This window comes from Bos javanicus, chromosome 29 (genome assembly GCF_032452875.1).
Source record: "Bos javanicus breed banteng chromosome 29, ARS-OSU_banteng_1.0, whole genome shotgun sequence".
Taxonomy (NCBI): Eukaryota; Metazoa; Chordata; class Mammalia; order Artiodactyla; family Bovidae; genus Bos; species Bos javanicus.
In genome coordinates this window covers 47,565,530-48,699,705 of record NC_083896.1, presented here as the reverse complement: position 1 = coordinate 48,699,705, position 1,134,176 = coordinate 47,565,530, and the positions used below count along the sequence as shown (strand labels likewise).

At 54.0% G+C, this 1,134,176-nt stretch overlaps 8 protein-coding genes, 2 long non-coding RNA genes and 2 pseudogenes across 43 annotated transcripts in view; 5 read left to right on the top strand and 7 right to left on the bottom strand.

Moving 5' to 3' along the window:
• Positions 1-19,366, bottom strand: part of NADSYN1 (NAD synthetase 1) — a 27,989-nt gene extending 8,623 nt beyond the window's left edge. Inside the window, exons 1-11 of one of the 5 annotated variants that reach the window (XM_061407332.1) lie at positions 19,123-19,366; positions 18,048-18,108; positions 15,852-15,968; positions 11,989-12,042; positions 11,479-11,568; positions 9,171-9,222; positions 6,614-6,702; positions 6,332-6,449; positions 5,437-5,568; positions 1,116-1,190; positions 137-285 (exon numbers count right to left, since the gene is read on the bottom strand). In XM_061407332.1, coding sequence (XP_061263316.1) covers positions 137-285; positions 1,116-1,190; positions 5,437-5,568; positions 6,332-6,449; positions 6,614-6,702; positions 9,171-9,222; positions 11,479-11,568; positions 11,989-12,042; positions 15,852-15,968; positions 18,048-18,108; positions 19,123-19,207 — 1,022 coding nt within the window. In that variant the 5' untranslated portion in view covers positions 19,208-19,366. Of the gene's footprint in view, positions 1-136; positions 286-1,115; positions 1,191-5,436; positions 5,569-6,331; positions 6,450-6,613; positions 6,703-6,976; positions 8,779-9,170; positions 9,223-11,478; positions 11,569-11,988; positions 12,043-15,851; positions 15,969-18,047; positions 18,109-19,122 lie in introns of those variants that run through there. The other 4 variants (XM_061407328.1, XM_061407329.1, XM_061407331.1 and 1 more) reach the window with 4 other exon arrangements.
• A 4,520-nt stretch (positions 19,367-23,886) lies between these two features.
• Positions 23,887-43,587, top strand: DHCR7 (7-dehydrocholesterol reductase). Of its 6 annotated transcripts, XM_061407317.1 has the most exons (10): positions 23,978-23,992; positions 25,816-25,992; positions 29,973-30,101; positions 32,367-32,470; positions 33,020-33,242; positions 34,643-34,733; positions 35,410-35,623; positions 37,471-37,675; positions 38,480-38,611; positions 41,885-43,587. In XM_061407317.1, the coding sequence occupies exons 4-10, from the start codon at positions 32,373-32,375 to the stop codon at positions 42,347-42,349; spliced, it is 1,428 nt and encodes a 475-aa protein (XP_061263301.1). In that variant the 5' UTR covers positions 23,978-23,992; positions 25,816-25,992; positions 29,973-30,101; positions 32,367-32,372; the 3' UTR covers positions 42,350-43,587. The 6 variants fall into 6 exon arrangements, with proteins under 6 accessions (XP_061263299.1, XP_061263300.1, XP_061263298.1 ...); XM_061407315.1 differs by lacking the exon at positions 25,816-25,992 and having other exon boundaries at positions 23,887-23,992; XM_061407316.1 differs by lacking the exon at positions 25,816-25,992 and having other exon boundaries at positions 23,887-23,992; positions 32,252-32,470.
• Positions 43,588-48,710: 5,123 nt separating this feature from the next.
• On the bottom strand, positions 48,711-49,721 carry LOC133241593 (uncharacterized). Its single transcript, XR_009734638.1, has 2 exons — positions 49,418-49,721; positions 48,711-48,939 (listed from the first exon to the last, which is right to left on the bottom strand). It is a non-coding gene; the product is annotated as an uncharacterized LOC133241593 (long non-coding RNA).
• Positions 49,722-59,521: 9,800 nt separating this feature from the next.
• Positions 59,522-96,654, top strand: LOC133241591 (uncharacterized). Of its 7 annotated transcripts, XM_061407321.1 has the most exons (11): positions 59,522-59,595; positions 59,830-59,939; positions 64,904-65,036; positions 69,957-70,085; positions 71,059-71,145; positions 72,020-72,130; positions 78,594-78,678; positions 81,919-82,080; positions 85,019-85,207; positions 87,220-87,401; positions 96,350-96,654. In XM_061407321.1, exons 3-11 carry the CDS (start codon positions 64,923-64,925, stop codon positions 96,491-96,493), a joined length of 1,203 nt encoding a protein of 400 aa, XP_061263305.1. In that variant the 5' UTR covers positions 59,522-59,595; positions 59,830-59,939; positions 64,904-64,922; the 3' UTR covers positions 96,494-96,654. The 7 variants fall into 7 exon arrangements, with proteins under 7 accessions (XP_061263305.1, XP_061263307.1, XP_061263308.1 ...); XM_061407324.1 differs by lacking the exon at positions 59,522-59,595 and having other exon boundaries at positions 59,602-59,939; positions 70,052-70,085; XM_061407322.1 differs by lacking the exon at positions 59,522-59,595 and having other exon boundaries at positions 59,602-59,939; positions 72,044-72,130.
• An 88,533-nt stretch (positions 96,655-185,187) lies between these two features.
• SHANK2 (SH3 and multiple ankyrin repeat domains 2) lies at positions 185,188-746,139 on the top strand. Of its 5 annotated transcripts, XM_061407333.1 has the most exons (26): positions 185,188-185,633; positions 218,023-218,123; positions 276,132-276,350; positions 293,227-293,430; positions 299,226-299,297; positions 301,236-301,344; positions 315,536-315,687; positions 316,584-316,751; positions 331,767-331,883; positions 343,409-343,486; positions 397,579-397,645; positions 398,055-398,225; positions 448,000-448,315; positions 459,158-459,327; positions 465,730-465,843; positions 544,043-544,118; positions 584,832-584,914; positions 586,531-586,655; positions 720,496-720,631; positions 721,219-721,299; positions 722,868-722,888; positions 728,184-728,314; positions 729,865-729,976; positions 730,744-730,764; positions 732,168-734,571; positions 742,296-746,139. In XM_061407333.1, the coding sequence occupies exons 3-26, from the start codon at positions 276,144-276,146 to the stop codon at positions 742,864-742,866; spliced, it is 5,706 nt and encodes a 1,901-aa protein (XP_061263317.1). In that variant the 5' UTR covers positions 185,188-185,633; positions 218,023-218,123; positions 276,132-276,143; the 3' UTR covers positions 742,867-746,139. The 5 variants fall into 5 exon arrangements, with proteins under 5 accessions (XP_061263317.1, XP_061263319.1, XP_061263318.1 ...); XM_061407334.1 differs by lacking the exon at positions 722,868-722,888 and having other exon boundaries at positions 185,189-185,633; XM_061407335.1 differs by lacking the exons at positions 721,219-721,299; positions 722,868-722,888.
• A 1,819-nt stretch (positions 746,140-747,958) lies between these two features.
• LOC133241595 (uncharacterized) lies at positions 747,959-751,571 on the bottom strand. The gene is made up of 3 exons (XR_009734639.1): positions 750,337-751,571; positions 748,649-748,802; positions 747,959-748,521 (listed from the first exon to the last, which is right to left on the bottom strand). It is a non-coding gene; the product is annotated as an uncharacterized LOC133241595 (long non-coding RNA).
• Positions 751,572-765,628: 14,057 nt separating this feature from the next.
• On the bottom strand, positions 765,629-792,583 carry CTTN (cortactin). 6 transcript variants are annotated; one of them, XM_061407307.1, is made up of 18 exons: positions 792,475-792,582; positions 788,547-788,643; positions 786,474-786,560; positions 786,267-786,340; positions 784,312-784,441; positions 781,849-781,959; positions 780,886-780,940; positions 779,957-780,067; positions 777,490-777,600; positions 776,842-776,952; positions 775,994-776,104; positions 774,031-774,086; positions 772,097-772,166; positions 771,327-771,475; positions 769,718-769,807; positions 768,155-768,296; positions 767,406-767,477; positions 765,629-766,659 (listed from the first exon to the last, which is right to left on the bottom strand). In XM_061407307.1, the coding sequence occupies exons 3-18, from the start codon at positions 786,558-786,560 to the stop codon at positions 766,523-766,525; spliced, it is 1,617 nt and encodes a 538-aa protein (XP_061263291.1). In that variant the 5' UTR covers positions 788,547-788,643; positions 792,475-792,582; the 3' UTR covers positions 765,629-766,522. The 6 variants fall into 6 exon arrangements, with proteins under 6 accessions (XP_061263291.1, XP_061263292.1, XP_061263295.1 ...); XM_061407308.1 differs by lacking the exon at positions 792,475-792,582 and adding an exon at positions 792,294-792,394; XM_061407311.1 differs by lacking the exon at positions 779,957-780,067 and having other exon boundaries at positions 792,475-792,583.
• A 13,105-nt stretch (positions 792,584-805,688) lies between these two features.
• PPFIA1 (PTPRF interacting protein alpha 1) lies at positions 805,689-882,143 on the bottom strand. 6 transcript variants are annotated; one of them, XM_061407306.1, is made up of 32 exons: positions 881,996-882,143; positions 880,527-880,790; positions 851,138-851,239; positions 850,508-850,672; positions 849,756-849,830; positions 849,282-849,383; positions 848,838-849,059; positions 847,033-847,179; positions 845,554-845,688; positions 844,675-844,749; positions 844,324-844,407; positions 841,556-841,687; positions 840,324-840,386; positions 839,295-839,374; positions 836,980-837,115; positions 834,062-834,285; positions 832,104-832,335; positions 829,948-829,977; positions 826,945-827,096; positions 826,083-826,255; positions 825,654-825,747; positions 820,516-820,597; positions 820,124-820,324; positions 818,548-818,610; positions 818,029-818,055; positions 813,628-813,803; positions 813,441-813,538; positions 811,382-811,557; positions 810,797-810,865; positions 809,747-809,912; positions 807,810-807,876; positions 805,689-807,081 (listed from the first exon to the last, which is right to left on the bottom strand). In XM_061407306.1, exons 2-31 carry the CDS (start codon positions 880,788-880,790, stop codon positions 807,818-807,820), a joined length of 3,804 nt encoding a protein of 1,267 aa, XP_061263290.1. In that variant the 5' UTR covers positions 881,996-882,143; the 3' UTR covers positions 805,689-807,081; positions 807,810-807,817. The 6 variants fall into 6 exon arrangements, with proteins under 6 accessions (XP_061263290.1, XP_061263286.1, XP_061263284.1 ...); XM_061407302.1 differs by lacking the exons at positions 807,810-807,876; positions 844,675-844,749; positions 849,282-849,383; ... (3 more) ...; positions 880,527-880,790; positions 881,996-882,143 and having other exon boundaries at positions 848,838-849,111; XM_061407300.1 differs by lacking the exons at positions 818,029-818,055; positions 844,675-844,749; positions 849,282-849,383; ... (3 more) ...; positions 880,527-880,790; positions 881,996-882,143 and having other exon boundaries at positions 848,838-849,109.
• Positions 882,144-887,977: 5,834 nt separating this feature from the next.
• LOC133241587 (adenylosuccinate lyase-like) lies at positions 887,978-890,508 on the top strand (annotated as a pseudogene).
• Positions 890,509-926,917: 36,409 nt separating this feature from the next.
• FADD (Fas associated via death domain) lies at positions 926,918-929,428 on the bottom strand. The gene is made up of 2 exons (XM_061407299.1): positions 928,997-929,428; positions 926,918-927,436 (listed from the first exon to the last, which is right to left on the bottom strand). Exons 1-2 carry the CDS (start codon positions 929,280-929,282, stop codon positions 927,093-927,095), a joined length of 630 nt encoding a protein of 209 aa, XP_061263283.1. The 5' UTR covers positions 929,283-929,428; the 3' UTR covers positions 926,918-927,092.
• Positions 929,429-943,890: 14,462 nt separating this feature from the next.
• ANO1 (anoctamin 1) lies at positions 943,891-1,133,158 on the bottom strand. 5 transcript variants are annotated; one of them, XM_061407293.1, is made up of 27 exons: positions 1,133,038-1,133,158; positions 1,039,417-1,039,589; positions 1,033,102-1,033,434; positions 1,016,041-1,016,139; positions 1,015,118-1,015,269; positions 1,013,541-1,013,595; positions 1,010,503-1,010,554; positions 1,008,080-1,008,145; positions 1,007,541-1,007,596; positions 1,003,960-1,004,001; positions 998,003-998,067; positions 997,068-997,202; positions 992,461-992,621; positions 978,038-978,120; positions 974,981-975,052; positions 972,647-972,724; positions 971,644-971,718; positions 968,213-968,414; positions 967,950-968,061; positions 966,792-966,849; positions 965,023-965,123; positions 963,928-964,073; positions 961,186-961,338; positions 954,351-954,403; positions 952,341-952,525; positions 947,589-947,694; positions 943,891-945,721 (listed from the first exon to the last, which is right to left on the bottom strand). In XM_061407293.1, exons 1-27 carry the CDS (start codon positions 1,133,069-1,133,071, stop codon positions 945,458-945,460), a joined length of 3,111 nt encoding a protein of 1,036 aa, XP_061263277.1. In that variant the 5' UTR covers positions 1,133,072-1,133,158; the 3' UTR covers positions 943,891-945,457. The 5 variants fall into 5 exon arrangements, with proteins under 5 accessions (XP_061263277.1, XP_061263281.1, XP_061263278.1 ...); XM_061407297.1 differs by lacking the exon at positions 1,133,038-1,133,158 and adding an exon at positions 1,039,986-1,040,002; XM_061407294.1 differs by lacking the exons at positions 1,008,080-1,008,145; positions 1,133,038-1,133,158.
• Positions 1,130,973-1,131,090, top strand: LOC133241876 (5S ribosomal RNA; annotated as a pseudogene).
• Positions 1,133,159-1,134,176: the final 1,018 nt, after the last annotated feature.

Genomic DNA, 1,134,176 nt, shown 5'->3' with positions numbered 1-1,134,176 from the left:
CTCCAGGCAAGAAGGCGTGGGTTGCCATGCCCTTCCCCAGGGGATCTTCCCGACCCCGGTCTCCCGCATTGCAGATGGATTCTTTACCATCTGCAGACCCTTCTTTACCCCCTCCCCTGCACACCAACAGCCCCACCTGATCTCCTCGGCGGGACTGTGGTATTTCCACTCGATGGGCTCAGACACGGGCTCCAGCAGGTCTTCATGGCAGGAGAGGGCGAAATCCACCTTCACTCGGGGGTAGGGGCTCACCCTGCTGGCCTGGGAAGGACACTCCCTGAGGGCCTGAACCCAAACAGGCCCCCGGGATGACTGTAGGGGGGATGCTACACAGTTCAGAATCCCTACACAGCTCAGGGACCCTTCACAGCCACCAGGATGGCCAGGACACAGATGGATGTAGCACACGCTGGTGGGATGTGGGGAAGTGGAGCCCTCACACAGCGCTGGGGGGATGCGAGACAGAGCAGTGACTGAGGACGGTCTGGCAGGACCTCCCACAATTAAACAGAGCATCACCACAGGACCAGGGCAGTCCCAGGTAGATAACAGAAGACACACAAGCATGTCCACACAGACGCCTGGCACATGCCACAGCAGCACCGACCCTCACAGCCAGAGCAGAAATGGTCCAAATGTCCCCTGGCAGGCGAATGGACGCACAGCGTGTGGGGTACCCGGGCAGTGGGGTATTACTCAGCCATACAGAGGGATGAAGAACTAACTCAGGCCTCAGCACGGATGAACCAAAACACTATCCTCAGGGAAAGAAGGCAGTTGCAAAAGGCCACATATTATACGATCCCATTTATACGAAACGTCCAGAATTGGCCAATCCATAGGGTCAGCACAGACCATGGTTGCCAGGGGCCCTGGGGGAGGTGGACGGGGAGTGACTGACAACTCATGGGTGCAGGTTTCTTCAGGTGAAAAGAACATTCGGACACTGATGGTGGTGATGCTGCTCAACTCCACAGACACAGTAAAGACCACTGCATCTTGTGCTGAGATCAGTGAATTATAGGCTATGGGAATGACATTTCAATGAAGCTATTGTTAAAAAAAATGTCTCCGTCTTTGATGAGCATCCTATGGGTGTGTTTATAATCGCTTACCGCCAGGTTTCGAGATGAAATCTCCGCCCTGTAGCTTCTGATGTCCTCCAAATCCAACGTGGCAGTGAGCACTTCCTAGAGAAGGGAGTTTCCAAGAAAAATCATGATTTCCTATTTTTTTCCCTCACGCACCTGTTTTCATAAGTATGCCACATTATACACAATGAGTCCCGCCTTCTAAGGCAGGGACTAGGGGCCTGGGGAGAGGGGAGCACCCATGGTGCGGCCCACCCAAAGCCCTTCCCTCTTGTCATTGCCACCAGAACGTCTACTGAATTGACACACTTGCTGATAAGACACAACAAATGTCTGCTGGGAGCTTTTGAGCAAGCTTCTTAAAAAGATACAGGGAGAGCAAGGGCCCTCTTTCTGCCTTTGAATGTGGTTGTATGAAGATGGGATGGCTGGAGCTGCTGCAGCCGTCCTGTGACCATGAGGCAACTGACACTGACGCCTACACAGAGGAAGGCCCAGCTGGAGAATGAAAGAGGGATGCAGCCAGAGCCCCAGCAATCATCACACAAAGGTCGCAGCCCAGATGTGCCACATGTGTTCTAGGACACGACGCTTCATTGCCTTTGAGTCCAGATGAGACGGAGGTTCTGCCACGTGCAACCAATAGCAGAAAATAGAAAAGTTTTAATTCAGAGATACGACTCCTTTCTTTATGAAAAGAATCCAAACCAGATCATACTACTAGGCTATCGTCTCATACGTGCAGGTGCGGGACAGCAGGAACTACTTCTGAGGGGGACCCGGTGTGGCCGGGCGTCTGCTCCTGCTGCTGGCCATGGGCAGCCGTCTATGCCAACACCGAGCCTAACCCAAGATAGAAACGTCTGTGAGGAGACAGAGAACAAAGAACTCCCACGTCCACTCATTCTTCTGTCATTTCCCAAGTACTGTTCAGCGAAGCCACCAGGCTGCTCCTGACAAAGCCACAGAAATTGGAAAGACCCCAGAGGAGTGAGTCCTTCCTGAGAGGAAGGCCCCAGTCCACTTTTCCTGGAAGTAGGTTAGCTTCACACAAAGGCGGGATCGAGGCCATGAGAAGCATGTGCCCTCGAGAAGGCCCACAGACCAAAGAGGTGGCAGAACTGAAGGGCACTGCCCCCACCCCAAGGCAGTGATGCCACCTCCATCAGGAACAGTCAAATCAGAGAACTCTGGCTCAAGGGCCCCCCGGGGGGGTGTGGGGCAACGGCGCCCAGGTTATACTGTGGCAAACAATCACCCGGGTGCTTGCTGAAATGGGGGCTCCTGGGGGGCCTGGAACCTGCAGCCACCTGCACACCTGCTCATCCAGGTGCAGGTGCTCCCCGAAACTCACTCCAGTCTCCCGGCACCAGGTGCCTGCGGCCCAGACGTCTGGCCGAGAGTCCTGGCCAAGCGGGCCTGCACCGAGGCATGTCCAGAGCAGACGAGCACTGGCCGTCTGCATGGACTTCATCTTCGCCTCCAGAGGCCTTCTGTCTTAATCAAGGTTACTGCTGAACAGCGGGAGGCCTTTGGGACCCTGCCACCTGGAAGGCAAGGTCTGGGGACCATGTTCATTCCCACCAGGAAGGCAGGATCAGGGTCCCCATGGTCTGGGGACCGTCTGCAGGGAGGTAGCTTCTTCCAGCTGCACACTGCCGAACCCTGGGCTTCGCTCTGAGCAAGAAATACCATGAATTTGTTCCAAGGTTCCTTTCCTCAGTCCATTCTGAAACCGAAGTTTGATTTCATAACCACCTCTTTGCTGACAACCTCGGTGAGACCGCACAGGTACGTGAAACGGTGAAGTCACAGACATTGCATCAGAGGGCTCCGGAGAAATTCTTATTCAGAGACACCCACTTGTCTTGCTCTGGCAGAGAAAGCCCTTTTTTTCTCCTGCTACTACCTGCTTCTGTGAACAAGCATTTCCAACACTTGTTTCCAAAAACCCCAAAAAGACAAGATGAGAGATACCGTGAGAAGCCTGTACTGGCCGCCTGAGCCCAGTCACAGCGGCTCTTTCTGGCAGAACTGAAAGTTACTTTGTGCTGCGTTTGCAGATTTGGAGTTGATTCCTATTTGGGGGCAATAGGAGTCGATTCCCATTTGGGGCAATAACAGTCATTTTCTTTCTTGGAGGCCTAAAAAACTTTCGAGAGCCACACAATTCTCTTTGCTGTTGTTCAGTCACCAAGTCGTGTCCAACTCTTTGCGATCCCATGGACTGCAGGACGCCAGGCTTCCATGTCCTTCACCATCTCCCGGAATTTGCTCAAACTCAGGTCCATTGTGTCGGTGATGCTATCTAACCATATCATCTTCTGTCGTCCCCTTCTCCTCCTGCCCTCAATCTTTCCCAGCGTCAGGGTCTTTTCCAGTGAGTTGGCTCTTCACATCAGGTGGCCAAAATAGCTTCAGCTTCAGCTTCAGTCTTTCCAACGAATACTCAGGGTTGATTTCCTTTAGGATTGACTGGTTTAATCTCCTTGCTGTCCAAGGGACTCTCAAGAATCTTCTCCAGCACCACAATTTGAAAGCATCAATTCTTTGGCACTCAGCCTTCCTTATGGTCCAGCTCTCACTATGACCCATCTGTCTTGGGTGGCCCTGCAGGCCATGGTTCATAGCTTCATTGAGTTATGGAAGCCCCTCCACCATGACAAGGCTGTGATCCATGAAGGGGACACAATTCTTTACAAGGACCTTTTCATCTTGTCTTATTCTCTCTGTGAAGGAAACTAACATCCAATCACATGGGAAGGCTCTACACCCATGTTAACATGTGTCTTTAGAAGCAGACGGCTGTGGTTTTCATACTTGTGGCCCCAGTGAAGTCATGATCCCATGGGGGGACGTGTCCCCCATCCCCCGGGCTGGTCATCAGTTCAGTGAGGCCAGAGGAGCCCCCAGAATGGGGCCTCCCCATCGAGGAGGGCGGGGTAGGTCTCCAGTCCTGCTTCCGGAACGCGGGGCAGTCGGGGGAGGCAGGGCCCACAGCTAGCATGTTGTTGCTATTCAGCCGCTCAGTCGTGTCTGACTCTTTGTGACCCCGTGGACTGCAGCACACCAGGCCTTCCTGTCCTTCACCATCTCCCGGAGCTTGCTCAAACTCATGTTCATTGAGTCGGTGATGCCATCCAACCATCTCATCCTCTGTCATCCCCTTCTCCACCTGCCTTCAATCCCTCCCAGCATCAGGGTCTTTTCTAATGAGTCAGCTCTTCGCATCAGGTGGCCAAAGGATTGGAGCTTCAGCTTCAGTATCAGTCCTTCCAATGAATATTCAGGACTGATTTCCTTTAGGATGGACTGGTTGGATCTCTTTGCAGTCCAGGGACTCTCAAGAGTCTTCTCCAACACTACAGTTAGAAAGCATCATTCCTCGGCTCTCAACTTTCTTTATAGTCCAACTCTCACATTCATACATGACCACAGGAAAAACCATAGCTTTGACTAGGTGGAACTTTGTTGGCAAAGCGATGTCTCTGCTTTTTAATAAGCTGTCTAGGTTGGTCATAGCTTTTCTTCCAAGGAGCAAGCATCTTTTAATTTCATGGCTTCACTCACCATCTGCAGTGATTTTGAAGCCCCCAAAATAAATTCTCTCACTGTTTCCATTTCTTCCCCTTCTATTTGTGATGAAGTGATGGGACCGGATGCCATGATCTTAGTTTTCTGAATGTTGAGTTTTAAGCCAACCTTTTCACCCTCCTCTTTCACTTCCATCAACAGGCTCCTTAGTTCCTCTTCACTTTCTGCCATAAGGGTGGTGTCATCTGCGTATCTGAGGTTATTGATATTTCTCCCGGCAATCTTGATTCCAGCTTGTGTTGCTTTGACCTCTGGGGAAAACCCTCCAAGGGCCCACCTGCAAGGCTCTTTCTTGTTCTGCTCCTCCCAAATGACCCCCTTATTGCTGGACAACGTGCAGTGTCTGCTTATTCCTGGGACCAGCTCCAGCTCCCCCCGAGCCATGGGATTCTTCCCACAAGCCCATCCCATTTTCCCTGGAGCCAGGGGCCACCCACCCTTTGGTCACTACCAAGCCCCCTCCTTCCGCAGCTCCGGGCCTCTCCTTCAGCTCCTGCAGCCTCGCGGGGACCTCCAGGGCATGCAGGGCTGATACCCCGCCATGAATCCATCCATCCGGTGCGCTGTGTGGGGGTGTCCCCATAACCTCGGGGTAGGAAACCCTCACCCCACCAAGGAGGTGAAGAGGAAGCAATCAAAACCAGAAGGATCCCTCCCAGGGAGGGCACATCCAGTCCCGGGTTACGGGGAGAGCAGAGAACACAGGCTCTGAATGAGAGACCCTCCCGCCATTGCTCGGGCTGGCTCGTACCACATCATCCAGAGAGAACTGGGACCCCTGGGCAAAGATGCTGCCGTTCATGGCTATGAGAGCACAGCCGTCGTAGTACAGCCGGTCCCCATCGCAGCCCTTCTGATTGGCCAGCAAGTAGATCCCGCCGTTCTGGAAAACAGCGGACAGCAGTGGTCAGCTCTGATCCATCACCTACCTACACCCTCTGCTGGCCCAAACATGAGAAGCTTTAGGCCTCCAGCCCTGCAACTCTGCTGTACTAATAGTCAGTGCCCCAGCTTCAGCCAATAAAACACACGCCTCCAGGGAAGGCCCCACAGCTATGACGCCCTCGGCCTCGCGAGGCAGCAGGCGTCACACAGAGCGTCTACTCTCACCCCCAACAACCCTCCAAGGCAAGCGCTGCCACCTGCCCCAGAAGGGAGGAGAGACGGAACTTTGGAGAAGACAACTCCCTGGATTAGGAAGCTGAGATTCTGCCCCCGGAAAGAGCAGACACAGCCCCTGGGGTCATGCTGCCCACAAGAGCGGCAGACTCGTGGGCATTCCCCATGCCTGGCTGTGGTGCAACGGGGTCCTGATCCCCGGTCACTTGTCCCGAGACCACTGTGATGGCTGAGAGCCCCGGAGCCGCACGGCTGGGGTGTGAGGCCAGGGGCCACTTGACGGTCACATGCTGGGTGCCCTGCTCCAGAGAGCGGAGGTGGGAACAGTGCCCGCCTCACAGGGTGCTTCCCGCCATTAAATGAGGTCATGGACGTGGGGCCTGGGAGAGGGAGCCACAGGGCCGGTCGGCCATGGCCGGACCCAGGAGGAGCGCCGAGCAGCCTCATGCTCAGGCCTTGCCCTGCACTGGGTGCCGGGTCCCACATGCATGAGACAGACACACGCCAGCATCCCCGCCGCCGCCTACCTTGGTGGTAGCCATGGTCACCAGGTCCACCCGGGCGTGGGCTTTGCGCAGCACGTGATGGCTACCCGAGGCGTTGGTGAAGATCTCCACGCCGTCCAGGCCCATGTCCACGTGTGGGCTGCGGGCGGAGGGGTCGGAGAGAAGAGACTCGTGTCCCCAGCCCGCCCACCCAGCCCCACAGCTCCTGGGGTGTCTTCCCTGCCCTGGGCTGAGACGCAAGATGGCTGCAAACCCCCAGCCCCCCAGGCCCCGCAAGGATGGGGATCAGGGGGCAGGGCTGACCTGTGGGGCGTCCAGAGCTCCTCACAGACCTCACTCCCGATACAGGTGTCCCATGTGGAGAGGACGGCATCCCCAAAGGGCACAGTTTCCTGGGGGGCGGTAACCAGAGCTCGTGAGGGCCCCTGGCTCTCCTGTCTGGGCCACGTGCTGAGCCAGGACTCCAGAGGCCACACGTGGGACTCGCAGGAAGGCTGCCATTTTGTTTCAAGCCCTAACGAATACCCACTTCCCCCCACTCCCCCCCGCCCCAACCCCCGCCGGGAGCAGTCCCAGCCCAGGGCCAGCGGGTGTCTCCCCTGCGGACCGAAGAGCCCCAGCCACACCCTTCACCCGCCCAAGAACCCAGCTCTGAGCTGCCATGACCTTGACTGTGGCTGTAACCAACTGTGACTCAGCTCCTGAAGCTTCTGGGGCCCAGTGGGCCGCCAGCATCCACCATGTCGGCTCCCGGATGCTCTCCCGACATCGTCTGTGCTCGGGTGGTCCCGTGCCCACGCCAGAAACGACCCAACTGAGCCTGACAAAGTTCCCTCCAGCTGACAGGTCACCCAGCTCCCGCGCGGCAGGGCTGGGGCAGGATGCAGGCTCCTGTTTCTCCAAGAGCCTCATTCATGGCCCCTTGAGGGGTGGGGCTGCTGGGAAGGGGGTGAGTGGAGATGGAGCTGCCCCCTGAGGGCGCTGCTCGGGTCTGAGGTGTCTCCGGGTTGAACGTGTGCTGAGAGGGTCATGCGGGCATGGAATCCACCTTGGCTACGTCTCTCGGGGACCAAGTTTCAGCTGTGCTCCTATTTCACTTGCTCAAGAGAACTCAACCCTGGAGGCCTGGGATCTTGTTCAGATTCCCTGATGACTGTGTGTGTGAGCTCAACTCCTTCCATCTCCAAGGGCAGGAGCCGGGGGAAGCCCGCCTTTTTCTGTTCTGAGGCCTCGGCTCATGAACACAGGGCTCACCCTGGACCCTGGGCCACTTGTCCACGGACCACCACATCCCCTGCCCTTGAAACCCTGACCACGGGGGGCAGGGCTAGAATCTTGACCCCATCCTCCTGGGACAAGACCAGGGCTCAGGGCAACAAACAAAACACCCAGGATGGCACCCAGGGACGGGCCCCCAACCTGCACTGTCCAGGCTACAGCTGTCACAGGGCTGGCTTGCTCTGCCTCTTGAAAATGGCCGTGGATTTTAGTCCATGTGTGCCCAGGGCCAATTCCCGCAACTTGTTCCCAACCAAAGACAGCAAACAGCACCCTTCCACCTGCAGATGATCCCACGTGGGCTTAGGGGGTCACCTGGTGGGACGTTTAGGATGTGAAAGGGTCCTAGAAGAGTGAAACGGAATGAGTGTCGTGGCAGGAGGATTGCTGCTGAAATGACTGTTTCACACACACACGTGTTCTGGATCACCGTGACTTCACATTGTTCTCGTTGCTGCAACTCAAGGTCAGAAAAGCCTCCAGGCCACTTGGGAGACGCGCAGACCTGACCGACAGTCCCCTCCCCCAGTCTCAGCCGCACCCACCCAGACTGCCACGCGGGTGGCAGAGACCCAAGAGGGCTGGGGACACCGTGTCCCCGGAGTTCATATCCTGAAGCCCTGACCGCCAGCATCTCAGACATGACTGTGTTTGGAGATGAGGTCTTCAAAGAGGTGATTAAGTAAAATGAGGGCACCAGGCTGGGACCTAATCCCACAGGACTGGGGTCCTTGTAAGAAGAGATCAGGACACAGACACTCACAGGGACGACCCTGTGGGGACACGGGGAGGAGATGGCCGTCCACATGCCCAGGAGAGCGGCCTCAGGAGGACCAGTCCTGCCCACACCAGGGTCTGGGATTCCAGCCTCCAGGCCTGGAGAGAATGAAAGTCTGCTGTCTGAATCCCTAGGCTGCGGAATTGGTTATGGAAGCCTGAACAAGTTAATGCACCTGGCAACCAGAATGGAAACTCAGGTAGGAGCCAGAGATACCAGGGGCCCCTCAAAACATTCCCTGTGAGCCCCTGGCTCCCAAGCCCCCACTGGAAGTAGATAGCACAGGGTTCCAGCAGGTTCCAGGATGAAGGGATGGACAAGGACCCCCTGGATAAGGCTGCAAGGTCAAAGCTCTTCACACCTGGACAGCCAGGTACCAAAGACAAGACAAGACAGATTTCTGATGCTGAGTTTTCACAGAATAAACAGGAGCCAAGTAAAGTCTTCCATGAGTTTTACAATCAGAAATCCCCCAAACTCGGCTTCTTGGGCAGCCCCGCGGCTGGAGCCCCAGCCCAGCAGGGAACAGCTGGCCAGGGTGGTGCAGGAAGCCCCCTCCCAAGCTCCACCGAGCCCATCCCACGGTGTGAGCCGGAAGAGAGGAGGGACATCATGTAGGGACAAGGAGGCGCCCACTGCCCCATGCTCCTGGGCCCCTCCCCGCTTGTGACAGAAATCACCCCCCGTCTGTGTTTTCCTTACATGGGACACAGTGATGCCGTGACTCTGTCCCCAAGGGTCCTGCCCCCACGGCCCACTCCAGAGGAACAGTCTGACAGACGAGTTTTCTTCCCCAAGACTCACCTGCTTCGTCAGGTCCTGTAACATCCGGGGGAGAAAATACTCCTCTGTTTGCCTAGAAAGGAAACCACCACAGACCTGAGTAGGACCATCTCAGGGAAAACGCAAATGGCATCCAGAGGCAGAGTAAAGCTCAGACTGAGAGTGCGGAGCCTGTGAGCTGGCAAAGGAGCTGTCGAGTTTTGACACTCGCTGTTGCAACCACTTTAAGTCAAAAAGGGAAGAGCAAGGTGACTGCATGAGGCTTCTGAGCAAGGCGACTGCATGAGGCTTCCGGGACATGGAACACCGAGGCACTCGGGGGCTCCCTCACTGGCCCTGCTTGCCCCACGCTTTCATTACGCCCTCTGAGAGGCACGTCAGGGGGACTGTCCAAGAAGGAGACACATTTCCCCACAGAGAAATGCGGCTGGAATTTCTGATCAAAGTTCTTCAACCAGAAAGATCGCACTGCATGAAGCCAGCATGCAGAGACAAGCCTGTATCATCACTGAAGCAATCAGTCACGTTCCGAATTGTGAAAGATGGCTAGAGAGTTTAATACACAACTTCTGTACAAGCCATCCCAGAAAGTGAAAGTGTTAGTCGCTCAGCCCTGTCCGACTTTTTGCAACTCCATGGGCTGTAGCCCACCAGGCTCCTGCGTCCATGGAATTCTCCAGGCATGAATACTGGAGTGGATTGCCATTCCCTTCTCCAGGGGATCTTCCCAACGCAGGGATCGAACCCAGGTCTCCTGCATTGGCAGGTGGATTCTTTACCGTCTGAGCCCCCAGGGAAGCCCAAGCCACTCCAAGGTCTACCCTAAAAGGCAGAATTCGAATACTAGATGGTTTCCAAAGCTGACCTCAAGTGGGCTGTTACCAGATGTACCATGAAGACACTGAATTGACTGGATTTCTTTTTGCTTTCTCAGAATTCACAAGAACCTCCTGGGAGATTTCAGTGACTTTTATTCCAGTAAATTTTTTGATAAAGTTTCTTTTTAATGTGGACCATTTTTAAAGTCTTTACTTAATTTGTTACAATATGGCTTCTGTTTTATGGTTTGATTTTTCAGCCCTGAGGTATGTGGGATCTTAGATCCCCAACTAAGGATAGAACCCACGTCCCCTGCACTGGGAGATGCAATCTTAACCACTGGGCCACCAGGGAAATCCCTTAACTAAAATTCAAAAGCAGAGACATTGAGGGGATGATGCCGTCTCGCGCTCACTAGTGAAGGGAGCAGACACTGCAGACGCCCTCTGAGCCCTGAGCTGCCTTGGCATCCCACGTTGAGCACTCAGTTCACCGTTGGTAGGTTTGTTCACGGTGATGTTGCTGTATCACAATCCGTTTTCAAGGCACAGCCGCCCAAGGTTTCTCCCTTCGTCGTCACCTCCCCCTTCAATTCACACATGAAGAAGAATGTATACGGGGCCCCCCTGGTGCCTCAGTGGTAAAGAATCTGTCTGCCAATGCAGAAGACACGGGTTTGATCCCTGATCCGGGAAGATCACACATGCTGTGGAGCAGCTAAACCCGTGCTCCACAACCACGGAGCCTGTGCTCTGGAGCCCATGTGCTGCAAACACTGAGGCCGTGTGCCCCAGAACCCACGCTCTGCAGCAGGAGAAGCCGGCACAGAGAGAAGCCCACCCACATCGCAACTCGAGAGTAGCCCCTGCTCGCCACAAATAGAGAAGAGACCACATAGCAACAAAGACCCAAGGATAAATACACACAATGTTTGAAAAAGAATGTATCTAGACGTATAACTGAATCATTTTGCTGCTCAGAAGGAATTAACACAACGCTGTAAATCAACTACATGTCAATAAAACGTTTAAAAATCACGTTAAAGATTCCGTCGGCAACAGCAGCGACAGTGGAAAAAAACAGCTCTAACTGTAAGAAGAACAGGACGATTCTGTCCCAGGGGACGCCTGGCAACGTCTGGGGACATTGTAGACTGACAGGGATGCAGATGTGTCCGCCAGCGGAGGCCAGGGATGCTACTGCACGCTCTTCCACGCACAGGACGCCCCCACAACAAGACCGAGCCGGCCTCAAGGCAACAGGCCTGGAGTAGAGAAACCTGATCTGTAGGATCACGTGTAGAAAGACGGATGACGGGTGACTGATGACTGAGATTTTATGTGGTGTCTGATAAACTAGCTACAAATTAATCAGCAGCATCAGGCAGCCGTCACTAGACGACAGGCCCCGTGTGGGCAGGGACGCTGGCCCGAATCTGTCTGTCTCCCCCACGCATCCTAGGAGCGGCCACCATCTGGGCTCCTGGACCACGGCGCGGGCAGTGACTCACCGGCTCCTGGACCACGGCGTGAACCAGCGCAGCTCTCGGTAGTTGCCCTCATTCGCCAAGGCCATCTTGGGTCTGATGAGCAGGATCTTCCTACAGACAGGGGAACAAGGCCGCTCCTGAGATGAACACGCCCCACGTGACATGGAGCAGCCACCAGCCCGTCCACCCTGACCGTCAATGGGGACAGAGCAGCTAAGACCTGGAGGGTGGGCACTTGCCGGCAACTGATGCCCAGGGTCTGCGAGGCAGACCTTATTACAAGGTCGCCCTCCCAGGACTGACCTTCTGACCACAGAGCTGTGTGTCCCCAAACTCCACCCATCGTCCCTGTACCTGATGTCTGAAGGTGTCAGTGGTGACAGAGCCCAGGAGAAGCAGGGCCACCCAAGACACCTGCCTGCCTGGTACCCCACCGCCATGAAGGTAGTTCCAGAAGAAGCCACGGCCCCTGGGGACCAAGCCCCGAGTCTGGGGGAAAAGGGGGTCGTGCTGCTCCCAGCGGTCACCCACCTGTTGAGGAATATCACCCTGCAGTTATAGCGGACGTTTCGGTGCATCACGGGCCTGCGGAGAGAGGGCACGCACGTCTGCAAAGAGCAGAGCCCCACGTCTGCTTTAACATGAAGTTTCTCCGGGTCCTCTATGGGAATCAGAAGGCTCCTCTGTGGTTTCTCAAATAAAAGTGAACAACAAACCCGAGTGTTTCTGCCACGGCACAGACTCTAAATGGCAGAGTCTTCTAAATCCAGCAAAAGTCCCTCCCACTCAGGGCTTGTCCTCTCCTTCCAGAAGGTTCTCAGACCATTGAGTGGCCGCCTCCCTCCCTCTGCTCACATCCCTGCTGCCATGTCACCTGTCCATCCCCTGCTGGCCTCAGGGACTTACCCCAGCATGTCCCCAGTTCTCTGCCACAGCATCTCTCCTGACTGAGCTCCCCCACCAAGAAGGCAGGGCAGGGGGACCGGCCCAGGGAGCCAGGGCAGGGGCAGGGGGTGGAGGGCGCTGGACAGATCTGCTCGCCTCTTTGTCTGGACCCCTCAGGACAAACACCCTCCCTGATCACCTGCAACCTTCCTCCTCTGCAGCGGAGGGGCCAGTGCTCCGGAGGCCAGGGCACTCTGCTGGCCTCCGGCTGGGGCAGCACCAGGCGGGGATGGCAGAGTCCAGCTCGGGGCGACAGTGCAGGAGCTCAGGGCGGAAGGCATCAGGCACCCGAGGAGGAGGGCCTTAAGGATTGATCATGAAATAAAAAACAATAAGGCCCAGGCCCAGGGACAAGAGAAAAGAGGGCCGGGGTGCGCGATGACAGCACCCGTAAGCAGTGCGGGCTGTCGAGTCAGGCGGCCGGGCTCCAATCATGACAGCACCCGTAAGCAGTGCGGGCTGTCGAGCCAGGCGGCCGGGCTCCATCCCGCTTCACACTGGCTGAGCCGAGCGGCCCCGGTTCCTCCTCTCGGAGTATTTTAAAGGGCAGGATGCAGGCAGGCTGCCTAGGCCGGGGCTCGGCACAGGGATGCTGCCAGCCAGCACTCCCACGTTACAGTTTCCATTCCTCCCGGGCCAAACCAAAACCTCACTGCATTCACATTCATACAGAAACGTGTTCAGGGCAGGAGGTGAACATCTTTTAAACGAAAAAGAAACCTTCAGTGAATATCTGACTTCCAGCGTGAGTAAGCCTCTCAGACAAAAACAAACGAAAAGCATGACAAGAAAGATTTTAAGCTCAAAACGTAAAATTAAATAGCAAACAACAGACAAGGAAATGTATTTTTATCATATATGGGGACAGCTTGATATCTGTCATGTGTAAAGAACTCTTAATAAATCAGACACAAACACTTCAATTGCTGGCAAAAGAACAAGCAAGAGTGTGTTACAGATGCCGAAAAAACAAATAGGAAAGTCCTATTTCATAAATCATGACAACAAAGAAATATGATAGCTTTGTTAAAAAAAGTTATTGCTTACTCTAAGATTTTCTCTGTCTTGTTTTTTTAAGGTTTCTTGATTGTGAGCTGGCCCCCTGTGAGCAGTGCTAAGGGTAACAAGCCTCTAGGCACAGAAAGCCGGGAGGAGACTCAGCATCTTTCTCTTGAATAAGACACTTCTAGATGGTGAGAATCAGTGGCATCATGGCATAGCCGTTACTTTGTTCAGTGGCACTTATACTGCGACCCCAAGGACTGCAGCCCGCCAGGCTTCTCTGTCCATGAACTTCTCCAGGCAGGAATACTGGAGTCGGTTGTCATGCGAATTCTTAGTTTCAGTGTGAGGGATCTAGTTTCCTCACCAGGAATGAAACCTGGCCCCCGCTGTATTGGGAGTGCGGAATCTTAGCCACTGGGCCACTAGGAAAATCCCAGAAAAACACTTTAAAATATGATTGTTAATATTTTAAGGGCAAAAACGTAGAAAAATTAAAGTCAGATTACAAATTCAAGGCCAGAGGAGGAAAATAGGCCAAGAGAACAAACAAAAAGACAAGGGGAAAACAAGAAAGAAAGAAAACACGGTGACCAGAACACTTAATAGAGTGGCAGGAATCCGTCCATGTGGTGGGCTGAGTGAAGACCCCCACTGATGGCCCCGTCCTGATTCCCGGGACCCGAGGACGTGTCACCTCACATGGCAAAAGGGACCCGCTGACATCATTAAGCTACAGATCCTGAGACAAGAGATTACCCCAGACTCCCCAGGGCTCTCATCGGGACCACAGGGGTCCTTATACGAGGGAGAAGGGCGCTCGGAAGACATGAGACAAAGGGGGCAGGGGCTGCAGTGATGTGACCTCTGGCTGTGAGGATGGAGGGAGCGGCCTGAGCTGAGGACTGCGTGCCAGCCTGGATGCTGGACTTTACAGGAAAACCGATTCTCCTCCAAGAGCCTCCAGAAGCAACCAGCCCCACTGACCCATTTAGACTCGTGACCTCCAGAACCACAAGACAGCAAGGTTGTGTGGTTCTGTGTTTTGTGTTTGTGGTAAGCTGTCACAACAGCACAATAGGAAGCAAACATGGCCCACATATCAAGAAGTATAATAAATGTGAGCAAACTGGGCTAAAAATCCCTCTATTCACTGCTTAAAAGAGATCCTGCTACACAGATGTCACAGCAGGTGGGAGTGTAGAATACACACAAGGCTGAGGAAAAAGAAGCAAACCCGGCTACATTCACACCACGTAACACAGAATAGAGACGCAAACAGAGGCAACAACGCCCATCAGTGGGCTTGGTTACACAAAGCTGGTCACAGACACACTCTGGAGTAGGATACTCCTGGGCCAGAGTCCTACCCACGGGACCTGCGCTCGGGGAATCTACACCACAGGGACCTACAGGCAGACCTCATTTTACTGCAGCTTGCTTTACTGTGCTTCGCAGACATTGTATTTTTTACAAATTGAAGGTCTGTGGCAACCCTGCGCTGAACACGTCTATTGATGCCATTTCCCAACAGCTGTCGCTCACTTCCAGTCTCTCGGTCACATTTTGATAATTCTCATGATACTTCAAGCCCTCCACCAGCAAAAAGATGATAGCTCGTTGGAGGCTGAGAGGATAGGGTTCTATAGCAATAAAGGTTTTTAAAGTAAGGTATGGATGCACATTTTTAGATAGAACGGTAAAATGTAAACGTAACTTTTATATGTACAGGAAACCTCCTCCCTCAAATTGGTGTGACTTGCTTTCTTTCTGTATTTGGCTTTACTGCAGTGGCTTCTCAGAGGTCTGCCTGTAGGCCTTGGCCCTACATGTGCAACTGCACCATATGGAGCTACACTGTATATACCTACCCCGGAGCCTACACTCACGTGTCCACACCCTCTGGAACCAGATGGCTTGCATGTCAATGTGCAATGACATGCGTGCACACGTGCTCAGTCAGTCACTCAGCCGTGTCCAACTCTTTGCGACCCCATGGACTGTAGCGCACAGGCTCCTCTGTCCATGGGGATTTTCCAGGCAAGAACACTGGAATGGGTTGCCGTGCCCTCCTCCAGGGGATCTTCCCGACCCAGGGATGGAACCCATGTCTCTTATGTCTCCTGCACTGGCAGGTGGTCCTCTCCCACGAGCGCTACCTGGGAAGCCCAGAGTGACAGGGAACCATCCCCAAACTTACTACTAAGTAAGGAAAATGCTGTACATGAGGCTGGGGGACCCTGAGCTCCAACTGTGCAAAGCGTGTTCCCACGTGCACAGCAGTGCTTGGAAAAACATAAAAAATCTCCCCAAAGCTGCCTTCACCTGGGGAGTTTGCAGCCTGCAGGGCCAGGCAGGGAGCAGACGCCACATCCCCGATGTAGGGACGGCTTCCGACACAGCAGGCCCTGGAACGGGCCCTTCTTCCATGCCCACACCGCACTTACATCCCCACGTCGCAGATGATATCCTGAGTGACCGGAGACTCCAAAAGGGCCGCCAGGACCTGGAGCGAATGCAGGAGGGTGTCCGACTCGTAATAATGATCCCAACAGCCGTAGCCACTGCAGAGGGAGGGCCAGAACAGTGAGTACCCGGGACACAGCAGGTGGGCGTGGGGTAGGGATGGGGCAGGGGCCTGGGGCCGGGCCAGGGTGACTGCGCGAGGGTGTGCCTCTGGCACCAGTATCTTTATAAAGCCTCCCAGGAGTGTCTATTGTACAACCAGAGTTAGACTCACTGCTACAAAAAAGAAGAAAAGAGATGCACTGTATTGGAAATTAATGGACTGGGCTCCATCTGTCCCTCCTAGTTCTCAGTTACTAAGAAATTGTCTGTTGTGTCAAAAACTGTCTGCTCTCGGATTCTTTTCAACCTTCAACGTGGCCCAAATTACACTAATCTACAAGAAAAGGATGCAAAAGAAACAAAGCTGGATCCAGAGAAGAACATTCTTCGGGCAAAGGGGCCGTGAATAACCATTCAAGTGCCACTTACACGGCTACATGACTTCCTTGCGATTTACTTGAGCTTACACCAGGCTGAATGGTGTCCCCAAAAGAGACGTGTCTATGTTGAAACCTCCAGAACTTATGGCGTGCGTGTGCATGCTTGGTCGTGTCAAACTCTTTGCAACCCCATGGACTGTCGCCCACCAGGCTCCTCTATCCATGGGATTCTCCAGGCAAGAATACTGGAACAGGCTGCAATTTCCTTCTCCAGGTGATCCTCCTGATCCAGGGACTGAACTTGCGTGTCCTGCACTGGCAGGCAGGTTCTTTACCGATGAGCCACCTGGGAAGCCCTTAGAACCTGTGGATGTGACCTCATTTGGAAAAAGTGTCTTTAGAGATGTGAGTAAGTGAAAGATCTGGAGATGAGATGATCCTGGCCTATCCGGGTGGGACCTAAATCCAATAAGAAGCGTCCTTACATGAAGGAAAGCAGCGGAGAAGAGGGAGGGGCGGCTGGAGGGGTGCACTCATGAGATGGGAGTGGGGAGTCAGGAGCTGGAAGAGGCAGGAAGGACCCTCCCCTGGAGCCTCGGAGGAAGCAGGATCCTGCCCACACCTTGATTTTGGACTTCAGGCCTCCTAAACTGTGAGAGAATGAATTTCTTCTGTTTTAAATCATCCAGTTTGTGAAACCATAGTATAACAGCCCCCGAAAAACACTAATACAATGCTCAGTGAGGTCCTGACATGGGTCGACTGGGTTGAGGGTAATTTTTCAGTGCGGGGGTCCCAGTAATGAAATGTAGAGTATTTGTAAACTACTTTTATCATTATTATTTTTTTAATACTTATCTATTTATATATTTGACTGTGTAGGGTCTTAGTTGCGGCATGTGCGATCTTTCGTTGCAGCTTGCAGGCTCTGGAGCAAGTGGGCTCAGTAGCTGTGGCACAGGCTTAGTTGCCCTGAGGCATGTGGGATCTTAGTTCCCCTGAGGCATGTGGGATCATAGTTCCGCAACCAAGGATCGAACCCACATTCCCTGCCTTGGAGGGCAGATTCTTAACCACTGGACCACCAGGGAAGTCCCTGTAAACTACTTTTAAACCTTCAAAAAGTCCTTCGCACTCATTGCATAGCAGAAGTGATGTTAAAATGCCAAGCAAACTTTGCTGCCACAAACACTAACCTTTGCCATTCTTAATGCCTAGAGGAGCATTCCTCCGGGCCTCTGGTTCTGATAAGGAAGAGAGCCTGGTTCTTAGATGAAAATGAGGTCAGGGAGATGCCCTGTGTGGGATCCAGACCTGGAATGTCCTTTCCTCTCCAAGGATAAACTCCTGCTCAGCGGTTGTCACTCCCTCAGCTCCTAGGCCACATGTGAGACCAAACACCAGTGCAAGGCGAGAAACCCAGCCAGCTCTGATATCGGCCTGGACTGGGAAAAGTCAGCCTCTCGACGAGCTCCTGTGTTACTCAGTGTAGGAATCCAGGATCACCCAGGCCGGCTGGCCTGCCCTTGTTGAAGGGCATCAAGCAGGCCCACTCACGGGGCTTCTGTCTCCTAGGTGGGCCTGCGTGTCCAATTCTCAACCCCGGCCTCTCCTTCCTTGCCCTTTCAGCTGAGGGCAGCTGATATAGAGGCCTCTGCCTGCCCACCCTGGGGTGTCTATGTGCTCTGCTCTCACCAGATTTCCAGTTCTGGTCCAAGCCTGTATCTTGCTCCTCTGTGTTTGGCAATTTCAATACCTACATGCACAGAGAGAGAGAGAAAGAGAGGCAATTTCAGCACCTACAGCCTCCACAGGAGGCAGATCCAACCTTCTGCTGCCGCTGGTGTCATAAAAAGCCAAAGGGCATCTCCCAGCCCCTGCTGACACCGCAGGAAATGAGACAGAGGTGGGGCCTGCACCAAGGAGAGCAGGGGTGGGGCTGGGGGAGTTACACACTGGGAGTTCATTAACAGTCAGACAGAGAGGACCCTGAGCAGGGAGAAGGCAGGACCTGAAGGCACCGGTGACAGGTACCATCTGCCTCTGGGTTTGAGCAGCAGCTTCCAGATGCAGCAGCCTGGGGAGGAGAGGCCAGCCTAGTGGACACACAATTCTGGCCACCCGAGATGACCTCTCATCAACTAGATTTGCTCTGAGCTCTGACGAGGTGAGAGCAGGTTGACAATGAAAAAAATAAAAGGAAGAAGGTCCAAGGCACACGGCTGATATGACGCCCTCACCTGAATCACCCTGTTTATACTGTGGTTGGTGGCCCTGCCGCCGGACGCAGCTGAGGACGGCCAGCCTGCAGACCGCCCAGGGCAGCCCACTGCAGCTGTAGAGGTCAACGGTGCAAACTTCCACTCTCAAAGGTGAGCTGGTGCAGGTGATAACTGTTCACGGACCCCGTCACACACACACAACGAGCACACTGGTCTCTAAGCTGGTGGCCTCACCCTGTTCCACTTCCCTCTCTGGACCGGGTTCAGCTCTATAAATGCCACACCGGACCCCAAAGGTACCTGAGGACCGGCTCACCAGCCTGCTCATCTCCACCTCCAGGGCCAGACTTCTCTTACCACGGGTACATACCACATGCCCCAGGCACTGTAACCCACCCGCACCCCGACCTCACTCAGGATCCCTATATCAGGATCCCTATATCCATGGCCGCAAGTTTCTCCAGAGCAAGGCTGCGTATGCGTCACAGCAAACCTGGGCGACCAGAACTGACCTTCGCCTGTCCACCCCACGCCGACCCTAGACTCACTTTTTAAAATCCTTAGCAAATTGCCCTCAAAGTCCAGGGCCCACTGGTTGAGCGCACAGGTGGCCACGGTCACCTTTCGCCCCATCCTGGCTGCAGACGCCTGGGCAAAAAGGCCGGCCGGATAGTGGGGCTTTGTTGTCCTAGGGAGAGAGGTGGCCGCGGCTCGGGTCCTTCCGGGTTGTCCCGCTACGTCAGTCCAATGGACAGGACCGCAAAGCTGCGGCGTCTCGCCCCGCCCCCTGACGGCCCCGCCCCTCAGGGCTGGACTTCAGAGGCGACGGCGACAGGCCACACCCCCTGACCGCCCCGCCCCGTCCTGAGTCGCCCCGCCCCGCTGGCGAAGCGAGGCCGGGCCAGGACCTACGAGCTGGCGACGACGGGCCTCGCCCCCGATCGCCCCGTCCCCGCCCCGCCCCGCCCTCGAAGCTCCTCGCCGCGCCTGCGCGGGTGGAGGCCCGCCGAGCGGCCTGGGGCCCGAGAGGATCCACCGGCGGTACCTTTGCTGGCGCTCCCGCGCCGACCCAGACCCAAGGTGGGACCGTCTTCGGGTTCTGGAGCGCAGGTGGAGGGGCCAGCCGGCCCGCGTGCCCCCATCCCTCCATTTAAATCCACACCTCCCCGCAAACTGCATCTTAACAGGCCTGTACGAGTCCCCCGCCCCACATCACGTTACGTTGCTTTCGTTATTGCTGCACTTCGGCACTGCGCAAGCACACTTTCATCGGTTCATCACGACGGGCATTTAAGTAAACAGCCCCGTGCCAGCGCACACGCGCTTGTTTCCGTTCCTATATTCATCTCCTTGGATGGCACCTGCAGTTTCTTTGCACCTACGGTTGCCAGTTTCCCCTGGGGCTGCAGCTACCTGCGTCTCCCCAGACGCCTGACCTGGGTTATGCATATGTGCAACTTTACTAAATGTTGCCCAATTTCTTCTCTGTGGTGTTTGAACCTGTTCACTCCCAGTAGTTTTTCAGGTTTTGTTTCCACATTTCACCCTTTAGTCCCCCTAGGGTAGGAATTCATTTTTCCCTCTTATGAATAATCAGCTGGCTGGCCATCTTTGATAGAATAGGCACCCTTTTCTCCCGGTTTGCAATGCTGCCTCTCCTATACATACACATTTTTACATTTGAAGCAAACTTGTTTCCTATTTATAAACTAAGACTTGTTCATGGTAGATAATTTGGAAATTTCAGAAAAGAACGAAAATGTTTATATGTTCATTCATTTAATTCTAACTTTGACCCTTTGGGGGATAGTTTTCTTTGCCAGAAACACCTCAATCCTTTTCAGTTAACTCAAATCTCTCCTGCCAACCATGGCTGCAGATGGTGACTGCAGCCATGAAATTAAAAGACACTTTCTCCTTGGAAGAAAAGCTATGACCAACCTAGACAGCATATTAAAAAGCAGAGATGTTACTTTGCCAACAAAGTTCCATCTAGTCAAAGCTATGTTTTTTCCAGTAGTCATGCATGGATGTGAGAGTTGGAGTATAAAGAAAACTGAGGGCTGAAGAACTGATGCTTTTGAACTGTGGTGTTGGAGAAGACTCTTGAGAGTCCCTTGGACTGCAAGATCAAACCAGTCAATCCTAAAGGAAATCAGTCCTGAATATTCATGGGAAGGACTGATGCTGAAATTGAAACTCCAATACTTTGGCCACCTGATGTGAAGAACTGACTCATTAGAAAAGACCCTGATGCTGGGAAAGATTGAAGGCAGGAGGAGAAGGGGATGATGGAGGATGAGATAGTTGGATGGCATCACCATGTTCAATGGACTTGAGTTTGAGCAAGCTCTGAGAGTTGGTGATGGACAGGGAAGCCTGACGTGCTACAGTTCATGGGGTCGCAAGGAGTTGGACACGACTGAGCAACTGAACTGAATCATGGCCGATTCTAGGCCTTAGCCAGGGATGGAGCAAATCCTACAATGTCTGGTTGGAGTGGACACTAAGCCCATTCTCTCATAAAGATGTGAGCATGTTATTTGATAAAGAGTCGGTTTGGAGGGGTTCCTATTGGCCAATTATGGGACAATTTGTATATCCAAAGATAATGATTTTTTTAAAAAAAGGTAAATGACAGTTCCTCAATGAGCAAAACATTTATTAGCCCATACTGAGAAAGAATTAAATAAGAAAGGGAAATTCTTTACAGAAAAAATGCCAACTAATCAATCCTGAAAGGAGGATGAAGTTAGATCACCCTTTTGCATCAAGAAGTTTGATTCGGGCAAGAGTCATCATTAAATGCTAGATAATTGGACCGAAGGTTATTTGGGAGCAGTGTATTTACACAGTCTCAAAGTATCACTCCACAGCTTACTCATTAATCATGAAAGGAAAGTGGAGACTTTTGGCAGAAACCACATGAACCACAGGATCAAACTCACCATCGACAGAGGGACAAAGTGACGTCATGCTGCCCCCTGCTATGATGTATGACGTCTACGTAGTATATTATCCTGCCCCACAATGGACTTCCCTGGTGGTCCAGTGGTTCAGACCCTGCAGGGAGCACAGGTTCCATCCCTAGTTGGGGAGCTAAGATCGCACATGCTATTCACCGTGGCTGCGGAAAAAAAAGGACAAGGAAAACAGCCAAACCAAACCAAGAGACTCGCTGTGAAGAAAAGCCAGCCTGGACTCTTCAAAACGGCCAAGGACCAAGAAGATACAATAAAACAAGACAGAAAGCAGTGCTGGGGCAGAGGTCTAGATTAAGGGAGGCTGAGGAACCAAGAGAACTAAATGCACAGCGTGGTTCCCCAGTTGGATCCTGGATTTTTTAATGAGCTATAAAGGATATATGGGCTTCCCTGATAGCTCAGTTGGTGAAGAATCCGCCTGCAATACAGGAGACTCTGGTTTGATTCCTGGGTCAGGAAGATCCGCTGGAGAATGGATAGGCTACCCACTCCAGTATTCTTCAGCTTCCCTTGTGGCTCAGCTGGTAAAGAATCTGCCTGCAACGTGGGAGACCTGGATTCCATCTCTGGGTTGGGAAGATCCCCTGGAGAAGGGAAAGGCTACCCACTCCAGTATTCTGGCGTAAAGAATTCCATGCACTGTACAGTTCATGGGCTCGCAAAGAGTTGGACATGACTGAGCAACTTTCACTTTTTCATAAAGGATATGATTGGGACAATTGGAGGAAACTGAATGTGAGTAGTATATCAGACAATAGCATTGAATGAATATGAAATTCCCAGAGTATGGCCACTTTATTTTGATAATGTAGGAGAATGTCCTTGTTATTAGGAGATGAAATATTCAGGAAAGAGGTATCATCTATAGCTAATTAGTGTTTCAGGAAAAATACACACAGCTACAGGAAGGCAGAGAGAAATTGAATGTGGCAAACTTGACAGCTGCTGAATCTAGGTATGTGGGTGTTCACTTTACTATTCATTCAACGGCTTTGCATGTTTGACATCCTCAAAATAAAAAACTGCAGAGGGAACAAATGTTTCCATGAGGTACACAGAAACGCCCATGCAGACCCCTCTGGCAGAAAGGCTGATGCCCAGATGTTGCAAGTGGAGCCGCCCCCTGCCACCAGATGCTGTCTGGGTTCCACAGCCACCCAGGTCAAGTAGCCTGTGTAGCATGATTGAGGGAGGCAGCGGTATATGAGAGAGGGTTGGCCGTTCCTGCTGTCAACAGAAATAATAAACCAATCTATAATAGGAATGCTGCTGCTGCTGCTAAGTCACTTCAGTCATGTCCGATTCTGTGCGACCATAGACGGCAGCCCACCAGGCTCCCCCATCCCTGAGATTCTCCAGGCAAGAGCACTGGAGTGGGTGTAAGAGGAGACCTTGAGTCTTTGAAGTTTGCTGCTGGCAGCTAGCAGATTGCTGTTCTGAGACTAGCTGGTGGTCCTTGAGGGTGATACAGTTCAGAAAACTCAAGTTCTCAGTGACGCAGGAACATGTCTGAAACCCTGTCCACAGTGGTCATCCAGATCCATTTCAAATGCCTGAACCGTAGTTCCCCCATTTCGATTTTTTTAAATGGCCTTCTTTGTTTTGAATGGTTAGGCCACAGACGGGTTGTTTTGGTGAGCCTACAGTTCGCGCCCTCCGCGCCCCCCCCCCCCCCATTCCCCATTCAAATTCTCCCTCTGGCCAACTCTGCTACTTCCTGTCCTCGAGGCTCTGCACAGCTGATCGGTGCCCTGAACTCCCTCTCTGGCCCCCTTCCAGGCGAGCCCTCACCTTCCAGCCGAGAGCTCTCCCTGACACCCCGAATAAAAATGCACCCTGCACCGTCCTGCTTCTGTCTCCTCCACACCGGTTTTCACCATATTCCTCACTGACTGTTTGTTTACTGATCCCGCTCCCCCCGCACCGCCACCCCACCCCACCGTGCACCCCAAGGGCAGCGATCTTGTCTGTTTCGTGAGTTGATGTGGACCCGGCAGTCCATACACGATTGGCTCAGTGTGTGCTGAGCGCCTTTGAAGCCCCACTGGCAGAAGAGGAAACAGGCTGGGGAGCTCAGCGGCCCGCCCACGACCGCGGCTGGGGACGCGCCCCCCAGGCTGGGCCGCGCTCCCGGGGCCCCTGGGCGCCGCGCTCCCGGGGCCCCTGGGTGTCACCCCCGCCGGCAGGCGGCGCGCTGGGCAGGTCCTCCGCTGTCAGTCTAGCGCCCTGTGGCTGCCGAGAGGAGCGCGCGGTGGCCCGGAATCAGCCCACGGGGTGGGGCGAGGCGCCGCGGCCAATCGCCGGGCCCGAGGGGCGCCGGGTCGCACGGGGCCCGTCTGCGATTGGCCGCCTGTCTCTACACCTCATCATGGGGACTGGGCGGCGATCGGCTCAGACCGCGCGGGTCAGAGCTGGCGCGGAGCCGGGTGCGCAGGTGAGCAGGCCCGCCGCGCCGGTGTGGGCCGCGCGCAGGTGGGTCCGCGCAGGGGGCGGGTGGACAGATCGGGGGGCGCGCGCAGGCCGGGGGGTGGGCTGGGCGTGGAGGGCGGCGGGTGCTCCGCGTAGGAGCAGAAGCATGGGCAGGGGGGCGCGTGCGTGAGGGCGAGCAAAGTCTGGAGGTCCGGGGGCTTCGGGGATGCTCGTCCCTTGGCGGTGGTCGGGAGCTCCCTGGGCGAGCCGAGACGGGGCGGAGCCAGGTGAGTGCCTCTTGGGCCGGGGGGACGGCTTCCTTCCTCGGGTGCCCCGCGCGAGTGGGTGCAGTTTCCTGTTGAGGAAACATGGACCATCTGTCTGCTCACTGAGAAGGGGGGAGCCCGGAGCAGCGGACTCTGAATTGCTAGGAATAGACTAATTGCAGGGGGGCTGGGGGGTGGGGGTCGGGGCCCCGGCCGGCAGTGCAGGAAGTTGCTCACAAAAGACCAAACGCGCCCTCCTTCTCTTCCAGCGTTCCCCACTAACTTAACTGATGGAGTACTATTGCCTCTTTCTTGAACATTTTATAATTTTACGGAAAAGGTTTTTAAGGGTAGGAATTGCTCAGGTGAGATTTCAGACAAGAAGAGAAAGGAGGGAGGAAAACTGAAAAGGTGGAGATCGTGTTTATCAAAAGTGGTGTTTCCTGAATGTCGGGCGCTGTGCTGAATGTCCGGTGCTCTGAACTAAATTCTCAGAACACTGCGTTCTGGACATCACCCCATCTTACAGATGAGAAGACTGAGGCTCCCCAGAGGTGCAGTGACATGTGGAGAGTCGTGTACTTAGCGACACAGCCAGGGTTCAAACCCAGAGATACTGGCGACAGACTGGTTTGGAGGGAGGAGTCCTCAGGGCAACGGCTACATTTACTGGCAGCGTGGGGGGTGGGTGGGCAGGTGAACAATCCCAGGTGCCTTGAAGGCCCCCAGGAAGACTGGCAGGAACAGGCCTGAGGGGGTGGAGTTACCCCACTGGCAGGACACTCTCCACTGAAAAACCAGGATGGTTTCCCAGGAGAAAACCCAGAAACAAACATGCAGTTACTTCTTATAATAATTCTCATAAAAATCCTTCTGTATACCTACTGTTTAAAAAAAAAAGTTACGGATTAATGTAGTAGATTAAGAAAGTAGGTTAAGACTAAGATTAGAAAAAGCCAAGAAATGAAGTTGCAAAAGAATTTGGAGGTAAACTAATTTGGGGGGAAAAAAGGAGGTTGGGTGTGTATCTAGTGACAAGTAGCTTGCTGACAATCTGGAGAATAAGCAGCCAAGTTCAGGGACTCCTGGGGCTGGACTGAGGGGATTTGCACTTTTTTAAGAAATCATTTTGTTTATTTGTTTCTGGCTCTGCTGGGTCTGTGCAGCTTTGGGGGCTCTCTCTGGTGGCAGCGAGCAGCGGCTGCTCTGTGGTTGCAGTGCGCAGTCTTCTCATCGCGGCAGCTTCTCGTGTGGTGGAGCATGGGCTCGAGGGTGCTTGGGCTCAGCAGATGCGCACCATCAACATCCGACACAGGCCTAGTTGCTCCGAGGCATGCGGGATTGTCCTGGATCAGGGACTGAACCCACACCTCCTGCCATGGCTGGCAGACTTTGTTTTTACCACTGAGCCACCAGGGAAGCGCCTGAACTTGGATGCTTGACTTCTAAACGTGATTGTGTTTAGGGAGCATGTTTTTCATTGAAAAACAGAAACCCTTGCATCTGCAGTCAAAGCTGCAGTTTACCCTTTAGAATTAGAGAGTTAGAATTAGGACTTGGTGTTTCTGGAATTTCCTTCCAGGGCTCTTGCCTATTTCTGGAGGCCCCAGAAGGGCCTCAGGCGTGGGTTGCTCTGCCCCAACCAGGACCTCGACCCTCTACACAGCAGCCGGACCAGAGCGCTCCAGGGCCAAGCTCTGGGAAGGGCCAAGAGCCATCTCTGCATTCGGCAGCTGAGGCTTGTGAATTGCACGTACAGGTGAGGGCATGACTACCCCACCCAAAGTGGGTGGGAGGGTGTAAAACTGCAGGTAAACTCAGCTATCACCCCACACATCGCTGCCCCCTGCCTTGAGGACCGATGACCTCCCTGCCTCCAGAGAGAGCCACAAATGTTCCCAGAACTGTGGATTTAAGGACTCCCAAGAGCTATTTCAACAGCTCTTTTTATTGTTGTTAAATTATTTTATAATACAAGTACATGTCTACTAGAAAAATCAGGAAAAGGGGCTGGGGCCCCCACGTGGAAGGCCCACAGTGTTGAGGATTTTGGTGTGTGGCTTTAAAACATAGTATTTAATTTGACTGTGCCCAGTGCTAGTTGCGGCAGGTGGGATCTAGTTCCCTGACCGGGGGTTGAACCTGGGCCCCCTGCCTTGGGAGTACAGAGTCTTAGCCACTGGATCAGAGTGACTTTTTGAATCGCTTCTTAGGGAAAGACTGTCTTGCAGCTTGCCCTCATGCTGGTACCTACCAGGGAAGCTTCTTCCGTGTTAACCTCGTTCTTTGTAACAGCTGCTGAGTATTCTCTGTACCGGGGCGCGTTGTTCGTCTCCTATTGATAGTCCTTTTGTCAGCTCCAATATGTTGCAAGTGCTCCAGAATGGAAGTGCATGCATCTGCCTTTTCACACAGCCATCTGTTTATGTCCCGGGATAAATTCCGACAGGTAGCAACGGAGCCAACCCGCAAGTCTACCTGGCCTCTGGAACTGTCCTCCAGTTGAAGAGCAGCTGCCTAGCCCTCACTGGGCCTGAATTCTATCATCCCTTTAAGTACAAGTTAGGGCACATCTGTCTTTTTATGTGTCTCCTACTCCTTAGACAGACACATTTCTAAACCAGAACCTCTGCTGTTCCAGTAATGTTCCAGCTGCTTCTCTATGTGTGTTAGGATAGTACCTAGCCCAGCACTCACAAAGTGACTGTTCTCATCGCTGCTCTGAATTTTTGATTTTATTACTATTTTTGTTTTGGCTGTGCTGGGTCTTCGTTCTCAGCTTGTGGCAAGCGTGGGTGCACTCTGTTGCGGTGCGTGAGCTTCTCGTTTCGGGGCTCCTCATCGTGGAGCGTGGCCTCAATGGCTGTGTTGCAGGGGCTGTGTTCCTCTGTGGCATGTGGGCTCCTCTGGGACCAGGAATCAAACCGGTGTCCCTGCATTGCGAGGCGGACGCTTAACCACTGGACCTCCAGGGAAGCCCCACTACTCTGAATTTTACTCCTCCGCCTCCCAAGTGGGTCACAGGAGGTGGTGTGCCCCACAGACCCAGCTCCGTCCCCGGAGGTCTGTGCTAGCTACTTTCTCCACTTTCCTTGCCTCAGCTTCCCCATCTGTAAAACTGGGCCCGATGACGGCAATCTCGAGAGTGGGCTGGGAATTCTCTGGGTTCACAGGTGCTGGCAGCTTGGTAGCTGCTCAGCGAATAGTGGCCCCTGTGACTGCCTGTGTCACCCAGGGACGGCCCCCACAGTATCTTGTGCTTCCCTAATAACTTGCTGCTCCCCCAGCAAGAATCAGAGCCTGCTTCCCCTCCCCTGGAAAGGTGGTGGGCTTCCGACTCAGTGTAGCCAACAGAACGCTCTGGGAGTGATGTTACGTGCCTTCCCAGGAAGAAGAGGTAGCTTGGGCACCTCCTCCCTCCGCCCTGAGGCCTCCATGCTGGGAGGAAACCCAGGCTCACCCACATCATCACATCCCAGGCTGGAGCTAAGCAAGCCAGCCTCCCCAGGTCCCTGACCCACAGGAACACTGAAAGAGGGCAAAGGATGGTTTGGTTTGGTTTGGACCACACCGCTCATGGGATCTTAGTCCCCTAATCAGGGACCGAACCCAAGCCCTCAGCAGTGAAAGTGCAGAGTCCTAACCACTGGACGGCCAGGGAATTCCCGAAAGACTATTGTTTTCAGCCTCTGTGCTGAGAAGAGATGAGTTGCGTGGAAGGCAGCAGGATGGTTCAGGGTTGGGCATTGCAGGGGCATCCGCCTTAGACCTCTGCCAGGCTGAGCTTCACCCCGACACCCTGCGTGAGCCCACCTTCCTGAGGCCTGGGTGGTGCTGACGGCGGTCTTGGCAGTGGCTGCCTCTCTGGGAAGAAGTTTGATGGGGCTTGGGAGGGCCTTTGAGCACCTGGCCCCAGGACCTCGTTTACCCCACAGAGTGGGTTACTTTGTAGATGAGGAAACTGAGGCCAGTGAGTAGAAGTAGCTGCTCACGGTCACCCACTTTGAGTTCCAAGTGGGGACGTGTTGGCAGCAGACCTGATCCTGCAGGGAACTCACAGCCTTGCCAGTGGCATCTGGGCCGCCTGGGCATCACCGTGCCATCCCATCTTTGCCATGCTTCTGCACCTCTGATGCTTCTCCAAACACCAAATCCTCAAGATGCCAAAAGGGCTGGCACAGGACTTAGGTCATCTGTTGCATGGGTCCCGGGCTGTTGGTGGTGGTGTTCTCAGCTAGGAACGCTGAAGGCACTCACCTGGCCTGCTTAACTGTGAGAAGCCCCATAGACACTGCTCCCACTGGGACCATGTGGTGGCCAGACCGGCCTTGCAGTTCTCATGATTGCAGGACACCATCAGCAGAAGCCATTAGGGAAGGTTGAGGAACAAGGTTGATTACTCACAGGTCCTGTGGGTACTTGCCTGCCTGCATCCACTCAGCCAGACTGTGTGTGGAAAGAGGATGAGTGTGTGGGCCTAGAGCCCTGCCTTTATCAGGGCGTGAGAGTGGAGTGTCTAGAGTTTCATGGGCTCACTCTTTTTAAAAAAATATTTGTTTTTAAATGGAAGATAAGAGCTTTACACTAGTGTTGATTTCTGCCACACATCAATATGAATCAGCCATAGGCATACATATGTCTGCTACTTCCCATCTCCATGAACCTATCTGCAGGGCAGCAATGGAAACACTAGTCACGCATGGATGTGAGGGTTGGACCATAAAGAAGGCTGAGCACCAAAGAATTGATGCTTTTGAATTGTGATGCTGGAGAAGACTCTTGAGAGTCCATTGGACTGCAAGGAGATCAAATCACTCAATCCTAAAGGAAATCAACCCTGAATATTCATTGGAAGGCCTGACACTGAAGTTGAAGCTCCAATACTTTGGCTACCCAATGCCAAGAGCCGACTCGTTGGAAAAGACCCTGATGTTGGAAAGACTGAGGGCAGAAGGAAAGGGGGTGACAGAAGATGAGATGATTGGATGCATCATTGATTCACTGGACATGAGTTTGGACAAACTCTGGGAGATGGTGAAGGACAGGGAAGCCCGGCGGGCTGCAGTCCACGGGGTCACCTGTGGAACTCAAAATGCGGCCCGGGGAGCTGACCAGGGTGCCGAAAAGCCCCATGCACTTCCTTGGCTCCTCCCTGAGTGTCTGTGGGGGCTTTGAAGCCCCAAGACACTCAGGAAGGTCACTGGGCCCAGTAAGTCTGCAGAGAACCAGGCTCCAAGCCCAGATCACTGTCTGTGATGCCCTGTATTCACGGCACTCACTTGTTCCAGGAACGCCTAGGGAGAAGATGCATGTTTCGGGGAAGGGGTGGGCGTGGGGGTGGAGTGGGCAGCGTGGGACTTGATCCAGGTCGATGGTGTAGACATTCCAGGCGCGTGTGCACTGCCTAGTGTGAGTCTGCAAAGAGGCCAGCTTGGGCTGTTCATCAGTCCACCGTGTTAAGGCTCATCTCCAGGGCAACTCCTCCAGGAAGCACCCTCCATCCAGCTCTACCCATTGTTTATAAGTGCTTCCTCTTTGGCAGACATCGTGTGTGCCAGGCAGAGAAGCTAAAGATAAGATTACCTTATCGTGGAGATCCCCACACAGAGGCCTCTTGCACTTTCAAACCCTGGGTGCTGAGCCGCACCTTTCGCTTGGTTACCAGGTGGGACTTGAGAAAATTATCATTTCTGATCCTTATCTCCCTGAGTCTTTTCGTCACCTTTGTGTGCCCTGCAGGACTCCGTTCAGCGAGTTGAAAAGGATCTCGCAGGCCTGTGGAGCATAGGAGTCTAGAGAGTTGAAAGGGGGCAGTTCAAGAAGGAAAACCTACATTCTGCAGTGGAGCCGCTTGGAAAGAGGTTGGAGGTAAGCACCTCTCAGGGCTGCTGCTTGCTTTCAAAGGCAGCTGGTCCATCAGCGCTCAGTGTCCACTCCTGCCTGATACTTAGGAAAAAAAGTTAGTTACTTCCTGGACACCACCCTCTCCCCTATTTTCAGCCGTCTACTGCTAAGGGTGTCCCTTCCACATTTATTAAAAATTCAATGCTTATGACAGAGGTGCATGGATGGTTCAGTGGTAGAATTCTCACCTGCCACGTGGGAGGGACACGTTCATTTCCTGGCCCATGCAGCCACAGCGTTCCCTTTTGGGGCTTCTCTGGTAGCTCAGGTGGTAAAGAACCTACTTGAGACACAGGAGACCCGGGTTTGACCCTTGGGTCAGGTGGATCCCTTGGAGAAGGGAATGGCTGTCCACTCCGGTATTCTTGCCTGGGAAATCTACGGTCCATGGGGTGGCAGAGAGTCAGACATGACTGAGCAGCTCACACACACGTGACAGAGAGGTCAATGAAGGCCATTATAAGCTTAAAATAATTATGTGGGCTTGTTTTAATCCTTAGAAAACATGCTTTTGTGTCCAAAGTTAGCTCCTAGCCTATACTTTTCTGGCCCTTTTGCAGTTTTCCAGCATGTTAATCAGAGCAACTGCCATGTACCAGGCTCAGTATTCTGTGTTTTGGGCTGTAAAGATGAGTGGCCCTCTGTCCATAAAGAACTCTTTGGTCTGCCTTGTACGTCATAAATGCTCCATAAAATAACGTGTGAAAATAAAGTGATGTGCTGCAGTTTTCATCATTGAAAAATTTTAAGTGAATGTACAGTTGTATTAAAGCGACTCATCTCCACATTTAGAATAAAACCAGCATTAAAAGACTTACATATAAAAAATAAACAGCTCCCTATGTCATCTTAGAGTCTCACTTCCCAGAAGCAAGTACTTTTTCATTCTCTAAGCTACTTTTGTGTTGTTTTTCACTTGCTTATTTCTAAATGATTTCCTTCTAGCACCCTCAACTTTACACATCTTTTTTTTTTCTGTCTGGCAAAATTATTATTTACTGATAAGCCACGTAATGTACTATAATTATGGTTTGGTATTTTTCCCCTTATATGGCTTTTTACTTATTTATTTATTTGGAGTTAATGGTTGCCTCCCTTTTTCCATGTGCTAAGGTTTCTGTGTACCTGTCACTAATTGCTTTTCCTGCATGTTATATCGGAGCCATCATAGTTATCAGTAATTTTTGTATACTCTCCAACACAACAAAATGTGCTGTTTTCATTCCCTGCTCCCCCCGCCCCTGGCCCAAAGCCATTCACCTTGTGCCACAGTGGGCTGGTTACCGTCTGGTCCAGTGCCCAGCTATTATCTTGGGATTTCCTCTTGTCCTTTAACTGGCCTTTTCTTTAGCAGCTTACGTTTCCCTCCAAATTTTTAAAGTTTTCCATCTTGGCTTCTAGAACCAGCTTGCTACTAGCATGATTCTTAATCCTGGATTTTTTTCCTGAAAGCATTGAAGATCATCTTTTTTTTTTTTCTCACGCCTGATATTCTGAAACGTCACCATTGTGAATTCACTCTGGAAGGGGGCTGTCACTACTTCCTTCATGTTATGACCACGGGCTGGCTTGTCTCTTGGTACAAGATGAATGGCTCTGGGTGGGACGGAGGAATGGAAATATTGTGCTGGAATATGTAGAGCAGTTATTAATGTGTATGACAGCTCATTAGAGCATTCAGAAAAAAAAAGTAGTGGTAGATGCTTAGAAATCTTAGTGAATGGAAAAAGTCAGGCAACCATTAACTCCAGGAAAAATAGAAAGTCATACTGTGGAGGGAGCATTTTATGAGACCTGAATAAGGAGACCTGTAAAGCGTGTTCTAAACAGAGAAGTAGCAGGTATCGTGAATAAGATAAATCACATTCATGGAGGGATAGAGACCTCTTGTGTGCCTGCAGCCCCAGGTGTGATGGGAGCGTGCCGGTGAGGAGGGGCAGGAGCATGTGGTGGGAGGCTTCTGAGCCACAGGTGTTTGGGTTTCTGTAACAAGAAGGATGTTCTGCTGTTGTTGGAAAATGAACTGAGATGAGAGCAGAAGCAGGGCTGGGCGGGAGGCTATTGCAGGTTCCAGGAGTGGGAGTCCCTGCCTGGAATCATCCATCCACGACCAGGTGGAGAGTCGGTGAATGAAGGAGTCCAGCCCCGTGGGGGCCTGAGAATGACAGCAGGGAGTTGCAGTGACCATTTGTCGGGGGATGATCTCAGCCTGACGTCTCCTTCCCTCAGGGCCCAATGGCTGCGAAGTCCCAGCCCAGCGCCCCTAAAACCAAGAGCACCAGCGGCCTCACCAACGGCCAGGCTGCAGCCCAAGGCCAGTGGGGCCGAGCCTGGTAAGCGTCCCGTCCGTCTTCCCAGCTGGAAAGTAAAGAGGGCTCTCAGATTTCAGGAACCTGTGAAAGCGATTCTTTATCAGTAGGACTGTCATTAGTAGCTGTTTGCCAACTTAGAAAGTTAGGAACCCGAAGAAGAATCTCCTGTAAAAGTTGATGTCAGGGGCAGCGGGCATCCTGGTTTTGCCCTTAGTGTGTAAGACACGGGGTCTTGGATCTCAGGCCACAGAGTGATGGGGACTTGGTGAGTGTCCCAGATGGCCCAGAACTGGAAGCTTCCGGACCCGTGGGGTGTGGAAGCCCGTCTGTGCTTGTGTCCTGGGCCCTGGGCTTTTTGGGGTGTCCATGGGCTTGTCGGCCTTCAGACTGCTCAAAGCAGAGCAGGCGAGCGGGGTGCCTTGCCTCGGCAGTGGGGGCCTTGGCCCTGCGAGCCGACAGCCTTCTCTCGGGAGGTGCTGGCTGGCGTGCCCGTGGGGCTCGGCGCCCCGCGTGCAAGGTCAGGGGGCCGGGCAGCCCCCCGTGACCTGCTGCCGTCCGTCGGCCCCGCAGGGAGGTGGACTGGTTTTCCCTGGCGAGCGTCATCTTCCTGCTGCTGTTTGCGCCCTTCATCGTGTACTACTTCATCATGGCCTGCGACCAGTACGGCTGCTCCCTGACAGTGCCCGTGGCGGACCTCGCCACTGGGCGGGCTCGGCTCGCTGACATCTGGGCCAGGACGCCGCCCGTGACCGCAAAGGCGGCCCAGATCTACACAGCATGGGTCACGCTCCAGGTGAGCCCTCCCGGCCGCGCGGCGGGGGCTCCCCTCCTCGGGGTGGGATGGCGTCCGGCTCACACGGACATCCTTGTTCCCGGGACCCAGCCGGGCCTCACCCACCGCCTTGGCATCTCGGTGTCCGGCTCGCCTTCCACTGAGCCTCCGTGCTGAGCAGGGAGCAGCGCCCGCTTGGGAGGGCGTGAGGGCGTGGCTCACCCCCGGGAAGCCCTGTGCACTATGGGAAGCGTGTCCTAGGGTTTCCCAGCTCCTAAGAGCTGCTCTTGGTCTTGGCAAAACCAAGGCCATGTCCCCAGAGATGGTCACACAGGCCTGGCCAGTGGTGGGGGGTGGGGTGGGCCTTGGCTCTGCTGTGACCTCACTAGCTTCCCAACCAGAAGGAGTTCATCAGAAGGCTGTCTGCACCATGAACTCGGTGAACAGACAGTATGTAATATCTGAACAGACAGTGTTTAATATCTGAATATTAATAATGATGTTATCATTATCCTAGGAAATGGTGCAGGGAGATGCCCCCTGCCCCCCACCCCCAACCCCCAGGGTTTCCTGCCCTGGATGAAGGCTCTGACCTCTGCTAGCTGTCTCTCCCCACAATCCCAGCTTTCGGGCTTCAGCTTCCCTCTCATTTCAGGCCTGTTGGTCCTTTTGAGTAAAAGGTGATTTGGAGCCGTGAGAGTCACAGTAGCCTAAAGGCAGAAATAGCCCACGTGTGCATGGACAGACGTGGGCACACACGTAGTGTGACCCAACAACAGGGCAGTGTTGTTCTCGTGGAAAGGAGTGAGGGTCTGACACAGGCTGCAACCCGGGCGCCTTGAGAACTTGATGTTCAGTGAGAGAAGTCGGCTACAAAGGGCGTGTCCTGTCTGATTCTGTTTATATGCAAAGTCCAGGGCAGGCCGATCCAAAGAGACAGAAAGTGCATGGGAGGTTGTCAGAAGCTGGCGGGGAGGGGCCGCTGGGAGGGACTGCCGGGGTGGGGGGGGGGGGGCTCCTTTTCCGGATGATAAGAATGTTCTGGAATTAGCCACTGGGGATGGGGGCACAAGCTTGGGAATACGCTGCACACTTTCAGTGAGTACTTTTCAAGGGTGAACTGTATGGAATGTAAGCTAGTGGGCTCTCCCAAAGGGAGTGGCTGAGCCCTGTGGGGAGACGGCGTGGGTGTTCTGAGTGGTGGTGACGAGTTTCCTATTCAGGGCTCCCTTCAAAGCCCGCGGTCGGCGTTCCCAGAACCGTAAGCTCCTCTGGAAGAAGTAACCAGCCACAGTCATGGCTTCTCCCATTCGTGTGGCATCTGCCCGTTCATCGTCTCAAGTGATGGGCACGGCCGTGTCGAGGCACAGCCAGGCCCCGCAGCCCCCGGGGAAACTGGCTGAAACATCTCTGCATTGCAGGTGCTTCTGTACATGCTGCTTCCTGACTTCTGCCACAAGTTTCTTCCGGGCTACGTGGGGGGCGTTCAGGAGGGCGCCGTGACTCCCGCAGGTAACCCGGGGTCCGCCCCCGCTCACCCGCGTGCCGCCTTTCCCTGTCCGTTCCTCTTACAGGGCCTGACCCCACACCCACCCCACCAACACACATACACACACAGCTTCCAGGGACGGCCGCCAGAGGTGAGGTCAGAAATCACATTCCCAATCAGGGAATGAAATAGCCCCCGCTCCCTGCTGGTTGTGTGGCTGGGCTTACGGAGCATCTCCCCAGCAGGGACACTTGGAGTCCCCCAGGGGCACCGCAGGGGCCCAAGCTTTGACTTACAGGGCCTTAGGGCCGACTGGTCCATTCATTCCCCGCAGTCACTGAGACCCCGGCCCAACCCAAAGAGAGCTCTTGGCTACCCTCCCCCCACCCCCAGCCCCACGAGGTGCCATAGGGGACCCTCGTCCCTTCTGCTGTGGCTCCAGCTTCCAGCAAACCGCAGGCTGATGACAGCCTCAGGCCGGTTATAGATGTCCTGCGCCCTCTCTTCCCCTCAGCCAGAGTGAGCGGTTAGTCCTCAGCTCACAGTGTGAGGTGTGCTGCTGGCGTGTTGACCCTGAGGGCCTGAGTGAGTGGCAGGAGCCACTGACTGGCTCTGGGGGCTGGGGTCTGGGGACCCCAGAAAGGAGCCAGGAGCAGTCACAGTGGGCAGACGGCCCCGCCTCGCGTCTCCCCTCCGCAGGAGCCGTCAACAAGTATGAGATCAACGGCCTGCAGGCCTGGCTCCTCACGCACCTCCTGTGGTTCGCCAACGCCCACCTCCTCGGCTGGTTCTCCCCCACCATCATTTTCGACAACTGGATCCCGCTGCTCTGGTGTGCCAACATCCTGGGCTACACCGTCTCCACCTTCGCCATGGTCAAGGGCTACCTCTTCCCCACTGACGCCCGGGAATGGTACGTCCTCAGTGGTCGCCTGAGCCCTAGGTGGCAGGTCAGAGCCTTTTTCTAGTAAGTTGGGCTAGGACTTTGCAAAAGTCTGAGGATTGAGCATCATTGAGCAGGAGCTCAAGGGACCGTGATGGACTCTGAGGAGCATTTGTATTGAATGGGTACCTTCTCCTACTTGGGGAGGATGCAGTTGAAGGTGGCCAAGTCTATCTTCAGTGGCTGAGTTATCTCCAGCAGGGCCATAGGGAAGGAGGAGGGCGGGAGAGGCAACTCCTTCTTGCTGTGAAACGTCAGTGCGGCCTAAAGCAGTCTTAGTAAGAAGTCTTGTTATCTCAGTGGCTTTAATGTAATAGCTTCCCAGGGAGAGCCCTACTGATTGGTGTCCATTCTCATGGAGCCTTGAGTGAGATAGTTAGCAACCATCCAACTACCCATCTCTTCATACATCCATATATCCAATTCTTCATTCATTCATCTACCACCCATCCATCCATTTATCCATCCGTCCATCCAACACATCCACTCATTCACCCGTCTACCCATCCAACCACCCATCCATTCATCCACTCTCTACCCATCCAATCACTCATCCATCTGTCCATCCAACCATCCACTCATCCACCCATGTACCCATCTACCCATCCAACCACCCATCCATCTACCCATCCAACACATCCATCCAACCATCCACTCATCCAACCATCCACCCACCCAGCCACCATCCATCTATCCGTCTATCCCACATCCCCCATCCCTCCCTCCCCATCTCCCTGTATCCATCCATTGACCCATGTCCCCACCCAGCCATCCATCCACCCAGCCATCCATTCATCTATCCATGCATCTACTTATCCTCACATCTCTCCCTCCCCGCCTCCTTCCATGGACGCATTCATCAAGAGATGTTTGTTGGGTCCCTCCTGCAGACAAGTGTAGGCAGTGGGGCTTTAGGTGTGAACAAGATTCTAGTTCTCAGATTGCATTTTAGTTTTGGTTCCAGATGAAAGCAAAGTGCTTCCTTTAACTGTTAGCCCTGGGCTCTTAGGAAGCGTGTTTGGATTCTGGCACTTTGAGCTTGTGTGATGATCGAATGACGAGGCTGGCCTTCTATGCCTCGTGGAAATCATTGTCTCTGCTTTATAGTCACACTCCCTGTTGTAGACTTTGTATATTTTGCTTCTTTCTACTTATCCTAGTTGAGGGAAATGGACATGAAAATACGCTTCCCTAGCTAACACGGAAATCCCCGTGTATATGTAGCAGGCGGTAGTGTGAGTCCCCAGCTGGGTTATCCTGGCTGATTCTCTGTCACGCCTGTGGTCAGGTGATGAGGGCAACAAAACATGTAAAATTTGCCCAGCAAGGCATGGGTGTGGGCCCTGGAGCCGGGCACCTGGCTCTGAGGCTGGCGCTGTTTTTCACGTCTGCCTTGGCATCGTTTATAACCTCACTTGCCTACGGGGGCCCGAATGGTCTATGAGTCCTTGAGAAGAAAATCTCTGTCCAGTCGAGCCAGTTGGGCAGCTCACCTCCGGGGAAGCTGGACGTGGGAGGAGGATCCTGGGCACCTGCCCAGGTACAGTCTCCCCACCTTCGTTAGGACAGAGTGAGCATCTCAGCTCAAGGCCGGGCTGAATGCCAAGTGAGGTATCACGGCTGTCGGGGAGGGGGCCAGAGGCTCCCGCGGTCTCTGCGTGCTGGGTCCTTGCAGCTCACGGCAGGCCTCCCCCGGGTCTTCTCTCCTGGGCCTGCAGTACCCAGGCCGGGCTGCGCACCTGTGTCCAAGCCAGCCAAGGAGGCTGCTTGTGAGAGGCACTCGTTGACAGCATGCATCTGTTGTTTGTGTTTTCAAGCAAATTCACGGGCAATTTCTTTTACAACTACATGATGGGCGTTGAGTTTAACCCCCGAATTGGGAAGTGGTTTGACTTCAAGCTCTTCTTCAATGGACGCCCCGGGATCGTCGCCTGGACCCTCATCAACCTGTCCTTTGCAGCCAAGCAGCAGGAGCTCTACGGCCACGTGACCAACTCCATGGTCTTGGTCAACGTCCTGCAGGTAGCCTGTCTGTGGCCTGGGTCGGGGGCTGTGAGCTCGGACACCGACTGGGTGCTGGGGAAACCCGAAAGCCAGATTGCTTTCAAAAGACAGTAAGAAATATTAGTCGCTCAATCAGGTCTGACTCTTGGAGACCCCGTGGACTGTATAGCCCACCAGGGTCCTCTAGCCATGGACTTCTCCAGGCAAGAATACTGGACTGGGTAGACATGCCCTCCTGCAGGGCTCTTCCCAACCCAGGGATTGAATGAACCCTGGTCTCCTGCACTGCAGTCAGCTTCTTTACCATCTGAGCCACCAGGGAAGTCTCTTGAAAGACTGTAGAGGGGGGTCGGCACCCTTCGCATGTGTCTGGGAGGCTAGCTGCAGAGTGGGAGGCGAAGGAGTTGTGTCCTCACCTATCAGGAGCGGCACTGGCCCTGGGGACTCGTGTGGCCCATGGCGAACTCCAGTTTGCCCCTCAGGCGTGTCAGTGGTCCTGGCAACACGGCTCTGATGGCCGTGGAAGGACCCTGTCCCAGTCCCCCACCCCCAGAGCCATCTCTCTGCTCCCAGCTCCACGGCTCTGGGCATTGGCGTCCAGGACGTTGCTGGGCACCCCTCTTCTGGGCCACGTGTCATCTCAGACTGCAGACAGGGACTCCCTCCCCCACTTAGCCCCTGATGGCCCAGGCCCGGCAGGAAGCGCAGCAGCTGCCCCACGGTGCCTGTCACCAGGGGAGCTCAGGGCCACCCAGGGACCCCGTCCCGTCCTGGAGCGTGGTCTGTGCCTGTGGTCAGTATACGACCGCTCCTGTGTTTCAGGCCATCTACGTGCTGGACTTCTTCTGGAACGAAACCTGGTACCTGAAAACCATCGACATCTGCCACGACCACTTTGGGTGGTACCTGGGCTGGGGGGACTGCGTCTGGCTGCCATACCTGTACACGCTGCAGGTGAGTGGGCCAGGGAGCCCCCCATGATGCTCGCCCCCCCTGCCCAGCAGGAGCTTCGGTGGCCAGGTCCCCAGGCATGCCCAGCACTGCCCTCAGAGCAGACAAGCTGAGCACGTGCCAAGCCTTGTCCAAGTGTCTGGATTTTTCAGGTGGTATGGGGGGGCACCAGAACCTGGAGAAGGGAGGCTGGTGCCCTTTTAGGGAAAAGAGAAGGCTTAGTGTTATGAGTCAGCACAGACTGCTGTAAAAAATATCTCAGACCCGGCGACTTGAACAACAGGATTCACTGTCTCCAGGAACAGGATTCACTGGGATTCCTGGAGGGTGGACTCACAGGCCCGGGTGTGGGCAGGGCTGGTCCTCCTGAGGCCCCCTCCTGGGAGTGCAGACGGCCGTCCCCTCCCCGTGTCCTCACAGGGTCGTCCCTCTGTGTGTGTCTGTGCCCTGACCTCCTCTTCTTATAAGGACACCAGTCCTGTGGGTCTAGGGCCCACCCTCGTGACCTCATTTTACTGTAATCACCTCTTTAAAGGCCTGGCTCTAAATACCACCACCTGCTGAGGTCCTGGGCTCAGGACTGCAACATACGAATGTGGGGGACACAACTCAGCCCCTAAGACTCTGAGAAGAGGATGATTCAGAGTAGACTGTGGGTCTAAAGAAAGATCAGGGTGGATGTGAGATCAGGGTGGATGAAGGTAGCTATTGATATTCATATTTATTCCGATCTTAACACTGAAAGGATAAGAGGCCTGCTGTCCAGGCATTTTTTCCCTTTAAGGGTCTGAGTGTTCACACGTGAGTGGAGGACACGCTGGGGGGCCCTGCCCTGCCCTCTCGGAGCTCATGGCTGGGCAGGGAAGGGTCCTGACGCAGGCAGCCCAGGGCGGGGAGGGGGTGCTTGACAGGAAGTGGGGTGCTGACAGCTGAGAGAGGGCCAAGGAGGCTCCCTCAGCCTGGGCATGGGGATCAGCCAGAGCATCTTGGGGGAGCCACAGCCAAACCAAGAGCAGAATGAAAGAGTCTGGGGGTAAGAACGCTGCCAGGCTAGAGGCTGGGGGTGACCAGCCTAGAGGCTGGGCTCTGACGAGTCCAGTGCCAGGCAGGAGTCCTGGAAGAGGGGAGCGTTCCAGGGGAGAGGAGGGTGGAGGCTGGCCGGGACCACAGGCTCCGGGAGAGGTTCCCTCGCGTGCATCACAAGAGTCGAGCGTAGAAATCTGCCCGGGGAGCCAGAGGGACCTGGCTTTGTGCCTCTCTTGGGCCACCAGCCAGGGGACGGGGCCTTGAGCATCTCTGGAAAATCAGGGCAGACTCACCTTGGTTAGGGCTGGGCTGATGACTCGAGCTGGGCTGGGCAGCTCTGCCCCGGTACCCGCCGTGTCCTCTGTGCCACAGGAACCACCTCGCGGAGGAGGGTGGGTGGTTCTGAGGCTGTTGCTTCACTTCAGTCATGTCTCTTTGTGACCTCACAGACTGTAGCCGACCAGGCTCCTCTGTCCGTGAGGTTTCTCCAGGCAAGAAGACTGGAGTGGGTTGCCATTTCCTTTTCCAGGGGATCTTCCCGACTCAGGGATGGAACCCGCATCTTTTACATTTCCTGCATTGGTAGGCAAGTTCAATACCACTGAGCCACCCGGGAAGCTCTCTGAGGCTGTTGGGGGATGTCCAGCCCTCCACACCATTCCCAGCTCACAGAGAAGAGCCCTTCTTTCCTCTGCGTGGTGTGCGGGCTCCTGTGTAAGGAGGTTGCGTGAAGAGCCCGGCCGCATGCTGCCTGCTCGTGGCGTGAGCCCAAGTGAGGAGGTGTGGGGTGGAAGAGAACAGGTTCCTGGGCACGTGTGTGGTTCACGGCAGCCCAGATGGCCTGCTTTAACAGGCTGTGCGAGAGTGGAGGGAACCAAGGTGGACAGACCCTGTAGGCTGGCCAGGATGAGCATGTGTGAGGCGGTGGGCGGTCAGCAAGTCCTGCCGTGACGGCAGGGCTACTGTTACCTGGCTGACACCCCTGCGGCATCCCGCAGCAAGAGTGGGGAAGCAGGAAGGTCCCAGCAGAGCCGGCAGGGTGGAGGGGAAAGAGCCCTGGGCTGGAGGCTGGAAGTTCCAGCCTCCGGTCCCCACTCTGGGTCCTCTGCACAGACCCTCTGGACCCGTTTCTCCACTTGGTGGTTGCAAGCTCTCTGGTTCCCTCTACTGTGAGCACCATTTTCCAGGGATGCAAACTGATAGCAGTAGATCATATACACACACACACACGCACACACACACGTATGTGTCTGTTAATTTGATTGTGATTGTGGTCCCGTCAAGTCCAAACTCTTCAGGGCAGCTGGTAGCAGCCTGGAGGTCCTGGGACGAGTTGCTACTGCAGCTGGGTCTGACAGCCGTCCGCTGGTGGAATTCACTCTTGTTCCTGAGTCTTTTAGTCTTAGTGTCTTCAGCTGATTAGATGAGGCCCACCTGCCTTGTGGAGGGTGATCAGCTTCATTCAGTCTAATTGGAAACGTTAATCACATCTTAAAAATACCTTTGTAGCAAGTAGACTACTGGTCCCATGGCCTAGCCAAGGGGGCACAAAAATTAACTATCCTATTCAAATGGTACTTTTAATATTATGCTGTGTGTGTTAATTGCTCAGTTGTGTCCAGCTCTTTGCAACCCCATAGACTGTAGTCCACCAGGCTCCTCTGTCCTGGGGATTCTCCAGGCAAGAATACTGGAGTGGGTTGCCATTTCCTCCTCCAGAGGATCTTCCCGACCCAGGGATCGAACGTGGGTCACTTTCATGGCAGGCGGATCCTTTACCATCTGAGCAGGTGGATCCTTTACCATCTGAGCCATGATTGGAAGTCCCATATGCTATATATTTTACGTTTATACTGTATGTGATGTGTGTGTGTAGATAGAGGCAGATAACTAGCTAGGTGTGCGCCTTCCAACTCGCTTCAGTCGTGTCTGACTCTTTGCGACCCCATGGACTGCACCCCGCCAGCCTCTGTCCGTGGGGTTCTCCAGGCAAGAATACTGGAATGGTCGCCAGGCCCTCCTCCAGGGGACCTTCCCGACCCAGGGGTGGGGCCTGCGTCATTTGCACACGTACTGGTTTGATCCCCTCCGAGGCGGGTGCTTCTCTTCACAGGAGAGGAAACCCAGGCAGGGCCAGGTGGGCAGCTGGTCAGGGGCGCAGCTGGGGTGTGAAGCTGGGCCGTGCTCCTGGGCCCGTGGTCCGCCCACCGCGTGGACAGCGCCACCCCGACCTCTCTCCTCGCCCCGCAGGGCCTGTACCTGGTGTACCACCCCGTGCAGCTGCCCACCCACTACGCGCTGGGCGTCCTGCTCCTGGGCCTGCTCGGCTACTACATCTTCCGGATGACCAACCACCAGAAGGACCTCTTCCGCCGCACGGACGGGCGCTGCCTGATCTGGGGCAGGAAGCCCAAGGCCATCGAGTGCTCCTACACGTCAGCCGACGGGCAGAAACACCACAGCAAGCTGCTGGTCTCGGGCTTCTGGGGCGTGGCCCGCCACTTCAACTACACGGGTGACCTGATGGGCAGCCTGGCGTACTGCCTGGCCTGCGGCGGCGGCCACCTCCTGCCCTACTTCTACATCATCTTCATGGCCATCCTGCTGACCCACCGCTGCCTCCGGGACGAGCACCGCTGTGCCAACAAGTACGGCCGCGACTGGGAGCGCTACACGGCCGCCGTGCCGTACCGCCTGCTCCCTGGCATCTTCTAGAGGGGCCCCGTGCCAGGAGGAGCCCCCGCGGGGCGGTGAAGAGCGCGGGTCCCAGCCCCGCCCTCCAGGAGCCTCCGCATCCTCATCTGTTAAATGGAGCTCTTGCCCCGAGCACAATCCCCAGGGTTCACACCAGCTGCCTTCTCACCAGCAGAAACACCTGTGTGCAGCGCTGGGCGAGAGGATGACCTGGTCCACCTGCAGATGACTCATCTCCTCTCTGTCTGCGGTCCAGACAGTGGGTGTCTGACATCGAAGGGGACGTCCTCCAGCCCCCTGGCCAGTCCTGCCCTTAGCTCTTGCTAAATACAGTAGCAGTGGCCCGCCAGCTCTGCGGGTTGTCGCTGCACTGGCTTCAGCTCCAGGTGCTGCCTGCATTGCCTGCTTGGCGGTGGTGAGCTGCGGCCTTCAGATTTTCTCCTTTGCGCCCGCACTGCGTTAACACATTTTTCTGTAGAGGGTGCTGAGGGACACTGCACAATGAAGAGCCAGCTTCTGGTTCTGGTTCTTTACAGACTCTGCTCAGGTGACCCAGAGACCTTGGCCACCACCAAGGGGGTCTTCACCCAAGCGTTCTCCAAGGAGACCTGAACCCCGGCCTCGGGAGGGGACTCCTTTCTTAGCATGGCCGGCTCCTCAACCCACAGGTATTCTTGACTTTTAGATGTTACTGGCCTGATAGAGTTAATAATCCTTTATTCAGGTGTACTTGGGAGATATCGTGAGTTCAGTTCCTGACCACCCCGATAAAGCAAACACAGTAAGTCCCTGACATATGAACAAGTTGTCATCTGAGAAGGCGTTTGTAAAGTCCAATTTGTTCGTTAAGTCTAACAGAGTTAGTGCAGGTACCCAGCTGGCACAGTTGGCTGTTTAGTACTGTGCTGTAATAGTTTTATAGTACTTTTCCTACAAATAAAACATTTTTAATCTCACAGGACATAACTTGAAAAGTAGAGTGGCACAGTAAAACAGCTGGCGTACCGGGGCTGGCGTCGGGCGAACAGGCAAGAACACCGGGGCTGGTGTCGAGCGAACAGGCAGAAGACTTACTGACTGGAGGCGGGGAGGGGAGGTGGGAGATGGCAGAGCGGAACGATGGCCAGCGGCAGCAGACGGAGGGCCAGCTGCAGGGCCACGCCTAACGTTGACAGGACACATGTTTGCATCTTTGAAAGTTCTCAACTTAAGGTTCCTGTGCAGAGGACTTCTGTGTCACAATAAAGCAAGTCTCATGAGCTTTTTGGCTTTGTGGTGCATGTAATTTATGTTTACACGATTCTGTACTCTTAGGTATGAAATAGCATTGTCCTAAAGGACAGTGTACATACCTTGATTAAAAAATGCTTTATTGCTAAAAAACGCCGAAATGATGACCATAGTCATATCAAAGGCCACTGATCACAGATCACTGTTAACAAATGTACCGGAAGTTTTGAAGTACGGCCATAGACGCCAGAATGTGACACAGGGACACGAGTGAGCAGAAGCTGTTGGAGGAATGGCACCAGGAGGGTTGCTGGACACAGGGTTGCCAGACACCTTCGATTTGTACAAAAGCTCCATATAAACCTCCCCTGTTCAGACTTCTGCGTGGTTTGTCTCCCACTGGTACCTGGCCGTAGACAAAGGCCTGGGGTCAGCCTCGTAGCTTTGGGTACCCATCCTGGGATTCAGGGGGAGGGACCCCCGCTTCCGCCACCGTCGGCCCTCTGCTGGGGCTGTTCTTGTGCTGGGTGTGAGAATCCATTCCATTTGCCAAAGGGAGAAACTCCATTTGGACTGCCTGCCCCCAGCAAGAGAATGGAGAAACCAGAAAGATGGTGCTAGTCTTGCTTCACGTCTGGAGGAACTGAGGACTGGGGTGAGCTGGGAGCCCCACGTTCTGAGCAGGGAGGGCAGGTGCAGGACAACGTGTCCCCTGCTCAAGTTAGAATCGGTTAAGCAAAGCCAGGCAGACTCTGGAATAGCCAGGAAAGATCACAACTTCACTGTGGCTCGGTTGCTAAGTTGTGTCTGACTCTGTGACCCCATGGACTGCAGCACGCCAGGCTGCCCTGTCCTTCACTATCTCCTGGAGTTTGCTCAAACTCATGTCCGTTGACTCAGTGGTGCCATTCAACCATCTCATCCTGTGCTATCCCCTTTTCCTGCCCTCAATCTTTCTTAGCATCAGGGCCTTTTCCAGTGAGTCGGCTCTTCACACGGGTGGCCAAAGGATTGCAGCTTTAGCTTCGGCATCAGTCCTTCCAATGAATATTTAGGATTGATTTCTTTTAGAGTTGACCGGTTTGATCTCTTTGCTGTCCAAGGGACTCTCAACAGTCTTCTCCAGCACTGCATTTCAAAAGCATCAATTCATCAGTGCTCAGCCGTCATCATGTGAGCCGTCCAGCTCTCACATCCGTAGACAACTGCTGGAAAAACCACAGCTTTGACTATACAGACCTTTTTTTCCAAAGTGACGTCTCTGCTTTTTAATCGCTGTCTAGGTTCGTCATAGCTTTTCTTCCAAGGACCAAGCATCTTTTAAAAAACTTCATGGCTTCTGTCACCATCTGCAGTGATTTTGGAGCCCAGGAAAATAAAATCTGCCACTGTTTCTATTGTTTCCCCATCTATTTGCCATGAAGTGAAGGGAGTGGATGCCACGATCTTGGTTTTTTGAGTGTTGAGTTTTAAGCCAGCTTTTCCACTCTCCTCTTTCACCCTCATCAAGAGTCTGGGCCAACATAGAGCCATGGTTTTCCTGTACTGGTGCCCCACCCCTGCCCACTGGCGCTCAAGGGTCAAAGGGGGTCCTGGGCATCTCACCAGCCACACGAGGCACTCGAGGACCAGCCAGAGCGCTGGGCCCCTCAGGATGGCCCTGAGTACAGTGGGCCCCGCCGTTTCCTCCCAGACCTCGGGCGAATTCATAAGGAGGCTGGAGGGTGGCGTCTGTGAGCCAGATCCTGTCTTCCCCGTTCAACAGCTGCGTGACCGCCAGCAGGCGACTTGCCTCTGTGTGTTCTTGTTTGAAAAATAAGGGTGATGATTCTTCTGCCTTCTGAGGTGGATTTTGCAGGACAGCTCTAGGTTCAAACCTTAGATCGGCCTATGTATCACTTGGCCAAGTCTCGTGTGTTTGTGTCAGCGTCTTGGAGCTGGGCTGCAGTTCGATCTGTTTTGCCCAGCACGCTCAGCCAACACAGTGAAGCCGGGCACCTTGTGCAACAGGGCAGGTGTGTCTGCCTTTGCTCACCTCTTCTGCATGTGGGTGAAACCCAGCAGCCCTCTCTGGGCAAGGAACGAGGAGCCTGGAGTGCCACCCCTGTGCATGGTGAGGCTGGTGTGGGCAGTGGGGGAAAGGGTGGTTCCCACACCAGAGACACGCCGCCCACGGGATGGGCTTGGTTTCACTACTGTTTCTGGGGAGAGTTATTCCAGGAAGGTATTCCCCTAGGTCTTGGAACTCCCTTGTCTGGATGTGGTTGTTTTTTCATTGGTGAGAAGCCAGGCCAGGCAGTGACACAGCCAGCTTCTCTGGGTGAGAGGCTGAGTTGAGTAGAATGTATGAAATCAAGACATAAGTTCACACCACATGCTTCTTTTCTAGAAGGAGCAGGTCATTCTCACCTCATGGGAGAGACCGCAGTGACTGGGGGGCCAGGAGGGGATGACATTCGTTTCCAGAAATTCAGTGCCCTGCATTGGTTCGTCATCAATGATCCATGGGCAGACCTGGCCATGCCACCCAGTTCCTTGTCCCAGAATATGGGCAGCGGTTGGAGGTTTGTGCAGGACCAGTATGCTCACCTGGACAAACAGGGAGGCTCAAGAAATCTCTCAGTAACCTCATCTGTCGTTAGTGCCAAGTCGCTTCAGTCGTGTCTGACCCTGTGCGAGCCCATGGACCAGCCCACCAGGCTCCTCTGCCCATGGAGTTCTTCAGGTAAGAATACTGGAGCGGGTTGCCATACCATTCTCCAGGGGATCTTCCCAACTCAGGGACTGACCCAGGTCTCTTGCATTGCAGGTAGATTCTTTACCATCTGAGCCACCAGGGAAGCCCACTGACATAAATTACCAACTTATCTTGCTTACCTGTCTCCCCCGCTGGAATACAAGCCCAGTGAGGGTAAATTTCTGATTATTTTGTGCCCTGATGTATCCCTAGCCCCAGAACACCATCTGCCACAAGTCAGAAGCTGACTCTTACAGCTTCTACTGTGCTCCAGCCGCCGTCATGGAAACCTTACACCCTGTGACCCTCACAATAACCCTGCAGCTAAATACTACTGTCATCCCCATTTTACAGTTAGTGAAACTGAGGCACAGATGGGCAGTGAGACCTGCCCAGGTTGCAGGCTGATGCACGGCAGAGCTGGGGCCCAAACGCCATCTGGCGCCAGTCTGTGCCCTTTACCACCTCCCTCTGGAGCTTTCTCTCGTCTTGCTCCAGGTGTTAAATAACTAGACAGGCTGTGTCACGGAGCAGGGAAGGCCCACAGGCAAAGCTCTCCACCAGCACTTTGCAGACTATGGGCTGCAAACCACTCTTGGGTCATAAAGTCATCGCTAGGAAGAGGCAAGGTTATGTATTATCCACAGCTGTGCTGTAAGTGACTCCTACACTGAGTGGCTTAAACCAGCAGTAGACATCATCTCACCCAGTTTCTGAGGCTCATGAGTTCAGAAGGAGCGTAGCCGGGTGGTTCTGGGTCAAGGTTTCTCACAGGGTGGCAGGCGAGGTGTTGGCCAGGACGGCATCAGGGAAAGCTCGGCTGGGGCTGGAGGACTGCTTGCAAGGCAGCTCCAAGTGTGTTTGGCAATCAATGCTGGCTTCGGGCTTTCCTGGTAGCTCAGCTGGTAAAGAATCTGCCCACAGTGCAGGAGACCCCAGTTCGATCCCTGGGTTTGGGAAGATCACCTGGAGAAGGGTGTGGCAACCCACTCCAGTATTCTTGCCTGGAGAATGCCTATGGACAGAGGAGCCTGGCGGGCTGCAGTCCATAGGGTCGCAAAGAGTCGGACATGACTGAGTGACTAATGTATGTGTGCGTGTTGGCTGGGGGCCTCAGCTTGTCACCGTGGGCTTCTCCACAGGCTGCTCAAGGGTCCTCCCAACATAGCGACCCCCATAGTGGCTGATCCCCTTCACACAACGTCCTTACGCCGACCTCAGAAGCCCTGCACCCCCACCTCTGTGATATTCCCCTGGTGACACGAGGCAGTGCCTTTCAGTGTGGGAGGGGCTACACAGAGGTGTTGCCAGCAGCCAGAGGTGCCATCTTGGAGCCAGGCTGCTATAGGTTACTTGACAATAAAGAAACTTGCAGAGGTCCCTGGAGGTCACTAATGCTGGCAGGTCTGATGGTGGCAGAGGTGAGAGCGTGTCACCCTCCACCGACTGCACCTCCCGCTGGGGTCCAGGGCTGTCTGTGGCCTGTAGCTGCTGCCCAGATCTGCCTTCTGCCTGGCACCTGGATGGTTCTCAACACCTGGCACTCAACGAACAGCACTGAGCAGCCAAGGGACGTTGAGAACGCAGGCAGGTGACAAGGCATCTGACGGTCAAGGGGGAAAGCAGGGGCTTTTCAATAAGAATGGTTTTGTTTTATTTTTTTAAATTTGTTAGTTTACTTTTGATTGTGCTGGGTCTTCCTTTTGTGCGAGGGCTTTCTCTAACTGCAGTGAGCGGGAGGCTCCTCTTTGTTGTGGTGGGCGGGCTTCTCATTGCGCTGGCTCTCTTGTTGCCAAGCATGGGCTCTAGGCCATGTGGGCTTCAGTAAGTCTCAGCACACAGGCTCAGTCGTGGCTCCCAGGCTCTAGAGTGTGGTCTCAGTAATTGTGGTGCATAGGCTCAGCTGCTCCATGGCATGTGGGATCTTTCTGGACCAGGGGTTGAACCCGTGTCCCCTGCACTGGCAGGCAGATTCCTCTCCACTGAGCCACCAATGAAGTTCCTAAAAGTTGTCTTAATTAAAAAATAATAAGTGCAAACTTGGGTCAGGTGAATACCCAAATGGAGGAAAATGAATCTTGACTCGAGCTCACATCATATTGTCGGGGGACTGTGTAATTTCCCCGGTTCTGTCTTGCCACAGCAAAAATTTGAAGTGGCGGACCAGTGTTACAGCTCAGTTAAACATTAGACCAGTGTTAGGACTGCCCTTGTAGCTCAGTCGGTAAAGAATCTGCCTGCAGTGCAGAAGGCCCAGGTTCGATCCCTGAGTTGGGAAGATCCCCTGGAGAAGGAAATGGCAACCCACTCCAGTATCTTTGCCTGGAAAATCTCATGGGCAGAGGAGCCTGGTGGGCTGCAGTCCACGGGGTTGCAAAGAGTTGGGCACAACTGAGCAATTAACACTTACAGCTCGGTGACAACTTAGTTTTATCTGGCAAGCAAAGGAAAATACATCCTTGAGGTGTGAGGGTGGGCCAACCCTAATGATGGGAAGAGAAGAGGGAGTCTCAACTTTGGGTCCTCTTTCTATATGTTTTTTTCTCCTCCCTCCGAGCCTGCCCTATGCAGATTGGGCTAGCCAAGAAAGGGGCATAAACGATATTTTCCACGTTCAGCTGTAGCTTTATATATCCCTGTTGAACTGGACAGAGACAAAATGGGTTAGACAATTGATAATACATGGAGCAATCATAAGCAGCATCAATATGGTAATAACAGGGATTAGTAGGGGCGATGAGCCAACTCCAAATTCCCCCTCACCAGGAGAAGGATCCCCCAAAAAGAGATTGTAATCACTCCCAAGAACTCTCCAGCTTGTTCTTTGAGATCCTACAGGATCTGAATGTTTTTCTTGAGGACTGTGAGACTTTCTTTAACTTAGCTGGAGGTATTTACCCAGAAGCAACACATCTCATTCAAGATGGCTCAAGTCCTCCTTGTTCAGGGATCAGGAGATCTATCCCCTGTCTATTTTGGAGTACAACCTCTGCCAAGCTGTGTTGCCTCATTAGAGCTATCCTGAGAGAGCTTATCCCCAGAAACTTGATTTTGGGGATGTTCATTAGAATGGCACTCATTGGTAGTCCTGAATAGGTATCTGAGATCTCTCAGGGACTCACAGGTGTATCGAGTATCCTCTTCTGTTTTCTTCCACGGCTTGACTCATGAGTAGTGAATCCAGGAGTCGTGTCCTGGTACCTTGACTGCTGTGGGGGTAGGAAGTATTACAGGGTAGGGGCCCTTCCATGCGGACTGGAGTTGAGCCTTTGGGGACTCATCTTTCCAGACCTTAATTAGGACTTGAGTCCCTGGAGCATATAGTGGTGGCTCTTTAGAATCTTTTGGGTCCTGGTTGACACCCCACAATCATATATCCTGTTGGAGTTGCCCAATGGCCATGGTATAAGACTGGAGGGTCTGAGCCTCTGGATCTAGGAAGAGGTCACTGACATAAACAAAAGGTCTCCCATATAGCATCTCATAAGGACTAAGACCAACCTGTTCTTTAGGGGCAATGCGGGTGCGGAGGAGAGCTATCGGTAAAGCCTCCTTCCATCCCAGGGAGGTCTCCTGGGTTATCTTTTTTATCGCTGATTTTAAGAATTTATTGGCTCTTTCTACTTTTCCTGAAGATTGAGGCCTCCAGGCACAATAGATAATAAGTAATGCCCAATGCTTTCGAGACCCCTTGGGTGACCTTAGAAGGAAATGATGTCCCATTGTCACTTTGGAATGACCTGGGCAGACCAAATCTCAGAATAATTTCATGGAGCAGTTTTTTTTGTTTTTTTTTTTTAACCACCTTCTCAACCTTCTCAGACCAAGTGGGAAAGCCTTCAATTCATTCTGTGTAACGTATCTATCATGACTAATAGGTATTTATACGCTAGAGAAACTGGCATCTGGGTGAAGTCCATCTGCCAGTCCTCTCCTGGGTAGGCCCCATGCTGTTGGATGGGCTGGGCCAGCTGGGGGCTTCAAGCTCCTTGGGGGTTGTTTAATTGGCAAGTGGGACAAGACAAGACTACTTGCCTTATAGTAATTTGGAGGCCTGTTCCTCTGAAGGACCTTTCTAGTCATCTTTGGAGGGCCTTTTCTCCTAAATGAGTAGTGGCATGTAAGGAGTTAACCAGCTTCCATTGGAGGTTTCCAGGCAGAAAAAGGAGTCCCTCCTTTTGGAACCACCCAGTATGATCCTCTTGAAAGCCCTCACTCTTAGCTTTAAGAGTCTCACCTTCAGTGTATGAAGGAGTTTCTGGCAAAGTAGTCTGTGGCACTAAGGTGGCAATCCCTATTAGGTCATGGTTCTGTAATGCTGCTCTCCTAGCTGCCTGATCATCTGCTTGGTTCCCTCGTGCCACTTCCGTGCTCCCTTTTTGGTGTCCTTTACAGTGGGAGACTGAAACCTCAGCGGGCAGGTGGACCGCCTCCAAGAGCCTAAGGATTTGATCACCATCCTTAATTGGGGACCCTCGGGTGGTCAAGTGGTCTTTCTTTCCAGATAGCAGCATGTGCATGTAGCACCGGAAAGGTATACTTGGAGTCAGTGTAATGCCTACTCTTTTTCAACTTTTGCCATCTCTAAAATTCAAGTCAGGGCTATGAGCTCAGCCAATTGGGATGAAGCACCTGGCGTCAAAGGTTTAGCCTCTGTGGTCTCAAAATTGGAGACTACTGCATATCTGGCTGTTCTTTTTCCATCCAAGACAAAGCTGCTTCCATCAGTGTGCCAGATTTCCTCAGGATTGGTCAGAGGATCTTCCGACAATCCCTCTCGGGGTTTTGTCCAGTGTCCCAAGGTTTCTAGGCAAGAGTGCATGGGGAGAGAGCCCTTGTGGGTACGCAGGAGGGTGGCTGGGTTAAGAATCTCACAAGGAGATATAGTCAGGATTTTCCATCAGCACTACTTGATACCTGAGGATCCTTTGATCAGACATCCATAAATGGTCTCTCCCATTCAGGAGTTGTTTCACTTGGTGGCTGGTAAAAATACTTTGCCCCAAAAGAGAGTTTTAATGCATCTTCTGTCAGGACTGCAATAGCTGCAAGATTTTGAAGGCAGGGAGGCCAGCCTTGGGTAGTTGGATCGAGTCTTTTGGATAAGTTAGCTACAGGCTGGGGCTCAGGTTCCAACCTTTGAGCTAACACTCTGAAGGCTATTCGTTCCTTTTTGTGGACATAAAGTTGGAATTTTTTTGGGGGGAGGGGTCTGGCAACCTCAAGGCAAGTGCTTGAGTTAAGGCTTGTTTTAGTGGAGCCTCTGCCTTCTTTTGAGTTCTCCACATCAATGGAGTTGAAGCATCCTGTCCCTTTAAACTTTCCTAAAAAGGAAAGGGCTTTTAAAGAAAGCCCTTTAAAAGGGCTGGGCAATTAGCCCATAGATGGGTATCCAGATTCTACAATTCCTAGTTAGCCCCAGAAAAGCTTGCAATTGTTTTTGAGTCATGGGGGAGGGTAATTGGAGGACTCCTTGTACTCGATCAGAGGACAGCCTCCTGGACCCATGAGTATTCTGAACTCCCAGGTAAGTGACCTTTGTCTCGACCATCTCTGCTAAAAACTTTGGAACCTGAATTGCATGTTGTTAGGCATTTTTCTCACTGGGAGAGTAGATTAGTAGGTCATCTACATATTGTAATATTTTCCCATTAGGTCCCAGGTCCAGATCTAGGAGATCCTGGCTAATAGCATGCCCAAACAGTGGGACTGTCTCTGAACCCCTGAGGTAATACTGTCCAAGTCATCTGTTGGTGTTTTTCTCCTGGGGCCTCCCACTCAAAGGCAAAAAGATATTGGGATTCTTTAGCCAGTGGTATGCAAAAGAATGTATCTTTGAGATCCAGGACTATAAACCACTTGACACTGGGAGGGATTTCTCCCAAGATTACATAGGGATTGGGTACTGTGGAATGGAGGGGGACTACAGATTTATGATCCAGAGATCTCGAAACATTCACCAGGTCCTGTCCTGTTTCTTTACAGGGAGGATCAGTGTGTTACACAGCAAATTTGTGGGGACCAACAGCCCATAGGCAAGGAGTTTATTTATTAGAGGCTGTAGTCCTTCCAAAAGCGGAGACATTACTTTGCCAACAAAGGTCCATCTAGTCAGGGCTATGGTTTTTCCTGTGGTCATGTATGGATGTGAGAGTTGCACTGTGAGGAAGGCTGAGCGCCGAAGAATTGATGCTTTTGAACTGTGGTGTTGGAGAAGACTCTTGAGAGTCCCTTGGACTGCAAGGAGATCCAACCAGTCCATTCTGAAGGAGATCAGCCCTGGGATTTCTTTGGAAGGAATGATGCTAAAGCTGAAACTCCAGTGCTTTGGCCACCTCATGCAAAGAGTTGACTCATTGGAAAAGACTCTGATGGTGGGAGGGATTGGGGGCAGGAGGAGAAGGGGACGACAGAGGATGAGATGGCTGGATGGCATCACTGACTCGATGGACGTGAGTCTGAGTGAACTCCAGGAGCTGGTGATGGACAGGGAGGCCTGGCGCGCTGCGATTCATGGGGTCGCAAAGAGTCGGACACGACTGAGTGACTGAACTGAACTGATGCCTATGTCAGAAGCTTTCTCTATCTCCTTTATACTTTAATAAAACTGTATTACACAAAAGCTCTGAGCGATCAAGCCTCGTCTCTGGCCTCGGATTGAATTCTTCTCCTCCGGAGGCCAAGAATCCTGGCGTCTTTTCATGGTTCAGCAACAACCTTTTAGGGCTCTAGGGCTGAAAAGCTTCCCATCACAAGGATGGTCCCCAGTTTAGGGAGTATATCTCTCCCCAGTAAGGGAGTAGGACACTCAGGGACCACCAGTTTCCAAATATGGGAAATATTTGTCCATCCCAGCAGCAAAGAAGTTCTCGAGTGAATCTTTTTGTAATTGTTTTTCCTGTAGCACCCAAAATGGTACAGGTTTGGGAAGAGAAGGCTCTGGAGTAGGAGGTCAGGACAGAGTAGGTAGCCTCTGTGTCAACCAAGAAATTCTCAGACCTACCTGCCACATCCATTTGCACCCTTGTCTCCAGCCCCGTGATGGTTATCTGTGACAGGCAGGCTGGCTGGAGCGGGCGGCTTCAGTCCTGTTGAACCATCGTGAGGGAAGGCTTGGTGCTTGATCTTGAGGCTCTTGGGTACTAAGGTAGAGTGCCGCCCAATGTCCCAACTGATGGCATTTGTAGCAAGCCATTTTAGGAGACTTGCCATGGTTTGGACACTCATCACAGTTTGGACACTCTTTGGCCCAATATCCCACTTGTCTACAGATTAGGCATTTGCCACGTGCCTTGTCCTTTAAGGACTCGGAGTTTGCCATAGGCTTCCCTTGAAGGCAGCCAGCATCTGGGAATGCCTTGTCTCTTTCCTTCTCTTCCCTTTCTGGGCCTTGGCCTCCCTCTCCCGTTCTCTGTAATAAAAAGTACTGGTGGCCGTCTGGACCATCTCATCTAAAGAGGCAGCAACTTTATGCTTGAAACTTTATGCTGACGTCTAACACACATTGGAACAGGAATTTGTCCTTTGAAATCACCTGTCCCTCATAAAAGTCTAAGTCCAAATTGGTAAACTTTTGGAGGGCCTCTTCTAGACTTTCCAGAAAGGCAATGGGGTTCTCATTGGATTCCTGAGTTATTGCTGAGACTGGGCACAGTCCCAAAACTAATAGACTTCCTGCTATTTTCATGGGTGGACTTCCTTAGGGGTGAACCTTTCTGAAGCTTATCGTACCCGGTACTGTTGCAACCTGAGAGCCAGGTGTTCCCAGGTCAGGGTGCAGATCCCCAGGCAGGTTGAGGCGTGATAACCTCCTGGAGATCGAATCCCCGGGCAGATTGAGGCATGTTGGCCTCCTGAGAATTGGGTCTCTGGGCAGGTAAAGGCATGTTGACCTCCTGGAACCCCTGGACTGGTGGATCCCTAAGCAGGTTGAGGCATGACAACTTCAAGGGGACCAGATCCCTAGGCAGGTCAAGGCAGATCGACCACCTAGGACCCCAGGCTGGAGGATCCCCAAGTAGGCTGAGGCATGACAACCTCCTGGGGACTGGATAACTAGGCAGGTCAAGGCAGGTTGACCTCCCGGGATGCCCAGGCTGGAGTTGGGCATCCCCAAGGTCTCCAGTATGACTAGTGCTGGGTAGGATTAGGGGTTGTAATCTTAAGCCATTGCTGATTTGTCCACTGTGGATGGGAATAGATACCATGATTTAAAGCAATCCAAGTCTGTGCCCTGAAACTGAGAACCTGGTGAAACAGCCACAAGCCTTATCCTCTTATTGCTCCGATGGAATGTAAGTCACTGATTTCTTCCCCTGGTCCTTCATAAGAGCAGTTCAGGGTGTTTTCAATGGTAAACATTTCATTGTCATAGACCCACTTTAAGTGATAACAGAAAGGATGACAAAGGAGTGGGTTATCTGTTCCTGTTAGGGACATTCAGTTCAGTTCAGTTGCTCAGTCACGTCCAAAACTTTGCGACCCCATGGACTGCAGCATGCCAGGCCTCCCTGTCCATTGCCAACTCCTGGAGTTTACTCAAGCTCATGTCCATTGAGTTGGTGATGCCATCCAGCCATCTCATCCTCTGTCGTCCCCTTCTCCTCCTTGCCTTCAATCTTTCCCAGAATCAGGGTCTTTTCAAGTGAGTCAGTTCTTCACAGTAGGTGGCCAAAGTATTGGAGTTTCAGCTTCTGCATCAGTCCTTCCAATGAATATTCAGGACTGATTACCTTTAGGATGGACTGGTTGGATCTCCTTGCAGTCCAAGGGAGTCTCAAGAGTCTTCTCCAACACCACAGTTCAAAAGCATCAATTCTTCCGCACTCGGCTTTCTTTATAGTCCAACTCTCACATCCATACTGGAAAAACCATTTAGAGTATTTTAATAGTACTGGGTGGAGTGATGTTGCCTACAAGGGAGCAGGGTCCTGGTTGTAGGAGTTAGTAAGTAGCTTAAGAACAAAAGGATAAGAGGCAACAGACCAGTTGCTCCATAAAAGTGGAGTGGAGATTTGATCCAGGGGTATGTTTGTAGCTTTAGGAGAAAGGTGGTAAGGGTTTGGACCCAAACGGCCTGCAGGCCTAACTCCCAGTGGCAAACATTGTCCCTGGAAGCCCAGTTGCCCTTGAAGGGATGCCACCAACAAATGGACTTCTAGCAGGCATTATGTGTCTGTCACCTACCCTAGTGGGTCTGCTGAGAATTGTTATTGTTGCACATGTAGGAAACATGGAAGATGAAGGCCTGAATATCTAGTGGGATTGGATTTTCCTCCCAAGGGCCAGCTATTTTCTGATTGTCCCTCCAGAAGATTGTAAAGGCAACATTGTGGGCCCAGATGGGGCTCAGGAAAAGAGCATGAAACGGGCCAAGAGGGCAGGGCACAACTTTTGAAAGAATAATGTAGCCCAAGGGCATGATATAAACCAATTAAAATCAAATGGGTCCAAGATGGCAGACAAGTAAAATTCAACTAAACCTGGATCCTCAATCTGCAGCTAAATGACATACCCAGAGGTGCCGTGACAGTTCCAAGGCACCATCAAAAGACCAAGGAGTGGGTGGCTCCCCAACTGTTGTAATGATCCTCCAGTTCATTAGCATATGAAATCACCCAGCCTGTGAAAAACTAACCACACCACATTTCATGGCCACTGCACTCGCCCTCTGCTATGGCCCACACCCTGTGCAGTGTGCTGCTTTCTGAATCTAAATGAATCAACTTCCTGCCTATCACTGTGTCTCTCACTGAATTTTTTTGCAATGAGACATCAAGAACCTGAGCTTCATTAGGTCCTGAAACCAGGCACTACGGGTTTTGGCCAGCCTCAAGTCCCGCTTGGATATGACTGAGTGACTAAGCATAGCATAGAGTCACTGCCACATAGGTTTGAGTCCCAATCTTAGGTAAACAGTTTCAAACACAACTTTAAGACCTGCCCAATATTTTGTAAGCAGTGGCATAGATGGAGAGAGGAGTTGAAGGACAGAAGGAAAAAGCAGTGGAAGAATGTGCCAAGGAATCCCCTTCGTAACCTGCTGGAAAATCTGCTAAATACCTGACCTGTGCTCACAGTTTTCATTGGCCTGATCCTTGGCACAAAGAAGATTAAGGCCAGAAGAACCCCCAGCTGCTTGGGCAACAGGATCGAGGGCACAGTGGATAGTGGAGCCTTCAGGTGACACTGGGGAGTAGCCCCTGCCAGAGCCACCTAATTGTACCCACTGCCACCTGCCTGTTTGCAGGGGGTTCAGGAAGCAATAAATGAGAGAATGTAAAGGAATTAAGATTTTGTTAGCCATATGTCCTTCCAGCCGTAGGCGCGAGGACCTCCTACCTTAACCGGAGGTCTCCTGGAAGCTGAGACTGAGCTGCATGAGCTTTCTACTGAGTTTGTTTTCGCTGTCCTGGTTTCCAGCACACTGGGCTTCTTGTCATTTCCACTGTGCTGGGTTTTCTTTGCGTTCAGCTTCCACTGAGCTTTCACCAAGTTGGGCTTCTGCTGTGCTTGGCCTCTGCCTTGCAGGGGCTGAGCCAAGGTTGTTTCAGCCAGGTTAAATCCGAGTCACGGCACCAGAGATGGCGGGGGAGTGTGTAACTTCCTCCGCTCTGTCTCACCACGGCAAAAATTTGAAGCGGCGGACCAGTGTTACAGCTCGGTTACTGCTCAGTTTTATCTGGCGAGCAAAGGAAAATACATCCTCGAAGTGTGACGGTAGGCGGCCCAAAAGACAAAGGGAAGAGGGAGGCTCAGTTTTGGCTCCTTTTGTTTTAATATGTTTTTCCTCCTCCTCCCCCCTGAGCCTGCCCTATGAAAACTGGGCTAGCCAATAAGCGGGTGTGTTTATTCCACCTGAAGTTCTCACTCCGGTCCGTGGACTTTCTTTTGTTCCGTTTTCAGGGGATTTTCCCTTTCTTTGTCTTTTAGCCACCACCATTTGGGACTCCTTTTTTCCTATCCTAACTACCTAACAATATACAAAAAATTGAGATGTAAAAGGTAAATCAATAAAATCTTCTTTAAAAATAAAAGAGGTGGGGGGACATCCCTGGTGGTCAATGGCTAAAGTTCTATGTTCCCAATGCAGGGGGCTTGGGTTCAAACTCTGGTCAGGAAACCAGATCCCGCAAGCTGCAAGTACGAAACATCCTGTGTACTGCAACTAAGATTCAGGGCAGTCAAATGAATACATAGTCTTTTAAAAATAAATTAAACAATGAAGGAGAATCGTCTTGGTTAGGCAAAGATTTCTTTAAAAAGGACAGTGAAGCAGGAAAAAGAAAAGACTGCATTTCAACGAAATTAAATTAAATGTTCCCACTTCATCAAAAGGGAACATTCAGAGAGTGAAGGGGTAATTCACAAGGACGGAAAGGTAGTGCAGTGGTGCTCCCTCCACTGGAGGACTCACGGACAGAATGTGGTTAGATGGCATCACTGACTCAATGGGCATGAATGTGAACAAACCAGGCGGTGGTGGGGGACAGAGCCCATGGGGTCGCAAGAGGGAGACAGGACTTAGCGACTGAACAGCTGCAGCAACAAGCCACTAAGACAGTGACTGGCAAGCTGATTTTTGTCAAGGAGGAAGAATCTTGAGAAAAGGACCAATACCCATATGAAAAGTGCTCAGCATCCTTACTGTCAGGAAGGTGCAGGTGAAACCACCACCTGGGTGGGGCAGTGAAGATGAAACGGCCCAGAAGCCGACCTGTTGGTAAGGATGTCAGTCTCAGGCAGTCTGCCCCGGATGGGAGTGCAGACTGGGACGGCCCCTTCAGGGAGGAGTCTGGCAGCGTCTCAAAGCCCAACACCTGGTCCACTCAGAGTAACTCCCCTCGCCAGGCTGGCCTCCAGGGACCAAGCGTCTGTGCTCACAGTGGCACTGCTCATAAACAGGAAGGAACCGAAAGCCTGTGGGCAGCAGAGTGAGTGACCCAGGTAACCCCCGCCCCCAGGCTACAGTGCACGGGAGACTCGTGTGCATGGTGCGGAGCGAAGGAAGCCCGACCCGGGGGAGACACTTGCAGCAATTCCAAGGTCAGGCCGGCCGCGTCATTGCACCAGGACACAGACGGTGGTTACCTCGAAGGCTGGCAGGGGTGTGGCCAAAGTGGAGGGCACGGGGCGGCCCTCCTGGGGACTAGGAACACCTGAGTCTCCATCCGGTTGCACAGGGACAGCGAACATCAAGGTCACCCCGGTGTGCCCGTAGACGCATGCGCTCCGTTACCTGGACATCATGTCTTTCCACAAAGAAAGAAAGGAGTCAGGCAGCTCCTCTGCATGGACACACAGAGGAAGGGCTGGTGCAGAGTCCCTGAGTGTGGAGAGCTAGGCTGTCCAGCGGCCTCCGGGAGGAAAGCGCCAGGCGGGCAGGGGGCAGCTGTGCTGCAGATGTTGGCAGAGACCCTCTGAGTGCAGAGGGAGGTGGTAGAGGGACAGATGCCCTGAGCAGACGGACAAGAGGGAGCCACGGAGCCCCCACACTGAACGGCGGCCAGCATTCATCACACACCTGAATTTAGAAGTCCATCCCTTGCAGCCACTCACTGGCCCCTCACTTGACTAGGTGGGTCTGTGCATCCTCCATGAGGTGTTCATGGAGACAGCGTTAGGAGCGGATCATGGACTCAGGAAAGCAGGGCTGTTACAGCTTACCCCAGTGGGCCCCCGTGTTTGCACCCCGCATGCCAGAGGCTGCACCGTGATCCTCTGAGCAGACTGGTTCCAGGAGTCCCATCACCCCTGGCTTGTGGGACCCCACCCGCTGGGATGGGAGGTCTGAAGCCACCCTGCTCTCTGCCTCACCGGATACGCGCCCTTTCAGTCAAGGTGCTGGGATGTCCTGCCCCCAGAGGGGACCACGCTGCTTCTGCCTCTGCCTCGTCCAGGCCAGGACACCTGCCTCTGCCAGCCCGTTGCCTTCCTGCCCAAGGCTGAAGGCAGCTCTGCCTAACAGTCAACTCTCCTCCAGTGCCCGGAGCTCACATCCCAGGGGCAGGCCTCAGGGGTCTGGCAAGGGCCTGCATCTCCATTCTTCTGCAGCAGGGCCTATTCCTGGAGGGCCCCACACGCCAGAACAACCACAAGAGTGGATACAGGAAAAGCAGAAAGGAGGTTGTAAACACTGGACGGCAAGCCGGGACCTGGCAGGCTGGAGCTGATGTCAGGGCAGGACCCTGAGGTCACAGCTGTGTCACAGCACAGTGTGATTGTTCTGCATCATGGTGGCCCCAGGCCACCAAGACAAGGCCACCCCATGGCCAGCATCCTTGGTGAAGCAGGCAGAGAGGTTTGTCATCTCCTTGAGGGGCTTGTGTGTTTGCAAATGTCATGTTCACGAAGTTTCAGTTAACCAGATAGCTCAGTTTTATGGAGGGTCTTTTCTTCAGTGGACGGGGCAGGGGGGTCGTTAGTGGGCTGCACTGTTTGTGATGGTCATTCAGCTCTTTGTTTCGGCACCTCTGGTTTGGCCTAGATGCTTTCACTGTTTAATTAGAGGACTTTGAAATCTTTTTTCTAACAGAAAGAGAAATGTTGCTGAACGAGACTGATGGTTCAGCACTGAATAAACGAGAACCCTTCCCCTGAGAACCAGGCCTGCACCTGCCACGTGTCTTCCCTGGGAACTTGGAGGTAAGAAGGGACTGGTTGCTTTCCAAGAAGCAAGATGTGCTTGGGAATTTCAAATTTCTTGCTGACTAAGGTGTGTATAGTTAAGGCTATGGTCTTTCCAGTAGTCATGTACTGATGTGAGAGCTGGACCATAATGAAGGAAGAACACTGAAGAAATGATGCTTTCGAACTGTGGTGTTGGAGAAGACTCATAAGAGTCCCTTGGACTGCAAGGAGATCAAACCAATCAATCTTAAAGGAAATCTACCCTGAATACTCATTAGAAGGACTGATGCTGAAGCTGAAGCTCCAATCCTTTGGCCACCTGATGCCAAGAACTGACTCATTGGAAAAGACCCTGATGCTGGGAAAGATTGAGGGCAGGGGGAGAATAGGGCAGCAGAGGATGAGATGGTTTGATGGACATGAACTTAGTTATGCAAGCTCTGGGAGATGAGAGACTGGGAGGCCTGGCGTGCGCAGTCCATGGGGTCACAAAGATTTGGACACGACTTAGCAACTGAACACCACCACCAACAAAAATGAATGGCTTCATGTTTTCTCTTTTCCAAAAAAGAAAAAAATTTAAAAATTTTGTGTTTGTCTACACTAGGTCTTTGCTTTGGCGGGTGGGCTTCTCACTGCAGTGGCTTCTCTTGCTGTGGCGCACACGTTCGCGGGCAGGTGGGCACAGTGGCTGTGGCGTGAGGGCTTAGTTGCCCCACGGCCTGTGGCATCTTCCCAGACGTGGGATCGAGCCCATGTCTCCTGCATTGGTAGGCAGATTCTTAACCAATAGTCCACCAGGCAATTCCTCATCAAGCTTTCTCTTGATGCTTCCTTTAATCTTCTTCCTTCAGATATATATATAAAAGACTTCTAAGTAGGGATTTAACCAAATTACATCTAAAACGGTCTGGAATTCAATTCTCAAAGTCTCAGGTATTCCCCAATTTTTGTGAGTCTGGGCACCTGAGCAGACTCCCAGGCCCCAGAGTCAGGGGCTCCTGGCAAAACACACAGCAAAGCAGCCTGGGTTCCTTTTCATGTATCCAAACAGCTCCACGCAGTCACGTTTAAATTAAGATTCTATGAAGGAGAAGGGTCCATTTGGGGCTGCTTATGGCTGCTGGTAAATGAAAATACGTCAGCATTTTCTTCCAAATGTGTATTTGAAATTCACAAGCATTTGCATTTCTCATCAGTGACACAAGCCAGGGGGACACAGGTGAAGAAATCTTTAGTGGAGGTCTAAGGACTTCAGGGAGCAGAGCCTTGACTTAACAGCAGGTGCAAAACCAGACCCAGATTTCCTCTCCCTTCCTGTGGGACCTGACCAGGTGAGGTGGACTGTTCATTGCTGTTGTTCTCTCTGGAGGATGAATTTGGCCTCCAACACTATCGGGATACAGGTGACTGAGGAGAGGGCACCCATGATAAATTTCAGTCTAGCGGACAGGGAAGCTGTGTTGAATGGGTGAAACTTTGGTCCAGGTGGTGGGCTTGGTGTGGAAGCTGAAAAAGAGTGAGATGCCATTTTGGGTGGAAAATGCTGGTAACTGGCATGACTATTGTCCAAACTGAAAATATGGATGCTCTCCAAGATTGAAAACATCAAGCATCTTTTCTGACCAGAAATAATGCCTGGCACACAGTAGCTCTGCAATAATCTTTGGAACGAACTGATGAAAAATCAAATCCACAGAGGAAACGTCTTTCCAAGCTAACCAGAGTCCATTTTGCAGGTGTCACCATGAACCGGTGCACCCAGGAGTGGGCAGATGTTTTCCAGAAAAAGCCAACTAGGAAATCCTTTAGGCTTTGCGGGTCAGACGGCCTCAGTCACAACCATTCGATGCTGCTGCTGTAGTAAGAAAGGACCAGAGACAGTATGTAGACAAATGGGTGTGGCTGTGTGCCAATAAAACTTTAAGAAAACAGACGGAAGCTGGAAGGGGCCCACGGGCCATGCGTGTGACCCTCTGTATGAGATGGACTCATCACCTCTACAGGATAGAGACAGCGCCTGTGTATTCTTTCAGGACCCAGAACTGGATATTTAAGTTAAGTACAAATGTGTTAGAATTGCCCCTCCCAAAGGGAGCCGTCCTACACTGCTGGAGAGAAGGCAAGCTGGTGCAACCGCTGTGGAAAACAGCACAGAGGTTCCTCAGAAAACTGAAAAAAAAAGTCACTGTGTGATCCAGCAACACATTCCTGGGCATTTCTCCAGACAAAACTCTAGTTTGAAAGGATACAAGGCTCCCAGTGTCCACAGCAGCGCTATTTACAATAGCTAAGACATGGAAGCAACCTAAGTGTCCATCGACCCGTGAATGGGTGAAGAAGATGTGGTGCACACACACACAACGCAATACGACTCAGCCATGCAAAAGAGCAAGACAATGCCATTTGCAGCTGCAAGGCCATTTGCATCCTGCCATTTGCAGGATGGACCTGGAGATGACCAGACTAAGCGAAGTAAGTCAGATAGAGAAAGACAGTACCATGTGATAGCACTTATATGTGGAATCTAAAATACCACACAAATGAACGAGTCTGTGAAACAGAGACAGACTCACAGACGCAGAGAGCAGACTTGCGGCTGCCGAGGGCAGGAGTGGGGAGGGCTGGAGTGGAGTTTGGGGTTAGCAGATGCAAACGGTGGCACTTAGAATGGATAAACAGCACCGTCCTGCTGGGCAGCCCAGGGAACTGTAGTCACTACCCTGTGATAAGCCGCAATGGCTAAGAATGTGTAACTGAATCACATTGCTGCACAGCAGAAATAAAACATAGTAAATCAACTACAATTTTAAAAAGAGAAGAAGAAAAACTGCCTCTCCCTTTCCTTCTTGTACTTGAAATTTTTTTAATGTTGTCAAATTACTCTGCATTGTGTTAGAGGTCAGTTGAAGGGCTGAAAGCCTTTCTTGGCTCCAGAAGGAAGAACGTGTGCAATCTTTCCTAACTTGGATCTGAGAGCTGTGGTCTAGTGAGCGGCCACCAGGGGGCAGCCAGGACACACAGGAGACGACAGCTTTGCAGGAAGAAGCAGAGTAGAGCCCAGCATCTTGAAGGGCGGCACCGTCCCAGGTCGCATTGTGTGCACTCTTGGGCTGCAAGACCTGGGATCCAGGATGGAAAACGCTGCACCAGAAGCCTTCTTCTGCTGCCACCCTCTGCAGACAGTTTGCTGATATGCATTAACATGCATGCATGCTGCTGCTGCTGCTAAGTCGTGTCTGACTCTGTGCGACCCCATAGACAGCAACCCACCAGGCTCCTCTGTCCACAGGATTCTCCAGGCAAGAATACTGGAGTGGGTTGCCATTTCCTCCTCCAACTTGTGCATACAAATACTTAATTCTAAATATGTAAATGTGATGTCCTCCGGACTAGACCAAGAAGCCTGGGATCCTAGGACAGCAAGCCAATATTGCTTTGGGCCTCATTACTTAAATAATTAACCTCAACGTTTGTTTAGGGGAGAGGTCAAGTGCTGTGAGGGGCACGTGGCAGTGCCGAGCCTCACCTGGATGTTGTTGTTGTTTAGGCGCTAAGTCATGTCTGACTCTTTTGTGACCCCATGGGCTGTAGCCCCCCAGGCTCCTTTGTCCATGAAATTTTTCAGACAGTTATACTGGAGTGGGTTGCCATCTCCTTCTCCAGGGGATCCTCCTGACCCAGGGACTGAACCCATGTCTCCTGCATTGTCAGGTGAATTCTTTACCACTGAGGCATGGATGTATATCATCACAAAATAGAACAAAGAGAAAAAGAATACTCCCCCCTCTCTTGTCAGTCTGAGGGTGCAGCTCCTCGTCCAAGTCCTCCCAGGCTGACTTAGAACGTTGCCTCCTATGCACAGCCCTTATCACATTGGATTAAAGTGATTTTTAAATAGCTTTATTTAATTTCACTGTGCTGTTGCCGTGTGGGCTTTTTTCTAGTTGCAGTGATTGGGGGGCTACTCTCTAGCTGCAGCTCACAGGCTTCCATTGCGGTGGCATCTCTTGTCATGAAGCAGCAGGCTCTAGGGTGCATGGGCTTCGATAGTCACAGTGAGTGGGCTCAGTGGTTGCAGTTCCCGAGCTCCAGAGCACAGGCTCAATAGTTTAGTTGCTCCTCAGCACGTGGGGTCTTCCTGGATCAGGGGTTGAATTCGCGTCTCCTGCACTGGCAGGCAGGTTCTTTACCACTGAGCCACCAGGGAAGCTCCAGTTCCTTCTCCTAATGGTCTGAACCTTTCCCTTCCAATCTCCATGACACCCTTTGTAGATTTTTGCTTCTCTGTGTTGATACTGAATATTTAGACTCACAAGTGACTCCTGGCTCCATGAGAATTTGGGGTAAAGCAGGAGAGTGCCCCTTGAGGGACTCCTCTGTCCTGGGTTCAGCAGCCCTACCCCCTTCTCCAGTGACCAGCAGGCTCAGGGAGTCGGCCAGTTGGAGGCAAATCCCTCCCCACTCTGAACCAGTTTTAGGTTGAGATTTCCTTCTTTATTCTTCTCATGTTTTCCAAACTTGCCAAAACCTGGAAGAAGCTGTCTAGAAGCCAAGTGGAGGGGAGGGATTGATTTTGACCTGGGGCCAGGAGGTGCAGGAGGCCTCCCAGGAGAGGGGTTGGGGGTCTGGCCGTGACACCAGCATGCAGACCACCAGGGCCACTGAACCTCCCGGGGCCCCCTGGCCAAACCCCCGGCTGGGCGAACGGTGAAGGGAGTGCTTCAGGAGACCCCAGTGAAGCAGGTCATGGGCTGCACCCGGCAAAAGCCACACGGCTCCAGGGCAGCCAGCGCAGGTGGTCATCTGAGACCCCGGCCACTCCAGCAAACTGCCCAGTGCATCCAGATGCAGCTCACCCCGCAGGCAGGCCCAACTCTGGGTGCCCAGAGCTGAGATCCTACCTGGCACTGCAGCTGCTCCTCAGGTTGGCACCTTGCAAACAGTACAAACAGCCGCACCCTCTGTCTTCCCTGCAGCTGGCTCACACGCGGCGCCATGAATGTGCCCCTTATCTGTGACTACGGCTCGGGCTTCAGCAAGGTGGGCTTCGCGGGGACAGAGGCACCCCTGGCCGTGTTCCCAACCATCCTCGGGAAACTCCGCCACGAGGTGAGTGCCAGGCGTCCTCCCTGGGGGCCGCAGCCCCTCCCCAGCTAAGATTCAAAGGGCCTTGAGCCTTGTCTTAAGACATCCCACCAAGAGGACCTGGCTCAAGATCGCTACACATTGCTTCATCTTTTGCTTTGTGTTGCTTTGCTCAAGCTGCTGGGACAAAGGCCCACAGCCGGGGCAGCTTAAACACCAGACAATTACTCTCTCCAGGCGTGGAGGCTGGAATCCCAGACCCAGCTGTGGGCAGGGCCGGTCCTCCTGAGGCCCCCTCCTGGGTGTGCAGACAGCCGTCTCCTCCCTGTGTCCTCACAGGGTCGTCCCTCTGTGTGTCTGTGTCCTGACCTCCTCTTCTTATAAGGACACCAGTCCTGTGGGTCTAGGGCCCACCCTCGTGACCTCATTTTACTGTAATCACCTCTTTAAGGGCCTGGCTCCCGATACAGCCACACCCTGAGGTCAGGGCTTCAGCACAGAGTTTTCTGGGAGGGACGCAGTTCAACTGATAACATGCTTTAAGCAGTGATGAAAGTGTGCTTTCTTGGGGGAGGGGAAGGAAGCACCAGCCTTGCCCTGTCTGAGCCCCTTCTCTCTGAGGCCATCCCCTCCCTCCTTCTGTGTCTCCTGGCTGCCCCTCCAGCCGCGTCCCCTGGAGCCAGATGGGCTCGTCCTGTGCATCCAAGAAGCAGAGAGAGGAAGGGGGGGGGTAGGGGGGGCGGGGGGGGGCGGGCGCAGGAAGAGGCAGGGCTGCCAGAGTCAGAGGCAGGGGGACCTGTCGGGTGTGCGGGTTTCCTTGGGGCCTGAGCCACCCGACCTCCCGGAAGAGCCGCCCAAGCTCCCCATGTCTAGCCTTTGTTGCTAGTGGTGGCAGCTGACTTCCGGTCCCGTGGGCTTGGGAGTCTGGGGTGGTGCGAACACTGGAGATAAGAAAAGGCTGCAAGAGCCCTGCTTAATCCACTTACTGCGGCTCAGCTGGGTGAGAGAGGGGTCCCGACACCCCTCCAGGCTGCCCTCCCAACGCACAGCTGCAGGCAGAGCTCCGGCCACCGTGACAGCCACCGGTCAAGGCCAGGAAGGAGCAGACTGTCTGTTGGCCCCTGCCCTCCTTCCGCCGTGTCCCCAGAAGCACCAGCTTGGCCAGGGGCCTCCCCTGGCTCCTGCCTCCCAACGGTTTGGGACCTTTGAGCCCTCTCTGCTGTCCACTCTCTCTCGGAAACTAAACTGTCTCTGAATAATTCCCCACCAGCCTCAAGAGGATGGAAAAGCATTTGCCTCCCCCCTCGCCCACCCTGCTTTGTAGGGGTTTATCTACTCAACAGTTGGGAGGGGGGAGTGGGAGTTAGCTGGGGGTGCGTGGCGGAGGGAGGCTTATACTTCATCTGTTGTAGCTGCTGCTGGGTTAGTGCCCTGGGGAGGCTGTGACGAGGGCTGCTGTCTTGGTGCCGAGACAGCGTAACTTCGGATCCTCCTGGTTCTGGAGCCGCAGGTCCAGAATCAAGGTGTTGTCGACGGAAGCAAAGAGACAAACCAGCACAGCCTCAAAGCTGAGAATTCTGTTTTGTTCGGTAGACTTACGGAGGGACTTCGGTCCAGTAGACAGGCTCTCAGGTCGCTCTGAGGATCTGCTCTGCAGGGTAAGGGAGGAACCAGGGGATATAGGGGTTTTTGTGATGAAAACCAGGTAGTCGATACATTACAAGATTGCTCTTAGTTAAGGAAAAGCACATATCTCAAGTCAATAAATTTAGCGGTCTTCTCTATACGGGAAGAGGCAAGAGTCTGGGCTCGTTGGAATCATTCCTTTGATATGCACTTCGACCGTCTGGTGAAGAACCCGCCTGCCAATTCAGAGATGCAGGTTTGATCCCTGGGTCGGGAAGATCCCCTGGAGAAGGAATAGGTTGCCCACTCCAGTATTCTTGGACTTCCCTGGTGGCTCAGACAGTAAAGAATCCACCGGCAATGCAGGAGACCTGGGTTCAATCCCTGGGTTGGGAAGATCCCCTGGAGAAAGTAATGGCAACCCACTCCAGCAATCTTGTCTGGAGAATCCCATGGACAGGGAGCCTGGTGGGGTACAGTTCATGAGGTTGCAAAGAGTTGGACACAACTGAGCGACTAGCGCTTTCAGCTGTCTGGGGCCGGCATCTGCTTTTCTCCATCCCGAGTCCCCTGTGGGTGCACAGTCGGGGGGCTTGTTGGCCGCGACACCCTCTGTTTACTTATACAACAGGTGACAGCGTGTTGCAGGACCACATTTTCCAGGGTCTGGGGGAGGGTCCTCCCGGCGTCTTCCCACTTCCGGTGGCATTCACGGCCTGAGGCTGGATCTCTGCGGCGTGTGGCTCCGTCATCACGTGGCTTCTCTCTCCTCCTTCCCCTTCTCTGCTCACTCTCCCTTCCCTTCTCATAAGGACACTTGCCACTGGGTCTCCCTGCCCTAAATCCAGCCGCATTCCAGATCCCTAAATGAGTCACATCGGCAAAGACCCTGTTCCCAAGCAAGGTCGCGCTCATGTGGGTTCTGGGGCCTACACGTGGACCTATCTCAGGAACTGCCATTCAAACCTCTGCTCTGCTCTGATGCTGGAGCTGGGGCTCCTCTACCAGCCGGCCTCTGAGAGGTTGTGCAAGTAGGAGGCACCAAAGCCACTCGGAAGGCGGCAGGAGGGGCAGGCTGCCTGCTTTCCCACACTGTTCAGCCCACTACCCCCCAGCAGCAGGCAGCCCTCATCCTCCCCTCCATCCAAGGATCGCCCTGCGGCCCCAGGAGAGCCCCTCCCAGCCCTGAGGGACCTCCTCTGAGCCTTTGTTCTGCAAACCCACTGCCGGGTTCTTCCCACAGTCAGGCGGCCTCCAGGGGGTCCTACTCTCTGCCTTTCTTGCGCTTTCAGACTCCCAGCGCGGTGTAACCGCCTCCCTGTACTCCGTCCCTCTGTTTGAAGCCCTCAATGTGACATCTCTTGCCCCAACAGGTGTGATCATTTGTCCTGCAAGGTCAAACTTAACACTGAACCTAAAGCGGTGGGAAAGGGGGTTCAAGAGGGAGGGGTTATAACTAACGCTGATTCATGTTGATGTATGGCAAAAACCATCACAATATTGTAATTATCCTCTAACTAAAAGAAAGAAATAAAGAAATAGCCTAAATCCTAAAAAAAAAAAAAAAAATTAATGTTGGCCCACAGAACAACATGCTACAGCCCCAGGGAGGGTGTAATACCTGTTCACTCTACAAAGAGGTTCAATGAGAAACAGTGCAGGTTACATACCTGGGGAGGCACAAGATTACTGCAAAAAAGTTCAAATTCCTCACCAAAATGGCACCGTGTGACCAAGACGAATGATCAGGCAGCAAACCCTCTATCGGAACCGCAGCCTACTGGGTTCTCAGTCTTCGTGTTCTGTAAGGCATCTTGGTGCCACCTGTCCGGGCTTCGGGCAAGTCCCTGGTGAAGCTTCTGCCTCCAAGAGGGGTCGGCACATGGCAGGATGCTCCGCATGGGCTCATTTCCATCTGTGCCAACCACACCATGGTCCCTCCCGGGCCCTTCTGTGTGGCAGCAGGAGGGCAGGGAGACCCCTCGTGGGGGACCTCTGGCCATGGAGGGGTGGGACAGGCTCTGCCCAGAGTCACGCAACCACTGTAACCAAAGCAGCCGTCAGACCCGAGCTCCATCCACATTGAACCAGGACAAGGCTGCCTCTTCCTCATTCCCACAGGCACCCCTGGTTCCTCTCCCTTCTCATGAAGGTTGGGCTGAGCTGAAATCTGCCCCTTGTGTCAGCGGATACTTTCGGTTTATAAAATGTTTTCCGAGCCACAGACTTACTAGACTTCATCCCTGGCAACACTGTGGCCGGCCACTGTCACACCAGCCAGAGAAGGAAGCGGAGCTCAGACAGAGCAGACTCCATGCGTGAGGCGCACGGCCTCTTCCACCTAAAATACAAATTCCTGAGATGGAAGAGCTCTGTGCGGAGGAGCTGTGGTGCTCCCTGAGGGGCCTTTCTCTGAAATCCGCTGCAGCAGGGCAGCCTGGCACCACCAGGCCGTTGGATCACCAGCATCATTGCCGCATGCACCATCGCAGCCTGGCACCATGCAGCATGGCCCGCGTGCACCAGCACACCACCGCAGCCCCCTGCCTCCACACCAGCACCAGCCTGCCCCGGGACACCAGGGCCGTGCTGCCCACAGATGACTCGTAGCCAACAACGGAGCACGGCAGGGACAGCCAGGCAGACCCACTTCTGGGAGACACGAATGAATGAATGACCCTGATGAATGACTTTGGCTCAAGGACTCCTCCAGGTCGCCCATCCAGCCTGCTGTCCTGGCCTCAGAATCGGACGACAGCCTGTGTCTCTCCTCATCTGCGTGTTCCCGAATAAAATCCTTGTACTGTTCATCTCCTCTTGGTGTCTGGTTCTTGGTGGACTCAGATTAACACAGAGCTGACTCTCAGATTGTTTCCAAATGATGGAATGCATGGTTTAACCTGCATGAAAGTAGATTTGTCTTCCCCCAAATAACGGATTATATTAAATTGGAGACTCGCCCTGCTTACTTTCCAAAGCAAAGATAGAAGCCAGTGTGTCCGCCCCCACCCCCACCTCCAGAGCTCCTTCCTTCCCACCCCTCTCTCTGTGGCCTTAGTCTCCTCACCTACAAAGCGGACAAGAGCCCGTCCCAGCAGGGGTTCCTGGGTGCACCTTCTGCTTGCTGGTCATCTGCTGAAACCCCTTAGCAGCATTTTGACACAGTGTGGGGGTCTGAGGGGGCCACCAGCAGCAGTGCTGTGACCCGGAGTGGTCCCGGCATCACGCTGGGGCTCCCCGCCGTCCACTGTGCACCCACAGACCCAAGTCAAGGGAGATGCTGCTGAGGGCAGACGTGGCCTGGCCTGTGTGTTTCAGAAGCTGTTGGTGGGAATGGAGGAGGAAGACTGGTTCATTGGAAATGAGGTTCCGAAAAACCAAGGGAAACTCAACCTCTTATACCCCGTCTCTAGGGCTGCCATCACCAACTGGGACGACATGGAGAAGGTAGGCGGCGGCTGCTGTTGGGTGGGCTGTGCTCAAGGGCCCCCACCAATGCCTGGGGTGGCCTGCTGCCCGGCACCTCAGAAGGGACGTACAGACAACATCCAGGGCTCTCCCGGCATCTCCCGGCTCTGGGTCTCTGGAGATGCTACATCGCAGTACTCACCATACAGGTCTTAGAACCACAGACCTGGGCCTGAATCCCGTCTCCATCACGCATGACCTGCATCATTTTGGACCCGTAATTTGGCTCTCTAGTCCTCAGTTTCCTAATCTGTAGGAAAGGGATATAACTTTTCCTACCATGTAACACTGATGTGAGAATTAAAGGAGACAATGGATTAAAAAAAAATCTGAAACATGCTCCACACTTATTAAGATGACTGTTATCTTAAAAACAAATAAACACCTCACCCCTCACCCTCCACCAAATGACAAATGTTGGTGAGAATGAGGAGTCAGAAATTTGGAATTCTCAGACACTCTTGGTGGGAATGTAAAACAGTGCAGTCACTATAGGGAACAATACGGTGATTCCCCAAAATCATGCTAGAATCACCGCGAACGTGAGCGTGCTAGTCACCCAGTCGTGTCCGACTCTTTGAGACCCTGTGGACTGTAGCCCACCTGGCTCCTCTGTCCATGGAATTCTCCAGGCAAGAGTACTGGAGTGGGTTTCCATTCCCTTCTCCAGGAAACCTTCCCAACCCAAGGATCGAACCCAGGGTATCCTGTAGATCAATCAGTCTCCAGAAGATTTTTGCTGTCTGAGCCACCAGGGAAGCAATCCCCCTTCACAGTGAATCCCCAAAGACTTGGAAGCAAGGCCAGGAAGAGATATTTGTACACGTGTGTTCATAGCAGTAAGATTCACAGCAGCTAAAAGGTAGACATGATCTAAGTGTCCTTCAGTGAATGACTGGACGCACGCAACGTGGCCCTTCCACACAGTGGAATTGTATCTGGTCTTTAACAGGAAGGAAATCCTGACACAGCTACAACGGGGGTGAACCTTGAGGACAGGATGCTCAGTGAAATGGGGCAGTCACAGAAGGACAGTAACGTACGACGCCACTTCTATGAGGACCGAGGGTCATCCAATTCATGGAGACAGAGAGTGGGAGGTTGGGGACCAGGGGCTGGGGGAGGGGATGGAGAGTTAGTGTTTACTGGGACAGAGTGTCAGTTCGGGGAGATAGAAAGTTCTGGAGATGGACGGAGGCGATGGTTGTGCGACAGTGTTCATGCACTTACTGCCCTGGACTGCACAGCTGGAAGAAGCTTACAGTGGTGAAGTTTGCACTCCGTGTATCTTTGTTATTGTTGTTCAGTCGCTCAGTCGTGTCTGACTCTTTGTGACCCCATGGATTGCAGCACACCAGGCCTCCCTGTCCCTCACTATCTCCCAGAGTTTGCCCAAGTTCATGCCCATTGAGTCGGCGATGCCATCCAACCATGTCCAGTGCAGTATGGATGGGATGGACACAGCTGCCTTGAACCACTCTCTCAGTAGCTGAGGGCTCTGTATGTAGTTGAACAGGATCACATTGCCGTGGACGATGCGTTAACTATCCAAGGCTTAAGGTCATCCCGACACGGAGTGGCTGGAAACAGGGATGGTCACCGGTTACCTCCCACAGTTTCCGTGGGCCAGGAACTCGGGGGCAGCTTAGCTGGGTGGTTCTGGCTTGATTCTCATGGGGTTGCAGGCAGGTGTTGGCTGGGGCTGCAGCGTCCGAAGGCTCAACTAGAGCCGGAGGACCCATTTCTGAGATGCTGCTCTGCAGGGCCAGCAAGCGGGCCCCTCTCGACGTGGCCTCTCTGTGGGGCCTCCCTGCGGTCCTCACGGCCCGAGGCTGGCCTCCTCCTGGGTGGGAAATGGTAGGGGCCGGGGTGGGGGCTGCGGGGCGCTGACAGTCGCCCCCCTCTCTCGTCAGATCTGGCACTATTCCTTCTACCAGATGCTCCACGTCGCCCCAGAGCAGCACCCTCTGCTGATGGCAGAGCCGCCCTTGAACTCCATATCCAGTAAAGAGAGACTGTCACAGGTAAGAGGCCAGGAGGGGAGCTCGGGGGTCAGGGAGCAGGCTGGTGGAGGGCGGCAGGGGCCCCTCCCCAACCTTGGGAGAGACAGAGACGCCAGCGAGACCTGACCCTTTCGGTATCAGCAAGAGTGACAGCTTCCACCAGAGGGCTCACAAACCATCGAGCACAGGTAAGCTGTTGAAGCTGGATGGTTTCATCTGGACCTGCAGCCACGCTACGTGCAGGGCGCTTATGTGCCCCTTTGGGCAGGCAGGGAAACTGGGGCTTCCAGGAGCCGAGGCAGTCGTTGGCTGAGGTTGCACAGCGAGTGGCCTGTGGACACACCCAACCCCCGGGATCTGTGTTTGCAGTGTGTTCTCAGCATTGATGCCCGGTGTGTCCGGCCTGCGGGTCTAAGCCTGACTTAAAAGCTCCAGGGCCTCCTCCACCTCTAGGCCTCACCCCTGGCTTGCCCCGCAACCCCAAGGAGTGGGTGATGTGTGCTGGTTGGATTGCCTCAGCTTGAACTGGGTTGAACTGGGTGACGGAGCCCGTCAAGGCTGGTGGGGAAGGGGATGCACCCCCAGTGCAGATGGCAGAGCCCTCCTCAGGGCTGGTATGGGGTCCAGGTGGGGCAAGAGCCGCAACGGCTGCCTAGTGAGGACGTCAGCGAGCTAATGAAGCAAGCAGCCAGGTTCTGCCACCTGGCTCGGACTCCTGGAGCCCAGCGGCGCTTCCTGCGGTGAGTGGTGACCCAGCAGGCATGCCCAGCGGCCGGAGGCACCACCTGCCCAGGGAGGAGGTTCCCTCCGCGGCCCAGAAACAGAGCAGCATCCACCGCAGCACAGATGTGAGCCCTGCCTCATTTAACACAGGGCTCGGGGGCTCCCACGAGTCCTCCCCTGCACGTGGGCAGTGGGCCATGCTAGGCACGTGGACTTGGCATAAGCCTCAGTCCTGCCACAGCAGACAGCAGCTTTGAGAATGCCCAGTGCCCGAAGGGGCCCATGTGAGCTGGAGAGAGAAGAGAGAGACAGAAGCATCCTTCCTCCGAGGGAACGCACTGCTCCAGACAGTCTTGTTCAGGGCTCCCCAGGGAAGCAGAACCAGGAGGAGATAGACATTCAGTGGAGGAGACCCACAGAGTCAAGGGATTTAGACCTGTCCCTCCTGAAGGAAACCAACCCTGAATATCCACTGGAAGGACTGATGCTGAAGCTGAAGCTCCAATCCTTGGCCACCTGATGCGAAGAGCCAACTCATTGGAAAAGACCCTGATGCCGGGAAAGATTGAGGGCAGGAGGAGAAGGGGGCGACAGAGGATGAGATAGTTGGATGGCATCACCAACTCAATGGGCAAGAGTTTGACCAAACTCTGGGAGATGGTGATGTACAGGGAAGCCTGGTGTGCTGCAGTCCCTGGGGTTGCAAAGAATTGAACATGACTGAGCAACTGAATGACAACAAGGAGAAATACGTATTATTGTAAAGAGTCAATGAGGATCATGGGAGCCGGCAAGTCCCAGCATCTGCAGCCAGCAGGATGGACCCCAGGACAGCCAGTGGTCTAAGTCAGTCGAAAACCACAAAAAAACTGATGTCCCAGGATTTCCTGAGGGCTCAGTGGTAAAAATCTGCCTGCCAACGAGGGAGACACCGGTTCGATCCCTGATCTGGGAAGATTCCGCATGCCTCGGGCAACGAAGCCCGTGTGCTGCAACTACTGAGCTTGTGCTCCAGAGCTCGGGAGTCGCGCTTACTGAGGCTGCAAACCCTGGAGCCTGGGCTCCACAGCAAGAGAAGCCACAGTAACAAGAAGCTTGTGCTGGCTGCAACTAGAAAACACCCGAGCAGCAACAAAGACCCAGCACAGCCAAAAATAAATAAAATAATAATAAGGAATATATTAGGAAATAAAAAGACCCGATGTCCCAGCTCAAAGGCAGTCAGGCAGGAGGAATGCCCTCTCCTTCAGGGAAGTTCAGGTCTTCTGTTGTAGTCAGCCCTTCAGCTGATTAGATGAGAGCCACCTTCCCTGGTGGCTCAGGCGGTAAAGAATCTGACTGCAGTGAAGGAGACCTGGGTTTGATCCCTGGGTCGGAAAGATCCCCTGGAGAAGGGAATGACTACCCATTCCAGTATTCTGGCCTGGAGAATCCCATGGACTGAGGAGCCTGGCGGGCTACAGTCCATGGGGTCACAAAGAGTCCAACGTGCCTGAATGAGTAACACTTTCACTTTTACGACACTCATTTTGGGAAAAGCAATCTGCTTTGCTCAGTCTGTGGGTGGCGCTAGTGGTAAAGAGCCTGCCTGCCAATGTAGGAGACTTAAGAGACACAGGTCCAGTACCTGGGTGGGGAAGATCCCCTGGAGAAGGAAATGGCAACCCACTCCAGTATTCTTGCTTGGAGAATCTCATGGACAGAGGAGCCTGGCGGGCCGCAGTCCATGGGGCTGCAAGAGTCGGCCACGACTGAGCGACTGAGCACAGCACTTAGCACATGAACTTAATTGCCAGTCTCATCCAGAAACACCCTCAGACACACCCAGACCCATGTTTGACCCAATGTCTGGCCCCCCTGTGCCCAGGCAAGTTGACCAGCCTCACACTAACTGCAGTGCCGGCCACAAGGCCTGGCTCGGGCACTTCCCCACCACCCCCAGGCCTGCTCCCTGCCCTTCTGCCACGACTGACTGTCTCTGAGTTCACTCCCTAATTGTATCAGGATCCCAGCAGGAAACCAAAGGACGCCCACATGGGGTAGCGTTGGTGAGAGTTTATTGAAGAGCCAACAGACATGGGTGAGCCCAAGTCTCAGAACAGGCACAGGAGAGGCTCAGGGCTCTGGGCTGGCAATGAGCTGACACACCCGCCGGGGCTGAGTGGGCAGCCGGAGGGCACGAGCAGCCAGAGGGGCCAGGAGGGAGGGGGCACCAGCAGCCAGAGGGGCCAGGAGGGAGGGGGCACGAGCAGCCAGAGGGGCCAGGAGGGAGGGCGTGGGCACGCCAGCGGCCCAGTGCCTTCTCCCACCTCCTCGTCTCCCCTTCGGGACTCCCACGGGCAGATCCCCGTGGGTCACCCCGGGCAGGGGACCTGGGAGCGCAGCCCAGGATGGAGCAGTGCTGAAGGGCGGGGGCTTCTGCAGACAAACCTGGGCAGCCGGCCGTGGCGGCTGCACTGGGGCCCAGAATGCCCCCTCCCTGCGGACAGGGGGCTTCACACCTGCAGCTCTGCGCCAAGCTCCCCGTCCTGCCCCAGCCTTCCAGCCGGTCCCCTCCCTGCCTTTGGCCCTCCGTCCAGAAGCTGATACAACCGGGTCTCCTCCTGGAGACAAGCAGGCTGAGGATTGCGGGGCTGGTTCTCCTCTGAGAATAAATGTGTATCTGAAGAGGATTTCTGGGGGCCAGGTCCCAGGAGAGAAACCAGTGTGGGGTCAGCCCAGCACACAGGGAAGGGCGTGGGCTGGCATTGAGGCCCCCAAGTGCTGGCCCCGTGACCTCGGGTGGGTGACTGGTCCTCGCGGTGTCCTGGTGCCCCCTCAGAGGATGATAACGGTATCACCCGGGGGCGCCATGGAAATGAGATGAGTTAACTCTGTGAAGCGCTTGTCCCAATGCTTAGCACCATCAAGCACTCACTAAATGCTGGTTCTTGTCCCTAAGCCTCTGTTTTCTCATCTATGAAATGGGAGCTTGACCTCAGGTTCCCTGAAGACCCTTCCAAGCTCTTGCCAGGCCAGGGGGAGTGGAGCTGGTTTTTTCTTGGTGTTTTTAAGGGGAAGGGTCTCTAGCTGAATCGTAAAAGCTGCCCTCCCACCTCCACTAGGATCCAAATTCCAGGATCCAGTTGTGGGGGGAGCCCAAGAATGGCACAGACTCACAGGCTAATCTTCGTGCAGACGTGTGTTCTCACCTCTCGTGGTAAATCATCAAGCCCCCAAACCCTGCTCTGTAATAATCCCCTTAGAGGGTAGCACGCTCTGTGAGTCACACACTCAGTGGTGTGTGTTCCATGTATAATGCTGTTTAAAAAGGCTGTCTTGACCTGGCTTGGGGTCTTGGCTAGAGATGTGTAATGCTGTTTAAAAAGGCTGTCTTGACCTGGCTTGGGGTCTTGGCTAGAGATGTATAATGCTGTTTAAAAAGGCTGTCTTGACCTGGCTTGGGGTCTTGGCTAGAGATGTATAATGCTGTTTAAAAAGGCTGTCTTGACCTGGCTTGGGGTCTTGGCTAGAGGCTGGTTAATTTCCCTCTTGGGCAGCGGGTTAAGCCCACACCCCAACCCTCTGACTGTGGTCCTGTCACACACCCCAGGGCCCTATGCTGCTGCGTCGCTTCAGTCGTGTCCAACTCTGCGACCCCATAGACAGCAGCCCACCAGGCTCCCCCGTCCCTGGGATTCTCCAGGCAAGAACACCGGAGTGGGTTGCCATTTCCTTCTCCAATGCATGAAAGGGAAAAGTGAAAGTGAAGTCGCTCAGTGGTGTCCGACTCTTAGCGACCCCATGGACTGCAGCCCACCAGGCTCCTCCGTCCATGGGATTTTCCAGGCAAGAGTCCTGGAGTGCTATATACCTGCCCTAATTGCTTCAGAGCCGGATACAAGACCGTTAAGGTCTGCTTCTATGCACAGGAGCCCATGACCTTAGCCAAACGAGCTGACCCAAAGGATCCCTTGCAACCTGGCAGACCACCCCGCAGGCCACCGGTGCTCTGTCCCCGACAGCTCCCGCTCACCCTGTTCCTGGTGTACTCCCGTCCCACCCCCACGGCGCAGCCTGGTGCTTGTCCCTGGTTTGGAGCTGCACGTGACGAAGCCTGCCTGCCATCCATCCGAGTGACACCACGGTGAGTCCCGCCATCAGAAGAACCGATACAATTTCCCTGCTGGGCCAGCGGTTAAGAATCCTCTTGCCAACGCAACCACAGGCTCAATGGGGACACAGCTTCGATCCCCGGTCCGAGAATATTCCACATGCCGTGGGGCAGCTAAGCCCGTTCACCACAGCTACTGAGCCCGTGTGCCTGCAGCCCGGGCTCTGCAACAAGAGAAGCCACCGCCACGAAACTAGAGAGGAGCCCCCGCACCCAGACCAAAGCCAGCGTGCAGCAAACCAGCCCAGCCAAAAAAAGAAAAAAGAAAAAACCAAAAGGAAAAGATTTAGGAAGGACTTGAGGGAACTTAAAAAAAAAAAGAACCCGTAGTCCTGTGGACACAGTGTCACCATCTTGCTGGGAAATTGTTCACTCACCCCACCAGGGCCACAGAGGCGGTGCCCGGCGTGCTCTGCAGCCTGTGCCCCACTCCTGCCACCTGTTCCCTCACGTTCTTGCCCGCTGGGCGCTCATGTGGATGGGGTTGGGGGGATCCTACGTCACACCCATCAGGGGGCCGCCACCGTGGGCCATAAACACGAGGCTCTGCCTCCTCTGTGCGTTCCTTCTCCCCGTACATGGCACCCAGGAGAGATTTCCTGACCAAGCCATGTCTGGACTAAGTGCCTGGCCTGTTAGTTGACACACAATAGCCATTAGCTTTCATTGCTCCATCGTGATGAAACAAGCGAGTTGTCCCAAGTCCAAGTGTCGGAATTTCGATGACGTCTGGAGACGGGAGGCCCTGGGACCTGGCCTTTGCTGTGGTGCTTGCGCTGGGACACACCTCTCCTCCAGCAAAGAAACTATACAACACCAAAAATAGCTGCGTGCATGTGCACTGGGGACAAATTTCGGACCAAAAGATACAAAGAGACTGAAAAACTCAACTGCCACTTCTGAAGAGCTTGCAAAAAAAAAAAAAAAACTGACAGAAAGTGGGTAGTGCTGGCAGAAGCAGGGCCCTGCGGGTGCCCCCTGCCCTCAGCACCACGGAGGGGCGGGCAAGCCACCTACACCACTCCTCTGCTCACCCCTGGACATACCCTGAGCCTCCCCCGCGTAAGGACGCAGCTCATCCCCACTCAGGGGCAGCCAGGCACCTGCTGCTTGTTCTTGCCACGCCCCCTTCACAACAGGGACCCCGATCGAGCCTTGCCTGAATGTCTTGTCTGGCCTCTGATCGATTTCTACTGACTGGGGAAGGCCAGTACCCTGGTCGGCATGGGTCTGCCCACCCTCGGAGAGAGGAAAGAAGGGTGTACTCAGTGGAGGGACAGGCAATGGCTTCTCAGAAGCTTTGGCAGTCTGTGTTTTCCCCACCGTGAGGAAACGGTGGCTTACAAGATGGCGTGATGCCCTCTAGCAGGCCCTGAGACAGCACAGAAGGCGCTCACCCTTTGGTACCTGGGAAGGGTGTGGCCCGTTCTGTAGACGGGGAGACAGGGTGTCACAGAGGTCGTCAGGGCAGGGCTGGGATGAAGAGGGGCGTTCCTGACCCCGCTGTCTGGATCCCTCTGGGGGAGTCATGTTCCTCTGGCCAGAGGGATTCGTGTGCGCACGGAATTTAGGCAAACCGCCCCCTGACTGCTTCCACGCCTCTCGCAGATCCTGTTTGAGACCTTCAGTGTGCCTGCCTTATATTTAGCCAACCAAGGAGTCCTTTCTCTCTATGCTTCTGGCCACACCGCTGGTGAGTGGCCCCGAGGAATCCCGCCCCTGAGAGCCCAAGCCCACACCCAGCCCATCCCTTTGGCTGCCCACTCCCTTTCACCAAATAAGAAAAGAAAAGAAAAATGCATAAAAGCCACTTACGAGCCCTTTTCATCCCTCCTGGTTGAACTCCCGCCCGCCTCCTGCACTGAGCACTTTTTTCCTGAGCATCTTTACTGAGGTATGATTGGCATGTACTGAACTGCAGTGCGCACAGCTGGATACACCTTGAGGTGTGAATACACTCTGAACCCACCCCCAAGTCAAGAGGACGGACTTGTCCATCACCCCCAAACACTCCCCTCCCCCACCACACGCTGCCTCCTCCGGGTGTCTGTCCCCACACGTGGGTCTACATCTTCTGCAGTTTCGTAGAAGTGTCATTATGCAGTGGGTACCCTTTCCTGTACAGCTTTTTACACTCAACGGGATTATCTGGAGACTCATTCGCGTTGTGGTTTGTATCAACGGTTCATCCCGTGCTGCTGCTGAGTAATGCTCCTTTGGGTGAGTGCCCACACTTCATCCATTCACCCAGGAATGGCCATCTGGGATGTTTCCAGTTGGGGACCCTTATCGATAAACTTTCTGTGGACATTTGTATACAGGTGTCCATCTGTGTACATTTGCACGGACACTTGTTTTCATTTCATTTGGGCAAATACCTGGAAGGGAGGTGACTGTGCTATATGGTAGGTGGACGTTTAACTTTTTAAAAACTCGGCCGGGCTAGTTGCAGCGTGGTGTTCCGCGGGCCATTCTGTGTGGTCCCACATAGCTGTTGTGAGGCGCCTGGTTCCTCCAGGGCCCTTGATGGGGTCAATCTGTCATTTCTGCTTTTGAACAGGTGTGCAGCGGTATCTCATTGTGGTTTTAACCGGCATTTCCCTGAAGACCAATCAGATTGAGCATTTTTCATGTGTTTATTTACCATCCGTAGATCTACTTCAAACTGTTCAATTTTGCCCAATTTTTTATTGAGTTGTTTATCTTTGAGCTTTATGAATTCTTTTTGTATTCTGGGTACAAGTCTTTTATCAGACAGAAGTTTTGCAACAAGAGTTGACTCATTGGAAAAGACTCCGATGCTGGGAGGGATTGGGGGCAGGAGGAGAAGGGGACGACAGAGGATGAGATGGCTGGATGGCATCACTGACTCGATGGACGTGAGTCTGAGTGAACTCCGGGAGTTGGTGATGGACAGGGAGGCCTGGCGTGCTGCGATTCATGGGGTCACAAAGAGTCGGACACGACTGAGCGACTGATCTGATCTGATCTGATCTGATTCCCAGTTTATGACTTTTCACCCTCTTCAATGTGTATTTTGAAGAGCAGAAGCTTTTAACTTCAATGAAGATCAATTTATCAATTTAGTTTCTGTGGATCTTATTTTCAGTGTCATATCTAAGAAATACACACTGAGCCCAAAAAGTTTTCTGCTGTTTTCTTCTAGAGACTTTGTCATTTAGTTTTCCATTTAGATCCATTTCAAATAAATTTTGTATATGGTATGAAGTATGAGTGAGGTTTTGTGTGTATGTGGAGGTCTCATCTTCTCCACAGTATTTGTTTAAAGACCATGCTTTCTTCACTGGATTGCCTTTGCCCATTTTTTGAGAACCAGCTGTCTGTGTGTGGGGGTCTGTTTCTGTGTTCTCTGTCCTACTTCATCAGTCTATTCGTGTGTGCTAAGTCACTTCGGTCGTGTCTGACTGTCTGCGACCCCTTGGACTGTAGCCCGCCAGGCTCCTCTGTCCATTGGGTTTCCCAGGCAAGAATACTGGAGCGGGCTGCCATTCCTCCTCCAGATCTGTTTGTGTAGCTGTAGGATAATACTACATTCTCTTGATTACTGTAGCTCTGAAAGGGTGAGTCACTCAGTCATGTCTGACTCTTTGTGACCCTGTGGACTGTAGCCCGCCAGGCTCCTCTGTCCACGGAACTCTTCAGGGAAGAACACTGGAGTGGGTTGCCTTTTCCTAGCTTATGAAGTCTTAAAATAAGAACATGCTGGTGCCACGCCCTTGCCGTCGTTCAGTTGCTAAGTCATGTCGTACTCTTCGGGACCCTGTGCACTACAGCATGCCAGGATTCCCTGTCCTTCACTGTCTTCCATAGTTTGCTCAAACTTATGTCCATTGAGTTGGTGATGCCATCCAACCATCTCATCCTCTGTCCTCCCCTTCTCTTTTCTTCTCCTCACTCTTTAGCAGCATCAGAGTCTTTTCCAGTGAGTTGGCTCTTATGATCAGGTGGCCAAAGTATTGGAACTTCAGCTTCAGCATCAGTCCTTCTAATGAATATTCAGGACTTATTTCCTTTAGGACTGACTGGTTTGATCTTCCTGCAGCCCAAGGGACTGCCAAGACTTCTCCAACACCACAATTCAAAAGCATCAATTCTTAGGTGCTCAGCCTTCTTTATGGTCCAGCTCTCACATCCATACATGACTACTGGAAAAACCACAGCTTTGACTGTACAGACCTTTGCCAGCAAAGTGATGTTTCTGCTTTTCAATACACTGTCTAAGTCTGTCATAGTTTTTCTTCCAAAGAGCAAGCGTCTTTTAATTTCATGGCTGCAGTCACCATCCACAATGATTTTGGAGCCCAAGAAAATTAAATCTGTCGCTGTTTCCACTTTTCCCCCATCTGTTTGTCATGAAGTGATAGAATCAGACGCCATGATCGTCGTGTTTCGAATGTTGAGTTTTAAGCCAGTTTTTTTCCTCTTTGACCCTCCTCAAGGGGCTTTTTAGTTCTACTTTGCTTTCTGTCTTTAGAATGGTATCATCTGCATATCTGAGGTTGTTGGTATTTCTCCCAGCATTCTTGATTCCAGCTTGTGATTTATCTAACCGGGCGTTTCACATGATGTACTCTGCAATAAGTTAATTAAGCCGGGAGACAATATACAGCCTTGAGATGGTCCACTGCAGAAGGGAATGGCAAACCCCGTGAACAGTTATGAAAAGACTAACACCTGAACGTCTGATTTAATTAGAAAACCTGCAGACTTCCTCTCCAGCACATTCAGCCATTGGTCTGACCCAGATCGGCACCATCCTAGCACACTCTCCTGCAGGGAAAGAAAGTTTTCTCCTCAGATCCCTTGTTTTCCCATCCGGTTATCTGCTCCTCTGCCGTGTCTTCAAGCAGACTTGACAACTGATAAGCAATGCCCTGGACCTGACATGATGCCCGTGTGTTTTCTCACCCAGGAATGACAATCGAATCTGGAGAAGGAATGACATACTTTGTGCCCATCATTGACGGCTGCCCTTTGCATCAGTCGACCTTCCACATGGACATCGCAGGCCAAGACCTAACCTTGTACTTCCTGCATCTGCTGTCAGAAAGCGGGCACTCATTTGTGAGCACAGGTGGGACGTTGCTCCTCTCAGCCAGGTGGACCAGTCTTCGGGCCATAATGGCCTCCTTAGCTTCCTGCACCCACAGCCCTCAATTTGTAAAGCAAAGGCTACTTTCTCATCATTCTAGCTCTAAAAGGCAATGCCATCTGTGTTTAGGGACATTTAGTGTGTTGATGATGGCAACAAGGATGATGGTGGAGATGAGGATACGATGGTGATGGAGGCGGTCATGTGGGTGTGATGGAGATGACGGTGGTGGTCATGATGATGGTGGTGGTGAAGGCGATGGTGATGGTGGTGAGGGGATGGTGACGCTGACGCTGATGAGCTAAGCTTTACAGAGCACTTACCCTGTGTAAGAGGGTACTTACTCCCTACTGGAGAAGGCAATGGCACCCCACTCCAGTACTCTTGCCTGGAAAATCCCATGGACGGAGGAGCCTGGTGGGCTGCAGTCCATGGGGTTGCGAAGAGTCGGACACGACTGAGCAACTTCACTTTCACTTTACCCTGTGAAAGGCACCAGGCTAAGGAAACAGTCTGCATACATTCTCTCACTGCTTTATGCTTCAATACCCTGAGTAGAAACAGTTACCTCCACTGCAAGAGGAATAGGTTTAGGAAAGTTAGATGACTCAACTTCCCATGACTCGTAGGTATAACTGCTGGGAAGGGAACCCAAGGACTCCGGACAGGGAGGTGCCTGTCCACTCTTCATCCACTTCCTGGACTAAGTCCCAGCCTGTAGACCCTACCTGACACCCGTTCCCAACAAGCCTCTAACCCACCTTGCGGTTTCTGGTCTTCTCAGGCCAGAGGTCTATGTCCAAACCGTGTAAAGTATGGAACCCAGAAGAACAGTGGGTCAATTAGAGGAAAGCACGGGGCAGTGGTAAGGATCGGCTGGGATAGTCTCATACCTGTTACTGACACCTCAGACTTAGCAAAGTCACATATGCATTATTTCATCTCATCCTTACAGCGATGCTGTGAGGGATGATCAGTCCCACTCTTGAAGACAAGGAGAGGGAAGGTTAAGAGGATAATGAGCTTGAAAGTGAAGTGAAAGTTGCTCAGTCGTGTCTAACTCTTTGCGACCTCATGGACTATACAGCCCATGGCATTCTGGCCATGAATACTGGAGTATTCCGGGGGAAGACCTTCCCCCAGGGGTCTTCCAAACCCAGTGATCAAACCCAGGTCTCCTGGATTGCAGGTGGATTATTTACTAGCTGAGCTACAAGGGAAGCCCAAGAATACTGGAGTGGGTAATCTACCCCTTCTCCAGAGGATCTTCCCAATCTAGGAATCAAACTAGGGTCTCCTTCATTGTGGGCAGATTCTTTACCAACTGAGCTATCAGGGAAGCTTGGCACTTGGTAAATGACAGAGGTGGAAGAGGTAATTTGAACCTATACTTGTCTCACCAAAGCCCAAACCAGGCAAAGAAGGGGAAACTATAAGGTGTTACCCCGGAGGCAAGGAAAGAGAAGGGTGTGACCAACAGCATTAGTTGTTGGAGGGAAAGAAGTCAAGAAAAAGTCTGCTTTCAACTCTCACTTCTCCCACTTCCGCCATTGCCAAGTGACGGATTCATCATCCTGGTTTAGGCAAAGTGACAAGGTAGAGGTCAGATGTCCATGGGCTGAAGGACCAGCAGGATTTCCAGGTGAGCAGGCGCAGGGAGAGCCCTCTGGCCCAATCTCAAAAGCGATGGTGGATGAAAAATAGAAGTCTAACACCAGGAGATGTAGCTGAGTCTGAAACCTGTTGTCAGCAGTCCAGAAGGTGGGATGTTTCTGGAATAGGGGGCTTCCGTTGTCTTGGGCAGTTCTCCAGAGGAGGGGGCAGTTGTGAACTGTTCGGAGGCAATATTTGTAGCAGGTAGGGATACGAGCACCATCACCTCCCAGATTAATAGATAATAAAATTGAACTTGATTATCCAGCCCCCCAAGCACAGAGCATATAAAATGAAGACACTTCTCAAACATTTGCATTTTAGTTCGGAACATCCCCAGTCCACCCTTCTTAAGCACAGACCCGGCCCCAACACACGTTACAGATCAGCAGGCACTCGAGTGTTGTTGTCTAGTCACTAAGTCGTGTCCATTTCTTTGAGACCGCATGCACTGTAGCCCACAAGGCTCCTCTGTCCATGGGATTTCCCAGGAAAGAATACTGGAGTGGGTGGCCATTCCCTTCTCCAAAGAATCTTCCCAACCTAGGGATAGAACCTGAGTCTCCTGCATTGCAGGAAAAATCTTTACACTGAGCTATGTGAAGTCGGGTACTAGAATATGAGATGAAAATAGAAATTGCCTCTGCAATGGTTCTGTTGCAGGAAAGCGGACCCCTTCCAGGGCCCGAAACTGGGCTCTTGTCTAACACTCGGAAATGAATCGTCCGAGGAGACACATCTGCTGACAAAGCAAGAGATTTTATTGGGAAAGGGCGCCCGGTGGAGAGCAGTAGGGTAAGGGAACCCAGGAGAACAGCTTTGCCGCATGACTTGCAGTCTCGGGTTTTATGGTGATGGGATTAGTTTCCGGGTTGTCCTTAGCCAATCATTCTGACTCTGAGTCTTTCCTGGTGGTGCACACCTTGTTAAGCCGAGATGGATGCCAGAGAGAAGGATTCTGGGAGGTGGTCGGACAGGTGGTGTCTCCTTTTGACCTTTCCTGAACTCTTCTGGTTGATGGAGGCTTATTAGTTCCCTGTTCCTTACCAGGACCTCCTGTCGTAAAACAGCTCATGCAAATGGTTACTGTGGTAACCAGGCCTGGTAGCCTGGCCAGGGTGGGCGTTTTCAATCGGTGTGCTTCCCCTAACAGTTCTGTCTGGTCCCCACACCTGCAAGGAGCTGAAGCTTTAGAAGGAGGCTCCTGGAGAAACAAATCCTTTCGTGAACTCAACTCACAGCCAGACCCTTTTTGTTTCTTCCACAGCTGACCGGGAGTGTGCACGGGACCTGAAAGAGAAAAATTGTTTTGTGGCTTTGGACTTTGAAAAAGAGAAGGCAGAAGCCAACTCTCCCTCCTACCCGCAAAAGTGTCAGCTGCCTGACGGCCAGGAGATAGACCTTGGGAGGGAGAGGTTTTTCTGCCCCGAAGCGCTTTTCCAGCCAGACCTCATAGGTGAGTCCGTGGAGGGGGACAGACAGATGAGCACGTCGCAAGGCAGGAGATGGGTTGCCAAGAGGGCATTCTATTTTGAGTAGCAAATAATAGCAAGCTGACACCTCATTTCAAAAGGTCCCCTGATATCAACCGTCACTTGTTAAGCACCAAAACACAGTTTACCACTATTTAGGAAAGTCTCCAGGACTTCCTTGGTGGCTCAGCAGGTAAAGAATCCACTTGCCAATACAGGGGACCGGGGTTCGATCCCTGGGTCGGGACGATCCCCTGGAGAAGGAAATGGCAACCCACTCCGGTATTCTTGCCTGGGAAATTCCATGAACAGGGGAGCCTGGTGGGCTACAGTCCATGGGGGTCACAAAAGAGTTGGACATGACTTAGCAACTAAACAGCAATTAACAACATACCGTCATGTTGCTGACCATTTCAGCCTTCCCCAGATCTCACATTATTTCATCTTACAGATGAAGAGACCTACTAGAAAGTGTTAGCTCGTCCATCAGATGTGATGAGATACTGCCCTGGACAGCAAGCCTTTTTCATTATTTATTATTTATACTCTACTTACTTACAAAATACTTTAGAATATAGATTTGAGACAAAGCAAAGAAGCAAAACCCATGGAATTTGAAGGAAACTTTAAAAATCTGGCTGATCTAGAGATTTTAAATGAAGGTTGAGCTGACAAAGCTCTCTGGCAGACATGGGAGAACAGGAAAAAAAAGTGATGAGTTATAAAATTCCCTTTGATTGGGAAAATGAAGTCTGCAAAGTAGTCAAGGAAAGCCAGCTCTTGCCTGAAATCAAAACTTAAAGATAACTGGTTACATTCATAAGGGACAAAGCGGAATAACAGAGAAGTAAACCTCCCCAGAATTAGTACCTAGCAAGGACCCAGCGTTTTTATCTAGTACAGGTGAGCCGGGTTCTGTGTTCTCTGATGGGTTGTGTAGGGGGTAAAGGTTTAAAACATGGCACATGCCTCCAGATATTAAGGGGAAATGAAGAAGCCGTTGGATGAAGTTTCACCTGCAGTATGAAAGTTCTCTTCCGAGTCTAGGTAGACTGCAGCTTTGCGGGCACAACTGTGACTTTGACGGTAGCTGCTGGTGCACACGTCTACACGGCTCCTGTGAATTCGACTTTTCGGTCCTTATCCCAGGGTCACACGTCGGTACCGTCACAGCTGAGGCCACAGTAATAGGCACCCGCCATCCCTCCCAGCACCTCACACTCTCAGACAGACGGGACCACAGCGCACACATCCTTTAGGTCTGGTCTCATTGCATCAGAGGCCATATAGGCGAGGGCTGAGTCCAGAGAGGAAGGACCAGGATAACTCTGCAAGGCCACCGGAGCAAGAGCCTGCAGCTACAGAAGTCCTTTCGTAAGGCGATCAATGCCGACGCACTGAAAACGGGTAACTCACAGACAAACAGAGCAAACACGGACACCAAGGGGGCGGCGTGGGCTGGGAGACTGGGACTGACGTTTACACGCTGCTGACGCGCGTGTAAAGCAGACGACGCGTGGGAGCCTGCGTACAGCTCAGAGAACTCCGTGCTCCTCGGTGACCTACATGGAACGGAAATCCAACAAAGAGGAGACGTGTGTGTGCGCATAGCGGATTCACTTTGCTGAACGGCAGAGACGGACAAACACCGTCGTAGAGAAACCATACCCAATAGAAATGAATCTAAAGAATTTTTAAAAATTAAAAATTAATAACTGTCGGTGACATTTCAATGCAAGGTCTTCCAGGTGAGCGAGGAGAATTGACGTGTACTTCTCCAGTCGTGAGTGGTGGGCCCCACGGCTGCGCTGGGCTTTCATGTACTTTGCTGTGTTGAACCCGTAAGGGCCTCGCGGTCAGCGGTGCTGTTTGTCCACTGCACTCGAGCTGCCTGAGACTCGGGGGCCCCTGTGTCCCTGGTCCCTGCCGGGGAAGGGAGGAGCCCAGGGGTGCAGCCATCCCCTAAGTCTCTTCCTTGTTCCGTCCGTCCTGGCAGAGCGGAACAATCTGGGCATTCACATTAAGGCCTTCGAGTGCATCAGCTCCTGCAACCCCGCCTTCTGGAAGATCCTTTTTGGCCACATCATCCTGTCGGGAGGTACGGGCACCTGCTCTGGCTTGAGGTCCCGGCTGCAGAAAGAAACATCCACCCTGGTCTCCCCGAAGATTAATGTGAAGGTAGGCTTCCTACACCCACCCTCTGGGGCTCAGCGATTTATTCCACAGATGTTCCTGGAATGCCTCTGAGGTGCCAGGCGCTTGCAGAAGCCTCAGTTAACAGAAAGCGACGAAACTCCGGGAGCTTACATTCTAGTGTGTGGGGGCAGTGATGAGGACTAAGAAATATAGATCATATGTACGGAGGTGATATGCTGGGAAGGGCTATGAGGCTCAGGGTGGGGAGACAGAAAGGAAGAAGGGGAGAGAGGTCAGGGCAGGGGCACTCCTGGAAAGGCCGTGTTGAGTGAATACTTGAAGGAGGAGAGGGGAGCAGCTGGATATGTGGGGAAGAGCATTCAGGCCCAGGGAACAGCCCACACAGCGGCCCAGAGGCTGGTTTCTTAAGGAAATGCTGAGAAAGGTTGGCTGGGCTGAGAGAGGGAGCGGGGTAAACAGGGTCAGAGAAGCCACGCGAGACTTTACCGTGAGGGAGACTGGAAACCAGCAGGAGCTTTGGGTAGGGCCGTGACAACATCAGGCCAGGCTCTGGAGGGGCCAGGCTGCTGCGCGGGGAGTGGGCTATGTGGCTGCAGCTGGGAGGTGATGCTGGGGTCCAGGTGAGGCATGCTGGTGGCTCGGGGTCAGCAGCACGGAGGGTGTGGGGAGGTGGCCAGATTTTGAGCTCACACTCAAGGCAAAGGCAGTAAGATTTTGGGGGAGACGTGAAGTAGTGGTGAGACAGAGGAACCCTGGGCGGGTCCTGAAGTTCTAGCCTGAACACTGGGGAGATGGAGACACTGTGGCAGAGATGGTCGAGGTCACCAGAGGGGTAGTCAGGGGAAGTCTGAAGTGGCGCTTTGGACGCATCCACTTGGGATCTCTCCTCTCTGTCGGGGAGCAGAATTCAGGAGGGATTGAGCTCAGAGGTGGGAGGAGGCTGGGCTCCAGCTCCACACTGGAGACTTCATCAGAGGCGGGGTACCTAGAGACCAGGGGCAGGGGTGCAGCCCCCTCGGTCCGTCGGGAGAGGCTGGAGGAACAGGGGTGCCCCCAGGAACCGGAGCTCCAGAGTGCAGGCAGGAAAGGACGAGAGTGGGCAGCCCTGCTGGTAGCAGAAAGCCGGACTAGAACTCCTGCCACGTTGGCAGGTGGGGCAAGCTGACGACCAGCCCCTGGGGGCCTGGGATTCAGCATCTTTTGTCCGGTGAGACAGACCACCTGGAGGGCCTTTAAAGCCGATGTCTGGAGGGGACTTGAAGGACTTTTGCTGCAAAGAAGCACAGAAAAGCCGGGCAACAGCTGGGACGAAAGATCGGGAGTTTTGCGGTTGTGGTGGCGGTGGTTTTAAGACAGGAGAGCTACCTAACTGATCTGCAAGGAGAGGAAGCTGACGGTGCAGAGAGAGGTTGACGCAAAGGCTCGCCCCACTTCCCCCGCCCCTACCCCCACTTCCCGGGTCCAGGTCTGCAAAAAGCAGGCCGGCTTCCATGCACCTCGGGCTTTAGTAAGCCAGGGACCCTCCCCTGCCTGACCCTCCACCCCTGCCAGGGGGCTTCCTGCCATGCTCTCACCACCATGTAAATTTTACTTGTTTACTTTCAAATTCACAGCCTTTATTTTTTAAGAGCAGTCTTAGGTTTACAGGAAAACCGAAGAGAAAGTGAGTTCCCACTTATTCCTCCCTGTGCACCCAGTCGCCCCGTGAGCCTACCCGTTGTTTTCTTCTGGTGCATTGGTTACAGCCGATGAACCAACTGTTGTCAGCTGACGTCTGGAGTTGACGTTATGCTTCACCCCTGGTGTTGTGCGTCTGATGGGCTCTGAGGAATGTAGAAGGTCGTGCACCCGCAGACACCCTGTCCTGTAGAGGACGTGATTCCACATTCTCGGTGGCTGTCACATGATAGTTCATGTTATAACGCCCTGGGCGCTGCCCACTGCTCCCCACCTCCCCCGTCCCCGAGCAACGACGGATGATTTTAATGTCTGCATAGATTTGCCTTTTCCAGAACACCATGGAGCTGGAATCAAGTTGTTGGAAGCTCGTGTGGTTGGAATCACAGAGCCTGTAGCTTTTTCACGTGGGCTTCTTTCTGACTCCATTTTCCAACCTTTTCTTTCTTTTTTCCCCCCTGTTTATAAAAGTAGTTCTGGAAGCAATGCTTATGCACTGGGTTTTTTCTGCTTCTGTTAGGTCCATACCACTTCTGTCCTTTATTGTACCCATCTTCGCATGAAATGTTCCTTTGGTATTGAGAGGGTAACAGGCAGGAAGGCCAGGGGTCTCCAATGGAGGAAATAGGCTGCAAGTGTCAGACATTTTTTAATCTCTCTCTTAAGCTGCTGCTGCTGCTGCTAAGTCACTTCAGTCATGTCCGACTCTGTGCAACCCCATAGATGGCAGCCCACCAGGCTCCCCCATCCCTGGGATTCTCCAGGCAAGAATACTGGGGTGGGTTGCCATTTCCTTCTCCAATGCATGAAAGTGGAAAGTGAAAGTGAAGTCGCTCAGTCGTATCCAACTCCTAGGAACCCCATGGACTGCAGCCCACCAGGCTCCTCCGTCCATGGGATTTTCCAGGCAAGAGTACTGGAGTGGGGTGCCATTGCCTTCTCCGCTCTCTTAAGCAGCAGGAGGAAACAAACCAGTTTACATTTCCCCGCCTTGTCTCTGCAAGTTTAAGAAGAGGTTTCTCTTAAAATTCTGCGTTGCCAGAAAGGCACCTGGCTCCACCTGAACTTAACCCCTCTCAAACCTTGAGCTAACCAATGCCTTTTTCTTATGGAAATGTTTGTCTTAAGCTATGTTAATGTACTTATGCATTTACCCCAGACTCTGTCTTCAAGTAGGTTCCGCCTAAAGGCTCAGAACTGACTTGACAAACCAGTATGTTATACTCACACATTGTTCTCCTAATCTATGTTAGTGAAACTATGTATTTGTATGGAAATCTGCCTTTGATTGCATTTTATGGCCCAGGCTGACTCACCTGGTGCCAAGGGTCTCAAAATGCATCTTGTGGGTGAGGGGCCCAGTGCCATCCTCTGTTTTGAGACATTTCCTTTCTTTAATTAGCAGACTGCTAGTAGCATATTCAAAAGCAGAGACATTTCTTTGCCAACAAAGGTCCGTCTAGTCAAGGCTATGGTTTTTCCTGTGGTCATGTATGGATGTGAGAGTTGGACTGTGAAGAAGGCTGAGTGCCGAAGAATTGATGCTTTTGAACTGTGGTGTTGGAGAAGACTCTTGAGAGTCCCTTGGACTGCAAGGAGATCCAACCAGTCCATTCTAAAGGAGATCAGCCCTGGGATTTCTTTGGAAGGAATGATGCTGAAGCTGAAACTCCAATACTTTGGCCACCTCATGCGAAGAGTTGACTCATTGGAAAAGACTCTGATGCTGGGAGGAATTGGGGGCAGGAGGAGAAGGGGACGACAGAGGATGAGATGGCTGGATGGCATCACCGACTCAATGGATGTGAGTCTGAGTGAATTCTGGGAGTTGGTGATGGACAGGGAGGCCTGGCGTGCTGCGATTCATGGGGTCGCAAAGAGTCAGACATGACTGAGCGACTGAACTGAACTGACCTGAGTAGCTATATAACATCCAGCTAAAGATTAGCAGGGGGTACTCTTTCTGCCCCCTTCTGATGCCTATGTCAGAAGCTTTCTCTATCTCCTTTATACTTTAATTAAATTTTATTGCACAAAAGCGCTGAGCGATCAAGCCTCATCTCTAGCCCTGGATTGAATTATTCTCTTCCAGAGGCCAAGAATCCTGGCATCTTTCGTGGTTCAGCAACAACCTTTCAGTATCTCTAATTTTCTTGAAGAGATCTCTAGTTTTTCCCATTCTAGTGTTTTCCTCTATTTCTTTGCATTGATCATTGAGGAAGGCTTTCTGATCTCTATTTGCTATTCTTTGGAACTTTGCATTCAAATGGGTATATCTTTCCTTTTCTCCTTTGGCTTTAGCTTCTCTTCTTTTCTCAGCTATTTGTAAGGCCTCTTCAGACAACCATTTTGCATTTCTTTTTCTTGGAGATGGTCTTGATCACTGCCCCCTGCACAATGTCACAAACCTCTGTCCACAGTTCTTAAAGAGATGGGGATACCAGACCACCTGATGTGCCTCTGGAGAAATCTGTATGCAGGTCAAGAAGCAGCAGTTAGAACTGGACATGAAACAATGGACTGCTTCAAAATCGGGAAAGGAGTATGTCAAGGCTGTATATTGTCATCTATATTTAACTTATATGCAGAGTACATCACGTGAAATGCCACGCTAGATGGAGCTCAAGCTGGAATCAAGATTGCAGGGAGAAATATCAATAATATCAAATACACAGATGACACCACCCTTATGGAAGAAAGCAAAGAACTAAAGAGCCTCTTGATGAAAGTGAAAAGAGGAGAGTGAAAAAGTTGGCTTAAAACTCAACATTCAGAAAACTAAGATCATGGCATCTGGTCCCATCACTTCATGGCAAATACATGGGGAAACAATGGAAACAGTGACAGACTTTATTTTGGGGGGCTCCAAAATTACTGCAGATGGTGACTGCAGCCACGAAATTAAAAGATGCTTGCTCCTTGGAAGAAAAGCTATGACCAACCTAGACATCTCTTTGCCCACAAAGGTTCATCTAGTCAAAGCTATGGTTTTTCCAGTAGTCATGTATGGATATGAGAGTTGGAAGCACATTAGAAGCAGAGACATCTCTTTGCCCACAAAGGTTCACCTAGTCAAAGCTATGGGTTTTCCAGTAGTCATGTATGGATATGAGAGTTGGACTGTAAAGAAAGCTGAGCGCCAAAGAATTGATGCTTTTGAACTGTGGTGTTGGAGAAGACTCTTGCGAGTCCCTTGGACTGCAAGGATATCAAACCAGTTCCATCCTAAAGGAAATCAGTACTGAATATTCATTGGAAGGACTGATGTTGAAGCTGAAACTCCAATACGTTGGCCACCTGATGCAAAGAAATGACTCATTTGAGAAGACCCTAATACTGGGAAAGATTGAAGGTGGGAGGAAGGATGACAAAGGATGAGATGGTTGGTTGGCATCACCAACTCAACGGACATAAGTTTGGGTAGGCTCCGGGAGTTAGTGAAGGACAGGGAAGCCTGGAGTGCTGCAGTCCCTGGGGTCACAAAGAGTCGGACATGACTGAGTGACTTAACTGAACTGATACACTGGGTTTGGAGTTTCAGTCCCAATTTGTGCCATGAAGAAGCATCTTCCTATCTCTCCCTCTAATTGTAAGGAACCAGCTCAGCATGAGCTCAGGCTGGGTGGCTGGGGGTTGGAGGGATGGGGCCACCCACGTGCTCTTGGTTAAATAGGGGCCTTCTTCATCCCTCAGAGACTGAGGACTGAGGCTTGTCCCCCAAGCACAGCAGTGCTCCTTGCTCTGGGTGGTCTCTATGCCTCCTCCTCCAGAGCTATTGGGGCAACAGGGAAGACTCAGGAATTTCATGGAAAGGTAAATGGATCAGGTATTGTATAATCAATACAGGCCTCCCTTCCAAAGTCAGCAGCCCTCTTGTATATACATTATACGTAAAACTCCATTCAGTTCAGTTCAGTTCAGTCGCTCAGTCATGTCCGACTCGTTGCGACCCCGTGCATCGCAGCACGCCAGGCCTCCCTGTCCATCACCAACTCCCGGAGATCACCCAAACTCAGGTGCATCGAGTTGGTGATGCCACCCAGCCATCTCTTCCTCTGTTGTCCCCTTCTCCTCCTGCCCCGAATCCCCCCCCAGCATCAAGGGCTTTTCCAGTGAGTCAACTCTTCGCATGAGGTGGCCAAAGTATTGGAGTTTCAGCCTCAGCATCAGTCCTTCCAATGTATGCCCCGGACTGGTCTCCTTTAGGATGGACTCCATTATTATTATACAAATCCATGTAATACTGGAAAATTAATCCCATCCCTTCCTTCTTAAGACTGGAACCCTCATCAGAAAATAGGATCCGCCAGGGCACACATTTATATTAAAGAACAGTGCCCCAGCCTTTGTGCTTCCTAAGGCTGCCGTCTTCTTTATACAGTTTCGTATGATGCTACATAAATATAGGTGATGTTGGAAAATTGTTACTGACCTGCTTCCTCACCTCCCAAGGCTGCAGCCTCCTTCTACCATCTCACATGAGATAAGACATTTACATAAGTATTAGAAAGCTCTTACCCTTCACGGCTTCTCACTCTGAAGTCCTCTGCTCTCCTTGAGAATACATTTCCACTGCTCCTCCTCTTGACCCTCCGAATTCTTACCTGTGAAAACCTTGCATTAAACCAGGAAGTGAAAATGTTAGTGACTCAGTCATGTCCAACTGTTTGCCACCCCGTGGACTGTAGCCTGCCAGGCTCCTCTGTCCATGGGATTCTCCAGGCAAGAATACTAGAGTGGGTTTCCATTCCCTCCCTGGAGAATGGGATCTCCCCGACCCAGGATCAAACCCCAGTCTCCTACATTGCAGGCAGAATCTTTACCATCTGAGCCCCTGGGGAAAACCCTAAACCAGAAAGGAAGGCAAGCTTAGCCAGAATGGAAAACAAATGGAAATGTGTACGTCTCTCTGTGTTTCTTGACCACCATTGCAAAGAGCGCCCCTTACTCTGTCATGCACTGGCTTTGCCTACCAGCCTGTGGCTGGACTGAGGTTTGAACCAAACTCTCCCATCCCCACTTCTTCTGAGCCCTCAAGTTACCCCTCAGCCCCCCACCCCGAAAACTTCTCCATATGAAGCTTGAAGACATCACCCTTTTTCTGTAACTTTATTAAAACTTAGCTCTGTCTCTGCCCAAGTTCTCTCCCATCTAGACATCTCTGGAAGAGAAGGGGATGTGGGTTCACCTTTAGTCATCAACAGAGCTCATTATATTGCCCCCTAAAGAACAGAAGGATGCTCTCCCTAAAACAGACTCATCTCCCTTCAGAGAACAGCTGGTTTCCATGGGGCCAACGTTTAAAATAATAGCTTCTCCTGACAACCTAAATCTTGCTATAACAATGTTTGTGTGCCGTGATTTCCTCTTATTTCTTTAGGAGAATTTTTCCCCCTTAGAATCCATTTCCAGATGGGTATTTCTTGAGCCAGAAATATATGCACTGGTAAGGCTTTTGGAACTTATGACCAAGGTGCCCCTGAGAATAGCAAGCCTCTAGTCCTGTCAACGCCAGGGAGACAGTGTTTCACTGACGCTGTTCCTTCAGCATCAGTTCAGTTCAGTTCAGTTCAATTGCTCAGTCATGTCTGACTCTTTGCAACCCCATGGACTGCAGCACGCCAGGCCTCCCTGTCCGTCACCAACTCCCGGAGCCTACCCAAACTCATGTCCATTGAGTTGGTGATGCCATCCAGACATCTCATCCTCTGTCGTCCCCTTCTCTTCCTGCCCTCAATCTTTCCCAGCATCAGGGTCTTTTCAAATGAGTCAGCTCTTCGCATCAGGTGGCCAAAGTATTGGAGTTTCAGCCTCAACATCAGTCCTTCCAATGGGGTCCATCATTTTTAAAACTTTTTCCCAAGTGGGTAGATGAAAAATAACTGCTTTAATTTTGTTTCTTTAATGACTAATGACGGTGAGTCTTTGGCAGGTTTCCTAGTTGTCTGTAGTTTTCTCTTTTTCTTTTTTTAAATTGAAGAACAGTTGTGTTCATTTCTGCTATTCACCAAAGTGATTAAGTGATACACATGGATTCATTTTTTAATGTTCTATCCATTATGGTTTATCTCAGGATATTGAATATAGTTCCCTGTGCTATATACCTTCTTGTTTATCTTCTTTTATATTTTTGTAATCACTTATTCCAACCTTCTGGCCATTTTTTTCTGCTGGGGGCTTTGCTCTCTTTTGAATGAACAGACCTCATTTTGTGGACACCTCTGCCTGGTTTTGTTTGTTTGTTTACACAGGACATAGATGGGGCCTGTGGCTCATCCAGGGTGGCAGCTTATTGATGGAAAAAAAGTCAGAACACAGGGTCCCAGGCACCTGTGACCAGCTCTTTTCTCTGCCTGATGCCTGACCCTGAATGTGCTCCTTGTTTTTCTTTCCCCTTAACATTTTAGCAGTTTTTCTTGTCTTAACCAATAGTAGCAGATGGTTTCCAAGCCAAGCATGGTTCTATGGCAATAGAGTCAGCAAGCTTCCCCATGACTGAATCTGATAACTCATCTTCCCTCATTCCCACTTCCAACTGGACCGTGGGTATCTGAAAGCCTCCTTCTAAATCCCTTTGCCCTGCAGTAGTGTTCACCTCGCTGTTTAGGAGAATAAACGTGTTGTACTATGACGTATCTAAGAGCCTTAAGGAAAGTCAGTGAACATGTGAGGATGACGCCATCTGGCCTTGAGCAAGTGAACTGTCCTTCCGAGCCTCAGTGATGCCACCTGGCAAGTGGGTGTGGAGACGTTTACCTGCTCAATCCAGGGGTGACGTGACTTGGATAAGAAACACCACTATCTGCCACATGGGTGGCCAATGTCAGCGTAAAAGTAAGAGCAGAGCGAAAACCAGAGAAAGTCTTGGTGTGATGCCTCAGGCGGTGGATGAGATCTTCTTCACGTGGTCTGATTGCTTGGATTTTTTTTTTTTTTTTGCTTAGTTGTATTTTTTCTACAAAATAACGTGTGCCTTTTGCATAGTCTTAATATACACATCAAGTGTGTCATGCATTTTAGAGTGAATCCAAGAGTCAGCTGTGAGTCCTTGGTGTTCTTATTCCTTTTATCCTATAATTTTAAGCTACAAGCAGCGGGATGAGGGCCACGGAGCATCTTTAAAGGTTGGAATAGACTATACTTCCTGGGGGGCCAGGGGGCAATGACTGCCTGTGAAGTTCGCTCAGGGATTGGCATTTTGACCCCAGTTTGTTAGGATTTTGATCCAGGTTTCTCTCCCTCTCTCCCCTCTGACCCTCCCTCCTGCCTCACCCTCCTCCACCCCTGTGCAGGCGTCCACCTGTCCGTATTCCATGTACGGCGCGTGGGTAGGTGGCTCCATGCTGTGCTCGCTCTCCACCTTCAAGGACATGTGGGTCACCATAGAGGAATACAGGGAGATGGGCTTCTCCGTCGTCGGCAGGAGGACCCTCTGATTCGTGGCTGTCTGGACCACATCACCTGTCTCACCAGCTCCAGGCTGAACCTCAGCTTGACTGAACTGATCAGAGCTCACAACAAACTCAAATGTGGGCATGGCCTTTCCTCCCCCAGACTTCGATTAAAAGGGTCAATAAAGAATAGACAGCCTCTTTGAGCAAGGCTTGCAGCATTTTGGGAAATGCTCACAGGGCTCTCTCTGCATCAGAGCAGAGTAATGAGCGGAGGGGATCTCTGGCAACTGTGTATCTGTCAGTGTGGCTAAGCTGTGCTGAAGAAACAAACATCCCCCAAGACTCAGTGCCACAGAACAAAAGTCTGTTTCTCATCCGTGCTGCAAGTCCATTGAAGGTCCCAGGGACTCGCTCCTGCTTCACCCTCACCCCCGGAATCAGGCTGACAGCTGACACCATCTGGAACATTGTCTTGCCCTGTGAGTGCACATATGGGTGCCCTGGAGGAACTTTCCCTGGTGGCAAAGGTACACGCGGCACATCTATCCACAATTAATTGTCCAGAGCAAGTCACATGGCCCCAGACCACTATGGGGGCTGGGGAGGGCCCCCTGACATGAACTTGACCTCCAACATGGCAGGAACAACATGGATGCTCTGGTTCCTGAAAGCACAGTTAAGTTCATGAAAGCATATCCTTCATGTATTTATTCCTCACTTATTCCACATGCTGCTGCTGCTGCTGCTAAGTCACTTCAGTCGTGTCCGACTCTTGTGCGACCCCATAGACGGCAGCTCACCAGGCTCCCCCGTCCCTGGGATTCTCTAGGCAAGAGCACTGGGGTGGGTTGCCATGTCTTCCTCCAGGGAGGGATAAGACCTGCATCTCTTCTGTCTCCTGTGCTGGCAGGTGGGTTCTTTACCACTGGTGCCACCTGGAAAGCCAAGAATCATATACTTCTTACTTATGTTTGTTAATCCCATCTGTATAGTACCGCCAGTCTTTGCTCTGTGTATTGTCTTATGTTCTAGAGTGTAGGATTTTTATTCCTTTAAAACTGTGCACATAGTATGTATATGGTAAATTTAAATATCTATATTTAAAAAAAGAACATGCGAAAGCTATTGGTCATTGCTGAAGAGAGATATTACAGACTTTGCTTTTCAAGAAATAAGTCTGTGAGATTGGCTTATTTGAGCTGATTTCGTGGTGCAGGAGCCAAAGTTGAGAGAGAGGTTCACGAACTTGAGCAAGGTCATTTGACAGGGATGGATTTAAATAGGTAAAGAACCCCAAGTAGGGGCACTGGAGATCAGGGGCAGAGAATGAGGAAAGAAAGTCAGCACGAGCATCCGGAAGTAGTTCCCACCTAGAGGCCCAAGCCCCCCTGCATCCATTAGCAGCTGTGAAGAGATACCCAACACCTAAGGTAAGAGAAACCCAACTAAGACTGTAGGTGTTGCAAGAGGGCATCAGAGGGCAAACACACTGAAACCATACTCACAGAAAACTAGTCAGTCTAATCACACTAGGACCACAGCCTTGTCTAACTCAATGAAACTAAGCCATGCCCGTGGGGCAACCCAAGACGGGCGGGTCATGGTGGAGAAATTTGACAGAATGTGGTCCACTGGAGAAAGGAATGGCAAACCACTTCAGTATTCTTGCCTTGAGAACCCCATGAACAGTATGAAAAGGCAAAATGATAGGATACTGAAGGAGAAACTCCCCAGGTCAGTAGGTGCCCAATATGCTACTGGAGATCAGTGGGGAAATAACTCCAGAAAGAATGAAGGGATGGAGCCAAAGCAAAAACAATACCCAGCTGTGGATGTGACTGGTGATAGAAGCAAGGTCCGATGCTGTAAAGAGCAATACTGCATAGGAACCTGGAATGTCAGGTCCATGAATCAAGGCAAATTGGAAGTGGTCAAACAAGAGATGGCAAGAGTGAATGTCGACATTCTAGGAATCAGTGAACTGAAATGGACTGGAATGGGTGAATTTAACTCAGATGACCATTATATCTACTACTGCGGGCAGGAATCCCTTAGAAGAAATGGAGTAGCCATCATGGTCAACAAAAGAGTCCGAAATGCAGTACTTGGATGCAATCTCAAAAACGACAGAATGATCTCTGTTCATTTCCAAGGCAAACCATTCAATATCACAGTAATCCAAGTCTATGCCCCAACCAGTAACACTGAAGAAGCTGAAGTTGAACGGTTCTATGAAGACCTACAAGACCTTTTAGAACTAACACCCAAAAAAGATGTCCTTTTCATTATAGGGGACTGGAATGCAAAAGTAGGAAGTCAAGAAACACCTGGAGTAACAGGCAAATTTGGCCTTGGAATACAGAATGAAGCAGGGCAAAAACTAATAGAGTTTTGCCAAGAAAATGCACTGGTCATAACAAACACCCTCTTCCAACAACACAAGAGAAGACTCTATACATGGACATCACCAGATGGTCAACACTGAAATCAGACTGATTATATTCTTTGTAGCCAAAGATGGAGAAGCTCTATACAGTCAGCAAAAACAAGACCAGGAGCTGACTGTGGCTCAGACCATGAACTCCTTATTGCCCAATTCAGACTTAAATTGAAGAAAGTAGGGAAAACCACTAGACCATTCAGGTATGACCTAAATCAAATCCCTATCCCTTATGATTATACAGTGGAAGTGAGAAATAGATTTAAGGGCCTAGATCTGATAGATAGAGTGCCTGATGAACTATGGAATGACGTTCGTGACATTGTACAGGAGACAGGGATCAGGACCATCCCCATGGAAAAGAAATGCAAAAAAGCAAAATGGCTGTCTGGGGAGGCCTTACAAATAGCTGTGAAAAGAAGAGAAGTGAAAAGCAAAGGAGAAAAGGAAAGATATAAACATCTGAATGCAGAGTTCCAAAGAATAGCAAGAAGAGATAAGAAAGCCTTCTTCAGTGATCAATGCAAAGAAAGAGAGGAAAACAACAGAATGGGAAAGACTAGGGATCTCTTCAAGAAAATCAGAGATACCAAAGGAACATTTCATGCAAAGATGGGCTCAATAAAGGACAGAAATGGTATGGACCTAACAGAAGCAGAAGATACTAAGAAGAGATGGCAGGAATACACAGAAGAACTGTACAAAAAGATCTTCACGACCCAGATAATCACAATGGTGTGATCACTGACCTAGAGCCAGACATCCTGGGATGTGAAGTCAAGTGGGCCTTAGAAAGCATCACTACGAACAAAGCTAGTGGAGGTGATGGAATTCCAGTTGAGCTATTCCAAATCCTGAAAGATGATGCTGTGAAAGTGCTGCATTCAATATGCCAGCACATTTGGAAAACTCAGCAGTGGCCACAGGACTGGAAAAGGTCAGTTTTCATTCCAATTCCAAAGAAAGGCAATGCCAAAGAATGCTCAAACTACCCCACAATTGCACTCATCTCACATGCTAGTAAAGTAATGCTCAAAATTCTCCCAGCCAGGTTTCAGCAATATGTGAACCGTGAACTTCCTGATGTTCAAGCTGGTTTTAGAAAAGGCAGAGGAACCAGAGATCAAATTGCCAACATCCTCTGGATCATGGAAAAAGCAAGAGAGTTCCAGAAAAACATCTATTTCTGCTTAATTGACTATGCCAAAGCCTTTGACTGTGTGCATCACAATAAACTGTGGGAAATTCTGAAAGAGATGGGAATACCAGACCACCTGATCTGCCTCTTGAGAAATGTGTATGCAGGTAAGGAAGCAACAGTTAGAACTGGACATGGAACAACAGACTGGTTCCAAATAGGAAAAGGAGTTCGTCAAGGCTGTATATTGTCACCCTGTTTATTTAATTTATATGCAGAGTACATCATGAGAAACGCTGGACTGGAAGAAACACAAGCTGGAATCAAGATTTCCAGGAGAAATATCAATAACTCAGATATGCAGATGACACCACCCTTAATGGCAGAAAATGAAGAGGAACTAAAAAGCCTCTTGATGAAAGTGAAAGAGGAGAGTGAAAAAGTTGGCTTAAAGCTCAACATTCAGAAAACGAAGATCATGGCATCCGGTCCCATCACTTCGTGGGAAATAGATGGGGAAACAGTGGAAACAGTGTCAGACTTTATTTTTCTGGGCTCCAAAATCACTGCAGATGGTGACTGCAGCCATGAAATTAAAAGACGCTTACTCCTTGGAAGGAAAGTTATGACCAACCTAGATAGCATATTGAAAAGCAGAGACATTACTTTGCCAACAAAGGTTCGTCTAGTCAAGGCTATGGTTTTTCTAGTGGTCATGTATGGATGTGAGAGTTGGACTGTGAAGAAGGCTGAGCGCCGAAGAATTGATGCTTTTGAACTGTGGTGTTGGAGAAGACTCTTGAGAGTCCCTTAGACTGCAAGGAGATCCAACCAGTCCATTCTGAAGGAGATCAGCCCTGGGATTTCTTTGGAAGGAATGATGCTAAAGCTGAAACTCCAGTACTTTGGCCACCTCATGCGAAGAGTTGACTCATTGGAAAAGACTCTGATGCTGGGAGGGATTGGGGGCAGGAGGAGAAGGGGACGACAGAGGATGAGATGGCTGGATGGCATCGCTGACTCGATGGACATGAGTCTGAGTGAACTCTAGGAGTTGGTTATGGAGAGGGAGGCCTGGCATGCTGTGATTCACAGGGTCGCAAAGAGTCGGACATGACTGAGCAACTGATCTGATCTGATCTGATCTGCATCCTCCTCTCCCCCGGCCCCTGGCAACCCTTCACCTGCTCTCTGTCCCTATGGAGACGCCCTCATTCATTTCGTAAACGTGGAGGTGCACAGTACTGGCCTTCTCTATGTGGCTTCTTTCACGGGCTGTATCTCCAAGCTGCATCTGCGTTGCAGCCTGTGTCTGTAAATTCCTGCCTTTTTGTCGCTGAGTGAGTCCCAAGGTGTGGCTGGGCTGCATTTTGCTTTTCCTCATCCTTTGACTCTGACAACTTCCGTGTAGACACGTAAGCACTACCCCCTCCTCCCTCCCTCCTGCCTAGATTGGAGCTGACCTTGGGAGCCCTGGGTTGAGGGAGGCTGGGTCCTGGAATCCCAGCTCAGAGAAGAGGCACTGAGACTCTCAGATGATCAATAAACAGACTCATCTTGTGTTGGGTTAAGCTGCCAAGACCAAGGGTCATCTGTTGAAGCAGCTGGCGTTTCCCTAAACGGTATGTACGTGGAGGGCGCAAGTAGGGGCAGAGGTTTCATCCTTTGATGCCTGAAGCCAGCCAGCCCTCAGTTTTTCAGTTTAATGACATAATAAATCACACACCCTTTTTTGTTATAATTAAGTCTCAACTGAATCTTTCTTTATCTCTTGGGAGCCAAAAATAAGTGGGCATGATGCAATCTACAATAAACAATTAGAAAATAAGATTGAGAAAGGACAACAAATGCTGTAAAATACCTAGAGAAGAAAAGTAAATGAACAAGAAACGTATGAGACTTACATTAAGAAAACCATAAGCTTCTACTGACTTACTAAAGAAGACGCCAGTACAGGGAGGAAATAACATGCTCGAGGGTAAGAAACGATATATAAAATGTCAGTTCTCCCCAGTTCACCTAGAGATCAGTGCAACCTTAATCAAATCCCAGTGATATTTGAGTGGAATTTGACAAGATGATCCAAGTGTCATTCAGAAGAGAAAATACCAAGGACCGCCCCAACAGGCTCCCACTTGGGGAGTCCAGAGCCGCCCCCTTCACAACAGCCAGCAGCACACCCGGGCCATGGCCCAGCCACGCCTGAGTCTTGGTGCTTCTCAGAGAGCCACTGCCCAGCACCCTGGGATGTGGTCCTGGCTGGTCGAGGTCCCCAGGATACAGAGCACAGCATGTCAGGACAGGACTGATACATTCGTGGTGCAGCCCTTTCTCCCTCTGGGTCTTCCTTTGGGGTGGTTGGGATGAAGTTTACACCTACCCTCTCCTGCAAGTATGGGCATATGACCAGAGCCTGGCTGACCAGTCCCAGTGGAATGTCACCCAGGCCGGGTCAGTGAGACTCAATTCCAGGACATTAGCTGTTGGATAGCAGCTCCCATTGGGAGGGAGCTGCCGTCTTAGATAGAAGCCTAGAGCTGCCGACTGCAAGCTGCCATGATGGAGAGCCCGCATGAGAACCACGCCATTGCAGAACATCCTGGGGTGCGGAGAGGAGAAGGGAAGGGTGGACGAGGGAGAGAGAGAGAGAGAAAGGGAAACAGAGGAGATTCTGACGCCTCACAGCACGGCTTCAACCAACCAAGCCTGAAATCTATCACAGAGTCATCATTTGGGAAGCCAGTATATCTTAATTTTATTTAATCTAGTCTGTTGTTAAAGATGATTTTTCAGAACAGAAGAGGTCTGGGAACCAACCTTAGGTGTTGTGGATAAATATATAAAAATAAAATCCTTTTCCTTGTCAGTGTATTTGGGACGGGATTTTGCACTGGGATTTAGACTTGGATAATCTTTTCCATGGAGAAGGCAATGGTACCCCACTCCAGTACTCTTGCCTGGAAAATCCCATGGATGGAGGAGCCTGGTAGGCTGCAGTCCATGGGGTCGCTAAGAGTCGGACACGACTGAGCGACTTCACTTTCACTTTTCACTTTCATGCATTGGAGAAGGAAATGGCAACCCAATCCAGTGTTCTTGCCTGGAGAATCCCAGGGTCGGGGGAGCCTGGTGGGCTGACATCTATGGGGTCACACAAAGTTGGACACGACTGAAGTAACTTAGCAGCTTAGCAGCAGCAATCTTTTCCAAGGAGAAAAAGGTGATGACAGAGGATGAGATGGTTGGACATCACCAACCATCACCAACTCAATGGACCTGAGTTCGAGCAAGCTCCAGGAGATGGTGATGGACAGGGAAGCCTAGTGTGCTGCAATCCATGGGGTCACAGAGTCAGACGAGACTGAGCGACTGAACAACAACGATTTTTCCAAATACCTGGCTTTAGAACATACTTCCTCCTGGGGGTATATTATCTACTCACTCTCTTGTTTTCTCATTCACCCCAAAGCCTCTTTCTACCTGGAGTGGGGTGGGGAGGGCTGAAGTCAGGAGGTCCTCTAAAGTCTCTGTTCTTCCATCTGAGAAACGGGGTGTCACACAGCTGGCAGGTTTGGTGGGGTTTTATTTTCCTGGGGAAAGGGCCTTGGTGCCTGCTGGTAGGGCTTTCAGTCTTGACATCGTCACCGCCAGGGCTGTGAGCCCAGGCAGACTGTCTAGCAATGCCACCTGCAGTAGAAGGCCTCCGGCGGCTCTCTCTCCAGTCCCCACGCTTCAGCCTCCAGAACAGGTACAGGCTGTGGATATGGGAGCATCCTCACCCCCTAGTCTTTCCTCCCTCTGTTCTCATCATACAGCCAGCGATTATAGCAGGTGTCAAGCTGCATGCTCGGGATAGAGAAAAGCATTGACCTTGCTCTCCAAACTCCCCAAATAGCCAAAAGAGGCTTCCAGTGCAGGTTGGAGGGGAGGTGATGCTGGTGGGATGCTTAGAGAGAAGATTCCCATCTTGTGTTCCACGGGACAGAAGCAAAACCCTCCCTGCAGTTGTGAACAGAGGGCGTGTCTGACTGGAGAGGTGGAAAGTCCATTCAGGGAGGGTGAGCCAAGGGGAACTTATGGCTTCACACACAGAAATCCGGCTTGCCTGGGGAGTGTAGCTGTCCGCATTCAGCAAGTGATTTACATTAACTACTAGAGAATGAGTTTCTCCTATTAAATACACAACAATTAGTGATCCTAATAGTCCATTACGACTTAATTGGATGCTGAAAATGGCTTTGTTAAAAGCCAATTGAGAGATTGGGGTAAATAACTGTAAACTCAGCCCCCAGATGACTCTCCTGCCCCTGGAGAGTTTGGTCTCTGCCTTTGGCTGGATTCCCAATCTGAGCCCAAGGTGTCGCGTGCCCTGGGCAGCTCTTCGGAGCTCAGATTAGGGGGCTGTTTATGCTCCAGTCTGGACAACAGCAGCGAGGGAAGACGGTTCAGCTAGGGCTGTCCCGTCACTCCCAGGGCTTCCCGACTGGTGGTTATTTCAAGCGAGCCCTCCCAGCTCACTCAGGGTGACACTGTCACCCTGGGAGCCGTCCCTGGGCCAGCCCAGCCTGTATCTGTGCACTTGGTGCTGGATGCTCAGGGGTGAAGAGTCCAGGCTAGAGGTGACCCAAGGGTACTCCTTCTTGTTCTTTATTTTCATCCATCTGCCCAGCCAGTCAGCTCTTCATCCATCCATTCCCTTCATCCATCGCTCCCTCCCTCCCCTCCTCCATCTGTCCATCCATCCACTCCTTCAACCATCCATCCATCCATTTACCCACCCATCCATCCCTCCCTCACTCATTTGTTAAATACTGAGGTCACACCTCATAAGTGTACAAGTTTGCGGTGAAACACTCGGATTTGAAGTCTGGTTCAAACAAGCTGTATGACCTTATGCAAGTTACTAACTTTATAGCACAGTTTCTTCTGCTGTAAAGTGGAGAAGACAATAGAATTGCTGTGGATCCAAAGAACTGACCCATATAAGGGGTCTAGAAAACTGCCTTCTGGGTAAAAAGTGTTCAGTAAATTTTTTGAGCACTTGTTTTATTTTTTTCTGTCTTTTTTCAGCCTTTTTTTTTTTAACTGAAGTGAAATTCACATAAAGATTTGACAATTTTAAAGTATACAATTCAGTAACATTTGGTACATTAAAAATGTACAGTTACCACCCCTATTTAGTTCCAAAACATTTTCATCACCCCGAAAGAAAATCCTGGGCTCACTGAACAGCTGCTCCTCATTTCTTTCTCCCCCAGGTAATCACCAGTCCGTGTTCTGTCTCTATTTATGTAGCTCTTCTGGATATTTCACACAATGGAACCGTATGATATGTAGTCTTTGATGAATGAATTCTTTCACTGAGCATGATATTTTAAAGTTTGCTTATGATATAGCATTTATTAATAGTTTGTTATATTTTATTGCCAAAGAACATTCTATGTATGAATAAAACAATTTTTGAGGAATTACTTGGCAGTCCTGTGGTTAAGACTTTGCCCCTCAATGCAGGGGGCGTGGGTTTGATCCCTAGTCAGAGAGCTAAGATTCCCAAGATCCCACATGCCTCACGTTGAACACTTGTTTCATTATCGTTATTATTAAATATTCACCAAGAGTTACTGTAAACCAGATTTAAAGAGAGGTTTTAAAGAGAAGTCCAGAAAAAGTTCTGGAGTTCAAAGGTTTCACAGAGCTGGTAGCATGCTAAGGAATTATATAATACTCAAGTTTGCTCAGGCTTTGGAAGACAAGGAGCTTGACTTGGAAATGTGGTAGTTAAATGCTTTTGGAGAAACCTTTTTGCCGCTTTGAAATAAAGATAATACTGTGATCTTATTCTTATGTTTTATTTCTGTTCAAGTCATTGTTAAAACTCAGTGCTTTTTAAATGCAAATTATGACACTGCATTAAACTAAAAACTTCTCGATGAGAAGACTGGTTTAACATACTGGTATTCTTAATCACCAACATTTTAGTGAGCAAAGCAACTTGCTGTTTCTGTATCTCCATAAAGAGACAGACCCAGATGACCTTCCAGATGTCTTCTAACTCTGGACAAAGTTGGGGTGCATGTTATATTTTCCAGCACCAAAGCTCACTGATTTATAGAAAATGTTGAAATCTGTGACTAGGTGTCCCTTGAGAAAAAGCCATAATGTCAGGGGAAAATGGATAATTTAAAATTAAAAGCTAAGCTGTGGAGCAGTTGAACCCACTTGGTAAGTATTAAGTTTGCTCTCTGCGCCTCTCACCAGGTGGACCGACTGCCAGGCTCAGCAGTCAGGGACGGGGACAGGGCGGGATGGAGAGCTGGTCTACCTGGAGCAGGCTGCAGGCACAGGGCGCAGTGCGTCATCACAGTCAGCGTGACTTGCAGCCTCAGGCTCATAGCGCCATTTTGGCTCACCCTATGTGGGATGGAAGCCTGAACTTTGAAGGAAAAGTCTACATAATGCAAAGCAGACACCATTGGCTTCTCCTTTCACACAACTCCCTCCTTTCTGAAGGAGAATGGCATGATGGAGAAAGAGGAACTTCGAGGTCATGGCTAAGCTGTGACCTGTGACATCAGGCAGGTCACATGATCATCCTGAACTTCCCTTGACCCAGCACCATCCTTTCTGACCATCTGCTCAGTCTCTGTTTCTATCCTTATCTCTGTGTCTGCCTCATTCATCTCTTACACTGGGGAACGGAATGGCAGACCACTCCAGTGCTTTTGCCTCAAGAACCCTATGAACAGTATGCTGTGACATACTTAGACAGCATATTAGAAACCAGAGACATCACTTTACCAACAAAGGTCTGTCTAGTCAAACCTATGGTTTTCCCAGTGGTCAAGTATGGATGTGAGAGTTGGACCATGAAGAAGGCTGAGCACCAAGGAATTGATGCTTTTGAACTGTGGAGCTGGAGAAGACCCTTCAGAGTCCCTTGGATAGCAAGGACATCAAACCAGGCAATTCTAAAGGAAATCAACTCTGAATGTTCATTGGAAGGACTGTTGCTGAAACCAAAGCTCCAATAAACTGGCCCCCTGATGTGAAGAGCTGACTCATTGGAAAAGATCCTGATGCTAAGAAAGATTGAGGGCAGGAGGAGAAGGGGGTGACAGAGGATGAGATGATTGGATGGCATCACCGACTCAATGAACATGAGTTTAAGCAAGCTCTGGGAGATGGAAGGACAGGGAAGCCTGGTGTGCTGCGGTCCATGGGGTTGCAAAGAGCTGGACACAGCCTAGCGACTGAACAACAACCGCATCTCTGTCTCTATGAGCAGAGCTGTTACAAAAATGAGTAAGAAACGGCATACACAAATGATAAAGCTGTCTGTAAGCATAAGGCATTGGCATAAACCAGGCCTTCTCAAGCTGAAAGTGCATCACAATCCCCTGGAGGTCTTTCTGGTGACGGCCATTCTGGCAGGTGTGAGGTGATATCTCGTGGTTTCAATTTGCATTTCTCCGATACAAACTCTTCTCTGATGTTGAGCAACTTTCCATGTACCTGTTGGCCATCAGTATGTCTTCTTTGGGAAAATGTCTATTCAGGTCTTCTGCCTATTTTTTAATCGACTTTTTAAAATATTGAGCTCTATGAGCTGTGTGTATATTTTGAATATTAACCCCTTATCTGTCATATCATTTGCAAACGTTGTCTCCCATTCCATAGGCTGTCTTTTGAGTTGTCGAAGGGTTTCTTTGCTGTGCAAAAGATTTTCACTTTAATTAGGTCCCATTTGTGTTATTTTTGCTTTAATTTCTTTTGCCTTAGGATATGGGACCAAAAAGATATTGTTACATTTTATGTCAAAGACTGTCCTACCTATGTTTTCTAGGAGTTTTGTGGTTTTGGGTTTTATGTGTGCATGCACGCTAAGCTGCTTCAGTCGTGTCCAGCTCTTTGTGACCCCGTGGACTGTAGCCCGCCAGGCTCCTCTGTCCATGGGATTCTCCAGGCAAGGACACTGGGCTAGGTTGCCATGTCCTCCTCCAGGGGGTCTTGCAGATCCAGGGATGGAACCTGCGTCTCTTACCTCTGCTGCGTTGGCTAGCGCTTCTTCACCACTAGCGCCATCTGGCAAGCCCTTCACGTCTTCACTAGGCCTTTAATTCACTTTGAGTTGAGTTTTGAATATCGAAAAGGCCAAAAATAACAAATGTTGGAGTGGTGTGGAAATGGGGGAACCCCGTACACTGCTGGTAGGACTGTAAGTTGGTGCACCACTGTGGGAAATAGTATGAAGATTCTTCAAAAAACGAAAAATAGAACTGCCGTATGATCTCACGATTCCACTCCTGGGCATTTACTTGAAGAAAATGAAAACACCGATTTGGAAAGATACGTGACCCTCAATGTTCATAGCAGAATTATTTACAATAGCCAAGACCTGGAAGCAACCTAGGTGTCTGTCAACAGAAGAAGGGATATACAATGGAATGCTCCTTGGTTGTAAAAAGGAAAGAAATATTGCCATTTGCAACAGTGTGACTGGACCTAGAGAATATTGTGCTTAGTGAAATACGTCAAGGAAGACAAATGCTGTATGTTATCACTTATATGTGGAATCTAGAAAGTAAAATGAATGTATGTAACAAAACAAACACACGCACACATGCAGGGAACAAGCGAGTGGTCACATCTCTCCCCTCTCCTCCCATCCCCAGCCTCTCTCTTCCTGAGTAAACTTAGAGAAAATCTTTTTAAAAATTTTTTAATTTATTTATTTTAATTGGAGGCTAATTGCTTTACAAAATTGTAGTGTTTTTTGCCATACATCGACATGAATCAGCCATGGGTGTACATCGGTTCCCCATCCTCATTCCAAACATCTTTTCTGATCATAAGGCAGTAAGATTAGGTGTCAACTACAGGAGAAAGAAACTATTAAAAATTCCAACATATGGAGGCTAAACAACACATTTCTGAATAACCAACAAATCGCAGAAGAAATAAAAAAAGAAATAAAAATATGCATAGAAACAAATGAAAATGAAAACACAACAACCCAAAACCTATGGGACACTGTAAAAGCAGTGCTAAGGGGGAGGTTCATAGCAATACAGGCTTACCTCAGGAAACAAGAAAAAAGTCAAATAAATAACCTAACTCTACACCTACAGCAACTAGAAAAGGAAGAAATGAAGAACCTCAAGGTTAGTAGAAGGAAAGAAATCATGAAAATTAGGGCAGAAATAAACGCAAAAGAAACAAAAGAGACCATAGCAAAAATCAACAAATCTAAAAGCTGGTTCTTTGAGAAAATAAATGAAATAGACAAACCATTAGCCAGACTCATCAAGAAACAAAGGGAGAAAAATCAAATCAACAAAATTAGAAATCAAAATGGAGAGATCACAACAGACAACACAGAAATGCAAAGGATCTACTATCAGCAATATATGCCAATAGAATGGACAACTTGGAAGAAATGGACAAATCCTTAGAGAAATTCTTTTATCTGCCCTCATGGACATTTTATGCGGCCTTCTTTAGGAAGGTTGTGAGCAGGAGGGTGGGCGTCCAGGAGGGGGCACTCTGTGGAAAGATGCATAAACTCATTTCTCCAAAAACAAATACAAAACGATAACCCTGACTCTGCTCTCTTTAAGGCACAGACAAGTTCAGAAATCCAGACTCAATGATCATAGCCTCACGGTACTGCCTGCTTTGCTCTAGGAAAGATTTCGCTCTGATTCTGAACTCGTAAGAACTAGTGGAACTGTTGCACCTTAAAGCTACCGACCTGGGGTTTGTCTCCTACAGTAAATGGATGGGGAGCTGTATTGTCTGGGAAATAGAGAGAGATGCAGAGTGCAGAGCAGGGTGGTGAAGACCGCCCTCCATCTTAACCCTCCCTTAGCATCCTCCTGGTTGCACTTCCCACACTCCCTTGCAGTGTGTGGTGCAGCTGTGATGTGTGCGCGACCCATGGATACATCTCCATCCAGCTGAAAGTGCTCGTAAGGCAAAGGCTCTGCCACCACCGCTGGATGTCCTTGCAGGTGAGCACAGGTGTGTAGCTTTCCTGTTGGCAGCTTCCCAACCCAGGCGGTTTCTGGGAGTTTTCTGATGGCAACAGTGTGGCCTGACTCTAAAGCTCAAAGGATGTCGCAGCAGCAGCTTCCCAGCCAGGCAGGTAGCTTCCAGTGAGCAAGGAGCCACTTGCTTGGCCCAGTTATGTTTCCAGAGTCATTCCTGAGGCCACAGCTCAGAATCTGTTTCCTCAGCATCTCCTATGACCCCAGTGCCCTGATACCCCATGATGATCTCCTTTCGACTAAAATCAGCTGGAGGGCATCCTGTTCCCTGCAAGAGCCCCAGTACATACAACACGGGAGTGTGCTTTCTGGGGAGAAGGTCCATTGTTTTCCTCAGCTTCTCAGTGGGGCTATGACCCAAGGGAGGGTGGGAACATTCCCCGTTGGTGGTCTGCAGGACATGCCCCCGGGTCAGAGCAGATGCCCCAAAACATTGGCGGGGAGTCAAATCACCGTGAGCTTGGCATCTAAAGGACTGCTCTGAAAAGCACTACTAATTTGCATGCTGCCCATCTGGAGTTTCAGATCCTGGGTCTAATTAATATATTGCTCACCTGCAGCCATTTTCACTCTCAATTCCATTCAACAAATTCAATGGCTTGTTTAATAAACACTCACTGAGTAAGACATGAGACACAGATTTGATTCCTGGGTCGGGAAAATCCCCTGGAGGAGGGCATGGCAACCTGCTCCAGTACTCTTGCCTGGAAAATCCCATGGACAGCGGAGCCCGGTGGGCTACAGTCCACGGGGTCGTGTAAGAGTTGGACACGACTGCGTGACTGAGCCTGCGTGTGTGAGCTGCATTTCCCCAGATCCTTTGCTTGGAGCTGGGCAAATAGATTGTTGTTGCTTAGTTGCCAAGTTCTGTCCAACTCTTTGTGACCCCATGGACTGCAGCACGCCAGGCTTCCCTGTCCTTCATTATCTCTTGGAGTTTGCTCAAACTCATGGGTATTAACGTTGGTGATGCCATTCAACCATCTGTCTCATCCTCTGTCGTCCCCTTCTCCTCCTGCCTTAAATCTTTACTAGCATCACGGTCTTTTCTAATGAGTCAGTTCTTCACGTCAAGTGGCTAAAGTATTGGAGCTTCAGCTTCAGTCCTCCCAACAAATAGGGTTGATTTCCTTAAGGATCGACTGATTTGATTCCCTTGCAGGCCAAGGAACTCTCAAGAGTCTTCTCCAGCACCACAGTTCGAAAGCACCGATTCTTCGGATGCACTTGCCATACTTTCAGGGGACCTCCACCACCGTATAAGGAGGAGAAGCCCCAGAAAGCGAACCCTTGCCATTAGGGTCACAAGAAACAAGCACCCGCTGGCGAGAGAGCACCCAGGACAAGGCAACAGACACCCCGCGTCCTGCGAGCGCCTGCCGGGGGCGGACGGCGGACCGGCCACAGACCCTGCCCCTCCCACTGGGGGAGGAGTCTGTGTGTCATGTGACCAATGTGGGCCAATGAGCGGTGGGCAACCGCAAAGGGGACGCAGGCAGGAGCTTGAGCAGCACACGTGCAGCGGGCTTGCCCTTAGAAACGCTGCAGCCGCCACCTGGTAACTGCTGGACACACCTGGGACGATGGGCGATGCAAGGCCTAGGGACCCCCTAACTCCTGCTGACCACCAGCCCGTCAGCTGCCGACTGTCACCTGCAGAGGTGAACCACCTGACCGCCTCTGGCCGCAGACAGTGAGGAGTCGAGTCCAGCCCAAGTCACCGGGGCACTTGGGTGCGTGTGCTAAGTCGTTTCAGTTGTGTCCAATTCTTTGCGACCCCTGGACTGTAGCCCACCAGGCTTCTCTGCCCATGGACTTTCTACATGGCAAGAATACTGGAGTGGGTTGCCATGCCCTTTTCCAGGGGATCTTCCCAACCCAGGGATTGAACCTGGGTCTCCCTCATTGCAGGCAGATTCTTTACCGTCTGAGTCACCAGAGAAGCCCAGAATCTGAGTATTTTTCCAAAGACAGAGGCCACTCAGGAACATTTTCCCTTGAGGAGGGGCTGATTAGAACCAGGGCTTAGCCAGCTCCCTGAGAGACAGATTCATAAATGAGGCAGATTTCAAGAGAATTCACTGCAGGCACCAGCTCATAGTCCTCCCTGGCACCTCCCACCACTTCCTGCAAGATGGAAACCCCACCCTCCCCGCATGGAGCAGGGTGGGGGTGCTGTGTGTGGGAAGGAGGGATGCACAATTCATCCACCTTCTCCCTGGGGGACCAAGACCAGGGCGAAAACCAGCTCTCAAGGCGAGAAGGCCGGCCACCCAGAGTCGCTGTGAAGGGCACCGTGCCTGTGTTGGGGACCGAACCACGTCCCCTGCGGTCTCCCCCTCCTCGTCACCCCACGCACGCAGCCCCCCATCTCCTGGCCTGTGCATCAGTTCGAGGTGCTGACTCGCTCCCGGCTGGCTCACTGTCCGTCGCTGGCTGAGTTTCTGCCCAGCTCAGCAAGGCCCAGCAGCAGCAGCAGGACCTTGGGCTGGTGGAAATGCAGATTCCCAGCCGCCCCAACCCAGACTCGGGATGCCTGGGCAGCGGCCGGGCCTGGAGTTAGCAGCACCCAGGTCTCTGCCCAAGTCAGGGCCAGGCTGGGCTTCCCAGGGGGCTCAGTGGTAAAGAACCCGCCTGCCAACACAGGAGACTTGAGACGTGGGTTCGATCCCTGGGTTGGGCAGATCCCTTGGAGAAAGAAATGGTAACCCACTCCAATGTTCTTGCCTGGAGAATCCTATGGACAGAGGAGCCTGGCGTGCTACGGAGCCTGGGGTCATACAGGGTTGGACACGACTGAAGTGACTTGGCAGGCACACAGGGCCTGGGACGCCATTCAGAACTGACCAGCAGGTGTCGCCCTGACACCAGGCTGCAGGTTGGGCCGTCCAGCAGCTCTCGGCCAAGCTGCTGAAGATCCGTGGGCAATCACCTTTGACCAGGCCCTGACCAGGAGCAGGAGGGCGCGTGTGAGTGGGTGTATCCGTGTGTCTGTGCCTTTGGTGAGTGAAGTCGCTCAGTCGTTTCCGACTCTGCGATCCCGTGGACTGTAGCCTACCAGGCTCCTCCGTCCATGGGATTTTCCAGACAAGAGTACTGGAGTGGGTTGCCATGTCCTTCTCCAGGGGATCTTCCCAACCCAGGGGTTGAACCCAGGCCTCCCGCATTGCAGGCAGATGCTTTACCGTCTGAGCCACCAGGGACAAGGAGGGGTGAACTCCGCAAGTACGTCCCTGACAAACATCTCAAATCAGACCCGGAGTGGGAGGTGGGGCGCAGCTCTCTGGCCTTGCCCACCCAAGTGAATGCCAGTCACCCTGGGGGAGGCCTCGTGGGGACCCGCTTTCCCCGGGGGGCCGTGGCTGCCCCATCACAGCGAGGGTGCGGCCTGGCCGAGGAGGGCTCGGGGAGCCTGCAGCCTCGGTGAACGCCAGTCCCGGTCACCCTGGTGGGGCGGGGGCGCATTTCATTTGGCAGACTCCCTGAGCGCCCATCGGGCAGCAAGCACAGGCTCATTCAGAGCTGGAGAGACGCTGCCGCCCCTGAGCTGGGGCCCTGAGGGGCGTGAGGGAACCAGGAGCGAAGCCGCGCGGAGCCCCCTCCTGCCTCTGAGGCCCGGGTCCCTCCCGACACTGCCTGGCGCGGACACAGTGCCCCTCCCCAGTCGCTGGTCCTCCCCGCCAAGGTCGGGGTGCTGGGGCCATTCCCGGGCCCCCTATGTCTCTGGCTAGGACCCCCATCCATTACAGAGAGCGAGCCTGGCCAGGCTTCCCTTTCAGAACCACTTTCCCGGCAGGAGGATGGATGGGGGGCAGGGCCAAGGTGGTGGGGGTGGGGAGTCAGCATCCGGAGGAGAAGGCCTATGAGCCGGCGGGGGTGCGCGTCCTGGCTGGCGGAGCTGTCGAGCGTCTGGAGATCACAGGAAGCTCATCAGCGACTTGGACCAGCGCTGCTCCTGGAGTCTTCCCTGAAACATGGAGAGGGGCTGCTTATTTCACTGAAGAAGCTTGACCTAGTTCATTCTCTGGCAGGAAATTCCAAGGACAGAGACCCTTGGGAGGGAGGGTGAACACCTCCCACCGCCCCATCAAGGCATCTTCTTGCTGTGTCTGGCCCTGGCCCGACACTGCCCTAGGGAACCTGTCCCAGCCTCCGGTGGCTAGTTGATGAGGGTGGTGGGCAGGAGCCACGAGGAGGGCTCGTCCCTGCCCGGAAGGCGACCAGGGAACCATTTGAGGCCATCCAAGTGCAAGGCCTGGGCCACACCAGTGCCTGTGCTACCCCAGGGGTCTTAGCCCCCTTAATCAGTAGAAATCGACTAGAGCCAGACAAGAAACTCAGGCAAGGCTTTACTGGGGCCCTGTTGCAGCAGGGGGGTGCGGGAACAGAAACAGGTTCCCTTGGCCCCTCCCCCGAGGGGGCTGAGCTGCTTCCTGATACGAGGTGAGGATAGGGGCGTGTCGGGGAGCTGGCCAGAGGGTGGCTTGGTGGTCTGCCCGCCCTTTTGTGGTGCCGACTGCGGGGGCTTGCACGGCGCCCTGCTCTCGCTTCCAGCTCTTCAAAAGTGGCAGTTGGGCTTTGGGTCTCTTTGTGTCTTTTTGTCCAGAATTTGCCCCAATTGCACATAACTAACCCTGGTGGCTCAGATGGTAAAGAATCCACCTGCCAATGCAGGAGACGCGAGTTTGATCCCTGGGTTGAGTGGATCCCCTGGAGAAGGGAAGGACAACCCACTCCAGCATTCTTGCCTAGGAAAGCCCATGGACAGAGGAGCCTGGCAGGCTACCATTCCTGGCGTCGCAGAGTCAGACATGACTGAGCGACTGAACAAGCAAATGAAAAGCACATGCTAGTTATTTTTAGCCCCTCAGAGCTTCTCTGTGGGCTTCCCTGGGGGCTCAGACAGTAAAGAAACCGCCTGCAGTGTGGGAGACCTGGGTTCGATCCCTGGGTTGGGAAGATCCTCTGCAGGAGGGCACGGCAACCCTCTCTAGTATTCTTGCCTGGAGAATCCCCTTGGACAGAGGAGCTGGAGGGCTACGGTCCATGGGGTCACAGAGAGCCGGACACGACTGAGTGGCTAAGCACAGAGTTTCTTTGTACCGTGTTGCTCGAGGAGACATTTGTCCAGGCACAAACACTGCAGCGAAGGGTCCCCGGTCCCAGGCTGCTCACCTGGAGTGCAGATCCCGCCCGACCACTGTGTCGCGCGTCAGGTGCGGTCCACATAGAGCTGAATGCTGAGAGGACGTGAGAGTCCTAGCATCGTAGGCGGGAAGCAGAGCACTGGGCCCAGCCGTCCTGCATTTGACCTGTAGCTTCACACACTGGCAACCGGGTGTCTGGCATCCCAGCCCCTCTGGGGCTCAGTTCTCCCGTCTGCAGGCTAGGGACAATGTCAGGCCCCTGGAGACTCACAATCCAGCCTGTGACATGCCTGGAAGGGCGCCCCCACTAAGGGCTCCGTGCCTCCCAGAATCGAAGGGATGAGCCAGCAGAATCTCCAGGAACGAAAGAGGAAGCAGAGGCCCAGGAGAGGCGGCCGGGCGGCCGGGTGGACAGAGAGAGACGGCGGCTCAGAGGCCACGCTCGGCCCCGCTGCTGGGCAGCACGGCAGGGCCCGGACTGAGCTGCTGGACCCACGGCCTCACTGGTGACCTGGGAACCGCGGGAAGGCCCTGCAGAGCTGTTGGGAGTGGGAGTCACGTACGGAATGTGCGCCTGGCCCAGCGGTGACGCTGGGTCCCCAACATCACTCAGGCACTAAGGACATGGGCACAGACGCCCCAGCCCCTTCTCACGGTCCAGCAGCCGCAGGCAGCTCAGAGCCAGACGGTGCTGGGTGCTTCTGAGCAGCCACTCCGGGTCAGGGGTCCGCGGGGCTCTGAAAGCTGGGCGGGCGTCCAGCTGCTCCACTGACTGGGGAACAGGCTCACCTCCACCTGAGAGAGCTCAAGAACTTTCCAGATGGCTTGACGGCTTCCTTGGGCCCTCCAAGGGGACCTGCGGGCCATGGACTGAGCTTCATCCTAAAGGACCAGGGTTTTGTTACGGGAAGGGGCGTGCACACCCACCCCTGCAGTCTCCTTCCACTCGACAGGCTACAGGCAGAGCCCACCTGAGGCGCTGTGTGGGCCCACAGCCCTTGACCGAGCAGCTGGGTGTCTTGAGCAGGGCCCCACACACCCCGATCAGCTTAGGAAGCAACTTCGTGGCTGTTGGCTCAGGTGGCGATGTGGGGACAGGTGTTGGAGGTGAACAAGTGTAGAAATCACGGCAGACGGGTGGTCTCTGCGAGCTCACCCAGCTGGTCTGTGGACGAGGAGAGCCTGTGAGGAGCAGTGGAGCCTGAGGCTGCCCTCGAATCGGGTTTCCACCTCTCGGCGCTCCAGGTTCAGCTTGGATTCCCCTAACAGAGCCCTGCACGCAGCACACAGCTGAGCTCTGAGCTCACAACACCTGTGAAACAGCATCCCAGGGGCTCACCTCCCCTCCATGCAAGCCGGCATCCTCTGGCGGTCAGCACGGGGCTCTCTGTCCCCCTGCGCAGGTGGCCTCACTTTCTGCTCTGTGACCCTGTTCTCCAAACCAATGTAGTGATGCCTCTGATGGAGGGCTAGATTGGGAGAATAGATGGATTAGCTAGCTAGCTAGCTTGAGAGAGAGACAGATTGGATGGATGGAGGACTGGATGGATGGATGGGTGGGTAGGTGGGTGGATAGATGGGTGGGTGAATCGATGGATGGGTGGATGGATTGATAGATGGATGGATGGGTGGATGGATGGATGGATGGATGGATGGATAGGTGGGTTGGTGGGTGGGTGGATGAATGGAGGGTTGGATAGATGTATGGGTGAATAGATGGGTGGATGGGTGGATGGATGGATGGGTGGATAGGTGGGTGGGTGGATGATGGATAATGGATGGCTGGATAGATGGGTGGGTGGATGGATGGATTAGATAGAAAAATAGGAAGATAGAAAAATAGATAGGAAAATATTGATAGATTATAGATCGAAAGGCAGACAAGCAGATAGATTGACAGATGAGCAGGCAGGCATGCAGGCAAGCATCATGAAGATCACCCAGCCCCCTCAGTGCGGGCTGCCCCTCCCACCCCGGCCCCAGGGCCCCTCCTGTCTTTTCTGCAGACTCGGGATGTTCTCATCGCCTTTCCTCTGGTGCGAGGCTTCTCTGTATGGGTGTGACGATGAGGCCCGTGGTGGAAAGTAATACAGGGCAATTATCCTCACTAATGACGCCCTTTATCAAGCTCAGACTGAGAGGTCACAGTAAGAGGCTAAGCAGGAAGCCCTCTTCCAGGAAGCCTCTGTGGCTGCAGCCCGACCCAGAGTCCATGCTGACCACGGCCAGGGATGGACACCCCACTCCAGGCTCCCCGAGTCCTCGTGCCCTGGCTCTGCTGCTGGCCGGCTGTGTGTCTCGGGGCCAGTGGATCAACCTCTCTGACCCTCATTCCTCCCGGCACTGGCTGTGCTCCCCCGGTGTGCTGTCAGGAACCAAAGGAAGCAAGCGCTCTGCAAGTTGTGCTGCTGCTGTTACTGAGTCGCTTCAGTCATGTCCGACTGTGAACCCACGGACTGTGGGCCTCCAGGCTCCTCTGTCCACGGGATTCTCCAGGCAAGAATACTGGAGTGGGTTGCCATGCCCTCCTCCAGGGGATCTTCCCCATCCAGGGATAGAACCCCGGTCTCCTGAGTCTCCTGCATTGGCAGGCAACTTCTTTACCAATAGTGCAATTTGGCACATTAAGAGATATTGGTTATTACTGCTCTGCTGCGCTCTTCAGTGATGTCCCGAGACCAGTTGTAAGAACAGTGATGACGACAATAAGGTCTGATGCTGGTGGTGACAGTGACAACATGGCAACAACCCCGCTATCCCCCGATTGCCGATCGTACCGCGTCGGGGAGGTGCTCTGCCAAGCGCTTCCTGTGCGTGACTTCAGGTTATCCCCTGGGGAGGGAGTGACGTGGCCCCGTCTTTGGGATGGGAAAAGCAGATCTCCAGGAGGTGAATATGTAGATGACTGCGGGTCTCCAGACCCCGGCTCTAGAGGACACAGACCCTGGACAGTGTGGGGACAGTCTGGCTCTCTTGAGTTGGTCCCTCATTCAGATCCTTAGATCAGTGCGTTCTAGAAGTGACTCCCATGAGTCTTCCCATCCCAAGCCTTAGGATCTGCCTCTGAGAGGAGAGCAGAAAGGACTGGCCCAGTTGGGTCTGGAGTCTCCCCCAGAAGGGGGACCCCACTCAGGCCACCCGTCACAGCGCTGGGAGACTCCTAGCCTCGCAGGTCCATCCTGATGGGGCTTCCTCTGTTTCAAGGTGGAGGAGGGTGCAGTGCTGAGTGAGGTCACCGTGATTAATTGGTGAGCCCGGCTCGTCCTAGAACCGAAGAGGAAACGGGTCACTCTCAGAGGACCCAGGTGAAAGCGTGCACACGTCACCTCCGAGTCTGCACATGTCCCTAGCCAAGGGGAGAAACTCCTGGAAGGAGTCGAGAAGCAGGGGGCTTTGAGGGAATGTCGACCTAAAACCACAGGAGGGTGGCAGGTGGCAGGTGTGGGTACGAGTGGCATCACAGTCAGAATATTCTCTTTAGCTTCCTCTGTGCACAGGCGTCCCCGTCTCGAGTAAGACCTGTCGTTGTTGCTGTTCACTTGTTCAGCTGTGTCTGACTCTTTGTGATCCCGTAGACGGAGGAGGACCAGGCTCCTCTGTCCATGGGATTCTCCAAGCAAGAACACTGGGGTGAGTTGCCATGCCCTCCTCCAGGGGATCTTTCCAGCCCAGGGATCAAACCCACCTTTCTCACATGCCCTGCATTGGCAGGCCGGTTCTGTACTGCTAGCACCACGACGGCTTAGTCTGAACATGTTTATAGATCCAAATTCATAGAGAGACTCACGTATATGTAGATTCAGAAGAAGTTTGAAATAAATGCTTGCATGAGACCCTTCAGCTGTTGCCAAGGTGACATGGAGGTGGAGGGAGAGCTCTGGGCTTGTTCTTGAAAAGAGGTGTAATCCCAACTAAACCAAACCAAAGCGGAAAAAAAGAGATTACGTTTTGTCTTGCATAAGAGAAAGGTCCAGTCATCAGTTCTGGGTATTAGTTAAGTTCAGGCAGATTTGTTGTGTAACAAAGCGTCCCCAAACTCAACCACCCCCACTGTGTTATTGCTCATGAGGCTGTACATCCACTGGACAGTACGCCCTTGGCTGAGGCCATTAGACTGGGGACTGGTGGTCCAGGATGTCCTAAGTCACGTGGAGGCCAGGTGGCTCTGGCGGTCAGTTGGAGCTGAAGGCCAGCAAGATGATGGGGGTGACTGGGCCATGTGTCTCTCACTGCCTCGCAGGCAGCCCAAGGGCAGGTCCACCTGCTCATATCCATACATAGACTCGTATCCAGCCTATGTAAAGAACTCCCGTGGGCGTGCTACATACGGGTCTACACACAACCACCTTCCCGGTCTCGGCTTGGGTCACATTTTCCACTGTTGCATTGACCCAGGCAGGTCAGGTGGCCCAGCCAGCCGAGATTCAAGTGGGTATATGAAGGGACTTGACTTATTGGGAGGACTCTAAAGTCACAGAGGTGGGAAAGATGTGTGGCCATGTGTGCAATCTCCCAACTGGGCTTCAGGTTGGGCTGGATCCAGGAACTCAAGCAGCATCTCTGCTTCTTGCCTCTCAGGCTGGCTCTCCCGGTGGCTTGGCAAGCTGGCCACCAACAAGGGCAGCTCTGGACCCTACCTTCCCAGCTCAGGTCCGTGAGGATGAAAGATTCACCAGGTTCCAGGTCCTGGACTTGCCTGACCCTGGCTCTGAGCCATGGGCCTGCCTCCAAGCAGACTCTGTGTTAGAGGAATGTGATGCTCTGATGGCCTCTCTCAGGGACCAGACGGGAAGTGACATCTGCTCAAGCACGTGGACAGAGGAGAAGGGCAGAGTTTTCTTTTCTGACCAAGAAAACCAAGGGCCAACACCAGGAGCCTGGGGATGCTCAGCGGGCAGCTGAAACTTACCTCTGGGCAGTGCTGGACGCCAGTGAAGTGTCTGTTCGTGTGTTTTGCCCACTTTTATTCCGGTTGTTTGTCTTTCTATTGAGTTCTTTTGGGGCTCCCCAGGTGGTGCTAGTGGTAAAGAACCCACCTGCCAATGCAAAGGAGGTAAGAGACACAGGTTCCATCCCTGGGTCGGGAAGATCCCCTGGGGGAGGGCATGGCAACCCACTCCAGTATTCTTACCTGGAGAATCCCATGGACAGAGGAGCCTGGCGGGCTACAGTCCATGAGGTCACAAAGAGTCAGGTACAACTGAAGTGACTTAGCACGCACACAGGAGTTCTTCATATAGGCTGGATACGAGTCTATGGTGAGATACGTATTTTGTGAATATTTTTTGACATTTGTGGGCGTTCCTTTCATTTTCTTTTTTTAAGGTGTTGTTTTAATTTTTATTTTTAAGTGACTTTATTTATTTGCTTATTTATTTTTATTTTTTGATCGCGTTGGGCCTCCGCTGCTGCGAGGGCTTTTCTCTAGTTGCAGTGAGCGCAGCTTCTCTGTGGTTGTGGTGGGCGGGCTTCTCATCGCGGTGGCTTCTCTTGCTGCAGAGCTTGGGCTCCAGAGCACAGGCTCAGTAGTTGTTGCACACGGGCTTAGCTACTCCACAGCATGTGGGATCTTCCTGGACCAGGGATCAAACCCGAGTCCCCTGCATTGGCAGGTGGATTCTGGGAAGACCAACTTTTGTGTATAAATGTGCAGTAAATGATGAGTTTCATTTCTTCCCAATAGATCACCAGTTATCCTGGGATATCCAGGTGACCTGTGGCCACAATGGAATTAAATTAGAACTTAACAACTGGGAGAACAGTAGAAAAACTCAAGTGTTTGAAAGTTAAGCAACTCATTTCTAAATAACCCATGGATCAAAGGAGAAATGACAAGGGAAATTAGAGAAGGAAAGAGACGGCCCTGATCGCCAGGACAAAGCTGGGACTCGGCACCTCCTGTCCCCATCCCTCCGTCCACACAAACTCCCGCAGTCTCCTTGACACAGAGGTGAGTGACGCACCTTCCAGAAAGCACAGCAGGCCTCCGAGAAGCGGAGCTGCAATGCAGCGGCTGGTATTTGAGAGAAGCATATGGAGGTGAACTTCATTTTCTCGTAAGCCTTCTAATTTTTAAAATTCGAATCATGCATCCACCCATCCACTCAACAAATAGACATTGAGAACCTTTCTCGGGCACCAAGAAATCACAGCCATCACAGTCCTTGTTCACAGGGAGCTTCCAAGTGAGGGACACAGACAAAAATAAATCACCAGGTAAATAAAGAGCTGACTCACCAGGAAAGACCCTGATGCTGAAAAAGATTGAAGGCCAAAGGAGAAGGGGGCAGCAGAAGATGAGGTGGTTAGACAGTATCACTGACTCAGTGGATGTGAATTTGTGCAAACTGCAGGAGATAGTGAAGGACAGGGAGGACTGGCGTGCTGCAGGCCACAGGGTCTCACAGAGTCAGACACGACTTAGTGACTGAACAGCAGCAACAGATAAAGTAACTGCAAGCTTGCTGCCTTCTGTTAAGGAAGCTTGGACCTCCTTGCCAGGGAGCAGGGAGACAGGGCCGGCCAATATCCCCACGACTTTCAGTTGAGCCTGTAAAAATACTGGTTCCCCTCTCCACCTAATATTTCAGAGGACTTACTGTCTCTCCACAGATACCAAGAGCACAGACACCAGGGATTTCTTCCAAGCCTGCAGTGGGGGGACCACTCTCTCCCTCCCAACCCAGGGGCTGGTTCAGGGCCCCCTTGGGGCTTCCCATCCATCTATTTCTGCCTTAGATAATAAGCCTGTTGCCCAGGGCCTGGCTCTGGGGAGATGCTCAGTCACTGGTGAATGTCAGTGAATCCACTCCCCATCCTCGGGTCTGGGTCACCAAGGAACAGAGTGGGAGACCAGGAAGAGCAGCCCACGGCAGGGGTCAGTGGCCGAGGCGTGGACTGGGCGCGTCTGAGCTAGAGCAAATCCTTAATGCCTTCAGACTCCAGCAAAGCTGAGGCCTCGGGACTGGGCTTCCCAGGTGGCGCTAGTGGTAAAGAACCCGCCTGCCAATGCAGGAGACGCAAGAGACGAGGGTTCTATCGCTGGGTCAGGAAGAGCCTCTGGAGAAGGGCATGGCAACCTACCCCAGTATCCTTGCCTGGAGAACCCCATGGACAGAGGAGCCTGGTGGGCTACAGTCCATGGGGTCACAAAGAGTTGGACAGGACTAAAGTGAATGAGCATGCCAGGACTGGAGGGAATTTAGAGGCCATTTGATCTGAGCTCTCAGCCAAAATGTGGGAGGCCTTTATCATGCTCCCGAGTGGCCATCCAAGCACCCCTCAATCACCTCTGCCAGGGCCCACTCTCTGACCCCCAGGTCAGCCACACCATCCTGGGAGAGGTGACAGGGAGCCCAAACCTAAGGAAACAAAGTATTCCAGGTGGGGTAGATGCTTCATTAGACAATCAACAGTAGGGATAAAGTACTTTATAGTTTTCCGAGCATGCCTATAACTTTATCAGAGAATTCTACATTTTCTGTGTCACTCAATGGATGACTCAAAAAAGTCAACCCATGTCTTTCTCCTAGGGTCCTGGGATGAAACTCTATCTCGAGTCTGGTCCTGAGGGTCTGGTGAATTCGGGACATATCCTGGGCTCCTTGCATGGATTTGGACCAAGGCTTGAGTTGGAAGTCGAGGCAGGAACCCCCTCAAACCCAAGGGCCCAGGTGGACGATCTGGGCCAGCAAGTAGGCTCATGCACCACCTATTTTGAGAAATGGGGCATCAAAAATAGAAAGGCCTTAATTCCACAGCCTGAGAGTCTCATCGAGCGAGCTGGTAATAAGGGAAGACAATAAGTCCCAATCCTGTGACACTTCCACAATGGAATCTTTTTCTCAATATCTTGGAATCTTTGAGAAAAAAAAATTGGCTAAATTGTCTTTAAAGGCAGGACAAAAGTTGTCAGCAATTTGGGGGCAGAATAACCTGGCAAAGGCATGAAGGATGGCCCTGTCCACCCTTCTGTGGTGAGGCTGCCGTGCATCCGTCCCAGGGAGCCTCGTGCCCTGCACTGACGTGGCAGCCTGGAATATGCAGCAGGATGTTGGGGGAAATTCTGGTGGAAACAACTGAGGCCAGATGTTTCTACTCGTGCTTGGTCAATACTGGCCCAAACCCGGCCGAGCATCTCTTTAAAGATAAGTGACAAATATTAAAGAAGGAGGAGGAGGGGGAAGGGTAGGACGGGAAGAAAGAGCCCACAAGCTCTAGAATTCAGGGAGTTTGAGTGACTGTTTTTTCTCATCTCAGACAATTCCTGGGAGACTTAGTTTTGGCTGAGCTGAAACGTACACAGAGTTAATACTGAATGAAAGATGTTTGCCAAGATCTATGAGAATAAGAGACATCCTTTATCCTTTTTTCCTGATTTCTGAGAGCACCATCTGGGTGGAGATCGGTTCTGGAGACCCCTCGCCAGGACACGCAGAGGATGCCAATCAGTGTTTGTGAAATATTTATCGAATAGGGGCTTTGGGCAAAGCATTGTGACGGAGGCTCCCTGGGTTTTCGGCAGCTCACATTCCAAGGGAAGGAAAGACTGGTAGGTCCAGCGAGCCGTGTGCCGTGGTGGGAAGAAAGGGAGTTAGCAGCTTGAAAGAAAGCCGGTCGTGAAGGGGAAGACAGGCAGAGGCTGCCCTCAGCAGAGAGGAGGCTGGGGGTTTCGCTGGCGGGGACGGGGTGGAGGGGCTGTCAGGCGGGGGCACACCGAGGGAGGAGGAGCAACAGAAGGCAAGCTGGGCAGCAGTCACAGGACGCGTGCCATTCCCTGGAGTTATTCAAAGAGGTGCTCGCTCGTGCCAAAGCTGAGCCTGGCCTACAGATTAAAACATGTTGCAAAAGGAAAGAACATGGCCGGGAACACCGCAGCACACGTCTTCACCAAATCTGCAGGGCGGGGGTGCAGTGAGACTCTGAAAGCACTGCCTCAGTCCCTGCAGACGGAACGGGGACCCCTCTCCCCACCAGGCCCCCATCCCTGGCCTCGAGAGCAAAGATCCAGAGTAAATCAAATGGCTGGAGGGATCCCAGAAGAGAGGGTGTAGGAAAAATGGAGCTAAAAGGGCACCCTGATGGCCTTGGTGCCGGGGAAGATTGGTGGAGAGGCTGCTGGAGTGCGGGAGGACTTAGCCACGAGGAGATATGATTTAAAAAAAACAACCCAAGCAACTTACAGGTAAAAAAGGCAAGTATTAACTCCAGGAAAAACTAAAAGTTATGTAAGAAAAAAGAAAAACCAGTTACGCTTGACTCAAAAGCAAATGACAATCACCTAGTTGCAATAATGAAAATGCAGAATAGCGATTGGTCCAAAATTTGGGCCACAGCCACGTTGAGGGACTGGGAGAGGAAGCGGTAACTTAAAGAGAGGCGAGTACCCCAGCATTCTGTAATACTGCCTAAAGCTGTTGAATCTAGAGACTGTGATGAAAGCAATGTATTTCTTTAAGAGCATAGATGATGTAAGTATTCAATACTTAGAGACTTAACTAAGAGTTGAAAGCCAACGCCTTTGAGAAGTTGGGGGTGGAGGTGGGGACAGCTGTTTACAAGCCCTTCAGCAATGTTTGACACGCTGCGTGTGTAGTAAGTCACTCCACTCGTGTCTGCCTTTGTGACACTGTGGACCCTAACCCGCTAGGCCCTGCAGTCCATGGCATGCTCCAGGCATGAGTACTGGAGTGTGTTGCCTTGCCCTCCTGCAGGAATATTTGACATATGTATCCTCTTAAATGTATATCTGCACACACACACACACTCTCTCACACACACATACATGCATGTTCTACTTACAGAAATATAAAAAGGAGGAATGAAAAAGAACAAGCCCCTGCCTTCTAGGAGGGGGAGAGTATGACAAGGCACTTAGAAGCTGGCAAGGGCATCTCTGGAAGAGCCCGGATCTTCTCATCTAAAGTGGTCATGACATTTTAAATCCTCATTTTTGCCTTTAAACTTTCCAAAACCATGAAGGAAACCTTGCTGCCCCGGGGGGCAGGTGCCCCTGAGACCCAGGAGTCGCTGGAGATCTGGGTTCACGATTTTGTCCTCACCTTGCCTTCTTAGCCGAGAAGCCAGGGTCCAGCCCCTTTGACTTCTGCCCGTGTCCCATGCTTGCTGCCAGGGGCTGGTGGGCACTGTCATAGCAGTCGACGGGATGCATTTGATCATCTTCCTGAGAGCCGGCAGGCTCACCTGGACAGCATCACAGTCTCCCTGCTCATGGGAGGGGAGACCGTGGATGTGCAGGGTGGGGCCGAGCACTGCTGGGACTCACCGTAGCAGGGGCTGGGGACTCCGAACCCCAGGAGGATTTGGGGCCAGGCAAGGACCCGTGACCCCTGCGCTGGCTCAAACACAGGTAATGACGTGGAATCCCCACTGAAGACATTTACAGGGAACGCAGCCCTTGGCCAAGGCTTCCCTGGTGGCCCAGACGCTAAAGAATCTGCCTGCCAATGCAGGAGACTCAGGCCTGACCCCTGGGTCAGGAGGATCCCCTGGAGAAGGAAGTGGCCACCCACTCCAGTATTCTTGCCTGGAGAACCCCAGGGACAGAGGAGCCTGACAGGCTACAGCCCGCGGGGTCGCAGGGAGCCGGGCAGGACTGAGGACTGTGCTTTCACGTTCACTAGCCCTTGGCCCCGCTCTCATTCTTCAACACCGTATCTCCCACCCGCCCGTTTCACTTTTCCAGAAAGTCTAACCCTGCTCCTGGTTCAAAGGCAGCACCACTGACTCACGGCTCTCCTGGGAGGTAGTGATGGGACCAGAGCTGGCATTTGGCAGCCACTCAGACACGAGCGACTCCCAACTCAGGATCTTAGCAAACCCCCGGGGGCCCCAGTCTCCACCGTGAAGTGAGAAGAGAACCCAGCTCCCGAGGTTTGGGCTGTGACTCTGCAAAGCAGGAGCTCGGAGATCACAGGCCTCCAGAGAAGCCCCTGCCGGAGGCCCAGCCAGCCACGCCTTCCCCGGTGGCCAGCTGCCTTTCCACTCTCTCTTCCTCACAGTTTCTCTTGCCCTCTTTTTTTTTCTCTCTCTCTCTCTAAGATAAACCTCGATGTGACAGCGAATTCTCAGAGGCAAACGCACAAACAAAAATCACACGTTTCCAAACACCACGTTTCAGCTGGGGGCACGCACGACCATGTTTTCCAACACGTTTCTCTCCCAAGGACATGGCAGCTTAAAGAGCAGAGACTCTGGGCCCCGAGCCGGCAGGGCACGCCTCCTGCCGAGACTCTTAATAGCTGTGAGCCCCGGAGTGCTGTGTTCAAAGCCGCAGTGACTCAACAGTTGGAGGGAGGGGCGGGCAAGGGAGGAGGGGACGGAGCAGGATGGGAACCCGGGGCTGGGGGGTGGTGGCAGGGCGATGGTGAGGTGGCACCCTGGTCTGGAGCCTACAGGACAAGGGCACCCTTTTGGACGCCCCCCGGTCTGGAGCGGGCTCCGCCATCTGCAGCCTCTGGGAGGACGCTCACCCTGGGGAGTCATGCTGTCTGCATCCTCTGGAGCTAGTTCCCCTCTGTCCTTGGGGCTTTGCTTTGGTGCTGGTCTCTTTCTCCTAGGACAGGTGGTCTGTGGCCGCTTGGATCTGTTTTCCCAAGAAAGCAGCAAGTCCCCAGGGGTGGTGGTGATAAGGACCAGCCCCAGAAGAGCTATTTCTTCCAGCCCTTCTCTGCTCCAGGTCAGAGGAGTCTGTGATCACCTCCCTAGAGGGGTCTAGTCTCGCTGGCTCCTCTGCCCCACCTCCCATCGTCTCCTGAATGCCCCCTGCCCCCATTGCAGCTGCCCTTCTCGTCAATGGACCAAAACCACCCTTGTCACGCCACCAACCGCTGCATCTGGGCAAATCCAGGAGCCAACCCTCAACTCGCCTTCCCTCCAGCACTTGACGCGCGGATCGTTCCTTCTGGAAACACTTAGCTTTTGTGTCTTCTAAGGCGCCATGGTCTCCTGCATCAGGAAAAATAGGCAAAGACTTTAAATGGGCAAAAAACAATCACCAAAACTCCCCACCAATTTCCTGAGTGGCCTGTCGGCTGCACCTGTCCGTTTGGTTTTTTTTCCCCCTATTTTTCCTAGAGCTCTTTTACAAGTTGCACAAAACTGTTGTGGAAAACAGAATAATGAAAATGATTCGCAGGCATGGAAATGCAAATTAGTTGCTGCTGCTGGAATGAAATTGGTTTTCGCCCTGTAGACAGAACTGCCAGGAATATATGTAAGTTTGTCTGTGGAAGCCTTACGTCCTCTATAATGCTCTTTAAATTCTCCTGGCTGTAACATCTGACTGATGTCTTTGTTAATTAGTAAGTCAGAGAAAACCTTGGGGGTTCATTTTATACTCAAATGAGCGTCCTGATTCTGTGTTTTGTTTATTCTCTACTCATACCTTCCTGGCTAGTCCTTCTCCTTCTTCAGGGACCCCTCCTCTTCTTCCCATCTTTACCTGTGGCCCTAGGGTTGCGCTTGGGTCTCTGTTCTTATCTATTAGCTCTCCCCACCCCCTCCCAGTGATGCTGTCCAGCCACTGACTTAGCATCCAGAGATGTTAGAGGCCCTCAGATTTCAGCTCCCCCAGCCCTGCCCTCTTCCACGGGCCCCAGACTATCAAATAGCGTCCCCCACGTGGCCATTTGGCCACCTAACAGGCTCCATCAAACTGGCCACCATCACCTCTTCCTAGTCTCCGACATCTGTCACTCCCAGCCCCACCTACCCTCTGATTCTCAGCCAGAGGGGTCTCTGTGGCTCCACCCACCTCCCCAGCCTCCCTGCCTCAGTCCCCCCATTACTCACTGCTCTTCACACTTCCGGCCTTGGCACTGGCCCAAACTGTTTGTCTAAAGAAACTGTTCCTCTGGACATGTCCTGCCCTGCGTTATCTGCCTGGTGAATTTCTCACTTTCTTCAGATGTCAGCTCAAACGTCCCCTAGTCCCAGACTTTTCTTCACCTTCCTCTGAACACAGCATCACCTACCACCTACCAGCCCTTTCCCCGGTTAACCTTTCTTCAGGGCATTTGGCGAATCTCACGTAATCTGACATCCTAATGTGCTTTTTCTTGCCATCTCGTCCAGTAGAAGACAAATACTTTTGTCTGTTTTGCTCATCACTGCAGACTAAGAATCTAGACACATACTTGGTACATAATAGCTTCTCAATAAATAGTTGTTGGGTGATTGATGACTTTCTGTACAAGGCAGTGCCCTTACGGGTGGGTGTGCACATAACAGGCATAGATGGGGACTTAGAAGATGAAATGAACACTGCAAGCAAAGGAAGGCGTGTGAGCAAGGCACACAAGCAGGCAAAGTCCACCACTGATCTCCCGTGCACTTGTCTGTCTGCGTGTGTCCTGTTTCAGTTCAATTCAACGTGTCTTTCGAGGGTCTCCCACGTGCCAGGCACCGTTCTGAGGCTGAGATCTAGAGATGAGTAAACCCTGATCCCAACCCTTGGGAAACAGCGCACTGAGAGGTCAGGGTGTGCAGACAGCTGATAGCCAAGGAGCCGTTGCTCTCGCGGGGCACCAGGCCAAGAAGCGGGGAGGCACAGGGCCCATTCACCCTGAGGAGGTCAGGACAGTCTTCCCAGGAACACGCAACTGGAGTTTTGAAAGATGGACAAGTCTGCGAGTGGAGTGGACAAAGTATATGTAAGCAACTGTCTAAAAATATTAAGTCGTCTTATGGGACTATTGATATGTATTGAGAAGAATGATATCAGTCAGGGTAACCAAGGTTATGCTGAAGTAACAAGCACCCCCTAAGTCCCAGGGGTTTAAACAGCGCCAGATGGTTTCTTTGCTCAGGCGGCATGTCAATCATGCGTCAGCAGGGATCGGGAACAACGAGCAGAGAGCCTGTTTGTTGTAGCCACTCGGGGCCCTGGGCTCGGAAGCAGCTGTGTTCTCAAACCCCGCCAGCTGCCGTGCAGATGGAAAGAGCCCTGGAGAGTCTCAGGCCCGCACTGCAAATGCTTGACCTACTTCTATGCACAGTTCATTGGTCGGACCTGTTCCATGCCTCCCAGTCCCCATAGAGAAGACAGGACCGCAGCTCTGCAAGCCGAGGGGAGAGGACCCACACGTGAGTGTGCACAGGCAGACTCTGGGGGTGCCCGGGACCCACACTTAGTCTCCTCTTTACAGCAGAAGCCCAGTGGGGTGGGGTGGCCTCCAGCCCAGCTCAAACGCTGTGTTTCCCAGCTCCCTTCCCTCCAGCTACAGCCACATGAACAAGATGCGATGTTCTGGGGGAGCTTCTGGGAAAGGGGCTACAAGGGCTGGACCCAGCCAGTCCCTTCTCTCCTCCTTCCTGGGCCACACGAAGGGGACAGGTCGCCTAAAACACACGACCACCAGCAGGAGGACAAACTGCACACAAGGCCTGAGCAGCTCGCCAGAAAGCATCCTGGTCGCACTCCACCCCTCGATGGTCTGCCTGGCACTTCTCGGGACGTGGGGAGAATAGATCCCTTCCTCGTTAAGCCCGGGCTTATAAACCGGATCTCTGATCCAGCACCCGGAGATTCTGACTCATGGCTCTGGGGTTGGTCCAGGAGCCTTCTTCCCTAATAAGCTCCCAAGTGAGTGAGGAGTGCGTGGTACTGCTGACAGTGGGCCACACTTTGAGATGCAAACTAATGGATGGGGGAGGAGCAGGGGATGAGCCTGAGGCAGAAGAGGGAAGCTCAGCCTGGTCCTGGAAAAATCGTGTAATTCCTGGTTATAAAGCAATTAACCCACGAGCCCTCCCGGGGCGGGGGACCAAGTGTTGCTCATCACCGTGCTCAATCACCACATCAGTCTTTTCTTCCTCAGCCCCCTCCCATGCCCATGACCGCGCTAGCCCCCCTTGCATGTGTGTCTGATGAACAGATGACGCTGTTCCCTCTGCAGCCCATTTTTTAAAGCTTTGTTTGTTCTTGGCTGCACCACGTAGCCTATGGGATCTTAGTTCCCATTAGTTCTCGCTTCTCATGGACTGACCCCAGGTCCTCGGCAGCGGGACAGCGTGGAGTCCTAATCACTGGACCCCCAGGGGGTTCTCCTCTGCGGTCCCCTTTTGAATCCCACCTTGGCCCGCCACTGAGTCCTGTGCCCGGAGGTGGGGCCTGCATTTGGCCTTGGAGCAAACGCCCAGGTGATGCCCGTACGGCTGGTCCACAGACCATGCCTGTAGTAGCGGGGGCCAGGGTGTCCCCTCCCCACAGGTCAGCATACAGACCGGGGCTGAGCCCAGTGTGTGCCAGTCAGGGGCTGGCAGGGGGGAGCATGGTAGCCCCTCCGTGTGCCCCCCAGGCCAAGGCGCGCCGTCTGGAAAGCCCCAGCAGCCTCGGCTCCCTCTCCCCTGGCTGCAGCCGACAGCATCGTACGCTCACGGCAGTTCCTGAAGTTCATGTCTCAAAGCCAGACACCCAGGGCCTCCTTGTTCCTTCTTTAAATCCCAGTGCCGCCACCCCCACCCCCGCCCCCTGTGCCCTTCGTGGGGCCCAGATTAGGAGGCTGCAGAGGAGGGAGCCTTCCAGATATGCGGCAATGTCTGCCAGAATCGCTCGTGTGAACTGGACTTTTCAGCCCCAGCTCCCGGGATGGGAAATAGCACAGACAGGGGGAAAGGTCCGGACCCCGGGAGAGTGAAGACACGGGTGGGGCGGGAGGCCAGGACGGGGCGTGAGGTGGGACCCGTGGGCACCCCTCCGTGGCAGCCGTGTGGCCCTGAGTCTGCCTCTCAGGGCCGCTCCGCACACAGCCCTGCTGCGTCTGATCGCTTCCATCACGCGTGGCCTGGAATTCCTCATCTGACAATCAACTGCACCCCATGGTCCGCCCCCCGCCTCCTCATTGCCAGAGCTGCCCCAGCCCCCAGCACAGGAGTCTTGGCACGTGTTAGGGCCCAAGAAATGTTTCTTGAGTGGACTGATGAAAGAACAGCAGAACTGAGGCCTGAACGGACCCGCCTGGCCAGGTTCACATCGGGAACTCGTCTGGCAGCTTTAAAATCCGCGGCAGTGAGGACTCTTGGGGGCATGACCGTCTATGTGTTTTGTGACTTATTCTCAGAACCAGCATCACAGAGGCCCATTAGCGATCACAGTAAATCAACCTCAATCTTGCTCCGGGACAACCCCAGAGTGCTCGCTGCGGGCACTCCTTTCAAGACTGCTGTATCAGCTTTGCAGAACAATGAAGCACAGGAGATGCTTCCCCGGAGATGCTGACCAGCCTCCCGAAATGCGGTCCCCGAGGCCCACAGTCACCGTCAGCAATCTTGTCTGAGCCACTGGCTCTGCGACCTCCAGACAGAGCCCACAGGCAGGGGGCGCCTCTGACCCAGGCACCTTCGGCTTTGTTCTCCATGTGGCTGGAGGTCACCACGTGGCCTCCACCAGGTCCGACCCTCCACGTGCCACTTTGGGAGGGAGAGTCTTTTCCAGGCAGCCCAGTCCAGGAAATGGTCTTCCTCCCTGGGTGATGCAGTAAGACGTCACGTGAAGCGTCCGTGTCTGTCTGGGGGAAGCAGACTAGCAGGTTGAGGCTTGTCGAGCAAATGTGTTCTCCGCTCTGGCCGCAGTGGACAGAGGGGAGTGCATAACGGACCTGGGCTGAGCGGCGCTCTGAGGGACGGGGCTGGGTTGGTGGGGGAAGGATCCGAGGCACCCGCTGAGATACAGGCTCTTTGGGATGCGAAAATGAGCCGTAATGAGCCAGAAGGGTGTTTATGCTTCCTACTGGACTCCCTGTGGTGAGGTGCGTGAGAGTGCTGGCAATTTCATTATTGAGACACCATTGGTTCTGGAACATGGCTGTGGGTGCGCATATGTTCCTTGTTGCTGTCGAAATGGCCTGACCTAATATTCTCGGAGCGAATGCAACAGGCGTTGAGGGATGCATCGGGTAATAGCCAGTGATGGTCAGCAGAGCCCCTGCAAAGTGCAGGCCCAGTGAGGATGTGGGAGATGAACTCCCGAGGAAGCCAAGGTTCAGAAAAAAGCACAGGGCAGCCGGGCACCCTGGCATCCCAGACAAGCCACCACTGCACTTGTAGAAGTGTGTCCTGAATATTGCATGGAACATATTTATGCTGTAAAAAATGGTTGTCTGGGGATTTCCTGGCAGGCCAGTGGTTAGGACTTGGTGCTTTCTGGGCTCTAGGTTCAATCCCTGGTCAGAGAACTAAGATCCCGCAAGCTATGAGGGGTGGCCAAAAGTAATAATAATGATAAAATCAAAATGGTCATTTGTCAGACAGTCCAATGTACCAGGGGTCCTGTATTTTAGCTGGCAAACCTACCTGGGAAGCAAAGCTCCTCACGTGGGCTCTTAAACGGACTGCAGCATGCTGGGATGCCAGCACACCAGGACCCCAGGGACTGCAGCAGGCCAGGCTTCCCCGTCCCCCACCGCCTCCCTGAGCTTGCTCAGACTCACGTCCATTGAGTCAGTGATGTCACCCACCCATCTCATCCTCTGTTGCCCCCTTCTCCTCCTGCCCTCAGTCTTTCTCAGCATCAGGGTCTTTTCCAGTGAGTCGACTCTTTGCATCCAGTGGCCAGAGTATCAGGTAACCAAATCCTCTTAAATGGTTTGACATATTGTTTCTGATAGACATTTCTTGTTTCTGAAAATGTTAACCTCTTGACAGAAAGCAGATTAATAAGTAGGCTAACAAGCTATTATTTAGCAAGCTGGCTTCTGCAGCTGCACTCCTGCCCACACCGCTCTCACAGGTCCTCCAGACCGTGCAGGTGGCCCAGGAGCACACACACACAGCACATGTCTTAACCATCCTGCCGGGCGTTCTCATCCCATTTTAAGAATAACCACTATCGGCTCAGAGATTGGCAAGACTTACCCAAGCTCACACAGTGCATTAGTCAAGGTGCTTTGGTTACAAGCAAGAAAAGCAATGGCAAACCTAGACAGTGTATTAAAAAGCAGAGACACCATTTACCGACAAAGGTCCATCCTGTCAAAGCTATGGATTTTCCAGGAGTCATGTATGGATGTGAGAGTTGGACCATAAAGAAGGCTGAACACTGAAGAACTGATGCTTTCAAACTGTGGTGTGGAGAAGACTCGAGAGTCCCTCGGACTGCAAGGAGATCCAACCAGTCCATCCTAAAGGGAATCAGTCCTGATATTCATTGGAAGGACTGATGCTGAAGCTGAAGCCCAGGTACTTTGGCCACCTGATGTGAGGAGTCGACTCATTGGAAAAGACCCTGATGCTGGGAAAGATGGAGGGCAGGAGGAGAAGGGGGCGACAGAGGATGAGATGGTCGGATGGTATCACCGATTCAGTGGACAGGAGTTTGATCAAACTTGGGTAGATAGTGGAGGACACGGCAGCCTGGTGTGCTGTAGTTTGTGGGGTCATAGAGTCAGACACGACTTCTTCAACAAAAGGGAAAAATGGATATGACAAATATACACAGAACAGAAATGGATTAGAAAAATGAGACCCAGCACACAACGCTGGTAGGAGGAAGGGAATACGCGGCTCCAAAGGTGTGCAGACAGAGTTTCAGAACAGGTCAGGCGAGGTGACCGCGGTCAAGACCCTGAGGGCCGGATGTCCCAGCCAGGATGCCTGCAGACTGGCCCAGATCGGAATAGTCACGCCTGACTGGCCAAGTAATTCAGAGCAGGCACATCTGGTTGGCTGGGAAGTTCAGGGGAAGTCTATCAGGTTGGCTGAGAAGTTTAGGACAGTTCCATCTGATTGGCCACATGATTCTGAGCAGATGCAACTGATTGGCTAAGTAGCTCATAGGCAGAACATATGATTGGCTGGATCAGAACACCTTCCCACGCCCGGAGCCCAGGAAGCCTGGTAAAGCCAAGTTCTGGTGCTTTGAGCTTTAGTCATAGTGTTCTCAGAGGGACAGTAGTCTTGAATCAAGATCTTATTTCCCTGTCCAGGGATTGAACCTAGCCTCCAGTCCACCAGGGGCTAGAGGCTAGAAGCAAAGTTCCCTGAGTCTTACTCTGTCTGAAACCAAGAATGTTTCAAGGAGGCAAAAAACTGTAAAACAGATACAAAGTTTATTATTAGAGATGAAGTACAATATATGGAAGAGCACACAGAGAAACAGTTTTATTTATTTATGTCAGAGGCACAGGAGAGATACTCACCAAAAGAGGAGCGCAGGTGTCCTGAGTAAGGAGCACAGCACAGAGGTGATTTACATCACCTTTTATAGGACAGTCCTCCGGGTCTTTTCCTACGTATGGCCAATTAACTTTTTCTTTCTCCACACCTGACTGGTCTTAGACCCTCCCCAAGATGCATGCACAGCTGTTTTCTAAGATGGTTCCCTCCGCAGAAGTCTATGGGTGCGTGTCCACACTTATCATGGGGTGGGGCCCCCTCCCTTTTCGACCCCCAAGAAGCCTTCCTGCGCATGTGCAGGCAGGGAAGTCTTCCTTGACCTCAGGAGTGCGTGGTTCATCTCTGTACTTCAGCAGAGCTCAGCTTTTGCTGTGTCCTTGGTGGGGCCTGTCCTCCCCACCAAGACCCAGGAGGGCAGGAGAGGAGAAAATCCACGCCAACGAATACCTTCCCCACTCGGCTGGTGCGCTGTCGGCTGGGAACTGCCTGAACCCGGGCAGCCTGCGTCCGAAGCCCTGTCCTCTCCATTCCACCTGCTGCCTCTCTGCAAAGCTGGCTGCGGGGAGGGCACACGAGCCACAGGTTGTCTCACTCTGTAACTGCCCCCAGGCCACACAGCCAGAGCTCAGCAGCCTGTGGGATGAACAAACCGGCCACCACATCGCGGATCTCAGACGGCGGTGCTGTCCCGGGTTCCCAGCCCTCCTGTCCGTGTTTATTATCCTTGCAAACTGCACGGACACCACAGCGGCCACAGGTCCTGGTTTGCCAACACCCCCCCGGCTTTACGGGCTTCCCTGATGGGCTCAGCTGGTAAAGCATCTGCCTGCAATGTGGAAGACTTGGGTTCGATCCCTGGGTTGGGAAGATCCCCGGGAGAAGGGAAAAGCTGCCCACTCCAGTATTCTGCTTGGAGAATTCCATGGACGGTATAGTCCATGGGGTTGCAAAGAGCTGGGCTGAGCGGCTTTCACTTTCACTTTCCCTGCTTTGTACCTGATGCCCCGTGATTACTGGTAACACCCGCCTCCTCAAAACCATCCAGCGAGGATGACAGAGGGTCCCCCCGCTGGGGAGGCTCCTCCGAGGACAGCTGGGGAGGCCGCCCCCGGTGGTGTGATCCACCATGTGCATCTCGTGTGCGTGCTGCTCGGGCTTATTTTTGCCGTTTGTATATCCAGTATTTCCTCGTTGTTTCTCCCAGAAACATCAACTGAGATGAAGGAGAGAGACGTCCGGCCTCTGGCTCATGTCTTCTCAGCTGCAAGCTTGTAACCTGGGGTTTCCCCGTGGGGCTCTGCGTACTGCGACGCTGATTGGAAGCATCCTCTGGCGGCCCATGGTGAGGCAGAGCAGGTTTTGGGACTCCAAGTTCTGGGTTCTGTTTAGGGTCTGGAACAGGGAGGTTTTGCAGTGTCTGCTCTTAAAGTCAGTAGACTGTCTGTGCTCAGCAGATGACCCACCCCCCAGCTCACCATGCTGGCTCTCAGAAGGCAGCCGGTATCCCAGACACACCCCTCACCCTACCCCACCCCGCCCTCCTTCCCACCCTGGCCAGCAGCCCCTGCTCAGCCTGAGCTCTGCGACAGGCATGTGGGAGACTGGGAGAGCCAGCTGACCAGGGTGGACGTCTCAGGGCAGTCAGAGCGACTGAGGGCGGGTGCTGCAGCGGCACAGAGAAACCGGCACCGGCCTAGAGTGACCCTGCGCCCACCCCACTGTGGAGGCCAGGTCCTCACCTCTCTGTGCATGATCGACTGCAAGCTCTGGGCTGCTAATCATGCCAGGTTCAGTTCAGTTCAGTCACTCAGTCGTGTCCGACTCTGCGACCCCATGGACTGCAGCATGAGCCACCCCCAACCTGGGCTGCATTAACAGGAGTGTTATGTCACAGCCTAAGGGAGGTGAAGTGCAGCTGGGCTGCAGGCTTATAGTCCCAGACTCTGCGGAGTACAGCGCTCACCTCCCAGCACCAAACTCTGGATGCGAGGCGGCATGTTAGTAATAGACCCAGGAATATAGACACACTAAACATTTTCTGATATTGACCTTAAATAGGCCATTACACTGAAATTTATTTAATTCTGATGCAAAGTTTTACTTCTTTCTGTAGTTGCTAAATTGAGATTTTCCCCCTACCTAAAAGTTCGATAACTTAGATATTACAAGCATAACTCTGCAAATAATGTCATTAAATATCTCCCTTTATTATAATATTATCTTTTGTGGCTTTTCTTCTTCTTCCAACTAGGATTTTTAATTTTTCAACTACAAATGTATTGTTTTTCATTGAAAATAATAGCTGCTCTTCATGGAAACAAGTATATGCTTACTGCTAACCCCATTTACTGATTTCTTTTCTCAAGCGTGGCTAATTTTGCAAGTGCTTTTCATTATCTCTCAAGATGGCCTCGTGGTTTTATTTTTTAAGCTGTTAATATGTGGAGCTGTCTTGATATGTGTTAATCATCTCTCAAATTCTTGGATTAGCCCTACTTGGTTACGTTGAATTAATTCTTTATAAAGAAACAGAAGAGATCCGGGCAAAGTGGTGAACCGGGAGAAGGGTCGCTTCCGGGGAGCGTGAAGCGGTGCAGTGTGGGAAGTGAGAAGGGTCGCTTCCGGGGAGCGTGAAGCGGTGCAGTGTGGGAAGTGGTGCTGGTCATGGAGGATGGGTGGTCCTGTCCTGCACACCCCAGAGGGCTGAGCTATCGGTTGGATGTTCGTTTCTCTGAAGCAACAGTTTCCTCAGACAGAGCTCTTCCTGGGTGCCTGGCTCCAGGGGGACCGCCGTGCGCACGTTATCTTTCGAAGGCTGGCAGCCTCCTGCGTTGCGGGTCTTGGAGCGCAGTTTCCGACATTTGTCCACCTTGTGCAGTCGGCACCCGTCATGGGGTCTCGCTTGGGCCTTGTCGTGCTCAGAACCAGCAGGGCTTCTCCGCGTGGAGCATCTCCAGTGCTGAAGTGGCTGGTCACTCACTGAGCAGCGCCTGGGTCTGTGCCACTCGCCCTCCACGCATCCGCAGTTACAGTCCCCGGGGTGGCCAAGGAGGCGTCCTGCTTCACGAGCATCCAGCGGGGCCACAGAGGGAGGGGGCTGGGGAAGGGAGAGCTCCCAGCTGGAGGGAGTGTGCCCTTGGGCCTGCAGGCGGCTTCTCAGAGTCACTTTCATGTGGGGACCCTCTGAGACGCTTCCAGAGAATGCAAAGAGAACCCCCAGGCAGGAGCTCGGTGGCACTGACCCTCCCTGAGACCTGCCCACACATCATTCCTCTGGAGTGATGGAGGGGGGGCTGGCTAATAGGCCCGGCACAGAGGCCAGCAGCCAGCAGGGCCAGCGGGGGCGCCCTGGTTTCTGGGGAGCAGGCCGGCCAGCAGGAGATAATTAGCATCTGGGTCCTGCTCAGTGCGCTTGGCACAGCCAGGGCTGGCAGTGCCCATCATCCTCTCTCAGACCAGCTCGGTGGAGACGGGTGGGGTGCTCCTGGAGTCCACTCTGAGCTCTCGGCACCAGCCTGGGGCTAAGGGCGTCCTGCTGGGGTGCTTTTAGCCCTGGGAGCCAATGGCTGTGTCGGAGATGAGGATGGAAGCAGAGGAGAAACCTGTTTGGGGACAACTCGAAAGGTCCAAACCCTAGGCTCCTTGATCCCTACTGTCAAAAAAAAGTCACAGCCTAAAAGTTGAGAGTTATGTTTTCTTTGCAGAAATTTTGAGGACTTAAGCCCGGGAGGCAGCATCTCAAGTGACCCTGAGAGGACTGCTCCAAGGAGACAATGAGGGAGGAGCCAGGTTACGTAGAAGTTTCGCCACAAAGGGCGGGTAGTTTGAACATCAAGAGATTATTGCTAATTACAGGAAACCAGGGGCTTCCCTGATAGCTCAGTTGGTAAAGAATCCACCTGCAATGCAGGAGACCCCAGTTCAATACCTGGGTCAGGAAGATCCGCTAGAGAAGGGATAGGCTACCCACTCCAGTATTCTTAGGCTTCCCTTATGACTCAGTTGGTAAATAATCTGCCTGCAATGCAGGAGACCTGGGCTCAATCTCTGGGTTGGGAAGATCTGGAGAAGGGAAAGGCTGCCCACTCCAGTATTCTGGCCTGGGTCGCAAAAAGTCGGACACGACTGAGCGACTTTCACTTTCCCAGGAAACCAGACATCCCAAGTTAAGGAATTGAGTGCTTTTCTATGTATGTGAGAGCTTCCCAGGTGGCACTAACAGTAAAGAACCCAACCGTCAATGCAGGAAACATGACAGACATGAGTTTGATCCCTAGGTTGGAAAGATCTCCTGAAGGAGGGCATGGCAATCCACTCCAGTATTCTTGCCTCGAGAATCCCCATGGACAGAGGAGCCTGGTGGGCCACAGTCCGTAGGGTCGCACAGAGTCAGACACGACTGAAGCAACTTAGCACGCACATACACTATATATGGGAAGATGCAAGTGTCTGGGTTCACTGACATCGTGCCTTTCAAATGCATCTCAGCTATCTGGGGCCAGCATCATGCGTTTTTCACACCCAGAGTGCCTCAGTGCTCACCGTAGGGAGTGGCTGCAACTTGATGGCTGAATGCCCTGGAAGGCTGGTATCAACAGTGACTCTGACATCCTCGTGTACTGATATGGCAGAAAGTATTCCATTTCTCACACTGCCCTCCATCCAGCACTACGCTGACCTAGTCCTCATGGCCAGCCAGCCAGCTCAGCTCAAGTTTACTGAACGCTCGCTGTGTGTGGCCACTGGTCCTGGTGCCCGAAGGACCAGCTCCTCTCTTTCTCCCAGTAGCCCCTGTATAGAAATTCTTGACCCCACTTACTGCAGAGAGGGAACTGAGGTTTGGAGAATTTGTAACTTGCAGAATGGGGAAGGTGGAGCCCAGGTCTGACTGCAGATCCTGGCTCCCCATTACCAGCACTCAGTTGCTCCCAGATCTGAGAGCAGTCCCTATGTAAGGAAAGGCCATTTGCAGCAGAAAGAGCCAGAGTGAGCAGAGATGCACTGGCCTTTCCTGGGCCTGGCAGTGCCCAGCTCACCAGGTGGGGTTGGCCTGGTGCATTGGCCCATGGCCATTCCAGCTGCCTTCTGGGGAGCCAGCCTGTATTACAGAAGCTGGGAAATTGCAAACTACATTCCCCAGGTTCTTCTCCCTTGTGAGGCAGGAGGCAGGCGGGCTCCAGTCTGAGCAGCTTGTTTCTCCCCTGTGGACAGATGCTCCAAAATAGCAGAAGTGAAGAGAGAGGACCTGAGCCTGCCCAGATAAGAGACAAAAGACCACATATTCCTCATTCTTTAGGTCCAGGAGACCTTCCCGACTACCTGTGCAGAAAGGCTCCTTGAAGGTCAAAAAGGGAGTGATGTCAACTACCCATAGGCCTCTTCACTAGAGTCCACCTTGGCTAAGAGCTGCATGCGTGCACACAGGCGAGGACCCTGAGATGAACCAAATATGGAGCAGAGCCAGATAAAGCAGATGACTGGACAGAGGAGACCTGGAAGAAACGCCCCAAATAAGTGATCCAAACCACCTCGAGGGCACAACTCTGCACTGAGACCGCCTCTGTGCCTATCCACACATACTCTTTTCTTCCTGGTAAAGACTTTACTGGGCTTCCCTGGTGGTTCAGATGGTAAAGGATTCCCCTGCAATGCGGGAGACCTGGGTTTGATCCTTGGGTTGGGAAGACCCCCTGGAGAAGGAAGTGACTACCCACTCCAGTGTTCTTGCCTGAAGAATCCCATGGACAGAGGAGCCTGGTGGGCTACAGTACATAGGGTTGCAAAGAGTCAGACACGACTGAGCAACTAAGCACAGAGACTTTACTTGTCTCACTACTTTTTGCCTCTTTGTAGAAATTCATTTTCTGCGAAGGTGATGGGCCAGGGCCTTTTCGCTGACCACTGTCCCTGGGGGTCTACAGGCCGGGATTTAGCACTCTTACTGTCATGGCCTGACTTCATTCTCTGGCCGGGAAAATGAAACCCTGCTTCACGCTGCTGCAGGTTGAGGCCACCCGAGATCATGTGCAGCTGGGGTTCTGAATGAAAACTTTGCTGAAAGCAAATTCGCAGTCTCCAGTTACAGCCGTGTGTGAGCCATGAACGGCCTGTGTTCCTGCTGATGGACGCAGCGTGGAGCTGTGGGTGCTGTGGCCTGGCCGCTGGTTTCATGGCTGCTAAGGGGTGGCTGTGCAGACGGCAGCAGCCGACCCTCACATCCCAGTCCCAGGGGACATTCGAGAAATCAGCAGTTCCAAGGGCAGCGTCCTGACTGGGCTCTTCCAGACAGGCTCGCCTGGAGGCCCAGCCTGGGACTGTGACTCCAGCCGGACCAGGATCCTTTGTCTTAAAACCTAAATCGAGAGTGGTATTTGTTTCCTGCAACGGAAACTTAACTGAATCCTCTGGGGATTTTTCTAGCAACCTGAGACACAGAGAAGAAGCCAAGTTTGAAACTGTGTCCTTTTTTGAAAAAATAATATTTTTACTTAATTTATTTATTTGGCGGCCCCAGGTCTTAGTTGCAGCATGAATGATCTTTAGCTGCAGCTTGCCAACTCTTAGCTGCTACATGTGGGGTCTAGTTCCCTGACCAGGGATCAAACCCGGCCCCCTCCCCGCACCCCCTGCATCGAGAGCTGGGCATCTTAGCCACTGGACCCCCAAGGACGTCCTGAAAGTGTGTCCATTTTATAGATTAGGGTCCCCAGGCAAAAGAGGCTAATCAACCCGGAATCCCTCGTGGTGCTAAGACTATTCATGGGCTCTTAACTCCAGGCCAGGAGGGTGCAGTGCAGACTAGACTGAAAGGAAAACCTGCCATCAGTGTTTGGACCCCTGCCTGACTTGGATCCCAAAGTACTGCTTCCCAGAGGAGCTTCGCTGGCAACTCTGAGCCTAGCTGTCAGTGTGATCCCATTGTCGAGCTCGCAGGTATCAGGATTCATGTCGCTTGCAAGAAACAATACAAATGCGGCAGGACAAAAAGCGATTGTTTTGGGTTGATTATGCAACTTACAATCCGTTATAATAGATGCATATAATATGCAAATGTATGCACACACTTCCGAATGTGAGACTGCCTAATCTCTTACCTCACCCTTAGAAATCTCTTTGGCAAAATGCAGTGTCGGCATCGGGGTCTGTTTGGACATCAATTGAGCTCAAATAAGGAGATTAGAGAAAAGGGAACTGCCGGCCTGTCTTTTTCCATCTCATTTCACGGTAATTTCGTGGATCCATCTTCAGGATCAAGGCAGGATGCTCTTAATGCCTTTAATGCAGGTTAAGAGCCTACAAAAGCTCTAGGTGGTCCCATTTGCTGCTGCAGCCACAGCCATGGTGGAAATGACCAGTGACCAGGGTCCCATCAGGCCTGACCCCTGCTCAGAGCCCTGCAGGGCAAGAAGCTCATGGAGAAGGGAGCCCTCCTCTCCTCTCAGCTTCAGCGGGCATCCAGGGTGGGGGGTGAGGGGCAGCATAGGGGATGCCTGGCATCATGGCTGGATGGGGAGGCCCAGGATGGGGACTGAATTGGGTGCTGCCCCGTCCTCCAGTATGTGGGCTGGAAAGAGGCAGCTTTCCCTGCCCCCGTTCCCAGGGCCCCCATCCCCAGGGCCCCTGGTGCAGCCTAAGTCAGTGGGGGAGGGGACTAGGATCTGCCCCCCTCACCCCGCTGTGGTCCTGCCGCCCACTGCCCAGCACCCAGGACAGTCCTGGGGCCTCACCTACCACCCCTTGCACAAGAGCACTTCCCAGGGGGGCCCAAGACAGGATTGGTGGGAGAGCTGGCCGGTCCTTCTGCAGGTGGGGAACCAGGTCAGAGCTGAATAGCAGGCAGGCATGAAGCGTGTCCCTGACTCTGGGTCCCCCGGCCACAGTGCCTGTCTGTTCCTTCCCAGAGATTCTACCCTCCCTCTCCCTCAATCTCCCTTCCCCCACCCAAGCTCCAGTGTGAAGCCTGACCCCCCTTTCCTGGCTAGTCCTGGCACACTTGCTATTTTCCGCTAACTTCTGTGCCCACTCCCCACTACTGACTGAAAAAAAAAGCACAGCCTAAACACATAGAGTTATGTTCTATTTGACCGACAGATCTGAGGACTTAAGCCCCAGACATAGCATCTCAAATAATTCTGAGGGGCTCCTCTGATGAGTTGTGGGGGAAACCAGAATATGTAGGGCTTTTTGCAACAAAAGATGGTTCTTAGTGAGAGTTGGACCATAAAGAAGGCTGAGCCCCGAAGAACTAATGCTTTTGAACTATGATGCTAGAGAAGACTCTTGAGAGTCCCTTGGACTGCAAGGAGATGAAACCAGTCAATCCTAAAGGAAATCAACCCTGAATGTTCATTGGAAGGACTGATGCTGAAGCTGAAGCTCCGATACTTAGGCCACTTGATGCAAAGAGCTGACTCATAGGAAAAGACCCTGATGCTGGGCAAGATTGAAGGCAGGAGGAGAAGGGGACGACAGAGGATGAGATGGTTAGATGGCATCACCAACTCAATGGACATGCGTTTGGGTAGGCTCAGGGAGTTGGTGATAGGGAGGCCTGGTGTGCTGCGGTCCATGGGGTTGCAAAGAGTGGAACATGACTTAGCAACTGAACAATAGACACCTCAAGTTAAGGAATTTAGTGCTTTTCTCTGAATGGGAAGATGCAAGAGTCTGAGCTCACTGAAATGATTCCTTTGATACGCAGTTTATCTCTCTGGGGCCAGTTTCCTGTGCTTTCTCATCCTGAGTTTCCTTAGGGTTCACCTTCCAGCCAGGCGGGTGATGGCTTGATGGCTACCACATGTTTTATTTCGGAGAAGGCAATGGCACCCCACTCCAGTACTCTTGCCTGGAGAATCCCATGGATGGAGGAGCCTGGTGGGCTGCAGTCCATGGGGTCGCTAAGAGTTGGACACAACTGAGCGACTTCACTTTTACTTTTCACCTTCCTGCGTTGGAGAAGGAAATGGCAACCTACTCCAGTGTTCTTGCCTGGAGAATCCCAGGGACGGGGGAGCCTGGTGGGCTGCCGTCTATGGGGTCGCACAGAGTCGGACACGACTGAAGTGACTTAGCAGTAGCAGCAGCAGCACACGCTTTATTTACTGACATAGCAGCAACATTTTTCACTCACACCACCTATCCCGGGAACTCCCTGCCAGCCTCAGAGCCCGGGGCTCCCCTTCGAGTCCCAACTCCAAACATCTTCAGGCCTCTGTTTCCTCACCTTGAGCACAGAGAGATTAATCCTACACCCAGGAGATGATAGGAGAGGGGAAACTGGAGGAGCTTTACAAAGGGTGTGACGATTCAGTTCTGCCGGATGAATGAATGAGTCCTAGAGAGCGACCGTCCAGCCCGGGGCCTGTAGACAACAGAGCTGTGTGCTTCCAGAGGGCTCGATCCCTGGGTCGGGAAGGTCCCCTGGAGAAGGGAATGGCTATCCACTCCAGTTTTCTTGCCTGCAGAATCCCATTGACAGAGGAGCCTGGGGAGCTTACAGTCCGTGGGATCACAAAGAGTCAGACATGAGTGAGTGACTAATTCACAAACACACACACAAAGTTGCTAGGAGGGTAGATCTCATATTAAGTGTCCTTGTCACAAGTGACAACTCAGAGCAGGGGAAGCTTCAGAGGCGATGGATGAGTTTCGTCGCGTAGATTGTGGCGATGGGTTCCCAGGTGTATATCTTAAAGCTCATCAAGTTGTTAATTTATGTACAGCTCTTTGTATTTCAAAAATACTTATTTTTATTAAACATTTTTTAGAAGAGATGCTGCTAGAGGAATCCCGCAGCTCCCGCCTGGCACACGGCAGGCGCTCGTGAAAAGCTGGGAACAGCTTGTCTCTTCAGATACGCCCTGGGAGATGGTGATGGGGGAAGAGGGGAAGGAGGGGTCTCAGCCCGGCAGGGCTTGCTTGCCCAGCACCTGGAGGCCAGGCAGGTTGGGGTTGATTTAAAGGAAATGAAGACATGTGATCTCTTCACGCTTCTGGGCTGAGACCTGGATCTGCTGTAAAGAGATAGAGACCCAGGTCAAAACAAAGGGGTGTGTGTTCGCTCCTTGATACACCTGGACAGTGTCTGATGGAAGCTGATCCAGCCACGGAAGTCAGAAGTCCTTGAAAACACCCAACAGGAGAATCGAAATTCATGGTCCATTCTCGGACCCCTGGCCGTGGGCCCTCTCTTGGATGGTTCTGCTGTCAGGAGGCTCTGAGCTGGGGACCCAGGACCTGGCATGGGGGCCTCTGTGTGGGACCCACAGGTGGGGGGCTGGGCCTGAGGGCTGGGAGCAGAAGCAGAACCCGAAGCTGCCCGCGGTCAACGCTGCCGGCCGGAGAGCACCCGGCAAGCTCAGCAGGGCAGCTAATTACACCCGGCAGAAGCACATGGCCCCGATTGATGGCCCCGGAGCCTTATTCGACAGCCGTCAACGGCGTCAGACGCGTCCAGTCTGTGTGGCCTGGCTCCCGTGTGGCCTGGCTCCCGTGACAGCCGGATAGAAGCTGGGTGACCGCGAGGTCAGTGTGCTTCTTCCAGCCCTGTCGCAGGGTGAGTGCGCGTGTCAGACTTGTAGTTCCTTCCAGGCCGTTTGTAACGGGCCCAGCAGCCAGTCTGTGGATGCCTGCCACGTGGCCAAAGTCTCACTGGAAACTGTTGACACAGAGGCAAGAGATGGCCTGGTCACCCCCTGGTGGCCACACTGGACCAGCGGGACAGTCGCTGGGCCCTGTGCAGCCGACCCTCAGCTGACAAGTCCTGGTCCTCAGATGGCCTGCGACGGGGCTGCTGATGACGCACACTTAGTGCACAGCCTGGCTCTAGAGACTTCAGTATCCAGGAGACAGCGGATCCGCGTTGAAGATGGGGAAACTGAGGCAGAGGGGTGAGTGGCTTTCCCCAGATCAGCTGGAGAGAGTGGACGGTTCTCATTGCAAACCCTTTTCTCCCCATGTCACCATGCACTTTGACCTCAGCCTGGATGAGACCCTTGTCTGCCCCCAGCCAGGCTCCACCCACCAGCTGCCTGTAATCGTGCACAAGAGCCTCCGTGCACACGCTGCTTGTTACGTGTTTTTGTTGTTGTTTTTTGTTTTTTTAAGTTCTTGGTTGCATCAGGTCTTGGTTGCAGTGTGTGGGGGCTTCTCCCTAGTTGTGGTGATGGGCTTGGTTGCCTGTGGCACATGGGACCTTAGTTCCCCAACTGGAGATGGAACCCGGGTCCCCTGCATTGGAAGGCAGAGTCTTAACCCCTGGGCCACCGGGGAAGTCCCGCTTGTCATGTATTATGGGTGGGATATTTGTGTCCCCAAATTCATATGGTGAAGCCCTAACTCCTGAGCGGCTATTTGGAGTTGGGGAAGTAATAAGGTTAAGTGAGGTTGTAAGGCTGGGGCCCTGACCCGATGGGTAAGTGTCTTTATCCCACACTCTCTGGCTCACTGTCTTTCTCTCTCTGCCCGTGCATGCTCAGAGGAAAGGCCGTGTGAGGCCGCGGTGAGAAGGCGTGGTCTACAAGCTGGGAAGACAGCTCCCATCAGATATACTTGATCCCTGAGTTCCAGCCTCAGGATTGAAAACAGCATATGTCTGTTGCTTAAGCCCGCAAGTCTATGATACTTTTGATACTTTGTAACGGCAGCTGACCTAAGACATGAGGCTTTGAATAACCATCTCATTTACGCACCTTATAAGCAAAGGGTCACTGAGGCTGAGAGGGTAGGGGACCCCCTGCATGTGGGGGGCTTTGGTGCTTTCTGAGAAGGCAGGTGCAGGCACAATGGACCCCAGCTCCCCAACCCTGGATTCTGTTACTGTTCCCCAGCATGACCATTCACAACACCGAGGCTCAGGCGTCCTGGGGGTTTTGCACCTCTCCTCATGTGTCTTGCCTTGTGATCATTTCCCACAGAAGAAGAGAGCGCAGGGCTGGGGAAGCAGCGGTGAACAAAAGCATCACCCCGCGGCCCTTGTGGAGCTCAGAGCTCCAGTGCAGAGAGGGGCTCAGAGACCCCAGTCATGTGCGTCGAGGATTAAAGCCCTGCCGGCTTGTACCGAGCACTCAGGCTTATAATTAACACTATTATCATTAGCATTTATTGCATCTTTCTTAACATATGTTGAGGGGCATTTTTGGAATATTAATGTTTACTGAACATTTACGCTCCTAGAAGCAGGCTTTGGGAATTTAGTAGAGAGACTTTTTCTTCCTGCAGTGCCTGTTCCAGGGCTGGGTAAGCAGCTGCAGACGTGCTGTGATTTCAGAGCATTGGAGACCTAGTGGTTTCCTCCCTTGATGGCCAGAGCTGTGATAAATGGCAAGGCGGGGGGAGGCAATGGCTCGGACAGACCCCAGGCTCCCTCCCAGCCCAGAGCTGGACGAAGCTGTATCCCTCCCTCGCTCACAGGTGAGGATGCAGGATTCTGGGCTCCCAGCTCTCCACTCCCTGTGAAACTGGAGAAAGTTACTCCAGCTTTGCTCATGCTTCCGTTTTGATGAAAGAGGACTTTTGTGTGCTGACTCTGATTCCCTTGGAATTTGTTGGGGACAGAAGAAGGGATGTCAAACACTCTCCTCAAAGTAGAAGGGGCAGGAGTTTTTTCTTTGTTTGTTTTCAGGTTTACCAGATGGCAAAATCAACCCTGTCAGTCCTGGGTTGGGTCAGGGTCCTGGCTGGGCTTCCCAGAATGTAGGAAGAAGGTCTCAGGCTGGTGTGGGCTGGCAAAGAAGGAGCAGAGTTGTAGCATCAGCCAGTGAAGTGAAAAGCCGTTCAGTTGCGTCCGACTCTTTGTGGCCCCATGGATATACAGTCCATGGGATTCTCCAGGCCAGAATGCTGGAGTGGGTTGCCGTTCCCTTCTCTGCCAAGCAGCAAGAAAAAAACACAGCCTGAAAAGACAGAGCAACCATCAGAGCAAGACTCAGATATGACACAGATGTTAGAATTTGCTGACGGGGGAGTTAAAACAATTGTGATTAATACATGAAGGTTCTGATGGAAAAAGTAGATAGTACCTGGGTAATGTCAGCTGAAAACAGATGGGTCATGTCAGCAGAGAGATGGAAACTCTAAGAACCAATCAAAAGGAGACACTGGAAACAAAACCCATGGCAACAAAAATGAAGAATGTCTCCAGCGGGCTCGTCAGGAGCTGTAAGGCAGCAGAGGAAAGAATCTGAACTTGGAGAAAGGGCAAGAGAACCTTATAAAATGAAACTCAGAGAGAAAAAAGAAATGTGAAGAGACAGAGTATGTAAGAGTATGTGTGCGTGCTCAGCCGTGGCTGACTCTGTGCGACCCCATGGACTGTGGCCCGCCAGGCTTCTCCATCCATGGGATTTTTCAGACAAGAACACTGGAGTGGGCTTCCATTCCCCTCTCCAGGGGATCTTTCCAACCCAGGGATTGAACGCGCGTCTCTCACGTCTCCTGCACTGACAGGCAGCTTCTTTATCACTAGAGCCGCCTGGGAAGCCCACGTGACCCAGGAAGTGTATCTTGGGTGTTTCTCCAACTGATTCAAAAACTTATGTGCACGCAAAAGTCTGCATTTGAAAGTTTACAACTCTACTCATTATCACCCAAAACTGGAAGAAGCCAAAGTATTCTTAATAGAGGAATGGATAAAGGAACTGATATACGTCAGTACAGAAGAACACTATCTGGCAATAAAAAGGAATAATCTACAGAGCCACAAACAGACACAGAGGAATCTTATGTGCATATTGCTGAGGGAAGGACAGATCTAGAAAGATGGAAAAAATGATCTTCTGTATAACAAAAGAAACTGCCAACAGAGTAGAAATTCAGCCCATAGAATGGGAGAAAGTATTTGCAAGCCATGTAGCTGAGAGGAAGTTAATACCCCTAATTTATAAGGAATTCCTACAACTAAATAGCAAGAAACAAACAATAACTAAACCAATTCAGTAAGGAGGTTGTGGTACATACACACAATGGAATCCTACTCAGCTATATAGAAGAATGCGTTTGAGTCAGTTCTAACGAGATGGATGAAACTGCAGCCTGTTATACAGAGCGAAGTAAGTCAGAAGCAGAAACACCAATGCAGTGTATCAATGCATATAAATGGAATTTAGAAAGACAGTAATAACAACCCTGTATGCAAGACAGCAAAAGAGACACAGATGTAAAGAACAGACTTTTGGACTCTGTGGGAGAGGGCGCGGGTGGGACAGTTTAAGAGAGTGGCAGCGGAACATGTATATTACCGTATGTAAAATAGATGACAAAGCGAGTTCGATGCATGCAGCAGGGCACTCAGAGCTGGTGCTCTGGAGCAATCCAGAGGGATGGGGTGGGGAGGAAGGTGGGAGGGGAGTTCAGGATGAGGGACCCATGGCTGATTCATGTCAATGTATGGCAAAACCCACCACAATATTGTAAAGTAATTAGCCTCCAATTAAAATAAATAAATTAATTAAAAAGAAATAAAACATTAATAAACCAGTTCAAAACTTAAATACTTAAATAGACATTTCTCCAAAGAAGACGTATAAATGGCCAACATACATGTGAAAAGACACTCGACTTCACTAATTATCAGGGAAGGGGAAATCAAAACTGCAATGACTTATTACCGCTAAGACAGCTATTATCAAAAGAAAGGTAAGTGTTAGTGAAGGTATGGAGAACCGCAGCCTTCTGCACTGCTGGTGGGAATGTGAAATGGTGCAATGGCTGAGGGAAACATTATGGAGCTTCCACAGAATTCTCTAAAAACAAGATTGCCGAATGATCCGGCAATCTCACTTCTGGATATCTACCCAAAGTGTTAAAATCAGGATCTTGGGGAGATCTTTGTTCGTCCACGTTTACTGCAGCATTATTCACAGAATAATACTACCTAAATAAACTACCTAAGTGTGCGTCAGCTAACGAATGGATAAAGAAGGTGCGGTTTACGCCTGCAGCGGAATATTACTCAGCCATGAAAAGGAAGGAAATCCTGCTGTGACAACAATCTAGATGATGCTTGAGAACACTTTGCTAAGTGAAATGAGTTGGTTTTAGACGAACAACACCCTTATTATCCTACTTTTATGAGTTCTCTAAAATAATCAAACTCAGTGATAGAGGGCAAATTTGTGTCACTGGGGTGGAGGGGAGGGGCAAACGGGGACACGTCTAAGAGGCGTAAAGTTTCGGTTAAACAAGATAAGTCCTGGGCGTCTGCTGTACGACACTGTACCGCCCGTCAAGGATGCTATATCCTGCATGTGAGACTCTGTTAGTGGGTAGACCTCTGGCCATTTGTTCTAGAGAGATTTTTTTAAAGGAAGAAAACATCCATCGTACATCAATGTGGTGGATTTTTTAAAAAGGAATCCTTAAATTCTCTACAATTTTTGCTCCTTTCTTGACCCAGCTACAGAGTGCCTGAATGGCAGTGCAGATCCACGGTTTCTGGAGTGGGCAGTGGTTCAAGTCCAGTGGCATCTGGATGGCAGGGTCAGAGGGCTTCTGCCCATCCGGGGTGCTGTTGGGTGGAGGCCAGTTCCCAGGGAAATTCTGGTGATTCACACTGAGGACTGTGGCTCCAGGCCAGCCGTCCACATTCCGGAAGCATCTTCTCAAAGTGCAAACCGAGGGCACGTTTAGGAGGGCTTGCAGGCAGCCTGGGGACGAGAAGGAGCCTCCAGACCCCTCGGGGGGGTCAGCTTTCTCCCCATTCCCTTTCACATCCCACGTGTAGAATGGAATGTCAGGAAGTGAGGGGGCCTGGTGTCCAGAAGCCGGGGACCCGCCTGAAGACCACGAGCCCAGGGAGACACGTCCCAGCGAGCAGCTCCTGGGTGCCTGGCACTGGGCTGGGTGCAGGCTGCAATAAAGATGGTATACTTCACGAAATAAACCCAAAACCTGGAATGCCCCTTGTTGAGCACCTGTTTTCTTCCTGACTGTCCCTTTTTTTCCTTCTGCTGCCCAGCTCGGCTTGCAGAGTCCCATTTTCGCAACCAGGGATTGAACCGAGGCCATGGCAGGAAGGGCACTGACTCCTAGCCACTGGCCAAGCAGGGAGCTCCCTCGATGGTCTCTACACACAGAGCTTGGCTCTGTCAAAATGTCACTGAGTGTTTATGTTCCCATAATGAAAGCCCGAGGCCAGAACCTTCCAGAACAAGCACAGGGTCCCACGGCGGGTCAGTGCATGCCCCTCCTCCAGACCCCAGGCTGGTAGGCTGTTTCCACCACGCCTTCTGCAGCCCGGGGCCCGCCACCGGGGGCAATTCTGCCCCCCAGGGGACAATGGCAATTATCTAGAGACATCTTTGATTGTCAGCATTGGGGGGTGTCACTCGGGTCTGGTGGGTCAAGGCCAGGGATGCTGCTGAATATCCCAGTGCACAGGACGGCCTTCACCCCAGAGAACAACCCGGCCCCGGATGCCAGGAGGGCAGAGTTTGAGAAACCACTTTGCAGTTTAACCCCCACCTAGCAGCCATCTCTAAAGGTTTGAGGATGAACAGTATTTAAAAAGGGAAAAGTTGGTCAGACTAGACAACAATTCTCCCAGCAACATCCAGCCTGGGACTCAGAGCAGCTGTTTCTGGCATTGCTCAAGGGGCCTCTCCCTGCGTGGGCAGCGTGGCCAAGACCAGCTTCTCTGGCCAGAGTGGGTCTGGAGAGTGGAGTCGAGTCTTCCTGGGAGCATCCCTCAGTGAGCCGCCGATTTGGCAAGTTGAATGGTAACCCCCCCACCAAATACCCATGTCCTTGATGCTTTCCAACTGTGGTCCCAGAAAAGACTCGAGAGTTCCTTGGACAGCAAGAAGATCAAAACAGTCCATCCTAAAGGAAATCAACCCTGAATGTTCATTGGAAGGACTAATGCTGAAGCTGAAACTCTGATACTTTGGCTACATGCTGCAAAGAGCGGACTCATCAGAAAAGACCCTGATGCTGGGAAAGATTGAAGGCAGGAGGAGAAGGGGATGACAGAGGATGAGATGGTTGGATGGCATCACTGACTCGATGGACATGAGTTTGAGCAAACTCTGGGAGATGGTGAAGGACAGGGGAGCCTGGCGTGCTGCAGTCCATGGGATTGCACAGAATCGGACACAACTTAGGAACTGAGCAACAATAGCAACTCACCCTTGAACCTGCCAATGTGACCTTGTGTGGGGAAAGGGTCTTTGCAGATGTGATGAAGTTAAAGGTCTTGAGATGCGATCACTCCGCATCACTTGTATGTGTGTGCTCAGTCACTCAGTCCAACTCCTTTGCAACCCCATGGACTACAGAAGGCCAGGTTCCTCTGTCCATGGGCTTTCCCAGGCAAGAATACTGGAGTGAGTTGCCATTTCCTCTTCCCCACCCAGGGATCTAAGCTGCCTCTTTGGCATCTCTCGCACTGGCAGGCAGATTCTTTACCACTGCACCACCTGAGTGGGCCCTGAAAGCCATGACCGGCATCCTAACAAGAGACAGGGAAGAAGACACAGACCCACAGGGAGGGGAGGAGGCTGAGTGAAGACAGAGGCAGAGCCTGGAGGGATGCAGCCGTGAGCCCGGGATACCTGCAGCCCCAGAGGCTGGAAGATGCGGGAATGACCCTCCTGTGGAGTCTCCAAAGGAACCACGGCCCCAGGACTCCCTGAGCCCAGACGTCTAGTCTCTAAAACTAAGGCAGGATGAATTTGTGATGGTTTAAGCCCCCAGTGTGTGGGAAGATGTTATGATAGCCTCAGAACACTTGTGAGACAGTCCTTGCCTTTTGGCTTCAAGTGGTTCAGGGAAACTGCCCGAGGATAGCAAGCATTCAGAGACACCTGTGAGCGTTTTTGTCTAGGATCTCAGGTCCCGGACCAGCGGGGGTTCTCAAGCGCCATTCAAAACCAGCTGCCACTGGAATGAACAGACTGTCTCAAAACGAAAAAGGCTGTGCGTGAAGTGCCTTCTCTGCTCTGCTAGGTCAGGTCCACGATAATCTGATGGAGACATACTGTACTCTCCGCGTGCACGGTTCTTACCAGCCTTGCATTTAGCACCTTTTCACAGAGCCCAGCAGCCTTGCGTTGTCAGGCAGGGCGGGAACGCGGTGTCTCCACCCCATGGATGGGAAATCGACACCTGGGGACCAAGAAGCAGGAGACTAAGCTCAAAGCGATTTGAAGCCAGTGGCTCAGGCGGCTGGAAGCTGAGAGCCAGCCGAGCACTGGAGGGCAGTCACTGTGTCTCCACGTCTTCTTCCCTGTGTTTCTCCCGGCTCCACTCTGCGCCTCTTCTCAACATAATCCTGGGACTGTGCGTCCCTCCCTGGGCACGTGACGGCACCCTGGCATGTGTTCTTATAGCCAGGACTCAGGGCCAGCACGTCTTAGAAGGGCCGCACCTTGGTCATTGCTGACTTGAAATTCTCAATAATTTATCTTTGAACGTGTGTTTGGTAACTGAAGTCCGATGTCAGAGGGGAGCCCGTGTGTGACAAAGGAGAAGTGGGCAACATGCCTGCCCACCGTTCCGTGTTGTCTCCTCTTTCACAGCATCTGTGACGGCCCAGGAGAGCAGGATCCTGGTGCACCCGGAGTGAGGCACAGGTGATGAGCAAGAAGTGTAATTGTGTTACATCTGGAGATGGGTAAGTGCAGCTGAAGAATTGATGCTTTCCAACTGTGGTGCTGGAGAAGACTCTTGAGAGTCCCCTGAACAGCAAGGAGATCCAGCCAGTCAATCCTAAAGGAAATCAATGCTGCACATTCATTGGAAGGACTGATGCTAAAGCTGAAGCTCCAAGACTCTTGCCACCTGATGCAAAGAGCCGACTCATTGGAAAAGACGCTGATGCTGGGAAAGATTGAAGGCAGGAGGAGAAGGGGATGACAGAGGATGAGATGGTCGGGTGGCATCACCGACTCAGTGGACCTGAATTTGAGCAAGCTCCAGGAGATAGTGGAGGACAGAGGAGCCTGGCGTGCTGCAGTCCATGGGGTTTCAGAGTCAGACACAACTTAGTGACTGAACAACAAGAACGCTTTCTTAAAACCTTTGTGATGCCTTGGAAAGTCTACCACAACTTTAAGGAGTTGTACATCCACTTGTCTGTTTAATCTCCGTCTCCCCAGAGACTGAGGGGGCAACTGAGAGTTGACGGGGGCAGAGGCAGACTCCTCTGGATCACCGCTGAGTCCACAGAGTGAAGAGTGGTGCCCTGGGACCGGGAAGAAGTCCATTCTGGAACATGACAAGCATGGCGAGATTAAGACCCTCAGTAAAGGTCACACCAAGGGCTACACCCCGGCCTCCTGCCCAGCAGTCCAGCGTGTTTTCTCTCTGACCACCCTCCCCTCTTTGGCCTAAGATCAGGAAGGACTTTCGGGACTCCCTGGCACCAAGTGTCCACGTGGCCTGACGCTGTGGACTCACCCCAGTGGACCAGCCCCCCAGAGCAGCACCTGAATGGGCGGCTTTCCTTAACCCAGCCTCTACCTTCTCGGTGATCCCACCAGTCAGCCTATTCTTACTCCAAATAAGCATGTCAGGCCTCCATCCTGGGGGGCATCAGGGTATCTGACTTGGTCGGGGGCAGGGAGCCTATTTACAGAGGCTGGATCTCAACCCCACCCCCCCGGGGGGTGTTTGAGGGTCTTCTGAAATTGACTTTGTAGCAGAAAGTCGCCTGGAGCTGCTGTAGACTCACAGGCCAACGCAGGGCATAAGCATGGAGTAATCTGGTCCTCCAATAATGCTCGTTTAGAAATTAGTCCATAATGATCAAAAATTATTCATTTGCTGGCTAACCGGCCAGCATCAAGGGGGAAGAGCGCTGATTTCAGCAAACTGCTTATTATGCAGAGTGAACAGCGGGGGTCTGAGGCCCCCCTGGTTCCCCGCCAGGAGCAGGCCTCCACTCCTCTGCCCCCGCTGCCCTGCTCTGGTTCCCAGCATCCCCCGGTCACCCTGAGGGCCCTTCTGTGAGCAGCTGCGGCAGGCTGGGGTGGGCAAGGGAGTGCCTGCCCTCTGCTACCTCCACGTGCAGGCTGCCCGGGAGTTCCTGCTGGGTTACATAACCCTGACCTGGGAGAGGGAGGGCTGGGCCTGACCCTGCCACTCAGCGCTGGGCCCCAAGCCTGCAGGAGTCCCCAGGGCCACTGCAAGCTCCAGGGGGAAGACAGCTCTGGCTGTCCTGCCCGCAGAGCAGGCAACCGAGAGCTTGGTTTGGTTAAAGAAAAACCTAAGTATGAGTGGAACTCTCAGGTATCTATGTTTAAACCTCAAGGAATACGGGGTCTCGGTGAAGATTCCAGGGGTGTGGCGGGCACACGTGCGGGTTTGGGGGCAGAGAGAGTGGGGTGTGAACCGAGGACTCGTGCACCCTAGCTCCACCCACCCTGCAGATGGGAAGACTGAGGCTCAGGGGCAGCTCACAGGACGGCACTGCACTGACTTGTGGGCTCTCTACTTCCTGGAGGCTATTTCCAGGGCTCCCTCTGTGATCTTGAAAGGCCGGAGCTGGCCCACCTCACCTCCTCCCAAAAAGCCAGAAGGAAAGGCTGACGGCTCAAAATATGCATGCGAATCCTTCGATGCCCCGCCCTCAAGACTTGGGACCGAATTTCATGCCCTGAATAACAGTTGTCTGAGCAACTCGCGTCTAATGAGCAGAATGTAGCAGATGAGAGGCTGCGTGACTTCTGGGGCCAGAGGCTAGGTCCTGAGAGGCAGTCCAGCTTCTGTGGCTCTCATCCCTGCTTGGGACCCAGCTGCCAGGCTGTGGGGAAGCCCGGACTCCGTGGAGAAGACAGATTGGCATCACACACCAACCACATGAGCAAGGACGCCTCCGAGAAAAGCCAGGGTAGCTACCGGCTGGCTGCAACACACAAAGGACCCCAGTGAGCCTGGTCACCCCTGCTGATGCTCAGAAGAGAAAAATAAACGACGCTGTGGTTTGCAGACTCTACTTTCTGGGGTGGCTTCTTGCTCAGTAACAGATTCCTAGAACAAGGTTCTGACGAGGGGTTCAAGACCCTGCAGCCCGTGGGGGAGGGGCAGACACACAAGAGGGGCACCATTCAACGGCCCCCTCTTACGCTATGACCCTGGGCGCTGAGTCGACCATCCAAAGGCCCCGTTGGCTTCATGCTCACCCTGTTCCAGATTTTCATATGTGCTGTGTCCTTCAAAGTCTTATTGAAAAGGATGCCACATTTTAAAAATGCATTTACCACCCAACCCACAAGTGGGGAGCAGCAGCTCCTGTGAACTTGGCTGACTTCCGTTCTCCCCTGGGTGCGTCCAAACCCCTCGCCAAGCTTGCTCCATCACTTTGCTTCTCAAGGGGCCTGAGACGTGTGTGTTTCCAGGATAGCTCTTCCGCCCCGCACCCCCGCGTCCTATCCCCAACTGGCATCCCTTTCATTTCCTTGCGGTTTCCTGATCCCTCCTTTTTCCTCCATGGAGCAAAGACATTCTGAATGGGTCTCGGCACTGATGTCCTGCATCTGAGGCTGTGGGGGCCTCCATTCTGGGGTCCACGCTGGTAGGAGAACCATCCTGTTTTCTCCACTGTCCCCTAAGTGACTGGTTTGGTAGACTCTGAAGCCACAGCCTCTCTGTCTGCTGGGTTTGCCGGAGAATCCTCTGTCTAGGAGGCAGGAAAGACTGGCCCCACTTAGAGGAACAGAGTCTCTCATCCCGGGCTCGGGCTGTGGCGGCCTGGGCCCTCCCTTCTGGGGCTGGGTCTGTCTTAGCTCTCCTGACTGGCCCGAGCTGGCCCCCAGCAAAGAGGACTGCCCTGGACACACCCGTGAGGGGCAGGTATTTCCTGGGGACGCAGCCCCCTCCCCTACAGCCCTGAGGCCCCTCCCCACAGCCCCTGTGCTGCCCGAAGCCCCCAGGATGGCCCCCCCGTGCGGTTTCTCCTAGTCTCATGTCCCTCGAGGCACGGGTGTCCTCTTCTGGGTCTAATTTAACGAATCAGTACAACCCGAGCAGCTCAGAAACACCAGGAACCGTCCTCTCACAGCTGTGAGCACAAGTCCGGAACCGCTGGGAGCTGGCCCGGCTCCCGGAGGCTCCCGGAGGTCTTGCACCTGTCCCTGCCTCGTCCAGCTTCCGGGGCTGGCCGGCGACCCTCGGCATTCCTGGACACGCAGACCCGCGGCTCCAGTCTCTGCCGCCATGCCCACCGTGGCTCCCTCTGTGTCTCCGCGTCGTCCCCAGTTCCCATGAGGACACCCGTCATTGGATCTGGGCCCCCCCCAAATCCAGGACCATCTCATCTTGAGATCCTGAGCTTTATTACATCTGCAAAGATTCCGTTTTCAATGAGGTCACATTTGCTCGTACCAAGGTGAGGACTTGGGAGGGGGTGACGTTCGACCTCCTACAGCACGCTTTGTGCCTCCACGTTCTCCCTCCTACCTTTTCCTCCTTTCTTGTTCTTTTTTTAAAATTGAAGTGTCGTTGATTTGCAGTGTTGTGTCAGCACAATCACTTAACTACGCGCACATGTGTCTTCTTCTCCAGGTTCTTCTCCGTTAGAAGTTACCACACGCTGCTGGCCACGTTCCCTGTGCTGCTCAGTAGGTCCTTGTTGTTCATTCTGTATCCAGTTCCATTTTACTTTTTAAAAAGGTATTTACTGATTTATTCATTATTTTTGGCTGCTTCCGAGCTTAGCTTCGGCACACAGGATCTCCGAGGCTGCACATGGCCTTCTCCCTGGTTGCGGTGTGTGGGTTGTGTTCTCAGTTGCCCCTCATCATGTGGGATCTTAGTTCCCCGACCAGGGATCAAACCCAAGTTCCCTGCATTGGAAGGCGGGTTCTTAATCCCTGGACCACCAGGGAAGCCCCCCTATTCCGCTTTTTGACAGAGAACTAGGGTATGAATTTTTGATCACTGCTCATCAAAAGCGGTGTGACTGTTCTGAATGCCTTATCAGTGACATCCGTCCAATAGAAAAACGGGCCTTAGTCTTCAGTGCTGGCTTCAGGCACATAGACCTCGCCCTGCTTGGTTCCAGCGGGACGGCCCTCCCGGAGTGCAGACACAGCGCTGGTTCTCTGGACGCTCACGACCGGCCTCCTGGGAACAGCACACCTGGGCACGGCTGCGTTCACAGGGGCCCATCGCCCTGCGTTTACTCAACATCTGGCTGTGTCAAGCTCTGGACAGGATTCTGGGGTTCCGAAGAGAGAAAGATGCAACATTTCTGGTTTTAAAGGCGGAGGAAGGGCCCATTAGCCAAGAAATGGGGCCGGCTGCCTCTAGAAGCTGGAAGAGACGAGGAACCCCAGAGAGACCCTCGCCAGACTTCCGAGTTCCAGAACTGCAGGACATAAATCCGTGCGGCTTGGAGCCACCTGACTCTGTGGCCATGTGTTGCGGCGGCCGTGGGAACTAGGACCAACCAGGGCTGGGTTTGAGAAATTCCTGGCATAGCCCAGAGGGGTGGTGTGACCCCCTCCCAGGACAAGAATGAGAAAATCTTTATGTGTGTGAAGGATATCAGTTGCATGAAGCTTTGTGAGCAGAAACACAGTTTGTTTTTTTCTTTCGGTAGGGATGGCATCACTAACTAGATGGACATGAGTCTGGGTGAACCCTGGGAGTTGGAGATGGACAGGGAGGCCCGGCGTACTGCGATTCATGGGGTCGCAAAGAGTTGGACACGACTGAGCGACTGAACTGAACTGAACTGAGGGATGTTACAGATGTGTGTAGAGTCTGAATAGACGAAGGGGAGGACCAAGCCACTTATAAACCAGGGGGCTCCCAGCGCTTTGTGAATCCAGGGCTGGGGATCCACCAACCACGCCATCACTCCCGGGAGGCTGTGCGCCTGGGGCTGCCCGAGGGAGGCTGCAGGACTGCAGGTGCCTTCTGCCTCTGGCTGCATCTCCCGGCAACACATCTCCTTCTGTCTACGGCAGGTCCTTCCCATGACGCAGTTGGTACGGTCTTCGGACTTCTGGGCTTTGGCAGAACCAGTGACACTGTACCCCTCTCTGCGACACCCACTGGGCCAGCCAGTGTTTCCTCCTTGGAGGTCAGAGTCTGAGCTTCTAGGGGCAGCTGTTCCCCGTTTCCACCTTCCCCTGTTGGAACAGCCTCAGAGTCCTCACGGGGCCCCCATCAACCGGATCTAAAGAGCTCGACCCCCAGGCAGCATCCCGCCACCTACTTCTTGAGCAAATTCTGCTCAAACGACTGCGAGGTTTCTGCCTCCTGACTGGACCTCTGTCGTTGTTGTTCGGTCGCTAAGTCGTGTCTGACTCTGCGACCCCATGGACTGCAGCACACCAGGCTTCCCTGTCTTTCACTTTCTCCCAGAGTTTAGTCTGACTCATGTCCGTTGAATCAGTGATGCCATCCAACCACCTCATCCTCTGCCACCCTCTTCTCCTTTTGCCTTCACTCTTTCCCGGCATCATGGCCTTTTCCAAAGAGTAGACTCTTCTCATCAGGTGGCCAAAGGATTGCAGCTTCAGCTTCAGCGTCAGTCCTTCCAGTGAACACACAGGGTTGGGCCCCTCACAGCGTGCCGTGTGTCATAACAGAGTCACAAGTGCGTGTTTAGGGAGAGCTATGGAGGAAGTGATTTACCCTGTTGGGCTCCCTGGAGGAGGGGGTTTCAGGATCCATGGGCAGAGGAGAGCTCTTTGGGGTAGGCCTTTTATCCTGGCATCTCTTGGCATCTAACACACAGCCTCCAGACCAGAGCTGCACTCCTCTGTCGAGGTTGCCCTGGAAACTCCCCAGCTGCCACCATCAGCGGTCACTGACAGAGGGGGGCTGAGCTCATCACCTTGGCAAATGGAGACATTCTGAAAGGCTGAGAGCAGAGACCTGACATATCCTTAGAAATGTTCTTCATGTTCCTTAAGAAAAAGCAGTTTCTGGGAAAACCACTGGTGCAGATAAATTCCAAACCGTTGCTCACACCTCCTGCCTGCGCTGAACTTGCACTGTGGGCGCCTGTCTCATTGTCCTGCAGGGAGCTGTCCCCGCCCCTCTCCCCGCCCCAGGGTCATCAGAATGGCCCGGCCCCCTCCCTCCCGCCAGGGTGAGCAGACATCCACAGTCTCGGGGGTTTCGCTGATATCATTTGGAGAGCTGGGGCCACTAACTTGGCTGACCAGAAAGAGCTTGAGATGATGTTGTTCTGTCCTTCTCTGGCCCCTAGAAACTTGAGCTTATGCAACATGTTCTTTTTCGGTGGAAAAAAGAAAAATCTTCATTGATCACCGTCTGGCAGAACAGGCAGAAACGTGAAATACAACATTTTTCACATTTTTGTCTGGGCCGTGTGGACACTTCAGCCCCCTTGTTTTCTGGTTTGCCTGCTGTGATGAACAGCTCAGATCTCGTATTCCTTGGTCTGCACTCCAAGAAACGGTTTTGGGTTTGTCCCATCCTGGCTGGCTCATCTGGGGGGGCCCCGTGCACCCACACTTCACCTGTACATTTTCTGTTTGGGGGTACTACAGCTGCTGTGACAATAACCACAAAGTGAGAGGCTTGAAACCACAGGACTGGATTCCCTCATGGCCTGGAAGCCAGAAGTGTGAAGTCAAGGTGTGGACAGGGCTGCCTCCTTCCGGGGGCTCTGAGGGGGTCCCTTCCAGGCTCCCCCCAGATGCCGCCGAGGGCCAGCATTCCTCGGCTTGTGGCCGCCTCCCTGCCGTCTCTGCCTGTCCTCACATCACCTTCTCCTTTCTCCTCTCTAAGGACACTGGCCACTGACTGAGGGTCCACCCTAATCCAGGTGGATGCGCGTCATTGTACGTCTGTCCAAAACCACGGAACGTGCAACACCAGGTGGGCCCTCAGGTGAGCCGGGGGCTTTGGTGATGACACCGTGTCACTGTAGGCTCAGCCATTGTTGCTGTTCTTCAGGCGCTGAGTCACGCCCGACTCTGTGTGACCCATGAACTGCAGCCTGCCAGGCCCTCTGTCCTCCATTATCTCCCGGAGTTTGTTCAGATTCATATCCATTGAGTCAGTGATGCTATCTAACCATCTTATCCTCTGCCACCTCTTTCTCCTTTGGCTTTCAATCTTTCCCAGCATCAGGCTCTTTTCCAGTGAGTCAGCTCTTCACATCAGGTGGCCAAAGGATTGGAGTTTCAGCTTCAGCATCAGTCCTTCTGATGAATATTCAGGGTTGATTTCCTTTAGGATGGACTGGTTGATCTCCTTTCTGTCCAAGGGACTCTCGGAAGTCTTCTCTGGCACCACATTTTGAAAGCCTCCTTTCTCCATCGCTCTGTGCCTCGGGTTGGGGGGTGTTGATAGTGGGGGGCTCTGTGTGGTTTTTACGGGGACAGAGGGTATACAGGATAGGAAAATTCTGTGCTTTCTGCTCAAGTTTGCTGTGAACCTAAAATGAAATAGGCAAAGAGGATTACAGATAAAGATTTTTAAAAACAGAGTGCATGCCAAATCTGAATTTCAGATAAGGAACAAATGATTTTTTAGTGTAAGTGTATTACCTGCCGTATTTGGGACACATAATCTACCTGCTGGCAAGCTTACTTGGGAGAGGGATAGGAGAAGAGGCTGCACACTCGGAGGAGGGGCACCATCTCCTGGTGGACCGTGGGCTTCCCGTCTCCAGGGTGGCCACCCACCTTGCTGTCTGCTTCTCCCAGATGGAGGGACGAGGTCACAGCCCTGGACCTGACCTTAACACAGTGTCGGAGGTCTGTGGAGTCTGCGGAGGTGGGGAGGTCTGCGGAGTCCCACTCCAGCGACCTCAGTGGATGCGGATGGTGTGCCCCAGCCTGGCGTCGGTGTCACCCGCTCAGCTGGAGGGGTCCCCGGGACAGGTTTCCAGAAGCAGCTGGCCCGAATTTCCGCCTTTCATCATCCGTTCCGGCACCACTGAAGTCTTGGGGGATTCCTCTGCAGGCACTGAGCGCTCGATTTGGCTTTCATCGCTATGTCGACAATTTATTTATCTATTTTTATTTTATATTGGACTATAGCTGATGAACAATGCTGTGTTAGTTTTGGGTGGACAGCAGAATGACTCATTTACACATGTCCATACAGCTATTCTTTTTCAAATTCTCTTCGCAGCTAGGTTATTGCAGAGTACTGAGCAGAGTTCCCTGTGCTGTACGTTTTGGTTCTCTATTTTATTTTATATATATATATATATATATATTTAAAACATTGTGATGGTTAATTTCAATATTATGTTTGTTTCAGGTGTACAGCAAAGTGATCCAATTATATATATATATATATACACACACATATATAAATATATATGAAAAAGTGAAAGTCGCTCAGTCGTGTCCGACTCTTTGCAACCCCATGGACTATACAGTCCATGGAATTCTCCAGGCCAGAATACTGGAGTGGGTTGCCTTTCACTTCTCCAGGGAATCTTCCCAAGCCAGGGATCGAATCCAGGTCTCCTGCACTGCAGGTGGATTCTTTACTAGCTGGGCTGTCAGGGGAGCCCTATCCATCTATTTATCTGTATCAGATTAAATTCCACTATAGGTTATTACAAGACACTGAATATAATTCCATGTGCTCTACAGTAAATCCTTGCTGCTTATCTATTTTACGTATAGCAGTTTGTATCCGTTAATTCCCTACTCCTAATTTGCCCCTCCCTTCCTCTCCATTTGGTAAATTTGTTTTCTATGTCTGTGAATCTGTTTTGCATAGGGATTCATTTGTATTTTTTTTCACTTTTTATTTTTCAGGGAAGTTTTTTTCATAGCTGTGTGTGCATATCAATCCCTAACTCCTAATCTCTCCTGCTTCACCCTTTCCTCTCCACTGATAACTGTAAGTTTGTTCTCTAAATCTTTGAGTCTGTTTCTGCTTTGTAAATAAATTCATTTGTATCTTTTTTTTTTTTAGATTCTACAAGGGATCATATGATATTTGTCTTTCTGTGTCTGACTTGAATTTCACTTAGTATGATCATCTCCAGGTCCATCCCGGTTGGTGCAAATGGCAATATTTCCTTCTTTATAACTGTGATAACAATTTAAACTGGACATTTTTTGAATCTCACTATCTGGTTTCTTTCAGATCCAGCCTTTAAAAATCCTGTACGAATCCCCCTGTGTTGAGAGCTGGGCTTTGAAGACCAGATGTGCCTGGCTGCCGTGATGGTGGCTGGCCAGCCTACTGAGTGACTGCCCCGTCTTGCTTGTCAAGAGCTCAAGGAGCAGCTGGACTGACCACCAAGTGAGTGGAATGAGCCTGGCCAGGCTCAGGCCTGTGGCTGTGCCTGGACAGGACGTGGGGCACAAGGGCCGTGTCATCCCGAGGGCTACCCAGCCAGGCCCCTTCCTTGGCTGCATCCCAGAGGCCATGGACCAAGTTTGCACACTTTCTGCTGCAGCAGCACAGAGCATCTGGGAAGCAGCTGTCGGGCTGGACCTGACCTCCAGCTGCGTGTGGAGCACTGCTCCCATCACAAGTCTGCTTTCAGTAACAAGTATCTGGGGTTCCTGCCGTTTCAGTGACAGAAGGCATGGAGGGTGCTTTAAGGCTGATGTCTACGGGAGAATGGTTCACAGAAGGGAAGATGGCATGATACACGTACCAGAGACGAGATGATCAAACCTACCCATGCTCAGAGAATGCAAATGTGAGCTGGGAATGCCTGCTACACCCAGCAGATCTGTAAGGGTTAGAGGGTGGCTGATGCCCAGCGCTGGGGAGGTGGTGGGGAGGCAGAACCCTCCAGAGCGCCCACCGTGGGGGCAGACCCAGAACACACCAGGCTGGAAAGGATGCACAGGACTCTGGGTCGGCGGCCCAGCAGTCAGGCTGGAGGAGGTGCACACGAGAGAAACTCTCCCTGCAGCCTCCCCAGCAGGGCTCACACCAGGGACCCGCGCAGCCCCGCCTGTGGGAGGGAGGCCGTGGGCCAGCCTGGCATCGCCGTCAGTGCTAGGTCAGAACATCGTGATGTGGAAAATGGACACAGCTCCTCGGCACAGGTGTGCCCACAGCAACGTGGAGACAGCTCGTAACAGCGGTGCGTGCCCCTCACACCTGTTAGGACGGCCACTGTCAGAAGGACAGGGGGTGACAGGTGTCAGCCAGCGTGTGGAGAAATCAGAAACTTGTGCACTGTTGGTGGGGATGGAAATTGGTCTAGGCTTCCCTGGTGGCTCACATGGTAAATAATCCACCTGCCAGTGCAGGAGACCAGGGTTTGATCCCTGATTTGGGAAGATCCCCTGGAGAGGAAAATGGCAACCCACTCCGGTATTCTTGCCTGGAGAACCCCGTGGACAGAGGAGCTGGCGGGCTACAGTTCATGGCATCACCAAGAGTCGGATGCAACCGAGTAAATGACACTTTCAGTTTAACAGACACTGTGGAGAAGAGTGTGGTAGTTTTTCCAAAAATTAAAAATGGAGCTACCACAGGATCCAGCCATCCCACCCGTGGGCAGGGCCCAGGGAGGACCCCACAGCCTTGCTTGGCCTGAGAAAGCCCCCAGGTGACAGGCTGCCCCTGGGCTGCTGTGTGCTGCTGGTGAGGGGAGGGCTGGGGTCTGGGGAAGGGCTGGCTTGTAGAACTTACTGATTCCCCACCACAGGTAACTTCAGGGACTTCGGTGTCTCCCCAGAGAATCAAGACCAACAGGGTGGCTATATGTACACACGAAGGCATGAATTATAAGGAACTGGCCCCCGTGACTATGGCTGCTCAGAAGGGCAGACCCCAGAGAAACAAGGGTGCAATTTCCAGTCTGAGTCCAAGTTCAAAGGCAGGAGAAGACCAATGTCCCAGCTCTGAGACAGTTAGGAAGAAAGAGTGTGTGCTCCCTTCCTCAGCCTTTTGTTCAAATCAGCGCCTCCCTCAACTGATTGGACCTGGCCCACCCACTTCAGGGCGAATGATGTTCCGGCCTCAGTCTGCTGATCCACATGCCAGTCTTGTCCAGAAACGCTCTCCCAGACAGACACTCATGTCTGACCCAATATTCGGGGCCCCCGTGGCCCAACTGAGCGGACACATAAACTCGACCCTCACACACACTGGACCACAGCGCTGGGAAGAACAGCGTCCAGCTGACCCTTGAGCTGGCGCCAAGCTGCCCAGGCACACGGCAGCCAGGCCCCATCCCTGTGCCCTCTGGCCCGGCTCCTGCTTCCCTCTAGGTTTCCCAGGCTCCGTGCATTCCTGAACAGACCTCTTGGTCCAGTGGGGTCTTTCTCACAGAGCCCGTCCAGCATCTCCGAACAATCCTGCCCTGTTTTATTGTTTGCAGTAAACAAGCTGGATTATGAAGAACAACGTCCTTCTTCCTGATTCTTGCCCCACACAACCCACCCAACCAGCCAGGCCTGTTCCTCACGACACTGGCCCTGAGAAGCTGGCCTCTGCCTCCCCGCAGGGCTGACAGGCCTGCAGCTGCCCCTCCTTCTGCGGGGCTTTTGAGGTCATGAGATTCCTTAAGAAAGCTAGTTTCGGGGGGGAGGGTAAATTAGGAGTTTAAGATTAACAGATACATACTACTATATATAAAATAGACAAATATTAGTAACAAGGACCTTCTGTAAAACAGAAGAAACTTAATAATTTCTAATAACCTATAATGGAAAAGAATCTGACAAAGAATATATATATATATATATATATAGTAGCCACGCGTTCCGGGAAACAAACTCACTCAGAAGGACAATGCAGATGGTGGAGTGCAGTTTATTACACCGGCGGCAGAGTCTCCTCTTAGCCGAGGACCCCGACCAGCATTTGTGAAAATCTTTTATATCCCATGTGTTCGTGTCTGAACCCACCACTCCAAATTCCTTGAGACTTACATAAACCAAGGAAAATACAATCCCAATAACCCCATCATTCACGTGCTATGTGCTCAAATAGTCGAACAACTAGCCAATAATCAATAAACCTGAGGTTACACTTCAATGGGTACAGAAAAATTTATGGCCTGTCTGGAGGAAGGGGTGATTAGTGTATGGTTTCTCTTAGGTGATGAGTAACCTAGATACGCTCTTCAAGGTTCCCCTGTCTGGAGGGGGTCTTATCCTTCAGTTGTTGTTTTCATAGGCACTAAACACAGAGTTCAGAGTCATTGGAAAGGTGGCCGAGCACAATCAGCATGAACAGGCCTAAGATGGAGTCCAGGCCCTATGAATTCCTTCTTCATGTATATGTAATATATATGCTGTGTATATATGGGCTGCCCTAGTGGCGCATTTGGCAAAGAATCTGCCTGCAATACAGGAGACCTAGGTTCCATCCCTGGGTTGGGAAGATCCCCTGGAGAAGGGAATGGCAATCCACTCCAGTATTCTTGCCTGGAGAGGCCCATGGACAGAGGAGCCTGGTGGGCTACAGTCCGTGGGGTTGCAAAGAGTCGGACACGACTGCGTGACTAACGCTTTTATTTTTCATGTACGTGTGTGTTTAACTGAATCATTTTGCTGCACAAACCGAAACTAAGACAACATTCCAAAGCAACCATACTTCGCTAAAAGAAAGGGAGAGCGAGAGAAAGAAAGAGAAACAAAGAAAGAAAGAAGGCCAGTTTCGTTCCACCCTCACTGAGCAGGTGTATTCAGCACCCAGCACTAGGGACACCTCTGAGCCAGACAATAAAAGCCAGTACTGAGGATTCAGAAGCGACCGAGATGCGGATACTCCCTCAGTCTAACAGGGGAGAGACCTCTGCCGGAGAAGGTGGAGGAATGCGGGGTGTGTGGTCCCCAGGAATGTCACCCAGCCTTGGAACATCAAGGCAGGCTGCCCAGAGGGACACCTGTCCCAAAAGAGTCCTGAGGACCCCATGGGGTTGGAATTGCCCAGGGTCAGTGGGAAGGGCATCTTCAGCAGAGGCAACACTGTCAGTAAAGACGGGATCACCTAGGGTGTGTGTGGTTCTCCTGGAATGCAGTGGGCAAGGCTGGAGGGCCGTGAGCCTCAGCGGGGCCCAGAGCTGGTGCCAGGCCACTGCCTGCCTCTGTTCCGGGAGGCCCAGGATTCATCCTGCAGACAGTGGAGGCCTCACGGTAAGTCTGGGGCATGGTCAGAAGCATGGGCTTCTCTCTTGACTTTAAAGGACCAGAAATCGCCTCCTTGTTCCCAAAGGACCACAGGTCTGGGTGGGGGGGAAATCCTGGAATTCCCTGGGGCCCACTGCCGCCCTGGCTGCCTTCTTGAAGATGCTCTCGGTTGCTGCCACGTCTTGTAGGGAAAGCTGACCTCGGGGGGCGATCAGCAGGTGCCTGGGGTCCAGAGGACACACAGCTCTTGGCACCCTCTGGGACAGAAGGTGCCACGGATTGTCCCAGCGGGGAGAGCGGCCCTACCCCCACCCAGCGCTGGATTCTGAAAGGCCCCAGGACGGTGTGGGGACAAAGGTGTGGTGTCTGGCTGCACCGCAGCCTCCTCCCGTCTCCCCAGCGAACAAAGAGCTGATTGAACACTCTGGCTTCCTGCTTCCCAAGCCCTCTCCTATTTATCTTCCTCAGGGTGCAATTGAATAGGGGAAAGGGAGGGCCCAGCGGGGGTAAAGCTGTGATTACTGGGTCTAAACTACAGAAATGTGCCCGGTGAGTAATCCTGAACGGGTCCCGCCAGGCACAGAGCCCAGACTCCAGGGCAGCCCTCGAGAGGGGGCCTCTGATCAGACCTTCAAGCTGCTTCAATTTTCTTGAGTGTTTTTGTGGCTGAAGCCCAGTGAACAATCATCTTTGCCAATTAATCTATCTCTGCCTTAAATCATATCAGAATCATTATTTCCTGTTGGGAGTCAGACTGAAGGTCAGGCCTCAAGGTCATCTCAAGGTCATTGCTGCGTTCAGATGAAGGGACGGCCAGTCTGCTTCCGGGGCTTCTCCTCTGCCCCCATGGGCCTGGGACCATCGCCTAAAGAGTCCTAGGTCGTTTTTACTGGGTCTGCTGGTTTCTGTAGGACTGGAGTCCATTGAAAATGTCTTTTCCATGGATGCTTTATTGAGTTCCTCCCCTGGTGGCAGAAGTCAGCACCCTACGCCTGAGACATGGAGCCATTCGGTCTCAGGACCTTATTTCCTGCTAAGCAAAGCTGGGAGGTAAAGGTCATCACCCCCCGGATTTTCAGAGCAGAGACAGGCACAGAGAGGTGAAGCCAAATGCCTAACATCACACAGCCGGCCAGTGGCTGCACTGGGTTCTCATTACTTTCCAACCTTATTGGTGAGGATAATGTACCATAAACTGCCCCAGCTTAATGTACAACTTGGTGGGTTTTGACAAATCTGCACACCAGGGTTTTCACCTCAGCACGACTGGCATTTGGGACTGGACTGTTCCTTATTGTGGGGGGAGGAGGGTCTGTCCTACACGTTACAGGATGGTTAGCAGTGTCCCTGGAGGCCTCTGTCTGGGAGACACCTGTCCCCAGATGTGACGACAGAACCGTTTCCAGACAGTGCCACACAAGGGGCCACCACGTCCCCACGTGAGGATCACGAGTGTGCTGTGCACACCCGTGAAACCAGCGCTGAAATCACAACTGTGCCCGCGGCCAGTGCCCCCTAAAGCCCCGTCCCCACCTTGTGGTCCCCTCTTCCCAGGTAGCCGCCACCCAGGCAACTGCCTGTCACCTGCTGCTATAGATTTTTCTAGTATTTTCTAGACTTTTGTATAAATGGAATCAGACAGGATGGATTTTTTTCTTTTGATTCTGAGCTTCATTATTTTCAAACTGCCTATAGCCTCACCCCTCTGTATTCCTGAGTTGTCTCCGAGGTGTGGAGAGACCATGCTTGGCTTACCCGTTCACCTGCTGGTGGATGTCTGGGTAGCTTCCAGCTTTCGGCTTTTACAAATTGAGCCGTGGTAAACATTTACGCACACGCCTTTGTATAGACACGTGCCTTTGTTTCTCCTGAGAAAGTGCCTTGGGTGGAGTGGCTGAGTCATACGGAGTGGGTGTGTTTATTTTCTTTTTTAAAATGCTATTTCATTATGGGTTTTTTTGGGGGGGAGTGGGTGCCGTGTCGGGTCTAAACTTTAGTGGTGGCATGTGGGACTTAGTTCCCTGACCAGGGTTTGAACTCGGGAAGCCTGCATGGGAACGTGGAGTCTTAGCCACTGGATCACCAGGGAAGTCCTCAGAGGGGTGTGTTTAAAGTTTCAAGAAGCTGCTACCCTGTTTCCAAGGCGGCCACAGCTCTGACTCCAAGCTCCTCATCTTCCGTCCCTTTGCTCCTCACTCATGAGTCTCCAGGAGAAGGCAGACCTGGTGGGTGGGATTCCTGCGGACCTGGAGACCCGCAGGGGATCATGGATCAAGAAGAGGAGACTGAAAAGCCTGGTGAAAGACACCACAGACACCCTCCACTCGATCGGCCAGTGCAGACCCCAATCGGAACCTGCCCCGAGCTGGACCCACGCCTTATTCCACAGGTCTTACCTCTACATCCTCGGTGGTGACATTGCCTCCCTGAGAGCCTGGGGCTTCCCCCGACCCCAAGGCAGGCCCTGTTCCTTGGGTGAATTAGCCATTTTCAATCACTTGAAACTCTTTTCAAATCGGGAAATACGCTCCACTGAAAACACACACGCCTGTCGTCGTGGGAACCTACTTCTCGCTTGTCAAGTTCACATGACCGTCTCACATATTGATCGTGTCTGATTCTACTTGACTTTTTCCCTTTGGTTGCTTCCATGAGCAATATATTTGGATCACAGAGATGAAGACATAGTAAACTTCCAGAGAACCTAATGTGTCAAGTTACTTTTCTTTCCATTCACATGGCATCATCTCTTAACTGCAAATTCCACTAAGTGGAAAAAATTTTTAAGCTACAAGGTAAGCCTGGAAGTGCTGGAGAACTGACCAGTCCTTATGAATTTTTTTCCTTTCTTTAAAATCCTTTACAAACGATTTCAAAATGGATCTAATGACACAATAGATAATCCTGCATTCTTGCATTAAATGAGATTTAATTTTTCAAAGATAAATATAAACCTTTCAACTCGGTAAACAGGTAAGGGTACAAAGAGTTTTCTTATTTCTAGAAATGTGGGGATTAACTTTTGATCCTTAATTTTAATGAGAAACAGATTAGTTCTGTGTAGGACATTAAGAATTAGTCCAGGGTATAATATTATTTTAAACCATAAGTTCTTTCACTCAGAGATTCTGGTGAAACTTTAGCTTTTTAGCTAGATGGTGAATCAGAGTCATTTGAAAATATGGCTACTATGGAAAATGTCTAGAATGACACCAAGAAATTATGATCTCTGATAAGTGAGACTGGGGGTCAGACCAGGGGAAAAACTGATTTTTTAAATTGTATATCCCTTTCATAATGCTTGGAATATTTTTTTTTACCATCTGTACAATAGATTTATAATTTAAAAAGAATGCAGAACATGAGTTCTGAGACATCACCTGTAATTTCCAATATTAACAGGCAAATATTGTTCATCTTTTAAAATTTATTTTCGCAGGTGACTTTTTATGCACTTAAGTAGGTATACATGCGTGTGAAGTTGTGAAAAAACACATAATAGCAAACGTTTTCAAACACCATGTTTCAAGCTACAGCAGATGGAAGATGTCTTTCTGTGTTAGCAAATCCATCTTGTTTAATGCTGATCTGGACGGTCAGTCTGTGATCCAGACAAGGGCTCAAGATCTTCTCCCATTCTAAGTGTATCAGCCAGTTTTTTGCCACAGAAACAAGCAGCCCTGAACTCTCCGTGGCTGTCTGCCCTGAAGTGTGTGTTTCTTATTCACTGGAGCATGGGGGGTGGCCTTGGCTCCTCCAGGCCTCCTGGGTTCTGCTGGGCTGGGTCCAGGCTGTGGGTCGGATGAGGCTCAGGTTAGCTCCCCTCATTCTGGCACTGAGGCTGCGGGAGCAGCACGTGTGGGGTCTGTTCTCCTGTAGACATCAAGAAGGTGGCAGGCCGGCGGGCACCCAGGCTGCACTTCTGCCGTCAGCCCCATCACCCACTGGACAAAGTAGAACAAATCAAGAGGGTGGGGAGGGGTGCTCCCCCTGCAGAGGAAGGGCAGGGTGGGTGGCAGTAGCTGTTCACGGAGCAAAAAGACAACCCAGCACACACATGGGAAGAAAGGAAAAGGAAGCTGGGGTTCGTTCCATATTGGTTTTTGGGCTTGAAAAGTGAGCATGTTAGTGAGTAGAATATAATTTGTGCTAATAATAATACCATCATGGATAGCTAAGAATAAGTCACCTTTTGAGCACTTATTATGAGCATTTTACTTGAATTATTCCAATTTTCACCCAACCAGATAAAATAGTCATCATTATTACTCCCATTTGAAAGATAAGAAAACTGAGGCTTAGAAGATTAATTTAGTTGTCCAAAGCCACGTTCCTGGTAGGTAACAAACGCAGCTCTGTTTGGCTCCAAGACAAGCTCTTCGACGCTATACATTCTGAGGCCACTGTTTGAGAAGCATGTGCATGCCTGTGAGTTTAATATTCTCTTTCTTACTGATACAGGAGGGGAGTATATTGCCTGCTCCCAGGGAGAGGAAATGACCCCCATCAGAAAAATCCACTGAGTGTTGGATGCCATGAATGAAGCCTCAGTGCCTAAGGTTGTTCCTGCATTTCTGTATAAGACATGGCCTCACCGTAAGTACCGCTGAGGCTGGTCTATGCTGTTCCCTGTTCTCCTGCCTTTCCTGAACACATCCCAGAGGACACGACATTTCCCAGCCCCCTTCAGGTGGGACACGGCGATGTGACCAACGTTCCTTAGTCGACAAGGAACACGCATCGGCAGACGCAGAGGCGGTGGGGGCTGGTGGGGACTCTCTCCCTTTAGAGGCACGTGAAGGACAGCTCTTCTGGAAAGCCACCCAGACCCACAGTGGCGATGGGGAAGCACCCTGTGATTGTGTGAAGCCAGCTGGGGTTGGGGCGTCTGTTATCACAGCATAACTCAGCCTGCGCCAGCTGATGCACGTCCCTCCTGGCTGCCCCCAGCACCACATTTCTCTCCTCTTTTGAAGGCTTGATCTCCGACCAGGTCATTTAAAAGAAATATTTCTTCATCTATTATGTCAATAAAAAAGATACGAGCCTACCCTGCCATCTTCTTTCTCTCTGATCTAAACCCAGCTCCCTGCTGGCAGCCCTGTGTCTGTCTGCACTGGTGCAGGATGGAGTCCCCACGGTAGAAAGCTCAGCAGGGGCCCCCACCCCACACTGGATCGCTGGACGGGGCGGGTAGCTGTCCCTGAAGCCTGTCTGGCCCCACAGGTGGGCCCCTTTGTGCAGCTAACAGGTCTCAGACTCCCATTTCTAGCCACGTCTTAGAATTGGGGTAATGATGCCCCCAGCTTTCAGGGGCCACCAGACTGTCTGTCAAGCCTCAGCAACCCAATGAGCCCCCAGCTTTCCTCGTGCAATGACCATCAGCACTTCTCCACAGTGTGCTGGGGGGGCTCTTTCACAGCCGTTTCAATAGTTATTAATCCCACAACCCAGGGAGACATGTCAAAAATAAAGCAACTAAGAGCTGAAATTAAATCTTTGGAAGCAAGTCAGGGTTCCACGTGGGACGGTATTTCAGCCCCATGTCGTGGCCAGTGGGTAGAACACAGCCTCTCCTTTGCCTTCGCACGACAGGACCCACCTCTCACCCCGGAGACGGCATCCACCCTCCATCTTCCCCTAGGGTTCAGCCTGGGGAATCTTAAGCCAGACAAAAGCCAGCTCCATCTCACTGCTTCAATTTTTTCCAACCGTGCCTTCCGCTTAATTTGCTATTTTTTCACAACGCACGTGGCAACAAAAACCCGTCACCTTGCAAGCTCTCATTATGGAATCAAAAATAAAACCGAATAAAAGAATTCAGGTATGGAGTCTATATTCAGTGGTTCTGAAAAGCAGAACCGTGGCAAATTCCACATTTGCCTTTGCGTCTTTTGTCCATCTTCACTTAGGTTCAAAGCTCCTCTTTCTTTCGCGTCTCTTTTGGCGGCAAAATGCAGTCCTCTCCCGGCCTGTGCTGCTCTTAATGTAAACTCTGCAGCTTTCACGCTAAAAGGCACTCAGGGAATCCGTGGGAAGGAGTTAAGTGGAAGACACTGGTTATAACTCTTTGTAATGTGCCTTCCGTAATTAAGTTATTACTGGACCAATTAACCTTCATGCCAGGGCCTATCTGTGAAAAGACTCGTGGAGGGAGCGCATTAATCATTCGTAATGAAGCAGGCTTGGGAGGACCTCTGGGTGGTCCAAGGGTCGGCTGAAACCCCTATTTGTTCTCGGAGAGTACGGCCCTCGGAGGGTTAGGAAGCCCATCTGCGTTCCTTGCTCACTCCTCCAGTCCACACGCGGAGGCCCCCTACAGAATCCAAACTGGGCCCATTTCACTTCTACCAGACCCCGTGCAGCGGTCAAGGGGGCTCCCCCAGAGACAGTCCAATGTGTTCCTGCAGGGGGATTGACCAGGCTCCAGAGGGATGTGCCCTGGTGCACCTCAGACCTCCAGGAGCCACCAGGGAGACTGTTTTAGTCCAGTGGATGAATGGGGACATGAACACTTTCCACCAGGGCGGGCACAGTCATGCGCTGTCTTTCAGACAGAATCCAGGTTGAAATGGGCCTGCGTGAGGTGGGCAGCCAGCTACACTCACTGCGGCCGAAAAGGAAGCACCCGGCATGATCGTCCAGCAGCCGTCGAGAAAGACCACGGCTCCCAGAACGTGAGACCGTGGCTTCCCGGGGCTGGGAGAACAGAGGGAACTGCAGTCAACATCCTGAGATAAACTGTAAAGGAAAAGAATATGAAAAGTAACATGTATGTGTATAACTGAATCACTCTGCTGTAAGCAGAAATTAACACAACACTGTCAATCAACCATTGCTGTTGTTCAGCCGCTGGGTGGGCAGACCCAGTTCTGCTTGGCAGAGACCTTGGCAAGAAGTGTAAGGGGAGATTTTACTACTGTTAAAAAAAGTCATTTACTTAAAACATTTTTTCTTTCATTTTTTGGAATTGAAAAAAAATTTCACTGAAATATAGTTGACTGCTAAAGCTGAAGCTCCAATCCTTTGGCCACCTGATGCTAAGAGCTGACTCATTGGCAAAGACCCTGATGCTGGGAAAGACTGAGGGCTGGAGGAGAAAGCGTGACAGAGGATGAGATGGTTGGATGGCATCACTGACTCACGGGCATGAGTTTCAGCAAACTCTGGGAGATAGTGATGGACAGAGAAGCCTGGCGTGCTGCAGTCCGTGGGGTTGCAAAGAGTCGGACATGACTGAGTGGCTGTATTGCTATAGAATAGGACCTTGCTGTTTATCCACCCTATATAAGGTAGTTTTTTGCATCTGCTAACCCCAACCTCCCACTCCTTCCCTTAATTTTAATTGAAATGTAATTTAGGTGTCTATTCATTTTACTATTGTTAGCAAGCCAAATCTGTGTTCTCAGAATTCTGAAACATGCTTCCCAGTCAGTCCTCAACGTCCCCATATGTTCCACCCTAGATTCTTGAGTTTGAAAGTGGACCCTGAAGACAATGCTGTAGGGATTGTTGACCCGATGTCAAGGACAGTTCTTTGTGCTGAACCCAAATTACAAGAGTGAGACAAAGCCTAATTGTACTTCCACCAGCCATCTCATCAGTGACTCGATGGCAGCCCTAGAGCTTCCTTCCACTTCTAGATCAAGTATCTTTAATTCTCTCCAATGGTCTTCATTACGACAGCAGCTAGCGTTGAAAGAGCTCTGTCTTTGTGGCAGGCTCTGTCTTTGTGGCAGGCTCTGTCTTAGCTGCCTCCTGTGCACAATTTCATTTACCCTCGTAAAATGCCGTGAAACACACACTAACACCTACCGTAGTCGACACAAGAGCTGTGGGGCTCAGCAAGCATAAGTGAGCCCCAACCCCAGCCCGACCCGCCCACCAGGCATCCCCTCTCTTAAAGGGGGCTTCTGTTCTCTGTCTCTGAGACTCCTGAAATGTACACTTCCACTGACCCTTCTTGTCAAATATGTAACAACCACACAATTTCACGTTGTCGATGGGTGTGGATGGGGTGGTTTGAGGTCCCCAAAGGTGCAGGTCACAATTAGCACCAGCTGCTACTGTCCACAATGCAAATCAGAGAAGTTCTGGAATCAAGGAAGTTTGTGTAGCCCACCTTCCTCCCCACCCAGCTTCTCCTCCCCAACTCCGCTGCACCCACGCCCCCCTCCCTGGCTCCTATTTCTCCTCCTTCCCCTTCTGTGACTCCTCCTCTCAAACTCAGGCCTCCCCCATGCTCAGAGATGCGCCTGGACCAGGGAGTTGGGGGATACATTCCGACAGGGCGAGATGGTTTCCACCTGAGAGGTACTTTGTATCTTTCTTGTCTGCCTTGACAAAAATCTGCTGCTCTATTACTCTATCATTTTGATTGCTGTTGTTGAATTGCTAAGTCTGCTAAGTCTGTCCGACTCTTTGCAACCCCGTGGACTGCAGCTCACCACTCGTTCATTATCTCCCCGAGTTTGCTCAAACTCATGTCCATTGAGTCAGTGATGCTATCTAACCATCTCATCCTCTGTCGCCCCCTTCTCCTCCTGCCTTCAATCTTTCCCAGCATCAGGGTCTTTGCCAATGAGTCAGTTCTTTGCATCAGGTGGCCAAAGTTTTGGAGCTACAGCTTTAGCATCAGTTCTTCCAATAAATATTTAAGGTTGATTTCCTTTAGGATTGACTGGTTTGATTATTTTAATAATTAACAATAATAACAACAATGCATCAATGTTAAAAAACAGTGTAACATAACATAACAAAGATAATAATGCAATAGTAATGATAATTACATGATCACTAATGCAAATCTCTGTTCGCAGCCCTGTGCAGCTCCACGTTTCCACCTCCCTGGGGAACATCGGGTCAATTCAGAACAGTGCAATGGGGTAAGGGCATGTATCTCCTTTCAGGCTCCCTCCAGCCTCCAAGCTTCCACCATTTCTCCATTCCCACACTGAAGGTCAAATTTTGGAAACTGAAAGTGTTGGTCACTCTATCATGTCCAGCTCTTTGCGATCCTGTGGACCGTAGCCCACTAGGCTCTTCTGTCCATGGGATTCTCCAGGCAAGAACACTGGAGTGGGTTGTCATTCCCTTCTCCAGGGGATCTTCCTGACCCAGGGGTCAAACCTGGGTGTCCTGCACTGCAGGCAGGTTCTCTCCTGTCTGGGCCATTATCACCCATGTTTTTGGAGGAATTTGACAATCTAAGAAATGAGGTCTCAGAGCCCACCACGGAGCAGTGTTCCCCAGAGGAGAGGCTCCCCTGGAGAGTGTGAGATGATTCTTGGGGTGCCCAGACTCCCTGGCTGCCCCTGACACCCAGTCACGAGCACTGCAGTGGCCCAGGCTTGTCTGGCACAGTAGGTTGCTGGGGTGGGGGCCTGCCCTGAGCGGGGGTGGTGTGGTTTCCAGTCCCCTGGGCAGCAGACCAGCAGGAGGAACTCAGACATCTCAGCTGGGACTCTGGGGCTCCCCTGACTCCAGCCTGTGAGCCCCGGACATGGGCCCCAATCGGAGGCCCCCGCACCCAGCCCCTCCCAAGTGGGTGAGATGGGGGTCGAGTAGCTGGCATCTTGTTTTCCTAAAACCCTGCAGATCCTACCCACATCATCTTGTGTGCACGCCGCAGTCCAGAGACAGAAAGTTCAATCCGTTAATAAAATGGTTCCGTATTCTGCTTCCTTTGTCCTAAGCATGGACCCTGGGAGAAATTAGAACATCCGGACCCTCCAATCCAGGCTGTCAGCGGAGACAGCATCCATCTCTTGCGCAGAAAGTCAAACAATTCACCGCTGACATTTTCTTTTGACTTTTATGTTACCTCTTCCCTCTAGAATTAATTTCTTTGACTCTGACCTGGGAAGGGCGGAGGGAGAAGGCTTTGTTACAAGCGGGAAATCTACCAAGTGACTCCAGTTACTGCCCAGCCGGTGGCGGCAGGCCAGATTCTTCGCTGAAGCCATCACTCACTTATCTGAAAGTGTTTTACTCTTTTAAATATGATTGCCTTCAGAGTACTGGATGCCTGGAAGTGATCTATCAGCTCTGCACACTTGTGAAACTTCAACTGTCATGGGGTTTGCTTTCTGGACACAAGAAACCCAATGGTGCAGTCAACAGGAACACTTCCTGGATGGCCCCACCCATCTGGAGCCCCTGAGCCAAGGTGGCCTGTGCTCTTTGTCGGGGCATGTCCCCTCTCCGTGATGGATCGGGATTTGGAGATGTTTATGGGTGTAGGGGAGCCCTGTAAGCTACAGCACCTCAAACGCTAGTCCCTCGTAACAGCTCCGTCACGCTTCTTAGAGACCCGGTGGTGGAGGAGGCCACCCGGAGGACGTGGCTGCTGGTGGACCATGAGCTAGTCCCAGGCAGCTGGCTGTCCCTCACCCATCTCCTGTCCCTGAATGTGTCCTCTGCCCACCTGGGCCCGCAGTGGGAGCCACATTCAAGGGTGCGGCCTTGAGAGACGAGAGTGGTGTTGAGACCACCGGCCAGTGCGCGTGACTGAGCCCTGAGCTCCATATAAACCTCAGGATTTGGCAGGTGGTCATGAAGACACGCGGGTTTCTCGTACGCGTCTGTATGTACGTTTCCTGCTAATGCCTCCTGCCTGTCTGGAGCGGCTGCCTCTTCCTTTCGTCTCTCCTGGCCCTCCGTGCAGGGGGCCAGAGTGTGAACCAACCCCTAGCCACAAACTCCAACCCCCAACCCCCGAAAACATGCCCTGGGGACAGGAAACGCCACGCACCCCCAGGATTTCTAGCCCAGGGAGGGACCTAGAGTCTGTTTGCCATCAAGTTTCTCTGAAGGGAGAGGCCTGAGAGCCAGGCTCTGGAGGAGATGGGGACAGAGGCTTAGGTCTCTGAGAACCTCACGAGGTGCCTAGAGCTGACCCAGGAGGTCTGGGAGCCTCCAGGAGTTACAGCAGGGGAGCAATCCCATCAAGCCTTGGGGGGTGGTGAGGTGCAGGGCTGGAGGAGGCTCAGAGCCAGCGCAGGTGACGGAGGTCAGGGTTCAGGCACCTGCTGAGCTGGGCAGGCACGCTGGATGCAGGGCAGGTGAAGGAGAATGTGAGGGACTTGGAGATGTGAGGGGCTGGGGTGGGAGACCAGGGCTCCCAGGGGCCTCCAGGTCCCCTGCCTGGAGCGCTAAATCTGCTACCAACATCCATTCAGTAGCATTTTCCATTTCTGTTGGGTAAATTCGTGTTGTTCAATCACTAAGTTGTGTCAGACACTTGTGACCCCATGGACTGCAGCACACCAGGCTTCCCTGTCCTTCACCGTCTCCCAGAGTTTCTCAAACTCATATCCATTGAGTCGGTGATGCCATCCAACCATCTCATCCTGTCATCCCCTTCTCCTCCTGTCTTCAATCTTTCCCAGCATAAGGGTATTTTCCAATGAGTCAGTTCATCGCATCAGGTGGCCTAGGTATTGGAGCTTCAGCTTCAGCATCAGTCCTTCCAATGAATATTCAGGACTAATTTCCTTTAGGAGTGACTGGTTTGAGCTCCTTGCTGTCCAAGGGACTCTTAAGACTTCTCCAGCACCACAGTTCGAAAACATCAGTTCTTGGTGTTCAGCCTTCTTTATGGTCCAACTCTCACATCCATACATGACCACTGGAAAAACCACAGCTTCGACTATATGGACCTGGATCGAATATATTAAGTATATGTTTAATTTCAGGAGGAGTTGCCCAACTATTGTCCAAAGAGCTTGTTTGCTTTTACGTAGCCATCAACAGTGTGTGAGAGTTCCAGCCGTCCCATGTCTTCAGCACTATTTTCTTTTTATTCATTGTAGTAGGTGTGTAGTTTCAGTCTGTCTTTCTGTAATGATTAATGAGATTGAGCATCTTTTCATGGGCTCACTTGCCCTCTGAGTATCCTCATCTTTTGCCCCTGTTTTCCTTAGGCAGCCTGTTTGATTATTCCTGAGACTTTCAAGCTCTTATTTCAAGTATTCCGGATCCAAAATCCTTTGGCACATCTGTGACTTTCAGGACTTTTCTCCCAGTCTATGTCTTACTTTTCATTCTCTTTATAGCATGTTTTTCAAAGAGCAAAATTTAAAAACTTTGATGAAGTCCAGTGTATCCATTTTCTTTTCTTTTATGGATCATGCTTTTGTTGTCATAAGTAAAAACCCTTTGCCTGCCTCAAGACAGAAGAGACTTTCTCCTAGCTTTTCCTCTAAAAGCTGTTTAGTTTTATCTTGTATATTGAGCCCCAATTCTGAGATCATTTTTATAAGGTGTGAAGTTCCCTTTCCCCCCAGATGGATGTTCAATTCTTTCAGCTCTATTTGTTGAGAAGACCTGTCCTTTTCTGTCATTTATCCATTTTTCAATTAGTGTTTTTAAAGATTTCTATTCCTTTCTAAACAGACATTTAGTCTGTGAAGAATCTGTGTTTACAGTATGTAGACAGGATGGGAAACATGGCTGTGTATGTTCATGCTTGTGTCTGACTCTTTGTGACCCCTGGACGGTAGCCCACCAGGCTCCTCTGTCCATGGAATTCTCCAGGCAAGAATGCTGGAGTGGGTTGTCATTTCCTTTTCGAGAGGATCTTCCCGACCCAGGGATGGAATCTGTGTCTCTTGCATCTCCTGCAATGGGAGGCAGATTCCTTACCACCAGTGCCACCTGGGAAGCCAGGAGATAAGGCTAAGTCCACCCAGTTAGTAAGCGTGGAGTTTGGTCTGGTTTAACAGTCTCTGTTCTTAATTTCCGGGAGAAATATCAATAACCTCAGATACGCAGATGACACCACCCTTATGGCAGAAAGTGAAGAGGAACTAAAAAGCCTCTTGATGAAAGTGATAGTGGAGGGTGAAAAAGTTAGCTTAAAGCTCAACATTCAGAAAACGAAGATCATTGCATCCGGTCCCATCACTTCATGGGAAATAGATGGGGAAACAGTGGAAACAGTGTCAGACTTTATCTTTTTGGGCTCCAAAATCACTGCAGATGGTGACTGCAGCCATGAAATTAAAAGATGCTTACTCCTTGGAAGGAAACTTATGACCAACCTAGGTAGCATATTGAAAAGCAGAGACATTACTTTGCCAACAAAGGTTCGTCTAGTCAAGGCTATGGTTTTTCCTGTGGTCATGTATGGATGTGAGAATTGGACTGTGAAGAAGGCTGAGCGCCGAAGAATTGATGCTTTTCATCTGTGGTGTTGGAGAAGACTCTTGAGAGTCCCTTGGACTGCAAGGAGATCCAGCCAGTCCATTCTGAAGGAGATCAGCCCTGGGATTTCTTTGGAAGGAATGATGCTGAAGCTGAAACTCCAGTACTTTGGCCACCTCATGCAAAGAGTTGACTCATTGGAAAAGACTCTGCTGCTGGGAGGGATTGGGGGCAGGAGGAGAAGGGGACGACAGAGGATGAGATGGCTGGATGGCATCACTGACTCGATGGACAAGAGTCTGAGTGAACTCTGGGAGTTGGTGATGGACAGGGAGGCCTGGAGTGCTGCAGTTCATGGGGTTGCAAAGAGTCGGACACGACTGAGTGACTGAACTGAACTGAACTGAACTGTTCTTAACCACAACCCTATACCTGTCCTTTATTTATTTTAGTTTTTTTTCATTCTCTTCAGACAATTTTTCGTTTTCCGCCCTCTGAGTCTCACAAAGTTCTCATTATATTTGTCTTGGTACTTATTTTTCCCTTTAGTTCTGTTGATTCCAAGAATGTCATTGGTTTCTATTTCCAACTGCCTATTGTTCATAAACAGAAAAGTTACTCGTTACCTATCGTCCCCTTACTAAACTCTTTCATGAGCTTTCAGTTTATTTCCTTAGATTTTCCATCTAGAAAATCATATCACCTCCCCAAATGGTAAGTTTCCCTCCCTTTTCAAATAGGCATATTTGTTATTGCATTTCCTTATCCCATCTCATTGGCTAGCACTCCTAGAGAAATACTAAGTGCTGGTAATGTTAGCAAGCTCTCGTACCTTATTCCTGAATCAAATGAAAATGATTCAGTTTTTAACACTGAACATCACCCTGGCTTTAGCTTGGTATTTAAAATAGGACAATATCAAAGCAGTCTCAAACAATTCATTTTTGTTGACTAAGAAGTTTGGTTTGATCAAACGTATCTCCTAATAGATTTCCTTAGAGTGAAACCTTCCAGCCGTATGGGAATAAACCTCACTTGGTTATAGTGTGTTGTTTCTCCAGAACCCTGCTGTATTCCACCTGTAGATAATTTTAAAAGGTTTTGCCTAAGTTGCCTGCTTGCTGAGCAAACCCCAAGAGCCTCTGAGCTGGTTATAAGGGGGACCTTCCGACAGGCTTCATTTCCCAGTAACAGCCTCCGGCAGCTCCTGCTATCATGCATGGAACCGGTTCCCTCCCTCCTTCAAGGGACCTTCCCTAGTCTCAGGTCATGCTGCCTCCAGGCTGATCTCAACTGTCCCTTTGGGCTTCACCTTCAGGGACACCTCACAGGATCACAGACAGCATTCACTTTATTTGGGGTTTCCCAGAAAGCTTTGTCTGGGAGGACTCAGATGAGAGATGCTGTATTTGAGAGTGGGTACCTGGAATCAGTAGTGAGGGGATCAAGATAGGGAGACACAGAAAAAGAAACCCCCAGATAAAGGAGTTTTGTTGTGGTCTCTGCCGTAAGCATGGGAGGCCCCAACAGCACCTCTTAGAGGCCTCAGCGTCCCCAGCAGGACTGGTCACTCTCCGGGGAACACAGAGACTCTCCATTTCCAACCTCCCAGGATGGTTCCTGGAAGGCTGAGCACTGCCCCCTCCAGCCCCGGGCAGTAACTCCTGCAAGCTTCAGGCTGCACTGGTGCCCGCAGGAGGCCCGGCAAATGTGCTACAGCAAAAAGCAAGAAGACGCGGGCCTGGAGGAAGGCCTTCGTCCCCTTGCCCGTGGCTCCCCCATCCTCCAGTCCAGCAGGAAAAGCTTCTGACCAGCCTCTCTCACCATCACAGGTCCCAAGGGGAGCAGCCAACTCCTCCTGGGTGCCTGCCACGTGAGCAACCCCGACTCTCTGTTCAGACATCAGTCCCAGTAGGCTTTTCAAAACAAGTCCATGGAAAATAACTTTGTGGAAAATTAAAGGAGAGTAATGAAACTCCTAGTTGAAATACAGAGGGTTGCACGGGAGGCATGTCGGTTGCGAGTTAAGGGATGTGTAAGATCTGGGTGTGTTCTCATAGCATCAGGTTGTGGGACCCAGCCAGAAACTGTCATGAAATTACAAAGAAATGGACGAGTGGTCCAATATTTGATGTGGGGGGAACATGAGGGAAGTAGATCTCTTGTTATTGTGGAAAACACAGGGGAAAAAATTGTAGAAGAGTGGGAGTCTGGCAAGGATGGGGGAATGGGGAAAACTTGCTGGCTGGAGTGCCTGCCTTTACCTGGCTCTGACTTCGTCTTCTCTGATGAGAACCATAACTTCTTGCCCCCTAGTTTAAGCTGGAGAGCTCAGCTAGTTCCTTCTCACCTGGGCAGCCTAAGACCTCTTCTCTGAAGAAGGATGCTGGCCTGCAACATCCCAAAGCCAGGAACTTCTCCAAGCGAGGGACAGACCAGGCCTGCCGCTGAATGCATCTGGGTTAATCAAAGCCACAAAATATTTATAATGTTTTTCCCCGGACAGAGGAGCTGGGTGATTTCGCATCTCTTCACGGTACGATGCCCCAGTTTCTAGTTCTCTGTAAAGCAGTTACTCTTTCTGGGAAATCCTGGCCTGCCTCGTGCTCAGGGGCACAACATAGAAATACAGTGACTGATAGCCAGATGCTTCATGTTTTACAGGGAAAAAAGGAACGTTCAGAGGTGGAAAATGTCACGTCTTCCATTCACACGTCATCAGACGTGCTGGGGGTGGGGGTGGGGTCCAGGAAAAGGCAGCTTCCAGAAACAAAAACAGACAGTCCCAGAAGAAAAAGAATGACTTCCCTTTTCCTACCTGAGATGGAGCTCAGGCACTCTGAGACGTGACCACGCTGGGTCCACCAGGAAGAAGACCGCCTCCATCTAGGATGTCTAGGGGGCAAACTACTGGCAGCCCCGGCTCTCCAGGGCTGAGGGTGCCCCCTACGTGTTCTCGGGGCACTGATGAGTGAGGAAAGAGACCACTGCATGGGTTTTGGATCCCCAGTCTTCTCACAAGAGAAGCCTGGAAGGACGTTGTCTCATCGGTGCATGGCTGAACTGGATACTGAAATGGACACAGAGAAACTGGGACGGAAGCAGGGTACTGTCCTTAAAATGCCAAAAGATGCAGCTCGCACAGAGCTCTGTTGTCAAGCCACAAACAGATCAGAGGGACTGGAGGGGATGGCCGACAGGTGTCCAGTGGGGTGGACAGGTTGGTGGAGGCCTGGGCCCCCAGGGAAGTGGACAGGCTGGTGGAGGCCTGGGCCCCCAGGGAAGTGGACAGGCCGGTGGAGGCCTGGGCCCCCAGGGAAGTGGACAGGCCGGTGGAGGCCTGGGCCCCCCGGAAAGTGTTTCTTAAACACAGACAGGTTCTGGCATTGGCCCCCTCCGTGATAACAGCCACTTCCTCTGTCATCTGCAGGGTGGTTCTAGAAATCTGGGCAGGAATTTGATTGGGGGGAGTGATATGGTAGGGACTTGAGTTACAGTTGTAGGGCAAAATTGCCATTTAAAAATTTATTTTATGTTGAAGGGTTTCCCAGGTGGTGCTAGTGGTAAAGAACTCGCCTACCAGTCCAGGAGACTCAGGAGACACAGGTTTGATCCCTAGGTCTGGAAGATGCCTTTGAGTAGGAAATGGCGACCCACTCTAGTATTTTGGCCTGGGAAATCCCGCTGGCAGAGGAGCTTGGTGGGCTGCAGTCCATGGGGCCTGCAGAGAGTCAACACGACTGAGCAACCAAGCGCCCAGAGCTGATTAAGCTGTGCTAGTTGCAGGGGTACATGAAAATGATACGGTCCTACGTATACATGGATCCACTCTTTTTCAAATTCTTTCTGCATAGAATTATTACAGAATACTTAGCAGAGTTCCCTGTGCTACACAGTAGGTCCTTGTTGGTTATCTATTTTAAATACAGCGGTAGCAAAAGAGACACTGATGTATAGAACAGTCTTATGGACTCTGTGGGAGAGGGAGAGGGTGGGAAGATTTGGGAGAGTGGCATTGAAACATGTAAAATATCATGTAGGAAACAAGTTGCCAGTCCAGGTTCGATGCATGATGCTGGATGCTTGGGGCTGGTGCACTGGGACGGCCCAGAGGGAGGGTATCGGGAGGGAGGAGGGAGGAGGGTTCGGGATGGGGAACACATGTATACCTGTGGCGGATTCATTTTGATATTTGGCAAAACTAATACAATTATGTAAAGTTTAAAAATAAAATAAAATTAGAAAAAAAATTTGATTATAGACACACACACACACACAAATAAATAAATACAGTGGTGGCAAACATCAGTAACGTGTTTTATTTGGGATGGCGGGGGATGGGTGGAAGAGAGCCCTCTCCCCACCCCCTCACTCCCTGTAACTTCCCAGAAGACCCACCACAGAGGAACCCAGAGAACAGGAGAAGGTTCTGCCGACCAACTGCCCCCCACCCCACGACAATCCCCTGCTTCCAGGCAGAAGACACTCCACTGGCAGGATCCTGCCAGGCCTTCATTCTTCCGGTTTGAAGGAGTATTATTATTGGATTGATTGCCTCCTTTATTCATTCAGCAAATATTTTATTAGATCTCATGCTTAAGGGAGCAGAGGAGAGAAAGGAGTTTGCATCCGTCAGCTGCCCTAAAGGACTTCCAGTATTTTACCCCCATGTGTCCTGAACTTATCAGGCCCTAAACACAACTTTTTTTTTAATCTAAGTGCTTTTAAAGACTTCTTTGAAATGTGGGACAATTACGCAAGCAGGAAAAAAAAAGATATCTAGAGCAAATATTTAACTTTGCCTTTGGTATGTTGAAGTCACTGGCCCATGCAGATCTCTCAGGCATGTCCTATAAAATTGACTTAAAAAATATATATATTTATACACACACGTATATATTCTTCATTGGGAGACGTGGATTGAGGTTTTGTATAGGGGAAGGCTTGCTGAACGTCACAGCCCGGACGGACCCTGGTGTTTGCCAACCACCCACCCCCTCTCCCCACAAACGTCCACACTTTGGCGGGCGGAAATGCTTTCCCTTGGCAGAATACTGGCAATCTCAGGACTCAGAAACCTCCCTAGCGTCCTCAGAGACAGGTGGAGTGACCAGTGAATTATCAGGGTCTTGAGAAAAGTTTTGAGCCGGTGGCTCGGACCCCCAGGTTGGGAGGAGTAAAGCCACCTTCCCAGCTCGGAGCCGGGAGCTGGGGGGCAGGGGCTTAGGACATCCGTCTTGGGGTTTTGGCAAACCTAGCGCTGCCGGGGTCCTGGATAATAACAGGATTCCCCAGAGGGTGCCTGCTGTGAGCCGCGGGCTTTAATTCCCCTACCCGGGATGGCTGGGAGGGCCGCGGGCCGAGACGCGGGTCGGCCCGCCCAGCACGGAGGCGCCCATCCAGGCGGACGGCGGCGCGCTGCCCAGGCACAAAGTTTGCATCTGCCCCGCAAACCCTCGGAGGTGCGAGCGGCTCTGCATTTCCGAGCCCTGTAAACAGAAAACGCTCCCGGGCCGGAGCCGGCCGCGCAGAAGGAACCGGGCTTTACAAAATCCTGGGACGTTCAGGTCCGCTGGGTTTCACCGGTTGGGGGGGCGGCGAGCCACGCAGCCCGGGGCGGGGCGGGGCGGCGGGCGGAGGCGGCCCCGGGCGCCCGCCGGCCCCGGGTTGCTACAACAGACCCCGCACGCCGCGGCCGAGTCGCCACCGCGGGCTGCAGCTGGACAGGGCCAGGTGGGGCGGGGTCGACCGGCCTCCGCGGGGCGGGAGGAGACCCCGGGCGAGGGGCGCACGTGAGTCCCGGGCCGCGCGCGTCCTTTGGCGCCAAGGGGACCCCTCCCCCACCCTGGCTGGCCCCGACCGCTCGCGGCCGGCCGGGGGAAGGGCTGTCCGGCCGCCCCTGCCCGGAGCCCCCAGCCCGGCCGCCGCGCGGGGCGGGGCCGCGGCGTCCCCCCACCCCCTCACCACCCGGACACCTGAGCAGCGGCGGCGGCGGCGGCCGCGGCGGCTCCCGCGCTCCGGCCAGCCTGGGCTCGGCGTAGCTCCGGAGCCCGCGGCCGAGCCCAGAGAGCGCAGACGCCCGCCCTTCCCTGGGGGCTCCGACCCGCCCGGACTCCCGAAGCCGCGCCCCGAGCCAGGTGAGGCGGAGGCGGCGGGGGGTGGGGTGGGGGCATCGCGGGGCGCTGCGGTTGCAGGGTGGGGGTGGCGGGGGGCACCGTGTGTGGCCGGGAAGGACAGTGGCTGGTCCCTCAGGAGCCCGGCCGTGCGGATCAGCTGCCCTGTGGGTGCTTCTGGCGTCCAGGAGCACCAACCACTGGGTAAGCGCGGTCCTGACTCACAGAGGCTGAGGGTGGGGGGTTGGGAAAGGGTCCTTCGAGTCCTGGTGGGACTCACTTCTCTATAGAGACATCCCCACCCAGCCGCCCCCACTGTTTCGTTCGGGACTAGGGGTCGATTTAAACTGCTTTAGAAGCGGCGTGGGGCAGAGCGCAGGAGCACCCTCTTCGTCCCCCGCGCCCATGAACCCCCTTCACCTCTAGCGCCTCCCCTTGGGGCTCCGCAGATGGACCTACCTCCGCCTCTTGCCCGGGGTCTCCTTGCCCTAGGTCGCCGCCCACTGGCGCGGGTATCTGGGCCCGCATGCCTGGCGGTGGAACTGGCACGGGGCCGCCAGAGGGCGCGCGGGGGGCGGGGACCCGTGCCGCGGTCGCAAGGTCCCCGGAGACCCTGCCTCGGCTACCCCGGCCCCGCACCGGCTCCCAGAGCCCCGATCCAGGTGCGCGCGGCTGGAGCAGCGGGCTCGGCGAGGCCGGGGCCGGCGCATCTGGCGCAGGCCCGGGAGTCGTGGATGGACCCTCGGGTCCCCGGGGTCGAGCAGAGCCCCCGCCAGATGCCCGGCCTCTGCCCGCCGCGCGCCCCAGCCGGGTTGGGGGGCCCGACTGAGGCAGGTGAGTGGCCCCCCTTGCTCCGCCGCCGCCGCCCGTGAATTATGCAGGAGGCTGGCACCGGCGCGCTCGAGTTGCTCAAGTTTCCCTGGCAACTTTCGCCCGGGCATCCCTCCCCGGCTGCCGGGCAGCTCCGCCCGCGCAGCGCCGTGGCCTTGGCGCCTCCGCAAGGTGTCCGGGCCGCGGGGGGCGCCTGGAGATCGCTACCGCGCACTCGCCGCCTGAGCTGGGGCCGCTGGATTTTGCGAGCAGGTATGATTCGGGTGGAGGGCCTCGCCGCCTCTGATCGGAGGGTGGGGGGCCGAGGTGGACCTGGCTCCGTGTTCGGAAGGTGCCGGGGACAGGGTGGACCTCGCCGCTGGAATTCGGAGGGTGCTGGACCGCGGCGCGCCTCCTCCCGCGCGTAGGTGCGCCCACACGGCACGGGATGGGAGGGTGGGCGCGTTGGCGAGGTCAGTGTTTCCGTGGGGCTGGGGGTGTCCGAAGGGGGCGAGGCCGCTGCTGGTGACAGTGGGCTTTCCAGGCGGAGCTTTTAAAGCGACCCTGGGCGGCTGGATCTGAGAAGTCGCTTGGGCCCCCGGATGGGAGCTCAGCCCGGGGTACCTGGGGGCCCCGGTGGGCAGCGGCTATGGGCATGGTCCCAGGGATCCTCAGAGATTTCCCGAAAATAAAGCGGTTCCCGTGTGGAAGTTCGAGGTAGTAAATTGGATAGTTTCATGACCTCTTTTTGTTTGAAACTCAAGTTCCAACGTTAATGAGGTCAATCCGCTAATTAAATTAAGCTCCAAGAAGCAGGGAGGTAATTTCGGAAGTCGTCCGCGGAGGGATGGCGGCTCGGTCTCTGCCTGGGACTTGCCCTCGGCTCGGCCAGCTCGGCCTACCCGGCCGCAGGGAGAGCCCGTGGGTGCTGGGTCCGGGCTCCATGCCAGTGTCCTGGTGGCCGCGGTCAGGAATCCTTGGTGACCACCTGTTCCGTGCCTGGGGGCTTCGGGATGTCCTGAAGAGCCCCCGGAAGTGGCTGCTTTTGGAGACCTGAGTTTTCAAACCACTTGTCCGCGATAACAAGGGTGCTATTTGATAAAAAGGTTGAACGTCTGTGTGCCTGGAACTTTGTACCCACTGAGGGCTAAATCGTGTCTGACTCTGTGACCCCATGGCCTGCAGCACACCAGGCTTCTCTGTCCTCCACTGTCTTCTGGGGGTGTGTGTGTGTGTGTTGCTCAGTCGTGTCTGACTCTTTGCAACCCCATGGCTATAGCCGGCCAGGATCCTCTGTCCATGGGGATTCTCCAGGCAAGAATACTATCTTCTGGAGTTTGCTCAAATTCCTGTCCCATTGAGTCGGTGATGTTATCTAACCATCTCATCCTCTGCCGCTGCCTTGCCCTAAGGGGGATTTATAAGTGGTAGCACGGACCTTTGCCCAGGAAGTCACAGAATCCTTAAGGAGGCCAGAGGACGACCCTGTCTTAATAGGAATTAGGCCGCTTTGCAAGTGGCTGGATGTAAAACTCCTGGTGCGCAGTCTTCTCCTGGAAGCCAGTTCCATTATTGTGCTGGGGAATTTCTGCTTTTCCAAGAAGAAAAAATTGAGTGGAAAGCTGGTGCTTCTTTGGGCTCCTTTGGAAGAGGCTGTAATTCTTCTGGAATCAAAAGGAGTCCTTGACGAATAAAGTGATTTTGCCTATAAAGGTGCTTCCCTGTGGGCAATGTTGACAGCACTTGGCCGCTCCCAACGAAGTGGATCCCTTTGGGGGGTGGGGGAGGGGAGGGAATCTTTCTGCCTCCTGGCTCCCAGCACAATTGCTTTAGAAAGCCCTATTCATATGCAGGTGTGTTTCCCTGTGGTTTTCCCTCTTTAGTTTTTCTGAAGTGCTTGGGGCTGTGAGGACAGCCCCCTTACTGGCATCTAGGGGTCACCTCGGGCAGGCGATTTGGTCCAGGCCTCTGGGGGACCCCTATGTAGGAGAAGCCCTGGACCATGGGGTCAGGTGTGAGGCATGCCACCAGGAGGAGGAGGAAGGCATTCCAAGATAGCGCTGCATTTTGTATTTCATCAGTGATGAAAAAGAGAGAAGAAAAAGCTTGAAATAAGAGAAAGGTGCGGGGAGTTAACCAATGTGCAGGAAAACAGTAGTCACACTGATTTTTATAGGAAAATAATTCTTTGTCTTACGCCCTCTATTTCCAGATGGTAGAGTCCTGGTGTCCTTGTCACCTCGGGTGAGTGCAGGAGGCTTTTCCAAAGTGGGGCTCAGTTTGGGAGGTGCTGAGGGAATTGTGGGGTGCCTTCACTGTGGATCTCAGGTCCTGGTTGCTGAACTCAGTTCCCCAGGCTTCCAGCTTCTGCCTGGTAAACCCGAGGCCCAGCTTGGCAACATGCTTGCAGACCTGGGCTCGGTAGTTGCTCCTGGAGTCAGGGGTGGGGGAGTGTGTGGCTGGAGAAGCTTGGAGAAAAACGTACAAGCACAGACTCCCTGCGCCTCACGCTGTCCCAAGCCCCAGGGAGGGAACATTTAGGATCTTCCAAGTCACCCCCGGGGCCATTTTATTGAATCCTCTGCATTGTGGGTAAGACTAGATTGAGGAGGAAAACACCCCAAACAAAGGCCTGATCGTTTTTGTCTTGGAAGCCCCCTCATCCTCACCTGGGACTGACTGGGTGAAGGGCTCAGAGTCAGGCCCGGGGACCCTTGTGATCTGGCCTTGACCTGCCCACCCGAATAAAGGACTGGGCATTCATTCACAGGTGATCTAGGTTATACTGGATTTTCTCTGTGTCTTGCAAACATGAGCCCATCAAATAGTCATCTGGGGCCCAGAGCTGGGGGCAGGGGGCCGCCCCGGAGGTTCCAGGCTGGAGGGGAGATGTGAGGGGTGACAGTTAGTGCTGGTAGCACAGGAGCTGTGATGCAGGTGGCCGTCGGGTGCTATAGGGCACCGAGAGCGTCCCCAGCCCAATCTGGGAAAGGAAGAAATCGCAGAAAACCTGGCTGAGGCCTGGGGTGTCAGATCATGGCTGTGATGCCCTGGGAGCTATCAGGAATGCTCTGGTTCTCACTCTGGCCACTCTAAGTTTCTCCCCTTCTGCCCAGCATGGCGCTGTACCTTGCTGTAGATGACCTCATCCAAGTTTCCTGAAACTCCAGGAAGAGAAGGACTTCCTGGTGGTCCAGTGGATAAGACTCCGCTCTGCATTGAAGGGGATGCCGGTTCAGTCCCTGGTCAGTCCCTGGTCGGGGAGCTAAGATCCCGCGTGCCTCGGGGCCAAAAATCTGAAACATAAAGCAGAAACAGTGTTGTTGTCGTTGTTCAGTGGCTCAGTCCTGTCCCACCCCGTGGACCGCAGCCCGCCAGGCTTCCCTGCCCTGCACTGTCTCCCAGAGTCTGCTCAAACTCGTGTCCCTCGAGATGGCCATCCAACCATCTCATCCTCTGTCGCCCCTTCTCCTCTTGCCCTCAATCTTACCCAGCCTCAGGGTCTTTTCCAGTGAGCTGGCTCTTCCCATCAGGTGGCCTAAGTATTACAACTTCCGCTTCAACATTGTAACCAATTCAATACAGTTTTTTAAAAAAATGGTCCACGTCAAACAAAACAAAGCAAAACGAAACGTCCATAAAGAGATTGGTGCAATCGGTTATTCCCATTTTACGGATCAGGAGCCTGAAGCCCAGAGGACTGAAGCCTCTTGCCCCAGACCACACAGCAAGGGAATATGGGAGCTGGGGTCGCACCAGGCAGCCTGGAAGAGCCCAGCCCTGAGCCCCCACACCGCACACGTCACCCAGTGGGAAGACTCATCCCGTTAGAAGTTTATTTCTCTTGTTACTATGGTGTGAGAAAAACTGTAGCCAGCAAGTGAAAACCAGAGTTTCTGATCACACTTCCTGATGTGATAGACCTTTTTTTTTCTTTGAAAGCAGATACAAGAAATGCTTTGAAAGGGCTCAAAATGTTACTGTCACTGGCTCCCGTGGTTATTCTCAAGTGGGTCTCTGGTGGCAAGGATACATCCAGCACAGGCCTGGCCACCACTGAACAGGCTTCCAGTCTTGATGGAAGGGGAAGGGGAGCCCGCGTCCCCACCGGGCAGGCCTGAGCCGGCCTGGGGCTCGGGGCCAGTGCACTGGGTCAGAGCTGACGGATGTGCCCCGGGATGGGCCAGCTGAGGCTCCTGTCACCTTCTGGGGGGGTCGGTAGAGGCAGAAGCCAGTGCAGGGAGGGGCGGGACAGGGCTTGAAAACGGTCCTGGGGAGGTTTCCGGAGTGCTTCCTTTGACTCTCGGGACTGAATGAAGCCACGGGCTCCAGAGGTCAAAGCTGCCGAGTGCCTCCGTTCCTTCCTTCCTCTCCTTCCCACCTCTCTCTACACCTTTGTACCATCCATCCTTCCTTCCCCCTCCCTCCCACTTTCTTTCCTTCTTTCTTGTCTTTTTTCTTAGGTATATAGTCATCTTTATTTTTTTTATTTTTTTTTTATAGTCATCTTTATTATGATTCATGAGCCCGTTAGAAACCGACACACACAAATCCCTTCATTAAGCCATCGAGATTCTGCTTTCCACTCATTGAGAATCCACGATTTCCTTGAGAATGCAGCGGGGCTGGAGGAAAGGCCAACATCCGAGTGTCCCTATGACACTCCTCCTCTGTCCCTGCCTCGTCGGGGGCCTGAAGGGGTCTCAGGGCATCCCAGGTCGCCACGCTACGATGTCGTCACACACCTGCCCACACTCAGGTGTCTCCTGGCATTCCTTACACGTCAGTGGGCACCTGGTCACAGAACACTCTGTTTCTCTGCTGTCTCTTGCTGGGCAGGTCCAGGGTTATATGTTGTACCCAAACTTAACGCTGTTGGATTGTCCAGATTTATCTTCCAGAAAGAGTGTGTTACTCACTTTGGCCAGCTCTCCCTGCAAATAAAGCATGCCAGAGCATTGCGTGTTTTTGTTTTTGAAGAGTTTTTGATGTGGACTATTTTTAAAGTCTTTATTGACTGTGATGCTCTTTTACGTGTGTTGGTGTTTTGGCCAAGAGGCATGTAGGGTCTTAGCCTCCCGACCAGAGGTCTAACTCGCACCCGCTGTGCTGGAGGGTGGACTCTTTGCCACTGGGCCGCCAGGAAAGTGCCCCCACTGCGTTTTCAAGTCAGCTTCTAAAGTTGTGCTTCGTAGGTTTAAATATTTGCCCAGGATGTAGAGCTTGGTCTGGGGAGTGAACACTGACATTTGGAAAGGAACTGTTCCTGACTTTAACCGTATCTACTGCAGCCTAAAGTGTGACTTGATACCCACCTTTTCTTGACAGGTAACTGAGGGCCTATAGGGGATGCTCTTTGCTCCTCTCCTTTCCTGGATTTATACCCCCTGCTTCCCGAGGCGTTTTACCCTGATGTCGTAGACTTTTATCTTTGTTGTTCAGTCGCTAACTTGTGTCCAACTCTCTGCAACCCCATGGACTCAGCATGCCAGGCTTCCCTGTCCTCTATTCCCCAGAGTTTGCTCAGATTCATGTCCATTGAGTAAAGGATGTTATCTGACTGTCTCATCCTATGCAACCCTCTTCTCCTTTTGCCTTCAATCTTTCCCAGCATCAGGATTTTTTCCAGTGAGTCGGCTCTTTGCATCAGGTGGCCAAAGTATTGGAGCTTCAGCTTCAGCATCCATCCTTCCAATGAATATTCAAGGTTGACTTCCTTTAAGACTGACAGGTTTGATCTTCCTATTGTCCTAGGGACTCCCAAGAGTCCTCTCCAGCTTATGGGTCTTCATGCTTGTCGGTTTCTTATTAACTGATCAAGCATAGTTCTCTGCAAGGAAAATATCCATACATTGACTTTAAAATTCTCCTGTGACCTCAAGCTGCTAGGTATTAAAGAAAAAAATCCCTTTTGGATTGAGAAAGCCCTGCGATCAAGCAGTGTAAGTACATTACAGATTTTTAGAAATGGAAAATATTGCTGGAAATGCCTCTCTTAGCGATCAGGAGGTGGGTGTTTCAGGTGTTTGAATTAAAGCCTTTGTTTGGGGTTCGGGAGTCTGCTCCCCGCAAGATTCAGAGAGGGCTGGAAGGCTTTTGGTAGGTAAAAGATGGGAGGGGCTGCTGGGGAAAGGGATGTGTCCCAGGCCCTTCTGTGACAGAGTGATTTCGGGGAAGACTGATTCTCTTTAGACTGGGCCCCTTGAAAAGGGTTTTACTTTGCAGCCCCCGCAGGGGAGGAGAAGGGGGTGGGTAAGATTCAGCCCAGACCTCTGGGTTCTGGCAGGTGGTTCCCTGCTGTGGATGGGATGTCTTGCCCCAACTGCTCACTCAGGGCTCCTTCCAGGGCTGCGCAGGAGAGAGAGAGGCAGGGCCTGTTGTCCTGGCCGGGCGGGGAGCGGCTCCCCCCGGGACCCTTCCCGGGGCTCTCGGGCCTGTGGCGTGGCTTGGGCCTGGCGAAGGGGAGGACGGAGCCGCGGGACCATGGCTCTCCAGATTGAGTCCCGGGAGGGGCCCAGGTAGAGGGTCACACCTGCTGGGGCCTGGCTTGAAGGAGGGAAATGAGCCCTGGAACCTTCCTGGAAATTCTGGGCCCCCTGCCCTGTGGAGGAGGCAGGCTGGGTGAGTGGTGAAGGGGTGCTTCTGCCCGCTTGACCGTGCCCCTCAAAGCCCAGGGCACAGCGGCTCGTTTCTCAGGATTTTCTTGATCCCCGCCCCCATCACCCTGGACAGGGGTCTGGCAAACACTGGTGTTGGCCTGTGCTGCATGGGGGACCCGTCACCAGGCAGGCAGTTCCCCAGGAAAGGACCAGGTCTTGCTTCTCTGTTGCCCAGGGATGGGAGGGCACTGGTTCAGAGTAGCCCTTGTCACATGGCTGGATGGCATCAGTGGGTCCAGACTTCCCCTCCCACGCGGATGTCCAGCGCCCAGGCAGGCCACTGGCCCGCTCTTTCTTGGCCTCACCCTGAGGGTTCAGACCCGGGGACAGTCTGGCCGCTCCCTGCCACCGCCTCCAGGATGCCGGGTCATGGCAGGTGGCACGTGGATTTACCTCCGCCTGGATGACTGCCGGGGTGTTCACAAAGCTGGCGCCCGGGGAAGGGGGGTGGGGCAAACCTTCAGCTGTGGTTAAATGGTTTTGTTGTTGAACGCGGAGTCCAGGTGAAGCTGGGGGTGGAATTCCTGAAGACGGCTGTGGCGAGCCTGGTGTGTGTGGTTAATGATTCTCCAGACATGGGGTGGTAATTGGCACGCTCTGGGTTTCCAAGGGTTTCAAGGCTTCTTGGCTTTCCTGCAGGGAAATGGTCCAGAACTGCGTGGGGGCCGCCTGTGTGGGTGTGTCCTGATCCTTCGGGGTCCTTCTGGGCGTGTCCCGGGCCGGTGAGTGACGGCAGGGGTGTCTGGATTCTGCGGTCTCTCCATCAGCCTGTTTCTGGTGAGGGTCTTTGGGTTGAGGGGGGTGGACACCCACTCAGACCAGGCTCAGGGGCGTATTAGGGGATCCAGGCAGTCACTGCCACTGCCGGGCCAGACGGGCTCCCAGAGTCATCTTTCCCTCCGTCTCTCTTTCTCGTGGCCCATCTTGATGACTTTACGTCCTGAAAATCAGGGATATATGTGTACCTGTGGCCGATTCACGTTGAGGTTTGACAGCAAACAACAAAATTCTGTAAAGCAATTATCCTTCAATAAAAAATAAAAAAAAAATCAGGGTGACAGCGAGCGTGTGGGCCCACAGGCTTCACCGTGTGGACGCTCCCCGTCTGTGATGCAGTCCCGAGAGGGGGCACTTGTGTCCTCATGCACATTCTCCGGGGGAGTAAACCAAGGCGGAGGGAGCCAGCCTGGCTGCCAGGACCTGCGCCAGGCAGCCGTCCACCCCACGGTGCAGAATTAGGGACCCTCCCTTCCCTCCACTCTACGCATGGACATCACCACATGGTCAGTACCAAAGTCAGATTGATTATATTCTTTGTAGCCGGAAATGGAGAAGCTGTATACAGTCAGCAAAAACAAGACCTGGAGCTGACTATGGCTCATATCGTCAGCTCTTTATTGCAAAATTCAGGCTCAAAATGAAGAAAATAAAGAAAACCCCTAGGCCATTCAGCTATGACCTGAATCAAATCCCTTATGATCGTACAGTGCAGGTGATGGATAGATTCAAGGGACTAGATCTGGTGGACAGAGTGCCTGAACAGCTGTGGATAGAGGTTTGTGACATTGTACAGGAGGTGGTGACCAAAACCATCCCCAAGAAAAAGAAATGCAAGAATGCAAAGTGGTTGTCTGAGGAGGCCTTCAAATAGCTAAGAAAAGAAGCGCAGTGAAAAAGCAAAGGAGAAAGGGAAAGATACACCCAAGTGAATGCAGAGTTCCAGAGAATAGCAAGGAGCGATAAGAAAGCCTTCTTAAGTGACCAGTGCAAAGAAATAGAGGAAAACGATAGAATGGGGAAGACTAGAGATTTCTTTAAGAAAACTGGAGATACCAAGGGAACATTTCATGCAAAGATGGGCACAATAAAGGACAGAAATGGTATGGACCTAACAGAAGCAGAAGATATTAAGAAGAGGTGGCAAGAATACACAGAAGAGCTATACAAAAAAGCTCTTAATGACCCAGATAACCATAAAAGTGTGATCACTCACCTAGAGGGAGACATCCTGGAATGTGAAGTCACTCGGGCCTTAGGAAGCATCACTACAAACAAAAGGCTAGTGGAGGTGATGGAATTCCAGCTGAGCTATTTCTAATCTTAAAAACTGATGCTGTGAAAGTGCTGCACTCATTATACCAGCGAATTTGGAAAACTCAGCAGTGGCCACAGGATTGTGAAAGGTTGTTGTTGAATCACGCGAATACACCGGGATTCTTGGCCCCCGGAGGAGAAGAATTCAATCCGGGGCCAGAGACGAGGCTTGATCGCTCAGAGCTTTTGTGTAATAAAGTTTTATTAAAGTATAAAGGAGATAGAAAAAGCTTCTGACATAGGCATCAGAAGGGGGCAGAAAGAGTACCCCCTTGCTAGTGTTAACAATGAAGTTATATAATCCAAAGAACATCTGGAGGTTGTAAAGACCTCATCAGACTTACTCCCATAATTTACATTTTAAGATAACACTGTCCTCAGGCAAGATACATCCTTGTAAAGACCAGGTCTACTCCCATAATTAACATTTTAAGATAACAGAAGGTTGAATCCAAAGACACTCCTTAGGCAAGATACATTATTGTTATATAATCCTAAGGAATGTGGAGAAAGAAAAAAAGTTTGTCCTTTCTTCCTCCTTGAGAATTTCAGACCTCTCTCTCCTTGGGGACCCCTAGACTCCCTATCAACCTCCCTAGGAACTGACTCTCTCAATTGGAAAAGGTCAGTTTTCATTCCAGTCCCAAAGAAAGGCAATGCCAAAGAATGCTCAAACTACCGCACAGTTGCACTCATCTCACACGATAGTAAAGTGATGCTCAAAATCTTACAGTCGAGGCTTCAACACCATGTGAACCGAAAACTTCCAGATGTACAAGCTGGATTTAGAAAAGACAGAGGAACCAGAGATCAAATTGCCAACATATGCTGAACCATAGAAAAAGCAAGGGAATTCCAAAAAAAAATCTACTTCTGCTTCATTGACTATGTTAAAGCCTTTGACTGTGGATCACAACAAACTGTGAAATATTCTTAATGAGATGAGAATATCAGATCACATTACCTGCTTCCTGAGAAATCTGTAGGCAGGACAAGAAGCAACAGTTAAAACTGGACATGGAACAACAGACTGGTTTCAAATTGGAAAAGGAGTACGACAGGCTATATATTGTCACCCTACTTATGTAACTTATATGTAGAGTGCATCATGCAAAATGCTGGGACGGATGAATCACAAGCTGGAATCAGGATTGCCAGGAGAAATACCAATAACCTTAAATACGCAGATGATACCACTTTAATGGCAGAAAATGAAGAGGAACTAAAGAGCCTCTTGATGAAGGCAAAAGGAGAGTAAAAAAGCTGGTTTAAAACTCAACATTCAAAAAACTATGATCATGGCATCTGGTCCCATCATGTCATGGCAAGCAGATGGGGGAAATTACTGGAAAATGATGGAAACTGTCAGATTTCATTTTCTTGGGCTCCAAAATCAATGTGGACATTGCAACCATGGAATTAAAAGATGCTTGCTCCTTGGAAGAAAAGCTGTGACAAACCTAGACAGTGTATTAAAAAGCAGAGACATCACTTCCTGACAAAGGTCTGTGCAGTCAATGCTACGATTCTTCCAGTAGTCATGTATGGATGTGAGAGCTGGACCGTAAAGAAGGCTGAGCACTGAAAAATCGATGCTTTAGAACTGTGGTGCTGTAGAAGACTCTTGAGAGCCCCTTGGACTGCAAGGAGATCAAACCAGTCAATCTTAAAGGAAATCAGTCCTGAATGTTCATTGGAAGGTCTGGTGCTGAAGCTGAAGTTGCAGTCCTTTGGCCACCAGATGTGAAGAGCTTACTCTTTGGAAAAGACCCTGATGCTGGAACGGTGAGGGCAAGAGGAGAAGGGGTGACAGGGGGTGAAATGGTTGGATGGCTTCACTGACTCAGTGGACATGAGTTTGAGCAAGCTCTGGGAGATAACGAAGGACAGCGGGCGTGCTGCAGTCCCTGGGGTCACAAAGAGTCAGACATGACTCAGCGACTGAATGACAACAGCCCTTCCCACCCCCTGTCATCTTAGGGATGATGGCCAAGCTTCCCTTTCTGCTCCTTGCAGGATGAATGCAGCAGGGTAGCACAGGGCTGCTCAAACTTTAGGTCTGAGGATCCTACTCCCCTCTTTGAAGAGTTCTAGGGACCCCTGAGAGCCTTTTGTTTATGTGGGTTGTATCTATGGATATGTATCCTATTAGCAGGGCTTCCTAGGTGGTGCTAGTGGTAAGGAACCTGCCTGCCCGTGCAGGAGATGTAAGAGATGCAGGTTCATTCCCTGGGTTGGGAAGATCTCCTGGAGGAGGGTATGTCAACCCACTCCAGTATTCTTGCCTGGAGAATCCCATGGACAGAGGAGCCTGTGGGCTACAGTCTATAGAGTCGCAAAGAGCTGGACACGACATAAGCGACTTACATGCACACACACATACTGTTAGAAGTTTAAAAAGATAATTTAAAAATATTTAACAGTGCATTTAAAAATGACAATAGCTAAACCCATATATGTTAATGTAATTAACGTCTTTTTATGAAAAACAAAAACAACAGCTGTTTTGCAAAACAAGCTAAGACAGTGAAAAGTGTGGCATTGGTCCAGGAGGTCATCAGCAGTCCCCACCCCACGGGACGGGCCTGCTGGTGGTGGGATGTGGGCTCAGCCAGGCCAGAGCTGCTTCGATCCACAGCGGGGGTTGTGTGTGACTCTTTTTCGACCCTATGGATAGCCTCATGCCAGGCTCCTCTGTCCATGGCATTCTCCAGGCAAGAATACTGCAGTGGGTTGCCACTTCCTCCTCCCAGGGATCTTCCCGACCCAGGGATTGAACGCACGTCTCCTGCATTACTTCTGAGCCACCCGGAAAGCTAGATGATGTGGCGGTGACAGTGGGGAGCCAGGCAGTTCCTTAGGTGAGAAGACTGTGTCTTGATCCCGGAGGGGGACCACGTGCAGAGGGACGGGTGGACAGAGGCGGCTGGGGGCCGGGGCAGCCCCGTGGAGGGAGGCAGACTTCATCTGAGAGGAAAGGTCTTCCCACACTTCTTCCTTTCCAGCCTGGGTGCTTCTGTTTCACTGTCTTGCCCAGGCGCCCTGGCTGGAACCCTCGGGACACCGTTGAAAGGAGGTGGTGAGAAGGCGCGCCGGGCCTGGCCCCTGGTCTCAGGAAGCCTCCAGCCGTTCACCATCACGTGTGGCGTGCGGATGCCCTCTGTCAGGCTGAAGGGGTTCTCTTTTCCTTGCTGAGCGTTTACGTCGCGAAGTGGCTCTGTGTTTGTCAAGAGCCTTTTCTGTATCTCTTGGCAGGATCAGCTGCATTTTGTCCTTTATTCTATTAATATGGTGTCTTACATTAATTGATTTTTCGATATTAAACCAATTTTGCATTCTTGGGATAAATCCCACTTGATCATGGTTTATAATCCTTTTTGTAAGCTGCCAGATTCAGTTGACTAGAATTTTGCTGAGCTTTTTTGTGTGTATGTACATAAGAGCTATGGGTCTGTAGTTGTCTTGGGATGGTATCACGGTAATATCGGCCTTATAAAATTGTTGGGGTGTATTCTCTTCTATTTTTTGGAAGAATTTGCAATGAGTTGGTATTCTTTTTTCTTAAATTGAAGTATAGTTGATTTATGACACTGTAAATTTAATTTCTGCTGTACCTCAAAGTGATTGAGTTATACACATGTATAAATCCTTTTTTGGTGTTTTCCCATGTATATATGTATAGTCTATCACAGGATATTGAATATAGCTCCCTGTGCCGTACAATACACGTGTAGATGTATCATGCTCAGTTGTGTCTCTTTGCGACCCCACGGACTGTGGCCTGAAGGGCTCCTCTGTCCATGGGATTTCCCAGGCAAGATTATTGGAACAGGTTGCCATTTCCTCCTCCAGGGGATCTTCCCGACCCAGGCATCAAACTCCACTCTCTGTGTCTCCGGCGTTGGCCGGGGGATTCTTTACCGCTGAGCCACCTGGGAGAACCTTGTGTTTTGTCCAGTCTACGTATAATAGTTTGCGTCTGCTAAGCCAAGCTCCGAGCTCCATTCCCCTCCCTCTACACTGCCCCCGGCCACCGCAAGTCTGCGCTTCGTGTCTGTGAGGCTGTTTTTGTGTCATAGACAGGTTCATTTGTGCTGTGTTTTCCATTCCACATGGAAGTGGTATCATACGATACTCGTCTTGCTCTGCCTTCACTTGGTGTGATAACCTCCAGGTCCATCCGTGTTTCTGCACACGGCGTTGCGTCGTTCTTTTTAGTAGCTGAGCAATATTCTATTGTATAGTGCACCACACCTTCCGTCTGTTCCTCTGTCGATGGACACTTAGGTTGCATCCGTGTCTTGGCTGTTAAGAATAGTGCTGGTCTGATAGGAGGAACCTGTATGTTCTTCAGAAATTAATTCTTTAAATGTTTGGTAGAATTCACCAGTGAGACTGCCTGGGCCGGAGCTTCGCTTTGTGTGAAGTTTTGACTTTGGTAACTGGCTCCCTGCCTGGTCTGCGTGTGCCCAGGCCTTCTTTTTCTTCTTGAGTCCCGGTGGTTGGTTGCATTTCACTGAAATCTGTCTGATTGCTCTCAGCATCTAATCCATTGTCCTTCCGTCGCCCATAGCGCTCCCTTGTCTTCCTCTGTGTTCCCTCGAGGCTGGTAAAAGTGTCCCCCCTTCATTTCTGAGTTTGGTGATTTGAGCGTTTCCCCGTCCTGATCATTCTAAATGAACAGTTTCTCAACTTTATTGACTTTTTCAAAGAACCAACTTTGGTCTCATGTTTTGCTCTGTTTTTCTATGTTCGTTTTCATTACTTTCCACCTTCGCCTTTATGATCGCCTCCTTTCTGCTCTCTCAGTGTTAGCTGTAGCCGGAGGAGACAGACGGTGAGAAGAGGGTTGGCAGAGAGGCACCTCCGTGGCCCAGTGGGAAGGAGAGCCTGTTGAGGGGGTTGGGATGGAGGGTGGGTACGGTGAGCCTCCCGGAGGAGCCGCATTTGAGCCTGACTTGAAGGCAGGGAAGGAAGCTGTAAGTGAGAAGTAAGGAATTGGATGGAAATCGATGTGGAAAGCACTTTTTTGCACTTAACATTTTTAAGTTGTGCTAAGATGTATGTAACATACAATTTACCATCTTAACCACGTTAAGACGCTCGCTCACCATCTCCTCCCCCAGCCCCTGGACCCCACCATCCTGTGGTGCTGGAGAAGACTCGAGAGTCCCTTGGACTGCAAGGAGATCAAACCAGTCCATCCTGAAGGAAATCAGTCCTGAATAGTCATTGAAAGGACTGATACTGAAGCTGAAGCTCCAATCCTTTGGCCACGTGATGCGAAGAGCCAACTCATTGGAAAAGACCCTGATGCTGGGAAAGATTGAAGGCAGGAGGAGAAGGGGACGACAGAGGATGAGACGGGTGGATGGCATCACTGACTCAATGGACATGAGTTTGAGAAGCTCCAGGAGATGGTGAAGGATGGGGAAGCCTGGTGTACTGCAGTCCATGGGGTCACAAAGAGTCAGACATGACTGAGCGACTGACCTGACTCACTGACTGAGCCATGTTAGGCCCACAACTCAGTGGCATTAAGAGCACTCACACTGTCATACGACCATCACACCATCCATCTCCAGAGCCTTCCATCGTCCATCTACACTTTGTCCCCATAAACACTCACTGCCAGTCTCCTCCCCCAGCCCCTGGCCCCCACCATCCTGCTCTCTGTCTCTGTGGATTTGATGACTGTAGTCCTCATGTAAGTAAAAACATACAGTACCTCCTTCTGTGTCTGGCTTATTTCACTGGGCATAGTGTCCTCCAGGTTCATTCATGCTGTGGCTTGTGTCCGAATTTCCTTCCTTATTAAGGCTTAATCGGAGAAGGCAATGGCACCCCACTCCAGTACTCTTGCTTGGAAAATCCCATGGACGGAGGAGCCTGTTAGGCTGCAATCCATGGGGTTGCGAAGAGTTGGACACGACTGAGCGACTTCACTTTCACTTTTCACTTTCATGCATTGGAGAAGGAAATGGCAGTCCACTCCAGTGTTCTTGCCTGGAGAATCCCAGGGACGGGGGAGCCTGGTGGGCTGCCGTCTATGGGGTCGCACAGAGTCGGACACGACTGAAGTGACTTAGCATAGCATAGCATATTAAGGCTTAATAATCCCTGGTGGCTCAGTGGTGAAGAATCCACTTGCCGAGGAGACTTGGGTTTTGTCTTGGATGGGAAAGATCCCCAGGAGAAGGGAATAGCCACCCACTCCAGTATTCCTGCCTGGGAAATCCCATGGACAGAAGAGCCTGGCGGGCTACAGTCCATGGGGTTGCAGAAGAGTCAGACGGGACTGAGCGACTGAACACCACCACCACCTTCCGTTGTGTGGATGGGCCACATTTTGTGTATCTGTTCATCCGTCCATGGACACTCCGTTGTATCCACCTTTTGGCTGTTGCAAGTGATGCTGCCAGGAATGTGGGTATTCCAGCCCCTCCTTTCAGAAGTCACGTTTTAAAGCAGTGAGCAGCCCAAGGCCCATCTGGTCTCAGGATGGCAAAGCCAAGACTCTCACCACTCTCCTTAGCCAAACTACTTTCCTACAGGAAGAGGCCCATCTTTCCTCCTGAGTGTCTCCACAAGGCAGGGGTGACCTCACATGCTGGAGAAATTCCACGTCCAGTGTTCCCACCCCCAGGGAGGAAAGGCGCTTCTGCCTGGGAATCTGGGTCTCCCCTCTGAGGGTCCATCCAGGGCTAGGACAGGACCGAGGAGGGCACCGGGCTGGAGAGTGGCCTCCTGCATGATATCGCTGATTCACTCCACTGGTCAGTTGCCAAGTTGTGTCCAACTCTCTGTGACCCCATGGACTGCAGCACGCCAGGCTTCCCTGTCCTTCACCATCTACCGGAGTTTGCTCAAACTCATGTCCGTTGAGTCAGCGATGCCATCCAGCCATCTCATCCTCTGTTGCCCCTTTCTCCTTCTGCCCTCAATCTTTCCCAGCATCAGGGTCTTTTCCAGTGAGTTTGCTCTTCTTATCAGGTGGCCAAAGGATTGGAGCTTCAGCTTCAGCATCAGTCCTTCCAATGGATTTTCAGGGTTGACTTCTTTCAGAATGGACTGGTTGGATCTCCTTGCAGTCCAAGAGACTCTCAAGAGTCTTCTCCAGCACCACAGTTCAAAAGCATCAATTCCTCAGCACTAAGCCTTCTTGATGGTCCAGCTCTCACATGTGTATATGACCATTGGAAAAACCATGGCCTTGACTGAACGGATTCATTCACTGACTGCCTTCTGATGTCCCAGGATTTCTGTTCCGAGTCATTCCGAGCCCATTGCCATGAGGCATCTGCTCTCTTGTGATCATTTCCGTGTTTTGCTGTGCACTCGTGTGTTATTTCTTCCATCAGGACTTAGCCCTTGTGTCTGGTACCCGTGTGGATCCAGTTTGTCCGTCTCAGCACCGGAGGACCCGCCCCCTGGCCTGCTGGCTCGGCCCCTCCCGCTCTGTCATGGCTCCGGCTCGAGAGTCGTCTGGGGATTGCTTTTCTGTCGATGTGGCTCCAAGTCCACCAAGAATGTTTACAGTCCCCCGAAGGAAGCTTTGATGCTCGGCGATACGATCTCCTCTAGACCGCACGCAGCCACGTTGCAAAGCATTCCCTTTTGTGGTTGAGAAAAGGAGTCCGTTCAGAGGGATGGGTCAGCTCAGGGCTCCCCATCGGGGAGGATCAAGCTTAGACAGGCCGGACCCGCGGGCTCAGCCAGTCCAAGGTGATGCCGGACCGCTGAGCCAGTGCCTTACGTTGTGCGTACGGGACTGTTGCCTTCTGGGCGAGACACCCAGGTTGGCGCCGATCAGCTGTGTTCGTTCAGTATGGTGGTGCCAGCCCCACGGAGCTATTGAGCCCTTGAAACGTGGCTAGTGCCGCAAGTTGAAATGTCAGTGTTTAACATGTCTTGAATTCCGGAAAATATATTATAAATATTCATTTCAACTGGTTTTCTTCTTTTTTCTGTTTGAAACATGGCTACTTGGGAATTGAAAATTACATTTGTGGCTTCAATTCTGTAGCTGTCCCTCACTGCGGGCTGGGATCGGCTTCCTTATTTCTTCGTCCCCTGCCCCCGCCCCCGCCCCAAGTCCCTCCTGCTTCCACCTGGCATCCCTCCGTGTTGTTCTCAGATGGAGCCCCCTTTCTGCAGAGGTGATTCCTGGGTTCAGTAGTAGGACTTCATTGGAGGAACAGGGAGAGAGGTGAGAACTTCTCTTTTGTCAGCTTTCTACTCCAGGGTGGGCTCAATCCCACCTCTCAGAGAAACTGGGGGCAGAGGGGACCCCAGAACTAACCAGGGTGGATCAGGGTTCCAGAATGCTGGTGCTGGGGGCCCAGGTCCAGCCTTTGGGAGAACACTGGGCCTCAGAAAGGAGACGGGACCTAGACAAGTCCCAGTAGGTTTCCTGCGGGACCCCGACCCCCAGGGCTGAGCGGCTTCCCCTAAACCCTGAGGCCCGTGTGGGTTAGTGTAGACACTCCACCCAGACCAGGCCCAGTGAAATAACTTTTGGGGTTTATTCTCAAAAAACCCCAAAACACCTGGATTCTTACCGGAAGTGCCTGGGAGTAGTAGCATCGTTATCTAACATTCGTTGCTGCCCCTGGACAGAACAGGATTATTATTATGTAACATTCACTGCTGCCCCTGGACACACGGACAGTTTTCTGGCCTCCACTGGAGTGTCTGCACAGCGCTCAGGCCACCGGGGTGTGCAGTCACCTGAAACGCACAGATTCCCCAGTGAAACGTGACCCGTGCTTGGCTGTGGGGTCAGTGACCTGTGGGAAGGAGGGGTGCTTTGGGGCTTTCCCAGAAGACAGGAAATACCTCCAGGGTAACGGACCACTCAGCCAGTGCCATGATGCTCCATGTCTTGAGGCAAAAATGATTTCTTTACCAGGCTTACTTAATTTCATCGTAATAAACAATGCCATCACATAGAATAGAATAAGATAAAATAATAAAAAAGTTATGTATATCTTTGTGGGTAGCTTGATTATTATTATTTGCATTTTATTGCATTATTGTGGGTAGCTTATTATTATTTGCATTTTATTGCCAGCTTTTGTCAGAATACATGTCGTTGCCTACCTGTGCCAGGCACTTCCATGCCTGTGATCTCGTGGCGTCTTCACAGTCCACCCTGGGGGTGGAGGAAGTATTTTTATACCCATTTTACAGAAGGGGAAACTGAGGCCCAGAGAGGTGCAGTGACTGGGGTTTTGAGCCCAGCAGGTGCCTCTGTGCTTTGACCAGGACAGCCTCAGAGCTGGAGGGATGTGAGCGTTTTGTCCTGCGTCTCTCCCCCAGTGTCTGGCCATCCTGATGTCTCTGCTGACCACTTACTGTGAAGTCTGCCCAGCGCCTCTGTGTTTGGGTAGCCCCGTCCCCCGACCTCTGGGAGGAGGGACGAGGATGAAGGCAGGTTCAGCTTGAGCATCCTTCTGACTCCAGCCGTCCCAGAGCCTGGACGGTGCCTTTGTCTTGGCAGGAATGTGTGTGTGTAGTGATCAGAGCATCCTCCTCCAAGGCTGTGGTCGGGGGTGTCCAGCGTCCGTGTGGGGAGTATCGCAGCCCAGGATGGAGCAGGGCTCCCGTGATTTTATGTCTCTGTTCCTGCTCCTGAGTCTTTGCAGCTTTGGGGAGTATTTGACTGGCCCCCCCATGCATGCTCTGGTGTCCTCCAAGCAGGTGGTGCCTGTGCTCTGACACGTGACTGCTGTGTGACCTTGGGCCAGCCAGCTGACCTCTCTGGGCCTCAGTTTCTTCTTCCTGAAAATGGGGTAATGACATATCTCTGGCGACGTTGACCATTAAATGAAACCCCCTACATAAAGTTGAGACTGTTGTTACTGACCAGGGTTCTTGGCCTTCTTAATCAATAGAAATTGATCAGAGGCCACACAGGGTCTTTACTGGGGCCCCTGCTGCAGCAGGGGGAGCAGGAACAACCGGCAGGTTCCCTTGCTTCTTCGCTGAGGGGGAAGGAGCTAGTTGCTCACATGAGGTGAGGGTAGGTGTGTCCGGGGTCACACGGGTGGCTTAGGTGGTCTGCCTGCCCATTCGGTGGTGTTGAGTGTGGGGCTTGCCCAGTGCCCTGCTCTTGCTCCCTGCTCTTCAGAAGTGGCAGTTGGGTTTTTTGGTCTCTTTGTATCTTTCGTGCAGGATTTGCCCCAACTGCCCGTGCAGTGCTGTTTTCAGTTCCCGATGGTTTTTTGCTGGAGTAGAGGTGCGTCCAGGTGTGGGCACGGTGGCAAAGGGCGCCAGGTCCCAGCCCATCTCATGGAGATCCACCTGCGTGTGCCGTGAGGTGCTCACATCACCGTCGTTGGCAACACCTGTCTGCTCGAGCTGTTCCGATTGGACCCGGGCCACGTGCGGGTCGAGTCAGTGAACTCCCTTCCGCTCTCCTGCTGGCACCTCCTGTGCAGGCCCCGTTGTGGATTCCTGCCCCGTCTGGTCTCTGCACAGGTTCTGGTCTGAGCTGTGAGCGCATTGGGTTTATGGGGGGCTCAGGGTGACAGTGTGGGGGCAGGGACCCAGCAACCTCTCTGGGTACCAGTTGCCCCTGCAGGGGTCCTCGAAAGCCTTGGGGACACACCTGAGCTCCTCTGCTCCGTTGTGCATTAGGGAGGTCCCCTGGGGGGCTCCCAGCAGGGCTGACACCCCCCCACCCCCCAGGATCTCCAGGGAGAGGTGGGGACTGTTCCAAGTGGGTCTTTTTGGCAATGCTTTTGGTTCATTTGAAACTTTATCCTGCAGTTGTTTATTGAAGAGGGAGGGGAGGGCCTGGAAGGTGGGGGTGGAGTATGTATTAAATCAGTGATCCTGGTAGGAGCCCTTTCTGGAAAGCCTGCACTGTGGCAGGGCAGGTAGGGCCTTTGGTGTTGGACAAGCCACAGCTCCGTTCTGCTTTGTGGCCGCTGCCTGCGTGAACCACCTGTGTGACCTTGGGCGTCACCTGCTCCTCCACCGTGTGGGGCTGGTCACCCCGACCTGATCAGTAACAATTAGATGGCAGTCTGTCAGCTACCAACCTGCGTAACAAAAGCCTGCAGAACGTAGGGTAAAATGAGAACTGCTCATTTCAGGGCCAGAGAGTAAACATTTTTTGCTTTATGTTGTAAAGTCTCTCTACAAAGCAACAGCAGTCATGGGCATTTTGCGAACAAATGGTCATGGCTGTGCCCCAATAAAACTTTATTTAGAGCAACAAGCCGTGGGCCGCATTTGGCCCATGCGCAGCAGTTTGCCAGCCCCTGGTTTATTTATCTCACCATTTGAGCAGGAGGGGGATGGGTGCTTCTTGTGGTCACTGAGTTCAGCCGTGGTCGGCTGGTGAGCAGGCGTCACTCACGTCGCTAGGGTGGGCTAGTTGTTGGCTGGGGGTGGGTGGTAACGGCGTCATCCAGCTCTCGCCGCCCCCCTCTGGCAGGCCAGCCTGGCCTGGTCCCTGGGAGGTCTCAGGGTCCCTGAGAACAGCAAGAGGGAGCAAGCGCCCGTGCGTCCCTTTGCTCTGGCCCGTTTGGCTGAAGCGAGTAGACTGGCCAAGGCCAGGGCACTAGGAGGCGCGTGCCCTGGGTGGGTTAGGGGCAGCCCTGTCTGCATCTAGTCCCCCCGCTGCTGGTCGCCATCACACTCACGAGCGAGGGCCCAGCTGGGGTTTCACGCTTTCAGGGGTCACGGGCTCTGTGGTTCAGCTGGCGGGCGTAATTAATACTTTAACTTCGCTCCTGAGTGATCTCACGTGGTAGCTGTTATGAGGCTCGTTTGCACCTGCACTTCTGCCCTCTCTGTCATGGAGCCAGAGCAGAAGCAGAGTTGAGAGTGTTCTCCGGAGGTCAGGGACCCACAGGGTCTTCTTTTGTGATGAGCGATTTTCAGAGGGAGCGGAGGGGCCATGGCAGAAAGGCAGGAGTGGGAGCTCTGGTCCAGGCGGGGCTGCTCAGCAGCTCTGGGAGCCCGGCCTCAGTTTTCTCGTCGGGAGAATGGGTAGATCAGGTGAAGTCACGTTCTTGCCTCCCCAGACTTTTAAGCCGTGGCACAGACAGTACAGTGGCGAGGCGCTGTCCACACTCTGGCACTCCCGGAGGGTCGCGGGAAGGTCAGCCTCAGAAAGGTGCTGGGACAGAAGCTGATGGAGGTGTTTTCCTGCTTTCCTCCTCATCCCTGAGAATGTTGGCATTTGGCCTTGTTTTCAGGTTTTCTCTCCTCCCTTTCTCCATGAAGTGGACTCCGAACCCTTGTGCGCTTTTGCGAATGAGGTTCTTTATTATTGAGGTGAGATCACATAAAACCAACCATTTAAAAGTGTACAGCTCAGTGGCATTTAGCACAAAAAGTCCTGGTTCCGTCACCCACGAACAGTCCCATCCTTGCAGCCCCAGCAGCCGCCCTTCTGCTTTCTTCCGTCTTTGCGGACTGCCCTGCTCTGGACATTGCATGTAAGCGGCTGGTTCGACGGGAGGGCGTTTGTGTCTGGCTTCTCTCAGTGATTAGAACGTTTCCAGTGTTCGTCTACCTCGTGGCCGCGTCAGGGCGGCGTCCCTCTTAACGCCTGAATTCTCTTCCCTTGTGTGGGTGGAGCACGTTTCCTCTGTTCTTCTGTCTCGGCTTCCCTACTGGCTCAGTGGTAAAGAATCTGCCTGCCAGTGCAGGAGACGCAAGAGATGTGGGTTCGATCCCTGGGTCAGGAAGATCCCCTGGAGCAGGAAGTGGCAACCCACTCCAGTGTTCTTGCCTGGAGAATCCTATGGACAGAGGGGCTTGGTGGGCGACAGTCCACAGGGTCTCAGAGTCAGACATGACTGAGCGCCACCGCCCACCACCAGCTTCTGTTGGTGGACTGTGGGTTGTTTCCACTTTTTGACTGTTCTGCATGATTCTGCTAGGAGCGTTCATTCTCATTCAGTTCAGTTCAGTTCAGTTGCTCATTCGTGTCCGACTCTGCGACCCCATGAACCACAGCACGCCAGGCCTCCCTGTCCATCACCAACTCCCGGAGTCTACCCAAACCCATGTCCATCGAGTCGGTGATGCCATCCAACCATCTCATCCTTTGTCGTCCCCTTCTCCTCCTGCCTTCAATCCCTCCCAGTATCAGGGTCTTTACAAATGAGTCAGCTCTTCGCATGAGGTGGCCCAAGTACTGGAGTTTCAGCTTCAGCATCAGTCCTTCCAAAGAACACCCAGGGCTGATCTCCTTTAGGATGGACTGGTTGGATCTCCTTGCAGTCCAAGGGACTCTCAAGAGTCTTCTCCAACACCACAGTTCAAAAGCATCAATTCTTCTGCACTCAGCTTTCGTTATAGTCCAGCTCTCACATCCATACATCCATGTGTCTTTTTCAGTTTTAGTTTTATCAGAATATACGCCGAGGAGTGGTATTGCTGGGTTCATTCCTGTACTGGTTGGGTTTTTTGGTAAATATTTATTTATTGATTGATTGGTTTGTAATACTGGCTTGATTTCCGTCGTACTTTGACATGAATTAACGTAGGTTTACATTTGTGCCCTCCCTCTTGAATCTGCCTCCCACCTCCCGCCTCCTCCCACGCGCTAGGTTGTTCCAGCCCCCGCTGCAGTTCCCTGAGCGCATGCGCTGGTGTGATGCATCCGTGCTGCTGCCTTCACTCACCTCGCCCTCTCCCTCTTCTCCCCACCCTTGCCCACAAGTTTGTCCTCTTATGTCCGCATCTCCACTGCTGCTCTGCGAACAGATTCGTCAGGACCATCCTTCTAGAGCCCCTGTAGATGTGTTGATAACCGATATTTGTTTTCCTCTTTCTGACTTGACTCTGTATAACAGTCTCTGGGTTCATCCACCTCATTAGAACTGACTCAAGTGCATTCCTTTTTATGACTGAGTAGTGTTGCATTGTATGTATACACCACAGCTTCTTTATCCATCCATGTTCCCTTAGGATGGACTGGTTGGATCTCCTTGCAGTCCATGGGACTCTCAAGAGTCTTCTCCAACACCACAGTTCAAAGCCATCCATTCTTTAGCGCTCAGCTTTCTCTATGGTCCAACTCTCACATCCATCCATCCGTCTGTCTTTTTCAGTTTTGATTTCTTCAGAGTATACGCCTAGAAGTGGTATTGCTGGGTCCATTCCTGTACTTTAGTTTTTGATGAAACAGCTTCTGTTCACCTTTGGCAGAACCAGGTTCCTCCCTCTTGAAAGGACCTGCAGTCACGGGGCCATTCCTGCCTTTTCTGGATCAGAGAGAGGTGGTGACGTGTGCTCTGATGGGGCCCTCAGGGGAAGCCTTCTGTGCCTGCTCTGTTAATCTCCAGGGCTAGGGTGACCCTCATGCATTCCCATCTCACACAGTTAGCTGGGACACGGTCAGGGGTGGCTGTAGAGTAGAGCTGCAGACCAGGCAGCTGGATTCCAGGAACTGTGCTCATGTGGAGGGTGTCCCTGGGGATGGGGCACAGGCTGGTGCCTCCTGACTCCCAGCCCAGGACACCGGGCCACTCTGTGCCCGGGGTGAGTCCTCAGGGTTACAGAGCTGTTTCAGGACGCTTCATAATTACGATTTCCATCTCCCCAGGAATGATGAGCACTTCTAAAAATAGCTGCAGAATGCTGAAGGCTAACCTTTTAAAACAGTTCAATAGTTATTCTCCAGCGGGGACAGGGAGGATTGCTGTAAAGTGGGCGCTTTTAAAATTTCCTAGAACCCAGTCGCTGCTCGCTTTTTTCCCCCCAGCAATTTGAGATGTAGTTTGCGTACCATGCAGTCCACATGAAGGGTAGAATGCTCAGCCGTTACCCCAGGTAATTCTGGGACATTTCTGTCCCCCTTGAAACAAACCCTGTACCTGTGAACAGCCCGCCCCCGACTCCCATCCCCACCTTCCCGGCCTCGGCAGCCTCCTGTCTGCTTTCTGTCTCCCTGCGTGTGCCTGCTCCCAGCGTTTCATGTAAATGGAACCGTTGTGACTGACTTCCTTCACTCAGCGTCCTGTTTTCAGGGTTCATCCGGTGTGTGGTGTGTCAGAGTGTCGGGACTGAGTGCGGCTCCGTGGTGTGGCCGGATCACGTTTTATTCATGTACTCGTGGGTTGCTGGATGTACAGATTGCTTCCACTTTTTGGCTGTGAGGAAGAGAGCTGCTATGAAGATTAGGGGTCAGGTTTTGTGGTGGTCATATGTGCCTTTTGTTAAGCTTAAAATTTTTTAAAAATTCATTTTTGGTTGCACTGGGTCTTCATTGCTACGAGGGCGTTTCTCTGGTTGCGGCGAGCAGGGCCACTCTGGGCTGCTGTGCTCGGGCTTCTCACTGCCGTGGGTTATCTTGTTGCAGAGCATGGGCTCCGGAGCACCTGGCCTTATTCGTTGCTCGGGGGCATGTGGAATCTTCCCAGACCAGGGATCAAACCCATGTCCCCTGTATTGGCAGGTGGATCCTTAAGTACTGGGCCACCAGGGAAGTCCCGGACCTAATGTTTTATCAAGTTTGGGTGCACGCCTTGAAATACAATCATGTATCTTCGGTCACAGGCAGCTTTGTGTAACTTCATTTGTTCTGTTTTACACGACGTACTTTATAAAATAAAAAGAACCTCTTTATTTTAGCAATAATTGCAGTTGTAAGAAAGAATCCAGAGCCATCCTGCGTACCCTCTACCCTGTCTGCCCCACACGTCGTATCCTGCAGAACCAAGTGACGACATTTAGTAGGACGCTGACAATGTCATGGTCAGGGTACAAGCGTCGCCATCAGCACCAGCGTCTCTCACAGACTCCCTCCTGCCTCACCTGCTTTTCAGCCCCTGGCAACCCCTAATCTGTCTTCCATCTCCATAATTTTATTCCAGTAGTTATGCAGAAATGGAATTATGCAGTCAATCAGCTCTCTGGAGTTGGCCCCTCTGTCATCAGATCTGTAGAGGGGCTTCCCTGGTGGTTCCCCGGCGTAGGAGGTGGCTCCACCCCAGTATTCTTGCCTGGAGAACCCCATGGACAGAGGAGCCTGGCAGGCCAGAGTCCATGGGGTCACAAAGAGTTGGACATGACTGAGCGACGGACACTTTCGCTTCTACTTTTCAAGCATTAATGTTGTGGGTTTTGTGTGAACGTTGGTCTTCATTTCTCTGGGATAAATGCCCACACGTGCCGTCTCTGGGTTGCACAGTAGCTGCGTGTTTAGATTTTTAAGAAAGCGCTGCAATTCCTGCATGCTGTTTCATTTTATATTCCCATCGGCACCGTGAGAGCTTGTCCAGCTTCTCCCCAGCGTTGGGTGTTACTGTGTCCTGCGTTGGCTGGGCTGGTGTAGGGACGTCTCCCTGAGGTCTTCGCTTGCCTCGTCTTAGTGGCTGATGGTGTTTTGAACATCGTCTCGTGTGCCCCTTTGCCATCTGGCTGCCCTCCTTTGTATAATGTCTCTGCATGTCTTTTCTCCCTGACTTAATTGGATGGTCTTTTTTTTTTTTTTTTTAAATCCTGTTAAGTTTTGAGAGCTCTTTATACTCTGGACACCAGTCCTCTGTTGAATGTGCGCTTTGCAGGCATTTTCTCCCAGTCTGTGATTTGTATCTGTATCCTCTTTTTCACAGAACGAAAGGTTTTGAGTTTTTTGAGGTCTGATTTATCAGCTTTTCTGTGTGTGGCTCGTGCTTTTGACATCCTTTCGGCATTCCTAACCCTGGAGCCTAGAGATTGTCTCCTATGAGAATTTTTTCCCCCCAAAGTGGTATAGTTTTGCATTTTACATCTAAGTCCATGATTCATCCTTTTAAGAACTTTTTAAATTTTATTCAAAAAGTTTTAAAATTTATTGTTTACTTATTTTTAATTTTTTACACTGCACCGCACAGCGTGTGAGATCTTATTCCCCAGCCAGGGATTGAACTGATGCCCCCTGCATTGGGGGCTTGGCGTCTTAACCACTGCACCGCCAGGGAAGTCCCCCGTGATCTGTTTTGAGTTGACTTATTTTAATTGAAGTCTTGCTGATTGACAATGCTGAGTTAGTTTCCGGTGTCCAGCACAGTGGCTCAGTTATGCATTGCTGTTGTTTAGACGCTAAGTCGTGTCCCAACTCTTTTGCGACCCCATGGACTGAAGCTGGCCAGGCTCCTCTGTCCATGAGATTTCCCAGGCAAGAATACTGGAACGTGTTGCCATTTTCTTCTCCAGGGGATCTTCCTGACCCAGGGATCGAACCTGTGTCTCCTGCCTTGGCAGGCGGATTCTTTACCACTGAGCCGCCAGGGAAGCCCTCAGTTATACATAGGTGGATAAGATGGATATATATCTATTCTTGTTTAAGTTCTTTTCTGTTGTAGGTTATTAAAAATATTGAATACAGTTCTTTGTGCTATACAATATGCTTCTGTTGTTCATCTATTTTGCTATATAATAGTGTTACCTATCTCCCCTGGAGAAGGAAATGGCACCCCACTCCAGTACTCTTGCCTGGAGAACCCCGGGGACAGAGGAGCCTGGCGGGCTACAGTCCATGGGGTGGTAAGAGTTGGACACGCCTGAGTGACTAAACCAGTGTGTCTATTAGTCCTAAACTCCTATTTATCCTCTCCGCCGCCCCTTCCGCCTTGGGAACCAAGGTTTGTTTTCTGTCTGTGAGTCTGTTTCTGTTTGTGGATAAGTTCCTTTTGTCATTCTTTGAGATTCCACACTTATGTAAGTGCTCATCCATTCTCTACTGATGGACATTTAGGTTGCGTCCGCGTCTTGCCTACTGTGAATAGCGCGTCTGTGAACTGGGTGGTGGCGCGTGTATCTTTCTGAATAAGTTTCGTCTGTGTATACGCCCAGGAGTGGGATTGCTGGGTCATTCTGTAAGGCTCGGGTTGGTGGTGGTAGTTCAGTCACTAAGTCGTGTCCAACTCTTGCAACCCCATGGACTGTAGCCCGTCAGGCTCCTCTGTCCATTGGATTCTCCAGGCAAGAATACTGGCGTGGGTTGCCATTCCCTTCTCCAGGGGAACTTCCCGACCCAGGGATTGAACCTTGGTCTCCTGCACTGTAGGCAGATTCTTTACTGTCTGAGGGCTTCCCTGGTGGCTCAGCTGGTAAAGAATCTGCCTGCAATGCGGGAGACCTGGGTTCGATCCCTGGGTTGGGAAGATCCCCTGGAGAAGGGAATGGCTACCCACTCCAGTATTCTAACCTAGAGAATTCCATGGACTGTATAGTCCATGGGGTCACAAAGAGTCGACTCGACTGAGTGACTTGCACTTACTGTCTGAGCCACCGGGGAAGCCTAAGCCCTTAGATGTTCTTTTATTTTTCACTGATTTCCGTAGACTTCAGCATACAAGTTTTGTTACATTCACACCTAAGTAGTTTTTTGAGAAGTTAAAAATGGTATTGGATTATACATTTGGTTGTCCACATGTTCATTGCTAGTATAGGAGGATACAGTTGACTTTTATATGTTGATGCTGTATTTTGTGACCTTGTTCAACTCATTATTTGTAGGAAGTGTTGTCTTGGAGTGGAGAGGGCAATGGCACCCCACTCCAGTACTCTTGCCTGGCAAATCCCATGGACGGAGGAGCCTGGTGGGCTGCAGTCCATGGGGTCGCTAGGAGTCGGACACAACTGAGCGACTTCACTTTCACTTTTCACTTTCATGCATTGGAGAAGGAAATGGCAACCCACTCCAGTGTTCTTGCCTGGAGAATCCCAGGGACAGGGGAGCCTGGTGGGCTGCTGTCTATGGGGTCACACAGAGTTGGACCTGAGTGAAGTGACTTAGCAGCAGCAGCAGCAGCAGTTGTCTTGGAGATTCCTTGTAATTTTCTACAGTCTTGTCATCTGCAAATAGGGGCAGTTTTATTTCTATCTTCCTGATCAGGGGGCTTCTCTGGTGGCTCAGACAGTAAAGGATTGCAGGAGACCCGAGTTCGATACCTGGGTCGAGAAGATCCCCTGGAGTAGGAAACGGGCTACCCACTCCAGTACTCTTGTCAGGAGAATCCCATGGACAGAGGAGCCTGGTGGGCTACAGTCCACAGTGTTGAGGAGTCGGGCACGACTGAGTGACTAACACTTTCACTTTCCTGGTCTGTATGCTTTGTATCTTCTTTTCTTGCCTCTTCTATTACCTGGAACGTCTACTGCTGTGTTGAGTGAAAACGGTTAGAGCAGACATCCTTGTTCCTGGTCACAGAAGGAAAGCGTTTTGTCTTTCCCTATTTGGAATAACTGATTACATGAAGTTTTGCAGATGCTCTTGATCAGGTTGAAGAATTTCCCTTCTTCCTTTTTTGTGGGGGGAGAATTTGTCACAGATGTTGAATTGTGTCAAGTGCTTTTTCTGCATTGATTGCTTTGACTGTGTAATTTTCCTTCTTTAACTTATTGGTATAGCATATCACATAAGTTAATTAAAAAAAAAAAAAATCGAACCAGCCCAGCATTCCAGAAATAAACCTTACTTGTCTTGATCTATAATTCTTCTCTTATACAGTAATTGCTTAACTCTTATTTGTTAATATTTTGTTAAAGATTTTTTTCCCATCTATATTTGACGGATATGGGCCTGTGATTTTCTCTTCGTATAGTTTTAGTATCAGTATCATGCTGCTAAGTAGCTTCAGTCGTGTCTGAATCTGTGTGACCCCATAGACAGTAGCCCACCAGGCATCTCTGTCCCTGGGGTTCTCCAGGCAAGAACACTGGAGTAGGTTGCCATTTCCTTCTCCAATGCATGAAAGTGAAAAGTGAAAGTGAAGTCGCTCAGTCATGTCCGTCTCTTATACTATACAGTATCTTCCAGAAAACAAAATCCAATTGATTTTATGGAACCAATATGATCATACTGGATTCTGTTTTCTGGAAGATATTGTATAGTGTATACTCAGTTATTCAGTTGTGTCTGACTCTTTGCAGCCTCATGGACTGCAGCCCGCCAGGCTCTTCTGTCCACTTGAGTTTTCCAGCAATAATACTGGAATGGGTTGCCATTTCCTACTCCAGATATTGTATAGAATTGATCCTAATTCTCTGAACATTTCCCGGAATTCTCTGGTGAAACTATCTGGGTGTGGAGATTTCCTCTTTCTTACAAAAGCATGTGTTTTATAATGAGGAACTCAATCTTCTTAATAGCTGTAGGGCTTCTCCGATTACCTATTTCATACAGAATGAGTTGTAACCGTTTGCATTTCTTGAAGAATTGGTTTCTTTCGTTTGTATCGTCTAACTTAAGCGTGTGGAGCTGTTTATCCTTTGGGTGCCTGCAGGCTCTATAATAATATCCTCCATTACATTCCTGGAATTGGTAATTTGAGCCTTTTCTGTCTGTTTTGGTTAGTTTTGTCAATTTTATTGACTTTTACAAAGAGCCAGCTCATCATTTCATTGATTTTCTCTATTGTTTTTTTGGTTTTGTTTTTATTTATCTTCACTGTTTTGATTATTTCCTTCCTTCCTTCAAACCTTTGCTTTGGATTTATTTTCCTCACCTTTTCCTAGCTTCCTGAGATGGGAACTTAGACTTTGATATTCAATTACTCTTTTTTTTTTTTTTCCTGCTCTGTATTTTCTTTAAAAAAACAAATTTACTGGAGCATTGTTGATATTTAGTCTCTCAGTCATGTCTGACTCTTCACGACCCCATGGACTGTAGCCCACCAGACTCCTCTGTCCATGGGATTCTCCAGGCAAGAGTACTGGAGTGGGTTGCCATTCCCTTCTGCAGGGGAGCTTCCCGACTCCAGGATTAAACCTCTGTCTCCTGCACTGGCAGTAGGTTCTTTGCCCCTGAGTCAGCAGGGAAGCCCTTCTGCTGGAGTGTAGTTGACTTAAAACATTGTGTTAGTTTCTGTTGTACAGCAGCATGACTTTCTGATGGTGTGAAAGTGACGTATTTGGTAGAGACTCTTCTTTGAATCTTGACTTTTGATCTTTCTGGGCCTGTGACACGTGGAACCATCCTCTGTAGTGGGCGGGAGCAGTGAGCCGCGGCTCCCGCCAGCCACGTGGTCACGGGTGAGCGGCCAACGCGCAACCGCTCTGCACCCGGACGACCGTTCTGGTTTTCACTTTCAGGACAGTTTTCGGTAAATGTAGTGAGATAGTCAGCAAGTCGTCATAAAGTAGGCTTCATGTTAGATCATTCGGTGCAGCCATAGGCTAATGAAAGTGTTCTGACAATGCTGAAAGGAGGTGAGACTGACCTGTGATGTCCAGTTGGGTGTATTATGTGCATTTTCGAGTTATGATATTTTCTACTTATGATGGGTTTACCCAGATGTCACCCCATCATATATCAGGGAAGATCTGTGTTTCCTTGTTGTGATTTTCTGTTCCGTTTTTCAGTGAGGTTTTCTGTTTTCACGTGTTTTCAGGGTGTTCACGTGTCGAGGCATTTTTGGTTTTGCCGCTTCAGACTCAGATTCAGCGCTGACATCCCTGTCCCCTGAGCGTTGCCAGCCGCCGGCTGTGCTTCACCCATCTGAGATCTCCTGGTTTGGGGGATTATGAGTGATTTTCAGTGGAAATGTGCACAGCTGCGCGTTCTGTCGTGCGCTGCGGGCCTCGCTGAGCCTGCTGCTTTAGCCTGTTTGTCTGGACGTCACAGGGAAGCTGTGCTGCCTCGTTACTGCCTGCAGACGGCCAGGGTCCTCGGTTGACCCCCGCTGACACCCCAGTGGGGAGGGCCCTTGTTGCTGGTGGGGGAGGGGACCTGCTCCCACGTGGCCTCCACGGATACGAGGTGGGCATGGCCTCACTTGCTGGCGACGGGGAGGGTCCCGACTCTCTGTCAGCCCTCTTCTGACCTCGTTCACTGAGATGGGGGCGTGCCGTGTGTGTGCGGAAATCCAGGCTCCGTGTGGTGTCTGCGTTGATACTGTGGAACTGGAGGAGGATGCGTGCCTGCTTGGCGGGGAAGAAAGTTCCAGCTCCATGGCTTGGTTTATCTGCCCCCTCCCTCCCCGTGGAGGTTTGAGTGCCTGTGACGGCCACGCGAGGGGAAGTCCAGGCTCCCCCCTTGGCCTCTGCTCCTGGGACTCAGGGTGGGGGCCGCAGTTCTTCTGTGACATCCAGGTGGAGTAGTGGAGTGATTGTCTGAATTTTTTTTTTTTCCTGTTTCGCTGCCATTTTCCTGGTTTTTTTCTGGAGAGAGTAGTCATTCTTTGCAGCTTTTTTTTTTTCGTGCTTCTACTGATGTTTCAGCTGAAGCTCCAGTCGTTTGGCCACCTGATGTGAAGAGCTGATTCTCTGGAAAAGGCCCTGATGCTGGGAAAGACTGAGGGTAGGAGGAGAAGGGGGCAACAGAGGATGAGATGGTTGGGTGGCATCACTGACTCAATAGACATGAGTTTGAGCAAGCTCCAGGAGGTAGTGGAGGACAGGGGAGCCTGGCGTGCTGCAGTCAGTGGGGTCGCAAAGAGTCAGACACGACTGAACGACTGAAGGACAGCAACTGGTGTTTCTGGCTCTCCGGCTTCTTAGCTGCCAATCTGGGATAAGAGGCAAAAACCCAGCTCAGAGAAGCGAACGCTGTGCCATTCCCTGCAGCCCTGGGCCCCGACCGGCCTGCCTTCTCTCCACCCCCTGCAGCCCTGGGCCCCGACTGGCCTGCTTTCTCTCCACCGCCTGCACCCCTGGGCCCCGACCGGCCTGCCTTCTCTCCACCCCTCAGAGTCTTCGGTTTGTTTCTTGTGCAGCATCCTGGGGTTTCCGTTGCACGTCTTGGGAGGAGTGGGGGAAAGTGTGTCTATGCCATCTTTCAGGAAGCAGAAACGCAGCCACTGGTTTTCGGCTCGCAGGCATCAGAGCGCTTGCAGTTCTGACCTCCGTGTCCTCGTGGAGCCTCTGTCTGACCGCGCCCTGGTTGTCTCTCACAGCTCTGGACATGTCTCCTGTCTCCTTGCCTTGACCCATCGGAGCACGGTTGGTTCTGGTTCCGAGAAGCCTTCCTGCGGGGCCCAGTCTGCCAGCGCCTCTGGTGAGTTAGAACATCTTCAGTGCTGTGGTGTGGACTGCCTCCCCACTTTGGCACCTCGGCCAGAGGATGGCAGTTCCTCATGGCCAGGGCCCCAGTGCCTGAGTCAGAGTTGCGGGGGGATTGTCCTGGTGCTGGAAGTACACACCTGCCCTTGTTGCCCAGTTAGTGTGACCTTGGGGGGACTCACCGGGACTGCGGCTTTTCATCTCTGCTCCGAGATGTCCTGGCTGGGAGGGTGGATGGTGGAGGAGGTGTGACGGGCGCCCTGCCTCCGCTGTTTCCTGGACCAGGAGATGCGGGCTTGTGTCCAGCGCGGGGACCACAGAGGGAAGCCCACAACCTGAGGTTCGGCAGAGCTGAGACGTGCTCTGAGCTTGCAGTCTGACGCCCATTGCTGGTTGCATGTTGACCATCTCCTGTGTGCCCTCTCTGGTGTTGTTTATCTGTAATATGTGCTTATAATCAGTGTTTTCAGAGTGTGGCCTGGATACTGGGCTTCACCACGGCCGACCTCGTGAGGCAGGGGCACTGACCGCCATCCTTGGGTGAGGGCCTGGGCCCCCATCGGTGAGACCCCCTGCTCCCTGCCTCGCTGGTCCTGAGAGGCTCCGCCTAGTCCTGGCTCTGCACACCCCGAGCTTTCTCTGCTGTCACACTCGGCCGCCCAGCCTGGGGACCAGAAAGGCAGGTCTGTGAGGTCCGCTCCTGCTCGGACATATTTTTCAGACTTGAAAAAATGTATCGCCTATCCAAGGAGACGTTTTAGACCCTTGTTCCAAATTGTCCACCCCAGCGAGATTTTAATACATGGACGTGCTGTGTATCTGTTTATGTTCTGCTTGTATATCGCTGCTTTCTGCTTAAGAACACTGAGACCCATTGCATCTTCTCAGATTCCGATGAGAAGGAGAAGAACGTCCTAGGCTTACAAATAGCCCAGGCAGGAGCGGAGTGTCAGGGCCACTGCCCCAGCCCTGGTCACCTTCAGCTTGTGGGGGGTGGGTGCTGCTACCCCTGGCTTCTCAGGCCTCCAGTCCTGCCTGAGATCCAGTTCAGCCCCTCTCCCTGTCCTTGTGCAAGCCTTCCGGAAAGGTCGTTGTCCCCCCGTATGCCCCGAGTTGCTTCTCTGGCCCCTGCTCCCGCCCTCCCCTGGGTGCACGTGGGCACTGTCCTGGCAGGAGGGTGGTGATGGGGCTCCGGGAGGACCAGCCCTGCTCTTCCAGCCAAGAAGGCAGAGCCTGCAGTCCCCTTGTCCTCTGTCTGTCCAAGAAGCTGCATGCAGTTCCCTTGTGGGGAAGCCCCTGGCGCCAATTCCCCACGGCTGCTCACTCGCGTGGCTCCGCAGAGAGCTGACAGGTGGGTGCACACCGTGGGTGGCTCAAGCAGAGGCTGTGGCCGCCCTTTCCTCTAGCAGCGGAGCAGGCTCGGAGAAGGAGGTGTCCAGGCTGGCGGGAAGGTCCCACACTTGGGTGAGCTGCGTGGCCTTGTCCCCACCCTCGGGCTCCGGACCTGGGCCTTGCTTAGGTTTGTTATGGTGGCAGCCGGGGCAGGGCACTGAGCCCACCAGCAGCATGTTTCTGCGTTTTTGGGGTGCTGTCTGCCCCAGGCCGGGTTGGGGGCTTGTCAGCTCATGACCAGGTCGAACCTCCCTGGGCCTGGGTTTGTACCAAGGCCCGCTCACCTCCTCCTGCCTCCTTTCTGAGAAAAGGCCCCTTGATCACTCGACCCGAGCGTTTGCCTGTCCCCGGCCTGGCGTTGGGAACCCTGCATCAGGGCTGGGCCTCCAGCTGCTTCTTAGGGAACTCCTCTCCGTTGGCCCCAAGTGGTGGGGGCTGTGGTCTCAGAATCCGTCTCTGTGGCCATGGTCACTGATGTGCCAGGGGAAGAGAGGAAGAACGGCTGGATCGGGCGACCCTTTAGGCCCGGAGTGGACACGCTGTCAGCTTGCTCTGCCGGCCAGGGTGCCTTTCCCACGCAACGTTGGTCATCTCCAGGACAGGGGGCCTCGGGGGGCCGGGTGTTCACAGAGAGATGAGCCCCAGGGCAGCCTCCCAAGGCCTCTCAGCTGGAGAAGGATGGTGGTCCTGTGCTGTGGATGGAGGGGGGCAGTTTCCGTCTCTCAGGGGTCAGTCTTCGTGAACCCAGGAAGTGCTACGTCCTGAGTGGGTTGGGGGAACGGAGGCAGAATTCTCCATCAGGCCCGGGTTTTTCTGCGCGCTTCATCTCCCTCTCAGCTGTTTTTCCTGCATCCTCCGGTGTCCCGCGAAGGGACCCTGCCCTTCAGCGACCTCCGGATGTCCTAGAGGCCGCTGTTCATCGTGGACGCCCCTGCGTGGGCGCCCCACGACCCCATCCTGGCCACCATGTCCCCTTGCAGTGGAGACGGTCATCACGTAGCAAAGCGGTGTGGATTCTGAGTTTCAGGCCTTTGGAAGCGATCCCCTCCTGCTGCCATTCGGAAAAACATGGAAAATGACCCTCGGGTGGTAATTTAGGGAGCAGCCAGAATGTCACGTGATGGGTGGCAGAGGGTTTCACTTTAGAGTAATGGAGTTAATGCACAGTTAGTTCACGTGATGCCTCTAACCGTCTCCTCCTCTGTCGTGCGTCCCCTTCTCTATCTGCCCTCAGCCTTTCCCAGCATCAGGGTCTTTTCAAGTCAGTGAATTCTCACCCATGAGTCACAGCGCTCGCTTGGACGAATGCAGAGATTCCGTTTTCATGAAGCTGTTCTCAGTCACTAACTTGTGTCTGACGCTTTGCGACCCCACGGACACCAGGCTTCTCTGTCCTTCACCATGAACCCTAAGGGTCCTGTGATGTACGGATTACTCAGGATTATCTCACTGGGCCTTTAATCCGTCACAAGAGGCCTTACGACAGGCAGGTCTGAGCAGAGGAGACCCGTGAAGGCAGGGGCTGGGGGACGCAGCCATGAGCTGGGATACCTGGAGCCTCTGGAGGCCGGAAGAGGCCGGAAGGCCCCTCCCCGAGAGCCTTTGGAGGGAGCCAGCTCTGCGACGCCTGGATTTCCGTCCCGTGAACCTGTTTCCAGACTTTCAGCCTCCAGGATTGGGAGACGATACGTTTGTGCTGCTCTGAGCGGCCCAGCCTGGGGCCCTTTGTCACAGCAGACCCTGGACGGTCATCTACCGCATGAATCCTGATTTCACTGTGGTCGGGAGACAGGGTCATATTTCAGTGAAGAGGAAGGGAAGTGGGGCCTTGTGTGTGGCTAGGGCTAAGGATTTGAACAGGCTTACCTTGATGGCTAGCTGGTCACCACGGGAAGATGTGATGCCCTTTCCTCAGGTCACCGTGGCCCAGATGAGATCTTGGGGAGCGGGCTTGGCACTGGCGTGGGCAGGACTTCCATCACCCTGTCACTGTCTGCAGAACGCGCCCCCCCAGGTAAACTGCTGGGAGAGGCGTTTGGTTCAGTTGAGTTCAGTTCAGTTCCTCTGTCGTCACCTTCTTCTGTCTTCAGTCTTTCCCAGCGTCAGGGTCTTTTCCAATGAGTCGGCTCTTCGCATCAGGTGGCCAAAGTATTGGAGCTTCAGCTTCAGCTTCAGTCCTTCCAGTGAATATTCAGGACTGATTTCCTTTAGGAAAGCCCTGAGCACCCCTGCTCTCGGCCAGACTGAGCCTGAGTCCGCACGCCGGGCGCACACTGCTGAGCTCCACAGAAGTGCCCCGAGTGTTCCACACATTCAGAGTGTCCCCCACGAACGTCCACTTTCAGCGCTTCCATTGCTTCCGAGGCCTGGAGGTCAAGTGGGCACCCCAAGCCCTGCCCACACTCCTCCTGCCTTTGGTCTTTCTGGGTGGTTACATTCTGCTCCGGCCGCCCCAGGACCTGCACGTCTTACCAGGGCAGAGGGAGCAAGGAGGCCTGAGGGGTCAGGGAACCTGCCAGGCCATGCTCACCCCTCATGGCAGCATGCGGCTCCACACTTCCATGGGCATGTTTCCTGTGCCCAGTGGCTCCACCCCAGATGCACGGTTCTCACGTTTGCTCTGTGCGGCTCCCCTCCTGGTTCCCGACCCCTTGACTGTCTGGAGACCCCACCTCCCAGGAGGGTTCCCCGTCTCCACCCTTGCACGCTCTCTGAGACCATGCCCCCGGCTCCCAGGGCCTGCACAGGACGCAGCTGCACCCTCGGGCGTCTTGGGGCCACTGTGGGAACGAGCCCAGCACCCCTGGGTTTCCTTCTGCTCCTCTGCCCCCCGCTTCCTCCAAACACGTTAGACCTGGTCGCCCACTGAGAGAGGTGGGGAGGGAAACATCCCCCCGAGTCGGGAGGGGGACCCGAAGAGCTGATGCCGGAATGACCTCGGGCTTCACAGAGCCCCGGGGTTGGAGTGTGACGTCGAGAAGGCCGAATGGGTCCAGGTGGACCGGAGTCCCCACGGGAGCTGCTGGTCTCCTCTGAGGACCGAGATGGAGGCCATGAGGTCTCGGGAAAGCCGTGCTGGTCGCTGTGCTCATCATGTAGATCCTCCCAGATCTCTCAGCTGAGGACCATGTTGTCATCTCGGCAGGCGGAGCCCTTCCCCTGGGCTGTGTGTGCGTGCCGGCCGCGTCTACCACAGCCCCTGCACGCAGCACCTGGGCCAACTCACCGATGCTCCCCGCAGGGGTGAGGATGATCGAGGATGAAGAAGAACTGGGTTTGTTGACCCAAATGGGTCATCCCAGTCCTAGGAAAAGGGCTGTGTTATTTAGTTTTTGACTTGGAACCTGAGCCAAAGAATGAGAACTCTTGGGCGTCTTGTTGAAATCGCAGGTTCTAAGGCCTCCTCCAGTTCAACAGGAATCTGCCTTGTTAGCTTACTAACCAAGTGATTCTGCTACGGGCCCCCCTGAGAACTCTGATTTAATGTTGAGTTGTGCTGTGCTTAGTTGAGCCATCGTGTCTGACTCTTTGGGATCCATGGACTGTAACATTGGGTTAAGACCATTAAAACTCTGCCAAAACCATCAGGCTATGACCAGCTCCTGGGATGACAGCGTGGCTTTGCAGCCACATGTGTGCTTTATCTCTGAGCCTCCTGGCAGCCAGGGGGAAAAGGGAAAGCTGGGCTAGCAGAGCTCTCTTTTCTAGTATGAGTTCACCTGGAGAACAGGTTTTCTCAGTGCTCTTGTCTAGGAGGAACGTTCTCAAGTGGTGTCTTCAGTTGGCATTTGACCAGGAACGCCCCAGTAGTTTTCATATACTGTTTGACTTCAGTGAAAGCTGAGGACATAACAAAACCTTTTCTTAATTATTATTTTGGCTGTGATGGGTCTTCATTGTGGTGTGTGGCCTTGCAGCATGCAGGGAGCTTAGTTCCCTGACCAGGGATCAAACCCATGTCCCCTGTATTGCATGGAATATTCTCAATTGCTGCACCATCAGAGAAATCCCATAATGAAAACCTTTTTGAGATGGACACTATGCTGAGAGGTTCAAGTGTATTATAGTCTTGTATTTTGAAGTGATTCAGGCATAGAATTCATGGAACTGTGCCAAGGACAAGGCTTTTTGCAAAAGAGAATCGAAGAAAAGAGATAAAAGAGAGTTGAATGATTCTATAGCATGTGACTCCATTTTATATGAAATGTCCCCAAAAGGCAAATTTGTAGAGATAGAAAGTCATGAGTGGTTGCCAGGGGTGGTGGGGCTGGGGGTTTGGGAGGTGATGGCTGAGAATTATGGTGTTCTTGAGACTGTGTAACTGTTTTAGTGTGGACAGAGGTGATGGTCTACCCAACTCCATGATCACAGGAAAGCCCGCTGAATTGTATTTTCCTGAGAAAACTGTATGCAGGCCAAGAAACAGCAAAACTGGACATGGAACAATGGACTGGCTCCAAATCGGGAAAGGAGTACGTCAGGCTGCATATTGTTACCCTGCTTATTTAACTTATATGTAGAGTACATCATGTGAAATGCCAGGCTGGACGAAGCACAAGCTGGAATCAAGATTGCCGGGAGAAGTATCAATAATCTCGGATATGTAGATGACACCATCCTTATGGCAGAAAGTGACGAAGAACTGAAGAGCCTCTTGATGAAGGTGAAAGAGGAGAGTGAAAAAGCTGTTTTAAAAGTCAACATTCAAGAAATGAAGGTCATGGCGTCTGGTCCCATCACTTCATGGCAAATAGGTGGGGAAACAATGGAAATCGTGACAGACTTTATTTTCTTGGGCTCCCAAATCACTGCGGATGGTGACTGCAGCCATGAAATTAAAAGACACCTGCTCCTTGGAAGAAAAGCTATGACAAACCTAGACAGCCTGTTACTTTGCGGACAGAGGTCTGTCCAGTCAAAGCTGCGGTTTTTTCCAGTAGTCACGTGTGGTTGTGAGAGTTGGACCATAAAGAAGGCTGAGTGCCGAGGAATTGATGCTTTTGAACTGTGGTGTTGCAGAAGACTCTTGAGAGTCCTTTGGACTGCAGGGAGATCCAACCAGTCAATCCTAAAGGAAATCCGTCCTGAATATTCATTAGAGGGACTGATGCTGATGCTGAAGCTCCAATACTTTGGCCACCTGATGTGAAGAGCTGACTCATTGGAAAAGACCCTGATGCTGGGAAGATTAAAGGCGGGAGGAGAAGGGGACGACAGAGGATGAGATTGCTGGATGGCATCGCTGATTGAATGGACATGAGTTTGAACAAACTCAGGGAGACAGTGAAGAACAGGGAAGCCTGGCATGCTGCAGTCCATGGGGTCACAAAGAGTCGGACACGACTGAGTGACTGAATAGCAAGTGAGTTGTATGGCATGTGGATTAGATCTTCACCAAGCTGTTTTCAAAAAAGAATTGGTGACGTGTTTGCGTGTTACACTGAGTCCAAGATTGTGTGCTGGAGAGTTGGAAAGAGACGCTTTGTCCTGATGGAGCCCCGCTCAGCTTCCTTGGGGGCAGGGAGGCCTCCAGGCCTGCAGTCTCCTGGGAGGCCTCTAAACCCTGGCGCCTGAGCAGCGGGCCAGCCCTCAGGTTAGCGGGGCTCCCGCCCTGGCCCCAGGGTGTGTGTCGTGTGTCTGAGGATCCCAGGCACTGATTATGTGCTCTCACACGTTGCTGTCTCTGTTCCCTGAGATATTTTTACCTCCAGGCCCGAGGCTGCTGAGCGAGATCTTTGGCGCAGGGCTTGCCCGCATTGAGGTGTGGAGGGTGGTTTCTCTGAGCCAAGCAGGCTGTGTGTCCTGGCTTCTCCCAGCAGAAGCTGGGTCTGTCCTCTGAGCCCATGCCGAGCGAGCGGAAGTAACCCGATGGAGTGAGTTAGTATCTGGTCTCAGGGTGGGGCTGGATTTACTGAGGTTCATAGAGACAGCTTCCTGGTAAGAAAGAAGTTAGATGAGAGTGAGAGTAAAGTAGTGTTCATGTGACTGTAAATGTATGTGTATCTCACGTCAGTGTTCTTGCCTGGAAAATCCCTCCCATGGACAGAGGAGCCTGGTGAGAGTGAATGCAAGTAAAGTGGTGTTCATGTGACTGTAAATGTATGTGTATCCCTCTGCAGTGTTCTTGCCTGGAGAATCCCTCCCATGGACAGAGGAGCCTGGTGAGCTACAGTCCATGGGGTCGCAAAAGAGTCAGATATGCTTAGCAACGAAACCACAGAGCACCAATAACAATCTGTTTCAGAAGAAAAAAGTCATGTAGCCACATCAGGAATTTTCTAGGTTTGGTGACACCGGGGCTTAACCACACATTCACAGGGGGATGGTTTTTGTGAACCAGCTCCAAGGGGCTGTGTTGGGGGAATCCGATTGCGAGCCTGGTTTCTGGAACTCCCTGCTGTTCTACAGCCCCGGGATGCACCCAGCAGAGGGTCTCACACAAGCCCCAGCTGGGCAGGGGCTGATGCCAGCCTGTGGTCCAGTTCTCCTGGAAGGGTCAGCTGCCGTGAGGCTTTAGAACTGCGGGGGGTCACCAACTCGTTGACTAAACCTTTTCTTGGAAGGAACAAGGGAGAAGGCAGAATGTAGCTCACCAGAACAAACACATCAGCCTTCCGCCAAATGAGGTTTTCCCTCTCTCGGACAGTTGGAAATAAAACTCAGGGTGTTTGCATGGATGCAAATTGTCCCCTTTTCTTTCTTTTTTCTTTTTTCTGTTGACATTTTTATTCTATTACAAATTGTTGCCTGTTTGCCTAGGTAGTGAGCCGGTCTCTGTAATTTTGCTGTGGTCCCGTAGCCATGGATGGAAAAATAGGGCAATTTACCTGTCTGTCAGAAAAGCACAGCCGGGGATGGAAGGAAGGGCTGCTGTTCCACGTTCTCTAAATATTTACGCTCCTGTTCCTCTTTTGTATTTATTCCTTCCACCCGAATGGCAGGTACACAGTCGCCTTCCAGCGCTCATTCTCCCTGGATGTTTTTAGAGAGAGCGGTTCCACTAATCAGAGCTCTTTCATAGTCACGAAGTGGATTCAAGTAATATTTAATCCAGCGACTAGGATGTTGGAATGTAGTTCAGGCCCATTGGGTATTTTTTTTTTTTTTTTGCACATCCTTTTATTTTTTTGGAATATAATTGGTCTACCGTGTTGAGTTACTTTCTGGTGTACAGTGGAGTGAATCAGCCATGTGTGTGTATGGACCCCCTCCTTCTTTGGCCTCCCTCCCACCCCTCCTTCTCACCCATCTAGGTCATCACAGCACCGGACTGAGCTCCGTGCTCTTCACTGTACTGCAGCTTCCTGCCAGCTGTCTGTTTTATACCTGGTAACTTATACATGCCAGTCCTAATCTCCCAACTCATCCCACCGTCCCTTTCCCCTGCTGTGTCCACAAGTTCATTCTCTACATCTGTGTCTCTATTCCTGCCCTGGAACTAGGTTCATCCGTACCATTATTCTGGATTCCACGAATATGCATTATGATATTTGTTTTTCTCTTCCTGACTAATTTCACTCTGTATGATAGAGTCTAGGTCCATCCACGTCTCTACAGACGACCGGAATTTCATTCCTTTTTTATCGCCGACTAACATTCCACTGTATATATGTACCGCATCTTTATCCATCATCTGCTGATTCATCTAGGTCGTTTCCACGTCTTGGCCATTGTGAATAGGGCTGCTGTGAACACAGGCGTGCGTGTATCTTTCTGAATGAAAGTTTTCTCTGGATATCTGCTCAGGAGTGAAATTGCTGGATCATATGATACTTCTGTTTTTAGAGGAATCTAAATTGCTGGGTCATGCGGTAACTTAACTGTGGTTTTTGAGGACTCTCTGCACTGTTCTCTGTGGTGGCTGCATCTCTTTGCATCCTCACCAGCAGTGGAGGGGGCGCCCTTTCCGAGATGATGTCTCTGTGGCATCTGTATCCTGCACCCCTTGCCCAGGACTGGCTCTGTGGCAGCGTCCAGGGAGGGAACTAGTCCGTGTGACGGGAAGCACGCCCCCGGGCTTGCTTCTGTGTCTCTGGTCAGGCCGCGGCTGAGGGGTCCAGGTGAAACCTGGGTGGGGCTTGCCCTAAAAGTGCAGCAGTGGCTGGCGGGGGACAGACGCCCAGTGTGTGTCTGTGATGCACACGTGTGTCTGGAGTCCCGGGCAGCACTGTGTCCTCGTCTTCACGTGGGGAGCCCGTCACCTGAGAACTTGTCCATGGGAACCGGGTCCCTGCCCGCACAGGCTCACATTACCTGGGAGTTGGCAGTTGTTCTGGGCAGTGCAGACGGGAAGCGAGTCGGATCCCGTTACCTGCCTTGGGGGTGGGGGGAGGCATTGTTCCTGCAGCCACCTCGAGCCAGGAAACATGCCCGCAAGCCAGGGTGCTTGCCCTGGTCCTCTGGTTACTCTGGGAGCAGGCTTCTCCAGATTTCCTCTCTGTGGTATTTGATTCTTTTTTTAGATTTACCTGTTTTACTTCTATGCAGGTGACCTACCTGCTGGTACAGGTATCAGATTCCCCACCTCTCTCTTGCAGCTCTGCTCGTGAGAGCTACAGTCGCTTACAGAACCGGCTGTTCGGGGGCCCTCAGACCACCCGCAAGTTCAGTGATTCTCTAGAAGGACTCCCAGGACTCAGCCAAGCTGATGTAGTCACACTTCGTTACAGAGAGAGGACACAGGTGAAATCAGCTGATGCAAAGGGTCATGGGCCAGGGTACAGGGGGACCAGGCGCCAGCTCCCAGCTGTCCTGTCCCAGAGGACTCTTGCAAACGACACTTGATTCTTCCAGAAGCCCTGTGTGACAGCACACGTGAGCTGCTGCCAATCAGGAATCCTCCCCGGGGAGCATTAGGGAGTCCTGGGGTTTTACTGGGGGTCGGTCACAGAGGCATGGTGGACCACCTGCAGGCTGAGCTTAGTCTCCAGCCCCTCCGTCAAGCCCGGGGCCCTCCCCATAAACCATGTTGTTAGTATAAATGACCTGTTGTGGCTCATGGCCTCATATAAACACAGTTTCTCAGGAGGACATTTCAAGGGCTCAGAGGTGCCCTCCCAGGAGTCCCATCAAGGGTCTGGACAATCCTGACAGCAGGGTTCACCCGTCACTGCACAGCAGTATTTCACAGAGTGGACTCTGGATCCAGCATCACATCTTGGTTCTGCCATGGCTTGGCTCTCTGGTTTAGGTACTTGTTCTACCTCTTTATGTCTCTGTTTCCTTATTGGTAAGATGGGGGCGATACTGGATAAGCACAGGGGCAAAGAGCTTGAGGACTGAATGGCAACTGATGAAAGAGAGTGACTGTTGCAGCCACGCCGCTGCCACTGTGATTGCCTACGGAGGAGGGCAGGCTGCAGGTCCTCAAGGAGTTAAGCAGACCCAGCGGTTCCACTCGCAGGCACGTACCCAGGAGGCATGAACACATGTTCAAACGTGTCTGCCCAGGAGGCACGGACACGTGTGAGTCTTCACAGTAGCATTACTTCCAGTAGATCCTAAGTGTCAGAAACACTGACGTCACCCACAGACGAATGGATAATAAACACACGTGGTCCATCCGTCCGAGGGAATATCATTCATCCATGGAAAGGCGTGAAGCCCTGACACTCGCTGCAACATGGATGAACCTCAGGAACGTTATGCCAAGTGAAAGAAGCCAGACGTAAGAGGTCTCATACTGTGCGATTCCACTTATGTGACGTGCCCTGAGTGAGACAGTGGGGTGCACGGTGGGGAGGGGCAGGGTCGGCTGGGGTGGGATTTGGAGGAGGAAGGAATGGGGAGTGAATGTGATGGGCTTGGGGGTCTCCATTTGGCAGATAGAAATGGCCTGGAATTACACACTGGTGATGCTCGTACAAAGCAGCTGAAAACCACTGAGCTGTCCTCTTTAAATGGTGAATTTTATTTCCATACAAAAATTGCTAAAATGAACCCCAAATGCCACCACACACCTAGGAGAATGGCCCAGCTGGAGTGACAGTGTCAGATACGGGCAGGGTGTGGAGCAGCGGGAGCTCACTGTCGTGGCTGCTGCAGAAGACAGTTCGACAGCTTCTCACAAAACTAAACACAGTCTTACCGTGTGTTCCAGCCATCGTGTTCCTGGGCATTAAGTCAAAGTCGAAAACTTAATCCACACGAAAACCTGAACACAGATTTTACTTATAATTGCCAAAAATTGGAAGCTGTGAGGTGCCCTTCAGTAGGTGGGTGGATGAACCGTGGTCCATCCAGATGATGAAATATTATTCAGCACTAGGGAGAAGTGAGCTGTCACACCACGGGAAGACATGGAGGAGCCTTAAATGCTGTGACAGTGTGAAAGAAGCCAGGCTGCAAAGGCTGCCCACTGTGTGTGCGTGTGTGTGCGTGTGTGTGCGTGTGTGTGCGTGTGTGCGTGCATGTGCGTGCGTGCATGTGTGTGTGCGTGCATGTGTGAGTGTGTGTACGCGTGTGCGTGAGTGTGTGTACGCGTGTGCGTGCGTGCATGTGTGCGCCTGTGCGTGTGCGTGCGCGTGTGTGCGCATGTGTGTGTACGTGTGTGTGTGTGTGTGGGTGCTCAGTCTTGCCTGACTCTCTGGCCTCATGGACTGCAGCCTGCTAGGCTTCTGTGGGTCGCCATTTCCTACTCCAGGGGATCTTTCCAACCCAGAGCTCAAACCTGAGTCTTGCGTCTCCTGCATGGCCGGGCTGATTCTTTACCGCTGTGCCACCAGGGAAGCCCGCAGTGTACAGCTCCAACTGCATACAATTCTGGAAAAAGCAGAACTGTGGAGACAGTGAAGACATCACTGGCTGCCAGGGGTGGGAGTGTGGAGAGGGGTGAGTAGAGAGAGCATGGAGGGCTTTTCAGGGCAGGAAATCCTCTCCGTGATGCTGCAGTGGTGGATACATTAAACATCTGTCCGAACTCACGGAAGATACAAGACCAAGGGTGAGCCTTGGTTTAAGCTGTGGACTCTGGGTGATGACGGCGTGCCCTCTAGGTTCATCAGTAGCCAGGGGGCCGCTCTGGTGGGGACGTCGACAGTGGGGGAGCTGTACCTCCCGGGGGGGCGGGTAGGAGGTACACGGGAAGTCTCTGTCCCTTCTTGGTAAGTTTGTTGTGAACCTGAAACTGCTAAAAAAAAAAAAAAAGACAAATGAGAAAAAAAAAACAACAACGGCACGCCTTGAGGAAGAATAATCTGTTTTGCAGTGAGATGCCATTCTCTCTGTGGGGAGGGGGAGGGGCCTCCCCCCCAGACTTCTGCTGTTTTCTCGCATCCTTGGTGCCTGCGACACCGTTCCTGATAACACGGTTATGGGCAGCCCTCGCCCGAGGTCTGCTCCTCTTGGATGGGGTCACTGGCTGTCTCTTCCAGCCACAGGGCGTTGGAGTCCTGCCCGGCAAGGCGTGACGTCCTGCCGGGGTCGCCAGTGAGCCGACCCACTTTGGAGGCATCCTTGGAGGTCTGGCACTGGGGACCCTCGCTGGCAGTCACGCTGTGTGCCCCTCCCACCCAAGGCTGTGCTGCCTGCAGGCTGTTGCCCAGAAGCCATGCAGAGGAGCCGGGTCACCTGTTGCTGCTCGGGGCCTCCTCCTTCCATGGAGCACCTCTTAACAGGGCAGGACCTCCAGGGGGAAAGGATGGCGTGAACTGCCGTGCCCCTGGCTGGGGGCGTCCGCAGGCCGGCTGCTGCCTGTCCTTCCACTCCAGTCCATTCAGTCCGGGCACCAGGCTTCCACCCGCACATGCGGGCCACTTTGACTCAGGGACAGCAGTTTGTTGCTGAGGCTCTTGTATGTGGATAAGAGCTCGTTTTCGTCAACTATTTACATTTATTTGAGTCTGACTTCTGTGCTGGCCTTTCTGCTTTGGCCAGAAACAGAAATTGCAGTTTACAAAGCGACTCTGCAGAGATTGTCTGATGAACTCAGACGATTGTCTGAACTCAGGAAAACAAGAACTACAGCTTCGTGTGACAGGTGACGGGGGGAAGGTTCAGAGCGGTTGAGGGGCTTTCTCAAGGTCACACAGCAAGTGGCGGTACCGAGGCCGGTCCCCGAGCGTGACGCACAGGGAGCGTGGGCCCCGTGTCGGCTGTGCGGTCCCCGAACGTGACGCACAGGGAGCGTGGGCCCCGTGTCGCTGTGCCGTCCCCGAACGTGACGCACAGGGAGCGTGGGCCCCGTGTCGCTGTGCCATCCCCGAGCGTGACGCACAGGGAGCGTGGGCCCCGTGTCGCTGTGCCGTCCCCAAGCGTGACGCACAGGGAGCGTGGGCCCCGTGTCGCTGTGCCGTCCCCGAGCGTGACCCACAGGGAGCGTGGGCCCCGTGTCGCTGTGCCGTCCCCGATCGTGATGCACAGGGAGCGTGGGCCCCGTGTCGCTGTGGTGGGGTGGGCAGGTGGCTGAGGCAGAGCAGTAGGGTGGAATTCGGGGAAGTGGTACGTAATCGCCAGTGCTGGTGTGATGTCACAGACAGCTGTGCCCGGCAGGATGAGCCTGCCCCGGGGCCTTTGGGTGTGGACCCGAGAGCACAGCTGCACACTCCAGGGCTGCCTCTCCCCAAGCGGAATTTCACGCGAGCTCTTTGCCGGCAGAAGTGCCATCACCTCGGGCGGTGCACCCTGAGGGGCTAGGATGCTGCCTCCAGACAGCTGAGGTTCATATCAAAGGAGTGATTTCAATGAGCCCAAACTCTTGCATCTTCCCATGCAGGGAAAACCGCTAAATCCATTAACTTGAGCTAATCTTCTGATGTTCCAACTACCTGATTTTGTTGCAACAACTCCTGTATGACCTGGCTCTCCCTTACCTTTTCAGAGCAGTCCCTCAGTGATCTAAGAGGCTGTTTTTCCGGACTTAAGTTCTCAGAAAGTCCACCAAATAAAGCATAATTTTCAACTTTGAGCTTGTGCGTTTTCAGGGGACAGCTGGCTTTCCTTGTTGGCAAGCAGTCTGCCCCTAAAAAGTTCCTACTTTTTCCCCAGCAAAGGTTTCCCATGAAGCAAAGACAACCTTCAGTTATTTGTGATTTTAGAATCAATATTCAGTTTATTCAAGGTACATACCCTAAGACTTAGCTTTCCTAAAGCTCATGAATTTGATTTACAGCTGTTACTCTATTTATGAATCGAGGTGATTTTATAATCCCTTAAGAAGAATGAGACTTTGGCACTTCCCCGTGGTTCAGTGTTAAGATTCGCCTTCAGTGCAGAGGGCACAGCTTTGATCCCTGGTTGGGAGCTCAGATTCCACGTGCTGTGGGGTGCAGCCAAAAAAAAAAAAAAGAGTGGGCCTTTGATAACAGTGGGATCTCACTTACAAACTCAAATGCCCATGGATTTTAACAAAAATTCTGTTTCAGGGATGAAAGTCATTCTTTCATTACTTTGATTAGTAAAGTGTAACCTAATTATACTGAAAATTGGGAAACTCACATTCTCTGAAACATTCTAGACATTCTTGAACTTTCTTTTAAATTATACTTTGGGTGCAAAGTCTTATGACTAAACCTGCCATTCTGTTGCCGATTTTGACTGGGATGATGAGTATAAACAGGTCCAGTTTCACTTTTCACTTTCATGCATTGGAGAAGGAAATGGCAACCCACTCCAGTGTTCTTGCCTGGAGAATCCCAGGGATAAGGGAGCCTGGTGGACTGCCGTCTATGGGGTCGCACAGAGTCCTACAGGACTGAAGTGACTTAGCAGCAGCAGTAGCAGGGTGTAAAAGTGAAACCTTGTTTCACTTTAAGATGATTTAAGACGTTACCAGAAAACCCAGATGAATTTAAAATGTTAAGAAAAACCCAAACAAATCTTGGCCAACCCAGCGTGATACTGGTTAGGTGCTTTTGGTATCTTTTTTCTCGTCACACATATGTTTAAGACTTCTTGGGGTTACAGGGCACTGACCCCCAGACCAGCCCGGCAGTGTGGCCCTTTCGTCTCAGGCCCAGGGTTGACCATCACCAGGGCGTCTGGCTGGGACCAGGCCCTTGTAGCTTTGTCTAGTCTTGCCCGACTCTGAGGCCTGGACCCTGCAGCCCAGCAGCCCAGGGCCTACTTAAGTGCGGAAGGTGGGGAATTGTGAACACTTTGAATCCTCCGTCCTAGCTCCTAAGGAAGTTTGTGTCTACTCCCTCAGTTGCTTGCTGCTATTTTGTATTTTTTTTTTGCGGGGGCTCTCTTAAGTCTCTGATTGAAGCCAATGGCACCGCACACCTGGAAAATCCCATGGACAGAGGAGCCTGGTGGGCTGCAGTCCATGGGGTCGCTAAGAGTCGGACATGACTGAGCGACTTCACTTTCACTTTTCACTTTCCTGCATTGGAGAAGGAAATGGCAACCCACTCCAGTGTTCTTGCCTGGAGAGTCTCAGGGACAGGGGAGCCTGGTGGGCTGCCATCTATGGGGTCGCACAGAGTCTGACACGACTGAAGCGACTTAGCAGAAGCAGAAGCCTCTGATTACTTCCAACCTGGCTCTGAAGACACTTGATCACCATTTCTTCAGGTCCTTCACACCTGTGTGTAACTTACAGCTTTACCAGGCCTGGGTTCTGCATTCTTCTGCGTCTCTCTGGCCGGGCCTCTCCTTGGCATCAGCCCCCTCCCACCCTCATCTGCTCTTTGGATCCAGCAGTTAGGTTGTGTTTACTGGCTTGATTCTGGTTTTCCTTTTTGAATAAGATTTGAATTTAAAAAATAGAGGTAATTAAAAGACAACCAGGGAGTGAGCAGCTTTGGGGCCTGAGATCCCAACAGCAGAGGTGGTTTGTGGGTAGCTGAAGGTGGAGGGTTGGGGCTGCAGGGTCCCCAAGTGGACTCCCAGCCCTGACCGCCCGGCGCCGTGCTGGAGTCAGGGCCCACGCCGACTCCCACGGTGCCTGCTTCTTAGGGCGCTTGAGGCACCTGCGGACAGGCCTCAGATGCAGCCTCGGGGGCCACCTGGGGAAGCTTTGCCTGTGAATTGTCTGGCCACCCACCCTTCCCATTCCTCCACCCTGGAGTTGCTGGGGATCTGTTTCCTGTTTTAAGGCTTTGGGGTTCTCTCTGTGTGGTGATGTCCCTGTAACACAGAAACGGTGCTGCCCTTTGATCTGGTCACTCCAGGGACAGTGCTGTCATAGGCTGGGCTGTGTCACCCAGATTCACGCATTAGTGTCCTAACCCCCGTGTCCAGAAAGTGTTCAGTTGCCAACTCATGTCCGACTCTTTTTGACCCCATGGACTATAGTCCGTCAGGCTCCTCTGTCCATGGGATTCTCCAGGCAAGAATACTGGAGTGGGTTGCCATTCTCTTCTCCAGGGGATCTTCCTGACCCAGGGATTGAACCCAGGTCTCCCTCTTTGTAGGGGGATTCTTTGCCATCTGAGCCACCAGGGAAGCACCCCCATCTCCAAATCCAGAATGTGACTGTATTTGGAGCTGGGCTTTTAAAGAGGTGGGTAATTCAGGTAAAACAGGATCACTTGGGTGGGCCCTCATCCAGTGTGACTCCTGTCCTCATAAGCAGGGGGATTTGGAGACAGACGTGCCCACGGGGAGAAGCCAGGTAAGCGTGGAGACGGCCCTCCACGGGCCGAGGGGAGGGACCTCGGCCCCTTCCCTGGCAGGTCCCACGTGGAGCCTGACACAGCGATCTTGGGCGTACAGCCCCGAAGCGGAGAGACAGGAAATGTCCGTTGTTACCCCATCTGCGGTGCTTTGTCTCGGCAGCCCCAGCAAACTCCTGCAGGTGCCGAGGGGTCCAGAAGGGGACGGGGACCTCCAGGCAGAGAGCTCACTGAACAGGACATCCAGGGGGATGCTGGCGCCCAGCTGGACCGGGACTCTGGGCCTGATGGCCAGGCGCTGCCCTTTGACCTTGGAGAAATGGCAGGTATTCCCTGGCTCAGTTCTCCCATATGATGGTGATCCTGGTCCCTCTGCGGTGTGGGGTCAGGAGGAGTCTCACTGCAGGTCTGGCTCTGGGGGATGGACTCGCTCTGTGGACGGTAGGTAAACCCAGGGAATGGGCATCTCTTTCTGGCAAAAAATAAATAATAATAATAAAGTCGTTGGACTTGGGATTGCTGCAGGGCTGTGTGAAGCAGCGTTGGGATCTGTGCACTGGAATGCTGGGGGGAATCCGCTCCCTCCCGTGAGATTCACCGTCATGTCCGATCCCAGCGGCTTGTGTGACTTGGACGTTAAGCGTGTCTGGCTTTGCACAGCCTCTGCTCTCGTGTTCTCTCTCAGCATCACCTAATGAGGCCGCCTCAAGAAGGATTTTATTCTTCCCTTTCTCTCTTCCTAATACTTTCCAAACAACCAGGCTCCGTTCTCTAGGCTTTTTAAGGTAGTAAGGAGAGTGAGGGCTTCCCACTAGCATTAAAGAACTCGCCTGCCAATGCAGGAGACGTAAGAGACTCGGGTTCGATCCTTGGGTCAGAAAGATGCCCTGCAGGAGGAAGTGGCAACTCACTCCAGTATTCTTGCTGGAGAATCCCGTGGACAGAGGAGCCTGGCGGGCTGCAGTCCATGGGGTTGCAAAGAGTCAGACACGACTGAAGTGACTTAGCACGCATGCAAAGAAGAGTGAACTACACGGCTTTTGTTTGAAGTGGATGTTTGCCTTTGGCGGAGCCTGTTCCCCCGCTGGAGGTGTGATATTTTGGAGGAGGTGCCCTACTTTTTCCTCGGGTGCCCCGCACATGACTTAATTAGGCAGGCTTGATTGCCTTCTCTGGGTCTCACTTCTTCTGTCACCTTTATGAGCCGATAGCCTCCTGATGGCTCGATAAAAACTCCCAAGAAAAAGAAAGCCTTAATGAGTATAGATTTCCTTGCAATTTGCATTTGTAAGTGAACATTCTAGGTAATGACTGAAGACGGAAAGTGTAAAAGTGGATTGATTAAGTAATTTTCCTGATCAAGGCGAGGCTCTTCCATTTCAGCTGGTGCAGCCAGTCCCATTAACCCTTGCCTTGAGTTTCCCTTTATTTATGACATCTTCGCGAAGGTTCGGGTTCCAGGGGCCAGCTTGGGAGGTCACAGCATTGTGTTGTTCCATTCAGGGGCACTGGGTTCCAGCCAGTGGCTGGAGTGAGAGTTCCTGTAGGTGGTTCTCGGTACTTTTGCCTTAAGCATCTTTGCTCTACTTTCTTCCTACAAGTAATGGGCCGTAGGGCAAATGTGCTGTAAAAGATAAAAGAGGGACGTTAGAAAGGACATAGTGAAACAGGAGAAATGAGTAATAGGAAAGGCTTTATTGTGACATACAAAACATTTGAAGAAGAGCTGACTCATTGGAAAAGGCCCTGATGCTGGGAAAGACTGAGGGCAGGAGGAGAAGGGGACGCCAGAGGATGAGATGGGTGGATGGCATCACCGACTCGATGGACGTGAGTCTGAGCAAACTCCAGGAGATGGTGGAAGACAGGAAGGCCTGGTGTGCTGCAGTCCGTGGGGTCACAAAGAGTGGGACACGACTGAGCGACTGAACAGCAGCCACAGGTGTGTGTAGGTTCACGGCAGTGCTGCACGAATGGTGGATTTTATCACTTGGGTTTTACCTGAACTCCTGTCTTCCAGGTCGTTGTAGCTACAGTTTCTTGGCTTGTTGATCTGTCTCCTCATTTGGCACCGCACTGTTCCTTTTCTCTAAATGGCTTCCTTTGTTAGGAGACGTGTGTCTGCGTGCACGCTCAGTCACTAGGCTGTGTCCAACTCTTTGCGACCCCATGGGGTCTCTGAAGAGATGGTTCAGGTGAAGTGGGGTCACGTGGGTGGTCATATGTAATAGGACTGGTGTCCCTATAAGAAGAGGAGGTCGGGACACAGACACACACAGAGGGACAACCCCGTGAGGGGAGGAGACGGCCGTCTGCACGCCCAGGAGAGAGGCCCCAGGAGGACCAGCCCCGCCCACACCTGGGTCTGGGATTCCAGCCTCCAGGACCAGGAGGAAATGGTCTGTTGTTTGAGGCGCCCAGGCTGTGGGCGGCTGTGTTACGGCCGGAGCAGTCTCACACGAGAATGGAGCCAACTGGGATGAAATACACAGCTTCACTTCACCTGCAATTAAATCGCGATTACTCAGTGAGTACCAGCGGTGCTGAGCATGTGGCATACATTTTAAAAAAATTCTTGCCTTCTCCAGTACCATCAGGGCTGGCCCCCCACCTTACAGTTGAAGATGGTATGGCTGGTTGTCTCTGGCCACCTGGCCGAGGCTGGGGAGGTCAGCTCTGTCCAGCTTGAAGGCCGGAGCTGTCTCCCTGTCCTTGGGTGTCTCCTGTCCCGTGTTCTGTCAAGTACTGCAGGCATGTCTGGCTGTCTGGACATCCACGTTGGAGAGGGGAGATACCTTGAGGGGCTGTCTCACCCCTGCCGCCGGGGAGGGTGGTGGCCGCGCTTGGTCTAAAACCATCGACCACCTGCGAGTTCCACTATCCCAGCGTCGGACAGCGGCCACGCATCATCCGTTCCCCGGAGAGGTGGCTCAGACTTCCCTTGTCCCCGCTGACATCCTGGCTCCTGGGGCTCCCTCACTGAGTCCAGACCCCCACCCCCAGGGCGTGGTTGTTGATTAAATGCTAGGGGCACACAGCCTTCAAGAGTGTGACTGTGGGTGCCTGCCTGTGGTGTTGACGAGGCTTTTCTCTAATATAAGGAAGGGGCCATTGGCCGGCTCGGGCCAGAGCCTGGACTGGAGAAACAGCAGCGGCGGGTGGTGCTGACCCAGCTTTGCTGGCCGCATCCCTTCTCCGCGCGCGCCTGTCGGCCCCACCCGGACCACATCTGCTGTCCCGGGGCTTATGGTCGACCACTTGCAGCGTCTTGGCAGACGAGGTCTGTGCTGGGCGGGGACAGAGAGCCGCCCTGCTGGACAGGCCTGGCCCTTCCCCGTCCTGCTCGAGGCTCTGCTTTCCGCTTTCTTGTCTTTATGACCAGGCAGCCAGCCCCTCCCCCGGGCTCTGGGCATTGCAGTCTGTGCAGTGGAGGAACTGCGGGCCTATCCTGCTTCGCGCATCTCCCCCGAGAAGCAGAGGCCCAGCAATCAGGGATTCAGAAGGGCGATCGGGGCTCAGAGTCTGCATCTCAGTTGTGCGGTGCTGGGCACGTAACTCGCCCTCCCTGGGCACCAGCGGGCTCAGCGTTAAGACGGGCGCTGCTGCGTCTGCGGGCTTTGTCACTTATGTGCACACTCACAGCCCACCTGTGATGCCAGGCACTGGGTTAACGCTGCTGAATGGGGGGTGGGATTCGTCAGTGGCAGTGGGGGCTGGATGATGCCTGGCAAACCCTGGGAACCATCGGGGCATCTGGCAGGAGACGGGAACGCCAAGGTCAGGAGGAGGCTCGGGAGCAGGAACCAGAACAAGGTGGTGGGGAGGGTGGATGGCTGACGGCCGCCTCTGTCACCCACCCCGAGCGTCTTGTGCACGGGACCGGAGACCTCGTCCACGTCTGCTCGTCTGTGGTGACTGGTCCTGGTCTTAGCAGGCATGCCCCATGGTTGGCAGCTTCCGGGGGCTCAGTGCCCCGTGGTGTGGCAGTTTCTGGGGTCTCAGCCTTCAGGTGGGATCTGTGCTCCGAGAACCCCCGCCTGCCTTGACCCACCAGTTGATGGAGTAAAGCCGTGACCCCCCTCCTGCTAGAGAGAAGCTCAGGGTCCTCAGGAGACCGAATGGACCCGAACTCCGCCTGGTGACATTGTCCAGCCACAGTCTCTGAGAGTGGGCAGGGCTCTGATGGGGGAACAGACGACCCCCTGGGCACCGGCACTGTGCCTGCAGGCCCCGAGCCCAGCCCCTCCGGACCCCTGAGTGCCGTGCTCTCCGCGGCTCTACCTGGTTGCCGAGGCAGTTCATGCGACCACGGTTCTCTCTCTCTCAGTTACTTACGGGCCTGTGCTTTCTCATGCGTCAGCCGTGACAGCTGTTTTTCCCCGTTGCCTTGCACAGACGCCTCCCTCCCTGGAGGACCCATGCGGGTCCTGGTTGGAAAGCCTCAGCCTGCAGGGGCGGGGAGCAGGGATGTGTCTCGGGAGGGCGGTGGAGAGCTGTGGGGGCTTTTCTGGGCCTTCCTGATGGTTCAGGATGGGGAGGGAGTCCGGGGGCCCGGCACGGGGAGGGGTGCTCTGCTCCTGTTCTGAAGATGCTTCGATGCAGCTCCTACCCCTCTGCTGGTGGTCCCTGTGGCAGCTTACGGAGGTGACGTGATGTCCGTCGAAGCCTTGGTGTGTTCTCTGAATGCACACGGGTTGAAGGCCATGCCCAGCACTGCCCAGCAGTTAGCAGACTTGACCCTCCTCCCTTGAAGCGAATTCCAGTCCAGCCAAGAAGTAGACTTAGAATGTTCTCAGGTCATCTGCTGCTGCTGGAGAAACAACCCCGAAACTTCGGGACTTAACAGCTGTTCTTCTTGCTCGTGACCCTCTGGGCTGGGCTTTCGGGCAAGGATGAGCTGGTGGTACTCTCGCCCCTCCAGAATGTGGTCCCTGTGTTGCGGGGGGCTCTCCGGGGCTCGGGTCAGTGGACTTCTCACGTGGGAGCTGGCTTCCTGGAGGTGGGTTGTTCCAACAAGTAAAGACGGGAGCCACAGCTCTCAAGTGCTCCGCCGAGGAGCAGGTTGCGGTCATTAGGCTGGGCCCGGGCCCCGTGGGCCTGGTGTCCTTCTTGAGGACATCTGGGCCCAGACGCAGTGGGGAGGGGGTGTGAGGAGGCGGGAGGATGAGCCCCGCCACCCGTTATCTGCACTTCCCTTCCAGAGTTTGCTGTAGTCTGGCTGTGAGGTCCTTGCACTGCTCCCGGTCATGTTGTTACGTTGTTAGCCCTTCTCTCTTGTTTTCCACCTCTTTGCCTCCTGGAGATTCCCTCAGTTTTATCCCCCTGGTCTTCTGTGATCCTACTTAGAAAGTTTTTTTTGATTATTTATTTTTAATTGAAGGATAATTGCTGTACAATACTGTATTGGTTTCTGCCACACGTTATGAATTGGCCACAGGCTTACATATGTCGCCTCCCCGTTGAGCCTCCCTTCCACCCCCACCACATCCCACCCCTCTAGGTCGTCACAGAGCCCCGACGTGAGCTCCCCGAGTCATACAGCACATTCCCACTGGCTGGCTGTTGTACATGGGGGGATGTGCGTGTTTCCACGCTGTTCTCTCCATTCATCCTACCCTCTCCTTCCCCCGCCTCCCCCGGTCCACAAGTCTTCTCTGTGTCTGTGTCTCTGTTGCTGCCCTGCAGATAGGTTCATCAGTATCATCTTAATAGAGCCCATATTTACGCATAATATATATTATTTTTCTCTTTCTGACTTACTTCACTCTGTATAGTAGACTCTAGGTTCATATACCTCGTTAGCACTGACTCAAATGCACCCCTTTTTATGGCTGAGAAATACCCATTGCATATATGTACCACAGCTCCTTTATCCGTTCATCTGTCGCTGGACGTCTATGTTGCTTCCATGTCCTAGCTATTCGTAGCAGGGCTGCAGTGAACACTGGGATACGTGTGTCTTAGTCAGTTAGGTTTTTCTCAGAGTATATGCCCGGTAGTGGGATTGTTGGGTCATGCGGTCGTCTAAGAATTCCTGGTTTTTTAAGGAATCTCCACATTTTCTCCCATAGTGGCTGTGTCAATTTACATTCTCACCAGCAGTGCAAGAGGGTTCCCTTTTCTCTACACCCTCTCCGGCATTTATTGTTTGTAGATTTTCTGAAGGTGGCCATTCTGATCGGTGTGAAGTGATCTCTCAGTGTAGTTTTGATTTTCGTTTCTCTGCTAATGAGTGACGTTGAGAACCTTTTCCTGTGTCTGTTAGCCATCTGCGTGTCTTCTTTGGAGGCACGTCTCTTTAGGTCTTCTGCCCACTCTTTGATTCACTGTTCATTTTTCTGATATTGAGCTGCCTGAGCTGCTCATATATTTTGGAGATTAATCCTTTGCCAGTCGTTCCGTTTGTTATTAATTTCTCCCATTCCGAGGGTTGTCTTTTCACCTTATTTAGCTTCCTTTGGTGTGCAAAAGCTTTTAAGTGTAATTAGATACCATTTGTTTATTTTTGTTTTTATTGCCATTATTCTAGGAGGTGGGTCATAGACGATCTTTCTGGTACTTATGTCAGAGAATGTTCTGCCTATGTTTTCCTCTAGGAGTTTTATAGTTTCTTACATTTAGGTCTTTAATCCATTTTGAGTTTATCTTTGTGTATAGTATTAACAAGTGTTCTAATTTCATTCTTTTACATGTAACTGTCTAGTTTTCCCAGCATCACTTACTGAACAGACCATCTTTTCTCCACTGTGTATTCTTGCCTCCTTTGTCAAAGATAAGGTGCCCATAGATGTGTGGGTTTATCTCTGGGCTTTCTGTCTTGTTCCATTGGTCTCTATTTCTGGTTTTGTGCTGGTGCCATACTTTACTGAGGACTGTAGCTTTAGAGTATTGTCTGAAGTTGGGAAGGTTGATTCTTGCAGCTACATTCTTCTTTCTCAAGATTGCTTTGGCTATTCAGGGTCTTTTGTTTTTCCATATGAATTGTGAAATCTTTTGTTCTAGTTCTGTGAAAAATGCCATTGGTAATTTGATAGGGATTGCATTGAATCTGTAGATTGCATTTGGCAGTATAGTCATTTTCACAGTATCGATTCTTCCAACCCAGGAACTGAGTTCACGAGCTGCAACAGGAGAAGCCGTTGCAACGGGAGGCCCATGCATCGCAACTAGAGAGTCGACCCGACTTGCTGCAGCTAGAGAAAGCCCCCGCGTAGCGATGAAGACCCAGTGCACCTGAACATAAATTAAAAAACTAAAAAAAAAATTACAGGTGCCCAGGCTCCCCCACTCATGAGCCTGGGGTGGGGCCAGGCCTTGGTTTTTCTTTTTCCAGCTCTCAGGTGGTCTGAGTGTGTAGTCATGGAATACCTCTCCATCTGTTTATGTCATCTTTGATTTCATCAGTGTCTTATAGCTTCTGCATTTCGTATAGTTTCTCTTTTGTCTCCTTAGGTACGTTTATTCCATTTTATTCTTTCTGTTGCAGTGATGAAACAGAGTTTGTTTATAAATAGAGATTGAGTCCTTAATTTCTCTTTCTGATTTTTCATTGTTAGTGTATAGGATGCAAGTGACTTCTGTGTATTGATTTTATATCCAGAGACTTTATTAAATTCACTGATTAGTTCTAGTAATTTCCTGATAGCATCTTTAGGGTTTTCTGTGTATAGTATCATGTCATCTGCAAACACTGAGAGTTTTACTTCTTCTTTTCTGATCTGTATTTTAAAATTTCTTTTTCTTCTCTGATTGCCATGGCTAGAACTTCCAAACTATGTTGAATAATAATGGCAAGAGTGGGCACCCTTGTCTTGTTCCTGATCTTAGAAGAAATGCTTTCAGCTTTTCACTGTTAGAATAATGTTTGCTGTGGGTTTCCCCATGGACTATATAGTCTACATGATTCTCCAGGCCAGAATACTGGAGTGGGTAGCCATTTCCTTCTTCAGGGGATCTTCCCAACCCAGGGGTTGAACCCAGGTCTCCCACATTGCAGGCGGATTCTTTACCAGCTGAGCCACCAGGGAAGCCCAAGAATACTGGAGTGGGTAGCCTGTCCCTTCTCCAGGGGATCTTCCCAACCCAGGAATTGAACCAGGGTTGCAGGTGGATTTTTTACCAGCTGAGCTACCAGAGAAGCCGTCTTATTGTATATGGCCTTTAGTATGTTGGGGTGGGTTTCTTCTCTGCCCATTATTGGAAGAGTTTTTTTTCTTCATAAATGGGTGCTGAATTTTGTTGAAAACTTTTTCTGCATCTGTTGAGATTATATGGTTTTTTATCTTTCAGTTTGTTAGCATGGTGTATTACATTGATTGATTTGCATATATTGAAGAATTCTTGTATCCCTGGTATCAACAGGAATATAAGAATATAAGAACAGGTGTGCAAGAATTCTTATATCAACCTGATGATGGTGTATAATCTTTCCAGCGTGTTGTTGGATTCTGTTTGGTAGAATTATGTGGAGGATTTTTGCATCTATAGTCACCAGTGATACTGGCCTGTAATTTTTTTGTGATTTCTTTATATGGTTTTGATATCAGGGTGATGGTGGCCTTGTAGAATGAGTTTGAAAGTGTTCCTTCCTCTGCAGTTTTTTTGGAAGGGTTTCAGAAGCATAGGCATTCAGATCAGTCGCTCAGTCGTGTCCAACTCTTTGCGACCCCATGAATCGCAGCACGCCAGGCCTCCCTGTCCGTCACCAACTCCCAGAGTTCACTCAGACTCACGTCCATCGAGTCAGTGATGCCATCCAGCCATCTCATCCTCTGTCGTCCCCTTCTCCTCCTGCCCCCAATCCCTCCCAGCATCAGAGTCTTTTCCAATGAGTCAACTCTTTTCATGAGGTGGCCAAGGTACTGGAGTTTCAGCTTTAGCATCATTCCTTCCAAAGAACACCCAGGACTGATCTCCTTCAGAATGGACTGGTTGGATCTCCTTGCAGTCCAAGGGACTCTCAAGAGTCTTCTCCAACACCACAGTTCAAAAGCATCAATTCTTCAGTGCTCAGCCTTCTTCACAGTCCAGCTCTCACATCCATACATGACCACAGGAAAAACCATAGTCTTGACTAGACGGACCTTTGTTGGCAAAGTAATGTCTCTGCTTTTCAATATGCTATCTAGGTTGGTCATAACTTTCCTTCCAAGGAGTAAGCGTCTTTTAATTTCATGGCTGCAGTCACCATCTGCAGTGATTTTGGAGCCCCAAAAAATAAAGTCTGACACTGTTTCCACTGTTTCCCTATCTATTTCCCATGAAGTGATGGGACCGGATGCCATGATCTTTGTTTTCTGAATGTTGAGCTTTAAGCCAACTTTTTCACTCTCCACTTTCACTTTCATCAAGAGGCTTTTGAGTTCCTCTTCACTTACTGCCATAAGGGTGGTGTCATCTGCGTATCTGAGGTTATTGATATTTCTCCTGGCAATCTTGATTCCAGCTTGTGCTTCTTCCAGTCCAGCGTTTCTCATGATGTACTCTGCATATAAGTTCAATAAGCAGGGTGACAATATACAGCCTTGACGAACTCCTTTTCCTATTTGGAACCAGTCTGTTGTTCCATGTCCAGTTCTAACTGTTGCTTCCTGACCTGCATACAGATTTCTCAAGAGGCAGGTCAGGTGGTCTGGTATTTCCATCTCTTTCAGAAGTTTCCACAGTTTATTGTGATCCACACAGTCAAAGGCTTTAGCACTTCTCTAAATGTTTGATAAAATTTGCCTGTAAAGCCATCTGGCCCTAGGCTTTTGTTTTGTGGGAGATTTTTGATCACAGTTTCAATTTCAGGGCTTGTGTTTGGCTTGTTCATAACTTCTGTTTCTTCTGGGTTCCATCTTGGAAGGCGGAACTTCTCTAAGACTCTGTCCATTTCTTCCAGGTCATCCGTTTCCTTGGCATAGATTGCTGGTAATAGTGTCTTATGATCCTTGGTGTTTCTGCATTGTCTGTTGTATCCTCTCCTTTTTCATTTCTAATTTTGTTGATTTGATTCTTCTTTTTTTCTTGATAAATCTGGCTAATAGTTTGTCAATTTTGTTTATCTTCTTGAACCAACTTTTAGTTTTATTAGTCTTTACTCTTGTTTCCTTCATTTCCTCATCTTTATGATTCTTTTCTTCTAACTTTGGGTTTTTTTTGCTCTTCTTTTTCCAGTTGTTTTAGGTGTAAAGTTAGGGTGTCTGTTAGTTATTTTTCTTGTTTCTTGAGGTAGGATTGTATTGTTATAAACTTCCCTGTTAGAACTGCTTTTGCGACCTCCCATAGGTTTTGAGTGATTGTGTTTTTATTGTCATTTGTTTCTAGGAATTTTTTTATTTCCCTCTTTATTTCTTCAGCAACCTGTTGGTTATTTAGAACTGTATTTAATCTTCATGTGTTTCTGTTTTTTACAGTTTTTTTTTTTCCTGTAATTGCTATCTGGTCTTAGAGAGGTATAGTCAAGAAAGATGCTTGACACAACTTCAGTTGTCTTAAATTTACTGAGGCTTGATTTGTGACTCAAGATGTGGTCCGTCCTGGAGAATGTTCCTTGCGCACTTGAGAAGAAAGTGTGTTCTTCCCTATTTGGTTGGAACGTCCTGAAGATGCCAGTTAGGTCTGCCTGGTCTACTGTGGCATTTAAGGTCTGTGTTTCCTTCTTTTCTGTTTTGTTATCTGTCTGTTGGTGTAGGTGGAGTGTTAAAGTCCTCTTACTATTGTTTTACTCTCAGTTTCCCGTTTTATTTCTGTTTATGTCTGTTAGTATATGCTTCGGAGAAGGCGATGGCACCCCACTCCAGTACTCTTGCCTGGCAAACCCCATGGATGGAGGAGCCTGGTGGGCTGCAGGCCATGGGGTCACTAAGAGTCAGACATGACTGAACAACTTCACTTTCACTTTTCACTTTCATGCATTGGAGAAGGAGATGGCAACCCACTCCAGAGTTCTTGCCTGGAGAATCTCAGGGACGGGGGAGTCTGGTAGGCCGCCGTCTATGGGGTTGCACAGAGTGGGACACGACTGAAGCGACTCAGCAGCAGCAGCAGCAGTGTATGCCTAGCGTACTGGAGTGCCCCTGCGTGGGTGCACAATTGTCATGTCCTCCTCTTGGATTGGCCCCTTGTTCATTGTGTAGTGCCCTTCCTTATCTCTGTAATCTTTATTTTACGGTCCATTTCGTGTGTTGTGAGAATTGCTACTCTGGCTTTCTTTCAGTTTCCATTTGTATGAAATACCTTTTTTCATTCTCTCACTTTCACTCTGTACATGTCTCTAGGTCTGAAGTGCGTCTCTTGTAGACAGCCTATGTATGGATCTTGTTTTTTGTATCTATTCAACCAGTCTGTGTCTTTTGGTTAGCGCGTTTAATCCATTTACATTTAAAGTAATTATTGATATATATTTTCCTATTGGCATTTTCTTAATTGTTTTGGGTTTGTTTTTGTAAGTCTTTTCCTTCTCTTGTGTTTAACATTTGTTGTAAAGCTGGTTTGGTGGTGCTAAATACGCTTTTAATATTTGCTTGTCTGTAAAGCTTTTGATTTCTCCATCAGTTTTGAATGAGATCCTTGCCAGGTAGCATAATCTTGGTTGTAGATTTTTCCCTTTCAGGACTTTAACCATATCCTGCCCTTCCTTCTGGCCTGCAGAGTTTCTGCTGAAAGATCAGCTGTTAATTCTATGGGTTTTTCCTTGTATGTTAATTGTTTGTTGTTTCCCTTATTTCCCATTAAATAAATGTTCTTTATTTGTGTTCAATCTGTGTTAATTTGATTTGTGTGTGTATTGGTGTGTTTCTCTTTGGGTTTATCATTTCCTTTCCCATGTTAGGGAAGGTTTTGACTATAATCTCTTCAAAATGTTTCTCAGACCCTTTCTTTTTGTCTTATTCAGGGATCCCTATAATTCAAATGTTGGTGCATTTAATATTGTCCCAGAGGTCACTAAGACTATCCTCAGTTCTTTTCATTCTTTTTCCTTTATTCTGCTCTTCAGCAGTTATTTCCACCATTCTATCTTCCAGCTTACTTATCCATTCTTCTGGTTCAGTTATCCTGCTACTGGTTCCTTCCAGGGTATTTTTAATTTCAGTAATTATGTTGTTCATCTCTGTTTATTCTTTATTTCTTTTGGGTCCTTGTTAAATGTAGTCATTGATTCTTTCATTATCTCCGTTCTGTTTTCAAGGTTTTGGATCATCTTTACTATCGTTACTCTGAATTCTCTGTCAGGCAGTTTGCGCATTTCCTCTGTTTATTTGGTCTTGTGAGTTTCTACCTTGTTCCTTCGTTTGGGCGGCATTTTCGTCTTTTCCTTTTTTCTGACTTACTGTGTTTCAGGCCTCGTTTGCCGGTCTTTAGTGTTGTCTTCCTTTTTCCTTTCGGCTTCTTCCCTCAGTGGGTGTGGTTAGTTCAGTGGTTTATGTACCCTTCGTGCTGGGAGGGCCTTGTGCCTGCATTCTGGTGGGAGGAGGTGAACTTCTTTCTTTCTGACGGGCAGGGCTGTGTGAGGCGGTATGTTTTGGGGTGTGGTGGGAATCCTGTCTTCTGATGACTGAGTTTGTGTTTCTGTCTTGCTTGTTGTTTGAGTGATGTGACTGCACTGGGTGCTACTGGCAGTTGGTTGATGCCTGGTCTTGGATACAGGTAGAGGCCTTCCTCACAAATTAATACTCCCTGGGGTTGGGAGTTCTCTGACAGTCTAGGGCCCTGGGCTCAGCGCTCCCACTCCCAAGGCTCAGGCCTGATAACCTGGCTGGTGACCAAGATTCCACGAGCCTTTTGTTATGGCGATAAACGGGATTAAAACAAACACACAGAAACAGACATGAAACAAAACAAGAAACAAAAATGTACCCTGACAAATGGTAAATACAAAATCAGACAGATAATAACAAAACCAAAGGAGCACACACACACGCACGCATACACACACAGGAAACCGAAGGAGTCCCAAGAAAAGAAAGTGCAAGAGAGTGGCCTGGTGAGCAAAGGGAACCAAAAATGACGTCGATCAATTAAAATGAAGACACAAACCAGAAAATCAGGCCAAAGAAGACTGCCAGCTGCAGAATAAAGCCAAGAAACAAACTAACAAACACCCGAGATGAAGAAGAGGAAAACAATAGAAAAGCGAAGTTAAATAGAAGTATACAAAAAGATCTCTATATAGTAAAGAATAACTACAGCAGGAAAAGTCCAATAAGAAAAAGAACAAAAACCCAAAAAATATTCAAGAAAAAAACCCATAGAACTGCAAAAAGCCAGTGTAGAGGTGCTCAGTTGCTCAGTCGTGTCCGACTTTTTGTGACACCATGGACTGTTACCCACCAGGCTCCTCTGTCTATGGGATTTTTCTGGCAAAAGTTCTCAAAAGCTTAGAGTTAATAATTATAATGAAATCAACAATCACAGCAACAGAGAAAAGAGAAAAAAAAAATCCAGAACCAACTACAGAAGATTCTAATCAAAATGTAAGAATGATAATAACTGTTCTTCTCAGATCTCAGCGATCAGCAGCCTTTCCCTTGCTGTGAGTCACAGACCACCGCTGCCTCCCTAGGAGGCCCTCCATCACTAGGCTGGTCCCTGGGCCTTCTGTGGGGACAGCTCAGGCTCTACTCTGGCCCTACCCGCCGCGTGTTCTTTCCTCAGTGTCCAAAGCTGCCAGAACTAGGACCTTTGCTCCTGCAGGAACTCTCATAGTCCTGTGAATTGCTTCGTAGACAGTCTGCCTAGCTGATGGTGTGAATTTGATCTGCAGCCTGTACAGCTGGCAGAAAGGCTTTCGACCCTCTTCCTTAGCCACACTGCCGCTGGACTTCATTTGTGGCTTTACCCCCACCTCTGTGTGGGGGCCATCCACAGGGGTTTGCTCCTGAGGCTGTGCTGGAGGATGTGGGTCTGCCCCAGTAAGAACCAGGTGTGGAGACGGCACAGCTGCCTCAGCTGCAGGGGCCCTGGCAGTGCCACGTATGAAGGGGAGCTGGTGGCCACTTACACTGGAGATACGGCACTGTTCCAGCTTTTAGCAGCTCTGCCCCAGTGAGGAGTGAGCATGGAGGTGGCCGGCTGCGTGGATCATGGGCACCCTGGTGGCGCGTGCAGGGACACCAGTGGGCTCGGGCGTCTGAGCTATGGCTCTGGTTGTCTTTCTCCAGCCTCTGGCAGCGTTCAGAGGGCCTTCCTGACTGGTCTTCCTCTGTTGCTCGGTGCAGCAGGCACTCCAAGGCCCCCCAGCTGGGGTCCTTCTCTGTTATGCAGCATATCAGGCACTCAAATGGCCATCCTCTCTGGGGTCTTTCTCTGTTCTCAGCTGCCAGTGCCAGGGGATTCCAGGGGAGGGAAAGGCTGCAGTGATGGCTTCACTGACTCAGCAGTATCGCCTGGCCTCCATGGCTGCTGGCCTTTCGTCCACCGTGATCTCCCTCGTGTCTCCTCAGGCCATCTCCCTGCAGTCAGGAGCCGACAGCTCCCAGCCACAGTGTGCTCCAGGGGACTTGCATCCCTGTCCAGGGTGTGTAAGGCTGTGGCCAGGATTGTCTGTGTGGTTCTCACTCCATTCAGACGATCACAGATCAGCTGTGGCACTCCCCAGCAGCCTCAGATGCTTGCCCTGTGTCCCAAACAGTTGCCCCATTGCGGGGATCTGACCCCTGCTTCAGTTCCCCCACCTGTGGGCACAGGTCCAGCCCTGCTCACTCTCGTCTGTTTTCCTCTCCTTCCTTTTGCGAGGATCTGTATATCCCTTGCTGGTGGTCAGGGACTCCTGCCTGTCTCAGACCTCCCGCATCTGAGGGTGTGACCCTGATGCACCCGTGCGGAGAGGTGTGCCCTGCCCGTGGGGAGAGGTGTGCCCTGCCCGTGGGGAGAGGTGCGCCCCGCCCGTGGGGAGAGGTGAGCCTCACGTCCACCCGCTTCTCTGCCGCTTTGCCTTCTCTTGTGATCTTACTTTTAATTAGCTCGGAGTCAGTCCGTCTTTGGCTGTTTATTTAAGGTGGATTATTGGTGATGTGATGGGAAAGGTGGTAGATGGTGGGCCATCCCACGTGGAGGGTCAGAGGAGGGGAGGGGCCATGTCACTGGGGAATCCCGACATCTGGAAATGAACCTCTTCTCTTGGGTTCATTAAGTTCCTCAGAGACATCTTGAGTTCAGGGTCCCAGTGAGGGGAAGGGGCCATGGTGGGGGGCAGAAATCCTGCTGTTGCACCCTGTTCCCTGCATGGTCCCACCCCTGCACATTCAGGGTCTTCCTCCAGAATGTCCACTTTCTTTTATGCAATGGGGATAAGGACAGTCAGCCAGCTGCCCAGTGGGAGGACTGGACCCGGGGGTCTGGCTGCTACTGGACAGCCTTTGCACTGGTCTTCCTGCCTTCGGCCCACTGTGAGAAGCCCTTGGGTCACTTCTGAGCCCTCCTGGAATTCCGTGCTGCAAGCTGGTACCGGATCACCCCTGGTGCCAGCCACGCTTGCCAGCCTTTGGTCAGCAAGGAGTGTCTAGTTTGCTGTTGTAGCTGCTCCTTTTCTGTCTGTCTTTGTGTTCCTGTGTGTTAAAAACAAAATCACTTTCCTTTTTTTGTGGGGTTTCCAGGGGAAGCAGGGGTGTGGCCAGTCTGCCCTGTAGGAGTGGAGGTTTGCTCTGTAATGAGGAGTAACTGGGTGGCCAGGACAGGGCTGTGACGAGGGGTCCTCTGGAAGGAAGGAGGGGCTGTGTGATGATCCATCCTCACCTCCCACCCTCAGGATTTCTCTTTTTTTAAATTTTCTCCTTTTTGAATTGAGGGACAGTTGGTTTGCAATGCTGTGCTAATTTCTGTTGTACAGAAAAGTGGTTCAGTTATACACATGTATACATTCTTTTCAGAATTGGTTTCCACTGTGGTTTATTGACAGGACGCTGACTAGCGCTCCCTGTGTTATGTGGTAGGACTGGGTTGCCTATCCGTGGGCCGTCTATCCGTTCTGCCTGTAGCACTTTGCGTCTGCTAATCCCGCACTCCCACTGCTTCCCTCTACCCCCCACCACACCCCCTTGGCGACCCGGGATTTTTCTCCAGCACTCTACTGACGTGTCACGGGTGGTGACTAGGGATTGTACCAAGCCCACTGGGTTGTAGTTCCAGCACTTTCCAGAGGCTTGAACTCCTGGGCTGCAGTTCGTTTGATCCATGCTGGCGTGTGGGCAGGTGTGGTGTGGTTTATTTCTGCGGGCTGATGGGCTTCTTCAGACGTGCCGTCGCAGGGCTTTTCCGGAAGGCCTGTATCTATTTCAGGTAGGCCCCGGGTGCTGTTTTGTTTGTTTTTCTGACTTGGACTTGAGCTGTGGGCTCGTAGGAAGCGTTGTTAGACAGCCTAGGGTGGGAACTTGATGTTTTCTTGCCTTTCTTCAGCTCCCATCCTGGCAGGAAACTCAATTTTAACTGCCCAGACCATCAATTAGCCAAACTTGTCACCTCCTCCATGTTTTTGTGTGGAAACCACTTCCTCTGTTCTCTTTACTTCCACTCTTTACCTGTTGATCAAAAGTACCAGTAGGCAGCATCCGTTTAAATAAAACAAAGAACGTCCCACACCCTGTGGCTTGAGGGGTGGGGGTGTGGTGGGCCAACCTGATGGGGGTACTTCTGGGAAAAGCATCCCCAGAGCCAATTGCTTCTGTGTCACGTTTTCCTGCAAAATGGAAATAATGACATTTGTTCCCAGGAACGTCAGCTGAGCTCCCTGTCATCCCCACATTGCAGGGGAGGCCCCGTGCTACTGGGTCCCTAACCAGAGACCAGAGCAGAGACTGGTGACAGCCTTCACCTCGGGGCTGTCCTCTAGTGGCTGCCTCTTGTTTTCTGAAGTCTTCTCTCAGCACTGAGTTGTCCTTTTGAGTGTGTGAGTCTTTCACACACTGTCAGGTTTTCCCCAAAGCACATCGTATTTTTGGTCAATGTTATAAATGGTATCGTCCTTAAGGTTCAGTTTCCAGTTGTTCCCTGCCACCATGTAGAAACACAGTGGGTTGTTTTTTTTTTTTTTTTTTTAATATTTATTCACTTTTGGCCGCACCAGGTCGTAGCTGTGGCGTGTAGAATTGACTTCCCTGACTAGGGGTCGAACCCCTGTTCCCTGCATTGAAGGTGCAGAGTTTTAGCTACTGGACCACCAGGGAAGCCCCCACAATGGATCGTTTTATATTCATCTTATATCCGCTAATTTTCCTTAAATCACTTACTAGTTCTAGTAGTTTTTTTTGAGGATTCTGATGAATTTTGTGCAAGGACAATGATGTTGTCTGCAAATAAAGGCAGTTTTATTTCTTCCCTTCATATCAGGATGTGTTTTACTCATTTTTCTTCTTATCAAGCAGAGGCTGTGAAGTTGGACTTCTCTATTTTGTCCATGATCTTTGGAGGACTTTTTTCAGTCTTTCACTGTGAAGTGAGGTGTTTGCTGTGGGCTTTGCTGAGATGCCTTTTGTGTTTCTTTCTGGCCCTAGTTTGCTGAGAGTTCTTGTCATGAATCAATGTTGGGTTTTGTCGAATCCTTTTTGTGCAGCTGTTGAATTGATCTTACGGTTTTTATTTTTAGTTTGCTAATATGGTGAACTTCATTGATTGGTCTTTCAAATGCTAAATCAACCTTGCGTTCCTGAAATAAATCACCCTTGGTTATGAAGTATTATATATTTGATTTCCCACAGTTTTGCTTAGAATTTTTGCATCTACGTTTGTGAAGGCTGTCAATCTGCTTTCTGTTTAGTGTCAGGGTAGTAATACTGACCTCATAGAATAATTTGGGAAGCATTCTTCTTGTCAGTTTTCTGGGAAAAAAATGTAACTTAACTTCTCTAGTTTTCTTTTGATTAACATTAAACTGGTATGTTTTCTCCTAGCTTCTTTTCCTCTGTTTTTGTCTTGATTTTTAACGTGCATTTATTATCAACAGCTTAGAGTTGGATCATATTTAGTGTGAAGATGGTAACCGTTTGATTTCAATCTGTCATCTTGCTATTTGTGTTTTTCTTGTCCTGTCTGTTTTTTATTCTCCTCTTTCTGCCTTCATTTAGATTGGTAGATCGTCTAGTCAAGGCTATGGTTTTTCCTGTGGTCATGTATGGATGTGAGAGTTGGACTGTAAAGAAGGCTGAGCGCCGAAGAATTGATGCTTTTGAACTGTGGTGTTGGAGAAAACTCTTGAGAGTCCCTTGGATTGCAAGGAGATCCAACCAGTCCATTCTGAAGGAGATCAGCCCTGGGGTTTCTTTGGAAGGAATGATGCTAAAGCTGAAACTCCAGTACTTTGGCCACCTCATGTGAAGAGTTGACTCATTGGAAAAGACTCTGATGCTGGGAGGGATTGGGGGCAGGAGGAGAAGGGGACGACAGAGGATGAGATGGCTGGATGGCATCACTGACTCGATGGACGTGAGTCTGAATGAACTCTGGGAGTTGGTTATGGACAGGGAGGCCTGGCGTGCTGCGGTTCATGGGGTCGCAAAGAGTCGGACACGACTGAGTGACTGATCTGATCTGATCATTCTGTATCATTTCCTTTGTTGCCGTATTAGCTATAACTCTTTGTTCTCTTATTTTAGTGGTTCTTGGGGTTTCTCACATACGTCTTTGCCTTCTTAGTCTCTTCAGTGATACTGTACCAGCTCATGTAGAGTGTAAGTACCTTACGATGATGTGCTGCCTTTTCCCCTTTTCAGCTCTTGTGCTTCTGTTGTCATATATTTTTTCCTACATATTTAAAAACTCCTAAATATGTATGTTTATAAATAAATACATATTTATAAATACATATGTTTCAGTTCAGTTCAGTCGCTCAGTCGTGTCCGACTCTTTGTGACCCCATGAATCGCAGCACGCCAGGCCTCCCTGTCCATTACCAACTCCTAGAGTTCACTCAAACTCACGTCTATCGAGTTGGTGATGCCATCCAGCCATCTCATCCTGTCATCCCCTTCTCCTCCTGCCCCCAATCCCTCCCAGCATCAGGGTCTTTTCCAATGAGTCAGCTCTTTGCATGAGGTGGCCAAAGTACTGGAGTTTCAGCTTTAGCATCATTCCCTCCAAAGAAATCCCAGGGCTGATCTCCTTTAGAACGGACTGGTTGGATCTCCTTGCAGTCCAAGGGACTCTCAAGAGTCTGCTCCAACACCACAGTTCAAAAGCATCAATTTAAAGAGGTTTAAATAAGAGAAACTTGTGTATCTATCCATGTGATTGCCATTTCCTATTGTTTCCATTCTTTTGTGTAATTTCATTTTTTTTTCTGGTATCATTTCTTTTTGTCTGAAATTTCTCTTTGAACGTCTCTTGCAAGGAAGACTTGACTTCTTTCAGCTTTTATATATGTCTGAAGAGTCTTCATTTTGTCTTCATTTTTGAAAGATGTTTTCCCTGTTTCAGTGATTCTCGTTTGGTTTTTTGGGAAGATGCTTTAAAAGCATTGCTCCACTGTCCACTCATTTGCATTGTTTCCAACCAGGAATCTGCTGTCAATCTTAAGTTTGTTTTCTGAATATAATATGTGTTTGTTTATTTTTCTTTCTCCGTTTTTATGATTTTTCTCATTATCTTTGGTTTTGATTTGTTATGATGTGCCTTGGTGTAGTCTTCTTTATGGTTCTTATGCTTGGGTTTCATTGAGCGTCTTGGGTCTGTGGGTTTATAGTTTTCATCAAATGAGTATTATTTTTGGCCAAAATTTCAAATAATTTCTTGTACTCTTTGTTATCAGGAACTCTAGTTCTATATGTATTAAGCCGACGGAAGTTTCATAGCTTCCTGATAATCTGTTCTCTTCTAATAATTTGTTATTTTCTTTGTGTTGCTTTTCTACAATATCTTCGATTTCATCATCTTTTTATCTGTTGTCCATTTTGCTGTGAATCTTATCCGGTGTATTTTTCATTTCAGATATTGTCATTTTCATCTTTGAACACTTGGTTTAGTTTTTTTTTTTTAATCTTTCATGTCTCTGCTTGCCTTTTTGAACATGAAGAAATCAGTTAATATAATTTTTAATGCTTTTTCTGCTAATTATAACATCTGACTCAGTCTTGTTTAGTTGTGATTGGTTGGTTGTATTCCTCATTATGGTTTGTACTTTCCTGCTCCTTTGCATACCTGATCATTTTTTATTGTTTCATTAATATAGTAATATTTTTATTGCTAAGGTTTGTAAACTGAGGATTTTTCTTGTTGAGTCTGTATTTTTGAATTTGTGTAAATATTCTTGAACTTTGTTCTATTGAGTTCTTTGTTAGTATTCAGTTAAATTGTTTAAAGACAGTTGATCCTTTCAGGTCTTGCTTCCTGTACTTGCTCTTCGGGTGATAGCAGCATTCAGTCTGGGCCTGGGTATTTCCCGCTGTTGAGGCCAGTCCTCTGTGTTCCAGTCTGTCCTCTCCTGTTCTCTGTCCTCCCGAGGCGGTTGTCTCCTTGGCCCCCCTGGGCTCTCAGCCTGTTGCCTCCGCTCAGGGAACTCGCCCAGCATCACTTGGTCCCTTCTCAGACCGTGGCCCAGACACTGTGAGTGCAGGAGGCTGAGAGCAGCTCCAGGACTCAACTGGTCTGTTTCCTGGCTCTCTAGCATCATGGTCCTGCATGTTTGAAAACCATTTATCATATATTTTGAGCACATTTCGGTGGTTTCAGGCAGGAGGCTAAACCCAGCACCTGTTGCTCTATCTGCCTGGAAGTGGAGGTTTCTCTCTCTCTCTCTATTCTGCCTCTTCTGCCCCTGTGTTGAGTTCCTGCCTCCACCTCCCTCCGTCTGGCCTGGATTCTGTTTCTCCCCACTTGTGTGCCTTCCCCCTTGCTCTGTTGTCACATTCCCTCTCACTGCTCCAGCATCTGCATGACCACCATTGTCAGCCTGGGCTTCCTGGTCACCCCACCTCTGAGGCTCAAGGGTAAGAGGTTTTATATTTTCTGGAGAGAACTGTGCTGCCTCAGTTGTGTTGATTGCAGGTCCCCCTACAGTCCCAGGGAGAAGGAGTCCCACTCGAGTACTCTTGCCTTGAGAATTCTGTGGACAGAGGAGCCTGGTGGGCTGCTGTCCATGGGGTCGCACAGAGTCAGACACTACTGAAGCGACTTAGCATGCATGCATGCATTGGAGAAGGAAATGGCAACCCACTCCAGTATTCTTGCCTGGAGAATCCCAGGGACGGAGGAGCCTGGTGGGCTGCCGTCTGTGGGGTCGTACAGAGTTGAACACAACTGAAGTGACTTAGCAGCAGCAGCAGCAGCTACAGTCCTGGACCCCATGACTGTTTATTATTTTTCAAACTTGTCCTCAGTTGGACTAGGTGCTAAAGAAGCAGCAATACAAATAGCAGGTTCCGTCCTGGCTGTCCTGGTGACAAAGAATTGGTGACAAAAAATACACGGGTTTACAAAGACCAAGGTGTTAATTTCAGCCAGGGAAGCATGTGCTGTGTTTGTGTGTGTGTTGTAGCTTGAGAAAGGGCAGTCAGGGAGGGCGTTTCCGAGTGACTGGGAGTGGGAGCAGGGAAGGGTGTGTTCCAGGCGGAGGGAACAGCAGCTGTAAAGGTGGATGCACTCACTGCATCCTTGCCCAGGGGCTCCAGCGTTGAGACCCAATCTGTGCAGGCCCCCAAAGCCTGTCTCCCTTCTGCGTGTTTCCGTCTCTGTCATTTTGTTAGCTAGTGGCTTCCAAGGGCCTTTTGTTTTTTGGCTGCAAGGCATGCGGAACTTCTTTGACCAGGCATTGAACCCGTGTCCCCTGTATCAGAAGCACAGAGTCTTAACCACTGGATCACCAGGGAAGTCCAAGGGACTTTATATAAATGCCAGTGTGATGATCTATTACTATGACTGTCTCCTTATTCTGAAGAGGTTACAGGGTGTGCGATTTTGGGTGTGCAGTTTGCCCAAAGAGGAATCAGTTGAGAAGAGTTTTGAATGGTGCTACTTCCTTGAGTGTAAATCCTTGGCATATTAGTTTTCTGTGGCTGTTGGAGTAAATGACCGTGAGGTGGTGGCTTAAAGCAACAAAAATTTATTCTCTTGACAATTCTGAGGTCATAGTCCAAAATCAAGGGGTCATCAACTTGCGTTCCAGGGGAGGATCCTTCCTCACCTCTTTCGCTCCTGGTGGTGACTGGTAACCTTGACTTGACCTTGACCTGTGGACACATCCCTCCAACCTCTGCCTCCATCATCACCTGGCCGTCTTCCTGCTTCTCCTGCCTGTGGTCTGCATCTTCCCATGGCTTTCTTGTAAGGACACCAGTAATGGATTTCAGAGCCACTCTCTTCCCAGGAGCTTCCCTAGTGGCTCAGACGGTAAAGAATCTGCTTGCAAGGCAGGAGACATGGGTTCGCTCCCTGGGTAAGGAAGATCCCCTGGAGAAGGAAATGGCTACCCACTCCGGTATTCTTGCCTGGAGAATCCCATGGACAGAGGAGCCTGGAGGCTACAGTCTATGGGGTTGCAAAGACTCGGACATGACTGAGCAGCTGATACATACACTTTCTGTTTCCTCTTGGCTTGGGGGTGTGAAGTAGCCGTTCTCGGGGGTGTTGGCCTGGCTGATCAGGGGAGAGGATCCCACAGTAGTCCCTCTTTGTGCGGCAGCCAAGCGGTCCTGGGGGATGACTCACTCCCGAGCATCAGGAAGCGGTACAAACGCTGAGACCAGCACAGCAGTCAGCCTGCTCGGTGGCATTTGGGACATTCATCTTCACTCCGCTCAGAAAGCTCAGATCACAGCGGGCCCGCCCACCCGTGGTCCCAGCTGGACGGAGAAACAGATCTCGAATTCTGGAATTGATTTCTTCCCTCTGCCACTCTTTTGAAAACAAAAAACAAAAAACTGTGTCCTCCATGAGTGTTGAGAATGATTTTCCTTTTATCGTTAGTGAAGTTGACAAAAGTCCAAATGCTTAAAAGACTAATGAAGTAGATTTATAAAACACTGCCAAGCAAGTTACCACCACTCCTCCCACGTGGGAGCGACTGTGTGGCGTTGGGTGGGGACGGCATGCTCACTTCTCAGCCCAGGAGGCCGTGCGACTGGGAAGCGCAGCCCTTACAAGCGTCTTTGGAGAGTCCCGAGTCCGTGTGTGCGTGCATTTTCCATCACGTTCTCCCTCTGCACAGGCTCTGGGAGGCTTGTGGAGGGGCCACTGTGCCCGATGCCCGCCTCTTCCCACCTCATCCCAGGACAGCCTCCTGTTCCCAAATCTCAGCCGTGCGAGGTCAGACCCTGACCTGCAGAGCTGCGCGTTGCCCTAGTGTGAACTGGGGAGTTTTCTGGAAGGCAGCCTGGCTTCATTCTCTCATGGGGGAGCCCACGGAGAAACACACACGCGCTGATAACACAGCTCGTCTGCTTGTAAGAACCCTTTCCGAGGAAGCTATTCGAAGTATGGGGGAAGATGCTTAAAAGGCGGTTTCTTTTTCTTAATATATGTAATTTATTGAAGTATAGTTGACTTAGAGTGTTTCAGGTGTGCAACAAGGCGATTCAGTAACGCATATACACGTGTATTATTTTCCGATTATTATCCGTTATAGGTTATTACAAGATATTGACTGCAGTCCCTGTGGTCTACAGTAAACCTCTGTTGCTTGTTGTGTATCTATTTGCTTAAAATTAGAAGTCTAGCGTTCTATGCATACTAAGTCAAACAAGTGAAATGAAAATGTCATAAATTTTTAATTAGGTAAAAATTCATAAATTTTCTAAAATATATATATTATGCATACTATAATATGTATGTATAGTATGTATGTATAATATAGTATGTGTGTATGCATACTATAATGTATATATATACACACAAAAGCTTTTCTACCATGCTTGATAAGGCTTGAGAAAGAAAGAAAAAGAAAAGAGATGGAGAAATGGGGAAACATAAACTGAATGAAATGAGCTCTGAACACGAAATAGAAAAAGTGAAACAAACGAGATACAAGTGAAAGATCGTCATATAATCCAGTTGTTTTTAAACATGGCTGCTCAGTAGAAACGTATCTGGAGCTCTGAGGGCGGGGGGAAGCAATAGCTTGGCATTTGTATTTTTCAGAAAGTTCCAGGATGATTGTGGTCTGCATCTGGCTTTTTAAAAGGCGGTTTCTTTTAAACGAAGTCCCAGGAGAAGCCGTGCTTGTGGGCCCCGTCTGTGTTCCCGCTGTTGGCGCCTCTCCTGGGCGTCCTCCCGTCCTGGGCACGAGGTCAGGCAGGAAGCTGGCGGGTGGGGATGGCGGCTGCCAAGGTGCTTGGTGAGCTCCCTTTGCTCCGGGGGCTGGTGAGCGCTGGGCTGGAAGTGCTGAGCGCCCTTGGCCCCCTCTGCTGACTCAGGCACCGCGTCCCACAGGCATCGAGCGGGTGACGCTCGTGTCCTGTTGGAACCTCGAGCGCTCGTGGGGGTCCTCTCCTCCCGCCCGCTCCTGCAGCCCAGAAACCGGCCGTGGGCCTGGGGGTGCAGGAGCTCTGGAGCAGAGGTGGGCCTTCCCAGATGGTGTGAACTGAACATTTGTGGTCATCAGTTGAAGCCCTCACCCCCAGTGTGGCCGTGTTTGGAGATGGGGCCTCCCTGGATGTCATTAAGGTTAAATGAGGTCACTAGGGTGGAGCCCTGATCCTATAGGATTAGTGTCCTCCCCTGGGTTGGGGAGATTCCCCTGGAGAAGGAAATGGCACCCCACTCCAGTATTCTTGCCTGGAGAATCCCACGGACAGAGGAGCCTGGCGGGCTACAGTCCATGGGGTCGCAAGAGTTGGGCACAACTTAGCAAGTAAACCAGCACCACCAAGAAGAGACCCAGAGCACCCCCTCTCTGCGTGGGAGGACGTGGGAGGAGACAGCATCCGCAGCCAAGAGCAGGGTCCTCACCAGGGAGGGAGCGCACCAGCTGAACCCTGGGCTGTGGCTGGGCACCTGTTTTCCCGCAGCCCCTGTGACTTTATGCACAGGGCCAGTCCCCACTCCCGGAAGAAGCAGCTGCTCCCCCCTTGTTCCTGGGGGTCTCCGAGCTTTTACACCTTGACTCTGCTGAGAGCTCAGTGTGAGAAGTGGCCCACACGCCACCTCCCAGCAGGCCTGTCTTATTATTTGGGGGCTGGAGCAGGACTCCAGATGGAGTTCGACAAGCGTCGTCCTTCCTATTTAAAAATCATAAATCAAACTGGCAAGCTGTTAGATAAAATATGTTTTTTCCTTCTGCTTTTCACACATTAACCTTCACAGTGACATAAATTTAAAAGTGTCGACATTTACCCTTTTATATGACTGATAGCTGGCAATATACCAATGTGACCAGAGTTAATTATTATTTGTACACTTGGGTACTATGTTGATGCCCAATGATATTCAGATAAGTTATAAACATCATTTGTTAATTACTATATATTCCATAAAATGTATTCGTCTTCCCTTCTGTTTAGCAAAATTACTATGCATGTTGTTACAATCCAGGTTTTTTTTTACATAATTTATGTTCCATTGAGAGTGATCATCTGAATAATTAAGACTTGAATATGTTCACAGTGTACAGAACCTGGATGGATTTTCATAAAAGTGTAAATTAACATAAATTTCAGCATTGAGCTTTTTTTTCAAAAGGTTGCAGACATAAAAGCTCCTAAAATGTCTAATCACCCACTCGGAGGCAAAATACATATTAAAATTAATGACCATGGTAATTTCAAATCACGGTACTTTAACCGGATGTATTTAAATCCAGATTTCTGAAAATTTAATGTTGTCGAATCTTTTTACGAACCTAAAATGAGTCAGTCCTGCCACTCGGATGGCGTGTCTTTTACTCGCAGCACGTGAGATCTAGTTCCCTGCATGCATGTGCGAGCTCAGCTGTATTTGACTCTTTGTGATCCCATGGACTGTAGCCGCCTAGGCTCCTCCGACCATGGGATTTCCTAGGCAAGAATCCTGGAGTGGGTTGCCACTCCCTTCTCCAGGGGAATCCTCCCAACCCAGGGATCGAACCCAGTCTCTTGTGTCTCCTGCATTGGCAGGTGGACTCTTACCGCTGCTGCCACCTGGGAAGCCTCTGTCGTGTCCAGACTTATGTAGACCCACGTTTTGGATGCACGTGGATTCTTTAATATCGTCAGCTGTTCCTCGGAGGCCCCTGCACTGTTGTGGCTGTCGCGTCCCCGTGGGGCGGGGATGGAGAGGAAGTCAGGAGTCACGCCCGCAGCACTGTGGGTGCTGCCTGACTGTGCTCGCACTGCTTCCCCGCCATCTGGAGAGACGTGGCTTGTGGACCTGTCTCTTACCTAAGCACGTCCCCTGCTCATGTTCTCTGCAAGCTCAGACGTCCTGTCCGTCAGTCCATCCGTCTGTGCGGCACTGGAGGGTGTGGAAGAGCCGTCCTCCCGTGGAGGTCAGCAGAGGACGAAGGGAAGGTGGTTATCCGCCAGGGGTCACTGAGATGCTCCGTGACCTGGCCTGGGTCCTGAAAACTGGGAGGGTGGGTTGTTTGGTCAGCCAGAGGACAGTGTTGCAGGGGGGTGCTCACAACGAGGGGTCTCTGCTCTCGGGAAAAAGCTGGATGACATCCTAAGACATGCATTAGATTCTCCACCCTGGTTGGGCATGTGTACCTCCTGGGGGTACCTGAGGGTAAGTGATTCCAGCATCCCAGGACAGCCTCCTGTTCCCAAATCTCAGTGAGGCTGGGAACCCCTGGGACAGGCTGAGTGTAGGGGTTCCAAGGAGGAGCTCTGTCAGCTGGGTGATCTCTCTGTGGGGTTCCACCAGGCTATGCTGAGGTGAGTTGCACCGAACTTCTGGGCATGGTGTTTGGACCTCTTTCTCCTGGCTGTGGGGGACATGGAAGGCCCTTGGGCTGTTGGACAGACGTGTCCACTTAGTGGGGGGCATCCCCAGAGAGTGTGCGGGACCAGCTCACACTGGGAGGGTGGCTTGGTGGCTTTAAACCCCTGGAGGGGAAGGTATTTCTTTAAGATCCTTTCCTGGGAAAACAGAAGAAAATGGAAACCACGGTTGCAGGTTCCCTCAGCCTGGGTCGATAGGAATTAAACAAAACCCATCCTCAGCTTAAACACTGTCATTACGGGGGATCGCAGGACCGGGCTAGCTGCAGCCCCACCCAGGCCGCAGCCATGGCCGTCCCCCAGCAGGTGACCACAAAGCTTCCCGCAGGCAGGGACTTGGCGCCTGGACAGAGTACCTCCCCCAACCCCAGGCAGCGCCTGATGCCTGGTGCAGAAAGCTGTTGGGAGCCCCCACGCTGGATCTGAAAAACTGAATGCCTTTCTGTAACAGACTCAGCTGGCTTTTAAGATCTCAGGGACACTTCGTCTCCCCGGGATGTCTCAGCTCCGCAGCCTTGTTTGATGTGCCCGGTTCCCAGATTCACTGCCTTGACTGCCACTGGTAACCTAGAGTTTGGCTTCCCTGGTGGCTCAGACGGTAAAGAATCTGCCTGCAATGCAAGAGACGCAAGAGACTCAGGTTCAACCCCTGGGTCAGGGAGATCCCCTGGAGGAGGAAATGGCAGCTCACTCCAGTATTCTTGCCTGGAGAATCCCATGGACAGAGAAACCTGTTGGGCTACGGTCCATGGGGTCATAAAGTGTCAGACACGATTGACCGAACTAACCCACAACCCATAGATTAGGAGGGGCCTCTGTCAGCCCTTCAAGCCAGAGCTTGCAGTTGAGCTGGAGCAGCCTTCCGCCAGCCTTCTGTCCAGGGACTCTGCTGTGGTTTGTCCAGACCGAGTGGACAGCTGGGAGGTGGGCCAGGCTGGAGGCAGCTGTTGAGTCTGTTTCATGCCAACACCTTGAGCCAAGCCAGACGCGGCTCACATACAAAGAGAAGGCTGGTTAATAGCGAGAGGGCACATACCGTGAACTGGATTCTAAGAGCTCGCAGGCCCGTGGGGGTGCTTTGTCTGGGTGAGTGTCGCCTCCCAGGGGAGCCCCAGCGTGCGGCTGCACTCCCATGGGGTTCCAGCAGGGGGAGCAAGGAGGGAGGTGCCCTGGCTGGGACCTCAGGCCCCTCACCTGCCTCACAGCCTGGTGGCCAGAACTCCCTGGGGGACCCACACCAGCCACAGGAGCCTGGGGGCTGCAGGGCACCCAGAGTCTGGAGACCACCAGCCATGCAGGCCACAGAGGCTGCTTGGATGTTGCCTTTTGTGTTTGATCCCAAATACTCTTCAGAACCGGAGGAACTAGATGGGACTAGAGACCTTTGTCCTGACTTTCAGACCTTGACCCAGGAGAAACTGCCCAGGAGGCTGGCCTGAGGCGGAAATGGCCCAGGAGTTAAAGAGGACCTTGCTTATCCGAGCAGGACCAGGGCGGATCCCTCTGTGCTTTCAGCCCCAGGTCCTCTCAACCTAGGGTGCTGCGAAAAAGAGAATGTCACACCGGAATGTTAAACATGTTTTAATTTATACGGGTGAAAATTTCATACGTTTTTGTGAGTAATATTTTCATAATATATTTGTTTATCCTGGGCTTCCCCGATGACTCACTGGTAAAGAAACTGCCTGCCAATGCAGGAGACCCAGGTTCGACCCCTGAGTCAGGAAGATCCCCTGGAGAAGGAAATTGCAACCCACTCCAGCATTCTTGCCTGGAGAGTTTCAGGGACAGAGGAGCCTGACGAGCTACAGTCCATGGGGTTGCAAAAGAGTCAGACGTGACTTAGCGATGAAAAAAATGATACTGTTTGAATGGTGGTGGTGGTGGTTTATTTGCTAAGACATGTTCGACTCTTGTGACCCATGGACTGTAGCCCACCAGGCTCCTCTGTCCCTGGAATTCTCCAGGCAAGAATACTGGAGTGGGTTGCCATTTTCTTCTCTACAGTGTTTGAATGTCTGTTAATATTTAATAATATTATGTATAAATAGCGTATGTAATGTATTTTATATAAACGTTAGTATGTTTTACATAATACATTTTAATAATATATATTATGTGTATGTAGCATTCTGCCCTCTGTCTTCCCTGACGAATAGGAGGGTGCTTGGTTCCCCAGGAAGGAGGTGATAAGACCATCACAGGCAGATGTCATAGTCCTTAATTTTTTTTAAGTTTTTATTTTTAATTAGAAACATTTTTATAAACATGAAAAAGTAGAAAAACATAGTAACAGTTCTGTTGTGGTTGTTCAGTCACTAAGTCCCGTCTGACTCTTGGGGAACCGGGGGCGGCAGCACGCCAGCCTCCTCTGTCCTCCACAGTGTCTCGGAATTTGCTCAGATCCACGCCCTTTGAGTCGGTGGAGCCATCTAACCATCTCATCTTCCGCTGCCCCCTTCTCCTCCTGCCCTCTATCTTTCCCAGCATCAGGTCTTTTCTAATGAGCCGGCTCTGCATCAGGTGGCCAAAGTATTAGAGCTTCAGCTTCAGCGTCAGTCCTTCCAGTGAATACTCAGGGTTAATTTCCTTTAGGATGGACTGGATTGATCTCCTTAACTGTCCAAGGGACTCTCGAGTCTTCCAGCACCACAGTTCGAAAGCATCAATTCTTCAGAGCTCAGTTTTCTTTACGGCCCCCCTTTCACATCTGTTGATGACTACTGGGAAAACCGTAACTTTGGCTGTATGCACCTGTGTTGGCAAAGTGATGTCTCTGCTTTTAATATGCTGTGTAGGTTTTTGGTCAGCTGAGCCTTGGCCCCCAAAGATACCAGGCTGTAATCTCTGGACCCCACGAATGGGACCTTATAGTAAGCCCCCTGCGTACCAAGGAGTTTCTGTTCTGAGAACACGTTTGTAAGTCTGATTTGTTTGTCGTTCCAGCACAGTTAGCCTTGATACCCAGCTCAAACAATCAGTATACAGTCCTGTACTACAATAGGTTTATAACAGTCTTCACACAAATAATACATTAACAAAAAAATAAGGAAAATATTTTTAATCGTAACAGTACAGTGCCTTGAAAAGTACAGCGGTAGAGTACAACAGCTGGCACAGGGGCTGGCATTGGGTGAGCAGGGAAGAAGAGTTTCTGACTCAAGGAGGGAGAGGAGGTGGGAGGTGGTGGAGCTGAAGGGTGGTCAGAACAGGAGACGGAGGGCGAGCTGCACTTTGATCACACCTGACGCTGCCAGACTGCACGGCGCATCTGTGGGTGTTTGCGCCCTGAAGGTCTGAATGGAGGGGACTTACCATATTATGGCAGAGGGGGCTTTGTGGGTGATGAAGTTCAGGATCTTGGGGTGGGGAGGATGTTTTGGACGATGTCGGGTGGCGCTGACTGTAGTCTCAGGGGTCCTCATTAGAGGAAGGCAGAGGGGGCTTGGCAGGTACCGGCGGGAGAAGGCAAGGGGACAGCAACGCAGAGACTGTGTGCGGAGGAGTAGGGGCGCCCCAGAATCTGAGAAAGGGGAGCGGACTCTTCCCTGAACCTCTAGGACGAGCCAGCTCTGACCACACCTCGGCATTGGCCCTGTGTGGCTCTCCTGGGACTTCTGCCTCTAGAACTGTGGGAGAATGCCTTTCTGTTGTTTTTTCCCAGTAATCTGTGCTCATTTGTTACAGCAGCACCAAACCCGCGTCTGTCGAGCGTCCCAGATTCGAGTAAGAGATCCTGTGTTTTTCCTTCTAGACGTTGATCGTTTTGCTTTTCAAGCTTCAGTCTTCAGCGCGTGCGGCGTTGGCGCGTGTGTGGGGAGGCGGGCGCCGTTTCTTACGCTTTGCGTGTGGACGGCCCACGATGTCAGCATCGTGCGTTTACCGGTTCTTTTCCTTCCAGCACGCGGACACACGTTGCATCCCCATGTTTGCAAGGCCCATCCCGAGTTCTCCGCGCTTCCCGTTGATCTGTGTCTGTCTCTGTAGCAAACTCATCCTGATCTCGCATTGTAACTGTTCAGGAGGATTTGGCATCTCTTTGTTTCCAAAGTTAGTCCTGGTATTTTTAAAAAAACTATTTTTTGACCGTGCTGCAAGGCATGTGGGATCTTTGTTCCCTTATCAGGGATTGAACCTGCGCCCCCTGCATTGGAAGGGTGGAGTCTTAACCACTGGACCGCCAGGCAAGTCCCTGTCCTGGTTATTTTTGCTTCTTTCTCCTCTTCTGCAAACTTTACGACCAGAATAAGTTCTGTGAACTTGTGACATGCAGTCCTGCCGGGGTTTCTGTTGGAAGCTGCCTCACATCTGTGTGTTGTGGAGAACTATTATCTTTAAGATATTAAACTCGAGCTTCCACGGTTATGGTGGATCTCTCCATTCATCTGGTCTTCCTATGAAGACCTGTGTCTTTCTTTCCTGTTTTGTTGTTCTGAATAATGTCCTACTAATTTTCTCCATAAAGGTCTAGCATAGGTTGCTTTAGATACTTTTTCTTATATGTCTTTGGCTCTTGTTGGGACTCTGATCGCATTTTTAATATTTTTAAATTATTTATTGTAAATGTAGCAACTTAGTTAACTTTGTGTATTAATTAATTTCTTATCTAGCACTTGCTGAGTGTTTTCAGGGGTTTAAATAATTTATTTCCAAGAGCTTGTGGCTTTTGCATGCAGAGAAACCGAGTATCTGAAAAATAGTTCTCTCCCCTCACCTTTTTAACTCTGAAACAGTGTATCCACGTATCTGTTGGCTTGTGTGTTTGTTACATTGATGGCTGCTACAGGATTGGGGCAGATTCACTGTTCCAGTTAGGGAAATGCTCCTTTATTTTGATCTTCTAGATGTTTGGGGTCTGACTGAAGGGGTTTCCTTTCCTAGCCCCCTGACATCCGCCCTGTGGCTGTCAGAGTCCAGGCCTCTGGTCCCCGAGGACACATGGGCCTATCTAACAGCAGCTTGGGTTTGAGAAGCGCTGGGCGGGGCCGCCTCCCAGCAGAGGAGGTCGTGACCTGTTAGTCCTCATGTCCTGATCAATCCCAGGGCCCGCTTTTCTTCAGAGTGAATGGATTCTTGCTTCTGCGAAAGTGTTAGAGGAGTGAGCCACGTGTTTCATGATGAGGTTAGGAGCGGGGGGCACACTGCTTGGTCAGAATCTCTTCATTTATGCTGGAAGAAAACCAAAATATGGGCCTATGATAAAAAAAAAAAAAAACAGGCCTTCTGTAGAATCACGTGGCCCTTTTTACATTGGGAAAGACCCTGATGCTGGAAAAGATTGAAGGCAAAAGGAGAAGGGGGACAGAGGATGAGATGGTTGGATGGCATCACAGACTCAGTAGACATGGTTTGAGCAAACTCTGGGAGATGGTGGAGAACAGAGGAGCCTGGCGTGCTGCAGTCCATGGGGTCGCAGAGTTGGACATGGCTGAACAGCATTTGCAGCAGAAGCTCAGATGGGAGCCCCCTGCAGCCCAAACTGGAAACCCAGCTGGCTCTCTCCAGGAGGCGGGGAGCTGGAAGCCGTGGGGACCCCGCTCCTATAGTCCAAGGAGCATAGGCTCCTGAGGGAATTCTGCTGCGTGGAAGGGAAGTGGGTCCATTGTGTGAACCTTCCAAATCCCAGCCTTTCTGTTAACGCACCCAGAATGCCTCTCGATACCTCGCACGCCAGTAACCACACAGAACACACCAGGAAGGCGCATGATCCTCCTCCTTACTCTCAGTGATCCTCAACGGAGACGTTTTAATTCAGCATCTGGCTCGTCAGCAGCTCTTTTTCTGATTTGGGGAGATCGATTTTGGCCCAAGGATACTGAGTAGCGGTAATACCCCTGGAGCCCTCTTCCTCTGGGCAGAGGAGTGTTTCCGGTTCCCTGCCGTACAGGTCTACCCAGCAAGCGTCCAGGGCGGTTGTGCTCGGCAGGGAGCTGGGCTCTGCGGGCTGTGCCCTGGAGGCGTGGGACACACCTGCTGCGGGAGGTGACATTTGTCCTCTCCAGGAACAGGTGATTCAGGGGTTAAGTGGTTTTGGGAAAATATTGCATCAGCCACTCTGAGAGACGACCCAGAAAGCAGTGCAGGAAATTCTGCAGTCAAGTGATTGCGCTTCCCTGGCGGCTCAGACAGTAAAGAATCTGCTTGCAGTGCAGGAGGCCTGGGTTTGATCCCTGGGTCTGGAAGATCCCCTGGAGAAGGGAACGGCTACCCACTCCAGTACTCTCGCGTGGCGGAGCCTGGCAGGCTGCAGTCCGTGGGGTCTCAAAGAGTCGGACACGACAGAGCCGCTAGCACTTTGACTTTCAAAGTGATTGGTGCGTGTTTATTTAATCTAGTTACGTTTCCCAAACTCCTTTGGCCAGGGATGGACTGGAGGGTCTGTGATGGTGTGGTTTTAGGAACACTAGCTGAGAATCACCAGAGGTTAACGGGGAGGTGTGGACAGTGGGGCTTCTCGGGAGAGAGGGAAGGAGAGTGTGTGTGGTCTGGTGAGCCAGGTGCCAAGGAAGGACCTAGGGAGCTAGGCAGAGAGACTCGGGGCAGACGAGGATACCAGCAGTTCATGGAAGAGAGAGGAGAGCTATCCTTCTTGGAGTTCATCTGCAGACGCAGGAAGGGACAGACATGGAGTTTATTCTGACAGTGGTTTCAGAAGAAAGCCTGTCTCGATGGCGATTCTCCTCAGAAATGTGGTTCATGCGTCTAGCTAAGAACATCTGGAGGGCCTCACCCAGTACCCATTCCCTGTGGTTGCCATAGCAAAGGCCCAGAGCCTGGGGGCTTAGACAGCAGACACTCCCTGTCTCCAGGCCTGGAGGCTGGAATCCCAGACCCAGGTGTGGGCGGGGCTGGTCCTCCTGAGGCCTCCCTCCTGTGTGTGTGCACTGCCGTGTCCTCACAGGGTCGTCCCTCTGTGTGTGTGTGTGTGTCCTGACTTCCTTGTCTGATAAGGACACCAGTCACATTGGACTGTTCATTGTTGTTGTTCAGTCACTGGGGCATGTCTGACTCTTTGTGACCCCGCGGACTGCAGCACACCAGGCTTCCCTGTCCTCCACTGTCTCCCGGAGTTTGCTCAAGTTCATGTCCGTTGAGTCGGTGATGCCATCTGACCATCGCACCCTCTGCCGCCCCCTTCTCCTTTTGCCTTCCACCTCTCCCAGCATTCGCTGGGGGAGGAAAGCCCTGCAGTGTTCTTGCCGTGAGAATCCCGTGAACAGCAGAAAGAGGCACGTCAGCTGGGGCCCACCCTAGTGACCTCATTTCACCACGCTCACCTCCTGAAAGTCCCGAACTCCAAATACAGCTGCCTTCTGGGGTGCTGGGGGTCAGGGCCCCAACATGTGGCGTTGGTGGTGGGGGGACAGGCTGATGCCACGCTGGTGGGCGGGGTCTGCAGTCATACCTGCCCCAGCCTGCGGTGTGGTGGAGGACGCTGCCCTCACAGGTGGAGTGGATGCCGCGTGGTGCCAGCTGGGCTGCAGCTGCGGTCCCTCTGCTAGGAGCAGTTGGGGGAGCAACTTCCAGCAGGGGTCCTCTGAAGAGGTGGCGTGTGACCTGAATCGTGGTGTCTCCCTGTCCTCGGGGGTGTGGTCTGATCCCTAGACCACGCCTCCTAGATTCTGACGCAGTTACTGGGGGTCTGGTGCGGCAGAAGCTTCTAGGCAGCCCCCACCCCCCAGTGCTGGTGCCTCCGCATCCCTCCTCAGTGCATGTGCCGTGTGGGTGCAGGGGAAAGCGTGTGCGTGTGTGTGCGTGTGTGTGTGTGTGCTCAGTCATGTCCGACTCTGTGCGAGCCCATGGACCGTAGCCCGCCGGGCTCCTCTGTCCGTGGGATTTCCCAGGCAAGAACACTGGAGTGGGCTGCCATTTCCCTCCCCAGGGGAATCTTCCCCACCCGGGACTGAACTTGCATCTCCTGTGCCTCCTGCATTGGCAGGCGGGCTCTTTACCACTGAGCAACCTGGGAAGCCCAGAGGGAAGAGCACCGCAGATTTAAATGAGCGCCGAGACACACGAGTGCTTTTCTCTCACCTTCCCAGGTGCCTTCAGCCTCCGTCTGGCCCACTGCTGCCCCAAACCCCCTGCTCTGCACCCCCACTCACTGTCAGCCTGTGTTAACTGACCGTCATCTGTTAGTGACTTTCCCGGGGTGTGGCAGAACCTGGGCCCCTCCCGAATCTAGTTCTGACCTACTGGTTCTGGTGGGGGCTGTTGCCAGTCCTTGGCCATGATCTTGAGCTGAGTTCTCACGTCTGCACAAAACCCCAGAGTAGCCCCTGGGCGAGCAGGGTCCCACTGCTTTGAGGACTAGCCGGGTTAGTATATTTGGATGTACAGAGTAGGTGAAGAGTCATAAAACCTCGCTTCCGGTATGTTAAATATGTCAGGTGTCTGAGATTCCACTTGAATAAAAACTTTTTTTTGCAAAAAAACCACATTTGTGTGTGTGTGTGTGTGTGTGTGTGTGTATTAACTGTGGCCCACCAGGCTCCTCTGTCCATGGGGTTCTCCAGGCAAGATTACTGGAGTGGGTAGGCATTCCCTTCTCCAGGAGAACTTCCCGAGCCAGGGTTTTCTGCGTATCAGGCAGATTCTGTACCATCTGAGTCAGCAGGGAAGCCCCCTATATGTATACACACACATATGAAATAAACCAGAGCTGAGGGAACCTCTGCCTGTTTATAGAGTTCCTTCGTGTGTGTGACTCTTGCAGCTTTGACCTTGGTAGAGTCATTCTGTTTTTACTATGTGTCTTCTGTCCCAGGTCAGCTTTCATATGTTCTCTATGTCTGAGGAGGGAACCAGGAAGAAAACTTAGCTGCCTGCTCCTCACAGGTGTTAGGAGACTCAGGAGGCAGTTTGAGATTTTATGTTTTCTTGGAACAATTGTGTGCTTTCTTGGAACATTTCAGCAGCAAAATGTGGAGTTTGTGTTAAAATTGCTTTTCCCACTGTTACTTTCTTTTGCGCTTATTAATAGGCGCCCAGCAGGGCCAGTGAAGCAAACACATTCTAAGAGATGCTGAATTTATCGACTTGTATTTGTATAGCTTGGTATTTCCCCCAGAGGTTAGTTATACTAGAAATGTCTGCCTACGGGTGGTGAGCAACCTTCCCTTCCGGGTCCTGCCACTGACTTTTCCTGGGGAAGCTAGTTTCCAGATGGAGTTTTTGTCCTTAGTTTCCTATCCTCGGAGCATTCCCCTCCCCGCTCCCCCCTGCCATAGGTTGGAGAAGCCCTTCCACCCATCATGGCATTGCCCCATGAGATGCAGGACACCGACTTCTGTGTGAATTTCAGATTGTTAGTGTTTTAGTGTGAGTACCCCGATGGCTCAGCACGTAAAGAATTCGCCTGCAGTGCAGGAGACAGAGATGTGGGTTCTATCCTGGGTCAGGAAGATCCCCTGGAGAAGGAAATGGCAACCCACTCCAGTATTCTTGGCTGAAAACTCCCATGGACAGAGGAGCCTGGCGGGCTACAGTCCAATGGTTTACAAAGAGTGGGACACGACTGAGCACCTTACACCCCATGTCTGCCCAGTATTTAGGAAGTACTTAGGATAAAACGTATCCGTTGTTTATCCAAAATGCGAGAGTCCCGGGTACCCGCTGTGTCACCCGCGGCCCCAACCGCAGTTAATAATTAAGTGTTTCCCCAGGTGTTTGCTTTTCCCGTGGATCAGCTGATCGAGTTACGCAAGCTCCTTTTTAAGGTCAGGACCAGCCTGCTGGGGCTTTTGGCCTGAGCTCCCTGGACGTCCTGGGAGGAAGTGGGCAGGGGTCTGCCTTTTCCCCTCAGCCCTGTCCAGTGGGTTTCGATGGTGGCTCCTTGTGGCCAGGTGAGAACTGCGGGTGGCAGGGGTCTGGGGGACTCCGGGCGCCTTCCCCTCGGTTGTCAGTTCCGTGTGACACAGACACCCGTAAACCACCCCAGCCCACCTTTGGTTCTCTGGAAGGAAGACCCTGGGGTCAGGTACACTCCACTGTTCAGGCTGCGTGTCCACAATGGGTCACCGGCCTGGGGGCCACGGCTGCAGAGTCACCCTGGAGGAACAAGGGTGGCCAGTGTCTGCACATCCCAGGGTTTGCCCGTCGTCTGACCTGTCTCAGAACCACCTCTGGACCTGGACCTGCATGTTGTTCCCACGCCCTGTGCGACAGCAGCGGTTGGTTAGTCGCTCGGTCGTGTCTGGCTCTTTGCGACCCTTGGACTGTAGCCCGCCAGGCTCCTCTGTCCGTGGAATTCTCCAGGCAAGGACACTGGAATGCGTTGCCATTTCCTTCCCCCAGAGTTTGCTCACATTGGTATCCGTTGAGTCCGTGATGCTATCTGACCATCTCATCATCTACCGCCCCTTCTCCTTTTGCTTCAGTCTCTCCCGGCATCAGAGTCTCGGGGCATCTAGAGACCACGTCCATCAGGGGGACTTCCCTGGCGGTCCAGTGGCTAAGAGGATGCGCTCCCAATGCAGGGGGCCTCGGTTCCGTCCTTGGTCAGAGAACTAGACCTCAAATGCCACAACTCGGACCCGGTGCAGGCAGATAAATATAAAAAAATAAAGACAACGTCGATGTTGGGGCCTCGCCTAGACCAGTTGAATCAGGCCTCCTGGCACCACCGTTTTTTAGAACAAGGTCCCAGGTCGCTTCCTGGTGCAGCGGGATGAAGAGACACTGCTCTGGACGGCTGTGGTTCAGTCGGCAAGTCGTGTCCGACTCTGTGACCCCATGGACGGCGGCACACCAGGCCTCCCTGTCCATCACCAACTCCTGGAGCCTGCCCAGACTCATGTCCATTGAGTCAGTGATGCCGTCCAACCATCTCATCCTCTGCCGCCCGCTTCTGCTTCTGCCCTCAGTCTTTCCCAGCGTCAGGGTGTTTTCCAATGAGTCGGCTCTTCGCATCAGGTGGCCAAAGGATTGGAGCTTCAGCATCAGTCCTTCCAACGAATATTCAGGATTGATTTCCTTTAGGATTGACTGGTTTGACCCCCTTGCTGTCCAAGGGACTCTCAAGAGTCTTTTCTAGCACCACAGTTCAAAAGCATCACTTCTTGGGCGCTCAGCCTTCTTTATGGTCTGACTCTCTAACCCACGGCAGTGAAAGTGCAGAGTCCTAACCACTGTTCTCGAGGATATTAAAACATGGAAACCTTGTTGGAAATGATTTTATATATATATATATGCACCTATATAATGGTACTTCCCTGGTGGCTCAGACGGTAAAGAATCTGCCTCCAACACAGGAGACCCAGGTTTGATCCTTGGGTTGGGAAGATCCCTGGAGAAGAAAATGGCAAGCCACTCCAGTATTCTTGCCTGGGAAGTCCCATGGACAGAGGAGCCTGATGGGCTGCAGTCCATGGGGTCATAAAGATTCAGACACAACTGAGCAACTGAAACAACACACACAACGATGTAGTACGTAATTTATATTTATATTATGTTATAATATGATTGTGTGTATGTAATTACCACAATATATTATAATAACATACAACCGTTTCCATATTACAATTATAATTGTAACTGTATTCTGTATTATATAGTATATTTGTGGCATATAATTATGCCAGGCACTCATTTTTTTCCTGGGTAAATGGTGAATGCGCAAAGGCAGGAATGAACGTGTTGGTGGAAGTCGCAGCCAGGCTGGCTGGGACCTTCCTAAGGTAGGACCCGGGGTGGCCAGATCCTGTCCTTGGCCTCAGACCCACCCCGCCCTCTCCAGTCTGTGCTCTTGTATGGTTGGAAAAATATATAACCCAAGTGACAGGCGTTTGTCGGTGAATTCAGGAGTCCCCCAGTGCACTGAAGTTTAGTGGAGGATGGGATGTACTCTGCAAATTCTAGGCTTCCCTGGTGGCTCAGATGCTAAAGCATCCACCTCCAATCGGAAAGATCCTCTGGAGAAGGGAATGGCAATCCACTCCAGTGTTCTTGCCTGGAGAATCCACGGACAGAGGAGCCTGTGGGCTACAGTCCATGGGGTCACAAAGAGTCGGACGTGACTGAGCAACTATTTTCACTTGGTAGTTTTACTTTAAGAAACGAAACCCTTCCCTGGGTGATACGAGTAATCTGCTGTCTGAGATGTTTGACCAGGGACCCCTCACGGGAGGTATGAAGGCAGAAGGCTGAGGAGGAGGCCAGGCTGCGGGGTTGGGTGGATCAGTTTGCAGCTGCTTAGACTTGAGGCCCACTGGCCAGGAAGAGAGCTCACAGGAGGTCTGACCATGTGGAGTCACTTGGTTCTGGGAGGACCTGGGGAGGAGGGCAGGCTGGCCAGGGAGTCGCTGCAGCTTGCTCCAGGCCCGGGTGCTGCATGGCTGACCTCAACCAGGCCAGATTTTCCTGGTGGTCAGGATGAGCCAGATCTCGGGGTTTTCACGTGAAGCCTCCGGGTTAGGACTCACTCAGCCTCTGCAGGTTGGACATAGCAGCGTTTATTGACCCCGTGTCTGAGGACGGTCCGGGTGCTCTTGGCGGTAGGGGAGCCCCTGACCCAGACATGGTCTTGCCTTTCCCTGAGTGTGTGGGAGGGTGCATTTTCTGGGGTGGCGTCTGCACTTTGCTGGGCTTCATGTGTCTAATCAGTGGCTGGGAATGTCCTGGGACCTGGTGGCCCAGAAGAGAAGCACTTCCATGGGTGTCCGCTGACCTTAAGTGAACTCTGGAGGTAAATGGTGGGCGTCAGCCTTCTCAGACTGGACACCGAGTTCGCACTGACTGAGCTGTGTCCTGCCTGGGACTTTTCTGAGGCTCGTCACCCCAAAATGAATGGCTTCTGGGGCCATGCACCCCAGCCCCTGGGGTAGTCGGACAGGTGGCCATCTTCCTCCCCTCCCTCCCGATTGCTTTTCTCCCCGCACCTCTACTGTGAAATATTTCCAGCATAAAGAGACGCACAGAGAATAGCATTGCAAGCATCTGTGTCCCACGTTTGTTGAAGTCTGGCTTTCTCTCGTCAACTGAAAGTTACAAGTGACGTCACAGGCACTGTGACCCCCTTTCTGCCCCCCGCCCCCCACTTGGGCGTTCCTGTTGCCGTGGGTTCCTCTGCCCCATCGCTCACGTCGTCCTCACTTCAGGCTGCAGACGGGCCTGTGTCTTCCCGGCCTTTCTGAACAAGGACACCGTGTCTGAATGGCCCTTTCTCAGGGCTCCATTCGGGGCCCTGAGTGGGTCGTTGGGGTCCACGCTGCTCTCAGGTGTACTGTCCGTGGGAAGAAGAGACCACACCTTGGTCGGGCAGACCCTGAATGACTAGGGGTGGCGTGTGAGCTGGGTTAGCCAGGACACCCTGTTTTGTAGGGAACAGCCTGGGACATCTTTCTTGTTCCGTGAACTTGACCATTGACTTCCTTTACCGAGTTCACACAGAAGTGCAGTTGCTGGTTTGGCACGCACCCCCCGGCCCAGGACCCCTGGTCGTCTCAGCTTTTAGCCTGACCTTTCTGAGCCGGGCCCACAGTCCTGGGCGTGTCTCATGGGCAGGTTTTAGCCTGACCTTTCTGACGCCTGCCCACAGACCTGGGGGTGTCTCGTGGGCAGCCTGCCCCCAGCTCTGTCCTGCCAACGCCCGTGGAATGAGATGGCGGTTGGCCCCTCACGTGGGTCGTTGCCGGGGGGCTTTTACTGCACTTGATGGTGGGGGAGCTGCCCTCCCAGCCTCCGCGGGCTCTTGGAGACCCCCGGCCCTCCCCCATCAGCCTTTGGGTTCCGCTGTGCTCCTGGGCCTGGAGATTGTCTCATTTCTGAGCCTGGCCCTGCGTGCTGGGTCTATTTTTACACAGTACCTATCATTGCCATGTTTGAAGCAGAGGGGGTTATTATAGCAGGAGCTTGGTACCCTTCTGACCCAAAGCCTGCATCTCTCTGCCTGCTGCTCTTCCTCCAAGAAAAACAAAGCGAGCTGTTCCTCTTACTCCCGAACGTTTCAGACCGCCCACTGCTCCTTCGGTCCGTCCCCGTGAGCTGTGGCTGCGGCCACAGCGAGTTGGGGCTCCTTTTAAGCGCTAGGTTTCCAAGCAGCGGGGCAGGGCTCTCGGGGCCCCCACAGGTCCTGCCTGGCTCGGGCCCGGGAAGGGGTGGGGGTGTGTGGAGGTGTGTGTGTGTTACCCACGGTCGCCCAGCCTGAGACTGCGCCTCCGACACCGGCCTCTGCCACACCCCCGGCTTCCTCCTCGAGCCTCCCCTGATGTCTGTCTCCCTCCTCCCCTCTCCGTGTAGAAACGCACAGCCATGCCACGCAGCCCCACGTCCAGCGAGGACGAGATGGCCCAGAGCTACTCAGACTCCTCGGAGGAGTCGGACTCGGACAGTTCCAAGGAGGAGACCATCTACGACACCATCCGGGCCACGGCCCAGAAGCCGGGCGGCGCCAGGGCGGAGGAGGGCCAGGCCCACACGCTGGTGCTGCGCATCGTCATCGAGGACCTGCAGCAGACGGTGAGCCCGCCCGCCCGCCCGCCGCCCGCGTTCCGGCCCATGGCAGGTGTGACCTGGGCTCGAGGGGCCTCTGCTCGCCCCCTGCCCACGAGCGCCCCGCCCACCCCCTCCTGCTGGGCCCTCCTCACTGCTCATGGCACCTACTATGTGCAGGGACGGAGGCCAAGCCTCTGAGCAGAGAGACCAGCCTTGCAGAGGCAGCGAGCACAGTGGGTGCCTTAGTAAATGGGCTGCCTGCCCCAGGCAGGCCCTGCTGCCTCCCCTGGCACTGGGGCTCCTGCTTCCTGGAGTCTGCAAGCTCTGCCCGGCGTGCCCTTCCCTGCCCTGCCCGCCAGCAGCCCCTGAGTCGTCCCTTGAGGTCCGAGCCCCATGCTGTCTTATGCACACGAGGGAGACATTCCTTCAATGGTGAATTTGCATGAGGTCCCCGTGGCCACAGCGGGTGCAGGAGAGGGGAATCCCTGGCTGTGGTGCTGTTTCGGGGGCCGTGGAGAACGCAGGAGGAGCTCCCTCTGGGGTGGACAGGACGCACGCTGAAGCTGGGTGGGTGGGCCTGGCAGGGGTGGGGGGCTGCACCGGGCATGGTGGAGGAACCCTTCGGGCTGGCCAGGGCTGGACCTGAGCCCCCTGCAGAGTCACGTCCAGGGTCTGGCTGGTGGATATGGCGTCCAGGCCCGATGGGAGGCTGGGAAGGTTCGGTGACCCCAGGAGGGGTTTCTGGAGGCTGGCAGGTGGCGCACAGACCCACATTCGTGCTGAGTGGGTGCCTCCCAGTGGGGATTCTTGTCTCTTGGGATCAGGTGACTGGGGTCTCAGCCCGTGCTGGGTGGGCTCCGCTCTGGGGCATCTCCTTTCTCGTCGTCTCTGCCCCTTAGGTCTCCGTGGGGCTTGTGTGCCCGAGAAGACCCCTCATGTTAGAGTTTAGAGAGGAGGTGGGAGAGGCGGGGCTGGGGCGGGAGTAGACGGCCTCTGGGAGGCTCCAGCCTGTGAGCTTGAAGGCCCTGCCTGGAAGGGGTCTGACTGGGGTCAGAGGGACTGGGGCGGCCCGCGGCGCCACCTCCTGGCCGGATGGCACCAGTGCGGCCCTTGGGCTCTGACCCAAGGCCCAGTCTCCTGCGCCTCAGGTCTCCCAGGAAACCCCCGCTCCTGGGGAGGGGCCCTACCTGGGCCGAGGGTGCTGTGCTCTGGGGTCATCTCAGGGCCAGCTCTCACGACCCCACCTTCCTGGGAGGGCTCAGGCGGACCTGAGCCCTAGAACCATCCTGGCAGCAGGGCAGGCCCAGCGTTCATTCTTCTTCCGACTCATCTGACATCTCTTATGAAAGTTACGTGATTATTATAAAAAGCTTCAGGTCATGTGCATTGGAGAAGGAAATGGCAACCCACTCCAGTGTTGTTGCCTGGAGAATCCCAAGAACGGCGGAGCCTGGTGGGCTGCCGTCTATGGGGTCGCACAGTCGGACACGACTGAAGCGACTTAGCAGCAGCAGCAGCAGCAGCAGCAGCAGGTCATATGGAAAAGCACAGACGCCAGCTCCAGGAGCGGTTGTTTCAGACGTGTCTCTCCAAGGGGTTGCAGGTAATGGGTGGCCTGGGCAAGCACAGACTCAAAGTACATACGCTGTTAATAAATCAGCCTCATTAAGGTGACTTAATTTGAAAGTAAAGGGAGAAAAGGTCAATGAAGAAAAAGCTGAACTTTAGTATGTTTTTTTTTGCCACAAGAGAGACTTGTTTCCAAATGAATCTATCAAGTTAAAGGAAATGATTACAAAAACACTGGGAGGCTGACCTCTTTATTGGTTTTCATTTTTGATTAGTTTTTTTCCTCCTGTTTTTTTATTTTTTGGCTGTAAGGAACTTAGTGTTCTCTCCCTGTATATTGGGGGTGGATTAAGCTAATTGCTGTAATAAACAGCCCTCCAAGCCTCAGGCACCCGACACATAGATGTTGTATTTCTCAGTCCCCTGGGGATTGGCAGGGATGAGGAGGGGGTGGTTCACATGTGCGTCTATGGGGTCGCACAGAGTCGGACGCGACTGAAGCGCCTGAGCAGCAGCAGCAGCAGCAGCAGGTCTTGTGGGAAAGCACAGAGGCCAGCTCCAGGAGCAGTTGTTACTATTGTTTCATGAACATTTCAGACGTGTCTCCAACACACGTGTACATGTGAGGCCTCTCCTCCCCACCCACCGGTTCTTGCTGGTGTGGGGCGCTCTGCCCACGTCGCCGTCCACCCCACGTGACGCCTGCAGCCTTCAGAGCCCTGGGGTCTCAGTGCCTCTCCCACGGTCACCGCTCATTGCCGGCGCACAGAGGCCTTCTCTCGCGCCCGCTCTGCGTGCCGTCCCACCTCTTACGTGGGTGGAGCTGACCGTCCAGGGTTTTCTCAGGAGGAGGTCGTGTGGGCAGTGCTTCCCCAGTGACCGGCCCGCTGGTCTCGCTGGTCTCACCGCTGGCGGTCGTGATGCTCTTTGCAGCCCATCGCCCTCGGGGGATGCAGTGGGTGAGGGTCCCGAGTGCCTCTGGCTGCATCCTCATCTGTGGACCAGTGCACAGCCTCGTTGCGTGTGCGCTTTTGTGTCAAGAGTATTATTTAATACACGCAGTTGACTCAGGATTAGCGCCAGGCTCATGGCCAGCAGCCTCTGACTCACAGCTGGAGGCGCTCACCTGACTCGTGGTTTCTCCCCGAGGCTCATCACCGCCTTCTTGTCCGTGGACACCAGACCCAGCTTCAGCTCTGTGCCTGGGGGCCATTTTAAACCTCAGGACCACCAACAAAAAGCACCGAAATGCAAAATGGGGCCCTGAATAGACCCGGATAAAGACTGCTGTTTATAAGATCACAGCGGGCCCAGAAGGGAGCATGGCTGCTGTGTCTGCGAGTGGTCACAGCGCTGCTGCTCGTATTGATCTGGGGTGACCAGTAAATTTTAGCAAGTAGGCAAATCCCCAAATACATAATCCGCAAAGAATAAGAACTGTGTACAAGAGCGTGTCAGCTAGTGTGTGGTTTTCCTGTGGAATCTTGAGCCACTGTTCCTGCCCCATGTCGCCCCAGACCTGCAGGGATGTCGTTGTATAGTCTGCTTGCCCTGAACTCGTGCTAGAAGTATCTTGTCCAGGACTTGATTTTTTTTCTTTACTGGATTCCTAAAGAATTGACTTCAGCTACTAACCCAGGTGGCTCAGATGGTGAAGCATCTGTCTGCAGTGTGGAGACCTGGGTTGGATCCCTGGGTGGGGAAGATCCCCTGGAGAAGGGCGTGGCAACCCACTCCAGTATTCTTGCCTGGAGAATTCCATGGACAGAGGAGCCTGGCGGGCTACAGTCCCTGGGGTCACAAAGAGTCGGACACGACTGAGTTGACTAAGCACCCGGGTAGTGTTTGGTGCTGGCCGTTCTGTTTTTCCTGAAGAGTCTGTTTCCCAGATTTTTCCTTTTCCCCCTTTCTCTCTCTGGGAGCTCTTCTCTGTTTCAATGACACAGTTTGCCCTTTGTATTGAAATACAGTGGATTTACAATGCTGTGTTGGTTTCAGATGTATAGCCAAGTGATTCAGGTATACACACATACATATATCAATAGGTATAAATACCTCTTCTCTTTCAGATTCTTTGCCCTTAAAGGTTATTACAAGACGGAGTATAGTTCGCTGTGCTATACTGTAGGTCCTTGTTGGTTATTTCATATGTGTGTATACGTTAGTCCCAAACTCTTAATTTATCCCTCTCCCGTCTTTCCCTTTGGTAACCATGTTTATTTTCTATGTCTATGAGTTTATTTCTGTTTTGTGTGAGTTCATTTGTGTCTTTCCTTAGACTCCACACGTAAGTGATACTGTATGGTGTTCGTCTGACTTCGCGTAGTATGATCATCTCTAGATCCATCCATGGTGCTGCAAATGGCGTCATTTCTCCCTTTTTACGGCTGAGTCATGTTCCACTGTAGGTGCCTCGTCTTCTCTGTACACACATCTGTCGGTGGGCATTTAGGCCGTTTCCAGGGCCTGGCTGTTGTGAATGGAGCTGCAGTGTGCGCTGAGAGGCACGTATCTTTTTTAATTATGAGCATGCCCAGGAGTGGGGTTGCTGGGTCATAGGGGGGTTCTGGCTTTAGTTTTTCGGGCACCTCCGCACTGCTGTCCGTCGTGGGGGTACAGGCATCTTTAGTACTGGCTTTTCCGCCTCTTGCTCCGTCATCCTTTCCCCCGTTGCTTCGATCGCCTGTCACTTCCCTGTTCCTCCTTTCTTTACAGCACGTTCAGGTGCGTCTGTTCTGATTGATCTTTTTGGAAATTACTCTTTCGAGTTGTTGTTTGTAGAGTAGATTTCACGGCTTATTACTTTTCCCCGGCACAAAGCACTGAGCTCTCTCTTCTTCTGCTCAGGTGTGCTTTCACCCGGAGCAGCTGAGCCTGCTGTCTGGCTTTTGCATGCTGTCCTCCTTCCTTTTCTCTGTGCCTTTTCCTGCGACATCTTCCTTATTTCTGAGCTGTTTCTCCTGACCTGTCCCTGTGGTTTGTCAGTGACTTGAATTTCTGTTTGTTCTGGTCTCGAGAGTGAGTCAGACTTGGGGGTCTGTCTGTTGGCCCTTTTAGACACAGGCCCAGGCGCAGGGAGTGTTGAGTCTTTGTAGAAGGTCCAGGCTCTCTTTTCTGAGGTTTCCTGGTGCAGGGAGCTGCCCCGTTCTTGTGGAGGGACACCCGCGACACTCCCACTCAGAAGCCCTGCCAGGAGGGGTCTCTGCGGGATAGTCAGCCTCAGGGGGCTTCTTTGTCCCCCCGCCCCTGGCTCAGTCAGAGGAAGGAAGAGAGACGGACCTTGAGTTCACATCTGTCAAGATTTGAGTATAGTAGTGCACAGCAGCAGCAATGTTGGAGAAGGCGATGGCGCCCCACTCCAGTGCTCGTGCCTGGAAAATCCATGGATGGAGGAGCCTGGTAGGCTGCAGTTCATGGGGTCTCGAAGAGTCGGACACGACTGAGCGACTTCACTTTCACTTTTCACTTTTCTGCACTGGAGAAGGAAATGGCAACCCACTCCAGTGTTCTTGCCTGGAGAATCCCAGGGACGGGGGAGCCTGGTGGGCTGCTGGCTATAGGGTCGCACAGAGTCGGACACGACTGAAGCGACTTAGCAGCAGCAGCAGTGCATAATGTCTGGATTTTTAGATACTTCCCTGGCAGTCCAGTGGCTAAAAATCCACACTTCCAATGCAGGGGGCGAGGATTTGATCCCTGGTCAGGGAACTAAGATCCCGCATGCCACAGGATGTGGCCAAAAAAAAAACCCACAAAATACCTGGATTTTTGTCCCTGCCAGGGAACATCGGGGGATCCTCCCCGTGGAGGGTTCGGTTTCTGTGGAGCATCCAAGGCGGGGTGTTTCTGGCCGTAGGTCATGCCTGTTTTCGACTTTGGACGCTTTCATCGCTTGAGGTCACTGGGTCAGACCGACTTCACTCCTTCTTGGCCCCTGGGTGCAGCCCTGCTCATCCCTGCGGGGCGCTGGAGTAGGGACCTGGTGACCCTGCCCCCCCGGCGTGGATGGATCCTCACGCTGCAGGTTTAACCCTCTGAGCCCCTAGATCCTGTTACTGTTTATCAGTGCTGGAGGATTCAGAGACTGGGGAAGCACTCCCCTCAGATTTCAGACTCCAGACCCGAGACTGAACGGGAAGGCCGAGGGCGGGCTGAGGACGGAGCTGCTAGGGTGACGTGCCCCTTCTCTGCCATTTCCCCGAGGTGGGCTGCCCGTGTCCCCGGGGCTGGTACTCAAGGTCTGCAAGCCTGAGGTCCCCTGGCAGGTATGCAGTGAGCCAAGCGGGCTGGACTTACAAATGTGTGTGTCCCCCACTGGTTTCCTTCGTCAAAGCCCATCCGGCAGTACCATGTACCCAGGGAGGCCCTTTTCCTCACAGCGGGGAGGGGCTATCTGCCAGCCTGGCTGCTGAGAGGTTCTGAGGGCAGCCAGGCGCGCAGGTGGGATGTCAGGCCAGGCCGTCCCAGGCCTGCTGATGGGCCAGGAGGTGTTCTGTCCTCAGGCCATGGGCTTTGGGGACCCACAGGGGGCTTCCCAGGCAGTGCTAGTGGTAGAGTATCTGCCTGCCAGTGTGGGAGACGCAAGAGACTCAGGTTCCAGCCCTGGGTTGGGAAGATCCCCTGGAGGAGGGTATGGCAACCCCCTCCAGTATTCTTGCCTGGAGAATCCCATGGGCAGAGGAGCCTGGTGGGCTTCAGTCCGGGGGCTCACGAAGAGTCAGACATGACTGAGCCACTAAACTGCCAAACCATCGGGAGTTACTGGTGGAGACACACCTGCTCTGCAAAAGGAAGATTCTTCCCCAAAGGAAGATCCTTTCAGGGTCTGGACTCCACTCCCAGAGGCATAACTGTTTCCAGAAACTTCTGAAGACCACTTCTCTTCTCTTTGCTTTGTCCTGAGACAAACAAAGGCCCTGGAGCCTGAGACTAGAAATCCCATGGGTGTGAGCACTCGGACAGAGCAGCCCTTGTTCCCATGAGAAGGCCCTTGCCTTGGTGAGTCCTGGAGGCGGAGATGCAAGACCTGCCTGGAATCCTGCCCTGAGGGCTCTCGGTGCTGCCGAGCGGGTTCCTCAGCCCAGTGCCCGCCAGCCCAGTGCCCGCCAGCCCAGTGCCCGCCGGCCCAGTGCCCGCCGCAGCTGCTCGGGGGGCGGGGCCACTTCTGCACTAGGTACGGTCCCTCCCCGGGGGGGGTCCCTCCCCGGGTGGGGTCTGGACATGCTTCTTGGCCCACGTGACCCCTCTTTATGCATTTCAGCAGGACTGGAGTGTTGAGCTTTGGGTGGAGAGCGCTGGTCCTCCCTCCAGGAACGCTCCCTCAGGTTGCTGCACACTCTGGTGATCAGAGTCCTGAGTGTGGGGGGTGCTCAGGCCACGCAGGGTGCCGTTGAGTGGGCTCCCGGGCGTGGCAGGCGGGCATTCCTGCTGTTTGCTGGAGCATCGCAGATGCACAGGGAGCTCACGGTGGGGTTGAGGGTTGGCATGCGTCCATTGACCTGGCCTTTTAAGCAGGAGGCATGCGCCAACATCAATAGAAACTGTAGCTCTTGTGTTCTTTCTGTTTGGGGCACAGCAAACAGACGTGGGACCAGCTCTGGCACCGGGGTCCTCACAGTCCTGTCCAGCCCTCCCTGAGTGTCACATCACACGGATGGCGCAGAAGAATGCAGAGGGGATGGGGACGCGCTCTCTGGGTTCCCCTGGGTGTATGTGGCTTCAGCCCCCTCGCCCATCTCCACCCAAGAGTTGGCACCGAGCCGCTGCAGGGAGCTGCCGGTCCTCGTGTTGGTCCCCACGACCCGCCTGGGCGAGTTAACAGTGGTCCCTGGGCCTGCTCTGCCGGGCAGAGGCTTTGGGAAAATGCCTTTGTGCTGTAATCAGCACTTCCGTCTGTTAGATAGCTGCATCTTCAAGTTTATGTAATTTGGAAAACGCGTCTCAGCTGCTCTCCTCACCGCTAGGCCACAATTCATCTCCTTTCACCCATGTGTCTCTCACTCAGATTTCTCCCCAAGAGCAGCATCCCGCATCCCCGCAGCATCCCGCATCCCCGCAGCATCCCGCATCCCCGCCCACCTGCCTCCCCCACCCAGCCACACACATAAGCTGACAGTCGCACTTCCGGATCCATCACTTGCCTCCAGTCTGGCCATCAGATGGGCTCAATCCAAGGACCTCAGCCCTCCTGCTCGTCACTGAGGCTCCACACAGAACTCCAAGCTGCAGAGGCTTCACCTCCTCCTCCGTCGGGTCTTTAATCCCTCCTTTATCCTGTTGCCGCAGGCGACCATCATGTTTGCTTTTCACATCTGAGGCTTCCTGTGTTGTTGAGGAAGGGGAGGACTTTATCCTGTGCTGGCAGTTTTGAGTACATCTCCTCCTGCGGTAGCTGAGAATCCAGCCCCTATGGCTGACCTCTGGCGCTGCAAAGACCAGGAGGTGGGCATGCATCGTGAGAGAAGGTTCTGGAAGGGCCTGTGCAGGAGTACCTGGTTGCCTTGAGATGCTCCATCAGAGCCCATGGCCAGGCAGGTGTCCCGTTCATCACCCTGAGCTCCCTGGGGGTCGGAGTCTCCTTCCAGACTTGGTTCCACTCTCAGATGTGGCCTCGGTTCCCCAGGATGTGTTTTTCCCTGAGGGGGATGAGGTGGGTTGAATGAACCTTCTGCCGTATTCTCTGGACTTCCAGGCGCTGGGTCAGCAGAGAGCGAGAGGCTTGGGCCAAGGGACTGGTTGGCTGAGCCTGGCCACTGCAGCCCAGCCCTTGGGGCTCCCTGCTGCCCGGGCTTGTCTCATTCAGACAGTATTCCTTCTCAGGGGAATCTCATCTCTCATGACAGCCGGGCTTGGCGAGGCTCTCCCCGGCCGCCCCCCAACAGGAGGCCCTGTTACCACCCATGTCTGTCCAGCGCCCTCTGCCAGTCACGTCTCTGGCTGGACCTCCCGTCTGGGGCACAGATTTCATTTCTCCCTTGACACGTTCTCAGTCGGAATCTCAGAGGCACCTTGACTCAGATGGTGCAGACCAGATGCTGCCACGCTGTCCCCTTCCCTCTGACCCTCCAAACCTGGCCCGCAGGGGCCCTCTTTCCCCAGTGGTTACTGTAGAAAGACCCAAGCTTATGGAGGTGTCATCACAGGCTACGAAGTTCATCCCTTGGAGGGCACCGTCCGGCGGTTTTCAGTAAGTCTGCTGAGCTGTGCACCCACCGTCCGGGTCTGGACTCTGCCCGTCACCCGCGATGTTTCTCTGCCGCTCATCCTCAATCCCCCTTCCAGCCCTGACAATCGCTGACCATGTTCTGTCTCCACACACGGAGTCCCCTCTTCTGGACGATCCACGTGAGCATGTCACGTGGTGTCTGGGCTTTCACATCTGGCTTCTCTCATCCAGCAGCATGGCCATGAGGCTCATCCACATGGTAGCCTCTGTGTTTTATTTCTTTTTATCGCCAAGTCGTAACTTACTGATCATGTGGCTCGTTCCATCCCTGTGGTGATGGTCAGTTGGGTTGTTCCCACTTTGGGCTCTGAACCTTCTCTGATTCTTTGTCTGAGCCAGAACCCAGGAGTTATCCAGGGCCTGCCATCGTCCTTCAGCCCGTGCACTGCCAGGCCCTGCCCTTGACCTTCTGAATCCCTTTGAACCCGCGTCACTGTCTCCCCACCGCAGCCCCGTCTCCCCCATCTTCCCTCTGGGGGGCTGCAGATGCCTCTTCTCTCACAAGTGTTCTGCACTTGCCGAAAGTGATTTTTAAAATGTGAACCCAGTTGCTACTTTGTTGTAGAACCCCCCTCCCTCCTTGAGGCTTTCTGTTTTCAGGGTCAGATCAAGTGTACACGGCACCTTGTCCCCTGCAGATCCTCCAGCTCCATGTTTAGGACATCACGAATTCATCTCAGCCCTCGCCTGCACTGCACGAGGGGTGACGTCCGAGTTGAGCCCCAGGTGATGAGAGATTAGCTTGTAAAGTTCTTTGGCTAGACCTTCTGGGCAGAGGCTGGCAGGAGTGGCATGCCTGAGGTGGGAACGAATGGGCTTGGTGTGTCAGAGCAGCGGAGAAGGTCAAGGCTGCCAGCTGGGTGGGTGCTCGGGGCTGAGGTGGGGTGGGGGGGTGTGATTCCCCCTGAAGAACAGCGAGGGCTGTGGGAAGGTTTGGTGCAGAGCATGTGACCTCTTCTCTCAGCTTCTCTCAGGGGAGGACGGAAGGAAGCAGAGGCAGGTAGGGGGTCCCTGCAAGAATCTGGGACCAGGGGCAGCGGAAGAAGGTGGAGACGGAGTGGGGGCAGGTTCCTGATGACAGGGTCGGGGTCATCACAGCAGATGTGACTCTCGCAGAGCAGGTGCTCAGCCAGGAGAGAAAGGGTCCTTGAGGGTGACTGGTGGCAATGTTGTTTTAAATGTGCTGCCTGCATCTTTGCACCTTCTCAGGAAAGGAGCAAAAACAGACTTCTTTTCTTTTAAAAATAGAGATGTTATTCACATACTGTGCACGGACCATACCGTTTTCCCATTAAAAGCGTACAATTCAGTGAATTTTAGTTAATTCAGAGGTGGGGGTACCCACCACTATAGTCAATCTTAGAATATTTTTATCACCCCAAAAAGAAACCCCATACCCATTAGTGGGGATTCCCCTACCTCTCCCCCAGGGATTCCTCTCCCCCAGGGATCCTCTGCCCCCTCCCCCAGGGATTCTCCGCCCCCTCGCCCTGGGTTCCCCTGTCCCCCTCCCCCAGGGGTTTCCTGTCCCCTCCCCCAGGGATTACCCTGTCCCCCTCCCCCAGGGGTTCCCTGCCCCCTCCCTGAGGAGATCCTCTGCGCCCTCCCCCAGGGATTCTCCGCCCCCTCGCCCTGGGTTCCCCACCCCCTCCCCAAGTCCCTGGCAACCACTGGTCTGCCTGTGTTTCTGGATTTGCCCGTCCTGAACCTTCTGTGTTGGTGACATCTGGCAATGTGTGGCCTGGGAGGGAGGCTTCTATTTATTTACTCCTGTTGTCTGCCTCTCCTGTTTCAGAGAAGCCCCTCCCCCCAAGTCTTCCCCCCCAGAACAACACTTATCCCACTGACGCCTTAAACATCTCCATTCACTGGCCTCACGGGTCCCCCACAGCCTGGGCAACACAGAGATGAAAACACTCTTGTCTCAGAAAGTGCTTCCGTCTGTCACACTGCCGTTTTGTTTCTGGATTTTCCTTACCTACCTGCTTGTTTGCTGACCGCAAGGAAACGCGCTGAGGATTTTAGACTTAATTAGAAAGTTAGTTGTGTGTGACCCTGACTCGAGTACATGTTCTGCCCTAAAAAACGTCCTCAAAGAGGACTCAGTGGGCAGAAGGAGACAACCGTGATCACATCGTTCATTCGAGAACGGTGTCTCCAGTCGTGGAGTGTGGTCCAAGGCCGACTCCCATCCAGCCAGGGAAGCCCTCGAGAGACGGAGGAACGCCTCAGGTTCCAGATGGTTGTCTTTTTTTAATTTAGAGAAAATTGAGAATATAGGGAAAGACAAAGAATGATAGATCCGTACCAGTTTTTATTATTTATTATGCAGAATTGACAGTGGTTAACGTCTCGTCATTTTTTAGTTATAGGGTTAGAATGTTTCAGATAAAGCCAGTGTCTCTCTCACCCTCCTGGCCATTCTGCTCAGGGGCAAATATTGTGACGAACCCCACTTGTCCCTTGTTCTTACGTGTGTGACAGTGGTCGCTATATGGTATGGTCTTCTTGAGAAAAAAAGAAATTATAGATAACCTGGCATCATGCTGGGCATGTCATTTGTAACTTATGTTTTCCACTAGATGTTATGTTTTTAAGGTTTGTCTTTTTTGTTTTTATCCACCCATTTATTCATCCATCCATCCCTCCATCTATCCATCTCTCCATACACCCGTCACTCCATCCATCCATCTGTCTATTTGTTCATCCATGCATCCATCCATTCATCCACCCAGCCATCCATCCGTCTGCCCCTCCATCCACCCAGCCAGTTAGCCAGCGATCCGTCTGTCTGTCCATCCATCCATCTGTCTGCCCTGCCTTGCAGAAATACATGGTTTTCGTGTTTATCTCTACTTTGAGCTGCCCTGTGTTGTCCCTTGTGGCGTGCATTTGGATCTCTCAGCGGGGACAGAAGCATGGAATCTGGTTTTCTTTGTGGTTTCGTTAACTGCTTGCTAAGGCCAAGGAGAGCCCCACCCCTTGGTCCCCGACTCCCCCGCCTCTAGTTTCTCTGTGACGTGGTGGTAATCAGCCTCACTGTCCTTCAGTGCAGTGGTTTACACTTCACGGTTAATCAGGAGATTGAGGCGTCATCGGTTGTTTAAACTGAAGGGGAAGGTTCAGGGGCTCTTGGGCTGTGACCGAGCTGGTTGTCATTCATGTCCTGGGCAGCTCGCTAAAGGCCCGGAGGACCTTTATTTTCATACGTACCATTAAACTATCAAACGCCTGTTTATCCAGCCCCAGCTTTGCGTGCTGTAAGGATTCTGCACTCGTCCTGTTAGATGTGAGGCTAATGCTTCGTCTGTGAGCATGATTGGTGCAGCTCTCGGGAGCTCTGCAGCCCGGATGGCAGATGTCTGGCTTGGTGTGCTTAAGCTGTGTGTTAATACCCACTTAAATCCTTTCGAGAAAATAATGCCTGGCTCTGGAATTATTGCACGTCCTGTCAGAAGCTTCGTAAATCCCACATCGTGGTGGGAATACTGTGGTTCAGAGGCCACCCTGGGGAAGAGCAGAGCTCTCCCCTGTGTCGTGTCCTGGGCTGATGAGAATAGTCCAGAACGGGCAGAAAGAGGGCGCGAAGCATCAGTATTTAATCTTCTGTGTCAAAGCCTAGGGGGAGGCCCTCGGATCTGTGGTTGGAGTTCTGTGGCTCCCAGTTCTGATGCTCCGCTCACACCCTCCCTTCTAGGCGGACGGACGGGAGCTGTCACTCTGCTTGGTGGGCACAGTGTCTGGCCCCGGGCGGTGGGCCATGCCTCCCCTGATTCCCTCTGTCCCCTGTAATCCACTCACGGCCCCCGGGTGAACCCTCCCAATTCGCAGCTCCATCCTGTGCTGTGGGGCCTAGTTGAAACGTCTCAGCCCTCAGGTCCGTGCATTCCAGCCCTGCCTCTGGCAGCTGTGTGATGCGGCGGGCAGACCTGAGGGTCCAGGGTGTTACCTCTGGGCTTGGGGCTGCTGATACCTCCGCCAGGAGAACAGTGGGAGAAGATGATGGATTTGACGCAGTTTCTTCGCTGGACTGGCGAGCACCTGGTGAGCACTTGGTGTCTGCGGTCAGCACGGCTTAATCCTCCTCCTTCTTCTCTTAGAGCTTCTCGGAGGACCTCTTAGCCGGCGTCAGATCCTCCACTTTGCTCTGTGCTTGCCGGAAATCACGGGGACCAACAAAGAAAATGAACTCACCTCCAGGGAGGGCGGGAACCTCTGGCAGAGCCCAGGCCAGTGCCTCTCGGGTGCTGGGACCTTGATGGTGCAGAGGACCGCTAGCTGGCCCCTCAGAGGTCACCAGGTGTGCCCACCGCTTCATCACAGAGTCAGGGGCTGCTCTCAAACTCTTATTCTTTGAAAAATGTTATTCTGACCGGAAAACCCTAACCCGTGGCCACTTTGGCCTTTCTTAGTGTTTAAACGTTCAGAGGCACCAGTGTGGCCCTGGCCGTCAGCTTCCTTGGACCAGGCTGCCCTTCTCGGTCAAGGTCACCCACGGTTTCCCCTTCTGTATACATCCCTTTGTGTGTGACCTGTGGCAGCATTTGGCTATTCTCCACCACGAGTCCAGCCTGATGGATCTTTGTCTACAGCAAAAAGCATCATTTCGTTTGGGCAATTGCTTTTGGAAACCGTCCCAGTCACGGTTTGAGGGGGCAGAGCTTTGCAAGTGGCAGGTGAACAGCTCTTAGAGGCCAGGCTCCCCTCGATGCACCTTTAAATGACTCCTGGCAGGTTCTGTTTGTTGAGAGTCTTTGAAATGCATCATGAAAGCATTGAGGATGTCATGAAACGTGCTTCGTTTGCAATGAAAGACGTGCTCAGAAGCAGGGATTTCTTTCAGAATGTCCTGCTTTCTTGCTGAAAGCACTGGGCTCTGGGTTTCCAGCTCCGTATCCTGAATGGGGTGATGCAGGGGCCCCCCACAGCACGATGACCCCCGAAGGCTTTGTCAGTTCCCCTCCCCCTCCTCCTCCTGGCTTTTTCCTGGAGAAAGTCAAGAATGAGCTGAATTTAAGTCTCACCTGAGGACTGTGAGCCAGCCGAGGAGGTGATCTGAACAGATACGTAATTCAGCCTGTGTTGTTGATGGTTCTTCCCTTGGCCTGCAGACAGCTCACTCTAACGATGTGTATTTCACGGAGTGTAATATTTACCGTTCTTTGAAGCTTTGTGTGTTTGAAGCTTCTTACTCCTATAACATCTTAGAAAACAGCCATTGCCATCGTCTCCGCTTCTCAGGGCCCAGGACAGGTTTGGAGCAGTTCACTCTCTTGCATAGAATTCTCTTGCCGTGTTTTTCCTTTTTTTTTTCCAGTTGTGTCTGAGTACTTGTTATTTATTTCTAAAAAATTTAAAATTTTTTATTGGCGTACAGGTGCTTTACAAAGTTGTGTTAGTTTCTGCTGTACAGCAAAGTGAATCAACTATATTAAGCGTATATGTATATAACATACATATATCTCTTCCTTTTTGGATCTCCTTCCCATTTCTGTCATCACAGGGCATTGAGGAGAGCCTCCTGTGGTATACAGTAGGCGCTCATTACTTACTGTTTTATGCATAGTTGTGAATCGTATGTATGTGTCAGTCCCAATCTCCCAATTCATTCCGTCCACTTCCCCCGCCTCGGTGTCCGTACTTTTGCTCTCTACATCTGTGTCTGCATCTCTGCTTTGCAAATAAGATCGTCTATACTGTTTTTCTATGGGCTTCCCTGGTGGCTCAGTGGTGGAGAATCCGCCTGCCAGTGCAGGAGATGCCAGTTTGATCCCTGGGTTGGGAAGATTCCCTGGAGAAGGAAATGGTGACCCACACCAGTATTCTCGCCCGGAGAATCCCATGGACAAAGGAGCCTGGTGGGCTACAGTCCATCGAGTCTCCAAAGGGTCAGACATGACCTGGTGACTGAACAACAACAACATACCGTTTTTCTAGATTCCACATCTGTGCGTTAATATGCAGTATTCTGCAGTATTCATTATCACTGTCATCACCACCATCGTTACATCTTCACCACCATCACCACCGTCATCCCCATTACATCTTCACCACGACCACCTCCACCATCACCACCGTCAGCACCGCCATCAGCACCAATATTGTCATGATCATTATGCCCTACTAGATAGACTCGGAGCTCCTTAAGGAGTAGGAACCCTTATCTTTTTGGGGAGGGACACAGTTCAGCCCACAACTGCACATATTATCTGTTCTGTATGATCCTTACAACAGACCTCCAGGTTATGTAGTTGGGATGGTTTTCATCAGACTCAGGGCAACTGCTGAGCAGGTGAGTTTGCCCAGGATCATGAGGTTAGTGTGTGCAGCTGGGTTGTAAACCCAAGCCTTTCTGACCTCCGAGCTCCTGTTCCTTCTAGCAGTTTCTCAGTGGGGCCCTCCTGGCATTTTTGGAGCAGGACATCCTTTCGTTGTGCAACCAGCCCACACAGTGCACAGAGGCAGCCTCCCCAGCTCTGCCCACTGAGTGGCAGTGGGTACCAGTAATCTCTGGGATCACTTACAAACGCCACACAGACCCCCTGGGGCCTGACTCCCAGCCTGTGCTCCGCTCAGCACCCACCTGGTGGCAGGTTCCTTTCTGCCAGCCACAGGGAGGGACCCTCACGCCCTCTGGACGCTGGTGTCTCAGGGAACTGGGGTTGTCTGTGCAGTTGGAACTGGAGGCCAGCAAGGAATCTCCAAGCAGGAACAGCGCGGGGATGTGCAGCCCCACTTGGTCACAGCTGGGAGAGCTCAGATGGACTGGGAGTTCACAGACACCCTTCTTCCTCAGCCCGAGGTGGCGGGGGGTGGCTGGCAGTTCCCGAAGTGAGCAACTGGCCCCCGACCCGCCTTGCAGCCCTGAGACGAACTCTGAGCCTTACGCTCCAGCCTTTGCCATTGAAGAGGGACAGATGGCACGCTCATGCCCATGGGGTCAGGTTTCCTGGCAGTGGGATTCCGGGCTGCCTGCTCTACCAACCTCATTGTTGAGAAGCGGGATCCTCTTACCCTCCCGGGAGGCGTGGCCCGGGCGGAGGGTCAGGGAGGGAGAAGGGCCTTGGGGCCTCCTCGGGCGTGTGGGCGCCCCTGCGGAGACCTGGTTCCAGGCTCACGCGCTCATCCTGTCCGAATGCTTTTACAGCGACTAAGCAAAGTTTTGAGCCCCTGCCGACGGCGGTGCAGTAGAACACAGCTTTAATTCAGTAAAAACGAGGTCGCAGTCAGAAGTGGATTCGGCCTAGAGCTTGTTTTCCTGGCTCATGGGCGGGTCTCCCAGATGGGACCTGGAAGTGTGACCAAGTCGCGTGTTCATGTTCCTAGAGGCGCTGTTCTGTTCTTGACAAGTGTTGTTCACGGTCTGCGGAACCGTCTGTACCATTTAACCTTTTCAAAAATTAACTTTCATGGCACCGGATACGATTTCTAAGTCAAACCGTTTTTCATAATCGCCTTCCTTTATGGTTTGGGAGGGGAGCTCTCAAGGTTTTTACAGCCCTGACGTTCAGAGTTGGGTGGGTGGGGCACAGATGCCCGTGCCCCAGGCTCGCCCATCAGTGAGGTGAGGAAAGGAGGCTGTCTGTGAGGTGTCCACGGAGAGCCTTCGGTGTAGAAATGCAGCTGCGCTGCGGTTCTCGAGCCGTGGTCCCCAGTGTTTTCTGGGCCGGCTGCAGTAACATCACCTTGAAACTTGCGAGACACGCAGCTTTGTGGTTGGACCCAGACCCGCTGCATCAGACACTTTTCCGGGAGGAGGCAGGGTCATCCTTGTGTGTTTTAATAAGCAGGCAAGTTTGATAAGCTCTGTACAGGTGGGAGAACTGCCCAAGGCAGTCTGTGATGGTAAGTGATGACCAGAAAACGCAGCTGGTCCCGGAGATTGGAGCCAACAGTGAGAGCCGGGGCCCCGGAATCAGTGATTCCATCTGCGCTTTTCCCCTTTTATATTTGCCAAGGAGACCAGAGGGTCATGGTTTTCACCATAAAGCCAGAGAGTCCAGAGCTCAGAGGAGGCCTCAGGATGGAATGGAGGCCCCTTGGGCATCTCTGGCCACCTGCTCCAGGGGGCTTCCTGCTAACCAGGGGTCTTGTCCTCCCCTGCAGAAGTGCATTCGATTCAACCCGGATGCGACAGTGTGGGTTGCAAAGCAGCGGATTCTGTGCTCGCTGAACCAGAGCCTGAAGGACGTCCTGAACTACGGGCTGTTCCAGCCGGCCAGCAACGGGCGCGACGGCAAGTTCCTGGATGAGGAGCGGCTGCTGCGCGAGTACCCGCAGCCTGTGGGCAAGGGCATCCCGTCCCTGGAGGTACTGCTCGCCCGCCCAGAGCCGGCGCGATGGGGAGCAGGGGGCGCCTTCCCAGACTCTGGGTTTATCTCCTATGCGGAAATCACTCTTAAATCAATAGTTTGCATTGGTGAGCTCGCAGGTGGTTCTGTCCTGGTCTGTGGACCAGGTGGCACCCGTGGTAAAGAATCCGCCTGCCAACGCAGGAGACGTAAGAGACGTGGGTTTGATCCCTGGGTGGGGAAGATCCCCTGGACGAGGGCATGGCAACCCACTCCAGGATTCTTGCCTGGAGAATCACATGGACAGAGAAGCCTGGCGGGCTACAGTCCATACGGTTGCAGAGAGTCGGACACGACTGAAGCGACTTGGCAGGCACACGTGCGATGCGTAGCCACTTGTTTTCTCGCTGTGGATCGGACGAACTTGCTGGAGGGACGTCCTGCTGCAGGGATGTCTTGCTGTGAGCGAACCCTGGGTCTGACTCAAGCTCATGTCCCCGGGACCTTTGAGTTTGGGGGTGCAGAGTGGGGTTTGCCCCTGTCCCACTGAGTCTCTCCCTGGCATGGGGTGGCCGGTGGCCATCCAGCTGTTGTCAGAAGCATGAGTCTCGGGAACGACCAGTGGGCTGTTTGAGCCACTGTGGCCGGTCAGGTGCTCCTGGGTGGGTGGGCTGCCTCGTGACATTCAGGGGGTATCCACTGGCAGCCTCACATCCACAGAAGGCGTGTCCCCAGACCCTACCCTTGGGGAGCCCAGGTTTACATACGGAATCCCCACATCGTGTATTTTTAAAAATTATTTAATTTGAAACATTTTTAAAAATTATTTAATTAAAAATTTTTTTTTAATTATGAAAGAATGGTAACACATTTACAGGAGACTTGGAAAGTACAGAACAAAGTTACATACAGTTCCACAATGTATTACAATTATTTTTTGAGTAGATAAATTAAGATTTTTTAGTTGGAGTTTTAGTATCAAGCTCTCAAAAATTAACAGAATGAATAGACAGCAAAGTAGAAGGATACAGTAAACCTGAAAAGCACCACAACCAATTCAACATAATTAAGACTTGTCCGATTTTCACACAACAGCGGGATACAGATTCTATTAGAGTTTTTTTAAATTGAGTTTTATTGAAGTATTGTTGATTTACAGTGCTGTGTTAATCTCCAGTGTACAGCAAAGCGAATCGGTTATCCGTTTACATGTGCCCACTCTGCTACAGTCCTTTCCCACATAGGCCACCGCAGAGCGCCGAGTAGCCTCCCCCTGCTACGCGGTAGGTCCTTGTTAGTCACCTGCTCTCTGTTCAGAGGTGTGGACACGTCAGCCTCCAGTGGACCCTCCCCCAACGTGACGTATTAACACAGAGACACAAGTGGGAGGAAACGTGGACGCTTCTACAGGTGCCCCACACGTCACCTCATTATCGAGTGATGGTATTTATTTCAGCCTGATCAACTGTGAGAGCCCGGGAGTGGCATCGTGGGTGGCACCTGGGCCCCCATAGGGGGTTACTCTGAAGTCAGAGACGCCAGGGACAGAGGCCGCAGCCAACTTGCACGTTCCCAGGCCTGATGGGGACGTCAAAGCTGAGGTTCTGCGATCCCCAGTGTGCCCTGGGCCAGGGAGGAGGTTTCCCGCGGAGGAAAAGCTGACAGGCCTCTCAGGAGTCACGTGGGCCCCTGTCCCTGCCTCGGTTTGCTCATCTGTGAAGTGGGGCTCCTTGACCAGCCCCTTGTTGGGGGCCTGCCTGCTCAGTCCCAGCCCTCTCTCGACGCAGGACAGTCAGGGTTCTGGTCTGATGGAGCTTGCCCTCTGTGGGAGGGGACAGGCCAGGAGCAGCAAACACGCAGCTCCTTTAGGGGCTGACAGTCCGTAAAGACAGTAAAACAGGCGGGCACAGGAAGTCCAGAGCCTGCTCTCGATCGGAAAGCATCCCGGAGAAGGCTGGCCCATCCCACCCCCCGGCCCTGAACAAAAGGAGGCCTAGGAGAGCCTGGTGGAACTGGGCAGGGCTGTGTCCTGGCTTTCAGAACGGCTGGCACACGTGTCCTTCTGACGTCCCACCCGGGGACCATGGGGAGCCGGGGCTGTGACCTCAGACAGGCTGGGTCCTGTCCTGGCCGCCGAGGGACCCTCTCTGAGCCACAGGTTCCAGCTGTGAAGGCAGGGGAACGTTCGTGCCGCCCTCTCCGCGGCCGTGAGGCTCGAGTGGGCTGTTCCACAGGGCAGTGCTCTGAGCACACGGCCCGGTGACGGGCGAGCCCGAGCGGCGGTGCTGCAGGTGTGGCTGCCATCCGCTCCCGTTGCCATGGAAGCATCACTCACACGTGCCTTCATTCATCTTGGATCACCGTCCTGCCGGGCGATCCGCTGTGCGGGGCGGACACCTCAATGGCAGCGTGGATCTGAGCCTTGGATCATTGCAGTTAGGCATGATTGGCTACCTATGACGCATGGCGAGAAGGGCGAGAAAAGGACTTTTGTTTCTGAGCCTGGGTCCCTCTGTAACCACACGTTGCAAACGATTATGACTCTGGGAACGGACATTCTCCTGTCAGTGCTCACCCTCCTGCCGAGAGGTATTATCGACCTGAGCGTGTTTTTTTAATAACTGGAAGAAGCGCCCACTGACTTGAAGTCCACAGATCCATCAAGTTAGCAAGCTGTTACATTCTCTCCTGTCACTCCCACGGACTTCTCAGGTGGCCCAGTGGTAAAGAATCTGCCTCCTAATGCAGGAGACATGAGTTTGATCTCTAGGTCGGGAAGATTGTCTGGAGGAGGAAATGGCCACCCTGTCCAGTATTCTTCCCAGGGAAAATCCCATGGACAGAGGAGCCTGGCGGGCTACAGTCTGTGGGGTCGCGAAGAGTCAGACACGACTGAGTGACTGAGCAGAGGCTCTCTCGCACGCAGCTGCGTCCCCAGGGCCATGGATGAAGGTGGGTGGAGAAGACAGGCCGTCTCATCTTGGATGAGGATAAGCAATAGGGAGCCTTCACGGCTGTCCTCAGAATGTCGTGTCCCAGTTGACCGTAGAACCAGAGGGGCAGAATCCTAAAACGGCCTGCGTCTCCTCCCACGAGGTCAGCTCGAGTATGGACGCTGACTGTTCTCGGCAGCACACTGATCCAGGAACTGGGAGCTGCCTGCGTTTCACAGGATTTTCTGATTGCACTGGTTTATTTTGGCACCTAGAAAAAAAAAAAAAAGAGCAGGTTTCAGTCTGTGGCACCGAGGAATGTGGTTAGCTACGGGATTGCTCTTCTGTTTGGAGTCGGGGGGAGGCCACCAGGGGGTCACTCTGGAAACGTGAATGGAATCAGACCTTCAGAGTTAGGTTTTGAGCCCGCTTTGAGCCCTCATGGCATGTCCGTGGTTATTTAAACTCCTCTGAGTGACGGAGGGAATCAAAGGAAGTGGGGGCGGGAAGGGTAAGACCGTTTGCCCAGCGCTGGTCCTGGGCCAGGAAGCTTGCGTTCCTTCCCCAGCAGCCCTGGGAGCTTTGTGTGTGACCTCCGTGTGACTGACAAGGAAGCAGAGGCTCCGGTGAGGCGGGTGCTCAGCCCCGTGACCCAGCTGCTAGTGCAACAGGACAGGACTGCGTGGCCCAGGCCCCCCATCCTCTGCCCGCCTTTTGTCTGTGGAAAAACTTTACCCAAAGAATAAATTTAATCAGAGAAGTGAAAACATGCAGACACAAAGGGAAACACTCAAAGCAGACCAGATAATAAAGGTTGGTCTCTAAGTGAAGTCAAGGACCTTTAGTTCTTCCTCAAAGACCATAATGGAGAGGGCGATGGCACCCCACTCCAGTCCTCTTGCCTAGAAAATCCCATGGACGGAGGAGCCTGGTGGGCTGCAGTCCGTGGGGTTGCTAAGAGTCGGACAGGACTGGGCGACTTCACTTTCACTTTTCACTTTCATGCACTGGAGAAGGAAGTGGCAACCCACTCCAGTGTTCTTGCCTGGAGAATCCCAGGGACGGGGGAGCCTGGTGGGCTGCCGTCTATGGGGTCGCACAGAGTAGGACACGACTGAAGCTACTTAGCAGCAGCAGCAGCAAGGACCATAGATACTATTCTGAGCCAGGTCCCAGGAGCTGTCTTTTAGGGACAGAAACGCCTACCGGGTGGAAGAAGTTAACTACACGACGGCCAGACTGTAGTCGTGACATGCGTCCTTGCACATGTGTGTGCTAAGACTTCAGTTGTGTCTGACTTTGTGACCCTCGTCTATAGCCCGCCAGGCTCCTCTGTCCATGGAATTCTCCAGGCAAGAGTACTGGAGTGGGTTGCTGCACCCTCCTTCCCGACCCAGGGATCGAACCCACGTCTCCTACATCACCTGCTCTGGCAGGTGGGTTCTGGTCACTAGTGCTGGGATCAGTGATCCAGAACTGATCACTGGACGCCCAGCCGTGACATAAGCTGCCACAATTCCGGGAACTGGCCTCAAAGAAAGGGGAACTGGAACTAAAGACTAGCTGTACCGAAAACAACCATATGGTGCTGGTCCGACCACTGATGACCAATTTCAAGATGCCTGTCAGAGCTGACTGTGCCTGCAGCCCCCTCCCTCCGTTGGTGAAAGCTCTTGCCCACCGACTGTTCGGGAGAGGAGTCCGCCTTTAAAGAGGCACCTGGCCCCCACCCCCGGTTGCCAGCATCCAAAATCAGACAAACTCCCCTTTCCACCAACCTGGCTTTGAATGGCGAGCAGCTGGACCCCACTTTTGGTTACCCTGGGACAGTGGTGGGGCTGGAATTGGAGCCATGTTTCGACCTAGAAACCTAGTGATGCCCAGGCTGCCAGCATCTTCCCAAACCCACCCTAGGGCGACCGGGGCACCTGGGAGGAGAGGGGCGTCAGGCGGGGTTGCTGGGGATTCAGAACTGCGTGCAGCCCCACTGTACCCTCCTGGGCACATCATTGCACCTGCCCAGCATGTGCCCTCTGTTCCCGTCTCCTCCAGGTTAGCGGAGGCACTGACGTGTGAGGGAGCGAGGCTGAGCTCAGGCCCCAGGCAGAGGCTGCACGCAGGCAGCTTCACCAGGCTGGGGCTTCTGTTGCTGTTCAGTGGCTCGGTTGTGTCCGACTCTCTGTGACCCCATGGACTGCAGCACGCCAGGCTTCCCTGTCCTTCACCATCTCCCAGAGCTTGCTTAAACTCATGTCTGTTGAGTTGGTGATGCCATCCAACCGTCTCATCCTCTGGTCTTTTCCAATGAGCTGGCTCTTCCATTAGGTGGCCAAAGGATTGGAGCTTCAGCTTCAGTCCTTCCAGTGAATATGCAGGATTGATTCCTTTAGGATGGACTGGTTGGATCTCCTTGCTGTCCAAGGGACTCGCAAGAGTCTTCTCCAGCGCCACAATTTGAAGGCATCAATTCTTCAGCCTTCTAATGTGTGTTTAATAAAGGTGGCCGATGCTGGGGACGTGGCTGATGTGAGAAGTAGGTCCCGATTTGGTGCCTCGCTGGCAGCAGGGAGACTGGTTCACTGGCAGAGGAGGCAGAGGTGAGCAGGGAACGCCAAGCTCCCGGGCGCTCGTCCCTCCGGTTGCCCGAGTTTGTCTTCGTGGCTCCCAGCAGCGTCTCTGCAGAAGGCACTCGTGCGTTTTCGCAGTCTCTGTGCTTTGAATACAAACGGTTTATTTAACGCCGCAGGGTTTGCTCGGGAGCCCCTGCCGTGGGTGAGATAGCCATGGAAGAGGCCGGCTATTGCTCTCTGTGGCCAGCTGTGTGAAATACTTACCTGGTTTTCTTTCCTTTTTTTCCCCCCTGTTTCTTTGTCTGTGTCAGTTTCGCTACAAGAAGCGGGTGTATAGACAGACCAACCTGGACGAGAAGCAGCTGGCCAAGCTGCACACGAAGGTAAGCGAGGAGTGTTCGTGTCAGCTCGTGCTGTCGTTCCTGTGGCGTCGTCTTCAGAGATCAGGGCGGTTCTCGGACAGTGGTTCTTCCTCCCGGCAGATGCTGGGGCTGAAGAGGCCCCTGCAGCTGCCAGAGCCCCGTTAAACACCACCGACGTCTCCTCCTGTGTGAGGGAGGCTCGGTAGGTACCTGTGCAAAAGGGAAGTAACGTCACTGAGAGAGAGGAGACTGGGACCCTGCTTTCTACTCACCTCCCCCAGTGTTTCTGGAAGGAGGGGTGGCCATTCCCTCTGAGCTGTTGCTGCCGAGACGGGACAGCACTGCAGTAGGTATCTGCTGCTGCCCTTGTAGTTAAAGTGCTGTTTACATAAGCTGCTCGGAGGCCAGATCTCTGTGTGAGGGCGGCAGGGGAGAGGGAGAGGGTTAGCAAAGCTCCGTGGGCTGCTGTGCAGACACGGCTGTGCCCTGCCAGGGACGCTGTGCCTGTCCAGGGTGCGCTGGAGCTGGAGCGTGTGGCGGGCACCTCGCCCAGCACAGTGGACGCGGTGTGATGCCCAGGGATGCCCTCCCCGCCCTGCCCCACCCCTCCCCAGAGAGCCCGGAGCATCTCCTGCAGTGCTCAGGGAAGGCCAGCGTCCGGTCGCTGCCTGACGGCTTCTCCGAGCCAGCCCTGACCTGCCCAGGTGAGCTCACCCGGAGCCACAAGCACACAGGGGGCCTCCCCGCCCCACAGGGTCCCCCTTGTTTGTGCTTCGTCCCCATTCGTATCAGGAAGGTCGTGAGGATTTTCATCATGTTCAGTGGGTTGTCGCCTGCCTGTTGCGCTATTTTTGTGCTCGAGTTGTCCAGACGTGGCTGGTGGCCCTTCCGCCTGGCTCTCCACCCTCTCGGCACGTCCGCTCTGTGCTTCAGCTGGCGGTTTTCAGGCACAGGACAGTCAGGCTGCTCTTGGATTTTCTCAGCCCAGCCCTGGGATCCGCCCGCACAGGCGTGTTTAGACTCCAAGTGTGGGCACTTCTGGTTTTTAATGACCCTCCAGTGTGTAGATGAAAGTGATGAAAGTGTGTTTGTGCTTTTAAAATAATGTCGATTAGTGAATAGCAGAGAAGGTGTTCACTGTGACCAAGTGTGCCCTCTGCCTTTGGATACTTGCGAATTTTTATTCCCACATTGTACAGAAAGCATCCAGGTGGAGATCCAGCCTGTGTCCCTGGGCTGAAGGGTCCAGGGGCTTCGGGGTGTTTGGGGAGGAAGGGTGTGGAGTGGAGGTGGAGGACTGGCCAGCCAGAGCCTTAGGGTCATCCGACAGAGCTATCTCGGATTCCGTGATTACAGTCAAACATCCAGGCTGTCTGCAAGACAGACGGGTGATCGTTATTTCCCTGCGGGTGTGGCTGGGCGGCCCCGTCAGGGCTGAGCCCCAGGTCGTTCTGGTCTTTTGAGGTGTGACTGTCTCCTTCACCTTGACTTGCCTAGACTAAGCTGAGTGAGCTGTGCCCTTTTGCTCCCGCGCTGAGCCTGCCGCTTTAGAGATTAAGACGCACATATGCCCATCCCTGGGCCTCGCTCACCAGGAATGAAGTCGAAGACCTGGGGTGCGCCCTGGGAAGTGTTGTTTTCAAAGTGGTCCAGGATGCTCAGCCTTCTGAAAGTGAAGAAACGTCCTGTGACTTTAGGCAAGGACGGGAATTGGTGGGGGGCTTTCTAGAACATTCATCCAGGGTGGGCTGATGGCATTGTCCATGTACTGGGCTCTGAGTTTGGCCCTGGGGTTCCAGACACAGAATGACGCTACCCGGTGGGCCTGGGGTCTGCAGTGGGGCCCTATTGAGGGGTAGCTCCCCTTCTTGTAGAGGAGGCCACTCTGCGCCCACAAGGAGCCTTCCTGTGGTCTGTAGAGACGTTTCTCCCTAAAGCCACTTTTACTTTTCTCTCCAGACCAATTTGAAAAAATGCATGGATCACATCCAGCATCGGTCAGTGGAGAAGATCGTCAAAATGCTGGACCGAGGCCTGGATCCGAATTTCCACGACCTGGAGACCGGAGGTACAGCTGGCTGGAGAGACTTGGGGAAGGCCCCCTGAAGCATGGGCTCAGGGAGAAGAGGCGATGCTGTCGTTCAGCATCAGCCTTCACAGGCAGCGTCAGCCTGCATTGGGTCTTAAACATGCTTTCTCCCCGTCCGAGTGCCTGTGTTGTACCCGGAGTTGCCAGCACTTGGCCAGCACCTGGCAGGTGGAAGGTGCTCAGTGCGGACCTGAGTTGAATGAGTGAATGAACGGATAACACAGAGCTGCTGTCTCCTGCCCTGGAAGACAGGCGTGCACTCACAGGTGTCTAGCTCCCCCCGCTGGAAACCAAGCCTCTGTGCGCGGGGCCTCGGATCACGTGTGGGATAGACCCGTGCAGGCCGCCGTCCTCCGGCCTGCTGACCTTGGGGCTGGGCGAGCCTTTCTATTTTTTACCAGTCCCAAATGGGCACTTTTATTTAATCTTCTCTTTTCTCTTTTGGTTTCTGGCTTTATGGCTAAGCAATTTTCAGTGTGTGGTATAACAGTTTGGTTTGTGGATGCAATGGGGAATGATCACCGTAGCGTCTAGTTAATATCCAGCCCCACCCACAGTTCGCTTGTTTTTTCTTACGATGAGAACTTTTAGGAGCTAGTCTCTCATTGGCGTTCAGTTGCTAAGTCACGTCCAGCTCTTTTGCGACCTCACGGACTGTAGCCCTCCAGGCTCCTCTGTCCATGGAATTCTTCAGGCAGAATACTGGAGTGGGTTGCCATTTCCTTCTCCAGGGGATCTTCCCAACCCAGGGATCGAGCCTGCTTCTGCTTTGTTGGCAGGCAGATTCTTTACCACTGAGCCACCAGGGGGAGCCCATCTGCTTTCTTAGCCACTTTTAAATATACACAGAGTATGTTTTTTTTCTGAGCCATACAATGCCGTGTGGCACGTGGGATCTTAGTCCCCCAGCCAGGGCTTCAGTCTGTGTCCTCTGCATGGGGAATGCAGAGTCCTGACCACTGGACTCTCAGGGGCCTGCTGACAACGCAGCATGGTTAACTCTTGTCCCCACGCTGCCCACAGCATCCGTGGCATGCACTTACCTTACAGCTGGAGGTCTGGGCCCTCTGCTGCCCTCCGCCTGTCCTGCCCGCCTCCGCGTCCTGCCCGCCCCCGCCGCCAGCCTGCTCTGTGTTTCTGTGAGCTCCGTTGTTTTGGGCTCCACGTGTCAGTGAGGTCGCTCAGTGTCTGTCTCTCTCCACCTGACCTCTTTCACCACAGTGTCACACCCTCACGGTCCATCTACATCCTTGCAAACAGTGGGACTTCCTCCTTTTTCGTGGCTGAATAATATTCCACCATGGGGCCAGGCAATTCTTTATGCTGGGGGCTGCCCTGTGCATCGTGGGATGTTTATGGCTTCCTTGGCTTTCACCCACGAATGCCAGGAAAGCCCTGACCAGCTGTGGCCACCAAAGATGTCTCCAGACGTTACGCAGTGTCCCCTGGGGGAGGCACTGTCACCCCAGGGAGAGCCCTGTGCCCATGGGACACGTGAACTCAACCAGCGGAAGTGAGGCTGTTGTGAAAGCCGAGAGCGGCTCAGGTGAGGCTCTCCATGGCAACTTAGGGCTCCCGCCCTCCCCCCGGCAGATGGGTGATGCTGAGCAGAGAGCGTTCATCTTGGACTCAGCGAGCAGGGCCTCCCTCCCCTCTCCTCCTGGGATGGGGCAGCCCGCCCACCCCATGTCAACATCGCATACACACGTGGCCCTCACAGTTCCTGAACCCACGGCAGGTGTGTTTGTCAGCTGAGAAAGGGAGCTTTCTCATCACTGTGGGGGCTCCTCTGACCCCTGATGCTGGGCAGGACCCACCCCTGTGCTCCTCCGGCCGTGGCGGTCCCCGTCCACGCACAGGTGGCCGTGCTGTGACCACTGTCAACTCCTGTCCCCTAAATCTAGCTGTGCAGTGTGAGTGCAGGGCTGCTGGCTCATCAGTGCCACACCGTCAGTGCCCGAGATGCCAGGGGACAGGACAGCGTGAGTGGGTACTTGGAGGGGTCAGGAGATCGCAGGCCTAGACAGGGGTGAGTGCAGAGGCCTGGCTGAAGGTGAGCAGGTTACCAGCCCAGCGGACGTGGTGAGACGGGGAATCCGGGGGTCTGTGTGCTGGGGCGGGGGGCAACACGAACAAGCTGGGCTCCCGGCCGTCCTGATGGATGATGTGGGCGTGAAGATGAGGGGGGCTTCTGTGGGTGGGGACCCCGGAGGAGGAAGCCGTGCCATGCCTGCAGGGGGCTGACCTTCCAAGGGCAGGGTTGGTGAGGTGAGGCCCCGGGACTGGGAGACGGGTGTGTCCCAGGCGGCAGGTGGGGAAGTGGTCTCTACGAAGAGTCTAGATGGGGAGCAGGGGGAGCCAGGGCTGGGCATTCCGTCCGCAGGGGCAGCAGGGGTGGGCACCAGGGGCTCTGACTCCCTGGGTCTGAGCACCAGGCTGAGGTTGGGGGGCAAGCAGCGAGCACATGCTGGTTCTGGCCCCGTGGTGAGCAGGCTGCTCCTCTGGGCCTGGCCATCTAGGCTGGCGCCCAGCTCGTGGCAGGGTGGTGGGGTTCGGCTCATCACGGTGACGTGGTTCCCGGCACTGAGGCTTGGACCACAGACGGGTCCGTGGGTTCTTGAGCGTGAACCTGAGCCTCCGGGGACAGTCGCAGACCTGAGCCAGGCCTGGGGTCTGTGGTCCCTGACCTGGCTTCTCTCCTTGGGTGGCCTTTGGCCCCTCTTGACCTGGCTGCATCCACGGCTGTTTCCTGATGGTTCTCTGGGCCGAGCACCGCCCCTCCCACTGGCTCCTTCCCACCGTGAACCAAGCCCTCCAGCGTCTCAGGATTCCAAGAGTTTGAAGTGACTGTTATTCCAGAGCTGACCCTAACGGAGCTTCTAACAACATGTCAGCGTAGACCCCAGATTGCTTCCAGACCGGGGTCAGTGGGCATGCTCTTGGCCTCCCGCTGGAGTTTAAAATGCTGCCCTTGGATTTCTCTGGTGGTGGTCCAACAGTTAAGAATCTGCCTGCTGATGCAGGGGACACAGGTTCGATCCCTGGTCTGGGAAGACCCCACATGCTGCGGAGCAGCTAAGCCCGTGTGCCACAGCTACTGAAGCTTTTATGCCCTAGAGCCTGTGCTCTGTGAAGAGAGAGGCCACTGCCTTGAGAAGCCCACACTCCAGAGCTGGAGAAAGCCCACGCCCAGCAACGGAGACCCAGCCAGAGATAAATAAAGGTTAAAAAAAGCAACCAAACCAAAAAAAAATGTTGTCCTTGTGATGATGGATGGAGTCATCGAGAGAGCAGATGGATTGGAGCCTCGGGGACCCAGGAAGGAGGAAAACAGAGGAGGATATTCCCTACTCTCCCCTGAAATTGAAAAAGGCTCGATCCGCCAGCAGCGACCATGGAGAAGTTGGCACTGGGTCAAATAAACGCTGGGGTTTCCTGAACCAGCCCCGTAATGACGGCCTCTGGACTCACTGAGCCGGAAGAGCCGACTCTGAGAAACCCGTTTTCCCCTCAAATCCATGTGAACTAGCGCCTGGCAGAGCACAGACTTAAGAGCAGGGGCTCCAGCAAAGGCTGAGAATCCCCCGCCTGCAGGTGGGGAGCAGGGGCAGGACCCCATCTCCAGGGCAGACGGTCCTGTTCCAGGACGTTCCAGGGTCTCACCCAGTAATTAACAGTAATCAGAGGATTTGGGGTGGGTGGTTTCTGGGGGGAGTCTGGGTAGATAAATTATAACTTTTTATTTATTTTCACTTTCAACGTTTAAAGCAGAATTATTGAACACGTGGAGGCTGCCAAAGGGTACCTTTCTACATCAGTTTTACTTCTGGTAGCTACTAGTCTCTGTACAGCAGAACTTCCCGTCCCCCTGAAAGTGAGAGTGTCAGTTGCTCAGTCGTGTCCCACTCTCAGTCCCCCATGGACTGTAGCCCGCCAGGCTCCTCTGTCTGTGGGATTTGCCAGGCAAGAATACTGGAGTGGGTTGCCATTCCTTTCTCCAAGACATCTTCTCAACCCAGGGATCGAACCTGGGTCTCCTACATTGCAGGCAGATTCTTTACTATCCAAGTCACCTTAGACTTTATTTTTTAGAGTAGTTTTAGGTTTACAGAATACTGAATGGAAGGAACAGGGGTTCCGTATAACCGCCCACCTCCCAGGCCCCTGCACGGCTAGCGCCTGACATCAGCGTGGCCAGCAACACCCTGCTGAGCCAATGCTGATGCACTGGTGTTGACTCACATCCACTTTCACATCAGGCTTCCCTCGCTGTTGTACATTCCGTGGGTGTAGGCAAGCGTGTAAGGACACATACTCACCATCAAGCAGAGTGTAGCTTTACTGCCCGAAAAACCCTCTGTGCTCTGCCTGTCCCTCCTTCCCGCTAACCCCTGGCAACCACAGTTCTTCTTACTGAATCCATAGTTTGGCTTTTCCAGAATGTCATGTAGTTGGAGTCACAGAGTGTGTGGCCTTTTCAGATTGGCTTGTTTCACTTAGTCATAGGCATTCACATCTCACCCGTGTCTTTTCGTGGTTTGATAGCTCATTTTTTTATTATAGTCGATTTACAGTGTTGTGCCAAACTCTGCTCTCCGGCAAAGTGACTCAGTTTTGCACATATAGACATTTCTTTTTTTATTCTTTTCCATTATGGCTTATCCCAAGACACGGAACACAGCAACAGCTCCCTGTGCTGTGCAGCGGGGCCCTGCTCTCCCGTCCTGTGTGACGCTCTGCCTCTGCCAGTCCCAGGCTCCCAGCCCTCCCCTCCCTCGTCTGTGCCTTTTTAGGTCCAGAGAACATTCCACTGGCTGGTACTCCACAGCTTGTATCCGTCCACCTACGGAAGAGCACCTTGGTGGCTTCCAAGTGTTGGTGATGAAAGTTGCTGTGAACATCCATGCAGGCTCCGTGTGGAGAAATCTGACAGTGATCAAACACTCTGGGTTTTGTTTTTTTTTTTTAAGTCAGTGGTCTTAGGGCCATTTTTTAAAAATTACTTCTTTATTTAATTTTGGCTGTGCTGGGTGTTCGTTGCTGCGCGTGGACTTTCCCCGGTTGCCGTGAGTGGGGGCTGCTCTCCCGCTGGGGTGTGTGGGCTTCCCGTTACAGCGGCTTCTCTCGTTGTGGAGGACGGGCTCCAGAGCGTGGGCCCTAAGTAGAGTCTTTGAGCTCCCGGAGCAAGTCATCCACTGCAGGCCGGGGGAGGCAGAGCCGCCCCCCCCCCCCCCCGCTTTATTCCAGATGCTGGGCAGTCGTCCTCTGCAGCTCTGATGATCGCAGGGTGAGCCTGTGTCCTGGCGGCTCCTAGCTGAGATCTATGACTTCCTCAAAAGCCAGCCGCCAAGAGGCAGAGTCAGACTGAGAACCAGACTTCACTCCCAGAGCAGAGAGCTGGAAGCGGCTTCCTTCCCAAGCGCAGGAAGCGCAGAGAGGCTCACAACACGCGTGCTGCATCCCTGCACGCGGGGTGCGTGTCCTGGGGGCGCCCCCGGGCTGAGCGTGGGCCCCGCGCGGGGCAGAACGGCACTTCTGGACTAAGGGACGCACCAGAGATAATTAAATCCCGGAGGAGCAGCCTGTCAATTAAAACAAAGCAGCCTGGGTTATTCCGACCGTCTAGTCCCCGTTCGGATGGAAATTTGATTAGGTAACAGTGAGAGTAGCCTAAAGAAACAGACTCGTCCAGTGGGGTCTTGGCTCATCTCCTGCTTTGGTGGGAACCTCTGGGACGAGACGGATGGTGTTTCGAGCCCTGAAAAGGAAGTGAAACTAACAACTGGAGCAAAACTTAGGGCTTTTATTTTGTGCTGTCTTCCCAAACTTGAAAGTTAGCCCAGGCACAGCAAAGACAGGGCCGTAATAAAGCTAGAAACGTCTCTCAGCCCTGGAAGAATCTTGATGAGAAGTACAAATTGAATATGCATTGATTGGGCTGGTTTTGCAGAGCCCCCGCGGTGAGTCCCGGCCTCATTTCTGAGCTCCAGTGATGACATTCACTTCCATGCGGTGGTAACTCATCATCTGGGCCAAGACGTGCCTGGCGCTGCCACGCACCCCTGCCCAGCTCCCGCACGCCCCAATTAGAAGGTGCCTCGGGCAGTGCATCCTGATGTAACGACGGTGGCCCTTCGGTCTGTATGCTGCTGTCTCATCCTCGCCCCTGAATGAGTCCAGTGAAATTCCCCGGAAGTAACAGCACCTGGAGGACGCGGTCCTGGGGCCTCGTAAACGGCGGTCCGCAGAGGGTCCGAGATGCGCCAGGTACCGGTGCCGACGGAGGCCGCCTGAGGGCCACCGAATCGTGACCCTGAAGACATCAGTGCCTGTGGCTTCTCAGGTGCGGTTTCTGGTTCTGAGAGACCTGCGTTTAGGCGAGAGCTGCAGTGGCGCATGCGATCCTTGCCGGCTTTTTCTTGTTTGTAACCCGCGGGTTTCAGAAAGGCCCACGGGTGGTCTCACAAAGTGAGACCCGTACGTCGCTCATCTTTCCTTGGTAGTTACTGAATATCCTCTTTCCGTTTCCGGATCCCTCGTGACAGCCGGTCCTCCTGTCTCTGTAGGCCCCCTTGCTTATGATGCTTTGCAGGGCTTTCCTTGTTTTCGATGACCTTGGCCACCTGGAGGAGAACCGGTCAGATGTTTTGTGCATGTCCCTCTGTCGTGATTACACGGGGGCACATAGGTTTGGGAGGAAGGGTCGCAGAGGTGGACCCCTTTTCATCACATTGTATCGAGGCACGCTCATCACTGGGATGTGGACCTTGCTCCCCTGGCTGAGCTGTGCACTCAGGCTTCTCTGCTGTGGTTCCTCTTTTTCCTCCTTTATCCACTGTCTTCTGGAGAATTACTGAGCCCCGCCCACACTCACAGATGAGGAGTTCTGCTCCGCCTCCTCCTGGGCAGAGTGAACTCCATAAACTACTTGGAATTCTTCAGCAGATGAAATTTGTCTCCTCTCTCCCATTCATTTATTTTTACCAGTGTGGACGCATGGATATTTAATTTAAATTTGAGTTATAATATGATACCACTTGGGCTTCCCTGGTGGTGTGTGTGCTAAAGAACTGGCCTGCCAGTGCAGGAGACATAAGCGATGTGGGTTCTGTCCCTGGGTCGGGAAGGGCCCCTGGAGGAGGGCATGGTAACCCACTCCAGTGTTCGTGCCTGGACAACCCTATGGAATGAGGAGCCTGGCAGTCCATGGGGTTGCAAAGAGTCAGACACGCACGCGCGCACAATGCTACCTTATATATTTTGTTGTTCAGATGGCTCCAGCCTTGACCGCTGGGGGCTCTTGCATTTGGCTCCTATGTCCACGTGGATTCTTCTTCTCTTTCTCCTCCTCCCTCCTGCCCCCGCCCCCTCCTCTTCCTTCTCCTTCTTCCTCTTTTTCTCACACCACTTTCTTGCTTCTGGGCACCGGAAGGTGTTCCAAGCTCATCCTGAGTGTTTCCTGCTCTAGTCATGCAACCTGCTGTTCCTTCAGCAGTCCTCGGGGGGTGGTCTTAGAGACCAAGATCTGGGCGCTGGGTGTGCTCATCGCCTCTGGGGAGTTGTTGCTTGTGCGCTTTCTCAGAGGAAGGAGCAAGGAGATACGTGTGTGAGCACTTGTGTGTGAATAGACGCAGGCCAGTTTCCATGTGTACCCATCTGAATCTAGAGTAAACCAACCCTGATCCATACTGATGTCCCCAGTCCTCATCGGTCACCATGAGGGTCATTCCAGTCCGCACCCCTTGCTTTTCTGTAACAGCCCCTGCAGACGGTGAGAAACCCGGCTCTGTTCTCAGCCCTTTTCCAGAGTAGAGATGTAGTGGTTCCCGGGTTGTTGACCTGCACCCACAGTGGGAGACAGCTTCATCCACTAGAGAGCTGTGCTTGCATGGCTTCTTCTGCCTTTGCTTACTTCCGCAGTCACCTGAGGTCAGCAGTTTATTCCCCCTCCTCCTCCCGTGACGTTGTTTTTTACATTTTTAATACAATTAGACTCTTTTGTCACAGTCTGCATTCCATCCTGGGATCCCACATCTCCTAAATGAACTTTTAAGCTTTATTTTAAAAATTTGCATACCTTGAGCATCCCTCTTTGTAGAGTTTATGCTTTTGACAGATGTTTGAGTCTCGTATTCACCATTACAGAAACATACAGAATGGTTTTGCAACTTAAAAAAAAAAAAAATCCCCTGTGCTTTTTGTCAGTTCAGTCCTGCCTCTCTTTAGAACCCCTGGCAACCACTGATTGGTTTAACAGCCTCATAGTTTTGAGTTTTCCAGAATGTCTTGTAATTGGAATCATGCAGCACGTAGCTTTTTCAGACTGGCTCCTTTTGCTTAGCAACGCACGCATATAAGGTTGAGCTGTATCTTTTTAGGACTTGATACACTTTTCTTTTTAGTCACTAAATAATAATTCGCTGTACAGATTTTCCAGTTTTGTTTATCCTGTCCACCTCCTGAAGGACGTTTTGGTTGCTTCCAGTGTTTGGCAGTTACCGGGAGTTCAGAGCAGAGGGTCTCAGATTCAGCTGCAGGTTAAAAGCCACCTGGGGAGGTTGTACCACCCTAATCCTTGGGTCATGCACTAGTGTCTGAGGTGGGAACCCATGATGTCGCTGTGGATCTGAGTCTGGGAAGCTGTGTCCTCTAGCAGAGCGTGCCCTTGGCCCACCAGCGTCACTCCTGGAGCTGCGGTTTCTCAGCCCTTCAGTCCCCTCGCACCATTTCTGGGAGCGGAGCCAGTACCCTTTGCATTAACGAGCCTTCTGAGTGATGCGCATGCCTGCAAAGTCTGAGAACCGTTGCTCTAGGTGATGAGCAAGGGCTCTCTGCCACGTTTCCTCTCTCTGGTCCTGGGGAGTTTTGAGGAGTCGCTGAGGTCCCTGGATTCATCACAGAAATGTGGACACGTTCCCCTGTGATGTTGTGACTTTGGGGCCGTGTAGAATTTTGCTGATGTGGAGGAGAGATACAGGCAGAAGGGCAAGGCCAGGAGTATTGCCCCCAACTCTCTGCTTTTTTGATTGTATGAGTTTCTCAGGTCTCCCCTTCCAAGGAGACACCTGCATTGTGGGGCCTTCTAGAACATTCTAGGCTACTTCTCCCCGGGTTTGGCAGCCACAGTCTCAGATGGGAAGGTGTCCTGGGTTATTGTCCGCAGTTGTGCATTTGGGTGGCAAAATTTCAGCGTGTCTTAGAAGGGATGTGTTGTGTTTTAGAGATGCGAGCTTTAACCAAATGCATTGTTTTAGGAAAGTGAGGTGGTATGAGCGTGAGCGAAGGCAGAAGCCCTGAGTCCACTGGAATACTGTCTCTCTTGCGAGTGTTTCGGGGACTCAATTTCCAGGTTAAACTGGCACCGTGGTTCTTACCTGTCCTGTCATTGTGGATCCTTTGCTCACTCAGGTGGAGCATGTTCAAAGCCATGGCTTCCTGTGACCCTTCGCGTGGGCGGAGCTTTGCAAAACACGTGGGGAACCCACGGCCTGTAGGGGTCAAGGTTTCTATCAAAGTCATCGCTGAGCCCAGGCTGGAACTCAGTGGTTCCACCCCAAGGTCGGGCTTTGCTGGCCTTTGTTGCTCTGCATGAGGCAAATAGGCCATGGAATGAGGTGGGCGTGATTTCCCAATTAGGAGTAACTCAGTAATGGGGTTTTATATTCAGTGATGGGTTAATTATTTACAAAGGTAGATTGAGTGCATGGTTTATGTTCCCTCAGTCTACCCTGAGACCAAATACTAGTCCTCTGTTGTTCTGTTCAGCTCATTCTTAGCTGTGCACGTGCGTGGCGTCTCTGTCTGTATACATCGGCCGGCGCTTTGCTTTACCCGTCCCTGCCTCCCACTCTCAGACGTACCCACCTACCCGTCCATCCACCTCCCTGCCTGTCTGTGTAGCCATCTGTCCTGTGGGAGTTCGAGGAGACACACCTGGTCCTCCCCGCTGGGGAATCTGCTGTCCCCCCCAGGGCGGATCACTAACTAGGTCTGGGAATGTTTGTTTCACTTGGTCTGTGTCCTGGGACACCATGACTGTCTCTTGCTGAGAAAAGAAACAAAGTCTCCTGGGCTTTGTGCCTGTCCAGGGGGCGGGGGGACGTGGAATAAGCATTGGCTTCATGGGTCATTTTAGAAATTACTTTTATGATTATATAACAATAAAGGCATTGCATAGGTTTTAAAAAATACTGGAAAAAAAAAAAAAACACTGTTGTTCAGTTGCTCAGTCGTGTCCATCTCTTTGCCAGGCTTCCCTGTCCTTCAGCATGCCAGGCTTGCAGCATGCCAGGCTTCCCTGTCCTTCACCATCTCCTGGAGTTTACTCAAAGTCATGTCCATTGAGTCGGTGATGCCATCCAACCATCGCATCCTCTGTTGCCCCCTTCTCCTCCTGCCTTCAATCTTTCCCAGCATCAGGGTCTTTTCCACTGAGCTGGCTCTTCCCATCAGGTGGCCAAAGTATTGGAGCTTCAGCTTTAACATCAGTCCCTCCAATGAATATTCAGGGTTGATTTCCTTTAGCATTGACTGATTTGATCTCCTTGCAGTCCAGGGGACTCACAAGAGTCTTCTCCAACACCACAGTTTGAAAGCATCAGTTCTTTGGTGCTCAGCCTTCATTATGGTCCAGCTCTCACATCCATACCTGACTACTGGAAAAACCATAGCTTTGACGAGATGGACCTTTGTTGGCAAAGTGATGTCTCTGCTTTTAATATGCTGTCTATGTTTGTCAAACAATAATAAAATAAAACCCATTTCTAGCCAAATCCCCTGGAGAAACTCTGACTGTGGGCCAAGCACTGCCCTAACATCAGATGTGGCCTCTGATCCTCCCAGAGCCCCACGAGGTACTGGTCCTACTTTGATTCCCGTCATATCGGTGTAGGAGGGCTTCCCAGGTGGCTCACTGGTGAAGAATCTGCCTGCCAACCAGGAGATGCAGTTTCGAGGATCCCTGGGTTAGGAAGATCCCCTGGAGGAGGAAATGGCAACCCATTCCAGCATTCTGGCCTGGGAAATCCCATTGACAAAGGACCCTGGTGGGCTACAGTCCTTGGGATGGCCAAGATTCAGACATGACTTGGTGACCAAACAGCAGTAACACAGGTGTGGAAACTGAGGCCCGGAAGGTTTGGGACACACGCTGGAGGCTGCCCAGGCTTTTGGGGAGCAGAGCTGGGCAGCGCTGCCCCTGTGGGAGGTTCTCTCCAGGCTCCCATCCTTCTGAGGTCCTGGCTGTACCCCCTGAACCGGGGGTGGTGCACACTTCCAGCTGCAGGGGTTGGCAGCTGTCCTGTGCCTGCACAGCGTCCTGCCGCCTGCCTTCCACCCGCCGGGCCTCACCCCACTTCCAGACGGACCAGAAGGCCTGTAGTTGGTGTCCTCCTCCTGGGCTTGTGGGCGCCTCCCATGCTTACGGCCGAGAACCTGCCTTTCAAAGCGCGTCCCGGTCATTCCTGGAGCCAGAATCCCGTCAGGCAGTTTGTGGGTTTAGAGGGGATGCTGTCTTCAAAGTCACCTCCAAAGATGAGAGAGACTGGTCCCCTGGGAGGTTGTATTCATGGAGGTTCCGGTGCATTTTTTAAAACTTAGAAAATTTCAAAACGCCAAAGCAGAAATATTTTAAACTAGGATGCCAGTTGATTGCCCTTCCCAAGTGTGCTGGAGGCGGGATCACAATACCCGGTTATAGTGCAGTCATGTAAGGGCCGCATGCACGTTACTCCATTAGTAGCGCAGTCCTGTAAGGGCTACACGAGTGGGCTGGTTGACGAGCACCTACTTGCTGCTCCCATCCACCCTCGTGGGGTCTCACTGGACGCCCCCTTCCGGAACGGGAGTCTAAGCTGGGGGCTCTCCTGACCTCGCCAGGGCGGGTCCTGGCTGGGTCTGAGCATGCCGAGTCTACGGTGTCAGTTGGTGAGGAAGGGCCTCTGAAATTCTTAGGACACGGCCACGTGTCACTCAGTGTCCCTGAAAGGCATCCAAGGGCTGAGGTCCCGTCTCGTGCAGGAGGCACGCAGCCCCTGACGGGGTGTCTGCTCCCCTCCACCTGCCTGCGTGCCCAGCGCTGGCCCCCGGGGGCGGCCGGGCCAGAGGGCTCTGTAATGTGGAACGTCACCATTTACCAGCACCTCCCTCTTAGACAGTGTTCTCCGTGTAAAGCGACATTGAGGTTGTCAGCTGTGAAAACAGTGTCGCAAAAACAAAAACTTTCTCCTTTGGACCGCCTGGCTTTGGCGTCGGCCAAGCGCAGACCGTCAGCAAGAAAGGAAAATCCGAGCCGATTGGAAGGTTGACCTTGCCCTGGGCTCCGTCAGCACAGATGTGCACTCACATCACACACGAGGAGCTGCTGTAAGAGGCTTGACTTTGGAGCGTGGCTGCCAGCGGCTCCTGACGACCCCATCCTTACGCCCTTCCCGGGTCACCCACACCCTCCTGCAGCGTCCTTTCTCTGCCAGGAAGGCAGACCCTCGGGCATGGCTGGGGTGAGGCCGTGAGGGCCTGGGCCTTCCTCTCCCGTCTCGGGTGGCTGGGGGTCTCTCTCTGAGTCTCTCTCTGCCTGTCGGCCCTGTATCCACACCGCTGCCCCTGATCCCAGCCAGTGTGCATCCCCAACACCCTTTCCAAGTCCTGACTTTCTTGCCTTGCTGATGTTTTTTGTGTAGGGCATGTTCCCACTGTCTCCACGGTCCTTTAGTTGTCCTAGAAAACTCCTTCGTTTAAATATCTCTGCTTGTGAGGGTGCCTCTGGTAGATTTACAGCAAGGATGCATCTGTGGCATTTGTGAGCGTCATACCATTTCCCTCGGAAGACAACACATAAGTTGTGTGTTCACGCACTCTGGGGTGTGTCTACCTGCTGCAGACAAGTTACAAGGAGGAGGTTAAACCCATGGGTCTCACCACGAAAAATCAAGGCACAGAGGGATTCCAGCAGTGCATTTTAAAAGCCCCCCAAACAAAGCCCATTTGTGGATAGATCAGTGTCGGAATTACAAATAGAAGGTAGTCATCAATCTGAATTTGTGATGAAGTTGCATTTTCTCAGGGTGCTGTGACGGTGACAGGCGGTCCGAAGGGAATTCTGCTTCTGGGTGATAACCCACTTCTCTTACTCTCCAAACTTGCTCGAGGCTAGAACGACTCATTATTAGCTATCGGTGTTTCAGGGGAACCTGCGTGTTGTCATATTACTCTTTGCCCTTTACTGTAAGTTAAGAGCCTCTCTAATTAGCCACATCAGAGTCATGCAGTCCGCTCGACAGGGGTGATGGCAGGAACTCGAGGGACGCTGAGCAGAGCCGTCTGATGACAGAGACTCGTCCTCAGCCACAGCCCCTGCAGACTGGCCCACCTGCCCAGTGTGGGGCCCCTTCCTGACCCTTGTCCCCACGCAGGCGGACTTCAGCCTTCTGTCCCCGGGCTTTGTAGATTGGTCCTTGTTTGCGTTGGTCCCCTCCCATCACGATGACGGTCGGGGTCTCTGTGCTGGCTCAGTGGAGACCCCTGGGGGGCACGAGCTTGTGTCTTAACCCACGTTTGTTTCCCTTCAGCTCAACCCCTGGCATCTCCCAAGGTACCTGTAGAAGTTGTGAAACTGACATGAGAAGGGCGGGCGTCTGCCTTTCCAGTCTTTTAATTTTGTTTTTACTGATTTATTTTTTACTTTCTGGCGGCACCCTGCCTCATGTGGGATCTTAGTTCCCCGACCAATGATTGCACCCGTGACTCCAGCAGTGGAAGTGTGGAGTCTTAGCCACTGGACTGCAGGGAAGTCCCTTCCTTTGCATCTTCACCTGCAGCCCTACCTGACCTATGGTTCCTCCTGTAGGGAGGCGTCGGCTGGGGCTGTGGGATTCTCTGTGCCGAGGGCAGAGGCGGCAGAGGCCGCTTCTCAGGCTCAGGGCCCACGAAGCCACGATGTTGAATGTTGCCTCTCCTCCCGTTTTGGTTTGCACGTGACCCCGAGAGTCCCCGCCATCATCTCTAGGGTTGCCAGAGCCAGGCTGGAACTGTGTAGATGGTTGGGGTCGGCAGGTGGGTGGGGGCCATGTTACTCTGGGGGAATCAGTTTGTCGAGCTCTTTGGGATGTTTGAACTTGGCCATGGGGATGATCTGACCTGGCTGGTTCTAATGCATGTGTGTTCGGGCCCCTAGAGACTCCCCTGACCTTGGCCGCTCAGCTGGACGACCCCGAGGAGATTATCAAGGCCCTCCGGAACGGCGGAGCCCACCTAGACTTCCGTGCCAAGGATGGGATGACAGCCTTGCACAAAGCCGCCCGCACCAGGAACCTGCTGGCCCTGAAGGTAACTCAGGGCCCATCTCACACGGGGCTGCCCCTCGCCTGACCCCCTGTGTCTGCCCTGAACCCCTTCCTGTCCCACAGTAGCCACCCCAGGGTAACTCCAAAGTTGTGTTCCCACTGGAGCTTGGAAGTGCAAGCTGATCACAAGAAGTGATCTTTCCCTTGTTTCAGCCGAAGGGCTTATATTTTCAGCTCAAACCCACCTCCCTCCATAGAAAGGGGGAGCCGATGCTGGGGGGGGCGCAGGGGGTGGGCCTCAGCCCCATCTCACTCCCCACACAGTTATTCAGGCACGCTCTACCAGCCCAGGCTCTGTGCCATGCCGTGGAGCGCAGGACAGCGGGGCTCAGGCCCCCAGCCCTCTCTCTGTCAGGACGAGGAGGGGAGGGGACCCACTGCTGGGGGCGGAAGACCCACAGATGGTGCTCTTCTATAAAGCAGATTCCTTAACTTCATAGCGGCTGCCCTTGTTCAGCTGGCTTCCTTGGAAATCAAGTGTTTATGACGACTCTGGCTCGTTTCGCCCCCTGCAGGACGCACACAGAGATGGTTTACACTGTACCTTTAGGTTCAATGGTACAACTCTTTCCTGCAAATGTCATCTCCCCCCTTACTCTCCACTGGTCCACAGGGGTCAGCCGGGCAGGAGGTAGTGCCCGAGGGTCACCTGTGCAGAGCGCCTCCATCCCCCGGGTGTGTAAGCCTGTGCGTGTGCCTGGCACCAGATGCTATTTCAGTTCCACAAGGCCAGGAAAAGTACAGGAACCTGGGGCTAATGGTCACCTTGGCCTGGGAGTGGGGAGCATGACCCTCCTCTTCCTTCTTGATTGATTCCCTCCTGTAGAAGGGGCCATGAGACCAGTGACCTCACGTTTGGTGTGTTTTGTTTTTTTTCAGACCCTCTTGGAGCTTGGCGCATCCCCGGATTATAAGGACAGCTACGGCCTGACCCCACTGTATCATACGGCGGTGGTCGGGGGTGACCCCTGCTGCTGTGAGCTGCTGCTCCACGAGCATGCGGCCGTGAGCTGCAAAGACGAGAACGGCTGGCACGAAATCCACCAGGTGTGCGGGGCTGCCCTCATCTGCCAGCCGGTGGGCGGGGCTGGGGTGCTGGGCGAGCGCCCCTCCATAGGAGCCATGGGAGCTCCGGGTGCCCCCCAGCCTGGGCTCCCTACAGAGCCTGGGACCAGGGCCTTTCTGAGTGTGGGTGACCCGGCAAAGGGCCCGATGTCCTTGCACGAGGCACACGTTTCCGAGATCCCCCTGCAGTAGCGGGGCTGGGGGAGTGTCGGCTGCGGTCGTGGCAGAAACAGAATCCACGTTGTGGCTCCGATGAGTCGTCTATAGTGGACAGAGGGCACGGAGAGGAGACTGTGTTCGCCCGCGGGGGAGGGCGCCGAGACCTGGGCAGAGTCACGGAGGATACGTAGAAGAGGTACCTGCTGCTCCGTCCTCCCATCCCCCCATTGGCTGAGTCCCTCCAGAACCAGCCAATCAGAGCCCAGTGGCGCAGGGGTGGAAGTGAGGGCTTCCCTGCGGATGGAGGGGGTTTGGGAGAGAGGGATAGGGATATCCAGCCAGGAGGTCAGGGAAGAGGCTCTGATGTTCTCACACTCGGCCTTTACATTGCAGTGACTTTCACTGCTTCTCAGGCTACCTGCCTTTCCCTTCGACACCCTCGCCTTACACACCTGCTCATCTCAGCAGGTTGACGCACCCACCCACTGCGGGCGGAGGGGTGCGGAGGTGCCGAGGTGGGCCCACCCCAGCCTGGCGTGCCTAGCGTTCAGTTCTGGCGTGTCCGTGCAGTCTGGAGGAGCACCCAGTTCCCCTCTGTGGTGTGAGTCGGGGGTGGCGGGCCTCTGCAACCCTGCTCACCAGGCCTCCATTTGCTCATCTGTGAAGTGGGCTCAGTAGGGCCTCCCACACCCTCAGGCAGTAGAAAGGATGGAATGCGGGCAAGACCCAATGTTTTCCAGAAAGGTCCCGCCTTCCTTCTTTGCCCTCTTGGCCGAAGCAGTTGCTTCTGCCGGGAATGTCATGACCTGGGCCCCGCAGCTCCCCCAGCAAGGCTGCAAACAACCCTGAAACCGCGTTGCTGTGTTTGCAGAGTCCGTAGGAGCCGAGGGCCACGATTGTCTGCAGTAACGCTGGGCTGTGGATGGCATTTTTCTGGGCGGGGGCAGGAGGGAGCTGAGCTGCTCAGGGGACATGAGGGATGGGGGAGGGAGGACCCAGCATGGACCCGCCAGTGACCGACTCCGGGTCTCCAGGGCTTCACCGTGGAAGGTTCCGGGAGGAGTCACCCCTCCCCTGGCAGTGTTGTCACTGGGCACCTGGCCTTCGGGCTGGAGGTTATAGTCCTGGCACTAGAGCTCCCAGTGGGCGCGGCAGGCCCGGGCAGGTGGGGTGGGCTGCCCTCAGGCACCCGTGTGCTGGAGGCTTCCCGGGCCTGGAGGAGGTGAAGTACGGATGTGGGCCTCTCGCCGAGGGCCTCAGGGACGCTGGGGTCACATCCCCTGGGAGGTGGCGGCGGGTAGCAGGGAGGGAGGGAAGACCGCATCCGAGATCCCCCTCAGCAGACACCGCCTTCTGAGCTGCTGTCTCTTTTGGGTTTGGATTCGTCCTGTGAAAACACCGCGTTCTCAGGGGAGCCGTGGGTCCTGTCCTGTGACCCGCTCGCCCCTGGAGGAGGCACGGGTGTCTCTTGATGGCCGGAGGGTCAGTTATGGGGGAGAGAGGGGCCTGGGAGGCCGGGGGGCGATGGGCGGAGCTGAGGGGCGGGCGGAGGCTCCGGTGGCCTTGGCTGGGGGCTTTGCCGATTGCGGGACGTCTGGCCCCCTAGGAGAGGATTGTGCTCCGGGGGTCTGCCTCCTTTAACTCAGTGAAGCAGACAGATGCTGGAGACCCCGACGCGCTCGGGACCTAGACGCTGACTGTCACGGAATCGGAGTTTTCCGTAACCACTCCCGGGCCGTGGCGTTTGGGTGCCAGGCAGCCACCGTGAGCCCCTGAGCCCAGGGCCCTGGCTTTCCAGCCACACCGCAGACCACCCCCCACCCCGGCATGGGTGTCACCTCCTGTGTCGTACCTGCCAGGCCTGCTCAGTGTCCTGGACACTGAGCCCAGTGGTGAATAGTAATGCCCCATCCTGTGGGTCTTACGGCCATGTGGCGGGGCCGGTGAGACAGATAGACGTGAACAAAGATCACAGATCCACACATGCTCACTCGCACACACAAGTCTGCCCGGCCGTGCTTCACATCTACCTGGGAGAGTTCCTGCCGTGACCAGGCTGGGGCAGGCCAGCAGTCCCCCAGACGCGGGCGGCGCTCTGTCTGTCTGCTCATCTTGGCTCGTAGCTGCCCTCGGCCCTCGGCCCTCACCTTCATGTGTGCGTGCGTGCTCAGTCATGTCCGACTCTTTGTGACCCCCGTGGACTGTAGCCCGCCAGGTTCCTCTTTCCGTCACATTTTCCAGGCAGGAACACTGGAAAGGGTTGCCGTGTCCTTCTGTAGGGGATCTTCCTGACCCAGGACTTGAACCTGCATCTCCTGCATCTTCTGGATTGGCAGGCGGATTCTTTACTGCTGCTTCACTGGGGAAGCCCCCTCAGCTTCCTGCTGACCATTAAAAGACCAAGCCTGTCATCATCACACGTGGACTTTGCTGAAGATGTGAAAGGGGACAGTTTCAGGCTCTGCCAGCAGCTCCCAGTGGGGTCCCAGCCCTGTTGGCAGGGCAGCCCTGGGGGCCATTCCACCCCTGGGTGACCTGCGAGGAAGGAGGAGGTGCAGGGCCGGGTGGTGGGGCACCGTCACCAAGGACAGAGTGCCCCATCCTCCTTGCGACCCTTAGGGCCTCAGAACAGCCGCTGGCCCAGGACACCGGGCTGAGCTGTGAGTCCGAGGATACAGGGTCAAGTGGGGTGCCCCCCGGGTTCAGCAGCCCCTCAGGCCCAGCCCCCAGCCCGGCCCCCTGGCCCATCCAAAGGAGGAACTGGGCAAAGTCAGCCCCACGCATGATGCTTCTTTCAGTGACGCATCCGAGAGCAGCCCACCCATCACAGGAGCATCCGCAGAACAGTTTTCCTTTGTCGCCTGAGCTGCCCCAGATGTGACAGGGGCCAAATGCACATACGACCTGGGAACCAGAACATCCTACCAGAAAACACCTGCGTGCTTTTTCTCCCAGGATTTACTCACCCTTTACACATCATTATTTCAGTTGTTTAGCAGAGTTTTCTTTTTGAACTCCAAAAATGTGCATTCAGAATATAACATCCTTAAGTGTGGGATTAGCGAGGGATGCAGGGGGAGCGCGTTTGCCCTGAGTGGTCACGACACTGGGGCGGAGTCTGTGTCCCCGGGGTGGCAGGGCCAGTGCCCTGGGTGGTGGGACAGACCTCAGGCCTTCACTGGCACAGACGGAGTTTTATCGGCGTGTTTTGGAAGACTCCCCAGGGACCCTCTATGTCCATGTGTTGGGTGGGCATCTGCTTCTTAAGCTGCGTTTCTCCCCTGCTCCCATTAAAGTGTAACTTTTTCCTGTTCAGGTCTGGTGAGGCCAGCCCATCGGGACATGGCTGCCCGTGAAAGATGGTTATCACTCACAGACCTTAGAGGAGGGACACACCCTGCCAGGCACCACCATGCAGGGAGGGCAGGGGGGGCCTGTGAACAGAGCCTTTACTGTGGCTTTCAAGGGAAGGAACGGGTGAGGCCGGACGAGCAGGCTGAGGGACCCCAGTGGCCCTGGGGCGCAGGAGCTGCCCCAGCTGTCTGGGACCCTCCCTGGGTGGTTAGGGCAGGGTGAGGGGCCCCTAGTGTGAGCGCCCCATGGAGGAGGGCCGGTGAGGACTCTGCACGGCGGCTGTGCATTTGTGCTCCTGGCTGCATCCTTGTCCATTTCTAGGAATCAGCTCTCCCTGGCAGGGCAGCCCCTCCAGTGCCCGCAAGACCCCTGATGCCAGAGCATCAGACACCTGGAACTGCAGAGGGCACTCAGCTGGGATCCGGCCACAGGCTGGCTCCGCCTCCTGCCTCCCTCTCCCTTCCCACCCCATCCCTGGCTGGGGCGGCCTCACCCTGAGCCTGATGCCTTTTGTGGCAAGCTCGCTTGTCTCCTGGGAGGGCTGCCCCCGCTGGAGGGAGGGTGACTGTGTAGGTTGGGGGCGTGGAGGTTCACTTCTGTGGTGCTGCCTCGCATACTTGTGGCCCCTGAGAGCCCCTACGTGGATTCCGAGCATCTGGCACCAGAGGCCACCCAGCCTCGGGGGTTTGCAGCCCTGCCCCCAGCAGTGCGTTTGGAAGGCGGAGGCATCAACCCCGGCCGTCACATCCTGCTCCCGCGTCATCCGGCAGGGTCCCTACACCATCTTCCGGTGGCGGCTTTCTTTTCCACGCGAGTCCTGCGGAAGCACCTGCTTTATTGGAGCCGCTGGCCTTCCGCGGAGCCGTGACCTTCAGCAGGGGTTGCGCAGGGTGCTTGAGCAAGGAACTCAGCGCAGTGCGGCCCTCCCTCCCCGATTATCATCCTCGGTCAGGGAGGGCCCGTTCACCCAGCAAACGCTGTCCTCCCCATCTTTTCACACCCCTCCCGCAACCCTGGCAGACCCCTGCTGGGCTCCGAGTTAGCCAGGCCCAGAGAGGGTGGGTGACCTGCCCGAGGTTCCCAGCGCGCCCCGCACTGGAAGCCTGGTGCTGTGTCCGGCCTCCAGGGCTCCCGGAGTACGCCACCCCTCCAGCGACAGCGCCCTGGCGGTAGAAGGAAGTCGAGGGCAGGCGGGTTTGCATCACCCAGATTCTTGGAGAAGCACCGCGGGGTTCTGGGGTCTACAGTCCCCTCTGCGTGGCACCCGACAGCTCCTTTCCGCCTGCTCCCAGGTATTACCGGCGGCTCAGCTGTCTGTGTGACAGGAGGCTGACGTTTACCTGCAAAGTGAGGCCTTCACAGCCAGCCCCCAGGCCTCGCGACTGGGAACACACGCCCCCTGCAGGCTGATTTTGGAAGAGCACACGTTTTTGACATGTCTGCAAACCTTTAAACTTGGTTCACGTTAGTCTAATTTTTTTCATTACTGAAGAAGGACCTGCTCAACGTAGAATTCTTTGAAAATATGAAGAGTCATAAAGAAGTAAAAACCACCCCAGTACATTCTCACAGCCTAGGCAATTGGTAGGTTGGATTAGGGGGCTTCAGTGCAGTCTTGTGTTAGTTGCTCGGTTGTGTCCAATTCTTTGCAACCGTGTGGACTGTAGCCCACCAGGCTCCTCTGTCCATGGAATTCTCCAGGCAAGAATACTGGAGTGGGTTGCCATTGCCTCTCCAAGGGATCTTCCCGACCCAGGGGTCAAACCTGGGTCTCCTGTCTTGCAGGTGGATTCCTTACCATCTGAGCCACCAGGGAAGTCCAAACTTCAGTGCAGTTTTATTTGCTAAGTATTGATACTTTCACGTCCACCAGCGCAGCGCCAGGCATCTTGCTCTGACCTGAGTGACGGGGGGTTGGTTGGCTATCTCAGGACTCGAGAATGTGTTACTGGTGAGCTGAGGGCCCAGCGAGAGGGCAGCTGCTTGGTGAAGGAGTCTCGTGTTAACACACACCTTCATGAGCAGCTGTGCCCACAGGACTGGCCCACGTGGGGCATCTCACTCTCCTCCTCCCCTGATTCTGTCTGATTCTATTTGGGAGATGTGAGATTTCTTCCTTGAGCTGTCAGTACAGTTTATTCTGGGCTGGGATTGCAGACCGCCCTCAGCATGGCCTGGGCCACCTGAGCAAGTGGTTTAGCCTCTCTGAACTTCTTTACTAAATCTCTGAAGTTGGCTCAGTAACAATTCATGGAGCTCTTGAGACGGTAAAATGACACACTTCCCGTAGTGCCTGGCATCTAGTAAGTGCTCAGTAAGTGCTGGCCACGCCCCCATCATCACATCATTATCACCTGGCCACGCCCCATCACCATTATTATCATCTGAACACGCCCCCATCACCATCATTATCTGGCCACGCCCCCATCATATTATCACCTGGCCACGCCCCCACTTTCCCATCATCATCTGGCCACGCCCCCAAGCTCATCCTCACCGTGTCCTCTGGCCCTGTCTGGTTTTGTCTCTGAGGAATGATACTTGACAGAGCGCACCTAACCCATTTGCTCACAGGCCTTCACACAGATCTCATTTGATTTCCTGCAACAATTTTCTTAAGGATGTTTACCGTTCGGTCTTAATTTGTTATTGGTCGCTGTTTATTATTTATCATTTTCAAATGAGAAGCTTTTGCCCTAAGGGAATTACAATTTCGGGCCACTACGCCCTCCCGTCCCTCTTCTTCACTGGGCTGACACCTGCTCGCCCTCAGACCTGGGCTCCAAGTCCTTGGTGCTCCCCTGACCCCACAGTGATGGGACAGGCCCCCTGGATGCTCCCTGACGGCACTCACAGCAGGGTGTGTTCTGGGTCTGTCTGTGGTGTTGCATGCTGACTGTTCTGTCACATCTCCAGCTTGTCTGATAAAGCACGTGCTGTAGGAGAAATGCCTGAGTGTGGTGTGGACTTAGGTTGCTTGAGGCACAGAACCAAGCAGAAGCGTTTGCAGTGCAGTCAGCTCTGCATTGCTCTGGTTGCCCTGCACAACCCCGGGGGGCGCGTTCCTCTTGCTGTAAATTTAGGCTTGTAGCTGTACCACAGCAGGTGTCCAGCAGGTGGCAGTGCAGCGCCTGGAGGAAGGAGCAGTCTTTTTTTCCTCATTTACACGATTCATGGGTTTGGCTAGTGATGGGGGAAGGGGGGCGCTCAGCATAGGTGAGGGAATCCCAGATCCCAGATTCTGTGGGGAGTCTCCTCCAAATGCACCTGCCCCGGAGATTTGCAGGAAGTGGTTGTGGGATGGAGCCCCAGACACATGCATTTTCCAAAAAGCGTCTCAGAAGAAAATGGTTACACTACGTGAGTGTAGGGGGTGCTGTTTTACATTCTAGTTACTTTCTGACCTCTGTCAACCCTTTTAATCTGTCTCCCAGTGGCCAGAAAGTACAACACCCTTTTCAAATAAAGGACAAAGAGTTAGCACGACTTATCTTGGGGGAAGACACATTTCTAATAGCTTTGAGATGTTTTTGTCAAACAAGTACTAATTGCTCTTTTTTAAAAACTGAGTCAATATTTTAATTTCAAACTTAAAGAGGACTTGCAGAAGCAAATACAGAGAATTCTATGTACGCAGAGACCACATTTGAGTTTTTCCCATTGTCCCAGTAATGGCCAATATAGTAAAAGGATGTAGGGCTTCCCAGACTGTGCTCGTGGTAAAGAACATGCTTGCCGATGAAAGAGACTTAAGAGATGTGGGTTAATCCCTGGGTCGGGAAGATCCCCTGGAAGAGGGCATGGCAACCCTCTCCAGTATTCTTGCCTGGAGAATCCCATGGACAGAGGAGCCTGGAGGGCTACAGTCCACAGGGTCACGAAGAGTCAGACACGACGGAAGTGACTTGGCATGCATAGTGAAAAGATCCGGTCTTGGACCCTGCACAAACCCTTCTGCCTGCCAGAGTTCATCGTGTTCCCTTGGTTCTCTCAGGGGCCTCTCCCGAAGGTTACAGGGTGGGCGTGTGGAGCCTGTCGCCTGGTGTGCATTTGCTTAGTGTTTCCTGGTGATAAGATGCATGATGCGCATTTGTGCAGGAAAATCACGGAAGGGACGGAGAAGGCAGTGGCACCCCACTCCAGTACTCTTGCCTGGAAAATCCCATGGATGGAGGAGCCTGGTGGGCTGCAGTCCATGGGGTTGCTAAGAGTCCGACACAACTGAGCGACTTCGCTTTCACTTTTCACTTTCACTCACTGGAGAAAGAAATGGCAACCCACTCCAGTGTTCTTGCCTGGAGAATCCCAGGGACGGCGGAGCCTGGTGGGCTTCTGTCTATGGGGTCGCACAGAGTCGGACACGACTGATGTGACTTAGCAGCAGCAGCAGCATGGAGGGGAACTGTGTTTCTGGTGGTCTGGTCAGGGGGCAGTGGTGACCATTTGCCGTCACTGGTGATGTCCACTCTGGCCCCCTGTTCACCTGGAATCTGCCAGGCTCTCCACTGCAGTTTCCTCTTCGCTCTGCAGTCAGGGAGTATTTGACAAAGCCCGTTTCCCCATCTCCCTCTCACCTGCTCGTTTTAGCATGCATGGTATTCGTGCCTGAATTAAGTAAGTAACTGCTAAGTGGAGATTTTCCTACTCCCATCCTTGTTGCTCACAATTAGTTGGCTTTCTGTTATCAGAAGGAGCTTTCTCGTCCTGTTTATTTATTCACTTACTTATAGTAACGTGGTTTTGTGGATTTCTGTTTTTCAAGAGGTCTGTTGATGTTATCCCGCTTTGGGTCCAGGGAGCCCCTCAGGATGGCCCGTGTGTCCTGTGCACCCATCCTCATCCTTTTTCCTTCCGGCTCAGCAAGGTTTTCCAGGCTCATCCTGTTTTTTCGTGCCTCAGCCCTCGAATCACCCATCTCTGTCAGGAGTCCCGATTCTTTTGAGTCCAGAGTGGTATTTAGAACCCAAGGTCTGGGTAGTAAGTGCGCTCAGTGCTCCCGGCCTGTTACTGACTCCAGGCCCTCTCAGAGGGGGTTCTTGTTTAGTCTCCCAGTCACGTCTGACTCTTTGCAACCCCATGGACTGTACCCACCAGGCTCCTCTGTCCATGGGATTTCCCAGACAAGAACACTGGACCGAACCTGCATCTCCTGTGTTGGCAGGCGGGTTCTTTACAGCTGAGCTGCCAGGAAAGCTCCTGCTCTTCTGTCCCACCTCTAAGTGGTGGGTGCCCAAGGCTCTGCCCCTGTTCTCTCCCCTGTAAATGCTCTTCCTAAGCGACTGCAATCAGACCTGCGGGTTTAAATATCATCTCTTAGACTGAACCAGCGAAACCACCATCGTTCAGCCATTTTTGACTAAAAGTGACAATTTCACATGATTTCAGTCCACATTTGCCAACAGATTCCATTCAGTTCAGTTCAGTCACTCAGTCGTGTCTGACTCTTTGCGACCCCATGAATCACAGCACGCCAGGCCTCCCTGTCCATCACCAACTCCCGGAGTTCACTCAGACTCTTGTCCATCGAGTCAGTGACGCCATCCAGCCATCTCATCCTCTGTCGTCCCCTTCTCCTCCTGCCCCCAATCCCTCCCAGCATCAGAGTCTTTTCCAATGAGTCAACTCTTCGAATGAGGTGGCCAAAGTACTGGAGTTTCAGCATTAGCATCATTCCTTCCAAAGAACACCCAGGGCTGATCTCCTTCAGAATGGACTGGTTGGATCTCCTTGCAGTCCAAGGGACTCTCAAGAGTCTTCTCCAACACCACAGTTCAAAAGCATCTATTCTTCAGCGCTCAGCGTTCTTCACACTCCAACTCTCACATCCATACGTGACCACTGGAAAAACCATAGCGTTGACTAGACGGACCTTTGTTTGCAAAGTAATGTCTCTGCTTTTGAATATGCTATCTAGGTTGGTCATAACTTTACTTCCAAGGAGTAAGCGTCTTTTAATTTCATGGCTGCAGTCACCATTTGCAGTGATTTTGGAGACCCCAAAAATAAAGTCTGACACTATTTCCACTGTTCCTCCATCTATTTCCCATGAAGTGATGGGACCGGATGCCATGATCTTCGTTTTCTGAATGTTGAGCTTTAAGCCAACTTTTTCACTCTCCTCTTTCACTTTCATCAAGAGGCTTTTGAGTTCCTCTTCACTTTCTGCCATAAGGGTGGTGTCATCTGCATATCTGAGGTTATTGATATTTCTCCCAGCAGTCTTGATTCCAGCTTGTGCTTCTTCCAGCCCAGCGTCTCTCATGATGTACTCTGCATATAAATTAAATAAGCAGGGTGGTATATAATCTTGATGAACTCCTTTTCCTATTTGGAACCAGTCTGTTGTTCCATGTCCAGTTCTAACTGTTGTTTCCTGACTTGCATATAGGCTTCTCAAGAGGCAGGTCAGGTGGTCTGGTATTCCCATCTCTTGCAGAATTTTCCACAGTTTATTGTGATCCACACAGTCAAAGGCTTTGGCATAGTCAATAAAGCAGAAATAGATGTTTTTCTGGAACTCTCTTGCTTTATCCGTGATCCAGTGGATGTTGGCAATTTGATCTCTGGTTCCTCTGCCTTTTCTAAAACCAGCTTGAACATCAGGAAATTCACGGTTCATGTATTGCTGAAGCCTGGCTTGGAGAATTTGGAGCATTACTTTACTAGTGTGTGTGATGAGCGTAATTGTGCAGTAGTTTGAGCATTCTTTGGCATTGCCTTTTTTTGGGATTGGAATGAAAACTGACCTTTTCCAGTCCTGTGGCCACTGCTGAGTTTTCCAAATGTACTGGTATACTGAGTGCAGCACTTTCACGGCATCATCTTTCAGGATTTGGAATAGCTCAACTGGAATTCCATCACTTCCACTAGCTTTGTTCGTATTGATGCTTTCTAAGGCCCACTTGACTTCACATTCCAGGATGTCTGGCTCTAGGTCAGTGATCACACCATCGTGATTATCTGGGTCGTGAAGATCTTTTTGTACAGTTCTTCTGTGTATTCTTGCCACCTCTTCTTAATATCTTCTGCTTCTGTTAGGTCCATACCATTTCTGTCCTTTATCCAGCCCATGTTTGCATGAAATGTTCCCTTGGTATCTCTAGTTTTCTTGAAGAGATCTCTAGTCTTTCCCATTTTGTTGTTTTCCTCCATTTCTTTGCATTGATCACTGAGGAAGGCTTTCTTATCTCTCCTTGCTATTCTTTGGATAACTTGACTCAACTCTGGCTCTCCTTGAAACTCCAAACTGGCACATGCAAATACCTAGGTGGCACCGCCACAGAGGAGTCTCATCAGCATGGGATAGCCTGCTTTGGTCAAAACAGGAATTTTGATTTATCGTTTCTCCAGATCTTCAGTTCTCATTTTCCCCGTGTAGGTTACCACCACCCTCGTCCAGCCTTTTGCCAAAGCCAGAAACCCCGGTGCGTATGTGTGGCCAGAGTCAGGGCGCGTGTGCACTCACGTCCAGGAGTGCCTACACAGTCCGTCTCTTGCTTTTCTGCTGAGACCGAAAGCTCGTACTGGAGCGCCTCCAGTACCACGGAGGAGTTTCCTCTCGTTTTCTCCTGCGCTGCGTCACCGACTCCCTTCTTTGACACCAGGAAACCTGCTCCCGTTGTCCTTCGTTTATTCACGTGTTTCTTGCCACCTCCCACACTGACTGCAGCCAGTCTGCTCACCCCTCTGGCCACCGCCTTGCCCAGATTCCTTCCTCTGTTCCCCGCGCGCCAGGCCACTTCTTCAGCAAACATGGCTTCTATCGCGTAACAGTCCAGTTCAGATCAGTCGCTCAGTCGTGTCCAACTCTTTGCGACTCCATGAACCGCAGTGCGCCAGGCCTCCCTGTTCATCACCAACTCCTGGAGCTTACTCAAACTCATGTCCATTGAGTCGGTGATGCCATCCAACCGTCTCATCCTCTGTCTTCCCCTTCTCCTCCTGCCCTCAATCTGTCCCAGCATCAGGGTCTTTTCAAATGAGTCAGTTTTTCACATCAGGTGGCCAAAGTCACATAACAGCCAGTGGTTTAAGAGAAGAGAGGAGCAAAGATGATCCTTTAGAAAAGCGATTATGGGAGTTTGTTGTTGTTCCAGCATGTGTCTGAATTTTCTGGTTTTGCTTGTTTTCAGACACTGGGCTCTGAGAAAGACAGGGGTGGGAAGGAAGCCCTTAGAGTCAGAGGCGCTGTTTTCTCTCTTCGCGTTGATCATGTCGTGACCCTTGGTTGAGGAGAGCGAGACACGATCCAGTGACGTCACATAAAATGTCACCATTTCAGGTGAACCGCGGGAGGGGGAGGGTGGGTGTGCAGTGGCGTTAAATGTGTTTTTATGCCAGTGCAGCCTCTTCGCTTCTGACTGTAGGATAGTTAAGCCGAGTCCAGTCTCGCTTCCTGGAAGGCCTATGGAGAGAGTGGTTTGGCGAGGGCTCCTTCAATTTGAGGGTCAAAAATCTCAAGCTGATATAAGGGGAAAATTAAAATTATACCTAGGCTTACATCCTGAAGAGCCCAGCCAGAGTCTTCACTGAGGGGGATTCACAGGACATTACCTTGGCAACGTCTGTGTGTGTGTGTCTGTGCCTGTATCTGTCTCTGTATGTCTGTGTGTGTGTCTCTGTGTCCGTGTGTCTCTCTGTGCCTGTATCTGTCTCTGTGTGTGTGTGTCTGTCTCTATTGTGGGTCTGTCTGTTGTGTGTGTGTGTGTGTCTCTGTGCCTGTATCTGTGTGTGTGTGTGTGTCTCTATTGTGTGTGTGTGTGTCTGTCTCTCTATGCCTGTCTCTGTGTGTGTGTGTCTCTATTGTGTGTGTGTGTCTGTCTCTCTCTCTGTGCCTGTCTCTGTGTGTGTGTGTCTCTATTGTGTGTGTGTGTCTGTCTCTCTGTGCCTGTCTCTGTGTGTGTGTGTCTCTATTGTGTGTGTGTGCGCGCGCGTGTGTGTGTCTGTGTGTGTCTTGTTTCCTCTCTCCTGCCTTCAGCTCCCACTTCTCCCTTCCCCTGCGTTGGTGGCCCCAGCAGCTCTGAGCTTCCGTGGCTTTTTTTGCCGACCCTCCTGGAGGAAAGTGAGAACTCCATTTTCTCTGTTGTTCTGATAAATGTTTCAGCCTCCGGCTCCGTGGCTCCCGAGAGTCACTTGGGCATCCCCAGCCCACGCCCGTGGCCAGAAGCTTGAACGTTCTGGGTGTGCTGTAGGCGTGGGGAGGGGTGGGCCCCCAGGCCTCTGGGAGCCAGCTCGGGGCCCCAGAGGAAGAGGCAGGCGCTGTTGCCATGGAAAGGGAAGGTGGGGCAGGCAGGTGGAAGCCACCGTATCTCTGGTGATGATCTGCTGTAAACGGCAGCACCGGGGTTGGACGTGGGTGTTTCTCAGGGTTTTTTTTAAGGTCATCCGATTACTAACCCCCATCCTCCCGTCCTCCCTCCTCTGTTAATTGGTGGGGTGTTTCTCAGGGTTTTTAAGGTCATCCGATTACTGACCCCTGTCCTCCCGTCCTCCCTCCTCTGTTAATTGGTGGGGTGTTTCTCAGGGTTTTTAAGGTCATCCGATTACTGACCCCTGTCCTCCCGTCCTCCCTCCTCTGTTAATTGGTGGGGTGTTTCTCAGGGTTTTTAAGGTCATCCGATTACTAACCCCCATCCTCCCGTCCTCCCTCCTCTGTTAATTGGTGGGGTGTTTCTCAGGGTTTTTAAGGTCATCCGATTACTGACCCCCGTCCTCCCGTCCTCCCTCCTCTGTTAATTGGTGGGGTGTTTCTCAGGGTTTTTAAGGTCATCCGATTACTGACCCCTGTCCTCCCGTCCTCCCTCCTCTGTTAATTGGTGGGGTGTTTCTCAGGGTTTTTAAGGTCATCCGATTACTGACCCCCGTCCTCCCGTCCTCCCTCCTCTGTTAATTGGTGGGGTGTTTCTCAGGGTTTTTAAGGTCATCCGATTACTAACCCCCATCCTCCCGTCCTCCCTCCTCTGTTAATTGGTGGGGTGTTTCTCAGGGTTTTTAAGGTCATCCGATTACTGACCCCCGTCCTCCCGTCCTCCCTCCTCTGTTAATTGGTGGGGTTCGGCGCTCTCTCTTGCACAGCACAGAGGTGGAGGTTCCGCTCAGTCTGTCTCAGTTACCAGAAAGGCAGGGCTGACGAGCTGCGCGCCAGCCCAACCCCAACCCACCGCGGCTGCCCGCCCTGGCCGGGCCAGCTGTCTGCTCTGTGCCCGGCGCTCCCCGCCCTCCGTGTGCTCAGTCCTGGGTCAGGACCCTGTTCCTTAGCCTCTCGTATCTCTGTCTGCATTTTCGCCCCAACACAGGGACAGTGGGTCTCACCACCTCGGCGCTGTGCGCTGCTGGGTGCGCAGGCGGTGCTGGTGGATGGGGTGGGGTTAGTCGGATAGGACCTGCTGCCCAGGGTCAGGAGACCCACCCCCAGCCTCTGGACCCCCTGCTGGAGCTGAACGGCCCCTGCCCCTACGCAGTCTCAATGCCAGGTCTCCCTGCTTGCTGTGGGGGGTGGGGGGCTGGCCCATCCCTGAGCATCACTGGGGGTCTTTTCAGGCCCCGTATTCACGTGACTCATGAGAACCCCTCGAGGAGCAGGGTTTCTGTTGGCACTTGAAGACATAGGCTCAGAGTGAAAGTTCTGGAAAACCAAGCCAGATCTGGTGGACTCCAGAACCCTGTTGGCTCATAAATCCCTAGAAGGATTTACGTCAGCCCTAGAAGGGCTCAGAAAAGGGTAAATCACGCTGTGGGGCCACCTCCCCTGCCTCTTGAGCCCCTTCAGGGTGGGTTCATGTTAAAGTCTCAGCGGGGCTGCCCCTGCCCGGAGGAGGACAGGTCAGGTCGGCGGGTCTCTCCCCAGGACACAGCAGGTCCTCGCACACCCACAGATGTCCTCATGCATCATCCTGGGATCCGGGGGGCTTGAATTAGCAAGGCCAGGTATGGAGCATCCTGATCCACGTTTCCTGGGCGGTTGCTGAGTTCAGGGGGCAAAGACATGCCATGGTGTCTTTGCGGTTCCCCTCTTGCAGGTCCAAATGAAAGGAATGGGTGGCCCCTACGCAGACCCACCCCTCTGTTGAACAGCTGAACACAATCCTCAGTCCTGTCACGAGCCCCTCTCCTGTTCCCCACCCTGGGGTCTGTCCTAGGGGGCCTGGTGCAGATGCGGGAGTGGGCTGTGAGCTGTGCTGGCCGCACGGTCAGTCCTGGGGGAGCCAGGTGTGCCCAGGCGGTCCCGCTCACACCGTCAGTTCTGGGGGAGCTGGTGTGCCCGGGCGGTCCCGCTCACACTGTCAGTCCTGGGGGAGCCAGGTGTGCCCGGGCGGTCCCACTCACACCATCAGTTCTGGGGGAGCTGGTGTGCCCGGGCGGTCCCACTCACACTGTCAGTCCTGGGGGAGCCAGGTGTGCCCGGGCAGTCCCGCTCACATCGTCAGTTCTGGGGGAGCCGGTGTGCCCGGGCGGTCCCGCTCACGCTGTGGACTCTCGTTTCAGGCCTGCAGGTACGGCCATGTGCAGCATCTGGAGCACCTGCTCTTCTACGGGGCCGACATGGGGGCCCAGAACGCCTCGGGGAACACCGCCCTGCACATCTGCGCCCTCTACAACCAGGTCAGTGAGCCGTGACTGTGCACCCCGGACCTGGGGCTGTGCTGAGCGCTTTGCAGGTGGGTGTCCGGCTCCGGGTGCTGTAATGAAGCCCCACAGATGGGGCGGCTTAAACAGCAGACACTTGTTTCTCACAGTCCTGGCTGCATGTCCCAGACCACGGGGCCGCCCTGCCTGGTTCCGGGGAGCTGCCTTCCTGGTTGGTTTCCCTCCCCTTCCGGCTGTGTCCTCCTCTCATGTACAGAGACAGAAACAGCCCTTGGCTGTCTCTTCTGCCAAGGACGCTAATCCTGTCAGATCAGGGCCCCACCCTCACAACCTCACTTAAACTAATCACCTTGTAAAGACCCATCTCCAGACACAGTCACACTGGGGGGTTAGGGCTTCAAGGTAGGAATCTGCAGAGACACAGACACTCAGTGCTTAGCTGGGAGAGCTCCTCACCAGCTTCTCTGAGGATGGTTATCCCTGTCGTACGAGCTTTCCAGCTGGTGCTAGTGGTAAAGAACCTACCTGCCAAATGCAGGAGACATAAGAAAATCAGGGTCCATCCCTGGGTTGGGAAGATACCCTGGAGAAGGGACTGGCAACCCACTGCAGTATTCTTGCCTGGAGGATCCCATGGGCAGAGGAGCCTGGTGGGCTACAGTCCACAGGGTCACGACTGAAGAGACTTAGCTTGCACAACACACATCCCTGTCATAGAAGGGGAAGTTGAGTCACAGGAAGTGAGAGGAGGCTCCTGGACACAGCTGGTGCAGTCAGAGCTGGGCACAAACCCCCCACGGCAGAGTCTGCAGGTACCGTGTCACACGTACCCCAGAGCGGGTCTCCCCTGGGGCCTGGAGGGGGCAGGTTGGAGCCATGAAATGGGGATGGGAGCTGCTGACAGAGCCCCCAAGACGATTGTGGCACCCCACTGGATGCCAATGGGACTGCCGTGTAACAGCAGCAGGCCTCCCATCACACGTACACACATGTCCCCAGTGGGCTTTTCCGATTTAATTCCTTCTTGCATGCTAAGTCGCTTCAGTCGTGTCCAACTCTCTTGTGACCCCATGGACTACAGCCTGCCAGGCTCCTCTGTCCATGAGATTTTCCAGGCAAGAATACTGAAGTGGGTTGCCATGCCCTCCTCCAAGAGATCTTTCCTACTCAGGGATGGAACCCACATCTCTTATGTCTCCTACACTGGCAGGCGGGCTCTTTACCATGAGTGCCACCTTGGAAACCTAATTCCTTCTTCACTGTGGGTAGATAAGTAAAACAGAGCGAACGTTTGACCGTCTTATCTGTGCAGTTAAGGTATGCGTCTCAGCAGCGTTCCGTGCATTCACATGGCTGAACAAGCGTCGCCCGCCTCTGTCTTCAGAACTTTCCGTCTCCCCAAACTGACACTCTGTCTCCATCAACGCACTCCCCGTCCCCTCCCCCAGCCCCACCATCTGCTTTCTGTCTCTGAACTTGACAGCTCCAGGGACGTCCTACGAGTGGAATCGCATGGAATCTGCCCTTTTGTCTCTCTTACTTCACTCTGTGCTGTGCTCAGGTTCATCCAGGTTGTAGCTGTGTCACAATTTTCTTCCTTTTTAAGGCTGAGTAATGTCCCCTCGTCATAGCTTTCAAAAGCTATGATAAACCTAGACACCATACTAAAAAGAAGAGACATCACTTTGCAGACAAAGGTCCTTCTGGTCCAAGCTGTGGTTTTCCCAGTGGTCATGTACAGATGTGAGAGTTGGACTATAAAGAAGGCTGAGGGCTGAAGAATTGATGCTTTTGAACTGTGGTGCCGAAGAAGACTCTTGAGAGTCCCTTGAACTTCGAGGTGGTCAGACCAATCAATTCTAAAGGAAATCAACCCTGAATATTCACTGGAAGGACTGATGCTGAGGCTGAAACTCCAGTACTTTGGCCACCTGATGGGAAGAGCTGACTCATTGGAATAAGACCCTGATGCTGGGAAAGATTGAAGGAAGAAGGAGAAGGGGAAAACAGAGGATGAGATGGTTGGATGGCATCACCAACTCAACAGACATGAGTTTGAGTGGACTCCGGGAGTTGGTGATGGACAGGGAGGCCTGGTGTGCTGTAGCCCGTGGGGTCACAGAGAGTCAGACATGACTGAGCGGCTGAACAATGGCAGCAGTTTTCCCTTGTGAAGATGGACCACGTTTTATCCTTTCATCTGTCAGGTGACATGGGCTGCCTCCATCTCTCACCTGCTGTGAACAGCGATGCTGTGAACACAGGAGTGCAGATCTTTTTTCAGGACCCCGCTCACTTCTTTTTGGCTCCACGAGTGGAGCCTTGATGTGAGCAAGTTTATAAAAAGCCCTCGCTCTCCCATGTGAGAAGGACTGAAAACTCAGGCGAGCTGGGTGCGAGCAGCCCAGAAAGCACCAGGGGTGGGACACGACCCCCGCCCTCCAGGCAAGACTCCTAAGTGACTGGAGTCACTTTGCCCTGGAAAACCCCTATGTGTTCTTCAAGACCCAGTTGAGATACCTGCCCTCAGTCAAGCCTTTCCTTGATGAGCCCCTGGTAGAGTGAGCTGTGCTTTTCACGCCACAGCCCTTTGCAGTACAGCCCAGGGGAACGGCCCGGGCTCAGGTCGTTATTAGGCCTTACCTGTCATCCCTGCTGGCCTCCGCTTGCCCCTTGGGCCCACCTTCTCAGGGACACAAACTGCCATCTCTCAGTATGTCCCCTGCCCCTGGCACAGGAGAGCAGCTCGGCCAGATGGGGCTGGGGAAGCATTTCAGTCTGGCTTCAAGGGATTCCTGAAAGCTGCTGGCCAGCTCCTTAATGAAAGCATATTGATGGGATTTGCACACAGCTGGGGCCCTAGGTGTTCCACGGCACATGGAGGCTGGAATGGATTTATGAGCGCGGGGATATCTTGCTCGGCTGGGCTAGAAAAACACACGTCAGGAGGCTTGGCTTTGGCTGGTAAAACATCTGTGCCAACATGTGCTTCTTAATTATTGCCTTAGATGGGGAAAGCATTCCTTAATTTTCCCTGGTAGATTTTAAGCATATTTTATCATGGAGGGGGTGGAAATACCTAAACAGAATACCATGTTTTCTGTCTCTTGAAATAATGGAGGACAGGACGATCTTTGAAAGTGTAACCTTTTTTATTAGAGTGTCGGGAATCTGTATTCTGAGTTATTTGTGGGGCTGGGTTCCCTCTGTGTCCTCTGGACCTATCCTCACCCTCGGCTGATGGCTTTGGGATGACCCAGAGCCGCCCAGGGCTAGTAGGAAGATCCTGCCTCTCTTGCCTTGGGTTAGAGAGGCCAGCAGACTTTTTCTATAAAGAGTCACTGAGTGAATATTCTGGCTTTTCAGACCACGTGGACTTCTTCACAGCTACTCCACTCTGCCTGTGCAGTGTGAACTTAGCCACAGACGATATGCAGATTAATGTGTGGCTGTGCGCCAATAAAACTTTATTTATAAACCAGGCAGGGGGCCAGTTTAGCCTGTGGGCCCCAGTTTGCCAGGCCCGGGCGCAGAAGGCTGCATCTGGTCTCTCACCAGACGTAAGTTAAGGACAGACTCCCTGCTCCCGGCCGAGTGCCTTCCTCCCAGCGTGCTGGGGAGCCTGGCCAGGGTGTGAGAGCTGTCCAGGGTCCTGGGACCGCTGCGGCCTGCCTGCTGCTGTCCAGCCCTACCCACCTGACCCTCCGCAGCAGCACGGGTAGAAATGCTCTTGGGGCCCCTCCTGTTTTGGACACCCAGCCTTGCATTCGTCATGGAGGGTCACAGACTCGCTTGGTGGCCCATGGGTTCTGGACAGTATGTCCAGTTGGGAGTCAGCAAGTGTTCTGGGATCCAGCCTCCTGAATCCATCATGCTGCTCCCTGGGATGCTAGTGTGACCTTTAATCTTTTCCCTCAGCGCCGACCCCCTTCCCAACCAGTGAGAAAAGCCAGTGCAGATGGCATTTCTGTGTAATTCAGAGACGCACAGCTCCGTGTACACTAGCATCCTTCCGATGAGCTGTCCTCGGGGCGGATGGAGGGGTGGACAGAGGGATCGAGGGTTCCCCAGCCTCTGTCACGCACCCCTGGCAATTGTATTGATACCTAACCTGAGGCCCTGTCCTCCCCAAGTCACCAGTGTGCTGGCCTCCTCTCTGAGTCCACTTCTGCTTCTGCACACACGGGGTGTGTGAGGCCGGGCTCAGGGCCAACGAGAGAAACTCCTTCAAGCAGAAGGAGGTGTCGTATAGGGCTCTCTGGAGAGTGATGCTGAGAAACAGACTCTCCCGGGGCGGGGACCTGGTGCCTTTGGGTCAGGACAGGAGCCAGGGAAAGGGATTAAGAAGCCGCCTCAAGACAGAGCTGCAATGCAGGGAGACATGGCAGTCTGGGTTCCAGAAAATCCCTCCTCTGTAATGTGGAGATAATTATACCTAACTGGCAGGGCTGCTAAGAGGCTTAAAATAGAAAACAAACATATGGTATGCCTGGCATGCGGTGGATTTTCAGTAAAAGTGACTGTGACGGCGGTGATGGTGATGATGGATGGTGACTGGTGATGATGGTGATGGTGGTGACTATGGTGATGAGAGTCAAAGCTTTGGTTTTCCCAGTAGTCACGTACGGGTGTGAGAGTTGGATCATAAACAAGACTGAGCGTTAAAGAATTGATGCTTTTGAATTGTGATGCTACCAAAGACTCTTGAGAGCCCCTTGAACAACAAGGAGATCAAACCAGTCCACCTTAAAGGAGATCAGCCCTGAATGTTCATTGGAAGGACTGATGCTGAAGCTGAGGCTCCAATACTTTGGCCACTAGATGCAAAGAACAGACTCGTTGGAAAAGACCTGATGCTGGGAAAGACTGAGGGCAAGAGTTAGAGAAGGGGCCACAGAGGATGAGGCCATGGGACGGCATCACCAGCGCAATGGGCATGAGTTTGAACAAACTCCAGGAGATAGTGAAGAACAGGGAAGCCTGGTGTGCTGCAGTCCACAGGGTCGCAAAGAGTCGGACACAACTGAGCGACTGAACAACAGCAAGTGGTGATGCTGGTGGTGATGCTGATGGTGACTACTGGGATGGTGGTGAAGGTGGTGCTTACGATGGTGACGGTGAAACCACGTGTCCTGCTATTAATTTAACAGACTTCTCATTAAATGTGAAAACATCAGCTTTGTGGATTGATCGTGTGTTTTATCAGTTTTAGGCAGACCTCATCTGTACACTTCCAGTAAAACACACTGTGATCAGAATATTCTCTTCTTTTATGAAGTCAACTAATTAGGGCTTTGATTGTAAGCAGCAAACTGCATCTCATCTTCCAGCTCCCTCGGTCTGTTGGCTGGCTTTCCAGGAGCCCCAGAGGGAGGTGGGGGAGACAGCCTGGTGTTTGTTTTTCTACCCTGGATAATGAAGGAAGGGAGGGAGGGAGTTTGAAATATCAAAAGTTACTAAGCCAGGCAAATTTGTCTGGAAGGTTAAAAAATAAGTAAACCCTGCCTCTCTGGAGCCGGCCTCTGGAGACAGGCTGTGTTCTGTCTGGTCCGTGTGCCCTTTCCACACCCCACACCGTGGTTGTCAGCATCGTAGCCAGTGGCAGTCTCTGCGGGGGCCCTCGTGGGGCAATTGTGCCCTGGGTGTCGAGGGTGTGCAGAAAGGTGTCCCATAGTCATTCCCCTTCGATTCCTCCAACGAGCCTTCGGAGGCTGCTGTTGGCTGTCATTCCCTTGAACAGGCCAGGAGCCTCAGGCTCAGTCCAAGCGGCTCAGCTGTAAACGCCAAAGCCGGGCTCAAAACCCAGTCTGTATTTCTGCTCCCCCAGGCCTTGGGGACGGGTTCCTGTAACCCCTTGATTGGAGGTAGGCAGATACCCCACTGGGCACAAGTGAGGTGAAGCCATATGTCAGGGCGCGTGTGTGGTGTGGTCCTCGGGGCACCGCCCTTGAGAGCGGCTCGGTCTTTGGAGCCAGGTTCCAGCCTCGCTCTGGTGACAGCAGCGTCCCAGCTCTGCACTTCACCATTTTATTGATCGCACACATCCGGAGTCTTCCTAGATTTATGTCTGCCGGGACAGGCTCATTTCAAGGGATCATTTAAACTGGAAACGAATTCCTGACTCATGAATTGGAGTGCTGAGGACTCATGATTTGAAGTGCTGAGGACTCATGATTTGGAGTGCTGAGTAGTTCCTGTCTGTGACATTTAAGTGGCTGTAGTCACGTCTCCAAAAGTCATCCCTGGATAATAATTGGATATTCTCCCAGATGCTTTGGCCCTCAAAACACGCAGGGCATGTCTGTGTCTGCACTTGATGGGCCCCTTTAGAATGATGAAGACATGCCTCAGTGTGTCCTATGAGATCCCCTCATAGGAGGACCCACAGGGCAGCCAGCAGCCACGCACGGGTGCCATGGGGCTCCCACTGGCGACTTCTCTGGGTCAGGACTGCTCCTTTTGCTCGCTTCCTGGAGCTGCAGGTTTTCATTCACGCCTTCCTGTTCCTCCGCTGCCTTATTGGTGAAACGGGCCTCCTGCTACCTCTGGCAAGAAGGCGCTGAGGGTGGAATCAAGGAGTGGAGAGGTGTGTCTTCTGAACTGTAGAGCATCCGTGTGTGCACACACATACCTGTGCTCACATGTGCACGCGTGTGCACACAGACACATACACCTGTCTGTACACACATGCACACACACAGGGTCGTTGTTATAAAGTCACACGAACCACTTGCCCTTCAGTTTTGAAATCTCTCCTCCTTCCAGGTCTGGCAGCTCTTAGAATGACGGTGTGTGTGCCTTGAGCTTGGTTAATATTGACTCAGAGCTGTCCTTCTGTGGGTGAGTGGAGGAGTTTTCTGGGATCCTGGCTGGCTTCCTCCTGGGAGGGTGTGACTGGCAGTGCCTGGCAAGGGTTTTATTCTTAGCTTCCTAGGAGATAAACCTCCCGGATGGGAGTTTTCAATGGAAGTCCTTGCGGATCAGTGGGGAGCGGTTACACGGAATTGCCGGGCCAGACTCTTGCCCTGGGTTATGATGGGCCCCAGTGGCTCCGGACATCTGGGACGGTCACCTGGCGGGTCCTCCCCGGCCGCCCTGGAGCCGGGCCAGGGCACACTTAGCCCAGTGCAGAATGAGCCCCCAGGCAGCCTTCAGGTCCCCGAGCCCCAGGAGCGTTGCCCTGGCTGGCTGCCCCCGGAGTTCGTTCTCTCTCACCTGCTTCCCCCACACGCTGGATGGTAACCTGCGGAAATCCGGCTCATCCATGGGCCCTTGTCCCCTCAGGGCCAGGGCTCTCTCAGATACCCTTTCCTCTTTTCTCTCTGCAGAACACTGCTCACTGAGGCAAGATAATGCTGTTGTTTTAAGTAACTAACAGTTTGGGTCATCATGAATGAGCCCCAGTTGGTGGGGTGGGTTCTGGCGGCCCGACCAGGGGCCAGGAGCCTGGGGTGGGACCCGGACGCTCAGGAGCCCGAGTTCCAGTAGAAACCGTTTCACAGAACCAGCAGGGCAGGAGGTGAGACCCCATAATCAGATGACAGGCCCAGCATCAGGCCAGGGTGTGTGACCTTGGGCCGGGATCCAGGGCTCACCTCCCCTGGAAGTAACGCCCAGGGCTCTTCTTTTACAGCCTGGGATTAGCTGTACCCCACACGTGAAAGGTGTGTTTGCCAAGCATAGGTCCATCTTTTAAATTTTTCTTGTAAGTGTTTTTAGTTACTTAGAGCACCACCTGAACGCAGACTCATGGTAAAGGTGCAGACATGAAGCCCAAGACTGGGGTTTCCCTGCAGTTTCCACCTGTCAACGTGGTGCGGGCCTGCCCACGGTCTGAACCAAGGGCATCGCGTGCTCACGGCTGTTTCAACAGCGGGCTCCCGGCTGTGTGTCCTTCCACCCTCTTTTTCTCTCCTAACCTCTATCTGCACGTGTCCTTCTTGCCACCACGGAGCCTCCCCTCCCTCCCAAGGGCCCCCTGTCTGTCTTTCTGCCTGCCTTGTGGACCCAGCCTGAAGTGGTCCCCAGGCCCTCTCTCCAGCCACAGCGGTCCGCAAGGGCAGCCTCCTTCCAGGCCCTGCAGTGCGCACCCCAAGTCTGCAGTGACCCTCACGGCCACTCAGGTGTGCCTTTGAGGCCTGGGACCCCGGCCGCCCAACAGCAGTCTTTCCTGCAGAACTCGGAGCCGTCCCGCCTGCAGCCGGCAGGTTTGTGAGCGGACCCCACCCTGTCCCGTGTGTCTGCCGGACCGCGGCTCAGAGAACGGGGGTCGCGCTGCCTCGGCTCCTGTTTGCTCCGGGCATGGGTGTCCCCCCATTAATATCATTGTCCTGCGAGAGGCCCTGGGGCCCTCACCCGGGTCTCGGGGGTCAGGGCGGCCCTGGCGGGCACAGAGCCAACTTGCTGCCAGTGTTCTCTGTCTGTATCTCTTGCTCTGTCTCCCTTGGTGTCTGTATCTCCTAGTCTTTCTGACCCTGTGCCTCTCTCTATCTCTCCCTTGGTCTCTGTCTCTCCCTTGGTCTCTGTCTCTCATGGTCTCTGTGTCTCTCTCTGTCTCTCCCTTGGTCTCTGACTTTGTCTCTGGATCTCCCTTGATCTCTGTCTCTCGTGGTCTCTGACTGTGTCTCTGTGTCTCTCTTGATCTCTCTGACTCTGACTCTGTCTTACTTTTCTGTTGATAGTATTTAACACCTTTATTGAGATTTCTCTCACACACCGTACAGTTTACCTATCTAAAATATAAAATTCACTGTTTTTCAATCTGCTTGCACATTGGCTAACCACCCCACAGTTACTATTAGAACGTTTTCATCGCCCCAAACCACTCCCCACCTGCAGCCCCCGCCGCGGGCAGCGCCCACCCCTCCTGTCTCCGGATCTCCAGCCTCGTCTCCAGGCTGCTGTTCACCCAGCTCCCCCGCCTGTGCCGTGTGTCTTGTTCTCGGCCCCTGCCCTTCCCAGGGCAGCGGGTCCCCCGGAGCTGGGGCGGGACTGCTGGCCCGGCCCCGTAAGCAGGTCCCTGGGTGGAAACGCCCGTTGGTTGCCTCGTGGACTCTTCATTCAGCAGTTACTTACCAAGTGTGCAGCCTGGGGGGCCACGCCTGTTGCCTCTGCTCTGGACTCTGTAGATGGCCGTGGGCCAGGGCGATGGGCCTGGGGCGGGGGCTTGCCGCGGGAGACCGTGCAGCCCCCCTGCGTGAGGCGCCTGCGCCTGTGGGCACTTGAGCATCTAAAGACTCGTCCCCAAAGGTAACCTGCTCGTTCGTAACAGCCCAGCTGCGTCCGGTAGGCAGAGGACTCGCGTCCCCACTGCTGCTTCATCAGTCTGCTTCCTCCTGTCTCTCTTTCATTTCACTTGGTGCTCCGAGCGGCTCGCAGGATCTCAGTTCCCCGACCGGGGATTGAACCTGGGCCCCAGCAGAGATCACACAGAGTTCTCACCACTAGGAAACCCGGGAGCTCCTTCACGTGCCTTTTTCTCTGTGGGTATTGTCCCCAGCCTCCCCATCAGGACTTCAAGAGGGTTAGACTCTCCAGGTGAATAGTAGAGGCTCACTAAACCGACAGGACTAGATCCCTTTTCATTGTACAGATAACACGAGAAAAGAACGTTGGCTGCCTCTTAAAGACATTAGGAAGTGTAAGTACAGAAAATAACAACAGAAGATCCCTGCTGTTTGTTCCCCCACTTTCTCCTTCCTGAGAAAGCAATTCCTGTCAACGGGTAACTTCTTTCCAGAATTATTCATTGCGTTCTAAAATACAGACTTTAAAATGGAAGTGAAATTAAGCTATATTGTTGTTCTGAGACTCATATTTTCTAGTTAGACATTTTGGATTTTTTTCTAGTCAGTGTATTATCGGCGTGTGTTGTTTTTTTTTTTGTTTTGTTTTTGCTATCACTGCCTTGGCAAAGAATGTTCTGTGGAGAGTATTATGGAGGTTCCTTAAAAAACTAAAAGTAGAGACACCAAATGATCCAGCAATGCCACTCCTGGGCATATATCTGGACAAAATGCTAATTGAGAAAGATCCGTGCACCCCAGTGTTCATAGCAGCACTCCTTACAATAGCCAGGAGATGGAAGCAACCTAAATGCCCATCAGCAGAGCAGTGGGTAAAGAGGTCGTGGTACATATATACCATGGAACATTCTGCTGCTGCTGCCGCGTCGCTTCCGTCGTGTCCGACTCTGTGCGACCCCGTAGACGGCAGCCAAAACAGTGAACTGATGGCCATTTGCAGCAACGGATGGACCCAGAAATTATCACACTAAGTAAGCCAGATAAAGATACGTGTCACTTTTATATGGAGTCTGAAATCAACTTATTTACAAAACAGACTCACAGACGTAGAAATACACATGGTTACCAAAGGGGAAAATGGGAGAGGGATACATCAGAAATTTAGGATGAACAGAAACAGATAAGCAACAAGGACCTACTGTGTGGCTCGGAGAAGCATGTCGATATCCTGTGATGACCCCTGATGGAAAAGTATCTGAAACAGCACGTGCGTCTGTGTGTGTAACTGGATCGCGCTGCTGGGCACCGGGAACAGCGCAGATCAGCTGTACTTCAAGAGAAAGTTGTTTTGAAAACAAAGAATATTCCAGAATCATTCCCACTTTTCCTTATTTTAGAGTATTTTTGCCATCTCCACATTTTCTCTTCTTTCCTTTTGGAGTTTACTTGTGGTCTTTCAATTAGTACATATTTTATATGCATGTGCAAAGCCCTCTATAAAGGTGCTCAGTTGCTCAGTCATGTCTGACCTTTTACCACCCAATGAACTGTAGCCCACCAGCCTCCTCTGTGGGATTTTCCAGGCAAGAATACTGGAGTGGGTTGCCATTTCCTTCTGCATGCATCAATTCAGTTGCTCAGTCATGTCCGACTCTTTGCAACCCCATGGACTGCAGAATGCCAGACTTCACTGTCCATCACCAACTCCCAAAGCTTGCTCAAACTCATGGCCACTGAGTCGGTGATGGCATCCAACCATCTCATCGTCTGTCATCCCCTTCTCCTCCCACCTTCAATCCTTCCCATCATCAGGGTCTTTTCCAATGAGTCAGTTCTTTGCAACAGGTGGCCAAAGTATTGGAGTTTCAGCTCCAGCATCAGTGAATATTCAGTGTTAATTTCCTTTAGGATGGACTGGTTGGATCTCCTTGCAGTCCAAAGGACTCTCAAGAGTCTTCTCCAACACCACAGTTCAAAAGCATCAATTCTTCCGCACTCAAGCTTTCTCCATGGGTACATATAGTCTTAAAAAGAATCACTGGCCGTGGGGTGTGTGTATGTGAAATTTTTGCAGATTCTGCTGAGTCGCCGTCCCAAGTCTTTGCAGCAGTGAAGGTTCAGCTGGCAGCGTCCGGGCATCTGCCCTCCTCCTGGTTGCTCCAGTGAGCAGAAACGCCCTCCTGTTGACTTTGTGTTTCCACGTCTCTGAACTCCTGCAAGCTCACCCTGTGAACAAGCTCCTTTGCAAGATGTATGTGCCGTGATTTGCAAACAGATCTCTTCTTTCTTCTGCAGGACAGCTGTGCTCGCGTGCTTCTGTTTCGAGGTGGAGATAAGGAACTGAAGAACTACAACAGCCAGACCCCGTTCCAGGTAAGCAGGCTCCTCCAGCCCCCGCGACGCCCCCAGGCCGCACGCCCTCTCCATGTTCGGTGAGCACTGGGCCCTGGGGTCGGGGGCGGGGTCTGTGTTTGGAGCGAGACCCTCTTTCAGTTCGCCTGTCCACACCAGCTTCCTTCAGATTAGAACAAACAGCTAAGGCAGCCATGCCTCCAGGGGGCAATTCACGAAGGCAGTTTGTGAAAAGCAGAAAGACCCGGACGTTGTCATTGCAGTGGTGGGCAGTGCTGGCTTCGCTGCCTGTCGTGTGAACACGGACAGTCTCCTGGGCGCGGCAGGGTGGCTCGCCATCCGTCCAGTGACCCCACCTGGCCTGCTGTCCTGGGTAGACGGTCAGCAACCCAGCTCGGAGCGGCCACGGGGTTACGAAGTGGAGCAAAAAGCCAGGGTCCTGATTTGTAAACTGTGGTGAAGTACGTGTTACACAGAAGGCACCGTCGCAGCCGTGCAGTTCAGTGGCCGGGGCACATGGCGCGGTGTGGTCACATCCCCTCTGTGTGGCTTGTCATCAGCCCGAGGAAACTCTGGACCCGGAAGAGGCACTCCCTTCTCCTCCCTCCCGTGGCCCCTGGACAGCCTCTCGTTTCCCGCTGTCCCTGGGGATGAGCTGCCTCTGGACGCTGCAGAAGCGGAGGGGCTTGTGCCGTACGTGGTCTTTTGTGCTGAGCTTCTTTCGCTCAGCACGGCCTTTTCAAGGTCCATCTGTGTTGGATGTATCGCTGCTTCATCCCTTTTTATGGCTGAGTGATACCCCGTTTTATAAACGTGGGGCTCACTGAATTTTGATGCAGCTGACCAGATGGTTTAGCATGAAAGAACTTTTTTTTTTTTTGGCTAAACGCCCGAAGTTGCAGAAATGCTTTTTCTTCCTAAACACAGTCGGCTCTCTCTCTCTCCTCAAACCGAACATTGATGTGACTGTGATTCTTTTTATCTGGAAAGACTTTTTACACCTTCCTGAGCAGAGAGAGGTCTCATGTTTAGACCTGGCTTCCAGGGGTCACTCGGCTCATCCTCCCCTTGCCATCGTGTCATTGCGTCAGCGCTCAGTTGTGCCCGACTCTTTGCGACACCGTGGACTGCAGCCCACCAGGCTCCTCTGTCCGTGGGATTTTCCAGTACAAGAGTACTGGAGTGGGTTAACCATTTCCTCCTCCAAGGGGTCTTCGCAACCCAGGGATTGAACCTGCATCGCCTGTGTCTCCTGAATTGCAGGCTGATTTTTTACCCACTGAGCCATCAGGGATTCCTCCGCTCAGATATTAGTAATATAGATGGGTTTGATATCTTTTTAAAAATTACTGTATTTTTGGCTGTGCTGGGTCTTCATTGCTGTGTGTTTTTGTCTGTGTCTAGTAGAAGGCAATGGCACCCCACTCCAGTACTCTTGCCTGGAAAATCCCATGGACGGAGGAGCTTGGAAGGCTGCAGTCCATGGGGTCACAAAGAGTCGGACACAACTGAGTGACTTCACTTTCACTTTTCACTTTCATGCATTGGAGAAGGAAATGGCAACCCACTCCAGTGTTCTTGCCTGGAGAATCCCAGGGACAGGGGAGCCTGGTGGGCTGACGTCTCTGGGGTCGCACAGAGTCGGACACGACTGAAGTGACTTAGCAGCAGTGGCGGCCGCTCGCTAGTTGTGCTGTGCAGGCTCCTCACTGCAGTGGCCTCTCGTTGCTGAGCACGGGCTGTAGGCGTGTGCGCTTCAGTCATCACAGCATGCAGGCTATCGAGCACAGGCTCAGTAGTCGTGGTGCTCGGACTTCGTTGCTCCAAGGCATGTGGAACTGTCATGGCTCAGGGATCAAACCTGTGTCTCCCGCATTGGCAGGCAGATTCTTTACCACTGAGCCACTGGGAAAGCCCTTGATGGCTTGAAAATGAGTCAGCTCAATCCCCAAATGAAGCTGGGTGTTTAACAGTCATCGTTAATAAGTTTGCTCAGCTCATGAGCAGTGGCTCATGAGCAGTGGCAGGCTTGGGTTTTACTCTGCATCTGTGGCTTAAAGGTATTTAATGTGAAATGGGTCATGGAGGTGAGTTCCTGGTGTGTTATTGGGTCTACAAAGACTATGCTTTCTTTCCCAAAGCATGTCCTCTTCGCAGTGGTGATAATGAGGGAGTGCGGGCTCTTGCCACTTCATGGTGGGACTCATCCATAGGTCGGTGGTCTCGGTTTAAATATCTTGTTGCTATTAAGTGATGCATTTCCGTGGCCCTTTTTTTGAAGTCAAACAATACTTAAATTGCTTAGAAAATAGCAGCTAATGCCCTTGGCTGGGAAAGATTGAAGGCAAAAGGAGAAGAGGGCAGCAGGGAATGAGACGGTTGGATGGCATCACCAACTCAACGGACATGTATGAGCTTGGGCAAACTGTGGGAGTTGGTGAGGGACAGGGAGGCCTGGCGTGCTGCGGTCCATGGGGTCACAAAGAGCAGGACACGACTGAGTGACTGAAGAGCAACAGCAGTGGCCTTTGATTTGGGTTGGCACGTGGACGGTACCACAGAGCCATTGCTGCCCTTCTGGGCAGAGGTTTGTACCCGCCACCTGACTCCCCAGGGGAGTGAGTTGTGCGCGGCACCCAGGACAGAAGGTCACTGTTGGCAAACACCACCCACCCCGTCCGTGAGTCCCCACTCCTGTCCTGTGCCCCAGGCAGTGACCACCTCGGGGGGGACGCCCCCTTCTTCCCAGAGTCCTGGAAGGAACCCTTCTGCACCCTCCCTACCACCCCCCACCGCAACAGATCCACCCCAGCTCACCCCCAAGGCCATCTGTCTTGATTTTGCTAACAATAATCAATCAAGAGCCCCAAATGGTTCAGGAAGACAATTACGCCTGAATAATGGGCCTTGTGCCCTGCAGACATTGTTCGTGGTCGGGGCAGGATCAAAGCCTGGGATGCGCTCGGCACACCCAGTACTGCTCTGACTGTGCAAGCTGGCCTCCCTGCCTCGCGTGTCCCCACCTCCTCGTGTTTTCATGGTGCAGAGAGACTTCAGCGTCTGGAGCCTCGCCGGTAATACGTCCCCAGCATTCGTGTTGCATTCGTGATCCCTCCCCTCCCGGTGATGAAAAATGAACCCCTCCCTGTTGATTTCGGGGGGCATGTCCGCTTGCCACATCATTTAACAGGGCTCAAGTGTGTCCACCTGGGAAGCCTTGATGGCATTCAGCTGCTGCTGTGAGCAGGGGCTTTTCTAACACACCGTGGGATATTTGACAGACTTCATCCGGCCGAACTTTGCTTGATGATTTAATCCAAAGGCTGGAGCGACGGCAGCAGGACTCAGGAACTGGAGAGAAATGCAGGTTCTCAGGCTTCCCTTGCACTACCCTGAATCCAAAGCTTGGGGGCAGGGCTTCGGGTCCTAAGTCCTCATCAGTCCCCTAGAGACCTCAGCATCTGCTCAGGTTTGAGAATCGTGAGAGACAGAGGTGACGTTTTGAAGGAAGAGAAGGAAGAGCAGAAGGAGCGTCTACAACATTACTTGGACGTTTCTGAAATAGCAGTGGCCGTGACTGTGATGGCGGTGATGGTCTGAGTCACCCTGGGCCGCCATGACAAAGTACATGGACTGGGGCTTAAACAGCAGACGTTACTCCTCACAGTCTGGAGACGAGAAGTCCGAGGTCAAGGTGCTGGCAGATGCAGTTTCTGGGAGGGCTCTCTTCCTGGCTCACAGACAGGCACCTGGTCACTGGCGTTTCTTCAGTGTACTGTGAAGACAGAGAGAGAGAGAGAGGCTTCTGGTGTTTCTTCCTCTTCTTGTAGGAACAGCAATCTTATCTGATTAGCTTCCCACCCTTATGACCTCATTTAGCCTTACTTACCTCCCTGGAGGCCCTGTCTATAAATATCATCACAGTGGGAGACGCAGTTCAGTCATAACATTCATGATGATGGTGCTGGTGGTGCTGGTGGTGCTGGTGGTGGTGATGGTTCTGGTGGTTCTGGTGGTTCTGGTGGTGATGATGCAGTCTAGTGTGTTGAACATAGTGAAGATGACTCTCCCCAGTTGCACAGAATCTCAAAGCTCACAAATGCTCTTCTGTACATTTTCATTTAATGTTCGACAACCCAACGAGGTGGGATTTTTATGCCCAGTTTATGGGAGACATGGACTTGGGGATGGACGCCTAGGCGTCCTGAATCAGTCAGTGGCCGTGTCCGTGGCCTCCAGGCCATTGAGTGCCATCCCAGGCTCTGGTTTGGGGAGAAGCAGGCACGTCCTCTGGCCCGTGACTGGTCTTCCATCCTGGCGTGGAGCGAACATCAACAGGGAATCCTTTGCTTTCTGGATCACTCAGTCCAAGGAAGCAAGCATGTCCTGGTTCTGAAGCTAAAGGGAAATGGGATGGAAAGAATTCTAAGGACGTGGAAGGTCTAAGTGAAGAGAGTGTGCAGCCAGTGGGGCAGTGGGGAGAGGGACACGGTGGCTGGTGGGACCGCCGTGGCTGGTGGGACGGCTGTGGTGTCTGCTGGATTAGGCTCCAGTGCTGTGATGTTACTGTAGGTTCAGATCAGCACTCAGTTACTCGGTTGAGGAGGTGGGGCCTCCGTGATGTGGGTGGGCCTCTCCCATCAGCTGGAGGCATTGGGAGTGAAAGCTGGGGTTTCCCAGAGAAGAAGGAATTCTGCTCCAGACTGTAATACAGAGACCCCACCTGGGTTCCCAACACTGGCCCGCCCCAGACCTCACGCTTGCCAGGCCTCACCATCTCAGGAGCCGGTTCTTTAAAATAAATCAGTGTGTGTGTGTGCACATCCTCTATGTCCTTCCCTGGAGAGCCCTGGCTGGGCCCAGGAGGATGGAGTTGAACCCTTCCTGCCCGCCGGCGGCTCCATTCCGTAGGGGCTCCGTGGTTCTGGAGGGCAGGCCTCCAGCCCCTGTGTGTTTGGAGAAGCAGCTTCCCCCCCACCCACGCGTCACCGATCTGTTGGCCCCCAGGCTGCCCTCTGCAGCTGCTCTCAGACACCAAGAAGCAGAGAGAGAGGAGAAAACAGGAGGGGAGGCAAGGCAGTGAGAGTCATTTCAGACATCGGACGTCAGGCTGTCCTCCAGGGAGGGACTTGTGAGAAAGGATCAGAGGCAGGAGTTGGGTGGGGGATACAGAAGGCCCTGCTGGGGGTCTTGTTGGTGAAGGTCGTGCGCAGGGAGCAGAGCTCTTGGCCCCGCCAGACTCTCGGACTTTAACACACGTCACTCGTGACACAGGTCTCCATCGTCCCCTTCAGATGGAGAGTTGGGTGGACGCTGGGGTCCACAGCTCGAAGGGGATGGTGAGGGTTGCTCACGGCCTTGGCCCCCGAGTCCTTCTTCCACCATCACTCGGGATATGACGGGACGAGAAAGGCCGGCACCAGGAAGGAGGGAGTGCCCGGCCTCTGGTCTCGGGCGGTAAATCACCGAACCAAGCCTGGTGCTGGCAGACGACAGTAAAATCCATCTCCTCGAGCCCTTCTGTGACGTGCTGTCTGATGCCCAGGACGTGGCCGTGGTGCTGTGGGTTCTTGGGGGACACGTGGTTCACGGGAATGACCTTGGGTCCCCCCTGAAGTGTCAGATCCTGGCTCTTGTCCTTCAGACCTACGAGATCTCCTTCAGCTCTGACTTGGCTCGCTCATCCCGGGACACAGCTGGAGACGGATGGACATTATCCCAGGTCACATTCGATGTTGGACAGGGTGGTGACCCCTTGCGAGTGACCGAGTCTCCTGTCCTTCTCGTGACCTTGGAGCCACCGGGTTGGGGGATGGCTCAGCGACAAAGGCAGCCTGACATTCCCGCATCTGGGTTCCAGGTGCTGTATTTTTTCTGGGACGTTGATGAAATCCACTCAGCAGGCACTTGGATGCTGTTTCCTCCGGGCGCCTGTTCACACTTCTTTCCTTGTTAGTGACTCAGCAGTAGGACTGTTGGGTGCTGTGGAGTCTTGTAGCAGTCCACACGGACTGTAGTGCAAAGGCAAGGCGGGCTTCTCCCCCACAACCTTGCGTTCCCCTGGGGCAGGTCGGGGCAGGTCCCAGCCCTGCTCTGTGGGACTGCCTTCTGCCCACAAATGGGATGAGGTGACGTGGGGGAAGCCTAGGGCTGACGTAAAACCACGTCAGAGGCACAGGGACACGCAGACATGCACGGACACGCACACGCTCACGGACGTGCACACTTAGATACAGAGACTGCACACACACACGTGCACACAGACACACATCAGCACACAGACACATGCACACGCCAACACAGACACACATCTGCACACACATGGACATGCACACATAGATACGCACACTCTGCACACACAGACACACGTGTGCACACACCAACACGTAGATACACATCTGCACACACATGGACATGCACACATAGATACGCACACACTGCACACACATGTGCACACAGACACATGGACACACACAGGCACACACATGGAGATGTACACATAGATATTGACACACTGCACACACACAGACACACAAACACATAAACACACATGTGCATGCACAGACACACACATGCACACCGACACACACATAGACACACACCACATAGACACACACATGCACACACACAGGCCCTCTGGAGGAGCTTATCTGGTTGAGGGTTCAGAGTCTGCGGCCATGCCTGTAAATTCAATTCCGATGGCGTCCATACAGCCTCATCCCCCTGGGCACACGGTGGCTCCTTCCCTCGTCCTTGGAGGTGGTCACGGGTCCTTCTCCTCCCCATCCCCAGCTCAGAAGGACCACCACTCACGTGACCCCTGCCCACCACCCAGCATGACCCAAAGAGCGATCCCAGCTTGACCTTCAGCTCACTGGGACCAGTGCCCCTGAGCCTCAGGGACGCCCTGGGTCTGGCGGGCAGAGGGCTGGGGAGCAGCAGGGAGTGTGGTGAGACGGGAGGGACCAGCCCCACGTGGGCACGGCTGCCCCCAAGTGAGGGGGGCATATCATGGCAGGTGACAAGATGGGAAAGCAGGGCCGAGTGGGGTGGCCGAGGACCCTGGTGTGAGGGGACCACACGTCAGACTCTAGCCGAGACGCAGCCACTGCTGGGGAGCGGGCCCTGCTCTCCGGGGGATGGGGCAGGAGCCAGGGCCCAGGGCGTGGGTGACTGTGACGGTTCTGGGCCCGGGGCACCCCCAGGGAGGTGCATGGCAGGTGCTGCAAGGGCCCCACCCCGCAGGGCAGGGGTCTGTGCTGGGCTAAATAAAGGCCCCAGGAGAGGTGGGTCCTGACCTCTGGAACCTGCGGCTGTGACCTCGTACAGCAGGGACTTTACCAAGCGGCTAAGGATCTTGAGGTGGCGGTTAGTCTGGATTATCTGGGAGGGCTCAGCGTCATCTCTAGGGTCCTTCTATGGGGGTGAGCACAGGGGAAGGGGCCCCATGAAGGTGAGGAAGAGACGGGGGATGCAGCCATGAGCCCAGAGCTCCTGCAGCCCCTAGAAGCCGGAAGAGGCAGGGAGGACCCTGGCCAGGAGCCTGCGGAGGGAGCCAGCCCTGCCCACAGCCCGGGTTGGGCCCTGCGAGCCTGACTTTGGACTGTGGCTTCCAGAACGGGGTGAGGCTCTGCTGCTCGGAGCCCACAGCGTGTGGTCCTCTGCTCCAGCCCCTGCGGGGGGCTGCCACGAGAGCTCGCCGGTGGCGGGCCAGTGGCCAGCTCACCGGTTCCCGCTGCCCACACCCTGAAGCACTCAGCCCTGCGCCCTGCCGCCCGGCCCTGAGCCAGGCTCCTGCCTCGGTTCCCATGGTTTCCCCTCTGCCCTCTGTGAAGACTGTCACCAGCTCGGGCGCACCTCTGCTCCTTGCCACCAAGGAGAGCTACTGGGGACGCCACCGTGTGGGAGCGGGACCCCACAGCTGCATGATCATGGCCTTTGTGCTGCCCATGGTGTGTCCGTCTCGGCCGCTGGGACAGGTCCCACAGATGGGGCAGCTCAGACAGCAGGGCTGGAGAGGGGGAGGCCAAAGTCAAGGTGCCGGCCCTGCAGTTCCTGGCGAGGGCCCCTCTTCCGGGCTTGCAGATGGCCACCTTCTCAGCGTCTCCACTTCGAAGCCCCCTCCACCTGCGCTCCATGAGAAGCAGCGGTTAAACCCTCGCAGGATGAGTGATGAAATGCCAGGTTTCATCTGAGACCTTTCCGCGAGTGACGACAGAAAACTGCGTTTTTCAGTCCGACCAGATTCTCTTCTCTCCATTGCGTGTGTGTCTCTCGGGTGTTTAGAAGCAGCTCGGTGGGGCAGGAGCCGGCATCATGGGTGCCCGCCTCACGGCTGGTGATCTACTGACCTTCCACAGGGCTGGGTACCCAGCTGTTGGTGGGATAGGTCACAGTCTGCAATCCAGGGGGTGGATCTTAACCCAGAGACTTAGACTGTGGCCTGCCCGTAGTTTTGCATCTTTATCTAAGTTTTCTGTTTTGTTTTTGGCCAGGTCACGTGGCATGTGGGATCTTAGTTCTCTGACCAAAGATCGAACCCATGCCTCCTACGTTGGAAGTACAAAGTCTTAACCCCTGGACTGCCTGCCCAGACTTTTTAAAAGCTAGATTCTTTGCCAATATTTAAATATCCTCCAATTTGTTATAAAATTCCAATTTCCAGCTACCCTCGAATAATTGGGAAAAGCGGGCACACCCAGGCAGTCGTCGTGTGTGTTGGCGTTCGGCTGGCATGGGGAGCTCTGCCTCTTTGGGAAGCTCTGCAGTTATCCCCCTGGCCCAGTCCCCGCTGCTCCTGACTGCCCGCCCCCGCCCACCTCTTCGCTTCACGGCCTGGCCCTCTGAGCACTTCCCCGGATCCCTGCTTAGGGCATGTGGTCAGGGAAGCCATTCATTTTTAAGTCGTTTCTTTGAAAAGTTCTTCTTATTTGGGATTCAGACTCTGAGTTCCCATAGAAACAGGGAAGAGGATGTCGTGTCTCTGGATCAGGGCGCAGAAACCCGGGAGACCCAAGTTTGGGGCTGATGGACCGTGCTTATCTGTGATGGAGAAGGATCAGGTTTCAAGTTCATTATTCCAGACAGCATACGCCGAGTTCCCAGGAAGAGCCACACTCTCGTCTAGGTGCCCTGAGACACATCAGTGAACAAGGACGCCCCTGCTCTCGTGGAGTGTGTGTTCGTCAGACTAATGATTAACAGTTAAACGGATATACGCATACTGCGTCAGGGTTGCTAAACTAGTTGAAGAGAGAGAAGGCACGGTGAGTGAGTGGGTAGAGAGAGGGGGTGGAGCTGCAGGAGCCAGTGTCTTTAGTGACGGGAGCCTTGCAGGACCTCTGACGTTTGAGTGGAGGCCAGGATGGAAGGAGGGAGGAGGCAGGGGGCCATGCAGATGCCTGCGGGCGAGAACGGGTGAGAACTGGCACACCCAAAGGCCCTGGCATCAGCGCACGCCTGGCCATTGTGAGGAGCAGAGTGGATCAGCCAGCGGGGGCGGTGGGTGAGTGGAGACCAGGGGGGGCCCCCATGACTGGGAGAGGACTCTGGGTTTTACTCTGAGCGAGACGTGCGGGTCCCCCAGGACAGAAGGAAACAAACGGACATCAGCCCGTCCCGTCCCACTGCCTGTTGTGATCCTAGTGGCTCAGCTGGTAAAGAATCTGCCTGCAATGCAGGAGACCTGGGTTCGATCCCTGGGTCAGGGAGATCCCCTCTGGAGGAGGAAATGGCAACCCGCTCCAGTATTCTTGCCTGGAGAATCCCAGGGACAGAGGAGCCTGGCGGGCTGTCATCCATGGGATAGCAAAGAGTTGGGGATGGCCAAGCGACTAACATGTACGCACACACGTGATCCCATGTGAAAAGCAGGGCTGACGTTTGCCCCTTATGTGGCATGAGGAAGGGGTTCCCCCTGAACTGATCCAGCTTGGGGTCAGGAGATTCTCCTCGTTAACTGGTTGATTTGCAACAGTGAAGGAGGGGTGATGAAGTGGAGCCCAAGGTTGGAAAGGAGCTGGCTTGAGGTCAGAGTCATCAGACCCGGGGACTGAGGGCTCCAGGGAGCCCCGGGTGGACGCCTGGTCTGGGTAGGGGAGGTCGAGTCCTCGGAGCTCTTCCCTGGAACCCTTGCACCGCAAACCCAGGTTCCACAGGTTTAAAGTTACGGTGCAGGCTGTCCCCCTAAACACAGCACTGTGCAGCCGGCCTTGAGACCCCCGACCCAGGCATGTGGGCAGGGCTGGGCTGGGCCAGGGGCTCGGTTTGCAGATGCTGCTCTTCACGAGCTGAGAAAAGGACCCTCAGTCACCAGGGAGCGTGTGAAGGTCAGGATGCACGTGGGTGCCTGACCCTGTTATGTAAGAACAAAGGAGAGGCAGTCACCAGTCCTCAGCTCCAGGAAGGGGAGAGAAAAGAGGTAAAGTGTGTTGGGGAGGCCACCCTGCCTGCCACCAGACCTCAGGTCAGCACCCTGGAGACCCTGACTGTTGGAGATGCAGGTGAGACTGGACGTGGTGTTTCAGTTGAACCTGCTAGGCCTGTAGGCCCGGCTTGTGGGGTCCTTGCTGACCTGGTGTGTGCTAAGTTGCTTCAGTCATGCCTGACTCTGTGTGACCCTAGGAACTGTATCCCACCAGGCTCCCCTGTCTGTGAAATTCTCTAGGCAAGAATCCTGGAGTGGGTTGCCATGCCCTCCCCGGGGGATCTTCCCAACCCACAGATCAAACCCACGTCTCCTACGTCTACCTACACTGGCAGGCAGGTTCTTTCCTGCTCGCGCCACCAGGGGAGCATGTTGCTCACTGATGTCACAGCTCCCAGCTCACTCCCGTTGCCCCAGACACCCAGCCTCCTGCTGCTCCTCAGGCAGCCAGACACATGCTTGCCCCCGGGCCTTTGCACCCGCTGTCACCTCCATGAACAGAACCCCTCCCCCAAGCACCTGTGTTTCACGAGGCCCCCCTGGGGTGTGTCCTCCCACTGTAGGACCAACTCACCACATCCAGAGTTTCCGTCCTGTGTGCAGACGCTTCAAGCTGAAAATGGAAACAGAACAGACAGCCCAGCATCACCAGTCGTTAAGGGAAAACCGCCATCGGGAAAGGCAGACACCAAGCAGGCACAAATAAAGGCTCTAGAAAGAAACTGGGGAATTGAGAGAACAGGAGGGGACTTCAGGACATACACCCCATATCCACGGTGTGATAAGAGAGGCTAGAGCATGGTGAAGTGGGGGTTCAGGGGGCCCATGAAGAGTCATGATGGCAGGAAAGCCGTGAGCTCAGAATCGCTGAGGAGATGGACAGAAGGTTGGGGTTCAGGTAATCGAGGAGTCATGAGCAGGTTTAACACCTGAATAATGGAATCTCTGAGAGGGCAGAAGTCAGCAAAGATATCATTCAAGACAGTGCTGCCAAACAGGAGGAAACGAGATCCCCCGCTGGAAAGGCCCCTGCGTTTACAGGTCAAATGTGAGCAGTTGTCAACAGCAAGGACAGGGCTCATGAGAGCTCAGAACTTCGGGAAGAAAAATAAAACTATGGTTCCTAAGTTTCAAGAAGGAAAAAAGCAATTTCTGTATAGAGGTCCGGGGTCAGGCATTTGTGTGACATCCTGGAAGCTCAGGGACTGTGAATTTCATTCTCCAGGGCGCACGTCACCTGGAAACGAAGGCGGCAGAGAGACGGCTGAAGTGTTTGCACCCAGAGAGGAGGCTGTTGTCAGAACCTGGTGACCCATCGACTATAGGTCAATAGAAAAGCAGATTTTTAAATGCTGCTCTTACTCCCTCCAGGGAGGGAGACTCATAGTTGGCTGGCGCTCCCGACTGTGGGGAAGACAGACTTAGCCATCCTCATGTAAGCATGGTGTAATGATTAGGCAAAGCCGGGACCCGCCCGTGTTGGGTTGTGTGACGGAGGAGCTGAGCCCTCTCTTTCCTGGCAGGACATCGATAACTAATATTTAAATGGAAAGAAATCATGGCAGAGCACCAGGAATGTGCTGGTTAGAAGCAGGGGGTCCAGGGGTTAAGACTCCAGAGGTCCACTGCTGGGGCACAGGTTCGATCCATAGTTGAGGAACTAAGATCCCACGTACCATGAGGCGCTGCCAAAAAAAAAAAGAGAACTGGGACGCAGAGGAGTGAGAACGCAAGCAGATGTGGGTGTGGAGGCGGCATGGTGTGCAGGTGGAGGGGCGCAGGTGGAGCGCAGGTTGGGGGGGCGCGGGGGGAGCGCAGGTGGGGAGGCGCGGATGGAGCGCAGGTTGGGGGCGCAGATGGAGCGCAGGTGGGTGGGGCGCGGATGGAGCGCAGGTGGTGGGGTGTGGGTGGAGTGCAGGTGGCTGGCGCGGGTGGAGCGCAGGTTGGGGGGCGCGGATGGAGCGCAGGTGGTGGGGGTGTGAACAGCCATGCAGAAGGGTCTGACTTTTTATACCGCCCATCCAGCTGTGTGGCGTTGATAAAAGCAAAGCATTGATTTCATTTTTGAAAGACAGTCTTTCCCCCTCCCCCTTCCCCCTTCCCATGAGCTCCCCTCTGCCCAGTGAACTCCTATTCACCCTTCGGAACCAGAGCTCTTCATCTGCAAGCCGTCTCCCTGCAGCCTTCATCTGCAAGCCGTCTCCCTGCAGCCTCGGGCAGTCCCCCCCGCGCCCCCCGCCCCCGCCCCCGGGCTGCTTTCCTTTTGGTTTCGCTGTTACTTGATACACATTTGTCACATGTTGTATCAGCGTGGACGGTTTTGGCATCAGCCGCCCAGCTACACTGTAAAGCCCGTCTCTTCGAGCTTTCGAGTCCGAGTGCCCAGCACCACACCAGGAACAACCTAACTGGAGATGACATGAGCTGTGATTCGTCTTTGTTGTTGTTATTCCGTCGCCAAGTAGTATCAGACTCTTTGTGACCCCATGGACTGCAGCACACCAGGCTTCTTTGTCCTCACTGTCTCCTGGAGTTTGCCCAAGTTCATGTCCGTTGCGTCCGTGATGTCATCCAACCATCTCATCCTCTGTTACCCTCTTCTGCTGCCTTCAATCTTTCCCAGCATCAGCTGGGAAATGAGTCAGCTGTTTGCATCAGGTGGCCAAAGTATTGGAGCTTCAGCATCAGTCCTTCCAATGAATATTCAGGGTTGATTTCCTTTAAGATCGACTGGTTCAATCTCCTTGCTGTCCAAGGGACTTTCAAGAGTCTTCTCCAGTACCATAATTCAAAAGCATCAATTCTTCAGCACTCAGCCTTCTTTTTGGGCCAGCTCTCACATTCAGACGTGACTGGACACCCCTGTGGTGTAATCCTTGTAATTCCTCACACTGGCCACTAAGTGGCAGTGTTGTCTTGGGACAGCTCGGTCCAGGAGTGCAGGTTGGGGAGCCGGGGTGCTCATGATTGATGTTTACTACTTCTGTCCTAAAGAGATATCTATCCTGAAAGTCAGTCCTCAGATCGTTCATCAGTTCGAAGTAGGAACGACCCCGTATCAGTCAGTTCAGCCGCCGTAACAGAGGATCACAGATGGGGCGACTTGAAGAACAACATCTGTCTCTGTTGGCTCCGGAGGCTGCACATCCCAGACCAAGATGCTCGCCCCCGCCAGCGCCTGCCGCGGGCGCTCTTCCCGGCGTTCAGATGGCCGCCTTCTCACTATGACCTGCAGAGGGCCCTGGGGTCCCCTCTTACAAGGGCACTGACCCCATCGGGGCCCCTCCAGCCCTCGTTGCCTCCCAACGCCCCACCCCCAAACACGCCCCGCTGGGGCTTTGAGCCTCAGCTCAGGGATTTGCGTGGGGAGGTCACAGTCCTTAAACCCAAACAGCAAGATGGGGAGATGTTTTGGGCCAAGGCTGTATTAAGGCTATAATATTTCTCAGTTTGCTGTGATACTTCCGCTACCTGTGGTCTCCCAGTATTTGAACAGCACCTTGCTGTCTCTCTGCAGACATAATTCTGGGAGCAGATGTGCACACACGTGTGTGTCAGGCTAGAAGACTAGGCAGTCCGTCAGGAAGCGCCCGGCAGCTCTCTAGAGAGAGGGAGGAGGATGGAGAGGCCGGTGTTTACTGAGCGTCCACTGCGGGCCACGCGGGAGCCTTTCGTGAGGGAGTGTCATCCTCAGATACCCTGCGGGTTTAAATACTGTGAACTCCTTTTACAGATGGGCTAGTAAAGGCAGAAGTGACGTTTGGGGCTCTCAATCTCCCCATTTACATCTCACTCTCACTGCTAATCACCCCATCTTCCTACTGGGATTCAAGCCGATGTTCAGTTGAGTTCAGTTCCGTCACTCAGTCATGTCCAACTCTTTGTGACCCCATGGACTGCAGCACGCCACGCCTCCCTGTCCATCACCAGCTGCCGGAGTCTACCCAAACTCATGTCCATTGAGTCGGTGATGCCATCCAACCATCTCATCTTCTGTCATCCCCTTCTCCTCCCACCCTCAATCTTTCCCAGCATCAGGATCTTTTCAAATGAGTCGGCTTTTCGAATCAGGTGGCCAAAGTATTGGAGTTTCAGCTTGAGCATCAGTCCTTCTAATGAATATTCAGGACTGATCTCCTTTAGGATGGACTGGTGGATCTCCTTGCAGTCCAAGGGACTCTCAAGAGTCTTCTCCAGCACCACAGTTCAAAAGCTGACAACCCCCTGATGACCCCCTGTTAACTTGGCCTTGGGTTTCCCCGGTGGTCCAGTGGTCAAGGCTCTGCACTTCCTCTGCAGGGGGCGTGGGCTTGATCCCCGGTGGCGTTGCTAAGATCCCACACGCCATCGTGGCACAGACAAGTAAATAAACAAATAAACATCTAAAAAACCAAAACAAGAAAGATGGGAATTCCACGTCAGTCCAGTGGTTAGGGTTCTGTGCGTTCACTTCCAGAGACCCAGATTCAACCCATTGTTCGGGAACTAAGATCTTACAAGCTGTACGGCATGGTCAATAAATAAATAATTTAGAAACATCTTGCCCTCCCCCCAGAATGAACGCAGCCTCACCGTGACTGTTGCTCCCAGGGGTGCACTTGCAGGCGGGCTCACGAGGGAGGGGCCCTGGGACCCCCGCTTGCGCTTGTTCATCTAAGTCGATGTTTCTCCCCTTTCTTTCCTGATCGCTGCTCGCCGCTCCCCCCCATGACGTGTCTACACCACGGATGTTCTGTGAATCTTCTCAGGTGCTGTCCCTATGGCTGCACTTTATGCATGAAAAGAGGAAGATATCTTTGCACTTCTAAGAACCAGTCTTCACCTCCTCTGAGAACGGCTTAGGGCATCTGAGCTTTCCGTTTGGGGGAGAAAGTTAGTGTTTGTACACAGTCGAGTCGCTTTTGGGGATCGTCAGAGAGGAAGGAGGAAAGCAGGAGCAGGGCAGAGACGGGGGAGCTCCTGGGCTGATCCTCATTGCCACCCGCTGGGTGATTAGGAACAGCATGGGGCGTCTTCTCACAGCTGGAGGCCAGAACTTTGAAATCAAGGTGTTAGCACGGCCACGCTCCCTCCCAGAGCTCCGGGGGAGGGCCTTTCCTGCCTCTTCAGCTCCCGAGGTCTCCAGGTGTTCCCGGGCTTGTGGCCACGTCCCTCTGGCCTCCGCCTTCTCCTCGACTGTACTCAAATCCCCCTCTGCCTCTGTCTTAGAAGGACACCTGCGATGACCTCAAGGGCCCATTCGGATCATCCTATGTCGGCATCTCAGCATCCTCAACTTTGTCATCCCCACAGACCCCCATTTTGCGGTGTGAGGTCACACACCTGCAGACCCCGTTTTTGCCATGTGAGGTCACACAGGTTCCTGGAATTCTGACCTGGTATCTGGCGGTGGGGGTGGTGCGTTATTCTGTCCATACAAGAGGGACAGAGTACCAAGCGGAGTAGAGGGTTTCTGGGTGGATGAGGGCAGAGGGTCCCCACCTTGGAAGTGTCTTCCCGGACCTGGAGTGGGTCAGAACAGAGACATGAGCGGTTCTGTAGGTCCGGGTGGAGCAGGGAGGTCAGAGTGACACCCAGAGGCCTTGAGGCATGGATGGAGCGCCAGGTACCGAGGAGGCCCCCCAAGGTGAGCAGGCAGCGCAGCGGCCCTTGAGGCATTTCCGGGGAAGCCTGCAGCCAGGGATGGGAAGCGCCGAGGAGCTGCCTGGGGCCTTGGTCGCGTTTAGGACACAGAAAACCACCCCGGGACCCTCAGAGTGCCTGCCGCCCCTGGAGACCCCTCCTGACCCCTCCCTCCTTCTGTCCGGGCTCTTGGACCCGCAGCCCTGAGCCTTAGTGTGACTCCCAGATTCCACCAGCCTCTCCCCGCCCCCACCACCACCCTCCACCAGCCTCTGTCCTGCTTGTACCTCCGCCTCCTTCCACCGCCCCCACCTCCCTGCCCCGTGTTGGCCTCTCCAGAGGCTCATGGACCGGGTCCTTCACCTCCCCTCTCCTCCCTGGTGACCCTGACCTCTGGGACTTTGAAGCTGCTGTCCCCGCTGCCTGGAGCTCCCCTCCATCCCCCACTGCCCGCCCCCCCGGCTCATGTGCCCACGTTTCCCCCGGGGAGGCTCCAGCCCTTCCCTGAAGTGGGGTGCGGTGCCCCCAGGGTCCTCCTCCCTGGCATCGTTGCTGCCTCTGGGGTCTCCATCTGCCTCCCCCATGGGCAGGACCTCGTCTCGTCCCCATGGGTCCTAGGCTGACCTCCCCACTGGCCAGCAAGTGTCCGTTGGTTGGCTGAGTGTCAGTGAACCCAGCTGACTTACCTGGGCTTTTACAGGTGTTCCAGTGGCCTCTGCCCTTTAAGCCGTGTGATACGCTGACCCCCTGCCCCCAGAGTGAACATGAGTGTCCGTTTTGAGGGGCTTGCCCTTCCTCATGGGGGAGGGAGCCCTCTGTTCCAGTAGGATCCCAGAGCGTTAGCTCAATCGATGACATTCACGAGGGCTGCCTGCCGTCCGTGTTCCTGCTTTAGTCGCTCTTTATGACTAGAGAGTCGTAAGAGTCCGACTCTTTACGACCCCCTGGCCTGGAGCCCAGCAGGCTCCTCTGTCCATGGGCTTCTCCAGGCCAGAATGCTGGAGTGGGCAGCCGCTGCCTTCTCCAGGGGATCTGCCTGACGCAGGGCCTGAACCCGGGTCTCCGCGTTGCAGGCGGATTCTTTACCGTCCGAGCGCCCCTCCCTGCTCGGTGTCGCCCAGTCTGGCTGTCCCTTCCAGGCACGGGGGTCACACGCGTGCCTGGGGCTCTCAACCCCTGTGATGCTGGTCTCCTGGGATTCTTGTGGGGTTCCATTCTCACTCGTCCCCCCACCCCCTCACACACACACAGCTGTTGCCTCTCCCAGTCCACAGACGGTTGGCTGACTCGGGGCCGGTTGGATTTTGTCCCCTAGGAAACTGGGATGAGGGGGGCGAGGGCAGGGTCCTAAAGACCCCCTGGCAACCCTGACCCTCGGGGAGCAGCGGGAGGGGGCAGTGGGACACCCCGAGTGGAGGAAGGCAGCCCAGAGATGGTGTGGATCAGGAGTAAGACGGACACACACACACGAGCGTGTGCACACACTCCCGCACACACACGCAGGTGAAGAGGTCAGGCGTCCTGCCCCAGGTTTTCCTGGGATTCCCCTGAAAGCTCCCTCTCTGGCTGAACCCCACCGTGGGCTTGTGTTCGTCAAGGGCAGGCAGCTCCGGGTTGAACAGGGCTGCGCCTGTGGACCCAGAGTTCCTCCCCCGAGTCCCGTCTCTGCTCCTCGTGCCCGCCTGCCTCTCGGCTCACACATCTTTCCCACAGCCGTCCAGCGAGCCGCACGCAGGGCCAGGCTCAGAGGGCATTCGGTGGGTGTGCGGTCGCCTGTGATGAGAGGTAAAAGCCAGGTGCACAGAGGAGGAAACAGGCGAGGCTGAAGATCAGCCCGTCACCCCCAGAGGCGGCCCCGAGCCCGTGAAGGTCGGCCCGTCACCCCCAGAGGCGGCCCTGAGCCTGTGTCGCCACAGGAAGCTCTTCTCCAGGGTGTGTGCAGCTCCTCCAGAGGCTCAGGGTCAGGGAGACAACCAGGGGCTGATGATGACCCGGCCGCCTGCATCCATCCGGGGCTCCTCTGCCGAGGGTCTCGTTCAGGCCCGGGGGCACCATGCTGGGTCCTCGGCACAGCCAAGTGACAGGTCTCGGAGGAGCTCTCTGCGTTTGCTCTCGGGTTTTGGATGCTTGGCCATGTGGCGTCAGGACTTCTGTAAGATATCTGGGCGCTCCATCGCCGGTTCTCCTCAAGGGATGCTGTCTTCCACCCCCTCTCGGTTTTGAAAGCATCTGGGCATCTGGTGTTTGTTGTTTTTAGCGTTCCTTCCAGACGTAAGCAATATTGATTCTATTGCTTTATTAAAAGCCCGGAGTCCCTTTGCATAGCGTCTTAGCTCGTTCAGGGCCGGCACGTCCTGTGCCAACACCAGGCGGAGAAGCGGGATTTGGGCTGGACAGAAGTGCCGGTCTGATGCTGCAGATGCCAGCAGTTTAAAAGCTGCAGCTTGCAGCAACATTTCAGGAAAAGTCATGCCGATCAAGAAATCCCGGGGGAAGAAAGGGACGTTAAAGAGAGAGTTCCTACACGGATGGAGGTTTCTCCCAAGAAATGCAGTGTGGACTGAATCATGTCAGGGACCGACAGTGGGCACCATGTAATTTACCTGCCGTTTGGGTTATTCAGGGATTTTCACTTGTTCTTCATCTCTGGACCCTCTGATTTAGGGAGGGCTGTCAGGGGTGGGGGTGAGCAGCTGGGCCCAGGGAGGTGGAGGCGGACAAGACACAGGCCCCCCAGGGCTCCCCCGGCCAGCACCAGCGCCCCCGCGGTGAACGGTTTTGGTCATGCCGTCTGGGTACGGACATGGTCATCAGAAACCAAAAGTATTACCAACAAAACAGATAAATAGCCAAGACAGACAGAGGCGGGGCTCTCTCCTTTTGCCGGTTGCTTGAAAGGCATTTTTAAAATCTCAGGTTGGTTTTCACACTAGGATTCTTCCCCTGACGGTTTTTAACGTTTTGGGAGTCAGCTCTAGAGAGCTGGCATTTATGGAAGGATGTTTATTCGAAAGAGAGGAAACTCAGCCAGCTGTGACACTGATAAGGCCAAATTGATCTTGATTCGTGTGAGACTTCAGCGTGGGGACCCAGGAGTGAGTCCCAAGATGAGGTTTTGCCTAATGCTGCTGGGTAGGGGTGCCCTATTGCACGTCAGCCCCCAGCTGTCTGTGGCGGAGACCTCCAAACCTGTGATTTATCAGGGACGGTTCACAAGAGAAGGGCCAGACTACAGTGCCTCGGTATAAAGATTCATTCTGCTTTTCAGAACTTGCAGATTTAAAGGTGTCTTGGAATTTGGGGGAAAATGCAAATGCCCAATTATTAAAAAAAGAAAAATGTTAGAGCAAAATACAATCTCACACATATATATATAGGTTTTATCAAAAGTGGTTTATTTCATAAGCATATGGTATTAGTTTTGTTATATTGATGAATGATGTCTATTAAAAATGGCATTCTCAACAGCATACGTCACCATGCCCACGTGCTCAGCCGCTTCAGTCGTGTCCAGCTCTTTGTGACCCCATGGACTGTAGCCCACCAGGCTGCTCTGTCCATGGGATTTCCCAGCAAGAGTACTGGAGTGGGTTGCCATGCCCTCCTCCAGGGGATCTTCCTGACCCAGAGATCAAACCTGCATCTCTTGTGTCTCCTGCGTTGGCAGATGCCACCTGGGAAGCCCATGTTCCCCCACAAATAAAGTTAAATTAAAAAACGAGATAAAATAAGCTTTTCAAACAAGGATATCTTATCCAGCAAAGGGAATATAGCCAACGTTTTATGATAATTATAAATGAAATACAACCTTTTAAAATTGTGAGTCACTATGTGAGTATATCTTAAACTTTTGTAATATTGTACATCAACTATACTTCAATAAAAACAAATTAATTTTAAAAGGGAAAATAAATAAAAGTATCATCAAGCTGCCTTCTCGCAGCTGGTTTTCTCATCTTAGAAAGTCACCTTCTGGGGCAGATTCTGTGTTTTATTCGTCTCTTAATTAAAGCCAAGGACTCGGCTCAGGGCCCAGGACAGAGTAGGGGTTCTTGTTGACTGAACCAATGAGTAAGAGATAAGTTAGCATCCTGGGTTTGGAGACGAGCTCAGGCCCAGACAAAGTGGAATTAGTTGTCGCTTTAGATTTTGGGGTGTTGGGAAAATAGGCGTGACCCAGAGTGACCTGCTAAGATGGATTCTGAACAGCTCAGCAGTGCCTTTGAGCCCATAGGTTTGGCTGGGATTCTTACAGTTGCCCCCAGCTAGCCATGTCATCAGGGCTAGTTACTAGTGTGGGACTCAGTTTTTCTACCTGTGAAATGGGGCTAGTAAACACTGGGCTGAGTGGAAGAGGGCAGCTGACAGGGTCCACATCCAGCTTCATCACTTTGGTTTATAGACCTGGTCCCAGCAAGACGCAGGCAGCTCAGGACAGGAAGAGTCTAGAAGGTAAGTGCAGCTGTCAGTGTGACTGGCCTTGGGTGAGTCGGAGCGGCTCGTCTCCTTGGTAACGTGCTGCCTTCTGAGTCACGCGCTGGGTCTCCTCGGCGCTGAGGGGCCCCTTCTCCCATTAAATCATCGCCGTCCGTGCTCTTCAATTTGGCCTCTTTCCTGTCTTTGAGCACATAAAACGATGAGCATCGTGCGGTCCGAGGGGTGTTGTCTTTGAGGAAACACGACATCACAGTGGCCGTAGACCTGCTGGGGACGGGGATGTTTGCAAGTCCCTTGGTCTGGGGTCTCAGCAGGCTTCCCTGGGGAGGAGCATGTTCTCCAGCATCTGAAGCCCGAGTCGCAGCTCAGAAGCAAGAAGGCCGATGGGGGCAGTGTGTTTGGAGGTCCCTGTTGCGAAGATGCCGGCTGTGCAGGGCGGTGGGGGGGTGAGCGGGGGAGGGGGCGCTGGCGCGATGCGGGGCGTGTGCCCTGCGGTGCTGAATGCTGCGGGCGGGCTCGGGATTTGCAGTAGGGAGTGAACGCCTGGTTTTCGTATGTTGCGTTTTTTTGTTGTTTTGTTATGCCTGCTTTTTGAAAATTATGGTAAAACGCATCCGGTGTTGCTAGGTCGTCCCACTTTTCAAGGGAATTTAGAAATTCAGATTCTTTTCAGTTGTGGTAAAATATACATAATGTAGAAATTACTACCGTCACCGTCTCTGAGCACACAGTTCAGAGGCGTTCAGTACATGTACGTTGCTGGGCAGTCACCCCCATCACCCAGCTCCACAGCCTCTTCATCTTTAGAAACAAGCTCTGTCCCGTGACGCAGTCACTCCCCAGCCCCAGGCACCCACCTTCCACCGTCTCTCTCTATGAATCTAATGCCCCCTGGGGAGCTCACATGAGTGGAATCCTACAGGATCTGCCCTCTCGTGTCTGTCTTATTTAACTTCGCATCATGTCCCCAAGGTTCACCCACGTCATGCTGTGTGTCAGAACGTCCTTCCTTTGTAAGGCTGAGTACTGTTTCTTGGGCTCCGAAATCACTGTCGATGGTGACGGGAGCCATGAAATTAGAAGACGCTTGCTCCTTGGAAGAAAAGCTATGACAAACCTAGGCAGCATATTAAAAAGCAGACACATTACTTTACCAACAAAGGTCCGTCTAGTCAAAGCTATGGTTTTTCCAGTAGTCATGTATGGATGTGAGAGTTGGACTATAAAGAAAGCTGAGCGCTGAAGAATTGATGCTTTTAAACTGTGGTGTTGGAGAAGACTCTTGAGAGTCCCTTGGACTGCAAGGAGGTCAAACCAATCAATGCTAAAGGAAATCAACCCTGAATATTCATTGGAAGGACTGATGCTGAAGCTGAAGCTCCACTACTTTGGCCATCTGATTCGAAGAGCCGACTTATTGGAAAAGACCCCGATGCTGGGAAAGATTGAAGGCAGGAGGAGAAGGGGACGACAGAGAACGAGATGGTTGGATGCCATCACCGAATCAATGGACAAGAGTTTGAGAAAATCCAGGAGATGGTGAAGGATGGGGAAGCCTGGCGAGCTGCGGTCCGTGGGGTTGCAGAGTGGACATGACTGACCAGCGGCAGTGACCCATGTCGAGAGGGACCTCATTTCATTTCTCCACCGTCCATCGTGGACACTTGGCTTGCCTCTACCCCTTGGCTACCTCTTGGTAATGCTGCTGTGAACACAGGTGTGCGAGCGTTCTTGAAGTCCCTGCTTCTCTTCTTTGGGGTAAACATCCGGAAGTGGGGTTGCAGGGTCACGTGGTGATCGTATGTTTAACTTCTGAGACCCCTCTGTACTGTTGTCCCCAGCCGTCACTGTTTTGTGTCCCCACCGACGGGGCACGAGGGTCGTTTCTCCACATCCCCGCCGACACTTGTGGTTTTGCTTATATAACAGCCATCCTGATGGGGTGAGGTGGCGTGCTGTGTGGCCTAAGTTATTCTGTTTCTATGCCAACTGCCAGGACAGCTCGTAAGGAGGCAAGAGCCACAGCAGGGGGCTGGTTAGGAGACGCCCCACCCACCCCAGGTGGTGGAGCCCAGGTGGGGTCTTTGAGGGCCTGGTTACCTCTGTACTAACAGAAGACCCCACACCTGTGAGCGGAGGCCTGCTCACACCCTGGGGCTCGGTGGCCCGGCAGCCCGGCTGGGAGAAGTGGAAGATGGAGCTGACTTCCCGGAAACTGGCAGGAAGTTGGTGACGCGGGTGAGCCCTGCTCTCTGGCCGGCTGCTCTGCACCCGGGGCCCCCTGGCTAGTACAGCGGAGGCGTGAGACCTGTCAGAGCCTCATTGTTTCTGCTGCTAATTGGGTTTGTGGCCCCTTCTTCATCCTGCTCCTGGGTGGCTAAGGTGATGCCCCGCTGTGTGAAGGGGTTCCGAGGTTCAAGTTAAAAACTGGTGCACTTGGAAACTAGTGTTTTCCATAGCTTCTGTCAGAGACAATGATTTTGTTTCCTGAAAGGGACTTTGCTTTTGTGGCTGAAGTCTCTGTCTCCAAAGCAGAGCCAACACTTTTGTCTAGAACCAGATGTCTCCAAAATGTTGTCTTTTCTTCCAAGAACATCACAATTTCAGTTGGAAAAAGCCATTTCCAATGGAAACTACAGTGTCACAGAGATTATGGTAATTCTAAGAAGTTTTGAGGGACCTTATGGAAGCAGGTAATAAATATCGCATATAGAGACTCTTCCAGAGTTTTCTAAAAGAGTAATATTTGTTATGGTAATTTTGAATCACCAGGGTTTCTGCCCGCTTGAAAACGGGTGATGTTTTTCATTCTCTTTTGAAACTGTTAGGAGGATGATTTCCACTTTGGAAAATTAATTGGTGTAGTTGAGAGCGTGTATCTGTGCAAAGAGGCCTGCCCACCAGACAGGCAGCAGCTTCAGCCTGCCAGGGATTCGGGAGATGGTTCGATGTTAGCCCAGCTCCCAGGCCAGCAATAACCTTTTTAAAGATTCATTCATTCGTTTATTTAACTGCACCGTGTCTTAGTCGTGGCATGCCAGATCCGATTTTCAGTTTGCAGCACACGAGATCTTGAGTTGCGGCTTGCTAACTCTTAGCTGGGCCGTGTGGGATCTAGTTCCCTGACCAGGGATCGAACCTGGGCCCCCTGCACTGGGAGTGCAGTCTCAGCCACTGGAACACCAGGGAGGTCCCCAGCAGTGCCCTTTAACTCAGCAGCTTCTCAGGATACTTTCTCTTCTAACTTTGAAAGGGGTTGGTGAGGTCTTAACGATGACCCAGAAAACACTGACTGCTGGTAAAAGGCACCTTGAAGCCAGAGCACCATCCTGACTTCACCTGCCCTTGTCTCCACCTGCTGAGGCCGAGTCAGCAGGTTGATTGAGATGCAATTCGTGTGCCGTACAACTCGCCTGTTTACTGTGTATAATTCAGCAGTTTTCAGTATGCTCACAGAGGCCTGCAGCCCTCACTGTGGGCAGTGATAGAGCTCGTTCCACACGTGAAAAAGAAGCTCTTGCCTTGTCCTTCCCCTGACCCCACCCCGAGCCCCTGGCCGCCGGGGGCCCCCTTCCTGTCTATGTGGCTCTCCCGCTTCCGGATGTTGCGTACAAACAGTCTCTGTCCGTCTTCTTCACGGAGCAGCAGGTTCTCAAGGTTCTTTTGTGCTGCAGCCTGTATCAGGGTGTCATCCTTTCCGCAGGAACGGTATTGTGTTGCATTGAGGACCATGGTTTGTGTGTCCATTCACCAGCTGATGGCTTCCATGCTTTCTTGCTGTTACAAAAAGCTTTTAGTTTGGCCAGATCAGCCTCCATGGACAATGACCTCTTCCCAGACCTGCCAGTTGCTTGGGAATGGTTGAGCCTCTGCATCCAGTGCTGGCCAAATGGGGTGATGGAAAGAGCCAGAATAAAACAAGAGCCATGAGCAGAATAATCCTGACCAGCATGGGCCACTTGCATCAGTCAGCTGAGGTTGGATTGTGTGCAGAAACAAACATCCGCACATTTTCACCGGCTTCCAGCCATCGGGGGACGATGCTTAAAGGCTTCACCCCAGTTTAGCCTTGTCCCAGGATCCAGACTGAAGGAGATACGGTCGTTCTCTGGGCAGAGGGATGGAGCACAGAAGGCATCAGAAGGGCCTGGAAGGACGTGCCTCCATTCTCGGGGAGGGGGTTGCCCTGCTAGTCACCTGCAGTGGGCACAGATGTCCAAGCCTCCTCCAGGCAGAAGTGGAACGACTGGAATCAAGAGAACACTGCCCCAGGCATTGGGCCAGCTGCAGCCACATCTGGCCCACTGCCTTCTCTTTGCCAATAAAGCTTTATTGACAGCTGTGCCTTGTGTACATGTGAGCTCTGGCTGCTTTTGCCACATGGCAGCTGAGTGGAGTAGTCACGATGGAGGTCCTCTGGCCTGCAGAGCCGGAGACATCCCCTGCTGCGCTCACCAGCCTTGTCAGCTGGCGCCCCCGTGGTCCCTGGGGCAGGGGCAGCTCACGCGTCTGTAGCCAGCCTGACAGCACGGTGCCCCCATCGTCCCTGGGGCAGGGGCAGCTCACGTGTCTGTAGCCAGCCCGTCAGCATGGCGTCCCCGTCGTCCCTGGGGCAGGGGCAGCTCACGTGTCTGTAGCCAGCCCGACTGCTTTGCGCTTGTGTTCTTTAGTCCCTCAGTCGCGTCTGCCTCTTTTGTGACCCTGTGGACTGTAGCCCGCCAGCCTCCTCTGTCCATGGGATTCTCCAGGCAAGAATCCTGGAGTGGGTTGCCATTTCCTCCTCCAGGGGATCTTCCCAACCGAGGGATCGAACCCAAGTCTCCTGTATTGGCAGGTGGATTCTTTACTGCTGAGCCACCAGAGAAGCCCGCCTGACTATTTTATATGTATGTAAATATATATGGATCTGACTGCTGTATATGCTGTGATCGGCCGAAAAATGATCCCCAATGATGCCTGCATCCTGATCCCCAGACTCTATGATGTGACCTTAACATGGCAGCAGCAGCTCGCCGAGGTGCTGAAGTTCAGGATCTTGAGATGGGATGACCTGGACGGACTCAGCATCAGCAGAAGGGGCCTTAGAGGAGGGAGGCAGGAGGGTCAGAATGAGAAACGGTGATGCGATGGTGGGAACACAGATCGGAGGGAAAAGGGATCTGAAAGCACTGGGCTGCCGGCCGTGTAGCTGGAGGAAGGGGACCACATCCTAGGATGCAGGTGCCTCTGGAGGCTGGAAAAGCGAGGAAGCTGATTCTCCCCTGGAGCGTTCGCCCGGAATCAGCCCCGATGACGCCTGGATTCTAGGACTTCTGAGCTTCAGAACTGGAAGATAATCAGAGTTGTTTTGAGTCGCTGCATCTGTGGGCCTTTGTCTCAGCTGCCACAGGACACTCTTGTCCTGGTCACCGAGTCCTCACATGGCCCTTTGAGGCGGGTCCTGTCCTTGTCCCCCTGTGACCGGGGAAGAACCAGCACTGGGACGTCCAGTGGCCCCATCGAGGGCAGAGCCGTGTTCACACCCACGTGTCCTGCTGGCTCCAGGGCACCCCTCAGATTTCTCTGTAAAAAGGTACTTGCTCGTTATGATCCAAGCTAACGAACAGTGACTGTGGGTAAAGTCACACTGGAGAAGATTAAAGACACGATGAGCCCTTGGACACAGGGCTCCTCCCATGGATGCCATTTTTTTAAAAAATAAGTTTTAGCTCCTTTTACAAAAGTGCTTACTTTTATGTATGCATTTGGCTGCTCCAGGTCTTGGTTGCGGCCTGCGGGATCTTCAGTTGCAGCATGCGGGATCTAGCCCCCCAAACTGGGATTGAACCTGGGGCCCCTGCTTTGGGAGCCTGGAGTCTTAGCCTCTGGACCCCCAGGGAAGTCCTGATGCCATTTCTTTTTGCACCGGAAGCTCCCCATCCCTCTCCTTCAGTGAGCTTCCCCAGGGCTGTGTTCCCCTCAGAGTCCCCATTAGAAATGGTCTGCTCGCCCTTCCGCCAGCTCCACCCACCCAGGAGGTACTGGGAGTTACTTTGGGGTCACCCTGCACTCGCCCTCCTGTGTGGAGTGTTCTAACTCCCATCTCTGGCACAGGCTGGGTGTGGGGGTGATGAGGGGCTCACTGCCCATCCAGGTTCGGGGTCACAGGCAGAATCCCACCTGCCGGCATGTGAACTTTGGGTGATGTGCCTATGAAGTTTCCTTTCCTTGCTCACGATTCTGCCCCGTGGGTGACTTCGGAGGAAGCTGGTTCTTGCCCCAGGAAAGGGCACCACGGGGGGTGCCCCTACCCTGTCTCAGCTCCTCCCAGGGATTGGCTTTGAAACAAACCACCTTCACCTTCTGCTGTGCGATTTCTCTCCATCTCGAAGCTCTGAGGTCCCATCCCATGTTCCAGATCAAAGCAGGCAGAGACCCCTGCAGCATCGCTCCCCAGGAGGGCCCTTTCTGAAGGTGAGGTTGCCATGGTAACCACACGGCTTCCCATCTCTTGAGCACACCTTGGGCCTACCCCAGCACGAGCCCTTCATCCGTGGCTAGTCCGCCCAGGAGCTGGTTCTTCGCTGAATTAGATGTCCGGGCTCTTTGGCCAGCTGTCTCTGGCCTCAGTTATTCTCCATGCAGATAGACAAACCTTTTCTTCTAGACATATTGGAAGCACAAGGATTGGAGAGGACAATGCCAGGCTTCTCGGGGTCTCTCCTAAGTGACTAAGGAATTGTGGAATCTGACCCATCTCCAGAGATGGGGACGGCATTGGTAGGAACATCCTCATTCACCTGAGTCTCAGGACTTGTGATTCGTGGTGTGTAGATGTCTTGAGGACCACCTGGACCTCCCTGGGTCTTGATGGCAATTATACCATATCCTTAAGGGCCTTTCTCCCTCACTTGAAGCCCTGCGGAGGTGGGGCGCTCATGTCTTCCCCAGGGGCCCGCAGCCAGGCTGTCTTCCCTGCAGGGACTTGCACTCTGCCTCCCCCGTTTCCCCCTTCACTCCCGCCTTGGCCCAGATTCGTCAGTCCCATGGGACAAGCCCACCCCCTCTCACACCAGGCAGTGCCATGACCCAGAACGCACAGGGAGAGGGAAGGCATAGCAGGAATATTTAATTGTGAAATCTTTTCTTGAGATAGAGTTCAGAATCCTCATGAATATTTATTTAACTGGGATTCAGAGTCAGTGTTCAGGGATTCTTACTCATTTTAACACCCCGGGAAGTTTTAGTGTTTATAAAATAGATACAAAGAATCTTTTGTCTCCATGTGTTTCTTCTGAGTCTGTTTCTCCTTGTGAGGGCTTATTTTTTTTAAACAAAGAAGCTAACATATTGAGATGCCTTAACAGACATATGATGTGTACTTACCTGGGGCTCTCCTTCCCAGCCACACGACGGAGCAGAGGGTTCCCGTCATGGGTTCTTTCCTCTCCGTGTTGTAAGCGGGTGGGGAGGAACCAACCAGGAGACAGAACAGAGACTAGTGATTGATAAGAAATAAGGCTGAGATGCCTCCTTTCATCAGGATGGGCCAGACCAGGGGATCTTGCAAACCTCTGTGCCACCTGTCTTGTTATTCACCGATTCCGTATTTGGAAATTCACCTGCTTGCTAACATTTGCGTTTCACCCCCCACATAAAAACTTGCCACACTTTTCTCATTTCTGTGCTTTTTGTTGGTGATGTGACGTGAAAGCCGCTCAGTTGTGTCTGACTCTTTGCGATCCCGTGGACTATACAGTCCATGGAATTCTCCAGGTCAGAACACTGGAGTGGGTAGCCTATCCCTTCTCCAGCGGATCTTCCCAGCCTAGGAATTGAACTGGGGTCTCCTGCATTGCAGGCGGATTCTTTACCAGCTGAGCTACCAGGGAAGCCCTTGGTTGGTGGTGGTGCTGCATGAGATTGCCCCAGCTGTGGTGCTGAAGAGCTGTCTGGTGCCCGAAGTGCACGAAGCCTGCCTTGTGCCTTATGGAGAAAATATTAACACGAGCGTTAGATTCTAGGAATCAGCGAACTAAAATAGACTGGAATGGGTGAATTTAACTCAGATGACCATTATATCTACTACTGTGGGCAGGAATCCTTCAGAAGAAATGGAGTGGCCATCATGGTCAACAAAAGAGTCCGAAATGCAGTACTTGGATGCAGTCTCAAAAATGACACAATGATCTCTGTTCATTTCCAAGGCAAACCATTCAATATCACAGTAATCCAAGTCTATGCCCCAACCAGTAACGCTGAAGAAGCGAAGTTGAACGGTTCTATGAAGACCTACAAGACCTTTTAGAACTAAAACCCAAAAAAGATGTCCTTTTCATTATAACGGACTGGAATGCAAAAGTAGGAAGTCAAGAAACACCTGGAGTAACAGGCAAATTTGGCCTTGGAATACGGAATGAAGCAGGGCAAAGACTAATAGAGTTTTGCCAAGAAAATGCACTGGTCATAACAAACACCCTCTTCCAACAACACAAGAGAAGACTCTATACATGGACATCACCAGATGGTCAACACCGAAATCAGATTGATTATATTCTTTGCAGCCAAAGATGGAGAAGCTCTCTACAGTCAGCAAAAACAAGACCAGGAGCTGACTGTGGCTCAGATCATGAACTCCTTATCGCCAAATTCAGACTTAAATTGAAGAAAGTAGGGAAAACCACTAGACCATTCAAGTATGACCTAAATCAAATCCCTATCCCTTATGATTATACAGTGGAAGTGAGAAATCGATTTAAGGGCCTAGATCTGATAGATAGAGTGCCTGATGAACTATGGAATGAGGTTCGTGACATTGTACAGGAGACAGGGATCAAGACCATCCCCATGGAAAAGAAATGCAAAAAAGCAAAATGGCTGTCTGGGGAGGCCTTACAAATAGCTGTGAAAAGAAGAGAAGCGAAAAGCGAAGGAGAAAAGGAAAGATATAAGCATCTGAATGCAGAGTTCCAAAGAATAGCAGCAAGAGATAAGAAAGCCTTCCTCAGCGATCAACGCAAAGAAATAGAGGAAAACAACAGAATGGTAAAGACTAGAGATCTCTTCAAGAAAATCAGAGATACCAAGGGAACATTTCATGCAAAGATGGGCTCGATAAAGGACAGAAATGGTATGGACCTAACAGAAGCAGAAGATATTAAGAAGAGATGGCAAGAATACACAGAAGAACTGTACAAAAAAGACCTTCATGACCCAGATAATCACGATGGTGTGATCACTGACCTAGAGCCAGACATCCTGGAATGTGAAGTCAAGTGGGCCTTAGAAAGCATCACTACAAACAAAGCTAGTGGAGGTGATGGAATACCAGTTGAGCTATTCCAAATCCTGAAAGATGATGCTGTGAAAGTGCTGCATTCAATATGCCAGCAAATTTGGAAAACTCAGCAGTGGCCACAGGACTGGAAAAGGTCAGTTTTCATTCCAATCCCAAAGAAAGGCAATGCCAAAGAATGCTCAAATTACTGCACAGTTGCACTTGTCTCACACGCTAGTAAAGTAATGCTCAAAATTCCCCAAGCCAGGCTTCAGCAATACGTGAACTGTGAACTTCCTGATGTTCAAGCTGGTTTTAGAAAAGGCAGAGGAACCAGAGATCAAATTGCCAACATCCTCTGGATCATGGAAAAAGCAAGAGAGTTCCAGAAAAACATCTATTTCTGCTTTATTGACTATGCCAAAGCCTTTGACTGTGTGGATCACAATAAACTGTGGAAAATTCTGAAAGAGATGGGAATACCAGACCACCTGATCTGCCTCTTGAGAAATGTGTATGCAGGTCAGGAAGCAACAGTTAGAACTGGACATGGAACAACAGACTGGTTCCAAATAGGAAAAGGAGTAGGTCAAGGCTGTATATTGTCACCCTGCTTATTTAACTTATATGCAGAGTACATCATGAGAAACGCTGGACTGGGAGAAGCACAAGCTGGAATCAAGATTGCCGGGAGAAATATCAATAACCTCAGATATGCAGATGAGACCACCCTTATGGCAGAAAGTGAAGAGGAACTCAAAAGCCTCTTGATGAAAGTGAAAGAGGAGAGTGAAAAAGTTGGCTTAAAGCTCAACATTCAGAAAACGAAGATCATGGCATCTGGTCCCATCACCTCATGGGAAATAGATGAGGAAACAGTGGAAACAGTGTCAGACTTTATTTTTTGGGGCTCCAAAATCACTGCAGATGGTGACTGCAGCCATGAAATTAAAAGACGCTTACTCCTTGGAAGGAAAGTTATGACCAACCTAGATAGCATATTGAAAAGCAGAGACATTACTTTGCCAACAAAGGTTCGTCTAGTCAAGGCTATGGTTTTTCCTGTGGTCATGTATGGATGTGAGAGTTGGACTGTGAAGAAGGCTGAGCGCCAAAGAATTAATGCTTTTGAACTGTGGTGTTGGAGAAGACTCTTGAGAGTCCTTTGGACTGCAAGGAGATCCAACCAGTCCATTCTGAAGGAGATCAGCCCTGGGATTTCTTTGGAAGGAATGATGCTAAAGCTGAAACTCCAGTACTTTGGCCACCTCATGGGAAGAGTTGACTCATTGGAAAAGACTCTGATGCTGGGAGGGATTGGGGGCAGGAGGAGAAGGGGATGACAGAGGATGAGATGGCTGGATGGCATCACTGACTCGATGGACTTTAGTCTGAGTGAACTCCGTGAGTTGGTGATGGACAGGGAGGCCTGGCGTGCTGCGATTCATGGGGTTGCAAAGAGTCGGACACGACTGAGCGACTGAACTGAACTGAACTAGACAAGCTTCATCCAGGCATGAGCTGGTGCTACTAGCCGTGAGTTCAGTGTTAATGAATCAAGAGTGTGTGTGAAATACGGAGTCTTTTAACAGAAACACACAAAAAGCCAGGCTATGTCATTATCAGTTGATGAAAATGTGCCTGTGAGCCTGCAGGAACCCAGCCTTTATCTCTGTGAGGAGCCCTGATTCAAGGGTGCCTACATTTGTGTTTTCAGTGACTTCATGGGACATAGCTACCGTGAGTGTGAGACAAGGGACCGTGTGTGCCCACAGCCCAGTAACAATCTGGGCCTGGCCTGCGTGGCCGGACAAGCAGGGGAAGCCCAGCTCCCCCGAGTTCACAGTGACGTCATACCTGGTCCGCTCACCTGTTGAGGATCCAGCCTCTCTTCCCACCAGGTTCTATCCGCAGGGCATGTGGGGTAGCTTTGCTTTTATTTTTGAATTGTAACACAGGCACGTGGGCAGCAGGGGTCTGCCGCAGATGTTTTCTCTACCAGGTCTCACGTGTCTGGCTTTCACACAGGGATGTGTCAGATGTCTGCTCCGCGTTGACTGTGGGTGCAGCGAGTGGGCACAGACGCAGCACAGGATGAAGGGACCCGTGCTGTGAACAGGCTCTCTCCTCGTTAATCGGCCGGAGAGTTCTGCGGTGACCAGCACCTCACGTGCGTTAAGAGGATGTTCTTTGCATCGGTGGGCGGTCTTCAATGACATGCATGCTTCTTAGGGTGGACTCAGCACAGCAGGATCCCCTAGAAATGTTTATTCCAGAGCGTCCCCAATGAAATGGGGCATCTGTTTAATCATTGCTTTCTTGAACCTACAGAGACAGCTTGAGGATGTTGATTCAGGTGCAAATAGTGGCCCCACTGTGAAGCCCTGCACGCCTTCCCTCTGGGCTGTGGACTGTCATCTCCTAGCTGGCTTTGCTGGCTTCCTTACCCACTGGTGGAGGGAAGCCTAGGAGAACAGCCTGGAGTGGGCAAGGGTTTAAAATTCCAGTTGCCAAGATTCTGCCCTCCTCGGAGGCTGAATGGCTGTGGGAGGGAGGGTTCGGTGACCTTGAGGACTTGGGGTGGGCAATGGCTAGAGATCAACAACTCTAGAGAACGCCATGTCCCCAGAGTGTTGAGTTCGGGGGTAGACAGAAGCCAATCCTAGAGTTGCTTGGGAGAAGTGCCGTTTTTCCAAGAAGACTGTAGCCTGCCTGTGTGCGTGGGGTGGGGAGTGCTCAAGGAAAGAAAGAAAGAACGTGAAACAGAGGCTGATGCAACATACGCAGACTGGAATCTCAAGGTGGTCTTTGAGAATCACGAGCCATCTATGGTGACATCTGCTTGGATGAAACTTTCTGGCGTGGCTGCCCACAGAAGCCACGTGATGGATGGAAAATGCTTCAGCCAAGAACCTGAGCCCCTCAGCCAGGCCCTTTGCCCAGAGGGGAGGTGGGAGGGACCCTGACCCTTGCACATCTGAAAACCAGTGTTTCACAAGAGCACCCGAGAGCTGGTGGGTAATCAGCCAGCTTCACGCCTCCTGCCCCACTGGGCACAGGCATGGCTCCCTGCACCTGTCACTGGGTGATGATGGATGAGTCTGCCTTCTCAAGGCTGGATGTCAAAGGCTGGAAGAGAGGGGCTGCTGACTGAGCTCGTCAGTTCAAACAAAAGGATGCCCGTGCTCGGGAGTACAAGTGAAAGCTGAGAGTCCAGGCAGGCAGCAGTGTGGGGATCGCGTTCCCGGCCGTCATGTCCTGTTCCGCCACACACACACCCCACACTCACCTCTCATCAGCCCCTCCCACCACAGAGTGCAGACTTTTTTCTTCCCCCTTGAATGGTTCTTACCCCCCATTTGGCACCCACTGACTGTTTGGTATGGAGATTCCCCACTGAGCTTTGCCTGTTTTGGGGTTTGGGTTTAAGCCTCTTTGTTAGGTTTATAATCATGTAATGAATATTCTGCCTCTTACCAATCAAAGGTTATAGGTTTTTATCAAGTTAATATTTTCCTTTGGCTTTCCTTGTCTTTTTCTTTAAGCTCAGAAAATTTTGTTATGTTTTGTTTGCTTTATTTTTTAAATGTTTTTAAATTAAAAAAAAAAATTTGAGAGGAGAGCCTCTCTGTGTGGCATGTGGGATCTCAGTTCCTAGACTCGGGATGGAACCTGTGCCCCTGCATTGGAGGCGTGGAGTCTTAACCAGTGGACCACCAGAGAAGTCCCTTAAAAGTTTCTTTTTTAATTGTGTTTATTTTTTATGTCACCAAGTCAGCTTTCTCCTCGTCTCCCAGCCCTGGTGACACATTTGGAAGTTTTCCACCGATGCGTTTGAGGGCTCTTTATCCCTTGCTCATTTATTTCCCATTTGCTCCTTTTTCATTCTTCTCTGAGCCTCTGGGTTTCTTCTGGCAGCATTTTCCTTTTGCTAAAAGGAGTCCCTTTTTTATTTCATTCTATTTCATTTATTGTTATTTCAGTCCCTATTTTATTTCAAGCAGAGAGATAGACTCTCTGCTCTGAGTTTTCTGAACACAATTTGATTCTGTCTCGTTCCTAGAGGAAATCTTTGTCAGGTGTGGATTCTACCCTGGCCATTAATCCTCACGTGTTAATTTTGAAAAGAATTCTGCCAGTGTCATGGTAGATAATGGTCATTTGCTACGGCTACTTTAGAAACTTCCTCCTTGTCCCTAGTTTTGAGCATTTGTGGGTCTAGATGTCGTTTTTCCTGTATGTATTTTGGTTGAGATTCATACAACGTTTTGAGTCTTTGGGTTTGCGTGTTTCATCAGTTCAGGCTTCATGTTAAATGACACTTCTGCCCCTTTTCTGTCCTCTCCGCTCGGTGTCTGATCACACAAGCGTCAGAGCTTTCCATGAGTTAAGGTCTCCCTCCCGTACGTTCTGCTCTTTCTTCTCTCTGTGCTGTCGTTGGTACATTTTCTCTTGACCCGTGTTCCGATCTCTTTATCCGTCTTCTGTGTGTGATCTGGTTCTAAGTCCGCCTTGTAGGTTCTTAATTAGAGATACTGTGTTTTCAGGTCTGGAGATCACACTGACTCTTTTTTTTTTTTTTGGTGCATTTCAATTATCTGGCAACATTCTCCCAACTTTTCAGCTTTTTTTTTTCTTCTAGTTTTTCCTTTATTTCCTGGAAGATATTAATTGTTTCAAGGGGTCTCACAGAGTCGGACACAACTGAAGCAACTTAGCGGCGGCAGCAGCTCATGCCTGGGCCACCCGTGGGTCTGTTTCTATTGACTGTTCTTTCCCTTTGTTTTCCAGCGTTGGTGCCGTCTCTGGGAATGACTAGTGCTTGTTTATGGAGCGTAGTACTTGCATGTATTTACAGAACTATAGGGACTCCGGGGGACGTATTTTCTTTCAGAGAGGATTATCCTCTCTTGTGCAGGGTGGGTGCTTTGTGGGCTTCTCACCTTCATCTGGAGACTGGTCTGAGTTGAGGCTGGGTTGCAGTTCTCCAAGGATCCATCCTCCTCGGGCACTCCTTTTCTTCTGAAGGTGCCCTCAGCTGAGCCCTAAGATGTCCCAACCGAGAGCCTGGGGTGCCTCTGTGCCATGCTCCGTGGTGGGCTGTGCCCTCCAGCTCTTATAAGTAGATTTTTAGCCCTCTGTGCCTCTCAGGCTCAGAGTTTGCTAAACGTCTCGAGAAGACGGCAGCTGCATGTCTCTCTCAGTTTCCCCCTCCTCCTTTCCCACCCAGACTTTGGCGCTTCACATCTGCGGTTTTGACTATTGGGCAGCCTTACTCGATGGCTGAAACCTTCGCTGATTTCTCCGCACCCAGCAGGGATTGGCCCTCAGATCTTGGCCGCATTACCGAGTCTAGAATGTGTGGGTGCTTCACGTCACTGCTGCCCCCTCTCAGAGCTCTGCACTCTGGCCTCTGCGGCTTCTGTAGCTCTCTGATGCTTTCCAGAGATGTCTGCTGTGTTGCGTTAGTTTCTTTTCTTCTGTTCTTCTGGCAGGATCGTGTGTCTGAAGCTAATGACTTCACCCTAACCTGTCTGTGCTCAGTGGAGGTTTATTCAGATTCTTTTCTGAGTCCTTTTGACCTGACCTCATAGTTCTTGATGGCTTCCTTATTTTCTGGTGTGACCAGATGTTTCATCCTCATAGTAAATTTCTTGTCTCAGACATGACATCAGCCATTTTTCTGGGGATGCCTCATTCCTTTTATTGCAAATGGGTGTTAGGAGCCACGTTCTAAGTGCCAGGAGGGGATTTTTAAATTGTATTGTCAGAATTTTTTTGATGTGGACCATTTTTAAAGTCTTTATTGGATTTGTTAAAACATTGGTTCTGCTTCGTGTTTTGGTTGTTTTGGCTGCGAGGTGTGTGGGATCCTAACTCCACAACCAGGGCTTGAACCCAGACCCCCTTCACTGGAAGGCAGATTCTTAACCACCAGACCACTAAGGAAGTCCCGGGGTGGGGGCTTATTTTAAAGATTATGAGTGTTACTATATTGTAGTATTATCATCATGGGATTATTATAAAGGTCATGTATTTAAAGGTACATCATGAGTCTTCCTACAGTTACCGATCCTAATTCAGGACAAGTTTAATCTCCTTGAGCCCCCATCTGTGTCTCCTTAAGCCACACCAAAAGCTGCAAGTTTTATCAGTCACATCATTCTTATCCTGGTTTCTTACACCAGGCACACACAGAATTCTCCTGGTCATCATGCCAACACTTCCACCAACAATATCATGCTCACGTGGTTTAAGATTTTCATTTGCAGTCAGGTTTTTTTTTTATTAGAGTAGCTCTCATTGGGGATGTACAGTAAGATTACTGTGTTTAATCTCTATTTGTGTATGCTTTGCTTATAGGTTCCTTTGTTTTTATTCTGTAATGATTGTTTTTTAAAGTTTTAATGTTTTAATAACAATATAAAATTTTCACATCAAATCTATACAACAAGGTCAATGCAAAGAAATTCATCGTTTCTCCCTGCCTTTTCTATTCTTTTTTTCCCCTTAGGTAGTAATTTTTTAAAACTTGTCCTTCATCGTTTACATAGAGTGATCTTTAATACTTATTAAGTGCCTACCATTTATGGAGTATGTATATGTTAGATGGTGCAGATACCTGTGAGGTAGGCTCTGACATTTCTCCTGTTTACAGATGAAGAAACCGAGGCTCAGAGAGGTTAAGTGACACAGGCCAAGTCACACAGCACACCGACTGCGCCTTGGAACTAGAAGCAGGGTCTCCCCCTACGTGACCGCGGAGCTGAGATTCCACAGCTTCGGATACTGTCAGTTACCAAGCTGTAGCTGGTTGCTTGTGATGAATGTTTTAAAATACCCACGTGGTCTTTGGCACTTTCCCCCAGATTGCTATTCCGCTTCCGAGCCTCCCAGGCTGTACCTGGCGTGGATGATGAGCTAGGAGTGGTTGGCGGCCTGCTGGTTCTAGGACACAGCTGTGTCAGCGAACTTGGCACCGCCGGCTCCTCCCGTGGAGAGAGGAAAGCTGTGACGATTTATCCAGTCTGACTTGTGTCCTCAGAACTGGTGCGGGAGCCCCGTCGGGCGCCCGCGACCTTCCCGCCTGAAGCTCCTCCTCCGCCAGCAGCACTGCCGTCCCCTGGCTGCAGACAGATTCCTCCTGCCAGCTTGGCTCTCGTTGGCGGAAGTGGGTGGGCGCCTGTGTTCCAGCACCTGCTTTTCTCTCCTGGTTCTCACAGCGAAGCAATTTAAAGTGTGGGCTGGCCTGACAGCTTCCAGGGCTCACCAGGTGCGACCTTTGCAGCGGGCGGGACTGCTGAGCTGTCTGAGGCCCGCGCGGGACCGGCTCCCTCCGCCTGCCTTGCTCACTCACTCTCCCCTGTCACCCTGCTTTCCCGCTTCCACAAAAATGAAGTAAGGCAGCCCAACATACTGGCCTTGTGTTCTGAGCGCCCCCACCTCCACAGGCATGCACAGATACCTACACACACACAAATACACACACACGTATACACAACCCCTGCACACATGCACACACACATATACACACATACAGATGCACACATATACATAAGCAAGTGAAAGGCACTCAGTTGTGTCTGACTCTGCTACCCCATGGACTATACAATCCATGGAATTCTCCAGGCCAGAATACTGGAGTGGGCAGCTGTTCTCTTCTCCAGGGCATCTTCCCAACCCAGGAATGGAACCCAGGTCTCTCATTGTGGGCAGATTCTTTACCAGCTGAGCCACCAGGGAAACCCAGGAATACTGGAGTGGGTAGCCTATCCCTTCTCCAGGGGATCTTCCCAGCCCAGGGGTGGAACCCAGGTCTCATTGTGGGCAGATTCTTTACCAGCTGAGCTAACAGGGAAGCCCACTCATAAACACATACAGTGTCCCCATATACACCGTGCACACACGCATCCCACACACACACACACCCAAACACACATACACAGATGTGTACACACACCACACACACATACACACACATACATTTACATGCATATCCACATATGGACATATACCTGGACACACATACACACACATGTACACAGACACCACACACACACACACACACACCCCTTGCTCCAGGAACCTCAGGAACCATGGGGACTTAGAAGCGAAGCCCCATTGTTGAGGCAGACGCTTGGCCCCTTGGCACCTCCAGTGGGCCTCCGTTTCTCCCTGGACCCGTCTGGTCCCAGCTTACCTCTCCCCAGGCTGCCATCCCAGACCACACATGTGCAGGTGGAGAGGAGGGGCAGACGCTTCCTCAGTCCTCCGCGTGGCAGCAGGGAGATGCTGAATGGGTGTGCAGGCTGCAGGGGGTGGGGAGACCCTTGCCATGTGAATGACACATGTGGGTAATTATATCCTGGTCCTCCTGCCAGTGACTCAGGCTCCATTAGGATTCTGGAAACCACTTCTGCAGCTTGCTGTGTAGGGGGAGGGATGGGGCAGCGGGGTGTGTGTGTGTGCGCGGCTGACGCAGGATTGAGCATCCCTGGTCTCTGCCAGCCCTGCGTTCAGAAGCCCCAAGGATGTATGTGCCTCCGTCCAGTCTGACCACGTGACGGGTCAGCAGAGGAGACGTGGGTGGGCTCTTCTATTCCGACTCCCACCCTGGCCCTTCTTGCTTGCTGTCACATCCTCCAGCCTTTCCCAGAACAGCGCCCGTGAGGATGACACCTGGCAGGAAAGGTCCCAGGGAGCCAGAGCATGTCAGCAGCTGTCTGCCCCCTGCCTGGGGAGCGGCGGGTGGTGGAGGGGGAGTTGTCCTGCAAGATTCACAGGAACATGCCCCGCTCACCTTGCAGTGCCTTCAGGCAGAGCACTGATGGGGTGCCATCTCCTTTAGTTCTTCCTTTTCTGCGGAAAGCATTTCTCCACCACATAGACCTCCCTGGACGTATCGCTTCCGGGGAAGAAGGGCCGTGGTGCCCGGCAGAGAGCGTGCAGGGAGGCCCAGTGACGGAGAGCATGACACAGGCGTCTGTGGTCCTGTGTGTTCCGAAATAAAAGGGTCCAAGAAAGAGGGTGGAGTTTATTTTTTAGGAAGTCGAGATTTGCTCCAGGGTGATTAGTCAAGTAGTCCACAAGGCTTTGCAGCACGACCTTGAGTTTACAACCTCCCTTTCACCCCAAGCTGGGCTCCTTCCTTGTGGACCCCCTTCACCCCGGCAGGCGGGCAGGCAGGGTGGCAGCCCCGTGTGAGGGAAGCCTCCATGGGTATCCCTCCTTCCCAGCCTCCCGAGGCCCCACGCGGGTGCTCTCAGGATCTGAGGACAGCTCACAGAGACGGGCTCAGAACCCCGGACCCTCTCTTCCATCCCGCCGGGCGCAGTGCCCCCGTGGACCCGGGCCTCCCCATAGGTGGGCTGCAGCTCTGCTGAGCAAATGCCTCAGAGCTATTCTCGGATCATTGTCTCATTATCTGTCCACAGACGGCACCGTGAATCATAAGCGAAGAATTAAAATGTGCCGCACCGGCATATCGTTGCTAAGGGATTTTATTTCTGGGGGGGAGAGGGTACAGTCTGCTAACACGTGCGGGCAGATATGGGAACAGCAACTGTGTGCGTCTGAGACAAGAGTCCCGGGGCCGCAACAGTGTCTCCAAGGACCGAGGTCTACGTTTAAAAGAAGGCATCCGGATTTTGATCCGTAGTACCGAGACCAAGGATGGTCTTGTAATGCCAGAAGCAGTACCTGGACCCCACCCAGAGGTAACGGTGAGCTTGAGCCGATGGTGCGGAGAAGCCAGCTGACCCTGCAGCGTGGCGCAGAGACGAAGGAGGCAGAGGCCAGTGCTCAGATCACAGTGGATAAAAGATGTTTCAAGAGTGGGCGGCGCTCTGATCTCAAGGCTTCCTGAATGCTTTGCTGTTGTTCAGTTGCTCAGTCGTGTCCGACTCTGCGACCCCCGGGACCGTAGCCGCCAGGCTCCTCTGTCTGTGGAATTCTCCAGGCGAGAACAGTGGAGTGGGGGGTGCCATTTCCTTCTCCAGGGGATCTTCCCGACCCAGGGGTTGATTCTGTGTCTCCCACGTCTCCTGCGTTGCAGGAGGGTTCTTGGTCACTGAGCCCCCGGGAAGCCCCGTCTGAGTGCGTTCAGTGACCAGGTTTTCTCCCCTTTCGTGGACTCCCTTTTCACATTTGCTTGCAAGACAGTTACTTCGAGGTGCTGTTTGGTGCCAGCGCAGAGTTTTCGGTCTCACTCTGGGTTTTCTTGGGCCTCAGATGGGCAGGTGGGGAGATTTTCCTCCAGCCCTGCCCTGGGGAGCTGCGAGCTCCCCTGGTGGCCGGTGGGCTCTGCCCAAAAGAGAGACCCAGAGAGTCAGGGAGAACTGCTGCCGATGCCGAGGATGACTTTGTTCAGGTGGCCCTGTGTGAGCCAAGCTGCTGAGGCCGACAGGTACCTGAGCATCTCCAGGTCCCCAAGTGGTCTCGGAGGTCACGCGGGTAGGCGAGCGGGGTACCCGATGTTAACCCTTCGCAGCCAGGGCTCCCTCTGTCGGCGGTGTGTGTGTGTGTGTGTGTGTGTGTGTGTGTGTTAGTTGCTCAGTTGTGCTCGACTCTTTGCAACCCCGTGCATTGTGGCTCGCCAGGCTCCTCTGTCCATGGGATTCTCCAGGCAAGAATACTGGAAGGGGTTGCCAGTTCCTTCTCCAGGGGAGTGCACCCATGTAAATATGCTAAATCACATAATTGAAAAGCAATAAACTCTTTGTTTTAGAAGTGTGGTGCTGGAGAAGACTCTTGAGAGTCCCTTGCACAGCAAGGAGATCAAACCTGTCAATCCTAAAGGAAATCAACCCTAAATACTCACTGGAAGGACTGATGCTGAAACTGAAGCTCCAATACTTTGGCCACATGGTGGGAAGAGCTGACTCATTGGAAAAGACCTAATGTTGGAAAAGATTGAAGGCAGGAGGAGAAGGGGACAACAGAGGATGAGATGGTTGGATGGCATCACGAACTCAATGGACATGAATCTGAGCAAACTCAGGAGATGGTGAAGGACAGGGAAGCCTGGTGTGCCGCAGTCCATGGGGTTGTGAAGAGTCAAACACGACTGAGTGACGGAACAACAGCAACAAAAGCCGCACATGGCTGCTCTAACCTCATCCAACATCCAACATCATCAGGATGGCATCCTGATGTCAGCTGCTTTCCCTGAAGAAGCAGAGTGAGCATCACCTGAGCGCTTCTCAGCGGTCCCCAGCCTTTCTGGCACCGGGGACCAGTTGCGTGGAGGACAGTTTCTCCGCAGCCGGGGGCTTCGGGGTGGTTAGGGCTGATGCAAGCACATTACAGTCACTGCACACTTTGCTTCTCCTGTTGTATCAGCTCCACCTCACATCATCAGGCACTGGGTCCCGGAAGCTGGGGACCTGTGACAGTTAAACCAAGCGGTGTGTCGAGAGGGGAAAGGGCTGCTCTGACCGGGCCAGGCCGCAGTGACGGCAGGGCCCCGAGTGTGTCTTCCCAGCAGAAGACCCTTAGGGGTTATAGTTCAGTGTGAGTTCTGGGGCAAGTCTTAAAATGCGCCAACATCCGGAGAATCATCTCTTTTAGACCCCAGACCCCAGTGTGGGAACATCTGAGTCCTTAGCGTCTCTGTTTAGTGGTTCGAAACAAGGCTTCTTTAGGAAAACCGCCCCTTTCTTCTTTGCCATCTCTCCCCCTTTCCTCCCTTCTGGCTGCGCCCTCTGTTTTTCTTCCTTCTAGACTTTACCTGCTGTTTACAAAGAACCGAAGGCACCACCCCCAGATTTTCCCTAATACAATCAGTGTCTCATGTTTCACCGCTGTCTTGTTTTGTTCCTAAAGGTATTTAAATGCAATTTTCTGTCATTTAATCGTGTTGAATTTAATTCACATCCATCCCATGCATTTAGCAGGTAGAATCCTCTGGGTATTCAGTGTGTCCTCCCCTGAGTGGTCCCCGTTTTAATAATAGGAGCTGTCATGTACGATGCGTGGAAGAAAAGCGGGAGGAAAGCACTCTTTATATACTGTTTCTTCTGAGGCAGTGGGAGTCGTTGTCCGTTGATGGCTTTCTTGTCTAAAGGACGTGACCTAGGCTGAATGTATCTGTAAACATGCCAGGAGGAGTTGGAGGGAGGGGAAGAGGAGATGTGAGGGTTTTGCTTCCTTTTTCATTTCCCCGCTGGAGAGGTGGGGCAGCCCATGGTCTGAACCTGGAGGAACTTGCCTTTGAAGGTGTGTGATGAGACCACAGCCGCTGGGGAGCTGAAGACACAGGGCAGGTTCCACCGAAGCTCTTCAGGCTTCGACGGGAGCGCTTCAGTTCAGAGCTCAGAGCCTTTCCCCCGTGTGACCCATGACCGCAGTTTTAGTGAACATGTTTCTTGGGTTTTTTCTTGTAGAAGGTGAGCCAGTGAAATTTCTCCTGAAGACCAAAGCCGCTCACTTCCCTTACAGCCTTCTGTTACCATAGAAGCACGATTTTTAGCTTTTATAATTTAATTTGTTAAACTTTCTTCACATCCCTGAATAAAATGAAGCATGCTGTGTGTGTATACGAGGTCAACTCGGAAGTCTTACCGCCACCTTCATAAGCTGACCCTGCTACCGCTGCCCTCTCTCTTGTTGCTGGAGTTGGGGGTAAGAAGCGAGGTTTCTGGGGAAAGAGCGCTGGCTTGTCTTTTTTTCTCACACCCCCGACCCGTGGAAGCTGCAGGGACAGTTTTATTAGCAGCGCTTTAGGGGAGGTTGAGTTTTTCAGTTCTTGGTCTGAGTCTTGGAATGATCATCTTTGCAAACTTCTGGGGAAACCGGAAGTTCTTTTTATTTTTACGGAAGTATAGTTGATTTACAGTGTCGCGCCAGTCTCTGCTCTGCAGTGCAGTTAGACACACCCAGACATTCTTTGTGTATTTTTTTTTCACTATGGCTCATCACAGGATGTCTGCTGGGGCCTCCCGTGCCGTGCGGGAGGACCTTGGCGTCTGTCCGTCCTACGGAGTGGTTTGTGTCTGCTGACCCCACCCCGGGCGTCCCTCCTCCGCCTCCTCCCCCTTGGCCACCACGGCTCTGCTGTCTGCTTCCGTTTCATACATTCGTTCTTTTGTGCCGTATTTACTGCTCAGCCATAAGCAAGAATGAAACAATGCCATCTGCAGCAACAGGGATGCAACTAGAGTATCTTACTAAGTTCAGTTCACTTCAGTCACTCAGTCGTGTCCTACTCTTCGCGACCCTGTGAACTGCAGCACGCCAGGCCTCCCTGTCCATCACCAACTCCCAGAGTCTACCCAAACTCATGTCCATCGAGTCGGTGATGCTATCCAACCATCTCATCCTCTGTCGTCCCCTTCTCCTCTTGCCCTCAATCTTTCCCAGCATCAGGGTCTTTTCAAATGAGTCGGCTCTTCACATCAGGTGGCCAAAGTATTGGAGTTTCAGCTTCAGCATCATTCCTTCCAATGAATACCCAGGACTGATCTCTTTTAGGATGGACTGGTTGGATCTTCTTGCAGTCCAGGGGACTCTCAAGAGTCTTCTCCAGCACCACAGTTCAAAAGCATCAATTCTTCGGCGCTCAGCTTTCTTCATAGTCCAACTCTCACATCCATACATGACCACTGGAAAAACCATAGCCTTGACTAGATGGACCTTTGTTGGCAAAGTAATGTCTCTTCTTTTTAATATGCTGTCTAGGTTGGTCATAACTTTCCTTCCAAGGAGTAAGCATCTTTTAATTTCATGGCTGCAATCACTATCTGCAGTGATTTTGGAGCCCAGAAAAATAAAGTCTGACACTGTTTCCACTGTTTATCCATCTATTTCCCATGAAGTGATGGGACTGGATGCCATGATCTTAGTTTTCTGAATGTTGAGTTTTAAGCCAACTCTTTCACTCCCCTCTTTCACTTTCATCAAGAGGCTCTTTAGTTCTTCTTCACTTTCTGCCATAAGGGTAGTATCGTCTGCATATCTGAGGTTATTGATGTTTCTCCTGGCAATCTTGATTCCAGCTTGTGTTTCTTCCAGCCCAGTGTTTCTCATAATGTACTCTGCATAGAAGTTAAATAAGCAGGGTGACAATATACAGCCTTGACGTACTCCCTTTCCTATTTGGAACCAGTCTGTTGTTTGATGTCCAGTTCTAACTGTTGCTTCCTGACCTGCATATAGGTTTCTCAAGAGGTAGGTCAAGTGTTGGTGAAAACGTAGGGTAACCAGAGCTCTCGTATGATGCTAATGGGGGCACAGAACGGCACCCCGACTTTGGAAGGAAGGCAGTTTCTTGTGAAGCCAGAGCTGTACTGCCCCCGTCCCCAGCCATCACCCTCCTCGGGAGGCTGTGAACCAAGAGAACCAAAGCTGCGGTAGCCAACAGGCTGAGTGGTGCTCGTGAACCGTATGCGAAGTGCAGAAAACAGTACAGAGCACACAGTAGGTGACACGTGAGTTCACGCGTGTGGCTGCCGTCACACAGACATCAGCAGGTGTGGTCACCTGTTCTCTCGGTTGGTGAGGGAGAGGGAGGAAATTGACTACAAAGGGGTGAAGGAAATGCTCTGTTTCTTTTTTAATCTAATTTTTATTTTATATTGGAGTCTAGTTGACTTACAATGTTGAGTTAATTTCAGGTGAAGAGCAAAGTGATTCATACAAATGCTTGTATCCATTCTTTTTCAAATTCTTTTCCTGTAGGTTATTTCAGAGTGTTGAGTAGAGTTCCCTGTGCTACACAGTGGTTCCTTATTGTTTATCTGTTTTACACGCAGTCATGTGTGTGTGTTAATCCCAAACTCCTAATTTATCCCTCCCCGCTTTTCCTCTTCGGTAGCCATAAGTTCATTTGTATCATTTTTTAGATTGCATGTATAAGGGATACCATATGATACTTGTTTTTCTCTGACTTACCTTACTTAATGTGCTAATCTCCAGATCCATCTAGAATGCTTTATTTCTTGATGGGAATGGTGATTGTGTGTGTGTGTGTGTGCCCCCACGCGTGCGCTCACTCAGTCATGTGTGACTATTTGCGACCCCATGGACTGTAGCCCGCTGGGCTCCTCTGTCCATGGGATTTCCCAGGCAAGAATACTGGAGTGGGTTGTCGTTTCCTCCTCCAGGGGATCTTCCCGACCCGAGACTGAACCCGTATCTCAGGCAGATTCTTTACCACTAGCGCCACCTGGGAACCCCCATGTATTCATCAAATTGTATACGTACCTTCTGAGCATTTTGCTGTATGCACTTCGACCTAAATGAAAACAATTTGAAAACTGTGGGGAAAGAGGCCCTTGGAGAACTCTGGGTATGTAGTGCTCACTAGAGGATGATCTGAAATGAACGCCGATTTTCTGATTGTGACCATACATGTAGGAGGAGGTCCTTTGTCTGTGAAGATGCTGGGATTGTTTAGAAGGAGAAGCATCGCAGTGAGTTAGCCAGAAAAACATTCTGAGCACACAGTTGTGGGTACATTCGCCACACCAAGCAACACGGAAACCATTGTGTAACCTAGCTGTGTTACACGGCGCACAAATTCTCTTTGCTGGATTCCTTTGGCTTCTTAGATGTGTTTGAGAATTTTCTTATGGTAATTTTGGGGTGGGGGAGACAAAGGCTCTGTGTGAAGGTTAGAGGATGCAGTTTCTGCTTCTGCATTTCCTCCCAGGCAGTCACCCCCAGCCCTGCCATCCACATCCTAAACACAGGCCACGTGGAGGGGATTCTCCAGCCGTGTATGCCCCTGACACAACCGATCCGGGCATTTGCCGGGGGAATGTACGTGTCTGGGTGGAAGGTAGAGACTCTCCCTGTGTGTACTAATTAAGCAAGGTCTTATGGGCTGAGCTGTGTCCCCTTCCCCAAATACCTGTGTGGGTGTCCTAACCCCCAGGACCTCAGAATGTGGCTGTATTTGGAGCTGGTCTTTAAAGGGGTGATTCAGGTAAAATGAGGTCACTAGTGTGGGCACTGATCCTACGAGTGTTTGCTGTGTTAAGTTACTTCAGTCGTGTCCAGCTCTTTACAACCCCGTGGACTATACAGCCTGCCAGGCTCCTCTGTCCATGGGACTTTCCAGGCAAGAATAGCGGAGTGGGTTGCCATTTTCTCCTCCTAGGCGTCTTCTAGACCCAGGGATTTAACCCACGTCTCTTACATCTCCTGCATTGGCAGGCGGCTTCTTTACCACTAGCACCACCTGGGACCCCTGTAAGAGGAGGTCAGGACTCAGATACATGCAGAGGGACCCTGTGAGGACACGGGCAGGAGACGGCCGTCGACATGCCCAGGCGAGAGGCCTCAGGAGGGACCGGCCCTGACCCCCCGGATCTGGGGTTCTAGCCTCCAGGACTGGAGACATGAACACCTGTTGCTTTCGGGACCCTGTGAGGACACGGGCAGGAGACGGCCGTCTACACGCCCAGGAGAGAGGCCTCAGGAGGGACCGGCCCTGCCCCCCCGGATCTGGGGTTCCAGCCTCCAGGACTGGAGACATGAACGCCTGTTGCTTTCGCCGCCCCGTCTGTGGGGCTTCGCTCTGATGGCCCAGCTGATTCACTCACTGGTGTCTGGTGGCCTCAACTGTCAATCCTTCCTTTGGTTGCCAACCTGTGGAAAACAGTGCTGAATTTCTGCTTCTGAATCAAATCTCATTATTCATCTCTCCTGGACCTCTAAGTGAGAGGGTGTTTCAAGTGAGTTGGCTAAGCCCCGGTGCAGGAGAATTTTCTGGGATGAAAGCCATGCGAGGCTGTGTACGGGCCACTGGGCTACACCCCCAGGTCTTTGGGGTTAGACGATGAGGTCCACCTTCATGACAGGTACACGTCTGACTTCCTGGAGCTCTTAGAGCCTGTCCCTTCAGCTGGGAAATAGAAGACACAGCAGCCCTCCTTCCCAGACGTGAGGATTAAATAAGGTCCTGCATTCAGATGCTCAGGCGAGTGTGTGTGTTGAATCACCCTGAGCTGATTTCATTGCTGTTATATTCGCTTGATCACCGTAGACATCTTCATTACAGCGTGGTAGAGGCCAGTCTCGGAACATCTGTAATCCCCCAGATCTCAGATTCCCACCAGACAGTGGTCTCATTCATTCTGCCCCACAGGTCGGGGACTGAGGGGCCAAATAGGGAAAAACACACATACCCAGTGAGTTCATACTTTGCTTCCTGCTGGTCCCAACGGGAGCTGCTCTCTTGCAGGTTTTTTTGTTTTTTTCTTCTTTCAAGCATTGAAGAACTGTTTGCCTTTTATCGAGATTCCTGGGAGCAGGCGGCGCCCTCCACAGCCACTGCTGCTTCAAAGAAGAAATTTGCATTTTATTGGCAGATCCATCTGGGACGATGCGCTGGGTCCATAGGAAGGAATCTGTGTGCGTGGTAGACTTTGACACCTCTCTTCAGATGCCTTTCAAGTCTGTTTTTCCCTTGACAATCATGAATATTTTATACAGCTGAAGGCTGGATAATCCTACATCGAGGGTCTCTTCTGCATCAGAGGAGTTGGGGTCGCAGTTGCAGTCCCTCCCCAGATGGAGCCTGGCAGCTTTCTCCCTACTTCGGCGTTGCCACAGCTGGCAGCTGAAGCTAAAATCAAGGTAGACCAGTTGGATCATTGTCCCACCTCCCGTGTTGACTGTTAAGCTATAGACTTCTGAACGTTGAAGACGGGTTTTTCCCCATAGGTGTGAATGCTCAGCACCAACCTTGGGGCTCAGCACGTCCCTTGTGAGGGGGGCCGTCCTGCTGCTGGTCCTCAGCCTCCCTGGGTGATAACTCACAGATTCCAGGGCCCTGGTTCCAAACAGCTTTAACCTGCCAGCATGGTGTGCAGCACCTAGGAGTGTAGACTCTGGAGCCCTGAAGCAGATCCTGAATGCTGTGTGACCTTGGGGACTTCCACCTGGTCTCCGGTGCAAAAGGACAAACCAGACCATCCTGTGGGACCAGGGAATGTGCCCATGCTGTGGTCACTGGGGAGAAGTTGTTGTGGTTCAGTCACTAAGTCATGTCTGACCCTTTGCAACCACATGGACTGCTGCACACTGGGCTCCTCTGTCCTCCATTATCTCCCGGACTTTGCTCAAACTCATGTCCATTGAGTCAGTGATGCCATCAAACCATCTCATCCTCTGTCGCCCCCTTCTTCTCCTGCCTTCAATCTTTCCCAGCATCAGGGTCTTTTCCAATGAGCTGGCTCTTCACATCAGGTGGCCAAAGTATTGGCGCTTCAGTTTCAACATCAGTCCTTCCAGTGAATATTCAGGGTTGATTTCCTTTAGGATTGACAGGTTTGATCTCCTTAATGTCCAAGGGACTCTCAAGACGACAGTGCAGAGTGGAATTTTAGGAGATTGTGGAACACACCTACAGCGCCAGGCAGCCCCTCCCACAGAGAGGAGGAGTGTATTTCCCCTCACGCCTAGACTCTGGTTTTGTGCTTTGACCAACAGAACATTCCGGAAGCCATGCTGCAGACTGATGTTCCAGAGCCTGCCCTCTGGAGGCTTCACAGCTTTAGATTTTGCCCACACAGAACACTGTCCTGAGGCCCCTGTGGAAGGGAGCCAGTCAGCTCTGCTGAGGCTGGGTGGGCTGGTGGAAGCAAACACGTGAGCCAAGGTCAAGGCCAAGGCACGTGGTGAGGCCGTCACACCTGCTGGCCCACCTGGACCCCCACTTAAGGCACAGGGAGCCCACACTGGGGGTCCTTGGAGCCCTGCACCACTTTGCTTCCCGGAGGCTTCTTAGCCAGGGAGATCCTTCATTGTGGCGAAGGCAGGTTGAATTCCCTTTTATTCCTAGTCTGTTAAGTTTTTGCACTAATTAAGTTTCATCAGATGCTTTTTGATCAATTGATAACAGCTGCTGCAGCTATCAAGCTGGTCCTGTAGAAGGACTTCCCTGATGATCCAGTGGCTGAGATTCCGTGCTCCCAGTGCAGGGGGCCTGGGTTCAATCCTGGGTCAGGGAGCTAGATGCCGCATGCTGCAACCAAGATCCAGTGCAGCTGGATTAATTAATTAATTTTATTAATTAAATAAATAAAAAACAGAAATAAATGCTTTTTAAAAAGATGACCCTGTAGATTTCCCCCTTTTCTTTTAGTGCGGTGGATTCCACTGATGGCTCCTTTATTCCTGTAAGAAGCCTGCACAGTGGCATGGTCCTCTTCTTTGAACAGATCCCTGCATTGATTTATGGGCTTCCCCGGTGGCTCAGTTGGCAAAGAATCCACCTGCAATGCAGGAGACTCCAGTTTAATTCCTGTGTCGGGAAGATCCGCTGGAGAAGGGATAAGCTACCCACTCCAGTATTCTTGGGCTTCCCCGGTGGCTCAGCTGGTAAAGAATCCACCTGCAATGCGGAGACCTGGGTTCAATCCCTGAGTTTGGAAGATCCCCTGGAGAAGGGAAAGGCTACCCCCTCCAGTATCCTGGCTTGGAGAATTCCAAGAACCGTATAGTCCCTGGGGTTACAAAGAGTCGGACACGACTGAGTGACTTCATTCATTCACTGCATTGATTTGCTATTGTTTGGTCAGGATGCCAACCTCTGTGGGGAGAGGACTCCCACTCCTGTGGATCCCTGGGACTGGGGTCGTGCTGTCCTCGTCCATGGGGTTGGAGAGTTCTCCCTCTTCGTTCCCTGGAGGAGTTTGGACGAGACGGGTGTCAGTTCCTGCTTATGTGTTTGGGAGACGTCATCCGAGAAGCCCCGCCAGGCCTGGGTTTTCTTTGTGGAGTCTCAGGCTCTGTTGTGTGCCATTTATCAGTATGAACAATTCTAAGCCTCCAGGAGTCACAGAAGGGCCAGGCTTTCAGTGATCCCCAGTTACAGAGGAGGTGGCGTGCCTTGTCTGTGGTCTCCATTCTGGAGGGCTCCACCACGGGGAGGCTGTGGCCATGACCATGGCACCACGCTGGCCATGTGAAGGCTGACCACTGCCTAGGGTGTACCCTCCATTCCTGGGCCAGGGGATGAGGGGGCCTTTCATCCCCAGCCTTGGGGGTCCAGAAAAGCCGAGGCCTTGCCTGGGCAGGTCTCCCGGGAGTGCTCAGGGTCCTCCTTTAGCCTGGAGAGGCTGTTGGGTCACCAGCATGGTGCTGCCCGTGTGGCAGCCTTGGTGGTGCCCTGGCTGCTTCCTCTGGCTTGGGGCCCAGCCCTAAGCCCCTGGAGACAGACCTTCTGGTGGTGCTGATGCCGCTCGCCTCCACTGCCCAGCAGGCGCTCCCTCCAGGCAGCCTGTCAAGGTTGGTGTGGGGTCCCTGAGCCCCCGGGTAACACATCAGTTTGCAAAGGCTTCTGGCCTCCTGGGATCTGCTGAGGCCCTGGGGCTGTGGTCTGGACAGCCCTGGACTGCACAATTGCCCACTGCCTGTCCGGCTCCGAGCTTCAGCCTAGAGATGAGGGACCCCCTTGGAGTTGGTCCAGTGGAGTTTGTGACCTCTGACCCCGAAGCCTGGGACCCACTTCCTCCCCACATGCTTGCAGATGCTCAGAATTCCGACACCTTTCCAGGCTCCTGGGTCTCTGGGTTTCGGCCACTTCCCAATTTGCCATTGGAGTCCGGAGCAGGGGACGTGGTCATCTGGAAGGAAGACCAAAGAAGGGGCGGCCCGAGACCACAGTTTCCATCACTGTTGCACAGAGCTGTTTTCCAGTTTTGGCGAGGACATGCCACGCTCTCAGAGCGCCTATGAATAGCTCTCTGTGTCGGGAGGCACATTTGGTTTTGGCGAGAGGAGGCAGCTTCACTCGGGATGGGGGCGTGGGTTTCCTCCACATCCTGGCTGCAGAGCCCAGGAGATGGAGGTTTCGCCAGTGATGAGAACAAAAGCAGCTTCTCCTTCAGCCTGGTTCCAACTGCAGTGGGGTTACAGCGGCACCCCACTCAGAGTACACACATCACACACACACACACACACACACACACACACACACGTGCACACACACACACACACACACACAGATTCATTATGGGGCCAAGGAGTCCAAGATCTGAGGCTGTAGTGAACTGAAGGTCCAGCATTGTGAGTGATGTAAGTTCCGATCCAAAAGCCAGCAGGCTCAGAACCCAAGAAAAGCGGATGTTTCTCTGAGACTGAAGGCTGGAAAAGACAGATGTCCCAACTCACAGGTGGGCAGAAGTCTCCTCTTACTTGACTTTTCTGTTCTAGGCATGTCGTCAACTGATTAGATGCGGCCCACCCATGCTGGGAGGGCAATCTGCTTTACTCAGTCTACTGATTCAGATGCTAATCTCATCCAGAAACACCCAGGGTAACTTTTGGCCAAATGTCTAGGCCTTCTGTGGCCCAGTCAAGTTGACATAAAGAATTAACCATTATTCCTGCTTTCAGATCCCCCCGGGTACAAATCCCCAGAAGCAGAGCTGCTGGATCATGTCTGTGTAGGATTTTTTTTGAGGAAATTCAACAGTGTTTTCCACAGCAGCTGTACCATTTTACATCCCCACCCTCAATACACAAACCTTCCAATTTCTCCACATCCTTGCCAACACTTGTTATTTTCTGTCTTTTGATAGCAGCCATCCTGATGGGTGGGAGGGAGTTTTACCTTGAGAGTTTGGCTGGAAGACAGGGAGTGATGCTTGTTTTCTTTTTAACTGTGCTGTGCGGCTTGTGGGATCCTGGTTTCCTGACCAGGGATTGAACCCAGGCCTCTGCAAGGAAAGCGTGGAGTCCTGCCCGCTGGACCACCAGGGAATTCCAACAAGGAATAACTCTGACCAGTTGTCCCCTGGGTGACATTGGGTCACATGTCATGGGTCACCCTGTAGACCCTTCCTTTTGGGGTCATGTCACAAATGGTAGCCGACTGGGTCGCTGGCTTCGCAGGGCCTCTGTGGGCCTCCTGCTTAGGTTCCTACCCTCTGTCCCTGCTGTGTTTCTTTCTTTTCTTCGACGTGGACCATTTTTAAAGTCTTTATTGAATTTGTTACAATTTTGTTTCTGTCTTACGTTTTGGATTTTTTTGTCTGAGAGGCACGTGGGATCTTAGCTGCCCAACCAGGGGTCAGACCCACGTCCCCTGCATTAGAAGCTGAAGTCTTAACCACTGGATCACCAGGGAAGTCCCCTGCTCTGTTTTAAGGATCCGCCGTCTGAAGCCTGAATCCCAGGTGGATGGTCACCCTCAGGAGGCTGGTGAAGTCCCGTTCACCAGGTGCTTCGAAACCTGCTTCTGTGTCTGCAGAACCTGTGTGTGTGTGAGAGAGAGAGAGTTGCTCAGTCGTGTCCAACTCTTTGCGACCCCATGGACTGTAGCCCACCAGACTCCTCTGTCCATGAGATTCTCCAGGCCAGAATACTGGCCTGGGTTGCCATTCCCTTCTCCAGGGGATCTTCCTGACCCAGGGGTCGAACTCTGATCGCCCACATTTCAGGCAGATTCTTTACCATCTGAGCCCCCAGGGAGGCCTCACAGGGCCTGTCGCTGAAATGGCCTTTGCTGTCCACCCCTAGGACCCTCGCCTCGTGCAGACGGGCTGCCGTGGCTCCCCTGACGTTAGCAGACCGGGGAGGAGGCTGAATTTGTCTCCAGGCTGTTCCAGTCAGTGGCATCCTTGCAGGACACCAAGCATTAGGTGATGCCCAAGGGTCGAAGTCAGTGTCACTTCCAAAGACACCACAGCCCCCCGGCCCTCACAGGGAGCCATGAGAAGCAGGTTTCTCCAGGGAAGCAGAGCTAGCAGGATGGAGACACGTACGTTTAAGAAATTTCTTGCAGGAATTTGGCTCCCAAGACTGTGGGGGCTGGCCAGTCTGCAGTCGGAAGGGCAGGCTGGGAACTCAGGCAGGAGCTGGTGGTGCAGCCTCGAGGCAGAATTTCTCCTCCAGCAAATCTCAGCTTTTGCTCTGAAGGCCTCCAAAGGATCGGGGAAGGCCCACCCACAGTATCGCTGCCAGGAGACTGACGGTTGACGTGTGTGTCTGCGGGCTGGCGTCTGAACACCCGGCTCATTTGAGGGTGGAGACGGCTGCCCCCCTGTGCCCAGGGCGCCCCACTGGGGCGCAGAGAGCCCTGCCCACGTAAGCTCTGTATCAGGTCTCCCCGGGGGCCCCAGGGCCACCCCCAGGGCCTTTGTCTTTGCCTGCCTGGCTGCCTCAGTGCATCACGGACCACATGGCCTCTTCGCTTTCGTCACTGTCTGTGTGGCTTGAGCTGGACTCTTGCCTGTAGGTGCTGGTTTATGCTGTGCATAGGTGGAGTTTTTTCTGCTTCACTGAAACTCAGTGAAGAGCTGTGAGTGCTTTTTGAGATTCCCCATCCCTCTAGCTATGGGGACCAATCAGAGGAATGGATGCCTCCCCCCGCCCCCCACCTCCAGGGAGCATGCTGGGACCGGTCAGGACTGGTGGGAATGCAGCACGCCGTCCGGGGGGTTTCCAGGCTCAGTCCCTTGACCCACCCCCTCCGTGGCCTCCTGGGCAGAGGACTGTCTCACGTAGATTCTCACGGAATGATGGCCTTGTGGTGGAAGAATGGCCAGGGCCCCGGAGAAGGGGGCCAAGCAGGAGGAGGTGCCTGTGGTCGGGCTGCTGGGTGTGGTGGCCACTGTTTCAGTAGCTGCGACTGGTGCACCGTGCAGGCCTCGAGGGCCCAGGCTGCCTGAAATCAGACAAAGACAAGCACTGTAGCTCCCACTTTGTTGTGGGGTCGAAACAAACTCATAGAAAAAGAGATGAGATTGTTTGTGGTTCCCGGGGTGGGGTGGGGGCTGGGGAAATGGGTGAAGATGGTCCAGATTTGGACTTCTAGTTACAAGGCAAACTAGCCCAGAGGACGTCGCGTTCAGCCATGTGGTTCACTTGAAAGTTGGTAAGAGCAGATCCTTCAAGTTCTCATCACAAGGGGAAAAGAGTTTGTTTGTTAGTTTGTTTTTTAAAGAAAATCTTCAGGATAAATTGTTCACATTTGAAGAAAGATCACTTATTTGGCTGTGCTGGGTCTGAGTTGCAGCATGCGGGTTCTTTGATCTTCCTTGCGACACCAAGATCCTTTTTAGTTGCAGCACGTGGGATCTAGTTCCCCGACCAGGGACCGAACCCCATCCCCCTGCACTGGGAGCGCAGAGTCTCAGCCACTGGGCCACCAGGGAAGTCCTAGGGAAGAAACTGCACAGCCTTATGAGGTGATGGACATTAACTAAACTCATCGTTTCACAAAATAATATCCAAGTCAAGTCAGCAGGCTGCACACCTTCAGCTTAGTGCTGTGCGTTGACTGTATCTCGGGAAACCCGGAAGGGGGGAATATCTCTTATTTTTTCAAAAGAAGCTCTGATTGGACTTTTGCTCTTAGGCCGTCGGGATGTGCAGCGTGTCCTGCGCTTGGCGCCTTAACATGATTTCCTCTTCCGGCAGGTGGCGATCATCGCCGGCAACTTTGAGCTGGCCGAGTACATCAAGAACCACAAGGAGACCGACGTTGGTGAGTAGGCTGGCTGGCTGCCAGTGAACCATGCAGGGGCCCCGGTTGGTCACCTCGCCGGATTAGTTCGGAGTCTGCTTTTAGCCAAACTTAACAGGAACAGAGTCCGAGCATCTTCTCCACCTCTGTTGCTGCATCTTCTTGACGCGTGGCAGGGTCAGGGCCCGGAACCCCTTAAATGTCAGGCGAGGGCGCCGGTGATGGCTGCAGGGCCTTGACGTCCAACCGGAGAACCAGATTACCTTGCGACCGATTGAGATGGGTTTGCGGGAGGATTCTGTAACATACACGATTCCATTTAAAGTCGGAGATGGCGATGAAAAGGGGCAGGAAGAGCCAGGGGCGTCCCGCTCCCCCTCCTGCCTCTGCGTCCCCGGCTCTGCCTACTGATGCCTGCTCCCCTTTTCAGTACCCCTCGTGCCAACCAGGAGGACTGTCCCTGCGGCTCCTCCCCTGTCCCGTCGCCCTGCCGGCGGCTGGGCCCAGTCTTGCATCTTGGAAGAGCCCTCTGGCCTGTTCCCTCCGGCCCCGGGCTTACACCGGACGTGCAGCGGGGAGCAGGCCCACTGGACCAGCAGCGGTGAGATTTCCAGATGGCGCCATCCCATCCAGGGGGTGGGCAGCGAGCCTCCAGGGCGCCTGGAGAAGTCGCTGGGTGGCCTCTGTGTCTTGTTGCCTGGATCGCTCCCCCCGTACTGGGCGCTGGGGGGTGAGCCATCCCGCACGCCTGGCTGTCTGGTCTTTTCCGTGTCGAATGTCTGCGGGCGCCCAGCTGCCTCGAGAATCGCACAAGGATGCGGAGCCCAGTGTCTCGCTTGCCTCATCCGGTCCCCTGTGCCGACCATCGGGGCCTCCTGCGCCCAATGTTGATGCGAGTCCTCCCGCGAGCCGGGGCCAGACCTCCTAATTGCTCTGAGATCCGGGCATCCTGCAGGGCTGCGTCAGCGTCTCCCTAAGCACACTATGCAGATGGATGAGTTCATGTCTGCAAAGCACGCTAGAGGATGAACTGAGCCCTCCCAACTCTTCTCCTCCCAACCCCCGCTGATACGAGAGAGTGGTACAAAAATACCGGTTGCCGTGAAGGGAATTGGGACTCTTGTCGAGCAGGCAGATTGCCAGGAGGAGATGTGCAGGCCCGGCCCAGGACCCCAGGGTGGTCAGTGGTCCCGGGGATCCAGGATCTCTGAGTTCCTGCGATGGTGACACCCTTGGGGCCACCATCCTGATCTCCCCTGAGCCAGGGGAGGCGTGAAGGGGCCTCCTTTCCCCGGCTGGCTGTCGGGAGGGAGACAGGAAAAACTAGAGACTCTGCCTGCCGACCCCCAGCCCGGCCTTACACATTCACTCCCCTCCTTGCCCCAGCCACAAACTCAAAAAGTGCCGATTTTAAAACCCAGATCAAGGAGGTTTCTGGCTTGTCTCTCCCGTTCCTTATCTGGGATGTAAACGCCTCTCTACAAACATATTTTCTTATTATAAGAAGAATACCTGTTTGTTGGGTGAACACATGTTAATTACCACTCACCCACTCCATTCAATGATTTCTTTAAACTGTGAGGGCTTGCCCTGTCAAGAGATGGACGGTCACGGCAGGCGCGTGTGACGTCCGTGGCTCCGGCTGTGGGGAGTGAGGTTGGAGGCTTCCTGCTGCACCTGTGTGGACACACCGGGGCTGCAGGAGAATGTGGGGTGGTGTTTACCATCAGCCCATGCTCTCTGGTACCTGCGCCGGGGCCTTTCCCCGGAGTGTCCTAAAGGGAAATGTTAGTACAGGAAATCTGTGCTCCCACGCAGGGGCCTTTCAGTATCTCCAAGGGAGGGGGGCGCGGAAAAAGCCTTCTTTCCTCTACGTCGTCTGACTCAGCATCTCTGACTGGGAACCAGCAAACTGTGCCGCTTAAGTGGGTTCTGTCGAAGGCCTCGCAGAAAGGCTGCAGGTCCTTCACGGGCACAGACGTCACTCGGGGCGTTCGTTCTCGGCCTCGCAGTAAATCCATGCTGAGGTCTCAGTTCAGCATCCCGTGAACCGAACCTCTAGGTTTGCACTCGTTTGCCCTGTGCCCCGTGGCCACCCAGCTTTCCATCTGCCCTCGTTACCAGGGGTACCGGATGCTGGGTGTGTGGCGGGGAGGGTCTGGTCCCGTCCTGTGCCCTGAGCGGGTCTCGCTAAGTCCTCTTCGGGGATCTGTAGCCCCTGCCTCAGAGAGCCGTCCTGTTTCTGGGTGGATGAATAACGCCAGGCAGACATCCGACCCTTGCCGAGCCTGCATGCCCAGCATCTCACGTTCCGTCGCTCCTCCAAGGATGTGTCGCTATCTGTGTGACCAAGGGCAGACTTGATGTAGGATACATGGCGTTTGGGTCGGGTTTGCCCAGAAGCAGACCTTGGGGCAAGGATGTGAGGGGTGGTTTGCCATGGAGGGGGTGCTAGATACCAGCAGCCGGAGCACAGAGTCAGTCCGGGCAGACAGGAGGCCAACCCGGGGCCTTAGTGAGCAGGTGCTGCAGGCAGCTGAGGCCGGGTGTTGTCGGGACCCCAGGGGGTCGTCTTGTCTCACCCTAGGGTGAGGCAACCTGTGTGTCGCCTCAAGTTTCTGTTGGTTCAGGCTTGCTCCCGCCAGGGAGGACCCTCCTCTGGGCGGTGCAGTGCCTGTGGGATCACGCCGAGCGCCAGGGGGCGTGGGCAGGGTGCAGGGGCATCTCCTAGGCAGGACGCCCCAGAACCACGTCCCAGAGTGATGGGCTGAGCCAGGCTTTGAAGCCAGGCCCATCTGACTCTGGGGGGCTCTAGGCTCTTCAGCTCCAGGCTCCCCATCTCCCTGTGCACCCAGAGAAACGGGGCCACACTCAAAAGCTTCAGGCAGCAGCGCAGGCTGGGGCAGGGAGCTCAGGGGTCTTCACACAGGCTTCTGTTGGAACCGGGGCTGGACAAGTGGGTGGAGGGAAGGAGAGCGGGGAAGAGGGTTCTTGGGTCCAGACCACTGACAGCAGCATCACCCTGCAGGAAGCTCTCTGCTCGCCTGGTCCCGGTTCAGGGCTCTGTGGTCACCAGAGCGGAGTATCTGCCCGCTGAACTCTGCTTCCCAGACGGGCTGAGAGGGCAGGGGTGGGCGGAGGAGGAGGACACTTGGGAGATGGCTTGAGGCTGGGCCTGAGGGCTGCAGAGGGGTCGTCAGAATCAGTAGGATTAGGACTAGGGTACAGACACTGCAGGGGCTTCCAGGTGGCTCAGCGGTAAGGAACCCACCTGCCAACACAGGAGACTCGGGTTCAGCCCCTGGGTCGGGATCCCTTGGAGAAGGGCCTGGCAACCCACTCCAGTATTCTTGCCTAGGAAATTCCATGGACAGAGGAGCCTGGCGGGCTACAGTTCATGAGGTTGCAAAAGAGCTGGACACAACTGAGTGACTAAGCGCGCGTGCACACACACACACAGGATATAGGGCTGCCATCAGCCCACCGGAGGTCACTCGCGGTGCTGTCTGGCCGTCCCTCCGGACTGTTCCCTGCCTGACACAGGATCCAGGGCTGCCATCAGCCCACCGGAGGTCACTTGCGGTGCTGTCTGGCCGTCCCTCTGGACTGTTCCCTGCCTGGTGCACAGCTGTTGTTTAATCGGTCAGTCGTGCCCGACTCTTTGTGACCCCGTGGACTGTAGCCTGCCAGGCTCCTCTGTCCTTGGGACTTCTCAGGCAAGAATACTAATGTGGCTTGCCATTTCCTCCTCCTGGGGATCTTCCCGATCCAGCCATGGAACCTGTGTGTCCTGCAAGCCTCCTGCATCGCAGGCCGATTCTTCAGCACTGAGCCGCCAGGGAAGCCTGGTGCACAGTGGGGCCTTGGTAAATGTCAGCTGAGTGAGTGACCCTCCCTCTGCTAGTGTGCCCGCTCCACCTTCAACCCCGCTCTCTCTTCTCAATGTAAAATCCTGGCCTCGCGGCACCTGGAGTTGGAGTCGAGGAGCCGAGTCCCGTGGGCATGTCAGTGCTGGGTTGGGTGCGTTTGCCAGAGTGTAATTAATGCCCTGATCCCCCCGAGTGTGGTCTGAGTGAGGAACACGGGGCAAGTGGGTCGTGTGGGGGCCGTGTTTGCACCCACAGCAGGTCACTCTGGGGCCGTGTGACATTGGGGGTCTCCGGTGGGTTGTGTGTGAAGGTGTGTGGCTACGTGGCTTTCCCATTCCAGCTTCTGTAAGGGTCTGGGCTCTGGGACCCCACCTCCTCCGTGACCTGTGGGGGTGCTGTCTGTCTGTCTCCGTCGGGGTGACCTTTTGTCTGCCCCAGACTCTCGGGTGGTGGGCGTCTGGTATGATTGCGTGGGGAGCTCCAGGGGCCATTTGCCACAGCCTTGGAAATCACGGTAGGGGTGCTGGGGAGGGGTGGGCGGGGGCCTCCTTTCTACTTTATGATCTTCAGCAAATTTTGACTTCTGAGCTACACCATGGTGTAGAAGGGTACAGGAGAGTGGGGTCTCAGGTCCTGCATCTGAGGCTTTGGGCTCTTTACTCTGCCAGAACGAGCCCATGGTGCTTGCTGCCAGGGTTTTCAGACATTTAGTGGGGCTCAGCAGGGGCTGGGGCAGTGTTTTGGGGGACCCAGCTCCACGAGTCAGGATCGTGAACTCAGAAGAGATGACGGTAAGACTCAGCGTTGCCTCTGTGGTGTTGGGTTGCGTTTTTGAAGATAAAACATGGTGGAAGGATCCCCGGATTCCAAGTTGGGCGTGGGGTTGATTTTGACTCTTCAGAATGAGTCATTACAGTGTTGCTGACTTTCTGCCTCTAGCCCAATGAGATGCCTTCCTGAAAAAGTCCCTTGAACGGCTCAAGTGTTCCCCCCACCTCAAGCCACGGAGCCTCTGTTTTCTAGACACAAAAGTGCCCCGCCGAGAAATCAGGGTCCTTCAGAGGCTCTGATGTGGCGCTGGGGGGAGGACATTAAACCTGTTGGGTCGCAGCGAGCTGATGAATGGGCCTCCGAGGTCTGCGGGATCCGGAAGTGGATCGGGCTCGCCGAGTGGCTGCCACCCTATCCCTTTAAAAGAGAGATTGCCTCTTGTCGTGAAGCGTTCTGTTCACAGCCCGGCCAGCGTGCAGGTTGCTGCTCACCGGTGCTGTGCTTCCATTTTTTTCTTTTCTTTTTTTTTTTTTAAAAAACCCAACTCCCTCCCTCTTTTAAAAAATTAATTGTGACCTCCATTGGGTGGTTTTATTTGCCCACTCGGAGAAAGTGATGGTTTAAAAGCGACCGTGAATACCAAAGTTAATCCTGCGTGTTGTGATCCACAGCTGAGCTGCGGCTGAGTCCATGAGCCCAGCAGGTCTTAAAAGCTTTTGCCATCGAGCGTTTGCGATGGCTCCTGTAGGATGGAGGTCCCCGAAAGCAAGGCTGTCGGGGAGCTGGGGAGCTCGAGTCCGAAATAGTCATGCAAAGATTAAGCGTGTTGCAAGCTGATAAGCTTTGGACTGAGATAACCTATTTTTTTTTTTTTAACCACCTTTGTTATTTTTGTTTTTGCCTGGCTCTATGGGGACATGCACGGTCAGAAGGACTAAATGCCATGGGTTGTTCTTCTTCAGCGGAACAAGGTTTGTTTTCCTATATCTTGTCCTTCCGCAGCTACGGGGGAGAGAAGTGAGAGGTTCTGGTTTTTTTTTAAATGAAGCCCATTGAGCTGATGTGTGAGTTTGGGTGTCTGATGAGCCGCCCGAGGATCGCTTGGATACTGTTGCTAGGTTTCGAGACTGAGTGTCTATGTAATTACGCTTTAGATATGTATAGACGATGAAGAGAGGGTGGTGTTTTCAAACAGATTTGTTAATGTATTATTTTGGGTGTGTGTGTGTGTGTCTGTGTGTTTATGTATGAGAATGTAAAATCCAGGCTGATACGGAGCCATGATGCTTTGAAGGAAAAAAAAAAAAATACCTGTTTGGTAGCTGTCACCTGCTGTGAAATAAAATAGATCCAATTTGAAAGAAGCAGTCAGGTTTCCAGGCATTCGGACTGTAAAATGTGCCACTTACCATGAGATGTAGACAATGGTATTAAGTAAACACAGCATCCTTTGTTGCACGGAGAGCCAGCAGGTCCTGGGGAAACCCAGCGTTCTAACCTGCTTCATCTCATCACACCGGCTCATTTGGGGTCAGCACTGCCGTGTGTCCCCCCTCCTGAGAGCAAGGAGCGAGGCTTCCCCAGGCTGGTCTGTTCCCCGGGACAGTGCAGCCATCACAGCTGCAGCCCACATTCCCAGAGAATATTTTCAAAGCACGTTGCCTAGGGGAGGAGGTGTGATGGAGCCCCAGCAGACGCGGCCGCTGAGCGGATGTGAGCAGCCCGCCGTCAGCTGTCACGGCTCATGCTGCTCCGAGTCGCCTCCCTCTCGGGGCCGGGCGAGCTGTGGCATGTGTGCTGGCCGCCCGTGCTGGCTCCCCATCCACCCATGGGCGCGTGGCTCCCTGCGTGCCGAGTCCTGTCCGCCGGGGTCTCTGCCGTCCTCCTCCTCCGGGCTGCGGTCATGTGCCCGCTGCTGCGGCTCCCCTCCCCCACGCTTACCATCAGGTATATGAGTTTATCCCCAAATCCTGGGAGGTAGCTGCTGTCCGCTCGTGACCCTGCGCGCCGGTCGCTCTTGTGTTCCGTTGGGATGGGGTTTTCACGGGTGGCCGACGGCTGGTGAGCGTCCACTCGGGATGCACGGTGGCCTCGGTCTGTCCCAGACGCTGTGTTCACTGGCTTTCTGGGGACGCTTGTCTGTCCCGAGAGGGCGCAGCCGTGGCCATATGGCCTTGACCTCCTGTGCCCAGGGTGCATATAGATGTCACACACTGCTGGTGTCATGCCCCCGAGGCTCCCCTGGGCCTCCCAGGCACCCCTTCCCTTGCACTCAGCCTGGGAACGCTTCTGGAGGCAGGCCCAGCCTGGGGACGTGTCCCCCAGAGTAGTGTCCCCCATGCGGGGACAAGAGCGGCTGCTGGAGCGCCTGTCCCACCAGAGGTGCCTGGAGGAGCCACCAGCGGCCCGCACGCATCTACTGCTTCTCGCCATCTGCGTTGAACAGGTCTCCAACCTGAGTGTTTTCGGGCTCTCTGCTTCCCAGTCCCGAGCCGCGTGGGCCCCTGGGGAAGACCCCTCCCCTGCTCTGTCCCACAAGGAAAAATGGCAGTCCCCCAGTCCCCCCGTCTTCCACAACCTCAACCGCACAGTCTCTGCAAGACTCCGTTCAAGGTGAGCCCGGCCCTGAGCCCTGGCTCCCGAGCCCCCGAGGCCCCAGGGCCTTTGACAGCCTTCACGGTGCAGCCCCACCCTCACGGTCCTTCATTGAGATTCACAGACCAGATAACCTCACGCGCACGGGATTTTTTAAGATCAGCACAGCATCCTGACTGTCCAGGAACAAGAAGCAGAGAGGGACGGCCGAGCAGTGACCTGAGTGTCTCTGAGAGCGTCCCACGCGGGAGGGTCCAGTGTGGGCGTGGGGCCGGCCCCCTCCGAGCGCACTTGCCCTCAAACCCCAGAGCGCCCCCATCCCACCCTGGGCAGCTGGGACACGCCCAGGGCGGGCCCTGCCAGCCCCTGCGGTTTCCTGGCGTCGTGTGCTCCACTTGGCAAAGTTCTAAACCAAGCACCACACACGCTCTCTCACTTACACGGCGTTTGCGTTTTGGGAAACATTCAGCAGATACCTGTGTGGAAGGATCTGTGTCTGTGAGTTGGGATGGGGGTACGGTTTATGCTCTGCGTCTACATGAATGTCTGGTCATCATTCATAATTCATCCAGCTGTCCTGTGACAGCTAGACATTTAAGGAGTGTGGCCCTTGCCCACCCCCTTGACAAGTAAACCCCCCCACCCCTCAACTAAGGACACGGCCCCCAAGGCCGCCCTCCGGGGTGGACGCCAGCCCGTGTGGGAACCACAGCTGCGGTGTTGAGGGGTTCAGCACAGGTGGGGGCAGCGCCTGACCACAGGCCGCCTCGCCCCTGCCTTCCCACTGCCGGGCGCTCTCCACCCTAAGTGCCCGTGACCACCCCTCCGCCCCACATCCCCTCTGCACGCCTGGGATGGCTGTTCTCCAGCCAGGGGTTCCCTAACCCGAGGGCCGCCTCTGACCCTGTGACCTAGAGTCCCCATCCAGGGCCCTCTGCCCTTCACGGGGACGCCGGGATGCAGGGATTGGACAGGGTGAGCACAGACGCCCTTCCCGAGGGCAAGGTGCGTGGTGGCTGGACACGGATGGTGGCGAGTCCATGCTCGCCCACCTCCCGCCTCCTGGGACCCTTCGCCGTTTTCTGATCTGCCCTGGGGCCCAGCCCAGCCCCGCCAGGCCCATCCTCTCCTTCTTCTGCGGCTCTGTCCTGGACGCGGGTCCCAGAGAGGAGGAGGTGTGTTTGGGGCCCAGGCTGAGTCTCTCCCCTGCTTCCTGCTGCCCCGCCCTCTCCCTGCCCGCTCCCTGCCCCTGATCCTCTGGGCCTTTCTCCCCACACATCATTCTCCTCCAGCCACGACTGCCCTCCTGGTAGACGCCCCGGCCCAGGCTCTGGGCAGGGTCAGGGCCAGGACTGTGTACCAGCTGGGGGACTGGACTTTTGGTGGCTAGTTCTCTTAAAGATGGAGAAGGTCTGGGCCTGCGGGAGGGAATAGGGAGGGGCTGCGGTCAGCATTAAGGGGGCCATGGAATCCCAATGGGCTGTAGAGTCGGGACGGCTTCCCGCAGGAGGAGGCCGCAGGCTGCTTTGATCTGAACGGCAGGAGCAGTGCTGTTTCGCCACCCTTTCGCGCCTGGATTGCACTCAGTGCTTTTGTGCGATCCCTGCCAGGGAGGTGGCACCGTCCCCATTTTACAGGTGAGGAGAGTGAGGCTTCAGGCGCAGACGTGAGTTCCACGTCCGGGTCACGGGGAGCTGGGGTTTGGACTGGGCCATTCTTTCCCCGCCACGATGCTGCCCTCCAGCCTTTGCGCATCTCTCTCCTCGCCCCTTCAGTTCCTGGACTCTCCCCCGGCCGCCGCATTGCAGTGCCCCTGCAGTCCTGCCTCCTGGGGGGTCGGCAGGTGGATCCCCAAAGCTGGGCACAGAGGCGCTCTTCCCCGAGGACCAGCTGCCCCTTCCGGGGGGCCCCAGGGGCACCATGCCCCCTGGCCCCGGCCCGTGCTCTTGGTTGACTTCACCGGTGTGTCTGGGCTCTGCCGGCCGAGCCCGTGCTCCTCGACACACTGCAGCGCAGTTAGTTGCCCTGGTCCCTGTTGTCCTGTCTCCTGATGACACCAGGTCGCCAGGTCCCATCACAGAGCCTGCTGGTAGCCATGGAGCCTTCCAAGGAGAGCATCCTCACACCCCGGCCACTTCCAGGCTGGTGTCCGAGCCATTTTTACCAGGAAAACCGGTTTCCCGGCTGCTCCAAGATGCACTGAATGAGTGGCCTTACCCTGGGCTCACCAGCCCCCCACCTCCCCATCCCTGGGGCTCCCCGCCTCTTCCCAGGGAAGCAGCCCCTTCTCCTCCTCTCCCCCTCCCCCACCTCCTCCAGACCGGTTGACCTGTCCCCCAACCCCAATCTCAGGGTGTCCCTCTGGGGTTGGTTTTCAGAGCCCCCCATTAGCCCTGGTGAGTTAAGCGTGTCTGTGTCATGGACGAAGGGACCAGTACATCGGAAGGAGACCAGGTTCTGGGAGTCCCTGCCCACCCTCGATCCCCACGTCCGGAGAGAAAGTCTGGCAGGGCCTCCTGGGAGGAGGAGAGGCCAGGCTCCTGGGAGAGGCGCCCCCGTCTTAAGATTTGTGCACACCCCTCCCCGTCTTCATGGTCAGACCTTAGAAGGTCGTGTTTGGGGAAGTAATTGTCCCCTGAGGGGTGACAGCTGGTGACCCCAGGGAAGCCTGGACTTCCATGTGAAGGAGTCCGTGTAAACGCCTCCGGAACCCAGGCCGCCCCGGGAAGTCATGGGCCCAGCCTGAGTAGGGGGACGGGAAGCCCCCTTCCCCACAGGAAGCAGAGGGACCCCACCAGGTGGCCCCACCTTCTGGGGATGGGAACCTGCAATTCTGGGTAACAGGGCTCTCAGGAGGCTGCTCAGTCCTCAGCCCTGGATACTGAGTCATTTCACCCCGCCTGGGGCACCCCTGTGGGGTGGACGGACCAGCCAGACCAGGGCCCTCAAGCTGCCCCGGGCCCACACCCCCAGGCGCCTTCCCTTCCAGGCCCTTCCACGCAGATCAGACGGCAGCTGCCCGTGCACCCGCCACCCTCTGTCCAAGCTGCGAGCTTTCCCGCAGCACCCAGCCACCACCACGGGTCGCCTCCACCTTCCCTGTGGGTCTTCCAGCAGGTGCCCCCCACCTTCTCCTTCAGCATTCAGTGAGTGTCCAACTCTTTGCCACCCCATGGACTGTCCACCCCATCCTCTGTCCGTGGAATTCTCCAGACAAGAATACTGGAGTGTGTTGCCATTCCCTTCTCCAGGGCATCTTCCCGACCCAGGGATCGAACTTGGTTCTCTTGCATTGCACATGGATTCTTAAATGTCTCCAACCACCTCGAAAGCCCATTCAGAGTAGAAGCTTGTTTCCAGAAGTCGGGGTACACGGACCCCTGGATTGGATGGGGAACCCCCATCCACAACTCCTGGGACCTGACTTGTCCCCACAGAGCTGCCAGGCACACAGTTGCTGAATGACAACAGAGCAGGTGGAAGCAGGCAGGCGTGCGGTGGGTGGCAGCTTCCCAGACGCCTAGAGAGCCTCTAGCCCTGGAGCCTCCCTCTGCCACCACGGCGAGAGTGCGGGGTCCCATCGGGGCTCTGCTCCACCCTGTCCTCCCACCTACGTCCTTTCATTGTGGGCTCCCTGACTCACCAAGTCTGGGAGGGACGACAGGACCCCAGACAAGGCCGGAGTTGGGCCAGTGTCCTGATGCCCGCAGAGGGGGTCCCCACCCCTGTGTCCTGCTTTTAAGGACCCATCCATTCTCAGCGAGCCTGGCAGAGCCCCAGGTGGCCTTTAGGGAAATACGCGCAGCCTGAAATCTTTGGACTTCATTGCGTAGAACCACCTGGAGCATGTCCATCTCAACTATGTCGGCAAGTAGGCGGGGGAAGTTTCCTTGTCATGAAGGTGTGAGGGCGGCTGTGTAGGGGGACCAGAAAAAAGCATCAGGCCAAGTGCCAGAAGGACGTGGGTTCTATCTGGACTCGTCCCCGAGATCCTGGGGGAGCCCCGAGCGTCTCTGCCATCTCAGCAGCCCCTGCAGACGTGAGCGCTATCTCCACTCTGCACCACGGCTGTGCCCGGGACTCATGACTAGGCCTGGATTCAAATAGATAGAACCAAGCGTCTTTTCTTGAAGTTCCTTGGGGCTTTGCAAGCATTTGAGCCTCATACGCGGGCGGAGGGTTTGGAAGACTATGTGGGGTGGAATTCAACTGAATGCAGAGAAGGTTTCTATTCTGGGTTTAATGAGCCTGAGCGGAAAGGCGCTAAGGTGGTTTTTGAGAAGGAAGAAGCCGTCCATGTGGGCACAGAAGACGTGTCGATTTTAGCCAAGCTAGAAGGGACACGTTGAGGAGCTGAGGGAGCAGCAGGTGGGCAAAGATGACGCCGAAGAAGAGAAAAGTCATCCCGTCTTGGCTTGTGGGTGATGATGTCCTCAGTCATCCAGGTCTAGGCACAAAACAGACTCCAATTTGCACTCATCTCCGGGGCTATCAGGCTGCGCTGACCAAGGAGGCCACCCAGCTGGAGGTGTTTCCAGGAAAAGGACCATAAGTAGCCTCAGAAAGTGTCTTCTAGGGAGGCCCACAGGGGTCTGGAAAGAAAAGGCAGGACAGATACTGTGGCCTGGGGAGTGGCGGGGGCAGGGTGTGGCTGGACCCAGGCTGGGGGCAGGGCCAGCCCTTGTCTTAAACTGTGGTACCTTCATTCATCGCTGGCCAGTGGCCAGTCCTAGGTTCTGTGGTCATCCTGCGGCCAGCGGGGTTGGGGAAGGATGCTACGCCAGAGAAAGGCAGCAGACATGTGGTGCTGGGCACAGTGGGTGGTTCCTGGAGAAATTTGGTCCAGATCGCTCAATTGCTTGTCAACTGGGGTGAGCTCAGGGTCCAGTCCAGGTCTCCCCACTCTACCCCTCGTCCATCATGGGCCCAGCTTTCTTATAGATGTTTTACACCAAGTGGAAGACACATTCGACATGGATGTGCTTCAGAAGGGGAAAAGAGTGCTCAGAACACTGGGCTTTCCTCCTTTTGTTGCAAATTTAGGGCTTCCCGTGTGGCTTAGTGGTAAAGAATCCACCTGCCATTGCAGGAAATGCAAGAGACTTGGGTTCGATCCCTGAGTCGGAAAGATCTCCTGGAGGAGGAAATGGCATGGAGAACCCCATGAATCCCTGGTCACACGTGTTTCTCCCACCAGAGGAGCCTGGTGGGCTGCAGTCCATGGGGTCACAAGGAGTTGGACACGACCTAGAGATTGAGCACGCATGTTACAACTTTATCAAGATCCTTCTCAGTGCCCAGAGCAGATGATGAAATAGCGATGAGGAAGGGCTGACAGGATTGTGTGGCCAAGGGCTTGGGGTGGGGGTGGGGAGCACGCGATAGACTTTGCTCATTTCTCGTGGAGCCGTGCTGAGATTCCAATTGCTGGCATCTGTGCCCCTCTGCCAGGTGGACAGATCCTAGACAGCACCAAAGCCGGTGTGAAGGACTGTTGAGTCCTTCTGGAACTCTCCAACGCCTGGGGGTAAGGGTCTTTGTCGGGTTCGGATGGACCAGGCTAAGCAGCGGTCAGAGCTTTGGGGTGGCCAGGCCCGTGGCCCGGAGAGTGGAAGTCTTGCCTCTAAACGCTTGCTCAGCTGAGCTGCTCCAGTAGAATTGCACCACCGTCGCTCAGAGCTGGGGACGCCTGTGGTTGGCAGCAAGGTCATGAGTGCCTTCTCCCTGCAAGGCCTGGGACAGAGTGGGCACCCGATAAACGTCGGGAGAGGTGTGTAGACATGTATTTTCTTCATTCTATCACAAGCAGGCCTTGTGCTGAAGCCCCGCCTCCCAGCCCCCCTCCCCAGACCCTTCTGGTCACACGTGTTTCTGTCATGGACCATCCGGTGCCGGGGAGGACGGTGTGTCCATCAGGCTGGCCACAGGTTGCGGATGCTGGGAACAAACCCAACTGTTGACATCACCCGTTAGTCTCCTGATCCTGTGAGGCGTTCGTGGACCACAGCAAAGTTTTATGTGAAATGGCAAAAAGTTGGGGAGAACGATGAGAGCGAGGGGTGATGGTGGCTCCGTGGGCACTGCCCTCTGTTTGGGTACTGGCAGTGATGCTGAAGAAGGTGCTCAGCATCTCTCGTGAAATAGCCTTGGATGTCTGCAGCATCTCCAACCTGCCCCGAGCCATTGGCTGAAGGGTCAGGGATCCTGCCCACTTCCGGCCTGAAATCTTTGCCATTTCCATTGTCTTACTTCCCTCATTCTGTGTCTGGTGCAGCTGCATCCATTTGTCTCGTGAGCACACACCGCTCCTGGGGGGCTTTGTGAGTGTCGGCCACTGGAAGACTTCCCTCTTCCGGCTGCTCAGGGGCCTTGCTGCAGAGCGTGAACACCGGCGAAGCCAATCCGATCAGATGCACGTGAAGGTAGAGCTTACGGCTCGGTGTCTCAGAATAGCCCCTGAGCTCTGGGATGCTACGGTCGTCATGGCAACGGCTCTTTGTTTGGGGAACCACGAGCTATTGGCCTCTGAATAGCATGGATCCAAGCTGCGGGTTTTGCCTTCCTTGGGGGCCGAGGCACCAAATGGACTTGGGGGACTGTCTGCCGCCTCCCCTTTCTGGAAGTGTCTGTGAGGGTCTTCAGTCTTTCTGATGTTTGGGGCTGAGTGGAGGATGGTGAGTGCGGTGAATGACCGTGAGAAGGGATGAACAGCAGAGGTGTGCTCGGCCTGCCCCAAGGAGACGGGTTCTTTGGGGGTATCGTGGGTTCCCTTCCTGAGCCAAGAGATTCCCACACTTTGCCGGCTCGAGTGTGGCCCCAGATTTCAACACCAGGCAGAGGAGCCCACGCATGACACTTAAGACAGTGGTGGAATGAAAATGGCTACAATTCAGTTTGAACTGGCCCTGCAAGGAGTGAGGAGGAATCGGGTGGTGTCTGGGGCTTGGAGGACGCACGCCGGAGGGTTGGCCCGCACGTGGCCCAGGGGCTGGTCACCCTCCCCGTGGTCCCTGTGCACCAAGACTGTGGCCCTCGGTGTGCCTGCCGGGCCCTTCCTGGAGAGTCCTTGTCCTCCCACCCCGAGCCCTCAGCTCGCTGCCTCTCCCGCTCGTGTTTCCTCTTCACTCACTTGTTTTCCTTCCCTTTCTGCTGTTAACACTCCTCTGCAAGCTTCAGGGCTGGAGCAGGGACCTCTAGGGTAGGGTGTCTCTGCTCCCACACCCCGCTGTCCATTCCACAGCCCGAGCTCCCTGCTGGCTCGCGGGACAGCCGTCGGAATACGCAGGATCCACACCCTTCATCCGAAAAAGGATCTCAGAAGTGAGAGCTTTGCTCCTGCCTCATCGGCAGTCGAACTTGACCTGAACTGATTTGAGGCTATTTATAGCCTTTATTTACCCTACTTAGGGTGACGATCCATCCATCCACACCCTGCAGGAGCCCGCCTGTGACTGATGACGGGACTCGGCCCAGACCCACCGGGGTGCCGCGTAATAGACAGCATACGGGCTGCATCGGCATGACAAAGTCAGCAACTGGAAAATACCCACACACGCCCACCCCGCGCTCCTCAGCCACGGCGCCCTGGATCTGTATTTGCTGAATGAACAAGTGTTCTTAACCTCAAAATAACCCGGGTCTACCTTTTAAGGGTTTCAAAGGATCCTTTCAAGATGGTGTTGTCTCTGAGGATGGGGTCGTCTTTGCTTTAAATATTAAAGGGAGTCTTACATGGAAATCGCAGAGGCCTTCAGATTCTCTCCGTCAAGGTCGGACAAGGACCTTGCCTCCTTCCCTGTGTACCCGCAGCCCCCTCCTGCCGCATGTGTCTACAGTTTCCCATTAAACCCCAGAGGGGCCCCGGAGGGCTGGGTGTGGCTCCCTCTGCTGGGTTCAGGGCTTCTTCTCTTCCCTTCGGAGACACGGTCATCTTTATTTCTTCAAACGTCTATTTCCTCTTTTCTTGCCTGGCTGGTTCGACAGATGGGTTAGAGGATTGCCAGGGTCTGGGGTCCTCGTGGCCTTGGTACGAGCAGCTTGGCCCACGCAGGCTGCGTCCTCCTTGGTCTGCCCTCTGTCCTCCCCGGCGCCCCGACCCTCTGTGCCTGGGGCTGCAGAGCTGTCCTCTGACCCCTGTGGGACCCACCCACCAGGTAGCCGGGCCCCTTGACCCCAGGCTGCCATCTGTAAGGGTCTGAACTGTGTTTCATGTTAAGGTCCTGATGCCCCATGCCTCAGAATGTGGCCTTCTTTGAAAATCGGGTGTTTACAGAGGTGATTAACTTAGGCTGTTAAGGTGGGCCCTAGCCCAGGATGACCGATGTCCGTATCATTGTGGAGACAGGCTTGCACACATTCAGAGCGGCCTGTGAAGACGGAGGCCGAGATCGGGGTGATGCCTCTATTGGGTTGTCCAAAAAATTCATTTCAGTTTTTCCATTGGAGGGTATCAAAAACCCAAACGAACTTTTTGGCCAATTCAGTAGGCACCAGAGATCCCCAAAGGTGACCCAGAAGTCTCCAGCAACAGCAGGGAAGAGATTTCCTGCCCCCCCCCCCCACAGCCCCCGAGGGAATCCCCCCCCCCCCCCCGCCCCCTGCTAACTTCAGACTTCCCACTTCCAGGACTGAGACGATGTGTGTGTTAGTTGCTCAGTTGCATCCGACTCTTTGCGACCCCATGGAGTATAACCCACCAGGCTCCTCTGTCCATGGGATTCTCCAGGCAAGAGTACTGGGGTGGCGGGGGTTTGCCTCTCCCTTCTCCGGGCATCTTCCCCACCCAGGGATGGGACTCGTGTCTGTGGCACTGGCAGGGGGATTCTTTACCACCTGAGCCACCGGGAAGCCCGCTGGGACAATACGTCTGTTGTTTAAGCCCCAGTCTGTGGGGCTTTGTCCCTGCAGCCCTAGAAAACAGACGCACCATCTCCCCGGCCAGCAGCCCCTCCTCCTCGCATCGCCGTCTCACTTAGGGCACCGGGAGCAGATACCGTGACCGCCCCAGATTCGACCTGACAGCTCATCCACTGGACTCCTGTCTGCCTTCCCTCTGAATATCTCCCGAATCTGCCCCCTCGCCTCCCGTTGGTTTGGGCCTGTTTTTCTGTCACCGGGACCCTGGCAGCGGCTACTGGTGGTCTTGGCTCTGATTCCATCCCCCTTTGCCGCCGAGCCCTGCAGCCTGAACGCATGTCCAGCATTCAGATCCTGCAGTTCCGCTTGACCTAAAATCCCCTCCATGGTGCCCCGGGCGTCCTCCTCCTGTCAGGACACCAGTCACAGTGTCAAACTGCATCTCAACTAAATACAGCAGCCAAGACCCAGTTTCCAGATAAGGTCCCGTCACAGGTTCTGGGGGGACACAAATTTGGGGAGGGGGTGACAGCGTCAGACCCAGGACTCAGCGTGCATCACCTGTGGGGGTTTCCTGGAGGAAGGGGCCCAGGGACTTGCAGCAGAGGGATGGGATACAAACCGCTGGAAGTAACAGGCGACCCCCCTGCAGCGGTGGCAGAGCAGCGGGGCCGTGCTGGAGCTCCAAGGGGAGCTCCCATCACTCGGCAGCCCGATGCCCTGCCCACCCCACGTCCAAGACAACGTCTTGGGCGTGATGTGCCCAAGTCACTCAGCAGTCTCTGAGCCCCAGATTCAGGGCGGGCGGCACACCCGGCACCTTCAGGAGCTCTGTGCCCTGGAGCCTGGCTGGGAGCGGATGCCATGGGCATCCAGGTGGCAGAGGCAGGCTGGGTGGCCCCCAGGTCTGCAGGGAGCTTGCTTGGCCCCTCACAGAGCGAGCCTGGTGTAGAAGCATCACTCCTACCCGCCAGGTGAGACACGTGAAGTTGTGGGTCCCAACAGGCTCGTAACCGCAGGGTGGCACATTCCCTTCATCGGTGCCTGGGGGCGTGGTCCCCGTCCTTCCTGTGAGTCCAGGGCTGGCCCAGACCCTGGGGCTCTGTGGTGTACCGTTCAGCTCCAGAGGCCACCCCACAGCTCAGACAACGGGGTTTATCCCTCCCGGTCCTGGAGGCTGCAATCCGGCATCCAGGCGGGGCCGGTCCCTCCTGAGGCCTCCCTCCTGGCCATGTGGACGGCTGTCTCCTTCCCATGTCCTCCAGGGTCGTCCCTCTGAGTGTGTCTGTGTCCTGACCTCTTTCTATAAGGACCCCAGTCCTGTGGGGTTAACGCCCACCAGTATGACCTCATAATTTACCCTAACCACCCCAGTAAGGGTGTGACACCTCCGAGTAGTCACAGTTGTAGGTGCCAGGGTTAGAGCTTCAACAGATGAATTTCAGGGGGTTCAGCCAGTAACTCACGGTGCCCACCTGGACACGGCCTCTGCCTCTGGGAGCCCCGCCCCCTGTCCCAGAACACTGGCACTTTGGGTGGGAAGCAGGTGGCTGAGCGGAAGAGACCTGCTGAGGATGAGAAGGAGCTCCCCCATATCCAGGACTGTCTGCCTTGGGGCCCCTGGCCTGCAGTGACACCCCAGGCCTGGCACAGGCAGTTCCCAAGAGGTGGTCCTCCTCCTGGATGGGGGGAGCGGACGTTCCCCTCAACCAGGCGTGGACACAGCGCAGCTGGACTCTGGAGCTATGAGCACGGACTCTGGAGCCCGTCTTGTCCATCTGCATCTCAGCCCTGCCCCTTTGGGCCTGTGTGACTTTGGACAAGTTACTCACCTTTCCGGTGCTGCGGTTGTCTCCTCTGTGTCTTGGGGATAAACAGCTACCAGCCCCCTTGGGTGGTTCGAGTTGTCGGAGCCCTGCCTGGCTTGCAGCGGTGGTGTTGGAGGGACTCGTCGTCGTAGTATAAGCCCCACTTCACAGATCGAGAGACTGAGTCCTGAGAGTTGACACGTCTTGGCTTGACTCCCCTGGAGGGCGTGGGGGGAACCCAGGCTTGTCCGAGAGCAGGTCGAGCAGCTCCGGGATCGGGGCCCATGTCCGTGAGTCATCCTGACTCTGGGCAGGCGAGCACCCACCTCTCCTGCAGGCTCTTGGCCATGCAGTTGACAGTAAGAGAGGAGCAGTCTTCCTGTCACGCTGGCTGTTTGTGTTTCCATTATGCCATCCAATGCCCGCAGGCTGCTGGATCTGCATGATTAGCGTGGGAGGGTGGAGGTCCAGCTGGCAGTCCCACCCAAGTGCTCACCCAGAGTTGACACGGATGGAGCCAAGTGGTGACAGACATGCCGTCGACGTGGCATCCAGGTGGCGGGGAGGTGGGAAGGAGGGCCAGCCATCGCTGGCGCCACTGAAACCCGCCAGCCGCATCCCTGCACGTCCGCCAGGATGTGGTGACGTTCGGTGGCCGTCGGCAAGAATGGGCAGTTAGGAGCCTCGTGCCCGCCTGGTGCTGCCCCGGCCAGAACCGCCCATGCCGCTGGGAACGACTCGGGTGTCGGTGGTGACGGGGCAGACCCAGGAAAACCCACACCCAGAGGGGCTCGCAGTGGGTTGGTTGGGTGGTTGGCTCCCGCCTCCTTTCATGAACTGGTAAGAAGTTCTCGCTCAGCTCCTGTTGATGCCTTTTTCACTGTGCTCGGTCTTCGCAGCAGCGCGTGGACTTTCTCTAGCTGCAGCGAGCAGGCTTCTCTTGCCGCGGAGCAGAGGCTCCAGGGTGCTTGGGCTTCAGCAGTTATGGTGCACGGGCTTAGTTGCCCCAAGGCACGTGGAGTCTGCCTGGACCAGGGATCGAACCCGAGTCCCCTGCATTGAGAGGCGGATTCTTAACCCCGGGACCACCAGGGAGGTAAGACTTGCTTTCATCGTCCCTCCTTGGAGGTCGCTGCCCTCGAATCCTCAAACCAGCCGAGGTCGGCAGTAAACCATGATCGTGACTTTCTGAAAATCCAACTCGGGAACACTTGGAACTCTTCGTAGCCACATGTCAGCCCTGGATGTTCCTGGGTCTTATCTGCCTGCTGGTTTGCGTTTCCATCTCGTTGGCCCCAGAATGCTAATCACCTGCTTCTCGCAGAGGTGGGTCTAGGCTCCTCTGTCCCTTCTCCCGTGTCTCGGGTCCTCCAAAACCATCTCCCCACTCTGGTGCCAGAGGGAAGCATGGCGCCCTGGCCCCGAGTTCTCCCCTATTCCTGCCTTCCCATTGGCAGGGAGCGTGTAGCCCAGCTATGCCGTCTGCAGTTGGTGCCCGTGTTTGGCTGAGAGGCTGTAGCCCTGGACAGCTGCCTTGCGATGTGTGCCTCGGAGTCCTCTCCAGGTCACGGGCTGCGCGGGGACTTCACGCAAGGCAGGGACGGCATTGTCAGTGTGGCCCCCTCCCATGGTAACTGCCGGGTGAGGGGCAGGCGATGCCGGAGCGGCTGCTGGGGGAACCACTCAAGGGCTGGGACCCCGAGGAGAGGGCCCTGACCGAGCCGGGCAAAGGGCAGGTGATGCTGGAGCAGCTGCTGGGGGAGCCACTCGAGGGCCAGGACCCCGAGAAGAGGGCCCCTGACCGAGCCGGGCGAGGGGCAGGCGATGCCAGAGCGGCTGCTGGGGGAGCCACTCGAGGGCTGGGACCCCGAGGAGAGGTCCCCCTGACCGATGCCCCCAGGTGTTCCATGGTAACTGCCGGGCGAGGGGCAGGCGATGCCGGAGCGGCTGCTGGGGGAGCCACTCGAGGGCTGGGACCCCAAGGAGAGGGCCCTGACCGAGCCGGGTGAGGGGAAGGGCGATGCAGAGCGGCTGCTGCGGGAGCCACTCGAGGGCTGGGACCCCGAGGAGAGGCCCCCTGACCGATGCCCCTGGTGTGTTATCTGGTGACTAAAGTCTCAGGGCGAGAACCGTGGGCATCATCCTTGCGGACCCAGAGGGTCCTCGGGGCCGGCAGCCCCTGGCCCAGGTCCCTTCTACCCCCAGGTCCCGTCGTCTGACTTGGGAGCTGCCCTGCACTGTGACGGCGGCTGCCTGCCCTCCGAGGTTCTCCTCCGGGTTAGATCACTCTTTTGTTCTTACTTGTTCATTGTCTGATTCTCAGGACGGGGCCACGTCTGGCTCGCTCCCTGCCCTGACCCCCTGGCACGAATCGGCCCTCGGCTGGGTTCTCCGTGATGAATGGACGCACGCTGCCGCTGGCAGCCGCTTTCGGGCTGGGGTCTGCGCCCTCTGGCTCGCCATGGGGCGTGGCCCCTGCGGCGATGCCTGCGGGGTGCTGGGTTTGCTCCTGGCTGGAAATTCAAAGACAGGGACCCCTGGTTCTGAGCAAGGGAGAGTTAACTGTTGTCGAAGAGGCCAGTTCAGGGCAATTACTCCCAGGAGTGGGATTTTAACACCAATTCTAAAACCTATTTTCCACCAAATAAGACTTCTGATGAGCATTTTGATGGAATCGTACATCCTAAGGTGTGTTCAGGTGTGGGTCGGGCTGGGAATTTTTTCGCAGTCAGAGGGCCCAATTATTCTGCCTCATTTCAGAGCCCGTTTTGATGCTGTTGATGTAGGAAAATGTATGAATTTCTATCTCGATACACTTTTGAGGCGTCGGAGCCTTCCCAGACCTTGTTTTGTGGTATTTTTAAAGCATTAGTCCTCACGACCCATTTTAAAAGGACGTTTGGAGGAGTAAAACCGTTAGTAGATTTGGGACCTATTTACTTCCAAGTAGAAGCAGAGGCTTCATAGCAGGGCTCGCTGTGAAACACGGTGCTCCAAGGGCAGGCTTGGAACTCGCAGGCGAGAGGCAGGACGTAGTCCCCGGGGTCCGACCGAGATGCCTGGCGGGGTTGCCACCTCGGACTTGCAGGGCTTGTGGACCCCACACGTCGGCCTCTCCCCTGAGCACGTGGAGCCCAGAGGGCCCGCACTGTCCTCGGGGAGGCCCGCAGGGAGCAGCGCCCGCTGTGTCATCTCCCAGGTCCTGGGGCAGAGCCTTGTCTGAGCTGCGCTTGGCCTCCCCGGGAAATGAGCCGTCGGAATGCAGGGAACGGTTCGCGTGCCTGTTTTCTCTATTGGCTTTCCCCTCCCCTCACTAGATAATATCCTCCTTGAAGGGTGTATCATTCGTGACTTCATCCTGAGTGCTTAACACAGGGCCTGGCGCACAGTAGGGGCTGATTCATTATTTGCTGGACGAGTGAAGGATGGTTGGGTGGATGGGTAAAAATTAGACGGACAGATGTGTAGCTGATGGATGGATGAGTGGATAAGTGGATGGGACGGTGGATGAGAACATGGATGGAGGGAAGAGACGAAGGGAAGAGATACTGTTGATGGTTGAACCTGGTACATTTGGGCTAGAACACAGCTTCTGCCCAAAGGTACAATGAGGGAAAGGGGTGGAGGGAAATACAAAAAGCTTCAGCAACTAAAGAACCTGGCCAAGCTTCCCGCACTCCCACACACCGTAGGTACTGCTTCATTGTCTCAGAAGAGCATTGCTGCTGCTGCTGCTGCTAAGTCGCTTCAGTCGTGTCTGACTCTGTGCGACCCCGTAGACGGCAGCCCACCAGGCCCCGCCGTCCCTGGGATTCTCCAGGCAAGAACACTGGAGTGGGCTGCCATTTCCTTCTCCAATGCATGAAAGTGAAAAGTGAAAGTGAAGTCGCTCAGTTGTGTCCGACTCTTCGCGACTCCATGGACTGCAGCCCACCAGGCTCCTCCGTCCATGGGATTCTCCAGGCACGAGTACTGGAGTGGGGTGCCACTGCCTTCTCCCCAGAAGAGCGTTAGCAGCCGCAATCTTGTCGCAACGTCAGCACCTTTCTAAAACTAGTAATACGTGATTCCGTGTCCCTTTTCTACTCAGCCTGACTCCACGTAAGGGCTGGTGGTTATTCACCTACGGATGCTTTTGTCCGTCCACCTGCCCACTCTCCTGTCTGTCTCTCCATCCACTCGCCCATCCACCCTCCTAACCACCCATCCATCTCTTCATCCGCTGACACAGAGCAGTCGGTACTAAGTTCTGTCGACTGCCTGGCACAGTGCTGCACTGAGGGCGCGCACAGCTGGAAGTCACAGGCAGAGAAGACTGCCCCCCGTTCAAACAGAATCCTCACAGAGGGCTTTACGGGGAGCACTGTGTGGGCTGGACGCGGTCTGGAGGGAGGAGTCAGCCACGCAGAGACACGCGGTCCCACATTGCTGAAAACAGCTTTTGCCAACACCGTGGTGGCAAAGAGCTGACTTGGGCTGGCCTGAGTGGCTTGGGAGCCAGGCGTGTGTGTCTGAGAGGGGCGGGGGTCCACAGTCCTGGGGGGGGGTTGGGACACAGGAGCTGGGTCCTCAGGGCCTCCTGGTCCAGAATCGCTGCTCTGGGTTTTGTTCTAAACCTGACGAGAAACCCTGGAGGGGCTTTGGCGAAGGAGTCACCCCGATTTGTATTTTCACAAAGAGCCCGTGGCTGCTCTGTGGACAGTCAGCCTTTGGGGAGGCGAGGGAAGCAGGGTCTGTGTCCGGAGGCTGCTGCGTCCCGGGAGATGGAGCGGTGGTGGGCTTGGAGGGGGGGAGCAGGGGCAGGTTGGGGGTCTGCCTTGCTGCCTAGGATGGGGTGTGCAGAGTGACGCCTGGGCGGACGGCAGAGGCTGGAGGAAGCAACGGGCTTGGCAGTGTGCACAGACACGCCTGTCGTTTTAGACCCAAGTCCCCACTGCCTCTGCCCACCCGACGTGGCACGCTAGGGTTAAATGAAGAAGCAGCCCGACCCCACAGCGCTCGCAAATTCCGTGGCCCGGGCTGCCGATTATTTTTTTTACTGCGAACGTGGTGCTGAATTCTGATGGCTGCATTTAAAACGCGTCCCGAGCAGGGGACAGGGAGTAGATGCTCCGGGTGTCTTCTGAGCAGTACCCGCGCTCGGTCTCTTGCTCGCTCGCTCTCAGAGCACAGGCCGGGTACAAGCCACACCCTAATTTTACCTCCGGGCACAGTTGGGCTGGGATGAAAGCTGAGAAGCACAGGTCATGGGTGTGCTCTGATTTGAGTAACTCCCCATCCCGCTGGCATCTTGCCACCCTACCTGACAGTCCACGGTTTCGAGATGCGGAGATGGGGCTGGCGGGGCTGCAGACATCCCCTGACCAGCCATGCTTTGGTCCGGGAACCCCTGCGATCACTGGCCATGGTCATGCAGCACCGGCCTGTGGACATGCCCCCCCCGGTGCCACATCTGTCCGACCTTCAGGTGAACTCGCGGAGCTCGGAGCCCGCCATAAATGGGGTTCCGATGTCTCTCCAGGGAAGCACGTCGCTGCGGCTCACCAATCCTGCCACGTGTGGAGGCCGCCATGCCTCACGACTCCTCCTGGGAGTCCTGACCCCCCGGGCTCAGGTCTCCCCGTGGTGCTCCACGCCGTCCTGGGCAGCACGCACTGGGCCCTGGCATGGACGCAGTGCTGGGGGCCTTGGGCGGGGGCGTGCAGGACCCCTGATCACCCTCCAGTGGAGGTGCTAGGTGACCAGAGGCCCCAGGGAGACCGAGGACAGTGGGCAAGTAGTGCTAGAGGTTCCGGGCACAGACGGACGGACACTTCCGGGCACAGACGGACGGACGCGGGTGTGTCTGAGCCCCAGCTTTGCCAGTGGCTTACTGTGTGGGTTGTCTAAGCTTCTGGTGACGGTGATTCGAGAAAGCAGGAACCGGGTGCCTCATCGTAGGGCCGACAGCACACTTGCCAACAGCGGGGACGGGGCAGGCCGGCCAGGCAGAGGGCAGCGTTCCTCTGCACACACAGCTGCTCTGGGCTTGTTTTTCCCTCTTTTGAGAGAGACATGGAAGTAGAGAGTCTTTCCCCCTCTTCCTGATGCTACAAGCTGCGGAGGCATAGTGAGGACCCAGCGAGCTCACCCCTTTTGGGGGTGGTCACCGGCGCCCGGCTCTGGCTGGTGGGTGCCGTGCAGGTGCGTGGCGGGGTGCCCCCACATCCTCTAGTTGTACAGGTGTGTCCAGAAGCACAGGCTTGTGCATGGAACGTCTCAATTTGTATGTATTAGTGACTTATTAAAATGAAGCTATTGGATTTGGCCTCGGATCTCCTATCCACAACCCCTCTTAAAGATGTTAGCGTAGAGCCTGACACAAATAATACTGTAATTTTTAAAGCACTCACCCTCCCACCCACTCATCCATTCATTCGCCTGCCCACCCGTCCCTTCATATCCATGCATCCATTTACCCACCCACGCACTCATTCACTCTTCCAACCATCCACTCAGCCCACACACCCATATTCCATTCATCCATCCATCTATCCTCCCACCCACCCACCCACCCATCCATCTTCCCACCCACCCACCCACCCATCTATCCATCTGTCTTCGCCCATCCATCTGCCTATCCATCCCTCATCCATCCGTCTATCCACCCATTCATTCTCCCACCCATTCATTCTCCCATCTTTCTGTCCGTTCACCCACTTATCTATCCTTCCTGCTTTCCTTTCTCCCTTTTCCCCATCATCTACTCATCCATCCATCTCCCCTTCCTTTCTTCTTCCCTTCCTTCATGCTTCCTGTTTTCCTCTCTGCACCCATCCATCCACCCACCCATCCATTCATATTCCCACCCACCCATCCATCTATCCATCTGTGTTCACCCATCCATCTGCCTATCCATCCTCATCCATCCATCTATCCATCCATCCATTTATCCATCCATCCATCTATCCACCCACCTGTTCTCCCACCCATTCATTCATCTGTCTGTCCGTCCAGCCACTTATCTATCCTTCCTGCTTTCCTTTCTCCCTTTTTCCCACCATCCACTCATCCATCCATCTCCCCTTCCTTTCTTCTTCCCTTCCTTCATGCTTCCCTGTTTTCCTCTCACCTATCCACCCATCCATCCATTCCTCCCACACCCGCTCTGAGCGTGTGGCCACACCTGCCAGGCCCTCTGCTCAGGGTTGAGGCCACACCCTGTGCGCAGAAGGCAGCTCTCCTGCCCTCAAGGGTGCCCAGTTGATCCTCACCCACCATCTGCTGTGAGCTTGGGGGCCAAGAATTGAACCCAGGAGCTCCCGCACTCCTATTTTCTCACCGCTGTTCATGCCCAAGGAGCCTCCTCACAATCCCCGGGCCCTGGACCAGTGGGAGGCTGGGCTGGGCGGCGCCCGGCATGTTCTCTGCACGCGGCTCCCCCCTCGCTTTCCCAGCCAAGCTTTGACCTGATCCACAAACATGATTCCCAAGATCTCTGCCCATCAGGCTGTGTGACACACGTGTGGCCCTGCTCGAGCCCTTCAGGGGGCAGGAAGAGAAGCCAGCAGGAGAAGGGCGCTGGGTCCCGCTGGGCTGCTTGTTCTGAGGGTCGTCCAAGGGCCAGCACGGTGCCCACTGCCAGGTCCTGTCCTGGTGGTCGTAGGGGGCCAGGGTCAGGGCCCACTGAGCTTCTGTACATAGAGGAGGGCAGTGGGGACCCAGGCGGTGGGGACTTCTGCTTCAGGAGGTGCCGAGTACCTGGGACCCCCTCGTGGGATGGTGCGGTATGGGGGTTGGGATTCACAACCCCCCCAGGTTCCAATGAGGGTCAGTACGTGCGTAGATGCTGGAAACGTGCCTGACCAACTGCAGGGCTCAGCATCTGCTACTGTCCCCTCAGTGTTCTGGGGTGTCCCCGGCTGCAGGGTGGGGCTCACTCACACAGGGTGGTGGTGGTGGGCAATGCTGTCCCCTCGTCCAGGGACCCGTGGAAGATAGATGGCACCTTTTGTGAATGGGGCGAGGAGCAACAGGCAGGTGGGTGGGTGGGGCCGGGCAGCGGGAGCCCTGGGCCATTTCCGAAGCGGTGCCCTGGTTGGAGCTGCATTTGAGGGACTCTGGGCTCAGCTGGACCAGGAAGGAACACGGCCTGACTGAAGGGCCACCATCCACAGGCTGTTGGGATCGTTGCAAGGACGGGACCTGAGCCGGGGCCGTGGAGGGCAGAGAGGTCCCGCCGTCGTCCGTGACTTGGGGGGCCTGAGCCATCGGGTTTCCAAACTTCTGCACCTGGAGCTTCCAGCAGCCAGGCTAATTTCTCAGCCAAGAAGAAGCTGCCAGTCTCCTGGGCTCAGAGCTTTCCTCTGCCTCTTTCTTCACGTGACCAGGGTGGATGGGGAAGGAGCTGGGAGCAGGGCAGGCGTTTTTAAGTATCGCTCATAATGAAGTCGGTGGCGAGCAGGCGAGCCCGCCATGCGCACGGCCAGGGCCAGAGGGCCATCCTTTCCCCGAGACGAGCCACCGGAAGCATCCGGTGTTCTGGGACGGTGGGTCCAGGCCCCGGACCACCGCGCTGCTTAGACAGTAATTAGGACCTCCAGGGCGGGGTTCCCGGTGATGGGGTCTGAAACGTGCTTCTGATCTCCTGCAGAAATGTAACTGCGTGTGGCCTGTGCCCCGCCCCACTCCTGAGGGGGCCACGGGTGCAGCAGGTGACCCGAGTCCCGTTCCCTCTCGGGGCGGGTTGGCCAGGGGTGCGGCTTGGCTGCCGTGGCGCCTGCCCCCAGCCGGGCGCGGAGACGGCTTCTGGAGCTGGACTGTCCCGGGGTTGCCGCCAGGGGGCTGGGCCTTACCACCCACACTTCCTGCATCTCCCTAGAGAAGGGCCCTTCCTAGATCTGCCCTGAACAGGGGACAAAGGTTTGCCCTTGGGGTCAGAGCCTCCTCTGCCCCAGGGGCTCATTTGGGTAGTGATGGTGGCCACGGCTCTAAGGCACCACACTCCTCAGCTGGTCACCTTCTCCTGGGTGGACTCACCAGGATTTATGCCAGCATTCCTGCGGGGGTGGGAGAGGGTGGCTTTCCTTCAAGTGATGGTTAACAAAGGGCCTTGGGGACTTGAAACAATTGGGCTCTTGATCAAAAATGTATGTGTTTATTTAGAGAATTCATATTTGATCTTCACAGAAATTACACAAAGATGGATTCATCTGAAATCGCCGAAATCCCCACTCCTCCGAGATAATCACTGTCGGTACTGAGACGTCTCATCTCTGGGAGGTCTCACGGGGTCGAATAGCGTGGAAGTGTTCAGTCGTGTCTGACTCTTTGCGACCCCATGGATTGTAGTCAGGCAGGCTCCTCTGTTCGTGGGATTTCCCAGCCAAGAATACTGGAGTGGGCTGCCACTTCCTCCTCCAGCAGATCTTCCCGACCCAGGGGTCCAACCTGCATCTCCTGCATTGGCAGGAGGATCCTTCCTACTGTGCTACCTGGGAAGCAGGTTGAATAGTGTCCCCCCCTCACCCAAAAGAAAAATTTATGTCCACCCAGAACCTCCGAATGTAACCTTATTTGGAAATAAGGTCTTTGCAGATTTAATTAGTTCAGTTAAAATTAGGTTGCACTGAATTAAGATGGGCCTGAAATCCATTGGCTGGTGTCTTCATAAGAGGAAAGAGAGGGGGACTTCCCTGGTCATCCAGTGGCTAAGACTCGACGCTCTCAATGCAGCGGAGCCTGGGTTCGATCCCTGGTCAGGGAACTGGATCCCACATAGCCGCACCAAAGACCTGGTGCAGCCAAATAAATGAATAAATGTTTTTTTTAAAGAGAAAGAGAAAAGAGAGGGGGCTTGAGACTCAGAGACCTACAGGTATGCACACAGAGAAGAGGGGGCAGAGGCTAGAGGGACGCAGCCACAAGCCAAGGGACTCTGGAGCCCCCAGAAGCTGGAAGAGGCAGGAGGGCTCCTCCCCCGCACTCCCCCACAGGGAGCTGGCCCTGCTGACACCTTCGTTTCAGACTTCCGGCCTCCAGAGCCCGAGAGACTGCATTGCTGCTCTTCCGCCCAGCTCTCCACAGGTTGCCATGGCAGCCCCAGCACCTCGATTCAGAGACCACTCCCAGATGTTAGTGTTACCTCCTGCCTTGACTGGGAGTTGATGAGGATGCCCAGACTTCATCCCACGCGAGGCCAGCTCCAAGTTCACAGGAGCTGTTTGCGTGACACACCTGCCTGTGTTGTGTGGGCCAAGGGGGAGCCACGCGGGACCCCGCCGGCCATAGAGAAGGAGGGAGAGATGCCTCGGGTGCTCCCCAGGCCCAGCTTTGGTTCCCATTCATCCTCTTGGGTGGGGAACGTTCCCTGGGGTGCTGGACGGTTCTGGAGCTCCCAAAGCTCCGAGCAGCAGGGCTGTGGGAGCCACTGGGACCCCTGGTCCAGCCCCACCAACCTGGGGTTCTGGAGTCCAGTCCCTGAAACAGTCTGGCTCCATCATCCCCTGTCGGACCTGCCAAGGTTCCATCTGTCCACACAAATCTAGCCCCAGGCGTCCGAGATTGCCCCTCCCCGTAGCCACCCTCATCGCTGGGCCAGGGGCCATCAGCTTCATCTTGTGGACAAGGACGCGGAGACTGGCTGGCTCTTGGCCTCTCCAAGGTGACCGCCTCCCTGGACCCCAAGCTGGGTTCTTCCTTTCAACACACGTGTGCCGGCCGCGGGTCTCAGGGCAAACACCCTCCCCCACCTCCAGAGCCCTGGACTTCACAGATCATAGCCTGGCCCACTGTTGCCAAGAGGGGACGCCTTCAGTCCCCTCTGCCCGCCACGGTCCTCCCACCCACACCCGGCATCACACAGAGTCACTCCCCTAGCCGTCACTGCCCCAGGTCCCAGGGAAAGTGAAAAGTGAGTGTTAGTCGCTCAGTCATGTCCAACTCTGTGACCCCTTGGACTGTATCCCGCCAGGCTCCTCTGTCCATGGGATTCTCCAGGCAAGAATGCTGGAGTGGGTTGCTATTCCCTTCTCCAGGGGATCTTGCCCACCCAGGGACTGAACCCAGGTGCCTGCATTGCAGGCAGATTCTTTACCATCTGAGCCCCCAGGGAAGCCCTAAAGCACCTTCTAAACCAGCAGTCCCCAACCTTTTTGGCCCCAGGGGCCAGTTTCATGGAAGACAGTGTTTCCATGGACCAGGGTGAGGGGGATGGTTTCAGGCTGAGTCTCAGAAAGGAGCGCACACCCTGGGTCCCTGGAATTCATAGTTATAGTCAGGTGTGAGAATCCAGTGCCGCTGCTGACCTGACAGGAGGCGGCGCTCAGGCAGAAACGCGAGTGATGGGGAGTGGGTGTGAACACAGAGGAAGCTAGCCCCCCGCTCACCTCCTGCTTGCGGCCTGCTTCCTCACAGGCGTGGACCTGCCCTGGGGGGTTGGGGACCCCTGTTCTAAATCCTCTGCAAGCAGCAGGATGCTGTGTCTGGGTAAGAGCGCTTGTCTCCCCTGCAGATCCCCCCAGGTCTCCCTCACGGTCAGCAGACACTGCAGATTCCGCTTCTCTGTATGCAGAGTGGCCTGTAAGGTCTTACTTTTGAAAGAAACTGTGTTTTATCACTTTCAAGAGTGTGTAGGAACTGGCACAGAATGCCTGGTAGACCTCCCTAGGTCAGTGGTTCATATTAATTGACCACACTGTGTTGTAATTATCTGTTTAGGAGTCCGTCTTTTCCACCAGACTATGAGGACCATGGGGGACCTGAGGGGACCACCCACTGGGTGCTTGCACCCACTGAGGGGAGCTGAGCCTCACCCTTGGGTCCAACTGGCCCCAAAGCACCTAATGACTCTACCCTTCCTCCCTTGGGTATTAGAAAGTCAGTGTTGGCAGCCTCTAATAGTTGAAGAGATCTGGCTATGAGTAACCGATTAATTCCAAAAGTTTCAAAAGTTTGTGTCTTTCCAGTAAAAGTTCAGCCACGTATTCCAGCCATGGGGCAGTGTTCCAAGGTGTCGGAGGCCCAGTTGCTTCTGTCTTATTGCCCTGCTACATGTGGACTTCATTCCCAATTTCCCTCATAGTCCAAAGTGGCTGCTTCAACTCCACCTATCACATCATCGTTCTAATCAGCCAGAAAGAAAAGGGAGTAGGAGACAGGCATGTCCCTACCATGTAATGATACTTCTCCTAAATGGAAACATTGCTTTTATTTGCATCTCAGTGGCTAGGACCTTACCATAGAGCTCCCTCCTAGAAGGGAAATACCATCTTTCAGGGAGACCAGGTGACCAACTGAAGGGCTAGGTTCTGTTATACAGGAAGAGAGAAGGACAGAAAGGGGAGAGGTGGGCAGGAGCCTGAGCCACACCAGCTCTTTATTCTGCCTTTATTGAGATCTTTTCCGGAGGAAGGTCTGTCCTTTCCCAGTGAGGTTTTGTGGTTTGGATCTAAGGGTTGGAGAGGAGGGAGTCTGTAGGATGGAAAGTTTGGAGACCTGGGCGTGATCAGCAGGAGTTCTGTGCAGAGACTGGCAGCAGGAGCAGCCAGGACACGTTTTCAGCAGCTCTAGGCACTGGCTGGGTGCGTGGGAGGGAGCCCTGTAAGCTGCCGCCAGCAAACACAGGCTTCTCATTCAGGGGAAATTCAGCGAGAACCTCTCCTCCCGGTCCTCGTGGTCGTGAGGCTGGCCAGTGCCGGGTAGGGCTCGGAGCAGACGTTCCCAGGGTCCAATCCCAGATGGAGCTGGGTGACCTTGGGCATGTTGCTTGACCTCTCTGAGCGACTCTGGCCATCTGAGTATCGACCTCTTAACCCTGGTGTGCAGGTTCAAGGGGATCAGGGAGGAAATTCTGACACCTGCTGCCTCAAGAACCTAGAGGACACGCTGAGGGAAGCAGGCCAGTCACAGAGGGACAAGGCCTGCTCGAGTCCCCCCGAAAGAGGACCTGCAGTCATCAGCTCAGAGACACAGAAAGTAGATGGAGGGCTTTGTGGGGTGAGTGGTGAAAGGGGACAGAGGGTGAGTCTGGGGAGACGTCCTCCAGATGAATGGCTGCACAGCAGCATGAATGTAATTAATGCCACCAAGCTGTACACTTAGAAACTGTAAAACTAATAATAATAATTTTTTGGACGTGTATACAGCTTTCGGGATCTCAGTTCCCCAAACGGGTGTTGAACCTGGCCCCAGCAACAAAAGCCTGGAATTCTAACCACTAGGCCACCACAGGACTCCCAGAAACGGTGCGTTTTATGTTGTGCACACTTGACCACTATTAAAAATTATTGCTTTAAAAGAAGATAAAGTAGAGAAACCCTGGTAAAGAATCTGCCTGCAATGGCAGGAGATGCATCAACCCTTGGGTCAGGATGATCCCCTAGAGGAGGAAATGGCAATCCACTCCGGTATTCTTCCTGGAGAAGCCCATGGACAGAGGACCCTGGCAGGCTGCGGTCCAGAGGGTCTCAGAGCCGACACAGCTGGGCGACTGAGCACACACACAGGTAGAGAAGCATGCAGCCCATCATCGGCTGGAAGACTGGATAAACGGCAGCTGTCAGTAGCTTTGACGGGACGCTCCTGTTTGCATATTTTCTGCTTTGGTTTCCTTCTGGCCGCATAAATGCCACAAGAAGAACGTTCAAAGGGAGGAAGGAGCCAGGAATAGCTGACGTGTGTGTCTGCACGTTCCATCCTTACTCGAGTGCTTCAGTTTCCCATTTGATGGAGGAGCAAACTGAGGCTGGGAGGTTGGTGCGCTCCAGTGGAGGCAGGGACCCCTCCGGCCTGCCCCTCATTTCTTGGCAGGCCTGCCGTGACCACCAGCTGCCCTCCTTGCCGAGGCCATCTGTCCCCCCAGTGGGCGTGCCGGGCTGCTCATCATCCCGAGGGCTCAGCTGAGGCTGTTTGCACCACTGGTCATGACTTGGGGCCCCAGCCATCCATACTCCCAGGGAATGCACCCCTGAGTGGGGGGCCCAGGTCAGCAGGCCTGCGTGTCTGCATGGCACCGGTCCCCAGAATCAAGTACCAGTTTGATTTCCTGGAGGTCTCTTGACGGCGGCCGGCGTCAGGCTCATCCCACGGGGAAGGGCAGAGCTCTGATTCTGAAGTGAGATGCTTGCGCCATGGGCGGGGCCTGTGTCTGGGGGGCCCCCAGCCTGTGCCCTTGGTCACACGGGCAGAGTTCTGGCTTCTACGGAGCTCCTGCTGGCTCTGCAAGACACAGGTCCGCAGCCGAAGCCCGCTGGAAACACTGCCCACTTTGTCCTCTTCCTGGACCCTCAGGATGTGTTTAGAACATCAAAGGCCCAGATGGAGCCTGCGGTGACGAAGCCCCCAGCTTTGGTTGACCTGGTGTTTCCCAAAACTTGACTGCACCATCAAGAACCTGTTTTGCACCATCTGCCTCCAGGGCCCTCAGGGTCCCATGGAACTCACTTTGGGAAAGCCACTCTGAGTCAACGCTGGAGTCGCCGTGTGACTTCTGGGCCTGGGGGGCTGCCCGGAGGTGGGCTGGGGTACCCCTTCCCTCTCCAGGGGTGCTCAGAGAGCGGGTGGCTGTCATTCAAAGCCCCCAGTCCCGAAATTCCCAGCAGCTCACGGCAGATCGTTTCACCCGTACTGTAAGACACATTTCGATACAACAGTCACTCGTCGCGGCATTTGAAATGAGATGTTCTGTAGAAATCCAGGGTGCCGGCTTCTTTTTTAGGAAGTCGTAATAATACTGCCGTAGCTAAGAGACTCAGGGAAAGCGCTGTCCTGGGAGAGGCCTCCTTCTGCTCCGTGGGCTGGAGAGTGAAGCGCCTCGGACCTCACGCTCTTTTCAGCAGCTGAGGAGGCACGTGGCACCGCCCCCAGCCTGGCCCGCCTGCGTCCCGGAGCCCCAGGGACGCGCCGCCCCCCCCCGGGTCCCCTCCGGCCCAGCACCCCACCCCGGGGCCCCCTGGGCGTGTCTCCAGGTCTTGTCCTCGGCTTTGGTCCACGCCTTCCCAGGTGACCGGCTTAGAGGCCAGACTATGAAGGCTCAGGGGGTTCCAGGGGTGGGGTGCCCCCCAGGCAGATCCAAGTCAGTTCATTTATGTGAAGACCCCAGGGCTTATTCAGATGGCATAGACACGGCGTCTGTGACCTGGGTCCCAGAATTAATGGGGGGCTGGGCATGGGGACCCGGCGCTTGGCAGACGGAGACCAGGTGCCACGCAGTGGGTGCTGCCAGGGCAGAGACGAGCCCCCGTGGGGTGTGGGCACTGGGCCCCTGTCCAGAGGAATTTCAGGTGGATTTGTGGCTCCTCTGTTGGGTGGGATGGGGGCAGTCCTGCTCCGACGGGTGGTCTGGAAGCCAGGCACGCCCCCCCCCCACATAGTTAACTCCAGCAGCAGACTCTGGGGTGCTTGCTGTGCTCCCTGGCCTGTGTTCTTGCTTAATAGCACAGAGAAGACAAGGGCCTGAGAGGCAAGGCTGCGTGGCGGGACCCCCTCCTCAGAGTGGTGCTGAGGGAGGCAGGATGCCCCGCCCCAGCTGCCGGAGGAGCCCTGCACCCCTGGACAGCTCAGCTGAGGCCCAAAGCAGAGGCTGGTGCCTCGGTCTCCCCGAGGCCATCGCAGGACCCTGCAGCGGGTGGTGGGGTACCCCTCCTGCACCAGCCTGCACCCCTCCCCCATGAAACCACAACCTCAGCCAAATGCTCCAGGGCCCCGACAGTCCAGCCGAGGTAACGCCCCTAATCAGAGCAGAGGAGGAGGCCTGGCCCCCTGGCTCAGAGCTGTTCAGCAAACTGGGATAATTTCCCAAATCCATCCTGCAACCTGGGCACGCGTGTCCTCCTTGCCGGGGACTCACCAAAGGCTCCAGGCTTGGATCATCCCCTTCGGGGCCCACAGCACCCGCTGGGATGGGTCCTCCAGGCACCGGAGCACGAGCTGGTTTAAGAGAGAGCAGACTCCTCAGCCTGCATCCCGGCTGTGTGACCTAGGGCAGGTTACTGACCCTCTCTGAGCGGGAGTCACCTTCCTGGTATCATGGGGCCTTATTGCCCCCTGTCACGCGGGTGCTGAGATGAGACACACGCTGCTAGAGCCGGGCTGGGACTTGGTCAGCAGAGGGTCGGCATCACCGTTGTTACTATGACTAACTCACAGAGGAGCAGCCTGAGGCCCTGAGGGCTCAGCTGTGGCCCCAGGAGGCCCACAGAAGGGAGGGGCAGTCCTTTTTTGCCCAGAGAGACGGGTCTCTCCCCTACTCTCTCTGACTTTGCACGTGGCTGCTGTCCTCCTGAAGGCCCGTCCCAGGCCCTCCCATCCCCCTCCCTGCCTCTCCACTTTGCAAAAGACATGAAACCCAATGTTGGAGGGTGCCTGGCTGCTGCCCTGGGCCGCCTTTATCCTGGGGGAGATGGGGACCGTCAGCCCTTTGCTGCCCCGCTGTGAGCTGCTGGCAGTCCGACGGCAGGAAGCTCGGGGTCAAGCGCTGGTGAGGCCAACACAGCACCGCCTGGCGGGGCGTCTGATGTCAGCCTCTCTGCTGGCAAACTGGAAACGCACACCGTCTCTTCCTCCTTTGGTCTAGCCCCTTGTTTTCCGTCTCTCGATGGGATGTGTGGGAAATGTGCATTCATTCACTCAGGGCCACCTCTTTGATTCTTTTTTAAATATTTACTTGTTTGGCTGCTCCGGGTCTGAGTTATGGCGTGTGGGATCACGGTTGTGGCGCGCGGGCTCAGTGGTTGTGGGGCAAGGGCTTCGTTACCCCGCAGCTTGTGGGATCTCGGTTCCCCGATCTGGGGTCCTACCCTCGTCCCCTGCATTGGCAGGCGGATTCTCAGCCACCGGAGCGTCAAGGATGTCCCCATCTGTTTGATTCTTAATCTCACTGGGCGTCTCTCTCTCCTCCATCGCCCGAGTCCTGTTTCCTATGGGGTCTCAGTTTTATGGTGTTGCCCCGAATCCTGCCTCAGATGCCTGGGAATGCTCTGTGTGGATGACCCGGGGGCGTGATAACCCGCGTCTCCTGCCTTTCCACCTGTGCCCTTGGGTCCACAGCAGCCTCCTGCCCCTTCCAGTTCCAAGGTCAGAGTCAGCTCAGCCTGTGCTGACTCCGCAGAGGTTCATGAAGCCAAACAGGAAAAGCTTCGTGGACTTACCTGACGACCTGTGGGCTGGTGTTATCGCAGCCCACTTCTCAGCTGGAAGGAGAAGCCTCTGGCTGTGATGGATGAGCCCCTCCGCATAGAATCACATCCCCTCCAAAACCCACTCAGAGTGTGAGTGCTTTTATTAGCTCACTGGTGTTCTTGTGTTCCTTAATTTACTATTGTCGGGTTGAGACACATTTTCTTTATTTCTCTCTCCAGAAATGAATTTTTTTTTTCCTTCTAAGAGAAAATTCCTTTCCAGTGGCCCGGTTGTGTCACTAATGTAACTCTTTGGGGAAAGTGGTTTAGCAAAAGTGTATCCATAACTGTAGAAACCTTCAGATCTTCCACGGCTAGGAATAGAATCGCAAGATGTTCTCGGCAGTGTTGTTTATAACAGTGAAAAGCCAAAAGCCACCTCAGCTTGATGCTAAGGAGTTTGTCACATAAAATAAGGGCATGTGGACTCGCCGGCTATTCTGTGACACACCATGGCGTGGCCTGGAACGTGGGGGCTGTAGGTAGTTGCTTTGAAGAGCAGAATGCAGGACCAAGCTCACCTCCCCAGCTTTTCTGCTAGGAGTGGACAAGTCTATGCTGCAATGGAAACACTTGCAGTGTCTTAAACAACACTCTTGAAGACGTAGCTGCAGTGGGCTTGACTTGGAGTTTAGGGAGCAAAGTTGTCATCCCCCTAAAATGGAAAGATGCGTGAGTTTGAGGCAGAAACAGAGCTGTCTGGTGCTGACTCTGAACAGCTGGTGTTCGGTACATGGGAGCGGTTGCTGACCCCATTAGGAAAATGGGGCGTTTGCTGGGTTCTTTTAAAGCAGAGTATTAATGAACTGAACTGAGGCCGTGGAGGATGCGTAGCCAGGACGATGGCACTGGAGGTTCTGTCCGTCCAGAGATGTGGATGGAGGCCGGCAGGGCTGGGCGTGTGTGGACCCTGAGCAGCTCGGCTTCCTCCCCGAGCAGAGACTGGCGGGGGGCGGTCACCGGGGGGTGCAGAGGCTTTGTGGCCCCTCCCAAGGAAGGCTGAGGGTCCCTGAGGAAGGGTTCCTGAGGTCCAGCCTCCCAGCCCGGGGGGCAGGATGAGGGTGGCACGGCCACTCACCCACGGAGTCGGAATCTAGAGGCGAAAGCTTGAAGCCCAGCGACATGGGGAGGGTCCCCTGGTTCCCAGGCCAGGCCTGCTGACGGCGCTCGGCGGGTGTGGCTTGCAGGGGCCTTGCCATCTCGTGGGCCTCTGCAGCGAAGCTTCCTTCAGCTTCCAGGCAGGGCTTGGCTTCCTCCCTGAGCACAAAGTGAGCCGCTGGCTCCTGGGAGGAGCCGGGTTCAGTGAGAGACATGCTGCACTCTGCTCTGCAAGGAGGCCTGCTGAGGCACCCACGGCGGCCACGGGACCTGAGCAGGCAGGCTGCAGACCCCTCCCCCGCTCCCACTTCTTCCAGGGGAAGGGGCCTCTGAGAGGTCCTGTGTGCAAAGGGCATCACCAGAGTCCCGCTCACAGGCTCTGAGAGATGGCTCGGCTGTCCGTGGTTGCAGAGCCAGACCTCAGCACAGGTGAAACTGGGACTTGGCGGGTGGCAGGCCCCTTCCAGGCACTGCTGTGGCCTTGGGCCTTCATGGCTCACAGCTCGACCACCTCGCGATGGCCCATGGTGTCTCTTAGAGGCGTGGGAGCCGACCCAGGCTGCTCCCCTGAAATCCTGCTACTCAGCCCCGAGAACCCTCTGCACCTTTCAGACAAGGACGCTCCGCAGGGCCCTCGGATTTGCCAGCCAGGACGTTCAGGGGACATTCTACTTGGACCCTTGAGGTCAGGACGCCACCGCCTGACGTTGGCTCAGGCTCTTCTCTGGTTGTGGCGAGTGGGGGCCGCTCTCCAGCTGTGGGGCGGGGGTGTCTCTCGTTTTGGAGCACGGGCTCTGGGGCTCGTGGCTTTCAGTCGTTGCAGCTCGTGGGCTCAGTGGTCGTGGCTCCCGGGCTCTAGAGCTCAGGCTCAGTGGTCGTGGCTCCCGGGCTTAATCGCTCTGCCGCACAGGGCATCTTCCCAGACCAGGGATCGAGCCTGTGTCTCCTCCATTGGCAAGCGGATTCTTTACCGCTGTGCCACCAGGAAAGCCCACCCTCCGGCTCTGATGTTGAGATGGAGGCAGAAGTGAGGTCAGTGCTGCCCCGGAGTGACAGGCAAGGGGTAGGATGGATTCTGGCACTTCCCGAGCCTCGGTCTTCACGTCTGTAAAGTGGATGTGAAAGGACCCGCCTCTCTGGCTGCAGAGAGAACAGAGCGGGCAGCAGGTCCAGCCCTGGGTTGCACTGTGTGGGCATTCAGAGTGGGGGCCACGGCGATGACACTGGGGTTGGTGTTAAAGAACCAACTTCTGCTTTGGCCCTCAGAGTCCTCGCCCCGCTCCTCCCGGGCTGCTCACAGGAGACAGCCGCTGTACCTGTCTGGTCACCTTACTTTCCAAGGCCGCTGCCCACTGACCAGGTCACCAGAGTCTCCTCTCCCCTCCTGCTGCCTCTGGACCTGGAGGTCGGGGACTCACTGCTACACACTGTGAGTGCATGAAGGTGTGTGGTTGGGGGACCCCATGAAAGAGGGGGTCCCCTGACAGGAAGTGAGTTCCTCTGGGGCAAAGATTCAGCAGTTGGAGGTCACGATCAGGGCTGCATGAGGAGCTGGAAATAGAGGGGAGAGTCCCCAGATCTGCACGTAAATCCCCCTAAATCCTTGACTGACTTCTGAACTGTTTGTCCAAAATGAGAGTCCAGGGATCCCAGTGGAACACAGTAGCTTAAAACGCAAAGAGCCAAGGAGAGGCAACAGGAAGCTGAGCTCTATCTTATTAAAGGAGTTTGGCAAACATTTGAGATTTTCTGCCAGAACCCCAGAAGGGCCCCGGAAGTCAGGAACTCCCGCAAGGACTAAGCCAACAGAGATTCCATCCACAAAGGCGTAAAAGCTGTGCCTTCACAGAGCAGAGTGTTCTGATCCTTTTACTCCCTGCTCGAGAAACTCCACACTCTTCAGAGGAAGATAACAGAACCCGTAGTCTCTACAACATGTCAAACGCAATGGCTGATACAGATTCAAAAATAACTAGGCAGGCAAAGAATCAGGAAAACAAGACATGTAATTAGAGGAAGCCACGATTAACAGACGACCCAGATATGTGTGGACAGACAAGGACCTGAGATGTTAGTAACTGGAACGTGTATTTTTAAGCTCCCATTTTGTGCCGGGTCTTACGTCTGGTGTAAAGCCTCTGCCCTGCCCCGTGCCTTCTGTGGGGAGGAAGTGTTCGTGGTGGGAAGAATTCCAGAAACAGGTGTTTCCTATAGTGAAGCAAATGCAGCAAAGGCCGCGGTGATGAAGTCCGGGGGGCAAGGGAGGAAAGTGTGCCCTGTTGTTCCTTCAGTCACCGCATGCAGGTATGAAGCACAGACGTCTTGGGAGAGGCTGAGCTGTGGTCTGGCGATGGTGTAAAGAAACAGACGGACTCAGGGGACCTCCTTGGTGGTCCAGTGGTTGAGAATCCACCTTCCAAGGCAGGGTACCTGGTTCGATCCCTGATCAGGGAACTAAGATCCCACGTGCCGCGAGGCAACTAAGCTCACACATACGCCGCAACTAGAGAAACCATGCGTGCCAGGCTAAGACCCAGTGCCGCCAGAAATTAAAAGGTAAAAGAAGGAATTAAAAAAAAAAAAAAACAGACTTAGTCCCTGTGGATAAAATACACCACTATATACAAACTTACAGGTGGTGTGACTTCAGATTTTGATAAACGTAGTGGAGGAGGAGTAACAAGCGGCTAAGAGAGAGAATAAGAGGGTTGTCCTTCTAGAAAGGACAGTCAAGAAACACTTCTGTGATGAGACGACCTGGAGAGTGATGCTGAAGAGCTGGAGTTGGAAGAGCCAGGGCAGGAGGGGAGGGTAAAGGAGTCCAGGTAGAGGCCACAGCAGAGGCGATGCCCAGAGTGTACGGGGCATCAACAGGGCTGGGAGCACCCTGTGGCCGGGAGCTGCATGGAGGTGATGGCGTGGAGACCCCCGGGGGCCTGCAGGAGAGAGGGACATGGTCGGCCACATGTGGTGTCTTTGAAGGTCGGGCGGCTCTCACAAACCACTGCAGACGGTGCCTCAAACAACGTCCGTTTGTCCCTCACTGAAGTCCTGGAGGCTGGATGTCCAAGATCAAGGCACTGGCCAGTTCAGTTCCTGGCGAGGGACCTCTTCCTGGCTTGTGGATGGTTCCTTCTTGCTTTGTCCTCTCATGGCCGAGAGAGAGAGGTCTCCTACCCCTCTGGTTATAAGGGCACTAATCCCATCACCAGTGTGGCTCAGACAGTACAGAATCTGCCTGCAACGAGGAGCCACGGGTTCCATCCCTGGCTTGGGAAGACTCCCCGGACAAGGAAATGGCAACCCACTCCAGTATTCTTGCCTGGAGAAGTCCCTGGGCAAAGGAGCCTGGAGGGACACGACTGAGGGGCTAACTCACAGCACAATCCCATCACGGGGCCCCACCCTCATGACCTCATCACGTCACCTCCCAAAGGCCCCTCCTCCCAGTGCCGTCACCCTGGGGACCGGGCTTCAGCGTGTAAATTCAGGGAACATAACATTCCGTCTCTAGCCCATGGTCATCCTGGTTACCCCCAGCCAGCTCCAGGGCTGCCTTTCACCAAATCCCTCTGTGTGGTTAGCTGTCCAGCGTGTCCGGAGACGTGGGCACCCCGTGGCCTTGGAGGCTCTCTCTTTGTGGTCCCAGCACCTCCAGTCTGGTCCTGACTGTCTAGGCGCCCAGAAGACTTCCGGAAGAGGTGTCCGTGCCTGGCCTTGGGGACTTCGGATGGTTCCATTGAGCAGTGGGCTGGGCACCGCTGACTTGTCTCAGCACCCTGAGCCCAGGTCTTCCTGTGGGGAGTCCAGGCGTCCTCACCACTGGGCTCTCAGAGGGGCCACCCAGGGTCGCCCTGGCATTCTGTATGAAGCCGCTGCCCTGCCTGATGCCCCACATGGCTGAGTAAGAGCGTTGGCCCAGCGCGCAGTATCTCTCCAGGACTTGAAGCTACACTGAGGGAGGAGACGGAGGCCAGAGTTTGGAGTCTGGGGTCCTTCCGGAATGCACCTGGGGGACCCTCATCCTCCCTGTGGTCAGCCCCAGTTCAGCCCTCCAAAGCCCCTCTCCCTGTGCCCGCTCTGACCTGGTCTTGGCAGTAGAGCCCTGTGTCAGGGCTGGTGTGTAGCCCCTGCCGGAGTCCCCGAGCTCCGCCACCATCGGCCCCAAGCCTGGCGGCCCTGGAGGGAGACCCCCACCCTAGGGTGAGACCCCCCCACCCTGGGGGAGCAGTTCTTCAACCCCCTCATCGGTGCCCCTGTCCCCCACCCAGGGGCCTCGGCAGATCCTCCAGGAGCAGTGCCTCCCTCCCTCTGTGGTCCCAGCTGCTGGAACGTTCCACCTCTCGCAGACACCTCCATGCTGGCTCAGAGATAACCCCCGCACTATTGCCGAGACGCCTTTTTATATCTCCTGTTATTTATAAACGTATGATTCATTGAACAATGATTGTGAGATGAAGAAATGTTGCCTACTAATATTTAAATCGCAGTTATCTAAAGTGACGCGGGAAGGAAGCGAGGTCTGCTATTTTGGCTCAGGTGGGGAGTGGGCAGGAAGAATCCAGGTCTGGCCCCACAGACCCCCCATCCCCGGGGACTGCTACCTCCCTGCTCCCCTGAGCTGGGTGAGGAGCTTGCACACATTGGCGGTCTCCTGCCTGGCAGTTGGTTGTCACTTCTGTTAGACAAGGTGGAGGGTGGGGCTGGTGGGCCACTGAGACCCTCTGGAGTTTCTTCTCCTCTTTTTAGTTCCCCACGGGCCTCCTGTCTGACAAGAGGCTACAGCCGCCTCCGCGAGTTTGCTTCGAGGCAGAAATAGACTCAGGGCCTCTCCTGCTTACCCAGCCGGCTCTCCCTTCTGCACCCCGCTACCAGGAAGAGGAGGTGGGCCCTGACTGAGTCCCCAGGCCACTCGGAAAGAGAAGGGAAACGGCCCCCATCTCGGAGACTTCAGGATCCTTGGTGACATTCACGCCCCAGCCCCACTGGCTCGTCCGCCGGGGTCTCATTGAAAACATCGCTCTGGCTGTGGATGTGGGGAGGGATGGTCCTAAAGGACTTCCGTGGCTCCCGGGGGCCGGGGCGCCAGGGCTGGGAGCTCCACGGCCAGCCTGGTGACCGGCCACACACAGCGGCTCTGCGGAGCTGGTGCTGCCCTGAGCTGGGTCTGTGCCCTCCGGCCCATCCCGTGCGCCTCCTGGGTCAGAGCCCCTGCCGTGCGTCTGGTCACCTGGAGCCCTGGCAGCCCTCGAAGCCCCGGGATGACTCCAGCTGCCCACACCCCCAGGCGGGCAGGACACGGCAAGGACGCTGAGGACGCGCCTGTCCATTGGTTGAGGCGGGCCTCCTCCAGTGCCTGGCTAGGCCTCCTCGTGGCAGGCAGGACCAGGGCAGACGTGGGGGTGGGTAGAGGCCGGATGGGCACAGCAGGGAGGTGACCACAGCCCAGGAGACCGCCTGGGGGGCTTGGAAAAGGGCCTGGGAACACTCCAAACAAGGTTGAAACCGGACGGGCCGCCTCCCTGTCCTCTGGTTCTTCACTCACGTCCAGAGCCTTGGGAGCACCACTGCCCCCTCATTTGCAGAGTGATGGGGAGCTGGACACTGGGCCTGATTGATGTGCCGTGGAACCGAGAAGTGTCCCCAGGGTGGACTGCTGGCCTGGCGACCCTGGGCAGCGGCAGGTTGGGGGGGTCTCTCCAGGGACTGGATCCTTCAGGGAGACTTCCTGGAGGAGGCGGCACCCAGAGACCGTGTAAATGCATTCTAAGGGACCTGGGAGAGCTTATCACAGACATGGAGCCAGGGTGGGGGCCAGGGAGACTGACTCGCTGTTCACTCACAGAATTTTTTTTTTTTTTTTAATTAAAAGTGTTTATTTAGCCATTGTTGGCAGCCTTCAAACCCAGGCACTTACAGACGTCACTATTACTGATTTGCTCCTCGCCTCCTATGTGGCAGCAGCATGCACATCCCCATCGATGGAAGAGGAAACAGGCAGAGAGAGACATGGTGCCTCTCCCGGGGTCACAGAGCTGGGAGGTGCAGGCGCTGGGACTCGACCCCAGAAGGCTGACCACCCTGCTCCATGCTCCACACATGACTCGTGCAATCCCACAGCCGACACTGGGATGCGCCAGGCTGTTCCCACCTTGCAGGTGGGGCATCCGCGGGCTGGGGTGTCAGGCCAGCCCAGGGCCGCCAAGCAGTAAGACACAGAGCCGGCCCCTGAGTCGGATGCTGGCCGTGGCCCCATGTCTGGCGCTCGGCTGCTGGCTGGCACGGGGAAGGAGGTGGGCTGACCGTCCCCGCGGAGCGGCCCTGCAGACTCTCACCAGGCGTGTTTATAACACCTGGCGTGTCTTCCCTGCCAGGACTTCATAGCGTCTTGAAATGTTCTGATGTGCGAAGAGCCTTTTTTATACGAGAAATGAAATTATTTTCAGCCTGTTGTCAGGCAGTTGTCAAAAGACATGGCAAATGAAGGGCTCAGACAGTGAGGGCTTGGAAGGCAGGTCTGAGCGAGGGGGTCCAGTCAGTGGGGTGCAGGGGCCGAAACCGTGCAGGTCCTTAGGGGAGTGGGAGCAGATGGAGGCGCTCACGCAGAGTTTATTGTTGGTTTATTACCTCCTACCGAGGGCTTGGCACCGGACTTGGGCTGGCTGGAGCCGAGCTGATGGCTAACGGGCCAGGCCAGGTGGCTGACAGTTTGGGGTTCATTCTGAGGTGACCTTCTTCCTTCCTGGAAGCTGTCCGATTTGGGGAGACTCCATCTAATCCTTCCTCCTGATTTTTGTCCTTCGAACAGCCCCCCAACTCAAAAGATGCTCAGTCATCCTTTGGGGTGGGTGGGCAGGTGAGCAAGTGGACAGAGTCACCCCATGCCATCCCCGACCCCACCCACCGCCACTGGCCACCCACCTCACCCCAGCCCAGCTCAAAACCAGAATCTTCCCCTCGTTTGGAATGAAGTCCAGTTGAAACCAAACCTCAGCAGTGTGGCCAGCACAGCCTCTGGCGGTCACTGTGGTTGCTCCACGAAGGACCCCGGCAACAGAACAAGGGTCTAGGAGTTGGTGGGAGGAAAGCTCAGCCATCTGTGTGCGTCTGAGCTCTGACACCCCCAAACCTACTTTACTTCTTGGGATGAAGTCTGTGCTCTGAACGCCTCAGCCTTCCCTTCCAATCAGTGTGTGGCAGGTGTGGAAATGGTGTCGGTGCGACGAGAAAGGAGACTGGTGTGCGTGGGTGCAGAGCCGGTACATGGGTAGTGAGCTCCCCATTGCTGGAAGTGTTCAAGGAGACCATGCCTACCAGAGGGGAGGAGCTTTACATGGACGGGATGGGTGGGGTCAGGAATGGACCGCCTCCCTCCTGGCAGGATTTCTGATCCAGTGCCGGGCACACAGTAGGTCTGCACGTGAACCTAAGCTCTTGCTGCTAATCTCAGTGGCTCGTTTGCTGGGATTCCTGAAAGTGGTGATTCGGAAGGTCGTCTGCTTGTTAGAGGAATGGGAGTGGGAATCTTTGGGCTGAGGAGTGCTTCCTGGGGCCCCTCACATCCTGTTATGTCCAAAGGCTGCTCTTACGCGCCCACCCCGGCCCTCGTGCAGCCTGGGAGGGAGCCGGGGTCTCCATCTCACTCACTGCCTCGTCCCCTGGGCCTGCACAGCCTGGGTCCACGCGTGCCCTGGGACGTGGACCCTGGAGGCGGGGCGATCAGGAGCCGGGAGCCCCCTCTGCCCCTGGCCGGCCGGCCTCTTTCCTGGTTCTGGGATTTGCCTCAGACTCGTGTCAGCTCCTGGGCGGCAGCCGGGGCCCTGTCATTTCCAGAGGGCTCCCAGTGTTTAGTAGCTCAGTCGTGTCTGACTCTTTGAGACCCTGTGGACTGCAGCCCGCCAGGCTCCTCTGTCCCTGGGGTTCTCCAGGTGAGAATACTGGAGTGGGTGGTCATGCCCTCCTCCAGGGCATCTTTCTGACCCAGGGATTGGACCCATAGCTCCTGCTTGGCAGGTAGATTCTTTGCCAATGAGCCACCAGGTAAGCCAGGATTTGTCTCAGAACAGCCCGCCCTTGGGCCAGGAGCCGGGGGCCCGTCATTTTCAGACTCTGCTCCTACTGCGGGCAAAGACACCAGGAGGAACTGTCCCTCTGAACGCAGGGCCGGGGAGGCAGGCTGGGAGTGTCCCCACCTGGGCCATGGGTGGATGCTCTTTGGGCGTCTTCGGCTCTGCTCCCAGCTTGGGGTTGAGGGGTCCTCCTCCCTTGGAAAAGATGTGGGATGTTCACAGGGGCACCGGTGAAGCCACCTCCTCCCGACTCGCTCCTCCCCAGGTCTACACAGGGAGCCAGCGATGGCGGGGGCACTTCCGGCCTGGGGCTCAGTCACTGCCCGCCAGCCGTGGACCACACGCGCTCGCTGTGGACAGCAGAGGCCAAGAGTGTCGCGGGGACTTGGTGCGGGAGGAGGCCCGCGCTCTGAAGTGGCATCAGCTTGAGCCTCGCAGAGCCTCCTGCCCGCTCCCCAGAGGGTTTCCTGGGGCCCACGTGGCAGGGCCCCCGCCTCCGGGGGGGATCTCCCCCAGGTCACTGTCACCGGGGCATCCTGTCCCAGCTGGGGCAGACAGCCAGCACACTCCCGATAAACTGGACACCCCCACCTTGAAGATCCCTGACAGTTCCTACGCCAGGGGGGCACAGTGACAGGCTCCCCACGCAGGAGCAGTCGTACCCTTGTTGATTTCTGCATCTGAGAGAGATGCTTCTGGAAGCTTTGCAGCCTGGCACCCATGTCCGAGGACAGCCTGCCCCTGCCGTCACCCGCTCTGTCCCCCAGGGATGCGAGTGGCTCGGGGCAGGTCGTGAGGTCTTCGTGGGTGAAACGCACCAGTGGCTGAGTGTCCGCTAGGGCGAGTCTCAGACGTGGCCTGGGCTCCGGCGTGGCGGCGAGGGTCCCCCGGGGCGGAGTTTGAAGGCAGCTCTAAGCCTTGCGATGGGGCATCGTGGGAGTGAAACGACGCTCACGCACTCAGCTGGTAATGGGCACCCGGTCCGCGCTCTCGCCACCCTGGACAGACGTCCCGCCAGCCCTGGGCGTCCTGTGGAGAGAGGCTCCCAGAGCTCGTGCCTCTGCTGCTTTTGTTGACACAAAGCGAGCCGACCATATGGAATTCAACTTACAGGCTCCCGGTGCTTTGCCTCATCTCGTCCCATCTTCCTCTCTCTCTCTCTCTATTTTTTTTCCCCTTCAAATTTCAGAAGCAGTTCTCTTAGCAACCGAAAAAACGACACTTAATTACAGCCCCAGCAGCAAAGGCGGCAGAGCCTGCTCCCGGGGATGCTCCGTTAAGCTTTCGGAAAGGCCTTTCTCCTCGTGTAGAAATAACCCCGTGCCACCTGCCGCGGGGCTCCCCGCCACGGCCCCTCCCTCTGTGTTTGCCGCTTGGGCAGAACTTTTTCCCTGCCGCCTCTCCGTGTGTCTCCCGGACTCCCGTACGCAACGTGCAGCCTGGCTCGGAGCGGGCTTTTTATCAGCTGCCTGGAATTAGGGCGAGCTTTGGCTGGGCTGCAATCTTAATTGCTTCATCTCTCTTTTGTTTCCAAAAAAAAAATTAGGAAGGGGGATGGAAATCCTGTTTTCTCCAGGGTCATTACCTCCATGGGGGGGAGCCAGAGAAGTAATGGGTCCTTGTGTCTGATTCTTGCCAACGGAAATCTGGGTCACGTTCAGAGATTCCAGAAGACTGGCACTGGCCGCCCAGTTAACGCGGGTCTGGCTCGTAGCTTATCTGGAACCGGGACGTTTTCTCTCCAGGACCGGCTCCCCCACGTCTGCTGGCGGACAAGCGGCGGCTGCGGAGAGCGAGGAAAAACTTGGCTTTTGCTTTCGAATGAAAATGAGCAAAGCACAGGAGCCGTGCTCTGTCGCCCGGGGCGGGTCTGAGCCCTTGGATGGTCGGGGCTCGGGGCTCACCGAAGCCTCCCGCCTGCGAGCCTCCTCCCCGACGCACTGATCACAAAAGCAGGGGAGCGCGGCTCACATGACGGGCGCGGGGAGCGGCAGTGGGCTCTGAGAGCAGCCTCAGTCTACGCACGCTTGGTTCCCAGCTGACAGACAGAGTATGGGGTGGGCTCCGTCACCAGCGCGCTGGGTCTGGCCTGCCCAGCTATGTTCGGAGGCAGGCAGTGGCCAGACGCCTGCCGCCGCTCCCCAGGTCCAAACTGCTCCGGCGCCCAGGGGCTGGGCCGCCCTTCCCTTCCTCCCAGTCGAGAAGGTTATATAATGAGCGGACCGCTGCCAAAGTCGGAGGGAAAATGAAGTCTTTGTTAAATGCCTTCACCAAGAAGGAAGGTAAGCGGAGAGCCAGCCTAGGGCGCGGAGTGCATGGAAACAAGCAGCTTCTGACCGGGGTGGCGAGGGGTGGGGGAAGCCGGGGACTCCGGGTCCTCCTAAAATTGCCATTCATTCATTCCTGCCGTGTTAAGGGAGTAATTACTTCTGGTGGGCGATCGGGCTTTGTTGTAGTTGGTCTGGACTGTTAACCCACTTGAAGGTGTCGGTTTCATTTTTTTTTCCCCCAAGTCTCCAGCCCCTTGCAGAAATGTAGCTTGTACATCGTTAGTGCATCCAGAGCCTGTTAAGGAACTAAGTCCTGTGGAAAATAGGAAGTTTGGCTCTAACCTGTCCGCTGCCTGGAGGCTGCCGAGCACTCAGGCAGGAGCAAGAGCCCCAGGACGCCACTGGCTGCCCTGGCCAGGTGGGCGCTTTCAGAACCGCCGCTCGGAGTCCCTTGGCCGTCCCCGGGTTGCGGTTTCGGGGAGCGGGTGGGAAATGCACTGTGGCAGACTTTGAAAGTGCATCTGGTTTTCTGCATGCCTTGTGTAATTTGTATTGTGGAAAAGAAACGTATAAATACATGCATGGAAGGCTAAGCTAAGAAAATATCCACCCACTTAGAGTTTGCAGATTGCCTGGAAGAAGGAAACAGTTGGGTGGAATATTAATCATTTTCAGACAGGAAAAGAGTTATTTCTAACCCTTTGCACATTAAAAAAAAAATAAAACAGCAACAACATTTCCACGGCGGGTTCCGGTTAGTTGGTTAAGACAGGGAGCTCTCATTTTATGAAACCAGGAGGTTTATGAAGATGTGAGGTTAGAGGAATTAAGGAGACACTTTCCAGCCCAAGCCAAAAAATAAACATGGAAGAATTTCCAATTACACCACACAGGAGATGAACTTAATGTGAATCTTGGTAATTCAGTGAGATAACGTTCATTAGAATGTTCACCGAAACGTCACCTATGAGAGTCCAGCTGAGTAGCTCACTGGCTCCTTGGGGCAGAACGTATTTGCAGAAGTCCCAGCTCTTGTATCCCTTAATCTTCCGAGGGCAGCCGCCCCCGCCCCCAACCCCACCGTGAATTGCTGCCACTCTCTGAAAGACCTCTTCCGCCTGGTTCTCAGGAGCGTACAGAAAAGACAGCCTTTGTCTGAGCACATCTGCTTCCACGATGAGCCCAGATTCACCTTCTGGGACTTTGATCTTGGTAACATGTGCTCAGCATGGGGGTTTCAGTTGGGGGCATGGTGTTCTGTTCACGCTGTTCCCTTGTCCCCTAGACTGTTCTTCCCCTTCGGAGTCTGTCTGAGCTATTGGCAGGGCTCCCCCCAAATTCCATCACTTTCCATCAAGGGCATTTGTAGCTGCTTATAACCATCAGAAAAATAGAACTGACTCTAAGGTCAGGGAAGCTGGGAGCCTCAGCATGAGTTCACATCATGGAGTGCAAGTGTTTCCTGGTCTGGGGGAGTCCCCTCCGAGCTGAGGTGACCCCTCCCCTCCATCCGCACGAGCTCTGGTTTGTCCTCCGGTGGGCACAGAAAGGATGAGGCAGGAAGTCAAGGGGGCTCTGTTGCGAGCATCTGTTCAAGAGGCTGACTTCCTCTCGGTGCCGTGGTCCTGCAGTTGACTATCTCGGCAGGAAGAGCATCTCTCTCTGAGATCCTGGATCCGCCGTGCTAGTGAGGTCTCCTGTCCCCCCGCCCCCCTGCTGGGCGGGGCTCAGGTCACCCTCAGTCCTTCCAGAAGTCTTCGGGCTGCCGTCTGATGCTGACAGCAGCAGTGACATGGGGGTGGCTTCCCCCGGTGACCGGCAAAGACAAACGCGGGACTTTTCCCCAAAATAGACTTTCCCCCCAAAACACTGGACTGATTCCCCAGGGGCCGAGCCCTGGACAGGACAGCCTCTCGGGCCCCGGAGGTGGGAGTCCACGGAGCACGCCTTTCCTGCTCCCTGTCTCCCTCCCGGCTGGGCTGGCGCTGAAGAGCTGCTTTGCTTTGAAGAATTTGGAGTAGATGCGAGTGATGGTGTGCCTTGCCCTGACAGAGGGGCTTCAGAGGAAGCAGGTTGGCATCACTGCTGGAAAAAGTGTGACCTCCCCTTGGGTCACTTCCAAGTTCTCACCAGCCATACCAGCCAAGATGTGAATTCCAAGCGTGCGTCCTCGGGAAGCCTCGTGCCATGTCCCTGCGGCTTCCCCAGGCTGGCTGCGTGTGTCTGCTTTCCCAGGATGGTCCTGCCTCCCAGGGAGGCAGCGAAGGGTGCACTGGGTCGCAGCTGTCTCGGTGGAGCTCTGCCAGCACCACCTCTGTCCCCACAAGCCCAGCCCTCCAGCAGGGGGTTGCCCAGGTTCTGGGTGGGGTGCAGCTGTCCTTGGTTTCCATGACGGACTTCACCACCTCTGACCTCGGGCAGCCAGGGCGGTGGACCATGTGGGACTCGGTCCTGAACTCGCCTTTCTCCTCTGAGACGCTGGTGTTCCCACGTCCCAGTCAGCCCTCCAGGAGGGCACGTGTCTTCCTGTCGCTGTGCAGTCCGGTTTGTGGAGGGCCAGCTCGAGGAGGCTCGTGTTCTTTGCTGCCTGGCGTGGCTGCTGTGCTGCTTCCCTGCAGCCCGGAGGCTTGTGTTTCTGTAGACGCCTCTTCTTGCAAAGGACGGGCTTCCCTGGTGTCTCGGCGGCAAAGAATCTGCCTGCAGTGCAGGAGATGTAGGAGACATGGGTTCCATCCCCGGGTCAGGAAGATCCCCTGGAGTGGGGCATGGCAACCCCCTCCAGGACTCTTGCCTGGAAAGTCCCATGGACAGAGGAGCCCCGTGGGCTACAGTCCATTGGGTCCCAGAGAGTCAGACACGTCTGAAGCGACTGAGCGTACACACTTGGAAAGGACACTCTGTTTCTGGCTCCAGCCCTCAGAGAAACCTGGGGTGCCGACCACGTGGGTTCCAGCCCTCGTGGTACCCAAGGACCGTGTCCTCGTTCTGAGCCCCTGGCTGGGCCGACGTCCCAGAGCGAGGGGTTTGCCTCCAGTCTAGAACATCATGAGGAGCGTGGTGAGGTGTGTCCCCCGCCTCCTGTTTGATGCTTTGCTGCCAGTCCCGGTTTGAGGGGTGGAGAAAGGAGCACACTGGGTTTAGGCAGACGGATTCCCACCAGTAGAGCCAGGGGGCCACGTGTGTTTGCCCTGCCTGTAACAGCCCCACAGACGGGGCGGCTCAAACATTCGCTGTCTCCAGTCCCAGACCCGGGTGTGGGCGGGGCTGGTCCTCCTGGGACCCCCCGACTCCTGGGCATGGAGACGGCCGTCCCCTCCCCATGTCCTCTCAGGGTTGGCCCTCTGTGTGTTCGTGTCCTGACCTCCTCTTCTTACAAGGACCCCAGTCCTGTGGGATTAGGGCCCCCCAGTGACCCCATTTTACCTTAATCACCTCTTAAAAGGCCCAGTCTCCAAAGACAGCCACATTCTGAGGTGCTCAGGGTCAGGCCTCCAACTCCAACCCCCAGTGCAGGTCGCGGCGAGGAGGAGGAGGGACTCCACGGCTGCCTCCGTGTCTGCCTGTCCTTGCTGTGAGCCAGGGCAGCCAGTCGTCCACGGTCTCCGGGCCGCTGGAGGCATGGGCGCGCGGATGGAAGTGGGATCCAAGCCTCTTCCATCTCAAGCATTGGCTTGAGCCTCCATGCAAGGGGGGTGCTCCCTGCCTCCACCCGTGTCTGCTTCTGTGTCAGGGCAAGCTCTGCACACGCGGGGGCCCTTGGGGGCTCAGCACAGAGCTCGCAGCGTCCGTGTCCTGGGCAGCTGGTGGGGGGAGGGGGGCAGGCACCTCTCCTGGATGACGGTGCCACGCGCGCTCACCCGCGTTTCCCCTCTCTCTGACCCAGTGCCCTTCCGAGAGGCTCCGGCGTACTCCAACCGCAGGCGGCGGCCCCCCAGCACGCTGGCCGCCCCGCGGCTCCTGCTGCGCTCCAATAGCGATAACAACCTCCACGCCGGCGCGCCCGACTGGGCTGTCTGCGCGGCCACCTCCCACCTCAGCCTCTCGCCCCAGCTGCTGCAGCAGACGCCCGGCAAGGCGGACGGGGCCGCCAAGACCCTCGGGAGCTACACCCCCGGGCCCCGCAGCCGGTCGCCCTCGCTCAACAGGCTGGGCGGAGCCGGTGAGGATGCCAAGAGGCCCCAGCAGCCCTGGCACGTCGGGTAAGGAGCGACCTGGGCGGTGGGGGGCGCGGGAGGCGTGGGAGTCCAGGGGGACCGGGGAGGGGGCATCTCTGTGCACGCGGCCCTGGATTCTGGACCTCGGGATGCCACCAGAGATTGAGCAGGACCCCTGCTTGATTCCAACCTGGACGCTAAGAACACTTGAAAGCCAGAGCCGGCGACTGTACCCGGCAGGGTGGGCGCCCCACTGGGCTCCTGGGCCAGCTTGGGCTGCGGCGGGTGCCTGGGGCTGTTTCCTTTCCTTGTGCGTCCGCTTCAGGGTCTTAAAAGTGAAGTTTGTTCAGAGAAGGAGCTGAGGGCGGCCCGCTCTGGGCTGAGAGCTCCTCCAGGGGCCACGTGGGGGTTTTTGTTTGAAATAGAGTTTATTTACAGCGTTGTGTGAATTTCTGCCGTCCCACAGAGTAACTCAATTATATACATTCTGTTTGTTCTTTTCCACCGACGTTTATCCCAGGAGGTTGGGCGTAGGTGCCTGTAGGGCCTCGTTGTTCGTCCGTTCTGTATGCAGCAGTCTGCTCTGCGAGCCCCAGCTTCCCCTCCACCCCCCCGCCCCTGGCAACACGAGTCTGTCCGTGTCTGTGAGTCTGTTTCACAGGTAGCTTCACCGGTGCCGTATTTTAGATTCCACGTGTAAGTGATGCCATACGACTTTCGCTCCTCTGACCGGCTCCACTCACGTGATCACCTTTAGCTCCATCTGGGTTGCTGCAGTGCAGGCCTTGGCTCGATTCCGGGTCGGGAAGATCCCCCGGAGAAGGGATAGGCTGCCCACTGCAGTATTCCTGGGCTTCCCTGGTGGCTCAGCTGGTAAAGAATCCACCTGCAACGCGGGAGACCTGGGTTTCATCCCTGGGTTGGGAAGATCCCCTGGAGAAGGGAAAGGCTGCCCACTGCAGTATTCTGGCCTGGAGAATCCCATGGACTGTACAGGTGCGAAGATTCGGACACGACTGAGCAACTTAAAAAAAGAAACTGTTGCTGCGGACGGCGTCATTTCGTCCTTTTGATGACCGAGTAACGTGTCATATGTGTGCACCGCATCCTCCTATCTGTCCCTCTGTCGCCGGACAATTGGGTTTCTCCATGGACCAGGCTTCATCGTGCGTGGACCTGAGCCTGAGCGAGCACTCGCATTCGTGGCCACAAGGAGCCCTGGCAGAGCTGAGGGTGTGACGAGCCCCGGCCGGGGCATTGACAGCCCTGCCTGGTCCTGTTCTGTCTGCCTACGAGGCCGGGGTAGGGACGAGGTGTGCGTCTCAGCAGACACTGAAGCAGCTGGGGCTGGCAACCCCATTCTTGGCCCCTTTCTAGATGGGGAGATAAAGCCAGCAAAGGCCAGACCCAGCATGAACCCCCAGGCATCTCTCTGGGGCGCTCTGGACTCTCCCCGCTCTGTCTCCCGCGCCGGCAGGAGGCTGCAGTCCCTGGAGCTCCAGCTCCCAGGCACAACCGTCCTCTCCTCGCGTGGCCTCCGGCGTTTGTGTGTCCAGGCTGAGCCTTCCTGGCGGTGGACTCCTGGCCGGGGCCTCAGTGCTAGTCGGGGCAAGCAGCGCTGTCCCTGACCTGTCACCCCTGCCCCGTGGTGTCGCGTGGACCCACACGCTGCTCCATGCGCCTCGGCTCACCCCGTCGTCCTCCATGGAAGACCCCGCGTCCCCGTTTCCCAGATGAGAGCACTGAGGCCGGGTCCTGGAGCCGGTGCAGGTCGTGGGAGTTGTCCTTCCTGAGCTCTGCCCTCACCCTCGGTGGTCCCGGGGAGCCGGCGCCCTGTGCGTTTGGCCTGGCTCGGCGTGTCCACTGAGGGGCGAGTGCCCACTTTGGTCCAGCCGTCTGCCCGGTGACCGGGTTTCCCGTCCCGCTGCACACCGTTGAGTTGGGCAGGCCTGGTAGGCTGCCGTCTATGGGGTTGCACAGAGTCGGACACGACTGAAGCGACTTAGCAGCAGCAGCAGCAGCAGCAGCCTGCCTGTGGCGCCTCTAGCCAGCCGGGGTCCTTCCTAATGCCACATCCCCAGGTCCGATCACAGATGTTGGGGAGGGCAACCAGGAGTCTGGGTGGAGGGGTCAGTGTCCCGGGCAGTCCTGGGGGAAGGCTGATCGCTGTGACCAGGAGCAGCAGGCCAGCTGTCCAGGCTGCGGCTGTGTGGGTCCGGGGAGAGCCTGCCCGTGGGGACCCCAGTTTCCTGGCCCCTTGGCGGGGTCACAGCCTGCCCCCTCGGTGCCAGCGCCCCCAGGCACACCTTGGCACTAGGACCCGTGCACGCCTCCCCCTGCAGTCTCATTCTCAGACCCAGCAGCCCTCCTGGCTCTGGTCTAGATTCTCGCTCCGAGTCACCCCAGGGAGAAGCGCCAGGTGCCAGGAGCCGCTTAAAGCTGAATTAAAGGGTTCCCCAGGGGCCTCAAACTCCACTTCACACAGTTAGCTGGAATTATGGCTGTAATTTTAAAGCGAGTGGGTCCCCTTCCTCCAGGACGAAATCTAATAAGATCCTGAAGGCGGGGTGGCCGAGAACTTGCAAAAGCTGCAAAGAAAACACTGCTGCGGAGAGAGGCCAGCCTCGCGTGCTGCCCGTCTGCTTGTCCCTGGCGCCCCTGTGCGGGGTGTGCGTGCGCGTGTCTGTGCATTTGCGCCCGCGTGCGTCAGCGTGTGCGCACTGGTGTGTGTGCGTGTGTGTTCGGGTGCCTGCATTTCTGTGTTTGTGTTTAGATGCAGTGTGTTTGCGTGTGTGCATTTTCCCGTACTTTTTATGTCCAAGTGTGCGCGTGTGTGTGTGAGGCGCGTGTGTGTGTGTGTGAGGCGCGCGTGTGTGTGTGAGGTGTGCGTGTGTGCACGCACTTACGTCTCTGGGTGTGCCTCGTGCATGCCTGTGTGTGTTGGGTGTGATGGTGCACATGTTTGCATGGACTTCCGTGTCCGTGTGTGCGTTTGTGTCTGGGTGTGCATGCGTGTCCGTGTGTGTGCGTGTGTGACGGTCACCGCCCCAGCCTGTCCTGAGTGCCCCTGCGGGGCTTCCTGGGCACGCTCCCTGGACAACTCCTGGGCTCCTTCCTTATTCACCTGGCGCCTCGTCTTCGGCGACTGTGAAATGAGGACCGTAATGCAGTGGCTCCCTGGCTGCTCCCAAGACCGAACACGTGACTGCACGGCGGTCCTCGCGTGTAACAAGCCCGCAGTCCACAGTGGCCTGGAGCTGCAGCTCAGCTCTGTGTCCTCCCGGGGGTGGGGCGCCTGGCCCGGCGGTTCCCATCACCCCGGCTGTGGTTGCCCTGGGAGAGAGAGGCTGCCGGGATGCAGGGCTCTCAGCGCTGACACTGCTGGCTACCCATCCCCATCAAGGGGCTGTGGCCCCGGCCCAGCCAGCCCCGCCATCCCCGCTGATTCCCGTCCTTCCCTCCCCAGCCGTCAGGGCCTGCCTGGCCCCTGTCCATCTGCTTAGGACCATTCACTCATTCATGACAGCCACTGTGTCCTGACAGGAGCCCACGGGGGACCTGCCCGCAAGACCCCGCTGTGCCAGTGGGAACCTGCCGGGAGCCCTGGCTCCTGGGCTGCCAGGATGATGGCGGCATTTGAGCCGCGTGCAAGCTGTCTGCTTCCACATCCGTGCTCAGATGTGAAAGTGGCCACGCACGCCGCCCCAGTGATGGAGGGCCTGTGCACGGGCACCGCGGTGCAGCCCTGGGGGCTCGAGGGGGTGGCGGCTCAGAGCCCAGCGCTTTCCTGGGACAGACGGGGCCTCTGGAGGGAGGACTCGGCTCCCAGCCTCGGGGTGCCCCAAGCAGCCCCAGAGCGCTTTCTGGCTCTCGCAGACCCTGGAGGTGGGCTGGGGGCACTCCCCGGTCGTGGTGGGGAGAGCCCCGGGCCTACATGGACCTCTGTGTCCCAAGGTCCTGCCCAGTGGGTAGCTGCCAAACTGCTGGTCGTGTCCAGCTCTGTCTCCTTCCTGCTGTGTGACTTTAGGCTAGTTGCTTGTCCGCTCTGTGCCTTTGTCTTCTTGTATGTCCAGAGGGTCTAATGGGTTTGTGACGAGGGTGAAGCTGAGTGTAGCAGCTGCCACGTAATGGCTCTCACTAAGTTATTCAGGAGTGCTGGCTACTTAGTGTCATCGTCGCCAAGGACATCTTGAAAGACCCTCAGCTGCTGCTGGGTGGGCACAGGAAGGTCGTCCTGGTGACGGCCATGGCTTGGGCTAAGAGGAAGTGGAGAGCAGCAGGTCAGTCGAGTCCTAGCGTTCCAAGCACCTGGGGGGTCCCCTCTGGCCGCCCCCCACCACGCCCTCTCCTTGCTCTCTCGCTGCCCACGGGAAGGCTGGCCACTCAGCACCGCTGCAGGTACAGGCCTTGGTGCCCACTTGAGGCCCCGGAAGCCTCAGCCAGGCGTGTGACAGGGACCTCTGCGTGGCCAGAACCGGCTTCGGGCCCAACCTCAGGTGCAGACGGCCTCCCCCAACATCCCCTCACCCATCCCTGGGCCCCTGTGGCTCTGACTGAGCCTCCCGGGCTGGGCCGGCCTCCCCCGGGAACCACCCTTGAGAGCCAGTGGACCCTAGTGCCAAGCAGAGGAGGGAGGAGCTGTCCAGAGCGGAGGGGAGCCCGTGTACCCGCTGCCCTGGCCGGCGTCCTGCCTCACCTGGAGGCTCTGCGTGCACCTGCCCGAGGCGCCCTCTAGTGGCGCCCACTGGCATGGCCGGTCCAGGTCCCTGAGAACCATCCTGAGAAGGGGCTTTGCCGGGTGGCTCCATCATCGCCCACCCCCTGAGCGTGGAGAGGAGTAGGACCCCTCCCAGCTGGCCTGTTCTCAGAGCAGCTCTTGATGCATTTTTGCAAAGCCCGGACCCTGGTCCTGAGGGCCGCCCTGGCCTCACCGGCCCCAGGGAGCGTGCAGGCCACCCTCCCGTCAAAAGAGCCGTTCCTGGGTAGGTTCGGCTCAGCAGAGAGGAAGCCCGCTGCGTGCAGGCAGGGAGGCTCGCTGGCCAGGTCTCCCGCCCACGGGGAGACAGCAGCTCCCGCTGGCGCACAGGTGGACAGAGCTGGCAAGGCTCCTGCCGCCAGACAGACCCCGGCAGGGGCTCGGCCAAGTCCGCCTCTCGCCTTGCTCTGGTTTCCTTCCCTGAATCGGGCTGTGTGGGCCGAGCTGGGGTTCCTGGAGGTTTCGGGGTGGCAGGACCCTACCCTGCCATGCACACCCCTTCCAGGGGCTGTTCCCCTACTGGGCAGGTTGAGGGGTGAAGGGCGCCCTGGGGTCCCTCTGTTCACCTGCAGGCACCCTCGCCCCGCTCCTGGGGACACGGGAACCGGAGGGCAGAGCTGTGCGCCCCCAGGGCGCGGGGGCCTGGGTTCCTCGGTGAGAGCCACGGACCCTCAGCCATGTGGACCCAGAAAGGGGGCGGGGTGAGCCGGGCTGTCCCCTGCCCCCTTGCTGTGCTGCCTGACCTAGGCTACTAGGGGCACGTCACCCGCACATCAGGAGCAGGGGGCCCATGAGGTGCTGACCCCTGGCGCGGAAGCGGGGCCAGGGAAGGGTCGCCCAGGGGAGAGGGTGCCTCCTGCCTGCTGGGGAGTCGGGTGCGGGCACACGCGGGCTGCCCTCACCTGTTACTCGGCTCCCCCGCACGGCTGACACTCAGGGTTTGCGCTCACCTGGGGGCATGAACGCACAGGAAGGCTGGCCTCCGGGGCAGCGGTGGATGCCCTGAGACAAGTCAGCCCCAGAGCTGTCATCAAAGACGGGGAGCCCCTAACAGAGTCCCTGGGAGTCAGAGCTCATGCAGGTCACCCCTCCTGGGGTGAGGGGGCTGCCATCTAGGGTGGAGAAAGGGGCCAGCCAGACTGGGGAGAGGCAGGGCGTCCCGGGTGGCCGGAACAGACCGGGGGCAGCTTTCAGGGGAAAGGTACCTTACAGACTGTCCTCATCCCACGGGGGCTCTTGTGCCCGCCCCCTGCTTCCTGGAGCCGGGGTGGTCTTGGAGGTGCAAGCAGGCAGCACCCCAGTGCCGGTGGCTGGGGGGCCCCTGGGGGTGTCGGGCAGCGGCCCCCGCTTCTCTGGAGTCCGTGAAAGCCTCTGATGTGCACTCGTGCCCCAGGTCGCGGCGCCCTGGCCTGCAGGATGGGGCGTCCAGTCGTTGCCCATCCCCGCCGCACTCCTCAGGACCGCGTGGGGAGGCCGTGGAGCGCGGGGTGTGGGCCCCAGGGCCACCCCAGGAGCCCAGGAGGGGCCACGGTGCCCCGGGCCACGTGTGGGCCGAGGGCTCTGGAGCTTCTACCGGCCTGAAGGTAGAGAGGGAGACGATGCTGATGGTACAAGGAGCAGTGTGGGGTCTGAGCTTTTACACTTCAGACACACTGTCAGCGGGGCCAGGGCCTTGTGCTGGAAGCCACCTTCTGCCAGAGCCTCCCGCAGGCAACATCCAGCACCCTCTTGTCCACCCATCCTGTGTGAGCCTGGAACCTGGGAGACACCCCGATTTCTAGTTCATCCCAGCGCAGAGCAGGCAGCCTGCAGGCAGCCTGGGCTGCGGTCAGCGAGCCAGGATGTGAGGTCAGGACTGTATCTCTGTGCCTCAGCCATTAGTTATGGAGCCTCTGTTTTTCTCACCTGTAAAATGGGGCTTCGCAAAGCTCAGATTAACCTGGCGTGGGAAGATGCTTCAGCATCTGTGTGGGACCACACATCACTGCTGGTACTTAGAACCATGGATGCACGCTGATCTTCAAGGACCAGTTTCTTCCTGTTCTTAAGCAAAGGTTTCCTGGGCTTGAACCGATGCTCCCAGGCTAGAGCTGTCTTTGCTTTGACTTCTCTGCCCAGTGACGCATACTCTGGAGCCGGCTGAAACCAGCTGGCTGACACGTGCATCTTGTCACCCACTTTTCAGCTGAAGCAGAGTGGTAATGGCATGAGTGTTCATACGACACCTGTGCAGAGCAGTTCCTGCTGACTCACTCTCGGCTCTCACCAGATCATCCTGTCTTCTCAGATGGGGAAACCAAGACTTCCAGAGGTTAACTGACTTGTTCAGAATCTGATAGTAAGTGATCAGCTGGGCTCTGGCAGGGTTCTTTAGAAATTTGGATGGAAGAGTGGATAGGTGGTGTTTGTACAAGTGGTAAGAAGGATGGAGGATGGTAAGTGAGTGGATGGATGGATAGATGGTTGGATTCATGGTTGGTGAATGGGTGGATAGGTGAGTTGATGGATGATGAGATGGATAGCTGGATGGATGCGTGGATAGATGAATGGTTGAAATAGATGCATGGATGATTGGATGCCTGATGGATGGTTGGATGCATGATGGATGGGGTGGGTGGATGGATGGATAGATGGATGGTTGGATGTGTGATGGATGGGGTGAGTGAATGAATGGATGGATAGGTGAGTTGATGGATGATGGATGGATGGTTGGATGCATGATGGATGGAGTGGGTGGATGGATGGATAGGTGAGTTGATGGATGATGGGTGGATGGATAGAGGGATGGTTGGATGCATGATGGATGGGGTGAGTGGATGGATGGATGAATGGGTGGATGGTTGGATGCGTGGTGGATGGGGTGGGTGGATGGATGGATGAATGGATGGATGGATGAATGGGTGGATGGTTGGATGCGTGATGGATGGGGTGGGTGGATGGATGGATGGGTGAGTTGATGGATGATGGGTGGATGGATAGAGGGATGGTTGGATGTGTGATGGATGGGGTGGGTGGATGGATGAATGGGTGAGTTGATGGATGATGGGTGGATGGATAGAGGGATGGTTGGATGCGTGATGGATGGAGTAGGTGGATGGATGAATGGGTGAGTTGATGGATGATGGGTGGATGGATAGAGGGATGGTTTGATGCATGATGGATGGGGTGAGTGGATGGATGGATGAATGGGTGGATGGTTGGATGCGTGATGGATGGGGTGGATGGATGGATGGATGGGTGAGTTGATGGATGATGAGTGGGTGGATGGATGGATGGACGGTCAGATGCAAAGGTGATAACTGCTACCGAAGCCGCGGTGACTGAGCTGGTGGGGGCTGGGGCGGCAGGCTCCATCTGTGTTCCCTCACGGATCCTCCCAGGAGCCCCACCCAGCAGACCCCACTCAGCCGTTGCTCAGCGCCATGGCAGCTACATCAGGGGAGATCCAAGCCCTACTTTTGGAGGTTGGGGCGAGGAGGGCCTCTGTGCCTGGTGTGGGGTGTCCTTTGAGAGCCCCCACCCTCTGTGACCCCAAGCCTCTTCCAAACCCTTGGATCTAGGTGGAGCCGCTCCAGGAGACACTTCCCAAGGAATTGAGTCCCCTTGGTTTCCAGGACTTGGGAACTGGGAGCTGGAGAGGAGAGCCTGGTGATGCTCAGCCCCTCATAGTGAAGGCACTGTCCCCCGCCTCCCGTCTCCTGTCTCCTGCCTCCCGTCCCAGCCCCGAGTTAGGCTGAGCTGAGGCAGGTTGAATGGATGGATCCACATCCCACTGGGCAGGCAGGCAGGCCGTCCTCTCCAGAGGGAACTCAGAGTTCTGGCTTTACCCGGGTTCTTGCCCACCGCAGGCAGGGGGCCTAACTTGTCCTTCCTCCCAGCGAGTCAGCCGTCCTGCCAGCTGTCACCTCTGGGCCAGAGGTGGTCACACAACCTGGCCCTTGCAGGCCTCGCTGCTCTGGACTCTGGGGTGTTTGGGATCAGTGATGTCCGTGAGGAGGGAGCCTCCGACCCTCCGGGTGGATCTTCCCATCTGTGTGTTGACCTGTACCTGGCAGAGGGGGAGGAAGTGAGGGGGTGCAGGGCAGCTGCCTGGTGCGAAGTTCATGGGCATCTCTTTCCAGGATGCTGTGATCTCTGTCTGTGACTTCAGCTTGGTCAGAGAAGCCTGGAGTGGGGGGCAAGCAGAGGCGGGGGCATCCCTGGGGACAGACGGCACGCAGACATGGGGCTGCGGCTTGTCACCACACTGTCCTGAGCCCAGGTGAGCACCCGGGAAAGCTCACGCACCTGCCCTCTGCTCCCGTGGTTTGGGGAGAGCTCTGGGCTTTGGGGTCAGCCTGGCAGAGCTGGCGGTCAGTCCTCCTCCCCTGACGAGCATAGATTATGGTGTCAAGCGAGCACGTCACATGTGTACTCATGGGCTCCGCCCGTGCCTAGCTCTCAGTCATGACCTTGAGCGAAAACATAAGCATAATGAAATACAGCACGGTCACGCTTCCGTGAATTCTTGCAAACAAAAAGCAACTTATGTTATTTATCAGGAATGCCGATGTGGGTAAAGCAAAGCCCGAAAGGAATCAAGGGGTTCACATTAAATCCCCAAAGTCAGTGGTCATGTCGTATTCTAGAATCTTCCCTGCATGCCTGTTTCACACTTTGCAGAAAGCTCAAGGTTCCGTCTGGGGGCTCCCAGCCCACGGCATGTGTCGTCTGAATGGAGGAGCGTGGTTGGGGACCCCACCCTTCATGGTGATGAATTTGTGACGCGGGTGGACCCCTCCCGAGACTCAGATGTGGCTCCCCGATGTGGGACTCTGCCCCCAGGGTTATTAATCCTCCTCCTCCCCATCACAGGTGGGGTGCCCTCTTGGGAGACGCCAGCCGGACGTGAACGCTTTTCCAGGAAGCTTTGTAGCATCCTCTGTAAATCCCTGCCCACATTCATCCACGTGTGTGTGGCTCTTCTAAAGACCGCCCTCCCCCCGGAGGAGAGCTCAGTGTGACTCCTCAAGGTCACCCTGATGAGCGCGTGCTCTCCTCCCCTCCCAGGAGTCAGCCCTGGTCACCCGTCACAAAGACGGGGATGTCGTTACAGAAACCACTATGCACGTTTCTCTGGGAGTTGTGCTTCTCTCTTGCTCACTCTCTCTCTCTGTCTCTCCCTCTCGTTCCACCACTGTGCCCAGTTAAGTTAGGCATCCACTCTGTGTCAGGCCTGGAAGTTACCCTGGAAACACACGCTCTTCGTGAAATACTCACATAACACGCATTCAAGTCCCATTTGTGAAATGTCCCCGGGGCAGCCGGCCTGGGCCGCCTGCCCCGCGATGGTGGAACCTTGTGCCAGCGGGTTCTGGGTGATGCCTCGCCCGGCGCGGCTGACACTTACCATGAGACGGGTCAGACGGCAGACACCAGGGCCTGCCTCAGTTGCGGCCCCACTGGAGTCTGTATTGAAAAAGCACATAAAACTGACCGCCGGAGCGTTTCCAGGCGTGCGCTTCAGGGGCATTAAGTACGCTCACATTGTCGTGTACCCGCCCTCTCCACCTGTTCTAGAACTTCTTCCTAAACCGAAACCCGGTCCCCACGGAAGGCTCACTTCCCAGCCTCTCCCCCACCCCATCCTGTGTGTGGATCTGACCGTACGGGGTGCCTGTCGTGGTGGAATCAGGCATCATCTGTCCTTCTGTGACTGGCTTCCTTTAAGCAGCGGAATGTCCTCAGGCTCCATATGTTGTCGACTGTGGCAGAATCTCCCTTTTTAAGTCTGAACAATGTTCCACCGTATGGATGGACCACATTCTGGGCATCGGTTCACCCATCAGTGGACACTTGGGTCATCTTTTGAGAATCATGCTGCTGTGCATGTGAGTGTGCAGATATCTGCCTGAGACCCTGCTTTCACTGCTGGGGTACCTTCCCGGAGGTGGGATTGCTGCAATTACCAGTGTCTTTTAACCGCAAATGCGTCTTCACGTCTCCGGCTCTGTCTAGAGCCCCGGAGCTCCGCTGTGACCGCTCGGGGCTGGACGCTTGTCCTGAACGGACAGGCCGTGGGTCTGCCGCGTCTCTGCTGCGTCTCAGGCCGTGACCCTCCCCCTCTCTCTGTCCCCTCTTCCCTGCCACAGCCCAGCTTTCCCGCCAGGAGCCAACAAGGACGTGCTGTCCGCCTTTGAGTACCCGGGGCCCAGACGGAAGCTGTACAGCGCGGTGCCTGGGAGGCTCTTCGTCGTCGTCAAGCCATACCAACCCCAGGTCGATGGCGAGATCCCCCTGCACCGTGGTGACAGGGTCAAAGGTCAGTGTCCACTCTGCTTCCAGGGTGGGGTCAGTCTGGGGTGCCTTGGCCTCAGCTGACCTCCAGGGTACTGCTTCTGCGGGGCCCCCTGTGGAGACATGGGATCCTGGGAGGGCGGAACGGGGATTCGAGTGTCCTTACAGTGCTATCTCAGCGACCTGATGTCCATCAGGAGGATCGGCTCGTGCCCATCTGGCATGGGAGTCCACGGCAGAGATGGCAGGGGAGGAGCAAGCGAGGCGTCGACGGGCAGCTCCTCTCCACTCCCAGGGCTTCAGGAGTGGGTGGTGCGGGGATCGGGCAGAGCACAGGACGGGTTCAAACATGTCTTGGGGCTCCAGGAGGCGCATCAGGAGACTGGTTCAGCCTGGGGGCCTGGGACATTCCACCGTGTGAGACGGAAGGATGCCCAAAGCAGAATCCTGGGAAATGGAGGTGAAAAGCCTCATGCGTGCCAAGTTAGACTCTGTTCCCAGGGTGCTGGGGAGCCGGCGGTGGTTTCCCAGGGAGAGGGGGTGTGTGAGGCCCTGAGGGAGATGGGGGTAGTGCAGGCGCGTGCGGGAGGCTGGCGGTGGTCGTAGTGGAGCTCTGCTGTCCTGGAGGCCACAGGACGGAGCTGGGGGTGCAGGGGCTGGCCACGTGGGGGTGGCTGAGCTCACCGCGGGAGCAGGACAGGGCGCACCCACCCCACCCCATTGTGGAGGACAGGCTTCCAGAAGACGCGTGGCAGGCAGCAGCCTGTGCCCCTTGTGGGCTCAGTCGGTCAAGTTCAACCCATCTGGCCTTGACTAGGTGGTGACCTGCTTCCTCCTCCCCCCGGTGCAGTAACCTGGCCAACATCACCTGGATTTATATGTTTCCGAGGACAGCTGGAGCCCTGTTCTCCCTCTCAGCTCCTTCTGCTGGTCCAGATGCATGCAAACTTGACCATCTGGTGGCATCAGCAAGTCCCACGGGCTCTGTTCATTTCATTCCCATCTTTTTTTTTTAACCTCAGGTCATTTCTGTTGGTCTGTTTTCAAGTTCACTTGCTCTTTCCTTCGAAACCTCCTCTTCTCTGTTAAGTCCATCTTGTGAATTTTTCATTCGGAAATAACGTGTTTAAACTCTAGGGTTTCCATGTGTATTTTTTTATATAGTTTCTGTCTATCTGCTAAGCCTTCCTGTTGCTCTGTTGAGATTTTCACTCCTTTGGAAGCACGTGGTGTTTAACCCACCCAGCGTGGGTGGGTGTCATCGTCCCTCTGAAATCCCCATCTGTCGTCTCTCCATGAGGGTCAGGCAGGCTCGCTGGCTTTTCTCTCCTCCGGGACATGGGCCCCATCCCCTAGGGCATTTGTGTCCGGTAATCTTCTGTTGTGTTCTGGGCATCAGGGTGTTAAGTTGTGATGATGGTGGCTTCAGTTCCTTCTCCTTCTTTCATTTTGGAGGGTTGCCTGGGTGACAGCTCAGGTCCCCAACTTGAGCTGAGCTGCTCTGCATCTGTTCAGAGATGTGGGGGTGCTGAGCTTGCCAGGCCCTCTCTGGCTCTTTCCCTTGTGGGGACACCTCCACTCGTTTCCAGTTGGCTGCTTTCCTGGCTTCCTCATTCTGGTTCGGCAGCCGACTCAGAACGCGGGTTTCTCCTCACGTGCCCCCCGACAGCCCTGCCCTGGGGACCACCCTGAGTCCCCACAAGCCGTACAGAAAGGTCTTCTTTGTCCAGCTCCCCTCCCCTTTCTCCTTAGCGAGCATGCTTCCCACCAGGCCCATCTACTTCTATCCACGTTCTGTGGTAAAGAACCCGCCTGCCTGTGCAGGAGACCGGGGTTCGATCCCTGGGTCGGGAAGACCCCCTGGAGGAGGAAACGGCAGCCCACTCCAGCACTCTTGCCTGGAGAATCCCCTGCACAGAGGAGCCTGGTGGCCTACAGTCCATTGGGTTGCAAAGAGCTGTACACAGCCGAGTGCACACACGTGCACACACGCGCACACACACGCACAGGGTTTACGGCTGCCTCCGAGAGTGGGGCCCAGGGGGCCTTTGAGCATTGGAAGTCCCTAATTGCCTCTACATAGTTTAATATGATATTTTTGCTAACTTTTAAAGTATAAGCATTTAAATTACATGACCTGCAAAGTGGAATTTTAATACCAGAGCCCATTGTGGGGAAGACTTTTTTCCCCCTGCATGTGGACTAATTTTCAGTTGACCCTGAGACAGCCCCCCATCTGGCCAGCTCACCACCCGCCCACAGGGCACAGGCTTTGTTAAGCGGTTGGCTGGTGCCCAAGGCGGTGCATGCCTGCGGCTTCGTGCCGAGTGCAGACGGAAGGCGGCTAAAAAGCCCTTGCTGAGCATGTGGCCATCCCTGGACAAGAGCCTCCTGATGCGGCGGCGTTAATTCAGAAAGCTGTTACTGCCCGGGGAAGCAAGGGGGGCGGCATCTCTCTCACTGCTCCCCAACTTGCAAGCCAAGGGAGGGGCGGGTGTGGAAAGTGCCCAAGAACTCCCTTCCCAGCAGAGCTGGCGGGCCACGGGCCACCGGGAGCCGGAGACGCCCAGGTCCCGCGGGCCCTCCTGCAGCTCTCACAGGGGGTCTGTCTGCTGCGGCCGTGACCCCCTGCCCTCCTCCCAGGAGGAAGGCAGGCAGCGATCCCTGGGCAGGAGAGCCACCTCTAGGGGCAGCCACCGTTCCGAGGAAGCTAGGAAGGTCAGGCCGCTGGGGCTCACTGCGCTGAGCAGCTGTTGCCTGCTGACCCTTGGGTGGTGGCGATGCTAAAAATAACCACATCTCTTCCCAGAGGGGTGACCCCTGAATCTGCAGAGTCAGCTGCCCGGGGGGTGGGGGTCTGGTGGCTCGTGAAGGTGAAGCGGGCCCGAAAGGGTTGCTCTGTCTGCATACACCCCCTCAGCCGGGGCCCCCAGATACGGAGCACTGGGTCTCCTGGCCCCGCCCAGCTCTGAAACCAGCTAGCCCGCAGCCCTAGGCTTTCACCCCCCATGGGTCCATCCGTCCCCCCTCGCTGTCCCCTCAGGCCCAGGGGGCCGACCTGCAGCAGGCTGGCTTGGGAAGGGCCTGGGGAGCCCTCCCAGGGACCCAGGGGCCGCTCACTTCATGTCTGGGGACCGTGTGTCCTTGTCCCCGTGTCGGAGGTGATGACAGAGGAGATGCTGGTGGAGACTTGTCGGCGCCTGCTGTTCGTCAGGCTCACCGCTTCCGGGACAGCTCACGTTTTTCGTGTAAACCTGCCAGCAGATGCGGGCCGCAGGCATCGGCTCCCATCGTGTGAGCAGCACAGGCCGCTCTAACACCAGTCCCCACACCGGGCAGACTAAGCCTTGGGATTCACTGTCTCCAGTTCCGGGGTGCGGGTGGCAGGTGGTGGGCCCTGGGGGTCCTGCTGACCCCCTGCAGCTTTCATTATTCACATCTTTTCTGCTCAGCCCTAGGAGGCGGGTCTTAATGTTCCCAGTGGACACTGAGCCCGTGCCCCTGGGAGAGTGCACCCCAACATCTCTCTGAATTGAGGGGTGCCTGGGCACAGGGCACTGTCCTGCTCCTCCTGGTGATGGTGGCCTGAAGTTCTGGGTGGTGTAGATGTCCATGCCTATCTGGGGCTGGGTGCAGAATGTGGGCAGGCCTGGGGCTCAGCTTTCTCAACCCAGAGGCCGGCCCCTCCCCTCAGTCGGGTCCTTCCTTGGTGACCAGGCAAGGTGGGCTGGGGTGGGGGTGGGGGCCTGTTAACTTTGCCAGCCTAATCCAGTGTGGGTGGTTATTATTGTTTTTCTGTTTACAAGGGAGGGTGCATGTCTTTGGGGGACAGGGCTTGGCCTGCAGGCAGCTTTTGGGGCAGAGGCTCCCCTGGCACCTTCTCCAGCCAGTTTGTTTCGGCCTCCAGGAGCTGGCTGACCTGTAAAGGACAGTGAAGACTGTCGCTTCTCAGGTGTGACGTGTTGACTTTTCAGTGACTTAGAACTAGAATTCATGCATGAACCCAACCCAGCTCCCTCTTCGCTGTAACAGGGGCACCTGGCCTGGAGAGCCATTAAGCCCCTCCCCAGGATGTGGGTGGACAGACAGCCCAGAGTGCAGGCCCACGGTGAGGCCAGATGAGCCAGCAGACCCGGCTGCTGGACTCACTGAGGGACAGAAGTGAGTCCCTCCCTTAACACACAGCCTGGTCCAGACGGGACCCCATACACATCCCCTCCCCGCCTCCTGCCCCAGGAAAGAGGACCCCCAGCTACCATTGCTGAACCAGACACCCAGGAGCAACCTGGGCCCTTTCTCCCTCCCTCACTCACAGACTGTGGCTCCTCTGCCCCCCGAGGTCACTGGAAAGGGTCCCCGAGCGGACCGCATCCTCCCACCCATCTCCCCGCTCTCAAGTCAGCTGTCTACGGCTGGTCATTCTCTTTGCAATTTTGTACTAACAGTCACACCCAGAAGCGTGTTCTCGATACAGATCCTACGTGGGTCTGCGTGTGTCATCGCTGGAGGGGGCCGGGGGCCGGAGGCAGGCGGAGGCAGTGACGGCCGGAGGTTCCTGCTGTGAGGTTAGCGTGTCCTTTTCACACCTGGGGCCGCTCTGAGCTGAGGAGCGTTTTCCTGCTCTGATAAGTGGAGAAAGCGAGGCAGGTGTTCCAGGAGCTGCCCGGTGTCTCCCTGGACGGCCCCTCCTCCTCCAGACCCTCTACGACAGCACAGGGGCCTGCTCACAGCTGCCAAGAAGTAGGATGGGTGGGCACTGGCCAGACAGCGCCCTGCGGCAGGCCCCTGTCCCCCGCCGGCCATCTGGGGCAGTGCTCCGAGATGACCCTCTCTCGTCCAAGCTGGGCCCCCGTGGTGTACGTCAGCCAGGCTGCACAGAGTGTGAGACCAGCACTGAATTTTGGAGAAAGTGGTCTGAGGGATTGCCATCATCCTGGTCAGCAGGGGGCTTGCCCGTCTCATTTGTTCAGGCCATTTCTTCGAATTATCAGGCAAGGACTTTTAAGACTGATGTTCTCTGTGCTGTTGACCTTCAAAATTCATGGGTCTAGGCATCCTTTATCTGGTCTCAGAGATTAAGATGAGGTCTGTGGTTATGGTCCCTCCTCCACAGCCTTGGTGCCTGGGGCTCCCGGGTAATTTACAGAAGCTTCAGACGTGCAGAGATTGTACTGACCTCCTGAGGCACAGCTGTGCTCTGAGGGAGCCGGGGTGTTGTGGGGGGCGGGGAGCGCCCCCAGCCCAGCATCACAGGCCTAAGAGACAAAGACCCTCCCCACCCTCACCACCGAGCTCTTATCCCTGACAACCCAAACATTTGTCCAGGCGATGCCTGGGCCCTCTCGTCTTAGGATTTGCATTGCTCACCGATGCTTTAAAAACAAGTACACTTCGTCCTCGTCCGAGGCCCTTGCGCACCCAGCGCTGAGCCAGGGACGGGGAGCCCAGCGTTCTCAGCCCTGCAGGCAGAGCAGCTGTGTCTGTCCCGCTGCCCTTGTCCTGTTTTCACTGTGCACCGTGGCTCCCTGCTGCGCATCAGTCAGTCAGTTCAGTCGCTCAGTCGTGTCCGACTCTTTGCGACCCCATGGGCTGCAGCACGCCGGGCCTCCCTGTCCATCACCAACTCCCGGAGGTTGCTCAAACTCATGTCCGTCAAGTCGGTGATGCCATCCAACCATCTCATCCTCTGTCATCCCCTTCTCCTCCTGCCTTCAGTCTTTCCCAGCATCAGGGTCTTTTCTAATGAGTTGGCTCTTCACATCAGGTGGTCAAAGTGTTGGAGTTTCAGCTTCAGCATCAGTCTTTCCGTTGGATGTTCAGGACTTGTATATTGTCCCCTGCTGCTTGTAGCACCAACATAATCCATAGGTTCTTCATTAATAAGCCAGCTGAAGGCCCGGGGCCGCCCGTGTGGGGCATCGGCCAGCCCGCTTCAAGTCCAGGCGGTGTCTTGTAGCTGCCAGGCAGGCTGCTTCTCCGTCTCCTGCTGTGAAATCTGTTTCATCAAACTAACTTAGGGCATCCTGTGAGCCTGGACTCTTGTCCCCAGCTCGGGACCTCATGGTTCCTTCTCTTCATCGGGGTGGCCTGTCCCCCGACTCTGACACTTGTAATAACTGATGATGAGGACTTGGAGGCCCCCAACCTCCCATCTCAACTGGGACCCAAGGGACAGGACACGGGCCATATGCCTGGTGCTGCAAGATACGAGGATGCCGGGATGCCCCGTGCTTGCATCCTCGCACCCGGGCCTAACAGGCAGAGGGGCTCAGAGGCTCCGCATTGCCCCTTCCGAGGGACGCTTTGCCAGGCCCCTGGTCCTCCACTGAAGGGGGCGTGGTCAGCCGGCAAATGGACCAGAGCCGCTCGCCCTTCTCGGCCTCATCCCCAAGCCCCGCCCACTAACCCCGCCCCTTTCCGTGTGCAGTTCTGAGCATCGGCGAAGGCGGCTTCTGGGAAGGCAGCGCCCGCGGCCACATCGGATGGTTCCCCGCAGAGTGTGTGGAGGAGGTCCACTGCAAGCCCCGGGACAGCCAGGCAGGTAAGCGGACCCCGCCCGCGTGCTCCACCTCTCCCGGGCCTGGGGTCGGCGTCGTTGGCGATGTCCAGTGCACGGCAGGTACTGGCAGGAGGATATCTCTGATCCTCTGAGCGGTGGACGCCATCCCGCCTGCTTTTGTTCGAACCAGAAACCAGTGCGGCGGGGAAGAGCAGCCTGGAAGCTTGTAGTTAAAACGCGGCTCACTGCACTTGCCAGGAAACTTGGACCCTGCGTTCGAGCCATTGGAAAAAGGCTTCGAGGGTTGATTAAATGCTTGAAACTATTCTATCGATCTCGCGCCAACTTTCATAACAGGCAGCTTTGCATTTCCCACCGGCTTCTGCCAGGCCCTCCCTGAGGACTTGAGGTTTGATGTCTCAATGAAAACTGCTAGAAAGAGGTCGGTGCTCACGGAAGCAAGTCATTCCAGCCCCTCCCCAAACTTCCAGGTACAGCTCTGACACCCGCCCTGAATGTGGTTGCCGAAAGAATGAGTGGATTAAAATGTTATGAGGATTCCACTTATATAAAAGGGTGCTGAGAAAAAACGGATGAGCTGGAGCCACGCAGAGCAGAGGTTTCTTGTAAGAGCCTGGTCAACACGTGCCCTGGCCACTTCTGGTAGAATCCCAGTCTTGGGACACGCATGGCAGGAGTAGCCACGTTTGCTTTGCAGCCAGTAGCTTTTCTGCGTCCGTGGGCAGTCTGGTGGCCCTGACCCATTCGAGGTTCCCAGTCCAGCTCTAGCTGGGCCAGCCTGACCGGGAAATTAGCTATCTTGAACAGGCGAGCCCGGAAAAGCAGGCTGTGTCTCCGGTCTGCAGACATGGAGGGCGCCCAGCTGGTTCCCTTTCTGAGAATGGGATTCTATGAGCGTGTCGGTCTGTACTGAGCTTCCCACAGTCCTGCTTAGGTTAAACCCAGACGGGGACGGTCACCTTTGCCATCTTGTAGGGGTGTCGAGGTAAGAGCTATCACTCACTCCATCCTGAAAGGGAAGACTGGTCGTGCTGGGCTAGGTGGACCAGTGGTCAGCAGGCAGATGGGAGCGTGTTTTCATGGGCTTGGTGATGATATTCTGAGCCCCTGGTACAGGCTGGACTTCCTGACCCTTCCAGTGCCCAGCACCCGCTGGCTCACACGTGTGCCCTCCTGTGAGCAGCTACCCGGCCTCTCTGGTCTGGGAAGGGCAAGACCCTGGCCCGTGAGCTTGATCTGCTTTTCCAGGTTGCTGGACACCTCACCCCTCCCCTCCTGACCGGGAGGAAATCCGGCCCTCCCTCTGTCCCCAGGTTAACAGCTTCAGCGCCACTGGTCTCCTGCCCAGATGCTTCCACTGGAAGACTCAGGCATGTTGGTGCTTGGTATTGCTGGCAATTTCACACCTGGACAGAAGAGCCCAGAGCGACCATGTGAGGGTCATTTGGGCCTTCCTGCTCCCTGCGTCCTCCAGAAAATACCAGCTTCCTGGAGGGAGGGTGGGTTGTTGTTCAGTCGCTCAGTCGTCTCCAGCTGTTTGTGACCCCATGGACAGCGAGCGGCATGCCAGGCTCCCCTGTCCTTCACTATCTCCCCAACATTGCTCAGCTTTATGTTCGTAGAGTCAGTGATGCCATCCAACCATCTCATCCTCTGTTGCCCCCTTCTCCTCCTGCCCTCAGTCTTTCCCAGCATCAAGGTTTTTTTCCAGTGAGTCAGCTCTTTGCATCAGGTAGCCAAAGTACTGGAGCTCCAGCTTCAGCATCAGTCCTTCCAATCCATGCTATATGTGGATAACCACGAGAGTGTGTGATCCACACTGTGGTTAAGGATCTTAGGAGCTGGACATTTTTTCCACGAACGTGGTGGCTTCAAACACATGTGTGATATCCTGTGGTTCTGGAGGTCAGGAGTGCGGTGGAGGGGAGGGTGGTCTCGTGGTGGTGTCAGCTGGGCTGTGTTGCTTTGTGAGACCTTTAGGGGACAGTCCATTTACTTGCCTTTTCCAGGTTCTGGAGGCCACCGCACCCCTTGACTGGTGGTCCCTCCTCCATCCTCAAACCCCCCAGTTATGGGCCAGGCCTCAGGCTGTTCATCTCTGGCCCTCGCTTTGCCCCCTTTCCTCCACTTTTAAGAACTCAGAGGAGCCTGGTGGGCTGCTGTCCACGAGGTTGCAGAGAGTCAGACATGACTGAGTGACTTTCACTTTTCACTTCACTTTGGGTGGGGGAGTCCAGAGTGGCTCCTGTTGGGTTCTCGTTGCCTTAGGCTTTCTGAGATTGCGACCCAGCACCATCTTTTATAAAGGTGATGACTTACGTGCAGTAAAAATGCCCATGTGGTAGTAGAGTTCAGTGCATTTGGACAAATGTGTACACCTATGTCTCCAACTGCAATCAAGAAAACATGTCCATCTCCCCAAAACAGTATCTCTGGCTGCTTTCCCGTCACCTATCTGCCAACCAGAGGCAACCCTGGTTCTGATTCTTTCGCTGAACCAAACTTGAGTCCACTCACCCAACATGCAGTACAGCCGACCTGCTGACACCGGGTTGTGGTGAGGGAAAATGCAGCGTTTATTGCAAGACGTCACAAAGCAAGGAGAATGGGCAGCTCAAGTTCAAAAGCCCCAGGTGTGAGGGAGAGGGTTGTGGGGGGCGTGGTCAGCTCACGTGCAGCTCTCTGATTGGTTGGTGGTGAGGGAACAGTATGATGTTTCTGGAATTTCAACCATCAACTTTATGGCTTCATTCACTCCAGGGTCTGTGTGCTTGTAGGCAACATGCAGTTAACTTCTTCCGCCTGGTGGGGGTTTGAGTATCTGCAAAACAGCTCAAGAATGTGGCTCAGAATATCATCTATAGCCCTTGAGGAGGAACTGAAAGTCCTTGACTTTGTTTTACGGCAAAACTATTATTATTCCGTCTGGCTTGACTGTTTCCCTTTGGTTTTGTATTTATCTGATTAAATTTGCACTTTGGAACTTGGGGAAGGCCTGGGAAGCTAAAGCTTTTCTACAAACAAGAGGCAGGGTACATGAGGGATGGGAGGGGGTGTCTGTCTTCAGGAAGTCCCCACGGGGTCCTCAGTTTTAGCCACCGGAGATCAGTGTAGCCTGCGATTGTTTCAGAGCTGGAACTTACAGCACGTACTCCTGAGCCCGGCGCGTTTCCCGCTACTGAATGCCACTGCAGGGGTGTAAGTCAGGGCTCTGTGAACGTTGTTTTCAGTGAGTGTTCGTTGTATATTTATGCCCCAGGATGTTCACGTGTGCTCCTGGTAATGGACGTTTGTGTTGCTTCTCAATCTGGGCTCGTGACTGAAGATGCTACGCACATTTTTGTACAAGTCTTTCTCCAGATGTCTTTTCCTTTCTCTTGGGGAAGCACCTAGGGCCACAGATAGGAGTGTGTTTAATTTTATAAGAGACTGCCAAACAGTTGTCCAAACTACTGTCCATCTTGTACTCCAGCCGGCCGTGTGTGAGCATTCTGGTGGCTCCACTTCTCAGCAACATTTGGTAATATCAGTCTAATTTCAGCCATTCAGATGGGTGTGGAGAATATCTTACTGTAGGTGTAAGTTGCATTGTGCTGATGACTAATGTTATTAAACACCACACAGGTCCATATAGTCAAAGTTATGATTTTTCCAGTAGTTATATATGGATGTGAGAGTTGGACCATAAAGAAGGCTGAGCAATGAAAAATTGATGCTTTCAAATTGTGGTGTTGGAGAAGACTCTTGAGAGTCCCTTGGACTGCCAGGAAATCAAACCAGTCAATCCTGAAGGAAATTAGCCCTAAGTATTCACTGGAAGGACTGATGCTGAAGCTCCAATACTTTGCTCATCTGTTGAAAAGAGCCAACTTGTTGGAAAAGACCCTGATGCTGGGAAAGATTGAAGGCAAAAGGAGAAGGGGGCGGCAGAGGATGAGACGGTTAGATAGCGTCACCGAATCAATGGACATAAATTTGAGCAAACTCTCGGGGATAGTGGAGGACAGAAGAGGCTGCAGGAATGGTGTGCTGCAGTCCATGGGGTCACAGAGTCGGACACGACTTAGTAACTGAGCAACATGTGCTTACTTACCTTACTTATAGCTTCTCTTGCAAAGTAGCAGTTCAAGCGTTCTGTCCATTTTTAACTGGGCTCTTCATCTTGCCATCACCAGCTTAGAGGAGCCCTCTACAGATGCCGGTATCACTCTTTGATCAGGTATCTGTTGCAAAGACTTTTCACAGTCTGTGACAGCGTTTTCATTTTCTGTGTCTGTTAACAAGTGGAAAGGTCTTTAAAATTTTGAATGAAGTCCAATTTCTCCATTCTTTGCTTTCACAATTAGCACTTTTTATAGCTCCTGTTTTTTAATGTTGAAAATTATGTTGAGTATACATAGAATCCAGAAGACGGGAGAAGATATTTTTTAAATGTTTCCATGCAGCAAGCTGCTTCTGCACAGAGTTGGCTGGCTCGAGCCCTGAGAAGCTGTCTCTTTGGTGTGGGACCACGTTTATATCAGTGTTCGCTGGTGGTTCAGTGGTAAAGAACCAGCCTGCCGATGCAGGAGATGCGGGTTGGGAAGACCCCCTGGAGGAGGAAACAGCAAACTGCTCCTATATTCTTGCCTGGGAAATCCCATGGACAGAGGAGCCTGGTGGGCTAGAGTCCATGGGGTCACAAAGAGTCAGACATGACTGAGTGACTCAATAGCAACACTTTTGTATATTGTAAAGCGAGCATGTTGCCACAAATCTCACCCACATGCGCTAAACAACAGGTGACTGTTTCGGGGAAGGAACAGCGCCGTGGAGAGCCCTACTTACGGCGCTTTTTGCCTCTGAGCAGGAGCAACTGATTTCTCGTCGCCTAATGACAAAGACCAGAAGCCGAGGGTAGCCAAGGGCAGGCTGAGACGGGGTGGCCTTGGGTCGTTGGCTGGTTTGTTGATATTTAATATAAGCTCCCCTCGGTTCCATGAAGAGTTTGGTGGTTTATTTCTCTCACAAGTGACGCACTTGCTCATCTTGACCTTGCTTCTGATTTCTCAGGACCGTGTGTGTTTCCAGCAGGCTTTTCTCTGTGGTGTCTTGTCTGGGCGGGGGCTGATCCTTTCAGACTCGTAACACTGTGCTCCGGCACAGCCCTGCACTCGGGCAGCCCCCCATGGGGTGCCCAGCGTGGGATCCTGACTAATGCCCATGTGCATCCACCTGGAGTGATGGGGACTCGGGGGGAGCCCTGGCTCCTTCTCAGTCCCCCTGGATCCCGGCTGGCTCCTCCCTCAAGGAAGCACGGTGGCTCCGCGTGGGTTTCTTCACCCGGGAAGGACGTGAAGGCTCCAGGTTGCTTGTGCAGCATCGGAGGGGGAGCACGGTTGTAGGAGGTCTTGTTTCGATGCGGGAGAGACGGAGGCGTGTCCTGATTTATACAGACGCACCTGTTTGCATGCATCAGCCCAGAGAGTTGACGACGAGGTGCTTGGGTAGTGATGTTACCGTGCAGTATGTGTGTGGAGGATGGCGATTTGGAGGACACGGACAGTTAATTAGGTACATGCCCGACCCCCACACCAATCACACATTTATTCTACGGAGTCAGTGCCCCAGGAGCCATGATGGAGTGCCAACCCCTTCGATGCTCTGAGGGCACGTGGCACTCTGGACGGCAGGAGTGGATCCTTATCGTGCTGACTCCTCCCCACCTCTCCCCAGCCCCTGTGGGTCTTGGTCTAACCGCCCCTTCCCCCTGCATTCCAGAGGTGGCCAAGGTGACCGCAGGAGGACTGGCCGGCTCTGGGATCCGTGAGGCGCCCCCTTCCACCAGAGCTGTGATGAGGTGCAAAAAGCCGGTAGGAAAGAATCGATTCTGTGTGGTTGGCCTTGGCATTGACAGGCTGCTCTTCATCCCAGCTCTGTTTCTACTTGGCACTTACCCTGGTCCCACGGCCCTGCCCCACTGCTGCGGACACCTCAGAGTCCCCTCACCCTTAGGGGGTCGCTCGGGCCGTGGTGCAGACCCGTGCCCCAGGTTCTTCTCCAGGGCAGCAGGAGGCCCAGCCCATTGGGGGCTCCTCTGCTGACAGCGAGACCCCTGCTCTTTGACCCCGCACCCGGAAGCTGGGCGATCCCTGAGGCAGACAGGGCATTTGAGCATTTGTTTCCTTGCTCCCAGTAAACGGAAGTCCAGCTCATCTCTGGTTTCAGCTGCTGTGACCTGGTGGGAACAATGCCGAGGCCACGGCTGGTCACTGTCAGCGCAGTTGCCCTGTGTGCCCCAGACCCACATGATCCTGCCTGCAGAAGGCATGAGATGGAGCCCCTGGAGCCCCCAAGCCCCTGGGCTGCCCTGGACCCCAGTGCCCTCAAGACACCTCCCTGTACCCCACCACAGGCCCCAGCCCTGCCCTGGGCTCACCCCAAACTTTCAGTTGCCATCTTCAAGCCTCCTCAAGTTTGAGGGTGGGATGGTGAGCGGACATGGAGTCCAGCACCCCCGGCCCAGGTGCCCCCGGAGTCTGTCCTGGCACAGAAGCCCCCTCGTGCAGCAGCATGCCCTGAGGTCCTCCCTGCTGCCCCATCAGGCCCACAGCCTGGGACCACCCTGGGATCTGGGCTGAGCTGGGCAGATGCAATCTGGGCTGAGTTGGGTGGATGCGATCTGGGCTGAGCCGGGTGGAAACCTTCTGCGTGCTGGCCGTTTTCTTTTCCAGGCAGCTCACCTCAGCCTGGTCCTCGGCGCCCTGGGCTCAGTCCTCCTCAGTCCTCGTCCAGCAGAGAGGTTTTGATAGGAGACTGAGTCTTCCTGTCTCCTCGGCAAACATCCCAGGCCTGGCCCTGGTTAGGTTGACTTGGGTCATCCGTAGTCCCCCACCCCGGAATCAGTCACTGCGGCTGGGGGGGTGGGTGTGATCGCGTGCCAGGCCTGGGCAGGGCTGGGGGCGGGGGGCGTGCCCGGGCCAGTTGTGTGCTCCACCAGCCAAGGGGCTCTGCGTGCTCAGCCACAGCCACCCTTTCAGCTGAGAGGCCAGAGCCTCTGGGCTCTCTGTCCGGGAGGGGAGGCCATGCCGTGACCCACCTTCCCCCTGGGAGACGAGGCGGGAGCTGTCACCACGTCTCCCAGTGGCTCTGGGTGCGGCCATGGGGGCAGGGCCCAGCGCAGTCCCACTTAAACAGACGTCCCGTTAGTCACGGAGCGTGCGAACCGTCTGCAGCACGCCACAGTGGGCATGGTCGGCTCCAAAATAGAATGTTTTTGTTATCTTTAGAACATTTAAAAATATAGGCAAATGACTCTATTAGCACAACTGTAATCCAAAATATTAATAAGCGACGAGAGAGCCGGCTTCCAGTCACTAGCTGTTCCCTAACGGAGAATGAAACCGACACGGGGACTCATTGTCCTGGCTGCTAATGAGCGTGTTTTTGTTAAACAACCGTGGCAGGAGCACACAGCCTCCCCGCCCCCCACCACCCTCCTTCTTTTACGCCATTTTATTAAAATACGCTTGGAGCCTTGCCGCCTGGGTGTGTGCGCCTTGACTCCAGGCAGCTGCTCTGTGTTTTAAATACCGGTTTACACGCTCGGGCTTGCCCCTGAAATAGAGCTCTGCCAGGTCTGTCTGCTTCTATCAGGAGGATTCAGTCCTTGGTGTCACCCTGGGACCCAGGCCCTCTCCCCTCCCCGTGGCCGTGGTGGCCGGCCCTTGGTTACCGTGGCAACCTGCCGATGCGGGTACCAGCCCTGCCCTCCTCCACGGCCCCTCCTGGCGCCACAGGATGTGGCGTCTCCAGCTCTGTCCGCAGTCCCCTCAGCCTCCTTGCACAGTGGTGTTCCCTACTGGCCAGGCTTCTGGGTTGGGGGGCAGGGGTCTCAGCCGGGGTGGGTGACAACTCTTGCTCCCACCCCGGGCCTCCTGTGTGGATGGCAGTGGGCAGAGAAGGGCTGCTGTGACAACGTGCCGCAGACCAAGGGGGCTTAAACGGCAGCTGTGTATCTTCCTGAGTTCTGGAGGCGGGACGCGAGGGCCAGGTGCGGGCAGGGCGGGCTCCTCCCGAGGCTCCTCTCCTCAGCCAGCCGGCGGCCGTCTTCTCCCCATGTCCTCACGTGGCCTTCATGCCGGCACATCCCTGGTGTTGCCCCTCTTCTCACAAGCACACCGATTCTGTTGGCTGAGGGTCCACAGTTATGACCTCATTTAACTCTAATTATCTCCTTAAAGACTCTGTTTCCAAATGCAGTCATATTGAGGATCAGGGTTTCGACCTGTGAGTCTGGGGACACCGTTCAGTCTGTGATGATGGTAAAGACTGGTATTTACAAGCTGTGCTCTGCTCCGCATGGAACTCTATACAGACACCTTCCCCGCTCCCCTTCTTGCTGTACAAACCCATCCCCCTGGGGCTGTTCCATTATCTGAGTTTCAAGGGCAGCAACTGTGCTGTCTTGTCTTGAGACTGTTACCTGCCCAGGCTGCGAGCTGACCCACCAGCATTTGGAAATCTTTCAGGGCAGCAGCAGCAGGGCCAGGCCCAGGGCCGTCCTGTGCTCTGGGGCAGATATAATCTGTGTACTTGGTGCCAGCCAAGGGGATGGAAGGAGTGGGCCTGTGAGTTAGTTTGTAAATATGATTTGTAAGGTGAGTTGACCGAGGTGTGTTACCCTTCCATGAGGGCAAAGAACCAGGAGGATACAAGTAGTTCATAGTGGCATTCCCCATACGGGACGTGGGGTCTGAAATGGACCAAGTGCTGAGAAAGTGCTTCTGGGATGGATGAGAAGATGAGGGAGGGGCAGTAGATGGACAGGTGGGTGAAAGTTTGAGTGGATGGATGGATGGGTGGATGGACATGTGGGTGAAGGTTTGGGGGGTCGGGTGGATGGGTGAATGGCTGGCTGGATGGGTGGGTAGGTGGACGGGTGGATGAATGGATGGATTGGTAGATGAACAGATGGACGGGTGGATGCGTGCAGAAATTGGATGGATGGGTGAATGGACACGTGGGTGAGGGTTTGGGTGGGTGAGTGGATGGATGGGTGGGTAGGTGGATGGGTGGATGAATGGATGGATTGGTGGATGAACAGATGGATGGGTGGATGTGTGGAGAGATTGGATGGATGGGTGAATGGACATGTGGGTGAGGGTTTGGGTGGTTGGGTGAATGGATGGAGAGATGGATGGATGGGTGGGTGTGTGAATGGAGTGGTGGATGGGTGGATGTGTAGAGAGATTGGATGGATGGATGGGTGAATGGTCACGTGGGTGAAGATTTGGGTGGGTGGGTGGATGGGTGGATGAATGGATGGATTGGTGGATGAACAGATGGATGGGTGGATGTGTGGAGAGATTGGATGGATGGATTGATGGGTGGGTGGGTGGATATGTGGATGGATTGATGGATGGATGGGAGGATGGTAGACTTTGCATAAGGATGGTATCGATCCATTCTCCCTCTCATACACAGTTCATCTCAGTTCCACTGATGGAGCTTCTCTCACTTTAAACTTCTCCATCTCTACTGGATGAGATCTCTTTAAAACCATCGAGTTTGTGGACCACAGGGAAGGTGGTGAGCTACTCTAAGATTTGAGGAAGTATCAGCGCTCCAGGCCGTGGTGTCTTCGAGTCTGGCTCCTGGAGATTGTTCAGGAAGCAGTCCCTTCAACGGACCCAAAGTCAGTGATCTCTGTCTCTGCCTGCCCTGCCTCACCCCAAATACAGGGAGCTGGACCCTCCTCCCCCTGCAGAGCTGGCAGAATGGCACTGGGGCTTGGGCACCCTGTTTAGGTAACTGGCTGTCCCATCTTCATCATCCATGAGTGATGGGCTCTTAAGTGCCCCAGAAGATTGTGTTGTCATGCCCTGCAAGAGGTGGGATGCTCCCAGGATGTGCAGGCGGACCCTGACCCACCATCTGTCATTCTAGAGAGGACAAACCTGCAGTCTCTCCCTCAGTACCCAGTCTAGGGATGCTTAGCCAGGCCGGGAGCCCCCCTCTAGCTGGGGCACAGACAGGAACCAAGGGCCACCCCGCCGAGTGAGCTGTGGCTCATTTTGGAGAACGAAAGCCATCAGATGGTGCTCTGTTATTGAGTTAAGATGTTGTTTTTGGCTCCGCTGAAATAGACGATAGGAAACAGATCCGGGGATAATGAATAAACATTGGCTTATGGGGGCTGCATGCTGGGAAAGATGAAATCTCACATTGGCAGATTACATGGAAGACATGCATATGTAAGGAGACATGTAAGGGCCAGCTCCTGCTCCCGCAAATCGTGGAGCCAAGGAAGCATCTGGGAGGACGCTCTGTGTCTCCCCTGTGCCTAGCCAGGCGGGGTCTGGGGATGTGGGGGAGCCAGGAGGAGGAGGAGGAGGAGCCTGGGGTCCCAGGGCACCTGGCCCCGGGCAGCCAAGAAGACGGGGCAGGAAGTGGCTGCTTGGGCATTGCTCACAGACATAAACCAACAGTCACCCTCATCGTCAGCAAATGCAGCTTCCAGAAGCTTCCAAGTGGTTCATCAAGGAACTTCCCTGATGGGTCCAGTGATTAGGACCCATGCTTCCACTCCAGTGGACAGGGGTTCAGTCCCTGGTCAGAGAACTAGGATCCCACATGCCATATGGTACAGCAAAAAAAAAAAAAAAAAGTGGTTAATCAATTCAGGTTGTAAGATTAGTGCTGGACGGTCAACTCTTTCCTGTCTCGGCTTACTTCCCTCCTCGAGCTAGAGGACTTCAGACGTGGCACCTTGCTTTCCGTCTCCTTAAATTGAGATGAACTTCTCAAACCGTAAGATTTACCCTTTTCAAGCATAGAATTCAGTGGTTTTCATCTATTCACAAGGTGTGCAGACATCACCACTAATTCCAGAATGTTTGATCATCGCAAAAAGAAACTCGTTCCATTAACAAGCATTCCCCATCTCCCACTTCCCTCGGCCCCTGGGGACCATTCATTTACTTTCTGTCTCCATGGGTTCTCCCATCCTGGACGTTTCCTCCAAGTGAAAGACCCCTGTATGTGATCCTTGGTGACCGGCTTGCTTTCGCATGATGTTATCAGGGTTCATCCGTATTGTAGCCTGTGTCACAGTTTCATTTCTTGTTCAGGTTGAGGAATACTCCCTTGTGAATATAGACATCATTTTGTCGATCCATCCATCAGTTGGTGGACATTTGGGTTTCTGTTTCTTGGCTTTAGCAAGTGCTGCAGTTCATGGGGTCGCAGAGAGTCGGACACGACTGAGTGACTGAACTGAACTGCTATGAATGGGCTTCCCAGGTAAAGAACTCACCTGCTGATGCAGGAGACGTGTAAGAGATGCTGGTTCGATCCCTGGGCCAGGAAGATCCCCTGGAGGAGGGCACAGCATCCCACTCCAGTGTTCTTGCCTGGAAAATCCCATGGACAGAAGAGCCTGGCAGGCTACAGTCCATGGGGTCGCAGTCGGACACGGCTGAAGCGACTTAACACACACGCACTGCTAGGAATGTTCATGCACAGGTTTTTCTTTGAATACTTGTTTTCAGTTCTTTTGGGCACACTTAGGGGTGGGGCTGCTGGATCACGCGGTAGCTCTGTTTCACCTTTTGAGGAATTGCCAGACCGTCTTCCATCTTCCATTCCCTCAAGTGGGATATGAGAGTTCTGATTTCTCCACATCCTTGCCAACGCCTGTTTTCTGGGTTTTTTGATAATCGCCATCCTAGTGAGCGTGAGGTGGTATCTCACTGTGGTCTCCACTTGCATTTCTCTGATGACCAGAGACGTTGAGCATCTTTTTTCGTGCTTACTGGCCATTTGTGTGTAATCATTGGAGGGGTGTTCACTCTTGAAATTAACATGTTTATCATCCTCGTCGTCTTTCCTGATAGCTCGGTTGGTAAAGAATCCATCTGCAATGCAGGAGACCCCAGTTTGATCCCTATAGTAGGAAGATCCCCTGGAAAAGGGAACGGCCAGCCACTCCAGTATTCTGGCCTGGAGAATTCCATGGACGGGGTCGCAAAGAGTCAGACACGACTGAGCGACTTTCACTTCACTTCACTTCACTTCACTTCACTTCCTACACATCATGTTTGGGCCTGCAGTGAATTTGGGAAACACAGAAAGGTATAGAAAAAGAAAATAAAAGGCACTCATAATCCTACCCCCATGTCGATAATCCCCAGTCCTTCTCTGAGTATAAATGCCTAGTAAACAAAATTGAATGCATCCTTTCAAACTCTGGGTCTTACTTTTGCTCTTTCCCAAGTGACAAGGACATGGTCTCATGGCCTGAAGGTTGTCTTCAGAAGCACTGTCTCCAGAGGCTCTCGTGCTGTCCTGGAGGAACCACTGATACGCAGTTTGCGCCACTGGCGTCACCGATGTGACACTGACATGACATTGGCCATCCAGCTGCCGCTTTGCTATTGCAGGGAGCACTTCCGTGAGCAGCCTCTCGAGTTAGAGCTTCCGTGTCCAGCTCAGTGTGCATCTCCCTGAGTCGGCTCTCCCAGGCACTCCCCACAGCACGAGGCCACCTCCTTTCCGTCTTCAGCCCTAGAACCGCGCTGACGTTGGCTGCCTCCCATCTGTCTCCTCCAGGGAGTCCCGAGTTTCCTCCCTGGGTGCAGCTCTCAGCGGCTCCCTAGAGATAGGACCTGCCCACAGCCCTCGGGGCAGGGGACGTGGGGACATAGCAGGGATTGTCTTCATGGGCAGGCCACACCCACCGGTGCACGGGCAGCGTGCTTCTCTTCCACTCTCAAGTCACCGTCCTGGAATTCTTAGTCATTTTTGCACCACCCCATTTTCATTCTGCACTGGGTCCCCTGGAGGTGCCACCCACTGCCTCCACGTTATGCTTGAGGACACGTGTCTTGTGCTCACATTCAGAGGTCTTCTTCCTCCAGAGCATTGCCAGCTTTAAACAAACACACTTTGTTTTGAAAACTCACGGGGTTTCCTAATTCCTGATGCCACAGGCTGGGTGGCTTGGGAGCTTTTCCTGTAACTCAGCTGAAGCTTCGATTTGGGATTTGGCATTATTTATGCAACTGCCAAAACCCGAGGATGGGGCTCTAAACTCTGGCAGTGGCCAAGCTGACCACACTGGGCCAGGCTCGCCACCTGCTGGGATGGGCCTGGGCTGGTTTCATCTCCCGCCCAGGCGGCTGAAGCCCGCGGTGCCTCTGCCCCAGCTCCAGTGCGCCCATGAGGCAGGAGCCCCTGCCTCTAGATTGTTTCGATTAGAGATTCGTGCTGTGCAATCACTGCCGAATGCAGCCGGATCCCCCAGGAGCGTGGTCCAAGCCAGCACAGCTGTTAACCGCGGCGAATGCACCCCAGCAGCCGCTGCTTGTTTGGCTGGGATGCAAATGTGCCCTTCGCCTGGATCCGGGAGTTTCTCTGTGTGCTCGCCCTGGGTGCGCGGAGGGGGCTCCCCTGGGCTTCTCCATGTAGCCCCGTTCCCCAGGCGGGTGCCCAGGGAGCCAGCTGCATCTTCAGCATGGCCAGCAGGGAGTGTGACCCAGAGCATCCAGACGCCACGTCTCTGACGCCCACCCTCATCCCTCCCTGCCTACCTTTCAGGACCAGCGGAGGGTCCCTGAGCCTCTTAGCTCCCAGAGCGCTGTGTGGGGAGGAGGACCGAGCTCAGAGCAGGGAGGAGACGGGGAATGGCGTGTGGCGGGGCGGGGGGTGGCTTGCATGTGGTTACAGCTCCTCAAAGTGCCGGTTCTCTTTCCCAGTCTCTTCCTCGGCATGCAAGGGGCCAGCAGCCCACCTGAGGGGCTATTTTACAGAGAAGGACCCTAGCGGTTAAGTCACTCTCTGGCGGTCATGCTGGGACCCGGGGTCTCTGGCCTTCTCACGCATGGTGACATCGGTCCAGATGGGTCTCTCAGGGCCAGCGGGGGCGGGGGCAGTTGTCAGATCTTTAGCCAGACCACTCCCCTCGACAGTGCCTGACCGTGACCTTGATGGGCTCCGAAAGCTCCCTCCCAAGCAGGTCAGCAGACAAGTAAGGGGAGCAAGGCTGTGGTGGTGTTAGCCGTTGCTCCCCCAGCCTGATTCGTCTTCCGGGGTTGTGTTATTAGAGGAGGGATTGGGCTGCCAGTTCCATTTCCGGGAAGGACTCCCAGGGAAAGAGCAGGAGAGACGGCAAGGCTCCAATCCTGCACACTGGGTTCTGGGCTACAACGTTCTCAGCCCGTAGCCCAGAGTGTCCTCTGACCCGATCTCCCCCAGCCCGCTGCCCAGCAGAGATGGGGGCCCAGGCCACGCCACCCCACTGCTGTGACTTGCCCCCCAGAGGTCACACCATTACCATGGTCCCTTCCAGAGCCCCCGTTGGGGTGGGAGCTGGGGGCAGCCTCGTGTCTCCAGCCTCCTGGGTCTATAGGAACCCGTGGGTGTTGGAACTTTTCCATGGGCACAGATCAGAGCCTTGGGGGTGGCGGGGTCATGGACCTTCACTGAGGGTCAGATGAGGGCTGCCTGCACACGTGTGCACACACAACATGTCTGCACTTGCACACCTGAACAGTGCAGCATACACGAGCACGCATGCCTACATGTGTGTGCACACACACGGTTCTGTGGGCTCTTCCAGAGGCTCAAGGAGCCTCCCCCCCTTGCTTGGGCCCCAACTACACCGTGTGCCCCTTGAACACCTGCCCGGGTAAGCGCGTAGCTCCCGCGTGGCTTCGGGGCCAGGTTGTCCTTGAGCCCGGGCCCGGGGGCGGAACCCTAGTGACAGTCTGACCTAGTTCCTATTCCTGAAGCGCCTGGCTTCGCTCAGGGACGCTCCTAGAAGGAGTCTCACTGCCAGGGTGACCGTATCATTTATCATCCAAACGGGGAGACTTCTGGGAGCAAAGCAGGATAGCTGGCACCACTCAGCAGCTCCGGGTGCCCAGGGCTGCCCTACTTACTGCAGGTCCTGGTGGGAGGAAACTGGAGCCAGAGCCACTGGGCTGCTCACACACCCGCTCCTGCATTCATTCATTCACCCTGCACCCTCGCACTGGCCAGCACCTGGGGTCCCATGGAGGAGAGCCCGCCCCTGAATTCCAGGAGGGGAAGGAGAGATGTTTATCAGGGTGAACAAACCCCACGGGGAGCCCCAGAGGCTAACAGCACGACACCCAGCACTGCAGTGCTCAGCATGATGCCCCCCCGCTCTGACACTGGCCACCCGCATGCCGACGCTGGTGGGGACTTGGCACCGAGGGACAGGTCCGGGTCCTGGGGCGTCGCTCGGGGGATTGGGCCCGGGTGTGTCCCCTCTGGGTTTGTGTCCGATGACCCTTTGTGCCTGAGGGTGACGCTGATGACTCCCCTACCCGCAGTGTCCGGCTGGAGGGGCACCCCACAGGGGCACAGTGGCTTGGGTGTCCGTGTCTCTGCCCTGGGGACCCTGGCTCGGCCCAGGGACCTGGGGACGCCACCTGCCTTCTCTCTGTGCTCAGTCCCTTCGCCTGCAGACGGTCCTGCGTCCAACCCACCCTGGGCCTGCAGAGAACTCAGGTGACGCCCATAAAGGTACCCAGCATCTGCTCGTGGCTCGGGGCCCCGGTACACTGCTGCCCGATGGTCAGGGTCCAAGCCCGAGTGGCCTCCCGGGTCCGGGGTGACCCGCTGTGCAGCGGGCCGGGCCATGTACTGTGCAGCCAGGGCGGGCCAGCCAGGAACCGGCCGGGGCCCCGAGGCCAGGTTTGCACCGCAGGTGGGAAGGACCCTGGAGCTTCCTCCCCGAGCCGCACGCAGCCAGCCTGGGGCCTGTGTCCGGGCTCTACTCCTCGTGTGCCCTTCCTCCACGTCTCCATCAACCCTGGACTGGGGGCCGCCGCCCCTGGGAGCTCTCCAGCCTCGCCCCGTTGTGGCAACAAGCGCAGTGCGTTTGGCAGTCTGCCATTTGCGATCTGTGAGCTCTGTGCAGGGCCAGGCACAGGCTCAGTGAATCCAGGGTGGGGAGTCAGAGAGGGCCAGGGGATGGAGGGAAGGCCCCCAGGGGAGCACACGCCGCCTCTGCAGCGCCCCTCCCCCTCCCAGAATGCCTCCCCACCCACCTCGCCCCCTTCCTTTCCTTATTGACCCATCGGGAGTGCAGTGTGGTGCCCGCTGGCTCCGCAAGGGGCCGGGGGCCTCTCTCCTGCAGAGACTGGTCAGTCCACTGGAACAGGGTCTGCTCTGAGCCCCCCCAGGGCGGTCTCCCTCGTGCCCACACTCCTGCCTTGCCCCACATGTGCTGTGCCAGCTCCAGGGCCCTTCTGCCCAGCTCACTCCTTCCCAGCCTCTGATCTTAGTGCAGACCCTGCACCAAGGGCCCGCCTGCTCTGCTCTTTGCAGATAAAACCCCTTGGCTTGTTGGGGGTCTGTCTTTTCATCGTCTGCCCCCCAAGTGACAGCAGGAACCTCTCCGCTTTGTCCTCAATCCTGGGTCTCGTCCAGATCCCGCACTGGGTCACCATCAGCTCCATGAATGGACCCACCAGCAAGCGTGACCCTGCCCTTGGGGACAGGCGGGCAGGGAGCTCACCTTACGCAGCGAGGCCTGGGATGTGGGACTCTCTCCACTTGACAAGGGAGGAAAGAGGCTCTGGAAGCTCTGCAGCGTTTGGAGGGACCCCCGGCTAGCAACTGGCCACCCCTGGCTCAGAACAGGCCTGAGTGTTGTATCTCCCATCCCCAGCGCCCCCTCCCCCCACGCTGCCTCTCGGCACAGGGGGCTGAGCATCCGTCAGGAGAGACGCAGATGACCTGAGGCAGTGACCCGAGGAGTGGGCGCTTGGAGCCCCAGGCAGAATGTTCTGGAATCTTTTTTTTTTTTTTGTAAGATGTGTTTAAATTGAAGTGGAATTCACACAATGTGAAATGAACCGATTTAAACTGAACAGTTCAGTGGCTTTTAAAATACCCACCTACTTGTGCAGCCGTCACCGCCGTCTAATTTGAGAACATTTTCGGGACTTCCCTGGCCGTTCAGTGGTTAAGACTCTGCGCTTCCGCTGCAGAGGGCCCGGGTCCGGTCCCTGCTTGTCAGGGAACTGAGGTCCCGCACGCATGTACCACAGGCCAAAAATAACATTATCATTTTAGAACATTTTCATCACCTGCTAATCTACTTTCTGTCTCTGTAGATTTCCCTTTTCTGTACGTTTCGTGTAAAAGAGATCACATAACATGTGGGCTTTTGAGTCTGACTTCTGCCGCTTAGCTTAATGTTCTGAAGGTTCGTCCGTGTTGTACATCGTTGCATCGTTCCTTTTTAGGAGGAAGTAATTTAATAGCCCACTGTATGTGTGCACCACACTTTGCTTATCCATGCATTCATCCATCAGTGGACGCTTGGCTTGTCTCCACTCCTTCAGCTAGCGTGAATGCGCCTGAGTGTCTGGTTGGGTCCTGTTTTCAGTTCTTTGGGGTCACGCCTAGGAGAGGAATCGCTGGGTCATACGATCACTCTTAGGAGCAGTGGCTCAGATGATGAAGAATCTGCCTGCAATACAGGAGACCCGGGTTCCATCTCTGGGTCTGAAAGACCCAGGAAAGATCCAGGAAGGTCCCCTGGAGAAGGAAATGGCAACCCACTCCAGTATTCTTGCCTGAAGAATCCCACAGACCGAGGAGCCTGGGGGGCTTCAGTCTGAGGGGTTGCAAAAGAGTCGGACACAACTGAGCAACTGACACTTTGACGATCACTGTATTTCATTTTTTGAGGACCTGCCAGGCTTCTCTGCACTCAAATCTTGACCCTGCAGAGAAGGATCAGATGGCGGGCGCTTCTCAGAGTGGGGGCAGGGGCGTGGGGTGGGTGGCTGTGGGGACGCTCCCCCTACCCCAGCCCAGCCTGGCACCAGCATGTGGGGCATGAAGCCCAGCCCCCGGGTGGACATCTGCGGTGACGCTTCCCCGAGTCCGTGTCCCCGTCCCCCGACTGCTCACCACTCCCCAGGGCAGGACCCTGCCTGCCGCCTCTTAGTGACCCCGGTGGGTGCCCAGGAGGCACTCCACACCGCCTGCCACGTTGGAGCTGGCCGAATGGACAGTCATCGGAAAGAGTTTGTTATTTGCTAACAAGTGTTAACCAGCCTGAAACAGATTTAGAATTCAGTGTGGTTAAAAATCATCAGTCTTATGCCGTTTAAAAATTGCTTGTCATTTTGTATGCCAAGAACTCTTCTAGCAGCCTACTTTTCCAAAATGATCGCTGATTGGAACAAAAACATTGCCACTAAAATTAGAGTGACAAAATGGAGTTGTTATGAAACAAAAAGGAAGTCGGCAGGTACATTTTAACAAGTGAGGAGCACCCCCCACACACACCTGTGCGAGCACCACGGGCTTGGCTGCCCCATATGCTCCCAGGAGCCTTCTTTTCCACGTGCGGGCTCTAAGGTTTGACTAAGCCCACAACAAGAACCCATCAGGGAAAGGGTGGCTGCTTAGGTGTGGAAACTTTTAGTGAGTTAAACCTGGAGATGAGTAAGGGAGGCCTGGCTGGAGAACTCTAATAAATAGAATGCGTTTCAAATTAGCATCAAAATCCAGACATTCGTATCTTGAGAGAAGAGACCCTCCTCCCCACTACTTCTCCCTCCCCCTCCACTGGAGCATCACCACGCACTGCCCCACGTGACAGGAGAACACGCAAGAACCATGGCTGCAGTGAGGTGGAGGTTTGTTTCTCTGTCGTGTTAGAGGAGACAGAGGAAGGTGGTCCAGTGCTGGGATGGGGGCTCCAGCCCATCATAGTGCATGTCACATCACATCTGGACAGCCTCCTCCTCCGTCTCTGCCACTCCAGGCTTACAGGGATCTAGGTTTTTCCTTTTTTGCTGCTCTATCATCCTCAACAGGGCTTCCCTGGTGGTTCAGACAATAAAGAATCTGCCTGCAATGCAGGAGACCCAGGTTTGATCCCTGAGTTGAGAAGATCCCTTGGAGAAGGGAGTGGCTACCCACTTTCAGTATTCTTGCCTGGAGAAGTACATGGACAGAGAGCCCAGCCCATGGGGTCACAAAGAGTCAGACACAACTGAGTGACTAGCACATCCTTCACAGGCTGCCTCATGGTTCAAAGCGGCTGCTTAGATTCCATCCATTGCATCCACATTCCAACAGAGGAGAGGAGAAGAAACAAACCATGGCCCTCATTTTATGTAAAGTGTCCGCTACTCTCCCAACTGTCGGCCACAGCATCATCTCCAGGGTGTTTGAGAGCTGTAGCCCTTATTCCAGACAACCTGAGGAAAAAGTGGAGAACAGATGTTGGGGGAGACAGCTGGCCCCTTTGCCATAGTACGCTCTAAGGTACAGCCTTCTTCCTGTTTCCACAGTGCAGCCACATCTGGACAACCTCCCCTCGCACCACCCACGGCCACTTCCATCTCAGCCAGCGCACCTCAGGATGCAAAAAAGTTTACTTCACACACAGAGAAACCGAAGCTTGTAGAGTGGAAGGGACCTGCCCAGGCGTTGGTGCCTGCACACTTACGCTAGCCACCCTGCGGGCCGTGGCTCAGATTTCAAAGTCCCATCAGATTCCTCACCTTCTGAGATCCTAGACCTCATACCAGGTCAGAACCTGTGTCCCAAAGCCAGGAATATTACCCCTCGTATCTGTCAAGCCTCTTGGATACAAAGGATAAAAATCAAGCTGAACCTGGCTGGGGTCCAAAAAGGAATAGAATCACTTGAAAGCTCGGGAATGAGGGCTTCAGGCATGGCTGGATCCAGGTGCTCAGAGAGCATCAGGCAGCTCTCTTTCCACCTCTTTTCTCTGGTTTCCTCTGTATGAATTCTGTTTTTGGCAGCCTCTCCTCATACCTTGGGGAAGGGGCCACCAGCAGCACCAGGTTAAGGGTCAACGGTCAAGCAGCCGTTGAAGGAGGAGAGTGCCTCTTCCAAGTCATTATAAGAGAAGGCTCAGGATTGAGTCTTGATGAGCTGATTTAAGTCATGTGACCGAGGGGGTAGGGTGGACCCACTGACCAGACCAGGATCCTATGCCCATCCTCGGGGGGAACTGGGCATGGCACACACACTAGACTTGGGCGAAGTGTCAGAAAATGGACCCTGGTGGGCTGAGCACATCCTTCCCTTCCACTCCTCCTCCGACACCCTGTGACTTCTGCCCTGACTCGTCTCCCCTCAGTGAAAACAGAGCCATCCTAGGCTCCTGCCCTCAGGGTCTTGCTCACAGGCTTGTCTTCTTCTCTGTAAAGCTTTTCCTCCCAGTGCCTGAGGATCTAGTAGGATGAGGACTATGATACCCTCTCTGGACCCTCAGTGCCTGCCCAGCCCAGAACTTGGTGTCAAACAGGTGCTAGTCAGTGTATGGCGGCCAGTTGGTGGAGGGAAGAAAGGACAGGCAGGTGGGTGGAAGGACGGGTGGCCAGAGTGATGCGTGGACAGGTGGGTGGGAGGATGAAAGGATGGGTGGGGGTGGACGATGGATGATGATGGATGGATGGATGAATAGTTTGGTGAGTGGTGCATGGATGGATGATGAATGGTAGATAGTGGATGGGTGGTGATGGATAATGGATGATGATGGATGGATGGATAGTTTGGTGAGTGGTGAATGGATGGATGATGGATAGTGGATGGATGGATGGTAGATAATGGATGGGTGGTGATGGATAGTGGATGGTGATGGATGGATGAATGGATGGATTTGTGGGTGATCTAATAACCAGCAGGGAGTAGGAAGAATTTACTGGTGGATCACACAGGCCTGATTAACTCCATGCAGTTTGATGCGGTGTTGTCATTTCACACCAGCATTTAACTTTCAGACATTCAGTACTTTTAAAAAGCATTTTAATAGCGTAGATGTGGCAGGAGACCCAAGCCCAGCGAGCGTCCCTCCAGAGCCCGCGTGACTGGAGCTGTGTTTGCACGGCTCCCTCGTGCTGACTCAGGTGCCCCGGTCTTGCCCAGGCCCCTCCCGCCTCACTAGGTGTGATCCTGGTGGAAAACACAGCGTCCCGCGGAGTGCCTCCCTTCTGAGTCCTCTGGCGTGCGGCCCGGGTCCGTCGCCAGGGAGGCGTCCGCGTGGCCGGCAGGGGGCGCTCTCACACCAGGCGTGTCCTGCTGCCTGGTTCCCCCCCACCCCCCAACCCCGTGCTGTCCGCGCGGCCTTCGTGGAGGAGCTCGCGGACTCAGCATACGCTGTCCTCCCGCGTGACCGCCTGCAGGGCCCAGCGCGGGAGCAGAGGGTGGGGCGGGCGCCCTTGCACTGACCACGGGGAGCCTGGCTCACCGGGGGCTCGAGGACGCCTCCTGCGCGTGCCGGGACCGGGGCGGGCGTCATGCCGTGGCCTCAGCCCCGTCCATCACGACCCCCAGGCTCCGTGCTGCCGCTGCCCCTCCTTCCTTCGGCGCCTCGTAGACAGAGTAGCCCTGTCGCTTGGCCTTGTTCTGAGGGGGACTGAGGCAATCCCATGATCATAAAGCCTCTGCACACGGTGGACACGCAGTGAACAGTGTCCCTGAGGGTTTAGCCTCGGTTGCAGTTGTAACTTAAACCTGCCATCCCACGTCACTGGTCTCTATTTTCTGCATGAAGAAGTGGAGGCTCAGAGAGGTGAAGTGATTTCCTTCCCGTCACACAGCCATCGACTGGCAAAGGTGGAGCTTAGCTCCAGAGCCCCCAGGGAGTTCCCTCTTCACCGTTCGAGGGGAAGTCGGGGGCCAGGGCGGAGCTTTTTTTCTGCCAGCTTCCTTTGAGCTGGTACGTGATGGCCCCAGGGCCTCCTGCCCAGCCCAGGCAGGGTGTCCCGTGACCTGGGGCTCTCGGCCGAGCGGGGCCTCACGGTGGTGCCGGGTGGAAGTTACGTGGCCTGACCGTGGGCCTTGACTTCAGAAAGATGCTTCCCTCCTGCTCCTCCCGCTTCTCCTGAGCCCCTCGAACCAGGCCACCACCGGTCAGCTGTCCCTTCCGCCTTTGGGGCAAAGTGAGGGCACGCGTCAGGTGCCACTGTGGACGGCCTGTGACCGCGACGGTGCTCATGTCTCACCTCCCCAGGTGGGCGTCACTGACCGGGAGGCCCTGGGTGCACCCGCCTCTAGGGCAGACGGGACTCCCGGCCGTCCAGGAGGGCACAGGCCATGGGGAGGTCCCGGCTGAGAGGTTGTGCCCTCAGGCGCCCGTGCGCCTCCGTGTTGGGCTGCCCGCCTCGTATCCTGGACCGTGGCGGGCACCTGGGGCGGGAATGCGCTGTGCTCACACCCCCAAAGCCTGCTCAGAGCCGCGCGCCCTGGGACTCGGAGCACGGCTGCCCAACACACAGAGGCAGGGACCCCTGCATCCAGCTGACCTCTAATTTCAACCCTCGGCCCCCCGGGGGCCCCGAGAGCGGTGATGCCCCCGGGGGACCCCGAGAGCGGTGATGCTCGGAGACCTGCCGCCTCTGCCCCTGCGCTTGTAGGACCACCATGGACATGGGTCTGCTTGTCCCTCCGCTTCAGAATAAGCCTATTTAGGCCGTGTCTGGGAAATGGCAGCAGTTGGATAACGAACGTGATGGCCTGGGCTTCGCTCTGGTGGAGTGTTGCTCTCTTCTGTCGGCTTCCAGATGATTCACCAGGTGGTGTGGGCAGGTGGAGAAGGAGAAGGCAGGAGGCAGGTCGGGGGCTCCCGGGCACCCCCGCTGGGCACTGATGGGCGGCCTGGGCTGCGGCCAGCGGCTCTCCGGCTGTGCTCCCTGATGGGCCACCCCTGCAGTGCTGTTGCCTGGGAGCTTGTCAGAAGGGCAGATGCGGGACTTCCCCATGGCTGAGCCTCTGAGCTCCCAGTGCACAGGACACGCAGGTTGGATCCCTGATCGGGGAACTGGACCCCACAGGCTGCAACCAAGAGCCCACGTGCGGCGGCTCGGTGCGCTCGTGTGTGTTCAGTCCGTTCAGCTGTGTCCGGCTCTGCGCGGCCCCAGAGAAGCCGTGCAGACTACTACATGGACTGTGGCCTGCCAGGCTCCTCTGTCTGTGGGATTCTCCAGGCAAGAATACTGGAGTGGGTAGCCATTCCCCCCTCCAGTGGATCTTCCCAACCCAGGGTCCAAACCCTCATCTCCTGCATAGACAGGCAGGTTCTTTACCACAGCGCCACCTGGGAAGGCCAAGGCCTGGTGCAGCCCATCTTTAGTACAAAGAAAAAGAAAGAGAGAAAGGAATGCAGGTGTTTGGGTTCTGCTCCAGAATTGGGAATTCCAGGGCTCTGGGTGTTCCTCGAGTCAGGTCCTGGCTTAACCAAGTCAGGGGCCATTGAGGAAGGTTCTGCTACTCAAAGTGTGGTCCGCAGACCACACAGCGTGGGCACGGCCACCTGCCAGGAATGCAGGGTCCCAGGCACCGTGGACCTGCTGATGGAGGACCTGCATGTTGACAGAGTCCCTGTGACTCGTGCTCACGGTGGGGCTGGGGGTGCGTTCAGAAGGCTTGAGCATCTTCTCTGGGGTTGGGGATGACCTGGTGGGACCCGGACGGCCCAGGGACCCCAGCCACCTGCCCAGCTTCCCTTCCTGCTGACCCCACTCGCCCCTCCCAAGCCTCCCCTCGCCCAGCCCCACCGCATCCAGATGAAATGTGCCCCCTGCACACCTCACACCCCATCTGACTGCCTCGAGGAAAGCGGGGTGAGCAGTCACGGTTCTGAGAGATTCTCAGCCTCTATCTCTGAACCAGCTTTTGGGAGAACCAAGCCACTTCCGCAGGATCACACAGGCTGCCCCCACTAAGTCGTCTGGGGACAGAGGGTTGCCCCCGAGCTGGCCAGGTTACCAGTTCATCTTGTACAGGGCAGGTGGGGTGGGGGGGTGGGGCAGGGTCTGGTTATTCAAAACCCAGATAATCTAAAGCCGTTTTGTTACTTGGAAGTAACTACCAGTTTCCAAGCAAGGGAAAGTGTTGGTCGCTCAGTTGTGTCCTACTCTTTGCGACCCCGTGAACATGACAGACTCCCCTGTCCATGGGATTCTCCGGGCACGAATACTGGAGAGGGCTGCCGTTGCCTTCTCCAGGGGATCTTCCCCACCCAGGGATAGAAGCATAATGCAGAAGCTGCTCTAGTGTAACCCACCTCCAGCGTCCTCCCAACCACCCCCTCCGGAGCCTCCGTGTTGGAGGAACCCCCTGACCCAGTGACCTCACCTCTACTCCTTGCCGTTTCTCTGGACGTTTTAGGAAGCGGTTCCGGTTCTGTGTTCCCTGTCTCAGCCACTAGATGGCAGCGGTGGGGCGCAGAAGCCACGGAGAGGGGCGTGTGGGTCCCTGATCCAAGCAGAGCCCTGGGAGACCTTCCTCCAGGGAATCGGGCAGCCCTCCACCGGGATTTCTGGGGGAGCACGTGTTCAAGGTTACTGTTTGGAGCAGCCGACGGAGTCAGAGGCCTGCAGGCACCCTGTGGGCTCTACAGGGCCAGGGGTGGGGACACACCAGGAGGCTGGCAGGAGGAGGGACCGTCCAGGCCCAGGGACAGGGCACCGTGGACTGGGGGAAGAGGGTCAGAGCCAGCCCTCCGCGCACACTCACCTCCAGGAAGCCCTGGGGAGGCTGACATCCCGTGAGAAGGCTGCACGTGGATTTTCTGTTTGTTCCAGACCCTCCGTGAGCTCGGGAAGCAGGCACAGAAATGCCCACACCACACACAGTGCTAATGTCAGGGGGCTTTCATCTCAGACAGGCAGCGTGGGGTGAGGCTGTGGAGTCCAAGGCCTGCCCCGCCTCACCCCTGACAGTCCCCACGACGCCACGTGGGCCAGCTGGGCGGCCCTTCTGCTTCTCATTTTCCGGGCAGAGGGGGCTTCCCAAGTGCCACTAAAATGAGAAAGAACCTGCCTGCCAAATGAGACGTGAGAGACGCAGGTTCAATCCCTAGGTTGGGAAGATGCCCTGGAGGAGGAAATGGCAACCCTCTCCAGCTTTCTTGCCTGGAGAATCCGTGGGCAGAGGAGCCTGGCGGGCTACAGTCCATGGGCTCACAAAGAGTTGGACACGACTGACGCGACTTAGCACGAAGCTCGCAAAAGAGGGAGAGCAATAGACTCTACCCTGTTCCATCGGTGGAATCAACCAATCTTAGAAACGCAGAGCAGGGGCTTCCCTGGCGGTCCCGTGGCTAAGACTCCGCACTTCGGACACTCGGGCCCAGGGTTTGATCCCTGGTCCAGGAACTAGACCCCACAGGCTGCATCTAAGACCTGGGGCAGCCAAAATAAATAGATAATTTTTTTAAATGTAAAGCTGTGAGCACAGCATCTGGCCCAGTATAGGCAGGTGCTGTTATGCGTGATATTCTTAAGTGTTGTTATTAAGGACAGGGAAACCTGGTGTGCTGCAGTCCATGGGGTCGCAAAGAGTCAGACACCACTGAGTGACTCCACAGAAACAACGCTGAGTGTCATTAACTCACCAGCCACCGTTATTTACCGTCTTATGTGGAACGTGGGTTTTACTCTAGGCTGAAATAATTACAAGCGGGGTTTCCCATCCAGGGGGATTGTGCGGGACGCTTCCAAGCACTTTGGGTACTTTGCTTTTCTTATCTCTGTCACTACGATTGCATAACAGTAACTGGTGCTGTGATTATTATTGCTGTTAGTTGCTCCTTTGGGGAGACCCAGCACCCCCTGTAATCGACGTCTCTCCCGTCCGGGGCCATCTTTTTTGTTTTGTTTTGTTTTTCAGTTTGGCTGTGCTGGGTCTTAGCTGTGGCATTTGCGATCTTTGTTGCAGCATCTGGGATCTGGTTCCCTGGCCAGGGATCAAACCCAGGCCTCCTGCATTTGAGAGTGCGGAGTCCTAGCCACTGAACCACGAGTGAAATGCCCAGGGCCGTCTTAGACCCAGCCGTTTTAAGTAGGCCTTGCTAGCCCCTCAATCCAGCCAGCGTTTCCTGGGGAACTGCTGTCTCTAAAATGGCCTGCATGGCCTCAGGCACCCTGGCTTTTCTCATGTGTGTCTTCCCGCTCCTGCAGCGAGCCATCTCCACTAACCCTCACTGGTGTGCGCTGTTCAAGTTACACGGAGGCCTTGGGGAGCCAGAAAGCCCCTGTCTCCCCCACATCCTGCCTCAGCCTTTCCCAAGCCACTTGAAGCCAAAATAGGGGAGTCAGGAGCCTGGGTCCAAGGCCTGGCGCCCGCCGCTCTCTTACAGATACATTGAAGTTTGGCAGACTCTTTTCCTGCATCCATCGACGGCATGGTGTGTCTTCCAGTTTGTATGGTCGTTTGTGTCCGTTGATTTTTTGCACGTTGAACCGGCCTTGCATTCCTGCAGTAACATTCACTCGGTCGTAAAGCGTTAGTCCTTTTATACGTTGCTGGGTTTGAGTTCCTAGTATTCTGTTGGGGGCACCGTGAGGCATCTTGGCCTGGTTTTCGGACGCTGCCTTTGTCTGGGTTGGATTTCTGTCTAATGCTGTCTTCATAAATTAAGTTGTGTTCCCTCCAGTTCTCTTTTCTGGGAAAGATTATGTAGAATTGGTGTTTTGTTTTCTCTTTTTTCTTGAAATGATTTGTAAAATTCAGTGAAATCATTTGAGTATAAAGACAGCTCTTTTACGATTTTTAAAAAATTACTAATTCAGTGTCTTTAATAGATATCTATAAGGCATTTTAGATGATCTACTGCTTCTTGGGCGACTCCGGGTAGTTTGTGACTTTCAAAGAATTAGTCCATTTCAAGTTGTCAGATCTGTCTGAGTTGTTCCGAGTCCCTCATTATCTTCTTAACGTCTCTTCTGTACCAATAGCACCTCTTTCATTACCGACATTGGTAACCTGTGTCTTATTTTTTTCTTTGCCAATTTTTCTAAAATTTAATCTGTTTTATTGATCTTTTCAAAGAACTAGCTTTCAGTTTCATTGATTTTCCCCTTTTCTTTTGCTAGTTCACCGATTTCTTGCTTTTATTATTTTCTTCCTCCTGCATGCTTTGAATTTATTTTGCTCTTTTTCCAGTTTTATGACTCAGAACATGTGTTCATATTCTGTATGCATTGAAAAGAATGTGCGTTCTGTGGCGTGTTCTATAAATGTCAGTTGGATCCTATTGATGTTATTTTTCAGAGATGTTTGTGCCTTTGTTGACTCGCCCTGTGCTAGTTCTACTGATCGCTAAGAGAGGAATGCTGACATTTTCCCATATAATTACGTGCTTGTCCACTCTCTCCTTTCAGTTCTGTCAGATTGTCTTAGAGTTCTGGTGTTAGGTGCATATTTATTCAAGACTTACGTCCTCTTGGTGGATTGATCTTTTTATTATTATTTAATGCTTCTGTTCCTCCCTAGTAATTAGTACTTGCAGGATATATCTTTCCCATCCTTTCACTTCAAACCTACCTATGTAATCATAGAAAAAGCTGATTTCCTTGTAAGCTGCAGATCATTGGGCAGGTTATTAAAATTCCATTCTAACAATCTCTTATCTGACGTGTTGAGACTAAATTTTACCATTTTAGTTCTTGTTCCCTCTGAATTTTGTTGTCTTTTTTTTCTTTCCTTTTTTTAAAAAAACCTGGGTAATTTACTTTTCCATTTTAATTTACTTACTGAAGTTTTTGCTTGTATATCTATGTGTGTGTGTGTGATTGCTCTGGTTACTTGCCTGTCTGCAGTTTTCTGAAAGTTCATGTTTTACTGCTGCAAGTAGAACATGAAAACCCGACCACTGCATTGTTCCTTCTGTTTTCCTCCTTTCCTGTTATATTTGTCACGTGTATTAAATCTGGATGCATTGAAAACCCTATCGTATGACCTAATCACTTTTACTTTCAGCCATCATAAATATTGAAAAGATTGTCAGAAGTGAAGAACTTCTTGTTCAGTCATTAAGTTGTGTCCAGCTCTTTGTGGCCTCGTGGACTGCAGCATGCCAGGCTCTCCTGTCCTTCACTATCTTCTAGACTTTGCTCAGATTCATGTCCATAGAGTTGGTGATGCTGTCTTCACCGTCAGAAGTGAAGAATATCCTGTTACCTCGATATTTACAATTTTATCACGTGTCCTTTATTCCTGATTTTCAGTCTCTCTCTCGTATCATTTCCATTCCATTGGAAGCATCTCCTTTACCATTCCTATTAGAGTTGCTTGCTGGCAACGAGTTTTCTTGGTTTTTCTTCATCTGAGAATGTCTTGATTTTGCCTTTATTCCTGAGGGATATTTGCTGGATATAGAGTTTTGGGTTAATGGCACTTTAAAAACACTGTTCCACTTCCTTTTGACCCCCATGGTTTCCAATGAGAAATCTGCAGTCTTTCAAATGACTGTTCATCTACATGAGATGAGTCATATTTCTCTGTTTGTAGCATGTTTTCCTGTTTTTTTTTGTCTTCAGTAGTCTGAGTATGATATGTTTGGGTACAAATTTCTTGAGTTAATCCAGTTGGGCTACACTGGGCTTCTTGAATTTGTGTTTATGTGATCCTCTCTGTCAGGGTGGATATTTTTTATTGATCTATCTTCAAATTCAAGTTCATTGATTCTTCCCTCAGTCTTCTATTTTTGAACCTATCCAGTAACTATTTTTATTTCTGTTGTTTCCCTTGAGAGTTGGCATATTTCTAGTTCTTTGTATGCCAACTGAGTCCAGCTTGTATCGTGGAAATTTTGAATATTTTGTTATAATACTCAGGGTCTTGTGTAAATCCTCTGTGAAAGGTTGATGTACCCGATTTCTTGGTTGGGGTCAGAGCCCAAGTTCCAGCCACTTTTTCATGGGTATGATTCCAACATCAGTTTAGTTTTCAGAGCGTTGCTGTTCAGATATGCCTCATACACACACCAAAAGGGGCCAGTCTTGGAGACGGGTGATGGGTCACCTCCTAGGCCCGTTCTCAAGATCTTTCATGTGCTGGTTAAGGTCCAATCCACACGTCCTTGACCTGAAGCAAGCCCAGAAGTTCGTATACCACTTTACACAATCACGCTTCTGCTCCCTCCTCACCACAGTCTTCCTGACACTCCCCAATGCTCTGGGCAGCCTTGTTGGGTCCTCCAGACAAAAAACTGAGACCTTAATTCGCCTGCCGTGCCATGAACTTACTGCAAATCTGTCTTCATCTGGGGCCACGTGGCAGGAGAACAGAGAGAAGAAGGAGGCGGTGAAGGCTCATCCCACGTTTTTGGAGCCACAGGTCCTGTGGTCCGAGAAGGCCTCCACCCGCCCAGTGTCCACTGCTACCGTGCCACTGCGGGATTCCCTGGGGCTGTCGGTGGGAGAACATGCAGTAGAAATAAAAGGGGGTACACACACACACTCTGAGCCCCAGGATTCCTTTGTCCTACTCCTCGTGTCAGAAGACAAAGTCTCATCTCAAAGCTCCTCATCTGCACTTGGTGTGCAGGCCTGGCCTTCAGGTGACCTTGGAGTCCAGCCAGCATGTACCTGATGAAAACTAAGTGGAAACCCGCAGCCTGTTTATTGGTGCTTTGAAATCTGGCCTCCTTCCCCAGTCTGCCTGCTGCTATTTTTAGTGCACAGATAATTACCCCAGCATCTGTCCAGGTTTATAGCTGCAGTCACTGGGGGAGGCACAGGGGAACACGTGCTTGCTCCGTCTTTCCAGGAACTAGAACCTCGGGCTGAACTTGCGCCTGTGTGTACAGTAGCATCATCTGCAGGCAGCAGCAGCTGTACTTCCTCTTTCCCAGTTTGAATTTCTTTTTCTTCTCTGATTGCCGTGGCTAGGACTTCCAAAACCCTGTTGAATAATAGTGGCGAGAGTGGACATTCTTGTCTTGCTCGTGATGTTGAAGGGAGTACTTTCGGGTTTTCACCGTTGAGAACCGTGTTTGCTGTGGGTTTGTCGTTTGTGGCCTTATTTTATTGAGATAGGTTCCCTCTAGGCCCACTTTTTGGAGAGGTTTTATCATATGATCTTACTTTGTACATGTATTTCTTTCATCAGCTTTAGGAAGTTTATGTTCATTATTTCTTTTTTCATTTTTATTGAGGTGTAGTTAGCACATATTGTTGTTGTTTAGTTGCTAAGTTGTGTCTGACTCTCTGCAGCCCCATGAACTGCAGCCCACCAGGCTTCCCTGTCCTTCGCTGTCTCCCAGAGTTTGCTCAGACTGACGTCCATTGAGTCAGTGATGCTATTCAACCGTCTCATCCTCCGTTCCTTACTGGCTTCCCTAGGGGCTCAGGGGTAAAGAATCCGCATGCAATGCAGGAGATGCAGGTTTGATCCCTGGATTGGAAAGATCCCCTGGACAAGGGAATGGCGATCTACTCCAGTATTGTTGCCTGGGAAATCCATGGACAGAGGAGTCTGGTGGACACGACTTAGTGACTAAACAACAATAATTGACACATAAGCTATGCTGGCTTCAGGTGCACAGCGAGTCACATTTGTGTACATTGCGAAGTGAGCACCACGGTCTGTCTAAAGTCACTGCAGCATATGGCACCACACCTAGGGACAAAATGTTTCTTTCTTTTGGTGAGAATATTGTTTCTTGAAGTATTTATTTATTTGCCTCATTCTCTGGAACTCTGATTACCCAATTATTATGTATCTTTTTATGTTGTCTTTTTAAACCTTGCTTCTCCCTTCATGTTTTTCCATCTTTTTTTCCTCTCTTCTTCATATCAGATAAGTTCTACTGACTTATCGTCAGCTTCACTCACTCTTTATCATCTCTCTTCTACTGTCTAAGCTCTCCATTGAATGTTTTCCAGATATTGTATTTCTAAGTTTTTAATTTTCCATTTCATTCTTTTTACTGAAAATACCCACTTCCTCTCCCTTGCCTCAGGGAAATAGTTATAACAATAACGTTAAAGTCATTGTCCACCAATTCCAGCATCTGCATCATCTCGAGATTGGTATCTATGGGTTGTCTTTTCTTTTGAGTGTGGGTCCCTATTTTTCTGGAGATTATTTTTTGCTCGACATTGGATGAGGTTGTGTAGACTCTGGGCTCTGTTATATTGCTCTGAGGAATCTTTATACTTCAGTTGAGAGTTACTCAAGCTACTTAAGCTGCCTCTCATCATCAGTGGGTCAACTCTTAGTTCAGTGATTTAATCTTTTGCTGAACTTATCTGAGTCTGACACGCATCCTTGTGATTCAAGGTCAGGCTGAAGCTTCTGCAGACGCACCCAGGATTAGGGATGCCTTTCCTCTGGCTTTCTTTCCTCCAGGACTCTCTCCTCTCTCTCTCCAGTACCAGTTACACCTGCCTGAACTTGCCCCCCAATTCCTCCAGCCAGGAAGATGGGCGGCTTTCTATTAGCCTTCTATCTGCGTGTGCCTCCCAGCTCTGTGTCTGTAGCATGGCCCAGCATGCCCCACAAAGTGGAAGCTTGCCCCGTCCCAGTCTGTTCTTTTTCTCTACAGAATCCCTGGGTCATTGTTGTAGGGTCGACGAGGGGGCGGGTTGGGGGGCAGGTATTTTTATTGCCCAGAGTCGTGACTGTGACCAGTGGGAGGGTTGTTCTGTAGCCGATTCACACCACCGTGCTGAGAGCAGAACTCTCCTGTGCTGGGGTTTCATATGGAACTTTACCAAGGGCCTTTTTCCACCTCAGTGCTGACAGCAGCAGGGCTGGTGGGACGGGAGTCACCTGCTTATTCTGCATTTGTGGCTTTCACATGCGTAGTGACTCTATATAGAGGTATAAGCATTTCATATTGAAATGCAGATAATTTCACTGTGAACCACTTGCTTGTTCTAGTTTGCCTGTGTGTTATAGTCAGAAGGTGTTGTACTGAGATTTGCGATACAGGAAAGGTGCATTGTCCGTGAATTTCACGTCCGGAGAGTGCAGGGGTAGCACCTTTCTAAAGGGGTCTGTAAGGTCCGAGAAGCTTAGGGACTGACGGATCCGAGGCTGTGCAGCAGCCCCCTGAGCACTAACCCCCTCTGATTTTGGGCTCTCTCTTCCTGCCCCCGGACCAGCATTCCCTGTGGGCAGCACTAGAGATCAGCACAGCATCCACCCATCACTACGGGGAGCAGAAAGGGAACGGCTAGCTTTTCTGGTGAATGAATGCTTGCTGCTGAGTTATTCACCCTTGTCCAAAGGACTCTGTGCTCCAGGGAATCCGTCCATGGGGCACTTTTTTCACAAGTAACTTGAGGAACTACCGTGCCTTGTGCAGGCTTCCTCGGTGGTGCTGGTGGTAAAGAACCTGCCTGCCAATGCAGGAGACGTAAGAGACGCGGGTTCAATCCCTGGGTCGGGAATATCCCCCGGAGGAGGGCATGGCAACCCACTCCAGTATTCTTGCCTGGGAAATCCCATGGGCAGAGGAGCCTAGCAGGCTCCTGTCCACGGGGTCGCAAGGAGTCGGACACGACTGAAGCGACTTAGCAGCAGCAGCAGCAGCAGTGCCTCGTGGGGACTTAATCTTGGTGAAGCCACCCCTGTGGGCTGATAGTTGCAACTCTGTGCGTGGCTGCGTCTGCTGGTGGGTGTCCTGGGAGTAGCTTGGGAAGGAGAAGAGCTTCCCGGGTCGTGTGGTGCCGCGGGTGGGGTGCCTGCCAGGTGCCAAAGCCTAGGGCGCTCCCATCGGCTGAGATCTGTGTCGTCTTGGCCAAGTCAGTGGAGCTCTTTGGCTCTCGTGACTACTGAATGGATTGGTGGGCAAGGTGGTCTTCAGGCTACTTTCATCTGTCAGGACCTACACACTTTTTCTGTCTCCTTCCCTCCCTTCTTCCTAACATCCGTGGCACTTTCTGTGCCAGGCGTGGTTCTGGGCTACAGAGAACCAGGCGTGTGCATCTGTGGGTGATGAGGGTGGAGGTTTGTGAATGGGAGTCGGGTACGCATGCCCTGGCATGTGCTATGACCGTCCCTGTTGGGGTGGCCAGGCATGGACAGAGTGAGGGGTCTGGGCAGTCCAAGAGCAGGGTTGGGGAGACCCTTCCAGAAGGAGAAAACCCCAAGCTGAAGGGTGCCTGGGTACAAGGCATGGCTCCAGCATCATGCCCAGCTGCTGCTGGGGTCTGGCTGCTCCTTCCCGGTTGCCCTCAGAGCAGCCCAGAGGCGACACAGACCCCGGGGTGGCTGTAGCACACGTCTGTCGGGCACATCCTGGGCGGGCATGCCAGCTGCTCTCCTGAGACTCTGCAGAGCCCTGTCCTCAGCCCCGCACGCAGGCATGACACACATGCCCGGGTGAATCATCAGCTGTCCAAGTGGTCCCTTCAGACGAGGGTCGGCTCACACGAAGCACAGACCAGGGGACCCGGAGGATGGCCAGCTGCCTGGAGAGCCAGGTCTTGTTTCAGCAGACAGAGCAGTCCTTCCACCGTGGGGCTTCCCTCCTGCCATCCTGGGCAGCCAGAGCGGGAAGCTGTAGGCACCAGGGTTCCCTGTCACAGCCCAGCAGGCCCTCTGCAGAGCTGGGGCTTGGCCCGCAGACCCCCAGCCAGGGTTCTGGGAGCTGACTGCCCCAGCAGCGTTCAGAGGCCAGCACCGGAAATGGGGCTCTTCGGTGGGCTGCCCTGGACCCCCCTGTCAATGCTGAGCAGCAGGGGTGGCAGTTCACGGGTGTCTGTGTGTGTGCATATGGCTGCATCGTGCTCGTGAGTGTACGTGGGTGTGCTGAATGCAGATGAGCGTGTGGGTGTGTGGGTGTGTGCCTGAGTGCTCACACGTGTGGCTGGGTCTGTCCCCGCTCCTGGCACTGCCCCTCCCCGGGTTATCTCACACCCCTCGGAGGTCACACCATCACCCCTGGAAGCCTTGTCTGTGATTCTGCCCTCTGACCCTGTCCTCTGACCCTGGCCTGGTCCAGGCTTGGTGTGGGTGTCTTCTCTCCTCCTGTGACTTCTCTTGAAGCCCCCTTCAGGTCCCTGGCTGGCAGAGTGGGCGTGTGGACCCCCAGTCTGGTCAGCAGGAAGGCAGGACAGATCAGCACACACGTGTTCTGCTTTTCAAAGACATGTCTTCCGTGAATGTGCCCGCAGCTCTCACACTTAAGAGCTTTTGTAAACACTGCAAGATTGCAGCTAGGAGAGAGGCAGGCAGTGGCTTCTTGCCTGAAAGCTAAGTTGTGGCAAATGGAGACGTGAGGCTGCCTTTCGAGCCAAAATTGCATTCCCGTCTTCAGAATGCGGGTGCACTTGAACCCCCCAAGGTTGCTGGTGGGAGAAGGCCCGCCCAGGCCACACAGGGGAGGGAAGGCCCGCCCAAGCCACACAGGGGAGGGAAGGAACCAGGCAGCTCACCGGAGTGTAGGGAGAGGCGGCGGGCATCCTGCCACTCCCTGCCCCCGGCCCATCACAGAGGAGCCTCTCTCCCTGGGGGGCTGGAAGGGGGTGCGTCCGATGGATGTTTCAGGAAGATATCTCTGCAGGTGGGGTTGAGCAGGGCCTGTGGGCCTCGGGGGGCCACGGAGCCTCTGGGGGCATTGCTCGAGTCCTTTTGCAAAGCAGAGAAGGAAATTTGGTGGAGAAAGACATTTTAGAGTGGGAATCCACAGGGTTTGGGGGTTGGAGGCCCCTGGGAGAGCTGGGCAGAGCTGGCTTAGTGTCCCCCGGATGAGGGAGACGGTGGAAGAGTGCGCCCTCCCCCCACCAGGGCTTCCTGCCTCTCCTGCGGGCCAGCTGCCGTCTGCCCAAGGGGCGTCCCCTAGCGCTTTGATTGTAGCACCTGCTTGTCCCAGACAGTCAGCACTGATGAATCAAGTGCTGGCTGTGAATCGTGCCTTGTATGTACGAGGAACAGAGTGCCAAAGGCTGGGGGCTTCCACAGCAGACTCTCACCATCTGAAGGCTGTGAAGTCCAAGGTCAAGGCGCCAGCCGTTGGTTTTGGTGAGAGCCCTCTTGCTGCTCTGCAGACGACTGCTCTCGCTGCGTCCTCACGTGGAGGAGAGGAAGTTTGCTCGTGCCTCTTAGAAGGACACTAATCCCTTCATTGGAGAAGGAAATGGCGACCCACTCCTGTATCCTTGCCTGGAAAATCACGTGGATGGAGGGCCTGGCGAGCAGTACCCCATGGGGTCGCAGAGTCAGACACGACTGAGCGACTGACACGCAGTCCCTTCATGGGGGTGCCGCCTTCCTGGGCTCATCACTTCCAGAGGCTCTGCCTCCAAATCCCACTGCTCAGGAGGGTGGGGTTTCAGCATATAAACTGGGGGGCCCCGTCTACCTCCGCTTTGCAGTCCCATCTCACGAAGCCTGTTTCCCTGGCCTCGTGCTGTTAGCGGCTGCTGGGAGAGCTCCCCGCCCCCACAGTCCCACCCCAGCCCTTCATACCTGCGTTCTGGGGTGTCCCTCCACAGCTGCACTTGGCTTCTGGGTCTTTCCTTCCTTCTTCTCCAGGGTCCGTATCCCTTTCGGATCTGATCAGCTCTCCAGCCACGAGTGCCCCTCCAAGTAAGACGTGTCTAAAGTTCCTGGAGAATCCCAGGTGCCAGCAGTCCAGGCTAAGACCTGACCAGGCTTGCAGACTGCAGGCAAGTCATTCAAGGCACGAATTTTCCACCTTCAGCCTGTGGCAAGAGTTCTTTTCGTTTCTCTTATCAGTGCTGCTCACACCTGTGCAGGCAGGCTTCAGCATGCACAGCTGTCCCTGCCCCCCAACCCCTAGACGCAGAGCGTGGCCCAGAGCCAAGCACCCTCCCCTCCCCTCCTTATCTCTGCTGGCCAGGGGGGTGGCCTCAGCCTCTCTGCTGAAACAGATTAGGGCTCATGTTTCTTCTCCTCCTGGGCCTGCCTGTCTGTCATCTGGGAGTTCTTCGTGGTGGGGTAACAAAACCAGCTGGTGGAGTGTGGTTTCTGAAGCTGGGATCCCAGGCCCCCTTCCTACTTGGTCTGGGGTGGTTTCTAGTAAGAGGAAGGGAATCTGCCCAGAATGGGGCCTGACCTGGGCAGGGAAGCAATGTTCCTCCCACAGGAAAAGCTTCCCGAGCCTTGCACAGCGGCTTGAGGGGCGGGGGGAACCACTTGGCCTTCTTCATTCAGCCCAGCAGGCTCCTGGACAGCCGTGACTGCCCAGACAGGGTGACAGACAGCCTGGGTTCTGAAGGACAAACAGGAGTTGGCCAGGAGGAGCGGTTCTCCGTGTTGCAGGGAGAACTGCAAGCCGTCTGCGCCCCTGGCCCCTGAGGCCCCCAGGGCTGTATGGCCTGGAGATAGGGTAGTGGTTTCCAGCGCCCGAAGGCTGCCAAAACATGCAGCTGCCATGGTGGCCGGTTGAAGGGGCAGCAGGTAACAGTGGATCACGCAAGATGGGCTTCATTATCCTGTGCTGTGCAGGAAATGGAGGCTGAGAGGTCCAGCCCCTCAGCGGGGCCAGCACGGGAGCCAGGGAGGGGATCTGGGACTCTGGACACTGAGTCTGTCCTCGAAACTGTCCTGAGTCCTTTGCCACGAGAACAGCTTCCGGGGGGGCCCGCACGGGGGGCAGAAGGACCCCTGGGTGTGGCGTCCAGCAGGCATCCCAGGCCTTGGTCGCCCTTTGCCGGTTCTCCTGGGGAAAGCAGGAAGGACTTTGATAACCGCTTAGTGAGAGAACGGAAGCAGCGTGCCCCTCACATACCAGGTCCCGTGAGTTCCCTTCCTTCTCGAGGGGGTGAGCATCAGCTGCTTAAGTTAGGATGAGGAGTGGGATGCAGCCGGGCAGGGGGCCCGCCGAGGGGATGGGGAGGGCCCAGAGACCCCTACCAGCTGAGAGCGATGAGTAGGCACCCCGTCTTAGAAAGGAACTGGATTTAGAGGTAGGGGAGAGACGTCCCTGGTGGGCCAGTGGTTGTGACTCTGCGCTTCCAATGCAGGGCCAGGGGAGTGACTTCGATCCCTGGTCGGGGAATTAAGATCCCCACATGCCACACAGTCAAAAGATACATTATTTTCCAAAAATATTGCGTAAAAGATGATAGGAGAAAGCATCTGGTGGGTGTTTAGCAAACAACAGGTGAAGGTATGGGAGAGATAGGTGGAAGGGGAGATGGATGAGTGGGTGGGATTTTGGGATGATGGACGGGTTAGCAACACCTCTAGGAAGCTGAGTGGGTCCGATGGTGGGAGAATATGCCTGATAGATCCACAGTGAACAACAGATGGATGTATGAGATTGATGAATGGGTGGTTGAAAAGAATGGGTGACTGGTTGGATAGATGAATAGATGGCGGATGGGTGGATGAATGGACAGGACGGGTGGATGGGTGAATGGATGAACAGATAAAGGACTTCTTAGTGGTTCAGTGGTAAAGGATTCACCTGCCGATGCTGGAGACATGGGTTCAATCCCTGGATCGGGAAGATCCCCTGGAGAAGTGAATGACAACCCGTTCCCAGTATCCTTGCCTGGGAAATCCCGTGGACAGAGGAGCCTGGCGGGCTGCAGTCCATGGGGTCACAAAGAGTCAGACAACAACAACTCAGATAAACCTCCTCCGCTCCCCTTTGTTGCCCATCAGAACTGTCTTGGGCTGTGGCTTGTCTCCCTGGCGGCGGCCTAGAGTGCCACCTGCCCTGGGGCTGCAGGTCAGCGAGGAGCTTTCCCTCAATGGGGGGCTTGGTTCCCCCTCCCACACCCCACATCTGCATGATGGAAGCAGACTGGCTCTGGATGCCTGGAGCACCCCGAGGACCAGCCCCTCCACCTGCTGCCGCTGGGGTGTTCCGGCCGACGTCTCCTCTAGCAGCTCTGCTGTAGGCGAGCCACAGCTCCCAATTAAACTGTTGAAATGACAAAAGACCCCGGTGATCATGTGATTAAAAATAACCGGGGCCGCCCGAGAGCCTACCAGCGCGGGCAGGGGGTGAGGGGGAGGAGAAGGAGGGCTTCAGTCCCAGCCCTCTGACGCCGTCGCCCCAGGGGAGGGCGCTTCTGCCTCTCCCTGTTTACAGCCGCAGGGTGTGTGAGACCCAGAAACGAGCGGGTTTAACCACTGACGGAGGGTGTTCTGGGGCACTGGGTGCGGGGAGGGTGGTCCCAGCACGGAGGACCCCCAGGCCACAGCGACACAGAGCAGAGAGCAGGATAGAGGAACCCGCATTCACTGAGCACCTTCTGTGTTCCGGGCCTGGGGTGGGTCCCTTTCCTAGGGGCTGTCTTAAAACTTCAGGGCAGTCAGATGTTAAAATTCTCATTCATACGAATGTGAAGCCCACAGAGCCATTTGTCCAGCAGGTGTTCACTGAGCACCTAGGTGCCAGGTGCTGTTCAAGCTGTTGGGGATTGTTGGTGTTCAGTTGCTAAGTCGTGTCCCACTCTTTGGGACCCCACGGGCTGCAGCATGCCAGTCTTCCCTGTTCCTCACCATCTCCCGGAGCTTGCTCAAACTCATGTCTGCTAAGTCAGTGATGCCATCCAACCATCTCATCCTCTGTCATCCCGTTTTCCTCCTGCCTTCAATCTTTCTCAGCATCAGGATCTTTTCCAGTAAGTGGGCTCTTCACATCAGGTGGCGAAAGTACTGGAGCTTCAGCTTTAGCATCAGTCCTTCCACTGAATATTCAGGATTGCTTTCCTTTAGGATTGACTGGTTTGATCTCCTTGCTGTTCAAGGGACTCTGGAGAGTCTTCCCCAACACCACAGTTCGAAAGCATCAATTCTTCAACACTCAGCCTTCTTTATGGCCCAACTCTACATGACTACTAGAAAAACCATAGCTCTGACTATCCAGAGTGATACCCAGGGGCAGAGTGACGTCTCTGCTTTTTGATATGCTGTCTAGGTTTGTCGTAGCTCTCCTTCTAAGGAGAAAGAGACTTTGTTTCATGGCCGCAGTTTCTGTCCGCAGTGACTTTGGAGACCCAGAAAATAAAGTCTGTCACTGTTTCCATTTTTCCCCTTTTACTCGTGACGAAGTGATGGGACCAGATGCCACGATCTTAGTCGGTGATCGATCAGTGAGCAAATGCAAAAACTCCGCCCTCAGGAAGCCCCTCATCTGGCTGGTCCTGTGGTTGATCGTCCAGGGTCTCCATCCAGCAAAAAAGGCCAGGCTGGGGTCCTGTGCCCCTCCCGTGGTTTGTTTCAGGCTCATTACCTAAAATACAGCACATTCCCTGGATAAGAGGGGCTCTGTTGTGACAGCGGCTGCTTGGTTAGGAAGTTGGGGGATCTTTCCTTTCTGTGTCCTTAACCAACTAGGAACAGACACCAGGAGCCAAATTGGCTTCAGGTCACAGAATAAAAGTGGAAAGGGACCTCGTCTGGTCCAGCCTGACCCCGGCCTGTGGCTGCACACTTTCTGGCCACCTCTCAGGTCAGCCAGTTCCTCAATTCAGCACTGAGCACAAATGTGTCTCCTGTTGGTTTTTACACGTTGGGCACAACCTCTCTTCCAAGGTCATGAGCAAAGCACCATTTTCACAGAACAGACCACCGAGTTCATCTTTTAATTATGCTTTATTGAGGTGTTTTTCTTTCTCTAAAAATAGTACATTCCTCGTAGAAAATCTAGAAAATATAAAAAAGAAAATTAAAATCACCTATTACTCCACCGTTAAGAGATACACATTGTTAACATTTCAGCATATTTCCCCCCACTTTTTATTTCCCAACCAAAACATCCCTGGTTCCTTCCACAGCTCCTCATCTAAAAAGGTTGAAAAAGTGAAAGTAAAAGTCACTCAGTCATGTCTGCGACCCCATGGACTATACAGTCCATAGAATTCTCCAGGCCAGAATACTGGAGTGGGTAGCTGTTCCCTTCTCCAGGGAGCCTTCCCAACCCAGGGATTGAACCCAGGTCTCCCGCATTGCAGGCAGATTCTTTACTGGCTGAGCCACCAGGGAAGCCCTCTAAAAGCATTTCCAGACTTTTAATCATGATGGCGAAAAGCCCAGCACCTGTTACACCCATTTGGCTGGCCCTTCATCACACGTGGAGGCCACTCAAAGTGAATATGACGTTCCAGGTTAGGGCTGAATCACAGGGCATTGTTTTTTTTCATTGGCAAATATTAAGAGAACTAAGATATTTGGGAATTCCCTGGAAGTCCAGTGGTAGGGATTCGGCACTGTCTCTGCCAGGGGCCTGGGGTTTCATCTCTGGTCGGGAACTAAGGTGCCATAGCCATGCTGTGCAGTTTTCAAAAGTTAACGATTTCGTGTGTGTGTCCATCATGAAAGGATCCCCACACCCTTCACCTCACTTATCTCCTATGTGTCTCGTTTTTGGGTGAGAACATCTGAGCTTATTCTCTTAGCAAATTTCAGTTTTGCAGCAGTGTGATCAGCTGTGGTCACCATGGTGTACGTTAGACCCTCAGACCTGATCCATCTCATTACTGAAAAACTGGTAATTTTTCTGGACACTGACTGCGTGGCCACCTCCCCCAGCCTAGTCCCTGGCAACCACCGTTCTCCTCTCTGTTTCTATGAGGGTTTTCTTTTTAGATTCCGCATGTAAATGCGATCTTGTGGTATTTGTCTTTCTTTGACTTATCTCACTTGGCAGAACGTCCTCCAGGTTCATCCGAGCTGTCACACGTTGCAGGATTTCCTTCTACTTTATGGCTGATTAACATCCTGCCGCGCGTGTGCATCGCCTTTTTTTTGTTCATCCATCCATCCGTGGATGTTCCGGTTGTTTCCGTACCTTGGCTACTGTGAAAATTCACCAATGGACTTGGGAGTGCAGTTCTCTCCTTCAGACAGTGATTTCGTTTATTTTGGGTGATTACCCGGCAGTGGGATTGCTGGGTGATAACCCCAGTTCTCATTTTAATTTTCGGGGGAATCTCCCTACTGTTTTCCCTCGTGGCTACACCGGTTTGCATTCCCACTGACAGTACGCAAAGTTGAAAGGGAACTTTTCTTGGGCACTGGGGAAATCAGGGTGTTGAAGTTGAAAGACCGGGGACTTTGTGATGTGACAGACCTGGGTCTCCACCCTGGTTCCCTTGATGTGTGATCCCTGGGCTCCAGGTTCAACCGTCTGTAAAATGGGGGTAATCATGCTCCTTTGAAAGAATGTCAGGAGGCAAACAGGATTGTATGCAGAGTGCTTGCGGCCTGCTGTGTGCAGATCAACGATTATAATAGTAGCTAAAAAATAAAAGTAAACCAGTGGGCTTCGAGGCCCAGGGCAGCCTTACTAGGAAAGCTGGGTGGAGGGGGCGAGCGGGGCTCTGCCCCAGTCCCCTCAGGCTGCCGGTGCGGAATTTCACAGTTGATGTTCAGTCACTCAGTCGCGTCTGACTCTTTGCAAACCCATGGACTGCAGCACGCCAGGCCTCCCTGCCCTCCGCCATCTCCCGGAGTTTGCCCAAATTGATGTCCATCGAGTAGGTGGTGCCATCCAACCATCTCATCCTCTGCCACCCTTTCCCCTTTCCCCTTCAACAGACAGGGCAGCTTAAAGAGCGTGCGTTTATTTTCTCCCAGTCCTGGGGGCCGGAAGTCTGAGATCAGAGCGTGGGCAGCTGTGGTCCCTCCGGAGGCCTCTCTGCCTGGCTTGTGACACCGCCTCCCCGACATGTCCTCACGTGGTCATCCTTCTGTACCCATGCGTCCCTGATCACCCTGTGTGTGTCCAGAATTCCTCTTCTTGTGACCCCAGTCCTACTGGATTAGACCGCTCCGTATGACCGTGTTTAACCTTTGTCCCCTCTTTGAAGGCCCTGTCTCCCAACCCGGTCACATCCTGGGTTGCTGAGAGCTTGACATATGCATTCTGTGCTTGTGTGCACGCATGCTTAATTGCTCAGTCCGACTCTGTGCGACCCCATGGACTGTGGCCCACCAGGCTCCTCTGTCCATGGGGATTCTCCAGGCAAGAATACTGGAGTGGGTTGCCATGCCCTCCTCCTGGAGATCTTCCCACCCCAAGGATCAAACCCACATCTCCTGTGTCTCCTGCACTGCAGGTGGATTCTTTACCTGCTGAGCCATCAGGGAAGCCTCGTGCATAGTGGGTTGGAGGGCAGAGGGGACACAGCTCAGCCCAGAGCAGCCTCTTTGGGATCTACATGGCACTGGTTGATGTCACCCTAAAAGGCTTAGTATCTGGAGCGGAACAGAACACAACAGCCCCTCCAGTAGGCACAGACCTGAGAGGGTGAGAGCTGGTGAGAAGGGGGCCTGGATACAGAGGCCGATCTGGATACAGAAGCTACTGCGTGTCCCTACCCTGATGGCTGCAGGGTCTCCCCAGGGGTGAGCGGGCGAGGAGAGGAGGGCCTTGTTGCAGGTGGGCTCCTGCCTTCCTCTGGGAGGAGGAGAGAGGATGAAGGGAGACCGGCCCGGTGTGGGCCTGGGGGGGTGTGCACCCTAGGTGCACATACCCTGACACTCTGGGTCCCCGGTGGGCGTGGCCCCACTGGCCGCACCAAGTCACTGGGTAACAAGCCAGGTAGGTACGTCCCGCCACTAGGTGCCAACCGAGATGCCCAAGGAGGCAGCGTCTTGCTGGAGAAGCTCAGTACCCTTGCTTGCTGAGCTGTTGGAGCCCCGTTTGGCCCCATTTCTGGGGTTAAAAGTCCTTCCTTTGGGCTGCGGACCCCTTCCCTGGCTTGGACCTGCCCTGTGCCCCCGTGGTGGCGGGGCCCCTGGGGGCCGATGGGCAGTGCATGGACTTTGGAGCCTCCCAGAATCTGTGCCGTCCTGAGAGTCGCGGGACAGAGTGTAACGGTTACTCTCCTGACACTGCTGTACTTGCACACTTCCACCGAAGAGCAGAGTGTCTTCTGGCAGGGTGAGCCTCCCGCTCATCCTCCACCCTCCCTGCTTCGCGTCTGTGTGGTCAGGATGGCGGGCTGATGAGCAGCCCACTGCAGAAAGACGGACGCAGGCACCCCGTGGCAGTCCTTCACCGCCTCTTGATGTGCTGAAATAGGAGGATGAGTTTGGGGCCTCAACTGACCAGAACGGGTGTGCACACCAGGTGTGCAGACTCCAGGGCCGTCCCCACGCGGGGGACAGGCTGCCTCTCTCCACGTGTCCTAGGCCTCACCGAGTACCTTCCGCGAGGCTCTGACGATGGCCTGTAACGAGGCCGTGAGAGCAGCCCTCCAGAGGCTGTTGTGAAGATGACCAGACCGTGTATGTAATTTAGAGCTCGGCATCTCTGCCAAGCCGCACCTGCCTCGCTCCGCAGGTCTGCTTGTTCTCCGGCTGAAGGGTCTGATCTGCCAGGTCTCCGCACTTGTGAAACTCGTGTCCTTTCTATGAAGCATCTTCCAGTCTGGTTGCGCTGCCCCTGGGGTGGCTGTGGCGTTGGGACTTCTGGGACGGCCTTTGGACGCACCACGCGTGTGAACCGCTCTGCCCCCAGGCGCAGACATCCGCCTTGGCCCCCGAGGCTCCTGTGGCCTGGCCTGGCTCCCACATTCTGGGTGCTCCAGGCCACTGTGCTTCAAGCACCACACCCACATTTCTCTCCCGACAGACTCAGGCAGGAAACACTTTCAGAAGTTTCCCTCCACAGCTCAGGTCAGAGTCACCTCCACCTCCAGCCCAGGTGAGGGTTTGCTGTGGGCACCGGGAACCCCATCCAGTCCCAGCACCTCCCTGCTGGGATTGAGTTACAGCATCCGCTTCTCTGGACTAAATTCCTTTATTATTCCAACGGAGCTTTAACGAGTTTGGGAAACTCATCTGTCACGCGCCCTTAAGACCACACGGCTTCATTTTGCATGAAGACCTGGCTCTTCACCGTGGGCAGGAGGAATGAGACCTCGAGGGCCGTCCCAGACGCCAGCTTCCTGCTCAGACGCAGCCTCTCCTCCAGGCCGGGGACCCGAGTTCTGCTTGGCTGCAGGCTGTCCTGCCTCCTCCACTGGCCCTTAGACGCAGAAGGGAGCCAGGTCACAGCTCCGAGGGTCAGCCCAGCGGGGGATTCTGGAGAAGCCACAGCTCACTTCTCGCTTGGTGTTGTGTGTGACCTCGGTCAGCACCGCTGCTCCCAGCCCTCGGGTCCTGTCGTGTTGGCCGGGGCCGCGCCACCCTCCTAGGACTCCGTAACCAGGAGGTGATCGGTCCTGGTATCACACGGGCCTCATCAGGCATGGAGGTCAGGAGGCCTGGGCCCTTGTCCTGCGGAGGAGGCCCAGGCCCTCGCCCCTGGGTCCCGCTGGGCATCCTTGTCTGTCCTGCCCGTTCTCCGAGGAGCCTTCTTAACAGATGTATCTTTGTCTTTTCGTTTTCGTGCCAACTTTCGTTACTGATGGGGAGCACGTGTGAGGCCTTCTCGCCATCTGTGTGCAGGAAAACTGGCCCTGTGGAGCCCTTCCTCTAGAATCATCGGTCCTCTGAACACTGGAGCTGAAAGAGTGTGTGGGTGGATGGTGGCCGTGCCTTCCTGGACGTGCCTTCCTGACCCCAATGGGGGCCTGCCACCACTCTGGCCAGTTAGCACCAAAAGCGTTTACAGACATCTCCTTGGAATTGGGACATGCCCTGTATTGGCTGCCCAACCTCTTCCCCACCCAGAGCAGCTGAAAGAGCATCTTTGTCAGAGAGAAGAGGACTCGAGAGGGTGGGTGACCACCTCGGGGAGGACCCCAGAAAGGACAGGTGCCCACCTCCAAAACGCTTGCCAAGGGTCCTCCCCATGCCAAGGGTGCCTGGAGCCTCCTCTGATCCGCAGGTGCCAGGAGCTGTGTTACCAGGGGCACCCCCTGGCACTCTGCTCTGCTCCACCCATCCCCCCCTCCAAGGCCCCGCCCTGTGCTCTGGAGCTGTGATCTGGGAGAAAAGTGTCCATTACAAGTTTGCTCTGTCCGCAAGATGCCAAGGAAAGGGAGGGTTTTTTTAAAGTTTTTATTTATTTTACTTTCGGCCGTGCTGGGTCTTCGTTGCTGCATGGGCTTTCTCTGGTCGCAGCGAGCAGGGGCTACTCTTGGTTGAAGCCTACTCCGCAGGCTTCTCCTGCAGAGCCTCCTCTCGTTGCTGAGTGTGGACTCTAGAGCATCGGCTTCAGTAGCTGTGGCTCTCACGCTTAGTTGCTCCTCAGCGTATGGAGTCCTCCTGGACCAGGGATCGAGCCTGTCTCCCCTGCGTTGGTGGGCGGATTCTCAACCACTGGAGCATGAGGGGAATCCTGAGAAGGAGATTTATAAGCCACTATTTCAGAGACCCTGGTCCTTCCAGGTCACTTTCTGGGGAGCCCTTAGGTTCAGCTGCCCTCAGACACACTGTTGTCATCACGGGGAAGTCGGTGTTGAGAGTCCGTGGCGTTCACAGGTCATTGCCTGGCCTGAGACCAACTGTCTGCTCATCTTCACCACCAACCCTCATGAGGCCGCACATGTCGGTTTTCCCATCTGAGAACTGGGGGTACTGTCAGACCTTTCTCACAGGGCTGCTGTGAGGTGCAGGTGGGCTTCCAGTGGAGCTTGCAGTGCAGACCCCAGTGGGTGCTGAAGGGGGGCAGAGCTGGCGCGTTTCTGGCTGAGGCGGGGACAGTGAGCAGCTGAGTGTCACCATGTGCTCGTGTGGCAGAGAGAGAAAGCCCGAGCTCTAGTCTTCCTCCTCCTCTTACAAGGGCACTGACCCCATCCAGGGGGCCCCACCCTCATGACCTCATCCAACCCTAATCCAAATACCATGGCATTGGGGTGTATTTAGTATAGGAATTGTGGGGACAGCAGCATCCAGTCCACAGATCACTGACAAGGTTTCGGGGTCAGGGTGGGGCGGGCATGTGTCAGGATGAACAGGAAAAGTGAGGCGGGCATGTGTCAAGGATGAACAGGAAAAGCTCAGTGAGGCTGTGGACTCAGGAAGACAGTGCATGTCGTGGGTCCATGGCCCGACCACTGTCCCCAAAGATGCAGCCTTGTTATTTCAGGAACGAGAGCAGGGCAGCAGGAAGAGCCCCGTGGGGGCACCAGGTGGGAGGGGAGGGCAGAGCTGGGTGTCCTGCCGAGTGGCCGTGTCTGTAGCTGGAGTTGCTGAGGTTTGAGCGAGGGCAGGGTGGCGTAAAGCAGCCGCCCAGGCCGCCCCTCTGTGAGGCTCACCCTGGGACGCCCAGGCCGGCAGCTGCTCCTGGGGCCCTCTGCCTGGGTGGGCACCAGAGCCCGCTCCCACCCCTGGAGCTCTGTGCACAGGGTCCCACGTGTGGCCCAGTGCCAAGCAACTCACTTCAGGTCCCCTTCTTCCTGGGGGCATGTCCTTGGCACCAGAACCCTGGGGGTCTCAGTCTAGAGAATGGGCTCAGTGGTGGGCATGCCCAGCAAGCCCTGCCTGTCAAGTGCCTCGACTGTGCTGGGCACCCACAAGCCCACTGCATCAGTGTCCTGGGGCGCCATGACAGATGACCACACTCCGGGCAGAGAAATCAATTCTCCCACAGTCTGGAGGCTGGAAGTCTGAGATCAAGGGGTCCCAGGGCCGCACTGCCTCCCAGGCTCCGAGGGAGCACCCTTCCTGCCCCTCCCAGCTCCTGGGGGCCCGGGTGATCTGGGCTGTGCCCGCGTCCCTGCAGCCTCTGCCTCCATCTCCGCACAGCCTCCGCCTCTCTGTCTTTCCTCTTCTGTCCCTTTACGAGGACATTTGTCATCAGGTTTAGGGCCCCCCCGGCTCACCCAGGATGAGCCCAGCTCAAGACCCATGACTTATCACAGCCGCAGACTTCTTTTCCAGAAATGGTCATGCTGCCCAGCAGTACCTTCCTCCTTTCTGGAGAAGCTCTCAGTGACCGTTCACAGGTAGAGACATGAGCTTTCAAATCTGCCTGCAGTCACCAGCTGAGCACCCACCTATCCTGGCCAGGGACCTGTGCCAGTCCTCTGCCTCCAGGGTCAGCTGCATCCTCACCCAAGAGCCTCAGATGTGGGCCAGCACGGGTCCATCTGGCCTGGGCCCCAGGGGGCCTCTGATGAGGATGTACCATTTAATGAAGACTGCCCTGTAGTGCTGTGGAGGAAGGTGAATGGCCTGCATCAGGAGAACCCAGCAAGCAGCAGAGTAGTCTGAGGTCATGTCATAAGGAGTATATGTCCAGGACAAGGGAGGTGAAAGGATTACACACACCCATCACTCCCTCCACACACTCTCCAGTCATGCTGGGCAGGGGCTGGCTCAGGGACCCCAGGATCCCCTGGGGTGATAGGTTCCATCTTGGAGCAGGGGCCCCCAGAGCAAGGGCCCGTAAAGCTGCCCACCCTGGGCAGCCATAGCCACCTTCACCTCCCCACGCTGACCCCCATGTTGGATCCCTCCCATTGGCTGCTCCAGCCCAGACTCGGTACAGGCCTCTCTCTGAGCACAGATGCTCTGCGGCCGCTGAGCCCTGCATCCACCCCATCTCCAGGGTAACGCAGATTTCCCCCGTGTGCTGCTTAAAATACCCTGCCGTTCCCAGCCACACGGCGCGTGCTCTGTTCTCAGCCGGGCCGCCTCCCCTAGGGCCCTGCTCTCCCGAGCGGTCACTGGGCAGGCCCCAGGGCCAGCAGCCCTCCTCTCCCCTGTGTGGCTGTGTCCTCGGCCCCTGGGGTACAGGCCACTGTCCCACGTCCTCTCCTGACGGGCGGGTCAATGCTGGCCCTCCTTGCCACACCCAGGAGCACCTGTTGTGTCCACATGCCGCTGGGCCCTGGCCCTGTAGACTCTCAGCAGGGACACAGCTGAAGGACTCCGTGTGCTTGCCGCCCCAGGGTCCTGCTCCAGGTTGGCGGAGCCCAACTGTGTCTCACCAACCTAACCATGGACGTGGCTGTGCTCGGCCAGGAGACTCAGGCTGTCCTGTCACCCATCACGATATGGGCTTCTAGATACGCTTTTTTCAAGTATGATCTTCGCACACATTCCTTTAATATCTCTCAGATTTTAATTATTCTGGTTCGTCAAAACCTGCTCAGAAGCATCAGGCCAAGACATTCCCAAGTAAAGCAGCTCCAACACCTTTGCTCCCAGCCTGGGCTCCATCGGGGGCACCCACCCTGGGCTCCGTCCGGGGGCTCCCAGCCCAGGCTCCATCCGGGGGCACCCAGCCCGGGCTCCGTCCGGGGGCTCCCAGCCCGGGCTCTGTCCAGGCTGCACTGCTGGGGCCAGCCCCATGCCTCTGCCTGGCCGCACCCTGCCTTGTCCCACCTCCCTGGCTAATGGCCATCTCTCAGTGCTGGTGGTTCTCCCCTCTCTCCTCCCTTTGCACCTCTGCCCCATGCTGTGAGCGCGTCCGTGGCCGGGACCCAGCCCTGCTCTGCATTTCCATTCCTTTAGCCTGGCACACGCCAGGCCCAGAAAGGCGCCAGGGTACCAAGTGTCGGAGAGTCATCTCCCCACGTCTCAGAGCCTGGGTTTGTCCTCCATCATGCCTTGAGCCCTGCCCTGACCCCCACTCTGCACCCCCCCTCAGCCCTACCCACCTGCCAGGACCCCCCAACTCCAGGGGCCCCACCTACCTCCAACCTGCCTGTCCAAGCTCATCTCCATCCCCTGGGCCAGGGCTCCCTGAAATCTGCCTTGAAGGGCCAGTGAGCAAACGTCTGTCTTTGCGGGCTAGGGGTTCTCTGGGGCAATTACCCCCTTGCATTGTAGCACAGAAGCAGCCACACACACAGTACATGGCGAGCGGGGGTCGCTGTCCCAGCAGAACGTTGGTGACGAAGCAGGCGGCCTCGCCTGCAGACCCCAGCGTGGCCAGGAGCTCAGGTCGGGCTCCAGTCCCGTAGGCCTCCAGTGGTTGTGTAGCTTCCGGAAAGAGACAGATCCCCTCAAAGTCTCAGTGTCCCCATCGAAAATGAAGATGGTCATTATACCACCACGCAGGGCTGGAGCAAGCCCAGACAAGGCGATCCAGGGCAGGCAATCGTTGCTGAGAAGGGTTGTTACCATCGTTCCAGCTCCTCGACTCCTTGCCTCGTGAAGATGTGCCCCGCTTTGCCCCCTCTGTGTCTCTGCTTATGCCATTGCTCCTGCCCGAGATGCCCGTCCCTCACTTGTCTGTCTGCCAAACTCCTGCTCATCCTGCAAGACCCAGCTGGGAGAGTCCATGCTCTCCTTTGCCCTGTAGAGCACGACCCATCTCCCTGCCGCAGCCCACCCCACTCTGTTGTGATGATCTGTTCCGTGTCTGTCTTCCCCACCCTCCCCCAGCCCGTGCCTCGTCTCAGCTTAGTCATCTCTCCATCCCCAGCATCTGACACGCAGAGACGCTCAGACTCATTCATTCAGCAAAGATGCACTCTTGCAGCCTGTGTGTGCCAGACACAGTTCCAGACACGGGGTTCCAGCAGCAGGCAGGGAGGCGGCCCGCCGCTGTCGTGGTGGGGGGCAGTGCTGGGGAGCAGAGAGGCAGGCCGTGTGCAGCAAGGCCACTGATGGCCGCGTGGAGGTGGGGTGTTCAACCTGAAGGAGATGAGGGGTGAGCTGTGCAGACGCAGGGTAAGGGTATTCCAGGCAGGAACGGCAGGTGCAGAGGGCCTGGGGCAGGAACGGGCTTGTGTTTCAGGACCAGCAAGGAGGGTGTCGTGACTGCAGCGTGGTGGGAGGGGGATTCCACTGAGAGGCGGGCTCAGGAAGCCTGTGGACTACAGTGAGGACTGTGGGGTGTGTTCTGACGCACAGGGCCATTCAAGGGTTTGAGCAGGAAACGATGTGTTGGTGGAAAGTAAAGCCTGCATTATTCAGGAGGCCAAAAACCTGGGGAGCAGCTGGACTTAGCAGAAAGCCGACTCCCCAGTGCCAGCTGGGGCCAGAGCTTGTAAAGGGAGAGTTTCAGGGGTGCACAGGCAGAGGGGCGGGGCTACGTGTGGAAGGAGCACAGTCAGCCCGGCAGTCGTCGTGAACTTGCCACGAGCGGTCTGACCGGCATCACTGATTGCTTTAGGTACAGTTAGTCTTCAGTTCCAGGGTTGGTTTGTTCCCATTTCCTGGAGGCCAGTTCTCAGAACTGTGGCAGCTCTTGTCATGGCTACAGTCTGATCATCACGTAGGTAACTCGTTCCACCTGCTGGGGGTTCCAGTGTCTACAAGACGGCTCAGAACAGTACCCGTAGCCCTTGAGAAGAAACTCAAAGTCCTTAACTTTAATGGCTAAACTGTTATTCTGTTGTCCTGTTTGGCCACTTTCCCTTTGCTTCTGTATTTTCTCACTTCTCTGGTAACGTTTATTCTTTGGCTGAAGTTTCTCTACAGACAAGAGGCAGGCGGAGTGTGTGCGGTTGTGTGGGGTCCCACGACAGGAAGGCCCTTCTCGATTTCAAGGCTGCGAGCGGCATTGATGGCGAGTGCCAGGAGTGGGCGAGCTCGGGTGGCGTCCCCGCTCGCCCTTTTCAGGCCCCTCCCCTCTGTACGGGGTGGGCAGCATCCCAGATGAGGAAAGCAGGGCGTGGGGAGGCTGACCTGCTCGCCCGAAGCCTCAGAGCCATCCATGGCAGAGCAGGACCAGAACTGAGGCCCAGGGCAGAGGCACCCATGTGATCGATTCCTTTAAAAATTTTTTTTCATTTATTTAGCTGTATTGGCTCAGACGGTAAAGCGTCTGCCTACAATGCGGGAAACCCGCGTTTGATCCCCGGGTCGGGAAGATCTCCTGGAGAAGGAAATGGCAACCCACTCTAGTATTCTCGCCTGGAAAATCCCATGGACAGAGGAGCCTCTTAGGCTGCAATCCACGGGGTTGCAAAGAGTCGGGCACAACCGAGCGACTTCACTTCACCTCACTGGGTCTTAGCTGCAGCATGTGGTATCTAGTTCCCCGACCAGGGATCGAACCCAGGCCCCCTGCATTGGGAGCTTGGAATCTTAACCACCGGACCCCCAGGAAAGGCCCTCTGTTACTTTTCTGTAACAATTATTGAGATGTCCTTCAAATACCGTAATAACTGTGCTTTGAATGCGTGTGTGCCAAGTCACTTCAGTAATGTCTGACTCTTTGTGACTCCATGGACAGGTAGCCCACCAGGTTCCTCTGTCCACGGGGTTCTCCCGGTAAGAAAACTGGAGTGGGTTGCCATTTCCTCCTCCAGGGGATCTTCCCGACCCAGGGCTCAAACTGGCGTCTCTTACGTCTCCTGCGTGGCCAGCGACTTCTTTACCACTGGCGCCACTCTGCAAGTACACAGTTCACGGTAGTTGGTGCGTTTACAAGCCTGCACCACCATCACGCCGTCCAGTTCAGAGCATTCTCACCACCCCAGAAGAGAGCCTAGACCCATTAGCAGTCTCTCCCATCGCCCTTGCCTCCAGCCCCTGGCAATACCAGTTGGCTTCCTGCCTCTGTGTTTACTTGCTCTGCACCTGTTATGCCAACGCAGCTATGCGTCTGGAGGGCACTGCCTCCCTCCGAGAGCATCGTGTTCCATCAGAGAGTGTGCATGGGGTGGCGTGTCAGTGTAACTGGAAGTGTTTCGTTCAGTTCAGTTCAGTCGCTGAGTCGTGTCCAACTCTTTGCGACCCCATGGACTGCAGCACACCAGGCTTCCCTGTCCATCACCAACTCCTGGAGTTTACCCAGACTCATGTCCGTCGTGTCAGTGATGCCATCCGACCATCTCATCCTCGGTCGTCCCCTTCTCCTCCCACCTTCAATCTTTCCCAGCATCAGGGTCTTTTCCAGTGAGTCGGTTCTTCACATCAAGTGGCCAAAGCCTTGGAGTTTCAGTATCAGTCCTTCCAGTGAATATTCAGGACTGATTTCCTTTAGGATGGACTGGTTGGATCTCCTTGCAGTCCAAGGAGCTCTCTAGAGTCTTCTCTTGGAACTTGTTTTTGCTTAACAAGGGCCACAGAGCAGCTGCATTACCCAAGTGCTCATTTGCTCCTGTCTTATGTGTTTGCAGACAGCTGTGTCAATCGGGTAGAAATTCATTTTCTCTGCCCATCAAGCTAACAAGCCCAGCCCTGTTTTGCCCGGGCGACCTGGAGTCCTGGTTTTCATGCTGGGTTCTCTGGAGCCCTGGGCATTGACTCTACTTTTGCTGACAACTTGTCCGAGTCTGTGTGGTGAACAGGCCAGGGGCAGGCTGCCAGTTTGTCTTGAGTTAATTGGCAGTCGGGAGGGGCCGCCTTCTACCAGATGAATTCTGTGTGATTGCTTCATCGACGCCGTGCCTCGGACCGGCGCGCTGGCTGAGGATGGATCGGTCCCCTTCTCACTCATCCCAGGGGAAGGGTGTGTGATGCTCTGAGCATCCCGCCAAGTCCCATCTGCGTTTGTGGAGGCATTCGGCTCTCCAGTGCCCTCAGCAAGCAGATGGAGTGGCCTGGGCACTGGCTGGGTACCGAGCCGAGAGCATCGTTCCCCGCCTTGGTTACCAGGCACTGCCCTCTCTCCTCCCAGCTCTGTCTCTATGGCAATAGTAAACAGCGAGCTGGGAGGGAGGTGTGGGCTCCGCCCGCACCTGCCCGTTCTTGCCCTGATGTGGAGTGCTCGAGTTGTCCCCTGTTCTTTTTATTTAATGCATTTGCAGCACAGAACAGGAAACAGCGAGAGCCTTCATCAAGCCCTGAAATAAATAACTCTTGAAAAATGTCAGCCAACAAAATGGTCAGAAAACCTCTCTGCCTGCTTCCCCCACAAGAAGAGCATCACCCCGTTGCTCTGTAGGTTTCCTTTCGTTCACATCACTGTTCACGCACAGAAGTGGAGACCAGCCCACAGCCTGCAGGGGACGGTGTGGTGGAAAAGATGCCTGCTTCTACCTGGCTTCTAGCTGAATGAATGTCTGCAGGCCCGGCTGGGCTTCTTAGGACCTCAGGAGATCACGTATGGGTGGTTGTAACTCAGAGTGGTCCTGCGTGTTGACCTGGGTTTTCTCATCTTATTATACCTGTCCTATGTGGGGTGCAGAGCTAGGATAGTGGCATGCATTTTACAAGTGAGGAAACAGCTTAGCAAGGGGAACGCTCTTGCCCAAGGACATAAATTATGAAGCAGCTCTGATTCTGCCTACAGAGCCAGAATCTAACACCTTCTCCACGACTCCAGCTCCCAGGGTGCACACTGCTCTGCCTCGGTGCCTCCTCCATCATAAAACACATAACCCGCCACCTTAGCAACCAGAAAGCATTGGAAACTCCCCAGAAGTCAGCAAAGACTCAGCATCCCCACAGCGGGCCCCGCAGGTGGCTCTGACATTCTCTGGAAAAAGACAGAGAATGTGGCAGTGTGTACATAAAGCGTAGCCAACCACCCACCCTGCGTTTTCCAGGCCGGTCCTTCTTTATTTTTTTTTTGTCTACACAACGCAGTTTGTGGAATCTTAGTTCCCTGATCAGGAATTGAGCCCAGGCCTTCATCGGTAAGAGTGCAGAGTCCTAACCACTGCACCACCAGGAAACTTTCCAGACTGTCCTTCTAATGCTAAAGCTTCTCCGCTTGGTTGCCTCGCACTTTAAAATCTGCATTGTGCTTAAAACGGCTCCCTGAAAGGGGCGCGACTTGTCATCCCCAGTGAGGCGGTGAAACCACCTCCAGGTGATGGAGTGAAAAGTCAGGTAACTAATGTAGCAGTCAGCAGCTGCTGCATAAGAAGCTGCCCCAAACTTAGTGGCTTGAAACAGTAACCACTTATCTCGTGACTCTGTGAGTCAGCAAGTTGGGCTGGGCTCTGCTGAGAGCCTCTGCTGTCATCACTAGACGTGTCTCATGTCTGTACTGGCAGTTGGCAAACAGCAAGCACGCTGGCAGGCACGCTGGGGCGCTGGTCTCGTGGTCTGGTGGTCCAGCCCGAGCTTCTCGCCCTGGCCGCTGGGCAGCATTTGGGACAGGCAGAAAAGGCACAGCCTCTGGAAATCTGGACTCAGAACTGGTAGTGTCACCAACACTGTCTTCTGTTGATCAAGGTCCTGGAGCCAGCCGGGACTCAGGGTCTGGGAAAATAAACCTTGACTCTCGTGGCAGGAGTTCAAAGTCACATTGCAAATGGGTGTGGGTACAGGGAGGGAATAATTGCAGCTACTTTTGTGAACAATCTACCACAGCCGACCGCCACCTGCCTTCCAGGGTGATCTTCATCTCTTCTTCCCTGAAAACCTCCCGTGAGCCTCACAGACAGAGACTCTCGCTCCTGCCTGTTGGTTCCCGTTGGCTTTGTTCATACCTCTGTTCAATCTCTGATCCCAGAAGAGTCTGATTTTATCTGCCTTCCTAGCCAGATGGCAGCTGCTTCATGGCCAAGACCCTGCGTCTCCAACCCCTGCCTGAAGCCTAGCCACACGGGGCTGCACAAAGCTCTGGCCGGTGGATGTGGCTGACCACAGGGATCTGGGCCTCCGGTCTGGTAGCTGGACCTCTGCTCTCCCAGCCTCTGAGACAGCCAAGAGCCCTCACCCCCAGCTTCCACACGGGCCCCAGGAAGCCCAGGTCCCCTCAGGATGTCAGTGGGAGCTAAGTGGGCTTCCGCCTCCACTTGCTCTGTGCGTTAGAAGCTAGGATTTCACCAATCACAGCAGGCTTGGAAGGAGATTTAAAAGTCCCCCATGAACTTGAAAGAAGTACAGCTCCAAGGAGCTCATACGAGCCTGGGGAAAAACACATGCAGCTGAGACCAGCATGTCTGAGTTGGGTCTCAGCTCTGCAACTGCCAGGCACCTTCACACCCACTCACATGGGCCTGCGGCCCTTGGAGGTGGCCACCTTGACTGTCAGATGGGACTAATTGTAAGAATGAGCCCGCCTTGGGTGAAGCTGAGCATGGATGCCACAGCTCAGGAGGGCCCTGCATCTTCCCTGCATCCCTGCTCTTCCTGTGTGTCTTTCCATTCACTTCAGTTGTCTGCAAAGGATGATGAGAGAATCTGTGAAGATGGGGAATTCAGTACAGAGGGTGCCTGCCATGTACTAGCAGGAAGTGAACCTCAGTAACAGACTGCACTCCCTGTTGTTATTGGTACTGAGATGTTTAAGCGGATTCTGACACGTCTCGCCCTCGTGGGACAGTGGCCTGCATCGGGGTGAGGTGGTGTGAACGTGCCCACAGGTCTGAGTGATTCAGCGTGTAATGAGCCTTTTCAGGCATCAGGCCCTCACTCTGACCCCAGTAGCTCGAAGCTCTAGCCAGCTGGTGGCAGCGCAGATGATGCATCTGGCGAAGGCCTTGGAGGGATGTCATTCCGGGCCACTGCTCGCTGGCAAGCGCTCAGCTCTCTCTCGTGTTACCCTGATATCTGACGAAACTCCTCCTGTGGACTCCGTGTTTAATAGTCTCCAAATGTTGCAATATGATTCACGTTAAATATGGCACAGAACCAGCTGCAGATAAGTTAAATGTTGCTGGTTTGGGGTGTAAGTGGCATTTATGAATTTTGTAGGAAAGCATTTACTCACTGAAATTCCACCATTTAAAAAAAAACCACTCCCCTTAGTACACCCTGCAACACTCATTTTTGCCTGTGTTATTGAGGCTAATGACAGTCTTCAAATGAGATTCAGGATTTTTCTCCCCCAAAGAATCTCACTTTAAAGCACCATCTTCCAAAATCAAAATATTTTCTTTCACTTTCTTACCCTATGAAAGCTCGCAACACATGGTGAAACCGATCAATCACCAGACCAGCTTTTCTCAGTAACCAACCCCAGCTTGTTCCTCACCTCTCGCTTAAATAAAACCTTCAGTCTCCTGAACCTTCCCTGAATTTCAGAAAGTCTGGCCCAAGGGTTAACGATCAGAGGAGAGAGACCACGCAGAGACAAAGAACAGCAGTCCGGCGGGAGAGCTCGTAACAATTTAAACGCTAGATCAGCCAAATAGCCGAGCTGCAGGACCTATAGTTCCTTCCTGAAGGACCTGGAAACCCATGTCTGATGCACATCCCTCAGTTGTTTTTGCAGAAACCAGACTCCCACCAGATGGAAACTGCTATCCGCCAGCATGTAGACCCCAGACCAGTTGGAACCAGAAGGTTGGCGACTAAGATTCCTGACTCTCCACTGTTACGTCACCATCAACCAGTCAGAAAATTGAATACGAGCTGACTGTGCACCCGGAATCCTCTCCCTCACCTTGTCTTTAAAACTGTTCCCCAAAAGCCAGCAGGGGGTTCAGGTCCTCTGAGCTCGAGCTGCCCATTCTCCTTGCTGGGCGCCTGCAATAAACGCTGCCCTTTCCTTCACCACAACCCGCTGTCAGTAGGTCGGCTTTGTTTTGCGTGGCCGAGCAGACTCGAGTTTGGTTCAGTGATAACAGCTGGCACTCAGCAAGTGTTGGTTTTCTTGCCTTCAGACTGAATTTCTTCATGAGTCTGGTTTTAATGATCATGGAGACTTTTTGTTTCTGTCTCTTAATTCATCCTCTCTGAACTGCTCCCCCATGGGGGTACGTGGACATAAACGCACAAGCCACCCGCTCCTAACTGGTGCTGGCCACCTGATCGGCTCCTTAGACCTTGAGAGATCGCCGTTCCCAAATGCCGAGCACGTGGGTTCTCTGAACCAAGAATTAGTCTGGCTTCTGGCTCCTCTGCTGGGCTTCACTTAGCCGGGTGGCCAGGCTGTATCCTTGTCCAGAAACTAGCCTGGGGAGGGGCTTCCAGCCATCTTGGGTTGTCAGCAGAACTGAATCTCCTGGGTTTGTAAGGCTGAACGCCTCCGTTTCTTGCTAGCTGGAGGCTCCAAGCCCCTCTCTACAGACAGAGGCCACCCCCTGCTCCTCCCAGGTGGCATTCCCCAGGACGGTCACCTGCTCCATCCCACGGGCAAGAGAGAGGCTCCAGCGAGAAAAGTGCAGCAGTCTCCTCACTGACAGGCATGTGCTCAGATGCAGCCTGTTCCCTTTGCCATGTTCTGCTGGTCAGAGGCACATCGCAGGTCCCACACTCACGGGATGGGAATCTCACTGGGAGGTGGGATCCTCAGGGCTGCTTAACGGCCTACCTGCCACAGAGACAGTCAGCGTATGTGTCAACCCCCAGCGGGGTCTGATGGTACTTGGTAGAGCATCCTGTCTCGAGAAGGAAAGTAGGGACCCAGCAGAAGAGTGTGAGCCAGGGCTCTCCCACATCAGTGGCAAGGCGTCTCTCTGCCTGGTGCCCCTCGGGAAGCTTTGGTTGTTCCAAACCTGTGCGTCGGAGGCTTCGAGTCTTCCAGAGCCCATTGTACCCTGCTTCCACTGCTCCTGTCATCGGTCCTGCTTTTGAGCTGAGAGATTCTTTGAAAAGCTCTCCAGGTGAAAGCTCCGTGAGCCTTTGAGGTACGGCAGGGTGGGAGGTGAGGTTCTGACTCCTATTTCCAGCTCGGTTCCTCTCAGTTCTTTAGGAGACCATCTCTCGCTGCAGGTCTGAGAGCCCCCAGCTCTGAGAAGCATGATGCACCCATTTTTAAAAGCAATTATGTGCGAGGATCCCTTTCTCTTTCAATGAAATTCTTACATTAAAAACCCATAATACACCTCATTCCAAAAAATTCACATCACACCCTTTATCAGCCAATGCCCAGTTAGGAGCAAACACACACCTCAGCAGGAGCTTCAGACAGAGAGGGTGGAATACAGGAAATGTTTTTAAAAGACTTTTATTTTGATGTGGACAATTTTTAAAGTCTTTATTGAATTTGTTACAATATTGCTTCTGCTTTATGTTTTGGTTTATTGGCCACAAGACCAGAGATGCAACCCACACCCTCCCTGCATTGGAAGGCAGAGTCTCAGCCGCTGGCCCAGTAGGGAAGTCCCTGGAATGCAGGAGATTGATTTCAAAAGTATTGCTGGAGAATCCAGTGTGTTTCTGTGACAAGACTGTAGGAAGGGCGAGAGGAAGAGAAGGGGGCAAGTGATGCCACCCAGAGACAGGTCACCGCCAGAAGCCAGCGCTGCCCCTGAGTTAGGGCACCAGGAAGACCCAAGAGGCGTTCCTGTGGGTGTGTGGGACCCTCCCACCAGGGATATGCAAAGCAGCGGCACTGCCCTGCTGCCCTGCACAGGGGTCTCCTCTCCAGAACCTGGCTGCTGCCCCGGCCAAGGCATCTGGGAAATGCAGTGTCCACAGTCACTCCCCATAGGGTGCAGAGGGTGGGAGGAGGCTGGGCACCAGGGGTGGGGCACACGTCACCCCTGGGGTGGCAGGGAGTGTGAAACAGGCTGTGACCGTCCAGGGTTATTTCAGAGTGCGCAGGCTCGGGGGCCGCCTGACCGGAAGACAGTAGTTAGACGGATGCTCCCGCTCAGGGAGGTGCCATCATCAGCCCAGATATGTCGCCTGAAACACTCACACCCCCTGAGGGTCCTTGCCACCAGGGATGTGGTGTAGAGACTCGATAAGCATCATCGAAAAGCTCCAGATGAACGAAGGATATTCTTCTCTTGATGCGGAAGGCACTGGCATTTCCGGAGAGTCCATTGTGTTTCTGTGTGAGTCGTGTGACAAGAGTGTAGGATCTGAGCTCGGAGAGTTATGACAAGGTCTTCCATCCACCTGGAGGTAGCTAAGGACTGACCACACCCGGCCCTGCCAGCACTTGCTCATAGTACCTTCCAGCACTGGGACCATGGACCTCCAGACTGCCCCTAGACACAGGACTGCCTGCCGTGAGAGCACTGCCAGGGGTCCTGCAAAACAGCGCTTCCCTGGAAGTTAGGATCTGCTCATCGTTGAGATTCTGTCGACCTCAGACCCCACCACTCCCTGCTGTCTGACACCTGCTCCTTGACGCATGGCCTGCCTGGAGGCATTTGGATCTGTGGCTCCTACTTATGACTTTGGTTTGTATATTAAGTCCAAGGGACAGCATATAACTCGTTGAGAACTAAGCCTGTGCCAGATGCCAGGGACGAAGTGTCAGAGATGGGGAATGCTGTGAGTGCCTGTGAGCTGCTCACACTCCAGGAAAACCCCACACGCCCTGACACACACAACCGTTCTCTGTGACACCCGTGAATGGGACTTGAGAAGGAGGCTGGGCCCCCCGGGAATGAACACAGAACCTGCCTGGGAGACCGGGTCTGCACACAACAAGAAGAGACATCTCGATGTCCTGGGCAGTAACTGGAGCCAGGGAGATGCCAGGCAGGGTCCAGGGATGCATTGATCTCAGTCCTGCCTGGAAGAGGGGCCCCGACGTCCCAGGAGCATACACTGAGCTCCTTTGGCTTCTGGAAAGGAGCTTTGAGTTTTAGGTCTCCTTGGCAAGTAGACGAATTCCAAATCCCCCGCCTGTGTTCTGTCCTCCCCACGGTGCATGTGTGCGTGCGTGAGTGTGAATGTGTATGCACACACGCACGCACCTGAGCCTCAAGAACGCATGGCTGCCCTGCCGGGTTCTAAGTCATCAGAGGCAGGTGATCGGCTGAGAGACGTGAACGTGTCTCGGTGTCCTCAGTCTCCCGCCCAGGAAGCTCCGTGGGTGTGATGGGTGCGGGTCTGCCGCTCTCTTCATGGTGCAGTGAGCGAGCGCCTGGTGCTGTGGGCCCACCCCCTGGGCCCCCTCTCCATCCCCCAAGTCAGCGCCTTGTCCGTCCCCGCCTCCCAGATGCAGGAACACGCTTCTCTCATCTGCTGGGGCCACGCTGACCGGAGCTCACACGGTAGACATTTACTCCTCACAGTGCCGGAGGCCAAAGCCCAAGGTCAAGGCACCAGGTGAGCCCCTGGAGAGGGCTCCTTTCCTGGTTTGTAGGCAGCCGCCTTCTCCCTCACAGGCTGGAGGGAGCCAGCTCTGGTCTCTGGCCTCTCCTTGAAAGTAAAAGTCACTCAGTCGTGTCCATCTCTGCGACCCCATGGACTATACAGTCCATGGAATGCTCCAGGCCAGAATACTGGAGTAGGTAGCCATTCCCTTCTCCAGGGGATCTTCCCGACCCAGGGATTGAGCCCAGGTCTCCCGCATTGCAGACAGATCCTTTACCAGCTGAGCCACCAGGGAAGCCCTGCCTCTCCTTATAAGGATGCTAGTCTCTTGGTGGGGTCTCCACCCTTGTGACCTCCCTCTGACCCTCATCACCTCCCTAAAGTCCCAGAGCCCCTGGGCCTCAGGTCGTGGGTGCAGATCGAGGCCCTTGTGACCACATAGGGTGGAGAAGATCCTCTGTTATCTCTCGAGTCCTGGGCCTGTGTGTGTGTGTGCGACGCACGGGCCACACCCACCTCTGTGATGGGTTGGTTGGACAGGCGATGACCCCGCACGACGCTTTCAAGTTTCTGCCGAGTGTTCACGTGTGCAGTGGATACACGGGGGCGTCTGCGGGCCACAGGCCTGGGGATGCAGGGGCGTCCGGGTCGGACCCACCTCTGCCACCAGGAGCCCACCCTGCCCCCAGCCGACTCGTGATTTTCAGGTAGCCCTTACATGAGGACGTGTTCTTGCGTGCCCATTTTTCCTGAAGCTGAATCTCAGAGAGGGCGAGAAATTTGTGGAAGGTCACAGATGAGAAAGGGCCAGCCCTGCCCTCAGGGCCCGGTTTGCCCACCGAATCGGTCAGCAACCTGGCGGGAGTTGCGGCCATGAGCGGCTCGCCCCCGAGAGGGACGGGGCGCCTCCGAGGACACGAGGCTTTGAGCCACCTGGGGGAGGGGACACGGGGCTGAAGGGCGTGTGAGCGACATGGAGCACGGAGAAAGGGCTGGGCTGCGGAGGGAAAGCCGCGATGTTTTTACCCTCCTGTCTCCACTGCTGCCTCCCACGGGATCTCTCCCAGGGAGTGGTGGCCGCAGCCCCTGGGCCTCCAGTGTGTCAGGCACGGGCTGTTTCTGTGACCCCCTGCTTTGCCCAGAGACCAGTCGGAATGCCAGTGGAGGGACAGGGCCCTGGAGAAGCAGGAATCCACTTAGGTCTGGGCCCCAGGGGGGCAGGATTGGGAACCAGCATATCTTCCAGGACACCCAGCTGGGGACGTCCCTAGCTGGGGTGAGGGAGGAAGCCCCCCCTTGGTCTTCATCCCCACCGGTCAGCTGAGAGCCCTGCGTCCCTGGGGGTGTGCGGCAGGAGATAGGGATACCTGGCAGGTACAGGGCTGGGTCTAGAGGTTCCAGGCTCCCCTTTAGCTGGCTGGGTGCCCTTAGGCCACTTAACTTCTCTGGGCCAGTGTCCTTATCTCTGAGTCTTCATGGGGCATCTGCTCCAACACGGCTGGGTGGACAGGACTCTGAGGGCTAGTTACACCTCAAACCAGGCGGCGTCCAGCCTCAGGTCTACAGGGAGCAGAGGGTTTGTGCTCTTCACGTTGACTCTGAAACAAAATCATTCACAGCCTTAACATCCCATTTTAATGATTTATGTATTAATTGTTAAATTAAGTAATAAGTAACTGGTTTAATTCATTGATAATTAGCTTTAGATAATTCATTATCATCACCCCATCTGACAAATAAGAGGCTGGACCCGGGCCATGCAGCTGGCGGGTGTGGGACCTGGCTCCTGCTTGCCCACTGGCCACGTGGCCTGCTTCTCAGAATCCAAAGGACATTGACTGAGAGTCACCAGCCCTTCAGACCCATGGGAATCCTGCAGCTCAGAGGTGAGGGGTCCTGTCCGGGACCACACCATGAACTCGTGGCAGCTGTTTAAGGGAAGAAGTTGATGACAGAGGAAAAACAGGATCTACAGCCTGGCCTGTACCCCACTGAGCCTTCCCAAGCAAGAGCCATGAGGTGAGAGGGCATCGCTAGGAAGGAGGCAGGCTCAGCTGCCTGCCCGACAGCAAGCCCTGCCTGCAGCCTGCTCCCCACCGGCCTTCATACTGAGTGTGCAGAGTACATGCATGTCCCCCCAATCCCTCCAAGCACCTGAAGAGCCCTTCCCCTCCTCCAGGGATGCAGGGACCAGTGGAAGGCCCAAGGGATGCCTTCAGCCAAGACCCGCTTCACTGAGGTCCTGTCCCTTTCTTTGACCTGGGCTCCGCCGGGTGGCGCGGTCAGAATGGACTTTTCCACCCGGCCGTCCACCTTGCAGCACGCAGGGCTCAGAAACCGCTGGGACCAAGAAAACCCTGTGTGACAAAATGAGAAAGCGAATCCTCAGGACAAGGACGACAGCAGACTCTAAGTGTTACCTCGGCCCCGTGCTAGTCGCGGGGTTGAATCACTTTCCTCTCCCCGCTAATGGCGTGCGTAATTGCACTGGTTTCCAGGCGTCCTTCACCCGCACTTATTTAGACTAGTGACTGATGCGTTGCCATGGAAACCAGCACTAGGAAAAAAAAAAAAAGAAACCATCCCCGGTACAGTGGGAAGTGAAAGGATGCGGGCTCCAATCTGGAGCTTACAACTTGTGTCAAAGAACCGAATTTTCTGCCGATCCCGACGTGTGGTCTCCCAAAGTCAAATCTGAAAACCTCCCTGCGGATTAAACACTTGGAGCCATCTTTCTTCTTCCTGTTTTTTTTTTTTTCCCCTTTTGTTCCACAATTCTGACTGCGGAGGGCTGCAACTTTTTTCCTCTTGGATTAACAGACAATAGTAGATGAGGGGGCCCTGTGGATGCGGGCTCCGCATGGACCCAGACCGGCAGCGGGACCAGCCTGAGTGAGATGGTCACACCCAGGTTAGAGACGATGGCTGAGAACTCCCGGTTCAAGAAGAAAGTTCATTTTGGAGGTACGGTGCGGTCTCCCGAACCTGCTCCCGGCGGGCGGCCGCACAAGAGTCTTTGTTCTTGACCCTCCGGGGCTGGCGCTGGGCGAGTCGGGGTGGCTGGCTGTGGAGGCGATGGCTCTGTGCTGGGTGTGTTTGAGAATTAGTGTATTTCTGGTGGTGGTGTTTCACCAGGGAAGGCTATTGTTTCCCTAACGGCTTTCTAGTGTTCCCAAGATAGAAGAGAAAAATCAAGGTAGCCGTCAAGTCACCCCAGCAGACTTGAGCATCTTGGGTACTGTTAGTGTCCCAGGGGTCCCAGGGGCCTGATTCTCCAAAGTCCTTTCAAGCTGCCATGGGGGCGGGGGGCGGGGGAAGGTGCAGGGAGTTAAGACCAACTGGAGCATCTATTCCTAGTGAGCGCTGTTGTTAAGTTCCAAGGGCGGACGACTGCATTGTGAGTCCCTGTGACTTAAAGGCATAGATGTGTCCAGGGTTCCTGTGTTCCCCCGACAAGCTGTATGGCACGTCTCCCCACACTGAACGGGGGGGCAGTGTGCCTCCCGACTCGTCCAGCTTGCCCTTCTGCAAAGAAAGCATGGCTGGTGTGCTTTTTAGTTCTGTGTGTGTGTGTGTGTGTTTTAAATCAAGTGAACTGGGTGCTTCTCCGGTATGGTAGCCTCTGAGACAAGAAAACACCATCTGTATTTTCAGCCCGCATCGCCTTCTTCAACTTCTACAGTAGGTTGTTGCCAACTGCACCCTCTCGCTCCCAGGAGCAGAGGACAGGGGACACAGCTAGCTTGCAAGGGCTCAGGCTGGGGAGCTCGGCGATCCTTGAAGGACCACCCCTCCCCCCACCGCCTCCCAGGGGTCCCCTTGAGGTTGTACAAGCAGACATTGAGCCATGAACGGCTGAGGCTCTGGCAACGCCCGCCCCCCCCCCCCCAGGTCTCACCTGCTGGTCCTCACCCACTGCCAGCCTCAGTATCTGTCACAGACCTGTAGCATCTTTGGGGGACAGGTTGGTGGGTTTCAGGGAATGCGCGCCCAAGAGGCTGGTGCGTGCCATTTGTAAGGTCACCGTCAGGGTGGGTCTTTGTGCGATCTGTTAGTGCCGCCTAACCCTGGATCCTCCTCAGCCTCCCAGACCCCCTGGTTCTTGCCAGGGTGAATCCGGTTACTCCCTTGGTCCTGAACCGTGCCGCGTCCAAGGTGTGCCTACATCGAGGCCGAGCCGGGACGTCTCAGCGACCTGCCCACGCGATCAGGGCGGTTTCCTGGAGCTCAACAGGTCCCATTTTTCTCTGTGTCCTATTTCCTAAGCCTCAGCTGCCAGGGCCCCTAAAAAAGATTTTAAGGAACTAAAAAGAATCCTTCCGCCCCCAGTCGGTTCCTGGGTTTAAATCCAGCTTCGCTGCTCACCCCTTGTGTGTCCTTGGGTCTCTCACGTCACCTTTCCGGGCCCCTCCAGGGGGAAGGGGGCCGAGAACCCTGCCTCCAGGGAGGGGCGGTGTCAGCATGGGGAGAGGGGCTCCACAGTAGGGGCTCCCCTGCACCTCGGTTCTGTGCCAGGCGCTGCGATTGGCAGGGAAAGGCTGCAGTCAAGTGGAACTCAGGAGGAGGTGCTCCCCGGGGAGGGAGGGGTCTTGATGGTGGAGGCCGAGGACGGGGGAGCACAGAGGGGGTCAGTCCAGGTATCCTGGCCGGACAGAGGAAGGAAGCCTGCTCCCCCCAGGGCCTGGCTGCCGGCTTTGGTGCCAGGAGGCTCCCAGGGCCTGGCGTGTTTTCAAGCACCCTGCCCCTCCGCATGGTCATGCCAGCCCCGGGCTGCTGGGCCAGGGCAGCTCGGTCTCCCCCAGCCCCCTGAATGCTCCCCATGATGGAGAGAGATGAGGACAGCCTCCTTGGCATGGGCGCTCCCGCCAAGCTTAGCAACAACATGCAATCAGGCTCCGAGTCCTCCATTTACTGTAATTTCCACTTAAACTGCCTGTCTGGCTCCATGGATCAGTATAAATGCTTCCACTGAGCCGCCTGGGCTGATTTTTTTTTTTTAAACCTTCTAATTACTGTAGAGTAGAAAGCGACTCATTGACAGCTAGCAGCTTTATTCATTTGTCCAGACAATTTGGGAGGGTGGAGACGGGGAAATGTGGCCAGGAACCCGGCTTACTCGGCCTCCCCCGAGTGGAGCCCCAGCCTCCCTTGCCCAAGGGCGACAAGACGGGGAGAGAGGCGGGTAAAGCAGAGCCTCAGACCTCGGGTCACAGCGCCGGGCGCCTGGGTGGAAGGCATCTGCTCGGGTGTCCCCACACCTGCCCTTGAATGGGCCAGGTCCCACTCATCCTCAGACAGGGCTCCTGAATCTGAAAGCCCGGGGTCCAGGTTTCCTGCATTCTCTAGTGATTTTCAAAGCGCAGCATCGTAAAGCACCTCCCGCAGGGAATGACTCATCTGGAAGGCTTGTCCTGTACAGACGTGATGAAGGGGACTCAAGTGTGAGCCATGCCCTTGAGCCGGGCTAGGGTCCCAGCCCTGCCGCCCACAGGCTGAGCGCCTTGAAAACGGTCCAGTCAAGTCTGGTGTTCTGGCCGAGCCTCGTGGAGCTGCGGGCGGCGATAGCAGAGGCATTCAGAGAGCAGCCTAACAACCAGTCCGGTCGCCCCTCGAGAGCTGTGTGACTTGGGATTGTCGCCTAACCTCTCTGTGCTTTGATTTTTCTGCCCCGGGAACAACAGCATCTGGTTCATGGTGCAGTGATTGATTAAACCAGAGAAGACGTGTCCCTCGGAACCGCTACCCTAATGCACAGGGCTTTCCTTGTCCCACCCGACAGGAAGGTGGGGTCAGACCTGGCTTCTTCTGCCTGCTGTCCTGACACTCCCTCCCGACACTCCCTCCCAGGAAGGGGTGGTGCAGCTTGACTTCCACAGTGCAGATGGGAAAGGGAGCAATGCCCTGGGGGGACCTCTTTTGGGGAAAGGAAGCCCCTCCCAGCAGATGCCGGCTCCTGCCTCATTGGCCGAGACCCAGTCACACGGCCTCCCCTGGGAGGAGCCTGGGGATGACTGTTGTTGGCCACCCCAGTCCTTTGGAGGGAAAGGAACTGGGAAGTGGGTGTAGAATGGCCGACAGAGAGAGCTGGTGGGGAGAAAGGCCATCTCAGCACGGGGCAGAGCGTGCCAGGCAGGGCAGGGCGGTGGATGGGACGACCAGCCTTTCCCTGCGATTCCCCACGATCAGCAGGGAAAGGCTGCACTCAAGTGGGACCCAAGAGGAGGTGCTCCCCAGGGAGGGAGGGGTCTTGATGTTGGAGGGGCTGGTGATGTGTGGACGCCGACTGGGGGAGCACAGAGGGGGTCGACCCGCCTCACAGTTCCTAACGGGGATTCGAGGTAGGAACCCCAGCTGCTGTTCAGCCTCGCCTGCACAGTCGCAGTGGGGTACCACGGCTGAGGGCGCAGGGTGGCTGGAGTACCCCAGCAGAGCTCACGTGTTTTGCGCTTCGTGCGCGGCCCCCGGGGGTCACCTGTGATGGTGACGGTGGGTGACGGATGTCCGCACAGGTCAGGACTGTGACGGCGGCAGTGGCAGCCCTGGGAGCCTCACCGCCCCCCACACCCCGTCCTCGAGCACTGCTCTGGAAGCCCAGCCTCCCTGCTGCTTTAAAGCCCCCCTGCCCGTACACCGAGCATCCTGGCTGAGCCACAGCACAGCCCCCACCTGCCCTTGGCTCCCCGGCGCGTGGGTTCATCTCTCCCGAGGCGGAGGAGGTGAATCTGGTGCTGGCGGGCCTCGGCGGGTGGGCCCGAGCCCAGCTACCGCCAAGTTCCGTGAGGGCTTCGCAGCTGCGCCTGGCGTGGGGCAGGAAGACAGCTTCCTGAGTCGCAGCCGCACAAGCAGCCCCATCTTCCTTCAGCCAAGCGACGGCTGCTCATCCTGCAGGTGTTCCCTTCGTCTTACTGTGGGCAGCGGGCTGGGATGACTGCGGAGAAACACAGGCCTGCTGTGTCCGGTCCTCTGCAGCGCACTCCATTCGTCCTGGAGCTCGAGACTAGCACCGTCCTTTCCTTTGGGTTTTGGCGTCTGCAGGTCCAGCTCTCGTGTGGTGCCAGCATGTTTTGGGGACCCTACGGGACTGGTGATGGCTGGCACTCCCCATGCCCCACTGCACACGCCCACTCAAAAGTGAATTCATGGCAAGTTTTTGAAAACTTCCGACGGCCCTTGCCACTCAGTCCTTACCCAGCTGGATGAGCCCGGAGCCGGTCTTCCCGGGGCTAACGACACACGGCACACACGGGCGCCCTGCGGTCCTCCAGGGAGCTGGGAGTTAAGAGAACCAGTGACTCAGGTGTGTGTTGGTGCCGGAGCCACTGTGCAGGCGGCCTGGACCACCGAAACCAAGACGCTTCAGGGTAGAGTGCCTGACCCCGGCAAAAGTGGGGCTGCAGGTCTCGGGGGGAGGGTTGCTGTTTGTCCAGAGGCTGGTTCTGTTCACGGAAGGGACCTCGGGCACAGGTCAAACCGTTTATCTCCCTTTACATATTAAAAGCAGAGACATCACTTTGCCAACGTAGTTCCGTATGATCAAAGCTGGTTTTCCAATAGTCATGTACAGATGTGAGCTGAGCCATCAGGAAGGCTGAGCGCCGAAGAACTGATGCTTTGAAGCTGTGGAGAAGACTCTTGAGAGTCCCTTGGACTGCAAGGAGATCAAACCAGTCCATCCTAAAGGAAATCAATTCTGAATATTCACTGGAAGGACTGATGCTGAAGCTCAAATACTTTGGCCACCTGATGTGAAGAACTGACCCATTGGAAAAGACCCTGATGCTGGGAAAGATCGAAGGCAGGAGGAGAAGGGGACGACAGAGGATGAGATGGTTGGATGGCATCACTGACTCAATGGACATGAGCTTGAGCAAGCTCTGGGAGATGGAGATGGACAGGGAGGCCTGGCGTGCTGCGGTCTGTGGGGTCGCAAAGACTCAGGCACCACATGGCAGCTGAACAACAGCAGCGACACAGAGGAGAGGCTGAGGGTCAGAGGCGCCGGTGCCCACCTGGGTCTCTCTGTGGCTCTGCAGTCAGACATTGACCTGCACTCTGTCTTGTACCTGCAAACAGAGAAATGCCCTTGCTAGAGAAGCATTGTTCTTTCTCCTGGGGAGTTCTTGACCTGAGAGCAGGATTCTGAGTTCCTTCACTGAGGGGTTTAAACAGTGTTCTGAGCAAGTTGGGCCCCACTGTGCTGTCCTGCAGGGACGGTCTCTCCGTGGTCATGGAGGGCAGGTGATGGCCAGAGACGTCTGTGTCCTGATCCCTGGAACGGGTGACTGTGTCCAGATACGTGGCAAAGGGCAAGGAAGGTCACAGATGGAAAGAAGGTGAGACCACTGACTTTAAGATGGGGGGAGATGATCCTGGGTCCCAGGCTCCTTAAATTGGGAGAGAGAGACAGACTCCAGAATCAGAATGATGGGGATTAGAGGGTTCGACCCACAGCGCCAGCTTGGGACGTGGAGGAAGGGGTCACAACCGAGGAATGGGGAAGCCTCTAGAAGCCAGAAAAGGCAAAGGGACAGGCTCACCCCAGGAGCCCCACACAGGCAGGAGCCCCGCCCACACCTTGATCTTAGCTCCTGAGACCCCCAGCGGATCCCGACCTACAGAATCGTAAGGTCATGGACTTCTGTTGTTCCTGGCCAGTAGATGTGTGGCCACTTGTTACAGCAGCCACAGGGAGCTAGTCCCCCAACCTTAGTGGGGACGTGGGATGCAGTCCAGCTGTCTTTGAGGAGCAGGGTCCCTATTTTCCCTCCCCTCCCTCATGAGGCCCATATCAACCTCCCAGAAGGTGCTGGGTCCGTGGCCTGCAGCTGATGAAGTGACTGAGTGAGTGAGCCAAGCTGTCATGGTGTGAATGTGAGAAGTGGCTTCAGGTCAAAGTCGCGTCCCTCAGCCAGTGGTCCTCGGACGTGAGGTCTTGACCTCCGTGCCCAGCGGTGGGGTGGGCACCTGTCAGCCCAGCGCGGTGACCATGGTGGTGGAGCTGGGTGCTGAGCTCCCTGGCCCCCTGCGCTGTGCGGGCTCACCAGCCCCTCACACTGGTTGCCCCCTTTCGTGAGTCCTGGGGTCTGGCCCCGGTGGGATGTGATGGTGAACTTGAGACCCCGGCCCGCCCCCCGACACCTGCCTCCAGCTGGCCCACCTGTGCCCACCGAGGCTTCTTCCCACACTCCTGTCTCTGGTCCTCCACTGCATGGAGCCCATGGGCATTGTCGGTTTTAAAACAGAGAAGTTATTTCAGTCTCCATCCCCGTCGGTAATTTCTTTCCTCCTTACGGTCCGGAGCCTGCCCTTGGCTCAGGCCCGGGTGTAGCCTGAACAGTGTCTGATTTAAAACCCACCGGAGATGGCGGGAGCCTCGTGGGCGGGAGGTGTGGGGATGCTGGGGACCCCGCCGTCCGACTCCAGGCGGAAGCGCCACCTCGTGGGCTGGCGGGGGGCCGCGTGGTGAGGGTGTGGGGCCCCCACGTGCAGGGGTCCTCTCGGTCCTTTCTGCCTCTTTGGGGCGAGGGGCTGACAGTAACAGCCAAAAAGATGTAGAGTCCAGGGGAGGGGCTGGAACAGAGGCGGGCAGGGGGGAGGCCTGGAGGTCCTCAAAGACCACTTCCTCTTCTCGCTGGGTCTCTGGAGCTCCGTCTCTCTGTGTTTTTCTTTGTCTCTCTGTCTCTGTAGGTGTCTCTCCGTCTTCGTCTCTGTCTTGCTCACTCACCGTCTCTCTCTGACTCTCTGTGTATATCTGTCTCCCTCTCTATTTATCTCTGTGTCATTGTGTATCTCGGTCTCTGTCTGTGGATATCTGTGTGCCTCTCTGTCCCTGCCTCTGTCTGACTCCCCTTTTGCTGGGCTTGAGGCTCAGCTCCAGGGAACACACCCAGACAGGACTCTGAAGGCAGCGGAGGCCCCTCGTCTTTGAGTTTCGGTCCTGCACAGCGAGTGAGCTCAGCCAGTTGTCAGCTCCCAGGCCTGCGGGGCCGCCGTGCAGGTGGGCACGCCTGGGTTCTGTGCTCCCCTCCCTTGGACTCCGCGCTGCTGTCTCAGGCGCCCGGGGTCAGAGTGTCACTGGGCTGGGCCACAGCTGGAGGCCCTGGGGAGCACACTGAGGTGCGGGGAACGAACTGGGCAGCGTGACCTGGAAATGTCGCATCGTCTTTGCGCTCAGTCTGCTGTCCACGGCCGGCCTCGACTCTCTCACGGATCGGGGTGGCGTCTGGACCTCCCCATCCCCAGTGGGCTCCCTCTGGTTGTGCTGGCCTGGGGACGCCTGCCTGGGGCCAGGTTGGAGCATGCCTGAGGGCATGCTGCCCCCGGGGGTGTTAGGAACCCCGCATGTTATCACAGTCGACACAGAGCGTAGGACCTGGAGGCAGGTGTCCACGGCTGCCCTGGCCAGCTGCACCATCTGTGGGCCCGCCGCCCGTCCAGACCCCTGGGTGAAATCCGGAGACACTGCCTTGGTCCACCTGGGTGACGAGAGTTTCTGTCCAGAACAACAGAGGAGCTGGAAGACAGGGAGGGCTCTTGTGGCTCAAGAGACATAAAACCCACGTGAGCCGAGTCAAAGGAGGAAAGCTTCCCCCCACCACCCCGTAGGGACGCAGCGGCCTCTCCTGGACCCCGAGGCGGAACATGTGGCCCGGCGGGTCCCAGAAGCGGGTTCTGGAAGCAGAATGTGGGGGGCTTTTGGGAGCCAAGCCAGCTCGGCCATCTCCAGGCCTACACGTGTCCCCACTACCCTGAGCCTCTTGCCTCAACGTCCGTTCTTTCGTGCCCCCGACGAGGTGTGCCCAGTGACAGCCTTGGTGCTCGAGCAGAGGCATCCTCTGTTTACACAGGGGACAGAGACTGGGCTCTCCTACTCCAGATTTCCTGGAGGGACTCTGATGAGCCGGGCTGGCAGTTCTGGTCAGGGCATGAGGTTCTGAGTACAGACGTGGTTGGGGTCTTCCTCTGTCCCAGGGGCAGAAGGATGCTTTTCAAGACAGCTTCCTGGAGAACAACAGTGGCCGACAGCCCATCGGGAAGGGACTTGGGCCCTCCCCACAGGCCATAAGGTCCATTCTGCTGCTGGCCCCATTTTACAGACGAGAAGACTGAGGCTTGGAGAGGCTCTTTCCTGCCCAGGGCCGTGCCGCTCACTAGGACTGAAGCTCACATTGCCTTGTCTAGAGGCAGGCTTCCCTCCCTGCCTCTCCTGTCCACAGCAACTCACAAGCGAGGGGACCGCCCCACATGGGAGCCAGGTGGGGGTCGGGGCCTGGCGCTCACGCGGCCTCAGCCCTGCTCTGGTGTTCTCACCCTTTCCCCATGGCCATTTCTTGCCCCTACAGCCCACCTCCTCCCCACGCCACGCTTTGAGTCCTTTTTTGACCTTTCAGAGTCTTAATCAGTTTCTTTGAGGATTCCCCTTCTTGTTTCCTTTGCCAGGAACTCAATGATACTCAGTGACACTCGAGGCCCAGAGGCCACGAGACCTTCCCGGGCTTCCTCGCCGAGCTGGGAGGGATCTTCTCCCAGCAGCTCTACGGGAAGGGCTATTTTAGATGCTGACAGTCTGAATCTCATCATGCAATCTGTCACTCCCTTTCACGAGTCGCAAGAGGTATAGGGAATGGAATTCCTAGGGTTTTTTTTTTTTCCTCTCACTGTAGATTTTTCTAGGCCATATTCCAAGACAAGCTTTCAGGGCACACCAGCTTAAACACTTCGTAGCCCTCTTCCGGGCAAGGGGGTTCGGTCTCCTGTCACACGGGTGGTGGAGGGGGATGGGTCGCCCTGAGAAGGCAGAGCAGCTGTGGGGTCATTTCATCCAAATGTCTGGCTGGATGGTGGAGAAAATGAGAGTCCGGGGCGGCAGGGAGAGGTCGCAGGGCGTCGCCCCAAGGTCAAGGTGAGGACTCCAGTTTCGCAGTTGGCAGGGTGGCCACTTCCGCTCATCAGCATCGGAACTAAACTCAGTCTTCTGCGCGGTGTCCTCAACTTGCTCCAGTTTCACACCCAGGGAGGTGGCTGTGCCAACGCTGGAAAAGAACAAAGGGGCCCAGAAACATGGGTTTTTCCCCTGTGGCTTGTTACTCCACAGCTGTCGAGCACCTACTGTGTGCCAGGCTGTGTAGTAGGAGCTGAGGACCCAGCAGTGCAGTGAGCTTTGAGCTGGCGGAGGAATGTCCCAGAGAGACTCTCGCAAGTGCAAAGGCCCCCGGGTGCCAGTCAGTTCGTCAGGTTCAAGGAAGAAAAGAAAGTGTTAGTTGCTCAGTCATGGCCAACTCTTTGAAACCCCTATGAACTGTAGCGCACCAGGCTCCTCTGTCCATGGGATTCTTCAGGCAAGAATTCTGGAGTGGGTACCTGTTCCCTTCTCCAGGGGATCTTCCCCACCCAGGGATCGAAACCCAGGTTTCCTGAATTGCAGGCAGTCTTTTCCGTCTGAGCCACCAGGGAAGCCCAAGAGGAGGCTTATAGAGCAGGAGTGAAGTGATCCAGGAGGGAAGAGAGGAGAGGAGGGCTCAGAGGCGGACAGGGCCTCGTCGTGACAGACCTGTGTCCTCAGGGGCACAGGGAGGCAGAGGCAGCTCTGATGTCATTGGGAAACCATCGGAAAATGGTTAAGCAGAAAAGTGGCATCATCTGATACATTTTTCTGAAGCTCATTCTATATAGAGGTTCAGAAGATGATGGTCATTCAGACGAGAGTGGTAGTGACTGCTGGCCTCCAAGCTGAGTGGGACTAGGCGTTTCCATATGAAGCACTGAGCCTGAAACTGGCCCGGGAGGGGGCCCTGGTTGTGAACCATTCACTTCGAGAAGCTTCTGTGTCGTTTAGGAAACTTGAGTCAGAAGTTCCGGCTTAGCTGGTTGGTTTTTCAGCGTTGCTTTTCATAAGCAGAGAGGCCGCCCTTTCCGCTACTCACAGAGGCCTGTGATGCCTGCCGAGCTCTCTCCGTGTCCAGCAGAGTGTGCTCCTATTGCATCTTGGGTGGTTCTCCACTTTCTTCTACAAAGAACGGGCATCCTCCCAGACAGGGGGCCAGATTCAGCCTCTGTCTTGATTTTTGTCTGGTCTCCCTTTCTACCCTCGCCAGGACTCTTGGTTTCCAGAGAGCCAGTTCTGCCAGGCTTGAGCAAAAACATGGAGTGTACTGACTTGCATGACAGAGAAGACCATGTGTTGTCTGCATCAGTCAGCTTATCCAGGGAAAGCTGCAGTAACAAACATGCCTCTGATCTCAGTGGCCTGAAACCACAAAGGGTTCTTTCCTGCTCACACCACCTGTTTGAGCAGGAAAGGGGGCATCCCAGGGGGCACACATGGGGACCCAGATTCTTACAACAACCATCATCTCAGACATTTTGGTCGCCACGCCCATGGGCAAAGAAACAGTATGGGGTGAAGGGGGATGGGGGCGGGGAGAATCAGGAAGTGACATGAGTCAGTTTGGGGAAAACTCATTTGGACAAAACAAGTTTTGAGGATCCATCCAAGCATACACCCAGAGGGAATAAAGCCAGAAATCCTGAGTGAGTAGCTTTCATGACCACCAGAAGCAAAAATCCAGGGATTCTCAGCGACAGGCCCACGTGTCCCTCTGTCCCTGGGCCCAGCTTTCAGCCCTGCCTCTTGCTGTGTGCAGGCTGCATGGACAGGCTGGTTCTCCCCTTGACGTGTTGTGACGCCCACTGGCTGCCCACAGCCCGCGTCCTCCCACCTCATGGCCAAGATCGCCTTCCTCAGCCTCCAGACCTCAGAACGTCTCAGAAAAAGGCCATTGCCCCTCTGTGGGTCATGGATGGGTTGCTGGTGAAGATGCCTCCTCCCAGGGCCCCAAGCAGATGCTGACCCACGGGGCTGTGACTCGCAGTGGCTTGGGTGACCTCAGGCAGCTCAGGCAACCTCTCTGAGCCCCACCTTCCTCACTCGTCAACCAGGAACAGGAACAGTATTGAGCTCATGCATATAAAGCACTTAGAATGTGTGTGGATGTTTAGAAACACAGTAGCTGTTGGCGACTGTCAGCCAGGCTCCAGAGGCACAACGCTGGGGGTCTGCGCTCACAGGATGTGTGACCTTGGAGGCCTTGAGGAGCAGAGGAGGACCCTACCCCTACATGCATAGGAGGAACCAGATAACAGAGTGCTTCCCACTCTCCAAGCACTGTTGCAGCATTTTCCATGAATTAATTCGTCTACTCCTCAACCACTTGCCTGTGAGTAGGAAGTGTTATTATCCCCACTTTACAAATGAAGAGCCTGGCGACCTGCAGCCAGTCAACAGCAGAGCTGGGCTCTGAATTCAGGCCAGTGTAGCCCCAGAGCCCACATCCCCCATCATGGCACTCTGCTGCTTCTGCAAAACAGCGGCAAGAATCCACTTAGCCCTGGCTGCTGCAGGAAGACGAAATAAGGTGAACGACTTCATTTACTGGAAAAGAAAAAAAAAGCTGGCTTAGTAGAGCTGCCGTGAAGACAGGAATGATGGGAATGATGTTAATAGAGATGGTGACGATAGGGACGTGGTGATTGGTGGTGGTGATGAAGATGAGGCTGTGATGACGATGACGATCAGAGTAAGGGTGACGGTGGTGGTGAAGGTGAAGATGGTGGTGTGATGGGGGTGATGCTCGTGGGGCTGGTGAAGGTGGTAGCGGTGAAGATGGTGGTGGTGAAGGTGAAGATGGTGGTGTGATGGTGGTGATGCTCGTGGGGCTGGTGGTTGTGAAGGTGGTGGTGGTGAAGATGGTGGTGTGATGGGGGTGATGCTCGTGGGGCTGGTGGTGGTGATGGTGGTGAAGATGGTGGTGGTATGGTCCTGATGAACATGACGGTGGTGAGAGTAGAGATGCTGCTGCTGCTGTGATGAGGCTGATGGTGGCGGCACTGGTGACGGTAATGCTGAAGATGTGATGGGCCCCTTTGCTGTCCCTCAGAGCGGAAGTCTCACTGTGTCCAGAATCCAGAGGGCAGGGAATGTCCATGCGGTGGGAGTTGTTCACAAAGCAGTCAGAGATAATATTATCCCCAAAGCTGCCCTTTCTCTTGTAACACAATTGTGGGAGCAGAATGGAGCCCATTGTTTTTAAGGCCAGATTAAAAACTTGGTAAATCTGGTGTCAGTCTACATCCTTCTCTCTTTTGTCTAAAATTTTCTTGGTCCACAAAATCCCAAACTCTGGGAACCCCTGGCTAGCAGATCTAGAAACAGTCTCTTTCTGAAACATTTGTTTCCTCTGGTAAACACGTGGACATGTACACACACACACACACACACACACACACACACACACACACACATTGACTACACGCTCTGCTCCTGTGACCTGGAACCTCTGACTCCAGCCAGCGGCCGGCAGGAGCCAGCTCTCAGAGCCCAGCAGTTCCCTAGACAACCAGCACAGAGCCTGCACGTGGGGCTTAAGCAACAGGACATAAGCAATTGTAACAACAGTTAGCAGCCCATCCCCACAGTCCTTCAATGGTTTCCTGAGCTGCATTGCTTAACCCCACAAATGGGTTCCAATCCCGCTTATCCTCCAGGGCCTGGGGAGTGTGTTGCCCCACTCGGATGTCACAGGGATGGCCTGGCCAGATGCTCTGCCTGGCCCACGTGCTCCCCCCTCCGCTACACAGTTATCTGACTCCTGGGGCCCTCAGCCCAGCCAGCATCCCCATCCCACCCCCAAGATCCTGAGCCCCAGAGAGCAGAGCCCCACCCTCTCTGAGCCCTTCTAATCCCCACATGTGGGGCACGGGGCCTGGCCTCCAGGTGGACCTGATGAATGGTAACTAGACGTGAACGTGTGCAGGATGCCAGGGAGGAGGATGGGGAGCACCTGGGCACGTGTGGCCCGGCTGCCAAGCACAGCGGACATACGTACAGCCCATCTGGACCAGTGTCCCCAGGTCCCTCCGACTGTGCGAAGTGTGTTTCTATTTGCTGATTACAGTGGACTGTTGGGATTGGGTCTGCCAGCTCTGACATCACATGTCTGCCAAGAGTTAGACACCAGGGGTGATACAGAGAGAACTAAGGCCAGATCCCTGCCTTTAAGCACCGAAGGAGCACTCAGCCCTCACCAGGGACCCGTGGGTGTGGTCTTCTGGTTCTCAGCCTGGCCCTAAGGCCAGATCCCTGCCTTTAAGCACTGAAGGAGCACTCAGCCCTCACCAGGGACCCGTGGGTGTGGTCTGCTGGTTCTCAGCCTGGCCCTGGAGCCCGTCTGCTGGCCGAGGACCCATCCTAGCCATGCTGTTCACCCGGTGTGTGCCTTGGCCTCGGCAATCCTCAGTAGACCCATCTGTAAAATGGGTCCAGCAGTCTTACCTCCCTCACCAGGCTTCTGTCACCAACAAGTGGGAGCCTGGATGGGCACAAATCGTGACCCAGGGGAGGGACTCGATAGATGTTAGTGAGGACAGAGATGTTACAGACCCAGGTTCTTGGACTCTTTAATCAACAGAAATGGATAAAGAGGCCAGATGAGGATCAGGCCAGGCGTTACTAGGACTCATACTGCCCCATAAGGGACAGAGGACCAGAAACTCGCTCCCTTGCTGCGCTCCAGGGGAGCGAGCTGGTTCCTTAAATGGGGTGAGGGTAGGGGCGGGTTGGTGGGCTGGGCCAAAGGAGTGACTGAGGTGGTCTGCCCACCCCCTCGGTGGTGCCGTGTTCAGAGATCACACGTGGTACCTGCTTTTGCTCCCTGTTCCTCGGAAGGGGCCGCTGGGCTTTTCGGTCTTTTGTATCTTGTCCAGAATCTGCCCCAACTGCACACACACGTGTTTGTTTTTAGTTCCTTTGAGTTTCTCTGTACCTGTCGCTCGAGGAGACGTTTGTCCGGTTGCAAACCTGCAGTGAGGGGTCCCACATCCCAGCCTGTCCCAAAGACAGTGATGACAAAGCAAAGACAGACGCCGAGCGGAGGCGAGTGGCTCACTCCACGGCGAGGACACACGGGGATAGGAAGGGTGGCATGAGATGGGCCAAAGGCAGGGGACCACCCTTGGCTGGACTTGGCGGGACGTGCAGAGTGGCACACATACCCCCTCCCCAGGGGCCATGATGGGCAGATGAGTGGATACAGGAGCAGCGCTCGGAACAGGGCCTGGGACCCAGTCAGTGCTCAGCCTCAGGGAGCACGATGGGGATTCAGCTGTTACCCAGCTTCAGGGGATTTTAACTTTCATATCATTGGAGCCTCAGGTGGAGTGATGAGAGAGGCCGGGGGAGCTGAGTCCCAGAGAACCTTTAAGGCAGTGTTAGCTGCTCTGACACGCAGGTCCCTGGAGTGTAGCCCAAGGCCGGACAAGTGTGCTGCCCACTTTAACAGCTAACGCACAGCGACCCAGGCATTGCTAGGAATCCTTGAGGATCCCATCATCCTCTCAGGCCTGGGAGTCCTAGCTTTGAGCTGGGAGAAGCAGCAAGAGAGGATATGGAGAGCTCCCTGGCCTCCATAGAAGCCAAGCTTGGAAGGGACACACACACACACACCCCTCTCCCCTCCCCCCCTGCAGTGGCGTGTGCTCAAGTTCCATTGGTGAGAGCTGGTCACGTGGCCATGCCTGGCTGCAGGGGGTGCTGGGAAATGTAGTCCTAAGCTGGCTACCTGGTCCTCTCGGCCCCCCCAAAGGCAATACCACACTTTATATTAATAGAAGGAGGCATGTATTTTTGCTGCATCAGCTGCCTCTGGGCCTGAAAGGAGTCAACTGTTATCAGGCATACCCTTCTCAACGCCTTTGCAGTTGTTCACATTTCCACTGGAAATGTGCTTTTGGGTTTGGATAACATTACATTTGCTTTGAAACGTGGGGTCAGAGAGACGGACAACAGAGTTACAAGGGTTTGCATGAGATTTCAGCCATCTTCCTGAAGCTAACCACAAAATTTCTCTGTATTTTCCCCAGGGTTTGGGAAAGAGGGTGTGCAGGGGGAAATATCTGAACGATAAGTCAGAAGCAGCCGTATTTCTTGCATTTCTGCTCTTGTGGGTTTTTTCCCTCTCCAGCTCTGAGCTATCAATTAAGTCTAACTACACCATTCTTATAATTTCCCGTGAAATTTACCTCGAAATCTGCTGAGTAAGAGAAGTAAGCAGAGGACTTAATTAGGACCTTAATCACGTTTGTTTGGTTTTTGTTTGTTTTAGGAGAAAGTAACGATAATCAGGGGCTTCCCAGGTGGCACGGTGGTAAAGATCCACCTGCCAATGCAGGAGACACAAGAGATGCGAGTTTGATCCCTGGGTTGGGAAGATCCCCTGAAGAAGGAAATGGCAACCCACTCCAGTATTCTTGCCTGGGACATCCCCTGCACAGAGGAGCCTGGGGGGAGCTACAGGCCATGGAGATGCAAAGAGTTGGACACGATTGAGTGACTGAACACACAATTATCAGCAAAATAGCAATAAAGATTCTTTTTTCCCCAAAGCAGTCATCCACAGGTTCTCATGTTTGCTGGACGGCTGGGCAGCGTCACTTCAGAATACCATTCTAGCAGGTTCCATGTGCCGAGTGGGCTGCCACTGCTCCCACTGCGACCTGCACGGCCCTGTCTTCTTTGCAGAGCACATCCTGTACCACCTGGGGACCCTGGGACTCAGCCTCTACTGGGGACCGGAGCACGGGACTCTCCAGCAGTCATCCTTGGCGTTCATCGGCATCCCCCACAGTTTGCAAAGTTAGGCCACAGAGCAGGGCCTCATCTCTCTCCCAGATCTTTCCCCAGGAGAAGCGGGTCCCACACGTCCGAGGTCAGACAAACGCAGGGGCCCGGCCAGCCTCTCATGGTTTCAGCGTTTGGGGGCCGTGACTTTCTAAATGATGTCTCTCTTCCCTCTCTGTGCAGAAACTCGTGCAGACCGCAGCAAGAAACTCTTCCGGCACTACACAGTCGGCTCCTACGACAGCTTCGATGCCTCCAGGTAAGACGTGGTTCCTCCTGCCAGGCCCCCTCCGCTCAAAGATGCTCGTAGGGGTCAGGAAGGTGCTGGGCCATCCTGCATGGCGCACTCGGGTCCTTGGCTCGTCTCCTTCTGTGTGTCCCCCATCACCCCACCCCCCCCACCCCTGTGGACATGGGCTGGAATGATGGAGACCACCATCTTCCAGAGGACCCGCTCGAGAAGTGGTCTCTGGGCCACCTGCGGCTTGCTGTCGGGCTGGAGCGCACGGGTGGGGCGGCCAGGGGAGAGGAGGAGGAGAGCCTGGCCTTGTTTGAGAGGAAAGAGGGACAAGTAGGCAAGATGACCTTACTGGGCCGCAGAAGCCTGGAGGTGGCCCCACGTGGCAGCGTCTTCCTGGGGGACATGAGGGTGCCCTCCGACTTCCACCTCATTTGCATCTTCCCTGCTCCTCCTGGCCACTGAGCCAAAAGTTTGGTCAGAGGAGGGCTTGTCCTGTGACCCGAAAGCCGGCAGACCTTGCAGGAGGGGCGGGTTTGCTTTCTGGGTGCTTCGGAAGTGGCTCGCTTGGTTCCTACAGAGAGCGCTGTGGCACGGGGCAGGGGCTCAGATTTTCCAGCAGAAACACACTCGTGTAATGCAAGGAGCCCTTCCTCGGGTCCCCGGCACCCCTGCCTTTTAGCTCTGGGGGCCGTGGAGATGGCTGGGGTCCTGTTGGGCGAGGGGGAGCGCCGTTTTAGACCACGACTCCAAGAAGAGCTGGGAACGAGCAGCACTTCTGGCCCGTGTGCCCGCCGCTGCGCCAGCTTCCCTGGCTCTGACTGTCCCCAGGCGCAAAGTTTCTCTTTCCCCCCCACCCAGACTAAGGGTTCTTACTGGACGAGACGGGGGCGGGGGCTCAGTGAGGACCAGCCTGGGAAGCAGAGGAGGCAGGGCACACGCTCGCGCTCCGTCTCACCAGACGGCCAAGCGGGGGCCCTGTCTGGAGTTCCCTGCCCACCTCACATCCTGAGAAGTTCCGGGCTGGGGAAGATCCAGACTCCCTGCCCTCGGTTCTCCCCGGACTCTCTCAGGGGGTCTTAATGGTCATCTGCCTGCCGAGGGGTGGAACCTGGTTTCACATGTTTGTTTTTACTGAGTTAAAATTTCCGTAACCTAGCAATGGCAACCCACTCCAGTACTCTTGCCTGGAAAATCCCATGGACAGAGGGGCCTGGCGGGGCTACAGTCCGTGGAGTCACAGAGTTGGATACGACTTAGCAGCTAAACAACAACATCACCTTTATCTGGTTCCAAAGCATTTCTGTTGCCCCGAAAAGAAGCCCCCTGACCCATGAAGCAGTCTCCATCCTCCCCTGCCCCACGCCCCTGCAGCCACCAGTCCGCTCTCTGTCGCTGAGGATTTGCCTGTTCTGGACATCTCCCAGAAAAATTGAATCCTACGGTGTGTGGCTTCTGCGAGTGCCTTCTTTACTTAGTAGAATATTTTCAAGGTTCGTCCATGCTGTAGCATGTGTCAGTGCTTCATCCCTTTTTTTCTGTAATTTTTTATTGAGGTGAAATACAAGTGGGCTTCCCTGAGAGCTCAGTTGGTAAAGAATCTGCCTGCAATGCAGGAGACCCTGGTTCTATTCCTGGGTCAGAAACATCCACTGGAGAAGGCATAGGCTACCCACTGCAGAATTCTTGGGCTTCCCTGGTGGCTCAGCTGGTAAAGAATCCTCCTGAAATGCGGGAGACCTGGGTTCAATCCCTGAGTTGGGAGGATCCCCTGAAGAAGGGAAAGGCTACCCATTCTCCAGTATTCTAGCCTGGAGAACTTCATGGACTGTACAGTCCATGGGGTTGCAGAGAGTCGGACACAATTGCGCGACATTCACTTTCAGTGCAAAATGCAAGTAACATAAAATTTACCATCATAACCGTGTGTGAGTGTGTGGCTCAGTGGCACCAGGTACATTCACACTGCTGTCGTTCAGGCACTCAGTCGCGTCTGACTCTTTACAACCCCCCGAACTGCAGTTGTGGTTCAGTCGCTCAGTCGTGTCCGACTCTTTGCGACCCCACGGACTGCAGCACACCAGGCCTCCTGTTCTCTCCGTCTCCTGGAGCTTGCTCAGACTCATGTCCTTTGAGTCCGTGACGCCGTCATAACCGTGTCTGAGCGCACAGCTCAGGGGCATCAGGTACATTCACATTGCTCTGCAGCGGTTACCGCCATCCATTGCCAGAAAACTGTCATCTTCCCAACCTGACCCTCTGTCCCCATTAAACATTCACTCCCCACCCTCCCCCAGCACATGCCCCCCACCATCCTGCTTCTGTCTCTAAGAATCTGACTGCTGTAGGGGCCTCCTCGTAAGTGGGGTCACACACTGTTTGTCGTCTATGTCTGGCTGCTTTCACGGAGCATAATGTCCTCAAGGTTCATCTGTGTCGTACCAGGTGTCAGAATAGCCTTCCTTTTTGAGGCTGAATAATATCGCGTCGTGGGGCGGGACCACGTTTGGCGTATCCATCCATCCGTGGGTGGGCACTTGAGCTGCTTCTACCTGCCGGCTGTTGTAAAGAGGCTGCTGTGGACACTTGTGGACAAGTGTTTGTTTGAACACCTGCTTCCAGTTCTTCTCTGTGAATACCTAGGCGGGGAGCTGCTGGTTTCTGTGTTCCCCTGTCCCAGCCTTCCTTCTCTCATAAACTAGATGTGCTGGAACAGAAATGTGATTCCAAGCAGAGTAGCCAGCCCCCTCTTTCAGAGGGCTTTCGGGCTCTTCAGACCTTGCTGAGACTGCCCACCTCCTGACCCTAAAAGCCCAGGCTGTGATCCGCAGCTTGGCCGCCAGCACAGTCCAGAAAGTGTGCTCAGAGAAGCGATGGTTTCCAGGGAGTCAGGCCCGCCCCTGGCTTCTGCTGATGAGTCTCTATCTGGGTCAGATGAGTTGTTTGTGCCTTAGCAGGAGGCCGCCTGCCAAAGTGGACCCTGGGCCCCTGGTCACGGTCAGCACGCTGTCACACTTGGCTTCCATTCTAGCAGGGAGGGGTGCCTGAGGCTCCGAAAAAACTCCGGGAGCTGTTGCCATGGTGACTTGGAGGGCTGTCCAGGCTGGGAGTGGGGCTTTGAGGGAAGGGGGCCTCTGAGAGCTGGGAGGGCTGGGCGTGGCTCACCCACAGGCTGTGGCCTTGGCAGAGCCGTGTCCCCACGAGATCCGTCACCAGCAGAGTAGCCAGCAGGCCACCCTCCGCACGTGTGTGTGTGTGTGAGAGGGCGGGTGTGTACACACACTCAGCTCTTGAGATGGCTCAGCTGCTTCCCCACAGAGGCGCCGTGGAAGGGCCTGACCTGATTGAGCTGGGAGGAGAGAAGACCCTGGGGCTGGGCGGTCTGGGCCACGTGTTCTGTGACTGAGACCAGGTCCAGAGAGCAGCAGGGATATCTGCTGTAGCTCGGCCAGCAAAGGACTTGTGGAGCCATCCTGGCTACTGAGCAACGGCACAGAGCCTCTCCCCATATAGGGAGGAAGTCAAGCAGGGTGGGCATCGTCTTGGTGGAATGTCACAGAAGCGTGGACCAGATGACCTCCGAGATGGGGACCAGGTTAGCATCCCCGTTTTGGCCGCAGATGAAGGCTTGGGTTCTCCCTGTGTGCTGAGTGCCTGTTGTGGGCCAGTACCCGGGATCGCAGAGGAGGAGGACTGTGGAAGCCCGCCCTCCTTTCCCACAAGGAGGAGTCACACAGGCCCCCACGTGACGTGGTGTTGCCACAAAAGAAATCAGAATGACGATCGTTCTGTTAACTTCCTGCCACGTGCCAGCCACCTTGCACGGATCACAGCACCACTGACCAGTGACCCTGCCAGCCACCTGGAACACTGGTGTCATCTTCCACTTGGCAGGACCCTGGAGAGGAGATGGCGGGGGTGGGGGGCAAGTTAGGGACCTGGCGCTCAGCCACGCGGGTGTCTGAGTATCAGAGTACACAGCCCATGCCTTCAGCACCCCTTCTCCCGAGGTGAAGCTGTTACTGCCCTGGGCCGGCCCAGGGACCAGCCTGGGATTGAGGAAGATGGGTGAGGTTGAGAGGCCAGATTTCCCATCAGGACAGAACCACCGCCCCGTGGTGGGTGTTGGGAGGTGGGAGCAGTGGCGTTGCCTTGGTTACCACAGCACCTCTGAGCTTTTCCATAAAGGGCGCAGGGCCCCCAGCTGACCTTATCCAGACTGTGAGCTTGGCAAAGGCATTGGAGGGCAGGCAGTGAGGCAGCCTGGGGCCCCTGGGTGCCATTGTCTCCCAGGCCTGGCAGGGGCAGCTCCGGTGTGGATATTGAAGTGAGAGGCTGACCTCTGGTCCTCTGGGTGAGTGGCAAAGAGCGTCCGGGGGCTTGCATGCCGTAGTGTGGCCTCACACCAGCTGGGCACTTGTTAGCCCGCTTCCAGATTCACGTTAGACGCAGAGGTCTTGGGGGCCGCTGCAGCCTCCAGGCCAGTTACCCACGGTGGCCTGGACTGGTGGCTCGGGGCTCAGGCCTCCCCTCGGCAGATGCAGATGTGATGAAAGAAAATGCCACGGGAAGCAGGACTCAATGGAGACAGTTTCTGAATCAGTCAGGAGGTTTCTCCCCTTCCCACCCCCTCTTATGTCAGAAACTTGACTTGGAGACTCAGAGCTGAGAGCGCAGGGGCGGAGACACACCCGGTCATGGTTGAACGTGTCTGGTTGCTCGAGCTGATTCCCGCCTCAGATTCCCTGCCATCTACCCATCCTGCACGTGATAGAAAAATCTAGAAACGTGGACACGTGTCCAGGTCAGAAGGCAGAGGATGTGGGGCCATTTCTACAACAGAACCTTAAGGCAGTTCAATGTCATATTTTAAAACACTTCTCAACGCAGGAAATAGCGTCTGAAGTTCTCAGTGTCCTTAAATTGGATCCCCAGCCTCATCAGGGTGGGGCATCCAGGGGAGGTCTATCTGGGAGAGGCGGGGGGACCCCAGCGTCTCACCCCAGGACAATTAGACTCCCTCTGTCCATCCACCCATCTCCCCGCCAGATACACATCCGTCCAACTACCTGTCCACTCAGCCAAACAGCCAGCTAGCTGTCTTCCCAGTCATCTACCCATCCATCCAATCACCCAACCACCTACCCGTCCATCCATGCATCCACCCATCCATCCATCCAGCCACCCACCCACCCATCCATCCAACCACCCACGCGTCCATCCATCCAACCACCCACCCGTTCATCCAACCACCCACCCATCCATCCTTTTGCCCATTCATCCCCTCCATCTCTTTGTCCATCTATCAGCCAGCACTCATTAAAACCTAACTATTCAGGATGTTAAAGATGTGGGAGTAGACAGGACAAGCTCAGTCTCTGACTTTGTGTAGCTAAAAATCTATTTAGTGAAGAGAACAACAAGCTGAACAAATAAATAAGCCAAAAAAAAAAAAAAAAAAACCCTCTTTGTGGTTATGCTGTTGGGCAGGCTGCGGAAGGCTCACTCTGGCTCCGGAGCCAGCAAAGGGCTCTCAGAGGAAGTGACTTTTGAACTGAAACCTGCACTGTTATTGTTTAGCTGCTAAGTCACGTCTGACTCTGTGCGACCCCATGCACTGTAGCCCGCCAGGCTCCTCTGTCCATGGGATGCTCCAAACAAGAATACTGGAGTGGGTTGCCATTTCCTCCTCCAAGGGATCTTCCCGACCCAGGGATCAAACCCACGTCTCCTACCTCTCCTGCATTGGCAGGTGGGTTCTTGACCACTGAGCCAACTGCGGGGGAGCCCATGAAGACTGAGGAGGGTCAGCAAACGCAGAAACACTGGGGTGAAAAGAGCCTGATGGCGGCAGAGAGAATGAGGTCAGGGCAGACCTGGGGCTTCGTGGAAGGAGTGTGTGTTCCTCACACTTGCAGCAGGGGAGACTGGAGGGCTCCAAGCCCAAGAGGGACGTGGTCTTGTCCACTTGGCCGCAGGAAAGCAGAGGATGAATGGACGAGTTCTGAGACCTTCGCTGCCATCCTGGTGTGGTCTGGCGATGGTGGGTTGGGCTGGGGAGGAGGTGGGGATGGAAGGGTGGGTGGAGTCAAGGGACGGGGTGACGCTGGAGTGGATGGGCCACGCCGAGGCCTGCAGGTGGGAGTGATGGACAGCAGGGTGGGGGCCCGGGGCCCTCCCCCTTCCCTTGGGCTTTACAAGGAGGGGCCCCCGGAGGTAAGGGGGTCAGACCCAGTCCCTCCAGCAGCTCTGCCGCACGGGCAGCTTCTCACCTGTTCGGAAGGATCATGCTCACAAACGAGGGTCTCCGAAGGTGCTCGATTTCATTGTTCATCCCCCTTAGTGAGACCAATTTGCTCTTAGTGATTGAATTAGCAGGGTGACCAATCTTGCCTGTTCACCAGTTGAACATCACCGTCCGCAGCTACTTATTTTCATGGCTTTCAGACATCATAGTCCAATTTTTATCTTTTGAAAATGCTAATTGGAAATAGATACACATGTTAAAAAATTCAACATGCCCACAAGTGCTACAGAATGCAGAGTGCGCCTGCCTCTCATCCTTACCACGCAGCCGATTCTCTCCCTGGGGAGAGCCTCCGTTACTGGTTTCCTGAGGCTCTTTCTAGAGATGTTCTCTGAGTATGTGCGTACTGCGTGCGTACTCAGTCACTTCAGTCGTGTCTGACTCTTTGAGACCCCATGACTGTAGCCCACCAGGCTCTTCTGTCCATGGGATTCTCCGGGCAAGAATACTGGAGTGGATTACCATTTCCTCCTCCAGGGGATCTTCCTGACTCAGGGATCTAACCTGCGTCTCCTGCACCTCGAGCGTTGGCAGGCAGATTCTTTACCACTTGAGCCGCCTGGGAAGCCCCAGGTGATGCATATTGTCTGAAGCCTTTTAAAGCCCTTGAAAATAGAGCATCCTGAGTTTTCAATCTGACTTTCCAACCAAGTCCCTGTGTGACCTTGGGCAACTCGCTGTCCAGCTCGGTGCCTCGGTCCCTGACCTGCCCCCCGACCTGGCTCACAAAGTGCAGATCATGCTCCTGACTCGTGCCGGATCCCAGCAGTGTTCATGTCAGGATGAATGAGAAGATATGTGTTTGGTGGTTGCAGCTCCTTCGAAGCATGTGCTATATAAATCCAGAGGGATGCTGGATGTGGACGCGTGTGTGGGTAGCTGGCTTTCCTTTGAAACCCTAGCTCTGTGTTCTGGAAGGCTGCCTCGGTGTGTAGGTAGTAAGAACTGAATGGCAAGAGGCGCTGATTTTCCCCCATTCTGCCTCCACCATCACTTTATATTTCTCCATCTTTTGTTATTCCTTAGACTCAAGAAGGAGGGATCAATTTCTGAGGATGTACGCTCGCTAGATTCATAAGGAAAAACACTCTTGTTCTCCTCTCTCTTAATTGATGACTGGACCCAGGAGTTGGGCATGGAGCCTTTGGGGCAGCTCCTTTGGGAGAGGGAAAGAGGTGGTTTTACTTTTTAGTCGATACCTATATGTATTTTTAATTTTTGAGTTTGTACACATCTGTATTTTTGTGTGCATGTGTGAGTGCTCGGTCCTGTCACACTCTTTGCGACCCTGTGGACTGTAGCCCACCCGGCTCCTCTGTCCATGGGATTTTCCAGACAAAAATACTCAAGTGCGTTGCCATTTCCTTCTCCAGGGGATCTGCCCAACCCAGGGATCAAACTAGCATCTCCTGTGTCTCCTGTATTGGCAGGCGGATTCTTTACCACTGCGCCGTGTGGGAATCTCTACATTTTTAAATTTATTTCTTTTGTAATTTTGTGAAACCAAGCAAGAGATGAGTGGCTCTCGAGGCACAGGCAAAGTCAGAAGTCACTCCAACTGCGTGTCCCCGCCCTCCCGTCTCCCTCTCCCAGGATGGTCGCCTGCATACATATGGCAGCTGGGAACCAGGTCTCCATCAGCACCAGTCCCAGCCCCAGGGAACACGCCCCAGTCTAAGCCGGTTGTGAAGGGAAAGTCCTGTCTGACTCTTTGTGACCCAATAGAATATACAGTCCATGGCATTCTCCAGGCCAGAGTACTGGAGTGGGTAGCCTTTCCCTTCTGCAGGGGATCTTCCCAACACAGGAATAGAACCCACGTCTCCCGCACTGCAGGCGGATTCCTTACCAGCTGAGCCACCAGGGAAGCCCAAGAATACTGGAGTGGGTAGCCTTTCCCTTCTCCAGCGGATCTTCCCGATCCAATGATCAAGCCCAGGTCTCCCACATTGCGGGCGGATTCTTTACCAGCTGAGTCACCAGGGAAGCCCGTAAAGTGAAAGTCGCTCAGTCGTGTCTGACTCTTTGCGACCCCAGGGACTATATAGTCCATGGAGTTCTCCAGGCCACAATACTGGAGTAGGTAACCTTTCCCTCCACCAGGGGATCTTCCCAACCCAGGGATCGAACCCAGGTCTCCTACATTGCAGGCGGATTCCTTACCAGCTGAGCCACAAGGGAAGTCCTGAACCTACTGTGATTCTGCACAAGCGCTCTTCTCTGCGGTCTGGCCCCTCCTCCCTTTCTCCCCTCTCTCCTCCTCACCCAATTCATCACAAGGGACTGAGCAGCCTACCCTCCTCCCCACCCCCAACACTGCACATTGGCCCCCAGCACCTGTCCACTCCACTGTCTGACAGCCCAGGAGACCCGCTCCTTACTCTCTCTCAGGCTAAGATTTTCCATCCTTCACAGATTTTGCTTCAAGCGCTACATACGTATAACAAAATAAGTCACCAATTTAACTGAATCACGAGGCAAGGCTGGAAAAGGAAGGAAGTATTGTCTTTCCACCTCCCCCAGCCTCATCCACACAGCCCCACATGGCAGAGTCAGTCAGTTCACTCCCTCAGTCGTGTCCGACTCTTTGTGACCCCGTGGACTGCAGCACACCAGGCTTTCCTGTCCATCACCAACTCCTGGAGCTTACTCAAACTCATGTCTGTCGAGTCGGCGATGCGATCCACCCATCTCATCCTCTGTCGTCCCCTTCTCCTCCTGCCCCCAATCCCTCCCAACATCAGAGTCTTTTCCAGTGACTCAGCTCTTCACATCAGGTGGCCAAAGGATTGAAGCTTCAGCTTCAGCATCAGTCCTTCCAATGAACACCCAGGACTGATCTCCTTTAGGATTGACTGGTTTGATCTCCTTGCAGTCCACGGGTCTCTCAAGAGTCTTCTCCAACACCACAGTTCAAAAATCAATTCTTTACTGCTCAGCTTTCTTTATGGGCCAATTCTCACATCCATTCATGACTACTGGAAAACCCATAGCTTTGACTAGATGGACCTTTGTTGGCAAAGTCATGTCTCTGCTTTTTAATATGCTGTCTAGGTTGGTCATAGCTTTTGTTTCAAGGAGCAAGTGTCTTGTTTCAAGGAGCAAGCGTCTTTTAATTTCATGGCTGCAGTCACCATCTGCAGTGATTTTGGAGCCCCAAAAGTAAAGTCAGCCACTGTTTCCACTGTGTCCCCATCTATTTGCCATGAAGTGATGGGACTGGATGGCATGATCTTAGTTTTTTGAATGTTGAGTTTTCAGCCAGCTTTTTCACTCTCGTCTTTCACTTTCATCAAGAGGCTCTTTAGTTCCTCTTTGCTTTCTGCCATAAGGGTGGTGTCATCTGCATATCTGAGGTTATTGATATTTCTCCCAGCAATCTTGATTCCAGCTTGTGTTTCATCCAGCCCAACATTTCACTTCATGTACTCTGTGTATAAGTTAAATAAGCAGGGTGACAATATACAGCCTTGAGGTACTCCTTTCCCAATTTGGAACCACTCTGTTGCTCCATGTCTGATTCTAACTGTTGCTTCTTGACCTGTATACAGATTTCTCAGGAGGTAGGTCAGGTGGTCTGGTATTCCCATCTCTTGAAAAATTTTCCAGTTTGTTGTGATCCACACAGTCAAAGACTTTGGCGTAGTCAAAAAGGAGTAGATGTTTTTCTGAAACTCTTGGTTTTTCTATGATCCAACGAATGTTGGCAATTTGATCTGTGGTTCCTCTGCCTTTTCTAAATCCAGCTTGAACATGTGGAAGTTCTTGGTTCACATACTACTGAAGCCTAGCTTAGAGAATTTTGAGCATTACTTTGCTAGCATGTGAGATGAGTGTAATTGTGCGGTAGTTTGAGCATTCTTTGGCATTGCCTTTCTTTGGGATTGGAATGAAAACTGACCTTTTCCATTCCTGTAGCCATTGCTGAGTTTTCCAAATTTGCTGGCATATTGAGTGTAGCACTTTCACAGCATCATCTTTTAGGATTTGAAATAGTTCAACTACAATTCTGTCATCTCTACTAGCTCTGTTCATAGTGATGCTTTCTAAGGCCCATTTGACTTCTCACTCCAGAATGTCTTTCTCTAGGTGAGTGATCACACCATCGTGGTTATCTGGGTCATGAAGATCTTTTTTGTATAGTTCTGTATATTCTTGCCACCTCTTCTTAATATCTTCTGCTTCTGTTAGGTCCATACAATTTCTGTCCTTTATCGAGCCCATCTTTGCATGAAATGTTCCCTTGGTATCTCTAATTTTCTTGAAGAGATCTGTAGTCTTTCCCATTCTATTGTTTTTCTCTATTTCTTTGCATTGATCACCGAGGAAGGCTTTCTTATCTCTCCTTGCTATTCTTTGGAGCTCTGCATTCAGATGGGTGTATCTTTCCTTTTCTCCTTTGCCTTTCACTTCTCTTCCTTTCTCAGCTATTTGTAAGGCCTCCTCAGACAGCCACTTTGCCTTTTTGCATTTCTTTTTCTTGGGGATGGTCTTGATCACTGCCTCCTGTGCAATGTCACAAACCTCTGTCCATAGTTCTTCAGGCACTCTGTCTATTAGATCTAATCCCTTGAATCTATTTGTCACTTCCACTGTATAGTAAGGGATTTGATTTAGGTCGTGCCTGAACAGTCTGGTGATTCCCCTACTTTCTTCAATTTAAGTCTGAATCTTGGCAGAGAGACGGCTTTCACTGTTTTCACTTCATTATCCTGATGGTTACCGCTCTAACTCTCCCGTTACCCACTCTGTCTTAATTGTATGTGTGTTCCATCGCTCAGTCGTGTCCAAGTCTTTGCGACCCCATGGACTGTAGCCTGCCAGGCTCCTCTGTCCATGGGGATTCTCCAGGTAAGAATACTGGAGTGGGTTGTCATTTCGTACTCCAGGGGGTCTTCCAGACCCAAGGATCGAACCCGTGTCTCTTACGTCTCCTGCATTGGCAGGTGGGTTCTTTAACACTAGCGCCGCCTGGCATGTCCATGTCTTCACTGAACAATGTAAAGCACCATTCCTATAAAAGCTGAGGCTTTCATCTATCTACGCCTCTTCTCCCCAGTTTTGAACAGTCACTGTTGATCTGCTGATTACCTTTAAGTACCACTCTCAAACTCCTCTCTTGCTAAATGCATTTTAGACACTTGACCCCTCTGTTACATTTATGTCCATATTTAAGTGTTCCACTTTCTGTCTCTCAGTTGGATTCAAAAGTTAAAAGCCAGGACTTCCTGGTGGTCCAGTGGCTAAGACTCTGGGCTCCCAGTGCAGGGAGCCCAGGTTTGATCCCTGGTCAGGGAATTAGATCCCACCTGTTTTGACTAAGAGTTCTCATTCCGCAACTAAAGATCCTGCATGATCCTGTTTGTTCAGTGCCTCATGTCGTGTGCGACTCTTTGTGACCCCATGGACTGCAGCACACCAGGCTTCCCTGTCCTTCACCATCTCTTGGAGCTTACTCAAACTCATGTCCATTTAGTCGGTGATGCCATCTGGCCATCTCGTCCTTTGTCATCCCCTTCTCCTCCTGCCTTCAATCTTTCCCAGCCTCACTGGTCTTTTCCAGTGAGTTGGTTCTTCCCATCAGATGACCAAAGCATTAGAGCCTTAGCTTCAGCGTCAGTCCTTCCAGTGAATATTCAGGACTGATTTCCTTTAGGATGGACTGGTTGGATCTCCTTGGTGTCCAGGGGACTCTCGAGAGTCTTCTCCAGACCACAGTTCAGAGGCAGAGAAGACCTGGTGCAGCCAAATAAATATGTAAATAAAACACTTTAAAAAGAAAGTTAAAAACCAGCAGAAAACACTAGATTATTATGATAACATGAACATACATGAGCACAAGAATGGGGTTCGGACTCCAGTTCCACTTTGTAGTCGCATGAGAAGGGTCTTTCTAGCTTCACAGGTAAGGGGATCCTTTTCCTTCCCATCCATCAGTTTGTTCAAGATCATGACACATTGTAGCTTAGTATTAGGGTGATGATGTTCGTGTTGCCTTTCTTCTTCTCTTGTGGAAGAGTTGTCTTCTTTAGTGTGCCCTCAAATATCATTGTGTTCCACTGGGTCCCTGACACACTTGTCAGAGCCCTCTGGCTCTTGGCTCTGATACGGGATTCCCATCGTACGGTTACTGTTCTGAGAGTCCCCTCCGTGAGCTACTGGATAAAAGAACTGAGCCTTGTTCTGCCGGGACACGTATTCAAGTAACAACCTCAAAAAAGGCACCTAGAGTATCAACTCTCGTAACGGAAAAGTCTCTGATTTTCACACGTGTTCAGTGTTGTAGAATTCCAGATTCAACATGGTCATCCTGAAAGATACATGCAGTGCCTCCTTTTCATCTCCCCTTTGCTTTTTACCAACGACAAGTTAAGTGCTGATTCTTTGCTTCTTTGTAGGAATCACTGTATCTATTTTCCCTGGATGCTCTGAAATGCTCTGGTGATGGATCTGAGTGTGAGTCTTTTTTTTTTTGAGTACAGTTGCCTTATAATGTTGCATTAGTTTCTGCTGTACAATGAAATGCATCAGCTGTGTGTGTGTGTCTAAGAGTGTGTACGCGGGTTCAGTCACTCAGTCGTGTCCAACTCTGCAATCCCACCAGGCTCCTCTGTCCATGAGATTTTCCTGGCGCAAATGCTGGAGTGGGTTGCCATTTCCTCCTCCAGGGGATCTTCCTGACCCAGGGATGGAGCCCAAGTCTCCTACATCTCCTGCATTGCAGGTGGATTCTTTACCATGTGCGTTAATATACGATATTTATTTTTCTCTTTCTGACTTACTTCACTCCGCGTGACAGAGTTTAGGTCCATCCACGTCTCTACAAATGACCTTTATCCATTCAGTTCACCTCCTGGAGGCTCCTTCACATCGAAGCAGCTTCAGATTTAAGAATATCCTTGTATTCTCATGAAAACCCCCCTCACTTCTCTGTCCCCATCTTTCTGGATTCCCGGCTGGACTGTGTGAGTTTCGTTCCCCTGCTCCCTTCTTCTTTCTCATGTTTTCTGACTCTGCCTTTTCGCTCTGTGTTCTGAGAACTTCCCTCAACTTCCCACCTGTCCCTGTAAGTTACCGCTTTGTCCATTGCATGGTGCTGTTCCAGGAACTTTTCCTTTCAGTGATGGGATAAGCTTCCCAGGCTTGAGAGAAGTGGTTTGGGGGTCTCTGGGGACAAGCTGGAGAGCCGTGCGTGGGCAAGTCTTCTGTTCTCAAGGCAGAGGCCATTCCACTGCCTGTTTGTTCCTTTGGATCAGACACCAAAAAGAGAGGAGCTGGAGGTCTGCTCCTTGCCCCACTCCTGCCGGGAGCCCGAAAGCAGACAGACTCTGGTACTTGTGCGTGTGTGCAGGATAAGAAGGAGGATCCAGACTGGAGGCTGAGGGGCTGGTGTGTTTTCATTCTGGAGTGGGCATGCGCGGTGGAGCCAGAGACCAGGGGCTGATGAGAGCAGGTCCTGGGGATGCTGGGTCCACACTGGCTGGTGGAAAAGGAGGGCGCCCTCTGGTCAGGGTGGGGTGCTCGGTGCAAAGGGCTAAACCCTTGGGCCCCCTCCCAACCTCACCTCACCAGCCCTGTGACCCAGACAGGAGCGTCACTCTGCTCCACCTGGTGTCCAAACCCAGTAATTCAGCCGCTGCGATTCTGCCTCAGTCGCAGAGCCTTGAAAGTGGGACTGAGTGGGCAGTTGAGCAGGCAGCACGGGCCTGGCTCTTGGTACGTGTCCTGGGCGCATGCTGGGTCCCAGCCCCTCGGGGCGGCTAGGGCTCGCTGGCTTGGTGGGCCAAGTCACAGCACTGGACTCAGGGCTTGGGGTCTTCCTGGTGTCCCCAAACCAAGCTGAAGTGAGGCTGCTCTACTGGGGAAGTGCCCAGACCCTCTACAAGGACAGGCCTGGGCACCCAGCTTGGAGACTGCCCTGCAGTGGGGTGGGGAGCCCTGGGCCCACCAGTTTGGGGGAGGGGCACTTGAGCAAAATTGCTGAGCCTGGCCAGCGGGGACCCCAGGACCCCAGGCTCCAGGTGCAGAGGAACAGGGCTCTGAGGCCCAGGGCTCTCTCATCAGCCTTTGCAAAAAGGCCCTGGAACCTTTGTTCTGGACCTGGGGGCCTCTTCCTGGGGGCCGGGAGGCAAGTCCCTCCCCACAAGGGAGGCGCCTGGCTCCACGCTCCCTGAGGCCACATTTAGAACATGCCCAGGTGGCCAGTGGGTGTGTGGGCTGGGGGAGTGCAGGCGGATGGGGGGACGGTGGAGAGACAGCTGGGGAGGAGCTGGGGGAGGCTGGGGTTCCGGCCGCACCCCCAGGCTGGACCACACCTGCCTGTCCTCCACGGGGGAGGAGTAGGTGCCGGCCAGCGCATCGCATGAAGCCCCCAGCCCCCACACCCCACAGCCGGTTCGCACCGGTCCTCCCTGGTCACGGGCTTCCACGATCACTGCCGCCAGAGCAGCTCTGCCTCTGTCCCCGCACCGTCTGGCCTCTCTCTGCCCCTGCCCTGCCTCAGCCTGCTTTGCAGCTTGTGCCAAAGTCCATAGCGTGAATATTCCCTCCCAGGTTGATGGCAGGCTGTCAGTGTGAGGCCCCTGAAGGCAGAGCCGGCCCTGCGAGCTGGTAGGAGCCCCTGCCCCCACCCCCAGCCAATGTCCTCATCCTCCAACCTCCGTGACCCTGGCTCGGGGTCTGAGACACAGCCAGCCCTCAAATATGTCATCAGGCGCACTAGCCTGAAGTCCTGGGGGAGCTTCAAGCCCAGGCCTGCTGGGTCAGACACCAGCGTCCCAGTCCCAGCTCTGACACTGGCTGCCTGCCTGGGCCTTAGCTTCCCCACCTGTAAAACGGCTGCATCATCCCCAAGGTGTCTCCTGGTTACAGACTTTTATACATTTTGCCTGAAACTGCCGTCACCACCAGCCCATGGGCACCTGTGAGTGACCCTCCTGGAAACTGCAGGCCCCGAGGTGCAGGCACAGGCAGTCAAGGGGCACCAGGCCAAGGAGAAGATGAGGAGGCCGGTTCCCCGAGTGTCCCCAAGGCTGCGTTGGCACCCAGTAGGCCCTCGGGAGATGCCCGTGCTGAGTCCCCACCTTTGGCCAGTGCCTGGTGCTTCGAGTCTTCCTCCAAGAAGCAGGAAGGAGCCAGAGGAGAGGCAGCCAGACCCCCGTCACCTGAGCCATGGGGTGGAGGCTGCTCTGCCTTTGCCCCCTCCATCCTGCACCTGCCGCCTCTGAGTTCTCCAGGACAGAACGAGGACTGACTCAGGCCTGTCACCTCTTCCCTGGCAGCTGGTATAGAGCCTGGCAACTGCTCAGTCCTCAGAGACAGGGAGCAGGGTGGGGGTGAAGAGGCTGCAGGGGATGCGGGGACGGGAAGTGGCTGAATGGATGAGGGATGACTAGGTGGGTGGATGGGTGGATAGATGGATGACCGATGGATGATGGATGGACAGATGATTGATGGCGGATAAGTGAATGGGTGGGTGGATGGGTGAATGAGAAGATGGATGAACAGATGAATGGATGGGTGAATGGATGGAAGTGGATGGAGGATGGATCGGTGGATGGATGGGTGGTTGGTTCAGTGGATGATTGGTTGGATGGGTGGATAGAGGGGTGGATGGTTGGTTGCATGGGTGGATAGATGGTTCATTGGTTGAGTGGATGGTTGGTTGGATGGATGTATGGGTGGTTAGATGGATGGATGTATGGTTGGTTAGTTGGATGGAGGAGGTGGATGTATGGAAATGGATGGATGGGTGGATGCGTAGATGGATAAATTGATGGGAGAGTGGATGGTTGGTTGGTTGGATGGCGGAAATGGATGGATGGTTGCCTGAGTGAGTGGGTTTGGTGTGTAAGTAAATGGAAGGAAGGCAGGCAAGCCAGGGCTCTGGCCTCCTCATGTGGAGCACAGACTTTTTTCGAAGCAGAGGTGGCCAGGTAGCAGACTGCAGCCTCTGGCCTCTCCCTGGCAGCCAGTCAGCCTCAAGTCCTGTCAGTTCCCCTGGCCGGGCCCCCTCCCCCATCACCGCATCCTGGGCGCCCCCCTCACCTGGGCTGGGCTTCCGCCCTCTGGCTCATCTCCCGCTGCCAGGAGCTCTGTCCCCTCGCAGTCCACCCACTCGCGCGGTATTTCAGAAATGTGAGTTTCCCGCATGCTTGCAACCTGCCCTGGACGCAGTGCCTTGGGCAGCTTCGTGGGTCGTGTAGGAGCCTCGCTCCCCCCAGGCCCCTGCCCCGTGCGTGGACCCGCGTGCCTTTGCCCTCGATGGTCTGCTTCCCAGCGCGCACGCGCCCTGGATATCCGGGGACCCCTCCCCGACCTTCGTCAGGTTTACTGCGGAGGTTTACACACCTGCTGCGTGCAGAGCGCTGGCCGCGTGAGCTGGCTTCCGGTCCGCACAGAAGCGGAAGCCGAGGTGTGGTCCTTCAGAGCAGCCCCAGCCCCAGGTTCACAGCCTCTTCTCGGCACCTCCTCCCAGCCCCTTGGGGAGAAGGCCGCCGGCGTGTCCCGCTCTCTGCGCGGAGGGGACCCACCGTGGGGCGGCGGACGCCCAGCCTCAGGCCTGCGGGGCTCACGGCATGCCCCCGGCTCGGCCTCCTCCCCGTCACCTCGACCTGGGCCCTCTTTAGAGCCATCTTTTTTTTTTTTACACGTATCTCAGCTTTTTTTGGATTTCCTTCCCGTTTAGGTCCCCAAAGAGCCCTGAGGGGAGTTCCCTGAGGTGTACCGTAGGTTCTCCTTCGTTGTCTGTTTTATACACAGGATCAGCCCTGGATATCCGTCAGTCCCAGGGTCCCCGTTCACTCCAGCCCCGTTTCCCCGCTGCTGTCCATGTTTGTTCTCTGTCTGCATCTCTCTTTCTGCTTTGTCTATGGGTTCATCCGTCCCATTTTCCTAGAGTCCACAGGTATGCGTTGGTGTGTTTTCCTCTTTTTTACTTCTTCACTCTGTGTGATTCTCTAGGTCCGTCCATGTTGCTGCAAGTGGCCTGACTGCCTTCTCTTTATGAGGGAGTGAGGCTCCATTGTATATATGTACCACGTCTCCTTTATCTGTTCCTCTGTAGAGCCCATCTTACACCCAGTTCTGATATATTACATTCTGCAGGGTCTCTTTCTTCCTTTGTGTCTTCAAGAAGCATTGCTGAGGGGCGTGCCCACCTCACAGGCAAGGTTTCCTCTAGGGGTGATGAATATTCTGGAACTAGAGCTGGTGGTTGCATAGCATGGTGAATGCTCTAACTTCCGCTGAAATGTTGTCTTCGCAACGGTTAATTCCCCATTTTATATACTGCACCTCGGTGGTTCCGAACAGAAAATAATCCAGCTTTTTCTAAAGATGGGTTTAGTCTGAATGACAGGCAAGCAGGACTGGCCCAAGGCAGGAAAGCAAAGGCAAGAGGCAAGAGCCGTGTCCAGGGGCACAGGGTAAGGAAGGGGGCCAAGGGGAACCCAGGCTCCTGTCCTGGCCCCCAGGACCCTGGCCTGTAGGAAGGCGTGGCCTGGAAGCCCTACGGCCTCCTCCCCCGAAGGTGCGTTTCATGCTCAGCAGCCCCAGGGTGTCTAAACATGCTCCGGTGGCTGCCAGCTGGCAAACAGGGCTTTGCTGATTCCAGCCCAACTGTGAGAATCAAGGTCAAAGTGGAGGCTGGCGTGGTGGCCGGAAGCCGGGCCTGGCAGATGGTGCCATCACGCCCCTGCTCCCTGGCCTGGAGTTGGCCCTGTGGAGCCCAGGCTGTCTGTGGACGAGCGAGGACTGGAGGCTGAGCGGGGGGTGGGGTAGGTGAGCCCCACGGAAGGTTGGAGCTTCTTAAGCTGGGTTCCTGCTGGCGGCCGGGAGGGTCTTCATCCTGTTCCCGGGGTGTGGCCTCTTATGCTCACCAATTACCTTTTTTGCCAAGCCTCTCAGGCTCTTGGATGGGCAGGCAGGGGTCCCCCGGCAGCACCACCTGGGGATGTGACTGGGGCTGGGGTCAGGGACCTGAAAGGTGGGTACTGCAGAGGTCGGGGTGCTCGGCTCCGTCTTTCTGCATCACTTCATCTCCACCCAGGCCGTGCAGAGATGCTTTACCTCTTCCCTGACCTCCTCCCATCCTGGTGCTCAGATTCCCTGACCTCCTCCCGTCCTGGCACTTAGAGTGTCTTTTTCCTGATGGGGACACCGAGGCAGAGAAGCCTGTAACCCATCGGACGTGCCCCAGCCATCACCCCTCCCCTGGAAGGACAGCAGGGGCACCCGTGCGTCCTGCCAGGCGTGGCATGGGGTGTGGGGAGCAGCCACTGTGACCTGCCCCAGCATTCTTTCCACGACCTCACTTCCCTGATGGGGGAGAGCGTGAGCGAACGTGTGAGGCCGTCTTAGGAAGCCAGGGAGCGGGTCCCTGAACGTGCGCATGTCAGATGCTGGGAACCACCTCCCGCCTCTCAGGACAGTTAGTGGATAAGGCGATGGGTCCACGAAGACCTTGGGGAGTGGGTCCTGGGTACTGAGAAGCGGGAGCGCAGATGGGGACCCAGCACATCGTCCGTCTCTTGTTACATATTCACAGAGAAAACTTGTGTCATACGCGTAGGGATTGTATTTGATGTAAGCGGCATGTGTGGTCAGCTGAATAACGGCCCCCAGAGACGTCTTTGTCAAGTCCGCAGCACCTGTGAATATTACCTTATGCGGCAAAAAATGGGGGTCTTTGCAGGTGTGGTGAAGGATGCTGAGATGAGGACATTTTCCGGGATTATCGTGGTGGGTGGTGTGGGTGGCGTGCTAAATGCCATGACAGGTGTCCTTGTAAGAGGGAGGCAGAGGAGTTGTGAATACAGACGAGGAGGAAGAGGCCAAGAGACACCAGACAGAGGCTGGAAGGACGAGCTCTGAAGCCCAGGGTCACCTGGAGCCCCCAGGAGCTGGAAGAGGCAGGGAGGACCCTCCTCTGGGGTCCCTGGCGGGAGCGGTCCCAACTAATGCCTTGATTTTGGCCTGGTGACGACTGGCAATGAACTGCTCCAGAAGTGTGAGACAGTTAGCTTCCGCTGTTTGAAGCCACCCAGAATGCGGTCATTGGTCCCCAACAGCCCCAGGACACTCTCACCGGACCAGCGGGAGGCGACAGGTTCTGCAGAAGCAACGGAAAGTGGGTGCTGGCCAGTGAGGATAGGGTGGGGCCTGCATCTAACAGAGACCCCGGGTGGACCGCCGTGAAGCTGGGGGTGGATCAAAGACCGGGGGAGGGGGAGTGGCGGCAGACAGACCCCTGGGCCGGGCGCGAGGCTGGAGCCACCCCCGGGCGCAGCCTCTCCTCTGAGCCCCCTCTGCGCCCCCTCTGCTGTTTCTCCTCAGACATGTCACCCTCGGCGCCTGGGTTTCCTTCCCTGCGGGATGACCCCTGACCTCCAGGCATATGGACTCCACCTGTCCTCTCATACCGTCTAGGGCGTGGGCCCCAGGGTACCCGGCGGCCTCCTCCCAGCGGGCAGCTCTGTCCCTCCCAGTCTGGGGTGCGCAGCAGGGTCACCATCCTGCACCCGCCCCACTGTGCCCTGGAGGCCGCCCTTCTCTCCGGTCGGCCCCTGAAACCACGCGCCAGCTCACCTGCCCTCCCGTCCACTCCTCCCCTGGAGGCTTGGGTCCGCCTGTGCTCTGGCCAGCGGCGTGGGGTCCCTGTTTCTCTCCCAGGGAATGGCAGCTAGCTGCCTGCTCCTGGAGGAAGCCCCCCCCGACCCTGTCCAAGATGGGGTCCCCACAGGGTTCAGCCTAGACACGTCCACATCCTGCTCCCATAACGCAAGGACGATGAGCCGTTGGGTCCTCCTGCGCTCAGCACGGAACCTGCATGTTCAGGACAGTGGGGCGCAGTGGAGGTGGGGGCTTCTGTCACTGGAGCCACGAGCTCTGACTGACAGACCAAGAGAGAACGGGTGTTCCCTGAGGGGCACGTGGGCGCTTCCTGTCCTCATCCTGGGTGGCGTTCTGGGCTCAGACCACTTCTTAAACCAAAAGGACAGAGCAGGTAGGAAACGGTGCGACCTGAGCAGACTTCAGACCTCCCAGCTCCCCCACGTGGATGGGGTGCGTCCCCCGCCCCAAGGAGGCAGCGGGAGCCCCTGGATCCGATTCCCCGGCATGGCCGGGGCGTGCTGACTCGCAGCGACATGCCTCTCTCAGCCTTCAGGGAGACGATTCCCAGGGGGCCCGGTTCCATCTTTATCTAATTAGTTTTTGTGCTGGGAATCTGATGGACTCTTTAACCTTGCAAGATGAGGAGCCCGCCGGGCCCAGCTGAAATTTGTCACTGTCACATGTTGGCTTAGAGTTGGGTCTTACAAAGAATTTTCTTCCTAATTCTCCTCCTCTGGGGACCTGAGAACACAGACACACCTCCCCATGCCAGCCATTCACAGGTCCTCTCTGGGGCGACTCCACCCCGAGGAGCAGGGGGCCCCCGAGCCGCCCAGGTCACCGCCCGGCTCTCTTCCCAGCCAGGGGAAGAGACGGCCGAGCCAGCGGCAAATGGCACAGTCGCCGTTTCAGCGGGTAATTGTATGTGGTCTAATTACTGGCCTGGCTTTGTTCCTCCGACCCCGGGAGAGCGTGGCTTACAAGGAAAGAATGCATGAATACTTCCGCCGCGGTACCGTCTGCCTGCTCCCCAGTGCCCGTGCCAACCTGCTCCTCCCCGCTCCCCAGCAGCTCCCCAGGCAGGGCCTGGGACGTGATGAGTCAGCCCCAGATCTGCGGCAAGCTTCGGTGGAAACACCCCTGGCCTGCATGGCGAGTGGGGCCTGTCTTGCTGTCTCTCTGTGGGAGGGGAGGGGCGGCTTGGATGGTGTGGTGGTCCGAGTCCTGGCCCCCAGTGACACCCGCGTCCTGATCTCTGAGCATGACTATGTCACATGGCCGAGGAGGACTAAGGTTGCATGTGAGACCTTGTTAGATGTGGAAGTTAAAGTGGTAGCTGCTCAGTTGTGTCCGACTCTGCAACCCTAGGGACTGTAGTCCACCAGGCGCCTCTGTCCATGGGTTTCTCCAGGCAAGAATACTGGGGTGGGTTGCCATTCCCTTCTCCAGGGGATCTTCCCAACCGAGGGATCGAACCTGGGTCTCCTCCATTGTAGGTGGGTTCTTTACTGTCTGCGCCACCAGGGAAGCTGTTAGATATCAGCTGACCTTGAGACGGGAGCATGGCATGAGCCTCTGGGTGGGCCTGGTGTTGATTGCAGGGTCCGTGTTAGGGAGGAGGGATGATCAGAAGGAGGTGGGGGGAGATAATGATCAAAGAGCAGAGGATGGAGTGATGGAGGAAGGGGCCAGGAGCCAAGGGGTCTGGGCGGCCCCCAGAAACAGGCGAGAAGCAGATTCTCCCCCGGGTCCTCCTGGAGGAGGCAGCCCTCAGACACCTTGACCTTAGCCCGGTGAGGCCTGTGGCCTCCGGCAGCGGAGAGGACGACCCTGCATTGCAGATGCTGCCCAGTTTGTGTTGTTTTTCCAGAAGCGTCAGAAACCAATACAAGTGTTTCAAGCCTTGAGAGCGCTGAGACTGAGAGCGGTGAGAACAGGTGCCTGATCCCCATTCACCGCGAGACTGGCAGGGAGAGCCCATTCTACAGGTGGGGAGACTGAGGCTGCAGGAGTTCCAGCCACTCTCCCCAGGCCAGAAAGGGACTCACGATCCCGGCTCCTCTCCCAGACTCTGCCCACTGCACCCCCTCCCCCGCTCACTGGCCTCCCTGGGACCCCCCGGTCATCCCAGAGGCTCGCGGGCCAGGAGATGAGGTCTGGGCTCGTGTGCCTGCTGGGAAAACCCAGGGGGGTCCCTCGGCTCTGAGGTTGTGCTGGGGGCTGCCGAGGAGGAAGTATGTGTTGGCTGCCACAGAGCCCACTGCGTCTGGGAAGAGGTGCTGGCCGGGGGCCCCGGGCACAGGGTCAGGGCTGGGCCACCGAGGCTGGACACACACGGAGGCCACCTGTGACCAGAATGCCATCAGGGCGGCACCCAGCCTGCTCCTCACTTGTCATCTCAGTGCTGCCCCTCGAAGGAGCCGGCCACGCCTGAGCTATCCCAGGAACCTGGGGAGACCACAGGGCCCTGAGGGACCCATGGAGGCCCCCACACCCGCACAGAGTTCGGTGCAGATGGAGTGAGGAGCTCACGGCCGCCTCCCTGAGACTCCCCCTGAGTGAGTGGCTGGGGCCGTCCTGCAGGTGACCGCACCCTGGCTGACTTGGACCAGCACTCGTTTGCCTGATCCTGGTGGCCTGAGATGGGTGTGTGGCCAGGGCTCACTTGCCCCGAGCTCTGGTGGAGGGCCTTTCCTGCCTCTTCCAGCTTCTGGGGTCCCCCCATGTCCCTGAGCTTGTGCCCGCATCCCTCTAGCCTCTGCCTCATTCTCCCTTCTCTCTCTGTCTCCCCTTCCTTTTTTTGGCCACACCACATGGCAAGGGGGATCTTAGTTCTCCTATCAGGGATCAAATCCACACCCCCTACCTGGGAAAAGTGGAGTCCTACCCACTAACCACCAGGGAAGTCCCTTTGTCTCCCCTCTTATAAGGACTCCTCTCGTGGATTCAGGGCCCCCCCAGATTCAGAATGACCTCTCCTCAATCCTTCCCCTCACTACTTCTGCAAAGACTCCATTTCCAAGTAGGGCACATTCTGAGTTTGGGGAGGATATAAATTTGGGGGAGGATGCTGGATCGATGGTAAAGAATACACTTGCCAATGCAGGAGACCAGGGTTCGATCCCTGGGTGGGGAAGATCCCCTGGAGTAGGGAAGGGCTACCCATTCCAGTATTCTGGCCTGGAGAATCCCATGGATAGAGGAGCCTGGCGGGCTGCAGTCTGTGGGGTCGCGCAGAGTCGAACACGACTGAGTGACTTTCACCATCCAGTCTCTGTGCCCTGTGGCATGTCTTTCCTCGGGCACATGTGTGCCCCAGATGAGTGTCCAGAACTGGGACCCGCTGACCCCCCTCCCCCCTCCCAGCCCCTCGTGCTAAAGCCTGAGTCGCTGTTCCCATAGGGCTCTGGGTGGGCCCTGTGCACCCCCCAGAGATGAAGCTCACACCCTGGGTGGGGCCTGGGGGTTTGGAAGGGGGTCACCATGCGTGTTGGCGGATGGACAGCCAGGGGCCATAGGGCGCTGGGCGGGTGGCGGGCAGTGGGCTAGGAAAGGCCTGGGGTCAGGCCTGGGCTCCAGAGGCATCAGTGAGGTCACACGTAGACGCCACCTCCTGTGCCCTGTGTGTGGAGACCCCCCAGGCTCTCGGAGAACAGGGCTGGCAGGAGGGACAATGCCCCCGTCTCTCCCAGTGCCGGGGCAGTGGGGGGCTCCAGGGCCGTGGGGATGACGGAAGCAGGCAGGGGGCATGGGGCAAGCGGACGGAAGGGGCTGGGGGGTGGGGGGCTTTCCAGGGAGGAGATACTAAAGCCGGAGCTGCAGGGGGCCTATGGGCCCGTCCCTCGCGGCTCCCTCGCTGCTCCAGGCCTGAGGCTCTGGTCCCTCAGCAGCCCCGTGTGACGGTCCTGGGGAGACAGGATGTGGGCCCCAGCCCCAGAGTTCTTCGGGCCCTGGGGGCGCTGCCCCACGTCCCCAAAGAAGGTGCCAAGGGCTGGGGAGCAGCTCTGTGGTCTCCGTCCGCCGGCCGAGGGGGCTCTGCAGCCCAGACCCTCCACTCGACGCTCAACCCCCACGGGGGCTATGTGACCTCGAGCTAGTCACTGCACCTCTGAGCCACACCATCCTCGCTGGAGAAGAGCGGGGAAAACCCGTGCCTCCCTCCCCTCCTGTGAGAGAGAGGATGAGTGTAGGGGCTTCCACAGGCCCCCCGGGTAGCGAACAAGGCTGTGGCCGCCGCGAATGCACTGTGTATCATCTGCAGTCGCGCTGATAAATCCTGTGGTCACCTGTGGTTGGAGCATCTCCCTGTTCTCTGTAACGCGGGAGGAGAGAGGGTGGTCTTCATAAGTACTCTGGGCTGTGCGTGTTCAGTTACTCAGTCAGTCATGTCCGACTCTTTCCGACCCCATGGACTGTAGCCCGCCAGGCTCCTCTGTCCAGCAGATTATCCAGGCAAGAATGCCAGAGTGGGTTGCCATTTCTTATTCCAGGGGATCTTCCCAACCCAGGGATCCAACCCACGTTGGCAGGTGGATGCTTTACCACCGTGCCACCTGGGAAGCTCCTCGTAAGTATATTTCAGCAGAAATCTGTCTCAATAAACTCGGACAGCCTAGGATCCTCTGATGGATGCGTGTGAGTGATCTGGGGGAGGAGAAGGGAGAGTCAGTGGAAAAGGCACCAGGGTGGCCATCTTTCAGAAGACAAGCAGGAAGGGAGGAAGGAAGGAAAACAAATACAGAGGACGCCTGGCCTGGCAGACAGGCGCCTGGAACCCAGCAGGTAGCAGTCAGAAGAATATCTGGGGCAAACTAGAAACAAGCAAATCATCATCAGACCTCGAGGAGGAGAGGTGAGCTGCCCCTGTACAAGGGAACGGCTAGATGGATGGGCCGGCACATGGCCAGCCATGTGGCGGGACTCCGGCTTTAATAAAGAATGATGAGGAAAATAAGGGAGAATTAGGAGATCTTAGAGACGGGGACGGGGAAGGGAAGGCACCAGCTGGGGCTGGAGCCCTGGGAGGTTGAAACCATTTACAGCCTGGTGACCTGGAGGCCCAGCCAGCTCTCCGTCCGCATCCCGTGGGGGATGGGGTGGGAGGTCCCGCCCAGCTGGGGACACACCTCCGTCGTGAGACAGTGTCTTCCGTAGGGAGATGTGTGCAGGTGGCAGGTGCTTGGGAAGGAGTGTGAACAGCAGCTCGGCTCACAGGGGTCCAGCCAGGGCATTTCCCCTACAGGAGCCGTGCCGGGGGTGTCTCTCTGGCTCAGAAGGAGCCTGACTTCTAGAGCTCCGTCCATGTCAACCCTGAAGGTCAGAGGGCACATGGGGTTTGATTCGATTAAGTGCGAGACCTTCCTCCATTGCGGGTGGCTGTCACGTGGGAAGTGCCAGCACCAAGAGTCCTGGGGACGCTTGGAGGAGAGAGAAAGTACAGAGTCACCTGCTGATTTCAGAAAAAGAAGTGACTCTCCTCCACGAGACCAGCTGGACCATGGAGACTGTTCATGGGCATCAGGCATCACTTTTCCAGAGTGGGAACCCCGCGTGTTGCTGAGCTCCGTGATGGAGGCGGGGCTGTGTGTCAGAGGACGCAGAGTCCTGGCCCCACCGATGACTCTTGCCAGGTCCAGACCTCGGCCCTCAGCTTCCCCTTCTGTAAAGCAAAGGATCCAGTCCACACCATCGCTGAGTGCCTGTGGAGGTTCGTTGTTTAGTCGCTCAGTCGTGGCCGACTCTTTGCAGCCCCATGGACTGCAGCACACCAGGCTTCCCTGTCCTTCACTGTCTCCTGGAGTTTGCTCAAACCTATGTCCATTGAGTTGATGATGCCATCCAACCATCTCATCCTCTGTTGCCATCCTCTCCTGCCTACAGTCTTTCCCAGCATCAGGGTCTTTTCCAGTGAGTCAGCTCTTCACTTCAGGTGCCCAAAGTATTGGAGCTTTAGCTTCAGCATCAGTTCTTCCTATGAATATTCAGAGTTGATTTCCTTTAGGATTGACTGGTTTGATCTCCTTGCTGTCCAAGGGACTCTTAAGAGTCTTTTTCAGCACCAGAGTTCCAAAGCATCAGTTCTTCAGTGCTCAGCTTTCTTTATGGTCCAACTCTCACTTCCGTTAAGTCTAAAATCCATCATTCTTCGCTTTGGTTCACTTTTTGGACGTTCCCCAGCTCTGCCGTTTCTTTCGTCCCTACCATATAACGCCCTTGTCGTTGCCACTGTACTTTTAAAAACATTTTTCCTTGGCTGCACCAGCTCTCAGCTGTGGCGTGCAGATGGTTAGTTGTGGCTTGTGTGATCTAGTTCCCTGACCAGGGATCAAACCCAGGCCCTCTGGGACCTGGAGCGGGGGTTCCTGGCCAGTAGACCAGCAGGAAGTCCCTGCTGGCGTACTTTGGACCAGCCAGCATGTTTAGGGAGTCAATGTTGTAATTACTGGGAAATTAGTCCTGGGCTAAGACCAAGAAAATCACTTTTATTTTGCTCTCCGCTTCTGAACTGAGTCCGCCTGAGACAAGGGGCTGTCATCTGACCTTCCTTGGGAATTGCAGGTTGGGCAGGACTTGAGGTCCGTGTCACCAGGGCTCCTGAGTTCTCGTGGCCAACCAGCAGTGCACAGAGGAGTGGGGCCCAGACTCTTTCTCCACCCAGAACGTAAGTTGAAGGCTACTGGATTTAGCGGGAGGTCTTGGCATCCTGGTATCTGCACATGGCCCATATCCTCTAACCTAATCAACCTCCCTTCCTTCCTCTCCAGCCTCTGAAAGTGTGAAAGCATCAGTTTGCTCAGTTGTGTCCAGCTCTTTGTGACCCCATGGACTGTACCCTGTAGCCTGCCAGGCTCCTCAGTCCATGGAATTCTCCAGGCAAGAATATTGGAATGGATAGCCATTCCCTTCTCCAGGGGATCTTCCCAACCCGGGGATCAAACCTGGGTCTCCTGCATCGCAGGCAGATTCTTTACCCTCTGAGCCACCAGGGAAGCCGCTCTCCAACTTCTAGATGTCTATTAAGAAGCTTTGGGCTGCCAATAATAAAAAGCCCACTAATGCTGGCTGAGACCACCCTGGTGAGTCTGGAGGAAGCCGTGGCTGGGGTTTGTCCCAAGGGGCACTGGTGTCTCTGCAGGCTTCCTGGCCTTTCCCTCGGGGCTGTAGGTGGTGCCCACAGCTCCACATGTCGTGTCCTCAGAACAAATCTCATGCAGGAACGTAGGGAAGGGACTGCCCTGATGATCCAGTGGTTGAGACTCCATGCTTCCCCTGGACAGGGCACGGGTCTCATCCCTACTTGGGAAACTAAGATCCCACATGCCACAGGGCATGGCCAAATAAATAAAAAATAAAAATGGATGCAAAAAAATCCATCATGAACAGAAAATCAAAAATTTTTTTAAAAAGTATGTAGGAAGAAAGCATCAGGAAGCACTCTTCTGATCTCTCTTCACGCACAAGTAAAATAGTCTCTGCAGGGCCCCCGGAGACTCACTCTCAGGGCTTAGTGGCCAAAACTGTGTCCGGTGACCATCCATAATTGCAGTGGAGGCTGGGAAGGCAAGGATCTCACTTTCCCACCTTGAGAGTAGAAAGCGGGCTGGGGGAAGGAGCTGGGTATGTGAGGGACAAGGCTGAGTGCCTTGCCTCTAAGCAACAAGGATGCCGTAAAAGTGATGGCTGTTGAAGTGGGTTTTGAAGGATGACTAGGAGTCTGGCATATAGTGACAGCAAGCCTGTAGAGTGTGTTCTGGGCAGAAGTAAAAGACTGAGCCCGAGAACAGCACGCTTGTCAACCAGGAAGACCTCATTTGGCCGATGGCCCGTTCGTAGCAATGGGGGATTGTAAGGCACGGCACCTTCATGATCAAACAACGCTTTTCAACACTGAACCTTCACCACACAGGTGCTCCTGCGCCGTTTTTCACGCGCCGCGCCTCCCTTTGCTTTTGGCTGTGCTCACTCCACCGTGTTCTTCCTTGCTTGCATTCAGCAGTGTGTGGAAACCATTTCCAGCTTTCGCGCTTTCGGTGTAAAGCAGGATGTACCAGCAGACTCTTCCCAGGGCACCCCTGGGGGCTCTCTGGGCAGCTCAGGAATGGACAGGAAGTCCAAGATGCCTTCTCCAGAACGTGCTGCTAGAACCAGCCCTCCCCCATGCCCGGGTCCTTCCCCACCTGGCCAGCAACCCCCGCCCCGGGCTGTTTGGTGTCCGGCCGTCCTAGGATGCAGTGCCAGCCCCAGACTGCCCAGCTTTGCCTCCAGCTGTGTGTTCTCACACAGATCACTCAACCTCTCTGTGCCTCACTCGCCACATCCAGAGAGTGGGAGCGAGCACAGCACCTCCTTCCTGGGGTCGTCGTGAGGGTTCAGGACATTTAGCACAGGACGCACTGGCAACCAAAAATGCTTAAAGATTGGGCATAGTAATTATAACATCTGCAACTTTTGTTGAAAAAAGTGAAAGTGTTAATGGTTCAGTCGTGTTCAATTCTTTGCGACCCCGTGGACCGTAGCTGGCCAGGCTCCTCTGTCCATGGGATTTCCCAGGCAAGAATACTGGAGTGGGATGCCATGCCCTCCTTCAGGGGATCTTCCCAACCCAGGGATCGAATCTAGGTCTCCTGTGTTGCAGGCGGATTCCCTACTGTCTGAACCACCTTACTTATCCATTATTACTAATTAAGCCAGAATTCAGGCCTCCTCGCACTTTGACCCAACGAAGCACAAAAGCCTAGGGGGTGGAGGGTGTCTCTTTGCGTTTCAGAAAGGTTTCTCTGTATGATCCTTCTGAAACTTTCTAGGGCATCTCACAGATGACCCCATTTCTAAAGAGGTTTTTTTTTTTTTCCTTTTTAGAAGAAAAGCTCAGATGTTATATCAAACCAGGCACCTGTGTGTGGTCATATAAGTGTTGCTTGTGTAGGAGAATTAAGCCTTTGCTTAGCTTTTATTATATGTACCTGCATGTGGGTTATCTGGAGATAGTCACAGACATGTATCATTTGTGTCAGTTCGAATGTCTTTAGGACATTTAGAACAGGTCTTTATAACCAACAGCCCACACACCCAATCGGGCCCACCAATTCTGATGGGAAGCTGTTTTGTAAATAAAGTTTTATTGGAACGTAGCCCCGCCCAGTCACTTACCTAGTGTCATGGCTGCCTTTCAACCATGACCAGCAGAATGAGTAGCTGCAACAGGAACCATACGGCCCAGAAACCCTGAACCGCCTACTCTCTGGCCCTTCACAGAAAGAGTCTGTCAGCCTCTCGTCAACCTAGAACGTTTGCCGAGCTCCTTTCAAAGGGGCTCCATCCACCTGAAAATGTGCCTCCTTTCCCTTTTGAGGGACTTTTAGAAAACAACTTCCCCTTCAGTGATCTCATCTCAGCCTCAGCACTTGGAACAAAAATAAAATGTTCCTGTGGCGGGAGGTTGGTGGTCCGGGGTGGACAGGAGCGGTGGCCAGACCCTCCCCTCCAGCCAGGCCTGACCTCAGAGGTCAGTGCCCTCCCGGTTGGGCGGGTGAGCCTGACGCAGGGAGCAGTGAGCTCAGAGTGAATCCCCCAGCCCCTCACCCCGCCAGGGTTCCACCTCCTCCCCAAAGCCGGGGTCACCGAGCGACACCCACGCTCAATCTGATTTGGTGGCTTTGTCACTGTGGACAGCGTCCACCTCCCACACAGGGACTCGGAGGTGGCCTTGCCAACCAAGCCCAGCGTCTGTCCCCCGGCTCACTCAGCGTGCTCTTTGGAGGCAAACTCGAGGCCGACAGATGGGCTCCTGGCCTGTCATTGGGATCACCAGAGGAAGAGGAGTCACGGCAGCCCCTTGCTGCACTCCCAGAGAAATGCCAGGTGCTCGACCCGTTCCCCTGGTTCTAGTTTCTCCATGCCTTTGGTGTTTGCTTTGCTTTTTTTGAGGAACATTCAGTTCAGGGCCAAAGGCCAAGGTTGACAAGTTGGCCAGCCCCGCAGCCCTGAGCAAACCTTTCCCCCACCAGTTTCATGGACTCGTGGAATGATCCCACCCTCCTGGAGCATGCTGAGGGTCCCAGGGAGCAGCAGCCTGCTGGAGCGGCTTAAACAGGACCGTGGGTGCCATGCTGCCCCTGCAGACGGCTGAATGGGGCTGGCCATCTCTTCCTGGTTTGCCTGGGACCAGCCTGGTCTCAAAACAAAGACCCCATGTCTGAGGAAACCCCTCCGTCCCCAGGTAGCCCAGGACACGGGTCACCCTGTTGGCATCACAGGCCAAACGCAGGAGTCCTGGGCTGGGTTTCATTCACCAAGTCAGTGAGCATCGTCTATGTGGCTGCTGGCGTGGTCTAATCTTCCCTTTGGCAGACGGGAAAACCCCAGCCCAGAGTGGGTGAGCGTCCTGTCCAGGACCCTATCACCAGCCTTTGCTGTAGCCAGGACTAGAAAGTGGGCTAGAAAATGAGGTGGGAGGACCAGGCTCCAACCTGAGGGGGCTCACTCACTCCTGGGAGAATAGATCACGTTGAGGCCGGAACAGGGAGAATGAGAAGGAGCCCCCGGGTTCAGATCACGAAGAGTCTTGGACACGGTGGGAAACTTGGGTTTTTACCCAATTCTGATGGGAAGCTGTGGGAATATTTTAAGGGAGGAAGATATGACCTGATTTAAAGTTTTTGTATTAAAGGATGCATTCAGAGACTTGTCGGCAAGCTTCTGTGGTCCTCGAGTGAAAGATGCTGGGGCCTTGGGATTTGGGGAGGTCAGGACAGGTATGTGAATGCGAACTGTGTCCATGTCCTTGCTGGTGGCATTTGCTGATGGATTGGGAGGGAACAGGGGCTTCAGGAAGACTCCTCGGGTCGGGGTCAGCAGCTGAATGTGCTGCCTCCCACCTGCACAGGTACCCAGGCTCTTTTCCTCTGGTCCTGGAACCCGGAGCATCTTTTCCCTGGGTTCTGGAGTGCCCACCCTGCAAGGCTGAGCTCCCCTGTCTTCTGGTGACATACCCTCAGCCATTGCTCAAGGGACAGCACACAGCGTCTATGCAGGCAGAGCCCTGGGGGCCCCCACCACTCCGAGAGCACAGGGAGGTGCCTGGGCGTCCCTCCCCGGGGGCCCCCTTCCTCCTGGATCCCTGACTCACTGGCGTGTCCTGCTCTAAGTAAACCCCCGTGGCGGCTGTCCAGGCACACCTCACTTTATTGCTCCTTGCTTTATTGTGTGTTTGACGACTTGAAGGTTTGTGGTCACTCTGTGTCCAGCACGTCTGTTGGCACCGTTTTTTCCAACAGCAAGCATTTGCTCACGTCTTGTCTCCACAGCGAGTTTTCCCAGGTGGTGCCAGTGGTAAAGAACCCGCCTGCCAGTGCAGGAGATGCAGGAGACACGGGTTCAATTCCTGGGTCGGGAAGCTCCCCTAGAAAAGGAGATGGCAACCCACTCCAGTGTTTTTGCCTGGAAAATCCCATGGATAGAGGAGCCTGGGGTGGACTATGGTCCATGGAGTTGCAAAGAGTTGGACACGACTGAGCGACGAACACTTCTGTCTTTCTGTCTGTCTCCGCGTTCTGTCTTTCTGTCTGTCTCCGCGTCACCTTTTGGTGATTCTCCCAACATCTCAAACTTTTTCATGGTGATTACAGTTGCTACAGTGACCCGTCTTCAGGGATCTCGTCACGTTACTGTTGCAGAAAGAGTACAACTCTCTTGGCTCAGATGATCGTCAGCGTGCTTTAGTGACAAAGTAGTTTTTGTTTCCTTATTTATTTATTTGGCTGTGCCAGGTCTTCGCTGCTGCAGGGGCTCTTCTCTAGCTGCGGCGAGCGGGAGCTGCTCTCTAGTTGCGGTGCGGGGGCTTCTCTGCTTGTGGCGGCTTCTCCTGGTGAGGAGCACAGGCTCTGGAGCTTTGGGGCTTCTGCAGTTGCAACTCCTGGGCTCTAGAGCGCAGGCTCAGTAGCTGTGACGCACGGGCTTAGTTGCTCCGCGGCAGGTGGGGTCTTCCCGGACCAGGGAGAGAACCCCTGTGTCCTGCAGGGGTATTCTTAACCACTGAGCCACCAGGGAAGTCCTAAAATATTTTTTAATTAAGGTATGTGCATTGTTTTTTAGGCATAATGCTTTTACACACTTCGTGGACTGCAGCGTCGTCTAAACATCACTTTTATAGGCACCGGGAAACCAAGAGCTGGTGTGACTCCATTTCCACATTCACTTTATTTCTGCGATCTGGAATGGAACCCCCAGTATCTCTGAGGTCTGCCGGAACTTTTATAAGGAAGGAAGCCTGAGGGCACTCTGCTGACGTCACCGGCAGATTCTTTTATGTAGGGAGCGGGTAAAAATATTTCAGTTTACAATGAACGTTTCCAGAGTGAACGCCTAAGGTACCTTCTCACCAGCTGATCAAGTCCGCCACCCTGTCTTGCACGTCACACTCTGTGCTGTGTGCTTCTTCTTCTTCTTCTTCTTCTTCTTCTTATTATTATAGTTGATTTACAGTGTGTTAGCTTCAGGTGTAGAGCAAGGCGAATCTGTGAAATATATATACACACACACATACCTTTCCAGACTCTTGCTTTACAGATTATTACGAGATAGCAGATATAGTTCCTGTGCTATACAGTAGGTCTTCGTTGTCTTTTATATATACTGGTGTGTATCTGTTAATCCCAAGCTCCTAGTTTCTTTTTGTATTTACCCCACTTCTTATCCCTCTGTGATGTTTCAAGGCTGCAGTTGACATCCAAGGTCACAGAGCTGGTTTGGTGAAGCCAGAACCCCCTACCCAGGCCATTCAGGCTCCTGCGCGGCTGTTTTCCCGTTTAGATCGCATTTCTATCCCTCTCCTGGGAGTGGTGATCACCTCCCGTCATTTCCGCCGTCCCTCTGTCTCCTCCACCAGCCACTCGGCAGGTAACATAGCCAAGTTGTGCTCGGGAGATGCTTTGTGGTGATTTATCACAAAATAATGAGACAATTTAATTTGAATCAAGTTCTTTGCACATTATTGCTTCTATTAGGAAAAACTTGTCGCTGTTTATCATGTTAGCGATGAGCAGGGAGATGCCGCGATCTTCTCGGGCAGGGATGGTTCTGATTCAGTGTTCTGAATCACCCGTCTAAGAAACGGCTCCCGTAAGAGCTCATCTCTGTGGATCGGGGCTGTGAGTTCCGCAGGGATGGCCCGTTGTCCACACCGGTGAGGCTGAGACGATGCCGCTCCGTGGGCAGGGCTCCCAAGAGCCAGGAGCCGTGTCACTGCGAGTGAACTGGCCACCTTCATCATCACAGAGCAGCCGTGCACTGCCCGCCTCTTAGAGCACCAAGGTGGCATGGGCTTCCTTCCTGTCCCCTGGGAATTAGGGCCGCTGCCTGCTCACACAAGTCAGGGAGGCGGGGCACCAAGCACCCTCCAACCGGGATGCAGGAAGCAGGATTCAGGGAGAGTGGCGTGTGTGGCCGCAGCTTAGAGATGCCCCTTTGGAGGTGAGTGACAGGTGACTGAGGGACCCTTCCCACCCACTCACGACCCGCTCACCCTTCCCAAGGACTGGGACGTGGCCCCACCTGCCCATGGAGCCGTCCCTCTGGGTCACCCCACCTCCAGGGAGCCAGGCCGCCTACCCACGCCTGGAGTCTCTGCCCAGCTGGGCCACCTGTTGAGGTCCCAGGCACCCCCCTCGGAAGAGCTGGCCGGCTGTTTAGCCTCATCTTCCCTGATTGGCAGAGCCCAGAAATTTCTAGGACAGCCACTGCCATTCAGTCCCCAGAGGCCCCTCTTTCTAACAGTGTCCCAGTTCCCAGCTCCATCAGGCTCTGTCACCGGAATGCGTTTCCGCGGGGAGTGATGCAGACACAGCTTCTCTCAGGCTCGGCTTCCCTGCCCTGGAGGGGGCCCCGCCCCCCGACAGCTGCTCCAGGAAGGAGCTTTCGGAGATGATACGCATTCCACCTCTCTCCCAGGCTCTCCCCAGGCACGGCTGCCCCCACAGCCTCCGCCACTTCCAAAAGACCGCCGCCCCACCCGCCGGGGCCCTGCACCCTGCATTCCGGCTGCCCCAGCCCAGATCCAATCAGCTGTGTTCATCACACTCACAGCCCACCTTCAGCGTGCCTGCTTAGCACACGCACACAAATGCTGAAATGATCTTGGCGGTTCTGCCCTTGGGCCCATCTTCCCGTGAGTCAGTCATTGCAGGAAGACCCCCCAGTGGTTTCTGGGGTTTCGTCGCCTTGAGCCACTTCTCCGAGAAGTCTCTCCCGGTGAGAAAATCCGCCTCGCAGGTTGTTTTCTCGTGTGAGGATGTGTGACGGATACGAAACTTAGCGCGTAATGAAGTTGACCTCATGTTCGATTTCACAGACACTTCATTAAACACAGACTCATTTCCTTGTTGTTTGCTGTTTGGATTTAGGGGTACGTGGGTTTTCCTTTCCAGCTTGCAGACATGTCTGTGGGGTCCTCAGAGCTTGGAGGCTGCTGGGGACTGGGCTGTAGGGCCCAGTGGCTGAAACCACCCTCTGCCTGCAAAGCTGAAGGGGATCAGTGCTTCTCACTGAGGCCCCCTCATCCAGGGCACGTGCCCCTCCTGCTGTGTCCCCTGCAGCCCCGCGTGTGCCTGTCCAGCGTCCTCTTCAGCTACCAGGCTCGGGCCGTCCTCACACCCTGTAGCTTCTCCTGCTGGTGCCTGGGGAGAGCTGTGACGTCATCTACCGCGGACCTTTGTGTGTGACGCGCTGAGCAGGAAGCATGGCTGTGGAACATGTTTAAGCCGACCTTGGATCATCCCAGCGGGATTCAGGCCTGGCTGGGAAAAGGCTAGCTTGGAAGTAGTGGATCAGCTAGCTGCTTGCTATCATTTTGGCCTTAGGTCATACGGGGGGAAGCAGGCGCTTTTCTGGTTCTGCCTGAAGCTGAATTCCAGGCTCAGGCCACCCCTGGACCCTGTCCTGAGTGTGCAGGCAGCCCTCAGCCACGGCCCAGTGTGATCGGCTCCTTCTGCCTCCCAGGTGGGCCTCAGGACCTTTATCCCCGAGGTTCTATCTCTGTGTGGAATGTTCTCCTCTTTCTCTGTCCCCTTCCAGCCTCCCAGCCCACTCACTCCTATTCATGCGTTGGTCTTCCTCCTACAGGAAGTCCTCCTGCCCTGTTCGGGTTCACACATCACCGTATCCTGCACATTTGTGTCATAGTTAGATTCGTGTGTGACTTCCCACTTTCTCCATGTGTGAGTTTCCTGATGCTGCTGTAAAATGACCACAGGCTGAGCAGCTCCAAACAGCAGAAATGTGTTCTCTCCCAGTTCCGGGGCGGGAGGTCCAAGATCAAGGTGTTGGCCAGAACGTGGCTCCCTGTGAAGGCTCCGGGGAGGCCTGTCCTCCTCTCCTCCAGCTTCTGATGTTGGCCAGCAGTCCTGGTGCTTCCTGGCTTGTGGCTACGTCCTGCCCGCCTCTGTCTGTCTTCACACGGCCTTTTCTCCCCTGAGCCTGTCTCCCATCTCCCTCTCTTTTCTCTTCTAAGGACCAGTCGTTAGATTTAGGGCCCTCACTAAATGATCTCATCTTGAGATCCTTAACTCATTACATCTATAAAGACCTCATTCCCAAATAAAGTCACATTCACAGATGGGGGAGTTGGACTTCAACATGATTTGGGGGTCTACCATTCAACCAACACACTACCCTTGACATGTCTACAAAGGTTAGACTAGGTCTGGCTTGTTCCCTCCAAAAATGCCAAATAACCAGTCTGTGGCCTGACCCTTAGTAGGTATTCAGTAAGGAATAAAGGTGTCACTCAATCGTGTCTGACTCTCTGTGACCCCATGGCCCACCAAATTCTTCTGTCTATGAAATTCTCCAGGCAAGAATACTAGAGTGGGTTGCTATTCCCTTTTCCAGGGGATCTTCTTGACCCGGGATCGAACCTGGGTCTCCTGCATTGCAGGGAGGTTCTCTACCATCTGAACCACCATAGAGAATGACTGCATGGGTTAATGAATTAACCTGGTAGCTTACCCTTGGCCCCAACTGCTTCTGAACTTTAATTCAAGACCAAAACCTAATCCCAGTAGAGCAGGAAAGAAAACAGAGCGGTTTGATTTGTCCGGGTGAGGCCATCTGGTCTACCCCAGCGGTCCTTGTGTTCAAAATTCAAATGCCCACAACGAGCCCTCCCACGTGGGACAGGGCAGACAGAGCCACCCCAGGGCCCACCTGCTCACACATCTTGGCCGCCGGGGCCTGGCTTCCTGTGGCTTCAGTTTACACCTCCTCCAGTACCAGACACCACTGCCAAGGGAGCTTGTTCAGTGACTGACAGATCCTAAATGCCAGCTGTCATCGCTGGCATCTCTACCATCTGGACCCAAGCGAAGTGCAGCCTTCCCTTTGTGGGGCCACAGTTAAGGCCACTCGAGGCCCGGCCACCTGCGGTCTTGCAAGGCAGACCCCAGGGGAGTCTTCAGGCCTGCCGGTGGGGTGGGGACCCTGAGGCCCTGTGTGTGGCCGACCATACTCCCGCCTCACTCCAGGTGTATTCAGCACCCATTCCTGCCACGTGCAGGACTGTCGGGGGTGGAAACATGAAAAGCTAGCACAGCCTCTACCGTGTGGCTCTCAGGAGACTTACAGCACAGGGTCGTGTCTCCCAGTGTCGATGTGGTTCTGTGAGGCTACCTCCTGCCTCCACGGCAGCCCATCCCCCCAAGGCAGACATGCGTCTGTGGATACTTCGTGCATTCTGTGCGTCCGTGGCCTGTACTCCATCTTTGCATGAGCTTGAAAAAGGTGCCTGCCCCTTTCTCAAGGCCCTTTACTTGCAGCTGAGAGCCGAAATCACCACCATGCACACATGGTTCTGTGACGGCCACGATCGAATGGTGTCCTCTGTAGTTGTTCTGTGCGCAACCTGCACACCTGCCCTTGGCAGGGCTGAGTGCTTACCGCCTTTGCCTTCCACGGCTCCCACTGCAAGAAGCTTCCAAAGCAGGGTCCATTGGGGTACGTTAAAGTGCTCTCCTGCCCTGTTCAGAAAACACGTTTGAAGAGAGCACAGCTGGAGTACAGATTTTTTTCATCACACAGAATCTCACCAAGAGTAGATGTTGTGCCCTGTAAGGAGATTCAGAGAGAATGGGCATGATGTTTGCCCCTGAGGAGCCCACAGGTGATGGCTTCGCAGGTGAGAAGGGCCCCAACAGAGGCTTGGACGAGGCTGGAGGGGACCCCCGTGTACAGACTGTGCGGGGGCCCCTTGTTAGGAGGATTTGGAAGAAAAGAGACTCTCATTTGGGGAAGGTGCCTTCTTGAGGCCCGGGTTGTGGGATTTCCCAGTTGGAGCCCGTGCCCGGGGATTGTGCCATTCAGACAAAATCAGAATGCACACTTGTTTTAAGGGAATGACTCTTGCGTTGGAGTTTCTATTGCTTTTCACTGATTGCTACCGAGATTGCGGGTTTCCATCAGCCTGAGCCTACCTTTCCACTTCCTAGCCCTAGCTAGCTGCATACAGTAGGCACTCCACAGTGCTGAACTGCCCTGCCCTCTGTGGATAACGGGGACTGACCCGGAGACCTCTTCACTCGAAACCCTGTGGTCTTCCTTCGGCCCGACGCTGCCACCCGCTCTCCACGCTGCGTCCCTTGCCCATTTTGCTGCATTCCATGTGGCGCCGTGCTGGGTAACCCCCAGGGTGCAGTCACGGTCTCCTGGGGAGATCCGCGCATGGCAATGCTGATGAGAGCACTTCTCCCTGTTGTAGGGGGGCACTGCCCTCACCTGCTCCGCAGAGTCCCTGCAAGGAAGGTATGAGTGCTCCCACTTTGCAGATGGGAAAAGTGAGGCTCTGAGAAGCTAAGCTGGTAAGTGCCTGGGTTGGCATTCAAACCCAGGTCTGTCTGTGAATGAGACTGAGATGGGTCATGATGGGCAGGGAGCCAGGGGCTGTTCAGTTCCTGAACTAATGCAGGAGAGAAAAGTTCAGACCATCCTTCAGATCGGAGACGAAGGAGCCCGGCGCTTTCTCAGCGAGCAGGATGACATAGACACACAGGTTGGGGCAGCCTCGAGTGAGCCAGGAGTTGTTCAGTGACTTAGGAACTGCTGAGAGGCTTAAGAGGGAACCATCAGCCGGTGTGGGGGGTCCTTACAGGAGGAGGGGTGGGCACATGCAAATGACCCTCCCTTAGCATGGTTGCTGTTAACGTGTGCTGCCTACCTGGGCTCAGGTGGGGTCTTTGCTAACCCGCCTGAAGTCCACAAGGCGTGCTTTGCTATGATTCCCATTTTGCCAAGCGGGACCCTGAGGTTCCAAAGGCCAGAGTGCCCTTGGGGTCAGAGCAGAGCCAGGATCTGAGCTGGGCCCTGAGTGACACCCTCACCCACCAGGCCCGAACGCCCCTGCCCTGTGCAGCCAGTAGGGAGGGTGCCAACCGCATCCAGACAGCCACACTGTCCCCAGCAAGCTTCCGCAGCATGGGGGACAGCTGAAAGGCTGTCAGGGGGGTGCTGTCTGTGTCATGGGCAGAGGAGCTGGCCCACGGTAGGGCCTCATGATGGAGAGCAGGACAGGTTTGCCTTGGAGCCGGGCAGAGACGGGTGTCAGGGGCCACATGGGTCCCCAGGGAACCGCAGGGCTCCGGCCCCTCGGAGCAGGCATCGTCGTGGCAAGGTTTCAAGGGGCTCCTGCATGGGGATGAGCAGGGGCAGAAGGCGAGGCTGCAGCGGCCTGGGTAAGCCGCCAGAGCGGGTGGCGGGCTTGTACCTGAGGAGCCAGGGCGCCCTCCAGCTTGAGGAGTTCAGGGGTGGGCGGGAGACAGTTGTGTATGTTCTGGTTGGCGAAGGCGCGGGTTAGAAAGTAGAGAGGCTAGTAGGGGGTCCGCCCCCTCGAGCACCACGTGCCCAGCTCCGCCCCAGCCCCTCCTGCAGATCCCAAGTGCTGGCTCCCCGCCAAGTAGATGGCGGTTAACCCAATAGCTCCTTGGGACACTCAGCTCCCACCGCAGGCTGTGGGCATCCTCCAATCTGACCTCACGGGAGTCCCGGGAGGCCTGCGGCTTGTTCTCAGCACGCTATGATGTGAGAGGGCCTGAGGCTCAGAGAGCCGGGTCTCCGACTAAGGCCAGGCCAGGCCAGCATGTGACCTGCCCACAGGCTCCCAGGCCTGGACTCCTGGCCACGTTCAGCCCTCCTCTGGTGAGCCGCGGGGGCTGAGCTCCCAGACCTGGGGCTCCTGTACCGACCGGACAGGCTGACCCCGGGGCTGGAGGCAGAGCCAGTGCCCAGGGACTCAGCCCCTCCTCCCAAGTTCCTAGACCATCCTGGACTGTGACCATCCAGGATGGTGTTGTCTGCCGCACTGGCCCTTTCCTGGAGGACAGGGCCACACCGGTGAGTTCCGTTGTGCGGCCTCCGCTGGGCGGGCCGAGGGCTCGGGAGTGGGGCAGGACGCCTGTGTGTCCTCGGACCGCGGCCCCCCACCTCTAGGGAGCTCCCCGGCTCCTCCGTCCCTGCAAGGTGATGTTCTCCGTTACTGCCCAGCGCTGGGTCCCAGCAGCCCTGTCCCTCTTCCTCCTGACCGCCCACCCGGGTTGCGGGGCTGCTCCCGCAAAGCTGAGGCCGCGGGCTTCCTGCAGGTGGCAGACCCAGCGCTGGGCAGAGCTATCTTCAGTCCTGGGACCTGGAGCCCCGTCCAAGCGTTTGTAGGCGTCCCGGGCATCCCGGGCCTCTCCCTCGGGGCCGGGGCCCTTCCCCCTCACCCTGCCCTCCCACAAGCCAGCCCCTAAGGACCCTGGAGAAAGCCTCCTCTCCATCCCCCCACCCCCAGCGGCCCTCCCCTCCCCCTGACTTACTTCCGGGGCAGCGGGGACTCCAGGAGGGAGGCAGCCCCGGAAGGTGGGAGGGGTCCGGGAGGAGGGGGGCGGGTTCCCCTGTTCCCGGTGCTGGGTGCTGCGGGGCGGCGATGAACTGGCGACGCGCCCGTCCTGTGGATGGTGGGAGGCTTTGGCGACCGAAGCAAAGTTGGAGCTTTTGGGGTTTCTTTCCTTTAAGAAAAAAAAAAGCTGTGCCAACCGGCGGCTGGTGTGGCTGAAGGGGGAGCCTGCAGCCCCTTCCTCCCCACTGCCCCCCGCCCCAAGGAGGCCGGGCTGGAGTGACCTGCCCTCTTCCGCTGGAAGCCCCCCCTCCGCGCCCGCCGGCCGCCCCCTCCGCCGGCCTGCGGTTCCTCTGCGCGGCCGGCGTGACGCCGCCGAGCCGCCAGCAGCCTTGTGGGCTCCGCGCAAGAGCGAGGGGGGCCCCGCGCGCCCCCGGACCGGAGGGAGGGGTCGCCGCGCCTCCCGGGGCGGCCGCGGCTGCAAGGGAGCGCAGAGAATCGGCGGCTTCTGTACAAAAGAAAAAAAAAAGCCCTTCGGGAAGAAAAGAAAAAGGAAAACTGCTGCCTCATGTCTCCGCCGGCCGAGGGCCCCGCGCCGACCGGGGCGCCGCGTGCGGCCGGGCCCCGCGCGCGCCGCGCCCCCCGCGCCCGCGGGCCGCTCGCCGTGCCGGGGCGCCCGGGGCCCGCCCGCGCCGCCGCCGCCGCCGTGCATGACTCCTGCCTCCCGCTCGCGCCCGCTCCGCCCGGCCCCCCGCTCCGAGCCCGCCCCTCCCGTTAGCCTGCCCCCAGCTGCCTCCGCTCCTCCTGCGCCGGCTCGCCGTCTCCACGCTGCCTGCCTGGGTCGGGCGAGCTGGGGTGATTAATTGGCTACGATGATGAACGTCCCCGGCGGAGCCTCGGCCGCGGTGATGTTGACGGGCTACAATAATGGGCGCTGTCCCCGGAACTCTCTCTACAGCGACTGCGTTATCGAGGAGAAGACCGTGGTCCTGCAGAAGAAAGACAATGAGGGCTTCGGATTCGTGCTCCGAGGGGCGAAAGGTAAGAGCCGGCGGCTCCCTGCCTGGGTGCCTTCACATGTGTGTGTGTGTCTGTGTGTGTACACGCCTGTATGAAAAACGTTCGCCAGCTCAGAAAGAAGCCCTTTTCCTGGGGGTACTCGGTTGCTAGACAACCATGTTCTTCCACATCCTGCCTTTTTAAACACCGGGGCTTCCTTTAGGAATATTTCCAATTTTCTGTACACAGTATTGCTCCGAACAAGCTCCTTCTCCTCCCTCTCTTTCCTCTTTCTCTCTCCCTCCCCCCACTTTTTTTTTTTTTTTTAATTCATGGGTTTCATCTGTGTTTTGTGGCTTGGTTCAGTCCGGTTGTGACTGGCTTCAGAGCTCCTGGTCTCAGTCGCCCAGAATTACCCAGTCCTGAGTTTCCTTCGGGGATTTCCAAACTGCCCCGTTCTGGGAGTGGGCTTCGGCCCCCGAGTGCGGCAGGCGGCTGGGTGCCCGCCTCTAAGGTGACTTTGCAAAGGGAATGTGGCAAGATGGTCCCCTCCGCCGTGGCCCAGCCAGCGGCACACGCGTCACGTGGCCCACGGTGGGGGGCTCCGGGAACCTGGTCCGCGGCAGTGCGGCCCCCCGCAGCCCGGAACTCGGGAGGGCCCCCCCCCCCCCACCAAAATGAAGCAAAATGGCATCGCCTCCCCGTGAGAGGAGACATCTGTGCCCCGCGCGTGTGGGGAAACCATGTACAAGTTTGATCTCGGAGCCTTGGGGCTGCGGTGGGGGGGCCCTGCACTGTGCTGCAGGGGGAGGCCTCGTGCCCCGGAGCCAGCCCCACCTACAGACTCCTGCTGCCCAGGCAGCGGCCAGTCCACGGGGTGGGGGAGGGCGGGGGGCGGGAGGGAAGATCTCTCTGCCCCGCTGTGTCCACGGCTGTGTGGTGTCTCCCCTCCCCCCCGGCCGAGGCCAGCTTCCTCCCCCTACCCCCCACCCCCAGCCCCTCGGGACCACCCAGGAGCGTCCACCTCTTGCCCCAGAGTTTGGCTCCATGGCTCTGGGCACCCCCCCGGAAGCCAACGCTGGCTCTGCTGAGCAGCGGGGCCCCAGCCCTCCCGCGGACGCTGGCCGCAGAGTGGCCACAGGGAGCCAGGCTTCTGGCAGAGAGGGCTCATGAGCGGATTCCAAATCTGCAGCCACCCACTGGGTCAGCGTTCTGTCCCGTCCACGCTCCAAGTTGAATTCCCTTGGTTGCGAGTCTACGTGGATGTAAATTTGGCAAGCGGTTCAGTGTGGTGTTTCTGTAGCTCCATGTGGTTATGGGGGAACTTTTCCATTTTTAGAACTGAAAATGTTTAGTCACTGATGCTTTTAAAGAAAATGACAGGCGTGTACATACTGACATGGACCGGAGAGCACGGTATCCCGTGTGTTTTCAGCACAGAGGCCAGGAGGCACCGGAAAGCAGTCGGGTGCATTGCTTGAGTTGGTGTCGGCCCATGACCATGAGTGTCAGCCCCTTCCCAGGGGAGAGCTGGCCTGGGCCACGCACTTCCTACGGAGACATAGGGCCTGCTTCCTCCCAGGATCCTGTGGGAGGCCTGGGCTACCAACCTGCAAACATCTCCCAGCCTTGTAACGCGGTACACCTTGTCTTCCCAGCGGATACGCCCATCGAAGAATTCACGCCCACGCCGGCGTTCCCGGCCCTGCAGTACCTGGAGTCTGTGGATGAAGGCGGGGTGGCATGGCAAGCCGGACTGAGGACCGGGGACTTCTTGATTGAGGTAGGGACCCCGGTGTTTGTCTCTTTCTGCCTGGGGAGAGCGCCGGCTCTCTGGGGGCTGGATCTGTGGTCTTGGCGGTGTGGCCAGTGGTCCAGGCCGGGGGCATGTGTGGAGGCTGCCTTGGATGGGGGCTTCCTCGGCTGTTCCCACCTCCAGTGGATGTAATTTCCTGCGGACAGCGTGTTGAGATTGCGGCCTTGGCTTTGTCTCTTTGGAGGCTGGCAGTGTCTGCAACTTGGCTGTTGATCTTGAAGTAGAAGATAGAAGTAAGAGGAAGCTGGTTGCCCTGATGTCAGGGACCTGTGCAGACCTGTTGGGTGGCTTAGCTGTGACTGAATGAATAGACCCAAGAGAAGCCACGGCCCACACTTGTGCCCCCAGGGCCGGTGGAAAGCATGGCGCCGTGGGTCTCGCTCCCATGAGGTCTGTAATGTTGGTGGTTGAGAGTCTTGATTTTCAAGTCGAAGTAACTGGCCTATCAGATGGATGATGGTCTTTAAGGACCGAGGAGCCTGGGCAAGTCGGGTGGCTGGAGCTCGTGGTGCCAAAAGGAAGCTTGTAAATTTAGATGCTGTGAAAACCAGCTTTTGCTAATAGGTGAATGGAGGGAGCACGGTCTTCATTTTAAAAAATCCCACTAGACGTGAGTTCCCAGCTGCTTCAAGCCTTACCTGGAGTTGCCATGTTGGTGTGCACGAGGCGCCAGACTGCTGGCACACCTAAGCTCCCTGCCTTCCGTGGGTTTAGGTGTCACTTTCAAAGGAATGTGTTAGTCTTTGGAAAAATCAATAATAGAAGAATACGTTGTGCCTTGAAAATGTTCTAAGATGCTCGGTAAGCTCAGGTGGCCCCCACTGGGAGTCCGCATTTCTGGGAAGAGCGTTCCTCGGGGCTCACCCTCAGCCCTGTCTCGTCTGTTCTGGAAAGGCACCGCAGGCAGGAAGAATGGGTGTGCGGTCTCAGCCTGGTGCTCGGGGCCTCCGCCGTGGGGCCGGCCAGACACCTGTTCATCCTGGAAAGGAGATCCAGGCCAGCGGCGAGACGGCCGCTGGAAGCCATTCATCTCTGATATGCCTCAGCTTCCAAGAGTGCTTTCTGAGCTGCAGTTCTGTTCATGATCTCCTGGGTGCTTCTAAGGAGGATGTTTCTAAGGATGGAAATCCGGAAGGAAAGATACTATTAGAAGAGAGACCCAGGTAAAATGGAGAAGGTGCTTTACCTTATTCCAGGCATTGTGTGTTGGTGTCCCTTTATGTGCTGGGAAAAAAAATGTATTTAAGTGATTACTGACCAATCAGAGCCTGGCTCAGATGAAGACTTGTGCTTCTTCAGGTTCTTATTTCTTTTAAACTGTGGAATGCACATCCAGCATGGTGGAGACTGGAGCCCGCGGTGATTTCACGGGTTAACTCGATTTGTAACCTCATGAAAATGCAGAGAGACTGGGTTGAATCATCTTCTGTAGGATGCAGTTGTGATGTAAGTTCCCTTCCCGTGTGTGTGTGTGTGTGTGTGTGTGTGTGTGTGTGTGTGTATGAGAGAGACAGAGAATCCAGTAGGGTGACAAAGCTGTTGCTGGTTCTTGGTTTTAAATTATAAATGAGGGCTGCAGATGCAGGAGCATTCCTGGTAGTGAGGCTCGTTGGATTGTTTCCTTGATAAACTAGTCAATAAAGAAGCGTGGGGCAGCAGTGGAGCATGCGCTGGGCCCACCCCGCTCCCAGGCAGCAGAGCCACGCTGGGTTGGCAGATGGGTCCGCAGCGCTCGCCTGGGCTGGGGGAGAAGGCAGGCCACCCGGGTCGGCTGGAGGGCTCCGTGGAAATCAGGAGCATGAAGAATTTGTGCCCTTCTGTTTTCAAAGCACCTCCTCTGACATTGCTTTTAACCTCTGATATGCAAACATGTTTGCCATTTTGGAACAGCTTTCATATTCCGGGTGACCTCTGAATTCCAGGATTCCAGGCATGGCTGGCCCAGAGCTGCCTTAAGGTTCTGTTGGTCTTCTTATGACCTGAAGGAGGAATGGGCCCCAGACAGCCCCAGGCCCTACCAGGCTGCTCCCCAGGGGTCCTCCTCTAAAGAGGGCACGGGGCAGGGGCGGCAGGAGGACAGCGCTGGGAACCCGCTCCTCCTGTTTCATGCCAAGGTTTCATTCATGGGGGCTCAGAAACTCTCCTTCAGGTGCTTGGGTTTGAAAGATCGAGGCTCTCCCTTGAGCTGCTTTCCCAGCGGCCCGATCCCACCCCTGGAATAGTAAAGTCACATATAGCCCCAGACATGCGTGTTTTTTCCAACAGAAAATTTTTCTGTGATTTTCAGTGAGAAGCTTCAGCCTTGGGGAGATTGTCTTAGACAGACTCACATGCTTTGGTGGATCTTTGGCTTGAATGGAAGCCGTGCTGGAGGCTGGGGTTTCTAGGCTCTCGGTCAAGTGCAGGGTCCTGGCTTGAGGTTGCAAGTGTGGGCGAACTGGCCACATCTGTCCACATCCCTTCCTCCCACACACAAGCCTTCCTTTCTCTCTGCTGTTGGAAAGGAGCGCAAAGCCTGTCCGGTATTTATTTTCTCTGTAAAGACCCATGCAGCAGTTTGAACTCTGGGACCGAGGGGCAGCTTCTGAAGCGAACGTTCCCTCTCTAAAGTCTTCAGCGTCTCCTGAGTGTCATTTTCCCCTCTTGGGCTTTGTCAGGATGCACACACAGTCATCTGGCCGGCACTGACCCCTGTCAAGAAGGGTTTCCTTTGTGCGTGCGTTTCTGGGGTGCCCACTCTCTAAATTTTCTCTCCCTGCCCTGACTTTTGGGAAGAAGGAGCATGTCTTTAGCTGTTGGTGCTGTTTCTTTGATGACCACGCCCCTCCCCTCCCGCCGACAAGCCAAACTCTGAGTGGAGCTCCGTGGAAAAAGGCTGTCTTCCAGCTGGTGATGGGTCTTAGTGTGAGCAGTGTGGAAAGTTCCCTCAGGCTGGAGGGCAGGGAGTGGTGCTCCGTGCGTGGGGACGTTCAAACACGTGGCTCCACAGACCACGTGTGTTTACCATTTTCAGATCAGTTTGATGGGCCAGAGCCCCCTGGATGGCCGGTGACACTGAAGCTTCCCTAGAGAGTCCTTAGGGGCGGCAGGAGTGGGCAGAGTAGGCACCGACTGTCCCTCTGGGACCTGGGGGAGGTGATGCTCAGCGGGGTGGGCGGGGGCAGTGACAGCTGAGAGAGAGAAGCAGGTGGTGGAGTCAGGGCATGGTTCCTTGCTTACAGGTCAAATGTGAGGTTGGGCCACCATCCAGCCAGGAATGATTCAGGCCCACATCTCTTTTGGTTAAAACAGGAAACCCAATTAAATACCGGCCAGGCTTGCCGGAAAGTTGAAATCGAAGATCCAGAGGCAGAGTCTGCCTCAAGTGCAGTGTGTTGAATATACTCCATCTGCTGTTTCTTTGAGATTATCTGGGTGGAGGCTCCTCAAGCCCCACAAGGTGGGGCAGGAGGGGCCGCTTATGAGGAGTCATCAGGAGGACGTACCTGTCATGGGTGACAGTTTCGCGTGGAGTAATTCAAGAGACTGGAGGTGGGGATGTCATTTGGATTCCTGCAGGGACTCAACAAACTGGAGCAACCCCCAGCCTCGCCCAGTGAAGCTCGGCTGGGCACCGGGGTCACCTGCAGACCTCCCAGAGACCCTGAGGCCTGGGCTCAGTCCACGCCCACACGATCAGAATCACGAGGCAGGAGCGTCGGTGTTTTTAGGGTGCTTCAGTGATGATGCCAGGGGTTCCAGTGGGCAGGCAAGATGAAGACCATCTGGCCTCATCGTGGTGGCTCTTTGAACCTTTTAATTTAGCATTCTAACAAAAAATTAGAAGCAGGCACTGTGCTTATCTCGTTGTCTCAAGGCCAGGACTGGCTTTCTTCCACAGACCTCCCCATTTGGAAGCCTGAGCTTTGTCTCCTGCTTTACTTTAGTATAAACTAAAATATCTTATATCTCAAAACTTGCTCACAATACAGCAAAACAGTAAACATCGAAAGAGCAGACGGTGTTACAGTAAATACAACAGAGGCTCATATCCTTATTTATAGTCAAGGGTATGTCTGCCAGGCATTTCACTGCCCGTCCAGCCTTCAGAATAATCCCGCAAAATAGCATCCGTGTCATCTCCATGTTACAGAGGAGACTGGGGCTCAGAGAGGTTCAGTCACTTGCCCAGGGTCACACAGCAGGTGAGCTGGAATTCCAGCCCAGGCTGTGTGAGTCAAGAACACGACTGCTGAGAGATGCTGGGAGGCGCTCTGACGCACTGGGTGTGTGCATAGGCCTGGGGTAAGAAGAGGTACAAGCGATGAGATGCCAGCATTACTTTCAAATCAGCAAGCACTTTTTTTTATTACTATACCCATCGCTGGGGATGACACTTCTAGTTTGCTACACGAAAGAATAAATTGCCATAAACTTTGTAGAACTCGATGTGACCGTATGTAATGAGAACGATAAAGCTGAGCCAGGAATTTTACATCTAGGAACCCATCCTAAGGGAATGATCTTAAAAGAGAAAACCAGGGTGAGATCACAGTGCCTCAAAAAGAAAGGGGTGGCAGTCGCGGGGAGTGGTTAAGGGGGTACCATGCATCTGTTGTGGGTGTAAAAGAAAGCATCAGAACTTATGCTTGCAAGAAGTTCTTCCTACCAGCAGGAAACAGTTTTCTTACCTTAGTTGAAGAGGGAAGAATTAAAGTTATCTGCACGGCATCATCTGAATTGTACCACCTCCCCCCAAAATAACCACAGAAAAAAATAAGGAAAGAAAATGTTAATCCGTAGGTGATGGGATCGTGTGTGGTTATTTTCTGTTTGGCAGACTTCTCTCTATCTCTCAGATTTTCTAGAATGACGGTATTAATTGTTGACAGGGATTCATTTCATAAACAGCAAATTATTCCTTAGAAGAGGCCGTCTCACGTAGATGAGCGCTCTCAGCCTCCGTGCCCCAGGAGCTGCTGTTTGCTTTCAGGACAGCACTTTTCCTGGGCATTAATTATTTTCCTGGGGCTACCCCTCCCCAGCTCACTCAGTACTGGAGACTCCCGTGGATTTTGTGATTGTTGTCTTCATCCTGAAGCGGCCAATCTCGGTTTTGTGTTCATTTCCCTAAATAGGTTTTCCCTTGCAATTAAAGCAGGCAGCAATATCCTTCATCCTTGAAAAGTGATGCTTGAGTCTGCTAATTACTTTTCCTCATATTAAATACTTGTACTAAAGATGGCCTGGAACTGTATTATAATCTTGGTTTGCGTTGAAGTGAGGACGCTGAGGGAGGCCCTGGTGTTTTCCTTAGAGGCCTTTTGAGTACCTTATAAAATGTCAGACTGCTGCTTGAGAACCCCGACTTGGAAACTGTCATGCAGACCCTAGAGCCTGTTTGTCCAAATCGTTACTTTCAACCCAGCTGGAGGTGTAAACAATTGTTACAACCTGGTGATAATCGGTCAGTCTCCTCAGCTTGAAAATTAAGTATTTCAGGGAGGAGAGTAAATAAAGTCCAGGTGATTCCTGATGGGTGGTCCTGCATGTCCGCAGTCGGCACACGTTCCCTGGCTCTCGGCATCCCTGTCAGCAAAATGGGTGGTTGTGTGAGCTCGGCCACCGGAAACCAACTCCAGTCATCCCTGGGTGTGTCTGCGGGGAGCGGAGGGTGTTGATTCCAGCACCCACCACAGACAGCAAAATCTCTCAGTGCCATGGCCAGTCCTCTGTATCTGAGGGTTCCGTATCCACGGTGTGGAACCTGCACGCACGGAGCGCCGACTGTATATTCATTGAAAAGAATACATGTGGACTCACACAGTTCAAATACACGTTCGGGGGCCACTGTGTGTGCCGCCTGAGTTCTAAACGCGCGGGCTGCTGTTGGCTGTGTGTCGGCTGGGAGGCCGTGAAGGGCCAGTGGCGCTGGGCGTGGAATGCTGTCAGTGTTTGCTGCTGACCCTCTTCTTGTCCTTCATCATCACTAATGATGCCTGACTCAGGAGGGGAAGCCAGTGACGATGGGCTGAGCCAATAATAACGTCATACACAGAAAGCAGACACGGCTGCCGGGGTGGGGGCGGCACGAAGTGGGAGTTTGGGGTTAGCAGACACAAGCTGTTACATATAGGGTGGACAGATGACAAGGTCCTCCTGTGCATCAGGGCTTCCCGAGCGGTGCTGGTGGCAGAGAACCCGCCCGCCCGTGCAGGAGACGTGAGAGACGAGAGTTCGATCCCTGGGTTGGAAAGACCCCCTGGAGGAGGGCATGGCAACCCACTCCACTATCCATGCCTGGAGAATCCTGTGGACAGAGGATCCTGGTGGGCTACAGTCCGTGGGGTCGCAAAGGGAGATGACCGAAGTGACTTAGCACGGCACTGTGTAGTTAGGGAACTACATTCATATGCTGTGGTAAACCATCATGCAGAGTATGTAAAAAAGAATGTGTGTGTCTGTGTATATATGTGTGTGCGTGTGTATGTATATATACATACACATGCACACGTATATATATGTAAATATGTATAACTGAACTGGGCTTCCCTGGTGGCTCATGGGAAATGAACCCACCTGCCAACGCAGGAGACTCCGGTTTAATCCCTGGGTCAGGAAGATCCCCGGAGAAGAAAATGGCAGCCCACTCCAGTATTCTTGCCTGGACAGGGAGCGTGGTGGCTACAGTCCGTGGGGTCACAGAAGAGTCGGACACAACTCAGCGACTAAACACCACCACCAAAATGACTGAACCACTTTGCTGCACAGCAGGAATTAACACAACATTGTAAATCAGCTATACTTCCATAAAAAACAATGTTATAATGATGACAGGTGGTTGTTACTGCTGTCCTTTCGAGCGTGTAGCCATTACAGAGCACACCCACCATGGGCCAAGCACACACAGTTGGGCACTTCCGGCCAAGAGTGCACTGGCTGTAGCTTCCTGGTGCCTCTATGTGGAAGGGATGCCAGCTAATGCAGGCACCTGCCCCGCCCCGCCCCAGGCCCCAAACATCCTTGGCAGGCGTACCTTCAGATTTGGCTTGAATTTCTGCTCCCCGGGCACTCACTGCCTTGCTCAATCCTGTTTTGGCACAAGCCTGCCTTTTAGGTAATCTTGGAATTTCTGCTCCTGATTCCCATTTTACCTGCTAGTGACAAATCCCAGGGCTGAGGTCAGAGCCCTTTGTGATTTCCACAGTGCCAGCGTCCTTGTCAGCCATGCCACGTGGCTCACATTCCTCTCTCCTGCCTTCCAGGATATCGTGAGAGGCTTCGTCACATGTCCTGCGGGTGGCCTGTGTGGCCAGTCCAGGAACTCTGCCACTCCCCTACCCTGCAAAATTCTTAATATCTTGTCATTTAAAATAGGTATTTAATTCAGTAAGTTGAAGAGCAGATCCCAGCTGATGCTACTGGTGAATTCTTGACCTTGAATCACATCAGTACTTTAATGGTCAAATTATGTCCATTTCATGTTAAAGACAAGCAGGGCCCCGTGGTTGTCCTGGGTCCCTCAGAACACGGAGTGTTTCTGTTCTGAAGCCCTGCAGCTTCTTGCTCTGTTAGTTTTGGAAGAGCCCTGGGACCCCTGGCTAGTTTCCCACTCCAGCTCCCCAGCACCTGGGCTGCCAGCTCCTGAGCCACTGCAGGGAAGGAGGTGGTGGCCATCTTGATCTGCCTCTCCATCCCCTTGCCTGGCCTTTGCTGAGGTCTGAGCCTCCAGCCATCTTCTCGGTGATGGTTGAGAGACATCCCTTTAGTAGCAAATAAAAGTGAGCACAGAGGAGTTCAGCTTATTCTGTTGTTTGCCTTCAGAAGATACCAGTGCCCAGGGCAAACTGCTGTCATCCCAGTCTTTGCCCTCCAAGGCTCCTACCACTGGGATCTTTGCTGTCTAAGGCCATAGCACTGGGGTCTTTGCTGTTAAGGCTCATTGCACTGAAGTCTTTGCTCTCTGAAGTTTTAAAGAGGCCACTGCTCTAAGGGAAGTGCCTTGGAGGCTGGACCCCTTTCCTGCACTAGACTTAAGCCCCTCCTGTACCTAGAAAATAGTTCACTTTGTCCTCCGTACTGGCTGAGAACAGGTGGTCCAGGCTGAAGAGCAGCCCAGAATCCTGCTGGGAAGGTGGATGCGGGCACTTTAGCTATTGCAGATCTGAAGTCTTGGCTCGTTCATTTTGGGGTTCTAATTTGAAGCATCAGTGATTTCAATTTCAGGCTAAAAAAAGATTCAGAATCACTTCAGGGGACCACGGCTGCTGTGCTCAAGGCTCCGTGGGACTGGCAGATGGCAGTGCACTGGGTTGGATAGAGATAGAAAGGAGCCACGGTCAAGGGCACAGGCTGTGCAGTGTGATCTGGGTTTGAATCGAGGCTCTGTTGCTCCTTCACTGTGTGAACTTGAACTTGGGCACGTCCCTTCATCTCTTGGCCTCAGTTTCAAACTAAATAAAAACGTGTGTGAAGCATGCAGCTTCTGGCAGAGTGAGCTCTCAACAACTGGTGGCAGTTGTACAAATCATTTTTGCAACTTCATTCATTCATTTCTGCAGCACACATTGGGTGCCCATCGGGTGCTGGGCTGGCATGTGCTGTCGGGAGAAAAGACATGAATCAGACACATTCTTCGAGAAACTCAGTCTGGAAGGAGGGGGAAAAGAGGATATGGTGAAGGCCCTGACTTATATCAGGAAGAGGTCTTCATAAAAGAAGTGGTGATGGCTCAACACTTGGATGAATAAATGGAGTTCCTAAGGGCAGAACAGAAGAGGGGAGGGGGCTCCAGGGAAATGTCGGGAGGTCAGAAATATTCAGGGTGGATTTGAGGAGTGATCAGATATTGCAGAGCTGAAGGTGACTGGGGCTTTCTTGTCCAGAGAAGGTCTGCAATGTCAGTTTGAGTAGGTGTGACTGTATGGCTGGTCAGTGGAAGAGAGCAACAGAACAGTGGCGTGGCCAGACCTGTCCAAGGTGCTGGAGCTCGCATGTCCTGGGTCTGTCCAGGGTGCTGAAATCTATCCGCGGGAGGGGTGGGCTGGTGGATCTCTCCAGGGTGCTGAACCAGAGAACTGAGAGGATGGAACCTCCCATCAGGAGGAGCCTGGTGAAAGGGCTCAGCACTTCCCCTCCCTCATTCTCTTCTCCTCTCATCTCTGTGTCCTGTGTCCTTGGCCTTCCTGGACACAGCAGCTTATGATTCAGTTAGTGTGCTTGTCTGCTGGGTGGAGACATCTCTTCTGTGAGGAGGGGTGAAGGGATCAATGTGATTAAGCATCTGTGCTGTTCTGTGCTCAAAGCCAGCCTTCCCTTTACCACTGCCAGCTTGTCAGGGAGGGCTTCAGGTTCCCTCTGGTTGCCCCCGACTCTAGTGCTTACTCTGTGTGCTTCCTTCACTTCAGGATCTTCTCGCGTGTTGGGTGGTTGACTGCTGTCGGCCTTCCTCCTAAGAATACCTGCTCCCTCTGGGCTGGGCAGTCTGCTGACCTGGTGTCTCCTGTGTGCCCAGTGCCTGGCATAGTATCTGATGTATAAAAGAGCCCCCAAACCACATGCTCAATGATGGACACTCCGGGGAAGTAGGTGTTTTATGCCCATTTTGCAGATAATGAAACAGAGATCAGTTAGCCTGCCAGAGCCCCACAGGGAGATTCTGAATTTCAGCTGACTCCAGGCTTGGGTCTGGATGATGTTCTGGGTTGCTGAAATGTAGTCTTATAATGATCTTTCTCAACCCATGAAGGATGCAGTACACCCATCCCCACTGTAGACTGGGGTGAGGTTTGTAGAAAGCATAGTGAGCTGAGATCGCCACATGTGAAGCTTCTGGTTCAGGCTTCTCTGATGGACCTCTTGATTTGCCTGCAAGGAGCCCTCCTGGGTCTTTTCCACCTGCCCTCCCTCCCTCCCTTCCTCCCACTCACCCACCTCCCAGTGAGCTCTGCAGGCTCTCGTTAGCATTGATTTGTCTCAGTCTGCAGTGCCCTTTTGTGGGGAGTCTCATGATACAAGTGGTTAGGTTGGCAAATGAACTGAAGGAAGGCCTGTGCTAAATACCTTGCAGGGTCTTTTAATTGATGGAGTTTGTCAGTCTTGGGAATGAGAGGGTGTGTGTGCCAACAGTCAGTAGAACTGAAATGAGAAGGGGCGGGGAAGGGGATGTAGAAGGCCACAGTTACTGTCTGATGCCACAAAATCCTGAGAACGGTGTCCTTGCTTTAGTGGCATGAGACCAGTCCCCCACCGGCCCGTTTTCCACTTCTGTCTTCCCCGGGACCTTCTGTTTCATACAGCGAAGTTTCCAGTGTGCATCCTCTGTGCTCAGCCCTCTGTGGGCAAGGCTGGGGGTCTTGGAAATGAAAGGAGGCCATCTCTGCCTCGAGGGGCAAAGTGTGTGTGTGGAGGGAGAGGGCAGAGAGGCCTGTAAACCTGGCTAGGGTGTAGAGGGAGAAACGGATTATTTGGATGAGTGGGGAAAGTGGCGGATCAGCCTTGATCCTGGCCCTCTCTGTCTGGTCTTCCAGATGTGCTCCATACCCCCTGCCGCCCACGGCAACAGCCCACACCCCTGCCTCTCTCTTTCTCTCACCACCACTCCGCGCTCTCTCTCTGGACGTCTCCCCTCTTCCACCTCCTCCTCCTCCACCAGGGTAACTCCAGCGCACCCTCAGCTCTCTGCCCAGTGGCCCCTCCTCAGGGAAGCCTCCCAAACATTTCCAGAACATCCGCTCTCCCTGGCTGGTCATCGACCCTGCCTGGCCTGAAAGCTCCATGAGATAAATGACCGCCATGAACTGGATAAATGCTTGGAGGCAGGAATGTGCAGGAATGTGTGAGAAATATCAGTAGGCCCAGGAAGGATGAAGAAGATGGGTCCTGGAGAGCAGGGAAGGCCTTGAAGGCCCAGCTGAGTAATGAGACTTCACTCTGTCATGGAAGCAAGTTGCCTTGGGCGTTTTAGCAGGGACGGCCGTGGCCTGTGAGTCCCTGGGCTGGGGCCTTGTGAAGAAAGGAGGTGAAGGCAGAGAGACCAGACTGGGGGCTGCTGCCCTTGAGAAACAGGTTAGAGCAGGGATTAAAAACACAATTCCAAGAGGCAGCCCACCAGGGTCCAAATCCAGCTCCTCTGCGTGTGTGCTGTGTGGCCTTGGGCAAGTCACACAACCCCTCTGTGCCTCAATGTCCTCATCTGCAAAGAAGACTCCTAGTCTGCACAGGGGGAATCATTGCTAATATTTTTGCTGTTGTTGTTAGCCTGAGGGAGCATTATAGAGCCTTCTTGGCCAGGCCAGGCACCCCCCCCACCCACCCACTAGGCAGGGTCTCACTGCCTGGGGACTTCTCCACCATGGGACTCACCATGGTGAGGTCAGGTGTGAGCTCCGGGACCCCCAGTGCCCAGCATGGGTCCTGGAGAGCTGAAGCTGGGGCTGGGAGAAAGAGGGCAGGAGGGCAGTGCTTGGCCCTCAAGCTGGCCGGAAACCGACGCCTGTCCTGGTCACTCCTGGCTACAGGCTGCTAAGAGCCGGGCTGGTGCATGGTGGCATGGTCCCTGGTACAGCAACCCAAGTTTCTAGATTTCTCCCCAACAAGAACACTGAACTGGACACCCTCCCCGACCCATTCCTGTGTCAGCTGCCATTGCTGAGTGCTGAATTCTGTTGTGTACCGACCTGTTTAGGCCTCATCAGAAACTTGAGAGATGGGTTTTCACACTGTCCCCATTTCTCAAAGCAGGAAACTGAGGCCCAGAAAAGTCACCCACTCACAGTCCTGCCTCTCAGATGCTCATGCTGTCACCTAGGGAGAGTCAGGTGATTCTGCCCGGAGAAACGGTTACTGCAACAAGGTTTATCTTCTCGGATTTTTATTTCTTCATATATCTGTTAGAGATATATTTTGTTATGTGTGTGCCGCATGTACTTTCTTCCTTGTGTATATCATTTTTTATTGTAGCGAAATACACACAACACTTTGCCGACAAAGGTCCGTGTAATCAGAGCTATGGTTTTTCCAGTAGTGTGGATGTGAGAGCTGGACCATAAAGAAGGCTGAGCGCCAAAGAATTGATGCTTTTGAATTGTGGCTAGAGAAGACTCTTGAGAGTCCTTTGGACAGCAAGGAGATCAAAGCAGTCAATCCTAAAGGAAATCAGTCCTGAATATTCACTGGAAGAACTGATTCTGAAGTTGAAGCTCCAATACTTTAGCCACCTGATTCAAAGAGCTGACTCATTGGAAAAGACCCTGATGCTGGAAAGATTGAGGGCAAGAGGAGAAGTGGGTGGGAGGGGATGAGATAGTTGGATGGCATCACCAACTCGATGGACATGAGTTTGAGACGTGAGTCTGGGAGATGGTGAAGGACAGGAAAGCCTGGCGTGCTGCAGTTCATGGGGTCGCAAAGAGTAGGGCACAACTTAGCAACTGAACAATAGTTTTAGACATACAATCCAGGGGCATTTTGGTGCATTCGCAATACTGCACAACCCTAACCTCTGTCTAGTTCCAGAGGCCATTGTGTCACCCCGAAAAGACAACTGCATACTTACTTAGCACACACTCTCCCTCCCCTGACTCCCCTCAGCCTCAGGCCTTCTGTCTCTATGGATTGGCCTCTCCTGGACTTTTCACATATGTGGAATCCTACGGCCCATGGCCTTTTCACGTAGCATAGCGTTTCTAAGGTTGCAGCCTGTCTTTTCCTCCCATGGCCAAATAATATCCCAGTGATGGATGAACCATGCCTTGTTGATCCATTCATCAGTTGATGGATATTTGGGTTGTATTTTCCTTTGGACTATTTGTAAATAACACTGCTGTGAACAAAAGTGTACAGGTATTTGTCTGAGTCCCTATTTTCAGATTTTAGGTGTATGAACCTGAGCGTGGGCTTGCTGGGTCAGGGAGTAACTGTTTATCTGAACTGCTGACCGAACCTTGGGTTGAATCAATAGGTATTCAGTGAGCACTTAGTAAATGACCATCTTGATGCTGGGCCTGGAGGAAGAAGCCAGGAGCAGGAGGAGAGATAGCCCCAGCCCACGGAGACAGAGCTCAAACCCACTGGCGGCGTCACTGCTGGAGAGCTTATGCATCCTCAGTCACTCAGTCGTGTCCAACTCTTTGCAATCCCATAGACTGTAGCAGCCCACCAGGCTGCTCTGTCCGTGGAACTTTCCAGGCAAGAATACTGGAGTGGGTTGCCGTTTCCTCCTCCAGGGGATCTTCCTGACCCAGGGACCGAGTGTCCTGCATCAGCAGGTGGATTCTTTACCTCTTGAGACAACTGAGAAGCCCATTTTGGAACCAGTGCACTGAGCACAGCCACCTGTAGGACCAGGGGCATTCAGCTCCTAAAGATGTGAGCTAAGAGCTATAACCAACCTGAATTTCTGGAAAGTGAGCTTGTGCTTAGGTTGCACTGCTGACCGCAAGTAACACAAGCAGCAGCGTCGGCAGTGACAGCGGGAAAGGCTCGACTTTCTCGAGTGCTTCCCGCGCACAACAGGCTTGGTTTTCAGAATCTCACACGCATGAACCACCCTTAGCGCTCAGTTGAGTTTGGATATTCCGATCAGCAGCTTTTTCTGCACAGAGGCTGGGGCACAGAGGGAGACTCACTTGCCCACGGACACACAGTGGGTGAGTGCCAGGGCCAGGCTGCTTCCGAGCCCACGCTCCGAGTGCCTCCACCATACAGCCTGGAATAAGGAATGGAGCACAAGGGCTCACCAGGGAGGAACCGTGGTGGGCTGGAGGGTCGGGGAAGTCCTCCTAGGGTGGGAGAGAGCAACAGAACCTACTTCCCAGGAGGGCGTGAGATGGTGCAGCCACACAGAGCATCTTGGCCAGCGTCCCGAACGCGATGAGCCGAGGGGCAGGGCCTCGGGAGGTGGGGGCCTGGGGGCCGGTGGGATGGGGACATCTCCCAGGGCTGACAGGGCACCCAGGCTGGTCGTGCCTCACAGGGCTGCGCCTGCCCCGGGCGGGTTTCTGTAAAGGACGCATGTAAGCCTGTTGCTGCTGGATTTATAAACGCTGAGACTGGAGCTGGTAAAAGTAAGAAGCACCAGGGGCCAGATGGGCCTGATGGCCGCCGGCCCGGGTGGCGAGGAAGATGATGTGGACAGGATGTGAGGGTCGCAGACACCGGGTTCTGGGTGGCCGACCGTCTTGGGGGTCATGGGTGGGCCACCTGCCAAGAGGACCAGAAGTGGGAGGAATGGACAAGCCCAGAAAGGGGACACCTTGGATGATCGAGGCATGGGTCACGTGTCTGAGGCGGGCAGAGGGGCGGCGGTGACAAGAGCAGGGAGCGCCGGTGCAGCTTTGAGTGACGGACATTGACCCAAACGTGGGGCTCCCGGCCGGTTGGTCAGCATATGTGTCTGCTGCTGCTGCTGCTGGTCAGCGCGATGTGCAGAGGGTTCATTTCACACTCCTCCCAGCACCAGGAGGTCAGTTCTCTTGCTGGTCCCAGTTTGTAGACGAGAACGCTGAGGCTCAAAAAGACCACGTGGTGTGCCCAGACTCACAGCTCTCACGATGGGTCTAGGCTTGAACTCGGAGCCTGGGGTCAAGGGCTGCAGTGCCCCTTGTCACATTTCCAGGGGGTCCTACTGCCCAGCCTGGAGGCCCAACTGGAGGTGATGAAATAGTTCAGATCTTGAGGGGAGGTACCGGCTAAGCAGAGTCCATGGAAGGCAAAGGTCATCAATGATTAGAAGATCCTGGGGGACTTCCTGGAGGAAGTGAGGGGAACTAACTTAAGGCATTAAAGGAAGTTGGTTAAGGATGGAAGCAAAGCAGAAGTGCTGCATCTCCTCCGTCCTCTCCAACTGTGTTATTCCAGAACTTTCCCTACAACTGACAGAACTCAATCCAAACTGGTTCAGCATGCAAGGGGAATTTACTGGTTTGAGTAATTGAAAATCCCAAAGAAGTTGGGCTTCAGGCCCGGCTGGATCTAGGTGCTCAGTGATATCCCCAGGATCTCACTTCCTCGCTCAGTCTTCCTCCTGGGGAAGGCATCATTCTCATGTGGGTCCTCTCCACAAGGGTAGTAGGCTCAGTCTCTAGCAGCAGAAGGTTCTCATCCTGTCCATTGAAGAACCCCAGCAAAAAGAGCATCTCACTGGCCTGCCTTGGGTCACATGTCCATCCCTGAGCCAAGGATTGGCTAAGCTGATGGAAAATACTGATCGCCCAGGTTGGATCACATGCCCTCCCCAGATGCCTTGGGCGAGGTCAGCCCCCTTGGCCACAAGAGGCAGGCATGGCAGGGCAGGCTCCCAAAGGAAGGTGGAGTTTCGGGTGTGGGAAGGAAGAAGATGAATCACTGGGTAGGCAGATTCAGCAGAATTTGAAAATCATTTTAGGCGTGGACCAGACCACGTGGGATCAAGTGTCTCTGGGTTACATATCTACAAACTTATTTCGAGCAGCCATTATGTAGGGCCAAGCCTAGTTGCTGAAGCTTCAGTACTCTGGCTGCCTGATGCAAAGAGTGGACTCATTGGAAAAGACCTTGATGGTGGGAAAGATTGAGGGCAAGAGGAGAAGGGAAGACAGAAGGTGAGATGGTTAGATAGCATCACTGACTCAATGGACATGAATCGGAGCAAACTCTAGGAGATAGTGGAGGACAGAGAAGCCTGGCTTGCTGCGGTCCACAGGGTCATAAAGAGTTAGACAGGCAACTTAGCACCTGAACGACAGCAACAAGCCTGGAGGCCGGAGAAAACAGAGACGAATCGGGTCTGGTCCTTCTTCCCAAAGAGCCTGGAGTTAGACTCTCCCCAAGCCTTGTGCCCAAGCAGAGGGCATCCATCACACGCTGTGTTTCCTCCGCCAATATCTTCATGGGTGGGGGAGGGAAGAAGTGAAAACATGATCAGGAGAAATCAGGGGCGGACAGACCTCCTGCTGTACGAGGCAGAGACGAGAGGGCAGCCCTTGGGGACTGTGCATATTGGGAGAGAGGAGCTGGGGCCATACTAGCCATGCATTGTGAGGGTGGGGGTTGGGCACCTGTGCTTGGCAGGTGCCAAATGTAATAAGCGAGTGTTCCGGTCAGCTTGCACGCATGGTAGCTTCAGTCGTGTCGACTCTTTGCGACACTATGGACTGTAGCCCACCAGGCCCCTCTGTCCATGGAATTCTCCAGGCAGGAATACTGGAGCAGGTTGCCAGATTTTCCCCACATCTCCTGTGGCTCCTGCACTGCAGGTGGATTCTTTACTGCTGAGCCGCCACAGAAACCTTTCGGTCAGCTTGGCTGTTGTAAAAATTACAATCGACAGGGCAGCTTACACAATTGACATCTGTTTTTTGTGTTTCTCATTTATTTCTGGAGGTTGGGGAGGCCAAGATCAAGGTGTCAGCCAAGGGGACTTGCTGGGGGTCCAGTGGTTAAGACTCCACGCTCCCGATATGTATGTTGGGCGGGGGGAAGGCCCCGAGGCCCCATCCCTGGTCAGGGAACTAAGATCCTACATGCTGAGCTGCACGGCCAACAGCAAATAGGTGCCGGCTGTTCTTGCTCCTGGTAAGCCCTCTGTTTCTGGCTCCTGGATGGCTGCCTCCTTCCTTTGCCCTCGCACGTTGGAGAAGGAAAGAGATCTCCTCTCTGGCACCTCTTCTTTGAAAGTGAAAATGTTAGTCCGTCATGTCCGACTCTTTGTGACCGCATGGACTGTAGCCCACCAGGCTCCTCTGTCCATGGGCTTCTCCAGGCAAGAATACTGGAGTCGGTTGCCATGCCCTTCTCCAGGGAATCTTTCAGACCCAGGGATCGAACCCAGGTCTTCCACACTGCAGGCAGATCATTCACCGTCTTGAGCCACCAGGGAAGCCTGGTGAAAACTAATCCTGTTATGGGGGCCCCACCCTCATCTCACCCAAATCACCTCCTAGATGCCCCACCTCCAGATACCATCACATCCGAAGTCAGGGCTTCCACTAAGGATGCTGGAATAACACACATTCCATCCATGAGTGCGCACCTGGGGGATGAGCCCCTGGCACTTTTGAGCTGCCGCGCAGGATGAGGCCCCGTCTGATGGACAGTCTGTCGAGCCCGAGACTCAGTCACGCCAATGGCCTCATTCAGAGAGGGGCAGCCTCCAGGGAGACCAGAAACACGACCGTCGCGGCCACTGGCCTCCAGCCCACGAGTCGCTGGGGTTCACGTGGGGCTGGACGTTCTCCCCTTCGCTGAGCACTTGCTCTGTCCTGTGAGAGCGGGGTGACAGAGGTGCCCTTTGCACCGTAGGCTCTGGGGGCTTGTTCCGTGTGATGACCTTGAAAGGGAGGGGCCGGGCAGGACTCGAACCCACTTCCAGCCCGTGCATGCTGCATGGCCTTCTGAGGACGTGACCCTGAGCGCTGGTGGGAGCCAGGTCGCCTGGCGCAAGGCCCCAGCCTCTCAGGTTCAGGCCGCCTCTTCCTGGCGGGCCCAGAGAGGGGGCATGTCGGTCACTGAGCGCAAGGTGACTCAGCCCCGGGGCTGGGGGTGGGCACAGGCATCATAACCTTGTCGTTGGGCAGCCGTCCAGCCCTGCAGTGCGAGTGGGCCGGTGGTGATTGGTCCCCATTCTCGGCCTGGCCTGGTCTGTTCCAGGAAGAAATTTTGTTTGTTGTCAGTTAATTTTCCAGGAGTCTTTTTTAATGAGCCTTCTGGATGGAATGGCCCAATTTGGTTTGATTTGGCTGTTTTGTTTTTTGAGAACAGGCTGTGTGCCCAGCAGTACCCCTGGCCAGCCCTGTTCAACCTGGAGGGCCCCCGTCCCTCTCTCACCAAGACTTTCCAACGAACCTCTTGCTTGTCCACCGCCTCTGCTCGGCTGGGGTCGCCTTCAGTGGCCAGTGACCTCCTTCTTCACTTGTTTATTGAGATACAGGTGCAGGTTTTGGCACAAGGCACGGGCTGTTATCTGGGAGATAAAGGCCTGATGGAAGGAATTAATTGAATGATCACAGCAAAGCAGGGCTCAGCAACCAGGAGGCCTGGCCAACAGGTCTGGGCACGCATTCTGACGCTGTGATCTCTCTGACTACACTCAGATTAAGCCTGTCTCTGGAAAGATCCCCTGGAGAAGGGAATGGCAGTCCACTCCAGTTTTCTTGCCTGGAGAATCCCCATGGACAGAGGAGCCTGGTGGGCTACCGTCCATGGGGTTGCAAAGAGTCAGACACGACTGAGTAACTAACAGTTTCGCTTCACTAACAGTCTCACTCCTGTGTGGAAGGTGTGCCTTCAAAGATCCCCCCTCCTCTTTACTTCCAGCAGGAGGGAGCCTGGCCACTGGGCTCTGAGCATGCACTGACCTGCCTGGGGCTGCAGGCTCTGCCCTGGGACTGCAGGCTCTGCCCTGGGACTCCGGCCCTTCTTTGTTCAGGCCATTCTTTCCCGCCCCCACCCTGAGGTGTCCAGGGTAGGAGGCTTCCAGAAACGGATGGGGACCAAGAATTGCAAAGTTGGGGTAAAAGAAAAGGGAGGCTGTGTGAGTCCATTCATAGGAGGTCCCTAGAGCTGTCAAACCTGTAGAGGAAGTCGCTGGCCAGGATGGGGAGGGGGACAGAGCCTGTCTGGGACCTGACGCTCTGGAGATGGACCCGCGTGATGGCTGCACAGCCATGCAAATGCCACTGAACTCTGCGCCTAGAAGCGGTTAAGATGGTGAAGTCTGTGTTCTGTGTACTTTACAATTGTTATTTTTTAATTGTTTATTCTTCTGAGAAAAGGAAAGCAGTATTGTGACTTTTAAAAAATACTTTTTGAACGATAAGTCTTTACTGTTTAGGCCACAGGCGTGTCATGGCTGTTCCTTTTGCTCTGAACCAGATCACCGATAACGCCCCATCCGCTGCGAGTGATCAGGGGTCACACGGGGCATGGAAGGTGCTCTGTCCCCCGGGGGCACCTGCCTCTCAAGTGAACAAGCACGTCCCCCTCCTGCAGCTTCTCCGAAATGGTGGGAAGATAGGGAAGACCGCAGGTCCTGGGGGCCCCTCGCTCTCCCCAGACCCCGTCTCGGAGCCCCCAGGCCTCCCGGCTGGCAGCATTCCTCTCCTCCCCCACCCCCAGCCCTTTGATCAGCTTCCTGTGTATTCAGGGCACTCAGCAGCACAGGGCATAGTTTGTATGCGTATCTAATTGTAGGTCAGTCTCAAACCGTCAATCCTAAAGGAAACCAACCCTGAATATTCACTGGAAGGACTGATGCTGACGCTAAAGCTCCATGCTTTAGCCACCTGACGCGAAGAGCTGACTCATTGAAATGGACCCTGATGCTGGGAGAGATTGAGGGCAGGACGAGAAGGGGACAACAGAGGATGAGGTGGCTGGGTGGCATCACTGACTCAATGGACATGAATTTAAGCGAACTCTGGCTGATAGCGGAGGACGGGGAGCCTGGCGTGCTGCGCTCCACAGGGTCGCAAAGAGTTGGACATGACTTAGCGACTGAACAACAAAGGCAGTCTTCCTGATCCCCCGTGGGACCCTAAACTCTAAGAGGACAAAGCCTTTGTCTTTCTTACTCACCTGGCTTGTAGCAGGTGCTCAGTAAATCCTTGTCGGATGCAAGAGAGCTGTGCAGAAGTTCAAAAGAAAGAGAGCAGCCTAGTATGTCCCCTATATACATACGGACCTTCGGGCTGTGAACTTTCAAAGACCGGAACATGCGTTCCCTCCATGCCAGGTGTAAGTGAGAGGGCCGCTGGCCCTCCGCCTCCTGTTGCTGACGGCCCTTCAGCTCTGCCATCTCCCACCTCCTCTCCCTCCCCCAGGCAGTAGGTCTTCTTGCCTCTTCACTCGATGCCAGCCCCTGTGTGCCAGCTGTTGTACCGCTGTGCTCTGCAAGGTGCTGTACTGTGAGACTGAAAACGTTTTGTTATGTTTGTTATGTATCATTTGTATAAAAAGTATTAAGAACCTACTACAGTACAGTTCTAGACAGCCGATTATTTTAGTTGGGTGCCTAGGCTGGATTGGACTTAAGAACAAATTGAACTTACAAATGCGCTCTCGAAACAGGCCTTGTTCGTATGTTGGGAACTTACTGTACATACATGCAGGCACAGGGCATCCCCCAAAACCTGTGTGAAAGACACAGGTTTTAGGACCATCACTGTGGTGTGGGAATGTTCACGCTTTCTCTAAAGTATGCAAAAATATGCTATTTATTCCCCACGCTCTGAATTTTCCTTGGGAACATCAACGTGTTTAAAAAGTTCCGTGATTCTAGAAATTGCTTGCTAAAATTGTGGGAAGGTGGGTTAGAAAGGACTGGGAGGAAAGGGTTATAAAGGGACATGAGGAATCTGTTGGTGGTATTGGGTATCTCTGTTATTTTGACCTGTGGCCTCATCAGATAGACCACAATTTTTTTTTTAATCCATTCATCTGTTAGTGGATCTTCCCTGGTGTCTCAGAAGGTAAAGCGTCTGTCTACAATGCGGGAGACCTGGGTTCGATCTCTGGGATGGGAAGATCCCCTGGAGAAGGAAATGGCAAACCACTCCAGAACTCTTGCCTGGAAAACCCCATAGACAGAGGAGCCTGGAGGGCTACAGTCCATGAGGTCGCACAGTCGGACACGACTGAGCGACTCTACTTCACTTTCTGTTAATGGATGTTTGGGTTGTTTCCAGGTTTTGGCTGTTACAGATAAAGCTACTGCGAAGATTTGAGTTTAAGTTAAAAAAAAGAAGTTCCGTAATAACCAGGTTACCCAGGAGGAAGGGACGGACGGGTCTGGGGCTGAGTCAGAGAGGCAGCCCTTGGGGAGAGTAAGTTTCTCTAAAACTCTTATTTGTTGCCTGACTAAAACTGAACAGTCCAGCCAGATTCCAGCTGCAGAGACCAAGGGTTGCTGCTGCGTCTCTCCGATCTCTAGAAGGCCCTGGAATCCTGAGCCGCCTTCAGGGGTGCGACTCCTCTGCTGGCTGGAAATCCCCAGGAGATGGCTGCAGGCTCGGCTCACCTGCTGTTTCCCAGAAGGTGGGGGGTGCGGTCAGTGGTGGCCGGCCTCCCCGCCTGGCTGGTGGGTGCCGGGGACGCTCCTCGGCTTCCCGAGAGGTGTGGTCAGGAGGCCTCGGCCACAGCCCGCAGGAATCAGCAGAACTTGACTCCGTTCACAACAGTGGCTCCCCCAGGATGTCCCAGGGGCTGCTGCTCGCTCAGGGTTGGTGCTAAGTGCTCCCTTTGTCGTCTGCTGTCCACACTCTGTCATTTCCCCCCAGCGCTGCCATTAGGGATTTAAGTTTGAATCAAGCAGGAAATCACAGTTTTAAGGCCCGTGGCGTTTTCAGCCACAGACATGGGCCTGGAAGGCAGCCTGAGTGCCCAATGCTCGTCAGGATGGTTTGCGATCAGGGGATCAGGGCCCGATGCAGGAAGTGTGGAGACGGCTTCTTCTGGTTTCCTTGTAGAGACCCTGATGGCAAAGCCTGTGAATCTGCCCACAGCAAAACACCCACGAATTAGCCTCCCAGAGAGACACTTGGGATACACAGCAACCCTGATCTCTGTCCTCTGACCTTCCCCACCCTGACACCCCATCCCATCTGATCCTCTGCCCCAGCCTGAGAACTCCCGAGAAAGAGTGTGAACTTGGTCACCAGCACAGCCAGCCCCAATGCCAGTCCCAGCGCTGGGCCCTTCCCTGGGGGGCTTCCTTCACAGGACCCCACCCGCAGCTGGAGGCAGACCAGGCGCTGTAACAAACAGACCCCAGGATGAATAAGGCTGTGTTTTTTTTTTTTTTTCGGCTGTGCTGGGTCTTCATTGCTTTGAGTGGGCTTTCTCTAGTTACAGCAAGTGGCGGCTACGCTGATTGCAGAGCACAGACTCTAGGCCCTCAGGCCCAGTAGCTGCAGCTCACGGGCTAGAGTGCGGGCCCAGAGCTTGGGTTCCGGGGCATGGCCTTAGTTAGGCAGGTGGAACCTTCCTGGACCGAGGATCAAACTCGTGTCCCTTGAATTGGGAGGAGGACTCCTGTCTATTGCACCAACAGGGAAGCCCACGGTTGCGATTTGAACGACGGAGATTTATTCTTGCTCCTTTCAAGTCCCTAAAGGATGCTTCCAAAGGGCAGCCAGCCCTCATCCACGCTGTGGTCAGAGACCCAGGGTCTCCCCTTCTCCTGGCTCTTCCATTCCCAACATGGGGACATGCTGGTCTCCAGGCTCCACTGTGTCTGGCTGGCCGGTTACTTCCACTCACACACCATTAGCTGGAATCAGAATCCTGAGGGGAAGGGAGCCCTGGTCTCACTGGGCAGTTGGGAGAGCGAAGGGTCCGTCTTCGCTGTTGGCTGAGGAGTGACTTCTCCTAGAGCCTATGGACAGACCTGAGCACTTTTCAAAGAAATGCGTCATGGGAAAACTTACCATTAAAAAAATATCTGTACAGTATCTATTGTTACTTTTCACAAGGGAAGTATGTGGTTTTAGCTGGAATTTTAGAAGTGAAGCCAGGAGGCTCTTCCAGACCCTCTCAGTCTCACCCCAGGTGGTCACTGTTACGGTGCTGGTCACTCACACTATCCGATTAGCATCCGCAGCCCCACTTTACAGGCTTCCCTTGTGGCTCAGCAGTGAAAAATCCACCTGCCAATGCAGAAGACACAGGAGACATGGGTTCGATCCCTGGGTCGGGAAGATCCCTGGAGGAGGAAATGGCAGCCCACTCCGTTCCCGCCTGGAGAATCCCACGGACAGAGGAGCCTGGTGGGCTACGGTCCATGGGGTCCCAAAGAGTCAGACACGACTGAGTGACCAAATAAGGGCAACAGTCCCATTTCACAGATGAAGATGATGAGATTTCAGGGACCAAGCAGCTCACACAGGGTTCAGAGCCCAGACTCAAGAGCATTCTGAGGAAGGAGGACAGGGAGGCAAGCCCCTGCGTAGCGGGGGACCATCTCCCTCCTGACCTCCAGCCAGAGGAGCAGCTCTGTGTGAGCAGGCGGGCAAGTCAGGCATCCTTGGGCCATAGTCCTCACGGGGTAGAGGGGCAAGGAGCTCTCTGGGGTCTTCTTTATAAGGGCACTAGCCCCATTTATTAGGGCCCCACATTCGTGATCTAACCATCTCCCCAAGGTCCCTCCTCTACCCACTATCACCCTGGGGAGTTAGGATTTCAACATAGGAATGTTTGGGAGCAGGGGACACAGACATTCAGTCTATAGCTGCTGAACATCGAGATTTGTCTAGGAAATCTCTCCACTGCTTTTGTTGGTAATCGTTCAGATTTTCTATTCTTACTATTACACAAGAAACTCAGCCAATGAAAACAAAAAACGAAAAAACGGGCTCCCATGGCCACGTCTGATTTAAGGGGACATCTCCCCAAGTGGTGGTCCCTGTCTCCTGAGCCGCCTAGACTCTGCTTCCGTGGAAGGGGAAGGCGGACAGGCTGACTCACCTTAGACCCCAGCTCCAGGAATGGTCACTGGGGAGACCCAGGCCAGTCCTCAGCCCCAGCCTCAGTGTCCCCATCGGTACGTGAGGCCAGACAGGCACATGGTGTGGGGTCAGTGACTGCAGGCCCGGCCGGTCGCCCCAGAGCCCGTCCTCAGTCACCGGGGCCATTCCTACCTCAGCCTTGGCTTTGGGAAGCTCCCTTCCTGGCAGTGGGCTCTTCACGCCAGCAACCGGTGGTCTCTCTGCCAACCCACTTTCCCCGGACCCCGGAGCACAGATGCTCCCGCTCAGAGCCGTGCAGCAATGATCAGTGTATTTACCAAATTATGGGATCAGCTTCTTTGCAGGAGAAAATTAGCCCCAATTGCCATGTGCGTCCCAGCCCACCATGGGCTGCCGCTGGCCCCAGGGCGCCTTCCAGTTCCTCTGCTGAGTGGGTAGCGCTTACCTGCGAGGGGACCCACCCCTGGGGGGCTCTCAGGTGAGCTCCGCAGGGCTGGATCCACAGGTCAAGGGTCTTGTGGCTCGCGGGCCCCACGGGAGACTGCCAGTCACAGAGCTTACACGCTGGCCTTCTGGGGGCAGGCCCAGGCGCCCGGTTCCCAGGGAGGCTGCTCCTTGGATTTCCCTGGGCTGCTGGGGGTGCAGGGCTGCTGGGTCTAGGGTTACAGGGCTGCTGGGGTTCTGGAGATGCAGGGGGCCAGGATCTGGGACACAGGGGCCAGGATCTGGAGATGCAGGGGGCCAGGATCTGGGGTGCAGTGGGCCGGGATCTGGGGTGCAGGGGGCCAGGTCCACCTTTCTCTGCCCGGCCCCCCTAGTTCCAGCAGCATCCCTGAGAGCACAGCCCCACCTCCCCGTCTGTGAAGAACATACAGGGCCCACTTCCCGCAGGCACTGGGTCTGATCAACCTATCTGTGCTGTCCTGCATCTGCAAGGGCTGGATTCCGGCTCCCTGGTTCAAGTGCAGAGCATCCATGTGGGAACCTGTATTGAGAGTCAGTTCTTGCCCGATGCGGGCCTGGGCAAAGATCAGGAGAGCCTGGTGTGCCGGGGGACTGGAGCACATGGTCCCCAAGCACCAGGACGGGGGTGGTGAAGGCGAGAGGGAAACGGGTTACACGCGCACACGCATACTCACATGGGCACACATACACACATGCATACTCACACACAAACCCCGTGGTGGGGCTAAACAGGCCGCCCAGAGATCCTCGTCCTTGGGACCCCTGTATGTTTCACCTTACAAGGGAAAGGGGTCTTAGAAGAAGTGATGGAATAAAGCATCTTGGCATGGGGGGATGATCCCAGATTATTCAGTGCGTTAGTTGCTCAGTCGTGCCCGACTCTTTGCAACCCCATGGACTGCAGCCCGCCAGGCTCCTCTGGCCATGGGATTTCCCAGGCCAGAACACTGGAGTGGGTAGTCATTTCCTTCTCCAGGGCATCCTCCCCAACCAGGGATCGAACCTGGGTCTCCTGCATTGCAGACAGATTCTGAGCCACCAGGGAAATCCGGGTTTGATCCCCGGGTTGGGAAGATCCCCTGGAGAAGGAAATGGCCACCCACTGCAGTATTCTTGCCTGGAGAATCCCACGGACAGAGGAGCCTGGCTGCAGTGCACAGAGTCCCGTTGAGTTGGACACGACTGAGCTACTAACCCATACACACCTGGCCTTCCAGAAGCCATAGCCTGAACCTGACGCCTCCATCCCCTCCCTGTTTCTGTTTTTTGCACTTACATTCACTTAATGATTTTTTTTAATTGTGGTGAAATACACATGGTGAAGTGTACCACCCCATCCGGCTCTCAGTGTGCAGGTCAGCAGCCTTCAGTCCATTCATGATATGCAGCCGTGCGCTCCCTCCACCTCCAGAACTCTTCGTCTTGCAAAACGGGGAAGCTCGGTCCCCACACTCATCCCGCCTCCCTCTCCTCCCACCCCCCAGCCTTGGCAACCACCATCCTGCTTCCCATCTCTAGGAATCAGACTCCCCCAGGGACCTCCTAAAAGCAGGATCCTGCAGGATTTATCCTTTCCCGGCTGGCTTCTCTCACTGAGCAGCATGTCCTCGGGGCTCATCCACGTTGTAGCCAGTGCCAGGATTGCTTCCCCTTCTCAGGCTGGAGAGTGTTCCCGTCGCGGGGATGGACCGCGTCCTGTTTATCCGTTCCTCGGTCCATGGACACTTGGGTGTTTCCACCTTTGACTGTGGTGGATCATGCTGCTCTGAACATGGGTGTGCAAACATCTGAGTCTCTGTTTTCAGTTTTGGGGGTGCATACCCAGAGGTGAAACCCCTGCATCAGGTAGTAATACGCTGTTTCGTTTTTTAAGGAACCACCGACTTACTGTCCGCAGCAGCCGCGCCGTTTTACTTCCCCACCAGCAGCGCACAGGGTTCTGTCTCTCCAACGCTTGTTATTCTGGCTTTGTTTCTTCGTAGCCGTCCTTGGGGGTGTGAGGTCTTACCTCATTATGGTTTTGTTTTGCATAATGACTGGTGATGTTGGGGGTCTTTTCATGTGCTTATTATTGGACCTTTGTATAAATCCTCTTTGGAGAAATATCCATTCAGGTCCTTCGCCTGCTTTTTAAATTGAATTATGCTTTGGTTGTGGCTGAGTTGTGGGAGCTCTTTGTACATCCTAGATGTTGATCTCTTATCAGATAGACCATGTTCAGGCATTTTCCCATTCGCTGGTTGCCTTTTCGCTGCGTTGACGGTGCCCTTTGACGTACAGAAGTTTGTTTGTTTTGATGTAGTCCAGTCTGTCGTTTCTTTTGCCGCCTGTACTTTGCTGTTATAGCCAAGAAATTGTTACCCCCCCATCCATCCCTTTCTCTTCTCAGTTTTCTGGGCAAGTCCCAGGCGTCGCATCACTCCCCTGTAACACTTTAGACCGAGTTTCTCCCAAGCACAGCCTCCTTCTCATGAGGCCCAACCCCAGCGTCCCACCTGAGTGTTCCGCACGGCCCCCACAGCCTCATCGGAAGCCCACCCACTGACACCTTTTTCCCCAGTCGTATCGGAAATGTCCCATCAAAGCAGTGACTTGGCTCAGGGTCAGTGTGGTTCACGGTATCTCTGAGTTTCTTTCAGTCTCATCCATTTCTCCTCCTCCTGCCACTGCTGGGTTAAGGGGCTGGGCCGGTTGCCGCTGGCCTGGACCTGCATCTCTGCCTCCCGAGCTGCCCCTGACCTGCTCTTCCGGGCCCCCTGCCTCTTGCAGGCGGATGTGAGCATCGGCAGCCCATGTACGGGGCCCAGCAGCCCCCTGGGGGCACCACATGGTCCGTGCACCTCCCATCAGGAGCCACAGAGATCTGGGTCCCCCATCCTGAGTGGCGGGAGCTGGGGTCAGGCGGTGGCCGCGCCGCCCCCTTTTGAGGAACTCCCCACCTGATGGCTTCTCTCTGAGACCGGCAGTCCCTGCCCGCGTGGCTGAGCAGCGTCCTTTCCAGCCGGGTCTGCATCCTCACCCACTTGCCTTCCAAATCACCACCTTGTTTCAAAACATTTTAAAGATCAATAATAATTTTTTTTTTTTGAAAAATAAGGCTCGCTGTACATTTACCCTTTTTCGGTTTCTGTGGCATGATCATGCTAGTTACTGTCTGTGTCGAGTGCCCAGCGTGTGACGGACCAGTACCAGTTGGAAGAGAGGTGTCTCCAGGCCAGCGGCAGATGTAAGTGGGGGTGGGGGCTGTATTTGTTGTAAAAGAAGATTCCGTAAAATAATCAAAGTCTAGACTGTTATCAGTTAAAGACAGGAGCCACTGGGTGAACCAGGAACGTGGTGACTCAGAGGTGCTTTGCCACAGCCGACCTGGGACGGAGCCACACGGAGGGCCGTTCGGACGTCAGGACAGAGCCAGGAGGAGCGCACGGCGTGGGTGTCCGCAGTGAGGGCTGGTCGGGTCCACTCCTGTCGGCGTGAAGAACCGATCTCACCAGAATAGTTCGCGCTTTAATGTAACCTCGCTTGGGAGAATGGACATTTCCATTGTGCTTTCTTTGGTTTGTTTATGATTTAACTTTTATTTTATTTCAGAGTGTATTGGGTGAACAGTGCTGTGTTAATTTCAGGTGGACAGCAGAGCAATTCGGTTCTACGTGTATGTTTATCCAATCTTTTTTAGATTCTTTTCCCATATAGTTTATTATAGAGTAGCGAGTAGGGTTCCCTGTGCTAGACAGTAGGTCCTTGTTGATTATTTATTTCATAGGTATTATGTTGATCGTCTGTTTTATATAACAGATAGACATAGATGTACAATGTGTATCTGTTAATCCCAAACTCCTGATTTAGCCTTCCCCCACGCCTTTCTCCTGTGGTTACCCTAAGTTTGTTTTTGAAGTCTGTGAGCCTGTCTCTGGTTTGTAAATGAAAACCACTTGAGCCCCTAAAACTCATAAATTTTTTTTTTTTTTTTTCAAAAATAAGGGGAAATCTAATTAGTCAACTTCCCCATGTGATGCTGAGAAATGTAATAGAGATAATTACCTCTGGAAGCAGGCTTCCTCTTCGGAGACTTGTGTTTTCCACAGTGGGTGCAGACGGGCGGTCAGAAGGAGCTGGAGGGTGATCCAATTACCCGGCAGATTTCGGCTGGGTCTCGGGAGGCCTGGTGGTGAGAAGGGCGCCTGAGAGAGGCTGATTAGATCAGGGGCCGGCTCCGTGTCCTGCTCAGGATGTGCGTATTGACAGCCCCACCTGCCCATCCAGGAAGTGCCCCCGCACGCCCGGCCTGTGTCCCCACTGCTGGGGGCCCCACACTGCCCTCTCCCCGTACCCCTTCCAACCGCCCGCCTTGCTCGGAGCTCGGCTGTGTGCCTGGCTCCCTGGGCGCGGGAGGTCAGTGTCCACCCAGCGACCTCGCTGTGCTGATGAGAAGCCCAGGCCTCGGGCCCTCCCGACGGGGACGCCGATGCTGAGTAAAGGGGGCAGGACCGCGGTTTTGTTTGGAGAGGGTGGGGAGGGGTGTGTGCCCACCTGTGTGCCAGGGACATTCCAATGACAGTGCCTCCTCTCGGTGGCACCTGAATGTGCCACGTGCACAGAACCTAAGGGCCCGGGGAAGCCCTCGTTGGCTTCCCTCGAAAAATCAGCTCCTCTCTTTGTAAGGGACCGGCAGGAGGGACCTGCCTACTGCTCCGGGTGGTTGGTTGGTTGGTCTGCAGTGTTCCTCCTCATAGCTAATCCGAAACGCTATTCTTGCTAGTGACTTGCTAAGACTGAACCGCCTTAGCAGTAGCAGCAGCAGCGTCTGTCCTGGGCTGACCGGCCCCCTGGGGCTGACCCGTGGGCACCCGTGTGGTCAGAGCCGGCCCGCTGGGGTGGTTTCTCTGGCTCCGAGCACAGGCCCCTGCCCCACCCCTCGAAGCTCGGGCTGACTGCCCAGCGTGGTGGGGAGCAGGGCGTGAACCAGCGCCCGCTGTGGTCACACCTCGGGCTCAGGCTCGCCCGGTGTGGCCCTCTGCGCTGCCTTTGGTCGGGTCGTGGACCGGGGGCGGGGCCCCGTGGGATCTGGGGTCCCAGCAGGAAGGATGCGGGAGGCTCAGGTCTCGCCGGTCAGCCGCCTGCATCGCCCCTGCCCCAGGCCTCCCTGTGAGGCCTCAGAGCCACTGTTTCCCTGACACACTCCCCATCACCCCTTTGCTGGGGACCCCGCCACAGTCCCCTGCTATCCTCAGGGCTCACCAGGCTAGGGCTGGTCCCTCGTGCCTCCCGGTGGGCGGCGGGGATGACAGAGCCGGGGGGCAAGGGAGGCCAGGAGGCCCTGTGCTTAAGGCATCTTACGGTGTTGTGCCGGCATCACCACTGTCTAGTTCCAGAACATTCCCATCCGATAAAGACGCCTCGTACCCGTTCGCAGTCATGCCCCCCCGCCCCTGGCAGCCACCAGTCTGCTCTCTGTCTCGATGGATTTGCCTGTCGTGGGCATTTCCCTGTAAGTGATGTCACACAACCTGTGACTTTTCCTGTCCAGCTGCTTTCACTTAGAGCTGTGGCCGTTTGTCCTTGAAATGAAGCCCCTTCCCCAAATTGGGGTGACTGACTGCCCATCTCTCAGTCCCATCTGTGAAATGGAGGCAGGAGCAAGACTGGCCTCACGTTACTATTGTGGGATGAGATCCCGCGAGCTGAAGGCTCAGAGCCGTTGCTGCCTTAGTAGTAATAACACAGCTGTTTTATTACCGTCTCTGTGCAGAGCTTGCTTCACTTAGGAATTACATGCAGTGGCCAGGAACACACCTCAGGGTCTCAATCCACAGAGGGAATGCGTGGTTCTCATGGAGCCAGAAACCCGGGGATAACACCGAGGTTCCGTGCTGCCACCAGGAGCCAGGCTGCTCCCGGCTGCTGGCGCGTTGCTCTTGTTCAGTCGCTGAGCTGTGGCCGACTCTCTGCGACCCCGTGGACCGCAGCACACCAGGCTCCCCTGCCCCTCACCGTCTCCCGGAGTTTGCTCAGACTCATGTCCATTGAGTCGGTGATGCCATCCAGCTGTCCCTCACCGTCTCCCGGAGTTTGCTCAAACTCACGTCCATTGAGTCGGTGATGCCATCCAGCTGTCCCTCACCATCTCCCGGAATTTGCTCAAACTCACGTCCATTGAGTCGGTGATGCCGTCCAGCCGTCTCATCCTCTGTCACCCTTTTCCCTCCTACCTTCAGTCTTTCCCAGCATCAGGGTTTTTTCCAATAAGTCGACTCTTCACATCAGGGTCCAAAGTGTTGGAGCTTCAGCTTCAGCGTCAGTCCTTCCAGTGAATGTTCAGTGTTGATCTCCTTTAGGATGGACTGGTTGGATCTCCTTGCAGCCCAAGGGGCTCTCAGGAGTTTTCTCCAGCACCTAACGGCTCTTGGCATGGCTGGCTTAGTCGAGGGGCCGCCACGAGTCCCACGATGCCCATTCCACCCCTGCAGGTCATGGGCGTCCAGGCAGCAGGAAGGGGAGGGCCGGGGCAAAGAGTGAAGGCTGGGTCCGGCCTGACGGGGAGCCAGAGGGAGCCCCTCTTCTCTCAGGCCGCTTCTGCAAGTGCAGGTAGGCTTAGGAGAGACCTTGAGGGTCCATCCATTGCCTCTACCCGCAAGATGAAGTTGGGGCCTCCTGGAGTGAAGAAGAGGAGACTGGGATGGGTGTCATCGGAGTGGTCTGCCACGTAGCTGGGGAAACTGAGGCCCAGAGATGGGGTGGGGGTCAGTGGGGAGGCCCGTGGGTCTCCAGGCTCAGGGTGGAGCGGCAGAGCACCCAGGGCAGGTGCAAGAGCTGGTTCTGTTTGTCCCACCGCCCCGCCCCTGCCGCTCTGCATCTGGTGGGTGGGTGGTGGCCCGGCAAGGTGATGGGGGTGGGGGACATCTTAGTGGGAGGACGGAGGGGCCTGGGGAGACGGACCAGCTCAGTGGAAAGCAAGTCCAAGGCCTGGGCGGGACGAGGGGCCAGGGCCTCTCGCTGTACCGGGATGTGGGGGTGGGCTTGGGTGCTAATGGGGGAGGGTAATGCTGCCTCGGGCCCCCACTGGGGTGCACGTCCCCCCAGATTCAGGCTGCAGCGGCCACGTGAGCAGCGGCGCACGCCTGCCACCCGCCCTCTCCAAGCGTTGGCACTTCCCTCCCAAGCTGGAATCGACTCCAAGATTAAAATTAATTTCTCTTCCGCTTCACAACAACAATTGCTCGGCCTCTCCCTAGTACATCCTGTCTTTGATTGCACAGAACACGCTCTGCCTTGTTGCGCTGGGGCCCGGAGCCCCAGAGCTGGGATTATGTGCCCAGCTGGAGCCTCGGGCAGGCCCCTGTTCACCCTGCCAGTCAAGCGCTTCTCCCAGGACTGCAGCCGAGTCCCACCCGGAGACCCCACCCATGGCTGGAGGGAATGCAGAACTCAAGGACCTGCAGCTCAGGAGATCAGAGATGCCAGATGTGAGCTCTGCCTGCAGTGAGCTTGGTGACCCCAGGCTAGCCACCAGGTCTCCATTACTTCTGCAAAAGGAGCCAGATACTCACCTCTCAGGGGCTTCCCAGGTGGCGCTCATGATAAAGAACCTGCCTTCCAATGCAGGAGACACAAGAGACAAGGGTTCGATCCCTGAATCAGAAAGATCCCCTGGAGGAGGGCGTGGCAACCCACTCCAGTGTTCTTGCCTGGAGAATCCCATGGACAGAGCAGCCTGGTGGGCTACAGTCCATAGGGTCGCACAGAATCAGACGTGACTGAAGTGACTTAGCACACACGCATGCATGCACTCACTTCTCGAAGCTCCTACAAGACTGAATGAGATCCCTGTGAAACGTGTGTATTTGTGTATTGAGGCACCACCCTGGTGCTGTGCGTCAGGTCCTTGGTGTACAGAGTCCTCCCACTGGCCTTCCCCCGTCCATGTGCAGGGCAAGGGTGACTGCCCATTTTGCAGGTAGAGAAACTGAGGCCCAGAGAAGCATGGCAGGGAGCAGCCTGGGTAGGAAGGAGAAGGAGGGGGCGTGTGCGTTTGCTGCCCCCCTGCCTTCCTGCTTCCCTTCCATCACGGAACAAGCATCCCTGCCGTGTCTGCCCCTGGTGTCGGCCTCCTGCTCTGGCACAGCCCCACTGGCCCCCATCAGGACTCAGCTCCTCTCCAAGTCCCCTTTCTCCAGCTTATCCTGTGGCCTTCCCCCCACACACATGGGCTACCTGAGAAGATCTTCAGGTTTAAGAAATCTCTCCTTTGCCAGGGATGTTGGCATTTTAAAGGGTGCCCTTGAGGTATGATCCCCACCTAGCCTGTAGCAGTCAGCACAGCTAGGTCAGGCTGCAGTAACAAACAGCCCCAAGATCACAGTGGTTTATTTCCTGCTCGCCCTCATGGCCTGATGGCCCTGCTCTGTCCCACAACATCCCCACCTAGGAGCCCAGGTGGGTGGAACCCCCGCGCACTGGCCATCACCAGGTGCTAGTGGCCGAAGCGACTGGAGGGGGAGCCTGGTGAATGGCGTGGTGACTCCCTAGGGGGATAGCTTGTCACATCGGCTCCCCCCTTGTTGGCCACACCTTGCCTCAGGAGGGTGGAGACGTGCCGCCTTGCATATGCCCAGGCAGAGGCAAATGGGGATTCTGGTGAACAGAGCCCCAAAGCAAGAACCTTTTGTGCTAGAATTCCTGGCCAGATGGAGGGCTGGGGATTGGAGATGCTTCTGGGCCAAGCTCCTCACCACGGCCATGCCACCATCCTAACTTACGGGGATCTGTCTGACTTGCTGTCTGTGCCAGCTCCCTGGGGTCCCCTGGGTTGGGGTCCCCAAAAATGAAATATATGCAATCAGAGGAACTGGTGACCAGCATCTCCCCCCTTGCTGGCGGGCTCAGACCTCATCCCGTGCCTGCTCAGGGCCTTGAGGTGTCAGGATGGGGCTCGGGGAGGGATGTTTCTCCACACAGCAGTGGAGACACCCACCCCCTTGCTCCAGGGTGGGAGCCACCAGCCTCTCTTGCTTTTCTGTGAATATGCTGAGCGCTGGACTTGGTGGCGTGAAGCTTTCTGCTTGGGATTTAATCAGATGAGACAAGGTCCCAAATCAGCCGGGAGTCCCAGCCCGCCTGTGATGAGGAATGGATTCTCCCCCAGGACGTCTCCCTGCATCTCAGTCGCGGGTTTCGTGCCGTATTCACCGCAGGCAAGTGACTGCTATGTTTGCTTCACAACTACCCCCTAAAGACAGAGTGCATGCTACGTGACACCGTGGGAGAGAAGACCCTTCAAATGTCTGCACAAAGGCTGAGGCATGGAGTGGACCAGAAAACATGACTCAATGGGCCTGGCAAACTGTGTTGCTGGGGGTGTGCTCCATCGCCAGCTAAGTTGTGACTCTCGGCAACAGTCTCCTAGCAACCAACCACGGGTGCGGGGTACCACGCTCAGCCGGGATGGGGGCCTGGAACCGAGGCTGCCAGGCAGGAGGTGCTGGCAGAGTTGTAGGGAGGAGGGGGCGGCCCTGGAGGCCTGGGCTCTGCACGTGAGCAGGGGTCCACTGAGACTCCAGAGCCCCGTGGACCGCTGGTGTCCATGGGGGTGAACGCGTGGGGACCACTCCCCTCTGTTGCTCACCCTTCTACGTGCGCATTTAGTACACGACCATGTCCCACTTTTCCATTTTCACACAAAGGTCTTTTATTCCGTTTCCTGGTTTTGTTGGCAAGCAGCGGGCTGGGTTGCACCAGCAGGGGTGTGAAGACCTCTGGATGGAGTGGGGTGTGGAGGTTTGAGGGTCCTGCTGAAAGGGCACTGGGACTGAGCCGTCAGAGCTCACTTCCCCTTCTGCTGGGACTCTGGGCAGGTTCCCTGATGTCTGGGTTTCAATTTTCTGACCCAAAGAGAAGTCCGGTCCTTGCCTCCCGCTCCTGGGAGGGCATCTCTGGGACCCAGGAGAGTCCTGTCCTGCCTGATGCACGTCTTTGTCAGCTGGGGCCTCAGACACACAACCTGACAGTGTGGTCTGTGATGGGCGCTTGGGGCCACCCTGGTATCAGTTTTGACCTCTGAAAGAGACTGGAGAGTAAGCATGTTAGCCTGAACCTCAAGAAATGCGGGTTCAATCCCTGGGTGGGGAAGATCCCCTGGAGAAGGGCCTGGATGCCCACTCCAGTATTCTTGCCTGGAGAGTCCAATGGGCAGAGGAGCCTGGTGGGCTACAGTCCAAGGGGTCACAAAGAGTCGGACACGACTGAGTGACTGAGCACGCCAAGGTCACCCAGGAGCAGTGTGTGATGGAGCCCAGGATGGACTCCGATGCACTGGTGGGGAGTGTGTCTGGGTTGGGGGTCCGGGTGGACATGTCCTCCAGGCAGCACGCAGGCAGAGATGGCTCTCGGCTGGTGGGGGCAGGAGGGGATTTGTCCGGAAAGGCATCATTGGAGCCTGAGCCAGGGCAGCCCTTCCAGACCCGGGAGAGATACTGCTGACGGAGGGAACAGCCAGTGCAGAGGCCCGGAGGCAGGTAGGGGGTCCCAGGGCGTGTTCTGGGAGCCAGGAGCCCTGTGGGAAGCCTGCAAGTCGTGGCGGGGGCAGCGGGGCTGACACGGGACGCAGCGGCAGGAGCGGGGCGGCCCGGGACCTCATCTAAGCTGGGGGAGGCCCCCTGGCCATGGGTTGGGGGCAGACTACAGGAGAGCCCGCCGGGTCAAGTGCAGGCGTGTGGTGGGCGGGGAGGACCAGTCAGAAGGATGGTCTGGAGGGAGAGTGGACGGGGCTTGCGGACGGTCTGAATCTGGGGGCAGGTGACGAAAAGGGGAATCAGGGTGACTCCTGGGTCGGCCTTGAGTGGCCGGGCAGTTGCCGGGGCTTGCATGCTGTGAAGGTGAGGCCAGGACAGGTGTGCGGGGAGTGTAGGGCGGAGAACCAGGGCCCCACTTTCCAGCTGTGTGGTTGGAGGTGCTTCCTGGGCCTCCAGGTGAGGGGCGGGTGCGAGGCCCCTGGGTGACTTAAGACATCACTGTCTGGGCAGGAGGACGGTGGCTGGACCCGAGGGGTTCGTGGGAGAAACGGAGGCAGCATCCGCGGGGCCCCTGGGGCAGGAGGACGGGGAGCAAGGGGGGCCGCTCGTGGGATTCTCTTTGCAGAAGAGACCGGAGAAACGCGGCCTGGGGGCTGGGAGGGCGGGGGCATCGGGCAGCCTCTCTCCACCGAGACTCTCAGCGTGTGGGACCAGTCCCACGTCGTGGGGCGTCAGGCCCTCCCGATCGTGAGAACAAGAATGTCTCCAGGCGGTGCGTGATGACCCCTGGGGACAGGCATAGGGGTCCCCTGGGCTGAAGACCCTGCATCATGCAGGGGTGGGTCCGTGTCCACTTTTGTTCTTCATCAGGCTGAGGGCCGCGGGGCGTCTACTTGAAGGCAGGACTGGGTGCTGGAGGGAGAAGCCGACGTGGGTCCTGCGGGGGGGGGGGGCGGCGGGGGCACCATTGCTGCCCACTGGGAGGGGGCGGCGTCCACCAGGCCCCCCAGGGGGACCTCTCCCGGGAAGGGGGACCCAGTGCCGCCGTTCTCGGGGCCCATCTGTCCCCCCACCAACACCCCCATGCTCAGCCCCTCTGAAGCCTGGGAGCCTCGAGGGAGGGGGCCTGCCCGTCTGGGGATAGGATGGGCCCAGGAGGATCTGGGCAGGCTGAGGCCGGCCTCCCCTGTCCCCCACCCCTCCCAGGGCACGCCAGGGCATCCTGCTGAGGCGACCACACTCCTTCCCTTTCTGTGCGGGAGCGGAGGCCCCGGGGGTTCCCATTCCCGGGACGTCTTCCCCTTTCTTGGTGACAGGTCTCATGTCCACCCCCTTAGGACTGAGGCTGAGGACTGTCCCCTCAACCTCAACGCCCCGCACAGCCCAGCAGTGTCTCCTCCACGTCCGGCCTGGCTCCCACCTGTCCGGGAGGGAAAGCAAGGTCGGAAGACAGGCCCAGGGCCCCTCGATACACTGACGGCCTCTGATCCTCTCTGGCTTATGGGTCTGGAGCAAGGCAGTCCAGCAGAACTTTCCAGAAATACCCATCTGCCTGATACGGTGTCACTGGCCACCCATGGCTGTTGACCTCTTAAAATGTGGGCATGTGAGGAACTGAATTTTTATTTTTGTTTCATCTTAAACAATGTAAACTAAAGTATGGGGAGAGGGAGGGGGATCGAGGGAGGTCCAAGAGGCAGGGGATGTATGTGTACGCGCAGCTGATCCACCTCGTTATACAGCAGAAACCAATATGACATTGTAAAGCAATTCTACTCCAGTTAAAAACTTAATAATTTCTGAAAAGCGGGAAAAAATCGAGTATCCACAAGTAGCTGATTACTTTTTTGGACTGACATTCAGTGAGGCCTTGCTGTTGTTCAGTGACTGGTCATGTCTGACTCTTTGCGACCCCGTGGACTGCAGCACGCCAGGCCTCCCTGTCCTTCACCATCTCCCGGAGCTTGCTCAAACTCATGTCCATCGAGTCGGTGATGCCATCCAACCATCTCATCCTCTGCCGTCCCCTTCTCCTCCTGCCTTCCATCTTTCGCAGCATCAGGGTCTTGACTGATGAGTCACTCTTAAGGTCCTGGTCCACTTAGAAGAATCCCCAGCTGCTGAGCTGAGGCTGGCGACTCCCCGTCCCCCCGGGAGCGGCCGCAGGGAGGCCCAGAGGTGGAAGCTGGCGAGAGCCTTGGCGGCAGGGGGCCCAAGTGTGGGGACAGAGGTGGGGAGGGTGGGAGAAGCAAGCACAGACCCCTAAGGGCAAGGTGAGGAATTCAGGTTTTATTTCCAGGGCAGCAGGATCTGGGATAGGCAGTCACACAGGGGTGCGTGTGTTCATCTCAGCCTGGCTGGCTCCCATGAGAAGAACGGTTTGGAGGGTGCAGTGCGTTCCGGAGTGTCCCCCCGAACCTCACTCTGCTGGCAACCTCGTATGGAGGTTATAAGGTGTGATTATAAGGGTCTTGAGGTGAAATCGTCCTGCATCTGAGGGCCCTGAATCCATGACTAGCGTCCTTCTGGGAGGAGAGACCACCTGAAGCGAAGAACTGACTCATTGGAAAAGACCCTGATACTGGGAAAGATTGAAGGTGGGAGGAGAAGGGGACGACAGGGTGAGATGGTTGGATGGCATCACCGACTCAGTGGACTTGAGTAAACTCTGGAGTTGGCGACGGACATGGAGGCCTGGCGTGCTGCGGTCCATGGGGTCGCAAAGAGTCTGACACGACTGGGTGACTGAACTGAACTGAACTGGGAGGAGAGGAGACACAGGAAGTGGGGAGAAGCCCCCGCATAACTGGGAGGGGCTGCGACCAGGAGCTCCTCGGCACCTCCAGAAGCTTCGGCACCTCCAGAAGCTTCGGTTTCAGGCCTCTGGCCTCCTACTGTGCCCTGCGGGGGGTGGGGGGGGAGATGCCCGATAGCTGGCCCGCTGGGTCCAAGAAGTGCCAGGGAGCCACCAGCAGCTGTTCTTGTCAGCAGGCCCCCTGCCAGGCCCGGCAGTATGCTTTACCCTGACTCGCCTCAGGGCACCAGCAGATCCGGCCAGGGCCCCTCCTGGGGGAAGCGGGCTCAGCTCTGGGAGCTCCCAGCGCAGGGCTGACAGATCCAGGAAGTTTGTTTTAGCTCCAAGAAGCCAGAAGTCAGATGCTGATCTTCGCCCAGGTTGAGGGAGGGGCCGCAGATGACCTTGGGCATGGGGCCCCCCACCCCTCAAAGCCCTTCCCTCTCCCCAGCAGGGGCCCATGGGCTCCCGAGGCCTGGGTACGAGCATGCCTTCCGCTGGCAATACTTGTCTGGCCCAGTTTATCAGCCTCTGCCATGAAGTTGTGAGTCGTGTGTGTCCTGGATGGTTTATGGGCATTGCCAGGAGAGAATCATAGCGGCAGCGATCCCCATCCATCTCCAGACTGCCTCTAAATCCTCGCCCACGTGATCTGGCAAACCTTACTCTGTCCACGTCGGTCACCAGCCTGTGTGGCCTGCATGTGTTACAGTCCAGACCGGCCCTGGACTGGAGCCGGGTCTCTGGATTCAACAGGCCTGGGTTTGAGTCCCGCTTCTTGGGTATTCCCGCTGTGACCTTGGGTAGCTGTGACCTTGGGTAGCTGTGACCTTGGGTAAACTCTTTCCGCTCCTGCTTGTGGGCTCGGCTGCAAGTTGGGGATCAGATGGAGGGACATGGTGAGGACAGAAGTCTCAGGGTAACCTCGGGCCTCCTGGGAGATCACAGGCACACTCTCTCTGCGCCCCAGTGTCGGATGGGAGCCCCCATGGGTCTTCCTGCCCTGCCATGTGAACACTCAGGGGCAATCGGAGCGTTTAATTCCCCTGCAGCCTGTAGAGCAGGTGCTGTCCCCACACCCCCTTGCAGGTGGGGAAACTGAGGCCCGGCGGGTCTCACACCTGCCCCTGCGAGTGTCTTCATCAGCTCAGGCTGCCTTGGGCCGGCAGCTCAAACAACAGACGTTTCTCTCTCCCAGTCCTGGGGGCTGGAAGTCCGAGATCCAGGCGCGGGTAGGTTCATTTCCTAGAGAGGGGCCTCATCCTGGTTTGCAGATGGCCAGCCTCTCACCGTGTCCTCGAGTGGCAGGGAGGAACAGGGAGGATGCTGCACTGATGTCTCTTCTTACTGGACGCTGACCCTCTCAGATCTTCTTACTGGACGCTGACCCTATCAGATCAGGGCCCCACCAAGTGACCTCACTTAACCTTAATTACCTCCTCAAGGAGTCCGTCTCCAAATGCAGTCACATTGGGGGCTGGGACCTCAACAAATGAATCTGGGGAGGACACACACATTCAGACCACAACAACACCCTTTGCATTTGGCCTGAGAGCAAGCTGAGCTCGGATGAAACAGCCCAGCTCCTGATTTCAGAGCCACGGGGAAAGAGGACCCCACAATGGAGTCTCTCGGGGGTGGGACAGGTGCCCGCAGGTGGTGGCAGCACCGCCCAGAAGAGGCAGGTCTCCGAGTTCCTGGCGACCCTGATGGGGTTACCTGTTCTGCTTAATTCAGTCTTTCATTGACAGCCCCTGAAATCTGCTTTTCTCCCAGCCCAGCAGAGGCTTCTTAAAGGCAGAACAATTTGTTGTTGTTGTTACAAAAAAAAAAAAAAAGGCTATAGCAGAGAAATGATGCTTCTGCCATGGGAAAGAGGGCTTCCCAAGTGGCTCAGTTGTAAAGAATCCACCTGCAATGCAGGAGACGCAGGACATGTGGGTTCTATCCCCGAGTCAGAAAGATGCCCTGGAGGAGGAAACGGCAACCCACTCCAGTATTCTTGCCTGGACGGTCCCATGGACAGGGGAGCCTGGCAGGCTGCAGTCCATAGAGTCCCAAAGAGTCAGACATGACTCAGCATGCACACAGCCGTGGGAAAGACTGAACCATGCCTCAGTTCGGCTGGCTTATGTTATCAAGGAGGCTATGCTTTATTAGAGAGGTTAACAGTTTAGGCTCCCAAAGTGCCAGGCATTGTGGGAAGATCTTAACTTGCCTTCTTACCTGGAAACCCTATGCCCAACCCATGTCACCTCTGGGGAATCGAAGGTGAGGTGGGCATGGAGCGGATGCACTTGTGACCCCCAGGGGTGGGCACCTGTTTCTACCCAAGCACAGACGCCAGGGAAGAATGAAGTGAAGGCAGGTGTGTTCTGGACCAGGCAGATCCTCACACAAGGGAGTGTTGGCGCCCAGGGACCGAGGCCACACCGAGCCCAGCCCAAGGGTCAGCCCCAGCAAATGGTACCAGCCCTAGGACCCTAGGGGGTCCCCCGAATAGAACAGCTGTGTCTCCCTGCGGGTGGCTGAATCCCGGTCCCCAGGTCGTCGACGCCTTCCTTCTCCTGACCCGTGAGCGTGTTGCCATCCGCAGCAGCAGGGACCACAGATGTGATGGAGTCGGGACCCTGAGATGGGAAGATGATCCGGGATTATCCATCGCGGGCCCAACGTCATCACAAGTGTCCTTCTAGAGGGAAGTGGACGGGGATCTGAATACAGATGGGGAGCCAGCAGAGGTGGGGTGTTGTAGCCACAGCCAAGGGACAGCTGGAGCCCCCAGAAGGTGCAAGAGGCAGGAAGGCTCCCCACCTGCCCTGGAGGAGCCTCCAGAGGGAGCCAGGCCCTCCCACACTTTGATGTCACTGACAGTCGAAGCTACAAAGCTCTAAGATGAGTTTGTGTTAAGCCACTGAATTTGTGATCATCTGTTGGAGCCGCAATAAGGAGTCTAATGCCCTCGCATCTGGGCTGAGAGGCCTAAGTGATTAACATTCTGCAAGAGCTTAGAGCAGCGCCTGGGGCGGAGCTGGGTGGGTGGGGGCTGCTCTCTCTGAGACCTGGTCGCGTGGGGGACGTGGAGGATGCTTGATGGAAACGCAGGAAGAGGCAGGATGGGGGCAGCTGGGCAGGTGGGCAGGGACCCCTGCCTTGTCCATCTCCTGGCTGCTGTTGGGGTGTCCCTGGTCCCCACGGAGCTCACCACTCTCTGATATTTGCAACCAGCGTCCACGCTTCCAGGCCTTCCTGCCCAGTTCCCCAGGCCCGGGTTTGTTTTCGCCGCGTTCTGCGTGGTGTTGGCGTTGAGATGTGGGCTAACGTAGCTCGGAAGTTTGGTCCTGCTCTCTGACTCGGGGTTAATTGTGCTGAAGTACGGTGTTCATAAACGGCCTGCCTCGCAGCTCTCGGAGCAGCCAGGCTTGTGCTCTGGGACCGCTTGCGCCTGGCTCTGTAGCGATTTTCTTTCATGGCATGTTTGGCCAACTGTATTGCTTCCCAGATGGTGCTAATGGTAAAGAACCCCCCTGCCAGTGCAGAAGGTGCTAGAGATGTTGGTTTGATCCCTGGGTCGGGAAGATCCCCTGGAGAAGAGAATGTCCACTCATTCCAGTATTCTTGCCTGGAGACTCCCATGGACAGAGGAGCCTGGCAGGCAACAGTCCATGAGGACGCAGGGTCAGACTCGACTGAGGGTCTCTGCACGTACGTATTGGCAAACCGTGGCCAGCCTTGGTCCACCAAGCATCTCGGTGTGCCCTGCAAGCAGGCGGGGCTTACATTCTTAAAAGAGCTGTAAACACACACACAGAAAGACATGCAACCTTGACCCTAAAATACCTACACTGTGGCCTTTTCAGGAGACTCCTGCATCCCTCTTGCATGACAGCAGCTCTGTGAGTTTCCCTGCAGGAGAGGCGGGCTGCTCACTGGGGGGCCATTCGGGTGGTGGTCTTGGCAGAAGGCCTTCCTGGAACGCAGCCAGGCTCTGGACCCCTTGGGCCTGGAAACACATTCCAGCCCCAGCCCGGCAGCCTCGGCCTCTCCCCTCCCAGCCCGCCCCCCATCTCAGGTGTGATATCTTTACCTGGAAGGACTTGCCTGGGACCCAGAGCTGGGCGCTGAGCACCCAATCCTGGGCCTGTAGGAAGCGACACACACCCTCCCACCCTTGGGGCCTGGTCCTGCCTCCTGTCTGTCCCTTCTCCCCCCGCGTCCGCCTCCAAGTCACGGCCCCGCCGCTCACACGGATTCTCAAATCTCATTCTCTGCTGAGCTCACCCTCCAGGGCTGGGGCTGACCTCCTCGTGGGGTCCCCCGGGCCCGTCCCCAAGTCTCTGCCAGAGCTTGGCCCTACGTGGGGGTCACCAAGGGCCCGTCTGCCACAGTGGGGAGGGCGTGGCCTTGTGCTCTCTCGGGCCTCTGTGTCAATTTACTGGGGCAGGCACACTGGGTAAGGCATCTGTTAGGCTGACCCTTATCTGACTGCCCCCGTTGAACCAGCTGAGCTGTGACAGCAGCGCTTTCCTGGGGTCCCGCCCAGGGAGAAACCTGTGGCCTTCCCGGTCCAGGCTCCGAAGCCCACACCGTCCATCATCCTGAGATGCGCCTTGGCCTCCAACAGGCACCAGGAAACGCTTCTCTCACCCTCGCGTCACCACTGACCCCTGAGGGGAGCCCGCCCCCCGTCTCCAGCTCCAGCCCCTGGGTCCCTGATCAGGCAGGGACAGAGACCTCCCTGAGCACCCACAAAGCTAGTGCCGTGGGTCTGCAAAGCTGAGCTTGGTGGGCAGGTGGCGGCTGGTGCTGCTGCGGAGCCCAGAGCCGGACGGACCGGCCCAACGACCACCACCCAGCCAGCCAGTCCTCACCGCTGGGGGGCAGGCAGGGACGTTCCAGCCCCACTTCCCCTCTGAACCCACCCCGTGGTGAGCCATTCCTCCCCTGCCTCCCGGGCTCCGGGCTCAGAGACAGGCCAAGGGCGTCTGGCCCCCCGAAGGCCTTGTCTGTGAAGGGCCACAGGCGGCGCGTGGGGGACGTCCCCTGCGCGGTAGGGATAGAAGCAGGCTGTCTTTCTTTCCTCCCTTCTGCCTCACCAAACTTCTGGGACCACAGTCCCCCGGCCAGGAGCAGAATAGTTGCCCCTGTCCCCTGTCCCCTCTCGGGAGCCTCTGATGCAGGGATGGGAAACACAGGCCTTCCTGCAGCTAAGATAAAGCGGGGGAGTCTGGCGGCTGCAGAGCTGTGTTGGGAAGGATTCCGATGCTCACTGCCTGCTCGGGGGACACGCAGATCCGTCTGGATCCGTGGAGGCTCCTGCCATCCTTGCTGTCACTGCACTGGACCTGTTTGGTCACGAAACAGCTGGACTGCAGGGGGCCCGGAGAGGCCCGGAATGCTGCGTGTGTCGGTGTCTTGGGCTGTGACAAAGGACTGCAAGCTGGGGGCTTAGAACTACAGAAACAGGTGGCCTCATCATTCTGGATGCTAGATTTCCCAGATCGAGGGGTCAGCAGGGCCGCACACCCGCTGAGGCTCAGGTGAAGATGCTGTCTCGGCTCTCCCAGCTTCGGGGGGCGGCCGGCCATCCTCGGCTTGTGGCTGCTTCCCTCCTGTCTCCGCCTCTGCCGTCGCACAGCCGTGCCCCTCTGTCTGTGTCGGCGTGCACATTTCCCTCTTGTTATAAGAACAGTGACTGTTTCTGGCTGTGCCACGTGGCATTCAGAGTCTTAGCTCCCCAGCCAAGGATCAAACTCACATCCCCTGCGGTGGAAGCACAGATTCTTAACCACTGGACCGCCAGGGACGTCCCAAGAAGAGTCATTTTGGACTCAGGGCCCGCCTTAACCCAGTACAACCTCATCTTAACTTCCATCCTAATTACATCTGTTAAGACCCTGTCTCTAAGGAAGGCTACGTTGCCAGGTGCTGGGAGCTAGGACTTCAGAGTATCTTTTTGGGGGAGACACACCTCCACCCATGGCTTCCCTGGTGGCTCAGCAGTAAAGAATCTGCCTGCCAATGCAGGAGACGTGAGTTCGATCCCTGAGTCAGGAAGATCCCCCAGAGAAGGAAATGACAGCCCACTCTAGTGTTCTTGCCTGGGAAATCCTATGGACAGAGGAACCTGGTGGGCTGCAGTCCACAGGATTGCAAAGAGTCAGACACGACTTAGTGAGTGAACTACACCAGCAATTTTCTCCATCCACAGGACTGTTGCACAAAGCCAGGCCTTTCAGAGCCTTTTCTGGTTTCAGCACTTTGTTTTGGGGGGAAAAACACATGAAAAAGATCCCAAATTGTAAACTCCTTGGAAAATAATTGTCATTATCCACGAAAATTGATGATGTACCAACTCTAAGACCCAGCGGTTCACTCTGGGGCACATATACCGCCACACTCACACACGAGCTCCAGGGCACGCACATGAGAAGGTTCTGAGCTGCTCTGCTCACAGTGGCAAGAAATTGGGAACAACACGTGAACGCATTAACAAGAGAAATGATCAAGAAACTGTGATCTGGTCGTACAAGTGGTACCATCAGCAGTGAGGAATGAATGAATATCAGCCATGCACGTCCTGCAGATAAATCTCAGAAACAGTGTGGAGGGAAGACTGAGCTGTCGAGGAAGGCGTGAAATATGATCATAATTTATGTAGGGTTCCCTGAAGAGGAGGCAGGATGAATCAACGGATTGTTCAGGAATATGAACATGTGATACCACACGAAAAACACAAATGCAGAATCCCCGTTACCTTGGGGTGGAGGAGAGGTTGGCTGGGGAGGCACCTGGTGGCCTCAGAGTTCTCAGAGTGCTCTGATATGGAGTGATGCTTCGTCAAAGTGTGTGTGTGTGAAGTCACTTTAGATACGTCTGATTCTGCGACCCCATGGACCGTAGCCTGCCAGGCTCCTCTGTCCGTGGGATTCTTAAAGCAAGAATACTGGAGAGAGTAGCCACGCCCTCCTCCAGTGAGTCTTCCCATCCCAGGGGCTGAACCTGTGTTTCTTACGCTTCTGCACTGACAGGCAGGCTCTTTATCACTAGTGCTGCCTGGGAAGTCCGCACAAAATTATGTGTTTATCTAAACATAATCGTGGAAAGAAGGAGAAAAGTCTTTGAGAGTACCTATGCGTGTGTGTATCTGTGTGTGTAAGTAAAGACATCTGAGCAGCCACAGATGGACCTGAAGACATCAGAGCACAGACCCTGCTGGCGTGTCCCTGGACACCGGGGGACGGATGGCCCTGGCTCTGGCCCTGGCGGTGGGGAGGCAAGCGGGGTCCCAGGAGGCGGGGTTCTGCGCTCACTGGGGCTTTGCGTCTGCACCCCTTTCATGGCACTTGCCACGGGCATGTGCCCGAGCAGCGACTGCTTCCTGGAAGTTCGCAAGCTACAGCTGTGCTGTTTGGTCCTTTCTTGAGTTGCCTCAGCACCCACTCGGGGCCTCGTCCTCAAGGAGACCCTCCACCCTAGCCAGGGCTGCTGCCTGGGCTCCTTGCGGTGAGGGGCTTGGGAACCTGCAGAGCCCGCCCGTGAAGCATGCCTGGGAGCACCCGAGCAGGGCCTGAGTCAGGACACCACGTGTGCAAGAGGTGGGCGTCCAGGGCTCTTTTTTGGGGGCGGCCCTCTTGGCTTCAGGCCTGGGTCTGTTCTTGGTGGTACAGTGCGTCTTCCAGATCCTCCCTGCTGTGGCCTGGAGCCCCACCTGGAGACCCGGGCCCGGTCGGCCGGATTCCAGGTGCTCACCAAGAATTGTACCACCAAGGTCAGAGGCAGGGACGTTGTGAGTGGGCTTCTGCAGCCCTCTGGGTCGTCCTTGCTGGCCCACCTCTCTCGCACTCAGAGCCTGTGTGCAGGCGGGAGGGGACACCTTCATGGCCCTCATTAGGTTATGTATCCTGACAGGTGACACAAGAAGCTCCCCCGAAACTGGCACGGAACCCGGGGTCCCCAGGCAGGAGTTGCAAGTGGCCTTCCCGTCCCCCACCCGCCCCTCCCCGCATCCACGTCACACCCAGCCACCTCCTCCTTGGATGTTGAGCAAGACGCTCTCTCCGAACAATGGTCTGAGTTCTCACGTCCCCTGGGTGTGGAGGGTGCGGGCCTTAGCAGCATGCAGGCGGATTTGGGATGAGGCTTTTGGTTCCCTTTCAGCAGCAGCCTAGTTTCATGATACTTAGGGGCCTGGGAAAAGAACAGAAAACTGCTTTTTTCCACCATTTTCAGTAGAAATGAAGACAGTTTTCTAAACTCCCTCCTTCATCCTGAAAGGCCCATCCTGGGTGCCCAGATACCTAGACGTTCTCCCTAAAGAGTTAAAGGAGTAAAAGAGCTACAGATGACACCTCCCCCAGGATGCCCTCCTGGGTTGCCCCTGGCCAACAGGTCCCCTCCCTCTGTGGGTTTTTAGCTTTTCCACAACCACAGTTTGATGTGGAACTGAAATAAAGCACAGGAAGATAAACAAATGCAGACATGCCCTCAGACCTGAAGTCCTCTGTCCCTCTCCCACGTCACTCTGCTCTGTGATACTGTCCAGCGGTGGGGGGAATCCGTGAAGGATGACATACAGTTGGTGATTGAGTGCCCGGGGCAGCTGAGGGACCAATGCAGGGCAGACCGGGCAGGCCGGTGGGGTGCAGCCGGGGTTGCAGTTGGACCTGTGGATTCAGGGCTGATGGTGCTGTCTGGATCCGCCCTGGCCTGTCTCACCGTGCCCTCTGAGAGCAGGACCCTGACCAGCACCTGTGAATTTGCCCTTGGCAACGTTAGTGAACTTTCCATCAGGGGCATCTGTGAAAAAGCCCTTTCCTGCACCGTTTTATTTTTTAATATGTATTTTTTTGTCTGGGCTGGGTCTTCATTGCAGCTTGTGGGATCTAGTGCCCTGACCAGGGATCAAACCTGGGCCCCCTGCGTTGGGAGCATGGAGTCTTAGCTACTGAACCCCCAGGCAAGTCCCTCCTGTAGTGTTTCAGCACCAGCCTTGGGAAGTGGCGTCTTTGACTTGAGAACCTCAGTTCGGTTCAGTCACTCAGTCATGTCCGACTCTTTGTGACCCCATGGACTGCAGCACACCAGGCCTCCCTGTCCATCACCAACTCCCGGAGCTTACTCAAACTCATGTCCATTGAGTCAGTGATGCCATCCAACTATCTCATGCTCTGTCGTCCCCTTCTCCCACCTTCAATCTTTCCCAACTTCAGGGTCTATTCCAGTGAGTAAATTCTTCGCATCAGGTGGCCAAAGTATTGGAGTTTCAGCTTCAGCATCAGTCCTTCCAGTGAATAGTCAGAACTGATTTCCTTTAGGATTGACTGGATGGATCTCCTTGCAGTCCAAGAGACTCTCAAGAGTGTCCTCCAATACCACAGTTCAAAAGCATCAATTCAAAAAAAAAAAGCATCAATTCTTCAGTGCTCAGCTTTCTTTATAGTCCAACTCTCACATCCATACATGACTACTGGAAAAACTATAGCTTTGACTAGATGGACCTTTGTTGGCAAAGTCACATCTCTGCTTTTTAATATGCTCTCTAGGTTGGGCATAACTTTTCTTCCAAGGAGCAAGCGTCTTTTAATTTCATGGCTGCAATCACCATCTGCAGTGATTTGGGAGCCCAAAAAAATAAAGTCTTTCACTGTTTCCTGTTTCCCCATCTATTTGCCATGAAGTGATGGGTCCAGATGCCATGATCTTCGTTTTCTGAATGTTGAGCTTTAAGCCAACTTTTTCACTCTCCACTTTCACTTTCATCAAGAGGCTCTTTAGTTCTTTGCTTTCTGCCATAAGGGTGGTGTCATCTGCATATCTGAGGTTACTGGTATTTCTCTCTGCAATCTTGATTCCAGCTTGTGCTTCCTCCAGCCCTGCTGGGATGGATGATGTGCTTCAAGTGATGTACTCTGTGTATAAGTTAAATAAGCAGGGTGACAATGCACGTCTGTGACGTACTCCTTTCCCAATTGGAAAACAGTCTGTTGTTCCATGTCTGGTTCTAACTGTTGCTTCCTGACCTGCATACAGATTTCTCAGGAGGCAGGTCAGGTGGTCTGGTATTCCCATCTCTTGAAGAATTTTCCACAGTTTGTTGTGATCCACACAGTCAAAGGCTTTGGCATAGTCAATAAAGCAGAAGTAAATGTTTTTCTGGAACTCTAGTGTTTTTTCAGTGATCCCACAGATGTTGGCAGTTTGCTCTGGTTCCTCTGCCTTTTCTAAATCCAGCTTGAACATCTGAAAGTTCACGGTTCACGTACTGTTGAAGCCTGGCTTGAAGAATTTTGAGCATTACTTTGCTAGCATGTGAGATGAGTGCAATTGTGCCGTAGTTTGAGCATTCTTTGGCATTGCCTTTCTTTGGGATTGGAATGAAAACTGACCTTTTCCAGTCCTGTGGCCACTGCTGAGTTTTCCAAATTTGCTGGCGTATTGAGTGCAGCACTTTGACAGCATCATCTTTTAGGATTTGAAATAGCTCCACTGGAATTCCATCACCTCCACTAGCTTTGTTCGTAGTGATGCTTCCTAAGGCCCACTTGACTTCACATTCCAGGATGTCTGGCTCTAGGTAGGTGATCACACCATCGTGGTTATCTGGGTCATGAAGATCTTTTTTGTACAGTTCTTCTGTGTATTCTTGCCACCTCTTCTTAACATCTTCTGCTTCTTCCCATCTTCTGCTTCTTCCATACCTTCCATATCTTCTTAGGTCCATACCATTTCTGTCCTTTATTGTGCCCATCTGTGCATGAAATGTTCCCTTGGTATCTCTAATTTTCTAGAAGAGATCTCGTCTTTCCCATTCTATTGTTTTCCTCTGTTTCTTTGCACTGATCCCTGAGGAAGGCTTTCTTATATCTCCTCGCTATTCTTTGGAACTCTGCTTTCAGATAGGTATATCCTTCCTTTTCTCCTTTGCTTTTTGCTTCTCTTCTTTTTTCAGCTATTTGTAAGGCCTCCTCAGACAGCCATTTTGCCTTTCTTTTTCTTGCGGATGGTCTTGATCACTGCCTCCTGTACAATGTCACGAACCTCCATCCATAGTTCTTCAGGCACCCTGTCTCTCACATCTAATCCCTTGAATCTATTTGTCACTTCCACTGTATAATCTTAAGGGATTTGATTTAGGTCATACCTGAATGGTCTAGTGGTTTTCCCTACTTTCTTCAATTAAAGTATGAATTTGGCAATAAGGAGTTCATGATCTGAGCCTCAGTCAGCTCCCGGTCTTGTTTTTGCTGACTGTATAGAGCTTCTCCGTCTTTGGCTGCAAAGAATATAATCAGTCTGATTTCAGTATTGACCATCTGGTGATGTCCACGTGTAGAGTCCTCTCTTGTGTTGTTGGAAGAGGGTGTTCCCTTCTCTTTGGGCTTCCCTTGTGGCTCAGCTGGTAAAGAATCCACGAGCAATGCAGGAGACCTGGATTTGATCTCTGGGTTGGGAAGATCGCTTAGAGAAAGGAAAGGCTACCCACTCCAGTATTATGGCCTGGAGAATTCCTCCATGGGGTCACAAAGAGTTGGACACGACTGAGCAAGAACTTCAGAGCTCTTCTTAAAAGGATGCTGCTTCTTATATATTGCAGAGCCTCGGCATTTGTGGGTAAGCTGGTCTTGGATTATAGAAATCTGGAAACTCTAAGTTGCCTGTTAGTCACCATGGCGACAGGTTCAGCATCCTTCTCAGGGTGCCCAGAGGTTCCATTTGGAAGCAGCATTCATCTTTAAAGGACCATTTGTTTTTCAAAATCAAGGAGTTTTAAGATGAGAGAAATTTCAGTGGTTCTTGGCTAGCGTCATGTGGATCCCCACGGGGCCCCTCGAATAGCCCTGGGATTTACAAGCTGCTTTGAATATTCAGAAAGCCTAAAAGGAGCTGGAAAGGCTGCCTGGGTGCCCCAGGATGCCAGCTCTGTGTCACATTCATGTCTGGGCAAAAACTGCCTCTGCTAACTGGAGAGTCTGGACCTGTTCTGTCCACTGGCGCTAATCAGCAGCTCTGGCTGGCAGTTACGTTTGTCTTTAATTAATATCAAACGGAAAATTAATTATTACTTCGCAAATGCAGCCAGCTTGGAAAGCCATCGTCCTCGAAATCGGGGAGCAGAGGAACTCCTTTGTAGCCCGGATCAAGCTTCTGTGTTCACCTTTGAGAAGCCTGAGGCTCTGAGCGCAGTGGAGACTGGCCTGAGGTCACCAGGCGTGACTTCTGCCACCCCACAGCCCCTCTGGCAGGGTGGCATCAAACCAGACTCAGGCACAGAGTAATTCTTTACCAGTCAGGTTGCAGGAGGGGCCTGGGAGCCGGGTGCAAGGCCCTGTATGTTGGAGGCAAACATGTCCACTTTCCAAATCTCAGGACAAGCCAAGCTGATGGAATTTTGGGGACAGTGAAGCATCCTTCTAAGGCCCCGTGGGTCCTGTAACTGGTTTTTTTTTTTAATTGTGGTAAAATACATATAAAATTTTCACCTTAGCATTTTAAAATGAACAGTTGCAAATGGTATTAACTGCATTCTTTTTTGCCTTTTCATAGTGCAAAAAAGGATTTTTGCAAAAGGGAAAGATTGAAGGCAAGAGGAGAAGGGGGCGGCAGAGGATGAGATTGTTAGATAGCATCACCGATTCAATGGACATGAATCTGAGCAAACTCTGGGAGATTGGATAATGAAGGACAGGGGAGCCTGGCCTGCTGCAGTCCGTGGGGTCGCAGAGTCGGACACGACTGAGCGACTGAACAATGATGTGAAGTGCATTCACAGCCTGGTACCACCATCACCACCATTCAGCTCCAGAACCTTCTCATCACCCCAGGAGAAAACCCCATTCCCGTCAAACAGCCCTGACTTGCCCCTCCCCCAGCCCGACAACCACGCCTCCCGTCTCTGTCTCTCTGGAGTTACCGCTTCTGGACATTTCATATAAAGGGAACTCCACCGTGTGACCTTCTGCGTCTGCCTTCTGTCGCTGAGCAGGAGGTCTTCAGGTTCATCCACGTGGTAGCCTGTGTCCGCGCTTCATTCCTTTTTTTTTCTTTCGTTGAAGTAAAGGTGATGTACAACATCGTGTTAATTTCTGCTCTGCGGCACGGTGACTCCGTTACACCACATGCACGTTCTCTTCTGCGTTCGTTTCCACTCTGGCTCGTCCAGGCTGCTGGGTGTAGCTCTCTGTGCTGTATGTTCAGTAGACCCAGTGGTTTCTCGCTGTTTAGTTGCAAAGTTGACTCTTTTTCGACCCCATGGGCTGTAACCCACCACATTGCCATGGAAAGCCCATGGGATTTTCCAGGCAAGAATACTGGAGTGGGTTGCCATTTCCTTCTCCAGGGGATCTTCCTGACCCAGAGATCAAACACCCGTCTCCCGCATCGCAGTGGGTTCTTTACTGCTGAGCCCCCTGGGAGGGTAAAGAAGGTGCTCGTTACCGCTGAGCCCCCTGAGAAGCCCGTACCCTGTTGCTTGTCCATCCTGAAGGTGAGAGTCTGCATCTGCCAGCCCAGACTCCCGCTCCATCCTCCCCAAGCCCCGCCTCGGCAGCCGCACGTCTGTTCTTGATGTCGAGGGGGTGCAAGTTTCTGACTTGTAGGTAAGTTCATTTGTATCTCATTCCTTTATTCGGCCGAATACTGTTCCACTGTGTGGACGGGCCCCTCTGGCTTCCGTTGATCTGGTGATGGACACGTGGCCTGTTTCTGCCTTCTGGCCGTTGTGGATCGTGCGGTTCTGAAAACACAGGCACACGCGTTTGGACACCCACTTTTGAATCTTTGGGGGCGCATCTCCCAGGAGTGGGGCCCTGGGTCCTAAGGTGACTCTGCAGTTATCTTACTGAAGACCCGCCAGACTGTCTCCGTACCTGGCGGGTCTCACGCCCTCAGTTGCATCTCTCTGGGGGCCTGACTTGTACAGACAGAGCAGCCTGCTGGGAACTCTCCCCGCCCCCGACCTCTGCAGCCCGGCCCCCAGACTTCTCTTCTCTTCTTTCATTCTGAAGATCGTGTGCTCAGTCATGTCCAATTCTTTGTGACTGCGTGGACTGTAGCCTGCCAGGCTCCTCTGTCCATGGAATTCTCCAGGCAAGAATACTGGAGTGGGTTGCCATTTCCTTCTCCAGGAGGTCTTCCCGACCCAGGGATCGAACCTGCGTCTCCTGCATTGGCAGGCAGGTTCCTTACCTCGGAAAATATCTGCCTTCACAGGCAGCCCAGATGCCTTCATTTCTGTGTGTGTGTGTGTGTGTATTTAAACGCCCTCTGAGCCTCTCCCCATCCTGGGGCTGAGGGATGAGGAATGAGCAGGGTCCTGGCCCCTCTCAGTCTGGTCCGTAAACAGCCATAAGGCTGCTCAGTGCATTGGGTTTTCCTGATTGAGCCCCACTGACCACAGCCACCCTGGCGCAGCATCCTCTCCACGCAGTAAAATTCATTAGCATCAATTTGAGTTTCCATTACCTCTTATTCAAAACCAGCAGCTTCCTTCCGGAGGAGTCCTGGGGTCTGTGTGGTGAGGGTTATTTATAGCCATCCAAGTGAGTTTGTGCGTAATAAACCACGCTGAGCTGAGTGGCCTATAATTTGAGATCAAGTTCTATCATCTGCTGTAAACAGACGAGACTAAGCAGAGCAGACTTTTCTTGCTGAATGGGGCTCTGTGCGTGGTGGGGGCCCACGCCCAGGTGGCCACGTGGGGAGCTGAGTCCTCGGAGAGAGGCCAGGGCGGAACAGAGCCCGCAGCTGACCGACGGGGGTTGTGGCCAGCAGGAGGAGACGGAGCAGCCGTCACTGGCTCCCTCCGTCAAGCACGGGCTGGGTCCTGGCCCTCCCTCAACCCGTTTTCCTGATGTAGAAACTGAGGCTCAGAGAAAGGGTGGGAATGTCAATGGAAATGGAAAGCGCACAGCATGAGCCCTGAGGGCTTCAGTTTATTCCAGGGACCTGCTCAGCACCATGGCTGGGAAACAGCAGCTGGGAACGCCCAGAAACAGCAGCTGGGAACGCCCCGAGGAACTGTCCGAAGAGCTGCGGGGAGCAGCCGGCGTAGACTTGACTTTAGCGAAGGGAGTTCATGCAGTTAAGCTCAGATCTCCTTAGAAGGTTGAGACTAGCCACGAGGAACAGACATGTCAGTTCATGATTTTAGTGCTTTTCCACATATGCGAAGGTGTAAGGATTCAAGTTTGTAAAATTTTTTCTAAAATACAACTATTTGAGGGCCTGTTTTGCCTTTTTTCCCAAGGCACAGGGTCCCTCCCCCTGCCCTTCATGCTGACCTCCTTTCAGGGTGTGCGGTAGGTCAGCGCCTGCAGTAGTTCACAGCTTGATCCTGTTAGACCCGGATGGTGAGACTCGTTCCTGGCTTTGCAGTGACCTGCCCACAGCCCCCGGGTGTCAAATCTACAGAGCTGTGCTTGAACCCAGGCCTCTTCTCAGATCCGTGGGCCCCCTCACCATCCCCAGGTGGCCCCCTACCTGGCCAGCTAAGTAAATCCTCATGCAGCCCAACCAGTGGCTGAAAAACTAGCCCTTCTTCCAAAGAGAGGCAAGAAAAAGCCCCTTGCACATCAGGGGAAGATTTCCAGCCAAAGCCTCCAGGGAAGTTCACCTTCAGCTCTTCTTTGTAAAATGTGGTGGGAAGTGGTCAAGATACCTGGTGCTGCCTTTGCTGTGTGACCCTGGGAGAGTCGCTCAGCCTCTCTGTTCAGAGTCAAGTGGACAGTAGGCAGCTGCTTACCCTGCCCCACAAGGACAGACCAGAAATAGATTCTTCTTTCTAGGAGAGGGAGGGGAGGAAGGGGTTAAACCCTGTCCAACAAGAAGAACACTGGGTGACCTCCTCCTGACCCGGGCCTCTTTTCCATGTTCTCTGAACCACACACTGGCTTCCTAAGGGACAGGCCAACGTAGCACAGCTGCTTCCAAATGAAGCATGTGGCTTCGTGGGCGTGGGCCCGGGGACCACTTGAGAGCCACCAGCCTCTCCTCCAGCCCTCTTCCCAGTCCCCTGGTGGCTGCAGGCTTTCTCTGAGAAGTCTCTGGCCCCGTGGCCCAGCAAGGGCGTGTGTGCATTTGGGGGAGGTGGCACCAAACGAGAGCAGCAGGAGGGGGTTGATGGTGACCAGGTCCCCAGGGCCTCGGCGTCTGCTAGTCCACCGCCTCTGACCTTCCAGGGAGGCCTGGCCCAGAGTCTAGCCCAGAAGCCGCTTCACTCAGTAAAATGTCCCCAGGCCCGTGCTGTGGGGCCTGGGCAAGTTATCAGTACCCTGAGCCTGGACCACTTCTTTTCCCGCTTGAGGCAGGCACATTGCCTCGTGGTCTCGGGATGCGGCTGAACGCCTCCTGGCGAGTCGTCTCCCTCTGAGGGGCATCTCACATCCTGGTGTGGATGCGAGACCCATCTGACCCCAGCTCTGCGGAGAGGCTGGTGTGCGAGCTGGTGCCCTTGCTGGCCGCAACCCCACCCGCGTGCCTCATCTCCGAGCCAAAACTCGGGCATCGTGGCAGGGACTCGGGGGGTCACTAACCAGAGGCTGAGCCTCGCCATCTCCAGGGCCAAGTCCAGGAGTGAGGATTGAGAACAACGCTGCTCCTACTTGCTGCCTGGTCCTCCTCCCTGCCAGTGTCTTCCTGCTGCTGCCTGGCGAGTCGTGGGGCCGGGACTGGGGGAACGCCTGAGGACTGGGCTCACGTGAGGTCTGTGCCACCTCACCGCACCTGGCTTGGGTCCGGGGGGATCACAGAGGCAGCCGGGACTCGGCCTGGCCCTCAAGGACGGGAGAAGGGGCCACGTGTTGTGGGTAATCGTGGTGCCACTTGGTCTTTGATGTTTGCAGGCAGGTCCTGGGAGGAACGGAGTCGCCAAGGCTCTAGAACCTCGGACTCCAGACACGGCTCTGGGGAAGCAGCCTCAGCATCACTCTGGAGCCTGATTGAAACATAAGACTCGGCTCCACCCAGCACCTGCTGAATCCCACCCTGAGTTCCAACGAGATCTCAGACAGTTTGCTTGAACATTAAGGTGGTAAATGTAAGTTAGGATCTCAAGAGAGTGGGTAGGAGTCCCTGAGATGGAAAAGGTGGGCGGAAGACATTCAGAGGAGTCAGAAGAGCAAGTGCAAAGGCACTGGGGCAGAAGGTCAGACTTGCTGAGGCTGTTTCTGAGACCCTCGGTCCTGGTGGAGAGCAAGGAGACGCTTTACAAGCAATGGATGAGCTGGTTTTCAGAAGAGTCTTGACAGTCGTGGGGTAGTTCAGATCATTCTTCAGGTGCCTCTGGCCAGGAATGCTCCTTGACAGTGGGGCTCTAGCAGCAGTCCCAACTTCCTGTGGCCCATCTGGGGCCCCCAGGCTCTCTGGTGTTTTTCCCCCACAGTCTCTGCATGAGGTTATTTCACAGTGTTTTTTTTATCTCAGGGAGGGCGGGAATAATAAATGTTTTCTGAGGGATCCTTTCAATTCTGCATGTCCTCCTGGGGGCTCTGTGTTTCCTGTAGAGGATGTGGGGAGAGGTGAAGTCGCCAAAGCAGCGGTTACACTTCCCTTCAGTCTTGTTCCAAAGAGGAATGTGGCTTCGGTGCCAGGCTCGCAGCTCGGCTATGGTGGTGACCATGGACCAGAGCCAGCCTGCCTGCCGTCTTGGGGCTAGTTGCCATCAAATTTCCCAGCTCCCCTTTGCTCTGGCTCCAGGAGGAGAAACAGTGAGAAATGGGCTGGAAACTTAGATCTGTAACTCGGGCTGTGTGCTCCAGGGCCAGGAAACTGTGGGGTCCAGATTAGTACTCCTCGCCTCTGCCTGCCTCTTTGGAAGAAAGTACAGGATGGATAAGTCCTCGATACATCTGCACTGTCACTGAGCAGTAATTGGAGTGAAAATTGCTAAAAATAAGGTGACTGGAGGCCGCGGGCCATTAAGAACCTGGCAGGAGCTCGCACCACCTGCGTGCTAATCGCTGGAAGGGGAGAGACCAGCTGCATTAGGAAAACTCAAGGGTCGAAGAGAGTGTGACCCAAAAATGAGTGGAAATGGGGCCATCCCGAGAAGGGCCCGGGCCGGGCATGCACGAGCCGGGGGCGGGCACTCAGCTCACCCTTGGGGTGTGCCAAGCTTGGTTGCCCCCAGGACTGCTCTTCTCACTGCGGGTGCAGTCACACTCTGTGTGACCGGGCCGCCCAGCACAAAAGCATCCTTCCAAGGAATCGCGCTCAGCTAAGATTGGGAGTGGCTGGGGCGGGGGGTGCATTTTTATGGACAGAGAAATGGGGCTTGATGGAAAGAGGCCGTCTAGAGAGCAAACGCTGTTCTCCATTGCATGGACTGTCCACTGTCCCCTCCTTGAAGCCTCCAGCTGGGTCCTGCCCAAGATCAACAACTCCCTGCCCCCGGCTGCCCCACCCGCCCCACCCCACCCAAGCCTCCTCTAGACACCAGCTGCACGAAGGGCCTCCTGCTGCCACGGTGATGCCCACACGCTGGCTGCCACGGTGATGCCCACACACTGGCTGCCCAACTGCCGAGCCCGCCCTGTAGCCCTCCGGCCTCCCACACACGTGTGCATGTGCCCACGTGTGTGCAGTCCCGTGGGTGCCAGGCTCGGGGCCGCTCTGTTCGCGTGTTGCTGTGTCAGGCCGTGTGTCTGTTTGTGCACACCTATGACGGTGCGCATGGCGCCCACACGGCAGGGGAAGGTCTCCTTCCTTCCAGCAGCCGCATCATCGTCCTTACGCCGTGACCACAGCCCTTCCCCGGGCCAAGGGCCCGTGTCCGCAGAGTAATGGTAGCTGACTGGCTAAAGGGTGATCTGTCCAAGATCTCAATGCTGACACAGGCTGCAGGCACTGGCAGCCAGTGCGCGAGGCAGCAGGTGAGCTGCCTCTTAGCAGTGAGCAGTATACTTAAATGGTAAATGTCTAATTTTAATATTTGACGTCAGAAGAGAAAAGAAAGTGGGACCCTTGTGGCTTAAAAAACTATCAGTTCCCAGCTCCCCATGCTACAGACTGCAGCAACCACAGCAGACCAGCATTCCCTAGATTAACAACGCATTCCCGAGACTCAGGGAGCACAGTGATCTAAACGAGGTCTCTGACATGTGCACCGAATGCCCAGGGGCACCGTCAAGTTAACTGTGATAGGCAAGATCCTTGCCCAAAAGGAAATCTAAATTTAGTTGATTTTAATTTACAACGTAGAATAGCCCCCGCCCCACTAGAGAAAATTATGAAAGAACTACTAGAAAATGTAAAAGGCCAGTGAGTGTCCAGTGCGTAGTGACGTGTGAAGGATGTGAAAGTATGAGAAGACACTCATCCAGGAAGTGACAGGCAGAGGAGCTCGGCAGTGGCCCGGGGCTCTCTTAAGCACCGAAGCTGAAGGTCAGCCCAGACTAACTGCGCGCAGATCTTGGCTGAAGTCACCAAAAGCAGACTGGATACCAGGACAGCCTGCACACCCTGCCTCTTACTCCCCTGCAGCATGTCCCGGACCACCGGGTCAGCCTTCCACCTCACCGGTGCCCAAACCCCAGCAGAGCTGGTGCAGGGGACGCACTGCCTGCCTCCTTCCCTGAGGAGAGTGACTTCCCGACGTGCCCTCAGGAATGAGCAAATAAAGCTCGTCAGACGTTCCCCTGGTCAACTAACAGCTACTAAGCGTCACTGAAGGATCCCGACTGTACCTTCCTCCACAGCCAGCCAGCAGGCCCTGGCCGTGAGCTCCCTGCAGGCTTCTGTTCTCCAGAGCCAGCGTGGGGCGGGTGGGCACTGAGCTGCCCCTGACCAACCTCGTACCTGCCACAGGCAGCTGCCCGTTCTGTGACTTTTTTTCAAACTCCACTGCAGACCAGCAATGAGCCAAGTACTGTAAAGACCTTGAGGATAGATTGTTAGCTATGATTCTTTTCTTCTGAAAATCTTCCAGGAAGTAAATTTTGAAAGGGCATCTTTAAATTGCTGACCATAGGATCACCAGTTTCCCCTCAGTCAGTCTCTCCCATCAGGAAGCTTGCATAAGCCTCTTATCCTTCTCTGTCAGAGGGCAGACAGACTGAAAACCACAGTCACAGAAAACTAACCAATCTGATCACATGGACCACAGCCTTGTCTAACTCAGTGAAACTATGAGCCATGCCGTGTACAGCCACTCAAGATGGACGGGTCATGGTGGAGAGTTCTGACAAAACATTGTCCACTGGAGAAGGGAATGCAAACCACTTCAGTGCTCTTCCCTTGAGAACCCCATGAACAGGATGAAAAGGCAAAAAGATAGGACACTGAAAGATGAACTCCCCAGATCAGCACGTGCCCAATATGCTACTGGAGATCTGTGGAGAAATAACTCCAGCAAGAATGAGGAGACGGAGCCAAAGCAAAAGCAACACCCAGTTGTGGATGTGATTGTCGATAGAAGCAAGGTCCGATGCTGTAAAAGCAGAGACATTACTTTGCCAACAAAGGCCTGTCTAGTCAAGGCTATGGTTTTTCCAGTGGTCATGTATGGATGTAAGAGTTGGACCATAAAGAAAGCTGAGCACTAAAGAATCGATGCTTTTGAACTGTGGTGTTGGAGAAGACTCTTGAGAGTCCCTTGGACTTCAAGGAGATCCAACCAGTCCATTCTAAAGGAGACCAGTCCTGGGTGTTCATTGGAAGGACTGATGCTAAAGTTGAAACTCCAATACTTTGGCCACCTGATGTGAAGAGCTGACTCATTTGAAAGGACCCTGATGCTGGGAAAGATTGAGGGTGGAGGAGAAGGGGACGACAGAGGATGAGATGGTTGGATGGCATCACCGACTCAATGGACATGAGTTTGAGTGAACTCCAGGAGTTGGTGATGGACAGGAAAGCCTGGCATGCTGCAATCCATGGAGTCGCAAAGAGTCAGACACGACTGAGTGACTGAACTGAACTGAACTGGTGCCCGCTGCAGCCCAGAGTGCTCATAAGCCCTCTCCCAGGCTGCCAAGGGCCCACTGGACTCACCATCCAGACCATTCTGAGGGGCCTGAGGGCCCCAGGTAGCTGTGTGCCCGTCGGGGTCCCCAGTCCAGATGACAGCAGTGCAGGAGGAGCTGGGCAGGGGCTCGGGGGCTGGCATCAGCCAGTGGAGGCTCCCTCTCCCTGGAGAGTGGCCCCTCAGCGAGCCTCCCGAGGCCCTGGGCATCCTTCCGGCCCCACTGCAGCCTCCTCTGGAGGTGACCGCCGCCCTCGGGTCAGGCCAGGCCGCGCCCCCCAGGAATGCTGAGAGTACCACACCCACCTCCCCAAGGTCACAGTTAGGTGCTGGCTCAGTTCACTTTTGTCTGCTTGCTCTGAAGTCCCCCTCCCGTGGATGGGAGAGCTGTTGGGGGTGTTTATTAAAGGAGGAGATGGGGATAGGGGAGAGGACTGAGTCTACAGGAGCACTGGGAGCTCCTGCCCGTGGGTTAAGTGTTCGCCTAAGTGGTGGTCCTGGGCTCTTCTGCTTCCCTGACCCTCTGCTGGACGCTGTCCTCCATCGGCTGACACCACTGTGGCACCCAGCGTCCGGGTGGGTCACTGCATGTCCCTTGGGTCAGGTGAAGGCTCCATGGACATCGCCTCACCTGCCAGTTGGGCTGAAAAGGGAGGACAATTGCGGAGGCGGTCTAGGAGCCAACCCCTAGTTCTCCTGTCTTCTTCCAGGGTCTTTCTAGTTTTCATGGAAGCATCAAAGTTTAGGGGATTGGACGAAGGGGTTAGAGGAGGCCTGGCCCGAGAAAAAGCTGTGCAGCACGGAGAGGGCCGCTTCCACAGATCCCAGTTCTAGGCCTCACTAGCTGTGTGACCTTAAGTAGGTTACTCAACGTCTCTGTTCCCTGGGGTCATTATCGTTACTCTCAGTGGTTCATCTGCTCAAGAGTGTTTGTTCCTCCTAAGAAGAGGCTCTGTTGGATCCCGGCTTCACAGCGGAGACGAACGCAAGTGTTTCTACACTTGCTCAGTCGCTCAGTCGTGTCCGACTCTTCGCGACCCCATGGACTGCAGCACGCCAGGCTTCCCTGTCCTTCACTATCTCCCAGAGTTTGCCCAGACTCACGTCCATTGAGTCAGTGGTGCCATCCAGCCATCTCGTCCTCTTGATTTCCATTCTTAGCATATCGTTTAAGGAGACGAAAGATTGAAGTATAGTTGATTTAGAATATTGTGTTCATTTCAGGATGGCTACCTGGGTTTGTATCACTCGGCAGAGCTCAATTTTGCCTGCTTCCCAAGTTTATGTAAGTGGAATTTGGACATCTGGCTTCTTGGGTGACCTGCACCTTTGACCATGCTAATGCATCTGAGGTTTATCCTCAGAGACGGGTGTGGCTTGTCTGTTTTCCCAGGGAATGTAGAGGATTCCACTTAGTAGAAAGCTTTTAGTCCCTCATCCACAGTCCTTGGGGCCAGGTTTGTGTCAGAGCAAAGGTGATGAAATAAGTATGCTTTGTGTGCTGTGTGCTAAGTTGCTGTAGTCGCACCCGACTCTTTATGAGCCCAGAGACCGTAGCCCTCCAGGCTCCTCTGTCCATGAGAGTCTCCAGGCAAGAAAACGAGTGAGTAGCCATGCCTCCCTCCAGGGGATCTTTCAGACCCAGAGATCGAACCCGCATCTCTGAAGTCTCCTGCATTGGCGGGTGGGTTCTTTACCACTGTGGCCACTTGGGAAACCCAAGTATGCTTCCCAGTGTATTTATTTTACACTCTAGGCTAAATTTTACAAAATGTAAGGTTCTCTGTATTTTGTATAATCCCTGGGATTAGCACCACATAATCAGCACACTGACTTTTTGGCCTCAGAACATCTGGATGTTCACACCCAGAAGGGTAAATGCAGCTGATAGATGCCTCTGTTTCTCTTGGGACCAGGATTTCCCGCCAATTGAACTACATGGAAGAAGGAGAAACTCTCTTTGTTTCCAGGGCCGTTCTGACAGGGAGTGTGGGAGGCGGTGTGGACCTCTTTCATCGTCCACTCTGCTGTCGGAGTGGACGTTGGGTGGCCTCCCAGCCTTTGCGGCTGTAATCAGGGCAGTTTTCCCAGGAGGTGGCACAGAACTTTTCTGTAGTGGCCATTCCAGTCAAATCCTCCCCCGACTTGTGACTTGGGTGGCAGGTCTCAAAGTGGCACAGCTGCTGCCCAGACCTTGTTGTTACTGTTCAGTCGCCAAGTCACGCCCGACTGCAGTCTCATGGACTGTAGAACGCCAGGCCCCTCTGTCCTCCACTACCTCCTGGAGTTTGCTCAAATTCACATCCGTGGAGTCGGTGTTACTATCTAACCATCTCATCTTCTGCTACCGTCTTCTCCTTTTGCCTTCAGTCTTTTCCAGCATCAGGGTCTTTTCCAGTGAGTCGGCTCTTCCCATCAGGTAGCCAAAGTAGTGGAGCTTCAGCTTCAACATCAGTCCTTCCAAAGACTATTCAGGATTGATTTCCTTTAGGATTAGCTGGATCTCCTCGAAGTCCAAGGGACTCTCAAGAGTCTTCTCCAATACCACAATTCAGAAGCATCAATTCTTCAGTGCTCAGCTGTCTTTATGGTCCAACCCTCACATCTGTACATGACTAGAAAAACCATAGCATGCCTTGACTTTTTAATACACTGTCCAGGCTTGTCCAGGAGATAATGGGGGACAGAGGAGCCTAGCCTGCTGCAGTCTGTGGGGTTGCAGAGAGTCGGACATGATTCAGTGTCCTAACAATGACAAAAGCTTTGTCGTAGCTTTCCTTCCAAGGAGCAAGCGTGCCTTGCCCAGACTTGCAGACTTTGCCAACCCAGGAGCATTCAGTGTTTTTTTTCCCTGGCATTTCAGTTCACGTCGCCTGATTGCCAGTGAACTCTCGGGAGCATCTCTCATATTTTATGGCCCGTGTGGGGCTCCATTTCTAGGAAATGCTTGTTTTCCTCTCTTGCCTGGTGTTCCCTGTGGTTGTTTCTTTTTCTTTCTGACTTGTGTTCTTCGTATATTCTGTTCGCCACTCTTTAGCTTAATTCTTTCATCTTTTTGATGATGCGCTCTTCTTAATGTAATATAGACGAACTTATCCAACTTTTCCTTGAAGGCTTATGCTTTGTTGTGACTTAATTAAGAAATTATTTTCCACCAAGAGGTCATCAAAATATTTTTCCCTGTCTTGCTTTCTAGGAATTGTATAAGTTTGCCTTTCACATCTAAGTCTTTAACCCAGGAATTTCTTTGTGTGTGTGTGTATGGTGTGAGGTAGGGATCCAATTTCATCTTTTCCCCTGGGTGGAAAATCTGTTCTTACAGCATCGTCTGTGCAGTAAGAACCTTTTCTCCAAGCAATACCGTGTTGACTCAGTCATAAACCAAGCGTCCGCATGCATGCGGGTCTGTTTCTGGGCTGGGAATTGATGCCTTTGTCATGGTTACATCTAAACACACCTTCCTTCCCCACCCAACCCACCTTGTTCCTCTTTAGCTTTTTTTTTTTTTTTTAAGATTTTTTTTTGACATGGACCGTCTTTAAAGTCTTCATTGAATTTATTAAAATATTACTTGTATGTTTTGGTTTTTTGGCAGTGAGATATGTGGGATCCTAGCTCCCCAACCAATGATCAAACCCACACCTGCTGCATTGGACGGCAAAGTCTTAACCCCTGGAACACCAGGGAAGCCCCTAGGATTATGTTAACTATTCTTGAATCTTGACTCTTCTGTATACTTTTTTTTTTTTCAATTGGCAAATCAAGTTACACCAAATAACAAACAAAAATATCCTGTTGGGATTCTTATTAGAATTGTATTGACCCAAAGTAGACCGATTTGGGGAGAATCCACACCTTCATCTTCCTCCAGGAGTGTCTCTATTTCTCCATCTGTTAAGGTCGCCTTGCATGTCATTCAAACAGATTCAATAACCGTCTCCATAAAGAGCAACAGCAGCAGTTTTAAACTTACTCCTAAGTCATTTCTTTCTCTCTCTCTCTTCTTTTTTGGTAGTTTTGTGGTATATTTTTTTAAATTACATTTGCTGATTACTGCTGGAGTGTAGAAATGCAGCTGACTCTGGTGTATTGATTTTTTTCATTGTGCTGCCTTGCTAAATTCTCTTATTAATTCTCATTTTTTGTCTGTTGGTTGTGTCTTTTATTCTTTCTCTCTCTCTGCTGACTAGGGCCCGCCTGCCATAAAACTTACAGTGGTGATACAGGACCTACTTGTCTTGATGCTGATCTGAAAAGAAGCGCTTTCAAAATCTCTGTTGACTCTAGGTGTTTTTGGACATGCAGTTTATCAGGCTCAAGTATTGATATTTCAGTCTCTTCCCAGTGTGCTGAGGGGGTTCGGTTTAATTGCAAATGGATATTGAATTTTATCAAGGGCGTCTGTGCATCACTTGATACAATCGTGTGGCTTTTCTCCCTTGCTACTTCATTACATAAATCGATCTTCTAGGAGAGTCATCTTAGTTTCCTCGGATAAACCAGCTCTCCATGATGAAGTGATCTTTTTGAATCATTGCTAAATTCCCTTCACTAATGTTTCATTTAGGATTTTTGCACCCAAGTTCATGAACGAGGCTTCCTGTAATTTTTCTTTCTGAGGCTTTTTATTTTCTGATCTGAGAATCAAGTCAATCTCAAGAGAACCAGCTGGGGGTGGCTTTCTCTCTTTTTACCTCTGGAGGACGTTATTTGGGTTGGAATTGTCTTCTTTCTGTGAGGGTCGACCCTGCTCCGACGGCCAGCAGATCTCCTGTTTCCCTGGTGAGAAGAGGTGTAATTGCGGATGTGATGTCTTTTGTGGGTACCGGACCATTCTGGTTTTGATTCCTTCTTGAGTCATTTGTGCTAACTAGGGATCCATTCTAAACTCCTTCCCCAGATATTTAAGGCCCCCAAGCACACATTTCCAGCCTCTTCCCCTGCCTTCTCCACCTTCAAACACCCTACACTCCAGCCGAGCTTCATTCAGCCGACAAATACAAATCGGACACAGCCACAGCCTTCCTGCCTCTTCCCCCGCAGTGGCCCTGGGCTCTGCTGTCCCCACCCCCACCCCTGACCCTACAGGGGGTGGACAGGGCCTCATTCACTGCCAGGCCCCATCCAGGCAGAGGGAAGGAGCAGCACCCAGCCCAGGGGCTGCTCCTCGGCAGCATGCCCGGAAGGCGCCCTGCGGGAGGTCATCTCAGGTGGGACCTGCAGGCGGAGGGTGATGCTTCCCAGGGTGAGGGAGCTCTGTAGTCCCAACCGTGGCCGGCGGCAAGGTCACCTTTCACCTGGCTTTTCCAACAGACCCCAGACCACCCACAGTGAGGTCCCGAGAAAACTGCCCCTGGGCTCCTCTGGCCTCCTGTGTCTCCCAGAGCCACGGTTCTCCGTGTCCCAGTCCGAGTCCTCAGGGTCATGGAGGCTCTGAAAAGGATAAGCCCCAAGAAAGCAGAGCAGGGAGTGAAGCCAGGGCAGGACCCAGGAGCCGGCAGCCTCATGCCCCTTCTGTGCCCCCAACGGCCCCGCCCCCCCCCCATCGCTGACACCCTGGCTGGAGGGAACGGCCACACCTGGCAACAGGTGCGTTTTGTACTCAGTATTCTTCAGAGGCGCCGGGGTCGGCGTGGGGGCCTGCTGAGGGCTTTTCAGATGGATATAAATACAGCTACAGGCAGACCTCACTCACTGGCTGGGGGGGTGTTGTCGGTGGAGCTCGAGTCCATGCACAGTCATCGGAAGACTGAAATGAAATAAACTAAAATATTCACAGAGTGCAGGAGGGGCTAGACGGTGGCCCCTAAGATTCATGTAAATGTGACCCTGTTTGGGAAAAAAGTCTCTGCAGGTGTAATCAAGGTTAGCATGTCCAGACCAGGTCGTCCTGGCTCAGCTGGGTGGTCCCCAAAGCCAGTGGTGGTGTCCTCACAGGAGACAGACGAGGCCGTGTGAAGACAAGCAGAGGCCGCAGTGAGCGAGGACTTGACCCCAGATCGTGGAGGCCCCTGGGACAGCCGGGTGGTAGACCCGAGGGGCCCCACCAGGTCGGAGCCCCCTCACCCCGGTCGGTCTTCTTGTCTCCCCCCTCCAGCAGGACCTCAGAGAAAGGGCCAGGCCCTCCCCTGGGCACACCCTCCTCGGTTGTGGGGGGGCACAGGGGGCACCACTGCCGGCTGCCCAGCCTGTCTACCCTGGGCAGACGACGACACTGTCTGCTGCCCCCGGGCCTCGGGGCTACGGCTCCATCCTCCCGCCCCACCCCCACCGCCCTCCACCTCTAGGCCTGTGTCCACGCTGTGCCCCAGGCCTCCCAGGTCCCATCCCAGCCTTCAGTCTGCAGCGCGGACCCCACTTCCTCCTCCGAGGAGCCTCCTGTGACCCCCGAGTCAGAGTGAGGTCTCTGCTCCGCAGCCCCAGTGCTCTACATGCGTGCCAAGTCACTCAGTTGTGTCCGACCCTGCGACCCTATGGACCACAGCCCTCCAGGCTCCTCTGTCCATGGGATTCTCCAGGCAAGAACACTGGAGCGGGTTGCCGTGCCCTCCTCCAGGGCATCTTCCCCACCCAGGGATCGCACCTGCCTCTCTTCCGTCTCCCGCACTGGCGGGCGGGTTCTTTACCACTTGCATCACCTGGGAAGCTCCAAGGCACACCCATCAGAGAGCGCACGACCCTGGGCTAGGCCAGCTGTCTGTGGGGCCCCGGTGGGTGAGCGCCTCCTGTTTACTGCCATGCCGCAGTAGAAGGTACCTAATAACCGCTTGCTGAGGGAATGAAGGGGGCAGAATGGAGAAGCAGCAGCCCCACTGCCCGAGCAGCACCTGCCCGCTGGACCCCCTGCTCCCTATTTGGATCCCACTTTTGGCATTTTTCATTTCCATCAAGTCCTATGGTCCTCTGGGCACAGCGAGGCCTGGGGGTCCCACGCCAGGATCCGCCCCCCCAGGCCACATCTGAGTCACGGTGCTTCTCCTGCCTCAGAAGCTGGGACCCCCGTGAGCAGAGCTTCCGAAACCCCTGCCCCTCGCTCCTTCTCAACCCTGGCCTATCTCAGAACCCCCTCCCCACTCCCCACAGCTTGTGGTTTCTTCTGGAACCGCCTGCAAAACCTGCCCCATCCCCGTGGTCCCCAGGTACCAGGTCAGCCAGAAGGAAATCCAAGTGGGCGTTCTGTGAGCAGCAAGGCATCCGGCTCGGCCATGTGCCCTCAGGCCTTCCGTAGGTTTGTGGCAGGGCCAGCCGTGTGCCAGGGGCCAGGGGCCTGTCAGCGCTCAGGGGTAGGGAGCTCCCCAGAGTGGGAGGTCCTCGGGCAACCAGGACGAATGACCACACGCTGGGCTTAAACACCCAAACCCATCCTCTCACAGTCTGAAGGCCGGAACCCCAAAATTAGGGTGTCAGGAGGCTAAGCTTCTCCAGAGGCCCCTGGGAAGGGTCCCTCCTGCCTCTTCTGGTTCCCAGAGGCTCCGGCTGTTCCCGAGTGGAGTGAGTGGTGTCCACAAGCAATGGGCGACTTGAGGGGGACAAGCCCATCAGGTTTGAAGCCCTTCTCAGCCATCCTGGGTTCAAGTTCACTCTTCAAGCCTTTTATTGAGGTGAAGATTAACCATTTTAAAGCATCCGGTTCAGTGGTGTTAGCATCCAGCATCATGCCAGCACTCCCTCTAGCTGATTCTAGAACATTCTCACGTCCCCACCCCGCCGAGGAAATCCTGATCCATCAGCTGTCACTCCCCTCCCTCTGCCCCAGCCTGGATTTGCCTGTTCTGGATGTTTCGTGCACATGGCCTCGCCCGGGACGTGGCCTTCGAAGCCTGGCTACTGAGAGCAGTGTCGTGGGGGGCCGCCCGCGTGCTGGAGTATTCCTGCTTCACCCCTTCTTGTGGCTGAAAAACGTCCCCTGCGTGGATGGACACGTGTGCTTTGTTATCCACTCATCTATCGGTGACACTGGTATTTGATGGGCATCCAGCTCCCTTTTTAAAGGGACCTGTTCTCTGTTGATACAAAGCACTTGGGGCCCTGAAGAGCATCCTTCCTGTCTTGATGGGCAGGGAGGCAGGGCCAGGCCTCTGAGGACGAGGGGATTCGGGTAAGACAGGTCACGGGGCCCTCCCGGTCATGATCTGCTGAGCACGAGCTGTCAGGGGTGGCCACATGCATCAGGCCTGTGAACTTGGTCAGAATGGCCCGGGAAGGTCAGCTGTAGGCCAGCCTCGCTGCCCCCGGGTGGGTCCAGGCCACGCCCGACACAGACCACAGGCCCCCACGCACTTCCCCATCAGTGTATCAGAGGGGCCAGAGCCACGTCTGCCGTGTGCCTGCTGAATGAATGAGCGAACGAACCAGTGAAGGAACAGCTGCACAAACCCCCCCAGCCTCCATCTGCCTGCCTCCCTTCTTGCTTCAGCAGTCGCTTGAGCTGTGAGGCTCCGGGGGGCTGGCCCACCCTAGGACGTGGAGCGGTATGTGAGGACCCCCCTCTCAGGGTGCAGGGCGTGGGGGGCATTTCCTCTCGGCTTTTCTGGTTCCTTCCTTCACGGGCAGGATCCCGGAGAACACTTGACTTTGCTCTTAGGCTCTAGGGCACTTCGGAGGGAAGCTTATGTTGGAACAACTTTCTGTCCATGGAGGTTGGAGAGGGGACCCTGGTGGTCCCCACTGTCTCCATCTTCTTCTCCTGGGCACCTCCCAACAGCCTGGGGAGGGCAGCCCCCAGCCAGCAGGCTCGGGAGCTGTTAAAAGAACAAGGTCGCCACTTTGTCCCTCCAGAAGGTGGACGTCGCGCTTGACCACAGAGTAACCCCTCACCAGGCTTCCTGGCCCTTAGCATCCATCTGCTCACTCACTCACTCATTCAGTCGACAGTCGGGTCATGAACACCCCCTGTCTGGTGGCCTCTGAGCGCTTTGGAAGCCCCGTGGGGCAGGCGGGTAGGCAGGGTCAGCGGGCCGGGTGAAGAAGCAGAGGCTGGGGGCAGTGATCCAGCACCACAGTCCTGCAGGATGCCTCTGCCAGGAGCTGAGCACTGGAGAGCTTTGCTAAAGCCAAGAGATCTAGAAAAGATCTCTCTTTGAGGCCCCAGGATTTAAACGATAATAAAACCACTGAAATGAGTAAATATTTAATTACCGTAACCAGACTTCACTTACTGTTACAGGGAGCGTTCATTTTAAACTAATTCATAGGTGAGATTGCTCACTGGGCCAGAAGTCCCAGGGCAGCTGATGACGACTGAGAGGGGATGGTCCATCCTAAGCGGGGGTCCACCCAGCCAGACAGCTGTCTTCCGACAGTTCGCAGTCCATAAGTTATATTTGCTGGGCTGTGCGTGTGCTGATGTTTGAGACAGTGTTGGTGGGGGGACTTCAAGAAGGCAGCAGAAGTGGCCTGGGGCCTCCCCTGGGCTGTGGGCATCACACGTGATCCTGGGCCTGCGATGTGGGTGACAGCCCCAGCCCCCACTCACGGCCAGCGCCCCAGAAAACCTCTGGCTTCCTGAGTGAGTCTGACTTCCTTTCACCCAGGTTTCTCTGAGCACTTGTTTGGCGGCAGGCCGGGGAGGGGACGCGGCTGGACCGGGCTTGTTACCGCAGTGAGACAGACAAGCCTGGTCTCCCTGCTGGGAAGTGGGAGCCGGGAGGTGCTCGTTTCAGGCAGGCCTGGCTGCAGGATGTAGTGATCAAGGCTGCAGGCACACAGGTGTCTCCACGTCGGCCCACAGTCCAGAAACGTGGGGAGCAGGGAAGAGGAGGCTGTGGGCCCCGAGAAACGGGGCACAGAGCTCACCCAGCGGGCTCGGCTGGGGTGCAGATCACTTCCGCTCAAGAGGGTGGGTCACGGGCCTGTTCACCCCTCGGTGGAGGGTTCACGCTGTGTCCACCCTGCAGCGAGCCAGGCCCTTCTGCCTCGTTATCCGACCCAGGCCTGGTCCCCGCTTGAGGCAGCCAGAAACCAGGGCCCCAAGGGCCCCGCTTTCCCCACGGCCTGCACGCAGCGGTGGTCTGCACACAATGAGGAAGGAGGGAGGCTACCTCCCAGCTCAGCAGGCGTTTCCTGGTGTCAGTGTGACCTGGCTTGGGCCCCCTCCCAGCAGGGGTGACAGGGACAAGCCAGTGAGCACGGGACAGTGTCTTTGGAAGAGAGAGGGTGACGTGTCAGAAGAGGGTGAGCTCCGAGGTCTGCAGGGCCCAGGACTGAGTCCCCCTAAATTCACATGTGGGAGCCCTAACCACACGTGTGGCCATTAACCCGACGCATCTCGAAAGCCAGTACTCAAGAGACGAGCATTGGTAGCAAAGAAAGGTTGCGTTATTCAGGAGGCTGGCACCCTGGGGAGAAGGCAGACCTTCCTCCTGCCAACCAGCGGGGCGAGAGCTCCTAAAGGGGAGTTTCAGGGGTGCACAGGTGAAGAGAGGGGGCCACAGGCAGCCCCAGGAGTCGTCTTGAAATTGTCAAGTGTGGTCTGGCCAGCATCATCCTAATTGCTTTAAGTACAGTTAATCTTCAGTTCCAGGGTTGGCTTGTTCCGGTCTCCTTGACGTCGTTTCTTGGAATTGTGGCAGCTTACATCATGGGTGCAGTGTGGTCGTCATGTGGTTACGTTCTTCCACTTGGTGGGGGTTTCAGTCGCTATAAGATCGCTCAAGGGATATGGCTCAGAATATTGTTTGTAGCCCTTGAGGAGGAACTGAAGGTCCTCCCCTTTGTTTAAGGGCTAGACGATTATTTTGTCTTGTTTGACTGCTCTTCTTTGCTTCTGCATGTTCCTGCTGTTCGGATTAAGCTTATTCTTTGGCTAAAGCTTTTCTGCAGTCAAGAGGCAGTGGGAGACACGGGTGGTTGTGGGGGAGGGGGTGCACCTCTCCTGGGAAGGCCCATGGGGTTCTGCCTAGTTGCAAGGGTATCTGGAGGCAGAGCCTTGGAGAGAGAATTCAGGTTGGATGCAGGTGGAGCCCCCCAGCCCCACAATGGGGTCAGCGTCCTTCTGGGAAGCAGAGGGTGTAGCAGAGCTCTTCCTGCCATGTGGGGACATGGAGAGGGTCCTTAGCAGAGCCCAGCTGTGCCGACACCCTGGTCTCGGACCTGCAGCCTCCAGACCATGAGACCATCAAGTCCTGTTGTTTAAGCCCCAGTCTGAAGTATTTTGGGGCTTCCCAGGTGGCACTAATGGTAACTAACCTGCCACTACAGAAGATATAAGAGGTGTGGTTTCGATCCCTACGTCAGGAAGATGCCCTGGAGGAGAGGGCATGGCAACCCACTCCAGTATTCTTGCCTGGAGAATGGACAGAGGGAGAATGGACAGAGGAGCCTGGTGGGCTACAGTCCATGGGGTCACAAAGAGTCGGGCACGACTGAAGCGATTTAGCACACGTGCTCGCTGCGGTATTTTGTTACACAGCTGAGTCACCTGAGCTGATTCATACAAGGTCTGGCAGAGTCGCGTTTGAATCCCAGCTCTGATGGGTCCGAGCTGAAGGGCTGGGACTGCTCCCAGCCGCCCTCAGGCAGAGGAGGTGGAGGGTGTCGTAGTGGCCAAGGCGCCAAGCGGTGTCCAGAGCCCCTCCAAACGGCCCCTGTGCACCATGAGGCCGGCGGCACGGAGCCAAGTGCATCTTTACCTGTGTCCGCGCCACCGGGGCGCCAGTGACTCCTGACTACACATCTCCATGTGGAACCCCAGGCTGGCAGAAATCCTGCCTCTCACTCTGTGTAGGAGCCGGTGATGGCCTCTCCTCCCCAGGTGGCTCCGAATGGGTTCCGTTTGCCCCCTGCGGTCCCCTGCGCCAGCCTGCTCCAGGGTCGGGCCCCTTCTCCTGTTCTTTTCTCTTCCTTCTCCGCCTTTCTTCTTTCATCACGTGCTGGCTCTGGACCTTCTTCACTCCAGTTCTTTATCTTTTCCTTTTCAGTTTTCTTGGTCACGAAACACAGCATGTTGGATCCTATTTCCATGATCTGGGATGGAACCTGTGCCCCCTGCATTGGAAGCTGAGAGTCTTAACCACTGGACCACTGGGGAAGTTCCTGTCTTTTGCTTTTTAAGACTTAACAGATGTCAGGGGCCCAGACACTACTTCCTAGAGTAACTTTTCAAAGGGCAACAGTCTTGCCCTTGAGAGGGCCCTCCTCAGCCCCAGAGGCCCCTTGTTTTCTGCAGGGCTTCTCCACAAATACCTCTTCTCTCTGAATTATGGACTCGTCATGTTCTCCATCGTAACCTACCCTTGTTCAGTCAACACAGGGAGACCATTTTTCCGCATCAGTAGGTACTGTGATCTGCAGTCCTGGTGGCTGCACAGAGTCCTGCACACCTGTTCCGTCTCCCTGGCTCTCACTGCTGGGGTGTTCCTGCGGGGACCGTGCCATTGACGCGCATTTCCCTGGGGTCTCCTCGCCTCCCCTCCCACCGCCCAGTCTCTGGCCTGGCAGGACCCGCCTAATGGGGGTCTCGATGGCCAGTCTGCCTTTAGAGGGACAGGAAGTGTACTGTTTTGTTCTCTGGGTGATTTGTGTGACATGGCATCCTTGGATGTGTGAGGAAACCGCTTCCATGAACCCTGCCACGACTTTCTGTGGAACCCAGCACGGCCTTGAGAGGTGATGCTGGAAACCCAGTGTCCCTGCCAAGACAGCTGAACTGTGAGAGCAGCTGGCAGTCCCAGACTCGAGAGTGACCCTGTTTTATTGAAAAGAACACCTCGTGTTTGCGTAATTGTATAAATGCCCAAAGATGCATGTTTTCGGTGCTCCTGGGAAGGGGGTGGGGGAGGGGAGAGGGGAGGCTTGTGCTCTCCTGGGTCACTCAGCAGCAAAGCATTCTGGGATGATGCGATGGACGCATCACCCACTCTGGCAGGTGAGGCTCTCGGCCGTTCCGGGTAGCAGCCTGCAGGGCCCATGCCCACCATCAGCACCGGCTGTGAGCTGTGCTTCCTGCGGGATTCTGGGAGAAGGGGTCCGGAAAAACAAACAAGAAAGGAAACTCCCCGTTCAAATTACTGGCCTCATGGTCAGTGTTGCCGGTTGGCCTACAAGGAGATGGTGGTCGAGGTCAGCGATGGACGCTAAGGGTCCACACCTGTCCCTTCCGCGTGCACCTGGCTGACCACCCCGGACCCACCACCAAGATCCCGCAGAGAGACGCTGCCTGGCTGAGTAACCACCTGTGCGTTGGTTCTGGCTCTTCCTCTGGAGAATAAAACCAGCAGACAAGCACAGTGACCTTCCAGCAGCACCCCTGACTCGGGTGCCTCCCTCCTGAGCTCCTGCCTCCCCATGCCTGCAGGCATCTCTCTAACACCAGGCAGGTCTGATGGTCACGTGCTCAGAAAAGCCTTTTCTGACCTTGCTTGATTAGAATAGCTCCCACCGTGTTACTCACCTCCAGGGCAGACACCAGTGCCACCCTCCAAGAACCTTCACACTCTGGTTAGCTGTTCAGTCAATGCGCCCACAGGCTGGGAGCTCCATGCTGCTGCTGCTGCTAAGTCGCTTCAGTCGTGTCTGACTCTGTGCAGCCCCATAGACGGCAGCCCACCAGGCTCCCCTGTCCATGGGATTCTCCAGGCAAGAGTACTGGAGTGGGTGCCGTTGCCTCCTCTGGGAGCTCCATGGGCCAGGGTCAGATCTGTCGTTTTCCTCATTGTCTCCCTGGGTGTAGGTGCTCATTCAAGAGTTCAGATTGCTTTTGGATGGATGGATAGAAGGATAGATGGATCAGTGGATGGATAGAGGGAGGGAAGGAGGGGACAGGGATGGATAGAAGGATGGATGGATCCATTGATGGAGAGATGGAGGGATGGATTGGTGGATGGATGAAAGAGGGAACAGATAGAAGAATGGATGGATCTATGGGTGGAGGGAGGGAGGGATAAGTAAAAAGATAGACGGATGGAGGGATGGATGTAAGGATGAAAACACGCCTGTACTTATCAACAAAGAACAGGGACACATTCTAGCCAATTCTTGTTAATGATACTTATGGCTGGGGAGTGTTGTAGGGCCCTGTGGCCTGGGAGTCAAGGCTTCAGGACCTTTGCAGCCTGGCCGCTACCCCGTCCCCCTGTTGCGCTGTCCCAGCTCCTCTCTGCTGGTCTGTTCTACTGTTACTGGCCTTGAATTCTCTGATTCTGAAAGTAGCCGGTCCATCGAGTTCCACCAGTCATCCCTGACCCGTTGGGCAATGCCTTTTGCATCAGACCTTGGCGGTGGCCCCTGGCCAGCCAGTGGATGAGCCACCCCTGGGTCAGGTGCCTCTCTTGGGTCATGGGGCTGCCAGAGCACAGAGTACGCTGCCCAAGGTGGAGGGGGTGGCCTGGGCAGTTCCAGCGAGAAGGAGCTGTGAGATGGCGCTCACCAGGCCTCTATCCAAAATCCAGGATGACCGCTACAACGCTTAAATCAAGCCCCAGGCCCCATTGCTGCCCCCAGGGGTTGTGGCAGTGAAGCTCAAGAGCTTGTCCTCAACCCTCCAACCTCTACATCTCTGCTGACCCTCTGGACAGGCGCCAGGTCAAGCTGCAAACAGTGGGCAAAGCCAGGAAGTCTGGGTGGGGAACAGGCAATGGGTAAGGATGGCCTGGAAGGGTGGTCACCACATTCAGGACAGTGGTCAGGGCAGCCCACCTCCAAGGCCACAGAGAGAGCCTGTGGATGTCTGGAGAGTGAGTCCAGACCCCACAAGCCATGCCCAGAAGCTGGAGGAGGGGAGGGAGGTCTTGGACTGGACTGAGTGAGCTGGGAGAGTGGCCGCTGGTGGACAGAAGGGGTGTATCCGGGCCAGGTTTGGGGGACCTCATAGGTCACTGTCCAGGGTTGGCTGGCTGTAATGCCCTGTGTTTTGTGCCCTGGACGGTGAGCTCTTTGGCTTCCTGGCTGAGAATAGACTGCAGAGGAACAAGGGAGGCTCGGGAAACCAGTTCCAAGGTCCCTGCCCACATCCACGTGCCAGCATCCTGACAGTGGGCATGTGGACTCGAGGTCAACTTTGGAGCAGGTGGGACCTGGTTTGCTGATGGTGGGGATAGGGGGTCAAGAAGGCCCCCAGGAGGGCCCAGGGTTTTATCCTGAGTGGCTCAGCACAGAGGGGGCCAGCCCTGGGGACCTGGGTGTATGGTTAGCCAGATCGTCTGTCCACTGCAATGTCTGCCTGTGTTTTGGCTGAAAGAAGAGGCGGGGCTGGGCAGACGTTCCAGCCTCATCTGCCTCAGCCTAAGAGATGGGCATCAGGACCTTCTCTATTCAAGAGATTAAGTGAAAGTACTGAGGAGTCAAATGGCTTCCCAGGGTCACACAGCATGGAGTTGGCAGAACAAGGATGGAGGCAGGTTCCTCCACGAAAATGCTGGGCTCTGTGTGCTCCACGTGCCTTCCCGGACACCAGCCTTCCCCCAGATTTGTGGGGATTTTTTGCCTCAATTAGCTTAAAAAACCCAGTGAAGTTATGCTGTCAGTCAGCGGTAAAAATAAAGAAAGCCCATGCAGCCCTCACGCAACGCACGTGTGTTCTTTAGATAGAGGACCTCTTTGCAACAACAGCAGGCCTTTCCTCAGTTCAGTTCAGTTGCTCTGTTGTGTCCAACTCTATGTGACCCTATGGACTGCAGCATGCCAAGCTTCCCTGTCCTTCACCATCTCTCAGAGCTTGCTCAAACTCATGCCCATTGAGTCGGTGATGCCATCCAACCATCTCATCCTCTGTCATCCCCTTCTCCTCCTGCCTTCAATCTTTCCCAGCATCAGGGTCTTTTCCAGTGACTCAGCTCTTCGCATCATGTGGCCAAAGGATTGGAGCTTCATCTTCAGCCTCAGTCCTTCCAGTGAATATTCAGGGTTGATTTCCTTTTAAGATTGACTGGTTTGATTGCCTTGCTATCCAAGGGACTCTCAGGAGTCTTTTCCAGCACCACAGTTCGAAAGCATCAATTCTTCGGCGCTCAGCCTTCTTTATGGTCCTTTCCTGGTTTAATGGAATAACTGATCTGTTTCCAGCTTTATTTCAGTGACCACAAAAGTTTTTCCTCTTCTGCCCCTCCTCCCAAAAAAAAAGAATTGATTTCCCAGCTGTGTCCCTCCCTCTAGGTCCTCACAGACAACTTTCTGGGAGACCCATGAGCCTGTGTTTATCGTTCACTCACACTCCTCTTGTCCACAGTCTGGCATCTTCCTCCCTGGGTCATGTCTCTGGGGTGATGTAACCGAGGATGGACACTTGCCAGTGATGGCAGAAAAGCCTGGAGCTTTAAGAGTGCCCCGGACATGGTGGGCTCCGAGACAAGGCAGGGCAGTGGAGGGGGTGCTCCAGGGGTGCACCGAGGGGACGCGAAATCCAGAAAACCAGGCCCTGGGTCCGCCTTCACCTGCCCAGCCTGTCCTGGCCGCCGCAGGCAGGCCGGCCCTGAGGCCTCCCGCTGGCACACAGACTTGGTGCTGCAGCCGGGTCCACTGGCCTTGCTCTGCCAGCCCAAGCCCTGGCGGGTTTGCAGGTTCTCTCTGGCTGTCCCGGGAAGCCAGGCCAGGTGGCCAGTGGCACCAAGGATGGAGGCAGACGGGGGGCGGGGAGGGGGTGGCCTGGAGAGGCAGGAACTAGCTCATGTGCGGGGTCTCCATGAGCCGCAGCCAAGGAGCTGTCCTTGGTCCTGGCCAGTGACCCACTTCCTCCTCTTCATCTTGAGTTCCTGTGCAGGGTCTCCATGAGCCTCAGCCAAGGAGCTGTCCTTGGTCCTGGCCGGTGACTTGCTCGCCCCTCTTCATCTTGAGCCCCAACTAAGTCCTGCTGGCCGCAGTGAGCGAACCCCCAGATCCCCCGAGGGAGGTCCTATCACCAGCAGCCCAGCCTGCTGACTTGTGCTGCCCATCAGCAGTGGCTAGACTTCCTCTTGTGGGTGGGGCATGGACATGGTTGACTGTTCTGGAGGCGGATGGGGTCTCTGACTCAGAGACGGCCCACTGGTGCCTGGTGCTGGACACCAGGGCATTTCAGGGAGCAGGGCTGAGCGCTGCCTCCTGTCTGTTGAGGGGGATTCAAGCACAGCTGGTCCCCCATCAGGCCCACCACCCACCTCCCAGCCAACGGGGAGGAGCTGGTCTGGGAAGGCCCCCCATCTGTCCATCAGCCCTCAGCCACATCCTCCCCAGCTCGCTCTGCTCCAGCCTCTGCAGGAGCCAGCTGTGCCCCTGCCTGACTTACCTGCAGCTGCTGTAACACGTGACCACGGTTGTAGAGGCTTAAAGCAGGACAATTTATTACCTTGGAGCTCTGGAGGTGATAAATCCAAAACGGTCTCACCAGACTGAAACCAAGGTGCTGGCTCCACGGGAGAAGCCACTCCTGGCATTTTCTTGCTGGGTCTCCTGGGAGGCGATGTGTGGAGGGGCCATCAGGGCAGACAGCACACAGTAGGTTTCAGCTGATGATTGCTCCCCTGTCCCCCAGTTCTGCCCACTCTCCAGAGTCTCAGGTGCCCCCCCATCCTTATGGCTCTGACTCCCACCCGTCCCTGCCTGAGCCGTTCTTCCTGCCTGGTGGACTCTCTCCTCCTTCCCAGTGCCTCTGCCCGGCCCCCCACCAGGATCCACTTCTTTTCTCTGTGTGCTGTGCCCCTCCCCCCACACCCATCCCTTATCACATGGCTGTCCCCACCTACTGTGGTGTGGCCATGTCTGTCTCCTTCCCCATCAAGCCCCAGCCTGGGCACAAGGCTGGCACAGAGGCCCCAAGGAGTGTGGGATGAAGGTTGCTAAGGGAGAATCCTGCACCATGGGCCAGGCTGGGAGACTGGCTGCCGCACTGGACCTCAGAGCCCTCTGCATCTTTTCAGGCGTCACTGAGGGGGTCTCCTACTCTGGCACAATCGGGGGCTGGTTGTAAGGTTTGGCCCAGAGAGCCCGCCAATGCCCAGGTGCAAGCCTTTGCCTGCAGGATGGACACGAGGGACCCCCAGGCTCAGCCTTTCCCACAGGACCCTCAGTGGCCGATTCTGGTCACAGCCACACGGCCCCATTGAAGGGCCAGCCCAGGCTGCCCCACGCTCAGCTGCCACATGGCAAGGGTGGAGCTGTGCCAACATGGGTCAGTCGCCAGGCAGGGAGCAGGGCCGACCTAGTCTGAGGCTCTGGCCCCCGGGCCTGGCACGAAGCCTGCACACCCTGGGTGCCCCATATAGACTGGCTCCTTCCCTCCAGCCTCTGGTCAGTGGATCCCCCCAGATTCTCTGTCATAAACATAGGCCTGGGTCTCGCGGGGCCTCCTTGAACTGAGACGCATTTAAACCCAGCCCCACCTTGGATGCTCCCAGGCAACGGCTCCCACCATTCCACCGTCTCCCAGCCACACGGCGACCAGACCTTGGTGGGGCCGTGTCCCGCCGCCTGCCATCATGGGGGCCACGCCAGGGCCTCCCTCCGCTTCATCGAGGAGTCACGCCTTTGTTGTTCATTTAGATGCTTGGTCGTGCCTCGTGGGTTCACTGGCTGGAAATGAGGGTCCTGAACAGTAGGAAGACTGCACTACGGCCAAACAGAGCAGGGCTGGGCCAGGGCAGTGTCCACACCCTTGTGTCTTCCCACGGCAGTGGTGGGGTGGGTGCGGAAGTTTGAAAGGGACCTACATTTTTTTTCTTTTCCATCATGGTTTATTGCAGGATATTGAACATGGTTCCCCGTGCTACACAGTAGGTCCTTGCTGTTTGTCTATTTTTTATATAATATTAATCAGGTGACACAGTGATAACCCGCCTGCCAGTGCAGGAGACATAAGAAGTGCAGGCTCGATCCCGAGTCAGAAAGATCCCCTGGAGAAGGAAATGATGACTGCCCACTCCGGTATTCTTCCTGGAGAATCCCACGAACATAGGGACCTAGCGGGCTTTGGTCTGTAGGCGCGCGAAGAGTCGGGCACGACGGAAGCGACTGAGCACAGCGGGCTAACAGTTTGTATCTGTTCCTTCTTCACCTCTTTCCCCTTTGGTAGCTGTTGACTTGTTTTCTATGTCTATGAGTATATTTCTGTTTTGTAAATAAGTTCTTTTGTTTAAAAAAATGGTTTTTCGATTTCAAACAGAAGTGATGTCCTATGGTCTTTGCCTTTTTCTGTCTGACTTACCTCGTGCGGTGTGATAATCTCTAGGTCCATCCATGTCGATGCAGATGGCCTCATTTCATTCTTTATCGTGGCTGAGTAGTATCCCCTTGTGTATATGTACCCCATCTTCTTTATCCGTTCATCTGTCGACAGACACCTGGGTGGTCTTCATGTCTTGGCAAGTGTGAAGACTGCTGCAGTGAATATGCGGTTCCGTGTATCTTTTTGAAGTGGAGTTTTTGCTGGTTATCTTCCCAGGAGTGGGATCGCTGGATCATTCAGTGGTTCTGTTTTTACTTTTTGAGACGCTCCTTCCTGTTCTCCATAGTGGCTGCGCTGATTTACACGCCCATCAGTGGTGTAGGAGGATTCCCTTTTCTCCACACTCTCTCCAGCATTTATTATTTATTCTGACTGGTCTGAGGTGGTACCTCATGGTAGCTTTGATTTGCATCCCTCTAATAACGAGCAGCGTTGAGCATCTTTTCATGTGCCTGTCGGCCATCTGTATGTCTTCTTTGGAGAAATGTCTGTTTGGGTTTTCCGCCCATGTTTTGATTGGGTTGTTTTTTTGTCTGTGTGTGTGTTACTGGGTTATATGAGCTGTTTGTATATTTTGGAGATTAAGCCCTTGTTCATCACATCATTTGCAAATATTTTCTCCCAATCTGTAGGTTGTCTTTGCAATTTGCTTATGGTTTCCTTTGCTGTGCAACAGCTAATAAATGCGATCAGGTCCCATTTGTTGGTTTGTGCTGTATTTCTGTTCCCGTAGGAGACTGACCTAAGAAACATCGCTAGGTTTATGTCAGAGAGCGTATTGCTTGTGTTGACTTCTAGGAGTTTCATCACGTCATGTCTTAGATTTAAGGAGCAGGCCCTACTTTTAATGAATCAGAGTAAGAAGAATATTTAACCTAGTGTTTACACTCATCTAGTGTTAACACTTGTATGCAGCAAAGGCCTCACACTCACCTGTGTTCACACGCACCCATATTCAGCACAGACTGAAGAGAAATGGCAGGTGTGAGAGCCCTTCTGACACCGCTGTGGGCACGGGGTCAAGGCAAGAAATGGGCTGACAGTCACCACAGCACATGACCTCTGAGCACGTGGCATCCTGAGGGTCTACACCATCACAAACGAGCAACGTTCTCTTGGAAGGAACAGTCACTTTCATTTGAGAACAGAATCCATCCCTCAGGTATCTCTGAGCTGGGCTAAGAGCCTTTGGCTGGCTGTTGCGATTGCTCTGATACTGGGAAAATCAGCAGGTGGAATCGTGTGACACGTCACTTGGCTTGGCTGGCAGGCGCCGGTGTGTGACATAAAGGCTCAGCCTGTGACCCTCGGGGCCCCTCAGGCTGTGGACACCACACCCCCCCCTCTCCAGAGGACACGCTGTTGTCGTCTCTGTGGACGGACCATGGTCCTGCCCTCCTGTGGCCTCCTCAGTCTCCCCCGGTGAGCACGTGGGGGTCTGGGGACACAGTCAGGGCGGGAAGTGTGCGTCTTCTCTGCGCGCCTCCCTGCTCGCTGTAGGAGAGGGAGGTGTGTCCCACCTGAGATCGCGCGTTCTGCGTGTGATGTCACCATCGCCAGGTGAGCAGGCTGTGCGCACAGCCCGAGTGTGGCTGGAATACAAATTCAGAAGTAACGTCCACCCCTCCTTCCTTTGGGGCCAGGGCCCCCTTTCCTGGCGGTCTGTTTTCCTTCTGAGAATCACAGGCACATTCTGCAGGCAGAGGAAGGTGAGACCTCGCGGGGCAAGCGAGGGCTTTGGGCGTCAGCCTGCCAGGGTCCAAGTCCCCCCGGCCGGGGGCCGTACAGCCCCGTGCCTCCCTTGGCTGGTCTGTGAAACGGGAGCCGAGTGTGTAAGCGTGGACGGGACACTGTGCTTACTACGTATAGTAGTAACTATAGGTTTGTTCAGGCTGCTGACACAAAGACTCACAGCCCAGGCACCTTAAGCAGCAGAAATTACTGTCTCCTGGAGGCTGGAATCCCAGACCCAGCTGTGGGCAGGGCTGGTCCTCCTGAGGCCTCTCTCCTGGGCGTGCAGACGGCTGTCTCCTCCCTGTGTCCTCACAGGGTCGTCCCTCTGAGTGTGTCTGTGTCCTGACCTCCTCTTCTTACAAGGACCCCAGTTCTGTGGGTCTGGGGCCCCACCCTCCTGACTTCATTTTACTTAATCACCCTTTAAAGGCCCAGCTCTAGATACAGCCACATTCTGAGGTGCTGGGGTCAGGACGTGGGTATTTCAGGGGATACCATCCAGCCTGTGCGGATGTTTCTGGACACTGTTCAAGTGCCTCATGCCCCATCCTTGAATCCCCCGAAGCCCTTGGAGGGTGAACTGGGAGGAATCAGGAGGCCTGGGCAGCTGACCTCTGACCTCCAGTCCCCCATGCCGTGTACTCTCTGCCCCCCTGCCAGGCCCTCCCCAGACCAGACATTGTGCCCAGAGGAGCCACCCTGAGCCCACCCAGCCCTTCCCAAGGCATCCTGAGTGCATCACAGTCCTACAGCTCCCCCCAACCCCCACCGCCACCCTGCCAGCTCCATGCTGGACGACAAGGTATCTGCTGCCGTTCGGGCATCAAGATCAAAGTCCAGGGACCTCTCCGACCTCTCAGCTCCTCACTGGAGCCAAATTTCTGTCCCTCTTGGTTCAGGATCTTTCCCAGGCTCAGGGGAGGGACCCTGGTGACACGGGCCATGTGGGGGCTCAGCTTGTCTCGGGGGCGGCCTCCAAAGCAGCAGGTCCCAGGGAGCTTCAGCGTGTGGGAGCAGAGAGAGCATTCTGGGAAATGGAAGGTTCCAGAGCAGAGCTCCTGTTGCCGACAGGGCCACGAGGGTCCTCGCCGACCACATGCCCTGCGAGGCAGTGTCGGTCAGGCTTCCAGGAGCTGCACGGCTGACCACGGCTGGGCAGGGAGCGCTGGGCTGTGGCCACCGCGTGCCCGGCACTGGGAGCAGCTGCGGTTGGTCAGCGTCCATGCTGCCTGCCCCTGCCCAGCCCCCGCACGCCCATCGCCCGGCTTCGTCCTGGAAATCGGCCTGTGTGTCCTGAGTCCCTGTGTGTGAACCCGAGGCTCTGGGAGGTCGTGTGACCCCTGCCCCCTGAGCCCAAGCAGTGCTGGCCCCAGAGTCTGAGCCTGGCCTGCCCTCTGTGGCCACTGCACAGGGAGCCAGGCAGCCACAGCTGGGGCCTCCTCACGCCCAGACTGTCCAGGTTACCCCCAGCCCAGAGCCCCGGGTCTAGGGCCTAACGACCCCTTACTGTGCTGCAGAAGGCCAGTGGGCACCCAAGGGGTGGTTCTGAGTCACTCCTGCCTCTAGCGGGTGGGAACTCCCACTGCCCTGGGGGCTTCTGGGCTCCGCTGTGTGTGTTGGAGAGAGCCTGGCATCGGGGGTCAGTCCCAGGGGAGTTCAGAGAGCAGGACTCTGCCTGGCCATGGCTGATCCCAGCCCAGGCCCTGCCACAGGGGGAGGGGCAGCCCTCACTGTCACGGGGGGAGGGGTGCCCCCAAATCCTCAGCGTGAGACGCGCTCTGCAGGCACTATGACAGAAGGTAGGATGGTCTTCCCTGAATTCGTGGGGTTTGGGGCAGGAGTCAGTTAGGGACGGAGCCGTGGGGCTGGCAGGGGCACAGCTTCAGACACCAGCTCCCAGAACTTGGAAACTCGGTCTGGTTGAGGTCGGAGGCGCCCATGCGAGGTCGCGCTCCTGTCTTGGTCACACTCTTGGGTATTTTCTTCCTGCTGCACGCCATGTCCCCACGTGGGGCCGCCTCCCTCGCGATCTGCTGCCATAGGATGCTTTGGTTTCTGTTTCCAGAGAGCTTCATTGAGCTTTAATGGACATCTCTAAACTTCACATGCTTCGTGTTTTGACATACGCGTACGCAGCTGAAGCCATCACCAAGGTCAGGGTGATCAACACACCCACCACTCCAGAAGTTTCCCGTGGCCCCGCGCGACCCCACCTCCTGCCGGCCACCATCACTCAGCTGGCTGCTACGGCAGAGTAGTTTGCTTTTTCTGGAATTTTACATAAATGGAATCACACTGTCTGTGCTCTTTTTTTTGGTTCCTTTCACTCAGCATAATTATTTCAAGATTTGCATGTGACGACCGTCCCCGTCCCCTTGTTTCTGACTGAGGTCCGTTCCTCCCCCCGGGTTTCTGAGCGAGGGTCCCCTCTAGGATGAACCACTTACGTGGCTGTCCACTCACCTGCTGATGGGCGTCTGACTCTTAGCAGTGCTATGAATATTCACATTAAAGTCTTTGTGCAGACGTGTGTTGTTGTGCCTCTCGGAAAAACTGTTTTTGTGTCTCTTCTCAGAGAGGGAAAGGCCAGGTCGTGTGCTATTAATAGGTAAATGTTCAAAGAAATTGCCACCCTGTCTTCCAGTGCCCCTGCTGAGTTCCTGCCTGCCTGTATGAGTTCCGGTTCCTCCACGCCCTCACCGCTGCTTGGTGAGGTTCATCTTGTTCATTCAAAACCTTCTGAGAGATGTGCAGAGGTGTCTCGTGGTTTTAACTTGCATTTCTCTTACGATCCATGATGCTGTGCTTGTTAGCCACCTGTGTGTCTTCTCTGTGAGCAGAACTAGAAAGCTGTGGGGTGCACACCAGGTTGGGGGGGTCTCCTTGTCTTATTCTCCCTCACTCTCCCTCCGCCGTTACCCTGTCGCTTGGCACCTACATCTTCGGTTGTATGACAAGTAGGCTCTGTGTCCCTGGAACCACACTGATAGCTCCAAAAAGGAAGTACATTTGAGGTCCCAGTGGATGGGGGGGGCCCTGGGGGTAAGTGGGCACGAGTTTCTGGGTGCCTTGAGAGCCCTGCTCTCCACTCCAGGGCTCCCCAAGTTCTGCAGCCCCTTGGTTGAGACAAGCCCTGACAGTGCTCCCTCTCAAGAAGCCGGCCCAGCTGAAGTGGCCTTGGGAGGGCGTGGCACTGTCTCATGCTGGGCCCAAGCTTTCTGCGGAACAGACCGAGTGCCAGCCCTGCCCACAGAGAGGCAGGCTGCTCCCGGGTAAGGCCTCCATGGGGCGGCTGGTGATGAGACCCCAGCCACGGATCCCCAGAAGCGGACTCAGGGGCACCCTTGACCCCAGCTTCTAAGGAGAACCAGGCAGCCCCCCTCTGGGTCAGGGCCGCCTGGGGAGCAGACCCCAGGGAGGCACTGGGGCCTGAAGTTCTGCCACCAGGAATTTGAAATAAAGTTGTTTCAACTCCTGACCAAGGACAGGAGTGCGCTGTGCCCCTCGCGAGGCCCGTAAGATCTAAAGGAAGGAAGGGCTTCAAAGGGCCAGGCGACGCAGCTCAGCAGAGCAGCCAGCTGATACACTTTTCTTCTGGGTCCTTTCAGCTTCCAGTGACACAAGCCCCTTCTCCCCGTCAAGGCTGCCCTTTTTTAGGTCAAAAAACAAAAAGCGGCAGTTTGTATGGTCCAGCTGAATAGCTGAGGCTTAACCGCCAGCTAACGCGCAAGTGACTGAACAGTCAGGGGTGGGTCCTCAGATGCACGGCTGGGCGCAGGGTGGCGCCGCGTCTGCTCGCTCTCTCGGGCTCCGCCTTTCCGCCCGGTGCGTCTCTGCTGTCTCTGTGCCTGCGCCTCTGTCTCTCCATCTGTCTCCCTCTCTTGGGCTCTCCTCTGTTGCTCTGCTGCCCCCCCAGGTGCAGGTCTGTCTCTCCCACTGCTGATGACCCCTCCCTGTTCAGACCACCCTTCCCAGGAGACCCGGCAGAACCCAGGCAGGATTCTGATGGGTCTGCTTTGGGTCACACGACCATCCCGACACCAGCCATGGTGGCCGGAAAATGGGAAGCTCTGATTGGCCAGGACTGGGTGATGTGGGTGTTCCCACTGCCAGAGACAGCTGTCCCCAACACTGACCATGTCCAGGACCTTGTGGGGAAGCCAGGGAAGTAAAGCTGCAGGGAGGGAGCTGGGGAGCCCCTGGGCGAACAGAGCTCGGGCGCCCATCTCCACCACCTGCAGCCTCTTCTTCCTCCTGGGGCCTCATCCCTATGTCAGCCCACCTTCCACCCCGGCCCGAGGCAGGGACCCGGGAGTTCCCTCCAGCCCCTTCACAGGGGCCCAGATCCTGCCTCTCCACGCTGGGGCCAGGCAGACTGACTTCCCAGGCACAGCTCCCGAGTCCCATTCAGGACCCCCACAGCTGTGGCTCCCCAGCCCCACTGAAGCCAAAAACGAAGCCTCTGTGCACCAGCGCCGAATCAGATCTCAGAGACAGAGTTTGGATGAAATAGAAAAGAATAAGTTTGTTGCGTTGCCAGGTGAAGAGGACAGAGTGGGCTTGTGCCTCAAAACTGTGTCTTCACCCTGGGGGATTCGGTGAGCCCTTAGCGGTGGCTCAGGGGTGCAGTTGCCGGTAAGGATCGGCGAGTGTTCAGGGCTTGCACTCGCTTACTCTGACCTCAGGTGGTCTCTTGATAAACAGGTTTTTAAACTGCAACCTTCTCTGGAATGATAGCTCAGCTGGTAAAGAATCTGCCTGCAATGCAGGAGACCCTGGTTTGATTCCTGGGTCTCTGCTGGAGAAGGGATAGGCCACCCACTCCAGTGTTCTTGGGCTTCCCTGGTGGCTGAGCTGGTAAAGACTCCACCTACAATGTGGGAGACTCCGCCTACAATGTGGGAGATCTGGGTTCGATCCCCTGGAGAAGGGAAAGGATACCTACCCACTGCAGTATTCCGGCCTGAAGACAGTCCATGGGGTCGCAGAGAGTCGGACACGACTGAGCGACCTTCACTTTCACTTGCGCTTCTCTGGAATGAAGGATGCTGACAACTCCCATTTGTCGGTGGTTTTAGTTTGGTTAATGTTAGTTGCTCAGTCGTGTCCGACTCTTTGTCACCCTATGGACTGTAGCCCACCAGGCTCCTCTGACCATGGGATTCTCCAGGCAAGGATACTGGAGTGGGTTGCCATGCCCTCCTCCAGGGGATCTTCCCGACCCAGGGATCGCACCCTCCATGGCAGGCAGATTCCTTACCATCTGAGAGCCCTCACAGTATAGTTTTGTGTGTTTCCTGAGGAAGAACCAAGTCTACACTGTTGCTTATTGGCTGCTTCTCCGTCTCTGCATCCCCGTCCCTTCTCTGATTAGCAGCTGTTTGAACTTACCCATTGGAACTCTGGGAAGGTCACGAAGGTGAATGAAGCCTGTTTCCTACAAACAGGAATCGGGGACCATGGAAAAGCTTCCATGCCCAGGAGCCCTAGAGTCCGGCTCGGTGTCACCACCACCTCGGACCCCGTGGTCACAGCTCCCCAGCCCCACTGCCTAGGACCCCCACAGCCATCCACCACGGAGGCTCAGCCTCTTAGCCCTGCACACCCTCTCTCAGCACCGAGATCTGCTTGGAGGGCAGGGACCTCAGAGCTGGACTCACTTTCCCCTGGTGCCTTTGCCCTAGGGTGAGAGGAGCCAGTAGGGGCCCAGCCCGCCGTGCCCAAAGCTGGAGAAAGGGCAGACAGGGGGCGTAGAGCTTCCTCGGGGGGTGGGAGCCGTGGCTCGGCAGTGACTCTGTCACTCACCCCCCAGCTGCACTCTGAACTCACAGCCGGGCTTCCCAGGCATCTGGTAACTAGCTGGAGTGGGGGTACCAGGGCATGAGGCCCCAGGAAGGAAGGAAGGAAGGAAGGATGCTCTGCAGTGAGGCTGGTGCCAAAAACGAAAGCCTCAGAGGCCACGCCTTACAAACAAACCGTGGTTGCCCTGCTTAACTGCCTCCCGACCAACGCTGCACACCCATGAACCACACCCAGACCGCTTCATTCTGCCGTTTATTCATTGCTTTCCCGAAAAGAACAAACCCCTCTCCTCCCGGAAGAAGTGGGCAGCCCGGCAGCAGTGTGCTGCCCACACAGGGGAGGAGGTGCTGGGAGGATCCATTCTCCAGCAGGAACAGGGGGCTGTCTTCCTCTGCAGGCTGGCTTTGGGGAAATTCAAGCCCTTTCCCTCCAGCCAGAGGTTCTACCCAGAATAAAGTGTTCCCCAGCTCCACGGAGCCCTGAGAATTTCAGCCGCCTCCAAGAGACCATTGGACTCTTTCCTGGGATCACTTTTATTGCTTTGTCTAGGGTGTGAAGCTGAGGAGCTGCCACAAGGACTTTTCAGAGGTCTGAGATGGGGAAGGGAATTTAGCTGTCTGTTTCTTTCATGGCGCTGCCTTTTCCTGATATTGTTAAGCTCGTGGACAGGATGCGTCTTCGTTGTTGTTTTCTTTGTTTTCTGTTGGGCCATGCCAGGTCTCAGATGTGGCACGCGGGATCCTCGATCTTCCTGGCGGCAAGGCGGATCTTTAGTTGCGGCACGTGAGATGTAGTTCCCTGACCAGGGTCGAACCTGGGCCCCTAGCGTTGGGAGCACAGAGTCTTAGCTGCTGGACCACCAGGGGAGTCCCTGTGTGGAATGTTTTCAAAGAGAAAGTCAGGATCCATCCCGGGGCTGGAGACAGCTCCTCCCCTCGCGGAGTCCCCAGCTCCAGCCTGGTGACTGTCTCGGGCTAAGAGGTGGCAGCTGCCGTTGACCACTGTTGTTAGGCAGCCACTCAGGCGAGTCCAGCTGTTTGTGACCCCATGGACTGCAGCACACCAAGCTTCCCTGTCCTTCACCGGCTCTCAGAGTTTGTTCAAACTCATATCCATCGCATCAGTGATGCCATCCAACCATCTCATCCTCTGTCGTCCCCTTCTCCTCCTGCCTTCAATCTTTCCCAGCATCAGGGTCTTTTCCAATGAGTCAGTTCTTCACATCAGGTGGTCAAAGTATTGGAGCTTCAGCTTCAGCATCAGTCCTTCCAGTGAATATTCAGGGTTGATTTCCTTTAGGATGGATTGGTTGGATCTCCTTGCAGTCCAAGGGACTCTCAAAAATCTTCTCCAACACCGCGGTTTAAAAGCATCAATCCTTCGGCACTCAGGTTTCTTTATGGTCCAGCTCTCACATCCATACATGACTGCTGGAAGCAGATTTCCAGATTCTCCTGTTAGGAGCTCTCCTCTGACCCCTTAGGAGAAACCACCCCACCAGTATGGAGGTCGCACTCTGACCCCTTGCCCTGGCCTCCTGGCCCTCTGTGAATGCACCCCCAGCCTGCAGCTGACTGTGAACTAACTGCCTGAACATCTCCCTTCGAGGGTCATTACTCACTCTCCTGTGGCCTGTCTCCTCAGTGTGTTTTGGTCTGGATTAGGCACGTCCACTTTACGCTGCTTGAGTTAGAAGGCACACACCCGGCATATGTAGCCTCCTGACCAGCCCTTCAGCCAGCACTGGGCTTCACACCTGTCTTAGCTCCAAGTGCTATGGTCAGACACCACGACTGAGGGGCTTAAACCACAGAAATCCACGTTCTCACAGTTTGCAGGCCGTAAGGGCCTCTCTCCTGGCCTTGCACATGGTTACGCTCTTCACCCAGCCATCTCTCTGTGTGCATCCTGGGATCTCTCAGAGTGCCCCACTTCCCCCATCTGGTAAGGACACCAGTCAGGTTGGATTAGGGCCCACCCAGCCAGCTCCACTGTTACCTCCTCAAAGGTTCAATTTCCAAATACAGTCACATTCTGAAGTACTGGGGGACAGGGGCGGTCAACACTTTAACATATGCATTTGGGGGGCACAGAATTCAGCCTATTGCAGCAGCCCAACAACAGATGCTCTGCAGACCACTGTTTCATCGGTCATGGCTGAGTGTGCCTGGAGTAAGTTGGAAGGGCAGCCCCCTTCCAGGGACCAGGGGGAGGGGTGCAGGGGGCTCTCTGGGATTCAGCAGCCTGTGCCTCAGTGAAGGGGACCCTGCATCCTGCGAACAGAGGAACCGATCAAGCCAGGCAGGCTGCTTTGATCGTGGTGGGCAGGTGTGTGGCCGAGCAGAGTCTTCCTTCTGTCCAGGTAACTAATGAGCCACTTCAAAAGCTTGAGGCTTTCCTGTTCATATCAATTATTCAGACTGATGCATCCAGAGGGCCCCAAACAGGAAACAGGGAGGAAGGAGATTGCTAAGTGGTTGTGATGGAGACTTAATGACTGACTTGTTAGTGGCCAGCGTCACACCGCACAGCATCTATGAGACACTGTTGCGGCAAGGTGCCCGCTCTCTGCCTACTGGTGGGGGAGGGGGCTGGGGAAGGCTCAGGTTCTCAGAGAGACCAGTGAAAGTGTGAGTCACTCAGTCATGTCCCCGTGGACTTTGCGACCCCATGAACTGTAGCCCTCCAGACTCCTCTGCCCATGGGATTTTCCAGGCAAGAATGCTGGAGTGGGTAGCCATTCTCTTCTCTAGGGGATCTTCCCGACCGAGGGATCGAACCTGGGTGCCCTGCACTGCAGACAAATTCTTTACCGTCTGAGCCACCAGGGAAGCCCAGTGAGACCAGTAACTTCTTCCGTTTTCAAGATCAGTTGTCAACCTGTATCTTTGTCACCAGTGACCGAGGACCCCAGAATGAGCCCGGGTGGATAGTCTCAGTGTTCATTCTGGCATTTGAACTGCGAGCACCACCTCACCCTGCAGGGAGCCTGGGGCAGGGGGCTGGTGAGGGTCTTCTCAGCCCGGGCTGGGGTCAGGAGGTGAACAGTCACACTGTGTGGGACGGATAGCAACATCACTTGTCCACTCCCCTGGGGGGTCAGCTGCTCACCACACAGTGAGAAGCGAGGTATTGTGGATTCAAGGCAGGGAAGTGTGGTTTTGCTGTGTACGAATAATGCCATGAAACAGATGATGGTGGAAGTTTCGGAAGGATGACAGGATTTCCCATGGCATTCCGCTTCTGCTTATGTCTGCAGTTTTCAAAAAAAGAAACTTCGAAATTTTAAAAAGATGGTAGTAATGCCTACTGCTACGGCTATTTCTATTGTGGCCGTGATGGGAAAACAGAGGCTGGATGTACCCTTCCACAGGCAGCAACCAAAGCTCAGACAATACAGGAAACAACAGATTTAAGGTTTGGCGTCAGACAACAAATGACTGATCCCTGAAAGATGAGAAACAAGAGAGATGGTTACCAAACTCAGGTTTGGCTGCTCGTGGCTCAGTATCCCAATACTGAGAAGCAAGTGGTGAGTAGAAGGAAAGACAGCTTTTTTGAGGAAGTGGGCAATCCTGGGGAGGAGATGGACTCGTGTCCCAAAGACCAGCTTCCCCCTGCTGATCAGAGCTCTAAAGGGGAGTTTCTGGGGCGCACAGATGGGAGGAGGGGGCTCTGTGCAGCATGTGTGGTTGTGTGTGGTCTGATCGGCGTCATCTTGGTTGTTTTAAGCACAGTTCGTCCTCAGTTCTAGGGTCAGTTTGTTCCCCTTTCCTTGAGGCTAGTTCTCGGAATTCTGGCAGCTTATGTTGTGACTACAATCTGGTTGCCATGTAGTTAACTTCTTCCACCTGCTGGGGGGTTTCAGTATCTGCAAAACAGCTCCAAGGACATGGTTCAGAATATCGTCCGTAGCCCTTGGGGAAGAACTGAAGTTCCTTGACTTTGTTTGATGGCTAAACCTTTGCTGTTCTGGCTTCCTTTAACCTTTTATTTACCTGTATTCTGGCTGCCCTGGGTCTGTGTTGCCACATGCAGGATGTGCCTAGTCGCAGCATACGGGCTTCTGTTTTGAGGCCTTAGGGCTTCTTGTTTCAGAGCACGGGCTCAAGAGCATGTGGGCTCCGCCACGGCGTGCAGGCTTCTCTAGCTGTGGTGCGTGGGCTTAGCTGCCCTGACGCACGCGGGACCTTGGACCAGGGATCAAGCTTGTGCCTCCTGCTGCTGTTGGAGGGTCTCCTATGGAAGTGTGGGTCAGCAGTGGCTGACCACAGGGCCGGGGGCGCTGGCAGAAGCGGTTCTGAGAGATGCCCCTTGGCATGAGCCCTCCCGGAGGTTGCCTGTTATTTTGTCTTGTTTGACTGCTTTCCTTTGTCTCTGCTTTTTTTTTTTTTCATCTCTCGGATTAGATTTATCCTCTTTTTTTTTTTTTTAAGCTTTTTTCTTTTTCCATTATCTCTCCCTCTCTGATCCTCCAGCTCCACCTGTCCTGTGTTTTTTTTTTTTTCCTTAATATTTATCTTTATTTATTTATTTGGCTATCCTAGGCCTTAGCTCTGGCATACGGGATCTTTAGTTATGGCGTATGAGATCTATGCCTGACCAGGGATCGAAGGCTGGCCCCCTGAATTATGAGGGTGGAGTCTTAGCCACTGGGCCACCAGGGAAGTCCCACCTCTGGTTCGATTTCTTCTGTGGCTAAAGTTTTCCTGCAGGGGGAGGGCATGGAGGCAGGGCCAGTCTGCCCTGGGAAGACCCCACAGGGCCCTGTCCTGTTATGAGATGAGCCCTCTGACTGCCCGGCTTCCTCGGGGAGTGAGAACCCCAGCAGAGGCCGGAGGCGGACAAGTAGAAGAAACAGAGCTGAGAGCCGGGGGGACCATGGCAGGTGGTGCGGGGCAGGATAGAATTCCAGAAGGGCCACCGTGGAGAGTTCAGCAGAGCTGTGATCAGCAGATGTGTGGGAGGAAACTGTGAGAAGCTGGAGAGAGTATCACCCGAAGGGTTAGAGAACCAGAATCTCGAGCTCTCTCAGGACAGGGGAAGGTGGGAAGTACCTCTTCCCGCCCAGCAGGCTGAATTCACGGAGCATCGCAAAGAATCCTCAGAAGGGTCTCGCTTCCATACTGGAGAAGAATTAGCCTTGAATTAATCATAGCTCAGATCTCCCCCAGTCAGCCAGCCAGTTCAGTTGCTCAGTCGTGTCTGACTCTTTGCGACCCCATGGACTGCAGCACAATAGGCCTCCCTGTCCGTCACCAACTCCCAGAGTTTACTCAAACTCAGTGTCCATTGAGTTGGTGATGCCATCCAACTATCTCATCCTCTGTCGTCCCCTTTTCCTCCTGCCTTCAATCTTTCCCAGCATCAGGGTCTTTTCCAATGAGTCAGTTCTTCGCATCAGTTGGCCAGAGTATTGAAGTTTCAGCATCAGTCCTTCCAATGAATATTCAGGACTGATTTCCTTGAAGATTCACTGGTTTGATCTCCTTGCAGTCCAAGGGACTTTCAAGAGTCTTCTCCAACACCACAGTTCAAAAGCATCAATTCTTTAGTGCTCAGCTTTCTTTATGGTCCAACTCTCACATCCATACATGACTACTGGAAAAACCATAGCTTTGACTAGATGGACCTTTGCTGGCAAAGTAATGTCTCTGCTTTTTAATATGCTGTCTAGATTGGTCATAGCTTTTCTTCCCCCATCTCCTCCACCAGATCTTAAAACCAAAACCTGAAAGAATCAAACTCTTTCTGGGTTATTTAGCCACACCCAGAACAAAGCTCAGGAATGTCTGTAAGACTACAAAAATATCCAGCACCCATAAAGTGAAATTTGCAGTGTCTGGCATCCATTTGGAAATTCCCAGACATGCAAAGGGTAGGAAAACACCACCAGTGGTGAGGGAAAAGTTCAGTTAGTCACAACTGACCAGGGATGGATGCAAATGTTAGAATCTACAGGCAAAGGAAATAAAGAGTCATCGTAACTCTGTTCCACATGCTGTAACATTAGCAGAAACGTGGACTCTTTTTGTAAGTCATTGAACTGTACACTTAAAAATGTGTAAAATGACAGATTGTATGTTCTGTGCATTTTACCACAAGTGAAAATTGTAAATTTAAAACTCAAGGCCTTCCATGGTGGCTCAGCTGGTAAAGAATCTGCCTGCAAGGCGGGAGATCTGGGTTCAGTCCCAAGGTTGGGAAGATCCCCTGGAGAAGGGAAAGGCTACCCACTCCAGTATTCTGGCCTGGAGAGCCCAGTATTCCATGGACTGTGTAGTCCATGGGATCTCAAAGAGACTTCTTCTTTTAAGTCATTGAACCGTACACTTAAAAATGTGTAAGATGACAGATTTTATGTTATGTGCATTTTACAAGTAAAATTGTTTTAAATGTAAAACTCAAACTTCTAGGGGTGAACAGCGGTCGGTATCTGAGATGAAAAATACACAGGGTGGGATTTGGGGCAGATCGGAGGCTGCAGAAGAAGAGTGAGCTTGCAGAAGTAGGATTAGAAACGATTCAAAGGAAACACATAGAGAAAAAGAAGTGTCATTAAAAAAAAAAAAACAACAACAGTTTCAGCGAGCTATAGAGCAGCTGCAGACAGCCTGACACATACGCAGAGGGGATTGAGGTGAGGAGAGGAAGAAGAACAAAGAGAATATTTGAAGACATATTGATAGAAATTTGATGTTCCCAAATTCGAAGTGGTCTGTGAACTCGCAGAACCAAGAACCTCTATGACTCCCAAGCTCAAGACACATTGGGAAAAAAACATAAACCAAAGCATGTAGTTTTCAAATTGCTCAAAACCAAGGATAAAGATAAAAATCTTAAAAGCCACCAGAAAGGGGGGAAAGCTACATTACATGAAGGAATAAAGACATACATGGCAGCAGATACATCTTCAGGAACAAATCGAGTAAGAAGACAGCGGAGAGATGTCTTTGAAGCATTGAAAGGGAAGAGAAAATAGCTATTTCAAAAACAAGACTTCTTCAAAATAGAAAAGCTGCAATACTCCATCGCCAGCAGACCACTCTATAAGAAATGTTAAAGGACGTTTTTCAGGTAAAAGGAGAATGACAGCAGATGGAAATACTCAGAGGCCCGAGAGGCGCCAGAAATGGTACCTGCATGAACATGCGGAGAGATTGTCTTATTATTCAGGGCTTCCCTGGTGGCTCAGACGGGAAAGAATCTGCCTGCAGTGTAGGAGACCCGGGTGCCATCCCTGGGTCAAGATGATTCCCTAGAGAAGTGAATGGCTACCCACTCCAGTATACTTGCCTGGAGAATTCCATGGACAGAGGAGTCTGGCAGGCTACAGTCCATGGGGTTGCAAAGAGTCGGGCACAACTGAGTAAACTTTATTATGTCAATCCCTTTGAAAGCCTTGGGTGTTAAACAGAAATGATAACCATGTACTTTTGAGTTACAACATGGAAAGGGTATGTGTATGCCGCCAATAGGCTACCAAAGAGGCTGGGAGGAGAGGAGCAAAGAGATTCTTGTCCTGTTTGTGAATTCAGAAAACATCACTTGATTATATGTGAAGGATATACACCATAAGCCCTAAGGCAACCGCTAAAATTACCAAGTCATAGCTCATGAGCTCACAGAAGATAGGAAATGGAATCATAAAAAAATTCTCAAGAGAAGGCAGAAAAAGAGGGAGGGGATACACACCAGACAAATAAAAATAAGTGGAAATAAGACAGAGCTCAACCTAGTCATGTCAACAATCCCATTAAATGTAAATGGTATAAATACCCCCAATTAAAAGGCAGAATTATCCAGTTGGATGAAACAGCAAGATGCTTGCCTCCAAGGCACACACTCAAATTATGAAGACGCAAATGTGTTCAAAGGAGGAGGATGGAAAGAATATACTATGTTAACAGTAATCAAAAGGAAAACAGGGTGGCTAGACTAGTACCAAAGCAGATTTCAGAACAAAGATTGCCAAGAGAGTTATAGAAGGTTATTTCGTAATGACAGAAAGATCAGTTCTGTAGAAGGATATAAGAACCTGAAGTACCTAGCAAAGAGCTTCAAAATACAGGCAACAAAAACACAAGGAGAAATAGAAAAAACCCACAATTATAATCAGATTATTTCTGTACCCCTCTTTCAGTAACCAGTAGAACAAGTAGACAGAAAGTCAGTGGATAGAAAATTTGAACAAGATCAATTAACGAACTTACCTGACATGTATAGACCTCTGGATGCTTTTCAAGTGCACCTGTAACGGTTATCAGATAAACCATATTCTGGTTCATAAACCAAGTGTCAATAAATGCAGAATTATTCAAGCCTTACAAATGTGCTCCCTAGCCACAAGGGAATCACATTAAGAATCAAGTAAGAGAAAGATGTCTATAAAACCCCTGAATACGTGGGAACTGAACTATATTGTTCTAAATAATGCATGGGTCAAAGTAGAAATCCAATGGGAAATTAGAAGGTGTTCGAGCTGAATGAAAATGGACACACAACACATCAGCACTTGTGGGGTGCCACTAAGGCAGTTCTTCATGAGACATTTAGAGCAGAAAATACCTCTATCAGAAAAGGACAAAGCCCTCAAATCAGTGACCTCAGCTTCTACTCTTAGAAGCTAAAAGAAAAAGCAAATTAAACCCAAGTAAGCAGAAGAAGATGGACGTGAGTCTGAGCGAAATCTGGGAGTTGGTGATGGACAGGGAGGCCTGGCGTGCTGCAATTCACGGGGTCGCAAAGAGTCAGACACGACTGAGCGACTGAACTGAACTGAACTGAAGCAGAAGAAAGGAAATAATGAAAATTACAGCAATCAATGAAATAGAAAATAGAAAGATGATAAGGAAAAAAAATGATGCAAAAGCTGGTTCTTTGAGGACATCAATAAAATTGATAAACCTCTAGCCAGACTAACCCAGAAAAGAAAGAAGGGAAAAAGGTACAGTCTGCCAGCAGCAGAAATGAAAGCTGGGACACGACTTCAAGCTTCGTCAGAGACCAGACGTCCACGTGTACCTGTGTGTCCACCTCCAAGCGCTCTACTGTTCCAGCTTCCAAGTATCCGCCTTAGACCACCGTCTCGATTACTGCCTCTCCACAGTAGCTCTCCAAATCAGGTTTCGTTAGTTCTCCAGCTCTTCTTTTTCACAGGTGTCTTGGCTATCCTCGATACTTTGCATTTCTGTGTGAATTTAGCCATCAGATCATCATTTCCTGTAAAAAGCCTGCTGGGATTTTGACAGATCAAGCTGGGGAGCACTGACATGTGAAGACAATCTTGACGACACGGTTGTGGGAAATTACTCCTTGCAGTCAAGTCTGTCCCGCCTCTCTGCAGTGTGTTACAGTTTTCAGTGTGCAGGGGTGCACACCTCTGGCCAGATTTACCCTGAACCATTTCATAGTTTTTTGAAGATGTTGTAAAGGTAATTGTAAATTTCTGTCTTGATGGCTTGTTGCAGCTGAGGTCAGAAATCCCAGAATTTCTCCAAAGGCTGCCATAGGTTCTGCCCATGAGGTGTTCAGCCCTGGGGGCTTCAGTGGGAGAGGTCTGAGGGAAGAAGAGAGAGGACCCTTCGGCGTCATGACTCTTTTTTTGTTATATTAGTGCATCCAACTGTCTACTGTTTCTCCAGGTGTCTACTCTTTGTCCTGTTCACTGTTTGGGCAAGCATGGGGGTTGGCAGAGGTACTTTCTCACTTTCTGGGGAGAGACCACCTGGGGCCCAGCGATGTGAGTGCCAGAGACAGGGGACCCAGGGCCCTTCCGTGGTGTCACCTCGTGCCCTAGCTCCACGTGGCATTCCTGTGCTTGAAAGACGAAGGATGATCGAGTTCCCGGTGGCATTTCGTCTCGATTGGTATTTAACGTGTTTGCCAAGTCTGTCCGTTTGAAGGGAGAGATGTTCAAACAGTGGCCGTGACTCAGGCCCCGGCCCTGCACCCAAGTCTGCGGGCCTCCGTGTCTCCACTGGGGGCAGGGGGCGTGTGCTGAGCGTTCCCCCCTCCGCCCATCCCGGGAGCACAGTCAGCCTGACACCAGCCTCTGTGCGGTCCAGGGTGGCGCTGTGCCCCTTGGAGTCGCCGGGCAGCTGTGCGGCCGCAGGAAGCCACGGGCCCACCTGGGAACTTCCTTGGCATTAGTCGGAGCTTAATGCAGGGCGGGGGTCGTGCCTGCTCTGACCAGGGACAGATCGAGTGGGGCCTCCTGCTTGCCTGGGGGGCAGTGATGAGCGGGGTGCAGGGGGCCACGGTTGGCAGGACGAGGGCTCCTCTTCCAACCTGCCTGCAGCACTGCCGGCCCCCCACCCGCGTGCCCCCCACCTGGCCTGTCCTTGGAGCTTGTCCACAGCCAGCGCCCCAGGGCCACATCGGGCCTTGGAGCCAGGGTTGCTGACCCGATGCATCCCGGGCTCCATCACCCACTGCGCCTCCAGAACAGGCTTCCAGAAGCTTCTGCGTGGAAGCCCTGACTTGTCAGTACCCCCCACTTCTGGGTGACCTGTGGAGATGTGAGGGTGGGCAGGCCTGGCATTCACCGTATGATAGAAGCTTCGGTCGCTTTTCATCTGTAACGCCTGAGCCCGGCACCTGTTGGCTGCTCTGTCCCCAGCTCTCGGACACTCCTGCCTGCAGGAGGCGCGTGGTAATTGAGGGGGTGGAGGAGGAAAGCTACCTGCCTGCTGTGTGGTGAGCAGTTGAAATACGGGAGCCGTTAGGACCGTATGAGTCACAGCCGTGGTGCCGGGACGTTTACAGTCGTGGCTTCGTAAAAACACGGTGAGGGTTTACAGCAACTTTATCATAGTCGCCAGAACCCGGAAGTGAGCAGAACGTCCTTCCTTGAAACTGTGGTACACCCATTCAGTAGACCGTCATTTGGTGATAAAAAGAAATGAGCTGTCAAGCCACAAAAAGACATGGAGGAACCTTAAAAGCATCTGACTGAGGGAAAGATGCCAATTTGCAAAGGCTCCACGGTATGTAATTCCAGCTCTATGACATTCTGGAAAAGGCAAAACTCTGGAGACAGTCAGAGGATCAGGAGTTGGGGGAAAGGGGAGTGACTGTGCAGACCACAGAGAATTCCTGGGGCGCGGCCGCTGTCCTGTGGGGTGCTGGCACGGTGGGCACACGACAGTGTGCATTTGTCAAAACCCGCAGAACGCACAAGGGCTTCCCAGGCGGCGCTGGTGGGAGAGACCCTGCCTGCCAGTGCAGGAGATGCGGACACCAGAGCTCCATCCCTGGGTCAGGAAGAGCCCCTGGAGGAGGAAGTGACAGCCCACTGTGGTGTCCCTGCCTGGGAAATCCCGTGGGCAGAGGAGCCCAGCGGGCTGCAGTCCACGGGGCCGCAGAGCCGGACACGACTAAGTGCACACACGTGCGTGGAATGTGCAACAGCAAGAGGGGGCCTTCGTGTAAACTGAGCTCGTAGTCAGTGATAATGTGTCGCGGTCGGTTCCCGATTGTAGCGGTGTCACACGTCAAACCCGATAGCGAGGATGGGGGGACTGGGTTGGGGGACCCTGGGAGGGTCCGTGGGATCACTCCCTCATATCTGCTAAATGTTCCACAGTATAAACTCTCAATTAACAGGAAACGCGATCACGCACACCCTCCCAAGCTCTCACTTGCAGCAGAGTGGGATTCTTAGGGAACCTGTCATCTGAACAGGACAGAGGAGAGAAGAAGCTCTGGAACCGTCAGCAGCGTTCCAGGGGGGCGAGGACCAGACCGACAGTCCCCCTCGATCCCATCAGAGCTTAGGCCCCGGAAGGAAAGGGGGGCGTCTGGAAGTGGCTGGTGAGTCGGGGAGGTGCATGTGATCACTGGTCAGGGACTTCGGGCAGGTGCAGACCTGGCGTTTTCTTCTTTTCCTTTTTTTTTTCTTTTAAATATAAATTTATTTATTTTAATTGGAGGCTAATTAGTTTACAATATTGTATTGGTTTTGCCATACATCAGCATGAATCCACCACAGGTATACACGTGCTCCCCATCCTGAACCCCCCTCCCACCTCCCTCCCCGTACCATCCCTCTGGGTCATCCCAGTGCACCAGCCCCAAGCATCCAGTATCATGCATCGAACCTGGACTGGCGATTCATTTCTTATATGATATTATACATGTTTCAGTGCCATTCTCCCAAATCATCCCACCCCACCCAGGAACCCAGGAGTCCTGGGCACATAAGCACAGGCGGCTTGCCTCCCAGACCGAGGTCATGGGGCTTCATCACCCCCATGGAGGACTTCGTGCCCCCAGCAGTCTCCATTCCCTCAGTGGCCCCAGGTTGTTGCAGGTTCTCCTTCACACTTTTTTTTTTTTTTTTTTTCAAATTAACCTCCCTACCACACAGCGGCTTGCTGCCCTCTAGGCCTGCAGTCTCTTCCTCTGGGGCATGCAGCTGACACCACTGCCCAGGGGCACGTGTTCTGCCGTCGGGCTTGCCAGCGTGCCCGAGCTCTCGTCCTGTGGCTGGAGCTCCGGGTACAACCTCCAGACCCTCCATCCATCTGCCACGTGGATGCAGACGGACCCCAAGCCCAGAAGCCCCCTGTGGAGAGCAGCAGCACCTGGGCCCTGAATCTCTCCTTGGAGACGAGCTGCCACCTCGAGACGAGAAATGACTTCCCATGGGACTGAGCTCCTACTCATCCGAGAGTGCTGGTGTGAGCAGCGGGTGTGAGCTAGTGCAGGGACAGCACACAGGTCCCCCAGGTGCAGTAGAGCCAAAAGGGACCTTCATGCCGTCCGGCTTACCCACGTGCTCCCCAGCGAGGGCACGTGTCTGGCCAAGGGTCACAGGTGTGCGTGTTAGTCACTCAACCGTGTCCAACTCTTTTTCGACCCTGAGGACTGAACCCTGCCAGGCTCCTCTGTGCGTGGTTAAAAGGGCAGGGTGCCCTGATTCACTGCCCTGAGCACCCATGTCATGCAGCCATGACCTCCAGCACCCTGGGGTCAGGAGAGGAGGTCGGGTGGGCCAGCAAGATGGAGAAAAAGAGCAGTTCTCCTCCTTCCCTGACGGAAGTTCTCTCTCCTGTGCGGGGACACGGGTTCAGGGCCTGCTCGGCGGCCTAAATCCCGCGCAACGCTTACAGCACAGCCACAGAAGAACAAAGGCTTGTTGGGATTGTCACGGGCTGAACTGTCCCTGAATTCACATACCGAAGCCCCGACCCCTAGCACCTCAGATGTGACTGTCTTTAGAGATGGGCCTTTAAAGAGGTGATTAAGATAAAGTGAGGTCCCTCGGGTGGGTTCTAACCCCACAGGACTGGGGTCCTGATAAGAAGAGGAGGTCAGGACACAGACACACACAGGGACGACCCTGTGAGGACACGGGGAGGAAACGGCCGTCCACAGGCCGAAAACAGAAAAGAAGTTGCTCTGCCAACACCATGATCTCAGATTCTGTCCTTCAGGGCTGGGAGAAATTACATTCCTGTCGTGTGAGCCTCCCAGACCGTGAGGTATGCTCCAGCAGCTGGAGGCGACTCACACAGAGATGGCTGGAACGGGGTCCAGGCAGAGGTCAGCTGGACCCCAGAGCATCCTGTCCTAACCGCAGGGGCGATGGAGACACAGCCCAGTCCACGGGGACCTGGCCGGCCCCTTGCTCGTCTTGCATTATGAGGGCGTCCGCTCTCAGGCCACTCATCCAGCGGGAACCCCCAGAGACAGGCCCCGGGCTGCCCAGGGTGACTGGTGTTTGCCCGGAGGCAGCCGCCACCCTCCTGGGCCCAGGCGGGAAGTAACGAGTTGCCTTCCAGGAAGAGCGCCTGGAGACCAGGGCCTCCGAAGTGAGGCGTCCCATCTTCTCTGTGAGTCCATCGTTTGCTTTAGGGACTCATGTCTCAGTTGCTGCCTTTGAGTTGAAGCACTCGATAAATTCGTCACGATGTGGGACACACAGGAGCTACACTGAGCTGGAAGTCTCCCTGGCTGGGTGCTGGCTCCCAGCCTCTGCCCACGTTCCGTCCAGGAGGCGGTGCTCACGCGCTCAGCTGGGAGACCCACCGCTGGGTGGTGCCTGCCATGGGCCCTGCAGCCCAAGGCAGTCTCTTGCCCTCGGCCCAGGCTGGGTGGTCCTGGTAGGTTTTCCTAAATCCCCTTCCTTCTGGGAAAAGCCAGCACAGACCCCCAGCTGAGGGGGCCGATGGGGGTGGGCACCAGTGGTGGGTGGGGCCGTGAGCTTCATCACAGCCCCCAGACACGAAGAGGTCCCGCAGCCTTAGGGCCCGTGGGCTGGCCACCCCCAGGCAGGTGAGGAGAGGATGGACTGCATCCTCGGGCAAACGCTGCGTTTTCCATCACTGACTCCCTCCTCCATCCTTACCGCGGTCCTTCCGCTTCAGACAGAGAATATTTTCCACCACTGTAGCTGCGGGTCTGTGTCAGTTGGTGGGCGAAAGCTTCTCTTAGGAAGCAAAATGCAAGTCCTGGGTTTGGGTTCAGTCTTGGTCATCCCTGGACCCCCATGAGCCAGCGGGGCAGGAACTGGGCAATGTCGTTGGCGTGCATGGGTGCGTGCTCAGCCGCTTCAGTCGTGTCCAACTCTTTTGCAGCCCTATGGACTGTAGCCCGCCAGGCTCCTCTGTCCACAGGATTCTCCAGGCAAGAATACTGCCCTGGGATGTCATGCCCTCCTCCAGGGGATCTTCCCAACCCAGGGATCGAACCCAGGTCTCCCATATAAAGAATCCGCAGGAGGATTCTTTACCGCTGAGCCACAGGGAAGCACAGTGTTGTTGGCACTGGTTCCAAATCAGGGACACATTTGGGGAGGGGCTCAGCAGGGACCTGGGAGTCCACGCCCTGCATCCTATGAATGTCTCCATCGAGGAGGGGAGTCCTGATCACTAGTGATGATGGACAGTCCACTGTCTCCCCCGCCGAGGCTGTGTGCAGTTCCCTGAGCCTGTGTCCGGGGTCCCAGTGTTGTTCAGTCTCTCAGTCATGTCCAACTCTCTGTGACCCTGTGGACTGCAGCACGCCAGGCTTCCCTGTCCTTCACCGTCTCCCGGAGTTCACTCAAACTCACGTCCATCGAGTGGGTGATGGCATCCAACCATCTCATCCTCTGTCGCCCCCTTCTCCTCCTGCCCTCAATCTTTCCCAGCATCATGGTCTTTTCCAATGCGTCGGCTCTTCACGTCAAGTGGCCAAAGTATTGGAGCCTCAGTTTCAGCATCAGTCCTTCCAGTGAATATTCAGGGTTGATTTGGGTTGATTGCCTTTAGGATTGACGGGTTTGATCTTCTTACTATCCAAGGGATTCTCAAGAGTCTTCTCCAGCACCACAGTTCAAAAGCATCAATTATCCAGCACTCAGCCTTCTTTATGATCCAACTCTCACAACCATACGTGACTACTGGAGAAACCATAGCTTTAACTAGACAGACGTTTGTCAGCAATTAATGTCTTTGCTTTTTAATGTGCTGTCCAGGGGTCCCGGTAGGCAGATTCTAAGAATGTGATGTACAGGCACCATCAGGAGGGGGCAGGCTTTGCTGTCCTGCCAGATTCGGCCGAGAGGTGGCCTGGGGCTTCTGGGTCTTTGAAGCCTGTACCTGCCAGGGAGCCTGGATTTCAAAATGTCCTGAGAATAATGCAGAAAACGCAGCTCTGTGTCCTGACCCGTTCGTTTTGCTGTTAATGATGCATGGAAATGGGCTGCCTTCCAAAGGCGCGATTTTCTAGGGAATTCCTGGAAGGTCAGCCGTACGAGACTCCCCTCTGTTCCTCGTCAATGAAGCAGCCCTGTGCAGAGGTTCTGCAGTCCGGGGGTCCCATGTGGGCTGCCCCACTTCCCCAAACAGTGACCCCGGGCAGAGTGTGTCCCAGCGAGGAGCCAGCCGCCCTCCTCCCAGGGGATAGCAGCCATGGACTTGATTTGCAATGTCAACAAGGGTCATCCTTGTGGCCTGGTGTCCAGCAGCTCAACAGGGCGGGAGGGTTCCAGGTCCTGAGTAAATGGGGCATCTTTCTGGGCCATCAAGTCCTCATTTTCAGGAGCACACATGAAGCGGGGCTCACGGTGTGGGAGAACCCCCTGAACAAGGTAGAAACAGCAAGTGAGGGCTCACTTCCCTGGAGTCATCAGGGAGGGAGAATTTTCCTTCACCTTCTAGGGGCCCCGGCTGGCTCTGAACATTAAATTGACAATGATTAAGATAAGAAAAGCCTACAGATTGTAAGGAATCCTTACAAGGACGTGGGAGTCTTCCCGAGAGAATGAAGACCTGGAAAAGTGACCGGAGCAGGAAGGTTTTATTCCTTTTAGACAAGAAACGATGACTGTGGGAAGAACTGACAAGACGGGGACTTACTGGCCGTCCAGTGGCTAAGACTCCATGCTTCCAACACAGCGGGCGTGGATTGGATCTGTGGTTGGGGAACTCAGATCCCACATGCCAGTCGTGGCAAGAAAAAAAAAGGAATTGACAAGACACAGAGTTTGGGGTAGGCCATGGTGAAAGAGTAACTGGGAGAGCAGAGTTTAGCAAGGTTTGTTTGTGCAGATTTCTCAGCCAGAGGCTCTGGGGGAGGGTCCTTCCTGCCTCTTCGGGTTTCTGGGCTTCAGTGTCCTTGGGCTGTGGCTGTATCACACCAGGCTCTGCCTCTGTGGTCACATGACCTTCTTCCCTGTGTGAGTGTCCAAGGTCCTCTCTTATAAGGACGCCAGTCACTGGATTAGGGCCCACCCTGGCACCCTCATCCCAACCTGACTGCGTCTGCCAAGACCCTGTTTCCAGGGAAGTGCCTCTTCACACGGTTAGCGTGGGACACACCTCTTTAGAGGACACGCTTTTCACCCACAAGGACCCCTGACCCCAGAACCCAGGGCATGGCATCGCAGGCCTTTCCTGAAGGCCACGCCCGGGGTGCTGCAGGGACGCGGCCCACCTGAATGCCATGGAGCGCCCCCCTGCCTGCTGCCCACAGGAGGAGAAAGCATAAGAAGATGGGGCTCCCGGAGCGTCTGCCCAGGGCTGTCCCTACTGGTCGGAGGGGCTGACTCCCAGGGCCGGGCCTGAGTGGGCCGTAGCCCACTGTGTCATGTGAGGCCAGCAGGCACGTCCAGTTCCCCCGGCCCCCTGGTCTGAGTCCATAACAAGCTTGTCTTCCCTCTCCCGCCGTGGAGTTCAGATGTGGGCTCCCAGGGGCCAGATGAAAGCTTTTAATTCTCCGTTTTCATTTTGATTGTCCGTCTAAACCATTAGGAGGGGACCTCCCTGGTGGTCCAGTGGCTGAGACTCTGCTCCCAATGCAGGGGGCCGGGGTTCAATTTCTGATCAGGGAACTGGATCCCACATGCCGTAACCAAGAGGTCGCATCCGCAACTTAAGAGCCCACGTGCAGGAGCAGAGGTTGAAGCTCCCACCTGCCGCAGCCAAATAAATAAATACTGAAAAAAAAAAAAAAAAAGCGTTCAGAGGACAAAGCATCCCTCTAGCAGATCATTTGCACCAGGAAGACCCGAATAAGTGCTCTTTTTCAGGTCGGTTATTATGCCAGCTGGGATTTCCAGGACGTTTCTCTTTTCTGGGTGGGTCTGTTCCATCCTCAAGGCTGAGAGGTGGGAAAACTCAGGCATGCCCCTCGGCCCGGCCCCCAGTGGGATGGGGCAGGTGTAGAACCAGCTGAGGCAGGATTTGCCCAGAAGGTTCCACAGCTGGAGGGACCTCCGGCTGGCAGGAGAGGTGCCTGCTCTGCACTCCACTGGGCAGCCCAGGAAGGGGGCACCAGCTGCAGAGGAGGACAGACCCTGGGCAGACCCCGCTTGGTCCAGCAAGGGGTCTGCACAGCCCCGCCCTGGGGAGGGCTCGGACAGGGTCCTGAGAACCCCAAACGTGGAGTGATGGCATGCCCAGAGGGGCCCGTCCTGAAGGAGAGACTGCAGAAGCGGGCAGAGTCTGGGCAGATGGCAGCTGTGGAGATGCGTGCTAAGTCGCTTCCCTCATGTCCAACTCTTTGCGACTCTATGGGTTGCAGCCCGCCAGGCTCCTCTTTCCACGTGACCGTCCAGGCAGGAACAGTGGAATGGGTTGCCATGCCCTCCTCCAGGGGATCTTTCTGACCCAGGGATCAAACCTGTGTCTCCTGCTAAGGAGATGCCTCTGGGGGGCAAGGTGGGGGAGGCCACCCCAGAAGGCTTCAAGATAGGGTCTGGTCACCAGCTAGACCCTCCTCTGGCTAGGGGGAAGCTGGAGACTGGGGTCAGTCACCATCAGCCAGTGATTCAGTGTCCCCCCTACATACTGAACCTTCACAGAGCAGGGCTGGGGCAGGGCCCCGAGAGGGCGTGGAAGCTCACCCCCTGCCGTGCTTTGTCTTCCATCTGGCTGTTCCTGAGTCGTGTCCTTTATAATAAACAGGTAGTTTATTATAGTAAGTAAAGCACTTTCGTGGGTTCTATGAACCATTCTGGGCTTCCCTGGTGGCTCAGCAGTAAAGGATCCTCCTGTAATGCAGGAGATGTAGGAGACGCAGGTTTGATCCCTGGGTCAGGAAGATCCCCTGGAGGAGGGCATGGCAACCCATTCCAGTGTTCCTGCCTGGACAGTCACGTGGAAAGAGGAGCCTGGCGGGGTGCAACCCATAGAGTCGCAAAGAGTCAGACATGAGTGAAGCGACTTAGCATGCATGCATGCCCATGAACCATTCTAGCGAGTTCAGTTCAGTTCAGTTCAGTTCAGTCCCTCAGTCGTGTCCGACTCTTTGCGACCCCATGAATCGCAGCATGCCAGGCCTCCCTGTCCATCACCAATTCCCATAGTTCACTCAGACTCACGTCCATCAAGTCGGTGATGCCATTCAGCCATCTCATCCTCTGTCGTCCCCTTCTCCTCCTGCCCCCAATCCCTCCCATCATCAGAGTCTTTTCCAATGAGTGAACTCTTCTCATGAGGTGGCCAAAGTACTGGAGTTTCTCCCAACACCACAGTTCAAAAGCATCAATTCTTCGGTGCTCACCCTTCTTCACAGTCCAACTCTCACATCCATACATGACCACAGGAAAAACCATAGCCTTGACTAGACGGACCTTGTTGGCAAAGTAATGTCTCCACTTTTGAATATGCTATCTAGGTTGGACATAACTTTCCTTCCAAGGAGTAAGCGTCTTTTAATTTCATGGCTGCAGTCACCATCTGCAGTGATTTTGGAGCCCAGAAAAATAAAGTCTGACACTGTTTCCACTGTTTCCCCATCTATTTCCCACGAAGTGATGGGACCGGATGCCATGATCTTCGTTTTCTGAATGTTGAGCTTTAAGCCAACTTTTTCACTCTCCACTTTCACTTTCATCAAGAGGCTTTTTAGTTCCTCTTCACTTTCTGCCATAAGGGTGGTGTCATCTGCATATCTGAGGTTATTGATATTTCTCCCGGCAATCTCGATTCCAGCTTGTGTTTCTTCCAGTCCAGTGTTTCTCATGATGTACTCTGCATAGAAGTTAAATAAGCAGGCTGACAATATACAGCCTTGACGTACTCCTTTTCCTATTTGGATCCAGTCTGTTGTTCCATGTCCAGTTCTAACTGTTGCTTCCTGACCTGCATACAGATTTCTCAAGAGGCAGGTCAGGTGGTCTGGTATTCCCATCTCTTTCAGAATTTTCCACAGTTTATTGTGATCCACACAGTCAAAGGCTTTGGCATAGTCAATAAAGCAGAAATAGATGTTTTTCTGGAACTCTCTTGCTTTTTCCATGATCCAGCAGATGTTGGCAATTTGATCTCTGGTTCCTCTGCCTTTTATAAAACCAGCTTGAACATCAGGAAGTTCACGGTTCACATATTGCTGAAGCCTGGCTTGGAGAATTTGGAGCATTACTTTACTAGCGTGTGAGATGAGTGCAATTGTGCGGTAGTTTGAGCATTCTTTGGCCTTGCCTTTCTTTGGGATTGGAATGAAAACTGACCTTTTCCAGTCCTGTGGCCACTGCTGAGTTTTCCAAATTTGCTGGCATATTGAGTGCAGCACCTTCACAGCATCATCTTTCGGGATTTGAAATAGCTCAACTGGATTCCATCACCTCCACTAGCTTTGTTCATAGTGATGCTTTCTAAGGCCCACTTGACTTCACATTCCAGGATGTCTGGCTCTAGGTCAGTGATCACACCATCGTGATTATCTGGGTTGTGAAGCTCTTTTTGTACAGTTCTTCTGTGTGTTCTTGCTACCTCTTCTTAATATCTTCTGCTTCTGTTAGGTCCATACCACTTCTGTCCTTTATCGAGCTCATCTTTGCATGAAATGTTCCCTTGGTATCTCTAGTTTTCTTGAAGAGATCCCTAGTCTTTCCCATTCTGTTGTTTTCCTCTATTTCTTTGCATTGATCGCTGAAGAAGGCTTTCTTATCTCTTCTTGGTATTCTTTGGAACTCTGCATACAGATGTTTATATCTTTCCTTTTCTCCTTTGCTTTTCACTTTTTTTCTTCTCACAGCTATTTGTAAGGTCTCCCCAGACAGCCATTTCTGAACCAAATAAGGGGATCATGTGAACCTCCAGCTCCTAGCCAGCCAGTCCGAGGTGCAGTGTGTGTGGCCTGGATGGGCGATATCAGATTGGAGAGGGGCCGTCTGTGGGACCCTGTGGGGTCTGCAGGGACTCAGGATTGAGTTCTAGTGGAGGCTGGTGTGCCAAAGTCGGAGAATTGTTGGACTGTGGTGTTCTGAAAACGCACCCAGGAACGACAGTAGCTGTTTCTTGAGCACCTGCCGCACGAAGGTTTCATGCACGATCCCTTCCTGTCTCCCCAGCAGGCTTGCAAGGTCGACACAGACACTCAGCCACACTCTGGTGGGGGTGGGGGTCCTGTGACTGGGAGGCTGGAACTCAGCTCTGCCACGGGCTGGGGGCAGAGGTGGCCCAGGAGGGCGGTGTGGGGCCCCGCAGTGGCTGAGGCCCCAGGCCAGCACAGGCTGCTGGTGAGCGGAGGAGTGAGTGGAGGCAGGGGACAGCCTTGAGCCCAGGAACGGGAGCTCAGTAAGGTGACCCACGTGGGGAGAAGGTGATCAACCTCACCAGGCCACTCTAGATGAGCCGAATTAGTGGCCCTGGACGGCCCCTCCATCCATGGGGGCGCGGCCACACTCCCTGACAGGCAGCAGAGCAGGTGGGCTGGGTCTGCGATGCTGACCGCCTCTGCCCAGCGGGCTACCCATCTGGACCGCCTTTCCTCTGCATTGGAGAAGCGTCTCCAGCCCTTCCTCCTCCTTCCTCCTGGGCCCACCCCCATCCCAGAAAAAGCCCATGGCATCTCTGGACCTCGGGCCAGACAGTCAGTCCCAAGGCCTGTGGACCGCCCTTGAGCGCTTCCCTTGGTCTCCGAGGGCTCAGGAGGATGCGGCCCCGGCAAGGCTGTGGCAGGGGCGAGACAGCAGAGGTGACGGCCTGGCCCAGGGCTCCCCCTACCTGCGCTTCCAGGGCTCCCTTCTGGACTCAGAGCTGGACAGTCTCAGGGCAGGCTGAGGTCTTGAAGGGAGAATAAAAAATAAACACTTGGTCCCTGTCCTCGGTTACTGGCTCAGGGCTCCTAAACTCCTGAAATGGAGGTCACTAGGGCAGGTGGTGCCCAGTCGTCCGGCGGGGAGGGGTGGCCCCACCTCATCCTGAGCCCGTGGCTGGCCTGCTGGTCCAGGGCAGGCGGGAGGCCCCGGGGCGCTGTCCACTGTGGACTCACGTGGGGAGGCCCCTCCTGCCCTTGCCCTGGGGGCCTCTCCCGGCGGGCGCTCACTGCGTGCTCACATGGTGCTCTCTCCTAAGGGCGCTAACCCATCAGATCAGGGCTCCATCCACGTGACCTCCCGTGACCTCAGTCACCTCCCAAAGGCCTCGCCTCCAAACACCGTCCCCCTGGGGACGAGGGCTTCAACATGTGAATGTGGGGGACAGACACACTCAGTCTGTAACAAGGGGAAGCCACTTGCAGCTGGTGCCGGCCGGTCCCACGTTAGGGCTCCACCCCTGGGGCCTCGTTCTTTCCCCCACAGCTGCTCTGAGATGGGCACTGGGGTGGCCCCATTTTACAGATGAGGAAACTGAGGCACAGAACTATACCATGGTCCCAGGCCTCTCGGCCAGACAATGGAGAGTGTGGCCATGACCCGGCCTGTCACTGTCCACCTAAGGGCCCTCAGTGCCCCCCTTCCCCCGTGGCCATGACCCAGCCCATCACCCTCAACCCCAGGCCCCCATTGCCCCCCACCCAGACATAGAGAGTATGGCCATGACCCAGCCCGTCACCCTCGACGCCCGGCTGAGAGGGGGCAGCCAGGGCGCATTTCCCACCCAGCCTGTTTCTGGCTTCTTCCAGGGAGGGGTCCTTGTCTGCTCACCACCTCCCATCAACTACAAATCGGGCCCCTGTTCCTTCTCACCTCCCTCTGAGCTGAGTCAAGAACTGCAGGTCCTCGTCTTCTGGCTTCTGCCTTCTCCCCTGCCCTGGGGGAGCTCGGCCAGTGCCCCCGCCAGGCTGCTCGAGGGCTCCAGATAGGGTCCTCCAGCCGCCCAGCGCTGGCTACCCACCCACCCACTCATCTGGTTCCAATTATTACAAACATGATTGGTCAGTCGTCCTTGAGAAGATCCCTTCCAGCAGATCCTGCAGCAACAGTCAGCCCACGAGGCCCTGAGAAGCCCCCTAGGGACACCCCACTCCCTCTGCTCCTGGGGTCAGGGGTGGGGGTTCGCTGGCAGGCTCACTGGACGTGCCCACGGGTTCATGTGTCTGCTCTGAGCTCATCATACAGGACAGCTGGCGCAGGAAACGGTCTTCTGGGGGCGACTCCAAGGCATTTGCTGGTCTTTCTGGGCCATTGTGGGGGGGCAGGGGGCAGCTGCTCGGGGAACTGCTGGCTGCACTGGAGGAGCGGGGAGGGTCGGGCACCCCGGCCTGGGCCCCCGGGGGGAGGACTGAGTGCAGCCCGCCTGAGCTTCCTGGGGCAGCCGTAACAAAGGGTCACCAACTGGGTGGCTTCAGACAGAAATGGTGGCTTTTCCCAGGTGGTCCCCGCGGCTGAGACTCGCTCTCCCAACGCAGGAGCCCCGGTTCCATCCCTGGTCAGGGAACCAGATCCCACATGCTTCAACCAAGACCCGGTGCAGAAAATACTAATATTAATAAATTAATTAACTTACAGAAAAGTTTCATTTTGCCCCTGCTGACCCGGCAGTCTCTCCAGCTTAGTCCACAGCCGCCCTGTGGGGCTGCTCCTCGGCTGACCCCCACGCTTGCCCGCTCAAGCCTGCCAGCCCACCCCCTCGGTGCAGAGGTGACCAGGTCAGAGGGTGTGCCGGGGAACCACCAGGCTGAGAACAGCCCACGTCAGTTCTCTGGCTGAAGCCGAGGACAGCTGGTCAGGGCAAGTGTTGTTGGTTCCTGCCCTTCGCCTTCAGCCAATGGAGACTTTTTTTTTTTTCCCCATTATTGGCCACACGCTGTGGCATGTGGGACTTCAGTTCCCTGAACAGGGATCCAACCTGGGCCCCTGCTTTGGAAGGCAGTCTTAACCACGGGACCAGCAGGGAACTCCCTGATGGAGATGTGGAGGCTTCAGCCAGGCTGGGTGGGAGGGACAGATGTTCTCAAATAAAGAGCCGGCCCTGGGGCCCTCCCTGGTGGTCTACTGGTTAAGACCTCATGCTCTCAATGCAGGGCCTGGGTTCAACCCCTGTTCAGGGAACTAGATCCCAAATGTCATAACTAAGACCCAGACAGCCAGATAAATAAACACTTAAAAAGGGCCAGCCCTGGCCTGAGAGCGCATCCACCGACCGGCGAACGGGTAAACGAGATGTGGTCTGTTCATCAGTGGACCGGGATTCAGCCTTAGACGGAAGGGGTTCCGGCGCAGGCTGCAACAGAGATGAACCCTGAGAACACTGCTGAGTGAAAAAAGCCAGTCCCGAAAGGATGAATCCTGTACAGTTCCACTCACAGGAGGTCCCTGCTGTTGTTTAGTCACTAAAGCATGTCCGACTCTTTGCGACCCCATGGACTGCAGCACGCCAGGCTTCCCTGTCCATCATCAACTCCCGGAGCTTGCTCAAACTCACGTCCATTGAGTCGGTGATGCCATCCAGCCATCTGATCCTCCGTCGTCCCCTTCTCCTGCCTTCAGTCTTTCCCAGCATCAGTCTTTTCTGATGAGTCGCTCTTCGCATCAGGTAGCCAAAGTATTGGAGCTTCAGCATCAGTCCCTCCAGTGAATATTCAGGGTTGATTTCCATGAAACTCATAGAGACAGAAAGCAGGAGGGAGGGGAATGGGGGCTAGGGGAGGGGAGTCGTTTAACGGGCAGAGTCTCCCTTATGCCGGATGAACATTCGGGAGTTCCGTTTCACGTGAATGTGAATATATACTTATCAGAATAGAGCTAAATATTTAAAAACTGCTCAAGTGGTCGATTTTAGGTTGTGTGTATTTTACCACAATTAAGACATGAAAGCCTGAGCTGTGGAGTGTTTCTAGAGGGGTGGATGGAACCATCTCAAGGTCTCCGCGGCATTGGCTACTCTTCCCGTTTCTAATCACAGAGCGGTGGGTCCTCTCTGAGCCATGTGTCAGACTCTCCATGGAGCACCTCTCACACGTGATATCACGTGTGGGCGCCCTGCAGCCCTGTAGAGGGTATTAGGGTCAGTGTCAACCTCCCCACCCCAGCTGCACAGAGAAGAGAGCCCGCGATCCTCGAGCAGCAGGGCTGGGAGCTGACCGGTATCCCCCAGGCCCCCAGGGGCTGTCGGGTCTCCTTCTCACGGCCCATCCCCGGGACAAGAGTGGCCTGGCTTCCTGCTCTCACATCTGCCTCTTGCTTTTGAAATGCCACCCCGGGTCCCTCTTTCTGTCTCAGCTCAACACTGGCCAGGGTCAGGACCGTGGTCATCTTATGGGATAGGGTGGCGTGGCTTCCCCAAAGCCCTGTCCAGCTGCCCGCTGTCCTCGCCCCTTCCTGATCCAGCCCAGAGGCCCCACCAGTTGTCCACGAGAAGCCTGGGCAGGCTGCTCTGCTCTGCTGGGTGTCCTGGGCCCAGTCCCTTGGGGCAGACTGTGGCCACAGATCCCTTGACAACTCTGGCTGCAGCTGGGCCTCCCGGGGGAGACTGGGAGAGGCGGTCTGGGCCTGGTGGCTGTGTTCACAGGCAGGGCCACCAGGTCCCGAGGGACGGGGGTGTCTCTGGACCCCAGCCCAGCACAGGCCTCAGCCCAGCGGAGATCGGGGGACTCATTGATCCCCCCTTGCCCCACCTCCATTCGTCCCTGTCCTGCCCGTGGGCGGCTGGCCCCAGGACCAGATGGCTGAGCGAGCGTTGGGCTGTGGCGCCAATCCGCAGTGAGTCAGCACTTTGGTGATCGCTGAGTCCTTCACCTGCCCTCTGAGTTTGAAATCCACCGAGCAGGTAACTCACCTGAGAGTCACGCCAGGACTCCTGGGCCCGGGGCTAGGATCCGGTGCACCCACCGGCCCCTCCCCGGTCCCTGCTGCCCGGTCCCTGCTCCCCAGGAAGCCCCAACCCCGAGCTGGTGGGGTCTCCGCGGACCGAGGCGGCCCAGCCACGCACCTGTCTCTCCGCTTCATTCGGCGTTAGTGTGTGTGAGCGCCGCGGGGTTGCCTCCGCAGACGACCACAGCCAGGCCCTGCAAGCCACAGGCGTTTGTGCTGTCACAGTCCTGGAGCCCGGAAGTCCTAAATCAGGTTCACTGGGCTGAAATCCAGGTGTGGGCAGGGCTGGCGCCTTCCTGAGCTTGGGGAGGGGGTGGGGTGTCCTTCCTGCCTCTCCCAGCTTCTGGAGCTCCTGGTGTCCCTGGGCTCGGCGGCCACGTCCCTCCAGCCTCTGCCTCATCTTCCCGTGGCCCCCTCCCCTGCATCGTCCCCTCTTCTGTCTCTGAGTACATCCGTGATTAGATGTAGGGTCCACCGTAGTCAGTCAGTCAGTTCAGCGGCTCCATCATGTCCGACTCTTTGTGACCCCATGGACTGAAGCACACCAGGCTTCCCTGTCCTTCACCATCTCCTGGAGTTTGCTCAAACTCATGTCCATCGAGTCGGTGATGCCATTCAACCATCTCATCCTCTGTCGTCCCCTTCTCCTCCTGCCCTCAATCTTTCCCAGCATCAGAGTCTTTTCCAATGAGTCAATTCTTCGTATCAGGTGACCAAAGTATTAGAGCTTCAGTTTCAGCATCAATCCTTCCAATGAGTATTCAGGACTGATTTCCTTTAGGATGGACTGGTTGGATCTCCTTGCAGTCCAAGGGACTCTCAAGAGTCTTCTCCAACACCACAGCTCAAAAGCATCAATTCTTCGGTGCTCAGCTTTCTTTATAGTCCAACTCTTACATCCGTACATGGCTTCTGGAAAAACTATAACTTTGACTAGACGGACCTTTGTTAGCAAAGTAATGTCTTGCTCTTTAATATGCTGTCTAGGTTGGTCATAGATTTTCTTCCAAGGAGCAAGAGTCTTTTAATTTCATGGCTGCAGTCACCATCCGCAGTGATTTTGGAGCCCAAGAAAATAAAGTCTGTCTCTTTTTCCATCGTTTCCCCACCTATTTGCCATGAAGTGATGGGACCGGATGCCATGATCTTAGTTTTCTGAACTAGATTTAGGGTCCACACTAGAGCCAGGGTCATCCCATCCTGAGACTCCTTTTACAAATAAGGTCACATTCACAGGTTCCCAGTTAGGGCACAGACCTGTCTTTAGGGGGACACTGTCATCCTGTGAGGTGTAAATTCCGGGTGTTGTTGGGGAGACCCCTGCAAGGGGCTTCCAAGGAGGGATGCTCAGGGGACATGGGGGCGGGGTGTGCTGGCTGCGGAGCCTAGAGAGTTCAGATTAGAAAGCAGTTCGGGACACCTGTTGCTCTCCTTCCCAGCCTACCGTCACTGCACTGGTCTAGCCTTGTTCATCTTCCTTGGGCCCCCTCCTTATGTACTCTGCCACTGCCCCATCTGCCCTGGAAACCCTCCCCTTTTGCCTGCTACACACAGGACGAGGTCCCAGGCTCCTCATCCCCAGCCTCTGCAGGGCCTGGCTGCCCCGGCCCTACTCTTTCTGGCCTTGCTCGAGCTTTGCCTTCACTCTAGAGGCTGCCCCACTCTCCCCAGCAAGGCTCCGTCTGCAGTGCCCACTCTTCCCTGCCAGGCTGCCCCTCTGACCTTCCATGTCTTCATTGCCTTCCCCTGGCACTGGGTCACCTGGGCACACATCCCGTCTACACGCTTCCTGGACCAGGTTGCAAACAGGTCCCTCCCAGACACTCACTCAGCAAATGTGCCCACTAAGGCATGCCTCGCCCAGCCGAGCCGGCTGCATCCAGGGGGCAGCAGGGATGGGAATGAGTCTACGCGGGGCCATCACTTGGGTTTCCTGTTGGGGGAAGTGGGAAGGAGATGCGGACAGACTGGCCCAGCTTACACGTCGTGTCCCCACCTGTCCTGGAGGGTTGGGTGTCCTCTCCTGGCTGACGAGGCAAAAGAGTCCAGCCTTCCTGAAGAGCTGGCCTAGGTCGGGATTCATCCTTCTGGCTCCTTATCAGGGCTGCAGGCATGACGTCACAGAGGCCAGGACCCAAGGGCATAAGGATGGGGAACCTCCGAGTTGGACAACACCTTACCAGGTTTCTCAGTGAGGGACTGGCTTCCACTTTAAAGATAACCACGTTAAACAGCACTTTTAAGACAAATAGAAAGTTATTTGATCTTTTAATCTGTAGTTCACTGTCAGTCGCTCAGCCGTGTCTGACTCTTTGCAACCCTGTGGACTGTAGCCTGCCGGGCTCCTCTGTCCATGGGATTCTCCAGGCAAGAATACCAGAGTGCGTAGCCATTTTCTTCTCCAGGGGATCTTCCTGACCTAGGGATCAAACCCAGGCCTCCTGCATGGCAGGCAGATTCCTTACCATCTGAGCCACCAGGGAAGTCCAAAAAGTATGTGGAAAGTAGTAGTCACTCAGTCATGTCCGATTCTTTGGGACCCCATGGAATGTATAGCCCCTCTGTCCATGGAATTCTCCAGGAAGAAACACTGGGATAGGAAGAAGGGAGTTCCAGGGGTTGAACTCAGGTCTCTTGCATCTCAGGCAAATTCTTTACCACCTGAGCTTACAAGCAGTAGTTCAACAGGTCAGGCATCCAGTAGCTTGAATTAGCATGGCCATCATCTCGTCGTCACAGAATGGCTGCTGAAGGTCCAGCCTTAGCATCCACATTCCAGTCAAGAAGGCCAAAGGAAATGTCTGATTAGCACCTATCTTAGAGAAGCCAAACTTTCCTAGAATTGCTAGCAGATTTGCATCTGCATCTCCTTGGCTAGAACTCTGCTGCACGTCCCCCAACAGTTTCAAGGGAGACCAGGAAATTATTCACTTTAGAATCTGGGGACATCACTGCCCCAAACCACATCAGAATTACAGTGAGATGGAAGAACCTACCCATCGGCTGGGTGCTGGGCAGACCCAGAGCCAGACATTTCCAAACCCTGTCCCCTAGAACCCACTGCTTGGGAGCCCCTGAGGGAGGGAGAAGATGAGCAGACCACACCCCAGTCCCTTCCCCAGCTTCATCTAGGGGGCTCCTCCTTTATCTGGGGCACAGCCCGAAGCCCTGCCCTTGAAGGGGCTCAGGAAAGGCCATGTTCGTCTCCTTGTGGGAGAAGCAGCGTCTGCTTTGTCCTGCCCCGCCCCGCCCCTGTGGCTCCCTGGCCCAAGAAGTCAGAGCCAAATCCAGGGTGCCTGGCCCCCGAGCCACATGGAAGGCTCAAACTCCAAGTGCTCACCAGGGAACTGAGTGCGGGAGCAGGCCCTGGGCCGTGCAGCCTCGTGTCTGCCAGGCTCCCGTCACCAGGCTGGGGGCCAGCTGCTCTGCCCTTGCGCTCTCAGGAGGTGGCAGCTGGCCTCTCCTGGGGGCGGGGAGCGGGGAAGCGCTCAGCTGGCCTGGGTGGCGGCCCCCTGGGGACCGCACAGCAGCACGCCGCCTGCAGCCCCCAGCCTCCGAGGAGCGGCCTCCAGCCTGCAGAACCAACCCACACGCTGACGCAGCTCCGGATTTATTTTAGGCCTAGCCTCATGCTCAGCACAGTCCAACAGACTTGAACTTTAACAAAAAAAGAAGCATGACGGGCCCAGCCTCGCCCTGCATTTACAGCTGGCCCAGCCCCCCGGCTTCCGGCCACGTGGGGTCGGCTCAGCCCGAAGCCGGGCAGAGGTGGGGTGTGCGGGGGTCTCCTGGGCTGATGTCCTCCGGCAGCCGTGGGTGGCCTTCAGCCCTGGTGACTAGACCCATAGGTCTGATGGCCCAGACCCGGGGATGCTGGGTGTGTCCTCAGGGCCCCGGAGGGGAGCATGCATGTCTGCGGAGTCAGGCCCAGTGCCCCCTCGCTCACACAGCCTCACCCTGGTCCGCACTCCTTTCCTTGGGTCCGTGGCGAGTATCCGTGTCTTCCCCTGGCTCTCCAGGGCCCGAGGTCCCTGCCTGTTCTTCTCAGGCTGTCGAGCCCCCTGAGTGTTGGGCCGGGCTGCCCGCCTGGCTCTCCGTACAGGATTCGGGGAACTCTGGCACGCGTGCTGCGGCGATGGCCCAGGCTCCCACCAGTCGACCAGCCTCCTCAGTTGTCCGTTCACAGCATGTAACCCAGTGCTCGGCCTCACAGACATCAGCTGGTCCAGTGGATGGAGGGATGGGTGGATGGACAGACAGACAGACAGATAGGTCGATGGGAATTAGGGTGGGTGGACACATGGGAAGACAGAACGGGAGGACATACTGGGTGGATAATGCATAGATGGACAGACGGACGGATGGAAGGATTGATGGATGGGTAACAGGAGGGAGGGAGTGTATTTGTAGGAACTGTATCGGACTGTGGGCTTCCCTGGTGGCTCAGCTGGTAAAGAATCCGCCTGGGATGCGGGACACCTGGGTTCCATCCCTGGGTTGGGAAGATCCCCTGGAGACGGGAATGGCTACCCACGCCAGTATTCTGGCCTGGAGAATCCCATGGACTGTATCATATTTATAGTCCATGGAGCCGCGCAGAGTCGGGCACAACTGAGCGACTCTCGCCTTGTCGGGGCTGTAGCATCACTCTCTCGCCTTCTGTCTGGTGGCCCTGGTCTTCCCTCCAGCGTCCGCCCTGCCGCATTCAGTGCTGGGGAGGGGTGGGGGGGTGAGGCATGGGAGGGCGTGGGTTCCGCCGGCCCCCCTGCTCAGGGCCCTGGACTTGCCCCCCTGCAAGGCACCCACCCGGCTCCCTGACCTGTGCACAGGGGCCCAGCACCCCTCCCTGTAGGTGTGAACCTGGTGGTCTTGGCCCTGTGGGCTCCTGTATGTGAACAGAGACAGTGATGGGACCTGCCTTCCGGGTGCAGTGAGGATTTGGGGGCTCCTGCCCCCCAGCCTTCGGTACAGTGCCCGGCAAATGCTGGCCCTTCTTCCTTCTCCTCAAAGAGGCAGAGCAGGAGTCCAGGGAGGCGGCCTAGCCGCCCGGGACTCCCGTGAGAGCCCACGGGGGTCCCTGCGGTGGAGCAGCCCTCATGCGGAACGAGCGCTGAAGCAGTGACACGCGCGGTACAGTGCAGACGAACCATGAAGACGTGATGCTGCTGAGAGAAGGCGCCCAGACCACCTTCTGTATGATTTCATGGGTGTGAGATGTTTCAGGATGAGCAAATCCATGGAGACAGGAAGCATATAAGGTAGTGATTGCCAGGGCTTCCCTCGTAGCTCAGTCAGTAAAGAATCCTCCTGCAGTTCGGGAAACCCAAGTTCCATCCCTGGGTCGAGAAGATCCCTGGAGAAGGAAATGGCAACCAGTCTAGTATTCTTGCCTGGAGAATCCCACGGATAGAGGGGCCTGGCAGGCTACAGTCCACATGGTCACAGAGAGTCAGACGAGACTGAGCGACTAAACCAACCCCCAGAGGCTGGGGGAGGGGAAGTGGGTCTGACAGCTCATGGCTGGGGGTTTACTCTGGGGGCAGTGAGAACGTTCTGGAAGCAGCCAGAGGGGTGGGAGCACGGCACTGTGGGTGAACTAAATGCCACTAATTACAAAGGGGGACTTTTACTTTATGTGAATTTCACCTCCGTTTTTTTGTAATTTTCTTACTTGTGGCTGCGCTGGGTCTCCGTTGCTCTGTGGGCTCTTCTCCGGTTGTGGGGAGCAGGGGTGTCCTTGGTCGCCACACACAGGCTTCCCTCGCGGCGGCGTCTCTTACTGTGGAGCACCGGCTCTAGGGTGCCAGGGCTCAGTAGTTGTGGGCACGGGCTGAGTGCTCCGAGGCATGTGGGGTCTTCCGGGATCAGGGATTGAACCCGTGTCCCCTGCACTGGCAGGCGGATCTTAACCACTGGACCACCAGGGAACTCCCTCAATTTTTCCTAAGGTCTGCATACTCAAAAAAATCAGGGGAACACGGAGGGGCCAGGTGGCCGTTGCAGAGAATCCCAAAGGTGGACGGGAGCGGGGGGCTGGACCCCCAGGGTCCCGGGCCTCACGTCAAGCCAACAGGAGGCTTGAGCAGCCCCACACATCTATTTCCTTGGTTCCCTTGGCTTCAGGGGAGACGTGAGCTACAGGGGACCAGGGTTCTTCCCTCAAGGTCTCTGCCAGGCAGCTCATCTGCAGGGTCTGCACTCCCGGCCACACTGAGCCACCAGCGGCCACCACCCCACCCCCGCCCCCGCGAGAGACGTTTGGTGGCCCCACGGCTCAGCCCTGGCTTTGGTGGCAAGAGAGACAAACAGGTGGTAGGGGCTGTGATACGGGTCAGATACCACCCAATCTTGGGGCCAGGGACGCCCCCTCGTACCCCTGACGGAACCACCAGATCCAGGGGTGTTGAAAGCTCACTTTTTTTAAGCCCAAGAGGCACGTGCCGATTGCTCATGTCAACTGCAGTTTCTTCCTTTTTCTTTAGCGTCTCTTTCTCCGGTGAAAGGGCTTCGGCACAAAGAGTGTGTGCCCAGCACTGGGGTCCTCAGAGGGCCTGTCAGTGGGCTGGCTCTTTAACGAGGGGCCCGCCAGGGCAGACGATCTGGCCTGTGCTCACAGGGGCCTGGCATCTGTTCTGCTCTCTTCTGTGCTTCTCAGGGAAGCAGTTGGCCAAACGCTGTGTCGTTCTACAGGGGGCCGTGATGGCTCCAAGCACAGGTCAGCACGCAAAGCTGTGCCCGAGCCAGAGAATTCCCAGAGACCTTGTGAGGACGTGACTGAGCCGGGATCCTGGGGGCTAAACTGTGTCCTCCAGAAGGATGTGCAGTCCTGACCCCCCAGCCCCTCAGGCATGACTCTATTTGGAAAGAGGGTCTCTAAAGGCGTGATTATGCTGAAGCTGAAGCTCCAATCCTTTGGCCACCTGACGCAAAGACCTGACTCATTGGAAAAGACCCTGATGCTGGGAGAGATTGAAGGTGGGAGGAGAAGGGGACGACAGAGGATGAGATGGTTGGATGGCATCATTGACTTGATCGACATGAGTTTGAGCAAACATCGGAGATGGTGATGGACAGGGAGGCCTGGCGTGCTGCAGTCCATGGGGTCCCAGAGTCAGACACAACAGAGGGACTGAACAAGGGTGTTTCCACCACTTGGCTGTTGTGACACGCTGCTTTGGTCGTGGGTGTGCACGCATGTCGCAGCCGCTCTTCTCTGTCTTCGGGGGACAGACCCGGGTGGTAATCGCTGGGGCGTATGGTCATTCTGTGGCTCACGTTTTATTTATTTGGCCGTGCCGGGTCTTAATTGTGGCATGCAGACTCAGTTACAGCGTGTGGGCCCTCGTTCCCTGACCAGGATCGAACCTGGGCCCCCTGCACTGGGAGCAGAGTCCTGGTCACTGGACTGCCAGGGGAGTCCCGTGCGTTTCACTTTTTTTTTTTTTTTTTTTTTAACATTTTGTATCTCTCTCTCTTTTTAAAAGATATTTATTTATTGGCTATGCTGGGTCTTGGTTGCTGTGTGCAGACTCTCTGTAGTTGTGGTGTGTGGGCTTCTCACTGCACTGACTTCTCCCGTTGCAGCTCACGGGCTCCAGGGGGAACCAGGGTCACCAGGGAAGCCCCTGTGTTTCACTTTTGAAGGCACTTTCAAATAGCTTTCCACAGCAGCTGCCCTTTATCCATGCCCATCGAGTGCTCACTGTTTAGCGTGGGAGGTGGACTGTACGGGCTGAGAGATTGTTAGGCCGGGCCTGCCTCCTCGTAGGGGGACTCTTCCCCTCTTCTTGGGTGGGATCCCACTTTAGAATCTGAAGAGGATGGGGGGCCCTCGCCCTTGGAAAATGCACGCAAGCCCCCAGTGTTGTCCACGGCCTCAAAGCAGGTTGGAAAAGGCACCCTTTGGGGGAGGGGGGTCCCAGCAAGATGAGCTAGTGCAGGCTGGGTGGGGGCCCCACCCAGGGGGGACCCTCGTGCAGTGCGCAACCTTCGCGGTCGTCCGGGCGGCCCTGCCTGCCAACACCCAGAAGCGTGTTCACCCCCTTACGGACTGGAGATGTTCCCTAGAGCAGCACCCAGGTGGAAACGCGTGTTCAGCCAACGCCAACGCAGCCTCTCATCGCCAGGCAGGGCCTCCTTCCGCCCAAGTGCCGTGAGCTTCAGGGAGGAGGCTCAGGAGGGAAAGTGCTTGGAGCTCCATGCCAGCCTCTGCCCTGGCCACGCAAGCTCAGGACCCGAAGCAGGGCAGCCCGGCTTCCAGGGCTGCAAGACGGGGACGAGACACCCAGGTGGACAGCAGAGGCGAGAAGCCTCTCGGGTCGGCATGGCGCCAGCCAGCCAGTGAGCAAGAGTGGGCGAGTTGCTTTCAGCCCCGTGTGACGTGCGACGTGTGACGTGCAGGCGGGGCTCCCCGGGGCCCCTCCTCTGCTGAGCTCTCACCCGGTGACACCACCCAGGTATCCAGGCCCCGGCAGGGGGGACCAGCGTGAAGCACAGTGTCCACCACCACTCGGGTGGGACCTCAGCCTAACGCTCATGCCCGCAGCTGTGCTCCATCCAGCGGGACCCTGGCCTGCCCGGGTCCCCACCCTCCCACCGAGTCAGGGGAAGGGTGTCCATTCATGGCAATCAGCCACGGGTCACCCCGTTGCCCTCCCTGGCCCAGGCTCGGGGGGCACTTGTGTGCATTTCCTTGGTCCTCTGGGACCCTGTGAAGTCACCCACGGCCCGTTTTAGAGATGACACCATGCCTCAAAGGGCAGCTCCCAGGGACCAGTGGAGGGGCACGGAGCCAGGACCTGGTTCCCGGACCTCAGATCATGACTTTCCCTTTAAAAATAAGTACCTATATGTATATATATGTTTTTTTTTAACTGTGGCAAATACACGGAACGTGAAACTTAACGTCTTCATCACTTTTAAGTGCCTGGTTGAGTGGCCTTAGGTGCAGTCATTCACACGGTTGTGCACCCATCAGCCCGTCCATCCTCCGCAACGCTCCATCTCCGAAGACTGAAGCCCCGCCCCCAGTAGACGCTCGCCTCCCCCCTCCTCAGCCCCGCCCCTGCCCCCCGCCCCCCGCCCTGCGAATGTCCATCCTTCTGTGAGCGGGTCACCCAGTGGCTGTCTTCTGGCGCCTGGCTTCTTTCCACGAGCATAAGGTCCTTGAGGTTCGTCCACGTTGCAGCAGGTGTCAGAGTTTCCTCCTTTTAGGGCTGAGTGACATTCCCTTGTATGGAGGGATCACCCTTTCTCCATCTATCCACGGACACTTGGGCATTTTACATGATTTAGCTGTTGGGAGTCACAACGCCACGAACGTTGGCACACGGGTGTCTGTTCAAGTCCCTGCTCTGGGGCACATGCCCAGAAGAGGGGTTCCTGGGCTGTACGGATATTCTGTGCGTTTTGGAGCAAGCTCCATCCTGGTCTCCACTACCGGATCCTGCGTCCCCACCAAGCTCCTTCCTTTCGGCATGCAGTCCGGCCGTGTTCCATGGGCGTTTACCTGAGACCAGGCGATGGCTGAGACAGAGGCGGAAGGACAGGTGTGCTGGGTCCTCAACGTGTCTCTCTAGCCGCGAACCTGGAAACGCGTGCGTGAACTTAACCCGCTCTGGTTACGCCGGGAGGTTACAGCGACAGAGCCTGGGTCTCCAGTGTGTCCCTGAGGTTCCATCCGGGAGTCCGGTGCCCTCGGGCGCCTGGCCCGGCCCTGGGGACAGCGTGGTGCAGCCACCACCCCGTGAGCCAGCAGAGGAGTGGCCGCTGGCCCAGGAGCCGGCTTGATGGGACGGGTGGGCCCGGCCCAGCCGGCTGGCTCGCCGGGTGCCTCCAGACTCCCTCTTCAGGGACCTCTTGTCTGAGTCACGGGCGGCGGGGCTGCAGGAGGCCGTGAGGCTGGCACAGAGGCCCCTGCTACGATCAGCGCCCCCGGAGGGGCTCCACCAGCAGCGCCCCTTCTTTCAAGCCCAAGTCAACCGTAATTACACGTGTCGGTGCTGTGGGCGACGTGCCTGGAGGGCCTTTTGTAGCAACTGCCCTTCTGCGTTAAGGGCAAAATGATTCTTTTAAACACAACACGCACGTCAGCCACGTTAGGATTCCCCAGCCTGAGTCAGGCCCACCTGAGCCCACACCCTCCCCTGGGCCCTCAGGGGTTTTCCAGGCTGGGGAGGGGGAGGGGCTCTCCCCCAGAGGAGCGGGCCTGGGTCAGCCCCTGCCCGTCCCCAGTGGCTGCTGGGGCGGTCACCAGAGTCTCGATTGGGCACTCTTTGGGAAGCTTAAGGCGAGGGGTCCTGGGAGGGTGGGGGAGCCCAGATGGAGGAGGGGCCAGAGCAGCGTCCCTCCCCTGGGGCAGCTGAGGCCCTGGGGCATCTGGCCTGCAGCCGAGGAGGCCAGGCTGTTGGCACATCAAGGGGGCGGGGCGGGGGGGCGAGCAGGACTGCAGGGAGGGGCTCACGGGGAAGGTGCCCCTGGAGGGACAGAAGGGGGCCGGGGCAAGGAGGTGGGACACACAGGGTAAGATGGCTCAGGCCCCCACTGAGGTTGTTCTGGAAGTGGAGGTTCCCTCCTGCTTGACAGGAGGGGAGGGACCCAGCCCTGCCCTCTCCCCACCCCCACCCTGTGAGGGGAGGTCCTCAAATTCAGGAGCCCAGGTGGCTCCCCGCCCCTGGGGTATCAACCTGTCTTTGTCCCATGAGGAAACAGAGATTCCTCCTCCTTGCGCCCAGGGCCAGCACACACCAACCCCCCCCCAACCCCACCGAGGGCACAGATGCCTGTTCCCTAACCCCCTGGAATCAGACAGGGACGGGGACCCTTCAGCCCAAGAGCCGGAGCTCGGGGGTCAAGGGGAGACGCCCTTCAGCCAGCTGTCCTCAGGCCGCGGAGACAGGTGGGGGCTCCATCCGAAGGGACAAAAGCAGAGCCTTCTGTCCTTCCCGGGGGCCCCGTGTGCCTTCACCATCACCCCCAACCACTTCATTTCTCCCACGGCCGCTTTCTCTCGCTGCTGTCGCGGTGTGACTGATGCTCTGGACAGGAAGTGGGGAAACAGGGAGAAACAGCCTCCTCCCAGCCCGCCCTGAGCTGCTGACCTGGGCTGGGTGCTGCCCTGGCCTCGGGCCAGGCCGCCGCCTTTGGCGTTAGCCCGTCTGCTCTGTTTGGGGCTGGTTCAAGACGAACCACGGAGTCCAATGGAAGTGGTCCCTCCCCCCGACCACGTGAGTCTCGGCAAGCAGCAGCACCACTGGGGCCTCAGGCCCTTGGGGCCCACGAACCAACAGGTGTTTCTCAAAAGAAATCACATGCAGGGTGGGGCATCAGGCAGCTCCAGGGTCCCCAAGCTCTGTGCCCGCCAGACAGTCCTCAGAGCATCCCCTTTGCTTGGACACTCGGTGTCACTGGGCCCTGAATGGTGGCCAGGTGGCCTGCCTGCAGCCTGGGACCTGCTGTGGACCATCCACGCTCTCACCCTGGGCCCCACTCGGCCACAGCCTCACAGAGGGCTTTGTAGGTGGGTGGGGAACACATGCTCCAACGTGGCACGTGCTGCCTCCAGACTCCAAAAGGGCTGCCAGGCCTCCTGCATGTGCGTGCCCATTCACTTCAGCCCATGCAGTGGAGTCCTACCGCCTACCCGACCACAGAGCCTCCAGGGCATCTCAGATCACTTTTATAGGGTTCACCTCCCCACTTGCATTTGCGGATAAGGCATTGGAAGTGCCTGCTGCTTCCAGCTTATCAGACACACTCCCCATGATGTCATCCACACAGGACCAGAGAGGCGCTGCATGGAGAGCTGGGCTGGTCAGCTCTCTGTGGCCGTGGTGGGCAGAGTCAGACCCGGCGTGGCCCTGAGGCCAGGCCGTGCGGGGGGCGAGGCTGGGGCTGCTGGCCTACTGCCCACGGGGCTCAGTGGTGTAACCACGCAGGTCCTCAGCACAGGGACACCCCGCTGGTGCCCACTCAGCATGCTCTCAATTGAGGACCTGGAGTCGTCCTTCACCTGCTGGTGTGCAGGCCCCGCCCCCTGCTGCACAGGGAGCTGTGAGGCCAAGCGGGGGACACTCCCTCCGTGGGCGCACACAACCGCACGCCAGCACGAGTGGACACGGACACACGTCCGCGGCCCCACCACACGCCTCGATGCTCAGCCAGGGTGGGGAGGAAGCCACCGGCTCTAAGCCGGTGCTGGACGCTGGGCCCTCGGGCTCGCCAGGACAAGGAAGCCGCCTGCTCCCAGCCCAGGGTCTCGCCTGCAGCATCTTTACAGGGGGTAGGGACAGGACTGCAGGGCTGGAGCAGGCCCCCAGCAGAAGTCGCTGGACCGTGGCAACCCCGGCTGCTGAGAGGGGCCCTGGGGGGCCAGGGCACCCTCTCGTCTCCCAGAGTGGTCCCAGGAGGGAATCCCAGGAGGGGTAATGCAGAGTCACCCTGGACGAGGGACGCTGCCCCTCTCCCTCCTGTCTCCTGGGCCGACCAGGGTACAGCTGAGGGAATAGACGCGCTCCCCAAGGCCAAGGGGAGCTTAGGGCGTCCTTGGAGGAGCACAGGGGGAGTCTGGCCAGGCTGCGTCTGAGCCCAAGCGAGGCCCTGCCTGGAGCTGGGGGAGGGGCCCGGGTCTAGAGGGATCACCTCCTAATCAGGAGGGGACAGGACTGGGGTTTGAATAAACTGTGGTTGGAGACCAGTGAGGACATGGTCACGCCCCAACTCCTGCATGGGCTCGCACCCGCCACCAAGACCCGCAGGACGTGGCCTGCAGCATCTCCCGAGGGGCGCGCAGCAGCCCCACTCAGTTGGGGGTCTGCCCGCCGGCGCCTTCTGAGTCGTGTCCCACGTGCGTCTTTGCCACAGCAGGGCTTTCGGGGACCTGACTGGTGAGGCCCAGTGGAGAGCCGCATCTGCGCTGCCTTCTCCCGGGGCGGGGGTCAGCAGGCAGCATAAACGCGGAGGCTGCGGGGGCGAAAAGCCCGCAGCAGCGTGGTTTGGGAGCCTGGGGGCACGGGGACTCAGAGACCCAGAGTGCAGCATCCTGGGCCGCGGCTGGAGAGCACACTGAGACAGACATGCCCCTCGGGGCCCCGCAGGCCGAGGCCCAGCAGCACACGGCCCGGCAGTGCCTCTGGGGGCGTCTGGTCACGGGCAGGAGAGAGCGCGAGAGACGGGTGACCAGAAGGTAGGGAGTGGACACACAGGTGTACACGCACATGTACACACGTGTGCACACACACTCTCGTACACGCGTGTGGGGACGCACGTAGATAGGCTCACACAGGTGTGTGCTTTTTATTTTTAACAGAAGGACAGTCCTCACACACAAGTGTTGTGGGTTTTTTTTTTTTTTTTTGCGTGTGCTGGTTAAAAAAGAAAAGAACCATATTTATTTTACAGGGTAGTATTCTCTTAAAGTATTATACAAGAATGTTTTTTAATTTAACGTTTCCTCGGGGTAGAGCACAGGAAGAGAAAAGACTTTTCTGAGGTCAAATTGCTGTAGATTTGATTATGAAATTGGGTGAATACTTCACAATTAAGTCGACATTTTGAAAACCAAAGTAATATAAATGAACATAACCACAAATGAAACTAATGGCATTAACGGGGAAATTATTTCACGTATCAGTTTGTATGCCACTGCACAATGGAAAGAAATCTCACTTTTTTCAGTAACTTTATTGTTAGTAACGATACTGATGATGTTCCCCTGAAACTGTCTAATGATAGAGATGATGGGCAATAGATTAATGCCAGGTAGCTAGACAGATGGACAGATGGATGGATGGATAGACAGAGGGATGGATGGACAGACAGACAGGTACATAGATAAGAGGGCAAGAAGATAAGTCATTTCCTTGTTGTTGTTCAGTCGCTAAGTCGTGTCCGACTCTCTGTGACCCCATGGACTGCAGCACGCCAGGCTTCCCTGCCCTTCACGATCTCCCGGAGCTTGCTCAAACTCATGTCCATCGAGTTGTGATGCCATCCAACCATCTCATCCTCTGTCGTCCCCTTCTCCCACCCTCAATCTTTCCCAGCATCAGGGTCTTTTCCAATGAGTCAGTTCTTCGCATCAGATGGCCAAAGTATTGGAGCTTCAGTCATTAAGAACCCAGATTTTTTTAGCAAAGATAAAGAGATACAAATATAAAATCAAAGAAGGAAAATCCTGCTACACTAAAGCTCAGCTGAAATGATCTATAATCTCACACAGAGCCTTGAACGCGTGTCTCATCAGCAAGTAGGGGCAGTGCTGACGATGCTTAGGGTCACACGGATCCGGCGCAGGGGTGACCTAGACGCTCCTCCCGAGCTCAGGCGGGACAGAGGCGCCTGAGAGGAGAGAAGCCCAGAGCTTCCTGCGGGGCCAGAAAGGCGGGGATGTGGGAAACCAGAGGCCTCGGGGATACACAGCTCCCGATGGCCTGAGCGGGGGCGATCTGAGCACTGCAGGGTCTTGATGACGGAAGTAAACACCCGAGGACTACCTAAGCAGAAGCGACAAGTTCCCGGCAGAAGCGTCTCTCAAGTGTGTGTGGACGGTCTAGCCCTCAAAGAGCCAGGGCTTTAGGGCCCACCCTTTGGGGGTGGCTGTGCCCAGTGACCTCCTTCCAAAGAGGGCAGTGTGCGCTGAAGAGAGGACAGCCTGGCGATCTCCCCTCGTCCAGGTGCGCAGGGCAGCGGTGCCCGCAGCAGGCAGGTGCCCTGGGGGGTGGAGGAGGGGCACTTCCTCCCCAGACCCGCCGCCCTCCTCGCTGGGGAGAAACCCCACAAACTCCTGGCGGCTACTCAAAACCGTCCAGCTCAGCAAAAGCAAGGCAGGTCTGAGCTGTCACAGCCCAGATCAGATCAGATCAGTCGCACAGTCGTGTCCGACTCTTTGCGACCCCATGAATCGCAGCACACCAGACCTCCCTGTCCATCACCAACTCACGGAGTTCACTGAGACTCACGTCCATCGAGTCAGTGATGCCATCCAGCCATCTCATCCTCTGTCGTCCCCTCCTCCTCCTGCCCCCAATCCCTCCCAGCATCAGGGTCTTTTCCAATGAGTCAACTCTTCGCATGAGGTGGCCAAAGTACTGGAGTTTCAGCTTCAGCATCATTCCCTCCAAAGAAATCCCAGGGCTGATGTCCTTCAGAATGGACTGGTTGGATCTCCTTGTGGTCCAAGGGACTCTCAAGAGTCTTCTCCAACACCACAGTTCAAAAGCATCAATTCTTCGGCGCTCAGCCTTCTTCACAGTCCAACTCTCACATCCATACATGACCGCAGGAAAAACCATAGCCTTGACTAGACGAACCTTTGTTGGCAAAGTAATGTCTCTGCTTTTGAATACGCTATCTAGGTTGGTCATAACTTTCCTTCCAAGCAGTAAGTGTCTTTTAATTCTGTGGCTGCAGTCACCATCTGCAGTGATTTTGGAGCCCAGAAAAATAAAGCCTGACACTGTTTCCACTGTTTCCCCATCTATTTCCCATGAAGTGGTGGGACTGGATGCCATGATCTTCGTCACAGCCCAGAGGAGCCTAAACGCCCCGTGTTGCCCTGAGTGGGACCCTGGAGCAGGAAAGGGACCCTGGGTAACAATTAAGGAAATCTGAATTAAATGTGGGCTTTAATTAGTAACAGTGTATCAGTATTGGTCAACTGATTGTGACAAAAGTACCATCTTTATGTAACATGTTTGTAACAGGGGACATGGGGTCGGGGCGAGGGATTCCCTGCTGTATGATCACAATTTTTCTCTAAATCTAAAACCATTATAAAATCAAAAGTGTGTTTAAACACAAAACATAGTAATTGCAACGGATTCAGATGTATTAAATAGGGTTTTTTTAAACATCCCTGAATTCATCATGACACTTTTAAAGAATGGGTTTCTTTCTTTTTAAATTTCGACTGGAGTATTGTTGGTCTGCAGTGCTGTGTTAGTTTCAGGGGTTCAGTTATGCAGACACATGCATCCGTTCTTCTTTAGTCTCTTTTCCCATGTTGATTGTCACCGAATAGTGAGGAGAGTTCTCGGTGCTAGACCGTAGGTCCTTGTTGGATATCTGTCTTACGTATAGTAGTGTGTGTGTGTGCGTGTGTGTGTGTGTGTTTATCGCAAGCTTCTGCTTACCCCCCAACCCCATGTTCCCCTTTGGTAACCGTGAGTTTGCTTTCGACGTCTGTGTGTCTGCTTCTGTTTTTGTAGATGGTAAGTTCGTTTGTTCCATTTTTTAATTAGATCGCACGTGTGAGTACTCTCACTGGTGTTGGTCTCTGTCTGACCTACATAATTCACCGAGTGTGACAGTCTCTAGGTCCATCCGTGTGGTTGCAGATGGCATTATTTCATTCTTTTATGGCTGAACAATAGTCCGTTGTGTATATGTGCCACATCTTCTTTACCCATCCCTCTGTCAGAGGACACGCAGGCTGCTTCCATGTCCTGGCTACTGTGAATGCTGCAGTGAGCACGGGGTGAATGTGTCTCTTTGGATTATGGTTTTCTCCAGGTATATCCCCTGGAGCGAGACTGCAGGACCACATGATCATTTTTAGTTTTTTAAGGACTCTTCATCCTGTTCTCCACAGAGGGTGTACCAGTTTACATTCGAGAATGGGTCACTTGAAGGAGCACGTTCATTACTCTGGAAACTGGCAAATAGAAAGGAAGAATGAGGCATGCATCTTGCCCTTCTTAAAGAAACTGCCCCTCGGGGCAGTCAAACAGTTGAGAAGGGGAAGTTTCTCTTTACAGATTATTCCAAATGATAAATGGAGAAGGAACACCCTAAGTAGAATATCAGCATTTTACAGCCCCCGGGCAGTAAATGATCCAGGCAGTGACCGTCGGCGGCTGCTAGAAATGTTACTGATCAACTAACAGGGCGGGGATCAGGCTGACCGTGCGCAAACCCATCCATAAGCTTTAACATCCCAGAAAGCCTCGAGCCGACACTCGGGGGCTCCGATGGGGGCACACAGCCCCACCTGTGACGTCCGCCTGACACAAAGCAGGCCTGAAGCGGGTCCCAGCCTCAAGCCCGCAAAGCACAGGCAAACGGAAGACAGAGGCACACAGTCAACAAAACCAAGAGGGGTGACGGCTCCCTTGCTTCAGCAAACGGACCGGGAGGGAATAAAAGAGGAACCGGGGAGGCTGCAGAGTGAAAAAGACTTCGCAGTCACGCCACCCAACGCAGTGTCTGGCTCCTGGTCCCGGTGAAGCGGCTGTCGTCTTGGGGACACTTGCGAGACAGCTGGGAAGCCCTCTAGCCCTGATGGGATACTTCCTGACCCATGGGATGAGGGCTACCTTTTAGCTGCGATAGTAGTATTGTGGCTGTGCTTTTAGTGCGAGACTCTGTCTTTTCACACAGAGCTGCCCGGACTGCTCTCAGGCAGGGTGAGAGGAGGCTGGGGCTTGCGCCAGGAGGACCCATGAGGGTTGGGGGGCGGCTTGGAGGCGCTGGAACCGCCCACCTGATGATGCTGCCACTGGCTGATGAGGCCTTGGTGATACGGAAGAACAGTCTCTCTGCTCTTGGTCACTCATAGGACAACATTCCATAATAGAAAACGTAGAAATGAGCTTCCTTTTAATTAATAGGCTGTTTCTCTGAGCAATTAAAAAAAAATTATTGGAGTATAGTTGATTTACAATGTTGTATTAGTTCCAGATGTACAGCCAAATGAGTCAGTTACACATACACATGTATCCACACTTTCTAAGATTCTTTTCCTGCATAGGCTATCACGGAGTGTTGAGTAGAGTTCCCTGTGCTGTACAGCAGGTCCTTATTAGTGATCTATCAAACACATGGGCTTCCGTGGTGGCTCAGACAGTAAAGAATCCACCTGCAATGCGGGAGACCTGGGTTTGATCCACGGGGTGGGATGATCCCCTGGAGGAGGGCATGGCAACCCACTCCAGTGTAGTAGTGGGCACTTGTCAATCACATCTGCCAATGTACCCGTCCCCGCTTCACCCCCTGGCAGGCATGTTTGTTTTCTCATCTGTGACTCTACTTTTATTTTAAGCAGGTTTTGAGTTTATAGGGAGAAACAGAGCCAAAAGTGCAGAGTTCCCTCATCCCCTCTCACTCCTCCTTACCTACCCATTTCTGTTTTTACCGTCTTGCTCCAACGTGGTACAGTTTGTTACAGTTGATGAACCAACACTGATACAATATTGACACATTATTATTAACTGAAGTTTACATTAGGGTTCCCTCTTCCCCCTCTCCCTCTCTGGACTTGGACAGATGCCACCATTGCAGTCCTGCACAGAGTAACTGTGTCATGGCTCTAAAACTCCCCTGCGCTCCACCTGTTTATCCCTCCCTCCTCCTGAGCACTGGCAACCCCTGATCTTTTCGTGGTCTTCATAGTTTTGCTGTTTCCAGCATGTGATGTAGTTGGCATCATACAGCATGTAGCCTTTACAGACTGGCTTCCTTCACTTAGCGGGTGCACTGAAGGTTCCTCCGGGTCTCTCGGGGCTTGAGAGCCCGTTTCTTTTTATCGCTGTGAAACAGTCCATTGTCGGGAGGTAGCAGTTTATTTATCTGCTCACCTACTGAAAGCCTTCTTGGTGGTGTGTAAGTTTTGGCGTCTGTGAATAAAGCTGCTGTGAATGTCCACGTCTAGGGTCTTGTGTGGGCAGGAATTTCAGCTTATTTGGGTGAATGGTCACCAAGGAGCCTGACTGCTGGGTCAGACAGTAATGGTATGTTTGGTCTTCTAAATCACCACCGGACTGTCTACCAAATGGCTGTGCCTTTTAGCACTTACCCCAGCAAGGAGAGTTCCTGTTGCTTCACATCCTTGACAGTGTTTGGTGGTGTGAGTGTCTTGGACTTTGGCCATTCAAGTAGGTGTATACTGGTATCTCATGGTTGTTTCCATTTGCATTTCACTAATGACATACGACTGGAGAAGGAAATGGCAGCCCACTCCAGTGTTCTTGCCTGGAGAATCCCATGGGCTGAGGAGCCTGGCGGGCTGCAGTCCATGGGGTCGCAAGGAGTCGGACACGACTGAGCGACTAGGCAGTGACATATGGTATTGATCACCTTTGGGGAGATGTCCGGATATTTTGCTTGGTTTTTATTTGGGTCCTTAAAGAGTTCTCTGTGCATTTTGGACGCAGGTCCTTTATGTGACGTGTGTTTTGGAAACATTTCCTCCCCGTTGTGGTTGCCTTCTCCTTCTCTTCACAGTGTATTCTGCGGTTTTCCATTTTAATGAGGTCTTGTTCATCGATTCTCCCTTTCATGGAGACTGCTTTTGGTGTCTTATCTAAGAAGTCATTGCTAAGTTCAGGGTCACCTAGATTTTCTTTTACATTATTTTCCAGAAGTTTTATAATTTTTGTGTTTTACATTGAGGTCTGTGACACATTTGAGGTTAATTTTTGTGAAAGGTGTAAGGTGAGGTCTGTGTCTAGATTTTTTTTTTTTTTCTTTTTTTGCACGTGGGTATCCCATTGTTCCAGCACCATTGTTGAAAAGATGGTCTTTTGTCCGCTGAACTGCCTTTGTGCCTTTGTCAAAGATCAGTTACTGTGTTTGTGTGGGTCTACTTCTGGGCTCTCTATTCTACTCCGTGGATCTGTCTGTTCTTTGACCAATACTTGATTGGTAAAGTTTTATAATAAGACTTGAAGTCAGACAATGTCAGGCGCCTGACTTTGTGTTTCTTCAGTGCTGCAGTGGCTATTTTGGGTCTTTTGCCTTTCCATGTAAAGTTAGAATCAGTTTGTCAGTATTCACAGAGTAACTGGCCAGGATAGAAGTCAGGCCTTTGGCGGGGGCGGGGGGACCGGGGGTGTTCCCTTAAATATGCGCTTCCTGTCAGGGGCCACTACACACTGGTGAAGTGTGAGAGACAATTAATACGAAAGACAAAGCCCAAAACAAATATACTGTGAAGGGAAGAGAAAGAGGAAACAGATCATGCAGGGAGAGTCAGATCATGAAAAGACATTATTAATATGATCAGTGAGATAAAAGATATTGCATCTTTTAAGAACAAAATGCTCTTTTATAAAGTAACAGAGAACAAAAGAGCTCTTGAAATTAAAAAATATTATAGCAGATATGAACATTTTGATAGATTGAAGAATAAATTGAAAAAGAGTCTTCCAGAAAGAGAAAGATGTGGAAAGTTGGAAAGATAATTTAGAAAGTCCAGTGTGTGCTAAATAAAGGTACCTCAAAGAGAAAATGAAAGAAATGTTCGGGAAATAATGGAAGGAACCGTTCTAGAATGGAGGGGTGCAAGTTCTTGATGGAAAGGGATTCGTGAGTACCCAGTACGAGCGATGAACACACCAGGGCACATCAGCAAAGTCCGGAAAACCTGGGCCAAGAAAATACCTCCCAAGGTCCTCTATCTGGGCGGGGAGGGGGCAGTCTTCTTAAATGTTTTTGTCTGTTTCATCAATTTGAGAAAAGGGTATTAAAGTTTCCTACTGTGTTTGAAGAGCTGCCTGTTCTTTAATTCTGTCAAATCGGGCTTCATTATACTGAGGCTCTGTGACTAGGTGCGTACACGCTTATGCCTGTTATGTCTTCCGTGTGAATGACCTCTTGTATCATTATGAACTATCCCTCTTTATTTCTGGAAATGCTTTTTTCCTTAAGTCTGTTTTTGTCCCAGCTTTGTTGATCTATAAATTATGTACCATAAAATTTCAGCCTCTTGAGTTACACAGCCCAGTGGATTCTAGCATATTCAGAGTTGCGCAGCCATCACTGCCAGCCTAATTTGGGAAGCTGTGTCACTCCAGAGAGGGCTCTCTTGCCCACCGAGGGGCTCATTCCTCCAGCCCGTTGGGCTGCTGTGAATAATGCTGTTATGAACTTTTGTGTACAGGAACTTGTGTGATTGTGTTTTCAGTCCTCTTGGGCATATACAAGGCCTGGAGTTTCTGGATCGTATCATAAGCTCTATGTTTAACTTTGAGGAATTGCCAAAACACTTTTCAAAGTGGATGAAGTCTACTTTGTGAGATAGTAACATAGCCACTCCATCTATGGGAATTTTTTCCCATTTATTTCCTTTCAATCTGTGTTGAGTGCGCCGACAGCATATTTGGGCCCTTCTTTTCCATGGTGTGTGTGTGTTTTTAAACAATGCCTGCTTTTTACCTGGAGTCTCACCGCATTGACTTCTGATGCCGTTCAGCTTGCCTTGTGCTGCTCTTCAGCTCTCCTCTTTTCTCCCTTTTCCACTTTATTTTGGATTTTGGATTATTTGACTACTTTTAAAACTCCGTTTTATCTGCTTTTAGCTGTGTCTCTTTCCATTCTCTTCAGTGGTGGCTCCAGGATTGCAGTGTACATCCTTAACTTCTTCCACCCGCTCATAATTCATAGTGCACGCTTCACATAAAGCATAAAACTTGACAACCGTATAGATGTGTCTGCCTCAGCCCTGCTGCAACTGTCCCACGGACAGTTACCCACATTAGAAGCCCTAGAGACCAGTATCATTTCCGCCTAAAACAGTCGTATCTGTTTAATAAGGATAAAATAATCTTTCGTATTTTGCCCAGGTGTGTATCATTTCTGATATCTTCACGCCTTCTAAAGATTCATTGTCATTTTCCTCCAGCTTAGAGAACTTCCTTTAGCTTTGTTTGTAGTGCAGGCCTGCTGGCAGCAACTTCTCTGGCAATAACTCATCATTTATTTACAAAGGTCTTTATTTTGCCCCCATTCTTTGTATTTTCAAGTGGTTACAGAATTCCAGGTTGACAGTTACTTTTTTACAGGTTTAAAACATTGTTCCAGGCTCTTCTTGTCTCTGTAGTTTCTGATGTGAGGTCCACACAGTTCCTGTGTAAGTAACGTGTCCTCCCCTGCCCGCGTTAATAAGATTTCGTGTTACCTTTGGCTTTCAGCGAATTGACTGTAACGTGCCCAGGCCTGACTTTTCTTTATATTTATCATTTTGGGGAATCACTGGGCTTCTTGAATCTGTACATTAATGTCCTTCACCCAGTCGGGGAACTTTTCAGCCATCGTTTTTTCTTTCTCCCTTTTCTAGGACTCTTGACTTTCTCCCCTTCTGGGCCTCTAATTCTCATCATCTTAGACCTTCTGATGTTGTCCCACGAGTGCTTAACACTGTGTTCACTTTTGAAAACCTCCTCTTTCTTCATATTGGATAAGTTCTATTTCCGTATTGAGGTTCACTCTTTTCTCTCTCATATCCATTCTGCTGTTAAGCCCATCCAGTGTGTCTTTGCAGATTCCGTGGTGGCCCAGACGATAAAGACACCTGGGGTGTCTATTGCATCTGCGAAGACGCACCACGCTGGTGAGCCTGTGGCTCCACCGCACTGACCGCATTTAAGGAATCCACAGCAGGCCGAGAAGTAGAGCAAAACAGGGCCAGGCAGTCGCAGGGGACGCGGGATGTTGGGTGCTTCTTATTCCTCAATCACCTGGGCAATACTCAGAGTGGTCACAGGCTTCACCCTCCATGCCCAGCGCTCACACCAGGATCTGGGGGAGGGGATAGCAGGGGACAGAGCCCATCTGGGCGGCATGTTGGTGCCGGGGGCGTGAGGGAGGGGGCCGGGCTGGAGCCATGGAGCCCTGGCGATCAGGGGAGGTAGCTCAGGGGCAGCTCGGCCCCCTGCTCTGAGACAGGCCCGCCTTCCTCTCGGTGGTGGGCTCTGGAGAGGTGGAGGGTTGTGGGCTCGGGAGAGGTGGAGGGTGGTGGGCTCGGGAGAGGTGGAGGGTGGTGGGCTCGGGAGAGGTGGAGGGTCGTGGGCTCAGGAGAGGTGGAGGGCGGTGGGCACAGGGGCCTGCAGCCCGGCTGAGCCCTGGGAGGTGCCCAGTGCCAGGGGCTCAGGCCCCACCGGCCCACAGGACATCGCCGGGGTCCTGTGTGCCTTCGTGCCACGAGCACCATCCCAGTAGGGACGGATGGGGGTCAGAGGGCACGAACAGGCTGTGACCAGCACCAAGAGCTCCCGGCCGAGGGGCTCTGATGGACGGCGTGTCAGCCAAGGTGATCCTGGTGACCCTAGGGTCAGGGTCCCGGGAGCGGTTGTCCCTCCGAGTAACAGAGTGACGCATCGGCCTTAGCACCTCCCCAGCCAAGCTTTCCGTCTTTTCTGGCCTCTGGACCAGAGAGGAGGAAGGAAGGAGTGCCCGGAGGGAACGGGGGTGTCTGGGCGAGGGACAAGGCAGCCGAGTGTCGCGTTCCCTCCTAACCATGCCATGGAAGGCCCACCGGGCAGGGAGCCTGTGCTGGGCTTCGGTGTGAAGCTGGTGGCCCAGAAGCTGCTCCTGGGGCTGCCCCGGGGGACGTCTCTGAGGCTCATGCCGCCCAGGAGGTAGTCCTGTCCCCCGGCAGCTGAGGGAACGTTCACTCCCAGGAAGCAGCCCTGGCCGGCCCCCGGGCCTCAGCCTCCCGGTTTCCCTGAGGACCACCCTCGCTCCCACGGGGCCCGCCCGCCTGCAACCCCTCCACTGGGCTCACCGCCCGCCTCCTCTCCCCGCAGGTGAACAACGAGAACGTCGTCAAGGTTGGCCACCGGCAGGTCGTGACCATGATCCGCCAGGGAGGGAACCACCTGGTCCTCAAGGTGGTCACGGTGACCAGGAGTCTGGACCCGGATGACACCGCCCGGAAGAAAGGTGCCCGCCCCCGCCCCCACCCCCAGCCTGCCCGAGGGACGCAGCGAGCAGGGCGGGGGCCTGTCTCCCTGCGTCCTGGGCTCAGGCACCTGCAGGGCGCCCCATCGCTCGCCCTCCGCAGGGCTCCCAGTCCCCCACTGAGAGCAGGAAACAAATCGGAAAGGGCGCTTAGGAGGTAAGGGCCGCCCCAGCCTCAGGCCCGGCTGTGCTCAGCAGACAGACGGGGGCCTGGGGCTCCCGCTCCAAACACTTGCATCGGCCACTGCAGCAGCTCACAGCCTGGGCCTGGGGAAGGCAGAGGTCCAAGAGCCTCCCCAAGAGTGGTCACAGCTGGGGGACACGGGGCCTGAGTGAGGCCTTCAGAGGGCAGCCAGGAGCAGGCCAGATGCACCCCCTTAGGAGGCTGGAGGCGCATGTGAGAACTTCCAGCACTTCCTGTGAGCACCGCCAGCTCCCCGCCCCGGGGCGAGGCCCATCTGAGCCATCCCAGCAGGTCAGGGCCCTCCTGACCCTTCTGGAAGGACGAGCGAGGGCGGCATCCCGGGGCCAGGCTCTCAACTCCGTCTCTCCCGCCCGCCCCCTCCCAGCTCCTCCGCCTCCAAAGCGAGCTCCGACCACGGCCCTCACCCTGCGCTCCAAGTCCATGACCTCGGAGCTGGAGGAGCTCGGTAAGTGCCGGCTCCCGCCCGCCCGGCCCCGCGCCCAGTGTGCCCGCAGACTGGCCTCGCAGAGCCCCAGCCTGTGCATGGTACCCCCGCTTGCCCGCTCGCCCCTCTCCCGGCCCCAGCGACCGGGAGGGCGTCAGGAAGCCTCCCTGAGTGTGGTTTCCTGCACTGGCCCCCTGCGTCCCTCCTGGGCTCGGGGGAGCTTCGCCACTGGGCCTCCTCTCTCTTGTTTCGTCTAACATTGTTTTGTTTTGAATTTTTGGGCCTCTCACTAGTGGATAAAGGTAAGCAGAGCCCTGCGGTCTAGGGTGCCCGCGAGATCTTTCCTCTCGCGCGTGGCCCCGGGGGCGGGTACAGACAGCAGTGGGCTGGCGGGCTGCAGGCCAGGGCACGGGGCTTGCTGGGGCCTTCTCTAGAGGACCAGAAGGGACAGAGGGCTGTGTCCACTGGGCCCCAGGGCATGGCCTGGGGAGGGCGCGCAGAGCCACGTGGGCCCCTGGCCTAGCTGCATGGCTTATAACGAGGGTGGCACCCAGTGCTGGCGAGCTGCCATCCTGGAGGGTCAGGGACCCCCCCGGGTCAGGGACCACGGCTCAGGGACACGTCCCCGAGAAGGCTGCTCTGACCACGCAGGAGCGGCCAGGGGCTGAAGGCTCTCTTGGCTGAGAGGGCTTGGCGGACAGGGAAGAAGGGTAGCATCTGTGACTTGGCACAGGGCAGCTTCCAGGAGCACAAAACCAGCCCTGATGCAGAGCCCGCCCCCGCAGGCCCAGCCGGTCAAGGGGGCGAGGTCTGAGCACCCTCGCTGGTCTGGGACTCTCCAGGGGCTCTGACCGGGCCCAGCCTTAAGAGGGAGACCCTTGGACCCTTCCGTCCAGAAGAAGGACACAGTGGCCTCTCCCCATCTGCGGCTCCTCTGTCATGGTCTCCCAGGGCCTGGGCCAGCCCTCGTGAGCGCCCCTTGCCCATCACCGCATCCTGGGGCTAGACCTGCAGCTGGGTCAACGGCCTAGGTCTTCTAGAAACCGGCAGCCCTGCCGTGGGGCCTCCCAGCCCCGCCAGAGCCCCCTCCCGCTGGCTCCTTCTGGACCACACCTTGTCTGTCCAAACAAGACTCTCCAGAAACTACCCCCTGCACCCCAGGCCTGGCCCAGCCCCCGAGAGGGACAGCGGTGTGACTGTCCACGTGAGCGTCCCTAAAGCCGGTGGCGTTTGCCACGAGGGCTCCCCCAGGACGACCCACAGGCAGATCACCTCTCGAGGGGGCTCCAGCTGCGTCAGCCCAGGGCTGAGGGTCCTTCCTGAGAGCTGTCGGCGTGTGACGCCCACTGCGGCGGGGGCAGGAGCTGTGAGAGGGGACCCCCTTGTCCTCCGCAGACAGGGCAGGCCCCCAGGTCCCAGGAGAGTGGACCACGCCCCCTCACACGCCTGCATCTGCCTCGGACCACGGGCCCCCGTGGTGGAGTGGGCGGTCATCAGGCCTTCAGCGAGGGAGCCCGACCTGGGCCCCGGGAGTCGCTCCCCCCACCCCTGCCGCCCTGGGACTCACACTTGCCCTTTCTGTTTGCAAGCCTCCGTCCGGAAGAAGAAGGGTAAGGGGCGAGCCCCCACCACCCCGTGGCCCTCACTCGATGTCCAGAGTGTGTCATGACCCGTACTGTCTCCTCCCTGCTCGGGGTCCTCCAGGGGGAGGCCCAGCCCAGGACGCGTCCCGTCTCGTGTGGCGTCTGCCCCGCCTCTCCCCGTCTGTGCTCGCCCAGCGTGTCTGCGTCTCCCCGAGTCATGTCCACGTCATCGACGTGTCCCCCGTCGTCCAGTGGGGCCTGCCTGGGTCGGGGCTGGGAGGCCTTCCTGCGGGCTGGTGGTTCGGGTGCAGGCTAGCAGGGCCCCTGGCAAGCGAATCGCTGACTGCCCTTTGCCATGGGCAGGGACCGCTGCCCCTTAACGTCCAGGAAGCCCACTCTCCACGGGCAGGAAGGCTGCCCTGAACTGGAGGGGAGGGGCACTGCCAGGCCACACGCTCCCTGCCCCCGGCTGGAGGGGAGGGGCACTGCCAGGCCACACGCTCCCTGCCCCCGGCTGGCGGTGGCGCAGAGGACCCAGCCTCCGCTCTGTGAGCAGCCCCTCCCGCCCCCAGCAGCCAGGCCCCCACGGACATGCCCCTCCCCAGCAGTGCCCACGGGCGGGGTGTTTCTCACCTGGTCGCTGGAGAGTTACCAGTGCAGAGAAAGGAGGGGACCCTCTCGCAGGCCCGGGCTCTGCCACTAAGGCACGACGCAGAACGCAAACCGCCGGGATGGCGGGGGTCGGGGGGTGGTCCTTGGAGTCCGGGGGGACCGCATCTGGGGTCTCGGGTCCGGGAGCGCCAGAACGCACCTCTCTTACCCACAGTCTCCCGAGGCAGGCTGACCCCGACAGCCTCTCTCTGCAGCGGTCCTGGGCCTCCACCCCGCCAACCCCCCGCTCAGAGATTCCCAGTGGGCTTTCCAGGCTCGATCACCCTCTTGACACTGGGGCGGATGCCTGGGGCACAGAAAGTTACCCTCTGAACCCGCTTCGGTCCAAGGCCAAGGCCAGCTGGCGTGAACCGCTGTTTCTGCCCACTGTGCCTTCCAGAAGAGGCCCTGCTCATGGGCCGCAGGAACCCCATGGCCGTCATCGGGCTGGTGGAGAGGGCTGCCGCCAGGAGGAGCCGCTCAGACTCGGGCTGGCCCAGCGTCGGGGGCACGTGCGGCCTTGCCCTGCCCAGCCCAGGGCCCCCAGTGGCCCAGGGCCCCCAGTGGCCCCCGGCCTGCGGCAAGAGGACACGTACGGAGGTGCGGCCGCCTGGGCCGGAGCGGAGTCGCACAGGACAGGCAGGGCTCCTGGAGGGGCCACCTCCCTTTGCACAGCGGAGAGTTGAAAGTGAATCTGAGTTTGAGCTTAGATGCCACACTTAGTCCCCGAGGAATCTCCCGAGGACCTGCTCCATTCCCAGAGGTTGTCCGCGTGGCCGCTGGCGGGGAGCCAGGGCCACCGCGAGGGCCACACTGGGCTGGGGCGGCTCCGAGTAGAAGCCGGGCCAGAGGGGAGGGACCAGCTTCACCGCTGCTCTGGACCTGCGGGGGCCAGGGCGCCCCGCCCCCGGCACTCCCGCACGGCCTCCGCTGGGAAGATTAGAGACGGGCAGCTGGCCGACAGCTGCCGCTTCCCCGGGAGTGGCTGGTCTGTGCCATCTGGTGCCATCAGCGCTTAGCTTCCTCAGGAACCATGTCATGGAGGAGACCCTACGGGTGCCCTCTCACCTGAGACACCCCAGGGGGCCGGCAGGACCCCCTGTTCAAGGTCACCAGGACGGACAGGCTTCCTGGATGTCCCCGAGATTAGGACGCATTTTGTGAAGCGACCGCCCGAATCGCCGTAGGATCTGAGAGTCCAAATCTTAGCCATGCCAGGCGTTTCCAGAGCAGCGGGGGTCGCTCTCCTGATGGTTCTGAGGAGCGGGCTGCTGGATCTAGCCCAGAACATGGCCCCGGACAGATGGGGCTCCAGGGATATGGGGGTGGTCTGCAGTGGGTGGGCGCCCCATTTCCCCCGGGGAGACTGGGCCACCGGTGCCTGGTGTCAGCCTGGCGTCGGCTTCCTCTCCTTGCCCCAACTTGGGGGGTGTCATTCCACTCCTTGATTCGATGCCTCCCTCCTGCAGACCACGCCAGTGACGTCTGCTGAACGACCTGGGACTTCCCCACCAGGGGAGCTCGGGCACGCGGGCGACTCGGCCTGTGCTTGGGGCAGTGCTCGTGCCTGGGGGCTCCGGGGTCAGGCAGGAGCACCCCACTCATGCTCTGGTCCCCAAGAGAGACGGGGCTGCCTGCGGCCTGCCCCCCAATGCTTGACATCCACCCCCCGACCCAGGAAGTGTGCAGCCTGTGGACGGTGGGCACCATGCCATATGTTTGCTTAGAAAATGAAAATACGGGGTCACTTCCGGGGTGTTTGCATCAGCTCATTCCTAGATTGTTTCTGAAGACTTGACAGTTTAGCCTCGTTGGCAGGGTGGCCTCTGGCCTCGGAGTGCTTCACTGTAAGGCCGCAGGGCTGGACTCACTAATCTCAGCACCGACAGAGACCCAATCCCAGGCTTGTGTAAATGAAGCAGAATAATCCTGTGAGCCTAGAAGCAGGAACAAATACCCAGTCTCGCAGCGTTCCTGAAAAGCCTTCGTGTGCCAGTGAAGAAGCCCTGCACCACGGGGCTATGCAGGCTTGAGACGAGCCCCCGAGGGGCCCGCGCCCCGGGGCACGTGGCCCAGGGCTGCCCTCTGCATCTGAATTGAAGAAACCACACTAACCCACCCTCACTGAGAAACAGAATAACAGCCCCCAACACAACCCCCGCAGAACAAGATGCTCTCGTGTATCCCGGCTCCAAAGAATGCGTAAGGGACATGGAGACCAGAGGGCAAAGGTTTACACAAAGGCCGGGATTGTCCACTTCAGGGTCACCGTGGCTCCAGGGACACACCTCCAAATACACCCCCAAACCACCCATTTGGATGCAGTGTGGTGAGCACAATGCTGACTTCTCGATCTGCCTGATGAGGCAGCCCGTTCCAACGGCAAGCCCGGATTTCCTCCCTCGGCAGGGCTTGGCGAGCTCCCCCCCCCCCCGGTCCTGGAGTTCCAGCAGCGCGAAAGGCATCTGCTCCTCGGTTATTCAGTCTGCAGGACGGGGACAGTCCCCCTACAACCGGGTTCTTGTTAAGATGAGAAACGGCATGAAGGCGCCCCAAAGTCCCAGCAGGGTCGCCTTTGCCTCCCCTGCACACACCCACCATTGAGGGCTTTTGGCAGTGCCTGCCATGCCTGGGACCCCAAGACCACAGTGTCTGCCAGCTCGGTCCAGGCCTGTGAGGATCCTGGCTCATGGTCCAGCCTGCTCAGTGGGGTGGACCAGCCCTGTGAGCTGGGCAAACCCTAGACGTGGACTTGCGGGGTCCCGCTAGGGACAGGAGGTCTCAAAGACCCAGCTGTGTAACTATGTCAAGAACTCTGTCCTGCTCTGGAGCCCCTCACTGGGCCCCCACGGGAGGCCCTGCAGGCTGCAGCCACTCGGCCTTGCCCTAACGGGGGCATCCCCTCACCCGGGGGAAGGGCAGCATGCCTGAGCTGCATGGGCTGAAGCTGAGGCTGGGCCCAAGAAGATGGCCAGACCCGTGGATGGACGTTCCTGTGCAGGAGCCAGCCCTGGCCCCCGCCATCCCTGGAGAAAGAGCCACACCCCAGCAGAAACAAGGCCGGCAGCCAGTGAGGGGCCTGGATTCCGGGGACGGGCCGGGGGGACCTGCGGTCATCACAGACCTGTCAAGGGGGCCACCCGAGGACCCCGCGTCCCACAGCTGGAGGGGCAGGAGGTGGGGGAGCCCAGCACAGCAACAGTGAGAGCCCCACCCGGAGAGAACCCCGGCCCAGGCCCGAGGGCACCAGCTTCACGGAGGAGGCGCACTGCTGGGACGGGGGTGGGCGCAGGGCCTCGCGAGGCAAGAGGGTTCCTGGCCCCGGGAACACGGCAGGCAAGAACACAGTGACCGTGGCGGGGGGTCCCCACCGGACACAGGTGCTTCTGACCGACTCCCAAAGGGCGGACACTTACTATGTCCCACACAGCCATGGGGGAAAGGCTGGAAGAGCTGTGGGTCCCAGGGCAAGGAGGATTGCTGGGGGATCCCCCCCATGCTGCCGCCGCCTGAACCCCTCTGCCTTTCCAGGCCAGGTGCGCTGGCACTGTGGGACCCTGGCCCTGGTCCAGGACGTGGTCCCGAGAAGCCAGCATCCTGCCTGTTGGTGGTGGGCTGGCCCCCTCGGGCCCCTCTTGTTGGGGGTCTGGGGGAACTTTTCCAGGGGCCGAGCTCCTCCTGGATGGCCCCTGCTAAAGGCAGCTGCTGCAGCAGCTTAAACCGAGCACCAGGGTGCCAGTCCTGTGACTCAACGCTGCCCTCGCAGCTTGGGGTCTGCCAAGACCCCAGAAGCCTGGGCCTTTCTGACGGCACGAGTTTTGTGGGGCATCACAGGACCCCAGAGGGGTTCAGCTTGTAGAAGACCTCAGGCAATGGACAGAACGCTCTGGGACTGCAAGGAGAGTGCAGTGCTTCACGGGGTCCCACCAGGCCCTCCTCACACTGGCTTCCCGCTCCCCAGGGGCACCTCCCGTCTCAGCAAACCAGGGTCCCCTTCCAGACACTGATGCCTGAGTGCAGTTGCCGGGTGCCCCCCCCCCAAAAAAAACAAACATTTAAATTTACATTTTCAAATAATTTCTTAAGCTGTAAGCATCACTAATAACTGATCCTCAACTTGCTTATTCACAAGCCACTGAGAAGGTCCACCTTCTGGGGGGAAGGGGACCCCACACACACAGCAAAGCCTAGACTTCCACTGGCTCCTGAGTTGGGGGGCTGCCTCTGCTCCCGAGCCCCACCCCTGCCTACACCCACACTGCCCAGTCGCCTCCATCCTTGGGTGCTGGGTCCTGAGACCCTAGCAACTGCATTTCCAGAGGAGCCACAGGTCTGAGCTCTTAGAAAGAAATCCCCAACGCTGACTGAGCTCCCACCTCCCGGAATGAGCAGCGCTAGTGTGAACAAAGCAAGACCCTCGAGCCCCAGGGCCCTGAGGGCTGCGTTGCGGCTGGGAGGGTCTCCTCTCCCGTCCACATGCGGGGCGGGGGGCCGGGTCCTGTCCGTGTCCCTGCTTGTGGCTGAGGCACGCGTGCTCCGTACCACTTGCACGAGAAAAGCTTTCTTCAAATGCAAAAGGCACGTGGGCACTTTGCTAACAGCCCCCTGCCCCATTGTGTTTTGGGGCCTCAGTCACTGACGCCCATCCTGACGGTCCTGTTTCCGTTGCAGATAAACCCGAGGAGATCGTCCCAGCCTCCAAGCCATCCCGGGCTGCCGAGAGCGTGGCGCTGGAGTCCAGGGTGGCCACCATCAGGCAGCGGCCCACCAGCCGGTGCTTCCCCTCCGTCGCGGACATGAACGTGAGTGGCCGGGCCGGGGAGGGGCTGCGGGTGGGTGTGGGTGGACTTCGAGGTGCCGGATCACCCTCCCTGGCCTCCACACCCGGAGCCCTGATCTGAGCGCACCAGGCGGGCACCCCAGTCCAGGGGAGACTGGCAGCAGAGGACTGACCACTCACCGTGGACCCGCTCCCTTGGCACTGAGGGTCTTCCCACAGGACACCTGGGGCAAAGCAAGCCTCCAGGTGGAAGAAGCCCAGCCCACCCTCGTGGCAAGCTGAGTCCTAGCACACACCGGGGATCCTGCGTCTCCGAGGTCTCAGGCCCCCGTGAGTCCCAGGGGCCACGTCCTGCCTGGGAAGTGGCAGAGACCACTGGCCGCCAGCCGAGCCCAGCAGGCTGCTTCTCTCAGGTCCCAGACATGGCTCTCTGCACCCCCAGCTTCGAGCCTGTGGCCAGAGCTCAGAGCTGTCCGTGACACTGAAGTATTTTCTCTGACTCCGCTTCAGACTGACTCACTCGGTTTAATCTTGCCTTTTCTTAATAATGGCGAACCGGCACACTCAGATGGTAAAGAATCTGCCTGCAATGCCAGAGACCTGTGTTCCATCTCTGGGTTGGGAAAATTCCCTGGAGGAGGGCATGGCAACCCACTCCAGTATTCTTGCCTGGAGAATCCCATGGACAGAGGAGCCTGGCGGGCTACAGTCCATGGGGTCGCAGACAGTCGGACACGACTGAGCGACGGACACGTGCGCTTTCTTTCACCTTTCTCAATGACACCGTGAGTGTCGTTAATTTGGTGTGCTGGTTTCCTGTAATACACATTAACGGTAACAGGATGTTCATGCTGCCCCCCCACCTCAGGCCCTCTGGGAGCGACTACCCTTGTGGTAGCCCCACACCCACCCTGTCCCAGAGACTCCAAGCCCAGCACCGGCAAGAGAGCAGGACCGGCCGGGCGGAGCCCAGAGCCCGGTGAGGCGGGGTCTCAGAGGAGCAGACCCCTTAGAGCTCGCGCCCAGGTGTCCTTGGGGCTCTAATCCATCTGTGCCCTGAGTCGCCCTCCAATGCCTCCGGGTGGGGGCCGGCCAGCAACCTCGGCTTTGCAATCCAGAAGCGGCAGGCGGGGTGGGGGCCGGCCAGGGGATCTGCTCCCGGTGCAAAGGAGGGGCGTGCCAGGCTCCTCCCAGGCCAGGGGAGAAGGGCAGGGCCTCCACGGGTCCCACACGCTCACTCGCTCCGCACCGCATTCCGGGGGTCCCCCACCGCGGCCACTGCCGTCTGCTGCCCTCGGAGGCGGACGTGGCCAGGGTCCAGTGCCCAGCGCCGGATGCTGTTTCCTCCAGGACATGCGTCCTGGCCCTTCTCTTGCAGAGAGACGTCAGGCAGACCTTGGCTCCATCGAGCAGGGGCCACCAGGGTTTTGAGGGCAAGGAGGGCCCCCTTCTGGGTCCTGGATGCTCAGGTGCTCCCAGGACAGCTGGGGGAAGCCAGGTGGCAGGGCACCATGTCTGCCGGCCACGGTGGGGGCTGGTCCGCTATGTCTCACTCGGCTCTCCGGTTTGCAGTCCGTGTACGAACGCCAGGGCATTGCCGTGATGACGCCCACTGTCCCTGGGAGCCCAAAGGGCCCGTTCCTGGGCCTCCCTCGAGGTACGATGCGAAGGCAGAAGTCAATAGGTAAGCAGCGTGGCCGCACCCACAGAGGTGGCCCTGGGCCCTCGGCGGGGCCCCTCGGTGACCCCACGCCTGCCCACTGGAGGGCAGGCCCCCAGTCTCACCCCAGGGAGCCCCTGACCCTGTGAAACTTCCCTACCCTCTGGAGTCCAAATCCAAGATGACCTCCGACCTCACAAGCCAAGTATCAGTGATGATAGCAGCAGGGGGAGGGTCCACAGTCCAGACGGGGTGTGGCGGTGGGCAGGCGAGGTTCTGGGATCCCCTCACCCCTGCCCTGCATGGTGAGTGACCGGCAGGGTGGGCCCATACCCCCGCGAATGGCCACGGCCGCGTTCTGGGGTGCATTCAGTGGACACACTGCTTGGGGTGGCCGGGCCGGTGTCTCGCTCCGTGGGGGGACGGTACTGTGGGGGGAGGGCACTGATGCCATCTTGTTGACGTCACTTGCTTCCTACCGACTCGGTTCCGAGCGAGGTCAACTCGACCCCCTGAGCCCAGCCCTGCCTCTGCCGCGTGAATGCCAGAGGCCCTCCGGCCACCTGCAGACACTGGGCGTGTCCAGCACGGGGCTGCGGCCAGCGGCGCTGTGGCTAGTTCGAGGGGGGCCGTGGCAGGCAGGACCTGAGTGATGAGGGACGGCGGAGGTGGCGTCTGCGGGTCCTCAAAGCCCCCGCCCCGAGGAGCTCGGGGCCCCGCAGGGCGGTGCGCACGCCACCTCCTGCCCCAGCTCTCGAACTGGTCAATAACAATCGATTTCCTCCTGTCAGACAGCAGAATCTTTCTATCAGGTGAGTGGACCTGACAGTTCGGAGTCTGTAATGTGAATGTAATGGTTCCCTCCATAAGGCGTATTCGTAAATCACTCCTTGGAGGCACACGGGGCCACGGGCCGTGTCCCTGCCTGCTGGGATGCCCTCACAAGAGCCGTGTGAGATTTGGAATACCCTTATCGGGCAGAAGTTTCCTTTGGGATACGCTACTGGAGTCTGCCCCGGGAGCTTCTTTGATTGAAGTTCTCCATTCCGTTACCGCTTTGAAAACCCTGCATGGCCCCCCATCATGATCTGCGTACCTGTCTCTCCGTGTCTGCCTCCCGCTTCCCAGGTCCAGAGTGCGTCCTGGTGATGTTTTTTATAATTTGAACTCTCGGAAAGAACCTGGAAGCCCACCTAAAGGGCACCCCGGAGCTCTGGGCCCCAACACGGCCGTCTCCCCCGCGGGTCCCCAGGACCCTCTCACCCAGCCCCACAGGCTTCATTCGGCCCAGCCGTGAGTGGGGACCTCATGACGGACCCCCAGTTGTGCAGTCGGACCGTGATGAGTGGGGACCGTGGTGAACCGCCAGGCCTATCAGCCCAGCCCAGAGGGTCTCAGGACCCAGAGGAGCTGTGTTCGCTCGGATACGACTCCTGGGGTCCTGGTTAGAAGGTCAGGGCTGAACAGCCATCCTACTCGGGGCCCAGGAACTCCAGGACCCTTGGGGGACCCAGATAAGTCAGGCAACAAAATGGGCCGCTGTCGAGCGGACGAGGCCACCCTGGGGACCGAGGCCCCTTCCACCTCCCTCAGCCGGTGTAGCAGCTGGTGTGCCCTTTCCTCTCGCTTCCAGTGGGCAGCTTCACAGCCTCAGTCCCAGACCCCAGAACGCCTCCCTGGGCACCCTGGCCAGGTCTGAAGGAATAGAAGCCCCCTGATCCCAGCTGCCCCATCCCCCACACCCGCACACACACACGCACACACATACATGCAGTCCCAAGGAGTGGGACACCCTCACCGCCCTGGGTCACACCGCTGCCCTGGGGAACTTGGAGGGTCGTGCCCGGGGGGCAGGCAGCCCCCATGCCCACGTCCTCGTCCCCCAGGTCCGTGGACAGGAAGGCTGGGGCGTTCCTCCTGGCCTCCAGCCGCTTCTCCCAAGTTGCGGACAGCCCCGGGGAGACAGACAGGACAGCCCGCAGACAGGACTCAGCAGCACGCACTCTGGGCCTCCCGGTCCCTGTCCTGTGTCTGGCTCGGAATGGGCCACATAACCTCTTGACATTGTGGCTTGTGTGCTGTGTTCCGTGAACAAGTGTGCATCGTGATTTCTCGTGAGTTTGGAGGAGACTTAGCGTGTCACACCACCCTCAGAGCATCGCGGGGCTGTCTGTCCTCACCGTGATGTAAATTTAAACCTGTCTTCTGCTTGTAGGGATAACGGAGGAGGAGCGGCAGTTTCTGGCCCCGCCAATGCTCAAGTTCACCAGAAGCCTGTCCATGCCGGACACCTCCGAGGACATCCCGCCCCCGCCACAGTCAGTGCCCCCGTCTCCACCGCCACCCTCCCCCACCGCCTACAACTGCCCCAAGTCTCCAACTCCACGAGTCTACGGGACAATCAAGCCCGCGTTCAACCAGAACCCCGCCGCCAAGGTGTCCCCGGCCGCTCGCTCCGACACGGTGGCCACCATCGTGCGGGAGAAGGGGCTCTACCACAGGCGGGAGGTGGACCGCTACTCCCTGGACTCCGAGGACCTCTACAGTCGCGGCGCCGGCCCCCAGGCCAACTTCCGTGGCAAGAGGGGCCAGATGCCCGAAAACCCCTACTCCGAGGTGGGGAAGATCGCCAGCAAGGCCGTGTACGTGCCAGCCAAGCCCGCCCGGCGGAAGGGCATGCTGGTGAAACAGTCCAACGTGGAGGACAGCCCCGAGAAGACGTGCTCCATCCCCATCCCCACCATCATCGTCAAGGAGCCCTCCACCAGCAGCAGCGGCAAGAGCAGCCAGGGCAGCAGTGTGGAGACCGACCCGCAGGCCTCGGAGCAGCCTGGCCAGCTGCGGCCGGACGACAGCCTGACCGTCAGCAGCCCCTTCGCCGCCGCCATCGCCGGGGCTGTCCGCGACCGCGAGAAGCGGCTGGAGGCCCGGAGGAACTCCCCAGCCTTCCTGTCCACGGACCTGGGGGACGAGGATGTGGGCCTCGGGCCGCCCGCCCCCCGGGCGCGCCCCTCCAAGTTCCCCGAGGAGGGTGGCTTTGGCGAGGAGGACGGCGCGGAGCCGCTGTCGTCACCGGCGCCCCAGGAGCCTGAGAACCACTTTGTGGGTGCGGGCGAGGCCGGAGCTCAGGGTGAGGCTGGCAGGCTGCCCAACGCCCCGGGCCAAGCCAAGGCGCCGGAGGGCAGCCCCGCGGCGACCCCCCGGAGCATCAACGTCGCCGGCCCCGAGGACTACGTGCACCCGCTCACGGGGCGGCTGCTGGACCCCAGCTCGCCGCTGGCCCTGGCGCTGTCAGCAAGGGACCGGGCCCTGAAGGAGTCCCAGCAGGGCCCCAAAGGGGAGGCCCCCAAGGCCGACCTCAACAAGCCCCTCTACATCGACACCAAAATGCGGCCCAGCGGGGAAGCGGGCTTCCCTCCAGTCGGCAGGCAGAGCGGGCGGGGGCCCCTGCGGAGGCAGGAGACGGAGAACAAGTACGAGACGGACCCGGGCAAGGAGCGCAGGGACGACAAGAAGGGCGTGCTCGTCAGCATCGTGGACGCCTCCCAGCAGAAGTCCGCCGGGCTGCTGATGGTCCACACGGTGGACGCGGCCAGGCCGGAGGACTTCCTGCAGGAAGAGGACGAGAAAGCCGACCCGGAAACGCAGCCAGACCATCTGCCATCCGAGGCGCCCGAAGGCGCCCCCGAAACCGAAGGTGCTTTCCCGACCCCCGCAGGCCCCGAGCCCACGGCCGCCGCCGCCACCGCGCCCGGCAGGACCATCGTGGCGGCGGGCTCCGTGGAGGAGGCGGTGATCCTGCCGTTCCGCATCCCTCCCCCGCCTCTGGCATCCGTGGACCTGGACGAGGATTTTATTTTCACAGAGCCATTGCCTCCTCCCCTGGAATTTGCCAATAGTTTTGATATCCCCGATGACCGGGTTGCTTCTGTCCCCGCTCTCTCAGACCTGGTCAAGCAGAAAAAAAACGACACCTCCCAGTCCCCTTCCTTGAACTCCAGCCAGCCAACCAACTCCGCAGACAGTAAGAAGCCGGCTGGTCTCTCAAACTGTCTGCCCACCTCATTCCTGCCGCCCCCCGAAAGCTTTGACGCCGTCACGGACTCCGGGATCGAGGAGGTGGACAGCCGGGGCAGCAGCGACCACCACCTCGAGACGACCAGCACCATCTCCACGGTGTCCAGCATCTCCACCCTGTCCTCCGAGGGTGGGGAGAACGCGGATACCTGCACAGTCTATGCAGACGGGCAAGCCTTCATGGTTGACAAACCCCCAGTACCTCCCAAGCCAAAAATGAAGCCCATAATCCACAAAGGCAACACCCTCTACCACGACGCGCTGCTGGAGGAGGACGTGGACAGCTTCGTGGTCCCCCCGCCTGCACCTCCGCCGCCGCCTGGCGGGGCCCAGCCCGGCCCCATGAAGGTCATCCAGCCAAGGACCTCCAGGCTGTGGGGGGACGTCTCCGAGGTCAAAAGCCCGATTCTCTCAGGCCCAAAGGCGAACGTGATTAGTGAGTTAAACTCAATCCTGCAGCAAATGAACCGAGAGAAATCTGCAAAGCCGGGGGAAGGACTGGACCCAACGCCAGGAACCAAGCCCGCCGGCCTCGCCCCCAGGTAAGTGCCCTCAACGGGCATTTCTCGTCCAGCGCTGACCAGGAAGTGCCCCGGGGAACAGCAGCACTCCCGAAGCAGACGCCAGGAGGGCGCGCCCGGAGCCGGCCACGTCGGCCTCCTTTCTCCCGACCTGGACTCGGTGCCGCGGCCCCCCTACACAGAGACAGGCCATGAGACCCGGCCACACAAGCCATCCCCGCCGTGGCTTCCAAGGAGGAGCCCTGCTCTCTCCTCCCACGTCCTCCAGATCTGCCAGAACCCCGAAGGGCCATTCTGGAACCCCCCCAGGAGGTTTCAGGGGAGGGGGTGTGCCATCCAGGGGGCATGTGGGCAGCCGGTGGGCAGCGTGCGGTCGAGGGTGTGTCAGAGGCTCTGCTCCCCTCCCTCGTGGTCTGAGGCTGGGGAGGGGCTGGTTCTGGACCTGGTGCCCCGAGTGAAGACCCCAGAGCCCACCGGAGCAGGGCACGCCTCATGGCAGAGGAGCATGCAGTCGTGCCCACGTGGGCGCCCACAGTGTCTGGCAGAGCGTGAGGTCCTGCCTCCTTGGAACGGGGGACCCACACAGGGAGCTGGTCCCAGACCCAAGCCCCGGGGCTCTGCCAGGCCCCAACTCGAGCCCGCGCCTCCCGCCCTCATTGTCTGTGCTCTGTGGCCCTCGCCCAAAACACACCACTTCCCGGGTCCCCCAGGCGGCGTTCTCCTATCCTCCGGCTGGTCTTTACTCCCGCGTTTCACTGTTGCAACTGACGAGGTCACTCTTCACATGCCTGCTGGGCAAGGCGTTTGACTCGAACACCCAAGTCCATCCATCAGCAATCCCGCAGGAGGCTGGGGTCCCCAGAGCCGTGACTTCGCAGCTGTCTTTCGATGTGGGTCCAGCAGGTCACACGGCTGGTCCTCAGAGCGCTGACAAGCCAGCATCCACAGAGAGACACACGCCAACCAGCACTGTTTTCAGGGGCCTCATTGTTAACTGGCATTCAGAGTCCTTACAGGGTCCCCACTTCTGGGAGACGTGTGGACACACACACGTCTTGAGAGGCACACACTTGAGTCTTAAACACTTGAGAAGCACCAGGAAATGTCGTGGAACAGCGCCGGTCTTTAGCTGCTAGGTTATGTGAAAATACAACAATCAAGATGCTTTCTCTCTTTCACCTTTGACAAAAGCCTTGGATGTGGGTGAATAATGTTTCTAACAGCTGCTGGGGAGCAGGTGGTAGTAACACTCATTTCTTGGAAGGGACGATGGAGACACCGGGAGACGGGCAGCCTGTCCACGGGCACAGGCAGCGGCAGGCAGAGCCGGGCCAGGCCAAGGGCTTCTGACCGGCGCTTCCGTCGCAGTGACGTCCGCGGTACGGAAGACGTAGAAGGCGTCTTCTCTGGGCAGTGTGGGAGGCGGCGTGCTCTGCAGGACACTGCCCCCGGAGGCCGGGGCCTCTCTCAGTGGCATCCAGACTGCTGGCCTCCCCCGCCCCTCTCCTGGCTGGGTGAGCTGCTCGGGGCTCATGGCAGAGGGGTCTCAGCGGCAGGCATCCCTTGGGCTTGCCTGGGTGGGAGGGGACTCAAAGCAGAGGTCGGCTGGTAGAGTCCTGACAGACTTGAAGGGTTCAGGCCCTGCCTATGATCGACCCCACGGTCTTTTCTATTATTTATAACCCGGTGCCCACACGGCACAAGCGGTCACTGACATCTACGCACTCCCAGATGCAGGACCCTGGGCAGCACGGGCCCAGAGGCGGGGCCTGAATACCTTCCCCGGGGTGCAGACAGGAGAACCGGGGTCAGAGGGCGGAGCCCTTGGCCTTGAGCCCTCAGCTGGAAGGCACAGTAGCAGACCTTCAGCCTGGGGAGCTGCCTCAGGGTTCCACTTCTCCGCTCTCCTGGGTGGATCAGCCTAGAAGGAGGGTCACCCAGCTTAACACCCGCAGGGCCGAGCTCACCAGGGAGGGGCTCTTCTGAGGCCTCCGGAGCCCCTTGAGTCCAGTTGATGCCCGGAGGTCTTCCGTGCATATCTGATGACTGAGAACCTGCAGGGCGGTCCCCAGGCGTCTCCACATGCTGCCCCCCGCTCCCAGGGCAGTGGCCCCTTCCTCCCTGCTCACTGCTCACTGAGTGGGACCAAGAAACTGAGAGGCCTGGGCTTCAGCCAGCCAGGCACCAAAGCCCAGGACCTTCCCAGCCAGGGCGCATCTGCCTGGATGTCTCATCCCTACTTAAAGTGCATCTAACAGTTAAGAGCTGTGCACGGCCCTGGGCAAAACAAGGCACCAAATTAGATGAAGGGAATTCCCAGTGAGGGAAAAGAAATGAGCTTGCTGGGGAAACTGAAAGCCCGCCACGCTCTTCCAAAGGATGGATGAGCAGGTGCACGCGCATTTCCATGGAAACGGTCTGACCGCCCCAGAGCTACCCCACGAGCGCCGGTCCCCTGTGAGGGTGGAGACCAGGGGCGGACTTGCCCTGCTTTGGCCCGTGGTTCCTCCTCCGCTCCGCGGTGCTGCAGCCCAGGTCCAGGTCGGGGAGAAGATGCTGAGCACCCAGGCCCTCGCTCACTGGGGTTCAAGACGAACCTGAGCCCTGAGTGAGTCTCTGCAGCTGTGACGAGTCCCCAGAAATCAGGGACGACGTGGGTTCTGCCACCGTCTGGACTGCAGGCGCGCGGGCAGGACGACGACGAGGACGGGCCCGCCGCCCTTACCTCCCGCGCAGCCGCAGCGTCTCCCCAGGCCTCATCCGGAAGCACCCCCTCACCCTGGAGGGAGGCAGACGGGGCTCCCCTGGCCACCCGGGCTGAGTTCCCCAGGAAGGATCTCGTCTCTGGACACAGCGTCCACCAAGATCGAAGCAGAGCTCTGCTCAGGCCAGTGCCACCTCTGGGGGAGTCGGCCACCCTCCGGTTCAGTGCCAGCCCACACCCGGGGGACGACCCAGGGCGCCCAGAGAGGCGCCAACACCCCAAGGACAACCTCCCCGCCCCAGCGGCCCGTTCTCAGAGCCCTTTGGTACTCCAGACCCACGGGCGCACGCCCCTCACTTCAGGGCGCAGGATGAGTTCCTCCAAGTCACAGAGCTGAGAAGCCAGAGGGACACTCACCTTTGGCCCCGGAGCCACAGCCCATCCCCGTGACCTCCCGAGGGGCTCTCTGCAGGTCCATAGTCAAGGCGCCCTGGGCCCTCGGGAGCTGATCACCCCGTGTGCCAAGCACCATGCCAGGCCTCAGAATTCCTCGCTGAACAAGGAGACATCCGAAGTCTCTGCCACTTTGAAGAGCTACATTCTCAAGGGGGAGCGGATATGAAATAACAAGACAAACCCAAAGCGCACGGCACCAACTACAAAGGGATGAAGATGTCCTAACGGGTCATGACCACGGGCAGGGTGGAGGTGACCCTCCTCAAGGAAGTGGCATTTGAACCACCTGAGATACAGCCGGGCAAAAACCCGGGAGCAGAGCATCCAGGCGCTGGGACCAGCGAGCACGAAGCTGGGGGGCCGGAAGGCGTCCTCCACCCGGAAGAAACCGGCCAGCGCAGAGGGAGGGGCTGCGTGGAGGGTCTCCGAGCGTCTCGCGTGCCAAGGGGAAGGGCTGTGTCTGAATGGCGGCAGCCCTCGAGGACTTGAACAAAGGCTTGGCACAACCTGCCTTTCTGTTTCGTGAAGCTGACCCAGCAGCTGTTTGGTCGGTGGGTCATAGTGACGCAGGGAAACCCGGGAGCAGATCCACGTGCAGTCCCTCTGAAGACCCCAGGCAGATGGGAGTCTGACACATGCACTTTGACCTTAAACAGAGGGGCTTGAGCCAGGAGACCAGCATTGTTTTAAAGCAAGACAGCTCTGCTTTGTCTGCACTCCCATAGGAGCGGAAGGTAAATGTGGGTTTGGCTTTCGTTTTCTGGCCTTTGGGAGGAGGACCAGAGCCGTGAGTGGATGCTTGCAGGGGACCCCGCTGGCTTCCATCCAGGAGCCCCTCTGGATCCCCTCACTCTTCTGGGTCCTCCGGAAGAGCCTGGGACAGGCCTTCACCTCCCGGAGGCACCGATGGAGCTCCAGGCCCCCCAAGGGAGGGGGGGTTCAGGCTGCCTGTTGGGGCAGCACTGCCCAGTTCCCAGGGGGTGCCCGCCCTGAGCACCCACACCCACTGCCTGGCCCGGCCGGCGCCTCCGGCTCCTCACTGGGCTCTCGGCAGTATCATCCTGAGAGCCTCTTGGTTTCAAAATAAATCAATTTGGGTTGTTAAAAAATTATCTCTGCCCAGCTGGTCCCAGAGCACAGACTTCGGAACCGACTCGATAATGGAAGCCGCTTAATGGCACTTTCATCACCTTGGTGCCGTCACGGAGGTTTTATCATTTCACGGCAGCAATTGAAATGTTAAGGGAGTGTCAGTGACTGAAGCTGTGGGTAATTAGGTGAACGCGAGCTGCCGCGTCTCCTCGCACACGGCATGCAGAGAGGCTCTTCTGGTCCGGCTGCAGCATCTTATCCTTCAAGTGCCATCCGCAATCCAGCCTGGACGCCAGGACTCCTCAGCCAACGTGTGTCGGGGGTTGGCCACTGCCCCCTGAAGACCGGGCCCCTTCTCGACCTGCACAGGTGTGTCGGAGGGGCCGCTGAACTCAAGGCAGCCTCGCGGCCCCCACGTCCGGCTCCGTCTGCCGGCCTGGCCAAGTCGCGTGACTCCCTGACCTGGGCCGCCAGCTGCCCACATCCATGCCCCCCCCCCCAGTTCACTCCTCAGTTTTCAGGAGGACCCCCACACGGGCCAGGCCCAGGACGCAGACCTGCCGGGGCCCTCGTGGCCACCTTCCCGGTCTTTTTAGCACCCAACCTTTAGAAATGTTAATAAAGACAGAACTTAGACCAGTTTGGAAATAAGCGCCGTTTACACGCACGACAGGGATTCATCCGACAAGCTCAAGGGGACGCACACAGGACGCAGGGGTCTGGCGGGGCATGCTGGGGGGAGGCTGTGCGGAGAGGGCTCAGGACTCCGAGGTGGCCTCGCTGGGCAGCCTCTGGCCCACAGCCAGCCACTGTCCAGGGGCCGGACCGCATCTGTAAACACGATGGAAAGGCCCCTGAGCACTGGCTTCCCCTTCCCCAGCCAACCTGTGCTGACTGATGAAATAACAGCGCGTCTCCGAGCGTGTCATTAACTCCTGATTTCTGTTTTAATTCTCATGTTTCCATATGGATTGGACTGAAGAGGCAGGATAGAGAGTAATAATCCAAGAGAGGGCGTGTGTGCGCGAGCGTGTGTGTCTCTGTTTCTAAATCGGGGCAACAGATTCTTGTGTGTTCCACCCGGGAACCCAGTGGTTGCTTAGCAACGAAACGGTCTCCGCAAGCAGGAGATCCAGTGAATAATACCCGTCTGATTGAGAGTAAATCAAGCCACTGAGGAGGAGGGCAGGATGGACCAGCCCCGGGCAACCTGCACGCAGCACCGCGAACGCTCTGGTTCCTCTTTTCCGTAGCGACGCCCCACAGGGCCGTGGGCAGGCCGCAAGCACAGAGCCGAGTCTGATGCCCCCTTTATTAGCGGCCAGCCTCTCAACCCTCAGTGCGGACTTGACACAAAGCACGGCCTCCCTGAACAGGCGTGCGGATCGCTGCCTCCCAGGCTGCGGAAGACAGAGAGCAGCCGGGAGCCCGGGTCTGGGCACCAGCAGGGAGCCAGCTCCCGGGCCCACACAGGGAGGCCGATGTCCCCCTCTCAGCACCCTCCTGGTCTCACAGGGCAGATGTGTGAGCTTCCCCCGCTGAACACGCAGAGTCAGGCCCCTCTGACGTTGTCCTCCAGGCAGCTGCACACTGCCCGCCCCCCTCTGCGGCCAGAGAGGGCCTAGTGTCCGGGCCTTCGCTTTCATCTCATCCATCGAGAGAAGCTGCTTTTTTTTTTTAATTGTCATTAATTTTGCAGTGTTGTCTCAACCCATTCCCTCTTGTCGTTTCCATCTGCTCCCGTGACGGGTGGTAACAGAAGAGGGTCGTGCTGAACAGACGTAAGTGCCGCGTGCAGAGCCCCCTCCTCTCTGGCGTGCTGTGCTGTCCCCCGCTCTCACTGCCCAGCCGTGGGTCTGCTTCTGACGGCGCGCGCGGCTGCCTGCAGAGCCCTCTTTCTAAAGAGCACCCCAGCTACCTGGGAGTGGCTGGGGTGTTCCCCAAGGGAGGGTGGTGCTAAGACCCACCCTCTGGCTCAGAGAGACCCACGGGTAAATGCAGCCTGGGTCTAACGAGCTGCTCTCACCAGGGGATTAACGTGCCTCCTGGAGAAGGCAGTGGCAACCCACTCGTGTTCTTGCCTGGAGAATCCCAGGGACGGGGGAGCCTGGTGGGCTGCCGTCTGTGGGGTCGCACAGAGTCGGACACGACTGAAGTGACTTAGCAGCAGCAGCAGCACTTTACAAAGCCAGCGAGCAAGGCCACCTCTGGGCAGGACGGCCCCGGCAGGTGGGCCCAGGCAGGGCCGCAGGCGCAGGAGGCAGCGTGCTCCTGTGAGATGCTCACCCACTGCACAGAAGGCCCTCTGTCCCCGGAAGGTCCCTCTGGGTGGAGCTGCTCCACCCCTGCTCGGATGTCCCTCCAGCTGCCTGGCTGCCATGTCAGTGGTTCCAGTGAGCTTCCCCCAGCAGAGGGGAGACAGGCCCCCTTAGTGGGGACTGCAGTGCATCTTCCGGTCCAACCCAGGCCCCAGAATCTGCAGGTTTCTTAAATCCTTGCCGTGTGCACAGCACACCTCTCCCCATGACTGCGGTCCGGGGGCGGGGGGCCGGGGGGGGTCTCCCGCTCCCTGCCTGTGACGCCCTGGACCAGCAGGGCTCCCATTTTTTCATTCTGAGTGGCAGGGGCGTCATCCTTAGAGGCCTCCTGGGGCCACCCTGCCCTGCTGGCACCCAGGACACCAGTGCAGCTGGTAACCGAGGCCCGTGGAGGCTCTCGGCAGGGTCTCCTGTGTGCAGCATCCAGCCCCGCAGCCCCTGGCCCTCCAGGGAACCGCACGTGAAGCCCTGGGGGCGGATGGGCGTCCCGGCTGCAGGCGTCGCCTGGGCCACGGAAATGCTTCTCCCCAGGACAGGGTCAAAGCCCGAGTCCGGCACAGGCCCCACCTTCAGACCACGTGCAGGTTCCACGCTTGATGCAGCACCCAATGGGGAAGGGCCAGGAGGCTGAGAGGCACCCTGTGACCCACTGGCCGCCTCACTCACACACACACACACCCCCACACGCAGGGCAGAGAGAACAGCCAGCCACACAGCGACAAAACAGGGCACAGCGACTGGGCCCCGACCCCGACCCTTTCATCGGACAGGGCAGCGCCCACAAGCGCCCTGGGGAGCTGTGGCGGGTCCCACTGTGCAGCGGCCGGCCTGCTAGGCGCCCTTCCCTGCCCTTGTCCCGTGAAGCCAGAAAGCCTTAGGGCTGACAGGCGATGAGGAAAGGTCTCCTAATGGGTGCCACACCTTCCTGCTGAAATGCAGGCAAAAGACGCCACTCCTCAGGCGGCATGGTGACGTAGCGGGACTGGCTTCTGGCCACCCCCGCCCCTCTGTGCCCACCCGCCCCTGGCCTGGCAAGGCGTCCGCTCTCTGCCGGCACGCTGGCCCTCAGACGCCCTGCTGTGGTTTAGGTGTCTCCGTCTCTCTCCCCAGAGACCAGGTCCTCGTCTGCTTTGTGGTCAGACTTGTAACGGTTTTCTCTGTTGCTGCCGTTTCAGAGGCCCCGAGGTCATAAGCACCGTCTCAGGTACACGGAGCACGACAGTCACCTTCACCGTCCGCCCTGGGACCTCCCAGCCCATCACCCTGCAGAGCCGGCCCCCGGACTACGAGAGCAGGAACTCAGGACCCAGACGCGCCCCCAGCCCTGTGGTCTCACCAACAGAGCTGAACAAAGAGGTCCTGCCCGCCCCCCTGCCTGCCGCCACTGCGGCCCCCTCACCCACCCTCTCGGATGTCTTCAGCCTTCCGAGCCAGCCCCCGCCCGGGGACCTGTTTGGCTTGAACCCAGTGGGACGCAGCAGGTCGCCGTCCCCCTCCATCCTGCAACAGCCAATCTCCAATAAGCCTTTTACAACTAAGCCTGTCCACCTGTGGACTAAACCCGACGTGGCAGACTGGCTGGAAAGTCTAAACCTGGGTGAACATAAAGAGGCCTTCATGGACAATGAGATCGACGGCAGCCACCTCCCAAACCTCCAGAAAGAAGACCTCATAGATCTGGGCGTGACTCGAGTCGGGCACAGAATGAACATAGAAAGGGCTCTCAAACAGCTGCTGGACAGATAAGGGTGGCTGCTCCTCGCCGCCACAGACTCCTTGTTATAAATAGAGATGGGCTTGCACGGAGATGTTTGGATGGTGAGCGCCAACCCCGCTCCGCGGGCTGGTCTCCTGGGGACCCAGAGAAGCGTGTGTGTCCGTGGCGTGGCTGAGCCGAAGGCCCCGGCTCTCTGTGTGGGCTCCTTTGGGCTGTTTCTGTCAAAGAAGGGACCGGGGAGGGGTCCTTCCGAGGTGGAGAGGGACGCGTGCGCAGCCTGCCTCCTGCGTGCCGGCGACCTTGCCGCGCCTGGCCCGCGCGGGCGCCATGCTCCAGCAGGCGGGCGCCCCTGCACTCTAGACACATACCTCCCGCGGCCTCCCTGCGCGCCCGGCGGCCCCCGGCCTGGCGCCAGGGCCCTCCTCCATCTGCGGCCTCTCGAGGGCACGCGGTGCTCACGCGCTCCTTTTCTTTCCTGGACGTGGCTCCCAGCGAGATGCCCACAGACGTGCATACCCGGTGCCCTTTCTGGAAGGTGGAGAAGCGTCTCCCCTTTTCTGAGGATCCTTTCCCGCCCCTCTGATGTGCACGCGTGCTTCTCTGGCCTGTTGAGGCTCTTGGCAGTGATGGGTTGTTCTGAATGGGATCGTGCCCAGCTTTGCTTAGCTTTCCTTCTTTCTGCAAGTCTATTAGCATAATTCCAAAGTGGCCAAACAGATGTCACGTGGAGTTAGTCGAAGCACAAAGTCACGATTCCAGGGCGGAGGGAGGCCCGGCTGCCCGCGCGCGGCTCCAGGGCCAGTGTGTCCCTGGGTGGAAGCAGCTGTCAGCCAGGAGCGGCTGTCCAGGAGCGTGGGAAGGGGCTTCTCTGCCTTTCAGCATTCTTTAAATTGAAAGGTGTGTTGAATTCTGCAGACCTCGGAGCAGGTGAGCATCCACTCTGACACGCAGGACGACACAAGGTCCGTGGTGCGCATGGCTGCTGCTGGATGCTGGGGGGTGGGGGGTGGGCCCGGCCCCTCCCAGCTCTGAGCCCCACTGAGGGCAAGCATCACTGCTGAGACAGCCCTTTCGTCCTCTGAGGCCAGGGAAGACGGTACTGAGGGGCCTTCCCCCTTTTCCTCTGAGTGTCCAGGAATCCCACCAGCTTGTCTTAATAGTACAGCAGGTTTTCAGAAAACCCAGTGGGCGTGGCACACAGACAGGAACCAGGGCGAGGGTGCAGAGAGATGAAGGAAGGGCCAAGCAGGGAGGGCTCGTGGGCGGCAGTCTGGGCGTGGGCAAGGCTCTCCTGGGCCTTGCACCCTCCGTTCCCCCAGAGCCCCCTTCCTTGCGACAGCACCTCTGATTTCCACGGGAGGTCGCAAGCGGCACCCAAGTCACAGAACACCCAGTCAGGAGTCAGCACGTCCTCCCACATATGGAAGAATGTCAAGTTTTTGGCTTTTATTATGATTTCAGAACTAGCCTAGCCCATCTCTAATTATAAAAACATAATTTTTTTTTCCTTTTTTTCTTTATGCTCACAATCAAGTGTCTGATTAGGTCTGGAACAGCTCTAGAATGAACACGTAAAATTTAGCAATTTAAAATCTTTCTTTACTGCAAGTTTAAATAGTTGTACAGATAGTTTATAAGCACAATATTTTAAGGAAAAAAAAGTGGCTGGTCTACTAGGCAGCCTTTGTGCCACTTCAGTGCTAGAAAGTTAAAGAAAAACAAACTTTTGTGATTTAATACTACTATTTCTGTGGAATAATTATAAAAGTACGACCTTTTTAAATCAACCTTATTGGATGCATCGGAACCAGCAGAGCTGTGCTATATTTTCTATCTTTGCTAGAACTTCAACGTCGAAGGACAATTATTTCTTCAAAAGTGGTTGTAATTCATAATGCAGCAGTTTTCTGCAAAAACACACACAGTCACCACACACAGAGTTTTTCCAGCCCCATGTCCCTGAATTGGAAATTGAGTTTGGGGCCTTCTGTTCCAAAACCTGTTGCAGGTCAATCTTGGTATTTGAATGAAGTCAATTTAATATTAAGGTGTTTTACTTCCATGTACTTTCGATTTTTCCATCATGAGATGAATATAATCCCAGAGAAGTTTCAAGCCAAGATACTACGGGTGGCCTGCTAAGGCTGCCAACAGTTCGGAAAGCATAAGACGGTGACTTGGCCCTTATCTGTCTTCCCTCTGGTGATGTTGCGAAACCCAGTAAGCACAGCGCCCCACCACGGCTCGTTTCTCCTTTGCCGGTCTCACCTCTCTGCTCAGTGCCAGGCAACACGCTAGACAGGATGAAAGTGAAAGAAGCCTCGGGCAGATGGTACCCAACGGCAGCGTGGGGCGTTGGGGTTGCTGGATGTGGGCAGCCAGGAGGTGAGGCTCGGCTGCTACTCCCTTAGAGAGACTTCCGAGTCACATGCAACTGACCAGAAGCAAGCAAAGCTGACCACGTTGGTGGTTCACACTCTCACTATAGAGAAGTAACAGGACCCATCAGAACCTGCACTGATCAACAAAACACGTTGCCAAGATGAATCGGTCTCTAGCTGTCTCCACCGGTTTTGCTACAGAAAGCAATAGTTCCTCATTTGACCCACCGCCCACTGTTCTCCCCCTTGAAACACGTCAGGACCAGGCCCTACCCCACGCCCCTCTTCAACGGTGAAACAGATGTTAAACTGCTCATATAAAGATTATGTTAATACTTATTCCAGGTTTTAAAAAGATCCACTTTTGTTATATACTGTAATTTAAATAAATTGCATTTACATGCCTAGTTTCTGTAATATTGTGTATACAAAACCAAAATTGCTCAAGATGTAAATTATGTATACCTGCCAAGATACCTTCTCCAGGGTGTCTGCACATTTTAAGTTAATCCATAATATAAAAATGACTCAACGTGACTGTTGATTTGCTGAACTTTACATATCACAAAGTGAATCATTTGTGATACTTTAGTTAATAAAATGGTGATTTTTTTTGAGTTATTTAACAAGCAAGCATTACCCAGGGTGATCGGGCAATGACTGTGTGGACCACAAATACTGGTTTTTCCCATTAACAAAATTTTTGTTTTTTTAGAACTAGTATGTTTCACACTATAGTTTGTGTAACATGTGTTCGCATTATCTATGTTTCTGTTACTTTTGTGCTTTTATTCTTTTTAGACCTTATTAAAAACATAAAAACAAGCTCCTGTAATTTGCACTTTCTCCCAATTCTTAACATCTCTTGTATGGCAACCAAAATTACTGTAAAAAGAAAAAATAAATATACTATTGCACTAAGGTTGTGGTTCTGATTGCAAACAGTGAGACCTTCCTGAATTAAAAAGTTGCCAAGCTTACAATCCAGCCACTTGACCTCTATGAAACTGACCAGATAATATCTGCCCAAAGAGTGAAAATCCTTTCAGTGAGCTCCTCTGCCTTGGTTCCATCTCCTGCAAGTTTTCTCACTGTACAGGTGGAAACGAGCATTATTTTAGAACCACGAGAGCAGCACCACGGACGTCTGTGAACACTGCTGTGAGGGAGCCGAGGCCCGGCTCTCCTGTCTGAGATGGATGCAGAAGGGCGTGGCGGGAGAGCCAGGTGCAGACCTTGCTCCTCAGAGCAGAGGATCTCGCACACCCACAGCTGGCTGTCTCCTTGCTGCCGGGCATGCAGGCTGGGCAGCCTCTCTGGCTGACGCAGAGCCAACCAGATTTTTATGAACAAGTGTGCACTAAGGCTTGGGGCAAGAGAACGTGTCTTCCGTCAGAGAACTGAGCCAAGAAGACATGGGCTATTCCTTCCACTGTAGGGAAGCATATTTTAAATATTGAACCTCTTCTTAGGTCTCATCAGTGAAAACTCACGGTCTTTAGTTCTGGAGCAGTTTCTTCTGCTTTGGCACATTCTCCCCTTGAACAGCAGCCACCGTTTCTATGTCAATGCCAAATTCTCAGCCTCGGTGAATCTTCTGTAGTTTATGCTCCCTGAGGTCCACCTGCTACACCATCCAGTGGTTCCTCTCAGATCTTCACCGCCCCCCAGCCCCACTGTCCAATGGCTTCTTCCAGATAAATGTATCCGTCTGTCTCGTTAAGGAAAAAATAGATACTGGAAGACTTTTTCCGTTTATTTGTACTTTACCTGAGGCATTTTAATAACCAGTAAACTGGGACGTCTTGAGTATTTGTAGCGATCCGTGTACATACGCAACAAGGTTTCAGTTCCACGGCAGCCATGTGCCCAGGCAGCCGCGTGCAGATGGGCCTGCCCCGGCTTTGTGGGCAAATGGGCGATTCCAGACCGGCTTCTGACTTCAGCGGATCCGATCACTTGTTTTTAATCCAAGCTGTACCAGTGCTTTTGTTTCTTTCCTGTTCCTGTAACATGTTTCTGCAGTTCAGTCTTTACCGCATTATGTTTAAAATTACAACAATCATTGTCCATTGCTTCTCTGGAACTCTTTGTTTATAGAAATTCTGAAATTTTACTATGAGCCTTCAAATAAATACAGAAACAAAAAAGAGGAAAAAAAGTAAAGTGTGTGCCTTGGGTGTTTTGAACCTGATCTGCATAAAACCATATTGTATTCAAATGCTGTATATTTAATGAGAGGGTAAATACACCTTCAATGTTATTAATGTAGCTGATAAAATAGTTCTAGTGCCTTGGTTTCTGAACTGAGAAGCCCCTATCAATGCACAAAGAAAAGCGAAAAAACGACTCAAGAAATGAAATGTTGAGAAGACCTGGACATGACTCTAGAGCCTTTCTCATCATAAGACTGTGGAATATACACAGTCATTTAAGTTAAAAATAAACAGAAAATTGAAATAAGACTGTGTTATCAATTAATTTTCCATTAAAAGTGCTCTCTGCTATACTATTTTCAGTATTTTCATTTAGTTAAAAATACAAAAACATGGTTGAGAATTTGCAAGGAAAAGAAAACGACATCTGTGAGACCTATTTCCCCGTGTTGTGTCGCCCCCCAGTGGTCCTTGTTGGTAATGCTTATCCAGTCAGCAGCACCTCCATCATCTCCACATTTTGTTAAAAATAAAAATGCTTGTTTTTAATGACTGAAGCCACTCATCACAGAACTTCCATTTTTTGTAAGCTACAGGCATGGCAACCAACACACAGTCTGTTTTTTTAAAGCTGTGAGAAGTCATCAGACTATTCTCAAGGCCATGGTCTCCACTTCCTCAGTTAAAATGTTAAGCTCCCCCGCACAGCCTCAGTCATCTTGGAAGATGGGTCTGAGGTGTACAAAGCGTGTCAGGAACCACCGCCCTGCCTGGAACTAGATTAATCCCAGCATGAGTGGAAGTCCGCAGGGCGCTTCCACCAGGTCAGAGCAGCAGCAGCCTCATCTTCAGGGACCCTCGGCAAGCCGGCCAGACCCTCCCAGAGGCAAGGCAGATGCCGCGTGCTAGGTCCACAGCACGTCTCTGGGTTCTTCTGCCCCGTGTCTGGGCTTTTTCACCTGATAAGATCATCAGCGGTGCTATTACCAGGCCAAGGCCCACCAGATACGCAGATTTTTCATCTCAATCCACAGATGTAGCCCACATCTGAGACTCTGAAGGGGGTGGTCGGGGATGGCGGCCAGGTTTCTTAGGTGGCGATACTGCACACACCACTGTGGCCTCTGCTGGAGGTGTTCTTGGACTCCTGCACTAAGAGGGGGCGAGCCAGTGACCACGGCCGCTAGGCAGGGCAGGCAGGCAGGCCCTATGTGAGATGGAGCCCTGGAAACGGCCAGGTCTGCAAGACAGAGCAGGGACATCTGACCACTCACCTGTACCTGGCAGTTTGCAACCTGTCCCGATGCCCCGACACCTCAAGTCCTCCTGCCACCACCCACTCAGAGTCTTCCGTGCCAAGGGGCTTAAACAGAATTCAGTGTGTTCTTCAAACCCCACAACTCAAGAGAGCAGGAGGGGAACACAGTCCTGGAAGCTCCGGGAAACAGACCACAGCACAAGGCAGAAATCAGTGATCTCCAGGCACGATCCTGAGAGGGAGTGTAGCGCAGTCACCTGGAAACTACCGTCAATCTCTCTGTGCCAGGGACCACTCAGAGCACTGCACGCACCGAGTGTCTCACAGCGCTGAGATGGGAACAAACAGCCCCATTCCACAGATGAGGAGACTAAGTCTCATCAAGGTCCACAGCGAGCACAGGAGGTGCGCTAGAGCTTCCTCAGCCAAGGCCAGCTGTAGGAAAGAACCCAAGGAGCACTGCTGGTGCCAGGAGCCACCCCTGACGACAAGGACATATCACTCTGCTCCCCTCCAAATGCCTCTGTGAAGGGCCAGCGGCTCACGAGGCTGGGTGAAGTGGGGGCTCCTCCAGCTGAATCGCTTGGGGTCATGAAAAAGGGACATTTAACTCAAAGGGAATCTGGCTCCCTCATTCCCTCGGCTAGAATCAGGGAAGCCTGGACCTCAGGATCCCAGGTTTTCACAGACATGATATTTGTAAAATGACCCCTGGCTTAGAGATGGGTAACACCTGGCTTAATTTCCACCAGAATCGCACAAGATGAGTATCGCAAAGCTGGTTATCTCCTTTACCCAGCAGGAAACGGAAGCTCAGAGAAATCAGAGGCCATGTCCAGTGGAGTCCAGCAGCTGGAGACTGAGTCCTACCCAGGAAGCGGCCCGGCCATCCTCCCGTGAAACTCTCCTGCCCCTGGCCTGAGCTACCACAGCTCTTCCCAGTGTGCTCTTCTGCGGCCCCCGTCAGTCCACGCCACCTTCTGCAGCTTGCAACTGCAGGTTCCTGGCTGACCAGCATCTGACCCCCATGACAGAGTGTCTTCCACCCTCTGCAGCCCCCTTCTGCAGTGAGAACTGGGGCAGTCCCTCCCTCCCCCTCACAACCTCCTCAGTGGCAGAGAAGAAAGCCAGCTGAACGAAAGATGAGATAAGGAGTCAAGAAGCCACACAATGAGTTTGAAAAGGAGTCAAACAGGCCCCACCACTTTGAAGCTTCACAGAAACCAAAGGCAGGGAGCAGCAGCTGCCTCCCCGCGGCCTTGGCGCCTGCCATCTGGGCAAGCTAAAAATAAAGGCTCCATTTTCCAACAAGAGTTTATAAATGTGACTACAAAGGCCCTGATAAAGACATCAAGGCCTTGGGAAAACTGCAGGGCCTGAAACCTTTAGCACCCCACCAGCACACCAGGAAAGCCCAGCTCTCCCTCTCCCAACAGGCGCCTGTGACCGGCTTTTTCCGGCAGCAACCAGGAGAATGGAGCGTAGAGAGCATGGCTCTTCATGGTGGGAGAAAGGGAGGCCTTCAGACAGGATCTAGCACAGAGCGCGGGCCGCGGTGTACTCACGGAGGCCACACAGAAACGGCCACACCAATCCCAGCTCTGCCTACAGGGGCCGAGTGACTGGACCCCGCATCTCTCCCAGTGGTCCCTTCCTGCTCACCTTGCTCCCCACCACACTCCCACCTTAGGGCTTCCTCCGTACCTGCTGAACCTGGAAGGTGTTCTTCCCCTATCTGCACGGCATGGTCCACCTGGTTGAGAGTAGAAGCACCCTGATCACACGGTCACCCCTCCCCGTCTTCTTTGGTAACACTTCAGACCGCCTCAGATGGGCTTATTAAGGGACTTGACGATCTGCAGCCCCTTCCACGAGGAAGACACGAGCTTTGCCTATCTCAAGCTGTTGCCCGGGCAAAGGCAATGTCTACAGAGGCAGCCCCTCCTTCTTGGGCCTCAGGGCCCACCGCAGAGGCAGCCAGCCACCCTGCACGCCAGAGAAGCTGCCGTCTGGTCCTCAGTTCAGTTCACTTGCTCAGTCGTGTCCAACTCTTTGCGCCCCCTCAGGTACCTGGGAAAGACAGAGACCTCCCCCTGAGCCTCTAGGGACTCCTCCTGAGCCCCGCCTCCCCAACCCACGCCCGTCTTCTGGTCCCCTGGTCTGGAAAAGTCCTTGGAAGCTTCCCCTAGGCCCACCCACGTATCTGCGCCTCTTGGCATAACCGCCTGCGGCCCTGCCACCTCCAGGAAACCAGGCACCTCCTCCGTCCAGAGCTTCGCACCTGTCAGGTCCTGCCCCAGGCAGAAACGAGAGCCAGCCCCAGGGGCAGGCGGCGGGTGGCACCAGTGAGGAGAGAGACACTTCCCGAATCCCCTCACCAGCGGCCAAGCAGGCCGCCCTGGGCACACACCGGGCTCTGTCGCCTCCTGGCCTCGCCCTCCCCCGCCTCGGGCTCGCCACCACAGGCAGCTGGAAAGCGCCAGCACCACGGGCCCGCTCCGGGTGACCGCAGGCGCGGCGAATCTCCCGGCACCGGGCGCTCGGAGGACTTCCCTCAGTTCCCAGCTTCCGGAAGAAGGCGCCCGTCCTGCCGTCTGCTTGCAGAGAGGCGGACCACGGAGGCGGCGGCGGGTGGCGAGGCCTGCGCCCTCCCTGTGCGCCCCCAGGCAGCCCCGGGAGCTGCTGCCCGCCTCTGTGTGGGAAAGGGCAGGAAAGCGCGGCGCAGAGGGTCCACGGGAGCCAGGCCGGGCTTCGAGGGACCTCGCACGCCATCTTGGCAGCGGCCCGCACCCCTGCCGCCTGAGGCTTGGCCGGCGTCAGAGCTGCCTCCAGCTGGGGACGCCTATGCCCACGGTCCTGGGCCTCAGCGCAGCCAGCTGAACTGTAGCCCGGACCCACAGCACCACCCCACTGTCCGGCTCTCCCGCGGCGAGCTGAAACCCAGGCAACGCGCAGAGGACGCTGGGCCCTCGGGCCACGTGCATCACAGGAACCAATCACCACAGGCAAAGGGACCGCGGGGCACGTGGCCCACTTGGACCAATCAAGATGGGTTAAAAAACCGCGGGGACACGTGCCCTGCTTGGACCAATCAACGTTGGCAAAGCGACTGCTGGTCACATGCCCATAGGGACCAATCATGATTGGCAAAGAAGCACGGCTTCGTGTATAGCCCAACCGAAGCAGGCAGGGCAACTTCTGACCAATCCGGAGGCAAGGAGGCGGGCTGTGGGCGAGGCAGCCCCGCCCACGAGGACCCTGACTCCGGAAGTTGTAGACATCACGGCTGCTGCGGGGCCTCGGAGCCCGCCCTGGACGAAACAAGGAGAGCGGCTACAGAAACGCAGAGCTCACCCTGTCTGCCTTTCCTCAGAGAGGCCCATGTCCACCCTGACATGTCCCCGCACCTACTCTGAGCTGCCGGGCCGGGGAGGCAGCTTTGTTGTGAAGCCCAGGCACCCGTGGGACTCTGCTGCTTTTCCATCGGGAGCCCGCCACTGAGGGTCATTGTTTAATAGACTTGCTGTTTGGAGTTTCAGGACTTCACCACCACAGTGCGTGCATGCGGAAAAAGAATTACCAGAGTCTGCTACCATACCTTCCTTATCTAGGCGATTACTGCCTTCTCTCTTTATTGCCACACTGCGAAGCCTGTGGGATGACAGCTCCCTGACCAGGGATGGAACCCGGGCCACGGCAGCAGAAGCCCAGAATCCTAACCACTAGGGCACCAGGGGACTCCCTTACCTTCTTTCTGATCACGAGGAGACGCGCTCGCCCTGTACCGCTTCCCTTTACCGCAAGCCTTTCTCACAGGGTTGCAGTGTCACAGCTCTTAGTCATGATGGTGGTGCAGTATCCTTCCTGAAGAATAAACTTACCCCCAACCCTCCAGCTTTGCAGCAAGGTACCATGTGGCTGCGTGGCCCTGAGTGCATGGCCCACTCTCCCAGGGGGCGCTGCGATGCCTCTGAGGACAGCCCATCTGGCCATGCCTAATGCCCAGAAGGAGGGGCACCCCCATCCTGAGTCGAGGGACTGGTGGTTTTGTCCTGGGCGCCCGCCCCCCGCCCCCAACCATGTTCACTGTCCAGGATGGGACCTCCTCATCTGAGAACCAGCTGCCCTATTCCCCCCTGCACCAATCACTAGTCACTGAACAAAGCAACCTCTGGGCTTCTCAGTGTTTCCATCTGAAATATGGGCTGACAATCCCTGCAGCCCAAGGAACTCTGGGGGCAGATGAGGTCCTGCATTGCAACCCCATGGACTGCCTACCACGTTTCTCCATTCATGGGATTTTCCAGGCAAGAGTACCAGAATGAGTAGCTATTTCCTTCTCCAGGGGATCTTCCTGACCCAGGGATCAAACCCAGATCTCCTGCATTGCAGGCAGACGCTTTACCTCTGAGCCACCAACACAAAGAATGTATTTAAACAAACACAGGCTGAATTATCTTTTTAATCAGGAAGTTAAAATACATGTGGTACAAAACCCAAAAAGGGTAGGGGAAGGACAGAGAAGAACGAATTGAGAAATAGCATTGACATATATACTGTCGTGTGTAAAATGCGATAGCTGGGCAAAGCTGCTATATAACACAGGGAGCACAGTCTGGCACTCTGTGATGACCTAGAGGGATGGGATGGGAGTGGGGAGAGAGGCTTAAGAGGGAAAGGGTACATATACATGTATGACTGATTCATATTGCTGTGCAGCAGAAACCAACGCAACATCATAAAGCAATTATCCTCTAATTAAAAAACAACAACAAAAACTCAAAAAGAATCATGGAAAAGCATGTCTCCCTGCTCCCCTGGGGTCCCCAGATCCTGGCCCCCACTCTGAAGCCCATTAAGGATTCCCTGGGATTCATTCCTGGCCTGGTGCATACATCCGCAAGCATATGCATATGAATCATTTTAAAAACACGAATATAGCTCACGCTACACACTGCTAGGTAACACTCTTGCTCTTTTTAAAATTATTATGAAATGTATCAGGCACGGCAAAAGGATGGGGGAGAAAGAGCACCAGAGTTGCCACCCAAATGAAGACACCAAACACTACAGGCATCTCCAAGCCCCCTGGACCCCCTCCTCCTGAGGCCACTTCTTTCCTCCCACCCAGAGGTAACCACTACCCTCAAACTTGGTCTGCATCATCTCTATGCATGTTTTTATGTTGACTGCTTGTGTGTGTGTCCATAAACAACATGTAGTGTCATTGCACATGTTGAAGCCTATGTAAACGGTCCCTAATTCAGGCACGATGAACCTGCCGCCTCACACAGGAACGGTGCCCAGCACTCACTCGCCCCCACCTCCGTGTCCGCCACCACTGTCACCCACAGTATGCCGACTCCTGGTCTTCGTGAACTCTGCGGCTGGCTTATTTTTCTCACTATGATTCTTGAGATCCATCAGAGACAACGGGTGTATCGCTAAATCATGCATGTTCAGAGACGAATATTATTTCATTGTATGAATATATAAAAAATGTGCCCATGCATTTGTTGATCCATCTTTAGAGTATTTCCCTTTTATTTTTGGGCTATAAAAACAGTGCTTTCAACATTATGCTCAATGAGAGAAGCCAGTTGTAAATCACCACATGTTTTATGGTTCCATTTACATAAAATGTCCAGAACAGGCAGATGCATGGAGACAGAAAGCAGATTAAGGGCTGCCCAGGAATCAGGGGGAGGAATGGGGCATGACTGATAATGGTATGGGGTTTCTTTGGGAATGATGAACATGTTCTAGAATTATACAGTGGTGATATTCCCATAACTCTGTAAATACACTAAAATCTATAGAATTGTATACTTTTAAGTAGGTGAATTATATAGTAGGCGAATTATAGCTCAATAAATCAATTTTTTAAGGGGAAAAATGCTTCTCTAAATGTAATGTGGGAATCCCAGAGTTGACCTAGGAACAGAAAAGGATGTTTATGGGAGAATTTATGAAATCCAAATAAATCTGTCATTTAGGTAATAGCATGGCAGGAATGCAAATTTCCCAGCTTTAATAAGTGGACCATGGCTAAATAAGAAGTTAATTTTAGGGGAACTTGGTAGACAGTACACAGGAATTCTCCATTTGGATTTACAACCTTTCTGCAAGTCTAAAATGATTTGAAAATTTTAAATTTATTTTAAAAATGTAAAAGGCAGTGCCGCTGGAAACAGCCACGTGCATCTATGCGCACGTGTCCCAGGGAGCGCTCCCCAAGGGCGTGGCTCCCCCGCCCCAGCCTCCACAGAACCACGCTGCCCATCAGCTGCTGTCGGCTCCCCTAAACGATGTTCCACGCCACGTCTGACGGCCGCTGTGCAGGGAAGGTCGACTCCTTAACGCGCGTGTGTAAGCACACCCACGTTAAATCCACAGAAAGAGAACTGTGGAGCTCACAAGCATCTTATACCTTCTGATTAATAGTTGAAGGGCCCAAACCCCGGGCCCTCCTGGATGGCATCAGGGCACATCCGATAGCCCAGCAGCAGGCTCCATGAGGGAGGCCAGGCCCCCTCTTTGGTGGATTCAAAAGAGAAATTCAAACATAAGTAACACACATGCCTTGTAAGTTAATGCCAAAATTTAAAGAAAGCTGCAGTAAACACTGATTATCTTGGAGGAGGATGAATTAGAAGTTTGGGATTAACAGATCAGATCAGATCAGATCAGTCGCTCAGTCGTGTCCGACTCTTTGCGACCCCATGAATCGCAGCACGCCAGGCCTCCCTGTCTATCACCAACTCCCGGAGTTCACTAAGACTCATGTCCATTGAGTCAGTGATGCCATCCAGCCATCTCATCCTCTGTCGTCCCCTTCTCCTCCTACCCCCAATCCCTCCCAGCATTGGGAGTCCTTTCCAATGAGTCAACTCTTCACATGAGGTGGCCAAAGTACTGGAGTTTCAGCTTTAGCATCAGCAAATCCCAGGGCTGATCTCCTTCAGAATGGACTGGTTGGATCTCCTTGCAGTCCAAGGGACTCTCAAGAGTCTTCTCCAACACCACAGTTCAAAAGCATCAATTCTTCGGCGCTCAGCCTTCTTCACAGTCCAACTCTCACATCCATACATGATCACAGGAAAAACCATAGCCTTGACTAGATGGACTTTTGTTGGCAAAGTAATGTCTCTGCTTTTGAATATGCTATCTAGGTTGGTCATAACTTTGCTTCCAAGGAGTAAGCGTCTTTTAATTTCATGGCTGCAGTCACCATCTGCAGTGATTTTGGAGCCCAGAAAAATAAAGTCTGACACTGTTTCCACTGTTTCCCCATCTATTTCCCATGAAGTGATGGGACCGGATGCCATGATCTTAGTTTTCTGAATGTTGAGCTTTAAGCCAACTTTTTCACTCTCCACTTTCACTTTCATCAAGAGGCTTTTTAGTTCCTCTTCACTTTCTGCCATAAGGGTGGTGTCATCTGCATATCTGAGGTTACTGATATTTCTCCTGGCAATCTTGATTCCAGCTTGTGTTTCTTCCAGTCCAGCGTTTCTCATGATGTACTCTGCATGTAAGTTAAATAAGCAGGGTGACAATATACAGCCTTGACATACTCCTGTTCCTATTTGGAACCAGTCTGTTGTTCCATGTCCAGTTCTAACTGTTGCTTCCTGACCTGCATACAAATTTCTCAAGAGGCAGGTCAGGTGGTCTGGTATTCCCATCTCTTGCAGAATTTTCCACAGTTTGTTGTGATCCACACAGTCAAAGGCTTTGGCATAGTCAATAAAGCAGAAATAGATGTTTTTCTGGAACTCTCTTGCTTTTTCCATGATCCAGCAGATGTTGGCAATTTGATCTCTGGTTCCTCTGCCTTTTCTAAAACCAGCTTGAACATCAGGAAGTTCACGGTTCACATGTTGCTGAAGACTGGCTTGGAGAATTTGGAGCATTACTTTACTAGCGTGTGAGATGAGTGCAATTGTGCGGTAGTTTGAGCATTCTTTGGCATTGCCTTTCTTTGGGATTGGAATGAAAACTGACCTTTTCCAGTCCTGTGCCCACTGCTGAGTTTTCCAAATTTGCTGGCATATTGAGTGTAGCACTTTCATAGCATCATCTTTCAGGATTTGGAATAGCTCCACTGGAATTCCATCACCTCCACATATACACACTACTATATATATAAAATAGCCAGGCAGCAAGGACCAACTGTATGGGAACTGTATTCAATATCTTGTAATAACTTACAATAGAAAAGAATCTAAGAAAGAGTACATATACATGTATATATTTAATATATGTGTATATACAGATATAGGTATATTTGTGTGTATATTTAATATATAAATATGTGTACATATTATACCTGAGTATATACAACATACATGTACATTATGTGTGTGTATGCATGTTACACGTGCATATATAACACATGTATGTGACATATATATTGTATGTGTACATGTAACATATGTATATATAATATAGGGGCTTCCCAGGTGATGCTAGTGGTAAAGAATCTGCCTGCCAGTGGCAGGAAATATAAGAGAAGTGGGTTCGATCCCTGGGTCAGGAAGATCCCCTGGAGGAGGGAATGGCAACCCACTCCAGTATTTTTGCCTGGAGAATCCCGTGGACAGAGGAGCCTGGTAGGCTACAGTCCTTGGGGTTGCAAAGAGTCAGACATGGCTGAAGTGACTTAGCACTCATATATAGTGTATGTGTGTATTGTACATATATATGTGTGTGTATATAGAACTAATTCACTTTGCTGAATACCTGAAACTCACACAACATTGTGAATCAACCATGGTTCAATACAAGTTTTAAAGTACTTCAAACTGTTTCCCAAGGGCAGGAATGGAGGCAGGTCCGCTGCATGGGTCTGGCTCAGGCTCTCAGTCTAGGTGTTGGCCAGGATTGGCTGTGGATGGAGACTTTGTTTCCAAGATGACACACTCACACACTGGGAGGCCTCAGTTCCTTGCCCCCTTGACCCTCCAAAGCGCTCTTTGAACTTCGTTATGACTGGGGAGCTGGGTTCTCTCAAATGATCCAGGACAGCAAGGCAGAAACTGCAGCGTCTCTTGGGTTCTCTGTCTGGAAGTGACACTCTGCCGTTTTCACAGTGTCCTATCGTTATGCAGGTCGGCCCGATCCTGTGTGGGAGGGGGCTGCACAGGGTGTGGTACTAGGACACAAGGACCGCCGGAAGCCATCTGAGGCTGGCTCTACAAACATCACTGCACAGTCCAGGGATGAAGGCAGGACAAGAGAAAATATTCCAGCCAATAATATTATAAAGGAGCAGGGTAAAGGGATGTAAGAGGCAACAGGAGGCATTAACATCCTCAATTTAGAAAAAGCACATACCGGGTGAACACAGAAGATGTGGTTCACGCACACAACGGAATACTACTCAGCCGTAAAAAGCGAAAGGGAGCCGTTTGCGGCAACATGGATGCGAGCAGAGTATCATACAAAGCGCAGTAAGTCAAAAAGAGCAAAACCAAATACCATATGATATTACTTTTATGTAGACTCTAAAATATAACACAAGCGAACCTACCCACGAAACAGAAATAGAGTCGTGGACATAGGGAACAGGCTGGTGCCACGGGGGAGGGGAGTGGGGAAGGATGGAGGGGGAGCTGGGAGTTAACAGATGTAAGCTACTACACAGAGAATGAACAAACAACAAGCTTCTACTTGTACAGCACAGGGAAGTATACTCAATATCCTGTCATACGCCAAATGGAAAAGCATTTTAAAAGAACGCGTACGGACGTATAGCTGAATCACTTTGCTGTGGAGCAGAAATTAACACAACGCTGCAAATCAAGTATAACTCAATATATATAAATAAATAAACAGCATCTACAAACACCACACTTACTGGAGGAAGACGGAATGATCTCCTCCTAAGACTGGGAAGAAGAATATCCATTCTCAACACAGTGTCAGAAATCCTAGCCAGCACAATAAGGCAAGAAAAGAAACCAAGAGGCATACAGACTGGGAAGGAGAAATAAAACTGTCCCACTTCTCAGATGATACAATGATCCACGTAGAAGACCCCAAGGAATCTACCAAAAAATATTTCTAGAATGTATACAGAACTCAGCAAGGTTGTAGGATACAAAATAATCCTACATAAATCAAACTGTACTTCTATAGACTAGCAGGGAATATACACAATGAAATTAAAAATACAGTGCCATTTATAGTTGTTAAAAAACAAGACACCTTAATGAAACACACACAAGAATTGTATGTGGAAACAAAATACTGATGAAATAAGTAAAAGAATATCTAAATAAAAGGAAAGAAATACTGCTTCTTCTAATAGAAGGCTCTTTACAGTGAAGATGTCAACTCTCCTTCAATTGATAGATAAATGTAACACATTTCCAATCAAAAGTCCCAGCAAGATTTTTTGTAGCTACAAACAAGATTATTCTAAAATGTGTATGGGAAACAAAGGAATTATAACAGCTAAAACAATTTTGATTAAAAAAGAAGAAAAAAGGGAGAGAAATCGGTCTACCCTATGTCAAGACTCTCTACACGGCCCCAGTAATAGAGACTGTGGGGCACTGGTGAGAAGACAGGTAAACAGATCACGGGACAGTGGAGAAGCCCCACATTCTCACCAGAGGGAAGGAAAATTTTTTAGAAATACAAATAATACTGTATTTTGTTTTCAGTAATTTAAATATGAGGGCATCTTTTTTCTTGAGCATACACATGGAAAAAGGTAACCGCAAAATACAAAGGGTTAAATCCCCAAAATTGAGTTTTATTTAAGATTCGTCTGTAAGGACTTTGGTGCTGAGAGGTTAAGTATCATGTGATGTCTGGTGTCTGAAGGATCCTCCCAGAAAACACGAAGCCCGTTGGGATCTGGCCCTGCCTGTGTCTCCACCCTCCCCGTCCACAATGCTCCACAAACGCCTGAGGCTTAGCGTATTGACGCGCTGTTCACTCAGTGTCTGCCCCGCTGGTCCTTCTGCTCCGAACACCCTGCATCTCAAGATGCTGCCCAAGCCCAGCCTCATCCCGGAATCCTTCCCTGAGCCCATCGCTCGCTGTCCTCTGGATGCCCCGGGCTCCTATGCCTTTCACGTGGCATCACGATTGTCTATCCCTGTATCTATCCGCAAGCTTCAGGACTGAGACGTACTCTGTCCTTTAAAAAAAAACCATTCACCATTTTAGCATACGATTCACCCAGCACCTCCATCCACCCTCAGCATCTTCGTCACCCCTACAGGAACCCGGTGCCCAGGAGCAGTCCCTCCCTGCTCGCCCTCGTGCTCCAGCCTCTGGCAACCGCTCGTCTTTCTATGTGGAGATTTACTGTGGGTGTTTCTTTATCTCTACATTACCAATTCTTGTGAAAAAGGAAAGAATATACAGTCAGCCCTCTCTATTACTGGGTTCCGAATCCTCAGATTCAACCAACCACTGATTGAAAATATTTGTGGGGAAAAAAGTCTGGAAAGTTCCAAAAAGCAAAGCTTAAGTTTTCCATGCACCTAGCAATGATCTACATACCATTTACATCACATTAGGTATCGTATGTAATGTAGACGGGACTTAAAGTATATGGGAGAATGTGCATAGGTTATACGCAAATACAACATTTAACATAAGCCACTGGAACATCCACAGATTCTGGTGTCTGCAGAGGTCCTGGAATCAACCCACTGGAAAACCACGGGACCCCTGTAGTAGAGAATCACCACTGCTCAGAGGGAGACCAAGCAGTGCTGCGTTATGACGCCAGCTAGTGGCCAGTGTTAGAACTGTCTTGCTTAACCTCCGTCCTTTCTGTATTCTATCCCCGCCCCCTAGGATCCTGTCCAAACTTGCCATTTCCACCTCCTTTCTTCCATCATTAACCTCCTTTAGGCAAAATCTCCACTGAATATCAAACAACCTCCCCCCTACCCCCCATACGGATCATCCTACCCTTTCCTTGCGGCAAGGTCTGCTCAAGGTCCCAGGCCTTACTCAGGTCCTCCGTTCCAGCCGCACACTCGCTGGACCCAAGCCCTCATCCCCTGCTCCACGTGCCTAACAACCCCCTAGGCTCTGGGTCCAGGTGCTGACAAACCGATGACCTCGTGGTCATCAGGATGTCAGGACGGCCACATTCTGTTTCTGCTTCCCCTTCTGTTTCATCTTCCCAACCCACAAATGTTCCTTACCTTCTCACAAGCTTCACGCTCCACTGAAAAGACACTTGTTAAAATTAAACGCTCTTCATGTTTTATGGCAAGAGGGTTTTCATAATGTCTAGTCCCAAATATTTCCAGAATAACAGTCCCTGTTTGAATTTTCCCATGAGCTTCTAAAGAATCATGTGTGTGTAATATTTATTTATTTGGCTGTGCTGGGTCTTAGTTACGGCATATGGCATCTAGGTCCCTGACCAGGGATGGAACCTGGACCCCCCTGCATTGGAGCACGGGGTCAACCCCTGGACCAAGAAGTCCCTCACTTGTGTGTTTAAAAAGGAAGCAAACGAAGAAGGCGAGAAGGAAAGAGAGAAGGGGGCGGGCCATCCACTGGAAGGAAAATTAAATGTAAGCAACCACCTCATGCGAAGAGTTGACTCATTGGAAAAGACTCTGATGCCGGGAGGGATTGGGGGCAGGAGAAGGGGACAACGGAGGATGAGATGGCTGGATGGCATCACCGACTCGATGGACATGATTTTGAGTGAACTCTGGGAGTTGGTGATGGACAGGGAGGCCTGGCGAGCTGCGATTAATGGGGTCGCAAAGAGTCGGACACGACTGAGCGACTGAACTGAACTGAACAACAAAAATATGTTTTCACTTGTTAGATTGTTAGAGATTTAAAACTTTGACAATATGCATATTTGGCAAAAAGACAAACACCCACTCCTGTGTAAGTTCCGACTCTACTGCAACCCCACGGACTGTAGCCCACCAAGCACCTCTGTCCATGGGATTTCCCAGGCAAGAATACTGGATTGGGTTGCCATTCCCCTCTCCAGGAGATCTTCCCCACCCAGGGACAGAACCCGTGTCTCCTGCATTGGTAGGTGGGTTCTTCACCACTGAGCCACTAGGGAAGCCCCCTGTGTAAGCTAGGTCAAACCTATTTGGAGGGAAATTTCATACTCGACTCAGTCAATCAATTGGGAATTGTGTTTGCAGTTACAACAGGTACTGGGGAAAACAAAAAAACATGAGCTGTGAGATGAGTTTGACTCAGGTTCTTACTGAACCACAGTCTGGAGACAACCTCCTAGACAGCTCTGAGGAATTGCTCCAAGGGGCAGGAGAAGCAACCAGTGTGTTTACGGATGACTAGAAAATACACGCAGCCAAGTTTACAGCTTAGTAAAAGCGCACTGCTGGGAATCCCCTAGGGCTCCAGAGGTTTGAGCCCAATGCTTTCACTGCCAGGGACGCACGTTTGATCCCTGCTCCAGGAACTACGATCCCTCAGGCCACAGGGCAAGGCCAAACGTATTTTTTAAATAAAAAAAGTCCCTGTTGGCCATGACAACAGGTATCTCAGTTAATAATTTCAGCGTGTTTTTCTCCTACGTATGGGAAGATGTAAGAATCTGGGTTCATTAAAACTTCTCTGAGGCATCTACCCACCCGAGGGGCCTGTTTTTCTAGAGTACAGAGAACTCTTGTTCCTTGTCCTCGATTTCCTCAGGTGCCCTGTCCATCAGCACCTGCGGGGACTAATGACTTGGTCCTTGTAGGACAGGATGGTGGGCAACATTCTTTGCCTTAGTTTATTTCTCTCATTAAAAAAAGAAAAGCACTGAAGCAGGCAAGACTGGTGTGGCAGCTCCACTTTCTGCTCCGCCATGCTCCGAAAGTGCCTTCACAGTGCCTCACGGTCTACAACAGCGGGCAGAGCTCCTGCCACCACTCTCATAGCCCTAACTGCAGAAGGAGAAACGGGAATGGGGACTGCCTGCGAATGGGCACAAGCTCAAGGCTTCGCCTTGAAGAATCACTGGCTGAGGGGCCACCTTTGACCTGAAGCCACTTCTCACGTTCACACCACAGCAGCCTGGCTCCCTCACTCAGTCACTACATCAGCTGCAGACCGCGGATCCAGCACCTTCCGGGAGCATGATACGGGCCTCATGGGGGAGGGGAGGGAAAATAAGAACCCTGCTCCTCACAGACAGCTGGACTTCACCCCAGGCCCCCACCATGGACAGCAGGTTAGCTCCCTGTGGCTGCCATATGAATGACCCCAAGCTTCCTGGACCAGAACAGAAGTCTATGACCTTACGACTCTAGGTCAGGATCTGGGGGAGGTCTCAGAAGCTAAGATCAACTTGTAGGCGGGTCTCCTGCCCGCGGGAGGCTACAGGAGTGAATCTGTCCCTTTCTGCCTTTTCTGGTTTCTAAAGGCTTCCCCATTCCTTGGCTCGTGGCCCCTGCCCCCACCTCCTAAGCCAGCACCGGCGGGTCCTTTCCCACGTCATCACTCTGATTCTAAAGTCTGTTGTCTGCCTTTTCCAATTTAAAGACCCCTGGGATTACCCGAGGCCCACTGGACAAGCCCCACCCAAGGCCAACCCATTAGAGACCTTACTTGCCCTTGGCTAGTCACAGGCTCCTGGGACTGGCAGATGGACATCGGCGGGAGGTCACCATCCTACACACCTGAGGGTTATCAGACCTGCAGAGATGCTCACACACAGCCCACCCGGAGGGGGGCTTCCCTGGTGGCTCAGACAGTAAAGAATCCGCCCGCAAGGCGGGAGACCTGGGTTCAATCCCTGGGTTGGGAAGATCCCCTGGAGGAGGGCCCATGAGACAGTGTTTCTGTTTGTAACGGGAGGTTTAATTAAAGAGAAAATACTGACGTTAAATTCTGAGACAGCGTGTGTCAGCTGGAAATCTCTACAGCTCATGAACAGCAACTGAGTTCTCCTGGATGATTGGTTTTTTTCTTCAGAAATTTAAAAAACTTATTTGGCTGCGCCAGTTCTTAGCTGTAGCACATGGATCCGTGTTGCCGCACGCAGGGTCTCAAGTTGCGGGATCCTCCATCTTTGTTGGTCGAGGCAGGCAGGATCATTTTTAGTTTCAGCACTGGGGGGGCGGGTGGTCCTAGATTCCTGACCAGGGATTGAACCCGGGCCCCTAAACTGGGAGCTTGGAGTCTTAGGCACTGGAGCACCAGAGAAGTCCCCTGGATAGTTCTACATGTAACTGAATAAGCAATATCACAGCCGATAGTGGGGAGGAAAACAAGCTTCCTGCCCAACCTACTCCTACCGGCTATTTGCCTATTTCCCCTTCCACTGTCATGTCCACAGTCGTACACGCAGTTTGTCTTCCCAGGGGAGAACAGACAGGTCAGAAGAAATATCCAAAGGGGTGATGGAAAAAAAAAAAATAGGCTTTAAAACACGCGTCTGAGACGTTAAGATCAGGGCATCCTAACATCTCAGGAAAAACCAACTCCTAAACTGAGCTGTCATGTCTCACCGCTAAGATGCCCACGGCTTCCCCATCAGAGGACCCTTAAGGTGTATCCTGGCGCAACACTCCAAACTCCAGCCCCCGGACCCCCGGTCTGGGAGGCAAGAGGACAGCTTTTATTCCTGTTTTCTGTGGAAGAAACTGGTCAGCCAGGCAGTACACGGAACAGAACATGCACGTGGCATGTTGAGGCCGGACCAGCAGAATGAGCTGTCCTTCCTGGAGAGCCCCCACCTGCCCGCGGGCTCTGTGGTCAGCAGGCCACCCAGACACAGCCAAGACACATCTGCTCCTGCTGACCCTCGCCTTCCTCACGGTCTGCCCACACCCCATCGTGGGGAGATCTCCCCGGCCCATTTCTCCAGGACCAGCGCCCCCTGCAAGCAGCTGTGGGCAGAGCAGCCCAACCTCCAGCACCATGGCCTCCTGTCCGGACCCCACCCCGAGCCATGGGAGGAGGGCCGGGCTCGCCCAGACCGGGATCCTGTGCGCAGAGCCGGCCAGGAGGCAGCACCAGTGTCCAGAGAGCACTGGGGGGGGCTGGCGTCACCCTCAGGTTTGAAGGGGTCAATGAGCCGGCTCAGCAGAGCCAGAAGGTTCCATAGGCGGCCTGGCAGGAAGAAAATGAGCCCAGGTGACCCTGGCTTCCAGCCCCACCTCCAACGCCTGTGAACGCCCAGAGGACCCAGGTCAGCTCCTGCCAGATCCAGGGAGACAGGAACACGATGGCAGGCAGCCAGGGCCGACTCCTCAGTTCCTGAATTTTCAGAGAGCGCCACTCTAACCATGGACCAGCCCTGGCTGACTCAGCAGCTATCTTCCTCCATTTGTAGCTTGCAGACAAAAGGCAGTCCGCCAGGCAAGGGTCCTCGGAGGGGCTGGCTGCTCTGACACACAGCTCGCCCAAGAGGGCACATGGGCCCTGGGGGCAGGGGAGCTGACCTTCCATAGGCCTCGAGGTTTTCAGTGGCCACATGAGCTGCCCACAAGGGGAGACCTGCCTCCTGCCTTGGAAACTGGAGGGGCTGGGTGAGCACAGTGGGCCCCTGCCCCGTTGGGGACTCCAAATCAGAAACCGACAGGACCAGAAGCAGATCGGGGCAACCAGGATGTGTCGTCGGAACGTGTCCCGCGGCCACACTGCACTCTCCCCGACCCCGTCCTCCCGTGCCCCGCCTCCAGGCCCGCCCACCCTCCTTCCTGAAGGGGCCTTACTGCGCCCCAGGAAAACGATACCTTTGGCTACCTTGCAACCACCACTTGACTCACTTTGAGAACTATAATTGAGAAATGAGTTTTAAACATGGCATTTTCTATCTTGCATGGAATCCTTGTGCAAATAATTGACAATTAGAGAGTTAAAACATTTCAACTTCTAAAAAAAGTACCTTTTAAGAAGTGTGCCTCTTCAAAAGGGAACCTGGTTGCTCTGGAGCTGATAAACACCAGGCTTTATCCAGCTGGGTGCTGACAGCCAGGCCGACCCCCACCGGAGAATAAAGAGACCACATGTAGAGCGACTCGGCAGCAAGTGGGTCAAAAAAAGTTTATTTTGAATATTTAATTTAAAAAAACCATACCTATAAGGTGTGCTACAGAAACTTAGATACAAGGATTGCATATAAAACCCAACCTAACCGTGGTAAAGCAAATGCACTTCAGGAAAGAAAACGCGTCCCTTGTGGTCACTGAGGTCCCAACACCCGAGCAGTTCCACAGGGTCACTCGGGAGGCTGCTGAGCAGGCCTCCCAGCCCCTCCCGGGGGACGGGCTCCCCACAGCAGCCCAGGAGAGCTCACGCTTGTTCGCTTCACATTCTCAGGCAAGTCGATCTGTTACATTTCGCTGTCGTTTAACACACTATTTTGGCAGAAAGAGTACTGCTCCCTTGATGGGAAGCGTTTCTGCGGTTCCCCGGGGGAAGGGGCCTGCCTTCCCGCAACATCCAGGACGAGAGGAGAAAGGCGGGGCTTTGCGAAACCTAGCAACCACCGCAGGACTTCACAGCAGGAGCAGCGCCTCCACGCACCAGAACGCTCCAGTGCTTTCTAGAGCTTTCCCGCAATGCTAACTTCCCATCAGGCCCTTCCCTCTTTCTCCAAACCCCCCAGGACCAGGCCCCCACCACAGGGGTGGTCCTGCCTCCCGACAGCGGGGCACGGACAACCCGCACTCGGGACTGAAGGTCACCCAAGTGGCTCCACGCCACAGTCAATTTGGCAAAAAAAAGAAAATGCCTTAAATGCATAAAAACAATCAGCGGGTCCTCCAAGAAACATGATTACAATATATTAGCAAGTTCTGGGGCGTAAACATTTCCAAAAGCATCAGCAGAAGTATTAAATAGAAAAGCAGGAGTGCACACGCCCCTCCGCACCCTAAGAGGCGGCAGGCCTGGCGCGGCCGTGGCGGGGGCGAGGTGCCTACTGCCGCAGCTCCACGTAGTTGGCGGGGAAGAGCCCGTACCTGCCCTTGCACAGCCCGCGCCACCAGCCATCATCAATCATCTCGATGTTGGTGATGATGTCGTCGGGGTCGAAGGAGATCTCATCGTCGCCCGCTGCGGAGGAGGCCAGAGAGCAGTGGTCACCCCCGGTGTCTCTGGGTCAGCCAACCGCCAGGAGGAAGACCCGCCAGCAGCCCCTCGAGCTGGCGGCCTCCCACGGAGGCTCTGCCGGGGTGCAGGGTGCTGGGGTGGAGGATCACGGGGGTGGACGGGTCCCGGTCTGCCCTGCTCAATGAGGGCGGCTCTGCACGCACATGGCAGCTACAGAGACCCAACCGAGCCCTTCATACAAAGCCCTGAGCCAGGACTTCCCTGGTGGCACAGTGGGCAACAGTCTGTCTGCCAACGCGGGTTGGACACCTTATCCGGAAGATTTCACGTGCCATGGAACAACTAAACAACTACACCCTGACTACTGAAGCCCACAAGCTGCAGACTGAAGCCCGAGCACCCTGGAGCCCTCTCTCTGCAACAAGAGAAGCCATGACAATGAAAAGCCTTCACATCAGAATGAAAAATAGCTCCCGCTCCCCACAACTGGAGAAAGCCCACACAGCTAAAAGATTCAGCACACACAAAAAACCCTAACCCAGACCAGATGAAATGGGACTGAGGAAGATACAGAATTCCCTGCGTTGTATCTGCAACTTTTCTATAACCTTGCAATTGTTTAAATATAAATTCTTCTTAAAAATTGTAAATAGCGTTCTGAGAGTCCTAACTCTTGAGAGAGGAGTTGCTGGAAGCCCCCAGTCCCGCATGCCCCCAGCCCTCCTTCTGGCCCGCCAGCGGTTTCTCACCAGCCTGGTAGTCATAGAGGGCGATGGCAGTGATTCCAAGGTCGTTTTCATATTCATCATAGGTACCTTCCTCTAGAATAAACCAGGGCCGAGTCTGAGAGAGAACCAGAGCTCCATGCTCACTCCCAGCAGACAGCCCTTCCCAAGGTCCAGGAGTCGCCAGTCGGGAGTCAGTGGCCCCAGGGCACCGAGAGCCGCCTGCCCCTCATACCAACAAGAGGAGCCACCCCAAGGAGCGAACACACAGAGGGATCATCTGGGTTGAGACTGGGACAGTTGTCAGGGTATAATTTTTTAAATTTCAAATATTCAGCACTATTGTCAGGAAACGTCCGTGCCAAGAACAAACGAACGGCGAGCGAGAGACAGCTGATCACCTGCCATCGTGCTCGGGGAGGTGAGCGCTCTGCCCTGGGCAGGTTCTCGTGCTGATTCCCAAGTCACTCCCCGAGGGGGAACGGGCCCAGACATACAGAAGGGAACCCCACGCTCATCCACCCACTCCACCTTCAGGGTGCCAGGGACCTCCATCTTGTGAACTCCGGACACCGGGGCTTCCCCTCGGGAAAGACGACAGCAGGAGCCCATCCTCCATGCCCACCCCCTCAGTGCCCCCCGCACAGGCAGGGGTCTCCCTGGAAGGCCCCGGGGCTGGGGCCACAGCTGAGGTGGGGCAGCTCAGCCCGCGGGAAAGGGGAGGTCTGCAGAGGAAAAGCAGCGGAGGGGGTGTGACGCAGGAGGCCCCATACCTGCTCGATAGTGGCCCGGCGCCTCCGTGCTTTCGTAGACGCCCTCAGAGACGTAGGCCTCCGGGTACTCCGTGGTCTCCACGCTGTAGCCCAGCTCAGGCTCTCTGCTGGGGCTCGGCTCAGCCCGGAATGAGGCCGCGTCCTGGGGAGTCAAGGGCAAGTTCCCGTGGCCCCACCGCCCAGAGCCACGCAGAAACCTGGCAGCCCCGGCCGACACGGGACAGACACGGGGGGAGGCGGGTCACCCGCCGACGTCCTATGAGCACCTGCATCCTGACGGGGCCCCTCCCCAGGATCCCCTCTCACCCCGACCCCGAGTCCCACCATCACTAAGAACCTGCCGGCCACGAGAGACTTGCGTTCCTGGGGCAGGTCTGGCCTGCTCCCTTTTGGGCCCAGACCACCATGGCACCCCAAACCCCCAGAGCCCCCAGCCCTATGAGGCTCTGACGACAGCTCCAGGGCGGCACCCCAGCCCTCCAGCTGGAGCAGACGAGCCCGCGCATGGCAGGTGCCATCCCCACCAACACTGTGGAGGTGAGGCATGGGAGTGACCGCCAAGCCACGCACAAGAGCAAAGGGCGCTCTGCTGACAGCCCCAAGCTGACCACCAGCCCGGCCAGGGTGCGCCTGGGGCACCCTTACAGGTCAGAGCAGCAAGGTGCCCGCATGGAGCAGCTCTAGGAAGGGCCAGAATTCAGGCCCCAGTCTTCCAGAGGGTGGCAAGGGTGTGGGCAGGCGGGCAGGAGGGCTGCACCTTGGCCAGACACCGGAGCCCCTCGAGAGCTGAACAAAGCAGTGACAGGCTCCTGCTGGCAGTGCCCCCGGAGGCGGGGGGCACAGACCGGAGGGCAAGGAGCGGCTGCGCTGGGGGGGCCACCCTGAGCAGGTCAGTGGGGCGTGGGCGGCCTCCCCCACCAGTGCCCCCCGCCCATCGGGTGGTTCAGGGAGGCTGGCCTGGCTGTGGGGCATGCAGGGGGGCTTACACAGGGCCCCTTTCCATGGCATCAGTTATAAAACCCCACCCGCAAGGCCAGCCCCGCTCACAGCTCTCCCAACCCCCGACCCCTCTGAGTCAAACTACTGTGTGCTCCTGGGACTCAGCAAGGCACCCCGAGAGGCGACGTGAGGTGATGAGGAGACGGGGGGTGAACAGGACCCTGGGGCAGAGGGGACTCGAGCTCGGGGTGTGGGTGTGGACAGTGGGGGCCGAGCTGCTCTGGGAGGGGGCCACAGGGGCCTTTGGTGGCGGGGTAGGGAGGTCGTTCAGTGACCAGGGATCAAAGGAGCAGGAACTAGGGACCGAGGACTCTGGAGAAAGGGCCAGGGAGAGGGGAGCTGAGGAGTGGTGGCAGAGAGAGGGAGGAAAAAGGCAGACTTAAGGCTCCCGGTGTCAGGAGACGCCGCAGGGCGGGGGAAGGCAAGGGGTCGAAGCCCGCACACAGGAGGCCTGCCCTCTGGGTCGCCGACAAGCGCTGGCAGAGACCCCGTCCACAGGGCGCTGGGCTGGGAAGGGTGTCTCCAGGAGTCAGAGTCACTGGCAAACCCAATGACAACACCAACCTCGTAGACGGGGCTCGATGGTGGCCTCTCCTGAGCCGGCTGGGGTGTGGGGGACGCGGGCGGCGTGGGCTTCTGGGCCCGGGCCTGCTCCTGAAACGCAGAAACACACAGTCAGCTCGTTCTCAGGCTGCCGGAGGAAGAAGCAAAGCTGCTTTGAAGCTACGGTCGTCTGCGCTAGCAGGACGGTCACAAGTCCTCCAGGTGCTGGAAACCCCCGCGAGGAACACCCCCAGGCAGCGAGTGTCCTTGAAGGGCTGGAAACAGAGACATTCCTTCCCACATTCCTTGCTCGCTCGCAAGACCCGGCTGTCAGGCATCCGTGGCCCCTGCCCAGCGATGCACGTGGTCCGTGTCCTGCCTCTGGACTGCTGCTCACGGCCCAGAGGGCTCTGGAGCGACGCTGTGCCGAGGGGGCTCACACAGGGGAGGCGGCGGGACAGGCTGGATGCAGCGAGGGACGACACGGCAGCAGGGACAGCAAGAGACCCTCAAAAGCAAAATCGAGAGACGATCGCCACCAGAAACCTCTCTTCTCAAGTCTTCCAACTCCTGCATCTTTCAGATCAGATCGCAGGAATTACACTCCCGAGTCATAAGAAGACAAAGGTGTTACATAAAAAGGAAACCAAACTACCAGGAAAAATGCCTCGGCGTGTGGGCCTACAACAAAGAAAAACTTACAAACGCCTAGCTAAAAACCTGAAGGAGAGAGAGCTTAAAGTTCCTGGCAGTTAAGAACGATACAAGGTAATTATGAGTTTGCAGTTATCCGACCTCACCACGTGTGACAAAGCGTGTGTCAGGGCGTCTGGAATCCCCGCCCAGCACTCCCTGCCACTGCGCAGTGCCTGCCTCAGCCCCCACCCTCCCCCGATGGGGTCTTCAGAGCCCCAACCACCAATGTCTGCGGGGCTAAATAAAGCTTTACGATCTGTAAGGCACCACAGGCATTACTGCAGACTCTGCCCTTCCTCACCACCCGGGGAGAGGGCTTCCACACCCGCTTCCCGGGCGAGGGCATGGCTGTGGCTCCCTGAGCTGATCTGCCTCCAGCCGCCCGGCTAGGGGGTGACGGACTAGGGCAGAGCCACTGGACATCAGTCCACTCAGAAGGGTTTTAGGAGAAGGGCCACCCCGTCCCTCTCACCTCTCACAGCTCCCATCTCTACTTTCCCTCGTGGAAAAAGTCTACAAAGAATCACAGAGCAACCTGCAGAGCCAGGCTCCAGAAGCAACAGCAACAAGAGCCCGCAGACCGCTCCTTCGCGGGGACTCCTCCTGTGTCCCCCAGCCTCCACCCAAGGAGGTGGCGGGCTCCCCAGGGGCATGGGTGGGGACAGAGTGCCAGGGAGACGTGTGGAAGCGGGCTCAGCCGAGGGCGTGCGTGCTGCCCGCCGCACAGGGCAGGACAGGCGGGCAGTCACCCTGGGCTGGGTCAGCAGGGCTGTCAGGCAGGTCAGCTGTCTCATGTCTGGGGACAAGAACCTGGGCCATCTGTGTGGCTGAAACCGTCAGTGCGAGAAGGCGCCGAGTCTACGATAACCCCACGGACTGGAGACGGGCGAGCAGGGCCCGCGGGCTCCCAGCCCCCGGCGCCGCCCGCACTCACGTCCAGCTGCCGCCGCGCCGCCTCCTGCTCCTGCCGCTCCTGGGCCATCCTCTGCACCCGCTCCGCCTCGGCCTTCCGCCGGTCCTCCTGTTCTTTCTCCTTCGCCAGGTTTTCAAAGTTCGCTCTGATGTTACTTGTTTTGCTGTTCACTACAGAGGAAGGAGAGACTTACCCAGAGCACCACCGTCGCCCCCACACCGGGCTGGCCCGGGGAATCTTCCCCGGGACCCAGGCACTGACCGGCTGAGCAGGGACGCACCCCCTCGGCTGCCAGCCCAGCCTCCGCCAGGAACGAGCCTTCGCTGCTGTGTCTGCCACACGTGCAGCGGGAACGTGGGCACAGAGCCCTGCATCTGGAACATTCTCATGCTCCAAACATCACTACGTCCTTTACCACCAGACACGAGGAAGATACGCCCCTAGGGAGGCCCTCGATCGAACAGTCAGAAGCACTGACTCTGAGCTCCACCCCCATGATGTTTCCTGTGACGGAACAGGACGGCCAGGCACCCCTCAAGGACCCCGGCGGACGGGTGAGACACCTGCCCTGGGTGAGACACAGGCTGACCTGACACTTCCTGGGACGTGGTTTTCCCTGAATTTTGATTACGATAGGTAATCACCTGCCGTGCCCCAAACCCACAGATGACCAGGTTCTCCGTCAGTGCTCCACCGGCTCCTGTCAACCCTCCTCCCGCCCTCAGCACCACCCTGCAACACCGCTGCACAAAATTTCTCCTGGGAAAGCCCTCAGGGCTGCCAGGACTCACCTGCTTCAACAGGGACAGTCTTCTGGTAAGACGAGGACACCGCGGCAACGTCCTCAAAGGTGGAGGCGTTCTGCCGAGACACAAGCCGGGGTCAGGAGGGCTCAGGTCCCCTCCCCTGCGGCCGGCAGAGCTGCTGAACCTGCACAGGTGCTAAGCTGGCCCCAGATCCTCCCAGGGAACCAGCCCAGGCCTACAGATCTCACCAGCCCACACACTAACGGAGACACAGAAAGTGTGCCAACTCACCCCGGCTGGTGACCCCAGAATCAGCGTCAGAGAAGAGACGCATGTGTGGGGGAGTCAGCAGGGCCAAGGGTTTAGAGCAGTGAAAACTGCAGGAGTGTAGAGTGGCGAACACATGTTATCCACGCTCATCCAGACCCGCAGGATGCACAGCCCAGAGGTGAGCCCCAACGCCGCCCCCGGCCGTGGGCGACCTGAGACACAGGTTCAACACAGCTTCACGGCGAGGGGTGTGTGTGTTGGGGAGCACATGGGAAATCTCTGCACCTTCCTCTCGAATTCGAGAAAACTTCAAAACGGGCAGAAAAACTAACATCCCATCTTCACGACCATAAACCCAGCATGTCTTCCTGAGCGCTCACCACCAAGGAGACCCAGTGTTTACAAGGGAGCCCAGAGGCCTCTGCTGTGCGGGGAGAGAACACGGCCTCCCCCCGCCCCCAGGATGGTCTCGGTGGTGCCCCCCACCCTTGCCAAGCACCCTCGCAGTCTCCTCTCCCGCCGTCATCCCACAGACACGGCCTCTGCCCACACACTCTGTAGGCCCCCACCCCACCAGCACTGCCTGCCCTGCCTGGCAGCCCGCCCAGGCTGTCTCACCAGCCCTGCCTGCCCTCCCAGTTCCCCAGCCCAGCAGAAGCCCTGACAACCACCTGTGAGGCTCTGCCCGCTCCGTCCCCCTCACCCCTTACACCCAGGGGCGTCAGCACCCACCCCCAGCCCCGGCTGGAAGCACGTGGTCAGACCACTGACGCCGCCTCCTATCTGGGGCCACGGCCTGGCAGGTTCCCCGAGACCCACTGTCCACCCTGCGGCCAGGGGGTTGCTGGCTCCATACCCCATCCGTGTCCCACACACTCGCAGTGCCCCGTCTCCAGGCCCTCAGCCCCCCAGCCTCAGTGAGCGCCCGCTCTGCTTCCTCAGGACACCGTCCGCGGCCAGAGCCCCGCGCCCGGGGCCACACACACTCAGGGGACGGGGCCCCAGGGGTCAGCCAGGAGCCTGGGGGAAGGGAACTCGGCGGGGACAGGCCCGCTCGTCCAGACTCCCACGGGCAGGGCAGCCGCAACCTCCGGCCACTGAGCCGACAGGTGCCGGGTGGGGGCGGCCCCGCACAGCTCACAGGTCCGCCCCTCCGACGCCCTGGAGTTTAGACTAGACCCCCAACCATCTGACGTGCTGAGGACTGCAGACGGAGACCCTAGACGGGTCAGGAGGGCGCCCCTGGGAGAGCTGAAAGCGGAGCCTGTGGTCACGCTGGCCACGCTGGGTAGACTCTCACAAGCCCCTGCAGTGACAGAAACATGGTGCAGCAGCCTTCTCCAAGACGCAGCCACCACCAGGTGGCCAGAGTAACCAAGGAGCTCCGCTCCCAGCGCGGCTCAAGCTCAGCACTTTCAGCACCAACAGCCACCTGGCCATGGGCCCCAGGCCCCGCTCTACAACACGACAGGGACCGTACCCACCCCACCGTGCAGCCTCGGAAGTCCAGGAGAGGACCCAGGGACACTGGAAGGGAAGCCCAGTGCTTGGGTAAGCTACCCCCACCGCCACGGGGATGACACACACCTGCCTGGGGAGCTTTTCAAAGATGTGCTAGGCACGCCCCCGGAGGCCAAAGACCACCACGGAACAGTGGCCGACCCCCAGCCCTCGGCAGGACACACCGAGCCAGGAGGAGGAGCACTCACCTTATCCATCCGGTCCTTCTGCACCCCGTACTTCCCGCCGAAGCCTTTGGAGTAGTCTGCAACGTGACGACACGGCACTCAGCCCCGGGCTGAGGACCAGTGGCCACCGACAGCAGGTGCATGCAGACGCGGACACCCCGGAAAGCGCGCGCAAAGCAATGCAAGCGAGGACCCGGCACCCCGAGCCCTTGCCCGCGAGGCGAGTGCGCCTCCACCCGGGGTCCCGGCGGCAAGCAGGGGAGGGCAAGGAAGCGGTGGGCATGCTCCGCGTGCTCCCGGGGCAAGGGTGCGGGCGTGGGCGGCAGGCAGGGCGCACCTCCCAGCACAGCCTCCACCCAGCCTCGCCCGCTGCTGCCATCCTGCCCTACCCAGCTTTAAAGAGAGGCTCTGAGGTGCGGTTTCTCTCGTTCGTTTGAAAGAGAGGAAACTCCCATGGACGTCTATCAGCCCCACTTAGACCACAGCCACACAGGCCCACGAGACGGTCACAGCACCGTGCAGCACCAACACCACACACGGCCAAGGCCACGTCCGTGTGGTTTGCGGGGTCAGCCCCAGGGGATTCTCTGCCTCCCTCCCTGAACACAGGCTGAGGGCCTCTCAGGACACAACACCCGGCCAACTGCGTGTCCAGGCCCTGAGGGAACTGCGCTGAGCATAAGCACATCTTCATCTGGACTCCCAACACCACCCAGAACCTCTGTGATTCCAGCTTCTTGTGTGTGAGCACACACCCAGACCCTCCTGTGATTCCTGCTTCCTGTGGGTGAGCACACACTCAGAACCCCCTGTGATTCCTGCTTCCTGTGTGTGAGCACACACTCAGAATCCCCTGTGATTCCTGCTTCCTGTGTGTGAGCACACACCCATAACCTCCTGTGATTCCTGCTTCCTGTGTGTGAGCACACACTCAGAATCCCCTGTGATTCCTGCTTCCTGTGTGTGAGCACACACTCAGAACCCCCTGTGATTCCTGCTTCCTGTGTGTGAGCACACACTCAGAACCCCCTGTGATTCCTGCTTCCTGTGTGTGAGCACACACTCAGAACCCCCTGTGATTCCTGCTTCCTGTGTGTGAGCACACACTCAGAACCCCCTGTGATTCCTGCTTCCTGTGTGTGAGCACACACTCAGAACCCCCTGTGATTCCTGCTTCCTGTGTGTGAGCACACACTCAGAACCCCCTGTGATTCCTGCTTCCTGTGTGTGAGCACACACTCAGAACCCCCTGTGATTCCTGCTTCCTGTGTGTGAGCACACACTCAGAATCCCCTGTGATTCCTGCTTCCTGTGTGTGAGCACACACTCAGAACCCCCTGTGATTCCTGCTTCCTGTGTGTGAGCACACACTCAGAACCCCCTGTGATTCCTGCTTCCTGTGTGTGAGCACACACTCAGAATCCCCTGTGATTCCTGCTTCCTGTGTGTGAGCACACACTCAGAACCCCCTGTGATTCCGGCTTCCTGTACCTACTTTCTGCTTCGTTGTGAAGGAGTTAAATGCAGACAGGGTCATCGAAAAACAAAACTCTAAAGAACACCCCCAGAAGTAAGACCCCAAAACCAAGTGGACACGCCTGCCCTGTGCCCCTCTGGTCCAAGCCCAGTAATCACACTCAACCGAACACATTTCTCCCAGCCTCAGAGGCAGGAAGGTGGCTTATTCCAGTCACAGTACCCGTGTCAACAGCGAGAGCTGCCAGAGGAGCCGAGGGAGGCCAGGCACCCGCTCCAGAGACCAGTCACCTGCAGTTCACACTCCCTTTTACCAAGCATACACCCCAGAGGTTACAGGTGAGAAGAAAGTGAGTGGGGAAGAGAGTGCGCAGAGGGTCCGCTCCGCAGAGCAGTGTGGGGAGAGCCCAGCCCTGCGGTGACAGCGGTGACCAGAGGCCAAGCCTGAGGTCTGCGCTAAGCGGGGGCGCGGGGGGGGGGGGAGGGTGGGGCTGGGAAGCAACTGTGCCTTGCTGGGACCCGTGCTTGGCCAGTTTCTCCTTGTAATCAAACCCCACAGCACAGGAGTCCTGCCTCTCGGACTGAACACCAAATCTGCCTCCGAAACCAGTCTTATAATCTGAAAATCCACAGGTGACCATGGAGAAAACAACCAAGAAAGGAAACAAGTTTGGTTAAAATCGTAGAAGGTTTGCAGGAATCAAACACATTGCTTCGAGAAAACGAGAGCCCTGTTGAGTGAGGGAGCCACAGAGCCAGCTCCTGGCATCACCGATGGTCACAAGGGCTCAAGAGGTTGAAGGACAAATGAAATCTGAACGGGTCAGCCACGGCCCGAAAGCAGGCTAGGACCTGTCTATGAGCTGGTTGGGAAGAGCCACTCCAGGCTCCGAGATTCATCCAAGGGTCCTGCCTGCACTGCAGACAAGAGCACGTGTCTCTGCACACGTGAGAGATACGTCACACACGTGGCCTGTCCCCAGCCCTGCGGCAGCCCCGCTCTGGACCCGCCGCCTGGGAGGGCGCGAGCCGGGCTCTGGCAGCCACTCTCCCAGGGGATACAGCCCGCCTCCTGGCTGGGAGCACAGAGCCACCCCTTCAGCCACCCGTGCGGGCAGAAGCAGCCCCTGGGAAACTGCGGCGGCAGCCCGGGGCTCCAGGGCACGGAGGCCTCACCGCAACCCCCCAGGGGATCACTACAGGCGGAGGGGTCTTTTCAAAGCCGAGGGAGGCACAGGGACCCTCCCCGCCCCCAGGGAAGACACGACACACTGCAACCCAAGTACCGCGAGGCCCAGCGCACAGAGCCGAGCTCTGTGAACAAAGCCGAGCTCCGGAAGGCCGCGGGGGACGCACCTTTCTGGGACTCGTGCAGCTGGGGCTTCTCCTGGTGGTCCCAGCCGAGGGCACACTTGTCCTGTCTGTCCGTCTGCACACCGAACTTCCCCCCGAAGCCTTTCACGTAGTCTGCAGACGACACAAAAGGCCACAATCGAGGATTAACAGGGAGAAAGCACGTTTTTCACAAAGTTAAACACACACAACTTGCTCAACCCGCGCTTGCTCCTGTGTGTGAGCTTGCTCCAGACCTTTGGGAAAACTTCCAGTGACCTTTGTTAAGAGGACCTCCCCATACCATGGCCAGAAAGTACCCCCAGCTACAATCTGGGTCTCCTGGATAAACAGAGATGGGACCCCGAAAGGAAGACCCAAGGCGTGCTGTTCAACCAGCACCGCGGAGCCCGCGGGGTCTCTTCTGCACACAGACGGGCGACTTGAGGGCCGTTACCAGCCACTCTGCTGAAGTGTCAGAGCTACAAGACGGCCGAGGGCTGGGTTTCTAAGTTAACAGCGCTGGTCTGTACGTGCTGTCTTCAAGCTCCATGTTTAACAGCGCATCTGCCCTCAGGCCTCCGGGTCGTGTTCTGGTTCTCCGCGCCTGTTCTGATGGTCACCCCGCACACTAACAGCTGCTGGCTGGGGAAGGAGCTAAGCTGAGGCCACCTTTCTGGGACTCGTGCTTCTCGGTTTTGCCTTGATACTCGAAGCCGACGGCACTCTTATCCACCTTGTCCTTGTCGATGCCGTACTTGCCACCGAAACCTCTGGAGTAATCTGCAGACAAGAAAAAGCGCTGTCCACACACCAGCCGTGGGAACAGCAAGCACGCTGGGAACCTCAGCAGTCTGGAAGGAAGGACTGCTATCATTCCACTCAAAAAAACAAACCAAGGGGGCTTCCGTGGTGGCTCAGCGGTAAAGAATCCGCCTGCCATTGCGGGAGACATGGGTTCGATTCCAGGTCCGGGAAGATTTCACACTCCGCAGAGCAACTAAGCCTGGGCACCACGACTACCGAGGCTCTGTTCTCGAGTCCGGAGACCCCGAGCTACTGAGCCCACACGCCCGAGAGCCTGCGCTCTGCGACAAGAGAAGCCACGGCACGGAGAGGCCCGTGCAATTGCAACTCGAGCAGCCCCCTGCTTGCCGCAACCAGAGAAAAGTCCTCGCAGCAACGAAGACCCAGTGCAGCCAAAAATAACTAAATCAAATTAAACCACCACCACCACCAGGGGGGCCTCCCTGGGGGTCGAGGCTTGAGACTCCACGCTCCTAAAAGGCTTGAGACTCCACGCTCCTAAAAGGCTTGAGACTCCACGCTCCTAAAGCAGGCAGCCCAGATTCAATCCCCGGTCAGAGATCTGGACTCCAAAAGTTGCAATAAGGATCCTAAACACGGCAACTAAGATCCAGAGCAATCAAGTAAGTAAATAATTGAAAAAATAAAAAATCTTTAAGGCTTACTCTAAGATTGCAAATGTGGAAAACACTTAAAAGTATTATTTATATGCACAGAAGAACTGAAAAAAGTAGCACGTATAGTGAATGAATAACTGTAGCATCTCTCCTTTAGTCCAAAAGACAGCATGAAGACCAAGTTGACGTGAAGCTTCTGAAATCAAGGATGAGCAACAGGAGCAAGCTTTTAGGTCACTCTAGGCAGGGACTTCCTTGGCAGTCCCGGCAAAACCAATGCAGGGGGCACGGGTTCAATCCCTGGTCTGGGAAGATCCTACCCACCGCAGGGCAGTTAAGCCCATGCGGCACGACTACCGAGCCTGCATGCTGCTCCGACTGAAGCCTGAGCGCCGAGAGCCCGCGCTCTGCAACAGAAGCCACCACGATGAGAAGCCTGTGAACCGCAACCAAGAACAGCCCCTGTTCACTGCAACTAGAGAAAGCCCGCGCACAGCAAGGAAAGGCAGCAAAAATTAAACAAACACTAAGTCACCCTGCTTCCTCAACTACAGCAGAGACGAGATGGGGCACCTCCAGAGACAGCACCAACACGGAGCACCTTCTAGGAACTCAAGTTCCGCTCAAGGCTAAGTTACCATAAATACTAGACAGCTGTTTTACACACAGCAGGCTCCGTCACAGACCCATGAGCGGGGGCTCAACCCCACCCAAGCAGGCCCAGAGCTGCCAAGGACTGCTGCGCTGCTCCAGGTACTTCGGCCTCTGCTCCCCAGCTTCCTGGAGGCAGAGCTATTCTTCTGCAAGGGCATCTGGGGAGAGGGTCTGGCAGAACGAACAGGATCCAACAGCGGGTCCTGAGGAGCATGTGCAGACAGGGCACAGGCGGACAGGTGTGCTCCCAGCACGGGGCAGGGTAGCCCAGTGCCGGGGCAGGCGGGCCCTTGGGCAGAAGGGAAGCAACACCCCCAGTCCAGCAGCCCTTCCCTTGAGAGACGCCCAGTCATGGGTGCCGCCAGTGGCGGCTTTCATTTTTGATTCTTAAAATTCTGGAGATTTACAAAGCTATGCGAGCTCTCAGTTCCTATGTCACCAGTGATTCAAAAACTCGAACGCACAGGCCAAATAAAACACACCATGCAGAGCAGCAGCCAACCTCACCCTCTGCGGCAGGGTCAGGTCCATGTGTCCAACTCCACACACGCGCCTCAGTGGGCAGAGCACTGTAACTGACCTCCAACGGGGGCACCACGCGAAGGGAGGGTCAGGCCGGCCACCAAGGACAGCCTGGCAGCATCCAGCGAATTTTAAGTCCAACATGCTTGACTCAGCGACTCCACCGCTAGAACTCATCTTTTAAATAACCACTCTTGTGCGTAAGACACAGGACAGGAATATCCACGGCAGTCAGTTCTTAACATCCAAACCTGGAAATGAGCTCAACTCCACCTTCCAGAGAGGAACAGTTCAGGAACTACACAGTGTCCATGCAGCGGAGGACTGAGCAGTCATCGAAACGACGACAAAGCCCCTACTCCAACCAGGTAAGAACAGGGATGTCCAAATCCTTCAAGCTAAAAGAGCTGTATAAATAAAACATCAAGCGGCTGGCACGGGGAGAGGGAGCTCCCTGGGCTCGTGTGAGTAAACGCACGAGCAAGGGGGGGCTGCAGGCGCCGACAGTCAGCGGGGTGCGCAGCGGCCCGCCCGCCCACCTCTCTGCGACCCGTGCTTCTCCGTCTCGCCCTGGTAGTCGAAGCCCACGGCGCTCTTGTCCACGCGGTCGGACTGCACGCCGTACTTGCCACCGAAACCACTCGAGTAGTCTGGGGAGACAGGGTGGCAGCAGGAAGAAGCGTGTCAGAGCAAAATGCCATTCCGGTTAAAAGCAGCAGGAGCAAAGCATCGGCAGCAATGCACCAGGAGACAAGAGCTGTTCAAAGAAGCACGAGGAGCCACCCGCGGTCAGATGGGGCGCCGCGTGTCGTCTGGTGTCCCTGCAGTCTGGCCCCTTCCGACAGCTGGAGGGCAGAGGTGAGCCACGGGCACACTTTGGAAAGTAACCATTCAAATAAAGCTCAGCGTGTGAAGAAAGGGACATGGCCACGTGGGTCTTTCTAGAAAAGACTGGAGCCCACCAACACCCTGGGCTGGGTGGACCAGACGGACCCGCCCCTAGAGCGCTCCCAGGCCGGCTACCTCCCTGGTCATCGGATGCCCTGCAAGAGGCGTAAGCAAACAAGCTCACAAAAAACACCTCAAGTGCTTTGAGGAAGCGATGTGCTTTCATTTCAGAAAGGGCTGACAAGTGAGCACAAGCTCATGAAGACCAGCCAGCACCGTGTTCACAACAGCTCGCACACTGTGCAAACATCAGCACCGAAACAGCTCTGGTCACTATCCTAAGGGGAGAGTCTGCTTTGCCAACCAAGCTTAAGAGCAAACTGCCCAAGGCAACGCTGCTCAGAGGAGGGAGGCAATGAGGAGACACAAGACCCGGGTCCACTCGCTGCCTGACGGGGGCCCCGCCACACCACACCCCAGACGCCTGAGGGGAGGGCAGTGTCCCGACCCCTCCGGATGAGGCCACGAGGGACTCCTGCCTTCAAAAGCAGGGGGGCTTTCTGCATCTGTCCCACCTCACCTTTCTGTGAGGCGTGCTTCTCGGTCTTCCCCTGGTACTCGAAGCCCACGGCAGACTGCAGTTACAGAAAAAGAGGAGATGCAGATTTCAACGTCTGGATCCATGAACATGACATTTTAAAAAACACGAACCATGTTATTGGTATTTTTTTATTTTTTTATCTCCTAAGGAATGATGCTAAAGCTGAAACTCCAGTACTTTGGCCACCTCATGCGAAGAGTTGACTCACTGGAAAAGACTCTGATGCTGGGAGGGATTGGGGGCAGGAGGAGAAGGGGATGACAGAGGATGAGATGGCTGGATGGCATCACTGACTCGATGGACGTGAGTCTGAATGAACTCCAGAAGTTGGTGATGGACAGGGAGGCCTGGCACGCTGCAATTCATGGGGTTGCAAAGAATCGGACATGACTGAGCGACTGAACTGAACTGCAGCTACTAATGCCCAAAGTACCAGTATTTTGAATTTGCACACCTTGAAACACTGAAGCCCAGGGGCCGCCCCAGACAATCAGCGAGGCAGCTCTCAATGCTACGACATAAAATGAGGGGGCTGCCGGCCCTGAGCCAGGGCCTCGAACCAGAGGAACAGCATCAGACACTCAGCACAGCCCTGGAAGTGGGTGTGAGGGGGGCCCTCTGTCACTGTGACACAGGCAGGGACAGGGAGTCCCCACTGTCCCCTGGGACACATCGAAGGCCATCTCAGGGCCACTCGATGAGCAGGCACCAACATGGAGGTTTCTACAGCAACCAGGGGAAAACTCTCTCGCCTCTCAAACAGCCAATCATCTCAGAGCATCTGTGAAGGGGCGGGCGGGGCCTCAGGAGCCTGTGCTCGGGACCCCCACCTTGCATCCCCACAGTCCGAGGCACCTCTGCGCCACTCCGAGATGCCCAGAAGACACCCGGAGCGAGCTCAGTCTACAAGGTGGGGCCAGCTGCCCGCGCCGCCTCACTCACCTGGTCCACTCTGTCCACCTGGACGCCAAACTTGCCTCCAAAGCCCCGGACGGAGTCAACCTGCGAGCAGTGCTTGGAGAGCTTTGACTGATACTCGTGGCCGACAGCTGACTGGACAGGGGCACAAGTGAAGCGTTAGTCGCCCTCCAGCACTGCCCCACTGGACCCACCCCCCGCCGGGGCAGCCTGCACTTCTGCTCGGTGTGGGCGACACAAACAAAACCACCCAACCTGGAAGCCGGCCGGGGGAGGTGACTCCAGGGGCATCGCCACGCCCTCAGTCAGGTGTTCCTGAACCCTCTGCACACCAGGCTCCCCAGAAGTCGCCCGAACCCCAGCCACAGGGGGCTTCCTGAGGTGCCTGGGCGTGCAGAACAGGAGGCCAGGCCCCAACCAGCACCACAGAGCCAGCAGCCTGCCAGCGACTCCTGAGACCGCTTCCAGAAGACTGCCGGCAGTGATCAGCCTCCTCAGGTGGGAGGAGGTCACTGTCAAAGCACGAGACCCAGGAATCAGGGCTCAAACCGGAACACAGAGGGCATGCTTCAGGCACACCGCACGGTCAGCGCCACTGCCTACCACACAGCCAGCCCGCCCAGGTGTGCAGTGGGGCCTGCCGCCGGCTCAGCACCCCCGGTCAGGGAAGCAGGTCTGGTGGCCTCTCAAGGCCACATGCTGACCGAGCAGTCCACCCCGAGCTTTCCGCTGTGTCAGCAAGCTGGAGCCTGCGGCCCACATCCACACCGAGGTTCTCTGTAAATAAAGCTTTCTGGAACATACCACATCTGTTCATTTACAGAAAATCTATGCCTAGCTTTGTGTCAAGACAATACAGCTAGTTCAGGAGCCGCCCGAGAGCCTGTGGTGGCCAAGCAACTAAAATATTTACATCCTGAAGTCTGAGCAGCCCCGGGCTGCTGAAGTCACCCAGGCCCGGCCCTCAGAGGAAGGTTCCAGGCGCCCTCGGCAGAATGGACAGGGGTCACGAACCTTTGTGGACACCGAGGACACAGGACAGGTGACCTACACGTGACCCAGCGCCAGGCGAGGCAGCAGCTCGTCCAAGCCCAGCTCCTCCCCAGGGAGCCACGCCCACCTTGGCCCTCCTACAATCCATCGAGGGGCCTGCCAGCGTACTACCAACTCCTCTCCCGCTTGTTTATCTGGAACTTCAGTGGCAGGGTTCAGGGTCCAACCCCCACGGGGTCACAACCAGCGCTGGCAGCTAGCTCTGCAGGCAGCTTAGCACGCGCTCTTCCACAGCCAGGGAGCAAAGCAAGCTTTACTTTCCAGTCCGGAGCTGCTACTTTCTCTCCCTCCCAGCGGGATCCGATGCCCACAGCTAACAGCTGATCCAGAGCCCTGCAGCCTCAGAAAACCTGTGGCAGAGACCACCCACCTGCAGCTTCGGGGGTCTCACCCAGAAAACATCAACAAGGTAACAGGGAGGCAGCAGCATGCCCAAAGGATCCCCCAGCGTGCCTCTTCATCACTAAGAAGTCAGAACTGTTCCAAAAATACGGCCAGAGTGAAAGCTTAGCGATTCTCCCAACTTTCTCATCAAAACAGCTTTCTCCCCCAGGTTGGCCTTGGTCTTACACTGACGAGACCCTATTTCTAATCAAACAGTCAGCACCAGGCAGAGCATGCGGGAAGCAGGGGTTAACACTCTGGTCGTGGGGGCGCCCCTCTCTCAAGCAGGTGCTGGCCCACGAGTGCGACCAGCCCTGTCATTCCGGGCTGAGTCTGATCCAGGCACAAGGGGGACGGGGGGAATCACAGAGGGACCCGACCCAGCTGACACCTCAGCACAGCGGTAAGGCAGACACCTCGAGCTGCCCAACCTGGGAGATGGGCGCCCGCGTCACTGCACGCGCAGCACGCCTGCCCCAGTCTACTGTCCTCTCTGCAGGGCGGACTCGGCCCCCAGCTGATCCAGCAAAGGGTGCGGCTCTGTTCAACTTCAGTCCCACTTCCTCAGACCTGCCTGTCCTCTGCCTGGTGGGCCAGGGTCTTCTCTGAAGGTCACCAAGTGCGGAAGGACAGCAGTCAGATGGCTGCCTTTCTAGCCTCGACAGGAACCCAGGCGCTGAAACTCGGCTCTGGGCTGCAGATGGGAGCCACTAAGGCTGCAGCCCGAACCGCAGCTGACACCCAAGCGGCGATCCAGCCGCCTGCGGGCCTCCGTTCCGGTCAGAGCCGGCCTCTGGGAGGACCTTATCTCCAGCTCCAGGATTCCCAGCACTCCACTCCCTCCCCAGCAACTCAGAAACTGAAGAGCTTCCAGAAACTGCAGCCCTTCTCAGCTAAGCTCAATTGAGAGTGGGTGACTTCTGGCAAATCTCATCCTCAACAAGTGGACTCCCAACTTTTCAATGGAGGGGGAGGGCTGAGTGACAACCCTGCTGACCCTGGTGAGGTCAAACACGCCAGGACCCTGACACCACGTGGGCCGGCACTCACCTTGTCCATCCTGTCCTGCTCCACGCCAAACTTCCCTCCGTAGCCGTGCGAGGCTTTGGGTCCCGTTTCCAGCTCCTTCTCCTTGAGGGTCTGGTGTTCTTGAAACACATTCTCCCGCAGCTTGTGGATGCTTGGAAGGAAGAGATGGAAGACAAAAATCAGTCAGACAGACTGCCAAGATGTGCGTCTGGGCTTTCTGGGAGGACAGAGAAGGACACCATCTCTGCAATCTGTGAGGTTTTGCTCCCCAGTGGCTCCCCAGCCCAGCCTCCCTTGTATTCACTTTACTGCACCTCCAGTTGCCCTCAACTCCAGCAGCTCTCAGAGTCAGATACAGGTTAATGGGGAAAAAAAAGCAAGTCTGAACACACCCAGTGAGTCATCTCCAAGTCCCTACAGAAGCTGGGCTACGATGTGGACGGCATTCCACCAAGTGGAGGACAGCTCCTCGGGTTCACCAGACACCTGACCCAGGAGAGCCAGCTCCGTAAACGTCACCAGAGGCAAACGGGAGACAAAGCCCACAGGTGCACACCCGGACGACCCTAGGCCAGGAGCCCAGAGACGTGGAATATTCAGACGGCTTCTCGCTATGTGAAGCACCCCGGCTTTCCATTCAAAGGTCAAGTGAGAGGCTTTCAGAACTTAAAATGTAAAAGCCACTTTCACTTTAAGCGCTAGGAGCAGCAGGACAGATCACCAGATGCAGCCAGAACCAGGCAGGCCGGGCAGCTATCACCCAGGGCCGCCGAGGGCCACCTCACACCACAGCCACATCTCCACATCCAGACGGCAATCCCGGACGTGCGGCTTAGAACACCAACCAGGCCTGGCCACCTCCCAAGACCCTGGCGAGCTGGGGAAGAAGGCCAGCCCCCAGCGCCGCCGGAGGGGCCTCAGGGCGCCGGGGCAGTCCTGCCCTGGGTGTTCTCTGAATTCCAACCCACCCGCAGGCTGCCTGATCAGAGAGTTCTTTTCTTCTCCGATCTGCCCTCCCCAACGTGTTTTGAAACCACGGGGCACAGCAGGGCTAAGAGGCCTGGATGACAAAACCAGGTCAGCAGTCAGCCTGACCCCAGAGCAGGGAACCCGAGGCAGCTCCCAGCACCAGCTCCCCAACCGGTCCCAGGCCCTTCTCCGAACAGCTGCGAGGCGGCGGGCTCAGCGAGTCAGGAGGGAGGAACACTTGTGTCTAAAATGCCCACACTGCAGACTTCACCCACTTTTCTGGATGCACGGCTGAACCCTTCTCAGCCCAGAGGAGCTTCATTTCACTGCAGAGATCCTAGAGCCTAGACCAGTGCTCTGTGAACGACCCAAGCAGTCACAACCAGGAGAAGGGAGCACACGTCCGCACTGAGGCCAGCGCAGGCGGAGAGAAAAGTCTGAGCACATTCTCAAAGGCCCTTTTAGCTACACCTCCCAACAAGCAAACAAGCTGCCCCGGAGGTGGCGAGTTAAGACTGGCCAAGTCAGGGACAATCCCTGCTTCTTGCAGTTCTCCTATCTCGACCTTCATGAGAACAAGAAGTTCAGGACTCAGCTCAGGGTATCCAACTGACAACAACAGAATAACACTGCAACAAAACAATACAAATTAAGGACGGGTGTTTCTGATCTAGTCTTCAAAGACAGCCCATGCTTTAGAAACCTCCCATCTGCAGAGAGAACAGCTTAGTTAACTACGTTCCTGGATGAAAACCACAAGCTTAAAAACCAGACTGGAGAATTAAAAGTAGAGGAGACACTGGCAGTGAGATTTTTAAACCACTGAGCGCGTCCGTGCAGATGCACACACGCATACACGTCAGGCCTCGCCCTCACCTCCTGTGTGAACTACGAAGGACCAGACAAGGCAGAGGCAGGGCCCTCGCGCTCACCAGCAGGGAGCGGGCCCCCTTGCCCCTCACGGTTCAGAATGTCTCTGTCACACAAAGATCGAGAACGTCTCTTACTTGATGTGCTCCTGGTGCCCAGATCCTTGCACAGTTTTGGCTCCCCATCTCTGCTCTTTCTCACTTACGTCATTCTGAAAAAGAAAATAAAGAACGAGTACACCCCCACACCCTGGACTGTGAAACAGCCCCCACCCCCCGCCAAACCAAAAACCTGGGAGGACCCACTTCAGGAGACGGGAGGGGCGGGCAGACTGGGGCTCCTACCACGAAATCGGGGTCGGTCTCCCAGTCGTCGGCTCCCCCGTCGTCCGGGGTGATGGACACGGTGTGGCCGGCCGAGGCTTTCCACATCTGGAAGGGCAGCGCTGAGGGTCACAGCCGCCGGCAGAGCCCTGCCCAGGGGCCCACAGACGCTCTGCCCGGGACCCCACAGGGAGGGCGGGGAGCTACGTGCTCAAGAAGGCCACTCGTGGGACTTCCCTGGGGGTCCAGCAGCTAAGACCCCCAGCTCCCCATGCCAGGGGCCCAGGTTCAATCCCCGGTCAGGGAACTAGACTCCTGCAGGCCACGACCAAGACCTGGCGCAGCCGAATAGATTTTTCTTTTTTAAAAAAAAGGTCACTCATAATCCCCGTGCCTGAGTGACACCGGAAGGATCAAAAGAAACCTAACACGGGAGCTCTAGCACTGAAGCCAAAGGGCAGAAGCATGGGAGAGATATTCAGGGCTTCAACTCAAGGGAGGAAACTGGGAAATAAACAACGCCACGTGTGCTGCTTCACTCAGTGGGACCCCCCCGCCCCCAGGCCAAGCCTCCTGGCGGCAGTGCTGTCCCACCGGGAACGCACTACCACCAACTGTAAAGTCTGCTCCGTTGCATCACGGTTTTATTTCAAAGCATCCATTTTGACTCAAAAATAATTACTGGAAACCTAACAATGATTTTCTTAACTTAGACTCTGACAAGTCATGCAATCAGCCAAGGGCTGCTTTGCCATCTGCTTGGGGAGACGCAGGGCACACAGAATGCCAACTTCTGTGTCGGGCAGCCCTGAGGCAGGCCGCCCTGCCTCCTCAGCAGGCCCTGAAACTCTAACTTATCAGCTCGGAGAAAAATGACCCAGCCTCACAGCCGAGCCACACTGCTCTCTCCATAACTACAAAGGCAAAATCTAGCCTTTCAGGAGTTCAAAAGAAAGCAATGAGAAAAATGGTTTTGTTTTCCCCAGAAGTCCCCATAAAACTGCTCCCAGGCTAGAAGCAACTGAAGGCTTGTTTTCACGCAACCAGAAGCCCGCACCCTGGTGTCTGAGCTGAGGACACTGCCCATCTCGCATGGTGGGGCCACACTCCCTGTGCTCTGTGTGGACCCAGACAGGACAAGAGCCTTTCACAGACCTGAGAACCCCCGAGGCGGGTCCACCTGCACCCCCGGCTCTGCGAGGTCACAAGTCCAAGGTGGTGGCGGGGGGGATCAAGGGGCACAGCTCTCAGATTCCCAGACTGGAGTGCTGCCACGTCACCTGGGCAGGGAACCATGAGCCACCAGGTGGGCAGGACCAACACAGTCCCCTGGACACTGTCCCACCGGGACCCCTGCTCCCCTCTAATTAAGTGAAGCAAGGCAGGGAGCGCCCTGACGCAAACTGCTTTGAACACAGTCTCCGAGAGCCGACAGGCCAGGCTCAGCTGCAGCGGGAACAACCAGCATGCCCATTCACAGATGGAGACACAGCTGCCTGAAAGCCAAACGCTCTGCCAGAAGCCTCTGCCTCCCCGAGTCAAGACTGCCCGTGGCACCATGCTGGCCTGAGAAGGGGCCGCCCACCAGCAGGACTCCAGTTGCCTATGGTCTCCTCAGCCAGTGAGGGGACGGCCAGTCATGCAGAAGGACGGGGTCTCCAAGGAGACTCACTCCCCACCCAAGGCCAAGGTGAAAGCCACGTCCTGGCCTGTGGCTTCTCCACGCTGGCGGCGCAGAAGTCACAGGGCCCACTCTCCACCCGTCTGGAAGCCAGCCTCACTTGTGGGCAGGTGAGCACTGGCCGGCTCGCACCAGCATCATGGCTATGGGTTCCCCAACCCCATGGAAGAGGAAGAAGGGGCCAGGGGGCTGCCAGGGGTCCTCCACTCCAGGGTCGTGTGGAATCCCCTCCGCTTTCTAGACCACAGGCAACACCAAAATTGACTTTATTTTTCAAATAAGAAAATTTCCTCCCAGAAAATTATCGTCCCTATCTCTGCAAACCTAGGGAGAGAACACCCCTCGCTTTCCTTGTCAAAGGGGTTTCCCTGACTGCCCAGTGGAGCACATGAGCATGCTCATGGTGCACAAACCTTTCTTCTCCACGTGCAGATGCGAGACGCTCACAAAACTCTGCTGAAAACGCAGTAATCCAACGAAGAATTCCCAGGCATTGGGGAGAGCTTCTGTCTGTAAAAAGATTAAGAGTAAAAAGCTCAGAAGGATATGTGCTGACAGGCACCCTGGGCGAATCTTTGTGTGCTGAGATCCTTTTAGAATAGCTCTGAAATCCTCCCCAACACAACAAGGTTTTATAAAGAAATGTGAAAAGAGGGTGGGAAGATTTCCATTTCCCTAACCAAAGAGTTCAACTGACTTTCAGCCACAGTGAGAAACTACAGGAAATAAAAAAGTTCTGAACTATTTACCACTGTATGAAATTTCTTCTTAATGCAGACAGAAATCATTGCCTCAATTGCTAGCGTACATTTTGTTTGCTAAAATCCTGAGAGCTTTCCATTTCTGGTTCATCCTAATTCTGCAATAAAATTCCATTACTCTGGGTATGTATATGTGTATGTGTGTGAGTGTCCCCGGTAGCTCTGACGGTAAAGAAGCTGCCTGCAATGCGGGAGACCTAGGTTCGAGCCCTGGATGGGGAAGATTCCCCAGAAAAAGGAATGGCAACCCACTCCAATATTCTTGCAGACAGAATTCCTGGACAGATTAGCCTCGCGGGCTACAGTCCATGGGGTCACAGAGTCAGACGTGACTGAGTGACTAGCACTCTCACACTTTCACATATATATGTACACATGAGAAGCACTCCCCATGGGATGGTGACATGGCGGGGCTAGAACTCTGAGCAGTGACAGCTATCAGAACGTGAAGAATGTTGACTCGGGGAGCAAAGGAGAAGCAAGCTGCGTCTCTAACGAACGGGTAGGGTTACTTCATAAGACCAAGACTCCAATTCTGCAACCCACCAGCTCAGCAGCTCTTCCCTCAGACCACAGGACAGCCCTGACTACACATGGCACTGCTAGACACTACAGATGACTAGAATCCCCTTGTTCCCCAGAACAGACCAGTCACAGGCACACACTGTCTGTGCTGACATGTGGCCTGGCATGCATTAGCAACCAGACAGAAGATGCTCTGCTGGCCTTCCTCAATTCTGCCTTTAGAAATCCTAAATTGTATAGGTTGCTTAGTACATTCTAGGTACTGCAATTATCATCCAACATCTATGAAAACCTTCCCAAGGGTAGGCTGAAATCTATAATAATCTATTCCCTATCAATGTTTTTAATTAAAAAAAATCATGAAAACAACTCTTTGAAAAACTTAAGGCCTTTTTTTTTGATCCAAAGATAATGCCTCTGGACCCTACCTACCTCATACCACACACAATAATTAACTGGGGGAAAAAATGGATCAAAAAACCTAAGTGTCTGAACTAAAACTATTGAATTCTTAGGGAAAAAACAAGCACAAATTCTCATCACCTTGAATTTGCCAGCAGACTTTGGATGTGACACAAAAGCACAAGGGAAAACAGAAACAAGTAAATCGGGACAAAAATTTTACACTTTTTGCTTCAGAAGACACCTGTCAAGGTGAACACAATTTACAGAATGAGAGACACTGTTTTCAAATCACCTATCCAGAATACATAAAGAGCTCTTACAAGTCAACAATAAACAGGACAATTAACCACATTTTTAAATGGTGAAAGGATCTGAACAGACACTTCTCCAAAGACATACAAATGGATATGCTTGTGAAAAGACAATATCACTAACCATCAAGGGAATGCGTATCAAAGCCGACCTGAGATACCATTCCACACATTCTAAGGTGGCCACCAAAAAACAAACAAGTTTGTGGAGGGTGTGCAGAAATCAGAAGGCTCTTATGCTGCTGGCGGAAACGTAAGATGAAAGAATCTGGCAGTTCTTCAAAAGGTTAAACACAGAGGTGCCATTTATCCCAGCAACTCCACTCCTAGGTATACAGAAAACTTGTTCACAGAGCATCACTCCTAACAGCCCAAAGTGAAAATAACCCAATATCCTTGTGATACAACGATAGGCACGCGGCAGATGGTCTATCCACTCAATGGAATGTTACTAATGTCTGACGATAGAAGGAGTGAAGTACTGACACCCCCTACAACATAAACGACTCTGAAAAATCTTACACTAAGTGAAAGAAGCGGGACACAGAAGACCATATATTATACAGGCCCATTTCTAGGAGTGGCCAGATCTGCTAAGTCTACAGAGAGAAAAAGGGGACTAGCAGCTGCCCAGTGCTGGGCGTGAGGGAACCCAATCAGGTTTCTCTGAGGAGATGAAACCACGCTGAGTTAGCCATCTATTCGCCCACCCTCTCCAGTGAAGCAGAGAAAACAGGTCTCACAAGGCCCACTCTCCACACCACCATTACTCAGAGGACTCCCCTCTCCCCTTCCTCCTGCACAGTGAAGACAAGATGCCTGATGGACAAGGGCCCACTGCAACACAGGGCAGACCCCTGGGCTCCCAGCTGTCTCTCTCAACCGTGCGCTTACCCAGCCCCTGCTGCACTGTGCTGACCGAAGATCTGAGTCACCACTGACTCCCAAGTTAAGTTTTTTACAGATGTGTCTCTCAAAATGCTTCAAATAAAAGGTCCTGGGGACACACTGCCAGTTACTGAGGGGGATGTGGAGCAGAGCATACAGGACAACCCCGCACACCCCTCCTCGCTCCTCTTTCGGTCTGGGAACACTTTCCACCCGAGAGGCGCGGGCCAGCCTCTGGCACCAGCGCGGTGACTCACCCGCCGTCAGGCCCTGCCCAGCGCCGGCCAGAGGGGCGGCGGGGCAATCACGCGGTCGGCCCCAGCGGGTTAAGCCCCCATGGAGCTCCGGGGGCCAGGTCACCGCGGAGCCCAGCGGGGCGCTCGCCCGGGACGCCTCAGAGCTCCGTCCAGCGGGAAGTGGGTTCCGCACCCCCGCTCCCCCGGACCCGACGCGGCCAGATTCCACGGGAAGGAAGCCCTGTCCCCTTCGCCCCAGACCCTCTGCAGGAGCACCCAGCTTGCACGAGAGTGACTCCCAGGTGACTTCCAGCTCGCACCCAGAGGAGGGGCTGTTCCCAATCCAGAGCCGCTCAACTCTGCTGCCGCGCCGGTCGCTGCATTTCCACTGACCTGATTGCAACATCTCCCCGTAGGTGTGGGCCGGGGAGCTGGGAGCGAGCGGCCCGCCCTGCCCTTGGGAGACCCCGGCCCCTCCCCCTCGGCCCTCCGCCTCCTGAACTCCCGAGTCCGGGACCCCCGCTACCGGTAGGGCTCCTCTCCGTCCCTAGACCCTTTCGGCTCTCCGCCCCGTCCCCCTAACCCTCCAGGTCCTGGACGCCCTCCCCGGCGGTCCCCGCTCTTCCCAGGACCCTCTGGGCCCTTGTCCCCCTTCCCTTAAACACTCGGGGCCCGGCCTCTCCCCTCCCCGGCCCCCTGCCCCTTCCTCCCGACCCCCAGGTCCTGCACCCCTCCTGTAGGGCCCCTCTCCTATCCTACACACCCCCCTCAACCTTCTGGCCCCTTCTTCCCAGAAGCCCGGAGATCCTCCCCTGAGGCCCTGGACTCTCCTCCCAAGCCCCCTCAGGACCGCGTGCCCTGACCCCTCAGGCCCTGACCCCTTCCCCTTCCCCCAGCCCGCCCCTCTTTCTCCGACCTCATCCCCTCCCCAGGACTTCCCTCAGGCCCGGCCCCTTCCCCTCAACCCCCGGCCCCTTCCCCTCAGCCCCCGGCCCCTTCCCTCAGCCCCTGGCCCGCCCATCCGCTTCTCTGACCTCGGCCCCCAGCCCGGGGAAGCCTCGCCCGCGCTCCCCCCGCGCGCGAAACCGCGAGCGGAAATGCGGCGAGACCGCCGCGGCCGCCGTTTCCTTCCCGTTTCGGGACGTGGCTGCGCCTGGGGACCTCAGCTGGGGAACCGGCCCGCTCCCCCGCCCGGCGAAGGCCGAGCTCGCTCACCGCCGCCTGGGGTCGGTCCGGTCCGGCTCGGCACTGCCCAGCCTCCGCCGCGCCCGCAGCTCCCAGGCGCCCCGCTCCACTTCCGGTTCCGCGGACGGGGGCGGGGCCGCATCCGGGTCCCGGAGGCTCCGGGTCCCGGAGGCTCCGCCCCCGCCGGCACGCCCCGCCCCGCCGGGTCCGCGGATCCTGCGGCCTGCCTTGTCCACGTGGCGCCGGCAGTGCCCACCGCTGGCGCAGGCTCGAGCTCCCCCCGGTGCCCGCCTGCGGAGCCTGCCTAAAAGTGAGATGACGGTAAAGGGTAAATTTACGGAGCGCCCACTGTGGGAGGGCCAGATTGTGCTCACATGCACAGTCCTAGGTGGTCGTACTGGATTCATAGCACCGCCCGAGGTGACAAAGGGAAAACGAGCGGAAAAGGGGACAGTGCCAGGTACTTTGAGCACTGAGGACGCAGGAGGTAACTGTGACGGCCAGTCACCTGGGAGGAACAGGTGACTGTTCCTCCGTCCATCCATTACCCATCCGTATATCATCCGTCCATCTTCTCCTTCCATTTTCCGCCAATCATCCATCCACCCACCCGTCAATCTCTTCGTCCAGAGAAAGCCAGATATGTATCAGGAGTAGAGGTCAGCAGAATAAACGTGGACTTTGCCCTTAGAGACCTTTCAACCTAGAAGAGGAGTCAGACATTAATCAAATACATATATACTAAGGAAATAAGACAGATGCTCTAGAAAATATCAAGGTTAGATTGGAGACAAGGTAGGATCCCAACTCCTTCAGCAGATCAGAGGCTTCTTCCAGCGATTAACATTGGAGCTGATATATGAAAGCCAAATAGAAGTAAACAAGGAAAGGAAGAATTTTCCAGGCAAGAAAAGAGTCTGTGCAAAGGCCCCGAGGCAAGAAAAGAATGAGGTCCTCTGTGCTCTGGGAAAAACTTGGAGAGCAGACCTTCAGATCATTAGATATTTTCAGGAGAAGACTTTCTGAACCTAATTTCTTGCGTCTTTTCATACCCAGAAAAGCACTAATTTTATTAACAGGCACATCTGTTCCTTGTGACTAGCAAGTCCTCTGCCAAAGTGTGTATTTGACTTCACATACCCACCCTTTACTTAAAATGGTATATATACTGACTTCCCTCCCCACTTTGGAGCAGTTCCTCAGAGATACTTACAAGTCTGTCTCCTGGGCTGTAGTACTCACTTTGCCCCAAACTCACAACTCTCCCAATTTTTTTCAGTCATCATCACCAAGGAGTTAGTTTGATGCCTGACCGCACACAGCGTTCACTGTCTTAATGTTGGAAGTGAAAACACTTGCGTTTTGTCTGTCTGGCTTCAATGCTTCAGATGCATACCCCACTCTTTCCTGCCTCTGTGCCTTGCTGGAATCCCTCCCTCTTCCCCAATGGCCTTCCTGCCTTTTTATGTCTTTACCTTGCTTACTCCTCAACCTCCAGCTCAAAAGCCATCTCTCCAGCATCTCTTCTTGGAGCTCACCTTGACATGTCATGGGCATCTCAAAAGAACCAAGTTCACAGCCATATTCTCACTCTCCCACTGCAGTCTTGGTGCGTTTTCCCCCCAACCCTCCAACCCTCACCACCATACCTCCCACCATCCCAGCCCTCTAGGGTAGCACAGAGCACCGAGCTGAGCTCCATGTGTTAGACGGCAGCTGCCCATTAGCTCTCTAAAAGAAAAAAAAAAAAAAAATCCATACTTTAGAATGGGAAAAAGGAATGATTAGATATTCTTTTAAGAGAACACTGAAGGCTCTGATAATCATGATTCTTTGGGATGTGTGCCTTTAAAATAAAAAAAATTTTGCCTAGCTTATTCCACTGATCTATAGAGGCAGAAGTTAACCTGTAGAAAACAGACGGCAGTGCAAATAATTCTTGTCCGTAGAAAGGCCAATTAGCTGTGTCCAGTAAAATACAACAGACATTGGCCTATGGATAGACCGTTTTTTTGCAAATTCATTTCAGCGTTCCCTTCACTTCTCCTTTGAACAAGTTGTAACATCTTAGTGCTTCATTTATTATTAAGTGAAATAAAATCTTTGATATGCATTCATTTTATATGTGTAGAAAATCATGATTTTATCTTTCAAAACATTATCCTTTCACCTCTGACATCGCCTTTGCCACCCCATACCCCCTATCCATCCTCAAACCTGACAATTTAACTTTATAAATGCATCTTGTGTCTATTCACCTCTCTCCATCTAACTTGCCACCACCTGTTTGCCTGAATTGTCCATCCTCGGCTCCTACCTGGCCCTCTTTCCATTCATTCTCAACTCAGCAGCCCGAGGGATTTCATTACAATACAAACTCTATGATTTCTCCCCCCTGTTTAATCTCGTCCAAGGACTTCCCACTTATTTTAATTTTTTTTTAATATTTACTTATTTGGCTGCGCTGGGTCTTACTTGCTGCATGTAGGATCGTTGATATTCATTGCAGTATGCAGAATCTTTTTTTTTTTTTTGGCATGCGGAATCTAGTTCCCTGACCAGGGATCAAACTCAGGCCCCCTGCATTGGGAGTGCAGAGTCTTAGCCAGTGGACCACCGAGGAAGTCCCCCCATTTCTTTGAGAAAAAAGACCAAGGTCCTTGCGGTGCCCTCCCACTGTCTACATGACCTGGCTCCATCTCACCCACTGCCCCCCTCTGTCACCACACTCCTGCTGCACTGAACCTCCTTCAGTTCCTCCATGGAGTGAGGAACAAAGTGTCTTTTGTTATATGAAGGAGGTTACTTTGGAAAGCACCTAAGGATGGGCTGGTTGCCAGGACAGCCTTCTATGTGATTAGAGAACTGGAAATTCAGTCCCAACCTTGAGCCCTGGGGAGGGAAAAAGAGAAGGACTGTGGGTTGAATTCATCACCAATGGCCAATGAGTTCATCAATCATGGGTGTGTGATGAGCCCTCCATGAAGACCCCCAAGGACAGATTCTGGGAACTTCTGGTTTGGTGAACACATGCAGATTTGGGGACAGCGGTGCTCAGACAGCATGGGAGCTCTGAAACCCCTCCTCACAACTTGCCCTGTGCCTCTCTTCCATCTGGCAGATCCTGAGTTTATAACCTTTTAAAATCAACCTGTGATCTAGTAGGTAACATGTTTCCCCGAGTTCTCTGAGCTGTCTGGCAAATTCACCAACCCTAAGGAGGTTATTAGAACTGGACATGGAACAACTGACTGGTTCAAAATTGGGAAAGGAGTATGACAAAGCTGTACATAGTCACCCTGCTTATTTAACTTCTATGCAGAGTACCTCATGCGAAATGCTGGGCTAAATGAATCACAAGCTGGAATCAAGATTGCAGGGAGAAATATCAACAACCTCAGAAATGCAGATGATACCACTCTAATGGCAGAAAGCAAAGAAGAACTAAAGAGCCTCTTGATGAGAGTGGATGAGGAAAGTGAAAAAGCTGACTTAAAACTCAAAATCCAAAAAGCTATGATCCAAAAAAAAAAAAAAAAGCTAAGATCCCATCACTTCATGGCAAATAGAAGAGGAAAAAGTGGAAACACTGGCAGATTTCCATGGGCTCCAAAATAACTGCAGACAGTGACTACAGCCATGAAATTAAAAGACAATTGTTCCTTAGAAGGAAAGCTGTGACAAACCTAGACAGCGTATTAAAAAGCAGATACATCACTTTGCTGAAAAGGTCCATCTAGTCAAAGCTATAGTTTTTCTAGTAGTTAGGTGCAGATTTGAGAATTTGACCATAAAAATGACTGAGCACTGAAGAACTGATGCTTTTGAATTGTGGTGCTGGAGAAGACTCTTGAGAGTCTTTTAAACTGCAAGGACATCAAACCAATCAATGCTAAAGGAAATCAACCCTGAATATACATTGAAAGGACTGATGCTGAAGCTGATTCTCCAATACTTTGGCCACCTGATGCGAAGACCTGACTCATTGGAAAAAACCCTGATGCTGGGAAAGACTGAAGGCAGGAAGAGAAGGGGATGACAGATGGCAAGATTGTTGGGTGGCATCATGAACTCAATGGACATGAGTTTGAGGAAATTCCAGGTGTTGGTGAAGGACAGGGAAGCCTGGCGTGCTGCAGTCCACGGGGTCACAAAGAGTCAGATACAACTGAGCGACTAAACAACAGTCAAGTTGAAGATGCAGTGCTCTTCCCCAAACAGGGATCAGGTTCCCCAAACAGGGATCAAATTCCCCAAACAGGGATCAGGTTCCCCAAACAGGGATCAAATTCCCCAAACGGATCAGATTCCCCAAACAGGGATCAAATTCCCCAAACAGGGATCAGATTCCCCAAACAGGGATCAAATTCCCCAAACAGGGATCAGATTCCCCAAACAGGGATCAAATTCCCCAAACAGGGATCAGATTCATGACCCCAGCAGTGGACCTGTGTAGTCTTAACCACTGGACCGCCAGGGAAGTCCCCTTGTATGGAGTCTAAATACAGCATTAAGGATCCAGCCCTCGCGGTGCCTTGCTACTGCTGGTCTTGGAACCTTGGAACCCGAGACAACGTTGTTGTGAAGAAGTCCAACATAGCCTTCTGGAGTGAAAGAGATGCCACAGGATGAGAATCCAGGCCTCCCAGCCAAAAGCAGCGCCCGCTCTCAGGTCCTTGACTGAGGCTGTCTTGGACCTTCCGGCCCCAGAAGAGCTGTCAGGTGACTGCCATCACATGAGTGGTTCCAGGGAGGATGGGCAGGAGAACCACCCAGATTGCCAGTCCCCCAAATCAAGAGAAACAAGAGATCACTTTTTTTATTGCTCTTTTGGGGTGGATTTTTACAAAGCAACAGATATGATAGCAGATGGTGATCTTTTAGGGAATTGTGAAATCAATTTTCTGGGGGAGGAAAACAGCATAAAAATGTATATAAGACGGCAAAATAGAAAATATGAGTTCATTTGATACATACTAGTTCCAATTATCTATTGCTGTGTAATAAGGCATTCCAAAAGTTCATAGTGGAAAACAACCACCATTTTATGCTGAAACTTTATGGTTTGGGAATTTGGAAAGGGCAGGGGAGACTTGTGGCTCAGTGGTAAAGAATCTGCCTGCCAATGCAGGAGATGCAAGACAGGCAGGTTCGATCCCTGGGTCAGGAAGATCTCCTGGAGGAGGTCATGGCATCCCACTCCAGGATTCTTGCCTGGGGAATCCCATGGACAGAGGAGCCTGGCGGGCTCCAGTCCATGGGGTCACAAAGAGTCGGACATGACTGAGTGACTGAGCGCACACAGCAGCAACAGGGGATGGCTCTTGACCCACTGAAGCCTCGGCTGGGACAGTTGGCTGTCGCTGGACGAACTGACTGGGGCCGCGTGTCAGAGGCCTTGGCTCTGACTGCTGGGTGAGCCCCTCATTTCTTCTCCCCGTCATGTCTTCAGGAACAGGAATGTCCAGCTTGGCTTCTTTGCTCCCAAAAGGCTGGCAGGAGCTTCCGGGACTCTCACTCTCCACTGTGCTCCATGTGGCTAGCTGGGGCTTCCTTACATCCCAGCAGTCCTGGGTAGTTGCACTTCTTACTTCGTGGCTGGTTTCTGCAAGGCTTCTGCTGACCTTGACCCAGACGTCCGTGAACATCCCACCTGCTACATTGTTTTGGTCAACCAGGCAAGTCACAGGCCAGCCCAGGCTTAAGGGGTCGGGGGTGGAGGAAGGATTAAGAATCCACCTTTCCATGAGAGGAGGTAGAATCTGCAGCCTAGCTGGCCTTCTGTCACACACTGTGTTTCTTTCCTTTATTTATTTATTTATTTATTTGGCCAAGCCCCAAGATGAACCAAAGAATTGTTGCTTTCAAATTGTGGTGCTAGAGAACTCTTGGGAGACCCTTGGACTGCAAGGAGAGCAAACCAGTCAATCCGAAAGGAAATCAACCCTGAATATTCACTGGCATGCTGCAGTCCATGGGGTCACAAAGAGTCAGACACGACTGAGCAGCTGAACTGATTCATCGAAAGGACTGAGGTTGAAGCTGAAGCTCCAATACATTGGCCACCTGATGCAAAGAACCGACTCACTGGAAAAGACCCTGTTGCTGGGAAAGATTGATGGCCAAAGGAGAAGGGAGTGGCAGAGAATGAGATGGTTGGATAGCATGACTCAGTGGAAATGAATTGGAGCAAACTCCAGGAGATAGTGAAGGACAGAGGAGCCTGGCACACTGCAGTCCATGGGGTCACAAAGAGTCAGATACGACTTCGCCACTGAGCAACAGATAAGACATGTGGGGTCTTAGTTCCCCGACCAAGGATGGAACCTGTGTCCCCTGTGTTGGAAGCATGGACTCTTGAACACTGGACCATCAGGGAAGTCCCACATACTAAGATGACTCATTGTTTGTAAGACACGACCTGACTTCACGGGTAAAAAATGTGAAATAAACGGTCCCAGTAGGACTGATGAAATGTGTGTGTGCATGCTGAGCTGTGGTATAAAATGTTTTCCACTGTGGGTTGCAGATAAACGTTTTAAAACTGGGCTAAATTACACTCTAAAGTGAGGGCCAAAAGCAATTTCCAGACATCTAGTCCAGACTGAGACGGTTCATCACCCGGAGAGCGTCCCAAAAATTTAAAATTCTTGCTATTATAAAACATTTCACACAAATGCAAAAATAGAGTAATGTAATGAACCCTCATGAATCCATCACCCATCTTTAACAATCATCCACTCACACAGTCAGTTTTGTTTGATCCGTATCCTGACCTAACCCTGCCTCAGGATTATTTTAAAGCAAACGCCAGGCACTGTATTGTTTCATCTGTAAATACCTCGGAATACAGTCGTCAGTTCAGTTCAGTTCAGTCGCTCAGTCGTGTCCGACTCTTTGCGACCCCATGAATCGCAGCACGCCAGGCCTCCCTGCCCATCACCAACTCCCAGAGTTCACTCAGACTCACATCCATAGAGTCAGTGATGCCATCCACCCATCTCATCCTCTGTTGTCCCCTTCTCCTCCTGCTCCCAATCCCTCCCAGTCTTACTACACGCCTTTGTTTTGTTGTAATCACGGTAATCCACTTGACTTGGCAATAAATAAAGTTTACAGCCTTATTCATGGAAACAGTGAACATGGATTTGATCAACAACTTTGACTTAACTGTGTTGGTAGGTTGGGGGGTGGGCATAGGAATGCTGCAGTTTCCTTCTACCATAAAGAGATGGCAATAGGCAAAGTTTAAATTGGTATAGGGACTTCACTAGGAGTCCGGTGGGTAAGTCTCCACGATTCTAATGCAGGAACCCTGGTTAGGGAACTGGGTCCCACATGCTGTAATTAAGACCTGGCGCAGTCAAATAAATAATGAGACAAATAAAACTTTAAAAGTAATTTTGCTTATTTTGGCTATGCTAGGTCTTTGTTTCTGCTCATAGGCTTCTCTAGTTGCAGAGCACAGGTTTCTTGTTGCACTGGCTTCCCCTGGTGCGAAGCATAGGCTTTAGGGAGCACGGGCTTCAGTAGTTTCGGCACATGAGCTCAGTAGTTGCGACTCCCAGCCTCTCGAGCTCGGGCTCAACAGTTGCAGCTCATGGGCTTAGCTGTCTGTCGGCATGTGGGATCTCCCTGGGCCAGGGATTGAACCCGTGTCCCCTGCATTGGCAGGCAGATTCTCACCCACTGGACCACCGGGGCAGCCCCAAATATTTTTTGAAAAATAAAAAAGGAAAATTGTGAATTTGAAAATTGTGAATCAAGAGGCTACGTTAATGGAGAAGGAAATGGCAACCCACTCCAGTATTCTTGCCTGGAAAAGTCCATGGACAGAGGAGCCTGGCTGGCTGCAGTCCATGGGGTTACATGACTGAGATGTGTGCATTAGGGTGGAGGGTCATGGGTTGGTAGCAATAAACTGGTAGAACTAAAAAAAAAAAAAAAGAGGCTACGTTAAGCACAAATTATTTAGGGGTAAGGAAGCAAGCAGAGGAAAAAGTTAACCCAGTTGTACACGGACCAGAGAAGCAGAAGTAAGAGAGTGGGGTCATTGGTGTTTTACTTTAAGTGACGTACATGCTATTACTTTGATTAAATAAAACATTAACAAGAAGATAAGGTGTTGGAGAATTGAAGACTAAGATCTCTTACGCCCTGCTGCTAAGTCGCTTCAGTCGTGTCCGACTCTGTGCGACCCCGTAGATGGCAGCCCATCAGGCTCCCCCTGTCCCTGGGATTCTCCAGGCAAGAACACTGGAGTGGGTTGCCATTTTCTTCTCCAGTGCATGAAAGTGAAAAGTGAAAGTCAAGTCGCTCAGTCGTGTCCAACTCTTCTCGACCCCATGGACTGTAGCCCACCAGGCTCCTCTGTCCATGGGATTCTCCAGGCAAGAGTAGGTTGTATAATACTATAATTCCTCAGTTACACTGTTTTCATTTTAAAATAACATTTTATTTCATTAAAAAAACTTTTGTCTGTGCCACACTTTGTGGAAATCATTTTATTCTATTTTGTATCTGCTTTGTTTTGTAACGTTTTTGGCTGTACCACACAGGCGGTGGAACTTTAGCTCCCGGACCAGGGGGTTGAACCCCAGCTTCAGAAGTGAAAGCACAAGAGTCTGAATCCCTGGACCACCAGGGGAGTCCCCAAATCACTCCATCAAAGGGCAGATCACCACCCCCCTCACCGTCTCCCTTTGCAGCTTGCGTTGCTCTGCACACTCAAGTTGAAAGATTAGCTCTCCTACCAGTCAAACCTGTCGGCATGCAAAGAGTCAGTTTCTTTATTTAGAGTATTTTCCGGGTTCTTCCTGGCTGGTCTCCGCCACACCCATCACGTCGTCCTCCTTCCCCTTGAGTCCCAGCCCGGCCCAAGCTCTCACAGCGCCCTTCACGGGATGAGTCCCTGGGAGGGGCCAGTCCTACCCATCCCAGGATCTCTAGGGCAGGGTTCCCTCCAGAATTTCACATGGTCGTGACCCCACAAAGACACTTCGAGGTGCAAATCTCTGGAACCTGTGGATGTGCATTAATTTGGATAAGTGGTCTTTGTAGACGGAATGAAGAGAAGGCTCTTGAAAAGAGATGGTCTGGGATTACCCGGGTGGGCCAATGACAAGTCTTCTTATAAGAGACAGAAGATAAGACATGCGGGGGAGAGGCCACGTGAAGACAGATCAGAGGAGAGGAAACGCTGGAAGAAGAGAGAACAGAGTCTCCCCTCAAACCTCCGCCAGGACCGGGCCCTGCTTCCTTCCCACTGTGTGTGCACTGCATATCAGGCTGCACACAGTGCTGGCCTGGACCACAGGTCTTGAAAAGGTGCCCCGCCGAGGCCAGGACACGAAACAGCAAAGTCACCGGCTACTCATTCTCACCAAGGGATGAAGCCAAGGACGCGTAAGAGACAAAAGGGTTTGAGACATTCAGAAATGTACTGAAGGGCACGTGGGTGGCTAGACAGTAGCTGTGGACCCCCGCCTACCTGCCTGCCAAGATTACAGGCAAGGCGGACCCTTCTTGATACCCTGAAAACCCATCGTGGGGGAAGTGAGGACTTAGTTAGCAAAAGGCAAAGATCAAAAACCAAAACCACAGTGACCTCAAATATGGGCTTCCCTGGTGGCTCAGCAGTAAAGAATCTGCCTGCCAACGCATGAGAATCAAGTTCCATCCCGGTGTCAGGAAGGTTCACTGGAGAAGGAAATGGCAACCCATTCCAGTATTCTTGCCTGGAGAAGGACTGGGGAGCCTGGCAGGCTACAGTCCATGGGGTCGCAAAGAGTCAGACACAACTTAGCAACTAAAGAAACAACAGACCTCAAAAATGCATGATGTGAAATTTAGAGAAACTTACAGGCAGCACTTATGAGGATACAGTAGCCTAACGGTTTTCAATGGTAGGAAGTTTTTTAACGGGACTGCACCTGGACCGCAGTGTGAGTCCCCTCCCATCTCCGTGGTGGGGCAGTCCTGGGCGATGAGTGGAGCAGACCTAAGATACGAGGCTAACGAGCGTTCTTAGAATTGCAAATCTGCAGTCACATTTCCTTATTGCTTTCTTTCAGAATTGCTCAACTGACATATTTTTAAGGCATAAGTGGAATCAGTGAATCGAGTTGTAATAAAACACCTACAGCTCATGAATCATGGATGAGTGTTTCCAGAAGCTTTCAGATACGCGAGGCCTTCTTGGCTTTGGTCAGGCAAAAAGGGAAATGTAAGATGAGAAGGACACTCCACGGTTTTAAATTTCACACTTGTTAACCCTGCATGAAATTTAAATTCTCTAAATTCTTAAAGAGATGGGAATACCAGACCATCTTACCTGCCTCCTGAGAAACTTCTTATATGTGGGTCAAGAAGCAACAGTCAGAACTGGACGTGGAAAAACAGACTGGTTCAAATTGGGAGTGCTTGTTTAACTTATATGCAGAGTACATCATGCGAAATGCTAGGCTGGATGAAGCTCAAGCTGGAATCAAGATTGCCAGGAGAAATATCAATAACCTTAGATACGCAGATGACACCATCCTTATGGCAAAAAGCGAAGAGGAAGAGCCTCTTGAAGGTGAAAGAGGAGAGTGGAAAATCTGGCTTTAAACTCAACATTCAAAAAACTTAAGATCATGGCATCTGGTCCCATCACTTCATGGCAAATAGATGAGGAAACCATGCAAACAGTGACAGACTTTATTTTCCTGGGCTCCAAAATCACTGCAGATGGTGACTGCAGCAATGAAATTAAAAGATGCTTGCTCCTTGGAAGAAAAATTATGACAATCATAGACAGCATATTAAAAAGCAGAGACATCACTTTGCTGACAAAGGTCCGTCTAGTCAAAGCTATGCTTTTTCCAGTGGTCACGTATGGATGTGAGAGCTGGACCACGACAAAGGCTGAGCGCTCAAGAACTGATGCTTTCGAACTGTGGTGTGGAGAAGACTCTTGAGAGTCCCTTGAACTGCAAGGAGAGCAAACGAGTCAATCCTGAAGATCAACCCTGAATATTCATTGGAAGGACTGATGCTGAAGCTGAAGCTCCAATACTTTGGCCACCTGATAAGACCTGACTCATTGGAAAAGACCCTGATGCTGGGCAAGACTGAGGGCAGGTGGAAAAGGGGGCAACAGGATGAGATGGTTCTATGGCATCACTGATTCAATGGACATGGGTCTGAGCACACTCCAGGAGATAGTGAAGGGCAGGAAAGCCTGGAATGCTGCAGTCCATGGGGTGGCAGAGTTGGACACGACTGAGCGACGGAACCGAAATGTGTGTGTGCGCTAACTTGCTTCAATCGTGTCGGACTCTGCGACCCGGGACTGTAGCCCACTAGATCCTCTGTCCATGGGATTCTCCAGGCAAGAATACTGGAGTGGGTTGCCATGCCCTCCCCCAGGGCGTCTTCTCGACCCAAGGATCGAACCCATGGGTCTCGTTATCTCCTGCATGGGCAGGCAGGATCTTTACCTCTGGCACCACCTGGAAAGCCCCTGTGAACCCTGAGAACTAGGAAATGCAGAAAATAAGGGCTGCTCCTAAATTAAACTGGAAGATCAGCAAGCACAGCTTGTAAAGAGGGAAACACACGGATGACCGACAACAGGGCCGACAGAAACAAGCAGGGATGCGTTCATCCGCGTAAAGCACCTGTGCCATTCGGAAGGGGAGCCCGTCAGCCCTTGGAGGGACAGTTAGAACCAGAATGAAAACCGAGACCATGGTCAGCAGTGCCCACGCACATGGCCCGAGCTGGGTGGTGTCACTCACTGGGCTTCCTGTGTCCTCAGAGCTGCTGGCAGTAACCTTCCCGAGTGCTGAGGCCAGGCAACGTCCCAGGTGAGCCAAGGCATCACTGCTCTCCTCCCAGTGCTGCTGCGGGGCCCTCTGTGGGCAGCCACCCTCATCCCCTGCCCTGCCTCCCGCTGGGGCCCGGCTGTCCCCCTGGGATCCTTTCAGCCCTTGAGCTTCGGTGTTCCCAGCCCTCTGCCACGTCGGACTGGGACACAACTCAGGACTTGGCTTGAGGTATCAAGGAGACTGTGAATCTGGAAGGACACAGCGCTGGGGCCCTCGAGTGACCACGTGTGAAGAGGAGGAGAGCAAAGCCCCCATGGGGAGGAAGCAGAGCAGGGAACATGCCCACGCCCACCACTGCCTCTGGCACAGGTGCCTCTCCTTGGCCTGAAACAGACCCCAGCTGCTGCTGCTCGGCAGGTGATTCCTAAAAATGCATCTCCTCCAAGAACTATTGTTCCTGCTGCTCTGGGGCTGCGTGAATGCACTCAGGAGCGTCAGACAATTGGGGCTGCCACAGCTCGTGCTGCGTTGGGGGGCCTGATGCTGGGGAGGGCCTGATGCTGGGGGGAGGGCCTAACGCAGGGGGAGGGCCTGACGCCGGGGGGAGGGCCTGATGCTGCGGGGAGTGTCTGATGCTGGGAGGAGGGTCTGATGCTGGGAGGAGGGTCTGATGCAGGGGGGGATCTGATGCTGGGGGAGGGTCTGATGCCAGGGGTGGGGGGGGGGAGTGTCTGATGCTGGGGGTAGGGTCTGATGCTGGGGGGGGTCTGATGCCAGGGGAGGGTCTGATACTGGGGGAGGGCCTGATGCTGGGGGGAAGATCTGATGATGGTGGGAGATTATAATCTCTATGAGAAATCTTTTTTTCATACTTTCCTGACCACCTTGCTATGTTCTTTTTAACTGAAGGACAATTGCTTTACAATATTGGTTTGATTTCTGCCATACATCGACATAAATTAGCCATAGGTGTACATGTGTGCCCTCCCTCTTGAATCTCCCTCCCACCTCCCCTTGCTACATTCTTGTTTCTATGGATATACGAATAATAAAACTGCTGACTAACATAAAAAGCTCCCACACACAAGCGTGCACACGACGCTCCCTAGTGTATCACTCGGCCACCCCGCCCTGGGACCCACGCTGAGCCTTCACGCCTGCACTCTGTCCCCACCCTCAGCCCACTGCCCACGCCTCAGCAGCAGAGGGGCCCTGTCCCTGCAGATGCTGAAGTGATGGAGCCTCTTGTCTCCGGAGCCAGGGGTATCAACACCCGGTCGGTCGTCCTCTGGGGACACCCATGCTTCCGTCTTCTGGCCTTTCCATTCTCTCCATCCATTTCTCTTAACAGAATGCCCGTGTGATGACACGGGCTCCCATTACCAGCTCTGGTCTGTTCTCAGTGAGAATACAGCTTACCCTCGGCACTCCTGATTGGCAGTGGGAAATTTTGCTTCAGTACTTTATTGAAAGAAAGCAATAAATAATACTGTGATAAAAATAGTTCAAAAGTAGACTGTACATACTTTGTTACATATTCAGGAAGTTCACAAAAGATTAATAGAAAAACAGAACAGTAACAACGAATTATACAAGTGATTAAAGGCGGACCCACATGGAAAGAGACCTGCCGTCTCTCTACCGAGATCTCAGCTGCACAATAAGTAACGCACCATGATCTGAACGCCTCTCTTGCTGGCTTTTTTAATGTGCCGCTGAAAAAGTAAAAGTTACATTTGCTACTTATACAATCCAAAATGGCTATGTCATCAAAATCTAAAAATGTACGCCTAGGTCCATTCTTTAAACATGTTTACAAACAGATGTAAAAAGATGATTTACATAAAAATAAGGCCTTTGTCAGAGCTGCACCACGCTGTCTGTCGGGGGTGTGGCGCCCTCCTGTCCAGCACACCAGCTCTGCAGTGGGTGCAGGGCATCGCGATTGGTCCTTGAAGAGTAGGCGCCCTTGACCCTGCCTCCCAGGAGGAGGGCAGGGAGGGCGGGCACAGCGGGCTGTGCGTGCCCAGGCCCCCCACCCCCACCCCCGCCAGTCTCTCTTCCCCAGCTCGTGGCTCCTGCCAGTCACCGGAGAGGAGGGATCCGGGTCCACGGAGACTGGGTTACCCAAGAGATTTTCACAGTCCTCTTCTAGGCATCCTTTCAGCCCAAATTTGATTAGAAGCTCACATTTAACACCCAGTACTTTTACATCTCTTCACGCTGCAGAGAAAAAGCATTTCTTGCTAGAAAAAGTACAGTTTAGGTCAGTCGTTAAAATACAACAACAATTGGTTGAAATTAAGTTCGCTCATTTCAGAGTGATTGTTGGAGAGCTTGGTTACATTCTGGAAGGATAATGCACACCGTGTCATGATTTTACAATCGCAGTAAAAACCCTTCTCTCATGGTTTATCATTTAAAAATTAAACAAGAATAATTACAATAAATGCATCATTTACAAAAGCCCTATATTTGTTCATAGGATTTATACATACAAGCATTACAGTACATTCATTTGAAAGACTAAAATCAGGTATCAGGACATGAATTGATCTGAAAGGATATTTATAGCCTGGATATACAAGAAAAAGTAAGTAACTATATAAATGAAGTCATAAGTTTACATAAATATAAGAAACATTAAATTCTAAAATATTTTCTCTATGGTATTCATGAATTTTTTCACTAATTAAAAACTCTGTAATAAAATATCTTCGGGTCCATATAACAAGTATGAACAGAGTAAAGATTGCAACGAGTTCAAATGTTGTCTCTGTCGAGTCCTGGACGCTGCGTGATCACCTGTAGAAGTAGTGCGGGAACACTGGAAATGAACACACAGACAAGTCAGGCCTGGGACGGCGGCGGGTGCCCGAGCCCCTGCCCCTCCAGGCCCCCCACCCCATTCTGGAAACAGACACAAGGACGAGTCAGGCCTGGGCAGCCGGTGCCTGAGCCCCGACCCCCACCCCATTCTGGGCTTCAGTGGCTTGAGAACTCAGAGAAACATGGAGGACCAAGCAGATCAGGAGAGAACTCTGTGGTGGCCTTTATTCTGACATATAGCTAAAAGCTGCTGCTAAAAAAAACTAAACCCCAATTGAGCTTTCTAGCTGAGACGTGAACAGGACACAGACAGCCTCCTGCCCTCAGAGCGGCTCAAGCAGGGCTGGGCCCCCGGGTCAGACCCACCAGAGGACCACCCAGAGCAGCACCTGCAAGGGAGGTGGCCCCTCAGCAGTGGCCGAGCCCCAGATGCTGGTGCCCTTCCGTGTGAAACGCTGGCCTGCGGAGGGAGAGGCCAGGGCAGGGCAGCCTCGCGAACCCTGAGGCTCTGGGTTCCCTCCGAGAGCCTGCACTCGAGGCGCGGCCGGCAGCACTGCCGCTGTGGGAGCCTCGGCCGTGCTCTGACCACTGTGGTGGCAGCCAGGCACCATGGTCAGGTTCTCTGCCGCTGAGGGCTCTCCCGGCCCGACCTCCGGAGACCCGCAGACCCTCCACTGCCAGGGCGAGGCCTCTGCGCCCCCGCGGGCCAGGCCGCCCTGTACTCACCCCGAAGCTCAGCAGGAGTAAGTCCTGACTGTGGCGGAATCCAGCCTCTGCGTTCCCGCCACGCTGCCTGGTCCCACGAGCACGGGAGGAAGCGTGCAAACACAGCGTGCGGTTAGTTGTGGAACGTCACATGGGGCACGAGGACACACACACTCATACCCGCAGCAGCGCCCACTCCTACTGAGGGTCTGGGGACACTCCTAGAGGGTGGATGAGCCGGGGAGAGCGAGCCTGGAGCCCCGCGCTCTGCTGTCCTGGGGGCTGGGCTGCTCTCCCCAGGTGGCGTCAGGGAGGGCGGAGGACGGGGCTGATCTAAGAAAGTGGAAACTCAGTCTCAGCCGCCCTTGGAAATGGCACCACTGACGCTGGGTCAGCCCCAACCCCTGCTCCAAGTTGAATAAGAAATCGCCATAACCCCCTAGCAGAAACCCGCTGCTCCCAATTCAGCGTCTTCCCCTGGGCCCAGCAGGAGCACATCTGACGAGTCTCCGGCCCGGGCTCCAGAGAGGGCTGAAGACTGGGGGCTGCTGATGGAGCAGCTCACCGGTCTGAACCCTTCTGAGTCAAAGAGCCCCAGAGACCTGCTGCACTGCAAAAGCCAGGGAAAGCAGCCAGTCACACAGTTTACGCCCTGCCTGTCTCACGAGGTTTGTAAAAGGTCACCTCCCATATATTACATCCCAACAACCCTTTCTAGGATCGTTTTTATCTAAACCCTAACGTCAACGTCACTATGTCCATCTGACAGGGAGATGCTAGATTTATAATGAGGAGAACGGAAAATAAAAAAGCAAGCCCTTAAGACTCTTCAATCGACTGAAAGCTACGCTACAGTTAAGATTTGTAAAAAGGAGCTGCATGCTCCTTGGAAGAAAAACGCTGTTTAGAAAAGGAGAGAGTCACTGGGTCTCCCCCACCCCTGGTTAAGCCTATTATTGAGTTCTGGCGAAGAGACGATGCAGCTTCCCTGTAAGCCTGTTCACCGAAAGTGTCCAGCATAGCAAAGGCTTTACCTAAATGTACTTTGTTCTACAGGAGCAAGTGAGAGCAAGGCTTATAAATTTACTCACGGGAAGGGCTACTAACAGGAAAAAACGGCACCATAGGGACCCTCCAGGCCCGCTCCCACCAGGTGAGCGCACACTCCCTCTAGGAACCCAGTGTGGCCCGCACGGCCAGTGGGGAGAAGGAGCCACTGAGCCGCCCCTGTCACAGATGGGACGCTGGGGGGCGTGCACAGGCACCTCCTGAGCCGCACAGCCTGACCCCAGCCCAGGCTGTCTGGCCGTCTATCTGGCCATCAAGTGGGGACACAGCGGCCCTGAGCACCCGGCCTGAACTAGCGGCGTTCTCCAGCCTCAGAGGGAAAACCAGAGCCGGGTGTGAAAGCACAACGGCAAGGTGGTGTATTCACGGCCCAGCTGAACTCGGGGGAGGACCTCTGTGGGCCTCACCTCCCTCCTCCGCCCCATCGACCGACGGCGTGCAAGGGACCGACGACGGTGGGGACGGTGGGGACGGGGGGAGGGCGGCCGCCGCCGTCACTTAGGAGGGACCCGGCCATCCGCCCGGCGTGGACAGGTGCTGAGGGCTGACTGGTGTGGCCTGAGAGCGACCCCACTGTTTCATGGAGGAGCTCTTGAGCGCTGTCGGCCACACGCGCATCTCTACAAGCGTGGGTGTCAATCTCACGCTCTGAGAACACACACGAGTCTCAGTTTTATTAGTTGGAAGAGTATGCTAATATTCAACCAGACAAGAACTTGGGGGAAAAAAAACTGCACGACTGTTAAACGTTTATAAACAGATGTTAGGATTCACTGGCGAACACGGACCCTTGGGCATGCACTGAAGAGCCCCGTAACCTGGGCAGGAGGCCCTTCCAGCTCGTCTGGGTTCTGGCCTGGGCCGCGCCCGCCGCCCCACCGGCCACCTACCGTCCGGCTGCACCTTCCTTGGCTGCACGGAGGGCGAGGACAGAGAGGACGGGACCCGGAAGTTCGCAGGCAGCGTCTCCGCGGACCCGGCAGCTAAGCCACGGACATCCTTTGGCCTGAATTTTTTCCTCCAAGAAGGTGCTCTCCTAAAGCTTTTATCATCATCCTGGGAAATTACAGGGCCAAAAACAAGACAGATTTTAAAACAAAGGACAAAACCAAAAAGCTACCAGCCCTTTAAAATGGCTGAGTTTACTACTGCACTTCTGTCCACTTGTATCTGACCCTGTTTGTGATGACCGTGTGTGACCGATTTGCCCAAAATGGGAACAGCGGAGCGTGGTACAGGGTGGGGCAACACTTGTGCCAGGACCCTGACTGGACCGCCCTGGCCGCCCGGGTGGACGTTCCTCCTGACAGTTAGCAGGTTTCGCTTCTCATCTTGGAGAGATCGCCTCTTGCTATATAATACAACACGCTGTCATTCGCTATGGAAACAGCTTCAAGCTGTAACCAGTTCTGTCTCACACTGGGACAGAACCAACGGATGCTTCTTCAGGTGTCTGATTCTCCTTGTCAAACTCAAGTCCCCTTAAGGCCCAATGAAGAGAACTATAGTGTGGGGGTTCTGCGTAAGGGGAAATTAATGTTTTGTGTGTTTCCAATACACTTAATGAAACAGACCCCTAGCACACAGGCCCTGGAATAGGTAAGGCCATCCAGTTGCTCCCCAAAACACAACTCACAGACACCATTCCTAAGTGAAAACCAATGTTTTAATATAAAAAATATTTTTGAGGAGTACTAAAACTTAAATAGCAAAAAAAAAAAAAAAAAAAAAACCAACCCCAAAATAAAAACTAACCCACCCTCCACTGAAGACATGAGTTTTCTAATGACTTGTTAATAAATTTTTAAGAGCAAAGCTTAACTTGTAAAGTTAATTTATCTCCACATTTAGAAGAGATACCGTGACTACATGCCTCATACAAGTATAATAAAATAATTTACCTTAAGGCAACTTGAAAAACCATTAAGCTGAAAACTTACTTCATCGAACCTTCTGTCGGTTCCCATGACCAAGAGGTTGTTAAACTCTCTTTCCAAGACAGCACGAGCCTGAAATTAAAGAAACAGCACCCTAAAACTTTCTACAATCTCGTTTGAATATCAGCACATCACAATTGTTTTTTAAACCAAGACTTAAAAAAAAAAATTCAACTGTGATATTGTTTGAAGTCGGGGGTTTAACGTGGTGTCTGTGGAGGGGGTGTTGAGAAGAGGGAGCCGTGGGCTCTTGGAAATTACACACCAAGTGTGCCCTGCGGGCTGGTGCTGGTGACATCTCTTTCCACGTAAGAACTGAGTACATGTCACTCTTAGGCACACCGCCTTGAATCAAAGTTCCCCTTATTTTATGAAAGACTCTCATGCTTCCAAGAGAATGGCAAGTGGACAGGCACGAACACAGAGGCACGGAGCATCTCTGACTGTGGACCATCCCGAGAGGGGCCTGGTGAGCAACAAGGGCACCAGCTGTCTGAGGGGTCAGGTCTGGTCTCCGTTCGGGGACCCAGCTGTGCATCTGCATCGGGAGATGGCCCACTCGCTGGGCCCGAGCCCGGCTGGTCGCACCTGTGTGTTCTGCGTGGGGATCTGTAACAAGAGGGCCAGCGCGTTGAAGTCAAACGTCTCGTCCAAGGCCAGCAGCGCGCCGTGCACGCCGCTCTCGACGAGGTTGTTCGCGTATTCTTTGAGGCCAATGGAGAGGATCCAGCGGATCACTCGGTCGTTGCTCCAAACCAGCACGTCTGCAGGGAATGACAGATTGGAAAGGAGCCTCAGAAAGCTGTGCTCCCCTCACGCAGCTGCAACGAAGGAGTCCTACGTGCTGACCCTCAGCTCCCGACAAAAGCCAGGACCTCCCAGGAGCCGGGGCACACGGCTCAGCGGACAGCCAACCTGCTGTGCTCGGACAAGGGTGTCCCAGCCCCTCTCCATCCTGGTGGAGACTGTCCTGCTAGAGCTCATCCCTCAGGCGAGTCCGAGAGAGAGGAGGCGACTGCGTGCATTTCCAGGGGACAGAGGCGGAGGCTCCAGGGCTCGGAAAGGAGAGGACACACACGAGCGCGTGTGCACCGGGCACGGACACGCTTCACACACAGACTTGAGTCTCAGCTTCTTTTCTTTCTTTCATTTTTGAGTGTTTGTTGATGTACTTTTTTCCCGTCACAAAAAGGACGCAGTACCATATCTGGATACCTTGCTCAATTCACCATAAACCTCTCATTTATAATCTTGAAGCCTTTTTTTTTTAAGTCATTTTTGTTGTCTCATTTTAAAAAGAGAGAAACGAAAAGACATTGTCCAGCACGTTAGAGGGATTTGTGTGTGGGGGGAAGACCTTAGTTAAGTCAAGTAATAAGTTACAAAATTTACTCTCAGTACAGTGCTGAAAACAGCCGCTCTGTACAAACATACCCAGCTGATCACCAGTGACTTTCAGAGACAGCGCAGCCTGTGTCAAGTGTAAAAAGGTTTCAAATGGATTCAGAAAACAAACGAGACAGATGCACAGCTCTCAGTTCCAATGCCCTTGTCTGGGTAAGGGACAGATACTATAAATGTTGGCTTCTGGTTTTCTCGTGATTCAAACGAACTCAGTCCTAGCCAGACAATCCTCCACAGGGGCCATCTCTTCAAACATATTTTTATCTTTACTTTCCTTCTTAGTAAAAAGTGGCGATGAAAACAGGGTTATAGTAAGGCTTAAATGAAGGAACCTATGAAGGTACCTGGACCTTCAGTTAAGTCTTGTCACTGTTAGTGATCTGTAATCACTGATCTTGTTATCAGTGATCTATTTTCTGAACATTCTGGGAGGTCTTATACTGAGCTTAATGGCTGATATCCTTTCTGAAAATTCACTTTATGTGTTTGGGCTGTGATGGGCCTTTGGTGCTGCGTGCGGACCTTCTCCAGTTACCACGGGCAGGCTTTGCAGAGCGGTGCCTTCTCCTGTTGTGGAGCCCAGCCTCCCAGACCAGGGACTGAACTCTGTCCCCTGCATCAGCAGGCAGAGGATTCTAACCCACCGGACCACCAGGGGAGTCCTACAGCTAACACCTCATTTAAAATCGATCCATTGTCCTCAGGCTCTTAGAGGCAACCCCCAGGGCAACCCTGCAGCCCAAGGCCCCTCCCTCCAGTAACTGAAACGCCTCCCTCCCCAGCTGAGAAGCTCCCATCCAGCTTCAAGGCCACTCCCTCCAGCCTGGGCACAGAACCACGCTGCCTCAAGTGCTTTGACAAGAAGCCAGAGCAGTGTTCTTCACACTTAAAGGCGTGCACAGCAGGTCTTGCTCTTCTCGGCTCTGGAGTTACCTGCAGCGTGCAGCAGCATTTGCGAGTAGAACAGGGCACACGGCACAGCAACAGGGAAATCTCTGGAGCTGTGGGGAGATGCTCTCACCTCGAGACACACAACCTGCAGACCGATGTGAGCCCAAGGACAGAGCACAAGTTCTCTGGCCACAGAGGACGATCTCAAACACACTCCCTTCCATCCCCCACTCCTCCGTAATGATGCGAGGTGTGTTTCCTCCACGGAAAGCCATTTCCCGAATTTTTCTTTCAAATAGGAAATCACTGGGCTGCTTATACACTGGGAAGCAAGAAACAGGACTGTACTAGCCTTTCAGTTCATTCTGGCTCTCTTCTCTTTTTCTTTCCAGTTCTTTTCGGTCATAATTCAACCTTCGCAGGCACATAATTCCACACTGGAAACTGTTTCTGTTTCCAAGAGAAAAAGAAAAAATTTAGACCCGGACACAGGCAAACGTCTCTCAGCCAACTAGTAAGAACGACTTGCCGTGCCTGACCTGTGAAAACTATCAACCATTTTCAGTTGCCCACGAAGGTCTTTCTTGGTCAAGTGATCCAGCATCCGAGCGTCCACAAGGCACTCCATGAAGTAGCTACGGTACTGCGGGAGCCCCAGGCTGGGCAGCCACTCGTTGCCGATCCACTCGTGGTTCATGTCCCCGTACGCGAGCGTCTGCTTTCAATAATTAAGGGCGGTCAATTCAGGGGGAAAAAACCCCATGGAAGCAGTCACAAGGGCCATTTAAATCATCTTTAAAATGGATTTTTAACCAATTACATATTCTCAAAGGCTAAGCTAAAGACAACATTATTGCTCATAACTTTAAAATAATTTGACCTTTTATTTGCTGCCTTTTAAATTTGCTGGCAAAACTCTATACAAAGAAATTATACCATTAAGTCTATGATTCATCTGTGTTAATAAATACCAAACCATGGTAAAACTGTAACTGACTACACATTAATTTTCTGAAATAGCTTTTATATATAATAATAATATACCAACAAAGAATAGCCACGACTCATGAACAAGTTTGAAGGACCAACCTAACTCTACTCACTAAAAGTTATTTCTGGCTGGCTTTAATTTTATTTTCAACATTTTGTTTTCTAAATTTCTTTAGCAAAACATCTGCTAATTTCAAAGTCAGTTAAGTGAATTAAAAAACAGGTTTTAAAAAAGAGATAAGGAAAACAATAACTAAATGGACTGAAAGAAGAAATAGACAAACCCACAGCTACAGCCAGGGACCTCAATCTTCCTCTGAATCACTCAGTAACCGATGGAACCAGTAAGCCAAAACAGACAACCAACCAAGGTCAGGAAGGATACAGAAGCCTTTAAACAATTCTCCAGGCAAGAATACTGGAGTGGGTTGCCATGTCCTTCTCCAGGGGATCTTCCCGACCCAGGGATCAAACCCAGGTCTCCGGCATTGCCATCCAAGCCACCAGGGAAGCCCTCTTAAACAGCACTGTCAGCCAACCTGACCTAACTGACATTTTATAGAACTCTCCCTCCAACAGCAGCACGATAATGTTCTTTTCAAGGGGATATGGAACTCTCTTCAAAAGACAGACAAATCTCAGCATAGTTAAAGTGACTAAAATCATACAAAGTATGTTTTCTGATCTCAACAGAATTAAATTAGAAACTAAAAAACCCCTGATATCCCGGAATCTCCCAAACATCAGGAAATTAGCATATTTCTAAATAATTCATGTGTCAAAGAAGAAATCGCGAGTGAAATGGGAAATATTTTGAAGTGAATAAAAGTGAATATACAATATACTAAAAAGCTACAGGACATAGCTAAATCAGTACCTGGAGGGAAAACTGATAATATTAAATACACAAATGAAGAGAGATTGTGAGTCAATAACCTGACTCTATATTAAAATACCTATAAAAAAAAAACAACAAAAAAAAAACAAATGAAATCCAAAGCAAGCAGAAAGAAGAAAATGCAAGAGCAAAAATCAATGAAACAGAAACTAGAGAAACAAAATGAAACAAAAAAAACTAAAATCAGGTTCTTCATAAATACCAATAAAATTGACTAAGCAGAGTGACCAAGAAACAAAGAGAAGACGGAAACCACCAATATCAAGGACGAAAGAGGGACGTCAGCACAGCTCCTACGCACTGAGAGCACCGGGGAGCAGCCTCAGGCAGCTCAGATGAAACAGCCTACTTTCTCGAAAGACACAACCTGTGAAAGCCACCAAGGGAGAAACAGATGACCTGAATCTATTACAACTCGACTTTGTCGTTAGAAATCGCATCTATCCGCAAGTACAAAATCTCTACCCTAAGTGGCTTTACTCGTGAATCCTAACAAGTGTTTATGAAGAAAATGCTAGTTATACACTAACTATTCCAAAATAGTGAAGGGAAAAACACCTAACTCCTTCTGAGGCCAGAATTCTCTTGATACCCAAAACCAGACACACACATTACAAGAATATCAACGTCCCTCACAGACACAGATGCACAATTCCTTAATGGCACGTCAGGAAACCAGTAATCAATTAAAAATACAAGGTATCATGACAAGCAGGGTTTATTCCATGAAAAAGCAATACAACTGTATTTGCTGATGACCTGATGATTAACATGGAAAATGAACTGACACAACAGTTACAAGCATGAGAGTGAGTTCAGCAAAGTTGCAGGATTCGAGGTCAACATATAAAACTTCACTGTATTTCTAAATACTAGAAATAAACCGGAAATTGAAATTTTGAAGACTACCCTTTATTATTATGTCGTCAAAACCAATGAACTCCTCAGGGGTAGATCTAATGGAATACGTGCAAGATCTGCACCGTGAGAATAAACACGTGACATGCACACACACCAAAGAAGGCACTTGATGTCCTTCAGTCCAAGAAGACTAAGGCATGTTTGAGGAATACTGGACATTATGGAATCCTTGGAAATAATACCTCCTGACTACCACCATGTTCTGACTCAAAAATACGGCCTCTAATGTACTATTTACACCAACGAAGCTAGAAGGAATAACTCAAACTCCAACAAGAACACTCAAGTTCTAATAGGGAAAAAAAACTTTCTAATAGAAAATAAATTTCTATAAATAATGAGTGGAAATAAAACACGAAACATTTTTAGACATCATCACAATATCATGTGCTTTCACTCTTTCAATTACAGCTCTCATAAGCCTGACATTTATAGCATGAATATCTGGTATTATTTTCCTACTCGCTGTTTATGTATTTTTAAATAGACAGAAAATGCAAAGACATTTCTAAGTAGAGAATTCCATGGAAGCAGAACCTCCTTGTTTTTGTTCACTCATTATATATTCTATTCACACCTTAGTGGTCAATAACATAAGTTCTGGGAGGGTCAGGCTCAGTCCCAGGGAGACCCACATCTCCTGGGCTGTCATCCCAGCCTGGGGAAAAAAAGCACACAGCAGGGCTCTCCAATGATCAGAGAACATTTGGGGCAGAAGAGACTCTGCAGGGCCTATTTCTCCATCACTGAAATGGTCACAAACACAAATCAGCTTCCTGAACTCTGAGCAAGGTGAGAGTGGTGATGGCATGGATCCTGTTCAATCGGGCACCACCCATGGGTAGCACAGCCCTGTGCAGACGCCTAGGAGACGTCTTCTGCCCGAGAGCCCGAGGCCGCCTCAAACCTCCCCTTGGCTCCGGAGCAGGCCCCTGTGTGCCAGCACGGGGGCGACGCATGCTGCACCCTCTGCCCGTGACGAGCTCACAGAATGCAGTCCTTGCTTATGCTGAAGACCAAAACTTCCCAATCCTGGCGTCGCTGGCATGGCTCATCCTTGTTTGTATTTCCATTGCAAAAAGCAAACGCTCAGCTTAATTTGTATGTCTGTTTAACTACCAGGATGCAGGCAAAGTTCTGACCCTTAGTGTAAAATATACTGATATTTAAGTAATTGTGAAATGCGCTCTTTTAAATTCACTGATGGTCATTACTGACTGGGTTAAATAATTAATGAGGATATTTATCTGGAGCAGTGGCACAGAATACCTGAGTCAAGGAGTGGGGGAGTTCACAGAATCACATTATATCTACTTCCCTCTTCTGTTAAAAGTGATATAATTGACTTTACTTCAGAAGCCCAAATAGAAGGAAATGGGTGTTTCAACTGTCAACTGGTAGTCAGGAAAACTGATTCAGAATTCCTCCGCTTTTTTGGCTACACAGGTACCTTTCAGGGTCCATACACAGCATACTCCCGCCCACACGGCAGACTTTGCTCGTCACGTGTCACCGAACAAAGTCGGCGGGATCACGCATAGGAGAATCCCTGTTTTTAATCAAACTGTCTCAAAGCAAGGTGGCAAAACAGTTGTGACCAAGTTTTTGTTTTTGAGTTCAACCGGGGACCTAAAAATTCAACATGTGCGTTAGGCAGGAGTGGGCTCAATTTCTGAGAATTCCATCAGCAGGAAGGACTCTGAACACACGGGATCAGGACAGCGCACAGTGAACACCAACAGAGGCAGAGTCCCTATGGCAACTCTCGTGTCGGAAATTTATTAAAACACCATTTTCTCATCAACTGATCTCGTAACTAACCCTGCCCAACTGGGGACTGGAATACATCACCCGAGTAGCGGCCGAAGCCGTGAGGCTTTGCAGGAAAGAACATGTGTCAAACAAAGTGATTTATGTCCACGAGATTAACCACCAGCAATGTTCAAAATTGTCCATGAGACGTACTCTTTAATCCTGTGCTTTGCTTTGGCTAATGCTTTCAAACCATTAACAGTATTCTGACTAAATCAAGATGTTGAAAACGTCAAGAAAGTAAACTACAAATTCTCATCCTCCAACTCTTTTTGTTGCTGTATATATAGTGAAGAATACATTACAGAAAGTCTCCAACCTGAGCCCAGCTTCCCTCCTCATCCTCCTGATGTTACGTGGTTAGGGATGCAAAAGAACAGAACCGTTAGTACTGGTGAGCGGGCGACACGAGCACGTTCTCTCTGCAGGGGAGGGCGAGGGTCACAGAGGCAGAGCAGCAGGCAGGACTCATGCAAAGGCCACACCCAACGTCTCATGCAAAGAGCAGCACCCCTCCCCAACACCCCCCACCCCACGCCAAGCACACCCACAAAAGAGAACACTAGGCCCCAGGGCTCAACCGCGGTCTCCCGGAAAGGAGACAGGCATCGGGTCTATTCTACAGGGGGCAAGTCTACCAACTTAAAGTTCCTGAAACAAACACAACGTAAGACAAAGTACGGATCGTTCATACGTTTAACTGATGCCTAAGAGAGACACTTATCCAGAACAACTGAACGTGAAATGACTTTTCTGTTTTCCACAAAAGGGCCGAGAACGGCACCACCCTGACGCGGGCCCGCGCGGGGAGGGAGACGAGCGCGGGGCCGGGACTGACCGTGTGTGGCGTGGCCGTGAGCGTCTCCATCTCCTCGTGCGTTAGCCAGACATTTCCTGTGGTCTAGGGAGGCCCGTGGCCAGCCACATCCAGGCAACGGCAGCAGTAACAGGGAGGAGAGGTGGCAGACCCGTGAGCTGGGGCGGAGGCGCGGGCGGGACAGAGGCCGGCCCCCCACCACCCGCGTCGGCCCCCAGAGAACACACCGGGCCTGGCGCCTGGAAGGACCCCCAACACTGTGCCCCAGCCATACGGAGAGGGGCCCCAGCACTCTGCCTGCGTGCTGACCGCCTGAGCCAGGCGGGACTGCGGGAGAGCGGAGTACACTGTGCCCGTCTGAGCAGCGAGGGATTCTCAAGGAGCTACTCATGCAACGTGTTTAAAAGGGCCTCACCCAGACAAGGCTCAGTGGCCAGCTTTGGGTTCTGGGGGGATGACCCTGAGCAGACACCTGCCAGGGACTGGATCTTTGTGTGTCAGAAGCAGCTGCGGGGGCCCCAGTGATGGCACCCCATGGCATCACCGGCCGAGACAGCCGAGCCCCTGGGTGGGCTCCTGGGGGGCTGCTGTATCCCGTCCCACGGGGGTCAGGCTCCTCATGGTGAGGGCACCACCCATTAAACTCAACTCCTAAGAAGTTCCCTTTACTGAGATACTTTATAGAACCTCCGGGGAACCCTCAGCGCCTTCCTTTCTAAAAAGGTGGCTCTGGTGAACCCTCTGGGGCACGCAGAGCAGAGCAGATACGCTGAGCACGTGTGCATCTGTGCGGGGTGGGCTCACCACCATCACGCTCACACTCAGAAACAAGGAAGACAGACGGACGAGAGAGCCTTCATGATTTTCATGGAAAATAACCGTGAGCCTGAGTCAGGCTCCACCTGCTCCTCAGGGCAGGCACATCTGGGAGGCCGCGTCTCCTCGCCAGGGCTCCTCTGCAGGGTGGACACGCCGAGCGTGGGGACTGAGCTGTGTCCTGAGTCTGCACTCGAGAAACGAGGAGATGGCTGGCCCTGATCTCCTGGCAACAATCCACATTTCCACCGCATTTGTTTTAAGTTTTCCAACCAGGAGGACCGTCTTACAGGACTTTCAAGGTTTTCCCACGTAGAGGAAACGTGCATCAGCACGATGCGACTTGGTGTGAACCGGCAGATCTATGGACTCTTAAAACCCTGAAAGCCCAGGGTCTGCAGCTCCCGGATGGACAGGCTGGACAAGTCAGATGAGGGGGAAACAAGGCAGCCTGTGGGCTCAGCTTTTCTCTTTCACCTTCTTGACGTTTATATTTACTTTTTTAAAAATACATTTGCAAAAACTTCCTTTTTTACAATTTTCACATTTTCAAAAATTCCCCTTTTTATGTTTTCAAAAACTCCAATTTCTCTATTACAAAGCCACTGCAGCCCAGCTGTTACAAAAACAATCCATCTGAAGCATTCAATAATCCATCTTTTAACAACACGACTGCCGCAAATGAAAAGCTGTCATGGTTTTGAACGCTAGAATGTTACGCTGGAGCAGTGGACGTCTGCAGAGAGAGCCCGGAAGCGCGCGGGAGGGAGGGGGGGCGTACCGTTCTGGACGTGGGCGGGGCGGAGGGGCTGGTCAGCGACATGATCTCCTGGATCGCCAGCCGCAGCTTCAGCCGGTGCAGCGGGTTGCTGATGCCGATCTCCCGCTGGATCTCCGTGTCCGACAGGGCGGACATGATGGCGCCGCTCTTCACGTTGGCTCGGCAAGCAGCCACGTACCAGGCCGGCATCCCGACCCAGAGCTGGGGGCAGGGGACACGGGGCAGGAGGTTATGTGTGGCTGCGGAGGGAGGGATGGACACACGCGGCCCAGGACGGGGTGCAGGCAGGGGCTGGGGACACGGGGCAGGAGGTGATGTGTGGCTGCGGAGAAAGGGACGGACATGCGCGGCCCAGGACGGGGTGTGGGCGGGGGCAGGGGGCGCTCACACACCTCCAGCCAGACCACAACAGTGGGCCCATCCCACTGTGCGAAAGGCAAGCCTTGTCTCCGGGCTTCCTCGAGCAACTCGTGCCTGCAAGTAAGGAGACATTCAAAATTCAAGAATCACCGTTACACACGGATATAAAACAAGTTAGCCTAAGTATTAATTCTCTTTATACACTTTTCAAAAGTGAAATAGTACGTATTTCATCACGTTCCTTTAATCTTCTAAACTTACTGGCAGTTTGGACATATTGCAAAGGACACCTGAGTCATCAGATGCTGAAGGAGTCCCCGCAATTCCCCACAGAACCACCTCCTTCCAGGATGAAAGGGTTATTGCCAAGCTGAAAGAAGTCAGGAGTCTGCACGACTAAGGCAGGGCAGTCAAGGAGAAACACATCCACTCTTCCCTCTCTCAACAGTAAGGGCGGATATGCAGAAGAGGCAACCACACCGCGGTCTGAGCAGAGGAGACTGTTTCTGAGAGAGCTTCAGGGACACACAGCATTTCCAAGAGACACACAAAGAGCAACGCAGACTTTCAGGACAGGGCACTCTAACACAGCAAGTGAGGAAGGGCTGGACGGGGGCACTCTAACACAGCAAGCGAGGAAGGGCTGGACGGGGGGCACTCTAACACAGCAAGTGAGGAAGGGGCTGGATGGGGGGCACTCTAACACAGCAAGCGAGGAAGGGGCTGGATGGGGGGCACTCTAACACAGCAAGTGAGGAAGGGGCTGGATGGGGGCACTCTAACACAGCAAGTGAGGAAGGGGCTGGACGGGGGCACTCTAACACAGCAAGCAGGGGAGGGGCTGGACAGGGGGCTGTTTCTATCCTACACTGCTGTTCAGCTAATTAGCTATGTGCTAAATTAAGCACTGGTTATTCTTTTTTGGCTATGCTTGGCTTGTGGGATCCTAGTTCTCCAACCAGGGATCAAATCCCAGGCCCCCTGCAAGGGGAAGTGCAGAGTCCTAGCTACTGGACTGCTAGGGAATCCCCTAAAGATACACAGTGGCTTTTCAATATACTCAAGTAACATCAGACTTAAGACTATGGTGTTGCTAGGAGTCGGACATAACTGAGCAACTTCACTTTCACTTTTCACTTTCATGCATTGGAGAAGGAAATGGCAACCCACTCCAGTGTTCTTGCCTGGAGAATCCCAGGGATGGGGGAGCCTGGTGGGCTGCCATCTCCGGGGTCACACAGTTGGACACGGCTGAAGCGACCTAGCAGCAGCACCATGAAATCTACGTATGGTTAAAGCTCGAAATGTTTCACATAAAATTTCAAGTAACTGTTCCTTTAAGTCAACTTTAGGTTTCCTAGAATAGTAAATATTGTACTTTCTAGGAATAATTATACCAGAAAACACAAACATGTATCTTAATAGCTCAAAAAGTGACAGTGAAAGTGAATTCACTCAGTCGTGTCCAACTTTTTGGGACGCCATGGACTGTAGCCTAGCAGGCTCCTCCGTCCATGGAATTTTCCAGGCAAGAGTACTGGAGTGGGTTACCATTTCCTTCTCCAGGGGCTCTTCCCAACCCAGGGATCAAACCCAGGTTTCCTGCATTGCAGGCAGACACTTCACCATCTGAGCTACCAGGGAAGCCCCTTAATAGCTCGAGGAGAGTTTTTGAAAAAGGCAAACTTTTAAATTCCCGTATCTCAGGGGAACGAGGCATGTACCACATGCCAGGAGTTCGCGTCCCAACCACAATCACCATCCAGAAACAAACGGAAGACTCGCCTGGCGTCTGCTGGGGTTTATTTCCTTCCTCGGCTATAAGATAGTTCATCACTCTGCTGCCACTGGCTCACTCTCAGCTGAAACCTTGCTTTACAGAGACGGCTTGAGAGACAAGTCTGGGGGGCTGCCTGCTCTGCGGAACGCTGAGACGACCCTGCTCGGGCCGCACGGTGGGGCTGGAGCTGGGATCTCCTCTGCCTCCTCGAGGATCAAATTCAAGGCCCCAAGTGCAACTCATGAAAACACCGGCCCTAGCAGTAAACTGACATGGCTGCATCCCTGCCTTGAAGTCGAAGGAGAGAGACATTCAGAAATACGGGGAACTCTACGGGGAACAGATGTGCCCGAGACAAAGCCATGCCGCAGGGAAAGCCACGCCATGTGCGGACGACAACGGGCACTTTAAAGCAGGACATGAGCACCACGGCCAACCTGTCTTTCCTAACAAGATGGCCATCTGAGCTCCTGCTCATCCAACGCTACACGTGTGGCACCACCTGGACAACAGGTGTGGCCTTGTTTCCTGAGCCTGACCGTCCGCCCAGCCCAGAGCCTCTTCCAAGGGATCGCTGGGCTCCCCTTGGCCAACACCGCTCCGGGCCCCACTCCTGCAGCGCTGTGCAGCTCAGAGCCTGGAGCTGGGGCGAGCCCCACGGGGAGGCTTCGGGACACACACAGCTCAGCAGACCTGCTGACTCGGCTTCCCCGCGAGCTGGCGCACGACAGCATCCACCGGGGGAAAAGGAAAGACAACATTCAGAGCAGGAGGTACGTGATGCCTGGGGGAGTCCCTGCACGCCCAGGACGCTGCGGTGACCCGCAGGGTCGTGGGCGGTCCCGGCAGCCGTGGCCTCCACTCCTCAGAGCATGTCCAGTGCCTGCTGCGCCCGCCGTGCTCTCTCTGGGAGTTTCCACAGAAGGTGAAAATGTGAGATTCACCAACCCTCAAAAACCCTCTGCAAGTGGATGCAATATTGGCTGCGTAAATTCAGCAATTAAAAGAATACCTTTGAGACAAACTGGGGCTTAATAGAAAGAAAACAGTTTTGAAAAACAAACTGATTCTCACATCTATAATGCTATAAATGTTAAACTATATTCAAATGATGTTTTTTCTGGAAAACTGAAATATTTTTTCACATTTATAAATATGGCATTTTCCCTGAAGTCAGTGTTGTCTCTGGTTGACTGACAGAACTGAGATTACCCACTGTGGCCAGAAAAGTCTTTGTACTTTGAACTGTTCTCTGTGAAGCCACCAGAACATCCTAGAACATCCATGCCACACGTGGCAACAGAGCAAAGGAGAACCCGCTTGCGCGTACGCGCACACGCACACACTTAGATGTTCACTGTGACACCCAGCTCCAGGGAAACCTGCCTACCAGGCAACACACACACGCACGCACACACACACTCCTACCCCACACGTAACTGAGTCACGTGCTGGGGAAAACAACCCAACAGACCTTTCTGCTCATACTCTCGAGGGCTCAAGCATACCTCCTGAGAACGACAAGCTAAGCGCGTGAAACAGTGACACGTTCTGGCCAACTGACGTGACACTGGCTCACACGTGAAATACGAATGTTGGGGAGCAGCGGGGTGGGAGGACCAGAGGGCCGCAAACTCAGTGTCCCTGTGATAGTTAAATATGAGGATGTGAAATAAAACACATCAGCAAATTCCAGAGGACAAATTTTTGTCACGCGGTCCCAGGAGGCAAAAAGCCTAGTCTGCATTTTAAGTTTCAAAAAACCAAGTGGTAATGACTCCGAGTTATCCTAAAACACTGACCCCAAGTTATTCTAAAACATCTTTATGCAGTTCAAACACAGCAACATTCATGTCAGATTTTGCTGTTAAGTGGCTTCCTCAAATTTCCACTTACAGGAACCAAAGACTGAGTATCCCTTCCTACTGTCGTGAGCAACCAGAGACACTTCACTCGGAACTTCACCAACGTTATTTCAGGCAAGGAAACTGGGGTTTCTGAGGAGAGAGCTAAAATGAGGCACATTTCACAAAAGAAAACGAGCAGGCAACTCCAGGGCTGGCAGCAAACGGGCTCTGGAGGAGGGCCCCATGGGCTCCGGGCCAGCCCAGGTCCAGGCCAGCGCTGGTTCTCAAGGTGCCCGATGGCAGCCAGACGGCTGTCCCCGCTGTCAGCCTGACCACAGAGCCCACGGGGCGTCCCGTCTCGAGGCCCAGGACTCCCACCCTACCATCACCTCCCGACGCACAGGCTCACTCTCACCCGAGGCTACAAGGCGCTCAGGCCTCTCGCTCACCTGTCACCTCACTGGGACAGGCTCAGTCACCTCCTGAGCTCTGGTCAGGGAGGTGTCACTCAACACACAACCTGTGCTGCCCGGAGCACGGTCTGCATCCAGAGACACAAGCTCACACCACACCCCTGCCCGACGCGGGGGCACGGCCACGCCCGGCTCCTCTGCAGGAAGCTCTGCCCTGCTACTGCCTCCTTCAGAACCGTGACAGCTCAGAATCAAAACTCAGTACGACTACAAAACAGTCCATTTAAGATAAAAATACAGAACCTATCAGAGGGGAGAAAAAAGGGCAACACAGTGACTTCCTGTCGGCCTGCTGGCGTGAGGAGCCAACCTGAGAGCTGGCGACGAGTCCCCGCCGGGCCGCCCTCGCCCACAGCCACGGGCACCCGAGAGCTGCTGACGAGTCCCCGCCGGGCCGCCCTCGCCCCCAGCCACAGGCTCCCCTGAGAGCTGCAGACGAGTCACCGCCGGGCCGCCCTCGCCCACAGCCACGGGCACCCGAGAGCTGCAGACGAGTCCCCGCCGGGCCGCCCTCGCCCACAGCCACGGGCACCCGAGAGCTGCTGACGAGTCCCTGCCGGGCCGCCCTCGCCCCCAGCCACGGGCTCCCCTGAGAGCTGGCGACGAGTCCCCGCCGGGCCACCCTCACTCCCAGCCATGGGCACCCATACACCAGGGGCTGGCACTGTTTGAGGCGCCTCGTCACCTCTACGCAGGTGTACCTGCACAGCAGATGCTCGTAAAAGCCCTTGAGGGATGCACCAGGATGACTCCCACCTCACAGACGGGAACACTGAGGTGCAAGGAAGCTGAGCTCCCCATGCCCCAGAGCTCACTTGTGAGGAGCCAGGATTCAGGCGTAACCCCCAAACCATCCCCGTCAGACAACCTCCCGAAGCCTGCGTGCGAGTCCTTCTCGAATCCCAGATGCTCTAAGTCCTCTGGAAAGTGCAGTTTCAGGAAGGCTTTGGGTTCAGCGTTCAGAAGGTAATACACATCCAGAGCAGGATGCCACATTCATCAGTAAACAGTTCAACATGAGGAACAACCGAAAACTGCTCAGTAAGGTCGGCGAGAAACAAAAAGCTTACTTTTTCTGAAGTTTCCGATTTTTTTCAGCTTGTCCTCCCAATTTGCTGAGTCCGAGGGCATCCTGAGATGAGTTTTCTGTCTCTGAAATACCAGCTACAAAGAAGCAGAGTGGTCGAGACATTAAGAGGAAATCAGCATGGCCAAGACAGGTGTTTCTGTGACCAGCTGCAGGAGAGTGAAGAGCGCTCTGGAGGCCGACTTTCTGACTGGATGACACCACAGGGGAAAAGAGCTCAGGGCGGCAGGCTCCGCTGCCCGGGAGACCCTGAATGACGCGGGGTGGACGGACCCACTATGAAGACAGGGGCCTCCTCCGCTCCTGCTCCCAGGAGGATGCCCAGCGTGTGTGACAGGAGCCTCGTGGGGGCGGGGCGGGGCCTCGCGGAAGGGACACGCTGCAGCCCTCCCCTCCACAGTGAAGCACCCACCGGGCCCCAACGCCTCCTTGCCGGGGTGTCCGGGCCGGCCCTTCTCCTTCTTGCCGAACAAGCGGCCGATGGAGGACTTGATGCCCTTCTTCTTCGGGGCTTTGTGCAGCGAGTCCTGGCTGCTGTTGCTGCTGCTCGGGTTGCTCACGGGGCCGTCCTGAGAGCCCGTTGAGCTTCGGGGAGAGAGAACGCCCGTTAAGCAGCGCCCTTGTGCACACACACACACACCTCCACACGAGCTACTGATGGAACCGGCCTCCCAGCCACACCCACGCCCCAACCTCGCACAGACAGTGGAGTCTGCTTCACCAACCACACTCCCCACGAGCAACACAGGCTCCCGGACATAGACAATCGCCCCGGGAAGCTGAGACTCCCTGACTCGAGCTCTTCCCCAAGGAGGCCTCGACTCGAGACCCGCTGGGGCAGAGGGCGCCCCGACCCTCCCTCAGGGTCACCGCTCAGTGGGTGACAAGGCTCCTGGAGAAGGCAAGCGACCCCTGCCTTCCACAGGGCGACCAGGAGCTCGGCAGGCGGCGGTCTGAATGTGGACAGTGACAGTCACAGGGGTGACAGGCTCCTGAGAGGAGACCCTTGAGGGCAAGGGAGGGACCTCAAGAGCGCATCCAAGAGGCACGGAGCCATCACCGCCAGAACGCGCCCCGGGCTGGGCAGACCTCTGGCAAGAGCAGGAAGAAAGCTCCCCCAGCAGTCAATCCGTAGAGACGGAGGTTTTCTAACATCACTGAGGCCACTGAGCTCCTCCCCCCGGCACCTGAAGCTCACTACAAACAGGCGCCGAGCCCCGTGGGACGCCTTTAAACCGCCCTTCCGGCCCTTCCGGGACGCGCGGGACGCGTACTTGCGGGCGTCCCTGATGTCCTCGTGGCTGGCTGCGTGCAGCGGCCCCGGGTGCAGCCGGTCCAGCCGAAGGGAGCGCGGCGAGGCGGGGGGCGAGGTTTCACATTTGATGGTGGTCTTGTCATCTCGTACCTCTTCCCGGGAAGCTGGCAGCTGAGGGAGGTAAGCGTAAAACGGGTAACAATGGGCTGTGTTGAAAAAGGCGATCACACAGGCTTTAACATTATAACCAGAAACGTTTTTGAAAACCTATTAGATGTGCTTTCTGCCAAGTACAAAAAAAAAGCCTTGTTCTAGCTTAATACCATCTTAAAGGACTGTCTTGGTCAAGCCAAGTGGGGCCGTGGGGCAGCGGGAGCCCCCAACTGAGTGCAGAGACCGCGGATGGGAGCCTCCCTGGAATCCAGCGAGCGGACAGCCCCGCTGGGCAGGACAGCAGAGCCACACCGGCACCATGAGCCCTGCATGGCATGAACTGCCCTGATGAAGAGGACGGTGCTCATCACCAGATGCAGCTCAGAGAGACCACTGGCGAGAGGAAGATACCTCTCAGCAAAGCCACCCAGACCTTTCTGTTTGAAGGAAAAAAGGAAACAGCCTGTACCACCCCCCCAAGATCATCCTGAGTGATGCGCAGGTTAACGCAGCCCGTGACGACGACTGAAACACGGAAAAGGTGCCTAACCCCTCCATGCGAACACCATGTGCCTGGCTTGTATTTCTCGGTAACATACAGACTGGGGGCTGCCCACTGAAGGGCTTACACGCAGTTCGAGTGTAGTTCGCTCACTGTGGTTTACATAAAGCGCCCCTGCTGCTGCTGCTAAGCCACTTCAGTCGTGTCCAACTCTGTGCGACCCCACAGACGGCAGCCCACCAGGCTCCCCCGTCCCTGGGATTCTCCAGGCAAGAACACTGGAGTGGGTTGCCATTTCCTTCTCCAAGGCATGAAAGTGAAAAGGGAAAGTGAAGTCGCTCAGTCGTGTCCGACTCTTAGCAACCCCATGGACTGCAGCCTACCAGGCTCCTCCGACCATAGGATTTTCCCGGCAAAAGTACTGGAGTGGGGTGCCATTGCCTTCTCCGAAAGCACCCCTAGGTCTAATTAAGAGATGATCTTGTATCAACCTAGAGGGGTGGGATGGGGAGGGAGATGGGGATACATGTGTGCCTTACGGCTGATTCACGTTGAGGTTTGACAGAAAAGAACAAAATGCTGTAAAGCAATTATCCTTCAATTAAAAAATCAACTAATTAAAAAAAAATGCTCTCTCCTGGACTCCCAGCTTCTCCGCTGGTCCTGGGTGTGGGGACAGGAAAGACGGTGGGGGCAACAGTGTGGGGAACAGATGAAGCCCTCAGGGTCCAGGCAGGTCTCACTGATACACGTGGGTGTGTGACTAAGCCAGGGGAGGTTTGAGGGAACAGGCATGGCAAGCGTTTTCATACACAACGAGTGCGCTGTTTTAACCAACTAACCTGTGCCTTTTTTAGTGGGTTCTGTAAAGAACACTGATCCCGTGCAGCCCCACAGGAGCTTGGTGACAACACAGTGACTTAGTGCAAAATCCTGCCGAACTCATTTAACAGCAGCTGGATAAACTGGGCACCCTCCCCTGAGCTCCAACAACAACCCTAAGACAACAGAAGGCTACAAAGGCTAGAAATTATCCACGTGGAACTGAACAGGGATCAATCTCAGATTCAAGTTAAAATAAGCATTTAAAAAACCTAGAAAACAAGAGAGAACAGAGCAGGGAAGTGACACGCCTGGGCTGACTGTGGACTCGATGGAGACAAACACCTGCCTCAGAGTTGGGGCCCGCGGCCAGCGCTTCCCCCGGCCTCCTCCCGAGGAAGGCCTCTGGGTCCGCAGCCTGGCCGCCCTCCCCCAGGACGGGAGCCACCCCACTGGTGCCCACGTGGCCAGGATGGGCAGTGCCGTGTCCTCACTGAACAGGAGAGCAAAGCAGGCCACAGAGCGGGCGAGCGGCACACCCAGGTCACCAACCCCGGGGGGACGGCGCTGCTCTGCTGTGCCCAGCAGAAGGGCTCCCGGGCACTGAGCTGCCTGAACTGGAGCGTGGCCACCCCAGTCCTGCGGGAAGGCCCAGGAGTGCTCGGTCAGCGGGCTGGGAGCGGGAGAGGGACAGGAAGGCCAGCCCTCGGGGCAGTGTACTTCAACAACGGGGCTCATCCAAGTGACCCGAGGGGAGAGGCCCTGAGCTCCCCCGAGGCTCCCTCCATCAGGGATGCCGTGATGGAGAAAGGAGCCTCGGGAGGAGAGCGAGTGGGCGGCACCATGGTTCAGGGTCCAGGCTCTGATCAGACCAGTTCGCACTGAGTTGCTGGGTGTGTGAGCCTGGGCAGGGTGCCCGGCCTCTCTGCCTCAGTGCCCATGGCTGCTGAATGGGGACAGCAGCAGCCTGGACCTCGCCTGGTGTCTGCGGGATTAGATGACAGACAGGGAGAGCAATGGACACGGGGCCTGGTGCAGAGTCTCCTGCACACTGCTACCCACCGTCATTGAACTGGCTTCCCCCAAATCTAACATCTATGGCTCTGATTCAGTCATTTCTTTTAAAAAACACTGAGCAGAAATGCCACGGTGGTCCAAAGGTTAGGACCTGGCACGTTCACTGCGGGGACGCCGGTCTGATCCCTGCTTGGGGAACTAAGATCTCATAAGCTGTGCAGCATGGCCAGAAAAAATAAGTAAAGAACATTTTAAATATAATAAATAATACTATGTCTATTATAAACAAGCATGAGATGATCAGAAGGCAAACAAGTGGGAGAGAGGCAAACTGTTACAACTGTCCCAGCGAATGACCTATTTCCAACAGAACCATCAGCACATTTTCAGTGGTGGGTGTTTCATCACCACCATTAAAACGTCAATTATTCACCAGGACATAACCACACGGTGTTCATGCACATTAAGCGATAAGGACTCTTTAATGCTTCACAGGGAAACTAAAGCCAAATTACTAAATTAGTTTACCTTTCGACGATGCTTCCTTAAATCACTAGGCTGACAGATGCATGCAAAGAAATGAAGAGAAACCAGATTTACTGTGACTTTGAAGCTAAAAATTCAAGAATCAGTATAGGCAAATACAGTAAAGCAAAAATGCCGGCAAACATGTAACGAGGTGAAGAGTTAGAGAGCGTGTGACTGGAAACAGAACATTTTTTTTGACCACAGAAGTTAAATAATCTATTCAAGATTTACTAGAGAAACACTATAAATTATTTCTCAGGAAGATACAATTCTATTACAACATCATGATTTATTAAAGCACAGCATTCTGTACCACAAAAGGCCTTAACAGTTGTCTATTCTCAGCCAAACTTCTCTATAAGTTAGTTTTTCTTAATAAAAAACATGTTATACTTTAAATTAGTAATTTAACTGATAAGGAGGAAGTTACCATAATACCTATTTTAACACTGAACAAATCTAACCACCTATTGAACATTAACGTAAAATCCTGACATAGAATTTGATTTAAAACTTCTCAAAATAAATTTATTAAAGCAGGTTCCCTGGGAAAATATGTGAGAATGAAAGCTAGCATAAGCAGGTGCAGGCTCCACGTTTCGTGAACCATAGAAGGTGCTTTGTAAGAGTCCAGTAGAGACGTTAACCGTGCAAAAGCTGATGAGGTTTAGAGGCTTAAATACAAACACAGCACTGAAAGGATGAGGTTTACAGGCTTAAATACAAACACAGCACTGAAAGGATGAGGTTTACAGGCTTACATACAAACACAGCACTGAAAGGCCGCTGTGGCAGGAGTCTGTTACTGCTACGCTTGGAGGGCCACCTCCTTATGCGAGCAGTCTCATGCATGAATTCCACGTTACGTAGTGCACGACGCATCTACACTATGCTGTGACTGTACAGTGATACACTGGTTCAAACTTCCTGCTATGGGTGAAGAACACTGTTTAGTGAGACATGAAGACAGAGCAGAAACCCCACTGAGGGGACACACGCTGTGGACCACAGCACTGCCGTGACCAGAGCAAGCGGGGGGACGGGAGGGAGATGGACGGGTAACTACAGACTCGGGGGCGGGGGGCGGGAGGCTGGGGTCTGGACTGACGATGACTCAACAGACAACGGGATGAGACAGGAAATGAACACCGATGATGAAAGCAGACACACCGTCAGAGAACCCCAACAGCAAGGAAAACATACACAGAACTGTTCTTTTACAAACACTCGGACAGAAATCAAGCATGAAACCACAGTGGAATCGTCAAAGAATTTTACATATCAACTAATTAGCCAATGATGCAAATCATAAAAACAGTGTCAAAAGACCACAAGATGGACTAGTTGCCACTTCACGTGCTGCTAAAATTAAATTAAATTAAAAGGATTCACAGTTAATGTAATTATACGCTGGCTAACAATGCAGCTAACATGAGATGGGTGGTAACAGAGAAAAGTGATGACTACAAGTGCAGTTACAAAGCAGAGTGCTGTACACGTGATTCACGGGGTAAACAGCAACACACTCAGAAAACCTCAGCTAAACACGAAGAAAGCCGCACACTCTGTCACCAAAAGCCCGAGGGCGTCATCCTGTTTTTAGACTCGGGAAAGTGAGGCAGCTCGACGTCTTCCCTGGGGCCCTGGGGCACCGGGCTTTTAACCTGGTTTCACAGGCAGAGCTGGCCTGAGCGCACGGCCAGGTCCATCAGCAGGCAGGCCGGTGTAGATTCTCGGTTTTGTTCCCACCGCAGGCCCTGCACCCTGCAGCCAGGCATCCCCAGTGGAAAACGTGCTGCACGGCTTTCCCACGCCATGAGAGCTGCCTATGGTTACTTTCACGAAGCTGTCTGCTCCCTGAGAACAGAAACTTCCCTGCAGCTGCTGTGCCCAGCACAGGCCAGGCCCAACCTTACAGAGGCAGGCTCTGGCTGATAATGTGCTAAGCCAGTGGTCCAAATACCAAGACTAATTTGTCCCTGTGCAATTACGGAATGATTAAAGACTAGCCAGTTTTAAAAATCTTAGACATCTGAGTGTAGCAAAAATGTACCTGATTTTCTTCTGGGTAAAAAAAGAAAAAACAAAAAACAAACAAAAAAAGGAAAACCAGGCTGCTGGGGGAGGGACGTGGCAGGGAGGAGGCAGACACGTACCAGAGTCATGATGCCCAGCCGGTCTACTTCCCTCGCCGGACTGTGTGGCATCCTTCGGGGCGTGGAGCGCCCGCTGCTGGGCGGGGAGGAGCCGGCCAGCGAGGAGGCGGGATACGGGGGAATGGAGCTCATTGATCTAAAACGACCAAGGTTGTCTAAGCTCCCGCTGCCCACCCTGCTCTCGATCTCCTCTGCCCGCTGCTCCGTGTTCTCCTTTTCCTCTTGGATCAACCTAAAATAGAACAAAACCCGTCACCTGCCTTTGTCAGCAGAGGAACGTATCTGGACAACAAATTTGGGGCTTGCATACTGTCACGATTAGCAAATTCCAGAAACAGTTGCTCAATTAAGATCTCAGCAAAAAGGTTCAACCTTCCCTCTTTTGAATATTGTCTAACTTAGAATAGCTTATCACTGAGCCTTACAAAGGGGCCCCTGTTCATTCACGTTTGATTTTCCTTCTTTACTCTAACATTCTGATGGGGCCTGGGCGGCGACTCTCTCCCTGTGAGGAGATACCTGAAGTTGACAACCTTTACCTTCCCTGATCTCAGGGCAGAGATGCATGTCGGCACCTCAAGTTTTTTCCACTGGGAATCGGGAACTCTGATAATCAAAACAGCAATTCACGAACAAGCTGGAGTTCCTAAACACAAGTCTCCAGACCAGATGAAGGGCTGAGTTGATCTCTTTTTTTTAAAGTTGTATTTGGACAAACGCATCACTTGACTGAGTTCTCTGGATTCACGTCAATTGTGCTGCATTAACCTACGATTCACGGTTTCTGCTCTTCTCCCCTAATGTGTTGCGGATGATTTTATACAGCAGTTTAAATACTCGATTATGCAAATAAAATGATTTTCATATTAAAATACAAGGTTCTTACAGGTTGTAACCTCTCCAGTTTCATTTCTACTTATACATCCTGAAAGTTTTTCACTGTTGATAATAAGTTGATGGACAGAATTTACCACTTACATCAAATCAACTTGTTGCATAAGGGAAAATCACTTTCACCTGACAATATGCTGTAAAAATATTAATACATAACCGTTCCATATTTCCTGTGGGGACAGGGAAGACATCTCTCTGAGTCCGTCTGTGCTCCAGCGCGGCCCACGAGCAGTCCATCCACGGCGTCAAAAGCGCAGGTGGCACCACCTGCATTTGCTGGTTGGCCACTCACCCCATGCCCTTCCCCCGTGCCCCCTGCACTCGGCCGACAGGATCGGGCATCTCGGCCTGGGCTGACATGACAAGCACCATCTGAGCAGCAGCTCTGCCAGGTCCCGCGCAGGCTCACCGGCCTGCGGCCACTCTGAACACACACTGGGGACGGGGGCACGGCTGTGTGGCACCAGGTAGGCCTCAGGGCCCCCAGCCACCCGGCTGCACCCAGACCCGAGGCCCCCTGCTCACCACGAGGCAGGCCTTTGGAGTCTACCCTGTTTTGTAAATTGTTATAACTGCCAAGATGGCGTCTAAAGAAAACACCTTAAATACACTGATGAGAAAAACTCAAGCACATGTCCGTGGACCACTGTCCTACAACGAGCCAGTTTTCACACTGTGTTAACCTAGAAAGGAAGATGCAGATCCAAGTGGCAATCTGCCAACCCCCCAGACCCCAGCTTTCTGTTCCAGGTGGCTTTTCACCAGAACGTGGGGGGCGCTGAGGGACGCAGGAGGGAGCACAGGCCGCAGGGGACATCGCCTCGGCACCTCGCCCACCTTGGGGCTCAGAGCGGGTGGAGGGGCACCCCACGACCCCCCACACAGAGTGCTGCCACCACACCATGAACAGAACACCCCGGCTGACCGAGCTCTATAATCAAGGGCAATCTCGGAACCGAAAACTCTTGAAGAAGACCTGAGGTCAGTTTTCTTCCTGTGGAACACTCAGACTTCTCTGAGGACAAGACAGGTCCTCAGAGGAGCCGAGTTTCGGGCACACCCACCGGATCTCTTTGTTGATGGCGTCCAGCTGCTCTTGAAGCATCATGGCCAGAGTCTGGGCATCGGCCTGCCCGCTGGGCGACAGCAGAGCGGCCGAGCTGAAGAGGGCGTCCCTGTCGCCCTCGCCGTCAGACACGTCCACGTCGCTCTCGAACGCCTGGGCCACGTTGGCCAGCACGCTGGCCTGCTGTGCGCGCTCCCAGTCCTGCTCGTTCAGCGTCTGCACCTGTGCACGAGAGGACCACAGCTCGTCAGCGACGTTCAGGGCAGCTCACGGGAATCAGGGACGGAACCCAAGTTACATGGAAGCCCTGACTGGATAAGCGGGCCATGCTCATGAGACACTGCCATCTCTTAAGTGAGCAGTACTCAAGAAAAGGGCAGGAGGAGAATCCAGTTCTTAGACGGGCTGGTGACATTCAGGTCTTAGTGTGGACGGGAGGCAATCCTATGAGGTTATTCACAAGGATGGGCTGATGGAGTCAGAGACAAAAACCGAAAATTAAAAAAATACATCCATCAGCCAGGCTGAAGGAAAGGAAGAAAAAGACATCCTTCAGCTCCGCAGCCGCCGACCACCTCGGCGGTCATCACTGGTGAGTGCAGTCCTCATGGGTTCCCAGCCCTCTGTTTCCAGGCTGCTCTGAGCATGCACAGACAGGGGTGAGTGGGGGCTGCCGGGGGACGGGAGGGCCAGCCCCCGCGCTCTCCTCCAGGGGCGCAGGCACTTGGGCTGTCCTGGGGGACGGCCCCTCACACCGCAAGGCGGCTCTGTCATCAGGGACACACGGAGAGTGCCTGCTGGGCCCCGTGCCACCTGCCCCCTCCCACAGCTCACACCCTTCTCTGCCTACAGGTTCACCCCCATCAGCCCGGGCAGCACGTCCTCTCCCTTCTCCTGCCTTAAAATCACACACGGGAACCAGCAGATTCCTCCTCCAGGGCTCCCTGCAGCGCCCACCGTGGGTCTCTGAGAGCTCCCCAGGAGCGGCCTCTACTGTCCCCCTCCCCGCCCAGTCTCTGCAAGCAGGCGGTGTGCCCACCCCACAGGGCAGCTCCCGGGGGCTCTGAGGACCCCACGTTAGCAAGCCTCCCCCCCACCTGCCCAGCACGTCTCTCCCTCGGCTCCAGGCCCCGCCCTCCCTGGGGCTCTTCCTGAGTCCCTTGCACCTACTGAACCTCGGAAAGTGGGGCGCCCCCCAGCCCTACCCTTGCACCCCACCTCTCTCCACTGGAACCTGCCTGGTGACTTAATCTTGTTCATGCCTTTAAATGCCATCGGCATGCCCGCAACCCCAGTCCACCTTGCGTTGAGTGAGTCCTCTCCCGGATGCAGGCTGGAACACTCAGCTGCTGACCATCACGTCCCCTGGACGGGCCCGTCCACCTCCACAGGGCGGAGGCCCAGCTCTGAGCTCCTGCCCGGCAGCCCTCCTCACCGCAGGAAACAGGCTCCGGCCTTGAGCTGCTCAGGCCTGAGGCCGGGTCCTCCCTGACGCGGCCCGCTCTCTCCCTTGTCCCCACTGGTTGACTCGACCCTTTATCTGTCTCCGAGTGGCTACTTCTCTTCCTGCCTGTGTCTCTGGTTCAAGGTCACCCTCCTGGTGTCACCTCGCCGGCCACCCTGTTCACACACGATCATCCCCCCCACCTCGGACAACTCGGGCACTCTGGTCTCCTTTCCCTGCTCATTACTGTCCTTCAGGCTGCGTGAGTTTAGAAAGGGGCCCACAAATTCTTCCATCCTCCTCCTTTCAAGAGGCAGAGGGCGCAACTCCTGCTCAGCCCCTGAGTGACGCAGGACTTCGCACCTCACTCTCACGAACAGAAGTGAAGGTGTGCGGCCTCGAGACCGGGGTGTGAAAGGCCCTGGGCTACACCCCGCGCTCTAGCTCTCAGAGGGTATTCCGAGGAAAGCCAGGCCTTGAAGAGGTCCACACGGCAGGGACCCGGGCCTGTCCCCAGCAGCTAGGTGAGTCCGAAAGCCTGCCATCCAGCCCCGGGGGGCCTTCCCGTGTCTGCACCCTCAGGAGGCCCTGAGTCAGGACCGCCTGTGACAACGCACAGGCACTGGGGACTGTGAGCTGCTCCCTGCGAAGTCACTAAGCTCTGCAGTGATTCGTCACGTAGCAGTGGATGAAGAACGAGCACGGATTTTAAGTCCCTGCTGGGGTCCTAGTTCCAACAATGTCTGGCCTAAACTAGCTGCCCACTGAATGTGGAAGCTCAAAACACAGAGACATGAAAAAACACACGCCATGAACAAGGCGAAAATATGAAGGTGCTTAAACCAGTCCACTCTGAAGGAGATCAGCCCTGGGATTTCTCTGGAGGGAACGATGCTGAAGCTGAAACTCCAGTACTTTGGCCACCTCATGTGAAGAGTTGACTCATTGGAAAAGACTCTGATGCTGGGAGGGATTGGGGGCAGGAGGAGAAGGGGACGACAGAGGATGAGGTGGCTGGATGGCATCACTGACTCGATGGACGTGAGTCTGAGTGAACTCCGGGAGTTGGTGATGGACAGGGAGGCCTGGCGTGCTTCGATTCATGGGGTCGCAAAGAGTCGGACACGACTGAGCGACTGAACTGAACTGAAACTTCCAACAAGAATCTTCTCACTAAAACATGAGGCATGTGTGGATCCATTCACTCATAGGATGATTTCAAAACTGTGCTAATTAGTACTGTGCCGGGCCTCACAGGAAGCCACACGTTATCAATCGGTTCTTTAAAAAAAAAAAAAAAAAAAAAAGCCTTAAAAGTAAACTCTGAGCCAGAAAAACAAAAATGGGAAGATGTAAAGCAATCTATCAACACTTGGTTCCAAAACCACGTCAGGACCACAGTGTGAGGGGGCAGAGGCCTCACAAAGTGCCCACCAGGGACGGGCGGGGGCGGGGGGCGGGGGGGTCCTCGCCTTGGACGGCTCGTCGCGCAGCGCTGCCAGCCGGCCTTTCTGGGGGCGCCGCAGGACTGCCGCGCCGCCAAAGGAGTCTGCTGGCCCATCAGCCACAGGGAACCTGAAGTCCGGGACGCTGCCCAGGTGTGGTCGGCTGGAACACACGGGAAAGAAGAATGATGTTAGGAGAAAAGAGAGCTCACTCTGTCAGTCAAGCCAGAGCCTGTCGATTTGGAAAATTAGCAATTTCACAGAAAAGGGGGCCCCGGGGCGGGCTCTGCCCTCCTGGCTCCAACAGCAGCAGCAGGCCGCCCGCTGCCCTGTGAATACTCAGGTCTCAGCGCCGCCAGCTGGGAAGCTCCCGTGGAGAAGGCAGTGCTAAGGCGAGGGTATGGCTGGCTGCCCAGCGTTTGGGGCCTCGGTTCCCCGTGGAGCCTGCCCTCAGGTCCTGGGGCGGGGCTGCACCTGCTCCGCTGGCCCCTGGGCACCCGCACCCCCTCCGACCCGTGTCTGCTCTGCCCTCCATCTCCCGCATGACGTCCACGGATCACAATCACCTGTCTCCCTGGAACACTGTCTGAACCGCTCTCAGCACTTCTCACAGCGCCTCAGACAGCCCATGGCACACAGCCCTCGGACCCACAGCCCGGAGCTGAGCTGCACAGGTGTTTCCCAGGAGACGCAAGTCTGGAATCTCCCCAAGCCACACCTGCTTCCCTCCCATCTCCCCTCCCTCCTAATGGACCCGCTCCTTTCTCTGCTCAACTCCTACCGCAGCACACTTGGGAAGCGGGTGGAAGCTACAACACAGTCCTGCTTGGGACTGTGCACACTCGCGGGTCCTCTGAAGGCCACAAACACCTCCGGGTTGGGTCACCCCCCCACCATCACCTCCCAGTCCCCTCGTGGAGTGCAGCCTCCATCGCTCTCCCCCTCCTCACCCGAGGCTCTTTCCTCCGGGAGAAGGTCTGAGAGACAAGGTGAGCAATTCCACTGGGAGGTCCTGCCAAATACACTGAGCCCGCCCTGCCCCCGAGCCAGGCTTCAGTCCCCACTACCCCGACCACCCCGCCCCCGCCCCCAAGCCAGCCTGCCCTGCCTGCAAGCCCGGCCCTGAGGCCCCACCTTTGCCACCGAGTCACTGACCCCTCAAGAGCTGCCTCCTGGAGACACCCCTCCCTCGCCCAGCCTCTGCAGGCCCCCATCTTCAGAGCACAGTGGCCCCTCCTGCCCCGCGCCTGCCTCCTCTTCTCGTCTCTCTCTCTCACTGACACGCAGGGGACTGGTGACCAGGCTTCTCCCTCTGAACCCCCAACCGCGCAGGCCTTCAGGTCCCAGCACCAGCGCCCTCCTCGTTACCCAAAGCCCCGAGAGCAGGAGGCCGTGTCCACCTCCTCTTCCTCCGCTGTCCGCACAGTCCTCCTCACACTCGCCTCGTCCACCCCGGGAGCAGGGGGTTTCCCCCTGACAGCACCAGGCCCTCACCCTGGAGGAGCTCTGTGGGCAAGGCCGGCCATGTCCCCCATCCGTCCCGCAGGGCACGTGCTCCCCTTGAACTCCACCCGCCGTGGTTGCAGACACAGGGCCAGTTTCTGGCTCTGTCTTTGTTTGCAATGATATCCCTTTTCTCCAGAAGAAGGCTGGCCGGGGGCCCTGGACCGTTAGGATCCCCTAAGCACACAAATGCAGAAATACGCGTGTGGGCTCCAAACAGCCTCCTAAGTCAGGATTCAAGCAGAAGTCAACTTCCTATAGATGAATGAATGTCACCAGTTAAGCACTTTAATAACCTTTGCTAAAAATTTAACTCTCACTTGTGACCATTTTCCATGAAGAAGCCAAAGAAAAATCTAAATACTTAGTAAGAATTACTGCCCCTATAATGGGAGTAAGAAAAAATCAGGATGTTCAGTAATCTGCTTATCTCATTCACAAGCCAGGTGATTCCTCCCACTGCAGCCAACAGCAAGTCACGTCTCAGTCTCCATTCACGTAAAAAAGACTACAGGTCACTAACCTTCTGCGACTCTTCAGAAACATCAGTGCCACAGTCTGTCAGGCCCCTCGAATACACCCAAACATCAACTGGTCGGTCCCCACTTCCAAACCTCTGCCTGTGGTTTTGAGTGTTGTCAATAGTGTGACCACCACTTTCCCTGGTACCAAGTTCAACCCTAAGGAACGATGCTTGTCTCTTCCCTCTCGCTGGCCACGAAGCTACAGGCTCCTTGAGGTGCGACCATGAGCAACACCCAGTCATACTGTCCACACGCCAGACAGGCCCTTGTCACGCTCGACAGCGCTGAGGGGAGCTGCCCGGGGGAGCAGCCTACCCTTGGTGGAGGGGAGCCCCTCGCAGCCTCGTCTGGTCCAGTTCGGCTCTCAGGGTCTCCAGGTTTAGAATCAGCTGGTCCTACGAAACAGCAAATGACACAGCCTGCAGCGCTTGCTTTCCGGATGTAAAATGACTTGCACCAAAATGTGCAGAACAGGTTACGTGAGTAGGTATCAACTCCCAACATTCTAATTCTGAGAAAATGTTCCCTAAGAGTCCCATAGCAAGTATAAACTCTCAGAACAATGTTAAACCTCATAAACCATAATGAGGAGGAAGTTCCATCTCAGGTGTAGAAAAGCTTCTGGAGGAAACGTGGCAAGCCATCACCAGCAATGACGTCAGAGAGAAGCTGACTTGGGGCGGGGGTTGGGGGGGCAGGACTCACTCTGTTGCCCTCGCTCCTCTCATTGCTTTAAACCATCTCCACGGAGCTCACACTCACTCCCAGGCATTCCTCACACTCATTCCTCTGCACCCCACTTTACTTCCTCACGGGTAAAACAAGTCACATGGGTCAAGCTTGCGGGTCACTCAACTCAACCCGGCAGCTCTGTGCTGTAGGCCACGGCAGTCACGTGCCTCGTGCAGCCACGGAGTGCGAGACAGGCCGGTGCAAAGCTCGGTGTGGGAATCACACAGGAGATTTCAAGACCCACGGTGAAAAACAGAACGTAAAGTAGCCCGTTCGATTTTAGGATATTTTAGACTGTGTACGTGGCTTGTATTATCTTTCTGATGGACAGTACTGTCCACGTGAAAGGCTCATGCTTTGTTCAGCTTTCGAGTGAACCCGGAAAGGACTATTCAGGATTCTGATCCACACAGGATGGCCACACACTCTAAATCCACCTATAATGCAAATACATTCAACGTTCAAAACCAGAAACGCTGTACACGATGCAGCAGTGGACGAGCCGTAAAGAAAATGTAACTCGACTTCCACTAAGCATCTGCAGTAGTCCAGATGAATTCCAGCTCAATTTGGCTCTTAACAAACTTCTGAACGATTCAGACATTCAAGTACCTTGTCGTTTTGCATTTCTTCTAATTGCTTTTTCACATTTTCAACTTCCCGAAGGAGAGAATTCTGAAAAAGATACAAGGAGTGCTTTAGTATCAATTCTTACAGATGCCGCGTGGACCGCGGGGCAGCTACACTTCTGTCTGAAAGCATAAAGCCCCTCGGGATGCGTGGTGGGCCTCACGCCCAGCGTGAAGTGCTAGCACAAGGCCAGATGACAACTTTTAACACTGACTTGTACACAGACAATCTTCTTCCCGGACTGATCTTCTAGATACAAGGAGGCCAGCTCCTTGGGGTAAGTGAAACTGCTTTAAACTTGCTTTCAGCTTTTGCAGTTCAGTGATCACTCAGGAAGTTGGTGCAGGTTTCACATGCAAACTTCAAACCCAAGACAAAACTATCCCCACCTCAGGGCCGGCCCACAGGTCAGGGTGAAGTGAGGGGCCTTCCCTGTGTGGACTCTAGTGAGGTGTGTGTGTCATCTTGGGTTTTGTGGGGGAAAACGTGCCGCAGAACTTGTAGTGACCACTGGTCTCTCTCAGACAAGCGTTGCCCAAGCGCTGACCTCAGGGAAGGTGCTGGGCCTTGTCTTTAGGGCACTGGTGCAGCTGGGACAGGTTTTCACCGAACCTGAACCAGAGTGTTGCCCACTGAGCTGCTCTGATGGAGGTTCTCAGACATTTCCCAAAGCAAATGAAAAGAGAGAAGGCTGGAGTTGGAATATGAGAATGCTTTCTTTTAGCTGATTCAATCTTTTCTATCACATTATATAAAAGCTACTGAACTAAACTTATTGATGCGGCCGCGTCGGGCCTCGGCTGCATCACGCGGGGTTCCTTTGTCGTGCTCACCCCGCGACATGCGGGATCTTAGCTCCCCAAATAGGGATCGAACCTGCATCCCTGAGCTTGCAAGGCAGACTCTCAACCACCGGACCGCAAGGAAAGCCCCAGAAATAAACTTCTAAGAAAGAAACGAAGGGGTGAGGGTGGACCTGGGCGCACGGCTATGTCTGTTCCTTTACACACTGCCTATGGATGCCATCACGCTTACTGAGTAGCGTGAAATAACTGCTACTCAGTTATTCGTACCCAATAAAGACACTCACTGTGGGGCCCTCTATGGGAACAGCTTTCCAACTCCTGTCCTGGAGATTCCCCGCGGCTCCCCCCACAAACCAGGCTGGGCCGGGTCAGACACCTCTTGGTAAAGCAGCTGCGGGGCCGGCTCACCTTATCCTCCAGAGCAGCCATTCTCTCCTTCAGATGGAGCTGAAGCCTCTCGTTTGACTCGGACAGAAGCTTATCCACGGTATCTGATAGGCGTTTATTGTGTTCTTCATTCATTTTTTCTCTCTGCCTTGCCTAAAACAGGAAAACAAAAACTCATCAACGTCAAGCACAAGCACGGTCATTATTGTAAAAGCACCGGGGAGCCGCGACGTGAGCGGCCTGCGCCCCGGTTCCCGAGGCGGTCCCCTCCCACGGCCACCTCTGGTGGGCTCGAGCATCACCAGAGCAGACAGGCAGGTGCAGAGGGAGGCAGGGACTTCACTGGTCAAAGGTCACTCCCAACGCTTGTCTGGCAGAGCACCTGGGGACCTTACTGTCACCAGCCATTACCTGTCGGAGGGGCTTGGGGAGCGAGCAGATGTACACTCAGAATCAAGCAGACTTTAAAGGGGATCAGCTTACACACATGTTGGTGGAGGAATTTCCCAATATGTAAACAGAAGCCTGAGTCTGGATTAAGGGGGTGAAATGAATTCAACTTATAAAGCAAAAGGTGAGAAAATTCATTTTGGAAAAAGGAGAGTGGAGATAGACTTTCACGTTTCTTTACTTCCGACATCACTTGACTTCTTTGTAATGACTGCTGTTGTTCAGTCGCTCAGTTGTGTCTCACTCTTCGTGACTCCATGGACTGCAGCATGCCAGGCTTCCCTGCCCTTCACTACTTCCCAGAGGTTGCTCAGACTCACATCCACTGAGTCGGTGATGCCATCCAACCGTCTCATCCTCTGTCGTACCTTCTCCTGCCCTCAATCTTTCCCAGCATCAGGGTCTTTTCCAGTGAGTCAGTTCTTCGCATCAGGTATTGGAAAAAATATTGGCCAAAGCATTGGAGCTTCAGCTTTAGCATCAGTCCTTCCAATGAATATTCAGGACTGATTTCCTTTAGGATTGATTGGTTTGATCTCCATGAAGTCCAGGGGACTCTCAAGAGTCTTCTCCGATACCGCAGTTCAAAAGCATCAATTCTCTGGCACTCAGCCTTCTTTATGGTCCAACTCTCACATCCACACATGACTACTGAAAAAACCATAGCTTTAACTAGGTGGACCTTTGACGGCAAAGTCATGTCTCTGCTTTTCAACATGCTGTCTAGGTTGGTCACAGCTTTTCTTCCAACGATAATTCATATTCAGTTCAGTTCAGTTGCTCAGTCTTGTCTGACTGTGTAACCCCATGCACTGCAGCATTCCAGGCTTCCCTGCCCATCACCAACTCCCAGAACTTGCTCAAATTCATGTCCATTGAGTTGGTGATGCCATCCCACCATCTCATCCTCTGTCATCCACTCTCTTCCTGCCTTCAATCTTTCCCAGCTATGATAATTCATATTAAAAAACTAGAAGTAATTACCTCAAGCAATTTTTAAATGTGAAAACAAAGTGGGCAAGTCTGTGTTTTATAAAATGAACATCAATTTCATGGTTTGAAAAAAAGCTATTTTAGGACCTACTGTATAAAAAAAAAAATGGAGAGAAGACAAAAGAATGATATGTTTGAGACTGGCCCTGTGTTGGAAATGGCTGAAGCTAACTGATAGGTCACGGGTATTTATTATACTACTCCTTCCACTTTTGGGCGTGTTTGAAGTTTTCCATCATAACAAATTAAAAAACATATTATTTTCTGTTAAAACAGAGCCTTCTCCAACAACACAATTCAAAAGCATCAGTTCTTCAGCATTCAGTCTTCTTTATGGTCCAACTCTCACATCCATATATGACTACTGTAAAAAAAAGATAGCTTTGACTATATGGACCTTTGTCAGCAAAGTGATGTTTCTACTTTTTAATATGCTGTCTAGGTTTGTTATAGCTTTCCAAGGAGCAAGGATTTTTTAATCTCATGGCTGCAGTCACCGTCTGCAGTGATTTTTGAGCCCAAGAAAATAAAACCTGTCACAGATTCCACATTAAGACATCGGCATTCAAATACTTTTAAAGCAAAATAAAAGTTGACTTTGAATTGGCTTAGTCATAAAGAGCATCCCGGTCTCAACAGCCTCGAGCAGCAGTTCTGAAAGTAAGGAAGAGCGTCCCTGATCGGGAGACGTTGAGCTCTCTGCCGAGGCGGGGAGGGCACCTCACCGCGGGTCTCATGATGGAGTCAGAACCACTGCCCCCTGGGAGCCCGCCTCTGAGGCTCTGCAGGCCAGGCGCAAGAACACAGGTGTGGTGGGGACAGCACCGACGCCTGAGGCTGGACCTGGGACGCCCTTCCATTTCCTGGATGGTCCACATCGCCGTGTGGCCAGCCCCTCCGGGAAACCTCTCTCAGGATCGGTGACCCGAGCCCCCATGGTCACCCTTCCCTGACGCACCTTCTGTCGCAGCGCAGCTACAGTTCTCCTCCTGCCCAGGAGGAGCCTCCTCTGAGGCAAGCAGGCTGCACACATGGGTGCCATGCCTGCAGCTTCATGGGCCCCGGACTGGCACCTCAGGTTTGTCTGAGGGGCACTCTAAAGGCCACCTGTACCCTGAGAAGCTCCCCCGACTGGCTTCTCAGAGCAACAAGCAGCCTCCTTGGATGTGGAGGTCCCCTGGCCCCTGCCCACCGCCTATGGGCGACCACCTCTGGCCCTGCTCCTGAGGAGGCGGGTGCCCGGGTCAGCAGATGGGGCCACACACGCACACACTCGAAGGCAGAGACGGGAGCGGCAGAGAAAGGTGGTGCCGGCCCAGACGCAGCCTCCCCGCCAGCACACGCACCCGCTGCAGCTCCTGGTTCTTCTCCTCCAGCTGGGCCTCCATCTGCCGCAGCCTCTCCTCGATGTTGCCGTGTCTCTCTTCCGCCTGTCGGCCAAGAACAGGGTCAGTCCCACTCGCAGCGCCCCGTCCTGACGGCACGTGGGCTGTGACCACAGGGGCGGCAAGCGGGCCATGCTCTATGCAGACCACGGGCCCCGGGTTCGCGGGAGGCACACCCGCACGCCCGCTCACGCCGCCTGTGTGGCTTTGCGTGTGACACGTGGGCGACGGAAGGACTGCGTGTGGCGAGCCACGAGCCAGCGCGGGCAGCAGGCAGCGGCAAGCGCGGGACGCGCGAGGCACACGTTCTACCTTCCTAAGCTGGGAGGTAAGTTCGAACAGTTTAGCCTCCTTAGTGGCAGAGCTTCCGGAAGACAAAAGGTCCGACTACAAGGCCGACCGGGGACGGACAGCAGAGATGCCGGGGGAAAGGAGAAACCAAGCCTTGAGAGGAAGATCACAGGCAGCAGGGCGCCCCCTGGCGGCTGTTAGTGACCCTGCTCTGGGAGGGTCTGCGAGCACCTGACACGCCGGCCGGCCGCCCGCGACCGGAGGGCCCCTCAGCCGCTCACTGAGCTCTGCGCAACGCTCCCAACAGCCGCGCCAGCACGGGCCCTGCCCGACTCTCCATGCCCAGCCAGTGCCCACCGGCAGCGCGGGGCAACACCTTTCCCGCCAGAAGAACAGGGTGGCTGGCTGGCTGGCAGTGGGGATGATGCCCCCCACAGTGCCACATCCCCGGGAGGCAGCCTCTCACCCGCAGGCTCCCGGGGACGGCGAGCTGGGAGTGGGGCCCCAAGACTTAAGAGAATGGGATTTTCCTGGGTCTGCGAAGAACTACCCTGCTAAGGTTTTGAGTTGCTGACTGACTGAACTCTGAGCAGCAGTGACTCGGAGCTGAAGCGTCCTGGAGACACACAGAACACGGGACAAAACGGAGGGAGATTAACGTAGGGATGACACAGAAGCAGGGACTGTCGGACACTCCGGGAGTGCTCCCATCTCAGAGGGGCAGCACGACCCCTGTGTCTGCGCTCCTGCCTGGACTGAGCAGCTGGGACAGGGGCACGGTGGCACAGCATGGGAACAGGCCCTCCCCGCGCCCACCCCCAGCCCCGCGGACCCAGAGCAGCCCCTTGGAGAGCACGGCCACCTCTGCGCACACCCGGCCCTGCGGACCCAGAGCAGCACCTTGGAGAGCGCAGCCACCCTCTGCGCCAGCTCGGCCTCCACCTCGGGCAGCGTCTCCGCCCTCCGCAGCGTCTGCTGCAGCTTCTGCTCCGCCAGCTCCAGGCGCTCCTGCAACTGCCGGTTTTTATCCTCTGTCTACAAAGGGAGAGCAGAGTCGCTGAGACAAAACCCGAACGCACGTGTCTACTGGATTAGCTCTGCTTCGGCAGCTGTGTCACGGTAAATCTTCTCTCAGTGTTCCTGGGCTTAGTCTCATTGGGCAGAATACCTCCCGCCAGAGTATTTGCTTTTCCTAAACGTCCCCAAAAAAGTCTTTTTAAAAAAAAAAAGTTCTTGTATATTAAAGATCAGTTTTCTATAGAAGCTTATTCATTCTTGTTGACAAGGGAAGAAGGGTTCAGTACTGACCCTTCTTAAAACGTCACCAGAATCATCATTTGAAGGGAACCCTACTGACCACAGATGGCCACGGGCATGTGAGCCAAAATACGGCTTTCATCTCCTCTGAAATACAGACCTGCTAAGAGTGTGCCTGGTGAAATGCCAGTCAACTGATACTTGTGAACGCATGATTGTTCTTTTAAAAGATCTTATTAGTCTGAAAAACTTTCAACGTAGAAAATTTAGACAGATTCTTTTTTAAAAAAGAAAAAAAAATTAAATTATCTATAAACTCAGGTTCCTGAGAGGTTAACATTTGTTTCTAAGCAGCTTTCTTATTTCTTCTGTGTGTGTTACTATTCTATGTACATACACAAACAATACGACATGCTTTAAAACCCTCAGAAAACAACAGCATGTGGTATAGGGTATTTTCTGATCTGCCTTTTACAGCCATTACTTTGTATATCGTAATGCTCTTAATTAGCATTCCACATCATAAATTTCAATGGCTTTCTAGTATTTTATTTTTGTGTTGGGGCCAATGATACCCTTTGCAACACACCAGACCGACTCACTTTGCTTTAAAAGCCAGATTTGGTTCTCCTGGTTAAGTCCTGATTATCTGAGACCACACAGGAACAGGAGCAAGTAAGGCTCACCAAACCACAGGAGGTGCACACCCTAATCAGACCGGAGCTCTAACCCTGCCTTTTGTCACAGTGACCCCAGTTTCCAGCAGGCAGCCAGCTGCCGTGAAGTTCCCTGCCGCTCTCTGCTCTTTCAGTAAAAACACTAATAAGCCAACCGATTCACGTTCAAGTAAAACGAGAGAGTCAGGAGTGGAATTCCACAAAACGGTTAAACCAAGTCCCAAATAATTCAAACCTGTAAGTTGCAGTCACCCCCAATTTTTAAAAACTGTATTTCATTCCAGTACAGCTGATTTACCATGATGTACATCCACACTTTTCAACACAGTATTTTAGGGTCATAAGAACATCACACCGGGACTTGATTCCCGACGTGGGAACCTCGTGAAAAGGTCTTTAGCTTCCTCGGTGATGCACCGCTACAGAAGTCAGACACAGTCAGTACCTGTCGATGCATAGAATCCTTATTTGCGATTTCATTTTCAAGTTTATCATTGAGGTCATGCACAGAGGTGGCTTCGCGCTGTGCAGCGAGGTAGCGTTTCTCAAGGGTAGTGATTCTCTCCTCCATGTCCTCCTTCTGGGCCATGGCCTACACCGGGCATTGCAGAGGAGAAAGGTAAGTCGTTATCACGGAACGCTCGGACACACTTAAGAGTAAAAAAGCTGGGCTAAATCCTAACTTTCAAATCAAACATAAAGTTAGTGTCCTCAAGACTAAAGTCCTAGACGTGGCAGTTCTCCCTGATGTGAGCAAAAACGCGCCTACCTCAAAGGTCTCATCTGCCACGACTGCCACCCATCTGTCTTAACGTTCTGTCTGGCCACTCGGTTTACCAAGCTTCTTTTCTACATAATAAACCCAAACATCAAACAAAAAGTATACTAAACTACCCTATTATTCCAAGAATTCCAGGAGGGAAGGTATCTGGCATGAAGTCAGGACCTCTGTCTGCTACACCATACAGGTGGCCTTGACCCAGAATAGGGAGGGACCTTCAACAGATCCAACGGGGAGCTCTGAGGCTCGTTTCCTCGAGTAAAAGTTGGAAAAATCTCATGCAATTTCCTCAGAATTAAAGTAAGAATATTAACGAGTGGAAAGAGAGGTCAGAGTGAAACACAACTGGAAGCAGCCTTCTCAAGCCTAACTCTTCTGAAGCGGAGTTACACCACGTGTATGAAGCGCTCAGACCAGGACCAGAACTTGCTGCTGGTGCGACTCCTGTCCGCCGCTCAAAACCCATTTCAGGTCCCTCCGTAGTTACTAAGTAACCAATGTTGGCAAAGTCTGAACATTAAAACTGAAAGGTCTTAAAAACACTTTCTCCAGAATTCTCTATGTATTAAACTCTGCCACCTAATCTCCTCCTGTTGCCAAAGAGTAGTGTGAATAGGTTATACAAACACGTGCACATATTCCTGTTCTGAGTTCTCACACAGCATCACTCACACTAAGCTACTAAACAAGTCCGCCTGCTGTACCACGTGTTGGAGGGGTCTCTCTGAGACCATCTCACGGGGGAGGGGGGCAGGGTGGGCGCTGTCTGTCTGTGTACAAAGGAGAGGCGAGGTGAGGCTCACAGCGGGAGGCCTGAGCCCCCAGCAGTCTTTTGTTTTCACAGTGACCGCTAGGTAGCTTCTCATAACTCATGACACCCGCAGACATGACCTCCAGGAACATCATGATTCCACATGGTCACACAGCTCGGGCCTGAGGGTCTGAGGGTGGGGAGTAACACATACTCACTGCTGATAGCACGCGTAAAATCAGCCCTACTGTACAGCACAGGGAGCGCTACTCCGTGCTCTGTGGTGAAGCAAATGGGTAGGAAATCCAAAAAAGAGGAACACATGTGTGTGTGTGTGCATACACACACACACTGCTGATTCACTTTGCTGTACAGCAGAAACTGACACAGCAGTGTAAAGCAACTACATGCCAATAAATGAATGAATGGATGAATGAATTTTTAAAAAAGGAACACCTGGGCCCCTAGAACTGGTACAAGCGCGGAGTCCACAGCCCGGGTGCGGCACAGCGCCAAGGCCACCCTCATGTCGCTCCACCGCCAACACACCAGGCCTCTTCTGCCCCAGAGCCCACGACGCAGAGGCAGGGAGGCAGCCGGCCGCGGTCCCGCCAGTGCTCTGCTCTTGCTCACGCAGCCACCGCAAGGCTGAGATCACCGGGAGAACAAGGGACCCACATTCCACCGCAGGACAACGGACACGGCCGCCGTCACTCACTTCGCGGACGTCCCGCTGCAGTTTCGTGTTCACTTCCTCGGACTTGATGAGGTCCTTCCTGGCCGTGTCCAGGTCCTCCTCCAGCTCCGTCACGTGGGCAGAGAGGGCTGCCAGGCGCTCCTTCATCTGGCTCTGCTCCCGTGACTGCTTGTCGATGACTTCCTGGAGCTCCATCACCTTGGCCAGGTCTTCCTCGTGGCTCAGAGAGCCGTCGGAGGATCTCTAAGGGGGAAAGGAAGCCTTAGGCGGCCGTGTTTCAGGAGGGAGGAAACACAGTACTTCCGGGCAATCGGTGAGGTCAACACTGCCTTCTGCACTCTAGGAGCTCACACGACCCTCACGGCCGCTCAGACCTACATGGTGCATTGGTGAGAGGTCCCAACAGCCCCACACAGACTGGACGGTAAGACGAGAACCAGACAGAGCGCGAGACCGAGGACTTGCCTTTCCATTGGCGCTCGGCGCGCTTTCCTGCTCGTGATTTACATCAAGCACCCCGTCCGTTAGTACCTTTTTCTGGTTATTCTGCTCTTTAAGAATCATCAGCTGAAACCAAAAAATTGAAGGAGAGTAAAGAAATAAGTAAACACAGCAAAACTCTACTTGGAAAAACTCAAGTCTAAACTGAAAACACAACATAAAAAGAAAATATGTGGTGATGCTATCCATGCCAAATAGAGCCAGGTGATTAGAGTCAGAATTTGTCTTCTCCTGGACAAAGGGGTACTTAAGAGATCCTGCAGCTCTGAGCCACAGTCTAGTTTACCAGTGATTAAAATAACCCAGGTGGGCGGGTCCTCAGTCAGAAAGATAAGTAACATGTGATGCCCACCACTACGGCCTTCATTCTTTCTTATAATGAAGGGATTAAAGTGACAAACCCTTAACTGAACTTACACGAAGACTGATGAGGCTCACCTCCTTGTGTGTGGCGCCCAGTTCTTCTTCTAACAAACTACACCTTTCGAGCGCTACTCGCAATCGCTCTCTCACCTGAAATGAAAGGGGCCGAGTCACTGAGTTGCCGTGTGTGTGCACGTCAGTGCACTTCTCACCGTACACTCACCCCGATACACGCTATTGCCACAGAGCACCTTTAACGTCTCTCATTGATCTTAACGTCAAGAAAACCTGCTTGTTAACAGCTTTCAATTCTAAGTTTGAGAGAACAAAATGTTATCCTAAATTAATTTTATTACCCAGCTTTTAACTGCAAATTCATATACAGAATATAATAAATCTTGAAATATTTATGCCAACTAATACTTTTTAACTGGGGGCTTCCCAGGTGGCTCAGTGGTAAAGAATCCGCCTGCCAATACAAGAGGTCAGGTTCAATTCCTGGGTCAGGAAGGTCCCCCAGAGTAGAAGATGGCCACCCACTCCACTGTCCTTGCCTGGGAAGTCCCGTGAAGAGAGGAGAGTGGGGGGCTACAGTCCACAGGGTCGCAAAGACTCGGACATGACCGAGCATGTACGCAGGCAACGCTTTTTAACCATATAAAACTCTGACTTCTTACAGAAAAAACTATTTACAAGAATACAAGACGCTCAACTTGTTACACAAACAAGTGAGCTAGTTTTCAAGTCGACTAGTTACACAAACACGTGCGTCGTTCACCTAACAACGCAGCAAGTGTACAGATCCAGGAGGGCCAGGTGGCTGGTACCTTCTCGTCCAGGGCCTTGTGGTGCTCGAACAGCGACTTGAGCGCCTTGAGCACCTCCACCTCGCTGGACACGCCGGCCGGGGACTGTGCCTGCCTCTTGACCACCGTCATCCGCAGGGACCGCTCGTGCCGGGAGACCAGGCACTCCAGGTGCTCCAGCAGCAGCTGCAGGGCGGGGCCAGAGCAGCACCTTCAGCCTCACACTTGAATTCGGGGCCGATAACTCCTCTCAGTCTCACACTAAGACCAAAACTGTGCTAAGGCATGTCGGAATCCCGCCAGTTCAGTCTAAAGTTAGACTGGACTTCCCTGGTGGCCCAGTAGTTAAGACTCCACACTTCTGCAGGGGTCATGGGTTTAATCCCCACTTGGGGAACTAAGATCCCACACAAAGTGAAGCGTGGACAAAAATGTTAAGAGAAACCCCCCTCAAATGTACTAAAATTACATTAGCTCTCATCATAAATTTGAAGCAAGGTATGAGAACCCTGAACTGATCCACCCCGGGCCACTCAGTGGGAAAATGTGGAAAATGGGTTGAAAACCAGACAGAGTTTAAAGACAGCAACATGGAGCCCAGTGGTGACCCCCGCAGGGCGAATGTCAACACATGAGAATCCCCTTACTGACCCTGGTGTTGTTCCTTTCTGCTTTCAGCTCAGCAATTTCTTCTTCTCTTTCAAGAAGCTGCTCCCTGCATACATTTAGTTCTTTAGTAAGTGCTGCAAACTCCTAGAAAACAGTTAAATGAGTAAGTAACTAAATGTAAATACAAATTAAAAAAGAGAGTGAGAATCTGAAGACTGACCCTGTCAAGCTTCTCCAGGCTCCACACAAAGGATCTCCCTGCCCCTCCAGAGAAGAGGGGGTCCACTGACCCCTCGACCACACAGACCACCACTACTCAGACCGGCCTTCAGCCTCCACCTCAACCTGGCAGGCCCATAGCCTGCCTTCTCCAGACCCAGGGAAGTCTGAGATACTTTCCTAAACATAAATCCTAAAAACAAAGTGGATAAAGAGATTCTTAAACAACACACAGACAAGTGACCTGGAACCTCTGGGGAGAGTGAAGAAAAAAGGGAAGGTCTACAAGGCCACCAGGCTTTGGAGTGTTCCTCTGGGAAAAAGGCTGATGGCACCCCAAGCCACCTGTTAGCCTGACTCCACTGAAGTCACCCATTCAATCAACTGGTTAAAATGTTCAATTCATGTTACACGTATTTTATCACAATTTGCGCGCGTGTGCAGGCACACACACAGAACTCTCTGGAGACAAGGTGGCTTCTAAGAGCATGGATCAGCGACAGAACGTGAACAGCCCTTCACGCCAGGATTTCAGTGCAGACCGGCAAACACAAAGCTCCAGTCCCGCTGGGGAGAAGCAATCCAGCGTGTCCTCACACCGGACAGACTGCCCACACGGCACGGGCACTGGGCATCATGGCTGGGAAGCGGGCAGGGAGGGGAGCCACAGGGACTGGGTCTCCTCTCCACGGCCCCCCAGGAGCGAGGGAAGGAGGCAGGCGCTGTTCTCCGAGGGGGGGATGTCTATGGGAAGAGCAGGCTTTGGAGGGAGCGCTAACCGTCCAGTTTCAGACAAGCTTAATCTGAGACGTACTCAGGCCTTCAAGCGGCAGTGTCAAGTCCAGAGCCTCCCAGTCTGGAGTCCTAGGGGACACAGGCCAAGATGAGACAGAGCAGCGAGGTGCTGAGTGCGGGCGAGAAGAGCCGAGGTTTGAGCCCAGCGAGAAGTCACTGCTGGGTGGCTGGGAAGTGAGAGGTGCCAGCCAGGGAGGCTGGGGGAAGCCAAGAGGGAAGGGGACCATCTCGGGCGTCAGGAACCCTGGGAGGAGCAGCCACAGTCAACGGGTACCGGGAGAAGGAGTCGCTTACTGGTCAGTAGAGGGTCTGCTGAAGTGGAGGCCAACGGTGGCCAGGACCACAGCAGGTCAGAAGCCCTGGCAGGGTCGAAAGCCCAGTGGACAGAGGATGGGGGTGCAGGGAGCACAGGCTTGCTCTCGTGAGGGACTCTGCAGTCAAGCGCTGAAGGCAATCGGGCAACTGTTTCAGGAGACGCAGGGTCAGGAGAGCCCTCTTAGAGGATACGCTGGGGCTCGCAGGCTGATGGCAGGGGTCCGGGGCAGGGTGGGAGCTGAGCGGGCAGAGGGCACCTTTCCCGGGCACACAGCTCACCCACGGTCAGCAGACAGGCGGTCAGATGCATGGGCCCAGATCCAGATGAACAGTGAGCTGGTGGGGGGGCTTTCTGGAAGTCCTCGTTTAATCTCTTCCAATTTCACTGAGAAAACAGATGCCTCTGCACTGAGCGGCAGGGCGGGTGAGACACACCGGGGAGGGCAGGGAGCGGCCGGGACGCCCGGACCGTGGCCGTGGGCCTCTGAGTAGACCGCAGGCCGCGTGGACGGGGACTGCCGACAGGAGCAGGTTTCCGCGGGTGAGAGAGGCGTGCGGGTGGGACAGGCGGAAGAGGCCGCGATGCTGGTGGGCCGCGCGCGTTCCCGCGGGGGAAGACAACAGGGGAGCCGCGAAGGGCGAGGGGCCAGGCGTCGTGGGGGGCGCGGCCAGCAGGCCCGGGAGGCAGGCCGCTGCTGCTGTCTGCCCCGCTTCCAGAGAAGAGACCCTTCTCCACGTTCCCGCCAGCTCCCTTTCCTTAACCCGTTCATCACCAGGCACGAGCCTGTATCTTTTACACACACAGTTTCCTTAAGTTTCTCCTAATGGCACCAAACTGTCTTCACTCACCTATGAAGAGACTATTTAACTCCCGTCGTTTTGGCTAAATACAAGCGCTTCTTACAATGAATCCAACGGTCAAACCATTCTGTGAAATACCGCTTCTTACAACAAATCCAACGGTTAAAACATTCTATGAAATACCGCTTTGAATACAGGAGAAGACAAACGTATAGAACGCCACACTTATTTTTACTCCTTAAAGAAAAACTCTTCTCTTTGCTCAAAAGAATTCAACTGAAAAAAGTACCAGAGCAAATTAAACTTAGGAGTTTAGATAAACATGAGACAGGAAATTCCAAAGTTTAAGATTCCAAAAGCATGTTCATATGTACACTGCGTTTGTATAATTTTTGCAGAAAAAACTAGTAGAGCCTGAATAAATTCCAAATATGTGCAATAAGTGATCTGCACTATTTCTATGATAGGAACCTGTCAGCATCCAAATTTTTTTCTCTTTAGGAAAAAATGTTTGTTTAAAAAATACTGTAAGCCAGTTAAAACTGACATTCTATTTACTGTAATTAAAGTTTGAAGTTCACTCTTTGAAAGTGAACAGATACAACAGTCATTGGAATATTTTCAGGTTAAAATGCTAAGTCTGTGTAACATAGATTTGCATTTCCATTTGACATTTTCTAGGATTGAGACCAGGGAAAACAATATCCAACCATTAACATCAGTTTTAAAAACCTGATTTCCCATAATGTGTTAAAATCCCAATATTCATCATTTCTGGCTCTGGACAACAGGATCAGGTTACTCAAACCAGACAGGACTGGTCAAAGTCCAAGATCAAGCTGATTTACAGTAAGTCCTACAGACGGGATGCGACGTTTGGCGCCGGAAGTGATGCCCGTGCTCTTCCCAGACACCGCAGGAGGACTTGGGGTGGGGGGGAGAGCGGCAGGGACGGTCAGAGTCCACCTCATGGACGGGGTCCCAAACCCTTCCCTTCTGCCCACATCCGTGCTTCCCCTGACCAGCCCGCGTCACAGTTCCACACCTTCTCATCTCTGTAATCTCCATCGACAGTTCTGTTTTTTAATTACTTATCGTTTTTGCTAACCTGCTGAGAAAAGAATACAGCTCCACTGGAGAAAACAGGTGTACATCCTCTTAGTCGGGGGACGCAGTTGTAATAAAGGATGGAAATGGGGTCTGATTCTCAGGAAACCAAGATGAACACCTGAAAGCTGACTTGCACAGCTCACTCAGATAATCTACCAGCCGCAGCTATGGGGCGCTGCTGCTGCTGCTGAGTCGCTTCAGTCGTGTCCGACTCTGGGCGACCCCACAGAGCAGCCCACCAGGCTCCGCCGTCCCTGGGATTCTCCAGCCAAGAACACTGGAGTGGGTTGCCATTTCCTTCTCCAATGCATGAAAGTGAAAAGTGAAAGTGAAGTCGCTCAGTCGTGTCCGACTCCTCGCGACCTCATGGACTGCAGCCTACCAGGCTCCTCCGTCCCTGGGATTTTCCAGGCAAGAGTACTGTAGTCAGCTGTAAAAGCAGATTAAATTCTGAATTAAAAGATAATTAGAGGTTTATACATTCAAATGAACCAGCAAATTACATATTTGAAACTCCAATGTATTGATTAAAAGTTGCTTAAAAAGGTTATGTGTAACTATTTTTATTGTGACCTAATGACGGGAGGAGGACAGAGGGACACTAGACAGAAAAAGACCAACTTGATGCCTGTGCGAAATATGGGTCACAAGTTCACGAGACTTACTTAAAGTCATCAATGTGATAGCACTGGATTTTCAATCACTGATTATTTGCAAGCAGAGAAAAATGCATAAGCAGTTCAAAGGTCCCAATACATGTGATTTATCTTTTCTTATTTCTAAGAATTGGTGTTTAGTCGCTCAGTCGTGTGTGACTCTTTGCGACCACATGGACTGTAGCATACCAGGCTTCCCTGTCCTTCACCACCTCCCAAAGTTTGTTCAAACTCATGTCCATTGAGTCGGTGATGCCATCCAACCATCTCATCCTCTGTTGCCCCCTTCTCCTCCTGCCTTCAATCCTTCCCAGCATTAGGGTCTTTTCCAACGAGTTGGCTTCACATCAGGTGGCCAAAGTATTGGAGCTTCAGTTTTGGCATCAGTCCCTTCAATGAATATTCAGGGTTTCTAAGAATAGAGACTGATAAAACGTATGCTCATACGTAGCACTTGGCAATTAAGTAATGGAGACTGTATACTCTGAACCTCAAAACATGGAGCAGAGCAGTACTGCAATGTGACCTCAATTTGGTTAAGAGCAAACACAATCTTTTACACACACATTCTTATGCATATTTACATAAGAATGTACAGATTTCTTACATAAGAAACCCAGATGAATACCCACCAAAGTGCTATGCAGATTATCCGCGGTGGTTGGGAAAGCAGGCTGGAAATGAGTCTTTTAACTTCTGTTCTTTTTTATTTTCAATTAAGTATGCACTCTCTTTGTATTAAGAAACAAGAAAACAGGGACTTCCCTAGCGGTCCCACTGTGGCTGCTGGGGGCCTGGGTTTGATCCCTGGCGGGGGAACTAAGATCCCACAAGCTCACGGCATGGCCACAGACAAATAAATAAGTAAAGCAAAAGAATGAAATTAACAGTCCAACTCACACACACAGCCCAAAGGCCAATCCTCACTTCTTTTTTTCCTTTAAACAACATTAAACTGCAGGGCACAAGCAGAGCAGGGACCACCCGCGTGGCAGTCCAGACCCTCCTCCCAGCCCTGTGTCTCAGTCCCGCCGCGCCCCTGCCCTCCCGGAGCCACTGCACGGGGGCCCCGGCCTCGTGGGCTCCGCGCTCACCCGCTGCCCTCCAGGGGAGCAGCTGACCCCATCTTCCTGCTCTCTTCCCCCTTGCTCTGGTCACTTGTTCTCTGCTCAGAACCGCTGTGCTCCTGGGGCTCTGTCCGAGGGCCCCTGTTCTCCCTACACACGTGATGCCCATCTGACCTGTGTCAGGCTTCAGCCCTAGGCTGGGCAACCATCCACCAGGCCCCTGCGCATCTCCATGCAGCTGTTTTAAGGGTCTTCCTCATCTCCCTCCTGGCCCCTCGGAGCAACCACATGGTCCCCGCCCTGCCCCCAAGTGGGCCAGCTGCCGGGACTGCTGAGGCTGCTGACCAGACCTCTACCCGAAGCTCCCAGACCACATGCTGCCGCCTCCTCAGCCTGGGCCACTGTGCCCTGCCCCCCCAAGAAACCCTGGCCCATCAGAAGCCACTGCCCATCACCCCTTCCCTCCAGCCTCCGGCAGCCACTAGTCTGCTTTCTGTCTCCAGGACCCGCCTGTTCTGGACATCTCACACAGACCAATGTGTATGTTTGTCCTTGGGGATCTGGCTTCCTTCCCTCGGTGTAACGTTCTCAGGGTTCACACGTGGTACCGTGTGGGCCACCGCTTCACTCATTTTCACGGCTGGATAATGATTCACCACGTGGATGTAGAACATTCTGTTTACCCACTCAACTGTCAATGGACACCTGGGTTGCTCGTGCTTTCTAACTATGAGGTTGGTACAAAAGTAACTGCAGTTTTGGATCGTGAATGCATTACAACTAGGCTCAAACACACATGTATTAATCAAAACAGGAACCATTACAATCAACATTTTTGCCAATGAGAAATAAGTTTGTTTACTCCTGAAGGGTAAAAATCCATGCTCTGGGATTCAACGACTCTTGGAAAGCATTTCCTGCCTCCTGCTGGTCGTGGAAGCGTTTTGCCTGTAAGATGTTGTTGAGACGCCTGAAGAAGTGGCAGCTGGCTGGTGACAGGTCAGGTGAATATGGTGGATGAAGCAACACTTTGCAGCCCTATCTGTTCAGCTTCTGCAGTGTTGGTTCCGCGACGTGCAGCCGGGCACTGTGGTGGAGAAGAACCGGGCGGGTTCTGTTGACGAACACCAGCTGCAGGGGTTGCAGCTTTAGGCGCATCTCATTGATTCGCTGAGCATACTGCTCAGAGGTGATGGTTTCACCAGGATTCAGAAAGCTGCAGGGGATCAGATGGGCAGTAGACCACCAATCAGTGACCATGATCTTTTTTTGGAACAAGTTTGGTTTGGGAAGTACTTCTGAGCTTATCAGGCCAACCGCTGAGCTGGTCTTTGCCAGTTGTATAAAATCCACTTTTCATCGTACTTTACAATCCGATCGAGAAATGGTTGTTGTTGTGAAGGATAAGAGAAGACAACACTTCAAAATTATTATTATTTTTTTAGTTTTTGGTCAGCTCATGAGGCACCCACTTATCAAGCCTTTCCACCTTTCCAATTTACTTCAAATGCCAAACAACTGTAGAATGATCGACATCGACTTCAATGACAACTTCTCATGTAGTTATAAGAGGATTAGATTCGATAAGGCTCTCAACTGGTCGTTGTCAAGTTCTGATGGCCGGCCACTAGACTCATCTTGAAGGCTCTCGTCTCGTTCACAGACTTCTTGAACCACCACTGATAGCAGCAGTGACGGCGGGAGCAGCGGAAGGGGGCTGAGGACGGAGCACACGCACGCACGCCTGGAGCAGGGATACCGGCACACTGTCTGCTCTCCCACACCACAGCTAACTAAAGCTGGCGTTTCTTGCATGTGTGTGTATGTGTGGATGCCAACTAACACACCCACTTCCCCTCCCTTTTCTATAGTTGAGGACATAACCTAAGGACGTTTCCCCTCAGTCCATAAAGTTCTTTTCCTTTTTCACAGCTGCAATGACCATATACACCAATGAACTCAAAATCGGTAGCTCGTCCTGTGTGCACCTGCTGAGGGACATTTATGCCTCCGATCTGCTGCTGCGACAAACAACACGACAGCAGATGACCTTGCACACATACCACTGCGCATGTGCGCCACGTTTATTTGTAGGATAATCTCAGACGTTCTGAGTCAAAGGACATTTATTATTTTAATGGACACTGCTAAATGATTCCTCATGGGCCAGCAATGTGTGAAAACATCTGTTGCTTTGAAGTCCCATCATCCTGGGTGTTGCTAAACCTTGGTGTCAACGTTTCTTTTTTGGATCCATCCTGCTCCTTTCTCACCCATCACACACAAGTCCGCAAAACCTTCTGTGTTAGACACTGGCTGCAAGCCCGCCCCTGGGTGTGAGCGCTCCCGCACTCCCCCTGACCCTCTCCAGGCAGGGGATTAGCTGGCGTGTCTCTTACAAAGAAGGCTCAGCTTGTTTGTGAGGTTATTATACTTCCTCATTTTCTCACTTGACAATGTGTAACATGAATGCCACTTTATCCTCATTTCGGTTACTGTTATTTTTCTTTGATCAAACACAAGTGAGGTTGGTCTGTTTTTACTCATCCTAATATATCTGGACATTCCTATACTGTCCTACAGAATGGCTTCTGACCATCTTCTCTTAAACTGAAATGCTCATTGGCAGGAGTACACACATCTGACTTATATAGTCTTCCACTGCAGTCATGCCAAAACACTTAGATAACAAAATATTTTACTATAAACAAATGCTAAAAATTCAGTTTATGTTACAATTAGGGTATGTACTGATTTCTTAAACTCATGTGTTTAGGTAGATTTTTAAACAAATGTAATTTTATGAGAAGACAAATTATAATTTAAAATATAATGGGGGTGAGGATGTATGTTTATATGTAGATGACTCACTTTGCTGTACAGCAGAAACTAATACAACACTGTAAAGCAATTATGTGCCAGTAAAAAAATAACGGATGAAAAAAACATTATAAAAAGGAGCTGCTGGGTTGCTCTAAGCACACACAGTAGACTGCTGGCTCAAAGGGCCACGTTCGTTAACTCTCAGTGTCTCCCACGCTGTAAGCCACCGCGCACGAGGTAGACACCAGCTCTGCCACTCTTGTCGCCTCTCTGCACACTCTGTGACTCACAGGGTCTTGATGTCTTGACGAAAAAAAGTAAAGATCACAAACGACTATCATCACGTGCCCTGGTGATGGACTGTTCTGCTCAGGTTCAGCTGGCGTGGCCCCTTTACAGTCCTGGGTACATGAGGATGGCCTCACTGCTTTTTAAACGTGAAACTTCATTTGCAAAAGAAAAAAGGCATTAATTTTGCTCAAATGTCACCACCATTTCTCCATTTAGAATCTTTGCCTTTTCTGATTTCCCCACGGCAATAAAGGACAGATTAAAATATTATGCTATTATAAAACAGTAAAAATAACCATAAACCTTTGATTATTTGGTTGGATATTCAAATTACTTATTATATATTACATATATAGTAGACATGCCCAAAAAAATATAAGGCAATTTCAAGTACAAAGCAACTCCCCTAGCTTCCCATTAAGACAATTGCCAACTGGCTGGCCACTTTAACATACACTTTAGGAAGGCAGATTGAACAACCAACTCTGACTCGGGCTCGGTCCTACATATTTATAAAAATAGATAAAACGACTTATTCTAGTTGCATGCGAAGTTTTTGTGTCTCAGTTCAGTTCAGGCGCTCAGTCGTGTCCGACTCTTTGCGACCCCATGAACTGCAGCTCGCCAGGCCTCCCTGTCCATCACCAACTCCGGAGTCCACCCTAAGCCATGTCCATTGAGTCGGTGATGCCATCCAACCATCTCATCCTCTGTCGTCCCCTTCTCCTCCTGCCTTCAATCTTTCCCAGCATCAGGGTCTTTTCCAATGAGTCAGCTTTCTTCACAGGTGGCCAAAGTATTGGAGTTTCAGCTTCAACATCAGTCCTTCCAATGAACACCCAGGACTGATCTCCTTTTTGTGTCTAGCATGCTTACATTCTACCTGAGGTCACGTCACGCGAACGGAAAACATCTCTGAGAGATTCTCTGTTTTCTACTCTGCTGTGACCACAGCAGTTCTCACTCTGGGGAGCCACTGGGAAACCCGCGACACTGACCCCACGAGGACGCCCCGGCCGCGGGACCCCACGCGCTCAGCGCCCCCCACCCCCACAGCCGCGCTCCAGAGCCAGTGGTGGGCCTGCCACAGCCTCCTGGCAATGGCACCACCGCGAAACACGGGCGGACAAGTGTGCGGAGGGGGTGGGGAGGACAGCGTCCGAGCACCCTGAACCTGGAGAGGAAGCCGACGCCACCTCGAGGGAAGGACCGGGCTTGGAGGAGCAGCCCCGCCCGGCGGTAAGGCGCCGTCACCGCCCTCCCCGGCACCACCCCCGGACTGCCCAGGAGGTCACAGCTTAGCAAGTCCTCACAAAGCTTTGTGGTGTGCTCCAGGTTTTTCTGATTTAGTCACAATTTTAGAATATTTCAGGCTTGTCATTAGCTGCCATAGAGCCTCAATTTTGCACCCCCCCCCAAAAAAAGCCACAATCAATTCTTTTACATGGGTTAAAGCAGGAGAAGGGAGCAACAGAGGATGGGATGGCCGCACCAACTCAATGGACAGGAGTTGCAGCAAACTCCAGGAGACAGGAAAGCCTGGCGTGCTGCAGTCCATGAGGTCGCAGAGCCAGACAAACTCAGTGACTGAACAACAACAAAGCACTCTGGGAAATGACTTTATGACATTATTAAATGAGAATATCCGAGACATGCAGGAGCCTTCAGACCCTGCCTTCCAGGGCCCTCACAGGTATCGGCAAACAACTGCACAGAAAGGCTTCTAAGACAGGACCTGCTCTGCTGCCCTGTGAGACTGCAATGTCGGCAGGAAGAGAAATTCTACCACGTTCCCAGCAGGTGCTACTGAAGACCAGCTCTCTGACATGCAACAGGCCCAGCGAACACCGCACCTGCTGTGCTCTAGAGTGGCAACGAGACTCTGGCCAGCACGGAACAGACACGAAGACCACGACTGAACGCCCAAGCCTCAGCGCGCGGGAGATCAAGGACGGCTGAGTGGACCATGGCCCGGACACACCAGACAGCAGGCAGGGATCTCCAGTGAATCAAAGGACATGGGATAAAACCATACCGAAAGGGCTTTATTAGGGAGTTCTTCCTGGGCTCTAGTATACTCGGTCAGTAAAGTACAAGTTTAAGATGAGCAGCTTCAGAAGATGCATGGCTACATTTATAGCATTTCCTGAAACTCTGCTGACAAGTCAAAGAAACACAAATGCTCCAGTGTTTAAGGCCATATAGCCAAGGCTGGAAGTAATAAGTACAACTGAACTTGAAAAAGGCTTTTGATTCTCTGTCATGCAGTTTTCTTAACAAGAATGACACTGGCTCCTGGAAAACCACGGAGCTGATTGGTGGAAATGACACAGATAAAGGCTTTATTGTCCACACGGCGTCTCGCTGCCCGCGGGGCCGCCTCTCGGCCTGTCGAGACCCTGCCCGCCCATCGCGAGTCTCCCTGAGAGGCTGGCAGACGACCGGCTCTGCCCCTGGCCACCCCTTTCCCAGGAGCCACACCCGCCAGGCCTTGGTCAGCAGGCCTCCCCTGACCCCCACCCCGTGTCACAGCCGCACACTCTCCTGTAGCCTGAACCGGGGCCTCAGGCCAGGCTGGACCACTCACCTCCTGCTCGAGGCTCTCCCAGGCCTCTTGCAACACTTCATTGCAGGGACCCTCGTCTACTTTGGGGAAGACAGATTCCCCGCACTGTTGAAAACTCAGCCCCTGCGAAGAGCCTGGTGCCACGCAGGTGTACAGGCCGCAGCTCTACATGGAGGCAGGAACTCAGCACCTCCGACAGCAAGGATCGCTACTCTGTAACCTGTCTCATCTCCTGTGGGTCTGTGTATCCCTGTCCTGCAAACCCTCTGACAGGAGTCCCCTGTTACAAGTTTTACCCTTTAATTTAACAAGAGGATACCTCAGCATGAATCAAAGGCCCAGGGACACAACCCTAACTGAAGTTACAATCATGTAACAACATAACCATAGATGGACAGTTTCCTCCCTGGCTCTATTAAGCTTAGTAGATAGAAACACAGCCTGAAGAATGAGTTGCCCTGTTAGTTCAGTCAAATAATTTACTAAACAACGACAACAGTTTCTAAGGCACTATACTAAGTACACTTAAGGTTAAATATTAACTGCAATAACTTTATTTTCGATTAATGCTTTATGGTTTTCAAAGCATTTTCATATATTTTATCACATTTTATTCTCAGCCACCCAGTAAGGCACTCATTGTGACCTCCTTTTAAAATCAGAACACACAAGCCCAGGCAGGTTAGTGAAGTGCAAAGGTCACTGGGTTAATTAGTGGCTTGGAACTGAGAACTGAATACAGACGTTATGTTATCTGCAGAAGATAACCCAGTAAGCACCAGAATCAAGCCCACCTGCAGACCGAGATGCCCCCACCTGTGCTGGGGAGTGCGGGGGCGGGGGGGGGGGGGAGACACAGTAAGGGGTCTGCAGACAGACGTCAAACACGTGGTGAGTGCCGCCAACTCCATGCAGTTATCACAGTGGATGATCCATTCTACTTCTCACTAAAGCCGCCTGTAACGCTGGGAAATGGAGTATCTCTATTTTCTAGATGACAAAACAGTCTTAGAAGTGAAACACCTTGGCTGAGGTCAGTATGGTATTAAGCTGGGGACGTGAAACAGAAGTAGGGGGTGGAGAGAAGGAAAGACTGGGTGGAAAAGAAAAGAATCACTCAACAGCTAGTGAAGAGGAAGAGACTGTCACAGCCTACCAGGAACGTCACCACCATCCCCACAAGGAAAGCGGAAGGGCAGCCACACACCCCCAGGAGATCTCGTGACTTCTCCTGCTTCCTCAAGCATGGCCTTGATATACATCCAATCCTACTGCTTCATCTGCTTTTTTCTTAAAGTTAAAGGCATTTTAAAAACTGGAGAAAAGATAAAAAGAATAAAAAGTAAAGCCAGCCCCAGGCAGCAGACTCCATCATCTCCTCGAGACGGGGCAGCCTGAGGCCCAGCAGAAATCAGAGGTGTGAGGAGACCCCCCAGGGCTGGCCTCGGCCGTGAGACAAAGATGGGGTTTTGCACAAGGGAGCAGGAAGGCATCTGGGAGAAGGGGCGTGCGTGTGTGGGCCATGGTGTGCAGGCAGGCGAGCAGGCTGAGCAGACTGGCTCAGCCAGAAGGACAGGTGTTTATGGAGGGAAGCAGCGTGTGAGCGGAGGGAAGCCGGGACGCGGGCCGGGAGCGCCAACAAGGGGCTGAGCCTTGGCCTCTGCTGCCAGGGAGGGGCACTGCCTGCGCACAGCCGAGGCTCCGGCTCACCCGGGAGCTGGGCGGGCTGGCAAGGAAGGGCAGGAGGCGCCGTGTGAGGCTCAGCACCCAGGGCCCACGCCGGGAAGCCAGAAAATGGAAGAAAAGAGCAGTAGTGTTAGCAAAGAGAAACCCAGACTGTGCCGCGTGGTCCTAGAGGGGACAGAGGGCGGAATGCGGAGGCGGGTGGCGGGGAGGCGGCCGGCATAGCTCTGCACACGGGCCGCGTCCAGAGACTGGCCAAGCCCAGGGCCTCAGTGCGCCCCGAACACAGGGCTGAAGACACAGCCGCGGCAGTCCCCTTTGAGGGGGCGTGCTGGCCGCAGAGGTGGACCACCTGCCCCTGACTACGGACAGGGGGCGGGAGGCCAGGATGCTCGTGTGTTCACCAGACACAAGAGGAACACTTCTGTTCTAATGAAAATAATTATCCCACTGCCTGGGGGCAGAAACGGCTTCCTTTCCCTCAATTCTTTCCACAGAAGCTTCCCTAACGTGAAGAAAGCGAACCTAACACCTGCCACTGGGCGCGGGAAATACACAAAGATGGGAACACGAGCTCCCTCTAAATTACTGACGGTATTTAAAGGGACCATAAATGCAGATTACCTGTGTCAGTATGTCTTTATTACCATACAACTTCCAGGGAGATAACTGTAAGATGAAGTTAACTGAAGCAACACCGGTAGGGTTTCAAAGCACAGGAAAACATGCATTCCAAGTCGACACCAAGGAATTTCACTTCTTTGTTGAGGGAAATGAAAATGTTTGAGCAGCAAGATGAGGTATCACCAGCCCAAAGTCGCTTACTGAACAGGTACACCAGAAAATGTCTCACTTTCTGGCAGTGCCTGGCCCTTTTAATGCTCACTAATAGTGATAACAGCTTGGTGAAGCAAGCAGGCGAGACTGGACATCCAGGGGGTTTGCACACAGCGCGCACAGCCCATCAGCAGGAATGCGCTTTCAAGCAATCTCTCAATTCATTGTGAAACTTTTTGGGGACCAAGAATTTCTACGGTTTGCACAAGAAAACAACCTTGGAATGTACATTCTTTCCAACTTAAACCCTTTGTTCTAACCACCCACCACTTTTTCCTCCGCATGGGCCTTTCGACCGCTCAGGTAATCAGCAGGCACCCTGCTACACACACCAAAAAGGCAGCACTTCGAGATTGCGAAACTGTCTCCTGCAAAGGGAGTAAAGGTCATCAGGAACAGGAAACAAAAAACGAGAGAGCGCGATGGAAAAAAGGGCTGGAGGAGGAGGAAAACCCCAAGCCCTGATTCCAGTTTCTACCCACTGTACTCGCCTCTCTGGCAGGAGGTCAGGGCAGAGAGGAGCTGGACACGGCCTCTGTCCCCGAGACCTCCCGCCAGGAAGAGGCCTCGCCATCTGCTGCTGAAGCAACTGTTTTCTTCCACTGTCGGTACTTGTGGTCAGGTAGTTGCTGCCTGCCATCTATTTTGGCCACCCAGCCTCGGAGCCCCAATCCTCCGGCTGGGAGGTGCTCTGCCCTTGAGGAACAGCATGTGACCCACAGAAGGAGCCAGAAGCATCAGCCGCCTGCTGTCCCGGCCTCTCCTGCACCTGGGGTCAGCGCAGAACAGCCTCAGACTCACCCAACACGGGCCTGGAGCCCAGACTCTGACCGGGAAGCCGCAAGCAACGTTCAGAGGCGGGCTGCCATCTGCAGCTCCGGGTGGCGACGCGGGCAGTGTGGGTGCAGTCTCCAGATAAGCAGCCTCCCCAGAGCCTCGCGCAGCACCACGGGGCCCGCGGCCTCCAGGCCCGGCCCTCCTCGCTTCCCCAGGACGCTGGGAAGGCCGCAGGGTCCACACAGCGACTTACTTCCTGGGTGGATCATGCAGGCAGTCTGTCATTGAGCCCCCAGACGGAGCAGGCTCATTTCACTCACCATGGAGTTCACCCACATTTCTCAGCAAGAAGTGTGAGGGCATGTTAAACATGCCGCTACCTCCCCGACATGTCCCCTCAAGGACACGCTGGGGCACAGGCGGCTGCTGCACACACCGCACACCCCTCCCCGGCCTGCACTCTGCTTGCTTCCCTCTCTCCCCTGCCGGTCACAGCTGACCCCCTGTCGTGGCCACACTTCCTGGCACTCCTCTGCAGCAGCCTGCTGGAGGCCAGGCAGCACTGCCCGCCCCGGGTGCCCGGCTCTGGGGAGGCTCTGTGGAGGCTCAGGGCAGCCGCACAGCCCACAGGGAGGGCCCAGCCCTGCCCCAGCTCCCCGTGAGGCACAATCTCCGAGCCACACGGACGCAAAAGCAGCTCCTTCCACACAGGCAAAGACAAACGCGGTTCAGACAATCCTCGCAGGCTCCCTCGCGTCACTGGATTTCTGGCCCTTCTCACAAAGCCTCCATCGACACCCACAGTGGCAACCACACCCCACCCAAGCGCGCCGGGACGCCCCCGGGCGGCTGAAGGGCCTGGCCCCGGGAGAGGGACGTCCGTGCCCAGCATCACCCCTCGCTGCTTTGGCCCGGCCGCGGCCAGCCGTCGACCCTGCCCTCTGCCAGAGCAAAAGGCGGTGCAGGAACCGGAGAATACAGACAGTCATGGGGCGAGAGGGACACGGAAACCGCCCAGGCCCAGGGCTTCCCTACGCACCCCCGACCCCCCGAGGGCAGCGGCCGTGGTGCAGGAGGCCCCTCGAAGATCCTCCAGAGATGGGCTGCTGTCCAGAAAGCTTTGCACTCAGGGGTGAGTTCTCCTTTACTCTACAGAGACGCGCCCAGAGGTTCCAGGTGGTGAGCTGGGGACGGAAGCAGAGCAGAAGGTGCGGAGTGCCGCGGCTACAGTCACGTCACAGGTGAGACAGAGGACGGGGTCACCCGCCCCGACATGCGCGCTGCTCCAGAGCCACAGCGCCCACCTCACTCACTGCTGCAGCGGCCGGCCGGGCTCGCAGGGGAGCAAGCAGGAACCTCACCAGGCGCCGAGAGCCGGCTGAACGACACACGAGCTCCGGGGCTTCGGGCACGCGCTGCAGGAAAGCGTGTCTGCAGAAAGTGATGAGGGACAGAGGAGAAACTCTCTAAAGAGAAACGTCTAGACCCTAAACGTCTGATTCATCAAGGGAAAGAGCCGCAGGAAGAGTCAGACAGAATTAGAAGAGACATCTAAGAAGAGCTGACCTCAAAGATTCGGGGCAGAGAAACCAACTGCCAGCGTCAGGAAATCGCCACGTCTGCGCCACGGGACCCTGCCAGGCACTGCGCTGAGCACCGGGGCAGAGCAGCAGGGCAGTGGTCTCCACAGAGACCACTGGAGGGCTCCAATTCCCCACAGGCAGGGCATGCGTAGAGGGGCCGGGGCTGAGCCCGCAGGGACACAGAGACCCTCCACAGAAGAAGCAAACCCTGGCCCTCCCCGGACCAGCCCCGCAGGCCCTCGGGGCACCCTGCCCACCCCCATCTCTTCCTGTGGGAGGAGCCCTGGAGTCAGAATGCCTGGGGCCCAGCACTGACCACCGGCATGGTCTGCCAGCTCCTGGCGCATCCGTCTCTTCATCTATAATGGAGTACATAACAGCACCTTGCTTTCTATTAACGGTACTTTTAATAGAATGGTACTGAAAAAACGGTACTGAACAGTACTGTTCGAAGCATGCTCTGTAGTATCACCACCAGACTTCGCTGAAATAATTCATATAGAGAGGCTTAGAGGCTACTGTATATCACTTATAGGTGGAATTAAGTAAAAAAAAAAAAAAAAAAGATTCGGGCATTCCCTGGTGGGCCACTGGGTCAGACTCCACGCCTCCGCTGCAGAGGGCACGAGCTCCATCTGTGGTCCAGGAAACTAAGACCCCGTGCCCTGCTTAGCACAGCCAAAAACAAAAAAAATACAAGTGAACTTGTGTACAAAACAGAGACAGACCCACAGACAAAGAAACAATCTCATGGACACAAGGGGAGGGTGGGGGAGGGCAGAAGAGGAGTCTGTGACTAACATACACACACTGCTGCTGCTGAGTCGCTCAGTTGTGTCCGGCTCTGTGCGACCCCACAGATGGCAGCCCACCAGGTTCCCCGTCCCTGGGAGTCTCCAGGCAAGAACACTGGAGTGGGCTGCCATTGCCTTCTCCGATGCAGGAAAGTGAAAAGTGAAAGTGAGGTTGCTCAGTCGTGTCCGACTCTGTGCGACCCCATCGACTGCAGCCCGCCAGGCTCCTTCGCCCCTGGGTTTTCCAGGCGAGAGTACTGGAGTGGGGTGCCATTGCCTTCTCCGATACGCACACTAGTACATGTGAAACAGATAACAGGGACCTACTGTAGAGCACAGGGAACGCTATTTGGTATTTTTTAGTAACCTACGTGGGAGAAGAATCTGAAAAAGAATATATACATATACACGTATAACCCAACCATTTTGCTAAACACCTGAAATTAACAGAACATTATAAATCAACTGCACTTCAATTCTTAAGGGGTCAGAGGCCATAACTGCTGACTATTTCTCACCTAATCTCCCTCAACACGCATCCACACAGCGCTGAGACAACGCCTGACCCACAGCAGGCATTAAGAACCGCTAAATGAAAAGGAACAGATACTGTCCCTCTGATGAGAATGCTGAAGGCTCAGCTCCGCGAGGTGACCGACGAAGCTGACCGCTAAGTCCCACCAACCCTGCCTGAACAGGCTGCTTTCCTCGGAAGCGCACCCGCCCTGACTCTGACCTGTGTGGGGGGTGTGTGTGGTGTGTGCACGCGCGCGTGTGTTGATCTACCTGAACACAGGCCCAGGCCCGAGTATGAGAGACCTGGTGCCCCCGTCGTCGGCTTGAGGACAGAGGCATGCTGTTTCTGGGTGAAACGCCTGCAGACAGCGCGGGGAGGGGCGAAAGGCCAGCTGGCCGACAGGGGAAGAAAAGGAGCTGAGCCACCAAACGGCAAAATAAAACTCTACACGGACCTTCTTCAACCCTCTGCCCCAACTGGATTCCACACGCAGTGATAAATGAAGCCCTATTTTATGCTGTGATGTGCGTGAAAGCGAATACCACATCAGACTATTCAGATGAATACTCAAGACTACTGGAAAAGCACCCCCGGCCACATCGGTTTCCACTTTAGGGAACAGAGGACCTGACCTTACCTGGCATTCATGTTTCCCATGAACCACTCTACAGATGGGGAGGAGAGCAGGAGGCCCGGCTTCTAACAGCACCTTCCGGTTTAAGAAAGATTAATGGCTCTGAGTATCGATCCGTCCCGAGCAGAACTCAAACTTCTATAAAGACGACTGGACAGCTTCAGCATGCCACCACCTGACGTCTATGTTCCTGCCACTGTTGGTAAAGGCTTCAGATTACACGGGCAGGCGGAGAACTGGCCCACGTGCAAAGCAGAAAACCTTGGAAATTCAAGGGAGGCTGCAAGTTCCCAAGTTCATTTTCAGAGCAAAATAAAACCTCCCCACAGAATAAGAATGAGATTCGGCTAGCCAAGAATAAGAACTCCCTGGGTGGACCTTCCTTGCCAAGGACCCACAATCCAGGCTGCCAACCTCAGCCAAGAGCTCACTTTCGGCCACAGGGAAAACCTACAAAGTGGAGCATGTTGTCCACATCTAATCAGCAACAGCAGGCACCGTCTCCCTTCGAGAGTGTTGTTGTTGTTGTGTAAAATAAGAATAAATATAAGAATAAGAATAAATATAAATAATAATAAATAAATAAAAAATAAGAATAAATATGAAACGAGTGGAAAGGCTCCATTTTAATTTATTAAGGAAATAACAATGTGAAATCCAGGGCTCTTAGAAAATGAGCATTTCTGCCTGGCTTTGTTCCCCAAAAGGACCTGAGGGATGCTCACCCCTGTGACAATGAGCACGCCCGGGCCCCAGGTGCTGATTCCCAAATCCCGCCCCACGGAAAGGAGCCGGGGCTTCTCAGAGGGATGAGCCTAGACCTGAGGCAGGAAAAACACAGTGAGGGCCTGGGACGGGTTTTGTGCCAGAAACAAGACGTTCCGAGACTAAGGGGGCCTTGGCCCAAAGCCGCAGGAGCCAATCCAAGGGGGTCAAGGAACCCGTCTCCGGAAATGCGAAGACAGCAGACGAACGCACCGGACAAGCAGCAATGCCAGCGCCCACGGGGCCGAGAGAGAAGGAGCAGCGAGGGCGCTCCCTGAGAGGCGGGCCAGCGACTAAACGAGGGCGCTCCCTAAGAGGCGAGCCAGCGAGTAAACGAGGGGCGCTCCCTAAGAGGCGGGCCAGTGACTAGACGGAGCACTGAGCACCGAGAAATCACTCTGCAACTCCCAGTGTAAGAAGTGAGTTGGCAGGAACACCAAGTGGCCTCAGGGCCCTGGTGGCCCCCGAGGAGCAGCAGCAGTGCAGAGAGTCAGAGACGGGCCTGAAATCACCGCCGCAGCCCAGAGAGCCCACCTTCCACCACGAGTGGGACCACCTGAAGCCACACCGTCCCGAAGCGAGGCCAAAAGCGGGCAGGGAGGTAGGCTGGGAGGCCAGCGGGAGCCACTAACTCTGTGGAGCTCGAGCTGCACGTTATTTCTACTTTACCAACCGTTTCCTTAGCGGAAATAAAACTGCTGTCAGAATATGAGCGTTTTTGAGGAGTTTTATACCCAGGGTAGAGCTGGTTCTTTGGAAGAGTTAGTTGCCAGGTTTCTTAGCAGGAGCTAAGAGTTAGCAAGCAGGGGACAGGGTCAGAAGAATGGCCTCTGAGAGAACTAACATATTCACAAGGGCAAAACGTCATATGAGGGGTGACCTCTTACCCAGCGCGGCTGGGGCGGGACGGGGGTGGGGACAGAGGGCCCACCGGGCTCGAACCCTCCTTGGGTCAACCTGTGTGTGAAGACAGGGTCCAGATGTCACCAGCGGACCCCAGAGGCGGCTCCAAGAGTCAGGAAATCACAGCCCTGCAACCCACCCACAGGAGGCGGGCTGTGTGCGCCAGGCCAGGACCTGGGAGAGCGCACGTCTCCCGGACCGGACCGTGGGAATGGGGGGTGGGGGGCTCAGGCCAGCATCCGGGGTGCAGAGAGAGGAGGGGCCGCCAAAGGCTGTGGGGCGTGTGGGCTGCGGGAGGAGGAGGGCCGTGCTCACAGCTCAGGCCCACCGTCACACAGGACCCTGCAAGGGTACTGGGTCGCAGTCGAACCCAACAGTATAACCAGCTTCAGAAACCACCACCAGGAATGAGCACGTCTTCTAAGTGGGCTTCCGCCCCTCCACCCCCCAAACACGCCTCCTGTGAGGCCACTGAAAGGGCACCCCGAACCTGAGTGCCCAGAGCCCACCCGGCTGAAGAGGACTCACCGCGCTGGCTGTCCCCACTCTGACCCTGAGCTCGGTCCTCCCTCACTGGCTCACTCACTTCACCCACCTCGCTCCAGGCACTGAAAATGAACCCACAGTGGGGACAGGGGTGCATTCAACCTGCTGCGAACGCACCCTCTTCACTTTGACCCTGGGCTGCCAGACAACTCTGCCCCACGGGGGCTGCATGGCAGAGGCTCAGGGGTGCCCTGCCTCGAGCCACGGCAGCCAGCGCCCCCCAGACCCCGCCAGGTGCTGCCCCTCCGTGCACCGCCGAGGCGCCCCCCCCCCTCCTGAGGCTCTCCACTCACCGGGCACAGTCTGCCCACTCCTGGCTCAGCCCAGCCTCTGCTGTCAATGGAGGACCTCGGTCCCCAGTGCCTGGGGTGTGGATCCACCCACCTCAGCAGTCACAGACTCTGGGAGAGACAGAGTACAGTCTGGGGTCCCGCCCGCAGTACACCCTGAACACCTTCTCTTTTTTTGACTTTATCTACTGGAGTTCTCTGAGACGTCTTTTTAAAACCTCAACTGTTGCTTTCAAAAAGACTGTAAATTCACTGCACTCAACTTTAAGAATACAATCTTCATGTTCAACCTTCAAGTGAAATTGGAGGGAATACTAAGAGCCATTATTTTTTTCAAACTGAAAAAGAAAACCCGCGTGTGACCACGTCACAGAGTCCTGGAACCCCTCCCTCCTCAGACTCCTCCTCCACCGCCAGCCGCGTCATCGCAAGGCTGCCCTGGGCTGGCAGGGGCGGAGGAAGGCGGGGACCACTCCTCTGTCCCCAGCTCGAGTGGCCGTGGGCTCCACCTTCTTCCCAAGTTCAAGCGGCACTGAAGAGGCCGGGAAATGGGGACTCTGAGTAGAAACACCACCCTGGGTACCAAGCAAGGACCCCTGGCTCTTGTTTCCTCCTGTATCAAATACAGATGATCAACAGAATTACTGTGACTGTTACATGTGGCTTCCTTTGGTAGCTCAGATGGTAAAGACTCTCCTGCAATGCAGGATCCCTGGGTCAGGAGGATCCCCTGGAGAAGGACATGGCAACCCACTCCAGTAATCTTGCCTGGAGAATTCCATGGACAGAGGAGCCTGGCAGGCTGCAGTCCATGGCGTTGCAAAGTCAGGCATGACTGAGCAACTATAACTCACACTCACATGTGGCTTCAGACAAGAGGAGACACACAGGGCGTCCCCACTTCCAGTCACAGACACAAGCTGCTTTAGGTAAGCCTACCAAGAGCTAGAAAAGCTAAATACAGTTTAAAAGAGGTCCCCAGGCAGCCACAACCTAAGATTCCAAACCAAAGGGAAGCAGAGAGACTGAGACGGCCATGCCTTCCCTTAGGGCATCTGAGCAAAGCCAACCCTGGGAGAAAAGGCAGGGGACAAGTCCAGCAGGGGGACTGGCTGACACGGCTCTGGGCGGCTCCCTGGGCTGGGAAGACAGAAATTCGAATGCAGGCCTGACAAGTCAGGCTGGACGTCAGAGACCAAGCTCCCCAAGAAAAAGGGAGGCACGGAACACGTGCCCAACACTCTGCCCAAACCGGCTGAGCATCAGTCCCCTCGCAGTGCTCAGGAGACTGTGGGCTTCAGGACCTGCCGAGGAGGGGGCCTGGGAGGCAGTCCAGCCTCCAGACGGGGACGCTGGAGGGCTCCTCCCAGGGGTCGGGGGGAAGGTGGGTGAAGGCTGCTGAGACTGAGCTTACAAGGACCCCCCAGCCTCAAGTCCCTCAGGCCCTGAGTGAACAGAGAGCTCTGTCCCCACTGGAGGTCTGCGTCAGAGGAAACTGGAGAAGGCAGCATCACTCAGAACCTCTAGGGTTTTCCAAACATAATGTCCAACATGCAACCAAAAACGCAAAAAAGGGTGTAACAACAAACAGGACCAAGAGAGAAAGAACTGAACCAGATCCAGAAGGGTCAGAGGTGTATCGGCCTATCAGAGCTGTGCTAGAGGCATCAGATGCAAACTTCACCGTTCCGAAACATACCTCACAAAAGGAAAAATTTCTGAGAATCAAAACCAACTCTAGAACTTTAAAATACCAGTGACTGAATTTAAGAACTCAATCTCTGGGCTTAACATCAAATTGGAAGTAGCTGAAGAGAGGATCAGTGAACTGAAGGATGGATGTGTTAAAAAAAAAAGAGGGAAAAAAGTATTGAATATATCGAAGGAGCCCGTTGTTAATCTATGCTTTTAAAAACTATAAATGGGGCCCCTCACGGTGGAGAGAAAGGGGAATAAGACAGAAAGGGGAATAAGAAGTGCCTACAGGGACTGAAACTAAAGAGCCTCTTAATGAAAGAGGAGAGTGAAAAAGCTGGCATAAAACTCAACATTCAAAAAATGAAAATGATGGCATCTGGTCCCATCACTTCATGGCAAATAAATGGGGAAACAATGGAAACAGTGACAGACTTTATTTTCTTGGGCTCCAAAATTACTACAGATGGTGAAATTAAAAGATGCTTGCTCCTTGGAAGGAAAGCCGTGACAAACCTAGGCAGCGCATTCAAAAGCAGAGACATCACTTTGCTGACACAGGTCCATCTAGTCAAAGCTATGGTTTTTCCAGTAGCCATGTATGGATGTGAGAGCTGGACTATAAAGAAAGCTGAGTACTGAAGAATTGATGCTTTTGAACTGTGGTGTTGGAGAAGACTCTTGAGAGTGCCCCGGACTGCAAGGAGATCCAACCAGTCCATCCTAAAGGAAATCAGTCCTGAATATTCATTGGAAGGAGTGATGCTGAAGCTCCAATACTTTGGCCCCCTGATGGGACGAGCTGACTCACTGGAAAAGACCCTGATGCTGGGGAAGATTGAAGGCAGGAGGAGAAGGGGACGACAGAGGATGAGATGTCCGGATGGCATCACCGACTCTATGGACATGAGTCTGAGCAAGCTCCGGGAGGTGGTGAAGGACAGGGAGGCCTGGCGTGCTGCCGTCCACGGGGTTGCAGCGAGTCGGACACCAAGCGACTGAACTGACTGACAGGGACAGTGGCAAGAGTTGGTTCAAGAATCAGACCACTGACTCAAAAATGAAACCACACGTTGGTTTCCGCAGCTCTGCAGGTGCCTAAGGCAAGAAGCAAATGTCAAAGCGCTCAGAGGGAAAAGGTGTGGCTTTTAATAGCACAGCAACACTGAGAGCTGACTTCCCATGAACAAGGAAGTCAGAAGATAATGGACTGGCATCTGTAAAATGCTGCAAAACAAATAACCACCAACCGGGAATTCTATACCCAACAAAAACACTCTTCGAAAGTGAAAGCAAAATAAAGACTTTTAGGGCAAATGGAAATGAGACAACTCATCAACCAAAGACATGAACTAAAAAAATATGAAGGCAGTTCTTTGGGAAAAAGAAAAGTAGTCCCTGACAGAAATACAAAAAGCAAGTGAAGACCAACAATGAGGTAACTGTGAGGGTAAATATTACGCTACAAAACGATGATAATGCCAAAAATGTATCTAAAATTGTAAAGGATAACAGTGACAAAGAGGAAACAGTTGTGTCAGGGAGGCAGGAAAAGCACTAAGTTAGACTTGAATGTGAAACACACACTGTGTCTGCGAATGCACACCCGCCAACCTGACAGGGGAGTGCGGAGTCAGGACAGCACTGCCCGCTCCTGAGAGGCAGCAAGAGGGGGGCAGAGAGGAGGCGGCGCAGACGGAAAACGGTGACAAGGTGTCTCCAGACGGAAATACCCAAACTATACACACAGCGATACTCTCACTCAAAGGCGAGAAGTGTCAAACCGATTAAAGGGAGACTATACACTATTCACAGGGGCACACGTCAAGACGCAAGACCACAGACAGGTGGAAGCAAAAGATGCCCAGGCACACAGGACCGAGAACTGACGCGGCAGCACCACTGCCAGACAGCGTCTAAAGAGAAGCCCCGCCAGCGAGGAAGCGGAGCGTCTCAGACGGGCACAAGTCCAGCCCAGGACGAAGACGAGGATTCCAAACATGAATGTGCCCAATAACACAACCTCAGAATATCAATACACGGACTGACAGCAAGAGAAAAGGAGAAACAGCCAAGTTCACAACCGCAGTGGGAGACGTCAAAGACACATCTCGTGGAACTGGGCTCCTGGAATGTAGTCACCTGCAGCCATGAAGTGCCTGGAATGCGGCTGGCTCTACAGTGAGATGTGCTGCGAGCATGACACATACACTGGATTTCGAAGGCTCAGCGTGAAAAGAAGAACGTAAAATATTTCATTAGGTTTTATCATGCTGATTACACACTGAAATGGTAACATTTTGGGTGTGTTAAATAAAATATATTACAGTTAATTTCACCTATTTCTGCTTGATTCAACGTGGCTACCAGAATCTGAATTACATGATTAACAAACCTGATTAATTGACACAACAGGAGCCACTGCATTCCCACTGATACACGTTATTTTCAAAGGTCCAAGGAACACATAACAAAGTGAATATATATGGGGCCACCAGGGAAGCTTGAATTATTTCAAAGGACTGAAATCATACAGGGATTATTACTGAAATAACACTTAGGGATTGCAATGGGCTGACAGTTTATGTGCCCTCAAACTTCACCCCGAACGCAGTGATGATCCTAGGAGGCAGGGACTCTGGGAGGGGATCAGGGCAGGAGGGAATGAGCTGCCGTGCTGAGGGCAGGGAGAAGCGGGCAGTCTAGGAAGCAGGAAACCGGCTTCAGCAGACGTGGCACCTGCTGGCACCTTGATCTTGGGACTCACCAGCCTCCAGGACTACAAGAAACAACTTTCTGTTGTTCACCAGGTAGTCCACGGTATTTAAAACAGTAGCCCAAAAAGACTAAGACGGGGCTCTTCATGGAATTAGGTTAGAAATAAAAAAAGGGTCACTAGAAAAACTTCCCCAAACACTGGGAAGTTGAATGACATACTTCTTTAAGAACTTCATGAATAATAACTTTAAAACACACAACGAAAATTAGAAAACACTTTTACATAAAAGATAATGGAAATTTGGCTTATTCAAATTTGTGGGATGCAGTGAACTGTGTTTAGAGAGTAACTTAAAGCCTTAAACACAAATACTGGAAAAGAAAGAAGGCTAAAAATCAGTTAACCCTCTATCTCAAGAAACCAGAAAAAAAGAATAGCAAACGAAACACAAGGCAGATGAAAGAAAAAGGAGCAGAAAATACGGAAACAGAAAACAAATATGAAGTTTTTAAAAAACAGAGCCAAAAGCTGGCTCTTCCAAAGAACTGATAAATTAGACTGATTAAGAAAAAGAGACAAAGAGCAAATCACCAGCATCGGGGATTTTTAAAAGCAGAGACAACACATCTTGCAGATAAGAAAGATATTCTGAACCACAGGACACTTACTAACTGGGGAGTCTGCTGGCCTCAATAAATTCCTAGCAGGGGGGAAATGCTTTACCTAAATAGACCCAAGAAGACATACAAAGTCAGAAAATTTGATTTGCATGAAAAAAATTAAATCTGAAATTAAAAGCCTCCTGACAATGAAACCAACTGGCTTTGCCAATCAATTCTTCCAAAAATCTAGGAAAGAAAACAGCAATCTCACAGAACTCTGGAGGTAAACAAGGAACACTCTCCACCTTGTTTTATAAGGACTAGCATAACCTAGATACTAAAACCAACAAGGAAAAGAAGTACAAGAAAGAAAAATTACAGACTCTGAGTACAGATGAAATAATCCTAAATAAAACACTAACAAATAAAGCCCAACAAAAGGAGAATACATCGAGATCAGGTTGGGATTGTTTTAGAATCACAAAATTTTTTAAAAGTTAAATCACCACATAAAAGAAAAATCACCTGTTTCAAAATCTGCAGAAAATAAACTTAAGAAAATTTAATGTAACAATTTTAGTTCATGACTAAGAAAAAACTCTTATCAAATTAACAGGAGAATTTACATATTTTGATAAAAATATCTACAAAAAAGCTAATATCACACGTGATGGTGAAATACTGAAAGCTTTTCCTCTGATAATGGGAAAGAGACAAGGATACTTATTCTCACTACTTCTGTTCACCACTATGCTGGAAATCCTAGTCAGTACAATAAGGCAAGAAAAAGAAAAGGGTTATCACAGTTGGAAAGAGGGAAAACAAAGCACTTATTTGCAGACATAATCGTGTATACATAAAAAAATACAAGAATTATTTGAAATAAATGGATTCAGCAAGTGAATATAGAAAAATCAATTCTATCTCTACATATTAGTGATTTATAATGGCATTGAAAATATCATATCTAATCAAACATGTACAAGACACACAGCAAACTATAAAAGAAGATCTAAAAACTGGAGAGCTATACACATTGTGTTCACGGATTACAAGAACAATATTAAAAAGATGTCACTTCTCCCCTCACTGGTCAACAAATTAAATTCAACCTTAATTAAAATCCCAGCATTTTCTGGGGAAAGACGGCCAAGTGGGTTCTAAAACTTTTCTGAAAATGCAAAGGGTCAAGATTAGCCAAGGTAATACTGATTAAGGACTCAGCTGTAGGATATAAATTACCAGATCTGATACCAACTCAATCAAAGGTCATTTAGGCAGTGTGGCATTTGTGCGAAAAAGACAACAAGATCAGTGAAGCACAGGGGAGTCCAGACAGACCCACACGTTTACAGTCACTTGGTTTACAGCAGAGATGACACTGGGGAAAGGATAGTTAAAAAAAAATTACACCTGGATACCCATTCCTCAAAAGAGGAAAAAGGAAGCAAGGCCCCTGTCTCACACCATAAACAAAACCAACTTCAGATGGATTACAGATCCAGCTGTAAAAGATAAACAATAAAGCTTTTACAAGATAGTCTCTTCATGTGGCTTCTTGTTAATATCTCTCAATGGCCACAAGTGCATTAAAGATTACTGAAAAGACTGGTCACCTGGGATACGTTAAAGTAAGACATTGTATTTTTTAAAGGACACCACTCAGAGAGAGTAAAGGCAGACACACTCAAGAAAGTAAAAAAAAAAAAAAAAAACCTGCCATACATACGTGTACTCAGAGGATATAAAAAGAACGCCTAAATTCAATAAGAAACAAGACAGACAGTCCAACTGAAAAATGGGCAAAAGACAATTACTTCATCAAAAAAGGTTTTCCAATGGCACCAAACGCCCAGAGAGAAGCAGTGGCTCTGCTTGGGGGTGGGTGGGGCGGGGACGGACAGGGACTAGCAAGACCCCACCCCACGGAGCTGCCGCTGCTCAGCACCCCCAGCCAGCCACAACCAGAACCCAGGACAGCAAGGGGCACAAGCCCCGGAGGCTCACACTCGGGGCGGGGGCAGGACGACCGTCATGGTCACCACCGAGGGTCGAACACACTCCATCCCCTGGCAGTACTACGCCTTTGAACACACCCCACAGAGATGCATGCACATCCGCACCAGAAAGCAAGAAGAACATTCAGGGCAGCATTTGTAAAACCTAGAAACAACTCAGATCCCCATGAACAACAGAAAGAATAAACAACGGTACATTCAAGTGTGCTCAGTCGCTCAGTCACGTCCAGCTCTCCGCAACCCCATGGACTACACAGCCCACCAGGCTCCTCTGTCCATGGAATTTTCCAGGCAAGAATACTGGAGTGGGTTGCCATTCCCTACTCCAGGAAACTTTCCCGACCTAGGGGTCAAACCTGCGACTCCTGGATTGGCAGGTGGGTTCTCTACCACCGAGCCATCTGGGAAGCCCTGTGTATATTCATTCACTGGGTTACATAGCAGGCGAGAACCAACCAACCTACATGGACAGAGCTCGCAAAAATAATGCTGAACGAAAGAATCAAGAAATAAAATACACATATTACTTTCATTTGCACCAAGTCAAGAACATGTCAAAGTAATCAATGATGAAAAGACTACAGTTAGCTCTGGGAGAGATGCTGGGAGCGGGTGGGAGGGGCTCCTGGGAAGCCTGAGAATGTTCTTTTCTTGGTCTGGGCAGTAATTATAAGAGTGTGTTCACAGGGTGAAAACTTCACTGCAATGTGCATTTATGACGTGTGAATTTTTCTGACCTATGTTCTGTTACAGTAAAGTTTTTTTAAGTACATTGTTACTTCCTACATATCTGGCAGGATTATTCATACGCCTACCTGATCACACAATTAGCCACCAAACAGACCACAGATGCCAAGAAAGGGAAGGATCCAAGGAAGGCTGACTTGCTGGTTCCCATGTTTCTAAAACGCTGGACTCAGGCGCTCAGTAGGTGAGCAGTGACATCATCGCATTCTTCACTCAACAAGGCATTTCCAGGCTACACCACGGAGCAGCAGCTGGAAACAAAGCACTGAGCGCTGTCCCACTGCTGGTGACAACCTCCACCGCACGAGACTGCACTCGACAAGACTCCCGGCCCTTCCCTGCTTCGTCCCTGTGCTTATCCTTCCAAAAAACTACATGTCCGCGGCTGCACCTCAAATTACAATAAGACAAATACGATTATGAAAGAACAAAAGAAAAACGCCCAAGTACTGAAAAGATTTACAAATACTACGATGAAATCCCAGTAAAGCACAACTTGGGCAACCCTTCGAAGCTGCGGTGGTGGCGGTGGTTGTTCAGTCTAAGTTGTGTCCAGCTCTCTGTGACCCCGTGGGCTGCAGCACACAGTCCTTCACCATCTCCTGGAGACAGTGGTACTGGCGACAAAATTGGACCCAAACAAGCCTGGTAATTTACAAGACTCAAACGGGAAAAAACTTCCATGATTCTCACATCTGACAGAGAAGGAACGTTATAGCACTGACGTCAAATTCCTGTTGCTAAAGAGGAAATCCAAATGTTTGGCGTATCAATCTTTCAGGAGACTTGACGAAAGCCAAGAAATGCATTAAGGCTAGTAATTATTCATTTACTAATTTACCACTGCAGACCCGTCACGAGAGAATGCATGCACGCTTATTCAGGTCTATCTGACAGCACCATAAAGGCGCCTATTCTGAGTACGGCAAACAGCACCTCCGCAGCCATAAACACCCAAGGAACCTTGGCGTCTCCCACTACACTCTGCGCCGCCCAGCGCAGTCTTCAGCTGACACCTCCCTGCACTCATCATTAGATCCTCAGAGCCACAAGAAAAGGCCTGGACACACGGCTGCAAACGCAACGCCCTTAGATGAAAACCTTGTTGTGACCGTGAGCTTTATAACCTTCAGCTGCTAAAGAGAAAGTGCTGAAGGAGCCCATCTTCAGTCTTCTATCCCCTGAGACAACCTGGCTTACAAAGCACGGGGCTGCTGGGAAAGGCAGACTGTAAACATTCTCTTCCTGGGAGAGCCATTCCTTTTGACCAGGACGCTGCATTAGGAAACTGGAAATACGTGATGCAACCCACGGAGTCACACGATTAGGAGGGGAAAGGCTTAAGGCAACAAAGCTGAAGGCACCACAGAAACTGGTTACTTGGTGGCCCTTTTTTCCAAAACTCTGCAGCTCTCCTGCAAATCTAGGCGGCTCCTTCTGCTGCACCCCCCCCCCAAGAGATGAACAGGACCGATAAGGTGTCTTCACAGGACTCGACAGTGCACCACAGTTTGCTCTAGCTAAGAAGTTCAATCCCTCAGGAACTTTATCTGTATGTGACTTACAAATAACAGAACCACCATTGCGCAAGTGATGATGGCAAAATACACATCTAAAATAGCAGCATCCCCTCAAAAAAGCGTTTAGACAAAAACCTGCAGGGGAAGGTCAGCCATACCTGTGGAAGCGCAGTATTGAGCTGCCTCTGCAAGGAATCTCTTTCGTGACCAACCTCGTGCAGTTTCCCCTGGGTTAATGCCAGCGTTTCTTGGGTCTCTCTCAGCGTATCCAGAAGACGGTCCCTCTCTTCCAGCATAGAGACCATCAACTGTTCAAAATGTGAATCTGCATCTGGCTGCGAAGGGGAGCTGGACCCTTGGCTCCCACTTCCTCCCGGGGGGCCTTCTGCTTCACTGATGGTCGGCATCACCTCGCACATCATCTTGAAAAAAAGAGACCCGGACCACCGTCATCAGGCGCTTCTAAATAAAGGCTTCTACAAAGCTGCAACTTTCTAGCTATCTGGAGCTGATAAATGAGGGGCCTTGCTATTTCCAGATCTGACTGTTAGGCTCTGTAGAGAGAAGTAGTCAGGGAAAAGACACACAGGCCTATCCGAAGTGCAAGGCACACCCAACACAAGAACGACTACTGACCATAATCAGTGAAGGGGTAAAGACCACACAGACTACCCCTCACACAAAGGACAAACCCTGTGGCATTCTGTTTGCAAAGCCGTACTTTCTGATTGTTGAAAAACAAGTGTGCTTCTGTAACCCTTTTTTTTTTTCCTCCTTTCTTATTTCCCGGTTGGGGGGGGGGGGAGGGCGAGGGAGAGAGAAAGTCAAAACACGTGCCACCCAATCGTGTTTCAGGAAAAAGCACAGAAGGAGCATACAGTCAGTAAAACTGACAAGTACAAAACCCATCAGGCATCTTACAGGAATGTGTACAATCAGCTCCGGGGAAGGACTGACTAGCTCCCCGAATTCTTGGGCTGGATTTGGTGAGCGCTAAACGGGAACTAGGCTCGTTAAGGACTGGGAGACGTGCATTTGCAAAGACTGCGGTGGTTGGTCAGTCAACCTCACTTATGTAAGTTCACAGCCTCTCCCCCCCCCACCCCACTCCCCCCCCAAAAATATTCCACAATGGAAATACAGCGGGTGGAGATGGATGGATAGGAAGGGTCGAAAAGTGACGGGTGAGACTACGAGAGGCTCCTCTGTCTCAAATGTAATGACGGGGCGAGGGGCGGTGCTCCGGGCTCGGCGGACCCCCGGGACGGAGGTGCCCAGGGCCGCGCACCGCGCACCCGACGAGAACGACGCTTCTAGCCGGCTCGCACCCGCGCCCCGGTGCGACAGCAGCGGGGACCCCAGGGCGCAGGGGACCGGACTCCACGGAGGCCGGCCTGGCCCGCGGCTTCCTGCGGCCCCGAGTCCTCGTCCCCGCGCCCAGCGCTGGGTCACCTGGCGCTGGGGTCAGGGAGGTGTTGGCGGGGGGGCCGCTCGGCCCCGCGAGTCCGTCCGCCGGGGGTCCCCCCGGGCCGCGCCCCCCGCTCCCGGGGGCGCTGACACTAAGCAGCCGTGCGCCGCCCGGGGCCCCGCTCCGCCCCGACCCTGCCTCGGTGCCCCGCTGCCTTACCTTGCTCGCCGGCGGGAGCGGGCGAGGACGCTCCGCGGGCGGCTGCTCGCTCCAGGCGAGCTCCGGGCCCGACGAAGGCAGCCCGCCGCCCGCCGCCCGCCCCGCTCCCCGCGGCCCCGCGTCCCCGGGCCCGCCGCCCCCAGTCACTGAGGCCGGCCCGCGGCCGGACACTGGCGGAGCGCAGGAGGAGCGGGCCCGGCGGCGCGTCGCCGGCGTCAACGTGCCCGACGTCGGGCGCGTCGGCGCAGCGTCAGCGCCGAGCGCCGCCGGCACGCCCCGCCCCGTCCCCCAGCCCTGGAGAGGCGCGCGGGGGCGCCGAGTGCGCAAGTGCCATCGCCTCCTCAGTGGGGCGGGCTGGCCTCTCGGGCTCAGATTGGCTGGGTCCGACCGGAGCCACGCCCAAATCCCCGCCCCCAGACCCCGCCCCAAGCCCCACTCCGAGCCCCGCCCTCAAACCCCGCCCAGGTGGGTGGGCCGATGTCTAGCCCCGCCCGAGCCCCGCCCAGGTGGGTGCGCCCCTGCGGAGCCGAGACTCTGGGCTCCCGGGTCCCGGGTCTGTGCAGCGTCCCGGGCAGCATCTTCCGCCTGGGGCTGTCTCCAGATCTCCGCTGACAGTCGCGGGGTTTCACCAAAGGTCGACATCGAGCGTCCACTGGCGTCAGGTTCTGAGCCGGACAGTTCCCGAAGGTCACCGCTGCATACACACCTGACGGTAGAGCGCGCCCCGCTGCGCGTCACCTGCTCGCAGCCTGCGGACAGGCCTCCGGAGCCTCCCAGGAACCCATCCTTAAACACGACTCGGAAGGACGCGGTCTCAACGCAAGACCGAGCTTCACCTGCAGCACCCGGGGAGACAGAGGTGGCAGTGTGATGTGGACGCTCCTGGGCGCTACGCCGAGAAGGCAAACTTTGGAGCCAGACGCTGCAGCTTCAACTTCCAGCAGACGCTTCTCCCCGCAGTGTGGGCCTGAGCAACGGGGGAGCCCACCTGCAAGATGGGGGAATGAATGATACAGACCCATCCCAGGGCTGTTCTAAGAAACGGAATTTGTAGGGAGCCACCTAGTCAGGACCCTGACTCGGGAAGTAGTCAGCGAATGACGGGCATTTTTACCTTTCTCAAACATTGTTATCCTTTTCATATCCATATGTCATCCTTGCTCAAACGTTTAAAAATGCCTTCTATGCACCAAGTCCTGTGCTAGATCTTGCAGATACAGATATTAATAAGTGTACTTTAAAAAAATTAAAGCGGGTGCTCGCCACTCAAGGTCTGTCTCCTGGATCACAAGCTGAAGTGTCTGGGCATTGTTGCCAAGTGATGCTGACCACTGTTTGGCTAAGTCTAAGCCACCAGGGTACCCTGTTAAGAAAAGGCTGCATGGGGGGAAGGGCGCAGGAGAGGGGAAGTGTGAAGTCTTCCAGGGTGGGTTCCTTGAGTCCCGGTTGTGAGCTTATCAAGAACAGGTGCTAAGAGGCCCAGGACCACACCTTTCATTCATGTGTTTGTTCATTCAATAAATATTTGAATGACTCCATGTAAATATGAATTTGCACCCCGATCCTGGGTCTGGAACAGAGGTAAAGATCCAGCTCTCCCCAAGTTATCAGCTTAATTCATATTGCAGCTATGCTCAGAAGGTACCTGCATCCTAAGAAATCAGCACAATACTGAAATTGTCCACAGGGTGAAATGTTCACTCATTTCATGAACATTTACAGAGCACTTGAACCAGGCTTGGCCTAGATGTGGGGAACAGGAGACTGACTTCAACTTTCGCCCAGCTCACAGCCTGGAGCGGGGGCGAGAAACCAACCATCACAATGCCGGTCCTGTAGAGTGCGTGACTGGGTGTCCTGGGAACACAGAAGAGGGGGAACCAACTCTCCATCTGGCATCACAGGGGCTTCACGGAGGGAACATCTGGGCTGGGTCTCAGGACATGCAGTTTTCCAAGCAGAGAAGGGAGAAGCCCAGCCCATTTGGTAGAGCAGCAGGAAAATGAGAATCCCAGATTTCACTTGCTTTCATTCATTCATTTCATTCCCTCAGATTGCCAAATCAGTAAGACGACAATTGTAAACAACCTCCAATGACCAGCAAATGACAGGCAAAATTCCTTGTCTTGATTGTAATGATAATTACATGACTACATGTGCTGATCAAATCTCGTACAACTGTACATTTTCTAGATATTTTATTTTTACTTTATTATTTATTTATTTGGCTGCGTCTGGTCTTAGTGGTCCACCAGGGAAGTCCCCAGAACTGTACATTAATACGTTATTTATGCCCTAATTTTGTAAATGGTAAAAAGCTTTTAAAAAAAATAACGAGTTACACACGAGAATATACAGTGTGAGCCCGTATTTTAAAATAAAAAAAACAGTTTGTGTTTAGATAAAGTATGTATTATGTAAAATTTGTTGTCTCTGGAAAATTCTAAATATTATTAATCAAACTGATAAAATTTTAGTAAAATGAGTTTTACATGAGATGAAATATTTTGGAAAACTAAAATTCAATTTTAGTCTGGAGTTTATAAAAGGAAACATATGTCCATATATGAAAACACTTTTGCTGTATCCAGTTCTTTTATGTTTCTCTATATGTGCCCGTACATAGATACTCCTGGAAAGAGTTAACATCAGCCTGTTGGCAGTGCTTGTCTTTGAGGGGAACTGTGGGTAGTTTTCACTTTCTTCTTTGTGCTATTCAGATACTTTATCATGAATGTACATCCTTTTTTATCATTTGTGGAAAACCCCCCACCAATGTTACTTTAATAAAACCTAGGCAAGAACAAACCATGGAAAATTGCTTTCAGGAAGCTCAGATGACATTTCAATGTAGTAATTTATATCACTCAACTAAACTCTTTCCCAGAACTATCTACCTGAAAAATATTTCAGAGGCTCAATCAGGAAAACAAAGAACATGGAAAATGTTTTCTCTCCAATTCTTCTATTAAAAGTCAATAAAATATTGGGGGTACAGGTGTGGAGAATTTTTTTTTTTTTTTTACTGTGGCCAGAGGTGTGTTTTCACAAATGTGCCTGCCAGCTTGACTCTCCAGATGATGTAGATGTCTGCTTTGAGCGTGGCCTGGGCCACCTCCCCTGTCTAGAAATGTAAGGGGCTCAGGAGGAGGGTTCCTGTGAGATGAGTGTGTGGCCTGGCCTCAGTCACAGAGATCTGAGTGCATCCCAAGTCTATTAGAATATGCAAAGCAACCTAATGAATCATGTGTGTGTGTGTGTGTGTATGTGTGTGTGTGTGTGTGTGTTAGTTGCTCAGTCGTGTCTGACTCTCTGCGACCCCATGGACTGTAGCCCACCAGGCTCCTCTCTCCATGGAATTGTGCAAGCAAGAATCTGGAGTGGGCTGCCATTTCCTTCTCTAGGGGATCTTCCCGACCCAGGGATTGAACCTGGGGCTCCTGCATTGCAGGCAGATGCTTTACCAACTGAACTACTAGGGAAGCCCCACTGAATGGTGGTAGGCAATGCTGTTGGAAGGGTAGGGGAGCATAGGTCTGAGCTGAGGGCAGGTGGTGGAGGCTGTGGCTCTCCGTTCAAGAGGAAGGAGCTGAAGCTCAGAGATGCAAAAAGCATTTGCCCAGCAGCACCCAGCTAATTTGAGAAGAGCTGGGACTGGAACCTTGATTGAACTGGGGGCTTAACTGCTGATCTAGCCAGTATGCTTGTGAGAGGGAATGGTCTCTTGAAGGGACCGCCAAGGACTAAGCATTTTATCAGTGGGTCTCAGTGCTGTCCCAGTAATCCTGTCCCCTGCAGAGGAGGCGGGGGCCCTGGGCTTCACTAGCTCCATGACTTTAACCATTAGAGCCAACCCTATTTGGCTTCCCCATGTATCCCTGCCAATGGGATGGGAATGGGGGGTGGGGGATGGCTGGCAAACAAGGAGAAAGAAAAAGAAGACTGTGTTTGTCTATTTAGCTCTGAAAGTCATTTCCCACGTGGCTGCTCCTGTAGCCTTCCCACTACACACATGAGGAAACTGAGGTCCCAGTGGCCACTAGGCAGGGAAGATCACAGGCCTGCATGTTGCCGTTTCCATGGCAACTCTGTTTCCCACAGTCAACCAGTTAGCTGCAGTTCTGGTCCACGGCTGAGCCTGTCGGGAGCTTGGTCAGTGCACATTCATCCCCAAGAGCCTGAAGGAGAAAATCCCCTGTGCAGAGCATTTACAGGGATCCCCTTACTTATAGAACCTCACTGAATCCTCCCCAGTGTATCCTCCTTCCTTTCACGGAGATGAATGCTGGGACATGGAAGTACCAGATTACCCGCCCAGTGCCCGCAGTTCATGATTCAGTACAAGCTGGGGCTAACCCCAAACTGAGTCTAGAGCCAGTTATTGTGATGCTATATCAGAAAGAGTCCCCAGGCCCCCAAAACTGGGGACACAATCCCTAGACCAGTGCAGGGCCACCAAGGCACTAAGTCTGGCGCCCACGGAGGGTCTGTGAGCCTCTCCCATCCTGGTCTCCATCGCCCCAGCAGTGCCACTCACAGGGAGGCACTAACTCCTCGAGGATCTCAGGGCTCCCACACAAGCACGAAGGCTTCTGTTTCTTGCATCTGTGTAATTATATTTTAAAAGCAAGTCATAAACTCCTTGCAACTTGCTTCTCTTGACAACTTCATTATGTGCTTCCGATAGAGCCGATCCAATAAAAACACCCAGCAATTGGAGGAAGAACGGTACAGGCAGGTAGTTCAGACTCTCCGAGGGCTCAGCTGGGGCGCCAGCACTGACCTCCACCTTAACCCTGGGTGAGGTCCATAGCCATGCTCAGCCTCAGTCTCTCCATCTGTAGACAGGAATAATTACAGTGGGACATTGTGAGACTCGTGGGTGGAGACGAGAGGTGACTGGCGGTCCCACTGGCTCCCTGCCCAGGCATGTCATCAGGCTGCTCTTTGAAAGTCACTTTTGCACAGTAGTTACAAATGTAGGCTCCGGAGCCCGGTGGACTAGTTCAAGTCTTGGCTCTGCTTTTTTTGTGCCGTGGCTGTGCATTCTTAGACAAATTGTTTGACGTCTCTGGGCCCCAATTTCCTCATCCCTAAAGTGAAGATGATAGAGCCACCTCATAGGGTGGCTTTGAGGGTTATGCAAGTTGGATAGGGCGGTTGCTATTATTCACAGCAAATAGATGAGGAGAAAATGAAAACAGTGACAGACTTTATTTTCTTGGGCTCCAAAGTCACTGTAGATGGTGACTGCAGCCATGAAATTAGAAGACGCTTGCTTCCTGGAAGAAAAGCTATGACAGACCTCAGCATATTAAAAAGCAGAGACATCACTTTGCCAGCAAAGTTCCATCTAGTCAACGCTATGGTTTTTCCAGTGGTCAGGTATGGATGTGAGAGCTGGACCATAAAGGAGGCTGAGTGCTGAAGAATTGATGGTTTTGAACTGTGTTGGAGAAGACTCTTGAGAGTCCCTTGGACTGCAAGAAGATCAAACCAGTCCATCCTAAAGAAAATCAGTCCTGAATATTCATTGGAGGGACTGATGCTGAAGATGAAGCTCCAATACTTTGGCCACCTGATGTGAAGAGCTGACTTACTGAAAAAGACCCTGATGCTGGGAAAGATTGAAGGCGGTAAGAGGAGGGGGCGACAGAGGGTGAGATGTTTGGATGGCACCAGCAACTTAATGGACATGGGTTTGAACAAACTGAGGGAGATAGTGAAGGACAGGGAAGCCTGGTGTGCTGTAGTCCATGGGGTCGCAAAGAGTCGGACACGACTGAGCAACTTTCACTTCACTTCTTCTCCCTGTCTGTCAGGAGAACAGTGTGGGGAGAAAGTCTCGTGATTCTTCTTCCTGTCTGCTCCCTGACCTTCAGAACACATGACCGGAAGCTGTGGCAGCTTCCTGAGGCCACAGAGGGAGACACTGCCCATTGGGTTTCCAGGCAGGAATTCCTTCCCACAATTTCTCAGGAAGGTTACATTTTAGCCAATGCCAGAATAGTGTGAAAAACCAGTCGATACATGGAGACAAAGGGAAAAGCATTCTCTTTGGAGCATCGAACAGTCGACATGAAGAGGTTACTGGTCGGAAGGAATTCACTGATCAGGTCAAAAGCAAGGGCAGGCAGTTCCAGCGGGGTGCAGAGTTTGGGATGGCGGCGGAGGGGCGACCGTGGCGGGCGGGAGGCAGCCTGCAGGCACGGCAGCTACCGCTCGCTGCTTGCCTCCTGTTATTCCAGCCCAGAGATGTGCTTCGTGTTTAGTAACAGGTACAAACTTCAGACCTGGCAGCAGCTCTGGTTGTGGCTGGCGGAGGCCAGGCAGACACTGGGTTTGCCTAACACAGAGGAACAAATCCAGGAGGTGAAATCGAACCTGGACAGCCCCGACTTCAAGATGGCAGCTGAGGAGAAGCCGTTCCACGCGCTGTGAGGGCACACGTGCACACATTTGCCACTGCTGCCCCAAAGCTGCTGGCATTATCCGTCCTGGCGCCACCTCCTGCTATGTGGAAGACAATACAGACCTGATTGTTCTTAGAAATGCATTTGACCTGCTTTTGCCAAAGCTTGCCAGGGTGATCTCTCAGCTTGCTGACTTTGCCAAGTCAGCCGACCTTCCCACCTTAGGTTTCACATGTTTCCAGTCTGCCCAGCTGACCACAGTTGGGAAAGGTTGCTGTCTCTGGATTCAGGATCTGGGCATGGATCTCCAGAACCTGACGCGTGTCTGGGATGAGCTGTGCTTCCAAGGCATGAAGGGCGCCACCGGCATCCAGGCCAGCTTCCTGCAGCTCTCCGAGGGAGATGATCAAAAGGGAGAGCAGCTTGACAAGATGGTGACAGAAAAGGCAAGATTTAAGAGGGCTTTCATCATCACAGGGCAGACCTATTCACGAAAAGTAGACGCTGAGGTGCTCTCTGTGCTGACTCGCTTGGGGGCATCGTGCACAGGATTTGTACCGACATACGACTCCTGGCAAACCGCAAGGAGTTGGAGGAACCCTTTGAAGAACAGCAGATCAGCTCAAGTGCAACACCTACCAGCAGAACCCTCCACGCTCAGAGCAGTGCCGCAGCCTGGCCTGTCACCTGATGACCCTTGTCATGGACCCCCTGCAGACAGCATCCGTGCAGTAGTTTGAACGCACACTCGGTGACAGTGCCCACTGATGAATCTGTTTGGCTGAGGCATTATTCACTGCAGAAAGTGAAAGTTGCTCAGTTGTGTCCGACTCTTTGTGACCCCCACGGACTACAGCCCACCAGGCTCCTCTGTCCCTGGGATTCTCCAGGCAAGAGTACTGGAGTGAGGAGCCAGTCTCTTCTCCAGGGGATCTTCCCAACCCAGGGATCGAACCCAGGTCTCCTGCATTGCAGGCAGATTCTTTACCAGCTGAGCCACAAGAGAAACCCAAGAATACTGGAGTGGGTTGCCTATCCCTTCTCCAGGGGATCATCCCAACCCAGGAATTAAACCGGGGTTTCCTTCATTGCAGGTGGATTCTTTACCAACTGAGCTATGAGGGAAGCCCTTCTCAGTGCAGATACTGTATTAAATACGTTGCAGAACATGTCTGAAGGATTGGTGGGATATCCCAATGTAACCAGCGGTGCGCTCTGCAGGAGCTGCCTTTCACGGCCACAGAGAACATCATTATGGCCACGGTGAAAGCCTGGGGTAACTGCCAGGCTGGCCATGAGAAAATCAGAGTGTCCTCACAGCAGGCAGCTGCTGTGGTCAAGCAGGAAGGGGGTGAAAATGACCTCGCCGAGCACATCCAGCTGATGCCTACTTCAGTCCAGACCACTCCCACTGGACCGTGTACTGGACCCCTCCTCTTTCACTGGCCATGCATCCTGGCAGGTACAGGGATTCTTAGAAGAGGAGGTGTGTCCCCTGTGAAAACCACGGGAAAGTGTGATGCAGGTGAAGGCAGAATTATGTCTGTAGAGTTGGAAGAGAATTAAACAAAAAACCATTGTTGGCTCTGTTAACTTTTACTGCAGAGTCATAAAATCTATCACTCTAGTGCCGCATTTTATCTCAAGAATTGCTACCATAAATTAATACAGCAGGTTTTTTTCCCATGGTGCTTTGATATTTCTCGGGTTTGCAATGCAGAAATAAATTGTAGTTGGACTCTGTTTTTCACAGGAAAAAAAAAAAAAAAGCAAGGGCGGGAGGCGCTCTCGTGTGGAGCTGAAGGATAAGGTTGACATTCGGGAACCAGGTCAGAAGCACAGGGGCCAGAATCAGCCACCACGGAGCCAGTCTGGCTTATGGCTGTGGCACATTGTAAGCGCCTGCCCAGGGCCCTGTCTCTGCCAGGGTGAGTCGTTCTCATGAAGAAAGTAACTACGATTGAGTTTATGCACACAGGATACTTCACACACATGCTGTGAGTGGTGTTCTAAGGAATGAACGAACAAGTCCTTAAACTGGTGATTTTAACGTGTGATTCTGTGTGAGGCTGTTAAACTTTCTCAGGGATCCCAGTGTCGTGTGATCTGAGTCCCACCCAATAATACCTTGTACCACATCTCACTGTTTGAACATTCACTGTAAGCTGTGGTTTTGTGAAGCAGATGAAATTTTGTCACTAAAAAAGTGACCTCATGGAGATGGAAACAGGTATTCCATTGACAACTGAAATCAAAAGAATGCTGGAGAAGCAATACTCATATCAGACAAAATAGGCTTTAAAATAAAGGCTGTTACAAAAGACAGAGAAGGACACTACATAATAATCAAGGGATTGATCCAAGAAAAAGATAGAATAATTGTAAATATATATATTGAAGAAAGTAGGGAAAACCACTAGACCATTCAGGTATGACCTAAATCAAATCCCTTATGATTATACAGTGGAAGTGAGAAATAGATTTAAGGGCCTAGATCTGATAGATAGGGTGCCTGATGAACTATGGAATGAGGTTCGTGACATTGTACAGGAGACAGGGATCAAGACCATCCCCATGGAAAAGAAATGCAAAAAAGCAAAATGGCTGTCTGGGGAGGACTTACAAATAGCTGTGAAAAGAAGAGAAGTGAAAAGCAAAGGAGAAAAGGAAAGATATAAACATCTGAGTGCAGAGTTCCAAAGAATAGCAAGAAGAGATAAGAAAGCCTTCCTCAGCAATCAATGCAAAGAAATAGAGGAAAACAACAGAATGGGAAAGACTAGAGATCTCTTCAAGAAAATCAGAGATACCAAGGGAACATTTCATGCAAAGATGGGCTCGATAAAGGACAGAAATAGTATGGACCTAACAGAAGCAGAAGATATTAAGAAGAGAGGGCAAGTATACACAGAAGAACTGTACAAAAAAGATCTTCATGACCCAGATAATCACGATGGTGTGATCACTGACCTAGAGCCAGACATCCTGGAATGTGAAGTCACGTGGGCCTTAGAAAGCATCACTATAAACAAAGCTAGTGGAGGTGATGGAATTCCAGTTGAGCTATTCCAAATCCTGGAAGATGATGCTGTGAGAGTGCTGCACTCAATATGCCAGCACATTTGGAAAACTCAGCAGTGGCCACAGGACTGGAAAAGGTCCGTTTTCATTCCAATCCCAAAGAAAGGCAATGCCAAAGAATGCTCCAACTACCACACAATTGTACTCATCTCACACGCTAGTAAAGTAATGCTCAAAATCCTCCAAGCCAGGCTTCAGCAATATGTGAACTGTGAACTTCCTGATGTTCAAGCTGGTTTTAGAAAAGGCAGAGGAACCAGAGATCAAATTGCCAACATCTGCTGAATCATGGAAAAAGCAAGAGAGCTCCAGAAAAACATCTATTTCTGCTCTATTGACTATGCCAAAGCCTTTGACTGTGTGGATCACAATAAACTGTGGAAAATTCTGAAAGAGATGGGAATACCAGACCACCTGACCTGCCTCTTGAGAAATCTGTATGCAGGTCAGGAAGCAACAGTTAGAACTGGACATGGAACAACAGACTGGTTCCAAATAGGAAAAGGAGTACGTCAAGGCTGTATATTGTCAGCCTGCTTATTTAACTTCTATGCAGAGTACATCATGAGAAACGCTGGACTGGAAGAAGCACAAGCTGGAATCCAGATTGCCAGGAGAAATATCAATAACCTCAGATATGCAGATGACACCACCCTTATGGCAGAAAGTGAAGAGGAACTCAAAAGCCTCTTGATGAAAGTGAAAGTGGAGAGTGAAAAAGTTGGCTTAAAGCTCAACATTCAGAAAACTAAGATCATGGCATCTGGTCCCATCACTTCATGGGAAATAGATGGGGAAACAGTGGAAACAATGTCAGACTTTATCCTTTTGGGCTCCAAAATCACTGCAGATGGTGACTGCAGCCATAAAATTAAAAGATGCTTACTCCTTGGAAGGAAGGTTATGACCAACCTAGATAGCATATTCAAAAGCAGAGACATTACTTTGCCAACAAAGGTTCGTCTAGTCAAGGCTATGGTTTTTCCTGTGGTCATGTATGGATGTGAGAGTTGGACTGTGAAGAAGGCTGAGCGCTGAAGAATTGATGCTTTTGAACTGTGGTGTTGGAGAAGACTCTTGAGAGTCCCTTGGACTGCAAGGAGATCCAACCAGTCCATTCGGAAGGAGATCAGCCCTGGGATTTCTTTGAAAGGAATGATGCTAAAGCTGAAACTCCAGTACTTTGGCCACCTCATGTGAAGAGTTGACTCATTGGAAAAGACTCTGATACTGGGAGGGATTGGGGGCAGGAGGAGAAGGGGATGACAGAGGATGAGATGGCTGGATGGCATCACTGACTCGATGGATGTGAGTCTGAGTGAACTCCGGGAGTTGGTGATGGACAGGGAGGCCTGGTGTGCTGCGATTCATGGGGTCACAAAGAGTTGGACACGACTGAGCGACCGATCTGATCTGATCTGATATATACCCAACACAGGAGCACCTAAATATATAAGGCAAATATTAACAGATATAAAAGGAGAAATCAACAGGGACACAATAATAGTGGGGTTCTTTAACATCCCACTTTCATCAGTGAGCTGAACATCCAGACAGAAAATCAATGAGGCCAGACGACTTAAATGACACATTAGGCCAGATGGACTTGAGTGATGTCTATAGTGCTCTATCCCCAAACAGCAGAATGCACATTCTTCTCAAGTGCACATGGGATATTCTCCAGGACAGACCACAGTGGAGGCCACAAAGCAAGCCTCAGCAAATTTAAGGAAACTGAAATCACATCAAGCATCTTTTCTGACCACAACACTATGAGATTAGAAATCAACTTCAAGAGAGAAAAAGCTGGGGAAAATGACCTTGTGAATGAACTTTGAGGACATGATGCTGAGTGAAATATGCCTGTATAAAAGGAAAAATTCCACACACAGTAGGTCCCTCAGTCAGTCAATCAGTTCAGTCACTCAGTCGTGTCTGACTCCTTTCAACCCCATGGACTGCAGCACACCAGGCTTCCCTGTCCATCACCATCTCCCGGAGCTTGCTCAAACTCATGGCCATTGAGTCAGTGATGCCATCCAACCATCTCATCCTCTGTCGTCCCCTTCTCCTCCTGCCTTCAATCTTTCCCAGAATCGGGGGCTTTTCCAAGGAGTCAGTTCTTCGCACCAGGTGGCCAAAGTATTGGAGCTTTAGCTTCAGCATCAGTCCTCCCAATGAATATCCACGGTTGATTTTCTTTAGGATGGACTGGTTTGATCTCCTTGCAGTCCATGGGACTCTCAAGAGTCTTCTCCAACACCACAGTTCAAAAGCATCAATTCTTTAGCATTCAGACTCCTTTCTGGTCCAACTCTCACATCCATACATGACTATTGGGAAAACCATAGGTTTGACTAGACGGACCTTTGTTGGCAAAGTAATGTCTCTGCTTTTTAATATGGTGTCTAGGTTGGTCATAGCTTTTCTTCCAAGGAGCAAGCACCTTTTAGATGAGTTAAATCCATAAAGACAAAATACAATGGTGGGGACCCAGAACAGGGCTCTGGGAATGGGGAGCGAGTATTTAATGGGGACAGGTTTCCAGTCCAGGAAGATGAAAACGTTCTGAAGGTGGGTGGTGGGGATGGTTGTACAACAATGTGAATATAATTTATGCCACTGAGTTATACACATAGAAAGGGTTAAGATGGTAACTTTCATGTTCTATATACCTTATCATAATAAAAACAGCAACTGGTACTCTTCTCTTGCTCAACCTGAAGAATGCTTTGGACTCCTTAATATCTGACTAACATGATCAAGCGAAAGAAGTTTTATTACGACTGGAATATTTGTCGTGAAACAAAGGCTCAAGACTGTCAGACAGAGCAATTAATCTTTTAAGTATCATATATTTGTGGAATTATCTTTAAATTTTTGACAATTTATTTTTTAAATAGAAGAATAGTTGATTTACACAGTAGTATTAGTTTCTGGTATGCAACCAAGCGATATACTTTTCCGTTATAGGTTAGTATCAGAGAGGGCAATGGCACCCCGCTCCGGTACGCTTGCCTGGAGAATCCCATGAATGGAGGAGTCTGGTGGGCTGCAGTCCACGGGGTCCCTAAGAGTCGGACACGACTGAGCGACTTCACTTTCACTTTTCACTTTCATGCATTGGAGAAGGAAATGGCAACCCACTCCAGTGTTCTTGCCTGGAGGATCCCAGAGATGGTGGAGCCTGGTGGGCTGCCGTCTATGGAGTCGCACGGAGTCGGACACGACTGAAGCGACTTAGCGTAGCCTTAGCATAGGTTATTATAAGATACTGAGTGTGGTTCCCTGTGGTATACGTAGGTCCTTGTTGTTATCTATTTCACGTATAGTAGTGTGTATACGTTGATCTCAAACTCCTAATTTATCCATCTCATCTTTCCCCTTTGGTAACCGTACATTTATTTTCTTAGTCTGTGAGTCTCTTCCTGTTTTGTAAATAAGTTCCTTTGTATCATGTTTTTTAGATTCCACATATAAGTGATATCATATGGTATTAGTCTTGCCCTGACTTAACTTCACTTAGCATGGCAATCTCTAGGTCCATCCACGTTAAAACGATTTTTAATTGGCATTTGTCATTTGCTAATGCTGCTACTGCTGCTAAGTCTCTTCAGTCGTGTCCGACTCTGTGCAACCCCATAGATGAAACAGTCCCTTCTTTTCATGTTTTCTGTTATCCAGTGTCTACATCAGATAGAGATCCTTTCCACACACTATTAAAATATGCAATATCATCAAAATCTATTAGTTTATGATAATCAAAAGCTACTGGTATATAATTTTATTTTTTTACAGAAAACCTATGAACCTGCTTATTAGGGTCCACCATCATTGAAATCATATAACTACAGTGTTTGGAGAAATACAGGGTAATTAGGGTTTGGGGAATTCTGATACCTCGTTCCCAAGTCTCAAAGATGAGTATCTGTTGGGAATTTGGACTCCGTGAGTGCTGACTTAGGAACGAGGATAACACCGAGAGGCTGTGCCAACCAGCGCCCGCCCCCACGGCCCCAGGAGGCAGACGGAGAAACGGGTGTGTTGTCTGAGCCCTTTCCTTGAATGAGTGAATGATCTCATCTTAGTTGGGAAAGCTTTTTCTTTCTCCCTGACACCTCCTTAAAAATCACTCTAACTTTGACGGATGATATGACAACTGTGAGACGTTGCCGGTTTTACCCGTTCCATTCATTCATTCAATAGACCTGATCACATTGAGCCACTTTACGCCAGGCACCGGGCCAGGCGCTGGAAATACATCAATAGATCAGGTCGGCAGGCTGAGTGTCCAGGCAGAGAAACAGATGAGTAAGTGAAAAACTGCATCTGGTTTGAAAATTACATGTGCTGTGGCCAGGAATGGCTCTAGAGAAGAGCTCACGCTGGTTGGATTCCCTACACTGAGGTGCAGCGTGAGGTCGCCCTGTGGCCAAGAGCTCCTCTCTGCCCTTCTGCTCCCCGACCCCATCATTACACAGGAAGGTCAGTAAGCTTCCATGGGGGAGAAGCCGGAAAGAGGTGGGCACATGGGCCATCAGCGTCGACCAACTGACGCATCCACGTGTCAAGCTAAGAGCTCTTGTGTGCATTTTGGATCTTTGCCTTGGAGTGTCTGGTGTCCATCTCACCAAGTTAATTAGGAATCAAAGGCTTGGCATTTCATGCAAAAAGAGGGGGGTGGGGAGCTGAAAAATATTTTGCTTGAGATTGGCGTGTATATTAGTTCGCTAGGGCTGCTGCAACAACATTCCACAGCCTCAGGAGGCTTAGACAGCAGACATGCACTGTCTCCAGTCCTGGAGGCTGGAACCTGAGCTGGCGTGAGCAGGGCTGGTCCCTCCTGAGGCCTCTCTCCCTGGCGTGTAGACAGCTGTCTTCTCCCTGAGTCCACACAGGGTCGTCCCTCTGTGTGTACGCCGTGCCGTAACCTTCTCTTCTTATAAGGACACCAGTCGTGTGGGATTAGGACCCACCCCGGTGACCACATTCTACCTTAATCAACTCTTGACAGTCCCCGTCTCCAGATTCAGTCACATCTGGGGTGCGGGGGGTCAGGACTCTGGCCCCTGATTTGGGGAGGTACACAGTTCTGCCCGTGACAACTGGCCTTAGCTGCATCCTTGGCCGTCTGGGATGTAGATTCACTGGTCATCTCCCCACCTGCAGGGTTAGCTTCCTGCCTATCACATTTCCATTTACAAGCTCTGACCGTTGACTAGTCTAAGCTGGAATGGCCAGGGCCGACTCAAGGATTACAGCATACCTTTTACCCCATTGACATTCTTGTTTTAAAAATGAATCTGAATTTAGCAACTAATAATGTTACGTATCCTTCAAGTTAGGCTTCAACAGTACGTGAACTGAGAACTTCCAGATGTTCAAGCTGGATTTAGAAAAGGCAGAAGAACCAGAGATCAAATTGCCAACATCCATTGGATCATTGAAAAAGCAAGGGGATTCCAGAAAAACCATCTACTTCTGCTTCACTGACTATGCTAAAGCTGGGCTATGGATAGCTTTAGCTGTGTGGATCACAACAAACTGTGGAAATTTGTTCAAAAGATGGGAACACCAGACCACCTTACCTGCCTCCTGAGACACCTGTATGCAGTTCAAGAAGCAACCGTCAGAACCGGACATGGAACAACGGACTGGTTCCAAATAGGAAAAGGAGTACGTCAAGGCTGTATATTGTCAGCCTGCTTATTTAACTTATATGCAGAGTAAATCATGTGAAATGCTGGACTGGATGAATCATGAGCTGGAATTAATATTGCCAGGAGAAATATCCTTAGATATTCAGATGATACGACCCTTATGGCAAAAGCAAAAGGGACTAAAGAGCCTCTTGATGAAGGTGAAATAGGAGAATGAAAAAGCTGGCTTAAAACTCAACATTCAAAAAACTAAGACATGGCTTCCATCATGGCTTCTAGTCCCATCATTTTTTTGGCAAATAGATGGGGAAACAATGCAAACAGTGACAGACTTTATTTTCTTGAACTCCAAAATCACTGCAGATGGTGACTGCAGCCATGAAATTAAAAGATGCTTGCTCCTTGGAAGAAAAGCTATGACAAACATAAACAGCATATTAAAAAGCAGAGACATTACTTTGCCGAGAAACGTCCATCTAGTCAAAGCTATGGTTTCCCCAGTAGTCATGTATGGATGTGAGAGTTGGAACATTAAGAAGGCTGAGCACTGAAGAATAGATGCTTTTGAACTATGGTGTTGGAGCGGACTCTTGAGAGTCCCTTGGACTACAAGGAGATCCAACCAGTCCATCCTAAAGAAAATCAACCGTGGATACTCATTGGGAGGACTAATGCTGAAGCTCCAGTACTTTGGGCACCTGATTCGACGAACTGACTCATTGGAAAAGACCCTGATGCTGGGAAAGATAGAAGGCAGGAGCAGAAGGGGACGACAGAGGATGAGATGGTTGGATGGCATCAGTGACTCAATGGATGTGAGTTTGAGCAAGCTCTGGGTGATGGTGAAGGACAGGGAAGCCTGGTGTGCTGCAGTCCATGGGGTCACAGAGAGTCGGACACGACTGAGCGCCTGAGTGACAGACAACAGCAAATATTATGTAATGTTATTCTCTCCCCTCCCTCTCCAAATAAGGACAATAAAATTTAAAGAAATATATATATATGGGGGAAATTCCCTGGCAGTCCTGTGGTTAGGACTGTCTACTTTCACTGCTGAGGGCCTTAGTTTGGTCTCTGGTGAAGGAAATAAAATCCCCCAAGCCACACAGCCACAAAAAGAAAATAAAACCCAGAATCTGGAAATACCCAGATTCTCATTTTTAAATTATATCCACTTTTTAATTATATCCTTACTACCACACCTGAAAAATACCTAGAGTCATTTCCTTACACCTCACTGGTGGAGCGGTAAGGTGTCAACGACCATCTGCCTTTCTCTGTGGCCGGAAGCAGCTGTGTTTATCCCGGCTTTTAGCTTTGTCCAATTGTGTGTGTTTATACTGTGTTTAGGGCTTCCCTGGGGGCTCAGATGGTAAAGAATCTGCCTGCAATGTGGGGGACATGGGTTCGATCCCTGGGTAGGGAAGATCCCCTGGAGAAGGGAATGGCAACACACTCCAGTATTCTTGCCTGGAGAATTCCGAGGACAGAGGCGCCTGGTGGGTTACAGCCCATGGGGTCTCAAAGGTCTGGACAAGACTAGGGGAGGATCTGTGATTTTCCTGTGCCGCACTGACCTTCACATCTGATGCTTCTTACAGGCCACTTCTCCGGAGGGCATGCCAGTTTAGGTCACAGTAGTAGGATGAGTCAGATCCATGTGAAAAGAAAAGCATCTCCCACGTACGAGGCAGACTTGCTTCCCGTGAATGGAGCCTGGACCGCCTGCTCAAAACTCACGGGGCCCTGGCCCCCTCCTGCCCTCCTCACCAGCCCTGCCTGACTCCACCGCTGCCAGCTGCCCAGCCAGCCCTCTGCCCGGGACGATGAGATGGTGATGGCAGGGGTGGCCCACGACTTGGCAGGGCCGACGGGGAACACCACCACTGTCCCCTGCCACCTAGAGTTCTTGGAACCTGCTGGCTGTGGTTTGGGATGAAGAAAGGGAAATGAGGCCCATTTCTTGGGCACTGGGGCGGGGGGGAGATTTTTTTTTTTTTTAATCTGGATCAAAATATTTAGCCCTGAGTAATGCTGGTTTTAGAAAAGGCAGAGGAACCAGAGATCAAATTGCCAACATCCACTGGATCATGGGAAAAGCAAGAGAGTTCCAGAAAAACAACGATTTCTGCTCTATTGACTATGCCAAAGCCTTTGACTGTGTGGATCACAATAAACTGTGGAAAATTCTGAAAGAGATGGAAATACCAGACCACCTGACCTGCCTCTTGAGAAATTTGTATGCAGGTCAGGAAGCAACAGTTAGAACTAGACACGGAACAACAGACTGGTTCCAAATAGGAAAAGGAGTACGTCAAGGCTGTATATTGTCACCCTGCTTATTTAACTTCTATGCAGAGTACATCATGAGAAACGCTGGACTGGAAGAAACACAAGCTGGAATCAAGATTGCCGGGAGAAATATCAATAACCTCAAATACGCAGATGACACCACCCTTATGGCAGAAAGTGAAGAGGAACTCAAAAGCCTCTTGATGAAAGTGAAAGTGGAGAGTGAAAAAGTTGGCTTAAAGCTCAACATTCAGAAAACAAAGATCGTGGCATCTGGTCCCATCACTTCATGGGAAATAGATGGGGAAACAGTGGAAACAGTGTCAGACTTTATTTTTCTGGGCTCCAAAATCATTGCAGATGGTGACTGCAGCCATGAAATTAAAAGATGCTTACTCCTTGGAAGGAAGGTTATGACCAACCTAGATAGCATATTCAAAAGCAGAGACATTACTTTGCCAACAAAGGTTCGTCTAGTCAAGGCTATGGTTTTTCCTGTGGTCATGTATGGATGTGAGAGTTGGACTGTGAAGAAGGCTGAGCACCGAAGAATTGATGCTTTTGAACTGTGGTGTTGGAGAAGACTCTTGAGAGTCCCTTGGACTGCAAGGAGATCCAACCAGTCCATTCTGAAGGAGATCAGCCCTGGGATTTCTTTGAAAGGAATGATGCTACAGCTGAAACTCCAGTACTTTGGCCACCTCATGTGAAGAGTTGACTCATTGGAAAAGACTCTGATGCTGGGAGGGATTGGGGGCAGGAGGAGAAGGGGACGACAGAGGATGAGATGGCTGGATGGCATCACTGACTCGATCGACTTGAGTCTGAGTGAACTCCGGGAGCTGGTGATGGACAGGGAGGCCTGGTGTGCTTCGATTCATGGGGTCGCAAAGAGTTGGACACGACTAAGTGACTGAACTGAACTGAACGCCTCCCCTGACCCAAGGCCACAACAAAGCCTATGAATGCATGAAGGTTCCAGGTAGCATGGAGGAGCAGGGCGCCCAGAGCACAGAACCGCACATGCTGTGCCTGGAGGTGCCGCCCCAAGGGATTTCCGAGAGCTGATTCCCAAAGCTGGGCTTCTGGGAACTGTCCAGCCCTGGGCCTGGCCTCATAATTCACGGCACTGGCTGGTCTGGGCTTCCAAACTGGGCAGGATGGGGACGCGTGGTTTCTCTTTACCCGGCTTCACAGCGTGGAAGTTGCGACAGGCCCTGTGTGTGGGGAGGACGGAGGGGGAGACATGCAGGAGGCCCGAGGTGCTCTGGGCCAGCAGGCAGGGCCTGGTGGTACTCTGTCCACCTGCCTGTCACTCTGCCTCGATCCGCACCATGAAGTGGGTGAGCAGTCCCACCTGTGGGCCGACCACTGCCCGTGGAAAGGCCCCTGGGAGCCCGCGGGGAGCAGTTCCGTCCTGCTGGATCGGCCGAGTGCCACACTGGGACCCAGCCCACGCTGCAGGCTCCTCAGACGGGGCTGGAAGGGCCTGGGTCGCCCACGCCCAGCCTCATTCATTCAGCGCTGCAAGCAAGGAAGGGAGGAGCAGGACAGGCAGGATCCTGGGGAGGAGATAAGACTTAAGGAAGGGATTTCCTGTCATTTCTTCAATCACATGGTGAGACGTGCCCCACGGGAAAGGACGGGGAGCAGGGAGGGCTGAGAGCAGTGGCAGCGATGCCCCGAGCTAGTCTGATGGGGAAGGATGGTGGGCGAGAGCTCGGCGCTGTGGCAGCCACGTGGAGGTGGTGAGACCTGGCTGCCCCCCCAGCTCCACACTAGGCCTGTCTGAACAGACCTGCTCGGGTATCTGAGAGAGCTGCCAGCAGCCCCCACCAGACCTCATCTCCTCCATCCCACTGAGCAGTGGGGGACCCTGAGGTGTAAGACGTAGTCTCACCCCGAAGGAGAGGCCATGCCAGGAACAGCCCCACTCGACAGGGCGCCCTAGACTTTTGGATCAGCATTTCCATCCCTAAGTAAATTTTGAGTACCTTCCTCTGCGGAGGAGGGTAGAACTATCCACGTCCCACCCCTGGTCCCCATGAAAATCTGACTTGGCAGATGTAATCCAGTTATGGATGTCATGATGAGACCATCCAGGATTTAGGGTGGGCCCCATGTAGAGTGAATGTGTCCTCATAAAAGGAGGAGAGGACACAGACCCACAGGGAGAAGGCGTGTGAGGATGGAGGCAGAGGGCAGAGGGATGTGGCCATGGCCCAGGAATGTGCGTGCGTGCGTCACTCAGCTGTGTCTGCCTCTTTACGAGCCCATGGACTGTAGCCCGCCAGGCTTCTCTGCCCATGGGATTCTCCAGGCAAGAATACTGGAATGGGTTGCCATTTCCTCTTTCAGGGCATCTTCCCCACCCACGGATCTCCTGTGACTCCTGCTTTGGCAGGCGGATTCTTTACCATCTGAGCCACCAGGGAAGCCCTCGGGCCCAGGAACGCCGAGGAGTTTTGGCCACCACAGGAAGCTGAGGGAACAGCATGGGAGGGAATCTTTCTCGGAGCCTCGCAAAGGAACCAACCCTGCTCACACCTTCATTTCGGATTTCTGGTGATGGAAGCACTTGGTCAAAAACTCTAGGGCCCCCAGGATAGGAGAGAATACATTTCTGTTGTCTCAAGCTGTCCAGTTTGGTGGTGGGGGTGGGGGTGTTCCTTGGTGGCTCAGTGGTCGAGGACCCACCTGCCAATGCAGGGCTGGACAGTTCCAGCCCTGGTCCGGGAAGACCCCACGTGCTGCGGAGCAAATACGCCTGTGTGCCACAACCAGAGTAGTCCCCGCTTGCGGCAACTAGAGAAAGCCCTCGCAGCGACGAAAGCCCAGCGCAGCGAAAAATATAAATAAATAAAATTATTTCAAGGAAGAAGCTGTCCGGTTTGTTACAGGAGACTAGCATCAATATAATGAACACTCCCTCTTAACATCCCGTGTGGCTGTAAGACCACAGAGCAGGAGAAGCTCAGGGAGATGGAGAGAAAGGTGAGGCCCTGGTTCCCGGTGGGCGGCGTGGAGGGGAGCTGGGTGCAGGGGGCGCTGGGAGGTGTGATTGGTCCTGGCACGTCTTAGTCCTCCCGTGGGCAGCAGGACCTGGGCGTCCACGTTACCGTATTAAGACTTTCCGCTCTGTTCTCTTGTATAAATGAACTATTTCAGGATGGACGTCTTTTTCAGAGGGCCCAGGATGTGGAATCCGGTGTCGAGCTTGTTTTCTGTACACTCCTGCCCAAGACTCAGGCTGCTCACACAGGGATAAGCGATGCTGGGGAGAGTCAAGCGCCTCGTCCAGGTGGGCACGCCTCATCAGACCCCCAGGGCCGGTCCCGAGACAGTGCAGGTCACTGCCAACAAGAGAGGAAAAGAGGGGTCCTTTCCATCAAAGGATTTAACACCCGTTGACAATATAACTTTGAGCTCTGTGTAAATACCTTAAGACAGAAGACACTCTGCCTTTGCCGAAGGCTGGAGTGCTCTTTGCACCCAGGGATCTATCCCTGTGGGTGGCAGAAAAACAGGTTTTCTCTCACCCTTGACCGATTTCTCACCATGCAATATTGATACTGCCTCTGGGGGCCGGAAGCTGTGATCCTGCCTACCCCCACCACACACACACACACACACACACACACACATACACACATATACACACACAGGTACACACACACACACACACACACACACACACACACGGATGCTTTCCTCCTTGCTGTGCCTCCTGAGAGTATCTTCAAGCGATGGCCAGCGTCTGCAGGACACGGGCAGCCACCAGGGTGGAGACCACTGTGAATCCCCCTCGAGCCCCGTCCCTCCGCTGAAAGCCCGCCCACCGCAACCTGGGCTGAGTCAGGGCTGGTTCCTCCCCAGCTTCTGACACACCTGGGCTGGAATCCACAGCTCGCCCAGCAGCACTCACACTGGCCGTCCTTGCGGCCCTCAAACCTGCCAGGCTGGTTCCCACCTCCGGGCTTTTGCACTAGCTGTTCCCCTTTTCCCAGAACACCCTGGCCTCGCCTCTCTCATGGCTGATGTCTCCCCATCGCTGAGTTCTCACGCCGTGGAGTCACCTCTTCCAGGAGGTCACCTGCCAAGCAGCCCCTCTCGCCCCTCATGGCCTTGGTGCAGCTCCTGGCCCTGCTCCCAGTGGGGACAGCGAGGCCACAGCCTCAGGCAGTGGGGTGCGAACCCGGTGCTGAGAGAGGAAGGTGGCTTGACTCACCAGGCCACCTCCTGCCTCAACCACTGCAAGCCCGTGACGTTCTGTGGGGCCAGGTGACGAGGACACAGTGGGGAGAGGACACGGCCTCGGCCCTCAAGGAACCTTATTTCCGTGGGAGCAGAAAGAGTGCAGAGGAAGGGAGCCTGGGGCGAAAGCACTACCCTTGGCCCGGGGAAAGCAAGGTGGTCTTCCTGGAAGAGGTGGCGTGGAAGGCGGGACAGAAAGGATGAGTGAGAGTTAGTCATTTGTGGAGAGTCCAGGCAGCGGGAGCGGTAGAGCAAAGCCTGGGGGCAGGGCCTTCCCTGAGGCTGGGTGTCTGCAAGACGCTTCAGCCCTCTCAAAGAAAGGCTGGGGGCGGGAGTGTGGGGGCGTGGGAGGGGGGACAGGCTCAGCTATGCCAGAATTCCCAGAGAAGCGGCTTCCTCCCTCCCACCCCTTCTCGGCCCTCCCTCGCCCCCCAGCCCCGACAGTGAGGGGACACACAAGCCAGGCTGCTGGGAGGAGTGCGCCCCACCCCTCCCTATGCCTGCAGGCTCCTCCCCCCGCAGCTGTACCCCGGGGCTCAGGGGGGTGTGGGAACAGAGCCTTGGGCTCCTGCCCACTGGCCAAGCAGCAACCTGCCTGGAGATGACAGGCTGCGGTATCTCATGAGAACAAGGATGAGGACCCCTAATAAAAACAAGAAAATAAACCCAACCAGACCAGCAAACCTCACCACTGCGGGCAGCCAGCCAGGCTGAGCTGGGGGGTGACTCCTCCGGACTCTGGGCTGAGCTAAGCCCACCTGGGGCGGAAATGGAGAAGAAAGGGCAAGCTGACAGGCAGGGGCAGGGCTAGGGTACGGGGCCAGAGGACACCTGCTGGGCAAATATAAGGACCCTGGCGGCCACACGGAGGTCTGGAAGCGCCCGGCCTTCAGAACCCCAGTGCCCTGGCCCTTGGCCTGTCCTTGCTCAGGCGCACGAAGCCCAGGGCACAGGCCCCAGGGAGTCCAGACCCAAGACGACGGCCAGGGAGCCCGGAGCGGGTGCACAGGCCAGGACACGACAGCTTCCACGGTCCCCCTTGAGATCGGCCGTCAGCCTGTGACACCCCAGCCCATGCAACGGTGGCAAGTGGCGATGGTCAGCCCAAGCTTCGGGCTCTGTGAGGCACCGTGTCTCTGGGGCCAGAGCACGGGAGTCTGGATCTGGATCCTGGCTTCCTCGCTTGCTGTGTGACTGTGGGTAGAGCCCTCTAACTCTCTGTGCTTGCTGATCTGCGGTCTAAGAGGAGGAGGGCAGTCCCGCCAGGGTTCTCCATAATCCGCCCCTCCCCGCAGGGGTCAGGGGCCAGCTCAGGGGAAGGGGTCTGAAGTCGTCGACAGAAATCAGAAATCGGGTCTCCTGCGCTTCTGGGTAAGTGCGAGGGGGGGGGGGTGTGGAGGGCTGCTTAGGGACAGCGCTGAAGGCCATGGGGCCAGGAACACAGACAGCAGGACGCCCTGGAGGCCCAGCCTGGGACCTTCAGACTCTGCTGTGGCCGGTCAAAGGGAGCCCCTGGGGGCCTGGGGGCTTGCTGAGCAGAAGCAGAGACCACACTCCCCAAAGGAAAGCAGTAGACGAGGGGCAGCGCCCCCCACGTGGCGTCACTGGCCACCTCCTGCACGCAGGGGTCCCTTGGCTGCAGTCTCCCTGCCCACGTGTGACTGTGGTTGTTACTAAACAGTCTTCCTCCTTCCTCCTGCACTCAGGGGCGGGGGCAGGGGCAGGGCAGGTCTCCTTCCCGGGGGCTCCGTGTGTGTGCCCCCGTCCTGGGGATGGAGCAGGAAGGTGATGATCACTGGGGCGAACAGCTGCCAGGAGCCCCTTCTCCGGCACTGAGGACCTTGGACAGCTCAGACGCCCAGCCTAGCCAGGAGGCCGGCTACAGCCAGCAGGGTCCTGGGGGCTGGGCGCGTCACAGTGAACAAACTGCAGGCGAGGGTCCCTCATGCGGAGGGGCTTCCCGTCCTATGGGGAGGACTGACAGCATCAGAAGGAAGAAAGGAAGAAAGAAAAAAAAGTGAAGTCGCCCGTGGTGTCCGACTCTCTGTGACCCCGTGGATTGTAGCCTACCAGACTTCTCCATCCATGGGATTTTCCAGGCAAGAGAGCAATGCACAGCCAGAGGCACTTCCCCCGCTGGCCTCAAAGAAGGCTCCAAGGCCAGTATTGAAAGTTAAAAACAAAATCCCAGGCCATCTAGGTTTTCCCCTCAAACCGAGCTCTTTCCGGAACCCAGAGCTCCCAGCTCGGTGCGGGTCTTACTCGGTGGCACCTGCAGTGTTCAGCCCTGCCGACCCCATACCCATTCTCCCTCCCCTCCTCACCCTATGGAGACCCCCTTAGCCATGGGGATCGCATGGGGCTTCACCCAGGGCCTGCCCCTCCATCTGTACACCCTCTCCTGACTAGGCAGTGACGGTCCCTGGAATGGGTTGAATTGTGTACCCCCTAAGATTCAGGTCCACCTGGAACCTCGGAATGTGAGTTCATTTGGAAACAGGGTCTCTGCAGATGTAATCAGTTAAGATGGGGCCACATTGGAATAGGGTGGAGCCCAAGTCCAGTGACTGGTGCTCTTATAAGAGGACTGTGTGAAAACACCCAGAGGAGACGGTCAAGTGCCAGAAGGGGGCAGAGACTGGGGGGTGCAGCTGTAAGGCAAGGGACACCCAGGATCACTGGAAAGCACCAAAGGCTGGAAGATGCAAGAAGGATCCTTCCCTGAGTCCGCGGGGGAGCTCAGCCGTGCTGACACCTTGACTTCAGATTTCTGGTCTCCTGAACCACGAGAGAATAAAGCTCGGTTGCTTCAAGGCTCCCTGTTTGTGGTTACTTATTATGGCAGCCTCCAATCTGTATCCCACCGTGACCTAGAAGGTCACCCCGGCACGTCCCCCTGCCTGCCACACGCTCCTCTGTGGACATCTGTCCCCATTCCGGAACTCCTCATCCCGGGAATCTCATGTGGGTCGCCCAAGCCAGAGCCCCTGACTCCTCCCACCCTCCACCCCGACATTGACATCTAGTGACTCACCCAGCCCTGCACATTCCACCTCCTGAAGCTTCCTTAAAAGCCAAAGAGATGCAACCAGATGCAATCCCAAAAACTTTCCGACAGGTCCCTGGATCTCAAAACAAGTAAAACCCAACTCGGAAAGACATTCCTGGAATAACTGGGGAAATCTGAACTCAGACTGGACAGCAGATGCCTAGCTGTTGATTCTGCAGTGGGATACTGGTCTTGTGGTTCAGGGGGAAGATGATCTAGAGCCAGGAGATTCAGCTGAAGGACTCGTGACGCACTGCCAAGTGGTTCAGAGAAAAGAAATCAACCCGTCTCGCTATCTATCTACTGGAGGAAGGCAAAAGGCGGCAACATGGTCATGATTGTTGAGTCCAAGTGGAGGCCGTGGTCGCCAACGGTTCTTCCAACTTTTCTGCAGGGTGAAACACTTCATGATAAAGAGTTGGGTCAGTGGGTGGGATGGGTTGGGGGGGGGTGCGGTATGTCCGTGATGGTTCAGTGGTTAAGAATCCGTCTGCCAACACAGGGAACTCGGCTTTGATCCCTGGCCCTGGAGGATCCCACATGCTATGGGGCAACTAAACTCGTGCACACAACTATTGAAGCCCAGGCACCTAGAGCCTCTGCTCTGCATCAAGACATGGCAAGGGGAAGCCGTGCTCCGCAACCAGAGAGCAGCCCCTGCTCCCTGCAACTAGGGAAAGCCCGCGTGCAGCCAAAGAAATAAAATTTAAAAAAATCATAAACAGACAGAAAGAGCTAGGGGAATCTTCTGAGCTCATCCTGTTCTCGACTCTGCCCCTGCCCCACCCCAGCTCCCGGCACCCTCTCCTGCCTGGGGCATCTCTGCTCCAGCTCTCCAGAGGCTCCCTGACAACATCACCGCCCAACCCCACCCATCCCCGACTCCCATCCCCTCCATCCCACTGTCCGGGCTGCGGCCGGACTTAGGGCTCCGAACCAGAAACTTAAGCTGCCCTTCCATCCTTGACACCCTCCAAAGCCTGCTCCTTGGGACAGAGTTCAAATCCCTTACGTGACTATGAGGTCCTTTGTCGCCTCTCCAGGACTGCCCTGCTCTCAACTTCAAGCTCAACGTTCCATCACGCTCTCTCTACTGACCTTACCTCCCGCCCTTCACGTGACTTTTCTGCAAGTCATGTGCCACCACCACGGGCTCTGTGGGGCACATTTACTCTGCACACAGTCTGGCAGCTGGAATGCCATGTGGGATGTACTTTTTGATGGCCTCTCTCCCCCACCTGACAGTTGTCCCCAGGAAGGGAAGGACTCGGGCTGCACCGTCATTATGTCCTGCCCTCCTGGCAGAGAACAGAGCGCATTGTGGGTACACACTAAATAACCGAGCGGATGGCTCTCTGGGGGCTGGATGGCGGATGGGTGGGTGGATGGATGGGTGGGTGGGATGGATGCATGGGTGGATGGATGGGTGGATGGATGGGCGGATGAATGGATGGGTGGATGGGTGGATGAATGGATGGGTGGATGGATGGGTGGATGAATGGATGGGTGGATGGTGGATGGACGGGTGGATGGTGGATGGACGGTTGGATGGACGGATGGATGGACGGATGGATGGATGGATGGATGAACTAGGACAAACAAAGGGTCGTGAGACCCTGGAGGAGGTCGGGGTCAGGTTTACCTGAAGAAGGTCCGGGAGAGGAGCTGAGAGAGCAGCATTGTGGGTGAAGCTGCGATTTGGGGAGCACGTCCTCTTTTCTGGACATTAGACGTGGTTCCCGACATGTGTCATCTGCCTTCATCCTCACAGCAGCCCTTGGAGTGAGACATCTTCCCCTTCTCTGAGTCTGGTTTCATTAGTAATGATTGTTTTGATAAAACTGGTCCTGGGACTCACACAGACACACTGCTGTGAAATAGACAGCAGGGGCGTAACTGTAGCGCAGGGAACTACGCTCAGTGTTTCGCAATAACCTATGTGGGAAAAGAAACTGAAAAATACACACATATTCACATACTGAGTCACTTTCCTGCACACTTGGAACTAACACACACTGCAAATCAACTATACTCCGATAAAAATAGCTACAAAAAACAATTACCAAAAACCTTTAACATTTTTTTCTACAGAAACACCTGTTTTATTTGGCTGTGCCAGGCCTTCACTTCGGCACACAGGCTCTGCCATCTTGCTTTGGCCTGTGGGGTCCAGTTCCCTGACCAGGATCAGATTGGAGGGCCCCGCATTGGGAGTACAGAGTTTTAGTGACTGGACCATCACGAAAGTCCCTTAAAATTTTTAATTAGCCAATGTTTTCATATAATACAGCATTTAAAAGGTACACGACGATGTGTGTGTGTGCTAGTCACTCAGTCGTGTCCGACTCTTTGCGACCCCATGGACTGTAACCCACCAGGCTCCTCTGTCCATGAGGTTCTCCGGGCAAGAACACCAGAGTGGATTGCCATGCCCTTCTCCAGCGGGTATTCCTGACCCAGGGATCGAGCCTGGGTCTCCTGCATTGCGGGCAGATTCTTCACTGTCTGAGCCACCAGCTGCTGCTGCTGCTAAGTCACTTCAGTCGTGTCCGACTCTGTGCGACCCCATAGACGGCAGCCCACCAGGCTCCCCCGTCCCTGGGATTCTCCAGGCAAGAACACTGGAGTGGGTTGCCATTTCCTTTTCCAGTGCATGAAATTGAAAAGTGAAAGTGAAGTCGCTCAGTCGTGTCCGACTCTGTGCGACCCCATGGACTGCAGCCTACCAGGCTCCTCCATCCATGGGATTTTCCAGGCAAGAGTACTGGAGTGGGGTGCCATCGCCTTCTCCGCTGAGCCACCAGGGAAGCCCGCAAAAGGATAGGCAGCGATAACTACGTTTTCCCCACTGCCAAGTTCCCAGACAGCTGTGGACACAGGGTTTCAATAACTGTGCATTGAACTGAATGGCATTCTACATATGAAGAAACCAAAGCTCAGAGAGGTTTGGGAACTTGCCTGATGTCTCACAGCTTGTTACGTCGGCAAAGTCAGGGTTATAATCAGGTTCCGGTAACTCCTGAGCTGCCATCTCAGCCTAGGAGGAGAACTGGAGTGAGGACGGCAGACCTGGTGGGGGCCACAAACAAGCGCTCAGAGGCAGGCGCACCAGGGTATGTTTCGGGGACGGGAGTGGGGTTGGGGGAGTCTGGCCAGAGGAGCGGGCTTGTGTCAGGAGACAGACGGAGCTGGGGTTGGCACCAGGCCTTCAATGCCAGGCCCAGGGGCAGCCAGCTCCGAAGGGCAGGACTAGGAGCAGGAGAGCCAGGGCAAAGGTGGTGTTTGCCGAGCCAGGAGGGCAGGAGCCTGGGGCGAGGCAGTAAAGCTGGTTTTCCCAAGTGGGGTGAAAACAGCTGCTGAGAAATGAGCCAAACAGAGGAACTAGCCAGGCTGCAGTGCCTGCACCTGGCCCTACCTGCTCATCCTCGCCGCATGGTCATTAATCACCTCCTGGCCCAGGGAAGGCACATGCTGCCCTGCCCATGCGGCCAGCCTGGTGGCCATGGCAGCACCTGGCAGACACCGGGCCGCACCGGGGCTGCCACCTGCTCCGAGTGCTGACTCATGGGCTCAGGGCGAACGGCCTGGGTTCAGTGGCTCACAGGGGCCCCACGGCCATTGTGTGTGTGGGGTGTAGGGGTCTGAGCGCCTCTGCCCTTCCTCACACAGACAGGGGGAGGGTGTACTGACTTAGGATTAGGAGTCCTAGCTGGGCCTTCTCCTTCTCCCTGGGCCTGTCTCCATCTCTTTGAGATGAGGGTGATGGCTAAGGATGGTGGTGAAGCTGTGAGGCGTGGCCAGCTGAGCCTATGCAGAGGTGGAGGGTGGGGTCCGTTTCATCCTCGGGGCCTTGCGGGGCCTTGCACACGTGCAATTTGTTTCTGAGGATGAAATCTGCGGGGTGGGGGGAACCATCATAGGGGTTTTAGGGGCTCGAGACTTGGGGAGTGGATGAGGAACAAAGAGCCCTGGGCTCCCCAAGGGCCAGCGTCATCTGGGACATCTGGGTGTCCTGGGTGGTTGTGGGGGGAAGGCGTGCCCCTAGGGAGTGTCAGGGAACTACAGGGTGATGGGTGGCTTGTTACAGCAATTGTGGGTCCTACTGGATATTTGGGGGGGACAGGGGCAAGGTGCTGATCATTCGACACACTGCATTTCAGGCACATGAAATGGGCTTCAAGAAGGGATGCTCGTTATAAAAAGAGTCGGAGACGACTGAAGCAACTTAGCACACACACAGGCAGTGTGTGTACATATATACACACATCAACGCTGCTTTGTCAATTGCCCTACTTTCTTGGTGGCTCAGACGGTAAAGCATCTGACTGCAATGCAGGAGACCTGGGTTCAATCCCTGGGCTGGGAAGATCCCCTGGAGGAGGAAATGGCAACCCACCCCAGTACTCTTGCCTGGAAAACCCCATGGAGGAGGAGCGTGGTAGGCTACAGTCCCTGGGGTCGCAAAGAGTTGGACACGACTGAGCGACTTCACTTTCACTTCTTTCTCCTCCTGCTGTGTCCACCAAGCCATTCTTTATGTCTGTGTCCCCACTCCTTTCCTCCCCTGCAAATAGGTTCACCAGCACGGTTTTTCCAGATTCCATATGCGTGTGTTAACACACGATACTTGTTTTTCTCTTTCTGACTTACTTCGACCTTTGTAACAGGCTCTCGGGTCACCCACGTCACTACAGCTGACCAGATCTGTTCTTTTTTACGGCTGAGTAATGGGCATTGGAATTCGTACAGAGGCTACGATACGGATGAACCAGGAGGACCCTGTCCTGAACGAAAGAAGCCAGGCAGGAAGGGACAAATCCTGAAGAATTCCACTCCTACGAGGTCCCCAGAGGCACCAAATCCATTGGGAGAGACAGTAGGGTGGTGGGGACTGGGGGAGGGGACGGGGGGCGAGTGTGTCGGGGGACAGAGTGTCGGTTTGGGAGGATGGAAGGTCTGGAGATGCCGGCGATGAAGCTGGACAACATGTGCGTGTGCTGACTGTCCCTCAGCTGTGCACTGAGTTTAGGAAGGTGAATTCTGTGTCATGTTTATTTCACCACGATTGTAAGGCGGGTGGGGAGGCTCAGCGCCCTCGGTCCTGGTCCTCAAGGTCGAGCTGGCAGCGAACAGTGGGAAGCTGTTGCCTTTCTGGCTGACGGGACTGTAGACGGTGTCCGGGGGAATCGAGGCCCCCGTGCCCGCGTGGCTGGTGGGGGGTGGGGCCGGGGAGGGAGACGGCGAGACACACGCAGAGGGGCTGGGGGGCTCGGGGGTCTTCCCCACAGCCCCCTGCACCATCCACTCAAGCAGAGTCCTTTCCGCGATTCTCATTCCCTGACGTGACGTTTAACAAATGCAGTTGTGACCTGAGTAGATGAGAAGGTGGGCAGAGCAGTCATACTTGGAAATATTAATACTTGGTATAGTATTAACAAAATTTTAAATCACACTTTTAATATTGTAAATTAATTTTTTGAAATGTATCTTATTGAGGTGTAGTTGATCTACAACACTGTGTTAATTTCTGCTGTATACCAGAGATTCAATTATATATATATACTTTTTCATATTCTTTTCCACTACGGTTTATCATAGGATACAGCTCCCAGTTCCCTGTGCTTCGCAGTAAGACCTCAGCAAGACCTCTGCTAACCCAACTCCCGCTCCAGCCCGCCTCCACCCTCCTCCCCGTCAGCAACCACGAGTCTGCTCTCTGCGTCTGTGAGGCTGTTTGTAGATAAGCTCACTTGTGTCAAATTTTACATTCCACGTGTGGTGTATTTGTCTTTCTCTGTCTTACTTCACTGTAGCATGATCATCTCTAGATATCTAGCACAATAATCTGTAGGTTCATCCATGTTGCTGCAAATGGTATTATTTCATTCTTTTTTATGACTCAGTAGTATTCCACTGTGTGTGTGTACCATATTTTCTTTATCCATCTGTCCATGGACACTTAGGTTGCTTCCCTGTCCTCGGTATCGTGAATAGTTACACATACTTAAAAAAAATTATTTAACTTATTAATTTGTTTGACCACGTTGGGTCTTAGCTGTGGCTCGAGAGATCTTCACTGCAGCCTGTGGGATCTTTTGCTGTGACCCGTGGGCTCCGTAGCCCCATGGCACGTGAGGTGCTTCTGACTGGGGGGTCGAACCTGCATCCCTGCACTGGAAGGTGGATTCTCAACCACGAGACCACCAGGGAAGTCCCTGTACTTTCTTTAAAAAGAAATCTTTCTTTTTTTCTGCCACAGTTGATAAGTCAGAGAGAGGAGCTGAATAGGCCACCTGAATCAGGGTGAGTGTGGGAAGAACAAGAAGGACATTAGGCCGGGTGTAGCTGGGAGTGCAGTGTGTGGGGAGTGCAGTGTGTGGGGAGTGCAGTGTGTGAGGAGTGCGTGTGTGAGGAGTGCAGTGTGTGGGGAGCGCGTGTGTGAGGAGTGCAGTGTGTGAGGAGTGCAGTGTGTGGGGCGTGCAGTGTGTGAGGAGTGCAGTGTGTGGGGAGTGCGTGTGTGAGGAGTGCGTGTGTGAGGAGTGCAGTGTGTGGGCAGTGCGTGTGTGAGGAGTGCAGTGTGTGGGGAGTGCAGTGTGTGAGGAGTGCGTGCGACCTGCAGCTGTTACAACAAATGGCCCCCACAACCGAGCGGTTTAAAGCAACAGAATCATGTTCTCACAGTCTGCTGTGGGCACGGCTGCTTTCTTCTGGAGTCTCTGGGGAAAGAGTCTGCCCCAAGCCCCTCTCTAGCTTCTGGCGGTTGCAGAAAATCCCTAATCTTTCCAGTCTTGTAGCTGCAAACCTCCAACCTCTGCCTCTGTCCTCTCTCAGCATTCCCCTTGTGTGTCCCTCTGCCCAGATTTCCTCTTCTTAGAGGGACACCAGTCGCCTGACTGCAATACGACCTCATCTTTTAAACAAATATATTACTTACTTTCGGCAGCACCGGGTCTTCGTTGCTGTGCGGGTTTTTCTAGTTGCAGTGAGCAGGGGCTACTCTCGGTTGCGGTCCACGGGCTTCTCATTGCCGTGGCTTCTCTCGTTGCAGAGCACGGGCTCTAGATGCTCAGGCTTCGGTAGCTGTGGCACACGAGCTTAGCCGCCCCACGGCATGCAGAATCTTCCTGGACCACGGGTTGAACCTGTTATTCCCCTGCATTGGCAGGAGGATTCTGAACCACTAGACCACCTGGGAAGTTCAACATGACCTCATCTTGATCTGATCACATCTGCAAAGACCCTACTTTCAAACAAGGTTCCCTTTGAGGGTCGTAGGTGGATGTAAATTTACTTGGAACACAGTAGAGGGGGGATCACAGAAGGGACCCCAGGCTAGGGTCTACTTTCATGGTCCAATCAGACCATGAAAGTTCATGGTCTGATTGCCTCTTGTTGGTTGAAAAGTTTTAGCTGCCAAGGCCTTCCCTGAGTTCCAAAGAATAAATTTAACTTAATCAGAGAAATGAGAAAATTCAGAAACAAAGGAAAATACTCAAACAAGGCAAAATAGCGATAACTTAGCCATTGTACAAAGTCAAGGACCTTTAGTTCCTCCTCCAGGGCTGTAGGTAACATTCTGAGCCATGGCCATCAAGCTGCTTTGCTCAGTGGAACCCACACCAGGTAGGAGAAACTAAATGTGTGCTGCCCCGAGCACAGAGACCCCAAACCGGCCGGAACCAGAGGACTGATGATGCTGACTCACTACCTCACTATCAACCAGTCAGAAGAACGTCCACAAGCTGGTCTCACACACCACACTACCTCCTCTCCAGCATGTAGCCTCTCCTTCTTTTCCCCATGAAATCTCTAAGCAAAATCTGGGGAGGGAGGAGCTGGTTCTTTGGGTCATGAGTCCACCTTCTCCCCCAGGACTCATGGCTTCCTCAATAAAGCTGTCTGTCCTTCTTCCCAGCACTTACCTCTCAGTATTGGATTCTTGAGTGATGAGCAGCTAAACTGGAGTCTGGTAACAAAGAGAGCTGGCGAGAGGGATGATAGAAAGGCTGACCAATAAGTACACACTCTGGGCCCAACTGTGCACAGTTCCCCATGAGCAGAAATTCTTAACTCAGCGCTGCTGTGCTGGAGGGGGAGGAAACCAAGCCACAAGGCCCTCAGGATCTGGAAGGGGCTCGTCTATGGTGGCGCTGCCTCACACTGACTGGCAATGGAGGCGGAGCCCTCTGGCTGGGCGTGTGTGGCCACTGCACGCTCATGTGGCATGACGGGCAATGCCCTTGCAAGTGCTCAGCTCCCAGGCGGTGCTGCCGAGGCTCATCCGGCCTGGGCCACGTGCCCTGTGTCTGGCAGATGGCCACTCCAAGTGAACCGACAGGTCCTTACTTTTCCCAGCTGTCTCCTGGGAGTTGACTCCTGTGAATTATGAACAGGGTGTAAGCTGACCAAGGAAGGGGAAGGGAGGAGCGGTTAGACCTTGGAAGCCAGTCAATCATGACTGTAGTCACTGCAGAGATTGCTCATGGAGCATCGACTCTGTTTCAAGTGTTCTACAAACCCTCCTCTGCCCCTCTGAGGCTGGCATAAGTGTTAGCATCTGGGGTGACTATTTTCCAAAAGATGGTTATGACACCATCTCCAATTCCACATGATCTTCTAGAACCTTCCCACTGCCCCACCAAGGAGTGGGGTCTAATTCTTCCACTTTTGAACCTGAGTGGGCTGCAGATTCACGCTGGCCGGGATCCCTGAGCCACTCGGAGCAGCCGGTAGGTGACTCGGCTGCCCTCGGGCCGCTGTATTGGGAGGAGGCCCAACCTGGAGGCCTGGATCCAGAACCGGCCATGAGCCCTGCTGGGTCCCCAGCCCACGGGCACCCTGGGAGACAGGACACGGTTGGTGTTTTGAGCCCCTACATGTTGTAGCCGTCTGTTATACAGGAATAGATCACAGCGTCCACAGCCAGTTTCTTAGTGAGAAAGATGAGGCTCAGAGAGCTGGGGTCAACTCGCCCCAGGGCCGCACAGCAACCCAACAGCAGAGTCTGGATTCAAACCAAGTTCGATGACTTCCCAGGCCAGGGTCTACACAGCTAACATTTTCTCCACCTGAATGTGTGCACAAATGCATGTCACTGAGGTTGTCTGGGCCAGGAGGAAAGCCACTTGGGGGACGTTCCTGGTGGCCCAGTGGTTAAGAATCCGCCTGCCAACACAGGGGACACAGTTACGATGCCTGGTCTTGGAGGGTTCCACGTGCCACAGAGCAACTAAGGCCGGGAACCACAACCACTGAAGCCTGTGCACCTAGAGCCTGTGCTCTGCAACCGGAGAAGCCACCGCAGGGAGAAGCCCGTGACCCGCAAATAGAGAGCAGCCCCTGTTCACCAAACGAGAGAAAGCCTGTGTGCAGCAATGAAGACCCAGCTCTGTCAAAAATATGCGTAAATAAATAAAATTTTGAAAAAGCCCCTCAAAGCCTTTGGTGCAAGTACAGAAGGAAGAGCGCTGGGCTGGGGGCAGAGGCCTGGGCTGGGAGGGGCGCCTTGCCCTCAGTCCCCCTGTCGCCACCCTTCTGGTGCCTTACACGCGCGTTCCTTTGTTGATACTGCTTTCCGGAGCACCCGCTGTGTGCAGGCTCCTGCTCAGCTAGGCGCTCAGAGTCGAACGTGAGTTGAAGTTCTGCCGCCACACGTCCCTGGTCCAGTGAGGAAGGCAGGCCCCTATCGGTCCACCACCATCCAGCCCCCGTCACGGGGGGACACACTCAACACAGAGGGCGAGTCGTGCTGCCAGCAGGGCTCACGCTGTGTCTATGGGGCCTCTAGAAGGGGACCCTGCCTGCCCAGGAGGGTGGAATCCTTGCCTGGCTGCTCATTGCTGGAGCACCCTTGCTTGATGGGTAACAACAGCAGTTACTGTGTCCAAGGGGGTGGGTGAGTGCTGGCTCCATTCCAAACACGTGACATGCACTGATCGGTCTAACTTTTTATGCCCATCTTACAGATGAGCAGGACTGATGAGGCGGGGAGGAGCTATGTAACATGCTCAGGTCACCCAGCCAGCAGGGACAAGGCCTGGCTGTCTGGATCTGGAGCCTGTGCTTGGAGCCACAGACAGTGGGCGCTTGAGAAACGTCTACTGAAGGCTGACCCGGGGTGATATCTGGGTGGTGGCTGGGTGTTGAGCAAGGCAGCAGGAAATGGAATTCCAGAGGGTGATAAACATCGTCTGTGGCTGCTCGTTATGGCGGAGCCCGGGAGCCCCAGGGGAGGGAACGGAAGGCTGGTTTAGGCTGGCAGCAGAGGTATCAACAGGCTTCATTCCCTCGCACTGTGCTGCCGGCCTCCAGGTGGTGTCCAGTGGGATGAGTTCAGGCAGCAGTGAGGGAAGGACCTGAAGCTGAACGGCGTTAAGTCACAAGGTGACAAAGACGTCCCCCTTCCAGTTAACCAGCAGCCCTGAACCAGCTGAGAGTCAGTTTCAAGTCATGATGACTAATTCCTTTTTTTTATTCTTTTTTTTAAAACAAGAGCAGCTCCTGGGTTCATAGACTTGAAGGGTGGCTGAATCTATCAACAGTTTTAGAATATTATTTTCCACTGCGCTTACTGTTATAGTCACCTTCTGCTTCCTCCAAGTAATGTGTTTCAGCCGGTATTAGGTTTATGGCAACATCTGAAATCCCCAAGTCACAGAGGTTTCCGTGCATTTCTCTCATACAAATACAGTCCTGAGGTGACTTTCCAAGGCTGGTAGGGAAGTTCCATGACCATCAGGAACCAGCCTTTTTCCTATCTTGCTCTTGTACTCCCTCATGGTCCAATGCAGCTGCCCATGCTCCATCTATCACGTCTGCATTCCAGCTGGAAGGAAGGAAGAAGGGGATGCTGAAGTGCACATCCCCCTTTAAAAAAAACTACTTCTAAGAAGTTCCAACCACCACTTCTGCCCATCTGTAGAACTTCGGCTGAATGGCCATACCTTGCTACAAGTCAGATTGGGAAATATAGTCTGGATCTGCGCAGGGAAAAGTTAGGGCTGCGGTGTAAAGTGAGAAGGTATGAACAGATACTGAGGACCCCCGCCATGTCTGCCATGGACTGCTTTCCTTTTGTGATGGAGAAATTATGTTCCTTTTCATTTAAAATTCAGTGAGGAAAGAGAGTCACTTTGGAGGACAAGATGAGAAAATAAAAGAACAGGAGGTACAGAGCAAAGACAAAACTTGCCAGGCTGGGGACTCCCCCGGTGGTTGTGATTGAGAACCCACCTGCCAACGCAGGGGGGTGAGGGTGATCCCTGGTGTGGGAAGATCCCACATGCCACCAGACAACTAACCTGTGCACCCCAACTGCTGAGCCCACGCTCTGCAGCGAGAGCAGCCACCGCTCGCCACAACCAGAGGCCCAGTGCAGCAGCCCCGCCCCGTAATTGCCAAGCTGGCCCTGGAGTCACTGCCGCTTGGGAAACCTGCTGTAAAGACAGAAACACAGAGTGGGTGTGTAAGCTCAGGATCAGGCTGGGTCTCAGGCCCAGGGAGGGGTGGTGTAGAGAGGGGCCTGCAGCAGGGGAGACCCCGGCGGGGTTGGGGGCAGAGTTGGGGAGGAAGTTTGTCCCAGAAGAGAGGCTGAGAGGGTCTGAGCCAGGCTGGGGGGCGGCGGATGCTGGAGTGAGGGGTAAAGTAGGGGATGGTGGCCACGTGCCTGCTGAGAAGGGTCCCCCCCACCCCACACCGGGTAAGCCTACCCAGGAAGAGCTGCAGGTTCCTGCCGGCCTGCCTGTTCGCTTTGGAAGGAGGAGCTGAGGTTGGGGGCTTGCAACGGGGTTTAAGAAAAAAAAGGTGGCTTGGAGCGGAGGTGGTGAAGTTAAAGGGGACCAGGTCAGAGGCCCGTAGGTCAGAGGCTGCTGGGGTCTGCTAGGCTAAGCCCGGGGCGATCCTGAGTAAGTGACGTCCTGGTGCACTGATGTGGCGGGACTCGTGACCTTGTCCAAGTCGGCTGCCCACGTCCCCACAGTCCCAGGAGCCCGCCCTGATCTGCCCCCCACCCCCGGGCCCCCTGCTGTGCCCTGATGCTAGGAGCAGGGCCTGGCACAGGAAGGGCCCCTGCATCTGTGCCCGGACTCGCCCCAGCAAGCGTTCCGTGGACAGAGGCAGCTCCAGGTGGCAAGGGCTTGATGGCCCCAAATAAAAATGGGCGGCGACAGAAGTGTGGCTCCCTGCTCTGCCCCGGCCCCGGGCAGGAAGCCAGGGACGGGCCTGTTTCCAGCACTGCAGTGTTTTGAGCAGAGTATTTTTGGAGCACACAAGCCTTATTTTAGCTTTTGGGGTCACTCCCGCCCTGCGGTGAAGACGGCACAGCCTTCCTCGGGAGCCCCTGGCTTTGCGTCCCACCCCAAGCTGGGCCACTTTTCCCAGGACTGTGTGGGGACTAGAAAGTTCTGCGGGCCAGGCTGACTCGATTGGTCTGACAGAGTGGCGGGAGACCTCGCTTCTGGCCCTCCTGCTTTGAGACCTCGTGCTGACCACCAAGCTCCTCCGCTTGGGGGAAAACCACCTCTCTTGATACAGTTCAAGGTTCTGTGAGACAAAAACAACAGGCAAAGCTGCCATGTAGCCTTAACAGGGCCACCTTCCTCCTGAGGGACAATTCCCGCCAATACATTTTTTCCTTGTAACTTTCCTGATCCTGCCTGGGACCAGCCCCACTCACCTACATGCTGCCTCCTCAACAAGCCCTCAAATTTCTTGCCTCCTGGCCTTTGCACTCGCTGTCCTGTGCCTAAACCATGTACCCTCTAGCAAACTCCTATGAATCCTATGAAACCCAGCTCAGAAGGCCCCTTGTCTGAAACACAGTTGGATGTCCTGGATATTGCAGGGGCCTTGGAATCAGGAGGCTTGGGTTCTCGTCCTCTCTCTGCCTTGTGACTTGGCAGATCACTTTGACTCTCAGGACTTCAGTTTCTCCACATGTGACTGTTCCTCTGTCTGAACATCAGCACCATGTTTTATTCATCCCAGTCCTCTCTTTCCTCCCCAGGGCCTAAGGCAGTCGCTATGCCAGGGTAATAATAAATCAGCACTAACTTCTCGATGACCTTGTCCTCTGGAAGCCCCAGGGGAAGGCAGAGTACCCCCAAATTTACTCACAGGAAATTCAGGGTTGAGAGTTCAATACCAGTAAGAAGCAAGTGCCTGCAGGCAAAGGTGTGACCCCTTCCTCTGCGAGGCCTTGTCCCCCGCGTGGGTCCAGACTTTGGATGCTCAGAGTCAAAAGCACTCAGAGCTCAGCTTCGGGGACCCAGCAGGTATCGGAGGCAGCTCGGTATCACCCTCCTTGGAGGGGTGTGGGCACTGTGTCTCTCCTGCTGGAACAGAAGCAGCTCCCATCCTAGTAACGTCTATACCGCACACACCGAGTGCTCACCAAACACTTGCTGACAATGACTGAGTGAATGACGCTGGGCAGGCTCTTCACCCAGCTTCACTTCCTTTAGCTTTTAAAGCTTTATTTCCTTTAAAGACAAGTGGCCGTGTCTTTAAACTTGTTTATAATATATATTATATTGGGCTTCTCTGGTGGCCCCGTGGTAAAAGAATCTGCCTGCTATGCAGGAGGCTTGGGTTCAAACTCTGGGTCAGGAAGATCCCTTGGAGGAGGAAATGGCAACCCACTCTAGTATTCTTGTCTGGAAAATCCCATGGACAGAGGAGCCTGGCGGGCTGCAGTCCATGGGGTTGCAAAAGAGTTGGACACAACTTAGCAACTAAAGAACATACATATGTGTGTGTGTGTATATATATATATATGGGCTGCCCTGGATCTCTGCTGCTGTGCTCAGGCTTTCTCCAGCTGTGGCAGGCCGGGGCCACCCGCCAGTTGCAGCGCTCAGGCTTCTTGCTGCAGTGGCTTCCCCCTACAGCCTGGGCTCTAGGGAGGGTGGGCTCAGTAGCCGCAGCATGGGAGCTTACTGTCCTGTGGCATGTGGGATCTTCCCGGACCAGGGATCAAACCTGCGTCCCCTGCGTTGGCAGGCAGTTTCTTAACCACTAGACCACCAGGGAAGCCCAAGTATCTTATGATATTTTTTGACAAGTTGACATTTTTAGTTTTCTAAGCTGTCGAATCGATCAATTGATCAGTCTTTTACTTTACAGCCCTCTCGTTCTTCAAGAAGATAAATTCTCCTCGGGTTCTTCATTATAAAAAAAAAAAAATCCAAATTTTGTCTGCACCTGGGATTTACCTTGGTAGGAGAAAGGGAAGGATGCAACAATCTTTCCCAGTTGTCCTAACCCCAGTGACTGGATTTTTTTCCCTCACTGATTTGACACACCATCTTCATGCTCTAAATTCCCATTTGATCACTAGGATGCTTTTCAGGGCATCAGAAAATCCAAATGGCTTCAAGAATTATATAAAGAGGGGCTGGCACGTGTGACGGAGCTCGGGTGGAACAAGCTGATTCGGACACTCGGGCGCTGCTCGCTCCCGGCTCTGCTGTCTGCTACGCAAACGCCAGCGTGGCCAGGAGGCTGCACAGGTGTCCTTGCACCCGCCCTGAGCTGCTGGCAGAACTGCCCCCCACCCCCCCCAGCACCCAGTACCCGATTCCTTTGAGGCAGGCCATATAGAAACCCGTCTTGTAGGTGAGCTCTTCTCAGCACCATGGAGCCGCTCAGTAGCAGAGCTGGGCACGAACCCGGGCCGTTGGCTCCAGGGGACGCTATGCCTCTCAGTGGCACTGCTCTCTATCCCTTTCATATCGCTCTTATTAATTCTGTTATCCATGGCCTCTACGAGGCCCCCCATTGTGTGAGGAAGAGGAGTCAGTCTCCAGTCGTGTCCATCTCTCTTGCTCCATCGTGTCCGACTCTTTGCAACCCCCCGGGGCTGTAGCCCACCACGCTCCTCTGCCAAAGGAATTTTTTCTGGCACGGATACTGGAGTCGACTACTGTTTCCTTCTCCAGGGATCCTCTGACCCAAGTCTCTTGTGCCCCCTGCACTGGCAGGCAGGTTCTTTGCCACTGCATCACTTGGGAAGCCCACGTTGTCCCCCTACTCACGCTCACCTGTACTCCCGCAGCTCTCTGGCTTATGGTCTGGACTGCAGATGGCATCGGTGTGACCAGAGGACAGAGGACTCTGCTTTCCTGCACGAGGACTCGGGGGCTGGGGCTGGGTCACATCTCTCGGTGAGAGGCACTGCGGCCGGTTCCCCAGGCATCACCTGATGCCTCCAAGGACCTTGGGGAATGACTGTGCGATCTGAGTTCTATATCGAGACCAGTTGGTATAAAGGCAAGTCATCTGAAACACAGTCCCTTGGGAATAATTACAATAATGACATTGTGACCTTCACCACATGCCAGTAACTTCCAGCCACTTATCACCACTGTCTCCTTGGACCCTGCAGCAACTGGCTGGGTGGGGGGCGGAGGGGGGATGCTGTCAGGGAGACAGGGAGCTGGGGCTCCATTGGGGGAGTTGCCAGCTAGAAGGCAGCTAGTGGGCACCACCCCCCACCCCATCTGAGCTGTCCGCCCCTTGCTGAGAACCTACTGAGTGAAGGCTTGGGTGTGTGAGCAGACCACACATCTTGGAGCACTCAGACCCAAGATGCGTGTGCTCTTCTGCATGTACCATCAACCCTGCCTGGGGAGGGGACCCTTGGGGCGGCTGGCGGCAACTCAGGGGGTGGGGGGCCTCCCTGGCTGGACTTTGTTGGGACTAGGCGGTGCGAAGGGTACCTGCTGGGTCTCCATCACCGCAGGGCCCGATGGGCGGAGAGGCCCCCTGCACTGGGCCTGGCCTTTTATCATCACAGCTGACCGACTCACCTGCTCAGTGAGCAGTGAGCCTTGGCAGCTCTGGAGACCACAGAGAAGAGGAAGCGCGTCTGGTGGGAAGGACAACGCGGCGGCAGCAGCGGTCCACTGAGCGTCGGTGGGGTTGGGAGAGGCCACATCACACTGGGTGTTGGAGCCGGGTCTCAGGCCCCTGGGGACCGGGGTGGGCGCTTAGGGAACAAGGTGCCCGGGGCTGGGTGCCCCTTCTGTTCCTCACAAAGCTGGGACGAGGACCCAGGACCTGGGAGCCCTGCAGAGCGGTTTCTCCAGCTGGAAACCGTTCTGGAAGGCGTAATGGGGACCCAGACTCCCAGAGATGGGCATGTTTCTATTTATAATAATGTTGCTTTGCCAGATACAAACTTATGCTTCCAGCTCTCATAACTTATAAAAAGCCTACAAAATTCAAATTAGAGAGAAACCAGAAAAACAATTTAGATTACTAATGTAACTAAATGGTTAACGTGAAGTAGGATTTTAAGACTGTAGCACAATAATACACAACAGAAAATTCACCCTTTTCACTCAGGGTCAGCATCACCCCATCTGCCGAGAACTCTGTAATCTCCCCGAACAGAACTTCTGTCCCATGGAACACGTGTGGTGAAACAGAATTGTCGCCTGCATCCAGACTGTCACCAGGCAGGTGTGGGACGGGCAGCTTGGCTCCGCCCGGGTGACCAAGTGGCCCACGCTCTTCCACGACAGCCTCCACCCAGTGGGCACCCCGCACACACTGAGCTGGCCTCTCTTCCCCCGTGACAACGAAAGTGGTTGGCACCCCCGTGGGACTCCTGCCACGGTCCTAACTGTCACTGACTTAGGGAGCGGAGGGCTTCTGTGATGCAAACAGTTTTCAATTGCAAGAGGTCTGCCTTTCAGCAGATGGAGGGGGACTGGTCACTTTCGCATTAAGTGTGTGCTACCCTGCGTCAGGCTTGCCTGTCTTGGTTCCAAAATGCAATGCACACAGAAACCGTGTGGTTAGCAAGCAGCCAGCAAGATGACTCAGAGTTATCATGGAAATAAAAACACACAACTGAGAAACGTGTGGAGAGCCTGTGGTTTCTCAGAACACAGAGCGGGGTCTGCAGGAGGGCTGGGCCGGGGCTGTCCTAAGAGGGGCGAGGCTGCACTGGGGGAGGCGGGAAGTGCTCTGGAGGTCGTGTCCAGGGAGCCGCTGCTGTTACACAGGAGCGTGCATCCCAGGGAAAGGGCCTGGATGGGCCCGAGGGTGGCTCACTGAACTGTGGTGCCAGGTGCAGAAATGGGCACACGCCTCTGAGGTAGGTTGACAAGTCTGAGGTCTGTGGTGGGCAGGCTGGCCCCGTGGTGCCCATGTCCTAATCCCAGGAACCTGTGACCTGCCCCCTTGCACAGCCGGGTCAGCCCGGGACCTTGAGAAAGGGACGGGGAGGGGCCAGGGAGCCTCTGCTCCGCAGTGCGGTTTCTGGGTGGCTGTGGGGCTGCCAAGGAGGAAGGGGAGCAGGTGGGAGCCAGTGGGGAGAGTAAGATGGATGAGGGACTGTCAACCCCCTACCCCCAAGGGAAGAGTCTGGAGGGCGTGAGGACCCTGGGTGGTCACAAACAGCTGTGTGCGCCCAGAAGCAGGGCTGGGACGGCGTGGTGAGGAGGGCAGGGCCGGGTGGCGGGGTGATCCTTCATCTCAGCAGACACTGTTCAACAGCCCTTCGCTGCCAGTAAATCTCCGGCAGAGCACTCACTCGGACCCTTCTTTCCCTCCTCAAGGGAAAAGGACTGAGCGCAAAACGTGCCCCTTTCGTTTCAAGTCAGCCGTACACCTTGTGTGCACTTATCGGAAAAATTTCACACGACAGAACACTGATTTTTCGTAAAGCTGCCAGAAATCCCTGCTGAAACCACAGTAGCTCCGTCGGGCGGGGTGTTGCTGACTGGCCCCCAGGTCCCAGTGCTGATCAGGAGTGGTAGTGAGAAGACCCAGGACAGGACTCCCCTGGCGGTCCAGTGGCTAGGACTGTGCTTGCACTGCAGGGGACACGGGTTCGATCCCTGGCTGGGGAACTAAGAGCCCTCTATGCACAGCAAGGTTGAGTGTCTGAGACCGTGCAGAGCAGAACAGCGTCTGACAGCCGTCTGAGCGGGGTGACATCAGCTTGTCTTCAAGTTAAGAGCAGCCGTGCAGGCGTGGACAAGCACTTCCGGTTTTACCCAATGGCCTCCGAGTGGTGGAGCCACAAGGGGAAGAGCCCCGGTGCCCCACCACAGTTCCTGTGACACCCAGGGCCGTATCTAGTGGACACCTGAAAGCCACGCCACAGAAGCGGGGACACGGACAGCACACACAAAGACCGCACCGATCAGAGCTGCCCTCTGACGCTGTGTACCTTCCAGCCCCGGGGCCCGCACTGTCCGGAGCTGCCCTCTGACACTGTGTACCTTCCACCCCCGGGGCCCGCACTGTCCGGAGCTGCCCTCTGACGCTGGCTGTGTACCTTCCACCCCCCGGGGCCCGCACTGTCCGGAGCTGCCCTCTGACGCTGTGTACCTGCCACCCCTGGGCCCCGTACACGCCCTGCTGCTTCCTCTGTCCACGTGCACTGTCTGTTCGTGCCGCCAGCCTGCGCAGTCTCGCCTCAGCACCTGGAGGGCAGCTGCGGTGGAAGCCCCCTGACTGCTGACGGTGGAACACGTGGATGCTTCCACCTGGCCTGGAGCCCCACCTTCTGGGGCAGCGTCCTGTGCAGGTCTGCCGGCCACCAGGCTCTGTGGCTTTGCCCCAGTGGCCCACAGGCACCAGGGCAAGCCACCTCCAGGCCCCGGGGAGGCCGACAGCGGTGCCTGGAGGAGGCGCCTCTCTGCTCCGACCCCAGATCTGTGCTGTGATTAGGTCACATGACAGGTCTGCTGAGGCTGTTCCAACTGCCTCCCCGTGCGGGGCAGGAGGGCAGTCCCAGATGTCAGTGTCTGGGGGACAGTGCTTCACCCCCGAGGACGCACATGGGAGGGAGCCAGCGGCAGCACCAGGCCCAAGCAATGGAAGCTCTGAGTGCTGTAAGCACGTGTTGTCCAAATGTCCGTGAGAACACCTGGAGTGATGGAGGGACGGTCCCTCCCCGGTGTGAGGACCATGCGGGGACGCAGGCCAGGTCTCGGGATGCTCAGTACCCTTACCCATTGGTAGTAGCGTCTGCCATAAACCACGAGGGATGGGCACCATCTCGTAGTCTTCCTCTGGTCAAGACACGTGGGCACATTTCCCACAACACCCATTTCCCAAGGCAACCCACTGGCCAAGCCGCGCCTTTACTGGTGGTGATGATGTTACTCGCCCTGACCCAAAGCCTCTTCAGCACGTCAGCCTGGGCAGGGCCACATGGCTCTGGGGCTGAATGGGCTCCGCTCCCAAACTCGTGATGCGTGGTTAACCCGAGCTCCCAGCCAGGCCTTCGGAGCCAACTGAGAAGGGCCACGTCCGTCTTGTCTGCTGCCTGGGCTCAGCTCCCAGCAGTGCCCGGTGTGGTCAGTATCTGCCGAGGGCTGGGTCCACAGCTGGGCGGTGAGTGCTGCTAGGGTCTTGGCAACCCAAGGTCAAGGTGGCATGGCATGACGTCAGGAGCTTTCCCAAGGTCACAGCTAGAGGGCACGAGATGGGGCTCTCTGATGCCTCCTGCAGGGCGGCAGGGCCCATAGCAGGTGAGCTGCCCCTGGCAGAGCACGGCTCACTGCAGTAAACACCGCCTTGGCAGTGGTCCCTGGAGCTGGTGGGAAACACAGGCACCCTCCTACAGGTTGGGCCTGTGAGAAGCGTCAAGGGACACTGAAACTGGCTACAGCGGGACTTCTGAGAACCCGTAAAATGAGATCACCGTCCGTGGGAAGAGGAAACTGTCCCGCGGAGGCCTCCTGCAAAGGCGCCTGCTTCAACAGGACCGCCTTAAGAACAGGAAAAAAGGTGCTCCTTAGAATCAGAGGACTCGGCTCCCTTGCCACTTCTGTTACCAGAAAAAGTGACTGTTAGCAATCCAACGTGGAACTGGAGTCACGATTCGTCTGAGAACCAGCACGTGCTGAGCGCCCGCTGCCTGGCCCCACAGCAGGGGGCTCGCTCCCCGAGCGCTGAGAGCCTGGGCCACCTCCCAGCCCCATGAGGGCGTGCCTCACCTTGCCACCTGCCCTGGAGACGGTCTGCAACACCAGCCTCCAAGCCTTTGGCAAGCGCGGGGGCAGAACAAGCCAGGGGTTCCAAACATGGGCTCCGAAGCCCAGCGCCCCCAGCACAAAGACCTCCAGCTCCTCGACACTGCGGGTCCTCTCGTGTCCGGGAGCACTGGGTTTCACAGACCCCTCCTTTGTACCGGGTGCAGCACCACACGCCCTCCTGGAGGAGCTCGTTTAATGGGGACAACGGCACACACGGTGTCCCCCGCCCGGCTGGCACAGAGGAACACGGGCCCACAGCCACCTCCCTGAGTCTTCACAGGGCTGGCATGGACGGGACGTGGTCAGGACCGTGCAGCCGCCCTCGGTCCCCGCAGAAGAGCCGCTGGGTCGTCAGGAGGCTCCCGGGGCAGCGGAGCCCGAGTCCCAGGCTGTGAAGGACCCAGGGTTGGCGCTCCCACTCTGGAGGGCCCGGGCCCGCTGGTCCTCCTCGATGAGGTCTGCCACCACGTTCAGCTGGCAGCCCCGGAGTGCGCCCACCAGGCAGGACACAGCTGCGTTCTCCCTAGTGCTGTTCTTCCAGACCCGCAGCAGCTCCCTCACCTGCTCCGCCAGGTTCCGGGGGTACTTCTCCTCGATGGCTTCGATCTTGACGTCAGATACTCCGAGGTGCCGGGCCAGCCTCCTCCAGTCCTTCCCCACGTTATCACAGATGATCTCCATTGCTGCCCGCAGGTCTGGTGGGTGAAAAGGGCCGAGTGGTAACCCGTGGTCTGGGGAGGTGTTTAGAAAACGTAACCGCACACTGGCTGATGGGCCTCCTGGTGCTGACCCAAGTGCTGGGGACCCGAAAGGCCCTTCCGCAGAGGCGGACACCACCCTGCAGCAGAAGGGCCAGGGAAAGCTCCACGCTGCCCCAGCCAGCCATATCCTGAAACACTACCCACGAGGCGCGGCCTGCTCTGAAGACTTACTGGTTGGGGGGTCTTACAACACAGACGCCCACTCAGGCCTGAGTAGAGCTGCACCTCTATCCCACCCTGCAACGGGGTTGAATGGGGGGCCCTGAAAGGTACACGCATGTCAAATCTCTGGAACTGTGAATGGGAACTTTCTTGGAAAAGGGTCTTTGCAGATGTGAGAGTAAGCTGAGGATCTCGAGATGAGGGGATCATCTTAAGATTATTCAAGTGGGCCCTAAATCCACCAACAAGACCATGTGCCACGGAGGCAGAGACTGGAGGGGTGTGGCCACAAGCCAAGGAATGCCCGGAGTCCCCAGCAACCAGAAGAGGGAGGAAGGACCCTCTCCTAGAGCTCTCAGAGGAAGCATAACCTACTGACACCTGGATCTGACTACTGGCCCAAGAAACGTTAAGAGCATCAGATTCTGTTGCTTTAAGCCACTGAGACAGTCATTTCTATGGCAGCCCTAAACAGCCCAGTTGCTACTCTGGAAGATGCCCTGACTGACCCCGGTCTTCAGTCTCTGGCTACTATGTCCTCATCTGCTGAGAAGTCACTCCTGAGATCAGACTAGACAACAGAAGGCGGGTAGACAGTAAGGACAAAATGCTTCTTGGAAGCAAAGCTTCATCTCCAGCCACAAACCCCTGATACGCTGTCAGCCTGTGTACCAACTCCTCCAGCCCCGTGAGGTGGGCACCTGTGTTACTGACCACTGGCAGAAAGCAGGAAATGGAGGCCCGGGGAAGGAAAGTGCAAGTCACTTCCTGAGGTCACAGCCAGCCACAGAGCGGCAGAGCCAGCAGGAGTCCGCTCTTAGCCCTTACACAAAAGCAGCGCCTTATCAACCCGTCCTTCCTGCCGAGGCTCTTCTGGAGTCCTTTCACCCCTGTCCCGCCCGGGAGGTCAGCAACGTCTTCTTCTGTCCAATAACTTCTACTTTTCCCGGAGAGAGAGGGGTGGAGGGGAAAGCACTGAGGCTGGATGGCTGGATGGGGCGGGGGGCGGTTGGTTGTCCACGCTCCGCAACTTAGACTAAGTTAACTTCTCTGAGCTTTGGTTCTCCTGTCCGCAAAGCGGGCACGTTCCCGTCTCCCGGGGCTGTTTAGGGAAAACCCACGGAAACCGAACCCGGAAAAGGCTGGGCGCCTGGAAGACCGACAGCTGACCCCGCCAACCCCCACAGGGGCCCCAGGCACCCCTCGCCCCTCTCCTCCCGCGCCGCTCCCCGTCCTTCGGCCCCACGCCACTCCTCCGGCGCGGCCCGGCTCCCACGCCTCGCGCCCGCACCCCGGCCCCCCGGCCCCCCGGCCCCCGGCCCCCGCCCCCACCTCGGTCCTCCGGCGCCGCCCCGCCCGCCGCGCCCCGTTCGAAGTCGTCCAGGCGGAGCAGGAGGTCCTTGCGCCGCAGGGAGCACAGCAGCTCGCGCAGCAGCGCGGTGTGCTCGGCGTTCAGCTCGTTCTGCTGGAGCAGGACGGTGAAGAGGTCCAGGCCGCTCTGCGCGAGCTCCAGCTTCCTCTTGCTAATGTGGTTCTGGCACAGGAACTTGAGCTGGGTCAGGTCGCTGCTCGAGAGCCCGGCCGACACCGAGTGCAGCAGCACCAGGAACGGGTCCATGGCGGCGGGAGTCCCTGGGGGCCGGGACGCGCCTCCTCACGCACCCCTCGCGCCTCAGCCTAGCGGCGGCGAATGCCGTTTCGCTACCAGCCAGCCAGTCGCCCGAAGTATCCCGCCGGGCCGGTCCCTCTCGCGGTAGCTCCCGGGCCTCGCGCATGCGCCGCAAGCCCAACCGTAGCCATTTCCGCCCGGGAGGCTCCCGGCTGACGCCAGGCGCCGCCCCGACCGGGGACCCGGAAGACCTCTGTCCATGCGCACTGACGACGTTCTCCCTGTGAGCACCGGCAGCTCTAGGGGTCCTAACCCCTAAACCCGGAGCACACTCGGCGTCCGTTTCCTTTGGAACATTGCGCTGCGGGTGCTCTTAATAACAAGTGAATTTACTTATTAACATTTGTGAAAATGCATGTCGTTTGGACTTCCCTGGTGGATCAGTGGTAAAGAATCGGCCCCAATGTTGGAGAGGCGGGTTCGATCCCTGGGTCGGGAAGATCCCCTGGAGAAGGACATGGCACCCCACTCCAGTGTTCTTGCCTGGGAAATCCCGTGGACAGAGGAACCTGGGGGCGTCACGGTCCATGGGGTCGCAAAAGAGTCAGACAGGACTTAGCGACTAAGCAACAAATGTCCTTTAGTGCCCCCTGCAGATCTGTGTGCAGGAAAGACTATTAAGAGCTTTATTTAGTTTTTAAAATTTAATAAAAACTTGATTTCTAAAGTTATCGTCGTTATTGTGTAGAAGGCTTACTAGCTTTTCTTGAGGCCTACTGTGTACCACGGAGTAGGTCCTGGAGACAAATTCAGGAACAAAGTGCGGAAGGCCCCACCCCGGAGCTAGCAGCGGCGGTGCACAGCCTTACCTCATGCAGATAAGAAAGTGAAAGTGAAGTTGCTGAGTCCTGTCCGACTCTTTGCAACCCCATGGACTGTAGCCTACCAGGCTTCTCCATCCATGGGATTTTCCAGGCAAGAATACTGGAGTGGGTAAGAAAGTGCAGTTAAGCCAGAAGTCAGTGCGAGCCAGGCGCCAAGGCCATGGGAGTGGGGAGTGTGGAGGTGGGGGGTCTCTACGTGTTGAGAAGGCGGTTTTGGAGCCGGCCCCAATGTGCAGGCTTGAGGGGCCAGGTAGAGAGCTGTGGGGGCTGTAAGGGCGGGCCCACGACAAGAGCAGAAGCACCGATGAGGGCGCAGGGTGCTGGGGCAGACCTGGGAAGGCAGGGGGTGGTTGGTGAGGGGAGGGGGCGAATTAGGAGGAGCCAGGTCAGAATCTAGCTTTACCTTCCCTAAGCCCCTGCAGAGGGTGAGTGGAAGCCTGAAGCCATCTGAGTTATCTTGGAAAAAAATTGAGATATAATTCATATTCCCTGCAACTCACCCTTTTAAAGTGTACAATTCAGCGACTTCGCTTATGGTCAGTGGTTAAGAGCCTGCCTTGCAATGCAGGGAACGCTGGTTGGAATCCTGGTTGGAGAATTAAGATCCCACATGCAGGGAGGTGACTAAGCCTTCATGCTGCCACTAGAGAGCTTGCAGTCCCGCAGGAAACATCCCACATGACGCAGCAAAGATCCCTCTTCCTGCAACTTAGACCTGACTCAAATAGATGCATCAGTATTTTAAAACGTGTACAATTCAGTGGTTTTCAGCATATTTATAATGTTGTGCAACCCCTACCATTAGCTAATTTTAGAATATTTTCATCACCTTTGTAGAAACCAGGTACTTGTCAGCAGTCACTTCTTCCCTGCCTCCCCCACTCTTTCTCCAGCTTCTGGCAAGTGCTAGTTGGCGTCTTGTCTGGATTTGACTGTTACGGACGTTTCATGTTGGCGGAAGCGCGCTGTGGGGCCTTTTGTGCCTGGTTTCTGTGACTGAGTGTGACGTCTTCACGGTTTGTGCGTGTTGTCACCTGTGACGGTGCTTCCCTCCTTTTTATATCGTGTGCGTGCTCACTTGTGTCCGACTCTTTGAGGCCTCATGGACTGTAGCCCCCCAGGCTCCTCTGCCCATGAAAATTTCCAGGCAAGGATACTGGAGTGGGGTGCCCTTTCCTCCCTGAGGGGATCCTCCCTCTCCAGGAATAAAGACCTACGTTTCTTGCATCTCCTGCATCAGCAGGTGGGTTCCTTACCCTTAAAGTGCCACCTGGGAAGCCCTCTTTTTACTTTACTTACTTATTTCTGGCTGTGCTGTGTCTTCACTGCCGTGCACGAGCTTTCTCTAGTTGCTGCGAGTGGGGGCTACTCTTTGTTGCAGGCTTTAGGCACATGGTAAGGAATTCACATGCAACGCTGGAGACCAGGGTTCGATCCCTGGGTCGGGAAGATCCTCTGGAGAAGGGAATTGCAACCCACTCCAGTATTCTTGCTTGGAGAATTCCATAGAGAGAGGAGCCTGGTGGGCTATAGTCCATGGGGTCACAAAGAGTTGGACACGACAGAGTGGCTAACACAAAAATTAGGCACATGGGCTTCAGTAGTTGAAGCACATGGGCTTAGTTGCCCTGCGGCTCGTGGGATCTTCCCAAATCGGTGGTTGAACCCAAGTCCCCTGCACTGGCAGCAGATTCTTAACCACTGGTATTAGGGAGATTAAAGTCTTGTTCAGGCTTCAGAAGTAGGAGACCAGGCCTCTGAACTGCTCCTGACCTGCCCGGATACTGCCCAGATTCTGTGCCTGAACGCAAGCACAGCAAATCAGGTGGCCCTTAGGTAAGAAAGGGAGTGGGTCCTGGAATCTCTTGAGCCCCTGAGGGTCTGGCCAGCCCCCCCAGGGTCTAATGAAATCCTATGACTCACAAGGTGAAACAAACCATATTCTAAAAAAGTTTAAGTAAAACCAGAGGTGCATTTTTGCAGCAGACTGATGACGACATCCGTTTACTGAGTGGGATTATAAGCGGGAGCCCCCTCACACTGGAATCTGAAGTCTCATCCATGGGATAGACACTGCCCAGGACTTTTCCCAGTTGGGACTCCAAATTGCTTTTAATGAAGGACTTCCCAGCACTGTTCAAGTCTGGATGTAGGTTGTTGGCCCAGTTTGGTGATGTGTGTGTTTCTTCTGTCTATTGTTTCTATTTCTTTTCTTTTAATGACCGTATATTGAGATTAAGCCAAAAATCTATACAAAAATTGAAATTGTCTATTTGTGCGTAACGAGTGGTTTCTTTTGTTAATGAATCTTTTGAACCTAAAACAAAACTTTCAGCAAAACACCTGGTTTTCTTGTTGCTGTCTAGTCACTAAGTCGTGTCTGACTCTTTTGCGACCCTGTGGACTGTAGCCCGCCAGGCTCCTCTGTCCATGGGATTCTCCAGGCATGAATACTGGAGTGGGTTGCCATTTCCTTCTCCAGGGATCTTCCCCACCCAGGGACTGAATCTGAGTCTCCTGCATTGCAGGCAGATTCTTTACCAGTGAGCCATCAGGGGAGCCTCAGAACAAAGGAGCCATTTGTTGGAAAGTCATTTTTTGTGGGTCGGCAGCATCCTGTCCTGCGGGTGGGTCACCTGTGTCTGCTCCCTCATCAGTGGGTGCACCTTCAGTTTTTTCTGCCTTTTTTGTCGTTGTGAATAATGCTACTGGGAGCTCTGAGCTACATTTCTAAAGAATCACTAGGTAGAATCCAAGGGAAACCTCAATAATCCCGATGAGAGGTGAAGGTTCTTGGACCAGGTGCAGTGGAGGCGATGAGAGGCCCGCACCTTTCTTTTAATCTGGGGTGCATGTAAACGAGGAGCGTTGAGATGCTCGTCAGGTCTGAACGGTGGAATGTCTATTAGCTCACCTGGGGAAGGTGTGGGTGGGTTTGAGGCAGGAGATAGACGGGTCCCAGTTTAGACATTTACCTCTAGCCTCCTGTTTACATTTGAAAAATAGATGGAATAACAGGAACAGGATGAGCAGCCGGGCTTTGTCTCCTGTGGACACTTTAAGATGACGGGAATGGCAGGAACAGCAAGAGGCTGAGCCCTGCGTAGGGAAGAGATGAAGAGACCACATACTTCTCATTCTTGGGGTCAAGGAGACCCTCCAGACTATACACGCACAGAAAGGGTCCTCAAGGGAGGGGATGCTAGGCCACAATATGGTCTACCAACTCCCCAGAGACCCTGCGCTGGAACCCGTCTTGGCTAAAAGATGGGCATGCACGCAGGGGAGGACCCTGCATCAGACAAGGTAGGACTCAGGGCCAGACGAGCAAGATGATCGGCCAGAGGAGCCCAGAAGAACTTCCCCCAGGTAAGTGATTTGTTGTTTTTCAGTCGCTCAGTCGTGTCCGACTCTTTGGAACCCCATGGACTACAGCAGCCAAGCCTCCCTGTCCATCACCAACTCCTGGAGCTTATTCAAACTCATGTCCATTGAGTCAGTGATGCCATCCAGCCATCTCATCCGCTGTCGTCCCCTTCTCCTCCTGCCTTCAGTCTTTCCCAGCATCAGGGTCTTTTCCAATGAGTTGGCTCTTCGCATCAGGTGGCCAAAGTATTGGAGCTTCAGCTTCAGCGACAGCCCTTCCAATGAATATCCAGGGCTGATTGCCTTTAGGATGGACTGGCTGGATCAAAAGCAGTCAGTTCTTCAGGTAAGTGACTTAAACCACCCCAAAGTGTGCATGTCTCTCTGTCTGCTGGTGCTTTCTCCATGTGGATCTTCTCCCATAATGAACAGTTTCCCTGCCTCTCTGCTTTCATCTCTTCGCTGAGTGCTTTCTTCGAGCAGGCAGGCGCCAGGGCCCTGCTGCTAGCCACTGGCTCCTGGTGCTCCAACGATTAGGGTCTGGCGCTCTCACTGCCGCGATCTGCGTTTGATTCCCAGGGAACCGAGATCCCACTTCCAGCTGCTGCTCACTGTGGCTGCCCGACGACTACCCGAGCCCAGGGTGAATGTGGGAAGAACCTGATGGACATGGTCACAGACGATGGGATGCACAGAGCCAGGGTTTGGGACGGAAATCTGGGCAGGAGACGTGAATTTGGGAGAGTGAAAGTCGCTCAGTCCTGTCTGACTCTTTGCAATCCCATGGACTGTAGCCCACCAGTCTCCTCTGTTCATGGAATTCTTCAGGCAAGCATGTTGGAGTGGGGTGCCATTCCCTCTCCAGGGGATCTTCCTGACCCAGGGATCAAACCCAGGCCTCCTCCATTGCAGGCAGATTCTTTACTGTCTGAGTCACCGGGGAAGCCTGTGAATTTGGAAGTATCCTGCAAATAGATGTTGCTTGTGATGGTTAATCGTATGTGTTAACCTGACTGGGCCAAGGGCTGCCCAGGGATCTGGGAAAATATTATTTCTGGGTGTGTCTGTGAGGGTGCTTCTAGAAGAGATTACCACTTGAATTGTCTAAGAAAAGCGAGTGACCCTCCCCAGTTCAGGTGGGCATCATCCAAGTAGGATGAAAAGGCAGAGGGAGGGAGGATTCCGTCTCCACTGGAGCAGCATTGCCCCGCGGCCCCCCACCCCCATTATCAGGCCTTTAGACTGAATTACCCACCAGCCATTCTGGTTCCCAGCTTGCGGATGGCAGCCGGTGGACTTCCTGGCCGCCATGACTGTCATGTGAGCCAGTCTTAGAATAAAGCTTCTCACTTGTCTCTATCCATCTGATTGGCTCTGTTTCCCCACCTACAGGATGCGGTCACCAGCGGAGGGAGAGCTGAAAGAAGAGCAAGGTCCGAGGCCCCGGGGGTCTGATCGTAAGGGAGACCCGGCGGAGCTAGGGCAGGAGGCTGGGGTGGGAGGCGGTCCAAGCCGGTTTAAGCACGTTCCCCCTGCCACACCCCTGCCGCAGTGCTGCTCTTCCCTCGCACGCGGCATTCCTTGGCTCACTACACATTTTCCTTCCTCCTCTGTTTTCTGCCTGTCTCCCCCGCAGAGCCTCCACGTGTTGCAGTCCAGGCGACAGTCCATAGAGTCGCAAACAGTCGGACATGACTGAGCCACTAAGCGTGTACACATAGCGGATCAACAATGTTGCGGTCCTTTTAGGTGGACAGCGAAGAGACTCAGCCATACGTATACATGGATCCATTCTCCCCCAGACCGTCCTCCCGTCCAGGCTGGCACCCAACACGTACAGCCAATGGAAACAGAAGGAGGCGCATAGACTATGGTTGTTGAGCGGGGAAGGGATAGTTAGGGGCTTTGGGAATCTCACGTACACCCTGCTGTATTCACAATGGATAACCAACAACCACCTGCTGGGTAGCTTATCTTTTCATCTTCCTTACAAGATATTTCACAAAACGAAAATTTAGCTTTTATGGATTTGGGGGGCTGTGCTGAGTCTTGGTTGCTGTCTGGGCTTTTCTCTAGCTGCGGTGAGCACGGGCTGCTCTCTAGCTGTGGTGCTCGGGCTTCTCTCGCTGGGGAGCCCAGGCTCTGCGATGTGTGGGCTTCAGGAGGTGTGGCCTGTGCAGCTCACAGGCTTATTTGCTCCCGGGCAAGTGGAATCTTCCCGGACCAGGGATTGACCAGGTGGATCCTTATCCACTGAGTCACCAGGAAAGTCCAGAATTTAACTTTTTATGAGGCCCAGTTTGTCAAATCTTACTTTTATGGATTTGACAGTTACAAGGCGATTCAAATTGTCTCCTTCATCTTGACTGAGTTTTGGCAGTTTTGAGGATGGGTCCATTTTTCTAAAGCCTTAGAATTTATGAACATAGTGATTGTAGAATTCCCTTATTTTCTGTCTTCGTCCATTAGCGCTGCTGGAGCAAAGTGCCATAGATTTCCCGAGAAATCTGTATGCAGCTCAAAAAGCAACAGTTAGAAATGAGCATGGAACAACGGACTGGTTCCAAATTGGGAAAGGAGTACATCAAGGCTGTATATTGTCACCTTGCTGATTTAACTTATATGCAGAGTACATCATGCAAATTCCAGACTGGATGAAGCACACCTGGAATCAAGATTGCCAGGAGAAATATCAATAACCTCAGATATGCAGATGACACCACCCTTATGGCAGAAAGTGAAGAGGAACTAAAGAGCCTCTTGATGAAAGTGAAAGAGGGGAGTGAAAAAGTTGGCTTAAAACTCAACATTCAAAAAAACTTAGATCATGGCATCTGGTCCCATCATTTCATGGCAAATAGATGGGGAAACAATGGAAATAGTAAGAGACTTTATTTTCTTGGGCTCCCAAATCACTGCAGATGGTAACTGCAGCCATGAAATTAAAATATGCTTGCTCCTTGGAAGAAAGGCTATGACCAACCTAGACAACGTATTAAAAAGCAGAGACATTACTTTGCCAACAAAAGTCCATCTAGTCAAAGCTATGGTGTTTCCAGTAGTCATGTTTGGATGTGATAGTTGGACCATAAAGAAAGCTGAGCACTGAAGAATTGATGCTTTTGAACTGTGGTGGTGGAGCAGATTCTTGACAGTCCCTTGGACTGCAAGGAGATCAAACCAGTCCATCCTAAAGGAAATCAGTCCTGAATATTCATTGGAAGGACTGATGCTGAAGTTGAAACTCCAATACTTTGGCCACCTGATGCAAAGAACTAACTCATTCCCTGATGCTGGGAAAGATTGAAGGCAGGAGGAGAAGGGGATGACAGAGGATGAGATGGTTGGATGGCATCACCGACTCGATGGACATGAGTTTGAGCAAGCTCTGGGAGTTGGTGATGGACAGGGAGGCCTGGCGTGCTGCAATCCATGGGGTCGCAAAGAGTGGGATACGATTGAGCAACTGAACTGAACTGATTGACTGGGTGGATTATACACAACAGAAATTATTTCTCAGGAACCTGGAAGCAGGAAATCTGTGAGCAGGTTGTCAGCAGGTTTGGGGTCTTGTGAGGGCCTGTGCCAGAGAGCAGACTCTGAGCGCTCACTGTAGTCTCACGTGGAGAAAAACAGAGAGGGAAGCAAGTTCTCTCCAGATGTTTTTAAGGGCATTAATCTCATCATGGGGGCCCCCTTCAAACACCATCACAAGGCGGGAGGGTAGAGTTTCAACGTGAGTTTTGGACACATTCAGTCTGCATCTTCCCCTCGGCTCAGCAGGAAAGAATCCACCTGCGATGCAGGAACCACAGGAGACACGGGTTCGATCCCTGGGTTGGGAAGATCCTCTGGAGCAGGGCATGGCAACCCACTCCCGTATTCTTGCCTGGAGAATCCCCGTGGACAGAGGAGCCTGGCAGGCTACAGTCCATTGAGTCACAGAGTGGGACGTGGCTGAAGCGACTTAGCATGCACATGGTCACTCTGTAGCGTTATCCTTTTAATGGCTACAAGATCTGTAACAAATCCTCCATTTCATTCCTGAAATTGGTGATTTGCATCTTCTCTCTGTATGTTTCTCTGTCTTGCTAGAAGTTTATCAATTTTATTTATTTGCAATGAACTAGTTTTTTGTTTCAATGATTTTTCTCTCTTTCCCTATTTTTATTTCATATTTTGCCTTGTCTTGGCTATTTTATTTCCCTCTCCTTGCTTTGGATTTATTTTGCTTTTTTTTTCATTCTAGTTTCTTGAGGTAGGCATGTAGGTCATTCACTTCTAAGATAAGCATTTTCAACATTGCTTTTAGCTGTGTCCTACAAATTTTGAGATGCTGTGTTTTTATTTTCATTTATTTCTATGTCTTTTTCTTTCCTCTGAGGCTTTCTCTTTGACCCAGGTTTATTTGGAATTGTGCTGCGTCATTTACTTGGGTTTAGAGATTTGCCTGTTGCCTTTCTGTCATTAGGGTTTCCCAGTTGGTTCACTGGTAAAGAACCCATCTGCCAATGCAGGAGAAGTGAGTTCAGTCCCTGGGTCGGGAAGATCCTCTGGGGGAGGAAATGGCAACCTACTCCAGTATTCTTGCCTGGAAAATACTGTGGACAGAGGAGCCTGGCTGGCCCCAGTCCATGGTGTCACAGAGTCGGACACGACTGAGCAGTGACTCAGCATGAGTTTCTGTCATTGGTTCCTATTATAGTTTGATTCTGTTACAGTCAGAGAACACGCTCTGGATGGTTTCAATCCCTTTGAACTTGCTGAGCTTGTTTTAAGGCCCAGCATGTGGTCTGTCTCAGGAAATGTTTCGTGGATGCTTGAAAAATTGTGTCATTGGGTGATGTGTCTATAGATGTCAAATAGCTCCTGGAACAACTCTCCCCAACTCTCCCAGACCTCTTCTCACTCCTTCAGGTGTTCTGACTGAAGCTCTGCCTACTGGGAGGCTCTCTCTTTCTCCACTGTCCCTCCGGGATGCCCCAGAGAGGGGCTGTAGTGCTGTGACCATCCACCTTTGGGGGCCGTCAGTGTATCATGTAAAACCAGCCACAAACCACGCCTTAGTCTTCTCTTCCTCTGTGAACTGATCATCGGGAAGTCCCTGTGAAGCCGTAGGGGAACATGAGTATACCAGGGTGAGTCCCTGCTGCAGATTCTTTTCTTTGTGTACCCAGAAGTGAAATTACTGGATCACACGGTCACTGTTTCATTTTTCTGAGAAAGCATCACAGCCTTTGCCATGGAGGTTGCACCAGCAGTTTACATTTCTGCCAGCAAAGCAGTAGGGTTCCACCTTCTCCACACCCTCACGAGTCTCAGCATTTTCTGGTTTGGGATCCTAGGCATCCCAGGGGGCGTGCAGTGGTGAGTGTGGGTGTGACTTCTGGTTCCCTGGTAACCAGTGATGTTGAGCGTCTTCTCATGAGCTTATTGACCATTTGTACGTCTTTGGAGAAATGTCCAGTCAAGCTCTCTGTCCACTTTTAACTGGGTTGCTGGTCTATCTGTTGCTGAGTTGTAGGGGATCCTCGGATATTCCAGTTATGTCTCTTATCAGAAATATGATTTGCGATTATTTTCTCCCATTTTGTAAATTGCCATTTCATTCAGTTGGGTATCCTCCGACCCCACGCCCCGCCCCCCACCAAATTTTAAATTTTGGTGAAGTCTAGTTTTTGTATTTTCCTTTCATTAGCATTGCCTCTTTAAAAAAAGAAAGAAAATAGCACCTTTTTCTGGTTTCATGGAGGCACACTGGTCTTTATGTTCCAATAATAGTTTATTTGTAGATACTGAAATTTGAATTCCATGTAACAGTCTCATGTCACAGATATTCTTCCCCTCCCCCAACCATTTCAAATATACAAGTCATTCCCAGCTTGTGAGCCATTCGAAGACAAGCAACCAACTGCCCTAGAGGAACTACTGCAGTGACCGGCTCATGCAGGGAGATCTCAGCAGTGTAACTTGTAATTGCAATAAGTTTACCACCAAAACACACGTAATGAGTGACAGTTGGTTGAGTTTCACTCACAGGGTGGAGCGCTGGGCCGCACTGAAAACGCATGAGCCGCTGCTACCTGCGCGCGCTCAGCCACGTCTGACTCTTTTGTAAGACCATGGACCATGGCCCCCCAGGCTCCTCTGTCCGTGGGATTCTCCAGGCAAGAACACTGGAGGGGGTTGCCATTCCCTTCTCCAGGGAATCCTCCTGACCCAGGGATCGAACACGTGTCTCCTAGACTGGCCGGCAGATTGCTTACCACTCGCCACCTGGGACTCCCATGCACATTGGTCTTTACTCCCAAGGATGATGAACAGAGTTGCTTTTCTTTCTTCTCTGTGTCATCTCAGTGTCCCCCCAGGCTCCTCCTCCTCCTGTTTGTTTTGATCTCTCTCATTCCTGATGAAGCCTTTCCATAGATATCTGGGGACTGTGGGCTTTGCTTGGAGGCAGTTAGTTTTTTCCCTGGGGGTGGGAGTACATGGTGGACAGAACAATGGCCCCAAGGTGTCCGATTCCAGTTCCCGGACTTTGTGAATAAGTCAACTTACGTGGCGGGAACGACTTTGCAGGTGTGATGAAGATGAAGGACTCTGAGGTGGGGGGAGGTCATCCTGGATCATCCCAGGGACTCAGGCCAAGCCAGGTCCTCCTGAGCAGCGAGCTGGAGAGACAGCTGCGGGAGAGACTGGCTGCCGTGGCTGGAGATGGTGGGAAGGGCGCAGCCTCTCTCACACCTGCATCTTAACTCTGTGAGGCCTGTGTCAGAAGTCTGGCTTACAAAACTGTAAGACAGTACGTTGCTGTACTAAGTCACTAAGTTCATGGTCATTTGCAGGGCGGCAAACAGATAACCAATGCAAGGCCTCAAGTGCTGCATCTTGTTCATCTCCAAGTGCAGCTCCCACAGGCAGCCAGCAGAGGGCAGCAGCCACCCACAAGTGAAACCAGGCAAATGGGGTTCAATTCACTCCAGTCCCTCAGTCGATCCCATGGACTGCTGCAGGCCAGGCCTCCCTCTCCATCACCAACTCCCGGAGTTTACTCAAACTCATGTCCATCGAGTCGGTGATGCCATCCAACCGTCTCATCCTCTGTCGTCCCCTCCTCCCTCCTTCAATCTTTCCCAGCATCAAGGTCTTTCCCAATGAGTCAGTTCTTCGCATCAGGTGGCCAAAGTTGGGAGTTAGCTTCAGCATCAGTCCTTCCAATGAATATTCAGGACTGATTTCCTTTAGGATGGACTGATTTGATCTCCGTGCAGTCCACGGGACTCTCAAGAGTCTTCTCCAACACCATAGTTCAAAAGCATTAATTCTTCGGCGCTCAGCCTTCTTTATAGTCCAGCTCTCACATCCATACGTGACTATTGGAAGAACCATAGCTTTGACTAGATGGACCTTTTTTGGCAAAGTAATGTCTCTGCTTTTTAATATGCTGTCTAGGTTGGTCATAGCTTTTCTTCCAAGGAACAAACATCTTTGAATTTCCTGGCTGCAGTTACCATCTGCAGTGATTTTGGAGCCCCCCAAAATAAAGTCTGCCACTGCTTCCCCATCCATTTGCAGTGAAGTGATGGGACCGGATGCCATGATCTTAGTTTTCTGAATGTTGAGCTTTAAGCCAACTTTTTCATTCTCCTCTTTCAAACCAGCTGCTGAAGTCAGGATGGTGGGTAGGGACCAGGGTCACAGCTGGGTGAGGAGGGGGGACCAGACGGGAGCACCAAGGGAGGCTTCTGGGGTGCTGATTACAGAGGTGTGTGTGAATTGAATTTACACAGTTGAGTATACACAGTTGAGTGTATACTCAAGATTTGTGCAGTTTTCTGTATACTGAAAAGTGAAAACATCAGTCACTCAGTCGTGTCCGACTCTTTGTGACTCCGTGGCCTGTGGGCCGCTAGGCTCCTCTGTCCATGGGATTCTCCAGGCTAGAATCCTGGAGAGCATTGCTATTTCCTTCTCCAAGGGATCTTCCCGACCCAGGGATCAAAGCTGGGTCTCCTGCATTGCAGGCACTCCTTACCGTCTGAGCCACCAGGGAGGCCCTTTTTATATATTAAATTAAGTAAGATTTAATGAGCACTGAACAAAACAGAGGTGTCTTAGGCTGGTCACAGCTCAAGGCGGCCTTCACCTTCAGGGTCAATCACTGGCATGAGGGACCCCGCCCCGGGCCTCAGGCCCCCACGAGCCCCAGTCCTTCACTGTCTGCTTGGGGCTCAGCCCTGCCCTGCTCCTGCCACTCCACTCCAGGGACCAGGAGCAGAAACTGTTCGGCGCCAGGTGCCAGGGTCCTGGGTCCAAGGGGCACCTGTGGGGCCAGCTTGCAGTGAGACCAGAGCGGAGCCCTGACCGTCTCTGGTCCCCACTGTGCCTGTCTGTGAAACGATGGTGCCATCTGCCCCGCTCATCTCTGGGGGTCCTTTTGCTGCCAGAGCCCAGGTCTTTGTGAAGTTAATCTGGTGGCTCCCCCCCCACCCCCACCTCCTCCCACCCTTGTCCAAGGCCTACATCGCTCACCTGAATTTCTGCATCTCTCCTCCCTGGCTCCCAACCCCTCTGCAGTCTCCACCCAACACCACCAAGACCTTGAGTTGTGTGAGTCAGCTCCATCCCTGCCCTGGTGGAGGCCGCCAGCCCCTGCCGTGGACTTCCTGCCGAGGTCGAAGTCCTCAGGGAGCCGGGGCAGGCAGGGGGGCGGCTGGTGTGCACTGCTTCCTGATTCCTCGCCTCCCGCCCTGCGCCCCCCAGACATGACGAACTTCTCGCTGCTCCTACAACCCGCCCAGCGCACCGCTGCCTCAGGGCCTTTGTGCCTGCCGCTGCTGCTGGAACCTCTGGCCCTTCTCCAGGCTTTTACATTCCGGCTCCTCCCTGCTCGGACTCTGGGGGCCTTCCTGCTCAACTTGGTCACTCTGAGTGACCCTCAGCCACACCCCTGTTATATTTTCATCAGCACCCCTTCCTTCCTCTGAGACGATCCTGTGCTGGGGTGCATTTTCTCGCTCCGCATCTGATGCCTGCTGCAAGAAGTCGCCCCTGAGGGACGGGGCTGTGTCTGCCTTGCTCACGGCTGCTTCTTGAACATTGCAGGGATGCGTGTCTGTAAGCTCTGGCTGTCAGGGAGCCCTGTGCTCTTCGTGGGGCGGGGGGCGGATCACCGCCCCACTCTGAGACGACGACGTTTCCTCACAACCCGGAGGGGTTAAAGGTCCCCTGTGAGCCTCTCAGGCCCCTGGGAGGCCCCATGAGAGGGGAGGGCCGATGCTGGCCTGGGAGCCGCCCTCAAGCTTTAGAAGGACGCTCTTGATGGCGGGGCAGCCAGGGCCTCTTGGGCTCGGGTTTGCTGAGACTTCCTTGGGGACACAACAGCTCCAGGGGTGCCCTGCAGGCCTGCGGGTTGAGGCCTCACTGATGTTTGGATGCAAAAGAGTCTTTCTTTCAAGAAACGATGGGGATTATAGGTGATGGGTTAAAGAAAAGGTGTCCCCATTCGCCCAAATGAAAACACGGGCGGGACTTCCCTGACGGTCCAGTGGCTAAGACTCCACGCTTCCAGTGCAGGGGGCCTGGGTTTGATCCCTGGTCAGGGAGCTGGATCCCACGTGCTGCAACTAAGAGTCCACACGCCACAACAAAGCCCTAGCGAGATAAGTAAATCAATAGGAAAAAAGAAAACACACTGGCAATCCTGGGATGCTCCCCTAAAGGTTTGGGGGCAATTTTAGGTCCACGAAATCTTCAGTACTACTCTGTTGGGTTGGCGGGACCAGGGGTCAGGATGTGGGGATCGCGGAAGAGGTGGCTGGAAAGGTGTGTCCACCCCCACATTGTTGCTCCGTCCCTCAGTCGTGTCCAGCTCCTTGTGACCCGCTGCAGCATGCCAGGCTCCCCTGTCCTTCACCATCTCCCGGAGTTTGCTCAGACTCATGTCCAGTGAGTCAGTGATGACATCTAACCATTTCTTCCTCTGCCACCCCCTTCTCCTTCTGGCTTCAGTTGTGCATAGGTGTAGACAAAGCAACAGAGACACATACACAGGCACAATCACACGTGCACACACAGACCCACACAGCCATACATGTGCACACACTCTTGGACAAAGTCCCAGGAACATCAGAATGGGTCCCGTGTCCTGCGCTGAGGAAATGGAGGCTTACGAGTTCCCTGAGTTTGCAGGTTCAATCACGAGGGGACTCTGAGGTTGGCCCCTTGAGTTTCTGGGGGCAGAAGTCACGTGGACAGGGTTTGGAAGGAAGATGTCATGTATACAAATTTATTCAGATGCATGTTCAGCCTTTGTGTATCTGTGTACATTCACTTTTTAAAAAAGAAAAGGTTTCCATAAAAGGATATTCGGTAATCACCTCATTTTTAATACAATGTTTATATACAAAAACCCCATTTCAAACTACTTACTGTACAAGAGAAAGCAGAAGCATCAGATGGCATGATTTTAGCAAGTAACAAAAAGCTATGACACCTGCGGACGTCCCTCCTAATCGACAGCTTACGGGAATGTCCGCGCTCACCAACCACATGTTCAAGACAAACATGTTCGTGTTTTCGCCCCTCCCTTTGCTGGAACGTTTCTCTTACGTTTCTCTGCGTGCTTGAGAAACTTCAGATCATCGTTAGTATAATGGGGCTGCAAGTTGAGACCATTCCTATCAGCTATGAAGGTTTGTTTTTACAAGTTTTTTAAAATGATAATTTCCAACAGTAACATTCCTGTAAGTAAAAATATAGAGAAGTGTTACCAAAATAGAAGCCTTTATTAATAAAAATCTTTGGTAGTAACAGTAGTTCAAATTCCTCTCAATGATATTTGGTTAGCTAATAAAATAAACGCCTTCCACCTTTGAGCTACAGAGGAAAAACCCTTAAATCCACTGTAGAACTGATTTAATCAAACAAACAAACCCAATAAATATGCTGAAGCTGCAAAAGTACCCCTGGAAGCCTTAAGACTTCTTGAAACCCTAAAGCTGTCTGCAGAAACGCCTCCGAGGTCACAATCTCTCACTGCTCATTTTTCTGTCACCCTGTGGGCTTCCCTGGAGGCTTAGATGGTCAAGAACCTGCCTGCAACGCAGGAGACCCAGGTTCGATCCCTGGGTCGGGAAGATCCCCTGACGAAGAGAAAGGCAACCCACTCCAGTATTCTTGCCTGGAGAACTCCATGGACAGAGAAGCCTGTACTGTTCACGGGGTCTCAGGGTCAGACACCAGCTGAGAAATACCATTTCCTCTTTCACTGTGGTGGGGGGAGGTGCCTGTCACTGCTTACTCAGACGTCTGCACCCTGCTGATTCTCTCAGAGGGAAGCCGGGGCCCCCAGGCCGTCCGAGCGACACAGCCAGGGCACCTTGCATTTTGAGCAGTGTCTCGGTTTCTGAACCCATGGAAGGAAAAGGCGATGAAACAATCTGACTCTTTCGACCTAGAGACAAGTGACGTCATTTGGAACGGGTGTCAACAACGTCATCCCTCATCCATTTCTCTGTTTGCCCTCAAATCTCTCACCAGCTTTTGCCCGATGCCTTGGAATGCCACCTCACCTTTCTTAAGGCATCAGGAGGGTTTAAAGAAGATGACTTCTGGGGGCTCACCTCCCAACGGCCAAGGAGACCCCAGACTCCAAGCATTGCGTCCACAAAACACCCGCATCCGCTGCATGCCACCCTGTCCCCAGCAATCATTTTGATTAACGCTGAACACTAAACAGGATTCCCTGCATAAAGGTTTTGTGCAAAAACAAGAGAAAACAAAACAAAACAAAGTAGAAAAAGATGGAGAAACACTGTCCTACTACAAGGCGGTTTTCCAGGTTTGCCACAAACCCAGGAGCCCAGGGGCCAGGTGGGTGTGAGAAGCCGCCGGCCCGGGATGGAGAGTGCGGTGGCTGGGGCTGCCCAGCGGCTACAGGGAGCCTCCGGGGAAGTCGGGGCCGTCCGGGGGCGGGGGCGGGGGGGGGGGGGGGGGGGCGGGGCTGTGGTTGTTGCAGGGCTCTGCCTTCTTCCGGTCCTTCTCCATCCACGTGTCCAGCAGCTGCTGCTTGCCCTGCTCCTCCCGCATGAACAGCTCCACCATGAGCACCTTCTCTTTGTGGATCTGCTGGCTGATGTCCTTGGGGATGTCGGGGATGACCCAGTCCACAAAGTCGCTCATGAACATGACCAGGTTCTGGAAGGAGAGTCAGCGTCGGGGGGCTGGGAGGGGCGACCCCGGAAACGCTCCCACCTCCCCCTGCGCCCCAACGGACAGCACCTTGCTCCGCCCATCACCCCGGCCCTGTGACCTCAGATACCCCCTGCACCTCCCTGGCCTTGGTTTCCCCGGAGGTCATAGATGAGACAGGAAGTGGGCCCTCTTAAACAGGAAAACTGTCTGCATGAGTCTGTATCTCCAGGCTTAAGAAATGATCTGATTGGTTGTGCTTAGTCACTCAGCCGTGTCTGATGCTTTGGGACCCCATGGACTGTAGCCGAGGCACCCTTTTACATTCCTTCCAGCAGTGTAAGAGGGATCCTTTTTCTTTCCATCCTCAACGCATGCTTAGTCACTCAGTTGTGTCCGACTCTGCAACCCCATGGACTGTAGCCCACCAGGCTCCTCTGTCTATGGGATTCTCCAGAATACTGGAGCGGGTTGCCATTTCCTCCTCCAGGGAATCTTCCTGACCCAGGGATTGAAACCAGGTCTCCAGCATTGTGAGTGGATTCTTTGCCATCTGAGCCACCAGGGAAGCCCAAGAATAGCCCATCCCTTCTCCAGGGGAACTTCCCGACCCAGGAATTGAACCAGGGTCTCCTGCATTGCAGGCAGATTCTTTACCAGCTGAGCTACCAGGGAATTAAATACAAGTGCTAAGGCTTCAAGAGAAAGTAGTTAAAACGCAAAGAACACAAAACAAATGGAGCTTAAGCCATCTCTGAGGACTCCGCAGGCCCTTCTGCCCTTTGTCAGGCCTCCCAGGATTGCCCTGAATCCATGCCAGCCGCCTCTCTGCTTACATTTCTGGTCTGTAGAATGCAGACGAGTTGGCTTTCATAGACTGATGGAAATCTCTAGTTTTCAAACTTCCATCTGACCAGCACTTGTGAGCACGTGTGACTGAGTCAGTCTACTGGTCATAGAGGGTGCCGGTTCCTCCCCCACCCCCCGATCCCCCGTCATCTTTCTTGGTTGACGTTCCCAGCCCTCAGCTGTGGCCGCTGACACTCAAAGCTGCCTGTCTGCAGGGAACTGCCCCCTTCCGTCTCCCTGGTCCTGGCCTGAAGCCAATGAAGGGCCACGTGGGCAGACCAGAGGCACTCTCCTGCATCAAGGTGGGCCCACTTGTGTGGCAGGATTCATGCTCTGGCCCAGGCCCCCTTCCTGCTGAGCAGCACCCACCCCACCCCAACTGCCCCGCAACAAGGGCTTCCCTCAATAATCCGTTTGCACCAGAATCCTCATCTCAGGCTCAGCTTCTGGGGAACTGGGCCCCAGATACTAGTCTGACTGCAGTGGGTTGTGGAAGGCTGGTGGTCGAGGCAGGGGGCCTCAGGGGCTGGGGGTCCTGGCGGGGGCCATGATGTGTAGAGGGGCAGGGCTGGGGCTTGACCCCAGTTCCTGGGACCCCAGGCTAGGGGGACACCCCGGAGGCAACCTCAGCACGACTGCCCCAGCTGGGGTCTCAGTGCCATGTGCCGGCTGGCTCCCGGGTCTGGATCCTTGGCCTCAGGGTTAGCTCCCCTCCCGGGAGACTGGGACTGGCAGGGCCGGGTCCCCTGCTTGCTGGAGGTGGGGGCTGGTGTCAGCCAGGACCCCGCCAGCCCTGACCACCTCCCATCCCCACCTTCCTTTAACTCAGGAGGGTCTGGGACCTCTCCTTGGCCAGGGCCTGGGGTCACCAGCACCTCACACCCCAGGGTGACCAGGGTGAGTCCTCCAGCCTCCAAACCCCTGACCCTGGCCAGTTCCTGCCCTGCTGACCCTTTTCTGGGCAACAGCGCATCCTTGGCGCCTCAGCCCCCAGCCCTTCCGGAAGTCGAGCAGGCCCTCGCACCTGGAAGACGATGACGAAGGCCAGCCGGGCGGCCAGGACGGCCCAGAAGTCCTTGGAGATGTCATACTTGTGTTCCGACCATGGCGGCTCCCGGTAGTCTTTGTACCTGCAAAATCGAGGTGGGCTTTCAGGAGGAGCTGGGGTCCGGCTCCGCCGCAGGGGTCGCATCAGGAGAGCCTGGGCCGCCTGCAGGAGAGCCCCCAGCCCTGCTGGCTCACACAGTGTGGGGGGCTTCTCCCCACACCAGAAGGGATCCCGGTGCCCACGTGGGCTGGGCAGGCCTGCAAGGGTGTCCCCATAAGCCCAGCTGGGGGCCCACAGGAGGGGGCTCTGGGACTATATTGCCCAGGGATCCCAAACTCTGAAGGTAGTGCAGCCCTGGTAACAAAAAGAACCCCCACCCTGGAGACTCCAGTGGGTCACACACAGGAAGTGGGGCCTTCCGGGTGGAAGGGGATGGGGTCCCTAAACCAGAGCCTCAACCCAGCCCACCCGCCCCCTGCGTCCACAGAATTCCAGGCCACGTGCTGTGAGATCCAGTGTGAAAACAGCTTTTTCAGGCTTTCCCCTCTCTGTGGGGGAACTATTGGAAAAAAATGAAACGTTCTTGCAAAGTAGCCCATGTATGAGGTTAAAGACACTGCTGGTGTGGTCAGGTCCACCCTGTCCCCTGCCACCTTGCCAGCCCCAGTGCCCGAAGGGCACCTCCCCAAGTGTTACGTCCTTATCTCCCTGTGATAAATATCCACCCACCCCTCTTCTTACGGCTTCTGGACGTGGCTCTTGATGCCCTGCTGGGAGACAGTGCTCACTCCCAGGGCCCCCAGGGCCCGTCTCTGCCCCTTGTACAGCGGGAGCATGGGGGCCTCCACGGCTCTAGTTCTGCCTTTTTGTCAGAGGTCCAGAGATGCCCGAGGTGGGGGCAGAGGGAGGAGGGGAACCCGGGGTTCTGTCCCCACCTAGGCCCCCCCAGCTGCTCCCAAATTTGGGGTGCCCAGTTTTAACAGGACCAACCCTCTCTGTGTGGGAAGAGCTTCCCCAAAGCCGTCTGAGAAAGCCTCGCTTTCTTTCCGAGAAAGGGCGTTTTCCAGTACAGGGCTGCAGGTGCATTCTGCCGGTCACTGGAAAGCTGGGGCCCCGTTGGGGGCCCAGGAGAGGAGGCCCCTGGCTCTGGGGGTGTGGGCCTGGTACAGACCCAGACTGGGCTCCCGCCTCACTGTGTGTCCCTGTGGCATCGCTTGACCTCTCTGGGCCTCAGCCTGGCATTCCCTCACTTAGTCACGTCACAAGAATTTAGTGAGCAGTGCTGCATACCAGGCCCCATTCCAGGGGTTAGGGCTGGTGGGGGCACAGACAGGGCCCCTCATCCACAGAGCTGTGTGTCTTCTGAGGCAACAGGACAGAAGTCTCAGAAAGCCTCCGCAGCACTAAGCTGCCAGTCCCAGAGACAGGATGGGGCGGGGAAGGCACTCTGGTGCCAGCTGCTGAGCTGTGCAGAAGTTGTACAACCTGATCTCCTATGGGAACAAGCAGCCACTGCTCTCCCACCGTCAGCAGCCACACACACCTGCTCCTCCCTCTTCCTTCCGTCCTCAGGGCCAGCCGCACTAGGATGCTGGGAAATGTGTTTGTGCTACCTGGTGAACTCCTACACATACCTCAAAGCCCACTTACAGACGTGTCCAGGTGCCAAGCCCCACCACCTGCACTGACCTCTGTGAGAGATGATCTTGCTGTTTTCCCGGCTCAGCTCTTGCACTCAGCCTGCAAGCTCCCCACACCGGGGACAAGAGTGCCCTCTCTGGAGCTGGCTGTGCGCGTTCAGTGAGACCACGCTTGTTTCAGTGTGGTGATAGATGGTGGCAGTGATCACAGCTCTCAGCTGCTTTTTTTATACCCACGGCCGTGGGCTGGGCTGGGTACTGCTCTACCTGCAGCCGACTACCTGGGAGGTGGCTTGAGCGGGAGCAGCTAGAAGCGTGGAGCTCACAGCGCTCACAGGACTTAATTGTGGCCAACGGACAGGTGGGCCTGACTAAAGCCACAGTCCCAGGGAGCAGAGAGGGCTGGCCATGACCTTCCAGCTCTGTGGGGGAAAGGTGGCAAGGGTCTCACTTAAAAAGGGGGTGTTTGGGTGGTCCAGGAGCTAAGAGTCTGTGCTTCCAGCGCATGGGGCCTAGATTCGATCCTTGGTCAGGGAACTAGACCTCACATGCTGCAACTAAGAGCCGGAGGGCGGCAGGGAAGACCGAAGATCCCACGACCTGGCATGGCCAAAACCCAAAACCAACCCCCACAAAACCCCCGGGGTCTTTGGCCTGTTTCCTCAGCCCTCCCGCTGCCCACCCCGCTGCGTGACCAGGATTCCTGACCAATGCTCGGATAGGGGGCTACTTCGAAGACCTGGGTGCCTGGGGCTCCATTCTCGAGAACCAACGCTTACCCTGTAAACACCAACCCTGACCTTTTGAGGGGATTTACAATAAAACGACCACCTATCTCCCTGCCTTCTTTGTTCGAAATCATTCTTCTCTGAAATTCATTTTGAGTTAAATAGGTCAGACTGAGCGTGTTCTTGGTGTGGGGCGTTCAAACAAAGCAAGAGAGGTGAGCAGGGGGCCCGGACTGGAAGCTCAGGGGTCTCTGGAGCCCTGATGATGGGGAGGAAGGGACCCCCAGCTCTCCAGGCCGACCCTGCCCACGGTGGCCACACGGGAGTTGGAGCAGCTCACCCGGCCTCTTCACATCTGTGTGCCCTGAAACATGCGGTGGGTGGGCCTCTGAACAGCCCGCAGCGTGTCATGTTGTGTATTTGCGTGTCATCTGCCTTCTCTCATTGGCAGGCCTGGCTCCAGCTTGTTCATTTTCACCGCTGTACGGGTCTCAGAGTAAGTGCAGTGCCTGCCCTGACTCGGAACACACAGCACGTCTTGTAATTTAATCCCTGGGGCTCACCGGGACACAGGTGCTGTTCAAAGTCATCGGCTGCACCTACGCGGGGCAGGCCTGCCTGCCGGTTCCCGGGACCCCAGGTGTGCTGTTTTCCATTTCTCGGACCTGTTTTTTTTGCTGTTGGTTGTTTTGTTTTTGTGTTTTGTTTTTCTTCTGCAGCCACGAGCTACTGCTCATTGCTGTCAGTACCCTGGAGCCTGGCAGCCTCCTTCACAGCCTGCTGCCAGGTCAAGGGTATGAAGACAGACAGAGCTTAACAGAGCTAGGTGCACAGTAAGAGTAAACAGGCTTGGAGTGAACACCGCCCTGCACAGAAAGGCCCGGGCCTCGCCACTCCGGCTTTGCGACATGTGTCTTGGTCCCTGAGGGCTTCCTGTTCTGAGTCTCAGGCGGTTTAGCCCGTCAGAGGATACTGAGCGAGCTGCGGCCACACTGCCTCCGCTCTGCCCCCTGCCCTCAGCCTCATCTTGGCCTGGGGCCCGTCACACCACAGTCCTGTTTCCTGAGCCGGGATACGCGGCTCCGGCCACTCCCTCGGTCTCACCGTCCACCGTGCTGGGCCTTTACGCTTTACGCTCCAGAGCCCACCCGTGCCCACCACCCTGCTTTCACCCACATGCCCTCTCCCTGGAACGCCCCCCATGCCCCCACCCTTCCCCTAGGCTTCCAGCTACTATTACGCCTTTAACTGGATCTGTTTATGCTTCTGCTGCCCCCTGTACAAGGTCCCTGGACAGCAGGGTTCATGTTGCCCGTTCCCAAGTCCCCAGGCCCGAGCCCCCAGCCCCTAACCCTGCCAGGCTGGCCCATGGAAGATGCACAGTGAATGGCCAGGCCTGGCTGTGCCCCTCGCCCCCACCACCCACACCCCACCCCTGCCCCCGTCTCTCCTGGGGCACCCCTCGCCCCCACCACCCACACCCCACCCCTGCCCCTGTCTCTCCTGGGGCTCTCCCTGCCTGCTCTGAATGACCGTCTCAGGTATCTGCTGCTTTTGCCTATCCAGCATCCATGACCCCTTGTTTGAAAACCCCAGTTTTCCTTGAGATGTCCCCAAATCTATGGCCACAACCCCACACCCTGGCATATAACCCAGACCTAGCCAGAGACCCCACACTCTGGCAACAGTGATTGGTTTCAAGGAGGGGCCTGTGACCGAAGGCAGGTCAGTGAGACTCAATCCTAGGACTTATGCTGACTTGTGGGAAAGAAATATTCTTCCCACCAAGACTTTTGAGTAGAGAGGACTGCTGGGGGATTCTCTCCTGCCTGCCGGAAAATGACGCCAATGTGCAGGAGGCATGTTGAGAGGCAGTGTCAGAATGGGGCTGGATGACAAATGGCAGGCCCTGGATCCAGCCGTGCCTGAAGCTATCCTGGACTTCTTAGTTAAAGGACGTGATAAATCACCTCCTACCTCCATCCGGTAGAAGGACGGTGAAGGACAGGGAAGCTGCAGTCCATGGGGTTGCAAAGAGTCACACGCGACTGAGCGACAAGCAACAACAACAACCTCCAATCCAGGAATCTTTTTTTTCTTTCTCTGAAGCAAGATTGAGCTGTTCTGTGATTTGCCCGAAAAGAACTAGGCAAAAGAATTGGGTTTTTTCCAGAAGCCCACCAAATGGGGCTCTTTAAAGAGAGTTGTTGGGGATTTCCCTGGAAGGCCGGCAGCTCAGGCTCTGCGCTGCCAGTGCTGGGGGCCTGGGTTTTATCCCTGGTCAGGGCCTAGGTCTTACATGGTGCAACCAAAACCCGATGCAGTCAAATAATGTAAAAAAAAAAGTTGCTGGGTGGTACCTGCAGATCTGCACCTCGTAGCCCAGATCCAGGGGGTCGTTGGGGGCCGTGCCGTTCTGGAAGTCGCTGACATTGAAGGAAGAGAGGGTGTGGTTGACGAAGCCATGCATGGTCCCATTCTCACTGTACATGTAGAGGTACACCAGGCGAGGGATGAAGTCAGACGTGAAGGAGATCACAAACGCCTGGCCAGGGAACGGAGTGGTCAGTGTGGCCCCCATTGGGGAGGGGGCGCTGCCCCACCTAAGCCTGGGCAGCGCTGGCCCTGGGGCCTGGCCAGTGACCCACGTTGGCAAACGTGACCCCATGGCCCTGGCTCGCCAAGTGAACAAATGAAGGGTTAGGGGCACCCCATCAGCCCCTCCAGCATTCTGAGGAGAGCGCTGGGGATGCGAACAGGGCGCCCCAGAACGAGGAGGCTGGGGGATGATGCTGGCTGCCTCTTGCTGGCTGGGTGGCCCTGGGCAAGTGGCCTGACCTCTCTGTGCCTGCTTTTCCTCTTGTCAGACAGGGCTAACTGCGCCCACGGTAGGTGCCTCTCCTTCCTGGCTCGTTTGAAAGGGAATGAGGCAGGAAGGGAAGATGCCTTGTATTCTGCAAAGTCTAGATCCAGCTCCCCTGTGCTGGAGCAGTCCCCGAGGCAGAGTGGTGCGATGCCAGTGTCAGAGCAGGGACCTGAAGGCCTGGGGTAAAGACCAGCTCTGCCTCTTGCTGGCTGTGTGACCCTGGGCAAGCCACCTGACCTCTCTGTACCTCAGCTGTATCATCTGCAAGATGGGGCACTGCCCCTGCCTCCAGGGCTCATGTGCACACTTGTGGGCATTCTATGGGAAGGACTTAGCAGTTTCCGGAACGTTCAAGATGCGGCTGCTGCTGTGATCGTTGCAGCTGGTTGTTCTCACGAGACGCCCCGTTTGTTCCCAGCTGCTCTGTTCACAGCAGCCCCATGCTTACGCTGCACACAGAGGGGCTGTGCCTCCTCGTTAAAACGTGGCCCCCGGCTCAGCTGAGATGGGTGGACGAGCTCTGCCCACAGCCTCCCTTTACAGATGGGTTTCAAAGCCTTAAGCCGGCAGGAGTGGGTGGCTGATGGGGGTGGCCTGCCTCCAGGGACAGCACGTCCCAGGGATCTGAGGGTCCCTGTCTGGGCTGAGTGTCACTGCCCGTGCTATGGGGACCGAGTTAGCCCCATGACTGTGACCATCTGCTCCAGGGGGCTGTCTGCCTGGCCCCCCTGCCCCCGCCAAGATGCAAGGCGGCAGCTTCTGGGGGGCTCAGGCTCGGCCAGTGGGTGGAGGGGTGAGGGCTACATGACTGCAGACATTCCTGAGGTGCTCGTACTTGGGGTTCATGTGTCATGAAGGTGTGGACCAGATGCGCGGAGGGAGGGTCATGGGGGTGCTGTTCCCAGCAGGCTCGCGCGCGCGTGTGTGTGTGTGTGTACGTGTGTGTGTGTGTATGTGTGTATGTATGTGTGTCTCTCTCTGTGTGTTTCTATGTGTGTGTTTGTGTATGTATACGCGTGTCTGTGTATATGTGTGTATGTCTGTGTGTATGTGTGTGTCTGTGTGCGCATGCATGTATGTGTGTGTATATGTATGTATGTGTGTGTGTGTGTGTACGTATTTGGCTAGCAGGTTCCTCTTCTCTCCATGTTTCATTTCCCAAACCTTCTTTAAAGAGCAGGTGTGAGCTTCACATAAAGGAGAAAAAATGAACTGTTTTAAAGAGCAGAAGAGTTGCTGACGTGGAATCTCTTTCTCTGGGTCTCCCTTCAGCCCTGTCTGCCTCTATCTCCTTCTCTCAGGACTCTGGGGAGTAAGGGGACTAAGGGGCCTAGGTGGGCGCGGTGGAGGGTGTTGCCTGGGTTGCGGGGAGTGGCTGAGGAGCTGTGTCATTCCCGCCCTGAACTCGCCCCACTCCTCAGTAGAACCAGGAGGCGCTCTCTCAGCGGGGCTGCCTGAGGCTGTAGGCGGAGACCAGCTTCCCGAAGGGCCCCAAGTCACTTACGTTGATGATGACGGCAAGCTTCCCGACGCCTCTGAGGATATTGTACCAGATTCCTGGGGGAGGGGCCGAGAAGCACAGGTTCAAGACCTCTTTGCTGGGGCTCTTAGTAACTCGAGCAAGCCCGCGGCAGGCTGGCCCTCTTGTGGGACAGGTCAGACGCGTGGTAACTGGGAGTATTTGGGGAGGGCCCGGGACAACCTGGTGAACCACAGAGCCCACAGCTTGTACTGGCTCAGCGGCTGTTTGTAAGCCAACTAGATTCTCAGAGAGATGCTTAGAAACACCTGGTTCCCAGTTCTGAACAATCTGCCGTGAAGCTGTGTAAACTACTGACTGGTTTTTCTAGAGAGACAAAGATTCAATTTACATGTAGCTTCCCCCTCCCCAAAGAGTCCATGCAGCAGTAATTAGAGACAGAATCCACAAAATTTGGTGTCCAGAAACTTTTACATAGCTCTAGTGCTAGGAGTCGGAGAAGGCGATGGCATCCCACTCCAGTACTCTTGCCTAGAAAATCCCATGGACGGAGGAGCCTGGTGGGCTGCAGTCCATGGGGTCGCTAGAGTCGGACACGACTGAGCGACTTCACTTTCACTTTTCACTTTCATGCATTGGAAAAGGAAATGGCAACCCACTCCAGTGTTCTTTCCCGGGGAATCCCAGGGACGGGGGAGCCTGGTGGGCTGCTGTCTATGGGGTCGCACAGAGTCGGACACGACTGAAGTGACTTAGCAGCAGCAGCAGCAGCAATGCTAGGAGTGCCTGCTCTTTGGAAGGAAAGCGCTGGCAAACCTAGGCAGCATATTAAAGAGCAGACACTACTCTCCCAACAAAGGTCCATCCAGTCAAAGCTATGCTATTTCCAAAGTCATGTATGGTTGTGAGAGTTGGACCATAAAGAAGGCTGAGTGCTAAAGAATTGATGCTTTTGAACTATGGTATTGGAGAAGACTTTTAAGAGTCCCTTGAACTCCAAGGAGATCCAACCAGTCAATCCTCAAGGAAATCAGTCCTGAATATTCATTGGAAGGACTGATGCTGAAGGTGAAGGTGAATTTCCAATACATTGGCCACCTGATGAGAAGAGCCGACTCACTAGAAAAGAGCTTGATGTTGGGAAAGATTGAAGGCAAAAGGAGAAGGGGATGACAGAGGATGAGATGGTTAGATAGCATCACCGACTCAACGGACATGAGTCTGAGCAAACTCTGGGAGCTGGTGAAGGACAGGGAGGCCTGGCGTGCTGCAGTCCATAGGGTTGTGGAGTCGGAGACGACTGAGTGACTGAGCAACAGTGCTAGAAAAGCCATAGTCAGGGATAGGTCAGACGGCGAGCCAGGGTCAGGAGCCAAGCCAGGGCCTCCTAGCTAGTGCGGCCAGGAGCACATCTTCGGTAACGTGAGTGGGCAGCAGTGAGGTGCAAACCACGCCCGTCTGGACCCACCTTGGTCCATCAGCAGGAGACGTGGGGCTGTGCCCAATCACAGGGGAATGGGATGACCACACAGCACTTGGAGCATCGCCAGCTGCCCCGCTGGCCTCGCTCCCAGCAAAGACGAGAATCAGGAGGCCCAGGAAGGAAGCCTGAGGGCCCAGAGTCAGCCCCCCTCTTTAGGGCCCCAAGGCTATGGCTCCTGGAAAGGGGCCCAACATCCCTGGCCACCCCCGTCCTCACCCTGACGGTGTCTTATCAGGCCAGGAACACATTATCGCAGACTTGGGGCTGAAACTCTGTCCCACTCACCCTCTCCCCCTGCCTGGAGCCAGATAGATCTGAGATGGTGACAACAGAAAGGGCTGGTGGGGACAGTGGCAGGTCGGGGGGTCTCCACCCAGGGCCCATAAGGCTGTGCATGGGTGTTCCTGCCCTCGCAGTGAGCGCCTGTTTGCAGGCTGCATGCTGATGGTCAGCAGAGACAGCAGGAGTTCAGGCCCATGTGCCCCAGAATCGGGAAACCACCGGCTCAGACCCAGCCCCTGAGGCAGGTGTGAGGTGGCTTCCCAGCCCTGGCCGGGGACCACTCCACAAGGACAAGCACTTCCAGTGCCCCATATATGGACCTTTGTTGGCAAAGTGATGTCTCTGCTTTTTAATATGCTGTCTAGGTTTGTCTGGGAGAGTTTCCAAACTTTTCCAGAGCTTGCTCAAACTCACATCCATTGAGCCGGTGATGCCACCCAAACATCTCATCCTCTGTCGCCCCCTTCTCCTCTTGCCCTCAATCTTCCCAGCATCAGGGTCTTTTTCCAACGGGTCGGCTCTTCACATCAGGTGGCCAAAGTGTCGGAGCTTCAGCTTCAGCACTGGTGAGTGTTTGCTGAGTGACTATGTGAGTGTAGACGGTCCCTCCAAGCAGCCTCTTCATGCCCAAGCAGAAGTTGCCACAGCCAGGTGTGCAGGAGTTTCACCAGTCTTGCCTGCTCCTTACAGAATGCTGTTGCTGTGGTTTTTTCCTTTAGTCATGTCCGACTCTTTGTGACCCCGTGGACTGCAGCCCACCAGGCTCCTCTGTCCATGGGATTCTCCAGGCAAGAACACTGGAGTGGGTTGTCATTTCCTTCTCCAGGGGATCTTCCCGACTCAGGGATAGAAGCTATGTCTCCTGCATTGGCAGGCGGGTTCTTTACCACTGAGCCAGCAGGGAAGCCCCACAATGTCAATGGTTGTATACAAATCGGGATGATGTGTTTTTTTAAAAATTTAGACTAGCTGCTTCTGCAAGAGCCTCAGCTCCCAGTTGGCATCTCTGTGACAACAGCTGGCGGTGGCTGGCAGTGGCGTCCCCTTCAGGCCACACCATGCATTGCAGCTCTCTCTGTACCAAGGCAACGCCGTTGATCACCACAAGTGGCTTCAAGAATCACATTTATCCAAACCCAGACCCTACTAAAGCCTGGAGAAGAAAACCCTCCAAGGGCAGGGTGTTTCAAGGGAGCCAAGACCAGGCACTCCTGTCCACTCATTCATGGGGTCCCACACAACCTGAGCTTGAGAACTCTGAGTGGGGTGCTGGAGTGCTGGCCAGTCCAGCAAGTTGAGGTCTCTGGGCAGGGGGCTCCCTTGGGAGGTGGCTCCTGAGCCCAGCAGGAGGAAACAAGTCTGTCAGTGAGCTGACAGAGGGGACAGCGGGCAATGGGGACGGTGCGGGGGAGATGGCTGGGCCAGAGCGGTCCACAGCAGGGGACTGAGGCTGTCCGACACGTCCTGCCGGGTCTCTATGCCCAGGCCGATGGTTCTCTGTGTGACCCCACCCCAGAACCCTGGGCTCCGGGACGCCAGTCCCAGCCCATGGGATCTGTGTCTGCTGGAGTCTTGACCCGTTAGGTTATTTGAACGCATGCCACACGATGAGAATCACTGTCCTGATGACCTCTAGGAAAGTACAAGGGGCTGAAGCCGCCTGGGACGAATCTCAGCCTCCTTATGACATCTCGCAGGGCTCCGCCTCATTTCACCTTCTTCAGTGCCGAGCCTGGTTCTGAAGAACAGTCTAGGGAGGTATTTGGATGTGCTTGCCGACTCGCAGCTCCCAGGAGCTGAATGCAGGAAGGGTTTCTCACCCGGGAGGCTCTGAAGAGCGAGCCCGAGAGGAGGACGATGCTGGCCCCGGGTGAAAGGTCAGGCCTGGGAGGCTGGAGCCGGTGCCCACGTGCGCACGGGCTGGGTTCCCTCAGGACCCTGCACGCCCCCCTCTCCGAGCAGAGCAGTGACAGCGCTGGTGCTTCCTCCACACGCTCCTGGCGCTCTGGGCGCAGGTCACGGGGGCTGCGGGGGCCCCTGTCCCTTCAGGGCCCCGCACGGATCACAGGAGGAACACAAAAGCCTCTTCAAGGAAAGGTTACGGTGGAGGAGCCCATAAACAAACCCAGATTATGCTTCAACCAACGGGGCAGGAACCAGGAAGTCAGCAGCTGATCCGTAAGCAGAGTCGCGGAGCCGTGAGCAGAGACCCCGAGGACGTGCTCCAAACCCTGCTGGTGCTGGAACAACACCAGGGCCAGGGAGGGCTGGGGGGAGCGTCCTGGGATTCACTTCCATCCCGGGGGGTGGCAGGGTTTAGGGTGCTGCAGTGGGGCGTGGCCGTGGCTCCACCAGGCACAGGATGCCAAAGCAAACAATGGCCACTGTGGGCTCGCCTGAGGCCTCTGGCCCAAGAATCAGGCCTTTGTAAGGAGCACAGGGCAGGAGTGGCACGCTCTTTCACGGCCACTGGGTGCGGGCTCAGAATTACCAAGGACCGAGCGGGGAGCGCCTGGCAGGCTGCCGCGTCCGCCCCGTCCATGCCGCAGGCGTGCCCTGGCGGAAGTGTGCCGGGAGGGGCCGAGGGCTTCAGCTAATCTGGTTCCAGCTCGGCTATGCTCAGCACTTGGCCTCAGTCTCCCCATCTGGAAAGTGGGACCGAGGAGTCACCCTAGCGTCCTCACCAGGCTCCCGGGAGACACAACAGCAACAAGCCCCAGAGAAAGTCCAACATCAGACACGGCTCCCTGGGCCGTCCTCAGAGCAGGGCGAGGGGCACTGCAGAGAGCCCTGGCTCCACGGCACCTCGATCTCGAGGTCGTCGTTCAGTCGCTCCGTTGCATCTGACTCTTTTCAACCCCATGGACTGCAGCCCATCTTCTGGGGTTTGCTCAAACTCATGCCCATTGAGTCGGTGATGCCATCCAACCATCTCATCCTCTGTCGTCGGGGGATCTGCAGATCTGGCCGGTGGCCCAGAGAGGTGCCTGGCCTGTGCCTGGACGGCCCAGGAGGGAAGAACCCTCACATGAGGAGATGTCACATGAGAAACTTCAGCTTTCAGTGAGAATTCTGCACATTGCCTCACAGCCCACAGAGATGAGAACATCGACTCTGGCCCTGTATGGAAGAGTAAGCTGGGCTCTGACCCAGCACAGCGGCAAGCGCGCTGCTCTGGACGGCTCTTACCCAGCCCCGCAGCCCTTAGAGTCGAGGTGTGCGGGGCAGAGGCTCACTATACAGCCACAGGCGAGGCAGCATCAGGGACCCTGGGAGCCAGAGAATTCACATCCTTTCACATCTTTCAAAACCACAAAGTCTGGTGGAAAAGGCATCTCTTTGCTGAGTCTTTACTGGTTGTCTGGGTCGCCTGGACAGGAAGGAGACTCAAGTGTCAAAATGCAGGGCGATGACTTCTGTACGGGAGCTGAGCTCAGACATCCCTCCTGGTGGAAGAGCGAGTGTTCCTGAACCCTCTTAAGCTTGGGCCCGGCAGGTCACACCATGGATCCCAAGGCACAAACATGATCCAGGTGAAATCACCAGTATCTGAGCGTGTTTGGATTGTGAAAACGGCAGTTTCTTCCGGTACAACCTGAGAAGGCGCACCGTGTAAAGCAGAGTTCCGGGCGTCTCAGGGACTCATGTGGAGAGCTGGTGGGCCCGGCACCATCAGTCGGTGGGGGCCACTCCGAGGATGGAGCACTGCCCACGGAGTCCCTGGCCTGGGATGCGATGACCTAATGCCAAGGGCAGGAGAAGCTTTTGGAAGGAGTGATGACGGCCCTGCATGTTTGCAGGATTATGTTTGGGCTAGACAGTAAAGAGTCTGCCTGCTATGCAGGGGACCTGAGTTCAATCCCTGGGGTTGGAAGATCTCTTGGAGAAGGGAATGGCAACCCACTCCAGTATTCTTGCCTGGAGAATTCCATGAACAGAGTAGCCTGGCGGGCTACCGTCCACACAACTGAGCAACTAACATAAAGGTCCAGCCCAAAGCTCTGTCTTCTGGTGCGTAGTCCTTAATTTGGTAGAGTGACAGATAACACCCCTAACACACAATTCCATCTTGTTTGTCTGGGAACCAGCACAGAACTGGCACAGGTGTTGTTCTAACTAAAATTGTATTCAATAGGAAATAAAAGAATATATTTTGTAATTTTCCATCTCATTTCAAGATAAAGTTTCAATAAAGACTTTTTTGTTTTCACCCTGAAAATTGAATCCTGGTTTAAGGTGATTCTGTTTAAGATAAGATGGGCATTGTCCTTGCTGACAAGCGCTGGCTCTGGCCGAGGCGCGTGGGGGTCTCTGAGCCCCGCCCACTAGATCCCCCCACTCCTGGACAGATGGGCGCCCACGTCTGCTTACGTGCCTTTGGTGACAGGGAGCTCACCACTGCACAAGGAACCTGGCTCCATTTTTGAGGTCTCTGACTATTTGAAAGTTATGCCCGATGTTCAGTGTACAGTCCCACAGCCCCCAGTGCCTTAGTGACTTGGGGCTAAAAGGCCCAGGGGGCTCTTGACCCTGACCCGCCAGGCAGGTTACACGATGCTCTTCTTTCATTGGTAGAAGGGGGGCTCCCTCCTTTATATTTCCAGTGAATGTTAAATGACTACGTGATGCACTGTGTAGGAAGACGCTTGCTGGGCAGCTAACACCGTCTTTCCCAGTGGTCTGGCTCTGTGTTCTGGGCCCACACGGACGTTCGGGGTGGGGCAGGGGTGCTGGGGACCAACAGAGAAAATGCATCTTATGGACCTTCTGGAGCAGCAGGCTGGGGAGGCCCCTCGTCATCCGAGACCCAAGCTCTCCCCTAACGTTCTCTGTGGCCCGCACATCTCAGGAGCTGGGAGGTCGGGGTTCCCTAACATTTTCCGTGGCCTGCACATCTCAGGAGTTGGGGGTCAGGTGGGGTGTAGAGGGGCTGGAGTCCTGCATCTCCCCACCCTGCCTCGTGTCTGAGTCTCCTTCCAGGGCAGGTGCAGTGAGGAGTCGGGGCCCCACTTGGCCAGCTCTGCCTCTGGCTTCCGGGGAGTGTGATCCTTTCCCCAAACCCAGGGTCTCCGCTCCCAGGGCCCAGGCACTCACCGATGTCCTTGGCTCTGACAGCCACTGGCCTTCGGAGCTCGGTGACAAACTTTTTGGCGTCCAGGCGGATCTCAATGATGTTGTTCAGGAGCGCGAAGAGCGGGGCCAGCGGGAAGGATGCGACAAACAGGGTGACGAAGCCGAACTGGATGACTGCAGAGAGGGGCGGCGGTCAGCACGTGCGGCCCCCGGCTCAGGGCGGCGGGACCCTCGCCCTGGGCCGGACGGCACCCTGCCTCCCGCGTGTAAGAGGGCATCTCGGCACGGGCCCTGCAGCCCCGGGTGACCCCAGGCCAGGAGTCAGGTTCTGAACCTTCACATTACGTCCTGAATAATGGGCGTGTACTCACTTATAGTCTGATCATGAAAAAATTTACCAGTGATGGGGAAAGGGTGCCTGTGAGCACAAAAGCCCAGACTCAGTCACTCTGTGTCTGGGCGGGGAAGGGGCCTGAATGCCTTCTGGGACCTGGGGGGCCCGCCAGCATCAGTGCGCTTCCAACAGCCCTCAGCATCCACTCCATCGGGCCTTGGGGAGCCAGGGGGGCCCACCGTCCACTGTCCCAGACAATCTTGCTCCTCTGCCCTGTTCCCTCTATCTTTCTTGTCATCTTCATCATCAACTAGCTGACTCCGGGGCACCTTTGGCCTCAGAGGTTCTAGCCCACAGATGCCCAGCTCCTGGGGAGGTCAGGGAAAGGTTGCTGAATGGAAGCAAGTGGGGGAAGTGGGTTCAGGGACTGTACAGCCAGACGCTGTCCAAGGGCGCTCGGTGCCAGGCGGTAAACAAGGAAGCCGGCAGAATGTCACCCGGGCTGGCAGGCTGAGTGTGGCCATTGTTAGTGGGCGGGCGGGTGGGGCTCTGTGTGAGCCTTCATCCTGGCATGGGGTTGCTGGCCCCTTGCGCCCCACAGCTTCTGGGGGTGCTTCTGGGGGCAGTGGTCTTGTCTGAAGCCTCTGCAGATGGTGGAGGTGATAGAGGCGCCCCGGGGGGCCAGGGTCCGCTTAGCCCTAAGGCTGCAGGTTCTCTGACTCTGGAGTGACACGGCCTCATCTTAGACAGACAGGCTGGGGGAGAGCTGTGGAGGTGCAGGTGGGGTCGGGGAGAGGGCCGGTCAGGCCCAGCAGGGACTTGACTTTCTTCCGCCTCATCCCAGCTGAGTCAGCCTGGAGGCGGAGACCAGTGGGCATGGGGTGGGCTGCTCCCTGGTGGGCAAGGCGGGGGGACCTGTTCCAGGAATTTCATTTCATCAAACCCCCCAGAGGACCCTGAAGTCTCCAGCCACCAGGAAAATGGAAATCTGGGGAAACGAACGACCGTGGTCTCCCAGTTGATCACAGGCTGCGGTTCTTGGTGTCTACCTCCCACGGGGTCAGGTGGCCGGCAGTGGAGACCCTCCTCCAAGACCCCAGGATGAGTGTCAACAGGCAGGCAGGGGGCAGGCCTGGGTGGGTGGGGGGTGCCCACAGGGCAGGGAGCTGCCTGCCTGCCTCTGGTTCAGCCCAGAGTCGATTCTGGGACAAAACGGAGGACTCCATGGGACCCCACATGGTCTCCTTGTTGAGAGTCTCAGGGCTGTTTCTGCACTGTCATCTGAGAAGCTGGAAGTGACTCATTGCCCACGGGGCTAGTGCATGTACTACTAAAGGGAACTGCTCCTGCGCTCCAAGGCCACCCGGCCCCAATCGCCTCACCCTGCAGAGCAGTCCCTGGCTGGTTCGCCCAGGTGCCTGTTAAAATGCAGAGTCCTGGGTCCTACTCCAACACACTGGGTATGGGCCCCGGGAACCTGCATTTAAGATAAGCTATCCATGGTGGTCAGGGGGCACAACACTTGGGAAACCCTTTACACGAGTCTCCATCTTCACTTGTCGGTTCATTCAGTGAACACGCGCTGAACACCCACTGTATACCTGGACCTGCTCTAGGTGGAGAGGGCACAGCGGTGAAGAGTAAACAAAAAACCCCAAAGGCCGGCTTTCACAGAGCGTCAGTTCCACAGGAGAGACAGATGGAGGGGGAGCGAGAGAGTGCCGGGAACTAGAGATGTCAGCTGTGGGGAGAAGCAGAGAGCAGGGCCGGGCTGCCCCGTCACACACTGCGGGAAGACCCCTCTGGTGGGGGACGTTCTGAGCAGAGCCCTGGAGGAAAGGAGTGAGTGATGCACCAGGGGAGCAAATTCCAGGCAGGATGCAGCTGGTGCAAAGGCCCTGAAGTAGGCGTGACTTCTATGCGTTTGGGTAACAGCAAAGAGAGGGCTTCCCTGGTGGCTCAGCAGTAGAGAACCCGCCTGCAATGCAGGAGATGTGGATTCAGTCCCTGGGTCGGGAAGATGCCCTGGAGAAGGAAATGACAACCCACTCCAGTATTCTTGCCTGGGAAATCCTATGGACAGAGGAGCCTGGTGGGCTATAGTCCATGAGGTCACAAAGAGTTGGACACGAGTGAGTGACTGAACAACAACAGCAACACCAGCAAGAAGGCCAGTGTAGCCCAAGTGGGAGAGGGGTGGGGAGGGAGGTGGTGTCTGGGAGGCTCCAAGCGGCTGCCGTGTGGCCACATCTGGCTGGCTCTCTCTCTTGCCCCAGCCCCGGGATTCATGGGCCACCCTGGGCACCTCCCGTCCAGAGACACAGCTGCAGGCGACACGGCTCAGTCCTGCATGTGTCCCCCGGAGCCCTGGGGGGCTGCTGGCCCATGTCTGCCCTGTCCCGCCCCAGGAGGGCCCCCCAATTACTCACTCATCTCCATGTACTCCGGGGTGAGGCCCGCGAAGGGCTCCAGCGTGTAGTCCACCTCGTACCGCTGCTTCTTCTTCACGTGCTCGTCGTGGTCCGAGGGGCTCTGGTGCTTCAGCCTCAGATAGCGGATGAACTTCTTCATTTTCCTGGAGGACGCACGGCGTAGCTTCGGTCAGGCTCCCAGGAAGGCGGGCTTGGGGGTGGCCCCTCCAGGTTGTTTTAAAGCCTGAACTGCTGTGTCTGCGGTGACCACTCTGTTGATGGGCTAGCTCCTTTGCTCTCTCCCCCCAGGGGCACACGGAGGGCAAGCCTCACTGCTTCATTTGTGACATGAGCAGTGGTACCCAGACTTTTTGGCACCGGAGACCGATTTTGTGGAGGACGATTTTTTCCCAGACTGGAGGTGGGGGAGATGGTTTCAGGATGATTCAAGTGCATTTTATTTATTGTGCATTTTATTTCTAATCTCAGCTGCTGCTGCTCTGACAGGAGGTACCAGTCCTTGGCTCCGAGGTTGGGGACCCCTGACATAAGGAAACAGAGGCTGGGGAGGGCCCCAAGATGTCAGGGGTCTGGATGGGCCTGAGCAGGCTTGGATGCCTTGGACCACGGGGGCCGGCACTTGGATCTGGGGGCGCTTATCTATATCCTTTTCCAGTGAGTTGAAAAAGACACTGATGCCGGGAAAGACTAAGGGCTGGAGGAGAAGGGGACAACAGAGGACGAGATGGTTGGATGGCATCACTGACTCAATGGACAGGAGTTTGAGCAATCTCCAGGAGATAGTAAAGGACGGGGAAGACCTGCGTGCTGCAGTCCATGGGGTCACAAAGAGTTGGACATGACTGAGCGACTGAACAAAAACAATCTGTATCCTGCATCCTCGGCCATTTGGGAGAGGAGGTGTCACCTGGCCTTGTCCCTTTCCTTGTCCACCAGGCAGTCGCTACTGCCCATCTTCCCCATGTTCTCACCACCTCCCTGTTTCTGGTGCCCCCACCCTGGTCCAGGCCCCGCGTCACCTGCCGCCCAGACCACCGGGAGGCCTGCCCCCGCCCCCGTGCTAGCTGAGACCTGAGGCTGGAAGCTACTCACGGGATGCCGATCTCAAACAGGTTGTTCTGGATCAGCTGCTTTCCCAGCATGATGATGCTGAGCTGGATGCAGAGCTCCATCAGGCAGCCCCCCGGGGCGCACTGCAAGAGAGGGTCGCATCAGCCCCCGCCCAGCCCCGCCCAGCCCCCTGTGAGGGGAGGCTGGCCCTTGGGCCGAGGGCTGAGTTGTATCCTCCGTGTCCCAGCCCCTGGAGCCTCACAGCGGGACCTCATTTGTTAGCAGGGTCTTTGCAGACATGAGCGAGTGAAGATGCAGTTGTGATGGTGCAGGGTGGGCCCTGCTCCAGTGGCTGGTGTCCTTTGAAGAAGCGAAAACGCACAAGTGCACGGGAGCGGGGGGAGGAGGCCCCCTGAGGATGCAGGCAGAGACTGGAGAGGCACGTCCGTCGGCATGGGGACATCGAAGACGGTCAGTGGCAGAGAGAGCTGGGAGAGGCCTGGAGGAGCCCTCCCTAGAACCTTGGGAGGGGGCACCACCCTGCTGACACTGTGATTTTGGACTCTGGCCTCCAGAACTATCAGAGCTTAAAGCTGCTGCCTTAAGCAACCTGGTCTATGGTGTCTTGTTACAGTGGCCCCTGGAGTTAATACAACCTGACCAACAGGCTGTCCGGGCTGGAACCAGGCCTGGAGAGAGCCCATCGGCAGCGGGTGGGCAGCGGTCTCGCAGGCTGGGGCCCGTGCAGTTGGCAAGCCACATGGTGAGGCAGCCGGCCACCCCTGTTAGGCCTAAAGCCCTGTCCCCCGTGGGCTTGTACCACCATAGGCTGGTGGGGGCGGGGGGTGTGAGCAGGCAGACAGAAGCTTAACTTGTCCAAGTGGTGGGGACTGAAGGGATACTGGGTGACACTCCAGGACACAGCTGACACTCTCTGAGTCCTGGGCCAAACTTCATATACCAAAAATTGCCAAAAAATTTATCTGGAAGAGCCACCATCTCATTAAAAATTAAAGATGCTCTATGCTTTATTCTATTTCACGAAGACATTTCCCCCAACTTCTCCAACAGTTAGAGAGCTTGACAAGGTGTCATCCTACGTAAAGGATGTGTCAGGTAGTGGGGAGCATTTGGAAGGCTTTTTACAAACATCCGCTACTGTGGATGAGGCCTTGGGATGTTTGGGGCCAGCACTCAGCTGGCTGAAGCTCTCAACTTCACCTCAGGCAGCCAGGTCACCCAGTACCTAATCCTCTCCACCCTGTTTCATACGATCTTATCAGGAAGACCTTTCTTTCTCAATAAAATGAATTATTCTGGGAATTGCAAAAGCCGATTAGTTCCCGTGAGACCTGAACTGCTGATGGGCCCTGAAGTCTGGCTTGGTCTGATGGAGCCAGTGAAACAAGTCTGGCGGCCAGGACTCAGACACACGCACTAGAACCACAGTGGCTGGAACCACTGAGCAGAAGCCAAAGATCACCAGCACTGTGTGTGGTGGGGCGAGAGATGAGTATATCAATGTTGAAGTAAGAGTTGTAATTGAGTTTTTTTTTTTTTTTTCTCACTGGTTCACCATAACCAAAGAGAAAAACTTTCAAGGTCTTACAGAAAAAGAAGAAGAAAAAAAAAGGGTGTAATTTTTTTTGGTTTCCATGACCCTGAAGAGATATTCTCCTTTTAAAGTGACACTATATGGACTTGCCATGGAAGGCTGAAGCCCACCCCAGCAGCTAGATAACAGAGCAGGGGTCTCGCGGGCTGGGAACTGAGGTGTGTGAACAGAGGTGAGAAAGCAGAGCGGGACCTACCTCCTCCATCCGGAAAGATCGGAAAATGTACACGTAGTCGCCCGGGCGTCCGACAAACCTGCAATGATGGGGGTCAGTTAGAGAGGGCCGAGCGGGCCCTGGGAGGCCCCGAAGGTGGGAGGTGGGAGCTGGGCTGCGTCGTGGGTCCCCAGGTCGGAGCCAATGATGGGGGTCAGTTAGAGTGGGGTGAGTGGGCTCTGGGAGACCCCAAAGGTGGGCCACTTCGTGCGTCCCCAGGTCGGAGGGCTAGGGTCTCACAGGCTTTCCCCCTGCCTGCTTCATCTAAGAACCGACCACAGTGGCTTTCTGTTGGTTGAATGTTCATGTGATTCCCAAGCCCACAGGTGGGTAAGAACACGTGGCTTCAATGGGAAACCAAGAGGCCAAAGGGCGGATGGAGGGAAGGGAGCCCAGGAGGGGAGAAGGCAAAGGGGTCTGAGCCCAGACGGTGCCATGCCCACCACAGCAGGGTCTCGCAGCCATGCTGGGGACGCAGACAGGCTGGTGTGGGGGTGGTCCCGAGGCCGCCTCTCAGTTCCCTGTGGGTGTGCGGCCGGGGGTCGTCTGAGAGCCTGCTCCATTGCTGTGGGTGCTCTCAGGGGGGCCTGGGCACCTTGGCCCAGCTCCAGGACCCTGGGATGGGCGGGTGGCCACGGCATTTGTAAATCGCATGATGCTGAGGATGGAGACTCTGGGACGGGTTCTGGGATTTGACCAGCCAGGCCCTGGTGGGGGCAGGGACAGTGGGAAGTTGTGGTGGGTGGGCCACAGGCCCCTAGAAATCCAGGACAGCTCCAAGGGTCAGGGTGTGGGGTTCACTTCACCACTGGCCCAGAACACCAGTGGCTGCCCTTTCATACCTTCTCTGGCAGCCCTCACCTCCCTGGTGTGGGAGCCCCTGGAACTGGCTGCCTGGAGCCCCTGCTGTCTGGAGTCCCCAGCGCCTGGGGTCCCTCTCCCCAGGGTCCCTGCCCCCTGGGGGCCCTGCAGGAGCCAGGCCTCTGCCCGTCCGCAGCAGCAGCTGGAGCTCACTGACTGCTCTGCCTTGGGCCTGGGTGCCTCATGCCTGTGGGGAAACGGGGGCAGGAAGCCTTCTATTGGATGAGGAGGCGCGAGCTGGGGAAGGCGGTGTGTCTGAGTCACCAAAGCAGCTCCTACCGGCCTTTGAAGAAAGCCACGTAGAAGATGGGTGTGTAGGAGTTGACGAACTTGAGCAGGAAAGCCTTGAAGATCAGCCTCTCCTCGAAGCTCTTCTCCGTCTTTGGAACCTCTAGAGGGAGTGAGATGCAAGCCGCTGAGCCACTGCCCTGGTCCAGGCAGGTCACTTCACTTGGCCATCAGAGGGGCTGAGCGACCAGCCCAGGGCCCCATGGCAGGCGACATGCAGCCGCCTGGCTCCGGGGCTCGGCCGGGGCGCTCACCTATCTTGGTGAGCCATCTGGCTATGCAGCCGTACACCTCGTCCAGGAGGATGATGACCACCAGGTTGATGATGACCGCGGTGGCCGTGACCGTGACCCGGATGTTGGACCGCACGGACGGGGAGGAGTTCATGGCCAAGGCGGCGGCTGTGGAGATTCTGTAGATGATGACGCCGAGGACAATGGCAAAGGTCACGGCGATCTGTGGGGGGAGGAGGGGACACCGTTGGCTGGACCACACCCTCCGGCTCCCTGGGCCCTGCTGTCCCTGACCTGGGAGTGCTTCAGCTTCAAAACAATGACAGGCGTTTCTTGTCACCCACCAGATGCCAGGGGCTTTACCGGTGTTAATGTCACAGATGAGGGAGGGGCCAGATTCTGTTTTCTAGAAGAGGAGACTGATGTTCAAAAAGGTTGTATAACCAGGCCGGGTCACCCAGCACACGAGCTGGGGCTTTCCTGGCGGGTCCACCAAGCCTGGAGTGCATGGCTCTGTGGCTGCCTGCTGTGAGAGCCATGACTGCCTTGCCCACTGTCCCCAACAGGACACAGGACGGCTGCAACTCCAGTAACTGGCTTGTGTGCTGGTAGGCTGACTCTGGGGTAGACTTCACCCCCAGCCTGGGTGACCCTGAGTGGAAGCAGTGATGTTCTCGATGCTGTTGTGGGAGGCAGGTGGGGCATGTGGTGGTCTGGTCTCCCTGGCAGTGCTGCAGGCCTGCCTGGGTCAGATGGATGGGATCCCTTCTCCTGATCTCCCCAGGAGACCCCCACACCCCTCCAGCTCATCCCCTGTCTTCCCAAACCCACCATTGCCCCAGAACGTTCCCTAAAGCTTGGACTGGCGGCTGCTTGAGAGACAGGGGTGGGCACTGGCTAGGATGATGCATCTGTTCTGCATGGAACTGTCTGCCTGCCTGCCTGGGCTCCTCTTCCTTACCCTCAAAAGCCCTGACTCACCTGGGAAGACCCTGTCCGCACCCTGTCCTGCCCTAAGGGTGAGGACGACTGAGGATTCCAGTCCTGAGGTGGCCCTGAGGGTGGAGGGTGGCTGTGCAGGGCCGTCACCCTAGCCCGACTCGCCATGCCCTCTGTGTGCCCTGGTCCCTGCGTCTCACAGAGGTCACCTTCATGGAGGGTGTGCGGGGGACCTGCCCTTGCCCAGACGGCCCCTCGCAGCTCCCGGGACAGCCCTGGAGGGCAGGGGCTGTGCTGTGTGCCTCCAGGATGCAGCTTGGCAGGGGTCTGCCTGCTTCACCCCAGAGGAAGGCCGCAGTGATGGGGATCTCAGGGTGCTCCTATTTTAAATTTCTGGCTGGTGACTCCACTGCTGCCCACGCCTGTGGGCGACTGAATGGCGACCACACCCTCCCAGGGAACGTCCGTGCCCCACACCACACCCCAAAGAATGGGCTGCACTGTGGTGAGGTGTGGGTACCACTTCTGCCAGCTCCCGGAATGAGGGCTTTCCTGGGAAACTCCCGTGCCCCTGCCAAGAGGCCCCACCCCACCCCAGGGGACGGCATCGCCCTGGGCTTGGAGACGCCCCTCCTGCCTTATGTGGAGGTGCAGACGGGGCACTGGGCCTGCAGAGACTCAGCAAGGTGCCCCCTTTCCCTGCTGGTGCACCCCCCCATGACCACCCTGGGTGCAATGCCCGCTCTGGAAGGAAAGGGCCTCAGGGCTGGGGTTTCGACGCAGTGTCCACATGGGCACCTTCAGGACCAGGAGCGTGGGGGCACCTGGTAGGTGCTCAGCTGCTATTTGTTCAGAGAATGAAGCTCCTGTGCTCAGGACAAGACTGATTTATCTGTGATGGGGACCACAGTCCCTCAAGGTCTGCTGGTTCCCTCCCCACTATCCTGCCTTTGCTGGGAATAACACTGGCCCATTTCCCAGTCTCTGTGCAGACAGGGCTGGCCAGCATAATGCAAGCAGAGGTGTGGGCAGGCCCTGTGGGAAAGCACTTTCAAAGAGGGGCTGCCTCCACTGGCATCCATCTCCTTCCCCTTTCTCCTGCCTGGAGGGTGGAGGTGATGTTGGAGGTGGAGCAGCCATGTTGTGACCAAGAGGATACAGGCACAGACCAGAGAAGTCAGTGCCTGCTGGAATCATGAAAGTGCTGGACCAGCCCTCCAGTGCCTGCACCTTGATTCTTATGTGAGAAACTCAAAACTCCCTGAAGACTATTCACAGAAGTGACATGTAACCTGAGGGCTCCTGTCCAAACTTGCCGTTGTGCAGAAGGGCCCACAGCCTCCCACCTCCTCCATCCCTGTGCTGGGCCTTCTGATTCTTCTCTGCCAGGAGGGGCTGAACCTTGGCGCCTGAGTCCCATTTCCTGTACCCCATCCTCTGCTGGGGAGCTCTGGCGATGCTGTGGGCAGGGCCCACATTGTCCGAGGTTGCCCCTCAGCGCCACTCATGTGTGCCTGGGTCATGTGTCCCAGGGCTGGGCCCACTGCCACTGGAGTCATCTACAGACCCAGGAGCCCTCCCTGCAGTGGCTGCACGGTCCTGGGGGTCCCCACTAGGGATTTCTTTATATCGGCGATGTCCTTCTTAACCATGTGCAAGATCATGAGAGGAAGTGGAGTCCTCACTCTGCTTCCAACTACTCAGCTTAGGGCCTCAGCTGCCGCCCCCGACACCCAATGGAAAAACAAGCCCATCTGCATGTCTCCAAGTTCATGGACAACAGCGAGAGCCTCAGGGTGGACGGTCAGCCTGGCATATGGCCTGCGGAGAGGGTGAGACCTCCGGCCTCTGCATCCTCGCCAGCAGGTGGGGGGACAGGCGGGTGTGAGCCCCTCAGGCCACTGGGCACAGCCCAACCCTCAGTTCACAGGGGGCCATAAGGGCCCCCCACAAGGTCTGGGGCTAAGACCCTAACCTAAAGTTCCAGGGCTGGTTGAGGGGATGGTCATTTATACAGTGACCACAGCTGGCACTGACCTGTTGGGGAGCATGGGCTGAGGCCTTCCAGGGACGTGGCCCAATCATCTGGGCGTTAAAACCTCCAAGAGAGCCAGCCGTGGTGTCGCTGATTTATTCAAACCCACAGGGTCTGGATGAATCCAGCATCACAGACCCGTCCTGACTCTTGTCCTGTCTCTGTGTTATTCATTTCGTGGCCTTCTTTAAAACCCCCCCTGTTTTGTCTTAAATAATACCTGTGAACTCCTGGGTGTGAATGACAAGTTACCTACATGTGTCACTCTCAGAACAAAAGATGTGTGTCAGGGACCATCCCCCAGGTGTAGGGAGCCCCCGGGGGTCACTACAGAACCCTGGCCCCTTCCCATTTTAGGGTGGAATCTCCCCACCCAGCCTGGCCTGGGATGAAGACAACTGCCACATGGACAGCTGACCCCATCCAGGTAAATGCCGCCTGCCTTGGTACACAGCCCCCTCGGCCTCCCAGGACTCACCATGAAGATGATAGACACCAAATTGGTGAAGTAGGCAGGGAACCGGTCTCTCCAGGTCAGCTTCACCTTGTCTGTCTACAAGACGAAACAGGGCTGGGTCAGCAGTGGGGACCATCCTGGTGGACAGGTGTGTGTGTGGACGTGAACAACGTGGACCACAGAAACACGGTGGGAAAACACACAACCCCTGCAGGTGATGAATGAATGCAAACATCCAGGCTTTATCCCTGATGAAAGGATGCTATGAAATGACAGGAATAATAGTTGTCTACAAATGTGAGTCTTCTCTGTACAAGGCGTGATGGCGCCAGAGGCTTTTCTAAATGAGACGCTCAGACCCCCCCGCCACCCCCATCCGGGAGAAGCCCGGTCTCCGTCTCGTGGATGAAAGTCTCATCTGCACGGCGAGAAGATCTAAGCTATTTTCCTCCGCCACCCAGACCATAATAGTTATTTTTCTTTGCAGAGCAAGTTGAGACAAGCCACCAGCACTACGAGTTCAAACGCTGCCCGCCGCATAGCAACGGCGGTCGGTGGGGACACACAGCCCCAAAGGCTCTGGCGCAGGGACTGCCGGGTCAGGAGGGACTAAAGTAGATGCTTCTCACTAACCTGGGATGTTTCTAGAATGGGGTGGATCTTTAATGCCAAAAAAAAAAATGCATGGATGAGGTCAAAGAATGCTGGCAGGTCTGACCCCCGAGGCCACGCATTCCAGGGAGGGTGGCATGCATGTTAATGAGACCAGGGACCGCTGGCAGGCAGCTGTGGCAGGCACGATTCACAAGCCCCAGAGACAGCCGAGCTCCCGCCCATGACCCCACGGTGGCCATGCAGAGACACCTCGACACATCACAGCCCGAGGGTGCGGAGGAAGGCAAAGGAGCGTGGGTGTGGATGTTAACACGATAATACAGCAGTCGAGAGTCGGCTGAGGAGACAATGAACTTTGGTTCATCTGCACACACTGAAGACGCACGACGCCCGATGACACGACATGTACCAATTTCACCCCCGCCATGGCGGTCTTAACCCTCTGCCTCCACTTGTTTGTGGGCTCCTCCGGAAGGTGCCGGCGCTTCTGGGGCGGGTGGAGGGAACAAGAGAGCACCGTGGGGTGAGACCGCGGCCCAGGCCCCCGTCGCCCCCTGGGGAAGCCAGCGCCTCCCTGGCTGTGTGGCTGCTAGGGCTGAGTCAGGCTCTGGGCATCTTAAACCCATCAGAGACAGCAGAGACCCACATTTTAAAAGAGCGCGTGCATGCTAAGTCACTTCAGTCATGACCCACTCTGTGACCCTATGGACCGCAGCCCGCCAGGCTCCTCCATCCAAAGGCTTCTCCAGGCAAGAACACTAGAGTGGATTGCCGTGTCCTCTGCCAGGGGATTTTCCCAAGCCAGGGATCGAACCCGCGTCTCCTGCATTGACAGGTGGGTTCTCTCCCACTAGTGCCACCTGGGAAGCCCATTATAAAAGAGAGGCTGCAGTGAGGTAATGGAAACAGCCTGGAAGGTTGGCGGGTTCCGTGGGGCCCCCTCGCCAGACGGCGGCCGTAGTTCAGATGGTGCGTCTTATGCAGACGCGGGTTACCCTGCGCATTTGACACTGACGTGCAGGAAGCCACACTCAGCATCCTAACACCCATGAAAGGGGGGATCTCTTATTTCCCCCCTAAACGAATTTGGTGCCATAGCCAGGGCAAAAATTAAAACCATAAAGTTGGGAGACAGTGAAACGGTGGGAAAAAATCAAGGGTGTGGCCCCCTGGAGGCCTTCAGGGCCTGAGGTCACCATCGGAGGCCGGTGAAAATGAACCCCAACCTTTGCTGCTCTTGTGGTCAGAGAGCTCGGGTCTAAGCCAAGGAGCCAGGTGACAGGGAATCTGGGCGGTGTTCCCGGCACGGTGAAGAGCTTGGGTTTGGGGGAGCCCCTGACTTCAGTGGATGTGACACAGGCCACTGAGCCCCTTTTCCCTTAGGAAGGGGTGCAACCTCATCCTCGCTCACACTAGGAGGGGCCGCCTAGTGGGGCCACCCCAACTGTGGGGTGGGCTGCCTGGGGGTGCAGATGGCACACCTCAGGTCGGGCATGGTGGCCCTCAGCGGGGGCCTGGGGGCTCAGAGAAGCAGCACCCATGCCTCTCCCTTTAGAAGGGGAGCCACAGCCCGGGGAGAGGGCACTGACGGAGCCGTGGGGTCAAAGGAACAGGGCAGCTGCTCCAAAGGCAATGGGCATGCAATGGGCAGACGTTCCAATGGGTTAAATGAAAAGATGGTCTCCTCATCATGGTGAAGGCTCACGCTTTTGTGGTTATTTGCACCCCCGGTCCCGCTTGGAGTTCAAGGATGTGAACCCACTTTCTGGCTGTGGGGGGCTGAGCTGGGCTCTCTCTGTGCTATGGGAACTGGGGTCTGCACACATTTGCCCACCCCTACGGGGGGATTGTGGTAACTGGGACCCCTGGCCACGCTGTACCAGCAGACTCTGTCCACGGAACACAATGGCAAGAAAAGACAAAGGCAGGGGTTTTCACTGGTCGCTCCCAGAGGCCAAGGAACACCAGGATCTGGAAAGACCACTCTGCCCTTGTTCCCGTCCCTGCAACGACTGACCTTCCAGCCTCAGAGAGAGGTTGACAAGGGCCTGGGGACTCTTGCCCCATGTCATATAAAAAAAAAAAACCTCCAATAAAAAAAAATAACCAAGCATCCCTAGAGGGTTGTGAGAATGTGACTGTGAACATGACTGCCAAGTTAAACGAGAGGTTCTGGGGAGAAAGGAAGGCATTTATGATATATTAAGAGAAGGTGGCGGCCTCAAGAGGATCAGAAAAACAGTTCTCTTTCTCATTCTCATCCTCTATGCGTGAGGCAAGGAACTGGCCATCCACTCAGGGGCCCTGATGGGGAAAACCCTTCCATCCATCAGTCAATGCAAAGCATGAGGGTTGGACACGACCATCCAGAGCAAGAAAAGCTGCAAAACCACTTGGTTTTCATGATGTTGAGGTGTTGGCTGAGGTTTGAGGTCACCCTCAGGACAGAAGGGGGGGGCTGACCTCTGGCAGGGTGTGACAAATTCCCCACAGCCCCCGCCTGTTTTTTATAAATAAAGTTTTATTGGAACACGGCCAGACACATTTCACCTGTTGTCTATGGTCATTCTCCCCCTACAGTGGCAGAGTCGCTAGGAAAGAGGTCGGGAGGGTCTAAACATCCACTCTCTGCGCCTGTCGGGGGGCTGCTCCCCCATCTACACAGCGTGTGCTGACCCTGGCACGTCATGTTGATGGACAGACGTTGACCCCTGGGAGAGCCGACTGGCAGCGGCCACCGTACCTCTTTGTTTTTGGACTCTTTCCTGAGAGACTTCTCCAGAACTCGGGCTTCATATTCAGCTCTGGGATGGTCCTGTGAAAGAAACCAAGTCAGCGAGGAGTCTTGGGAACTGCGAGTCTGAGACCCTTAACAGGAGCATGTGTGGCAAATTCACCCCTGGCATTCCCTCGGGGTACCCACCGGGGCCAGTTCCTAGCTGGCTGTTTGTACCATTTCCCACTCAGAGCTCCCTGCATGAGCTTCATCCGGGTCTCTCCCCCCTGTTGGGAAGCCCAGCCCACTGGGAAGGCCACAGAGTCAGGCTCCGTGGTCTTGGAGGCGGGTCAGTCTGCGCCGGGCTGCAGCCTGTCCTGCAGCCCACTCTGAACACCCAGCCGCGAACTGGCCCCTGGGGACATCCCATCAGGAGCCACGGGGTCGGAAGAGACGGCGGTTAAGTGTCAGCAAGCGTGGGCAGACCAGAGGCGCCGGGCCTCAGGGGAGCCCAGAGCAGGTCAGCGAAGGGCACTGGAACAGAAGAACGGGGGTTAAGAGAGACCCGGAGGTGGGGGAGGAAGCAGAGACCCCTGCCCGCCGTGGAAGAGGTGCGGGGAACCGCTCAGCAGAAACGGACAGAGCAGGTGTGCCAGAAGGTCCCTCTCCCAGGAGACAGACGAGTGACAAAAAATTCCAAACCTTGACGGCCTCCTTCCAGGAACCAGAAATGGAAAACAAAACAAAAAGATTTCATTACTTGTGGTTTTTTTTTTTTTTTTTTTTTTAAGAAAAAAGTCCTCTTAGAGGTGATATTCTTAAAAAACTGGGGTGAAGGCAAATGGACATGGGTGGACAAGGAGAGCTTGCCAAAGGCTGATGCTACCCTAGGGTGACTGCGTGTGTTACTGCTTCTGCAGATGGAATGTTCTAGGTGATTTCTGACCGTGTGCTGGGCTGAACTGTCTTAGACTCAGGGGAGGAGACTCCGGCCAGATGGCTGGGCACAGGCTTCCTTCTGCTCCGAGAGTAGACATCTGGGGTTCACGTTACGGAGGGGCTAGCCCTCTGTCTCAGGTGACCAGCCCCAGAAGAGGCCCTACCCAGTGTGGGGGGCTCACTCTCGGGGACTCATTCACGTCCCCCGGGGCCCACGTCCAGCGCTCTGATCACTACCCGACTAGTGCCTGAGTCATCAGGGTGAAGACTTCATGGGACAGGTTCCCAACAGGTTGAACTGTCCCAACCCCAAGGACATCATGAAAAGGACATTCTCAGTCTATCCCAAAGTAGTAAGATGACACCAACCCTATTTGAATCTATTGAATCTGCTCTGGCAGACAGCTGACTCGGGGCCCACCACGGGGGGATGGAGCACCCGTCCCATGCCTATCTCTGCACCTAAGGAGACACATGTCTCTCTGGTCACATCAGCCTTGGTCCTGCCATTTGTGAAACAGGATGACAAGACCCGCTGCCGGAAGAGGTTGAACCTGGAGGCGGGAGACCAGCTGGGGGCGCTCAAAGCTGCTGGACCCCGCTCAAAGTGCTCTGATCTGCTGACGTACCGAGACCCCCTCAAACTCTACTCTTCCACCCCTGTTTGTGAGGACATGAGGCACAGAAACGTTAAGCAACTTGCCCCAGGTCACACAGCAAGGGCAATGCTGAAATAGGACAACCTGGTCCTGGAGGTCGTCTTGGCACCACGAAGCTGGTGCCTCTTCCAGCAAACTAGCGCCCGTGTCTGTTGACAGTACAGTCAGCTCAGAACCCACACAGCTACACAGCTGACTGAAGAGTGATCCACCAGCTCAGTCCTGGAGGTAGCACGTGTGTGGGGACATATAATAATGAGTGAAGTCGCTCAGTTTTGTCTGACTCTTTGCAACCCCATGGACTGTAGCCTGCCAGGCTCCTCCGTCCATGGAATTTTCCTGGAAAGGATACTGGAGTGGGTTGCCATTTCCTTCTCCAAGTGATTTTCCTGACCCAGGAATCAAACCAGGGTCTCCCACACTGCAGGCAGACTCTCTACCATCTGAGCCACCAAAGAGGCCTAATATATGTGAAGTCGCTCAGTTGTGTCCAACTCTTTTCGACCCCATGGACTGTACCCTACCGGGCTCCTCTGTCCATGAGATTTTCCAGGCAATAGTACTGGAGTGGATTGCCATTTCCTTCTCCAGGGGATCTTCCCAACCCAGGGATTGAACCCGGGTCTCCTGCCTTGTAGACAGACGCTTTACCGTCTGAGCCACAGGGAAGTCCAATATATAATACTAGGGATATATTAATATATAATATAATAATAGGGATATTTAAAGAGATGATGAAAGAGGCTTTCACATTACAATGAAAATGCACGAGTGGTTTCTCTTTAAAAGAGCTGAGCAAAAGATTCCGTAACACGAAGCCACGGTCAGCATGGCCAAACCTAACGGCTCTCCTGTTCAGGGGATCTTGTTCCTTTTTATTCCCTCTCATCCCACAGGGACTCTGCTGGAGCTGGCAATTCAGGATGGGGCAGCAGCAAAGCGTCTCCTGAGCAACCCCGGGGAAGGGGGTTCACCCACCACCTCAGTGGCTGTTCAACTCGGAATGCCCCTCTCCTGGCGCACAAAGATGCCCAGCCCATGGCTTGCCTCTGTTAGTGAAGGATCAGCCTCACATCTCAGCCACCCCTGACTGCAGGCTGGCAGTTGGCTCTGGGGATCGCAGGTTTGGCACCAGGGTGAAGGCTCATGGCCGCTTCTGGGGACTCAACCTCGTGGGTGGCGGCCACCCCCTCCCCAGACCCGTGGTGCGGCCCCCAGACTGGATGAGATCAGTGTGGTGAGCCTTGGCCTGCGTCCCCGACCACATTTCTGGGTGGTGTGTCCATGTGAGCATGGAGATTTAAAACACTAGAGCGGACACTGAGCAGTCACCCTGGCAACTGCGGGGGATTCAGACATCAGGGACATGAACTGAGAAACAGGCAGGGAGCAGCCTCGCCTGGACTTTACGACCTAGTGGGTCCCCCCCGAAAGGGATGGGGTGGGGTGGGGGAGGACACGGGGCGCAGCTGCTAAGCCCACTCACCTCCTCCTCCTCGAAGCCTGTGAGGTCCCACCTGTAATTGAGCCGCATCTGTTTCCGCTTCCAGTGCTCCATGAAGGTGGCAGCTAAGGGCAGAGAGGAGAACCAGGCGATTAGGGGCTCAGAAGCCCCATGATACCGGGTGACATGAGAGCATTCTCCTCTCCTGTACCATTGAGAGTGAGGGCAACGAGTGCTGGGCCAGTATTAAACTGTTCAGTTCTCCCGCTGACTCTGAAGGCCGGGACGGTCTACCGCTCATTTTACAGATGATAAAAATGCAGGTACAGGGAGTCTGAGTCCCGGGCAAGGTTACGGTGCCAGCCGGCGAGGGGCCTGGGCAGGATGGTCTCAGAACTTGTGTTCTTACCCATCCCGCTCCATCGCTCTTGGGGACCGTAAGTCACAGGAGGGGGTCCTGAGATCAGAAAGAGTGAAGGGTGAGCCAAGGCCACTCACTCAAGCTTCTAACAGGTGTTCTGCCTGCGGAACTGTGCTCCTAGGTGCCACGTCCTGCTTGGTATTCCCAACAGAGTACGCACAGTTCAAATGCCACCTCCTCCAGGAAGCCTCTAATCAATTCCCTCAGTGACAGGAAAAAACCAGCTCCTCCTGGGACCTTTCATGCTCATGGTGCCCATGCCACCTTCCATTATAATCCCTGTCCCATGGCCTGTGGCCTCTCTGGGGTGTGGGGGCAGGGATGGGGTCTCGTTCTCCGGGTCCTCCACAGAAAGCCCAGTGTCTGGCACGAAAAAGTGCCTCACGGGAGCTCACTGAACACACAAAGGGCTCCTGAGAGCCACACTTGCCAATGCGGACACCACTGACTGAATCGTCATCATTGATGCTTCCACCCAACACAGGAAGGGCAGCAGAGTCTGGGTGTTGCAGGAATGATACAAGTGACCGTAAAGGTAACCAGAGCTCTGGATTCTTGAGCTGTTATGTGGTAGGCGCTGTTCAAAGAGCTAACACGTGAAGTATTCAGTTCAGTATAGTCGCTCAGTCATGTCTGACTCTTTGCGACCCCATGGACTGCAGCACGCCAGGCTTCCCAGAGTTTGCGCAGATTCATGTCTATTGAGTCGATGATGCCATCCAAGTGTCTTGGCATTAATCTCATTTAAATCTCACAGTAATCTTTGGAGGGAGGTGCTATAACGTACCGCCTTTTACAGATGAGGAAACTGAAGCTCAGAGGAATTAAATGACCTGTATGATGAATGGTGGTGTCGAGACAGAAATGCAGCGAGAACTTCAGTGCAAATTCCCTGGTGTCATTCTTCACTAGGAAAGAATGCAGGCTTTGGACCTGGCAATAAATGGGCCTGAATCTGACTCATTTCCTGGTTCAGAGAACGTGCCCGCCCATCAAGGTGAGGTGAGAACAGTTTTGCACACATCTGCACATAATGGGTGCACGTCAAGTATCAGCTACCACCCCAGCCAGGAGACAGGAACCTCTTAGGTCTTTTGGACTGGGGTAATTTCATCCTGGGACTTGGCCACATAGATAGCAGAGGAGCTGAGACAACAAGCAGGGGATGGTGAGACCACCCAGAGATTAGCAACTGCAAGAAGCTGCTGCCAATTTAGGGGCGGCGGGACAATGGGAGCTGGTGTTACCAGGGCCAGACACTGGAGCTGCCCAGAAGAAGCCAGGATCACGGAGGGAGTTAGAACCACCAAGGGAAGGCAAAGCCTCTGCCAGAGATGTTCCTGGAAGCATGGAGAGAGAAGGAGAAATACCCTGGTTTCTCCCTTCCTCAGGACTTCGGATCCCCATCGGGGCCTCCCATTGGCCGACAGCCTTCCAGGCAACGGGACAGCAAGGGAGCCTGGGAAATGTAGTTCCCTGAGACACAAACGCTCTCTCAGCAGAGGCATCGTGGTGGCGGGGACTCTGGGAGGAAGCATGTGGCCGGTGGGGCAGGCCCATCGGCAGCCTCCTGAGAAGGAAGGTGTGAGGATGTCTCCTTCCGCCTCTCAGTGTGTCCTTGGCTCACTGCAGTGGAGGGCCCTGGTCGGGGCCCATTCCCATACCCCCTCCAGTTCTGGAAGGCCTGCCTCTCCTTCACTGTGTTTTGACAGCTGTGTCTCTCTGGCTTCTGCCTGCGCATGGCAAGGCCTCCTTTGCGACCTCGGGCTGAGTGGGGGAGGAGGGCTGGCTCTCTGCTCAGCGGGGAGCTGGCCCGGTTATATCCCCTGCCCCCGCCCTCCCCATGCCTCCACGTTCCCAGGCTCACTGACCCACACCTCTGCCTCCTAGACCTCCACTCGTTCCACTCACCAGCCTGCACTGTGGTAACCCCTACCTTTTCATGAGGACTCAGCGTACACCAGGCTCTGTGCTAGTGACTTATTGACATCAAGAACCCTCAAAACAATGCGATGCACTAGAGAATGATTTCCACTCACACCTTTACATGTGAGGACAGAGGCTCAGAGGATTGTATGCTCTGCCCAAGGTCGACTGTAGGTTAACAGCAGGAGTGGGGTTTGAACTGACTTCTGCTCGACCCCAGAGTCTACCCTTAACCATTATATTGACTGACCTTCTGCATATTTAACGTTCTTTAAAGCAGCAACAGTTGTAGTAAGTCTGATGGTTACAGCAAAAGTTGTATTGCCATTTTATGGATGAGGAGACAAAGGCACAGACAGGGTAAGTAATTTGCCCAAGGTCCTACAGTTATGCAGCTGGTATTGAAACCCAGGCATTCTTGCTAGAATGTACTGGCAAATGTCTTAAGACAGATACAAAGGCCCTCTCCCAGGAGTATTTGCAGTTTGACCAGGACCAAGGCTGGACCTGAGGCCACAACCTGTGGCCAAGGAGACGGTGCCTAGACAAGGCTTGTTGGCCTCAGCTATGTTTAGGAAATGCATACATTTTATATTAATCATGAGCTTCCCGTCTCTCCTTTAAAAGTCCGAAGCCTCTTTAGCCAAGGTTTGGGCATGCCTTCTCTGCTGGGCCACAGACCGCGCCATGCCCTGTTGCCGGGCAGACTCCGTGGTGCTGAGTTTGTCAACTTCTGCTCTGGAGCAAAAGGGTGGGGCTGTGATGTTCAGGCTTGGCCAGCAGCATGAGCAACGGGAAGGCCCACACCGAGCTGGAGGCAGTCCCGAGATCTCAGTTCAGAATCAGGCATGGTGAGCAGCGTGAAAAACCACCTGCTACTGGGTTAGACCTGATAGACAGAGTGCCTGCAGAACTACGGACGGAGGCTCGTGACACTGTACAGAACTACGGACGGAGGCTCGGGACACTGTACGGGAGGCAGAGACCAAGACCGTCTCCAAGAGAAATGCCCAAAGGCAAGACGGTTGTCTGAAGAGGCCTTACAAATAGCTATGAAAAGAAGAGAAGCGAAAGGCAAAGGAGAAAAGGAAAGATCTACCCATTTGAATGCAGAATTCCAAAGAATAGCAAGGAGAGATAAGAAAGCCTTCCTCAGTGATCAATGCAAAGAAATAGAGGAAAACAATAGAATGAGAAAGACTAGAGATCTCTTCAAAAAAATTACAGATATCAAGGGAACATTTCATGCAAAGATGGGCTCAATAAAGGACAGAAATGGCATGGACCTAACAGAAGCAGAAGATATTAAGAAGAGGTGGCAAGAATACACCGAAGAACTGTACAAAAAAGATCTTCACGACCCAGATAATCACGATGGTGTGATCACTGACCTAGAGCCAGATATCCTGGATGTGAAATCAAGTGGGCCTCAGGAAGCATCACTACGAACAAAGCTAGTGGAGGTGATGGATTTCCAGTTGAGCTGTTTCAAATCTTAAAAGATGATGCTGTGAAAGTGCTGCACTCAATATGCCAGCAAATTTGGAAAACTCAGCAGTGGCCACAGGACTGGAAAAGGTCAGTTTTCATTCTAATCCCAAAGAAAGGCAATGCCAAAGAATGTTCAAACTATCACGCACTTGCATTCATCTCACATGCTAGTAAAGTAATGCTCAAAATTCTCCAAGCCAGGCTTCAACAGTAAGTGAACAGTGAACTTCCACATGTTCAAGCTGGATTTAGAAAAGGCAGAGGAATCAGAGATCAAGTTGCCAACATCCGTTGGATCATCAAAAAAGCAAGAGAGTTCCAGAAAAACATCTACTTCTGCTTTATTGACTATCCCAAAGCCTTTGACTGTGTGGATCACAAAAAACTGGAAAATTCTGCAAGAGATGGGAATACCAGACCACCTGACGTGCCTCTTGAGAAATCTGTATGCAGGTCAGGAGGCAACAGTTAGAACTGAACATGGAACAACAGACTGGTTCCAAACGGGGAAAGGAGTATGTCAAGACTGTATATTGTCACCCTACTTATTTAAATTATATGCAGAGTACATCATGAGAAATGCTGGGCTGGATGAAGCACAAGCTGGAATCAAGATTGCAGGGAGAAATATCAATAACCTCAGATATGCAGATGATACCACCCTTACGGCAGAAAGTGAAGAACTAAAGAGCCTTTTGATGAAAGTGAAAGAGGAGAGTTAAAAAGCTGGCTTAAAACTCACATTCAGAAAACTAAGATCATGGCATCTGGTCCCATCACGTCATGGCAAATAGATGGGGAAACAGTGGAAACAGTGGCAGACTTTATATTTTGGGGGCTCCAAAATCACTGCAGATTGTGACTGCAGACGGGAAATTAAAAGACACTTGCTCTTGGAAGAAAATTTATGACCAACCTAGACAGCATATTAAAAAGCAGGGACATTACTTTGCCAGCAAAGGTCTGCTAGTCAAAGCTATGTTCCAGTAGTCATGTATGGATGTGAGAGTTGGACTATAAAGAAAGCTGAGCGCCGAAGAATTGATGCTTTTGAACTGTGGTGTTGGAGAAGACTCTTGAGAGTCCCTTGGACTGCAAGGAGATCCAACAAATCCATCCTAAAGGAGATCAGTCCTGAATATTCATTGGAAGGATTGATGCTAAAGCTGAAACTCCAATACTTTGGCCACCTGTTGCGAAGAACTGACTCATTTGAAAAGACCCTGATGCTGGGAAAGATTGAAGGCGGGAGGAGAAGGGGACGGCAGAGGATGAGACAGTTGGATGGCATCACTGATTCAATGGACATGAGTTTGAGTAAACTTTGGGAGTTGGTGATGGACGGGGAGGCCTGGTGTGCTGCAGTCCATGGGATCTCAAAGAGTCGGACACAACTGAGTGACTGAACTGAACTGGGCTGGGATGGACAGAGGCAGGAAGGAAGACAAGAGCCCTTCCTTTGCAGCTGTGTCCCTGCAGCCCTCCCTCACTACGGCAGCTGTGTAGACACCTGTGGGTCCTGCTGAGTTCCCATCCCTTCCTTTCGAGGGGCCCAGTGATGGTTCTCCTACATCACACAGACGTAACTCGATGTCTGTGTCAGCTGCTGGGTGTGCTGGGGGACCTCCTTGCATCCAGCCTGCAAGCCCTTTGCACAGATGGGTAAACTGAGACCCCAAGGAGGCAGGTGATTGGTGAATACACAGCGGAAACCTGGGTCTAGGACTTCTGCCCCCAAGATTGGCCAGGATTAGGGGCATGGCTTCCCACCCACGTGAGCACAAGCCATGTGCCAAACATGGTCAAGGATACTAAAGACAAGAAGAGAGGCCCTCGATCCCAGGAGCCACATAAGGGGGCCGAGGAGACAAGTTCACTTCCCTAAATCCAAGCCCAGTAGGCAGTGCAACACAAAAGACAAGCAGTGAAGAGCGAACCCAGGCCAGGGTGCGAGCGGGTGGCTGAGTTCCTTCCTGCAGACAGGTTTTAATGAGAAGCATTAGGTAAAACACATTCTTGTAGAGGAGCCCAGAGGCGGCAGGTGAGCGACGGACACTGGATCTACCCTGGATAGAAGCAGGTGTTGGCTTGGCCCGGGATCGCCCCCCACCCGCCAGCCTCAGTCTCCGCGTGTGTACCATGGGCTTGATAACAGTGCCTGCTGTGCGGCCTCAGGTGGGGCATCCACGTGCTGAGGGCTGGACAGAGGAGCGGCCCTATGACTGGCCCTCCTGCAGGATCTCACCAGCTCTCATTAAGGTGTCGACACAGGGTTGGCCCTGTATGTACAAAGCATCCAGAATATTTACAGACACATCCATCACAGAGGCAGAAAGCAGACCGGCGGCTATCAGGGATGGGGGCGGGGTGAGGAGGACAGGCGGCTAAATGGGCACTGGGGCTCCACCTGGGGGGTGCCGGTGAGGATGGCTTGGTGCAGGGAGGGTGCTAAATGCCACTGGGCAGTGTGCTTAAGACAGTTAACTCACATTATGTGAATTTCACCTCAGGTAAACAAAACCCAGAACGATGGGTGCAGGTCCTGCTTATGTGTTTAAATTCCCTGCCGTACACTGGGGCTGCAGAGAAAACGGACCAGACACACCCGCCTGGTTACAGGGGGTGGGGGCAAGCTGTCCATTTCCCCCAGGAGTTTTCAGACTGTGGGCTGTATTAGAACCCCCGCGGCAGGGGCCTGCCAAATGCAGACGCTGGGCACCACGCGGACCCAGAGTCTGCATCCCGTGTGAACTCTGTGGCTGGCCCCGTGCACACACGTGTCTGGACACTCTGACCTGCCCACCATCTGGCTTCCTTCCAGCCCCCTCTCTTTCCATCAGATGAGCTGTCAGTCCGTGCTCCAGCTACCCTGTGTCTCTGGTTCGACTCTCCTCCCAGGCCGCATCCCATCCCACCTCCCCTGGGCCCTGCTTGAACTGTCTAAACTGCCTTAACTCCTAGGCCTAACCCTAATTCCCCAGTTTCTGACGTCTCCACGGCTGGCTGCTGGCCCCCCTTTCTGAGACCTTCCTCCTCTGAAGCACGGCTACTGACACATGGATGATCTTGGATGCGTTGTTAAACGCTCCTGGTTCCGCCCTCCCACTGGCTTTTTTTTTTGTAGGATATTTCCTTTTTTTTTTGGCTGTGCCTTGCGGCACGTGGAATCTAGTTCCCCCACCAGGGGTTGAACCCGCACCCCCTGCAGGGGCAGCCCAGTTGTAACCACTGGACCACCAGGGAAGGCCCCTACCCATTGTCTTCTGTTGGAACATCATGGACGCTCAGGCTGCCGTGGGAATCTCAGAGGCCATGGGGGGAAGGCTCTGACTGAGGCTGGGTGCTGCAGAGAACGACGCCGTTTCCCCTGTGAAGCCCAAGTTCCTCGTGGGCTGCGGGTCTCGACTTCTGAACCTGCATCAGGCACTCCTGAGCCACGAGGGCGCCGGGGCAGGCATGGCGCACCCTTCTTAAAGTGCAGTCCCCGAGAGCAGAGAACACCTTCACCAACCTCTGGCTCCAGACAGTGCCCGCTCTCTGCACGTGGAGAGCAGGGCTGGGTCTCCTCGGGCTGCAGGGACCAGGCGATGGTGTGAACCTGCCTGTCAGTCCACAGGGGAGCTGGGGCTCCCGCCTGCACAAAGGCCCTGACCCTTCATGGTCTCACTGATTCTACTTATTTATCCCTTGAACAATTGTCCGCTCATGAACCCGCTGCTGGCCTTTGAATTCCAGCAGAGATTAAGTCTCTCTCCGTCTCTGCCCTGCTCGGGTAACTCAGCCAGTGACCTGCCAACTGCATTCAGAGCCTCGGGCGCAGACCCCGGGAGGGGTTTCAACCACACCTGTCATTCCACTGACGCTGGGACCATCTCTCCACAGCTCCTTGCAGCCAGGCTCAAATCCAATAACCCTCTTTGTTCTGCCTGGAACTGACAAGCCTTGAAAACTCATTATGCTATAATTTCAGAAAATTGATCCTGGTGCGAACAGCTAAATGGAGCTCAAAGTTGCTTCGTCTTGACACCTTACTGGAGGTTTTGAAATGTTATAAATCCCAGGCAGTGGAGCGTTCAGCCAAAGCACAGGGTTCCAGGACCAGCGGGTCGCCCCCTTGGGCAAGCCAGACCCCATGGCAGAGCGGAAACAAGATGGAAACAGCTGCCACAGCGACTCCTGGGGCGGTGACCCAGCCCTGCCAAGGGCAGAAACAGGTTTGGGGTCGCTCTCTGTCACTGAGCGAGAAGAAACGTTCACAGCTGGAGGACAGGAAAAGAAAGGACACGTGGGAGAAGAAACACCAGTGTGAAAATGATCCTTTAGAGGGTAATGAACAAGTAACTGAATAAGGGATAAAAAAAATCCTATTCAACAATGGCAAGCTTGCTGCTAATTACACTTGACAGCAAGTGTGAAAAGACTGGGGAAAGAGGGACTGTGTCTCCTCCACCCTGCGGGCAGGGGCGGGGAGTCAGCGGGCACCTCCTAGCCCAGCAGGCCCTTTCCTGTTGATTCTGTCTTGATTTATAATAAGCTCCTCTTTCCCTGAGTGCTTCCTGGGAGCGGTCTGGCTTTTTTGCTCCCCCCACCCCCGCCCCAAACGGGAACACATAGACTGAACTTGCCCTTGACAGACAGGCACCTTTGTGGTCTCCCACAGCGGAAGTGGAGCTGGAGGAAGCAGGGCGGACAGTGGAAGCAGAGACTCACCCGTTTCCCTGTATCTTGGATAGAAGAGTATGCAGCCGTCTGTGTTTCTTCCAAGGATGGGGCTGCTGGTGAGTGCTGGCCGGCACCTTTGAGGGTGTGAGGTGGTACTGCTTTGCGCACAGTACGTGCTCAATAAATAAGCTTGCCACGAGCAAGCTGGCTTCATGGAGAGTGCACAAAACCCAGCCAGCTCCTTGCCATGCTGTTGGCTGAGCAGCATTGCTGCCTGTCTGCCCCTCACTACTGGCTCGTGGTAAATCTCTGCTTCCCCAGGAGGGCACAGAAGGGGCGTGGAAATATTTGGACAGAGAGGTGAGACCAGGGCACTAGCTTGGACCATGGAGGCAGGTGGGCCAGGGCACAGATCTGTCATGTCTGTTACGAATCTATTAGCTGTATGCTCTTGGGCAAGTCACTTAACCTCTCTGTGCTCCCATGTCTTCATCAGAGAATAACGGGGTTTCTCTCCAGGGCTGTTGTGGGGACCAGTAAACTCTGTGTGAACCTCTGGAGGGGGAAGGGAGCCCATCTACCTGGAGGGAGGGAGGGAAGCTAGTCCAGGCAAGAGAATGAATTTAAGGTCATCCTTCCAGGAATAAGGGCACACAGCAGCCAGAGCTGTTAGTACCACTGGCAAAGCAGTGGAGCCCAGGGCTCACATATGTGGGGCTGGGGAGCCAGACTGCTGGGGCTCAAGGGCTTGCCTCTTCACCTTTAAAAAATTTTGGTCATGCTGCACCACCGGGCAACTAGGATCTTAGTTCCTAATCACGGACCGAAGCTGTGCTCCTGCACTGGGGCATGGTGTCTTGGCCCCTGGACCACCAGGAAGTCCCTTGCCTCTGCCTCTGGTTAGCTTGTGTCACCCCGGGAAAGCTACCTCAGTGGTTCATCTGCCAAACGGAGGGGCAGAGCCTGTTTTCCTCTGACAGTCACTGGGAGAATGAATGAGTCTCCATACATAAGAGGCTCAGAACAGTGCCCGACACGCAGTGGCACCAGCCGGCTGAAGCCAGTGTTTTCTGAAGGAGATGGAGGAACACAGTTCACAGAGGACCGCAGGCACAAGGTGAGAGGTTAGGTCTGAGCTCCAGTCTCACAGGGTCTATCTAGGCCGTTTTCACATTTCCAAAAAACAAGCACTCACCAATCGGATGTAATAGCTAGCACAGCGTGACAACTAGCACCAGGCACAGCCCTAAGACACCACGAGGCGCGACTCATTCGACCTTCCCAACCGCTCTCTGAGATGGGTTGGGTCACTAGCTCCATTTGACAAGTGGAGGAGCCGGGGCCTGGAGAGGTGGAGCGACCTGCCTGAGGGCCACACAGCTGTTAGGGGACCGAGCTGAGGTTTGAGCCTGAGTCTGGCCGGTGGCTGGCGCTGTTACCCACTGACGAGCCATCCTGGCACACAGCCAACCCAGCTGGGCATTGAATTGGACCAAACCACCCAGCCCACAGCTGCGCAGGTGGGCTCCACTGTGTGCCTGCTGCAGGGTCAGCCACCCCATCCTGGAGCAGGGAAACTGGGAGATTTTGTGCTCAGCTAGGAGGTTCTCCAGCCTCAGCTCAGAGCTGCCCGGGCCCTGATCAGAGAAGAAGGGAGCTGATCAGAGATTTTGAGGAAAGTCATGGAGGCTGGTGATGAACAGAGGGCGGTGGGCGAGGGACGGGGAATGGTTCTGATGGACACAGAGCCCAAAGAGACAGGGATGGGCAGGGCAGGGGCATGGGCTCAGGCTCAGTGGAGCCCCACTTTCCTCACCTGTGAAATGGGGACAACTTCTCAGCTGTGGGGATGCAGTGGAATGAAGTACAAGGAGCATCAGGCCCCATGTCAGACACAGACAGATCAGCTCAGTGACTGATGGCCATCAATCCTACATTTATAGTCAGACTGATCCCAGAATTAATCAACAGAGCTAGCGTGTGGGGCCAGGAACATTTTCACAAGCCACCTTGAACCACACAGACGTCACTTCCCCACGTTCTTCAGCAGCCTTGGCAAGGAATCCTTCGACCTCAGCTTGATTTCCTGGAATGAGGTGCTCACCACCTGTCAACCCAGCGTGATCCAGCACTCTGTTGGAAATCTCTCCTTCTGAGTTGGTGACCTGTGACTCTCATTCTCGGCCTCGGTGGGAGGACCAGCCTGTGCCAAGATGACTGAGTTCATGGTGAAGCTATGCTTGGAGCTCCCCAGAGCCTGGGGGAGGGACGGTTCTGGTATCTCTATTACCTGAGTGTCCACGGGCCACAGGCCATTGCTGAGCCAATGAGGGAGGGACAAGTCTCATCCTAGCCTCTTCCCAACCAACCAGGGCACTAAATAACCAGGCCTTCTCAGACTCAGGGTGACCGCACAGGAACGTGCTCTGAGAACCACGCTCATTCTGTGGGTGCAACACCCAGGCGTGTCCTGCAGGTGACAGGGAAGGTGTGTGACATGCTAGGATTCACTGAGACATGGGCAGTGGCCAGAATCCAACCGAGTTCTCAGGGCTCCTGGAGCAAGACCACCCCTGGGGCTGACCATGGAAGGTCATTCTTGAAGCTGGAAATGGGATGATTAAAATGGCTCGTGACTTTATTGGCTCCCAGGCTCTCAGCTGAAGCAAGCTCTGATCGGAGGAGGAGACGTTTGCAGAGGAGAAGGACAGAGAGCTTGTAAGCCATGTGCTGCCCAGAGATGCTTGCAGAGGTGAATATGTCTGGGCCGCAGCAGGTGGATGGCAGGCAGGGGACCCTCTGGGCCACGGGTCATGCCCAGGTGGGCAGGATGCGGGGTGATGTTCATGTGGGATGGGGGGCTGTCATTTGTACCCCTCGACCTCCAGGTGACACCTGCTTGGCCAAGCCCAAAAGCAGCTCCTTAGCTCACAATAAGGCAGGCAGGAGAGCCCTTTGGGATGGTCAGTCTCCTCCGTCAGGGGCCCTCAGTTTGGAGAAACAGTTCCTAGGCCTCTGGGCAGGACAGTGGGAACAGACGGGGCACTGCTGGGGAGCCCAGCGCAGGGAAGGAGGGGACGAGAGGCCCCTAACTGCTTCTCTTGCGCGTCCCCATGGTCCTCCTTTCTGCTCTGTCTGCTTTCGTGGAAACCGGCTTCTCGCTGTCACCCGCAGGGGCGGTGAGCGTCTACCATGGAGCTCAGGTGGCAGTGAAAGCCCCCTGCCGCCCCCGTCAGAGCCGGGTCAGCCTCCTTCCACCACCTCCCCAGCTCCTCTGTGCATCAGTCGCTGTCTCCGACACAAGTTTAAGATGAGACCCTGACACAGCAGAGGCCGCACTGGCTCCTTGGTCCGCCCGGCGAATATGAAGTCCCCTGTGACCCGCGCTGGCCTCCAGGGTCCCGCCTGCTCCACGCACCTGCAGGCTCCTTCAACAGGCCTGCAGCCTCGCCACGGGGCCTTTGCACCCACTGTGTCCTCCTGCAGCCTGGGTGAAGGCAGTGGACACAGCGGTTTTCACCTCCTATGGTTTCCCCAGAGCCCAGAACAGACACTTAACTAAATACCAGTTGGTACACGCCCTACACACCAGGCACATCTACCTGGTCTCACTCCTGCAGTGTGGCAGGCAGCCACGCCAGTGGTTCGTGGTCACAAGGGCAAGGCTGTTTATTGAGAGTCAGCCACATACGTGCTGAGTGCTGGCTGAGATTTTGTGCCCGATGTAAATATCCTTACCCCACACGCATTTTACAGGCAAGGAAGCTGAGGGCTGACTGACAGGGTGGGGCAGTGGTGGGGCTGCATGGAGCCCCTGGGGTGTGAAAGTGCACACGGACCAACCAGACGGGGTCCCTGAATGACCTTCCAGTGGCTTGGGCGCTGAGCACCGTACATTCACGCCTGCTCGTGGGTCACCTGGAGACCACGGTAGGCGCTGGCTTGGCCACCACCCCGGCTGATGGATCCTGGGTGAGGGAACAGAGCTGGCCGGTGGTGTGCGGAGCCTTCTGCTATGAAAACTGGGTCCCCGTAGCCATGCAGGCAGAGGCGCACCGTGCCGGAGGCCTCGGTGGAGAAGACGCCCAAAAGGGGCCTCTGATGAGGACACCAAGCCCCTCTTCAGATCTGAGGGTGGGGATGGGATGGGAGTGAGGTGCTCGGTGCAGACACGTCTTCTAAGAGGAGGTGCTGCAGCTCGGACCCTCACCAGGACCCGTCCTCCCCGGTTTCCAATGAGTGTAGAAATGTAATCGGGCAGTGATCGGACACCAGAGGGCCTGGCCGGTGACCCACGCTGGAACAGGAGCCCAGAGGACGGGCCAGGCTCTCCCCCTCTCCCCTGACCCCTGACTCAGCCCTCGGCTCCTCTGCACACCAGCCTCCAGATCTCACGGGTTGGGCCAAACCCCACGCTCCTGGCTCCAGGAAGCCTTGGACAAAATGGGACAAACCCCAGCCCCCTGCCAGCACCTGGTGCTTCCTGGGCTCGCTGAGCCCCTGCAGCCGCCCCTTAACACTGATGGAGCCTGAACACAACCGTGAGGGTGGCGGGCGAGGCTGCAGGGCCATGCAGGGTGGGCTCAGGCTGGGAGAGGGTTCCAGAAGCGTGTGGGCCCGGAAGCCCACTGCCTGGGCATCAGCCCTGTTCTGCTGCCCGCGGAGGTTGGCTCTTCTCTCCTGTCACCACCAAACTCCCCCTGGCTTGCAGGGGAATCCAAGGCCCCAACTCAGAGGATTCTGAGGTTCTGAGGGCAGGTCCCCACTCCCCTTAGTAACGGAGGCTTGTACTGAATTCTCTATTTGACGGGATCCTCGCAGATCTCAATTGCACTGACAGGCAAGAGCCGCACACCTGACTGGCTAGTGGCACCCTCCACCCCCTGGCCCACCAGGGCCCACCAAGCACCAGGACACATGGAGTATGCGGGGCCTGGGGCTGCCCTTCAGCAGGTGACAGCACAGCCCTCTGTGTGTCTACAGTCTGTTTGTCCCACATCTCAGAACCCCTGCCCCTTATATCTCCAGAACCCAGCTCAAGAGGCTCACGCCTCTTGCAGGCAGCCCCTCCTGACTGCCCTTTCTCAGAGGTCCTGACCCTTCCCTTGTCTGCTCTCTCTGTGCAGCTCCATCTCCTACTATCTGGGACCCCTGAGCACAAAGACGGGGGCTCTGGTGCCCAGGTGATGGCTCAGCACATGGGTGCCCAAGCCCCGAATACCCTGCTGGCAAAGGCTGCACACGGGGCCATGTAGGAGGAGGTAGGCCTGTCGGCTAACCCAGAAACGGAGATGCATCCATTTGCGGAGTTTGCAGAGATTCATCCAACCACCACTTACGCACCTCCCACGCCCCCTCAAGCCTGAGATGGGTACCAGGTAGGACCTGCATTTGGAAGAACTCTGGGGAGGAGCCATCTGCTCTGGACCCCAGGTGGCAATGCGGTCTAGGGGTTAAGGGCACAGGCCATGGTGACTCAGGAGGTGGGTGATCCCAGACCACTCACATCCACTCTCTCTGGACCTTGACGTCATCACATGTGAAATGGGCACCCACAGGGGTGCTGAGGGGTGATGAGAGACTTGCCCCAGGGCCTGGCCAGGGTCAGCTTCCCCAGCATCATCGGGAGGACGGTGGGAGGAAGGCAGAACCTTTGGCCCTCCTCCTTCGAAAGCAGCTGCCCTTCCTGAGCCAACAGAGCCCAGCCCCGGGAAAGAGCTCCATTTCCGGGAGAAATCACCCTCCGAGACTTTCCATGAGGGGCTCCTGGCCTGGTTGGACACATCCACGGTCATGTGCATCTGTGACCCTGCACGGCCCCCGGGTGCCCAGCAGACGGGATGGAAGCCGACCATCCCTCCCGTGTGCATTCCTGGCCCATGCCCCTGCGGGGAGCCTCGAGGAGAGAGAGGAAGGGTCGGGACCCACCCAAGGCCGCCCCTGCCCCAAAGCGGCGCTCGCTTACCCCAGAGGGCCATGAAGACGGAGAAGAAGACAGTGGCGGGGTTGTCGAAGAGGTGGCTGGCGCGGGCGGTGGCGCACGCGGAGCTCATCCTCCAGTAGCTGCAGGTCTTGTCGCAGAGCGGGCACATGGTGATGTTGTGCCTCTGGTCGCACATCTCCATGCTGGAAGAGAGGACAGCCCGGAGTACCCCAGCCGACGGCCAGGGCCCCCGCTGGCCCCCACAGACCAGCAACTTCCAGAGCCATGCCGTCCTTGCCGGGGTGGACATGGTTTGGTCGGCTTGCCAGTGGGCTTCCACCGGGGCCCACATCCCTCTTCTCCACGCAAGGCCCCAGCTTGGCTTCCCACTCTCTGCTCCCTCACCTTATAGTCTTAGTGACTTTTGAACAGGGCCCCACACTTTAATTTTGCACCCAGCCTGCAGCTTCTGTGGGTGGACCTGGGTGTGGACCCATGGCACTTGCTGTGTGGCAGGACAGGGTCACGTAAGTGTTCATCTCTGGGGTGGCCCCAGGCAGTGGGGCGCACGGCCTGCCCTGGAGCTGCCCGCAGAAGTCGAGGTCCCCAGCAGCCTCCCTCTGATGACCAGGCACCGTCAAAGCTGTGCTAATAGTGAATGCCGTCCAAGTCCTGACGTGACAAGGCCCAGGAGACCCGAAAGAGGAAAGGAGTCAAAGCGTGAGGATGCCATGCCCTTCCTGAGTGCTGGCCTCGCACCTAGCACCTGCTCAGTGCCAGTCCTGCGGGCTTCAGTCCACCCCTGGGGGTGACCCGGTACCAGCCTGAGGGCCTCGCTGGGCACTCTGGACCCATAAGAAGATGGAGACGTGGTCCACCCAGACCTCCTCTCAGGAGGTAGGTGGCTGGATCGGAAGGAACACACCTACAAGCTGCCTGGGGTTGTGGTCCCACCAGGCCGGGCTCACCCTGGAGATGAGGGGTGGCCCCTGAGCAGGATGGGGCCCTGCTCAGGGCAGGGTTTCACTCTGCTGAGTGGATGTGAAGTCTGGGGACCGCGGGGAGCTCTGCGATGCCCAGGGCCCTCCTAAAGTGTAGTATTTAAAGGCCATCAGCCATGTGAGCAGGAGACTGCACTGAGTGTCCATCCAGCCTGGACCAACTCTGGGGCTGTTACAATCCCACCTTCACAGAGCAGGAAGCCAACCCACAGAGGGGACGTCACTTGTCCAGGGCCACACAGCAGAGTGGGACTTGCGCCCAGGGCTCTGTCCCTGTCAAGCCCATCTGTCCCTGCCCGGCTCTCAGCTGCCGCCCAGAGGCCACAGGAGGGCTCCCTGCTGAGGCCAGGAGGCCTGGCTCGGCTCCTTGAGGGGCAGTTTCTGTCCTCTGTGTGCCCAGGGCTGGTCCTTGAGCCCCAGACTCGGTTCCTCCTCCTGGAAGATGAGGAGAGAGGCCAGCAGAGGGCCTTGCCAGCTGCGCCCTGCTCTGCCCCTCTCCTCCCCGCTCATTTGGACAAGACGCTGAGCTATAGTTAGGCACAGGCAGGAGTGGATTCCCAGGGGTTAGATGGCTTTCTGGGTGAAGGGCGGGGGGTGAATAGGGTGATTGCTTTATAGCTTTTAAGAAAAATTTCTGGATGCACCTGAGCTTATGCACAGGATCCTGGCTGGACCACAGCCACTGGGGAGCACTTGCCAAGAGGTTGCGGGGGCCCTCCCCTGGCAGCACTGCAGGCATCCCGCTCAGCTCTCTCTCACAGTAGCTCTCCCCAGACACTCATCAAAGAAGTGTGCACCTGCTGTGTGTGTGCAGGCACGGCGCCAGGCACGGTAGACGGAAAGACAGATGGTGGGCAAGGCTATTGCCTCGGAGCATGTGGGGAAGCATGTGTGTGTGTGAGCACACGTGTGTGCCTGTGAACACATGTACGTTGGGGGGGTCAGGCACACACAGTTCGGAGGGCAGCAAGGACTCGGGAGCCAGCCAGCTCTGCACGTGAATTCCAGCTCCACTGCTCGTGATCTGTGTGGCCTGGGCAGGTCGTTTGAACTCCCTGGGCCTCAGTTTCTGTATCCATAGAATGGGCATGCTGAGACTTACAGAGCTCCTTTTTTTTTTTTAAAGGGTCACGACATTTTATTTAAGTATATTGGGTTTTTTTTGGCCATGCCGCATGGCTTGCAGGATCTTAATTCTCCGACCAGGGATTAAACCCCGGTCCACGGCAGTGAACGCACGTGCTGAGTCCTAACCACTGGACCTCTAAGGAATTCCCCAAGAGCCCATGTTATTGGGTTGTCAGGAGGCTTAAACAAGGGAACGTCTAGGAAGCCCTGGGAATGTCACTGGCGTATTTAAACCATCCTCCCATTCACCATCACTATTGTGGGCACAACAGAGCGACGGCAGCTGCAGTGACCAAAAGGAGGTACAGGCACCGACTCGAGGGGCCCATCTCTCATCCCCCCTGAGCTTCCGCTCTTCTGGGGGCTTCTCCCGAAAGGAAGAGGTGCAGGACACCCACCCGTGTGTGACCCCGGCCCCTCTCAGGGGACCAGTGGATGGACACACCACTGTCAGTGTGTGGCCTGGCACCACTGGGTGGGTGGGGGGCCTGGAGCCTGAGGGTGGGAGGGGGCCGGGGAGGCCAGGGCTTGTGTCTCTGCCTGCCCATGAGCCCCACGGCTGCCCAGCCCTCTGCCCTGCCAGCTTAAACAACTCCAGCCAGACAAAAAGCCTGTTTCTGCTGGTTTTAAACCCTCAGCCTCTCCCTTCACTGCCTTCAGCCAAAATAAAGACGAGCAACAGGCGCCTGCTCTTTGGAGCAGACAGAGGCACGGGCGGTGGGGCAGCGTGGTGCGGGGTGCGGGGGCACTGGCCATCCTACAGACTTGGCCGGGCCAGGCTCCAAGGGGAACACACACCTCACACTTGGTCCAAGGCGCCAAGCGAGCGGAGGCTGAGGTCAGACAGGGCTCCAGAGTCCCCAGTGAACACTAACCGTAACCCTGGCCATGTGACAGCTCTGGCCTGGCCTGGCCCAGGGCTGTCAGCACCCTTGCGGGGGAGCCTGAGCCTCCTGAGGCAGGGTGTCCAGGCTGAGGCCGCCAGCCCTGCCCTCCCTCCAGGACCCAGAGGCAGATGGAGCAGTCCCCGTGGGGGCGCCCCGCATTCCATTCACCGAGTCTCTCGGACTTTGGAGTGAAGTCCCCTCCACGTCTAAGCTACTCTGATCTCTGCCTTCATTAAACCCCTGAGCACAGTGAACTCGTGTCATTGGCAAACAAAGGGACAAGCTTTCTCCTGCCTGCGCCCAAAATAACCCTGGAGGGGACAGAAGCCAGATTCCTTTAACTTTCTGGTTCCGGGTGGGTGGAGTACTTTATTGTTATTCACGTAGATGGTTGCATGGCATCACCGACTAAATGGACAGGAGTTTGAGCAAACTCTGGGAGATAGTGGCGGACAGGGAAGCCTGGCAGACTGCAATCTATGGGGTCACAAAGAATTGGACACGACTAAGCGACTCAACAACAACAACATGTATTCAAACATCCATTGCACAAAACTTCACCGCGCGTGGCCTTTCTACACCACTGAGTGGGGCCTAAGGAGCCAGTCTCTCCCCCAGGTCAAAGACTCCTTCATTGGCCTTTTTCTGAGCAGACCCATGGATGAATTTCCTAAACCAGGGCTCTGCTTCAGAGACGCTGGGCTGAGTCGTAAGAAGGGTAATCTGCCCTATGTCCCAAGACTGTCCCGACAGACTGCTGGCTCCCAGGAGGCGGGCGGGGCGTCCGCCTCTCTAACCAGCACTTTGCCTGCAGGCACAGTGTTCCTGATGGAAGTCGGGGCTGGCATCCTGAGCTCACATCATAAACCGCTATCCCTGGCTTGAGACTGGCAAGTTCCGGGAACAGCAACCAAAGAGGGGAGACGCTGTCCTCAGACTCCCACTGCCTGAGTCACGCTCTGGCTGCCAGTCTGGGAGACATGCGCCCGGCGTGAGGCCAGGCTGTCTCTGGGGTCTCAGCCTCCTTCCCAGAGCTCCCCATGCCTGGCCTGCTCCCTGGGGAGCAGTGGCAGGCCTGTCGGCCCTGTGCGCACGGGCTGGGGTCTGCTGCACCGGGCCAGCCCCTGCAGACCAAGCTGCTGGTACACGATCTCCCCACATCATGGGAGCGGGGGTGCAGCGCAGACAGGGCCTGGCCGGCCGAGTGCACCGCCCCAAGGTCTCCGAACGGTCCGGCCTCACTTCCTGACCTCACAGGGAACCAGTGAATTTTCTTGTCACATAATGACTAAGGACTGAATGGGAAAAAAAGCTTCAAAGGACAAAAAGGAGTCGGATATTTATTTTATGTCTTCCTCTCGACAGTAAAATGTCTCCTAGGGCAAGCGTGCCTGCAAAGGCCGCCCACGCTCTCAGACGGCTATTAAAGCCTTCGGATGGGGCGTCTCTGGTCCTGACAGTGCCTGGCCTGGCCTGTGACTTCCCGGTTTGGAGGGGGGGTGGTGGTTGCTGAGTGGGGTACCAGGTTTGGGGTGAGGGGTCCCAGTCCCAGGAAGTTCTGTTCCTGCAGTAAGGGGAACGTGGCTCCTTAGTGAGATGAGGACATCTTTGGGGAGAGGGGCTGCCCGCCTACCTGGGGATGTTGTCATCGACAGTGGCCCATCCGTAGAGGAAAACGATGATGCCGACCACGGAGGCCGGGATGAGCATCTGGGTGTAGACGCCAAGCCAGGCGAAGTACAGACCAATCTTCTCCCCAAAATATTTTCTGCACCGCAGGGCAAAGCCAGACAGACACACGCTTACTCTCAATCCATACCAGGGGCAAAATTTACACCACGCCCCTTCCCCAGCATGAACAGCTCACACGGGGGCCCCTGGTTCTCGACCAAGCAGAGAGTTGGCAGGGGTGGTTCTGAGCCAGGCTGTCATGTTTGGGGGGGCTCTCTGCTTTCACAGTGCCCACCCTTCCTCTGCTGAGCCCCGAGGATGGGAGCATTTCCTCCTGTAATGCCCATGCTGCAGGGCAAGATGCTCCCCGGAGGCGGTCAGCTGTGTTCCAGCCTCATGCAGCCTAAAAACAGGAAAAAACTCCAGCCCTGAGGCACCAGTAACTCCATATATTGAGCATCTCTGTCTTCTTCATGGGCTGGGCTCTGATCTACATGTCCCCACAGCACACACGTTGCCTGGTCTGTCTGCCCTGGGAGGGAGGTCTCTCAGGAGAGGACACTGTGTCCAGAGGGGCAATTCTTACAGATTCCCAGGCAGCTCTTTTCTTCCTTTAGACACAGAAAGAAACCCCACCAGATGCCCAACTGGGCCGAGCCAGACTATGAATTTAGGGGGAGACAGTGAACATGACAGATGAGAGCCAGGCCTGCAATAAATCTGAATAAACTGCTTGATCTAAGGCTCGGCCAGGCTGCCGGTCTCTGCTGGGAGACCTCAGCTCCCCTGCACAAGCTCTTCAAGTTCGAGCAAGGGCCCACGCTCTGCACACTCAGTGTGGTCGAGATGCACAGGAATGTTTATCTACCCAGGCCTGCTCTCAGCGTCCCCACTTACCTGACAAGGTCGATGGGCTGGTACTTGTAGAAGACCCCGTAACTCGCCCACTCTTCGTAGAGGAGCTGGGAAAAAGGAAGTGGTGAGGGCTGGGGAAAAGTAAACTGCTCCCAGGTCCCTCGCCAGAACACAGAGCTGCCAAGGTGCTCAGCTCACGGCTACGTCATTCATTCATTCAACAAGCTCATATAGAAAGTCAGCCCTGTGCCAGGTACCGTGCTGGACAATGGACTGTGAGCTGAACACCGCAGACACCCCCCTGAGCCTTGGAGCTCCCATTCTGGTGGAGGAGATGGACATGGAAAAATGGGTCCCAAGTTTCAGCTCTGGTAAGGGTCTCAAAGAACCCGTGGGCAGTGGTGGCATCCCCGAGCAAGAACAGATCTATGGTTTCAGGTGACGTGGGGATGGGAAAGAAGCTTCTGGCATCGTTACGGAATCCTCACTCTTCACTATTTGATCTGGGATTTTAAATGGCCTGCCACTGTCAGACACCTCACTTTCTTTGTTAAAGACAGACCCACCAGGCTTTGGAGCAGAGAAAAACCCCAGGAGTATGATTTTAACAGATCTCACGAGGAGCAAAAGAGCAGGGGTGGATCTCCCGAGACAGGCTGTCTGATTAACATGGCTGAGTGAGATGAATGAGATCCACAAACCCACTACGCCCCAGGCTTGGGCAGGATGGTAATGAGCTTGGCCTTGTGGGAACGTGTATATTCATATGTCTGTATGAACACGTAGGGTGTCTTAAAGAAGATACCGGGTTAGGACTGCTGGTTTTAATAAAGAGATCCCATGCACATGGGTAATTAATGCTCTATCAACCTTAACCCAAAGCCTACGGTGACCCTGCTGGCTAGGGGGAAGCTGTCCCCAGCTGGGAACCCAGTGCCCTGGCTCCCTGTCTCTGCTGGCATCATTCAGGGAATGGATAGAAGGCCAGCGTGGGGATGCCTGTGAGGACTTGCCAAGGTCTCTGGGTCTCTCCTGTACACTGAAGCTTGACTTCTGTCCTTTTCCCTTTTCTTAATATTTAAATTTAAAACTTGCGAGACTCTCTTACATTCAGATTCTGCTGTGGCCCCAAATACATCAAATGCAGCTTTCTATTTTGATTTTAAAACACAGCCTTTTACGTCATTGCGCCCAATACCCTATGCTATGCAATCAATGTTTGTATCTCCCCAAACACAAACGTGTTGAACCCTCAGTTGCCCAATGTGACTGTAATAGGAGGCTACATATTTATGGAAGTAATTAAGGTTAAATGAGGTCATGAGAGCAGGGTTTTGCTCTGACATGACTTGTTCAGTTGCTAAGTCATGTCTGACTCTGCAATCCCATGGGCTGGAGCCTGCCAGGCTTCCCTGTCCTTCACTATCTCCCAGAGTTTGCTCAAATTCATGTCCACTCAGTCGGTGATGCTATCTAACTATCTCATCCTCTGTTGTCCCCTTCTCCTTTTGCCTTCTATCTTTCCCAGCATCAGGGCTCCACCATGACCTGTCTGTCTTGGGTGGCCCTGTACATCACGGCTCATAGCTTCATTGAGTTATGCAAGCCCCTTCACCACCACAGGCTGTGATCCATGAAGGGGATTAGAAAAGACCCTGACAGGACTCGTGTCCATATAAGAAAAGGAAGAGACACCAGAGCTGGCTTCCTTCTCGTGCACACATGGAGGAAAGGCTACACAGCGGGAAGGCGGCCGTCTGCAAGCCAGGGAGAGAGCTGTCACCAGAATCCAACCCTGCCGGCACCTGGATCTAGGACTTCTAGCCTCCAGGACCATGAGGAAAAAATGTTTTCTGTTCAAGCCACCCCGTCTGGTACTTTGTTATATCAGCCTGAGTGAGTACATTCTCCCCCACTGATTTGGAAGACCCACAGCTGGTGGGATGGTTTTCCATACACAAAGATCCCTTCAACTGAGCCTCTGAAAATTAAAAATGTGTAAGAGGTTCACTCAGAGGGGTCCAGCCTCCACAGACCAGGGAGTCAAGGGTCCCTAGAACCTTTAGCAGGTGCAGCAAACTTTCCTTTTTTTTTTTTTTTTTTCCATTTTGCATTGCCTCTCTCCTTCTGCAGCTGGAGCATAATACTCAGGAGAGCACGAACATTGTATTTCATCAGAAGTCAGCACACAGGGACAAAACGAGCAGGGAGGAGAACGCAGGGAGGAAAACAACAGAGAACAGCTAAATGCATTCTTAACTACAAGCGAACCTTGCTGTCAAAATCCTGGGTTTCGCCTACTCTGATCTCTGTAAGAGGAGCTTTCTTTGGATTTTAAGTCTTTCTTTAAGTGGCATGAACAGGACATGTTCAGCATGACTCCAAGTCCTGAAAGACTTAATGGCAAGTCTGGCTGCTGGTGGGAGAGCCTTTGGAGCTTCTGCAGAAGGGACTAGGATGCACGGGGCCGACCCTATCTCAGAAGAGAAGGGGTCCAGGAATTAGAGCCAGGCTGCCGGGCTGGGATGGTGGCTCCACTGGGTCTGCAGTGGGTGTCCTGGGCAGACCCTCCCCGCCGAGTCCCACAGTCTCCTTGATACAGGAGACTGTCCTTCCTCCCAAGTCATGGTGAGGACTCAGACGGACCCAAGGCTTTGTGAAGTGGAGTGCTGGGGGCTCATTACGTGTCATCTGTCTGATTATGCAGAAAAGGAGGAAAGCCTACAGTTTTACTCTCTAAAGGGAGAGGTCTGAGCCAGCAAACTCCGATGAGATGGCACAGCACCTCTGGATAAACAGAGCAGCCGTCACCAAAGGCAGCTTCCTCCCCTCAGCTGAAATTTACAGCCTAGACGCGCTGGAGGTGGATCAGAGGGAGGGATGAGGAGAGAGGCCCTGGGATAGAAAGGGGAGGCACAGAAAGACCCACTTGAAGGCTTGGCCTTGTCATACTGGCCACCCCGTTCCTGGGCCTGCCCAGTGGGACTGGTCGCAGCAGGTCGGCCATCACCCACCAGTAGACATGACAGATGGGGGTACAGCCCACCTTTCTACAAAAACCACTTTATCTCGGTGGACTTTTCTTCCTGCCAAGAAGAGAACATCAATCACCCTGCAGCCATCAGCACAAGGAAATCAAACATCAGATTTCCTGGCTAGGGTTGGCAGAGCTCTGAGGAGCCCTTCGGCCTGTGAGCAGGTGGGAGGTGTCTGAGGCCCTGGAGCAGGCTTGCTGGGGGCTGGTGGCTCTGGTCATGGTGACCCTGGAGCCTTCCAGCACCTGACCTCAGAGAGATCCTGGCTCCACCCACCGGCATCTCTCCAGCCCAGACCTCCCACCTGAGCCCACATGGCTTGGGTTGGGGGGCTGTCACGGCACTGAGGGGGTCCGTAGGACTGTCCATGGACTTGTCCCTTGCCATCTCCCCTTGGGATGGAGGCACCAGTAGGGCCAGTCTGGTCTGTGTCATCCCCAGCTTCTCAGACCAGGCACATGACAAGTTTCCAGCAAGCAATTGTTGAATGAATGGATGAATAAATGCATTATGGGCCAGGGCCCTGTGGCTCTCAGCACAGCATACCAGAGGCCACCTCAGTTCACACCTGGAGGAGGGAGCTCTTGGATCACGGGTTTGCAGTCCAAAGATAAGGCCAAGAGCTGTGGCTGTGCTTGGCCCGGCTCTGGCCCGCCTCCCCTGAAACCCTCTTGCTTGTGCCCTGCTCTGTCAGATCAGCACAGGAAAATGGCCTTGGCTTGGCTCGCCCCCCTTTCTGTCCTGTGTCCTCGGGCACATGGGGATCCTGCCACTGACAGGATGCCACGGATTTTTTCATTGCAAAAGCGAAATACTCAGAACCAGATCACTTAGGGTGAAATGATCATGGGAGAATGAGTTCTCTGAGCTGAGACCCAAACACGTGTCTGGGGCATTTCCTCTTCCTCCCTTCTGTCTTTCCTTCCTTCCACCCATCCACCACTACTCATCTATCCACCCTTCCATTTGTCCATCCACCTGTCCACCCATCCATCCACCTACCTGTCCATCCACCTGTCAATCCATCTGTCACCCACCCATCATCCATCCACTCACCCAGTATTCTCAGGCCTTGTATTTGTTGCTGGGACATAAAATTAAATAGAGAGAGGCAGGCAGCATTCCAGGCAGAGAACATGGCTGCTGCTGCTAAGTCACTTCAGTCGTGTCCGACTCGGTCTGAATAAACCTGGAGCTGTTCGCTGGGCTGGCACACAGCGGTGCCAAGTAGTTCCTAAGTAATAACTTAATAGCAGTCTTGGCATTGACGTGGCCATCAGTCAAGTCTCCTATGATTAGAATGGCGGTCAGTGAGGCTGGAGCGTGGGGAAGAAGGGGGGAGACTGGGGTAGGGGGCCTGGGACCTGGATGCTGAATGGCCAGAAGGGGTGACAGGGAGTGGCAGGTGGTGCAGAGGGACGTAGGAGGCTGGGTTCCAAGGCCAGGGTTGGTGCAGGGCAGGCCCGTGGACCGGATAGGGGAGATCTGCAAGTCACGGACTCTTAGACGAATGCCAGATGTTCCACTAAAAATAACCAAATATGTAATTTTTGTGCTAAATCAGATAGCATCTTCAGTTGGATTCCCAGGCAGGCGGGCGAGTTGTATCAAGTACCAGAGATTTAAAAGCACGTATTGGGGGCTGGAGGGAGGTGGGAGCGGAGAGCAGTTCCCATACAGAGGCTCGGGGCCCTGGTGACTGGGGACAAGGCCTCCATTGTGAGGTTCTCAGGGAAGCATCTCCACCGTCATCTCCACCGTCATCTCAGCGGGATCCACTCTCCAGGAGAAGAGGCAGGGCAAGTGCACGGGGTGGGGGGGAGCGGGGGGGGGGCGGTGGGATGCTGAAGGAATGCAGGGCGGGGTGGCTCCCTGAGGTGAGGGAGGGCTGAGCTTGTTGGGGAGATGGGAGGAGTTCATGTAGAAGCAGAGTCGTGTTCGACTCTGTGTGACCCCTTGGACTGTGGCCCTCCAGGCTCCTCTGTCCATGGGATTCTCCAGGCAAGAATACTGGAGTGGGTTGCCATGCCCTCCTCCAGGGGATCTTCCCAACCCAGGGACTGAAGCAGGGTCTCCCTCATTGCAGGCAGATTCTTTAACCGTCTGAGCCACCAGGGAAGCTATGTAGAGGCTGGTATCGGGGAGTAGGCAAGCGAGGGAAGGAGGAGAAGCGGCTGTGATGGTGCAGGAGTGACTGAGAGCACAGGTGGGTGGGATTAGGAGCCAGTGAAGCAGAGTCACTTGGTGTTTCCCAAAGTATGTCCCGCAGAACACTAGCTCCATAACTTCCCCATTAAAAAGGGTTCCAGGACAGGTAAGTTTGAGAAGTACTGGCTTGACCACCATCCATGGTGTCCCCTACTGGAGTGATGCTGGGGGCCGGGGCACTCCAGGTGGCTGGCCTCGCTGTTTCCAAACTCATTTCCCCGGAAGGTGGGGTGATTAGGCTAAATGTCAGCAAAGAACCGTGGAGGTTCTGGCTGCTCCAGTGAGATACAGTCGGTGCATGAAGGAAGGACGGGGCAAAAGGGCAGGCTCGGGGCACTTCCCTTCCCCTCACACGCTCGGACGACCTGCCAAGGATGCTTCTGAGGATCAGAGCTTCCCAATGGCTCAGCGGTAAAGAAGTCACCTGCAGTGCAGGAGCCGCAGGAGACCGGGTTTCGATCCCTGGGTCGGGAAGATCCCCTGGAGGAGGGCATGGCAACCCACTCCAGTATTCTTGCCTGGAGAATCCCATGGACAGAGGAGCCTGGCGGGCTACAGTCCATAGCGTGGCAATGAGTGAAATACGACTGAAGTGACTTAGCACGCACACAGCATGAGGAAAACAGTCCAACAAGGCAACTTCACCCACCTTCTCCACCAGCTGTGGGGCCGAGGCTCTGGGACCCTGCACCCCTGCCCCTTGCTGGCCCAGGGCCCCTGACCCCAAGGAGCGGGCTCCCGGGTCTGCACACCTACCTTCCTGTCATTGAACTCCACGTTGTCTCCTTCATAGTCTCCCTGGAAAGAGAGAAAGGCTCTTACTGTCCTGTGACCCTTCCACAAGGCAGGTGGGCTCGTCCCAGGAGAGAACCTCGTATAGTGTGCAAGGGCACCTAGGTTCCCTCCTCCTGTGATAAGAAGCGCCGTGAGCCCCGGGCTGTCCCACCTGCCCTCCCTCCACTCCCAGAAAGCCCGAAGCGCCTTCCCCTCGATGCAGAGACGATGCCCAGGGAGAGCAAGCAGTCAGTCCCTTGGGACTGGTGACACAGAGAAAAGGGGCTGTGGGGGCTGGAGGGATGGTCAATGTACATCCCATCCTGCCAGGTGTCCTGCTGTTGTGTCCCAGGCCCCACCTGTGTGGTGCCCCTCTCCCTCTCAAGAAGGATGCCCCTCTCATCCAAGAAGGATGCACCTCAAGGAGCCCCTCTCCCTCTCAAGTGTCCCAGGAAGGATGCTGAGTTAGATCGGTGAGGCCAATGTCCTCATCCTACAGATGGCAACACCGGAGCTCAGAGGAGCACACTGACTTCCCTGGGAGAGACGCGAGACCCTGGTCAGACCTGGGACTTGGATCCAGGTCTCCAATCCCAGCAGAAAAGGAGGGCTTAAAAGTCAAAAGGGTGTTTCCCAGACGGGTGACATAGACGAATAGAAGTGCGGGAGAGGCTGGGCCTACAGGGTCTGCCTGGTGCCCTCTCCACTTACCAGCTCCTTCCACAAGCCCCACCAGGCCAGCCAGCCCCTTCCAGTGGTGAGAATATGATCACCAGACAGACCACTAATGCCCGTGGTCTCTGAATGAAGATGCTCTGGGAGCAGTTTAACCGAGTTCCCCTCAGTTTTTAGACATTCCGCCCCCCTACCCACCCGCCTCAACATTTATGCCTCTCTAGCACTTTCCCTCTCGACTGAGATGGCCCCACGACTCCAGGAGCACCTCATTGCCACAGAGGTCAGTTAGCTGGGGACCTGGAAGGGGGCAGTTGCCAACCAGGAAGGAAGCCAAAAAGCTGTCCAGCAGCAACTGAAATGCCAAGTCCTTCTCTGGAGTTGAACGCCAGTTACAGGTCGGAAGGCTCTTCCTCTATCCTCCACGCACAGTCATAACTGGTTGTTGTCTGGGTGGCCATGACCCAGAACCTGGTCTGATGGATGGATGCTCTTGCTGAATGAATGAACAAGTGAGTACCTGGAGGGGGTGGGGTGCTCCAGGCCATGTACTGAGATGTGACCTAGCACAGCTCAGGGGTGAGAGGCTGATGGTGAGACCCATACACGCACAGGAGGAGTCTGCCTCCTGCCAGAGGCTAAGGTGCAGCTTCAGTGCAGCCAGCATCCTCTATTTAAGGCATGGCGTCCATGGAACTCCATTCAGAAGGATTTATCGCCCCAAATATTTGAACCTCAGCTTCAGTACTTAATGGTGTGCATGTCTATCAGCTGCATGGTATCATGGACGGAAAATCTCATATTCCCTTGAGATGACTGAGGTCCATCATCTGGCTGGAAAGAACCCTGGAAACAGAGCCAGCATCTGGGCTCTGCCCCTTGGCTGTGTGCCCCTGGGCAAGTGGAAGAGTAGCTGCAGTCTCAGTTTCCCCATCTGTAAAGTGGGAACAGTCCCCACATGATGGGCTTCCCTACTGCCCTGTCAGGTACAAAGATGATGATGCAAGAGGAATTTCCAAGATATGGATCTTGGAAATGCTTTGTGTGGGCCCCGTGGATTAGGTAGTCTTGTACTCGGTTTAAACTACAGTGAGAATCCATTCCTAAGACAAATGCAGCAGCCAAGCCGGAGAAGAGGAGGCGCATCGGCCTCCAGGAAGGTGGAGGTGGTTATGCAGCAGGGGGTGGAATAGCCTGTCAACCACAGCTGTCTTCTGGCCCCAGCTCCCCAACAGGGGGGCTGTGTGACCTTGGGCAAGTTGCTAAACATCTCTGAGCCTTCGTGTCTGCACCAGATTAAATGAGATAAAGCTCCTACTAAACATGGTTCTTTGCATACAGTTAAGTACTCAGAAACATTGATTTCTTCCCTTTCCCTTTCGAGACTTAAAGGGCTGAATCAAGCAGGCAGGGAGGCCCTGAAATGTTTTGGCTTCTCTCCCTGACCTCTTGGTAGGGGTGACCAGCTGGAAGGCCATGCAGGGCTGTGTTCCTGGTGCCTGTGAGGCTGAGCAAACCCAAGAGGCACTGGTGGGGTGGATGAGTGAGGTCCCTTCTAGGGAGGAGCCAGGAGCTCCAGCTGGGACCTGCGAGTCTGAGCCTGGTCCTGGAAACATTTATCCAGCAATAGGTCAATTGTCAAGACCACCTGATTTCATCCCACACCGCATTTACTAGGTACGTAGGAGGCGCCACACGTGTAATGAATGACAGCCAAACAGTGTTTTCTTAGTGGAACAGAGAGCAGGCAGGCCCAGAGAGGAAGGGAGGACTCAGCTGTGTGGGGGAGGGGAAAAGGCAGGCTCCAGGCAGTTGCTCTATCTGCCTTGGGCGAGGGTCTAGGCAGAGAAGGCGGAAGAGCATTGCAGGCAGAAGGAACAGCAGGAACAGAGGCACAGAGATGGGAAAGCGGGATGGGCTGATCCCCAACCCCCGCAGTGAGTGACAAGGGGGCGGCGGCAGGTCGGCTAAGCATCCTTCCCTCTGGGTCAGCAGTCTGGCTGGATGGCCCTTTGCTGTCTGACCCCCTCTGTTTGTCCAACCCAGTGTCTCACTGAAGGCCCTCCCACTTCTGTATTCCCATCAACACCCTCTGCAGCCCTGGTAACTGGACAGGGTGAGCATTATTCCCGACTTGCAGATGGGGGTGCTGGGGCTCAGAGGGGACCTGGGCTGCCTCCAATCAAGGCCGCAAAGGAGGGAGTGGCCAGGACTAGAATCCAGGTCCTTGGACCCCCAGGCCTGCCCCCGTTCTCTCCTAGCCTCTGCAGTAACACACATTTGGAAAGTTCCAGAGATCCTCCGTCCGGTGTTCCCACACTGCTCAGGCCCCATGGCCCATCCCCAGTGCCCTGCTGAACTCTAGTCCCTGTTTCCATGGAGACAATAAGAAGAGAATCCTCTTTCTCTCCATCGTGAGCCAAGACCATCATGCGGCTGTGGCCACAGGCTGTATTTGTCAGGGGCACCAGTGGGATTTGGAGCTGCAGCTCAGGAAACTGACCACTGGCTCTGCAGAAGCAGATACACGAAGAGCTCTGGCCAATCTGCCAGAGCCCAGCAGGGCAGTGGGCAGGGGTGGGGAGACCGAGCTGGCGCACAGCTGGCCTGAGGTTCAGATACGCCTGGGGCAGAGTTGCTGCCATAGCACCCCTGTCCTGGAGGAACGGTTCAGTGAGAAAAGATGGCTCTGCGTGTAAGTCTGTTCCCACCTGGGGGAACCAGGAAGGGCTGTGAGCCGGTGATGTTTTTATAGGAGCGCCAAAGCAGGAAGCCCGGACCGCAGGACGATTAGAGCTCCCTGGGGGAGCCCTGGTGTGCTGTGGTCCTGGGGACCTGGGGACTCAAATGACATGCAAAGATGGACAGTGTGGGTTCAGCTTACTTACATCATGCAGCGGGTAGGCCGCCGAGTAGACACCATTGGCCAGCAGGCTCGTGATGCCTTGAAAATAAAGGCAGAGAGAGGGTTACGGACCAGTCGTGTCTCCTGCAGCTCCGGGTTCAATCAGAGAGGTCCCAGGACTGTCTCAATCATTGAAAATGTTTTCAAAGTGAGCCACACCTGGCCGCACAGAGCCCGGCCACCTTTCTGGGGTTTCCTCCCCGGGTTCGACATGATAAAAACATGCTCTGTTGGCAGAATTAGAAAGACAGAGAGGAAACCCCAAGAGGAAGTGACACCTGGGAGGAAGGAGGGACCCCCAAACCTGTGATTCACCAGCTACCCCCACCTGCTTGAGGGCAAGCCTGCAGATGAATGAGGGAGTGGAATGTAAGTGGTTAGAGAAGCTGAATCATGAGAAAAATACGGATGGGAAAATTGATGGTGTCAGAAAACACACATACAATTTGGAATTAGATTTTAGGTTGATTGGAAAAGCCGAAGAGGAGACCTGCGGGCCCCACACGGGGCAGAGGCACTTACCGTATCTATCACACTTGCGCCTCTTATTTAAAAGGGCAGAGTCCTTCTTTCTTCCCTCTCCTTGCCCTGTTTATACATCCGGCTATTAGTTATACATGAATGAGGCCCCGAAAGGATCAAAGCTGTGTCTGGGGGCAAGGTGCTCATTCTTGCCATCCAGTGCTCCCGGGGACAGTGGAATGATGGCCAGGACCTAGGTTGTTGCTCAACGCCCCACACTGGGAGCAGGATAAACATAACCACACCTGCACCTCCCAGAGTCCAGAGGTGTGGACTCAGATGCCCAGCCCCAGAGTAAGGGGGGAAGGCAGAGCCCAGCTGTGCACAGGGCCTGGGATCCTTGGAGATCTGATCTGGGGAGCTAGAGCTGCCCAGGAGTTTCCATGAAGCCCTTTGCTGGTCACAGAACCCTCCACCTGGCCCAAGAGCCCTTCTAGGTAGTAAGTGGGTCAGACGTTTCAGCGGCCTACTTGTCCCACTTGTGACTACTCTGCTCTTGCATGGATGGGAAAGTCCCTCCGTGAAATCCACTTAATAGACCATCTCCTCAGCTAGTGATCTGGGGTAATCAGGGCACTTGAGGATGCTTGGAAACCCAAAGCAGAGTAAGGTGGGGGCACGTGGCCAAAATCCCCTGGCTGGAAAGTTCAGCTATGATAAAACGTGAAGGAGGGGCCTGATCTACCGCCCCCAGAACTCTCTCAACGCCGTGCTGCCACAGGGTCTTTGCACAGGCCGTGCTCTCTGTCTGGAAGGCCCACCCCTCTAACACCACCTCATCAGAAAGACCACTGACCACCGATTCTAAATTCCCCCTCACTCCCCAGCTCCTTCAACCTGCAAGACTATGTTCTGGTTTACCTGGTCCTCTCTGATCTGTCTCCTTCCTCCAGAGCAGAAACTCCTTGAGGGTGGGGTCCTACCTGACACAGAGGCTAGTGGGTGACAGACCCCATCTATGAATCTGGAGGTCAGGAGGGCTTTCAGACAAGGTGCCAGTGTGGAATGGGGAGCAGAGAAGGACCATCTGTCTGCTCTATCACGGTTGCTGGGAACCAGTCCACCATGGAACTTGCCAGAAGACAGAGACAGCTCCCCACGACCAGGATGACCTGGTGTGGGGTCGGCTCTGGCTGAGAAGGGCCCAACCCTGAACTCTTTGCAAACCTTTACAGCAACCACACAAATCTTCACCAGCAGGGACCCCGTGCATTTAGTCACTCAGTCATGTCTGACTCTGCGACCCTAGGGACTGTAGCCTGCCAGGGTCCTCTGTCCATACAGGGACCCTACAGGGAGACTGAGGTCAGAGATGCATCGCTGGGGCTAGACCCATGCTTCTCCCACCTCTGGTGGCCTGGGTCACCCTGGAGGATCTCATTCCATTGGACACTGTGCTATGGAGTCAGTTTTCCTGGCTTCCTCTTGACTCCTGAATTCCCCCATGCCCAGTGACTTAGGACACAGGCTTAGAGATTTCAGTCCCAGAAGGGTGGCCCTGTGACCATTGGCCACACAGGGCAGGGGACATACACCCACCTGACTCTGGAGGTGGCATCCTTTCTCCTCCCCCGCATTTCAGGCCTGCCCCAGGCTTCAGCTGGGAGCATCTCACTCTTGCCTCCACCCCCCAGGGCCTCCCCTGGTGCACAGGCTTTTACCAGACCCTCCCCGCACCCTTGAACCCCAGCCACGAAACTTCAGACGCTTCTAGAGCACAAAGGACTGTGCTGTGAGCTCAGCTCTCAGCAATTGTAAAACAGCTCCAGGAGAAGCAAGGAAAGGCTGGGGAAAGGCATCCCTTTGTCCTGAAATGATTTGCTTTAGCAAATTCACCGGGCAAGGGACCCCCATGGGGAGAGGATTCCCTCTGCACGCTTTGGCCAGAAAGGTTTTGCACCTGTGGTTCAGGTGTTCTGTAAACTGGTACCCAAGGAGCCCAGCGGCAACGGTTTTGTGGCAGGTTCTGCATCCAGGCACCCCTTCCAGTAGGGCCGCGGCTCGGGGTGGAAGCTGGGGGAGGCACCTTCTAGGCTGCATGTGTGTCTGGCTACTGGCTGAGGATGGTGCCCCCATGGGACCCTAACGACCTCCCGTTGGACTGAGAGGGTCAAGAGCAGGGTGAGACCCCTCGGTGGCCCCTTCAGTTTCCCGCAGGCGGGATTCACTGCCTCTGCTAGGAGAGGCGCCTCCGGCCACTGCCGACGCCTCCAGCCAGAGAGGAGTATCCTTTGGTGCTTAAAAGAGCCGTAAAACCGCCTTGCCGTCCTGGAACGGCTCTCCTGCCTTGAAATGGTTACACAGGCTTAAATCAAAACCCTCTGGAAAGCCCCAGCCCAGCCGCCCAGCCCCCACAGAGAAGATGGGGAGGAAGACCACACAGCGAGACGAGCGCTGGTCTCGAGCCCCAGGCACGCCCTTACCCATGCTGTACTTGGCCTTCGTACACGTTGTTCTCTTCAGGATTTCGTAGACCTGTGGCGGAGACAGGGGCGGGGCCGCAGTTACTCCATCGAGGGTCGCCTCCCGCACCCCCCTAGGATGGTGTCAGGACAAGGTCACCTTGAAAGGCCCTTGTCGAGCTGGCGCCCAGGGGTATGGGCGTCCAGTGCATGGCATGTTTCTGGCTCTCCAGCTGAGGGGTGAGTTGGAATTCAGAGGTGTGAGGGCCCTGCCCATAGGACCACTCCCTGATGTGGCCCTGGATGTTCTAGCAACTTGAGCTCCTTTCAGTTCAGTTCAGTTGCTCAGTCGTGTTTGACTCTTTGCAGACCCCATGGACTGCAGGCTTCCCTGTGCATCACCAACTCCCGGAGATTTCTCACACTCACGTCCATCAAGTCAGTGATGCCATCCAACCATCTTAACTAACAAATTACTTCACTTCGATCCTTGGGAGCCCAGGCCTGGGGGTCTGCCTGTTTGCATTTGAGTCCTTGAAGCTGTGGGGTCTTGGGCCAACTACCTGGTGCCCCGAGCCTCAGTTTCCCCATCTGAAGAATGAGATGAAAAGAACTGACCCTGCACCGTGGGTGTTCAGGTCAGAGCACTCCAACCCCTCGACACCCCCAAGGTCCCGCCTCCCAGTGCCCCTCAGGCCCTGAGGCATCTGACTTCTGTTCACCTGCCCAGCTCTGTCCCAGCAACCTGGCCTCCTGTCTGCCCCTCACTCACCGGTCCTCTCCTGGGACCCCAGGGTCTTTACCCTGGCTGTTCCTTTCACCAGAAACGCTTGTCCCCCAAAGAGCTAAGTGGCTGCAGGGCCACCTTAACTAACAGGCAACCGAGGAGCCATGGTCCCCACTGTTCCACCTTCTAATTTTGCTCCCTTTCTTTTCGGCAGCACCTCATAGCTTGTAGGATCTCAGTTCCCCAACCAGGGACTGAACCTTGGCCCCAGAAGTGAAAGTGTGGCACACTAACCACTGGATTGCCAGAGAGTCCCCTAACTCAGCTCTCTCATCCCGGACCCCTCCACACTTGCCAAGTATCAGCGTGCCTGTTGCCTCTCCCCTCCCGCTTGTCTCGGGGAGACACCAGGTGCTCAGCAACCGACCGACGAGTGAATGAATGAGTCACCCAGTGAGCTGGCTCCCTCCCCGGCACTTTCTGAATCTCATCGGCGGCCTCATCCTGACCTTGCTGCTTCTCCTGTAATCACCTCTTCCCTTCCACATGCAGTTACAGCCCTGGTTCACAACCACCACTATGACCCCATATTCACCCTCTTCCATGTCTGGCCACTGGTGGTGATTTTTCTAGGACCTTGCTCCACAACCATCTATGGCTCCCTAGCGCCTACAGGCTGAAGATTCAAGTCCCAAGACCAGCACCTCTGGCCCTTCCCCATGGCTCCCTGATGATCCTGGCTCCTACTCACCTGCATATTGGGCTGCCCCAGTGCCAGGAACACAAAGGACTATCGTAGCCTTGTCTAGAATGATGCTGGGTCTCTGAGACCATAGGATAGAGCTAACCAAGGGCAGAGTTTTGAGTCACCCAAGAGTTTCTCTGGTGCATTGGTGGTTTACAAACTGGCCTTCAAGGTCTCTGGGAGACAGTGACCCCCACCCCAGAGGTAATCAGAGTCAAGGATGATTCAGCTAACACTTACTGGCTCTGACAGAATAGCTTTCTGTGACTTGGGGATCACGTCTGAATTCAATTATAAAGCAGATCCTAAACAAGATGGGCCCCAGAGCCTTCATTCATGTATGCCCCCCAACCTTGGGCCACCTCCCCGACAACAAGAATGGATTTACAAATTTACACCCTACCCTTGCAGGAGCATGCTGGTGATTCCCAGTAATATAAAACCAGGGCACACACACATCTGGAAATGGCAGGTTCCCAGGTCTCCCCACTGGCCATTCCTATCCTCCCTCATCCCAAAATGACAAAGAAAAAAATGAAACCATTCAGGTTCAACTGGGCCCAGTTCCCTGGAGCAGTCAGTGGCCAAGAGGAAGTTCCTCTCCTGGACATATATCAACCCCAAACTACACTGGCCGCTGGCATTTTTGCATAAATGAATTCCTCCTTGTTTATTATAATGAGGTTGAATTTCACCAATAACACAATCAATAATAACAGTAGGCCCTGTATCCAGGTCACCCTTGGTGGGGGCACAAGGGAGCCCTTTGAGCAGAGGCCACCACGGAAGCTGCCAGGCTGGGAGGGGACACAGGGTGGATGGGACCTGGGTCTGGTCTGTCCAGGTCTCAGCATGAGCTCCCCATGCCAAGGCAGCGTGCACAGCTGTCCCGTGCCTGGTGCCTGCCAGCCTTGAGATACAGCTGTGAGGAGCAGCTGTCTGCTCAAGGTCAAGCGGCTGCCTGCTCTCTGCCCTGCCCCTCTCCTCGCTGGGTTGGAAAGAGAGAAAAGCAGCGGCTTGGCCGCCAGGTTAATCCTTGTTTAGACAGAAGTTGGGTCCCGAGCTGGACACAGCCCAGCATGGCTGGTGGACAAGTTGGTGGCTGCTGGATAAACATTAAACCAATACCTGGAGTAGGGCAGAGTGGCCTGGTCAGATTTCAAATCGCAGTTTGCTCGTCTGGCAAAGCCCTGGAAATCTAGCCCCAACCCTCATGCCTTTGTCTGCGCCACACCATCAGTCCCGCCTGGCCGGCCTGCTCAGAACCCTCCAGGCAGAGAGGAATGTAAAGATTCCGTAAAGGCAGCGGCAAGGAAGCGGGAGAGGCGTGCGGGGAGCCGTGAAGACACAGGAACATTCTGAAATAACCCGAGGGGTCTGGAGTCCCTCTGCCTCCTTCCCGCGGATCCACCCGTCCTTCCCCTGGGCTCCTCACAGCCCTCTGGTTTTATTATTCTCATTATTTCCATCACAGACAATTAGAGTCCCCCCACCCAGGGGAATTTAGCTGAAATGAAATTATCATCCCCTTTCCCGGGGGCCACCTTGCTGAGGAGCTGTGGATTCCCGTGAGTGAGCGATACTTACTATTGTGCTCCGAGTTTTGCTGTCGAAAAAGGAATCCTTGTCAGACAGGTCAAATCTGTTGAAATATTGGGGAGAAAAAAGAGACACAGCTCACTGGAGTTGGCTTTCCTGGTTCCCAAGGCCCTAAGGGGTCACACTACCCCTGTGAATGGTGACCGTGAAATCAGAGAAGCTCAGTCCACCTGCTGGGTGTGACCCAACCCTGGATGTTTGGAAGGATCTGTCTCATCCTCACCCACTGGACCCACACGGGGTCATGGTGTGGGCAGGGGAGGTGATCCTAGCAGCAAATGTGGGCAGACCTCCCTCTTCAAGGACGCTTTTTCTTTTTCTTTTTGAGGACACCCTCAGGGGGCAATTTCACTTCTGTTTCAGTGATACCACGGCAATCACACTCTTGGATACTTTAACATTTGACACAGTCTCACTGTAATTCCCAAATGGTTTCGGTCCTAAGGTCTTGGGCTACATAGATGTCTTAGGGCTAGAGGGCACAGGGACATGTCTGGAATGTATCACCCACTCCCCAAGACAGTCAGGGTTGAGCTGGGGAGGGCTACTCGGGGTGGGAGTGGCCCAGAGCCTGGAGGAGAGCCAGGCCTGCGAGATGGGGTGTCGAGGGAGCCAGCCAGGGCGGAGTGGAGGGAGGCCGGGGCCTTATGGGCCGTGGAAGGCGGGTGTCTCCCTCTCATGCCCGGGGGCCTGGGGCCTGGAGCTGGAGGGGAAGCTGGGCTGGGGCACTTCCTCCCTCTCATGTCTGATCCCCAGCAGGACTGGGAAATAGCAATGAAGCATGTGGCCCCTGCCCTATGACTAACGCCCGGGCCAGAGCAGAAGCTCCAGTTCTGAGCCGAGGCCCAGTTCTGTGGGTCCCGTGGGACGAGGGGTGTCCATGGGCCTCCTACTCCCCATAGCTTTGTCATCCTAGCCCCACAGGATCCCAGACTCCGAACTTTCTATTCCCACTCCCGCCCACACTCCAGCTCTGCCCAGCGAGGCCATGCAGCCGCCACTGACCCAGGTGGCTACGCCCCACTGCCCATCAGGATTGGGGGAGGAGGGAAGGTTCCAGAAGAGGTGCAGCCCTGCCAGGCCGCCCCGCTAGCTGCAAGACCTGGGCCCCAGAACTCCGGCTGGGGAGCTGCTTTCCAATTCTCAGCTCCCAGAGCTCGGCAGACTTCAGGGGCTACAGTCAACCTTGCCCAGTTTCTCAGAACACATCCTGAGAGGGACAGAGTCAGGCAGGGGAGGGGGCCCAGGCCTGCCCTCACTTGGGCCTGTGCTAGTTTTCCTAACTGTCACCCAGCAGAAGGAGAGATTTTTGTCCCCTTAATTCCTCAGTTCGTAGTGACCTCAGAGGTTATTTCCAGGTTATTTCTGTGCTCAAGAACCACAAGCTCTTATGGGAATACACTCCAGGGGCTGAAGTGGCCACTTCTTTGGGTGGGGGAGGGATAGAGAATTCTGGTTGGTCTTGCAGATTGTGTCATTAGGGCAAGTCCAGCATGGGGTGATGTCACCACACAGCAGACCCCGCCCTCCTTGGGAAGGGGTGGACAGGTGGGGCCCCCACTTACAGGTGCTGCTTCTCCCGGGAAAAGGGGTAGGAGAGCCTCTTGGTGGTCTGGGGCCTGTGCTCTGCCACCTTGGGCTGGATGGGGTCCGTGATCTTCTGGAGCACAGAGTTGATCTTCTTGAGGAGGCCGCGGGTCTCGCTGATGTGATACAGCTGCGGACCAGGCAGGGCAGGGGAGCGTGTCATCTGCTGAGCCCTGACCCTGGGCATCTCTTCTGAGCTGGTTGGGGAGGCAGCCCCTTCCCCTCTACCCTCCCTCCACCCCTGCCCCTGGAGCTGGCTGGCCTGGGAACAGGGGGTGGGGATGGGCCAGGATGCCTCCTCCACGCCTGGGGTTTTCTGAAAGCTGGGTTTCCTGAAAGCTCAGAGTTTTGGGAGATCCCAGCCAAAAGGGCAATTCTAGTACATTCCAGGGAACTTCCCCCAACTTTGGATTTGTTTAAAAAGAGGCAAGTCAAAGGATGCTAGCAGATTTGAGAAGCTGGGAGCTGACATTCCTGAGAACAGCTTCCCTCTCCACGCTCACAAGTAAACCCTGAGGCCTCCCTGAGCTCCTGGTACACATGGGGTTCCCAGCTTGAAGTTGTCGGAGATCAAGAAGAAAAGCCCCAGCAAGATAGAAATTGTAATCATATAAAATGAGTCTGACGAACCAACTGAAATACTGAACATAGGGAGCAGGAAGTTTCCCCATGTTTGTGTTTATGAGAAGTTCGGGCCCCTATGCCATCTCTGTGGGGCCCAGACTGTAACCTCTGCCCTCCCAGGGGACCCTGGAACCCTTCTGCCCTCCTGGGGTGGGGGCCGCTGAAGCTCTCCTGCGCTTTTTCCTAACAACCTGGACCCTCCCGATGTTGTTCTCCTGCCGGCTTCCCTGACACACAGACCCAGGGACCCCTTGGAAGCAGAAGCATCATCGCTGACCTTCTTTGTTGGCATCTTCAGCTTCAAAAACTCGGCTTCTCGGCACAGCACATTCCAGGGTGCATGGATTTTTACAAATCCAACCCCGTGAATTTTTGTCTAGAAAGAGGGGAGAGGGCCTCAGTCAGCGTGGGTGGATGTTTGGGGCTGAAAACCATTTTTACCTTCAGGGCAACTACAGTTTACAAGATGGCAGCAGGTGGGGCTCCTTCTGCTCATCAACTCCAGGCTCCTCTGAGGATGCTCCCTTGCACCCTTAGAATCCCCTGCAGATGGCATAAGAAAGCTGGTGGTTGGGTGGGCCCCTGGCATCCCACAGGAGTAATGACTGGCGGGGGAGGGGGGACAGTGCCTGGAGGGAGGTCCTGACCCCACATCATCTGGGAGGTACTCGGGGGGAAGCTGAGGGCCCCCAGAACAGTCTGAGCCACGAAAGACCTTTCACATCCAAGACTCCAGGCCCTTCGACTGAGGGGGTGTATTCAGTGTCCCCAGGATCCCCAAGCAGGGCTGAGGAGCTGACAGTGAAGATGGTCCCCTCCGGGCACCTCTGTGGGTCAGGACACACTTCTGGCCGCACCCGGCCACCGCCTCCCCCTACAACCCCCCCCCGTCTGCCAGCTCCCCTGGGTCTGCACTGCCTTTATCTTAATGTGAGTGGGCTCGAGACCGGCCTGTGTGCAAGTCCATCACCCTGACTAAGCTGCTGCGAACTTGCACAGTCACTTCTCTCTGGTCCAGCGGGTCTGAATGACAGGATCAGGCAGCAGAGGGTCACTGAGTGCTGTTCAGCCAGGAACCACACAAGCTATGATAAGAACTTTGAGGACCCACTCCAGTGGAAACAGCCACCTCTCCCTGCCACCCCAGCCCAGCCCGAACCTGGCGCGTGATGGGTGTTCCCTCGGCCCTCCTTGGCGCCGGGGGCCGCACACCACTGAGGCAGGGGCCGCTCTGCCTGTACTTCTCTGCCCCTAGCCCACCAGGACGGCCGCTCCCTCCGTCCACTCACTGTGCGAGCGGGCGGGAGGGCGGGGGCCCCGCTCCAGGGCCATCTCATCGGTGTACGAGCTGACTGGTGGGGCCAGAGGCAGGCTGAGCCCACTGTGCCCACCATCTCAGACAGTGATCCCAGTCCCAGGGTGGCCACCGCGCTCTTTGCTGCCTGTGGCCCTCTCTCTGCCGAGAGCCGGGCGACGACCTTGCTGGAGCGGCTGGCACTTCCTCAGACCTGGAAGCTTTCTGGTGTCACATCTTTCTGCCCGGGTGCAGTGGCAGCAAGGCAGGCTTGAGCTATCGCGGCCCCTCTCAGCCACTGGCTGGCACCACAACGGGCCCTTTCCCCAAGCAAGTGACCGTTAGTGAGCAACTGTCCACCAGCGACCGTTAGTGGTCCTGCTCAGCCATTGGTCAGTGCCACGATAAGCCCCGCCCCCAAGCCAGTGATCATTAGTGATCTTGCTCAGCCATTGGTCAGTGCCATAGTGGCCCCACTACCTCCCTCTTCTATATAAACGGAGCCCGAATTTGGACTGAGGAAAGATGGTTTTTTGAGACACTAGTCTGGCGTTCTCGGTTTACTAGCTTTCTGGTTAAAGTCGTTATTCCTTGTTCCAGCAACTCATCTCATCATTTATTGGCCTGTCCTGTGGCGAGCAGAACAAGCCTGGGCTCGGTAACGCAATGAGCTTGATGGGGAAGTCAGGACCACTGCTCCCTTCATGGATGGGGACACTGAGGTTTGGAGACATGAAGTCACCGCCTAGGTTCCTCAGAAAATTAAAACGAGAGCCACCATCTGACCCAGCCATCTCGCTTCTGGGTAGCCAGCCCAAGACAATGACATCAGAATCTCGGAGAGACAAGCGCACTCCCACATTCTCTGCAGCCTTACTCAGGACAGCCAAGATACAGAGACGTCTAAGTGTCGTTCAGTGGGTGAGCAGATCAGGAAGGTGTGGTAGATAGATACAGTGGGGGATTATCCAGCCATATAAAGAAGGCAATCCCGCCATTTGTGACAACATAGACAAACCTGGAGGATAGTCTGCTCAGTGAAACTAGTCAGACAGAGCGACGAGTATTGTATGGTATCACTTATGTGTAGAATCAATAAAAGCCGATTTCACAGGCATGGAATAGAGCAGTGGTTGCCAGATGCTGGGTCAGGGGGATGGGGAGATGTAGGTGAGAAGGACCAACTTTCAGTTATAAGATCAAGTTCTGAGGACCTAACGAACAGCAGGGTGACCATAGTTAATAATATGGTATTGCGTACTTGAGAGGTGTTGAGAGACCAAAGCATCCTCACCACACACATGCGTGTACACACACACACACACACACACAGTTAACTGTGTGAGGCGATGTGTATGTGGGGCAATCATTCCACGATGTCTATGGGCATCAAGTCATCACAAAGTAGACTTGAAATACACACAAACTGTATCTGTCAATGACTCCTTAGTGAGTCTGGGGGTCTAAAATCAGCGCCTGGCCCCTGGTAGCTGGTGGGTGTGGGAACCCGGGTTCACGTGCTGGCTGCACACACTCTTAATCACAGGTGAGACCTGAAGTGACCCAGCAACTCTCTATTTTTCTTTTTCTGTTTTTCTCTGTTCCCCTTGCCATTTCTGTTTAACAGATTCCCAGTATCAATGAGCAGCATCAATGTAGCAATAATGTTTCCCCGTCTAAGGTGGGCGCATGTAGCACCAGCAGAGTCCCCAGTTGCCCTGAGATAACTGGGGTGCTGCATCATAACAAAAAGCAAAGAAACACGACATTCCCCGAGACAGAGCTGCCCGATGGCAGTGGGGACTACGGTCCACCAGACTTCCCAAGGGGACCCCCAGGGACTTAGAGCCCATGCTGGGCCCCCCAGCTTGAGGCCACACTTGCCTTTTCACCATCCTGGGGATCCTGGCAGAAGAAAGCCAGGCCATGGAAGGGGGATGGTGTGGCCAGCCCGGGGTACTCAGGGCAGGACTGACTTGGGTCTGTGCTGGGCTCCACGTCCAGTCACCACCCTCAGAGTGTACAAAGTTCTTGGTATCACTGTAGGTATTTGGCAAAAAGCAATGGAGCCAAAGTCACTTAGGATGGTTTTTAAGAAAAAATCCTCAGTGGGCCAAACACATTTACTCAGCGCCAGCCTCAGCCCCTGAAATGCAGACTCCTGGTCATCTGTGCTGTGCCCGCGGCCTGCCAGGGCAAGCGGAGCCTCCCAGACACCGGGTGCCACATGGGGTTCTTCCCCCACTTTGAGTGAAAGGCTGCACCCTCCTGGATGAACCCAGCTCTCCCCTCCACCTCTGATGCTGAGGCCCCCACGCCTCCCATGACCGGAGGATCCAGCCTCTCCCGGGGCCTCTGTGTCACTGCACAGGTCTTGTCCATGCGGTCCCAGCAGGCAGGGTGAGTCCTGTGCGGAGCCTCCCAGCTCGCCGGCCTCGCTGCCCACATCAGGGCCATGCAGGAGCACAGTGTGTCCGCCGAACGAGTGGATGAGGGCCGCTAACAATGACAGTGATGATGACGAGGAGGAGGAGGAGGAGGTGAAGGGCGCTGAGATCCAACTGTCAGTCCTGATTCAGGCATCTGTGCGTATTAACTCATTTAACCTCATGACAAGGTTGTGTGTGTGGGGGGGTGGGGGGCGGGTCCTGCCACTGTTTTCACCTTGGAGCTGGCAAGTTCACTCTCAGTGTCCAGGGGCGGCTGCAGCCACTGTCCACAGACTGGACAGCTTTAACACGAATTCATTCTCCCCCAGTTCTGGAGTCAGAAACCTGTGATCAGGGTGTGGGCAGGGCTGAGCTCCCTCCAGAGGCTCCAGGGGAGGGTCCCTCTGGCCTGGTTCAGCCCCTGGGGGACCCCAGGCCTCCCTGGGCTTGTGGCCACTTCACCCCGACCTCTGCGTCCATCTGCACAAACCTTCTCCTCTGGGTGGCTCTGTGCCTCAGATCACCCTCTCTTCTCTTCCAAGGACACCCGTCATTGGATTTAGGGTCCACATGCATCCCGGGTGTTCTGGTGCAGAGGTCAGTAACTTACTTCCATCTGCCGAGAACTTTCATGGGACTAAGCTCACCTTTGCAGGCTGCAGGAGGATGGACAGCTTTTGGGGCCACCACACAGCCCACCATACTTGTCATGAAGCCACAGGGAAGAGCCTCAGTGGGCTTGGTGCAGGGAGCTTCGAAGAAGCAGGGCTCCAGGAGCTCAGTCCTGAGGCTGCCTCAAGAAGACAGTTAGGATCAGGACACTCGGGCACAGGGACCAGATGGGCAGGGCTCGGAGGTGTGCTGGTGGGCGTGAGGCTTGCCTGCAGGGAGCCTAGACCTGACACGATGGCCCAGGGCTGAGGGACACAGCGCCTGGGTTTGGGAATGGACGCATCCCAGCACAGACTAGGGGAGGCAGGCCCGGGGGCTCAGGCCAGAGGAGCCCAGGTCTTCCTGCTGCCCTTAAGGGGCAGGTCAGATGGGCACAGGAGGAGCCGTGGTTTCAGAGACCTGGGTCGGAGTCCTGGTCTGCTGCTGCGTTGTCTCTGGCGAGTGACTCAGCCTACCTTTGCTCCTCTGCAAATCTTTGCCATACGTGACTTGCTTCACACCTGGGGGGAGTTCTTGGTGCTCTCAGCACCCCTGCCCAACCCCTTGGCTGGGGCCATGCCGCCTCTCTACGACCTTGAGGCCGCTAAGACCACCCCTGCACAGACTCTCTTTGCCAAGAAGCTGTAAGCCGCTTCCCCTACCCTAGGAAGCCCTGGGGCACTGAGACCCAAGAGGCAGCAACGCCTCCAGCCTGGGGGCTCCCAGGCGTGGGGCTGACCACAGGGGGCGCTGTGACATATCTGTGGATGGCCCCATAGGGCCAACCCCGTCTTTCCTGTTACAGCCCAGGTTTATTTCTGTGCGCTCTGCTCAGCCGCACGCAAAGACCCAAAATATATCCCTCCGAGTCCGTGGAGATTTCTCTAGACGGTGGTCAAGAAGCAGTGCCCGGGCCAGCATCCCTGGGAAAACACGCTCTGCTGTTTACGTGAGCGACAGGGTCCCTCCCAGAAAAACATCTGGCAGGATCGGGAAAGGGTCATGGGACTCACTGGACAAGGACACATATGGGATGTTTTAAACCTTGGTGCCCGGCCTGACAGCAGTCTGCTCCCGGCGGGAAGAAACCGTGAGACGCCACCTCCTCTCTCCCAGCCAGATGGCCCAGAGCAGTGGCTTCTGTCCAGACTGGCTCCTCGGGTGGGGAGTCTGGGGGCCACAGAACCCCGGGGGCCTTGGCATGAGCATGGTCAGGGCCAAGGGACTCGGGGAGGGGCGCGGTCAGGGCCCTTGCAATGGACTGCCACCAAATGCTGGACGAAGACAAGAAATACAATAAGAAAACAAATGCCACACCTTAAAGTTGCTAAAGAGCCAAGAAGGCCCAGAAAAGTGACGGGGACTGTGCCGTCCAGGTTGGGGAGGGGAGGGGAGGTTCGCCCGGTACAGACTGAACAGGGTTAAACCTCCATTCCCGGCTCAACTCTCAGAAACGGAGACCTCACCACAGTCGCTCCTGGCACTTCCCTTTTAGAAGGAAGAAGGGAATCAGAACAAGCGGGGGATTCCTGGTGGTCGGGGATTCCTGGTAGCCGAGGATGCCAAGGGCCCCTCTTCGTCCCCACGGCTGCCTGAGCCTGCATGTGGATGTCACAGTCACCCATCTCCGCTGAAGGACGGGCTCTGAGGTTGTTGGAAGGTTGGCCTCAGCAAGGCCAAGCGTGGGGTCCCTAGATGCCCCCAGAGGGCTCCCGGGCAGCACACCTCCCCAGCCCACCCTGACCCCATAGCTACCGCCCACCCCAGAGGGCCCCATCACTGCCATCAGGGAATTAGGGGGTGCCAAATGCTCAGGCCTGAGGGTGGTGGGGGCGCCTCCACGGCTTCCTGTGTGTGCACCCCTCCCCGGCTCACGGTCCAGCAGGAGCTGTGGGGAGCGTGTGTGCATGGCAGGGACACACAGGACGGCTCCCGGGCACCGCCGGGCCAGGAAGCCCCGGAGCCCCGGTGGGAGGCCTGGGCCGGATGTCTGACCACCACTGGGCCTGGTCAACTTGCCCCTCTCTGTGCCCTTGGCTTACTCAGCTCCAAGGATAACACCACCCCCGGAGGGCCTCTGATGCCAGGGCTGCTCTGCAGGAGGGGTCATGTTCTCCTCGAATGTGTTCAAGGCACGTGATGCCTGGTCAGTCCCTAATGACTGGGTGCATTCTTGGCAGCCCTGGTGCCTGCCTGCTCTTCCTGTTGGCACTGGGGTCCCACGTGGGTATGAGCTGGAAGGCTGGTTCCAGGCTGGGTCTGTCTGCTTAGCTGACCGACGTGCCCCCAGGAGGGAGAGCGTCTGGCATGGCCTCATCCTCTCCTTCTCCTGATTGGTGCCAGGACCACCCTCCTTCTAGTTCCCAGAGTGGGAAGACAGGGGCCCTTTCTGGGTCATCTGAACGTGTCATCTCACGGGAGCCTGGCTTGATGATATTTGCTGAGTGATCCAAGTGGGCTGGGGGGACAGTCCCTGCTGAGCTCCTACTGTGTGCTGGCCGAGGATGCTCCTGTGGTCCTTCCCCGACCTCTGGCAGCATCCCTGGCTTCACTTTAATACTTATGGACGAGGGGGCAGGCTTGCCCGCCACTGGGGGCTGACCCTGACTTGCTCATGCCCGCCCTCCACCTGGACGGCTCCCGGAGGCGACAGGAGAGTGCTCAGTCCCTGGGCAAGGGTCTGCAAGGAGGCATTTCTGCACTGTGGTTCCTGCTGACCACGTCTGCACTGCTCAGGAGGAGCTGTTGTGGTCACTCGGGCTCGGTCACATGGTGCGCTAGCACAAGCATGCCTTCTACACATCCTGGACATGGTACCCTCGACTGTCTCCAGTGAGCCAGGACCCAGAACGTGGTCTCTGAGGGAGCTGGGGCTGCAGGCCTGGCTGGGGCGGATTTACCCCTCAGCCCTCGTCATAGGGTCTGGCTCCCAAGGCCTGGCTTGTTGAAGGAATAAAAGACACGTATTCATTCACAATCCTGCTCTGATGATGGGTGGGTAGGTTACTCAGATTCACACTCTCATGGAAAACAATTAAAAAAAAAAAAAGAAGACCCAGAGAGTAACTGCCCAAGATGGGGAGTCTAACAGAAGACCCCTCCCTCCCCATGGAGCTGGACTCCCAGGAGATGACACTTTCAGTTGACCCAGAAAGGGCCTCCCTCCTCCAGCCCCAGGAATTACAAGGAAGATGGTGTTGGTGTCGAGCAGGAGAAGGAGCAGGTGAGGACCCCAGTGGGTCCAGCCATGTCAGCCCATGACCTTGGTTCAGGGTGGTCCTATCCGTAACGTCCTCAGATGAGTGGAGAACGCAAGTGCCAAGGCTTTCTGGATAAGGGCACCTTCTTCCTGGGCTTGGGAACTGCCCCATGGGTTACATAAGGGTGGTGGCCAGTGGGGAAAAGTGCCAGGCCCACCAGGATGCAAGACAGCTGGAGGAGAACCAGCAGAAGTGACCCCCTCAGCTTTGGGATTCTGAGAGGATTAGATGGATAATAAATCCAATAAATCAGCTAAGCTCACCTCGTTTAGAGAAATAAACCTCAAGATAGAAAGGTCCTGCAAAGGACAGGAAACTATTAAAGAAAATGACACAGCCAACTTGGAAAAGAACCAAACAGAACTTGCAGAAATAAAAAAAAGTGTCATAACGAGAAGTGAAAATACAACAGACAGGTTTGAAGACCCTTGACCTCTTCAGGAAAGGGAGACGCGTGGGCACAGAGCAGGGGCGTGCTGATAACGTAGGCAGCCCCCTGCCCACCCCCCTGCTCTCCAGGAAGAAAAGCCGACCCTGATCTATAGCTGCATCATTTGCCAGTTACCACAGTGTAAACACTCCCGCCGTGGCCTGATTCATGCACCAAAGGGTTAAAACCCAGCTGGCAGAATTCCCGATGAGCCAGAAAGAGCTGACTCTGGCACACAGCAGGCCTAGAGACGTGGGAGAACATCAGAACCACAGCCAGAGGGGCACAGACTTCAGCCTGACGACCTGGAGCCCGGGCAGAGCTGTCCTTGGGGAACTTTAAAGACAAGACTCTTAAAACATCCAGAATTCACTTTATAACAAGTACGCTTCCACAAAACCAAGAGAGGCCTAAAGGAAGCCAGGTAGGGCATATAAAAGCCTCAGCACTTAAGACTCAAGAGACATAAAAACTTTACAGCCAAAGAAATGAATGTGTAATGGTGGAATTATGAATAGAGATATGAGCAGCTTCAGGACTCGACAATGGCCCCTGACACCTCACTGTAGGAGAGGCTCATGGTATAGGCACTTAGCCTAGAGGTAGGAGTGAGATGGGGCTGAAGACCACATTTTGTTGTTCAGTCACTAAGTCACGTCTGACTGAGACCCCATGGACTGCAGCCCACCAGGCTTCCCTGTCCTTCACCATTTCCCAGAGTTTGCTCAAGTCAGTGATGCCATCCAACCATCTCATTCTCTGCTGTCCCCCTCTCCTCCTGCCTTCAGTCTTTCCCAGCATCAGGTTCTTTTCCAATGAGTCAGTTCTTAGCGTCAGTGGCCAAAGTATTGGAGTTTCAGCTTCAGCATCAGTCCTTCCAATGAATATTCAGGGTTGATTTCCTAGAGGATTGACTGGTTTGATGTCCTTGCAGTCCAAGGGACTCTCAAGAGTCTTCTCCAGCACCACAGTTCAAAAGCATCAATTCTTTGGTGCTCAGCCCTCTCTATAGTCCCGTTCTTGCGGTTCAGGGCGAAGAGTTGACATGAGGGCCCAGCACCCAGGTTAAAGTGCTGGCTCTGCCCCTGTCGGGCCCAGCGGCCTCGATCTCCTTGCCCCACTTCTCAGAGCCTCAGTTCGTTCCCTCTGTAAAGGGATCTGACCCCTGCGACCACAAGGTGGGGCAGGGTGTGCCCACACAGGGTGGGGTGGGGATGGAGCTTTGCGTCCAGGCTGACAAGTCCCCGAGAACATCTGTTGCTCCACTGTCCTTACATACGGAGTTGTTGAAATTAGACTTCAGGTGCTTCAAAGTGGAGAACCCCCACCCCAATGTCCAGGCCATGAGGAGAGACCCCCAGCCCCACTCCATGCTCATCACCGCGTTTAGCCAACTGTCTTGGACACAAGTTCATGCCCACAAGGCCTCAGCTGGAAACTGCAAGAAACACGCCCTTCTCCCCTGTCCTGTGTCCACGGCAACCCTGCCCACCTCCCCAGGAGGACGGATGTGCCATCACCTCCATTCTACAGATGGAAAAACTGAGGTCCCCAGTGGGGAAGCCACTTGCCTGAGGCTGCTCAGCCCCCAGGAAGTGGCTGGGCTGGGTCTGGACCTGCACACGTGGCCTCAGAGGGTCTGGGCGGGGTCTGAGCCTCCCTGGGAGCTCAGGTACCCTCACCGTGGCCTGACCGTGCATCCTGGAGTCTGGTGTGGAGATGGCTCCCATCCTCCTGCAGGCAGCTCCTTGCTTGCTCTTCAAAAAACAACATCCACAAAGACGGGAAACAGATGCTGCCACGGCCCACACCAACTCCAGAGAGGAACGAGGAGAAACGCCAGCCCGCCAGCCTGGGGGTGCGGCGGCGAGCCCTGAACGGCAGCTTGAAAGCAAACCGACCCCGTAGGGGTCACGTGTCTGCGGCCTTAACAATTCTGCCAAAGCCGGAGTCAAGTTCAACATCAGGGCAGTGCGGGCCTCGGTCACCCCCAGTACTCAGTCGGGATTTTACTGTGTGGCCTTCTCGGCAGTGACCACTGGACATAAATAATGCCCTGGCTTTGAGGTTGGACTTGAAAAATGCTGATGGGTTTCAGTTACAAGGAAACATGCTGGCCCACAAGCTGCTCTTGTCCGTTTCCTGGGAACCCTGGCTGCTGACCCCAACGCCACCGGAGGGACAGGGGAGTGGGGGTGGGCGGAAGAGACGCTCCTGCAGAAGGAAGGCCTGGGCCGCCTGCCTCCGGGACCTTTCCCCCACCATTTCCATCCTGTCTGCTGCCCCAGGGGGTCTCTGACATGACACCCCTCCTGTACCCTCATGTGTGAAACTGACTTCAGGGGCCGTCTTCTGGATCAAGGCATCAGATCCTGATTTGACAACCAGAGCCCCTCTTGTGGGTGGCTGGGGAAATAATTTTTAAGCTGAGTTCCTCTGGGCCCACGGTGCCTGGGGGAGGGTGGGTGGCAAGTGGGTCACCTGTGATCACAGCCAGTCGGCCAGGCTCAGCCTCCATTTGTCTTATACACGAAGTTATGAGCGTGTTCCTTCTAGACCCACCACTCCCCCCTCCACTGGGTTCCTGGCCCGGGGCACCCAGTGTGTGCGTGCGGGTCTCTGTCTGGAGTACCCCCGGGGCACTGGACAGGGGACCGGGGACTTGCGTGGACAGTGGAGGGGGAGGGTCCTTCCTTGGGGAAGTTTCTGACGGCTCCTGGGGAAACAGGTCTGCACACTCCTCACGCCTCCAAGCATGGACCAGGATGAGAAGTGCAGTGTGGGGCCCACCTAGACCTGCTGAGTCAGAGCCTGCATCCTGACGACCTCAGGGGGTTCCGTGCACACCCCGGGACTCTGCACCGAGGCATCCAAGCCAAGGCTTGGTCCCCGCCAGACCACCTGCCCTGCTCAGCCCTCCAACCACGAGCCGTGCCTCCCCACCCATGGCTGCAGCTCGAGGGGTCCTGCATGAGCTTCCCCCACTCCTGGGATAACCGCTCGTGTGCAAAGGCTCAGCTTTGAGGCAGGGTGAATGGTGCCCACCAAAAGAGACACCCACATCCCAACTCCCCATATTTGCGAGGGGGGCTTTATTTGGAAATGGGGTTTTTGCAGATGAAATCAAGTTAGATAAGGTTACAGTGGATTAGGTGGGCCTTATGCAGAATGATGGGTGTCTTTATAAGAAGAGGAGAAACACAGAGAGGAGGAGGCCGTGTGAGGAGGCTGAGGCTGGGGAGACATGGCCACAAACCCAGGAAAACCTGGAGCCCCAGAAACTGGAAGAGCTGGGAGCGACGCTCCCCCAGAGCCTGGCGGGCGGGGGGGCCTGGTCCTGCTGACACCTTGCCTTTAGACTTCTGGCCCCCAGAACTGGGAGAGAATCAATTAGTATTGTTTGAAGCTCCCCGCAGTCTGTGGTCGTGGGTATCAGAAGCCCCACCAGGGACACTCAATGTTCTGTGTCTCTAAGATCCAGCCCCTCACTGCGCCCTCAGCCAGGCCAGTCTTCCCCCATCATGACGGGATGTCTTCTCAACAATAAACCTCCTGACTCGGGAGAAAGGCTCATGCCGCACAAAGGGGCCCCATCTGTATGGGGCTCGAAGCCATGTTGCCCCAGAGTGGCTCAGCCTCACACACCCACCAACCCTGGGGGAGCAAAGGGGGTCACACACCTCTGCCCCCCTGTGACCTGCACACCCTGCCCGGTCACAACTGCAGACGACCGGGCCAGCAGACACCTGGGGGTGGGGGGTTCTTGCTCATCTGCCCCTACTCCTCTTGCATCACTGTCCTTCTGCATCCCCCCATCCCTGCTCCTGGGCTTCCCTTGGGCTTCCCCTGTGGCTCAGCTGGTAAAGAATCCACCTGCAATGCAGGAGACCGGGTTTGATCCCTGCATTGGGAAGATCCCCTGGAGAAGGGAGAGGCTACTCTCTCCATATTCTGGCCTGGAGAATTCCATGGACTGTATAGTCCATGGGGCTGCAAAGAGTCGGACACGACTGAGTGGCTTTCACTTCATTCATCCCTGCCCCTGGTCCAGCCTGTCCAGCTGGCCCTCCATGTTGGGGCCTGGGGGACATTGTTGACATTTCGGTTGTATTTAGGAATGCTTCAGGATATCAAATGCCAGCAATGCCAAGGCTGAGAAATCCCACTTTAAGACTCTTCATCGTTTGGGGGTCATTGTTGGAGTATCTGATGGAGTCCATGGATTTCTTTCTCCCCCGGGAAGCGCGCATAAGCCCCAGTTTTGTTTCACAGTGGACAAGGATGCGTGGCCGGGCTCTCTCCGAGGCTATCTCGTTCCCCAAACCCTCTCACTTCTTGTAATCAGAGCACACCCGGGAATGAGTCATCCCGGGCGTCTCTCCGCTAATCGCGCTGGCGTGGACCCGCGCACACCCCGCACGCCGCCTCCTCTCGGCGGCCCCTGAATAGACTCTGGTCTCAGCAGGTGAAGGCAACAGGCTGCTTGGGGCCTGACTCATCTCAGAGGGAAACTCGGGGTTGCTGGGTCCGTGGAAAAGTCGGTTATGATCTGAAGACGCCACAGGAAGATGGTTCATGCTCAGCTCCAGCTGCTTTGAAATCTTGAATGGTTGAGTTTATACCACGGGAACATTTTCATCAAAAAGGGCCCAATCAGGGACTTCCTCGGGGGTCCAGGGACTAACACTCTGCCTTCCAATGCAGGGAGTGTGGGTTCAATCCCTGGTTGGGGAACTAAGATCCCACATGCCGCGAGGTGTGGCCCAGAGTTTTGTTTTGTTTTTTTTTTTTAAAAGGTCCAATCAACTGCTGAAACCCTTTTAAGGCTATAGAACCAAATTATCACTGAGACTTGGAGTCACCGTGACCTTGTGATTTGTATTAATAATAAGAAATACATTTTTGGTCTTTGTCCCCTGGTCCTGGCACAGAGCTCCTAAAACTCTGGGAATTTCCTAAGTGGGGAGACCAGTCAAGGTGTCTCTTGTTAGGCGAATGAGGTGACTTTCCAAAGGCGGGGTGGGGGGACTGCTTGCCAGGGGAACCGACCACGTGGTTAGAGGACTGGAACCTCCAGTCCCTCTCTGCCGCCATGTCTGGGAAAGCGAGAAGGGCTTCCGGTTGAAGCAATCACCAACAGCCAGTGATTTAATCAATTGTACTTGCGTGATGAATCCTCCATAAAACCCCCCAAAATGGGGTCTGCACAGCTTCTGGTTTGGTGAACACATGCAGATTTGGGGAAAGCGGGGCTCGGAGAGCGTGAAGTTCCATGCCTCTCCCCGCCACACACTGTCCTGTGCACCCCCTTCCATCTGCTGTTCCTGAGTTTATTACCTTTTACAATAAAGCTGTGATCTAGTAGGCAACATGCTTCTCTGAGTTCTGTGAGCCACTCTACAAAAAATAGAGCCCAAAGTCGTTAGAACCTCTGAAGGGTAGCCAATGGGTCAGAGCACAGGTGACCATCTGGGCTGGCAAATGATGGCTGGAGTCGGGGGAGGGTCTTGTAGGGCTGAGCCTTTAACTTGTGGGGTCTGGCACTACCCCCAGATAGGCAGTGTCCACACTGAGTTACGTTGCAGGACCCCCAGCTGGTGTCAGAGAAGTGCTAGGTGGTGCTGGGGAAACAACGCACGCATGTTGGAATTGGGGGAAGAATCCTTGCCACTTATTGGTACAACTCGCTCTTTTCTGGTGGCCATAACCAATGTCTGTATGTTTGCTGTTTATTTCAAAGTCAACAAGGTTTTAAAAAGATACGTGTGGCAAAGGATTCGATTGGACTTGGAAAGGCTCTTCTTTCTTCTTTGTGAGCACGGCCATTCCATTTTCACATGAGCAGTAGTGATATATGGCTGACTACTCACATCACCAGTGAGAATTGCCCGAGTGCCAGGCTCTAAGTTAAGCACTTTAGGATAAGCCAGTGATGTAATGGCTTGTTTCCCAGGTGGCTCAGCAGAGAAGGACCTGCCAGCCAACGTAAGAGATGAAGGAGACCTGAGTTCAATCCCTGGGTCGGCAAGACCACCTGGAGGAGGAAATGGCAACCCATTTCAGTATCCTTGCCTGAAAAATTCCACAGATAGAGGAGCCTGGGGGCTACAGTCAACAGGGCGGCAAAGAGCTGGACATGAGCGAGCAACTGAACACGCGCACAGTCGTGTAAATACTCTTGTATCTCTGACAAATGGTGAAGCTTTGTTGTCGTTGCTGTTCAGCCATCAAATTTTGTCTGATTCTTTGTGACCCCGTGGACTGCAGCACGCCAGGCTTCCCTGTCCATCACCATCTCCTGGATCTTGCTCAAACTCATGTCCATTGAGTTGGTGATGCCATCCAACCATCTCATCCTCTGTCGTCCCCTTCTCCTCCTGTCCTCAGTCTTTCCCAGCATCAGGGTCTTTTCCAATAAGTTGGCTCTTCGCATCAGGAGACCAAAGTCCTGGAGCTTCAGCTTCAGCATCAGTCCTTCCAATGAGTATTCGGGGTTGACTGCCTTTAGGAATGACTGGTTTGATCTCCTTACTGTCCAAGGGACTCTTAAGAGTCTTCTCCAGTACCACAATCTGAAAGCATCAATTCTTTGGTGCTCAGCCTTCTTTGTGGTTCATCTCTCACATCTGTTCATGATTACTGGAAAAACCATAGCTTTGACTGTACAGACCTTTGTTGGCAAAGTGACGTCTCTGCTTTTTAATGCGCTGTCTGGGTTTGTCATAGCTTTCCTTCCAAGGAGCAAGCGTCTTTTAATTTCACGGCTGCAGTCACCATCCACAGCGATTCTGGAAATAAAATCTGTCACTGTTTCCACTTTTTCCCCATCTACCATTTATTTGCCATGAAATGATGGGACGAGATGCTATGATCTTAGTTTTCTGATTGCTGAGTTTTAAGCTAGCTTTCTCACTATCCTCTTTCACCCTCATCAAGAGGCTCTTTAGTTCCTCTTCACTTTTTGCCATTAGAGAGGTATCATCTGCCTATCTGAGGTTATTGGTATTTCTCCTGGAAATCTTGATTTCAGCTTGGGATTCATCTAGCCTGGCATTTGGCATGACATACTCTGCATATAAGTTAAATAAGCAGGGTGACAATATGCAGCCTTGACGAACTCCTTTTTTCATTTTGAACCAGTCTGTTGTTTCATATCCAGTTCTGACTGTTGCTTCTTGACCTGCATGCAGATTTCTCAGGAGACAGGTAAAGTGTTCCTATCTCTTTAAGAATTTTCCACAGTTTGTTGTGATCCACACAGTCAAAGGCTTTAGCTGGTCAATGAAGCAGAAGTAGATGTTTTTCTAGGATTTCCTTGCTTTCTCTATGATCCAAGAGATGTTGCCATTTGATTTCTGGTTCCTCTGCCTTTTCTAAATCCAGCTTGTACATCTGCAAGTTCTCAGTTCATATACCACTGAAGCCCAGCTTGAAGGATTTTGAGCTTACCTTGCTAGTATGTGAAATGAGTGCAACGGTACAATAGTCTGAAGCTCTATGCCTTGAGAAGGACAGGCAGAAGATCTGGTATCTGGCAAGGAGGGTGTGAATTATTGGACCCTGGGGTAGGTGGTCCTTTCAAACTTGAGATTTTAAAGTGGTAGTCAGGAAAGAGTGGCAGAGACAGACAATGAATCCCCAGACAAGGCACCCATCACACCGCGCCCAGGATCACAGTTCCAGGGACAGGCTCCACCACCAGCCTCCCTCTGGCCTCTCCTGCCTCTGACGGAGGCCACGGGCTCCTCCAGTTATAAAGGACACGCTGAAATCAAGCCTCTATAGTAGCCGCATTGTTCCAGCAAAAGGTCCCGGGGCTGGCTGGGTGGGACTGGGAAAAGCCAGAGTGAATGACTGTCCCCTCTCCTGAGCGGCCCCAGCTCAGGTCTAAGCCAAAGTGCGACAGAAAACGCCGAAGGACCAGCGTATGCCTGTCTGCGGCTGCTGCCTTCAGAATCAGAGAGACAGGCTCTCGGCCACCCGGTCAGAATCCATCCTTTGCATCCTGACCATCAGAATGTTTTAGGTCCCTCACATCCTCACGGCTCCAGTAGGCACCAACCCTACAGCTGAACTCACCGAGACCTTCCAGGTAACCAAAGCCCCACCAGAGGGGTGGTCCCTGCTGAGCACAAGAGGCCCCGACCTCGGGGTCAAGGTGGAACGAGGGCCATTAAGCATGCTTGGTTGCTTTCATTCGAAAGTAGCATCAAAGATGAGAGTGTTCATACCCGCTCCCCGGTCAGTAGCTTTCTAGTCTGAATACCGCGAAAACCTTCTCGTCACCAGACCCAAAGCGTTCACCGTTTAAGGATTGGGTAGTGAAAGTGAAAGTGAAAGAGGGGCTTCCCTGGTGGCTGAGACAGTAAAGCGTCTGCCCACAATGCGGGAGGTTCGATCACTGGGTCGGGAAGATCCCCTGGAGAAGGAAATGGCAACCCACTCCAGTATTCTTGCCTGGAAAATCCCACGGACAGAAGAGCCTGGTAGGTTACGGTCACAATAAAATAGCAAACTAACACCACCTTCTATTTGGAACATTCTCCATGGACTCACAGCTCCCTAAGTCAGCCTGCTGACTACGTTCTCTGCTCTGAACATGCTGTAGAGACTTGGTCTGCTTCTTGGTTAACTTGCACAGTGACAGTTCCTCGGGCTGGGGCCTGACCCCCCAATGTTCACGGAAGGAGGGCCCCCACCCCCTCACGCACAGAGAGGTAAGCAGACCGTGCGGAGCGCCAGCCAGTCCGCCGAGAAGCTGAGGGGCCGACGGATGGTCCCCAGGCTCACCAAGGCCGTCCCTGCACACTGTGCGCTTTCTGCAGGCCAGGTGAGCTGACCTTCTGCTTTGCCCGGGAAACATCCCCTGAGAAAGACTCTCTGGCTTTGCCAAGGAGGGGAGCTCCGGAAACCAGTGTGATGGTCACTGAGTTCAGCGCACCAGGGCCCCCGGGGGATCAGCCTGGCCAACCTCCTCACTTGACAAGTTGAGAAACCAAGGCCCTGAGAAGCCGAAGTCGAGCTCCGGGGAGGCTCCCGGGGGAGCTTCGTCCTCTGCCCAGCGTCCCAGGGGAGGACCTGACCCGAGCAGGAAATGACCCCACCGGTCAGGGCGGAGAAGCCCAGCCCCTCCTCTGCGGCAGCGGTGGGGCGTGTGCGGGTCTGGGCTCTCTCCGCTCAACCAGGAGGGTGTCAGCACTGCCCTCTGCTGCGAGCAGCTGAAGGCGGCCGCCGTCCCGCCCGCCCCCGCCCGCCCAGGAGCGGGGACACTTACGTCCTCGTCCCGCTCCAGCTCCAGGCCGGCCTCCACCAGGTTGCCCTCGTACTCCTCCCGGCGGAAGCGCTTGTCGTCTTCGTGGTAGTCCAGCGGCGGCTCGGGCTCGCCCGCGCCCAGGGGGCCCGCCTTCCCGGGCAGGGGCTGGTCCTGCCGGGCGCTGCGGGCGGCCGGGCCCGCGTCGCCGTGCTGGGCCCTCCTGGCCAGCGTCCTGCCGCCCGAGGCCCTCTTGTGATGGTACACCAGGACATAGTCCACCTTGCGCTTGCCGTCGCGGAAGTACAGGCCGTACTTGCACTCGGCGTCCGGGTCCACGGACAACGAGTTCAGCAGCTGTGGGGAGGAGACAGCCGCTGCCATCAGGGGCTCGGGGTGGGCCTGCGGAGGGGAGCGCCCGGCCCAGCCACCGGCCACCCCGCCCACCCTCTCACTGCCGCCCTCTGAGGGCAGGGGCCCAGACGCCTGAGCGCACTGCAGAAGGCCCTGCCTTCCAGGGCCTGGCATTCAGGAGGAGCCGTCCCTGCTCACAGCATGTGCAGATGCCAACCTTGGATGCTCTCACGCAAGGGCATCCCGGCTCTGTGGAGAAGGGGCGTGGGCTGCCTGGGGAGGACCAGTGGCTCGCACAGGGTGTGGAGTCTGCAGGGCCAACCTCTCGGGGGTGCTCCTCTCACATAGGGTCCCGGGCGGAGTGGAGCAGACCGCATCTGCTTGTCGTGACTCTGATGGCCAGTGAGCCTGGTGACGGCGTGTCGAGGTGACCGCCAGCCCGTTACAGCCCTCACCCAGCCTGGCTCTGCCACTAATGAGCCGTGCAGTCAGGGGCCAGGCACCTGCTGTGTTAGATGGGGTTCTCCCAGATCGACTCCCAGACCCTGAGTCGAGAATTTGGGTTCAGCGGGTGGTCTCAGGGGCCAGAGCGAGGGCAGAGGTGGTAGAGGTTGCATCAGGGCTGGGGGGAGCTGCACACGCAGTCCTGCCTCAGTTTCCCCCTCTGCCTGTCCAGGGGGCCAAGGAGATGGAGCCTGGGGGCAGGGCTCAAAGTCCAGGCACCCCCACGGGCACCATAGTGCATGGCTTCCGTGGAAATCACACCCGGCTCTCAAACTCCCGCGGGAGTCAGATGGTTGTTGAGGGTCTTAGGTTCCCCAGCAAGCTGGTCTCGGGAATAAGAGAAAATAAAATCACTCCAGGAAGAGGCCTTATTTTGCACCACTCAGAGTCCTGGGAGCTGGGCTGGGGCTAAGAAGCCGGGTCCACGGCCCGTGCCAGGAGGGCTGGAGGGCTGGGGGGCGGAAGGAGGTCCATTTCCCCTCCCCCAGCTGAGGACAGAGACCATGGATCACCCCAGCATCTTTGGTGGGTCATGGCGGACAGGCAGGAAAAAGTTGTTCACCTCCATCTGTCGGGGAAACTGAGGTCTGGTGAGGGGCGTCTGAGGCGACAGTGCAGGCGGGCTGAGTCCAGCCTGGAGTCCTGGCTGCACCCACGGACCCCCACCCAAAAGCACCAGGGACTTCCCAGTACAGCTCCACCCTCTCATGCAGTCCCTGCTCGAGGGCCACTATAATCAGAGTTACTGGATCTGGAGGAAGGTGGGGCTCTGGCGAGTGAAGCGGTCAGCCCTTGCTGCCCTTGCTGACCCCTCATGGGCTGCTCCACTGGACACTGTGAGTGTCAGTGCAGCCGCCCAGCTGAGCCACGGTGCCAAGCCCCCTGCTCCCAGAACCACAGTGAAGGGTAAGGTCAGGGTGGAGGGGGGTTTGGGGCAACGAGAGCCCTCAGGTACATCCAGGCTTGGTCCCTCTCCAGCTATGAGCCCTGGGGGACACTCTACCTGCTCTGTGCTTCGGTTTCCAGCTCTGTAAAATGGGTGGATAACAGAAGCTGCCCTCACCAGCAGCTGGGAGGACTCGCTGAGTTAAAAAGCTCCGGGTCTGGGTGGACCCTCCCTCTAACTCTTGGGACAGGCACCCAGAGGCCGTCCCATCTCCCAGCCCTCCATCCCGGTGCCGACAGCAGGCGCTCATTCCCCTGGATATCCCAAGAGGGGCAGAGAAACGCACTGTCACGAGAGCTGGCAGAGAAGGGGTTCCTTCTCCTTGCAAGGGGGGTGGGCAGAAAAGCCAGAAGGCCGCCCAGGGCAGGTTGAAGACACTGGCCAGTGCTCTGGAATGAAGCTGCTGCCGGCGGGCAGGGTGAGCGCGTGGGAGGCGGTCAGAGCCAGGTGGACACGCAGGCTCCAGGCAGGCAGGGCTGAAGGGCACACGGCCTGCTGCCAGCATCCTGGGCACACCAGACTCCCAGCGTCTCTACAGGGGGTTCCTCCTTATTTTCCAAACGGGCAACTCAGATCTCCTGAGCTGACCCAGGGGCCGTGTGTGGTGCCCGAGGGTGGGAGTGCTCATCCTGGTCTCCTGCCTGCGCCATCCTCCCCAGTCTCCTCCCCTACCTCCCCCCATGGGAGTCAGGGTGCCTCATCCCCTCCTCCCTCTCTTTTTAAATGCTCGGCATTAAGCGCTCGGTTCTGGAATGAATGTATGTGTGTGTGAATGAATGACACAGGCGTGGGTTTTGCACATTGCCTCTGGTAGGGGCCACCAGATCAAGCATATGGAAGCTGGGACCCAGCCAGACCAGAGTTTAGACACTACACCCCCACTCCTGAGCTCTAAGACTCAATTTTTCCATCTGCAAAATGGGGACAAAAACATCTCCTCGACTGAGGTCATGGGATGCTTGTGAGGACTGAGTGTGATGGGAGAACTGAATGGATTTTGAAGATGAACCCCTGAGCTGCTCCAGAAAGAAAAGTGAAAGTGTTAGTTGCTCAGTCATGTCTAACTCTTTGGGACCCCTGGACTGTAGCCGGCCAGGCCCCTCTGTCCATGGGGACTCTCCAGGCAAGAATACTGGAGTGGGAGGCCATTCCCTTCTCCAGGGGATCTTCCTGATCCAGGGATCGAACCTGGGTCTCCTGCATTGCAGGCAGATTCTTTACCCTCCGAGTCACCAGGGAAGTCCAAGGAAGGTAGAAAGATGGCTCCTTGAGGTGACAGGAGAAGAGGGCAGGGGCCAAAGTTCCCCTTCACATTAGGTATGTCCTGGCCCAAGCACCATGAACAGGGAGAGGGCAGCCTACCTGCCTCTCCAGCTTCCTCTACCCGCCTCTCCAAACTCTTAGGAAAGGACAGAGGAGGAGAGTGGAGTCTTGAGTCCACACCTTGGTTGCTGCACTGGGGGCCCATGTATTCTTTCTTTATATTTATTTTTTTATTGCAGTATAGCTTGGGAATGAGTATAGATCTACAAGGCTGTGTTAATTTTTGCTGTACAGCAAAGTGATTCAGTTATACATATATACAGTCTTTTTGCAAAATACTATTTTCCTTTAGGATTTGTCACAGGATATGGACATTGTTCCCTGTGCTCTACAGTAGGACCTTGCTGTTATAAACCTGCATCTGCTAACCCCAGTCTCCCACTCCATCCTTCCCCTCCCCCTTGACAACCACAGCCTGTTCTCTATACCCAGAACCCAGTGCATTCTTTAATTTGGCTTCTTACCTGGAGTTGGAGCTCCAGGAACTGAATTCACTCATTCGTGTGCGATAGACCAAGTCAGGGCATGTCTCAAGGATCATTCTAAGAGAACCTGCTACAGTCACTTTTTCCAAAAATGGGGAAAATGAAATCAGTGACCTGAAAAATTTCTTTCCATCTTGGGACTCTCTGAATTTCAACTCCAATCTGGACATCACTCTGAAACACTTTTACTCCAAAAAAATTTAAATTAAATCACTCGCATTGCATATTAACTTATGGGCTAATTCCGTGATCCATAAACAGATCGTCTCCAACAGCAGATAAAGAGGACGCGCTCTTATCTCCCAGGCAGGCAGATGCCAGCCTGTCTCCGGGGTGTCTGGGCTTGTTGGGACACAGATTCAAGGCCACTGACAGTCCGTAGTGTGAAGGAAGAAAGTAGAAACACTCAAAGATTAACACAAAGAAAACTTCATGAAATGAGTTGCACCCACCAATCTGGGCTCTAACTTTTGAGTTATCTCTTACACCTCTTTCTACAGGAACAAGGAAATGACCTTTACCCTTGAACTTGGGAATGAGAATGAGGAGAGGCACAGACAAGGAGGCTGGGGCAGGGTTTATTCTGATGGCCTATGTAAATGACGTTGACACCCCCAGGATGGGATGCAAGTCTGGGAACCGGATGGGGACTTTCTGAAAGCAGTCCACGCCCTCTGGGCTTCATCTGCAAGGAGCCGCCTTTGCTGGGTGACTCAGGGTAGTGAATGAACAACAATCATTGGCATGAGCAGTCTTGGGGATGCCCTGCGAGGCTCTCCCTGGCACAGCGCCTGCCCAGCAGCACAGACAGGCCCCCGGCTCCTGGAGCCGCTGTGTCCAGCCTCCCTGAGGCCATCTCTCTCCGGTGGGACACTGCTCAGCCCGCCTTCCTGTGGCCATGTGCCCCTGATTCACAGGCCTGCAAGCCCATCATACCTGGAACCTCCCCACAGTAAGAGCTGTGTGCAAAGGAAGACTCACCAGTCTCCTCTGGGCTTATCTACTTGTTTCTGGATGGTGGAGACCTTGAAGGAAGGGCCGAGTGGCCTCTCTGCAGACTTTGTGGTTTGGGGGGAGTAGAGAGGGGAGTTCTAGATGGGGGTGGGCCATGGGTCCCTGAAGTAAAGCTCCAGAGCCCAGGGGCCATCTGTTAAGAGCTCCATTTTTCATTTCACAACCTGTCTCTCTCAAGTTGAATCTGGTCAACCTCTGGAATGTCTGTTTCTCTTCATTATCTTGGCTGCCACCCCTATCTCATGCCTCCTAACCCGTGCACCCCTCCTTCCCACCTGTGAGTCTTCATATACGCCATTTCTTTGTACTGAAGGCCCCACCCCACCCGATTATGGATATAACCGGCCCCCTCTCCTCCAGAATGTTCATCCCTCCAGCAGGCTGTCCCTGGAAACCCGCCTCTGTGTCTTGGCTCTTCCGAGCTCACCTCCCAGCTGGTTGGTGACACAAGACAGTCATCTGCCCCGCTCTGGCCCCTGCTTTTTCATCTGCCGGAACAACACCTACCCTCCATGGCTACCGAGGGAGTGAAATGAGTTAACACACGGCGACTGGCCCATCGCCCTGGAAGCATCCCTTGTCGCTGTCCTGGGTAACCTCCACTACTGCTCCTTGAGCCCCAGCTGGGCGGGGTCCCCTGCTCGTCCCCTCTGGGGGTGCCCAGGATCCCACAGGGCCCGGCACACAGCAGACACACACAGTGTGGGCTGAAGCGATAACCGCTAAGCTTCCAAGGCCACCACCAACAGCGGTCCCTAACACTCCCAGCATTTTGGAGCAGGCCCAGCTGTAAAAGACACCCCAAAGCCCGTGGGAGCCCGGTTGTGATCTGAGGCTGGGGGTCTCTGCCTTTCCTGGAACATACGCCACCGGCACCTCCCTGGATGCCCCCACCGACTCCAGCAGAGGCTAGAGAGGCAGGCAGGAATAACCCTGGACTTGGTTAGAGCAGAACAGGGCAGTTGGGGCTTCCGCATCTCCCGGGGAGGGGCCCGGGCGGTGCTTGGCGGAAGGGGGGAGACAGGGGAGTCTATTTTCTGGCCCCAGAGCCAGCAGAGTCAGCGGGGCTCCCTGGCTGAGGCACTGGTCTCAGCCCTTTCCTCTTCTGGCAAACTTTGTTCCAACTTTAAGCCAAAACCCTCAAGGGCGAATTCTGACCTGGGATCAGAGGAGACCCCGCTAGGGTCTCGTGGTCACCTGGTCGGGTAGGTGCTGGCCCACACGGCCTGGCTACCATCCAGGCCAGGCGCAAACGCGGGGTTGGGGACCCGGGCCAGCGCAGAAAGACCGACCGGCCCGGCGCCTGCTGCCCGGGGTGTGGGGAGCTCCCAGGCCGGGCATCCCGCACGGAGGCGCGCGGCTGTGGCCCGAGGCTGACGGCGCGGTGGGGCCTGGAGGCTGCCACCCTCCCCGGGCGAGGCGGCTTCCCCACCCCCACCCGTTGCCCCAAATCGGCACCAACGGGAAGGCAGCGTCCCACCCGGGGCCCTAGCCGCGGGCTCGCGCTCGAGCTGGGGGCGAAGCGGCTGCGGGCGGGGTCTCGGGGCCGAGGTGGGTGGGCGCGTGCCTGCGGCGGGGCCCACGTGCGCCGCTGGGCGCCCCCCAAGCGCCTAGAGCCCCGCGGACCCGGCGCCTCCCGTCCCGCCCTCCCCGGGCGCGGCGCAGGTGCGCGGCCCTCCCTGGCGATCGCGGCTGGCGGCCGCCCGCACTCACCGTGCCCTCGGACGGCAGGTAGCCGATGTCCTCGATGGCGCAGATGTTGATGATGTGGACGCTGCGGTCCTCGGCCGGGAGCGTCGAGTACTTCTCGTTGACCCTCATCGCGGCCGCCTGTGCGCCGGGACCGCCGGGCGGCGCGCCCTCCCCATCCACGGCCCCGGCGGCCTCTGCAAGCGGACAGGCGGCGTTCGGGCGCGCTGGCTCGCAGGGGGCCGGGCCTCCCGCTCCGCCCGCCGCCCGCGTCGCCCGGCCCCGGCCCGGCCCCGGCCCCGCGCGCCGCGGTGCAGGAGCGCCCACCCTGCGGGTCCCGTGCCCGCTCGGGCCTGAACGCCCCGCCGGCTTCCTTCGCCTTCAAGAAAGATACCAGCGCTGTGCGCTCGCTTATGCCGGGGCGGCGTCCACGCGGGTCAGATTTTCCGTAGAAATTTAAACACAGGAAGAAAGTATTCCATTCCTGCGGAGCCCCACCAAGTTTTATTTTTATCCGAGGAAAGTGCCCCTCGAGCTGCTTTTGACGGAGGCCAGGGTGTCACAGCAGGGAGGGAACGTCCACTAGCCCCCACCTTCAAGAAAAGTCCTGCTGCGGGTCACCTTGCAGCCGAGAGAGATACTTCTGAGGTTGGAGTCACGAATGCTCTCCCTGCCTCTTCCCGCTCCACCCCTGGCTGACTCCTGGTGGCCACTCAGCTCTCACCTCCTCCTGGGAGCCTCCCCTGCTTGCTGCGTGCCCGCCCTGTCCAGCTCCTCCCCGAAGCCCCCACTTACCGAATATTTAGTACTTTTATGCCCAAGCATGAGCCGAGTCTGGAACACAGTTCATCTCATAGAACCCACAGCCTGAGCCTCCTGTTGCAGAGGGGGCTGGGGATTTCAGAGGCCAAGAACAGGGGGTGGGGCCCTGCAGAGCTGCCTGCACTCCTTGTGTGATCTCTGCTACCTCCCTGAGGGATGGGGAAGGTGGCTTTGATCTCTCTCCTCCCTGGGCTAGCAGGGGCCCGGCCCCTGGTAGGTGTTCCCGGGTCATTTTTAATCCTCCGTCCCTGCAGGAGGGGGATGAAGGTCTCCAGAGGCAGCCATGCTCCGATTTAGCCTTTGGGGTTCACACTAGCAACCCTGCCCAGTGGGGATGGTATCTCCTTTTTTCCTGCCTCTCCATTTCCCGTTTGTTCCTCTAGGTATGTTCCGAATGCCACTTCCTCCAGAAAGCCACCCTGGACGGCCCCTCACTCAGGCCCAAGAGCGTGTCTGTACCTCGACGACAGCACTTTCTTTACTCCGCTTGGTCTTGCAGTGGGTTCCTGCAGTTGCTGCTGTGACACAGTCCATGAGTCAGAGTCGGAACCACTGAGCGACCAGCACTTTCACTGGTTTCATTTTCCATACAGTTGATGCTCAATAGTTGCACGGCCGGAAAAGCAGAGACATTATTTTGCCAACAAAGGTTCGTCTAGTCAAGGCTATGGTTTTTCCTGTGGTCATGTATGGATGTGAGAGTTGGACTGTGAAGAAGGCTGAGCGCCGAAGAATTGATGCTTTTGAACTGTGGTGTTGGAGAAGACTCTTGAGAGTCCCTTGGACTGCAAGGAGATCCAACTAGTCCATTCTGAAGGAGATCAGCCCTGGGATTTCTTTGGAAGGAATGATGCTAAAGCTGAAACTCCAGTACTTTGGCCACCTCATGTGAAGAGTTGACTCATTGGAAAAGACTCTGATGCTGGGAGGGATTGGGGGCAGGAGGAGAAGGGGAAGACAGAGGATGAGATGGCTGGATGGCATCACTGACTCGATGGATGTGAGTCTGAGTGAACTCCGGGAGTTGGTGATGGACAGGGAGGCTTGGCGTGCTGTGATTCATGGGGTCGCAAAGAGTCGGACATGACTGAGCGACTGATCTGATCTGATCTGAGGAGCATTCGGGGTCTACAGAAATGATGGCAAGCTGCCTTCTAAGGTCCTGGTAGCAGCAGCCTGTTTTGGCTTCAAGAATGGATTCTGGGATCGGACAGGATGGGGTGGGGGAGACGGGGTGGGGTCTGTTTCCGCTCTGGCACTGTTCAACCCTGTGACCTTGGGCCAGTCTCCTTAAACCTCACGAAGCCTCCGTCTTCTCCCGTGAATGTCTAGCGTGTATGAGCTCAGTCCTGGGCTGGGGGGAGCGGCGCTGGGCAGTGGCGGCCATGGTCAAGATCACTACTCCTGTCATCTTGTCATTGCCATGACCTTCTCCCCTCCCCCATTCAGGCTCAAGTCTGTCAGTTTCTTGAACTTGGAGAAAAGCAAGAAGGTTACTCCATCCTTGGGCTGGCCTTGCCAACAGGAGCTGAGTGGCCCTAAAGGACTCTTTGCCTACTACACCTTGGACAGCTAGAGTTGGTTTGGAGAAGTGTGCTGGCTGCCCAAAGGCCCATCAGAAACAGTTTTCCACGGTCTCTGCCACACCTGGGAGATCTTGCCCCTTAAAGTTCAGGTTTTTGAGATTGGGAAGACTCATCACACACACACAGAGGCTTATGTAACTTCATTCATCCTTGTTGGTAAACCACCAAAACTGTGTAACCTTAATGTACCATCTTTCTAAATTCATTTTTAAGTGGCAAAGAGTCTTGCTGACGTCAATGAGATACAGTTTGTGAAGAAAGAGCAAAAAGGTAATTCCTCAACTCTGGGGACATTGACATTCCCACACGTTTGGGAGGTGATGCTTGACCACTGACCCGGGACGGGCTCTGGGACTTGTGCCTGAGACCCGGGGGCTGCAGGGAGGGGACCGTGTCTTAGGCTGGGCAGCTCCCTGTGTCCTCCCAGGCCAGCGCTCCCTGCAGCGTCACCTCAAAGGCTGTGTTTCTCCTCTTGTCTCTGTGGTTCATGCCTTCGCGTGTTCAAGCTATCTGCTTGCCTGTACAGCATCCCTTTCTCCGCTGCACATCAGTAGATGTCCCTGTTCTGCTCCCCTCCCTCATCCGTTTCCTCCTGCCCCCTCTCCTAGTCTTCCCAGGAGGATGGTGTAGAGGTGCTTCATCAAAAGGAGGGGAAGTGCCCAGAGCAGGTACAAGGATGTGTCAGCCGGGACCAACTCTGACTCCGGGCTGCTTACGGCCTGGACCAGGGGCGGAGGTGGGGTTGTGGTTCTTGGATCTGGGGATCCCAGGGACCAACAAGAAGTGAAAACTACATTCCCCTCAAATCAGGAAGGGGGGATGGGATTCTTCTAGAGAGATGCCTCTAAAAGTAGTGCAAGTAGAAGGACTTCGCACGCATGCATGCTAATTCGCTCCAGTTGTGTCCGACGCTTTGCGACAACATGGACTGTAACCCGCCAGGCCCCTCTGTCCATGGGATTCTCCAGGCAAGATACTGCAGTGGGTTGCCATGCCCTCCTCCAGGGGATCTTCCTGACCCAGGGATCGAACCTACATCTCTTATATCTCCTGCACTGGCAGGCAGGTCTTTACCACTAGTGCCCTCCTGGGGAGCCCCGAAGGACTTTAAAGAGTGCCTTGTGTTCTGGTGATGGTTTCTCCTTCTGGGTTCGCTGCCTTCCGTTGGCTGTCTCACGGGCCGTCACGTTGGAATTCTGTCTCTCCTCTGAGTCGCTATTTGCTTATAAACAGATTTTCTAGATAAACTGTTGCATCGACTTTGCGTTTTCTTCTTTTTTGACTCAGTGATTCTCATGGTTGAAAATCCACGGGGACTGATTTCACCAGCAGGGTTAATTCTCGTTCACGAGTTACTAAAACCTGGGCTCATTAACTTTTATTATGGGAAGATCTGGACCTCCCGGCTCGCTGTGTTCCACCACCGTGCTGCCCTTTCCTGTCCCTGTGACGTCAACCACCATTGGGCACTTTCGGCTTTGCTGACATTTTTAATAGTCCCCAGGAGTGCAGGCACAAAGTGACAAGGGACACAGGAGAGGAGACTTAGCACACAGCTGGCTGAGGGTCTCCTCTGCAAGAAGCTCTAGAGGGGCTCCTTTCCGCTTTGGAACATCAGTTTCATTTCCTGCACGTCGGGTGTGATCAAGAACGTCTTGCCGTCTGCCTGCCTAGTGCACATGTCTGAGCCTTGCCAGGCGAGCAAATCAAGCTTTGCAGAGCAAGCAGAAGAGGGCATGGTGAGCCCGAGGCAGGGGTCATTCCCGCCAGGGTCTCTCTGATAAGGTGCTCTGCCGGATGGTGTGGGTGGGGATGGGGTCTCTCCGCTTGGCTCTAAACACAGCTGGAGCTGGACCGTAATTTGCCTGGGGGCGGTCCTGTGCCGTGTAGGATGCTCAGCAGCCTCCCTGACTCCCTCCCACCCCTCCCTCCCCAGTGTGACAACCAAACACATCTCCAGACATTGTCAGGTGTCCCCTGGGGCAAAACCACTCCCTGTTGAGAACCCTGCTCCCAGGCATCAAAGGGAAACCCAGGAGGTTGATCTTCCCACCTCTGTTTCTCTGATGAAGACGGAAGCCTAGCGAGGTCCTTGGCTTTTTATTAGAGGCTCATGAGGTGGGAGTTTGGGGTTGTTTTTAATAAAATACACAGATGCCTCCCTGTCCCCCAGAGCTGCTCTCATTTGGTGGAGGGGCTGGCAGAATCCAGGGCACGCCAGTCTGCTCTGCCCCTCAGTTCTGGCCATGCCTGCTCGGGGAGCCGTCTTCCCAGGATGGATCTCTGTGCTCAGTGGTGCTAAATAAATGCTGCTGAGTCATGGGCTTCCCGGGTGGGGAGAGGAGCATGGAAGAAGTGAGAAGCTCATGACTCAGGGCTATTGTGAGCGCAGGCCCCCCCATCCTCCGCTAGCTGGGCCCCTCGCCCCCCTTGCCTTGGAATATCCGGTGGGCAATCCCTGTAGAAAGAAATGAATGCCCTACACGTATATGACCTAACCTGCTAAAACTGACTGGGATGTAATTATCCCCAGGGGAGACATGCCTGGGGCATTTATAACTGAGATATGGTGGGCGGGAGACTGGACCCCTGTCATTTCCTTCCCTCGAATGATGTCAGAACCCTGAGCAGAAGCTGGCGAGCTGCAGCTGGACGGGGACACTCTGCGGGCATGGAGTCTGCCAGCTCAGGGCTCTGGACCGCGGCCAAAGCATGAAGTTCTGTCTAGGGGATTTCCCCCCACAACGGAATCCATGGATGTTGTTTCCATCAGCGGGTTTTCAGACGTTAATCCAAGGCCTGCCTTTTGAGAATTCCTAGGAACTCTAAAAACACGCCCAGGGTAAGTTAGAACCCATCTCCTCACCTCCTGGAAGCCCTTCTGGCTTGACTGGCATTGCTCATCTCTGTTCTGCTGCCTCCTTCCAGGCACTCAAGCCCATTTCTGCTCCACCCTCCTCATGCCTTCTGCTTTATTTCTGCACTCTTCACCACCCCTCCTATCTTTGGCACAATACAGATTTCCCTGTTTGTTTATTTGTTTAACAAGCAGTGGGGCAGCACTTACTATAAGCCAGAAGCGTGCTAAGCTCTCTGCAAACATCAACTCACATTCTTACAGTGATTACAACCAGCTGCAAGTGGATTCACACAGATGTATCCCCTCCCCAGCCCCGACCCCGCCTGGGGTCCTTTCTTTGGAGATTTGGGGAGAAGTCCAGACCGGGTTTCCAACAGTTCCTTCACACTAGTGATCCTACAGGTATCATGACCCAAATCCCCGTGATGATGGAGCTTGAGCATCAGAAATCCCACCCACCAGGGATAGAATGCAGGATGCGACTGGGCCAGCCCTGGACCACCCTGCCCAGCAGAGTGTGGAGACTCTGCTCACAGTATGCTGATTGCCTGCTTCTTAAAATGAAAGCCCCATCCAAAGGCCTAATGTTCCTTCTTGGGGCTTGAAAGAATGAAATAGCTTCAGCCTGCCCTACTCTGAGTAGCAGCCATTTCCTTTCATCAACGTTCCCCAAGAGAATAAAAGATTTCCAAGTGCCACACACAGGTCACTCTCATCTGGGCTTACACCACACTAGGCGAGCTTTCAGGATCGTGGAGCCCCTGAGAGATGAGAACGAGGTGCTCTGGGCAGAAGGTGGCGTGAATCCCCAGTCTGCAGAGCTGGGATGTTGCTCAGCCAGTGCCCTTGGAGTGTGTGAACCCAGGGAGTTGCTCTCACCCACACAGCCCAGCCGCCTGCCTCTTCCACACGCACGTGTGCACGTATCGAAGTGCATCACACGCATTATTGCCTCCTGCGTTCAGTGGCCACACACAACCCTCTATTTCCCTAAAGACCCTTATGTCACAGCCTGGGTTGGCTACCTGAGTCTCCTTCTAGAGCGGATCCTCTTGGACTACCCTGTGTGACCTCACATGGCTTCCCCAAAGATCAAGCAAAACCAGAAATCCTTGGACGGAAGACCAGGCTTAGCTGTCGTTATGGGAAGATCCTGGAGCTTTCCTGTGAGATTCCAGAGTCAGAATAAAAGATCTGGGTTTTTGTGGGGCCATGACCTTTCCCAGGAAAGCTCGCTGTTCCTGTCGTTGTGCCTTAGCTTGTGAGTGGTTCAGGGCAGAGCTTCTGTTTTGTGTCACGACCTCCGCTAGGTCCAGAGCCTCCATCCTGCAGCCGAGCTGCTGGGCTGCAAGCTTCTCTCGGGTACAAGCTCACTGTGTCCAGTATTCTGGGGCTTGCCTGGCTGGACACCTAACCCAAAGCAAAGACCCGATGTTCTGGGGAGGTGTGAAAGAGCAGATGAACAGGGGCACCAGCTCTTCCTGTCCCAGTGCTGGTGATCAGAACTTGGAACTTCCTCTGGGTTTGGCACCCTGGAACTCATCCTCCTGGTGTAACTTTCTCGTGCAATAAAGGAGTAGATTTTAGAGCCTTATGCAACAGCACTGTCCAGTAGGAACGTGATGTGAACCACCGGCAATTTGCAATGCTGAAATAGCTATGCAATATTTCAGTTGCTAAGTCATGTCCGACCCTTTGCGACCGCATGGACTGCAGCACGCCAGGCTTCCCTGTCCTTCACTATCTCCCAGAGTTTGCTCAAATTCATGTCCATTGAGTCGGTGATGCTCTCTAACCATCTCATCCTCTGCTGTATTACAAGAATAAAAATCATCAGGGAAACTGATAAAATAGCGTATGTAGTTTGTTCTATAAAATGTTATCTTTTCAACATGTGATCTGTATAAAAACTGTTGAAGAGCTAGTTGACATTCTTTTTGCCCCGTAAGAATTTGAAATCTAATGTGTGTTTTATGCATGCACAGAATATCCCAGTTCAGACAAGCCCTGTTTCAAGGGCCTGAACAGCCCAGCTACTGTTACATAGCTACTGTTACATAGCCCAGCTACATAATAAGAAGCCTTTTCTTATTATGCAGGGCAACTGTGTTGGATGGCTGTTATTTCTGCTTTATGTTTTCTGTGTTTTCTAAGATTTCTGCGACGAACACAAATTAGTTTTATCACCAGGAAAAGGGAGACTATTATGAAAAACTCTGACATACCATACTGCCTGTGGGGTTATATCAGACCCTTTTGATTGAGGAAAAATGGCCACTTTAGGAAACCACCTTTGCTAAGGGCCAATTGGAGACACATTCCTAAAATATTTTGACAGTTTAGTCTTTAATTACAAACCTCTCTGATTACACGGATGGCCACACAGGCTTTTTAGTGGAGGAGGAAAGAGAACTCTCTATTTCCAGACCTGAAAGGCATCATCTGACCCACCGGAGGGCATCCTCCGTGGTCCTCAAGCTAAGCACCAGTTCAGCCACGTGTGAGCTGTCTGTGCCCACTACCTGAGCGTGGGAGCAGATGTTGTCTGAGATGCTGGCCCAGAGCATGGGGTGGGGTGTCTTCTCCTGCTGCCCAGAGGACTCCTCGACCCTTGGGCTCCTGGCCCCTGGCTCTTCTGATAGCACTGCCTGGGCTGAAGGGGGGAGGGGTCTTTCATTCACTCACCCATGACTTACCCACTCCTTTATTCACTCACTCATTGATTCATCCGTTCACTTGTTTACTCATTCATCATTCTCGCATTCATTCATTCAGATCACTCACTCATTCACTCACTCGCTCATTCACAGATGTGCTCATTCATTCATTCATCCGTTCACTCATCTGCTTGCCCATCCCTGCACTCGTCCTCTGGTTGCCTACCCCATCCATCCATTTCTGTTTCTCTCTGCAGATTTCACCCCACCCCCCACCCACTGCATAATTCCCTTCATTGTCTCCTTTCTTGTCTGCCCCACCCCTTCTCTTGGCTAGAATGTCAGCTCCGGGCTATTTTGTTGTGATTCATTCAGTGACTTCAGATTTCCGTGCCTGAAAATGACACCAGAAAGTAAGCCATGAGGACCGAGGGCAAAGGAACAGAACTGAGCCGGTCGTTCAGTGAGTGTGGGCCCCGAAGCATTTTCTATTAAGATGTGAAATATTTGGAGGAAGGGAGAGAGTGAGAGAGAGGAATGTCTGTGTAACCCACGAGGAATTCACTTGGCCCCTTCAACCTCTGCGCACGCATGCATGCACGCACGCACGCACGCACACGCACACATGGTCACACAGAGACCAACTCATCCTAAAGCATTAAACATGGGCCCACAGCGTGTAACCTCCCCCTGAGGCAGGAGGTAGATGGGCCACCCACCCTGGAAAGCAGCTGACGTTCATTCCCCGTGGACAGAAACTCCAAAATATCAATTGTATGACAACCGAAAGAGGAGGCTGGGCCCTGCCCTGATAAAAGATAAGAGACCACGGATTTCTCATTCTCAAAGTCAAGGAGCCCTTCCCAACTAGAAAGTTCCTTGGAGGTCAGAGAGGGGACACCACCCTACGTAAGTGATGTCAACTACCCATAGGCCACTTCACCAGAATCCATTTCGGCTGAGAGACACTCACGCACACGTGGGAGTTTCCTGAAGTAAACCAAATAGGGACTCAGAACCCGGCAAAGCAAGATGATTGGCTAAAGGAAGTGAAGCGAAGTTGCGTGTCTGACGCTTAATGACCCCATGGACTGTAGCCCGCCAGGCTCCTCCGTCCATGGGATTTCCCAGGTAAGAGTACTGGAGTGGATTACCATTCCCTTCTCCAGGGGATCTTTCCAACCCAGGATTGAACTTGTGCCTCCTGCATTGCAAGCAGATACTTTACCATCTGAGCCACCAGGGATGCCCCAAATGAAACCCAGAAGCGATGCCCCATAAAAGTGATTCAAACCACCACAAGGGCACGACTCTCCCTGTGAGTTGCCCTGTGTGTCTACATACGTACAGTACTCTTTTTCCTCCTGATAAACACTTGTTTCTCTACTTTTCATCTTCGTGGGAATTCTTTTCTGCAAAGCCAAAGGGCCAGGGCCTTGTCGCTGACCACTGGTCTAGTGGCTAGGATCTGGGGCTCTCCCCACTGCGGCCTGACCTCAACCTCTGGCTGGAAACTGATGCCTCACTTCAAGCTGCTTCAGGCCGAGGCCACGGAGGTCATGTCCTCACACTTACACGGTCCACCCAGAAGTTCATCCCCACCGCAACCCAGATCCTCCAGGATCTGCAGTCCTGCAGATCTCAGAGGCCCAGGCCTGCCCCTTCTGTGGTACCTGCACCCTGGCCTACAACACCATCACTTCCCAAAGCGGTGTCTGAGAGCCAGTTTCTCTGCTTGGAGTGCGAGAATTATTACATCTGAAATCAGGCTTTATGGAAAACCAAATGTCTTCTTTTTCGCTCCCTGCCTTGGTGAAGCTCCAATACTTTGGCCACCTGATGTGAAAAGACCCTGATGCTGGGAAAGACTGAGGGCAGGAGGAGAAGGGGGCAACAGAGGATGAGATGGTGGGATGGCATCATTGACTCAGTGCACATGAGTTTGAGCAAACTCTTGGAGTTAGTGAAGGACAGGGAAGCCTGGCATGTTTCAGCCCTTGGTTTCCCAAAGAGTCAGACACGACTGAACAGAACAACAAGAACAACAACAACAACTCTTTCCACCCACCCTTATGTGGCAGGAGAACCCCTTGGAGGAGGAATTTTTAATTAATTGATGTCTTATTCCACAATTCTATTCTCAGGGCAAGTTCTTTGAGGTGTTTATAACCATCCACTTTTCCCTCCTGCTTGGACTGCAAGGAGATCCAACCAGTCCATTCTGAAGGACATCTGCCCTGGGATTTCTTTGGAAGGAATGATGCTGAAGCTGAAACTCCAGTACTTTGGCCACCTCATGCGAAGAGTTGACTCACTGGAAAAGACTCTGATGCTGGGAGGGATTGGGGGCAGGAGGAGAAGGGGATGACAGAGGATGAGATGGCTGGATGGCATCACTGACTCGATGGACATGAGTTTGAGTGAACTCTGGGAGTTGGTGATGGACAGGGAGGCCTGGCATGCTGCAATTCATGGGTCGCAAAGAGTCCGATACGACTGAGCCATTGAACTGAACTGAACTTCTTCCCTATTTGGCAGAGAGGCTGACCTCTGACCTCAGCCCCAGACCCCTCCTCTTCCTGGAGGAGTCACTCCTGGCTCCTTCCAGCCCCTTTCAGAAGAGAAAGCCCACCTGGTCCTTTGTTGGGGAGGACATCAGTGCTCCCAATTCCTTTTGTTAGGCAGTTAGAATAGAAAAAAGGAGTCCAAGATGGTGGTTAGAGGAAGCTGTGATTAGAAGAACCGCGCAGAGCACAAACAAAGAATGGGAAAGCCCACAAAAAGGGGCACCGCAGGCTACAGCGGGAATCTCCGGGGGGAAGGCACGCCCAGCACGCCCCTTTGCCTGATTGGCCTTGAGCACATGCCTTATTTACATTCCCTTCCCTGATTGGTCTTAGGTACAAGCCCTGTTTTGCCTGGGACAGAACCAATCAGGGTTCCGGGACGCTTAGGGGAGGGAACAAAGGACATAAACAGGGAGACCTAACCGGAGTGGAACCACTCCCGTGGGGGTGGGTCTGCTCCTACGTCTTGAGCGTGTACTACTTGCTGCTTGCTTAGCAAATCTTGCCTGCCCGAACTGTCCTGGCCTGTCCTTTCAGTTCTTTGCTAGGATGAGAAAAGAACCGAGGGAAAAACACCGACCTGATAATTTCAAAAGGAAAACAAGGGGGGACAAAAGACTGCAGATGGTGTCCTGAGATGGGTCCAGGCCCTTGTGAGCAGATGCACGTCAACCGCTTTGTGAGGAGAAGTGTATTGAGGGGGCGCTCTGCCATCCAGGGGGAGTCCAAACCTCTCGGCCCCCCCAGCCTGAGAACGGACACCGGCCTATGGCTTTGGGCTGTGACTCTGGCACACAGGCCCCTGCCTCGGAGCTGGATGGACCTCTGCGGCTGCCGTGACATCTGTGGTCAGCTTGCAAGGGAGGAACCAGGTGGCAGGCCCCACCTCCTTCTCCCATCGTAGCATTGTGGACTTCTGGGACCGTAAGAGGAGACTGCTCTTCCTCAGATGAGGGCTGGATCTCCTCTCCGTGGCCAGACACTTGCTAATGGCTTCACAGGAGTGACCTTTGCCCCTCGGGTCTCTGCTCAGGCATCGCCTTTCCAGAAGGCCTTCCCCATCCCCCAACCCTGCCCCTTTGCTTCGAAGCAATTGTCACCCGATTGTTGACTTTCTCTTTATGCCAGAGAATCAGGGCCCTTATCTGTCACTCTGAGGTGTTCTCAGCACCCTGCAAAGCAGACAGCAGGTTGTAAAAATATTGGTAGAAAGTGTGAATGAGTGATTATGTGTGCTTTGCTGGCGTCCACAGACCCCAGTACCATGCAGAGCAAGCACTGTTGCGACTAACAGGTAATTCTAATCTGATTCAAACAACCCCTGAGTCACCCGCCTTGGTTGCAGAAGGCCTGGAATCGTCACAAATGGGTTCTCCCCCAGGAGCCGAGAGGATGGAGGGGCTATGGGAGGGAGTCCTGGGGCCTCTGGTCCAGAAGCTGCAGGACCCCGGGGAGGAGCCCTCATCAGATCTCTGACCTGCAGGAGGAAGGGAGCAGGGCTGGGCTCCAGGCAGCAGTGCTTCCGGGTGGTGCTAGTGGTGAAGAATGTGCCTGCCAGTGCAGGAGACGCGTGAGTCCTGGGTTCCATCCCTGCAGCGGGAAGGCCCCCTGGAGAAGGGAATGGCAACCCATCCCAGTATTCTTGCCAGGAGATTCCAGTGGACAGGAGAGCCTGGTGGGCCACAGTCCATGGGGTCACAAACAGCAGAACACGACTGAGTGGCCGAGTGCCGTCAAGGTCCCACTGTGTGCGGCCAGGGAGCTGTGAGCCCCAGACACAAGCAGGGAGACACATGTGCCCACACAGAGCTTTACGGTCACCCAGGGAAGTCAGAAAACCAGGGGAGAAGCCCGAGGAAGAAAGAAGGATCACGGTAGGTTCTGGAAAGTTCTCCAGAGCCAGTGGTTCTCAGCAGAGCCGTAAACGGTGACCGGTGACCGGGAACCAGGAGGATGAAGAGGAGGGGATGGCTGCTCCAGGGAGCGAGTGGGTCTGCAGCTGAGGGCCCCAGGGGTCTGGGAGGGGAGATGGTGAAGCCTGGAGGGAAGGGAGGGCAGTGGGGAAGGCTGAGGGCTGCCGGTTCATCCGTCTTATCGGAGTCCCTCCACCCCTGGCCGCAGTGCTGTTCCTCAGTCCCCCTGATGTTACAAGGGGACACACACAGAGAGTGGGGGAGCAACTTCCCATGAGTGGCCACAGTGGCCTCACCACGAAGGGGACATGCACAGCCACTCAGGAGAGGGAGACCTTTGGAAGACTTTGACAACCAGACTCTGTTTTCATGCAAATAAAAGGATTTCTAATGATTGCCCTGCTGCTTCCTTTTTAAGAGCAAGGGGGTGGGGGTTGGATGGGGGAGGGACCAAGCCAGCTGAGTTGGTGTGTGTGTGTGCGCGGGGTGGGCACCTCCTCCCTCCTGACTGTGGTGCGGCTGTGCCTGGGGCGGGGGAGGGGGGGCCCTTCATCCACCGTCCACCGTGGCAGGGACGTCAAGATGATGGGCTGGCTTCATCCCTGTGTGTGGAGGTTTTTAACATTCTGCAGGAGAGCAGACATCTCTGCTTCCAGGCTTGGGAGACCCACAGAACCAGCCCATCGTGGGAACGATGTCCAGGATTTAGTCGGCCATCCAACAAAGCTCCCGCACCTCACCCTTGCCCAGACAAGCAGCCACACTTCTCTACTCCCTGTCCTCGATCAGGCCATGAATCACTCTCAACTGCACATTTTCAAAACCTTTTGTTCTGGGACATGGGCAGATGCCAGCCAAGTGAGGACTCGGGGTCAGCAGCTCGGTGTGTGTGACTGCTTGGGCTCTAGAGTGGCCCTCCTAGAGAGCATCCTCTTCCGTCCTTAACTCCTTTTCTCCTGTAACCACCTGAATGTCTGCATTGCAGCCCTAAGCTCTTCATTGAGGCAGCAAATCTCATGAGAAGAGGCAAACTACTGATCTATTCCATGCAATTTTTGTTACTGTTCAGTGTCTCAGTCGTGTCCGACTCTCTTCGACCCCATGGACTGCAGCACGCCAGACTCCCCTGTCCTCCACTGTCTCCTGGAGCTTGATCAAACTCAGGTTCACTGAGTCGGTGATGCCATCCAACCATCTCATCCTCTGTCATCCCCTTCTCCTCCTACCCTCAATCTTTCTTAGCTTCAGGGTCTTTTCCAATGAGTCAGCTCTTCACATGAGGTGGCCAAAGTATTGGAGCTTCAGCTCCCGACTCAGTCCTTCCAATGAATATTCAGGGTTGATTTCCTTTAGGATTGACTGGTTTGATATCCTTTCAGTGAAAGGGACTCTCAAGAGTCTTCTCCAATACCACAGTTCCAAAGCATCAATTCTTTGGTGCTCAGTCTTCTTTATGGTTCAGCTCTCACAGCTGTACACGACTACTGGAAAAACCATAGCTTTGACAATTCAGTTCAGTTCAGTCACTCAGTTGTGTCTGACTCTTTGAGACCCCGTGAATCATAGCACGCCAGGCCTCCCTGTCCATCACCAACTCCCGGAGTTCACTGAGACTCACGTCCATCGAGTCGGTGATGCCATCAGCCATCTCATCCTCTGTCATCCCCTTCTCCTCCTGCCCCCAATCCCTCCCAGCATCAGAGTCTTTTCCAATGAGTCAACTCTTCACATGAGGTGGCCAAAGTATTGGAGTTTCAGCTTCAGCATCAGTCCTTCCAATGAACACCCAGGACTGATCTCCTTTAGGATGCACTGGTTGGATCTCCTTGCAGTCCAAGGGACTCTCAAGAGTCTTCTCCAACACCACAGTTCAAAAGCATCAATTCTTTGGTGCTCAGCTTTCTTCACAGTCCAACTCTCACATCCATACATGACCACTGGAAAAACCATAGCCTTGAATAGACAGATCTTTGTTGGCAAAGTAATATCTCTGCTTTTCAATATGCTATCTAGGTTGGTCATAACTTTCCTTCCAAGGAGTAAGTGTCTTTTAATTTCATGGCTGCAATCACCATCTGCAGTGATTTTGGAGCCCCCAAAAATAAAGTCTGACACTGTTTCCACTGTTTCCCCATCTATTTCCCATGAAGTGATGGGACCAGATGCCATGATCTTAGTTTTCTGAATGTTGAGCTTTAAGCCAACTTTTTCATTCTCCTCTTTCACTTTCATCAAGAGGCTTTTTAGTTCCTCTTCATTTTCTGCCATAAGGGTGGTGTCATCTGCATATCTGAGGTTATTGATATTTCTCCCAGCAATCTTGATTCCAGCTTTGACAATTACTAAAGTGTAAATGACTTTTTCTTCCCACATACTTTTACTAGATGAACAGAGCAACCAGCATCAGGCCCACAGACATCTGGGGATCGGGGAAGTGGAGGAAGGGAAAAAACTCATGGCAAAGGGAAAGGGAAGAAAAGTTAGAGAGAAGAGGGAAAAAGGAAAACCTTTATTTTCTGTTGGTCTGACCTGGACCCAGTCTTTCACTGACCACTGCCTCAACTCTGGAGGCCAGTGTAAACAGGGAGGGATCCGCATCTGTCTGACCTCTAGGGGCAATTTTAAAGCTCATCTCAATCCAGGGCATCCCGCTGAAAAATCTCTCCAGAGCAGAAATAGGACCAAGAACAGAGAAAAAGTGCTGAGGCCCAGCAAGGGCTCACGATGGGGATGAGGAACCTCTTTCTCAGATAAGCATCTGGACTTAAAGAAGTGTTCCTTCCCGTCTGTGGGGCTGAGGTCAGAGAACCAGCCCTGGGGGCGGGAGGTGGGTGGGAGAGAGGCGAAGGAGCCACATAGGGGTCTTCCCAACAGCCAGACAATGGATGGTGCCCGAAGCATGGCCATGCTTCTGCTCTGCGGATACAGGCTGCGAGACCCTGCCCTGGCCCCGATCTACCCCCCAGGCTGGGGCTCCAACCCCCCCTCCCCCGCCACAGCATGATCTCGGGAGCAGGAAGGGCTCTGCCTGGCATTTCAGAAGCCTCCTTCCTTCAACAAGTGATAAGTCTGCCAGGTACCCGTCGTGGGAACAGCCTCCCTCTGTGTGCTGGGAAAGTGCTCCCCACCTGCACGCACCAGTCCACTTCCAAAGCGTGGAGACTTCCAGTAAAGAAGGAGGAATGAGGAAAGGAGTGGAAGAAAAAAAAAAGAAGAAGAAATCAACAGGAGAACAAGGGAAATAAAGAGAACACAAGATTCCCAGAGGCATAAAGACCTGCATCTCAGAGAAGAGGGGTGGGAAAGCCCTGAGGTCAGAGTCAGGACCCCCACCCCCCGCGCCATATTAAATACAGTTACTGTGGTGGCTTGACTTTGATTTGTCAAAGAGCCACCAAAAGAAGGGGGGAAAAAAGATGTGCTATGAGCTGGTCATATTTTTCCAGAACCAAGGGGTTTCCAAAGCCCAGGGTGGGTAGGTACAGAATGCCCGATTTTCATTATCACATGTAAAAAGACATCAAGAAAGTGGCAGGTGAGACGCTTGGGGGAGGCTGGGCTTCCCAGCAAAGGGTAAAAATGCCAGGTGGTGTGGTAAGACTTGCGTTAGCATAACTGTAATCTTATCTTTGAGAAAAGCAAGACTCGCTCAGCTAAAACGCCCATTCCTGCTGCCAGGCTACTGGGCAGCAGACCAGGGTGGAACTTGCTGGGATTAGAGGGGCTGAAGGCTCCTGTTGCCTCCTCCCTCCCACCACCCCCCGACCCCCTCAACGAACACAGCACCAGGCACACTGGGCCTATGGCAGTGACTGCCCCAGGGAAGTTCAGTGTCTTGGCTAATGTTTAGGTCAGGTTTCACATTCTGAGATTCTCAACTGCCCCCAAGGGCTCGGGGAGCAGCTGGGTTTGGGACCCACCTGGTCTCAGGGGAGCAGACATGCACGCAGGTGACCGTGGTGCCGTGGGACCAGTAACCCTTTATGGAGAAAGTGCAGAGTCCACAGGAGCCCTGTGGAGGGGACGCGGATGGAGCCCCAGAAGGAGGGCAGCTTCCGGACCCTCTGCCCACCTCGCTTCAGGCTGATCCCTTCAGGACCGTGCACATTTGTTCTCGGGACTCTGCCTTTGCTTGCAAAATTGGGAAATGTCTTTAGGGTCTTCTGGAAGATAGGTTCCTGGGGAAGGATATCTGGAGCACACACCTGTCCTTGGCAGATGTTTATAAATCTCTCGAGCACTCCACACAGTGAAAGCTTCTCATCCTGATTCGGTTCTGAATTCAGGGCCCACCGCATCTTCTTACTTAAAGAAGAAAAAGTCATGTCTGTCTTCTCAAAGTCCTCTTGGCTGCATTCCCTGTGGCTCATCCTCACACAAAGTCTATGAGATACACGGCACACGTATCATCAGACCCACTTTGCAGATGACAAAACTGAAGCCTCAACAGATCCAGTGACCCACTCAAGGTCACACTGGAAGCAGCAGAGGTAGGGACCCTCCCCTGACCACTTGAGCCCAAGAGTAGGCTTCCGTCCCTGCTGTCAGTCTAAAATGCCAACTCTCACGGCCACGCGGTGTGCACGCCCCTCAAAGGCATAAAAGGATCTGCAGGAGGCGGCTGGTAAGATGCAGAATGGGAACTCTGCTTCTGGCCACAACAGCGTAGTGACTGTGTCAGAGACATTCTTCTGCCAAGGACAACTGTGGAAACTGGAAAAAAATAACCAGAAAACCCTCTAGGCATTGAGAGAAATTGGAGGACAACCGAGGCAGACAGGACTCAAGGGCTAAGATCCCAGAGAGGAGGAGGCCATGGAGAACCGGATTTAACATTCTGCTCAGTCTGTTTCCAAGTTGTTCACGCACAAGGCTGAGCAGCTGAGAACGGAGGCAGAGAGTGACAGTTAAGAGGATGCAAAGGCAGTCAGAGATGTGGGCAGTTTCTTGATTCTGGGAAAGCAAAAACTGCAACTCAGGGCTCACCAAGGAGGCCGGGGTGGGGTGGGGTGGGGTGGGGAGTTTCTGGTAAACTATCCAGGTTTCAGACGAGAACCCCCAAAGGCTACAACATTCCAGAGGGAGACCAGCCTTCCCAAATCCTGTAGTCCAGCCTAAGTCACCTCCATTGCTGATAGGAACGAGCCAAAGAACCTAAAACCCTCTCTGGGAGAAGCAAACGTCATTCAGAGCCACCCCATTTTTCACACGTAATATCCGGGAGTCAATGAGACATTACCACAAGTGCCAGGAAGCAGGGTCAAATCATTAAAAATCAAGCAATATAAACAAAGGAGTCAGAAGAGAAGAGTTCAACTCAGAATTTTCCACAATGCTGACAGGTATCAGGCCACCTTTAATTATAAGTGTGGGAAGCTCTATCAACCTCAAGTGGAGGCATACAAAGAAAACCACAGGTAACTACAGGCACACCTGGCTTTATTGTGCTTCACTTTATCGTACTTTGCAGACACTGCATTTTTTTTTTTTTTTTTTACAAGTTGAAGGTCTGTGGCAACCCTGCGTTGAGCAAGTTTCTCAGCCCCATTTCCCCAACAGCATTTGCTCACTCTGTGTCTCTGTATAACATCTTGGCTATTCTTAGAATATTTCAAGCTTTTTCATTATTCTTGTGTTTGGTATGGTGATCTGTGATCAGTGACCTTTGGTGGTAATATTGGAAAAAGATTATGACTTGTTGAAGGCTCAGATAATGGTTAGTAGTTTTTAACATTAAAGTATTTCTTATGAGTAAAACAAACATTTATTAAATTAATCAGGAAATACTAGAAAGAAGAAAGCACTTAGAAAATAACTTTTGACACTTTTGCTTTTTATTTCGTATGTGTTAGTTCCATGAAATAAAATGTTAAAAAATTTTTAATTGAACGACTGTGGTTGTTTTAGTCTCTAAGTAGTGCTAAGAGCTGGACATGACTGAGCGACTTCACTGTCACTTTTCACTTTCATGCATTGGAGAAGGAAATGGCAATCCACTCCAGTGTTCTTGCCTGGAGAATCCCAGGGATGGGGAAGCCTGGTGGGCTGCCGTCTATGGGGTCGCACAGAGTCAGACACGACTGAAGTGACTTAGCAGCAGCAGTGTCTGACTCTTTTGTGATCCTGTGGACTGTAGCCCGCCAGGTTCCTCTGTCCATGGGATTTTCCAGGTAAGAATACTGGAGTGGGTTGCCATTTCCTTCTCCAGGGGATCTTCCTGACCCAGGGATTGAACCCACGTCTCCTGCATTGGCAGGCAGATTCTTTACCACTGAGCAACCCGGGGTAGTTGATAGTAAATCAAAATATGTACATTGTTTTTTAAGACATAATGCTCTTTCACTCTTAAAAGACTATATTATAGAATAAACACAGTTTTAAAATGCATTGGGAAACCAAAAAATTCATGAGATTCACTTTATTGTGATATTTCCTTAGTGCAGTTGCCTGGAACCAAACCTGGAACATGTCTGAGGTGTGCCAGTCTCTGAGGTATGCCCGCATATAATAGTGAGACTGGTGAGGACAAGGGACAAGGCAAAAAGGTCTTAAAAGCAGCCAGAAGTGCTTTTATTGGTCACAAGATCAATAATAAGGTTAATGGCTAACACTTCCACAGAAACAATGGGAGCCAAAGACAATGGAAAGGCATATTTAAATTGCTGAAAGAAAACAACAGCCCACTTGGGATTTTATATCCTAAGTATCTTTCAAGGTGGGCTGTAAATATGTGGACGATCTAAATGGCAAATAAACTTGCTCATGATGCCATGGAAACGCAAAGAAAAGAAAATATTCTTAAAGTAGTACTATAGGTATCTTTTTCTATGAATAAAGACTGGATTTAAAGTCGATTTGGGGGATATGCATCCAGTCCCATCACTTCATGGCAAATAGATGGACAAAAGTGGTGACAGTGACATGTTACCTTCTGGCTCCAAAATCACTGTGGATGGTGACTGCAGTCAAGAAATTGAAAGACGCTTGCTCCGTGGAAGAAAAGCTATGACAAACCTAGACAGCATATTAAAAAGCAGAGACATCACTTTGCCATCAAAGGTCCATATGGTCAAAGCTATGGTCTTTCCAGTAGTCATGTAAAGATGTGAGAATTAGATGATAAAGACGGCTGAGTGCCGAAGAATTGATGCTTAAAATTGTGGTGCTGGAGAAGACATTTGAGAGTACCGTGAACAGCAAGGACATCAAACCAGTCAATCCTAGAGGAAATCAACCCTGAATACTCACTGGAAGGGCTGCTGCTGAAGCTGAAGCTCCAGTAATTCAGCTACCTGATGAGAAGACTCACTGGAAAAGACCCTGATGCTGGGAAAGGTTGAATGCATAGGACAAGGGAGATGAGATGGTTAGATAACATCACAGACTCAGTGGACATGAGTTTGAGCAAACTCTGGGAGATAGTGAAAGACAGGGAAGCTTGGTGTGCTACAGTCCCTGGAGTCACAAAGAGTTGGACACAACTGAGCGACTGAACAACAACAAATAAAGATTTATGAAGTAAGTTTAAAAAAGAAAAGAATGAAGGTAGAATAAAGATGTCTTCTGATGAAGGAAAACTAAGAGAATTAATTGTCTTCAGGTCTGCTTGGAAATAAATACTAAAGGGAGTTTTTTAGACAGAGGGGAAATAATTCCAAATGGAAGTAAAAAGGAATCAATAACACAGGAGAGGGAAAATCTAAATAAATACGGATTGTTTAAAATGAGTAATAGTGTCTTGTCACAGTAGGGGAAGGAGAGGGCGGGACAGATTGAAAGAACAGCATTGACATATATATACACTACCGTGTGTAAAGCAGATAGCTAGAAGGAACCTGCCATATAGCACAGGGAGCTCAGCTTGAGGGTCCGTGATGACCTAGAGGATTGAGGTGGGGTGGGGGTCGGGAGGCTGAGAAGGGAGAGGATATTTGTATATATATCGCTGATTCATGCTGTTGTACAGCAGAAACTAATGCAAAACTGTAAAGCAATTATCTTCCAACTAAAAATAAATAAAAAACAATAATAGGGTCTTGTGGGGATTGAAATATAATTGTATTATACATATATAACTACATTATGTATAAATACTCCAATTAAGTGACAAAGTTATCAGATTAGATTCTTTTTAAACTTCAACTTTATACAATTCATAGAAGGCACACTTTAATATAAAGACTCAGAGTGATCACAAGTTGAAGGATGGAAGAAATTATACATGCAAACACAATCAGAGAGAAAGCTGGTATAGCTATATTCATATGAAACAAGGTAGATTTCAAGGTAAGTTTTCCTATAGATAGAAAGGGGTGTCTTATAATGACACACCAATTCAACAGAAAGACACTGTAAACCAACTATACGCCAATGAAAATGACCCACGGTGGTCCAGCGAGGGGCCCACGCAGGCTCCGGAAGTGGGCCAGGGGCCTTTTGGGTAGGATTTTTGGAGTCTGAATATTTAAGCATGGTATCAAAAGTGGGTGTGGGTGCAGGGTGGGCAGAGATTTCACCTCACGGGGAGGGGTGAGGAGGAAGAGATGCAGAGAAAGGCAGGTGCAGAAGAAGGTTCTGCACAGGGTCCCTCTCAGGGGCATAAAGAGAAGGAAGCCCATGATTACTAACGGGAACGAGGAGGCAGGCATCACTGCAGTTCCCACAGACACAGAGAGACCACACAAGGGCACCACAAGTGCAGAAATAGGTTGAGAAAGTTACATTCCAGAGAAACACAATGTCCTAAAGTTTTCCTACCAAGAGATCAGTTCAGTTCAGTCCAGTCGCTCAGTCGTGTCCGACTCTTTGCGACCCCATGAATCGCAGCACGCCAGGCCTCCCTGTCCATCACCAACTCCCGGAGTTCACTGAGACTCACGTCCATCAAGTCGGTGATGCCATCCAGCCATCTCATCCTCTGTCGTCCCCTTCTCCTCCTGCCCCCAATCCCTCCCAGCATCAGAGTCTTTTCCAATGAGTCAACTCTTCGCATGAGGTGGCCAAAGTACTGGAGTTTCAGCTTTAGCATCATTCCTTCCAAAGAAATCCCAGGGCTGATCTCCTTCAGAATGGACTGGTTGGATCCCCTTGCAGTCCAAGGGACTCTCAAGAGTCTTCTGCAACAAACAACCCCTATATCCTACATCTATAAAATACATTTGACATATGATTTAAATCCTTTTCACAAAGAGAATTCCAGGTCCATATGGTTCTACTGGTGACATTTTCTAAATATTTCAGGAAGAAATAACATCAATCTCCCACAAACTCTCCAGGAATAAAGAAAGACTAATTCTCAATTCATTTTAACCTAAAAATGACATTACAAGTCACAGTCTCATATGCACATATGCAAAAACCTTAACAAAAATATTAGCAAATAGATTCCATTAACAAGGGTAATATATTATGGCCGAATTGAATTTATTTCAGAAATGTAAAGTTGGTATAATATTTTAAAATTAACAAAATTTAATTTTAATTTCTTTATAAGCAAATGGTAATCTTCCTAGGTGCTGTCCACAGACAAAATAATTCTGAATGAAGAAAACCCAGGAGTATGTACAGGTAAACCATTAGAATTAAGAAATGTATTAGACAAGGTCATTGATTATATTATTAACATTTAAAAGCTGATTATTTTTCCGTATTCTAGGAACCAACAAAATGTAAAAAACTTTTGCCTTTTAAGATAGCATCAACAAGTGAAGTAGCTAAGAACATACATGATTTCAGCATGATTTCAACAAAGGAAACCAGGAAATCCATTCTGTGCTTATGGACTGAAAGACTCAATACGGTATATGTTGTCAGTTCTCCCCAAAGTGATTTATAGATTCAATGAGATCCATGTCAAAATGCCAGAAGGTGTGTATGTGTGTGTGAGAGAGAGAGACAGACAGACAGACAGGAAAAAAGAGAAAGAAGATTGTCAGATTGACAAGCTGATAGTGGAACTTATAGAAATGTAAAAGGCCAACAATAATAGAGAAAATCTGAGTTCAGGTTAGAGGACTTATCCTGTCTGACAGGAAAACGTATCTACTGTTATTTGTAAATTTACTACCCAACTGCCGCCGGGAGAAGGGTTCTTCTTTCCAGTACATGGTGTGAAATCTACAAACGGGGTGAACAGCCATAGGGAGAGAGATGAGCCCTGACCTCTTGCTCACAACAGGAGAAACAGCACAACACAGCTTCTAGAGGGAGCGCAGGGGGCCACCTTTATGACCTCCAGACGGACAGGCATCCCTTCAACAGGACACAGAGAGCATAACCACAAAGGAGGGGATCACTGCCCTGGACTCTGTTAAACTGAAGAACGTCTGCTGATCGAAAGAGACTATTAAATCAAAAGGTGAGTGACAAAGCAGGAGAAGACATTGGCAAGACATGTACACCTCAAGGACTTGCATCCGGTCTACATAAACACCTCTCACAAAGGAGTCAAAAAAGACAAACAACCCAATTAAAGGAAAAAAACTTATATAGGCTCTTCCCTCAGAGAGGCTTTCCAAATGGCCTGTATGCCTGTGAAGTAGAGATCGCCACCACCGGTCCTCAGAGAAACACCAATGTGTGCCACAGGGAGATTCTCCTACACTCACCAGATAAGCTGAGAGCAAAGCGAAGCAAGCCACACCTCACCCCCAACTCGGCAGTTCCATCCCGGGCAGGAACCCAGCGGAAAGGTGTGAGGCCTTCACCGGGCCGTATCTGCTGCTTCAGATACAAACTATGTGCATTTTGGTAGAGAAGTAGGAGGACACCTTGCTCACTCATTCATTCATTCAGTCACTTTCGGAATTTTTACCACTTGTTGTTCAGTCGCTCAGTTGTGTCCGACTCTTTGCAACCCCATGGACTGCAGCACACCAGGCCTCCCTATCCTTCACCATCTCCCAGATCTTGCTCAAACTCATGTCCATTGAGTTGGTGATGCCATCCAACCATCTCATCCTCTGTCATCCCCTTCTCCTCCTGCCTTCAATCTTTCCCCGCATCAGGGTCTTCTAATGAGTCGGCTCTTCGCATCAGGTGGCCAAAGTTTTGGAGCTTCAGCTTTAGCATCAGTCCTTCCAATGAATATTCAGGACTGATTTCCTTTAGGATGGATTGGTTGGATCTCCTCTCAGTCCAAGGGACTCTCAAGAGTCTTCTCCAACACCACAGTTCAAAAGCATCAATTCTTCAGTGCTCAGCTTTCTTTATAGTTCACCCAGACTCACGTCCATTGAGTCAGTGATGCCATCCAGCCATCTCATCCTCTGTCGTCCCCTTCTCCTCCTGCCCCCAACCCCTCCCAGCATCAGAGTCTTTTCCAATGAGTCAACTCTTCGCATGAGGTGGCCAAAGTGCTGGAGTTTCAGCTTCAGCATCATTCCCTCCAAAGAAATCTCAGGGCTGATCTCCTTCAGAATGGATTGGTTGGATCTCCTTGAAGTCCAAGGGACTCTCAAGAGTCTTCTCCAACACCACAGTTTAAAAGTATCAATTCTTTTACCACTACCTTTGTCTGGTGAGCTAAATTCAAGACTAATATTTAGAAAACCCATCTCCAGTGTGCATAACAGTGCCAGGAAAATAGTAAGTGATCAGAGCACCATCTGCAGAATGCGTGAACAAGCTAGCATTTCTTCCACAGCAACTATGTGGCAGGCACTGATTACACTTGTACCTGATTCTCTTCAGGAGAATCTCTAGTCAGGGAGTATTAGCCTCATTTGATAAATGAGGAAACTGAGGCTTAGAGATGCGAAGTAACTTGGTCAAGGTCAGGGCTTGGGACTGCAAAGCCAGAGTGGCAGGCGCAGAGGTCCCCAGGGTGCCGCCGTTGCAGCCGGGCGAAAGAGAAGGCACAGGCGGTGGGAGCTGACGTCCTGATCCTACTTCCTGCCAGGCTGTGGCTTACTCTGCTGAGCTGGATTCTGGCACCTTTTCAGACCTGGGATTTTCACCTTCCAGGTATTGGAGCCAACTCCCAGCATAAGCCACCAGAATCAATCAGGGGCTGTCGCCGGTGGCGACTCTTGTGAAAAACAGTCGTGGTTCAGGAAGAAAACATATCCTGCTCATCCGGGAAGCATATGCCCAGGTGTTCACAGGACACAAAACCGGCCCGAAGAAACCAGGCATAGCCCTTGACATTCAAGAAGAACCTGTTTCCGCTGGCAAACACAGCACTCAGAATCCCGTCTGTCCACTTTGTGGTGTGGTGGCGTTTCCCGATGAATAGAGATCTGCTGCCAGTCTGGCGGGCTCCAGAGTGTGCTACGGAGGACCTAGTGCCCAGCAAGGTGGCTGCCATCTGTGCCCCGCTCTGGGGAAAGGGAGAGGAGGAGAGAGGAACAGGAGGGGGAGGGAGGGAATGAGAACCAAGGACGAAGTTTATTTCAAGTCTTGGAGCTCCTGATGTTCTTGGAGGTCCCGATTAGATCTTACGTCTAATCAATAAGCCACTCTTCACTCCTTGCCTCACCTCAAAAGCTTGATTAAACACAAGCAGAGACAGCCTCCATAACCATTTTTAAAGCAAGATGGGGAAGAATATAAACTCATCTTAAAAAAAAAAATTCCCAGCAAACCTTAAACTTTATTCAACCTTCAAAGAAGCTAAAACATCTAATAAATTGATACAGTTTATAGAAACGAGATAGATTATCAAATAGGAAAATGTTTACTATGTTTCAAAAATTCAAATCCACCAGTTCATCCATTGGGTAAATGTTTATCCAAAAGTTCAGGGGCAAAGTTAAACAGTTGGAATAAAATGGAATTAAGCCTTAATATTTTGTTTTACTTTGAGCACAGAGGGGAGACAAAAATAATATCTCATAAAACGGAAAGTTTCTATTTTCACCAAAATATTTGGAAAAGTTATTTTATTTTTAATTTGGATTACCTAGAGTCCATGTAACTTTTGCAAGGGAGGTTTCAGCAGAATCCTGGGAGCTGGAGCCGGACTGGAAACTGGCTTTGGTTATTATTTAAAACATTCATTCCACAAAGACACAATTTATTTCAAAAAATGTCAAACCAGCCAGAAACTGCCTGTAAAGGCAGTGGTTGTAAAATCTTAATGTCTCCAGGGGAAATTCCATCCTGCCTTCCTTTCCTCTGGCCGTATCTCAGGTAAAAAGGCTCATCCTCCATTTTTACACCTAGGGTACCGCCCTACTAGATGCTGAGTTCTTCATTTCTTTCTTTTTCTTTTTTTTGGTTGCGCCCCATAGCATGTGGGATTTTAGTTTCCAGAGCAGGCATCAAACCCATGCCCCCCGGGTAGGAAGTGCAGAGTCTTAACCACTGGACCTCCAGGGAAGTTCCCAAGGTCTTCATTCCTGAGTTTTCTTTTCCCCCTCATCAGTCTTTCACTTGTGATGATGATTTTATATGCAATTAACAAAATTATTTTAAAAAGTGGCATGAAAATGCTGTATTACAGTAAAAGGTCCTTATTAGTCAAACAACTGTACGAAAATGTCATCTTTGTTTGTTTCCAGTTAAGAAGGTCTTCAGAGACCCAAAAGTAAACAGAAGTTATTTTTAATAGAAAGCCCTTCTTTTGTCTTTTTTCCCCTCCACCCTCAACTGCAGAGGAAGAATTAGTTTTTGCCTATTTTTCTGTTTTCATACTACATCAATTGGCCTCACACATGTAAGCTTTCTCTTTCGCTCTGATCATTCATGGGGTCATATACCTTTAATGTCTTTCAGTCTATCGTGGCCATTATTCTTATTTTTCCATACATGTTTTGTTTGTTTTAAAATAGCTTCAGATTTACAGGAAAATTGAGGAGCTAGTACAGAGCTCCCTTGTATACCCAGCACCAGGTTCCCCTGTGGGCACCAGCTCACACTGGTACACTGTATCAGTTACAATTACAGAGCCAATGCCGACATATAGTCATTAACTAAAGTCCAGACTTCACTGAGATCTTTGTTTTCACGTAGTGTCATTTTTCCTTTTTAAAAATATATTTTAATTTGTTTGTTCGACTGCACTGGACTTTGGCTGCAGCATGAAAGTGAAAGTTGCTCAGCTGTGTCTGACTCTTTGCGACCCCATGGACTATACAATCCCTGGAATTCTCCAGGCCGGAATACTGGAGTGGGTAGCCTTTCCCTTCTCCAGGGGATCGTCCCAACTGAGGGGTCGAACCCAGGTCTCCCACATTACAGGCAGATTCTTCACCAGCTGAGTCATAAGGGAAGCCCAAGAACACCAGAGAGGGTAGCCTATCCCTTCTCCAGCAGATCTTCCCAACCCAGCAATCAAACTGGGCTGTCTTGCATTGCAGGCGGATTCTTCACTAACTGAGCTATCAGGGAAGTCCATATGGTTGCAGCATATGGAATCTTTAATTGTAGCATATGGGATCTAGTTCCCTGATAAGGGATCGAACCTGGGCCCCCTGTATTGGGAGTATGGAATCTTAGCCATTGGACCACCAGGGAAGTCCCTTAATATCCTTTTTCTATTTCAAGATTCCATCCAGGGCATCACATGACATTATTATTCTTTCTGATGCTGCTTCTGACTCGCTCATTCGACTCTGAACACTTCTTTGCTCCCTGGCCAATAGGTGCATCAGGCTTACTTTAGTCCTTTCTAACCTGGGCCTAGTTCTCCCAGGATCCCAGGTGGTCTCATTTATCTTAAACTGCCATATTGCTGGAAAAACTAGAAATCACAATAAGCCAGGTTGTGTTTACATCTTCCAAATGTTTGAGCTGCTTTTGCAATATTCACAGCCTGCTCTTTGACCAGGTAATTTCTAGTAAGCTCTCGGGACTAGAGGTCCCCAAGCCGCACATATCGTTCAAGAGTTCCCAAAGATGGTCTTGGGTGGGTGTCAGGTGACACCAGCTCCTGTGTGTACCCCCCACACGAGGCATCCCGATGCTTGGATAAACAGAATCTGCTTCACCGGGGATGGCATGTGCTTTTACGACATTTAAAGAGTAGAAAGTTGCGGCTGCAGCACAGGCAGGCGCTGGGCATTTTCTGCTGAACCATTTTCTCTTTTCCTGGTTATCCATCGCAGCTTTCTTGTGTATTCTGGGATTTTTGCTCTTCCCTGGGTGGCCCACGTCGGCTTGTATGATGGCCAGACCAACTCATAGATCAGCTCTCTGACCTGGGAGCTGAACTCACTCCCTGTTCCTCTCTGCACCTGGTTTCTGAACGGTCATCAAGGTTGACGTCACATATTCCAGAGCAAGTGAAGACTGGACTGGGGGAAGGGGAGGAGGAGCATCACTTTTCGGACCAAGGCCAGTCTCAAATGAACAAAAATCTCACCATTCTGCATCGCCACGGGTCCAGATTTTGTATCACACACAGAGGAGGCCTCTTTCCATCTGAAGCCAGTCAACGTGCTGTTTCGATGCTCAGATGTGTGTTGTGTGTGTGTGTTGTGGGGAGGCGAGGGGGTACCCATCCAGAAATACTTTTTCTCAGGGATAGGAGTGGAGGCGAGAGAGCTCTGGAAAGCTAAGCTCTTCCCGAAAACCTCTCACTCATAAGACACTGCAAACAATCCGTTTTGTAAATCATGCTCAGCTTCACATCCGGTAAATTAGAAGCCCCATCAATTCATTAGTGACTGAACCTTGGCCCCCGGGGGCCTGGACTGGAATGCTTGTTGATTCTTTTGCTGGTGCTTTCTGGGTCTCACTTATGAAATTTCAGGGCCAAGTAGAGGATGATTAAATCTTTTGCTCTAAAATAGCCATATTCTTCAGATTTGTCTCTTTCTACATGAACACGGCTTCTTAACATTAAACCAGTTACAGAAATTCTGCTTTCAGAGCACATCTGGGGTGAACCATTTCTTCCAAAAAAGGAAGTAGTCAGTCCCAAAGGGCTGAATTTTTTTTTTTTTTTGGAAAAAAGTTGAATATTGATTAATTTCAAACACATAGAGGAAGTTTCAAGGATGGTACAAGGAACACTTGAATATCTTTTACCAAGACTGACTGGTCATTTCTGTCTGCCCGGGGTGTTTATCGCTCTCTACCTGCTTTCATTTCTATTTCTGACTGTGTGTATCTACAGAGTATTTCTTTCCTGAATCATTTGAAAGTCGGTTGGAGGCTAAATGCTTCCACATGTATTTCCTAAGAATAAAGGCATGCTCTTGCATAACCATAGTACAATGATAAAAATTAGGACATTTTAAAATGAATACAATGTTACCCAATCCACAGTGCAGATTCACATTTCGTCACTGTTTCCAAAGCGATCATTAATAGCATCCCCACCTCCATCCCAGCAGATCCAGAATTCAGTCTAAGACCAAACACTGCATTGTTGTAGCATGTCTTTAGTGTCTTTTGATCAGGAAGAGTTCTGCAGTCTTTCTTTGTCATTCTGGACCTTAACAGCTTTTAAGAATACAGGCCAGTCACTATTTCCCCTGTGCTAATCAGGAAGAAATTTGTGGGGAGATATGACTTTGTAAATGCTATGTTCTTTATCAAGCATTCACTGTCAACAGTAGCTTCAACTAATTCTATATTTATTATTTGGTATTCAACTATAAGGAAGATCTTCCTTTCTCTCTTCTTCTCTATGGACTCACACTTTTCCATTTATGTAATGAACTCCATGTTTTATGTTACTATAGTATTTATTTGGATGGTCTAGTTGTTCTGAATTTGGCCAGTGACACTCCCTTCAAGCTGCTTCCTCTGTTCCTTTTGTCAGCAACATACAATTTAGTCTTGTTTTTTGATCCAAATTGATAATCTCTGCCTCTGGAGTGGAGTGTGTGTAGACAATTTAATGTAATTGTCGATAAAGTGTAGTATAAATCTACATCTCGTTATATATTTATTTTTTCCTTCTGAACGAATTGAAAGTTTTTTTTTAATAATTCCATTTACCTGCACTATTGGATTTCTAGCTATATAATTTTGTTTTATTTTACTTTTTAAAGTGGTTGCTCTTAGGTTTACAATAGGCACTTTAAAAAATATTTACTTATTTATTTATTTTTGGCTGCCCTGAGTGTTCATTGAGGTTTTCTCTGGTTGCAGTGAGCAGGGGCTACTCTCCAGGTGGTGTGTGGGCTTCTCGCCGAGGTGGCGTCTCTTGTTGAGGAGCGCGGGCTCTCGGCACAGGGGCTCGGCAGCTGCCGCTCGCGGGCTCTCGGCACAGGGGCTCAGTAGCTGCCGCTCGCGGGCTCTCGGCACACGGGCTCGGTGGCTGCGGTGCGTGGGCTCAGTTGCTTTGCAGCACGTTTGTGTGATCTTCCTGGACCAGGGATAAAACTTGCGTCCCCTGCATCGGCAGGGAGACTCTTAGCCACTAAGACCACAAGGGAAGACCTACAATACTCATGTTAAATGTATAGTGGTCTACTTCCAAATAATATTTTACCACTTCATATACGGTTAAAGACCCTTCAACTACATATTTCCGTTTCTCCCTCTCACCCATCGTGCTAATGTCGTCCTATGTATATTGTCTAACGGGCTTCCCTTGTGGCTCAGCTGGTAAAGGATCCGCCTGCAATGCAGGAGACCTGGGTTCATTCCCTGGGTTGGAAAGATCCCCTGGAGAAGGGAAAGGTGACCCACTCCAGCGTTCTGGCCTGGAGAATTCCATGCACAGTACAGTCCATGGGGTTGTTATATCGTATAACAGCCAATTATTTTTCAGGGAGATAAAATATCTTTCAGCCAATTATCTTTCAGGGAGACAAAAAATAAGAAAAAAATTTAATGTTAATCCATGTATTTGTTATTATTTGTTAACTATGACTCTTTATCCCTGACTGTAGATCCAGTCTTCATTCATTATCATCTTTCTTTTGTCTGAAGAACTTCCTTCATCATTTCTTGACCTCCTGTTGACGAGTCTCTTAGTTTTTGTTTTTCTGGAAACGTCTTATTTTCATTTTTAATTTGAAATATATTTTAGCAGAGTGTAAACTGTGGATCAGCAATTTGTTTCTTCCAATACTTTAAACGTGCTGCTCCACTGTTTTCTGATCAGCATATGTTCTGATGAGAATTCTGCTAATTCTTAACTTTGTTCTCTACATAACATGTCCTTTTTCTCTGGCTGCTTTGAGGATTTTATCTCTGTCACTTATCTTCCATGGTGGCTCAGTCTGTCAAGAATCCACCTGCAGTGCAGGAGACCTGGGTTTGATCCCTGGGTCAGGAAGCTCCCTGGAGAAGGACATGGCAACCCACTCCAGTATTCTTGCCTGGAGAATCTCATGGACAGAGGAGCCTGGCGGGCTACAGTCCATGGGGTCACAGGGAGCTGGACACCACCGAACTACGACATCATCACCCTGACACTTGTTTTCAGCGGTTTGACTAGGATGTGCCTTTGTGTGTTTTCATGTTTTCTTCTTCTTAAGATTTGCTAAATTTTTTAGATCTGTAGGGTGGTGGTTTTCATTTATGATGGAAAATTCTTGGTCATGACTTCTTCAATTACTTCTTCTGTTACACCCCCTTCCCTATTTCTCGGAGTTTCCTCTCACTTATGGACTGCCTGATGCTAAGTCGCTTCAGTCGTGTCTGACTTTGTGCGACCCCATAGGCGGCAGCCCACCAGGCCCTGCCATCCCTGGGATTCTCCAGGCAAGAACACTGGAGTGGGGTGCCATTTCTTTCTCCAACGCATGAAAGTGAAAAGTGATAGTGAAGTCGCTCAGTCGTGTCCGACTCTCAGTGATCCCATGGACTGCAGCCCACCAGGCTCCTCCGTCCATGGAATTTTCCAGGCAAGAGTACTGGAGTTGGGTGCCATTGCCTTCTGATATTGCCCCACAAATCACTTATGCTCCGTGTTTTTTTTCCCACTCGTTTCCCACTGGGGGGTGGATTTGCAAGTGTTTCCGTCACTGCATCTTCAACCTCTTCTGGTCTCTTCTTCAGCATCTCATCTGTCATTCATTCCATTCTGTGTATTTTTCAAACCTGGAAGTTCTATTGGGATCTTTTTTTATATCTTTCATTCTTTTCCTCGTCTGCTAATGATCCCTTCTAATTTCTTGAATGTATGGAGTGTATTTTCAACTGCTGTTTTCACATTCTTATCCTCTAATTCCATCATTTGTACCATTTCTGGGTCTTTTACTCCTGACTGACTTTTCTCCTAGTCATGGATCATGTTTTCCTGCCTCTTTGCTTGCCTGGTAGATCTTTTTTTTTTTTTTTTTAATTGGATGCCAGACATCATGATTTTATGCTGTTTGGTGCTGAATTTTGCTGCTTATTCCTTTAATTAGTGTTAGACTCTGTCTTGGCATGCAGTGACGTTGCTTAGAATCAGCTGAATTCTTTCGAGGTTGGCTTCTATGCCTTGATTGAGCAGGTCCAGAGCAGCCTGGAATCCAGCTAACACCCTGCGATGTGATGCTCCGGGTATCACGGGATGCCCCACTTCAGCTGGTGGGAACATGAGTCACTCCCAGCTACCTGTGAGTCCTCAGACATGGCTGACCTCCTGTTTCTGGTGGTTCTTCCCCAGCCTCAGGTCATTTCTTCTCATACCTGGGAAGATGAGTACTCACCAAGACTCAAGGACATCCTCTGTAGCTTCCTGTCTCTCTCTCCTGCATCCTGTTCTCCATCCTCTGCTTCGTGAATTTTAACTACCTTGGCTCCTTCACCTCTGATCATTGTAACCTTGAGTCAGTGAGACTACTGGCTGTTTGGGGCCCCCCTCCCCACGATACAGCCTCATTACTGCCCCCAGGAAGGATGATGGAGCATTTATCATGGGTTCAACCCTGCTTACTTCCTTATTATGAGGAATCATAGTCCTGAAGCTATCAGGGCTTCCCTGATAACTCAGTTGGTAAAGAATCTGCCTGAAATGTGGGAGACCTGGGTTCAATCCCTGGATTGGGAAGATCCCCTGGAGAAGGGAAAGGCTACCCACTCCAATATTCCAGCCTGGAGAATTCCATGGGCATTATAGTCCATAGGGTTGCAAAGAGTTGGACACGACTAGGTGACTTTCACTTTCATAGTCTTGAGCCCCCTGTTGTCCAGCATTTGAAAGGCACTGCTTTCCAGACTTTTTTTTAATATTTTATCTTGGAGGAAAGTGGATTTACAATGCCTTGCTAGTTTCGGGTGTACAGCAGAGTGATTCAGTTGTACGCGTCACAGATTTTATAAGGCTTTCCCACTGTTTAAGGCAGGGTTGGGGCTGACGAGTCTGAGCCTTGTCCCTCCGCCGTGGTCAGCATCATGAGTCCGGTCCTGTGTCTTTTTAACGCCCTCCTCACCCTAGAGCATGTCCTAGCCTGGCCTCACTGTGTGCTTTGCCGGGCCCAGCGCTGGAATCCGCTGTCTCTCTGAGAAGCCCTGATCCCTTGTAATGGAGAAAGATATTTATAAGCCAAGACCTAGGTAGCCAGGTGCACTCATTGCTTCTGGTTCGCTGGTAGCTTTTAAAAGATAGAAATGGAACACTAATGAGGGAAATAAGCAGGAACCTCAGGGGGAGTTCTATGTCCCTTTTTCTTGAAATGAAAATGAAATGTCGCCGAGTAAAAAGACTTCCTTCCGCTGATAAAAAAGGCAGGACAGGGAAACTGCTCTTTCAACAAACCTGCGTGAGAGGTCCTAGACACTAGACTCAGTTCCAGATGCTGAGGACTCAGCAGCTACCAAAACCTGACCAAGAGTCCTGCCTCGGTGGCGCTTACACACTTGACCACTGCTACTGTGTTGGTGTTGTTGTGTCTCCTGAGGTCACACCTTTTTTATGACAGTAAATGTGCCCATTTTTATAATACAAAACTCCAACATCTGCATGAAAATCAGCCATGTTAACCATTACTTGCTGCTGCTGCTAAGTTGCTTCAGTCTTATCCGACTCTGTGCGACCCCAGAGATGACAGCCCACCAGGCTCCCCCGTCCCTGGGATTCTCCAGGCAAGAACACTGGAGCGGGTTGCCATTCCCTTCTCTACCAAGTAAAAAGAGTAAATACTGCTGTGGGAACGACCCCGTGCTCTACTACGAAGGTTAAGTTTCCTCTAAAGCACTGGTTTCTCGTGTTTGCCATGACAGCGTGGCACTCACAGAAATACACAGTTTTTACAGAGAAATTGAACTGTGATGGGAAATTTGCCTGTGATTTAAGGGGTCACCTTCCCTGGTAGCTCAGTGGTAAAGAATCTGCCTGCAATGCAGGAGACGCAGGTTCGATCCTTGGGTTGGGAAGATCCTCTGGAGGAAGAAATGGCAACCCACTCCAGTATTCTTGCTGGAGAATTCCATGGACAGAGGGGCCTGCCGGGTACAGTCCATGGGGTCTCACAGAGTCGGACACGACTATTGGCATCAGGACCCAAGGTGCTGGAGGAGGGGAAGGAGACTTCCGTGCTGCTCACTTACTCGTTCACTTGCTCACTGAGCAGGTGTGTACCGAGCGCCAACAAAGCACCAACCATTGCCTGAGATGCTGGACTACAAACATGCCTGAGATGGGGCTCCTGGGCTCTGAGAGAGAAAACAGGCCAAAAACTAGGTCCAGTCAAACGTCAGAACTGGCGCAGGGCAGAGTACGGGGAGGGTCCTCAGCCCTTTCTCTCTTCATTCCCAAGAGACAGAGTCACTGGCCATGCCTCAGTCACCGGTGGGCAGGGGCATGGACCGAATGGCGTCCCCCAATAGATGCGTGCACATCCTAACTCCTGGGCCCTGCGAACATGACCTTATTTGGAATAAGGGTCTTTGAGGGTATAATTAAGAATCGGGAGGTGAAGTCAGCCTAGATTATCCGATGTCAGGTGTCCTTATGAGAGGGGCACGGGGGACAGACACAGGAGAAGACGAGGCAGCAACACGGTGACAGAGGCAGAGGCCGAGGGATGCAGCCACAAGCCCGGGGAGGCTCGGGGCCCCCAGAAGCCGAAAGAGGCAGGAAGACCCTCCCCTGGAGCCTCTGCAGGGAGCAGGGCCCTGTCAACATCTTGATTTTGGACTTCTGGCCTCCAGAATCCCAAGACAACAACTTCCTGTTGCGTGAGCCCCCGCTTGTGGTCATTTGTTCTGGCAGTGGCCCCAGGACGTGCACACAGCAGTCGTCGCGAGTGAAAAGGTCCTCACTGGCAGAAAGACTTGCCCCTGTGTGCCCTTCACAAGCTCAGCCCTCGGCTGGCCTCCTAACCTGGCGATGCAATCTACACCCTGGACACAAGCTTCCTGTGGATCTGGACCTAAGACTCCTGCTCCCATCCGGCTGCCAGGAAGCTCTGTGGGGGACAGAGCCCTTGGCTGGCTGGAAGGGGGACCCATTTCCCCCTTGCCACTGTCCCTCTGTGCGTGGCTCTCTCAGGAACTCATGGGGGCGGGGAGGCTCAGCCAGTGAGGTCTCGCCCTGCTCTAACCATCAGAGTGTCTAAGAGCACGGGGTCCCCTAACACCCCCGCATTAGGCCACTTGGGTGCAGAGAGGAAGCTGTGGCCACCGGATCCTGTTGTCTTGCCCCTTCCTGGTCTGGGATGTAGCCAGGACAATGCATCTGTCAGTTCAGCAAACATTGACCGAGCAGCACATACTCTGCTGGGCCTGGGCCACTGCCCACTGCTTGGGCTTTTCTGGCTCTTGCTTCGCTTCTTTAAATTTATGTTCCATTAGATGCAAAAGCCCCAACACGGAAAAAAATTGCTTATGTGGAAACTCTTTTTCTGCAGACAGTTTGCACTGTCTTTGCTCCCTGTCCATCTTATAGAGATTTTTTTCCTCTTCTGATATGTAACCCTTGTCCAGATCTGTCCACAAAAGCGGTAGTCCTGACATCCCTCTTTCCTGTAGTAGAGACCACACAGTGTGGCTGTAATGGCAAAACAAATGCTGGGGGAGGTAGGCGGAAATCAATGTGTAATTGCTTCCTTTTTCTTGTACGATGAATAATTTATGTTGGTTATGGACACTGCATTGATCAGGGAAGAAGGAAGGTTGACTCCCTCTTGGCACAGCAGTGCCCAAGCTGACCTTGTTCTCCGTGCACATTTGTCTCCCCACCCAAACTCTGATGCTGCAGTGCCAAGGGCCCATAGAACTTTCTGGGCCCCTTGGCTTGGAGGGACTTCTCTGCTCTTTGAGCTCTAGACACACCATGCCTGCCCTCCCAGATGGCATGCAACACTTCTACCTTGAATTTGCCCCGACTTGGGTACCTATCTTATTTTCGAGACCAGGACTGGCCAACTTTTTCTCTAAAGGACCAGATAGCAAATATTGCAGGCATCGTGGGTCATACAGACATAATTGACGGCACTTAGAGGAAAATGAACATGCAGGGCCTTTTGTAAAAAATTATTGGAAATTTTGAGATTGTGACATGGGGGAACTTCCCTGATGGCCCAGTGGCTAAGGCTCCACACTGCTAATGCAGGGGCCCTGAGTTCTCTCCCAGAGCAGGGAAATAGATCTCATATCCCGCAATTAAGAGTTTGCATGCTGAAACCAAAGATTTTGCATGCTGCAAGGAAGATCTGGTGAAGCCAAATAAATAAATTAATTAAAGAAATAAATATAGAGAAGACAAAAGAGCTGTAAGCAGAAAACTATAACACTGATGAAAGAAATCAAACATGGAATAAATAGATGGAGAGATATACCATGTTCTTGGACTGGAAGAATCAATATTGTGAAAATGACTATATTACCCAAAGCAAACTACACATTCAATGCAATCCCTATCAAATTGTCAATAGCATCCTTCACAGAACTAGAACAAAAAATTTCACAATTCATATGGAAACACAAAAGACCCTGAATAGCCAAAGCAATCTTGAGAAAGAAGAATGGAGCTGGAGGAATCAATGTTCCTGACTTCAGACTATACTACAAAGCTACAGTCATCAAGACAGTATGGTACTGGCACAAAACCAGAGATAGAGACCAATGGAGCAAGATAGAAAGCCCAGGGATAAACCCACACATTTATGGGCACCACTTTCACTTTTCTCTTTCATGCATTGGAGAAGGAAATGGCAACCCACTCCAGTATTCTTGCCTGGAGAATCCCAGGGATGGCAGAGCCTGGTGGGCTGCCACCTATGGGGTCACACAGAGTCGGACATGACTGAAGTGACTTAGCAGTAGCATAGCAAAGAAAACCATAAACAAAATGGAAAGACAACCCTCAGAATGTGAGAAAATAATTGCAAATGAAGCAACTGACAAAGGATTAATCTCCAAAATATACAAGCAGCTCATGCAGCTCAATATCAGAAAAACAAACAACCTAATTAAAAAATGGGCAGAAGACCTGAACAGACATTTCTCCAAAGAAGATATACAGATGGTTAATAAACACAGGAAAAAATACTTAACATTGCCTATTATTAGAGAAATGCAAATCAAAACTGAATTAGGTATCATCTCACACTGTTTAGAATGGCCATAATAAAAAAATCTACAAACAATAAATGCTGGAGAGAATGTAGAGAAAAGGGAACCCTTCTGCACTGTTGGTGGGAATGTAAATTTATACAGCCGCTATGGAGAATGGTATGGAAATTTCTTTAAAAAACTAGGAATAAAACTACCATGTGCTTAATTGCTCAGTTGTGTCTGACTCTTTGCGACCCCATGGACTGTAGTCTGCCAGGCTCCTCTGTCCATGGGGATTCTCCAGGCAAGAATACTGGAGTGGGTTGCCATACCCTTCTCCAGGGGATTTTCCTTACCCAGGGATCAAACCCAGGTCTCCTGCATTGCAGGCAGATTCTTTACTGTCTGAGCCACCAGGGAAGCCCATATGACCCAGCAATCCCACTACTGGGCATGCACACTGAGAAAACCACAATTCTAAAAGACACATGTACCCCAGTGTTCCTTGTAGCCCCATTTACAACAGCCAGGACATGGAAGTAACCTAGATGTCCACTGACAGATGAATGGATAAAGAAGATGTGGTGTATATATATACACACACACACACACACACACACACACACAATGGAATATTATTCAGCCATAAAAAGGAACAAACCTGAGTCAGTTCTAGTGAGGTGGATGAACCCAGGGCCTGTTGTACAGAGTGAAATAAGTCAGAAAGAGGAAAACAAACATCATATACTAACACATGTATATGGAACTGAGAAAAATGGTGCTGATGAACCCATTTGTAGGGCAGCAATAGAGACACAGACATGGAGAATGGTCTTGTGGGCACAGTGGCAGATGGAGAGGGTGAGATAAGTGGGGAGAGTAGGGCAGAAACACATACATTCCCATAGATAAAATGATGGCAAGTGGGGATTTGTTGTGTGATACAGGGAGCTCACATCTGGTCCCCTGTGACAACCCCGAAGAGTAGGATGAGATGGGAGGTGGGAGGGAGGGAGGTTCAAGATGGGGGGCATATGTATGCTTACAGCTGATTCACACTGACGTATGGCAGAAACCAACACAACATTGTGAACCAATTACCTTCCAATTAAAAATAAATCAATTTAATAAAGAGAGAAATATATTCATAAAAAAAGACTGTGACACGGATGATGAAGATGGTGACATGGGGCCCTTCTAAGTGCAGAGCCTCATGAGCCTGTACAGGTCACATTCCATGAAGTGGTCCTGTATACGGTCTCTGCTGCAAAGACTCAGTTTTGTTGTAGTACAGAAGCAGCCAGAGATGATATGTGAATGATTGTGGGTGGCTATGTTTCAATAAAACTTTATTTACAAAAAGAGGAGGCATGGGAGGCAGATTTGGCTCCTGGATAAGAGTTTGCCAACCCCTGCTCCATAACAACTGTAAGTTTCTTGAAGGCAGGGTGTCTCCCACCCATACATTCAACCATCCATCCATCCAACCAACTATTCAAACATTCACCCATTCATCCATTCCCCATCCATCCATTCCCCATCCACCCACCCACCCATCCATCCATCTATTCACCCACCCATCCACTCTCTTGTCATGCATCTGTCCACCCATCCATCATCCATCAATCCACCCACCCATCTGTCCACCTCTCATTCATCAAACAAAGCATTACTGACCACCTACTGTGTTCCAGGCATTGCACTAAATGGGAGGCTATAGAGAGAAGAAGCTGTTCCCCGCCTTAGGGACATCTCAGACATGAGAAGACATATAATCATCCTGGTGCAACATGGTGTCAGAGGCCTGTGGTAGAATGTGAAGGTCCCTAAGGAGGGATTTACCATTGATTTGGGGTAAATGATGCTGGGAAAGATTGAAGGCAGGAGGAGAAGGGGACGACAGAGGATGAGATGGTTGGATGGCATGACTGACTCAATGGACATGAGTTTGAGTAAGCTCTGAGAGTTGGTGATGGACAGGGAAGCCTGGCGTGCTGCAGTCTGTGGGGTCGCAAAGAGTCACGCGCAACTGAGGGACTGAGCTGAGCTGAAGTTTATTTATTCTGTTGTTTTCCCCTCTAACTTTGACCCTCAGATGCTCTTCCTCTGTCAGGGGAGCCCAGCAATTCAACAAGGAGCCCTTGCAGCTGTCTGGCCCCTCCCTGCCGCCTCAGATACCCATGCGGGTCACTGGTGGCCCCCTGGTGTTCCTGCCTCTGTATATGAATCAAGAGACCAATGTGTGGGCCAGGTCCTGCTCTCCAATGGAGGCTGCTCTGGCCATGGGACTTACCCGGCGCTGACCCGGCTGTCAGCTGAGCCTGGGTTTCTATGCAGAGTGACCCCACTGGGCAGATGCAGCTCAGACAAGTCACAGGTCATGTCGGTGGTCAAGAACTTGGGGTCCTGGGTCAGAACGGATGTCTCTGGACCTCAGTTTCCTTCTCTGTAAACCGGGAGGTGGGCCGTGAACCCTGACCTCCCAGGGTTGTTGTGAGAATTAGAGCAGATGGTGTCCATGAAGCCCCTAACAGAGATCCAAACCTGTCAGACCTGAGAAATTGGGGTCATCATATTTCCTTTGGCCACTGTCTGAAGGACCCTTGAAGAGAAGTTATTTTCCATGGGGTGGACCCAGCCTCCCACATGAATGTCCTCGGTCAGCTTCTGTTCCCTGCCTTTTGCTATCAACAGTCTGGTTTTCCTTGAGGAACCACTACTGTTCCTCAGCCTACAAGGTTCAGGGTCAGTGGACATCCCCTCTACGCTCCCCCATGCCCTGAACCAGGACTCCAGGAGTGGCCACAAGGGTCGGCTTCTGGCCAGTCACAGCTTAGCATCCCCCAGGCCATGGTGACTCATTCAAGAATGGTCATAGACCCAAACCAAGTCGGTGCAGTCAGAGGTAACCTTGGGACTCTTGCTGGAAGGCCCAAGGGACAAATGTTCTCAGTCTTCCAGAACTGTACAAGATGGAGGTCAGGAGGTGTGCCTGTCATGTGGTCACCAAGAGAATCTTCCTCTGGGTGGACCCAAAGAACAGCAGAACCAACAGATCAATAAAGATGGAGCTTTGGAGACCTTGAGCCCCAGGATCTAGCTATGCCTGCAGCTGGTCTTCTTTCACTTATAACCCAAACAGTCCTGAATAGTACAGATGGGTTAAACTCACCCAACTGTGTTCTTTTGAACAGTCTCTGTCTGCTGGACAACCCCAAACTTAAAGCACAAACTAACTGCAGCCCTGTCTCCTTCCTCCTCTTCCTTCCAGCAGCCGGCCTGGGGCAGAGACACACACTCCTATGAAGATGCTGGGAAAGAAAGTTCTACATGAATTCATTAACAGAGCCTTTATTATTTTAAGCCATCTAGTGATGGTTTAAATATTTGGCATTTCTTAAAATAAACAGATCTTCCCAGCTGGGTCGTCTTGCCGTCTGGGCATGAGGCTGTGACTCCATGTCCAGAGAGAACAAAAGCCGACCTCCCCAAGCCCTGGTGCTGGCAGCAACCAGGCCATCTCAGTGCTGGTCCAACTCTACCCCGGAGGAAAGCAAAGTGACCCCGTCCCCACGCAAAGTGTCCCCTGGTCACCTAACTGTGGGCACGTCTGCACCGCACCTTTGCTGTGGGCACTCATCATGTGTGTTAGCATTTGAGAAGACACGCTACCCAGAAAAAGCCTCAATTTGGTTTAAGGCAGGTGCCCTCAGACTGGCCAGCTCCTGAGGGTGGGGGTGGGCTTCCCTGGGGCATAAACTCAGCACATCTTTCCTCTTAATTCCTAGTGCAGCGTGAGATTTTTAGCTGACAGTTCTGGAAGTCAGAAGCCTGAGATGAGTCTTGCTGGGCTAAAATCAAGCTTGAAGTTCTAGGAGAGAATTTGGTTCCTGGCCTTCTGTGGCTTTTAGAGGCTCTGCATCCTTGGCTTGTGGCCCCTTCCTCCATCTTCAGAGTCAGCCATGCTTCACTGCAACCCTGCCCCCATCGTCTCACTTTCTCCGGCTCTGACCCACCCTCTTGCCTCCTCCTCTTTCTGCACTGAAGGACCCTGGGATTCCACTGGTCCCAGTCTTATCACCTAGAATAATCGCCACCCCCACCTGCCACCCCAAGGTCAGCTGATTAGCAGGCTCTATTCTGCTTGTAACCTTGACACATAATGAAAGATGTCCACAGGTACTGGAGATCAGCACTGGCATCTTGGGGAGCTCACTATTCTGCCCAGCCCACCTGCGAAGTGTGAACATGTCCAAAGGTGGGTACGGAAGAAAGTGGAGTTGGTCTCTAGGGCCATTCCTGCATCAGCTCAGTCAATAAATGTTTACTGAGTAACTACTGTGCACGGGGGGATATAAGCAAAAGGCGAAGGAGAAAAGGAAAGATACAGCCGTCTCAATGCAGAGTTCCAAAGAATAGCAAGGAGGGGTGGATGGTTGGATGCCTCCATCGACGCAATGGACATGAGTTTGAGCAAACTCTGGGAGACAGTGAAGGACAGGGAAGCCTGGTGTGCTGCAGTCCATGGGGTTCCAAAGAGTCGGACACGACTGAGTGACTGAACAACAACAAATCTGAGGGTGACCCCAATCTGGAAGGGTCACAGAGGAAAGCTGGGGTCTTGACTACCCATAAGCCATGCATGGTCCAGTCTCAGAAACTCTTGTTTTTCCCTGGAATTCTGCCTCAGAGACAGAGGAAGTGTCAAGGGCTGTGAAGGCACACTGGGGCTTGATTCCGTCCCTGCTTCTTCTGACATCCAGTCTTTTGGGGGAACAAGCTCTCATGTGACGGCAGCTTGGGTTTTAAAATACTCGGAGCAGCCTCTGGGATTTGGTTCACACGCTCCTGGCTTTCAATGTCAGTGCCACTGGGGGGCGTGGCAGGGGCCGCACGGTGTGCGGGGGCCACAGTTTCACGGGCTCCCACTTCCCGTCTCTGGAGCCTCCCTGGGCAAGAGCTGGCTCCAGGGGCCTCGCCCAGCCACTGGCCAGCGTTGGATAAATCACCCCGCTGGGACTTTGCTGACAATTAACATGGGAAAACCGAGTGGGTGAGCGGGCTGAGGAAGTGGATGCATTAAAAATAATGAGGCTGCTTAAAACGGACACAGGTTCCGGGGGAGAATGTGAACCAAGCTGTTGGTTTATTTTAAAATATACTTGGTTTTCCTTTCTGTGTCTCTTTAATCTCTTCTGATAGAGCTAACAACAACAACAAAAACCCCTCCCTGTTCTAAAAACTGAAATTTATATATAGCTTGACAAAGAAAATGTAGGGGATAAAATATAGGTCAGAAGAGCACCGTGAAGATGGGGCTTCCGTGTGCCCAGTGGGGCCCAAGAGACACTGACGGTGCAATTGACAATGACTCGGAGGGTCTCAGCTTTAAGCAGGGTGTCCCATCACGGTCCTCCACCGTGGTGACGCAGTGAGTTCAGTTCAGCAGCTCCGTCCTGTCCCACTCTTTGCGACCCCGTGGACTGCAGCATGCCAGGCTTCCCAGTCCATCACCAACTCCCGGAGTTTACTCAAATTCATGTCCACCGAGTCGGTGATGCCATCCAGCCATCTCATTCTCCTCTCTCATCCCCTTCTCCTCCTGCCTTCCACCTTTCCCAGCATCAGGGAATCTGGACAATCAGGGTTGGAATTCCGCTCTCCCTCAGCAGCTGTGTGAACCGTTTGACTTCTCTGAAACATAAATACTAATTCCCACAGGGGATGTCCTTGTGCCAGGGCTGACATGTGTGTAAAGGAAGAGGTCAAGGCCACGCCTGATGCAAAGCGCCCGCTGATAAACAGACCAGCAAACCCTCCTGGAGTATTGACTATGACCTTGCCTGTGAGGGCCGCCCTTGGCTTCTTGGAATCATCAAGCCTTTCAGTGCGCCTTGTTCTAATTTAGACTAACGACGTGCTCCATCACTCACCGAGGAGGTGACCAGGACAGCTGGGGGACACCCAGGGGGACACCGTCCCACAGGCTGGAAGAGGACTGGAGTTACTGTGGGCAGGAACAGAGGGTATCCTGGGAGAAAGCTGACTGAAGAGGTGTCCCCTCGACCATGGCTGAGGGGACCCAATGAGGAGGCCCCATGGGGGGCGTGGTCAGGTCCCTAGACTTGGAGGGAGGGTGGACCAGAGTCCGACTTGTGCTTCAAGGCATCTCTGGCAAGAGCTTGGCTGGAATGTCCTGGGCAGCAGGGCTTAACTGGGCAGGATGTCAGAGAGTGTCATGTGGACCGGAAGTGGGCCCTTGGGAGAGAGCAGGCCAGGAGTTGTGAGACCCCCTGTGTCTACAGGGGTGGGGGGTAGTCTGAGAGGGACACTTTCATTACACCAGGGCCCCAAACCCACAAAGAGAGCCTCAAGAGTTAGCTTCATGTACAAGCCCGGCCAGGGGCCCCAGGGGCGGGGGAGGCCCCAGGGAAACGAGAGAAAGCAGAGGCGGGTTGAGGTTAGTGAAATCTCACAAGGGACCGGACACTTTAATTATCCTCATGAGACTGTGTTTTTGTGACTCAACAGGGCTGGGAAAGCTTTTCTTCTGACAGGGACCAGAAAGTCACGGGGCCAGCCCAAGAATTCCCTGGGCGCTGGGAAGACCAGCCTCAGACGGTGGTGGGTGGTAAATGGGCTCCTGGAACCAAACGGATCAGGCCTGATTTACAGAGTTTGCTGACGGCCACGTGTAAACACTCCCACTGCTGCTGAGTTCAAGGTTCCACGTGACGTCTCCGAATGCAGAGGTGGGGAAGACACACAGAGAGTTGGCTCTTGTGAGCAGGTGAGAGTGAGTGTGAGCAGGTGTGGTGGATGTAAGCAGGTGTGAGTGTGAGCAGGTGTGAGCGAGAGTGCATGGGTGTGAACAGTTGTGCGTGGGTGTGAACAGGGGTAAGCCAGCCCCAGTACACCAGGGTTTGAAGGGCCTGTGGGAAGAACACAGGACATCTCCTGCTGTCCCCTCTGGAGTCCTGCTCCTCGAATGCAATGCTCTCCCTGCTTTATTTTCCTTTGGAACACCCCTCCCTGCCTCACATTTTCTGCAGGCACCTGTCTACAGGGTGGAGGGGGTCTTCCTCATCTCCCTCACCCCCCCGAAGTGTGTGAGAGCATGTGTGCTCTTCTGATCGTGGCGAAACCTCCACCACACAGGCCTGTGCAGATCTGGCTCTTCTCCATGTTTAGTGAATGAGTGAATAAAGTAATGACTGGGGCACCTCCTCCAAGAAGTCCTCTCCAGGTCCCCAGTGAGGACAGGTCTCCATGCCACCCATGGGCACAATGCCATTGACGTCATAGCACTTAATACAGAGGCATTTGACAAGTCCTTGGGCTCCAGGTGTGCACAGCCTGCCATAAGAGAAGCCCCTTCACGGCGGATCCCGCAGTGGTCTCATTAACAGCCGTGTCCCCAGCACTGGCTCCGAGCCCAGCACTTAGCAGACCCTCCATAAATATTCCTGAACAGATGACCAAGGGGATAATTGACGTTTGGCATAAACACAACAGGGGTGGGCTTCAGGGGAGCTCCAGGTGGTCCTCAGTCTCCTGATTACTCTGGGGCTTCGTCAGACAGGCAGGTTCCGCCAGCGATGAATGAGCCAGGACTCAAAGCATCCACATCTGACCTGTACGGTCACACAGAATCTGGGTGAGGGGGCAGCCGCCCCAAACATCGCTGGGCACCGGTCAGAGCGGAGTCTAGAAACAAAGACGCTCCCTCCCAGAAGGAACCGTGTCTCCTCCACTTACTTCCTGCATGCCAGCCGAGTCCACAGCCAGGAAGCCCCACACCTCTTTGTCCCGGGAGGAGGGCGACCTGCAAGTGAGCAGCGCCAAAGGCCACCCGGCTCATTCCTCAAACATGGACGGGCAGAATGGGCAAGGGTGGGCACAGTCCAGAGCAGAAAGAGCCGGGGAGCATGGGGAGCCTGCAGCCCGGCCCAGCGCCGCCCACGACAGGCTGCCGGGTGGCACCAGCCAGGCGTCCTGTGGGTTTCATTCTGGGGGTGCGTCCTGCACAGGCCCCCAGGCCCCCGGCTTGAATTCTCCCCTGTTGCCATCTTAAAATTCTTCATCATTTTTGAACAAAACCTGGCATTTTCACTCTGGAATGGGCCCCACTAATTATGAAGCTGGTCCTGGTCATAAGAGCTGGGAATTTATGAAGCAGGTGAAGGAGGGTATCTTGCAAGCAGGAGGTGGGTCTGCCCTTGGCAACAGCAGGAAACCCGGGGGCTGGGGTGAGGGCAGGGGCACAGAGATACCGTTTTACCCGCAAACAGCTTCATTCAAGTGGGAAACAGGCTCAGGGTTTAAAAAGAAGTGCTTTTGAATCCTATAGAATTAGCTTTTATGCTCCAGTGGGGGGGGGGGGGTGCTGTGCCGTCTCCTGGGGTCAGGTCGGAGGGGTACTTTCAAGGAAACACATCTGGGTTATGGCTTTATACAGCAGCCACAGCCCTCTCCCTGCATCAGGACCCAAGACACACCTGGGGCCGTGTGTTAATTCACCTGTCGGACAAGGATTTGGCGCCAGGCATCTTTCTAGGGGCCTTCCCAGGTGGTGCTAGTGGTAAAGAACCCACCTGCCAATGACGGAGACTTAAGAGATGTGTGTTCAATCCCTGGGTCGGGAAGATCCCCTGGAGGAGGCCATGGCAACCCACTGCAATATTCTTGCCTGGAGAATCCCATGGACAGAGGGGCCTGATGGGCTACAGTCCGTGGGGTCACAAGAGTCGGACACGACTAAAGCAAGTTAGTACGCGCGCACACGCATCTTTCTAGGGAAACAGGCAGTGAATCAGACAAAAGTCCTTGCCCACAGTGGCGGGTATTCTAGTGAGGAAGAAAGACCAGGAAAAGAAAGTCAGATGCACAGTGTGAAAGGCAGTGATGGAGCAGACAGGGGGCTCAGTGGGCAGAGGCCGCTGTTCGGAAATGTCCTGACCACTGGCGGAACACCATAGAGACTGCACACCACAGGCCCCGCCTGCTTCTTCTTTGCCCGCGACGTCCAGGGCACTGCCGGCCTGGCCTGGGCCTCGATCCCCTTCAATTTGTCCGCTGACCTGACAGCCGGGCAGAAAACTGCGCAGGAAGGTGAAGGAGGCTGCCGCGGGAGGCATCCCACTCTGCCACGGGCTGCTGGGCCCAGAAGGAGCGGAGCTGGGCCCTAGCGCTGTCCCAGTTTGCTCTCTCGTGCCATCTTCCGTCACAGCATCCCCGTCCTGCCTCCATCCTTCCGCTGAGACCAGATGACTTAAGTGTGGCAGAGGGACGCAGCCTCGCGCCATCTCCTCTGACTTCCAATCCAGGGTCAAAGGCACAGACGAGTGGGCGCAGTTTCCCATCCCTCTTTCTGCTCCCCAGAGTCCTGTCCTCAGCTTCATCTTATTTTTGCTAAAATGCGAATTGGGAAGGCAGTGAAAGCCAGTCATCCATCCTCTCTGTTGTTATCACATGAGCAGATGCTCCGAGGGGACATCTGGTCACTCTCGTTGTCGTTCGGTCGCTGAGTCCTGCCCGTGTCTCTGTGACCCTGTGGACCGCAGCCCGCCAGGCTTCCCTGTCCTCCACCGTCTCCTGGACTTTGCTCTAGCTTTGTTGCTAGTACTGCTTCCTAAGGCCCACTGGACTTCACACTCCAGGATGTCTGGCTCTAGGTGAGTGACCACACCATCCTGGTGTTCCCAAACATGAAGACCTTTTTTTGGTATAGTTCTTCTGTGTATCCTCGTCACCTCTTCTGAATCTCTTCTGCTTCTCTTAGGTCCTTACCATTTCTGTCCTTTATCGTGCTCATCCTTGCATGAAATGTTCCCTTGATGTCTCCATTTTTCTTGAAGAGATCTCTAGTCTTTCCCATTCTATTGTTCTCCTCTATTTCTTTGCACTGTTCATTGAAGAAGGCCTTCTGATCTCAGGTCTCCCTCCTGTCTCCCCACAAAAAGGGGGCAGGGTGGAAGGGAATGTGTTCTTGTGAGAGAGTCACTTCCTGGGTAGGTTGATAAGAAGTTCAGGGTCCCCAAGGAGGAGAAAGGGGTCTGGAGCCCTTGAGAAGGAGAAAGGGGTCTGGGGCTCTCAAGGAGAAAAGAACAATTTTTTTTCTACATTGCTTTGTCTTAGTCAATATAACAATGTATCTTGCTCGAGGACATGTTTCTCTTCCACAAGAACCTTCTGACTAATCTTGTTATCTTAAGGTAACATCTTGTTATATTGTGGGACTGAGTCTGGTAAGACCTTTCTATTGTTAGTTCTAATCTTGTTAATTTAAGATGTATGTTGTGGGAGTGGGTTTGATAAGTATATAAGGCCTTGCTAAAAGGCCTTGCAAAAGTAGGAAGTCAAGAGAAGCCTGCAGTAACAGGCAAATTTGGCTTTGGAGAACAAAATGAAGCAAGTCAAAGGCTAACAGAGTTTTGTCAAAGAGAACAAAGTGGTCATAGCAAACACCCTCTTCCAACAACACAAGAGAAGACTTTACACATGGACATCACCAGATGGTCAATACCAAAATCAGATTGATTATATTCTTTGCAGCCAAAGATGGAGAAGCTCTATACAGTCAGCAAAAACAAGACCAGGAGCTGACTGTGGCTCAGATCATGAACTCTTTATCGCCAAATTCAGACTGAAATTGAAGAAAGTAGGGAAAACCACTAGACCGTTCAGGTATGACCTCAATCAAATCCCTTACGATTATACAGTGGAAGTGACAAATAGATTCAAGGGATTAGATCTGATAGAGTGCCTGAAGAACTATGGGCAGAGGTTTGTGACATTGTACAGGAGGCAGTCATTAAGAGCATCCCCAAGAAAAAAAAATGCAAAAAAGCAAAATGGTTGTCTGAGGAGGCCTTACAAATAGGTGAGAAAAGAAGAGAAGCTAAAGCAAAGGAGAAAAAGAAAGGTATACTCATTTGAATGCAGAGTTCCGAAGAAGAGCAAGGAGAGAGAACAAAGTCTTCCTCAGTGATCAGTGCAAAGAAATAGAGGAAAATAGTAGAATGGGAAAGACTAGCGATGTCTTCAAGAAAATTAGAGATACCGAGGGAACATTTCATGCAAAGATGGGCACAATTAAGAACAGAAATGGTATGGACCTAGGAGAAGACTCTTGAGAGTCCCCTGGACTGCCAGGAGAGCCAACCATCCTAAAGGAGATCAATCCTGGGTGTTCATTGGAAGGACTGATGCTGAAGCTGAAACTCCAATACTTTGGCCACCTCATGCGAAGAGTTCACTCATTGGAAAAGACCCTGATGCTGGGAGGGATTGGGGGCAGGAGGAGAAGGGGATGATAGAGGATGAGATGGCTGGATGGCATCACTGACTTGATGGACAAGAGTTTGAGTGAACTCCGGGAGTTGGTGATGGACAAGGAGGCCTGGCCTGCTGTGATTCATGGGGTCGCAAAGAGTCAGACACGACTGAGCAACTGAACTGAACTGATCAGAAGCAGAAGATATTAAGAAGAGGTGTCAAGAATACACAGAAGAACTATACAAAAAAGATTTTCACGACCCAGATAATCATGATGGTATGATCACTCACATAGAGCCAGATATCCTGGAATGTAAAGTCAAGTGGGCCTTAGGAAGCATCACTATGAACAAAGCTAGTGGAGGTGATGGAATTCCAGTTGAGCTATTTCAAATCCTAAAAGATGATGCTGTGAAAGTGGTACACTCAATATGCCAGCAAATTTGAAAAGTTCAGCAGTGACCACAGGACTGGAAAAGGTCAGTTTTCATTCCAGTCCCAAAGAAAGGCAATGCCAAAGAAAGCTCAAACTACCGCACAATTGCACTCATCCCACATACTAGCAAAGTAACACTCAAAATTCTCCAAGCCAGGATTCAACAGTACATGAACTATGAAGTTCCAGATGTTCAGGCAGGATTTAGAAAAGGCAGAGGAATCAGAGATCAAATTGCGAACATCCGTTGGATCATCAAAAAAGCAAGAGAGTTCCAAAAAAGCATCTACTTCTGCTTTATTGATGACACCAACGCCTTTGACTGTGTGGATTACAATAAACTATGGCAAATTCTTAAAGAGATGGGAATACCTCCTGAGAAATCTGTATGCAGGTCAAGAAGCAACAATTAGAACTGGACGTGGAACAAAAGACTGGTTCCAAATCAGGAAAGGAGAACGTCAAAGGTGAATATTGTCACCCTGCTTATTTAACTTATATGCAGAGTACATCGTGTGAAATGCCAGATTGGATGAAGCAGAGGCTGGAATCAAGATTGCCAGGAGAAATATCAATAACTTCAGATATGCAGATGATACCACCCTTACGGCAGAAAGCGAAGAAGAACTAAAGACCCTCTTGATGAAAGTGAAAGAGGAGAGTGAAAAAGTTAGCTTAAAACTCAACGTTCAGAAAACTAAGATCATGGCATCTGGTCCCATCACTTCATGGCAAACAGATGGAGAAATAATGGAAACAGTGTCAGACTTTATTTGGGGGGCTCCAAAGTCACTGCAGATGGTGGTTGCAGCCATGAAATTAAAAGACACTTGCTCCTTGGAAGAAAAACTATGACCAACCCAGACAGCATATTAAAAACCAACAAAGGTCCATCTAGTCAAGGCTATGGTTTTTCCAGTGGTCATGCATGGATGTGAGAGTTGGACTATAAAGAAAGCTGAGCGCCAAAGAAAAAATGCTTTTGAACTGTGGTGTTGGAGAAGACTCTTGAGAGTTCCTTGGACTGCAAGGAGATCAAACCAATCAATCCTAAAGGAAATCAACCCTGAATATTCATTGGAAGGACTGATGCTGAAGCTGAAGCTCCAATACTTGGGTTACCTGATGCAAAGAACTGACTCCTTGGAAAAGCCCCTGATGCTGGGAAAGATTGAAGGCAGGAGACGAAGGGGACAACAGAGGATGAGATGGTTGGATGGCATTACAGACTCGATGGACATGAGTTTGGGTAAGCTCCAGGAGTTGGTGATGGACAGGGAAGGCTGGTGTGCTGCAGTCCGTGGGATCACAAAGAGTTGGATGCTACTGAGCGACTGAACTGAGCTGAACTGAAGACTAGAGAGGGAGGCACTCTGTCCCCCTTCTTATGTCTGTGTCAGAAACTTTTTCTATCCTTTTCTAGACTTTAACAAAAGTCTGCTACACAAAAGCTCTTGAGTGATCAAGACTGGTTCCTGGTCCCAAAGCTAAATCTTCTTTGGAGATCATGTATCCGACCTCACTCACAGTAAGCTATCGCTTGGAAAGTCTATGCAGCTGTGTGGCTGTGGGCGTGTCTCCTGACCTCTGTGGGGTCATGTGGCTCCTCCCTTGTCCTTCCTTCCCCTTTCCCTGGCCCTCAAAGGGCTACAGGGCAAGCAGACCGCAGGGGCCATGAGCCGGGGCTGCCCTGCAGTGAAGTCACCTCCTCGACGATGAACAGGACGACTTGGAGTGACAGGAGCTTGCTGGGTGGCCGTGTCGGCTGTGTGGGAAGCTGTGTCCAGGTGTCACCAGGAGCCACAGTCACAGTGAGCTCGGCAAAAAGGGCAAAGGAAAGCAAGGTCCCATCCACCTTTGGAAGTGCTGAGACCACGGTCTTCTCAACCTCCAGCCAGGGTTCCGCTCCTTCTCCATAGTGACAGAGCAGCAAGAGACCAGGCTCGACGCCTCCCGGGCCACATCCTGGTCTGGGCCCAGCGCCCCACTGGTATACATGTGAGTCCCCCAGATCATCCGAAAGAGCCCTGCACACAGCACGCCCGCTATCCATCAACGTCTAGGAATTGGGCCTAAGTAGGATGGGGAATAATTCCCTCAAAGCTAACTCACTGGCATGTCTCCTGCTTTCCCCCTTGGGTTGAGGATTTTAAGGCTTTCAGCAAACAATTACAGCAACAGCAGCCACAAATACTTAACTGAGGCTCCAAGAGTGAAATGATCAAGAGACAGAGATGCAGCAGAGCCCTGAAGCTTTATAATTAAAGGGACAGCAGGCCTGTCATGAAATTAGGAAGGTCTGATGAGCCCTGGGTGCAAGGCTTACAAACTGTCAACAGTCCATGTGTCTGAATCCCCTTGATCACCACCCCTTCTCCTCTGGATTCCAGGTTGCCTCCTCACCCGGTCGGCAAGGTGCTGGTCGGATCGTCACTTAGGGATTTAGAAAGTGTCGAGGTGTAATCTACTAGAGCCCCACCCGTGCATACCTTTGACCTGGTGGTTCCACTCCCTACAGAAATGTTCTCACGTGGTCACCGAAAGCCCTGCACGGAACACTCAGAGCAGCCCGCCTGCCTGCAGTAGGATTGTCAAGAACATGTGGTGTGGGATGAATGAGATGCATGGGATATAAGGAGGGCACTCAAAGCACATGCTGAGCCAGAGAAGCTGGAAGCTAGAGTATTCACTGCCCAGTTCCACTGGAACGTGATTTAGAACCAGGCAAAACGCTCCGTGGCATTGGAAGACATGGGAACTGTTGGGAGTGCGGTGGAGGGACGGGAAGGGGTAAGAAGTGCATCTAGAGGCCACATTCTTTTTCTCCCCTGAATGTGAGTTACCTGGGTGCATACTTTATGAAAGTCTGAGCTGTACCGCTGTGGATGGAATTGCATCTTTCCTAAATTCGTTAGCGGAAGCCCTAACCCCTAGCTGGAATACATTTGGAGATAGAATCCTTATTAAGGCGGGAATTCAGGGTAAACGACGTCATTAACCTCAAGGGTGGTGCTCTAGTCCTATAGGGACACCAGACACAGAAGAAAGGCCACGTGAGGACACAGCAGAGAGGTGGCCATCTGCAAGCCGCGCACCAGAACCCACCCCTGCTGGACTTTGACCTTGGAATTCCAGCCTCCAGAAATGTGAGAAATAGATTTCTACTCTTCAAGGTCCCTGGTCTATGGTATTTTGTTATGGCATCCCGAGCTAATTAGCGTGTTTAGGATTCGTGCACTTTTCTCCACTTATGGTATATTTGATTAAAACTTGACTTGAAAAAGCAAACCCAGTCCTCAGTTCAGTTCAGTTCAGTCGCTCAGTCGTGTCCGATTCTTTGCGACCCCATGAATTGCAGCACGCCAGGCCTCCCTGTCCATCACCAACTCCTGGAGTTCACTCAAACTCACGTCCTTCAAGTCGGTGATGCCATCCAGCCATCTCATCCTCTGTCGTCCCCTTTTCCTCCTGCCCTCAATCCCTCCCAGCATCAGAGTCTTTTCCAATGAGTCAACTCTTCGCATGAGGTGGCCAAAGTGCTGGAGTTTCAGCTTTAGCATCATTCCTTCCAAAGAACACCCAGGACTGATTTCCTTTAGAATGGACTGGTTGGATCTCCTTGCAGTCCAAGGGACTCTCAAGAGTCTTCTCCAACACCACAGTTCAAAAGCATCAATTCTTCGGCACTCAGCTTTCTTCACAGTCCAACTCTCACATCCATACATGACTAGCCCTCCTCTATTTGTAGTTCTTCCCTGGTTTCTCTTCCGCTCTTAAGATCAAGTCCAAATTAATAATTTGGTCTTGAAGACAGCATGATCGAGGCCCTCTCGGTCTCTTCAGCCTTAGACCGTGCTATCTCAGCTACTCTGACTTTGTTTCAGTTGCTTGAACATGCCAAGTGCTTAACTGCCTCAGGGTCTTTGCACTTTTTGGTCCTACCACCTGAAATACTTTGCTCCACCTTTTTCCTGGCAAGCTCCTACCCATCTTTCAGGTTCCAGCTTAAATATGTTTTTCCTTGGGAAAGTCTTTCTTGATCCCGAGCTGGGTGAGATTCATCTGGTATAAACTCTCAGAGCACCAGGCTTTTCTTTCATTACACGCCTTCCAGTTGGAAATGTATGAGATATTGCTGCCTTTTGTCTGTCTTCCCCACTAGACTGTGAACTCCTTGAGGGCAGGGACTGGTCTTGTTCTCTAGTGGGACCACAGCACCCCCTGTGAATGAAAGGGTGGCCGGATGGAGGGATGGATAGATGGGTAGATGGATACATGAATGGATGCATGGTTGGATGGGTGGATGGATGGTTGGATAGATGGATGGTTGGAAAGGTGGATGGATAGTTGCACAGATAGATGGATGGATAGACGGTTGGATGGTGGATGATTGGAAGGACAGATGGATAAATCTATGAACAAATGGATGGATGGATAGATATCAATCCCAATAAAAGTATCTCCAACAGGCAGCAATTCTATTTACAACAGAATCCAACTGTTGAAACTTTGAGGGGCACGGATGAGTCAGGACTCTGGTGCTCTGCTGATATTTACAAAGTGATCTAAGAATACATCTCTCAGCATTTCATCGATGGGGCAAATGGTGAACCTCTTTAAATATTTATGTTTTTAAAGCACTAAAGCTTGGAAACACCTAAAAAATACTCCAGCTATGTGGAAAGGAGAAATAAATGTATATTTTTTAATGGATAAAGGACATTTCCCAGAACCTGCTTGGGGGAAGTGAGAAGACTCTGGCTCTTGCACCCTGGGTGTGTGGGCAGCTGGCCCATGCCAGGGTGCTGGCTGCAGTGAGTGTCAGAAATCCATGGGTGCTCCTCTGTGAGCTACAGACAGAGGCATGAGACAGACAGAGGCAGGGATGGCTGATGAGGCAGGGCTGTTGCAACGTGTGCTTAACTCTTCAAGGTCACCTCTCCCACTGCCCTCCAGCCCAACTCCGTCTTTCAGGCCCTCCATCCTCCTCTCCCCGCTCCAGGCTTTTGCATATGCTGTTCCCTCCACCCAGAACACCCTTCCTGCACCTTCCCATCTGACTAATGCCTACCCACCCTGGAAGTTGTCACTTCCTCCAGGAGGCCTTCCTGGGATTCCCCCAGCATATTCCATCAGACTTCCCTCCCACTGCTCACCCCACACATCCCTGCTCCTGTACATTCACAGAGCACCCACTATGTGCAGACAGGTATGGAGGCACTGAGAGCGGGTATGAGCAGGACAATCCCCGACCCAGGGGGCTGACATACCAGTGGAATAAATAGTAACATCCGTGAAGAATGCAGAGTGCGTGTGCTCAGTCGCTCAGTCACATCCAACTCTTTGCGACTTTGTGGACTGTAGCCTGCCAGGCTCCTCTGTCCATGGGATTCTCCAGGCCAGAATACTGGAGTGGGTTGCCATGCCCTCCTCCAGGGGATCTTCTCAACCCAGGGCTCGAACCTGCATCTCTTGTGTCTCCTTCACTGGCGGACATGTTCTTTACCACTAGTGCCACCTGGGAAGCTGTGGGGTGTGGCGAACAGCTATCACACAATCTGTGGGCTTAGGAGAAGGGAGGGCCCTCTCGTGGTGGGGTGCGGGGGGAGATGGCTGAGCTCATGCATCTCGACTCGGACAGGAGGGACAGCAAGGACCAGGACCCGAGACGGGAGGGGTCTGTGTTGGAGGGATGGCCAAGCAGCCTGTTGTTTCTTGAGTGTCTGTTTGTCTGTCTCATGACGGTGCAACTTCCTCAAGGTGCTCAGAGCAGCTTCTAGCAGGTGACCGGGGTTTGACCAAGCACCGGCTGAGTCCATGTGGGTGTGCTGGCCACCTGCCCCCACCTGCAGAGGGAGGCCAGAGTGCCTTTGCCCCGGCTTGTCTAATTCCTCTTTCCCTCCCACGACCGTTCAGTGTAGACAGTCCCCTGTGAAGATGGGGAAAGACGTCCCCAGCCTGGTCACATGTTATCAGCAGCTCCTGCAGGAGAAGCCTGCAGAGACTCCAACCCACAAGCGCCGGGAAGCAATCCGGGTAAGGGGGAAGGAACGGGGAACAGCAGGGTCCCTGGCTGTGTGGCTGAGATGCAAGTTCCCTGTGTGGGCTGAATTTTTATTGTTCAGTCGCTCAGTCTAGTCTGACTTTTTGCGACCCCATGGACTGCAGCATGCCAGGCTTCCCTGTCCATCACCATCTCCTGGAGCTTGCTCAAACTCATGTCCATCGAGTTGGAGATGCCATCCAACCATCTCATCTTCTGCTGTCCCCTTCTCCTCCTGCCTTCAGTCTTTCCCAGCATCAGGATCTTTTCTAATGAGTCAATTCTTCACATCAAGTGGCCAAAGTATTGGAACTTCAGCTTCAGCGTCAGTCCTTCCAACGAATATTCAGGACTGATTTCCTTTAGGATCGACTGGTTGGATCTCCTTGCAGTCCAAGGGACTCTCAAGAGTCTTCTCCAACGCCACAGTTCAAAAGCATCAGTTTTGTCACCTCAAAATTCCTGCCTTGGGGACTCCCCGGCGGTCTAGTGGTTAAGACTGCATTTCCACTGCAGGAAACAGGGGCCACAGGTTTGATCCCTGGTCTGGGAACTAAGACTCCACATGCTGTGGCGTGAAGCCAAAAAAAGAAAAAGAAAATTCCTGTCTTGCAGTCCTGACCCCCAGCACCTCAGAGTGTGGCTGTATCTGGAGCCGAGGCTTTAAAGAGGTGACTGAGTCAAAATGAGGTCCCTAGGGTCGGGCCCTAATCCCACAGGACTCGAGTCCTTACAGGAAGAGGAGCTCAGGACACAGACACACACAGACGGACGAGCCAGTGAGGACACGGGGAGGAGACGGCCGTCTGCACGGCCAGGAGAGAGGCCTCAGGAGGACCAGCCCCGCCCACACCCGGGTCTGGGAGTCCAGCCTCCAGGACTGGAGACAGGGAATCGGGCTATCTAAGCTGCCTTGGCTGTGGGACTTCGTTATGGTGGCCCTGGTTGACTAATGCATTTTCCTTTAAGGCAAAAAACAGGCACGACATGTAACCTTCCCTAACTCTTGTGACGTTTGAGGAAACTCTTAAGGCTCGAATCTGTGGATATGGGCCGCATGGGGGGCGGTTCCCGGATCTCCTCCTGGAAGGCCAAGAGTAAGCAGGGGGCTTTCCATTGTTATGGGGAAAGTAATAACAAAAGCAGGATTTATGGAGTTTGAGCATCTGCACTCATTTTGCAACCAACTCCCTGGAGGGGTGCCCTCTGACCCCACCTCTCACATGGGGACCCTGGAGCACCAGGAGGGGGTGCCCACCGGTCCCCCTGCAGGAAGTGGCCCCGCTCCCTCCCTGGGCGCAGCCTGTGGCCCTTCTGGAGCCTCAATGGGATGGATGAAAATTCCTAGTGACAGTTCTGCTGGAGCCGTGACTCCCGGGAAAGAACTGTATCCAGGGATGCTCAGAAGCCCTTGGATGAAGTCCCCACTGGAACGAGGCCCTGCCTATCACTGGTCCTGGCCTGTCAGGACTCACACTGGCTGCTCCACAGGCCTTTTGTCCTTCAGTCCGCAACTGGCATGAATTCTGGCCGGGTGTTAAGAGAAGGAAATAACAAAATCTGCCAGGCCTACGTCATCTTTCCAGACGTCTGGGGTGCGTGCGGGAAACAACCATGGTGTCTGGACCCAAGGGGGCCATCTGGGCACCAGGGGCCCATGGCTAATCTGTGGAACGCGACTTCGTCTCGCTGGAGACTCTGCGGCTGGATCAGGCTCTCCCTCAACTCCTTAACATCCGCTCACAGAGATGTGCAGGACACAGGATGCTGAGGACTGCATCCATGTGGGCTGCCTGGAGGTGGTGTCCCTTCTCCTGGGATGGGCAGGGAGGTCAAGAGGGGTTCCACTCTGGATAGTGACCTGACAGCACTTAGGATGGCGCTTGGCACAAGTCTCCATGGTCATCACCAGCCACCGACTCTAAAGGGCACTTGCTTCATTCAAAGTTGAAGGAAGGGACTTCCCTGGTAGTCCAGTGGCTAAGACTCCACGCTTCCAATGCAGGGGGCCAGGGTTCGATCCCTGGTCAGGGAACTAGATCCCACGTGCCACAACTAAGCGTTTGCTGCAAATAAAGAGCCAGCACGCTGCAACGAAGATCAGAGACCCCACGGGCGGCAACTAAGACCCGGCACAGCCAAATACATTAAAAGTCAATAAAGTTTGAGGAAAAGAGGAAGCATCTTAGAGAGCATACCACCAAAGATGAAGGCAAGGCTTACAAACATGGTGGTAACGGCAGAAAGACAGACATACAGACAAATGGGAAAGAATAGAGAAGCCAGAGATCACCCCTGCGTAGATGGTCAAACTATCTTCAACAAGATCATTTGGTTGAACCACCTAATGCAATGGAGCAAGGGACAGTTGTTTCAACAAACGGGTTGGGGAGAACCGATCTCCCCAAGCAAAAGAGTGAACCTGGACCCTTACTTTTCATTACATACAAAAATTAACTCCAAATGGATCAAAGAGCTGAACAGAAGACTTGAAACTATAAAATTCCTAGAAGAAAACATAGGTGAAATCTTGACGACACGGGATTTGGCGATGATTTCTTGCATATGACACCAAACGCAGAGGCCACAAAAGCAAAAATAAACAAGGGCGATTACAGAAAACTCAAAACTTCTGTGCAGCCAAGGAAACCATCAATAAGGTGAAAGGCAATTTACACACGGGGAGAAAATATTTGCAAACCATGCCTCTGATGAGGAGTTCATATCCGGATGACAGAAAGAACTCAACTCAACATCCAAACCCAAAAAATCTGATTACGATTGGCAAAAGACTTGAATACACATTTCTTCAAATAAGATATACAGATGGGCAATGAGCGTACGAAACGATGCTCAACATCACTAATTGTCAAGGAAATGCCAATCAAAAGCACAACAGAGTATCACTTCACACCCGTTATGGTGGCCACTATCAAAAAAAAAAAAAGAAAAGAAAAATAGCGCAGGTCGTTGAGGACGCAGAGAAACTGGAACTCTTGTGCACTATTGATGGGAGTACAAAACAGTGCTGCTATCAAAGGCAGTGTGCAGGTTCCTCAAAAAATTAAAAACAGCTAGCCTACGATCCAGCAATCTCACTGTGGGTACATCCCCCAAAGAAGTGAAAACAGGATCTCAAAGAGGCGTCTGCACCCCCGCGTCACGGCAGCATTATTCACAACAGCCAAGGGGTGGAAGCAACCCGTGTCCACTGACAGATGAATGGATGAAGACGATACGGTCGATCCACGCAACGAAAGGCGGAAAGTGAAAGTGTTAGTCGCTCAGCCGTGTCCGACTCTGTGACCCCATGGACTGTAGCCCGCCAGGCTCCTCTGTCCATGGGATTCTCCAGGCAAGAATACTGGAGTGGGTTGCCATTCTCTTCTCCGGGGGTCTTTCTGACCCAGGGATCAAACCCAGGTCTCCTGCACTGCAGGCAGATTCTTTACTGTCTGAGCCACCAGGGAAGCCTATGGAAGGTAATTCAGCCTTGAAAGGGAAGGACAGGGTGGCTCAGTGGTAAAGAATCCACCTGCCAATGCAGGAGACACGGGTTCGATCCCTGATCTGGGAAGATCCCACACGCTGCAGAGCAACTAAGTCTGTGCACCTCAACTACGGAGCCTGAGCCCTAGAGCCCTCAAACCACAACAGGAGAAGCTCCGCAAAGAGAAGCCTGTGCACGGCAACGAAGAATAGTCCCTGCTCGCCGCAATGAGAGAAGAGCCTGTTCAGCAACGAAGACCCAGCGTTCAGTAAAATAAACCAGCCACAAAAACACGAGTATTGCACCATGCCACTTTTACTCAAAGCACTCAAAGTAGACAAACTCTTAGGAGCAAAGGGTAGTGTGGTGAGTACCGGGGCAGAGGGGAGGGGAAAGGGAGAACTGTCCAGTGAGTTCAGAGTTTCAGTTCGGCGGGATGAAAAGTTTGAGAGATTTACTGCAGTGCGTATCCAGTTAACACTGCCGCAGTGTCCACGCAAAGATGGGCAGGAGGGGAAATTTGATGTATCTGTTGTAACAATAATATTAACAGAGCTAAAGGCTCTTCAGAGGATCAGTGTGTGTAGGAAAGGACAGGTGCTCCGGGGGCAGGGCAGAGAGGAGAACGGAGGAGTCAGGTAGGCATGGGAGATGCGTGCTGGGCTCACTTCCGAGGTCACTGTGGACACTGGCGGCCTGTGCTGTCCTTAGACTTGGCAAGTTCCTTCAGGGAGCTGGGGTCACACAGGGAAGACGCAGGCAGGCAGGAAGAAGCCACAAGGGATGGAGGGAGGGAGGGAGCAAGGTTGGCAACCGGGACACACGCTCTGGTAGGAGAGCGTCTGGGCACAACATTGGATGCAGACTCCCAGAGCATCAGCCGTGTGCTAGGCTCAGAGCACAGGTGGGGCGCACCTGCAGGGAGAGAGGAGGTGGCTCGAGGGCTGAGTAGGCGTGGTGAGGGACCAGGACTCGTCTCCATAGCAGTAAGAACTGAAAATGCTGGGTGTAAATCGTCTCCAGAGGCTTCTCTTCCCAAGAACATCGTCTCTGGTTTCTTCACTGGTGGCAGCGCGAGGCAAGAGCTCCTGTAAATGCCTCCTGTCACATGTGTTGAGAGTTTGCACAGGGTCTTCCACGGCCGTGGTGCTAAGGGGGCACAGGGGCTCAGTATGGGGAGGGTGATCCCTTGTGGGCCTGGCCTCAGATCCCCAGAGACCAGAACAAAGAGCAGCGCAAGTCTTGGGGGCTCTGGGTACTTCAGGACCCCACACTGGTGCCAGTTGTTTCACAGATTGAAAGCTAGAGATGGATTTATCACTTGGTCGACAATGCTTTCCAGTTCAGAAAGTGGGTTGCTTTCAGTTAGAAGAGAAACATTCCTTAATTGGTACTCGTATCACATAATTATCATTAAAACAATCAAATTGCACCCCCGGCTCACTTTTAACCAGGCGCGGAAAGCCACCTCGTGGGGCTCCAGACGGAGAAGCTCTTTAAAGACTGAGATGGTCCCTTCACTCACGGGAACTTTCCATTTTGAGTTCTTTGGAGCTGGTAAACTCATTTGATTGGTCAACTCACTTGTGAATCGTCCACAGGAAGTAAAATGGGGGGGGGCAAGGTTTTATTTATAGAAACCTCATCTTTGCTATCCATCAGAAAAATAAACACAACCCACCTCACACTAAAAATATGCTTCTAAAGATCAACAACGAGGCCATGTTTGGCTGACTCCATAGAGAAGCAGAGATTTCAAACCATAGCAATTTCTCACAGACTTTCCTAGAATAACCCTGGACAGGGTGCCAACGAGCATGTTTTTCTCATTGACATTTTAAGCAATGTCACCTCCTCCTTGATTCTGAAACTGGCAAAGAGAAGTCTTCAGCTCTGAGAGATTGGTGCAAGCTGTGTGACCTTTGCCAAGTTACTTAACCTTTCTGAACTGCAGTTTCAGTGTAGAAATGATCTCTGCCTTTCAGGGACACTCTGAGGAGTAAACTAGATAAGAAACCCATGCTAGGGTTCTGAAGACAAAAGAGATGCTCCCTAACCAGTGGCGACAACCATAAGGCACTCACACTGAGAATTTTTTCCTACTAATTCTGATTCCGCAAGTCAAGGGCCATTCACAGCCTTGCTGATAAAGTCAGCCTCCCTTGGGACCAAATGGTAACCCTCTCCCAGGAGCACTGAAACATTATTTCCTAGGTTTAAAAGAAACCAGGGAAGTCACCAAAAGGATAGTCCTGTCTTTCCATGATATATTTTAAGAAACTAACGAAGAAGGAGAAGCCTGTGACAAGCCTTACGTCTCAGAGGATGCTACACGACATCTGGACAGGCGTTATTCCTGTCGCAGCCACCGCAGAGGTGGCTGGCGCTCAGCAAAGTGCACGGTTCCCCCCGCGTGGGTGTGAACCTGCCCTCAGCACTTCCTGACCGCGTGACCGTCCCCGTCGCCTCCTCTGTGAATCAGGAGGTGGCAGCACCTGCTTGGTAAGGGGCGCACACAGCATCTGGCATATAATCGATGCTCCATCCATCTCAGCGTTGTATTTATTGATAAGAGGGATAGCATTTTATAATATGCTCCTTTTCCTCTCTTGTCACTTAACTGTGCTCCAGACCACATCCGTTTTACTTACCCCTATAAATCCCACACCCAGCACAGACAAGACACTCAACAAATTTCTGGCTGAAGAGGCAGGAACATACCCTGCCCTCAAGGAGACAAAGCTGAGCGAGATGGGGGGCTGGGGATAACTCTGTGTGATGAGGAGACCCCGGGAGGACCTGCGTGGCTGTCGGGTGGGGTGGGCGGCATGGGCAGAACCCCTGATGAGCTCCTGGGGATGGGGAAGGTGGCAGGGGGGGAGGGGGAGGGCTGCTCCTTGTGGGGTGTCCACAGATTGTACCTCACCCCTCACTGATGAGCATTTAGCCATTTCCAAACACGTGTCACTGTTCTGGAGGAAACAATCATTGCCCAGGTCCTACTCAATCAATTACATAGAATATGATTTTAGAATTGGAGTGTAAACATCTGTTTTATTACTCCATCCTCTGTTCATTCACCCATCCAGCCAGCCATCTGTCCATCCATCCATCCACTCACTAATCCATCTATCCACTCATCCACTCACTACTCCATCCATTCATCCATCCACCCATCTATCCATCTCCCTGTTGATCCAGCCAGCCAGCCATCTGTCCATCCATTTGTCTACTCACTAACCCACTCATCCACCCATCCATCCATCCTTGATCCATCTGTCCATCAATCCATCCATCTGTCCAACCACCCACCCATCCATCCACCCATCCACTCATTAATCATCCATCTATTCTTTTATCCATCCATCCATTTATACAAACTTCCCTCCCCCATCCCTCCCTTCCTTTGTTCCTCAGGAGAACTTTACATTTTTGTGCCTATTGGTATTTTACCCTTTTAAGTTTATTCACAGGGTATTTCTATCCACTCCCCCCACCTGCTCTTGGATTGCATCCTTTCTCCACTGCAATTTCCAGCAGTTACACTGGTTCTTTTGGCCACACAGTAGCTCTGGAGAGTTGTCAGCATCTGACTCCCTGACAGAGCTGTCCTTCTGATTATCGCCATGTTTCAGCTGATACTTTGGGTTTTTCAGGTAGGCCATCATATCGTCTTCAGTAAGTGGCCGTTTCATTTCCCTCTTTTGACAACCACAATTATTATTGAATTTTCTTGTCTGATAGCACAGTCTAGAAGTTTCAGGGCATTGATAATTGACAGAGGTGATCACAGCATCCTTGACTTGTACCTGATTTTAATGAAACCACTTGTAACACATCACTATTCAGTGTGATTTTGGCTCTTAGCTTGAAATAGATGTTCCTAACCCTGTTTCAAAGCTGTGCTTTTTGGTTTTTTAAGAGTTTTTAGTGGGAAGATGGGCTTCCCTCACAGCTCAGTTGGTAAAGGGTCTGATCAAGTGGGAAGATGTTGAGTTCTATCCAAAGAAGTGGGCAACAGAGGATGAGATGGTTGGATGGCATCACCGACTCAATGGACATGAGCTTGAGCAAACTCTGGGAGGTGGTGAAGGACAGGGAAGCCTGGGGTTCTGCAGTTCATGGGGTTGCAAAGAGTAAGACACAACTTAGCAAGAGAGCAATAACAACAACAGCGGGAAGATGTTGAGTTCTACCCAACGTCTTCTTCAGCAGCAAGTCAAGAAGACCACACGTGTAGTGGATTGTAGGAGGCCATGATTCTCCTGCCCCGGCCAGTAGCTGCCCCTGTTGCCACACTACTTTGCAACACTTCCCGTCAAGAGGCAGGGTGTGTCTCTGCAGCTTCTGGGCTGGCCTTGTGACTTGGTTTGGCCAACAGAAAGAGGCAAAGTGACAAGCCTCACGGGGCCTTGAGAGCACTGCATTCTGTCCTGGATCTGGCCACTGCCCTGTGAACAAGCCCAGGCCAGCCTGCTGGAGCATGAGACTCCCATCACCATCCCAGCTAACTGCCAGCTTGTCCATTATGAACCGCAGCTACTCTTGAGCAGCCAAGCTCAGCTGACCCACCAGCTGACTGTGGATGCAGGAGTGTCCCCACTGGAGACTGACCACACATCTGGCCCCAGTCAGCCCCCCGACGCACAGCCTGATGAGAGATAGCGGGTGGCCGTTTGCAGCCACTGTTCTGGGCGGTTCACCTTGCAACAGTGGATACCACAGTGGCTGCTCTCTTTTGGCCTGTTGAGCATGAACTGAGGGTTGCTGTTGTGTCCTGGAAATCACAGAATGAGCCTGTATGTGTGATTGGGCCCAATTTTTCAACATGCTGCCGAGTTGCCAAAAACTCAGCAAATGTGACCAGGCACTCTTTGTCAGAGTTGGCTGAGACTTTGTAAAATCAAAGGCTCGTTTTGTCTTATTGCTTCAAAACATGATGCTACTGGGATTTCCCTGATGCTCCTGTGGCTAAGACCCCATGTTCCCAATGCAAAGGGCCCAGGTTTGATCCCTGCTCAGGGAATTAGATCCCACATGTCACGACTAAAGATCCACGTGCTGCAGCTAAAAAACCCAGCACGATGCAGCTAAGACCCAGCGTGGCCAAATAAATGAGTATCTAAAAACTGGTGCTGCAGACAACTCGTGGGCGAGGATGCGTGTGGTCCCTGGGCTGCTCAGGACGCTGGGTTCCGGGCGTGTGATGCTTAGAGGAGAATGAGTGTGATCTCCAGGGTGAGGACACGGTGGCTGACACCCAGAGGTCTTAGGCCCCGTAGACACAGCCAGCTGAGGCCACTTTCTGACTCGGGAGGGGGAGGGGGGCTAGATACAGTTGGTACCATCCCGTAGTTGGTCATAGAGTCTAAGCCAAAAGAAGCTCCCAGAATACTGCTGTCCCTGGGGTTTTGCTGTGGTGGTTTTAAGTTACGTCCTCAAATTTTGGGGTGTTCCTGTGCTCAGAAGGGAGCCCAATCTCCCTCCCCTTAAGTATGGACGGAGCTTAGTGTCTCGCTTCGAATGAATAGAATAAGGCAGAAATGACAGCATGTTACTCCTGAGAGCAGGCTGTCAGAGGCATTTCAGACTCCTCCTCACTCTCTCTTGGACCTCCTGCCCCCGGTGAAGCCTGCCGCCATGCTGTGAGGACGCTCACGTAGCCTGAGGAGATGTCCCTGTGGTGCGGAGCCGAGGCTCCGCTTGGAGGCTCATCTTCCAGCCCCAGGACAACCTTCAGATACCTGCAGCCCTGGATGACATCTTGACGATAACTTCCTGAGGGACTCCCAAGCCAGAATCGCTCAGCTAAGCCATTTCTGAATTTCTGACCCCACCGAAAGGACCTGAAATAATAAATATGCATTATTTCAAGCCACTAGGTTCTGAAGTTGTTTGTTATACAGTGAAAGCTGACTAATATATTTCTTATGGTGGCTCTGAGAGGTGAGTTCATCCACGTTGACTTATTCTCTCTCATGGACTCAAGGCTCTGGCACTGCATTCTCCGTTCTAAGATCCCACTAGGATAGACCTCTTAGTTTACTGGATACCCTACTTAAAATGTGTGCCAACTCTTTGCTTGATAAGGAGGGAGCTTGGGTTTCTGAGACAGGCGTTGTGCCTGAGAAGCCGGTCTCTGACCAAGGCTCTTCTATGAACCTCTGCAGGAGAAGCCCCCAGAAGCTTCCTGAAATCTGTCCTAACTGCCCTGCCGTTGGTCTCACCCTTGTGTAGGGATTGGCGGCAAGCTCAACACAGGATACCCCGTGTAGAGAGAAGCCACGCCATGCATAATTCCACAGTGGGATTACATGGTCAGCGAGAATGCTGAGGCAGCTTGAAGCAGGGGTGGGTTCCAGCACTGCCCTCTCCTGATGTCTTAAAACCATCTCACAGGAGCATCACACACATGCCAGAGACGGGTACACACGATGCCTTTTTGGTAACGAAGAACTTGCACGCGGCCAGCACCCAGGAGCCCCCTTCCTGACCCCCAAGGGGAAACCACTACCCCGATTCTTGTCTGCTCAGATGCATTTCGCTGTTGTATGTTCTATAACAGGTCAGACGCCATCCTGCTTGTTCTACAAACAGGATCCCACAGCGTGTGTCCCCTTTGTTCAAGTCCAGCATCCTTTGTTCATCGCAACCTTGGTGATTCCTCACCGATGTTGGCAGTAGCTGTGAGCAGTTCACCTCGGGCTATAGAGGGCTCAGGGGTTGGAAGGGACCATGTGTAAGTATCTGGCCCAGAGTTGGTAGGCATCCAGGGGGTCCCATTTGGGGGCCGTGGTGTGCACTGCTGCAAGGAATCTGCATGTGTGTCTCTAGACGACCAAGGCCGGGCGTCTCAAGGGTAGAGCAGCAAGTCTGCCTGGTTCAGTGACTCGCAGCTCTCAAGTTTCCGGCATCAGCTCCCACCCCCGTGGGCAGCCTGTGAGAGCGCCGTGGCCCCGTGCTCTGGCCTGAGCTTGGCATCGTCTGCGTTTTGCATTTTAGCCCCTCTGGTGGGCGTAGGATGGTATCGAGTTGTGGTTTCATTTTGCACTTCCTGATGACTAATGAACTTGCGGGCCTTTTCATGTGCTTACTGGGTCCTTTCTCTGAAGAAGCTCGTCAATCACCTGATCTGATTCTGGGTTCTTGGGAAGCAAGCCTCTCTCCTGAGAAAACACTGATATAAGCTTTCCCCCAGGAACGGTGCACGTTTCATTTTCTTCTTCCAAGTCTAGCCCAAACACACAAATGGGACTTCAAGCGGCTTGTGCTGTCCACTTTCTCTCCAAGGGCTCATTGTGCGTTGCTCTGACCCCACTGAATATCCCCGTCCAGCCTGCCTGGGCTGGGCTACAGTTACAAAGGCTCAGTTATGGACAGCCTGCCGGGAGTTCCCTGTTAAGTGCCTTCCTGAGACTTCGCTTCAGCAGAGGTGCGCGTCTGGTTACACCCGGCCCCCGGGCCTTTTCAGAACACAACAATGGGGCTACACTGTATGCAGGACACTTGGGGCTCCCTGCCCTCTGTCCTTGAGGAAACCCTTCGCACTGTTATCAGACACCCCCCCAGGTGTCTCCAGCGGACGTGGGAGTGCCCTCACTCAGATTCTTTCACAAAAAGATGGGGACTCGGGTCCACTTGATCCTCAGTGAGCCACACGGGTCCTGGGCAACCAGCAGCAGAGAAGTGGGAACGCGTGCATTCGGCAAAGGTTTACTGAGCACCGACTATACGCTGGCACTGCGGGCGTGCTGAGGATTCAGGACACACAAGAGACGCTCTCCTGGACCACCCGGCATTTACATCAGTGGAGGAGGAGGGGCAGATAGGTGCTGTTCAGTTGCTAAGTCTTGTCCGACTCTTTGTGACCCCATGGACTGCAGCACGCCAGGCTTCCCTGCCCTTCACCATCTCCCAGAGTTTGGGCAGATAGTAAGTCAGTCCAATAAATCAGATCCAATCACAGTTCTCAGACCCTGCTTGGGGGGATGGAAAGAGGGAAGCAGTCTAGCCAACCAGCTGGCATTTTCTTGCTTCCCTGGTGCTTCCCATCTTAGGCTTTCCTGGTGGCTCAGACAGTAAAGAATTTGCCTGCAATGCAGAAGACCTGGGTTCCATCCCTGGGTCGGGAAGATAGATCCCCTGGAGAAGGGAATGGCAACTCACTCCAGTATTTTTGCCTGGAGAATCCTATGGACAGAGGAGCCTGGCGGGCAATATAGTCCATGGGGTTGCAAAGAGTTGGACACTACTGAGTGACGAAACAACCCTGGCAGTTTCTTAAATAGTTAAACACACTTTTATCTTATGACCCCTGTATTTCAGCTGGAGGCGTTTATTGGAGAAATGAAAACATGGCCATAAAAAGCAGTGTTCCTTGAAGCTCCATTCGTAAAGGCTTCAAACTGGAAACAACCAATCTTTCTAGGAGGATGGACAGTAGCCTTCGGTCCATCCACACGATATGACGGAGCAGCAGAACTGCTACTGCCCTGCACAAAACTGGACGCGGGGGTGTTCGCACCCTGTGCTCTCATCTATAAGAAGTTTAGAACAGGCAGAATTCGTCCACGGTCGGGGTGGGATGGGCGGTTGACGGGAGACGAGTGTGAGGTCACTGTCTGGGGGCAATAGGAATATTTCGTGTGTTTTTTATTTTAATTTCACTGCATTGAGTCTTAGTTGTGGTGGCAGGCAGGCTTAGCTGTCCTGCGGCAAGTGGAAGCCCAGTTCCCCCACCAGAGACTAAACCTGCGTCGCCTGCTTTGAAAGGCAAACTCTTAACCACCGGACCACCAGGGAAGCCCTGCTTAACGGGCACAGGTCACACAGGTGTGGGAAGCTCTGTTAGAACCAACAGCACCTGAGATCCGGGCATCTTACTCTCTGCACTTGTTGTTGCCGTTTAGTCGCTAAATTGTGTCCGACTCTTTGCGACCCCGTGGACTGTAGCCCATCAGAGCCCTCTGTCCATGGGATTCTCTAGGCAAGAATACTGGAGTGGACTACCATTTCCTCCTCCAGGGGATCTTCCCAACCCAGGGATGGAACCTGTGTCTCCAGCAGCTCCTGCTTTGCAGGCGGATTCTTTACTGCTGAGCCGCCAGGGAAGTCCTTAAACTGGCGATAATCTTTTGTTTGAGGGACGGGAGGACAGAGGAGAGTGTTTTTTCCAAAAGGCAGGATCAAGGGTAGAATGTGAAGCAGCAGAATGTGGGGGCCATCCCCACTCTCCTGCTGGGTTCGCAACCGCGATGGCTATCCCCTCCTCCCTCCCCGCCCGAAAGAACAGCGATAAGAGCAAACATTCAAACACTGCAGGCCGTTCCACCCACCACCCGCCTCCCAGGGAGCCCGAGTCCAGGGAGGTGAACCCGCTGTTCTTTGTTCAGCTCTCGTGCCCTCGTGCCTTTCAGCGCGTGGGCATCACCCACCCCCAGGACCCCAGCCCCAGAGGAGCCCAGCGCATTCTCCAGAGTCGCTGCACTGTAGAGCCTGGACTTCACCCGGCACCAGCCAAAGACATGGTGTCCCTTCCAAAGCGGCCAGAGACACAGGGGACGCCAGGCCTTTCTTAAAGGCTGGTCCGCACTGCAGCCTCCCGAAGGGACTTCCAAGGCTAATTATCTGTCAACTCTAATCTCCTCCTTAGGTTTGGGAAGAGGGGAGACAGCACTGGACTTGGAGTAAGCTAACAGGAGCTCTGGCCCCACCTCTGTCACCAAACTGCTGCGTGACTTCAGGAATATCACGCAACCTCTCTGAGTCCCTGTTTCCTGGCTTTCTCATTCCAGGGTCTCTGGAGGGGATCCAGGGCATTTGTTAACCTCTTTAAGGGCAGAAGAACACCTGTTCCGATGACTATTTATTAAAATCAAAGACATAATTAGTTAAAGATTTCCCCTTTGAGATGGAAGTTGGAGAGCCTCTGTGTGTGAATGAGGCGGTCAGCTGAGGTCAAGACTCAATTTATGGCTCAGCTGGACACTTCTAACAACTCTCAGAGCTTTGGCCGAGCGAGAGGTTTAAATTGTTTGTATTCTTAGTCACATATTGTTTAATTTATAACCACAACCAGCTGTCAGTGGTGTAAGGCATGCTGATGTTAAAATACGAATTAAGAAAGAGTCCGCATATGATAAAGTGCAGTAAACTCAGCTCAAGATGGTTTCACAAGTTGATGGCTACGATCTAAAGTCTACAGCCCAGGGGATTTCACTGGTGTTCCAGTGGCTAAGACTCTGTGCTCCCAATGCAGGAGGCCTGGGTTTGATTCCCCAGTCAGGGAACTAGACCCACATGTTGCAACTAAAGATCCTACATCCTGCAATGAAGAGTGAAGATCTCATGTGCCAAAACTAAGACCCTGTGCACCCAAATAAAGAAATATTTAAAAAAATAAATAAAGTCTATAGCATCACCAACTCAATGCAAACTCCGAGAGATGGTGAAGGACAAGGAAGCCTGGGGCGCTGTAGTCCATGGTGTCACAAAGAGCCGGGCACAACTTAATGACTGAATAGAAAGAAAGTGAAGTCGCTCAGTCGTGTCCGACTCTTTGCAACCCCATGGACTGTAGCCCACCAGACTCCTCCATCCATGGGATTTCCCAGGCAAGAATACTGGAGTGAGTTGCCATTTCCTTCTCCAGGGGATCTTCCAGACCCAGGGATCAAACCCGGGTCTCCCACGTTGCAGGGAGACTCTTTACTGTCTGAACCACCAGGGAACTGACTGAACAGCACAATATAAAGAGATTGTATGTGTTATACAAAACACATTATGTAAGCCATCTCTGTATCATCTGCCTAACTATATGTATCTATCTATCATCTAGCTACCTATCAATTAAGGGGAAACCTTCCCGGGGCTTCCGTGGTGGTTCAGTGGTAAAGAATCCACCTGCCGATGCAGGAGATGCAGTTTCGATCCCTGGTCAAGGAAGATCCCACATGCCTTGAAGCAGCTAAGCCTGTGCGCCACAACCATTGAGCCTGTGCTCTAGAGCCTGGGAGCCGCAACGACTGCAGCTCACATGCCCCAGAGCCCGAGCTCTGCAACAAGAGGTGCCGCTGCAAAGAGAAACCTGTGCACCTCAACTAGAGAGAAGCTCGTGCAGCATCAAAGACCCAGCAGAGCCAAAATCAAATACATTAATAAAATTATTGAAGGGAAATCTTCCCATGCTATACCAATATCCACAGTGGAGTATTTTTTGCTTAAAATCACTCCTTTTTCATATAGCACACAAATGAAATACACCTAACTCCCAGGAGGTCATCTGAGACCACAAACCCTGTGCAAAGGAGTCCTGAGCTGGTCCAGGCACCTGCCCACTCCCAGCCTCCTCCAAGTTCTGGTCTTAGGGGTTTAAGGACAAACAGAGGGTGTGTAAAACCAAACTGGCAAAAACCAGCTCAGGCCTGGCCTTCTGGAACTCTGCAGAGTGCTGGGAGAGCCACGCTAATAGAATACCCCTAGCAGCGGGTACAGGGATGACTGTAAGTAGTCGGGGAGAGGTGCTGAGACACCACTGGCCATCGGAGTCAGGGAAAGCCTCCAGGAGGAGGTGATGGAGCTTGGAGGGAGAAATGGCCAAGAGCCCAGGGAGCAGAAAAGAAGGGATGAAGGACCAGAAGGTCAGTGAGGTTGAACAGCGAGGGGAAGGGCTGGGGACGAGAGGGAACCCTGAGAGGCAGGTGGGCTTCACCTGTGGGCCAGGTGAGGGCTGGCGGGGTCCAGAGCAGTGGGGAGGAGGAGGCCAGCCTGGAGGCAACAGGGGAATTGAGGAGTGGGTAGCACAGACACGGGGAGCTGGGGAGGCTTTGAGGGGTGTTTGGGAACTGGTATCAACCGGACCAGGTAAAGGGAGGGTGGGAGGGGGGGCCAAGCAGAAGCGTGACAGCACCACGCAGAGCCGGTGGGAGCGATCTGAGCCTCCTGGACTGAGGACAGGGCTGGGGTTAGGAAGGAATGCTCTGCGGGCCCCACTCCAGCCCGGAGCCCGATGTCCTCAACAAGAGAGTTTGCAGTGGGAACCCGCGGACAGACCGGGGCTTTCACTCACTCTCCTTCCCCTGGAACCCCCAGTCCCCAGCTGTTCTCTGACCAGGAAACAATGTAATAAAAAATATGCTCAATTATGCCTTATTCTAACAGCTCACATCAGTAGCTCCATTTCCATCCCAAACAGTGCGTTCAGACTTCTCCAGCGAAGTGCCATGTAAATGCATTAAAAAGTCATTATACGCCCGAGGCCGTACGTGGGCAGCAATCATTCCGGTTTAGTGTGAAAAGGAAAGGATTAAATCTTGGGTGTCAAGGGGAATGTTTGCCCTCCACGCCCAGAGGCAAACAGGGGGGCAGCCGGAGGGAGGAGCTTTCGGCTGCCCGGCGGGGGTGGCGCCTGGGGGGTTCCTCTGTGCATGTGGGAACCCAGAGCCCAGTGGGGCTGCATTGAGGTGCAAGCCCCCTAGGTGGGTGAGGGGACCCCTGGGTTGCAAACGAGCAGCCTGGCTTACCAGGCAAGAAATCACACACAGGCCCTCCGAGGGCTGAATGCATGAAACTAGTAATTTGTCTACCCAGTGGTCACGTGACCATGGTCAAATGGATTTCTGAAGGTCGGAAAGCTTTTGATACTTCATTACGCAGCGTGAAAACCCTGACACGTGTGCCCGGCGCTGGAGGCGGAGGGCCCTGCCGGCTGCTGGGGGCACCCACGCCAGGCAAAGCCAGGCTCGGGAGAGGAAGAGCTGGCGAGAGACACCTGGCTCCCTGCGGGGGTTCCAGCAGCAGCAGGGCCCCACCCCCCAACCCCAAGGACTGCCTCCCGGTCAGAGGGCTGGGGAGGCGTTAGCAAGTTGCAGAGGACCCCATGTCTGGAGCTGGGGACCCAGATTGGATCCTCGTCCAGCGGCCCCAGCGCTGACCTGAGTCTCAGGATCCACCCACCTCCAGCCACGCTGACTGATCCCCAGGGCGCCCTCGGCTGTGTGAGCCTTGGCATGTTACTTGGTGTCTCTGTGCCTTGGTTTCCTCATCTGTCACAAGGGGCTCGTGATATTACTAATGCATTACCAACTCATCAAGTGAATATTAAAGGAAATGATGCACGAAAAGGGCTTGGAACAGTGCCTAAAACAGGATGAGCGGACAGGAACCGTCAGTTATCCTCCATTCCCTCTGCCAAGCCCTGTGCTGGGGCTACAGCATGGACCCATCAAGTGAGGCAGACGTGATCCATGCAACCCGTCGTGTGTCTGATGGAAGGGACAGCTCAGGTGAGGCAGGTGGTGGGACAGCTGGGTGGATGGGTCCTCAGCACACAGGGCTTACTTAGCCCGAATCAGGGCCCTTCCATAATGAACATCACAACATAAATCAACACAGGCTGTAAACTTCATGGCAGCAGGACCACGGCTACCCTGTATCTCCAGCTCCCGGCACTGTAAACGGCCCCCAAATGGAGCATCATCTGCCTCTAAGTTGAATTATGCGTCAAACTGCAGGTACCAGGCAGCTTCCTCCATGAGTGACAGGACAGCACAGAAGAGACACTCACTGTGTGTGAAGTGTCAGAGGACAAGATCCAGGGAGGGAAAAGGCCAGCTGGAGGAGGAGCGCAAACATCTGCATGTCTTACAATGGCAAGGATGTAATATCCAGAACATATAAAGAGCTCCTACAATTCAACAACAAGAACACAAACAACCCCTAAAAACTGGGCGAAGAAATTAACAGATAAACAAAGGCTATGTGGGCTTCCCTGGTGGCTCAGATACTAGAAGATCTGCCTGCAATGCAGGAGACCTGGCTTCAGTCCCTGGGTCAGAAAGATCCCCTGGAAGAGGGCATGGCAACCCACTCCAATATTCTTCCTGGAGGACCCCATGGACAGAGGAGCCTGGCGGGCTACAGTCCACGGGGTCGCAGAGTCAGATACTACTGAAGCGACTTAGCATCCACACACACGGACTCAAACAGACACTTGAATGCAAATTTTTGTTGCAGCTTTAACCACAATAGCCAAAAGGGGGAAATAACTCAAGTGTCCATTGAATGAATGGATAAGAAATATGTGGTCTCACATTCGATGGAGTGTTATTCAGTCATAGAAGGGAATGAAATTCTGATACCTTGAACCTTGAAAGCGTGTAAAATGAAATATGCCAGACACAGAAGAACAGATACTGTGTGACTTCGCTCCTCTGAAGTACCTAGAATAGTCAAATTCATAGAGACAGAAAGTAGGGGAGATGTTACCCTGGCCTGGCGGTGGGGGAGGAAAATGGAGAGTTATTGCCTAATGAGCACACAGGTTCTGTTTGGGGATGATAAGAAGAGTTTGAGAAATAGATAGTGGTGATGGCTGCACAACATTCGAAAAGGACTTGAATGCCACTGATTTGTATGCTTAAAAATGATGAAAATGTTATCTCTGTTTAATGTCAACTAAAAAAAACCCCAAAAGGTGAGCCCCTCACCTACCCTAACCCACACCTGTTTCTCCTGCTCAATCCAAAAACCTTCCAGCTGCTCTTTAAATTTTCTCTTACTCTCAGACCCTCCGTGTGATGCATGGCCAATCCTTATCCGCTCTACTCTCAAAACACACCCGGAGACTGCCCTCCGCTTGTCACCAGCGACTCGTGCCTGGATTACTGCAAGAGCCTCCGGACCGGCTCTGCCCTCCCCGCCTCAGCCTTCCCGTCTTTCCCTTTCAAAGCAGCCAGGGGGATCCTGCCCAAACCTAGATCCACTCTAGACCCTTCCAGAGGCTCCAGGGGCCCATGACAATCTGGACTGCCTCTCGCACTCCCTTTGGACTCCGTGAGCCCAGCTGGCGTGTTTCGGGCACTCCAGGCATAAGGCTTTGCACTGGCTGTTCCCTCTGCCCAGCTTGCCTTTCTTCCACCTCTTTGAGGCGTGCAGTCCTGCGCTGCCTCCCGATGAGGGCTTCTCTGGCCACCCTTTCTAGTATATGTGCTGCCCAAGCGAGCATATGGCCATCCTTTTGAAAATCGCCCCCTATTTTGTTCGACTTATCTTCATGGACTCATCACCAGCCAACATATGAGATATCGAATTCTTCTATGTGGTCAAGAAAGCTTTCCGAAGGCCAGGACTGCGTCTGCTTTGTCCCCTGCTGTGTCCCAAGCCCAGAGGGTGCAGTACCAGACACCCTGCAGGCCTTGCATAGCTGTTTGCTGAACAGGCAGGTGAAAGTTTCAGGGGCCAGCCCTCCCATCCTCTCTGAGTGGGGAGCAGCGTGTGGTGACAAGCCACAGCCAGGCTGCCTGGGGTTCACACCTTGCATCTGCTGCTTCTCAGCTCTGTGACCTTCAGAAATCTCTCCATGCCTCGGTTTTCTCATCCACCAATGGGGAGACAACAGGGTCCACCTCACTCACTGTGATGACGACCGGCCCACAGCGAACTGCTCAACCAACAACCATCTTTACCCACCAGCCCTCCTTCCTGCTCCCCATGCCCAGGGTGTCATCAGTGGAGAGAGGCACATGGGCTGGTTTCCAAGAGGAGGGGACATCCTGGCAGGGTTTTGAGGGATGAGCAGGAGTGAGTTGGGCGGACATGTCCTGGGGGAGGGGTGCCTGTGTCCACCTCGCCCTAACTCCATCTGCCCTTGTGGGAGGTGCAGGCCATGGGCTTGTGAATAAATAGCTTATTAACAAACAACGAGGGAGCTTATAAAGAAGGCAGGGAAGGAGGTAGCATCTGTAATGACTGTTGCAGGGAAGCAAGACTGAGCTGGTCCTGGGATGTCTCAGGACGCTGGGTAGAACGTCACATCTGGGGCTGTGGACAGATGCGTGTGGTGATGAAGAGGGGAGGGGCAGTACTCAGGCACAGCAGAGCAGGAATAGAAAAAAGGCTGTAGACTCAAACCCTCCAGGTTGACAGCTAAGGCACAGAGAGGTTGGGTAGGTTGAGCAAGGTCACAGAGCCGCACGCAGCAAGGCTGGGATTCAGAATCGGGTTCTCCACAGCTGCACCCGCCGTGAGGACGTCTGCGGTCAGGGCCTCAGCGCCTGGCGCGGAGACAAGGAGGGAGCTAAGGCCTCTTTCCATCCTCCACCTCTGCGGCTTTATTACTTCCTATTGACCCGCACGTGCGAGTGTGGCCTCTGGGCCTTCACTGAGACAGCTAGAGAGGGAGGGTGATGCTGTCAGAGTTCGCCCACATTCTTGCATGCTGGCTGTGGCAGAAGCGGGTGCCGGTGGCAAACCCAGGAATGGAGGTTGGAGCAGTAGTCCTAGGGTCTTAGACCTGTCACTGCTGAAGCCCAGAGCAGGAGAAGAGGGGCGAGACCCCTGCCCATCACACAGAGCGGAGACGCAGGTGAAAGGAGCAGAAAGCCTGCTTTAGGGGTGGAGCCCGTCTGAATCAGACCGTCCTGAGAGCCCCCGGATCCTCACGTCAGAGATATGGCCCGCCCCCCAATTAAAAGGCTCTCAAAACCAAAGAGCAAGCCCCCCCAGCTAGTACATTCCTGTGTGCAGGAATTACAGCTCCAGCTGCATCCCTGGGTGATTCTGCCTGGTGGGGGTAAGGGAGGACCAGAAATCTCATGGGAGCTGGACCCAGGCGTCACCCTGGGCTCCAGTCTTGGTAGCCCCGTGAGGTAGCTGTGTGGTCTCAGCTTCTTTGTCTGCGCAATGGGGATGATTCTGCTCCCAGCTTGCAGGGCTAGGCTGAGGGTTGAACATGTGAAGTGCTTAGTTCGGTGCCCAGCAGGAGGCAAGAGCTTGCTTAGCCGCTCACAGATGCTGAGTTTGGGACTCATGAATGCATCATGTCCACAGGGAGCTGGAGGCGGCCCCTCGCGCCAGCACAGCCAGGCCCTCCTGGCTGACTTTCTCAAGCTTCCCCGTTCCTAGGTCTGGCCTTCCCCCTCTGGCTGGCAGTGCCTTCTCTGTTCCTCCTGAAAAGACTTTGATGGGTATGGTGTCATTTCTAGAAAGAAGTCCACTTGGGGCTGTTTAAGAAGCAGACACCAGGATAAGTTTCTCCATGGGCATCCCCCACCCCTAGAAGAGGTGAAGGTTGGGGGAAGGAGGAGCGACCAAGGAACAAGGAGGAGGGCTTCCTCCTCAGCGTCTCCTGGCTCCTGGTTGCAGGTGGCTTTGACCACGGGGCACAGCATACCAACCAGGGCGCTCCCGGTTGGAATTCGGCTGCGTAATTAAAGCCAAGTGCAGGCTGTAGCCCCTTGTCAATGTCCCTCTCTGAGGTTTATTTAATAACCTCTGAACTGGGAGGGGAAAAAATCATCCAGGAAACATGGCTTGGGTCATTTATTTTAAAATTATTGGTACAAAAATAGCCAGGGTCGTGATTTATGTTCAGGGAGGGGCCGAGGAAGTCAGGGACTCCCCCTCCCAACTGCCGTCCAAGTCTCACTTATCTCCCCTCCAAGTTTCACGCAGTTTCCATTATGACTTCAAGTCATAGCAGTGACTTTATATCGCAAATAAATCTCCGGAACAGCACGGAAATATTATGTGTATTAATAGCGCCTGTAAAAACATCCGAAAACCTTCCATCCGCCTAGGGCTTGGACGATCCTGTCCCGGGAATGGGAAACCGCTCGGCTGGCCGATGCCGGCCAGGGGGCCGCGGCCGCCCCCAGCCGCGCCCAGCTCGCGGTCTGTCTGTCCGCTGTCAGTGTGTCTGTGAGTGCCCTCAGTGACCCGAGGCCGACAAAGTACCCCCACCCAAAAGCTCGCAAGGGACGTCCCCGCCACCGGAGACAGGGGTCTCTGTCTCCTGCTCCCTGCACGCCCCTCAGTCCCTGGGAAGCCGCTGTCCCCGAAAGACCTCGATGCCGCTGCCGCCACACCCGGGTCCCTCGCCCCTCGCGCCGGCCCTAGATACTCACCAGCTGCGGGGGCTTCCTTGGGGGTCAATGCCTCGAGGCCGATGTCGTCCTCCAGCATGGCGCGGCTCACTGCCCGGCTCCGGTGCGCCTCGGACCACGGGATCCAGGAGAGGAGGGGCGACCAAAAGCCCCCCTAGAGGTCTGAAGCGGCTCCGGGCGCCGGGGTCCGAGCCCAACTCGGGAGGGGACGGTCCCCCTCTGCCTCCCCAGACGCAGGACACGAAGCCGGCGCGCCGGAGCCAAACTTGGCCGCCCTCGCGCACGGCCGAGCCGCTCCTCCCCCTCGGCTTTCTGGGCAGGGGGTCCCGGCCCGCTCCCTGCCCCCCAGCCTCCCGCGGGGCTACCTGCGGACACCGCCCTCGCCCCGCCCAGCGCGCAGCGCGACTGCCCCCGCGGCCACCGGACACCGAGGGAGCGCGCGGGACGCTGGAGACCAGCAGCCACGGCAGCGATCCGCCGCGGGTCCCGCCCGCCCCGGCCTCCTGCTCTGAGGGGCGCGTCTCCACCGGCTGTCTGACCCGCTTATCAGTCGGGGTGAACAGTGGAGCCCTGAGCCGCTGTGCTCAGCGGGCCCCCAGATAGGGCCCCGGGAAGGGGGTGCTGACTGCGGTGGGGGCGGGGGCGGAGAGGAGGCAACGACCCAGAGAGACCAGCGCAGCGTGGGGCGTCAGCGGAGAGCGCGCTACCCCCTCTCCTAGGCAGCGGGACCCCAAGTCATCACTCTCAACTTGTCAGAGGCGGGAGGTAGTGAAGCCCAGGGAAGCGAAGGCGATCGGGAGATTACAGGGCAAGTGCCTGGCTTGAACTTGAACCCTCACCTATGCAGAACTTGGGAATCTGAATAAGGTGAGAACTGTTCCCAAATAGGAGAAAACTGTTATTTGAGGATTCCAGCCTGCGAGGCTAAGAGGACTCAGCCAGGGGTGCCCGCAGGGGCTTCCCCCACATCCTGCAGGCTGGCTCAGGGCTAGGAGCCGGAGGTACCACTCTCTAGCCCTGTTCCTGTTTAGAAGGTGAGGTCTGGACATGCCAGCATCCTCCCGGGCAGCGGCTATGTGGGCACTAGGAGTGCACAGAGCGCCTCAGGCAAGGCGCCTCCTGTGTCTTTGCAGACCTCACACCCATGACATCTCCGGATAAATACCATCAATTCTGAGGCAGAACTGCCTTAAACAAAAGGTTCACTTAAGCTGCTCCCTGATCACTGCAGAGCAGTGGTGGGGCAGGAGCAGACTGCTTCACCTTTTGAAAGGCCACCTCCCACTTTCTGCAGTCCGAGGAGGAGCCAGGCTGGTGCCGAGAGCCCACTCACCCAGGCTGGGGACCCCTAGCTCCCCTGCCAAGTAAGCAGTCCGTGAGCCCCCCGGCTTTGGCTGGCTTGGGGAGGAGACTGGATCTGGCCCCTCTGTGGGGACAGACCACATCCACTAGAAAGCCGTCTAATGACGCCCCCAACCCCGCCAGGCCTGCTGGGATTGACAGCCACGTGTACCGATCGGTGGAAATGCTCTAGTAGCAGCAAAACCACAAAGAAGTGCTTCCTGCCGGAAAGTTCTCCCCTGCCCCCCACCCCAAGTGCTGTGTACAGAGAGGGGACTCAGGCCTCCTTCCTCTCAGGGGCTCAGGGAGAGAGGTGACCTGGGATTGTCCTTGGTATTTATCTCGTTTTGGTCTAGACTGAAAAACTGGGCTTTGAAGCACCTGGAGGGGAGCTGTGGGGGGTCACTCTGTGCAGAGGCTGCCCAGAGGCTGTGTACCCCGGATGTATACCCAGGAGGGCAGGGGAAGCTGCAGGGAGAAGAGGCACTGCAGGGGCCCTTGCTGGGGCCACGTGAATTTCCCAGAGCCCTTCCAGCCGACCCAAACCACTGTTGTGTGGGAGTCCAGATACGAACTCATTTTTCTTGGAAAGGTCTGATAGCCAACGTGATACATAGCAATAGCTCCGTTGTGTAAATACACAGAGAAAATTTTAGAATTCTAACCCCTGGAATGATGAACTATAAACCAAAAAACGCTCAGGAGGAAAAAAATGTAAATAGGTCCTGGGGCTATTTTTAACCATCATTGTTTACCTTTTGAGGGCAGAGAAGAGCTATTGTCTAGTTAGCTAGGTTTAAAATGCACATTATTTAACGTATTATTATTAGCCGAAATATGTTAAACAGCCATTAATAGATGTTGATTCATTCTGATCGAAGCCATTTTTCTTCTTTTCATTTCTTGGCTCCAATTAAGCTACGTTCTGATGAAACCCTTCAGCTGTGTCCAACGTATGCAAAAGAGCCCGTTGGAGATCCAAACCCTTTTAAAAAAGATATTTCATCCTATCAAGTTTTAAAAGATATTTCAGTAAATACCCAAACCAGCTCTTTTTTACAAAGATTGGTTTCGGCTGCTATTTTGGTAAATGTTGCCAGGCTGGGCTCCCCTGTGGCCTGGACAGGGAGCGAGTGCCCTAGAAGAAGGGGTGCCCTGGGTCCCAACTCCTTTTCCTTCCGGGGAGCCCCAGCGCCCACCCTCTGCGCAGTCAGGAAGATGTTGATGTCAAAAGCAGAGTGGGGCAAGTGGACTGTCCCGGGGAGGGGGTACGCGTGCTGTCACAGCCGTCATTACGGAATACAGTAATCACGCAGCACAATGCTTGTAATTATGGAAAATGGTTTCCCTTTTCGGCAAAGCAGGGAAGGGAGGGAGGGAGGGAGAGAAGGCAGTTTGCAGCGAAGGCCAGCACTCAGGCCCTGGGCTGGTTTTAAATAGGCTTTGTAGGGTGAGGCCAGGGCCCCGCTGGGACAGGCTCAGCCCTCCCCAGACCTTATCAGACTCCATTCAAGGTCTCCACTGCCCCAGATTCTGCTCGGGGGCGGGTCAGAAGCCAGAGCTGCCTGGATGGGAAGTGTCACGGGGCCTACAGCCACCACCCACCCCCCAACCGCAGATCCCTCTGTGCCCCTGCAGTCACCCAGCCCCTGCGAGAGACCGGGCGGTGCCCAGCCCGTCACACACACAACCGCAGATCCCTCTGTGCCCCTGCAGTCGCCCATGCCCCTCCGAGAGACCAGGAGGTGCCCAGCCTGTCACATACACCCTGCCTCCACTGTCACTGTTCCCTGGAACACGTCCGGGGTCACAGGGCGCCGGAATGCTCTCTTCTCGAGAAGTCTGTTTTTATTCCAGTCCGATCCTCTGAGCGTCTCTTCCTCAGGGCCTAGGGCCCCTACTCAGGGCTGGCAGGAGGTGAGGGTACAAGGGGTGTCTCCCACCCCCTGAGCACCGGTACAGTCTGAGGAGATAAGCAAGCTGGAAGAGGCGTTAAGCCCCGGGCCTCACAGGGAAGGAGAGGGACCCACCCAGCCGTGGACAAGTTGCTTCTTGGCCCCTCAGTGTGTATGGGTGAAAAGGGGCTTGGCAGGAGCTGCCTCTCGAGGGTTTGGGGAAGCTGGAGAGAGACACTTCCAGCCCAGAACCTGGCGCATCCCAAGCCCTGGATTAGAGGGTGTTGTTTGTGTCCCCAGATGAGCGGGCAGGGCCACGTTGCCGGCGCTTTAAGGCAGGAGAGGCGGCTCCTGGGGGCATCTCGGAGCCGGAGTGGCCCCTGACCTGGGACCCAACTGGCGTGGGTGGGTTTCTGGGGGTTAAGGGTGGCTTTAGGGGAGAGGCCGGGAAAAGGAACAGAAGTGATGGAACAGGGTGGCCTGGCAAATGATGGGGTCGGGGGAGGGAGGAATCTGCAGGCAGGGCCCGGCCGACTGTGGGCTCAGGCAGCTGCCCTGAACTGAACAAGCAAGTCCTTTCTTGCGGGGGGCTGCGCAGGGGGAGTAGCATCAGGGTGCATTTCACATAATATAAGATCAGCCATTTTAAAGTCCAGTTCAGTGGCGTTTGGGACTTTCCTGGTACTTCGAGAACATGCCCATCACTATGAGCACAACCCAGGACCCCGGAGGGTCACTGCCCCTCCCCGCCCCAGTAACCGTCAGCTCGCTGTTCCTCCCTGGCGGATCCATCCACGACCCTCACATCAGTGGGATCGCACCAGCCCCCGGCTCCATCAGGTCCCCATTCCTCCCTGGCGGATCCATTCTTGACCCTCACATCAGCGGAATCGCACCGCGTGTGGTCTTTTGTGTCTCATCCGTTCCACAGTGGTTTTCTTTTCTCATAATTTTCTTTTTTTCAAAATCCATGATGTTTTTGAGGCTCATCTACATTATAGCATATTTCAGAACGTCATTTCTTTTTGTGATTGAATGATATTCTGTGGTCTGGCGAGGTCACATTTGTTTGTCTATTCATCCATTGATGGTCCTTCAGGCTGTTTCCAAGGAGCCTTTTGAAAGGACTTGAGGAGGGGAGCTTCCCTGGTGGTCAAGCGGTTTAGAATTTGCCTTCTAATGCAGGGGACATGGGCTTGATCCCTGGTTGGGGGACTAAGATCTCACATTCTCTGGGGCAACTAAGCCTAAGCCCCACAACTACTGAGAAGCCCCTTTGTCACAAGTGCCACAGTGAAGACTGTAAGGCCTGATGCAGACAAAACAAACAGATTAACGGAAAGGAGCTGAAGTGTCTCACGAAAGTGCCTGCAAGGACTGAGGGGGTCCCAAGGTGGCCCAAGGCCCTGGGCAAGGCTGACAGAGAGTTCAGTGGCTAAGAGGAGGAGGGAGCAGGGGGCAGGGGGGAGGGGGGAGCGGAGTGGAAGGAGGAGGAGGACTAGAGAGAGGACCTCGAGCTGGGAGAATCCAGCCCAGCCTTCTGGGCAGCTGGGGACCGGAGGCAGCTGCTTGCTGCTGATACGAGGGGCTCCCGACTGTAGCACGCAGTCGCCGGAATGAGCCTGGGCACCCGCGCGGATGCAGAGGACTACAGCTGAAGCGGGTCTGTGTCCGAGGCCTTAACCCGTGCTGGGGCCTGCCGACAGAGGCAGCCACCTGCCTGGCGCTTCCCCTTGGGCGTCTGTTTATGTAACAAGCTCTTACATAGCACTTACTGTGTGCCAGGCCCTGTTCCAAGCGCTTCACAATTATTAGCTCTGTGCCGTCCATTCTATTATCATCCCCACTTTACAGTTCAGGAAACTGAGGCTCAGAGAGGAGCAGTCCCTTGCCTGAGGTCACACAACGGTAAGAGCTGGAACTCAAACCCTTCCTTCTTAGAGACTTATCAAATGCATTTGTAAAGAACTCGATACTGCGATTGGAAATGGAAAATCAGAATCACCAGCAGGTGACAATTTAATAAAGGACAATAAAAGTACAACCATGTTCAGGTCGACCTGGGGTCTATGCCCCAGGGACCCTGAGCCTGACATGGTGCCAATCCCCGGGAGACCACTTGGTAAAGAGGGCATGGAGCTCCAGGCACCAGACTGAGATTTCCTCCCTGACACGCCCCAAGTACCTGCAAGGGGCGTGAAGACCACACTTCATTCTCCCCATGTCCCCTTGGCACTCAGGCAGGTCTGTAGAGCACTCAGGCCCATGGGCTGCCTCTGGGGAAATACCAGAAATAACACTGATGGCTTCCGGGCATTACACAGGCTTTGTGAGCCCATGTTGTCCATCTTCCCCCGCAGACACAGGAGAGTAGCCTTGGCCTCAGAGATTTCAGGCAACACAAGTTGCTGGAATTAAATATTCACTCATAGTCAAAGCTATGGTCTTTTCAGTGGTCATCTATCAATGTAGAGAGCTGGACTGTGAAGAAGGCTGAGCGCCAAAGAATTGATGCTTTCAAACTGTGGTGCTGGAGAAGACTCTTGTGAGTCCCTTGGACTGCAAGGAGATCAAACTAGTCAGTCCTAAAGGAAATCAGTCCTGAATATTCATTGGAAGGACTGATGCTGAAGCTGAAACTCCAATCCTTTGGCCACCTGATGTGAATAGCTGACTCCTTGGAAAAGACCCTGATGCTGGGAAAGATTGAAGGCAGGAGGAGAAGGGGACGACAGAGGATGAGATAGTTGCATGGCATCACCGACTCAACGGACATGAGTTTGAGCAAACTCTGGGAGCTGGTGATGGGTAGGGAGGCCTGGCGTGCTGCGTCCATGGGGTCACAAAGCGTCAGACACGACTGAGTGACTGAACAACAACGTTATCTTTACCCAGGTGACCTCAGCCACGTGAGGTCTGGGTCACACTTCCCACTCACGGCTAAGGAGGCTGTGACCTCAGCCACGTGAGGTCTGGGTCATACTTCCCACTCATGGCTAAGGAAGCTGACTCCCAGAGGGGACCAAGGCTTGCCCAAGTCCTCATAGCTAGTAAGTGGCAGAACTGGGAGTCATATCCAGGTCCAATGTGTTCCAGAAATTTCTAGTCAACTCCAGAATTGTTTCCAGTGCACTGTACCAAACTCCCGTTTGTTTCTCTAGAATTTGGAATTTGCATGGATGGACCCGCCACGCTCCTTGTAACACATTATTATGGGTCAAGAAGGCCATGGAAACAAAAGAAAGAACCCATAATCAGCCCTTTTTATTTCCTACATCCAGAGTTCACGCTGGGGCCTCCTTGGCCTCTCCTCAACCTTAGTCTATTTGTTTGTTTGCAGAATGAAGTTGGTGAAGGGCCAGAGGGAAGACACTCCGCTAGTGATCTTCCAGGTATGACTAACGTCTTGTGGCCTGTTTACCCTTAAAGGCTGACCATATTGTTTGAGTTTGGGGAATTAAACGGACTCTAATTAATGGTGCAAATATTTACGCTCGATGCCCCATGAAAGAAAACAGCCTTTTTTTTTTTTTTTTCAGAGTAAAGAGTATCGATGCCAAGGCTCTTGGCTATAAACCGGAGGTGGTGGCGGGTGGGGGTTGGGGGTTGATGGTAGGGAGATGACAGGTTCCAGATGGTTTCAGAGTTATCTAAGGATGGTAGATGTATCTGTAATTCAACACACCTGGTGCTTTCTCGCCCGCAAGGCCCAAGGACTATCCAGTGAGCCCTCAGTGAAGTGAAGGAGGAAATGGCCTCCCACTCCACTATTCTTGCCTGGAGAAGCCAATGGACAGAGGAGCCTGGTGGGCTACGGTCCATGGGGTCGCAAAGAGTCTCATATGACTGAGTGACTAATGCAGGCGCGCGCACACACACACACACATACACACCCCAGTTGAGACATCAAGCTTTACTCAGGAGTCCAGGGTAAAACGGTCTCCAGAGAAGGATCGCTTCCCATAGAGTTTATTTTAAAAATAAAACAATCAAGAAGGCATCTGTCATTTCCCAGGGGATCTGTTTCTTAAGGCTCAGCTGTTTTCAGGTACTTGGCCACTCCACCATCTGATATCGGTACTTGTGGGCAAGTTAGCGCGTCCGATGGCTGGAGGACCGGCCCCCCCAGAACCGCAGGGCAGCCCCGGAGTCACTCGGGGTCTTCTGCACAAGGGGACAGATGTCTCCCAAAGGACAGCCCCTTCTTCAGAGTTGCCTGGGAGATGTTGATTCCCAGACAAAGAAAATGTCAGCGGCATTGCCCCTGGGGACACCGGCCACCTCCCCCCAGAGCAGGGCTCCTTGAGGCCCCTGGGGGGATTTTCTTCCCCTCTTTCAGCCACATATGCAAATGACAGCCACTCAGAGAGAGGACTGTTCACAGACCCTCAAGATAACGCTTTCCCAGACTTGGGAGGGAATCTGAGAAGGAAAAGCGAAACTCTGACCCCGGCTATCTCCAAAGGGCTCAGGGCCTGGACGACTCCGCCCACGATGGCCTGGCAATGGTGCATGGGCCGGTCATCCGAGGGCCAGGCCGATGGGGAGCCAGCCTCCTTTGTCCTTGAAAAGCAGAGTAAGTCGTGTCCTCAGGCCGCCCTCAGGCTCCCCTTTACGAAACATTTGATTTAAAAAGCAACAGCGGTCAGCCTTTGAGGCTTGGGGCCGTGCTGGCTGGAAGGAGGGCGTCGGATGGAGGCCTGGCCCACCGCACAGGCTGCTGGGCTGGGCCGCGCCCCATTTTTTTAAATCTGTTTGGCTGTGACAGGTCCCAGTCGTAGCACTCGGAATCCTTGCTCGTGGCTGCAGCGTGCGGGATCTTTCGTTGTGGCACAGGGGATCTAACTTCCCTGACCAGGGATCGAACCCAGGCCCCCCGCGCTGGCAGCGTGGAGTCGCAGCGCCTGGGCCACCAGGGAAGTCCCTGTGTCCCCCTCTGAAAAGGCAGCCCTGCCGCCCACCTCGTCCCCACTGCAGCTGTCAGCGACCTCCCACCCACAGCACAGGTGGCCTTGCTGGCAAGGGGCAGGCCTGGCCCTCAGCGCCCTGCATGGTGAGCGAGGTGCTGGGTGCGGGGCGAGCCCTCCATCAGCCACAGTGCAGGGTCTGGAACGACACCCAGCTGTTGGCAGCATGTGTACCAGTTCTGCGGCCTTTGATCACGGCAGCTGGAGTATTTGGGGATGGAAGGGCATCTTCCAGCCGTTTCCATGCACACGGGCAGGACCCTCAAGTCATCACCTGTGCCAGGGATGGTGAGACAGGTCAGGAAGAAGTACCCGGAGCTGTGTTCCGGCCCCTTCTTTTAATTTCGGTCTAAAGAATGTAGGACCATTTTGGGCGAACGTGGTGGCTGTGTTTTCACTCTGGGCAACCCGTCCTCTTGTGGTCAGAGAAGTGCGGTGTGGATGAGTCCGGTGGGCATCGGTCCCAGCCGCACACCCTCTGGAGCCTTCTCAGACTCTGCCTGGGTATCTGCTCTGTGGTTTGGGGTCACAGGGACATCAACGTGCCCATCTTTGAGGGTGGGGACAAGGATAAGGGAATCCATGTAGGAAGCACCCCGCCTAGAACCTTCTAAGCCCTTGATATGAAATTGCTGTGATATGTATTAATACCATTTAGGGCCTGGTAGCCAATAGCCAGCTCCTTCCAGTGAGACATGAGGCTTTGCTTAAACAACAGGATTCACTGTCTCCAGTCCTGGAGGCTGGAATCCGAGACCCAGGTGTGGGCGGGGCCGGTCCTCCTGGGGCCCCCCTCCTGAGCGTGCAGACGGCTGTCCCCTCCCTGTGTCCTCACAGGGTCGTCCGTCTGTGTGTGTCCGTGTCCTGACCTCCTCTTCTTATCAGGACCCTAGTCCTGGGGGATTAGGGCCCACCCTAGTGATCCAATTTTACCTTATTTATTTCTTTAAAGGCCCCGTCTCCAAATACAGCCACATTCAGAGGGGCTGGTCCTTAGGGTATCCATTTATGAATTTGGAGGTGGGCAGACACAGATCAGCCCAAAACAAGTTTAATGAAATAACAGTTTGCAGAGGTGTGGTCAGGTTAGAGGAAATCATAAGGGCTGGAGAGGCACTTAGATGCTGGCCACAGGCAGATTCCCAGAGATGAGAGAAGGGGAGGGCCTGGCCTCAGGGTCGGGCTGGAGGAATGGGCTGCATCTGGGCACTGTGGCCTCAGCAGTGGGCCCAGCCTGGCGGGAGCGGCCGGGAGAACAGACATCGGTGTTCCTCTCCTGTCCTCCGGTCCCCGTGGCCTGCCGCGTCCAGAATCCAGAGGGTGACAGGGGCAAGCAGACACAGTCTCCTGGCCCCTGCCGTCCTCTCTGGGCACAGAGCAGAGCAGGGCAGCGAGGGAGGCTGGTGCACAGAGGCTCGCGGCGCACCCTGTATGAGCGCTTTGACCCCAACCACGTGGACAGCGTAACAAACCAAACAAAGCTGAGGGAAGTAAAACAGGCAAGCCGGTCGGCGGCTGCGTCCCTGCCAGCCAGTGGGCTCGGAGTGAACAGTCTGAAGTGCAAGTCACCCCGCGTGGTAGACAGCTCCAGCTTCGCACTGGCCTGCGGGGTGATTTCGGTTCTGGGACCAGACAGGCTGTTTAGGGCAGGTGGTCCTGGAGAGTGGCGGGGAGTGGAGGGATCCAGAGGCAGCACCCTAAAGCTTCCGAGTCCTTGATTAATCCCATAAAGGTGCTTTTGCAGCTGCCAAGAACCCAAGGGTTCCCAAGCACCCACAAGCCTCTGTGACAAAGGGGCCCAAATTGCCCCTGAATGGGGGTCCTGGGCCAGCCCTGGGTCTGCTCAATTTTCCCACCCCTTCATTCACGGGCTTCCTTGACCCAGAAAGGCACCAGCCCCTCACTCCTGGCTTTTCCAGCAGTTAGAGCTTGTGGTTCTCAGTGGACCCCCATGAGAGGCTGTCCTGGGGACTCCTCAGGGAGGATGTGGCGGTTTTGGTCATTTGACGGAGGGGCTGCTCAGCACCCAGCCTCCCTTCCTGTTGGGAGATCTTCTGGGTGTGATGTTGATGGATAAAAAGCCACCCCTATGGAAGAGGGTGGGAAGGCTGCGGGTCTGTCTCCCTGGCAACTGGGCCATGCTCAGGTGACCCGGGCTTGGCCAATCAGACGTGCCCGTGTGCGGTCTGGCCTCTGGACCAGAGAGGCAGGGTTAGGATTGTCTCGGAAGGCTGCGGTGCTGTTGTCTGGGGGCAGGGGCAGGACATCCTGGTGGCAGGGGCAGGGGCTGCGGGAAGACGCGGGCTTTCCCACGCGTGGCTTCCCAGGCGGCCCTCAGTCTGTCCCCACAGGGCCTTGCATCATGCTTTGTCCCAGACGGAGAACCAGACTCGGCCTCTGTTGCTTGCAGCTGGGAATCCTGACCCACGGAAAGCGGAGCTTTCACGCATGCCCAGGAGCAGCTCATCTTGAGGTCCCCCAAGCGGGCGTTTAGGGCTCTGCCACCCACAGGTGGTCCCACATTCCTCAATCCAGGCTTTGGGGCCAAGAGCACAGGGCCAGGGGAGGGGGATTCCCATGTGCTGAGAGACTGCGGACTCCCACCTTCCTGCCTTTTGCCAGTGCAGTGATCTTGGGCAAAAGCCTTCCTCCTTCTTGGCCTCAGTTTCCTTATCTGTGAAATGGGACGCATCAGTGTCATCATGAAGCACAAGTGAGCCAGAGCCCGGAAAGCCATGTCTTGCTCACAGCCGCCGTTCAGGAAGCGTTTATCGTACTTCCAGAACCTTATTTTCCCTGTGCTTCATTTTCCTTTGCAAACTTTCAAATTATCTTATTTCTGATAAATTTTACAGATCTTGGTAAGCTACGTTAAAGTCTTTTCGGGACAAGATGGAATCTTAAAAGCTTACACTCAGGTAGACTGAGCTCGAGAAGAATCTGTACCAGCCAAGAAGAGCCATGCCTACCACTGCTAGCGTGGAGGAGTGAAAGCATTTTCATCTTCAAGATGCTCATCATCACTAATTATTAGAGAAGCGCAAAAGCAATACTACAATGAGGTACCACCTCACGCCGGTCAGAATGGCTATCACCAAAAAGTCCATGAATCACAAATCCTGGAGAGGGTGTGGAGAGAAGGGAACCCTTCTATACTCGGTGGAGACGGACGTTGGTGCAGCCACTATGGAAAACATTACGGAGGTTCCTTAAAAAAAGCTAAAAAATAAAGTTGCCGTTTGAGCCAGCCAGCCCACTCTTGAGCATATATCCAGACAGAACTCTAACTGAAAAAGATACATACACTCCTATGTTCCTGGCAACACTCTCCACACTTGCCAAGACAGGGGAACAATGTAACTGTCCGTGGGCAGATGGACGGATAAAGAAGATGTGGTGCATATACGCACAGTGGGATACTCCTGAGCCGCAAAGATGCGTGAGATAACGCCGTTGTGCGGCAGCGTCATACTGAGTGACGGAAGTCAGAGAGAAAGACAAACACCATATGAGGCCACTTACACACAGAACCTAAAATACAACCCAGAGGAACATATCTGTAACAGGCACGGAGCACAGACTTGTGGTTGCCGAGGGTGAAGAGGGTGGATGGACTGGGAGTCTGGGATCAGCAGAGGCAAACCATGATATGGGATGGATAAGCAACAAGGTCCTCCTGTGTAGCACAGGGAACTATATTTAATATTCTGTGATAAACCATAATGGGAAAGAATATGAAAAAGAATGTATGTATAACCGAATCACTTTGCTGTAGGCAGAAATTAACACAACATTGTAAACCAACTGTACTTCCACAAAATAAATTAAAAAGTAGATACCCCCAAACAACTATTTTCATCTTTCGTAGAGTCTCTCTCTAAGGACTAACAGAAAAATATTTAGAAAAGCAGATGACGTGAGGTGATAAATATTCATTGAGCATCTGAATCCCCCAGGCACAAGTCTAGCTGCTGAGGACAGAGGGCTTTGAGAAAGTTCTTGCTGCTATGGAATCTCACTCCTATGCAGGAGAAAGAGAATAAACAGATGATGCTGTGCTGGAAAGGGAGGGGTTTTGAAGAAAAATGAAGTGAAAGGAGGGGAGTGGGAATGACAAGATGCCACAGGCAGGGGACAGGCAGGGGTGTTTGCGTGAGGCCTGAGTGAAGAGGGGGAAATTATGCAGGTATTTGAGGAAGAATATTCTGGAGAAGAGGGCAACAGAGGATGAGATGGTTGGATGGTATCGCCAATTCAATGGACGTGAACTTGGGCAGACTCCGAGAGATGGTGAGGAACAGGGAGGCCTGGCGTGCTGCAGCTTATGGGGTCACAGAGTCGGACATGACTTGGCGACTGAACAACGATAACAATTCGGGGCCCAGGACAGCTGTGCAAAGGCCCCATGGGCAGCTCGCTTTACTCTCACAACTGGTCTGACTCAGGAGTGCTGGTGAAGAATAAGGAGTGGAATCCTCCTGCATTTATGAACCACGTCCTCAGGCATACTGCAGGTAAGAGTTCATACTGCATATTTACATGGAAATATCTGATCACAATACAGTGTGAACACGAGAGGAAAATCCAGCAGGCACACGAGTTGTCATACAGCTTCAGGATGAAGATATGTGCGATGAGTGGCTGTAAAATGACAGCGTTTTACAGTTTCCAAAGCAGAGAGAAACACAAATGTGTGTGTTCCTACCCAGGAAATGAGGCATTTCAGTCTTTTGTGAAGCTTGTCTCGTAACTGAGTCAGTGCCTGCTGCCTGTGCATTTGGAATAACACTCATATTTTGCCAGGACTGGAAAATATGTGTCCAAACGTCTATGTACTCACTTAAAAAAAAGCCTAGGCATGCTCACGCACTCTGCATTGGAGACCGAGATAAGCTGGCATTTCCAAACACAGCCTGTCAGTCAAATATTCCAGCGTTTCTCTGAATTTGCTCTCACTTTTGTTTCAAACAGAGTCACTTATCCGAAGCAGAGGCCATTTGGGAACAGCTGTCCCATTTTTCAGGTGAGAGACCAAGGCTCAGAGTGAGGAGAGGATACCAGGTCCCTTGCCAGCTGACGGCCTGTCCCTAGGACTAGGGATTCATCCCGAACCTCGTCACAGTTTCCTCCCAATATTTATTCCTAGCCTTTTTCTCCGTAAGAGAATTCCTAGTTTTTTAACTGGCATATGTTTACTCAGAAAAAAAGATGGCATGGCTAGGCTTCCCTTACAGCTTGGTATGACTAATGGGAATGAGTCAAAGTGTGTGGGTAACTTCCATGGAGGGAAAGTACCCTTCTCTGCCATTTCTCTTTCCTGTACTGGAATGCAGATTTGATGGCTTGAGCTCAGGCAGTCATCTTGGGCCACAAGGAGAATGCCTTTGCTGAGCATGGCAGAGTGGTCTGAGGGAGGGACCCTTGGTCTCTGATGAGTTTATGAAGCTCCCCACCAACCCTTCCGGACTTCTCTTATAGGAGAGTCACTTTCAATTAATTAATTAATTTATTATTATTATTTTTTTTTTGGAGAGTCACTTTTTAAAGAGAACTTTTTCTGTCCCTTGCTGTTGAACCAACAGAGACGTTCCCTGGCTCTCCTCCCCCCCCCCAGCCCCCCACCATGTGGCTGTTTGTGCAGCTCTCTCATCATGATCAAGATGAAGAACAACCCCAAGAGAGGGGGCATGAACTGTGCGAGGTCACAGAGCTTCTCTTATATAAACACTCACTTCAGACCTGCACAGGATAATTGCTAAAGCAAATAGGCCCTGCCTCCGGAGTGGCGGCCAAGACCGTGGCCTGAAGAACATTTCCCGACAGGGTGTTCACGTGACCACTAATCGATGAGGCTGGTGACACTTTGAAGGCCTTTGCCACTGTGGCTGCTGTCAGCCCAGCTCTGCCCCACCCTCCCCGGGGACAAGCCATAGGGCTGGGTGGGGACCCACTGGCTCTGAGAAAACACTTCCCTGGAGGGCCAGCCTCTGAGGCAGCTGGAGACAGATTCAACACGCTCTGGCCAGGCTTCTGCTATGAAGCATCACCGTCCCCAGGAGCAAGAAGGTCCTTCAAGCTCGCCTTCTGTCCCTCCCTCCCTCCTTCCCTTCCTCTCTTCCTCCTTGTCTGCATTTCCTGTTGGCATAGATTTCCTTTGAGACCCTAAGGGTACTAGAGGGCACCCCCTTGCCATAATCGCCTCTGACCTTCAGCAACTCCTCCCTCCTCGTAGAGACCCCTCCTCTGATTGCTGAGGAGTGACGTCATTCATCCTGGCCACGTTCCTGCCGTCGGGGTCTCCCAGAGCTCCCTAGCTGTCTTTCTCCTTACCCTACGACCCCACAGTGGCATTTCACAACCTCTCTGCTTAGTGAAAAGAGAGACACAATTTCCCAGTAGAGTCAGATGCTCAGGGCCTCACTCCAGAGACGAAATAGAGGCAGCAGACAAGTGTGGTTCTTCCTGGGTCCAGCATCAGACAATGAGCATCACCAGGGAAAACGCTGCCATTGATGTCCTGTCCTTCAAGCAGGCCTCTGTGGTGGGACATGCCCGATTCACAGACGAGGCTGCTGGGAGCTGAGAGTTTGACCCGTGCGTGCTAAGTGGCTTCAGTGATGTCCAGCTTCATGTGACTGAATGGACTGGAGCCCACCAGGCTCCTCTGTCCATGGGATTCTCCTGGCAAATACACCGGAGTAGGCTGCCGTTTCTTCTCCAGGGGATCTTCCTGACCCAGGGGTCAAAACCGGCATCTCTTATGTCTCCTGCCTTGGCAAGTGGGTTCTTTACCACTTGTGCCACCTGGGAAGCCCCAGGTCACACCAGCTAGGCAGTCCTGGCACTGGGATTCAGCCCTGACTCAGACCAGATCCCCTGCAGCCCTTCCCAGCCTCCACCCTGGGAGGAAGTCAGCACACGCGGCCCTGAAAGGGAAACCCGGGGTCTTTGGTGACAGCTGGAGAGGGAAAGTTTCTCACCTGCACCCCTTGCCGGGGACCCTCCCCACAGCCCCCACACCATACGGCAAGATTGTCCCTCAGCTGTCTAACATCCTGCAGTGGTACCCATTTGCCAACTTTGTTTATACTAACGTGTGACTGACTGATACACATCTGACTGTTCTCCTTTGGAGATACCCGCTTTCTGATAAAGGTCTCTGAGGACCTAGAGCTTAGTGACAAAGGAATGGAGAAGGAAGGATGCGGGTTCCAAAGCATGACAAGAAGTCTCCCCAGGGGACCCTTTCAAGTTACAGCCCTGTGCTGCCAGCAGGAAGGTAACTTAAGATCAGGTCACAAATCCATGGGCTGTGTAGTTAGCATAGAAGTATTACTCACTAGGCAGCTCCTGGACAGAAATTCTGCCCAAGAAGTGCTCCTGGCAGAGTGGAGTTGCCCCCAGCGAGCTCATCTTCTCTAGATGTCGATGGAGCAGGCCACCACATCTCAACCCTTTCCTAAAAGCACCCCAGCAGCAGCCCCTTCTTCCTGCCTTTGGTATCATCCGCAATCTCATCTGGCCATCCCACCCTGAACACACCTGATCTTGTCTGACCTTGGAAACCAAACAGGGCTGGGCCTGGTTAGTACTTGGATGGGAGATCCCTGGGAATACCGGGTGCTGCAGGCTTTTGGGGCTTCCCTGGTGGCTCAGATGGTAAGGAGTCCATCTGAGAAGCGGGAGACTCAGGTTTGATCCCTGGGTCAGGAAGATCCACTGGAGAAGGGAATGGCAACCCACTCCTGTCTAGTTGTCTGGAGAATCCCATGGACAGAGGAGCCTGGTGGGTGACAGTCCATGAGATAGGAAAGAGTTGGACATGACTGAGTGATTAATTCTTTCTTCTTTCTCTATCAAAAGTCTCCTGTGCTTGCTCTGAGAATCGGCATTTCCCACAGTTCCTGGAGCAGACTCTCCCTGCTCCTCTATGGGCATCAGGCCGGCCCCTCCCACCAGGAAGGCAGAGCAGTGCCCCCATGGGGGCAACCGAGGAGGAAGTGGGTCTCGGGTCAACCTCAGGGCAGGGATCTCCAAGGCCTGGTGACCCTTGGCAGCAAGCTGAGGGCCCCTCTGAACATCCGATTGCTCAACTCACATTCCTCCTCCCTCTGGCTTGACTCTCAGACACTTTGAGAACAAACCAAAAATAAAAATTCATCCTTTTCCAGCTAATTCGCTCATTTTTGCAAAACCTCACCCCATCCCCCTCTGCCCTTGCAACTTGTCTCCCACAGGAGGCCAGAGAGCCATTCCTTGGGGGGTGTTCCAGCTTTGGCCAAGGAAGCCCTGTAGACTCTGACCTCTGACCTCCATGTGAAAGCACAGAACGGGGGCCACTGAGAGCAACTTCTGTGCCCTCTGTCCTACAGGAGAGGCTGCCTCAGCTCAGGTCCTGGGGCTCCCTCTGTGGGCGGGGGGACAGTGAGTCCACCTCCTCATTCCTCATCTTTACCTCCATTCATTCGCTCAAGACAGAGTGATGTCATTCATTCATTCATTCACTAATCCAAAGATGGAGAGGGGTGCTAGTCAGATGGATCCAAAGTTTGCCTTCGCTGGCTGATTTCCTATACAGCAGGAAGAGGACTCTGTCTTCAGAGAGACCCTCCATCCTCCCCAAAGCCATCTGGCTAATCCCTGGCTGCCAGGAAGGCCTCAGCGCCCTGGCCCCACCAAGCAGGCCCTCCCTAAGGACGGCTGGAAGGACACCAAGAGAGGTGCGGGGCAATCTGTCCTTGGTGGGTCCTTGCCCACCGAGTGGGGCCTCGCCAGGCAGACGGAGCCCCTCCAAGCACAGGAGGCCTCGGAGAGGGTCCCTCCCGCCCCGAGGCCACGAGCTGTGTGACCCACTGGCCAGCGACTTCACTCTCTGGGCCCAGCCTTACTCTCTCGTGTGAAAGGGGGGTCATGACAGTGCGTGGTGGGGACCAGGCCCCGTGTTTAGCGCCCTTTGCACATCTCAGCTCTAGTGTTTCCCACCCCAGGGTGCCGTGGGGTGGCTGCTCCTGCTGGGCCCATTTTACTGATGAGAAAACCAAGGCACGGAGGGTCAGGCAGTTCGCATCGGGGCCAACCTTGTGGGCCTGAGTGCTCAGCAGAATGTCGGGTGCTCGGTTAGCGCTTCATACTGGCGGCGCGGTGGCTCAGTGGGGACGCCGGGCACATCTGGGGATGTTTTGGAGGCGTCACCACAGAGGCAGATGCTGCTGGCCTCCAGGGGGTGGAGGCGGGGTGCCTCTCAACGCCCGGGAAGGCCCAGGGCAGCCCCCACGGCCTGAGTGACTCGGTGTCAACAGTGCCAGGCGGAGAAGCCAGGTCTCTGCTCCCTGTTCTTAAGAAGGGGCTTCCCGCCGAGAGAGGGTCTTGCACGAACATTCCCACTGTCACCTGCCCACCCTGGGGGCGCACCTCCGCCACCCCCGAGTCTGGCTGGGCTGGGCACCACAGGACGCTGGGGTCTGTGGGACTTCCCTGGACCTGCGCAGGGTCTCGGAGGGCAAGACAGGGTGTCCAGCCTGGGTCGGGCAGGGAGTAGCGTTCCCCAGTCCCCCATCCCATGGGGGGCCCCCTCCTTACTCGCTAGCAGGAGGTCCACCGCCGTCTCCTCCATCAGAGCGTGTCCCGGGCGTAGGCCTCAGGTGGGCGCTGGTTCCCCACAGCGGGTCGGGTCACCTCTGCCCTGGAATCTCCAGTGAAGGGGTAGAGGCTGCTCTGGCGGGCCAGCAGAGTTTGCAAAATGAGTCAGCTGGCGAGAGGGTTCAGAGCGTGTGGGTTAATCATTAACACACAGCTTGGACACATCCCCGGGATCCCAGCGGACCCCTGCCGCGTGGCATCCACCAGCCCTGACCACCCATGGTCCTGGGTGACCCACCTGCCAGGGTCCTCTTGGTCTGATTATCTGCTCAAGGGGAGGACCGGTGCCCAGGGATCCTGTCCCTTCATCCGTTCATTTTCAGCTCCGAAGAGGCAAGGTTGTTGAAGGAGAGTGGTCCTGTCTCGTGGTGAACACTAACCCCTGGCCAGCAGCGGTGCCTGCAGATCACCCAGCTGTGCTTCCCCGAGCGTCTGCTCTGTTCCCCACACTGTGCCAGGCACTCAACAGTGCCGTGCACGCACACAGAGTGTGAACATTCTCACCAGCAAATGGAGGCTGTGTGTCTCTGTTTCACGGGGGAGGGGGGCGAGGTCCAGGCAGGTGGCTGTCCAGCGACAGGTCTGGGGGAGAGCAGGAGGAACTGTCTCTGCTGGTGGTGCCTCTGTCTCCCCAGGGCATCTCGGCAGTGCAGGGCATGGTGAGGGCTAAGAGGGGCAGAGCAGGAACAATTCTGAGCACGCAGTAAGCACTCAGTAGGTGTTGGCTGCCTCTCACATCTCAAGGCGAAGGATCCTCGCCTGTCTTGCTGGCCGGCGTGTCCGTACGCGGCCGTTTTGGAGGAGCGCTGATGTCGGGTAACTCGGCGAAAGGCACAGTGCAGGCTGGTCTCCACCGAGGTGGGTCTGACTACCAGGGATGAGATCTCTAAAAAGGCTGCATTTGGCCCCTGAGAACGTACTCATCATCTGGGAGTGGGAATCACAGTTCCTTTAGGAGGGCGGGTTTAGGAGGGCTGGTAGCTGGGGGTGCCAGCGGGCTCCCCCCACGGGCCCCAGGCCGGCTGCCCAGTGTCCCAGCTCACCGTCAGCGCAGACCTCGCTCAGAGCCCCGGCCGGGG

Excerpts from the sequence above, each read along its gene's own strand:
- CTTN (XM_061407307.1), bottom strand. The coding sequence starts at position 786,560 with ATGTGGAAAGCCTCGGCCGGCCACACCGTGTCCATCACCCCGGACGAC. Across the intron at positions 777,601-779,956 it reads GAAGCACGGGTCGCAGAGAG|ATTACTCCAGAGGTTTCGGT; the intron begins GTGGGCGGGCGG and ends TCTTGTCTGCAG. Across the intron at positions 776,105-776,841 it reads GCTGCACGAGTCCCAGAAAG|ATTATAAGACTGGTTTCGGA; the intron begins GTGCGTCCCCCG and ends GTGGATTTTCAG.
- ANO1 (XM_061407293.1), bottom strand. The coding sequence starts at position 1,133,071 with ATGGAGGAGACGGCGGTGGACCTCCTGCTAGCGA. Across the intron at positions 1,007,597-1,008,079 it reads GCGCAAGTGTGATAGATACG|GCATCACGAGCCTGCTGGCC; the intron begins GTAAGTGCCTCT and ends TTTATTTTCAAG. Across the intron at positions 945,722-947,588 it reads CCTTCGTCATCGTCTTCCAG|AACCTGGTCATGTTCATGAG; the intron begins GTGCGAGGGCCT and ends CTCTCCTTCCAG.
- FADD (XM_061407299.1), bottom strand. The coding sequence starts at position 929,282 with ATGGACCCGTTCCTGGTGCTGCTGCACTCGGTGTCGGCCGGGCTCTCG. Across the intron at positions 927,437-928,996 it reads GGCGGCGCCGGAGGACCGAG|ACCTGCGGGCAGCAATGGAG; the intron begins GTGGGGGCGGGG and ends TTCACCCACCAG.
- PPFIA1 (XM_061407306.1), bottom strand. The coding sequence starts at position 880,790 with ATGATGTGCGAGGTGATGCCGACCATCAGTGAAGCAGAAGGCCCCCCG. Across the intron at positions 849,831-850,507 it reads ACAAGGCCCTGGACGAGAAG|GTGAGAGAGCGATTGCGAGT; the intron begins GTACCAGCCACC and ends CTTTCATTTCAG. Across the intron at positions 827,097-829,947 it reads TAAGGAAGCATCGTCGAAAG|CTGCCAGCTTCCCGGGAAGA; the intron begins GTAAACTAATTT and ends TACCTCCCTCAG.
- LOC133241591 (XM_061407321.1), top strand. The coding sequence starts at position 64,923 with ATGAATGTGCCCCTTATCTGTGACTACGGCTCGGGCTTCAGCAAGGTG. Across the intron at positions 71,146-72,019 it reads AGTCACAGAAGGACAGTAAC|ATCTGGCACTATTCCTTCTA; the intron begins GTACGACGCCAC and ends CTCTCTCGTCAG. Across the intron at positions 78,679-81,918 it reads TGCTTCTGGCCACACCGCTG|GAATGACAATCGAATCTGGA; the intron begins GTGAGTGGCCCC and ends TTTCTCACCCAG.
- DHCR7 (XM_061407315.1), top strand. The coding sequence starts at position 32,373 with ATGGCTGCGAAGTCCCAGCCCAGCGCCCCTAAAACCAAGAGCACCAGC. Across the intron at positions 34,734-35,409 it reads GGGCGCCGTGACTCCCGCAG|GAGCCGTCAACAAGTATGAG; the intron begins GTAACCCGGGGT and ends TCCCCTCCGCAG. Across the intron at positions 35,624-37,470 it reads CCCACTGACGCCCGGGAATG|CAAATTCACGGGCAATTTCT; the intron begins GTACGTCCTCAG and ends TGTGTTTTCAAG.
- SHANK2 (XM_061407333.1), top strand. The coding sequence starts at position 276,144 with ATGCCACGCAGCCCCACGTCCAGCGAGGACGAGATGGCCCAGAGCTAC. Across the intron at positions 315,688-316,583 it reads GGAACCTGCTGGCCCTGAAG|ACCCTCTTGGAGCTTGGCGC; the intron begins GTAACTCAGGGC and ends GTTTTTTTTCAG. Across the intron at positions 397,646-398,054 it reads CCACAAGGAGACCGACGTTG|TACCCCTCGTGCCAACCAGG; the intron begins GTGAGTAGGCTG and ends TCCCCTTTTCAG.